This window comes from Schistocerca cancellata, chromosome 9, assembly GCF_023864275.1.
Source record: "Schistocerca cancellata isolate TAMUIC-IGC-003103 chromosome 9, iqSchCanc2.1, whole genome shotgun sequence".
NCBI classification, from domain to species: domain Eukaryota; kingdom Metazoa; phylum Arthropoda; class Insecta; order Orthoptera; family Acrididae; genus Schistocerca; species Schistocerca cancellata.
In genome coordinates this window covers 484,625,203-485,778,635 of record NC_064634.1, presented here as the reverse complement: position 1 = coordinate 485,778,635, position 1,153,433 = coordinate 484,625,203, and the positions used below count along the sequence as shown (strand labels likewise).

The following is a 1,153,433-nucleotide window of genomic DNA, read 5'->3' as shown; positions in this document are numbered from 1 at the left end:
GCGTGTGTGTACGCGTGCCTTTCGGTTACCTCACCCTGTGTCTAGACACAACACACACATTTAACTGTGTTTATCACTTCTCTCAGGTGCTGGTCATAAGCTTGCTTCCATACAACCCAAATGGCGTAATAATAGCGGTCTTTGGAATGTCCTCTGTTGTCACGGTAATCTGCGTATACGCTTTTGCGCGATCTGAATACAGTGACTCCATGCAGTGCTTGGCTATAGTCTTGTAGCAGTGGCACTGGGTAGCGAGCAGGCACGGTCCGTGAGTTGAGCGTTCTGTAATCGCCACACGGGCGCCAGGCTCCTCCCTTTTCGGGTAATAAATGCAGTGCAGATGACCATGGGCTACTTGAGGGTCGGATGATACCTTCTCGTAACATTGTGTCGAATTCTGTTTTAGCAGTGGCGAGGCGTCCTGGAGCCAAACGTGTCGGCTGGCAAGACGCAGGCGGCCCGTGCCTAGTTTCTATGTGGTGGACCGTATCGTGCAAAACTTGCTGTGGCAGGCCTGAAGGCCTCGTTAATGTCGGTTGACTCATGCAGCAGCGGGCGATACTCTTCGTCCGCAACCTGTATAACCTCGATGTTGCATGTTCTGGCATCACGATGGTGCCCAGTGGTAACATTGTCTGTTAGGCGGGAATTCGCTACAGCCGGTAGGAGCTGATCGTGAGCTAATAAATCTGCACCGATTATTGCTTCGGACACGTCTGCTACAGTAAAGTCCCATGTGAATCGACGGAAGAGCTCAAAATCCAATTCTTCACGCCGCGTGCCATACGTCGCAATTGCTGAATACTTTGCGGCAGACAAATGCAGTGGGTGGCGTGCAACAGTGCAGTGACGCTCTGGGCTGGATACTAAGGTCGAGCCCTATGTCTATTAAACACCTCCGTCCTGATACCCTGCCATTAATGAATAGGCACCGGGATGTAGTTGACCAGTCGGTGGCACCTATGTCCGACCGCCGTTTGCATTTGGGTAGGAGCACGGGCACTTTTAGCTTGCTCACCAAATCTTCTGTGGTACCAACAAGGGGTCGGATCAGCATCTGATACCGACTGAGTCGAGGAACGGCTCCTTGATCATTTGCAGCTACAGGGTGTTTCAAAAATGACCGGTATATTTGAAACGGCAATAAAAATTAAACGAGCAGCGATAGAAATACACCGTTTGTTGCAATGTGCTTGGGACAACAGTACATTTTCAGGTAGACAAACTTTCGAAATTACAGTAGTTACAATTTTCAACAACAGATGGCACTGCGGTCTGGGAAACTCTATAGTACGATATTTTCCACATATCCACCATGCGTAGCAATAATATGGCGTAGTCTCTGAATGAAATTACCCGAAACCTTTGACAACGTGTCTGGCGGAATGGCTTCACACGCAGATGAGATGTACTGCTTCAGCTGTTCAATTGTTTCTGGATTCTGGCGGTACACCTGGTCTTTCAAGTGTCCCCACAGAAAGAAGTCACAGGGGTTCATGTCTGGCGAATGGGGAGGCCAATCCACGCCGCCTCCTGTAAGTTTCGGATAGCCCAAAGCAATCACACGATCATCGAAATATTCATTCAGGAAATTAAAGACGTCGGCCGTGCGATGTGGCCGGGCACCATCTTGCATAAACCACGAGGTGTTCGCAGTGTCGTCTAAGGCAGTTTGTACCGCCACAAATTCACGAAGAATGTCCAGATAGCGTGATGCAGTAATCGTTTCGGATCTGAAAAATGGGCCAATGATTCCTTTGGAAGAAATGGCGGGCCAGACCAGTCCTTTTTGAGGATGCAGGGACGATGGGACTGCAACATGGGGCTTTTCGGTTCCCCATATGCCAGTTCTGTTTATTCACGAAGCCGTCTAGGTAAAAATAAGCTTCGTCAGTAAACCAAATGCTGCCCACATGCATATCGCCGTCATCAATCCTGTGCACTATATCGTTAGCGAATGTCTCTCGTGCAGCAATGGTAGCGGCGCTGAGGGGTTGCCGCATTTGAATTTTGTATTGATAGAGGTGTAAACTCTGGCGCATGAGACGATATGTGGACGTTGGCGTCATTTGGACCGCAGCTGCAACACGGCGAACGGAAACCCGAGGCCGCTGTCGGATCACCTGCTGCACTAGCTGCGCGTTGCCCTCTGTGGTTGCCGTACGCGGTCGCCCTACCTTTCCAGCACGTTCATCCGTCACGTTCCCAGTCCGTTGAAATTTTTCAAACAGATCCTTTATTGTATCGCTTTTCGGTCCTTTGGTTACATTAAACCTCCGTTGAAAACTTCGTCTTGTTGCAACAACACTGTGTTCTAGGCGGTGGAATTCCAACACCAGAAAAATCCTCTGTTCTAAGGAATAAACCATGTTGTCCACAGCACACTTGCACGTTGTGAACAGCACACGCTTACAGCAGAAAGACGACGTACAGAATGGCGCACCCACAGACTGCGTTGTCTTCTATATCTTTCACATCACTTGCAGCGCCATCTGTTGTTGAAAATTGTAACTACTGTAATTTCGAAAGTTTGTCCGCCTGAAAATACACTGTTGTCCCAAGCATATTGCAACAAACGGTGTATTTCTATCGCTGCTCGTTTAGTTTTTATTGCCGTTTCAAATATACCGGTCATTTTTGAAACACTCTGTACGTCCTATGTAGCAACTAGGACCTCCTTGTGACAACAGTGTGCCAATCTGTGCGCTTAGTTTATCAACTTTGGCGGACAGAGCCTCGTAATCTGCGCGGGAAACGGGAAGGGCCACGGACGCAACGCTACCAGACATTGTCGCTGCTCTGACCTGTTGGTCCGGAGCGATGGCATCTTGGGTGCGGTCGGCCAGTTCCGCAACAGCGTCCAGGGACATCTCTGTCTGCGATGTTACGATTGCCTTTACATGCGGCGGCAGACGGCTGCTCTATAGCGTACGCAGGATTGTCGGACACTGTTCCGATGTCCACCTTGCTGCGGAGGTGACGCAGGTACTGAGACGTTTTTCTGTCGCCTATATTTTCCTGAGTCAGCACTTGCCTGATACGGTCTTCCTGCGATGGTGCAACTCTACGAATAAGCTCAGTCTTTAATCTTTCGTATGCATTCTCGATCGGTTGTGCCGTGATTATATCTTGAACTTCGGAAGCGTGGCGGGCTGACTCACTATTAATGCAAACTTAGTCGCATCCGCTGTAATTCCGGCATAGCAAAAGCTGGCTTCAATCTGAGCGAACCATTGAACCGGATCATGTGCCCATAACGGTGGGAGGCGAACATCCAGTCTCGATATATGCAGGCGATTCCATTCTGTAAACGATTTTGTCCCGGGACCGGTTTTCTCAGCGCAAATCACTTCGGGGTCACCACTGATGGGTATAATTTCGTCTTGTAGAGCTACCCGTACTTAATAAATATTCACACACGCACGGATAATGTACTTGAACGGTTTGTTACTTGGTATTACAGAAATAGAAGCACAGTTGCTATAGGTAACTTGTAAACAACAGAAACAGTAACCAAGGAACAGAATAAATATAAAAACAAAAGTTATAACTCGAAGGAGTAGGCAACAACATTATTCAGCGCTCCAAGCGGCGGATTCAAACTTGGCGGTCTACGCCATTCATTTGTTGCCGTTCAGTCACTGACTTTGCGATACAGCTGTATTTATGGATGGCGCTAACGGAATTAACGTGTGCGGACACAGCAGTCGACGTGAGTAGCAGTCGCTATGCTGTAAACATCCCTCCTCTTTAAAAAAATTCATTGTGATTTTTCTCTTTCTTTCACTTCTTATTAATTCACCGTTATCTGCCTTGTAATTGTACAAGAGTTACTTTATAACTGTTTTCTGGGTTGCTTCTCAACCTAAGTCTTGGCTTAATTAATCTATTTTGTTATTCCATCCTGGTTACATACACTGCTTAAATTTCTCACTTATTACTAACTGATATCCATTCAACAGGTATCCGACAGATAGTTGACGCAGTTGAATGACATATCTTAAGCTTAAAACAAAAGTAAGTTGCATAAATGAACACTAGAACTAAGATTATTCTTGTCTTTGATACACTGAAAATAACTGTATTTTGTCTGCGCTTCTAGCGACGTTGTATCACATGCTGCATTACTTGACTGCCTGAAATGTTGTCCTTTTTCTGAAGTTAATAGTTCGTCTATGCTTCTAGCAAAGTAGAATCTAAGGTACTTCCTCCAGCCAATACAGCATTGGTCAGGACAAGTTAATTATTCTTGTGCCATGGTGGTGGCTGGAAGGTAAAATTATCTTCCTGCTCTTTCACAGCTGGTCCTATTAATTAACAATCCGTTGCCCTTGAATTCTATTTTCATTATCTTGATTGGTTTACACTTTTTATAGCAAGTGATAATTACTGTTTCAGATGTAAATGTAGAGAAAATCCAATGATTTCCAGTTTTTTGGAATTCTGGCAGAAAAGCTAAAACTCTTTTCTTGCACGCTACTGCTGCCGTTTTCCCTAAGAAAAACTGCATTTTCACATGACTAGTTATTCGTTTCTATCACCCTTCTTGGACAAATAATAACATTACTTTTAATACAATCTTTTAAATCTGCTACAGTTATAATGCAATGAGCATCTGTCCACCTAAAAACTAATTCTTCGTTGGTTTTTATTTGTATCTATTTTCGAATTATATGGATTAAATTTTTGATATCTTCATCATTCACAGTTCCAAACACAATGTTAAGCAGTTCTCCTGTTGCATATAGCCAACCTCATTTTTTTGTGTATCAGCATTTGTGGTACTATTTTGTTAACTGTTGCAATTGAGTTTTCATTTTCCGATACAAGAGTTGTAGTTCATTAGAGAAAAGGAAGCGCCAGCAATCCTCTTCCTCCTTTATACTAGTAAACAAACACAGAACTTGACAAGTGAAGAAAACTAAGAGTAACCTACGTAGCTAGCAAAGACCATAAGTGTATTTACTCGTACATTGCCCAATATGTTCTTGCTTCTCTAAAGCTTTTGTTTTGGTTCGCTTTAAGCTTTGCCAAATTTCTCTTAATTTTTCACCCTGTGAACCCACCTAAGGTTGAACTACATGAAAAAGTGATTGTATTGTTCACCTATATATTAAATCGTACAGTGAGAGGCCAGTTCTGGCATGAAATTTTGTATTATATGCACTGACGACAAAACTTAATTATGGACTCCAATCTGAATGTTTTGCATGTATGTAATTGTTCAAAAAATGGCTCTGAGCACTATGAGACTTAACTGCTGTGGTCATCAGTCCCCTAGAACTTAGAATTACTTAAACCTAACTAACCTAAGGACATCACACACATCCATGCCCGAGGCAGGATTCGAACCTGCGACCATAGCGGTCACGGGGCTCCAGACTGTAGCGCCTAGAACCGCATGGCCACTCCGGCTGGCATGTATGTAATTCCTTAGCATTTTGGATAAAGTACGTTGACCATATTCTGGCAATGCATGCACTTGAGAATGGAACGAAATGGTATGTAAGTTCTTCGCTTTCAGTAAGCGATGTAGCTGTTTCATCAGTTCAGATACAAAATTAGTTCCCCGGCCCATAATAATGGTTTATGGCAAGATGGCGGTCTGGGGTGGGGAAAAATAGCAGGAAAAGGACTGTGCCTGTGCTGGACATTCATTTCATCTTCATCTACATTCTCTTCCATTTCCATAATATTGTCCTCAAGTACATCGCCTTTGTATAGACCCTCTATATACTCCTTCTACCTTTCTGCTTTCCCTTCTTTGCTTATAACTTTGTTTCCATCTGAGCTCTTGTAACTACAATTGTAACTATAATTAAATATTATGTCTGGTGCTATAGACTGCAGACGCTCCAAGCTGAGCCGCACATGAATGGGTTCGCTGCTACCCTACCTCTACGTGCTGTCTGGCGAAGCCACTGCTGAAATCCGTTTCAGAATAGCACAAGCTCCTTTATCCCTCGCGATACTGACGGATTATGGGTGAAGTGTGGCTCATGCACCTCTATGCGTAGCTATTTACCATCGCAATCGCATCTAGCAACGTTCTCCATGTTATACTGAAGCCACATGGCACAGGTAATGTCTCCTCGTGACAGCTGTGCTTGTGGAACGACTCTCAGTATCTATAGCACACATAATTTTCCATGTAAAAAATCTCTCTCATACCGTTGCAGTTATTGATGTCCTGAATATATATGTCCCTCACGATAGCACACACATCTTTTCTTGTCATGCCACAACTTAAACCACAGTAACTTTTCAATGCAATATATAAATATTTTACACAAACTGTGCAGTTATCATTTATATCAGTTCAAAACTCAAAAAAAAAAGGTATGCCTATACTAATACCGCCATATTGCACCAGCAACTAAACCGTGCAAAGTGCCACACATATTGTGAAATATGGAAAGACTCTTACTCAAATAACTGCTCTCCTACTGAGGAGGGGAGCCTGAATATTAGAGTGTGAAACCGATCTAAAACCCAGCAATATATCACCACATACCGTGTCTATGTAGTAAACATACAATTCATATCCTCCACCATACAAAATCATCCCTTTTACATCAGAAAGCCATCAGTGGATTGAAGTAACTCCCAGAACTGTTGTGCAAAGACTGGCCCATTTCCCCCTAGACACAAAAGCATTACTGTTTCTGGTCTGCTTGCTTTTTTCTATACCCATCTCCAGACTCTGGGATTACAAGAAGAAATATATTTTCGCATGGTTTGCACACATCAGTATCCTATAGATCGCTCACTCAACATAATTTCGATGATGCAGACAGGGAATTAATTGTCTACAAACCCGAAACTTTAGCTATGTGGAGTGTGCTCTAGACCATTGAGTAACTAGACAATTATCCCGTCTGAGAAGACCTTTACTCGACAACTCGAGACGAATAGAGGAAACTGATATTTCCACTCTCGAATACCAATGTCGGTGATGTAGTAGATTTAATATCATCCCTATAATTTACAAAGGTCAATTAAAGTGTTTATCATGTCTATAGAACCGGCAAATGTGTCTTCCACATGCTAGATGCACACACCACAATCGATCTCCTCTCAACTAACTAAAGGCGCGAAATGTGCAGAAGCAGTCAGCTGAACAAATTACATGGGCGGGAATAACGATCCAGCGCAAACGCACCTCCATATTGAATCTCCTCAAATTTCCACGCGATCACGAAGTCTATCCAACACACACTAAGTATTAGTTCGCTATTTGGTCATCTAGAGGACAACACAATTCATATACATTTCTACTCTCCAACAGGCATCTCCTGTCTGACAGCTCGTACCATTAACGGGAAACGTGAATCATCCCAGCACAGGTCACCGGCACTGCAGGCCGAGCACGTTCAGGTAGAATGTTTATCTTAAAAAATCGGGCACATATATATTACAACTAAATGTTTCGATCGTAGTCTCAGCTGAACGACATTCGACAATGGGCGAAGCAACAGAAATACAATCTGTTGATGTCTGGGGCTCTAGAAATAGAAAGAAATAGAAATATCAGTACCATTCTTATGACTTGACTTACTCTTCCCTTTGCTATCACAGTACTCCACGTCAAATCCATACCTTCCTTACGACTGGACATAGTCATTTCCTTTACACATGTTGGAACGCAAACAAATAGTATATAAGCCTGATGTTCAAATGTGAACATATCACGCATCCCCTACTGCTAAGTATAATACTTCGCCAATAACTGATTACCTGCGATACAAAGTAATACTGAGAGAAAATCAAACTATGAGTGGACATGTCTCATAAGTTTTTCTTGCGAGTGGCTCCAGCGTGTCCTAGAAAGAGAGGTTGAACGGGAATATGTTACAAAAACCTCTTTCCCACAACTGCTATGTGTTACTGTCACAAGCGATCATGGTTCTACAGGTGCACACAAGTATCCATATTAAAAACTATACAGGCTTTATAAATCGAGGTACGACATTAACGCCGAATGAGGTGGTCTTTTGTCCAGACAAACACCGTGACGGCGATCACAGGAGTGTATAGTATCAGACCAGCACTCCGATTACACGTCGCCTATGGTGCAACCTCTTAATAAAATCCCTGAATTTTGAAAGTGAATAGGATAAGGAACGTGGTATATGAGAGGTATTTGCGTCACCCTCACGCCACCCGAGCTAGATATTTGTATAGTACGTTCAAGTCTCGATTTTACACCAAAGATGCGACAGGGGGGATGGAGAACATCGCATAAATCAAAGTTCGTTTACAGGAATGTGTTAAGTTTCATCACACATGAGATGGAAGTCCTCTGATGCCCGACAGATTTGCCATAAACGTTCGCAAGTATACAGTGCTTTAAACCACTTAAGAAGGTTCAAATGGCTCTAAGCACTATAGGATTTAATACCTGACGTCATCAGTCCTCTAGACTTAGAACTGCTTAAACCTAAGTAACCTAAGGCCATAACACACATCCATGTCCACGGCAGGATTCGGACCTGTGACCATAGCAGCAGTGCGGTTCCGGACTGAAGCTCCTAGAACCGCTAGGCCACCGTGGCCAGCTTAAACCACATGCAGAACTCGTGGCTGTATACGAGTAGAACGCAGGCTATGTCACGCGACTGATGCATCCAGACAGAACAGTGGAAAAATTGACCTGCAGAGGCTTCTCCTTCTCTAGAACGCATCAGTGAATCATTAAATCCTACACCGTTACAGTTCCGTCTCTATCGATCACCCAGTCCACTCTCTGTTATCCTTTAAAGCAGATGCAAGTAAGTTTAGAGGTAAATGATTGTCTGTCTTCCTGACAAGCACCAAATACAGTAGTCAACTTGCATGTATCACTGGTACTTCAACAGACATGCAGTATAATGCTGCCTCGACGGAAAAAATTGACTATCTCCCTGATTCCCTTCATTTCGATGTCGACATTTTCACACATTCATCAGGTTGCCACATACTTGTTCCGATGTACAAATTGTTCTGCGCAAACCAGAAGATACGCAAGTAATTCCTCAATTCCCCAACATTTTGGTGTATATTCGGGCAATATATACCTATTCCCTCGTCATTTTTCGCAATTCTGCCGACTTTATGTCAGATTTATCCATGTGATCATGACATATTCTGTGTTCTAAAATTGCTTGTAAATGTAGCACAGCTGCCAACGCCTAGCCCAAGTGCACTGATAGGGAGGTGTAATATAGAACTGTACTCGACTGTATCAAGTCACCTCCACATTCGGAGAGAGTTTGCACTGTTTTCTGTATGTCTGTGTATATGCATGCCTCGCAGGCAGCTCCCAGGATCCAGTCCCCTCTGTCGAGGCAGCATTATACTGTATGTCTGTTAAGGTAGCAGTGATACACGCGAGTTGACTACTGTATTTGATGCTTTTCAGGAAGACAGAGAACCATTCACCTCTAGGCTGGCCGTTGTGGCCGAGCGATTCTAGGTGCTTAGGTCTGGAACCGCGCGACCGCTATGGTCGCAGATTCGTATCCTGCCTCAGGAATGGATGTGTGTGATGTCCTTCGTTTAGTTAGATTTAAGTAGTTCTAAGTTCTAGGGGACGGATGACCTCAGATGTTAAACCCCATAGTGCTCATAGCCATTTGAACCATTCACCTCTTAAACTTACTTCCATCTGCGTTAAAGGATAACAAAGAGTGGATGGGGTGATCGATTGAGAAGAAACTTGACACATTCCTCTAAATGACCTTTGATTTATGTGATGTACTCCATCACCCCTGTCGCATCTTGGGAGACTTCAGCGTCATAACTATGTTAGCAATAGGTGCTTGTGAGGCTCTGCAATCCTTGTGTACACATTTACCTGACAGATGTGCTGTTTACAGAGTTAGTGACGTTCAAAAATGGCTCTGAGCACTATGGGACTCAACTTCTGAGGTCATTAGTCCCCTAGAACTTAGAACTAGTTAAACCTAACTAACCTAAGGACATCACAAACATCCATGCCCGAGGCAGGATTCGAACCTGCGACCGTTCCAGACTGCAGCGCCTTTAACCGCACGGCCACTTCGGCCGGCAGTTAGTGACGGAATGGCTTCTAATCTTCACATGTCGGACACTGCTACTATGTGTTTATCTGTTTCCTTGTAGGCGGCTACTAACGATCATTTTATATACGCCTGATGCAGGCATCGTATAATTTCTGAACCACGATCGAATGTGAACAGTTGACACTATACGTCTCTGGTAAGCTATATTGTGCTCTTATCACGCAGAGTAAATGTTTTACGGATGTAGTTTTTTCGTTTTACGGTTCGATAACATAGTTTATCGTAGAGAAACCTGGAAGAAGGATGTATAACATGCGCTTGAAAATTCAATACGACTGATAGGTTGGCAACGCAGGCGATATAACATTATAGCCCGTTTTAAGTGTAGAACGGTGTAGCCTTAGCCGAGAGGTTCTAGATGCTACAGTCTGGAACCGCGCAACCGCTACGGTCGCAGGTTGGAATTCTGCCTCGGGGATCGATATGTATGATGTCCTTAGGTTAGTTAGGGTTAAGTACTTCTACGTTCTAGGGGACTGATGACCTCAGAAGTTGTCCCATAGTGCTCAGAGCCATTTGAACCATTTTGTAGCCTTAGGAGTGCGTGAGTTTATGTTCTCTCTTACCAATACCTTCCAGGTACCGATCCTAGACTCTAGAACAATACTGGAGCTCCATCGAACATAAAAATCATTCGTTTCTTGTTCTTATTAAACGTCTGCTATTACATCGCAACACTTTGAAATGTGTTACTATATATCGATAAGGAGTGCTAAGCTCCTCGACATGGGCGCATCTCGAGAAATCTCGATCACTTGGATGGGTGAGGACTCGGAAACCTCCATTCATTCACGAGACGTGGAGTGTAGCGGTCTTCTTCTGATCGGTTGCAGATAAATTCGGTAACAGTGCTTTAGGGCGGGTTGGTCAATGGCAGTGTGACGGGGGTCTTTCACTCTCTAAATTTACTCTAACACAGCGAGAATGCTCTGCGACTCTCATATGCAGAGAGATAGATCGTAAATTAAGCACTGTGCTCAAAGTGTTAGAAATATTTAGAGCGCTGTCTGGTATACTTTGATGATTTATGTATTTCAGAATTAACATGGAATGGATGTACTATGCAGTCACCTATCTGCATTCGCAATGATGCTCGCAAAGTAGAGATGGGGCGGTTTAGCTATGATACTGAAATTTGGGAAACATGTTGTCACATCACAGGCTGGCGTTGAAATTACTGTACAATTGGTAAAATGTTTCGCGCTATCAACTGTGATGCTTATTATTACAGTACATTGGTGGTGTCTTTTCCATCCCTGACTGACAGCGCTTGTTTGAGTTGGGGAAAGGGTTTTGGTGGATGGATAGCACCTTCTGGGGTGGATAGCACCAAAACAGTGATCGCGTACATGAGTGCAATATGAGGAATCAATCGAAATGGAACGCAGAGCTATCATCTGTTCCATCATTGTGACAGATGAGTTTAAATGTAGAGGTCATCAATCACTTTCGGACTGGAAACTCTCCACAACGTCGCAAAACTCTTTTAATTTCCTTATGTCGTAACTTATTATTTAAAACCGTCCAGTGTGTGGTGCGTTATGGTCGCCGCTGTAACAAAATGGTTTACAGCTTGCGATGTCTAGTTTTCTGCTAGAGGCCTTGGATCAGAGCGTCTTAATGTTAGTTTAGGACCTGACACACACCTCGAAGTCATGGCAGAAAAACAAAATGTATGGCAGTGTACAAAGCGTGTTAGAGAGTAATGTTTCGAACAACGACACAGAGTCGCAAGGAGCGTCTCTTGCGACTTACAGTGTAGCCTGTGGGATATGGATCAAAAGCTGTATGTTTAATAGTATCGTTCTGCATAGGCAGCAGCAGCAGATTGACAGGTAAAATGAAGGACGGGGTATCCCATTAGGAATGCTATTCTGGGGAGGATCGCGAAATCTCCCTCTCCACGCTGGACCACACCGCAACTATGCATCATCGCATGAGCGATGGGGGCTATATGTGTCCTATATCGCATGAAATTAGTGCAGTTTCTATAGTTCTTAACTTTTCTCTGTTGGGGGGGGGGGGTAGAGAAAAACGATGATGGCATGTTGGGGTGTTAGATTTCAATGGACTCAGATCTGCTTCGGATTGTAGTATCTGTATCTACTTTTGGACATACCACATTGCGCGCATTTCTAATGAATGGTCAAAACACGCACTAACTCAGTTCGTTCTGTTTCTACACGGGTTGTAGAAGGTGATGGATATGTCTTTCTCAGACTTCTGCTAAGTTCCGACTTAAATTGGATCTACAACATGGGGAAAGCTGTAGAAATGGGAGCAGTTGCAAGATGCGTAGGGGATGACTAACACCACATTGGAATTTTTCTGTAGCAGCCACGTTCGAGAACAAAAAATGGTTCAAATGGCCCTGAGCACTATGGGACTTAACTTCTGAGGTCATCAGTCCCCTAGAACTTAGAACTACTTAAACCTAACTAACCTAAGGACGTCACACACATCCATGCCTGAGGCAGGATTCGAACCTGTGACAGCAGCGGTCACGTGGTTTCAGACTGTAGCGCCTAAAACCGCTCGGCCACCCTGGCCAGCCACGTTCCAGAAAGGTGAATCGTTTTGTGATATGAGAGTGCCAGAAATATGACTGAGTAGTAGTTGTAATCATTAAAGGAATTGTCAATAGGATCCAACGCAGGTATGTGCTTGAATGGAAAGACGTGATTCCAAATCATGGACATCATTCCCAGCGGATAGTGTAACACTAGAGATCTGAGAATCTAGTGTACATTTTCTTATGACCTCAATCAGCACATCATCTACTACAACTATTTGTGATCCCTCTCTATCAGTCATCGCCTATAAGTCAGTGCATGTATCACCAAACCTCTGATATGGTATAGAGACTGAAAACGTTACAAGTACTATAGAAATATCTCGCTGGGGTGGCGTGAGGGTGTCGCAAATACCTCTTACATACTAAATTCCTCAGCCGAATCACTTTCAAAATTCAGGGATTTTATTATGAGTTTGCAGCACAGGCGATGTGTAATCAGAGTGCTGGTCTGATAGTATACACTCCTGTGATCGCCATCACAGTATTTGTCCGGACAAAAAACCACCTCATTCAGAAGTAATGTTGTACCTCAATCTACTAACATCGATAAGGATGATTTTGTATGGTGGAGGATATGGAATGTTATGTGCACCACATCGCCACAGTGCGGGGTGATATACAGGGTTATTACAAATGATTGAAGCGATTTCACAGCTCTACAATAACTTTATTATTTGAGGTATTTTCACAATGCTTTGCACACACATACAAAACTCAAAACGTTTTTTTAGGCATTCACAAATGTTCGATATGTGCCCCTTTAGTGATTCGGCAGACATCAAGCCGATAATCAAGTTCCTCCCACACTCGGTGCAGCATGTCCCCATCAATGAGTTCGAAAGCATCGTTGATGCGAGCTCGCAGTTCTGGCACGTTTCTTGGTAGAGGAGGTTTAAACACTGAATCTTTCGCATAACCCCACAGAAAGAAATCGCATGGGGTTAAGTCGGGAGAGCGTGGAGGCCATGACATGAATTGCTGATCATGATCTCCACCACGACCGATCCATCGGTTTCCCAGTCTCCTGTTTAAGAAATGCCGAACATCATGATGGAAGTGCGGTGGAGCACCATCCTGTTGAAAGATGAAGTCGGCGCTGTCGGTCTCCAGTTGTGGCATGAGTCAATTTTCCAACATTTCCAGATACACGTGTCCTGTAACGTTTTTTTCGCAGAAGAAAAAGGGGCCGTAAACTTTAAACCGTGAGACTGCACAAAACACGTTAACTTTTGGTGAATTCCGAATTTGCTGCACGAATGCGTGAGGATTCTCTACCGCCCAGATTCGCACATTGTGTCTGTTCACTTCACCATTAAGAAAAAATGTTGCTTCATCACTGAAAACAAGTTTCACACTGAACGCATCCTCTTCCATGACATGTTGCAACCGCGCCGAAAATTCAAAGCGTTTGACTTTGTCATCAGGTGTCAGGGCTTGTAGCAATTGTAAACGGTAAGGCTTCTGCTTTAGCCTTTTCCGTAAGATTTTCCAAACCGTCGGCTGTGGTACATTTAGCTCCCTGCTTGCTTTATTCGTCGACTTCCGCGGGCTACGCGTGAAACTTGCCCGCACGCGTTCAACCGTTTCTTCGCTCACTGCAGGCCGACCCGTTGATTTCCCCTTACAGAGGCATCCAGAAGCTTTAAACTGCGCATACCATCGCCGAATGGAGTTAGCAGTTGGTGGATCTTTGTTGAACTTCGTCCTGAAGTGTCGTTGCACTGTTGTGACTGACTGATGTGAGTGCATTTCAAGCACGACATACGCTTTCTCGGCTCCTGTCACCATTTTGTCTCACTGCGCTCTCGAGCGCTCTGGCGGCAGAAACCTGAAGTGCGGCTTCAGCCGAACAAAACTTGATGAGTTTTTCTACGTATCTGTAGTGTGTCGTGACCATATGTCAATGAATGGAGCTACAGTGAATTTATGAAATCGCTTCAATCATTTGTAATAGCCCTGTATTGCTGGCTTGGAGATCGGTTTAATATTCAAGCGCTTGTCCTCAATGGGAGAGAAATGTAATTGAGTAAGAGTCTTACCATATTTGAAGATATGTGTGGCACTTTGCGCGGTTTAGTTGCTAGTGCAATATTGCGATAGTGTAAAATAGCTTTTTTACTGCTGAAAGTCACGTCTGTACTAAGACAGAAAAGGTGGACGGTGCTTCCCTAGGACTGAGAAGAATCGTGACATATAGCTGGTGTGTGTGTAGGCATACGATAATTTTTTCAGGCGCTGTACAGGTATAAAAGATAACTGCATTGTTTGTGTAAAATAGTTATATATTGCATTGTAAAGTTACTATGGCTTATGTTGTGTAAAATGTATATATATTGCATTGTAAAGTTACTGTGGTTTATGTTGTGGCATGAAAAGAGAAGATCCCTGCGTATGCTATCGTTAGGGACGTATAGACTCAGCACATCGATAACTGCGAGGGAATGAGAAAGACTTCTTACATGGAAAATTATGTGCGCTATAGATACTGAGATTCGTTCCACAAGCACAGCTGTCACGAGGAGACATTACCTGTACATCGATCGGTGTTGGACTGTAGCAGCAATCGTAATATTTAATTGTAGTTAAACTGGTAAATGTGTTCCTGGCTTCCAATATTCTTGTGAGTCCCGTATGTGTTTGGTGATCTGTAGAGAACTTTGCGGGTTTAACTGTCAATGCAATTTAGCGATCTGTGCAAAATAATTTTACCGCTGAAAGTCTTGTCTGCAGAATGAAGAAAATGTGGGTGCTTCGATATTGGCGGCATCAGTAATTCGGTGGGTAAATTGGATAAGAGCTAATCATAATGCTCGATTCATTCACAAGACATCCTCTGTGCTGGGATATAGGAGTCTCTACATAGCGGTGGGAACGTTTGTATGTGTTGAAAGCAGAAAAGATAACACGTGATGGACGGGGTATCACGTTAGGACCGCTGGGAAGAGTGCATTCGATGCTATTCTGCTCTATTTTCGTAAACAGGTTCTCTAAGGGCAAGAATTTCCGTGCATACAAGCTGAGACATCACGAAAACTCCCACAAAAGTGCACGTTAAGTATTTTTGGGGCACTATGACATTTACTACAGTTCAACTTGTTTTATATTTTAGATAGTATTGTGGCTTCAGTATAACATGGAGAACATTGCTAGATGCACTTGAAATGGTAAGTAGCTATGCGCGGGGATGTGTCAGCCACACGTCATGCATGATCTGTTAGAATCGCTAGGGAGAAAGCAGCTTGTGCTATTCTGGAATGGTTTTCTGCAGCGTCTTCGCCAGACCGTAGGTAGAGGGAGGGTAACAGCGAACCCACGTTTGTGCGGCCCAGTATGGAGCATCTGCGCTCTGTAAATAAGTCTTCGCTCCTGTCCACTAGCGTCAGCAATGGTGCCTAGGTGAACATGTATTTCGAGAGGAATTTCTGAGGTACCAAGTATGAAATGGATGTTGCCACCTCATGCATTGAACGGGAACAAAAAATGGTTCAAATCGCTCTGAGCACTATGGGACTTAACATCTGAGGTCATCAGTCCACTAGAACTTAGAACTACTTAAACCTAACTATCCTAAGGACGTCACACACATCCATACCCGAGGCAGGATTCGAACATGCGACTGTAGCGATCGCGCGGTTCCAGAACGCAGCGCCCAGAACCACTCGGCCACTCCGGCCAGCCAAACGGGGCCCTTTGTGTGGTTTGCCAGCTGATGGTTGCATCACTTTGCAGGGCTGTTGGTAACTTTCTGTGTGGTCTAGTGGACAGGGGGCAGTGGGTGGTGTCTGCATACATTGTTTGGGTCTCTGTGGTATTGTTTTTAGAGTGGGTCTGTGGGCTGGGCTATGCATAATGTAGATGGTTTACAAGTTGATTTTGTGTCTGCACATCTGTGGACTGCATTAGTTAGGTGGAGTTTGTGTGTCTGTACTGAATTTACTTCGGTTATTTATGACCTGTTTGCGTGTCTGCAGAGCGTTTTTAGGAGTAGTTTACAGGTCTGTGGGCTGTGTGGCGTGTCCCCAAGCATGTCAGAACGTGTGTTCTGTATCTGTGTTATAAATATACTCCATCCCTAAATAAATTGTTCCAAAAGAAATAGAGTACACTCCTTCCTTAGTCCTCCCAGCAGCCCAACACAGGCTGAGTTATTTTCGCACCATTTTCCCCCTCCAGACCACCATCTTCGATTACATCACAGAAGGGATGAAAGCACCCTCTGGTGGCAGTACTGTGTACTAGGTTAGTTACACTCTAGATATCTTGGTGGAGACACTGTCTGTCGCCATTTTCCACCACCATCTTGGATTACTTTACAAACAACAGCATCCTTTGGTGGCGGTACTGTGAACTAGGTCAGTTGGACTCCAGACCCTGTGGCGAACATACTTGGTGGCTGTACTGTATGAAATTGTTTAAATAAAGGCTGGTGCATGAAAAATAAAGACTTATGTCTAGCTCTGGTCGAGTCCTTTTCCCACCAATCCCTAGGAAGAGGTGGCGGTCAGGTGACTTAGGTTTGTCCAAATGCCCTTTTTTCCGTGCTACTTTTTTTAGCTTAGTAGAGATACACGAATTGACCTTTCTTTACCACCAAAATTAAAACTTGGCGCCAGTCCCTTGGAAGAGGTGGCGGTCGGATGATATAGGTTAGTGGGGGTAGCCCAAGTGACCTATCTTCCCGCGATTTTCTTAGGTTGGTATTGACAACCATGGTGTAATGCATTATCATGTTCAAATTTGAACTTCCCACCATTTTCTGGGGGAGGGGAGGGATGTTACGTTAGTGGAGGTAGCCCATTTGACCTATCTTCCCGCCAAAATTGGAACTTCCCATCAAAATCCGCCATCTTGAATGACATCATGACTGCCATATTTGATGACGTCCTCTTTGCCATCTTGGATGATGTCATCGCCGCGATTTTGGATAATGGTACTTTTCGCCAGAAAATAGGTTGTCCCAATACTTAAAATATCCTGTGTGGACTCTAAGAAATCCCTGACTATGCAAATGTTCAGTTTACTTTATAAATCATACTGTTGACCACTACCTAGAATAAGGCTATTAAAACTACCCGATTTTTGTGTTGTCTGTCGCAGTTATCAAACCACAGAGAGTTTTGTTTTGCATTATATCATATGTGAGTCCCTTCAGAAGACAAGAGGTCACCTCATTTTCTTTGCGACCTGCAATGCAAGCACCCCACAATCACAGGAAACTCTTGCAAGTAACATCAGCATCAATGCAAACGTTAAAGTTCGATAGCTGACGACTGTAAAACATGTTGGAGTGATCGAGCCTGGGCGTTCATAACACCTGCTGTGCTGATGGTTCATGTGTTACTTGAGAGCATCCATGTTGCAGCATCACCATCATGGCTTTCTCCTCCTTCCTGAGACCCAACTCTCCTTTAGACATAAAACGCAGCTTTTCTTATCTCACTTCACATTTTGTTTTATCTTTTGGGCCGCATGTCGAACAAGTGTCAGTTCGAGGGTGATGGCAGGAGGCTTAGGGAAACAATGTCTTAAAAATGATTCGATAAAATCACTGGTTGATGTCTGAGTTGGGGTATACGATTATTTTCTTAAAGATGCAGTGCATACTGTAGATATTAAGATTAGGACTCAAATATTAGTTTGAAGATTTATGCTGTTAATAGTGGCTTTCCTTCGTAGGATATGACGAAATTTGAGTCTTTAGAAGCTCACTGTCATGTTCAGTGTATTTCACTGAATGGATGTGGGTTTGTGGATTGTTACCCCTCTGATGTGAGAAACAACGATCCCTTTTCTTTTGCTTTTTTTTTCAATCAAAGTATAAACACGCTTTTGTACTAATGCTAAGATATCTTTGAATATCTTTGCATATATTTGAACGTGCTCACCATTCAAAGGTAAGCAGTGTGTGACAGATATTTATCCTTTGTTAAGGAAGAACAGTCGGTATTAGGCAGATTTATTGGTTTTATCTGCACAATGTTGATTAAACCAAAAAGGAAATGAAGTTTAATTATTCAATTTTGCTTGGAAAACGCTGAATGCAGCTTCTATTCGTGATCCTCTTCAAAACTATGTCAGCTATATTTCCATTTAGAAATGGCCTACACAAAAGAAGAATAAAAATCGTTTAGATCATAATAAAACACAAAACCAGATGTTGCCACTGGATGTTATAGAGTAAACTTCATTACAGATGGCAGATAACACTTACCAGTTTTTAAATAACAGACTTTGGAGGTATTTTGTCGTACTAACAACCCATAGTACGTCACTACCGAATCAGTAACACTGTAATGAACGTTTGGCTATGTGGTAGGAGCTGTTAACTCAGTGGCTTGTTGACTTACTCCCATATCTGTGCAAGTCCGAACAATGTTAGTACAAGGGCCATCTTGCCCCTTTTGTAAGAACATAGTCGCTCACAACTTTGATATTCTGCTACTTCTATGCTGCTGGTGATGTGTCTTACTACCATTTCGATAAGAAATCTGAAAAATTACTATTTTTTGACTTACTACATTTCCCATGCCAATGCCTCAAATTTGCTAAATTTGGCAGCAGTCATACACACATACTGCCTCATGTGAACTACACTTGATGTGTGTTGTGTCTTAGCATTACAGGGAACTGCTGAGATATAGCTCCTAGTTTGGTTTTATTGTTATTTTCTAGTGTTCAAAGATATGAGACATATGCATGAATGATAATCACACAATGCTTTCGTTGCATAAGTGGACTGTAGTTTAACTGTTATGATGCATCATTATATGAATATTTATAGAATTCATCCAAGTTATAGCATTCGATGAGTGATATGCAAACCATGCAGCAATGTAATGGATGCTAGAAATAGGGGTGCGTGTGTTACTTATTGAAGTGTACCATAGATGCTTTTGGACAGATTGTGTGTGAGCCATAATGGGACATTATGTGCCTACTATTGAGCCTTAAAACTACTTTGTACCACCAGATGTGTACAGTGTGTACCAGCTACCAGATCATCATCTATCTAGGATACAATTTTTTTACCTGAAATAACAGTTTACAGGAGAAAATAACTAAAAGAATAGTTATTTTATGGGGAAATTTTAGACTCCACACACAATCACATCATTACTCTTAAACTGAATATTGTCAAACATTGATCTTCAGGAGTACTGAACCATTACTACAGTTTTTTCTGTGGTGGAAAATCATGAGCTCGCATGATAATTATTGTAACACGATCCACAGCTAGAAAAGTTGGTAACTTTCTCGTCTCCCATTACCTTAATATAAACTGCATATCTACACAAATACAACAGAATGTTTCTTGCAATAAGTAGCTGCAGTTCATCCATCCCCAACGTTGATGGTGGTGATATTGTGACAACAAAGATTTTGTCTTCTGCGGTTCCTCCAGCATGTTGTGGAGTGCTACATCGTGTCCTACTGCATGAGATACCTCTGTGATGACTTGTTGCCATCTACAAGAACAGCAACTGCTTGTTTTAGCACAAAACTGTTTACATCGTCTTTAAATATTTGCAGGTCTACGAATAATATCCTTATTCTGAAAGGATGATAATGATGGCATTTAATCTTTTAATGGCATTGGATATGTAATGAAGCATCAAATGAAATGCTTCCTGTGGAATTTACTCCTACCTGCAAAGTGTTTGCAGACTACTTCTTCTTCCAAATGATTATGCATCAAGTAAATTGTACTAACATAATGCTAACAGCGAAAGTAACCCTTTCATGCACTCAGAGGCATGAATTGTGGTGGAAGAGTGGACATTCACCATTCCTGCAACTTCCACATAGGTCCACAGATGGATAAAAAGGAAGGGTAATACCCAAGTTGCACTTCCATACAGCTGAGTAGTGTGAGAATCTTACTATTGCTGGTGGGTGTGGTCAAGGTGTGTTAATAACACATTATTACTGGAAATATTTCCGGTATTTAGAGAATCATGTAACATATATTTTTATACTGCATGCATATCGTGATCTCTGACAGCTTCTCTGGCTGGTTGAAACCGGCAAGTGTTATGCTGGGTGCTTCCTGTTGGCCTGCTCCTATCTCCTGCATGTGGGCATGTTCAGAACGCATGTATGTCGATTAGCAGGCAGTGACCTGCAGGGGCCATTGGCGAGGATGACACAGGGAACAGTAACACCCCACCTCCTTTGCTCAGTGCTCCATCCGTGATTGTCAGCAGCTTGTATTCGCTCTCGCTTTATCGGGATATGGCGCTCAAATGCTGAGGTTTTTCTTGATAAGGTGCTGTAGGTCCTACATACGTGAGAGACTGCAGCAACCAATGTCTACCTCAGTCATGGCCCGAAGATGCCTCATGACAACAACTGACCTCGACTGTGTCTTCACAGATGGCTGCCAGGTAAGTCGAGTGTGGAGGGCTACATGTAGGTCTCACGTCTCCACCATCACCCTTTTTCCCTGTCCCATACCTCAGTCGGTAAAAACGGGATTCTTATAAGATAACTTTGTTGTCTGTCCATGTCTCAATTTGTCTGTCCAACTGTTAAGATCCCTTTGCCACAGGAACTGGTAGACGTATCAAGTTGAAATTTATCTCACATGGCAAGTTCTATAGTATTCTATCAGCGTAAAAAATGTAAGCTTCTACATCAATTCGCTCAAAATATATGGCCACTTACATCCCATTTTTTCGTATCTTGTCATTATCGGTATCGGTAACAGGAAAAATTCTCGAAATTCTCGATTGGGAGAATGGATGAACCGTCTGTATACACAATCAAGTTTGTTCAGATCCCTCAGTGCGCGAGTCCTACTCCCAAGTATTAGAATTTTTTAACTTGTAGTAAATAAAGTGCTTGTCTGGTCTATTCAGCCTCTTTCTTAAAGTGCTCCTAAGTAGCAAAAACACCAGTCTTCAATAATCTCCTGCAGTATATTAGAGAAGTGGAATAACATCTCCATCTTCAGGAGACAGTTAATAACATACCTCCTAAGAGAACGGTAATGTATACAGTTGTACCTGTATGATCTAGCTACCCTTGTACATTTTTCTTTCCACCAGATCTTCGTCATTTCCCAGTATTGTTAAACGGTGCAGTCTCCTTAAATTTCTTTTCCCCAGAAATCGTTATATTAGGAAACATTCATTTTGTACGCCTTCAAATTATTTTTGTACCAGCCGCTATCACTATTATAGTCATTATTATTATTATTATTAGTAGTAGTATTATCACTAGCAGTAGCAGCAGCAATACTAACACAAAGACTGCTAGTATTAACTTCATAAGTCAGTAGATACTTACCCACACCATCACTATTGGCATTCATTTAATACCATCTATCATATAAAACTTGTTGTTTCCTAGGTAGCTATGACGAAGAAACGTGCTGTACGTGTGAAACAACCATCAAATGTAACAGAGGACCTGATGGCACAGTCAGATCAGGTTAAATAAGAAAATAAATTATCATATCATATATCGATACCACCCTATGGGCTGCATAAGTTGGCAAGTGAATTGTAAATTCCTGTCAGACTACGATTGTGGTCGTACAGCATTCAGCGGATCCAATTTGAGCACACCTGCTGAGCCACACCTCCAGTGGGTCTGTACCAGAGCGCCCTCTGTCAACACAATAAAGGATGGCTGGCAGCAGCGAGATACTCCCATTCGCAGTTGGAGAACTCTTCGCAATATGATTCTACACAGACACTGTCTAGTCGCGGCTGTGACACCATTGTCTGTGCTCTGTTTAGACAGCCTCTTACTTTTCCACATTGAGAGCTGGACTCTATTACTTGCTGCATTAATTGTAATGAGTCTTTGTCGACTTGGATAAATGCAAGTTAAATGAATCTTCTGTTTACAGTGTTAATTTGGTGCCTGACCATTTCTGCTCCTATTTGGCTTTCCTATGAGGACAGTCGCCACATGACTCCGTATCCCACCTCTCCTTACCACTGTGCACAAAGTTATACACAGCATAAATAAAATAAATAAATACTCCCATCCTATGCTAGAAATGGTAATGATTCTTGAAGTATAGATTTAGTACTTTTAGCAACGTGTTGTGAGTTGATTTTTTTCTCTATAATTTATTTACTAGTGCACTGGGGATGGTCTTCTAGTGATGCACCATACACTGATAATGTAATGTTAATGTATACTTGCTATGTATTTGATGCAAATTGTTATTTATTTAATGTGGTATAGACCTGTATTTGTTATCACTATTTTGCAGAATACGCCATGAAATCATTAATTTATTGTATTTAACAACACAATGTGACTTACCTCATAAACCAGTGTAGATTCAATTAAACTAACTAGACACTTAGAGTTTTCGAGTAATTTCAAAGTTTTAAATCCGTATTTTGAACTTACCACATACGATTTTTATTAGCGCTTATACAGATGGAATATGTACTCTTTTCCACAATAAAGCAATGATACAGTAACAAGATGACAGACATGTAAGGAATTACTGCCAAAAATATTGTTGTTGCTTGTACTTGTTAGGAATGATTATACAATACATACGATGAACGACTGGATGTCTGCAGTTTTCTTTTTACAGAGTTGTTTTTGTTAACAAAGTTTCTCCTTCATAAATGATTTGGGAATGGGGAAATCTTATTGGAGCCAGTTACTACTGTAAAATCTAAGCTGGTTATTTGAACAAAACTGAAAACAGAGGTGTCAGCTGTTTGTCACGTTAGCCTCATCGCCTGGCAACACAGTAGAAGAGACAGGAACTTGGTCTGTGAGTTCTCTAATAACTGGAGCTCCATGTAACAGAGAAGACAAGTATTCCATTGCAGTTTCAACCATCTCCAGTGCTGGTTCTGACCACGAGTAGAGTAGCCAGAGTAGCAGGCCACAGAAAAGTGTCCGCACTATAACGTGCAACAAGTACATCCTAGAAAGAGTGTTATTTTAATTAGAAACTGTAGTTGCTAGATACTAATTACACTGAAAATATAATTACAGGGGGTAAAACACAGTTACTATATCTGTAAAACACAACAACAACAATAAGATTAACACAGTACCAATACACCATCCTCTGGTCCTGTGTGATCTGCAATGTGGTGACCTATGGCGATTTGCTTTACAAATGTTGTATTCCTAATTCAGTTGAATATATTAATTTAAGTTACATAACTTTAACTATTTCCGTTGATATAAATTTATAATTAATCGTTAACATTATGGGGAATGAAATGAAAATTAGGAAACCCAAAACAATGGTAGCAGTGGGAGTGGAACCAGAGCCAATGAATTTTCAGTCAGTGTGCTTGACAGCTGGTCTTTGGTACTCCTTACGTGAACTGCCACTCGAAAATTCCTCATAGTCCATTGCGAAAAACTTTAGAGAGATTAATCACTGTTGACATATTCAAGTACCTCGTCCTGCCCACTGTATCACTGCCGTGGATGATTTACTTTCAATATCAGTGAATAAAAACGTTTAAAGTACTTATCATTTGACATATGTAGCTCTTTGCGCTCTATCGTTTGCAAAAAACCTCGTTCCAATATACCGAGCCGTTTATGATATATGACGATTGTTATGACCACATGATTCCCAAAGTCCAGGAACAGAACTGAGCGCGTAATACACAACTGGATACCAAAGATAAAAATAAATAACTCGAGAACGAAGTGAGATATCGTTTTGCTCTCAATTATAAATAAAACTTTTAGATTTCATCTATAAGCCGCTCTCAGCACGGAATAATGAGATCACGTCTGTGACAATTTAAGTCTTAAACTTTGTGACTAATAGTTCAATATTGCGAGGAACATAATAAAATGAAAAAAAAGAAAAGAAATCGGAGCAGTGGGAATCGAATCCAACCTGAAAAACTGCCAGTCACTGCATTTACCCACTGGGGTATGGCACCAATATGTCAGCCTTCTCTTCAAAACACTTCATACTCTAAGCTTGCACAATACTTTACATGCAGTCCGTAAAGAAACATATGGGCCTGGTTGTGTGACAAACGTAGCAGAAAATACGAGTATCAGACTGTGCTCTACGATATTTACGTGGTCACCAGCAGTCAGTGCTCTGAACGAACAGAGAAAATGATTTTTCTTCTGAACATTGGATGCACTGAAGTCAACAGCAACCATACTTTCCAGCTATTCGTTACTTCTAGATAATGAACACTCACACAGCACAAGATCCACTCCACAGCACCAGCGTTCTGGATCGTCAAAGACAACTGTGACTAAGAAATTGGTAATTGCTGTATTATTAACTTCAATAAATAAGCGGGTTTTTAGTTTTGGATCAACAATTTCCGGCTACTCTTCAACGTAACGCATCTATTTTTATACATCTAAATCTACACTCCTGGAAATTGAAATAAGAACACCGTGAATTCATTGTCCCAGGAAGGGGAAACTTTATTGACACATTCCTGGGGTCAGATACATCACATGATCACACTGACAGAACCACAGGCACATAGACACAGGCAACAGAGCATGCACAATGTCGGCACTAGTACAGTGTATATCCACCTTTCGCAGCAATGCAGGCTGCTATTCTCCCATGGAGACGATCGTAGAGATGCTGGATGTAGTCCTGTGGAACGGCTTGCCATGCCATTTCCACCTGGCGCCTCAGTTGGACCAGCGTTCGTGCTGGACGTGCAGACCGCGTGAGACGACGCTTCATCCAGTCCCAAACATGCTCAATGGGGGACAGATCCGGAGATCTTGCTGGCCAGGGTAGTTGACTTACACCTTCTAGAGCACGTTGGGTGGCACGGGATACATGCGGACGTGCATTGTCCTGTTGGAACAGCAAGTTCCCTTGCTGGTCTAGGAATGGTAGAACGATGGGTTCGATGACGGTTTGGATGTACCGCGCACTATTCAGTGTCCCCTCGACGATCACCAGTGGTGTACGGCCAGTGTAGGAGATCGCTCCCCACACCATGATGCCGGGTGTTGGCCCTGTGTGCCTCGGTCGTATGCAGTCCTGATTGTGGCGCTCACCTGCACGGCGCCAAACACGCATACGACCATCATTGCCACCAAGGCAGAAGCGACTCTCATCGCTGAAGACGACACGTCTCCATTCGTCCCTCCATTCACGCCTGTCGCGACACCACTGGAGGCGGGCTGCACGATGTTGGGACGTGAGCGGAAGACGGCCTAACGGTGTGCGGGACCGTAGCCCAGCTTCATGGAGACGGTTGCGAATGGTCCTCGCCGATACCCCAGGAGCAACAGTGTCCCTAATTTGCTGGGAAGTGGCGGTGCGGTCCCCTACGGCACTGCGTAGGATCCTACGGTCTTGGCGTGCATCCGTGCGTCGCTGCGGTCCGGTCCCAGGTCGACGGGCACGTGCACCTTCCGCCGACAACTGGCGACAACATCGATGTACTGTGGAGACCTCACGCCCCACGTGTTGAGCAATTCGGCGGTACGTCCACCCGGCCTCCCGCATGCCCACTATACGCCCTCGCTCAAAGTCCGTCAACTGCACATACGGTTCACGTCCACGCTGTCGCGGCATGTTACCAGTGTTAAAGACTGCGATGGAGCTCCGTATGCCACGGCAAACTGGCTGACACTGACGGCGGCGGTGCACAAATGCTGCGCAGCTAGCGCCATTCGACGGCCAACACCGCGGTTCCTGGTGTGTCCGCTGTGCCGTGCGTGTGATCATTGCTTGTACAGCCCTCTCGCAGTGTCCGGAGCAAGTATGGTGGGTCTGACACACCGGTATCAATGTGTTCTTTTTTCCATTTCCAGGAGTGTATTTTATGCAAAACTACAGAGAAAGTTCTTGTTAGAGGCTACTTTTCACTTTACCCCACCTCTAGGTATATTTATGTTCCGCTGCCGCGGTGGCTAAGTGTTTCTAAGCGCTGCAGTCCGGAACCGCGCGACTGCTACGGTTGCAGGTTCGAATCCTGCCTCGGGCTTGGATGTATGTGATGTCCTTAGGTTGGTGAGGTTTAAGTAGTTCTAACTTGTAGGGGACTGATGACCTCAGATGTTAAGTCCCATAGTGCTCAGAGCCATTTGAATCCATTTTTTATTCATATTCCACTTAACATTGAAAATGAGAAGTATGATCCGTTATGCTGTAAATGCCTGTTAAAAAGCTACTTTCAGTATTGAATTATTTATTTAATTTATTTCACTTGTCAGTTATTGCTGATGTAAGAAAAAGTTAGTATAGTGCACCAACAGTAAGGTTAGGTGGTACTGTCTTTGAAGCTTATGGCCTGTCGTGTGTTTCCCATGTAATGCAGTGATGGCTCGAGTGGAGCCGATAGCTGTGTTTGCTGCTTGGCGACACAGCTCGTGTTACTGAGGGTTCTCGTAGGCATTTCATATCTGCAAAGTTATTTCGTTTAACAATCGTGAGGTAATTGCATTACAAGGCTAAATTTGGGTATTAAAGTAGCTCTGCATACCGCAAGTGGAATTACTTCCGCATACTGTTCCAAATTCTTTGTCTTGTGCTGTGAACAGCTGTGAAGCCTGGGATAGATATCGACTTGTCATTTAATGTGAAGCGTAGTAGACTTAACTCTTGACACTCTTTAGCACAGTCGAACTTGTTAAATGCTTTGCTTCTTGTAGCGTATGGAACTTTGTTCATACCATGATCACGTATCCAACTTCTTCAATGTGTCTGTGTATTGCTAAGAGATTGTGTAGCTCTCTGTTCACTTGACTTTTGATTCAGTTATATTACGTCGATTTAAAGTAATCATTTTCATTTCTGATCCCCTGATAATTTATTTTATATTTAAAGGCATTAACATAATTTCTGTTGTACATGCCGTACGTGAACGCGAGTTGCGAAACACAACGTTTTCCCAATAACTGATTTATGTGGTAATGTTCATATAATATTTTACATCAAAGATAGTATTTCCTAAACTGAACATGACGTATTTTCCATTCTTTAAATGAATTTCACAACAAATGAGGTAGGACTAGACGCTAATGAAAACCAAGAGATTCTAAGTGTGATTCTACAAAACTTTATTTATTCAGTGTTGTATATTTGACCCTTATGTGCGGTTTACATTCCCAACGCACAGCAGTTGGCTTAGGTCGCATTGTTAAAACACATTCATTAGTGCTGGTATTTTAAAAAGTACTTTAATGTTGACCTGCGTTCTGTGTGGTATTGTTGTGCCTGTAATTTACCGTTGTGGTACTAAGGGAAGTGTGTGCTGCTCAAAGAACTTTCATTTCTCACCTGTGCCGTTCAAAGAACGTTCTTTTTCTCACCCTGAATTCTGATTATTATTTTTTTTTTTGATGGGCCACAAATTTGTCTATAATAGGACACAGTTCTATGAATTCGAGGCTGTATGTACCGAGCGAGGTGGCGCAGTGGTTAGCACACTGGACTCGCATTCGGGAGGACGACGGTTCAATCCCGTCTCCGGCCATCCTGATTTAGGTTTTCCGTGATTTCCCTAAATCGCTTCAGGCAAATGCCAGGATGGATCCTTTGAAAGGGCACGGCCGATTTCCTTCCCCATCCTTTCCTACCCCGAGCTTGCGCTCCGTCTCTAATGACCTCGTTGTCGACGGGACGTTAAACACTAAATCTCCTCCTCCTCCTCCTCCTCGAGGCTGTATGAGTTTTACTTCTAGTTCTAACCTCAATTTCTAATTGAACAAATGCCTTATACACCCCCTGTTAAACCGATATGTAGAAACCTCAGAAACATTTGTAGTTTAAACACCGAAAGTTCTCAATATTGCTACTTCACATTTTGTAACTAGTTTTTTTAGACATTAGCTGTCAGTTTTAGCAGTGCAAAAATAAGGAAATACTGATGTTTAGTTTTCCATTGTAAATATTGTAGTTCGAGACCAAGCCTACACATTTTTCTCCACTTTGCGAACAAGGTGTAGTTCCCCAGTGTCTCTACAATTAATGAACTCGTGAGATTTGCTTTAGCTCTAACTGAATATATCTATTTCTACCATTTGAAATTCTCACAGTTATGGTACCGTGAAGTGTTTGTATAACATATTTGGTACCAGATGTAATGTATGATAAACATGAATAAACATGTGCAGGTGTCGGTAAGTACTTTCTTCGAAAAAATACCAATATAAACTAGCAAATACCAGTAACAGATTAACACCAGATACATATTAATTATAAGACAGTATGCAGCAGCTTTCTCGAAAGTGGAATCTACGTCACTCAGTTTAACTTAGTTGCTGTGAGCATTGGTAACACCATATAGTATGGTGTTACGTAATCCTGTGGGAAGCAGACATTATGAGAGTGGTGGTTGTGGTACAGTCTTCAGTTTTAAAATTCGAAATAGCAACCAGCCACAAGAATGCTTTTGAAAATTATTTAAATCAAACTATTAACCAATTTGGATGTATTATAAATTCGTCTGTGATAGGTCAGATTTTCTCTTTTCTACTACTGCAGCTTAGTTTTATTGCCGTTTTTGGTATTGTGCACATGGGACTAGATGGCATCCTACATTAAAAATAGTAGGTATAGGCCCATGTACAATATACATGTATCTACATACCATATATAGGCCCACTTTCCTGTATGATTTCCAACCCGTTCAAAAATATTTTCCATCGGCAATGAACTTCAATAACCCTAAAGCAGTAGCGACTCCCAGACACCTACGTTTTGAACTACATCATGTTGCTAATATCGGATTTGGCTAGCAAGAGAGTACTTTACTCTTTTCTTGTACCTGTCTTCTGTACGTAATGGAACAAAAGTGATGAACACACTCGAAATGTATTGACCTGTCTTTCAGTGAACTATGTGCTCTGTTAAGCAAATACTGTGGTTGTCCGATACACCTTGTTGCAAATAGGCACCAATTTAATCAATCTCATAAACAACATGGACAGACTTATGTAGCGTGGGCTGCTGAGTTGAGGTTTTCGCACACCAGTGCAACTTCACATTTGTTGAATCTGCAACGTTTTCTGCACAGAATCGATAATTCGTGATGTGGTTGTGCACCTAGCCCCCCACGAAAGTGAACCCAGAGTTAAAGCATGAGCCCCATCCGATACTACTCTTAGTGAAGTTCTTACAGGGTGTTTCAAAAATGACCGGTATATTTGAAACGGCAATAAAAAATAACGAGCAGTGATAGAAATACACCGTTTGTTGCAATATGCTTGGGACAACAGTACATTTTCAGGCGGACAAACTTTCGAAATTACAGTAGTTACAATTTTCAACAACAGATGGCGCTGCAAGTGATGTGAAAGATATAGAAGACAACGCAGTCTGTGGGTGCGCCATTCTGTACGTCGTCTTTCTGCTGTAAGCGTGTGCTGTTCACAACGTGCAAGTGAGCTGTACACAACATGGTTTATTCCTTAGAACAGAGGATTTTTCTGGTGTTGGAATTCCACCGCCAAGAACACAGTGTTGTTGCAACAAGACGAAGTTTTCAACGGAGGTTTAATGTAACCAAAGGACCGAAATGCGATACAATAAAGGATCTGTTTGAAAAATTTCAACGGACTGGGAACGTGACGGATGAACGTGCTGGAAAGGTAGGGCGACCGCGTACGGCAACCACAGAGGGCAAAGCGCAGCTAGTGCACAGCTAACGATATAGTGCACAGGGTTGATGACGGCGATATGCATGTGGGCAGCATTTGGTTTACTGACGAAGCTTATTTTTACTTGGACGGCTTCGTCAATAAACAGAACTGGCGCATATGGAGAACCGAAAAGCCCCATGTTGCAGTCCCATCGTCCCTGCATCCTCAAAAAGTACTGGTCTGGGCCGCCATTTCTTCCAAAGGAATCATTGGCCCATTTTTCAGATCCGAAACGATTACTGCATCACGCTATCTGGATATTCTTCGTGAATTTGTGGCGGTACAAACTGCCTTAGACGACACTGCGAACACCTCGTGGTTTATGCAAGATGGTGCCCGGCCACATCGCACGGCCGACGTCTTTAATTTCCTGAATGAATATTTCGATGATCGTGTGATTGCTTTGGGCTATCCGAAACATACAGGAGGCGGCGTGGATTGGCCTCCCCATTCGCCAGACATGAACCCCTGTGACTTCTTTCTGTGGGGACACTTGAAAGACCAGGTGTACCACCAGAATCCAGAAACAATTGAACAGCTGAAGCAGTACATCTCATCTGCATGTGAAGCCATTCCGCCAGACACGTTGTCAAAGGTTTCGGGTAATTTCGTTCAGAGACTACGCCATATTATTGCTACGCATGGTGGATATGTGGAAAATATCGTACTATAGAGTTTCCCAGACCGCAGCGCCATCTGTTGTTGAAAATTGTAACTACTGTAATTTCGAAAGTTTGTCTGCCTGAAAATGTACTGTTGTCTCAAGCATATTGCAACAAACGGTGTATTTCTATCGCTGCTCGTTTAGTTTTTATTGCCGTTTCATATATACCGGTCATTTTTGAAACACCCTGTAAGATTGATAAATGTTTTGACGTTGCTGCTGACACCTGGCACAGTTTCACTAACGGAATTTAAGTGAAGTAGTCATTCACAACTACGAGCAACAGCCAGGTGATGACTTTTATTAATGTAAGTAACGTGGTACGGCATGATTGGCTGCTAGACCTCATAGAGCAGGTTCAACCACCTGCATTGGAAACGTGTTTACTATTCTTCGCAGCAGTACGCACCTCTCCTTCATGAAATACTTTCGTTATGTGTTTAACTGTTTAATGTAGTTGTCTGTAAGCACCAAGGGGCAGCCAACACTAACGTCCACAGTCAATGTGGAGATCGCAGTCAACAGCGCTGGATGTCCTCACACCATGAGACACTGTGGAGAGGTTCGGTTTTAACCCAGGACATTGGACAAAGACTGGTAACTGCGAACACTGCACCATCATCTCTCTTGTCTCCCTGCTGGAAAGCCAAAGGAAAAAATCTCCAACAGCACACAGCATATGCGGTCAGTCACCCACCCAAGGACCAACCATGGACAGCTCCGCTTAACTGACTGCTACTGTTGCATCGAACGCGGCACTTCAATTGACATGCTTCTGATACATCGTTTTACATCCTAAAGACTCACCAAAGTTCGCAGTCGTCCAGATTATCGGTATCTAGTGAGAGACTTAAGTATGCCGATGTTACAGTTCCCCTTCAGCATCGATTGCAACAATTAAAACCCTTCTAGTACCACAGAGGACCAATACGACCCCACAAGCACATCGGAAGTACATATTTGGGCAGTTCGCCGCTTTACCTCCGAGGATGTCTCCCGCAGTCGGAGACGAAACGTCAGGAGAGAGTTTTATACTTCGACCACGGCCTATCAGCCCGGAAATTTTAAGTCAAGACAACACCGGCCGTGAAAGCTTACATTGTATGAACACATCTCGCTTGTTTTCAAAACTGTTATTTTCATAACTTATGACTTTCTACCTGAGTCAGTTATATCTAATGATGTTTCGTATTTTTGACACTGAGTACCTCTGGAGTCAATGTGATCCCATTATAAATTTATTTTTATTCGTTGGATGTATTATTGATGAAAGTAGAATGATGAATGTGATATTGAAAAATTGGAATATATGTTTTTATGTTAGTCCATTAAAATACTGCCAATATATCCGGTGTAAAATGGTTAGTGTTTATATCACCACATTGGTATTCTGGGAAACAAAAATATCCTGGTAGAAGGAGGGTTAACACTGAATGGGAGGGTCACAAACGCCTTCGCCCTTCGACGTCGATACGTTGACGATGAAGCGCCAGTAGAGATTAGATTAGATTAGATTAGTACTTGTTCCATAGATTATGAATACAACACTTCGTAACGATGTGGAACGTGTCATGTTAATAAAAGGTGCCTATACAAGATATTACATTAGACAGAATATTACATGACACTCAATAAATTTTTTTTTCTTTTTTGGAAGTTGGGAAATTACCCACTTACTATATCCAAAAACTCATCTAATAAGTAGAAGAAGTTGCCATTAAGAAATTCTTTTAATTTCCTTTTAAACGCTATATGGCTATCTGTCAGACTTTTGATGCTATTAGGTAAGTGACCAAAGACTTTTGTGGCAGCATAATTTACCCACTTCTGAGCCAAAGTTAGATTTAACCTTGAGTAGTGAAGATCATCCTTTCTCCTAGTGTTGTATCCATGTACACTGCTATTACTTTTGAATTCCTTCGGATTGTTAATAACAAATTTCATAAGTGAATATATATATTGTGAGGCTAGAGTGAAGATTTCTAGCTCTTTAAATAAGTGTCTGCAGGATGATCTTGGATGAGCTCCAGCAATTATTCTGATTACACGCTTTTGTGCAATGAACACTCTTTTACTCAATGATGAGTTACCCCAGAATATGATGCCATATGAAAGAAGAGAATGAAAATAGGCGTGGTAAACTAATTTACTCAGATGTATATCGCCAAAATTTGCAATGACCCTAATAACATAAGTAGCTGAACTTAGACGTTTCAGCAGATCCTCAGTGTGTTTTTTCCAGTTCAACCACTCATCAATGCATACACCTAGAAATTTTGAATATTCTACCTTAGCTACCGATTTCTGATCGAAGTCTATATTTATTAATGGTGTAATTCCATTTACTGTGTGGAACTGTATATACTGTGTTTTGTCAAAGTTTAATGAGAGCCCATTTGCAGAAAACCACTTAATGATTTTCTGAAAAACATCGTTTACAATTTCACCAGTTAATTCTTGTCTGTCAGGTGTGATAGCTATACTTGCATCATCGGCAAAAAGTACCAGCTTTGCATCTTGGTCAATATAGAATGGCAAATCATTAATATATATTAAGAACAGCAGAGGACCCAAGACTGAGCCTTGCGGCACCCCATTCTTGATTGTTCCCCAGTTTGAGAAATCACCAGTTTTTTGCATATTATGTGAACTGTTTATTGCAACTTTCTGCACTCTTCCATTTAGGTACGATTTAAACCATGTGAGCACTGTCTCATTCATACCACAGTACTTGAGCTTATCTAGAAGTATTCCATGATTTACACAATCAAAGCCTTTGATAGAACACAAAAAATCCCAACAGATGACTTCCGGTTACTCAGAGCATTTAATATTTCATTAGTGAAAGTATATATAGCATTTCCCATTGAAAAACCCTTCTGGAAACCAAACTGACTTTTTGTTAAAACTTTATTTTTACAAAGGTGTGAAGCTACTCTACAATATATTACTTTTTCAAGAATTTTGGATAAGGCAGTCAGAAGAGAGATTGGGCGGTTGTTGGTGACATCAGACGTATCCCCTTTTTTATGCAGTGGTATAACAATGGCATACTTCAATCTGTCTCGGAAAATACCCTGCTTCAGAGAACTATTACATATGTGGCTAAGAATCCCACTTATTTCTTGGAAATTGCCCGACTACGACAGACTTCATTCAGGGCGCTGCTACCTATAACACGATACACAGTGTCATGTGGAAAGGGTCTGCTACCTGACGGCTCTGTGTCAACAAGCTGCTCCCCGACGCCGTGTACCGACATGGACGAGTGACAGGACAATGCTCCACACAGCTGTGGCAGCTGACCAGGCAGCTTCGCCAGCACCGCAGAAGCTGACGCTAGCTCCTACTATTTCTTCCCATTCAGTAGAATTGCAACTGCACACCCTAGCTTTCATGTCATCAATCAGTGATGACACGCATCAGCAGCTCACCTCATCCCTGGTGCAAAGATCCCAGTGACAGGTCGTACTGCCAAAACATTATTATTCCTCTTGGAAACAGTTGTTAGTGGATAAGAACAAAAACATCAAGCTCATACCCACATTCTTAGAAGTGAAGTCGCCTAATACTGTTAACATTTTTGGCTTACAATGAGGACGCGCGGAAATAGGATTTTTGTAATTTTTTATACACTGACGGAAAAGAGTCGCAATGTCAAGAATGAAAGTTTGCAGGTATAATTCTACAACTGAATGACTATCTCTATTCAAATTTCGCGTCATTCTCATAATAGTAGCGCTAGTAGCGTCACTAAGAGGTTGCGAATCAGCTTTGCTTTAAGTACACACTCTAACTGTCGTCATCGTTAGTTACTCACTCCACATGCCACAACATTTTCTTTCATGCTGCTCTCATGATGGATGAAGCATTTGTAAAGGTATGTATAAATGGTTGTGTGTGTGCGTGTGTGACTGTGTGTGTGTGTGTAACTCATTACAACGACACAACACTATAATTTTGACTTCATGTGATAGACATAAGGAGATATGTAGCTTAAACTACATGTAAATGTGAGCGTTTTAAAAGATTTACGATTCTAGAGGAAAGCAAATCGGCTAATCTGACTAGAACCATCAGAAAAAAATCTAACACTCTTAAAATTGTACTATAAGATTTAAAATTAATATAAAATACATACCTCCTCATGTATCTCAAATCACTGGGTATATTATCGATGCTCTCATTAAGAAGGTACCGCTTCGCTCCAATAAGCCCCTTTTTACAAAAGTCATACTGATCAATTTCATCAAGATTAAAATAAAAGACTTCTTGATCCTCAGGAGCCATAGATGCATGCAGAGACATAATATTTTTGTTGATAAATGTCCATTCGTGTACCATGTAATATCGCAACATGATCTTGGCCGAATGTAAACGATTGTTTATGCGCACCAGGCTGAAAAAGCGAAGCAATTATCAGAGTAGATTTCTGAGAGGTAGTCAATTTTCTCTGGATGCACAGACATTTAAAATTTCATGTATAAGATAATGGTGATAATCTCACGTATCTCAGCGACCTGATGGAAGTATTAGTAATGGATTGCGCTTAGGCGACTTGCGTCTCCCTAACATACCACAATTATGATACCAGGAAAATGGGATCTCCAGCTTAATGTGGAATGTGAATCTTCAAATCACTGATAGCTAAGAGCTAGGTTAAAAACAGACTAAAATATCCATCAAAGATTCGATCACACGATCTTTCTATTTCCAGACTTGAGGTTTGAGATATACACTCCTGGAAATTGAAATAAGAACACCGTGAATTCATTGTCCCAGGAAGGGGAAACTTTATTGACGCATTCCTGGGGTCAGATACATCACATGATCACACTGACAGAACCACAGGCACATAGACACAGGCAACAGAGCATGCACAATGTCGGCACTAGTACAGTGTATATCCACCTTTCGCAGCAATGCAGGCTGCTATTCTCCCATGGAGACGATCGTAGAGATGCTGGATGTAGTCTTGTGGAACGGCTTGCCATGCCATTTCCACCTGGCGCCTCAGTTGGACCAGCGTTCGTGCTGGACGTGCAGACCGCGTGAGACGACGCTTCATCCAGTCCCAAACATGCTCAATGGGGGACAGATCCGGAGATCTTGCTGGCCAGGGTAGTTGACTTACACCTTCTAGAGCACGTTGGGTGGCACGGGATACATGCGGACGTGCATTGTCCTGTTGGAACAGCAAGTTCCCTTGCCGGTCTAGGAATGGTAGAACGATGGGTTCGATGACGGTTTGGATGTACCGTGCACTATTCAGTGTCCCCTCGACGATCACCAGTGGTGTACGGCCAGTGTAGGAGATCGCTCCCCACACCATGATGCCGGGTGTTGGCCCTGTGTGCCTCGGTCGTATGCAGTCCTGATTGTGGCGCTCACCTGCACGGCGCCAAACACGCATACGACCATCATTGGCACCAAGGCAGAAGCGACTCTCATCGCTGAAGACGACACGTCTCCATTCGTCCCTCCATTCACACCTGTCGCGACACCACTGGAGGCGCGCTGCACGATGTTGGGGCGTGAGCGGAAGACGGCCTAACGGTGTGCGGGACCGTAGCCCAGCTTCATGGAGACGGTTGCGAATGGTCCTAGCCGATACCCCAGGAGCAACAGTGTCCCTAATTTGCTGGGAAGTGGCGGTGCGGTCTCCTACGGCACTGCGTAGGATCCTACGGTCTTGGCGTGCATCCGTGCGTCGCTGCGGTCCGGTCCCAGGTCGACGGGCACGTGCACCTTCCGCCGACCACTGGCGACAACATCGATGTACTGTGGAGACCTCACGCCCCACGTGTTGAGCAATTCGGCGGTACGTCCACCCGGCCTCCCGCATGCCCCCTATACGCCCTCGCTCAAAGTCCGTCAACTGCACATACGGTTCACGTCCACGCTGTCGCGGCATGCTACCAGTGTTAAAGACTGCGATGGAGCTCCGTATGCCACGGCAAACTGGCTGACACTGACGGCGGCGGTGCACAAATGCTGCGCAGCTAGCGCCATTCGACGGCCAACACCGCGGTTCCTGGTGTGTCCGCTGTGCCGTGCGTGTGATCATTGTTTGTACAGCCCTCTCGCAGTGTCCGGAGCAAGTATGGTGGGTCTGACACACTGGTGTCAATGTGTTCTTTTTTCCATTTCCAGGAGTGTATTAAATGCCTTCCAGGCAACCAGTAACCGCCGCAGGAGTTTCACGATTAGCAAACAGCCCCAGCGTACCAGATATCACACATGTGCTTACGCCCGAGCCTCCACTCCTCCGGTCTCACCGGCCGCCCCAAACCAACTGCCTCTCGCCGTCCCACGCGCCCCAGTCGAAAACGCAAAGATGCTCATGCCAGGGGACGCACCAAAGATGATCGCTGATGATCGACCAGCGATCTGGCTCAATAACGTTTTGGCACATCAGAATCTCATTCCTTGTGAGCCTAATAAAGATTCATCGTTTTTCCTTCTACAATGTTGTAAGCGCTTGCCATTTCCAAGATTTAATTTACGTTTTGTCATATTAAACAGCCAAAGGCTCATAAGTTCCATAAACATTAAAACTGGTGCCAACACTCGAGAATCGTGTTACAATACATTGTTGCTCACGATAATGATACCAGGATGTTCCATTTGAGCCGGCCCAGTGGCTTCAGTCTAAAACCGTGCGACCGCTACGGTCGCAGTTTCGAATCCTGCCTCAGGCATGGATGTGTGTGATGTCCTTATGTTAGTTAGGTTTAAGTAGTTCTAAGTTCTAGGGGACTGATGACCTCAGATGTTAAGTCCCATAGTGCTCAGAGCCATTTGAACCATTTTGTTCCATTTGATGACACTCTATCTAAAGTGTACTGCCACAGTATGACACTAAATCACTATCCTAACGAGTACTTGAGCGTGTGTGTTTATACGTACAATGGTTTCCTTCCAGAAAGACGGATGAAGAAGTCGAGAATATGTGCAGGCAACACTTCGAGGAAGAAGTGGCAGATTGTGTACCACACGACTGAAGTCGTCACAATTGGCTGACTGTACCACAGAATTGGTCGTAGCGGAACCTCCGACGTATTTATCCTTATCATATTCTTCATGACGCCTCCCCAGGAGATGCAGTTCTGACGACCGTTAGTTATGTTGCAAACATACGGATTCGGCTGCCTGTAACAAGCGTCTAGTTAGTGTTGATCAGTGAACTGTAAATTGCCCCAGTCCTGGGCTAATTTTCATTGTTAGTGTTTAACATGCTATTTTTCTTTTTAAGTGTTTAAAATATTTTCTATGATTTTATCTACACTACTGGCCATTGAAATTGGTACACCAAGAAGAAATGCAGATGATAAACGGATATTCATTGGACAAATGTATTATACTAGAACTGAGATGTGATTACATTTTCACGCAATTTGGTTGTACAGATCCCGAGGAATCAGTACCCAGAACAACCACCTCTGGCCGTAGTAACGGCCTTGATACGCCTGGGCATTTAAGTCAAACAGAGCTTGGATGGCGTGTACAGGTACACCTGCCCATGCAGCTTCAACACGATACCACAGTTCATCAAGAGTAGTGACTGGCGTATTGTGACGAGCCAGTTGCTCAGCCACCATTGACCAGACGTTTTCGATTAGTGAGAGATCTGGAGAATGTTCTGGCCAGGGCAGCAGTCGAACATTTTCCGTATCCAGAAAGGCTCGTACAGGACCTGCAACATGCGGTCGTGCATTATCCTGCTGAAATGTAGGGTTTCGCAGGGATCGAATGAAGGGTAGAGCCACGGATCGTAACACATCAGAAATGTAACGTCCACTGTTCAAAGTGCCGTCAATGCGAACAAGAGGTGACCGAGACGTGTAACCAATGCCGCCCCATACCATCACACCGGGTGATACGCCAGTATGGCGATGACGAATACACGCTTCCAATGTGTGGTCACCGCGATGTCGCCAAACACTGATGTGACCATCATGATGCTGTAAAGAGAACCTGGATTCATCCGAAAAAATGACGTTTTGCCGTTCGTGCACCCAGGTTCGTCGTTGAGCACACCATCGCAGGCGCTCCTGTGTGTGATGCGGCGTCAAGGGTAACCGCAGCCATGTTCTCCGAGCTGATACACCGTAGTGCTGCAAACGTCGTCGAACTATTCGTGCTGATGGTTTTTGTCTTGAAAACGTCCCCATCTGTTGACTCAGGAATCGAGACGTGGCTGCACGATCCGTTACAGCCATGAGGATAAGATGCCTGTCATCTCGACTGCTAGTGATACGAGGCCTTTGAGATCCAGCACGGCGTTCCGTATTACCCTCCTGAACCCACCAATTCCATATTCTGCTGACAGACATTGGATCTCGACCAACGCGAGCAGCAATGTTGCGATACGATAAACCGCAATCGCGATAGGCTACAATCCGACCTTTATCAAAGTCTGAAACGTGATGGTGCGCATTTCTCCTCCTTACACGAGACATCACAACAACGTTTCACCAGGAAACGCCGGTCCACTGCTGTTTGTGTATGAGAAACCGGTTGGAAACTTTTACTCATGTCAGCACGTTGTAGGTGTCGCCACCGGCGCCAACCTTGTGTGAATGCTCTGAAAATGTAATCATTTGCATATCACAGCATCTTCCTGTCGCTTAAATTTCGCGTCTGTAGCACGTCATCTTCGTGGTGTAGCAATTTTAATGACCAGTAGTGTACAAAAGTTACATTAACAAAAAATTTCATAATCATTATAAATTATGTATTCTTTTGATGAACAAGGCCTGCTATGTTGATTAGTAATGTCTGCTGGTATCTGGTTAACATCTCTTTCTTTTTCTTGTGCCTTTCGCCCACGTTTCTGCAGGTTTGCCGTGGTTACTGTTAGATCTGGCACAGATCATTTAAGGGGGTGACGAGATTCCATCCTCTCGCTACCTCGTTACCGACCAAGTGGATAGTGTGTGCAGTTTTACCCACGTGAAAGTCTTCCTAAACATTTACGAATCGTGTATCTGAGGCGAGAACTGGGTAGCCCATCATTCACCTCGTGGGATGTGGGAAACGCCCTAAAGACCACATCCACACTGACTGGCACACTGTGCCTTGTCCGAATCAGGAAAGCAGGGTGCTACAACGTGCGACTGTCCAGGCGTGTGATGATATGTGATTAACCATTGTCTGGAAACAGTCTTCTGGTTTACATTCGAAAAAAAAATCTTATTCGTATCTCATACTGTTACTCCGTCACATTCACCATGAGTATTACCCCAATTGGTATTCAGTGAAGAAGGCTGGGGAATGACCAATGATTCGATTGCGTGCGAATAATGGACCTTATAAACCTTTTATTTATATTAATTATGTGAAACCAGGGATTGGAGGGAATATGTGGCTGTATTTGTCCGTAATATTTGCCGTTATTGCGTATCGAAGATACTCTGTTCTTCTGCATAATGTAATCTTCATGTTTGATGGCAGTAATAATGTTTTTTAAACATCCCGTCGTTGAATTTTTGATATATTTAATGTTGCATTTTGAAGTTTACGGCCAACACATCACACTAGCTTCATATTCAATTTCAGTTGAAGAGTCTTTTCAAAAGTATTACCACTGCGAATTATAGAAAAATATGAAACGAAGGAGGAAGTATAGAATTGTTTCCAAGGTCTTTAGAGACTGTTGATGGAAGGTAGAAGGAGGAGGAGTCGAATAGAAGCCTGAATTTTGAGCAAAGACCCAGGTACTCGCCTCTAGTCGCTTGGAATGACAGAGAACCTAAGTGAGGGCGGCTCCACGTGGAGGTGATGTCCGATTACGAATCCACCGTTCTATCGACTGCGGTAAGTTTATCCTCCATTGGTAGGAGAGTAATGCAAGCACTCCAGCCCAGTAACAGGGTACAAGCGGTTGAGATACAGTATCGTAGCGGCCAGTGTTCAATATGGAGGCTGTTGAGATGAAGATCACATCCTGGATTTGGCACTGGGAGAGTACACAGTGTGAGACTGCCTCCTCCTCTTTCCCTCCTCCCCTTCCCTCAAATACACAGTTATAGCATACTGTCGCCCCCTCCTTCAATGCGTCACAGATACCTGATTTATACTTTATAAAATGCGCTCTTCTTTTTGTTTCTATCCTTACTTGTTATGCCTAATTAAACGCTGTATTTCAACTTATTAGCTTGGTCTGAGAGGGCGCGGTATTAGCCGAGCAGTCTCAGGCGCTGCAGTCACGGACTGTGCGGCTAGTCCCAGCGGAAGTTCGAGTCCTCCCTCGGGCATGGGTGTGTGTGTTTGTCCTTAGCATAATTTACTTTAAGTAGTGTGTAAGCTTAGGGACTGATGACCTTAGCAGTTAAGTCCCATAAGATTTCACACACATTTGAACATTTTTTGGTCTGAGAGGTTCCTTCTCCTCTTCCCAAACCCTCTTAATTCGCTGTATGTGGTTTGTTGCGCCCCTCTGTTCACAGTTTTATAGCAGTCTTTCCAGCTTTTCTGCGAATATGGGATTGCAAAACACGTTTTGGTTATTTACTTTTCCAAAGTAATTTCAGTCAAACAATGCCATTACCTCTTGTTTACTTCATTCTTTTTTCTTGAAACTCATTGCAAAATTTCTATGTTTGCTGCAGTCTTTTTCATCATAGAGGATCACACGTTTGTTTATAGAGTTTTAGTTGCTCTAACAACACAAAAAATCACAACGTTTCATAGTGACAGTAATCCAGCTTGTCTGTTGTATTGTTTTACAAAACACATTATACTTGTCAAGTGCCACATTATTACTTCCATATCTAAAATGTATACAGAAGCATGTAAGCTTTGACATACAAAATGTCTACATGTGCATATCTACATATATACTCCGCTAGCCACCAAGTGGTGTGTGGCGGAGGGCACAATTCGCGTCAAAGTCATATTTTACCCCGTCTGTTCCACTCACTGATCGCGCGAGGGAAAACGACTGTCTGAACGCCTCAGTACGAGCTCTAACGTCCCTTATCTTTGAATTGTGATCATTGCGCGATTTGAAAGTTGGTGGTAATAATATATGCTCTACATCCTCGGCGAAGATGGGATTTCGGAATTTAGTGAGCAGCACGTTCCACTTAGCGCGCCGTCAATCTGCAAGTGTGCCCTTCTTCCAACTTTCTATGAGATTTGTAGAGCTCTCGCCATGGCTAAATGTACCAGTCACGAATCTTGCCGCTCTTCTTTGGACCTTCTCAATCTCTTGAATCAGACCCAACTGGTAAGGGTCCCATGCAGACGAACAGTACTCTAAGACTGGACGAACTAACGTTTTGTAAGCTATTTCCTCTGTTGAAGGACTGCGTCGCTTCAGGATTCTACCAATAAACCGTACTCTAGAGTTCGTCTTGCCTGATACTTGTGTAATCTGATCATTCCATTTGAGATCATTTCGAATAGTCACACCCAGATACTTGGCGTGTGTTACCGCCTCCGAAGACTGGGCAATTTTGTACTCATACATTAATGGGGATTTTCGCCTTGTTATATGCAGTAGGCTACACTTACTAATATTGAGAGATAACTGCCAGTCATTACACCACGCATATATTTTCTGAAAATCCTCATTCATTTGTTCACAACTTTCTTGTGATACTACTTTCCTGTAGACTACATCATTGGCAAACAGTCTAATGCCGCTGTCAATACCATCAACCAGATCGTTTATGTAGATCGTAAACAGCAGCGGACCTATCAGACTGCCCTGGGGCACACCTGAAGTTACGCTTGTTTCTGTTGAAGTCACCCCATTCAGGACGACATACTGCTCCCTGTCTGTTAGAAAACTATCTATCCAACCGCATATGTCATCGGATAGGCCATAAGCGCGCCCCTTTGCAGCAAGCGACAGTGCGGAACTGAATCGAACGCCTTTAGAAAGTCGAGATATGTGGCATCAACGTGGGAGCCGGAAACTAGAGCCTGTTGTATATCATGCACAAAGAGGGACAGCTGTGTCTCGCATGACCGCTGTTTCCTAAAACAGTGCTGGTTTCTGCAGATGAGCTTCTCAGAGTCTAGAAATGTCATTATGTCTGAACACAAAATTTGTTCCATGATTCTACAACAAATCTATGTCAGTGAAATTGCCCGGTAATTATGTGCATCGGATTTTTTACCCTTTTTGTAGATTGCTATGACCTGAGCCTTCTTCCAGGCCCGTGGAACTTTCCGCTGTTCCAATGATATGTGAAAGAATCTGGATCCATGTGGAGCACGTGTTGATCTCACCGCGGACTTCTACACTGAGCCACACACAACAGATTTCATCAAAGTGTACGGCCCTGAAGATGGCGTTGACGCAACGTCGAAACTAGTTGTGAAGTAAATAAAAAATCTTAAGTACAGCTGGAGGAATTTCATTTTTAATAAACATTACACTAGCTGTGTTCCAACTTCATCCAGTTTAAATTTGGATGTACGAAGATAAAATCTTACCGTGATACCGTCTGGGTCAGATGCCTTCCTAGCGACTAAGGATCAGATACACTAAACACTATGTCAGCCATCCTTCCGTTTGTTCGATAATTGAAAGGGGGAATGGTGCTGCAATCCTCTACTGTAAACGAGTTTTTCGAAGCTAGGTTTAGAATTTCGGTCTTCTGTTTATCATCATCCGTTACATTACCCGTACTGTCAGCAAGAGAAGGTACTGAATTGCTTGTAGCGTTCATGGATTTTACGTACGACCAAAATAGTTTGGGGTTATTTTTAGAATCTGCAGATAAAAAATATTGCTTTCAAATTCGTTAAAAGAATCTCTCATTGAATTTCTGACAGCTGCTTTCATTTCGCTTAATTTCTGTTTGTCAACGGGGCAGTGACTACGTTTAAAACGACTGTGCAAAATACTCTGCTTTCTCAGCAACTTCCTAATATGTTTGTTGTATCAAGGTGGATCCTTTCCCTCCGCTATATTTTTGCTAGGCACATACCTCTCTAGCACATGATGGACAATACCTTTAAATTCAGACCAAAGATGGCCAATATCTTTGTGTCTCGCGATGAATGCTTGGAGCTGACTATGAAGATATTCGTTAATGATACTTTTATTTGCTTTTCCAAACAAGAAAACTCTACGCTGTTTCTTTAGTTATTTGGCAACTTCCACTGACATAGAAGCCACAACGACTTTATAGTCGCTAATAATGGCTCTGAGCACTATGGGACTTAACATCTATGGTCATCAGTCCCCTAGAACGTAGAACTACTTAAACCTAACTAACCTAAGGACAGCACACAACACCCAGTCATCACGAGGCGGGAATCGAACCCGGGAACCCGGGCGTGGGAATATAGTCGCTAATACCTTCTTCTAGATTAACTTCCTCAAAAAGATCAGGTATGTTTGTCCTAAGATATCTAATATGTTCCCATCTGTAGTTGGTTTACTAACCAATTGCACATGGTTGTATGTTGACGGCCCTCCTAGAATAACATCACACGAGTTTGTGCTTCTGCCCCCTGTGATGAATGTGTAATTTTTCCAGTCAATGGATGCCATATTTAAGTCTCCACCTGTAACTAATGGATAATTTGGATATCTATTCCCTATTTGCTCAAGATTTTCCCTGAAACCTTCTGCGACGATTGTTGCGGATGCTGATGTTCTATAAAAACATCGTTATACAATAGTCAATCCTTGTCTGATTGACAGCTTTATCCAGACTGTAATAATTCAAGCTTTCCAGACGAGGACTTGCCATGCCATGTTGATTAATCACGTTTCTGCGGGTTATTCGTGTCTTTCCTGCACGATATTTCACCTGCTTGCCTCGCAGTCTTCTTCAGGTGCTGTCTCATACTGCACGTGATACTGCACATGAAGAAGACTGCGAGGCAAGCAGCTGAAATATCGTGCAGGAAAGACGCGAATAACCGGCAGAAACCCGATTATACAACATTTATCCAGATTATTTCACAGTCCGACCTAGTATCGATCTCAACTGCGTTTAAACAACTTTCAACTGCAATGAACAAACCACTTCCCATAGCATCGGTCCTTTCCTTCCTAAACATTGTCCAAACCGAGTTCAAATTTTCACTGCTATTTATGCCTGGTATGAATCAGGTATCGGTACCTAATACAATATTGGCATTGCTACTGTTGATTTTGGAGAGTAACTCGGAGATCTTGCTACAGACGCTTCGACAATTTACTAACATGAAATTTAGCATATTTAAAACCTTTGGAATGACCTGTTTAGGCGAACCAACAATTTTTACAGTTGGCACACCCACATCAGTGTCACGAACTGGTAATTTTTCACGCCGACGGTTTGATTCCCGCTGGGATGAAACTAATCTAAAAAACCTCCATGTGCAGGCCACAAGTACTGTGCTACCCATATAGCTGCTTCCTGTGTGTAGTGCACCCCTGATCTATCGAGGGGCGTCCTAAAACCTGCCACCCCATAGCGTAGGTCGAGGAATCTGCAACCATTTTCGTCACAGCCTCTGGTTTAGATTCTCCACTCAATTCCAAACCATAGGACCCCGGTCCACCCTGGGTACGATGCTGCAGAGAGATGGAGGCCCCCATCGCCAGTTTAGCCAGCCGTCGAAAGGACCCAAAGAATTCCTCGAAACCCCAACAACAGGCATCGTTGGTGCCAATATTTGGAACAATCTGCAGATGACTGCACCCCGCAAGCTCGACAGCCGCCGGAAGAGCCTCTTCCACATCCCAGACAAGGCCCCTCGGCAAGCACACCAAGTGGATGTTGGACTTATTTCCCGCCCTAGACGCTATGTTCCTGAGGGACTCCACGTCCCGCCTAACATTGGAGCTCCCAATAACTAACAAACCCCTAACCCCACGTGCCTGTCCGCACCTTGCTGAAGGAGTGGCCACTATCCTGGAAGAAGGTGCATTCTGATCTGGCTCAGCCCCCCCGCCTCCCTCCCCCCCCTCCAGCATCAGAGAGCACACTTTGTCTATTAGCAGAGTGCATGGGATTTGGCAGGAGAGTGCATCCCCCATGCAAGCTTCACCTTGAGGCTCGAGACCTCGACACAGTCCACCACCCACACTGAGGTGAGAGTGGGCAGGCCAGCTCAGTCGCACCTGAGATCGGCTCAGTATACATCTTTCCAGTCTGTATTCCTCAAACAGTTTTTTATACCTTCAATTCTTGTTTCATTTATTATTCGTATAGTTTAGCACTTCCTGTTATTAGTTGAATCAGACCACACTATATTAAATGTAAGCAATTGGGCATGAAGATCTGAAAGCCCATTAATTATTGGATTTATACTATGATTTTCTAGTGTGGTAGTATCTATGAAAACGTTATCATTAGCAGTGCTGTTGGTACCCATAATCCTGGTTGGGAACTGTACTGAAGGAATGAGATAATAAGAAGTGGTAAGAGACTCTAGTATGGATCTTGAGTAAATATCCTCCAGAAAATTTAAATAAAAATCTGCACTTAGGGTTTGTAGACTGCAGCTCATCTAAACAGATATGAAATTCATTACTTTTGTTTTTTAAACCTCTGATATTTTGATGTAGTAAATTAAATGATACTTAATTTTGTCTTCACAAGTATTATGCTTAACATTTTCAGATACATCTTGTATATTGAATGTGTAGATAATGAGCTTAACCTAAAAAACTAATACTTCCATGAGTTGTAGTGTCCCCCCTTGAAGAATTTGCTATCAACCTAGCCAGATATCCTTCCCTATTCTATTGAGATGCAGGCCATGAGAAGTAAAGCCCCACCTACCAATATTATGAATCGGTAAGGACATAGCAGATGTCACCGCACCTGGTGTCCAATTATATGGCATTGGAACAGCTATTATCGACCACAGTGATCCCTAGAAACAGTCACAATAGCAACCACACTTACGACTCATGCCGCTACGTATGTCTGTCACGCTCTCTCTCCAGGAAGCGGCGTGTGATCCACACTATCGAGTCATCTGAGGTACATGACGGGCTAGTATAAACAACTGCATAGCCACTGCAGTCGTAGTACCGGCCTGACTGCCAACCGGAAGGCACTGCCCTCTCTCTTTTCATGGCACACTTCGCATGCAAGAAACACGATGCCCTCTCCAACAACACGTCTTCATCACGGATCTTACTGAGTTGTAGTGCTGGCCTTGGCACAAGGAGAAACATATGCGAACAAGCAGTGCAAGTACAGTGACAACTGGATACACGACACATATGCTGGCAGAGTCTTAACTAGCTCAGCTGAAATATGGTGACAGAAATTTACAGACCTCTAGCAATTCGACTGACATTTCATACTACAATCTATATGCATTTTTTTTTGGTCATCAGTCTACTGACTGGTTTGATGCGACCCGCCACGAATTCATTTCCTGTCCTAACCTCTTCATCTCAGAGTAGCACTTGCAACCTACGTCCTCAATTATTTGCTTGACGTATTCCAATCTCTGTCTTCCTCTACAGTTTTTGCCCTCTACAGCTCCCTCTAGTACCATGGAAGTCATTCCCTCATGTCTTAGCAGATGTCCTATCATCCTGTTCCTTCTCCTTATCAGTGTTTTCCACATATTCCTTTCCTCTCCGATTCTGGGTAGAACCTCCTCATTCCTTACCTTATCAGTCCACCTAATTTTCAACATTCGTCTATAGCACCACATCTCAAATGCTTCGATTCTCTTCTGTTCTGGTTTTCCCACAGTCCATGTTTCACTACCATACAATGCTGTACTCCAGACGTACATCCTCAGAAATTTCTTCCTCAAATTAAGGCCGGTATTTGATATTAGTAGACTTCTCTTGGCCAGAAATGCCTTTTTTGCCAAGCGAGTCTGCTTTTGATGTCCTCCTTGCTCCGTCCGTCATTGGTTATTTTACTGCCTAGGTAGCAGAATTCCTTAACTTCATTGACTTCGTGACCATCAATCCTGATGTTAAGTTTCTCGCTGTTCTCATTTCTACTACTTCTCATTACCTTCGTCTTTCTCCGATTTACTCTCAAACCATACTGTGTACTCATTAGACTGTTCATTCCGTTCAGCAGATCATTTAATTCTTCTTCACTTTCACTCAGGATAGCAATGTCTCCAGCGAATCGTATCATTGATATCCTTTCACCTTATATTTTAATTCCACTCCTGAACCTTTCTTTTATTTCCATCATTGCTTCCTCGATGTACAGATTGAAGAGTAGGGGCGAAAGGCTACAACCTTGTCTTACACCCTTCTTAATACGAGCACTTCGTTCTTGATCGTCCACTCTTATTATTCCCTCTTGGTTGTTGTACATATTATATATGACCCGTCTCTCCCTATAGCTTACCCCTACTTTTTTCAGAATCTCGAACAGCTTGCACCATTTTATATTGTCGAACGCTTTTTCCAGGTCGACAAATCCTATGAAAGTGTCTTGATTTTTCTTTAGCCTTGCTTCCATTATTAGCCGTAACGTCAGAATTGCCTCTCTCGTCCCTTTACTTTTCCTAAAGCCAAACTGATCATCACCTAGCGCATTCTCAATTTTCTTTTCCATTCTTCTGTATATTATTCTTGTAAGCAGCTTCGATGCATGAGCTGTTATGCTGAATTGTGCGATAATTCTCGCTCTTGTCAGCTCTTGCCGTCTTCGGAATTGTGTGGATGATGCTTTTCCGAAAGTCAGATGGTATATCGCCAGACTCATATATTCTACACACCAGCGTGAATAGTCGTTTTGTTGCCACTTCCCCCCATGATTTTAGAAATTCTGATGGAATGTTAGCTACCCCTTCTGCCTTATTTGACCGTAAGTCCTCCAAAGCTCTTTTAAATTCCGATTCTAATACTGGATCCCCTATCTCTTCTAAATCGACGCCTGTTTCTTCTTCTATCACATCAGACAAATATTCACCCTCATAGAGGCTTTCAATATATTCTTTCCACCTATCTGCTTTCTCCTCTGCATATAACAGTGGAATTCCCGTTGCACTCTTAATGTTACCACCGTTGCTTCTAATGTCACCAAAGGTTGTTTTGACTTTCCTGTATGCTGAGTCTGTCCTTCCAACAATCATATCTTTTTCGATGTCTTCACATTTTTCCTGCAGCCATTTCGTCTTACCTTCCCTGCCCTTCCTATTTATTTCATTCCTCAGCGACTTGTATTTCTGTATTCCTGATTTTCCCGGAACATGTTTGTACTTCCTCCTTTCATCAATCAACTGAAGTATTTCTTCTGTTACCCATGGTTTCTTCGCAGCTACCTTTTTTGTACCTATGTTTTCCTTCCCAACTTCTGTGATTGCCCTTTTCAGAGATGTCCATTCCTCTTCAACTGTACTGCCTACTGCGCTATTCCTTATTGCTGTATCTATAGCGTTAGAGAACTTCAAACGTATCATAGATATTCCTTAGTACTTCCGTATCCCAATTCTTTGCGTATTGATTCTTCCTGACTAATGTCTTGAACTTCAGCCTACTCTTCATCACTACTATATTGTGATCTGAGTCTATATCTGCTCCTGGGTACGCCTTACAATCCATTATCTGATTTCGGAATCTCTGTCTGACCATGATGTAATCTAATTGAAATCTTCCCGTATCTCCCGGCCTTTTCCAAGTATACCTCTTGTGATTCTTGAACAGGGTATTCGCTATTACTAGCTGAAACTTGTTACAGAACTCAATTAGTGTTTCTCCTCTTTCATTCCTTGTCCCAAGCCCATATTCTCCTGTAACCTTTTCTTCTACTCCTTCCCCTACATCTGCATTCCAGTCGCCCATAAGTATTAGATTTTCGTCCCCCTTTACATACTGCATTACCCTTTCAATATCCTCACACTCTTTCTCTATCTGTTCAGCTTGCGACGTTGGCAAGTATACCTGAACTATCGTTGTCGGTGTTGGTCTGCTGTCGATTCTGATTAGAACAACCTGGTCACTGAACTGTTCACAGTAACACACCCTCTGCCCTACCTTCCTATTCATAACGAATCCTACTCCTGTTATACCATTTTCTGCTGCTGTTGATATTACCAGATACTCATCTGACCAGAAATCCTTGTCTTCCTTCCACTTCACTTCACTGACCCCTACTATATCTAGATTTAGTCTTTGCATTTCCCTTTTCAGATTTTCAAGTTTCCCTACCACATTCAAGCTTCTGACATTCCACGCTCCGACTCGTAGAACGTTATCCTTTCGTAGATTATTCAATCTTTTTCTCATGGTGACCTCCCCCTTGGCAGTCCCCTCCAGGAGATACGAATGGGGGACTATTCCGGAATCTTTTGCCAATGGAGAGATCATCATGACCTTCAATTACAGGCCACATGTCCTGTGGATACATGTTACGTGTCTTTAATGCAGTGGTTTCCATTGCCTTCTGCATCCTCATGTCGTTGATCATTGCTGATTCTTCCGGCTTTAGGGGCAATTTCCCACCCCTAGGACAAGAGAGTGCCCTGAACCTCTATAGCCAAGTCAGTAGTGCTCTTATGCATGCAATGTGTATTTTTTAATGTTGCAGAACAATTATGTCATGACATTAGAGCCACATATATTTTACACTTGAAATCTTTACATGTTTTGATAAATAAAACAGACAAAATTATATTGGAAAAATGATCATTATTTCGTTTACGATCAGAGAACAGTAATTATACTTGCGCATTATAATAAGCAAATAAATGTGTTTTGTACTCGAAATCTGAATATGTGTGACAAATAATTTTATTTTCGTCCAAAGGATGTATTTTCGGGGTTTTGATCTTTCCTCTCATTCAAAACTTATCCATCATTGGCCTGGTCCATGGTGTATATTTCGAAACTGTAACTGGAGCATTACTGGTTTATCCATGTGGGTTACGAAAATATGTAGTTTATGAGACGCAACGCGTTAAATATCCCATGAAAATGCATCACGTTTAGTTTGGCTTTTTGTGATACATTGTCAGAAAAGTCTCATGGCAGTGGTTAAACATGCTATCATAGGTGGGTCCGAGGTTAATTTAAGAAAAAGTTACGTTAGCCACTCATTAACCTCAATTATATTTGGAAATAATGTAGAACATGATGCATTACTTCCTCCTCCCTTCTCCCATAAAATGGTGCTTAGTGAGAGGAAGGATTGCTGAAAAACTTTCAAAAATACACTCCTGGAAATGGAAAAAAGAACACATTGACACCAGTGTGTCAGACCCACCATACTTGCTCCGGACACTGCGAGAGGGCTGTACAAACAATGATCACACGCACGGCACAGCGGACACACCAGGAACCGCGGTGTTGGCCGTCGAATGGCGCTAGCTGCGCAGCATTTGTGCACCGCCGCCGTCAGTGTCAGCCAGTTTGCCGTGGCATACGGAGCTCCATCGCAGTCTTTAACACTGGTAGCATGCCGCGACAGCGTGGACGTGAACCGTATGTGCAGTTGACGGACTTTGAGTGAGGGCGTATAGTGGGCATGCGGGAGGCCGGGTGGACGTACCGCCGAATTGCTCAACACGTGGGGCGTGAGGTCTCCACAGTACATCGATGTTGTCGCCAGTGGTCGGCGGAAGGTGCACGTGCCTGTCGACCTGGGACCGGACCGCAGCGACGCACGGATGCACGCCAAGACCGTAGGATCCTACGCAGTGCCGTAGGGGACCGCACCGCCACTTCCCAGCAAATTAGGGACACTGTTGCTCCTGGGGTATCGGCGAGGACCATTCGCAACCGTCTCCATGAAGCTGGGCTACGGTCCCGCACACCGTTAGGCCGTCTTCCGCTCACGCCCCAACATCGTGCAGCCCGCCTCCAGTGGTGTCGCGACAGGCGTGAATGGAGGGACGAATGGACACGTGTCGTCTTCAGCGATGAGAGTCGCTTCTGCCTTGGTGCCAATGATGGTCGTATGCGTGTTTGGCGCCGTGCAGGTGAGCGCCACAATCAGGACTGCATACGACCAAGGCACACAGGGCCAACACCCGGCATCATGGTGTGGGGAGCGATCTCCTACACTGGCCGTACACCACTGGTGATCGTCGAGGGGACACTGAATAGTGCACGGTACATCCAAACTGTCATCAAACCCATCGTTCTACCATTCCTAGACCGGCAAGGGAACTTGCTGTTCCAACAGGACAATGCACGTCCGCATGTATCCCGTCCCACCCAACGTGCTCTAGAAGGTGTAAGTCAACTACCCTGGCCAGCAAGATCTCCGGATCTGTCCCCCATTGAGCATGTTTGGGACTGGATGAATCGTCGTCTCACGCGGTCTGCACGTCCAGCACGAACGCTGGTCCAACTGAGGCGCCAGGTGGAAATGGCATGGCAAGCCGTTCCACAGGACTACATCCAGCATCTCTACGATCGTCTCCATGGGAGAATAGCAGCCTGCATTGCTGCGAAAGGTGGATATACACTGTACTAGTGCCGACATTGTGCATGCTCTGTTGCCTGTGTCTATGTGCCTGTGGTTCTGTCAGTGTGATCATGTGATGTATCTGACCCCAGGAATGTGTCAATAAAGTTTCCCCTTCCTGGGACAATGAATTCACGGTGTTCTTATTTCAATTTCCAGGAGTGTATATATTCTCAAGTAGGCCTAAATTTGGAGCGTCAAAAACATTACAGACAATTTAGAAATGGAAACAGCATTGTGGCATTTCATTTCAGAGTCCACAGTCACGTTTTAGGTGTCAATTATAAGTTACCTTATACATTAACAGCCCACTTGCAATCGTTGACAGAGAACTGTATTCATTGTGTCTATTGGCGTGTGTCAACTGTCACAGATAGCCGGTTTACTGTAGTTTTTAAGACAATATGTGTTTAGCACAGCTATAGGCTTTTTCAGCTTCCTTTCTGTATGTAGTGTCAATCATGCCAAAACTGAAGTGTCAGCTGCCTGCTTAGCATACTGTTTTTAACTGCATGTGTTTTGTACAGTTAAGAACAATTTAGACGTGGAAAGAGTGTTGGTGCACTCAATTCAAGAGTCCACAGTCATACTTCACCGATAATAGACATGAAACTAATATTTTGAATTATCTTACATAAACAATGTGTGTGTGTGTGTGTGTGTGTGTGTGTGTGTGTGTGTGTGTGTGTGTGTGTATGCGTGTATGTGTATGTGTGCAAACGTGTGTGTGTGTGTGTGTGTGTGTGTGTGTGTGTGTGTGTGTGTGTTTGTGTGTGTGTGTAAGAGAGACAGAGAGAAAGAGTTGTGTGTGTTTAGGTATTTTTGTAAACATTTTAAATACGGCAATAGCACTGTGACAGGCACTGTGCTGTGTATGCAGTCATATGGTGCACAGTGATGGCAGCAGATGGCACCACCATCTGGGCAATCTCCACAACAGGTACCACTCAGAGCTGGTCTGTCGCCACATGCATGGTGCTCATACAGGGTGTTTCAAAAATGACCGGTATATTTGAAACGGCAATAAAAACTAAACGAGCAGCGATAGAAATACACCGTTTCTTGCAATATGCTTGGGACAACAGTACATTTTCAAGCGGACAAACTTTCGAAATTACAGTAGTTACAATCTTCAACAACAGATGGCGCTGCAAGTGATGTGAACGATATAGAAGACAACGCAGTCTGTGGGTGCGCCATTCTGTACGTCGTCTTTCTGCTGTAAGCGTTTGCTGTTCACAACGTGCAAGTGTGCTGTAGACAACATGGTTTATTCCTTAGAACAGAGGATTTTTCTGGTGTTGGAATTCCACCGCCTAGAACACAGTGTTGTTGCAACAAGACGAAGTTTTCAACGGAGGTTTAATGTAACCAAAGGACCGAAAAGCGATACAATAAAGGATCTGTTTGAAAAACTTCAACGGACTGGGAACGTGACGGATGAACGTGCTGGAAAGGTAGGGCGACCACGTACGGCAACCACAGAGGGCAACGCGCAGCTAGAGCAGCAGGTGATCCGACAGCGGCCTCGGGTTTCCGTTCGCCGTGTTGCAGCTGCGGTCCAAATGACGCCAACGTCCACGTATCGTCTCATGCGCCAGAGTTTACACCTCTATCCATACAAAATTCAAACGCGGCAACCCCTCAGCGCCGCTACTATTGCTGCACGAGAGACATTCGCTAACGATATAGTGCACAGAATTGATGACGGCGATATGCATGTGGGCAGCATTTGGTTTATTTTTACCTGGACGGTTTCGTCAATAAACAGAACTGGCGCATATGGGGAACCGAAAACCCCATGTTGCAGTCCCATCGTCCCTGCATCCTCTAAAAGTACTGGTCTGGGCCGCCATTTCTTCCAAAGGAATCATTGGCCCATTTTTCAGATCCTAAACGATTACTGCATCACGCTATCTGGACATTCTTCGTGAATTTGTGCGGTACAAACTGCCTTAGACGACACTGCGAACACCTCGTGGTTTATGCAAGATGGTGCCCGGCCAGATCGCACGGCCGACGCCTTAATTTCCTGAATGAATATTTCGATGATCGTGTGATTGCTTTGGGCTATCCGAAACATACAGGAGGCGGCGTGGATTGGCCTCCCTATTCGCCAGACATGAACCCCTGTAACTTCTTTCTGTGGGGACACTTGAAAGACCAGGTGTACCGCCAGAATCCAGAAACAATTGAACAGCTGAAGCAGTACATCTCATCTGCATGTGAAGCCATTCCGCCAGACACGTTGTCAAAGGTTTCGGGTAATTTCATTCAGAGACTACGCCATATTATTGCTACGCATGGTGGATATGTGGAAAATATCGTACTATAGAGTTTCCCAGACCGCAGCGCCATCTGTTGTTGAAAATTGTAACTACTGTAATTTCGAAAGTTTGTCTGCCTGAAAATGTACTGTTGTGCCAAGCATATTGCAACAAACGGTGTATTTCTATCGCTGCTCGTTTAGTTTTCATTGCCGTTTCAAATATACCGGTCATTTTTGAAACACCCTGTAGATGGACCTATTTATGCTTCTGCCATTAGATTTTCAAGTAGTTAGCTCCATACACCTCTAGTTTTGTCAGCCACAACAGAGGGGGCTGATATCTCCACCCAGTTTTTTCTCCCCCAAAATACAGCACAGGTGGACATTATTCTGCCAGTCATGGGTAATGCAGACATAAAGGCACACGCATCCAGTTGCAGTCCCACTTTGCCTATTTGCAATTATCAGTTGCATTTGATCAGTTTGCACATTTTCAGTTGCACAGCCAACACAGAGCAACAGTTACTACTATTACAGCCAGCTACAATAAAACAGTGGATAGTAAATGCGAGGTAGCAAAGTAATATTCGTATTCAGATCAAGAACACAAAACTGTTAGTTACTGCATTCCATACTGAACTTCTGTAGGTTAGATAGTTCTCATTGACTATGATAGGTTATATTAGTGAACAAAGTTTTACTACATAGCTACACATAAATCACCACTCAAAGCGAAACATTTCGTTGTACACTATTCTAATAAATGCTGCTATTTGTTTTACGTTTTTGTTGCACGTATCTTTTATTACAGATCGTATAACATGCTAACTAATGGCCGCAAAAAACAGCACTTTTTTGAATAATATCAGTTAATCACAACATAACATTTTACATTACTAAATAAGCCATAAACTATGAATTGTAGGTTATTAATTCAATATTCAAGGCCACATCATACTCCGCAAGCCATTTAATAGTGTGTGGCGGTGGGTACTTTTGGTACCACTATTTGATCCCTCCAACCCCGTTCCACCCGCGAATAGTGCGTGGGAAGTATGATTGTCGGTAAGCCTCTGTATTGGCTCTAATTTCTCGAATTGTCTCCTCGTGATCAATAAGCGAGATGTATGTTGGGAGAAGTAATATGTTGTCCGACTCCTCATGAAAAGTACTGTTCCGAAATTTCAGTTGTAAATCTCTCCTTGATGCACAACGCCTTTCTTTGTTTAACATCGCCGTAACGCTCTCTCACCAGCTAAACGATCCCGCGACGAAACGCGCCGCTCTTCGTTGGATCTTCTCTGTACCCTCTATCAGACCTACGTGACAGGGATCCCAGATAAATGAACAATACTGAAGAATCTTGCGAATAAACGCTTTATAAGCCACATACTTCGTGGATGAGTTACATTTCCAAAGATTCTTCCAATGAGTCTGAGTCTGGTATGTGCTTTCCCCAATATCTGCTATACGTGGTCATTCCACTTAAGGTCGCTCTGGTTAGTTACGCCTACATATTTTACGGCTGACGCTGTCTCCAGCTGTTTGTCAGGAATAGTGTAGCTGAACAGTAATGTATATCTTTTCCTATGTAAGCGCAAAATGTTACATTTATTTACGTTCAGGGTCAACTGCCTGAGTCTCCACCATTCAGCAATTTCTGCAGGTCATTCCGCAAATTCTTACTATTTTCTGGCGTTGCTACTTTGGTACAGACAATTGCATCATCTGCGAATAGCCTTAAAGAGCATCTGACGCTTTCTTCTACATCATTTATATACACTCCTGGAAATTGAAATAAGAACACCGTGAATAAATTGTCCCAGGAAGGGGAAACTTTATTGACACATTCCTGGGGTCAGATACATCACATGATCACACTGACAGAACCACAGGCACATAGACACAGGCAACAGAGCATGCGCAATGTCGGCACTAGTACAGTGTATATCCACCTTTCGCAGCAATGCAGGCTGCTATTCTCCCATGGAGACGATCTTAGAGATGCTGGATGTAGTCCTGTGGAACGGCTTGCCATGCCATTTCCACCTGGCGCCTCAGTTGGACCAGCGTTCGTGCTGGATGTGCAGACCGCGTGAGACGACGCTTCATCCAGTCCCAAACATGCTCAATGGGGGACAGATCTGGAGATCTTGCTGGCCAGGGTAGTTGACTTACACCTTCTAGAGCACGTTGGGTGGCACGGGATACATGCGGACGTGCATTGTCCTGTTGGAACAGCAAGTTCCCTTGCCGGTCTAGAAATGGTAGAACGATGGGTTCGATGACGGTTTGGATGTACCGTGCACTATTCAGTGTCCCCTCGACGATCACCAGTGGTGTAAGGCCAGTGTAGGAGATTGCTCCCCACACCATGATGCCGGGTGTTGGCCCTGTGTGCCTCGGTCGTATGCAGTCCTGATTGTGGCGCTCACCTGCACGGCGCCAAACACGCATACGACCATCGTTGGCAGCAAGGCAGAAGCGACTCTCATCGCTGAAGACGACACGTCTCCATTCGTCCCTCCATTCACGCCTGTCGCGACACCACTGGAGGCGGGCTGCACGATGTTGGGACGTGAGCGGAAGACGGCCTAACGGTGTGCGGGACCGTAGCCCAGCTTCATGGAGACGGTTGCTAATGGTCCTCGCCGGTACCCCAGGAGCAACAGTGTCCCTAATTTGCTGGGAAGTGGCGGTGCGGTCCCCTACGGCACTGCGTAGGATCCTACGGTCTTGGCGTGCATCCGTGCGTCGCTACGGTCCGGTCCCAGGTCGACGGGCACGTGCACCTTCCGCCGACCACTGGCGACAACATCGATGTACTGTGGAGACCTCACGCCCCACGTGTTGAGCAATTCGGCAGTACGTCCACCCGGCCTCCCGCATGCCCACTATACGCCCTCGCTCAAAGTCCGTCAACTGCACATACGGTTCACGTCCACGCTGTCGCGGCATGCTACCAGTGTTAAAGACTGCGATGGAGCTCCGTATGCCACGGCAAACTGGCTGACACTGACGGCGGCGGTGCACAAATGCTGCGCAGCTAGCGCCATTCGACGGCCAACACCGCGGTTCCTGGTGTGTCCGCAGTGCCGTGCGTGTGATCATTGCTTGTACAGCCCTCTCGCAGTTGTCGGAGCAAGTATGGTGGGTCTGACACACCGGTGTCAATGTGTTCTTTTTTCCATTTCCAGGAGTGTATATTCTAAACAGTAACGGTTCTATCACAGTTCCCTGTCGTACTCCGGATATTACCTTAACATCTGCTGATTTTGTTCCATTCAGAGCGACGTTCTATCTGCAAGTCTTGACCCAATCTCAAGTCTGCTCCAGTATGCCGTCTACTCGAATTTTTTTACTAAACGGATAGTAAATAGGAGTAATACGTACCTCGTTACTGCAACATGCCACGCCACTATGATGATGGCGTTAACTGTGCAGTCGACAGGTATGAGGTCTGATGCGATGTTGAGGTCTGCCATTACAACCCTCAGCACGCCTTTCCCAGCAGCTACGAGGAAGCCGACTGGTCCGTTCATATTCGCTGTCCAGCCTTCTAGCGGCTCCTTCCAGGTCGTTACCACTGTCGGAAATAAAGTTTTTCAAAATAGCTCTTTCTTCAACTAGTGTTGGGTGCTATGAAATCTATCCATTAAAGACTTGTGTGTAGAGATGGTTACAGGTTGTGTGCTGATTTCCGTCTCTTTCATTGAGGAAGAGACAGACAATCGTGTATGAAACGTAAGAGATCGCAGTCAACATTCGAAGCTCGTAGGGTACTTGACGACATCTTATTACAGCATCCCTCCTCCAATTCCTGTAAGCAACAAACAGGGAAAGGAAGACAGGCGCCGTTTGAGCAGTGAGATAGGTTAGTGTGAGGGAAATAAAAAGGGTTAGTTTTTCGACAGAGAATAAGAACGACACCTTACAGTTACTACCGATTTACGTATATCGAATACTAGCTGAAGCAAATCCAGCATTGTCTGGGTATTCATATTGGCAATATTCGATTAGAAACGTAAAAAATGAACTGTGTTTGTGGTGAAGTGCCGAAAAAAATTATTTTTCATGTGTCTGTGAAACACCTCTGACATTATGGAACAATCATACAGAGAAATATGAATAAAGGACAAGCGTACGAGTGCAGCATCCATATTAAGAAACGTGATTCCTGTACACTAGGGCGGGTGCATCGCGTGTCTACAACGCATTTTGTGTCTCCATGGCAACGGTTCTTTATACCTCTGTATACAGCTATAGTTCTCGCCTACAGCCGGTTGCGCGTCGCAATTGCAAGCTGGCAAAATGGTTGGCAGGTGTCAGGTATTTCCTTAAGTTGATTCGTCCGTAGCAGTGTCTCAGCAGTAAAGGATGAACGTATTCAAACTTCGTGCATGATGCGGGATTTTTCCACTTATTTAATTATCTATGACGTCATATCTTTTTTTGTGTATTATGATGATACAACATGTTAGGCGCCTTCAGTGGGACATGTGGATTACGAGATTCTTTCACATTTTCGGTCCCCAGTTTCGCATCCTGCCGACTACCTCTTCGGCACCACCTGTGGATCCGATGGAACTGCAGCCAACGCCTTCGCCCACCGTGGACCCGCCGCAGCCGTCGTCATCGCCGCCCTCTCGCGCTTTCGTCGGACCTGCTCAGGAAACGGGCGGGCGCCCTGCGGGGGTTATCCGACCGAGGTTCCCCTCAGAGCGCTGGACGGAAATTGGGGCGCGGCCAGGGGTTCGGTGTCGGTCCCAGATGCGGCTCCCGACTCCTCAGCCCCCCCCCCCCCCCTCCCATCCTCACTGTTGTCATAAGATGGCGCCCTGAATGACAACGGTGTGATGGGGAGGAATGTAGAATCCTAAAGCATCGACCACACACCGAACAGTGCAGTGCAGCAGAATGGCATCAGAAAGGTGCAGACCCTCGCGCCATTGGAAAGAGTGGGCAGCGCCACACGTCCAGTAAGACAAAGTTCAGCATAACTTATTAACGTACAGGGCTATTACAAATGATTGAAGCGATTTCATAAATTCACTGTAGCTCCATTCATTGACATATGGTCACGACACGCTACAGATACGTAGAAAAACTCATAAAGTTTTGTTCGGCTGAAGCCGCACTTCAGGTTTCTGCCGTCAGAGCGTCGAGAGCGCAGTGAGACAAAATGGTGACAGGAGCCGAGAAAGCGTATGTCGTGCTTGAAATGCACTCACATCAGACAGTCACAACAGTGCAACGACACTTCAGGACGAACTTCAACAAAGATCCACCAACTGCTAACTCCATTCGGCGATGGTATGCGCAGTTTAAAGCTTCTGGATGCCTCTGTAAGGGGAAATCAACGGGTCGGCCTGCAGTGAGCGAAGAACGGTTGAACGCGTGCGGGCAAGTTTCACGCGTAGCCCGCGGAAAATTGGCTCATGCCACAACTGGAGACCGACAGCGCCGACTTCATCTTTCAACAGGATGGTGCTCCACCGCACTTCCATCATGCTGTTCGGCATTTCTTAAACAGGAGATCGGAAAACCGATGGATCGGTCGTGGTGGAGATCATGATCAGCAATTCATGTGATGGCCTCCACGCTCTCCCGACTTAACCCCATGCGATTTCTTTCTGTGGGGTTATGTGAAAGATTCCGTGTTTAAACCTCCTCTAACAAGAAACGTGCCAGAACTGCGAGCTCGCATCGACGATGCTTTCGAACTCATTGATGGGGACATGCTGCGCCGAGTGTGGGAGGAAATTGATTATCGGCTTGAGGTCTGCCGAATCACTAAAGGGGCACATATCGAACATTTGTGAATGCCTAAAAAAACTTTTTGAGTTTTTGTATGTGTGTGCAAAGCATTGTGAAAATATCTCAAATAATAAAGTTATTGTAGAGCTGTGAAATCGCTTCAATCATTTGTAATAACCCTGTACAGTTCGGTAGCAAGCTTAGAGAGCATCAGTACTGAATAATGGAAGCTGATACTTAGCCTGCATACTGCGAGTAGTAATATATTGCCAATGTAATTGCACGTAGCAGGCACCGGAAACACAGGAAGTTAAGTACTGTCTTCTTCCATTAATAGAAATAAAGTTTCCTGTTAATTACAAAGTGTTTCGTACAGATCATTTTGCATTCCTGCCACCGGCCATCGCAAATTCTCCTTGTTTGTGTCAGTGCTGAAAAGTAGAGCAAGAATGGTGAATACTTATGCATAAAGTGAACTTAATTACCATATGTTTATCTGTGTTGAATACTGATTGAGATGGAATATTAGGATATGAATTTCACCTTTTTGAAATCTTTCAAAAAATATAGTTCCATATCGCCATCGATAAATTGTGTTGAATATATTAATCATTTTAGTTCTTTTGCCTTATCAGTTCTGTAGAACACTGAGTATGTAGTATTATTACTATGATGGAATTTAATTCGTTCAAGATATATAAGTCTCAACTCTATCTTCAATAACGACAGAAACTGAAGAAACGCATAAATATTTGTGCAACAGCTGAAACTTGAACCCAGGTATCCTGCTTGCTAGGCAGATGTGCTAACCGTTGCACTACCAAAGCATAATGGCAGACACACCTGCTCCGATTACGCTAGTCCATCGCCCTCCCTGACACAAGCTTCAGTTCACGCCTTTAGCCTATTTTCCCCTTCTTAAATCGTCAGTATTGCTGAGGCTCTACAGTAATGGATTTCCCCATTACGTACAAAACCATGGCGCCACATCAGTACTGGAGAGATTTGGCAATAATGACGTTTTAACAAAGGTAAAGGCGTGAACTGAAGTTTGTATTAGTGAGAGCCTTGCACTAGGGTGGTCAATCCAGCTGTGTTAGCTACACTGCTACAATGACATAACAGCTAGTACATCTGCCTGTTAAGCAGGGGATCACGTCCAGGCTATGGCACGAATTTTAATTCGTTCCTTGATGTTCTATCATTGTGTCGTACTATACACTCCTGGAAATTGAAATAAGAACACCGTGAATTCATTGTCCCAGGAAGGGGAAACTTTATTGACACATTCCTGGGGTCAGATACATCACATGATCACACTGACAGAACCACAGGCACATAGACACAGGCAACAGAGCATGCACAATGTCGGCACTAGTACAGTGTATATCCACCTTTCGCAGCAATGCAGGCTGCTATTCTCTCATGGAGACGATCGTAGAGATGCTGGATGTAGTCCTGTGGAACGGCTTGCCATGCCATTTCCACCTGGCGCCTCAGTTGGACCAGCGTTCGTGCTGGACGTGCAGACCGCGTGAGACGACGCTTCATCCAGTCCCAAACATGCTCAATGGGGGACAGATCCGGAGACCTTGCTGGCCAGGGTAGTTGACTTACACCTTCTAGAGCACGTTGGGTGGCACGGGATACATGCGGACGTGCATTGTCCTGTTGGAACAGCAAGTTCCCTTGCCGGTCTAGGAATGGTAGAACGATGGGTTCGTTGACGGTTTGGATGTACCGTGCACTATTCAGTGTCCCCTCGACGATCACCAGTGGTGTACGGCCAGTGTAGGAGATCGCTCCCCACACCATGATGCCGGGTGTTGGCCCTGTGTGCCTCGGTCGTATGCAGTCCTGATTGTGGCGCTCACCTGCACTGCGCCAAACACGCATACGACCATCATTGGCACCAAGGCAGAAGCGACTCTCATCGCTGAAGACGACACGTCTCCATTCGTCCCTCCATTCACGCCTGTCGCGACACCACTGGAGGCGGGCTGCACGATGTTGGGGCGTGAGCGGAAGACGGCCTAACGGTGTGCGGGACCGTAGCCCAGCTTCATGGAGACGGTTGCGAATGGTCCTCGCCGATACCCCAGGGGCAACAGTGTCCCTAATTTGCTGGGAAGTGGCGGTGCGGTCCCCTACGGCACTGCGTAGGATCCTACGGTCTTGGCGTGCATCCGTGCGTCGCTGCGGTCCGGTCCCAGGTCGACGGGCACGTGCACCTTCCGCCGACCACTGGCGACAACATCGATGTACTGTGGAGACCTCACGCCCCACGTGTTGAGCAATTCGGCGGTACGTCCACCCGGCCTCCCGCATGCCCACTATACGCCCTCGCTCAAAGTCCGTCAACGGCACATACGGTTCACGTCCACGCTGTCGCGGCATGCTACCAGTGTTAAAGACTGCGATGGAGCTCCGTATGCCACGGCAAACTGGCTGACACTGACGGCGGCGGTGCACAAATGCTGCGCAGCTAGCGCCATTCGACGGCCAACACCGCGGTTCCTGGTGTGTCCGCTGTGCCGTGCGTGTGATCATTGCTTGTACAGCCCTCTCGCAGTGTCCGGAGCAAGTATGGTGGGTCTGACACACCGGTGTCAATGTGTTCTTTTTTCCATTTCCAGGAGTGTATTATACAGTTCAATAACAAATTTTAAATGCTGATTCAAAGGCATTTCATTAGAAAATTGCTCCAAAGCGATACTTTTCCATGTTAGGGCTGCCACTACAGGTTCAGCCCAGTGGTCCACACAGTTTACAGTACTTATCGATATCATTGCCACAAGGGAGTTCAAACAGCAGCATTTATACATCGCTGCCTGGAAGGGATACCGAAATAAATGGGTCTGTCACAAAGTGATCCAGTCTCCCACTCACCAATGGACGGCCTGGCAATGACGATAGGCAGCCGGTCGGAGTACCTCGCCACCAGCTCCTCTGTCAGGTTCTTCGTAAAGGCGTATGTGTTTGGCAGGTTCCCCAACAACCTGTAACATGTAGGTACATTCAGAAATGTGCACATTATTCCACACTCATCTAGCTTGCCAGCAAAAACATTGTGATCACCAGCTTGACAGCCTGTTAGTCTACATTTAAAACACAGTACATCAGTGATTCTGCGTGACTTGCATTCCACAATTTCTTTATAGATTTTCAGAGCTGTGTAGCAACCTACGTGTATTCGCAGATTTTGCAGTTCCCGTAAATTACGGGCTGGTTGTTAGTGGGTTTACAGCAGGCATTATCCACGGGCCTCATCCACATACTTATTTAAGTTCGAGGCCCCCCCCCCCTCGTCTTGTGACGTGACAACAACGCCCCTAGTGCATAAGTCTAAACTACATGTCCGTGACGTTAACGTTTGTAGCGTAAAGCACCAATAAGAAGGGAACCGCTTTCCCGACACTCCACACCAGCAAATTATGCCTCAAAAGACGCGTTTTTGCGAGTACATTGCTTTTATGTTCACTCCGTCTTATGATGTTTGCATTTATTTACTGGCTGTGAACACTGTTTTTTCACTTACGATTGTTTACGCTTGCTATCTTAAATTCTGTTGCGAAATTCTGCAACGGCATTTGTAAAGAAATAATATTCACAGAAAGTAAACAAATGTAAACATTTGAGGGTGGGATGTCACGCATCTTGATACGTCATCATAGGAAAATAAACACATGTAAAGGCAACTGGTTTTAGACAATTAATTATTAATTCTCTTCAGTTCCAGCAGTTACAATGTTCCAACCCGTTCACAAAGGACAAGATATATTTACTAATCTTAATACGAGAAAGAGTAGAAAAACAAAATATATCAATGAGATAGGCAGTGAAGAAGCCATTAGGAGCAACTTTACAATTTTGGACACAGTCAAGTCATTCGTATTTTTGATACTTTGTATGTTAATTAACAACTATTTTTAAAATATTTGTTCAAAAATACTCTTGATGACTGACTATACATTCATAGTTTTTTCTGTATCTCTAGACAAATTAAGCCGTCATTTCTTTGCTTACTATAAAAAATCGCTTGAAGTCCATGTAGAAATGGTTCTAATGACTCTGAGCACTATGAGAACTTATGAGGTCATCAGTCCCCTAAAATGTAGAACTACTTAAACCTAACTAACCTAAGGACATCACACATATCCATTCTCGAGGCAGGATTCGAACTTGCGACGTAGCGGTCGCGAGGTTCCAGACTGAAGCGCCTAGAACGGCTCCGCCACTCCGGCCGGCAGTCCATGTACAGGGTGAGTCACTAACCTTTGCCACCCACAATAATTCCGAAAGTATGACAGTAGCTGAGAAGTTTGTGGGCCAAAAGTTGCATGGGACAGCGGGGGCCATAATACGACGTTGCATTTAATCTGCACTAGGAAGGGAACTGTTCATGTAGTTTCCAGTGGAATCGCCCTGGCGATTGGAGAACCTGGATCTGCATGGCCACACGTGGTTTTGAACTCAGATCCTCCAGAACGCAGGCCCAGTGCGTTGATCACAGCAGCTCCTCGCAACCACCATCAGATTTCACATTAGAGAGGTGACACTTGAATATGGGTAAGAATTACGGACAGGCCGCACACAGGGAAATTAACCGAGCTAGGTGGCGCAGTGGTTGTCACACTGGACTCGCATTCGGTTGGAAGACGGTTCAAACCCGAGTTTGGCCATCGTGATTTAGGTTTCCCGTTATTTCGCTAAATCGCTTCAGGCAAATGCCGGGATGGTTTCTTTGAAAGGGCACGACCGACTTCCGATACGACCGATGATCTTTCTATTTGGTCCCCACCGCCCAAATCAACCAAACAAACACAGGCAACTCTTCCGCTACCTTCACTGAAGCCAATGGTAGCTCAGTATATGGTCACATGATATAGTGCCTCAAAGTAGCTACACAATGCTCAGATGGTAATACTGGGAACGATATGGAAAATAATCATCTTTTCCTTCTTGTCAACAGCACCTGGCTCATCAAAACCACTCGATCTGCAAATACAAAAACCATTGAAGCACAAAATCCAGATGACTGGGCAACGTTGCTGGACAAGCTTGTAAAAGAACTCACCATCACCCCTATTAGCAGCAAAGACTTTATGGACAACCACAACACAAAGATAATTGATCTCAAACTTTGCTCAAAGCGTGTGGTGCATATGTCCCATTAGTCACGGTCAGGGAGCGAATAGAGAGGATTTCACACAATGTTCTTCAAATGATCAAGGATATACAGGCGCTATAGACTCAGCGTTGATCTCTCTCTCTGAAAGGGGGGTGCAATTGCCTATACAGTCGAGCTAGAGCCTCTGTTCCTCATTCGAGAACCGAAAGAGGGGCGGTCAATTGCAGCTCCTGAGCCTCAAGGAACTCTTCAAGTTCTTTGTGGAAATAAGTAAGCCCCCCACCAGTATCCTAGCGCTATTCTCCAACGGAAATATGGAAACGTGGCTGCGGACGACACGGGAAAAGCCGATGTGTTCCTTAACGCATTAGCTAAACTTCGCAATTCTTCTAAACGCCCACTCGTTGACGACATCCACAAAAATCATGTAAATCAAATCAGGGTGCAACTAATTCATTCTGCAACGGTACCAAAGATGGACCAGATAAGCAACCTTAGAGATCAAACATGGGAAAATTTGCACCCCTGGAGTGGAAGGCATCACCATCAAACAGCTACGGCAGGTCCCATGCAAGCATTCATTCCAACCCTCTCTCTAGTACCTTCCGCCGCGGAAGTCGAACACGCGCCAGAACAAATGGACGTGGCCAGCCCATAAAGGGCTCCGCCTCCACGGCGGCTATTCCGCGCAGCGGCTCTCGCGCAGCTAGGGCGCCACCGCTACGCCACGTGCAGACAGCGGCCAATAGCCGCTCCCTCCGGTTTCGTATATAGGGACCCGCTCTGCCCTAGTCCAGTCAGTCTGGTACTCGCTCTGGATTTCGTTTCTATCTCGGCGGTACTGCGTTCTGGTCGTTGCTCGTTGTTAACATATGCCTGGCTCTAGTGGATTTACTGTTGGCGTTTGGTGTTGTGGTTTCCACAGCCTCCATTGTTTATCTCTTCCTTGTTGTGTCGGTCATAGTCGGTCGTGGTCGGTTGCTGTCAGATGTCATTGGTCTGTCGTCCGAATCCTTCTGTGTTTACCCGGTGGTGCGTGCTCCACCACCGGCGGCTTCCCCGCCTGGCGGCTCCGATCCGCAGCCCAAGGCGTTCCTGCAGTTGGTTTTGGCTACTACATTGGCGACGAGGTAAACGGAACATAGGAGTATGGAAGAGAAATTGCTCACTCTCTTAGAGCAACAGCTCATGAGACAGCAGCAGCAGCAGTTGGAGTCTTACAGACGTCACTGCAGTTGTTCTCAGACAGGGTCAATAAGCGAGATTCCCTCCCACTTCTTCTCCCAGGTGCCCCGCTTTCAGACACGTTCCCACATCCGCCGTCTTTCCCACCGTTCAATGACGCAAAAGAGGTTTGGGAAACGTACCTGCATCGTCTGAAGCAACATTTCACGGCAATTCAGGTGTCGGATGACTCTCTGCAGCGGTCATTGTTCTTGTCTTGAGCCTCACCGGACACGTTTTTCTTGCTCCACAAGATGGCACCGTTGGCCGACCCCGTGGCTCTCTCCTTTCACGAGATGTGTGTGTTGCTAACTAACTACTATTCCCAGTGATACCACGTGGTTGCGCCTCGCTTGGAATTCCATCAGTACCACAAGCAGCCGGGTCAGTCCTACCATTCCTGGGTGACGGATTTGCAAGGCATCCGCCGCAATTGCAACTTCATGTGCACCAATCAGCAGTGCAAGGAGTCATATGCAGATTCGTTAATTCGGGATGTGGTCGTTCAATTGGCGCCCGATCCAGAGGTCCGCACTGCGGGGTTAAAGTTGGACAACCCCTCGTTGGAAGACATTCTGCGTATTGCCCATTCCTTCGAAATTGCCCCCAGTGCTTCTCGGCCCACACTCGAGCTGACTGTCCCCATCGCTGGAAGACCTGTTCGCTCTGTGAGAAAGGCCACCTTCGATCAGTCTGTCGTAGCCGCTCGACCCGCCCCCGTCCCGCCCCTGCAGGCCAACAGGAAGCCATCCATGCTTTACACGCAGTCGCCCCTCGGACCGACACATTGGCTCAAAAGTTATTCCTCACCCTACGCATCTTTAACGAGGAAATCCATCGAGAATCTCACGGCAGGCAGAGTCGATGTGGAAGCACACGACTTCCTGCTGGTCGAACGCCGGATCGTGTCCTGCTGGGAGACGTGACAAGGCATCTGCGTTAGTGTGTTGACTGGTGGACTTATAGCGGATGGTGTAAGTGTAATTACGCAAGAACAACGCCCAGCGCCGAAGACGCTGAGCCGTCCGTTCTGAAAGGTGCGAATGGGGCGCAAAAAGCGACACTAAGGGATTGGGATCCATGAGGAGGGTGAACTGCGCCCCAAACAGGTAAATGTGAAATTTCTGAACTGCAAAAATAATGGCAAGAGTCTCCTTTTCGATCTGAGAGTAATTCCTTTGTGCATGGGTTAACGTCTTGTATGCATACGCCACAGGTTGTTCCGACCCACCTCATTCCTGTGTGCCAGGACTGCCCCAATCCCGTACGCTGAGGCATCGGCCGCCGCCACCACCAAGGGACGATCCGGAGAGAAAGGCGTCAGGCAAGGGGCAGATTTCAGCATCGTCTTCAGGCAGGTGAAAGCCTGATCGCAGGCAGAAGTCCACGTGGAAGGTACCCCTTTGCGACGCAGGCGATTTCGGGGATGCGCGACGTGGGCGTCTTGGGGTAAGAACTTTAAATAATAATTGACTTTCCTCAGAAATACCTGGAGTTCGGATAAGTTTTGTGGACGTCGAAGGGCATCGATGGCTGCGACATTGCGGTCTGAAGGGCGAATGCCATCTTTACTGAGCCAATGTCCCAAGTACTCCACTTCCAGTTGAAGAAAACGGCACTTTTCCAGCCGACAACGTAAACCCGCAGCCTGCAGGGCGTGAAATAAGGTACTGAGGTTGCCCAGATGTTCCTGGTGCGTGCGCCCCATTACTAAGATATCATCGAGGTAATTGACACAAGCCAGTATTTGTTGCGTAAGTTGCTCGAGATACCGCTGGATAATCGCAGGGGCAGAGGAAATGCCAAACGGAAGACGCTTGTATTTATAGAGACCGAAAGGCGTGTTGATGACGACGATGGCCTGCGATTCCTCATCCAACGGCAATTGGTGATAGGCTTCTGCCAGATCAATGTTAGAAAAGTACTCGCCACCTGCCAGGTTAGGGAGAAGGTCTTCCTGTCGAGGAATGGGGTAAGTTTCGACTAAAGACTGAGCGTTGACCATAGCCCCAAAATCCCCACAAAGACGAAGCGATCCATTGGGTTTCTTGATGACCACTAAGGGCGTTGCCCAGGCACTCGATTGTACTGGCTCGATGACCTCGGCAGCCTGGAGCCGATCGAGTTCCTGCTTGACGGCCGCACGCAAAGCTACCGGAATAGGCCGAGCCCGACAAAAGCGCGGCCGTGCGTTCGGCAGTAAAGAGATGTGTGCCTGGAAATCGGAAGCGCAGCCCAGGGCTGCCGAAAACAGGGAGGGAAAGGACGCGCACAGATCGTCTAGGTCCTAAAATGGAACCGTAGTTGAAACGAACTGCACTTCGTCTTGAATGGAAAAGCCAAACCATGTAAACGCATCTAGTCCAAAAATGTCCCCCACAAATAGGGTAAGGGATCGGGGAACGTTTTTGTAAATGGCCATAACAGAAAACTGCGCACAGAGAGGGATGGATTGGTCGCCGTAGGTGACCAACCTCCGAGAGGGTGGGGACAATACTGGAGACCCGAGACGTGCATACGTCGTCAGGTTGACCAAAGAAACTGTGGCCCCCGTATCGACCTGGAAAATTGCTCAGGCGGCGAACGAACGTCTCATGGCGCGGCCCCAGGTGGCAGCGGTCGAGTCCACTTCCCGATCCACTCCTTCCCGCATTCGACGGGGCGCAGTCCTCAAAGGGTACTACCGTCGAGAGTCCTCGCTGTCTGACGACTCTATGGCGCCCGCACCGCCGGTAGCCCCTGAACGTCGGCCGCGTCGCCCCTTCCCGTCGTGCCCCCAGTGCTTCTCGGCCCACACTCGAGCTGACTGTCCCCATCGCTGGAAGACCTGTTCGCTCTGTGAGAAAGGCCACCTTCGATCAGTCTGTCGTAGCCGCTCGACAGCTTTTCCATTCAGGACGAAGTGCAGTTCGTTTCAACTACGGTTCCATTTCAGGACCTAGACGATCTGTGCGCGTCCTTTTCGTCCCTGTTTTCGGCAGCCCTGGGCTGCGCTTCCGATTTCCAGGTACACATCACTTTACTGCCGAACGCACGGCCGCGCTTTTGTCGGGTTCGGCCTATTCCGGTAGCTTTGCGTGCGGCCGTCAAGCAGGAACTCGATCGGCTCCAGGCTGCGGGGGTTATCGAGCCAGTACAATCGAGTGCCTGGGCAACGCACTTAGTGGTCATCAAGAAACCCAATGGATCGCTTCGTCTTTGTGGGGATTTTGGGGCTATGGTCAACGCTCAGTCTTTGGTCGAAACTTATCCCATTCCTCGACAGGAAGACCTTCTCCCGAACCTGGCAGGTGGCGAGTACTTTTCTAACATTGATCTGGCAGAAGCCTATCACCAATTGCCGTTGGATGAGGAATCGCAGGCCATCGTCGTCATCAACACGCCTTTCGGTCTCTATAAATACAAGCGTCTTCCGTTTGGCATTTCCTCTGCCACTGCGATTTTCCATCGGTATCTCGAGCAACTTACGCAACCAATACTGGCTTGTGTCAATTACCTAAATGATATCTTAGTCATAGGGCGCACGCACCAGGAACATCTGGGCAACCTCAGTACCTTATTTCAGGCCCTGCAGGCTGCGGGTTTACGTTGTCGGCTGGAGAAGTGCAGTTTTCTTCAACTGGAAGTGGAGTACTTGGGACATTGGCTCAGTAAAGATGGCATTCGCCCTTCAGACCGCAATGTCGCAGCCATCGATGCCCTTCGACGTCCACAAAACTTATCCGAACTCCAGGTATTTCTGAGGAAAGTCAATTATTACTTAAAGTTCTTACCCCAAGACGCCCACGTCGCGCATCCCCGAAATCGCCTGCGTCGCAAAGGGGTACCTTCCACGTGGACTTCTGCCTGCGATCAGGCTTTCACCCACCTGAAGATGATGCTGAAATCTGCCCCTTGCCTGACGCCTTTCTCTCCGGATCGTCCCTTGGTTGTGGCGGCGGCCGATGCCTCAGCGTACGGGATTGGGGCAGTCCTGGCACACAGGAATGAGGTGGGTCGGAACAACCTGTGGCATATGCATACAAGACGTTAACCCATGCGCAAAGGAATTACTCTCAGATCAGAAAGGAGGCTCTTGCCATTATTTTTGCAGTTCAGAAATTTCACATTTACCTGTTCGAGGCGCAGTTCACCCTCCTCACGGATCACAAGCCCTTAGTTTCGCTTTTCGGGTCCCATTCGCACCTTTCAGAACGGACGGCTCAGCGTCTTCAGCGCTGGGCGCTGTTCTTGCGTAATTACACTTGCACCATCCGCTATAAGTCCACCAGTCAACACACTAATGCAGATGCCTTGTCACGTCTCCCAGCAGGACCCGATCCGGCGTTCGACCAGCAGGAAGTCCTGTGCTTCCACATCGACTCTGCCCGCCGTGAGACTCTCGACGTATTTCATCTGACGGCTACACAAATCGCCGCTTCTACGCGCAGGGACCCCATTCTGCGGCAAGTCCTCCGCTATGTGACCCATGGTTGGCCTCCCTACCTTACCTGACGTTTGAAAACTGACTTCAGCCCGTGGCGTCACGTCTCACACAGACTTTCGGTGATGGAGGACGTCCTCCTGTTGTGCACAGACTCGGACGCCCATCGGGTTACCATCCCTCCCGACTTACGCCATCGCATCCAGCACTTATTACACGCCGGACAGTGGGGGATGTCTCGCATGAAGGCGTTGGCTCGACGATATGTCAATTGGCCAGGTATTGATGGAGACATTGAGCACCTGGTCCGTGGTTGCACGGTGTGTGCGCGTCATCAGACTAGTCCTCCACTACCTTTCGCGCCCTGGCCAACACCCAGCCAACCCTGGGACAGGATCCATCTCGATTTTGCACGCCCCTTGTTAGGCTCCATGTGGCTCCTCATCATTGATGCCTATTCCAAATACCCATATGTGGTCCGCATGGCGTTCACCACCGCTGACGCCACCCTCACTGCCTTGGCCCAGGTGCTGACCATTGAAGGCCTTCCTCAGACGTTGGTCACAGATAACGGGCCCCAATTGACGGCGTCCTCGTTCCAGACCTTCTGCTCCGCTAACGGTATCAAACACATTCGCTCTCCCCCTTCCATCCTTCATCCAATGGCGCGGCGGAACGCCTGGTCCGCACTTTCAAACAGCAGCTGATGAAATCAGTGGAGCCGTCGGCCACCACCTCGGCCCTCACCTTGTTTCCCAGCACCTATCGCACTACGTCGGTGGCCGGTCATAGTCCTGCCGAACTCCTTCACGGCGACAACCTCGGACCATCCTCCATCTGCTGACACCATCCCCTTCTGGGCCTCGCTCTCGCCCTCCCAGCGCTACGCCCCGGGCATGGCCATGTGGGCCTGCTCCTATGGCAGCACACCTGCATGGACGCCCGCGACTGTGACGGCGGCTCATGGGCGGCGAGTGACGACCATACAGACACACAGAGGGCTCGAGCGTCGCCACCATAACCAACTCCGCCCTCGGGCCGGTGCCTTGATACCTCCCCTGCTTCCTGGTGCAGACACGTCCCTCGAGGTGGAGCCCTTCCCTTCACCCTCCATCTCCTCGCCGGCTCTGCAGACACCCCTTCCGCCTCGCCGGGGTATAGAGACGCCCTCTGACCCCCTGCCCTCTGGTGACACCTTGATGGATGCCGCAGACAGTCTGCCCTCCCCTCCTCCAGTGGTCCCTCTGGATGTCTCACAACCCGTGCCCTCATTCCGCCCGCCTCGGCATCGTCCGGGGCATTTCCGCCCCTATGCATCAATTTCGGGGGGGAGGGATCTAGTACCTTTCGCTGCGGAAGTCGAACACGCGCCAAAACAAATGGACGTGGTCAGCCCATAGAGGGGTCCGCGGCGGCTATTCCGCGCAGCGGCTCTCGCGCAGCTAGGGCGCCACCGCTACGCCACGTGCAGACAGCGGCCAATAGCCGCTCCCTCCGGTTTCGTATATAGGGACCCGCTCTGCCCTAGTCCAGTAAGTGTGGTACTCGCTCTGGATTCCGTTTCTATCTCGGCGGTACTGCGTTCTGGTCGTTGCTCGTTGTTGACATTTGCCTGGCTCTGGTTCCGAGTGGATTTACTGTTGGTGTTTGGTGTTGTGGTTTCCACAAGCCTCCATTGTTTCTCTCTTCCTTGTTGTGTCGGTCTTAGTCGGTCGTGGTCGGTTGTTGTCAGTTGTCGTTGGTCGGTTATTGTTAGTTGCCGTCGGTCTGTTGTCCGACTCGTCCTGTGTTTACCCGGTGGTGCGTGCTCCACCGCCGGCGGCTTCCCCGCCTGGCGGCTCCAAACCGCAGCCCAAGGCGTTCCTGCAGTTGGTTTTGGTTACTACACTCTCGGTACGTTTCAACAGTGCCAGGCCAGTGGAAACCAGCAAAAATACAATAATTGTGTCTGGAAAACTACCTAACAATACCGGAATGTACAGACCAATATCTGCCAGACTAGTATCTGGGAAAGTACGTGAATCAATATTAAATATTCACATCAGCCACTCGGCTGACGTAAAAAGTCTGAAGTCCGCGCTTCTAACACTAGTGAAAGAGAGAGAAAAATTTTGACTGACAACATTGTATTTGACACAATTGTAATTAAATTTAGCTAATTGATTGGTAGAGTAAACTAATAGCAACTCACAATAAGAAACATTTTCAAAGAGATGCAGTATTTCCATACATAAAGTTACATCAGTTCCACTTACATTGTTTAAAAAATGCGTCTTGTTTAAAAATGCTTATCTCTGAATTGTGTAAAAAGGTTTCATGTTCAAACATTTTTTAATATTTCCATGTAAAACAAAAGTAACCTTTGATGTTTAAAGCTTTCCCGTCGTACTGATTGTTCCATAAAAACACGGGAGAACTGCCGGATATCAGTAACTTCCTGCCACGATATTTCGGCGCAGAGTCTTCTGGCCATCTTCAGGTGAATGCCACTATAGTAGTACTGGCGAGTACGCGCTGAGCTCCGCTATTTAAAGCCTTCTGAGTTGACATTGCGCATGCGCTGCTCGGCGTACGCGTTCATAACGGCTCCGTGCGCTGCGCCTCGCGCCCTCCACTGCGAAAGCCTGGCGTACCGGTGTCAGGTCGATTTCCATCTTTATGCAGATAACTACGTCGACTACGAAGTTTCTCAATAACAGGATTCCAAGCAGAGTTCAGCTGATAACCGCTATCTCGATTGATGAGAGTCTCGTTGTCAGACAATCTTATTTCTACAGATTCATTGATAATCGAGCTCCAAAAGTTTGATGTATGGGCCAAACTTTTTGTGTCGTTGTAATTCATGGAATGGTCTGTGGAAATACAATGTTCGGCGATTGCGGACTTGGTGGGTTGGACAAGGCGAGTATGCCGTTGGTGTTCCACAATGCGTTCCTGCACAGTTCGTGTTGTTTGCCCTATATATGATTTGCCGCATTCACACGGAATTTTGTAAACACCTGGTTTACGCAGGCCCAGGTCGTCTTTAACGGATCCCACCAGTGATGAAATTTTGGAAGGAGGGCGAAAGATGACTCTCACTTGATACTTTCTCAATATTCTGCCTATCTGTGAAGAAATATTCCCAATAAATGGTAGATAAACAGTCGACCTGAAGGCCTCTTCCTCTTCCTTGTTCCGTCGTTTGTAGGTATTCATCACTCTGTTCACTTGCCTAGGTGAAAAGCCATTCTTCAAAAATACTTTTTGCAGGTGTTCCAGTTCCGCTTGAAGACTGTCGGCGTCAGAGATAGTAAGGGCACGGTGGACCAAGGTTTTGAGAACGCCCATTGTTTGTGCTGGATGGTGGCAACTAGTAGCTTGTAGATACAGGTCTGTATGAGTGGGCTTTCTGTACACCGAGTGACCAAGTGTGCCATCACTCTTCCGTCGCACCAAGACGTCTAAAAATGGCAGACAACCATCTCTCTCTATCTCCATGGTAAATTTTATGTTTTCATGTACGAAGTTCATGTGACGTAAAAATTCTTGGAGACGGTCCAGACCATGAGGCAGTTCTCCCGTGTTTTTATGGAACAAAAGTAACCTTTACTTTACTATCTCTGAGTTGTGTACAAGAACATACACAAACGCACACACAGACCAGTATTTCATGCCTCTCTGTTTCCATATGTCAAATACTAAACTCCTTACACACGTGCATCCACTTGCTGGATGCCCTACAGAGAGAGACGTGCCAGCCGTGGAGGTGTCTGACAACACACAAGGCAGCCGCTAAGAGAGATGAACTCGGCTAATGTTATAACCAATTCCATTTCTCCGTCTAATGCAATCGTAACTTGCATGAAGCACAAGAAAACGTTTTACAGAGGGACAGAAAATAAAATTGTAGATATATTTATTATAATTTCTTTTCATGTTCATAAAATAAATCGCAAGCATTTAGAGCGTACAATCTTGTTTACATACGTTTTTATTCTGCCTATCTCTCTCTTGCTCTGACAAACACACACTCTTTACATTCTTTATATTTCCAAATATTTACGTTATTTAAACCTTTCAGGTATTTATCCCATTTGCAATAAAATAAGTCGTCATCATCGTTCTTCAGACGGTAATTTCCTCAAGTTAATATATTCACATTACCTGGAAGTATGAAACAGTTATTATCTTTCACTGAAACTAGTAATTTGCATGGCTTTATGATCTAAACTATGTGCTGCTTAGAACGAATTACATACTACACAGTCCATTTCTCGGTATCATTTAACACCGATTCCCAGCAATAATTATTATAAGTTCTTCTGCTGCTGAGAGTTTCGCACCTTTTGCTCCGTGCGTTACGCATTGCCCCCTCAGCTTCAACAGCATACATTTATGTTCTCAGCCGTATGAATTTTGTAACAGTATCTTCTAACAATTTATGTGTCATTAAACTAATTTGGTTTCTATTGTTGGGTGTACGATGCTATAAATGTTATTATTAGGGTAATCTCATGTGTTTTACCGCACGTACACATCACTTTTAATGACTTCATAAATACTTGGAGTGGTTACGTGATATTGAAGACTATCCATGTCTGTGTAACACATTTTAACAAAAAGAAAAAAATATGGCTGAGCACTATGGGACTTAACTTCTGAGGTCATCAGTTCCCTAGAACTTTGAAATACTTAAACCTAACTAACCTAAGGACATCACACACATCAATGCCCGATGCAGGATTCGAACCTGCGACCGTAGCGGTCTAGCGGCTCCCGAGTGTAGCGCCTAGAACTGCTCGGCCACTCCGGCCGGCTACATTTTAACACTTTTCAGCTTAAGTTTCTTCAGCATACAGTCATAAGGAAAATCTACGAGCGGCGTCTCAGAAATATCTAAAATGGCTATATCTATAGCTAAAGAATTATCAAAACAGTGTTAAGTATACTTAATTCGATTGTGATGAAATCATCATTAAAAATATGACACTGCGCTTGATATTCGGTCTTGCAATCAGAACAACTTCTTATCTTACTTCCTAACTTGTTACTGACTTCACATCACACATTTTCCCCACATTTTTCATAGTTTACCTAAAAAGCTCATTACTCACGAGTTAAAAAAATTGTTCTTAGCATTCATGCATTTCTCAACTGTAATATTGTGTTACATGCCAACTTTGAATAGGGTAGTACAACCGGTAAAATATTCAAAGTCCGAGAGCGAAGTTATCTCGCTGTGTTACGGCAATGTCAACACGAGGCGGCCGTAATGGAAATAATTCACCACCGAGACTCAGTCAGGGCATAACACACAGGCGTTTCTGGTGAGCCAGACTGCTGGTTTGTGCAGAGCAGCCAAACAGGGTCACGTAACCTTAGTAATGCGACGAAAGAAATGCTAAGGCGAATGCAACAAACGCTACCGAGAGCTTTAACGAACCTGTTCTACACTATAACAAACTCGTTAAGCAAGCACAGCAGAAGGAAAACCGCTGATACCTTCGTAATAGCAAGGCCTGTGTGATCATGACGAATGACGTCGGGTAAAGATTAGCCACTGCTCCGTAAGTACCCCAGCAGTTTAGTTCGCAATGCATTCTGTCAGATGGGTTGATGGCGTACATGACGTTCGCGATCGATACCGTGATTGCACCGAAGTGACGTACGGCACAAGTCTCTTGTAGATTTCCTACACTCTGTGGAAAACAACAACTGCTAATGGGACAGACGACTACCTCGCCATAATCACCAGTTGCTGTGGACAGCACCACAGTCTGCCTCTGTCGCGAAAGGGAGGACGTGGAGGTCCCTCCTTCCCACCAGGATCAGCATACCAGCGCTCCGGCGGACCGAATAGCGCCTACCTGGGCGGCAGACGAGCATAGCCGAACTTCACGGGTATACGGCAACCGTCATCGCAATATCGAGTGAGAAACAGCATGTGATCAATAGCTGAAAGAGGTAAGGTTGTTAATAGTAACACAGATGCATGATACTTACAGTCCCGCAGCTCGTGGTCGTGCGGTAGCGTTCTCGCTTCCCACGTCCGGGTTCCCGGGTTCGATTCCCGCCGGGGTCAGGGATTTTTCTCTGCCTCGTGATGACTGGGTGTTGTGTGATGTCCTTAGATTAATTAGGTTTAAGTAGTTCTAAGTTCTAGGGGACTGATGACCATAGATGTTAAGTCCCATAGTGCTCAGAGCCATTTGAACCATGATACTTACACTTTTCTTTGGTTGCACGCATGTCCTAGAAAAGGCACTGAAGGACAGTAACAGTTACAATAGCACAACATCAGCACCATACCTGATCGCACCTCACAACAACGCAGTGCGGCCCTGCCCCAGGAAATCCTGGGCCTAATCTCGATGAGGAATCGCCTCAGGAGACAATGGCAGCGCACCAGGCGCCCGTACTTCAAACGGCACATTAACAGACTACAGGGCATCATACACGATAAAATACAAACACACAGAACACAACAGTGGAACCACAAACTCGAAGGGCTGGACACCACACGACCTGGCGTGTGGCAACTAGCCCGACACTTCACCAGGGAGAAAATATACACGCCAACACTTCAAGGGCCCGACGGACCTGCATACTCAGCGGAAGAGAAAGCAGAACTAATGGCCCGAACACTCGCAGCGTCATTCACACCGAACCTGGTACCATCAGATCCAGCGTTCACACTTGCTACTGACCAAGAGGTTACACGCATTCTAGCCCAACCATCGCGCGACGACATTCGACATGCTAGCACAGCCGAAGTCTCCTGGGCCATAATGCATTCCGCTGCTAGGAAAGCCCCTGGTCATGATGGCATTCAAAACCGTGTCCTCCAGGAGTTCACGGATAAAGCAACTGAGTACCTAACACACATAACGAATGCCATACTAAAACACCAACACTTCCCCGCCTTTTGGAAGACGGCCAAGGTCCTGATGTTCAGGAAGCCGGGGAAAGACCACAGCCTCCCACAAAATTACCGACCCATCAGCCTTCTGAGCTCGCTCAGTAAGATTGTTGAGAAGGTGATTCTCAAACGCATCACTAGGCACTGCATAACAAATGACATCCTGAGACCGGAGCAATTCGGCTTCAGAAATCACCACTCCACAACACAACAACTCCTACGGGTCGTTGAACACATAACACATGGCTTCAACATAAACAAAGCTACAGGGGCAGTGTTCCTGGACATCGAAAAGGCTTTCGACCGTCTATGGCACAACGGCCTCATCCGCAAACTCAGCGACGCCGGATTCCCCGACGGGCTGCTGCGCCTAATACACTCATACCTCACAGACAGGAGTTTCAACACTGACGTGCAGGGAAAACAGTCAACACGACACGGTATACACGCGGGAGTACCCCAGGGAAGCATCCTAGGGCCCCTACTGTTTAACCTCTACATAAACGATCTCCCAACCACACACAACACAATGATGGCAATCTACGCGGATGACACAGCCATCCTTGCGCAAGATTGGAAACCATCAAACATTACGTCACGCCTACAGACTGCACTCAGAGTGGCCGAGCCTTGGTTGGAGAAATGGCGTGTTAGAGTAAACGTCGACAAGTGCGAAGCCGTTCTGTTCACGAGAAGACCGAAGCAACTGCGCAAACACCGCTACTGCAGACCAATAACTCTACATGCACGTCCAATACGTTTCCGCGAGAAAGTCAAATACCTCGGTGTCTGGCTGGACCGGAAATTACTCTGGGGGGACCACATACAACACATGACCAACCGAGCTAGCGCGAGGCTCAAACAGCTCTATCCTATGCTCAACAGGCGTAGCACACTGAACAGAAGGGTGTCGAGGTCCATGTACATGACACTTATCCGACCCCTGATGACGTACGCAGCTCCCGTCTGGGGATACGCTGCGCCTACACGCCTGCGCCGTCTGCAGCTCATACAAAACAAGGTACTCAAAATCATAAGCAATGCTCCACGATACACACGCATCGCGGACCTTCACCGGGAATACCGACTTGAGACTCTCACGGAGGTAATCCACAAACTCACCACAAGACTATACAGAAACTCCAGACATTCGCAGAACCCGTTTATTCTGAATCTGGGGAACTACGACCACAACCATAGATGGAAACATAAAAGACCAAAAGACATACTTGCAAGGACATAACATCTATGGCCAAGCTTACGCAAACTTAACGGCACAGGCGAGCCCCTGTTAATCAGACGCATTTACTGGATATCCAGCTGAAATACACTGCCGAATAACTGGCACCATACAGGGAAGCCGTACCGTACACTGCATGCAAACAAGCTCCACACATCCCCCACACAGTGAGATGATCTATGGCCGATCTCCCACTACTGTATAACGATATTGATTGTTCCAGGAAAGTAGCAGCCGCAGCAACTGGGACACATCGCCATCGCCTGTCACGGTAATGATGCATGATACCTATACTAACAAATCCAACCTTGCATGAACTATCGCAGCTAGTAAGCCACTACTGCTCTTACTACCCATCCCACTGTCGCACAGGTTTTTTTCCCACGGCACGAGCCATGGCACTTTTCTCCCTCTGCTCTTCAAATCGCTACCCTCACTCGCGTTTCGTCCACTATCTATCACCTGATGGACCGTGTTAATGCGTAGCCTTACCCAGACGCACGGACAACATCACAGCCCAGCATCCTGTGATCCACCCACTAGATAACTAACATGTTTACGGAGGTGACAGTAGAACTTTTGGTTTGGTCACCACGTTGGTGCGGGCGTGGAGGGGCCCCATCTCTTTAGTATCATGCCCTGAGTGGAAGTCCCACTTCTATATTCTAACTCCCTTCAGAGTCAGCAAAATAGTGATGACTTCCTCCAAGCCCTTCTGCTGAATCAGAAATTAGTGGGGAAGGAAAGAGTCTGTGCATGCACATTCATTCTTATGTGAAACGCCTAAAAACAACTCCCCACCCGTTTCCAGATCTGTCTTTAAAGGCAAAACAAAACGTGGCAAGTGCCGTCTTTCGAGCATATGCATTATATTTCTCTTCCACATAGGCAAGGAAAATAATTTAGAAAGCATGCAGAATCAAGGAAACTGTAACGCATTACTTAAATCATGCGTTATCATTGTTGTCATCATACTTCATTTCTGCATCTCAACCAACAGGAAACATATGCAGATTCAAGAAACTCAAATGTAAGTGGTGTTGCCTCTCTGCATGTCTGTGCTGCGTAGATTACACTGGCTGGCACAATTATAGTTTCACAGTGAATCATCCGTGTAATTCTCTACAGCATACCAGCAAGTCACGCAAGCTCCGATGACAGCGACTTACCGCACCCAGCATCTTGCCAGGACACTGCCGGCCACCCACCACAGCTTCCAGCCCAAACGATCCGTTACAGGAAGCGTGGTGATCTACGTACTAAATGTTTTTGTTCAGGGAAACTAATGCATAGGAAATCATGGTGAACTAGATCAAACCAGCTGGAAGACCAACAGAGGCGACATCCGAATACACTCCTGGAAATTGAAATAAGAACACCGTGAATTCATTGTCCCAGGAAGGGGAAACTTTATTGACACATTCCTGGGGTCAGATACATCACATGATCACACTGACAGAACCACAGGCACATAGACACAGGCAACAGAGCGTGCACAATGTCGGCACTAGTACAGTGTATATCCACCTTTCGCAGCAATGCAGGCTGCTATTCTCCCATGGAGACGTTCGTAGAGATGCTGGATGTAGTCCTGTGGAACGGCTTGCCATGCCATTTCCACCTGGCGCCTCAGTTGGACCAGCGTTCGTGCTGGACGTGCAGACCGCGTGAGACGACGCTTCATCCAGTCCCAAACATGCTCAATGGGGGACAGATCCGGAGATCTTGCTGGCCAGGGTAGTTGACTTACACCTTCTAGAGCACGTTGGGTGGCACGGGATACATGCGGACGTGCATTGTCCTGTTGGAACAGCAAGTTCCCTTGCCGGTCTAGGAATGGTAGAACGATGGGTTCGATGACGGTTTGGATGTACCGTGCACTATTCAGTGTCCCCTCGACGATCACCAGTGGTGTACGGCCAGTGTAGGAGATCGCTCCCCTCACCATGCTGCCGGGTGTTGGCCCTGTGTGCCTCGGTCGTATGCAGTCCTGATTGTGGCGCTCAATTGCACGGCGCCAAACACGCATACGACCATCATTGGCACCAAGGCAGAAGCGACTCTCATCGCTGAAGACGACACGTCTCCATTCGTCCCTCCATTCACGCCTGTCGCGACACCACTGGAGGCGGGCTGCACGATGTTGGGGCGTGAGCGGAAGACGGCCTAACGGTGTGCGGGACCGTAGCCCAGCTTCATGGAGACGGTTGCGAATGGTCCTCGCCGATACCCCAGGAGCAACAGTGTCCCTAATTTGCTGGGAAGTGGCGGTGCGGTCCCCTACGGCACTGCGTAGGATCCTACGGTCTTGGCGTGCATCCGTGCGTCGCTGCGGTCCGGTCCCAGGTCGACGGGCACGTGCACCTTCCGCCGACCACTGGCGACAACATCGATGTACTGTGGAGACCTCACGCCCCACGTGTTGAGCAATTCGGCGGTACGTCCACCCGGCCTCCCGCATGCCCACAATACGCCCTCGCTCAAAGTCCGTCAACTGCACATACGGTTCACGTCCACGCTGTCGCGGCATGCTACCAGTGTTAAAGACTGCGATGGAGCTCCGTATGCCACGGCAAACTGGCTGACACTGACGGCGGCGGTGCACAAATGCTGCGCAGCTAGCGCCATTCGACGGCCAACACCGCGGTTCCTGGTGTGTCCGCTGTGCCGTGCGTGTGATCATTGCTTGTACAGCCCTCTCGCAGTGTCCGGAGCAAGTATGGTGGGTCTGACACACCGGTGTCAATGTGTTCTTTTTTCCATTTCCAGGAGTGTATTTTCAAAACATCGACATTTTTTTGCTAGAGGAAATGTGTTACACACAAAGAAGACAAACTGTAATGCGTCACGAAGAGACAAAAATCCCTTACTGTAACGTGAGTGCATCAGTGTCAGAATAAAACTATCTTCCTGGCTAATTATGTGAATGAAATTCCTTTTGTAAAACTTTTGATGCTATGTGTGAGTGCATGCATTGTCGAAAATTATTTTTTAACAGTTTGTGTGTATGAAGTTCCGTGATAAACTTATTGGTATAAAAAGGAGGTTTGGGTACACTGTGTTAACAGCAGAGAAACACTAACAGCAAAATTTGCTCGGACATTGACTTAGAAGGTCACCTATCATTGCATGTCACCTGAGTAGCAAATCCATCAGGCAGAATTCAATTCTATGAAAGCTGCCCACATCTGTAGGTGATGTGAAGCGGAAACGAGAAGGAACAACAAGCACAGTCACACCTGGTCCAGATGTAGTTGACACGGGTTTGTCGTAAACAACATAGTAAAATCAGAAGTTGGAATCAGTCATGAATTCGAAAGTGTTACCAGCAATCTCATTAGCACAATGAGTATGCATAGGGAAGTAAAAAGAATGGGGTGCGACGGTCGAGCAGCTCAACATAAGCGCAACATTTCTGTAATTAGTGCTAATAGTACTTGAGGTGCTGTGAAGAGCGAAGCCACTGAACACTGGATGACTGGACAGGTAAATCGCAATACACTCTGTGGTAATGCTTTGGAGAATGTTGTCTGCCAACAATGAATTACGGAGGAGAAGGTAATTTTAAAGTATGGGCAGGGGTTTTTTTCCTTTTTTTTTTTAGTTAGGATGTGATCCCCATAGTGCGCTTAAGAAAACGTTGAATACAGAAAGAGATTAACACATTTTAAAACATGGAAACAGTAGAGGAACAGTTTAGTGATTATAGCTGCTTTGTATCAACATGTCAATGCACCCTGACATAAAGCATCATGTGTGAGGCAATGGTTTGTGGACAACAACATTTCTAAAGTGGACAGGCTTGTCCAGAGTCCTGATGTCAATCAGACCGAAAATCTTTGTTATGAGTTACATTGCCAGCTTCCCTCCAGGCCTCAATGTCCAACATTCTCAGGATGTTGCTCTTCACGAAGTATGGGCTGTCATTCTTCTACAGACTTTCAGCCACCTCATTGGAAGCATCTATAGTAGAGATCAAGCCATGATAAAGATGAAGTATGGCTTCACATACTGCTTATGTCCACTGTTGTAACTTTTTCTGCAGGTTGGAGAGAAATTCGTTTCAGTTTTACTCTCTAACATGGCAGCAATGGCAAAGTATGCGGCATTACATCTACGGAGCCTATGGCAATGGATCAGATTCAAATTGATTAGGGAATTGAAAATGCAGGCGGAATGGTGATGCTAATGTCACGTGATCCACTTGGATTTCTAACAGAGTGCAGTCCGTGAGGCCCTGGTTAGTTGACGTCTGTCTCGTCACGTTTTCCGCGCAACCGCTGACAGCTGGTTTGGCATATTAGACACTGCGGCTTGGATTTTCGTAGATGGACTAAAGAGCGATAGTTACAATTTTTTTTACCTCAAAATGGTTTTCATTCACTGTCATGGGTGCAGCACATAGATGGAAAGAGGCAACACAATACATATTTGAGTTCTTTAACTGCTCATATCTTTTTTCTTGCTGTTGGAAACATATTCGCACAACATGCAGATTTGTGATCGAGTCTCGTCGTTTGTATCTCAAAGAATGCATACCTCTGACTTCATACTCCTTGGAAATGTGAAAATGCGAAATATGATACTTGTATCGATAAGAGAGGATTTGATGACAAATCACATTTGTTGCCTCTCACAACTTGTTGGCTCTCGATAGTGGAGAGTTATAAAAACTGAATAGTCATAACAGTAGTTTGTCATTTTTCCTGCGCCATAAAATATGTTAGCATTATTGTAGTCTTCATAGTCATTGACATTGTTCAATGTGTTTTTTGGACACAAAATTTAAGTACGATGTGCATTACATACCACTTCTAGTAATACAATTCCTATCATTCTTATCTTTTAATTGTTGTAATAAATGAGAGTACGGATTCTTGTACTTATATGTTATGCAACTTAAGGCATCTGGGCAAAGTGCGGAGTAAAAGGTGTTGGTAATGGTGAGCGCAATATAATACTGAGGACAAGATGTGTCAACACCAGAGCAGGAACACCAGTACTGGTTTATGTCGAGGACTGCATAATATACCTGCTGTTCAGATTCTTGACTATCAGCGATGGTGAACTTGACTTTCTCAACACACCTGCATAGTGTCCGTGATATGTTGTGAGAGAGTGAACAACAAGGACACAGTTGATTTCGAAAATAGTGATATGAGCCAACATATTTCTTTCAAATGTGTCTAGCGGAACAGTTAATACAAAAACGGCAGTTAGTATACGCAATGTACCATGCAGTGGAACAATAAGAGGTATTAAAATTTGTTTTCCAAAAGAAGAACGTTGTGGCTCCTTGTTTAATCTGGAAGAGTGTTTACTTCTCACATAAAAGGTCATTGGCTTTCACTGCGATCCAAACGCTTTTTCAGAAATGAATGTAAAAATAATACACATGCTTAAAACCGATGTTCTGTTCTCTTTTACTATGGGAAGGTATTGTATTGTTCACGTCAGTTATAATGCTGAGGAATACTTTTACTAACACGCTTTCCATACAGTTGCCTACATCCAGAACAAAATTTGCACTGTGCAACGGAGTTTGTGCTGATATGAAACTTCCTGGCAGATTAAAACTCTGTGCCGGACCAAGACTCGAATTTGGCACCTTTGCCTGCAGAGGCAAAGGTCCAAGCTCGACTCTCGGTACGGCATGCGATTTTAGTCTATCAGTAAGTTTCATTTCAGCGCAAACTCCGTTGCAGAGTGAAAATTTTGTTCTGGGAACGTCCTGCAGGCTGTGGGTAAGTCATGACTTCACACTATAGTTTCTAACAGCAGTGCCAGTATGACAAGTTTCACAGTTTCTGCTAAGTCTGGAAGGTAGGAGACGTGGTGCTAGCAGAGGATAAGCTGCGAGGACGGGTTACGAGTCGTGCTTGGGTAGTTCTGTCGGTAGAGTACTTGCCTGCTAGAGGCAAAGGTCAGTTTTGACATTTTTATATACCAATACATTGTTGATAATAATAATAATAATAATAATAAGATTAGTACTTAATCTATATTGTTTTAAAAATCTTAATAACAGCATTATTATTATTACTATATCCAGAACTTAATATATGATTTTTTTTATTTTTAGTATTCACATATGGTAAATTTGGAAAAACAGACTCTTTTCCATGAGACTTCTTTCTTAGAAAGCATTAACACATCTTTCTTTTCATACTCTCTTGTTACCGTATTGATTTCACTTGAGACCCAAGTAGTCACAGACATATTGGCAAAATCATCAATACGAAACAATAGTTTTCGATTCAGAGACAATCCTTCCAACTTTCGTTTATGTCGCCAGCTTCTTCTTGGTGTCGCGATTTTTTTTCCCTTCAGTGTAATACATTATATAAAACTTGACACAAAATGCAGTACAGTGTCATTTCGATTTTATGAAGGCAGATACAGATAGATACCTGTTGCGTAATGAAAATGGCTGAAATATCTACGTAAATTAAAACGATCTATTGATTGCAACAGATGACATTCCGAAAATTGCTGAAAACGGTGATTCTCTTTGTACACTGATAAACCAAAACATTATAACCACCGCCAAGGCCTGGTGGTATTGTGGCCACGTGACGTGGTAATAGAGGCATGAAAGCGGAGCAGACACGGACGGGGGATCATTCTAGCGAAGATATGGTCTGAAAATGAGGAAATCCGTTGAAATAAGCGACTTTGACAAAGGGCAAGTTATTATCATGCAGAGCCTGTGAACGAGTATCTCGAAAAAGGCGAAAGTGGTCGAATGGTCGCGCTCTACTGTCGCGAGCATCTAAGGAAAGAGACAGGAGGACAGTGAAATAACCACTAGGCGATAAATGGCTGGACGTCCAGACTCTTCAAAGAACGTGGGGTCTGGAGGCTTGTCTGCTCTGTAAAGTAAGATAGGTGGTTATCTGCAACATATCTATCGAAAGAACACAATGCTGTTACACGCACAAGTCTTTCGGAGCGCACTATTCATAGCACGTTGTCGAACAAGAGGCTTCACAGTGGACTGCCCCTACGTGTTCACATATTGACCCTACGACATTGTCAGTTAAGATTGCAGCCGGCAAGGGACCATCGGGACTCGACCGTCGATCAATGGAAACGTGTCGGATCTTCGGCTGAATCACATTTATGAAACAGTATGTCGTTGGAAGCCTCCACAAACACCATCGATGTAAAACTTCCTGGCAGATTAAAACTGTGTGCCCGACCGAGACTCGAACTCGGGACCTTTGCCTTTCGCGGGCAAGCGCTCTACCACCTGAGCTACCGAAGCACGACTCACGGCCGGCCCTCACAGCTTTACTTCTGCCAGTATCTCGTCTCCTACCTTCCAAACTTTACAGAAGCTCTCCTGCGAGTCGTGCTTCGGTAGCTCGGATGGTAGAGCGCTTGCCCGCGAAAGGCAAAGGTCCCGAGTTCGAGTCTCGGTCGGGCACACAGTTTTAATCTGCCAGGAAGTTTCATATCAGCGCACACTCCGCTGCAGAGTGAAAATCTCATTCTGGAAACATCCCCCAGGCTGTGGCTAAGCCATGTCTCCGCAATATCCTTTCTTTCAGGAGTGCTAGTTCTGCAAGGTTCGCAGGAGAGCTTCTGTAAAGTTTGGAAGGTAGGAGACGAGATATTGGCAGAAGTAAAGCTGTGAGGACCGGCCGTGAGTCGTGCTTCGGTAGCTCAGATGGTAGAGCACTTGCCCGCGAAAGGCAAAGGTCCCGAGTTCGAGTCTCGGTCGGGCACACAGTTTTAATCTGCCAGGAAGTTTCATATCAGCGCACACTCCACTGCAGAGTGAAAATCTCATTCTGGAACCATCGATGTAAACGGCAGCTCGAAACGTGCACCGCGCCACGTGAGCAGCCTGGTGGGAGCAGTATTATGCTATGGGAGACATTCTCACGCGCTTGCATCGAAGACACGCTGACAGCTACGAACAACACACTTCACTTCATGTTTGATGTCTTTCCCACGGCAATGTATCTTCTCAGTAGTTTAATTGAGTGTGTCTCGGCGCCAGAGCTGTGCTACAGTGGTTTGAGGGGCATTGCAGTGACTGATGTTGATGTGTCGGCCACCAAATTCGCCTGATGTAAATCCTGTGGAACCCATCTGTGCCGCCACTCGGCGTCATCAGACTTACGCATATCAGTCGCCCGTTATTCACGCGAATTACATGACCTGTGCGTAGACGCCTAATGCCACACACCTCCACAAACCCACCGATAAACCGTCGAATCCCTGGTATGTAGAATCAATTTTTTTTTCGTTCCAAAGACGGACAGACACGCTATTAAGGGGCTCCGGAACGCCCTATACTTGCGATGTTAAAATAACGCTTATAAATTACATCTTTCCTCACAAAGTATTTGAGGTAGGAAGTTGAATTTTTACAGATTATTTATTGGAATATGGGCTACAACTTAACACAGGGATTTTACGAAATTTTAGTTCAGTTATTAAAGATGATTTTTTTTTCAATTGTAATGAAAATTCATAAAATTTTTTTGCAATGTTTTATTTATATATTCAAAAATATACAGTTTTTTGGAAAAAGGCTGTGTTAAATTATGCAGAAGGTACTGTGTAACATTTACTGAAAGTTTGAAACAAATATGTTTGGAAGATCCTTAGAAAACATGTAATTAGTATGAGAAAATAAAAGTTTTGGGAATCGAGTGACAAAGATTGGATTAACTTTTTAGTGCATTCCAGGTCCATAGGATGGATTATCTTCATCCTCTGCAAACTCCTCCTCCAGCTTCCTCTTGTTCCTCCTCCTGTTTACTCTTGCTTGTATTTCTAGACTCTTTACAGCCCTGTCTGCAGCCCGAAGGCGTTCCTTGTCTAAAGCAAGCATCGCTCGTACCATGTTAGAATGTTATTATTTACAGTAATAACACATACCTTTGGCTTTCCAACATTTCTCCTTTTCTTAAAAGCCTTCAGAGGATTTCTAATAACTTTACGTTTACTCATTATTATACTTCAACAAAACAGAGACTCAAGAAACAGAATTAATTACGAATATTTTCGAGATAACGACAGAGTAAATAAAGATGAAACAATCGACAATCACACCAGCGATATATATTGAACCATCACAGGTTAGCCACAACACATACTTTATCTCACATCACTAAAATGTGCCTGATGAACACGGACGTTAATAATAACACCATTTGACAGCAGTTTAACAGCGCTACAGTGGGTCACGCCCATGTAGAACACATTTCAGAAAAAAATTAAAAATAGTTGTAGTCTTCGGAATTGAATAAGTTATATATCTATTAAAAGGTAATAGTCTGCAGATTCAGAAAACGCACAAAAGTAAAAATTGAACTTTCCATGATTTTGAGCCTTTCCGTAGCCCCTTAAGCAGGTGGCCATAAAGTTTTGGCTGGTCAGTGTGTTTCTACCGTGTGACAAGTGCTGTAAGGCAAATACGACTGTGGCTCATTGTGTATATACACTGATCAGCCGGAACATTATTACCGTCGACCTGCTATCGAAAGAAGCCCGCCCAGGTGATAGTAGTGTCACCTGGAGGTGAATGACTGCTAGTCAGACACTAGCACTATGTGGCATCATTGAGCGTGCTGCCTGTGTGTAGAATGGGAAAGGCACATAATGTATCTGATTGAGGGCAGATTGTGATGACCCAGAGGCTGCGAATGAGCATTTTGGAAACCATCTGACTTGTCAGGTGTCCAAGGAGTGTCTCCAACACATGGCGAAACCAGATACAAACGCCGTGGGTCAGACGTCATAGGTTGGACAGACTGGTAAAACAGGACAGGCGGCGAACTGTGGCGGAACTGGCATCAGATTTTAATCATGGACAGAGCAGAACTGTAATTGAACACACTCTGTACCGAAGACTCCTACCGATGGGCCTCTGCAGCGACGACCCCTGCCTGTGCCAATGTGAACACCACGACATCATCATCTACGACTGAAAAGGGCATGTGGCCATCGGCATTGAAAGTTGACGCAGTGGAGAGCATTGCATGGTCTGATGAATTCCGATACCTTCTTCATCATACCAATGAGAAGTCGCGAATCCTTGGTCTTCCAAGGGAACAGCACCTTGACATCTCTATGATGCCAACTCCCTCCAGCAGCTTACCAAAACCTTATTGCTTCCATGCCACAAACCGCCTACTACACTCCTGGAAATGGAAAAAAGAACACATTGACACCGGTGTGTCAGACCCACCATACTTGCTCCGGACACTGCGAGAGGGCTGTACAAGCAATGATCACACGCACGGCACAGCGGACACACCAGGAACCGCGGTGTTGGCCGTCGAATGGCGCTAGCTGCGCAGCATTTGTGCACCGCCGCCGTCAGTGTCAGCCAGTTTGCCGTGGCATACGGAGCTCCATCGCAGTCTTTAACACTGGTAGCATGCCGCGACAGCGTGGACGTGAACCGTATGTGCAGTTGACGGACTTTGAGCGAGGGCGTATAGTGGGCATGCGGGAGGCCGGGTGGACGTACCGCCGAATTGCTCAACACGTGGGGCGTGAGGTCTCCACAGTACATCGATGTTGTCGCCAGTGGTCGGCGGAAGGTGCACGTGCCCGTCGACCTGGGACCGGACCGCAGCGACGCACGGATGCACGCCAAGACCGTGGGATCCTACGCAGTGCCGTAGGGGACCGCACCGCCACTTCCCAGCAAATTAGGGACACTGTTGCTCCTGGGGTATCGGCGAGGACCATTCGCAACCGTCTCCATGAAGCTGAGCTACGGTCCCGCACACCGTTAGGCCGTCTTCCGCTCACGCCCCAACATCGTGCAGCCTGCCTCCAGTGGTGTCGCGACAGGCGTGAATGGAGGGACGAATGGAGACGTATCGTCTTCAGCGATGAGAGTCGCTTCTGCCTTGGTGCCAATGATGGTCGTATGCGTTTTTGGCGCCGTGCAGGTGAGCACCACAATCAGGACTGCATACGACCGAGGCACACAGGGCCGACACCCGGCATCATGGTGTGGGGAGCGATCTCCTACACTGGCCGTACACCACTGGTGATCGTCGAGGGGACACTGAATAGTGCACGGTACATCCAAACCGTCATCGAACCCATCGTTCTACCATTCCTAGACCGGCAAGGGAACTTGCTGTTCCAACAGGACAATGCACGTCCGCATGTATCCCGTGCCATCCAACGTGCTCTAGAAGGTGTAAGTCAACTATCCTGGCCAGCAAGATCTCCGGATCTGTCCCCCATTGAGCATGTTTGGGACTGGATGAAGCGTCGTCTCACGCGGTCTGCACGTCCAGCACGAACGCTGGTCCAACTGAGGCGCTAGGTGGAAATGGCATGGCAAGCCGTTCCACAGGACTACATCCAGCATCTCTACGATCGTCTCCATGGGAGAATAGCAGCCTGCATTGCTGCGAAAGCTGGATATACACTGTACTAGTGCCGACATTGTGCATGCTCTGTTGCCTGTGTCTATGTGCCTGTGGTTCTGTCAGTGTGATCATGTGATGTATCTGACCCCAGGAATGTGTCAATAAAGTTTCCCCTTCCTGGGACAATGAATTCACGGTGTTCTTATTTCTATTTCCAGGAGTGTAGTTAGGTGGTCATAACGTTTGGGCACATTAGTGTATGAAAAGAAATTATACCTGGAGTGTTTTTATCTATTCATACGCTATGTAATATATTATAATGTAAGCTTGACAAGGAGGTAAAATTTGTTAATTATGATGAGGGTAATCGGGCAAATGTGACAATATTGTATGTAACTTATAATCTGTTGTGCACAGAATTATCAGATGAAATTTAGTGTTGAGGTAGTACAGTGTTTAAAGACTTAGAAAGAGAGAGACATAGAAAACCTTATTGCGATGTATAAAACGGAGAGACGACTATGAGGCATATGTTGAAATATTGACGTAATTTTATGATGTTGTGTACAAGTCTGAGACAAAATTGAATGATGAAGCAATCCAGAGAGAAATAGGAAATCTACTGAGGTGCATAAATCAGACAAAATTTGATGGAACAAATATGAAAGTATTGTACATAATTTTTTGGCGTTCTGTACAAAAATGTGAGATGAAATTTAATTTTGAGACAGAACAGTATTTACACAGTGCGTATGTGTGTGTGTTTGCGCACTCAGTTCAGAGGCAATTACTTTAACGTGGCGCCAATTCAAGTGAGGCCTCGGTACATTGCCTCTCAGCATGGAAATAGTGTATACGTTTGAAGAAGGCCACATTTTATGCAATCAGAGGAAAATGTGTTTGAACATGACGTTATTTCTACGCTATTAATGTGAAGCTTACGCAATTTTTAATATAGATAGGCTGCATATCTCTGAATGTTACTCCATTTTTACGCAATTCAAATGATCGGTTGCCCTATCTTATTAATATGGTGTGATGGGCTGTAAACAGGAGGAGATGGGGAAATGTAGGACAGAGATGTGGCCTGTAGTATGATGATCATGATGAAATCACTGACAAGGCTAATGACGTCGCTGATAAGAATGATAACTTCATTGATATGGAGAGTGGGGCTTGTAATGTAATTGCAACTAGATTGTCGGGTTTCTAGACAATTTACACTTCTAATGTCATTTAATTGCAAATTTTATCCTGAATGCTTATTGGTTTTCTACTCCTGCAATTAGCTTTCTTCAATCATTTAATTTAAGGGAAGTTTGCCGGGCCTATGCGGGCAATGTTAATTTAGCCTACTTCATGTACCTTTATCTCTGGAACTAATGAAGATAACACTGTACAATTTTTACAGCTGTCTTATCCATGTTATTTATGTCTTTTGAACCAGAATTAAGAGATGAGGTAAAAAAGAAGGAGAGATATATATGTATTTTCCATCATGCTATTTTTATTAGAAATAATTGTACACATAATGCCCTAGACGGCCTTCTATTCAAGTTATTGCTATGGTTGTGCTTCAGTAGGTACAATATATTATAATGAAATAGGTGCTAAAGTTTCATATAGCTATCACAAGTAGGTTTTGATATAAAGGAACAAAAGTATAAAAAATGACATTTTGAGAAAATCACATTTAAAGTATAAAATGATAAAAATTGACTTGTAATTTTTAATTAAGTCCCAAAAACACCCAGCAGCTAAGTCAGCATCACCATCTTTGACAGCTTCCTTCTACAAAAGCTTCTTTTTTCAGATTGATCTTTCTTCTTTGGTGGTGAACTGAGCTGCACACTGTGGCTTGGCGAGTCGTATCTTCTCCAATAACTTCAAGCCCTTTGCAATATGGTAGCCCGGAGTGATGTTAAGATGTTTTAAAACTCTTATTCTTCCCATATTTCCGTCATTAAATGTTAATGCAGCATCACTATCTCCCCATTTTAGTGTATTGAGCCCTACAAAAGTATTTTTATTTTTGGGCTCTCGTGTCCGGACAATGTTATTGAATGATTCATTAGGATTCTGTGTTCGCCCATGTAGACACTTACGGAGGAGGTCTGGGTGAGCTAGGTCCCTATAAATTGGTTTTATTGCTTCCATAACAGCTTCAGGAATAGAGTTCTTGTGTTCAAAAGACACTCCTGAAACTTCAACCGTCCGGAATTTACACCACGGTTCAGGTCCAGGTGGGCAGGCTGCATGTGTCGGTTTTCTGTCGGTTGAAAGTTTGTGGAAGTATGCGGCCCAGACTGCTTTCTCATACTTTCTAAATAATTTCTGATATTTGTGATTGCCGTTCCACAATACTTCTGGAGCTGATGTATTGTTTTATCAGTCAGCCGACCTCTAAGTCGCTTGCCATCAGACAGTGTGATGGTGCGAAGAGGTCGTTTTATTTTCCTGAGACGAGTGCCCATCCTCTTTTGCACATGCCCAACACATTCCAATTTCTTTATCACAACATTTTCATATGAATTTGCTTCAACAACACTTTATACGCCTTAAAATATCCATCCCCAAGGAACTGGGTGTATCGTACACCCCTTTCCTGCAGTGATCTGCTAAACATTTTCATTGCGGCATCGGTTTCCATTCCTCCGCTAGTTCCTTCATAATTTTTCTGGCAGTTTTCATGTTCATTTTTTCCATTTTTGTCACAGGAACTATAGCAATGTTTTGTAAGTGCCCCAAAATCAATTACTTTGACTGTGTCTACATTTGTGGTTGTGGCAATTGAGTTTTTCGACGTGTGACAACGGTTTTGCCATGTCACATCAAATGCAACTGGTATACCAATGTTCGCTTCAAGAACTTCACTTGTTGCAACCTTCACTGACAGGGAAGCGACAGATTCAACGGCTTCTCCTATAACTTTAGTATACCTCTGAATTTTAGTAGTGGTGGTGGTAGATTCATAACCGAACAGAAACACTAAGCTGCACTAAGATCTTTTCTGATAGCTCTCGTGGCAAAGAAAAGTCTTACATTTACCTTATAAAGATTATTCTTGCATTTGATTTTACAAATGATTTTTGTTGTCACAGCCAATGCAAATAATGACTAGTTTCGTAGTGAGTCCTATTCTTGCAGAAAAATCTTCTTCAATAATTACTTTTCCGCCACAAATGTTACAGCACGATGTATCACACAACACCTGAATTGAAATGTTCATATCACACAAAACATAGCCCAGACAAGAAGTACTATTGCCTAAATTACCCTACAGTAATCCTAGATCCTCGAATTGATTATGTAATTTACTTATACTTGCATTGGGTGAGGTCGTATCTCCCTTGTCCTCTGGTGGCACATCGAGGTTATTTGATTTTACTCTGCTCGTGGGTTCCAACTCTTGAACAACACACGGTTTTACACTTCTAGTGTTTGGTTTCCACCAAACTTACGTTACTTAAGTAGACTATCACTTATAGGAATGTTTATATTACGTCAAACTGCAACACATTACGTTGAAAGTCACTGTTTCACTCAAAATAAACAAACAATTGCCAAGCGACTGCAAAATAGCAGTGTGACTAACATCGAGCGCCACGTGTTTTCTGTCAGAGATGAAAATCAAAGCCTTCTATAAAATGTAGTTTCCGAGATATTCACATACAAACAGATGCACGTCCGAAATTTGGTGATCTCGCAGATACGCATGTATCAAAATTAAAAATAAAATACTTCTAAACGTCACACACAGATAGTTTATGCACTATTTTGTGGAGGAAAGAGTACATAGTATTCTAGGGCATATTTTGCGAAATGTGAAAATTTTCGAATTTTTGCCTGCTAACTCCCTTTAATTTTCTCTATACACATACCCGAAGATACTTTTATGATGTGAATGCTTTTAGTGAAATGATTGGTCTGAGCGATCTGCTTACTTGTGCACATTGTGTTACATTTTATAATGTTTTTAGGCTGTGCAGATCTTCCTGCTACAATTTACTTGCTCGCTCACCGATAGATCTGTACCTACAGATTGGAAAATTGCGCAGGTCGCACCAGTGTTTAAGAAGGGTAGTAGGAGTAATCCATCGAACTACAGACCTATATCATTGACGTCGGTTTGCAGTAGGGTTTTGGAGCATGTATTGTATTCAAACATTATGAATCACCTCGAAGGGAACGATCTATTGATACGTAATCAGCATGGTTTCAGAAAACATCGTTCTTGTGCAACGCAGCTAGCTCTTTATTCGCACGAAGTAATGGCCGCTATCGACAGGGGATCTCAAGTTGATTCCGTATTTCTAGATTTCCGGAAAGCTTTTGACACCGTTCCTCACAAGCGACTTCTAATCGAGCTGCGGGCCTATGGGGTATCAGTTGTGCGACTGGATTCGTGATTTCCTGTCAGGAAGGTCGCAGTTCGTAGTAATAGACGTCAAATAATCGAGTAAAACTGAAGTGATTCAGGTATTCCCCAGGGAAGCGTCCTGGGACCTCTGCTGTTCCTGATCTATATAAATGACCTGGGTGACAATCTGAGCAGTTCTCTTAGGTTGTTCGCAGATGATGCTGTAATTTACCGTCTAGTAAGGTCATCCGAAGACCAGTATCAGTTGCAAAGCGATTTAGAAAAGATTGCTGTATGGTGTGGCAGGTGGCAGTTGACGCTAAATAACGAAAAGTGTGAGGTGATCAACATGAGTTCCAAAATGAATACGTTGGAATCCGATTACTCGATAAATAGTACAATTCTCAAGGCTGTCAATTCAACAAGTACCTGGGTGTTAAAATTACGAACAACTTCAGTTGGAAAGACCACATAGATAATATTGTGGGGAAGGCGAACCAAAGGTTGCTTTTCATTGGCAGGACACTTAGAAGATGCAACAAGTCCACTAAAGAGACAGCTTACACTACACTCGCCGGCCGAAGTGGCCGTGCGGTTAAAGGCGGTGCAGTCTGGACCCGCAAGACCGCTACGGTCGCAGGTTCGAATCCTGCCTCGGGCATGGATATTTGTGATGTCCTTAGGTTAGTTAGGTTTACTAGTTCTAAGTTCTAGGGGACTAATGACCTCAGAAGTTGAGTCCCATAGTGCTCAGAGCCATTTTACACTACACTCGTTCGTCCTCTGTTAGAATATTGCTGCGCGGTGTGGGATCCTTACCAGGTGGGATTGACGGAGGACATTGAAGGGGTGCAAAAAAGGGCAGCTCGTTTTGTATTATCACGTAATAGGGGAGAGAGTGTGGCAGATGTGATACGCGAGTTGGGATGGAAGTCATAAAAGCAAAGACGTTTTTCGTCGCGGCGAGATCTATTTACGAAATTTCAGTCACCAACTTTCTCTTCCGAATGCGAAAATATTTTGTTGAGCCCAACCTACATAGGTAGGAATGATCATCAAAATAAAATAAGAGAAATCAGAGCTCGAACAGAAAGGTTTAGGTGTTCGTTTTTCCCGCGCGCTGTTCGGGAGTGGAATGGTAGAGAGATAGTATGATTGTGGTTCGATGAACCCTCTGCCAAGCACTTAAATGTGAACTGCAGAGTAATCATGTAGATGTAGATGTAGATGCGGCTTCTGTGTGTATGACAGCATCTTCCTCAAAAATCATCATGGAACTTCTGACTAGGTATTTATACATATTGTGAAAAGTGACGATTCAAATCATTTCCTTGGCGTAGATACATCGTTAGTTTCATGTTTCCATTCAGAATGACAGGCAGTGTCCTGTTTGCTAGAAACTCAGCAATCCATTCACAGAGCTGGTCTGATGTTCTTACGCTTGTACTTTGTTCATTAGGAGGCAGTACGGGAATGTATCGAATGCTTCCAGAAGTCGAGGAAGACGGTATCAAGGAGGCAGTAATGAAATGCATCGAATGCTTCCAGAAGTCAAGAAAGACGGTATCAGTGCCAGTAGAATGAGATCCTCATGTCATGGATCAATAGAGTTAGCTGGGTTTCATACGATCTAAGTTTTCGGAATTCCTGTTGTTTCCTAGAGAGGAAATTTTTGGTCTCCAGAAATGTCATATAACGCAAGAATCGAATACGTTTCGAACTTCAACAGCAGGCCGACTTTAGATACATTTGGAGTGCCTCTACACACCCTTCACAGAAATGGGAATGACCCTCGCTTTTATCCAATCACTAGGAACACTTCGCTTCTCCAAAGACTTACGGTACACTTCTGCCAGAAGACGAAAACAAGTTCTTTTGAATACTCTACGTATAATCATATCGGTACTGTCAGAATACGTCTCCACAAGTGAAGCAGACAGCTTGTTGGAGCCCGATCGCAGAAATCTATCCATCACAGATCGCCTTCTCCCCAGTACAAATGCCAATGACATTCGTACTATTAGATACACGTTACTACTCAAGAAGCATTACTGTCTACAAACTTCGTTGTGGCCAACAATGCCCACAGAAAAGTGACAAACATGATGGCTACTAACTGCTCAAATATCTTTTCCTCGCTTACGAAATTGCTAATTGCATTCATTAACACTACCCAGGACTCACACACGAAGTCTCCTAAATTGTTGAGGATACTGGAGGATAGTGGTGTACCGTCTCCTGTAAATTTAGGTCCTAGCGTAGATGTACGTCTTTCCTTCATGACTCAGTCTATTTCAATCTAATCGTAAAGCCTTGCTTACAATATGTGCTACCATATCAGTAACTCCATCAATTTAAGTGTAACAAACTAGGGTTTTTTGTACTATTTAGCTAAACAACTACCATCCAATAACTTAGTTTTAAATCACCAATAAATCAGCTCAGTGTGATCATTTGACGACATGCAAGTCACTGCAAGATAGGCTAAACACTATCAATTGAATGCTACTTCCCTGCCTGGGGTTTTTCCGTGGTTTCCACTGGCTGTAAGGTGAAGTGCATGAACTACACCAATCACAAGAGGCTGTGTCCTTTTCTGACACCCTTTTCAATCAGAGCACTTCATTCTTGGTTCTTGTGCTTATTATATATTATGACTCTGTAGCTTACACACACGAGAATTCTAACTCCTTACAGCTCTTTACATCGTCGAACGCTTTTTCTGGTTCGACGAATCCTATCTCACTGTCGTCCAACAGGTCCCCAGTTTCATCTCAATAGAAAACAAAATATCATTATCGACTGTTAGTTTCATACCTCCTTCGCCTCCATAGCTGAAGTGTAGGGGTGTCTGACGGCCATGCATATGGCAGAGGCAGAATTCCCGGTACTGCCAAGTACACTCCTGGAAATGGAAAAAAGAACACATTGACACCGGTGTGTCAGACCCACCATACTTGCTCCGGACACTGCGAGAGGGCTGTACAAGCAATGATCACACGCACGGCACAGCGGACACACCAGGAACCGCGGTGTTGGCCGTCGAATGGCGCTAGCTGCGCAGCATTTGTGCACCGCCGCCGTCAGTGTCAGCCAGTTTGCCGTGGCATACGGAGCTCCATCGCAGTCTTTAACACTGGTAGCATGCCGCGACAGCGTGGACGTGAACCGTATGTGCAGTTGACGGACTTTGAGCGAGGGCGTATAGTGGGCATGCGGGAGACCGGGTGGACGTACCGCCGAATTGCTCAACACGTGGGGCGTGAGGTCTCCACAGTACATCGATGTTGTCGCCAGTGGTCGGCGGAAGGTGCACGTGCCCGTCGACCTGGGACCGGACCGCAGCGACGCACGGATGCACGCCAAGACCGTAGGATCCTACGCAGTGCCGTAGGGGACCGCACCGCCACTTCCCAGCAAATTAGGGACACTGTTGCTCCTGGGGTATCGGCGAGGACCATTCGCAACCGTGTCCATGAAGCTGGGCTACGGTCCCGCACACCGTTAGGCCGTCTTCCGCTCACGCCCCAACATCGTGCAGCCCGCCTCCAGTGGTGTCGCGACAGGCGTGAATGGAGGGACGAATGGAGACGTGTCGTCTTCAGCGATGAGAGTCGCTTCTGCCTTGGTGCCAATGATGGTCGTATGCGTGTTTGGCGCCGTGCAGGTGAGCGCCACAATCAGGACTGCATACGACCGAGGCACACAGGGCCAACACCCGGCATCATGGTGTGGGGAGCGATCTCCTACACTGGCCGTACACCACTGGTGATCGTCGAGGGGACACTGAACAGTGTACGGTACATCCAAACCGTCATCGAACCCATCGTTCTACCATTCCTAGACCGGCAAGGGAACTTGCTGTTCCAACAGGACAATGCACGTCCGCATGTATCCCGTGCCACCCAACGTGCTCTAGAAGGTGTAAGTCAACTACCCTGGCCAGCAAGATCTCCGGATCTGTCCCCCATTGAGAATGTTTGGGATTGGATGAAGCGTCGTCTCACGCGGTCTGCACGTCCAGCACGAACGCTGGTCCAACTGAGGCGCCAGGTGGAAATGGCATGGCAAGCCGTTCCACATGACTACATCCAGCATCTCTACGATCGTCTCCATGGGAGAATAGCAGCCTGCATTGCTGCGAAAGGTGGATATACACTGTACTAGTGCCGACATTGTGCATGCTCTGTTGCCTGTGTCTATGTGCCTGTGGTTCTGTCAGTGTGATCATGTGATGTATCTGACCCCAGGAATGTGTCAATAAAGTTTCCCCTTCCTGGAACAATGAATTCACGGTGTTCTTATTTCAATTTCCAGGAGTGTATATTATGACTCTGTAGCTTAGAAACACGAGAATTCTAACTCCTTACAGCACTTTACATCGTCGAACGCTTTTTCTGGTTCGACGAATCCTATCTCACTGTCGTCCAACAGGTCTCCAGTTTCATCTCAATAGAAAACAAAATATCATTATCGACTGTTAGTTCCATACCCCCTTCGCCTCCATAGCTGAAGTGTAGGGGTGTCTGACGGCCATGCATATGGCAGAGGCAGAATTCCCGGTACTGCCAAGTATTTTTCACTTGTGCAGACACTGGAATGGAGAACACTCAGCTTCACGACACCAGTTGACACTTGACTGAGAAGCGTCAGTTGCAGCTGACACTGGCGGGGAGAGGGGGGTGCTCATCTCACGCGCCTTCATACCACGTTCTGATGACGCCATTGGCGAATGATGACACGGTGTCGGGTCGTCGTTCATAGTCCTTAAGGGCTGAAAGTGGAACTCATGAAGTTGATCACCTCAAGGCAGTCTGTTTGTGACCATCAGCCCCCCATATAATTTTGACCTTAATGGTTTATAAAAGCTCTGCACATGCATCTCTTCTGGTCCAACGAAATCGCCAATGACAACATAAGAAATCTGTGAAATGGTGTTAAAGTAGTATTAATGAGTTCATTGATAAAACTCTTCACGTCATTTCTCCGTCGTAGTGAGATAAGTCGTTCTTGATGTATCTACTTACATTCAATTACTGGGCATGTCCCGTAAGAACAACGCCTACATAAAGGGAAGGGGGCTGTGAGGACCACAGGAGACAATAGCAGTTGATAGCCTTCTCTTTACATTGGCCAGATCGTGGTTCTGTCAGATACATTCAGGATGTAATCGAACACCATTCCAGAGAACACGAGACACATCTTCATAATCTCTGGGAACTATGTGAGGTGAGTGCCAACATTCTGACATGGTCCGCAGACTGCTATAAGCCTCTATGTGATTGCTGACTAGGTGTATATTTTGTATAACTGTTTGTTGCTATCTTGAATTTCAGAGAGACCGAAAGCCCACTGGTGGGTGTTTTAACATTTGGCTGATGAAATTAATTTTAATCATTCTAGATTACCAGCTATTTCACAACTGGAAAACTGAACTGTTTTTATTTCCTTACTTTGGTGTTACAGTCTCTAAGAGATCGTCGTCCATTGACGAAACAATATTCATAATCTTTTCTGGGTCTGCTTTTGCTGGGTACAATTTTTCTTCAACGACTTGATGGTCTGAGTGGCAGAAGGAGGTCGAGATGTACAGGAATACCTGAAAAACAATATATTTAGACATTCTATTAGTAAAATTGTTTTATCAATACATGTTGTAATTATAAAGCAGTACGTGTTCCTGAAATAACGGTAATTTTAAATACAAACAGAATTTTTTATGTAAATGGATACTCTGCCTAATGGAATAGTAGATCGAAAGGCGTAACGTATTCTTTACTAACTTCCTCATGCATCACTGACAGTTTACACAGCGAAGTAGTTTTGGAAGTAATGCAATCTTTCAGGTTCTCAGAAGAGAAGGCAAAACTGTCTACTCAATTCTCTAAAAGGAAATTAAACTGAATATTCAGTTGTCAAATTATAATCCATTATTTAGTGTAGAAGAATTGTAATTTCACTAGTTACAGCTGTCCACACATTTTGAATCAGAATGTTTTTTTCAGAAAAGACGTGTTGATAAGTATCGTATCATACTTTGTTCTGACTTACTCATGTTAATCAGATAAACTGGACGGTTCTGGACAATAAGGTAAGATCTCAGGAATGGCGACTTGGGTACATTTTACAGTAACTTATTGTCTGGCTGTTTGAGGATTGTTGCAAAGGCATCACTGATTACAGAAGGAATTGAAGTTATTGTTGAAGTTATTGAGCTGGAGCTGCAGGGAACTGTAGGACGAATGGAGGGTGCGGTGGACTGCAGGGAAACTGGCGTAGTTACCTTACTGATGGAAAAACAGGGAAGAGGGCTCTTATGGTTCAAATGGCTCTGAGCACTATGGGACTTAACATCTATGGTCATCAGTCTCCTAGAACTTAGAACTACTTAAACCTAACTAACCTAAGGACGTCACACAACACCCAGTCATCACGAGGGAGAGAAAATCCCTGACCCCGCCGGGAATCGAACCCGGGAACCAGGGCGTGGGAAGCGAGAACGCTACCGCACGAGGCTCTTATGGGAAGTTGGTTTTGTACAGGAGATAGAGAAGGAGTGTCAGGAGCGGTCTTGACGCATTCCTGCAGTGAAGACGAATGTACTGGGGTGGTCACTGTTCATTATTGCGTAACATGGACCATCAGTTACAAAGGATGCAATTTATCACTTGTTGTCGATTGGAACCACGTCCCAGAACCCACCACGAGATTCAGTGTCGTTTGGTGGCATTAAAAACACGTGGCTCAGTAAGGAAAGCAAGTAAGAGGAGCAAAGAAAGGAGTCATTCAAAAGGCAATATAGGTCGAAAATAAGGAAATCCACTTGCATAAGCGACTATGACAGAGGACGGATTTTTATTGTCCGACACTTACATTCAAACAGTTTACTTTCGAAGTGAATGAAAACAGGAGAAAATGGTATAAAGATATTCATCAGAAAAGGTAAAACTATGTATGTAAGAGCAATACCTGTGAAATTTGATGAAATTGAAATTCTTCTCACTTCTTCTTCTGAAGTTAGGAAAAAAATGTTATTGTTGTTGTTGTCTTCAGTCCTGAGACTGGTTTGATTCAGCTCTCCATGCTACTCTATCCGGTGCAAGCTTCTTCATCTCCCAGTACTTACTGCAACCTACATCCTTCTGAATCTGCTTAGTTTATTCATTTCACTGGTCTCGCTCTACGATTTTTACCCTCCACGCTGCCCTCCAATGCCAAATTTGTGATCCCCTGATGCCTCAGAACATGTCCTACCAACCGGTCCCTTCTTCTTGTCAAGTTGTGCCACAAACTCCTCTTCTCCCCAATTCTATTCAATACCTCCTCATTAGTTATGTGATCTACCCATCTAATCTTCAGCATTGTTTTGTAGCACCACATTCCGAAAGCTTCTATTCTCTTCTTGTCCAAACTATTTATCGTCCATGTTTCACTTCCATTCATGGCTACACTCCATATAAATACTTTCGGAAACGACTTCCTGACACTTAAATCTATACTCGACGTTAACAAATTTCTCTTCTTCAGAAACGCTTTCCTTGCCACCGCCACTCTACATTTTATATGCTCTCTACTTCAACCATCATCAGTTATTTTGCTCCCCAAATAGCAAAACTCCTTTACTACTTTAAGTGTCTCATTTCCTAATCTTATTCCTTCAGCATCACCCGACTTAATTCGACTACATTCCATTATCCTCGTTTTGCTTTTGTTGATGTTCATCTTATACACTCCTTTCAAGACACTGTCCATTCCGTTCATCTGCTCTGACATAATTACAATGTCATCGGCGAACCTCAATGTTTTTATTTCTTCTCCATGGACTTTAATACCTACTCCGAATTTTTCTTTTGTTTCCTTCACTGCTTTCTCAATATACAGATTGAATAACATCGGGGACAGGCTACAACCCCGTCTCACTCCCTTCCCAACAGCTGGTTCCCTTTCATGCCCCTCGACTCTCATAACTGCCATCTGGTTTCTGTACAAATTGTAAATTGCCTTTCGCTCCCTGTATTTTACCCCTGCCACCTTCAGAATTTGAAAGAGAATATTCCAGTCAACATTGTCAAAGGCTTTCTCTAAGTCTACAAATGCTAGAAATGTAGGTTTGCCTTTCCTTTGATCTATTTTCTAAGATAAGTCGTAGGGTCAGTATTGCCTCACGTGTTCCAACATTTCTGCGGAATCCAAACTGATCTTCGCTGAGGTCGGCTTCTACCAGTTTTTCCATTCGTCTGTAAAGAATTCGCGTTAGTGTTTTGCAGCCGTGGCTTATTAAACTGATAGTTCGGTAATTTTCACATCTATCAACGCCTGCTTTCTTTGGGATTCGAATTATTATTATCTTCTTGAAGTCTGAGGGTATTTCACCTGTCTCATACATCTTGCTCACCAGATGGTAGAGTTTTGTCAGGACTGGCTCTCCCAAGGCCGTCAGTAGTTCCAATGGAATGTTATCTACCGTATTTCGACTCAGGTCCTTCAGTGCTCTGTCAAACTGTTCACGCAATATCGTGTCTCCCATTTCATCTTCTTCTGCATCCTCTTCCATTTCCATAATATTGTCCTCAAGTACATCGGCCTTGTATAGACCCTCTATATACTCCTTCCACCTTTCTGCTTTCCCTTCTTTGCTTAGAACTGGGTTTCCATCTGAGCTCTTGATATTCATACAAGTGGCTCTCTTTTCTCCAAAGGTCCCTTTAATTTTCCTGTAGGCAGTATCTATCTTACCCCTTGTGAGATAAGGCTCTACATCCTTACATTTGTCCTCTAGCCATCCCTGCTTAGCCATTTTGCACTTCCTTTCGATCTCATTTTTGAGGCGTTTGTATTCCATTTTGCCTGCTTAATTTTCTTGCGTTTTTATACTTTCTCCTTTCATCAATTAAATTCTATATTTATTTTGTTACCCAAGGATTTCTACTAGCGCTCATCTTTTTACCTACTTGATCCTCTGCTGCCTTCACTACTTCATCCCTCAGAGCTACCCATTCTTCTTCTACTATATTTCTTTCCCCCATTCCTGTCAACTGTTCCCTTATGCTCTCCCTGAAACTCTGTACAACCTCTGGTTTAGTCAGTTCATCCAGGTCCCATCTCCTTAAATTCCCACCTTTTTGCAGTTTCTTCAGTTTTAATCTGCAGTTCATAACCAATAGATTGTGGTCAGAGTCCACATCTGCCGCTGGAAATGTCTTACAACTTAAAATCTGGTTCCTAAATCTCTGTCTTACCATTATATAATCTATCTGATACCTTCCAGTATCCAGGATTCTTCCACGTATACAGCCTTCTTTTATGATTCTTGAACCAAGTGTTAGCTATAATTAAATTATGCTCTGTGCAAAATTCTACCAGACGGCTCCCTCTTTCATTTCTCTCCCCCAGTCCGTATTCACCCACTATGTTTCCTTCTCTCCCTTTTCCTACTCTCGAATTCCAGTCACCCATGACTATTAAATTTTCGTCTCCCTTGACTACCTGAATAATTTCTTTTATCGAATCATACATTTCATCAATTTCTTCGTCATCTGCATAGCTAGTTGGCATATAAACTTGTACTGGACAGCGAAATAATGGCAATGGCTCGCCTGATCAGCTGAAACACAGTTTCTTGTTTCTCCTGTGCGATGGTCGTGCCTAGGGAACGGCTGCACAAAACATGCAATGTGCCAAGGACACATTCTAATAGGGATGCTACAAAGTTATGCTGGCCATTCACATGGACTCCATGGGATATGTGACAGTAATCGTAGGGTCCATGACAGCTGTAGACTATGTGAACTTGAATGTGGAGCACCAGCTTCCCTTCATGTATGATGACCTCCCCCCCTCTCCCCCCCCCCTCGATGATGGCAATAGCATCTTGCATCAGGATAGCTTCCTTTGATAGAAGGCCAGAACAGTCCTACAGTGGTTTGAGTAGCATTATAGTAAACATACATAGAAGTTTTGTCCACCAAATTGTCCTTATGTGAACCTGTGGAAATACTTCTGGCTCACTATTGGGCCCACGCCTCACGCCCAGAAAACACCGGAGCCTAATTTATGGGAACTGCATCACCAATGAATGGGCCTACTGAGGTCTTGTCGAATCCATCCCATGCAGAATAGCTACTTCATTGGGTTCCAAATGTGGACCATTACGGCATTAATCAGAAAAATAAAGTGCTTGACAAAAAAGTGCAACACCCAGAAAAGGAGGAGGAGGAAACGAAATGAAATTTAAATGGTTTAGAGGGTGTATGAAGTCTTTTTAGTTATTACAAAATCTAGCCATTTTTACAAAGAGCTTGGCAATATGAGTCCACTTATGACTATGATACAACAGTCCCTCTGGCCTGGATGCACATACTAATCTGGTTGGGAAAGATGTCATAGAGTCATTGGATCCTTTCCTGGGGGAAGGTGGCTCACAACCACTCTAGCTGGTTCTTGACATCCTGAATCCGACAGTGTGATGGAGTTGACGTTTGAGTTGTTTCCATATATGTTCTGTTGGTGACAGGTGTATGTGCATACATTTTCTGTCAGTGACCTGTGTATGTTGTTGCCTGCAGGAGTACCTTACTGTACCACAGACAGTTCATAGAGACACATGCCTCATATGAATGATCGTTGTCCTGATGAAAAATGGTATCATGATACTTCACAAGACAGTTAACTCATGATGATACAGGGTGTTCATGGTCTATAGTTGTGCTGTCACATTTCTGTGAAGAGATACCAGTTAAGACTTGAATTCAATAAAATGGTTCCCTACCCTATGATGGCAGGAGTAACAGCGTTTTTCCCTCCAATACATTGGAAGTAAGGGACCTCTCCCTAGGTCGTCACCAACTCGCAGAACCGCATGTCATTGCTGAATACAATGTAATGTCATTAATTAACAGTCCTTAATTCTCGGTCATAGTGTCACCCCAAATGTGGGAAGTTGTGCTGTGGTGTTAACTGCATCCTACGCATGGGACACTAATTTCCTAGTCCAACTGCTACTAGTCCCCAACCAATGATGTGGGATGGTACAGAACATTGAAGGGTGCTCATTACCTATTCTCTGGTGATAGGTACAGATGTCAAGGGGCTATGATGTGCTTGGTGTACTATACCATGATCCTCCCTTGTGTGGGTCAGATGCTGTCCACTGGAACCATGACAATGAGTATGGCTGACCTCACACTTCCACACAGTCTAACATCAGGCCAATAGCGCATCCCAGTGCCCCATAAATCAGGAACCAACATGATTCAACTTTGCAGCCAAATGGAGACCCACGATGAGGCCCCTTTTAAACCCTGTCATGTGGTGATTCAGCTACTTCGTGACAGTACACAGCATCTTCATGTCCTTCGCCATGATCATGCCCTGGTAACAACAGTAAACATGAATAAAACTAATGCACACTGGTGACCATTCTGCTGGTCACAAAGAATTGTAACTCTAATCATTACCATATCCACTGGTTATGTGTACATGTATCAAGCTACATTAATATCCCACCATGTCTACAGGATGCTTCAATTGTTTTCAATGAGTGTATCTTGGCTCATCGGTGTAAATACACTACCTTACTCTAAGAGCATCTTACGGCATTTTACACATTCCTCAGACCTGCAGGTTGGGCAGCTGCTCGGCCAGCTGCAGCAAGCGCTTGGTGCCCACCACGTTGGTGTTCACGGCCTGGCGCAGGCTGTCGTCGAAGCGGACGCTGGCGGCGCAGTGGAAGACGACGCTGACGTCACGCCGCAGGGCCGCCATGTCCTGCTCTGCCAGCCAGAAGTCCGGCGAGCTGACATCGCCGGCGATCACGGACAGATGGCGTGCGAAGTCGGGCCGCTCTCCTCGAAGCTTCGAGAACAGCTGCGCAAACAAACGTGGCACTGCTGCCGACAGAGCGAATTCCGTGTATGTTCCAGTAAGCTGATGAATCGAAGACCATACAAAAGAAGATCTAAAGTCCCTAATCTGATATGGTTCAATGAGTTACTAAAAAAATTGTTTTAAGGACTTTTCGTTGAGAAGAGACCAGAAGCAGTGAAATCCACACTGAATTCTTCAAGCTTGACTGTGCTAGTGGCACTGACCATTGTACTCTATTCAATATACACTCCTGGAAATTGAAATAAGAACACCGTGAATTCATTGTCCCAGGAAGGGGAAACTTTATTGACACATTCCTGGGGTCAGATACATCACATGATCACACTGACAGAACCACAGGCACATAGACACAGACAACAGACCATGCACAATGTCGGCACTAGTACAGTGTATATCCACCTTTCGCAGCAATGCAGGCTGCTATTCTGCCATGGAGACGATCGTAGAGATGCTGGATGTAGTCCTGTGGAACGGCTTGCCATGCCATTTCCACCTGGCGCCTCAGTTGGACCAGCGTTCGTGCTGGACGTGCAGACCGCGTGAGACGACACTTCATCCAGTCCCAAACATGCTCAATGGGGGACAGATCCGGAGATCTTGCTGGCCAGGGTAGTTGACTTACACCTTCTAGAGCACGTTGGGTGGCACGGGATACATGCGGACGTGCACTGTCCTGTTGGAACAGCAAGCTCCCTTGCCGGTCTAGGAATGGTAGAACGATGGGTTCGATGACGGTTTGGATGTACCGTGCACTATTCAGTGTCCCCTCGACGATCACCAGTGGTGTACGGCCAGTGTAGGAGATCGCTCCCCACACCATGATGCCGGGTGTTGGCCCTGTGTGCCTCGGTCGTATGCAGTCCTGATTGTGGCGCTCACCTGCACGGCGCCAAACACGCATACGACCATCATTGGCACCAAGGCAGAAGCGACTCTCATCGCTGAAGACGACACGTCTCCATTCGTCCCTCCATTCACGCCTGTCGCGACACCACTGGAGGCGGGCTGCACGTTGTTGGGGCGTGAGCGGAAGACGGCCTAACGGTGTGCGGGACCGTAGCCCAGCTTCATGGAGACGGTTGCGAATGGTCCTCGTCGATACCCCAGGAGCAACAGTGTCCCTAATTTGCTGGGAAGTGGCGGTGCGGTCCCCTACGGCACTGCGTAGGATCCTACGGTCTTGGCGTGCATCCGTGCGTCGCTGCGGTCCGGTCCCAGGTCGACGGGCACGTGCACCTTCCGCCGACCACTGGCGACAACATCGATGTACTGTGGAGACCTCACGCCCCACGCGTTGAGCAATTCGGCGGTACGTCCACCCGGCCTCCCGCATGCCCACTATACGCCCTCGCTCAAAGTCCGTCAACTGCACATACGGTTCACGTCCACGCTGTGGCGGCATGCTACCAGTGTTAAAGACTGCGATGGAGCTCCGTATGCCACGGCAAACTGGCTGACACTGACGGCGGCGGTGCACAAATGCTGCGCAGCTAGCGCCATTCGACGGCCAACACCGCGGTTCCTGGTGTGTCCGCTGTGCCGTGCGTGTGATCATTGCCTGTACAGCCCTCTCGCAGTGTCCGGAGCAAGTATGGTGGGTCTGACACACCGGTGTCAATGTGTTCTTTTTTCCATTTCCAGGAGTGTAGATTGCCATCCTTCAGTTGCTGTGTAACAAATACAGTGTCTAAATAACTTCGTCAAAAAGGGAAATAACAATTTTCAGCACTCTAAATGTCGATTTTCTCGAACACACTTGAACCTACCCACTCAGTATTTCTTTCATTCACATATTATGGCATCTATGATTAGTAACGGACATTTATTAATCAACAAAAACCACATGCCGAGCTACGTGTCAAGATCACTATGTGGGGCGGCGGATTGGTTAACTTATTAATGATCATTATTAATCATAGGAGGAAATTGGAACTGTTGTAGATATTGTTCGCGGTCTTTTACGAGAGCCTGACAACTATTTCTGTGGTCAGCCAGAAAGCGACCATAGTTCCCAGTCTGCAAGCCCACATTCTTGTCCAGCCAACTGAAAGAAATATTTATATTCTCTGTTTGCTCAGCTGGATCAGGACTATGATTATATCATTTAGCGCCACTTATTTTTTTTTCTTAAAACGATGTATTTAAGTAAAAATATTGACCTAATCAGTCTTGAGACTTGATAGTTTAAACATTATTACACTAAGGCATCTGTTGACAGTGTCTGAAAATGCAACTTTAACTTTTAATTTCATTCTTAATTATGGTGCAATACATGCGTGCTGCGCACGAAGGCGTTATGGTGACGTGGCGCTACCAGCAGTGAACTGGGGTAAGACCTGGAACACTCGCTCGCCTCCTTATCTCTATAACGATACAGCGTTTGTTTCGCCACATCATCCCCTATTTAGTTTTCTGGAAAAATTTATGTTTGAATGAAACGAAATATTAGAAACAAAGTATGTTATTATAGTTGACCTCTTTTAAATGAAATTGATTTTTATCAAAATTCCTTAAGAGAGAGAGAGAGAGAGAGAGAAAGAGAGAGAGAGAGAGAGAGAGAGAAACACGACATAAATGGACTTATACAGATCATTTACATATATTACATAGAAATATGAAATAAAATTTTCGATAATTAGAAATTTTTTTACATATGTTTTTCAGTCTTTGCATGACAGAGAAACACACAATTTTTTTCACTTTTCAGTAGTCACATATTGCATCACTATCATAGGCACCAACGTGAGCGTCCATACGACACTAAATCAGGGCTTCCCAACTTTTTCAGCTGGTGGACCCCTTCTACAGTCGAAAATCCATGGCGGACCCCTCGTCTGTTCCCAATGACACCCCCCTCCCCCCCCTCCCCTACCAAGTATCAATAGCCTTTGGTTTAGAGATGAATGACCACAACTTAAAGGTCAAAAATCGACTTATGAAATAGGTAGTGCACTGACAAACAAGTTTAACATTTAATGATGCCTGGGGACCGCATACGTGCCAGTGAGTGCTGTGATTGGTCGACAAAGCACGGTCCGCGCATGCGTAAAAGGTTTCAGCGCATCTAGCGCCGTGAGCCGGCGCACAAACGACCCCCATATTGTTGCGAAACAGTCGATCAGAGAAGCCGCACTCTCCGGCACTGAACTGTGTGTGCGTTCTCACTTAGGAACCGCAAAGGCTGCTTGGGAATACGACCTGAAGTCAAAGTACACATTTTTTTTTCAAAACATGCTCATCCAACATGGCGACACGTTTTCATTGCTTCACGGTGTAATCTCGATGATCCCGTGCCCATCATAATCGTAACCGAAGATTTCGTTGGTAGGCACAGGAACACGTGGGTGTTGTCTACAACAGAGCACCATGTTAAACGATGTACCTAAACAGTGTGCTCTGATAAATTTGTGCTTACACCAGCACTGTACTCTGTCGACAGATGTGCCATAAATCGCCAGCTATCCTGTTTTTAGAGTGGGCAAGCCTACAACCTGCACGTTCTGTGGTGTAGCATGGGTGTCCAACAGTTAGTCGCCTACTCCTGGTTTCAACTTTATTCAATGTGAGCCGCTCAGAAGTTTCGTTGTTTCTGAGGTGTTCGTTTCCAGACTGGAGGCCATAACGAGCTACCTCTTTGGATTTCCCCATTTGTGACCTGTATCATCACTAGAATGATTCTCCATTCATATCTGTTCAGCCTCTGAACCTTCTTTAATGCGTCATGTTCCCCCAACTCCATGTCAATCAGTACTGAAACGTCAGTATTCCAAGGGAGAGTGCTTATAAAGTTTTGGTTCACCTGTGTAGTATATCCGAAACAGCAGGGACACTCACCACACTGGACACATATTCTTCCAACCTCTCTTGGGGGTCCTGTCCACGCTTGGGCCGCACCAGCATGTAGATAGTGCCAATGTCAGGGCAGGACCGCAGCAGCTTCTCCACGGTGACCATCCCCAGGAAGCCGGTGGCCCCCGTCACCAGCACCGACCGACCGGCATACCACTTTGGCACTCGGGGACCCGAACGCACATCCTGTCTCGCCACGGCAACCATTGGAGATATTCCTTCCTGTAAAAGGGGACATGGAATCAGGAAACGCTACATACTTGGGTACCCTCTCTGACGTTCTGAAAATACACGAGGGAAGGGTTATTCTCTACTTGTACAGAAGCCAGATTACAACTATAAATTTCGAAGGACATGAAAGGGGAGCAGTAGTTGAGAAGGTAGTGACACAGGGTTGTGGGCTATCCTCAGCTTTATTCAGCTGGAACACTGAGCAGAAACCAAGGAGAAGTTCGGAAAGTCGATTAAAGCTGTGAGGACGGGGCGTGAGTCGTGCTTGGGTAGGTCAGTTGGTAGAGCATTTGCCCGCGAAAGGCAAAGGTCCCGAGATCGAGTCTCGGTCCGGCACACAGTTTTAATCTGCCAGGAAGTTTCATATCAGCGCACACTCCGCTGCAGAGTGAAAATCTCATTCGATTAAAGATTACAGGAAAGGTCAAAGACGTTTCAGATTAGCAGACGGCTTTGTTTTTCTGTCAGAGACAGGTAAGTACCTCGAAGAGCAGTTAAAGTTAGTGATTAGTGTCTTGCAAGAAGGATATGATATCAATGTCAACAAAAGTACAAGAATAGCCATGGAATGTATTCGAATTAAACCAGGCTATGCTGATGAAATAAAAATTAGGAAATGGGTGACTAAAATTGTTAGTCGTGTTTTGCTGTTTGGACAGCAAATGAATTAATGGTGGTCGAAGTTGAGAAGAAATAAAATAGGACTGGCAGAAGGAGGAGAAATGTTTAAAAAAATGTGTAAACACCGAATATAAATTTGAGTGCTAGGCAGTCTTCTTTGAGTTATTTGTATGGTGCGTGGCCTTGCCCCTAAGTGAAATTTGCGTAGTAAATAGTTCAGCCTAGAACAGAACGGAAGCTTTATAAATTTGTTATGTGTGTTGATGCAGTAACTAATGAGTGCGTACAGCGAATTGGCGACAAGACTCCTTTAAGTTGACTAAAATAGGGTACTGGTTGATCGACACAGTCTGAATCATCAAGAAATTGTCAGTTTAGGAAAGTGGGGAACAGAGGTCAGGGGGAGTAGTGTACAAATTGTAGACAGAGATAAAGCCTTGAATATAGTAGGCAGGTTCAAGTGGACTTGGGCTGCAGTAGTTAGGCAGTGAAGAGCCTTGCACAGGATCAACTTACCACAGCAACAGCGACTGAACCTGCGTCGTTCTAGTTTCAATGCGGAAATGACAGTGATTCGAGAGGCTCCTAATTTGAATTTCATAATCTATATTTGTATCAGACTCAACAAATGTACTGTAGTTGTAATAGAACTGGACGTTGTTTACATTTATTTTAATTCAGAAAAAATAGTTCTAAAGATACGTTTTTGAAGAAGTAACACCAAGTTGTTTTTTCTGCTATACATATAAAATTTTTAGTGCTTGGACACTTTTTGGCACCCATCCCGTATGGTAATTCACTCACCAAGGTCATTAATTGCTTCATTTTCAAAGAATTTGTAATATGTTTTTCACACTTCCTTTTTGACTGAAAAATTAACTTTGAGTGTAAAATTAGAAGCTTTATTTTACAGGTCCGTCTTGATCACACAGACTTTTACACTTCCATTACCGGGTTCAGCTGCTGCCATCTTCCGATCTGTTAAAAACAAAAACAGGGTGTAACAAACTAAATGCAATTTGCTGACGCTAAATCCATGACAGGCCTGGAGCTATATAAAAAATAAAATGTGTTTGCGTGAGTAACAGCCATGTATACGAGCCGCACATACCATAAAATATTCTGATGTAAGTGTCAACGTCAAACTATGCGTGTAGTACAAAGTAAGTGCTGGTGATAATTAGGATGCGTCTGATATTTATACAAATAACTGATGCGAGCAGAGGGAACTATAGCTACGATAGATGAGTAACCAGTATCGCAAATGCAGTAGTTAAAGTGCAGTATGCGCAGTCATTAATTAAAATTACTTCACACGGCAAAAAGAGCATCTGACAATAAAACACGACCGATGCACAATACGTGGAATTAGATCCACACTTAAGAGTCCACATTAAAAGTGCAAACAGTAATAATGTGAAGCTTCTAGCCTAGCAAAGTAAAACACACAACTGTGTAAAAGCCAGTATAAAGACTTTAAGAATAAAATCGTATCTATGAAACGAAATATTCCAGCATGACATTTGTAAGTGGGCTGTTTAGGTTTTTATGTTGGCGACTCCACGTAGCGCTCTGTATGAAAATCACTGACTGCGCTGTGTGCAGTCTGTGGCTGGCTGGGCTCATTGTTGGAATATTCGCTCGTGTAGTGTTGGGCAGTTGGATGTGAACAGCGCGTAGCGTTGGGCAGTTGGAGGTGAGCCGCCAGCAGTGGTGGATGTGGGAAGAGAGATGGCGGAGTTTCGAGAGGTCACTATGAGCGGACGATCTAGACGTGTGTTCGTCAGAAAAAGTAAATTTGTTTAATTGGATGTCACATATATATATATTATGACTTTTGAAGCCTATTAAGTTATATACATTATTTGTTCTCTATCAAAATCTTTCATTTGCGAACTATACCTATCGGCAGTTAATGCCGGTCGCAGTGGCCAAGCGGTTCTAGGCGCTACAGTCTGGAACCGCGCGACCGCTAAAGTCGCAGGTTCGAATCCTGCCTCGGGCATGGATGTGTGTGATGTCCTTAGGTTAGTTAGGTTTAAGTACTTCTAAGTATAGGGGACTGATGACCGCAGATGTTAAGTCCCATAGTGCTCAGAGCCAGTAGTTAATGCCTTCAGTAGTTAGAATCTTTTATTTAGCTGTCAATATTGGCGCTCGCTGTATTGCAGTAGTTCGACTAACGAAGATTTTTATGAGGTAAGTGATTCATGAAAGGTATAGGTTATTGTTAGTCAGGGCCATTCTTTTGTAGGGATTACTGAAAGTCAGATTGCGTTGCGCTAAAATATTGTGTGTTAGTTTAATGATGACGAGAATAAGTAAAGAGGGAGCTGTCTGAGTACGTTCAGTTTTGCTCAGCTGTTTGAAAATCAAGTAACGTAAGACTTTTTCCAGCGCTGTCATTCTTAATTTTCAAAGGGGAAAGTTTCACGTACAATTAAACCGAAGCTGTAAGTGTAGGGTAATTAACGAAACAGTGACTATTAATGAAAGGCCGTAAAGGCAGTCTTTGCGAAACACATCATCGACGTCTTGCGCCGCCCACCATATTCACCGCACCTTGCCCCCTACGAAATTTTTTCCTTTGCCAATGTCAAATCAGCGGTTATAGGGACAATACACTGATCACCAGAAGATTACGACCGCCGACGTCTATCGATATAAGCCCATGTAGGTGATACAGGGTGTTTCAAAAATGACCGGTGTATTTGAAACGGCCATAAAAACTAAACGAGCAGCGATAGAAATACACCGTTTGTTGCAATATGCTTGGGACAACAGTACATTTTCAGGCGCACAAACTTTCGAAATTACAGTAGTTACAATTTTCAACAACAGATGGCGCTGCAAGTGATGTGAAAGATATAGAAGACAACGCAGTCTGTGGGTGCGCCATTCTGTACGTCGTCTTTCTGCTGTAAGCGTGTGCTGTTCACAACGTGCAAGTGTGCTGTAGACAACATGGTTTATTCCTTAGAACAGAGGATTTTTCTGGTGTTGGAATTCCACCGCCTAGAACACAGTGTTGTTGCAACAAGACGAAGTTTTCAACGGAGGTTTAATGTAACCAAAGGACCGAAAAGCGATACAATAAAGGATCTGTTTGAAAAATTTCAACGGACTGGGAACGTGACTGATGAACGTGCTGGAAAGGTAGGGCGACCGCGTACGGCAACCACAGAGGGCAACGCGCAGATAGTGCAGCAGGTGATCCGACAGCGGCCTCGGGTTTCCGTTCGCCGTGTTGCAGCTGCGGTCCAAATGACGCCAACGTCCACGTATCGTCTCGTGCGCCAGAGTTTACACCTCTATCCATACAAAATTCAAACGCGGCAACCCCTCAGCGCCGCTACCATTGCTGCACGAGAGACATTCGCTAACGATATAGTGCACAGGATTGATGACGGCGATAAGCATGTGGGCAGCATTTGGTTTACTGACGAAGCTTATTTTTACCTGGACGGCTTCGTCAATAAACAGAACTGGCGCATATGGGGAACCGAAAAGCCCCATGTTGCAGTCCCATCGTCCCTGCATCCTCAAAAAGTACTGGTCTGGGCCGCCATTTCTTCCAAAGGAATCATTGGCCCATTTTTCAGATCCGAAACGATTACTGCATCACGCTATCTGGACATTCTTCGTGAATTTGTGGCGGTACAAACTGCCTTAGACGACACTGCGAACACCTCGTGGTTTATGCAAGATGGTGCCCGGCCATATCGCACGGCCGACGTCTTTAATTTCCTGAATGAATATTTCGATGATCGTGTGATTGCTTTCGGCTATCCGAAACATACAGGAGGCGGCGTGGATTGGCCTCCCTATTCGCCAGACTTGAACCCCTGTGACTTCTTTCTGTGGGGACACTTGAAAGACCAGGTGTACCGCCAGAATCGAGAAACAATTGAACAGCTGAAGCAGTACATCTCATCTGCATGTGAAGCCATTCCTCCAGACACGTTGTCAAAGGTTTCGGGTAATTTCATTCAGAGACTACGCCATATTATTGCTACGCATGGTGGATATGTGGAAAATATCGTACTATAGAGTTTCCCAGACCGCAGCGCCATCTGTTGTTGAAAATTGTAACTACTGTAATTTCGAAAGTTTGTCTGCCTGAAAATGCACTGTTGTCCCAAGCATATTGCAACAAACGGTGTATTTCTAACGCTGCTCGTTTAGCTTTTATTGCCGTTTCAAATATACCGGTCATTTTTGAAACACCCTGTAGCAGCGTCACGTGATGAGGAATGACTGCTAGTCAGACACACACACGGTGCATGTAGTGGCAGTGAGCGTTCTGTCCGTGTGTAATAAGGCGCGCCATCTATCTGAGTTTGACCGATGGCAGACTGTGATGGCCCGAAGGCTCGGCACAAGCATTTCGGAAACTGCGCTTGGTTTCTTCGACACGTGGCGAAATCAAGTGAATCCACGTCCAAGACTGGCCGGCCAGCCCTCATTACAGGTGTCAGACGTCATAGGCTGCATAGACTGGCAAAACAGGACAGGCGGCGAACTTTGGAGGAGCTAACATGAGACTTCAATGCCGGGCAGAGTAGAAGTGTCTGAACACACAGTGCACCTAACACTCATGACATTGTCAACTACGGCTGAAATGATCACGTCAGCATCAGCGACGGACATTGATACATGCCGATGGGAGGGCGCGAATCTGCCATCTTCAGAGGAACATCTTGGCACCTGTATTGTGGGAAACAGGCAAGCTGCCGGTGGCTCCATTATGCTCTGGGGAACATTCACGTGGGCATTCATGGGTCCAGTCAAGCTGGTGCAAGGCACCATGACGGCCAAGGGGTTGCAGACCTTTCATTACGATCATGTTTCCTGATGGAAGAGACATTTTGCAGTAAGATTATGGGCCATGTCGCAAGACCAGGAGTGTAATGATGGAGTGGTTCGGGGAACTCGCTACTGTGTTCCTCGAACCACTCCTTCAGATCTCATCGCACCCCTCCCCAGAATATACCGGACTTAAGTGACTAGTGCGTGTAGCTGTGGTGCCAACTCCCTCCAGCGACCTACCAAGACCTCATTGCTTTCAAGCCGTGATGCACTGCCACTGTTATCAGTGACAAATGTGGACATACTGGCTGTTAGATAGGTGGTCATGATCTTCTTGCTCATCAGTGTATTTCACAGTGTGGAAGCGAGTAACGCAAAAGTGATGGAGCTTCTCAACAAGCTGACAGAAGCAGACTTCCAGCCCTGTCATGAACAAGGGAAAATTCATATGGAGCATTGTAAGGATTGGCAAGGAACTTTCGAGATGATGTGTTTTGTATTGCAACTGATGATCAGTAAAATGTTTTGCAGCACCAGTCCAGTTATTTAGTGGCCACAACACATAGCCAGCAGCCAAGCACCACAAAGTAAAGGCAGCAAAAGATGTATGCTACGAGCTAAGCTTGCTTCAGTACTCCTGGGCCAGTATGCTTGGGTTCAATTGCCATCGCCCACCATCTTCTGCCCGCTTGATGCAGACTTGAGGCTGTATGTTTATTTATGGTTTTTAATAAGGGTACTGGCAACAAGGAAGGTGCCTATTTCGCTTACCACATAGGGCAGCAAGCCACTCGTCCACACCTTTCTAATGACACACCTTTACAGTAAAGGAGTTTTGCTATTTGGGGAGCAAAATAACTGATGATGGTCGAAGTAGAGAGGATATAAAAAGTAGACTGGCAATGGCAAGGAAAGCGTTTCTGAAGAAGAGAAATTTGTTAACATCGAGTATAGATTTAAGTGTAAGGAAGTCGTTTCTGAAAGTATTTGTATGGAGTGTAGCCATGTATGGAAGTGAAACATGGACGGTTAATAGTTTGGACAAGAAGAGAATAGAAGCTTTCGAAATGTGATGCTACAGAAGAATGCTGAAGATTAGATGGGTAGATCACATAACTAATGAGGAAGTATTGAAAAGGATTGGGGAGAAGAGAAGTTTGTGGCACAACTTGACCAGAAGAAGGGATCGGTTGGTAGGACATGTTCTGAGGCATCAAGGGATCAGCAATTTAGTATTGGAGGGCAGCGAGGAGGGTAAAAATCGTAGGGGGAGACCAAGAGATGAATACACTAAGCAGATTCAGAAGGATGTAGGTTGCAGTAGGTACTGGGGGATGAAGAAGCTTGCACAGGGTAGAGTAGCGTGGAGAGCTGCATCAAACCAGTCTCAGGACTGAAGACCACAACAAATACAACACCTTTACAGTTGGAACCAGAACATCTGTTTGAGGATGAAATGGATCACCAATGGAGGGCAGAAATGGAAAGAGTGCAGAAGTAGAGGTAGCCAGCGCAATAATACAAAGGAGTACCGAGTTTAAATGTTTTGGGCCTGTTTGGATGTGTTTTGCTCTTTATTTTCTTTATACTTAGTATACCGTAGTTTTGTGGCGCTATTAGGAACCCCGTCGCTGCTTAAATTTTGATTAATAATCAGAATTGGCGGCCGAAGACTTCCGGCATAAGAAGTCACTCTGATTCTGCCAACGGCCGTGTAAAAGAGGTCGGAGGAGCGGACAGAGGTTAAGGGCACTCTCTTGTCCTAGGGCGTGGGAAACTGACCCTAAAGGTGCAAGAATCAGCAATGATCAACGGCATGGGTATGCAAAAGGCAACGGTAACACTGCACTAAAGACACGTAACGTGTATCCACAGGACATGTGCTCTGTAATTGAAGAAGGGTCGTGATGATCTCTCCATTGGCAAAAGATTCCGGAATAGTCCCCCATTCGGATCTCTGGGAGGGGACTGCCAAGGGGAAGGCTACCATGAGAAGAAGATTGTATAATCAACGAAAGGATAACGTTCTACGAGCCGGGGCGTGGAATGTCAGAAGCTTGAACGTGGCAGCGAAACAAGAAAACTTGAAAAGGAAAATGCAACTGCTCAATCTATATATAGTGGGGGTCAGTGAAGTGAAGTGGAAGGAAGACAAGGATTTTTTGTCAGATGAGCATAGGGCAATATCAACAGCAGCAGGGGTAGGATTCCTTATGAATAGGAAGGTAGGGCAGAGAGTATGTTTCTGTGAACAGTTCAGTGACAGGGTCGTTCTTATCAGAATCGACAGCAAACGATCACCGACAACTATAGCTCAAGTATACATGCCGACGTCGCAAGTTGAAGATGAAGAGATAGAGAAAGTGTATGACGATATTGAAAGGGTAATGCAGTATGCAAGGGGGGATGAAAATCTAATAGTCATGGGGTACTGGAATGCAGTTGTAGGGGAAAGAGTAGAAGAAAAGGTTACTGGAGAATATGGGCTTGGGACAAGGAATGACAGAAAGACTAATCGAGTTCAGTTGGTAATAGCGAATACTCTGTTCAAGAATAACAAGAGGAGGAGGTATACTTGGAAAAGGCAGGGTGATACTGAAAGATTTCAGTTAGATTACATTATGGTCACATAGAAATTCCGAAATCAGATGCTAGATTGTGAGGCGTTCCCAGGGGCAGATATAGGCGCTGGAAGAATCAATACACAAAGGGTACGGAAGTACTAAGGGATGACGAGATAGACTTGAAGTTATCAGAAGCTGTAGATACAGCAGTAAGGAATAGCTCAGTAGGCAGAACAGTTGAAGAGGAATGAACATGTCTAAAAAGGGGCATCACAGAAGTTGGGAAGGAAAACACAGGTAAAAAGAAGGTAACTGCGAATAAACCATGGGTAAGAGAAGAAATACTTCAGCTGATTGATGAAAAGAGGAAGTGCAAAAACGTTCCGGGAAAGTCAGAATATAGGTACACAAGTCGCTGAGGAATGAAATAAATAGGAAGTGCACGGAAGCTAAGACGAAATGGCTGCAGGAAAAATGTGAAGACATCGAATAAGAAATGATTGTCGGAAGGACAGACTCAGCATACAAGAAAGTCAAAAAGCAAGGGTGCTAAAATTAACACTACAACGGGGATTCCGCTGTTAAATGCAGAGGAGAGATCGGATAGTTGGAAAGAATACATTGAAAGCCTCTATGAGGGTGAAGATTTGTCTGATGTGATAGAAGAAGAAACAGAAGTCGATTCAGAAGAGACAGGGGATCCAGAATTAGAATCAGAATCTAAAAGAGCTTTGGAGCACTTACAGTCATATAAGGCAGAAGGGACAGATAACATTCCATCAGAATTTCTAAAATCATTGGGGGAAGTGGCAACAAAGCTACTATTCACGTTGGTGTGTAGAATGCATGAGTCGGGCGACATACCATATGTCTTTCGCAAAAGGCGGCAAGAACTGACAAGTGAGGGAATTATCGCACAGTCAGCTTAACAGCTCATGCAACAAAGATGCTTACAAAAATAACATACAGACGAATGGAAAAGAAAATTAAGGGTGAGCTAGATGACGATCAGTTGGCTTTAGGCAAAGTAAAGGCACCGGAGAGGCCATTCTGACTTTGCGGTTAATAATGGAAGCAAGACTAAATAAAAATCAAGACACGTTCATAGGATTTTTCGACCTGTAAAAAGCGTTCGACAATGTCAAATGGTGCTAGATGTTCGAAATTCTGAAAAAAGTAGGGGTTAAGCTATAGGGAGAGATGGGTCATATACACTCCTGGAAATGGAAAAAAGAACACATTGACACCGGTGTGTCAGACCCACCATACTTGCTCCGGACACTGCGAGAGGGCTGTACAAGCAATGATCACACGCACGGCACAGCGGACACACCAGGAACCGCGGTGTTGGCCGTCGAATGGCGCTAGCTGCGCAGCATTTGTGCACCGCCGCCGTCAGTGTCAGCCAGTTTACCGTGGCATACGGAGCTCCACCGCAGTCTTTAACACTGGCAGCATGCCGCGACAGCGTGGACGTGAACCGTATGTGCAGTCGACGGACTTTGAGCGAGGGCGTATAGTGGGCATGCGGAAGGCCGGGTGGACGTACCGCCGAATTGCTCAACACGTGGGGCGTGAGGTCTCCACAGTACATCGATTTTGTCGCCAGTGGTCGGCGGAAGGTGCACGTGCCCGTCGACCTGGGACCGGACCGCAGCGACGCACGGATGCACGCCAAGACCGTAGGATCCTACTCAGTGCCGTAGGGGACCGCACCGCCACTTCCCAGCAAATTAGGGACACTGTTGCTCCTGGGGTATCGGCGAGGACCATTCGCAACCGTCTCCATGAAGCTGGGCTACGGTCCCGCACACCGTTAGGCCGTCTTCCGCTCACGCCCCAACATCGTGCAGCCCGCCTCCAGTGGTGTCGCGATAGGCGTGAATGGAGGGACGAATGGAGACGTGTCGTCTTCAGCGATGAGAGTCGCTTCTGCCTTGGTGCCAATGATGGTCGTATGCGTGTTTGGCGCCGTGCAGGTGAGCGCCACAATCAGGACTGCATACGACCGAGGCACCAGGGCCAACACCCGGCATCATGGTGTGGGGAGTGATCTCCTACACTGGCCGTACACCACTGGTGATCGTCGAGGGGACACTGAATAGTGCATGGTACATCCAAACCGTCATCGAACCCATCGTTCTACCATTCCTAGACCGGCAAGGGAACTTGCTGTTCCAACAGGACAATGCACGTCCGCATGTATCCCGTGCCACCCAACGTGCTCTAGACGGTGTAAGTCAACTACCCTGGCCAGCAAGATCTCCGGATCTGTCCCCCATTGAGCATGTTTGGGACTGGATGAAGCGTCGTCTCACGCGGTCTGCACGTCCAGCACGAACGCTGGTCCAACTGAGGCGCCAGGTGGAAATGGCATGGCAAGCCGTTCCACAGGACTACATCCAGCATCTCTACGATCGTCTCCATGGGAGAATAGCAGCCTGCATTGCTGTGAAAGGTGGATATACACTGTACTAGTGCCGACATTGTGCATGCTCTGTTGCCTGTGTCTATGTGCCTGTGGTTCTGTCAGTGTGATCATGTGATGTATCTGACCCCAGGAATGTGTCAATAAAGTTTCCCCTTCCTGGGACAATGAATTCACGGTGTTCTTATTTCAATTTCCAGGAGTGTACAATATGTACAACACTCAAGAGGGAATTATAAAGAGTGGACGACCAAGAACGAAGTGCTCTTATTAAAAACGATATAAGAGAAGGATGTAGCGTTTCACCTCTTCTGTTCAGTCTGTACATGGAGGAATCAATAATGGAAATAAAAGAAAAGTTCAGGAGTAGAATTAAAATTCAAGGTGAAAGGATATTGTCACGTAGAAGAAGGTGTAATTATATGAGTGACGAACACAAGCTTCCCTTAACGAAGGTTTATTCAGCACTTGCACATACTAGAGCGCGGAACTAACTGCCTCCATCGAGAACACATACGGTACATATTCGGTTACAGAACATTCCAGTAAAATGATTCTTGACATTTGTGGATACTTCTAAAATTTACTCGAACCGAATATAGAAATTAAAATAGTACAGTTCAAGTGACCTTTTCATTCATGACACTTGATATAACAGACTAGTATCATAACCAATACACCACGGTGACTGAGCGATTGCTCCCTCCTTAAGAGCACATTGTCTCGGTGTTACGTCGTCCTAGTCCGGGAACGAGTCATTGGTCTTGCATACTCCGACTCCCGATGACTGATTTTCTTCTTAGAACTTCCTTTGGCGCTACGCTCTTCGTCAGGATGTAACGGAAACACACTGTCCATCGTCGTGGCTGCCTCACGCCCGTGCAGCAGGAAAAATGGCGTACATTTTTTGTGGTGTCTTGTTTGGTGGTGTTGTAGGCAAACGTCACGAAAGGTAGCACCTAATCCCTGTCGCTCTACTCAACACTGACGAACACTGACAGCATGTCGACCAAGGTCTTATTAAGGCGTTCAGTAAGCCAATTAGTTTGCGGATGGTAGGCAGTCGTCATGGACGGTTTATCTCTGTCACAAGATTCGATTGAAAAACTTTCCCTCGATTCGTAATTAACGACCTTGGGGCACCGTGTTTTAATACAATGCCTTCCACGATGAATTTGGCTACCTCGAATGCATCGGCTGTTTTCACGCTATTTGTAATGGCATAGGGTGTCAGATACACTCCTGGAAATTGAAATAAGAACACCATGAATTCATTGTCCCAGGAAGGGGAAACTTTATTGACACATTCCTGGGGTCAGATACATCACATGATCACACTGACAGAACCACAGGCACATAGACACAGGCAACAGAGCATGCACAATGTCGGAACTAGTACAGTGTATATCCACCTTTCGCAGCAATGCAGGCTGCTATTCTCCCATGGGGACGATCGTAGAGATGCTGGATGCAGTCCTGTGTAATGGCATAGGGTGTCAGATACTGCAAACAATAATCCATCTATTGCCACTAGCAGACGTTGGAAATCGTCCGAGGAGGGCAATGCCAACACGCTGAAAAGGCCTTTCGGCTGGAGGAATTGGTATGAGTCGGCCAGTCGGTTTCTGAGGAACTGCCTTTCTTCTTTGGCACTTTTGTCTGTGCGACATATAGTGACGGACACTCCTAAATAAACCTGGCCAGAAATATCTCATATGTATCCTATCGTATGTCTTAATTAATCCTAAATAGCCGGCCTCAGGTGTGTTATGGAATTTCTGTGTAACATCTAAGCGCATGTGTTTAGGAAACACTGGTAGCCACCTGTTTCCAAACGGCTCAAAGTTTTTCTTGGAAAGTAATCCATTAATTACCTTAAATTGTCCTTTCACATCCTCTGACCGATTTAAGGCAAGCATAATTTGAGATATCTTGGTGTCCTTCTTCTGCTCAACTGAGAGATCCTGGCCTGCAGCGAGACAGTCACTATCTTCATCAAATTCTTGACGGTCTTGCACAGGGTTTCTTGAGAGACAGTCGCACCTGGCGAGTCGTCCTGTTGGATCCTTAAGACCTGCCAACCAACAAAGTGAATGGTAGTCTGTAATAACTGTGAATGGCCTTCAATAGAGATACTGGCGGAATTTGTACATGGCCCAGATCACAGCAAGACATTCTCTTTCTGTAGTTGAGTATCTCGGTTTTTGTAAGTGTCCTAGAAGCATAGGTTATAACCTTCTCTTTTCCATCCGAAATTTTCACCAGAACAGCACCAGTCCCATACCCACTGGCATCTGAGTGTAGTTCTGTAGGTGCTCTCTTATTATACAGACCAAGTACAGGGTCAGTCGTCAGAGCTTTACGCAGCACATGGAAAGAATCTTGTTGAGCACCACCCCAGATAAATTTAGAATCGGCTTTTAACAACTCTTGGAGTGGCCTGGCTTTGATACAAAAGTCTTCGATAAAACGACGGCAATAAGAACATAATCCGTAAAAGCTTATCGCATCTCTAATACTTTTAGGAACAGGAAATTCCGTTATAGATCTCACCTTTTCTGGATCTGGCCGCATACCTTCGTTTCACACAAGATGTCCAAGTATTTTGATTTCTTTTGCTCCAAAGAGATACTTTCTTGGATTAACTTTCAGTCCACCTAGTTGGAGAGTCTTAAGGACGACCCTCAGTCTGTTTATATGTTCATCAAATGTCTCTGAGAACACTATAATGTCTGAGCCGTGCATGGATCGCCGTCCCGCCATTTGGTATTTTACATCCTGTTTTAACGTAAATCCATCTCACCACGTTGATTTAAATTTTTGGCTTTACTGAGTTGCTGTTTTGCCTGGCTGTCATTGGCGCTAGTAGCGAGTATCGATATATCCCCTATGACAGGATCTTTGCTCGGCTGCTGCTACTTCCCGGTTGTCATCGTAAGAGAGTTCGGGTGGTGAGTTCGGGCCGCCAGTCAGGTGGAACGCGTCTGGAGCGCAGTTCGGACCTGCCAGTCGGGGAGTTGCAATGCGGCACTAGTGCACTGGGGTTGGAGCAGTGAGCTCTGCGCCGACTTGGCTCGCCGGCCTTTGCCGCCACGCATCACTTGAGCCGGGCCACGGGCCATGGGTGGATCGTCGGTCGGTCGTCCTACCGGACGACGCGTTTTGGCTCGCCGATCGTTCATGAGTCGGCCGTGTGTGTGTGCATCGACTCCCGATTTGTCTCCGTGTGTGTTTAGTGTCTGTTAGGTATCGTTTAGGTCTTCGTGCACTGTTTGTCAGATTGTGAGTGTAGTTGGTGTTATTTACACTGACGACAGTTTTAGATGTTGTCGGCAATCTATGGCGAGTTAGTCGGAACGTGCGAGGAGGAGAGTTCATGGCGGCAGTTTGGGGATATGACGTCGCCAGGTGGTGTCGTATGCCTTACGTAAGTCAAAAAAGACGGTAACCAGGTTTTGGCATCTGGAAAAGGCTGCTTGGAGGCAGACTCGAGGGACACAGTGGTAGAGCAACCCTGGCGGAAATCGCCCTGACATGCAGAAGACCACGTGACTCCAGGACCCAACCCAACGGCCGACACACCATACGTTCCAGCAGCTTACAAAGAACGTTGGTGAGGCTGATGGGCCGATAGCTATCCATAACAAGCGGGTTTTTACCAGGTTTGAGCACCGGAATGATGGTGCTCTCCCACCATTGCGATGGAAAGAGGCCATCGCACCATACCCGGTTGAAGATGATGTGCATATGTCGCTTGTAGTCAGATAAGGGATGTTTAATCATCTGGCTGTGTATCCGATCAGGCCCAGGAGCTGTGTCGGGGCAATGTGCAATGGCACTGAGAAGCTCCCACCCTGTAAATGGGGCGTTATAGCATTCACTGTGTCGTGTAGTGAACGAGAGGAATTTCTCTTCTAGCCGCCGTTTGAGGGTGCGAAAAGCTGGGGAGCCAATTCTCAGATGCGGAGGCTCGAGCACAATCCTCAGCAAAGTGATCGGCAACCATGTTTGTGTCGGTAGATAAAACGACATTTATGGTAACACCGGGATCATCTGTTGGAATCTGGTACTCAAAAAGACGTTTGATCTTTGCCCAGACTGGGGAAGGTGACGTATGGCACCCAATGGTCGAGACGTGTCTTTCCCAACACTCCTTCTTCCGTCGTTTGATAAGCTGGCGAACGTGGGCAAGGAGCTGTTTAAAAGCTATGAGGTACTGCACGGAAGAGTGCCGCTTATGCCGCTGTAGAGCTCGCCGGCGCTCCTTAATTGCTTCACCGACTTCCGACGACCATCAAGGGACTGCCTTACGCCGGGGGCGAGGGCTCGCATTTTCTGCCGCAGAAACAGTTGTTGTAGTCACCTGATCTGGGTTTCTCTGTCTGGGAGGACTTCACTGGCTTAGTCTCTGGGACTGAGGATGAGCGTCAAGCCCTATGACCAGCTGCTTTTGAGCTCTTCAGCCACTGGCAGGTGCCATCTTTCCCACTAGCAGAAACCTGGGAAGGAAGTGACCCAAGCGACCCCTTTCTAGCCAGAGAAGCCGAAGAGGTCTTACGCTTCTCTGTCGTAGGAGACAGATGTCCCTGATGGTTGGGGGGGTGTTGCTACCAAAGTAGGTAGTGCAGGAGCATCAGGGAGGGAGATTCCCCCCACCATCTAGGGGGCAGGTGTAGTCTTCCAGCTCTGAGGCGGTTGGCAGAGCTGATGGTGCCAGAACTGTTGTAGCAGCGGCGTAAGACGATGTCATATGTACAGGATGCAGGTGCTGAAATTTTCTCTTAGCCTCACTGCAGGTCAGTCGGTCCAGGGTCTTGTACTCCGTGATATTCCTTTTTTTCTGGAGACTCCTGCAGTCTGGTGAGCAAGGTGAATGGTCCTCTCTGCAGTTGAAATTGATGGGAGGCAGGGTACATGGAGTAATGGGATGCAATGGGCGTCCACAATCTCGACATGTGATGCTGGATGTACAGTGGGAAGACATATGGCAAAACTTCCAGCACGTAAAGCACCGCATCTGGGGAGGGACATAGGGCTTTACATCACAGCGGTAGACCATCACCTTGACCATCTCAGGCAATGTATCACCCTCAAAGGCAAAGGTGAAGGAACTGGTGGCAACCTGATTATCTCTCGGACCCTGGTAGACACTCTGGACGAAATGTGCACCTCGCTGCTCTAAATTGGCGCGCTGCTCATCGTCAGACTGCAAAAGAAGGTCCCTGTGAAATATGATACGCTGGACCATATTTAAGCTCTTATTGGGCGTGATGGTTACAGAAACATTCCCCAGATTGTCACAAGCGAGTAACGTCCGTGACTGGGAAGAGGATGTTGTTTTGTTCAAGACTGACCCAGATCTGATTTTGGACAATCCCTCCACCTCGCCTAAGTGCTCAACAAAAAAACTGAGGCTTCACCATCATGAAAGATTCCCCATCAGCTCTCGAACATACAAGATACCGGAGCGAATAAAATCCACTGCCATCCTTAGCCTGACGTTCCTTCCATGGTGTGGCCAGGGAGGGGAACGATTTGGGGTTGTAGTTTTGTGCGTTGGATTGAGGTCATGAACTCTTAGAGACTGCTGGTGTTTCACCCCCACACTTCATTGCGTGTCATCTGCCCTGATGCCACCCACTCCAACCAAAGGCCCTCGCCATGGGCGCCACCCAGCTGCAGCTAAGACCACCTGGCAGGATGTCCACTGCCCCAGGGGGACGGGCATCTACCCCTTGGCATACATGGGGAGTTAACGGCGCGGGCGTCAGGGGGTCAGGGGGCTACAACCAACAGGGTACATGGCAGCACTACCACAACAGACTGGCTACTGTGCTGGATATCAGGTGCATCATGGTCATCGTCGATACTGCATAGTACATGGCGGAAGACGCACCCAGGAATGTGTCCTCGCCCAAGAGATGGAGTATGAGTGTGACTGAAATGCGACGACGAGAAAGTGGGCTAAAGATCTCAATGCACCATGTAAGGCTCCCTTACACAATTGGCTCGCTCTTTGGGAACATTTTGAAGAATGGAGGTCAAACCCTACAGGGGACCATCACAAAGGCCGAAACGTTTGAAACTCCTTTAAGTCGCCTATATGACGGGTTGGAATACCTCGGGCTTGTTCTTACCCCTGGACACGTAGGGTAGGGAGGGGTGGAGGTTGTCATGAAGTAGATGAAGTCAAGGAATTCTCCTACGTATGCAGTAAAATAACCAAGCACGGATAGAGCAAGGAACATATCAAAAGCAGACTAGCTATTACAAAAAAAGGATTTCCTGGTGATGAGGAGTCTACTAATATGGTTCAAAAGGCTGTAAGCACTGTGGGACTTAACATCTGAGGTCATCAGTTCCCTAGACATAGACGTACTTAAACTAACCTAAGGACATCACACACATCCATGCCCGAGGCAGGATTCGAACTTGCGACTGTAGCAGCAGCGCGGTTCCCGGCTGAAGCACCTAGAACCGCTCGGCCACAGCGGCCGGCGAAGTCTACTAATATCAAATATCGCCCTTAATTTGAGGAATAAATTTCTGAGAATTTACATCTGGAATACAGCATTGTATGGTAGTGAAGCATGGACTGTGGGAAAACCAGAATAGAAGAGAATCGACACATTTGAGATGAGGTGCTACAGACGAATGTTGAAAATTAGGCGGACTGATTAGGTACGGAATGAGGAAGTTCTACGCAGAATCGGGGAGGAAAGGAATATGTGGAAAACACTGATAAGGAGAAGGGACAGGATGACAGAACATCTGTAAAGGCGTTGATGAATGACTTCCATGGTACTAGAGGGAGCTGTAGAGGGCAAAAACTGTATTGGAAGACAGTGATTGGAATACATCCAGCAAATAATTGAGGACATAGGTTGCAAGTGCTACTCTGGATAAAGAATTTAGCACAGGAGAGGAATTCGTGGCGAGCTGCATCAAACTAGTCAGAAGACTGGTGACCAAAAAAATTTAGTAATGTCTGTCAGTAAAAGGGCAACAGCACAGGAGACGTTTCAGCACTTGCTGGATAGGGTAGCTAATGTTCGATCTGCGTTTTACTGGCGAAAGAACTAAGCTCCCCAAGATTACATCATGGGAAGCCGTCATTTGTACCTATGATCCTATGGAACGAAGTTGCCAGAAGGTGTGTGTACAGTTACAGCATGGCAAGGGTTCACATGTATTGACGACCGCAAGGAATTCAATCACAGCAGATAAAATGTAGAGGTAAAGCATGGTCACATGTACTGGCATAGGCATTATCCACACAGAAACAATTATATTCATTTAAAATGGCTCAGAAAGTCATGTGAACTACCTAGGACTGAATACTTTTGAATGATTAATCCCTGCAGCTGTAAGCTACAAAAACTTGGTCACACACTATCGGTCGAAGTTTACACAAAGGAATGACCTTCATTGTACACATTCCCCACACATTTAATTGATTCTATACCTGTCTGAATATTGCTGAAAGAACCAAACTTTCACAAGGAAGACCCAGGGCGTCAGGTAAGCCAATTAATCTGTATAAAGTCTCTTAGATTGCGTTTGCACGATCTGATACTGAAAATTACAGGAAGGCTGCGCTGTATGAACCCAGGAACTGCTTTATGTATAGTAGAGCCCTGGCCACAAAACGAGGAACTGAATCCTGCAAAATGTTTCGTGTGATGTAGTTCATCCTGTAGGAAGCAAAACAGGAGAAGCTAAGTGGTTCACCTCAGTGTAAACAATTTTGGTTCATAAGAGATGAGGCTATAAAGAGGTGCACTGTTAGATAACTTAGGAATGTTGCAGGAAGATGAGCTGAATAGGGATTTCAGTCTAGAATAGTCGAAGCTGGGTCGTTCTGTGAATCTAGCTCTACTAAGAGGAGGGTGTCATATCGAAAACAACGTAATAGAGTGGATATGGAGAAGTTACTGACGAAATAGTGGGACATATTTAACCTGCTTTAATCACTGGCACCTACACCACTAGCGAAGAATAGAATGCTCACTCGAAAGTCCCCTGCATGCGAAAATCCATATTGAGTGCCACACCATTTTCAACCTTCTGATGGAGGAGTTTAGTGATCAACAGCACCAGGCTGGTATTACATACAAAAGCACCAGCCCGTCAGCAATGCTTGTAATCATTGTCCTAAAAAATGTACCCAGATTATAAGAAAGCTTATGGGTTTTGCTCTGAAGATCGATGTTTAATGCACTGGGCGGTTATGGATGCATAATGCATACACAGTGTGTAGCATTTCAAAGATCTTGGACGGTACAGAACAATGGTGTTATGAAGTGCGTACCACATGTTAAAAGTAGCAGTAGAGGCTCAACGCAAGAAAGGGTTTATGGTTCCATTTAGTCGCTACTGGTGTCATTGGATGCTACTTGGTTTGAGAAATATTAACAAGCTGTTTACAATGCTTGTTAGATGGGGAGCCATGAGGTATGAACCTGAAATTGTGCATGGTCTACCTACAAGATATCACTGAATTTTCCAAGGACGTCTAGGAGAATGCGGTTCATCTACAAAATGTATTTGATAGGTTATGTATGAGATCATGGAAACTTAGTTTAGAAAACTATTACAAGAGTTGTGGTATTTTATGTCCCGTTATTGGTCCATTACTGATACAAGCTCCTGAAGTAGTAAGTAGATTACAGTCATTTCTTAGGATCACTAATTTTTATAGAAAATCTATTCCACAAGTTCCATCTGTAACATGACCTCTTACGCTTGTATTAAGTAGTAATCGAGTAAAATGTCACTGGATTCCAGACAGCAAGGCATCTTTTGAATGATTAAAAGATTTACTGTCCACTGGTTCTGTTCTCGCTATCTCCATCAAAAACAATTTTTATTATAACGTGAATTGAGCAACCAAGTTCTAGCTGTGTTTTGAGCCAAGAGATAGATGGGAAAGAACACCTAGTAGCCTATTCATCTAGAAAGCTCAGTAAAGTGAAGAAGACCTATTCAGCTACCGTAAAGGGAATGGGCTCTGAGCACTATGGGACTGAACATCTATGGTCATCAGTCCCCTAGAACTTAGAACTACTTAAACCTAACTAACCTAAGGACAGCACACAACACCCAGCCATCACGAGGCAGAGAAAATCCTTGACCCCGCCGGGAATCGAACCCGGGAACCCGTGCGTGGGAAGCGAGAACGCTACCGCACGACCAAGAGATGCGGGCCGTAAAGGGAATGCTCATACTAATTTTTACATCACTTACCTCTTTTTCTATACATACGGGTGACGTTTTAAGGTCATAAGCGATCACACAGTACTGAAATGATTTTTGGGGCTAAAATATTCACCCATTCAATTGATCTGCTTGGTTTTGCTGCTAAAATAATTTGATTTTAAAATTGTATATCATACAGAGAATGCTCATGGTAACGTAGTTTGCAAGCTGTAGATCAAGACTGTCAACAGTTCACAAGACAACCATAATTCAGCTATGAAGATGGAGTGCTGTAGGAACAAATGAGAGGCAGCTGATGCGTAGTTGTGGCAGCAAGTTTATGGAAAAAAGGATTGAGGCAGGCTCACAATTTCATTTTGTCAGGGCATTGTGGATGACATGTCTTAGAGCGCAGCTTTGTTGAAAATTATTGGTGGCAGATGATGCAGAAAGATGGTAGAGCATTACGTAAGGAACTACATTCCTTCCAATCAAAGAGGCAACACCGACATCGACAGTACAGGTAACCACTTTATTGGGCTGTAAATATTTAATTACCTACTGGAAGCCACTAATTTTGGATCATCAGAGCATGTGAATGCTTGCCAAGCTGTAAATGTGCACATATCCACTGGGAACCAAGTTCTTACAGATAATCAGTACATGTGACCAATTCACTTGCTGTAAGCACACACGCACACACTGCGACTCGAGTTCTTTGGAATCATCAGTAAATGTGAATGCTTTCCATGCTGTAAGTTTACCCATATGTGTCTGGGATCCTACTTCTTTGTGATCGTCAATGTATGCGATCATTTCCCGTTCTCTAAAGACGCACATCTCCATTGGGAGCCGAGTTCTTTGAGATCATCTGTATATGGTACCATTTCCCATACTGCAAATCATACATACACACATATCTACTTGCTATCAAGATTCTTTGTACCATCAATACCTGTTCATGTGGGGAGCAAAGGTCTTTGGGATTACCAGAACATGTGACCACTTTTCATGCTACTGCCGTACATGTATCTACCTTTAGCCACTTTCTTGAAATCATCAGCACGCATGACATCTTCCCGCACTACAAGTGAATACGTATATACTGAGTGCCATGTTGTTTAGTGTCATTAATACATACTGTGCTTACAGTCCGCCACGCGGAGTGGCCGAGAGGTTTGAGGCACCATGTCACGGACTGCCCGGCCCCTCCCGCTGGAGCTTCTAGTCCTTCCTCGGGCATGGGTGTGTGTGTTGTTCTTACTTTAAGTTAGTTTAAATAGTGTGTAAGTCTAGGACCGATGACCTCAGCAGTTTGATCCTTAGAAATTTACACACGCACTGTACTGACAGTCCCATGTTGTAAGCATAAATTTGTCTGCTGGGTACCAATTTGTTTGGGATCATACGATCATAAGTATATGTGACCAGTTTCCAATGTGTAAACATACATCTGCATGTATATCTACCTACATACACATCAAGCCACCATATCGTATAGGGCAGGGGTTACCCTGTATCACTGCTAGTCATTTCCTTCCCTCTTCAACTCGCAAAGAGAGCGAGGGGAAAACGACTATCTACATGCCTCAATATTCTCATATCTTATCTTTGTGGTCCTTACATTAAATTTATGGTGGCGGCAGTAGAATCCTTCTGCAGTCAGCTTGAAATACCGGTTCTCTAAATTTTATCTATTGTGTTCTTCGAAAAGAACGACGCTTTCCCTCCAGGGATACCTATTTGTGCTCCGAGAGCAGCTCCGTAGCACTTGTGTGTTGTTCATATCTGCTGATAAGAAGTCTATCAACTGCTTCTAAATTGCTCCGATGTCTTCCTTTAACCCAATCTGGTGTGGATCCCAAACACTCGAGCAGTACTCAAGAAAATGTCGCACCAGCGTGATATATGCGATACATCAGTACATAGGATTATCTTCCATACACCAAACGTTTACATATCTACTATGGATGAAGTTCTTTGGGATTATCAATATATATAACCCTACCAATTTTGTAAATTTTCACATATCTTCTATGTCCAACTTCTCGGGGATCGTCAGTTCATGCGTCCACTTGCCCCAGTCTAAGTGAAGACAATCGTATCTCCTGAGAATGAAGTTCTTTGTGGATATCAGTACATGTGACTTTTTAATTGGTGAAGAGTACATACATGTATCCATTGCAGCAGGTTCCTTTGAATTCATCAATACACATAACCATGTTCCACGTTTCAAGTGAAGATGTATCGATTGAGATCCTGGTTTATTGAGATCATCAGCGCACACGACTATTTTACACCATAACCTGCGGAACAGATTTTGGAATTGTCCGTATATACCACATTATACCAGGTCGGGTTGACAAAGGAGATAGAGAAGATCCAGAGAAGAGCGGCGCGTTTCGTCACAGGGTTATTTGGTAAGTGTGATAGCGTTACGGAGATGTTTAGCAAACTCAAGTGGCAGATTCTGCAAGAGAGGCGCTCTGCATGGCGGTGTAGCTTGCTGTCCAGGTTTCAAGAGGGTGCGTTTCTGGATGAGGTATCGAATATATTGCTTCCCCATACTTATACCTCCCGAGGAGATCACGAATGTAAAATTAGAGGGATTCGAGCACGCACGGAGGCTTTCCGGCAGTCGTTCTTCCCGCGAACCATACGCGACTGGAACAGGTAATGACAGTGCCACGTAAAGTGCCCTCCACCACACACCGTTGGATGGCTTGCGGAGTATAAATGTAGATGTAGATGTAGATACAATTCTGTAAGGATACACTGATCAGCCAGAACATTACGATCAGGTACCTAATAACCGGTATGTCCATCTTTGACACAGATAACAGTAGCAACTCATCATGGCATGAAAGCAATGAGGCCGTGGTAGGTCACTGGAGGGAGTTGGCAGTACAGCTGCACACACGCCACCTAATTCCAGGAAATTCTGGGAAGCTGGGGAGGGGGCTACGAGCTCTGAAATCACTTTCAATCACATCCCAGATGTGTTCCATCAGGTTCAGATCTGGCGTGTTGGGGGGCCAGCACATCAATTGGAAGTCTCCATTGGGTTCCTTGACCCACTCCATCACACTCTTGTATTGTGCCCAGCATTGAAGTCAGAGGTTAGCTCCGCCGCAGTTCGCTGCCTGTCCTGTCTCACCTCTCTGCCCAGCTTACGACGCCTGACTTCTGTAACGTGGGGTGGCTGCCAAATCCCACGAAGTGTGGAAGTGATTCCTCTTGGTTTCGCCAACTGTCGAAGACGCTCGTCACAGCGCTCCTCGAACACTCGGTGAGTCATGCAGTTTTCGAAATGTTCGTGCCGAGCCTCCAGGCCATCAAAATTCTGCCCTCAGTCAAATTTAGATAGATCGCACACCTTGCTATTCTGCACATGGGTAACATGCTCACACTACATCCATTGTGCGTGTATCTGACTAGCAGTCATTTATCGGCAGGTGACGCTGCTATTGACGCTGCTATCGCCTAATGGGTTTACATCAACAGTAGGTCGGTGCTCATAATGTTCTGGCTGATAAGTGTTCATTTCACTACTAGCACCAAGCTCTTTGGGATCATCAGTGCTGCTGATCGTTTCCCATGCTGTAAGCAGAGATCAATCCACCAGGGGCTAATGGCAGTTTTCGATGCTACGTTCAATCATGTATCTTCTGCGGGTCAGCACTTTTGGAATTATCTGTACCCATGACAGTCTGCACTTTTGGAATTATCTGTACCCATGACAGTCATTCATGCAGTAATCACGTGTGTCTCTACCGAGGGCACTAATTTACTGAACATTGTCGTGCTGACAATAACAAGGTTATTAAATTTCCAGATTAGTTGTACGTGGGGAGTCGAGTGCGAGGAGTCAGCCTGTCACTTGCGCTGCACGTGCGGACAAGGAAAGTCTTTCATGGAGAAGTGTTATTGAATACTAGAAGATGTTAGAACATACAAAAGTCGACAACAAGTAACAAGTAGAACTGTTTAAGTATGTAAAAGTAAGTATCGCGTATGCATGATGAGAAACAGTTATTGTCCTTACTGTCCTATACCATATTTATTCACATTTTAGAAATTTTTGATATGTACCTTCCTACAGTTAAATCACATGAAACGTTGACCAGGTACACCATCAAACAGTTTTACTTTGCAGCACAGGAAATAACTTGACACATTCCGTATTAACATAAAACTAACTTCTGAAGAAAAGAAAGTAAGAAACAACTACCTTCACTCCATGAACGATCAAATGAACTGAGCTCCAAAAAGTAACAGTCACAGATTGAATCTTTTAAAGTCTGTATCAATGTAGTTTGTAATACTGGCACTAAGACCGACACTTTCCAAGTGTGGGAGAGATAACGGAACAGAATGCCATGTTCTACCCACTCGTTGGCATCGAATTTGGCAAAATCTCATTCAGAGTGAGAGTGAAGAGTTGAGGAATCGATCGTGGTAGCGCGGCGTACAGTTAGATTTTCGCGACGCAGCTGGCTGCATTGGAACTGCCAACCGGCATTGCGGCGCAGGCATAAATAGTCGTCTCGCAAAGTGACACTTGTGTTTGATTGGCTCAAACTTGGTTTCGGCCAAAGCAGGAAGTGGTTTAGGCTGTGCCTGTCGACTGAGGTTGCGCGCGAGCCTCGGAGCTACTGCTGGCCCGGCTGCCGGCGTCGCCCTCTGCTGGTGAGGTGGGCGGCTTGAATTCCCGCTTTGCGTGGGCTGGGCTACCACCGCCGACATGTATGCTGTGGAGGTAGCTGCTGGCGCCTGTTGCAATCGTCACCACAGCAGTTCCTAGGGGGTAATCTTCCAGGAGGGTATTCACTGAATGCTGCCTAGTGATGTTGCAGGGACATGATGCGGTAAGGAAAGTCTGTAAATGCAACAGAGATAAATGGGGAATCATTGTAGTGACGATACGGACTGCAAATTGTGTAATCCACATGCGTGAGCAACTCTTACAATGTGCAGATTGTTGTAGAACAGCTCATGGGAATGAGCTGGGGAGTGATGGTGCTGAGCTGGCTGGATGTCTGTGAGTGTGCTGGCAGTGGAGGGCTGGCTTCCAGGAGCCCAGACAGTCCGTGAGCAGTCGATGGTTCGAGTCCTGGGGATGCCAGTGGCAGCTACATCAGAAGTACGGAGTCGACTGGTTCAGTCTGGGCCTCATTGTGTGATCCAGCTGTACCGATAATGAAGGGATAGTCCTGGGGGATTGAAATACCGCTTGTCTATTGCTTTTGCTTGTAATGACTTCTCTGGGGCACTCAGCTGCAGGGTTCTCAGAGTGAAACAGAGTGCATTTGCACATCTTAGGGAGTGTCCGCATCCATTTTACAGGGTAGACAGTGACTTGCTGATTTAGCACTGTTGTAATTCTAGGACAGATGGCTTCATACTCAAACTGACAACCCACGCGCGTTAGTGGAATCTGTACTTGACCTCTCAACTGGTCTCTTTTTGTATACTGGCGACACTGGCCATATGGTAGTATAGTGGTAAGAATTATTTCTACACTGCCACTGCTACCATTTTTAACAGTGCTGGTAAGTCAGTTCGAATTTGTAATTCCTAAAAACTGTCTGAGAGGTAAGACTATTGGGTCACATGACTATCGACATCATGGAGGAATAGTTCTGGCAGTTCTATGGTTTCAGTGCGGTTGGTGATACGTTCGGCGAGAGAGCATAAGAGCCTTGTGACGGTCAACAGGACGTAAAAAGTATACAGGCGGTCCTTACAAATTCCCAAATTATGATTTACAGTGACTTCCAATTCCAGTACTTGCATCATGAGAACGGTGGCCACAGTATGTAGCTGCCTGGTGTTGTTCACTAGGTGATTTTCGAGAGTTCTGAGCTCTGTAATGTGCAGTTTAATACTTCCTTGGCTTTACACCCATTTGTACTTGTTGCAGCACTATATTTATATTTTCTAACTATTTCAAATTTACAATTACTAATACTGTCGTTACGATTATAGCACCTCTATCTAACGAGCCCTTCTTTTGTCGAAACTAGCGGATCCACTATGGGGTCTTGGTGGCACCTCTTGCAAACGAACGGAAGCTGATTGCAATAACTAATGTTCGCTTGGAGTGCAATTCAACCCAGTCTTGCCTTGCATCAGGGAGTGTTATTTCCCAACTCAGTTTTTTACTGCCCATGTGGTAAATTCCATGCTTAATGTCCACTGATATTCTGAAATAACCATGTTTGGCTGCTGTGTCAGTAGTATACCCCACTACACAAGGTATGTGCCCTGAGAGCTTCTGTCACATTGTACTCGTACCTGGGCAACAGGATCGGTAACACCACAGGTTGATGCCTCTCGCTCTCAAACTCTCCTTTGTCTTACATTCGACGACAGGAGCTGGAATTGCTACCCTCTGTTCAATGTAGCTGGGAATAGGAAACTGTATGGGAATGGGAAATTCTCTGTCAGTTTGCTGTCCTTTTCGCGCCACAAGATCGTAGAGATGGGTCGGAATACCTGCAGATACATCCTGCCTTAGTAACGTGATTTTTAGCTTCCTTTCCCGTGTTTTGTTCAGATACTTTCCTTCCTCCTGCACAATGATCTGACAGCGTTTCAGATACTTCTTCTCGTTTAACCGCGCGAAAAATCGGTTGTAGATGATAAGCTGCCTCTCCAAACCCATTGAGAGACTTATAATACTCGAAGTACTTTTGGGACGCATAATCTTGTAACGACGGTATCTATAGTGTTCCAATTTTCTCGCCCCAAACTCTTGGATTTAATAAAATAAATTAAGTTCATAAATGCAGTAGAAACCCTGTCATTAACGCAAACAACGTTTCAGTCACTGAATTCAAGGCTATCTCCTTCCATATTGTCTATCCTGCGGAGTAGCCAATACGATTTGGAAACGAGGAACTGAATAAATAACACAAAAAGTAAGGCAGAAAAGTAGAGAGACGCTAATGATGTGTCTCGTGCTCTGAATACTCCAACTCCTTACTTAATCCGTTGCGTGAATGCGTCATTACCCTTTCGAGGATAATTAAGCTACTTAGACAGATTACACACGTTTTCTTTGTTCATGCGACTGTTCTTCAGTACTGCAATGAGAAACTGTTGACATTGGACAGGGTCTATATTCGCTAGAGCATTGGTTGTAATGATACACTCAAACAAAAACAAAATTAATGAATACTTTGGTATCTGCCCCGTCCCCCATGTCTGGAGTGTCTCCAGACATTTCTCCGGTCTGGTAACTCATTGACCGCAGTATAATTGTTTTCAGTGATGACTCAGACTTCGAACTGAGCCGCAATGACCAGCTAAGACGTGTCTGGAGATGGCCCACACAGTGGTTGTTTACTAACCTGACTGTCGCCTGCCTCATGACCTGACAACCAGGACTGGTGGTCTGGGGTCCCATTTCATTTTGTAGCCGAACCCAGTTCTCATCTGTGGCACACTTACAGCGTTGCAGTACGTGGACGATATCCTTCGCTCCCGACATGGCAAGCCATCCTTGGCTCACGTTTCAGCGAGGTACTGCCCTTCCCAACATAGCAAGATTTTCTACCATTTGTATGGATGCTTGGAAACTCTACCGAGGCCAGCGAGGTCGCCAGATCCGTTCCCATTTGAGGATACTTAGAGCATTACGTGACGGGCCCAATACCGTATCGGTGTTTTGACGATCTGACGCATCAGTTGGACGGAATCTGGCATGATATCCCTCAGGAGGACACTCAACAATTCTATAAATCAATGCCAAGCCGAATAACTGCATTCATGAGGGCAGAGCAGGGCGAAAGCGTTATCGACTTTTCTAATTTGTAAAGCCCTTTCTCTTGAATAAATCCTCCAATATTCACCCAATTCGGGTGGTTCCATAGTGATGCTTTTTTTTCCTGCACTGTATCTATTTGTGGATAGAATTTGACTATGTTCGCACAGAAGTCGTCCACTATAGAGCCCCACCGCTATCTACGTCCCCTTCCCTATGGCTTACAAGTTATACATGACATACATCAGTGTGGAGGCTTCAACTGTCGGATTGTAGCACCCCTACCGCACTGTGATCAATCACAATGGAGCCCCACCATTACCGTTGTTCCCTCACCTGCAGAAAAATCTCCACAAGTACAGGTTAAGTAATTTGTACACATTCTACGCCCAACACAGCGAATACAGAGTTTATAAATTCAATTTCGTAAATGTGTGTGTGTGTGACTTCACATGCGAAAAATTTGAGCACATATGATACATATTGCAGCAGAGATGTGATGTGTAGAGTGGGCGATGGACAATAGTAATAATAATAATTTCGTGTAGCTAAGTGATCTGGTGCAAGTCGTTCTACTGGGCGACAATTTGGTGATTTGAGTGTCCTTAACCTAGGCCCAGTCATCCGACGAGGGAAAGGGGGCCTGCAGTTTGATATGGAATATGAACCATGTGTCGTTTCTGGTGATTTCACATATCGTTGATAGGGTTAACCTAACTTGAAATGAAGATGGAAGAATCCGTGGTCCGACCGATATTCGACAACGCGACTTCTCGGATTGAACGAGCGCTCTTTACTGTTAGAACAACAGACCAGAAATGTACGTGACCCTGCCGAAAACGCCAATGTCTTAGCTGGAAACCCTTAAAGTTTCTTAAATAAAAAGTCATAAACATTCTAATGATTTCGTCCACACAGGGAGAAACCTCTTCTTTAACATGACAATGCCCGACCATACACGAGCAGCTGCGACATCTGCAACAACCAGAGGCCTTGGGTTGTGTGGTGTCACCGCCAGACACCACACAGTTACAGACAAGTACAGGTTAAGTAATTTGTGCACATTCTACGCCCAACACAGCGAATACAGAGTTTATAAATTCAATTTCGTATTTGTGTGTGTGTGTGTGTGACTTCACATGCGAAAAATTTGAGCACATATGATACATATTGAAGCAGAAATGTGATGTGTAGAGTGGGCGATGGACAATAGTAATAATAATAATTTCGTGTAGCTAAGTGATCTGGTGCAAGTCGTTCTAGTGGACGACACTTTGGTGATTTGAGTGTCCCTAACCTAGGCCCAGTCATCCGACAAGGGAAAGGGGACCTGCAGTTTGATATGGAATCTGAACCATGTGTCGTTTCTGGTGATTTCACATATCGTTGATAGGGTTAACCTAACTTGAAATGAAGATGGAAGAATCCGTGGTCCGACCGATATTCGATAACGCGACTTCTCGGATTGAACGAGCGCACTTTACCTTTAGAACAACAGACCAGAAATGTACGTGACCCTGCTGAAAACGCCAATGTCTTAGCTGGAAACCCTTAAAGTTTCTTAAATAAAAAGTCATAAACATTCCAATGAGTTCGTCCACACAGGGAGAAACCTCTTCTTCAACATGACAATGCCCGACCATACACGAGCAGCTGCGACATCTGCAACAACCAGAGGCCTTGGGTTGTGTGGTGTCACCGCGAGACACCACACTTGCTAGGTGGTAGCCTTTAAATCGGCCTCGGTCCGTTAGTATACGTCGGACCCGCGTGTCGCCACTGTCAGTGATTGCAGACCGAGCGCCGCCACGTCCTAGGACTCGCCCCAGTTGTACAGCCGACTTTGCTATAGATGGTTCACTGGCAAATTACGCTCTCATTTGCCGAGACGATAGTTAGCATAGCCTTCAGCTACGTCATTTGCTACGACCTAGCAAGGCGCCATTATCATTTGCTGTTTATCTTATGATGCATGTACCGTCAGACCGATGTTCACCAATTATGAATTAAAGTTAAGTATTCCAGCAGCAACGTACCTTATTGGCTATATTAATTACATTGTCCTGTTCCAGACCTCACGCCAGCCTGCGTGAGCTTAAACGCGTGCTTTTCGGCTACCAATCATAGTGGCTTGGCTGTCTTGCCAAGTCACAACAGGTTCACTGTCATCGATCTCCCTCCCTAAAGTCTCGACGTTATCCCATCAGATTTTCATATGTTTCAAAAGTTAAAGGACACCATAAGGGAAATTCACTTTGACAATGGTGAAGTGGTGCAAGCAGAGATGTGCTTGTGGCTTAGTCAACGAAGTCAAACATTCTACTAGGACGATATCACCAAACAGGTCTCTCGTTGGGAGCAATATACTGGTCGCTAGGGTGACTATGTAGAGAAAAAAAAGACGTTAAGTGTTAATAAGGTTTGTTTTACTTAAAAAGCCTTAGGAGTTTTCAAATAAGAAATTCAGAGGCACTACTATTCAGAATGACCTCATATATACACTGAAGTGACAAAACTCATTTGGTAGCGATAGGCAGTTGTAAAGTGGCGGTAGTATCACGTATCAAAAGGGTAGTGCATTGGCTGAACTGCCATTAGTACTCCGATGATTCTGTAAAAGGTTTCTGTCTTAATTATGGCCGCACGCCTGGAATTAACAGACTTTGAACGCGAAATAGTACACTCCTGGAAATGGAAAAAAGAACACATTGACACCGGTGTGTCAGACCCACCATACTTGCTCCAGACACTGCGAGAGGGCTGTACAAGCAATGATCACACGCACGGCACAGCGGACACACCAGGAACCGCGGTGTTGGCCGTCGAATGGCGCTAGCTGCGCAGCATTTGTGCACCGCCGCCGTCAGTGTCAGCCAGTTTGCCGTGGCATACGGAGCTCCATCGCAGTCTTTAACACTGGTAGCATGCCGCGACAGCGTGGACGTGAACCGTATGTGCAGTTGACGGACTTTGAGCGAGGGCTTATAGTGGGCATGCGGGAGGCCGGGTGGACGTACCGCCGAATTGCTCAACACGTGGGGCGTGAGGTCTCCACAGTACATCGATGTTGTCGCCAGTGGTCGGCGGAAGGTGCACGTGCCCGTCGACCTGGGACCGGACCGCAGCGACGCACGGATGCACGCCAAGACCGTAGGATCCTACGCAGTGCCGTAGGGGACCGCACCGCCACTTCCCAGCAAATTAGGGACACTGTTGCTCCTGGGGTATCGGCGAGGACCATTCGCAACCGTCTCCATGAAGCTGGGCTACGGTCCCGCACACCGTTAGGCCGTCTTCCGCTCACGCCCAAACATCGTGCAGCCCGCCTCCAGTGGTGTCGCGACAGGCGTGAATGGAGGGACGAATGGAGACGTGTCGTCTTCAGCGATGAGAGTCGCTTCTGCCTTGGTGCCAATGATGGTCGTATGCGTGTTTGGCGCCGTGCAGGTGAGCGCCACAATCAGGACTGCATACGACCGATGCACACAGGGCCAACAGCCGGCATCATGGTGTGGGGAGCGATCTCCTACACTGGCCGTACACCACTGGTGATCGTCGAGGGGACACTGAATAGTGCACGGTACATCCAAACCGTCATCGAACCCATCGTTCTACCATTCCTAGACCGGCAAGGGAACTTGCTGTTCCAACAGGACAATGCACGTCCGCATGTATCCCGTGCCACCCAACGTGCTCTAGAAGGTGTAAGTCAACTACCCTGGCCAGCAAGATCTCCGGATCTGTCGCCCATTGAGCATGTTTGGGACTGGATGAAGCGTCGTCTCACGCGGTCTGCACGTCCAGTACGAACGCTGGTCCAACTGAGGCGCCAGGTGGAAATGGCATGGCAAGCCTTTCCACAGGACTACATCCAGCATCTCTACGATCGTCTCCATGGGAGAATAGCAGCCTGCATTGCTGCGAAAGGTGGATATACACTGTACTAGTGCCGACATTGTGCATGCTCTGTTGCCTGTGTCTATGTGCCTGTGGTTCTGTCAGTGTGATCATGTGATGTATCTGACCCCAGGAATGTGTCAATAAAGTTTCCCCTTCCTGGGACAATGAATTCACGGTGTTCTTATTTCAATTTCCAGGAGTGTAGTTAGAGCAGGACGCATGGGGCATTTCATTTCAGAAATTGTTAGGAAATTCAATGTCCTGTGGCGAGGGTGTGCCGAGAATACCGATTTCAGGCATTACCTTTCACAAAGGACAATCCAGCGGTCGGCGGCTTTCACTTAACGATCGAGAGTAGTGTCATTTACTAAGGGTCATCAGTGCCATCAGGCAACCAACACTGCATGAAATAACTACAGAAATCAATGTGGGACGTATGACTAACGTGTCCGCTAGGACAGTGTGGCGAAATTTGGCGTTAATGGCTTACAGCAGCAGGTGACCGACTCTAGTGCCTTTGCTAGCAGCGCGAGATCGCCTGCAGCGTTTCTCTTGAGCTCTTGACCATAGCCGTTGGACGGAAAACTTCTGGAAACTGTGTCCTGGTCAGATGTGTCCCGATTTCATTTGTTAGGAGCTGATGGCGGGCTTGGAGTGTGGTGCAGACCCCACGAAGTCAGCTTGTTAAAGACGCACTGTGCAAGCTCGTGGTGGCTCCATAACGGCCATCTGAACCGGTCACTGACTGGAAAGAGTCCAAGAGCTACTTGGACGCCATTTGCGACCATTCGTGGACATCATGTTCCCAAACAAGTATGACATTTTTATGGATGACAATGCGCCATGTCACCGGGTCACAATTGTTTGTCATTTGTTTGAAGAATATTGTGGACAGTTTGAGTGAACGGTTTGGCCATCCAGATCAAGAATATGAATCCCATCGACATTTATAGGATATAATCGAGAAGTAGGTACTGGGAGATGAAGAAACTTGCGCAGGATAGGGTAGCATGGAGAGCTGCATCAAACCAGTCTCAGGACTGAAGACCACAACAACAACAACAGTCGAGAAGTCATTTCATGGACAAAATCGTGCACCGGAAACACTTTCACAATTATGGACGGCTATAGATACAGTTTGGCTCAATATTTCTGCAGGGGACTTTCAACGACTTGTTGAGTCCATGTCATGTCGAAATGCTGCACTAATACAGGCAAAAGGAGATCCGACACTATGTGAGTACGTATCCCATGACTTTTGTCACCCCACTGTGACAGTATATGAGGTTTCTTTTTGTTGCATTACGAAAAAGCATAAATTTTGCGCCGCTAAGAGACGGTAGACCCTAGCAATTAACACAACGTTAAGCTCGATGCCTCTGGCCGTTCTTGAGAAAAAAGCGTTGTAACAGTTGGACAAACAGATAGATAGACGACAAATGGCAAAAAAATGAAAAAAGAAACTTGTGATATAATTACAAATTAACAATTTTCGGATGTTTTTCTTTACTCGTACTGTGAAATCTTGATTCTTCTCAAAATTTGTTATTCTAGATCAATAGCAAGTACCCCAGTTTTGGTGAGTGAGTAGGCGAGTTTCAAAATTTATGATGTACACTGATTAGTCGAAACAATATGACTACTGTGATTCTTCAGTTTCTCCCTGCGTATTTCTTGCTCGAACAGTCCACAGGTGTACTGCTGGTCCATAGTGTCCAACGGGCACAATATTTCGGCGATCAGACGTCGCCATCGTCAGGTGCGCTGACGAAATGAGCTCCTGGGGGCGGGCGGCCATCTTAAATCCCCTCCCCTCGCGAGGCGGAGGGGAGGGGATTTAAGATGGACGCCCGTCCCCAGGAGCTCAGTTAGTCAGCGCACCTAACGATGGCGACATGTCTGATGGACGAAATATTGAACCCGTTGGACACTGTGGACCGGCAGTACATCCGTGGACAGTTCCAGCAATATGCCCACTGCTCAACGCGACGTTGAACGCCGCCTGGTGGCGTTGCGGGGACGTGACGCGGTAACAAAGGAATGCAAGCGGAGAAAATATGGACGGGGATCAACCTAGCGAAGATATGAGCTGCAAATGACAAAATCCATTGAGGTAAGCGACTTTTACAGAGGTCAGGTTATTGTCACGCAGAGCCTGCGAACGAGTATGCCGAAAACGGCGAAGATGGTCGAATGTTCACGTGCTACTGTCGCGAGTATCTGCGGAAAGAGGTAGGAGGACAGCGGTACTACCACTAGGCGCTAAATGGTTGGACGTACACTGGGGTTCGGAGGCTTGTCTGCTCCGTAAAGTAAACTGTGGTATTTCTGCCGAAAGAGCACAACGCTGGTGCACGCAATGTGTTTCGGAGCACACTGTTCATTGCACGTTATTGAACACGGAACTCCTCTGCAGACCGCCAGTACGTGTTCACGTGTTGACCCAATGACGTCAGTTACAGTTGTAGCAGCCACAGGACCATTGGAATTGACCGTCGATCAGCGGAAACGTGTCGGCTCTTCAGCTGACTCACGTTTTTGCTACACTATGTCGATGGTAGTCTCCACAAACGCCGTCATCGATGTAAACGGCGGCCCAGTAAGTGCAGCGCAGGCTGGTGGGAGCAATATTACGGTATGGGAGACATTCTCCTGCGCTTGGTTCAAAATGGCTCAAACGGCTCTGAGCACTATGGGACTTAACAGCTATGGTCATCAGTCCCCTAGAACTTAAAACTACTTAAACCTAACTAACCTAAGGACATCACACAACACCCAGTCATCACGAGGGAGAGAAAATCCCTGACCCCGCCAGGTATCGAACCCGGGAACCCGGGCGCAGGAAACGAGAACGCTACCGCACGACCACGAGCTGCGGACTCCTGCGCTTGCATGGGACTTGTGGAAGTAATCTAAAACACGCCAACGACTGAGAACAACACTTCATATTTGATGTCTTTCCCGACGGCGATGTACACTCCTGGAAATGGAAAAAAGAACACATTGACACCGGTGTGTCAGACCCACCATACTTGCTCCGGACACTGCGAGAGTGCTGTACAAGCAATGATCACACGCACGGCACAGCGGACACACCAGGAACCGCGGTGTTGGCCGTCGAATGGCGCTAGCTGCGCAGCATTTGTGCACCGCCGCCGTCAGTGTCAGCCAGTTTGCCGTGGCATACGGAGCTCCATCGCAGTCTTTAACACTGGTACCATGCCGCGACAGCGTGGACGTGAACCGTATGTGCAGTTGACGGACTTTGAGCGAGGGCGTATAGTGGGCATGCGGGAGGCCGGGTGGGCGTACCGCCGAATTGCTCAACACGTGGGGCGTGAGGTCTCCACAGTACATCGATGTTGTCGCCAGTGGTCGGCGGAAGGTGCACGTGCCCGTCGACCTGGGACCAGACCGCAGCGACGCACGGATGTACGCCAAGACCGTAGGATCCTACGCGGTGCCGTAGGGGACCGCACCGCCACTTCCCAGCAAATTAGGGACACTGTTGTTCCTGGGGTATCGGCGAGGACCATTCGCAACCGTCTCCATGAAGCTGGGCTACGGTCTCGCACACCGTTAGGCCGTCTTCCGCTCACGCCCCAACATCGTGCAGCCCGCCTCCAGTGGTGTCGCGACAGGCGTGAATGGAGGGACGAATGGAGACGTGTCGTCTTCAGCGATGAGAGTCGCTTCTGCCTTGGTGCCAATGATGGTCATATGCGTGTTTGGCGCCGTGCAGGTGAGCGCCACAATCAGGACTGCATACGACCGAGGCACACAGGGCCAACACCCGGCATCCTGGTGTGGGGAGCGATCTCCTACACTGGCCGTACACCACTGGTGATCGTCGAGGGGACACTGAATAGTGCACGGTACATCCAAACCGTCATCGAACCCATCGTTCTACCATTCCTAGACCGGCAAGGGAACTTGCTGTTCCAACAGGACAATGCACGTCCGCATGTATCCCGTGCCACCCAACGTGCTCTAGAAGGTGTAAGTCAACTACCCTGGCCAGCAAGATCTCCGGATCTGTCCCCCATTGAGCATGTTTGGGACTGGATGAAGCGTCGTCTCACGCGGTCTGCACGTCCAGCACGAACGCTGGTCCAACTGAGGCGCCAGGTGGAAATGGCATGGCAAGCCGTTCCACAGGACTACATCCAGCATCTCTACGATCGTCTCCATGGGAGAATAGCAGCCTGCATTGCTGCGAAAGATGGATATACACTGTACTAGTGCCGACATTGTGCATGCTCTGTTGCCTGTGTGTATGTGCCTGTGGTTCTGTCAGTGTGATCATGTGATGTATCTGACCCCAGGAATGTGTCAATAAAGTTTCCCCTTCCTGGGACAATGAATTCACGGTGTTCTTATTTCAATTTCCAGGAGTGTATTTTTTCAGCAGTATAACTGTCCGTCTCTCGTAGACAGAACCATGCTACAGTGATTTGAGGTGCATTATAGTGATATCACATTGATGTGTCGGCGGCCATGTGTTCGCCTGATGTAAATCCTATAGAACCCATCTTGGTCGCTGTGGAGCACATCACGGTTAACACATATCAACGGCCCGTTATTTACGAGAGTTATATGACCTGCACGTAAACATCTAATGCCAGATATATCCTCAAACGTAACATCCAACTGTCGGGGCGATGATCCTCAGAATGAGAGATATATTTAATTCCAAAGACGGACTAACAAACTATTAAGCAGGTGGTACAAATATTTTGGCTCATCAGCGTAAAAAAAAAAAAAAAAAACCTATGATAGCGTTGACTTATAAGCTTACAATTTTTACACCGCCAAGGGACGGTAGACCCCAGTACCTGATGTAAATTTCAACGTTATACCTTTACCTGTTCCTGAGAAAATAGGTTTTAAGTGTCGGCCACACACAGAGATGGACTACAAAGTGACCCTGTAAGAGTTCCGTTTCTACCGATTGAGGTACAGAAGCCTGAAAGGTTTGACGTCTCGGCAGGCTAACCCGTACTACGTACCCAAAATCTCGTCCTTCATTCGTAGGTGTCATGTTTCTAGTCTTCTAGTCTGTACAGATACATTGTTTAGAGCATAGTAATTAAGAATCTCATGATGGGTTTCTGAGTCCAATGCACAATCCCCAACCTGCAGGACCAAGTATTTTGTCTTCGATGTTTTTTTTCCAGCAGCTTCGGAAGACACATCTCTGTACTACAAGGTGGCAGCTATCAGCTTTTCGTCCAGTCCTGGTATTTTACAACCCTTATACCTGGCACATCACCGTTGTGTGCCTCTACCTGCCCACAGTAGACCAGAATCTCCACGAACTCTATCTAAAATTAAAGCTCTGAGACTTCTTTTCATTGGAAGAATACGTTTCTTTGAAAACATCAGAGAAAATATGAAACGCATTTCAGTGAAGACCTGGAAAATTAATTATTTAGATATAATAACCTGGCGTCAAACCAGTGGCTAAGTGCTGCTGAAGCTTGTTAATAATAATTTAAAAGGAGTGTTGATCTGCAACTTCGTCTCGACATTTAAGAGCTGTTTCCTTTCTGATATTGTTTTATGATGTGGCACTTTGTTACAAGATAAGGAGGGGTTTCTTCTCGCTTACCTTTAAGATTTACATGTCTGCATCTATTCAACTAATGTCAGGATAGTGTTGGTCTTTCAACTTTTCCGGAACACTTTCAGAAAAACCAACATGAATTACATCAGACTCAGATTTTGAATACATTAAGGTAAGAGACAAGAACAATCCTCACACCTCAAGAATATTACTATATAAACAAGACCAAATAATAATAACTGCAGTGCATGATGGTCCATAGGTGTGTAATCACCCCGCTAAAGCGAATACAAGTGGATAAACAGAAACGAAAAGTCAAGCACAATGAAAAGAAAAGCTTGTGAGGTCATGTTACCAACATAGCTGCTATTTTGAAAGCAGCCAACTTGAATGCAGCTCCTGATTTTCAAATGGAAAGGGGGCACTCGACATATCAAACACATATCCCATTACATAAGAGAAAGAAAGGCGCGTTTTGTTTGAGCATAGCTTAATTAATTCTCGAGCTGTGGCTGAGGTTTCTTTCTAACGTGTGATGTTATAGCTGATGGTGTTAAGACGTGGAAAATGCACTGACATGGTCCAGATATCAGTAGAGGGAAGAACCTGTCTTTTAACAGAGAAGTTTAACCAGCGCCTTCCACACTGTGTACGTAGAACTTTTTTTCCCGTAGTTAATGTGCTTGTATTTTTTGCAAGTTGAATCCTGTTGCTGGTAGGTTGACTGTAATTGTGGGTGCGCCTTTAGAGAACCATCTAAATTGTTATTAGTATTGGACCGATGAAGTCTTCATTAGGTTACACGCATGTGCTATTTCTATTGATGGTCACTACCCACTACCCTTCCCCTGAGGAAATGATCACGGTCCTCCACCACCCATCATCCCCCACTCATCCTCTCCTCCTCACCCCTCCCACTTCATCTTAAAACTGGAGCACTTCAGTGGGTGGAGCTGTGCGCCGTAGGGAGAGGAACATGGTGTAGCTGTTTGTCCATAAAATATTGATTTTATTGTAATTATGTTAAGTAATGTCACCTGAGGTCTAGGGAGTGGATAAAAGATAATAAGAAATTAAATTTATATTACGTGATTTTCGTCACTCCAGGCGTCAGCAGAAAAAACACACACAGGGAGATACGTAAGTACGCTCATTTTTCAATATTCTCCGAATTTATCCCTATTTCCTCAGTTTTATTTATTTTCCTAGAGTTGTAAAATATTTTTTATATTTTTCCACAATGTAAACTTTTTTCTTATTTTCCCACAATGTAAACCGTTTTTACTTATTTTCCCACGCTATCACCATATTACCTATTATTCCATAATATTTTATAGTGTCAATTACGTGAATTTCGTCCCACTGCCATCAACATCACATGAATGCTGTTTTGCGTCACATTATGTTAAACTCATTTCGTTTACGTCATGAAACTCTAAGTAAATTGGTGGTGAATGTTACGGGGTAAGACACAATGATATTATAAATTACTAACTTCACTGCATAGTATGCTAAATGGATGCTAATAGCGACGTAATTTATGGTATGAGACATTATGAGAGCCCGGTGTGTGGCTAAATTAATGACATCGTGACATATTATGCGAAATAGTGCTAAATATTAGAGAAATTTATTGTACAGGACACGATGACTATGTAGTGTGTGGCTAAATTAATGTTGGTACGGTGTATTACGTAAAATGGCGCAAATTTTTGTCCAGTAAGGTGTAAGTCTCAAATACATTCATTATATAACATAACATTGTTTCTGAATTTGATTCTTGCGAATTATTAGAGGTTTTTGTAAATGTTAGACAATCCATACCTGTAGGTGAATTGTGGACGCCCACCTAGCAGAAAAACCAGAGCTCCTGCTGACCCCTCCATACATCAATACTATGTGTTTTAAGATGAGAAAAACATGTATGACACTAGTGTGCAACGTCATAGCAAACTTATGAGGTTTAGCGCTTCTGGAAGAAAAGATACTGAGAAGGCCTGGCTTAGTCATGTATGTAGGCTATGGCCAAACGCATCGTCGATGTCGACCTCGAGGACGTTAGATTTCGGACTGGACAAGGATAGGAAAGAGAATTATTAAGGGAACAACATACACACTCACAACTGATTTACGAAAACGACAGGAAACCATTTTCCATTGCAGACAATGGCATTGAATGACTGAACTGGAGTACAAGTGGTACTGGAGTGACAGAAAAGAGCCAATGCGACTGTTGCGATAACAATGCAACAATGAAACCGTCAACGAAACAAATGCATAAATGCGCTGTGTACAGCAATTAGCACGCTGCTACAGATACACACCTAGATTACGAGGAACTCAGCTTTGCGTTCACTGGATAAATTGCCTCGAACGCACAAGTGGGATGTTTGCACGGAATGAAATTCCTTGAATTGCTGCAGCTGCCACCTAATGCCTGGCTGCGAACGAAAGGGCAGTTAAGACTGCAGAAGACCATCTCGCCAAGAATGGTAGAAGTATTTACATGATTTAAACAATATGTATGTGTAATCTTCTCTGACATTACGAACTTGGTGGCTGGCACAAAACGCATTGCTACAAAATGAAGCATTCGGTTAGCAGACCAGTAGTAACTAGCCAATGCCTACATGTTCAGCACCAGATGTATATGTATGACTTTGCACATAAGCGTTGCTAACACTTTAAACGCCAAGCATTGCACTCTCTCTCTCTTCCTGTTAGAACTAACAAAAAAAAAAAAAAAAAAAAAAAAAAAACAGACTTCCCGTCCTCCTCAGAATCTTCCCGTTTTTAATACTACAGGCTATATGTGTGTTATATCTTTCTTGTTCTGTTCACCATAGGGAGTAGATCATCATGAAACATCATCAGCAGCAGAGATTAGACAGAGCTCTGAGGCACAACAAAGGCAGACACATAATCATAATTAACCCTTCACAGCACTATATTTAAACAAACAAACTCTTGCTACATCACTCCTATAATATTATTAATATGCGACATCATAGTGTGTTAAAAACAGGGAATTACTATGTGATGAAGTTTTCTATGTGTACTAGAAAGCATGATCCCAACCACATCTGTGACATTTCACAAATTAGTTACTGCAAGTATCTAATAACAAATACCCACTTACTAAATATCTAGACTACATTATCACTGCACTATTAATATGCAATCTCATAGTGTTAAAAACTATTAAATGCAAAAAATTTTTTGATATTTTCATTATCATAACTTTCTGCTACGGTCAAAGGAAGGCACGTGTAAATACTTGCTTTAATAAGTGACACACGCGTAAGTAAATAACACCGCTCTCTGTTGGCCAGTGTCAGTCCCAGCAGCCACTGCCCTGCCACCCTGCCACAACGACAGCTGTCTGACAAGTCGAGCATCTCTCTACCCTGGGTATACTGTAACTGTCTAGGTGGTGGGTGGGGATGGGGGAGACCCAATTTGGTCTCAAGCGCATACACACTGGCTGCCAGCAACTTCCGAGAAAACATGCTCTGAAAACCTGGTGAGAAGAGAGTCACTGATATGTGTGTCCTTCTAGTTAACTGCATAGAATTTCTTTCATCGAGATGAAGTGCGAACTTGGCTTTTCAAAATAACTCGCACCGCCTCTTAAGATGATTGCCTGACGGAGGTGCCGACGCAGTGAGATAGAGATTCCTGCATGCTTTGTGAATGTTGTATAGAAATCAGACAATTTTTACCAGTATCAGAGAATTTTGTCTCCAAATGAGTTGATCATGGCTGGAAATGATTGAACATAATCTGTTAAGCATGGATTCGCCCAAGAGACTCGTTTAGGGTTTCCAGTGGTGTTGATGGTTACAGATAAGCAACAAATAAAGTTATAAAAATTGTCGTATGTTAACGCAAAAAGTGTAACAAATTTTCCTGTGCTATAGCGAACTTGTAGCTTTGCAGAAAGTTAATTCCTTGCTAGTCTTCTTGCTTGTAGATATCATTGTTGGATGTTAAGTAGTCAAACATCACCAATTCCTAAAATCTCAACGAAATGTTTTATTATGTCCAGGTGTAAGTAGGCTGTGTATGTTTTCTTATCGGCAACGTTACGTAGCGCTCTATATGAAAATCACTGGCTGTGCTGTGTGCAGTCTGTGGCTAGTTTGCATTGTTGTCTGCCATTGTAGTGTTGGGCAGCGGCAGCTGGATGTGAACAGTGCGTAGCGTCGCGCAGTTGGAGGTGAGCCGCCAGCAGTTTTTCAGCACTATTAAGGTAAATACATTGTTTGTTCTCTATTAAAATCTTTCATTTGCTAACTATGCTTATCAGTAGTTAGTGCCTTCCGTAGTTTGAATCTTTTATTTAGCTGGCAGTAGTGGCGCTCGCTGTATTGCAGTAGTTCGAGTAACGAAGATTTTTGTGAGGTAAGTGATTTGTGAAAGGTATAGGTTAATGTTAGTCAGGGCCATCCTTTAGTAGAGATTTTTGAAAGTCAGATTGCGTTGCGCTAAAAATATTGTGTGTCAGTTTAAGCACAGTCATGTACAATTGTTCTAAGGGGACGTTTCACAGGTTTAGATGCATATGGTAGTAGGTGTCTACACAGAGCTACTGTAATAGCCTATGCATGTGATCCATTTGTGCCACAGTTTCAACATAAGCCATTTTATAATGGTGTTTCTAGAGTAATATTACATGTAATACCGCGACAGTATTCTGATACCGGAAAATGACACTGTATATCAAAACATCTAGACGTCTCCTCAGTAATATGGAACTATAATATGACATGAGAGGTGACATCACTATAAAAGAAGCAAAGAATATTGTGTTGTCAGTATAAGAGCAGTAACAGAAAAATGGTTCAGTCTGGAGAGCCCACTGATCTCAGTGCTAATCGTCACCTCAGATAGTGTAAAGTTCGATGCCACCGAACAGTGAATGTCTGGAAATTTTGGGTGGTGGATCAAGCTGTACCGTGTGCGATAGGATGGAGAATAATATTCCTAAAATTGACTGGCCTGTCAAGAGCCGCAACCGTAACCCACTGCATCATCTTTCTGATGAGTTACAACGCCAACTCCAATCCAGACCCTTGCATCCAATGTCATTACCAGCCGAATGTCACTTTAACGTCTATTTAACTAAAACACGTGATTTGCCAATTCCACACTACGAATGAAATGAACCATTTAAACTTGTATTTCCAAACTAATTTTTGATACTAAATTTATTATCACAAAACTGCTCCTACAGCCACTGAAGGACGAAGCTGAGACACGGCACATAAGGGACAGTAAGATTTTCATTTAATGCGAACAGCGATGTGAATGTATGGAAGGAATAGCAGCCCATATCTTGATGGATGCAAAATTTTTGTACAAACGCGAGCGTTGTCGTTAGTCCTCACGGTCAAATGCTGCTTCCGGATTAACAAAAGTTACACAAGTGCTTGAAGATTTAGAGTAAGTTCATTATTAGTTGCATACTCTGGTGTAAGTATTACATCTATACTATGGCCTATAGTATCTGATGCGTCGCAATGCAACAGAACGGTGCTGATTTGGGAGATGAACGTGGATGTACACTCCTGGAAATTGAAATAAGAACACCGTGAATTCATTGTCCCAGGAAGGGGAACTTTATTGACACATTCCTGGGGTCAGATACATCACATGATCACACTGACAGAACCATAGGCACATAGAACAGGCAACAGAGCATGCACAATGTCGGCACTAGTACAGTGTATATCCACCTTTCGCAGCAATGCAGGCTGCTATTCTCCCATGGAGACGATCGTAGAGATGCTGGATGTAGTCCTGTGGAACGGCTTGCCATGCCATTTCCACCTGGCGCCTCAGTTGGACCAGCGTTCGTGCTGGACGTGCAGACCGCGTGAGACGACGCTTCATCCAGTCCCAAACATGCTCAATGGGGGACAGATCCGGAGATCTTGCTGGCCAGGGTAGTTGACTCACACCTTCTAGAGCACGTTGGGTGGCGCGGGATACATGCGGACGTGCATTGTCCTGTTGGAACAGCAAGTTCCCTTGCCGGTCTAGGAATGGTAGAACGATGGGTTCGATGACGGTTTGGATGTACCGTGCACTATTCAGTGTCCCCTCGACGATCACCAGTGGTGTACGGCCAGTGTAGGAGATCGCTCCCCACACCATGATGCCGGGTGTTGGCCCTGTGTGCCTCGGTCGTATGCAGTCCTGATTGTGGCGCTCACCTGCACGGCGCCAAACACGCATACGACAATCATTGGCACCAAGGCAGAAGCGACTCTCATCGCTGAAGACGACACGTCTCCATTCGTCCCTCCATTCACGCCTGTCGTGACACCACTGGAGGCGGGCTGCACGATGTTGGGGCGTGAGCGGAAGACGGCCTAACGGTGTGCGGGACCGTAGCCCAGCTTCATGGAGACGGTTGCGGATGGTCCTCGCCGATACCCCAGGAGCAACAGTGTCCCTAATTTGCTGGGAAGTGGCGGTGCGGTCCCCTACGGCACTGCGTAGGATCCTACGGTCTTGGCGTGCATCCGTGCGTCGCTGCGGTCCGGTCCCAGGTCGACGGGCACGTGCACCTTCCGCCGACCACTGGCGACAACATCGATGTACTGTGGAGACCTCACGCCCCACGTGTTGAGCAATTCGGCGGTACGTCCACCCGGCCTCCCGCATGCCCACTATACGCCCTCGCTCAAAGTCCGTCAACTGCACATACGGTTCACGTCCACGCTGTCGCGGCATGCTACCAGTGTTAAAGGCTGCGATGGAGCTCCGTATGCCACGGCAAACTGGCTGACACTGACGGCGGCGGTGCACAAATGCTGCGCAGCTAGCGCCATTCGACGGCCAACACCGCGGTTCCTGGTGTGTCCGCTGTGCCGTGCGTGTGATCATTGCTTGTACAGCCGTCTCGCAGTGTCCGGAGCAAGTATGGTGGGTCTGACACACCGGTGTCAATGTGTTCTTTTTTCCATTTCCAGGAGTGTATTTCCACTCTGTTTAGGCTTCAAGCATCGTACAAAAGAAAGTCTGACATTCCACTACCATGTTTAGATCCTTATTACAGGTCTAGTTGTATGGTGATACTACGGTTAACCTATGTCTTGTGACAGCGAGAGCGAGAGCACCAGCAGCAGCACAGTACTGTTTGTATAAAGCGTTTATTTTGCATTTTGTTTACGACCTTCCACTAAGGAAGGGATTCTATTTGTGTTTATCTGCTCTGCATAGTAACTAACAGTTCTTCATAAAACTTTACGTAGTTTTCGTGTTAGATTTCTTAGTGTTTTCTTGATCGTTTAGAACAGAAAGCGCCCTAAAACCGTCATTTGTTTGTTTCGCGGCCGTTAGCCACTAGTCACTTGAATCAGCAGTTGTCTTGTGACAGCGAGAGCGAGAGCACCAGCAGCAGCACAGTACTGTTTGTATAAAGCGTTTATTTTGCATTTTGTTTACGACCTTCCACTAAGGAAGGGATTCTATTTGTGTTTATCTGCTCTGCATAGTAACTAACAGTTCTTGATAAAACTTTACGTAGTTTTTGTGTTAGATTTCTTATTGTTTTCTTGATCGTTTAGAACAGTAAGCGCCCTAAAACCGTCATTTGTTTGTTTCGCGGCCGTTAGCCACTAGTCACTTGAATCAGCAGTTGTCTTGTGACAGCCAGAGCGAGAGCACCAGCAGCAGCGAGTACTGTTTGTATAAAGCGTTTTTGTACTTATTTGCTGCGCTTAGCTTTTAAATAGTTTTTCTGGGAAAACCTAGCGTAGTTTTCGCGTCTCGTATTTCAGTGAGTGTTTCTTGATTATCAGAGTAGCTCATCAGAAGATTATCTTGGGAATTTGTCACCGTATAGGGTAGGGTAAACATAGTCATGTGTAGGGACTGTGGTTGTTGTGAGCGGACGCAAGGAGAATTGGCCACTCTTCGGGGGCAGGTGGAGGCTTTGTCTGTTAGGCTCATCGAGCTCGAGGCGCAGGCGTCGGCTCGTAGTGGCGTTGGGGCAACTGTGGTGAGACCTATGCCTACTTCGGTGGCCTTGGAATCACATGGAACCCCTGATGTCGCTGCGTCTTCCGGCAGTGAGCATCTTACCGGTCAGCCATCACTCCAGGGTGAATGGCGGACAGTGGTGGGCTCTCGCGTGCCTGGCCGAAAGGCGAAGGTGGGATCTGGCCGCGTGGCAGCTGCCTTACCCCTTTCCAACAGGTACGGGATGCTTCCTAGTGGTGATGACATCGTTTCCGAGCCACCACAGGATGCCTCGCCTGTTGGGCCAGTGGCCGATTCTCCGGCAAGGTCCCGACAGTCACAGAGGGCGGGCCTATTAGTTATAGGGAGCTCCAACGTTAGGCGGGTTATGGAGCCCCTCAGGAAAATAGCGGGTAGGTCGGGGAAGAATGCCAGTGTGCACTCGGTGTGCTTGCCGGGGGGTCTCGTCCGTAATGTGGAGGAGGCCCTTCCGGCAGCTATTGAACGCACTGGGTGTGACCGGCTGCAGATAGTAGCACATGTCGGAACGAATGACGCCTGCCGCTTGGGTTCTGAGGCCATCCTTGGTTCCTTCCGGCGGCTGGCTGATTTGGTGAAGACAACCAGCATCGCACGCGGAGTGCAAGCTGAGCTTAATATCTGCAGCATAGTGCCCAGAGTCGATCGCGGTCCTCTGGTTTGGAGCCGTGTGGAGGGTCTAAACCAGAGGCTCAGACGACTCTGCGACTATAATGGTTGCAAATTCATCGACCTCCGTTATTGGGTGGAGAACTGTAGGGCGCCCCTAGACAGGTCAGGCGTGCACTACACACCGGAAGCAGCTACTAGGGTAGCAGAGTACGTGTGGCGTGCACACGGGGGTTTTTTAGGTTAGAGGGACCCCCCCTTGGGCGAAACGATAAAATACCTGACGGCTTACCAGAGAGGACATTATCATCGTTGATAAAGAACGTCCGTCCTCAGAGACCAAAAACAGGAAAAGTTAACGTAATATTGGTAAACTGCAGGAGTATCCAGGGCAAGGTTCCTGAATTAGTATCTCTTATTGAAGGAAATAGTGCGCATATAGTATTAGGAACGGAAAGTTGGTTAAAACCGGAAGTGAACAGTAACGAAATCCTAGACACAGAATGGAATATATACCGCAAGGATAGGATAAACGCCAATGGTGGAGGAGTATTTATAGCAGTAAAGAATTCAATAATATCCAGTGAAGTTATTAGCGAATGCGAATGTGAAATAATCTGGGTTAAGCTAAGTATCAAAGGTGGGTCAGATATGATAGTCGGATGCTTCTATAGACCACCTGCATCAGCAACCGTAGTAGTTGAACGCCTCAGAGAGAACCTGCAGAACGTCGTGAAGAAGTTTCGTGATCATACTATTGTAATAGGGGGAGACTTCAATCTACCAGGTATAGAATGGGATAGTCACACAATCAGAACTGGAGCCAGGGACAGAGACTCTTGTGACATTATCCTGACTGCCTTGTCCGAGAATTAGTTCGAGCAGATAGTTAGAGAACCAACTCGTGAAGCTAACGTTTTAGACCTCATAGCAACAAATAGACCGGAACTTTTCGACTCCGTGAATGTAGAAGAGGGTATCAGTGATCATAAGTCAGTGGTTGCATCAATGACTAAAAGTGTAATAAGAAATGCCAAGAAAGGAAGGAAAATATATTTGCTTAACAAGAGTGATAGGGCACAAATCGCAGAATATCTGAGTGACCACCATCAAACGTTCATTTCTGAGGAAGAGGATGTGGAACAAAAATGGAAAAAATTCAGAAACATCGTCCAGTACGCCTTAGATAAGTTCGTACCGACTAAGGTCCAAAGCGAGGGGAAAGATCCACCGTGGTATAACAATCATGTACGAAAGGTACTACGGAAACAAAGAAAGCTTCATCATAGGTTTAAGAGTAGTCGAATCATAGCTGATAAGGAAAAGCTGAACGAAGCGAAAAAGAGCGTAAAGAGAGCAATGAGAGAAGCATTCAACGAATTCGAACATAAAACATTGGCAAACAATCTAAACAAGAACCCTAAAAAGTTTTGGTCATATGTAAAATCGGTAAGCGGATCTAAATCCCCTATTCAGTCACTCGTTGACCACGATGGCACCGAAACAGAGGACGACCGAAGAAAGGCAGAAATACTGAATTCAGTGTTCCGAAACTGTTTCACTGCGGAAAATCGTAACACGGTCCCTGACTTCAGCCGTCGCACGGACGCCAAAATGGAAAATATTGAAATAAACGATATCGGAATTGAAAAACAACTGCTATCACTTAGTAGCGGAAAAGCATCCGGACCAGACGAGATACCCTTAAGATTCTACAGTGATTATGCTAAAGAACTTGCCCCCTTTCTATCAGCAATTTATCGTAGATCGCTGGAAGAACGTAAAGTACCTAGCGACTGGAAGAAAGCGCAGGTCGTTCCCATTTTCAAGAAGGGTCATAAATCAGATGCGAATAATTATAGGCCTATTTCGCTTACTTCAATCTGTTGTAGAATAATGGAACATGTTTTGTGTTCTCGTATTATGACGTTCTTAGATAATACAAATCTCCTTCATCATAACCAACATGGATTCCGCAAACAGAGATCATGTGAAACTCAGCTCGCCCTATTTGCCCAAGAAATTCATAGTGCCGTAGACACTGGCGAGCAGATTGATGCCGTATTCCTGGACTTCAGGAAGGCATTTGATACGGTTCCGCACTTACGTTTAATGAAAAAAATACGAGCTTACGGAATATCGGACCAGGTTTGTGATTGGATTCAGGATTTCCTAGAAGAAAGAACTCAACATGTCATTCTTAACGGTTCAAAATCTGCAGATGTAGAGGTAATTTCGGGAGTACCGCAAGGAAGCGTGATAGGACCTTTATTGTTTACAATATACATAAATGACTTAGTTGACAACATCGGTAGCTCCGTGAGGCTATTTGCAGATGACACGGTTGTCTACAAGAAAGTAGCAACATCAGAAGACTCGTACGTACTCCAGGAAGACCTGCAGAGGATTAATGCATGGTGCGACAGCTGGCAGCTTTCCCTAAACGTAGATAAATGTAATATAATGCGCATACATAGGGGCAGAAATCCATTCCAGTATGATTATGCCATAGGTGGTAAATCATTGGAAGCGGTAACGACCGTAAAATACTTAGGAGTTACTATCCGGAGCGATCTGAAGTGGAATGATCACATAAAACAAATAGTGGGAAAAGCAGGCGCCAGGTTGAGATTCATAGGAAGAATTCTAAGAAAATGTGACTCATCGACGAAAGAAGTAGCTTACAAAACGCTTGTTCGTCCGATTCTTGAGTATTGCTCATCAGTATGGGACCCTTACCAGGTTGGATTAATAGAAGAGATAGACATGATCCAGCGAAAAGCAGCGCGATTCGTCATGGGGACATTTAGTCAGCGCGAGAGCGTTACGGAGATGCTGAACAAGCTCCAGTGGCGGACACTTCAAGAAAGGCGTTACGCAATACGGAGAGGTTTATTATCGAAATTACGAGAGAGCACATTCCGGGAAGAGATGGGCAACATATTACTACCGCCCACATATATCTCGCGTAATGATCACAACGAAAAGATCCGAGAAATTAGAGCAAATACGGAGACTTACAAGCAGTCGTTCTTCCCACGCACAATTCGTGAATGGAACAGGGATGGGGGGATCAGATAGTGGTACAATAAGTACCCTCCGCCACACACCGTAAGGTGGCTCGCGGAGTATAGATGTAGATGTAGATGTAGATGCAATATGTATCTGAGAGCAAACTGTTCTTGAGTTTGTGGAAGGTCTGATCTTTGGTGTGTACTGTGACGGTTTTACTTACTTTTTAAATTAGTGTTGATTATATTTCCATATGATATTTAAATGTAGTAAGTTTATTTCCCTTGACTGTCCTTTTTTCCTAACGTCGGCTTTAGTCTGTATGTTTATCTGCCGAGCAGCTGAAATAACTCTTGTTTTCTGTGCAGGAGTGAATTGTCGAGTTCTGTTCTTGCGCAAGCAAACGGCTACGCTGTAATACTTGTCTGTGTAACTGCAGACCTTCATTTGCTGGGTGCGTGCACTGGTTTTCATTCGTGGCCTCTTGGAACCAGGCCACTGTAAATCGCTTAGCGATGGCTGGATGGCAGAGACGAGTGAGTGTTTAGATAAAGAGGAATCCCCGGACATTTGTCTGGATCGAAACTGTATTCTCGCGTTGCAAAGCTGACTGCGAATTTTATTTTGTTTGTCATATTCAGATCTGTAGTCCGTCTGTGTGCGTGTTAATAATAACACAAAAAAGTATAAGTTTATGCATCTGTGATAGGAAATCTTGCGTGATTTGGTATGGAATCTGGACCGGAAGACATTCCATTCTTAGGTGATTTAAGCTGCTTTGCAGTACCTAGAATATCTATTTCTTAGTAGTTGACAGTTGGTGATTCGAATTTCGCAATATTTACTTAGCCGTCTTGGGTGAAGAAATTACGAAAAACCGTATTTAGCAAGCGCGCTCTAGTGGTACTGTCTTGCTAACATGACTATTGCTGTCAGCCAGTCAAAGTACTGATTGTGGCTAACATCACCATTGCTATCACGCAGTGAAAGTATTGACTGTGTCTTGTCACTTGTGCACCTTCACATTCTGCCTGAATCTCTTTAGATTTTCTTCGGAATTTAGATACAGAGTTTCGTTGTGGAAACTATTAAAAGCATATCACATTGAAGTCCGTGCTAAGTTTCGAACTTCAGTCAAAGATCGCTGATATTGAAGATTTGGCATTCGTTTCAGTTTCGTATGATTTTTAGGTTGATTCTGCAACACTGTTCTGATCTGTTTTGTGTGCCTTGGGGAATCAGCACTACTTTTTATCAAATTACTAAGTAGAAATGTCTGAGTTCTTTTCCATATTATTTCTTTTAATTGAAGCGATATGTGGTTTCGAAGGGATGGAGAGTGAGTCTTAGGAAGGAATCAAGCAAATTTTTATCTACTATTTTTAAATAGATATATTTTGAATTAATTATGTTACGGCATTCAGTCTCGCTACAACGACCTTGTGATCACTACGTCCTGCATCTCTCATGGTGCTCCCTACTTACTCAGGATTGCTCGTTGTACTTCCAGCTAGATCGTACCTTTCGTTCTGCCTGTATTTGAGATCTGTCCGTTGTACAGAGTAGAAGATTGGTATTAAGCTGTACTTAGAATTGGTTTTGTTATGCGATTTCTGTTACCGTCGAAATACTGATGTTTGTTTCCGATTTGTGTAACCCGCATTTTGATCGATCTCTCATCGGCATGCACGTTAATAATATGTAAAGCGTATGTTTATCGAACTGTCATAGGAAATTTCGCATGGGTGTGATAGTGGCCTACACAGAGTCAGTGGTGGGTTGATTATGAGATAGCTTTGTAGATAATGGAACGATATGTATTCTCTCTAACCAATGATAAAAAGTTGATTATTAATGAAATAAAATATTTTGTCCTGGAAAGATCTAGTGTCTCAGCATACATGAATGACGACTTTCACACCGACACTGGAAATTTAAATCGTGAACTCCGGACAATATTTATGCACTGAGTATGATGTCGTGTAATTATAGGTTGTTTATGACCTTACGTCTACAACGCTATTCGGGCAATTGGCTTGATTTGAAAGTGTGAGAGTGCTGTTGTAGTAGTTTAAACATTATACGTGTTGAAATCAAGTATATGTTAAGAAAGTAGCACATTATCAAACTAGAACCCAGACCCATTTCCTCACAAAGCTTAGGACGATTGGTTGTACTTAGGTATATCGCATAAGTACGATGAAATTATACGCGCCGCGGTAAGGATCTTCAAACTCCAAGACTCAGGACGATTGTAAAGCTTCCGATATTATGTAAGCTTGTATTGTTTTAGAACTAATGGGCTGTTCATTAAATGGAACAATTGAAAGTAGGGTAAGGTAATTATGGTAGCACCTTGGCTGTAACAGAAGCAGCAAATTACCCTTACATATGTAACATTTCATCTGTGAGTTTAGAATTCTATAAATGAAGTGGTAACCTCTACCATAAGCAAAACAGATTTACTGCCTACATTTACGCGGATACTCTGCAAATCACGCTCAAGTGCTCGGCAGAGGGTTAATCGAACCAACTTCACGACAATTCTCAGTTATTCCAACCTCGAATAGCGCGCCGAGAAGACAAATACCTATATCTTTCCGCACGAGCTCTGATTTCCCTTATTTTATTGCGATGATAGTTTCTCCCTACGTAGGTCGGCGTCAACAAAACATATTCGTATTCTAAGGAGAAATTTGAAATTTCATGAGAAGACCTCGCTGCAACGAAAGACCCCTTATTTTAGTGATTTTCATCCAAAATCCTGTATCATGTCCGTGACACTCTCTCCCCTATTTCTCGATAAGACAAAACGTTGGGCCCTTCTCTAACTTTCTCGATGAATTCCGTTAATCTTATTGTCAGTTAAGGATCGCACACCTCGCGCTAGTACTCCGAAAGAAGACACACAAGCGTAGTGCGTGCAGTTTCTTTAGTAGATCTGCTGCATCTTGTAAGTGTTCCGCCAATAAAACGCAGTCCTTAGGCCGCCTTCTCCACAACATTTGCTTTATCTTCTTTCCAATTTAAGTTGATCGTAACTGCAATTTATAGGTATTTAGATGAATTTATGCTTTTATATTTCACTGATGTAGCATGTAATTAACGTTTAATTGATTTCTTGTAGCACTCATGTGGATGCCCTAACACCTTTCATTATTAAGGGTCAGTTGCCAATTTTTGCGCTATATAGATGCCTTACCTAAATTGTTTTGCAATTGGTTTTGTTCTTCTGATGACTTTAGTAGACGATAAATGACAGCATCATCTGGAAATAACCTAAAATGTCTGCTCAGATTGTCTTCTAAATCGTTTATATATATATAAGGAACAGCAGAGGGCCTACAACACCAAATTGGGGAACACCAGAAATCACACCTATTTTACTCGAGGACTTTCCGTCAATTAGCACGAAGTGTGACCTTTCTGAGAGAAAATCACGAGTCCATTCGCAATTTGATTACAATCCGCTTGTGAGGTGTGTTGTCAAAAGCCTGCTGGAAATCTAGAGGTACGGAATCAGTTTGAAATCCCTTGTCGATATCACTCAACACTTCGTGTGTGTAAAGAGCTAGTTGTGTTAAATATGTTTTCTAAATCCCTGTTGACTATGTGGCAATAAACCGTTCTCTTCGAGGTAATTCATTATTTTCAAACACAATATATGTTCCAAAATCCTGCTGCATGTCGGCGTTATTGCTTTTCTTTAATATTGGTGTGACCTGTGCAGCTATCCAATCTTTGGGTACGGATCTTTGGTCTCGAGTGGTGGTATATGGCTGTTAAATATGGAGCTACTGCATCAGCATACGCTGATAAGAGCCTAATTAGTATACAACCTGAAGAGGAAGATTTGGATTTATTAAATGATTTATATTATTTCACTGCTCCATCTATTTCTAGGTTACTGATGTTTGCAGCTGTTCTTGATTCGAATTGTGGAAAATTTACTTTGTCTTATTCAGTGAAAAAATTTTGGAAGATTGTTTTTAGTAACTCTGCTTTAGTAGCACGGTCATCGATAGCATTTTCATAGCTATTGCGCAAAGAAGACATTGACTGGGTCCTTCCGCCCGTATATTTTACGTAGGACGTGGCACTCTTTGGATTTTCTGCCACGTTTCGAGACAAGGTTTCGATGTGGAAACTATTATAAGCATCTCGCATTGAAGTCCGCGCTAAATTTCGACCTTTCGTAAAACATAGCCAGTCTTGGGGATTTTGTGTTCGTCTAAATTTGACAAGCTTTTTTCGTTGTTTCTGCGACAGTGTTCTAACCTGCTTCGTGTACCATGGGGGATAAACTCCGTCGTTTGTTAATTTATTTGGTATAAATCTCTCAATTGTTGTCGATACTGAATTCAACCCATATCTAAACTTACACTGTTAATTTGGAAGGATGGAGATTGTATCTCACGAAGGCATCAAGCGGATTTATATCTGTTTTTTTCGAATATATATATATATATATATATATATATATATATATATATATATATATATATATATACACTCCTGGAAATTGAAATAAGAACACCGTGAATTCATTGTCCCAGGAAGGGGAAACTTTATTGACACATTCCTGGGGTCAGATACATCACATGATCACACTGACAGAACCACAGGCACATAGACACAGGCAACAGAGCATGCACAATGTCGGCACTAGTACAGTGTATATCCACCTTTCGCAGCAATGCAGGCTGCTATTCTCCCATGGAGACGATCGTAGAGATGCTGGATGTAGTCCTGTGGAACGGCTTGCCATGCCATTTCCACCTGGCGCCTCAGTTGGACCAGCGTTCGTGCTGGACGTGCAGACCGCGTGAGACGACGCTTCATCCAGTCCCAAACATGCTCAATGGGGGACAGATCCAGAGATCTTGCTGGCCAGGGTAGTTGACTTACACCTTCTAGAGCACGTTGGGTGGCACGGGATACATGCGGACGTGCATTGTCCTGTTGGAACAACAAGTTCCCTTGCCGGTCTAGGAATGGTAGAACGATGGGTTCGATGACGGTTTGGATGTACCGTGCACTATTCAGTGTCCCCTCGACGATCACCAGTGGTGTACGGCCAGTGTAGGAGATCGCTCCCCACACCATGATGCCGGGTGTTGGCCCTGTGTGCCTCGGTCGTATGCAGTCCTGATTGTGGCGCTCACCTGCACGGCGCCAAACACGCATACGACAATCATTGGTACCAAGGCAGAAGCGACTCTCATCGCTGAAGACGACACGTCTCCATTCGTCCCTCCATTCACGCCTGTCGCGACACCACTGGAGGCGGGCTGCACGATGTTGGGGCGTGAGCGGAAGACGGCCTAGCGGTGTGCGGGACCGTAGCCCAGCTTCATGGAGACGGTTGCGAATGGTCCTCGCCGATACCCCAGGAGCAACAGTGTCCCTAATTTGCTGGGAAGTGGCGGTGCGGTCCCCTACGGCACTGCGTAGGATCCTACGGTCTTGGCGTGCATCCGTGCGTCGCTGCGGTCCGGTCCCAGGTCGACGGGCACGTGCACCTTCCGCCGACCACTGGCGACAACATCGATGTACTGTGGAGACCTCACGCCCCACGTGTTGAGCAATTCGGCGGTACGTCCATCCGGCCTCCCGCATGCCCACTATACGCCCTCCCTCAAAGTCCGTCAACGGCACATACGGTTCACGTCCACGCTGTCGCGGCATGCTACCAGTGTTAAAGACTGCGATGGAGCTCCGTATGCCACGGCAAACTGGCTGACACTGACGGCGGCGGTGCACAAATGCTGCGCAGCTAGCGCCATTCGACGACCAACACCGCGGTTCCTGGTGTGTCCGCTGTGCCGTGCGTGTGATCATTGCTTGTACAGCCGTCTCGCAGTGTCCGGAGCAAGTATGGTGGGTCTGACACACCGGTGTCAATGTGTTCTTTTTTCCATTTCCAGGAGTGTATATTATTGTTGGTGGATATGAGAGTTACGTTATTCAGTCTCACTACGACAACCTTATGTTGATTAACGGCTGAATCCGTTTTGATGATCGTTATCAGCTCTGGATTATTTGCTGCTAAGAGGTCACGTGTGTTTTCACAACCGTTTACTATTCGAGTGGGCTCATTAACCAATTGCTGGAAATAATTACCAGAGAATGCCTTTAGAACAATTCCAGATAATGTTTAATGCTTACCTCCGGCCTTAAGCATGCATTTTGCCGGCCGGAGTAGCCGGGCGGTTCTAGGCGCTACAGTCTGGAACCGCATGACGGCTACGGTCGCAGGTTGGAATCCTGCCTCGGGCATGGATGTGTGTGATGTCCTCAGGTTAGTTAGGTTTAAGTAGTTCTAAGTTCTGGGGGACTGATGACCTCCGAAGTTAAGTCCCATAGTGCTCAGAGCCATAGTGCTCAGAGCCATGCATTTTCGCCAACTTATCGACGGTAAATTGAAGTCACCATCAACTATAATTCTAAGAGTTTGGTAAGTGTATGTAATTAGACTGAAGTTCTCTTTGAACCTATCAGCGATTGTATCATCTGTGTTGGGAGGTCGATAAAAGGGTCAAATTATTATTTTATTCCGTTTGCCAAGTAATACTTCTACCTATGCTAACTCGCAGGAACCAACTACTTCAATTTCGCTAGAAAATAAAATACGTCTACCAACAACCAACACGCCACCACTAACTGTATTTAGCCTACCATTCTCACCACCGCTAGGTCCTCCACGTAAATTATTAGCACTAGCTTCCCGCTACAAACATCACTAACACTCACATTTATGCTACTTCTAGGATTTTAATGTCAACAGGCATTGTCCCATTTAAAAATTCGTAACTGTTGAAAGAAACTGCACTTTCGCCAACGTCTCAAAATCTGTGTATTGGCAGCAAATACGCGCCTTTTGTTACAATTTCGTTCTGTCGAAATCGTTATCGACAGTGCCTTCCAGATCCGAAATGATTGCAGTGCATATGTTAAGTGATTCACCCTCTGGACTCCCTACGTGGTGGAGTTGTGTATATAGAACACAGGTTTATTCTCTGCTGTACTTGAAAACTCTAGTCAGTTGTAACCAGGATAATTGCTACCAATGTGCAAGACTAGGACGCCGCCTAGAGCGACTAAGAGCAGACATTATTTGCGAATCAAGCAGTGAAAAAATTGACCAAATGAGGAGGAAAAATTGAAAATATGAGAAATGAAAACACCGCATTGTATTCAAGGGCATACGGAACGATTACTTAATAAATCTTCACTTACTTTGACGAAAGTAAACACATTGCCTCTACCTACCTCAATACTATAACAGCAGCTGCTGAGCACAAAACGGAAGTAAACATTGATTCATCCATGTCGAGCGCTGGAACGGGGGCGTGGGCTTTCTTACGATCGTGTAGCCACTTGATTGATACCATACCTTCCTGAGTCCCTATCTTTATTTTTGCCTCTGTTGATATTTGTCATGCGTCAAATGAACTGACGACTGTCGGCAGAAGATGAGGACGTTTGGTCATATTAGTTTAATGATCAAAAGAATAATGGGATATTTGCATTGTTGTGCCGTTGTATGTTGGTGGTTTCGGAAGGGGCGGATGGATAATGGGAGAAACCGATGTTAGTAAAAAAGAGGGGGCGTCATTTCTTTTCGATTCTAGCTTAGAGCGGCAAAACATCTAGCAACCGCCCTGGTTGTACTCTTCTGCACATTGTCATGTGTGATACTTTCTTGTTGCTTTCATTGAAATCGTTAAGAACGTATATTAACAATTTGTTGCAGCTACACTACATGTTTTAAGTAATTAAGTGCAAAGGCCTTGGGTAGGAATTCTACAAAAGTAAAGGAAAGGAAAAAAATGCCGCGACGCCAATATGTGACTTACGTTCGGCGAGGGCTAGGCAGCGACGTGCGGCGTACGACAGGCTTCACGGCAGTGATGTCAGTTCTTGTTGAAACATCGATCCCCAACTTTCATTAGCATTCCGAGCAGTTCCGGTTGCGACACTAAAGCCGAATGCATTATCCTTGTCGATGTATTGAGGTCACACGCACAGGTCACAGTATTAACATGCGGAAAGTTTCCTGGTTGCTTATGTATGCGTCATTCCAATCAGTGTCTTCTTTTAGTCGAGATATAGCCCAAATTTCTCCTTTCATGAATCCTGTTCAAAACCTCTTCTTCAGCAGTTCGATCTGCCCAAGTAAGCTTTAACATCGTTCCCTTTTGTCACATTTCAAAAGTTTATATTCTCCTCTAACCTGAATCGTTCCTAGTCCTCACTTCACTTACGGAGAACGTAACGCTCCATACAAACAACTTCAAAAACTACTTCGTATCACTTAATTTTGTACTCGATGTTAACAATTTTCTCTTTTTCTAAAACGCTTTCCTTGCTGTTGTCAGTCTGCATTTTATATGTTCTCTGTTTCGTCAGTCATCAGTTATTTTACTAACCGAACAACAAAACCTATCTACCACCTCGTTTAATAATCTAATTACTTCGGCATTGCAAATGTAACTCTTGTGCATTCCATTACCGTTGTTGAACTTTTGCTGTCATTCATCTTATAACCATTTTGCAAGATACTACCCGTGCCCTTCATCTGCTCTTCCAATCACTTACTGTCTCTCGCATAATGTCAGTGTCATTGGCAAATCTGTAAGTTCCCAATTTTGTTTTTAATTTCCAAGAGTGCCTGCTGAAAGTGCAGACTGAATACTACCTTTAGTAGGCTACAACTCTGTCCCAGTCCCTTCTCAGTTACTGCTTCACTTTCATTTTCTTCAGCTCCTATAGCTCCAGTCTAGTTTCTGTACAAGTCATAGAAAATTTTTCGTTTCCTGTGCTTTATCCCTACTTTCTCGAGAATTTCATGGTTTGTGTTGCAGTAAGCATTGTAAAAAATTTCTATAAATCTGCGACTTTTGTAAATGTAGCTTTGCTTTTCTTCTGTTTATCTTCTGAGATAAGTCGTAGTAGCGTCTGTATGTATCACGCTTTCTTACACTGCTCCGGAAAACAAATCATCTTCCCCGGGGTCAAATTCTACCAGTTTCTCGACTGATCTACACGCACTTCTTGTCTGTACTCTACAACCATGAGTTTTATCATGCCACAGTGACCACTGATTACATTTCCTCCCAAATCTAGTATTCTGTAAGCCGGAGGCCTCCTTCAACCTGTGTTGTGACTTGGATGCTTTATAGCTCTGTACTGTGTTGCGGAACGATCTGTTGTCGTTACACACGTAAACTAGCCATCTCCAGACACATATTCATAGCACCTTTTTTCCTCCTTTTTCCGTCAGGGACTCGTCCCTCCAGTTTTTCGGTTGTCATAATGTTAATCTTAAATGATTTCTGAAGGGACCAATATGGATGCTGCATTTCCGTTTCCAAGAATAATTATTGCACCCTAACCGTACTAGAAACTTGACTGGGTTGTCGAGTTACTACTTACTTCGTAAGTTAATGTTAATGAAGCCATTTTTCGTTAAGTGAGGTGTAGTGAATGTGAAATACACAACTGGCCATTAAAATGGCACAACCAAGAAGAATGCAGATGATAAATGGGTATTCATTGGACAAATATATTATACTGGATCTGACATATGATTACATTTACACGCAATTAGGGTGCATAGATCCTGAGAAATCAGTACACACAACAACCACCTCCAGCCGTAATAACGGCCATGATACCCCTGGGCATTGAGTCAGAGCTTCAATGGAGTGTATAGGTAGGCAGCTTCAACACGATACCACAGTTCATCAAAAGTAGTGACTGGTGTATTGTGACGAGACAGTTGCTCGGCCACCATTGACCAGACGTTTTCAATTCGTGAGAGATCTGAGGAATGTGCTGGCCAAGGCAGCAGTCGAACATTTTCTGTATCCAGAAAGGCCCGTACAGGACCTGCAACATGCGGTCGTGTATTATCCTGCTGAAATGTAGGGTTTCGCAGGGATCGAATGACGGGTAGAGCCACGGGTCGTAACACATCTGAAATGTAACGTCCACTGTTCAAAGTGCTGTCAATGCGAACAAGAGGTGACAGAGACCTGTAACCAATAGCACCCCATACCATCACGCTAGGTGATACGCCAGTATGGCGATGACGAATACACGCTTCTTCACCGCGATGTCGCCAAACACAGATGCGATCATCATAGTGCTGTGAACACAACCTGGATTCATCCGAAAAAATGACATTTTGCCTTCGTGCACCCAGGTTCGACGTTGAGTACACCATCGCAGGAGCTCCTGTCTGTGACGCAGCGTCAAGGGTATGCGCAGCCATGGTCTCCGAGCTGATAGTCCATGCTGCTGCAAACGTCGTCCAACTCTTTGTGCAGATGGTTGTTGTCTTGCAAACGCCCCCATCTGTTGACTCAGAGATCGAGACGTGACTGCAAGATCCGTTACAGCCATGCGGATAAGATGCCTGTCATCTCGACTGCTAGTGATACGAGGCCGTTGGGATCCAGCACGGCGTTCTGTATTACCCTCCTGAACCCACTGATTCAATATTCTGCTAACAGTCATTGGATTACGACCAAAGCGAGCAGAAATGTCGTGATACGATAAACCACGATCGCCATAGGCTACAATCCGACCTTTATCAAAGTCGGAAACGTGATGGTACGCATTTCTCCTCCTTAGAAGAGGCATCACAACAACGTTTCACCAGGCAACGCCGATCAACTGCTGTTTGCGTATGAGAAATCGGTTGGAAACATTCCTCATGTCAGCACGTTGTAGGTGTCACCACCGGCGACAACCTTGTGTGAATGCTCTGAAAAGCTAATCATTTGCATATCACAGCATCTTTTTCCTGTTGGTTAAATTTTGCGTCTGAAGCACGTCATCTTCGTGGTGTAGCAATTTTAATGGCCAGTAGTGTATTTGACTGACAAGGAAGAAATCTACTCCCTTTTTTAATCTAATTTAGTAATTATTTAAATAATATGTGTTTATTATTTTGAATTTTCGAGACAGTGACTTAGGGAAAATTACCCAGTAGGGATATACTGCCAGGAGAGCGGTGTGCTGACCACATGCCTCTCTCATATCCACATCGAGTGACGCTTGTGGACTGAGGATGCCACGGAGGCTGATCGGTGCTGTTGGGACCTTCACGGCCTGTTCGGGCGATGTTTAGGTTTTTTAGTTTTTAGGTTGTGGCGACGCGTCGTTGACAGGAGTCCACAGGAGAACGAGAGTGAGCGATAGGAAGTAGAGATGGGGGATCCGCTTTTGAACTGATTCATAGAGTTGAATCTTTCAAAGGAGTGAACAATCAGTGATTCAGAAAAAAAGAACGGTAGCTCCAAACGTTTCCCACGGCAGAGAGAGAGAGAGAGAGAGAGAGAGAGAAAGAGAGAGATGGAGCATATCAGCAGCGCCTCTGCTGCTCACAGCACAGTGCACGCCACACAACACAGCCAGCGCGCCGGCCTCTGCCCTGCTTCTACCTTGGCTGCCTGCATTGTGCAGTGCCCCATTGGATTTTGTGTTTCACATATGCCGTGCCGTCTCTGTGCGTCGTCTGCCGCGTGCACCCGTGCAGTGTCTGGCGCAGCTTAATTTCGCATCCCACTCTGTCGGCGATCGTTTCAATCGCACGTCCTGCCCTCTGGGCAGTTGATGCGAGCAACAGGACAGAGAGCCACCTAGTGGATAACACAGGAACTACTTGCAACAACCTGCTCGCAAGGGAATGGACGATTTGTCTCGGAGCGGGTGAGTTCACCGCTCCCCCCACCCTCGGAACTCGCCCGCTCAACACTCACCCCACTGTTCTCGACTCTAGCCAGAGCGTTGAGCAAAGCAACTCAGGTGTCACTCTGGTCTCTGCGGTCTTAGCTCACGCAGTAATACAGCTCGTGGCTCGACCTGCTCGACTCAGTGCTTCTGCATCGGAGTTCGTCTGTACTGGATATTGTTCTTCGTAGTAATACCGCTATGTATATTACATTATTATGTTATGTATACATCATTTGTTTTTATTTTATTTTTATTTGTTTAAACTGATCAGATTAGGTTCCTGACGACTCCTCTTACTATGGGATTTTTATTATGGACACTCGAATTTACGCTTTAATTACGAGCGAACTGATAAACGTATCGCAAAATGTGATACACCAATATTTTCCTTGTTTTATTCTGCGTAAGGCTATATGCAGTACTTTCGTTTTACAGTCAAATTTATATATTTTTTTCTTATTCTGGTACGGATTTTGCGATTTTAGGCGTCTTCGGAAGGAAACGTTCACTTTAAAAATATATGGCTTGCGATGTATTTGTATGAGGTTAATGAAATTTTAATACATTATAGCCAAATATATTGTTAATGTAAATCTCAAGTTACAACATTTTCCGATCACCCAAAAAACCACGATAGTGCAAAATAAATCAATAATCAAAAACTTTGTCATATCGTGGAAATTTCAATAAACAATACAAAATTCTTACTCATTATCTGTGTTACTTCAAAATAGGATCAAATAAGATCAAAATACAGGTATAGTACTGGAATAAACCAAGTTTAAAGGGCAATGTGCCTTCCATTTATTTTCTATTGTAAATGAGTGGTGAGTCATGAAAAAGAGCTAATTCATTTCAGGGAGTGAACAGTTCTGATCCGATCTCTGAAAAGAACAGTTTTGCCCATCTCTAATAGGAAGTGGACGAACTGTCGTGCACCGTGACCACACTGGAGGAGGTTGGCCCCGCATTGGATGCACAGTTTCACTGTAACACCCATTTTACACGCCATTCGTGCAGTTTTGCTTAAATTTAAGTAGTGCTGCGTTAGTACGATGCATTTATGAAGCATTTTCGAGTAATCGAGGTCCAACGTTTTACAATCCTTTTGAATGCTAAATCTCCATATATGGGAGGTGGGGCGTCCGCCTTTTTGCCTGCCACTTGCTGCCGTCTGCATTTCAGGATTGGCTAACAGCAGGTCACCCGATAGTTTTTGGCATATTTGGCCTTTACTTTGCTTGTGGTACGTAGGATTTATTGTGTGTTGTAGTAGGTTTTTTGTTGAAGAATGCCGAAGTGCTGAGTCCCCACGAAGTAAATTCCCCATCACATACCCTCAGATTTAGTGCTAAGATTGCACAGTGGATAGGCCGTTGAAAACTGAACACAGATCAAGCACAGAACAGGAAGAACGTACAATGAACTGTGAAAAAAGAAGCAAAATACAAACAGTGAACGGTGCAAGCACAAGATGTGCAAATCTAGAGAATTAGAAGAGCCACGGCATGGTATTGATGTCACAGAATTGGACCATGGGTGAGGGGTGGGATCCGCGTTAAAATCTCTCTCGTACCCTATTTTTTTCCCACAAAATTATCAGCTGTCCATCCCAGCATTGGCACGTCTGATCGCTGTATTCATATTTCTCTCAGTGGCGTAGTGTAACATCCGTTTGGAAAAGTGATGAGTAAGGAAATGACCTATAATGAAATCTGATTCTGCACAAATGCTCTATCAGCAGTCGGAAAGAAGTGGCTCTCGAATGGAAACCGTAATTGTTTGATGAGAAGGGGCAACTCAACTGAGTACTCCACCGGAAAACACCTCTGGTGTGTCATGCACGACATTAGTACTTGTGTAATATGACAGGACCCTCTTACCGGTGCACGTAACTTGTACACCTGGTGATTGAGTGAGGTATGTCTCCCTGCCCGAGGAGGTGTTCGGTTGGGTTTTTTGGAGAAGGAGGCCAGACAGCGAGGTCATCGGTCTCACCGAATCACGTAAGGACGGGGAAGGAAGTCAGCCGTGCCATTTCAAAGGAACCATCCAGGCATTTGCCTGGCGCGATTTGGGGAAATCACGGAAAACCTAAATCAGGATGGCCGGACGCGAGATTGAACCGTCGTCCTCCCGAATGCGAGTCCAGTGTGCTAGCCACTGCGCCACCTCACTCGGTGACACGATGAAAACGTAATTGTTTGCCACATAAGCTGCAACAAATGAACGCAACAGTTTCACTAACACACAGTTTCCATTGCGCTCTAAAACAACGTTTGTTAGTAGCGTTTTCGAAGTTGCAACTCTTGAATTACTTTATAGCTCACACCCATTTACTTGTTGTTTTCATTTTCATATCTGTTAGAGATCTACGTGACATCTCACCTGCTCTCACTATTCATCACATTTATTTGCGATGGTAATACACTACTGGCCATTAAAATTGAGACACCACGAAGATGACGTGCTTCAGACGCAAAATTTAACCGACAGGAAGAAGATGCTGTGATATGCAAATGATTAGCTTTTCAGAGCATTCACACAAGGTTGTCGCCGGTGGTGACACCTACAACGTGCTGACATGAGGAATGTTTTCAACCGATTTCTCATACACAAACAGCAGCTGATCGGCGTTGCCTGGTGAAACGTTGTTGTGATGCCTCGTGTAAGGAGGAGAAATGCGTACCATCACGTTTCTGACTTTGATAAAGGTCGGATTGTAGCCTATGGCGCTCGGGGTTTATCGTATCGCGACATTTCTGCTCGCTTTGGTCGTGATCCAATGACTGTTAGCAGAATATTGAATCAGTGGGTTCAGGAGGGTAATACAGAACGCCGTGCTGGATCCCAACGGCCTCGTATCACTAGCAGTCGAGATGACAGGCATCTTATCCGCATGGCTGTAACGGATCTTACAGTCACGTCTCGATCTCTGAGTCAACAGATGGAGGCGTTTGCAAGACAACAACCATCTGCACAAAGAGTTGGACGACGTTTGCAGCAGCATGGACTATCAGCTCGGAGACCATGGCTGCGCATACCCTTGACGCTGCGTCACAGACAGGAGCTCCTGCGATGGTGTACTCAACGTCGAACCTGGGTGCACGAAGGCAAAATGTCATTTTTTCCAGATGAATCCAGGTTGTGTTCACAGCATCATGATGGTCGCATCTGTGTTTGGCGACATCGCGGTGAAGAAGCGTGTATTCGTCATCGCCATACTGGCGTATCACCCGGCATGATGGTATGGGATGCCATTGGTTACAGGTCTCTGTCACCTCTTGTTCGCACTGACGGCACTTTGAACAGTGGACGTTACATTTCAGATGTGTTACGACCCGTGGCTATTCCCTTCATTCGATCCCTGTGAGACTCTACATTTCAGCAGGATAATGCACGACCGCATGTTGCAGGTCCTGTACGGGCCTTTCTGGATACAGAAAATGTTCGACTGCTGCCCTGGCCAGCACATTCTCCAGATCTCTCACGAATTGAAAACGTCTGGTCAATGGTGGCCGAGCTACTGGCTTGTCGCAATACGCCAGTCACTACTCTTGATGAACTGTGGTATCGTGTTGAACCTCCATGGGCAGCTGTACCTGTACACGCCATCCAAGCTCTGTTTGACTCAATGAGGAGGCGTATCAAGCCCGTTATTACGGCCAGCGGTGGTTGTTCTGGGTACTGATTCCTCAGGATCTGTACAACCAAACTGCGTGAAAACGTAATCACATGTCAGTTCTAGTATAATATATTTGTCCAATGAATACCCGTTTATCACCTGCATTTCTTCTTGGTGTAGCAATTTTAATGGCCAGTAGTGTATATTCTTGTCACATACCTCATGTTCTACAACCGTTGTATAAAATGGGAATTGCCACGACTACAGAAGGGAAACAGACTCGTGATCGCACGAACCCTTCATAATTTTCTGAAAAAAAGGGACGCGATTGGGACTTGAACATTGATACCGCGAGTTGCAGTCCAACACCATGACCACATAACCACTCCTAATCCGCTCGATGTCGCACATTTTGAGCTTGCACCGTTCGCTGCTTCTATTTAGCTTCATTTTTCACAGCTCCTGTTTTCATAGGCGATACGTGTTCGGTTTTGGACGGGTTATCCACTGGGCCACCCAACCGCTAAATATGAGTTGACGTGCGGTGAGGAGTTTCTTTTGTCAGGTGTACTTTAGAAGACCAAAAGGTAGAAAAACTTCACAGGCTTCCTTCTGAAAGGAGCGAGGCAGTAACATGTGGAATCTTGCTACAGAAAATCAGCAGGGCTGACCAGCAGACTACAAGGGAAGCTCGATTCTGTGCAATGAGCACAGTGAATGGTGAAATTTCATTTCTTTCGACAAAATATTGGCCGAGACACAACAGTCCAAAGCCCCCAGACATTCACGCTCTCTCTGCCCCGAGTCGCGCATGTTGTGAATCAAGTGACTACATCTCGGTCATTATTTTTTCAACTAACTTTAAACTTTATCAGTCTCCATCAGGGACATGTGTGAAAGCTCTCATATTTTCGTCGAAATACGTGAAGGTCCAGCAGGGAGGCCTAAGTGTGGTGACATGGAATGAATGACCCACTGGTGCAATTCGTCCTTCATTCCATGCAATAAATCAAATCCATGTTCAAGAAGGCAGAAAGGTGAAAGTTAAGCCAGTTGTAGCGTGGCTGAATGCACATACAGTCTGTAAGTAGGATGTGTTCGTTCTTTCTGAAACAAGCTCGACATACTTTCCCATTTAAACATGTATTAAGAAAGGGCATATGACGTCACTAGTTATGTCACAACAATGCTTATGCTGTTGGGCCTAAAGGCTCTGCGTTCAACCATCAGCATGTGGAGGTATCTTCATTTTCGATTAAATTCGGCTATGCACAATGTTTCTAAACCCCTCTGTCGTCCCCCCCCCCCCCCCCTCCGATCTTTACCACTATGGTCTTAGGTTCAAACCTCTCCAGCCCCAGGCACACTGCCGTCCAGGCCCTAGATTAGCCCTGCTCACAAAACAGTTTAATCACTTTACTCTGTGTAAATGGCTTAGTCTGCATGTATTAGGTTGGTGCATAAGTTCCCAGCTTTTCTCTACATGAATTATAAACACATAGATACACATACCAGAGACATTAGTCATCAATAATATATTCTCCTCCACTATTTACAACATTCTGCCAGCACTGGCGAAACTTTCCGATTCCGCGACTGTAGTAATCAAGTGTTGTTGTTGCGGTCTTCAGTCCTGAAACTGGTTTGATGCAGCTCTCCATGCTACTCAATCCTGTGCAAGCTTCTTCATCTCCCAGTACGTACTGAAGCCTAGATCCTTCTGAATCTGCTTAGTGTATTCATCTCTTGGTCTCCCTCTAAGGGTTTTACCCTCCACGCTGCCCTCCAGTACTAAATTCGTGATCCCTCGATGCCTCAAAACATGTCCTACTGACCGATCCCTTCTTCCCGTCAAGTTTTGCCACAAACTCCTCTTCTCCCCAATTCTATTCAATACCTCTTCATTAGTTATCTACCCATCTAATCTTCAGCATTCTTCTGTAGCACCACATTTCGAAAGCTTCTATTCTCTTCTTTTCTAAACTATTTATCGTCCATGTTTCACTTCCATACATGGCTACACTCCATACAAATACTTTCAGAAACGACTTCCTGACACTTAAATCAATACTCGATTTTAACAAATTTATCTTCTTCGGGAACGCTTTCCTTGCCATTGCCAGTCTACATTGTATATCCTCTCTACTTCGACAATCATCAGTTAGTTTGCTCCCCAAATAGCAAAACTCCTTTACTACTTCAAGTGTCTCATTTCCTAATCTAATTCCCTCAGCATCACCCGATTTAATTCGACTGCGTTCCATTATCCTCGTTTTGCTTTTGTTGATGAGTAATCACGTGGTTTGAGGTAAAGCACTCATCGAGCCATGTTGGCGGCGCATTGTCATTGGAGAGGTATGCAAGTCCTACAGTGATCTCCTATTACCAGTTCACTTCAGCACTACAAACATGCTAACATAGCGTGGTTCTAATTGTGTAAATAACGGTTTAGCATGAGATAATGTCTGTGGGGTAACAGAAGAGATTGAAAATATTCATGGTAATATGGAATTGAAGTTCACCGAGATCAAGGGCGCAGAACTATACAGGCAAATTAATAAGAATATTAGGCTGATGACAATACAATACGATCTAACTTGTGGACATCAGCATCTATTGCAAGCAAGCCACAATCACCGACTTGTTTGGAGCTCCTACATTGAAGTTATCATCATTAGAAGATTCTTCAAATTCTGTCTATATCAAGTGTAGATAATTTGTATTGGTTCTATAGTCTATTATGGGTTGCATCCGATTGACTAACGTTTTGGAAACAACATGTGAAAACACTTTTCGATAGCGCTATGAACTATATAGGTGAATATAGCTTACAATGTGATTTAGAAAAGTATATGTATGCGTGCAGTACCGAGATCTGCTACCATAACTTGTATAACTAATGTTAAGTCAGTAGAATTTGCAGTTACGGGTGGTATACCATGTACCGCTGTTGGTTTCAACGTTATACAAGCGGAGTTAACAGGATATAAAAATCAGCTACTTAGGCAGTATTGCATGGATGCAAGGAAGAATGAATAATAATAAGTACGTAGGTATGTTTTATTTCTGTATGAAAAAACATTTTAATAAGACGAAGTTAACTTACATTATCTTTTTATTGGAACTGTTCCAATGCCAATATTAACAGCATAAGCAAGAAACATATACAACTGTGATGTACAGGTCTTACAGTTCCACACAGACACATACACATGCACACGCACGCAGACACAGACACAAACACACACACACGCACACACAGACACACACACACACACACACACTCCCACATACACACACACAAAACAACTCATTCAATTAGCAGTGACAGTATGGTAGGGTTTCAGTACCACACTCACAAATGACCCATTTACCGTCGTAACGGGACAATCGGTCCTCAGTTGGAATACAGTCTCCATCATATGTTCTCACGATTCAAAATGCACTTGACGTACCATATGTGGGAAGGCATCATCACCAGCACTGTTATACAAACTCTTCAACTAATCCTCAACGGTGAGATTTTTTGTAGTTGCACAGCTCCACGTCTTTAGCCGGTCTAGGGCTTGAACGTGTCTGTACGGCATGTGCGCATTTTGAATGAAGATCAACGAACTCTTCCATCTGCAGGCCATTCATCTCGTCTTCTACGAGACCGATAACCTCATTATTTGCTGGTGTTATGCCATAAGGATTACGTGGCGCGCGTGTGTGTGTCGGCTTGATAGGGATGATGGTTCAAGTCTGGTGGACACAGGTCGGCGTCCGTCAATCGCGACAACTCCGATCTGTAACTGTTGAAAGAAACTCCTCGCTTTCACTCTACAGCGGAGTGTGCGCTGATATGTAACTTCCTGGCAGATTAAAACTGTGTGCCGGACCAAGACTCGAACTCGGGACCTTTGCCTTTCGCTGGTAAGTGCTCTATTAACTGAGCTACTCAAGCACGACTCACGCTCCGTCCTCACAGCTACAGGTACTGGCAGAAGTAAAGCTGTGAGGACGGGGCGTGAGTCGTGCTTGGGTAGCTCAGTTGGTAGAGCACTTGCCCGCGAAAGGCAAAGGTCCCGAGTTCGAGTTTCGGTCCGGCACACAGTTGGTTTAAATGACTCTGAGCACTATGGGACTTAACATCTGAGGTCATCAATCCCCTAGAACTTAGAACTACTTAAACCTGCCCGAGGCAGGATTTGAACCTGCGACCGTAGCGGTCGCGCGGTTCCAGACTGAAGCGCCTAGAACCGCTCGGCCACACCGGCTGGCCCGGCACGCAGTTTTAATCCGACAGGAAGTTTCAACTCCTCGCTTTGTTTGGTTAGTTTCAGATACTATCATTCTTTAACAGATATACGCGTATCGATGGAGCAGCACGCCGGTATGTATAAGCAGCCCTCGCTTATAATTGAAGCAATGGTATTCGAAGGACGTTTGTCTTCTTTACTACCACACAGAGCGACTGCACCATTCGGTACCACAACAACTCCCTTTATCTGAAACAATAAACGAAATATCCTTCCGTGTTCGAGACGGGTTCATAAGCTTACGCGAAACTTAAGAACAATAGTTCTTTATGCCCGGTTTGCAAATGAATGTTCAAACGTAGATAATATGATATCTCGAATTATAAATTCCATCATTCAAGCCGATGCCACATTATAGTCTAGCGAGGATGGTGATTTGTGAAGTACTATAGCGTCGCTAAGGCGTCGTTACAGTGCTGCTTCAACGACTCCTACGCCGTAAATCCAGAGATAAGGTATTCTCTACCTAACGTACAGAAGGCGTCGTACTTCGATGTAAACTTACTGTTCTCTGTTAATAATGTCACTAAATCACCTTTAACTTCGGCGTTCTTTCGAGAAATAATTATTTCACCGTTATACAGTTATGTTCCATTAAATGATGCAGCCGACACGAAGCATTAAAGTTATATCTGAGTTTATTGCACGTCTGAATTATTTAACCACTTCACTTGAAAGCACACCTATCTGTTATTCAGGGAATTGAAGCTACACTCCTGGAAATGGAAAAAAGAACACATTGACACCGGTGTGTCAGACCCACCATACTTGCTCCGGACACTGCGAGAGGGCTGTACAAGCAATGATCACACGCACGGCACAGCGGACACACCAGGAACCGCGGTGTTGGCCGTCGAATGGCGCTAGCTGCGCAGCATTTGTGCACCGCCGCCGTCAGTGTCAGCCAGTTTGCCGTGGCATACGGAGCTCCATCGCAGTCTTTAACACTGGTAGCATGCCGCGACAGCGTGGACGTGAACCGTATGTGCAGTTGACGGACTTTGAGCGAGGGCGTATAGTGGGCATGCTGGAGGCCGGGTGGACGTACCGCCGAATTGCTCAACACGTGGGGCGTGAGGTCTCCACAGTACATCGATGTTGTCGCCAGTGGTCGGCGGAAGGTGCACGTGTCCGTCGACCTGGGACCGGACCGCAGCGACGCACGGATGCACGCCAAGACCGTAGGATCCTACGCAGTGCCGTAGGGGACCGCACCGCCACTTCCCAGCAAATTAGGGACACTGTTGCTCCTGGGGTATCGGCGAGGACCATTCGCAACCGTCTCCATGAAGCTGGGCTACGGTCCCGCACACCGTTAGGCCGTCTTCCGCTCACGCCCCAACATCGTGCAGCCCGCCTCCAGTGGTGTCGCGACAGGCGTGAATGGAGGGACGAATGGAGACGTGTCGTCTTCAGCGATGAGAGTCGCTTCTGCCTTGGTGCCAATGATGGTCGTATGCGTGTTTGGCGCCGTGCAGGTGAGCGCCACAATCAGGACTGCATACGACCGAGGCACACAGGGCCAACACCCGGCATCATGGTGTGGGGAGCGATCTCCTACACTGGCCGTACACCACTGGTGATCGTCGAGGGGACACTGAATAGTGCACGGTACATCCAAACCGTCAACGAACCCATCGTTCTACCATTCCTAGACCGGCAAGGGAACTTGCTGTTCCAACAGGACAATGCGCGTCCGCATGTATCCCGTGCCACCCAACGTGCTCTAGAAGGTGCAAGTCAACTACCCTGGCCAGCAAGATCTCCGGATCTGTCCCCCATTGAGCATGTTTGGGACTGGATGAAGCGTCGTCTCACGCGGTCTGCACGTCCAGCACGAACGCTGGTCCAACTGCGGCGCCAGGTGGAAATGGCATGGCAAGCCGTTCCACAGGACTACATCCAGCATCTCTACGATCGTCTCCATGGGAGAATAGCAGCCTGCATTGCTGCGAAAGGTGGATATACACTGTACTAGTGCCGACATTGTACATGCTCTTTTGCCTGTGTCTATGTGTCTGTGGTTCTGTCAGTGTGATCATGTGATGTATCTGACCCCAGGAATGTGTCAATAAAGTTTCCCCTTCCTGTGTCAGGTGCGTTTTTAATTTTACGATTTAGGTTTTCAACAACATTTATTTTGCAAGCATATTCTGTGGCAGTCTGCCTGGTCACGTTTAGTTCTTGTGTGTAGCCAACTTTGTCCATTGAAACTCTGTTCACTCTGTGTAGGAGGTACCTGAGGCTGGCCACCTTGTGAGCTGTCGGGTGGTTTTCTGTGTTGTGAATGATTGTGCCGGTTGATTTAGGTTTTCTGTACACTGAGAACCGGTGCTGGTGATATTTATTTTCTATTGTTAGGTGTAGGATATTTATTTTTTGTCTCTTTCAGATTCACAGGTGAAGTGTACCCTTGGGTGAACAGTACTGATGCCTCTTTGTAACTGTAGTAGCCACTCACATGTTACAGCTAAGAAACAAATTATTTCCTCAACCTAAAGGAACCAACACATCACGTAAAGAAGTAATCGGTTGTATCGGTTGATAGGACGCATTCTGAGACATCAAGGATCACTTACTTAGTATTGGAAGGAAATGTGGGTGGTAAAAATCGTAGAGGGACACTACTAAGAGATGAATAAAGTAAGGATGTTCATAATGATGTAAGTTGCAGTAGTTATTTTGAGATGAAGAACCTTGCACAGGACAGAGTAGCATGGAGAACTTCATTAAACCAGTCTTCGGACTAAAGAACACAACAAGAACAAAAACAACTTTGATCTCTATACACAGAAAATAGACAATATGCGTGTGCAACATTTACAAACGTATAAATTTGCATATTCTGGGGAACAAAGGTAATATTAATTATAGGGAAAAAAGGAAAATATATAAATTGATACACCAAGGAAAAACCTTCTCAAGTTTGTCTTTTGACTTGAATGTGACCGATGGACTTTGCTTTCTATTCCTGATCCGTGATTTTTTATCACACAGTCAATGAATGACAGAACGCAGTTTGCCCTGCACCCCACAGTCACAGCAGGAATCCTAAAGCATAGCCTGCACACGTCGTCGCGTCATTTTTGACGCTTGTGCACTTTGCGGCCACCACCTTTGCCTTAACATTTCCCCTGTCAGCAAGCCGAAGCCATTAATCATTGTTGTATACAGAGTAGTGAAGAAAACAGCAGTTTCCCACGTCCATCTCTCACCGCCTCGCGCGCACACACACACAATTTGTCTCTCGCACTTCGCATCTGAAATGTCTGTGACCTTCACTCTCGCGGAAATACTAAGCGACTAGCAGCATCGAGTAAAATGATTTATCCTCAAATGCGTCTTGGTGGTTCCTCTGAAAATCTCACTTCTTGAACGCATCTCATAGCTAGCCACACTTTTTTTTGCTTTATGTCATTTATTTTAATCAGTAATATTAAATGTAATTTGCATTCTACTCACAATATTTGTGATTTGAGACTAACTGTTTTTATAACATACATCACCTTCTTTTTGCACATTTCATTGTTGTACAGCCACGGTCACCCCAAACCTACCAACAAAACTCCTTAGTCTGTACAGAGATACTTCCTGAGTATTTTTGCACTGGATACTCGTGATCTCCAATTGCTCGGTACAGAGTAATATTCAAATCCTTTCACCATATAAGAGACCCAGGAACCAATTTCGTACAGATGTACTGCCGAAGCTTCGCCCCTCTCCACAACGTCCCCACCACCACCCCACATACCTACTGTACTTTCTACAATTTCTTTCTTTGCAAATTTCTCAGATTTATGATTTTGTTAGTAGCTTTCAGGCAGATAAAGTATTATTGATAACTATAATGAGGAAAAATATTGCAAACAACAAATCAGATTCATCGTTTCTGGGAACTTCCTAAAAATAATAGAAGTAAAATAATATGTAAATGTTCATGGAAAATATTGTACTTGGGTTTTAGTCTCAGATGTAACAAATTTAATTTGATTTTCATAAATTAATAATAGCGCAAACATTATTAATTAGAGTGAAACAATAAGGAATATAATTAAGAGTTGAGGAAACGTACCTTCACAGCAATGGTATGTGAGACATCTGTAAACCTGCTGGGCAGAACAGGTGATTAAGGATTGTGGAAAGGGCCAAATAAGGGTGGACTCAGTTTCACCTTCAAATTGTAATTTATTATAATCTAATAACACATTTACAACCAAAGCGGCACATAGCTGAACTTTTACAACTACGGATTTTAATCTCCTAATCTTTCACGGCTGAAGGCCTCCAGACAAGAAATCTTAAAAAAAAATCGAGAAGGTAATTTCAAGTGACCAAAGACAGGCAGTCGCAATTACAGATAAAATAAATCATATAGGTTGAAAGCCTTAAGGCAATGGTGGATAGACAAACACAAACAAGATGCTATACAAACGGCTGAAGGCCCACAATAAACCATGGACCTTGCCATTGGCGGGGAAGCTTGATGCCTCAGCGATACAGATAGCTGTACCGTAAGTGAAACCACAACAGAGGGGTATCTGTTGAAATGCCAGACAAACGTGTGGTTACTGAAGAGGGGCAGCAGCCTTCTCAGTAGTTGCATGGGCAACAGTCTGGATGATTGACTGATATGGCCTTGTAACACTCACCAAGACGGCCTTGTTGTGCTGGTACTAAGAACGGCTGAAAGCAAAGGGAAACTACAGCCGTAATTTTTCCCGAGGGCATCCAGTTTTACTGTATGGTTAAATGATGATGGCGTCCTCTTGGGTAAAATATTCCGGAGGTAAAATAGTCCCATTCGGATCTCTGGGCGGGGATTACTCAGGAGGACTGGAATGTCAGACTCCTTAATCGGGCAGGTAGATTAGAAAATTTAAAAAGGGAAATGGATAGGTTAAAGTTGGATATTGTGGGAATTTGTGAAGTTCGGTGACAGGAGGAACAAGACTTCTGGTCAGATGAATGCAGGGCTATAAATACAAAATCAAATAGAGGTAATTCAGAAGTAGGTTTAATAATGAATAGGAAAATAAGAATGCGGGTAAGCTATTACAAACGGCATAGTGAACGCATTATTGTGGCCAAGATAGATACGAACCCCACGCCTACCACAGTAGTTCAAATTTATATCCAAATAGCTCCGCAGATGACGAAGAGATTGATGAAATGTATGATGAGATAAAAGAAATTATTCAGATAGTGAAGGGAGACGAAAATTTAATAGTCACGGGTGACTGGAACTCGATAGTAGGAAAAGTAAGAGAAGGAAACGTAGTAGATGAATATGGTATGTGAGTAAGGAATGAAAGGGGAAGCCGCCTGGTAGAATTTTTCACACAGCGTAACTTAATCATAGCTAACACTTAGTTCAAGAATCATAAAAGAAGGTTGTATACATAGAAGAAACCTGGAGATACTAGAAGGTCTCAAATAGATTATATAATGGTAAGACAGAGATTCAGGAACCAGGTTTTAAATTGTAAGACATTTCCAGGGGCAGATATGGACGTTGACCACAATCTGTTGGTTATAAACTGTAGACTAAAACTGGAAACCGGCAAAAAGGTGGAAATTTGAGGAGATGGGACCTGGATAAACAGAAATAACCAGAGATTGTAGGGAGCTTCAGGGAGAGTATTAGGGAACGATTGACAAGAATGGGGGAAAAATACAATAGAAGAAGAATGGGTAGCTTTCAGAGACGAATAGTGAAGGTAGCGGAGGATCAAGTAGTTAAAAATACGAAGGCTAATAGAAACCCTTGGGTAACAGAAGAGATATTGAATTTAATTGTGGAAAGAAGAAAATATAAAAATGCAGTAAATAAAGCAGGCAAAAAGGAATACAAATGTCTCAAAAATGAGATCGACAGGAAGTGCAAAATGGCTATGCAGGGATGGCTAGAGGACAAATGTAAGGATGTAGAGGCGTATATCACTAGGGGTAAGAAGATTATAATATTTCCAATTCCAAAGAAAGCAGGTGTTTACAGATGTGAAAATTACCGAACTATCAGTTTAATAAGCCACGGCTGCAAAATACTAACAAGAATTCTTTACAGATGAATGGAAAAACTGGTAGAAGCCGACGTCAGGGAAGATCAGTTTGGATTCCATAGAAATGTTGGAACACGTGAAGCAACACTGACCCTAAAACTTATCTTAGAAAATAGACTAAGGAAATGCAAACCTACGTTCCTAGCGTGGACTTAGAGAAAGCTTTTGACAATGTTGACTTGAATATTCTCTTTCAAATTTTGAAGGTGGCAGGGGTGAAATACAAGGAGCGAAAGGCTATTTACAATTTGTACAGAAACCAGATGGCAGTTATAACAGTAGAGGAGCATGAAAAGGAAGCAGTGGTTGGGAAGGGAGGGAGATAGAGTTGTAGCCTATTGCAGATGTTATTCAATCTATATATTGAGCAAGGAATAAAGGAAACAAAAGAAAAATTCGGAGTAGGAATTAAAATCCATGGAGAAGAAATAAAAGCTTTGAGGTTCGCCGATGACATTGTAATTCTGTCAGACACAGCAAAAAACCTAGAAGAGCAGCTGTACGGAATGGACAGTGTGTTGAAAGGAGGATATCAGATGAGAGCAGCATTCTTCATAACAGGTCAGAGAATGAAAATGTTAGTGTAGTATTACTTAACTGCAGGAATGTCTATCGAAAGATTGCAGAACTAATTTCCTTTTTAACACCGCCTGCAGAGTAGTAGCGACAGAAAACTGACTAAAACCAGAAGACAACAACCTCGAAATTCTAAATTCCGAGTGGAATGTTAACTGCAAATATGGATTGAACACTGATGGTAGAGGCCTGTATATGACGATAAAAAGTACAGTAATAGCTAGTGAGAGTATGACAGACTCAGAAGGCAAAGTAATTTAATTGAACACAAGTATGAAGGATGCATCAGGATGGTCATCAGATACTTGTAGAGACCCCATGCCTCAGCCACAGTAGTGGTGGAAGAGTTGAGAGAAAGCTTGGAGAATATTTTGCGTAAATTGCGTGGTAATATTACAGATTTATGTGGAGATTTTAACTTACCAGCTTTATACTGGGAGACTCAACAGGTTACAATTATGCTTCTAGTAAAATACTCTCTAACTATATTCTGATTTTCAAGAGTGAAATCGTTGAATACTAAAAGGGAATTATGTTGGCATTGGTCCAGTGGTATAATTTCATCATTATTATCAAAAAAGCAGTATTTGTGTCTTTAACTTTCTTACACAATTTTTCAAAGTCTTGATATTTCGGTTGATCTAAACTTTTCGACTAAACATACAAGTGATTTATCTTATTCCAGTTTGAAACTAGAACATAGTTGATAATTAGTAATATTGTTTTTCCACAGTCACTTGGACCTATTATAGCACATCAAATAGAATTGGCTAAAAGCTTACCATTTCTATTTTTTTGATTTCTACTCTTAGAGTTCTTATTTTTAGCTCCAAAGCAGTTTTCGTTTAGTTAAATGCAATTTTATTAATATTAATTGAGTCACATATTTAATTTGAGTGGTAAGTCATGTGTTCTCAAAAAAAGATTGAGAAAGTTTTAATATTAGAACTAGTTGGTTTTTATACAACATTTGGAACTATAAATATTACATAAAAAATAACAGATTATATTATAATGGAGGACCGATAGAAATTCTTTTTGGCCAATATAACTTAAAAAGTTTGGAAAAATTTATTCATTCAAAAGAGCCAAATATGTATAGTGATTCAGATGGAATTTTATATAGAATAATTATCGATCGGGGTGGTAAATAATATACAAATATCGAAAATAATACTGGGAGTCTACTTGGATTTTGTGCTCAAACTATTGAAGCTAATAAAAAACCATTGCTAATAATGTGCTTAAAATTAATCCATTTGAGTTAATTAATATTAATTTTAGTTTAGCTGATGGGATGTTTAAGAAGCAACTGAACACTTTCAATTAGAAACAAATATTTTTGTTTCATTCAAGCCTAATAGTGCAGTTGGTGGACTAATTTTCATGAATTACATCATCCTGTACTTATTCCAATTTTTGATACTGTACAAGAATTAGAAATAACTGTAACTGATGAAGATGATGATTTAATTGCCTTCAATGGATCTTATGTGACAGTTGTTTCTAGAAATATCTTAATAAAATATTATGCATTAATAAATACTGAACAAAATAGAAAGCTTTCAGTTCTACTCATTCCCCATGAACTAAAAAAGTAAAAATAATCTAAATATTCCTAACAAGAATACTGATTAATATAAATATTATTGATGGATGGGTACATCCCAACTGTGCTAAATTGTACTACTGCTTAAGCTGATGGAGCAGATCACCCACCATATAATTAAAAATCCAATAAAAATTAATTATATGGCAAAGCTATTTGCTTTTGTAACAATAAAGAAAGGAAGTATTATTCTATCTAGAATTGAACAACCTTTTATTCTGGCATCATTTTTGTGACTTTTAATTTGATCTCTTGCTGATAAAATAAGGATGGAAGGACATATAATAATTGAAAAATAAAGAGTAAGAAAAATGAGGTACTTCAGACACTTCAAGTCTTGTTGGATGGAGATCTTAATGTAATTTTTGCTTGGAGTACAACTGCTGGAGTTTCTATCCTAGATGGGCTGATTACAATGATGCGGGAATAGAAATAAAAGATACGTCATTAAAGGAAGGGAAAATTATAGGTGAATCTGTTGAATTTTTTGTGCTTATTGTTAAATATGAATCAATTTATAAGACTGAACAACGAGAAAATATAATAAAAAATTCTAAAGTTCCTGTATCTGCTTATGAACTTCAAACAGTTATGGTAGCAGGATTAAGAGGGAAGAAATATGTCCTGTTAGATATCATGAGATTGATTCAGAACGGTGTACTTCTCCTCCTCACTACTCATTTGCTGCTGGTCGTCTTGTTCTTCATCATCGATCTCTTCCACATTCCTAGTGCCTGCAGTTGGGTCTTGTGTTATCTGAGACAATCCGTATGCTAATTTTTTGTGATGCCTTCTTGTATATTAACTCAAAATCAATTCTGCCAGTTTGATCTTGAACTCCTGCAAACTTGACGACTGATGACTTACGTTCGCCAACCATTTCAAGGATTTGTGATCAATACATTCAACAAATCTTATTCCATGCACATAAGGTTGATAGTGATTCACTGCTCACACTATGTCTAAGAGCTCTTGCTCGATCGTACTAGATCCTCTTGTGGTGTGGTTCAGCGTACTGATTGCGAAGGCTACTGGAAGATTCTGATCCAGTAAGGCAATGATCGACTGCTTGCTACTGCCTGTTGCAGTTATGAACTGCCTCCATAAACTCAGGATAGTGTATATGACGGTTTAACTATTCTTTGTTTCAGTTCCTTCAAAGCTGCTAAATGCTGTGTCGATCACTCAAAGTTTTCTCCTTTCATCAGTAATTCATATAACGGTTTTAATATCGCACGTCCTTGATAATACGCCTTTAAAATGACACAGTCCCTAGAAAGCTCTTTAAGTGCTTCGTGGTGCTACGTCTTGGCACCTTTTCAACATTGTCACCGTCTGCGAGCGGGGTTTCAGTACTTGTGTTATAAATCATTCCCCAAGTAAGTTACATCTTTGCGTAGGAATTTACACTTGTCAAGCTGCAATTGTATGCTATGGATCAGAGCGCCACAAATACTTCTCCAAGTCTGGCATTATGCTCTTCTAACATAGCTCCAAACACGTCCACATCGTATAAATTTACAAACATCTTGTGTTCCTGAAGTCTGGTTAGTACTGTGTTCATCCATCTCTGAAAAGTGGCTCCACTATATACTATTCCTATCGTTAACCTTTTTTATTCGCAATGTACTTCTGAAGTAGAGAAGGCCGTTTTCTCTCCGTCGCCATCTTTCAGCAGTATCTGATTTTAATCGTTTGCAGAGTCTAAACTGGTGAATTACTTGACTTTCACTAAGATATTTAAAATATCGTCAATATGGCGTAACGGAAATAGAGTGCTAATACAAATGTCGTTTAATCTTCGGTAGTCCGCCACTATTCACCACTTTTTCTTTCTGAAAGCATCCACTAATAAGAATTCTTATCTTGTGTTCAGCGTCACAATATCCTCACTTAACATCGCACCTTCCTCTTTTCAGAGGTCTTCCTTTGGCTCCCCGACAGTCAATGCAGTCCGATGTTTAGCATTGTACCATGCGCTTCTGGCTTCAACTTAATTTCATGCTACATGTTCTGAGGTTACATTAATCTCTCTCGTGGCAGGTAAAATACATCATGATATGCAATGCACAATTCAGTTATCGACGTCCTTTCTTCCTTGTTTAAGAGATCCACTCGAACGATTTCCTTTAATCTGCTGATTAGCGACCTTGTCTCTGAGTCCAGTGAAACTACACTACAAGTGCAGCATTACTCACCTTTTGCCATGTCAGGTACTACGTCTGTCTTCGCTTCGTGAAATTCGAATATAAACTCTCCTTCTGTGGTATTTAAAATACTCGTGATGCATGTGTATCTCTGCACATTCACAAAAGCTGCAGGTAAATAAATTTCCATTTCCAACCGCTGATTCCCCACTATTGTTTCGGTCAGATCTGAGTTCTACACTTTAGTCCCTGAAACCTTTTTTTTATGGGTTTTCGTTTATTTTCTGTCTCTTTCTCGTCTTTGATCCTTGTTTCAATTAGAGGCGGCGTGTTATCGCTCTTTAAACTGATCAGCGAAAACACTATGACCGCCAACCTAATATTGATATAAAATCTTGCAGGCGATAGGAGCTTCACCTGTCGAGGAATGACTGCTAGTCAGTCACACGCATGGTACATGTGGTTTCATGTGAGCGGTCTGACCGCGTGTAGAATAGGCAAGGTGCTCGATCTGAGTTTCACCGAGGACAGATTCTGATGGCCTGGAGGCTCGAAACAAGCATTTCGGAAACCGCATGACCTGTTGGCTGTTCAAGAAGTGCTCTGGTGAGAGTTTGCAACACGTGGAGAAACCAAGATGAATGCATGTCCAGACATCGAGAGGTTGGGCGACCACATTACATAGACTGTGCAGACTGGTAAAACAGGGCTTTGGTTAGTCGTGATTTTTCCTGTATGGTTTGAGAATATCAGGTAATGATAATAGTATGTGATGAATTTATGCAAACTTCGGGCGCTTGACAATGGCTTATTGCATAAGGTCCATACATCGTAAGTTAGACCGTGAGTGATTTTTCTGAAAATACACTCCTCGAAATGGAAAAAAGAACACATTGACACCGGTGTGTCAGACCCACCATACTTGCTCCGGACACTGCGAGAGGGCTGTACAAGCAATGATCACACGCACGGCACAGTGGACACACCAGGAACCGCGGTGTTGGCCGTCGAATGGCGCTAGATGCGCAGCATTTGTGCACCGCCGCCGTCAGTGTCAGCCAGTTTGCCGTGGCATACGGAGCTCCATCGCAGTCTTTAACACTGGTAGCATGCCGCGACAGCGTGGACGTGAACCGTATGTGCAGTTGACGGACTTTGAGCGAGGGCGTATAGTGGGCATGCGGGAGGCCGGGTGGACGTACCGCCGAATTGCTCAACACGTGGGGCGTGAGGTCTCCACAGTACATCGATGTTGTCGCCAGTGGTCGGCGGAAGGTGCACGTGCCCGTCGACCTGGGACCGGACCGCAGCGACGCACGGATGCACGCCAAGACCGTAGGATCCTACGCAGTGCCGTAGGGGACCGCACCGCCACTTCCCAGCAAATTAGGGACACTGTTGCTCCTGGGGTATCGGCGAGGACCATTCGCAACCGTCTCCATGAAGCTGGGCTACGGTCCCGCACACCGTTAGGCCGTCTTCCGCTCACGCCCCAACATCGTGCAGCCCGCCTCCAGTGGTGTCGCGACAGGCGTGAATGGAGGGACGAATGGAGACGTGTCGTCTTCAGCGATGAGAGTCGCTTCTGCCTTGGTGCCAATGATGGTCGTATGCGTGTTTGGCGCCGTGCAGGTGAGCGCCACAATCAGGACTGCATACGACCGAGGCACACAGGGCCAACACCCGGCATCATGGTGTGGGGAGCGATCTCCTACACTGGCCGTACACCACTGGTGATCGTCGAGGGGACACTGAATACTGCACGGTACATCCAAACCGTCATCGAACCCATCGTTCTACCATTCCTAGACCGGCAAGGGAACTTGCTGTTCCAACAGGACAATGCACGTCCGCATGTATCCCGTGCCACCCAACGTGCTCTAGAAGGTGTAAGTCAACTACCCTGGCCAGCAAGATCTCCGGATCTGTCCCCCATTGAGCATGTTTGGGACTGGATGAAGCGTCGTCTCACACGGTCTGCACGTCCAGCACGAACGCTGGTCCAACTGAGGCGCCAGGTGGAAATGGCATGGCAAGCCGTTCCACAGGACTACATCCAGCATCTCTACGATCGTCTCCATGGGAGAATAGCAGCCTGCATTGCTGCGAAAGGTGGATATACACTGTACTAGTGCCGACATTGTGCATGCTCTGTTGCCTGTGTCTATGTGCCTGTGGTTCTGTCAGTGTGATCATGTGATGTATCTGACCCCAGGAATGTGTCAATAAAGTTTCCCCTTCCTGGGACAATGAATTCACGGTGTTCTTATTTCAATTTCCAGGAGTGTAATTCTTTATCGGAAATCGTACAGTGAATATTTCCAAAGATTTGGCTCGTGCTGGACCATTTGTAACACGGAACCTTCAGCCACGCCAAGGAGTCCTTTCATTGGAACAATAGCTTGCAACAGAAATTAAACACAAGGTGAAATATTATTACCATATTCACGAATATTATACTAAATTAAATTGCATAGCGACTTACATTAATTCTGCTGCTATGTGAAACTATGAGTACACCTAGTGAGACTGCGTCTCAATAAAATAGAATAATGGCGGTGTTCCAAATAATTATCTGCTGCGATGGCAGGTATGTGTCGTATCTCGACAGCTTCATGAACCAAAAAGGTGCTGTCTTCTCGGCAAGACAACTGAACTGCGTAATTATTATAATGTTTTAGCGGTTGCACGCTACAATCAATACAACGGATTATATAAATTAGTTAATAATAATTAATTAATTAGTGGAATAAAATCAGGCGATGCTGAGGGAGTTAGATTAGGAAATGTCACACTTAAAGTAGTAGATGAGCTTTACTATTGGGGGAGAAAAATAACTGATGATGGTCGAAGTAGAAAGGATATAAAATGTAGACTGCCAATGGCAAGAAAAGCGTTTCTGAATAAGAGAAAGTTTCTAACATTGAGTGCAGATTTAAGTGTCAAGAAGTCTTTAATGAAAGTATTTGTATTGAGTGTAGCCATGTATAGAACTGAAACATGGATGCTGTAGTGTAGAAAAGAAGAGAACAGAAATGTTGTGCTACGGAAGAATGCTGAAAATTAGAGGGAGAGAACATGTAACTCATGAGGTTGTACTGACTAGAATTGGGGAGAAAAGGAGTATGTGATACAATTTGACTAGAAGAAGGGATCGGTTGGTAGGACATGTTCTGAGGCACCAAGAGATCACCAATCTAGTATTGGAGGGCGGTGTGAAGGGTAAAAATCATAGGGGGAGACCAAGAGATGAACACACTAAGCAGATTCAGAAGGATGTATGTTGCGGTAGGTACATTGAGATGAAGATAGGGTAGCATGGAGAGCTGCATCAAACCAGTCACTGGACTGAAGACCACAACAACAACAAAGTAATTATTTATTTATATTCTGAACTTATGTCTACGTTTTTGCGATATATCCAAGCTCATCCTGCAAATGTACCCTGAATTGCGAGGCGAAAGGTCGCACCTGCAAGCGAGCAATTCACCCTAAAGCACATTCAGTACAATTTTTACTTAGATATTCAAATACAACTGATGGTATACAATATTTGAATGAGGCGCGTGCACCCAGAAGATTTCAATGTTGGTATTGTGGCTGCGGTGCATGCGCAGTTGTGTATATTTCAGTGTGACAGTAGCCGTTAGTCGAACTCGCGACAGGATGATCACGGTTTATATACAGCTCGAATGTGCGTGTGCGCAAGACATCTCTGTGACAGAAGGATCCATGAAATTTTCGCAAAAAAGTGCACTGCCATGTAAACCTTGTACAATAATCTTAAAACTACTACATATGTTAAAGCAATATACATTTCATTATTGGTCATTGTCTTTCATGGAAAGTATTGGGTTTAAATATCTTTCTGTTTCAAATTAGCTGTCCTTGTTAGTCAACGGTGTTGTCTTAAAAATATTTTCATCACACTTGCGTAAATGTCATCATAACATTTGCCTTAAATTTTAGGCTGATGTTGTATACGTTGGGTTGGGTTGTTTAGGGGAAGAGACCAAACATCGAGGTCATTGGTCTCATCGGATTAGGGAAGGATGGGGAAGGAAGTCGACTGTGCCCTTTCAAAGGAACCATCCGCCATTTGCCTGGAGCGATTTAGGGAAATCACGGAAAACCTAAATCAGGATGGCCCGACGCGGGATTGAACCATCGTCCTCCCGAATGCGAGTCCAGTGTGCTAACCACTGCGCCACCTCGCTCGGTTGTTGTTTACGTACTTTCGACGTAGTCGAAATCTCTTCTTTCTTCTGCTGTTGGCTGGATCAACTGAAATAAGATTTCTTATGCTACCCAATGTCCTTGCAGTAGTACTGAGAGGTGCGTGCGTTTTGTAAATATACAGTTTACTTACACGTATTACTTATACGTTTACTCCTCAGAATGAAATACTTTTAAGTCCTGAGGAGCGTAAAGCCCAATGATTCTATTTGTTTTTCCGTTCTGAAACCGGTATGTACCATGATGCGGTATGTTGACAGTTACATAAGGACCGTCGTACAGCAGACGCCTCTTCGTGTTGCGCCGATTTAGTGCAGAAGATTTGTCGTGAGTTCGCGATACTACTTGCATGCTTACCTCGAATACCTGCTTTTGCTTAATAGTACTAGAGTAGTATCTGTTTCTTGCTTTAGCATGCTGGGTCAGAGTGGTTAGTACTTCTATTAACTTGTTCCAGTGCGGATCAGACTTTTGTGAACCTACCATATTTCTACACAAGTCTATGTATTATTGGTAATATAGTTTATCCTGCATTAGGAGTATTCTGTAGTCGTTCACATTATCAAGATCAGTGTTACAATCATTCATTCCTTGTGGAAGACGAGAAAAAGCATCAGCAATGATGTATTTACCTTTAATGTATACAAAATCAAGTGGGTAATTCTGCAGAGATAAAGCCCAGCGTGATAATCTAAGATGAACTAACTTACATGTTAACAAAAGTGTCACAGCTTGATGATCTCTATAAATTTTCGTGTGTTTACCATATAAATAATAGTTAAGCTTCTTGAAGCCCAGTTTCAAGTTCAGTGGTTGAATAAGTACGTTCACATTCACCTAATGTACAGCTTGCGGATCCAATGACTTTTAGTTGTTCCTCTTCTCCGTTCTTAACTACTTGAAATAGGAAACAATCCAAGCCACTGGATGACGCGTCACACGTCATATGGAAATTTAAACTAAAGTCTGGATGGTCTAAAATGTTTGCATTCACCAATGGGTGCTTAATATTATCAAAATCTTGCTGGCCCTGCTCAGACCAGGTCCATACCTGATTCTTCTTAAGTAAATCTAGAAGATGCTTGTGACGGGAAACGTCGAAACCAAGAACAGAGTCCTAGAAATGATTTCAGTTGTTTTTTAGTGCAAGGACTAGGAAAATTCCTAATAGCGTCCAACAACTTACCTGGGTCAGGGAGTATACCTTGTGCATTAATTATGTGTCCATGATATCTAATCTCATTACAAGCAGATTTTGAGCTCTTTATGTTAGCTGTTACACCAGGTTGCACCAATTTATCCAGAATCGTTTCAAGAGTGTCACCATGTTCATTCCAAGTCTTAGTAGTTGTCAAAAGATTATCGACAAATGTGTAACAGTCTCAAATAACTCATCACCAAGCACAGTATCCAAAGCAGTAATAAGTACGTCTGAACTGAAACTCAGTCCGAAAGGATGAATGCAGAATTGATATATTGGCCCCCAGAATATGAAAGCAGTATATTTTCTGGAATCAGGAGTGACTGAGAGCCGGCCGGTGTGGCCGAGCGGTTCTAGGCGCTTCAGTCTGGAACCGCGCGATCGCTACGGCCGCAGGTTCGAATCCTGCCTCGGGCATGGATGTGTGTGATGTCCTTAGGTTTGTTAGGTTTAAGTAGTTCTAAATTCTAGGGGACTGATGACCTCAGATGTTAAGTCCCATAGTGCTCAGAGCCATTTGAGCCAGTTTGAACAGGAGTGATTGCCATTTGTCAAAACGAATTTTTCAAGTCGATCGTCAAAAAGTTCTTAGCATCTAAATATATCTCTAATAGTTCGTCTAAATATTCTGGTTTAGTGCGTACTGGTAGTATAATTTCATTTACGGCACGTGCATCCAACACCACTCTAATGTTTCCGTTAGGTTTCTTTTTTTTTGGTCATCAGTCTGCTGACTGGTTTGATGCGGCCCGCTACGAATTCCTTTCCTGTGCTAGCCTCTTCATCTCAGAGTAGCACTTGCAACCTACGTCCCAAATTATTTGCTTGACGTATTCCAATCTCTGTCTTCCTCTACAGTTTTTGCCCTCTACAGTTCCCTCTAACACCATGGAAGTCATTCCCTCATGTCTTAGCAGATGTCCTATCATCCTGTCCCTTCTCCTTATCAGTGTTTTCCACATATTCCTTTCCTCTCCGATTCTGCGTAGAACCTCCTCATTCCTTACCTTATCAGTCCACCTAATTTTCAACATTCGTCTATAGCACCACATCTTAGGTTTCTTTACAACAAGTAATGGACTACAGTAGGAAGATGTGGAAGGTTCGATGATCTTCCACTATAACATCTGTTTAAGTTCTTCCTACACTGCAGGTCTTTGAGATAATGGTACATTACAGGTTACGTGGTAGAAAATTTGGTGAGACTTCAATTTTAAAAATTATATATATTTTAATGGGACCTGGTCATTTATTAAAGACCTGTGTATACTTAGATAATATTTTATAAAGCTCATTGCGTTCATCACCAGTAATATCAGTGATTTCACTTAACTTATGGCTAATCAGTGTTTTCAAATAATCATGTTCTATATCTGGAGCGAGTGTCTGTATATTTGTTTCGTTGCTCTCACGCAAAAATTGAATTTTGTACTCTGTACAATACTTGTCATGTTTGAGAGTCACGGTATCCAAGTCAATCGTGATTTCACTGTCCTTATGTCTAAGGAAACATTTACGTTTCGAGAAGTCAATAACACTGTCTTTCTCACATAACATATGTAAACCTATAATACAGTTAGTAATTAGATTCTGGACGACGAGAAATGGCATTGTACTTTTAAATTACCTCTCTTAATGGTCGCAAAATATGTTTCGCCACTCTACTAGACTTACTACCTACGGCATTTAAAATCTTACACTTCTGAACAGAAACTATTTTAAAGGTTCAAATTTAGTCATTTTCTTATAGAAAGTATACGACAAAACACTCACAGCCACCTCTGTGTCCAAAATAATACTGATTGGAATACCTCCTACTATATCAGTAGCTGTAGCTTCAACTATTTCATTGCTAGATGAACGGCATTGTGTATTTTCCTGCTATAGTTCATCAGATAAGTTCTCATCATGAAGTTTAAATAACAGTAGTTGCTGTTTGAAATTATTTGCTACATAATCATTGTGTTGTTCATCATTGGGAGTATCCAACAATGATTTTATATTGAAGTCGTACCCCAAAAATTTTTCACCCACGACCTGGGGCACAGTAGTGACTGTCTTTAGTTTCACATCGTCGTAATTGGTGCAGGTGATGACACAGGCGGAGGTGAGTTTCACTTAACACTTCAGTTGTGTTTACATTAGGGTATTGTTTATTCTACTCTCCAATCTGTTATGGCTTTTGTGGTCGAGCACCTTGACTTACCTGCTAATTTGTCGGTAAAGTCCAATTTTGATTTTGTACAGGCTGTGGCGGCATTTGTGTGATGTTGTACCGGGGATGTGGACCTGAATTTTGGTACGCATTACCGTTGTTGCTGTTCTAGTTTTGCTGTTTATTTCGTACAGGATGATAATTGCTTTTGTTTCTGTTTATGTTTCAATTTTTGTTGTTTCCCTTTTTATTTCCATTATTGTTCTTACGGCCCCTCTCGTGCGGGTTGCCGCCTGTTTTGTATGTTATGATTATTGTTCATAATGGGATGTGTCTGCTGATTTTGGTACGTGTATTGGTTTGCAGAAGGAAGCTGTTGATTCTGCTGCGGTACGTAACCGACAGCGGCCGGCGCGCCAAAATTAACTTGGCTAGCCTGCGCGCTTTGCATGCCACAGACGTAAACATTGTGACAGCTGTTTTGCCGTACAGAACGTTGCTTCTCGTATCAACAGAATCAAGCACAGTGAGAAAATATTCTGCATCATTGCCTGGGAAGTGCAGTAAAATCCCTTTAATGTTACAAGGCAGTCTCAGTGGGCGTATTATACAGCGCATAGCAACAGGTTCATCAAGAAAATGTCCCATATTCAAATATTTCTCAAAATGCCGGCGCAAATTACCATGTTTAGCATTGAAAGGCTCTGGTTCCACGATCTGTTTCCTAAGACGTTCTTGTACCGACTGCGATCAACATTTGGCCAAGAAAGCTCTTTCAAATTGCTCATACGTCATGCAACTGTTGGCTTCATTCTAGGCCCAGACAACCGCATCACCCTGGATGTAACGTAAGAAATTCTCTTTCGGTCACTCCATGCTCTTGGGAACGTATTTCTTAACGCTTGCAGAAAAATTACTGGATGTACAGTACGTTTTTCTGGAAAAAAGGTTGAATTTGCCGATGTTTAATCAGACTTTCTTCTTCTTTGGCACTGCAATGTTTATTGCTTACACAGTAATTGTTATAATGATCGACTGGTGAATGGAAAGGAATGTACTGCCCATAAATGTCATGATTGTAATTAAATGTCATGTGTACGGGAGTGTTGCTGTGAGGTTGTGTAGTGTGCGGAGGATACGTGTCATATATGTATCTGTTTTCATCACTAAAGCGAGCTATTTGATTATGAGCATTACTACAGTCCGATGGTATGTCTTCGTTTAGTTGTTTATGTTGTGCTACGTTGGATTGAGCCTTCCTTAATTATGACGTGTTTATTATTTTTGACAAATTCGGCTACGGTGTCGTGCACAACAGTCGGTAATTTTTCCTGTATACATTCTTCTAATCAACTCAGTCATTAAATATTATATTTATGTTAGCAAAATGGTTGTCAGTGTAATTGCAATTTGTCAGTAAAGTAAACACTCCATAGTGTTAACTTTGCCTTCAATTTCAGTAATGCATGTTTTTATTGAGCCATGAACTGACGGATAAGATTTGACATTTGTGGCAAGAGCTCCTCACCGCATATAGCGTTTAAATGTTTGACTTCAGTTTCAATATCTTTTACGTCTTTTGTGGTTTTTTCCTGCTGCAAGTTCAATTCGGAAAATGTTGAGTCAAGTTTGGACGCTTTGCCATTCAGTCTCGTGTTAATCCCTTCTACTCTTTCACACAAAGTGTCATTACAAGTTATTAGTGCTCTTAATTCAGACTTAATCTCATCATGTCGCGTTTTTAAAACTGACATGTATTTGTCATTTTTTGTTTTGTTTTGAGTCATCTGATTTTCTGTTGATGTCATGTGACCATTGTTTCCAGTTACATGATTTTGTATTGATGTCATGTGATATTTTTTCTCAGTCATCTGATTTTGTATTGATGCTATCTGATTTTTGTTCTCAGTCATATGCTTGATAATAGTGTCAAACACGCTGGCAATATTTGTCAACTGAAACTGCTGTACCCCCGCCACGTCGTTTGACATGACGTCACGGACAAGAATGGGCTCTGCCATTGGTTAGCTGTTTGACTAGGGCTTGGTCTATTTACAAAATTTCCGTCACTAGGCATGTTAACTGCTGATAGATCGTTACTCTTGGAGTCAAGTCTGGAGTCATTGTCCATGTTTTATCCATTGTCCAAGTTCTTCATGCAACAAAGAGAATCAATATAGCAAATACAATAAAAAGGCCAGACACGAAGTCGCCAGTTTGTTCTCTGATATTCTCAAACCTGACAGGAAAAGCCACGATAAACCAAAGAAATAATAATAGGTAATGATAATAGTATGTGCTTAATTTATGCAAACTTTGGGCGCGTGACAATGGCTTTTTGTGTAAGGTCCGTCCATTGTAAGTTAGACCGTGAGTGATTTTTCTGAAAATATTTCGTTATCGGACTTCGTAGATTGAATAATTTCAAAGATTTGACTCGTGCTGGACGATTTGTAACACGGAACCTTTAGCCACGCCAAGACGCCGTTTAACAATATCTTGCAACACAAGATTAAATAATATTACTATATTCACAAATATTATACTAAATTAAATTACGTAGACACATTAATACCGTGGCTGTGTGCAACTATGAGTACGCCTAGTGAGATTCCGTCTCAATAAAATAGAATAATGGTGATGTGCCAAATAATTATCTGTAGCGATGGCAGATACGTGTCGTATCTCGACAGCTAAGTGAACCAAAAAGGTGCCGATTCTCGGCAAGACAACTGAACTGCGTAATCATGCTAATGTTTGAGCGGTTGCTCACCACAGTGGACACAACCGCTTATACTAATTAATATCTGAAGTGATTCTTTATTTATATTCTGAACTTAAATATATCCACGCCCACCTCGCAAATGTTCCTTCAAAGGGCACGCAGCGAAGTGTGGTAGAACTAACATCAGACTTTAATGCTGGGCACACATTGCTCTGAATACCCCTAACGATTAGCCCCCGCAGCCGACTGCCCGTGCATATGCCAATGTTAACACCACGACATCGGTAACTTTGACTGAAATGGGCACGTGACCATCGGCACTGGACACTGGCGCAGTGGTGGAGCATTGCACGGTCTGATGAATCTTGATACCTTCTTCATCCCGCCGATGGGAGGGAGCGAAATCGACCCCTTAATGGCGATCATACTTCCCGACGACAGTAGCATTTGTAAGTAGGCTGTTTATGTTTTCTTATTGGCAACGTTACGTAGCGCTCTATATGAAAATCACTGGCTGTGCTGTGTGCAGTCTGTGGCTAGTTTGCATTGTTGTCTGCCATTGTAGTGTTGGGCAGCTGGACGTGAACAGCGCGTAGCGTTGCGCAGTTGGAGGTGACCCGCCAGCAGTGGTGGATGTGGGGAGAGAGATGGCGGAGTTTTGTAATTTGTCATGAACTGCTATATATATTATGACTATTAAGGTAAATACATTGTTTGTTCTCTATTAAAATCTTTCATTTGCTAACTATCCCTATCAGTAGTCAGTGACTTCCGTAGTTTGAATCTTTTATTTAGCTGGCAGTAGTGGCGCTCGCTGTATTGCAGTAGGCTCGCTGTATTGCCGTAGTTCGAGTAATGAAGATTTTTGTGAGGTAAGTGATTTCTGACAGGTATAGTTTAATGTTACTCAGGGCCATTCTTTTGCAGGGATCTTTGATAGTCAGATTGCGTTGCGCTAAAAATATTGTGTGTCAGGTTAAGCACAGTCGTGTATAAATTGTGCTAAGGGGACGTTTCACATTTTTCAACACGAACAAGATAATGCGGCATGTCACAAAGCCAGGAGTGTGACAGAGTGGTTCGAGGAACACAGTGGTGAGTTCCAGTTGATGTGCTGGCCCCTCAACTCGCCAGATGTGAACCTGATCGAATACATCTGGGGTGTGACTGAACGTGCTGCAGAGCCCATCGTCCGCCCCCTCCCGGCATTTACGGGAACTAGGTGACTTGTGTGCGTAAATGTAACGCCAACTACCTCTAACGACCTAGCAAGGGCTGATATCTTCCATGACACAATGTGTCGCTACTGTTATCTGTGCTAAAGAGGGACATACCGGGTATTAGGTAGGTAGTTCTATTGTTCTGGCTGATCTGTGTATCTCTTCTGGTTTCTCGCATTGGAAGCCTGATGTCTCTGTTGGCTTAAGTCTGATCCCGCCTTAACTCCTGCTGGTACCTCCAGTGTCGCATTTGCCCTCACGACACGTTTCTCTCAGCATGGTTCTCTCCTGGTGTGCAAGATACGCCGATTAGGCTCTAGCTCCATCTGGAAACATAATAGTGTACCCTTGACCCGCAGCGTTTTCGACGAGTAATCTATGATTGCTCTTAAGCTCTTACTCTTAAGTTCCTGCCTAAAATTCCTTCATATAGGACACCTAACTCGTCCTCCACCATCTGAAACTTGCGTTCCATACACATATGTTTACAGGGTGTTTCAAAAATGACCGGTATATTTGAAACGGCAACAAAAACTAAACGAGCAGCGATAGAAATACACCGTTTGTTGCAATATGCTTGGGACATCAGTACATTTTCAGGCGGACAAACTTTCGAAATTACAGTAGTTACAATTTTCAGCAACAGATGGCGCTGCAAGTGATGTGAAAGATATAGAAGACAACGCAGTCTGTGGGTGCGCCATTCTGTACGTCGTCTTTCTGCTGTAAGCGTGTGCTGTTCACAACATGCAAGTGTGCTGTAGACAACATGGTTTATTTCTTAGAACAGAGGATTTTTCTGGTGTTGGAATTCCAGCGCCTAGAACACAGTGTTGTTGCAACAAGACGAAGTTTTCAACGGAGGTTTAATGTAACCAAAGGACCGAAAATCGATACAATAAAGGATCTGTTTGAAAAATTTCAACGGACTGGGAACGTGACGGATGAAAGTGCTGGAAAGGTAGGGTGACCGCGTACAGCAACCACAGAGGGCAACGCGCAGTTAGTGCAGCAGGTGATCCGACAGCGGCCTCGGGTTTCCGTTCGCCGTGTTGCAGCTGCGGTCCAAATGACGCCAACGTCCACGTATCGTCTCATGCGCCAGAGTTTACACCTCTATCCATACAAAATTCAAATGCGGCAACCCCTCAGCGCCGCTACCATTGCTGCACGAGAGACATTCGCTAACGATGTAGTGCACAGGATTGATGACGGCGATATGCATGTGGGCAGCATTTGGTTTACTGACGAAGCTTATTTTTACCTGGACGGCTTCGTCAATAAACAGAACTGGCGCATATGGGGAACCGAAAAGCCCCATGTTGCAGTCCCATCGTCTCTGCATCCTCAAAAAGTACTGGTCTGGGCCGCCATTTCTTCCAAAGGAATCATTGGCCCATTTTTCAGATCCGAAACGATTACTGCATCACGCTATCTGGACATTCTTCGTGAATTTGTGGCGGTACAAACTACCTTAGACGACACTGCGAACACCTCGTGGTTTATGCAAGATGGTGCCCGGCCACATCGCACGGCCGACGTCTTTAATTTCCTGAATGAATATTTCGATGATCGTGTGATTGCTTTGGGCTATCCGAAACATACAGGAGGCGGCGTGGATTGGCCTCCCTATTCGCCAGACATGAACCCCTGTGACTTCTTACTGTGGGGACACTTGAAAGACCAGGTGTACCGCCAGAATCCAGAAACAATTGAACAGCTGAAGCAGTACATCTCATCTGCATGTGAAGCCATTCCGCCAGACACGTTGTCAAAGGTTACGGGTAATTTCATTCAGAGACTACGCCATATTATTGCTACGCATGGTGGATATGTGGAAAATATCGTACTATAGAGTTTCTCAGACCGCAGCGCCATCTGTTGTTGAAAATTGTAACTACTGTAATTTCGAAAGTTTGTCTGCCTGAAAATGTACTGTTGTCCCAAGCATATTGCAACAAACGGTGTATTTCTATCGCTGCTCGTTTAGTTTTTATTGCCGTTTCAAATATACCGGTCATTTTTGAAACACCCTGTATCTATCCGCACCTTATATTTACGGAGTCATTCCTGCCCATGCAGTCGAATGAGTACAACTTTGCGGCCCCGGCTGATTACCTACTTATGCAGTTATTTCGTTTCCCTGTTTCTGAGTATCTGTATTCACTCAACTAGCATTGCCATTGTGCTGTCGGACTATATAGCCTGGATCTTTACAAGAAATATCAGTAATCTCGTCTGACCACACGGCCCTGGATGCCCTTGAAGATCGAATCGACGACACACCCCTGGTTGCTTGCTTCCAATTCTCCTGTGAAGACCTGTACATATAGTTTCCTCTAGCCTTCCCAGAGGTAGTAGAGGCTACGGTGCGGATTTCTCCGCTCCACTGCCAGTTGGCGGGGTGCCGTCTATTTTACTGACGTACTTCCCGATAATGCAGTACGTTGCATGGTATCCTCTTCTTTACACCTGAAACAATGCCCGTAGTCTTGTAACGGTACCACAGACCACCTTCAACAGCAATGGTTGCTAACGTTATACCTCTGCGAGGAATTTTTGAAAGCTGTGACCGTGAGACAAGCTAATGGAAACAGAACAATCAAACTCTGATTCGTTTGCGAAACACTCCAGCAAAGTATATCCAACAGAAAAATGGTGGGGCAGCAGCAGACGTTCTCCTGGCACAAAAGAAAATTATAACATTACATATTAAAACCTGTCACCAGCCTAATTAGGCATTCTTGTGTCAAGCAACATGATAAAGCAGAAGGCAGTGCTAAGGCTAAGCTAACCTTCCTTGACACACACTAAAATCTTTCCTTACATCTGTTCCTACTACAACACAGTAACCAAACCTTGCAGATAAATGAGCTACTAACAAACAAATGGCCACTGAGATAGTAAACAGTAACATATGCAACTCAACAACACGTACCTTAAATGAAGTAGGTGTAGCAGCTTATAAAACAATTACCGACACACATGAAACTAGTTGCAACACTAAACAGGGAAAAGCTTCAAATGATTCTGAATTTAAATCAGGGGATGTGCTAATGATCATAAGCTACAACTCTATTGCTTAGTACAGGGTCTCTATGCCTGTGCGTTAACCAATAGTTCTTCCTTAAACTCTGTTTGAGGCAACGAAGATCTAACTACAGTGGCTCTAAAGGAGCCTTTGCATTGCTTCGTTAACTAACTAGCCTAGTACATGAGGACCCTTAAACTTTCATGGTTTGAAGAGCCATACTCATTAACAAAACTACACCAATTTCTATGAGAAATGGTAAGTATTCTTATAATTAATTGTTAGTTAAGTAAATTGCAACAAACTATAACTCTTTAAATAATAAATGTTCTTTCATAAGCAGTCTTTTGACCTACTCTCAAAATTATGATTGGCTGTGCAAATAACAACACAACGTTCAATTCAAGTTCAGCCATTTCCTTACAATTAATTACGATGTTCATAATTAAACTCACTAGGATAGGATTCCAGTCCAGGTTTGTGATTTTGCATAATAACGGGTATAAGACAGAGTTTTTAATAACACCACGATTATTATTAAAGTCAAGCAATCTTCACAAATACCTGGTCCATTTATCGAGTGCCAAATACAAAACAATTTAGTGGATGGCTGGTGGCACTGGTGGCGTAATTTGTAGTGGCTGTTAACCTGGCGGTGATGCAGTCATGGGAATACTGTTGCCCTCGCCCTGTTATTGATCTTCTTGCTGTAGGGGGTAGGGCCAAAAACCATGCCGCGATAACAGTACCACGAATTGCAGCATCCGAGGCCCATAAGTACTTCCCTTAAGCTCTTCTGGCCTCAAAACTCCTGGAATATGAGCCACCATGACCCGCTACTCCTAGCGAGGTGTTAACCACACCGCTGCTCGACACAGAATCCTTATCCATCACAAAAGGACGAGTCGCCACTTGCGCGCCAAGCACACCTTTCCCTCTCCGCCAGGCTGCTTCCGTAGCTGCGGGGCTTCCTCACACCTTTTACATTCAACCCTATGCTCCCTATTGACCAAGTCATTTACAATACATTACATAACAATCATTCCATTAGTTATTTAAATCTACAGGCATAATTTTAAAAACATCGTCCAGAAGTTTCACATAACTGAAACATGTGTACATAGCCAAAGAATTTTCATGACAGATACATTATACGTAAGCAATACTACAAATTGACATTGAAATATCGATACCGATAGAAAATAAGTCGAAAATAGGGCTTACAGTCTCTCAGGTGACTGCATTCACTAAACCTGAGGTGATTGATGCGTCTTCTGTTAATGCTAGATCTGTTGCATGTGCTAATGTTAAATCCTGTCCTCATGCTCTTTGAGTCACTGCATGGATACTGCTCGCGCCAGCTTCGCAATTAGAGCATGGATAAGAGAAAAGAATTCAAAGACCTAGAGATTGCCGTCTACTTATGGCCGAAAAAATTGTTCACGAAGCTGTCAGTGTTGTTACGGGAAAGTAGGGAGCAATATTCTATAATTGCCCAAAGCTTGGGCAGGTAATAAACAGGGTGTTTCACAATTCATGTTACACACTTCTAGACGGTAGAGAACTGATTTAGCAGATAAAATTTTACACAGAATGTCCGGAAACGTAATTACATGAAAGTTATATGCGCCGACGATTGTAAATGTATCTATAGGGGTAAACGACCTAGTAGATAGTGTCGGAAGTTCCATGAGGCTTTTCGTGGATGATGCTGTAGTATACAGAGAAGTTGCAGCATTAGAAAATTGCAACGAAATGCAGGAAGATCTGCAGTGGATGGGCACTTGGTGCAGGGAGTGGCAACTGACACTTAATATACACAAATGTAATGTATTGCGAATACAAAGAAAGAAGTATCCTTTATTGTATGATCATATGATAGCGGAACAAACACTGGAAGCAGTTACTTCTGTAAAATATCTGGGAGTATGCGTACGGAACAATTTGAAGTGGAATGATCATGTAAAATTAATTGTTGGTGAGGCGGGTGCCAGGTTGAGATTCATTGGGAAAGTCCTTAGAAAATGTAGTCCATCAACAAAGAAGGTGGCTTACAAAACACTCGTTAGACCTATACTTGAGTATTGCTCATCAATGTGGGATCCGTACCAGGTCGGGTTGACTGACGAGATAGAGAAGATCCAAAGAAGAGCGGCGCGTTTCGTCACAGGGTTATTTGGGAAGCGTGATAGCGTTACGGAGATGTTTAGCAAACTCAAGTGGCAGACTCTGCAAGAGAGCCGGTCTGCATTGCCGTGTAGCTTGCTCTGCAAGAGAGGCGGTCTGCATTGCCGTGTAGCTTGCTGTCTAGGTTTCGAGAGGGTGCGTTTCTGGATGAGGTATCGAATATATTGCTTCTCCCTACTTATACCTCCCGAGGAGATCACGAATGTAAAATGAAAGAGATTCGAGCGCGCACGGAGGCTTTCCGGCAGTCGTTCTTCCCGCGAACCATACGCGACTAAAACAGGAAAGGGAGGTAATGACAGTGGCACGTAAAATGCCCTCCGCCACACACCATTGGGTGGCTTGCGGAGTATAAATGTAGATGTAGGTAGATGTAAATTTAGACTTTGGCCGATGTGGGAAATCTGTCGCTAGTAAGCCCTGGACGCCCTGTAAGTGATAAGGGTAGTAACAGTTTTCATGGAGAATGTTCACATTGTCGCATCGTTCAACCGGCATAGTTGGGCCAACTGCCTGGTACTGACACGGCGATCCGCTTCCACAGTGTTAACCACATTTTCCTCCAGGTCTAGTGCCCAAACATTTTGGGTACGTTCTTCATGACTTCCTGCTTCCTGAAACGACCCTGTCTCAGACCAACGGCGAAAGTCTGTTGCAAAAAATTGAATTCTGTGGTTGTTGTCGGTGAGGATAGGTCCCCTGATAGAACCTCTTTGCCCTCCGCCGTTGCCATTTGCCTTTTGTAAGTAAAGAGCATGTCGGCAAGCTCTCGATTCGAATATGGAATCATTCTGTACAGCGCTGTATCACACCCACTGCCAGGTGAGTCACCAAGGGAAGTGAATCGGACACAACATTATCCATTACTGTGGCAGAGATGGCGCCAGGGCATGACGTATGAGGAACAGTATCACCCTCTAGGAGGAAACCATGCAGAGTGTAACCGTGCCTGCATGGTATAGCGCGTGTTACACTGCAGCCTCTGTAACAATAAACCGTCTCTAGCATGGAAATCATGCATTCCCGGACATAAGATCGTTAGACCGTTTTTGCTTTATATCCTCTCTCTAGAGTTTGTAGACGGTGGAAAAAATCACCTTGTTACAGGTTGATTCCGTGATGATGTTGCAAACTTTGTAGGGTGATTCAGAAGTATGAATGTGTCAACAACTAGTAACAACTAGCCGAACGGTACACGCGCGTCACTGCAACATACATCCTTTACTACGATGGCGAAACGTCCGAAAGATAACTAGGCTGCCAAACTCAATTAAATAGCCTCAGCAATTGCAAATTTTGAAGCTCTGGCATCTCCTAAGCCAATGTAATGAACAGAGCGATAACGTCTGCAATGCCGGGATGTATCTCGAAACCGGCACCCACACGTATTACAAGAGAAATGAACTTATCAGGTGTTCGAAGACGTTTGGCGTTGAGGTCGGCGAAAACCTAACCACGTAGGTACTACGAAACGACGTGGGGTTCCGGCCATGGCATAGATGAAACATGTTAGCGCTACACCTCAGGGAACACCATTGTCTCACTCAGTTTAAGATATCCTGTTGACAAACAGACTAAGAGAAAGCAAACAACAGCCACAATTCAAGGAACTATAGACTATATCAATAAGAAAATTACAGTTAAGACCTCAAAATCCAAAGGTGAAGCTTGGCAGTTCAAACGGTGGTCAGACTTCAGCACAGTGAAACTGGCTTTAACTCTCTCATCGGTATGTAACGTCCGAGATGTGGCTAGCCAGGCTACGCACGAAGATTGCACTCGAAGTCAGCCACGGATTCAAATCGGACCACAAATATACTCAGCAATCACTCGCCGGACTCCGTGTACAAGATGCTTGTGCCAAAGCTCACCTTACTCGCCGGACGGATCTCTAATACCGTCCTGCTCGCTCCGTTACTGTTTCCCAACTCACCACTCCAGAATACGCCCCATTTCTGTCAACAACCTCGAGCGAAGATCTTAGAGGCCTCAAACTAGAGGGACATCCCACCACAAATGGAGCTAGTGGCACCATGAATTCGAAAGGCGACGGCAGCAGCACCGCCAAGATTCAACATGCCCCCTTAACCCTGGCCTACGGAAGAAGAAATGGAAGGTTAATTAACGGGCTTAAGTTGAATACGTTGCACCCTGAGTGCCCTGAGAAGCAAGTTAACCGGACCCAAAATTTTGACGATAGATCATGGGCGTGCGAAACGTGGAGCGAACTTCCAGACCTTGGCACCAACCTCACTTGACCGACATAGTTCTTCACGGAAACTTATCTCCTACCTTTCCCTGAAAGGGATGTCTGTTCCTATTATATCGCCGTGCCTGGTGGCGGTGGGCTAACCTAATGTTATTCCTGGCCCGTTCCCAATTTTCCCAAAGATATTCAGGAATAACGGATGAAAGCAGGAGGTCATTGATGCCCCACAAGCTGGATACAGGGGAATTGATGGGATATGCAAACAAGAGAGCGGCAGGAAATCCTTCGTGCTGTGCAGTGTTTAATGCAAAATTGGGGAAAGGCAAGATGGTATCCTACTTACTTTGAGACTTACGATGGTAAATAATCAAAGCTGAATTTTTATTCACTCTCTTGGAAATAGATGCCTTGGGATAATATGGAGTGGTGGTTATGTGTTTAACAGCGTTATGAAAGAAAAACTGATTAAACTGTTCGGAAACAAACGCCAGAGCGTTATTGATAACAACATCTATAGGGGGTACAAACCAACTCAATGTGTTGGTCAGATGTGCAATGGTAGCGGCCACCGTGACTCAACTACTAGGGATTATTCACACAAACCTGGAAAACGCGTCAACAACCACCAGAACATATTGGTTTCCGTTCTTGCTAGGAGGAGTTTGTTCATAGGGTTCTCGTCGCGCTGAGAACTGTAACAACCCCTTCGGACGATTATTAGTGGGTTTAGTCTTCTTACAGGCTACAAACTCACTCACAAATAGTCTGATGTCAGTATACAACTTGGGTCAAGTGAAGTGAGCCTTAACCTTTCCCAAGGTTCTATAGAGGCCCTGATGTCCTACCACTAGAGAATTATGAAAATAATGGAAAACTGGAGGCACCAGCTCCTGAGGCAAACAAATTTTAAAGTCCCCTCTTTGTTAACAAGTTTATACAGTATGCCATTCCTGATGGAGTAGTGACTAACCTCTTCACCGGATATGATTTCCTTTCTTAATAGACCCCTCAATGGATCTTGATAGTTGTTTTGTAAATAAAACTGCCTTTTACTGCTGCTAGTTAATTTATTTATCCCATAGCGTTTCGCCTTTTCCTGTTCTAAAGCATCATCGGTGGGATCTACAATGATACAGTTTTGTTAGTTTTTGATAATTAAACAGTTCACGTCGCGATTTTTTTTTGTAAACGTTTGCTGCGGGGAATGGCCACACAAACAAACTCGATCTTGATACTATTTGGTTTTAAGGTCACAAGCAACTGGGAAACTTCAGCTAAAATGGCTCACACAGCCAGGTGAGACACACTTACGTCCTTATTCTGGACATTCCCCTCCTCCTGAAACATGCGACTGGGGGCGTCAGCGGCTTGGTTGTCAGATCGTTTTATGCGTCGCACTTTGAAATGAAATGTGGAGATGTGGACCGTCGACCTGGCAATCATACCAGATTTCCTGGGTCGAGCCAATACCCAACTTAGCACCTGATTGTCCCTCTCGAGATCAGACTCCCAAACTCCCTACTCTCAAGATAGAGTCCTAAAAATCTTAGCACATACTTAAGCATTGCCTTAGATGCAATGACGCACTGTAAACAACACGTTGTGACTGACACTACGAGTGACAACTACCTGAGCTCTCCGAACCGACGAATTCGGAGATGAGAAGCAGCACTTGAAGGAGGAGGCAGAAATAGACGAATCTGCTACGCCTGCCCATCAGAACTGCAGAAAAAAACGGCTCATCCCTGTGAGACGTGCAAAAAGCCTATTGCTCTACATAGTGCTAATGCAAAAACTGTGGCTAATGTTGTGCTATTACAATTTTTTATTGTATTATCAAAGTACGTAGTTTGTATGTCATATTACTCAGAATATCTTATAATTTATCGTTTTAAAGAGTGATTTGTAATATAAACAAGTTTTATTGTTTATTTTATTCATACTGCGTCGTTTCTGCTTGGCTCATGTTCGTAAAACATTTTGTGAAATGGCAAGTTTATCAAAAACTGAATAGCGTATCGTATTGATGCTTGTACGACGCCTACGCACCTACGCTGTAGGGCAAAATCGGTACGTCGTCAGTGATATGCTAAGGCCTCCCACGGTCTACAATGCTTTTGTGATAGCGTCCGTTGTAAGCAGTACGCGCTGTGGGAACGCTGTCCACGTGCCTTGGCGTATATCCAGCAGACATCCGGAACAGCAACTGCCCAAGGTCAGCCAGTTTAATAGCTTCTGTTTGAATCATCTGTTTTATGACTGGTTTTGTGCAGCCCGCCACGAATTCCTCTCCTGTGACAACCTCTTCATCTCAGAGTAGTGTTTGCAACCTACGTTTCCAATCATTTGCTGGATGTATTCCAGTCTCTGTCTTCCTCACAGTTTTTTTGCCTCTGCAGCTACTTCTAGTACCATGGAAGTCATTCCCTGATGTCTTAAAAATGTCCTGTCATCCTGTCCCTTTTCATTGTGAGTGTCTTCCACATGTTACTTTCCTTTGCATTTTTGCGCAGAACCACCTCATTCCTTAACTTATCAGTCCATCTAATTTTTAGCATTCGTCTGTAGCGCTACATTCAAATGCTTTGATTCTCTTCTGGTCCCGTTTTCCCACAGCACATATCTCACTGCCATACAATGTCGTGCTCCACACACACACATATTCTCAGAAATTTCTTCCTCAAATTACGGCCTATGTTTGATAGTAGTAGACTCCTCTTGGTCAGGAATGCTCTTTTTGCAATTACTGGTCTGCTTTTCATGTTCTCCTTGCTTCGTCCATCACTGATTATTTTGCTAATGTTAAGTTTCTCCCTTTTCTCATTTCTGCTACATCTCATTACTTCTATCTTTCTTCGATTTACTCTCAATCCATATTCTGTACTCATCAGAATGTTCATTCCATTCAGTCAGTGATGTAATTCTTCTTCACTTTCACTCAGAATAGCAATGTCTTTAGCGAATCGTATCATTGATATCCTTTCACCTTAAATTTTCTTTTATTTCCATAATTGCTTCTCCGATGTACAGATTGAACAATAGGGGTGAAAGAGTACATCCCTGTTTTACACCCTTTTTAATCCGAGCAATTCGTTCCTCGTCTCTCACTCTTATGGTTCCCTCTTGGTGCTTTATATATTGTACATTATCCGTTTTTCCTAATAGCTTGTTACCTAATTTTCAGAGAATTTCGAACCATTTTCCAGGTCGACAGATACTACGAACTTGTCTTGATTTTTCTTTAGTCTTGCTTCCGTTATCAAATGCAACGTAAGGATTGTGTCTCTGGTGCCTTTACCGTTCCCACATCAAAAGTGATCGTCATCTAAGACACTCTCAATTTTCTTTTCCATTCTTCAGTATATTATTCTTGTCAATAACTTTCATGGATGAGCTGTTAAGATGATTGTGCGATAATTGTCGCACTTGTCAACCCTTGCAGTCTTTGGAATTCAGTGTGATATTTGACGAAAGTCAGATGGTATGGTATGTACACACCAACGTCAATAGTCATTTTTTTGCCACTCCCCAATGATTTTAGAAATTCTGGTGAAATCTATACCTTCTGCCTCATTTGACCTAAAGTCCTTTGAAGCTTAAAATCTGATTCTAATACTGGATCCCCTACCTCTTCTAAATCGATACTCCTGTTTCTTCTTCTATCTCGTGAGACAAGTCTTCCCGCTCATAGGCGTCTTCAGTGTCCTATTTCCACCTAGCCTCTCTCTCCTCTGCATTTAACGGTGGAATTCCCGTTGCATTGTTAATGTTACCATCCTTTCTTTTAATTTCACCGAAGGTTGTTTTGACTTTCCTGTATGCTGAGTCATTCCTTCGGACAATCATTGCTTTTTCGATTTCTTCACGTTTTCCATGTAACCATTTCGTCTTAGCTTTCTTCCACTTCCTATTTGTTTCAGTCCTCAGCGAAATGTATTTCTGTATTATTGAGTTTTCCTAAACATTTTTGTTCTTCCTTCTTCCACCAATCAACTGAAGTATTTCTTCTGTTACACGTGGTTTCTTCGCAGTTAACATTCTTTGTACCTATGTTTTGCTTTCCAATTTCTATGATTTCCCTTTTTAGAGACTTCCAGTCCTGCAGTTTCATTACAAGATGGGATACCAGAATCGGAATAAAAATTCTGGAAAAGTTTCCTGCATGGTATTGATAATCCCTCAGTCTGACTGCTTACCCCCACCACCCTATGGCGCAAGTCGAGGAACCTGCAGCCATATGGTCGCAGAACCGTCGAAGCCTCTGATTCAGACCTTTCACTCGGCTCTACCAGAGGTCTGCAATCAGTCCTGTCGACTGTGCTGCAAGTGGTGGGCCCTGCTTTAATCTCGAAAGCATGACTCTCAGCCTTTATAACTACACATAGCCATTCAAAAACAAAGACAATCTCTTCCAATCCAAAACGACGCAGATCGTTGGGCCCGACATGAGCCACCACCTGCAGTTGGCTCCACCTTGTGCTCGTCATGACATCTCGAAAGACCCATTCCACGTGTGGAGTGATTCCACCCGGTATGCACATACACTGCTACTTTGTTTAAGACATCACAGTTATATCCAGTTCACATTCGAGGACGATACAGTGATGTATGCAGTATGCAATCAACATTGACTAAGAATTCCAAAGAGATCTAATACAGTCTGAAAAACGATTTACGCTATGACAGGGCAAAGTAAATGTCAGCAATAGTTAAGCGGCTGTTTATATTACAATAAGACATTCCATGAACCGCGTCTGGCAAAGATGGCGGTGTTCACTTGGGAAAACACCTTACCTTTGAGGAACACTTAACAGTGTATGAAGCAAAGGGTGCGTTAGGTGTCTAGTATCGTTTAAAAAACAGAATATCATCCCTACATGAACCGATATTGAAAGGAGTAATGCTGTACGACTAACCAATATGGGGACACGTTCTGGTCGAAAGCATTACCAGAAACGAGACACTGTGAACAACTTTAGTTGCTCAATGATTTGTTAGAATCATGATAATCTACGACGCCCCATAAGTTAATACTGATTGAGAAGAGATTCACTCCCTGTCGCAGAGCTTTTGCGCCAAGAGATCTTACAAGCCCAACACGCCGACTATCATCATGTGATATCCGTGTTCAGTGAAAGTTTGGAGGGCGAAGGTGGCGCTGTGGCAAGTTTAGTAATATAGAATATTTATTTGAGGATCAAAACTGTAAATATCGTTTCAGTCATTTATACCTGGATTCACAGAAGTCATACAGCATTGTAAATAATTATTTGTTAATTTTTTATAACACAGGAACTGTACAGTAACTGTTAGCGCTCAGATACCACAAAGACTTTTGATAATGTTTATTATGAACGGCAAGGTTCCCTTTGGGGCCGACACTGTTTGACATACAGGATGAATCATCTAAAACGTGAAGACAAAATATTTCTATAGTGGAAGGTGCCGTTGATATGCGGATTTCACAGATTTGAATAGTAGGCAGGGGCCCGACTATGCAGTCGTACACAGTGTCATATGCGTTTCATATGTGTATTTATTTAGAAAAGGTACAAATATTTCAAAGTACCAACACCTAGAGATAGTATCAAAATCAAAGTAGACTACATTAGAACGTCAGAGGTGTTTGCTGCAAGAATATAGTGGACGCAGTTTACGATATATCGTAGTTTGAACATTTTAAACGCCGACATTTATTTGTTTCACGTTGTAACAAAAACTAATGTCAATTTCACATGGGTGCATATGAGCAGCCCTGCGCACTTTTCCGGAGGAGTGTTGTTAAATGGGACATTGCCTAGGACAAGCGAAAGACTAACAAACGCGAATGCAGTACATCTGTCGCGCCTGACATTAAAAGAACCAATGCACGCTCAACGATTGTGCTCCAAATGACCACCACCAGCGTCAGTACCAGCTTGCAGTCTGCCAGGCAACGATTGCTGCACACCTTCCAGCATTCCAGAGAAAACTGCATCGCAGGCAGCCGTAACATACACTTTCATATTATCTGTAATTGATTGAGGAGGTTGTATAAGTTGACGTTTATTGCGATATCTTTCGGCGTACACGATACACGAACTAACGGCATACTTCCTGCATTCACCGTAAACCATGAGCATGTCAGCTTTTCTCGCACCATCTGTCAAGAACTTGCTGCTACGTCCACTATCACACAATAACTGACAGTATCGTTGCAATGAATTCACTGTGTCAATATAACACAATGTAAAAGAATACATCTCTACCTGGCATCCAAGGAACAACATGGAACAAACCGCTGTCAGTCTTTTCAATATTTATGATACGATGTAACTTACTTGCACTAGCATCCCACAACGAACACCATTGTCATTCATATTTATGCTACTTTTAGGATTTTAATGGCAACGGGTACTGTCCCATTTAACAATTCATAACTATTGTACAAAACTGCACTTTCACCAACGTCTCAAAATCTGTGTATTGGCTGCAAATACGCTCCTTAGATTACATTTCAGGTCTGTCAAAACAGCTATCGATAGTTTCCAGTTTCCAGTTTTTTTTCTATCGATAGTGCCTTCCATGTCCGAAATGATTGCAATGCATGCGTTAGATGATTCACCCCCTAAACTCCCTACGTGGCGGAGTTATGTACATATAACACAGGTTTATTCTCTGCTGTACTTGAAAATTCTAGTAAGTTGTAATCAGGACAATTACTACCAATGAGCAAGACTAGGCGGCGGCCTAGACCGACAAAGGGCAGGAAAAATTATTTTCGAATAAAACAAAGAAAAAATTGACCAAATGAGTACAAAAAGTTGAGAAGATGAAAAATGAAAACACCGCATTGTTTTAAGGGCATACGGTTCCAATTAATAAATCTTTACTTACCTTGACGAAAGCAAAACCATTGCCTCTACCTACCTCAAAACTATAGCAGCAGCTACTGAGTACAAGACGGAAGCAAACTTAGATTCACCTATGTCGAGCGCTGGAAGAAGGTCGCACGCTGGCTTACGACCATGTTGCGACTTTATTGATGCCATACCCCCCCTTAGTCCCTCTTTTCGTTTTTGCCTCTGCTGAACAATTGTCATGCGTCAGTTTAATTGATGACTGCCACCAGAAAATGAGAACGTTTGGTCATATTAGTTAAATGATTGAAAGTATAACAGGAGATTTGCGTTGTTGTGCCGTTGTATGATGCTGGTGGCGGAGGGGTCGGGTCGATACTGGGGAAACCGATGGTGGTAAGAAAGAAGGGGAGTCATTTTTCAGTCCTCGCATAGAGCGACAAAACATCTAGCAAGGCCCTTATTGAGATAAAATTACTTACGCATTCTTCTGTTCATTTTCATGTGTGAGTCATTCTTGTTGCTTTCATTGGAAATGTTAAGCACGTATATTTTATATTTATTGCAGTTATACGATTTTTTTCAAATTCTAAAGGGGGGAGGGGTAAAATACAGGGAGAGAAAGGCTATTTACAATTTGTACAGAAACCAGATGGCAGTTATAAGAGTCGAGGGACATGAAAGGGAAGCAGTGGTTGGGAAGGGAGTAAGACAGGGTTGTAGCCTCTCCCCGATGTTATTCAATCTGTATATTGAGCAAGCAGTAAAGGAAACAAAAGAAAAATTCGGTGTAGGTATTAAAATCCATGGAGAAGAAATAAAAACTTTGAGGTTCGCCGATGACATTGTAATTCTGTCAGAGACAGCAAAGGACTTGGAAGAGCAGTTGAACGGAATGGATGGTGTCTTGAAGGGAGGATATAAGATGAACATCAACAAAAGCAAAACGAGGATAATGGAATGTAGTCGAATTAAGTCGGGTGATGTTGAGGGTATTAGATTAGGAAATGAGACACTTAAAGTAGTAAAGGAGTTTTGCTATTTGGGGAGCAAAATAACTGATGATGGTCGAAGCAGAGAGGATATAAAATGTAGACTGGCAATGGCAAGGAAAGCGTTTCTGAAGAAGAGAAATTTGTTAACATGGAGTATAGATTTAAGTGTCAGGAAGTCATTTCTGAAAGTATTTGTATGGAGTGTAGCCATGTATGGAAGTGAAACATTGACGGTAAATAGTTTGGACAAGAAGAGAATAGAAGCTTTCGAAATGTGGTGCTACAGAAGAATGCTGAAGATTAGATGGGTAGATCACATAACTAATGAGGAAGTGTTGAATAGGATTGGGGAGAAGAGAAGTTTGTGGCACAACTTGACCAGAAGAAGGGATCGGTTGGTAGGACATGTTCTGAGGCATCAAGGGATCACCAATTTAGTATTGGAGGGCAGAGTGGAGGGTAAAAATCGTAGGGGGAGACCAAGAGATGAATATACTAAGCAGATTCAGAAGGATGTAGGTTGCAGTAGGTACTGGGAGATGAAGAAGCTTGCACAGGATAGAGTAGCATGGAGAGCTGCATCAAACCAGTCTCGGGACTGAAGACCACAACAACAACAACGATTTTTTTACGAAGTTGAGGGCGAATGCTTTGGGTAGGAATCCGACAAAAGTGAAGTGAAGGAAAGGAAAAAATGCCGTGACGCCAAGATGTGACCTACATTCGGTGGGAGCAAAGCAGCGCTGTGAGGCGTACGACAGGCTGCACGGCAGTGGCGTCAGTACTCGTCGAAACCTCGACCTCCTGCGCTCAGCACTTCCGGTTGCGTAACTCAACCTGAATGTGTTGTTACCCTTGTCAATGCACTGAGGTCAAACACACGACTCATTGTATTAACATGCGCAAAACTTCCTGGATGATTTAGTATGTGCCATTCCAACCGAGCCATTCTTTTCGTCGAGTTATGCCTCAAACTTCTCCTTTCATGAATTCTGTACAGTATCTCTTCTTTAGCAGTTCCGTCTGCCCAACCAAGCTACAACACTCTTCTGCTACGGTACATTTCAAAAGCTTATATTCTCCTCTAGCTTGAATCGCTCCTTGTACTAGCAAAACTCACGGGTAACGTAACGCCCCATACAAATAACTTCAGAAACTATTTCGTAACACTTAATTTTGTACTCGACGTTAACAATTTTCTGAAACGCTTTTCTTGCTGTTATCAGTCTATATTCTCTGTCTTGTCATTCATGAGTTGTTTTGCTAACCGAACAGCAGATCGTATATACCACCTTTAGTTTCCCGTTTACTAAGCTAATTCCTTCAGTATCGCTTAATGTAATTCTAGTACATTTCCATTAACCTTGATGCACTTTTGGTGTTATTCAACTTATAACCTCTTTGCAAGTGTTCCGTTCCGTTCATCTTGTAAGTAGGCTGTTTATGTTTTCTTATTGGCAACGTTACGTAGCGCTCTATATGAAAATCACTGGCTGTGCTGTGTGCAGTCTGTGGCTAGTTTGCATTGTTGTCTGCCATTGTAGTGTTGGGCAGCGGCAGCTGGATGTGAACAGCGCGTAGCGTTGCGCAGTTAGAGGTGAGCCGCCAGCAGTGGTGGATGTGAGGAGAGTGATGGCGGAGTTTTGAAATTACATATATTATGACTTGTGATGATATTAAGGTAAATACATTGTTTGTTCTCTATTAAAATCTTTCATTTGCTAACTATCCCTATCAGTAGTTAGTGCCTTCCGTAGTTTGAATCTTTTATTTAGCTGGCAGTAGTGGCGCTCGCTGTATTGCACTAGTTCGAGTAAGGAAGATTTTTGGTGAGGTAAGTGATTTGTGAAACGTATAGGTTAATGTTAGTCAGGGCCATTCTTTTGTAGGGATTTTTGAAAGTCAGATTGCGTTGCGCTAAAAATATTGTGTGTCAGTTTAAGCACAGTCCTGTATAATTCTTCTAAGGGGACGTTACAATCTGCTCTCCCAAATACATTCAGTCTCTTACATGATCTCAGAGATATCGTCAAATCTCAAAGTTCCAAATTATTTTCTTGCTTTCCGGCACTGCTTGCTCAATGTTCAGATTGAGTACTACCAGTGGTAGGCTACAAACCTTGTCTCACTCCCTCCTCACTTTCTGCTACACTTCTTCAACTCCTGTAACTGCAGTCTGGTTTCTGTACAAGTCGTAGAGAAATTTTCGCTTCCTGTGCTTTATTTCTGCTTCCTGCAGAATTTCATAGTTTTCTTACACTGCTCCAGAAAACTAAACTGACCTTCTCCGAGGTCAAATTCTACCAGTTTTTCCACAGTTCTGTACGTACTTCGTGTCTGTATTTTATAACCTTAAGTTTCGTCACGACAGAGTGACCACTCATTACGTTTGTTTCTCCTTCAAACTCTGATAACCTGTAAGCAGTTTGGCGCTTCCTGCCCTCTTTGGTCACGTAAACATTCATATACATGGTGAACATTAATAAACCGACAAACTGCAGTGCCGGATTCCTGACTCGAAATGCGGGATAAAAGGTCCTATGAACAAGTGTCCGAAAATGCGTCTTTCCCCGCGTGTTGTAGGCTGTGAGATTGATGCAGCGTACTGCAAGCAGCAGAATTATCTGGTATGCATCTTGGAAAAAAGCCGACATACTGTTTATGTACGGCCAAGCAGATGGTGAGGGTCGCGAGTCAGCATGACTATCCCAAAACAGATTAAAACTGTGTGCCCGACCGAGACTCGAACTCGGGACCTTTGCCTTTCGCGGGCAAGTGCTCTACCATCTGAGCTACCGAAGCACGACTCACGCCCGGTACTCACAGCTTTACTTCTGCCAGTACCTCGTCTCCTACCTTCCAAACATTACAGAAGCTCTCCTGCGAACCTTGCAGAACTAGCACTCCTGAAAGAAAGGATATTGCGGAGACATGGCTTAGCCACAGCCTGGGGGATGTTTCCAGAATGAGATTTTCACTCTGCAGCCTAGGCAAAGGTCCCGAGTTCGAGTCTCGGTCGGGCACACAGTTTTAATCTGCCAGGAAGTTTCATATCAGCGCACACTCCGCTGCAGAGTGAAAGTCTCATTCTGGAAATATCCCAAAACGATTTCCCTTACAGACACCAACCACTACGCACAATATTTCAAGTCCTTTTTGGGCGTTTGTGTGATCATGTGTCTCTTCATACCGACGAACATGCACGGAGTTGGCAGATTGTACATATACCAGATTTGGAGGCCATGTTCTACAGGATATTGTTGTGGCCACTTGTAGTAAGCGTGTTCTGCGCAACATTGTCTCTAATCATTGTACCCACATATGAGCGGCTACATGAGCAATTAAAGTCACAATCAGAAGTTAGTCCCTGAAGGTCCGCTAACCAAGATTTATTCGACTTAGTAGGGCCACGTTGGAGGCGAAAGAATTTGTAATGTGCAGCTACCACATTTACACTGTCACGGAAGTGGGAGTTCAAAGCATCAATCACTTCCTCGTGCTGTTGTGACCACATGTAGTAAGTGTTGCTTCACACAGTGGAGAATGGCAAAACAGAGGCACGTCGGCGACCGAGGCGTTGAGAAATAGGCAAGCACAGATAGCCTCACTGACAGCAGCAGTCTACCAACACGCTGACGCAAGGATACACACAGACCAAGCTCCAAGCGAAGTCTGGAGAGTGCTGAGTCAGGGGAAGTGAGGCCGGCACGCTAAGTTACGCTGCCATATACTGTGGGAGTAATAACAAAAAATTACCACCGTCCTCCTGCTGGATACAAATAGTGGAGCGCAGGTAGCAACAGACAGAAGCCATTAGGAAGCAGTTCGGATCTGAGGACGGACGTGGTCCGTGCTCGAATGTTCAATCTTCGTAGGTGACGATTCCAGCTCGTAGGAGTCATCCGTTCGCCGCCAGATGTCAACTTCAGCTCTGGAGGTCGGCCCAAGTTCGGTCGCTACCATGGCTGACTAACTACAGCGAGAACTTCCAGCTGGACCGGCCACAGCGCGGTCTCGGTCACAGAAGCTGCGGGGACTGACGCCCGGACTTCACGGCAACCCGGCCCCACGGCGCGTGGTCCGTCCATGACGGGACCTCACGGGCATCGCAACTAACGACATCCCAGCCGCCGGTGCAGCAGGCGTCGGCAGCTGACCTCACGGCGATGCGGCTGCCGAGCAGCGACGAGTTCATCTCAACTGCAGGGCATCCTGACTTCAGCGGAGCACTGGTAGCCTGAGGCTCCCGAGTGCGATCAGCGGCGCCCATTGCGCAGATTGTCGGAGAATCTACACAGCAGCTGCCAGGCGGAGGGATCTGCAGGGCTGGGCAGCGACGACGAGGCAGAAATTGTAAAGAAAGTTCAATAAATAATTGTACAGCTCCATGCCATCTCAGTCTTTGGCGCAGCCACTGTGTCTGCTGCTAACAAGTGGTGCAGAAGTCGTAACAACATTGAGACCAAGATAAGTTCCAGGCAAATGGCCCACCACTGTGGCAGTCACAGCTTTGGTGTCACCCTCTGGTGGGAATGGGGAAAAGTTGCCTGTTCATGTCCATTTAAGGGGCGCTATGAGCTCCGCAGTAGGTTAGTCTAAGTCGCCAAGTCTGGTTAATTGGTCAGCCAAGTTAGTGTGAGTCTGTCTCTCGTCCGCATTGGTGAGGCGATTAGTGTCTGTCTGTTGTCCGGAGTGCTAGTAAGTGAGGCCGCCAGTCTGTTCGAGTTGGCCCAGGCAATGGGCATTGGCGGTTCGATCGATCGGTTGGTCGGTCGCGCAATGGGACACAAGATGACTTCTTCGCCTGGAGCGTCGGTGCATGTGAGTCCAGTGACCGCGCCGTATAGCGAGGCGTAGTGGCTTCGCGGCCGACACGAGAGCAACAGGAGTCAACTCACGACATCGGGCTGACCGGTGCGAGCTGCGACGCCGTGAGACGGGAGATCGGCGCGCTTTCCTGCGTCCGGTGAAGCGGCTGGCAGCGGACGGTTTAGGAGAGCGTTGGGGGGTGCTGCGCCAGGTCTTCGCCAGAAATCGCAGTTTATTAGACGTTAAGTGACTGGAGATATGTTGTGTCATTTACTTGTTAAATTCTACTTGTTTTCTTGGTCAATCTATCAGTCTGGGCGAGTCGGTTAGTCTATCAGTCTGGGAGCCGGTGCAGTGAGGTGACAGAGTCAGTCAGAAGGCAAACACTCGCATGTTAGTCGGTCGCCTCTAAGTCTCAGTCCCTGTTGGGTTGTGGACTGCGTCGGGTTCGTCGTTACTCCGCGGTTGGACGGGTTGGTAGTCAGCAGCAGGCAGGTCCGCATGGTGCAAGTACGCGCCGGGGCCGTGGTCGACGAAGACGGAAGGCCGTTGGTCGTTCGGTCGGCTGGTCGTCGGATGGCGACATGCGGTCTTCTGAGCACTGACCCCATGGTCAGTCGGGAAGAGTTGGCAGCCAGCAGCAGTCGGCGAAAGGGGGCTGCCGTTGGTCGTATGCTCGGCTGGTCGTCTTATTCGACGACGTCTTGGATGCTCAGGATGAACACCATTTTCCGAGTCGCGGTGTGGTGGGACCTTGTTGGTTCGTCGGAGCTGGGCAGCGACGTTTTCTCCACAGCGCAAAGCCAGTTCAGGGCTTTTGGCGGCGGGCACGCGCGGATGCATTTGGAGGCGCTAGCTGAGAGTCCAACGTCTCGCTTTCCTCCGAAGCAGGATTGTCAAGTTGAGTGATTAGTGACTTCTTTTAAAATCTCGACTGTTAAAATTGGTTCGTTATTTGCGGATTGTTGTTTCCTCAGCCGTTCACGCGTGTGATAACAAGTGGTGTGTGTTGTCTACAACTCGCAGCCTTCTTCCGTAGTGATATGACAGTTGTGACTTGTGTTTTCTGTATTCTTTAAACTTGTCTTGAGTGGTGTTTGATGCCTCGATATTGGTTATACCGAGTTAGAAGGTGTAGGTATCTTGATTTACTCATCATCGGCTGATATTCTCTGTTGTTTGTGGAGTTGGATCTGACGGTTGGAAATCGGTCGGATTGTCGGTTTGAGTGCTAATATGTCTGTCGTTCGGAGCTGCCTGTGTCATGTTTGTCGGATTCAGTGTTATCGAATTTACTGCTTAAAGGCCGAATTCTTGAAATATGTTTTTATCTTCCCTATCATCTTGCGAGGTGGCATATGTGTAATGTAGAGCCTGTTGTACATTTTATGTAAGTTTGCATTTTATGCGTATTTTAGTTTATAAAGTGGCCACCCTTCCACCGTAAGAGTTCTTTAAAAACAAGTTGCACTTTTGGTGGCAAATAATTTTGATGTGAATGTTTTGTACCATTTCCATCCCTCTTATGGGGTAAATAGAATATGTGTTTGTGTGAGTTGTTAAAACTTTTAGTTCAAAGTAATTTTGTGTGTTGCAGGTTTGTACCAGTATAGTCTTCCAGAGGTTGTTGTGAGCGGTCGTGACTGCGGCCGTGTTGAAAGGGAGCAGGCAAGCTTCTCAGCCCGAAGGCTCCTATTGTTAATCTTGTTCTTTTGCCTTCAAAATTGTTAAATTGTAACTTGATTTTTCGAGGGTGCTTTTCTGCTTATAATGTTAAATCTGTTTTTGAAAAAGCTTTTAGGAATGAAATTCACATTTGTTAAAAGTAATTTTCCATCAGTTACTTCCTGGCAACTACTTCCACGCTAACCTAGTGTGATTAAATGTGTTAATGTTCTTGATGAATAGCCAGTAAATAAAGTCAACTCACTGTTACCGTATAACAACCTCTATTATCCATATCACTTACAAAGAGTGCAAGCATTATCAGCAGCGGATTTCCCACTACAGACGGATTTTGTCGACGGTTCTTTCGCTAGACTATCACAATTATGAGATTTCGGGCATCAGTCGTCTTTACTCAAGAAGCAACATTAACCAGAACCGTGATCATCAATCTATGTAATCGTCGTCTGTGGGCTGTAGACAATGCTCGGCGAATGTGTTGGTAGGATTTCTTGGCGGCCGCATACTTGGACCGGTCGTTACCCCACAACGCCTCGACCGAGGAACGTAGCTGGACCTCTTGCAGAATATGTGGCTGGGCTGCTTGAGAATGTGCCTTTGCTAATACGCCAGGTTAAATGCTTTCTGCATGACGGAGCACCACCCGACTTCTACATTACAGTTCGCCAACACCTCAACAACATTCTCCTTGGACATTGGATAGGACACGGGGCCTGCTAGATCACTCGACTGGAACACCCTGGATTTTTACGCCCAGGGGCATCTGAAAAGCGTTGGGTATGCTGAACGAGTTGTTGGTGTGCAGACCCTCGAACAGCGTTTTGCGACATCTGCGACGCTATTCAGACAGAGGCTGGAACGTGCGAAGGAGCGCCGCAGTCCATGATGCGACGTGTCAACGCGTACATTGCTCCCTACGGAGGCCACTTGGAACATCTATTGTGACGTGGATGGTAAATAACTCTGTACTGCGTTCCGGAACGATTTGTTGTCGTTACACACATACACCGGCCATCTCCAGACATATGTTCATAGGACTTATCTTCCTCAATTTCCAGCCACGGACTTGTCCCTCCAGATTGTCCGTTGTCTTAATGTTCACCCTGTATGTGTTCTGAAGGGCCCTGTATGACCTCCGGGCTGGCCAGTGTGGCCGAGGGTCTAAGCGCTTCAGTCTGGAACCGCGTGACCGCTCCGGTCGCAGGTTCGAATGCTGCCTCGGGCATGGATGTGTGTGACGTCCTTAGGTTAGTTAGGTTTAAGTAGTTCTAAGTTCTAGAGGACTAATGACCACAGATGCTAAGTCCCATAGTGCTCAGAGCCATTTGAGCCATTTGACCTCCGGATTTCGGTTCCCAAGAATAATTATCGCATCCACGTAAACTCCCAACCTTACTGGAAACTTGACTGGGTTGTCGAGTTGCTACTGGCTTCGTAAAATGATAGTTATTGTTAATGAAGCCATTTTGCGTGAAGTGATGTGAAGTAGTAAATGTCAAATATTTGACTACCTAGGACATAATTTACCTAATTCAGTACTTATTTAAATAATATGTGTGTACTATTTTCGATTCTAGAGAGAGTGACTTAGGGAAAATTATCTAATAGCGAGCCGATCGTTTAGCGTTGGCGACAGGGGCGACGCGTAGTTGAGAGGAATCTACGGGAGAAGGAGAGTGAGCGAAGGGGAGTGAACGAACTGTCGCGCACCGTGACCGCACTGCAGGAGGTTCGCCTCGCATTGCATCCACAATTTCACTGGATCACCCGTTTTGCTCGTCTGTCGTACACTTTTGCTTGGATTTAAGAAGTGCGCTAGTACGGTGCGCTTCAGAAGCGTTTTCGCGAAATCGAGGTTCAAAGCCAGCCGCGGTGGTCTAGCGGTTCTGGCGCTGCAGTCCGGAACCGCGGGACTGCTACGGTCGCAGGTTCGAATCCTGCCTCGGGCATGGGTGTGTGTGATGTCCTTAGGTTAGTTAGGTTTAAGTAGTTCTAAGTTCTAGGGGACTTATGACCTAAGCTGTTGAGTCCCATAGTGCTCAGAGCCATTTTTGAGATTCAAAGTTTTACGATCTTTCTGAATGCTAAAGCTTCGTGTATGGGAGGTTGGGCCAGCTTTTTCCCTGCCACTTGTCGCCGTCTGCGTTTCAGGATTTGCTAACATCCGGTCATCAGATATTTTCTGCCTTATTTGGTCTTTACTTTGATTGTGGCACATAGGATTTACTGAGTGTTCTAGTAGGTTTCCTGTTGAAGAATGCCAAAGTTCTGAGTTCTCACAAGGAAAACTCCCCATCCCATACCCTCAGATTTAGTGGCCATCAAAAACTGACCACAGATCAAGCATAAAAATAGGAATAAAATGTAGGGAACTGTGAAAAAACAAGCAAAATACAGTGAATGTTCCAAGCTCAGGATGAGCAAATCGAGAGAATTAGAAGAGCCACGTCATCGTATTGATGTTGTCACTGTGATGGACATGTGGGACCTCCGGGTGAAAGTCTCATTCGTGTCTCACTTTTTTCCACAAAATCATGGGTTGTCCGTCCGGTCATTGACATGTATGATCGCTGCACTCATATTTGTGTCTGTGTCTTGATGTAACGTCCGTTTGCAAACGTGAAGTGTAAGGAAGGGACTATAGTGAAATCTAATTCCTCACAAGGGCTCAATCAGCAGCCCAAAAGAAGTGGCTCTCGAATGAAAGCGGCAAACGTTTGATTACAAGGCGACAACTCAACTGACCATCCACGGGGCCATCTTACCACTAAATATGAGTTGGCGTGCAATGGGGAGTTTTCCTTGTCGGATGTACTTGCGGAGACCAAAAGGTAGAAAAACTTCACATGCTTCCTTCTGAAAGGAGAGAGGCAGTAGCAAGTGGAATCTTGCTACAGAAAATCAGCAGAGCAGACCAGCAACCTACAAGGGAAGCTCGATTCTGTGAAGTGAGCACCGTAAGTGGTAAAATTTGATTCCTTTCAAGAAAATATTGCCCGAGATGTAACAGCCCAAAGCCGCAAGAAATTCACGTTCGTACTCCGCAAAGTCGCGCATGCAGTCATACTGGTGACTATATACAGGCCAGGATTTTTCGACGAACGTTAAACTCTACCAGTCTTCATCATTGACACGTGCGAAAACTTTCATAAATTTTCGTTGAAATAAGTGAGGGTCGAGCAGGAGGGCCTAGGTGTGTTGACATGGAATGACCCGCTGATACAGTTCTTAGCTGTGGAAGTCTTCGCCGTTCCATGCAACGAATCAAATCCATATTCAAGAAGGCAAAAGCTGGAAGTTTAGTCAGTTGCTGCGTGGTTGATTGAAGATACTGTCTGTGACTAAGATGCGTTTGTTCTTTCTGGAAAAAGCTCAACATACGTTCGCAAGTTACTACACAGCAAAGCTTACGCTGTTGGCCCTAATGTTTCTGGGTTCAACTCTCAGCATGTGGAGGTGTTTTGAATTTTCATGTCATTTAATCAAAGTTCCACAGCAACGTTTAAAGTAAGCAGTTATAAGAAACTTCACAGCACCCAGCCCACAGACACTACCCCGCCAACCACCACATCTCTGCCTAACACACCCCAGCCTGCTGCCCTCCAGGCCCTAGGTGCCACTGTACATATCACAACAAACTAGTGCAATTGTCTCAATTTACTCTGTGTAAATAGCTTAATTTTCATGGATTAGGTTGCTACACAAGTTCACAAATTTTTCCCCATGAGTTTTATTATCGCACATATACACATAACAGAGACTTTAGTCGTCACAAGAATAACAACCATCTCCTTTAAGAAGCAAAATTACAGAATAGCAGCCTGTCACAAAATTAACGAAATCATTGAGGAGGTAACTGCAAAACCATTCTCAGCATACAAGAAAAAAGAAGAAGCCCTTACACATACCATTAACACTAAATTAAACATGATTGATGCAATAATTGTAAATGCTGACAAGGGTAACACAACTGCTGTAATGAACAGAGCAGCATACATAGAAAAAACTTTAGACTGATTCCAAACCAACAACATAATAAAAATACATAAAGATCCCACAGCCAGAATACCAAAAGGGATTAAACACATTTCAGACAACAATAAACTTCTACTCACCATCCAAGAAGCAAGAAACATTGTAACAATGAACCCAAAAGCACCTTGCCATAGATCACAACCAAAGACACAAAAATGGGCCCCCATCAGGCCCACAGGGAACTGTAGGAACAGCCCAACACTCAAACTCAACAAAATGCTCTTCAGAATTCTCAAAGAAGCATACACATTCGATAGTGAGTGAACACTTAAAAACACAACACAATTGATACAACGTGTCAAAAACATAGAAGTACCTGATGGAGCTACACTTGCCTCTTTTGACATACAAAACCTTTATTCCTGTGTCAATAGATCATACACTACAGATAATTAATGCCAACTGGCAAAAGCACAAAAAAATCCCTTCAACTCAAATTACTGAACTAATGGATCTGTTTGAATTCACACTTTCACACAACTAATATAAAATTTAACAATAAAATCTACAAACAGATGGTCTGACAGTCGGCTCAAATCTTTCCAGATTGCTAGCAGAAACATTTATAAGTAACTTAGAAGATAAAATCTTGAATACCAATCGCCACATCCTCAAATATATCATCTACTACTACACATATATAGATGATACCATCATTTTAATCGAAGGCACTAAAGATGACATCAGTGAGTTGAATCAGTCATTCAACAACTCCTTTGAGAACATAAAATTCACAGTTGAACACCAAACATATGACAGCGTAAATTTCTTAGACCTTATTAGAATAAAGAATAACAGACATCAGTTTGAAATTTATCAGAAGCCTACCACAACACATACTCCTATTGTCACCCTACAGCCCACAAAATGGCAGCATTCCGGTACGTGATCAATAGAGCAATCCAACTACCATTCTCTGAAGACAAATGTGATCAAGAAATTGAAATAATAAAACAAAGAGCTATTGAAATGGTTATAAAAGCTCCATAGTACCATAGTAGACACCCTAAAACAATAATGGAAAAGCAATCACAACACAAAAAAACAAAAAGAGAATAACGTCTTCTATATAATCCCCTTTCTAGGTAACATTTCGTATCAGATTGCCATTGTGTTCAAACGAAAAGGCATAAGCATATCCTTTACCAGAGACAACAAGATTGGACAGAAGCTAACCCACAACATCAGCACACAAAATCCACTTCATCACACAGATGTGTACAAAACTGAATGTTTGGACTGTGACTGCTTCTACATAGTCCAGACAGTGGGCTATTATTAGATATTAGATTCGAAGAACACATAGCAGCACTAAAAAACGAAACATACCGCACATCAACAATAGCAATAGCCACCCATCCACCATGTTAACAACAAAGTGCCAGCATCCTACACATTCAACCAAAAGATAGAAAACTAGACATCCATTAAACACTCCAAATATACAAAGACCAAACAAAACAACATGAATCAAAGACCAAACAAAACAACATGAATCCATATTGAATGACAAAAATGACAATATTTACAATAGTATCATCTTTGTTTTCAGCAACTGTCTACATCATTAAAATTGCACACATACACAGACACAGACACACACACACACACACACACACACACACACACACACACACACACACACACACACACTAACTTAATATTTACCATAAATATTTAGTTATGTTACCATGACAGCTGCCAAGAGTACAAGAGATTGACTTCACTCAGATATATACTATTACCCCAAGAGCTTGTACCCCTTGTCATCTTGAAACTATATGTACAGCAACTGCTGGCAAAAATTGTGCCTCCATCTGCATATTTTATAGTATTAACCAATGTATTACCCCAACCTTTAGGCAGTTATTACACGTAACAAATATAATATTAAGACCCCTTCCCAATAAAGTTGTCTTTCATACAATCACTCTTTCCACCCTTGCTCTTCCTCTCACTTTCTCTTTCTCTTTCTCTCTCTCTGTCTGCATTCAGCCATTCATATCTACCTATTAATCTCAATCAGAATTCTTATTGATATATAATTTTACCACTGTAGTCAATATGATTATTGTACTTAAAGTATGTTACATCTCACCTGATTGTATACACAAGTATGAAGTTTAAGCTATTTTAACATTTCACCTGATTGTCAAAATCGGATTTATATACCACCTGAAGTTTTTATTCCAACACATGTATTCGACACTTGAAAACAAACACCTCCAAATCCTTAAAAAAGAATTATTTTGTAATAATGTTGTTACGATGTATAATCGTTGTACTTTGTGATAATGTTTTCTCTTCTGCTATACGATCCCTGCTCCAAATAGTTTCCAGACGCTATATTTGTTTACAAAGTATGACAGTACATATGTGATGTGTTACGACAGCGAAAGGAACCTGGAGGTACTTTATTTTACTTATTTTATGTTTACCATTAGATATACGTTTAATTTTATGTCCAAAGAAACCCAAGACCATATTCTTAAATAGTGTATTAATGTACTGTATTTTACTTATTTTATGTTTACCGTTAGATATACGTTTAATTTTTTGTCAAAACAAACCCAAAACCATATTCTGAAATAGTGTTTTGTTAGCTACTCTAGACAGTGCCACAAGTTCCTCCGAAAAATCGTAACATAACACACACACACACACACACAAATGTCATACCAACGAATGTAAATCCACCTGATGATGGAGGTTTAAACCTTTGCAACGCGTCGTGGAGATAAATAAACAATCACTGGTAACAGTAAGCTTGTTGTCTCATTTAATGTCAGTAACTGTCATGGGAAAGCCTAACCTAAAATGTTCGCATTTAAAGATAATCACCCATACATATTTCCTCACAGTTGTGGCATCCTCAATAATGTTTCTATTATTTTCCTGAAATACACACATACAGCTTAAGGAATATGATACATCAGATTGCATTATCATTTCAATTGTAAGTGCACATTACCTTTTACTTTACGTTGTGTGTGTCCTGTGGGTGCGAACCAAAATAAGCCACAGATCTAAATTACTACACCATATCAACGAAGAACGTGAGGGACGTTAGAAAATAGTCTGGCTGGCTCAAAAATGGCTCTGAGCACTATGCGACTTAACTTCTGAGGTCATCAGTCGCCTAGAACTTAGAACTAATTAAACCTAACTAACCTAAGGACATCACACACATCCATGCCCGAGGCAGGATTCGAACCTGCGACCGTAGCGGTCACGCGGTTCCAGACTGAAGCGCCTTTAACCGCACGGCTACACCGGCCGGCAAATAGTCTGTATGAGCTATTAGTTTGTTATGTAATCTTTATAACGCACATATGTTATGGTAAAATTCATGGCATATGCCTGTTTTTGGCCTTACCATCGTAGTATTTTTTTAGTCCTTAGCTGTGACAAGTATACTTTTATGCATGAAACTTGTCTTGTGTAATTGAGCTGAACCTGTGCCCATCGATAAAAGCTTCTCAGGCTTATGTATGGCCAACTATTTCGTGTAGTTTGTTATTCATGGATTGCACTTCTTATTTTCATAGTCCTTACTCACGTTTTCTCCTGCTCGTTTGTAAATAGTGTGTCCTGTTATGTTGCTATGTCAATAATGCACAAAGCATTGCACCAATTTACGTCTCTGATGCGCACCCGACTGTCGTTTGTTTACTGTCTTGTTTCGTTTGAGGTCTGCGAACTCTGACTCTGTTCCGTTTGTTCCCATTCTACGTGCCTGAGTACATGTGTGCGCGTGTGAGTGTGTGTGTATTTTGTTTTTTTTCCGATAGTTCGTTTAGAGTACTGAATAGCGTTTTGTTACATAGTTCTGTTTGGTCTTTGATAACTATTTTGCCCTGTGTAAAACATTTCTGGATGTGGTAATACCTTTCTGTCGTTAAAAATCGGTACAGGTAGTTACTGTGCTTTAGGATTTTGAGGTCTGTTCTTATGCCACTTGGGTAGTGGTTGTTTTTAATGAGGTGGTCTCCGCTTTTCAGGGCTCTTAAATGTTCTGAGTAATTTCTTCAAGTCTGCCCGAAGTATACTGAATTGCAGTCTTTGCACAAAAGCTGGTATATACCTGCTTTGTTGAATTATCTGTGGTGGTGTTAGGTATTATTAATCCTTTTGCAGAGTGTTGTTTATTTTATATGCCACATTTATACCTTGTTTCCTCATGATGTTTCCTATTGAGTGTAACATTATGTTTCAAATGTCAGTGTGTGCCACGTTTTCTAGTTGTTTTTGCTTTCTTTATCTTCTGTTCCTTGTGTGTTCTCTGTGTAGCTGTTGTTCGTGTGCTATTTTGCGATACTGTTGGATGTGTTCTGCGTCAGGTGCGTTTCCATTTTACGGTTTAGTTTGTCTAAAACATTGAGTTTATAACCATTATCTGTGGCAGTCTGCCTGGATACGTTTAGCTAACTTTGTCCATTGAAACTCTGTTCACTCTGTGTAGGAGGTACCTGAGGCTGGCCCGCTTCTGGGCTGTCGGCTGGTTTTCTCTATTTGAATAACTGTGCTGGTTGATGTAGGTTTCCTGTACACTGAGACATGGTGCTTGTGATTTTTGTTTTCTATTGTGATATTTAGAAAATCTATTTTTTTGTCTCTTTCAGGTTCACAGGTGAAGTGTACCTTTGGGTGAACAGCACTGATGCCTCTGTGTAACTGTAGTAGCCAGTCACGCGTTTCATCTATGAAGCAAATTATGCCATCAAGGTACCAGTATACATCTTTGTACTGTCTTGGTTGTATTATTTCGTCAAGAATTTTGTTTTCAAGGTGGTTAAGGAAGACGTTGGCCAGAAGATCACTTATGAGTGACCCTGAGGGGAACATGAGATCGAAATTCCAATATGATAGCTTCAGAGCTAGGCCAGCTCTATAGCAAGTATAGGAACAGAGATATGTAACTTCAGGCAAAGTATCCTAAATATAAGTTTTAACAAAATATGTTTATCTAACAATGTTATTCCTAAATATGCCAAAATTAATGTAAACAACATGTCATCGACTGCACAATATTCAAAACGAAAAGTAATATTGGCATGGACTGTATAGAAAATCCTAGGTCTGTACTTGAGGAAACGATTGCTCAGTACCACAGTATACAAAACACACTTACAACTAGAGAAATACTTTAAAAAATCTGCAGTACTCTGTGACATTACTGAGCAATCGAAATTGCACATAGAAGCAGAAATACAAAACAAGCTTGAGAAACAATACCAGAAATTGAATCAACTGGTTGACACAAACCCACACAGTACCACCGAGGGAGGTGGCGCAGTGGTTAGCATACTGGGCTCACATTCGGGAGTATGACGCGTCAAACCCGTGTCCGGCCATACTGATTTAAGTTTTCGTTGATTTCCCTAAATCGATTCAGGCAAATGTCGGGATGGTTCCTTTGAAAACCAACGACCGAATTCCTTCCCCATACTACCCTAATCCGATGGGACCAAATACCTTCCTGTTTGGCCGCCTACCACAAATCAGCCAGCCAACCACACAATACAAACAATAGACATCAACTCACAAAACACTCTCTATGAAAGGGTTGCTAATTTAACTAAAACAGAAAGTCCTCAAAACACAAAAAGGAACTACTACAAAATGTACCAGACGCATTCTAAACACACATCACGCAAAGAACAACAGGAGACATAATCAAAGAAAGTAAATATATAATAAAATAGGAAGAAATGAACGATACAGGAAACATTAATGCAGGGCTAACTAGACAATTAATAGTAAAGGACATCAGACAAATTAGCAGAAAGTTAAAAAATATCATCAGCAATAACAAGGTAACCACAGAGGAGATATCAGCCAAGACATACACAGACAAAAGAAGTACCACAGTGCAATGATGACAAGGACAGCCCAGGGAATAACATTGGTTGTCATGTGTGAAAAGGACTACATTGAAAAAACATTAAATTCCGTAATAGGAAATCAAATAACAAAGCTATAAAGTATCTGACCGCAAAGAGACATGCAAAAACTACTAAAAAGTATTAAATCTAAACTCTCACAAAGTCAGATAAAAAGAACAACCGAAAAGAACCCAGGGGTATCCAAACTGAAGTTTACCAAATATTCACAAGACTGATACTCTGATCAGCTCTGTGACTGATTTCACAACTGCACCAGCTCACCATTTAGCCAGGCACATGCACACGTTTATACAAAAACACTACAATTATATAAACAACAGAAGCTTAGAAAAAGCTAATGACCTAATCAACATAATCGAAGATATTAATGTACCCAAAAAATGGCTCCAAGCACTATGGGACTTAACATCTGAGGTCATCAGTACCCTAGACTTAGAACTAGTTAAACCTAACCTAAGGACATGACACACATCCATGCCTGAGGCAGGATTCGAACCTGCTACCGTAGCAGCAGCGCGGTCCCGGACTGAAGCGCCTAGAACTTCTCGGCCACAGAGGCCGGCTTGTATCCAAAACAGCTGCAATATTCTCATTCGACATCACATCAATGTACATCCACATACCAACTGACGAAACAATCAAAATAATTGGAAAGCCGCTAAGACAGACAAACATTGTCCCACAAACACAGGCACAAGAAGTCTCAAGTATTTGAAGGTAATGACAGGACAAAATTATCTCAGATTTTAAGATGAATCTACGTCCAACGGGCAGGACTCGTCATAAGGTCACCCGTAAGTAACATTCTGACCAACACCTCTCTTAACCATCTTGAAAACAAAATGTCTGAAGAAATAATAAAACGGAAACATTTATTCTGTGTGGGCTGCATAAATCGCAGGACGCTAAAACATCGTAGGTGTGGTCATTAATTTGTGCACTCCCGCAATATTTTGAAAAAATAAAAAAAACTCAGTTCACTTTCTGCCATGATGTGAAAATATGGTGCTGTAAGTAGTTCGAATGTGAAATGTTATCCATTTTGACGTTAGGATGCTGTTTGTAGCTTGGCGACTCGTTTTCGTTTCTTTTTTAAAGTGACTGTTTGAGTGATGTATATTGAAGTAGATTGAAGTTTCCCGTACAAAAAGCGGTAGCTATTGAGAAGGAATACCGTGCAACTCTGGTAAAGTTGTTTTATCAGAACGGTAGGAACAGCAGCGGAGCAATGAGAGGATATCGCCGACAGAAAATGTTACGAAGAGGGCCCATGGCAGTAAATGGGTAAGGAATACGATCAACAAATTTGCAGAAACAGGTGAATTCGGTGGCGCAGCGGAGAGAGGGAGGCGAACCATTCCCATGACAGTTGCTGACGAAGCTGCTGTAAGTGTAGCTGACCGTACAGAATATGCCTCAAATTCTGCAGCCAGTGCTCTATCTGGTTCACGGAAATTGTCTCTCCTCTCATCAACAGATCAAAACGTTTTGCGGCATATATTTTGTTAAACCTTATCTAGAGTAAGGTTTGTTAGAGTTGCATTGCTGTATTGCAGTGCTTGTTGTAGGGTTGTAAGGGAAATATCTGGCATGACACTAAAACTATCATATTGGATTATTGAGTTCAGTTTCCCATGAGGTCACCCAGAAGTGACCTGCTGGCCAGTACCTTCCTTAACCACCTTGAAAACAAGATCTTTGAAGATATAATAAAACCAAACCAGTACAAAGTAATATATCGGTACCATTATGTTGGTGACATAATTTGCTTCATAGATGAACCGCATGACCGTCTACTACATTACACAGAGTCATCAATACTGCAGACCCAAAAAACACTTCACCCTTCAAACTGAAAGAGACCAAACAATAGATTTCCTAGACATCACAACAGAAAACAAAATCCAACTGAGGATGCCACAACTGTGATGTTTAGAAGAAAAAAAAAAACAATAATTGGTGTACTTCCATAAATTTGGTTCATCCTTAATGCATTATTATGTACCGAAATCTTCCCAGTCTCTAGAGTAGCAAAATCTTTATTGCCAAAAGTAGCCCGTTTTAATTTGGCGCGGCAATTACCCCATGACACCCATTCCATTCACTGACCACCTAAATATCGCGATGTCTTCCAATATTGTTCATATTACATGAACGGTAATTAACGTGTCATCCCGATCCGCAATGGGCCACAGAAGCGCTGGCTAATGGACTAAACTTCGCTGTCACACCTGAACATATCCCCGAAGAAGAAATCATTGAGTCCGTGGAAGCAGCTCTCCTGTGTTCATTTGGGCAGAAGCTGCGAAAATTAGTCAGGAAACCGGATTTTACTGCGTGCAAAGCCACAAAAGGGCAACCTTAGCCTCGAGGAAAGGGTAGCTATCACAGAACTGAAGAACAACAACGATATTCCGATGTTACAAACCGCAAAGTCAGTGCAACTGTGATCTTGGACACTGTGCAGTATGAACGTAAGATGAAGACATTACTTGAAAAACCCGTCTACAACGAAGAAAGGGCGGACCCCACGGCCAAGATAATTCAATAGACGTGCTTTCAGTCAGATTCCAGAATTGACGATGACACTGTCAAGACACTCATTCACTGTACACCAGTTTCTCCTAAAATCTTCGAAGTGCGAAAGACAAGATAAAGAAAAATTATTCTCTAAGGCCAACGGTGAATTGAATTAACTCGCCAACATACACAATGGCAAAATATTTGGCCTGTGAACTAAACTTGTAGCTACAAAACTGACTCTTATCTGTAGAACTCGTCGCACGTAATAGAACGCGTAAAGGGAGAAATAATTTTATCCACTGACATCATGATCATCTTAGATATAAAATCATTATTCGCCAAAGTGCCAATAGATGAAACTATTCTCATCCTACAAGAGAATGTCCCGCCAGATATAATCAATCTCGATGAGTTATGTTTGTCTTCGACATACTTAAAATTGGCAAGGAATATGGAACGAGCAGACAGACGGCGTGGCAACCACGTCTTGCTTATCCCCGCTAGCAGCGTATATACACTCCTTGAAATTGAAATAAGAACACCGTGAATTCATTGCCCAGGAAGGGGAAACTTTATTGACACATTCCTGGGGTCAGATACATCACATGATCACACTGACAGAACCACAGGCACATAGACACAGGCAACAGAGCATGCACAATGTCGGCTCTAGTACAGTGTATATCCACCTTTCGCAGCAATGCAGGCTGCTATTCTCCCATGGAGACGATCGTAGAGATGCTGGATGTAGTCCTGTGGAACGGCTTGCCATGCCATTTCCACCTGGCGCCTCAGTTGGACCAGCGTTCGTGCTGGACGTGCAGACCGCGTGAGACGACGCTTCATCCAGTCCCAAACATGCTCAATGGGGGACAGATCCGGAGATCTTGCTGGCCAGGGTAGTTGACTTACACCTTCTAGAGCACGTTGGGTGGCACGGGATACATGCGGACGTGCATTGTCCTGTTGGAACAGCAAGTTCCCTTGCCGGTCTAGGAATGGTAGAACGATGGGTTCGATGACGGTTTGGATGTACCGTGCACTATTCAGTGTCCCCTCGACGATCACCAGTGGTGTACGGCCAGTGTAGGAGATCGCTCCCCACACCATGATGCCGGGTGTTGGCCCTGTGTGCCTCGGTCGTATGCAGTCCTGATTGTGGCGCTCACCTGCACGGCGCCAAACACGCATACGACCATCATTGGCACCAAGGCAGAAGCGACTCTCATCGCTGAAGACGACACGTCTCCATTCGTCCCTCCATTCACGCCTGTCGCGACACCACTGGAGGCGGGCTGCACGATGTTGGGGCGTGAGCGGAAGACGGCCTAACGGTGTGCGGGACCGTAGCCCAGCTTCATGGAGACGGTTGCGAATGGTCCTCGCCGATACCCCAGGAGCAACAGTGTCCCTAATTTGCTGGGAAGTGGCGGTGCGGTCCCCTACGGCACTGCGTAGGATCCTACGGTCTTGGCGTGCATCCGTGCGTCGCTGCGGTCCGGTCCCAGGTCGACGGGCACGTGCACCTTCCGCCGACCACTGGCGACAACATCGATGTACTGTGGAGACCTCACGCCCCACGTGTTGAGCAATTCGGCGGTACCTCCACCCGGCCTCCCGCATGCCCACTATACGCCCTCGCTCAAAGTCCGTCAACTGCACATACGGTTCACGTCCACGCTGTCGCGGCATGCTACCAGTGTTAAAGACTGCGATGGAGCTCCGTATGCCACGGCAAACTGGCTGACACTGACGGCGGCGGTGCACAAATGCTGCGCAGCTAGCGCCATTCGGCGGCCAATACCGCGGTTCCTGGTGTGTCCGCTGTGCCGTGCGTGTGATCATTGCTTGTACAGTCCTCTCGCAGTGTCCGGAGCAAGTATGGTGGGTCTGACACACCGGTGTCAATGTGTTCTTTTTTCCATTTCCAGGAGTGTATTAATTAATGCATTTGAAGGAATGACTCTTTGTTCTGTCCCTGAACTTGGATATATACTGGACAATGGACGCAGAGTGTAACGCTTGCCTACACAGACGCACAGGTATTTGCACGTCCAGTCCAACCACTACCCAGCTCCGAAAGACTCAGCTCTTTTTTCATCCGTGTGCAGCGCCTAAACCTAACACAAGTGCTTAAAACCCTACAACCATAAACCGATCCAAAAGGCCATCTGCCATTTTATATAAGTGCACAATATCCTTGACAGAATTGATAAATTCCTTCACCAGGTTGATGTGCAGCATGTCTACCACAGCAACCAAGATATACTAGGCTCCATAAAGGACACGACAGAAGATTTACACACTGCAGGTGTGTATTGGGTGGAATGAGTGTGGAGAAGTATACGTTGGTGAGACTGTGAGACCAACAGCAACGCTTATACGAGAACATAAGCGCTACATTCGTCTGGGCAGCATAGTAAGCCTGCATTGGCCAAAAATCGGTAAGAACGCGGCAAGAAAGAGGCCTTAGCAGAGAAGAGATGCAGCTATATGAAGAGCTCAGATGGAAATTAAGTCCTAAGACAAGAAGGGAAGCTGAAAGGTGGAAGGAGTATGCAGAGGGTCTATACAAAGAAGATGAACTTGAATGCAATGTTATAGAATTTGAAAACGGAGTACCTGAAGATGAGATGGGAAATACGATACGCCAAAAAGAATCTGACAGAGCACTGAAAGACCTGATTCGAAAAAAGGCACTGGGAGTAGACGACAGTAGTGGAATAAGGCGGGTTCTGGCTCACTTTCAATATCAAAGTAATTATGCAAATTAATTAAACCCCTGATTATGTCATGGGTTTCCCCCAATCAGGACATGGGTCCCCCTTAAGGAACTCCCCTTCCCTACTCTCCTACTGTCTTCCCCCTGTCCTTCTCCTTTCATTCCATGACATAGTCCAAGTGGGCAGTCCAGGGAAAAAATTAGAGAGAAAGTCGCACAGTCTGCTTTGAGCTGCTGGGCTGTGTGGGTCTCACAATGGTAAGCTAATATAGTGTGTATAAGGAATGATTTGAAAAAATTCAAGAACATTGTTTATTTATTTCTGATAGCACAATACGCCTCAAAACTGATGCTGATGATTAATGGACTTAGATGATGTTAAACAATTACAATACTTTTTTCATTCCAATAGCGAAAGAATCACTTAATTACACTGTCACAGCTTATGCTAAATATACCACAAAAACTTTCTCACACATGCCATGTCCATTGGAGCCATACACTGGGCTTGCGACACCGACACTTGGCAGCCACAGGTCTGGGCTAAGCATTTCCTGTCATATGGAGATATATCTTAGTCTTCCGCATCCCTGCCACACTTTCTTTCTTTGTGGCACACAGATGCCCTTGTCACTGAACACAAACTACTTCAGGAATTATTAAATATGGTGCTTAAGCAGTATTCAGAATATTGTGACAGACATATCTTGAAGATGTCACAAAGCTTTGCAAATGCTGCTGCTTCAGAAGGTGTGCCAAAGAAAATATTAATTAAACAATTAGCTTCACAATTTGAATGTGTCATAAAAATATTACCATACTCGAAACACAATTGCACATAAAGCTCTGTAAGAACCGCTCTTGGAGCTGCGACCATCTCCAGTACATGAATATTTACTAAGCTATATCAGTGAGAAATGATCCATCGATCACGAATTAATTTCTCACCTCCAAAATCGATATCAGCTGCAATATCCGATTCTATACACCAAAAAGACGATATCTGGAAGTCGAAATAAGTATCTCCATAACTCCAAATAGGACGCTCGCCTCTTTTCGACTTTTAGCTACTTGACTGAAGGCATTGCCAGAGAGAGAAGAATTTGCTACAGCTGCAGTCATGTTCATTATACTCCTGAAACGATGAGTGGGCTTAGTTTATATTTGCAGCTGAAATGAGGGATGTTAATCCTTTTAGTTTTGTATTTCTCTCACATTTCGTAGGATACTGATGGTTACGCACAGATGGGAAACTATCGAAACCCACAACCTCTCCATATCACAGTCAGCAGAGGACCTAGCACATTTGTAATTAAACAACTCCGTCGATGGAAAACTTGTTTCAGCTCCCTCCTCCAAACAAGGTGAGATTTATATAATGTACTCCATTCCCTGGCACAACTTGGACACAAATCAAGTCTTCAGTTTCATATCCATGGTAATTCTAAGTTAGTAGCATATGTTTGTGAGGTACTGCAATCCCTGTGTATATAGTTGCCAGTGACGTACAACAATGCTTTCATCTGTTAATACACACTCCGCGATCGCCATATGTGTACAATGTCGCCGTATTTGTGTGGAAGACCACTTGATTCGAAGCAATACCATAACTCGATTTATAAGGCTTGTATAGTTTTGAACATGTGTATCGTTACCGATACTTGTGTGCGCCTGTCGAACCAAGACAGCCTTTTATTCTGGGTGACAGTATCATAGTCGCTGCGACCGTGTTTTTAATAGCTGGTCGCTTTTAAAACGATTACCTCCCTCTTCCTAAGATGCACTGGTACAGCTTGCAAGAGAAATAAATGAGGCATGACCATCCATCGCGGAATTCCGCTAAGTTATTGGTGTAGTAGGGCATGTGTGATGAATTCACTGTGGTTAGCAGACCTACAGTGTAAGTGTTGGGGTGCAACGTTATTATGGTCACTGTTCAAACAAGTGCAAAGAAAGTGACTATGTCACATCATAAGGGAGGTATGGATTTGGTGTGGAGATTTGTGATGTCAACGCATCGATAGGTATAATGGGGATGAAAGATTTTACGTGGAAAACTGTGCCCAGTCATAAGGAGAATATAGATATTAATATTTTCAGAGCTGCAGCCATCAGAGGAGGTATTTCCGGTACTTCGTTGATTGTCAAATGTCAGAAGATTCGTCAATTTTAATTGTTATTACAGTGATGAATATGTGTCTGGTTTCATAGGACGACATCGTTTGGAGTGCAGGGCGAATGGTTGAGGTAGTCAGTGGCAGGAATAAATTGACATTTCCGGTTTACACTAAGAGCCATCACTGAGGCACCCGATAGACTGGAGTACAACATGCAGCTGATCTAACTGTGTCGCCCTCTAGACAGGTGAATGACCAACTAATACTCAGTATGTGTTGGGCAGCCTTTGTGATCGCTTGTGTTACAAGTATTCTCCGGTTTTTGTTCGGAAATATGAGAAGATTCAATATGGAGAGTGTTTCAACTGGACAATTATTCCGTCCTATGTAAATTGACAGGTTGACTGTGTGGTGTCACCGCCAGACACCACACTTGCTAGGTGGTAGCCTTTAAATCGGCCGCGGTCCGTTAGTATACGTCGGACCCGCGTGTCGCCACTATCAGTAATTGCAGACCGAGCGCCGCCACACGGCAGGTCTAGAGAGACTTCCTAGCACTCGCTCCAGTTGACAGCCGACTTTGCTAGCGATGGTTCACTGACTAAATACGCTCTCATTTGCCGAGACGATAGTTAGCATAGCCTTCAGCTACGTCCTTTGCTACGACCTAGCAAGGCGCCATTACCAGTTACTATTGATGCTGTAAAACATGTACCGTCAAGAGCGATGTTCACCATTTATGGATTGATGTTAAGTATTCCAGCAGCTACGTACGTTTTTTGCTAGTCTCATTTCCTTGTCCTGTTTCAGACCTCACGCCAGCCTGTGTGAGCTTAAACGCATGCCTTTCGGCTTCCTCATAGTGGGTTGGCTGTCTTGCCAATCCACGACAGACTGCTTGTACTACCACTCTACACATTTCCCAGCTTTATTTTCTTGAGAGAACATCGATTGTAATACGTTTTGTTTGCGTCTAGGCGTTGAAAAACAGGTGGAAGGGGTATCTACTGCATCTCTAGTCATGAGAGACACATATGATTATAAGTATTAAAACCTTAGTTGACTTAATCTGGACCCTGTTATGTCATTGGCATCAGTCTTCATTAAGAAATACGAGTGGAACTACCAACTTCCTGTTTCACATAAAGGTCATCGCAGGTGAGACAAGCGTTTAGTCACTCAGTGATTTGCGGCACACAACGAACCTGCAAAAATTTTGGGTTTCTAGAGATATAATTTCCACACTTTATCTTCGCGATTATACTGTGCAACCTATCGGTAGCATAGTGATGTGTGGCTGAGGTCGAGAACTGTCACTTAAATGGTACGGTATTCTGCAAACCAGGTAAAAATGCATATGTTCTTGTAGTCCCAGAGTCGAGAGGCGGTCGCAGCTCGTTGCAGAAACCACGGAAACAAGCAGGCCAGATCGGAAACACTACCGTTAGTGGAAGTCTTTGTGCCAGGAAAACCAGCCCAGCCTTTGCACACCACTTTGGAGAATGACTGCCGTTCACGGGAGGTGTTCTGATGGCGCTTCAGGCCTGTGCATGTGGGGGCGGTTGCCTCTTGACCATGGGTCGTGGTGGATGACTGACTGACCTTACAGGAAACATGTAGAGTTGCGACTGTATATGGTGCATGTGCCTATGTTTTTTGGGATCTGTCTGCCTTTGCAATACATGTACGAGTGTCTGGTGGTCGATAGCTAAATGCAGGATGCAGAAGTGATGATTTTTTACAGTTCAAGATACGAACTGTGTATACTGCATCGATATCACACAGCTGGAGATCGGTTTCACACCGAAAACTTCAAGCTTTCCTCGACAGTGGCAGATCACTGTAATTGAGGAAGTTTCAGTATTTCATGAGCTGTAGACTACTTTCTCAGCGTTTAACTGTCAGCGCAATGTGTCTGCTGTATGTTTTTCGATCCTTACGAAATAGTTTGCTGCTGAAATTCTCGTAATTAGCCCATGTGCAGAAAGCAGCTGACAGCGCTCCCAAACTGGCAGCAGCAATTTGGCACATAAGTTCAGTAAGAACCAATCAGATTGCTCCATTCACAGGGAGTTCCATGACATCTGAGAGTCGCAAGATATCCTTTGTGCAGAGTTAGGAACCTCTACAGACTGGTTCGAACAAGGCAGGGACAAGGTATCTATGGAGACTTGAGTGATGGCTGAGAGTCATGTGATGTCTTTCTTGTTCGACTGTTCAGAGACGAATCCAAGCATACCAGCCTCCTCTGTTTTGCACAGGTCAGATGCTGTCCCCCACCCACCATTCTGGCTTATGAATATCTCCATGCCAGCAGCTGTAGGGCATCGAAAATTCCACCCATGTGTACTGCAGTACATTAGGACTTTGTTTTTATACACTACTGGCCATTAAAATTGCTATACCACGAAGACGACGTGTTACGGACGCGAACATTTAACCGACAGGAAGATATGCAAATGATTAGCGTTTCAGAGCATTCACACAAAGTTGGCGCCGTTGGCGACACCTACAACGTGCTGACATGAGGAAAGTTTCCAACCGATTTCTCATACACAAACCACCTTGTGTAAGGAGGAGAAATGCGTTGCATCACGTTTCCGACTTTGATAAAGGTCGGATTGTAGCCTATCGCGACACTGCTGCTCGCGTTGGTCGAGATCCAATGACTGTTAACAGAATATGGAATCGGTGGGTTCAGGAGGGTAATACGGAACGCCGTGCTTGATCCCAACGGCCTCGTATCACTAGCAGTCGAGATGACAGACATCTTATCCGCATGGCTGTAACGGATCGTGCCGCCACGTCTCGAGCCTTGAGACACCAAATGGGGACGTTTGCAAGACAACAACCATCTGCACGAGCAGTTCGACGACGTTTGCAGCAGCATGCACTATCAGTTCGGAGACCATGGCTGCGGTTACCCTTGACGTTGCATCACAGACAGGAGCGCCTGCAATGGTGCAATCAACGACGGACCTGGGTGCTCGAATGGCAAAACGTCATTTTTTCGGATGAATCCCGGTTTTGTTTACAGGATCATGATGGTCGCATCCGTGTTTGGCGACATCGCGGTGAACGTACATTGGAAGCGTGTCTTCGTCATCGCCATACTCGTGTATCACCTGGCGTGATGATATGGCGTGCCATTTTTTACACGTCTCGGTCACCTCATGTTTGCATTGACGGCACTTTGAACAGTGGACGTTACGTTTCAGATGTGTTACGACCCGTGGTTCTACCCTTCAATCGGTCCTTGCGAATCCCTACATTTCAGCAGGATAATGCACGACCGCCTGTTGCAGGCCCTGTAGGGGCCTTTCTGGATACAGAAAATGTTCGACTGCTGCCCTGGCCAGCACATTCTCCAGATATTTCACCAACTGAAAACGTCTGGTCAATGGTGACCGAGCAACTGACTCGTCACAATACGCCAGTCACTACTCTTGATAAACTGTGGTATCGTGTTGAAGCTGCGTGGGGAGCTGTACCTGTACACGCCATCCAAGCTCTGTTTGACTCAATGCCCAAGCGTATCAAGGCCGTTATTACGGCCAGAGATGGTTGTTCTGGGTACTAATTTCTCATGATCTATGCACCAAAATTGGGTGAAAATGTAATCACATGTCATTTCTAGTGTAATATGTTTGTCCAATGAATACCCGTTTATCATCTGCATTTCTTCTCGGTGTAGCAATTTTAATGGCCAGTAGTGTAAAACAGATCTGATGATTGTCATTATATACCGAAACCAGTAATCTGTTAACAAAATGTTTGTGACCATAGACGTAATTTGAAGGAAACTTATTGTATATATGGGTCACTGTTTTATTCGCTTCAATGTCGCAGCTTGTGAATTCCTAATATTTATTTGTAAATACAGCAATAAATAAGTGTCTGGTTTCCTAGGATGACACCAACTGGTGTGTTGGGCACCACCCAGTGGGGGACCCACGTAGCGGCTAGCACAGGATAGAGTATTATGGAGAGCTTCACCAAACCAGTCTTCCGAATTAAGACCACAGCAACAACAAAAACAACATTGCTCTCTATGGACGTTGCACTAACAAAATAGGAAATATACGTGTGCAATGTTTGCAAACGTATAAATTTACGTATTTTAGGTTACAAAGGTAATATTAATTGAAGGTAAAAACAAAAAAATATATAAATTGACATGCGAAGATAAATTCTTCTCAAATTTGTCTTTTAATTGAATGTGACTGATGGGTTTTGTTTTCTATTCCCGTTTCATGATCTTTTATCACACAATCAATGAATGTCAGAACAGAGTTTCTCACGCACCCCACATTCACAGCAGGATCCCTGAAGCCTAGCCTGGACACGTATTCTCGCGTCATTTTGGGTTCTTGTGCACTTTGAGGTCACCGTCTTTGCCTTAACATTTCCCCTAACTGGAGCCGAAGCCGTTAATCATTGTTATCTACAGACTTGTGAAGAAAACTGTAGTTTCCCAAGACCGTCTCTGCCCGTCTCACGCGCACGCACAAATTGTCTCACTCGCTTCGTACTTGACATGCCTGCGACCGGCATTCTGGCGGAAATACTAACCGACTCGCAGCATCGAGTAAAGTGATTATGTTTAACTGTGTCTTGGTGGCCCCTATGAAAATCTCGCTTCCTGAATGTATCTGGTAGCTAGCCACCACTTTTTTTATTTGAGTGTCATTGATTTTAATCATTCACATTAAATGTACATTTGCATTCTACTCACAATATTTTTATTTTGCGACTGAATTCTACAATATAAGTTTTTCTATGGTATGTGGAACCTTCGTTTTTTGGAGGTGTCAGTGTTGTACAGCTACGGTCACCCCAAACCTACCGAGAAAACTCTTTTGTCTGTTCCGGGACATTTCCTGAATATTTTGGTATCGGTTATTCCTGACTTCCAGTTGCTCGGTACAATAATCAAACTCTTCATGATGTCCAGCGAGATAAATGATTTTAGCCGGCCGGGGTGGCCGAGCGGTTCTAGGCGCTATAGCCTGGAACCGCGCGACCGCTACGGTCGCAGGTTCGATTCCTGCCTCGGGCATGGATGTGTGTGATGTCCTTAGGTTAGTTAGGTTTAAGTAGTTCTAGGGGACTGATGACCTTAGAAGTTAAGTCCCATAGTGCTCAGAGCCAGCCATAAATGATTTTATTTTTAAATCCCTTAGATTTGGCAGCCAGGTCACTTTTTCACCGTATACTAGATCCAGGAACCAATTTCGTACAGATGTTAAAAAATGGTTCAAATGGCTCTGAGCACTATGGGACTTAACATCTGAGATCATCAGTCCCCTAGAACTTAGAACTACTTAAACCTAACTAACCTAAGGACATCACACACATCCATGCCAGAGGCAGGATTCGGACCTGCGACAGTAGCGGTCGCGCGGCTCCAGACTGTAGCGCCTAGAACCGCTCGGCCACTACGGCCGGCTCGTACAGATGTACTGCCGAAGCTGCGCCCTCTCCACAACGCCATAATGGCCACCCGACACACCTACGGTACTTTCTACAATTTCTTTCTATGTAAATTTCTCAGATCTTATAGTTTTGTTTGTAACTTTAATGCTGATAAAGCATTATTGATAATGTTACTTAAACGAATTATAATGAGGAAAAATACGAGTATTGCACACAATAAACCAGATGTATCAGGGTACTTTCTAAAAATAATGAAAATAAAACAATATGTCACTGTTCATGCAAACAGTTGTACTTTGACTTTAGCCTGATCTATAACAAATTTCATTTGGTTTTCGTAAATTATTAATATTGCACCCACTTTTAATTCCAGAGAAAGAACATCAGTATAACATCCCAGGAATAGTATGTTTATTATATATTTACTTCGCATTTCCTTCGTCTGAGCGAAGCTAACTCAGTGACTATGTCACTGAAGTTAAGTGTTGAAGCTGTGCCTTACGCTATCGACAAGATGGCCAAAATTGACAACTTTCTTTTTCGCATACATATCTTCAGTTGTTTTTATCGTTTTTAATTTGAAACGCTGGCCGCTTGCATTGTCATCAGAGGCCACAAGGCTGTGTCTATGTTCTGATAAGCATCAGTTAACTAACACTTTGGAAAAAATTCAAAATTTCGAAATGGGTAGCAGTGTCCATGCTTATGATAAGCTCTTTCAGCTGGAACCTTAAAGTAGCGATTTAGTGAACTATCTCCGCTGTATCTACGTCTCTGCTGTCTTAGGCGCCAAAATCAGCTATACTTTTTTCATGATTACATACAGAGCTGTCATTTAAGGAATTTGTTGAAAGGAAGATAAAATCAGATCAAATGTTGTGATATGTTTTCATTTCATTTATTACTCTGTCATATATTTTGGACCACTCTAGCTCCAAGAGTCATTGTTCAAGTTGTTAGCTGGCAAATGTCGCCAAAAGTCGGAAGTAGTCGGTGAAATTGCTTACTTCTTCCAATATTAGCTCGTCGACAATTGAGATCCTAGAATACCGTAGCGAAGTACCGGGTGGTTATAATTGAACTGATGGTGTTCGGAGTGCTGCATTGTGAAAAGCCTAACATTCCACTCTTTCTGCCATCATGTGAAAATATGGCGCTGCAAGCAGTCAGAACTTGAAATGTTTTGACGTTACGGCGCTGTTTGTTGCTTGGCGACTCCTTTTTGTTTCTTTTGTGAAGTGACTGTTGATGTAATGTACACTGAAGCAGGTTGAAATTTTCCGCACGAAAATGCAGTAGCTACTGAGAGGAAACACCGTGCAATGCTGGTAAAACTGTTTTATCACAACATCAGGTTCACTGCAATGAAAGACTATCGCCGACAGAAACAGGTGCGAACAGGCCGCATTTCAGCAGAATATGATCAAGAAATTTGGGGGAACAGGGAAGTTAGGTGGCGTAGCAGGGAGAGGAAGGTGGCCTATTCCCAATGACAGTAGCTGCAGTAGTTGTGCACCACCTGTGTCAAATTCTGCATCCACTGCTTGAGCAGTGTCACTTGAATTGTCTCTCCCCTCATCAATAGCTCTAAAGATTTTTCTATGCATTTTACGTTGGTATTCCTACAAGGTTCAGAAAGTGCAATCAAATGAAGCCCAGGAATAGGCTACAGGTATATGACTTTACCGTTCGTCTCTTGGTACGCATGGTAATGAATGAATTGTGGCTGGGGAACATTCTCTGGATAGTCGAGGCACATTTTACTCTGCACAGAACTGTCGCATGTGGGGCTCCCCTCATGCTGTGCAGGAGCATCCACTGCACTCGGCTTCTGCGACTGTGTATTGCAGTTTCACAAGCACCTTCGTTCTCGGTCCGCTTCCCTTCGACAGATGACACCTCACTGGCCTGATAGGCATACAGTGACATCTGCATGTAATAATAATCTGCTTGTGCAACACGTGATTGCAAGTTTTGCAAGAACGCAACTGTGTCCACACCACCACTTTCACGCAAGATTTGTTGACATTATTTGTTGCTTGCTAGGTGAAAGGTTTGCTTCGAGAAGTCTTCGGCCCAGCAAGTTGCCTCCTCAGTCCGGAAGAGCAGCATTCATCATAGCAGAGCAGAGAAAGAACGTGTTAGTATAGTGTCAGATAACTGCAGGAGCGTCTATCGAAAGGTCCCAGAACTAGTCTCCGTTTTAACAACGCTAGCACAGTACTAGGGACAGAGAATTGGCTGAAACCAGAAGTCAGTAGCCACGAAATTCTAAATTCCGATGTTGTTGTTGTTGTGGTCTTCAGGCCTGAGACTGGTTTGATGCAGCTTTCCATGCTACTCTATCCTGCGCAAGCTTCTTCATCTCCCAGTACCTACTGCAACCTACATCCTTCAGAATCTGCTTAGTGTATTCATCTCTTGGTCTCCCCCTACGATTTTTACCCTCCACGCTGCCCTCCAATACTAAATTGGTGATCCCTTGATGCCTCAGAACATGTCCTACCAACCGATCCCTTCTTCTGGTCAAGTTGTGCCACCAACTTCTCTTCTCCCCAATCCTATTCAATACTTCTTCATTAGTTATGTGATCTACCCATCTAATCTTCAGCATTCTTCTGTAGCACCACATTTCGAAAGCTTCTATTCTCTTCTTGTCCAAACTATTTATCGTCCATGTTTCACTTCCATACGTGGCTACACTCCCTACAAATACTTTCAGAAATGGCTTCCTGATACTTAAATCCATACTCGATGTTAACAAATTTCTCTTCTTCAGAAACGCTTTCCTTGCCATTGCCAGTCTACATTTTATATCCTCTCTACTTCGACCATCATCAGTTATTTTGCTCCCCAAATAGCAAACCTCCTTTACTACTTTAAGTGTCTCATTTCTTAATCTAATTCCCTCAGCATCACCCGACTTAATTAGACTACATTCCATTATCCTCGTTTTGCTTTTGTTGATGTTCATCTTATATCCTCCCTTCAAGATACCATCCATTCCGTTCAACTGCTCTTCTAAGTCCTTTGCTGTCTCTGACAGAATTACAATGTCATCGGCGAACCTCAAAGTTTTTATTTCTTCTCCATGGATTTTAATACCTACTCCGAATTTTTCTTTTGTTTCCTTTACTGCTTGGTCAATATACAGATTGAATAACATCGGGGAGAGGCTACAACCCTGTCTTACTCCCTTCCCCACGGCTGCTTCCCTTTCATGTCCCTCGACTCTTATAACTGCCATCTGGTTTCTGTACAAATTGTAAATAGCCTTTCGCTCCCTGTATTTTACCCCTGCCACCTTTAGAATTTGAAAGAGAGTATTCCAGTCAACATTGTCAAAAGCTTTCTCTAAGTCTACAATGTTAATTGAAAGCATAGGTTGAACATAAACCATGTTATGGCTAGACGTCTGTTCGGTGGTAGACGTTTCTTTATGGAACTACTTAGATGAAACTGTGACAATAAGGCCCGTAACAGCCGGGTTCCGATGGAAGGACTTCTTCTTGGAGGGAAAAGACTGGAACACAAGAGGCAGGATAATTCACGTGCCTCTCTTGGTGCATCCTTAACTGTATTTGTCTTCCAGCGGACTTTTAATTTTTTGCTCCATCTGTGCCTGCTTCCTTGTCAGGGTCCTATCTCTCCAAATCTCCAAAACAGCCCTAATATGAAACTCAGAGAATTCTTTAAACTTCAATGTCCCATAGTCTTAGATCAGGTGAATCAAAAATAAATCGACCATGACTGAAATCAACACACGCAGTTCTTACACAAGCAGTAATAAATATGTATTCTTAAAGCCCATTGATTCAGTCTCTGCAGTCATTGAAGCTGGCGGGAGGATAATATGCGGTACGAAGTAGAGCAGAAAACGGAGAAGGTGCACTCAAACACTCACCAGTGTAAAACATAACCAAAAAAGCATTGATTTTGGTCTATAATCGTAGCTTATTTTTATTTTGCGCGTTGGCTACCGGCTTCCCTACACAGTACCATCCTCAAGCTGTGCCCCGGCATGCAGTCTTAACCTCCGCTTCTGAAATAGGCGAGTCAAATCTGTTGCACTTGTGGATAAAGTGTCACTTAAAAACTCCCCTGTGGGATGGCGAAGCTTCAGGAAATCTGTCGCAGAATAAATGAGGAAATGGACGGTAGCAGGTTCAAATCCAGCCTCGGGCATGGATGTGTGTGATGTCCTTAGGTTAGTTAGGTTTAAGTAGTTCTAAGTTCTAGGGGACATGACCTCGTTAAGTCCCATAGTGCTCAGAGCCATTTGAACCATTTATTTGAGGAAATGGTATCAAACTCCCATTGACGCTGATGTGTGATCAGGTACTGCCGGATGCCCTCTCAGTATCCAATAGTAATGTTGTTAGATGTTGCTTATGTAGGAAACATCCTGTATGGACGCCTCAAGCTCTTTGAATTATCAAGAGTAGAATCACACGCAGACAAGGTGGGAGCTGATTGTGCCCTCTAGCACCATTCCTATCCATCTAGTGAAAGCGACGCTATGATAGTTGCTTCCCCCAATATGAGAAGTGCAAGGATCAGGATTGGGCACGGTTTATTAAAAAAATGTCCACTGTGGACAAAGTGTAATCACTGTTTTTCTGAAGAAGGTTGGGTTATCCCGACTGAAACCTAGGTAAATTCTAGGTAGACGGTGCAACTGAGGCTGTTAATTATTAAAATTAAAAATAACTTAGGTATTACAGCTATGACAAATTTAATTGTAACGATCACATACATAATGTTGTGAAGAAAGTGGACCAAATATTGCGATTTACTGGCAGAACACTTACACTATGCAACAGTTCTATTGAAGACGCTGCTTACACTACGTTTCTCTGCTCTCTTCTGCAATACTGCTGTATAGTGTGGGATCCGCATCAGATAGGACTGACAAAGACATCGAAAAAGTTCGAAGGAGGGCGGCTTTTCTACTTTAACTCGAGAGAGATATCCACGATATGATACACGATGTGTGCGGTGGGCAACCAGACGGAGGAATTACCAATAGGATCGAGGAAACTTTCTTCAGAATGTTTATTCCGATTAGTCTTGTTATGAAACTGGGTAGCCTTGGACTGGTGCGGCACAGGATGTCTGCTATATATACACCTACTCACGCTGAGTTCACGTGGACAGCGTTCCCACAGCGGGCACTGCTGACAAGGGACGCAGCAACAGAAGCACTGCTCACCGTGGGACTCCTTCACTCATCACTGACGACATGCCGATCTTGCCAATACAGCTGAGGCGCCCCCTCTGAGACCATTTTATTGCAGGCGTCATACAAGTATCAGCATGATATGTTATTCAATTTTGCATGTATAACTACTTGTAAGAAATGCATAATAACTGAAAGAATATTAATTTCTTTATGAAGCATATTTTTTATAAACTTCTTTTTCCATGTTCCATAAAATCTGCTACAAACATGAGTCAAGTAGAAACGACGCAACATGAATAAAATAAACAATAAAATTTGTTTTATTACAAATTACACTTTGAAACAACAAATTATGAGTTGTTCTGAGTAATGTAAATTATACATTTGTTCATACAATAAAAAAATTCAAGTCGATTATTTACGGAACAGCATTTTCCTTATGCTTGTTCATGATCAATCCCTTCGATTCCTTGTCTAGAAGGTCCAGTATCACATCTCTTCATTCCTTGGTTCGAAGGTTATGATTGCAGTCCTACCTGTATACTTAGAAGTAATACACATATTAAACTCCTCTCTGCCGAATACTGATCAACTGAACAAATTTCTCACGAAAAATAAAGATAGCACCTTCCTCTCTAGCCTCTTTCCTGCCAATGGAATGGGAGGGAGGAGCCCTGTCTCTTTATAAATAAATCATATATTTTTTGTCCTCCACAGTGTAACTGACATAATTTATATTTTTGTGTCATGAGATCTTTCCACACCAACAACCCTGCTCAGATTGAGCATTTCCCACTAACTTCCAAATGAGGGATTGGGGTGGGGGGGGGCGAAGAGGTGAGAAAGAGGGTGGGTAGGGGAGTGGATGAGGAATGTGGGGGAGGGGGTGAGGAGGGCTGGGAATTTCCCAGAGGTGTGAAAAGTGGCTTAGAACTGAAATGTGGGAAGATGATAAAGAGTGTCTGGGGATTGGCACCACTTTTCCCAGAGTGAGGGAGGAGGAGGAGGAGGAGGAGGAGGAGGAGGAGAGGAAGGGGTGGGCATTTTTCAGAAGGATGTATTAATCCCATGGTGTCACAAATCAGCCCCAGCATTAGCATAATGATAGATTAAGGGAGGAGGGGGTTCCTTCCTCCTGAATGTATTCTTGCCCCTGAATGTATGCAATCTGCACAAACAAAATGTGCCAGAACCCTTTTGCCTTAGCAATACCGTTTCTATTCTGACTGTGTGATGGAGGGGTACCTTCGCCTTTAAATGCTGAGGTGCAGTCTGTGAGACCACTCGCATATTCCGTCATGTGCTTACAGGACTTTACCATGCTCACATCATTCTCTCTCTTCCCGTAACTTCTGAGAAGTGCAAGAAGTTAATCACGAGTCAGCCAGCTCTTCCGCTCGATAGGTGAGTTAGAAATAATTCAGTCTTTACTGCAGTTCCTCAGACCGCGCCTTGGAGTTAGCGTAATTTTTTGCAAGAAAAGCATTATTTTTCCATTCTTCTTTATATGTAGCACGCAGGTAAAAAGTAGAAGTAGGCAGACTGTCAGGGACTAAAAGCTTAACAAAGGTCGATCAGCAACATATACCATCGAAAAGCAGGTATTTTTACTAATGAAAATTTTGAAGTGGTAGTGCCACACTGGTTGGAAGAAAAAATCGATTAAGATTTCAGTATTGTAGAATTCTGAAAAAGAAGAAACTGATTACAATAGTCATTAAAAATGAATGTCTCAGAAGTTTCATCATCTCATGAAAAGGTAGACCGGAATCCAATACACAGAACCCAAAGGAGTTCTTATGGCAAGAACAGGCACAAGTAGTCGAAAACTGCACCGAACAGAGCAGTTATAGTTCCTTTGCGTGAAATTATTATAAAATTACCATCTTCAAAGCTGCCCAAAAATGAAAAGCATGATCCTCTTTTCATTTGGTGTAAGGTAATAGATAGTGAAATGATGGATGAAATTTTAAAATGGACGAATAAAAAACTAGGAGCTTATAAAAATAAATTCGCAAACGAAAATTGGCCTGGACTCTGAGTTAGACGCACTCGAACTGAGAGCGTGTTTGGTGTAGGGTTCAAGTCAGATCATGAAAATGCCTATTATACACTCCTGGAAATTGAAATAAGAACACCGTGAATTCATTGTCCCAGGAAGGGGAAACTTTATTGACACATTCCTGGGGTCAGATACATCACATGATCACACTGACAGAACCACAGGCACATAGACACAGGCAACAGAGCATGCACAATGTCGGCACTAGTACAGTGTATATCCACCTTTCGCAGCAATGCAGGCTGCTATTCTCCCATGGAGACGATCGTAGAGATGCTGGATGTAGTCCTGTGGAACGGCTTGCCATGCCATTTCCACCTGGCGCCTCAGTTGGACCAGCGTTCGTGCTGGACGTGCAGACCGCGTGAGACGACGCTTCATCCAGTCCCTAACATGCTCAATGGGGGACAGATCCGGAGATCTTGCTGGCCAGGGTAGTTGACTTACACCTTCTAGAGCACGTTGGGTGGCACAGGATACATGCGGATGTGCATTGTCCTGTTGGAACAGCCAGTTCCCTTGCCGGTCTAGGAATGGTAGAACGATGGGTTCGATGACGGTTTGGATGTACCGTGCACTATTCAGTGTCCCTCGACGATCATCAGTGGTGTACGGCCAGTGTAGGAGATCGCTCCCCACACCATGATGCCGGGTGTTGGCCCTGTGTGCCTCGGTCGTATGCAGTCCTGATTGTGGCGCTCACCTGCACGGCGCCAAACACGCATACGACCATCATTGGCACCAAGGCAGAAGCGACTCTCATCGCTGAAGACGACACGTCTCCATTCGTCCCTCCATTCACGCCTGTCGCGACACCACTGGAGGCGGGCTGCACGATGTTGGGGCGTGAGCGGAAGACGGCCTAACGGTGTGCGGGACCGTAGCCCAGCTTCATGGAGACGATTGCGAATGGTCCTCGCCGATACCCCAGGAGCAACAGTGTCCCTAATTTGCTGGGAAGTGGCGGTGCGGTCCCCTACGGCACTGCGTAGGATCCTACGGTCTTGGCGTGCATCCGTGCGTCGCTGCGGTCCGGTCCCAGGTCGACGGGCACGTGCACCTTCCGCCGACCACTGGCGACAACATCGATGTACTGTGGAGACCTCACGCCCCACGTGTTGAGCAATTCGGCGGTACGTCCACCCGGCCTCCCGCATGCCCACTATACGCCCTCGCTCAAAGTCCGTCAACTGCACATACGGTTCACGTCCACGCTGTCGCGGCATGCTACCAGTGTTAAAGACTGCGATGGAGCTCCGTATGCCACGGCAAACTGGCTGACACTGACGGCGGCGGTGCACAAATGCTGCGCAGCTAGCGCCATTCGACCGCCAACACCGCGGTTCCTGGTGTGTCCGCTGTGCCGTGCGTGTGATCATTGCTTGTACAGCCGTCTCGCAGTGTCCGGAGCAAGTATGGTGGGTCTGACACACCGGTGTCAATGTGTTCTTTTTTCCATTTCCAGGAGTGTACATGGTGCGGTAGCGTTCATAGTGGGATATTAAAAACACACTATCAGGCAGAAACTGTAATTTATTTATTACCTCTTATGTCAATTAATAGTTAATGGATTGCGATTTACTAATGTGTAAGTCATTGTCAATTGCGAGGATAACTTTTTGAATATGACTCCTGTCAAATGATGCCCCTCTGCACACCACATTCATCTAGGCGGCGTTGGAAGCTTTCCATAACTCGGCGTAACGTATTCCCTGGGACATTGCCGACGGCAGTTCTGATGCGATCCTTCAGCTCAGGAATGGTGGCACGACGTGTTCGGAACACTTCTTGTTTCGGGTAGTCACAAAGGAGAGATTCTGCACATGAAAGGTCAGGTGAGCGAGGCGGCCAGGAAATATGTCACCAAAATGGGAAATTACTCAACCGGGAAATGTCTGTCTCAAGAAATCCTTGTAAATTCTGGCTGTATGAGAGGAAGCTCCGTCTTGTTGAAACCATAATTATTCCACATCCACATCGACCATACCTAATTGGGGAAGAACGAAGTCTTGCAGCATCTTTAGGTAGCGTTCACTGGTGACAGCTACAATCACAGCGCTGTCGTCCTCATAGAAGTAAGGGCCAATAGTCACAAAGGAAGCAACTGCACACCACGCTGTGACACGAGAACTATGCAAGGGCTTGATGTGCAGTTCATGCGGGTTTACATCACTCCAATAACGCACATTCTGTTTATTCACTGAACCACATAACTCGAAATGAGCTTCATCTGACATCAGGATGGTGAGCAACATCTGTGGATTCTGGAGAAGGAGATCACGCATGGTTAAGCAGAATGTTTCGTGTGAAACCCAATCGCGAGGCCTGATCTCCTTAACACTCTGCAGCTTATATGGGTGAAAATGGAGATCTTCGTGCAATATTCTCCTGAATGAGCGATCGGACATATTCACAGTTTGGGCATGACGACGAGCAGATATTTTTGGGCTACGCAATATTGCAGCATGAACATTTTCCACGGCTTCTGGTGTCCGCACAGTTCTTTCACTTCTTCCCGGTTTGCCATTTGTAAACAGAACCTGTTGTTAGAAATGCACGTACCCACCTCACAATGGTCCGTCCATCTGGAACTTCCCGAACTTGCCGAAATAGACGCTGGGTAGCAATAACAGAGCCGTTACTCCTGAAATAACTTTCAACAGCAAAGGCACGATGCTGTGCACTCCACTGCTCCACAGCACTGTCACACTCGAAATGGCAGCTCAGTAGTACACGAATGCGGCACGGGCTGGGGCGCATTCCTGCAGTACGTCATAGTACTACGCAAGTCAAATTACGCTATGAGCGCTGCCGCACCCCATATTTTCGCAACTGATGGATCTGACAAGAAATTTTCCGTTGCATCATGAGCACAAATAGATATTTTCTCGTACTACTGCACACGAATTACGCTTTGACTATGCAGCGGACAGGAGTGTATGATTATGAGAAGCTTGCGGCTGCATTACTAATTTTTGAAAAATTTGTTTCTAATTCCCAAAGCCTGTACCATTTCGCAGACGGTGTTACTGTAGATGAAATATTGGTACCTTTCTGAGGGCACAAGAACCTGACAAATACGCCATCAAAGTTGTGAGCATTTGCGACACTAACACTAATTAATTCTACAATAGATCCATTTATTGTGGAAAAGGTTCCGATGGCAAAAGTTTATCTTCGGAAGAAAAGAAATTTTTGGTACTAATTGAATCTGTTGTCCGCTTATGTAAATCATTTTACGGCTGAAATTTCGTTTACATCTACTAAGTTAGTCGATTATATGATAAAAAAAAAGGAACTTACGTTTGATGGGATCGTGATTAAATGAAAAATAACAACCCAAGGAATTTCTTCTGGAGAAAAACCGTGAAGCAGGATCTGTGTTATTTGTTTTGACAGGTACAAAGACATTATGTTTCTAAGTCCTTGAAAGAAAAGCAAAAAGATGCGCGGTGACAATTTCATCAATGCACCATTCTGAGGAAATAGATAGGCATACAAGGATGCCTGAAATTATTGCTTGTAATTCTACGAAGGGGGGCGTAGATGAGCTGGACAAGAAATGCAGAACTTACTCAACAAGTCGAAGGACAAGACGATGGCCGATGCAATTTTTTATACAGTTTTAGATTGCAGTAGGTAAATGCATATGTGCCGTACGACAGTCAATTGACCAAGCCAAGAAAAAGAGGACTTTTCCTGAAAATCTTAGCAGATACCTTAGCATTGCCTCAGATGTATCGACGTGCTGGAAACGCCAGATTGCCATGGGAGCTAAGAGTGACAATCACCTGAGTTCTCCGATCCGACGAGCTCGAAGAACAAGCACCAGCCTTCCAAGAAGGAGGCAGAAACAGACGAATCTGCTACGCCTGTCCATAAAATCTGAAAAGCCTGTTTGTCTACAATGAGCAAAATTTTAGTGCAAAAACTGTGAATAACGTTGTGATATTGCAGTTTTTTTATTGTATAATCAAAATATTTAATTTATATGTTACATTACTTAGAATATCTTACAATTTATCGTTTCAAACCGTAATCTTTAATGTAAACAAGTCTGATTGTTTACTTCATTCATATTGCGTCCTTTCTGTTCGGCTAATGTTCGGAAAACATTTTTTGAACATGATAAGAGAAGTTTATAAAAAATTACGATATACATTGTATTGACGCTTGCACGAGGCCTACAATACAACGGTGTGAAAGGGCGCACTTCAGCTGTGGGGCAAGATCGGCACTCCGTCAGTGAAGAGTTGAGGCGTCCCACGCGAGCAGTGCTTTTGTGGTAGCGTCCCTTGTCAGCAATCCCGTCTCCGGCCATACTGATTTAGGTTTTCCGTGATTTCCCTAAATCGTTTCAGGCAAATGCCGGGATGGTTCCTTTGAAAGGGCACGGCCGATTTCCTTCCCAATCCTTCCCTAACCCGAGCTTTCGCTCCGTCTCTAATGACCTCGTTGTCGACGGGACGTTAAACACTAACCACCACCTTGTCAGCAGTGCCCGCTGTGAGGACTCTGTCCACGTGGACTCAGCGTGGCTAGGGGCATATACAGCAGACATCCGGTATGACAACTGCCCAAGGCCAGCCAATTTAATATATATATTTTTTGAGTCATTAATTTTCTGACAGGTTTTATGCGGCCCACCACTAATTCCTCTCCTGTGCCAAGCTCTTCATCTGAGAGTAGTGCTTGTAAACTACGTTCTCAATTATTTGCTGGGTATATTCCTATCTCTGTCTGCTCCTACAGTACCACTGAAGTCATGCCCTGATGCCTTAACAATGTACTATCGGCCCGTCCCTTCTCCTCATCAGTGTTTTCCACATATTCCTACCTTCTCCGATTCTGCGCAGAACCTCGTCTTTCCCTACCTCATCAGTCCACCTAATTTTCAGCATTCGTCTGTAGCACTACATCTCAAATGCTTCGATTCTCTTCTGTTCCAGTTTTCCCATCGTCCATGTTTCACTACCATACAATGTTGTGATCCCAACACACATCCTCAGAAGTTTCTTCCTCCAGTTAAGGCCTGTGGTTGATGGTAGTAGACTCCTCTTGGGCAGGAATGCTCTTTTTGCCATTACTAGTCTGCTTTTCATGTTCTCCTTGCTTCGTCCATCACTGGCTATTTTGCTGATGTTAAGGGGCTCCGGAAAGGCTCAAAATCATGAAAAGTTCAATTTTTACTTTTTTGCGTTTTCTGAATCTGCAGACTATTACCTTTTTATAGATATATAATTTATTCAATTCCGAAGACTACAACTATTTTTAAATTTTTTTTTGAAATGTGTTCTACATGGGCGTGACCCACCGTGGCGCTGTTAAACTGCTGTCAAATGGTGTTATTATTAACGTCCGTGTTCATCAGGTACATTTTAGTGATGTGAGATAAAGTATGTGTTGTGGCTAACCTATTTTCAGAGACTTAGCAGCACCTGAACTGTTGAAAAACTGTATTCACGGAAAAACTCAAAACCCCAATGAAAATGTAAATAGTGTTATATGGTCGAGAATCCCGAAGACTGTATTTGTTGGAATAGAAACACTTCACTTTGGTGTGTATGATGCTGTTGCGACTTTCAATGATGGCAACATTGTAAGGTGCAAGGTATTTAGAAATATGGGAATGAAGATAGGTTCTAACATGGTACGAGCGATGCTTGCTTTAGACAAGGAACGCCTTCGGGCTGCAGACAGGGCTGTAAAGAGTCTAGAAATACAAGCAAGAGTAAACAGGAGGAGGAACAAGAGGAAGCTGGAGGAGGAGTTTGCAGAGGATGAAGATAATCCATCCTATGGACATGGAATGCACTAAAAAGTTAATCCAATCTTTGTCGCTCGATTCCCAAAACTTTTATTTTCTCATACTAATTACATGTTTTCTAAGGATCTTCCAAACATAATTGTTTCAAACTTTCAGTAAATGTTACACAGTACCTTCTGCATAATTTAACACAGCCTTTTTCCAAGAAACTGTATATTTTTGAATATATAAATAAAAAATTGCAAAAAAATGTTGTGAATTTTCATTACAATTGAAAAAAAAAATCATCTTTAATAACTGAACTAAAATTTTGTAAAATCCCTGTGTTAAGTTGTAGCCCATATTCCAATAAATAATCTGTAAAAAGTTCAACTTCCTACCTAAAATACTTTGTGAGGAAAGATGTAATTTATAAGCGTTATTTTAGCATTGCAAGTATAGGGCGTTCCGGAGCCCCTTAAGTATCTCCTATTTCTCATTTCTGCTGCATCTGCTTACTTTCCTCTTGTATTTCTTCTTCACTTTCACTCAGGATACCAATGTCTTCAGCTAATCGTATCATTGATATCCTTTCACTTTGAATTTTAATCCCACCCCTTAAACTTTCTGTTATTTCCATCATTGCTTCTTCAATGTACAGATTGAACAGTAGGGGCGAAAGGGTACGTTCCGGTCCTACATAATTTTTAATCCGAGCACTTCGGTGTTCGTGTCTCACTCTTCTGATTCCCTCTTGGGTATTTTATATATTGTATATTACCTGTGTTTCCTGATAGCTCACCCTTAATTTTCTGAGAGTTCCGAACCATTTTACATTGTTGAACGTCTTTTTCCAGGTGGACGGATCCTACAAACTTGTATTGATTCTTCTTTAGTCTCGCTTCCATTATCAATCACAACGTCAGAACTGTCCCTCTGGTGCCTTTACCGTTCCTAAATCCAAGCTGTTGTCATCTAACAGACTCTACATTTTATTTTCCATTCTTCAACATATTATTCTTGTCAGTAACTATGATGCATGAGCTGCTAAGCTGATTGTACGATAATTCTCGCACTTGTCAGCCACAGCGGTCTTCGGAATTGTGTTGATGATATTTGTCGAAAGTCAAGTAGTATATCGCCAGACTCATACATTCTCCACTCCAACGTCAATAGTCATTTTTTTGCCACTTCCCCCAATGATTTTAGAAATTCCGATGGAATGTTACCTACCTCTTCTGCCTCATTTGACCTTAAGTCCTCTGAAGCTCTCTTAAATTCTAATTCCAATGCTGGATCTCCTACATCTGCTAAGTCGATTCCTGTTTCTTCTTCTACCACGTGAGAGAAATCTTCCCCCTTATAGAGGCCTTCAATGTAGTCTTTCGACCAATCCCCTCTTTCCACTGCATTTAACAGTGGAATTCAAGTTGCACTCTTAGTGTTACAACCATTGCTTTTAACTTCAACGAAGTTTGTTTTGACTTTCCTGTATACTGAGTCAGCCCTTCGGGCAAATCATTTCCTTTTCGATTTCTTCACATTTTCCATGCAGCTATTTCGTCTTAGCATACTTGCACTTTCTATTTTTTTCATTGCTTAGCGACTTGTACTTCTGAATTCCTGAATTTTCCTGAACATTTTTGTTCTTCCTTCTTCCATCGATTAACTGAAGTATTTCTTCCGTTACCCATGGTTTCCTTGCAAACAGCCTTCTTGGTACCTATGTTTTTTCTTTCCAATTTCTGTGATTGCCCTTTTTAGAGGCGTTCAGTCCTTCAGTTTCATTACAACGCGTAATACCAGAATCGGAATAGAAATTCTGAAAAAAGGTTCCTGGATCCCTCAGTCTGATTGCTTACCACACACATCGTGGATCGCATCCTTGGTCCTCTCTCTCTTATTTCGCGATAATAGAGAAGAAGCTGCCCTCTTTCGAACTATTGCGACGGCACGGTAACTCCTGTCTGATGCGGATCCCACACTGCACGCCAATGCTCCAGAAGAGGACGGATTAGCGTAGAATAAGCAGTATCTTCAGTGGAAATTTTGCATTTTCGATGTGTTCTACCAATAAATGGCTGCCTTTAGTTTTCTTTTCCCACAGCATTATCTATGTGATCGTTCGAGTTAAACTTGTCGTAACTGTTATACCTATTTAGCGTTTTCCTTTTAGTACCGATTTGGATGACTTAACACTTCATTTTTAAAGTCAACTGCCATTTGTTGCACAATACAGATAACCTGTCTACATCACTTTGCATTTGGTTTAGATCTTCTAATGACTTTACAAGACGATGAATGACAGCATCGTCTGCAAATTATCTAAGAGGTTTGCTCAAATCCTGTTCTAAATCTTTTATATGTATCAGGAACAACGAGGGCCTATAAAACTTCCTTGAGGAACACCAGATATTACTTTTGTTTACTATGATCTGCCATCTTTCACACAGAAAATCAAAAATCCAGTCGCACATCTGAGACAATACTCCATAGGTACGCTGTTTGATTAAAAATCGCTCGTGCCAAAAGCCTCCTGCAAAGTAATGCGTCAGTTTCGCATCCGCTGTCGATAGCACTCATTCTTCGTGTGAATAAAGATGTTATACAAGGACGGTATTTTCAGAAACTGTGATGGTCGTTTCTCAATAAATCGTTTTCTACGAGATAATTCATAATGTTCGAACACTTTATATGTTGCAAAATCCTACTTAAAATCAGCGTTAGTGATATGGTCTTTAATTTAGAGGATTACTCCTATTTCCTTTCTTGGCTATTGGTGTGACTTATATAACTTTCCAGTCCTTAGGTAAAGACCTTTCGACGATTAGGTATGATCGCTAAATGTGGAGTTATTGTATCACAGTAGAATGAAAGGAACTTGACCGATATACAATCTGTACTAGAGACCTTGCCTTTATTAAGTGCTTTAAGCTGCTTCACTACTCCAAGGATACTCCTATCTAGTTGCAAATTACTCATATTGTAAGTTGTTCTTGATCAGAGTTCTGGAACATTTACATCGTCTTCTTTTGTGAAGGAATTTTGCAAAACCGTGTTTATTAAATCTCTTTTAGTGGCACTCGCATCAGTAACGTCACCATTGTTATGGGTCAGTGAAGGTATTGATTGCGTCTTGCCGCTGGTGTACCTTACACACGATTAGAGTCGCTCTGGGCTTTTTTTCGGATTTTGATACGGGGTTTCGTTCTAGAAACTATTAAAAGCACCTAGCACGGATTCTCTCGCTAAATTTCTAGCTACTGTAAAATTTCACCAATCTTCTTTTAAATTTGACGTGTATTTTTCGTTGCTTCTGCAACAGTGTTCTGAACTGTTCTGTGTGCCATGGCGTGTCAGTATCATTCTTTATTATTTTTTTGTTTTATGTCACCCATACAGGAAAGTCAAGACAACCTTTGGTGACATTAAAAGCAACGGTGGTAACATTAAGAGTGCAACGGGAATTCCACTGTTAAATGCAGAGGAGAGAGCAGATAGGTGGAAAGAATACATTGAAAGCCTCTATGAGGGTGAAGATTTGTCTGATGTGATAGAAGAAGAAACAGGAGTCGATTTAGAAGAGATAGGGGATCCAGTATTAGAATCGGAATTTAAAAGAGCTTTGGAGGACTTACGGTCAAATAAGGCGGAAGGGATAGCTAACATTCCATCAGAATTTCTAGAAGCATTGGGAGAAGTGGCAACAAAACGACTATTCACGTTGGTGTGTAGTATATATGAGTCTGGCGATATACCATCTGACTTTCGGAAAAGCATCATCCACACAATTCCGAAGACGGCAAGAGCTGACAAGTGCGAGAATTATCGCACAATCAGCTTAACAGCTCATGCATCGAAGCTGCTTACAAGAATAATATACAGAAGACTGGAAAAGAAAATTGAGAATGCGCTAGGTGACGATCAGTTTGGCTTTAGGAAAAGTAAAGAGACGAGAGAGGCAATTCTGACGTTACGGCTAATAATGGAAGCAAGGCTAAAGAAAAATCAAGACACTTTCATAGGATTTGTCGACCTGGAAAAAGCGTTCGACAATATAAAATGGTGCAAGCTGTTCGAGATTCTGAAAAAAGTAGGGGTAAGCTAAAGGGAGAGACGGGTCATATACAATATGTACAACAACCAAGAGGGAATAATAAGAGTGGACGATTAAGAACGAAGTTCTCGTATTAAAAAGGGTGTAAGACAAGGCTGTAGCCTTTCGCCCCTACTCTTCAATCTGTACATCGAGGAAGCAATGATGGAAATAAAAGAAAGGTTCAGGAGTGGAATTAAAATACAAGGTGAAAGGATATCAATGATACGATTCGCTGATGACATTGCTATCCCGAGTGAAAGTGAAGAAGAATTAAATGATCTGCTGAACGGAATGAACAGTCTAATGAGTACACAGTATGGTTTGGGAGTAAATCGGAGAAAGACGACGGTAATGAGAAGTAGTAGAAATGAGAACAGCGAGAAACTTAACATCAGGATTGATGGTCACGAAGTCAATGAAGTTAAGGAATTCTGCTACCTAGGCAGTAAAATAACCAATGACGGACGGAGCAAGGAGGACATCAAAAGCAGACTCGCTATGGCAAAAAAGGCATTTATGGCAAAGTTAAGTCTACTAATATCAAATACCGGCATTAATTTGAAGAAGAAATTTCTGAGGATGTACGTATGGAGTACAGCATTGTATGGTAGTGAAACATGGACTGTGGGAAAACCGGAACAGAAGAGAATCGAAGCATTTGAGATGTGATGCTATAGACGAATGTTGAAAATTAGGTGGACTGATAAGGTAAGGAATGAGGAGGCTCTACGCAGAATCGGAGAAGGGACAGGATGATAGGACATCTGCTAAGACATGAGGGAATGACTTCCATGGCACTAGAGGGAGCTGTAGAGGGCAAAAACTGTAGAGGAAGACAGAGATTGGAATACGTCAAGCAAATAATTGAGGACGTAGGTTGCAAGTGCTACTCTGAGATGAAGAGGTTAGCACAGGAAAGGAATTCGTGGCGGGCCGCATCAAACCAGTCAGTAGACTGATGACAAAAAAAAAAAAAAAAAAAAAAGGTCACTCAATTGACGTCGATATTATTTCTCTGGATTGAAAGCACATCTCGTCTACGCTTGCATGGTCACATTGCAAGGGGAGTGGAAGGCCGTTTCTTAGGAAGGAATTGAGCGAATTTTTATCTGATTTTTTAAATACATATTCTGATAATATCCAGACATGTCCGTACCTTCCTCTCTTGGAATTGGAATTAGGAGTTGGTGCTGGAAAATAATGACTCCGACGTTTTCGTTCTGTTTTCAGTATCGATTGCGATGTTAATGTGATGCATCTCGATCGGTTGACTTTCCCGCTTCTCTCGCGCGATGTACAACTCTCTGCCGCTAGAGGGCTCTGAACTGTAACGTGTAACATCGCGGTGTGTAACGTAATTGTGTCAATCCGTGAGAAGCAATGAACTGTAATCGAGTTTCTGACATCAGAAAACGTCTCCACACGTGAAGTACCCTCTCCTTCATTATGATACTGCCAGACACGATTCGAGTACTGCGACATCTCGACGATCAGGCGGCTTGTGTTCTCTGTCATCGATCATCTTCCATACAATCCTCACTTGACCTCATGCCTTATTCAACTGTTTCCGGAACTTGTAGAACGTCTTCGAGGACGTCACTTTGACAGTGATCCGGCGGTGCAAGCAGAGGTGAGGTTGTTGTTCCATCAAAAACTTGAAACATTCTACAGTGACTGTAGAAACAAACCGGTACCTTGTTGGGGAGAAATATGTTGGGAGAAAGGGTGACTATGTTGAGATATAAATATGCAGAAATAAAGGCCGAACATGTATAATTTTAATAACGTTTAAGAGTTAATAACGTTTAAGAGATTAGACATAAAAAACTCGTAGGTATTACTGTATAGAAAGCTCTCGTGTTTCATTCTTTCTGAAGTCTATAGGTGTTTCGCCTGCCTCATATATGTTATACATCATGTGGAATAATGTTGCCAGGGGTGGCTGTTCAGAGTCTCTCAATAAGTCTGAGGCAATGTATACTCCAGTGGCCTTGTTGCGAGTTGAGTCCTTCAGTCCTATGATAGATTCTTCTCACAGTGTCATATCACATTTACATCTCTTGCATTTGTGTTTCTATAACATTGTTTTAAAGTTGATTTCTCTTGTATAACCGTTGGATAAGACAGAAGTATGTAACAAAATCGCGCTATGAGTTTACTTAGTGTCAAAAATGTTCATCGATACTCGTCTACTGCAAGGAGTTTTAAGTGATTAGGCTCCTTATCTCAGTCGTTGAAAACTTAACTCTTTACTGTCGGTCTGTCTGTCTCTCCGACTCTTAAATGCCCTTTTTCTCAGGAAAGAGTAGACGTATCACGTTGAACTTTATGTCATCTACTAAGGCCTAAAGGTCTAAAATGTATGCTTCTAAGAAAATATCGTCAGAAACTACGGCCGTTTATGACATAGTTTTTGGTACTCACAGACTCACTCATCGAAATCTATAGTGTACTTCGCGTTGATCTAGAATCATGAAATTTGGAGAAACAGCAAGGTCAAAGGAAAAAAATCCGAAAACTGTGAATTTGTAATTGTATCACACGAAAAATATTTTTCGTCGTTTTTTATCTGATCCTCAGTTTGTCAGTTCCCCTGTCGCATAAGAGTAACGGGTTGACGTACCTAGTTGAAATTTACGTCACATACTGAAGTCTATAGTACATCGTCAGTCCAATAAATATTAGGTCAATGGAATCGAAAGACGTCGTCATTTATGTCACACATTTTGTCATGCCAAAACTCATTCAGCGAAACCTGCAGGTAAATTTCCGTGGGTCCAGAATCATGAAATTTGGCAATAAACAAGGTTTCACAGTACAAGTAAAGAAAAAATTTCGAAAATTGTGAATTTGTAATTATATCATACTAAAAAATTTTGTTTAGCGCTGTTATCTAACTCTTCTTACTGTTCATCAGTGTGTTATGATCCGTTTTCCTTAGGAACGGGTGGACGTATCATTCTGAAATTTGGTTTGGGGGAGGGAAATAAACGGCGAGGTCATCGGTCCCGTAGTATCATAGGATGCTGGGGAAGGAAGTCGGCCGTGCCCTTTCAAAGGAACCATCGCGGCATTTGCCTGAAGTGATTTAGGGAAATCACGGGAAACGTAAATCATGATGGCAGGACGTATGTTCGAACCGTCGTCCTCCCGATGGCGAGTCCAGTGTGCTAACCACTGCGCCACCTAGCTCTGTTTCAGATTTATGTCACATACACATGTCTACAGGCCACTGTAGTCAATGTAGCCAAAAGACACCGCCATTTCTGTCATACTTTTTAGTACTCACAAACTCACTCATCAACATCCATATTGTACTTTCTGTTGGCCTAGAATTATGAATTTTTTGCACAAAACGAGGTTTAACAGTAAAAGCAAAGGAAAAAAATCTGAAAATGTTAATTTACAATTATCTGGAACAGAAAATAATTCTTTTTCCATTTATTATCTGACTCCAAACATGAAATTCAAACATCCTCTAAAATCCTGGGATGGCTGGGCTCGATCTCTCGCTTTCCGCGAAGGTAGGACGCGGGGAAAAATTATTTTTTTTTCCTACAAAGTCCCCAACCCATTATGAAGCGCAAGGCAGTGGGTACTTACATGTTAATGTTTCTTCCCGTTACAGTCGCATAGGGAGTGTTGGATGACAACTGAAAAGGATCTGTAAGTGCCGTATTTTGGTGTAATTTTGTCTTCACTGTATCTACGGGGGTGATGGGTAGGGGGCTCAAGAGTAAATTCAGATTCTTCTCATAGCACTAGTTCTTGAAATTTGGTAAGAATGCTTTTGAGAGATAATTTGCGTCCAACTTCAGTACATCAGTTGCGGTTTTTTAGCATTTCCTTGACGCTCTGAGAGTCAGAGAAACATGTGGCCCTTCTTTGTACATTTTCTGTACCAACTGTTACTCCTCTTTGCCGTAGGTCCCTAAGACGAGTAATATTCTAAGACTGGATCCACAAGTTATTTATGAAGAGAATCCTTTGTAGCCTGACTGCATTTTCCCACTAAGCCTTCACTTGACTTACCAACGACTTCGTCTCCCTGGTCGTTGCTGTTCATACAACTAAAAATTGCAACGAGCAATCAAGGAGGCTACAAGCTGCCATCGTCAATGTGTAATATGAACATAGCTCTACCGGTAACTCGTGATGACGCTCCTGGGCCAGACTTCATACATTACGGCATGCTGTGACACCTCAATGCTGAATGGAAAGACATCGTCCTTAAATTTTTTAATAAACCGTGAAGGCCCAATTCCGACCCTTGCATTTCTTACACTGGGGAAAGACGGAGCCCACTCTAGCAACTATCTGAGCGCCGCTTTCAGTAGCTGGATAGGAATGACGTCAGAGGAGACGATCAGCTCCCACATTGCCTGGATGTCATTTCACACTTGATAATTCAAAGCTGCTTGAGGCGTCCACACAGGACGTTTCCTACGTAAGCATCATCTAACAACAGTACTTTTCGACACTTTGTAACACCTCACCCGTTGCTTGTCCGATTTTTTCGTGTGTTCGCCCCTGACAAACAATTTACAGAAAAAATTGGGAGTGGAACTGTACGCAAAAATGGATAACACTAAATTTAAATGTGGCCCTGTCATCCATGATTAATCCGCGGTGGAGCGTTGACGATAAATCACACCTGTTTTTACTTCCAAACATGAACGATCACGAACTCTTAGGGTGTTCAATGACATCAAACACATACAAAAAAATAAAATAAAGCAAAAGGGTGAATTCAGGATCAACTACTGAAAGTAAACGCTCTACTGAATCACAATAATTTTATTATAACCTTCAGATCAATGCTGAATAAAACACAATGCACAATTTACAAATTATCCTCCTAACTGACATTGGCAGTAACTGTGTTAAATTCGGTCCAAAACGCGATCTCTTATAACATATATACGAAGAACCATTACACTCCAAAGTACCGTGAAACCTCTGAGGAAACAGCAATTGCAATCGATCCAACTATTTAACGTTACTCCTAACACAGGCCGAAACGGGAGCGATCTCATTGTAATATTCCAGTTGTAGCTGCGGTCTCCGACGGCGACGGCACGGCCGTGCGATCGGCGTGTAGCGTCTCGGAAAGTACAGTCCCACAGTATTCGAACACCAGACTGCTGCCCGTAAACTTCTCTAATTGCGGCAATTTTTCCGTCAGCAATGAGCAGGCGCGGCTAACGTCCTCTCAGAACGAGAGACCAAGAGGGGGGACGACCTGGCTGACGTCCCCTCAGTACGAGAGCCCAGAATGGAAGAAAGACCTCCACTGAGAGTCCAGCAAGATCGCTCTTCACCTTTGTTTTCTCACCTCAACTTTTACCGAGCGAATCACATCACTAGAAGCCCTCAAAATACCCAGTTTGCCAGTGTCGGCCTGGGAATAGCACTCTTTTCCACAATTCTTTTATTTCTACAAAATTTCACAAGTAAACTCCGCCCTCGCCGGCTGGGAAGAACGATAGCTGTGGGCAATAACACGTTTACTGGACGTTTTCTCCCAAGAGACCACTCGAGATTTTCCAGGAAAGTTTCCCCGTCGAAGTGATCACAGACTCTTACATTGGAAGTTTGTTATTCGGAACTCCTGGCCTGCTCCATTTGAGTTACTCGAAGGCCTAAACTTAGTGGGACATAGGCGAGAGCATGCATAGGAAAGCCCGTGCAGTTATCCACTGCTCTGTTTTGGTAAACACTTGAACACCTGCAGCCGCGCGTCCCTCAGAGGATGGCAGCCGCTGTGGCCTCTCTAAACGGATTACAGAAGTCCCCCAGTTCACCATTCAGTCTGTGGCCTGCGGCTGTTAGGCGGGGATGTAGCCGAGCTCTGTCTCGCGTACTGCCTTTCCGCATGATCTTATAATTACAAAATCGCGGAATTCTGGAGTGCCGATGCGTTTCCACATGGATTTGCTGCACCGTAATTTAGAGTATTACTCCAACAAAACCTAAAGTGTCACGTTAAATGGACTCATGTAAGGTGCAAGGCAGTTGCCACCTTACAACTTGAAGGGCATACAGCTCTGCATTGAGACACATCACCGTCATTGGGGATTCTATCAACTTTTCCACACCTTCCCACCTTGCTGAACGTCACTTCAGTGATGTAGTCAGGAATTTCTCGGTAACAGATTTCCTGAATCTAACGGCATCCTACAGGGGAGCATTTTATGAGACACGTTATTCACGATTGCAATAAATTTGTCACACCTACTTCAGAAGCGACGGTCAGGACTGCATGTTGGGGACAGTTTGTAGATGATACCGTGTAGGGCAGCCGGTAGCCAAAGCGAAAAAAAAAGAAAAAAAACAAAAACGGAATTATATCCTACACAAAAAAGCTTTTTTTGATTGTGCTTGTCACTGTTCCTACTGGTAATACGTCGGCAATACGTAATTGTTAAATATAGTATATGTTTTATACTGGTGAGTGCTTGAAGCGAACTTACTCCGTTTTCTGCTCCACTTCCTGCCCCAAATCGTTCGTTCCCCTGCCAGCTGCAGTGACTGCAAAGACTGGAACAATGGTATCAAGAACAAAGAGGTTGAAGAATCAGCCACCCAGTTGCAAATAAAGGTTTATTAGCTCTTGATTATGGTTTCGATATTTGTAAAAATAACTTCTTCAGAAGTACTGGCTCTAAAAATATATACACCAGTTACAAAATAATTTTTACAAACATAATAAAATATTAATAAAAAAAGTTAACGTGCTCACTTAACACATCACATGATGGCACGATAGATTAGATGAAGCGGCTCTTGTCATGAACGAAATTGATGAAAAAAGAATTACTGCCAAGCATGACTTTAGATAGCATCGGATCACATACATAGTGCCTCAAACAAACTACTTATTAGCAAATGCCCTCCGGCAGAGGCTCTTTTCAAACATATAATTGTAATTGGTGTCACAGGATAACATATTTGTGTTAGTTACATGTACTGTACCTAAGGCCAGCTGCTACAAATACACTCCTGGAAATTGAAATAAGAACACCGTGAATTCATTGTCCCAGGAAGGGGAAACTTTATTGACACATTCCTGGGGTCAGATACATCACATGATCACACTGACAGAACCACAGGCACATAGACACAGGCAACAGAGCATGCACAATGTCGGCACTAGTACAGTGTATATCCACCTTTCGCAGCAATGTAGGCTGCTATTCTCCCATGGAGACGATCGTAGAGATGCTGGATGTAGTCCTGTGGAACGGCTTGCCATGCCATTTCCACCTGGCGCCTCAGTTGGACCAGCGTTCGTGCTGGACGTGCAGACCGCGTGAGACGACGCTTCATCCAGTCCCAAACATGCTCAATGGGGGACAGATCCGGAGATCTTGCTGGCCAGGGTAGTTGACTTACACCTTCTAGAGCACGTTGGGTGGCACGGGATACATGCGGACGTGCATTCTCCTGTTGGAACAGCAAGTTCCCTTGCCGGTCTAGGAATGGTAGAACGATGGGTTCGATGACGGTTTGGATGTACCGTGCACTATTCAGTGTCCCCTCGACGATCACCAGTGGTGTACGGCCAGTGTAGGAGATCGCTCCCCACACCATGATGCCGGGTGTTGGCCCTGTGTGCCTCGGTCGTATGCAGTCCTAATTGTGGCGCTCACCTGCACGGCGCCAAACACGCATACGACCATCATTGGCACCAAGGCAGAAGCGACTCTCATCGCTGAAGACGACACGTCTCCATTCGTCCCTCCATTCACGCCTGTCGCGACACCACTGGAGGCGGGCTGCACGATGTTGGGGCGTGAGCGGAAGACGGCCTAACGGTGTGCGGGACCGTAGCCCAGCTTCATGGAGACGGTTGCGAATGGTCCTCGCCGATACCCCAGGAGCAACAGTGTCCCTAATTTGCTGGGAAGTGGCGGTGCGGTCCCCTACGGCACTGCATAGGATCCTACGGTCTTGGCGTGCATCCGTGCGTCGCTGCGGTGCGGTCCCAGGTCGACGGGCACGTGCACCTTCCACCGATCACTGGCGACAACATCGATGTACTGTGGAGACCTCACGCCCCACGTGTTGAGCAATTCGGCGGTACGTCCACCCGGCCTCCCGCATGCCCACTATACGCCCTCGCTCAAAGTCCGTCAACTGCACATACGGTTCACGTCCACGCTGTCGCGGCATGCTACCAGTGTTAAAGACTGCGATGGAGCTCCGTATGCCACGGCAAACTGGCTGACACTGACGGCGGCGGTGCACAAATGCTGCGCAGCTAGCGCCATTCGACGGCCAACACCGCGGTTCCTGGTGTGTCCGCTGTGCCGTGCGTGTGATCATTGCTTGTACAGCCCTCTCGCAGTGTCCGGAGCAAGTATGGTGGGTCTGACACACCGGTGTCAATGTGTTCTTTTTTCCATTCCAGGAGTGTATACAGGCTCAAGCGACGAGGAAACATTGGGCTACAGAGGGCGCTATATATAAGCGCGTAAGAAATGCCCCTCGGTTGCGTTGAACAACAGAATTTTATAATAAATTAAGTATGAAATTTCCTCTGCAAGGCTATTTAAAATATAATAGATTCACAGGTGTACATCGCGTATAAAATTATTTATACGTTTACTGACAGAGTAATACTGTATAAATTCGGCGTGCAGAAGGTATAATTCTGCTTACAAAAGATCACTGTTACAAATTAATGGGGAAAGAAGAGCAAGTATAAGCTAAAACAACCTCAATAATAATAAAAAACTTCCGCTTAACTATATGGAAGCACAAGCGATAAGAAAAATGGCAGAGCAGCAGGCGCTACATACATGCACATAAGCTCTGCGTCTTGCTGCTGTTGACTAGCATAATTCACATTAAAGCAATATGACAGTTTCTTATAGAAGGCCACTAACAAATGCAACAATTTTGGAGATATAAATTAAATTTAGAATATGTAATACATTCTTGTAGCACAGTGATACTGCGACTAGCTTTAGTGTACAAAACATAACAGGTACAAAGCTTATTTCTGTAAGCAAAAAAGGTGAAGGACATAATAAATCGATAGTTTCTTCTCAACGTAAACGGTTACCTCACAGCATAAAGTTACATCACAACATAAAAAGAGAATCTTCTGTTAACTGTGCCAATACCATTTTCGGAATATCAACTGTACGAACTAGTGTTGATACGGCCACGAAAAATGAAACCCAGTGGTATGAAATGTCAGGAGCTCAACACTAGAAAGTATATATATTGGGGGAAACGGCATGTTCGCCGACATTGGCGGAAAATGTGTATACGCTTGGGCAGCAGTCGAATATTTTCTGTATCCAGAAAGGCCCGTATAAGTCGTGAATTATCCTGCTGAAATGTAGGGTTTCGCAAGGACCGAATTAACGGTAGAGCCAAGGATTGCAACACATCTGAAATGTAACGTCCACTGTTCAAAGTGTCGACACTGCGAACAAGAGGTGACCTTGACGTGTAACCAATGGCATCCCATACCATCACGCCGGGTGATACACCAGTATGGCGATGACGAATACACGCTTCCAACGTGCGTTCACCGCGATGTTGCCAAACACGGATGCGACCATCATGATGCTGTAAACAGAACCCGGATTCATCCGAAAAAATGACGTTTTGCCATTCATGCACCCAGGTTTGTCGTTGAGTACACCATCGCAGGCGCTCCTGTCTGTGATTTAGCGTCAAGGGCAACCGCAGCCATGGTCTCGGAGCTGATAGTCCATGCTGCTGCAAACGTCGTCCAACTGTTCGTGCAGATGGTTGTTGTCTTGCAAACGTCCCCATCTGTTGACTCAGGGATCGAGTGGCTGCAAGATCCGTTACAGCCATGCGGATAAGATGCCTGCCATCTCGACTGCTAGTGATACGAAGCCGTTGGGATCCAGCACGGCGTTCCATATTACCCTCTTGAAGCCACCGATTCCATATTCTGCTAACAGTCATTGGATCTCGACCAACGCGAGCAGCAATGTCGCGAGATGATAAACCCCAATCGCGATAGGCTACAATCCGACCTTTATCAAAGTCGGAAACGTTATGGTACGCATTTCTGCTCCTTACACGAGGCATCACAACAACGTTTCACCAGGCAACGCTGGTCAACTGTTGTTTGTGTATGAGAAATCGGTTAGAAACTTTCCTCATGTCAGAACGTTGTAGGTGTCGCCACCGGCGCCAGCCTTGTGTGAATGCTCTGACAATCTAATCATTTGCATATCACAGCATCTTCTTCCTGTCGGTTAAATCTCGCGTCTGTAGCACGTCAAGTTCGTGGTGTAGCAATTGTAATGGCCAGTAGTATACGTATTATGCGACCGTGAACGGTGGCTTAAATCCATCAAGGAAGTTCTTACTCTCGAGTTGCAACTGATCGTTCAAAATGTTATCGTCTCCCTTAGCATGATGTTTGTGAATTTCAAGTTCTAATATATCTAATTTACAGCGTTTTAGTTCCTTATGTAAAACTACGGTTACTGGATTTAATAAAGAAAAGGACAAAATATTAAAATGCAATAAAATGAATCAGGTTAAAGGGAATACAAATGTCTAAAAAATGAGATCGACAGGATTCGCAAAATGGCTAAACAGGAATTGCGAGAGGACAAATGTAAGGATAAATCACTAGGGGTACAATGGATTCTGCCTACAGAAAAATTAAAGAGACCTTTGGAGAAAGAGCTCAGAAGGGGAAACTAACAATAGGCAAAGAGTGGAAAGCAGAAAATTTCAAGAAGTATATAGAAGGGCTATACAAGGGAGATGTACTTGCGGGTAATGTTATGAAAATGGAGGAGGACGTAGAGGAAGATGAGAAGGGAGATATGATACTGCGTGAGTGATTTGAGAAAGCATTGAATGACTTAAGTCAAAACAAGGCCCCCGGAATAACAACATACCGTCAGAGCTACTGATAGTCTTAGGAGAGCCAGCCATGACAAAACTCCTCCACCTGGTGAACAAGATGTCTGAGACAGGCGGAATACCGTCAGACCTCAAGAAGAATGTAATAATCCCAATTCCAAAGAAACCATTAGTTGATAGGTGTGAATATTACCAAACTATCAGTTTAATAAGTTACGGCTGCAAAATACTAACATGCATCCTTTACGGAAGAATGGAAACACTGGTAGAAGCCGACCTTGGGGAAGATCAGTTCGGATTCCGGAGAAATGTAGGAACACGCAAGACAATACTGACCCTACGACTTCTCAGAGAAGGTAGCTTAGCGAAAATCAAACCGATGTTTCTAGCGTTTAGAGAACTTTTGCAATCTTGACTGTAATACTCTCTTTCGAGTTCTAAACGTGGCAGGGGTAAAATACAGGGAGCAAAAGGCTGTTACAGTTTGTAACCAGAGGGCAGTTGTAAGAGTAGAGGGGCACAAAAGGGAAGCAGTGGTTGAGAAGAGAGTGAGACAGGTTTGTGGACTATTCCCGGTGTTATTCAATCTGTATTTTGAGCAAGCAGTAAAGGGAACAAAAAATATTGTAGTAGGCATTAAAGTCCAGGGAGAACAAATAAAATCTTTGACATTTGTCAGTGACATTGCAATTCTCTCAGAGATAGCAAAGGACTTGGAAAAGCAGTAGAACGGAACGGGCAGTATCTTGAAAGGAGAACATGAGATGAACATCGACAAAAGCAAAATGAGGATAATGGACTGTAGTAGAACTAAATCAGGTGATGCTGAGGGTATTAGATTAGGAAATGAGACACTTAAAGCAGTAAATGAGGATTGCTATTTGGGAAGCAAAATAACTGATGATGATCGAAGTAGGGAGGATACAAAATATAGATTGGCAACAGCAAAAAAAGCTTTTCTGAAGAAGAGAAATTTGTTAACATCGAGTATAGATTTAGGTGTCAGAAAGTCCGTGCTGAAAGTATTAGTGTGGAGTGTCGCCATGTATGAAGGTGAAACATGGACGGTAAACAGTTTAGGCAGGAAGAGAACAGAAACTTTTCATATGCTGAAGATTAGATTTGTAGATCCCATAACTACTGAGGAGGTTGTGAATAAAATTGGGTAGAAGAGAAATTTGTGGTACAACCAGACTAAAAAAAGGGATCGGTTGGCAGTACATATTCTGAGGCATCGAGGGGTCACCAGTTTAGTACTGGAGGGAAGCGTCTGGTGCAGTAATCATAGAGGGACACCAAGAGACGAAGGTGCTTGTGAAACCACAGCACATAGTCACATAAGCTGAATGAAGTGGATGCTCCTGCACAGCATGTGGACTACCCAATATGCGACAGTCCTATGCATTCGTGGCACCATGCAGAGTAAACTGTGCCTCGTTCACCCAGAAAACATTCCAGAGGCACATTTCATGCATTGCCATGAGTGACAAAAGAAGGAGAGGAAGGTCATGACGATGTACCATATTTTGGGAATCTTGTGGTTCACATTCTGGAACTCCTGTGATGTGCTGGGGCTAGCAGTGTATTTAACACGAAATTCTTCTAGAATTTTCGTATGGAAATGATGCTCTAAGCCCCCTTTTTCAAACTCCGACTTTTGCTGTTGCACTTGGGTTAAGAAGAAACGCGAACTGACTGTAATAGACCCAGCAAGTGGAGTAGAAAAGAGTTTGGCACTTGCAAAAATATAATTTGACAGAAATTAATTTCATAAAGGAAAGTTTCATTAACATAGTGATAAATGAAAGGCTTGCCCTACCGACCAACAGAATGAAAGTTCTGTCCAAAATAACAATTTGATTTATTATGACTAAACTCATATGATCATTTACAATACGTCAAATTGGATACTCAAATAAATGCTGTGAAGGTGAAGTTGTCTATGAACTCGATTGTGACATTTATGACCAAGTGGTATGTGGAGCCAATTCCTTGCAACTCAAATCTTAAGAGAAACACCCAGCCAACCCAACATTAATTGCTGCTATAGTAGTGAGAACTGAGACAATGAACACCCAAGGCAGAACAACGTTAGAAAAGATGAGAACAGGCGGCCTCTGCTGAGCTCTGATCGTCACATAGCAAAACTGACTAATCTGCCGGTGCTGCGGCCATACATTACCAAGCTGTCTTCTTAACTGCAAGGACACGATCTTGCATACCGGAGGCTATGGCCAGATGCTTCGACGTCCCGTCGTGGTGATGATAATGTCGCGAGTATAGCTCGAAACAAATTATCCTGGTCTGGTTGTTCCAGACTAAAGACTTCCTAGCAACGCAAATGCGCCTCTGAGGGAGATGAAGAAGGCTCGCTACACAATCACTGAGGTACAGTGATTGATTTTGACAAGCGAAGTCACACAGTAATTCCGATACAGTCAAATTTAACCAAAACTGCTCAAGATGGACAACATAGGCCGTTTCTACGCAGAACGCTCAATTGCCAACTGTACTCGGATAGTTACGTTGAAGTCTAAAGTTCAGCAACTTCATCAAAGGTTACAATGAAATGAACGTATATTCGACAGCCAACGGAAGGCAGGCTGTCCAGAGCAGCGAGAGCTCAGTCTTCTAACCTACACCGACCGAAAGGCTAGAGTCGACTCCCTCCAGAACAACCGTATAAACCGAACACAGAACATTCCCGCCCACACGAGAGTTGCCGTGGTTAAAGGTGCCAATCAGTAACTCGAAAACCGACGGAAAATTTCCACTCTATTGCCGAAGCACTACTATTCCACCAATGGAGATACTTGGCGTTAATTTCTACGCCGATTTTGCTTTGTCAAGGAGCTATACCCTGAGCAAACAAATCACAGATCACAGTTATGATTTTGCAGAAAACACAGGAATTTCCCCGTCAAGGCTGCCTGGGAACACAACTCATTCCCACGCCTCGCTGATAGCCCGTCAGAAAGCGTCTTCACTAAGTTTCTACGAAGTAACGGAATCTCTAGCCCCAGCCGCTCTTTCAGGCCCCTGTGAGCCTGTCGCCTCCGCTCTTATGACAATGTCGGCGTCTGGACAGCATCCACTCGACTCCCTCACACCCGTCGGCTTTACCCTTTCAAGATCAGCAGAACCCGCCTGTCACCGGACCACCCGGGTGACGAGAGACGTTGCGTGGGAAGTCCGTGTGTGAAGCAATGCTACATTTCACCACATGCAATTAGAGAGGAAAATATTCATATCTTCTGAGTTCTCAATACTAGCCTTGTAATGACATTTACTCGGCCATACTTCCCCAAATCGAATTACTCAGAGAAAGATATGAATATGTGAGGGGGCAAGTCACTGCATGCCTCATAAGGGAATGCCACCTCTCAAAGCCCATACGCCATTTTAGATTGTAATTGGCGAGTGGTTGGCTCAGTTAGGAGCAGGATAGTGAGTCAATCGTGCAAAAACAATCTTGCAAATTGAGTCCACATGCTGCACTCTATAAAAAAAAATGTCAGTGCAACAGAAGAGGGAGGGTTATTTATGATGTAGCGAACTTCACCTTTCATGAACTCTAGCACTCACATCAAACATCTATACCCAGGGAGCCCCTTCCAAACACCGATTCACACATACATTCACACTCTAAATATGGCCCGGGCATGTGAGCTAGATATGGAGCAGTTAACTCTTTATTATCAGAGTTGGAAGTCTCTGCAATTAAATGCCCAAGATATTACAACAATTTCAATCATTAAACTAACCTGAATCACATATGATACTATTTAAGTTAATAATTTCTTTGTGAGCCTTCAGAATCGCATTACAAGCCTCGATTCATTCTGTCTCCCCGCAGCAAGAATATCCTTTACAAAATGTCAAAAATATCTAAAAATCAGCCAACCAGTTGCATAGGTTTTCTATATACCTTGACCAGGTTTCGTCACCTCTAAGGGTGACTTCATGAGAAGGTAAGGTAATTACCTGAAATGAATACGTTTTTTTTTGTTTTTTCCTTTATTGTTGTTTTGCGCCTCATACAAGGTGGGCTGGCAGCGGAAAATGATACTCCGCTCTTCAGCCACAAGCAGTACAATAAAAGAGGAAACCAATGAAGATGAAAAAGAAACACAATGGCGGTTAAAAAATAGTAGGTACAATAATTAAAAAAACATGAAGACGTTCACACTCAACGAGAAAAACTGTCGGCACTGTGCACAAACGATACACGTGAATGAAGGAGTGTGGGCGGCGAAAAACACTGAATCACAAACACGATGGCACACACACAAAAAACTGATGGCTATGATCTCCGGCACATGAATGTCCACTTAATGTGTGTGAGTCCGGGGTCCTGCCAAGAAGGGTAGGAGGAGGTGGGGGAGGGAGAGGGGAGAGCAGAGATGCCAATGGCAGAGGAGATGGTGGGAGCTATGAAGGGATGGGGTAGTGGAAGTCCAGGGTAGTAGGGGGGAGGAAGGGAGGAAGGAGGGAAGGGAGAGAGAAGGGAGAGAGAATGCCCATAGGAAAAAACACAGGGAGTGGAGTATCAAAGTTGGTAGGAGAGCGGCATCATCAGGGAGGGGGAGCTGGCGGAAGCCACCTTGATAGGGGGTAAGGAGAGTGGAGAGATGGAGAGCAGGTGGGTCGTGGAAATACAGGTGTGGCAGCGGACAGGGGTGGGAGAGGATTTGAGAGACGAGCGGGTGAGGGGGATCTAGTTTATGGGAGTTGTAGAGAATCCGTATCCGTTCGAAGAAGAGAAGGAGGTGGGGGAACGGTATAAGGTCCTACAGGATCCGCATGGGGGAGGGGAGACGGGTACGATAGGCGAGGCAAAGAGCATGGCGTTCGAGGATTTGAAGGGATTTGTAAAAGGTAGGAGGGGTGGAGATCCAGGCATGGTGGGCGTAGCAGAGGATAAGGTGGATGAGGGATTTGTAGGTGTCGAGGATCGTGGAGGGGTCCAGACCCCACGTACAGCCGGAAAGGAGCTTGAGGAGACACAGTCAGGAGCATGCCTTTGCTTGGATTTTCCAGAGATGGGGGGTCCAGGAGAGGCGACGGTCAAGGGTGACGGCAAGATACTTAAGGGTGGGGGAGAGGGCGATAGAACGGCCATAGATGGTGACATAGAGGTCGAGGAGGCGGAAGGAAGGGGTAGTTTTGCCTACAATGATCGCCTGGGTTTTGGAAGGATTGACCTTAAGCAACAACTGGTTGCACCCTGTGGTGAGCCAGTCAAGATGGGATTGGAGAAGGTGTTGGGAGCGCTGCAGGATGGGGGCAAGGGCAAGTAAGGGGGTGTCATCGGCGTACTGGAGAAGGTGGATGGGAGGTGAAGGCGGTGGCATGTCTGCCATATACAAAAGGTACAGAAGAGGGGACAGAAACTTGGGGCACACCAGCGGAGAGGCAAAAGGTGTAGGAATCCGTGTTATGGTTCGTGATGTAGGAAGGACATTGGGAAAGAAAGGACCCGATCAGACAGATGTAGTTAATAGGAATGCCACACACGGTCATAGGCGCGTTCGAGGTCGAGGGAGGAAGATAATGGAGTGACAGGAATTGAGCTCTTCGGAGAGGAGATGAGTGAGGTGAAGAAGAAGGTCATCGGTAGAGAAGGACGGCCGAAAGCCACACTGGGTAACGGTAAGGAAGCAGTGCTGGTGGAGATGCCGGTGGATGCTTTGGGTAAGTATGGATTACAAGCTACTTTGAGTTTAATGGCAAACTGTATAAACAACCTGACGGCCTAGCAATGGGTAATCCGCTAGCGGGAATTTTAGCTGACATTTTCATCAATTCGCTCGAAGACAAATTCTTTGTAGGTATAACTCGACAGAATTAGGTATTTTATCCTATTCGTGATGCGTAGATGACATTTTGATTATAAAATGGCACTAATGAAGGAGTAGATCAACTGCTCAATTTGTTCAATAACCTCCATGAAAAAATTAGTTTCACGTGTGAGCTACAAAATGAACGCCACGAATTAAATTTCCTAGACTTAAAGTTGGCGATAATAGAGAATAAAATAATTTTTGACATTTTTAGAAAACCCACGAGTACTGATCATACCGTACCTGCAGACTTGACACACCCTCAATGTCATAAAAAAGCTTTCTATCATTCAGTATTTCACTGTGCCCTGGTTACTCCCTTATCACCAGAAAAACTGCAGAAAGAAATTGATGTAATTAATACAATAGCATTTAATAACGGCTATGAACCCTCACTAGTGGAAAAGAGCCTTAAAGAAAAAATTAAAGAAAGAGTCACCACCTTACGGTGCAACAATAATAACTTACAAAAGAAATTAATTCATAATCTAGACACTTCAAACGAACCTTTACGTGGCTCAGGGGTATAAAAAATTTCCTGTAATATGTGTCCAGCATTTTATATTGGACAGACAGGCATAGATTTCAACGTAAGACACAAAGAACATCTTTTAGGCAAAAAAGGCACTAATGTGAACAATTCAACATTTGCAGAACATCTTTTCATAACAGGGCATAACCCTAAAGAATTAAACGACGTGACAATTCTGCAAGGAGAAAACAAAGGGAGAAAACTTGATGTCTCAGAAGAACTTGAAACTTTCAGGCACACACCAAATAAAGATGACATGTTGAATGAACAATAGAAATTTCTTTAATGCTTTTAAACCAGTGCTCTCAGTTTTATGATACTTATAATCCAGGTTCCCTCCTCCTTTTCAGAAATATTATTTTATTTCTGTTAAGTTACGCTCATTACCAGATAACCTCTGTGGACTAGTTATGCAAGCTTTCCACTCAAATTTTGTGTCATATAATGAACTGATGTTCTTCATTAACTATGTACGTATGTTCTTTTTTTTTCTTTATTGTCATTTTGCACCTCATACAAGGTGGGCTGTCAGCAGAAAAATTTTACTCCGCTCTTCAGCCACAAGCAGTAAAATAAAAGAGAAAATCAATGAAGAGAGAAAAGTAACATAATGGTGGTTAAAAAACAGTAGATACAATAATTAAAAAACATGAAGCTGTTCACACTCGACGAAAAACAAGAAAACTGTCGACACTGTGAACAAACACTGATGATTGAGACGATACACGTGAACGAAGGAGTGTGGGCAGTGAAAAACACTGAATCACAAACATGATGGCACATACACTATAGTGATGGTGATGATCTTCGGCACACAAATGTCCACTTAATGTGTGCAAGTCCGGGGACCTGCCAAGTGGGGGAGGAGGAGGTGGGGGAGGGAGAGGGGGAGCAGAGATTCCAATGGCAGGGGAGATGGGGGGAGGAATGAAGGTATGTGGGGTAAGGGAAGCCCAGGGGATGAGAGGGAGGAGGAAAGGAGGAGGGAGGGAAGGGAGAGGGAAGGGAGAGGAAAAACACAGGAAGTGGGAGGGCAGGATTACAGTTGGTAGGAGGGGTAGATGGAGGGGAGGAGGGCATGATCAGGGAGGGGGAGCTGGCGGAAGCCACCTTGGTAGAGGGTAAGGGGAGTGGAGAGATGGAGAGCAGGTTGGATGTGGAAATAGCATCCCAACAGGTGCGTGCCAAACATTCCTACTTGTGGTAGAAAACCTCAACAATATTAAGGATATAGTTATTGCTAAATCCTAAAGTTTAATTTATCCTAGTACATGAACCATGGACCTTGCCATCAGTAGGGAGGCTTGCGTGCCTCAACAATACAGATAGCCGTACCGTAGATGCAACCACAATGGAGGGGTATCTGTTGAGAGACCAGACAAACGTATGGTTCCTGAAGAGGGCAGCAGCCTTTTCAGTAGTTGCAGGGGCAACAGTCTGGATGAGTGATTGATCTGGCCTTGTAACACTAACCAAAATGGCCTTGCTGTTCTGGTACTGAGAACGGCTGAAAGCAAGGGGAAACTACAGCCGTAATTTTTCCCGAGGGCATGCAGCTTTACTGTAGGATTAAATGATGATGGGGTCCTCTTGGGTAAAATATTCCGGAGGTAAAATAGTCCCCCATTCGGATCTCCGGACGGGGACTACTCAAGAGGACGTTGTTATCAGGAGAAAGAAAACTGTTGTTCTACGGCTCGGAGCGTGGAATGTCAGGTCCCTTAATCGGGCAGGTAGGTTAGAGAATTTAGAAAGGGAAATGGATAGGTTGAAGTTAGATATAGTGAGAATTAGTGAAGTTCGGTGGCAGGAGGAACAAGACTTTTGGTCAGGCGAATACAAGGTTATAAATACAAAGTCAAATAGGGGTAATGCAAGAGTAGGTTTAATAATGAATAAAAAATAGGAATGTGGGTAAGCTACTACAAACAGCATAGTGAACGCATTATTGTGGCCAAGATAGACATGAAGCCCACGCCTACTACAGTAGTACAAGTTTATATGCCAACTAGCTCTGCAGATGATGAAGAAATTGATGAAATGTATGATGAGATAAAAGAAATTATTCAGGTAGTCAAGGGAGACGAAAATTTAATAGTCATGGGTGAGTGGAATTCAAGAGTAGGAAAACAAAGAGAAGGAAACGTAGTAGGTGAATATGCATTGGGGCTAAGAAATGAAAGAGGAAGCCGCCTGGTAGAATTTTTTGCAGAGCATAACTTAATCATAGCTAACACTTGGTTTAAGAATCATGATAGAAGGTTGTATACATGGAAGAACCCTAGAGATACTGTAAGGTATCAGATAGATTATATAATGGTAAGACAGAGATTTAGGAACCAGGTTTTAAATTGTAAGACATTTCCAGGGACAGATGTGGACTCTGACCACAATCTATTGGTTATGAACTGTAGATTAAAACTGAAGAAACTGCAAAAAGTTGGGAATTTAAGGAGATGGCACCTGGATAAACTGACTAAACCAGACGTTGTACAGAGTTTCAGGGAGAGCATAAGGGAACAATTGTCAGGAATGGGGGAAAGGAGTACAGTAGAAGAAGAATGGGTAGCTTTGAGGGATGAAATAGTGAAGGCAGCAGGGATCAAATAGGTAAAAAGACGAGGGCTAGTAGAAAATCTTGGGTAACAGAAGAAATACTGAATTTAATTCATGAAAGCAGAAAATATAAATTTGCAGTAAATGAAGCAGGCAAAAAGGAATACAAATGTCTCAAAAATGATATCGACAGGCAGTACAAAATGGCTAAGCAGGGATGGCTAGAGGACAAATGTAAGGATGTAGAGGCTTATCTCACTAGGGGTAAGATAGATACTGCTTACAGGAAAATTAAAGAGATCTTTGGAGAAAGGAAAACCACTTGCATGAATATCAAGAGCTTTGATGGAAATCCAGTTCTAAGCAAACAAGGGAAAGCAGAAAGATGGTAGGAGTAAATAGAGGGTCTATACAAGGGCGATGTACTTGAGGACAATATTATGGAAATGGAAGAGGATGTAGATGAAGATGAAATGGGAGATATGATACTGCGCGAAGAGTTTGACAGAGCACTGAAAGACCTGAGTCGAAACAAGGCCCCTGGAGTAGACAACATTCCATTAGAACTACTGACAGCCTTGGGAGAGCCAGTCCTGACAAAACTCTACCATCTGGTGAGCAAGATGTATGAGACAGGCGAAATACCCTCAGACTTCAAGAAGAATATAATAATTCCAATCCCAAAGAAAGCAGGTGTTGACAGATGTGAAAATTAACGAACTATCAGTTTAATAAGTCACAGCTGCAAAATACTATCGCGAATTCTTTACAGACGAATGGAAAATACTGGTAGAAGCCGACTTCAGGGAAGATCAGTTTGGATTCCGTAGAAATGTTGGAACACGTGAGGCAATACTGACCCTACGACTTATCTTAGAAGAAAGATTACGGAAAGTCAAACCTACGTTTGTAGCATTTGTAGACTTAGAGAAAGCTTTTGATAATGTTGATTATAATACTCCCTTTCAAATTCTGAAGGTGGCAGCGGTAAAATACAGGGAGCGAATGGCTATTTACAATTTGTACAGAAACCAGATGGCAGTTATAAGAGTCGAGGGGTATGAAAGGGAAGCAGTGGTTGGGAAGGGGGTGAGACAGGGTTGTAGCTTATCCCCGATGTTATTCAACCTGTATATTGAGCAACTAGTAAAGGAAACAAAAGAAAAGTTCGGAGTAGGTAGTAAAATCCATGGAGAAGAGAGAAAAACTTTGAGGTTCGCCGATGACATTGTAATTCTGTCAGAGACAGCAAAGGACTTGGATGAGCAGTTGGACGCAATGGACAGTGTCTTGAAAGGAGGGTACAAGATGAACATCAACAAAAGCAAAACGAGGATAATGGAATGTAGTCGAATTAAGTCGGGTGATGCTGAGGGAATTAGATTAGGAAATGAGACACTTGAAGTAGTAAAGGAGTTTTGCTATTTGGGGAGCAAAATAACTGATGATGGTCGAAGTAGAGAGGATATAAATTGTAGACTGGCAATGGAAAGGAAAGCGTTTCTGAAGAAGAAAAATTTGTTAACATCGAGTATAGATTTAAATGTCAGGAAGTCGTTCCTGAAAGTATTTGTACGTAGTGTAGCCATTTATGGAAGTGAAACGTGGACGATAAATAATTTAGACAAGAAGAGAATAGAAGCTTTCGAAATGTGGTGCTACAGAAGAATGCTGAAGGTTAGATGGGTAGATCACATAACTAATGAGGAGGTATTCAATAGAATTGGGGAGAAGTGGAGCTTGTGGCACAACTTGACTAGAAGAAGGGATCGATTGGTAGTACATGTTCTGAGGCATCGAGGGATCACCAATTTAGTATTGGAGGGCAGCGTGGAGGGTAAAAATTATAGAGAGGGACCAAAAGATGAATACAATAAGCAGATTGAGAAGGATGTAGGCTGCAGTAGGTACTGGGAGATGAAGAAGGTTGTACAGGATAGAGTAGCATGGAGAGCTGCATCAAACCAGTCTCAGGACTGAAGACCACAACAACCACAGTACATGGTCCTTTTTTTTTCCTTACATAATTCCTGTTACGCTGAGAAGTCTAGCTGCTCGCTTCTATTGACGACGACATTGATGTGCCCGCCATACGACACGGCCTCAGAGTTCTCACTAGGCTCACTGAAACTCGAGAGACTGGGTTAGCCATGGCTATATAAGACAATAAATTTATAGTGTCAACTTCTTGTCCTATGTGGTGCGGTAAAAATGGTTCAAATGGCTCTGAGCACTATGGGACTCAACTTCTAAGGCCATCAGTCCCCTAGAACTTAGAACTACTTAAACATAACTAACCTAAGGACATCACACACGTCCATGCCCGAGGCAGGATTCGAACCTGCGACCGTAGCGGTCTCGCGGTTCCAGACTGTAGCGCCTAGAACTGCACGGCCACTCCAGCTGGCTATGTGATGCGGTTTTAGCGATCAAAGTGCACTTTTCCAGAGTCAGTGTATTATGACCAAGGCAGGACTGGTTCCTGTTGAGGGTTCAGTCGCCCACCACACGCCAGCTACACAGTATGTCAAGAATCTCCAAGTATAATTCCTTGGTTATTCATCTGTGACAGTCTCGAGCAACACGCTAAATCCCCAACCACACATTGCCATGGTAGGCTTTATGCCTTCATTTCTACCGTCTAGGGCACCTTTGGAGTCAAACGCTCACAGGTTCACCCTGACTTGCAAGACAACGATGCTGGCGCACCACTGTAAAAACAATATTGACCATATTCATCCTCGAAATCATGCAATAACCCACAATCTTACAGTGAACTGACGCGTGCCTGTAAGTATTGGTATGAACGTCTCGCGAACTGGTTGCGGCAGCTATGGAGCGTATCACGACTTCCCAGAACTCTTCTAGGAGCACGTTCTTGTACGCGCTCGTTTGTGCGACATCTCCTCACTCATCATTATCCCTCAACATGGACACCAGACAGGAAAGGACAAAAACATCGTTCATGGCATCGTAGTGCAGCCTAATCTATTGACATTGTAAGTCGCAAACATAAACCAAAAAGGATAGCAGCAGTAAATTCTTTTGCAAGACAACACAGCGTGTTAATGCTTTAACAATCTTAATCTATTAATGCAACGATTTCCCTGAAGAAAGGTTCATATATTTGCCCATTCTACTACGTACACCACTTAAACTACTATTATTCCACGAACTTCTTTATGTGAGAGATGTGGTGGAGTCTTACGGACTAGCACCAATACCTTGTTAGACTCCACGTCCTCTGACTTTCATTAGGATTTGCAGGTCTAATTTCAATCTCCTGGTTCTCCTGTTGTCCTTGATTTCGCTCTCTCCAATTACGGTCGCTTTACCGTTCGTTATTCCTCCTGTCCCATCTTCCTCGTCTAGCATGATACTGTTCCCTGACGTTCTGGTTTCCGTGTCTCTGGTTTCCAAAACCTTGGTTAGCGTAACCTTGATTTCCGTAACCCTGGTTTCCTAAATGACCAGTGCAATTATGCCATCTGTTGTCGTCCTCTCTTGCTGGTCGTTGGTATGTGTTACTCTGCCCTTTCTTCCTGTCCTTTGCGTCTTGTTTGTCAAAGACAACTTCGAGTTCACGCAATAGACTCTTGAATGCTTGTATCTCAGATCTACACTTCCCGACAAGTGTCTGTTGGTACCTAACTGGCAATTTGGAAATACAAAATTTTATGATTTCTCCCGTGCTATATGGACTATCTCAAAATTGATTCCTCTTTGGTTGCCCTCCTTTGTCCGGACACTTTAGGTTAAGGACAAAATATTATTTCCTCTTTAATCCTGTCTTGCGTTTCCTTTGACCAGTAGATTCGCAGGAACGCATCAACAAATTCCTGATAAGTCTGACACGTCGGTGCCACACCCCACATCTTTTCCGGGGCTTGGCCTTCGATGTGTCCACACATGAATTCTAATTTGACCAAAGTTGGCCATGATGACGGTAATGAATTTGCAAACTGCATCACCCAGCTCTTGGGATGCATCGACCCTCCATTATCTCTGAACTTTTGGAATTTTAGTATCGACAGGAAGTGACTGTTATCAAAATCCTGTCTGATCCTCGCATTGGTGTTGTCACTCGTTTCCGATACTCGCACGTCTGTTGAGTGCCCTGATCTATCTTGCTGATAACTGTGATGTGCTACCTCTGTAGCACAGTGGAAGTGGCATTCAGCATTCACTCTCCTAACTCGGTTGCAATTATTTGGGCTATTACTCGCTTTCTGCGTACGCATTGTTAGTTCCGCACTCTTGTCACTGGGCTAGAGCACAGCGGGCTTTCCCTCGGCGACACAATTCTGAGTACTCCACCATTTCTATCCGAACGCGCAGTGCTCGTGTGCTTGTTTCGCTCTAGTTTTGCTGTCCGACTCTCTACCTCTTCCATTCGTTTCGTGGTGTTCGTAACCGCGATATTACCTTGGGTTTTTAAGAACGCTAGGGATTTTGAGAGGGCTTGTGTCGCACGTGGCAAGCGCCCTGCGAGTTGAGATGTTGCTTTTGCAATTTTCATTGCCCCTGTTGCTGTCGTTTTGGCATGGCCTGTTACTTTTTGTGCAACCATTGACATTTGTTTCACTTCACCATGTTCATTCTTTATTGTTAGTAATTACCCACGAATTTCCCCTATATGCGAAATTATTGCATGAGTGTCCTTCTTACGCTGTTCGTCTGCTTCTTCCTTCTCCTTCTTACGCTGTTTCTCAGCTGCTTCCTTCTCCTTCTATCGCTGTTTCTCATCTTCTTCCTTCTTCTTCTTGCGTTGTTCGTGAGCTTCTTCTTTCATTGGTCGTAGGAAGCTCAGTATTGGGTTAATGTAATCTTTCTAATCCTCGTCACACGTGGGCGATGTAACTCTGGACACCTGGGCGCTAGAGCTCTGACGTGACCGAGCTGGCCTCTGTCTCCTCTCGTTCGTTTGACTATAAACTTCTGCTACTGCCTCGACCTGCGCACCTGTCTCTGTTTCATCCTCTACGTCACTATTATAATTACGGCCGCGACGTTGCTCTAAGATCGCGTCCAAATCACCCTTCTCATCAACGACCCTGTCGTCCAGATCTGCCAAAAATGTGTCCATCTCATCTCCAAACCTATCCCCGTCAATGACCAGCCCCTTATTCATTATGCTACCCTCTTTTGTTTTAGCTTCACTCGCTAATAATCGTGCCTAACTTCTCGTGAACATTAATGAAAAACAAACTTATCTAAAATGCACAATAAAAATAATCTACTCCCTATATTTTTAAACATAGACATAAATTTCAACAACGCCGTTCCAACGCTGTAATTACATGCACGATTTTTTGTGCTACAGAAACCGCACGCAAAGCTGACAAAGTGTGATGTGGTACGGACACCACATCAAAGAACCACAAAAAAAATGAACAAACAAAAAAATATACACAACGAAAACAAAAAAAACTGTACTCATGCGCCGCTACTTAAATACTAAACGTGGAACTATCATATAAAAACTTGGGTATTAATCATTTAAAAAAATTAAGTAAAATAAGTTTTGAACATTCCTACCGAGAATACTGCTTGCTTATCAGCGATTCACAGGAAAGATCCGAGGCTAAGGGTCGCCATTTTATGCGAGGTGCTGGGGCTAGCAGTGTATTTAACACTAAATTCTTCTAGAATCTTCATATGGAAATGATGCTCTAAGCCCCCCCCCTTTTTAACTCCGACTTTTGCTGGTGCACTTGGATTAAGAAGAAACACAAACTGACTGTAATAGACCCTGCAAGTGGAATAGAAAATAGTTTGGCACCTGTAATAATTTCATTTGATAGAAATTAATTAATCATTAACATAGTGAGAAATAAAAGTGTAGCTTTAACAATCTACAGAATGAAAGTTCTGTCGAAAATAACAATTTGATTTATTATGAATAAACTCAAAATAATAAACAAAACACACGAAACATTTACAATACGTCAAACAGGATACTCAAATAAATTCTGTGAAGGTGAAGTTGTCTATGAACTAGATTGTGACATTTATGACCAAGTGGTATGTGGAGCCAATTCCTTGCAACTCAAATCTTAAGAGAAACACCCAGCCAACCCAACATTAGTTGCTACTACAGTAGGGAGAACTCAGACAATGAATACCCAACACAGAACAAAGAAAAGACGAACAGGCACGCTCCGCTGAGCCCTGATTGTCACCTAGCAAAATTCCCCAATCTGCCGGTGCTGTGGACATACATTGCCAAACTGTCTTCTTCACTGCAAGGAAACGATCTGGCAGACCGGAGGCGATGACTGGTTGCTTTGACGTCCCGTCGTGGTGATGATAATGTCGCGAGTATAGCCCGAAACAAATTATCCTGGTCTGATTGATCCAGACTTCCTAGCAACACAAATGCGCCTCTGAGAGAGATGAATAAGGCTCACTACACAATCACTGACGATACAGTGATTGATTTTAACAAGCGAAGTCACACAGTAACTCTGAGACAGTCAACTTTAGCCAAAACTGCTCAAGGTGGACAACATAGGCCGCTTGTACGCAGAACGCTCAATTACCAACTGTACTCGGAAAGTTACGTTGAAGTCGAAACTTCAGCAACTTCGTCAAATACAATGCAATGAAAGTATATTAGACAGCCAACGGAAGGCAGACTGTCAAGAGTACCGAGATCTCAGTCTTGTAACCTACTCCGACCAAAAGGCGAGAGACGACCCTCTCAAGAGCACCCATATAAGCCGAACACAGAACATTCCCACCCCCACGACAGTGGCCGTGGTTAAACGTGCCAATCAGCAACTCGAAAACCGGCGGAAAATTTCAAGTCTATTGCCGAAGCACTACTATTCCACCAAAGGAGATACTTGGCGCCAATTGCTGCGCCGATTTTGCTACGTCACGGAGCTATTCCCTGAGCAAGCCAATCACAGTTATGATTTTGCAGAAAACACAGGAATTTGCCCGCCAAGACTGCCTGGGATCACAAGTTACTCCCACGCCTCGCTGATAGCCCATTAGAAAGCGTTTTCACTAAGTTTCTACGAAGTAATGGAATCTCTAGCCCCAGACGCTCCTTCAGGCCCCTGTGGGCCTGTCGCCCCCGCTCTTATGACAATGTCGGCGTCTGGACAGCATCCAGTCGACTCCCTCACACCCGTCGGCTTAACCCTTTCAAGATCATCAGAACCCGCCTGTCACCGGACCACCCGGGTGACGAGAGACGCTGTGTGGGAAGTCCGTGTGTGAAGCAATAGCAACTTTTCACCACATGCAATTAGAGAGGAAAATATTCATATCTTCTGTGTTCTCAATACTAGCATTGTGATGACAATACTCGGCCATACTTCCCCAAATTAAATTACCCAGAGTACGATAAAAATATGAGAGGGGCAAGTCACTGTGTCCATCATAAAGGCATGCCACCCCTCACTCCTAGGGATACCAGTGCAAAATATGTCGAATTTGGCGCATGTGCTGAATGGTCTGCTGTAGCTACAGCAACTTCAACTGCATATGAGAATAGGGCACCTCCTTCTCCCTTCTACACCACCTAATTAACCTGTTTCTCCAAATTTCCCGATCGTAGTGTTTAGCCCATTTACAGCATGGACCTCTTCACAGCTGTTTCAGTCGGCGATATTCCCTCATTGCAGCGCTGCTATTGCTGTCGTTTTGATAAAACAACTTTACCAGCACTGCACGGTCATTCTTATCAGTAGCTACGATTCGACGGAAAAATTCAACCTGTTTCAGTGTACATTCCACCAACAGCCACTTCGGAAAAAAGGAAAAAAAAAATCAAATGAAACCGCCTAGCAACAAATAGTATAGCAACCGCAAAACAGGTTACATTCCAATTCCACATTCTAACTGCATACAGCGCCATATTTTCACCTGATGGCAGAAAGAGTGCAATGTTGGCCTCTTCACAATGTAGCACTCGGAACACCATTAGTTTAATTATAACCACCCGGTACTTTGCTACAGTATTCTTGGATCTCTATTGTCGATGAGCTAATGTTGGAATAAGTAAGCAGTTTCACCGACTGCTTCCGACTTTTGGCGACATTTGCCAGCTACCAACAGGAGCAATGACTATTTGAGCTAGAGTGGTTCAAGGTATTTGACAGAATAATAAGTGAAATGGAAAACAAATCACACCATTTTATCTGATTTTATCTTTCTTTCACCAAATTCCTTAAATGGCAGCTCTGAATCTAATCTTGAAAAAAGTGTAGCTGATTTTGGTGCCCAATATAACGGAGACAAAGGTACAGTGCAGCTAGTTAACGAAACAGGTACTCTAACGTTCCAGCTGAAAGAGCTCATGATACCCATGGACACTGGAAATTTTGAATTTTTTCTCAGAGTATTAGTTAAGTGATGCATATCAGAACATAGACATAGATTTGGGGCCACTGGGGACAATGCAAGCGGGTACAATTTCAAATTAAAAACGGTAAAAACAGCTGAAGATGCGTATGAGCAAAATAAAGCTGTCAGTTTTAGCCATCTTGTCGTCAGAATAAGACACAGCTTCAAAACGTAACTTCAGTGACTTACTCCGCTCAGACCAAGGAAATGTGAAGTAAATATACAGGGTGTTACAAAAAGGTATGGCCAAACTTTCAGGAAACATTCCTCACACACAAAGAAAGAAAACATGTTATGTGGACATGTGTATGGAAACGCTTACTTTCCATGTTAGAGCTCATTTCATTACTTCTCTTCAAAACACATTAATCATGGAATGGAAACACACAGCAACAGAACGTAGCAGCGTGACTTCAAACACTTTGTTACAGGAAATGTTCAAAATGTCCTCCGTTAGCGAGGATACATGCATCCACCCTCCGTCGCATGGAATCCCTGATGCGCTGATGCAGCCCTGGAGAATGGCGTATTGTATCACAGCCGTCCACAATACGAGCACGAAGAGTCTCTACCTTTGGTACCGGGGTTGCGTAGACAAGAGCTGTTGTTGCGAAGCGTGCGAACACTTCGACTGAAATGTGCAGGAGCTCCACCGTGCAAGGACCACATGTTGTGTCGTACTTGTAAAGGCACATGTTCTAGCAGCACAGGTATAGTACCCCGTATGAAATCATGATAACGTGCTACGTTGAGCGTAGGTGGAAGAACATGGGGCCTAATCAAGACATCACCAACAATGCCTGCCCAAACGTCCACAGAAAATCTGTGTTGATGACGTGATTGCACAATTGCGTGCGGATTCTCGTTAGCCCACACATGTTGATTGTGAAAATTTACAATTTGATCACGTTGGAATGAAGCCCCATCCGTAAAGAGAACATTTGCACTGAAATGAGGATTGACACATTGTTGGATGAACCATTCGCAGAAGTGTACCCGTGGAGGCCAATCAGCTGCTGATAGTGCCTGTAACGCTGTACATGGTACGGAAACAACTGGTTCTCCCGTAGCACTCTCCATACAGTGCCGTGGTCAACGTTACCTTGTACAGCAACTTCTCTGATGGTGACATTAGGGTTATCGTCAACTGCACGAAGAATTGCCTCGTCCATCGCAGGTGTCATCGTCGTTCTAGGTCTTTCCCAGACGCGATTCATAGGCTGGAATGTTCCGTGCCCCCTAAGACGCCGATCAATTGCTTCGAACGTCTTCCTGTCGGGACACCTTCGTTCTGGAAATCTGTCTCGATACAAACGTACCGCACCACGGCTATTGCCCCGTGCTAATCCATACATCAAATGGGCATCTGCCACCTTGAAACGTGCCCTTAGAACAATTTTACATGACTTTGCTTAAACTGACACACAGTATTTTTAGCGCAACGCAATCTGACTTTCAAAAATGCCTGCAAAAGAATGGCCCTGACTAACATTAACCTATACGTTTCACAAATCACTTACCTCGCAAAAATCTTGGTTATTCGAACTACTGCAATAGAGCGAGCGCCACTACTGCCAGCTAAATAAAAGATTCAAACTACGGAAGGCACTAACTACTGATAGGCATAGTTAGCAAATGAAAGATTTTAATAGAGAACAAACAATGTATTTACCTTAATAGTCATGAAAAGTCATAATATATATAGCGGTTCATGACATCCAGTCTTACAAACTTCAAAATTCCGCCATTTCTCTCCCCACATTCACCACTGCTGGCGGCTCACCTCCAACTGCGCAACGCTACGCGCTGTTCACATCCATCTGCCCAACACAACAATGGCAGACAACAATGCAAACTAGCCACAGACTGCACACAGCACAGCCAGTGATTTTTCATACAGAGCGCTACGTGGCGTTACCAATAAGAAAACCTAAACAGCCTACTTACAAACTCTGCATTTGTAAACATTGCACTGACTGCAAAACCACGTTCGTGATCAACACTAACCTGTTGATGCTACTTACTGATATGCTTGATGCTAGTACTGTAGAGCAATGAGTCGCATGTCAACACAAGCACCGAAGTCAACATTACCTTCCTTCAATTGGGCCAACTGGCGGTGAATCGATGAAGTACAGTACATAGTGACGAAACTAAAATGAGCTCTAACATGGAAATTAAGTGTTTCCGGACACATGTCCACATAACATCTTATCTTTATTTGTGTGTGAGGAATGTTTCCTGAAAGTTTAGCCGTACCTTTTTGTAACACCCTGTATGATAAACACAGGTATATTGTTGTCCTTTCACTCTAATTAATAGTGTGTGCACTATTAATAATTTATGAAAATCAAATGATATTTGTTACACATCAGACTAAAACCAAAGTACAACTGTTTCCATGAGCAGTTACATATTGTTTTACTTCCATTATTTTTAGAAATACCCCGAAATGATACATCTGATTTGTTGTATGCAATATATTTCCTCATTACAGTTCGTTTAAGTAACATTATCAATAATGATTTATCTGCATTGCAGGTACTGACAAAATCATAATATCTGAGAAATTTGTGTAGAAAAGAATTACAGAAATTACGGGAGATGTGTGGGGTGGCAGTGGGGGCGTTGTGGAGAGGGGGGCAGCTTCGGCAGTACGTCTGTACGATATTGTTTCCTGGATCTCGTATATGTTAGAAAACTGGCTTGCCCGCCACCTCTGAGGGATCTAAAAATAGAATATTTTCTCTCGCTGGACATCATCACGAGTTGGATTGTTATTCTGTACCGAGTAATTGGAGACCACGAGTACCCGACACCAAAATACTCAGGCAGTATCCCTCAACAGACTAAGGAGTTTTCTCGGTAGGTTTGAGGTGATAGGCGCTGTACAACACCGACGTGCAAAAAGCAAGTAAACGTGCCGTATACTATAAAAACATGTGACAGAATTTAGTCGCAAAATACAAATACTGTGAGTAGAATGCAAAAGTACTCTAAATGTTACTGATTAAAATAAATGACATACATAAAAGTATTATGGCTATCTATGAGATTTTCAGAGGAGACTCCAAGACGCAACTGAACATTAACCACTTTACTCGATACTGCCAGTCACATAGTATTTCCACCAGATTGCAGGTCGCAGACATGTCAAGTGGGCGCGAGAAGGAGAGAGTCGGACGTGGGAAACTATTGTTTCCTTAACGAGCCCGTAGATAACAATGAGTAAGGGCTTCGACTTCAGAGCAGGGGAAATGTGTAAGACAAAGGTGGTGAACACAAAGTAGACAAGAGGCAGAAGTGACGCGAGGACACGTGTCAAGGCCGTGCCTCTGGATTCCTGTTGCGACTGTGGGCTCCGTGCGCAAGTATGTTATGTCATTCATTGATTGTGTGATAAGAGGTCACGAAAGGGGAGCGGGAAACAAAGCCTATATGTCACATTAAAGTCAAAAGACTAGCTTGATAAAAACTTTTTTGGCATGATAATTTACGTACTTTTCTTTTTCTCACTTTAATTAATATTACCTTTTTCCCCAAAATATGTGAGTTTATACGTTTGCAAATATCGCACTCGTACTCGTATATTTTCTATGTTATGAGTGCAATACCCATACAGATCAATGTTTTTCTTGTTGTTGTTGTTGTTGTTGTTGTGTTCTTCAGTCCGATGATTGGTTTGATGAAACGCTCCGTGCTACTCTGTCCTGCGCAAGTCTCCTTTAATCCGAATGACTACTGCAACTTGCATTCTTCTGCTTACTGTATTCATCTATTGGTCTCCCTCTACAACTTTTACTACTCACACTTCCCTCCAATACTAAACTGGTGATCCCTTGATTTCTCAGAACGTATTCTATCAACCGACCCTTTTCTTATAGTCAGGTTGTGCCACAAATTGCTTTTATCCTCAAATTGTATTTAATACTTCCTCATTGGTTACGTGATCTATCCACTCAGTATTAAGCTTTCTTCTGTAGCACCACATTTCAAAAGCTTCTATACACCTCTTGGGTACACTGTTTATCGTCCTTGTTTCACTTCCATACATGGCTTCACTACATACAAATAGAGGTATACGTAACACCCTTAAATTGTTATTGGATGTTTGCAAATTCCTTTTCTTCACAAACGATTTTCTTGACAGTGCAAATCTACGGTTTATATCCTCTCTACTTCTGCAATCATCATTTATTTTGTTGCCTAAACAATAAATGTCATCTAATCTCGTTTCCTAAGCTAATTCCATCTGCACCACCTCCAGTATATGGAGCTTTAGCATTCAAAAGGATCTTAAGTGTTTGAACATCGATTTCGAGAAAACGCACCAGAAGCTCATCGTACTAGCGCAGCACTTCTTAAATCTAAGTGAAAGTGTACGAATGATGAGCGAAATGGGTGGTGCTCCAGTGGAGCTGTGGTTCCAATGCCTCACCAACCTCTTCCAGTGCGGTCACGGTGCACGACAGTACGTTCACATCCCATCGCTCACTCACGTCCTCCCGTGGATTCCTCTCAACGACGCGTCGCCACCACCTAAAAACTAAAAAATTAAACTCCGCCCGAACAGGCCGTGACGGGCCAGCGGGACCGACCGGCCGCCGTGTCCTCCTCAACCCAAAGGCGTCACTGGATGTGGATGTGGAGGGACATGTGGTGTGCACACTGCTCTCTTGGCCATATGTCGCAGATGGGTAATTTTCCGTAAGTCACTGTCCTGAGAATCGAAAACAGTAGACACATATTATTTAAATAAGAACTAAATTAGATAAAAAAGGTAGTAATTACGTCCTGATCAGTAGAATAGTTCACATTCATTACACTTCACTTCACGCAAAATGGCTTCATTGACATTAACCATCATTTTACGCAGCAAGCAGTAATTCGACAGTCAAGTTACCAGTACGGTTGGGAGTTTCAATGGACAAAATAATTATTCTTGGGAACCGAAATCCGGCAGCCATACAGGTCCCTTCTCAACCCATACATGGTGAACATTGACAGAACCGGCAACTGGAGGGACGATCCCCGACAGAAAAAGGAGGAAAGAAGGTCGGTGTATGTGTGTAACGACAACAAAATCGTTCCGGAACACAGCACAGAGCTTTATACCATCCACGTTATTATATGTTCCAAGTAGCCTCCGTAAAATGCAATGTATACGTTCACATGTCGCGTCATGGATTGCCGCACTCTTTCGCACGTTCTAGCCTCTATCTGAGTTGTGTCAGTCGTGTCCTGAACTTGCTGTTGACGGGTCTGTACATCAGGAAATGGTTCAGCATACACAACGCTGTTTAGATCCCCAGAGAGGTAAAAGTCCAGGGCGTTCCAGTCCGGTGGCCCCCACGTCCTATCCAACATCAGAGGAGGATGAGGTGTTGGCGGAAGCTAAGTGGTCCTCTGTCATTCACATAACTGTCGTGTTGCCGAAGGCACATTCCCAAGTAGCCCAGGCTGATATTCTGCAGGGAGTGCAGGTAGAGGTGTGGAATAATGACAGGTCCTTGTACGTGGCCGGCAAGAATCCTTTCTTGGCCATACACAAACACCACTTCGGCTTGTTCCCGGCACGAATACCAGACAATTCAGCTACTTACAGCACGCTGCATCAATCACAGGGCCTGTAAAACGCGAGGAACAGACGGCACGTGGACAGACGGATTTCCATTAGTCAGTGTCACGTACCGTGGCAACGATGCATTTCCGGACACACGTTCGCACGACCTGTTTTCCTCCATTTCGAGTCAGGAGTCCGTATGTGCAGTTCGTCGATTTTATTAATGTTCAACCTTTATATGTAGGAAACAGTAAGTGATTGAAAGAGCAGATGAATGGTACGGGTAGTGTGTTGCAAACGGTTTATAAGATGAACAGCGGGAAAAGTGCAACATGGGTAATGGAAATGTTGAAGGAGTTAGATTAGTAAATGAGACACTAAAAGTGATAGATAAGTTTTGCTGTTTGGTGAGCAAAAGAAGTGACGATGAATGTTTGGTGAGCATAAGAAGTGACGACGAACGAAACAGAGAATACAGGGTGAGTCACCGCTGGATATATTTCATAAACCACATCAAATACTGACGAACCGATTCCACAGACCGAACGTGAGGAGAGGGGCTAGTGTAATTGTTTAATACAAACCATACAAAAATGCACGGAAGTATGTTTTTTAACACAAACCTACGTTTTTTTAAATGGAACCCCGTTAGTTTTGTTAGCACATCTGAACATATAAACAAATACGTAATCAGTGCCGTTTGTTGCATTGTAAAATGTTAGTTACATCCGGAGATATTGTAACCTAAAATTGACGCTTGAGTACCACTCCTCCGCTGTTCGATCGTGTGTATCGGAGAGCACTGCAACATACATCACGTTTCTACAGAATGATCTGCCAACGTTGCTCGAAAATGTCTCACTGGAAACGCGTCGACGTATGTGGTATCAGCATGATGGTGCACCTGCACATTCCGCAAGTAACACTAGGCTGGCCCTTGACAGGATGTACGACGGGCGTTTCATAGGACGTGGAGGACGCATAAATTGGCCAGCCCGTTCTCCTGATCTTACTCCTCTGGACTTCATTCTGTGGGGTACGTTAAAGGAGAATGTGTACCGTGATGTGCCTAAAACCCCAGAGGATATGAAATATCGTATTGTGGCAGCCTGCGGCGACATTACACCAGATGTACTGCGGCGTGTACGACATTCATTACGCCAGAGATTGCAATTGTGTGCAGCAAATGATGGCCACCACATTGAACATCTATTGGCCTGACATGTCGGGACACACTCTATTCCACTCCGTAATTGAAAACGGAAACCACGCGTGTACGTGTACCTCACCCCTCATGGTAATGTACATGTGCGTCAGTGAAAAAGACCAATAAAAAGCTGTTAACATATGGACGTAATGTGCTGTTCCAGTCTCTTCTGTACCTAAGGTCCATCACCGTTCCCTTTGGATCCCTACGTAATTCGGTGCTCTCCGATACACACGATCGAACAGCGGAGGAGTGGTACTCAAGCGTCAACTTTAGGTTACAATATCTCCGGATGTAATTAACATTTTACAGTGCAACAAACGGCACTGATTACGTATTTGTTTATATGTTCAGATGTGCTAACAAAACTAACGGGGTTCCATTTAAACAAAAGGAGGTTTGTGTTAAAAAACATACTTCCGTGCATTTTTGTATGGTTTGTATTAAACAATTACACTAGACCCTCTCCTCACGTTCGGTCTGTGGAATCGGTTCGTCAGTATTTGATGTGGTTTACGAAATATATCCAGCGGTAACGTTAGGTGACTCACCCTGTATATAAAGTCCAGAAAAAGAGAAAATTGTTAAGATCAAGTACACAATTAAGTAATATGAAGTATTTTTTCAAGTTACTTGCGTGGAGCGTTGCTTAGCGTTAGTTGGGCAAATTGTACTTCTGAAGGAAAGATACCGCACAGAATTCAAGAAAGGAGGAGTTTTGGCCATAACTCGACTAAAAGAAGGGATCGGTTGGAATGAAACATACTAAAGCATGCAGGAAACTTTCCGCATGTTAACACTTCACTGAAGCGCCAAGGAAACTGGTATTGGCATTCGTATTCAAGTATAGAGGTATGTAAATAGGCGGAATACGACGCTACGGTCGGCAACGCCCTTGTAAGACAACTGTCTGGCGCAGTTGTCAGGTTAGTTACTGCTGCTATCAAGATTTAAGTGAGTTTGGACGTGATATTATAGTCGGCGCACAAGCGATGGGACATAGCATCTCCGAGGTAGCGATGAAATGGATATTTCCCGTACGACCATTTCACAAGTGTACCGTCAATATCACGAATCCGGTAAAACATCAAATCTCCGACATCGCTGCGACCGGAAGAAGATCTTGCAAGAAAGGGACCAGCGACGACTGAAGAGAATCTTTCAACGTGACAGAAGTGCAACCTTTCCGCGAATTTTCGCAGATTTCAGTACTGGGCCATCAACAGGTCTCAACGTGTGAACCATTCAACGAAACATCATCGACGTGGGCTTTCAAAGCAGAACGCCCACTCGTGTGCTCTTGATGACTACACGACACAAAGATTTACGCCTCGGCTGGGCCCGTCAACACAGACATTGGACCGTTGATGACTGGAAACATGTTGCCTGGCCGGACAAGTCTCGTTTCAAACTGTATCGAGCTGATGGACGGTTGCGGGTATGTAGACAACCTCATGAACCCGTGGACCCTGCATGTCAGCAGGGGACTGTTCAAGCTGATAGAGGCTCTGTAATGGTGTGGGGCATGTGCAGTTCGAGCGATATGGGACATCTGATACGTCTAGATACAACTCTGAAGTAAGCATCCTGTCTGATCACCTGCATCCATTCACGTCCATTGTGCATTCTGACGGACTTTGGCAATTCCAGCAGGACAATGCGACACCCCACACGTCCAGAATTACTACAGAATTGCTCCAGGAGCATTCTTCTGAGTTTAAACACTTCCGCAGACCACTAATCTCCCAGAAATGAACATTATTGAGAATATCCGGGATGCCTTGCAACGGGCTGTTCAGAAGAGAAAAGTTTGTGGTAAGGACTATGGCACCAAACTGCTGGGCCGGCCAGTGTGGCCGAGCGGTTCTAGGCGCTTCAGTCCGGATGTGTGTGATGTCCTTAGGTTAGTTAGGTTTAAGTAGTTCAAAGTTCTAGGGGACTGATGACGTCAGATGTTAAGTCCCATAGTGCTCAGAGCCATTTGAACCATTTTTGAACGAAACTGCTGAGGTCATCGTTCCCTAGGCTGATGCACTACTTAACCTAACTTACGCGGATGACAACACACACCCACACACGCCCAAGAGATGACTCGAACCTCCGACTTGAGGAGCCGCGCGAGCCGACACAATGCGCCTTCGACCGCACGGTTACCCCACGCGGCTTCAGAAGAGACCTCCACTCCTTCATAGTATTACGGATTTATGGACAGCTCTGCAGGATTTGTGTTGTCAGTTCCCTTCAGCAGTACTTCAGACATTAGCGGAGTCCATGCCACAACATGTTGCCGAACATCTGCCAGCTCGTGGTGCCCTACACAATATTAGGCAGGTGTAGCACTATCTTTGGCTCTTCAGTGTGTGACTGATGCGATTGACCTCAATCCAGTTCGACAGGGGTAACACACGTAGCTTGAGTGACGCAACCGGAACTGCTCGGACTGCTAATGAGTGCAGAAGGTCGACGTTTCGACGAGCACTCAGGTTACTGCTGTAAGGCCTGTCGTACGCCGGTCAACGCCGCTTTGTCCTCACCGAACGTAAGTCCATCTTTCTGTAAGTGCACTCCGTGATATTTGGCAGACGACGTTCATGGAATGTGTCCACTGAACAATCACAGAGTTGCTTGTAAATTATGTCTTATTGTCACATGAATAGCCGCTTAACTTTTGTTGACATTTATTTTGACATGCAATTGAACTAATCGTTTTTCAGTCTATATTAGATCTCTTTGAAATTCGTAGTCAACGCTCATTGTATTGTCGTCTGCTTGATACATCACCGTATCGTCGTCGAATGTGAACTGCATACAACTGTGGTGTCTTACACAAGTAAATATTAAAACAATATCGGTCACAAAAGAGGAGCCTATGCAGGCCCAGCACAATGGACTTCGTCACATTACTTCCTGTGCGCTCTTTGCACCCCAGTACAAAGTTCCCACTTAAAATGTTGGTTCATGGCACGATGCATCTCAGTAGCTGTGACTTGTCATGCAGCTAATGAATGATGCCGCATTATACCTGTTATGGTCCGTTTCTAACCGAAGTTAATTGTTTAGAAAAGTGACAACAATGGTTCAAATGGCTCCAAGCACTATGAGACTTAACATCTGAGGTCATCAGTCCCCTAGATTTAGAACTACTTAAACCTAATATTCTTCTCGGGTAAGCAGCCGGATCATAACATCTTCATGACACAATATTTCCGTGGTCCAACTGGCCGCCATCTTCACGTGAGAGTGCTGGTGCACGATTTCGCCGGAACTGACTTCCTAGGGCAAGCGGCGGCCCCTATATAGGCCGCAGAAGACCCACAACGCGTGTGCGAGAAGGTGCCGTAACTGCCCTCTAGCGCAGTAAACATACCGCGCCGCCAGTGGTGGAAATAGGCGAAATCAAGATATCGCTGTCAAAAATTAAAAAAATTTTATTCCGACGATCTAAACACAGACCGTTGTTTTTTAATGTCAGATAACACCGGGTCCTAAGTCTTACTTAAAAGATAACCCTAGTCTCTATTAATAAGATTGTCGGATAAACGAATCTCTATGGATTCTTTTAAAACACAGTCCCAATAGCGAGATGCAGGGGCAACCATTTGTGTCTCGTCACAGAGCATTGTGTGTCCCTCGGTGAGACAGTGCTCCGCCACTGCAGATTTCTCAGGTTGAAGCAGCCGTGTGTGCCGCTGATGCTCAACACATCGGTCCTGAATGGTCCGGATTGTCTGACCAATATAAGCCCTCCCACAGTGGCAAGGGATCTTGTACACACCGGCCTTCCTCAAACCCAAGTCATCCTTTACAGAGCCAAGGAGCGCTCTAATCTTGGCTGTAATCTTGGCTGGCGGACGAAAAATACTTTTGATATGGTATCTTTTCAGAATTCTTCATACCTTCGAGGAAATGCTCCCAGCAAGATGCAGAAAAGCCACCAATTTGCAGGTATCTTCTGGTGGTTCAGGCGAAGGTCCAAACTGGAAAGCACGACGGATCTGTGTATCTGTATAGCCATTCTGCTTGAACACAACCTTAAGATGGTCCAATTCTTGTGTCAAGCTTTCTCCATCTGAAATGGCATAAGCTCTTCTCGCCAACGTCCGCAGGACCCCCGTACGCTGGAACGATGGATGACAGCTAGAAGCATGCAGGTAACGGTCCGTGTGCGTAGGCTTTCGATACACTGTGTCCCAGTGTCCCATCATCCTTTCTGTACACCAGAACATCCAGAAACGGAAGCTTTCCATCACTTTCCACCTCCATGGTAAACTTGATGCTAGGATGCAGGGAATTAAAATTATCTAGGAGGCGGTCAAGAGCTTCTCTCCCATGAGGCCACACCATAAACGTATCGTCAACGTACCTCCAGAAACAGGTTGGTTTTAAGGACGTCGTCTTCAGCGCCATGTCCTCAAATTCTTCCATATAAAGACCGGCGACTATTAGGGACAATGGGCTCCCCATAGCCACTCCGTCAGTCTGTTCAAAATATTTGTCATTGAATAAAAAGTACGTCGACGTCAGCACGTGGCGACAAAGCCTGGTTGTTTCATCATCCAGTTTCTTACCAATTAATTGCAAGGATTCTTCCAGAGGAACCCGGGTAAAAAGTGACACGACATCAAAGCTCACAAGTAAATCCGAGGGACTACGAGACAAGGACTTCAATCTCTGAATAAACACCATAGAATTGGAAATGTGATGTTCGCATTTACCGACGTGAGGGCGAAGAACAGATGCTAAATACTCAGCTGGATTGTAGGTAGGAGCCACCAAATTACTCACGTTCGGACGAAGCGGCACCCCGTTCTTATGAATATCAGGTAGACCGTATAATCTCAGTGGCACGGCAGCACCAGGACGAAGATTTTTGAGAACGTCGTCAGGTAAAGAACTCTTCTTCAGCAGTGAAAGCGTCTTCCGTTTTATCCGTTCAGTTGGGTCGTCCTGCAATGTTCTGTATGATTCTTCGAAGTTTTAACGGCTGTGTTCTCAACCCACGATATCTGATGACGACACCCGTCGACGGACAGAGATTAACCTCACGAGTAAAGAACTGAACGACGCCACGCAGTCAGTGTTGGAGAAAGGCCTGAATTTTGTCCCTACACCGAGGAATGTGCCTATCACCGAATTCATCTGCGCAGTCGAACAAGCAGTGTCCAGCTTTTCGGAGGACCAAGCTGAAGAGATTAGACAAGAGGTCTCACATACATTGCGGCGGGCGCCGCCTCCACGGAGTAACATCTCCTGTCTCGAGAGGGCAGCCGTCCGTTCCATTAGAGAAGACGAAGATCTGATAGTTCTACCAGCAGACAAAGGCAAAGCAACGGTTCTTCTGTCACGTGATGACTATCTGGGAAAGATGGATCTCTTACTTGAAGACTCAGCATACAGAACATTGCAGGGCGACCCAACTGAACGGATAAAACGGAAGACGCTTTCACTGCTGAAGAAGAGTTCTTTACCTGACGACGTTCTCAAAAAACTTCGTCCTGGTGCTGCCGTGCCACCGAGATTATACGGTCTACCCAAGATTCGTAAGAAAGGGGTCCCGCTTCGTCCGATCGTGAGTGATTTGGGTGCTCCTACCTACAATCTAGCCAAGTATTTAGCATCTGTTCTTGGCCCTCACGTCGGTAAATGCTAACATCACATTTCCAATTCTATGGTGTTTATTCAGAGATTGAAGTCCTTGTCTCTTAGGTCCTCGGATTTACTTGTGAGCTTTGATGTCGGGTCGCTTTTTACCCGGGTTCCTCTGGAAGAATCCTTGCAATTAATTGGTGAGAAACTGGATGATGAAACAACCAGGCTTTGTCGCCACGTGCTGAAGTCGACGTACTTTCTATTCAATGACAAATATTTTGAACAGACTGACGGAGTGGCTATGGGGAGCCCATTGTCCCCAATAGTCGCCAATCTTTTTATGGAAGATTTTGAGGACATGGTGCTGAAGACGGCGTCCTTAAAACCAACCTGTTTCTGGAGGTACGTTGACGATACGTTTATGGTGTGGCCTCATGGGAGAGAAGCTCTTGACCGCCTCCTAGATCATTTCAATTCCCTGCATCCTAGCATCAAGTTTACCATGGAGGTGGAAAGTGATGGAAAGCTTCCGTTTCTGGATGTTCTGGTGTACAGAAAGGATGATGGGACGCTGGGACACAGTGTTTATCGAAAGCCTACGCACACGGACCGTTACCTGCATGCTTCTAGCTGTCATCCATCGTTCCAGCGTACGGGGGTCCTGCGGACGTTGGCGAGAAGAGCTTATGCCATTTCAGATGGAGAAAGCTTGACACAAGAATTGGACCATCTTAAGGTTGTGTTCAAGCAGAATGGCTATACAGATACACAGATCCGTCGTGCTTTCCAGTTTGGACCTTCGCCTGAACCACCAGAAGATACCTGCAAATCGGTGGCTTTTCTGAATCTTGCTGGGAGCATTTTCTCGAAGATAGGAAGAATTCTGAAAGGATACCATATCAAAAGTATTTTTCGTCCGCCAGCCAAGATTACAGCCAAGATTAGAGCGCTCCTTGGCTCTGTAAAGGATGACTTGGGTTTGAGGAAGGCCGGTGTGTACAAGATCCCTTGCCACTGTGGGAGGGCTTATATTGGTCAGACAATCCGGACCATTCAGGACCGATGTGTTGAGCATCAGCGGCACACACGGCTGCTTCAACCAGAGAAATCAGCAGTGGCGGAGCACTGTCTCACCGAGGGACACAGAATGCTCTATGACGAGACACAAATGGTACACCTGCATCTCGCTATTGGGACTGTGTTTTAAAAGAATCCATAGAGATTCGTTTATCTGACAATCTTATTAATAGAGACAAGGGTTATCTTTTAAGTAAGACTTGGGACCCGGTGTTATCTGACATTAAAAAACAACGGTCTGTGATTCGATCGTCAGAATAAAAATTTTTTAATTTTTGACAGCGATATCTCGATTTCGCCTATTTCCACCACTGGCGGCGCGGTATGTTTACTGCGCTAGAGGGCAGTTACGGCACCTTCTCGCGCACGCGTTGTGGGTCTTCTGCGGCCTATATAGGGGCCGCCGCTTGCGCTGGGAAGTCAGTTCCGGCGAGATCGTGCACCAGCACTATCACTTGAAGATGGCGGCCAGCTGGACCGCGGAAATATTGTGTCATGAAGACGTTATGATCCGGCTGCATACCCGAGAAGAATATTATCAACTATTACACCGGTAAAGCCTTCGTAGCTACTTAAACCTAACTAACCTAAGGACATCACACACACCCATGCCCGAGGCAGGATTCGAACCTGCGACAATAGCAGCTGCGTGCTAACCGACTGAAGCGCCTAGAACCGCTCGTCCATAACGGCCGGCAGAAAAGTGACAATAAATGTGTGGAAACCACGAGTTTCCAATAAATTAGAAAAGATGAAAATGTTCGCTTCCTCAAGATAATGTGTGTATAACTGTTCACTAGTTAAGACGTGCTATCTTGAACTTCCGTTTGTAGTTTCTAGTAACTAAGATTTCGTCAGGTGAAAAATCGCTATTGGAAAGATTTAAGGCCGCGTTTCTGGAAATGTTTTTCAGTTACTGTTTCTACATTTGTATGTTATAGGCAATCCGATGCAATAAAATTTCTAATGAAATAGTGTTTTGTGCTCAGTTGATTCTGAATTCTATATCTCTACAGTTGCGAATTAATATTTTCTATACACTGTGGTGCACTAACATATGGAAGAAAGTTACTAGAGTCGGTATTTTCCATAAGCTTTTAGAGTTAACTGCGGTAAAGAGTTTGTTTCTGAACGATAAGCAAGATGGACTTTGAGAAAAACGGGTTGGGCTACGCCACAGTTCATGCAATGTACTGCTGCTGCTATGTGTTTCTTGAAATGTCAATCAGGCCCTCTCTTACATCTAACCAGGCATTATACTTATTTTTATGTAATATGTTTTACTAGGCATGTTAAGCTACATCTAATACAAAAGGTAAAATTGACAATTACAAAGGCACACTTGGAAAAATACATACATATACAGTTTATATTCGTAGATGATAAGTACTGCTATAATTAAACATTATGATAGATTTTAGATAGGAGTCCTAGCAGCAGGGGGTATGAGGGGGACTGATGGTGAAGGGAGGAGGAGAATAGGGACATGATGAAACATAATTAATGAAATATACAGGAAAAAGAAGACTGCGTGGCTAATAGAGATAGATGAAGAGGAAGAAGAGAAATGAGCAAATAGGAGACACTAGCTTTGCTATTTGACAGAGGGGAGGATACGTTTAAGCGTATTTGAAACATGTGGATCCACTTTAGAATGTTATGGTGAACGACCCACGATCCACTTATCAGTCCTGTCAGATGGCCAGCCCAGTTAATGCTTTCATTGAGGATGACCCCTCACTCGTGGTCGAATGAGAGATTGTCTCGGGGTGAAGTAGGCCGCAAAAGACTTCTCGGGAAGACCAAACGTAAGCCGTCCCCTGCCAGTCTGACAAACAGGTTCCATGCGCTATCTGTAGCTGACAGTTTCCCTCAGCTAGATGCAGTAGCCCATTACTCGCAGGAGGCGGCTACACGGACAGCGGGGTCTTTGTGGCGTGTACTGCAGATATAGAGACCATCGGTAGAACAATTACAATTTGTTGCAACTTTGTTGGGAAAGTACGAGAGTTCCAAACGCTAACAGAAAGCACTGATGCTCAAATCGTTATAGGCGCTAAAAGCTGCCTGAAGCCGGAAATAAGTTGAGCCGAAATTTTTACGAAGGACCTAACGGTGTTGAGAAAGGATAGGCTAAATACAGTTGATGGTGGCTTCTTTGTTACTATTAGAAATTGTTTATCTTGTAGCGAAATTGAAATAAGTAGTTCCTGTGAGTTAGTATGGGTAGAGGTCATTCTTGGGAACCGGAATAAAATACTAATTGGATCCGTTTACTGTCGTTCCAATTCAGACAATACAGTTTCTGTAAGGTTCAAAGAAAACTTGAGGCTAATTTCAAACATGCACCCGAATCATACAATTATAGTTAGAAAAATTGGAAATTTGTGGTAAGGACTATGGGACCAATCTGCTGAGGTCATCAGTCCCTAGGCTTACTTAATGTAGCTTAATGTAACTGAAACTAAACACCCATGCCCGAGGGGGGATTCGAACCTCCGAAGGGGGAAGCCGCGTGAACTGTGACAAGACGACCAAGACCGCACTGCTACCCCGCGCGGCAATTATAGTTGATGGTGACATCAATTTATCCTCGATAAGTTGATAACAATACATTCTTAAGTCCGGAGGTAAGAATTAAGCATAATCTGAAATTGTGCTATACGCATTCTCAGCTAATTATTTCGAGCAATTAATTCGCGAGCCAGCTCGAGTAGTAAACACTTGTGAAAACACACTCGACCTTTTAGCAACAAATAATCCTGGTTTAATAAAGAGCATAAAAACGGATACAGTGATTAGTGGCCATAGAGCTGTCGTAGCGAGACTGAGTACCGTAGCTCCTAAACCCACCAAAAACAAACGAAAAATATAGCTGTGAAAAAAAAAAAAAGAACCACACGTAAAATCCGCTTGATGCCTTCCTGAGAGACGATCTCTACTCCTTCCAAGTTAACAATGTAAGTTTGCACCAGATATTGCTTGAATTTAAAGAAATAATATCGACAGCAATTGAGATATTTATATCAAATAAAATAACAAACGCCGTAACTAATCCCCCATGGTACACAAAACAGATTAGAACACTGTTACGGAAACAACGAAAAAAGCATACCAAATTTAAGCGCATGCAAAATCCCCATGACTGGCGATCTTTTACAGAAACTCGAAAGTTAGAGTGGACGTCAATGCGAGATGCTTGTAGTAGTTCCCACGACTAAACCTTGTCTCGAAACGTGGCAGAAAATGCAAAGGGTTTCTGCTCGTTCGCATAGTATACTAGCGGCAAGACAAAATAATGCCTTCTCTACTTGATAACAATGGGAATGCTATCGATGACGGTGCTGCTAATGCAGAGTTACTAAGCAAAGCCTTCTAAAATTCCTTCACCAAAGAAGACAAAGTAAATATTCCAGAATTCGAATCCATAACAGCTGCCAACATGAGTAACATAGATGTCCTCGAAGTAGTTGAAGCAACATCAGTCACTTAGGTGCAGTAGCTCCATACTTAAGATACACAACAGCTCTCTCTACGAAAGATCGTTACCAAAAGGCTGGTAAGTTGCACAGATCACATCAATATTCTAGAAAAGCAATACTGTCGATATGCATGTATTTTGCTCGTATATTTTGAATTACCTTGCAGATAAAGGTCTATTGACACATAATCAACAGGGATGTAGAAAACATCGTTCTTGAAAAAGACAACTAGCTCTTTACCCACACGAGGTGTTGAGTGCTATCGAGAAGGGATTTGAAATTAATTCCGTATTTCTAGATGTCCAGAAGGATGTTAACACCATACTTCACAAGCGGCTTGTAACCAAATTGTGCGCTTATGGAATGTTGTCTCAGTCACGCGAATAGACACGTGATTTCATGTTAGAGAGGTCCTAATTCGTGGTAATTGGTAGAAAGCCCTCGAGTAAAACGGATGTGATTTATGACGTTTCCCAAGGTGGTGTTATAGGCCCTCTGCTGTTAGTTATCTATATAAGCGATTTAGGAGACAATATGAGCAGCCATGTTAGTTTATTTACAGATGATGCTATCATTTATCGACTAGTAAAGTCATCATAAAATCAAAACCAATTGCAAAAAAGATCAGCTAAGACATCTGTATGATGCAAAAATTGGCAATTGACCCTAAATACCCAAACGTGTGAAGTCATCCACGGGAGTGCTACAAGGAATCAGTTAAACTTCGGTTACACGATAAATCAGTCAAATCTAAAAACCATAAATTTAACTAAATACTTAAGAATTACAGTTACTAACAAATTAGAAAGAGCACATAAAAATGTTGTGTGGAAGGCGAACCAGACTGCGTTTTATTGGCAGATGCATCATATCTACTAAAGAGATTGCCTACACTACGCTTGGCCCTCCTCTTTCGCAGTACTGCTACGAGGTGTACGATCCTTACCAGATAGGATTGACGGGGAAAGTTCAAAGGAGAGCAGCACTTTTTGTTCTATCGAGAAATAAGGGACAGAGTATCACGGACGTGATACTGGATTTGGGATGGATATCATAAAGATAATGCGTTTCTCGTTGCGGGAGGACCTTCTCATAAAATTTCAGTCACCAAATTCCTCCTCCGAATGCGAAAATATCTTGTCGACGCCGACCTACACAGGGAGGAACGATCATCAGAATAAAATAAGGGAAACCAAGGCTCGCACTGAAACATACAGGTGTTCGTTTTTCCCGCGCGCTAATCGAGACTGGAGGAACAGAAAATTAATTTGAAGGTGCTTCGACGAACACTCTGCAAGACACTTGTGATTTGCAGAGTAGCTGTGTAGATGTACATAATAAATCTGCATCGTTCATGGCAGAGGTTACTACCACTTAATTTATAGACTTTTATACGTACAGATGAAATGTTACATATGCAGGGGTAATTAGCTCGTTCAGGTGCAGCCAAGGTCCTACTATAACTACCCTATCCTACTTTTACTTTCAGTCAATTTGCCTATATTATAAACATTGTAAGTAGGCTGTTTATGTTTTCTTATTGGCAACGTTACGTAGCGCTCTGTATGAAAATCACTGGCTGTGGTGTGTGCAGTCTGTGGCTAGTTTGCATTGTTGTCTGCCATTGTAGTGTTGGGCAGCTGGATGTTAACAGCGCATAGCGTTGCGCAGTTGGAGGTGAGCCGCCAGCAGTGGTGGATGTGAGGAGAGGGATGGCGGAGTTTTGAAATTTGCAATACTGGATATCATGAACTGCTATATACATTATGACTTTTGAACACTATTGAGGTAAATACATTGTTTGTTCTCTATTAAAGTCTTTCATTTTCTAACTATGCCTATCAGTAGTTAGTGCCTTCCGTAGTTTGAATCTTTTATTTAGCTGGCAGTAGTGGCGCTCGCTGTATTGCAGTAGTTCGAGTAACGAAGATTTTTGGTGAGGTAAGTGATTTGTGAAACGTATAGGTTAATGTTAGTCAGGGCCATTCTCCTGTAGGGATTTTTGAAAGTCAGATTGCGTTGCGCTAAAAATATTGTGTGTCACTTTAGTGAATGTTTGAGTACGTTCAGTTTTGCTCAGCTGTTTGAAAAGCAAATAGTTTAAGAGGTTTATCAGCACAGTAATTCAGAAATTGTTCCAAGGGGACGTTTCAACATACTAGGGGTCCTAAAACAGTATAAGGTTAAATAATATCGCAAGCTTACCCAATTACGCTAACATCAACAAATTGCCTTAAGCCTTGGAGTTTAAAGGCCCCGTCATGCATAATTTCTACACACTTAAGCAATATACCAAAGTACAACCAATGGTCCTAAGCTTTGTAAGCAAATGGTTCTGGGTTCTAGTTTCATCACGTGCAATTTTCTTAACATCGCATTGTTTTCAAGACACATATTGTTGAAACTACTACAACAGCTCTCACACACTTTCAAATCCAGCCTATTTTCCTAACATCCCTATAGCCATAAGATCATAAACAACATGAGAACACATAACATCATACTCAGTGTATAAATATTGTCCAGAGTTCAGATTTGAGTTGCCGGTGCCTGTGTAAAAGTTGTCATTAATGTACTTTGCAACATTAGAAGATCCCAGGACGAAATTGTTATTTCATTAATAATCAACTTATCATTTGATAATGAGAATACGTATCATTCCGCTGTATAGAAAGCTGTCTCAACATCAACTAACCATTGACTCCAAATAGACAACTACCACAACGAAAAAATCAGTCATGAGAAATTTTCTATCACAGGTCGATAAACATACGCTGTACGTACTATTAACAAGCACGCTGATGCGAGATCGATCAAAATACGGGCTAAACAAATCGGAAACTAACATCAGTATTTCGAAGCTGACAGAAATAGTGTAAGAAAATCAGTTCTAAATACAACGTAATAGCAAACTTACTCTTTGTGCAACTTCTACATCTCGAATACAGGGAGAAAGAAAGGTATGATCTAGAAGGAAGTACAACAAACAATTCTGAGCAAGTAGTGAGCATTATGACAGATGCAGGAGGTAGTGATCACAAGATCGTTGTAGTGAGACTGAATACTATAACATCCAAATCCACCAAAAGTTAGTTCAAAATATATCTATTTAAAAAAAGAAGATAAAAATTCGCTTGACTCCTTCCTAAGGCTCATTCTCTACTCCTTCCAAACCAGATGTGGCATAACTTGAAAGAAATAGTATGAAGGGGAGCTCAGAAACTTATACTCATTAAATTAATAAGAGATAGTACTAATTCCCTAAGGTACACTAAACAGGTCAGAACACTGTTGCAGAATCCGCCTAACAACCATGTGAAATTTTAAAGAACGCATAATTTCGAGATGAGCGATATTTTAATGAAGCTCTAAACCTAGCACGGACTTCAGTGTGAGACGCTTTTAATAGTTTCCACAACGAAACTCTGCGTCTAAGTTTGGCAGAAAATGCCAAGAGATTGAGGTCGTATCAAAGTACACGAGTGGCTAGACACAAACAGTACTTTCGCTGCGTAATAACAATGGTGATGTCAGCCACAGACAGTACTTTCACTGCGTGATAGCAATTGTGATGTTAGCAACGACAGTGCCACTAAAGCAGAACTAATAAACACGATTTTTTTGTAATTCCTTTACAAAATATGACTAAATAAATATTGCAAAATTCGAATCAAGAACAACTGCCAACACAGAAATGGATATCCCAGTTACAGCAAAGCGGCTAAAATCACCTAATAAAGGACAGTCCTGTGATTCAGATTCTACACCAAACCACGCAAGATTTCGGATCACAGATCCATAAACCTGCACAAAATTCAAGGTCAGCATTTCAACGCGAGGAAACAATTTGGATCGAGACAAATGTTCGGAGGTTCCTTTTTATCTAAACAGTCATCCCTCTCTGCCTTACAGCCATCTCTAAGTGACTGACAATGAACCCTCGTCTCACGAGGCCAGGAAGAGAAAGCGCTGAACGCACCCAGTAATCCAAGGTCTGCTCTCGCTCAACAGTTCACTCCTGCACAGAAAACGAGTTACTTCTGCTGCCGGGGAGACCAACACGTACAAAGGTCGACGTTAGGAAGAAAGGGCAATCAAGGGAAATAAACTTACTTCAGTCAAATATCATAAGGAAATATAACCAACACTAGTTTAACACGTAAATAAAATCATGACATTGCACACCAAACATCAGTCCTTCCGCAGACTCAAGAACAGTTTACGTACTCCATAGTACGATAATATCACCAGACTATTGGAACTGTAATAAAGATCTAAACAGGTTAGTGAAATGTTTGAGTTTGTTTTGCACTATACTTGAAGCATGAACACAATTTAAATATATCCACGTTCATCTACCAAATCAACACCGTTCTGTTGTTCAACGCATGTACTGCGAGGCATCAGATACTATAGTAAGAGTATAGATGTAATAATTATACCAAAGAATGGAAATAATAAACTAACTCCAAATCTTCAAGACATTGTAACTGTTGTTAATCCGGAAGCAGCATTTCACCTTGAGGACCATCGACAACATTCTCTCCTTTGTACAAAAGTTCTGGATGGCTGGTTGATGTGGAGGAGGGGACCAAACAGGGGGTCATCGGTTCCATCAGCCTAAAGGAAGGACGGGGAAGGAAGTCGGCCGTGCCCTTTAAAGGGAACCATCCCAGCATTTGACTGAAGTGATTTAGGGAACTCACGGAAAACATAACTCAGGATATCCGGACAGGGGTTTGAACTGTCATCCTCCCGAATGCGAGTCCATTGTGCTAATCACTGCGTCACCTCGCTTGGTCAAAAATGTTGCTTCCTTGTAGACATGGACTGCAATTCCTCCCATATAGACAGGTTGCTGTTCGCGTTAAATAAACATCTTTCTGTCCCTCATATGCCGCTTCTCAGATTCGTCCTTTAGTTGCTGTAGGAGTAGTTTTGCCTTATTACATTTAGTATCAATAATTGATTTTGAAGTACAAAACTTTTAAGTCCTTCCTTTCATTCGTAGTGTCGAATTGGCACATGTTTCAGTTAAATAAATGTTTTAGTTAAGTAGACGTTAAAGTGAGACTCAACTAGTAATAATGTTGGATGCAGGGGCCTGGACTGAGGTTGACGTTGTAACTCATCCCAAAGGTGCTGCACAAGGTTCAAGTTGGGACTACGGACAGGACAGTAAATTTCAGGAATGTTATTCTCCATCCTATCGCATGCAGTACAGCTTGATTCACCACTCCAAATTTCCAGTAATTCACTGTCCGGTGGCATCGAACTTTACACTATCTCAAGTGAAGAGCAGCACTGACATCACTGGGCACTCCAGACTGAACCATTTTGCTGTTTACTGATCTTAGTCGTTCGGTGTGGCTGAGCGGTTCTAGGCGCTTCAGTCTGGAAGCGCGCGACCGCTACGGTCGCAGGTTCGAATCCAACCTCGGGCATGGATGTGTGAGATGTTCTTAGGTTATTTAGGTTTAAGTAGTTCTAAGTTCTAGGGGACTGATGACCTCAGAAGAAAGAAGTCCCATAGTGCTCAGAGCCATTTGAACCATTTTTTTTGTTACTGATCTTGTACTGACATCGCAATACTCCTCGCTTTTTTTACAGTGACACTGCCTCTCGTGGTATGTCACAGTCCGTTACATATGACATAGGAAGGTGTCTAGATGCTTTTGAGATAATAATAGTATCAGAAAACGTTATCGTATATATGTGTAATATGTCTAGACACTCCTGTATAAAATGTCTATGTTAAAATTGTGCTAATAATAGATCTGAGGCATGGGGTATTGCAGCAGCTGTTTGTAGACACACATTACAATATGCATCTGGACCTAGATATATTAAAAGATATCGTTCAGATTTTAGGAAGTGGTGATGTCTGACTACCTAACGTCTAAGCAAGATTTCTACAAGCAAGAAGACTAGCAAGCAAACTTCCTGTACCGTTACAAGTTTGTTACAACATGGAAAAATTTGTTATTCTTGTTGCATTAACACAAGACAATTTTTACAATTAAAATTGTTGCTTATCTATAACCATTAACATCATTAGGAATTAAAAACGAATCCGTTACATGAATCGATGCTTAACAGATAAGATTCAATGAATTACAATCATAATTAACTGATTTGGAGACAAAATTCGATGATATTGATACAAAATTGACTGATTTAGTTACAAGATTGATTTCGATACATAAAGAAAATATGACCTCGTATTCCTACACTGTGCACTTAATTTTCTTAACGTTTCAAACATGTTTTCGACGCACAACCGGAGAAACCATTCTCTTGCCAAACAAATGTGACATAAACTGTCCCATTTACTCAACAAATACAATGTTGAAACACGTATTAAAGTATCTCTTTATGACAACCTACATGTGTCCTATGCATAGTGACACTGAATAAGTAGATGACAATGCGTGGTTGAAACATAGTAACCCTAATTGCATACAAATGTGAACAATCTTTGAAGAAGCTTAAATTAAGGCAGGAGCAGCAAGAAAGCGTTAATCTGAACCACATATAAAAAAACCTATCGATTCGATTCATGTTACAGATGTTGCATCTCTTCCTGTAGGATTCTGACCTAATGATATGGGTATCTTAATTATTTTCCGCTTTGAAGTTCTTTCGCATACTATTAAGAAATATGCAGAACATTTTTATTGCACTATCCTCTTACAACCATCTGAATTACATATTTTCGTGTTTTTCACCTTTTTTCGTTTCTAATTAATGTAGCATGTATGCATCTGATATGTGTGTGAATCAAGGTACTATTAGTAAAGATAGAAAAGTGTAAAAGTTTTTAAGATATGGGTGTCTTGGCAGCTGTCATAGGTTAGATAGCGGTCGAAATTCTGTTTTTCTGTTTCAACATTGCCTCGCGACTTCTGCAGACTGTGCTTGCGTACGTAGGTGATTCTCAAATGTGTGTAGCTTTGTTAACGTTTATGGATATGTCATTTCACTCCTGTGGCTTTCTAGTGAAGCTGTAGACATGTTGATAAAGTAATAATGAGATGTTGTTCCGGCTATTCAAGGGAAATGTTGTAAACATTAATATCACTGTGTCATCATTTCTGTCGTATTAAAAGCTGAACTATGCAAGTATTACAAAAAGGGACAGCGCGGTTGCCTTATTACAAAACACTTTTGTTTTTATTTATTTTATTTTCTTTCCCAAACTGGGTTCAGCGACAACATCGCTGTCAATAGAGGGGTTTTCTTTATTCTAAAACATGCAAAAATGGCAACGTTATAAGACATTTCTACACATGTACTGTTTGGTTCCAAATGTTGTTTTCTGTAAATAGAGTCATAATAGCTTATTTACTTTAAGTCACAGCATGATTTTTACTTTCGTTACCGTTATTTCCGGCGTATTTCCCTTGTTCTTGTTGCTGTTCCTTCGGCGCACAGCAGGTCATCTGCAACTCTATGAGTGGCTGTCATTAACAAATATGAAAAAGTGGACCTATATACGCTAGTGTTATACTATTGGAAATTGCAGTAGCGATGGGGACACAATTTTGATGTCCACAAGGTTGTTACGTAATTTTTCATGTACTTACGATCGTTGGTCGGCTTGCAGTTGCTTTTAAACAAGACAGGAAAACCTCACTTTCGCAAAATGATCGTAATTCAAAACATCATGGCACCTTGCTGTTCGCATGTGTCGCGAGAATGTATCGCATATTGGGAGTAAATTTTGAAAATTGTAGTGGCAGTTGTGGTGAATTTTGTTCCTTATTTACGTCTCTGTGTGTGATGGAGGAGTTATTATGTGTGTGTGTGTGTGTGTGTGTGTGTGTGTGTGATAGAGAGAGAGAGAGAGAGAGAGAGAGAGAGAGAGAGAGAGAGTGCGTATGTGCTGTTGTTGTTGTTACCGTTTTATATCCCGTGTAATTTCGCTTAGAGCTACAAAGTGTGTGTTGTTGCCAAGAGTTGTGTTTTCATTTATTACGTCTTTCCCTTCCACTATAGCCTTTTGTATGTAATAATTTCCTTTTACTGCTAGATTTTGGTGAAAACTGTTGCTGTGTTTGAGGATATGAAAACAGTTTCCATGTTAGTGTGGGTGGTGATTTTTAATTATTAGGTATTCTGCGAAAGTCGAATGTGTGTTGTCACTCTTCAGAGCTCTCATTTGCTCTTTATACCTTTATCGGAGATCTTGTTTTTTTCTGTTGTTGGTCCTGACAGGGGTTACAGGTGAGTTGGTATATTCCAGCACTGCTAAATTTGTCCGAGGTTTTTTTAGTCTGGTCGTAGTTTTTGTTGAGCTGTGTTGTGTGTTCCGAACGTTATTCCGATCACTTGCTTTTTGAATGTGGTTTTAACTCCATGTATTATTTTACTATTCTGTGTTAGCGTTCCATCTGCTTCTTTTTTGATGTGGTGTGGTCTACTGTGTTGTCCGTGTGTTCTGCCTCTGTACTTTCAGACCCCTGGTTGTGATCTTTAGCAGGTGTTCGCTATCATTGTCTTTCAGCTTTATCTTGTTGTGAACTTCTTTATGGTTTCTGTTTTGTATTCATTTCCAACAGCAATTTGATTATATTTAATTCCTGTGTATATTGTAGTATACTGGTTTGAGAGGTATGCTCTTTATCTTGAGGAACTTGTGTGTGTAACTAGCACATTTATGAGCCATCGTGTGGTAGGGCTCCCTATAGATGACAGCACTTGTTTATGTGAATTTTCTGTGGATGGAGAATTCATGTTGGTTGTTGTTTCTTGTAATTGTAGGATCCAGAAAATATAGTTTCTTTTTTCTTCGTTTTCCATTGTGAAGTGGATTTATGTATGTACTTTGCTGATATTACTGTGTAGCTTTTCTGCTCTAGATTGTGTTTCATCTATGAGACAGATTATGTTATCCACGAATTGGTACCTCTGTATTATTTTGAACCCTTGCACACAGAGCTATGTGTGTGTCATGTCATTCTTATTCTGTTCATCACAGGGAGTGGATAGTGATGAAACATCAACAGCAGAGATTAGACAGAGCTCTGAAGCAGAATAAAAAGGACACGTAATTACAATTAACCCTTCACAACGCTATATTTACAAAAATAAACTCTAGCTACATCAGTCCTATAATATTTTTAATGTCAGTGTGTGTAAAAAACTGTGCATTACGAAGGGTGTCATGACGTTTTCTGTCTGTACTAGAAAGCACGACTCCAACATTTCATAAATTAGATGTATCTAACAAGCACCCACTTACTACATACCTGCTCTTCATTATCACTACGTTTTTAATATGCGATGTCACAGTGTTAAAAACTATTAAATGTGCAAAAATCTTCGGAAATTTTTATTTTTTTACTATCTGCTATGTTTCGAAGAAGTCACATGTAAATACATGGTTTAATAAGTGACACACGTGACAGTAAATAACACCGCTCACTGTTGGCCAGTGTCAGTCCCAGCAGCCACTGCCCTGCCACCCTGCCACAGCGACAGCTGTCTGACAAGTCGAGCATCTCTCTACCCTGGGTATACTGTAACTGTCCAGGTGGTGGGTCAGGAGGGAGGGGGGGGGGCGGTGGAGACCCAGTTTGGCCTCAAATACATACACATTAGCTGCCAGCAATTGCCGGGAAATCATCCTATGAAACACTGACGAGTAGAGAGTCATTGGTCTGTGTGTCCTTCTAGTTAACTGCCCAGAATTCCTTTCACCGAGATGAAGCGCGATACTGCCTTCACGAGATAACCCGCACCACTTCTTAAGATGACTGCCTACAGAGGTGTACACGCACTGAGGCAGAGATGCTTGCATCCTCTCCGAATCAGTCACTAAACACTGTATGAAGGCGTACTTAAGAACGATCTAAAATTTAACTTTTTACACGATTCGTGTATGTTGTTGTGCACATCTGTGAGCTGCTGGATTTACCGACACAGTTTTATTAGCAAGAATACATCGATATCCTGTGATCTTCACAGTATATCTTTCACCCATGTAAGTTTATCGGTTGCAAATTTATACTACTTCTGTCATTTGTTCTTAACTGTTTCATTAACTTCCATGCTTCCATGGAAGATAACAAAATATATACAATGGTTACATGGAATTACGTCTATCATGCACCATGAATTGCGTTATGGGAGGAGGAGGCACGTGACCGTGTCCGCTTCCAGAGATATATAGCAGAGATGTCTAAAATTGTACCTACTGTGCTTGAAGAAAACCGGGGCATAGTATGTGGATAAAAAATTTTGCACTGTTAAAGCGAAATCAATTTTGGGAAAAAAGAACAAAGAGGTTGGAGGTAAAAATTCATTTATTTCTCAAAGTAATTTTACATTTTCATAATCAACACTATTTTGACACATCTTCTTCTTCTTGAGTCGATGGAGAGGACACCCGTAGAATTCCAGGTCTTGAATAACAGCAAACTTAAAGATTCGACGCATCCACGAGATCTTTTTCTTAGCCTTCATGTAAATGATGGTATCCGTGCTATCGAATAATTTAACCATATCTTTATAGGGTATGTCAGGAACATCCCAGTGAATTGCATGGTAGAAATGCGTTAACCACTTTGCACTCTTTCGTGACTTAACACATTTCATGTACTTGAAAGACGGCGGTCATGCAATGTTTGCTTAGAACGTCTCTATCATTCCTGCATCTTCAGTGTACGCCACATCTTTAAATATTATCTGTCAACACTCATCATCATTGAAACCATGAAGTAAAGAAATAGGTCATTAACAAGTAATAGCATCTTACTTAGCTACAGAACGTACATTGTTATTATTGATCTTTTCAGCTGTTCACCCAATACAACAAATTATAATTGATGGTGAATCATCACTGTGGTATCGCTGTGCTTAAAGCATGGCTCATACTTCGGAAATAAGTCAGGTAGCAAATAAAATATATATGACGTAGTAATTGCATAGGTTGTGTAGGGAACAAGTAACATTCAAAAGCGTTCACGTGGCGACGACTCTTTATCAGTTTCATATAAATACCCAAGAGCACATTACACGCATTTCTTGATTTCACCAGCTCAAACACGCTGCAAGGAGTAACATTCTCTTTTCCCTTGAATACGTAGTTCTCAAGGTTAATTGTCGTAACATATTAGGGAGGTCAGAGCTATGGAATAATTTTTCTAATGTGTGGCTACAGCTCTGTTGTTGATAAAGCAGAGTCACGCAGTCACTATCCCCCTTTAATACCTATAACTAAAGCATGACCATACTTCACACACTACACTCACTATTGCTCCTCAGAACTACTACCTTACCTTATTCATGTACACGCAGGACATACTTGAAGTTTTTAATAGCATGGGCCTTGTTGTGGGATGTACCTCTGTGGTCAGCTTGAGATGTCATTTCTCAACAATGTTCGTCGAAAAAGAACATCATGTTCCCATCTGACCTACCTGGTGAGTGTAATCTGACTAGAGAAAAAACAATTACTCGCAAAGTGACTCTTTTGATCAGTTTAATTTCGAAATAACGAGGACATTCCGCGCTGATCGGTAGTTTTCGCATCAAAATAGTCGAATTTTTTGTTGTCCTGATTTTACGCAGTCTGGGTATGTCTCTGCTGATCATTTGTGATCGGTGGCAGTACAGTTCGTTGGACGTCACAAAAAATGAGATGCGAGTGCAGTCAAACGTAAAAAACTATACCAGTTTTGCTCATAAAACTAAATGAAACTGGACTTTGGTTTCGTGAAAGGAAAACATTTATTATCGTCGAGAATGCTTGTAACACCATAGCTCTAATGCTCTACTGATTTATTTTGCTTTTGTTTCATTTAATATTACATCGTAAAGCTCCTGTAAATGTGTTTGATTGAATAGATAACACAGAATTGTATACTCCTTTCTTTGTACAAACTTTGATGTCATGGTTTGGTTCAATGCAAAGTAGTGTATCTGTCATTTAAATGCTTTGTCCCATTTGGAGGGAACAAAACTTACTGTATATGATTGTAATTTTGTGTGAATAATTTTTGGTGGAGATGTCAATATGTGAAAATGTTCTGTTTTATTTAATGTATTTCGTTGCTGTTATGTAAACTGCTGATCGTCACTTAGGGTTCATAGTTATTGTGTATGTAAATGGTGTAGTGGTTCCCCTCGGGAACGGAACTGTGTAGCGCGCGCAAATTGTGGTTGGCCTACGTAGAAAAGGTGGAACTGATAGTCAGTCGGGGACGAGCTACGAGTCGGGGACGAGCTACCAAACTGTGTAATTCCATGTAAATGTTGCATATTGTGCTGGTTTCGAGAGAGGCTTTTCCTGCTACTTTTCAATGCCTCGGATGGATGGATAAATAGCTGGAACTATTCTGGAATTGGTATTTATCATCGCCACCAAGAAATGACAGAGTCCAGCAATTCTACCTGCAATTCCACCTACAAACATGCAGTTGCCACCACATTGCGCAATCATTGCATCGGAATACTACACTGATGTACAGTGAAGGATCAGCTTAATGGATGTGTTAGTGTGCTCAAATATAAGATAATTTATATCTGAATTTATGTACCTACCCTGATTTTTCTCCTCATCATAACACCTCTCAGGTTCCTCTCCGTTTGAGCTAAAGTGATATCCGATTGTCCTTACTAAAAGAACATTAAAGCCCAATATTTTGCTCATTAATACCTCTTCAACATAGTAAAAAGAAAGTTAAAGTTAATGTGGCAAGAGAGTGAGTTAAAGTAAATGTTGTTTGCTGAAAATATTCCTATTAAAACTGATTATTAAAGTGCTGTTGCCAATCTCAAAATTAAAAGTTCTTAAGACTGAGGCTGATAAAGTAAATGATCACATTGTTGTCTGTAGTAAATTCTAAAAGGTGAGTCAGTTTCTTGCAATTTTGTCAACATTGTGTTTCGCTGTAGTAAAAGTGGGAAACTGCAATAGTAGAAAATTATATGTTCATGATTGCTAAGTGTTTGTCTCTCTTGTGTATTGGAAGTGCATATTAATAGTATAACAAGATACACAGTCTGACTATTGTGATGATGCTAGGTAACGAGTAATGGGAAGACCACTAATTATGAAAACCACAATTTCTTCATTCAAATGACAGTGATAAGTAACCTGTCAGTGAATTTCAACTAACTTTTATTTTAAATAGTAAAGTATTTAACTGAGAGAGACTTAACCTATGTCCAATTTATGATCCTGGAGGGAATGTTAATGGTAGTGTTATAAAGACCACTCAGTTTGTGTAAGCCCTGAAAGTAATAGTGTGTTTCGGAATCTGTTATAATTTTGCAAATAGTTGGTGCTGCTCTAACTGTTAGTTTCAATCTTACCGTAAACATATATATGTGTCACAGTTCACTGCACTCGCGTGGGACAAAGTATAGGTTGTGTTTATCCATTAATGTTACTAATAACTATTTTCTTGAACGAGAATGTTAATCATTCTCTTGCCTAGTTAGGCTGGCGACCGTTTTCTTTATCAGTTAAACAGTGCAGATAGGCAAAATTTTGTTTGTTACTGTTCAAATATTTACGTAATTCTGACTTTCACTTCCGATAAGCCACCTCCGTTAGGTACAACACGGTCAACATAACAAAATTCCTCTCAGAGGGTAACACTGCTCTGTTGCTTTATACCATTATCACTCTAACAAAATAATTTTGTTTTGCAAACTGCCTCCAGTTTCGAGGTTATGGTATAGCAGTAGCAGAAAGGAGTGTTATATGCTTTGCTTATAGTTGTTTTATAATAGGAGTCAAGCTGATGTTAACTAAATGAGCACAGAACGGTGGGTGAGTTCTCTGTGATACTGCGGCTCTCGTCCGGTCCCTGCTGGAGCGTCTACGAGACGTTAAACAAAAGTGTTTTCCATCTCAGAACTAGAGGTGTTGGGGGCCTGTCTAGCCTGTGATAGCGGCGCCTCCAATCCATTAGAGACGGCTGCGCCACTATGCTTTAGACGACCGAGATGCATTTGGGGAAAGCCGCCCTTTTATCTCCTAGTTAACTAAACCTGCTTTTGTGTTGGAGAAACGCGATTGTATCGATGTGGGCGGCGGCCAGCACGGACCGCAAGGCTTTTGGCTGAGTAGCTCCACCCTTTGCAATCTTTTACTACGACGATTTCCCCCAGTAGATATGATGCATTATGACGGGTTCACACAAGTGCTCGTTTTTTTCGTGACAATTTCGAAGTGTAACTATGAATGTGCAGCATTTTTCCATCTGCTGTGATAGCGTGTATTGGCTTTCGTTAGCTGGGCTGTAGCGTGATTTTTAGTATGCATGTGTAGTGAACTACGGCGTCAAACAGGGATACATGCTATATGCTTGCAGGTAATACAGTTTTTTTTAGCTGCTCTCTGTCCAACACCAGCATCTAGTCAGTTGAACGTATTTCCCACCAAAAAGAATGAATATTGCACCTTACACCCCCGCAATTTTCCCATAGCTTGTAGGTGTAGGATAGAGTTTGAATGTTCTGTCACTGGTTCACAGTGGTATTGCGAAATTTTTTTCCCAGCAGGATAACATCAGATGTATGTTATAGTCAGTTTTTGCACTATATTGCGATTTTAGTCCGTCCTTGTACAGCGCTGTACATATAGTTGTGTAATTAGGACCGATATGTGTGATTAATTATGTAATTAGGATCGATATTTGCGTCAGAGTTGTCTGCATCTCAGTACATCAGTGTACTGAATTATTCACGAGTGGTTTCCAGCCATGTAAACTGAATATTGTGACCCCAAGCACGTCAGGGTGAGTGTCTTGTATCAGCGTAATATACACTCCTGGAAATGGAAAAAAGAACACATTGACACCGGTGTGTCAGACCCACCATACTTGCTCTGGACACTGCGAGACGGCTGTACAAGCAATGATCACACGCGCGGCACAGCGGACACACCAGGAACCGCTGTGTTGGAAGCCGAATGGCGCTAGCTGCGCAGCATTTGTGCACCGCCGCCGTCAGTGTCAGCCAGTTTGCCGTGGCATACGGAGCTCCATCGCAGTCTTTAACACTGGTAGCATGCCGCGACAGCGTGGACGTGAACCGTATGTGCAGTTGACGGACTTTGATCGAGGGCGTATAGTGGGCATGCGGGAGGCTGGGTGGACGTACCGCCGAATTGCTCAACACGTGGGGCGTGAGGTCTCCACAGTACATCAATGTTGTCGCCAGTGGTCGGCGGAAGGTGCACGTGCCCGTCGACCTGGGACCGGACCGCAGCGACGCACGGATGCACGCCAAGACCGTAGGATCCTACGCAGTGCCGTAGGGGACCGCACCGCCACTTCCCAGCAAATTAGGGACACTGTTGCTCCTGGGGTATCGGCGAGGACCATTCGCAACCGTCTCCATGAAGCTGGGCTACGGTCCCGCACACCGTTAGGCCGTCTTCCGCTCACGCCCCAACATCGTGCAGCCCGCCTCCAGTGGTGTCGCGACAGGCGTGAATGGAGGGACGAATGGAGGCGTGTCGTCTTCAGCGATGAGAGTCGCTTCTGCCTTGGTGCCAATGATGGTCGGATGCGTGTTTGGCGCCGTGCAGGTGAGCGCCACAATCAGGACTGCATACGACCGAGGCACACAGGGCCAACACCCGGCATCATGGTGTGGGGAGCGATCTCCTACACTGGCCGTACACCACTGGTGATCGTCGAGGGGACACTGAATAGTGCACGGTACATCCAAACCGTCATCGAACCCATCGTTCTACCATTCCTAGACCGGCAAGGGAACTTGCTGTTCCAACAGGACAATGCACGTCCGCATGTATCCCGTGCCACCCAACGTGCTCTAGAAGGTGTAAGTCAACTACCCTGGCCAGCAAGATCTCCGGATCTGTCCCCCATTGAGCATGTTTGGGACTGGATGAAGCGTCGTCTCACGCGGTCTGCACGTCCAGCACGAACGCTGGTCCAACTGAGGCGCCAGGTGGAAATGGCATGGCAAGCCGTTCCACAGGACTACATCCAGCATCTCAACGATCGTCTCCATGGGAGAATAGCAGCCTGCATTGCTGCGAAAGGTGGATATACACTGTACTAGTGCCGACATTGTGCATGCTCTGTTGCCTGTGTCTATGTGCCTGTGGTTCTGTCAGTGTGATCATGTGATGTATCTGACCCCAGGAATGTGTCAATAAAGTTTCCCCTTCCTGGGACAATGAATTCACGGTGTTCTTATTTCAATTTCCAGGAGTGTATGTTCAAGCATTAATGCTCGCTTCCATTCTTCACGCAGTGAGCTGTGGATGCACTCCTCAGCTGAATCAGTGCATGTAATAAAGCTATTAAAACTCCCCCTGTCTGGCACCAGCATCTCGCTAACTGAACACCGACAGCTCAACAAGCACTGATATCACAGCCTCTTGTGGCGGTGACACCACACTAAGCCACTAATGCTGTGGGTAGATAATAAATTTAAACAAATTTCAACAAATTTATACAAATTTAAACAAATTATATTCTAACTGATTGATATCATGAGCAGTCTCAGGATTTTCTCAGTTGTCGTGTATGAAAGGGATCCCGCCACCTCGTGCTTGCCAGACCCGAACGGACACCTACGTGTCACTTTGCAGCTGACGGCTGCGTCGTCACTTTGAAGGGGCCGCCGGAGCACCCGGACTCCTGCGGACGTATGTGGAGTCAGTGGCATGGGCGTCGAGTGCCGGGATGAGTTTTTTACTAGCGATCTTTTGTTTCAACTATATTCCATCGATTTCACAGACCAATATTATGCAGTGAAAAAAAAAACTATCCCATACACGTGAAAAATATCATAAATTTTTTATATGAACGTGGTGTTAGCGATACAATAGTTAAGGGGAGGGTGTGCATGAGTTTTTTTTATGTGAAACGTGCTACAGTAGTTAAAGGGGGTTGATGACAAAGAAGAATGCGCCAGAAATGGCGTTCAAAAGCATGTGAAATTCGAAACGTGTACCAGAAAATGGTGGGAGAACATAACTAATTACTTAATTTGCTATCAAAGGCGGTACAATAGTTTAAGGAAATGTTGGTGATGTGGAAAACCACTTAACAGAACAATAGGTTAAGTGTCCACAAAGGGCTGAACATTAGGTTAAGAAACCCAGGGTACAGTGCCGAACATTACGTTATGCAACATGTTTGCCCCATGTAATTACTTCTTACAAGACCTACATGTTTCCAAACAGCAGAGAATGATGAGAAAGAGAAATCCAAACCCCACAAACTGATTTTTTTTTATAAATTATCAATATACCCTTGAATTTCTTGTTATGAAATTCTTCCTCTCCAGCAAAGAGCCACCAATTTCCACATATTCCATACACACATTGAATCGCCTAAATTGTTTAAATAAACAATATTACACACATTTTGTTAATTGTTTGAACAATATTCCGTATACAGCAATCAAATTCCCTCCAAATGATCGATCAACTGAGTCTTTTTCCCACCAATTTCTCATAGGGAGTGTGGGAGGTGAGAGGTATTTACCAGAGAGGTAGAGGTAAATAACTGATCAATTTAATTGTCAGTCTAACTGATAAGTGAGAGAGGCTATTCAAAAAACTCAGACCTGAAAGTGTACCTGTAGCAGCGAGGGCAAGGGGCGAGTTGGAGGCTTCCTGAGTTTCTTGAGGGGGAAGTGTAGTGGGAGGGGGTGGGGGAACAATAGGTTAAGTGCCTGTCAATCAGAAGCAGGGATCCTTTTAGGAGAACAGTAGGTTATGTACCTGTCGATCAAAGGAGAACAACAGGTTTGCCCATGAGTGCATCCCTCCCCATGATGCAGGGGACCCACACTAACAAAATGCGCTGATGCCCCCCTTGTCCCCCTACCCCCAATCACGCAGGTACAGACGTGCTGAAGCAGATTTACCTCACAGCATACTCCTTCTGCTACGTTTGCATTGTTAACCTTGGCTGCTGTCTGTGTATTGAGGCAGTTAAATAACTGGATTACTGCTGTAATACATTTCATTGAACACCAGTGCATTACTAAATATATCATCTCGAATGTACTCTCCTTACCAATCCATAAGATGTCCCATACGAATTTAGCATTGTTAATGTCAGGGCTGGAAGTCTGCATCTGTCAGCTTCTCCATCACATTTGCTTCAACTGCTTCCACACTGTCAAATTACTGATCAATATTATGAGCACCTTCTTAATAGCTGGTATGTCCACCTCAGGCACAGACAACAGAAGCAGTGCACCGCGGCATGGAAGCAATGAGGCGATGGTGATGGGTCGCTGGAAGGAGTTGGCACCACATCTGCACACACAAGACAACTAATTCCTACAGATACCAGAAAAGGGGAGATGAACTCCGCCCCCCATTCAGTCGCATTCCATATCTGTATGATACCGTTCAGATCTGGCGATTTGGGGAGACAACATCTTAACTGAAATTCGTCATGGTTTTCCTCGTATCACTGCAACACACACCTGGCCTTGTGATATGGCGCATTCTCTTCCTGAAAAATGCCACTGCCACAAGGAAACATGATCGTCATGAAGTGCTGTATGTGCTCTGAAACCAGTGTACGGATCTCCTTGGCCCTCATGGTGCCTTATGTGGTCTGCAACCAGTGTACGAATATCCTAGGCCGTCATGGTGCCTTGTAAGAACCGCACTTGCCCCATAGATGCCCACGTGAATGTTCCGCAGTGTATAATGGAGCCACCACTAGCTTGTCTCTGTCTTACAGTGGAGGTATTAAGGAGCTGTTCCCCTGGAAGACGTCGGACTCGCACCCTCTTATCTGCATGATGAAGAAGGTATCGGAATTCATCGGACAATGCAGCGCTTTGCCACTGCGCCAAGGTCCAGTGTCAATGGTCATGAGACCATTTCAGCCACAGTTGCCGACGTCATGGTGCTAACATTGGCACGTGCATGGTGTGTCTGGTGCGGAGTCTGATCATTCGGAGTGTTAGGTGCACTGTGTGTTCAGACACACCACTGACATTAACGAATAAAAAAATGTCGTGGGGGTGGGGGTAGGGGGCAGCTGGTGGGGTAAATATGGTGGGCAGTCCAAGACGGCGATGACGTGTTTCGCAAGGATTGCCCTCAAGACGTAGCGATTCTCAGTTTAATCCGAACACATTGTGTTTTCAGCCAGCACAGTAATGCAAGGACTTCAATAGATGACTTTGACAATGAGAATGATTAACGTATAACCATTTACATCAATCTCAGGGTGAAGAAACATCAGCTGTGACAAACATGTTCAAACCTGATGTGGTACACTCTCTCAGTGCCCATAGCAGCGCCAGTCAAGTCATTTACGAGAGAAATTTCATAAATAACGTACGCTCCTTTTTTTACTTACATGTTTACTTTTTTCTTCAATATCACTCTACACTCAGTATAGTCTTTCATCTTCTCTACGACTGAACCTCAACGTCTGAGAAGCTCCATTATTCCACCCAGGACACCAGTTCTGTTCATCTGCCGAATGGTACTGGTAATGGCTCATAGAAAGCTTTTCTAGAGAAAGGTAATGAGGTCCACGCATAGGTTTTTTTAAACTTTGGGAACAAACAGTAGTCTGGTGACCTCATGTGTGGGCTGTAGGGAGCATGCGTCAACACTTCCCATCCGTATTCGTGCAGGTTTTGGACTACAACTCTGCCGGTATGTGGACGAACAGTTTCATGGAGAATGAGTAACCAGCCTCGAGCAACAGAGGTAGGGTTTTGTACATCTCTCTGCGCAGTTTGTGGATGAAGTTACTGCTGTGACACTTGTTCGACAAGGAATTCTATCTGTCAGGATGATACCTTGGCGATCGTAAGCAACGGTCATCATTTGCTTGAGGTTTGATTGAGGGCGTCGAAATTTTTTGGACGTGGAGAATCTGAAGCTCACCAATCACTGGACTGTGATTTTAACTCCGGTTCAAAGTCTCTAATCCACATTCGATCAATAGCGACAATTCAACACAAGAATGCTTAACCTTCACGGTCGAAAAGTTGTTTCAGAAAGGTTGCAGTCTCTAGGTGTTCCTGCTTCTCTTCAGCAGTCAAACAGTGTGGGACCCATCTCGCAGGAATTTTTCCCTTCTTGGAACCGTTTGCCACGATGCAGGATACTGACGTTGGGGGAATTCCCGTGTATTCAGAGTTCGTCACAAGTCGCACTACGATCGTCTTCAAGAGCATGTGCCACAACTTTCCCACTTCGTTTATCTGTTCACGTTTTTGGCCTTATTTAGATTATCGTGTATGCTCGTACGAGCACCACGAAAACAATTAACCGAAGGTGAAACTGTACTACGTCGCAATGTAAACTCACTACAAACTTCACTTAACGTGCACTGTGTATTTCTGTCGGGTTTCTGCGAATTAAGGTTCGATCTTGGTGAACGACCTCTGGTCTTCAACAGTCACAGTATCCGAGACCCTACAGGGTCAATTTCTACCTCTCGCCAATTTTATGTTAGAATACACAGTGGAAAACTGAAAACAACGTGCTTCTTCCTCAAGCTTCCAATCACATCGGACGTATTTTTCATTGTTGTTGTATCAAACGACCCACAGTAGTACCAACCTTTGCATTACTAGTATTTATGAAATGTCCCTCGTAATTCCTACACCTTATCAGTCAGGATGATGGAGCAGAAGAGCGACGACCATTTGTCAGAGGTAGGGACGCTAGGCTAGGTTTGTCGGACTGCCCAAGGTGCTGAACATGGACCCTGCAGGCACAGGAGCTGACTGGCTCTCGCTGTGTGTCTCGGCCTATGTGGCCGTGATCGAGCGTCAACTGGCAATCAGTATGAAGTCAGTGGTTCCGGGAGACCGCAGTGGCGGCTGCGTTGGTAGTAGGGAGTCATTTGGTGACCCAGACGTACCGATGAGGACCGGTAATTCCTGGAGGGTTTAAATTCACCTGTCTGGCACTGACTCTGTGGTACTCTTAAAAATGACGTTTCTGTGCCGTGTGGAAACGTCTCGACTGGCGCCAGTGTTCTAGTTGTGGGTATTGCCATACAGAAGGAGTTCGATGTGAGAGTCACACAGCGATGGGTTTCTGAGTGTGAGGTCGCCACCAGCGGCTGTTAGCGGCGATGGCGGTCCAGTTACTACTCTGGCCTCTGGCAGAGTTTTATGCCATTTATTACACTACTAAGCAGGTAGCCATAGTGGCTGGACTTATCAACGTCTGGCCTTAATATGCCGAGTAGCATGAATGTTTCTTTTCTTTTACATGGAATTGCCAAGAACATGATTTTTTAATTCTGCACCCACTTCTATTACAGATATCACAATTTTTCTTTTTTTCTTTCTTCAGACACTCAGTTAAACAAAAATGCATTTTAATTCGTCTTCTTCCAACACCAAAAGTTCCACAGAAATAAAGGAGACGAAAATTTGTTTCGGTTTCCTTTTAATATTCGTGTCTTGTTCTCTTTATATTCAGTTGTCTATTTCTCTCACTTCTGAATTTATCTCAGACATTAGACATACGTTATTACTTTCCTTGTTTGTTCCTCATTACTGTCTTTACACAATCATTTTACTTACCGTATAGAGTAACAGATTTATAAGTATGTTGCGTAAAAGTATTAATAAAGAGCAAAGCTGTACGAATTACATTATTCCTATGCCTGGCCGGCCGGTGTGGCCGAGCGGTTCTAGGCGCTTCAGTCTGGAACCGCGCGACCGCTACTGTCGCAGGTTCGAAACCTGCCTCGGGCATGGATGTGTGTGATGTCCTTAGGTTAGTTAGGTTTAAGTAGTTCTAAGTTCTAGGGGACTGATGACCTCAGAAGTTAAGTCCCATAGTGCTCAGAGCCATTTTGACCATTTGAACCTTATGCCTGTTTTCTTGGCCTTACTTGCTTTCAGATGGCAGACCTGTGCTTTCCCATTTTGTTTAGTTGGATTCAGTGAACTATACCACCTACAAATTCGTACAAAATAAAAAAAGATAGAAATATCAAAATAGTAAAGATCCGTACAGTGTAAGCTTACATTTGGGCATCCAATGCGTAACATAATGCTAAAAATATTGACGAGGCATCAAGGGTAAAGGTAAAAGAATACAACAGGGAAAAACTCATCTAAGCTTGGAGGATATACATCATAAGATTACTGTCAGCAGAAAACATGAACAAAAATGGACGACAGATGCTGTACAGCATTAAAATGCCCTTATGTCTTTGAACATCTTCAGAAAATGACTTAGCATTTTTGTTATCCTTCGAAGTATCTCCAATAAAATAAGTTATTCGCAAATCCTCATCCTTTCTTCTGACATTCCCAAAGACTATTATCCTTGATATCTGCGCAGTGTTTAGTGGGAAGTACATTAGTGTCCAAAATTAAAGCAACAAACTGCTATTTCACCGTCCTCTGTCTCTATAATCATACAAACTGTCAACAGATGTCGTTATGATCATGTTCTGCACGGAAGACAGCATTCCGATGAACGGAAAACACGCCAACTATGACGTAAGGACACCTATGATGCGGTGTAGCGTTTGCATGGTACTCCCACACCGACAACAGCTGTGTACACGGTCTCAGTCGGTGCAGAATGGCATGTCATAGAGCAGACACCTACCCGACACTCTGCTGTGGAGGGACACAGGAAGAACGGAAGCAGGAGAGTCGCAAACTGATGTGGTGCGTTGACTTAATGGGAAGCGTTCTGTTGTTTCTCAGATGAGGTGACAGTTTTTTTGTGTTGTTAATCAGTCCTCTCACTAGTTCCATTCGGCCCGCCACGAATTCCTCTCCTGTGCCAAATTCCTCATCTCAGAGTGACACTTGCAACCTACGTCCTCAATTATTTACTGGATGTATCCCAACCTCTGTCTTCCTATAATGTTTTTGCCCTCTACAGCTCCCTCTAGTACCATGGAGGTCATTCCCCAACGTCTTAACAGATGTCATGTCATCCTGTCGCTTCTCCTTATCTGTGTTTTCCACATATTCCTTTCCTCTCCGATTCTGCGCAGAACCTCCTCATTCGTTCCCCCATCTGTCCACCTAATTTTCAGCATTCGTCTGTAGCACCGCATCTCAAATGCTTCGATTCTGTTCCGGTTTTCCCACAGTCCGTGTTCCACTATCGTACAATGCTGTACTCCAGGCACATATTCTCAGAAATTTCTTCCTCAAATTAAGGCCTTTGTTTCATACCAGCAGACTTCTCTTGGCTCATAATGCCCTTTTTGCCATTGCTAGTCTGCATTTGATGTCCTCCTTGCCCCGTCCATAATTGGTTATTTTGCTGCCTATGTAGCAGAATTCCTTAACTTCATCTAGTTCGTGGGCATCAATCCTGATGTCAAGATTTTCGCTTTCTCATTTCTGCCATTTCTCAATATTTTCGTCTTTCTTCGATATACTGTCATTCTATATTCTGTACTAATTAGATTGTTCATTTCATTCAGCCAGTCTTGTAATTCTTCCTCACTTTCTCTCCGGATAACAATGTCAACGGCTAATTGTATCATTGATATCCTTTCGCCTTGAATTTTAATCCCACACCTGAATCTTTCTTTTATATTCACCATTAATTCGTCGATGCACAGATTGAACAGTAGGGGCGAGAAACTACATCCCTGTCTTACACCCTTTGTAACCCGCAACTGGTGATTTTGGTTGTCAGATACCCAGCTAAATCTTTGAAGCCCCATTATTACCAGATTGTCGTGAGTACATCGTTGTTTGTTCCTATACCTTCAAGTCAGTTTGTTGGAAGTCGGCCTGAAGAGCGGTACTCAACAGAGCGGTGAGCTGTTTGACTTTATACGCGATTTTTTAAAGTTACTGGGTATTTTTAACCCAACCTTACCAGTTGCGGAACTTTTTTTGGAATATTCTCGTATTCTATTTTATAGGTAGTATGGCATCTAGCAGCTTTCCTGTGATAACTAATAACCCTCGATGAAGTTCTCATCAAAGCAGTGAGTTTATTTGATTTGTTATTACTAGAAACTCTGCTTATTGATAACCACGTTAGTTACCCAGAGATTTTCTCGTTTTCCGATTTTCAGCTGACATGCCATCTAGAAGGTGACTGGCCGAGATCTATACTGGATGAGTCTGAGAGTGAATGTAGTGGGGATAAAATTGTTATAGAACAAGGTTTCGAGAGTGCCCATGAAACCGAATCAGAGCAAGAAGTATCTGAAGCTGAGAATGAAGTGCATGGTATACCTAATGCTACAGTTCCTGGATCATCAGCCAGTTCACCACAATCACCACATTCCTTTGAAACAGACACCTCGTCATCAGATGAAAACGAACCCCTTTCAAAAAGGCAGAATCGTCAATACGAGCTGAAGAAGTATTATGGGAAGAACCGTTTCATTTGGTCCAAAAAACCTCCAGCTTCAAATGTTCGCACAAGGAAACATAATATCATTTCACATTTACCGGGAATAATTGGCCCTGCTAAAGCCCTTGGTCAGATTTGTAGACCCCAGACTGCTTGGACGCTACTTTTTAGTGAGAGAATACTGAATGAAATAATTCTGCAAACCAATAAAAATCGGCCCTCATGAGGGAAAAGTAGTCTGTTCAAGGCTTTTTTGGGGATTCTCATGTTCACAGCCATCTTCAAATCTGATAATGAAGATCTTCAAGCTATGTTTGTAACCGACGGTACTGGTAGTGACATTTTTCGTTGTACAATGTCACTGAAGAGGTTCTTGGTGTTACTGCTCAGTATACGTTTTGATGACGCCTCAGACAGAGATGTGAGAAAAACATGTGATGCAACAGCTCCTATAAAATGGGTTTTCCAAGAGTTTATGAAAAATTGTATGGCTAGTTACTCAATTGGAATGTACGCTTGCATTGACGAAATGTTGGTGGGCTTTCGTGGTCGATGCCGATTTAAAATGTATATCCCCAGTAAACCTAGAAAATATGGACTCAGAATAATGGCTTTGGCAGGTGCAAAAACCCACTACTTGCTAAACGCCTACATTAACTCCAGAAAGGATAGTGCTGGTAGAACACTCACTGACGAGGAGAAGACATTTTCCAAGCCAACTCAAGCAGTGTTGCAATTTACCAAACCCATAATCGGAAGTAACGGCAGTATCACAGAACATAATTGGTTTTCGTCCATTGCCTTCGTACAGGAACTACGTAAAAGGGGCTTGACATACGTAGGAACACTGCGAAAAAATGAACAAGAAATACCGAAAGAATTTTTACCTGCCAAGGAAAGAGAAGTAGGAGAAGCTCTCTATGGTTTCACAAAGGACACAACACTACTCTCTTGTGTACCAAAGAAAGGCAAGGCCATCCTACTTGTATCCTCAATGCACCATACCCAGTCAACAAGGCGATGGCCATTAGCCATATTTTTCACTCTAATGAACATTAGCCTAGTGAATGCCTATGTTATCTACTGTGGATTCCCAGTGAATCCAGAGCTAACCAGATTGAAATACATCAAAAATCTTTCCAAGGAACACGAAGACCCTCATCTCAATCGCCGACTTCAAAACGACCATTTGCCCCGTGAATTGCGGCTAAACATCAGCAGAATTCTCAAGATACCAGTTCCATGTGGAGCCAGACGAGACTTGGGCAAAGAAGTGCCCAACAGGCTCTGACAGGAAAACGAAAAAGGTCTGTAACAGCTGCAACGTACCGATGTGCGGAGCCTGCACGATTCCTGTATGCCGAGATTGCGTAGAGTAATCGCTTGCCAATTCTTCTGTGTGTAATAACTTGTCAAAAAATAATGTTCCTTTGTAAAGGTTCATTGTTGCTTTATACTGTAATATTCAAATTTGGTTTATTTGTTTATAAAAGATTTGCAGATATATGTATTTCGTGACATGTTGCAAAATTTATGGACTTACACATATTTGAAAAATTGTCTATTCTGTTCACTGTAAATAATTTTCTGCTGCCAATAGTTGATCAGAGATGTCAATAAAAGTTACTTTTGCAAGGTATGTAGAAACTTTTCATTTCTCCTTCACCACTGAAGTATGAGGGCCATGGAAATTATTGGGTATCTCTAACCCAACCTCACCAGTTGTGTTACAAAAATATCACCTCATCAGTTACAGGTTCATCTGAGCACTTCGATCTTGCTTATCCACTCATATCTTTCCTTCTAGGCTCTTGTACGTATTGCTTATTACCCGTCTCTGTCTGCAGCTTATCCTTAATTTTCTCAGAATTTCTAACATCTAGCACCATTTTACATTATCCAACTTTTTTCCAGGTCCACAGATGCTATGAACGTGCTTTGATTTTTCTTTAGTCTTGCTTCCATTACCAATCGCAACGTCACAATTGCCTCTCTGGGCCTTCACCTTTTCTAAAGCCAAACTGAACGCCATATAACACATCCTCAACTTTCTTTTCCATTATTCAGTATATTATTCTTGTCATTAACTTGGATGCATGACCTGTTAAGCTGATTCTACGATAATTCTCTCACTTCTGAGATTTTGCGGTCTTCGGAATTGTGCGGATGATATTTTTCCCAGCGTCAGATGGTACGTCGCCAGACTCAAGCGTTCTACACGACAGAATGAATAATCCTTTTTGTTGCCACTTCGTCCAATATTTTAAGAAATACTGATGAAATGTTATCTACTCCTTCTGCCTTATTTGATCTTAAGTCTTCCAAAGCTCCTTTAAATTCTGATACTAATACTAGATCCCCTACCACTTTTAAATCGACTCCTGTTTCTTCCTCTGTCACAACAGATAAATCTTTCCCCTCATAGAGGCTTTGAGTGTATTCTTTCCACTCTCTTCTCTGCATTTAACAGTGAAATTACAGTTGCACTCTTAATATTACCACCTTTCCTTTTGGTATCGCCGAAGATTGTTTTGACTTTCCTGTATGCTGAGTCAGTCCTTCCCACAATCATTTCTTATTCGATTTCTTCACATTTTGCACGCAGCCGTTGCGTCTTAGCTTCCCTACAATTCCTGTTTATTTCATTCCTCAGTAACTTGTATTTCTGTATTCCTTGATTTCCCGAAGCATTTTTGTACTTCCTCCTTTCATCGATCAACTTCTGTTACCCATGGTTCCTTCGCAGTTCTTTTCCATCTTCTGTCACGGCCCTTTTTAGAGATGTCCATTCCTCTTAAATTGTGCTGCCTGCTGAACTATTCCGTATTGCTGTATCTATAGCCTTAGAGAGCTTCAAGCGTATCTCGTCATTGCTTAGCACTTCCGCATTCCACTTCTTTGCGTATTAATTCTTGCTGACTAATGTCTTAAACTTCAGCCTACTCTTCATCACTACTACATTGTGATGTGATTCTGTATCTGATCCTGGGTAAACCTTACAATCCGGTATCTGATTTCGGAATCTCTGTGTGACGACCATGTAATCTACCTGAAATCTTTCAGTATAACTCGATATTTTCCAAGTATACCGTGTGATTCTTGAACAGAGAATGCGCTGTTACTGGCTGATATTTATTAGAGAACTCAATTAGTCTTTATACTCTCTCATTCCATGTTCTCTTGTAACCTTTTCTTCTAGACCTACCCCTACAACTGTATTCCGATCACTCATGACTATCAGAGTTTCATCTCTCATTACGTACTGTACTACCCTTTCAATGTCCTCATATACTTTTTCTATCTCTTCAGCTTCAGCTTGCGACGTCGGCGTGTGCTCCTGAACTATCGTTGTCGATGTTTGTTTGCTGTCTATTCTGACAAGAACAACCCTATAACTGAACTGTTCATAGTAACACACTCTTTGCCCTATCTTCCTATTGATTACGAATCCTACTCTCATTATACCATTTTCTGCTGCTGTTGATATTACCCCATACTTTTATGACAAGAAATCCTTGTCTTCTTTCCATTTGACTTCACTGACCCCTACTATATCTAGATTAAGCCTTTGTATTTTCCTTTTCAGAGTTTCTAGGTTCCTTATCGCGTTCAGAGTTCTTACATTCCACGCCCCGACTCGTAGAACGTTAGCCTTTTGTTGATTATTCAGTCTTTTTCTCATGGACACGTCCCCATTTGGCAGTCTCCTCCCGCCGGAGTTCAGATTGAATGGGAGGGGGGGGGGGGGAGGGGAGGGCTGTTCCGGAATCTTTTGCCAGCGGAGAGATCATCATGACACTTTATCAATTATAGGCCACATGTCCTATAGATACACGATAAATGTCTTTAAAGCAGTGGTTTCCATTGCCTTCTGAATCCTCAATGCCGCTGATCATTGCTTATTCTTCTGCCGTTATGGGCATTTTCCCACCCCTAGGCCAAGGGAGTGCCCTTAACCTCCGTCCGCCCCCCTGCCCTCTTTGGCAGGGTGACTTCTTATGCATGAAGTCATCGGCCGCCAATGCTGACTATTAATCAAAATTTAAACAGTGGCGGGTTTTGAATCGAGGAGTGCAGTCTTTCTGATGATTAGTCAAAGAGGCTACCGCTAGACTACATTCAACAGTTTATACAGACGAACACTGTATCCCGGAGACTAGGGCGAGGCCGGCCACGAGTGACGTCAGAAGGAGTGGACTGTTATTTGCCTGTAAGAGCACGACGGTACCGCCCTAATCCTGCACGGAGACTGGCATCTGACCTCATTCCTGGACGAGATGTATAGAGGCAACCGGTCCACAGAAGACTTCAGCAGAGTGGCGTTTATTGCTGGAAACCTGCTATATGTTTACCTCTGGTGCGTCTTCACAGAAGGGAATGTCTAGAGTGGAGCCGTAAACATGCCAATATTCTGAAGCTTCCTGACAGCTTAACACTGAGTGCCGGACAGAGACTCGAACTCGGGACCTTTGCCTTTCTAGAGTCTCGGTCCGGCACACAGTTTTAATCTGCCAGGAAGTTTCATATCAGCGCACACTTCGCTGCAGAGTGAAAATTTCATTCTGGATGCCAATATTCTTTTTACAGAATTGTCAGAAACCATAACAGTCCATACTAAGCACATTACCCAGTTGTCAGAATGTGTGTGCAAATCCGTTAGGTTGGAAAGAAACGAAGAACATTTTGTCTACCATTATGCATGTTGCAACTGATCACATTCTTTGTTCTTTACATTGTATCTAATTTACTATCACTTACTTATACTGCTGTGTGGCAAAATAAAAGCAACCTAGCAAAATTTCCGTTTCTTGCTTTAATTTTGGACGCCAGTGTAGTTGAACCATGGTTGGTAAGCAATCTTACCACGTTAATCATCGACTTTGTGCTCACATGAACTTTTAGATTCCTGAGAGAGTTTCTATTTAATGTCGGAATCTTTGAGCAAAGCTGGCCCTTATGGCAGAATGAAAGATGTCAGTTGTGTGCCTTCCTAGTCGCTATTTTCTGGATCCATATCTTGCAACAGGAGGGTGGTAGACTGCTGTTAATTAGAGGGCCAGCTGCTTTGGCCTCCTTAATCACCGGATCCACGTTGTTGTCATAGCCTCACCCACGTAAGTTGGGAGCAAAATAAATGATATTCCCATTTCTCTTATTTTGTTCTGTAGTATTTCTCTTAAAATTTTCAGGATTTGGAAGCGCATTTTGAGTTCCCACTTCGGGTTTTCGATTGATTATCTAACCTGCCCCTATATCGGTACTTTTTATCGACCTAATTTAATTTTCACAATATCCTGCTGCGACTACAAGCAATTACAATTTTGCTTGGGATATGAGGAATAGTTGCTACAGATAAGTCTGATGTTTCCTCTGCACTCGATGTTAGCGCAGTTTCCATGTTTCATTCAATGATTCCTGGTTGTAAACAGGTACATTTGGTTCTTACGTTATAAAGTCTTGAATGAATGAATGTTTCAGGTTTCCCTTGATTCCATGATTTTTATTCTTCTTGAAATAGATTCCACAACATCAGTATTGTCTATTGTGCACGGCTTTGGTCTCTACATGACACACGTAGCCTAAACCTCTTGTCTATGCAGAATGCAAGAAGACTGGAGATACTGACAGATTTCAGATAGATTATATAATGGTACGACAGAGATTTAGGAACCAGGTTTTAAACTGTAAGACATTTCCAGGGGCAGATGTGGACTCTGACCGCAATCTATTGGTTATGAACTGCAGATTAACACTGAAGAAACTGCAGAAAGGTGGGAATTTAAGGAGATGGGACCTGGATAAACTGACTAAACCAGAGGTTGTACAGAGTTTCAGGGAGAGCGTAAGGGAACAAATGGCAGGAATGGGGGAAAGAAATACAGTAGAAGAAGAATGGGAAGCTTTGAGGGATGAAGTAGTCAAGCCAGCAGAGGATCAAGTAGATAAAAAGACGAGGGCTAGTAGAAATCCTTGGGTAACAGAAGAAATATTGAATTTAATTGATGAAAGGAGAAAATATAAAAATGCAGTAAATGAAGCAGGCAAAAAGGAATACAAACGTCTCAAAAATTAGATCGACAGGAAGTGCAAACTGACTAAGCAGGGATGGCTAGAGGACAAATGTAAGGATGTAGAGGCTTATCTCACTATGGATAAGATAGATACAGCCCACAGGAAAATTAAAGAGACCTTTGGAGAAAAAAGATCCACTTGCATGAATATCAAGAGCTCAGTTCTAAGCAATGAAGGGAAAGCAGAAAGGTGGAAGGAGTATATAGAGGGCCTATACAAGGACAATATTATGGAAATGGAAGAGGATGTGGACGAAGATGAAATGGGAGATAAGATACTGCGTGAAGAGTTTGACAGAGCACTGAAACACCTGAGTCGAAACAAGGCCCCAGGAGTAGACAACATTCCATTAGAACTACTGACAGCCTTGGGAGAGCCAGTCCTGACAAAACTCTACCATCTGGTGAGCAAGATGTATGAGACAGGCGAAATACCCTTAGACTTCAAGAAGAATATAATAATTCCAATCCCAAAGAAAGCAGGTGTTGACAGATGTGAAAAATACCGAACTATCTGTTTAATAAATCACGGCTGCAAAATATTAACACGAATTCTTTACAGACGAATGGAAAAAACTAGTAGAAGCTGACCTCGGGGAAGATCAGTTTGGATTCCGTAGAAATGTTGGAACACGTGAGGCAATACTGACCTTACGAGTTATCATAGAAGAAAGATTAAGCAAAGGCAAACCTACGTTTCTAGCATTTGTAGACTTAGAGAAAGCTTTTGACAATGTTGACTGGAATAGTCTCTTTCAAATTCTGAAGGTGGCAGGGGGAAAATATAGGGAGCTAAAGGCTACTAATCCATGGAGAAGAAATAAAAACTTTGAGGTTCGCCGATGACATTGTAATTCTGTCAGAGACAGCAAAGGACTTGGAAGAGCAGTTGAACGGAATGGATAGTGTCTTGAAGGGAGGATATAAGATGAACATCAACAAAAGCAAAACGAGGATAATGGCATGTAGTCGAATTAAGTCGGGTGATGTTGAGGGTATTAGATTAGGAAATGAGACACTTAAAGTAGTAAAGGAGTTTTGCTATTTGGGGAGCAAAATAACTGATGATGGTCGAAGTAGAGAGGATATAAAATGGACTGGCAATGGGTAGGAAAGCGTTTCTGAAGAAGAGAAATTTGTTAACGTCGAGTATTGATTTAAGTGTTAGGAAGATGTTTCTGAAAGTATTTGTATAGAGTGTAGCCATGTATGGAAGTGAAACATGGACGATAAGTTGTTTAGACAAGAAGAGAATAGAATCTTTCGAAATGTGGTACTACAGAAGAATGCTGAAGATTAGATGGGTAGATCGCATAACTAATGAAGAGGCGTTGAATAGGATTGGGGAGAAGAGGAGTTTGTGGCACAACTTGACTAGAAGATGGGATCGGTTGGTATGACATGCTGTGAGGCATCAAGGGATCACCAATTTAGTATTGGAGGGCAGCGTGGAAGGTAAAAATCGTAGAGGGAGACCAAGAAATGAATACACCAAGCAGATTCAGAAGGATGTAGGTTGCAGTAGGTACTGGGAGATGAAGAAGCTTGCACAGGATAGAGTAGCATGGAGAGCTGCATCAATCCAGTCTCAGGACTGAAGACCACAACGACAACAACATATAGAATCCAGGACGGAACTGTTTCTGAAAAGTATTGTGTGGTGACGGCCGACGGTAGATATTACATAGTGATTGAATCTCTCACAGCATGTAAACTTGTTACATAACAACCTTTCACACAGTGAGTCCCAGTTCCGTTTGTGTGAAATTCCAAACTGCAGTGCTATCTCTGGGCTAGTTGCAGCGTCACGTTCCTTGAAGATTCAAGAACGACTGTGGGAAGCTCAAAGCTCCAGCATTGTAGCAGCACGCATCCCTGCCGTGAATGTGACAGCACGCGGCTGATATTCGTCGGGAAATGGCATTGCAACAGTGAGGCCACATCAGATTTTGCGAGGCCTCCAGAGTTTGTAGGAGAGAATTCGTTGAATTCATCCCAAATACCGAGAGACAGGTTCATGGTTGCTTCTCCACGACGACACTCCACCCCATAAAGCGAAGACTCTTCACGAGAATTCGCCCAGCAAATGGATCACAGTCCTGGCTCAGCTTGCGCATTCGGCGGATTTGACCCCACAACACTTGTGGTTGTAGCGCAAATTGAACAACTATGGACATCCTAGTAAATTGTACTGAAGTACTAAATGCAACTAAAAAAAGAGCTGTGTGAATGTTTCAAGATATTTTTACATTATTGGAGTTGTGTTTTGATTCATGGGGACACCATTTTGAAAAAGTACGTTCATTTTGTGAACATAATCCCTGACTTTTATTTTTCATTGCCACAGTCGTAACGGAACTGGAACACACTGCGTTTCCAATAGTTATTAGATTAATTTCCTCCATATAAATGATAATTCCTTTTGTTACCATTATATAATGTTAAATTTGTAAATAATAATTCTGTCTTGGGTTGTCCTAATACCAAGACTCTATGGAGTAATTTATGAATGTATTTCAATCTTGTTTGTTTGTATTAATGGCACTGAACAATTACAATTCTTCTGCTGCTAATAAAAATGTTGGTAATGTTTTTATAATTTACAATTTTACAAAATAGCTGCTGTCTGAAAGTTCACATAATACATACAATGGAAAGCTCATGTTAAAATAAAACAAGACATTAAATAATGACTAGTGGTCAAATCTGGTCGTGAAAAATGATTGTTATTAGTTTATAGGAAAATAAGTGGCTTCTAGTTTTATAGCGAATGTTAGTTTTTCAGTCTAATACATAAAAAATTGTGAAACACATAACATAAATGCTTTGAAAAGGAAGCAATTAATGGCCTTCGTGAGCAAATTAATTATGGGAGGCCTGACAAAAGTGTCAAAGCACTCAGCATTGTATATCTGCAGCCGACAAAACAACCTGCCACTACACCCCTAAAAACAATCCATAGAGATATTTTTTCTGAATGTAAATGAATGTAAACAATGTTCAGTTTATAAGAAAGAGTAGTGTCTGTTCTTTTGGACATCTCCGAAAAGGATCGGCAGCTGTTATAGATTATATGTAAATTTTAGATGGAAAGGGGAAGAAGGGAAAGGAAAGGTGACGAATTATTGCTGTCAGCTACATTGGGACATTAAGCGGAACCGATGGCGGCGAATGAAAATGTGTACCAAACCAGGATTGAAACCCGGTATCTCCGGCTTACTACCCCGGAGCAGTAACCACTACGCCATCCGGGACACAGGGGAATCACCATTGCGTGGACCACCTCGGCTCGCCCCACTGCCGAGCCACACTCCCATCGAACGCCACCTACGCAGCTTATGGCAGTGATCCCTTCTCTTTTCTTTCCTTTCTTCCGCTCACTACCTCCAATTTACATATAATGTCAAGTTTTATTACAATTACAATACACTTGTTCATTCTGATACTAAAAATAGTTTCTGAAATTCAAATTATGGCCAAATTTGTGAGCCTCTCGAATCATTGTCACTTCCGTAGCGAAACTAGAACGATATAGGTTCAATTGGTATTGGTGTAATCAGTAATAACACACATTTGTTGCAGCTCTTCACGTCATTCTGTACTGTACAAGCCTCTTCACCTCTTAATTACCGCAACCGATGTCCATTTGAACATGCTTACTGTTTTCAAGCCTTGATCTCAGTTGTAGATCCCATCTATAGTCTACTATACTCCCCTGCCCTATGTTCCCTTCTTTACCAAACTGACTATTCCTTGATGCCTCAGAACGTCTGGTATAAACCAGTACCCTATTTTAGTCAACTGAAAGAAATCTTGTCACCTCTTCGCTGCAATACCTACACGTTAGTTACTCCATCTACATACATAATGGTCAGCATTCTTCCGTAGCAACATATTTATTAAGCTTCAATTCTGTTGTAGGGTGAACTGTTTTTCATGCAAACAATACTCACATTTGTAAGCGTAGGCTTCCGCGGCCGTTGTCATCTTCAATAAAATTCTTCAGGGTATCAGACCGCATCGTCATAATTTAAAATGCGCCAACGTTTCGGCCAGCGTTGCAGCTAGCCTTCATCAGGGTCTTACGTTAAACTGCTAAATGAAACACACTTGGTTCCTTAAATAGCTGCACGAGAAAACCGTGTCGTTACTTGATTGGCTGTAAAAGGAGAAGGAGGAGGGAAAAACCGACATCAAATCAATTTTCCGAAGCAGAAACAAAATATCAGACATGCTCGGTTCTACCAAGGATGCAGTTGACAAACTACACACAGCTGGCGTGTATGAAATTGGTTGTGCGTGTGGATTAGTCTACGTAGGTGAGACGGGACGTCCGATTAGCACAAGGATCTCGGAACATGAAAGATATATCCGCCTGAAACAACACACTAAGTCAGCAGTGGCGGAACACCGAGACGAGTGCGGGAAACCAATACTTTTTCAAGAAGCCCGCGTCCTGGCGAAACAGCCTCTCACTTTCAAAAGAAAGATTAGAGAGGCGATAGAAATAGCCAAAAGACCCGCCAATATGAATAGAGAGGACGGGTACAAGCTTCCGAGGTCTTGGCTGCCTGCAATAGCAGGGCTACGGAGCGGCGGCAGAGCCGTGGCGGCCCATGCAGACACGCGGAGAGCCGCAGTAGTGGTCGCGAGCACACAAAGCAATGGCACGCCGCAACCGGCTTCTGGATAGCATGTAAACAGTGTGACGTCACAGCCATCACCTGTTCGCTATTCTTCCGTCTCCTCCAATGGGGTGGATTAATATAAAGACCAATAGAAAACAGCTATTTCAGCCAATGACAGTCAATAAAGGAAACACCAATAAAGCATACCTTTCACCCCTCCTCCTCCTCCTTTTACAGCCAATCAAGTAACGACACGGTTTTCTCGTGCAGCCATTTAAGGAACCAAGTGTGTTTCATTTAGCAGTTTAACGTAAGGCCCTGATGAAGGCTAGCTGCAACGCTGGCCGAAACGTTGGCGCATTTTAAATTATGACAATGCGGTCTGATACCCTGAAGAATTTTATTGAAGAATACTCACATTTATACTCACATTTATATTAAGTATTTACAAATTTCCTTTATTTTCAGAAATATTTCTCGTCCTTCTTCCAACCTATAATTCATTTATTCTCAACTTCGACCACCAACAATTATTTTGCTGTCCAAATATCAAAACAAATCTACTGATTTTAGTCTCTAATTCCATTATTTAATTTCATTAGCATCACCTGATTTAATTCGACTACTTTCCATGACTCACCTTTTACTTTTGTTAAAGTTCCTTGCAAGACACTATTCATTCCTTTTAATTGCTCTTCAAGGTACTTACCTGTCTCTGACAGAATAAGATAGCTGTCAACAAATCGCAAAGTCTTTGATGCTTCCACCAGTCTTCAGTCGACTTTCTGAAATTCTATTTGGTTTCTGTTCAGTGTTCAAATTGAATAAAGCTGGGGATAGCCCACAACCGTGCGTCACTCCCTTCTCAACTACTGCTCGCCGTTCATGTCCGAAATTTATAGTTCCAGTCTAATAGTCTCTCCAACGGTTGCAGTGGAAAGACAGGATGTGCGTTCAGATCCCCGAGTGCCACATTGGTATGCTGGCCGGTCAGTGCTGCTGATGGGGGCCACCATCTTCCTGGGGATGGCCATCGTGGAGAACCTGCTGTGGTCCTGCACTGACATTGACACTGCCTACATGCTGGTGTGGCCCAAGCGTAGGCAGGTTCAGGTAAATTGTTTGACTTGGTGCTCTACTGCAGACAATCCTGACATGTCGATCCAATGAAATCGTCACTTACGATTATGATGGATACGGGATTAACGAGATTGCACTGTGAATCAGTGGAAACGTGTCACCTGGGTGGATGACTCACATTTAATGTTACACCATGTAAATGGCCAGGGCCAGATACGCCACCATTCAGACGTATGGTCGTTCGTAACGTGTACGGTGCCTCATACGTCAGGTGGGAGCAGGGTTACGCTCTGGGGAACGTTTACATAAACTTCTATGGAGTCCTTGGTGGTAATGTAAAGCACAGCGACAGCTAACAACAACGTGAGCATTGCTGTGAACCACCTGGATCCAATTATACTTGATGTCTCCCCTTGGTGTGATGACATCACAAGGTCAGAATTGTGTTACCGTGCCGGGCGGGGTGGCCGAGCGGTTCTAAGCGCTACAGTCTGGAACCGCGCGACCGCTACGTTCGCAGGTTCGAACCCTGCCTCGGGCATGGATGTGTGTGATGTCCTTAGGTTAGTTAGGTTTAAGTAGTTCTAAGTTCTAGGGGACAGATGACCTTAGAAGTTAAGTCCCATAGTGCTCAGAGCCATTTGAACCATTTTTTGTGTTGCCGTGTTTACAGGGACATTGTAGTGAATATACATTGATTTCGATGACACGAGAGTCGCCAGATCTGAATGAAATGGGACACATGTAGGACGCTATCGAATGCTAGCTCCGTGCCCACAAACACTGCACCATAATTTTTGAATTTCAAAGCATACAGTGATAAATCGAATATGAAACTGATTTGTAATTATGTGTTAACATTATCTGATGTTATTATAATTAAAAAAGGAGACAATTTTTATCTAGAATAGAGCATACATTTAATTCTTCACCAACTCTTATTCGATTAAATTCATCTCCATCAAATGATTCAAAATTGGAAGGACACATTCTTAACAATCACAAAATTAAAATCAAACAAAGTGAAGTACTGTAAGATAACGGGTGAAATAGGCAAGCTATCGTTCACCCTCCAACGCGGTACACATATTTCCGTCACCGCTGATTCCGCATTGCCGGGTCGCTGCCCGCGCGAGTCAGCTAGCAACGCAGAATAAAAGTGGGTGTTTCTGTCGGCCGGGCGGCTGTTGTCGTCAGACAACCTGCTGTGTCGTCAGACACCGGGCTTCCGCGTCGCGTTCGGGTCGGTAGGCTGCGAGGACACTGACCGCTTCTGAGTATGTATGTAATTAGTTTTTAATAAAAGTTAATTATTCGCCCGTGTTCAAATGCTGATCACCGGCTCGCCCTAAGACCCTCACGCCCACCCACAATCACCTTATAAAATGGTGTCAGGAGTGGGATCCTCTGGCAATCCTTTCCTGGGGAGAGAAGAAAACCGACAGTCTTCCAATAGGGTATAGCGGTGATTGACATTGTTCGCGAAGTTCGTGTTTCGTATTCGTACGTGGAAGCAGCACAAGGCAGATACCATCCTCCGTCGGAGCACATCTCTGCAGACGATGCAGCGGAACGAGACCCAGCACTGAAGGTTGGACTGCAGCAGACACTGGCTTTGCTTGACGTGCATGCGAACGGCAATGATGGCAAATTTTTAAATAAATAGATTGACCGGGTTATTTATTCAGTATGGCAGAGGTACAAGAAGATTAGCAGACTGTTATAGCACAGTTACGAGAAGAAGTTCAGCGATTGAAAACAGATGCAGAAAGTAGAAGGGATGTGGGACAAGTGAATAGTAGCCTTCGGAATGTAGCCGATGAAAGCACAACAGATTCAGCAGTAGTTAAAAATATTTCTTTGATCCCCACAGTTCCGGTCTTTCGTGGGAAGTCTGATGAGCATATTCACGTGTTTTTTTAGTAAACTGGAAAACGCAGGAAGTTTAGGATCCTGGAGTGATTCAGATAAAGTAACCGAGCCAAAATGGCGAATTCAAGATGATGCACTCGATTTTGTTACGTCTGATACCATGTGCACTCGGGCAGCTACCTATGACGTTTTTAAGCAGACACTGGTGCAGTGGTACAAAGGGAAGAAGACAGCAAGATTTTACAGGGAACAACTGCACAACATGCGTATATTGGACGGAGAATCTATTGAGCATTTTGCTGATCGCATTAGAAAAGTTACCGCTAATACGTATGAGCTCAGCGAGAACGATTAGCACAATGAGGAAAAATTGTTTGAAGCAGGACAAAGGGCATTAGATACGTTTTTGAATGGATGAAAGGTGACGCCGGTCGTGCAGTCAGATTGGCACGTTGTGAGGCATCTGAAGAAGCCATACAGACGACTTGTGGTAGAGCTGCGGAGACCTCAAATGGACCGCAAACCGGATCGCCGTGTGTTCGAAGCTTATTCAGGAACCCGTTATCGTGGGAACGGGCAACAGGTGGCCAATACTCATGGGAAGAATACTCGGTGTTTCGTTTGTGGAAGTAGAGATGGGGGATCCGCTCTTGAACTAATTCATAGAGTTGAATCTTTCAAAGGAGTGAACAATCAGTGATTCAGAAAAAAAGAGCGGTAGCTCCAAACGTTTCCCACGGCAGAGAGAGAAAGAGAGAGAGAGAGAGACGGAGCATATCAGCAGCGCCTCTGCTGGTCAGAGCACAGTGCACGCCACACAACACAGCCAGCGCCGGCCTCTGCCCTGCTTCTACCATGGCTGCCTGCATTGTGCAGTGCTCCATTGGATTTTGTGTTTCACATATGCCGTGCCGTCTCTGTGCGTCGTCTGCCGCGTGCAGTGTTGCACTCTGTCAGCGATCATTTCAGTCGCACGTCCTGCCCTCTGGGCAGCTGATGCGAGCAATAGGACAGAGAGCCACCTAGCGGATAACATAGGAACTACTTGCAACAACCTGCTCGCAAGGGAACGGACGATTTGTCTCAGAGCGGGTGAGTTCACCGCTCCCCCCCACCCTCGGAACTCGCCCGCTCAACGCTCGCCCCACCGTCTCGACTCTAGCCAGAGCGTTGAGCAAAGCGACTCAGGTGTCACTCTGGTCGCTGTGGTCTCAGCTCACGCAGTAATACAGCTCGCGGCTCGACCTACTCGACTCAGCGCCTCTGCATCGGAGTTCGTCCCTACTGGATATTGTTCTTCGTAGTAATACCGCTATGTATATTACATTATTATGTTATGTATACATCAGTTGTTTTTATTTTATATTTATTTGTTTAAACTGATTAGATTAGGTTCCTGATGACTCCTCTTACTATAGGATTTTTATTATGGACACTCGAATTTACGCTTTAATTACGAGCGAACCGATAAATGTATCGCAAAATGTGATACACCAATATTTTCCTTGTTCTATTCTGCGTAAGGCTATATGCAGCACTTTCGTTTTACAGTCAAATTTATATTTTGCGATTTTAGGCGTCTTCGGAAGGAAACGTTCACTTTAAAAATATATGGCTTGCGATGTATTTGTATGAGGTTAATGAAATTTTAATACATTATAGCCAAATATATTGTTAATGTAAATCTCAAGTTACGAAATTTTCCGATCACCCAAAAAACCACGATAGTGCAAAATAAATCAATAATCAAAAACTTTGTCATATCGTGGAAATTTCAATAAACAATACAAAAATCTTACTCATTATCTGTGTTCAAGATCAAAATACAGGTATAGTACTGGAATAAACCAAGTTTAAAGGGCAATGTGCCTTCCATTTATTTTCTACTGTAAATGAGTGGTGAGTCATGAAAAAGAGCTAATTCATTTCAGGGAGTGAACAGTTCTGATCCAATCTCTGAAAAGAACAGTTTTGCCCATCTCTATGTGGAAGGGGAGGCCACATCGCGCGGAACTGTAGAGGAAGGAATGCAAGGAGTGCGTTAAACGACAGAGGGGACGGGAGGGCCACCACTACTTCCGCCCCAAAGAAGCAGTAGTTACTGCGAGCTCCACGAATGACAGTTCTGAAGGCCTGCTTGTTAACGCAATTTACCGTGGACAGAATGTCCGTTTTCTAGTTGATACAGGGGCTCAAATTTCTCTAATGTGGTTAAATGGCAACCAGGTGCACAATTACGGAGAAGTTGTGATTAACATCATGATAGGCCAAGATGAATATGAGGCCGCAATGCAAGTGATAAGAAGTAGAGACAAACACTACGAAGGTATACTAGGGTTGGATTTCCTGTCAGCTAACCACGCTCAGATCGATGTAGCAAAGAGAGAAATCCGATTCGGTGATAATGATAATGGCTGCAATGGTAACTCTAAGAGTCAGACGTCGACGTACATTTGACTGAAAGTGAGCACATCCCCCCGGAAACAGGAAAAACACTGTATATCGATGTGAAGATACCGAAGTGCCGAGGAAGTAATTTGTTGTTAACAGAGCCATCAGTAAACGGTGATTTGCTAGATCAGAAGCCATTGTTATGTAGCAAGGACTGTCAGTGTTATTGAGGACGAACCAAATGGGAAACTGCGAGTTCCAGTGAACATTGCTAACTTGAGTAATGCGGAAGCGGAATTACCACGCGGAACTACAGTGGCAACAGTATCGAACCTAGATCCACAAGACGTGATAGAAATCCCTACGAAGGAGAAAGATGTACAAGTAGCAACTTATGGTCCACCGAATGTCAATACAGGAGAGGCAACTGTCGAAGCACGTGGATCAATCGAACAAGAGCTGGTTACAAAATTAAACCATTTGTCGCCGGAGGATCGGGAAATAATTTTACCAGCGCTACTTAGCTACTCGGACCTCTTCCGTGAGGGGGATAATCTTCCAGCAACTCCATTAGTTCAACATAGAATACATACCGGAAGAGCAGCACCCATCGCTCAAAGACCATACAGAATTCCATGTAGCCAACAATCCTTAGTCGACGAGATGATTAAAGAGCAACTGGAAGCCGTGTTTATTGAACAACAGAGAGCCGTCTGATCCAACCTGGGCCTCCCCCATCGTGATCGTAAAAAGGAAATCGCCTACAGGACAGCAGAAGTAACGATTCTGTGTTGATTACCGGAAGCTGAACACTGTGACGTTACCGGATATTCATGCATTACTGGATCTTGTACACTCGTTGGATTATCTTGCTTCGTGCAAAATATTTTCAGTTTGTGACCCAACTAGCGGGTACAATCAACTGACTGTAGATCAAGACGATTGGGCTAAAATTCGTTTATTTCGTTTATTTCGCCTACAGGTATTTACAAGTATAGCCGTCTTCCATTCGGTCTACGGAATGTGCCAGCAACATTTCAACGTCTGATGGATACAATCCTCAGAGGACTAACCCCCACACAATGTATGGTTTACCTCGACGATGTTATTATCTTCAGTCAGGACGTGCAACAACACGCTGAAGGACTGACAGCTGTTTTTGAGAGACTACGCAGAGCAAATCTTTCCTTGTCTATGTCAAAGTGTCATTTTGCTGTATCTGAAGTGAAGTACCTGGGACACAGGATAACCGCAGAAGGAGTAAAACGTAATTTTAAATTGGTGAAAGCTGTGAAGAACTATCCTGAACTGATGAATTTGAAAGAGCTACACTCTTTCTTAGGCACAGCGAACTACTACTAAAGACGATTTATTAAGGGGTATGCTAACATAGCACGGCCAAAGACTCAGGAGCAGTTTTCAAGTGGAGTTCCGAATGTTCACAAGCGATGGAAGCACTGAAAACAGCTTTGACAACAGCTCCCGTATTGGCTTATCCAGATTTCTCGAAACCTTTCATCCTAGCAACTGATGCTAGTAATTTCGCTGTCGGAGCGGTACTTTCGCAGGAAATTGACGGAGAAGAGCATCCAATTTCATTTGCTTCTCGTCTTTTGAACAAGGCAGAGTGCAATTATTCGACAATAGAAAAGGAGTTATGAGCATTTGTCTATGGCATGAACTACAACCGATGTTTTTTAGTGGCTCGAGAATTCACGGTGGTGACGGATCATGCAGCACTGAAGTGGCTACTCAACCTAAAAGACCCCAGCAGTCGATTATCTCGATGGGCTTTACGGTTAAGTGAGTATCAATTCAATGTAGTCTATCGCCCCGGGAAACTACACAACAAAGCGGACGGATTGAGTAGGAAAGTCAGAATATGTTTCACCATCGGCCGGGAAGAGGAATTAATAAATGTGCAAGATGCTAACACGCATTGTCAGTCATGGAAACATCATGCAAAATTTGAAGTTGTTGATGGGATACTATACAAGATGACTGAAAAAGGGAACCGCATTGTCGTACCTGAAGCACTACGGGAACAAGTGTTAAAAGAATGTCATAGAATGTCATGATAGCCCATTGGCAGGACATAGTCGCAAAAGGGCAATTAACCTACGAATAGCACAACTCTATTGGTGGCCAAATCGTAAAACTAATGCATACAGCTACGTTCCACGTTGTGACTCATGCAATAAACGGAATGATGTGGGCAAAACCAAAGCACCTTTGCTAGAACTTCCAGAAACGAGCTCTCCTTTTGAATGAGTAGGGCTCGACATCGTAGGACTCCTACGGAAAACAAAAGATGGGAATCGCTAAATATTGTTTATTTTGGATAATTTCTTGAGATATCTATTAATGACACCAATTCTGGACCAAAGTGCTGAGACTGTGGTTCGAGTATTTCTGAAGGAGTGGATATTGAAATATGGCTCACACTCACCCTCATCTTTAATGTAAGTGGGACAGTCGAACTGTACAACCGATTAGTTCAATCCATAAGTACTAGTGACAACTATTTGAATTTGATTCATGCTTTTAACAGTATTAACCAGTATCAACAAGCTACTATAAAGCTTTCCATTGGACTAACTACAACTTTTGCAATAATTTTGTTATGTTTAATTATCTTTCGTTTTTATGTATTAAAGCGGTCACAGCCCTCTGCACCTGCTGAGCTCAAACGCGTTACTGCCGGTGACATTGTAGTTGACTTGGCACGTATTGTGAATGAAGCCTAAGGTTATTAGAGGTTATTTGGTAGAGGATTATTAATGAGGCACCAGGTAGCTCAATTTTAATCTGGAGGGTGGTGTAAGGTAACGGGTGAAGTAGGCAAGCGATCGTTCACCCTCCAGCGCGGTACACATATTTCCGTCACCGCCGATTCCGCATTGCCGGGTCGCTGCCAGCGCGAATCAGCTAACAACGCAGAATAAAAGTGGGTCTTTCTGTCGGCCAGGCGGCTGTTGTCGTCAGACACCCTGCTGTGTTGTCAGACACCGGGCTTCCGCGTCGCGTTCGGTCGGTAGGCTGCGAGGACAATGACCGCTTCTGAGTATGTATGTAACGAGTTTTTAATAAAAGTTAAAGTAAATTATTCGATCATGTCCAAATGCTGATCACTGGCCCGCCATAAGACACTCACATCCACCCACCATCATCCTGACCAGCCAAATACCTTACAGTACCTTATCCATTAGAGTTATTTAGTGGATTTCTTAAGGAATTAAAGGAATAATATGGGAAAAAAATTAAACAGTAATTTTCATTTAGAGTTGAAGAAGAGATAAAGAAGATTCTATAATGTTAATACTTATGATGTTACACTTCCAAAGGAAGATAAAAATGTTGTAAAAAATATCGAAAGTCACGTTATTGTTGTTAAATATGAAACAGAACTACATATGAACTAGAAAAAGAAAGATACACAATCCAAAAATTCCAGTTCCTTCCTTTGAATTACAAACAATAGAATTTGCTGGATTAAATATAAAAAGAGACTTTGAACCATATATATATATATATATATATATATATATAAAATAAGGAATTATAATAATTCGTGTATTTAATTCAAAGTCTCTTTATATATATATATATATATATATATATATATATATATATATATATACACATATATATACATATATATATATATATATATGTGTGTGTGTGTGTGTGTGTGTGTGTATGTATATGTATATAAATATATATTATAATTCCTTATTATTATTATAATTCCTTTGCATTACGAACAATAGAATTTGCTGGATTAAATATAAGAAGAGACTTTGAGCTAAATACACGAATTATTATAATTCTGCTGAAATTTATATCTCTTACATTACTTAGTTGTTTTGCTAACTAATTGTAAGAATAATAAATTAAATGATTCTTCTTAATTCGACTATGTTAAATTGTAAAGTTTTTATATAAAAGATGTGACAAATCAAGGTTTTCCTACAAAAGTTTTGGAATCTTGACTCCAAATAACTTACTAAAAGCTTACAATGGTTTTAGAGATTTTAAAAGAGTAACAAAATTAAATAATGATGTAAATGTAACTCCATTCAAATTTACTCAAAATCATCCTAGCAATGTAATAAATATGGCTAGAAGAATAAATGGTTTAACTATTCAAGAAACAACAATGATGTTATGTGGATTTTCAATTTTATATAATTATGTATGGTAAAATAAATTTATCTTATGATTTACAGCACAGAATTTTAATCAAAGATTCAAAGATTATTAATCACATACTTAAATAAAAACTGAAACAGTTATAAAATTGTTTCCTTCATGTTTATATTTCCTTTTTAAATGTTTTCAGAAATGCAGAGAAGATAAAAACTGAAAACATTTAGATCTTCAAAAAGTTTTGAAATTTTCAATTTCAAAGTTTCAAACCTCCAAATTAGAAAATTTAATTTTCTTCTGAATAAATAAAAGCAAATAGACTGTACGTAAATGACTTCATTAAAAGTGTGACAAGTGAATTTAACAATTATAGTAATGGTTATGCAGAAGTTTTCACTAAATTATTAGAGCTGAAAAATATTAAATGCTACAATGTTTCAAAAGCTGAAATTTTGATAGCAAAATATGATGAATAGATGATAAATATAAAATTACTCTTCCTGAGTATTATAATAAAATCTTTTCAGGATACAATGATAAAATAGAGAAAATAGTGTGATTAAATTTTATTTGTTGATGAAAAATGGGAAGTAAGAATCGTTCAATTCATGTTACTGAATTTACATCAGTTTTAGAATTTTTGTTTTTATATTTACTTTCTGAATATGAAATTATAACCGAATAAGTTTTTTAGTTAAATGAAAATTTCGTCCATGGATACAGAGAAATGTTTAAAATATTGGAAATGACCTGTGCTGAAGACTGAGGAAAATCTCAATATGTTACCTAAATGTCATGTGCAGCAAAAATTATGTAGTACGCACCTATTGCTATATCATAACAACCTCTATTTTTCACTGCAAACTTTTTCGAATTTCACACAGTGATTTACTTCAGTATAAATATCATAATAATTAGATCATTAACTGAACTTCATGAGCCAGACATATAAGTGTGTAAGTGACACAAAAATGAAAGTTTTTTACAGGAAAGTTTCAGTAAAATTGTTTGAGAAATATTGCAGGACATGCGCCTCGATTTTGTCACCGCCAACCGGCCGAAAGGTGGGAAACATTGTCACCCTCCCCTTCCACATAACGGAATGAGCTGGCCCAATGCTTTGGACGAAAACTGGCCACTACACATCGGCTACCATATCGTGTGGATTCTAAGAAAGCCCTGACAATAGAAATGTTCAATTTGACATTATAAATCGTACTGTTGCCCACTGCCTAGAATGATGCCATTAAAACCTCCCGATTTTTGTTTTGCCTGTCGCATTTATCAAATCACGCAGAATTCTGTTTTGCATTATATCATATGTGAGGACCCTTAGAAGACAAGACGTCCCCTTATTTACTTCAGGACCAGCAATGCAGGCATGCCACAAGCACACGAAACTCTTGCTAGTATCTCCAGCGTCACCAACGTTAAAGTTCGGTAGCTGACGACTGTGAAATATGTTGGTGAGCGTGGCGTTCATGATACCTGTCGATGGTGCATGTGTAACATGATGCAGCATCACCCTCATTCAAAAGTCCCATAATTTTCTCAGCCTTCCTGAGACCTAACTCTCTTCTAGAAATAAAACGCAGCTTTTCTAGTCCCATATCTCATTTTGTTTCATTTTTTCTGGCTACATGTCGAACAAGTGTCAATTCGAGGAGGAGAGTTTGGGAAACAATGTCTTAAAAATGCTTCGATAAAAGCACTGGTTGATGTCTGATTTGGAGTATACCATTATTTTCATAAAGCTGCAGTACGTTCTCTGGATACTGATATTGGGCCTCAGATATGAAGTGCCGTGAATAGTGGCTTTTCTTTTTAGGAAATGACGAAATGTGAGTCTTTATGAACTCACCGTAATGTTCGATGTATTTCACTGTGTGGACATGGGTTTGAGGATTATTACCCTTTGATCTGAGAAACAAGCTCCCCTTTCTTTACTTATTTTTTTCAATCAAAGTGTAAACAAGATTTTGTGCTAATCCTGTGATATCCTGGAATATCTTCGCATACAGTTGCGCGAGCAGACCTTTCAAAGATAAACAGTGCATAACAGATATTTGTCTTTTGCCCAAAGCATAATTGTCGGCATTACGCAAGATGGTTTGTTTTATCTGCACAATGTGGGTTAAAACAAAAAGAAAAGTACCTTGAATTACTCAATTTTGTTTCAAAAGCTCTGAATGCAGCTTCTGTGCCTGATTCTCTTCAAAACTATGACAGTTTTATAACCATTTAGAAGTAGCCTTCGCCAAAGAATAATACAAAGCCCTGAGATCATTATAAAACACAAAACTGTATTTTCCTACTGAATGTAATCGAGTAAACTTCGTTGCAGATGGAAGATATGACTTACCAGATTGTAAATAACAGGCTTAAGAGGCATTTTATCTTACTAACAACTCCAAGTAACATCACTACCGAATCAACAACATTGTAATGAACGGTTGGCCGCATGGTAGGAGCTGCTACCTCAGTGGCTTCTTGACTTACTCCCATATCCATGCCAGCTCAAATCATGTTACCACACGTGCCATGTTGCGTCTTTTGTAAGAACACAGCTGCTCACAACTTTTGTATACTGCCACTTCTATGCCGCTGCTGATTTGTCTTATTACATTTTCGATAAAAAATCTCAAAAATTACTTGTTTTGATTGACTACCTTCCCCATGTCATTTCTTCAAATGTGTTCAATGTATCAACAGTCTGACACATCCAGCACCATGTGAGCTATACTTGATGTGTGTTGTCCTTCAGCACTGTTTGGGACTGGTGAGATGTAGCTGTTTTTGTGATGTAGGTGGTTTTGTGATTATGTTATAGCGTCCAAACCTATTAATCATATGCATGAATGACAATCACATAATGCCCTCCATTGCTTTAGTGGACTGTAGTTTAACTGTTAAGGTGCATCATGATGTGAATGTTTATAGCATTCATCCTGTTAGTTGTTCAGTCATATGCAAGCAATGTAATACAAGTTGCAACCAGGATTGGGCATATGCTTTGTTGAATTGTACCGTAGATGCTTTGGGACAGATAGTGTATGAGCGACAACATGACATTATACACCTGCTATTGAGCCTTAAAACTGCATTGTACCACCACATACATACAGTGTGGACGAGTTTCCAGATCATAATGCGATCTGGATCCAACTTTGTTACCTGAAATAACACTTTACAGGAGAAAATAAGTGAAAAAAAACAGTTACTTTATGAGAAAATTTTAGTCTCCACACACAATCAGATCATAACTCTTACACTGAATAATGTCAAACATTGATCCGCTCAGGAGTACTGAAACATTTATACAGTTTTTTCTGTGGTGGAAAATCGTGAGCTCACATGATTATTCTTGTGACAGGATCCACACCTAGAAAAGTTGGTAACTTTCTCGGCCCACACTATCTTAATGTAAACTGCATGTCTGCACAAATCCAACAGAGTGTTTCTTACGGTAAATAGCTGCAATTCGTCTGTCCACACCATTAATGGTGGTGATATTGTGACAACAAAGAATTTGTCTTCTACGTTTCCTCCAGCATGTTGCAGAATGTTGCAACCCATGCTATTGCTTTAGAAACTTTGAAATTGAAAATTCTTGTTCCCATCTACCATAACAGCAACTGCTTGTTTTAGCACAACATCGTTTACATCATCTTAAAATATTTGCAGGTCTACAAATATAAGGGTATAATGATAGCATTTAATCTTTTAATGCCTTTGGATATATAATGAATCATCAAATAAAATGTTTGCTATAGAGTTTACTCCTACCTGAAGAGTGTTTGCAGACTACTTCTTCTTCCAAGTGCTTATGCATTAAGTAACTTGTGTTGACACAATGGTAAGTGCCAAAGGTGACCCATGTATGCGCTCAGAGGCATAAATTGTGGTGGAAGAGGGGACATTTCAGCATTCCAGCCATTGCCACATAGGGCCACTGATAGGTGTTGAGGAAGCAAAATGCCCAAGTTGTACACCCATACTGCTGAGTAGAGTGGGACTCTTACTACTGCTGGTTGGTGCGGTCAAGGTGTGTTAATAACATTAGTGGGTAGGGAGGTGGAGGGGCCATCAGCCAGGGTGACAGGGAACAGTAATGCACCACCTCCTTTGCTCAGGGTCTATCAGCAGTTATCGACAGGTTGTAATCACTGTTAGGTTATCGAGATATGGCACCCTAATACAGAGGTTTTTCTGGATCAGGTGCTGTAGGTCCTCCATACTTGAGAGACTGTAGCAGCCAATGTCTACCTTAGTCATGGACTGAAGACGCCTACTGACAACCAGGTAAGTCGAGTGCGGAGGGTTACATGTATGTCTCACGTCTTCACCGTCACCCTTTTCCCGGGTTTCGCATCTCAGTCGGTAAAAACGGAATTCTTATAAGATAACTTTGTTATCTGTCCACTTACCTCTCTGTCTGTCTGCTGACTGCAAAGAACCCTACTTTACAGGAACTGGTAAACGTATCAAGTTGACACTTATCTCACATACCAAGGTCTATGGTACCTGGCAGTGTATGAAATGTAACCTTCTGCGTCAATGCAGTCAAAATATTTGGCCACTTACGTTCCATATTTGATATCTTGCCATTATCAGTATCGATAACAGGGAAAAATCCGCGAAAGTCTGGATTGGGTGGGATGGATGAACCGTCTACGTACATAACTGAGTTTGTCCAGATCCCTCAGTGTGCGAGTCCTACTCCCAAGTATTCAGATTTTTTATTTGTTATATATGAAGTGCTTGTGTAGCCTATTCAGAGCGAAGTCCTTTCCATGCCACTCTATCGTTCAGACTCTTTCTCGAAGTCCTCCTCAGTAGCAGGAACCATAACTCTTCAAAAAATCCCATAAACCAGAGAACTGAATAACATCTCCGTCTTCAGAAGACGTTAATGACGTATCTAGTAAAGGAACAGTAATGATTACTTTTGTTTCTGTATGCTCTCGTTAGCCTTATACAACCTTCTTCCCACCAGATCTTCCTCATTTCCCAGTATTATTAAATGAAGTAGACTCCTTGAACTTCCATTCCCCAGGAGTCACTATATCTGAAAACATTCGTTTTCTATACCCACAAATTATTTTTCTACCTGTAACTATCATTATTATTGTTATTATTGAAATTATTATTGTTATTACTGGCATTATTATTATTATTATTATTATTATTGTTGTTATTAGTATTGTCACTAGAATGGCAGCAATTGCACAACTACTGCTAGTATTAACTTTATAAGTTCATAAGTCAGTATTTACTCACACATATTGTCACTACTGACCTCATTTTAATACCATCTGTCATATAAAAATTGTGCTGTATTTGCGAAGCCTCCATCCAATGTAACAGAGGGGCTGATGGAAGTAAAAGAAGTAAAAATATAATCGTACCGTATATTGCTACCACCCCACGGGCTTCTTAGGTTGGCAACTGAGTTGCAAATTTCTGTCTGACTCCAATAGATGTCGTACAGCATTCAGCAGACCCACTGTGAGCACACCTGCTGAGCCTCACCTCCACTGGCTGTATACCATGAGCGCCCTCTGTCACCATAATATAGGATGGCTGGCAGCAGCCTGATGGTCCCACTCGCATTTGGAGACTCTTCACAACATGATGCTACACATACACTGCCTAGTCGCTGTTGTGACACCATTGTCTGTCCTTAGTTTAGAGATCGTCATCCTTGTTGATACTGAGAACTGGACTTTATTACTTGCTGCGTTATTTGTAGTTAGTGTTTGTACACTTGGATAGTGAAGATGAAATGAATTTTCTGTTTACAGTTTTAATTTGTTGCATCATTTCTGTTCCTGCTTGCCTTTCCCATTAGGACAGTCGCCACATGACTCTGTAGCCCGCCTCTTCTTACCATTTTCCATAATGTTCTACACAGCATAGAGAAAGTAAATGAATACTCTCATCCTGTGCTAGTAGTGGCAATTGTTCTTGAAGCATAAATTTAGTACATTCATCAACGTGTTTTGAGTGTATTTTTGCCCTGTCTTTTATTTACAAGTGTCCTGCGGACAGTCTTATGTTCATTCTCCATACATTGATAATGTAGTGTTAATGTATACTTAGTATCTGTTCGTTGCAGAGTGTTAGTTGTTTAATGTGGGATAGACCTGTATTTGTTACCGCCATTATCCGCAATATGCATGACGTCATTAATTTATAGTATTTAAACACACAATTTGACATAGCTCATAAGTTATGATAATATATAGAGCCATTGTTTCTGAATTCCACCTCCATACTCGCCGAGAATACTAAAGGTATAAACAGTGTTTTGCGGGACAGGCAGAGGTTGCAGACAGATGACACCAAAAAATTAAGAGCACTACAAATCGCAAAGTAACAATTAGAAGTTGATCGTGTGATGATGATAGCGCTTTGGGTACAAGCTTCAAAGTTAGAATACATAATGACAGTGCTGTTAAAAATCAAATTTGATAGTTGGAGGTTATTATGGTGTCACACACAATTCTACCACAGTTGTAACATTTTCCAACGTTTTGCGAAATACGTCTTATTTACTGACATATTTTAGAATGTAAACATGGGTATATTGGTGAAAATCAGTCCAAAAATGTAAACAGCGATAGCAGGTGCAATTTTTATGCTATTGTTCTTAATAAAGTGTGGTATGGTCTCATCATAAATGGAGACACAGTGCCGAAGGTGCTGTTTGTGTACTAGGATTGTGCTTGGTGGTCACCTCACTGTAATAGTTCTTGACCGACTGTAAAGAAAACTGTGATTAATAATTCAGTAATTTCAGAAAAGTATTAAATTTCTTATGTGCTGTGTGTATTTCATCCCATTACTCATTCTCTTTTAATAGTGTTCATGAGTCAGCAATTATGATTCTTTGAAATTTGATGTCTCCATCCTAAATGAACTAGATTCATTGGGATACTTTGCTGTTGCGATTTGACCATCGTCACTCTAATTTCTGTGCCTACTACATGTCACGTTTTGCTCAAATATGGGCTAGGAAGAGAAAGTAAAAATTATTAACGTGCACACAAAGGCTTTTTAGCAGTAGATTTCCCTGTGCACCATACGCCAAGGGAACAAACATAATCCCTGATAAGTGGTATAAAGAAAAGTATCCTCCCCATAAGCTCAACAGTGGCTTAGCGACTGAGCATGAAGATATGAAAATTGATGCAGATGTTGAAATGCCTGGATAATTCAAATATATTTCAATGACTACTGTGGCTAGCTACTTTATTTGCATATTCTACACTCATATTTGACTTTTGAATCTGATTGTAACTATCTGAAAGACGACCAGTGCCACTGTTTTGTTTCTGTGTGTGAGTTAGGTTATAGTCAGTGGCTGCTGAGTATTCAGTACACCTTGTGGCCGTGTGAATCAGTGGCAAAATCTGTGACTGTGTAGGATGTTCTATAATCTGGCTCATTACCAATCTGCATGAACTGTGTCGGTGTATAAACATCCAAAAAAGACAATTATTCACAGAGGATTAGAAATCTTATTCAGGATGTTGATTAATTTTGAAGTGGATCAGTTTAAATCACTACTCAGAGGTAAAAAATGTAGAAATAGCTAGTAAATATTACCAATCAGAAGACAATAACTGTTTTCAGTTGGGGTATAAAAAACTGCTGTGTACACGTAATTGATTTTCTTCAAACTTAATTTGCTTAGTAATTTAAATGAGGCGCACATACCCAACTAAGCTTCATTTTCTGCGGTATTTTTTTTTCAAAATTCTCCCAGTTGGAGAAAAATCTTATAGTTTACATATTCATAATGTTATGACGTTATATTACCAAAACAAATACTCCATAAAGTACAGTAATTCAAAAATTTTGAAACCAGTGTAGATTCAATTAAAGTAAGAGGACAGGCAGAGTTTTTGGGTAATTTCAGAGTTTTCAACCACGTTTTTAACTTGAATATTCCATTGTTCCATACCAATTACCATTTTTATCACTGCTGTATGTTTATGAAATGTGCACTCTTCTTTTTGTGAAAAAAGTTTCTCCTTCATAAAGTATTTTGGAAATAGGAATTTTTATTGGAGTCAGTTACTAGTGTAATATTGAAGCTAATTATCTGAACAAAACTGACAACAGAGTATTCAGCTGTTTGTCACATCAATCACGTCGTCTGGCAACACTGTAGAAGAAACAGGAACATCGTCTGCGAGTGCTCTAATAATAGGAGCTCCATAAAACACAGAAGACAAATATTCCATTGCAGTTTCAACCATCTCCAGTGCTGGCTCCGACATCGAGTACAGTAGCCAGAGTAACAGACCATAGAAAAGTGTCCGCACTACAACGTGCAGATAGTACATCCTAGAAAGAATGATATTTCAATTAGAAACTGTAGTTACTAAATACTAATTACACTGCAGATGCAATTACATGGGGTAAAAAGAACACAGTTACCTTATCGTCTAAAACACAACACAATACCAATACACCATTTCCTGATGTGGTAGGACATGCAACATTATGGCCTATGGCCATCTGATCTACAAAGTTTGTATTTGTAATTAAACTGAATATATTAATGTAACTTATAAAAACTGAACTACACTCCTGGAAATTGAAATAAGAACACCGTGAATTCATTGTCCCAGGAAGGGGAAACTTTATTGACACATTCCTGGGGTCAGATACATCACATGATCACACTGACAGAACCACAGGCACATAGACACAGGCAACAGAGCATGCACAATGTCGGCACTAGTACAGTGTATATCCACCTTTCGCAGCAATGCAGGCTGCTATTCTCCCATGGAGACGATCGTAGAGATGCTGGATGTAGTCCTGTGGAACGGCTTGCCATGCCATTTCCACCTGGCGCCTCAGTTGGACCAGCGTTCGTGCTGGACGTGCAGACCGCGTGAGACGACGCTTCATCCAGTCCCAAACATGCTCAATGGGGGACAGATCCGGAGATCTTGCTGGCCAGGGTAGTTGACTTACACCTTCTAGAGCACGTTGGGTGGCACGGGATACATGCGGACGTGCATTGTCCTGTTGGAACAGCACGTTCCCTTGCCGGTCTAGGAATGGTAGAACGATGGGTTCGATGACGGTTTGGATGTACTGTGCACTATTCAGTGTCCCCTCGACGATCACCAGTGGTGTACGGCCAGTGTAGGAGATCGCTCCCCACACCATGATGCCGGGTGTTGGCCCTGTGTGCCTCGGTCGTATGCAGTCCTGATTGTGGCGCTCACCTGCACGGCGCCAAACACGCATACGACCATCATTGGCACCAAGGCAGAAGCGACTCTCAGCGCTGAAGACGACACGTCTCCATTCGTCCCTCCATTCACGCCTGTCGCGACACCACTGGAGGCGGGCTGCACGATGTTGGGGCGTGAGCGGAAGACGGCCTAACGGTGCGCGGGACCGTAGCCCAGCTTCATGGAGACGGTTGCGAATGGTCCTCGCCGATACCCCAGGAGCAACAGTGTCCCTAATTTGATGGGAAGTGGCGGTGCGGTCCCCTACGGCACTGCGTAGGATCCTACGGTCTTGGCGTGCATCCGTGCGTCGCTGCGGTCCGGTCCCAGGTCGACGGGCACGTGCACCTTCCGCCGACCACTGGCGACAACATCGATGTACTGTGGAGACCTCACGCCCCACGTGTTGAGCAATTCGGCGGTACGTCCACCCGGCCTCCCGCATGCCCACTATACGCCCTCGCTCAAAGTCCGTCAACTGCACATACGGTTCACGTCCACGCTGTCGCGGCATGCTACCAGTGTTAAAGACTGCGATGGAGCTCCGTATGCCACGGCAAACTGGCTGACACTGACACTGACACTGCACAAATGCTGCGCAGCTAGCGCCATTCGACGGCCAACACCGCGGTTCCTGGTGTGTCCGCTGTGCCGTGCGTGTGATCATTGCTTGTACAGCCCTCTCGCAGTGTCCGGAGCAAGTATGGTGGGTCTAACACACCGGTGTCAATGTGTTCTTTTTTCCATTTCCAGGAGTGTATTTCAGTCGACATAAATTTATAATTAATCGTTAACTTTATGAGGAATGAAATAAAATTTTGAAAAATCAATGCAGTTCTAGCAATGGGAGTCGGACCGGATCCAATGAAATTTTAATCAGTGTGCTTGACAGATGGTCTATGAGACTTTTACATGAAATGCCACTCGAAAATCCCTCATGCTTCACGCTAAAAACTGTAGAGAGCTTAAGCACTATTGATACATTTACGCATCTCGTCCTGTCGGCCGTCTCGCTGCCGTGGGCGAGTTACTTGGTGAATATAAAAGTTTTTATATGTTTTATGTGTAGCCCTTTTCTTGCAAAGAAACCTCGTTACATTATCTTGAACCGTTTATGGAATATGACGATCGTTATGACCACATTATTCCGAATGCCCAGGGGCAGAAATGGGCGCAAAGCACACCACTGGATAACAAATATATTTTTTTAAATATTTTATCCATATGCCGCACTCAATTACTGAATGTTGAGATCACGTCTGTGACAGTCGAAGTCTTAAGCTTGGTGCCTAATAGTTCAACATTGCGAGGAACATGATAAAATGAAAAAAGAGGGAAAAAATTGTAGAAGTGGGGATCGAATCCAACTTGACAAACCGCCAGTCACAATACTTGACCAGTGGGCTATGGTACCGATATGTCAGCTTTTCCTCCAAAACCCTTCATACTCTAAGCTTGCACAATAGTTTACATGCAGAGCTTAAATAAAAATATTGGCATAGTTCAGTGAGCGACATAGCAGAAAATGCAAGCACCAGAATGTGCTCTAAGGGCATTATCACATGATCACCAGCTGACAGTGTTCTGAACCAACAGAGCAAACGATTTTTCTTCTGAAAATCGGATCCATTGTAGTCAAAAGAAACCATACTTTCCATTTATTCGTTACTTCTAGATACTGAACACTCACACAGCACAAGATTCACTCCACAGTACCAGAGTTCTAGAATCTCAAACACAACTGTGGCTAAATTATTGGTTATTGCTATTGTCTTGAATAAATAATCTTGTTTCTAGCCATGGATCAACAATTTTGGTCTACTCTTCTAATCAACGCATCTATTTTCCTACATCTATATCTGCAAAATTATGGTGAAGATTTTGGTAGAGGGTAATTTTCACTTGCCCCACTTCCATGTTTTCTTTTTCTTGTTCTGCTTAACAATGGAAAATTAGAAGTATGATCGGTTATGCTTTATTTCACGAGTCAGTTATTGCTGGCATATACAAAAGTTGGTATACTGTACCAACAGTATGGTTAGGTGGTACTGCCTTTTAAAGCTTACGACCAGTCATGTGTCTGGCTTGTAATCCAGTATACTAATCATTTTGAAGCCTGCCCAGTGAGAAACTGCACAGAATCATCAATTCGTGTTGTGGCTGTGTACCTAGCCCCCCACCCCCTTCCCCTGAGAGTGAAGTGACAGCTAAAGCATTAGCCACAGCCGATCCTACTCTTAGTGAAGTTCTTAAGGTCGCTAAATGTTTTTACGTTGCTTCTTACACCCAGCACACTTTCGCTAACGAAATTTAGGTAAAGTAGTTATTCTCCACTACGAGCAACAGCCAGGTGATGATTTTCATTAAAGCAAGTAAAGTCGTATGACGTGATTGTCTGCTAGACCCCAAAGGGCAGGTTCAACCACCTGTATTGGAAACGTGTTTGCCATCCTTCATATTCATGGGTACCTTCCTCTCATGAAATATTTGCATTGTGTGTTTAAGTGTAACTGTTTATTGTAGGTGCCTGTAAGCCCAAAGGGGAGACCTACCTTTACGTCCACAGTCAGTGGGTGGATTGCATTCAACAGTGCTGCATTCTCTCACTTCATAAGACATTGAGAGAAGTTTAGATTTTAATCCAGGAAATTGGTCAAGGACTGGTGTTCAGAGACACTGCACCACCATCTCTCTTCTCCGCTATGTCGGACAGCCAAAGGAAAAATTCCAAAAGGCACGCAGCAGACTCAGTCAGAGACAAATCCAAGTATCAGACATGGCCAACACTGCTTAACTTCAGCGAAATATCGGCTACTGGTGCATCGAACGCGGCACTTCCATTGCCATGATTCTGATGCATAATCTTCTTTTTACACCTTAAGTCCCACCAAAGTCTGCAGTCGTCCAGATCGCTGGCATCTAGTGAGAGACTTAAGTATGCCAATGTTACAGTTCCCCCTCACCATCAGTTGCATCATTTTGAACCCTTCTAAACAACAGAGGGCCAGTATGAACTTACAAGCACATCAGAAATACATAGGAGGGTTAACACACAAGGGAAGGATCACAAACGCCTTTGCTCTTCCACGTCGACACATTGACGATGTAAGCCGATGAAGAGCCGGTGACTTGCCTGACTACGACAGACTTCATTAAGGCACTGTTGCCCATATTATGCCACCCATAATTTGTCGTGTGGCAAGGGTCTGGCACCTGACGGCTCTGTGTTGACAAGTTCCTGCCCTATATTGTGTACTGACATGTCCCAGTGACAGCACAATGCTCCACACAGCTGTGGCTGTTGACCAGGCAGCTCCGCCAGTACAGCGGCAGCTGATAGTGGTTCCTACTATTTCTGCCCAGTCAGTAGAGTTCCGACTGCGTGCCGGAGCTTTCCTGTCATTAATCAGTGAAGACATATACGGTGCAAAGGGCCCAGTGATGGGTCATGTCTTACTGCCTAAACACTATTCTTCCTCTTGGAAACAGTGGCTTGTGATTAAGAAAAAGAACTTGAAGCTAGTACCTACATTCTTAGAAGTGAAGTAACCTAATACTGTTGTCATTTTTGGCTTGCAATGAGGACGCATGGAAATCGACTTTTTGTAATTTTTTGTATGCTGACGAAAAAAAGTAGAAACTCCAAGAACGAAAGCTGGTGCGCATAATACTAGATCTAAACATGATGTCTATTAAAATTTCCCGTCATTCTCATAAGAGTAGTGCTAGTAGCGTCACTAAGAGGTTGCAAATGAGCTTTGCTGTGGGTACACAGTTATCTGTCGTCATCGTTAGTTACTCACTCCACATGATATAACATTTTCTTTCATGCTGCTCCATGTGTGTTGTGTGCGTGTGACTCATCACAATGATACAACACAATAACACTTGACTTCATGTAATAGATATAAGAAAATATGTAATTAAAATGTATGTAAACGTGACTGTTTTAAAATATTTACGGTTCTAGAGGAAGGAAATGCAGTTAATCTGATTAGAAACATCAGAAAAAAATCTTCTGACACTCCTCAAATTATATTATAAGAATTAAAATTGATATAAAGTACATACCTTCTCATGTATCTCACATCACCGGGTATATCATCGATGCTCTCATTCAGAAGGTACAGCTTCGCTCCAATAATTGACTTTTTACAATAGTCGTAGTAATCAAGTTCTTTAACATTAAAATAAAAGATTTCCTTATCCTCAGGAGCCATCGATTCATACAGAGACACAACATTTTTGTTGATAAATGTCCATTCATGTAGCACGTAATACCCCAACATGATCTTGGCCGAATATAAACGATTGTTTACGTGCACCAAGCTGAAAAAAGTAATTATCAGAGTAAACTTCTGTGCTGTAAACAATTTTATCTGGATGTGTAGACATTTACAGTTTCATGTATCAGATAATGATGATAACCTCGTGTATCTTAGTGACCTGCTGGAATTCTTTGTAGTCTATTCCTCTTACATGACTATATCCATAACCTACCACAGTTATGCTAACAGGGAAATGAAATCTACAACTTAATGCGGATAGCGAATCTTCACCTCATTGACAACTAAGAGCTAGGTTAAAAAGAGAATGAAATATCTGTCAAAGATTCGATCACGCCACCTTTCGATTTCCAGACTTGAGTTTCAACATCTATGTTTGCTATTTAAAATTCCTTCCAATCTCCCATTGTAGCCAATATCTGTGCTCACCTCCTATTGCCTTTGCTAGTGCGCTGCCTGTATGACCATATTATTTTGCCTAATCAACTTCTTACTTAAACTGTAAAGCCATCTGTTAAGTCCTCTTATTTCTTGGATGTCCCAAAACAAAAAAACAAAAATTTCTTCTTTAACAGTTCAACATTCTTAGGGAACTCATTGTTGTTGTGGTCTTCAGTCCTGAGACTGGTTTGATGCAGCTCTCCATGCTACTCTATCCTGTGCAAGCTTCTTCATCTCCCAGTATCTACTGCAACCTACATCCTTCTGAATCTGCTTAGTGTATTCATCTCTTGGTCTCCCTCTACGATTTTTACCCTCCACACTGCCCTCCAATGCTAAATTTGTGATCCCTTGATGCCTCAAAACATGTCCTACCAACCGATCCCTTCTTCTAGTCACGTTGTGCCACAAACTTCTCTTCTCGCCAATCCTATTCAATACCTCCTCATTAGTTACGTGATCTACCCACCTTATCTTCAGCATTCTTCTGTAGCACCACATTTCGAAAGCTAAAACTCATAGATCTTTATAAAATAATAAATAAAAATTAATATATTAACTTATTTATCATTCAATGTTTAATATGGAGCCTTAACTGTAACTAAAAATGGATATAATACTACTGGGATTTATAAGTTCACATTAACAGAATAAAATAAAATAAAATTCTTAAGGACATATGACTACTTTTGGTGAAGCTGTAGCATGATCTGCTGAATTAAAATCTTCCTGTCTACTGGTAATTCACCTGTAGATCCATGTTGTGAATTACATACTTCTTGTGTCTGACCTTTCTATTGATTCATAACCTTAAGGTTAAAATTGAAACTATTCTTAGTAAAAGATAAAAAATTACAAAATATATTTACTTTCTTCCCATAACACAATTTGCAGGGAACTGTTGAATCATCTGTGTATTTTCTTGATAATACTATGTTCTTCCGCTATGTACCATATGAAATCTTGCTTTGTCCCCATTTCTGCCTTCAGTGTTTAAGAGACATATTGTTCTGTAAATCACGTGTAACTATGGAATTTTGATTCACAGGATAGCTGCACTCTGGAGTAATTGCATGGTTGATACATATTGTGAGTAGTTGGGCAGTAGAGGTATTTGCACAGCATCCATTATTGCCATATCTCTCAAAGTTCATAGGCCAAGGACACATTGTTGCCAGATCTCTCCAAGGGTTCAATGTCCTGCTTGCCAAATTTCCTCAGACAGTTGTCCTTCAAGGCAATGTATTAATGTCCTCATAGTCAGTGTTATCAAGGGACAAGGGGTCAGTTGTTACCTACAAACTAGCCACTTGTTTTTATAACAATATGTCATAACGTATTATACAGTTAGTGGAATTAATGGCATACTAATTTTATTGTCAGTATTCAACACCCAATCATAATTATGTATTTCCCAAAAACGCCGATTATCCCTCACCAGTCCAACTATCAGACCAACTTGTCACTTGTGCTCTGTACACTATCAGACAGGCTCCTCACTTGTATGCTGCCCATCTGCAGACCTGACATATGTGTCAGCTTCTTAAATAATTACATTTTCTGCAGTTAGTAGAAGACTATTGTGCCCAATGACATTTCAGCAAGCACCTTATCATATAAGCCATCCTCCATCGGTATATAAAGTACTGGGGGAATTTTTCAGAATTTTACTGATTTTTCCAAAAGCCATCCACTTTTTGAGATCATAAATAAATATTTAACATGCAACACAGTGCACCATTTAAATAATTTACGTATTTAAACAATTTACAGCCTACTATGGTGATAGAAATTATTACTTATCATGGATAGATATGTGTGGACCTTGTGTTAGGTGTATGTTAAAAGAAACAATGGCTGACACACTATCAGCTCACCTAACAGAAGTTAGATAGCACAATATTACTGTGCATATGTAAATAACAGTGGGAATTAGGAACATTTCTACTACCATGTCATACTCATTTACAGTACATCAGTGTTATGACTTCATAGGAACGTAAGTGAAGACATGCACTGTTGAACGAGTCCCTGACTACATTATACATGTTGATACTATGATTGACTTTAGGGTAGAAATCTTAGGAAGTTTTTATTATGCTAACATGTGTCCACACCAGTCAGTTCCCCCCACACTTCTGCAGTTGTAGAGAGTGTGTAGGTGCACCACAGCCTCCAAGATATGCCACAGAAAATGGTGGTTTGGACAATATCTCTTTGCCACTAGTTAACGACCACCAGGGATGCTGTCACTCTCATGACCCTGATCTGTCACTTCGCATCGCTGCACATGGTCTACCATCACCATAGCCATCTCTTGAGTCTATTATAGATTATGTGTGTGTAACAATTCTCTCAATACAGTGTCTAACAGCAGCGTCACCTTTCTGGGGTGGTGGCACGTGGTCTGATAATTCCTTGGTGACCTCCGATATAAATGTCACACAGAGGTTGTAGGAATAAGTATTTGCTCAGTATCCATATAGGCAGAAGACCACTAAATCTGTGCAAGTAGGCCTCCACAATGTACAATTTCACATGCTGTGTATGTATGCTTGAAACTGGGTTTAATCCTCGAGATAGAAATAGCTTAACAGTGCCACACACAGATCTAGGCGATATGTTAGGATTTAGGGTCGTTTTTACAAAGTGTGTGTGACGTTGTGTGGTGGAATTTTCACGTAATTTTTGACCAAGTCCTTGTTCCATTGACATGGAAAGAAATTTAAAAAAGAAGAGAGGCCTCTGTCTAATTTCACAATGATGGAGGAAGTACTATACTCTCTCTGATATGACCAAGAGTAAAACTCTCTGCAATGCATTATACCTCGCTTGTACTGATCAACTGTTTAGCGTGTCAGTATGACTTTATAACTACATCTGTATTGCCATTTATTGGATTTGTATACGGCACTTTATTACCATTTCTTATTCGTGTGGTATCAAACATAGTGCTTATAAATGGAAGCTTAATACTATCTTCATTTATAGGATTTTTAATTCATACTAAAGTATACAAAATATTAAAAAACACATACCTATCTTGTATGTGTATGTGTGAAGTACCATGTGCATATAATAAACACCATAAAAAGTAGCAGTTTTTCCATTTTAACCAATGTATGGAATAAGTTTCCTTTAATTTACGCCTATGGGCACAAACTTTTTGTTAACAGATTACCGGTTTCGGTCTTTAATGACTATCATCAGATCTGTTTCATAAAAACAAAGTCCTAATGTACTGCACCCATAGTGGCAACGTCAAATGTTAAATACGGAATCATCACCAACATCGTCAAATACATATAAATAACATCACATGCACGAGTCAGTAGTACTGACAACATGACTAAATGTATCGACTCCCCAAAATCAATAAAATATCGGTTACTTTGAAGCCTATTGTCAGTGGGATTAACTTGTCAACTTATCTTTCAGCACGTCATTTATCTGGTGAAGTGGGACATCTAGTTGGTAAAACAAATACCTTTGTCGAAGATTCGAAACATTTACATTTACAAATTATACGCCTAGTGAAGATATTTGCAGGTGACATGCTCGTTAGCTTTGATATGACATCGTTATATACTAACATACCAGTATAAGATAGAATGGAGATCAGAAGGGAGAGTGTTGATACAGTTGTTTGTGGCTTAATTGAATTATGTCTCCTTTCGAGCGATTTAAAATACAGTGGTGAACTCTATCACTAGGCTGACGGCCTTGTTATGGGCTCAACCATACCTCCAATTGCAGGTGAGATTTTTATGGAACATTTCAAACAACAGGCATTAAGTAGTGACGCTCTGAAACCTTCTTGCTGTCTCCGCAATGTGGATGATACAATTGTTAAGTGGTCACATAGCGAAGAAGTTCATGCGTTCCATAATTTCTGAAATGGAATTCACCTCAAAATCAAATTTATCTTCGAGGTTGAGTATGAGGTCGGTTTCCCGTTCCTAGATGTGTTGGTATACGAAGATCTGATAACAGTATATTCACACAGTTTATAGAAAGCCAACCAACACAAACAGATATTTAGATGCCACTTCCTATCACCACCCAGACCAGAAGCAAGCAGTGCTCAACACACTGTCTTCACGTGTCTTCCGTATCAGCGATGATGACAACCTGGAATCTGAGTAGAAATTTTTAAAGAAGACAATGGAGGCAAATGGTTTGATAGTTGTTCAGTCGACAGGACTTTTAGGCGGAATATTAATCATGCTATTAAGAATGACGAGGTACTATCTTCTCAAGATATTGTTCGTTCCTGGGGTCACTGACCGCATAAGCGGAATTCTAAAGAAAAATGATATCCAGACACCTTTTCTTTAGACATTACAAAATAAAGTTCTTTTCCGAAAAAAATTGGATGCACCTTATTGCCTCCACAATACAGGTGTCTATCAAGTGATATGTGGCTGTGGCAAAGTGTATAGAAGTGAAACGGGAAGAAATCTTAAAGGACGCAATACGGGACACGAATAGCACGTGCGGCTAAAACTAAGTGTAAAATCGGGCAGCGGAACATCATGGGAACTGTGGCTCTGATATCGATTTTAATAACGTACGTGTGCTGGCTATGGAAACCAACATATGTAGAAGAAATGTCCTAGAAGCGGTTGAAATTTCCAAGAATGTATGAAATTCAACAGAAAGGACGGCTACAGGCTTCCGGCATCGTGGCTGCCTGCCACCAAGGAAGTAAATATGCGGCTGTTTTGTGCTAACAATACAACCAACGATGTGCATGTCACGTCGGCGGACAATAATACTTTGGGTAAACATTCCAACTCTCTTGCTCTGTCCGTTTCGCATCTAGCCAATGATGATGGCCAAACAGTAGTAGCAGGAGGAATTTAAACGAATAATCCTTCTCCAGCGTAAGTGTGGAATAGTGCTTTTCTATTCAATGATGATGAGACACCAATAGTATCCACAAGAGTTTAGCTAATAACGCCCCTTCTTCGGTAGCTGCGCGGGAATATTAGCCTATGACGATGGCTCACTAATGGTAGCCACAGGAATTTTAACTATTACTCTCAGTTCTCCAGCACAACCTCGGGAAAACTGGTCTCTGACAGTGTTCTAGCAATACTGGACACCGAAATATCCTGAAGAAGATCCCAGCAGAGGGATCTAAACGTCGGTTATTTTAAAAGGAATTATGACTTGACCTAACAACGCACATATTTTGAAAATACTTATTGGGCCACCTTGAACCCACTCATACTAGGAGGGGTACAACAACAGCTGGGGCAAGAAATCCTTAAACACGTACAAAAATTTGCGGTAATAATGTTTGAAAAGTTAGAGTCGTTACTCTATCTTCGTAAATCTTATATTCAAAGACCAAGTAAACATTTTATACTGGCAAGAATAAATTGTAATACGTTGTAAATATAATAAAGAACAAAACGTCACTGGATGCAAGTGACTCAGAGGAAGACAGTTATACATTTTGAAAATAATAGTTTTGAAAAGAGGGGAAATGTATGTCCGCATGGGGTCATATCGACCAATGAGAAACTTTATGCTTACATGCTGTCGCTGGGTCAACACCTAACAAATTTGACACTCAGGCTACTTTTTCCCGGTCTCTTCCACTAAACGTGAGATATAGGGAGATGTAATTATCTAGTATGCTTCCACGCCCTCTGTAAGCGAGGAAACTATCAAGGAAACAGCAGAGTGTTTATGGACACTCTGACACCTCCTCCCCCCCCCCCCCCCAAAACTCTGTCTGTGGGACACAAACAAACATCAAAGATTTCGGAGACTAAAATGGTAAACTCACTTTATGTTTGTCACATTAGAGGAGATAAGAAAAATAACGTTTACTAATCACGATTTCATGCTGTAACACTGAAAAAATATCTGATTCTTTTAACACACAGACCGTCAGTAACACACAGATTCTAATTCCTACACTCACCAGTATTAGAGAAACAGGATTTTAGTGTGAAAACGCATAATTGTCATGCAATACTCCTGTTGCTTGGTGTTGACGGTCTCCTGAAGGGTTGCAAAAACATCACGTCATTTTAATCCCTACACAATACTACAGCAAGGAACAGTTGAATCTTGCATTAACAGGTGTTTCAAGACATTTTAATAGGAGGCCGGAGGCAACTTGCACACTCCACTAAACTGCATGCGTGTGCATTGCATGAAAGTAAAATATATACACTATCTTTACGATGCATAGCAGTTATAATTCCCCATCTAAGTAATGTTGCAGACACTTTGTAGATTCTCTCTGGCTTGCTGGAAGTATCCAAATCACTGAAGGATGCTAAGCAAACATGTTAAGCAATACGAGGACCCATATTATTGTACATTTTCATACGGGAAAATAAGAAAGATTTGAAAAAAATGAAAATATGGAAAACAGAGAAAAATCTGAATATAAAATAGGGATACAAGATGTTTGCAGTTGCTAAAGGAGAGTGCTTATATGTTGATGTACTTGCAAAAAATATGATGGTTTGGAAACCGTTTACCATATATATGTGACACTTTGGACATACTAGACAATTTTCTGTATTCTGTATAGCTAACATTGCATTAGAGCTCCTATGGTGCACTCAAGAAAAAGTAATATGTAATTATACGAGTATATACTTCGAAATAATGCGGCTGCTTTTGTTTAAGTGAGGACGTACTGGCGTTCTGTACACAAACAGATAATGTATAATTAGTTTTAATTCTTGACACTTCCTTCGTCACTACCACCCATAAAACCACGTTACATGATTGGTTGTGGGTACTAGAATCGTATTAGGTAGGTATACTCAGGTCCCTCTCTTGAATCATAATTCTATGGTGATGGTGAGATACATTTATTATACTAACAAGCAGTATATTGAGCTATCTTTTGTAATTATCCCAGAATAGTATAGCATGCATCTGAAGGTGGGGAGACAATTTTATAAAGTGCCCTGGCGAAAAAATAAGGTAGTATTAAACTTGATTTGTAACCAAATACACCACTCAAAAAAGAAACATTAATGAAGGTTCAGATGCAGTCCAACGAAGAGCAGCAGACACGCAATGGTGTGGTTCCATCGAGATGTTTAACAGACTCCTGCCTCGATCGTTACAATAGAAGAGTTTCATATCACGGAGAGCTTTATTACTCCATCCAGTCACGAGGAATTTAAGCTAATACAGGATCTTTTTTAAAGACAAGCGTTCTTTCGATGTGAATGGAACTTGGATGTGGGTTAAATGTTGCATGTATTCTCCACCATACAACATAAGTTGGCGAGCGAGTGTTACTAAACTCTGTTTTCTTTGTAGGCAGTACCATTGTCTGGGATAAAGCTGCGGATGTTGGAAGGACTACCAGGTCGATCTATGTGTTGCAGGTTAAGAGCTACAAATGCCAGATCATCCCACTCCGCAAAGCACGTGGGGAAAAGTGAACAGTGCGGTAAAGCTCTACATATCTCGCGCATCTGTGTAAAATATTGTTAAACTCTGCATTACTCGAAAGATTAATCCATTTTTCGGCATACATATTCACCACAGATTATTCTACATTACGGAAAGTGTTACAGATTTTGGTGTTTTTCTGGTTGTACAAATACTGATCAAAGGAATGGTGACGGTGCTCATGCATGCCTGCGACCTCTATGTCATATTTACAGTGGGGGTGAATAATCGCACCACCCGGTTCCTATACTACTGACTACTGGCAAATATTTGTCTTCTTTAACGTCTCTATCAATTTACACCAATCAAACAAATGTCGCTGTAGACTAATTTGTGATCACTTTATCGAATAACCACGTAAAATCGTTTTGCTTGTAACGGGAAACAGACCGACGCATTAAAAACAATACCAACCGAAACACCTGAGAAAATGTGCCACAGAGTATGGTGTAAGGCGTCGCTCCAAATCACTCAACTGTCCCGTGGCGTCGTGCTTTACACAACCTCAAGCCTCGCTTAGCAATGGTCCCGGGTCTACGACGAGCCATTCGGCCATTGTCCCCTATTCCTTTTATCTCACCGTGCACAGTCATTTTGTTAGCTGGACATCTGGTGGAATCACTTGGGAGCTTGTGATTGATTCCTTCCGTCGATTAATGCGACTTTTTACTACCAGCCCCCGCAATGCTCAAGGCCTCTGTGTCCGTCAGTAGGTCTGCTGACCTCGGTTTAGATGTGATGGTTCCTTCGCTTCTCCACTTGATAATCGCTTCATCGATTTGGGCAGCTATAAAAGGTTTCAAAGGAGATGTTTCTCCGCAGCTCCCGTCTGGAGATACGCAGCTCCTACACGACTGCGCCGCCTGCATATCATACAGAACAAAATGCTACGAATCATTAGCAACACTCGGCGCTACACACGCACTGCGTATCTTCACAATGAATACCGCCTTGAAACCCTCAAGGAAGTATTCCAAAAACGCGCCACACGACTGTACAGGAGGCACTCGAACAATTCTTTCATCCTTGCTCTTGGAAACTACGATCACAACCATAGGTGGAAGCATAAGTGGCCAAAGACACTACTAGTTAGGGCATAACCACCTATGGCAAGCTAACATACAGCAACAAGCGACAAACGTCGGCAAGCCCGTGCATATCAGCAACGTTGACTGGAAATACCAGCTGCTATTAAAGCCGACCAACAGGCTACAGCAGGGAAACCGACGAGGTCGCCCACTGACACACAAACAAACCGCCCACATCACTCTTCACTGTGCCTCTGATACACGATCTATCGGACACAAAACGATGATGAACCTAACTGTTGCAGGTTGCTGACGCTGACCGAGAGTTCAACAACTTCACCCATCGGCAGCCGCCGGGCAACAGCGCCGCACAACGTCAAAGGTATCGACATGCGTGATACCCAGTGCTAACAAAGCCTACCCTTGCATGACCTATCGCAGGCAGCAAGATATCCGCTACTGTTTCCAACCGACCTATCTATCGCAGAGATTTTTCTTCCCTTGGCTCTTACCTTGGCACTTTTTTCCCTCTGCCCTTCAAACCGCTACCTTTCTTTCGACTTTTGACCCAATCTGTCTCCATATGAGCGCGTATTAATTGTTAACCTTAACCAGATGTAGGCAAACATCGCAGTGCCCACATCCTGCGACACCTCTCTTATGCTGTGGGCGTGGAGGGGCTCCACCTCTTGTTTCTCGGGTGACACCCGTTGACTATTCCACTTCCGATTTGACTGACCGCGCATTACCGACCCATTCTTCTGTTACTTCTCGTCTGGCAACGCGTTATTCCCTGCCTGCGTTTATACTGGCGGGTCCGCCTCTCTGTAACATCTACTGGTCAATTCAGCTTTAAGTGGTGTGTCCATATACTTCTGATATGATAATCTGATACTCCATACCAGTCATAAGATACCGATGAACATTAATCATGACTACGAATCCACATTTGGCGTGCACGAACTATCCCAATGCAACGTCTATCCGGTTTTTTCTCCTTTTTCCGCCACACTCACTCCAAGAGGAGGCTGGTGTTCTTAGTCTTAACGCATTTCTTTACAGACTGTAGTTGATATGTATACCAACCTTGTCTGAAATCGTCTGAGGATATTAGGATGAGCTTTTTACCGATGGCTTTATCACCGTTTTGTCCGAATGAACAGACTCTGCGCATTCATGTAATTGATTCATCTAGATGGGCAGTGACTCCACCTTCCTCAGCGCTGGTGCAAAGGTGTGTTTGACCTCCTCCAGAAATCTCAGAGTAGTGAGCGAGGAGGAAATGTACAGAGTTAGGTGGCGTTCAGTGGGAGTGTGGATTGGCCGTGAAGCGTGCAAAGATTGGCGGCACAGTTACAAGGAGCAATGTGTTCCGTGTTGCATAGTGGCTAACACACCTGCCCAGTAAGCAGGAAATCTCGAGCTAGAATCCCGATGTGGTACACATTTTTACTCGTTGCCACTGATTTCACGTAAGTCCCAAAGGAGCTGACATCAGTAATCCCTTTCCTTCCCTTTGTCCCCCTCCTTCTTCACTTTACTTATAACATATTTCACCTTCATGTCTGCAGAATTTCTCCCTGTAGTTTCATTCTCATGCAGCTCAATATTTATCGCATTTTGTCTCCTGAACTATGGGTTGTACAATGATTTGATTGTGCATACAAGTGCATCGAGTGATATAGAAAACTACCACCTGCAAAATGTGTTGTGAATATAGTTAGTTATATATTACACTACTGGCCATTAAAATTGCTACACCAAGAGGAAATGCAGATGATAAACGGGTACTCATTGGGCAAATACTGTATATTACACTAGAACTGACATGTGATTACATTATCACGCAATTTGGGTGCATAGATCCTGAGAAATCAGTACCCAGAACAATCACCTCTGGCCCTAATAACGCCGTTGATACGCCTGAGCATTGACTCAAACAGAGCTTGGATGGCGTGTACAGGTACAGCTGCCCTTCTAGCTTCAACACGATACCACAGTTCATCAAGAGTAGTGACTGGCGTATTGTGACGAGCCAGTTGCTTGGCCACCATTGACCAGACGTTTTCAATTGGTGAGAGATCTGGAGAATGTGCTGGTCAGGGCAGCAGTCGAACATTTTCTGTATCCAGAAAGGCCCGTACAGGACCTGCAACATGCGGTCGTGCATCTGAAATTTAACGTCCACTGTTCAAAGTGCCGCCAATGTGAACAAGAAGTGACTGAGACGTGTAACCAATGCCACCCAATACCATCACGCCGGGTGATGCGCCAGTATGGAGACGACGAATACACGCTTCCAATGTGAGTTGACCGCGATGTCGCCAAACACAGATGCGACCATCATGATGCTGGAAACAGAAACTGGATTCATCCGAAATGGTTCTGAACACTATGGGACTTAACATATGAGGTCATCAGTCCCCTAGAACTTAAAACTACTTAAAGCTAACTAACCTAAGAACATCACATACATCCATGCCTGAGGGAGGATTCGAACCTGCGACCGTAGCGGTCGCGCGTTTCCAGACTGTAGCGCCTAGAACCGCTTGGCCACTTCGGCCGGCGATTCATCCGAAAAAATGATGTTTTGCCATTCGTGCACCCAGGTTCGTCATTGAGTACAGCATCGCAGGCGCTCTTTTCTGTGATGCAGCGTCAAGGGTAGCCACAACCATGGTCTCCGAGCTGATAGTCCATGATGCTGCAAACGTCGTCGAACTGTTCGTGCAGATGGTTGTTGTCTTGGAAACGTCCCCATCTGTTAACTCAGGGATCGAGACGTGGCTGCACGGTCCGTTACAGCCATGCGGATAAGATGCCTGCTAGCGATACGAGGCCGTTGGGATCGCAGCAAGGCGTTCCGTATTACCCTCCTGAACCCACCGATTCCATATTCTGCTAACAGTCATTGGATCTCTACCAACGCGAGCAGCAATGTCGCGATACGATAAACCGCAATTGCGATAGGCTACAATCCGACCTTTATCAAAGTCGAAAACGTGATGGTACGCATTTCTCCCCCTTACACGAGGCATCACAACAACGTTTCACCAGGCAACGCCGGTCAACTGCTGTTTGTGTATGCGAAATCGGTTGGAAACTTTCCTCATGTCAGCACATTGTAGGAGTCGCCACCGGCGCCAACCTTGTGTGAATGCTCTGAAAAGGTAATCATTTGCATATCACAGCATCTTCTTCCTGTCGGTTAAAGTTCGCGTCTGTTGCACATCTTCGTGGTGTAGCAATTTTAATGGCCAGTATTGTAAAACTTCATGCATAATGTGTAGTTTTTCACACATCTCAGTACATGACTTCATATTTCGTGAACTATGTATCGTACAGTGTATACTTTTGTATGTACATTCAGGGGTGTATGTGAACACTATCTGCAAAACGTGTCACCAATAGGATTAGCAGTAAACAGATAATAAATCAAAACTTCATGCTTTATGAGTAATTTCTACTGCATGAACAGTGAAGACGTGGCAAGTGGTAAACTTTTTTTCCTTTCGTTATTTTGTGGCGTCGTCAGCAGGGAAGAAATTTCATCAACGTTTGAAATTACGTGCAATGCTTCTTGCAAATTCTAAACACTCTCATTCTCAAATAGCGGAGGATCAAATAACCGCTATTCTTGCGTCTTGACCGAACTATGTGTCGCAGTGGTTAGCACACTGGACTCGCATTCGGGAGTATGACTGTTCAAATCCACTTTCGGCCATTTTAATTTAGGTTTTCCATGATTTCCCTAAATCGCTTCAGGCAAATGCCGGAATTGTTTGTTTGAAACCTCAGGGCCGACTTCCTTCTCCCCTCCTTCCCTTATCAGATGGGACTGATGACCTCGTTGTTTGGTCCTCTCACCTCAAATCAGCCAATCAAACTCATGTCATGGGCTACACTCCTTTCCCACACCCACCCCAATCGGTTTGGTAGGTGGGTGGCTTTTACGCCCGCAGTGATCCTCTCCACACAGTAAATGAAGTTTGTACCACGCTTGGTCGAATTCGATGAAGTTATTTAGAAGGAGATATGGAACATACATACATACATGTCGACCCTGAGGTGACTATACTCATGGGGTACCTCCTAGTATCGTGTCGCGTCTCTTTTTTGCCTGGCGTGCAGCAACACTACGTGGCATCTACTCGAGATGTCATTAGAATCCCCCACAGAAATACTGAGTTATGTTCACAGCTGCGAATGTATTGCCGGTGCAGGATTTTGTGCATGAACTGGCCTCTCGATTATAACTCATAAATATTCAATGGGATTCATGTCGGGTGATTCGGGTGGCCAAATCGTTAGCGGGAACTGTCCACAATGCTCTTCAAACCAATCGCGAACAATTGTGGTCCATTGACATGGCGCATTGTCATCCATAAAAATTCCATCGTTGTTTGGGAACGTGAAGCCGTTGAATAGGTGCAAATGGTCTCCAACTAGCAGAATATGTCCATTTCCAATCAATTATCGGTTCAACTGGACTGGACCAGAGGTCCCAATCCATTCCCTGTAAACACAGTTCATCTTTGTGGAGCTACTACCAATTTGCACTGTCCCTTGAAGTCAACTTGGGTCCATGGCTTCGAACCCTAGTGTCAGGTGTTACGAACTGCAATCAGGACTCATTTGACCAGGCCACTGTTTTCCAGTTGTCTAGAATCCAACCGATATGGTCAAGAGACCAAGACAGGTGCTGCAGGCGATGTTGAGCTGCTAGCAAAGGCTCTCATCATACACATTGATTTCTGAGGTTATTTCACCCAGTGATGCATGTCTGTTAGCACTGACAAATCGACGTAGATGCCGCCGCTCTCGTCGTTAAGTGAAGCCCGTCGGCCACTATATTGTTCGTGCTGAGAAGCACACCCGAAATATAGTATTCTCGCCACTCTTTTGGCACTGTGGATTTCAGAATATCGAATTCCCTACCGACTAGCAGGGTGGAATGTCCCATGCATATAGGTTCAATCAGCATTCCGCGTTCAGAGCCTGTCAGTTCCACCACGCGGCCATAATCAAGTCGGAAATGTTTTTACCCAAATTTCTTGAGTATAAATGACAGAGCCAATTTACTGCCCTTTTAAACGAGGCTAATCCCAAAAGTAAGGTCTCCTATTTTTATAAGTAGATTGACCCGTTTATTACTACAATGTTTTACATCAGTTTACAGCTTGAACATTTAGCTATTTTTCGACATAATCACCATTTCTGTCGATGCATTTTTGTAGACGCTGTGGCAGTTTTTGTATGGCCGTTTCATACCAGCTCGCCGCCATGCTTTTCAGAAAGTTATGAACTTCTTCTTTCACCTCGTCGTTGGAGCAGAAGCGCTGGGACCACAGTTATCGCTGACAGGTACTGTATGACTCTGAAAAAGCTCAAACGGGCAATTTAGAACCGGAGCAAGGGCGTACACATTATTCATGACAACGCTCGCCCTCACATCGCTCGGCAAACCGTTGCTCTCCTGAAAAAGTTTCAGTGGAACATAATCACCCTCCCAACCTATAGTCCTGACTTGGCGCCAGTGACTATCACCTGTTCCTTAGGTTAAAAGAACATCTGGGTGGAAAGCGATTCAGCTCTGACGACTAGGTGAAAGAACAGCATGGCGGTGAGCTGGTATGACATGGTCATACAAAAGCTGCCACAGAGTCTACTAAAATGCATCGACAGAAATGATTATGTCGAAAAATAGCTAAATGTTCACTTTTGTCACCTCAGTGTACATACACCAGTTTTCATAACTTGTATGGATTATGGTAATCTGTAGACGGTTGTCGACCTGTTATATATAAGTCATAAAAATTCAGGACCGAAGCATAGAGAAGATACAGGTGAGCGAGTGGAAGTGAAACATCGCAAGTGTAAGTAAGGGTATCGTGTATCATTGAGAAATGTAGACTACCAGATACACAGAAGAAGAATGAAGACAGCGTGTGGGGAAGGGGTTGGGGCAGAGGAATACAGTTGTTTCTAGTATCATGATGATGTGTGGACGACTGTATACCTATTAATGATAAGTCAGTGTTGGTAACTGGAGATCAAGGTCCTGTCGGCGGCAACATCATTGGATGCAGTGCACAGGTTAATGTTACGAAAGGAAAGGAAATGATCACGGCCGTGCCCTTTTCGAAAGAACAGTCCTGGAATTTGCCAGGAGCAATTTAGGGATGTTGGATCCGCCAGAGGTGGGTGCCGAGGAATAGCTAGGTACCTAGAAAGCAGAAATGGTTAGACGTATATGAAATCTGAGTGACACTGGTTTTTACATAACTGACGACAAGTCTAAAAAAGAACCTAATCGTCATGAAAGATCACAGCACAGAAACGCGACTACGGAGCGCTGAAGCTTAGGTTGACTGCACTCCTACACTGCCAGTACACTGGGCTGTCTCCGTTGCAGCTCCGGGGTGGCAACTCGCGCGCTAGCCGTCGCGGCGTGTCTTGAAGGCGGCCGTGGATTGGCGGGCAGTCACGTGGTTTCCTGCGAACGTCGGAAGGCCCAGAGAGGTTGACCCAAGCCGCGGTATGGTACACTTCCGGTCGTGCCACGACCCTCTTGAGCCGTTTTGGCCATAGACGAAATGGTACATGTGAATGTGGGGGACATAGCTTCAGTCCCCCACACACGTAACACTACAATGTGCCACCCTCACACACACGTAAGTCCGATGACGGAACCGACGACGAAGGGCAAGCTTTAAGAAACCCATGAAACTGCAGCATGCTTAACTGCGTCACTGATGACATATCAAGAGCGCTACAGAAGACTTACAAGGAGTAACGACCACATATGAGATCACGACCCAAGATCCAACTTGCGCCACAACACGATACATGGGACAAAACAGATTCAACCATTGATATGAAAACAGATGAATGTAAAGATATAAATGATAAGAAGGACACACAAGTATCACGAGATACGGCACAGTAGTGTATCACAAGACTGCAACAATACTTCAAGTAATATATATGTGGAAATGAGAAATTATTTATTAATAAGAAATAAAACAACGAATTTTCTGATTGTTTCAAAGTAAAATAAGTAATTGTTTAGTTCTTTTGAGCGTTATTTCAAACATGTTATTGTGTAATATGTAAAATGTATAAGTTGCAAATTGAAAATGTGTAATTTTGTACATAAAAATACATATGCCATAAAGTGAGACCCAGCTACACGAACACACATCACAGATACGCAGTACAAGGCTCGCGGCTTAAGGTCAAACTTTCGAGCTTCCTCTCTCAGTTATGACACAGAGAAAATGTGTAAGTAATTGTAGAAACAAACAGTACTGTCATACCTGATACACAAACCACATAGTGCTGATCTAGCGATGTACATACATACAATAGTAACCATACCAGAATATAATATCCTACTTCTTGTGAGAAAGGCTTCAAGTTTATACTGAAGCTCTCCCACTTAAAATAGCCAGGTACAGGGATCTCCTTTATTATCACAATCTTTCTTTTTGTGTATGATTTTCTTCTCAAGTATATGGTAAAATTTGTTTTTGATTTCCAAAATATACTTAACGCATCATATTTCTAAGTAACAATTTAATTACATCAAAAACAAGAAAAGCAACAGCGGTGAGAGAAGCTGGAGAAAAATGTGAAGAGTCTATCTCTGTAGCTTTTTATTAGTTTTTAGTATCATACAATCCACGACAGTTACCGTTCTGTTCTAGTCACTCAGTAATATTACTGAATAAATAAATAACTAAATAATTACATTTTAACTAAAGTTCAGTCTTGATCACAACACTTATGTCTCAATAACATAGATGACCGGTTTCGGTTATACTTATATAAGCATCTTCACACCTGTGAATTAATAGTAGGCGGAGCTCTCCTCAGCTGCTATGAAGTCAGCTGATGGTTATGAGTGCTGAGCATGAGCTTAAATATGCAGAGGCTTCGCCTACGTCCTCTCACACTACTTCACAACTGCCAATCAGCGTTCATAATATGATGCTATCGTCAAAGTATAAAAGTACGAAATACACTAATAACATAAAATTGAACCATTAAAATAACAGATAGTTAGTATGTGTAAAACTTATTTATATTTTAGATAAAAATGGTAAACTACGATGTGTAACAGCTGTGCCCTCTATGGACAACCTTAATACTATTACAGTGTCAGTTAAATTAAAGATGTAAAAGTCCTTGGAGTTGTGGTATATATTGATTATACTGAGTCGCCTGCATCACAATTGCATTTCTGATGGATGTTGCAGAATCGTCTTACATTAGCTGTAGTTTTCATGGTGACATTATTTATAACAGTTGGGTAGCAGCCAATATTTAAGCTCATGCTCAGCACTCACAACCATCAGTTGAATTCGTAGCAGCTGAGGAGATCACCATCTACCATCCTCCAAGGAAGCCATGGGTACAATAAGTTTTATTTTATCTTGTTAAAATTTTGTCATCATTAGACACTTTTCATTTTATTTTAAGATTGGTCTCTAGTATTTTCTAAAATTAATTCACAGGTCTGAAGATGGTTATATAAATATAAAAGAAGCCAGTCACCTATGTTATTGAGATGTAAGTGTTGTGATCAAGAGTGAACTCTAGTTAAAATATAATACTTTATTGATGACTGTTCCAAAAATGTTTAGCAAAATTGTATAAAGTTGGTCTAGTCTGGGAATTGGAAATTACAAAAAGATTACAAATATTAGAACCAAAATTATGAAACTTAGTATGAAAATTAAATTTAATACCAAAGTGTGCTAGAATTAATATCCAATCCAAATCTAATATTATAACATGTGTACAACAAAAGAGTAGTGTCTTATGGATTAAATCGGAAATTAGAGAAACTTTTAAGATAAAAGATCTTTTAAATGTCAAAATGTATAGTCTGCATTTATGGTTAAGTAATGAACTCTCACCTTTGATTTTTCTATTTTACTAAGCAGCACTGATCAGAAAATAGATTTTTTACGTAAAGCGATTACCCAAAAACATCAGAGAAAAATTGATTTACTCGTAGCTAAACAACAAAATAAGCTTTTAGAAAAGGTTAACGATATACATAAATTTTATCCAAGGACAATGAATCTTACAGATATTCAGTTCACAGAGTCAAAAATGTCGCTACTTGACAAAGGGCTTAAAATATAATCTAACTCCTCCACTAAATAATACGAATGTTAGACACATAATTGCTGATGTTATAGCAACAAGAAAAATATCGAAAATAAATAAAACCGAAACATGTAAGATAGCCCTAAAAACCAAAGATTTAATTCTAAAAGAGAAAAATAAACCACATAGAAAAATTGAAGATAAAACACTTAAAAATATCAATAGTAAATTACTAGTAGAAAAAGGAATTGTAGTGAAGGCCGATAAAGGAAATACCCTAGTTATTATTAAAGAAGACGATTATATATATAAAACACTCATTTTTAATAAAATGGGATCGTTCAAATAGTTAAAGACCCCACTCCAAAGTTCCAGACAAAGATTAAGAAAATTAGTCGATGCGAATAATCATCTTTTGATCCCTGGAGAAAAGAATATGATGAAAAATATGAATCCCCAAACACCTAAATTAAGATCACAGATGAAATTGCATAAAAAGAGAAATCTATATGACCTATTGTCAATTACAAAAGTAGTCTTTCATATAAACTAAATATGAAACTTAATGAAATTTTGAAAGCATTCTATGTATATGACAGCAATTTCAGTATCAAAAACAGTTATGAACTAGCCCAACAAATCCACAATATAGACATCCCAACTAGTGCAAGGTTGGTCTCATTAGATATTGAAAACTTGTAAACAAATGTACCTATTAATGAGATGATTAACATAATTAGAGATAACTTAGTACAATACTATAGTATGACTAATGATGAAATAATCGAATTTATAGATCTGCTTGAATGCACTTTAGTCTACAATTATTTCTCTTTTAATACTAAAATCTATTGCCAGACAGATGGCTTAGCAATGGGCAATTCTTTGGCTGGAACAGTTGCAGACATTTTCGTGAACCACATTGAGATGCATTTGCTGAAAAATAATCCTGATATGGCAAACAAAATCATATACTACAAGTGATATGTAGTACATTAGTGCTTTATAATGGTTCAAAAAATTAAATTTCGATGTTTGCTGTAAAATTTCTATGCATCTGAAGTTACAATTTACAGTTGAGTATGAAAATCAAAAATCTATTACCTATCCAGATCTCACTATAACTATGGGAAACATTGCTTCACCGTATACAGAAAACCTACAACCACTGATGTTATTATTAATGCCACATCATGTCATCCTGACAAATATAAAAAAGCATTTTTAAGTCTATGATACACCAATACTAAAATTACTGCTGGAAGTTAATGAGATCAAAAAAGGAAATGACTATCTTAAGACAAATTGCGAAAACCAACTCTTTCGACACACGACAGGTAGATATCATTTTTAATAAAGCGCAACAATCACAAAGTACTCCACTAATATGTAATCCAAAATATTTGAAGATGACATATAACAATAGCATTCACAACTGACAATACTATACAACAAAAGTTAAGACATACCATAAGTAAAGATAATGAAAAATTTACCAATCAGGAGTATATAAGATCCAACTGTGAGGAAATATATATCAGCCAAACAGGTCGAAATTTTGCTGTAAGGTACAAAGAACATATGTCGGGTACCTCACGAACAAAATCTGTATTCGGCCATCACATAGCATTTAATAATCATACTGAGGGGACAGTTGAGCAGAGTCTGCAAGTTCTTTATTATGCAAATAAAGGCTTACTTATGAATATCTTAGAAGAAATCGAGAATATACTCATTTAAAAATCAAATCATCAATGCTGCTCAATGAACAATTAGATTTTTGCAAAAAATACTTTTACGATCTTTTTGACGAAATTTTATAATGAAGATGAACCTACTCTTTTGTTTTAAAATATAAGATTAGTTATACCTATGGCAAAACCTATGTTTGAAAAATATGCTATACAACATATAAAATTTTTATTAAATTAAGATTGATTATTATAAAAGCTATTAAATCGAAGAGTTCTAAATATTTAATCAGCGGTCTCATCAGTTATTCTGACATACATAATGCGGAACATACCCTTGGCTGCTACCCTACTGTTATAAAGATGGTCACCATGAAAACTACAGTTAAAGTAAGATGATTCTGCAACATCCATCAGAGATGCAATTGTCATGTAGGCGACTCGGTATAATCGATATATACCACAACTCCAAGGATTTTTACATCTTTGATGTAACTGACACTGTAATAGTATTAAAGTTGCCCATAGAGGACACAGCTATTACACATCGTAGTTTACCGTTTTTATCTAAAATATAAATACGTTTTACACATACTAACTATCTGTTAATCAGACATTTTAAATTAATCAATTTTATGTTATTAGTGGAATTCGTACTTTTATACTTTGACGATAGCGCCATATTATGAACGCTGATTGGCAGTTGTGAAGTAGTGTGAGAGGAAGTAGGCGAAGCCTCTGCATATTTAAGCTCATGTTCAGCACTCATAAGCATCAGTTGACTATATAACAGCTGAGGAGAGCTCCTCCCACCATCCTCCAAGGAAGCCATGGGAATAATAAGTTTTATTTTATCTTATTAAAATTTTGTTGACATTAGACACGTTTCATTTTATATTAAGATTGGTCTCTAGTATTTTCTAAAATTAATTCACATGCCGGAAGAAGATTATATAAATATAACCGAAACCAGTCACCTATGTTATTGAGACATAAGTCTTGTAATCAAGACTGAACTTTAGTTAAAATATAATACTTTATTGATCACTGTTCCAAAAATGTTTACCAAAATTGTATAAATGATTACATTTTCAGGATAAACTAGGTAGTTTTTTCAAGAGAAAAAGCTTCACACATTGAGAAAGTCAATAGTCCAGTACTGACACTCATGCAAGCAGCTATTCAGCTTTGCATTAATTAAGGAAATTTTTGCCTGTGCTTCTGATTGATATCTTCCAAACGTCTGCTGAATGGTGTGTTAGATCGTCAAAACTGCGAGCTGGTCCGAAGGATTTACACATAACGTTCGAAATTTCTTAAATTATGGAGAGATCTGATGACCTCGGTGGCCCAGATAGGGTTTGGCATGCATGAAGAAATGGAGTAGAATTTCTCGCCTTGCCTGAATAGGCATTACCTTGCTGAGATATAAGACCAGAATGGCTTGCCATGGAGTGCGGAGTGTATAATATCGCCGACGTATCGCTGTACTGTAAGGCTGTCAAGGATGACAAACAGAGGGGTCCTGATAAGACAATAAATGGCACCCCAGACCATCGCCCCTTGTTATCGGGCTGTGTGGCAGGCGACAGTCAGGCTGGTATCCCACTGCTGTCCTTGGAGTCTCCATACACTTGTTCGAACTGGAATTTCATTGACTAGAGTGAAATTGTCTTCAGTGACGAGTCTCACTTCCGATTCAGCACCAGTGACCAGCGAAGATGTGTCGTGACACTCCCCAGACAGCAGTGGTACACCAACCTGACCCGACTGTCACTCAACACCCTGGGCTTACGTTTCAGCAAGATAATGCCCGACTGCACACGGTCTCAGTTTCTATTGCTTGTCTTTGTGCTTGTCAAAACGTACCTCGGCCAGCAACATCGAGTGATCTCCACCCAGATGACAACATTTGGAGCGCTATGGGAAAGGTTCTCCAACCAGCTCGGGATTTTGAGATTCTAACGCGTGGATTGTACCGAATTTTTGACAATATCCCCGAGGAGAATATCCAGCAACACTGTCAATCTATGCCAGCCACTTTTGGACCAATGTGTTACTGACTTGCTCAATTCGTGAAGGTCTTCTTCTTGCATAAATCATACAAAGTATCTGAAACTGTAACCATTTTTTTTCCATATACGTACGTCATATTTACCTGTTTCTGTCCCATTCAGATAATTCATTAGTAGTTCGTCGTTTTTTTTTGTCTTAGGTGTATTTTGAAGAAATATGGATGATATTGAAATTGTAATGACACTTACATCATTAGAGATGGTGATCATCCATTCATCCATGGACTGTGAAACATTAGGGAAGGAAATTGGCCATACCTTTTTCATAGGTCCCATCCTGGTATTTGCTTGGATTTTTGTATCTGGCAACCTACTATCGATTACTCAGTGTTGGTAATTGGAGTTTAACATCCTTCCTGCAGCAAGCTTCTTGGAGGCAGTGTAAAAACTAATATTATGAAAAGTTAAGGAATGATAACGCCATGCTCCTTTCGAAGGCACTATCATTGCATTTGCCAGGAGTGACCTACGGAATCCAAGGAATACCTAAATTTGTTGATCTGGGGGGCATTTGATTCATCATCCTCCCAAACAAAAATGTGTCACGCTGGGTAAGTCAATATGGAGACCGATGAAGGATGAGTTTCAATGACAAGGAAAGGAGCGCAGGTGAGAGATCAGAAACGTAACTTGTTGTATTATGGAGAACCATATACAATAGACTATGTGTTATTAATGAGTCAACAGAGATTCAAGACAGTAGAACAGTGAGGAAAGTGTGCGTGAGTGTAACTAAGAAATCGGAAGTGTACTTTATTATATGTTGCTAATTGCAGACAATTATCTACTTATTGTCAATTAGACAGTTTTGAAGGTTATAGTTTAAGGTCCTACCGAAAGTGAAGACATTGGTGTTAGAGAGCAAATTTGGATTACCAAAGGATAGGGAAGAATATTGACCGCGTCCTTTGCATAGGAACCATCCATGAATTTGCCTGCAGCGGCTTAGAAAAACCGATGAATTCCTTTGCCTGGAAGGCCAGACGTTTATTTGAGCAATTTTCCTCTAAAATTCGGGTCTATTGTGCAGATCGCTTCCCCACCTCGTTCGGTAAACAGATCACAAGTGTGTCTTATTGTATCTTGCATTATGGAAAAGTGTAACAGACTGTCTACATGTTATCAATAAATTAATATGAAGATTGAATACGGAAGAGCAGTAATGCAAGTGCTGAGTAAGTGTTGTGAGAATTCAGAAGCGCAACGTACTGTCTCATGGCAAGATGTAGACGATTGGCTACCTATCATCAATAAGTCGATATGCCGTACGAAGTTGGAAGAGGAGTGAAGAAACTGGGTGTGGCAGTATCCAACCCTTCCTAAATAGTTAACTAATTATGGTGAGAGATGGAATGGTCCTGCCATTACTCCTTAGTGTGTCTGAATCGTTGTTTGCAAACTGCTGCACGCAGAGGGTTACTCTGAGGAATTTGTAGTCAATATGACTAGCAATTTTCTTCCTCCATAAATTGGTGGAATGCGACGTTTTCTTACATTGTGCATTCTAAAGTTGTCACGCTGTCCCCATTTGCCTTCTCTGCTGACTACAGTTCATAGCTTGCGTTCAATTAATGTAATGACAAGTGAGAATATCAGAACGCCACTATGATGAGACTCTCAAAATAAAGAGGTGTGGCCTTATTTTATTCTCTGTCTAGGTCAACGAAAGGTATAATGTTACAACTTACAGTACAAAATTTTAATCTGCAAATACAATGAAAATTTCCATAATAGTCAGAATTCTTATGAAATAAATATTGGCTAATTCTGTAGTTGTAATCGAAAAAATTTCTGAATGCTCTCGCAATAGTATCTGTAAGGAGAACAGGGAGGGTTACTGTCTTGATCAAAAGGTACTGCAGAACAGGAGTATAGAATAGGAGACGGTTACATTCTTCTGCTTCACATGTTCTTACGTTGTACATACAAAAATTTATATACACTGATGACACATAAAATTATTAGTAACTACCGGCAGACTGAATGTCGGTTGATGGAAGGTATGTGTATGAGCAGAGCAGACATGAACGAGGAATCATCGCGAACGCGGAAATGCATTGACAATGGACAGGTTGTTTCAGGCAGGTGGCTGGAAACGAGCTTCTGATAATGGGCAAAGCTAGGAGGCTTATTCTGAGCTACAGTCGCGATCATCTATGGGAAATGGTTGAGAAATTGGGAAACCAGAGGTAGGCGACAAGATGTGGTTGTCGAAGCCTCATCGCAGAATAAGGTAGGTGACCATATATGGCGTACCTCACGACAGACTACAGTACTGGTACAGGCACAAGTGTTTCAGACCAAACTATTCAGTACACATCACTGAAGTTGCGGATCCGCAGCAGACGACTCCAGTGTGGACCAAACGACATCGTCAATTACGATGCGGGGAGGACAGGATCATCGAGACTGGATCGTGAACTAATGCAAACATGTCACCCAGTCAAATGTAACACGTTTCTTGATACACCAGGTTGGTAGCAGTGTCCAGATACGCCGATATCCAGGCTAACGGCTTCTGGAAACAGGCACCATACCACGGATGTGAGATGATGGGTGCATTATTATGCTAGGTTGGACAATCACCTGAGCTTCCATGGCGCCTGTGGTAGTAACCACAGGCACCACGACAGCTATGGCGCACGCGAACATTACTGCATGCTTGATGTGTTCCATAATGGCCATCGCATATATTAGTGGTATAATTGTCCCGTCATGAGACCAGAATCGTGGTACAGTGGTTAGAGGACCATGATAGTAGACCCATGGTGGTGTTTTTACTACCCAATTCACCAGATGTGACACCAATGAAAAATGTCTGGGACGGTATGGGAGCTAGTTCCATGCTCTCTAGCCACTGGCCCTAAGTCCAACGGAATTTCCTGACCTGTGCCTTGATATCCAATGCCACGTACGAACGGAAACCTACCAAGTTCTTTTCGAATTTATGCCACGCAGAATATTTGCTGTATTGCTTTCCACATGTGGATGAACGCACTGTTAAGCAAATTTTTCATAACGTTTTGGCTCATCACTATCACAATGCTTATGAGCCTAATAAAAATCCTATGTTTATTCTTATATAATGTTGTATGCGCTTACCGTTTCCAAGATTTATTTTACGTATTGTCATATTAAATAGCCAACGGCTCGTAAGTTCCGTAGACATTAAAACTGGTGCCAAAATTCAACAATAATCTTACAATACCTAGATTCTCATGATAATGGTGCCAGGATATTCCAATTGATCACAGTCTCTCTAAAATGTAGTGCTATAATATGACAGTAAATCACTATTATGATGAGTACTTGAGCGTATTTCTACAGTCACTGTATGTTTGTACGTACAATGGTTTCCTTCCAGAGAGACGGATGAAGAAGTCGAAAATATGTGCAGGCAATACTTCGAGGAAGAAGTGGCAGATTGTGTACCACACAACTGAAGTCATCACAGTTGGCTGACAATACCACAGAACTGGTCTCAGAGGAACCTCTGTCGAATTTATCTTCATCAGATGCTTCATAAGGTCTCCCCAGGTGACGCGGTTCTGATCCCCCATAGTTATGTTGCAAACATATGGACTCGGCTGCCTGTAACAAACGACAAGTTAGTGTAGATAAGTGAACTGTAAATTGCCCCAGACCTTTAGTGTTTAAAATATTTTCTACGATTTCACTGACAAAAGTTACATTTACTAAAAATTTCACAATCATTTTTAAATTATGTATTGTTCAGATGAAACAGACCTACTATTTTAGTTACTAATAACTGCTGGTATCTGCTTAACAACTTTTTCTTTTCCTTGGGGCTTTCGCCCACATATATGCAGGGTTGCCATCGTTAATCTTAGAGCTGGCACAGATAACTTAAGGAGGTGGCAAGGTCTCATCCTCTCGCTACCTAGTCACCGACCAAGTGGATAATGTGTCTAGAGTTATCCATGCGCAAGTCTGTAAACGCTTCCGGAATATTTGCGAATCGTGCACTTGAGGCGGGACCTGGGTACCAGCCCATCATTTACCTCTTGGAATGCAGGAAACGTCCTAACAACCACATCCACACTAAGTGGGACACAGTCCCTTGTCCGAATCCTGAAAGCGGGGTGCTACAACGTGCGACTATCCAGGCGGGTGATGGTATGTGATTAACTGTTGTCTGGAAACAGTCTTCTGGTTTGTTTACAGCTTACATTCGAAAAAAAAAATCTTATGCATATCTCATACTGTTACTTCGTCACATTCACAACGAGTGTTACTTGAACTGGTATTCAGTGAAGAAGGCTGGGGGATGATCAATTATTTAATTTCGTGCGAATAATGGATCGTATAAACATTTTATTTGCATTATGTGCAAACAGGGCTTGGATGGAATATATGGCTGTATCTGTCGGTAATAATTCCCGCTACTGCGTATCGAAGATGGGTATCCGTTTTCACACTGGCACTTTGTTCTTCTACATAATATAATCTTCTTGTTTGATGGCAGTAATAATATGTTTTTAAAATGCCGTTTTGAGCGGAGGCCTTTGCTAAGTGGTCGAATATTTGATATATTTAATGTTGCATTTTGAAGTTAACGGCCAAGACGTGACACTAGCTTCATATTCAATTTCAATTGCACAGTCTTTTCAAAAGTATAACCATTGCGGATTATGGACAAAATATGAAACGGAGGAAGTATAGAATTGAAGCCAGGGTCGTTAGAAAATGTTGATGGAAGGAAGAAAGGGAAGGAGTCGAATAGAAGTCTGAATTTTGAGTAAAGACCCAGGCACTCGCCTCAAGTCGCTTGGAATAACAGAGAACCTAATTGAGGTCGACTGCACATGGAGGTGATGTCCGATTACGAATCCACCGTGCTATCGACTGCGGTAACAATAGTTTATCCTCCACTGGTAGGAGAGTAATGCGAGTAGTCCAGCCCAGTAACAGAGCACAAGCGGCCGAGATACAGTATCGTAATGGCCAGTGTTCAGTGTGGAGGCTGCTCAGATGAAGCTCACATCCTGGATTCAGCTCTGGGAGAGTATACAGTCTGAGACTGCCTCCTCCTCTCACCTCACCCCACCCCTATCCTCGAATATACAATTATAGCTTACTGTCGACCCCACCTTCATGCGTCACAGATGCCTGATTTATAGTTTAGTAAATGTATTCTTCTTCTTTCCTTACTTGTTATGTCTAGATAAACACTGAATTTAACTTTTTAGCTTGGCCTGGCGGGTCCCTTCTCTTCTCCTCTTCCCAAAACCTATTAATTCGCTGTGTATTGTTTGTTACGTTCCCCTGTACGCAGTTTTATAGCAGCCTTTTTAAGTTTTTTCTGCAAATATGAGATTGTGCGTTTGCAAAACAGTTTTTGGTTACTTACGTTTCCAAAGTAATTTCAGCGGAACTACGCCATCATCTCTAGTTTCCATTATTCTTTTTACTCGAAACTCATTGCAAAACTTCTATGTTTGTTGTAGCTATTTTTGCCATAGAGAATCACGCGTTTGTTAATTAGGTTTAACTATATTCATGTATGAAAGACATGGCCATGACTTGTTTTTTATGTGTTTGGAAAGACGATGAAGACCAGTAAAGCTTCCACAGTGAAGCCGGTATAATAGTCCAATGGCATATATCCAGAACTGATTACTAGCCAATCTTGTCAAGTGTTCGTTCTTAAACTGTATTACAATAACTGTAGATTTTAGGTTCCTGCTTTGGATAATTTTTAAGATTAAAACTTGAATAGTTGCCCCAAGATATTTGCTCTAAGTAAATAATATTATCAAGTATGACTGGAATCGCTAACTTGTATCGGTTTGGAGAAATAATTCTGGTTAACATCTGATTAACATCTGATCTGTAAATTAAATCGCCATTATCATACAATAAGTGCTCTGGAGCAGGCAAAATTATTCTACTGAACCATCATCAGGTTTATTTGGTGTTTAAAATAAAGAAGATATGTCAACCGGTCGTGAAAGCCTTCATACTATGGTTTAAAATAAACTGTTTGAATTTTCGGTGTGTGTTTTCCCTGTTACCCAATCATCTACGACAATATTTTGTAAGTTACATCAGCAGCAGTTGCATGTATGTTTCGTAATGTTATAGGAACGATTTTTACGTACTTGGACACATAATACGGGCAAGTTTTGGATTCTTTAATGTGTGGTACAATAAATGAAGTAAACTCTTCGATAAGTGCAGCTTAAGCTCTAAGTTGGAACAATAGTGCTGCTATAATCGAATATTGTATGTGTGTCCTCTTTTAATGTACAAAACAAGTAGGTTGTGACAGTAATGCCACATGTAGTTTGTACTCGAGATCATTATGTATTTGATAAATAATTTTATCTTTGTGTTGAGATATGAAATTTTTCTCTCTTTGTGGAAACTTTTCCATTATTCACTTTGGCTACGTTGAGTCCTTACATTTCGCAATGGCGACATTACATATTTATCTCTGATTATTACGAACAAATGTAGCTTAAGTGATACAATGTACAACACATTTTTTCAAAATACATCGTTTTTCTACAGCTTTTATGTCAAAGTGTCGAAGAAAAGTAACGTCCCTGGAAAAACATGCTACAACGTGTGTGACACCAAACAAATCTAATAAATACTATGTAATCCAATTAATAACATAGATTATACTTTCCTAATGTACAAACCAGAGGTTTGAAAGAACCAGTTGTACAGAGTTTCAGAGAGAGCATAAGGGAACAGTTGACAGGAATGGGGGAAAGAAATACAGTAGAAGAAGAATGGGTAGCTTTGAGGAATGAAACAGTGAAGGCAGCAGAGGATCAAGTAGGTAAAAAGACGAGGGCTAGAAGAAAACCTTGGGTAACAGAAGAGATATTGAATTTAATAGATGAAAGGAGAAAATACAAAAATGCAGCAAGTGAAGCAGGCAATAAGGAATACAAACGTCTCAAAAATGAGATCGACAAGAAGTGCAAAACGGCTAAGCAGGGATGGCTAGAAGACAAATGTAAGGATGTGGAGGCTTATCAAAAATGGTTCAAATGGCTCTGAGCACTGTGAGACTTAACATCTGAGGTCATCAGTCCCCTAGAACTTAGAACTACTTAAACCTAACTAACCTAAGGACAGCATACACATCCATGCCCGAGGCAGGATTCGAACGTGCGACCGTAACGGTCGCGCGGTTCCAGACTGTAGCGCCTAGAACCGCTCGGCCACCCCGACCGTCAGAGGCTTATCTCATGATGGGTAAGATAGATACTGCCTACACGAAAATTAAAGAGACCTTTGGAGAAAAGAGAACCACTTGCATAAATATCAAGAGCTGAGATGGAAACCCAGTTCTAAGCAAATAAGGGAAAGCAGAAAGGTGGAAGGAGTGCATAGAGGGTCTATACAGGGGCGATGTTCTTGAGGACAATATTATGTAAGTGGAAGAGGAGATAGATATAGATGAAATGGGAGATATGATACTGCGTGAAGAGTTTGACAGAGCACTGAAAGACCTAAGTCGAAACATGGCCCCGGGAGTAGACAACATTCCATTACAACTACTGACAGCCTTGCGAGAGCCAGTCCTGACAAAACTCTACCATCTTGTGAGCAAAATGTATGGGACAGGCGAAATTCCCTCAGATTTCAAGAAGAATATAATAATTCCAATCCCAAAGAAAGCAGGTGTTGATAGATGTGAAAATTACCGAACTATCAGTTTAATTAGTCACAGCTGCAAAATACTAACGCGAATTCTTTACAGACGAATGGAAAGACTGGTACAAGCCGACCTCGGGGAAGATCAGTTTGGATTCCATAGAAATGTTGGAACACGTGAGGCAATATTGACCTTACGACTTATCTTAGAAGAAAGATTAAGGAAAGGCAAACCTACGTTTCTTACATTTGTAGACTTAGGGAAAGCTTTTGACAATGTTGGCTGGAATACTCTCTTTCAAATTCTGAAGGTGGCAGGGGTAAAATACAGGGAGCGAAAGGCTATTTACAAATTGTAGTGAAAGCAGATTGCAGTTATAAGAGTCGAGGGACATGAGAGGGAAGCAGTGGTTGGGAAGGGAGTGAGACAGGGTTGTAGCCTCTCCCCGTTGCTATTCAATCTGTATATTGAGCAAACAGTAAAGGAAAAGAAGGAAAAGTTCGGAGTAGGTATTAAAATCCATGGAGAAGAAATAAAAACTTTGAGGTTCGCCGATGACATTGTAATTCTGTCAGAGGCAGCAAAGGACTTGGAAGAGCAGTTAAACGAATGGACAGTGTCTTGAAAGGAGTACTGGAGGGCACCATGGAGGGTAAAAATCGTAGAGGGAGACCAAGAGATTCAGAACGATGTAGGCTGCAGTAGGTACTGGGAGATGAAGAGGCTTGCACAGAATAGAGCAGCATGGAGAGCTGCATCAAACCAGTCTCAGGACTGAAGAGCACAACAACAACAACAACAATGTACAATATGATGCATCATCACCTTCCCCCCTAAAAAGGTGCATTACCGAAGAAATTATAAAAGCGGCAGATGATGAAAGCTCCACCAGTTGCATAGCATCAAGTGGGCCTGCATTCGACATGCCAGTATCTTGACACATCTTGATAAATGTTACAGAAAATTCAGAAATAGCATTATTCCACTTTATTTGGAAGTTCACAGTGACTTTTATGTATTAAGTATAAATTATACATCAAAGTCTCTCTTCTGGTAACTGACAGTTACAGAAGAGTAGCTCAGAGTGTGGCCGAGTGGTTCTAGGCGCTACAGTCTGGAACACCGCGACCGCTACGGTCGCAGGTTCGAATCCTGCCTCGGGCATGGATGTGTGTGATGTCCTTAGGTTATTTAGGTTTAAGTAGTTCTAACTTCTAGGGGACTGATGACCTTAGAATTTGAGTCCAAAAAAATGTTCAAATGTGTGTGAAATCTTATGGTGACTTAACTGCTAAGGTCATCAGTCACTAAGCTTACACACGACTTAACCTAGAGTATCCTAAGGACAAACACACACACCCATGCCCTAGGGAGGACTCGAACCTCCGCCGGGACCAGCCGCACAGTCCATGACTATAGCGCCCTAGATCGCTCGGCTAATCCCTCACCGCAGTTGAGTCCCGTAGTGCGCAGAGTCATTTGACCCATTTACCTCAGAGTGTATAATTGCCTGTGTCAACTATAACTTCTTGCGTGCTTAGAATAGTATTGAAGAGAACATGTGTTTCATACAGTTTCAGATTTGGTCAGGTTCGCTTTCTACTTAGCCGCATTTGTGCCGGAAACGAACTGACAGCTCAGTGCTTAGCACATTATTTGTATCTGCATGTGTATTGTGCTCTTATAGGACGACGCGGAAACATTATTTATGCCTCAAATGAAGTGAACTTTGCATATGTAGCATGTTATTTTTGTCTGCATGTGTATTGTACAGTTACGGGGCAATTCAGACACAGAAACAGCACTGGCGCACTAATTAGAGAGATCGCAGTCATGTATTAGGATCTAATTATGGTGATTATTTGGAAGGCGAAATAATATTTTGAGGCTTGACGTAAACATTTTATGTGTATGTGTATGTGTGTGTGTGTGTGTGTGTGTGTGTGTGTGTGGTATACAACAGACAAACTCAATTACTGTCACTGTATAAAGTTGTGATTTTTTCTGTATTGTTACAGCAGCTGAATCTGTACAAACTGAAACATAAATACCTTAAAAGCTGAGCAGCGAATGATTCATGCAGACGACAAAACAGAAGAACTCGTAATTTAGGATGAGTCCCAGAGCAACAGAACATTTCCCATTCACATATGAGTAACGTTAAAAAAAAGCCTTTCAAAGCGTCAAATTTGCACTGCCCTATATAAACCCATCAATGGTCACAGACATACTCGAAGACGCTAAGATGTACCACGAATATAAAGAGGCCATGCACCACATCATTGTATGAATCGGTATGGACACAGGAAATGTCACCTCACTTGGTGTCCAATTACATGGCGTTCCAACAGCAATTATCAACTACAATGGCCCATAGAAACATTCGTAACTGGAACCACACTTAAGACTCATGCCGCTACATACGTCTGCCATGTTCTCTCTAGGAAGTGGCTTGTGCTCCAGACTAATGAGTGAACTGAGGTGCATGACTGACTAGTATAAACAACTGTGTAGCCGCCACAGACATGAGCGTCGTAGCGCCCTCATGGCTGCCGTCAAGAAGTCACTACCCTCTCTTTTCACGGCACACTTCGCGTGCAAGAATCACGAGGCCCTGTCCAACAACACCTCTGCTTCAGCCCTCTTACCGAGTGGTAGTGCCGACCTTGGCTCAAGGGGAAGCGTATGTGAACAAGCAGTGCTTGCACAGTGACACCTGGGTGCATCACACATATGCTGGCAGGGTCCTAAATAGCGCAGCTGAAATATTGTGGCAGAAATTTGCAGACATATAACAGTTTGAGTGAAATTTCATGGAACAAGCTACATTAATGGAAAGTTTCAAATTTCACAACGTTGGGTTTGTTACAGTGTGAAACTACAGTATAATCGAACTAAATTCGTTGGAAAATACATCTTAAGCTGTAAGCCAAGTTAGTAGTGCTATTACGCATGCCATGTGTATTTTTTAATGTTGCACAACAATTAGGTTGATATTAGAGTCATATATGTTTTGTACTTGAAATATTTATATATTTTCATAAATAATCCAGGCAAAATTATATTGGAACAGTGATCACAATTTCGTTCACGATTAGAGAACTGTAATTATACTTGAACGTTACAGTAAGTAACTAAATATGTTTTGTACTCGAAAAATCTGTATATATTTGATAAATAATTTTATTTTCCTTCAAAGGTTGTATATTCGAGGTATCGAACTTTCCTATCTTTTATCCATCATTGCCCTGGTCCGTGGCATGTATTTCCATTTCGTAATTGGAGCATTACAAATTTATCCATGTGTGATACGAAAATATGGAGTTTATGCGACACAACCCGTTAAATATCTAATGAAAACGAATCCCGTTTAGATGGGCTTTCTCTGTTAAATTGTCGGAAAAATCTGATGACAGTGGATAAACATGCTATCATGGATGGGCCCCAGAGTACTGTGAGAAAAAACTTATATTAACCAATAAATGACCTTGACTATATTTTGTTATAGTGTCCACATGATGCATTACTTTCAACCCCCCCCCCCCCCTCTTCCCTCTCTCTAAAATGGTGCTTAGTCAGGGGAAGCATTATCGAAAAAAAATTAAAAATATCTGAGAACGGAAGTTCAGTATTTGTACCAGCCGTAACATATCCTCAAGTAGGCCTAAATTTGGAATGTCAATATCTTTACATATTTTGATAAATATTAAATGCAATTTAGAAATGGAAACAGCACTGTGGCCTTTCATTTGAAAGTCCTTAGTCATATTTTAGGTTTCAGTTTTAAGCTATACGTTAACTCCCCACTTACAGTCGTTGACAGAGAACTGCAAATTGTTTCTTGGTGTGTGTCGACCGTCAAAGATCGACTATTTGGCGCAGTATTTAAGACAGCATATGCTTAGCACAAGTTCGCTTCTGTATGTAGACTCATTCATGTGAAAATAGAAGTGTCAGGTGCCTGCTTAGCGTCTTATTTTCAACTGCATGTGTTTGGTACAGTTATAGAACAATTTACACATAGGAAGAGCGTTGGTACACTTACTTCAAGAGTCGGCAGTAGTACTTTTGACACAAATTATGAATGATAATAGACATGTGAATAATATTTGAATCTTGACATAAGAAGTGGACGCGCGCGCCTGTGTGTGTGTGTGTGTGTGTGTGTGTGTGTGTGTGTGTGAGAGAGAGAGAGAGAGAGAGAGAGAGAGAGACAGCCAGCCGCGGTGGTCTAGCGGTTCTGGCGCTGCAGTCCGGAACCGCGGGACTGCTACGGTCGCAGGTTCGAATCCTGCCTCGGGCATGGGTGTGTGTGGTGTCATTAGGTTAGTTGGGTTTAAGTAGTTCTAAGTTATAGGGGACTTATGACCTAAGATGTTGAGTCCCATAGTGCTCAGAGCCATTTGAACCATTTTTGAGAGAGAGAGAGAGGGGGAGGCAAAAAGAGTGTGCTAAGGTGTTTAGGTGTTTTTGTAGATACGTGCTGTGTACGAAGTTACACGGTGCACAGCGACGGATTTAGATGGCACCTCCATACAGGCAATCTCCACAGCAGGTACCGCTCAGAGCTGGTCTGTCGCCACGTATATGTGGCTCATAGGTGGGACCTATTTATGCTTCTGAATCAAGATATTCAAGTAGTGGGCTCCATAAACTTCTAGTTATGACAGCCATTAACTACTTTCTTCTTCCCCGAAATAGAGCACAAGGGTCATAATTCTGCGTCACGGATAATGCAGGCACACAGCCAGTTGCAGCCCGACTTTGCCGATTTGCGATTATCAGTTGCATTTAATCAGTTTGCACATTTACAGTTGCACAGCCAACACAGAGCTACTGTTACAGCCAGTCACACTGAAATAGTGAACGTTGGATAGTAAATGCGAGGTACCAAAGTGATGTTCGTATTCAGATCAAGAACACAAAACTGTGAATTATGCAGTCCATACTGAACTTCTGTAGGTTAGACAGTTCTCGTTGACTATGTTAGTTTATATTACTTAACAGACTTTGACTACGGAGCCACACATAAATCGCCACTCAAAGCAAAATATTTGGTTGCCCGTTATTCTAATAAATGTTGCTGTTTTTAATCATTGTGTTGCCCATATCTTATATTACAGACCGCCATAACATACAACCCAATAGCCACAAAAAACAACATTAATTTGATTATCGTCAGTTAATCACACCGTAACGTTTTACATACATAAATAAGCCTTCCAGGAAAGAATGGTAAATCACCGGGACCAGGCAATATCAATCTGGAGTGTCTGAAATATGGTGGTGACAAAATTGTGAAACTGATAACACAGCTCTTCAACAAAATGATACATGGAGATTCAATACCCAACGAGATGAAGCTAGGTTACATTAATACAGTATTTAAGAAAGGGGATCGCAAAATTTGTTCAAACTATCGAGGAATTTGTGTTACAAACACATTAATGAGAATTTTTGCGAAAGTAATTAAAAACAAACTGGAAAAAAATTTTAGAACCCAAGAAGAACAATGTGGATTCACGGCTGGGAGATCATGTGTAGACCATATTTTCACATTACGACAGATTTTGGAGAAACATAGGGAAAAATCAAAAAATATAGGATTAATTTTCATAGATCTAGAAAAAGCATATGATACTGTTCCAAGAAAATTACTTTGGAGAGCACTACATATGGCAAACATAAACCCTCCCTTGATTCAAATAATACAACAGATGTATAAAGATAACATTTGCCAAGTGAAAGTTGGTAATAAACTTTCACAGAAATTTAGAACAAGCAAAGGCCTTTTACAAGGCTGTCCCATGTCACCATCATTATTTGAAATCTATATAGATATTAGCCTTAGAACATGGTCTCGTAAATGTAATAGTATGGGATTAGAAATAAGAGATGGAGTTTACCTACATCATTTATTATTTGCTGATGATCAAGTAGTCGTAGCACAAGATGGGGAGGATGCTAACTATATGTGCAATCAACTAGCAGTAGCATACAAAACTTGGGGTTTGAAGATTAATTACCAAAAAACAGAATACTTGACTAATGATTCAGATGAGCTATACATTGAAAGAAAGAAAATCAAAAAGATAAACACTTTCTGTTATTTAGGATCCATTTTAGAAATCGAGGGAAAATCAGAGTAAGAAATCAATAAAAGAATTAGTAGTGGACGGAGGGTCATTGGGATGCTTAACTCAGTCTTATGGAGCAGGAATGTAATGAGCAGAACTAAAAAACTAATATACAAATCCATATTAGAGAGTGTGGTTCTGTATGGAACGGAGACCTGGATAATTAACATGAAGCACATTAAAAAATTACAAGCTCTAGAGATGGACTTTTGAAGAAGATCGGCAAGAATCTCCAGGAAAGAAAAGATAAGGAACACCGAAGTAATAAGGAGAATGGAAATAAAAGAAAGAATATATGACGTAATGGATAGGAAGAAATTACAGTGGTACGGGCATATACGACGAATGGAGAAAACCAGAATACCAAAATCGATACTGGAGTGGGAACCGGAGGGGAGAAGAAGAAGAGGACGACCTATGACAACCTGGCTCCAAAATGTACAGCACACAATGAGGAGAATGGGCGCAGAGGAAGAGGACACACAAGATCGAAACACCTGGAGAAATATTTTGAGATTATAGTTTAAGAACGTTTATTGTTTGTATTGTAATTTCCAAGTAAATTATTATGTTGGAGATAAGCCTCTGTAATGAGGAAAATCTCAAAATAATAATAATAATAAATCAGCCTTAAATTCTTCATTATATTTTGTTGATTGAAATATAGCTCTAAAATGTACTTTTTTGGTTAATTCTCACACACCTTCCGCTGGTAGGGTCCACACAACAGGTTCACCCTATGGTTCTACAGATTAGCTACGTCAACTTGGCACCTGCCCCATCGCAATCCAGGTAAACCTGTGGCAGCTAAACATGCATTTGAAAATCGGCATTCAGCGACTAGTCACTCATAACAAAATTAACGATTTCTGAGGTAGCGTCTGAAAGGAATGCTTTGTCTAGTCACCAGTCCCCTGACTGGTTTGGAGCGGCCCACCACGCCTTGCTCTCCTGTGTCGAACTCTCCACCTCATAGCAGAGCGCTGCGAGCACGAGCTGTTTCCGTGTGGAGTTCACTCGCCTGTGGTGTGCCAGAGACAGGTCGGATACGCTCGTCGTAGCGTGGCGGAAATACACTCCTGGAAATGGAAAAAAGAACACATTGACACCGGTGTGTCAGACCCACCATACTGGCTCCGGACACTGCGAGAGGGCTGTACAAGCAATGATCACACGCACGGCACAGCGGACACACCAGGAACCGCGGTGTTGGCCGTCGAATGGCGCTAGCTGCGCAGCATTTGTGCACCGCCGCCGTCAGTGTCAGCCAGTTTGCCGTGGCATACGGGGCTCCATCGCAGTCTTTAACACTGGTAGCATGCCGTGACAGCGTGGACGTGAACCGTATGTGCAGTTGACGGACTTTGAGCGAGGGCATGGGCATGCGGGAGGCCGGGTGGACGTACCGCCGAATTGCTCAACACGTGGGGCGTGAGGTCTCCACAGTACATCGATGTTGTCGCCAGTGGTCGGCGGAAGGTGCACGTGCCCGTCGACCTGGGACCGGACCGCAGCGACGCACGGATGCACGCCAAGACTGTAGGATCCTACGCAGTGCCGTAGGGGACCGCACCGCCACTTCCCAGCAAATTAGGGACACTGTTGCTCCTGGGGTGTCGGCGAGGACCATTCGCAACCGTCTCCATGAAGCTGGGCTACGGCCCCGCACACCGTTAGGCCGTCTTCCGCTCACGCCCCAACATCGTGCTGCCCGCCTCCAGTGGTGTCGCGATAGGCGTGAATGGAGGGACGAATGGAGACGTGTCGTCTTCAGCGATGAGAGTCGCTTCTGCCTTGGTGCCAATGATGGTCGTATGCGTTTTTGGCGCCGCGCAGGTGAGCGCCACAATCAGGACTGCATACGACCGAGGCACACAGGGCCAACACCCGGCATCATGGTGTGGGGAGCGATCTCCTACACTGGCCGTACACCACTGGTGATCGTCGAGGGGACACTGAATAGTGCACGGTACATCCAAACCGTCATCGAACCCATCGTTCTACCATTCCTAGACCGGCAAGGGAACTTGCTGTTCCAACAGGACAATGCACGTCCGCACGTATCCCGTGCCACCCAACGTGCTCTAGAAGGTGTAAGTCAACTATCCTGGCCAGCAAGATCTCCGGATCTGTCCCCCATTGAGCATGTTTGGGACTGGATGAAGCGTCGTCTCACGCGGTCTGCACGTCCAGCACGAACGCTGGTCCAACTGAGGCGCCAGGTGGAAATGGCATGGCAAGCCGTTCCACAGGACTACATCCAGCATCTCTACGATCGTCTCCATGGGAGAATAGCAGCCTGCATTGCTGCGAAAGGTGGATATACACTGTACTAGTGCCGACATTGTGCATGCTCTGTTGCCTGTGTCTATGTGCCTGTGGTTCTGTCAGTGTGATCATGTGATGTATCTGACCCCAGGAATGTGTCAATAAAGTTTCCCCTTCCTGGGACAATGAATTCACGGTGTTCTTATTTCAATTTCCAGGAGTGTAGCTGAAGATAACAGACTCTACCTCGCCAAAAATTACATCCACTTACGCAGCTCGCATAGCCAGGTGGATAACGCGCGGATGTAAATGGGTCACAGAGTTTTAGTGAAAGCAAGCACAGCCGTCTTCTGTAGGCCTCACACTGTATTGTGACGTAACTAAATTCCATGTTTTCACTGAGAGTGGCACTCAGCGAGGGCTCCTCCACTCAGAGCGAGTGATAGCGTAACGAATGGACAGCAAGTGCTGGGAACGAGCGCCACACATTCGGCTTAGCTCCATGGAAGCAGTGCCCTACTTCAGAGCAGCAGATACGCCCTACGCCCTCAATTACTTATTGTATATATTCCAGTCTCTGTGTTCCCCTACATCTTTTTTACACCTCACTTCATTGTCATGGCATTTATTCTTTGATGTCCTAACACACATCATGTCATTCCAGCCTTTTTTTCTTGTCACTGTTTCCCATATACCGCTTCCTTTGCTGATTCACTGGAGACCGTCATCATTCGTCGTCCTATCAACCCACTTTATTTCCCACATCCCTCTGCAACCTAACACGTCAGATTCTTAGATCAACTTCTGCACTGCAGCCCTGTGCTCCACAGGCGCTTTACAAGAACTACAGAGCTCTAAATACCTGATGACGTACTCACTAAAGGTGGCCTTCTGCACCCGGGCACAGCATATAACGCAGACATCTCTAAATTAAAGCAAGCCGGTACAAAACATTCCCATAACACTGGGCGCTGTGGTCTCGAGAGGTTTCGTTTTGTTAGAACCACCTATAGCCACTATCCTTTAATCAGGGAATACTTAAAGTTTCAGAATCACCGTTGACTTTCTAGGAGACTCTAACCTCCAAATGTCAGTGAGTGTTCTCAAGGAGGGCTTCCGTTCCACACCATACACTGTCAGAAAGTAGCTGAAACATAATGAGAAGCTGGTTAATATCGTGTTGGCGCACGTTTGGAACGCAATACCGCAACGATCCTCAGTGACATGGATTAAAAAGTCCTTGACACCTTTCTAGTGGTACATGGTACCCACACAGTTCCCTTAAATTAAGGGGTGGTTGTTCGTGGGCATAGACCAAGTGCATGATAGCATTCCAGAAGTGTTACAACAGGGTCAGATGCAGAAAGTCTGGTACCCAAGACGAAAAAAATGTGTCACTACAATCTAAGTCAATGCACTATAGAACGATGTTATTCAATTGTAAATTCCTATCTCCGTCGAGGAAGCCATGATCCATAAGGGGACGCTGATGCCGTTCTTTGCCAATTGTTTCTTCTCGACCTTTTTATTTATTTTGGCCTCATTACTTTTAAAAGAGTAGTGGCAAACACCTGTGTTTGTTTCAGTGCAAAACCAAGCGAGATGTCGTACAACATATGAACTTTATCTTAAGTTCACAACACCTTAAGTTCACAACAACAGGGTAATGTAGTAAACACAGAGCGCAGTCGGTCGTGACGTGTGTAGGCCGACACGAAATAGTCAGTCGGTCAGTCGGCCTCCAACGATCATGTCGTCTGTAGGATATTAGACAGTAACTTCCCCTTTCCTTTACGCTGTTTCAACAACTGTCCTAAGATAAAACAGGGCAGACTTAAACGGTACTATGATAGCATAAAGCATGCTATAAAGCATGGTATCTAGTAGCTCATAAGGATAGTAATTCGATGTAATGCGTACCTCGTCTCTGCAACATGCCACGCCACGATGATGATGGCGTTCGCCGTGTAATCGACCGGTATGACGTCGGCTGTGAGGTTGAGGCGCGCCATCATAACCCTCAGCACGCCTTTTCCACCAGCTATGAAGAAGCCGATTGGTCCATTCATATTCGCTGCCCAGCCTTCTAGCGGCTCTTTCCAGACTGGTCCAACTGTCGGAAAGAAAGTTATTCAAAACAGCTTTTTCTTCAAGTATTCTTCTGTGCTACGAAATTTATCTACTACAGACTCTAGTAGTGCTAATGGTTCCAAGTTATGTGCTGGCTTTCGTCTCTTTCACTTGACGAAGGGACGGACAATCGTGTACGAAACGTAAGAGATCACAGTCAACATTCGAAGCTCGTAGGGGACTTGAGGACAGCAGCCATCTTCCAATTCCTGTAAGTAACAAACAGGAAAAGGAAGACAGGCGCCATTTGAGTAGTGAGAGTGAGTGTGAGGGAAAAAAAAAAGGTTAGTTTCTTGACAGAGAATAAGAAAGTCACCTTATAGTTAATAGCGATTTTTATCGAATACTAGCTGAGGGAAACCTGGCGTTCCCCTGGGTATTCGTGTTGCCAGTATTCCATTCGAAACGGAAAAAGTGATCTGTGTTTGTATTAAAGTGCCGAAAAAAATTCATTTATATTTGTCTGTGGAAACCCCTTTGAGATTATGAAACATTCGTACAAATAAATAAGCATAATGGACAAATGAGTCAATCATCCAAAATAAGAAACATGATTTCGGACAGTTTCTGTACACTGGGGCAGCTGCATTGCGTGTCTATAACGCGTTTTGTAAACGTCTCCATGGCAACGCCTCTTCATACCTCTGTATACAGGTATAGTTTTCGCCTACAGCCGCTTGCGCCTGGCAATTGAAAGATGGCAAAATGGCTGCCAGGTGTCAGGTATTTCCTTAAGTTGACTCGACTGTAGGAGTGTCTCAGAAGTAAGGAATGAATGTATTCAAAATTCATGCATGATGCGGGATTTTTTCACTCATTTAATTGTTTATGTCATCCTATCAATTTTTGTGTTCTATAATGAAACAATTTTGTAGGTGCACTCAGCGGCATATGTTTAATACTGTCAGCGAAATATGTTGCGAATAGAGTTAATGGAAAAGAGTAATAAATATAAACATCATGCACGATGCGGCAGTTTCTCGTGCGTCTCAGTGTTTATGACGTCATATCTCCTTCACTATGATAGGTAGGTGGTTCTTACATGCACAGCGATTGTTGCTTGTTGGTAGGCAGTATGTGTAATAAGTGTGGCTGAATTCAGTCCAGTGGTTTAGGAGCAAATGTGGAAAATCCGCACATACATCCATATACACACAGATACACACACATTTTTATAACATGTATATTAGCAGTAGTACAAGTTTTACAAATGTTGCCCCATTATGAATCTGCAGAAAAAATTAATATTTCGGTCAACAGTTGTAAAATTCTAATTCCTCTCTCTCAAACCCAACCCCATTGGGAGAGAGGGAAAGTTTTAGTTTTCATCATCATCATCATCATCATCATCATCATTAGTTTTAACGAATCAAAATTTAAGAAGTAAATAAGTATAATTTATTTATACGTAACAATTTTCCGAGCAAAATTGAGAAATGGATTTTCTTGAATGACAGCGCCAACTACCAAGAATCTGAACAAATGCTTAAGACAAAATGTACGTAGTTTTTTATGTAGAATCTGATTCTGCAATAAAAAACGGGGGTTCCATTTGAAATTTTAAAGTTGCCTCCCACCACACTCCCAGGGGGCTGGGGTGGCGGGCTAATTTTAGCACCAGCGGATGTACCCCTCGAAAATAATCAACTTTGGATTCTACACATTTTTTGGTGTGAAGCTTATTTTTCGAGTTATTCTTGTTTGTCAACTTAAAGTGTACACCCTGTATAATGGTGTTGTTTCAATCTGAGGTATGTTATTGACAGTTCACAGAACGAGCTGGCATCAGTTGATGGCTTGGTAAGTATTTCATTAATGTTTCCTCTTTTGAAGCACAAATTTAGGTGAGAGGAATTTCATATAGCATCTTCTGCGCTATAAAAATGTAAGCTATGATACTGGTTGACAATTATTACTATTTTGTAGAAATGATTGGGCCTAGTCAAGAAAATGTCAAAGTAAATGACGAAACACGATTTTAGTAAGGAAGTAGTTGTTTTGACGAGATTTTATATCATTGCGATGTAAAACTAGAAGTACATATTTCTCCTATGTTTACACACAACATGAGCTAAGATGTTGCTCTAACAAGACAGAGATGAATCAAAGACCACCATGATGGTGCAACAGACAGAGATGAAAAGTCGATATCTCACAAATAGTGTCTTTGCCACTGAAATAAAATTACCAATTATCAAGTAGGGTGGACGTTCAGGTTACTTATCGAAATATGCAGGTAACATCTCATTGCAATCAATGAACCGAACTTTATACACTCCTGGAAATTGAAATAAGAACACCGTGAATTCATTGTCCCAGGAAGGGGAAACTTTATTGACACATTCCTGGAGTCAGATACATCACATGATCACACTGACAGAACCACAGGCACATAGACACAGGCAACAGAGCATGCACAATGTCGGCACTAGTACAGTGTGTATCCACCTTTCGCAGCAATGCAGGCTGCTATTCTCCCATGGAGACGATCGTAGAGATGCTGGATGTAGTCCTGTGGAACGGCTTGCCATGCCATTTCCACCTGGCGCCTCAGTTGGACCAGCGTTTGTGCTGGACGTGCAGACCGCGTGAGACGACGCTTCATCCAGTCCCAAACATGCTCAATGGGGGACAGATCCGGAGATCTTGCTGGCCAGGGTAGTTGACTTACACCTTCTAGAGCACGTTCGGTGGCACGGGATACATGCGGACGTGCATTGTCCTGTTGGAACAGCAAGTTCCCTTGCCGGTCTAGGAATGGTAGAACGATGGGTTCGATGACGGTTTGGATGTACCGTGCACTATTCAGTGTCCCCTCGACGATCACCAGTGGTGTACGGCCAGTGTAGGAGATCGCTCCCCACACCATGATGCCGGGTGTTGGCCCTGTGTGCCTCGGTCGTATGCAGTCCTGATTGTGGCGCTCACCTGCACGGCGCCAAACACGCATACGACCATCATTGGCACCAAGGCAGAAGCGACTCTCATCGCTGAAGACGACACGTCTCCATTCGTCCCTCCAATCACGCCTGTCGCGACACCACTGGAGGCGGACTGCACGATGTTGGGGCGTGAGCGGAAGACGGCCTAACGGTGTGCGGGACCGTAGCCCAGCTTCATGGAGACGGTTGCGAATGGTCCTCGCCGATACCCCAGGAGCAACAGTGTCCCTAATTTGCTGGGAAGTGGCGATGCGGTCCCCTACGGCACTGCGTAGGATCCTACGGTCTTGGCGTGCATCCGTGCGTCGCTGCGGTCCGGTCCCAGGTCGACGGGCACGTGCACCTTCCGCCGACTACTGGCGACCACATCGATGTACTGTGGAGACCTCACGCCCCACGTGTTGAGCAATTCGGCGGTACGTCCACCCGGCCTCCCGCATGCCCACTATACGCCCTCGCTCAAAGTCCGTCAACTGCACATACGGTTCACGTCCACGCTGTCGCGGCATGCTACCAGTGTTAAAGACTGCGATGGAGCTCCGTATGCCACGGCAAACTGGCTGACACTAACGGCGGCGGTGCACAAATGCTGCGCAGCTAGCGCCATTCGACGGCCAACACCGCGGTTCCTGGTGTGTCCGCTGTGCCGTGCGTGTGATCATTGCTTGTACAGCCCTCTCGCAGTGTCCGGAGGAAGTATGGTGGGTCTGACACACCGGTGTCAATGTGTTCTTTTTTCCATTTCCAGGAGTGTAGAAAGATAAAATTCTATTACTTCTCAAAATTTCTCAGATTATGGGTACAAAACACGAATGACACTGCTGTCATAAACGAATTGTTCTATAAAATTAAAATAAAATACATATTGATTTTCGGTTACCACCACTGATAAATGCTTCAAGGATAAACAAAAATTGTTAGTGACCAACTCCAGATGTTGTATTACAATCTGAAAGCACAGTAGGCTTTCTAATTATGTATTTTTACATCGTGGTTCTCTGTATGTGTTTTTAAACTCCTCGCAGCTTGGTTATGGACACCACGGAAATAAATTATAGACTGAAGAGCCAAAAAAAGCCGGTACACCTGTCTAACTTCTTGTTGGGCCCCCACGAGCACGTAGAAGTGGCGCAACATGACGTGGCATAGGACTCGACTAATTTATGAAGTAGTGCTACAGGGAACTGACACCGCGAATCCTGCGGGGCTGTCCATACATCCGTAAGACTACGAGGTGGTTGAGCTCTTTTGAACAGCACGTTGCAAGCCATACCAATGTTCACGTCTGGGGAGTTTGATGGCCAGCGGAAACGTTTAAACTCAGAAGAGTGTTCCTGGAGCCTATCTGTAGTAATTCTGAACGTTTGGGTATTGTGCTGCTGGAACTGCCAAAATACTCGGACTGCTCAATGGATACGAATGGATACAGGTGATCGGACAGGATGCTAAAATACGTGTCACCTGTCAGAGTCGTATCTAGACATGTCAGGGGTCCCATATCACTCCAACTGCACACTCTCAACAGCATTACAGGTCCTCCATAAACTTGAATAGTATCCTGCTTACTTTTAGGGTCTATGTATTCATGTAATTTGGTGATTTTATATGTGGTATTAAGATCGAACCTTGATTGTCCACACCAGTACACGTCCATCCGCTCGATACAATTTTAAACGAGACTCGTCCTCTTAGGCAACATGTTTCCAGTCACCGACAGTCGAATGTCGGTGTTGACGGCCTCAAACGAGACGTAAAGATTTGTGTCGTGCAGTCATCATCGATACAGGAGTGGGTCTTTGGGTCCGAAAGCCCATATCGATGTTTCGTTGAATCCTTCGCATGCTGACATTTGTGATGTCCCAGCGTTGAAATCTACAGCAATTTTATGGAAGGGTTGCACTTCTGTTACGCCGAACGATTCTCTTCAGTCGTCGTTGGTCCCGCTCTTGCAGGATCTTCTTCTAACCGCAGTGATGTCGGAGATCTGATGTTTTACCTGACTCCTGGTATGCACGGTACACTCGTGAAATGGTCGTACGTGAAAATCCCCACTTCATCGCTAACTCGGAGATGCTGTCTCCTATCGATTGCTCGCCGACTATAGCACCATGTTCAAACTCGCTTAAATCTTGATAACCTGTCATTGTATCAGCCGTAATCGATCTAACAATCGCGCCAGACACTTATTATATAGGCGTTGCCGGCCGCAGCACCGTATTCTGCATGTATTTGAATACCCAAACTTACAACTGTTTCTTTGGCGCTTCAGCGTAGGTTAGTTGATAATCAAAGTTCGATCTTAATTCCACATATTAAATTCACCAAATTACATAATAACTGGTTTTGAAACATTTCACAGTACTCATTAGCGCTACTGCTGATGTAACTTACAAGCTGAAGTGCACTGGTGGACAAGAATTCTCAAAGTAAACCAACAATTCTCATGTCTAAATTACTCAGTATTTCATGTGATACCAAAGTCACTCAGACATTATAGAGCTCCAAAGCTAGGTACTAATTTCATCTTGCGGTTCAAACAATGTCGTCTTCTGTTGTTTCACAATGGAAACATGAGCTGAAAAATGCATTTCTTTTACTACCTCTATAACACATCACAATGTTGTTGTCCCACAATCTACTATGGTGCATAAATGAGAGAGGTGATGTGAGTTACTGGGGATATCGACAATTGGGGGACTGTGCATTCCTATCATTCCCCCTGTATTATATTATAATGATGTTAGTTCATAAAGTAAACGTTACAGAGAGATAGGAAATGTTGTATGCAGCATAAATCGGGATATTTAGTCAAGCTTTGTGTTATTTAATAGTCGACACTGTATTGACTTTCATTGAAGTGCATTCTGCACAGCTGTTTTAACTTCTGAATTCAACTCACATTCCCAGTCATCATAGATGGCTAACCCAGTATGGAAAGACTTTTTACATACTTTTCTCTGACCATTATGCATTCAGACCTGGTCTCCGAGGCATATAATTTTGCTCGTACACCGCTAATTTTGGTAATAAGTTCACCATTCATTTCGCCCTTCGTAGTCAAACTCCATATTTATGCAGCCGCGGAAAATTGTATATTATTTAAGGAAAACGTGAATTATCAGACTTTGCAGATCTTGTGTCTGGCCGGCCGCTGTGGCCGAGAGGTTCTAGGTGCTTCAGTCCGGAACCGCGCGACCGCTACGGTCACAGGTTCGAATCCTGCCTCAGGCATGGATGTGTATGATGTCAGGTTACTTAGGTTTAAGTAGTTCTAAGTTCTAGCGGACTGATGACCTCAGATGTTCAGTCCCATAGTGCTCAGAGACATTTGAACCATTTTTTTTGTGTCTGGTATCCAGGTAAATATTAGGATTTTTAATATGATAAACAATCGCTTTCTTTGTAACAAATGTTATACGTTTTGCTAGAAAAGTGTTTAGTGTATATTTATAATGAAAGTCCTTAAGAGAATGTTAGCTAGTAGGGGGGATTCAGATTCTTGGGGAAACGTCATTATATTGCAGAGGAAACGAAAGAAATGCCGTTTTACCCAGTATCTGGCATCATATATATGAAATCCTCTCGAAATATCCAGGAAGAACCTTATATTACTGAGGGAATGAGAGAAATACTGTATTTACAAAATAGTTGACACCCTGAAACTTCCTGGTAGATTAAAACTGTGTGCCCGACCGAGAATCAAACAAAGATCCCGTGTTCGAGTCTCGGTCGGGCACACAGTTTTAATCTGCCAGGAAGTTTCATATCAGCGCACACTCCGCTGCAGAGTGAAAATCTCATTCTGGAAACACCCCCCAGGCTGTGGCTAAGCCATGTCTCCGCAATATGCTTTCTTTCAGGAGTGCTAGTTCTCCAAGGTTCGCAGGAGAGCTTCTGTAAAGTTTCGAAGGTAGGAGACGAGGTACTGGCAGAAGTAAAGCTGTGAGTACCGGGCGTGAGTCGTGCTTCAGTAGCTCAGATGGTAGAGCACTTGCCCGTGGAAGGCAAAGGTCCCGAGTTCGAGTCTCGGTCGGGCACACAGTTTTAATCTGCCAGGAAGTTTCATATCAGCGCACACTCCGCTGTAGAGTGAAAATCTCATTCTAGTTGACACCCTCTCTCTAACTTATAAAGTGCAATAAATGTCATGCAACTAAGCCGTAAAACAAGATGGGGGCAAATAAAAATAGCTCATGGAACAGCGTTCCAGGGCACAAAGTAACATAGCACAGGAAAGAAACTACAGCACTAATCTTAGTGCAGCATATGTTGAAAGTGACCACCAGTCATCTGCTGGCACCTGATGAGTAAGTTGTTGAAGGCGCATCGAAGCTGGACTGCTGAAATTGCTGCACTCTCACCACTGCTGCAGTTATCGAAGACTGCGAGGCTTGTTGTGGTACACTGTAGACTTGAGGGCTCCCCACACAGAGTAATCACCTGGATGGCCAGCTAAGCCAAGGGAGGGACTGACGTCTGCTAACAACTCTGTCAGCCTTGAAGATTGTGTAAGTGTGCTCCAAGGCTCGGCCAGCTGTATGTGCAGTTGTTCCGTCCTGTTGGAAGTAACTGTGGGTCGCTTCCTCCTCTATCATTGGTGCCACAGATCGTATCCACTCGTCTGGGCCACTTTTATATGTCCCATGCTATCTATTACAGAAGGGATTTAAACGAATACTGTTTTCTCTAGTAGCTAACACCACCTTCCATACATACACACCACAGTAAATTTCCACAAAACAACAGAATAATTTATAAAAAGGGAATTAAAGGAATATAGCTCCCCCTCCTCACACACGTCCCCTCGTCCCCCAAGTTTCCATTGCGTAACAGGATATCGTTTTGAACAGCTACATAAGGTTAGCACCTCAGCATGGGATCACAATCATATTTGACCAACATTCGATTCCCGAATCGAGTGCGTGCTAATCGCTTCTGTGAGTGCTCTCATTGATCTAATCGTGTCTTAGCAATTCCTAGAAGACAGAAACTGTAGTACATCCGTAGATTCGTTGTTTAAAGTTGGAAACTGAAATATAAATTACGATCTTTCATGGGTAAGTTTGCGTCGGTCTTGAAGCCACTGGTCTGTTTCTTCAGCGTCTCCGTTACACACTCCAATGGCTCAAACAAATCTGTGACAATTCGTGCACCATTCTTTCTATATGTCTAATATCCCCTCCTAGCCCTAGTTGCTGACCCGTGCGCAAATAGGAACAGTGGGCAGTGCCCCACCTCCAGGGAAACAAGAGTCTAGCGCCCCCTGTCAACACTGACTCAATCAACCGGCCACAGATGGTCGTCTCCGATCCGGTCACACACTTCGACTGAGTTATAGGACTCCGATACTTAGCATGTATTCTGTGAGTACCAGTAGCGAGTAATGTAAACGCATGTAGGAGGCACAAGAAGATAAGATTCAGAAATAAAGTGTAGCTTTAATGGTTCAAATGGCTCTGAGCACGATGAGACTTAACATCTGAGGTCATCAGTCCCCCAGAACTTAGAACTACTTAAACCTAACTAACCTAAGGACATCACACACATCCATGTCCGAGGCAGGATTCGAACCTGCGACCGTAGCAGTCACGGGGTTCCGGACTGAAGCGCCTAAAACCGCACGGCGACCGCGGCCGGCGTAGCTTTAATCCTGAAGCGTTATGTACAGATCGTTTTGGATTCCTGCTACCGGCCATCGAAAGTTCTCCCCTTCCTTATTTGTGTCTCACTGTTGCCTCCCACATTGGCCGACATAACATCTCGTGACGAGGATTCGAGAACCAACACTGTCTTCGCACTTCACCATTCTGTTAAAGCGCGTCACTAATATTTCTCTCTTTACTTTCAGAGGCGCATTGCTACTAATTGTTTTCTTTACTGCAGACTGGCCACAATGTTTTCGCTATTTGTGCATAATTACTTTGTTGCAGCGCTCCTCGTGTTATCATAGCCTCTAACCCGCCTCCTACACCAGCTGCGCCTATGCCCTCTGTTGCTGCTGGCTTTGATCTAACGTATTTCATTCAGTTCCAGAATCAACAGATGTTGCAGTTGATGCTGCGCCTCGACGCATTGCACCGTTCCGAGCTTTTGATGAACAACGAGAGGAATGGAAAGAATACTACTACGCACAGTTCGACTCTCATTGTCCTAAACATCAAGTGGAAGGTGCTGTGAAACTTTCTTATTTCTTGTCGCTGGAACCTTCCACCTCCCTCAGAAGTTATTAACGACTAGTAGGCTGGATTTGCTACTATTTGAAGAATAGACATACCGTCAATGGGTCACATGTCGTTTTCAATATACCCGTGGTCAGTACTATAGCGACACAATAATTCGTGTTGCAGTTACGCACAGTGTGCCTGAGAGCAGGATTTGTGAACAAATTCGTGGGAAACTTCGACGTTGCTCCCGTCTGCAGTGTAATGCAAAGTGACTTACAGGTATGGCTTGGCAACCGACCACCACGCGCGAACAGACCACAGCGCTTTGGGCATCGTAAAAAAGTGTCAGTGCATACGCCTGCTGTGAAATCCTGTCCCCGCTTTTTCCAATCATAAAACACAAATTTATCCTTTGTTCAACACTACTTGCTTTCCTTACCGAAAGCCGTGTCATGTGCATTGAGAGACAAACATATTTACCTGTCCGGATAATTTAAAGTTCAAGGACATAGCATTACGCATGCCCTAGTTCAGAAGTTCCAGTGTTCACAACTCAAGCGCTCTATGGAGCTTCAGCTTGCTGTTTACATCGTCAAATAGAAGCAATATAATAGTTGGTATACAGCATATGTCGAGATTCAATGCAATTTAACTCATCATATAGTTTCTTTTGCAAATTAGTTTTCGAGCACGTATAAACAGTAGAAATATAAGAACTCCACATCTGTAGAATTACTACAACGACGATCGCTTCACATCTGCTTGAGTGGCTCAGTGGATAGGCTGATGGTATACGAACTAAAGCATTAGTGGCCGAATCTAATTGGAGTTTACTGTAACTTTTTTATTTACACCTGTGCAGGTTATATTTTAAGCCTTGATTCGCTACAAATTGTGCAGTGTGAGCTTTAAAAGGTTCCACATTCTTTCAAGATTCCGTTTTATAGTACTCTAATCTCCAAACAAACAGACAAATGGTCATAAAAAATATTGGAAATGGACGTATTTATTTGTAATTGCTTCAACCGCCAGCTGGTGTCTCTACAGGTCTTAGTTAAGAGAAATATATCAGGTAATTGGCATACGTCACAGGTCTGCTTGAATATTCGTGAGCAAATAACTGCTCTCTCTGAAAACGGTGCATCTGACGCAGGACGTCGTTATGGCGTTGATGGTCCACAGCAAGGAGATGGATTAGACGATTTAAAGATAATACTGAGCGAGAGAGACCTCCTATACCTGAAAGACCAGGGCGGACGATGAAGAATTGGCCAGGGCGGACCAGAACGGTCCTTTGCCAATCATCTGGGGCCTAATGAGAGCTTCACATTTCCGAGGCTTATCGAAAACTGCTCTCGCATGATCAAAGAAAGATAGAATTAAGTCCCGCCGTGCTTTTATCAAAGAACTGTTGACAGACGAACAAGCCGTAGATAGACTGGCAAATGTGAGTTCGTGGGAAGATGTCGACTGGAGGAAAGTCATTTTCCACGACGAGTGCACGACTGAAACCACGAGCAAAGGTGCTGCTCTTGTTTACCGCACAAATTCGCAACGATATGACGCGCACTTCGTCGCCACACGTGCTATAAGCGGACACATAAGTGTGAAATGCCTTACATTTGTGCAGAAACCTTGAAACGTATCCAAGGCAAGTTAAATTCGGCATGCTGTGAACATTTCCTTCAAAATGTAATCACATTGGAGATCGACATTCGCACCCCGGAGGCCGTCTCACTTACCAGCATGATTATTATCCAGCACACACTAGCATTAGGGTTCATAGGTTCAAACGAGGGAGAATATTAGTCAATACTTTCTGTGGCCTCGAAAGCCGAATGATCTCAGTCCCAGAGAGCAGGTATGGGCTCAGTTGATGAAAACTCTGTGATACAATTTGTCAGACTCACCTGCGGTAGCCGTGACTGCTATATGGGATTTGGTTCATTGTTCATGGGAAAGAATTACCATGGATGAGGATTTTTTCGAGAGACTTGCAAATTCTATGCCTCGAATCATCCTAGCTGTCCTTGATGCCAATGGCATGTAGACAAAATACTGAAGCTACACATAGCCTACTCTTCATTTTATTTTATTTAATTTTTGTGGAAGTGGGCTACATATTTATTAGCCCACCGATATTAATTTCAAAACACAAATCTAAATGCTACTATATTATTTGTTTTTTTCTTATGGAAAGATAGATGAATGTCACAGTCCACGGAAGATTATTTGTTGTTTTATCGGAGACCAAGTGGATATCACTCTCTAAGGATGATTATTTTTATTGTTATGGGAGTCAGATAATATTACCTTCCAAGAAAGGTTATTTTTAGATATGAAATTCCCAAAACATAATTTGTCTTTTCATACAATGATTGCTTGCATGACCGCATGTTTCAGCTGCTGGCAGAATTCTCAGCAGATGAATTTGTAATTTGCTGAAGAGAATTCTGAAAAACGTAAAATGAAGAAAATATAATTTAATAACAAATAGTAAATAAAGCACGAAGTATTTGCGACGCGCTATAAAACTAATAACAAAAACAAGACTGCAGTGAGATCCGATGCGTATAACACATATCAGTTCAGTAGGCTGGCGGGCTACCAAGGATCTACCGACCTCTTCTTACTAGCGTAACTGTCGAATAGGCCACCGATGTTGAAGAACGAGCAATGTACTGGAAACAGCAGATACTGGAAGGCACATCCACTTGGTCGAGTAAACTGTGCTTAAGGACTTAGAAAAATGTGTCAGTCAGGTGATACGATTCTCTTAGCTGAAAACTATAGAGACACCAGCTGGCGGTCGACTTAATTACAAATAAATACTTCCCATTCCAATATTTTTACTGCGACCATTTATCTGTTTGTTTATAGATTAGGCTATTATATAATGGAATCTTTTGAAAGAATGTGGAACCCAGAAAAGCCTACAACTCTATAATTTTTGGTGAATTAATGTTTAAAATATTATCAGCACAGGTATAAGGAAAAGAAAAAAAATGACGGTTGTTTACAGTTTGATTCGAACGCTAGTCCTTTACGTTCGTAAAGCGTCGGCCAACCCACTCTTTCTCTATTATTTTTCTTTCTTTTTTACCTTGGAACTAAGGAAATAAGATCAATGTACTTTTTCTTCTCGGCTGCTCATCAGCACTAGAGAGGTGGAGGCATAGAGGGCAGGGGTCGAGAATTCCGCTGCCTGGCCACGATGCTTCCCCCATACCTGTCGAGTAGCTCCTGAAAATGTAACTCTAACTGGAGATATTACTTTGTACTATAATTATTAATAAAGTGTGATGCTTGACCTCTGTAACCGCTAGTCGTACATCACGAACCGGGGGCTCAAGGATGCAACAATTTGAAAACATTCTAAAGCATAGTGCTGCACTGCCCGCTGAGCGCCTAGCGAGTGGGTGACGCAACCCGCTCGACTCGGCTCGGAGCCAGGTCCCGGACGCACCGGCGGCGCGCGCTGCTAGAACGACTATAGCGCGCTTCCGGGATAACACACTCCGGCTGGTGCGCGCAGATCTAAGTCCGTTATCAGCGCGTTACGTAACCAAGGTCACTCGCTCTGTATATAAGCGGGCAGTGCTCGCCAGCGGAACCATTCTGCTGTGAGCTCTACCTGCAACAGCATTGAAGCACTATGCCTCGTCGACGTGTGTATCGTCAACGCCGCTACCGCATGGCTGTCTAATGATAACGGATGTCTGTCAGTCTTCCTGATTTCCAAAACAATATCTTCTGTGTGATTAACTGGAACGATAAAGCGAAATTGAAATCAATTCGTGATAATGAAGTTTATATTTCTGTATACAAGGAGGATATGGTTGTTGCCGTATGAATGATTCTTGAGCAATAATTACTTCAGTGCTTTTCCGTCTTCAATGAAACCGCGCCTAACAACATATGTCTCTTTGGAAATCTTAACGTAAAGTGAAATAAACAAAAGAGGTGCATATACACAAATCTCCTGAATTTTTAAACTAAGACGTCAAGTAAAGGAAATAAAATCTGGCACTTTTGCTTCATATATGGGAGTCTTGATGTGCTTGTCACTTAACTAGTACGTCGACTCAAATGTTAATTGCAGTGGAGAGACCTATTAAGAAGTCTGAAGTGTGTATATAGTTGCACCTCTGTAGCTCACACAACTGAAGACTGCTCGTTTCATTCAGAATACCGTACCTTAATGCACTTATACTGGTTCCTAGCCAAGGACCGTGAATATTTTTCCAGATTTGTGTCCACTTTTGGCGGGGATATTTATGTTCTACTTGGTTCCGTTCATGAGCCCTACGTAAAATTTGACAGTACTGAAGACGCATTGAAGGAGATAATGTGCTTCATTGTAGCTCAATTGTAAGGAGACGTTTCGTATATGAATTAGATGAGAATTTATCATCCCTATTGTTATCGGTACATTCTGTACTGGCAGTGCTAAGCGCGAAAACAATTATTTGATAATTGTATTTTGATTATTTTGCAAAGTTCTTCCCGTACTGCCGATCAACAACGCGATGCATTGTGGCTGTACATCCCTGAGTCCTAATCCTCCTTGGTGACGCACTAACTCCATGGTTGTGAATGGTACTTCAAAAAAGGTTCCCCCTCCAAATGTACCAGACCGTACAGACTAAAACACGTTTAGCAATGTCATTAGGTATCGGAAAGGTTGATTCTACATTATACAGTCTAGTGTAAATGTAACTGTTTACTAGATGCACTTTCTGTGTAAATTTCTGCCAGCATAGGCAGCACGTACTGTGCTGAGCTTTTCTTGTCGATTTCGCTTCATGATGGATTTGGGGTCTGCTGTGATAATAAAGCCCAAGTGTTTTCTTGCGTCCGTCTGTTGGAGACAAGCGATCTGAATGTGATCTCGCCGCGGTCCTAGTAGTAAGAGCTGAGATTTATTTCAATTTAATTGTGCACCAGTAGCATTGATATTTTCGCGTATAATGAGTTAGGCTACTTGTATATCATGGTCGTTTGTGACTATTGCAATGATGCCTGCATAGGCGTGACAAACAGTTTTGTTGTCGAAAATGCATAAACCTGGCAATTCGATGTAGAACTGTTTTAAAAGTGACTCCACAAAACTTATGTATAAGGTCGCTTACAGTGGACCCCTCTCTTATCGCCCGCCTTATGTGGACAGGCTTCGCTATTTGGCCATCAACTATTCATCTGGAGTGTGCTCCGCGTATGTATGTTTGAAGTATTCGCAGAAAGGCATCGTTAAATCCCATACTTCTAATCACTAGAAGCAAGAAGTCGTGATTCACTCTATCGAACGCCGTACCGAAAGCAAGAAATGCTATGGCTCTTTTGGTTTTACAGAGCCACGAAGGATACGTAATGTCTCTGCATTCTGCTAGTGTAGTTAGCATCGAGCGTCCGGTCACAGCACTTGACTGATAATGCCCAATCACTCGCGGGAGTATAGGTTTCATTTTATTATTCATTATGCACGTGAATAATTTGATGTCTGAATTCAACAGTGTGATTGGTCGATAACTCAACAGGGTGGCATAGGGAAGCATTTTTTTATATAAGCACTATTAAACCTTCTGTGAACTCCGGAGGAAAACTTTGGTTGGAGTGTAATGCACTTAATACCTTAGTAAGTTTTGCACCAATCAAGTGCCAGCAATGGGTATAAAATTCAATTGGCAGCAATCTAAGCCAGCCACTTATTGTTTTGGGCCACCAGTAGTTGTTTCTTCTATTTCCACGGACGTTATACCTTCAACCAATGTCAATTTGTCCACCAGCGTAACGGTTGATGCTATGTTATGTACCATGTTACCCCGTGCAATGTCAATAGTTTCCGGTTCTGTGAACAGCTCAGTAAAATAGTTCTCAATATAGATCTGTAAAGAGGCCTGGTTGTTGTACTCATTATTCTGCTGGGTCATAAGTCTGGTGATTACCTTTTGTTTAGCTCGTATAGTCTCGAGGAAAATGTTATATTCTGAGGTCGATGGATTAAGAACATCACTTACATTTCGTGTCGTAGCTTGGATGCCATCCAAAGTTTGTCTAGAGACTGTAGTTAACTTATTTTGGGTCAATTTTTCAGACGTTACGTGCAAAACCGTTCTGTAACAGTCAAGTGTCTTCCGAAACTGATCAGAAGTTACTTCAAATAGAACATGGAAAATTCTGATTGCCCTAAGGCCAAGACCTGCATAAGTGATAGACACCTTGCCGACTTCTCCGTTTTTATGCATAGAATCCGCAGTTAGTTGGCGACTGTCGATAATTTTGGAAGAAGTTTCGTCAACATATATTTTCAGGTGTATGGCTTTTGGTACAAAATCGAACTAAAAACCTAGCATTTCATTGTGTCGTGAACCTATCTTGTCGTGAAAACTCTTATTTCATTTACATACTTTGAGACGTTCAACGCAAACTTCAAGGCAATTTTCCGACTATTGAATTCCACGGTCCTATAGTCACTGAACTCACAGTAACAGTTCCGCTGTCTGCGGGCGCGCTGAAAAGTTCGTCATCGTAGTAATGCGACCTACGTGGAGTTCTTATATTTCAACCTTTTAAACGTCCTCGAATAATGATTTTTCAAAAGAAATGATACGATGAGTTAATTTTCAATGAATCTCGACTGTATGCTAACTATTACATTGCTTCTATTCGACGATATAAACACCAATTTGAAGCTCCACATACCGCTAGAGTTCTGAACCCTGCAGCTCTGAACTTGGGCATGCGCAAGGCTCTGATCTTGGATTCTAAGTTATTCGGGTCTCTCATTATACAGCCTATGTGCTTACAACAGGAAAAGAACTCCACACACTCACTGAATGTAGTTTCTTCTACACCGGCTACTAGTACTAATAATGACCAAATTCAGGATGTGCCTTCACCGTATCCAAGTGTTGTGCAACGACGGTCAAACTATTTGTGAATTTAGCCATTCATGGATGCTTTGTGCGACTTCAGTTGGACACTGCCGCTTCCGTTACGTTGTTTAATTGCGCCACTTATGAACAGTACGGGAAGTCGCAGTTGACAAAATCTTGCACCTAACTTACAGCTTATAAATGCCAGGATATTCCACTGCTTGGTACACTGAGTTTAACTGAAACATTCCAGTCTCACACCAGAATAGAGACATTTACATTTTCTGCTCACGAGACTGAATGTATTTTTGTGTTACATTCTTTTTGTTTGTTTGGTCTTCGTATTCAGGACAATATACATTCTGTTTCTGTTTTCAGCCTAAAAGACAGTGTTACTCAAATGATTGCGGAGTTTCCTGATTTATTTTCTGAAGTACTAGACTGAGAAAATAATTTTGTGGCTCACATGCCAATGAAGGACAACGCGAAACCTTAGCTTTCCGGGAGTGTCCTGTCCCTCGCGCTCTTAGAGACAAAGTTGCAAGTGAGTTTGAAGAATAACAAGGCAATGGTGTTGTTGCTCCTATTCAGGCTGTCAGGACGTACACCGCAGAAACATATCAGTAACCTTCGTGCCGTTATTCAAGTTCTTTCAATTTCACCCATGTTCTTAAGAGTCGAGGCGTTCATCCCCTTGACTCACAGTAGCTGGTCATCCGGGAGCTCCCCGCCCCGTGGAACGTGACGGAACTGCAGTCTTGGGAAAATGACATATTACACCTGGTTTCTACTCAACGCAGCCCATAACGCGACTCCGTTGTTTCGTTTGCGCCGGAAGAATGTGCCTTTTGTTTGGACCAAATAAGAACAGGATGCATTCCAGAAACTTAAATTTCGATTCCGTTGAGCCTGTGGTTTTGCAGTGGATATTTCTTAGTACGGAATCAGAGCTGTGCTCTCGCACAGATTTGGTTCATAGGACAGGCCATTTCCTTTGGCCTTCGAGTTACTGATCAAGACTCAATGCAACTATTCCCAAATCGAGAACGAAGCGCTCGCTGTTATCTATGGCGCGACGAAGTTTCACCATTATCTGTTTAGTCGTAAGTTTTACCTAGTGACGGACCATAAGCCACTTCAGTCTTTGTTTCATCCATCAAAACCTGTTCCACGATGCGTGGCTAAGAAGTTGCAACATTGGGCTTTGTTATTGTCAGAATACGAGTAGGAAATACTATCTCAGCCCACGTCGAAGCATGCAAATGTTGAAACTTTTTCTTGCATTCTACTCGGTCCTGATTCTGAATTCGATGCTACTACCGCATCTTGTCAGTTCGATGCGCAGGTCACTGAACTTCTACAGACTTTTCCTGTGCACTATAGGCAAATTGCACAGGCGACGGAAACACACCCTGACTTGAACCTTTTGTTGCACTACATTTGTACTGTTTGGTCTCGTGCAGTTGAAAACATTCAGAATTCTTTTGTGCGCCGATTATTTTTCTCATTGACATAGCCTCTCCATCCAATACGGTATGATTTTTTATTGCAAAATGGTTTAGACAGTCACCTGTGCTTATTCTTAAAATGTTGGAAAAAATACATTGCGGTATTGTACGTAAAAAAGAGCGCGTCGCAACCGTACTTGGTCGGGCACATCGAACAGAGGACGTGAGAAAGCTTGTTTTGAAACTTTGTCGGCGCCGCCGCAAACGTTTTCAGGGTGGCCAAAGTCTCAATTCCCGTGGTAACGACTGACTATTGACTTTGCTGGTCCCTTTTGAAACACTCGCTAGCTTACTGTTGTGAACTCTTTTAGCAAATACCAGTTTGCAGTGCACATTAACTCGACTACGCCGTGTAGTGCCATCAAGCTGAGTCATCTATTTTTTTCTTGGAAGTTTTGCCGGAAGTGTTGGTTATAGATCGCACTTTATTGCTCAGAACTTTGAATAGTTTTGTACAGCCAATGGTATCGCTCACCTTGCAAGTTCTCCGTTTCATCCACAGTCGAAAGCTGAACAATTTGTACATACGTTCAAGCGACAGATGAACAATTTACATCCTCCCACACACGGGAGCAAGTGCTGCTACTCTTCCTCGCAGAGTACCACTCCCAGCCCGCGACGGTTCGTTCTGAACGGCCGGCGCTACCGCTGGCTGCTCCACTTGCTGCACCCACCGCAGCGCACGGCGCCCGCCACCCTCCGCAAGTATCGCTTTGCGCCTAATCATTCTATTCCTTTCAGAGTATTTGGTCGCACCAGATGCTGGGAGAGATGAACGATTCTTCGCAATTGGGGCACTCGCATGTCTTTAATTCAAGGTCCTGCTGGATTGCTGTGCCGCCATCAGAACTACGTAAGGGCTTGTCAATTAAGAGATTCTTTCACAGATTTTCTGTCCCCAGATTCGCATCCTACTGGGATCTTGCGGCTGGTGTGACAGCCCCCGAGTGTCTCTTCGGCACAGCCTGTGGACCGGATGGAGCTGCAAACATCGCCTCTGCCGCCGCAGTAGCTCGAATTCCCTCAGACAATTATAGTTGGCAGTGACTTCAATCTACCTTCCGTAAGTTGACAAATATATATTTTCAGACCATATTGTAGATAGAAAACAAATTCCATAATCTAAACGCTTTTTTTAAATTATTTTGAACAATTACTTCATGAGGCCACACAAATTGTAAACGGTTACGAAAGCACACCTGACCTCATAGCCACAAATAATCCCGAGCATCACGACGGATACAGGGAGTAGTGAACACACAGTCGTAACGAGGCTCAATTTCGTAACAAACAAATTCACTAAAACTAAAAATATATCTATTTATAAAAGCAACTAAAAATTCCGTTGACGTCTTTCTAAGAGACAGTCTCAAATCCTTCCAAATTATGTAAGTGAAGACCATATGTGGCTTAAGTTCAAAGAAATAGTATCAACAGCACTCGAGAGATTCATACCAAATAAATTAATAACAGACAGAACTGATCCCCCATGGTACAAAAAACACGACAGAAACCTGCTGCAGGAGCATCCAAAAAGGGACGTATAATTTAGACGAATGCAAAATCTCCATGATAGGCCAAGTTTTACTGAGGCTCGAATTTGGTGCGGATTTCAATGCGAGATCCATTTAATAGTTTCCACAACGAAACTCTTTCTAGAAATGTGGCGGAAAATCCATAGAGATTCTGGTCCTATGTTAAGTAAACCAGCGGAAAGTCTCAGTAAGCGATGGGGAGGAGGAGTAGGAAGAGGAGGGGGAGACAAGGGACCCGATCCTTCAGAGCAGGTAAAATCGTGGCAAATGTCCACCGTGACACATGTCCGGCGTGGCAAATGTTCGCACATCGGTCAGCATTGCCGCTCTCTAGGACTTTCGTCGGACCTGCTAAGGAAAAGGTCGTGCGCCGTTTCGGGGTTTCCAGACGGACGATCCCCTCAGAGCGTAGGACGGGGCGCGACTCGTGGTTCGGCGTCGGTCCCAGATGCGGCTCCCGACTCCTCACCCCACCCAGTTTCCTGCCTTTCCCCTGCCTACCATTAGCCATTGTCGTAACACGGCTCCCTGAATGACAACGTCTCGGCATTTGGTGGGGTGATGGAGGGGGGGGAGGGGGAGGAATGTGGAGTCCTAAAGCATCGACAGCACACCGAACAGTTGAGTGCCGCGGGATTGCATAACAAAGGCGCTGACCCGCGCGCCAGTGGAAAGAGTGGGCAGCGCCACACCTCCAGGTAGACAAAATTCAACACCCCTGGTCAACGCCCAATTCGGTAGCAGGGCTAGAATGGACCAGCACTGAGTAATAGGAAACTGATACTCAGTCTGAGTGCTGTGAGTAGTAATATACTGCGAATGTCAATGCATGTAGCAGGCACGGGACGCACAGAAAGTTAAGTATCGTTTCTTGCCTTAATAGAAATAAAGTTTTCTATTAATTGCAAAGTGTTTTGTACAGATAGTTTAGAATTCCTGTAACTGGACATCGCAAATGCTCTCGTTCCTTGTTCGTGTCAGTGCTCGAAAATACTGCAGGAAGAGTGAATACTTATACATAAAATGCACTTAATCACCATGAAGTATACCTTTGTTGCATACCAGTTGAGATGGAATATTAGGATATGAACTTTACCTTTTTGTCACATTTAAAAAATACAGTTTCCATATCGCCATTGAAAAGCAATGTTGAATATATTAACCATTTTAGTTCTTTTCACTTTTTTAATCGTATCAGTTCGTTAGATCACTAATAATATAGTAATATTGATTTATGGAAAATTAAATTTTCCTTGAGACATAGGCCGGCCAGTGTGGCCGTGCGGTTCTAAGCGCGTCAGTTTGGAGCCACATGACCGCTACAGTCGCAGGTTCGAATCCTGCCTCGGGCATGGATGTGTGAGATGTCCTTAGATTAGTTAGGTTTAAGTTGTTCTAAGTTCTAGGGGACTGATGACCTCAGTAGTTGAGTCCCATAGTGCTCAGAGCCATTTGAACCATTTTTGAACCTTGAGACATATGAGTCTCGATTTTACCTTTGATAAGTATTAAAACTAAAGAAGTGAATTAATATTTGTGGCACGGATACGACTTGAAACCCGATCTCCTGCTTACTGGGCAGCTGTGCTAACCATTACACCACCAAATCATAATAGCAGTCACATCTGCTCCGACTACGCTAGTCCGTCTTCCTCCCTAACATAAACTCCACGCCTTCAGCCTCCTTTCCCCTTCTTAAATCGTCAGTGTTGCTGAGGCTCTCCAGTAATGGATTTCCCCACAATGGAGTTCAAACAGCAGCCCTTATATATCGCTGCCTGGAAAGGATACTGAAATTCGAAATAAATGGGTCTGTCACAAAGTGATACAGACTTCCCACTCACCAATGGACGGCCTGGCAATGACGATAGGCAGCCGGTCGGAGTACCTCGCCACCAGCTCCTCTGTCAGGTTCTTCGTCAAGGCGTACGTGTTTGGTAGATTCCGCAGCACCCTATAACAACATGTAGTTACATTCAGAAATGTGCATATTACTCCACACTCATCTAGCTTGTGATGTACACTTATCAGCAAAAACAAATGACCTCCTGCTTGATAGAATATTGGTCGACATTTATTACACAGTACATCAGTGATTCTGCATGAATGTACTACACGAGTATTTTGCAGGTTTTCAGGGCTGTGTTGCAACGGATGTGCATGCACAGCTTTCACATTCCCATAAATCGCGGGTTGGGTTTACAGAGGGAATGACCCATGGGACTGATCCACGTACTTACTTAACACAAACAAATTATGCCGCAATAGACGGGCTTCTGAGGATACATTGATTTTATGTTCCCCCATCTTCAGATTTATTTAGTGGTTGTGAAATTTCTTCATTTACGACTGCTTACAATTGCTATCTTAAACTCCGTTGCAAAATTCCACAACGGCATTTGTTATGAAATAACGCTCACAGAAAGTAAATAAATGTATACATCTGAAGGTGGGATATCAAGTATATTCATACGTCATTGCAGAAAAATAGGCGCCTGTAAAGGCTACTGGTTGCAGCTAATTCATTATAAATTTCGTTCAGTTTCAGCAGTTGCAGTGTTGTTACCAGTCTACATATGATAAGATCCTTCTAATACGAGAAGGAATTAGAAAACAAACTATCGCAATGAGACAGGCAATCTCAGTGAACAAGCCATTAGGAGTACCTTGGCTATTTTTGGACACAGGGCATTCGTGTGTTCGATATTAGGCGTGTTAATATCCACAAACACTGTTACCAATCATTTTTAAAATATCTGTTCAAAAACACTTCTGATGACCAACTGTGTATGCATGGGCTGTTTCTCTACCTCCAAATACATTAAGCCGTCATTTCTTTGTTCGTTTTTAAAAATCGCTTAAAAGCCCATATGTATCAGCTGTGTTACACAGAAGGCTAACTCCGAAAATGCGAAGAACACAATGGCGAAATGTCACAATGATAATACTCGCCCTCACACGCTGACTACACACTGGTAATTTTGAGAGAACTTTGGCTGACATTAATACTGTTCGTCAATATTTCCAGCACTGACAGTACGACAGTACTCGGCCTCTGACTGTCGTTATATTGACATATTGACAATGATATTGAACGTGTAAGGGTCCTGTGACGTCTTTGTGACATTTCTACCACTGCGGATGGTAAATACGAGCTGTGTGTTATTACCACGACAAACTGCTCAACTTCGTGGAAGCAAAACTCACTAAAACATTCATACACGGTGCAGTCAATAAGAAAGTAGTACGGAAGACCCATGTGAAGTGATCCACCGGGGCAGTGTGTACCCTTGTAACATGTCGCCAGTTGGTGGTGCTACCGCTCGGTGGAATATTACGCTATGTCCTACTTCTGTTCCATGCTCATTTGAATGTCTGGTGAGGTGACTTTTTGTGCAGGTTTGAAGCTAAAGTGAAAAATCGATTTTGTGAAGAACCGAAGTAAGGTAAGCTCAGTTTTATTATTGTAAGAACTATTATTTACAGTTAATATTCTGGTTAACTGCACCTTTAACTTATGTCACCAGTATGTTTCGAGATTTTAAAATGTGTTAGACATGTTGTCGCTATCTTTTTCTAGTCTTGCAGCGTCTGGGGCAAGATGGTTCCGCTTTCTTTCAAGGGGACCAATTTGCCCTAAACATATTAAAATATATAACTCGAGTTTTGTCTTACAGATAATAAGTAATCGGCTAGAAATCTACCTCACAAGGCTTGAAAACAATGCTGGACTCCAGCAAAAGTGCAGCGGACTATTAAAGCAGTAAGAAGTGTCGAAATGGGCTGCAAGAAAGCAAGTACTCCGTGAATGGCATTGAAGACATGAGTCAAAAGAAGCAACCGAAGGCAAAAAAGTCTGGTTCAAAACGACCTGTTTTCAACCCTGAACAGGAGATGAACTGAAAGACTATGTTATGAAAATGGGAACAATGATCTTTGGTTTTATGGTCAGAGATGTCAGAAGCGTTGGTTTCGAACTAGCTGAGAAAAACAAAATTAATCGTTCTTTGAACAAAAAATCACGTCTTGCTAGAGGAGATTGCTTCTCCAGAATCAAGAGTCGTCAATCAGAACCGACACTGCGGTCGCCACAAGGGACATCAATCGCTGGAGCTTACGCGTTTAACAAGCCTAATGTAGATAAATTTTTCTCCATATTAAAAACCACCTTGGATCAAAAACAATTTCCGACGCTTCTAATTTTTATTGTCTATGAGACTGGTGTAACTACTATTCAAACAAAATCAAATGAGGTGCTTGCCTTGCAACGAAAGAAGCAGTTAGGGACCATTACATCTGCTGAACGTGGGATTCTGTCCACAGCAGCCATTTGTATTACCGCTGGGGGACATTTCATTCCCCGGGTATTATTTTCCCTCACATCCGAATATAAGCCGAGTGCGCTGATGGTGCTCCACCAGGAACATTATTTTCTTGTAATTCTTAAACTTTCTTTATGATATGACCATTTCCTGAGCCATGCTAAGACATCAGACAAGCATCCTGCTCTTCTAAAATTTGATGCTCACGTAACACACATCACGAACCTGGAAGTCATTACGCACGCAAGGGGAAACGATATGCTGACATTTACAGTTCCGCATCATTGCAGCCATAAATTGCAGCCACTGGATGTGTTTCCACTTGATAAATTTCGTGTGTCTGCTGTATGAAGTTTCTCCGCAACAATCCTGCACGAGCAGTGATCCAATTCCAAGTGAGCAAACTCTTTGGAGGAGCACATCTGGGGTCGGAAACACCTATAACAGCTGTTAATGGATTTAAAAGATGTGACGTATTTCCTTTCAACTTTTCGAAGAAACTGATTTTTCTGCCTCTTTGCCTACTGAGAGACCTCTTATTCTCAAAGGTAGGTCTTTATTTTCCAATTCAGAAACCCTGAAAATAAAACCAGTTCCATCTAGAACCTCTAATAATGCACCACATATTCCAGCTCCGATGTCACCACAACATAGTTCTTCTTCTCTGGTTACTCCTAAGATATCAGCCCGCTACCCAGATCTGTTCAGGTTCATTTGCAGAAGAGGAAAAGAGGCTTAGTTGCCATGTCAAGCAGTCCATATAAGAACAGCCGGCTGAAGAGGATGTTTTGAAAGCAGAAGAACAAAAGGCAAACGGAATGAAGAAGAATGTGCATAGCATGAAAAATAGATCATGGAGGAAACTTACAGCTTCAGATAAGCAAAGCTAAACCAACACCAAGAGAAGGAAAGCTTCTGTTCGGAAGGTTACAAGCAGCGAGAATGAAAATGAAGGAGATGGCGCTGAATACCTGTTCTGTAAGGATAAAGGGTCCAGAAGTGCTGAAGGGTGGATGTGTTGTTCGCCTTGCCATGAATGGTCTCGTAAAGAGTGTGCTAGAGTAGATGAAGACTGCGACGATTTCACTTGTGACTTTTACAAATGTAGGAAGTAAACTCGTGCAACGACTACTGCATTTCCCTATGAAACTTTTGTGTGAAAATGTTATATTCAATTTCAAAAAGCCTGTTTTCAGATTTGTTTCTGATAATGTTAAGTAACTTTTTATAGGCATGTATACCCTATACAAGTATTAAATTTAATACTACATTAAATTATAGCTTCCTTTAAATGTAGAAGCTATTATTTAATATTGTTTGGATTTTTCGACCAGGGTCCTGGGGCAATGTGGTCACTGTGCAGACATTGAGATTATTGCTACTAACATAAATGAGTTCAAGTTTATAAAACTGGTAAAGTTATTTCAATGTATATACAACAATAGTTCCAAAGGCCAAGTTAGAGACAGTAAGTCTGAATGATGTGTCAATTGTAGAGCTTCATTCCGTAAGGTGACCATATTACCCCAGTCCCCCCTACTCGTATAACCAAGCTAGCGTCGGTGGAATTATTCGAATATGTGTCACAGGTGGAGCAAAATACAAGCACCTCGCTCCCACTGCAGCAAGTTTCTTCCATAGGGGATTGAAACCAATCTTGAGCCAGACCCAAGCTGCAACCAGTCAGATGTCCAACTGCAGCACAGGAATGCATCCGATGGCGTCCCAGAGTTGTTCCATCAAGTTACGGTCAGGCAGATGTGGTAGTCAAGACGTCAAGGTGGGTTCACTCTCATGCTCGTTAAACCACTGTAGCACGATTCTCACCGCTCGACACAGACAGTTTTCCTGCTAGAATATGACGTCACTGTTGGGGTAAACATCAAGCTTCAAGGTTGAAGGTGGTTCTGAATAATTTTCACTTACTCCGCAAGCTCTCACGTTGTATGTGATTACTGCTGCAGGTCCTTTACATCCCCAGGTGAATGTCCCCCATACCATAATACCATAACACTGCCCCACACTGGCTCACACCCATGAGTTATTCTATTAGATATTTACCTCGATGATGGCACATTAACAAACAACCAAATACCTGATGAAAAAAGAAACGTGATTTATCTGATCATACGACACATCGCTATTGATCGACGGTCCAGTCTTGATGATTGCAGTAGTAACTGACAGTTCCGTCTGGTTAAAATGGGAGGCCCATGTTCAAGAAGGTGTTCCCAACAGTGTGTTACGAAAATCTTGGGTCTGCACCAACGCTCTATCACCAGGTGTGCCTCAGAAAGCCATCTATCTAGCTTTGTAAAGCAGAAAAGATTTCAACGACTTTCCACAGATACTCACAACAATGACTCATCAAGAGTTGACGAGCTTGGCAGGTGACCGGCTATAACAATCAGCACATGCTTGCTATAGGGCGGGTGCCTAAGTTGTTTAGCACCTGCACGGACTCCGGATGCAACAAATCAGACCCTCGCACGACTACGCAATTCAACTTCTAGCCATACTCCACAACCAAGTCTCTCTCTCTCTCTCCCTCTCTCTCTCTGTCTACATCAACATCTTCATCTACACGGTTACTCCGCAATTCACACTTAAGTGCCTGGCAGAAGGTTCATCCAACCATTTTCATACCAGTTCTCTACCATTCCACTCTCGACTGACGCATGGGAAAAAGGAATACATGAATCTTTCCGGCAGAGCTCTGATTTCTCTTCTTTTATTATGATGATCATTTCTCCCTACGTAGGTAGGTGTCAAAAAAATATTTTCTTATTCGGAACAGAAAGTTGGTGATTGAAATTTCGTAAATAGATCTCGCCGCAAAGAAAACCGCCTTTGTTTCAGTGACTCCCACACCAACTCGCGTATCATATCAGTGACACTCTCACTACTATTGCGCGATAACACGAAACGGGTTGCCCTTCTTTGCACTTTTTCGATGTCCTCCGTCAATCCTACCCGGTTAGGATCCCACACTGCGCAGCAATATTCCAGCAGAGGACGGACAAGTGTAATGTAGGCTGTCTCTTTAGTGGGTTTGTCGCATCCTCTAAGTGTTCTGCCAACAAAGCGCAGTCTTTGTTTCGCCTTCCCCACACTATTATCGATGTGGTCTTTACAATATAGTCGAATTGAGAGCCCTTTGATTTGTGCGACTTATCGTATTCCCAAAATTTATCGGATTGCTTTTAGTACCTATGGGGATGACCTCGCACTTTTTTTTGTTTAGTGTCAATTGCCACTTTTCGCACCGTACTGAAATTCTCTCTAGATCATTTTGTAATTGGAATTGTGCGTCTGATGATTTTACTAGACGGTAAGTTACAGCGTCATCTACAAACAATCTAAGGGGGTTGCTCAGATTATCACCTAGATCATTTATGTAGATCAGGAACTGCAGAGGGCCTATAACACTACCTCGCGGTACGCTAGTTATCACTTCTGCTCTACTTGATGATTTACCGTCTATCATTACGAATTGTGACCTCTCTGAGAGGAAATCACGAATCCAGTCACACAACTGAGACGATACTCCATATGCACGCAATTTGATTAATAGTCGCTTGTGAGGAACGGTATCAAAAGCCTTCTGGAAATCTCGGAATATGGAATCGATCTGAGATTCCTTATCGACAGCACTCATTACTTCATGGGAATAAAGAGCTAGCTGTGTTGCATTTTCTGAATCCGTGTTGGTTATGTATCGAAGTCGTTTTTTTCTAGGTGATTCATAAAGTTTGAGTACAGTATATGCTCCAAAATCCTACGGCGAATTGCGGTCAGTGATATGGGTTTGTAATTCAATGGGTTACTCCGATTTCCTCTCTTCAAAATTGGTGTGACCTGTGCTACTTTCCAGTCTTTAGGAACAGACCTTTCGTCGAGTGGGCGGTTGTATACGATTGCTAAGAAAGGTGCTATTTTGCCTGTATACTCCGAAAGGAATCTGATGGGTTTACCATATGGACCGGAAGACTTGCCTTTCTTAAGTGATTTGAGTTGTTGCGCAATACCTAAGATATCTACTTTTATGTTACTCATGCTAACAGCTGTTTTTACTTCATCTTCTTTCGTGAAGGAATTACGGATATTTAGTAACTCCGCTTTAGTGACACCATCATCGGTAACATTTCCATCGTTATCGCGCAGTGACGGTATTGAATGAAACTTCCTGGCAGATTAGAACTGTGTGCCCGACCGAGACGCGAACTCGGGACCTTTGCCTTTCGCGGGCTAGTGCTCTACCATCTGAGCAACCGAAGGACGACCCACGCCCGGTACTCACTGCTTTACTTCTGCCATTATCTCGTCTCCTACCTTCCAAACTTTACAGAAGCTCTCCTGCGAACCTTGCAGAACTAGCACTCCTGAAAGAAAGGATACTGCGGGGACATGGCTTAGCCACAGCCTAGGGGATGTTTCCAGTATGAGATTTACACTCTGCAGCGGAGTGTGCGCTGATATGAAACTTCCTGGCAGATTAAAACTGTGTTCCCGACCGAGACCCGAACTCGGGACCTTTGCCTTTCGCGGTAGCTCAGAGAGTAGAGTTACGAAAGCGATCCCATCCTCGTCGCCAAACTGTTGTGGATTGGCAAGACAGCCAACCCACTATGAGGAAGCCGAAAGGCACGCATTTAAGCTCACGCAGGCTGGCGTGAGGTGTGGAACAAGGCACGGAAATAAGACTTGTAAAAAACGTACGTAGCTTCTGGAATACTTAACTTTAATCCATAATTGGTGAACATCGCTCTTGACGGTACATGTTTTACAGCATCAATAGTAACTGGTAATGGCGCCTTGCTAGGTCGTAGCAAATGACGCAGCTGATGGCTAAGGTAACTATCGTCTCGGAAAATGAGAACGTAATTTGTCAGTGAACCATCGCTAGCAAAGTCGGCTGTACAACTGGGGCGAGTGCTAGGAAGACTCTCTAGACCAGCCGTGTGGCGGCGCTCGGTCTGCAATCACTGATAGTGGCGACACGCGGGTCCGACGTATACTAACGGACCGCTGCCGATTTAAAGGCTACCACCTAGCAAGTGTGGTGTCTGGCGGTGACACCACATTTTCACCAACAAATCGAGGGTAGATTGAAGTCTCCACCAATTATAACTGTATGAGTGGGGTGCTTTTTTGTAATGAGATTCAAGTTTTCTTTGAACCGTTCAACTATTATATCATCTCAGTCGGGGGTCGGTAGAAGGAGCCAATTATTAATTTGGTACGGCTGTTGTGTATAACCTGTACCCGTAGTAATTTGCAGGAACTATCTATTTCAACTTCACTACAAGATGAACTACTACCAACAGACACAAACACACCACCACCTACTTTATTTAATCTATCCTTTCTGAACAGGTTTGCGCCTCTGTAAAATTGTCGACAGAATTTATCTCCAGCTTTAGCCAGCTTTCTGTTCCTATAACGATTTTGCTTCAGTGCTTTCTATCAGCGCTTGAAGCTCTGGTACTTTTCCAACACAGCTACGACAATTTAAAACTGAAATACCGACTGTTGCTTAGTTGATTCTTATCGTTTCTTTGCCCTGTACTCTTTGAGACTGGAGCCCTTTTTGATCTTTCCCGATACTGTCTAACCTAAAAATCCGCCCAGTCCACGCCACACAGCCCCTGCTACCCGTTTAGCCGCCTCCAGTGTGTCGTGGACACCTCACACATTTAGCGGAACCCGAAACCCCACCACCCTATGGCGCCAGTCGAGAAATTTGCAGCCTACACGGTAGCAGAACCGTTTGAGCCTCTGATTCAGACCCTCCACTCGGCTGACTGCTTGACAAACAACGTAAACTTGGAAATCCAGAGAGTCCAGTTTATGCATTTACTTACGTCCTCAATTATTTGGTGGTTGTATTCCAGACACAATCCTCCTCTATCGCTTTTTGCCCTCTACAGCTTCCTCTAGTTCCATGAAAGTCAGTTCTTGATGAGCACATAAGCACATATACTATCACCCTGTCTCTTCTTTCTCTTTGTCAGTGATTTCCACAGAGTCCATTCCTCTCCGATTGTGCACAGAAAGTGCTCATTCCTTAGCTTAGAAGTGTACCAAATTTTCAACATTCGTCTGTAGCACACGTCCCAAATGCTTCTATTCTCTTCTGTTCCCGTTTTCCCACAGTCCATGTTCCACTACCATACAATTCTGTGCTCCAAACGTACATACTCAGAAATTTCTTCCTCCCTTTAAGGCCTATATTCGACACTAGCAGATTTCTCTTTTCTAGGAACGCCCTTTTTGTTAATTCTCGCCTGCTTTTGATGTCCTCATTGTTGTGTCCCATACTGGATATTTTACTACCTAGGTAGAAGAATTCCTTAACCATCTCCTCGTGACCACCAATCCTGATGTTATTGTCTGTTCTCATTTTTGCTACTTCTCATTATTTTCTTCGATTTATACTCACTCCATACTCTGTAGTCAGCAGACTGTTCATTCCATTCAGCAGGTCCTGTAATCCTCTTCATTTTCACTCAGGATAGCAAAGTTATCAGTGAATCGTATCATTGATGCCCTTTCACCTCGTATTTTAACTCTACTCCTTAACCCGTCTTTTCTTACTGCATTAAATCTTTAACGTAAGATTATTCTTGATAAAGAGTAAATTACGATAACATTTTAAAATTTAGCTTTCTGGGAATAATTATATGAATAAGAAAATACTGTTTTTAGCCCTACTGTTTTTTTGCCTCAGGTAAGCCGCCTGCAACTCAGACTGGATTACCCAGTTAGCCGTTGAGTGGTATACGCGTCTGTCGACGAAGGAGATCGTATTAGATGGAGCACAAGCTGGAATTTAATAAACACTAGGAAGGAAACTGGCTTTGTAGTGTCCAGTGGAATCACTCTGGCGATGGGAAAACTTTCATCTGCATGGCCACATGGATTTGAACGCAGATCCTCCAGAATGCAAGCCCAATGCGTTGACCATAGCGCCTCCTCGCAACCACCTTCAGATCTTACGTTAGAAAGGTAGCAAGTAAGGATAAGAATTACAGACAGGCTGCACACAGGAAACTTAACCGAGCGAGGTGGCGCAGTGAATGGCATACTGGACTCGCTTTCGGGAGGACGACGGTTCAAACCGGCGTCTGGCCATCCTGATTCAGGTTCTCCGTGATTTCACTAAATCGCTCCAGGCAAATTCCGGGATGGTTCCTTTGAAATGGCACTACCGACTTCCGTCCCCATCCTTCCCTAATCCGATGGGACCGATGATCTTGCCATCTGGTCCTCCGCCACACATTAACCAACCATACATATGCAACTCCTCCCCTACCTTGGGAGGCAGCTCAGTACGTGATACGATATACTCTCTCAAATTCGGTACACAATGCTCCGATGGTATTGTTGGAAACGATATGGGCCGGGCGGGGTGGCCAAGCGGTTCTAGGCGCTACAGTCTGGAACCGCGCGGTCGCTACGGTCGCTGGTTCGAATCCTACCTCGGGCATGGATGTGTGTGATGTCCTTAGGTTAGGTTTAAGTAGTTCTAAGTTCTAGGGGACTGATGACCTCAGATGTTAAGTCCCATACTGCTCAGAGACATTTGAACCATTTGAAACGATATGGAAAATCATTCTCTTCCTTTTTGTCAACAGCACCTCAGTCGACGAAAGAACTCGGTCTCCAATTACAAAACCCATTAAAGCACAAAATCCAGCTGTGGTCACCATTCCCGGAGAAGCTTGTGCAAGAACTCCCAACCACCACTATTAGCAGCAAAGACTATATGGACAACCACAACAGGAAGATAATTGATCTGTACTTTTCTCAAATCGTGAGGTGCATATGTCGCATTCGTTACGGCCTGGCAGCGAGAAGAAAGGTTTCCACTCAATGTGCTTCAACTGATCAAGGAGAAAAGAAGGATATACAGGTGCTATAAATTAAGCCTCGATCTCTCCTTCTGAAAAGGGAGTGGAATTACCTGTACAACCGAGTATGAGACCCTCTTACTATTCCAGAGTCGAAATAGGAACACACAACTGCAGCTCCTAAACGCCAAAGAACACTTCGAGGTCTTTGCGGGAATAAGTAAGGTCGCCTGTACCACTGCACTCATCTCTAACGGAAAAGTGGAAACAACGCAGCGGACGACACGGGAAAAGCCGATGTGTTCCTTAACTCACTAGCTAAGCTTCGCACTTCTCCTAAAAGCCCACTCATTGACTACATCCACAAAAATCACGCAAATCAAAGCAGAGTCCAAGTAATTCATCTACCTACGATATCAAAAATGAACCAGATGAGTCACCTTATAACAAGGGTAAAATTGTACCCCTGGAGTGGAAGGTATCATCTTCAAACTACTACGGCAGGCCCCCACGCAAGTCTTCCTTCCAACTCACTCGGTGCTTTTCACTGCATTTTTCTCCGTACGAACAGTGCCAGGCTAGTGGAAGGCAGCAAAAGTAATTACGTCCGGAAAAATGCCTAACAATACCGACACGTGCAGATCAATATCTGCCCTCCTAGTCATTGGTACATTATTTCAATCAATACTAAACATTCACATCAGCCTATCTGCTGTCGTAAACAGCCTAAAATTCGCGCTTCTGGCAGTAGTGAACGAGAAAAGAAAAGTTAGACTGATAATATTTTATTTGACACAATTCAAAATAAATTTAAGTAACTGATTTATTACAGTTAACTAACAATAGCTCACAACAGGCTACATTTTGAGTACAGAAGCTTTCGAAATGAGATGCTACAGAAGAATGCTGAAGATTAGATGGGTAGATCACATAACTAATGAGGAGGTATTGAATAGAATTGAAGAGAAGAGAAATTTGTGGCACAACTTGACTATAAGAAGGGATCGGTTAGTGGGGCGTATCCTGAGGCATCAAGGGATCACCAATTTAGTATTGGAGGGCAGCGTGGAGGGTAAAAATCGTAACGCGAGACCAAGAGATGAATACACTAAGCAGATTCAGAAGGATGTAGGTTGCAGTAAATACTGGGAGATGAAGAAGCTTGCACAGGATGGTGTAGCATGGAGAGCTGTATCAAACCTGTCTCAGGAATGAAGACAACAACAACTTCATTTGTGTTGTGAATGATGGGAAAGATGAAAAAGTTATTCTTTCTCTTAGATACGTAATTTTTCTAAGATCCTGCTGTGTGGGTTAACATTTTTTTCTGTTTTAGAGTTCTCAAAATCAATTGTGTTTTACATCTGCTGGGACGACCTGTAGGGACATGTGCCGAATGTCAATATTTTTAGACCAGATTCTGAAAGGTTTATTTTTTCTAGCAGGGCGTTGTTTCTGTCCACTGACCACTTCTTTATAGACTCAGCACGCTTCCACTGTCCTGCACAACCTTCGCGTGCTTCCGCTGCTTGGTTAACTGGGCATAACTTAAAGTTATGTCAGCTCCACATACACTGCGTAAAAATCGCCTCATGTTTAAAGGTACTTGTCTCTGAATCGCGTAAAATGGCTTCTTGTTCAAAGATTTGCAATATTTCCATTTAATAAAATGTAACCTTTGTTTTACTACCTCTGTTTTGTGTAAAAGCTCATATACGCACAAAGACACCTTAATTGGTCGCATGTTCAGAAAAGTATCGATCGGAATTTATTGTGTCATGCTTAAATACTTATAATCATGATAAACATGCAAGCTTAGTTAATACACACACACACACACACACACACACACACACACAGTGTTTGATCCCTTCTCTGTTTTAATATGTCAAATACTAAACTCCTTAGACGTTTGCAGCCACTTGCTGGTTGTCGTGCAGAGAGAGACAGAGACAGATCCTCATGTCAATGGTGAAGGTGTCTGAGAACACACCAGGCCGCTGCTAAGAAAACAGACTAATGTTACAGTAAATGCCATTTCTCTCTCTCTCTCTCTCTCTCTCTCTCTCTCTCTCTCTCTCACTCTAATGCAATGCTAACTTGTATGAGTCACAAGAAAAGGTTTTACGAGGGAACTGAAAAAAAAAGGTTTCAGATTTGATATATTTGTTAAATTCCATGTTCAAAAAACAGATCAGAAGAATTCAGAGTGTACAATGTTGTTTACATGCATTTTTATTCCCTTCATCTCTCGCTAGCTCTCACAAACACACACACTTCACATTCTTTTATGTTTCCAAATATTTACGTTATGTAAATCTTTCAGTTATGTGTATCATTGCAATAAAACATCATCATCGTTCTTCAGTTAGTAATAACCCCAAGTTAACGTATTTACATTATCTGGAAATACGAAACACTTATCACCTTTCACTGAAACTGGTAATTTGCATGACTTTACGGTCCAAACTTTGTGTTGCTTAGAACGAATTACACAGTGCATAGTCGCTTTTACGGTACAATTTAACATGCATTCGCAACAATAATCATCATTAAGTTCTTCTGCTGATGAGCGTTCCACACCTTTTACTCTGTGCATTATACATTGCACTTCATTTTCAAGAGGATAGAGTTTTGTTTTCATTCGTATGAATTTTGTAACAGTTTCTCCTAACAATTTACGCTTCATTACACTAAGTGTGGTGTCACCGCCAGACACCACACTTGCTAGGTGGTAGCCTTTAAATCGGCCGCGGTCTGTTAGTGTACGTCGGACCCGCGTGTCGCCACTATCAGTGATTTCAGACCGAGCGCCGCCACACGGCAGGTCTAGTCTAAGAGAGACTCCCTACCACTCGCCCCAGTTGTACAGCCGACTTTGCTAGCGATGGTTCACTGTCTACACACGCTCTCATTTGCAGAGACGACCGTTTAGCATAAGCCTTCAGCTACGTCATTTGCTACGACCTAGCAAGGCGTCATATTCTTCAAGAATGTATTCTGAACAGATAATATTGTGACTCATGTACCGTCAAGAGCAACGTTCATCATTCATGGATTAAAGTTAAGCATGAAACTAATTACGTACTTTCTGAATTCTAATTCCTTGTCATGTTCCAGACCTCACGTCAGTATAGTTCTTCCCTCCTCACGCCAGGCTCCGTGAGCTAAACGCGTGCATTTCGGCCTCCAATATTAACACGGTGTTGGCTCTTCAGCCAACAAAACACCCGCCAGGCTCCGTGAGCTAAACGCGTGCATTTCGGCCTCCAATATTAACACGGTGTTGGCTCTTCAGCCAACAAAACACTAAGTTCGTTCCTAGTCGAGATAAAGTTTTATGGCGGTCTGGAACCCAGGCTTCTTGTGACTGTACACTGCCAATAATCATGTACAGTGACTGCTTTCCTCCATGTTTTTCTGCAGTATCGCAAAAGGACATCCAACTGCTCGTATTGTTCAAACCCGGTGAGGTTTTGACAATAGCATCTTTGGCGGCTTAAAGGCTTTGTTGAATAATAACAACTCACGACGTCTCAAACGTCATTCATGCTCGTGACTATTACAGCGTGCACCTAGAGAAAAATAGATTTGCGCTACTAGCGCCACTCTTATGCAACTGGGGCGAAATCTGGATAGATATCATCTTTCAGATGTAAAGACAATTCTTCCAACTTCCGTTTATGTCGCACAGCTTCTTCTTGGTGTCGCGATTTGTATATATATAATTTGACACAAAATGCAATAGAGTGCCATTTCGATTTTATTAATGCAAATACAGATAGATACCTGTTGCCTGATGAAAATATCTGAAATATCTACGTAAATTACAACGATCTATTGATTGCAAAAGATGACATTCCGAAAATTGTTGAAAACTGTGATTCTCTTTGTACTCTGACAAACCGAAACATTTGACTACCGCCAACGCCTGGTGGTGTTGCAGGCACGTGACGCGGTAATAAATGCATGAAAGCGGAACAGGCACGGACGGAATTCTAGTGAAGATATGGTCTGCAAATGAGGAAATCCATTGCAATAAGCTACTTTGACAAAGGGCAAATTACTACACTCCTGGAAATGGAAAAAAGAACACATTGACACCGGTGTGTCAGACCCACCATACTTGCTCCGGACACTGCGAGAGGGCTGTACAAGCAATGATCACACGCACGGCACAGCGGACACACCAGGAACCGCGGTGTTGGCCGTCGAATGGCACTAGCTGCGCAGCATTTGTGCACCGCCGCCGTGAGTGTCAGCCAGTTTGCCGTGGCATACGGAGCTCCATCGCAGTCTTTAACACTGGTAGCAAGCCGCGACAGCGTGGACGTGAACCGTATGTGCAGTTGACGGACTTTGAGCGAGGGCGTATAGTGGGCATGCGGGAGGCCGGGTGGACGTACCGCCGAATTGCTCAACACGTGGGGCGTGAGGTCTCCACAGTACATCGATGTTGTCGCCAGTAGTCGGCGGAAGGTGCACGTGCCCGTCGACCTGGGACCGGACCGCAGTGACGCACGGATGCACGCCAAGACCGTAGGATCCTACGCAGTGCCGTAGGGGACCGCACCGCCACTTCCCAGCAAATTAGGGACACTGTTGCTCCTGGGGTATCGGCGAGGACCATTCGCAACCGTCTCCATGAAGCTGGGCTACGGTCCCGCACACCGTTAGGCCGTCTTCCGCTCACGCCCCAACATCGTGCAGCCCGCCTCCAGTGGTGTCGCGAGAGGCGTGAATGCAGGGACGATTGGAGACGTGTCGTCTTCAGCGATGAGAGTCGCTTCTGCCTTGGTGCCAATGATGGTCGTATGCGTGTTTGGCGCCGTGCAGGTGAGCGCCACAATCAGGACTGCATACGACCGAGGCACACAGGGCCAACACCCGGAATCATGGTGTGGGGAGCGATCTCCTACACTGGCCGTACACCACTGGTGATCGTCGAGGGGACACTGAATAGTGCACGGTACATCCAAACCGTCGTCGAACCCATCGTTCTACCATTCCTAGACCGGCAACGGAACTTGCTGTTCCAACAGGACAATGCACGTCCGCATGTATCCCGTGCCACCCAACGTGCTCTAGAAGGTGTAAGTCAACTACCCTGGCCAGCAAGATCTCCGGATCTGTCCCCCATTGAGCATGTTTGGGACTGGATGAAGCGTCGTCTCACGCGGTCTGCACGTCCAGCACGAACGCTGGTCCAACTGAGGCGCCAGGTGGAAATGGCATGGCAAGCCGTTCCACAGGACTACATCCAGCATCTCTACGATCGTCTCCATGGGAGAATAGCAGCCTGCATTGCTGCGAAAGGTGGATATACACTGTACTAGTGCCGACATTGTGCATGCTCTGTTGCCTGTGTCTATGTGCCTGTGGTTCTGTCAGTGTGATCATGTGATGTATCTGACCCCAGGAATGTGTCAATAAAGTTTCCCCTTCCTGGGACAATGAATTCACGGTGTTCTTATTTCAATTTCCCGGAGTGTATTATACAGAGCCTATGAACGAGTACCTCCAAAATGGCGAAAATGGTCGAATGTTCACATGCTACTGTCGTGAGAATGTAAGAAAAGAGATAGGAGGACGGTGAAACAACCACTGGGCGCTAAGTGGTTGGACGTCCACGACTCATCACAGAAAGTGGGGTCTGTAGGTTTGTCTGCTCTGTAAAGTAAGATAGGTAGTGATCTGCATCATGTCTACCAAAAGAGCACAAAGCTGTTGCGCGCACAAGTGTTTCGGAGCACGCCATTTCCAGCATGTTGGTCAACAAGGATCTTCACAGCAGACCGCCACTACTTGTTCAGATGTTGACCCAACAGCACTGTCAATTATAACTGTAGCAGCCACGAGACCATCGGAATTAGACCGTTGATGAATGGAAACGTGTCGGCTCTTCGGCTGAATCAGCGCCCAGGTGATACACTATGCCGATGGTAGTCCCCACAAACGCCGTCATCGATGTAAACGGCGGCTCGAAACGTGCAGCGCGCCACGGATGCCGGTTTGTGGGAGTAATATTATGCTGTGGGATACATTCTACTGCGCTTGGATGGGACGTATGGTATTAATCTAAGACATGCTGACAGTTGCGAACAACACGTATCACTTCGAGCCTGATGTCTTTCCCGACGGTGATGTCCTTTTTCAGCAGTATAATTGTCCCTGTCTCGGAGCCAGAACTGCGATACAGGCGTTTGGGCAGCATTACAGTGAATTCAGGTTGATGTGTCGGCGACGGAATTCGCCTTACGTAAATCCCCTGGAACCCGTCTGTGCCCCATCGTTCGTCATCAGCACGTACGCAAATCAACCGCCCGTTATTTACGCGAGTTACATTTCCTGCGCGTAGACATCTAATACCACAGACCTCCACAAACCTACCTACAAACCTTCGAGTCCCTGATACGTCGAATCAATGATTTATTTCGTTCCGAAGACGGACAGACAAGCTATTAAGCAGGTGATCATAATTTTTTCCCTTATCAGTGTATATTTCTTCCGAGTGACAGCATTGTTCACAAGTGATATGGGCTGTAAGACAAATACGACTGTGATTTCTTGCTTACATACATGGATCAGCCAGAACATTTTGACCATATACCTACTATCGATATAAAGCCGCCCAGGTAATAGTTGTGTCACCTGGAGAGGAATGACTGCTAGCCAGACACAAGCGCCATGCTTCTGGTATGAGTCAGTGTGCTGACTGTGTGTAGAAGGAGGAAGGCACACGATGGATCTGACTGAGGGCAGATTTTGATGGGCCAGAGACTTGGCATGAACACTTAGGAAACTGCATGATTTCTCGGATGTTCAAGGAGTGCTGTGGTGAGTGTCTTCAACACATGGCGAAACCAAGGTGGAACCACGTCCAAACGCTCTGCGGTCGGACGTCGTAGGTTGGGCAGACTGGTAAAAGAGGACAGGCGGTGCATTGTGGCGGTACTAACGTTAGAGTTTACTGCTGAGCAGAGTAAAAGTGTATCTGAACAGACAAAGTACCGAACACTCCTACCGATATGTCTTTGCAGCCGACTACCCACCCATGTGCCAGGGTGCACACCACTACATTGGCTACTACAAGAGGAATGGGCACGTGACCATCGACACTGAGCGTTGACGCATTGGCAGAGCATTCCACGGTCTGATGAATCCCAACACGTTCATCATCGTACCAAAGGGAACGTGCGAATCAGTGGTCTTCGAGGGGAACAGATCCTCGACATCCGTACTACAGGACAGAGACTAGTTGGTGGCTTGATTATATTCTGGGGAACATTCACACGGGCATTCATGGGTCTATTGGAGGTTGTACAAGGCACCATGACGACCCTGGGGCATGGTACACTGGCTGCACCCATTCTTGACGATCATGTTTGCCAACAACAGTGGCATTTTTCAGGCAAGATAATGCGTCATGTCATAAGACCAGGTGTGTGGTACAGTGGATTGAGGAACACAGTGGTGGGTTCCAATTTATGTGTTGGCCTCCAACTCGCCAGATCTGAACCCAATCGCACACATCTGGGATGTAATTGAATGTGATGTCAGAGTTCATCACCCGTCTCCCAGAACTTATGGGAATCAGGTGACTTATGTGTACAGATGAGGTGCCAACTCATTCCAGCGACCTACCAAGACGTCATTCCTTCCATACCAGAAACTGTTTACTAGTTAGGTAGTCATAACGTTTCGGCTGATCGCTGTATAAAAACAAATTATTTCCATAGTGTTTTTATCTATTCATATCTTCCGTAATAATTTAAAATGATCTTACCCCATTAATTTAAACATGACAAATGGGAACAATTTATTAATTATAATGAGGGTTTTAAGACAGATGTGACACTATTGTATGCAACTTATTTTATATTGTGCACACACGTATCACATGAAATTTGATGTGGAGATAGTACAGTTTTTACAGAGGTAGAAAGAGACATAGAAAACTTACTGTGATGTATAAATCGGAGAGACGATTATGAGGCCGATATTGAAATATCGTACATTATTTTACCTTGTTGATTTCACAAGTCTGTGACAAAATTGAATGATGAGGCAACACAGTATTTTGCACAGGTGGAAAAAGAGGAAATGTGCTGTGGTTCATAAATCAGTGAAAAGCTGAGGAGGTGGTTGTGGAAATATTGCACATACTTTTTTGATGTTCTGTGCAAATATGTGAGATGAAATTTAGGCATGAGACAGTACATTATTTACAGAGGTGCAGTGTTACACAGTGTTCTGTGTGTGTGTGTGTTTGCCTACTCAGTTCAGAGGCAATTAATTGTAACATGGCACCAATTCAAGTGAGGCCCCATATTATGCACTTCAGAGGCACATATGTTTCAACATGACGCGGCTTTTACGCATTTCAAGTGAAGCTCAGGCAATTTTAAAGTATAGAAATTCTGCATATCTCCAAATGTGACCCCATTTTCACGCAATCCAAATGACTTGCAGCCCTATTTTATTACTAGGCTGTGATGAGGTGTAAACAGGAGGATAAGGGAAATATGGGATATGGGTACTAGATCTGTGGAGTTTCAAAGCCATTTACGCTCTTAAAAATCATTTAAGTGTAAATTTGATCCTGAATGCTAATTGGATTTCTACTCCTGTAATTAGTTTTACGCAATCATCTCATTTTAAATTCCTCTGTACACATACTCCAAGACACTTTTATGGATATGAATGCTGGGTGAAATCGTTGGCCTGGTGTATTTGCTTACTTGTGCACAATATGTAAATTTTTTAAAAATGTTTTTGGGCAACTGCCAAGTCTTGCACCAAGCATTGACCCTCTGCAGATTTTCCTGTACATTGTTACAATTTACTTTCCTTGTTGCTTCTGTGTATATATGACAGCGTCTTCCTCAAAAATCTTCATAGATCTTCTGACTAATTGTTTATACAGATTTTAAATGTAATGGTCCAATAACACTTCCTTGGTATAGATACAAAGTCAGTATTATGTTTCCGTTCAGGATGACAGGCAGTGTGGAGTTTTATCAAACGCCTTCCAGAAGTCAAGGAAGACGGTATCAACCTGGGTGCCAGTAGCACGAGATCGTCATCTCACGGATCAATAGAACAAGTTGGGTTTCACACGTTCTCAGTTTTCAGAACTCCTGTTGTTTCCAAGGGAGGGAATTTTCGGTCTCCAGGAATGTCGTAAAACGCGAGAATAGAAAATGTTTCGAAATTCTGCAACAGCCCGACCTTAGAAGCATTGGTTTGCCCGTAAATGGAAATGGGAATGACCTGCACTTTTATCCAATCACTAGGAACGCTCGGCTTCTCCAACAGCTTACGGTATACTTCTGCCGGAAGACGAAAACAATTTCTTTTGAATACCCTATGTATAATCATATCGGTATTATCACCGACCGGTCGCAGGTTCGAATCCTGCGTCGTCTATGGATGTGTGTGATGTCCTTAGGTTAGTTAGGTTTAAGTAGTTCTAAGTTCTAGGGGCTGAAGACCTCAGATGTTAAGTCTCATAGTGTTCAGAATCATTTGAACCATTTTATTTAATTATTTGACGACATGCAAGTCACTACAAGATAAACTGAAAGTTAAAGATCGAATACAACTACCCAGATGTGTTTTCCCGTGGTTTCCACTGACTGTAGGGTGAAGTGCATGAACTGTACCCATCAGAAGAGACAACGTCCCTGTCTCATACTCTTTTCAATCGCAGCACTTCGTTCTTTATCTTCCATTTTGATCTTTCCTTCATGGTTCCCGTACGTATTGTATGTTCGGATTTGTAGCTTACATACACGATAATTCGAACTCCTTACAGCATTTTACATTGTCGAACTCTTTTTCTGGTTTGACGTATCCTATGTCACGGTCGACAAACAGGTGTTCAGTTTCAATTCAATATAAAACAAGATATCATTACCGACTATTAGTTCCATACCTCGTTAGCCTCCATAGATGAAGTGTTGGGGTGTCTGACGGCCATGTAAATAGCAGAGACAGACGTCCCGTTACTCCCAAGTATTTTTCCTTTGTACAAATACTGGAATGGGGAGCACACAGCTTCACGATACCAGTTGGCACTTGACTGAGAAGTATGAGCTGCAGGTGTCACTGTGGGGCGCTCATCTCACGCCACTGCATACCATATAATGATGACAAGATTGGAAAATGATGACACGGCTGCAGGTTGGCATTCATGGTCCTTAAGGACTGAAAGCGGAACTCATGAAGCTGATTACCTGGGAGCAATCTGTTTGTGACCATCAACCACCCATTTAATTTTGACCCTAATGGGTTGGGGAAAGCTCTGCACATGCGTGTCTTCTAATCCAACGCAATCGCCGATGATAACACAAGAAATCTATGAAAGGGTGTTGAATTTATATTAATGAGTTCATTCATAAAACTCTTCGTGACATTTCTCTATCGATGGTCGTATTGAGAGAAGTAATCTTTGATGTATGTACTTACATTCAGTCGCGGGGAATGTCCCGAAAGAATAACGCCAACATCAAAGGAAGAGGGCTCTGAGGACCACAATAGTGGATTCGAGTTGACATCCTACCCTTTACATTGGCCATATCGTGCTTCTGTGAGATACATCTAGGATGTAATCGAACACCATTTCAGAGATCACGAGACACCTCCTCATAATCCTTGGGAACTATGTGAGCTGAGTGTGAATATGAGGACACGTTCTGCAAACTAGTATAAGCTGCTATGGGGTTCATAACACGGTGTGATATTTTGTATAAAAGTTTTTTGCTATCTTGAATTTCAGAGAGACCGAAAGGCCACTGGTGCATGCTGCAATTTTTGGCTAATAGATATAATAGATTTTAACCATTCTAGATTACTATCTAGTTAATAACAGGAAAAGTGAACTGTTTTTATTTTCTTACTTTGGTGTTATAAGCTCTAAAAGATCGTCATCCATCGAGGAAACAATATTCATAACCTTTTCGGGGTCTGCTTTTGCTGGATACAGTCTTTCTTCGATGACTTGATGGTCTGAGTGGCAGAAGGAGGTCGAGATGTACATAAATACCTGAAAAACAACATTTTTGTAATTATAAATCAGTACATTCCTGAAATCACGGCAATTTTGAATACAAACAGTATCGTTTATGTAAGTGGATATTCTGCTTATTGGAATCATAGATCTAAAGTCATAACACATACTCTACTAACTCTCTCATGCATCACTGACCGTTTACACACTGAAGTAGTTATGGAAGTAATGCAAACTTTCAGGTTCATAGAAAAGAAGGCAAAACTGCATACTCAGTTCTCGAAAGGGAAATTAAGCTGAATGTTCAGTTGTCAAATATTACTTCGTTATTTAGTCTAGAAGATTTTTAATTTTACTAGTTACAGCTGGCCACGCACTTTGAATCAGAATGTTTGTTTCAGAAAAGAAGTGTTGATAAGTATCGTATCATACTTTGTTCTGACTTACTCCTGTTAATTAGATAATCTGGACGGTTTGGGCTGTAGGGTAAAGATCTCAGGGATGGGACACTTGGCTACATTTTCTTATAATTTATAATGTGGCTGTTTTAGGATTGTTGCAAAGGCACCACTGGTTACAGAAGGAGGTGAAGTTATTGAGCTGGAGCTGGAGGGAATTATAGGACGAATTGAGTTGCGGTGCACTGCAGGAAAAGTTGCGTAGTTAGCTTACTGGTGAAAAACCATGAAAGAAGGCTCTTGTGGGAAGACGCTTTTTTACAGGAGATAGAGAAAGGGTAGCAGGAGTGGTTTTCACGCATTCCTGCAGCGAGGACGAATATACTGGCGAAGTCACTTTCATTGTTGCATAACATGATCTATCGTTTACAAAGGATGCAGTTAATCAGGTGTTGATTAGGACGACGTACCAGAACCCATGGCGAGATTGAACGATGTTTGATGGCGTTGCAAACATTTGGCTCAGTGAGGAAAGTAAGGAAGCGGAGCTACGAAACAAATCATTCTAAAGGCAATGCAGGCCGAAAATATGTAAATTCACTAACATAACTGACACTTTCATTCAAACAGTTTTCATTCAAAGTGAATCAAAAATGGAGGAAACAGGATGCAGATGTTCATCAGAAAGGAGGAGGCAATGTCTGTGAAATTTAGTAAAACAGAAATTGTACTCACCTCTCTTTCTGAATTTAGAAAAATAATAAACTCATTCAAAATTTAGAGCTCTTGCGGAATTTGTGGCATCTCCGGCAAATTACTACATGGTTTTTGCCGATAGATAAGTAGGACACTCTGCCACATATGTAATACCTCACTGAAACAAAACATTTTTACTTTATAGAGTGAAATATACTACTGTTGAACCACTCCATGAAAAAGAGGGTTGGTCTGGTGCCAACAGCTACCGCCAAGTCTCACTTCTGACACCTTTGCCCAAAATTCTTGAAAATGTAATATACTCAGGAGTAGCTTCAAGTATCTGTAAAAATAAAGTGGCAACCAAACGCCTGTTTGGTGTTCAGAAAGGCTTTTCAACAGAAAACGCTGTATATGGTTTCACTAATAAAATTTTAAATGTTCTGAGTAACAACCGAACATCACGTGTTGAAATTTTCTGTGATCTTTATAAGGCATTTGATTGTGTAAATCATGGAATTTTTCTAGATAACCTTAAGTATTGTGGTACGAGTGGAACAATGCTCACATGATTTAATTCATATTTAACTGGACAAATACAGAAGGTTGAAATAAAAAATTCACATAATGTGTAGATATCAGAAGATTTCTCAAGCTGGGGAGGTATCAAGAATGGGGTCCCACAAGGTTCAATATTGGGTCCCTTGCTGTTGTGTATATATATATATATATATATATATATATATATATATATATATATATATATATATATATATAAATAACTTGCCAGTCAATATTCATGAAGATGCTGATGACACAAGTATAGTAATCACACCCAACAAACAAGGATTCACTGAGGAATTTGTACGTAATGTCTTGTAGAAAATTATTAACTGACTATCAAAAGCTTTGATGTAATGCAGTACCTACAGATCTGTGCAGTAAACGGTACAAAACCTACAAAACAATTAATGAATGCAGAGTTTGGAAAGACGTCTGTATCTAAGGCACAATATTCCAAATTTTTTGGTCTGTGCATTGATGAGAGATTAAATTAGATGAAACACATTCATGATCTACTGATATGTATGAAATCAGGTTTCGTATGTTATTAATGTGTTGCAAATTTTGGCGATAAACTTAGAAATATATTAGCTCACTATGCCTGTTTCCTCTCATCCCTTTCGCATGTGATCATATTTTTGGTTAATTCATCATTAAGGAAAGAAGTATTCATTGCACAAAGCTTGTGGTTAGAATAATAGCTGGATAACAGCCAAGATCATCTGGGAGGAAAATTATTAAAGGAACTAGTGATATTCACAGTAGCTTCGCAATGTATAGATTCACATACGAAATATTTGGTGATAACCCATCCCAATACAAAGCAATAGCAATGTGCAAAGCTTTAACAGTAGAAGAATGGCTGATATGCACTTCTTTGTGTTAAATCTAACTTTGGCACAGACTGGGGTGAATTTTTTGCCACAAAAATCTTGGGACACTTACCAAACAGCATCAGGAGTCTGACAGATATGCAACCAACATTTAAACAGAAATGAAGAGAATATGATAGCGAATAAAGAAATCTTTTGTTAAACTGCCACGTTCCACTCCATTAGAAAATATTGTATTCATTAATCTAATATAATCTCCAGAATGAGTTTTTCACTCTGCAGCGGAGTGTGTGCTGATATGAAACTTCCTGGCAGATTAAAACTGTGTGCCGGACCGAGACTCGTACTTGGGACATTTGCCTTACGCGGGCAAGTGCTCTACCAACTGAATTACCCAAGCACGATTCACGCACCGTCCTCACAGCTTTACTTCTGCCAGTACCTCGTCTCCTACCTTCCAAACTGTACAGAAGCTCATAAGAACGAGCGTCTTGGATATGTCAAAGCTGATCGGATGTTTCCAAGTTACTACTGTGAGCATCTATGAAAAGTGGTTGTAGAAAGGAGAACTCATGAATAGCGACAGGGCGCTGGCCTTACACGTTATTTAGAGAATATGGAAGTCAGATGCTTGCCCACTCTTTGAGGTTAGATGGGTGGTGGGTGATCCATGGCAGGTCTAACGACAGAGTATAATCCTGATACAGGCATAAGCGTTTCAGAGCAATTTCATGAACATAGACGTCTACGCATGTTGTCCCAACAACGTTGTTAATTAACATTGCAGTTGTCTGTAGGATCATCGAGATTGGACAGCGAAACAATGGCTATGGATCACCTGGTCGCTTGAATCACAGTTTCTTGTTACGCCAGGCCGATCGTCGTGTCTGGAAACACCATTATCCAAGCAAACAGCTGCACAAAACGTGCAAGTGCCACAGATGCATGCTAATGTGGATGCTAAAAAGTTATGATGGTCATTCACATGGACTTCCATGGGACCTGTGGTAGTTGTCAATGGGTCCATGACAGCTCCAGCTTTTATTAACTTCACTGTGGACCACCAGAACGTCTTCATGTTTGATGACCTCCCCATTGATAGCGATAGCGTCTTATATCAGGATAGCTTCCTGTGTTACAAGGCCAGAATCGTGTTACAGTGATTTGAGTAGCATGTAGTAAACTGATGATTTGGCCGCCAAATTTTCCTTATAGAAATCTGTGAAAATAATTTTGGCACACTACTGGGTTAATGCCTCCAGAACACACATGCAAGTTATTTATGAGAGCTGCAAGACCCAGCCATAGGCCTACCGACGTCTTATCAAATCGATCCCATGTAGAATCCCTACTTCATTGCATTGCAAAGGTGAACCAATTTGGCATTGCTTGACAAATAGTGCTAAACCTAGAATAGGAGGAAGAGGAAACGAAACGAAATTTCATTGATTGAGAGGGTGGTGTGTTATGTCATTACTGTGATTAAAAAGTCTAGTCATTTTACAAAGAACTTGGCAACATGAGTCCACTTGTGACTATGATACTGCATCCCTTCTGGTCTGGATGCACGCACTGATTAGGTTGGGAAAGTGTCATAAAACCAGTGAATCATCTCCTGAGTGAAGGTGGCCCACAACCATTATAATTTGTCGCATTCGGCATATTGTTGTTGTTGTTGTGGTCTTCAGTGCTGAGACTGGTTTGATGCAGCTCTCCATGCTACTCTACCCTGTGCAAGCTTCTTCATCTCCCAGTACCTACTGCAGCCTACATCCTTCTGAATCTGCTTAGTGTATTTCTCTCTCGGTCTCCCTCTACGATTTTTACCCTCCACGCTGCCCTCCAGTACTAAATTGGTAGTCCCTTGATGCCTCAGAACATGTCCTACCAACCGATCCCTTCTTCTGGTCAAGTTGTGCCACAAAATTCTCTTCTCCCCAATCCTATTCAATACTTCCTCATTAGTTATGTGATCTACCCATCTAATCTTCAGCATTCTTCTGTAGCTCCACATTTCGAAAGCTTCTATTCTCTTCTTGTCCAAACTATTTATCGTCCATGTTTCACTTCCATACATGGCTACACTCCATACAAATACTTTCAGAAACGACTTCCTGACACTTAAATCTATACTCGATGTTAACAAATTTCTCTTCTTCAGAAACGCTTTCCTTGCTATTGCCAGTCTACATTTCATATCCTCTCTACTACGACCATCATCAGTTATTTTGATTCCCAAATAGCAAAACTCCTTTACTACTTTAAGTGTAGCATTTCCTAATCTAATTCCCTCAGCATCATCCGACTTAATTCGACTACATTCCATTATCCTTGTTTTGCTTTTGTTGATGTTCATCATATACCCTACTTTTAAGACACTGTCCATTCCATTCAACTGCTCTTTCAAGTCCTTTGCTGTCTCTGACAGAATTACAATATAATCGGCGAACCTCAAAGTTTTTATTTCTTCTCCATGGATTGTAATACCTACTCCGAACTATTCTTTTGTTTCCTTTACTGTTTGCTCAATATACAGATTGAATAGCATCGGGGAGAGGCTACAACCCTGTCTCACTCCCTTCCCAACCACTGCTTCCCTTTCATGTCCCTTGACTCTTATAACTGCCATCTGCTTTCTGTACAAATTGTAAATAGCCTTTCGCTCCTTGTATTTTACCCCTGCCACCTTCAGAATTTGAAAGAGAGTATTGCAGTCATCATTGTCAAAAGCTTTCTCTAAGTCTACAAATGCTAGAAACGTAGGTTTGCCTTTCCTTAATCTTTCTTCTAAGATAGGTCGTAGGGTTAGTATTGCCTCACGTGTTCCAACATTTCTACGGAATCCAAACTGATCTTCCCCGATGTTGGCTTCTACTAGTATTTCCATTCGTCTGTAAAGAATTGGCTTTAGTATTTTGCAGCTGTGACTTATTAAACTGATAGTTTGGTAATTTTCACATCTGTCAACACCTGCTTTCTTTGGGATCGGAATTATTATATTCTTAAAGTCTGAGTGAATTTCGCCTGTCTCATACGTCTTGCTCACCAGATGGTAGAGTTTTGTCAGGACTGGCTCTTCCAAGGCTATCAGTATTTCTAATGGAATGTTGTCTACCCCCAGGGCCTTATTTCGACTTAGGTCTTTCATTGCTCTGTCAAACTCTTCACGCAGTATGATATCTCCCATTTCATCTTCATCTACCTGCTCTTCAAATTTCTATATTATTGTCCTCAAGAACATCGTCCCTGTATAGACCCTCTATATTCTCCTTTCACCTTTGTGCTTTCCCTTCTTTGCTTAGAATTAGGTTTCCATCTGTGCTCTTGATATTTATGCAAGTGGTTCTCTTTCCTATAGGCAGTATCTATCTTACCCCTCATGAGATAAGCCTCTACATCCTTACATTTATCCTCTGGCTGTCCCTGCTTAGCCATTTTGCACTTCCTGTCGATCTCATTTTTGAGACGTTTATATTCCTTTTTGCCTGCTTCACTAACTGCATTTTTGTATTTTCTCCTTTCATCAATTGAAGTCAGTATCTCTTCCGTCATCCAAGGATTTCTACTAGCCCTCGTCTTTTTACCTACTTGATCCTCTGCTGCCTTCACTATTTCATTCCTCAAAGCTACCCATTCTTCTTCCACTGTACTTCTTTCCCCCATTCCTGTCAATTGTTCCCTTATGCTCTCCCTGGAACTCTGTACAACCTCTGGTTCTTTCAGTTTATCCAGGTCCCATCTCCTTAAATTCCTACCTTTTTGCAGTTTCTTCTGTTTTAATCTACAGTTCATAACCAATAGATTGTGGTCAGAGTCCACATCTGCCCCTGGAAATGTCTTACAATTTGAAATCTGCTTCCTAAATCTCTGTCTTACCATTATATAATCTATCTGAAATCTGGTATCTCCAGGATTCTCCCATGTAAACAACCTTCTGTCATGATTCTTGAATCAAGTGTTAGCTATGATTAAGTTATGCTCTGTGTAAAATTCTACCAGGCGGCTTCCTCTTGCATTTCTTAGTCCCAATCCATATTCACCTACTACTTTTCCTTCTCTTCCTTTTCCTACACTCGAATTCCAGTCACCCATGACTATTAAATTTTCGTCTCCCTTCACTACCTGAATAATTTCTTTTATCTCATCATACATTTCATCAATTTCTTCATCATCTGCAGAGCTAGTTGCCATATAAACTAGTACTACTGTAGTGGGTGTGGGCTTCGTGTCTATCTTGGCCACAATAATGCATACACTATGCTGTTTATAGTAGCTTACCCGCAATCCTATCTTATTATTCATTATTAAAACTACTCCTGCATTACCCCTATTTGATTTAGTGTTTATAACCCTGTATTCACCTTACCAAAAGTCTTGCCCCTCCTGCCACCGAACTTCACTAATTCCCACTACATCTAACTTTAACCTATTCATTTCCCTTTTTAAATTTTCTAACCTACCTGCATGATTAAGGGATCTGACATTTCGATTTCCCTAAATTACTTTGAGCAAATGCCGGGATGGTTACCTTGAAAAGAGACAATAGACTTTCTTTCCCATCCTTCCCTTATCTAATAGGACCGATGACCTTGCTGTTTGGTCCCTTCTCCCAAGTCAACAAACCAGACATTTAAATTATTGATATTCTGGATTTGACACTGGAACAGAGTTGCCATTTCAGTTGCTTCCATACATCTTTTATTGCAGCAGATGTATATCTGATCTATGCCTGTTGCTGGCAGCAGGAGTACCTGTCCTGCAGACAATTCACAGAGAACATGTCTTGTCTGGATGATCATTGTGCTGTTGAGAAATGGCATCATAATACTGTAACAAGAGAGTTAACACGTGATGACGCAAGATGCCCATGAGACATAGTTGTGCTGTAACATTCCTCTCAATCGATACTGGCCGTGACTTGCTGTCATATGTAATGGTTCCCCACACCATACTGACAGGGATGAGAACGTTGCGACCCTCTAAAACATTGTAAGAAAGTCACCTCTCCCTAGGTCACCACTAACTCGCAGACAATGGGCATCTGAGTTAGTGCAGAATTCTATGTCATTTCTGAATACAGTGTCATGTCATTCTTTAGCAGTCCATATTTCTCAGGCACAGCTGCACTCCAAATCTGGCAATCTGTATTGCAATGTTAGCTGCAGCCTATGCACGTGACACTAATCTCCTAGTGCAGCTGCTAGTAGTCCTGAAAATAATGGAGTGGGATGACACAGAATGTCCCAGGGAGCTCATTACCTATTCTCTGGTGACCAGCAGAGATGTGAAGGGGCTATGATGTGCATGGTGTACTACATCGTGTTTCTCCATTGTGGTGGTCAGATGCTGTCCACTGGAACCATGATGACGAGTATGACTAACCTCACGTTCCCATACAGTCCTGCATCCGGCCACTATCGAATCCAAATGCCCACAAATGTCGATTCTGTATGATTCAACTTGACAGCCAAATGGAGACCCACAATGAAGCCTCTTTCAAACTCCGTCATATGCTGATTCCGCTACTTCATACCAGTAAACTGCATCTTCGTGTCCTTCACAGTGTTCACCAGATATATGACGCTGCTCATGCCCTGATAACAACAGTAAACATAAACAAAACTAATGCACTCTGGTGACCATACTGCTGATCACAGAGAATTGTATCTCTTATCATTTACATACCCGCTGGTTATGTGTACATGTGCAAAGCTACATTGATATCCTGCCGTGTCTACTGGATGCTTCAATTATTTTCGATGAGTGCATTGTGGCTCATCGGTGTAAATACACTCCCTTACTCTAAGAGCATGTTACGCCGTTTCATACATTCCTCGGACCTGCAGGTTGGGCAGCTGCTCGGCCAGCTGCAGCAAGCGCTTTGTGCCCACCACGTTGGTGGCGACGGCCTGGCGCAGGCTGTCGTCGAAGCGGACGCTGGCGGCACAGTGGAAGACGACGCTGACGTCACGCCGCAGGGCCGCAATGTCCTGATCTTCCAGCTGGAAGTCTGGGGAGCTGACATCGCCGCCGATCACGGACAGGTGGCGTGCAAAGTCAGGCCGCTCGTCTCGAACCTTTGAGAATATCTGCACAAATAAAACGCAGACTGCTGATGACAATGAGAATTACGTGTATTTTATGATAAACTAATAAATCAAATACATCTCCTTGAGAAGATGTAAAACAAGATGTAAAGTCCCTAATCTGATCTGGCTCACTGACTTAATGAGAAAAGATATTTGGAAGACTTTTGGCCAAGAAGGAACGAGAAGTAGTGAAAATGACACTGAAGCCTTCAAGTTTGACTATGATAATGGCATAACCGTAATACTATTCAAAATTAATTGTCACCCTCCAGTTGCTGTGTGACAAGTGAAGTGTGTAGATTACTTCACTGAAAAGCGAAGCCACCATCCTCAGCACTTCCAGTGTAGATTTACTCAACCACACTTGTACTTTTCCACTCTCATTCACATATTAGGGTATCTAAGATTAGCACTGGACATTTATTAATCCAAACAAAAACCACATGCCGAGCTACATGTCAAGATCACTAAAACACCCATACCATCTGTCGACACACAGATTCAAGTCCCTCACAATCGTGACAGAGACACACTCTCCACTAGCATACTATACAGATACTTATGCACAAGGTAACAAATGAAACGTTCATTTTATTCACAACCCAGCGCCTTGACTATTGCTTTGTGAAACTGTGTAGCGAAGATAACTGTTATAATCCCAGAAGAACTACTCTTATGCTGATTCCCCTACTTCATACCAGTAAACAGCATCTTCGTGTCCTTCACAGTGTTCACCAGACATATGACGCTGTTCATGCCCTGATAATAACAGTAAACATAAACCAAACTAATGCACTCTGGTGACCATTATGCAGATCACAGAGAATTATAACTCTTATCATTTACATATGCGCTGGTTATGTGTACATGTGCAAAGCTACATTGATATCCTGCCATCTCTACAGGATGTTTCAATTATTTTCAATGAGTGCACATTCGTCAGGCCTGTAGGTTGGGCAGCTGCTCGGCCAGCTGCTGCACGCGCTTGGTGCCCACCACGTTGGTGACGACGGCCTGTCGCAGGCTGTCGTCGAACAGTTGCTCATAATAATGGATACAAACCCACAATAATAGAAAAACTTCACAACAAAATGCAGACAAAAACCACAGATCCACTTCACAGCAGTCACTTCATGCCAAATCGGTGTGCCACTGAAGCCAAACCTAAATATGCTACTCTCCCATACATAGGCCAACTTTCATACCAAATAGCAAACTTATTTAAAAAGAAGAAAAATATCATAATCAGCTTTCCCACAAATAATAAATTACAACAAAAAGTAATCCATGATGTAAATACCTCCAAGAGTCCCTCCCATAAATCAGGAATATAAAAATTCAAATGTGATACATGCCCAAAGTTCTGCATTGGACAGACAGGCAGAAGTGTTGAAATTAGATATAAAGAACATATTGGTGCTTTAAGACTTGGTAACGTGAACAAATCAGCATTTGCAGCCCATATTGCTAAAGAAAACCATTCAGTGGGAAACATGGAGGACAACTTAAATATTTTACATCTAGCAGAAAAAGGAACCACTATGAATATATTAGAAGAATTTGAAATACACACACACAAAAACAGCACCCCAGACTATATCCTTAACGAACAAATAGAGTTAGCTAACACCTCTTTCCTGAAAGATTTCCAAAAATTACTTTCCAGTCTTCAAAGCAACAAAGCAAATAATATTAGTACACCTATCTGCAGATCAAGTAGCAAATTTATATCTTACTATAATTCTCATGATGCTAAATGAAAGTAAATAATATTGTATATATATATATATATATATATATATATATATATATATATATATTAAAGGAAAAAACTTTATAATTAATTTAACAATACCAACTCAAAAATTCAACGTCTCTGTACTAGTGTAAAAGGCATTACAGCTGCGTAAATGAATATATGATCCTTTCCAAACATAGGACATCATCGTCAAATGTTACGATATATCGTAGCATCTGTGATACTCATATGTTTGTAAGCTCTTAGTATGTATCAAAATATGTAGTGCGTGGTAGAAATCTTCTCAGTGACAAATCTAAAGTGTTCAGTGACAACAATTTACGTGTGCAACAATAAGAATGCAGTTGGAATGCATTTACATCTGTTGGACGAATGTTATGAAAACAAACATTCCTAACCGACGTTTCACGTAAGTCACATGCAACGAAAATCTGTAACGCAACCATCTGTGCGTGGCGTGTTTATAATTATGTATTATTTATATTTTAGGACAATTAATCTGTAAGAAACAGCGTGTAAACCGTCTGAGGATAAATCACAACGATTCGAAACCGGTAACGGTACCCTTTAAATAAAGGAACTGAAAGTAAATTTGTGGCTGGTTGCTGTCCTAACACCATTAATATTTGTCTTCAAACAATAGCCACGGTCTCCATCATGTCATCATATGACAAAATTGCATTACTCTTATTTCGCTCGAAATCGGTTTTCATGCAGTCTAGAACTGATCGTACAATTTTTCTGTATGTCATTTTTCCTTTATGGAACGTCATATTCCGAGAACCATTCCAGAAAAGTTAAGGGCACCATCTTGTGCTACTACAGTTTACAAAGAACGATTAAGTTAATCACTACACAGCAAATGAGTTATCGTTAAATTTAGTTAATTCACCATTTATAAAATCAGTGCTATGAAAGCGAACTCCTTGGCAAAAATAGACGTGTGCAGAACGGCAGCGTTTGGTATCTAAACTTAAAGTGAACTAGATTATAAGAAGATGATTATTAAGAAGCTTTTTAAAAAAAGGTGTTATCAAACCACAAATGATTAAAATCTTTGCAAGTGAACTGCTATTTAAAACAATCGAAGAGAAGAAAAATCATTTTGATAGTCCGATATTATGGGAAGACGGGACTACATTGAGCATAAGGACTATAGAGGCACTTCACTACTTTCAGTTGCTGAAACGATCTACTACAGGATTTTTGGAAACTAGATTGAGAAATGTGGTTGAACACAATTATAAGAAGGGTAGATAAGCTATATTCCACAGAAAAACAGCCAAGAACTCGTCTACATACCTAGGATGGTCAATCAATACCTGGTCGAGAAGAACACAAGATCTTTGAAGCCGTCATTTTAAACATGAAACATGCATGTGACAGTCCTGAGGGCCGAGCCCTAGAAGTCCATAGAGGCACATTGTATTGTAATATAAGCATACGAGATATTTGTCATAAAAGCCGGCCGCTGGAGGCCGAGCGGTTCTAGGCGCTTCAGTCTGGAACCGCGCGACCGCTACGGTCGCAGGTTCGAATCCTGCCTCGGGCATGGATGTGTGTGATGTCCTTGGGTTAGTTAGGTTTAAGTAGTTTTAAGTTGTAGGGGACTGATGACCTCAGAAATTAAGTCCCATAGTGCTCAGAGACATTTGAACCATTTGAGTTTTTTGTCATGAAAGAAAAGAACAGCTAACGAGATGTAGTTCGTAAAGATGCTAAGCATCACAGCGCGAGAGTAAAGAGACGAATTTTTTTTTTTTTTTAATGTGTGCCTATACCAAGACGCGCGTCCAGCGTTTAAATACTCTAAACACTATGACCCGCTGGGTGCAGATATATAAAATCATTGCCGCAGAGCTTGATAGCAAGAAACTGCGAAACAGAAGAAAGAACAATCTATCTTTTGTTAAGAAATATTCTAGAGATTTCATTATCCCTTTTACTATTGGTTGCCGACATGTTAAGACGTACTGCATAGCATTGCTACATGTTGTATTTTTGTTTTGTGTAAAAACTATGTGAAACGACGAACAAACATTTCCGTAACCCGGGTGAGGATACAATGTACTTACGCACACGCAAGGACATTTAATTTTTAAGAAGGAACGGACTGACAAAGCAGCGATTATTGGACTGCGCCGTGTACAAAAGAAATATCAGATGTAAGTCATGCAATTATTGTGTGTTTGTCAATGTCTAGAAATTTAAAGAAAATTTGTTCAAAATATATTAATATTTTACGATACAGCAATTTTCTTCTTATTCTTTTCTTTCACTAACCAAAAATGATGTTCACATTGTATATGAGCCTTGTTACAGGTTCGCTCTTTATCGCGGTGTCTCGATTGTATTTGGGAGACCACTAATGTGTTCAACTTCCGATCTGTTAATCTTTCTCTAACGAAATTCCACTAATTTGCTTTCGATTCCATTTTTATATTCAAATAGTACCCTTAGGTATTTTCATCGAAGATTCTGATTGCGTGAAGGCAATCTGGGTCAAGAGGTCAATTATTCGCGTAATCAATCCGTACGTCTCCTGAACACAATCGAGAACCGACGCATCGGTGATCAATTAATAATCTCTCCCTCTTTTAAAGTCGAACTAAAAAACGGCCGCACAGGATAGCCGTAAATACGCACTCTAGCGTTAGGTTTCATTTTGTCAGTAAATATTACCAACCAACAGTTACAGCATAACTATTATTATTTACTACTATTTCGTATACAGAATAAGCAAGTTCCTAACTGCAGATGTGGCGCCCGAACAGGGACTTACCTAAAAACTAATCTGTTTTTATTTTTCATGCTACCATCTGGAGGAAATTTGGAAGCGCACGGAAAAGGAACCAGTAAAAAAGGATGTATGTGCAGAAAAACGCAGTACGAATCCACAACAGTGGTAAATAGCAACGCGCAAGAGAACTAAAGTCAGTACGACTTACGTTTGAACCTTTGCGTACGAAGCATTCAATCGGCTGGTGAATATTCATGTCTACGCTTCTTTCCTTTTCCTCACGCTATTTAATTCCCAAATTTCTCCTTCCTTTTGCTCTTAGATCTGCCTCTTTCACATCATTTCGCTTAAAATAGTTAGAAATAGTTACGCAAAATTGCCATTGTTGTATATTTTAGTGGATCAAAATGGCCGCTCTCTACACCAGTTTCAGTGCTGTATAAGTGTTTTTCATTTATTGTCGGCGCCAGTCCGCGTCGCAACCGCGTGAATGCTCGTTGTCAGATGTACTAAAATTGTTTTCTGATGAAAACCAGTTTTGAGGCACACATGGGACAGTTAACACAAAAAAGTGATAATATTGAAGTTCACATGGGTAATCCTAGAAGTGGATGTTGATGCCAGATTACAGGAACAGAACAGAGCTGTAGACAGCAGTTTCAACAGTTTAGAATTGAGGATAGAGGATACTCAAGTGGAAATGACCAATATAAATTCTGTTATTACCGACATCCAAACACAAATTGCCGGCCGTAGTGGCCGAGCGGTTCTAGGCGTTACAGTCTGGAACCGCACGACCGCTACGGCCGCAGGTTCGAATCCTGCCTCGGGCATGGATGTGTGTGATGTCCTTAGGTTAGTTAGGTTTAAGTAGTTCTAAGTTCTAGGGGACTGATGACCTCAGAATTTAATTTCCATAGTGCTCAGAGCCATTTGAACCATTTTGAACACAAATCAAAAGTTCGAATGACAACTTGGAGGAAAAAATTAAAGCCATTACCACTGCTTACGCAAGCGAGCTAAACGCAAACGTACATGCAAAAATAGACAGTGTTCTTTCCATGATGGATTCCGCCGATACCAACATTGGTAGAAAATTTATAGATTTGCAGACCCAAGTCGATGTGTGTAAATCAACAGCGAGTGACTCTTTGAAACATTACAATGATGTTTCAAAAAGAGTAGGCCAATTGATACACTCCTGGAAATTGAAATAAGAACACCGTGAATTCATTGTCCCAGGAAGGGGAAACTTTATTGACACATTCCTGGGGTCAGATACATCACATGATCACACTGACAGAACCACAGGCACATAGACACAGGCACATAGACACAGGCAACAGAGCATGCACAATGTCGGCACTAGTACAGTGTATATCCACCTTTCGCAGCAATGCAGGCTGCTATTCTCCCATGGAGACGATCGTAGAGATGCTGGATGTCCTGTCCTGTCCTGTGGAACGGCTTGCCATGCCATTTCCACCTGGCGCCTCAGTTGGACCAGCGTTCGTGCTGGACGTGCAGACCCCGTGAGACGACGCTTCATCCAGTCCCAAACATGCTCAATGGGGGACAGATCCGGAGATCTTGCTGGCCAGGGTAGTTGACTTACACCTTCTAGAGCACGTTGGGTGGCACGGGATACATGCGGACGTGCATTGTCCTGTTGGAACAGCAAGTTCCCTTGCTGGTCTAGGAATGGTAGAACGATGGGTTCGATGACGGTTAGGATGTACCGTGCACTATTCAGTGTCCCCTCGACGATCACCAGTGGTGTACGGCCAGTGTAGGAGATCGCTCCCCACACCATGATGCCGGGTGTAGGCCCTGTGTGCCTCGGTCGTATGCAGTCCTGATTGTGGCGCTCACCTGCACGGCGCCAAACACGCATACGACCATCATTGGCACCAAGGCAGAAGCGACTCTCATCGCTGAAGACGACACGTCTCCATTCGTCCCTCCATTCACGCCTGTCGCGACACCACTGGAGGCGGGCTGCACGATGTTGGGGCGTGAGCGGAAGGCGGCCTAACGGTGTGCGGGACCGTAGACCAGCTTCATGGAGACGGTTGCGAATGGTCCTCGCCGATACCCCAGGAGCAACAGTGTCTCTAATTTGCTGGGAAGTGGCGGTGCGGTCCCCTACGGCACTGCGTAGGATCCTACGGTCTTGGCGTGCATCCGTGCGTCGGTGCGGTCCGGTCCCAGGTCGACGGGCACGTGCACCTTCCGCCGACCACTGGCGACAACATCGATGTACTGTGGAGACCTCACGCCCCACGTGTTGAGCAATTCGGCGGTACGTCCACCCGGCCTCCCGCATGCCCACTATACGCCCTCGCTCAAAGTCCGTCAACTGCACATACGGTTCACGTCCACGCTGTCGCGGCATGCTACCAGTGTTAAAGACTGCGATGGAGCTCCGTATGCCACGGCAAACTGGCTGACACTGACGGCGGCGGTGCACAAATGCTGCGCAGCTAGCGCCATTCGACGGCCAACACCGCGGTTCCTGGTGTGTCCGCTGTGCCGTGCGTGTGATCATTGCTTGTACAGCCCTCTCGCAGTGTCCGGAGCAAGTATGGTGGGTCCGACACACCGGTGTCAATGTGTTCTTTTTTCCATTTCCAGGAGTGTAGAAGGTGTCAGCCACACTGGCGAGCGAGTAGAATACGTTGCTCAGTGAATATCCGATGTCGATATTGACAAAAGGATCGAAGATGTCACCGCAGGAATAAGCACTACACTTAATAGGGAATTTGAAAAGTGGATACAATTCCATGAACAGTACATTGAGAGTAAGGTACACTCCCATCTAAAAGGTGCAGTTAAATCCGCCACAGTAGAAATCCTAACCGCTTCCGGTACTTCTGGTGACAATTTAACCAGTGAATTAGACGAAATCAGACAAGCCTTCAGCCACGATCTTCCGGAATGGAAGCAACGGCTGACCAGTGACATAGATCAGCTGAAAAGGCAAGTTATAGAAAATTTGCAAGCGATTATTCACTACCGCCAGAACAATATACTCGTCAATATCCCGAGTATCAAGTACAATTATCACCAACTGTAAATAATAATAAAGCTTCGACGTCATGTAGTCATACCGATCAACTGACACTCTTTGAACTAATGCAAGATGAGAGTGTGCTGAAACACAGCGTTTTCGAGTCTTTTATACCTGAAAAACGAAATATACAGCCATGGTATTTCTAAAATCATTCACAAGTGCTTTTCCGGAATAATGAAACGACAGACAGAGAATACAGTTCATATTAGGGTATGTAGACAGCGAACTATCAATTTGGGGTACTGAAATAATAGACCAATGTCACACCTACACAGATTTTGAAAGGCATTTGTTGAATAAATTCTGGAGTTCATGTATACAACAAAGACTCTGAAAGGAGGTCTACAACGCCGAACCTTTCAAGACAAAGGGAGGAGGTTTGAGGCGTTATTTCGAAAAATATTTACGTAAAATTGAGTATTGGGACACGCCCATTTCAACCAAAGATGTCATCATGATCTTAAAGTCAAAATTTCCTGTGTCAATAAGGGAAAAATTACTTAATGTGAGTGAAGAGGACAATTTGAATATGATCTATGAGGACGTGCATACGAATGCGCGGAATAATTACAATAATGGACCGCCCGCTTCGCAGCAGCACGTAGCAGACTGTGTCATCGGAATGTCGTACCAACATAACACGGGACAACGCACCATCACACCCAGACAACTAATTCAACCTCCACAGTGAAAGTGATGCCCTACTTTTCCTCCAGTGTGAAAGTCCAATCATTTTCCCTCACTCAAGTGCAGTGCTTCCATTTATACCCGAAGTTATATCACTCCCAGTGTAAGTCATACCCAACCAAGTGTAGTGAAACTTTTTTTTGCAGGTTACGAATCGGTAAAGTTCTACCTGTTTACTACAAGAAATCTTCGTCGAAACCACGGTAAAAAAAATATTCCTGTAATACGTCATTGTAAAATAAGAATGTCAATTCTTTGTAATATGTTTTCCCAAGAGTGCACTATGCACCAAGACTTCCTGTGAACTCAAATAATTTATTTCATTATTAAATGTGATTTGAGACTTTCTCGGCGTATTCCATTCGTGAAATCTTCTCGGGTGATCAGCCGAGTAAAGGCGTCGTCTTCTCGCAACGTTTCGAAGGGTTTCGTACCCATCATCTTCTTCGCTTGAAGATGATGGGTACGAAACCCTTCGAAATGTTGCGAGAAGACGACGCCTTTACTCGGCTGATCACCCGAGAAGATTTCACGTATTTCATTATTATCTTTTAATATTTATTATGCCATGTATACTGTATCTTTGTATGTGTATCTTTATCCTAATTTCATTGTCTTTTACAGAGAAATGAACATTTGTTATCTTTGTATAATACAGTAGAAAGAGTACGGTTCAATTGTCATGTAATTGCCCTATGAACAAGTTACCATCTCTTAAAATACATCATAGTCGCCGTTGACTGTTTAAAATATTTATTGTTACTATTGCAATTTCGGCTTTATGGCCATTTTCAAGTAACACTGCAAAGTCACCTAAACACAAAAATACAAAAGTGAAGCACAGGGTGTATATACATAATTAAGCAAACATTTCATTAACAAAGTACCTCAGTTATAAAAATTGGAGATAAATGTACGTTACTTACATTCTGTCAGAATATAAAACTATCTGACATGAGTACAGGTCGTTGTCAAAATGCAGCCTTTTGACTGTGAGAGTCCCACAAGATCCGATGAGTACTACGCTTATTACATCGTAATATGTTGTTAAAGTACTGAGCTGTCGATGTTACCATCGTTCTAATAATCTATCACACATACTAGTTCAGGTACACTGACAACATGTGGAGCTAAGTCAGTTGGCGTGAAAATACATTTACTAAAGGTACTGCCTGTGCACGTAGCAAAGATAGTGCACTCCAAGGATACAACTTATATGCTTTATATCGTAAAATCTTTTCATCTGTCGACATCATACAGCTTACTAAATAGTGCTATGATTGTAATGGGCAGTACGATAGGATGGGAATATTTATGTATAACATAATAGAGGATAATACATGTGTTATCTGTTAATAAGCTCTCACATTGACTTAAGTGCTCGTAAATGAGATGAAGACAGAGCTCTGATATATAATACTTTGTATGCCTATAAATTCCATTTCGAGGGTTGGATTCCCTCTCTTCTTCATCAAAGTTTCACTGCCTGGGCTACACTCAGGGTGCAACTTCGAGGTGGAAGATCCCCACCGTTTCCTTGCCGTGTCGTCTGCTTGCCGTCACTACTGCTCGCCGGCCGGTCCTCCTCCTCGCCGCCGCCGCCGCCGCCGCCGCCGTTTGGTCGCCGCCTGCCGGTCCTCACCGCCGCCGCCGCCGCCGCCTGGTCGCCGCCTGCCGCCGCCGCCGTCTGGTCACCGCCGCCGCCCTTCTCGCGCGCCGCCACCATGTCCCAACCCACCACCACTACCACTATCATTTTCACCTCTCCCTCCGCTGCTCCAACCACCATCACATGGAGCTCATCCTCCACCCCACTTCCCGTCCTTCCTTCTCTCCCTGTCCACCCCACCCCTGCGCCACTTTCGGCTGTACCCACCCCCAACTCCTCTTCCCCTATCACTGTCGCCCCATCGACAGCTACAGACTTTCCGCCGCTCCCCGCACCGCCTCCGACAGGCTCCAAGCCAGCACGGATCTCTGCTCGCCGTTCCACAGTCTCAGTGACACCCACGCCCCCACCGTCTGCGTCTTCCGCTGCTCAGGGTGGTCCTGCCCCCCGCCATCTCCCCCTGCAACCCGTCCCCCTGCCCCCTCCCCACCCAGTGGTGTCCACGAAACCATCCAAGCGCCCGAATGCTGACCCTTCCCCCGAAGTCTCCTCCAAAAAAACTCCCAATACCCGTGACCCACCCACTCCCATGGACGCGGCCCCGACCCCCACCCCCGCCACGCCTGCCACCCACACCTTTGTCCTCTCCAATCCTGACCCTCAATTCCTTGATGCCCGCTCCCTCACTCTCGCCATCCGGAAATACTGCCCCAATGCTCCCATCTCCCAACTGATTCCTCGCAAGGACTCGGTCCTCATAAAATCCCCCAATGCTTCCTTCCACACCGACCTCCTCTCCCGCATCCCTCGTATCCAATTTGGCCAACGTGCAACCCTCACCCCCTACCACACCCCGTCCTCTCCTCGTCAGCCTCAACCGCCCCGACGTCCGCCGACCTTCACCGCTGTGATCACGAAGCTTAGCCCCGTGATCACGGAGGCTGAGGTATTGGCGGAACTCAACTCCCGGCCCGACATCGAAATCCGCTCGGCCCGTCGCATCTTCAATGATGCCGGGCCGACTTTTCTCATGCGGATATTCACTGAATCCTCCTCCTCCATTGACCGCCTCCTCACCGAGGGAGCCCTCATCTACAATCAGCGCCATAAGGTGGACCCCTCCCGTTCCCCAGTCCAATCCTACCGCTGCCAATGCTGTCTCACCTACAATGACCACGTTACCTCTGCCTGCAAGAACCCCCCTACTTGTCCCCACTGCAAAGCCTCCCACTTCCTCAAGCATTGCCCCAACCTCACCTCTCCCCCCTCCTGCAACACTTGTAATGAACCACATCCTACCTACTCCTCGAAGTGTAAAGCGAAACCTCCACCAGTAACCCCCCGAGCTCACTGTCCCTGTCCGTCCTGTTGATGACCCCATCCACCCCAACAACTCGCTCTGCCCTCCCCCTACTGCTGAGGACATCATCCGTTTCACCACCATTGTGCTCCAAAACATCCACCCCTTCCAGCGCTCCCACACTCTTTCCCAAATCGCCCTCGCTGCCCGTTCCATCTTCCATCTTACCACCTATGCCACTTACTCCCACAACCAGGCCCACTTCACCTTCACCCCCCTCACCACCCTCGTCTAACTCTCCACTCCCATGGTACAACAACCGTACCGTATCCTGTACCACAACATTCGCTCCCTGCCCACCCACAAACTCCTCTTCCTCCACACCCTACGTCAGCACCGCGTGGATGCCTTCGTCCTCAATGAAACCTTCCTTCAGCCCCGTATCTCCGTCTCCACTGCCCCTTACACCCTACATCGTACCGATAACCCGTACCCTCTGGCACGTGGCGGAGTTGCTATAGGCCACCTCAAGCACCTCCCTGTCCGGCCCCAACCTCTCCTTAACAATCCTGCCGAGCATCTCACCCTCAGCCTCTTCTTCCCCGCCCTTACCATCACCTGTGCCACCATTTATGTCCGCCCTCGCACCCCCATCCCGTATGATTTCCTGGCCCACATTGACCGCACCTTCTCCACCTACGTGATTGCCGCCGACCTCAATATCCACAGCCGTGATCCTGCCGACCTCCGGCGGTGGCATCAGTTTCTCACCACTCTCCAGGGAGACCTAGTTCCCCTGCCCCAGCACACCCGGCCCGAATCCAACACCACTCCTGATGTAGTCCTTGCCTCTCCCAACCTCCTTGGGCGCATCACCGCGGATGTCCTTGACCTCATTGGCAGTGACCATGCTCCTGTCCTCCTCACTATCTCTAACGGTCGCCATCCCCGCCACGCTCCTCGCCCTGACGTCCCTCCTAAACTTGTCCATGATTACTCCCGTGCCAACTGGGATGCCTACCGGGATTCCATTCACACCCAGGTTGACAGCCACGACCTTACCCTCCAGTCTCCTGCTGACATCTCTCGCACTGCTGCCTTCCTGCACCAGACCTTGTCTGACGCCGTCGCCACCCATATCCCCACCAAAGCCATCCACCCTCACCGCCCCGCCCTGCCTCCACAGGCCGTCCTTCTCCTTCGGGAGTCCCGCCGCCTCTACCGCTCTTTTCTCCGCACTCGTGACCGGGATACACTTACCCGCCACCGGCAATTACAGCGACACATCCGCAACCTGCTTGTTGCGAAGAAACGCCGAGCCTGGCGCCAGACATGTACACACCTCAACACCACGCTCCCCATCAACTCTTCCAAGTATTGGTCTGCTTTCCACCGCCTTACTGGGAACCGCCCCACCCCCCAGTACCCTCTACTCCTTAATGACCGTCCCTTTCCTGACAACCTCAGTAAGGCCAACCACTTTGCCTCCCACCTCTCTGATGTTTTTTCCATCCCAGATGATCCCCACTTTGATTATTCCCTCTTCCCTGATGTCATGGACCGTACGAATACCTCTGTTCCTCCCCTTGCTCCTAGCTTCCAGTACTTGGGCCACACCCCACCATCTCCACTTAACACTCTCATCACTACACAGGACATCAGCTTCACACTCCGCACTAAACGCAACACTGCTCCCGGCCACGACTGCGTTACCTACCGCCACCTCAAACACTGCCCTCCCTCCTTCCTTTCCCTCCTTGCCGCCCTCTACAATGTCATCCTTGCCACTGGCTTCTATCCCGACCTGTGGAAAACCTCCCGTATCCTGATGTTCTCCAAACCCAATAAGCCTCCATCTGATGCCTCTTCCTATCGTCCTATCTGTCTCACGTCGGTGTTCAGCAAGCTCTTGGAATCCATCCTTTCCCGGCGCATCCATCTCCACCTCCACCAAAACCACCTCCTCCCAAACACCCAATGTGGCTTTCGACCTTCCTTCTCTGCTGATGACCAACTCCTCCGCCTCACTCATCTCCTCTCCCTCCAGCTTAACTCCCGTCGCTCCGCCATTTTTGTCTCACTTGACCTTGAAAAGGCCTACGACCGTGTCTGGCATCCCGGTCTCCTGTTGAAACTCCAAACCTACGCCCTTCCTATCAACTACATCCGTCTGGTGGCCTCCTTCCTCTCCCGCCGCCCCTCCTACATTACCATCCATCATGCCAATTCCTGCACCTTCTACCCCTCTGCCGGTGTGCCCCAGGGCTCTGTCCTCTCCCCTCTCCTCTACCTCCTGTACACAGCAGATATGCCCCAACCCCCCCCTCCAGTGCACCTCTTGCAATATGCTGATGACACCGCATTCCTCGCCCTCGCTCCTACCCTCCAACGGTCCCAACGCCTTCTCCAGAATCACCTTGACCTTTTTGCTGCATGGTGTAACCAATGGCTCCTGAAACTCAATCCTTCCAAGACCCAGGCAATCATCGTAGGTCGTACCACTCGCTCCTTCCGGCTCCTGGATTTCTCCCTTACTGTATGCGCACGTCCTGTCCGTCTCACCCCCACCCTCACCTACCTTGGCCTCACCATTGACCGTCACCTCACCTGGATCCCTCATCTCCGATCCATCCAATCCAAAGCCCACAACCGCCTCCGCCTCCTCAAACTCCTCTCTGGCCGGACATGGGGGTTGCACCCCTCTACCATCCTCCACACCTACAAATCCTTAATCCGTCCCATCCTCTGTTATGCCAGTCCTGCCTGGATCTCTGCCCCCCCCCCAAATTCTATCAGTCCCTCCAGATCCTTGAGCGTCATGCACTCCGCCTCGCCTTCCGTATCCGCCTCCCGTCCCCCACGCGGATCCTCTATGATCTCATTCCTTTCCCCCATCTGCTCCTCTTCCTCGAACATATCCGCATCCTCTACACCTCCCGCCGTCTTGAACCCCCTCACCCCCTGGTTGCTCCTCTCCTCTCCCATCCTCACCCCCTGCCCCGTCTTCACCGTTGTGTCCCCCCTACCCTCCATCTCTACACCCTCCATCTCCTTTCCCAAGGTGGCTTCCGTCAACTCCCCCTCCCGGATGATGCCCTCTCTCCCTCCATTTATCCTTCCTATCAACTCTGATCCTCCCTCCCCCTCCTTTCCTCTGTCCTTTCCCTGGGCTCCCTCTTCCCCCCCCCCTTCCGTCCTGTTTCCTCCCCACTACACCTCTCCCTACCTCCCTTCTCCCCCCCAGTCCTTTTGTATTCCCCTCCTCTGCCTACCCCCCTCCCTGTCGCGTCTGCCCCCCACCCCTCTTATGGGTCCTCATCCTCCATCAGCTCCTTTCCCGGTTCCCCCCCCCCTTTTTGTTTTCCCATCTCCTGTCCAGTTTCCCCCCACCTGCTCTCGACTGTGGTGTCACCTTTGCCGACTTTTAGTGCTGTGTTCTAGTGACTATTCGGTGTTGTGTTGCGAACACAAACCATGCTGTCGCTGGGTGTGCATTTTATATACTTTGCGAACAGAATCCAGACTGTCGCCGTGTTTTTTTAATTGTCTATTGTTTCCCCTGTCTGCTCCGTATGTATTTTTATTCGCTTCATCATCCCTCTGTTGTTTGTTTTAATTTCCCCATTTTCTTTTCACCTTGTTACTCACTAAGTCTCCGATTTTATCGCCTGTTTTTATTATTTATTCTCTTGATCTTTTTCACAAAGTCTGTAGGCTGAAGAGCGGCATACTAAGCTGCTGCCAGCCCGCCCCCTTCCGGGGGAATTGAAATTCAATAAAGGAAAAAAAAAAACCTATAAATATTACGAATATAAATGGCGTAAAGGGAACAAATGAAAAATTCGGAGTAGGTATTAAAATCCATGGAGAAGAAATAAAAACTTTGAGGTTCGCCGATGACATTGTAATTCTGTCAGAGACAGCAAAGGACTTGGAAGAGCACTTGAACGGAATGGATGGTATCTTGAAGGGAGGATATAAGAAGAACATCAACAAAAGCAAAACGAGGATAATGGAATGTAGTCGAATTAAGTCGGCTGATGCTGAGGGAATTAGATTAGGAAATGAGACACTTAAAGTAGTAAAGGAGTTTTGCTATTTGGGGAGCAAAATAACTGATGATGGTCGAAGTAGAGAGGATATAAAATGTAGACTGGCAATGGCAAGGAAAGCGTTTCTGAAGAAGAGAAATTTGTTAACATCGAGTATAGATTTAAGTGTCAGGAAGTCATTTCTGAAAGTATTTGTATGGAGTGTAACCATGTATGGAAGTGAAACATGGACGGTAAATAGTTTGGACAAGAAGAGAATAGAAGCTTTCGAAATGTGGTGCTACAGAAGAATGCTGAAGACTAGATTGGTAGATCACATAACTAATGAGGAAGTATTGAATAGGATTGGGGAGAAGAGAAGTTTGTGGCACAACTTGACCAGAAGAAGAGATCAGTTGGTAGGACATGTTCTGAGGCATCAAGGGATCACCCATTTAGTATTGGAGGGCAGCGTGGAGGGTAAAAATCGTAGGGGGAGACCAAGAGATGAATACACTAAGCAGATTCTGAAGGATGTAGGTTGCAGTAGGTACTGGGAGATGAAGAAGCTTGCACAGGATAGAGTAGCATGGAGAGCTGCATCAAACCAGTCTCAGGACTGAAGACCACAACAAATGGCGTATAACGTTCGCCAGCAATCCACTTCACTGTGCAGTACCACAAGTTCGTACAAAACATAACAATGCCTCTGCACATGATGCATCCTTCAACCAGGCTCTATTATCGCAAACAGGACTAAGTAAATAAGTATATTATTCCATCGAAATTGTTGAAAATGTTTTCGGTAAGTGTCTAACTCTACTGTTCAATGAATTACTGTTAAAGTGGATTGATACAATAAATCACAAGCTTCAGATACAATGAAACGTCGAGGCTACATTTCATTTATAAAACGTACAAAAGTAAAATACATTGGAGTATGCTTTTCTTCCCTCGTTATAGTCCATAAACTTTTATTTACAGTAAAATACACCAGATTACTGATAAAATTTGTTACTTATGATTTAAGACCAAACTGGTCAGATACATCACATAAAAATTGGCGATCTTAAAATACATAAAATAAGTGAATAGATACATTGCAAGTGGTAGCGGATATGACACTACACAATTAGTAATATAATTTTGAAGCATCTACTTTTCTTTTTTTTAAAAAAAAACCTCGTTTACACGCTTGTCTATACAAAATGTCAGGGTGGTAAACTCCCATCAGATGTCAAGGTATTGCACCTGTAAGCCATTTTCCAATCTATCATTTATACATAAAACGGACTGGAAATTATCTAAACATCTTTTATTTTTTAAATCAGTTTGATCATTGAGTAGGTTACTAGGACCATTTTTAATACAGTTGTAAATCTCTATATCTTCTACAATAATCATGATTCTACTTTTAGGCACAGTATGCAGTATTTTAAGGGATGAATCTATGTTGTTGACCATATTTTTATTCTCAATTAAGTGTTTGCTAAAGGTAGAGGTATTGCTCTCTGTCTTTCTGACGTGTTCTTTAAACCTATCGTTAAATGGCCGCCCAGTTTGTCCAATAGAACATTTTGTGCATGAGCCACATTCTATTCAGTAAACCCCTGATCTTGGATACTAGTTTGTTCTACCTGTTCCATGCCTGGATTTCTTACTTAATGTATTGCCTGTGTGAAAGCTGATCCCTACTTTGGTTTTCTTAAACACCTTTGCAATTTTGTCTGATTCTACTTCTAAATATGGTAATTTGGCAAACTTAGTTTTTTATAGTTAACATCTTATCTTTGAAGTGTGATTTCATCTGTTGTACCTGCCCTGCCTTTTTTAATTTTCCGTTCAAATAGTTCTGTGACCATTTCCGCTCTGAAACCATTGTTGATCACTACTTCCTGCAAGATATCTAGCTCCTTGTTTATTTCGTCATCGTCTAGTGGAAGGTTACTTAACCTATGTATCATAGAGTTAAAATTGGCTCGCTTTTGCATACTGGGTGGCAAGAATCATTACTTATTGTGCACTCTGTGGTGGTTGGCTTACGGAAAATTACAAATTTGTGCTGGCTGTTAATATTTGAAATTTTTAGGTCCAGGAACTTCATACTTTTGTTAATTTCTATTTCTTTCGTAAATTTTATATTTGATGTAAGCTATTAAGTTGGTCGTGCATTATATCTATGTCGGTAACAGATCCCTCAAGAAGTACTAAAGTGTAATCCACGTAACGTTTATAGTACCGAATTTTCTTGGTTGTGTGTTCATAATTAGCGAAAAAACCGTGTCTCTAATGTGTTTATGAAGACGTCAGCTAAAGTTCCCGCCAAACAGTTGCCCATTGCGACCACTCCTGTTATTTATAAATGGCGCCCTGGAATGTGAAATAATTATGTGAAGTGACTAATTCCAATAAGTCAACAAGTTCGCAAATCTCGCCTATATACTTAATTAAATTATTCCTTATTATTTCTACCGTCTCCTTAACTGTGACATTTGTGTACATATTTGTGATGTCAAATGATACAAATAACCCGTCCTATGGTATGGGCACAGACTTAATGTCGTGTGCAACTTCATATGAGTTGTTTTTCGAATGTATAAAATTCTTTAAGGAAGACATCGAGTTTTTTGCTAACCTTATATGCTGGGCTATCGATACAGTTACAAATTGGTCGGATCTGGATCAGCTGTTTATGCACTTTAGGTTGGGCCCTCAATTTAGGAGGGCTAGGATTCATGTTAGTACATTCCTTTATTTGTGCATCGGTAAAAAGGAAGTTACATAAATTAAGCTTATTCTTTAAATTATCGTTGAATTTTTTAGTGGGGTCTTTATCTATCTCGGTAATTACATTGTTATCAAAAAAACTGTAAAACTTTGTCATTATAATCAGATTCTTCCATAATAACGACTGTATTCGTATTATCGGCTGTTAAACAAATGGCATTTTGTGTCCTAAGTTTTTCGTTAATACGTCTAATAGTTAACTGGTCTTCACTTTCTGAATGGCTAAAATGATAATGATTACGTATTTGGCTCTGTACAATGTTGGCGATTTTACAGGTGATTAAGTTTTGTTCATCAACTAGGAGTTTTGCCATATCTAACGCTACTTTAGTATTTGCTATGAGATTTTTGATAGCACTTCCTTGGAGCTTGTTTTTAACGTTAAACATCAATCCTTTGTTTAAAACACTTAACCCTTTCTCAGTAAAAACGATACCTGTTAAATTTTCAACTCTTCTAAAAGATTTAAAATTACAATGAAAATTTTTCGTACAACTTAGAAGGTTATCCCCATGTTGTTTTGTAACTAAATTTAGTATTTTCTTTGAATGCGTTGTCCTGATCTGTTTACTGACATAATGAGTGTAATCGTTCACTAGTTGCATCACGTGGTAAAATTGTAAACAAAACCGGAAACAAGATGTCAGTAGCTGGATAGAAGAATTGTATAGGACGGGAAACAATTAAAGGTTGGAAAAACCAAAACAATCGTTATAAACATGAGTGAAGAAATTGAAGAAGGGGAGCCACTAGAATAAGATCGTAAATTTAAGTAGGGAGTATAGAGACAATACGACGCTCCAGGTAAGTTAACTAATCACTTACTTCATGCTCCTACTTTTAGGCAACACCGCAGTTGGGCGAGGCACTCCGAGTGTGCTCTCCACAGCCCAGGGGTTCCTCTAGGTCTCAGCAATGGCTCGAACAAACTAATATCAACCTAAAGTTCATCGTCTTGTCACACACTGAGAAAAACAACTGTTATAAATATTACACCAATGTTGGTTTTATAAAAGTTACTAGCTTGAGTACCCAGAGTTGCCTGGGTACGTATTTATTCTAATCTCTCCTCCTTTCCCCTCTCTCTGTCCATCTCATCCCGCCCCCTTCTCTGTCCACATCCTTGTCCTCCTCTTCCTCCTTCTCCTCCTTCCCAAGCCCTCTGTCCATCTTCCCATGCCCCTCTCTGTCCATCTCCATCTCGTTCTTTCTCTGACCATTTCCTCCTCTTCTCTGTTCGTCCATGTCCTGTTCCCCCCTCCCGTTCTGTGTCACTGTTTTCTCCACTGGCTCTCTATCAGTGTACTCCTTTTTCCTTTCTATCAGATTTCCCCTCCCCCTGCCTCAGCTCATCTCCTTCTCCCATGTCTATGTCCATCTCCTCTTTCCCCCTTTCTACCTGTCAACCTCTTCCTCCCCCACTCTCTGTCCACGTTATCACCGCCACCACATCAGGAAACTATTCGTTCCTACCTGCCCCCCCCCCCCCCTCCCAGTATTTATTTTCAGATAGTAAGCAATATGTGTACAAAGTTTGGATGAAATCGATCCAAGGTTTAAGGAGGCGTATTTCATCTGTGGTTTTTCATGAGTAAACGCTTGTCACATATATCTCACAATTCTGTAACATATTTCACAAATATTTGCACACATGTTTCTCCTGCATCGCTAGCGAATTTAACCCTCCAGTTTCGTTTCTACGCAGATCAATTTAAGACGTAATTTTCCTGGTATGTTCAGTGGCATATGTGAATACTGCCTTAGAAATGTGAATAGAGTTAGTATCAACGAAGTAATCAGTTAAAGCAGCATGAATAAAATGGCAGTTTTCACACACATCTATGTGGGTAACATCATATCTCCTAAAATGCATGTCATATATATTTTCCTAAGTAAATTGAGTGGTGTATGACATTACTGTCTGTAAAAAGCTAGAAATGGGGTCACCTGCAGATTAACAGGTCGTGCCTGGTGCGGCACTTTTACGGCACGAACAGTGAAAATGTAGTCAGCGCTAAACTTGTTTCCTATCACCATTTCGTGAGGTTATCAGCTAGAAAACGTCTCGTATAGGTCTAAAATTTTGAGTGAAATTTGTTGTCTCATTCGCAAATAATGGATGAATATAGTCTGGGTATTTGCATGTCGTGAGCTACACTTAGTTTTCACCCCACTGAGAGTAGACGGTTCTTACCCCACAGGGGTTATACTTGTATCGAGTTTAGTGGAAATTGAACCACTGCCTTCTCAGAAGATGTGGAACATACATAAATGCATACGCACAGAGCGTAGTAGCCGAAAATGAGCATAATAAAACTACAGTAATGCTACTATGAAAAACTGCAAACAAAATAATTTAACTTGTACAAGTGGGTATCTGGTTACTCGATACTCGCCACTGCAGACACAGACATCCAGCGGCTGTGCTGATGCTCTCTCCTTTTCCTTTCCTAAAAACATTCCACTATTCTGTGTCAAACACTTCAAGCTGCCTGGATTTCGTATTTTCGCTATCAATGCTTCAGCCTCCCCTCCCCTCCCAGGACAATATGAACCTGCGCAGCGCAGCACAGAAGGCACTTCTGACTCAAGTTTGCAACTGCAACACACAGTACAATTCGGCATGAAGAATCCGCGCACCGCTCTCGAACTACAATATATTCGACTCGCGTTTGTTACTGAATACGGTTTTAAAACTGAGTGTCATTCTTCGATATTATTCTATGATTGTCATATTGTAAAACTGAACTCTTGGATTTGAAAGACAGAACAGAGTGGTGCCTTTAAGATGCAGCTACAAAATCTTTTATTTACAGTTCAAAAGTAGTTCGCCAGTATGATATGACATCAACCTCAAAGGTATCTGATCGAGACCATGACTTAAGGTGACGTAACGACTTCAGGCTCCGTGATTTCAAACAGTAAGAAATCTAACAACTCTCTGCAAGTGAAAAAAAAGGAATTGTGACAAATCTTACACCAGTCTCAAATTTGTTTATTCTAACGGCTCACCTCCCTGCATATTATATAGCAAACTATTTACACGCAAATCCATGGTATCTGATAAGAAGTTCTAAATTTTCAAACGATACTCGCGGAATAAAATTTAAAAAAATTAAGAACTTTTTCATACATAAGAAAGAACAACTATTAAGAAGTAAAAAAGGTATGGCGACAACAACCCATACTGTGTATACAAAAGCCATGAAGGCATCATATTTAGTCAGCTATCGCACTGCACAAGCGGGCGGAGCACACACTGTCGCTTATAATTTGTGCCAGACATAAAACATGAAAAATCTGCGAAGCATCTGTCTACCGTACCACTTCCGAACGACCCTCTTTCAATAGAGAAGTAGAAAGGCTTATAATACTGACCCTGTTCTTTGGTGAGACATCATAATCCAGACTATATCAAATGAGAACTAGTTGTTGTGAATTGGCAGGAGCCAATTCACGGAGTTTGGAGGAAGCCGAAAGGCACGCGTTTAAGCTCACGCAGGCTGGCGTGAGGTCTGGAAAATGACAAGGAATTATAGTAGCCAAAGATAGTACATAGCTTCTGGAATACTTAACTTTAATCCTTAATTGTAGAACATCGCTGTTGGTGATACGTAATTACAATCTCAATATAAACTGGTAATGGCGCCTTGCTAGGTCGTAGCAAATGACGTAGCTGAAGGCTATGCTAACTATCGTCTCGGCAAATGAGAGCGTAGTTTGTCAGTATAGCATCGCTAGCAAAGTCGTCTGTACAACTGGGTCGAGTGCTAGGAAGTGTCTCTAGACCTGCCGTGTGGCGGTGCTCGGTCTGCAATCACTGACAGTGGCTACACGCAGGTCCGTCGTATACTAGCGGACCGCGGCCGATTTAAAGGCTACCACCTAGCAAGTGTGGTGTCTGGCGGTGACACCACATTAAGGAGTGTTTTGTAGTACGACATCACATTAGGTTTACCCTTCCCTGTTTATGTCGGGCTTTACACTGTCTAAATCAGAAGAACAGGTGGTTATCACTCACGAAGCGGTTGAGTCTGTTTGGAATAAAAGCCACAATTAATGACAGATAACACAGACTTAAACCTTTGAACATAGCTGCTAAGGTTCAGTGAGCATGTCAGAATTACATTAGAACAAATAAGCCCTCGGTCACAAATATTAAGCCAAAATTGACCAGGTTTCGACGCTACTATGAGTGTCGTCTTCAGAATTAAACTAACTGTTCTAAAACACATTAGGTATCTAATACATTAATAATGTTTGTACTGACTGGAAAGAGATGCAGTACTTACAAGTCACATTTTAAAATATCTAAGCCGGAAAGGCGACGTCATGAATAGTTGTAAATAAGGTAGCGAGCCGCTAAGGGCTGCTCGTACTTGAGTGAACAAGGGTTGCAACAAGATTGGGTTGCCCAAGTTAGAGAGAGTGGGCAAGTAAACATGGTGTTGGTACGAGCACTATCTAGTAGCCGCAGAAACAGCTAGGCTACTGTACATTCAAAATTAGACACATGAAATTGTGATGCAGCTGATTCAGGCATAACGTAAGCACTAATAATAATAGGATGAAGTTACATATTTATCTGCTTTAAATAGGGATTCATTTTGTAACGTATAAAAAAGAACGTCAGTTATGACATACAAGAAATCGGCAAAGATGTAACAGGAAAACAACATTTCGGTAAACTGCATGAGGAAATATGAATCAAAGATCAAGCAATGGATTTATACAGTCGAAAAAGATTTTAATTTCGAAGCTGCAGCTGCTCGTTGAGAATGAGACCATCATGACGAGAAAACATCTAACCTACGCCCCTTCTTTTCGGTATGCAGAATATTGCTATCACCTATGGCTTTAGGCACGTGTCCAGTAATTAAGAGCTGATTGGCAAGGGATGAATTTAGGGGATTGGTGCCGTTCTTTCTCAAAAGATGTTCTTTATATCTGATGGTGAAAGCACGTCTAGTTTGCCCTATATAATAGGAAGAGCAGGTATCACAGATGATCTTATAAACACCAAAACTTTCTGTAGGGCAGCGAATGGATTTCAAATTATGAATGAAGTTTCTCTTTAGATTATTATTATTAGAGAAGGCAACGTTGCAGTTGTATTTGTTGCGAAGTATGCGCTGAATCTAATAGGAAATGGGATCTATGAAAGGAATAAAAAAACGTTTTTTTGGGTTAATTTCAGTGCATGAGGTGTTGAGCGTGGTAGTTCTTGAAGTTTTCTTTTTAAGGATATCGCCCACTATGTAAGGCGTATATTCATTATTGACTGCTGTGGTTTTAAGTAAATGGCCTCATTCTCAACTAACAGCTGCAGCTGGGAAATAAAAACGTTTTCGACTGTATAAAGCCATTGCTTGATCTCTGATTCAGATTTCCTCATGTAGTTTACCGTAATGTTGTTTTCCTGTTACATCTTTGCCGTTTTCTTGTATGTCATAACTGATGTTCTTTTTTATACGTTACAAAATGTATCTCTGTTTAAAGCAGATAAATATGTAACTTCATCCTATTATTATTAGTGGTTACGTTATGCCTGAATCAGCTGCATCACAATTCCATGTGTCTAATTTTGAATGTACAGTAGCCTAGTTGTTTGTGCGGCTACTACATGGCGCTCGTAGCAACACCATGTTTACTTATCCACACTTTCTAACGTGGGCACCTCAGTCTTGTTACAACTCTTGTTCAGTCAAGTAGGAGCAGCCCTTAGCGGCTCGCCATCTTATTTACAACTATTCACGACGTCGCTTTTCCGGTTTAGATTTTTTAAAATGTGACTTGCAAGTACTGCATCTCTTTCCAGTCAGTACAAACTTTAATTTTATTAATGTATTAGATACCTAATATGTTTTAGAACAGTTAGTTTAATTCTGAAGACGATGCTCATAGTAGCGTCGAAACCTGGTCAGTTTTGACTTAATATTTGTGACCGAGTTCTTATATGTTCTAATATAACACAGGCTTGCTTATGCATCCCTTCGTAATAGGACAGATCATTGTCCAGTTTACCAGTACGAAATCTAGGTGTCATACCATTAGCTTAGTTGATCCTTTTTCAGGTAAAGCAGCAGACAATGTTTTAGCGTTTGTGGACAACCTGTCCGCAGCTACAAACCTGGGTCGTTGGTCAGAAGATCAGCAAGCTCCTTTCGATTGTGTCCTCAATAAAGGTTTCTTACTATTATGGTAATAAGCTGGTGAACTTACATATACATCATTTCACAGCTGTGAATTCGATGTGCAGAACAGAGAAATGTAATTGTCTCCGAGCCTGGATCAACCACATTAAAATGCATTAGTTTCACGTTTCAAATAAAACTACAAAAGACATGATTCTAAGACGTGGAAAACATCCCTCAAGAAATTGGAGGTGACTGTGCGCCTGTATATACGAAGCACTCTGGAAAAATTAGAGTCGGAGAAGTTGTTAATAGACCTGCTGAATCCTTGTGATTCTTTGCGAGAATTTCCAGTGATGCAGTACACAATGCTAACAGGAAATCAATCATCAGTGTACTGTATGTCATATTTTGTGCCTCATCTCTTATAACCAACGGTGGAGAAGTTCTTAAACCAACAGTTACAGGACAACTTCGTTGAAAAAGTATAGGTCCTTTAGGAGCACCCATGGCTGTTTTCCTGAAAAATGGTATGGGTGGAACGAAAGCTTACATTTATGCTGTAATTGTAGGTATGTTAATTGTAACCATTACAGATTTGTGCCCAATGCGAGATATAAGAGAAACTTTAGAAAATTGGTGGCGGTGCAAGTTATTTTCAACCATAGATCTGTGCAGTGGTTACCATCAATTAGAAGTAGCACTGGAAGACGAGTGGTAACCGGCGTTTACACTTCCTTCAGTACAGTACTAATATAATTGTATGCTGTTTGGGTTTAAAATTTTGCCCGGTACATTACAGCATTTGTTGGAAAGGATTTTACGAGTTTTAAAATCAAGAGTTCATTTGGATGACAGGAGTGTTTTTTCTAAAGAATCTGGAGAAGCATGAGCTACGGTTAATGGAAGTTTTTAAGCGATGGCACACGGCCCACCTGATTCTATGTAACTATGGAGCGGTTTCACTTCACATTACAAGAAGTGTAACTCAGGTTGGGCTTTCGATAGGATGTTGATAAGTGAACACCGCTCTGGATTTTATAATACCTCAGATGGAGATGGAGTTGATTGTTTTTTTTTAGTTTTAGCAAATTACTGTAGAAAATTTGTCCCAATATATTCAGAAACAACTTGACGTCTTATTCAGTCACTGGAAAAAAAAAACAGTAATGTTGCACTAGACATCAAAACACGTGGTGCATTGAGAATATGGAAAGAATTTTTTACAATTAGTCCAGCGTTGGTTTTTCGAAATTATGAGAAAAACTTCATAAATCTCTTGTGATGATAGTCATCGTGCAATGAGTTGCATACTGTCAAGAAATCGATTGTTTGGAACATATCAATTGCAATGCCTAGCATCAGTTAACCCTAGGATGCATATACAGGGTCTCCGAGGCCCTTGTATGTCTTCGTTTTTATAAAAATTATGTAATTTTTTGTTTGATTTCAAACTTCTTTCCAGTACTCTTTCATTAACACTGTGACATTACTTCTATCAAGTCTGAACGAGATACCTTTTTAAGTTTTTTGTATAATACAATACGTTTACCAATACACCGTGAATGCATAAGCAGGGCTTCAGAAGCCCTCACACATTTATAAATGTTCTTTAGCCTGTATTGCCTTCAACATTTGTTTGGGAGCAATTATTAATTCAACAACAACTGTAGTGGTATTTCCAGCAACAGGAGTGCCAACAGAAGCAGTAGCTGTAGTAGTAATAGTATAACTACAAAATAATACACTCCTGGAAATGGAAAAAAGAACACATTGACACCGGTGTGTCAGACCCACCATACTTGCTCCAGACACTGCGAGAGGGCTGTACAAGCAATGATCACACGCACGGCACAGCGGACACACCAGGAACCGCGGTGTTGGCCGTCGAATGGCGCTAGCTGCGCAGCATTTGTGCACCGCCGCCGTCAGTGTCAGCCAGTTTGCCGTGGCATACGGAGCTCCATCGCAGTCTTTAACACTGGTAGCATGCCGCGACAGCGTGGACGTGAACCGTATGTGCAGTTGACGGACTTTGAGCGAGGGCGTATAGTGGGCATGCGGGAGGCCGGGTGGACTTACCGCCGAATTGCTCAACACGTGGGGCGTGAGGTCTCCACAGTACATCGATGTTGTCGCCAGTGGTCGGCGGAAGGTGCACGTGCCCGTCGACCCGGGACCGGACCGCAGCGACGCACGGATGCACGCCAAGACCGTAGGATCCTACGCAGTGCCGTAGGGGACCGCACCGCCACTTCCCAGCAAATTAGGGACACTGTTGCTCCTGGGGTATCGGCGAGGACCATTCGCAACCGTCTCCATGAAGCTGGGCTACGGTCCCGCACACCGTTAGGCCGTCTTCCGCTCACGCCCCAACATCATGCAGCCCGCCTCCAGTGGTGTCGCGACAGGCGTGAATGGAGGGACGAATGGAGACGTGTCGTCTTCAGCGATGAGAGTCGCTTCTGCCTTGGTGCCAATGATGGTCGTATGCGTGTTTGGCGCCGTGCAGGTGAGCGCCACAATCAGGACTGCATACGACCGAGGCACACAGGGCCAACACCCGGCATCATGGTGTGGGGAGCGATCTCCTACACCACTGGTGATCGTCGAGGGGACACTGAATAGTGCACGGTACATCCAAACCGTCATCGAACCCATCGTTCTACCATTCCTAGAATGGCAAGGGAACTTGCTGTTCCAACAGGACAATGCACGTCCGCATGTATCCCGTGCCACCCAACGTGCTCTAGAAGGTGTAAGTCAACTACCCTGGCCAGCAAGATCTCCGGATCTGTCCCCCATTGAGCATGTTTGGGACTGGATGAAGCGTCGTCTCACGCGGTCTGCACGTCCAGCACGAACGCTGGTCCAACTGAGGCGCCAGGTGGAAATGGCATGGCAAGCCGTTCCACAGGACTACATCCAGCATCTCTACGATCGTCTCCATGGGAGAATAGCATCCTGCATTGCTGCGAAAGGTGGATATACACTGTACTAGTGCCGACATTTTGCATGCTCTGTTGCCTGTGTCTATGTGCCTGTGGTTCTGTCAGTGTGATCATGTGATGTATCTGACCCCAGGAATGTGTCAATAAAGTTTCCCCTTCCTGGGACAATGAATTCACGGTGTTCTTATTTCAATTTCCAGGAGTGTACATACTACTTTCACATATTGGCGATGTCGGTGAATTATTGATCTTTTTGCTATCAAATGTTTTATTATCGCATAGTATTGTTATCCTGTGCTGCTCTTGTCAGCCTAATTGTTACTGTAGTTCGTTTGTCGCTGCAAGGCCCATATTGTTACGAGTATGACTCGTTTAGTGCTGCACAAGCTGCTGTTCGAGAGATACGCCTTTTGTTATGGCTTCGAGACGCAAAGCAAGAGAGTCAGTACGTGCAAATACAGCTAATTTTGAAAGTGTTGTGGCTCAATGATTTGAAGAAGATGATTCTTGTAAGGAAGGAAATATTTTTGAAGATGCAAGTAGTGAAGAATCAGCCAATGAACCTGAAGATGTGAATATTGAGGCAGATTACAGTCCTTACGATAATATTACTTCATCAGAGTCTCAAAATGGGAAACCACCACAAAAAAGTATAGAAGACCACACATACATTAGTCGGAATGGAACGATTTGGAAATTAGATCCTCCCGCAACTTTTCGTACGCCTGTCCATAATATCGTAAAGAAGGCACCTGGTCCAGCCCGTGGTTTGAAAACCTGTAAACCTAAGGATGCCTGGGACTATTTCATCTCCAAGGAAATATTACAGGAAATCATCAATTGCACAAATATTGAAGTCAGAAGAGTGGCTGCTTTACGTGGTAAAATGTGTAAAAACCTTTCGCTTCCTGAAATGGAGGGTTTTCTTGGTCTTTTACTGCTTTCTGGTGTTGAGAAGAGTTGGGATGTCCCTATTACAGAATTATTCCTGGATGAAAAGGAAAATCCCTAATCTTCCAAAGAAAATCGTTGATGCCATGCAAAGATGTGGTGTTCAAAAAGATGTCATATTGCCAAACCAACTACCTGTTTCAGACAAAAGAAGACGATGCAATTATTGTCCATATAATAAGCACAGGAAAAGTGCTATGACATGCATTAAGTGTGAAACCAACATTTGTAAGGAACATAGTGGTCTTCTTCTTGTTTGTCACATGTTGAAAACTAATAAAAATGCAATTTTATGTGAACAATGAATAATAACTTTCTCTCAAAATATTGCGTATACACATAATATTGTGAATAATGAATATGTTTTAATTGAAGAAATTGGTTGTAATAAATGTTATAAAATGTAAACTGCACCTTATAAGTGAATTAATAAAATTATTTTTATATGTTGCATGTAAATGGAAGTAATTAATAAAATTTTACTCTTAGATTTTTTTTAAAAATTAATAAAATGTTAATCAGGCCCGCCAGATACTGTTACTGTATCTTAGGAATCTTTCAATATGACAATAAATTTGACACAAATAAATTTAACTCCAAAGAATGATTATATGAAAAGAGGAAAATTTTAAATTAGGGCAGGGCCTTGGAGGCGCTGCATATGCATTAATGTGTGTTTTCGGCACCATGCGTCCTAGGGTTAAAGAAAGCAGAGAGGAGAGATGTGATTCTACCATGGAGAGGAAACGCTAAGCCTCATATATGGCATGACATATATCCATAGTTATTTGTATGGTAAGATATTAACGTGATAACAGATCACACAAGTTACAATGGTTATTGGGGTTCAAGGATCCACCTTGTAGATTAATGCATTACACATTGAATGTATGTGAGTTTAATTTGAAGTAATTTAAAAATGGAGATGGCCTCAGTAGGCACATTAGTATGTTACAGACAGGGGGTCACCCCACTGTGGAGTGGAAGACAGTGCAACCAGCTGACAAGGAACACAAGTTTCCAATGCACACATAGTACATTGTGCACAACTGTGAGTTGGCTAAGAAGACATGACATGGACCATTTATTGTGATTCCAGCCATATTGCATGAGGGTTACAGAGACAGGCACATGGTTACATATTATCAAGACATGGGAGTCAAAGAACCACTGAATGGCAAGTTGCTGATCAGTACTGGTGGTATATTCACAAACAGAAAGTCAAGCAGCATGTGAAAATCTGTGTACCATGTGTACACTGACCACACTGACCTGTAATATCATTGCATTCCACTATAGAAACTACCACCAACTAATAAGATATTTGGAATGATTGGTATGGGCATCTAAGGACATTTTGAAAAAATGCTGGCAAAGAATCGCTTTGCACTAATCACTACAGATTGGCTTTCACCCTATGTGGGGCTAGTAACCATCCCAAATCAGCAAGCCAACACAGCGACACAGGCAGTGGTAAAAAATTTATTGTTGAATCTCAGGGTTCCAGAAAAATTAACTACAAATCACAGCACCAATCTTATGTCGCAACTAATGAAACAGCTTTGTCATCTACTGCATATTCTTAACTTGAGGAGAAGCACATGACATTCACAGACCAATGAAGGAACAGAGCCAGTGAATATGACAATATGAAAAACTTCTAGTCACTACAGGACAATATGAAAAACTTCTAGTCACTATAGGACAATATGAAAAACTTCAAGTTACTATGCCGATAGCGATAATAACAGCTGGTACATCCTCTCACCATAAGCCATCACAATTTATTACGAAGAAAGTTACAGGCCTATCATCATATGATTCAGTATGTACCCATGAAATACCATCAATGTTCCAGTTGTAGAGGAATGTTGGACGAGGATGAGCTCTCAGGATGTTCCGTATTAAAACTTGTCCAAGTTTCCTAAGTGATTTATTGCTTCCAGCTACAGTGCCCCTATCCCTCTCGGTCTGTGTCAATGGGTCCCACAATGCTGAGGACTCCATTTCGCGAATTGGCTTGGCATGGAATGGCTGCCTCAGTGACCCATGCAGCGCAGTGGTGTGTGATGGACTTGTACAGCCGCGGAGTTGTGATGACGTCAGGATGCATCTGCAAGTGACTCAGTGGTCTTCATCCCTACTGTCTCATCTCCACCCGCTGGGAGCTGCAAGTACCTGTGGCGGGTTTCCTCACCGGCGTGGCTAAGATCGCAGCGATAACAAGCGGCCACGATCTGGCGTCCGAATCTACGGCCCTCGCTTCAGGATGACTCCGGCGTGTGTTGGGAGCCAACAAGACTGCCCGCAATAGCTAGCTGTGGCGCGGCCGGCCGCTGGCTGGCTGTGGACCCCACATTGGCCTCAGAGGGTCGAAACAGCGACCTGTCGTGGACTGGAATGCTGTGTTCAGCCGGTGGTGTCACACACCCCGGCGTCCAGGAGAGGTGCCACACTTGAATGCCTTGTTAGTGAAACGGCGCCGGCCGGAGTGGCCGAGCGGTTAAAGGGGCTACAGTCTGGAACCGCACGACCGCTACGGTCGCAGGTTCGAATCCTGCCCCGGGCATGGATATATGTGATGTCCTTAGGTTAGTTAGGTTTAAGTAGTTCTAAGTTCTAGGGGACTTATGACCACAGCAGTTGAGTCCCATAGTGCTCAGAGCCATTTGAACCATTTTTGAGTGAAACGGCGCCTATTTATACGCAGCTTTGTGCCTCTGTTTTGCTAATGCTCCACTCCATGTGCTCATAACATCTAGACTGGCCCAGTGGGCCCCTTCTGCCTGTTACTTGCGCCATGCAAACCGTTGCGTTTACTCTTTTCAGCGGTTCTACAGCCCTGTGAACTCCATTCTACTTCACAACCGCTGGTAAGAGTAACTGACTGTCAACAGGCCCGCACTCAGAAATATTGGACCGACTCTATTTTCCTGTCATAAACGGTGGTGCCATTACAGAGTTAATCAAGTAAAGAGTGAGGAAGAATGGAGAGCATTTAAAGCATTTCACAAGCACGTTTTAGAAGGTATGGAAACAGGCACGGAAAGCAAATACAAAAGTCCTAGAATGTCAGGAACAAATGGGACACTGCAGTGCCAAGGCAGTTGATTGCCAAGTAGGGCACTGGGTATTGTTGATGAGCCTACACACCCTGAAGGGCCAAACAAACTCCTCACCTTGTATCTGGATCCATATCAATTAATTGAAATGACTTCACCAGTGAACATTAAGCTACAACATTCTACTCATACGACAGTTACACATGTTGGGCACGTCTGTACGTTTTACGGAACACCTCACTCTAGTACCATCACTTCTGGCGCCAGTCCCGAAATATAGGGCAGGAGATACTAATACAACAGGTAAAACAGACCATCCCCACACAAGATACATGCAGATTACCATGTATGTTAAGACGTAAGAATTGGGCCGATTTGAAATGGATAGTGCACAATCAATTTGTGGCGAATTAACCATTTGTAATTTTTTGGTGTTTTTAATAGTACGTTTCTCATTCCTAGATCACTGAGCAGGTCGTAGCACGCACTCATCCTATATGTCATCCTGAGGCGACGATCCTGACATATACTAGTGTCAGGCATCCAAGCACTATTACACAACATACAATGATGAGCCGTCTTAATAGCGTACTGATTCGCCTTTGGAATGCAGTACAGGAGCAGTTCAGTGTGAGGTAGATTCGGCAAATACTTAGTAGGTTTCTGACGATATGTCGCACCAAATACCTACGCATAGATAACGTAATTTTTATAAATTATGGGCCAGTGTTTTGCGGGCACAGAGCTAGCACCCGACAGTGCCCTATATATGTCCCATTGCATTCAGATCTGGCGACTCGGGTGGCCTCGACATCAACATGGATTCACTATGATGCCCATCCACCCACTGTAACACGATTCTGACCTTTTGATATGATTGCTGGCCGATGTCATCACTCCAGGCAAGACATCAAGCATGAAGTGACCCAGGTGGTTCGCAGCAATGTTCAGGTTGTCGATAGCTGTCGCTATGGTTTACATTACCACCGAAGATCCCGTGGAAGTTTAGGTGAACGTCCGGCAGAGTGTAAAGCTTCCCCTACTAGACTGCGTATGAGGCACGGTACATTCTACAAACAGGTATGCTTCAGCATGGTGGAGTATCTGGCCTTTACTATCGAGCTGGTGTAGCAATAAACGTGAGCCATGCAACAAGGCGACAACCTTCCACAGCTTCTCGGCGCAATCTCGATGACCCTGTGCCCATCGTAATAGTAATCAATCATTTCGTTGGGCGGACACAGGAACACGTGGTGGCGGTCTACAGTAGACCATCATGTTAAACGCTGTACCCTAAAAGTGTGCTCTGAAAAATTTCTGCTTGCACCAGCATTGTACTCTGTCGACCGATGTGCCATAAATCGCCACCTATCCTGTTTTGCAGAGTGGACAAGTCTCCAGCCTCTAGGTTCTGTGATGTGACACGGGTGACCAACAGTTAGCCACCTACTCTTGGTTTCACCTTTATTCAATGTGAACACCTCAGACGTTACGCTGTTTCTGAGATGTTTGTTCCTAGGCAGGCCACAACGATCTGCCCTTTGTCGAAATGGATTACCTCACTGGATTTGTCCGTTTGCGACCTGTATCCTCACTATAATGATTCTCTATTCGTCTCTGTTCAGTCTCTGAACCTTCTTTAATGCGTCATGTTTCCACAACGTCATGTCAGTCAGTGCTGAAACGTCAGTATTCCACTGGGTAGTGCTCATAAAGTTTTGGCTCATCTGCATAGTACATCAGAAACAGCAGGGACACTCACCACATTGGACACATAGGCTTCAAGCCTCTCCTGGGGGTCCTGTCCACGCTTGGGCCGCACCAGCATGTAGATAGTGCCAATTTCAGGGCAGGACCGCAGCAGCTTCTCCACGACGGCTAATCCCAGGAAGCCGGTGGCCCCAGTCACTAGCACTGACCGGCCGGCATACCACTGTGGCACTCGGGGACCCGAACGTACATCCTCTCTTCCCACGCCAACCATTGGAGAGTTTGCTTCCTGTAAAAGGGGACATGGAATCAGAAAACGTTACATACCTGAGTACACTTTCTGAAGGTTGCAAAGTTGAAATACACGAGGAAAGGGCTATTCTCTACTTGTACAGAAGCCAGACTGCAGCTGTAAGATCCGAAGGACGTGAAAGAGGAGTAGCAGTTGAGAAGGGAGTGACGCACGTTATAGGCTATCTCCAGCTTTATTTAGCTAGAACACTGAGGAGAAACCAAGGAGAAATTGCGGAAGTCGATTAAAGATTAGTGAAAAGATCAGAGACGTTTGAGATTTGCGGATGGCTTTGTTATTCTATCAGAGACAGTTAACTACCTCGAAGAGCAGTTACAAGGAGTGAATAGTGTGTTGGAAGAAAGATACAATATCAATGCTAACAAAATAAAACAGAATAATATGGAAAACAGAAAGTAATATATTTAGGTGTAGTGCTAAAGGAATCCGTACAACTCTTCCATTTATTAATACCTCTACGGAATATACTTATAAATTTGTTATTGTATAAAGAAACTTAAATGACTGTGTAAAAATAATAATCAGACTCAAAGAAGGAAAGTAATAACGCATGTCTAATATCTGATATAAATTCAGAAGTGAGAGAGAAATAGACAGATAAATACGCACAGAACAATAGACGACTCTTAAACAGAAGCAGAAGCCAAATTCTCGTCTTCTGTACTTCAGTGGAACTTTTGGTGTTGGAACAAAATGAATTAGAATATGTTTCTGTCTTACTGAATATCGGAAGACAAAAGAAAGAATCGTATTGGTATCTATAATGAAAGTGGGCGCCGAGTTAAAGAATCTTCTCTGCAATTCTATGTAAAACAAAAGAAACATCCATGTCACTCGGTGTATTTAGGACAGACATTGATAGGATAGGACAAAAGTTGATAGGACCAGCCATTATGCTACCTGCTTAATATTGTAATGGCATATAACTCTGGCAGAGGCCAGAGTAGTAACTGGATTGCCGCATCCACTAACAGCACACGACGACCTCTCTACGCAGAAACCCCTCGCTGTGTGCCACTTCTGACATCCAACTCCTTATGTGTGGTAACACCTGCACCTAGAACACTTGCTCCATACGAACCGTTTCCAAACGCCACATAAACACTATTTTCACCACACAGTCACTGCCAGACAGCGGTATTTAAGCCCCCAGGGTTGACCAGCCCTCATCAGCACATCTGGGTCATGAAAAGACGTCCTACTTTCGACGCAGCCGCCACTGCGGTCTCCAGGAATCAATGACTCCATACTGACTGGCAGCTGACCCTCTGTCACGGCCACATGGTACGAGACACACAGCGAGGTCCAGTCAGCTCCTGTGCCTGCAGGGTCCATGTTCAGCACAATGGACAGTCCCACTGAGCCACCCTAGCGTACCTTCCCCTGATGAATGGTCGTCACTCTTCTGCTCCACCATCCAGATGGACAGGGTGTGGGAATTACGAGGGACATTTCACAAATAATGCAATACTGCGGATTTTTGATGCAACAATAAAGAAAATTACGTCAAATGTTATTGGGAGCTTGAGTAAGAAGCACCTGTTTTCGTTTATTCGCTGTGTATTCTTACATAAAATAGGTGAGAGGTAGAAATGGACCTCGCAGGAGTCTCTGGTAGTGTGTCTGGGTATCTTCGCAACTTCACGCTGGAAAAAACCGACAGAAATCCACATTACGCGTTACGAGAAGATTGTGGTGAGTTTACTGTGGGCCATAGTAGTTTCACGTTGGGTCAATCGTTTTCGTGATGGTAGTTCGAGCACAGACGATAATTCCAGGAACGGAATTCCAAAAACGTGAAAAGATAAAAGAAGTTTGAAACTGGTGGCACATGCTCCTGAAGAAGATCGTAGTGCGACTGGTATGGAGCTCTCTGAAGCGACAGGAATTCCACCAACATCAGGATTCTGTATTCTGACAAACGATTTGGAGAAGGAAAAATTTCTACGAGGTGCGTCCCATACCGACAGCTGAAGATAAGCTGAAACGCCTGGAGAGCTATATTGAAGAACAAAAATAGACGTCTGAGTACGAAAACTTTACTCATGTTGCTGGTAGCACTGAGTGAGTGTGCTGCAGCAGGTTAGAACATGTTTGATACGGTTTACGCGTCTTCCACCCTCAGCTGGACGGAAACTGTTGTACGTCATTCAGTCTTGCTGTCTCTGTCATCCGTTGATGTCCTTGCATTGGTGCATTGGCCGAAACCGCAATGTATTCGGATGGAGCAACGAGTTAATCTTAAGTTTCTTGTGAAACTGAGGAAAACTGTTGCATGAGCTCATGTCATGTTAAAGGAGGTGCACGGAATGTTTATTGAAAACTGAAGCAATTCAAAAGATCGAGAAAATTGGTATACTGATCCGTAAAAATCGTCGGCTGGATGTCCGAACTCCTGCTGAAATTTCGTGAATTAACAGGGAACGGTACGTCAGGTTACGCATGAATAATTAAATATGCAAGAATTTTGCACAGAAGTTAGTGCCAATACGCCAACCTACTCCATCTTGTCTGTAAAGGTAATCTTTGGGAAACCCACCATCGCCGTCTTGGACAGCCCACCAGATTAACCCCACCTGCCCCCTACGACATTTTTTCCTTTGCTAATGTCAAATCAGCGGTTACAGAGACAATACACTGATTAGCCAGAAAATTATGACCACAGACCTACTATTCACATAAGCCCGTCCAGGCGATAGAAGCGTCATCTGGCGAGGAATGACTGCTAGTCAGAAACACAATCGGTGGATGTTGCGAACAGGTAGGATGACAGTGGTACTTCCGCAAGGCGTTGAATGGTGGAACGTCCAAGTCTCTGCACAGAATACTAGGTTCGGAGGCTTGTCTGCTTTCTGAAGTAGGATAGATGGTGATCTATGGCATCTCTACCGAAAGAGCACAGTGTTGGAGAACGCACAAGTCTTTCGGAGCAAACTATTCATTGTACGTTTTTGAACAAGAAACTCGACAGCAGCCCGCCACTGCGTGTTCACTTGGTGACAAAACGATATTGCAGTTACGATTGTAGCAGTTACAGGACCATAGGGATTCGACTGTCGATCAATGGAAACGTGTCAGCTCTTCGACACATTCATGCTACACTATGTCAATGGTAGCCTCCACAACCACCGTCAACGATGTTAGAGACTACTGGGTGTTCGTGTTGTCCTCGTCATTTCATCATCATTCATGAAAGTGGCGAGATTGGACTGAGCAAAGGTTGGGAATTTGTACGAACGCTGATAACCGTGCAGTTGAGCGCCCCACAAACCAAACATCATCATCATTATCATCATCATCATCATCATCGACGTTAGCGTCAGCGCGATACGTGCAGCGCGCCACTGACGCTGGCTGGTGGGAGCAGTATTATTCTGTGGGAGACATTCTCCTGCGCGTGTGTGGGGCTTGTGGAAGTAATCGAAGACACGCTAAAAGCTGCAAACAACACGCAGCACTTCGTGCTTGGTGTCTTTCCCGACGGCGATGTCTTTTTTCAGCAGTATAACTGTCCGTGTCTCGGCGACAGACTATGCTACAGTGGTTTGAGGAGTATTATAGTGATCTTACATTAATGTGTCATCGACCAAATTCCCCTCATGTAAATTCTATGGAACCTATTTGGGTCTCTAAAGAGCACCATTATGGTGAACACAAAACAGAAAACCCTTATTTACACGAATTATATGACCTGTACGTAGACATCTAACGCCAGGTAAATCCACAAACCTACCATCTAACTGTCGGATCAATAATCCTGAGAATGAGGGATGTATTTCGTTCCAAAGACGGACAAACAAGCTATTAAGCAGATTGTCACAATATTTTGGCTCATCACTGTAAATGGCCTTACCTTTGACAGCATTGACTGAGAACATTACGTCTTTTACACCACCAAGTTTCTGTAGACCTCAGTATCTGATTTAATTTCAACGTGATGCCTTTACCCGTTCCTGAGAAAATGGGTTTTAAGTGTCGGTCAGACAGAGAGATTCAAAGTGATCCTGTAAGGGCCCCGTTTCTACTGATTGCGGTACAGAAGCCTAAAATGTTTGATGTCTCAGCAGGTTAACTCATACTACGTACCCGAAATCCTGTTCTTCATTCGTAGGTGTCATATTTCTAGTCTGTAGAGATGCATTGTTTGTGGAAATCATAGTAATAAACATTCTCCATAAAGGGATCTCATGATGGGTTTGTGAGCACAATGCACACAACCTGCAGGACCAGGTATTTTTTCTTCCGTGTCTTCATCAAGCAGCTTTTGAAGACACATTTCTGTATTACGAGATGGCAGCAACCAGCTTTTCGTCCAGTCCTGGTATTTTACAACCCTTGTACCAATGGCATTCTTCTGACTGGAAGACTACGTTTCTTTGAAAACATCACAGAAAATATGAAATTTCTGTGCGGACTTGGGGAATGAAACACCAAGATCTAATAGCCTGGTACGAAACCAGCGGCTAAGAGCTGCTGTAGCTTGTTAATAATAATTTAAAAAGTGTGTGGTTCCGCAGGTTCGTCTCAACATTTAAGAGCTATTTCCTTTCTGTTATTCTTTTATGATGTGGTGTTTTGCTGAAGGACAGGACGGATTGATTCTTGCTTATCCTTAAGATATCCATGTCTGCGTCTATTGAAGTAATGTCAAGATGATGTTGGCCTTTCAAGCTTTGAGGAACGTCTTCACAAAACCCAACATAAATTACAACAGACACAGATGTTGAATACATTAGCATAAGAGATAAGAAACCACTCCTCACAGTACAAGGATATTGCTATATAAACAAGACCAAATAATAATACAGTAGAGTATCGATAGTTTGAGTCTCGATAGTTCGAGTTTCCAATAATCCGAGCCTCTTTTTATTAAAAAAAAAAGAATAAGTTGCAACGATCTACTTTCTTTTCTTTTACTGACATGACAAATAATGAAACATCATTGCAAAAGATAGATAGGGAGAGTACAGCTCAGCGACAAAGCAGACAACAATGCAATCAACACTGACGATTAGCTCGCTGCCCTGTTGCACGAACATCTATTGTCAGTACGGCACGAAATACCCCGACTGCTGCCGGCTGCTACCGATAAAAACTGGGGAGTTCATACGCTGCTGTAGTTTCCAGTACGTGTACTGTACAGTGTTGTGTGTCGTTTTGTTTGTTGACTGTGTGTTCCGTTGTACACCTTACAAAGATGAGTGCTGTAACAAAAAAGAGGAAATTTGTGCCTTTGCATCTAAAATTAGAAGCACTAAGACGACTTGACAAAGGAGAAACAATAAATTAACTTGCTCTCGAATATGGTGTCAGTGAAGTTACTGTTGGTGACTGGCGAAGAAACCGACTTAAATTGGAACAGTTTTCTTCACAGAAATGCTCACACGAATCTCTCAGTCGAAGAAGTACAAAGAAGTCAGACTTCGAAACAACAAGTGAGGCATTGTTCATGTGGTTTACCCAACAGAGACAGAAGGGTGCTCCGATTTCCGGCCCAATCTTGCAAGAAAAAGCTTTGTTTTTCAGAAAAAAGCTGCAAGAAGGAGATGACAATTTCGCTGCTAGTGTGGGCAGGCTCGACAAGTGGAAGAAGAGGTATGGAGTGCGCCAACTAGACGTATGTGGAGAAAAACTCTATGGTGACGCTCAGGCCGTTTCAAAATTTATCGTCGAGTTTAAGAAAATCGTAAATGACGAAAATTTCTCTAATAAACAAATATATAACTGTGACGAAAGTAGGCTAAATTTTAAAATGTTACCAGCGAGAACACTCGCTTCGTGTGAAGAAAAAAGTGCTCTAGGGCACAAAAATAGCAAAGATCGGCTCACAGTTACGGCAGCTTTAACTGCAACTGGAAACCACAAACTAAAACTAGTTGTGATTGGGAAGTCTGCCAAGCCGAAAGCATTCAAGAATGTATCCATCTCAGCTCTTCCGGTTGTCTATACACATCAGAATAATGTCTGGATGAATCAGGAAATCTTCAAGAACTGGTTTTTTTAACTCATTTGTACCTGACTGCAAGAATATTTTAAAAGAAAGGGGACTGCCATGCAAGGCAATTTTGCTCATGGATATTGCTTCCTCACATTCAAGTGCAGGAGAACTGCAGTGCGACGGTATCCGCGCCTTGTTTTTCCCATCAAACATTACCTGTCTCATTCAGCCCATGGATCAGGACGTTCTGGAATGTCTAAAAAAAAAAGTATCGACGGCGACTGCTACATTCAATCCTGCATTTCGAAGACGACGAAAGCATTGTAGGTGCTTTGAAGAAAGTGACTCTGAAGGACGTCGTGTACTGGATTAGCGAATTTTGGAGCGAAATAAAGTCAGACACAATTTCTAAGTCATTGAGGAAAATTCTACAAGAAAGTATGCCAGACACAGAAACTGAAGATTTAGCAGATGAGGACGATCAACCATTGTGTAATTTAATCAGAAGATTGCCAGGGTGTGAAGAGGCGGAAGAGGTGGAAGTAGGCGAGTGGTTAAATTCGGACGAACAGTTGGAAGTGACAGACTCTTCTGTAATTGACATGGTTAACATTCCATCGCAGTGTGAGATAGAGATGGGGGATCCGCTCTTGAACTAATTCATACAGTTCAATCTTTCAAAGGAGTGAACAATCAGTGATTCAGAAAAAAAGAACGGTAGCTCCAAACGTTTCCCACGGCAGAGAGAGAGAGAGAGAGAGAGAGAGAGAGAGAGAGAGAGACGGAGCATATCAGCAGCACCTCTGCTGGTCAGAGCACAGTGCACGCCACACAACACAGCCAGCGCCGGCCTCTGCCCTGCTTCTACCTTGGCTGCCTGCATTGTGCAGTGCCCCATTGGATTTTGTGTTTCACATATGCCGTGCCATCTCTGTGCGTCACCTGCTGCGCAGTGTCTGGCGCAGCGTAACTTCGCATCGCACTCTGTCGGCGATCGTTTCAGTCGCACGTCCTGCCCTCTGGGCAGTTGATGCGAGCAACAGGACAGAGAGCCACCTAGCGGATAACATAGGAACTACTTGCAACAACCTGCTCACAAGGGAACGGACGATTTGTCTCGGAGCGGGTGAGTTCACCGCTCCCCCCACCCTCGGAACTCGCCCGCTCAACGCTCACCCCACTGTCTCGACTCTAGCCAGAGTGTTGAGCAAAGCGACTCAGGTGTCACTGCGGTCTCAGCTCACGCAGTAATACAGCTCGCGGCTCGACCTGCTCGACTCAGCACCTCTGCATCGGAGTTCGATCCTACTGGATATTGTTCTTCGTAGTAATACCACTATGTATATTACATTATTATGTTATGTATACATCAATTGTTTTTATTTTATTTTTATTTGTTTAAACTGATTAGATTAGGTTCCTGATGACTCCTCTTACTATAGGATTTTTATTATGGACACTCGAATTTACACTTTAATTACGAGCGAACCGATAAACGTATCGCAAAATGTGATACACCAATATTTTCCTTGTTTTATTCTGCATAAGGCTATATGCAGCACTTTCGTTTTACAGTCAAATTTATATTTTTTTTTCTTATTCTGGTACGGATTTTGCGATTTTAGGCGTCTTCGGAAGGAAACGTTCACTTTAAAAATATATGGCTTGAGATGTATTTGTATGAGGTTAATGAAATTTTAATACATTATAGCCAAATATATTGTTAATGTAAATCTCAAGTTACAACATTTTCCGATCACCCAAAAAACCACGATAGTGCAAAATAAATCAATAATCAAAAACTTTGTCATATCGTGGAAATTTCAATAAACAATACAAAATTCTTACTCATTATCTGTGTTACTTCAAAATAGGATCAAATAAGATCAAAATACAGGTATAGTACTGGAATAAACCAAGTTTAAAGGGCAATGTGCCTTCCATTTATTTTCTATTGTAAATGAGTGGTGAGTCATGAAAAAGAGCTAATTCATTTCAGGGAGTGAACAGTTCAGATCAAATCTCTGAAAAGAACAATTTTGCCCATCTCTAGTGTGAGAGTGACGAGGGTGACGAGGCAGAGGCTGCACCGATGATGAGTCACACCGATGGCTACACTGCTCTCGAGGCCGCCAATGCTACGTGGAACAACAGCCTGAGGCGGCACCAACTGAGCTACTGCTCCTGAAATGGTGGCGTGACATTGCCGCGAGGAAACGTTGCAGCTTCGCCAAAAAAGACACTTCACTATTACTTGTCTAAATAAACGATTATTGTTATTCTGCCAATGCAAATGCATGTGTAAATACTTTTGTTTTAATAAAGTTCATTTTTTGACCTGTATTACTCACAATATTATAATATTTCATTTCCCATTTAAATTTCGATAGTCCAAGTTTTAGATAGTTCGAGGTGGTTCTGGTCCCGTTCACCTCGAACTATCGAGACTCTACTGTACTTGTAATATATAGTGGTCCATAGGTGTGTAACCATAACCATTCAGCTAAAACGAAAAAAAATGTAGGCAAACAGAAATGAAAGGTCAAGTACAGTGAGATGACTGAAGCCCAAATCTCGTGGCTATTTTGAAAGCAGCCAACTTGAATGCAGCTCCTAATTTTCGAATGGGAAAGGGGCATACAAACACATAGCTCATTAGATAAGAGAATGAAAGGTTCCTTTCATTTGAGCATAGCTTAATTCATTCTCGAGCTAAGGCTGAGGTTTGTTTCTAACAATTGACATTAAAGCTGATGATTTTAAGACATGCCAAACTCACTGATATGGCCTAGATATCACTAGAGCGAAGAACCTGTCTTTTGGCAGAGGAGCTTAACCAACCCACAAAGACTGTATATGTAGAACGTTTTTTTTCCAGTAGTGAATGCTTGTATTTTTTGCAGTTTGAATCCTGTCGCTGGTAGGTTGACTGTAACTATGGGCGTGTCTTTGGAGACTCATCTAAATTGTCATTAGTACAGATAAGATCTTCATTAGGTTAGACATGTGCTATTTGTATTCAAGGTCAGTCCGCTCCTAATCCCCTTCCCCTCAGGAAATGATCGGTCCTCCACCACCCATCATCCGCCACTCACCGTCTCCTCCTCAGCCTGTGCAACAATTGTTTCCAAACCCCTCCCAGTTTCTCATCTTTTACATCTGGAGCACTTGAGTGGATGAGCTCTGCACCATGGGGAGATGAACATGGTGTAGTTTTATATTCATAAGAAATTGATTTATTGTAATTATGCTAAGCAATGTCACCTGAGGTCTAACGAGTAGGTAAAAGTAATAAAAAATTTAATTTAATATTTCTTGATTTTCGTCATTCCAGGCAACAGCAGAGATCACTGACAGGTAGATATGTAAGTACTCTCATTTTTCAATATTCTTCGCTTTTTTCCATATTTTCCACAGTTTCATCTATTTTCCCACATTCTTTACTTGTTGTTCGTATTATTCCACAATTTAAAATTGTTTTATTTATTTTCCCACATTATCACGATATTATCTATCATTCCACAATATTTTTATAATGTCAATCACGTGAATTTTGCCCCACTGCCATCAAATGGTTCAAATGGCTCTGAGCACTATGGGACTCAACATCTTAGGTCATAAGTCCCCTAGAACTTAGAACTACTTAAACCTAACTAACCTAAGGACATCACACACACCCATGCCCGAGGCAGGATTCGAACCTGCGACCGTAGCAGTCCCGCGGTTCCGGACTGCAGCGCCAGACTCGCTAGACCACCGCGGCCGGCCACTGCCATCAACATCACTTGAAAGCTACTTTGCGTCACGTTATGTTAATGTCAATTCGCTACACTATGAAGGTCCCAGCAAAATGGTGGTGAATATTACGAGGTAAGACTAACGTCAGAGCATATTATACTAAATTGATGCGAATAAGGACGTAATGTATGGTATGAGACTTTATCAGAGACCAGTGTGTGGCTGAATTAATGATATCGTGGTATATTAGGCAAAATAGCGTTACATATTAAGGAAGTTTGTGGTGTAGGACATGATGCATACGTAGAGTGTGGCTAAATTAATGATGGTCCACTATCCTATATAAAATGGCGGACATTATTGTCCAATAAGGTGTAAGTCTCAAATATATTTATTACGTAACATAACATTGTCTATAAACTTGATTTTTGCAAATTATGGTCATTATATTTGTGAGGTTGGCCTGGTGGAAACACCTAGCAGAAATACCAAAGGTCCTGCTGAGACCTTCATACATCACTATTGTGCATGTTAAAATGAGAACAACATTAAGTGTGCAATGTCACAGCGAAATTATGAGGTTTATCGCTCCTTGAAGAAAGGATACTGAGAGGGCATTGCTTACCCATGTATGATTTAGGCTGTAGCCAAACGCGTCGTGCATGTCGACCTCGAAGTCATTAGATTTTGGACTGGACAAGAATGGGAAAGGAAATTGTTAATGGAACAACATACGCACACACAGAGCTGTTTTAGGGTAATGACAGGAAACCGTTTTCCATTGCAGACACCGGTATTCAATGACTGAACTAAAGTACAAGTGTTACTCGAATGACAGCAAAGAGCCAATGCGACTGTTGCGATAACATTGCAACAATGGAACCATCAACGAAATTCATGCTTAAGTATGGCATACATAACAGTTAACACACTGCTACAAATAGACACCCGGATTACGAGGTAGCCGGCTGCTGTGGCAGAGCGGTTCTAGGCGCTTCAGTACGGAACCACGCTGCTGATATCGTCGCAGGTTCGAATCCTGCCTCAGGCATGGATGTGTGTGATGTCCTTAGGTTAGTTAGGTTTAAGTAGTTCTAAGTCTAGTGGACTTATGACCTCACATGTTAAGTCCCATTTCAACGATTTGAATTACGAGTTACTCAGCTGTGCGTTCAATGTATAAAGTGCCTCGAACTCACTCAGTGCTACGTCTGCACGGAATGCAGTTCGTTGAGTTGCTGCAGCTGCCACCTATTGCCTGGCTGCGAACAACAAAGCAGAGAAGGCTGCAACAGACCATCTCGGCGAGAGTGGTAGAAACATTTGTAATGTTTAAGAAATATGTACGTGAAATCGTCTTTGACATGACGTACTTGGTGGCTGGCACAAAAGGTACTGCTACGAAATGAAGCACTCAGGTAGGGCGTATTCCGCCGTAGCAAACCAGCAGCAACTAGCCAATGCCTACATGTTCAGCAACGAAAATACATGCATCACTTTGCAGATAAGCGTTGCTAACAGTTTAAACGCCAAGTACTGCACTCCCTCCCCTGTCACTTTCTGTCAGACCTGACAAGAAACAAGCTTCCCCTGAGTCTATGTGTGTGTCATATCTTTCTTATTTTGTTCACCACAGGGTTGAGTTAAAACATCGTCAACAGCAGAGATAAGTCAAAGTTCTGTGTCACAATATTAAAGACACATAATTACAATTAACCCTTCACAAGGCTACATTTAAATAAATAAACTTTTGCTTCATCACTGCTGTACTATTATTAATATGTGACATCACAGTGTCTTAAAAACGGGGAATAACTAAGTACGTCATGAAGTTTTCTGTATGTACTAGAAAGCATGATCCCCGCCACGTACATTTCATAAATTAATTACTTCAATATCTAACAATTAACACCTACTTACTACACTATCACTGCACTCTTAACTTGTGATGTCATGCCGTCAAAAACTATGGAATATACAGTAATTTTTGATACATTCATTATTTTAACTAATTGCTACGTTGGAAAGAAGACACATGTAAGTACTTGGTTTAATACAAGACATACGGGACAATAAATACCACCGCTCACTGTTGGCGAGGGCCAGCGACTGTCTCGCGCTGCCCGCCACAGCGACAGCTGTCTGACAAGTCGAGCATCTCTCTACCCCGGGTACACTGTAACTCTCTACGTGGTGGGTCAGGAGGGAGGGGAGGGAGACCCAGTTTGGCCTCAAATACATACAATCTGGTTGCCAGCAACTTCTGGGAAAACGTTCTATGAAAAACTGATATGTGGCTGTATGAAATCGTTCTTAAAAACAATCGAAAATTTTGCTTTTTACACGATTCACGTACGTCATTGAACAAGTCTGAACTGTGGTTTTTCCTGTACAGTGTTATTAACAAAAGTACGTCGCAATCCTGTGTTATTCATAGTATGTCTTCCACCTATCTAAGCTTATCAGTTGTAAGATTATACTACTTATGTGGTTTGTTCTTAGTTGTTTTATTGTCTCCTATGCTCCTTTGGTCTTTCAACTTCTTGTTGCAGTTGCTAATTTCTTCATATTTAAAGTCCCACGTAGCAATTTTTGCTCTAATTTCTGCTTTCTTTGCCTCTCCCCTCAGTCTTAGGTACCTACTTCTGTCATCAGTATTTCTGCTCATAAGCCACCTGTAATAAGTCTCCTTCTTCTCCTTCACATTTGCGGCAATATCATCGTCCCACTAATCACTTTTAAATTTGCCACATTTCTGAAGTACTCCGAGACTTTCAAAGACAGCTTCATGAATGAAACTTCCTGGCAGATTAAAACTGTGTGCCGGACCGAGACTCGAACTCGGGACCTTTGCCTTTCGCGGGCCAACTGAGCTACCCAAGCACGACTCACGCCCCGTCCTCACAGCTGCGAACCGCAGGAGACCTTCTGTGACGTTTGGAAGGTAGGAGACGAGATACTGGCAGAAGTAAAGCTGTGAGGACGGGCCGTGAGTCGTGCTTGGGTAGCTCAGTTGGTAGAGCACTTGCCCCGAGTTCGAGTCTCGCTCCGGCACACAGTTTTAATCTGCCAGGAAGTTTCATATCAGCGCACACTCCGCTGCAGAGTGAAAATCTCATTCAGCTTCATGAATCGCTCTCACAATGGCCTTATACGCTACTACCAATTGCTGTATCGTCACCCTTCCACTCAATCTAAGTTTGTATAAGAAGCAGTAAATTTAATTTATACTGTAGTTGGTCTAGTTTCTTTCCAATCTCATTAACAGTGATTTGACACCTCCTAATTTTTGAAAGCGGAACCAAAGTGCACAACGAAGCAGATAATTGTCAGATCCACAGTCTTCTCCCCTGTAGAATCTCCAATGTTCTACTTGTGTACCATTACTTTCCTTCCCTATAGGATTACCAATTATAGACTGTTATTTCTCTGTGGCCATTTATGTAACGGGCTCTCTTTGTGTCGAAAAAATCCATTCCATATCTTACGATTGTACTGTCTACACATTTCTGACACCGTCTCTCAATTATCATTCACAATATCCTCTCCTAATTTGTCTAAAACATTGCTAGCGTCCTGTTTGCCGACTCGTCCATTAAAATCCCTTTGAAAATGCAGATCATTGAAGAAATCATTCTTCTCACCATGAGTAGCATTATTTGTGGGTGCATATGCTGCAACGATCGCTACGTCGTATCCTTTTAGCGTCATTTCCACACACATCAGACATTCGTCCACACCGTCCCATTTCTTAATGCAGCATTTCCATTTTTTATGTACCGCAACGGTTATCCCCCTTTTTGCCCAATACTCTTCGTTGACTCCACCGTAAACATGAACATAATCATCTATTTCTGCTACTTCTTTACCTTTCTTTTTGCTTCTGTTACTGATATTACGTCTACATTGCTTCAATGGATTTCACTGCGTACCTGCATTTTATTAGTTGCGACGCCCTGGACGTTCCATAAACCTAAATTCAGATACCGTTTTCATTTGCTGGGTCCATTCCGTTTAATTTCTATCCGATCTGATGCTTTATTCTTGGATTCTTTGCAGAATGAAGTTTTCCGAATGATGGGGAACACGCCCAACGCTTCAGTGCCGAACCTGGAGGCCCAGGTAATTTTTAATCAAGGTTTTCTTCCTACACATTTACTGTCATTCTGGACTTTATTTGTCGGTCCTGCCTGTGTGTTAATCAGAATTCTGCTGGCTTCACTGTAGTGAGGTCCATCCTGTCCACTGTCGCCTCTGCTGGAGACACATTAGGGAAACTAAAAACAGCTTCGAGCCTAATACCATTGGGGTCGAAAAAAACCAAGGGTTAGCTAATAAATGCCGATAGATAAGAAAACACAAGAAGCCTGACACAAGTAAGTTGAAGTAATGTCAGGCATAGGTAAGGGCCCGCCTGGATGCCACCCACATACTGAAAAGGAGAGGGCACCCTAGGGGGAAACTCACCAGGTGACCAGTCTGGCAAGAGTGAACTACCAGAAGCACTGCTCCTGGCAGCATAGCTCAGTGAAACACTCAGACACACTGAGACCATGGTACTAACTTCAAAAAATATTACTCTCAATTGTCAATGACAGATTCTATTTAATTTTTTCTATTAGGTGTTTTTCAATTACATGGTATTAAGAACTATCATACTAACAACACAAAAGAGTAACAAATATTTCTCTGATATCTTTATTTCAGTCAGTTCTAGGTACGTTTAAAAAGTGAATTAAGATGTAAAAAAACTTTATTTAGTCCCCATTTTAAATACACTCGTAAAGTGGATCCGTGACATTCACAAATATTGCTTCAGTTCCGTCTGGGTGTTGCTGCTAATGTTTACGGCAGATGTCAAAAGATAAATGTCTGTACGCCGTTGGGTGGCTGCATATTCTCTTCTGCAATCCCAGTGTAATGATCTGCATATACACCCCATAATAACTTTCAGTACATCTGTTCTGGAAGATATTCGATGGTCTCAATGTGGAAAACAAACAGCAAGCAGCGGGGTGGCAGAACAAACGCACTCTAAGTCTCACGAGTCCGAGAATGGAAAAAATACCGTGTACTTTGCTGAAATGTGAAATTTCTTCCCTATACTCGAACAAGCAAGAATTGAATGGCAGCTTATACAAATTACATTTAGAATTAGCAAAGGAAATCATTAGTTCCTCAGTACTGTATGACGTAACAGATTGAATAATTCACCACACAGATAAACAGATTGAAATGCCTGAAAGAGGAACAGAAATTTAAGAAATTCTAGAACAGAAACACCTCTGAAACTAAAACACAAACGCATCTACTTGGGAGAAGCCTCAAATACAATTTGAACACCCTCCACGACAGATAAGCACACTGAAAATTTTATTACTGAGACCGAGTGCATCTGAGGACAACATGAAAAAACTGTCACACGAAACTCCAAGCCAGGTCTAACAAGAGATCTAGTGACAGAGGACAGAAAACAAATATTGGGAAAGAACAAGTCAACCATAAATACAAATACAAAAACATGTGATGACACAATCATAAACATTATACACCTAAAACTAAAATGACACAAGAGACTCATTACCAACGCAGGCACATGGTATTCTCTAGTCGTGATAACAGAGACAGATAACATTGGAAAAACAGAAAAATCCTTGGTAGAAATAACCAGGCTAACCAGTTACCCATCACAGTGATACCAAACGAACCTAAGATTTTCTTGAAAAGTGTCACACACACCCTCACACAGGAGCCCAAAAGAAGAGTGACGCAAGAGAACCCTAAAGCTCCATTCTTAACAAGGCTTCCACAGATCCACAAACCTCTCATTCCATTCAGACCAATGGTTAATTTCAGACAAGCCCAATCTTGCTTACCGGGCAGAGACATGTACGAACTCCTAAAGAAAACACACACATACTCAAACAAAAGCCTGAAAAATGCAGGAGACGTTATAGAGAACATTAAGAACATTAACATCTCCTCAAAAGGAAAAATGGTATCTTTTTTTTGAAAATTATGAAACTGGTATCTTTTGACATTAGACCCATGTAGACGTATACACTCACAAGAGAAACTATACACATTATGGAACAACGGATAAAAGGGAAGAAATTCCCAGACAAACAAGTAAATGGAATTTCATTCATCGTTGGCTAATCGCAAAAGAGCATTACTTCATTTTTAACTACAACCTTTATTTGCAGTAAGAGAGGCTACCCATTTGGTCCCCCATCAGAGGAACTTTATCCGTTTTCTTAGATCATGCAGAGAAAATAAAATGTCGTGTGACTAGGGCAGCGTCAGGTAGACTGGTCGCCGTATGCAAGTCTTTCGATTTGACGCCACTACGGCGACTTGCGCGTCGATGGGGATGAAAAGATGATGTTTAGGGTAACACAACACCCAGTCCACGAGCGGAGAAAAATCTCCGATCCAGTCCGGGCCCTTAGGATTGACATTCAGTCGCACTGACCACTCAGCTACTGGAGGCGGACATCACACAGAGAACAACATATTCAGACAAGAAGGGTAGAATATAATAAAGTAGTACCGATATATGGATCATATAATCTGTCTCATAGATGCAACTCAAAGTAAGATACAAGAGCTACCCAGTAACATCAAATGGTTGAAATGGCACTGAGCACTATGCGACTTAACATCTGAGGTCATCAGTCCCCCAGAACTTAGAAGTACTTAAACCTAATTAGCCAAAGGACATCACACACATCCATGCCCTAGGCAGGATTCGAACCTGCGACCATAGTGGTCGCGGGTTTCCAGACTGAAGCGCCTAGAACCACTCGGCCACAGTGGCCGGCCCAGTAACATCAACAAAGTACACCCACAAATCCACAATGGAAATTAAAGAGAAAAGAAACTACATTTCCAGGATCTTACAATTACAAGAAACGACAACCAAGATGAATTTCACATCTACAGAAAATCGAGACAAAGAGCACTGTTTTCCACAGCTCATCCAATCACCCAACAGCTCATAAGTACGCTAGTTACTCACAAATGATCCTCAGGATAAACAGCACACCACGTAAACCAGAAAATTACACACAGGATACAAATGGTTCAAATGGCTCTGAGCACTATGGGTATTAAAATCTGATTTCATCAGCCCCCTATAACATAGAACTATGTAAACCTAACTAACCTAAGGACAACACACACATCCATGCCCGAGGAAGGATTCGAACCTGCGACCGTAGCGGTCGCGCAGTTCCAGACTGAAGCTACACACAGGAACAAAGTATAATCAAATTCCTCTTGAAAATTAATACAAAAAAGACATCATAAAGAAGCTCAACACTAAGACAAAAATGAAAAACAATCATAGTGCCCACCTACTAAAGATCACAACCAAGGGTCTGAAAATACAGAAGCAGAACACACAGACAATACAGCAGACTACACCACATCTGAAGAAAAAAGCAGACGGTACACGTTAACATACAATTTAAAAATAGGAAATGTAATTTGAAACGATCAAAAAGCAAGGGATCGCAATAACATTCGGAACAAATAACACAATTCCACGAAAGCCACGATCAGATTTAAAAAATCCTCAGAAAAATTCAGCAATGCAGGTATATAGCAGCTGCCATGTAACCCTTCTCAGGTCTAATAGACAGAACAAACAAGCAGAAACCTCCAAAGAAGATATACAGAGCGCAAGAGAGCTCAGAAGAGTGACCACACACGCAGAGCACCAAATAAATAAAAACCGTTTTCCCCACTGACATCGAAACTATTCTACGCATCTGCAAAAAGCGGCAACAGTTTGAACGGAAAACTAAAAATAGAAGGAAATTATTACATACAAAAGGCTATAGTGGAAGGAAAGAACGTAATAAATGAAAACACACTTGTCAACAACACACTCTTTACAGCTCTGAGAGAACTGAAACAAGATATAGAACACCAACAATGCACACATTCATACACACAAATAAATACACAAACACACAAACACACCACACTCCCCCATCACATACAGAGATATAGATAAGGAACAATTTCAACACAATCCATTTTATATTGGAGTTCCTGGTCGTATTGCTTGTATACACCATAACAGCATTCTGATACCAGAAAATGACAGTGTGTATCAAAACATCTAGACGTCTCCTATGTAATACGGAACTATAATATGACAGGAGAGGCGACGTCACCATAAGAGAAGCGTGGAGTATTCTGTTGTCAGTATAAAAGCTTTAACAGAAAAATGGTTTGGTCTGTGTTGCCCAGTGATCTCAGTGCTAATCGTCACCTGAGATAGTACAAAGTTCGATGCCACCAGACAGTGAATGACTGGAAATTTGGAGTGGTGAATCAAGTTGTGTCGTGTGCGGTAGGACGGAGAATAACATTCCTGAAACTGACTGGCCTGTCTAGAGCCTCAACCTGAACCCATCGCAGCACCTCTGTGATGAATTACAACGTGAACTCCAGTCCAAACCACTGTATCCAACGTCATTACCAGCCGAGTGTCATTTTAACGTCTATTTAACTAAAACACGTGATCTGCCAATTCCACAATTCGACTGAAATGAAACATTTAAACTTGTATTTGAAAACTAATCTTTGATAGTAAACTTATTATTACAAAACTGCTCCTACAGCCACTAAATGACAAATCTGAGACATGGCGCATGAGTGACGGAAGGTGCTCATTTAACGAGAACAGCAATGTATCTGTGTGGAAGGAATAGCAGCCCATCTCTTGAAGCAAACAACAATTTTGTGCAAAGGTGAGCGTTGTCGATAGTCCTGACGGTCAAATGCTGGTTCTGTATTAACAACAGTTACACAAATGCTTGAAGATTTGGAGTAAGTTTATCATTAGTGGCATCGTTTGGTGTAATTATTACATGTATATTCTAGCATATAGTATCTGATACCTCGCAGTACAACAGAAGCAGTGTTGATTTTAGAGATGAACGTGGATGTATTTCCATTCTGTTCAGGCTTCACGAATCGTACAAAACAAAGTGTGACATTCCACTATCAGTTTAGATTCTTATTATAGTTCTAGTTGTTTGGTGATACTATGGTTAACCTATGCAGCATGTATCAGAGAGCAAACTGCTCGTGGGTTTATGGAAAGCGTGATGTTTGGTGTGTCCTGTCAAGATTTTATTTACATTTTAAATTAGTGTTGGTTATATTTTGATATGTTATTTGAATGTAGTAAGCTTATTTCCCTTGATTGCCAGTTTCTCCTAACGTCGACTTTATTCCGTGTGTTTATATGCCGAGCAACAGAAGTAACTCTTGTTTTCTGCGCAGGAGTGAGCTGTTAAGTGTTATTCTTGCAGAAGGAAATGACTACGCTTTGATGCCCGTCTGCGTAACTGCAGACCTTGTATAACTGTTCGCGTTCGGTGCTCTTTATCCATGACCTCGTGGGACCAGGCCCATTGTCACTTGTTTAGCGAAGGCTGGATTTCCAACATGAATGAGTGTTTTAGACAAAAGGGAACCCCCTGAAATTTGTCAGGATACAGATTGTTTTCTCGCGTTGCAAAGCTGACATCGAATTCTGTTTTGTTCATCATATTTTGATTGGTCGTAGATCTGTGTGGGTGTTAATAATGTCAAAAAAGTATAGGTTTCTGGATCTGTGAAAACGAATCTTGCGTGATTTGGTAGTGAATCTGGAGTGGAAGATATTCCTTTTTTAAGTGATCATTGCTATCACGCGGTGAAAGTATTGAGTGTGTCTTGCCACTTCTGCACCTTTACATACGATCAGAATCTCTTTGGATATAGCGCCAAACAAAGTTTCGTTGTGGAAACGGAAGCGGAATTGTACAGAGAGTGATATTCTGACAGGAGGCAGAACATACAGACAATACAGCAGACGACACCACATCTGAAGAAAAAAACAGATTGTACACGTTAACATACAACAACAAAATAGGAAATATAATTTGAAACGATCAAAAAGCAAGGGATCGCAATAACATTTGGAACAAATAACACAATTCCACGAAAGCCACGATCAGATTTAAAAAATCCTCAGATAAATTCAGCAATGCAGGTATATAGCAGCTGACATGTAACCCTTCTCAGGTCCAATAGACAGAACAAACAAGCAGAAACCTCCAAAGAGGATATACAGAGCGCAAGAGAGCTCAGAAGAGTGACCACATACGCAGAGCACCAAATAAATAAAAACCGTTTTCCCCACTGACATCGAAACTGTTCTACGCATCTGCAAAAAGCGGCAACAGTTTGAACGGAAAACTAAAAATTGAAGGAAATTATTACATACAAAAGGCTATAGTGGAAGGAAAGAACGTAATAAATGAAAACACACTTGTCAACAACACACTCTTTACAGCTCTGAGAGAACTGAAACAAGATATAGAACAGCAACAATGCACACATTCATACACACAAATAAATACACAAACACACAAACACACCACACTCCCCCATCACATACTAAGATATAGACAAGGAACAATTTCAACACAATCCATTTTATATTGGAGTTCCTGGTCGTATTGCTTGTATACACCATAACAGCATTCTGATACCAGAAAATGACAGTGTGTATCAAAACATCTAGACGTCTCCTATGTAATACGGAACTATAATATGACAGGAGAGGCGACGTCACCATAAGAGAAGCGTGGAGTATTCTGTTGTCAGTATAAAAGCTTTAACAGAAAAATGGTTTGGTCTGTGTTGCCCAGTGATCTCAGTGCTAATCGTCACCTGAGATAGTACAAAGTTCGATGCCACCAGACAGTGAATGACTGGAAATTTGGAGTGGTGAATCAAGTTGTGTCGTGTGCGGTAGGACGGAGAATAGCATTCCTGAAACTGACTGGCCTGTCCAGAGCCTCAACCTGAACCCATCGCAGCACCTCTGTGATGAATTACAACGTGAACTCCAGTCCAAACCACTGTATCCAACGTCATTACCAGCCGAGTGTCATTTTAACGTCTATTTAACTAAAACACGTGATCTGCCAATTCCACAATTCGACTGAAATGAAACATTTAAACTTGTATTTGAAAACTAATCTTTGATAGTAAACTTATTATTACAAAACTGCTCCTACAGCCACTAAATGACAAATCTGAGACATGGCGCATGAGTGACGGAAGGTGCTCATTTAACGAGAACAGCAATGTGTCTGTGTGGAAGGAATAGCAGCCCATCTCTTGAAGCAAACAACAATTTTGTGCAAAGGTGAGCGTTGTCGATAGTCCTCACGGTCAAATGCTGGTTCTGTATTAACAACAGTTACACAAATGCTTGAAGATTTGGAGTAAGTTTATCATTAGTGGCATCGTTTGGTGTAATTATTACATGTATATTCTAGCATATAGTATCTGATACCTCGCAGTACAACAGAAGCAGTGTTGATTTTAGAGATGAACGTGGATGTATTTCCATTCTGTTCAGGCTTCACGAATCGTACAAAACAAAGTGTGACATTCCACTATCAGTTTAGATTCTTATTATAGTTCTAGTTGTTTGGTGATACTATGGTTAACCTATGCAGCATGTATCAGAGAGCAAACTGCTCGTGGGGTTATGGGAAGCGTGATGTTTGGTGTGTCCTGTCAAGATTTTATTTACATTTTAAATTAGTGTTGGTTATTTTTTGATATGTTATTTGAATGTAGTAAGCTTATCTCCCTTGATTGCCGGCTTTTCCTAACGTCGACTTTATTCCACGTGTTTATATGCCGAGCACCAGAAGTAACTCTTGCTTTCTGCGCAGGGGTGAGCTGTTAAGTGTTATTCTTGCAGAAGGAAACGACTACACTTTGATGCCCGTCTGCGTAACTGCAGACCTTGTATAACTGTTCGCGTTCGGTGCTCTTTATCCATGATCTCGTGGGACCAGGCCCATTGTCAATTGTTTAGCGAAGGCTGGATTTCCAACATGAATGAGTGTTTTAGACAAAAGGGAACCCCCTGAAATTTGTCAGGATACAGGTTGTTTTCTCGCCTTGCAAAGCTGACATCGAATTTTGTTTTGTTCATCATATTTTGATTGGTCGTCGATCTGTGTGGGTGTTAATAATGTCAAAAAAGTATAGGTTTCTGGATCTGTGAAAACGAAACTTGCGTGATTTTGTAGTGAATCTGGAGTGGAAGATATTTCTTTTTAGGTGATCATTGCTACCACGCGGTGAAAGTATTGACTGTGTCTTGCCACTTCTGCACCTTTACATACGATCAGAATCTCTTTGGATATACCACCAAACAAAGTTTCGTTGTGGAAACGGAAGCGGAATTGTACAGAGAGTGATATTCTGACAGGAGGCAGAACATACAGACAATACAGCAGACGACACCACATCTGAAGAAAAAGCAGATTGTACACGTTAACATACAATAACAAAATAGGAAATATAATTTGAAACGATCAAAAAGCAAGGGATCGCAATAACATTCTGAACAAACAACACAACCCAACGAAAGCTACGATCAGATTTAAAAAATCCTCAGAGAAATTCAGCAATGCAGGTATATAGCAGCTGACATGTAACCCTTCTTAGGTCCAATAGACAGAACAAACAAGCAGAAACCTCCAAAGAGGATATACAGAGCGCAAGAGAGCTCAGAAGAGTGACCACACACGAAGAGCACCAAATAAATAAAAACCGTTTTCCCCACTGACATCGAAACTGTTCTACGCATCTGCAAAAAGCGGCAACAGTTTGAACGGAAAACTAAAAATTGAAGGAAATTATTACATACAAAAGGCTATAGTGGAAGGAAAGAACGTAATAAATGAAAACACACTTGTCAACAACACACTCTTTACAGCTCTGAGAGAACTGAAACAAGATATAGAACAGCAACAATGCACACATTCATACACACAAATAAATACACAAACACACAAACACACCACACTCCCCCATCACATACTAAGATATAGACAAGGAACAATTTCAACACAATCCATTTTATATTGGAGTTCCTGGTCGTATTGCTTGTATACACCATAACAGCATTCTGATACCAGAAAATGACAGTGTGTATCAAAACATCTAGACGTCTCCTATGTAATACGGAACTATAATATGACAGGAGAGGCGACGTCACCATAAGAGAAGCGTGGAGTATTCTGTTGTCAGTATAAAAGCTTTAACAGAAAAATGGTTTGGTCTGTGTTGCCCAGTGATCTCAGTGCTAATCGTCACCTGAGATAGTACAAAGTTCGATGCCACCAGACAGTGAATGACTGGAAATTTGGAGTGGTGAATCAAGTTGTGTCGTGTGCGGTAGGACGGAGAATAGCATTCCTGAAACTGACTGGCCTGTCCAGAGCCTCAACCTGAACCCATCGCAGCACCTCTGTGATGAATTACAACGTGAACTCCAGTCCAAACCACTGTATCCAACGTCATTACCAGCCGAGTGTCATTTTAACGTCTATTTAACTAAAACACGTGATCTGCCAATTCCACAATTCGACTGAAATGAAACATTTAAACTTGTATTTGAAAACTAATCTTTGATAGTAAACTTATTATTACAAAACTGCTCCTACAGCCACTAAATGACAAATCTGAGACATGGCGCATGAGTGACGGAAGGTGCTCATTTAACGAGAACAGCAATGTGTCTGTGTGGAAGGAATAGCAGCCCATCTCTTGAAGCAAACAACAATTTTGTGCAAAGGTGAGCGTTGTCGATAGTCCTCACGGTCAAATGCTGGTTCTGTATTAACAACAGTTACACAAATGCTTGAAGATTTGGAGTAAGTTTATCATTAGTGGCATCGTTTGGTGTAATTATTACATGTATATTCTAGCATATAGTATCTGATACCTCGCAGTACAACAGAAGCAGTGTTGATTTTAGAGATGAACGTGGATGTATTTCCATTCTGTTCAGGCTTCACGAATCGTACAAAACAAAGTGTGACATTCCACTATCAGTTTAGATTCTTATTATAGTTCTAGTTGTTTGGTGATACTATGGTTAACCTATGCAGCATGTATCAGAGAGCAAACTGCTCGTGGGGTTATGGGAAGCGTGATGTTTGGTGTGTCCTGTCAAGATTTTATTTACATTTTAAATTAGTGTTGGTTATTTTTTGATATGTTATTTGAATGTAGTAAGCTTATCTCCCTTGATTGCCGGCTTTTCCTAACGTCGACTTTATTCCACGTGTTTATATGCCGAGCACCAGAAGTAACTCTTGCTTTCTGCGCAGGGGTGAGCTGTTAAGTGTTATTCTTGCAGAAGGAAACGACTACACTTTGATGCCCGTCTGCGTAACTGCAGACCTTGTATAACTGTTCGCGTTCGGTGCTCTTTATCCATGATCTCGTGGGACCAGGCCCATTGTCAATTGTTTAGCGAAGGCTGGATTTCCAACATGAATGAGTGTTTTAGACAAAAGGGAACCCCCTGAAATTTGTCAGGATACAGGTTGTTTTCTCGCCTTGCAAAGCTGACATCGAATTTTGTTTTGTTCATCATATTTTGATTGGTCGTCGATCTGTGTGGGTGTTAATAATGTCAAAAAAGTATAGGTTTCTGGATCTGTGAAAACGAAACTTGCGTGATTTGGTAGTGAATCTGGAGTGGAAGATATTCCTTTTTTAGGTGATCATTGCTATCACGCGGTGAAAGTATTGAGTGTGTCTTGCCACTTCTGCACCTTTACATACGATCAGAATCTCTTTGGATATAGCGCCAAACAATGTTTCGTTGTGGAAACGGAAGCGGAATTGTACAGAGAGTGATATTCTGACAGGAGGCAGAACATACAGACAATACAGCAGACGACACCACATCTGAAGAAAAAAACAGATTGTACACGTTAACATACAACAACAAAATAGGAAATATAATTTGAAACGATCAAAAAGCAAGGGATCGCAATAAAATTTGGAACAAATAACACAATTCCACGAAAGCCACGATCAGATTTAAAAAATCCTCAGATAAATTCAGCAATGCAGGTATATAGCAGCTGACATGTAACCCTTCTCAGGTCCAATAGACAGAACAAACAAGCAGAAACCTCCAAAGAGGATATACAGAGCGCAAGAGAGCTCAGAAGAGTGGCCACATACGCAGAGCACCAAATAAATAAAAACCGTTTTCCCCACTGACATCGAAACTGTTCTACGCATCTGCAAAAAGCGGCAACAGTTTGAACGGAAAACTAAAAATAGAAGGAAATTATTACATACAAAAGGCTATAGTGGAAGGAAAGAACGTAATAAATGAAAACACACTTGTCAACAACACACTCTTTACAGCTCTGAGAGAACTGAAACAAGATATAGAACAGCAACAATGCACACATTCATACACACTAATAAATACACAAACACACAAACACACCACACTCCCCCATCACATACTAAGATATAGACAAGGAACAATTTCAACACAATCCATTTTATATTGGAGTTCCTGGTCGTATTGCTTGTATACACCATAACAGCATTCTGATACCAGAAAATGACAGTGTGTATCAAAACATCTAGACGTCTCCTATGTAATACGGAACTATAATATGACAGGAGAGGCGACGTCACCATAAGAGAAGCGTGGAGTATTCTGTTGTCAGTATAAAAGCTTTAACAGAAAAATGGTTTGGTCTGTGTTGCCCAGTGATCTCAGTGCTAATCGTCACCTGAGATAGTACAAAGTTCGATGCCACCAGACAGTGAATGACTGGAAATTTGGAGTGGTGAATCAAGTTGTGTCGTGTGCGGTAGGACGGAGAATAGCATTCCTGAAACTGACTGGCCTGTCCAGAGCCTCAACCTGAACCCATCGCAGCACCTCTGTGATGAATTACAACGTGAACTCCAGTCCAAACCACTGTATCCAACGTCATTACCAGCCGAGTGTCATTTTAACGTCTATTTAACTAAAACACGTGATCTGCCAATTCCACAATTCGACTGAAATGAAACATTTAAACTTGTATTTGAAAACTAATCTTTGATAGTAAACTTATTATTACAAAACTGCTCCTACAGCCACTAAATGACAAATCTGAGACATGGCGCATGAGTGACGGAAGGTGCTCATTTAACGAGAACAGCAATGTGTCTGTGTGGAAGGAATAGCAGCCCATCTCTTGAAGCAAACAACAATTTTGTGCAAAGGTGAGCGTTGTCGATAGTCCTGACGGTCAAATGCTGGTTCTGTATTAACAACAGTTACACAAATGCTTGAAGATTTGGAGTAAGTTTATCATTAGTGGCATCGTTTGGTGTAATTATTACATGTATATTCTAGCATATAGTATCTGATACCTCGCAGTACAACAGAAGCAGTGTTGATTTTAGAGATGAACGTGAATGTATTTCCATTCTGTTCAGGCTTCACGAATCGTACAAAACAAAGTGCGACATTCCACTATCAGTTTAGATTCTTATTATAGTTCTTGTTGTTTGGTGATACTATGGTTAACCTATGCAGCATGTATCAGAGAGCAAACTGCTCGTGGGTTTATGGAAAGCGTGATGTTTGGTGTGTCCTGTCAAGATTTTATTTACATTTTAAATTAGTGTTGGTTATTTTTGATATGTTATTTGAATGTAGTAAGCTTATCTCCCTTGATTGCCGGCTTTTCCTAACGTCGACTTTATTCCACGTGTTTATATGCCGAGCACCAGAAGTAACTCTTGCTTTCTGCGCAGGGGTGAGCTGTTAAGTATTATTCTTGCAGAAGGAAACGACTACACTTTGATGCCCGTCTGCGTAACTGCAGACCTTGTATAACTGTTCGCGTTCGGTGCTCTTTATCCATGACCTCGTGGGACCAGGCCCATTGTCAATTGTTTAGCGAAGGCTGGATTTCCAACATGAATGAGTGTTTTAGACAAAAGGGAACCCCCTGAAATTTGTCAGGATACAGGTTGTTTTCTCGCCTTGCAAAGCTGACATCGAATTTTGTTTTGTTCATCATATTTTGATTGGTCGTCGATCTGTGTGGGTGTTAATAATGTCAAAAAAGTATAGGTTTCTGGATCTGTGAAAACGAATCTTGCGTGATTTGGTAGTGAATCTGGAGTGGAAGATATTCCTTTTTTAGGTGATCATTGCTACCACGCGGTGAAAGTATTGACTGTGTCTTGCTACTTCTGCGCCTTTACATACGATCAGAATCTCTTTGGATATACCACCAAACAAAGTTTCATTGTGGAAACGGAAGCGGAATTGTACAGAGAGTGATATTCTGACAGGAGGCAGAACATACAGACAATACAGCAGACGACACCACATCTGAAGAAAAAGCAGATTGTACACGTTAACATACAATAACAAAATAGGAAATATAATTTGAAACGATCAAAAAGCAAGGGATCGCCATAACATTCGGAACAAATAACACAATTCCACGAAAGCCACGATCAGATTTAAAAAATCCTCAGATAAATTCAGCAATGCAGGTATATAGCAGCTGACATGTAACCCTTCTCAGGTCCAATAGACAGAACAAACAAGCAGAAACCTCCAAAGAGGATATACAGAGCGCAAGAGAGCTCAGAAGAGTGACCACATACGCAGAGCACCAAATAAATAAAAACCGTTTTCCCCACTGACATCGAAACTGTTCTACGCATCTGCAAAAAGCGGCAACAGTTTGAACGGAAAACTAAAAATTGAAGGAAATTATTACATACAAAAGGCTATAGTGGAAGGAAAGAACGTAATAAATGAAAACACACTTGTCAACAACACACTCTTTACAGCTCTGAGAGAACTGAAACAAGATATAGAACAGCAACAATGCACACATTCATACACACAAATAAATACACAAACACACAAACACACCACACTCCCCCATCACATACTAAGATATAGACAAGGAACAATTTCAACACAATCCATTTTATATTGGAGTTCCTGGTCGTATTGCTTGTATACACCATAACAGCATTCTGATACCAGAAAATGACAGTGTGTATCAAAACATCTAGACGTCTCCTATGTAATACGGAACTATAATATGACAGGAGAGGCGACGTCACCATAAGAGAAGCGTGGAGTATTCTGTTGTCAGTATAAAAGCTTTAACAGAAAAATGGTTTGGTCTGTGTTGCCCAGTGATCTCAGTGCTAATCGTCACCTGAGATAGTACAAAGTTCGATGCCACCAGACAGTGAATGACTGGAAATTTGGAGTGGTGAATCAAGTTGTGTCGTGTGCGGTAGGACGGAGAATAGCATTCCTGAAACTGACTGGCCTGTCCAGAGCCTCAACCTGAACCCATCGCAGCACCTCTGTGATGAATTACAACGTGAACTCCAGTCCAAACCACTGTATCCAACGTCATTACCAGCCGAGTGTCATTTTAACGTCTATTAAACTAAAACACGAGAACTGCCAATTCCACAATTCGACTGAAATGAAACATTTAAACTTGTATTTGAAAACTAATCTTTGATAGTAAACTTATTATTACAAAACTGCTCCTACAGCCACTAAATGACAAATCTGAGACATGGCGCATGAGTGACGGAAGGTGCTCATTTAACGAGAACAGCAATGTGTCTGTGTGGAAGGAATAGCAGCCCATCTCTTGAAGCAAACAACAATTTTGTGCAAAGGTGAGCGTTGTCGATAGTCCTCACGGTCAAATGCTGGTTCTGTATTAACAACAGTTACACAAATGCTTGAAGATTTGGAGTAAGTTTATCATTAGTGGCATCGTTTGGTGTAATTATTACATGTATATTCTAGCATATAGTATCTGATACCTCGCAGTACAACAGAAGCAGTGTTGATTTTAGAGATGAACGTGGATGTATTTCCATTCTGTTCAGGCTTCACGAATCGTACAAAACAAAGTGTGACATTCCACTATCAGTTTAGATTCTTATTATAGTTCTAGTTGTTTGGTGATACTATGGTTAACCTATGCAGCATGTATCAGAGAGCAAACTGCTCGTGGGGTTATGGGAAGCGTGATGTTTGGTGTGTCCTGTCAAGATTTTATTTACATTTTAAATTAGTGTTGGTTATTTTTTGATATGTTATTTGAATGTAGTAAGCTTATCTCCCTTGATTGCCGGCTTTTCCTAACGTCGACTTTATTCCACGTGTTTATATGCCGAGCACCAGAAGTAACTCTTGCTTTCTGCGCAGGGGTGAGCTGTTAAGTGTTATTCTTGCAGAAGGAAACGACTACACTTTGATGCCCGTCTGCGTAACTGCAGACCTTGTATAACTGTTCGCGTTCGGTGCTCTTTATCCATGACCTCGTGGGACCAGGCCCATTGTCAATTGTTTAGCGAAGGCTGGATTTCCAACATGAATGAGTGTTTTAGACAAAAGGGAACCCCCTGAAATTTGTCAGGATACAGGTTGTTTTCTCGCCTTGCAAAGCTGACATCGAATTTTGTTTTGTTCATCATATTTTGATTGGTCGTCGATCTGTGTGGGTGTTAATAATGTCAAAAAAGTATAGGTTTCTGGATCTGTGAAAACGAAACTTGCGTGATTTTGTAGTGAATCTGGAGTGGAAGATATTCCTTTTTAGGTGATCATTGCTACCACGCGGTGAAAGTATTGACTGTGTCTTGCTACTTCTGCGCCTTTACATACGATCAGAATCTCTTTGGATATACCACCAAACAAAGTTTCATTGTGGAAACGGAAGCGGAATTGTACAGAGAGTGATATTCTGACAGGAGGCAGAACATACAGACAATACAGCAGACGACACCACATCTGAAGAAAAAGCAGATTGTACACGTTAACATACAATAACAAAATAGGAAATATAATTTGAAACGATCAAAAAGCAAGGGATCGCCATAACATTCGGAACAAATAACACAATTCCACGAAAGCCACGATCAGATTTAAAAAATCCTCAGATAAATTCAGCAATGCAGGTATATAGCAGCTGACATGTAACCCTTCTCAGGTCCAATAGACAGAACAAACAAGCAGAAACCTCCAAAGAGGATATACAGAGCGCAAGAGAGCTCAGAAGAGTGACCACATACGCAGAGCACCAAATAAATAAAAACCGTTTTCCCCACTGACAACGAAACTGTTCTACGCATCTGCAAAAAGCGGCAACAGTTTGAACGGAAAACTAAAAATTGAAGGAAATTATTACATACAAAAGGCTATAGTGGAAGGAAAGAACGTAATAAATGAAAACACACTTGTCAACAACACACTCTTTACAGCTCTGAGAGAACTGAAACAAGATATAGAACAGCAACAATGCACACATTCATACACACAAATAAATACACAAACACACAAACACACCACACTCCCCCATCACATACTAAGATATAGACAAGGAACAATTTCAACACAATCCATTTTATATTGGAGTTCCTGGTCGTATTGCTTGTATACACCATAACAGCATTCTGATACCAGAAAATGACAGTGTGTATCAAAACATCTAGACGTCTCCTATGTAATACGGAACTATAATATGACAGGAGAGGCGACGTCACCATAAGAGAAGCGTGGAGTATTCTGTTGTCAGTATAAAAGCTTTAACAGAAAAATGGTTTGGTCTGTGTTGCCCAGTGATCTCAGTGCTAATCGTCACCTGAGATAGTACAAAGTTCGATGCCACCAGACAGTGAATGACTGGAAATTTGGAGTGGTGAATCAAGTTGTGTCGCATGCGATAGGACGGAGAATAACATTCCTGAAACTGACTGGCCTGTCCAGAGCCTCAACCTGAACCCATCGCAGCACCTCTGTGATGAGTTACAACGTCATCTCCAGTCCAAACCACTGTATCCAACGTCATTACCAGCCGAGTGACATTTTAACGTCTATTAAACTAAAACACGAGAACTGCCAATTCCACAATTCGACTGAAATGAAACATTTAAACTTGTATTTGAAAACTAATCTTTGATAGTAAACTTATTATTACAAAACTGCTCCTACAGCCACTAAATGACAAATCTGAGACATGGCGCATGAGTGACGGAAGGTGCTCATTTAACGAGAACAGCAATGTGTCTGTGTGGAAGGAATAGCAGCCCATCTCTTGAAGCAAACAACAATTTTGTGCAAAGGTGAGCGTTGTCGATAGTCCTCACGGTCAAATGCTGGTTCTGTATTAACAACAGTTACACAAATGCTTGAAGATTTGGAGTAAGTTTATCATTAGTGGCATCGTTTGGTGTAATTATTACATGTATATTCTAGCATATAGTATCTGATACCTCGCAGTACAACAGAAGCAGTGTTGATTTTAGAGATGAACGTGGATGTATTTCCATTCTGTTCAGGCTTCACGAATCGTACAAAACAAAGTGTGACATTCCACTATCAGTTTAGATTCTTATTATAGTTCTAGTTGTTTGGTGATACTATGGTTAACCTATGCAGCATGTATCAGAGAGCAAACTGCTCGTGGGGTTATGGGAAGCGTGATGTTTGGTGTGTCCTGTCAAGATTTTATTTACATTTTAAATTAGTGTTGGTTATTTTTTGATATGTTATTTGAATGTAGTAAGCTTATCTCCCTTGATTGCCGGCTTTTCCTAACGTCGACTTTATTCCACGTGTTTATATGCCGAGCACCAGAAGTAACTCTTGCTTTCTGCGCAGGGGTGAGCTGTTAAGTGTTATTCTTGCAGAAGGAAACGACTACACTTTGATGCCCGTCTGCGTAACTGCAGACCTTGTATAACTGTTCGCGTTCGGTGCTCTTTATCCATGACCTCGTGGGACCAGGCCCATTGTCAATTGTTTAGCGAAGGCTGGATTTCCAACATGAATGAGTGTTTTAGACAAAAGGGAACCCCCTGAAATTTGTCAGGATACAGGTTGTTTTCTCGCCTTGCAAAGCTGACATCGAATTTTGTTTTGTTCATCATATTTTGATTGGTCGTCGATCTGTGTGGGTGTTAATAATGTCAAAAAAGTATAGGTTTCTGGATCTGTGAAAACGAAACTTGCGTGATTTTGTAGTGAATCTGGAGTGGAAGATATTCCTTTTTAGGTGATCATTGCTACCACGCGGTGAAAGTATTGACTGTGTTTTGCCACTTCTGCACCTTTACATACGATCAGAATCTCTTTGGATATACCACCAAACAAAGTTTCGTTGTGGAAACGGAAGCGGAATTGTACAGAGAGTGATATTCTGACAGGAGGCAGAACATACAGACAATACAGCAGACGACACCACATCTGAAGAAAAAGCAGATTGTACACGTTAACATACAATAACAAAATAGGAAATATAATTTGAAACGATCAAAAAGCAAGGGATCGCAATAACATTCGGAACAAACAACACAACCCAACGAAAGCTACGATCAGATTTAAAAAATCCTCAGAGAAATTCAGCAATGCAGGTATATAGCAGCTGACATGTAACCCTTCTCAGGTCCAATAGACAGAACAAACAAGCAGAAACCTCCAAAGAGGATATACAGAGCGCAAGAGAGCTCAGAAGAGTGACCACACACGAAGAGCACCAAATAAATAAAAACCGTTTTCCCCACTGACATCGAAACTGTTCTACGCATCTGCAAAAAGCGGCAACAGTTTGAACGGAAAACTAAAAATTGAAGGAAATTATTACATACAAAAGGCTATAGTGGAAGGAAAGAACGTAATAAATGAAAACACACTTGTCAACAACACACTCTTTACAGCTCTGAGAGAACTGAAACAAGATATAGAAAAGCAACAATGCACACATTCATACACACAAATAAATACACAAACACTCACACACACACAAACATACAACACTCCCCCATCACATACAGAGACATAGATAAAGAACAGAAATTATCAGAAGTAACGCTAAAATTTTCAAAACCTTTTCGCAATAAAGCAGTACATTCTCACGATACACGCGAACAGCAAGATGGTATAATGTTTTGAATTACGACCACGGTGCGAAAGTTACATTTTTCTCTTTTGTTTAAAAGCACCGGCAGACGGACCAAAGCTCGTATGTACATGACAAATCTGGTAGCGACCTGGAGCACGCCAAAACTGTATCCACGTAACTACTGCAATTTTCAGTAATATAACGTTGATGTATATAATCCCACTTTTTTCATATTTGTTAATGTTATTCGTACAGTTGCAGATTTCTTGCAGTTGAAGATTTGGAGTAAGTTTATCATTAGTGGCATCGTTTGGTGTAATTATTACATCTATATTCTAGCATATAGTATCTGACACCTCGCACTACAACAGAACAGTGTTGATTCCTGTGAATTATTATGGGTGGAGGTTACACTCAACAACCGAGCTAGGTTAATAATTGGCTCCTTTTACCGACCCCCCGACTCAGCAGCATTAGTGGCAGAACAACTGAGAGAAAATTTGGAATACATTTCACAAAAATTTTCTCAGCATGTTATAGTCTTAGGTGGAGATTTCAATTTACCAGATATAGACTGGGACACTCAGATGTTTGGGACGGGTGGTAGGGACAGAGCATCGAGTGACATTATACTGAGCGCACTGTCCGAAAATTACCTCGAGCAATTAAACAGAGAACCAAATCGTGGAGATAACATCTTGGACCTACTGATAACAAACAGAACCGAACTTTTCGACTCTGTAAGTGCAGAACAGGGAATCAGTGGTCATAAGGCCGTTGCAGCATCCCTGAATATGGAAGTTAATAGGAATATAAAAAAAGGGAGGAAGGTTTATCTGTTTAGCAAGAGTAATAGAAGGCAGATTTCAGACTACCTAACAGATCAAAACGAAAATTTCTGTTCCGACACTGACAATGTTGAGTGTTTATGGAAAAAGTTCAAGGCAATCGTAAAATGCGTTTTAGACAGGTACGTGCCGAGTAAAACTGTGAGGGACGGGAAAAACCCACCGTGGTACAACAACAAAGTTAGGAAACTACTGCGAAAGCAAAGAGAGCTTCACTCCAAGTTTCAACGCAGCCAAAATCTCTCAGACAAACAGAAGCTAAACGATGTCAAAGTTAGCGTAAGGAGGGCTATGCGTGAAGCGTTCAGTGAATTCGAAAGTAAAATACTAGGTACCGACTTTACAGAAAATCCTAGGAAGTTCTGGTCTTACGTTAAATCAGTAAGTGGCTCGAAACATCATGTCCAGACACTCCGGGATGATGATGGCATTGAAACAGAGGATGACAAGCGTAAAGCTGAAATACTAAACACCTTTTTCCAAAGCTGTTTCACAGAGGAAGACCGCACTGCAGTTCCTTCTCTAAATCCTCGCACAAACGAAAAAATGGCTGACATCGAAGTAAGTGTCCAAGGAATAGAAAAGCAACTGGAATTACTCAACAGAGGAAAGTCCACTGGACCTGATGGGATACCAATTCGATTCTACACAGAGTACGCGAAAGAACTTGCCCCCCATCTAACAGCCGTGTACTGCAAGTCTCTAGAGGAACAGAAGGTTCCAAATGATTGGAAAAGAGCACAGGTAGTCCCAGTCTTCAAGAAGGGTCGTCGAGCAGATGCGCAAAACTATAGACCTATATCTCTGACGTCGATCTGTTGTAGAATTTTAGAACATGTGTTTTGCTCGAGTATCATGTCGTTTTTGGAAACTCAGAATCTACTATGTAGGAATCAACATGGATTCCGGAAACAGCGATCGTGTGAGACCCAACTCGCTTTATTTGTTCATGAGACCCAGAAAATATTAGATACAGACTCCCAGGTAGATGCTATTTTTCTTGACTTCCGGAAGGCGTTCGATACAGTTCCGCACTGTCGCCTGATAAACAAAGTAAGAGCCTACGGAATATCAGACCAGCTGTGTGGCTGGATTGAAGAGTTTTTAGCAAACAGAACACAGCATGTTGTTATCAACTGAGAGATGTCTACAGACATTAAAGTAACCTCTGGCGTGCCACAGGGGAGTGTTGTGGGACCATTGCTTTTCACAATATATATATAAATGACCTAGTAGATAGTGTCGGAAGTTCCATGCGGCTTTTCGCGGATGATGCTGTAGTATACAGAGAAGTTGCAGCATTAGAAAATTGTAGCGACATGCAGGAAGATCTGCAGCGGATAGGCACTTGGTGCAGGGAGTGGCAACTGACCCTTAACATAGACAAATGTAATGTATTGCGAATACATAGAAAGAAGGATCCTTTATTGTATGATTATATGATAGCGGAACAAAAACTGGTAGCAGTTACTTCTGTAAAATATCTGGGAGTATGCGTGCGGAACGATTTGAAGTGGAATGATCATATAAAATTAATTGTTGGTAAGGCGGGTACCAGGTTGAGATTCATTGGGAGAGTCCTTAGAAAATGTAGTCCATCAACAAAGGAGGTGGCTTACAAAACACTCGTTCGACCTATACTTGAGTATTGCTCATCAGTGTGGGATCCGTACCAGATCGGGTTGACGGAGGAGATAGAGAAGATCCAAAGAAGAGCGGCGCGTTTCGTCACAGGGTTATTTGGTAACCGTGATAGCGTTACGGAGATGTTTAACAAACTCAAGTGGCAGACTCTGCAAGAGAGGCGCTCTGCATCGCGGTGTAGCTTGCTCGCCAGGTTTCGAGAGGGTGCGTTTCTGGATGAGGTATCGAATATATTGCTTCCCCCTACTTATACCTCCCGAGGAGATCACGAATGTAAAATTAGAGAGATTAGAGCGCGCACAGAGGCTTTCAGACAGTCGTTCTTCCCGCGAACCATACGCGACTGGAACAGGAAAGGGAGGTAATGACAGTGGCACGTAAAGTGCCCTCCGCCACACACCGTTGGGTGGCTTGCGGAGTATAAATGTAGATGTAGATGTAGATGACCTGCTGAACGGCGAGGAAACGGCAACAAAAACAGAGAAAAAAGCCAGAAATAACGGTATCTGAAGTGAGTGATCGCTCGAAACGAAAACTGGTCTACTTTGCTTATTTTCATTCGCTTATGTCGTATGGTATTATATTTTTGGGTAACTCTTCCCATTCTAAAAGGTTATTTTTGGCTCAGAAACGTGTGGTACGGGCAATCAGTGGTGTAAGTTCACGAACTTGTTCACGAACGTATTTTGACATTGGTCTCTGAATATACATATTCCTTACTGTCATTTCTTGTTAACAATACTAGCTTATTCCCAAGAATAAGCGGCTTTCACTCAGTTAATACTCGGCAGAAATCAAACATGCAGTCGGATGTCTTAAACACTTGTGCAGAAAGGTGTTCAGTATACTGCTGCATCAATTTTCAATAAGCTACCACTCGAATTCAAACATCTTAGCAGTAATCCATGCGCCTTCAAATCGAAACTGAAGACTTTCCTCATGGGTCACACCTTCCGTTCTATCGAGAAGTTCCTTGAAAAATTAAACTGATTCTTGTCGTATTGTTGCGTTTACTTAGACTTATGGATTGACTTTACTCGGGTTCATAAACATTTCACTTTTATCTGTTATTACTTGTATGTTGTAATATGATGTACTGACATGTTCCATGACCTTGGACCATTGCTCCTCAGTTTAGTCCTACGGAACGTGACGTGTAAATGAAAAGTAAATAAACGAAAATAGGTCAACTAACAAAAAAATATAGTTCACTCGGTTATAAGAGAACAAGACACTAAAAATATCCTACATATTCTGCAACAGTAAGCGAAAGAACTTAAAAGTGGAAGATAATTGAGATACAAATATCGTCAGGCCAGAATGCCCTAGCAAGAGCTGCAACATGTGCAACACGACTCGAGCTGTAGTCACTATAATTTCAACCACGCATTGGCGTCTACTTATTCATTGTTACTATACACAGGACACATGTAGATTATCGTAAGGACATATTTTAATACATGTTTCAACACTGAATCTGTGCAGTGAAGGGACAGTCTGTGTCACATTTGGTAGACAAGATAGTTGTTTTTTCCGATTGTGTATGGAAAAGTTATTTGAAACTCTAATGAAAATAAGTTCACAGTATAGGAAGACACAGGTCACATTTTCTTTATTTGTCGAATTGAGACAATTTTGTAACAGAGAATCTGACTCCAAATCAGTTGATTATTTCAGTAAATGACTGAATATAGTCTGTTGAGCATGGATTCGTGCAGGAGACTCATTTAGGATTTAAAGTGATGTTTATGGTTACAGGTAAGCAACAAATAAAATTATAAAAATTTGTCCCAAGTTAATGCAAAATGTTTTACATATTTTTTACACGCTTCGTTTCCCTGTGCTTTGTCAGCTAGCATGGGACTTCATTTCCATAGCGAACTTGTAAGTGTACAGAAAATTAATTCCTTGCTAGTCTTCTTGGTTGTAGAGATCATGGTTGGATGTTAGGTAATGAAACATCAACACTTCCTACAATCCTAACGAATTCTTTTATTATGTCCACATTTAGATGCATATGGTAATAGGTGTCTACACAGAGCTGCTGTAATACCCCGTGCATCTGATCCATTAGTGCCACAATTTCAACACAAGCCATTTTATATTGGAGCTCCTGGTCGTAATGCTTGTATATACCATAACAGTATTCTGATACCAGAAAATGACAGTGTGTATCAAAACATCTAGACCTCTCCTATGTAATACGGAACTATAATATGACAGAAGAGGCGACGTCACCATAAAAGAAGCGTGGAGTATTCTGTTGTCAGTATAAAAGCTTTAACAGAAAAATGGTTTGGTCTGTGTTGCCCAGTGATCTCAGTGCTAATCGTCACCTGAGATAGTACAAAGATCGATGCCACCAGACAGTGAATGACTGGAAATTTGGAGTGGTGAATCAAGTTGTGTTGCGTGCGATAGAACGGAGAATAACATTCCTGAAACTGACTGGCCTGTCCAGAGCACCAACCTGAACCCATCACAGCACCTCTGTGATGAGTTGCAACGTCAACTCCAGTCCCAACCACTGTATCCAACGTCATTACCAGCCGAGTGTCATTTTAACGTCTATTTAACTAAAACACGTGAACTGCCAATTCCACAATTCGACTGAAATGAAACATTTAAACTTGTATTTGAAAACTAATCTTTGATAGTAAATTTATTATTACAAAACTGCTCCTACAGCCACTAAATGACAAATCTGAGACATGGCGCATGAGTGACGGAAGGAGCTCATTTAACGAGAACAGCAATGTGTCTGTGTGGAAGGAATAACAGCCCATCTCTTGAAGCAAACAACAACTTTGAGCAAAGGTGAGCGTTGTCGATAGTCCTCACGGTCAAATGCTGGTTCTGTATTAACAACAGTTACACAAATGCTTGAAGATTTGGAGTAAGTTTATCATTAGTGGCATCATTTGGTGTAATTATTACATCTGTATTCTAACATATAGTATATGATACCTAGCAGTACAACAGAACAGTGTTGATTTTAGAGACGTGCATGTATTTCCATTCTGTTCAGGCTTCAAGAATCGTGCAAAACAAAGTGTGACATTCCACTATCAGTTTAGATCCTTATTATAGTTCTAGTTGTTTAGTGGTACTATTGTTAACCTATGCAGCGTGTATCAGAGAGCAAACTGCTTGTGGGTTTATGGAAGGCGTGATGTTTGGTATGTCCTGTCAAGATTTTATTTACATTTTAAATTAGTGTTGGTTATATTTTGATATGTTATTTGAATGTAGTAAGCTTATTTTCCTTGATTGCCGGTTTTTCCTAACGTCGACTTTATTCCGTGTGTTTATATGCCGAGCAACAGAAGTAACTCTTGTTTTCTGCGCAGGAGTGAGCTGTTAAGTGTTATTCTTGCACAAGGAAACGACTACGCTTTGATGCCCGTCTGCGTAACAGCAGACCTTGGATAACTGTTTGCGTTCGGTGCTCTTTATTCGTGATCTCGTGGGACCAGGCCCATTGTCAATTGTTTAGCGAAGGCTGGATTTCCAACATGATTGAGTGTTTTAGACAAAAGGGGACCCCCTGAAATTTGTCAGGATACAGGTTGTTTTCTCGCGTTGCAAAGCTGACATCGAATTTTGTTTTGTTAATCATATTTTGATCGGTCGTCGATCTGTGTGGGTGTTAATAATGTCAAAAAAGTATAGGTTTCTGGATCTGTGAAAACGAAATCTTGCGTGATTTGGTAGTGAATCTGGAGTGGAAGATATTCCTTTTTTAGGTGATTTAAGCTGATTTGCAATACCTAGATATCTATTTGTAAGTGGTTGACAGTTGTTGTTGAATCGAATTTTACAATATTTACTTACTCCTAATGGGTGAAGGAATTACGAAAAACCGTATTTAACAACTCCACTCTAGTGCCATTACTAACATCACACAGGGAAAGTACTGACTGTAACTAACATCACCATTCCCATCACGCGGTGAAAGTATTGACTGTGTCTTGCCACTTCTGCACCTTTACATACGATCAGAATCTCTTTGGATTTACCGCCAAACAAAGTTTCGTTGTGGTGCTACTTTCCAACCTTTGTGTACGGGTCCTTGGTCTCGAGCGACTGTATATGCATGTTAAATATGGAGCTACTGCATCAGCATCCACTAAAAAGAACCTAATTTTTATTCACTCTGCACCGGAAAACTTGCTTTTATTATGTGATTTGAGTTGCTTCACTGTTTCAAAGATATCTGTTTTCAGGTTACTCAAGTTGGCAGCTGTTCTTGATTCGAAATCTGGAATATTTACTTTGTCTCCTTTAGTGAAGAAATTTTAGATGACTGTATTTAGTAACTCTGCTATAGCAGCATTGTCATCGATAGCATTTCCATTGCCATTGCGCAAAGAAGGCACTGATTGTGTCTTTCCGGTAGTATATTTTGCATAGGACGAGACACTCTTTGGATTTTCTGCCACATTTCGAGAAAAGGTTTCTCTGTGGAAACTATTATAAGCACATCGCACTGAAGTCCGCCCTAAATTTAGAGCTTGCGTAAAACATCATCAGTCTTGGCGACCTTGCATCCGTTTGAATTAGGCCTGCTTTTTTCGTTGTTTTTCTGTAACAGTGTTTTAACCTGTTTCGTGTACCATGGGGGATCAACTCAGTCATTTGTTAATTGATTTGGTAGAAATCTCTCAATTTTTGTCGATACTATTTCTTTGAATTGAAGCCATATTTGGTGTAAGCCTACGTTACTAATTCGGAACGAGATTGTCCCTCACGAAGCCGTCAAGAGGATTTTTATCTGATTCTTGAACAGATATATTATTCGTTTATTGTTGGTGGATTTGGAAATAACGGTATTCAGTCTCGCTACGACAACCTTATGTTCGTTAACCCCTGCTCGTTATTAGCTCACGATGATTTGTTGCTACGAGGTCGTCTGTGTTTTCACAGCCGTTTACTATCTGAGTGGCCTCATGAACTAATTGCTGGAAATAATTACCAGGGAATGCGTTTAGCGCAATTTCAGATAATGCTTAATGTTTACGTCCGAACTGATGCACGTATTTTGCCAACTTATCGAGGGTAAAGTGACGTCACCACTAACTAGAATTGTATGAGGGAAATAAAGTATTCTTTGAACCTTTCAGAAATTGTATCGTCTTAGTTGGGAGGTCAGTAAATGGACCCAATTACCACTTTATTCCGCTTGCCAAGAATGACCTCTGCGCCTACTAATTCATAGGAACTATCTATTTCAATTTCGCTAGAAGATAAACTACGTCCAACAGCAACAAACACGCCACCACCAACTGTATTTATCCTATCCCTTATCAACACCGTTAAGTCCTTCACAAAAATTTCGGCTGAACTTATTTCCGGCTTAAGCCAGCTTTTAGCGCACATAACGATTTACGCATTATCCATTTCTGTTGGCGTTCGGAAATCTGGCACTTTACCAAAAACGTTGCAAGTTGCAACTAATGTAACGAAGGTTCCTAGTTCCAAGAATAATACTGGAGTGCAAACAACATACAGCAAGTAATGTGGCGAAGCCCATTGTGCTGGAGCTGCACAGGCTTCCATTTTGCGACGGGTACTGATTAATATTTATTTGTTTAAATACCATAATTCACATTCGACGACGATACAGTGATGTACCAAGCAGACGACAATGCAATTAACACTGACTACGAATTCCAAACAGCTTCGATATAAACTGAAAAACGATTAAGCAACAGCAGGTCAAAATAAATGCCAACAAAAGTTATGTGGCTATTCATATGACAATAAGACAGAGTTTAGCCAGCAACTTCGCGATTGATCAGTCGAAATATTCCGTGAACCGCGTCTGCCAAATACCACGGAGTTCACTTGGAGAAAATCGCATACCTTCGAGGAACACATAACGGAAGTTAGAGATTTTTCATTGTGTTTATTATGTACAACAAGGCTACAATTGGGACCGACACAGTTTAACTTATAGGATGAAGGATCTGAACCGCAAATGTCTCGATAGTCGAAAACGTAATTTATATGCGGATCTCGCACGTTGGAATGGTAGGCAGGGGCACAACTATGAAGCCCGTATGCAGCGTGCTATAAGTTACAAAGGTGTATTTATTTAGTAGTACAACTATTTCCAGGTATCAGTACCTAGTGACCATACCAAATTCAGAGTAGACTACATTAGAACGTCAGTGCTGTTTATTGCAAGAACCTAGTGCAAGCAGTTTACGATATACAAAATTGTTAAGGCTTTCGTGGCCACTTGTTGACAAACTGCCTATTGGCTTCTGTCTCGGGTTCTTCGGCCGACGTTCATCTAATGATTTTTCTGACGTTTCGCCAGCACGAGTGGCTGGCGAAACGTCAGAAAAAATCATTAGATGAACGTCGGCCGAAGAACCCGAGACAGAAGCCAATAGGCAGTTTGTCAGTTTACGATATATCGTAGTAGGAACATTTTAAACAATGACTTATTTGTTTCACGTTGTAACAAAAACGAATGCGAATTTCTCATGGGCGAGTATGTGCAGCCATACGCAAATCTCCGGATGTGTCGTGTTGTTAAATTATAGCCTAGGACAAACGGAAGGCAAAAAAATTGAAAAAAAGGTGAATGCAGTTCATCTGTCGGGTCTCACAAGTAAGGAACCAATGCAACCTAAAAAATTGTGCTCAAGATGACTACCACCAGTGTCAGTATGGGCTTGTGGTCTGCCATGCAACGATTGCTGCACACGTTCTAGCATTTCAACACTGATACGCCGTTTCACGTCATCTGTAACCGTGTGAAGAAGTTGAAGTGGTTTATGTCCATTGAGATTTTTTCCGGCGTCCGCGGTACGCGTACTAACCTCATACTTCCTACGTTCAGCACAAACTACGAGCATGTCCGCTATTTTCGCACTGGGAAATACCATCTGCCAAGCACGTGCTGCTACGTCCACTATCATACAACAACTGACAGGGTCGTCGCAATACATTCACTGTGTAAAAATAAGACAATGTAAAAGAACATAAGATCGCCGGCTATCATCCAAGCAATAGCATGGAACAAACATCTATTAGTGTTAGCATTGTTTACAATACGATAACTCGTGAACTACTGGCACTAGCTAGCCGCAACAAAAACCATCGACATTCACTTTTATGCTACTTTTAGGATTTTAATGTCAACTGGCACTGACACATTTAAATATTTGTAATTCTAAAAAACTGCACTTCCTCCAACGTCTCAAAATCTGTGTATTGGTTACAAATACGCGCCTTTGGCTACAATTGAGTTCTGTCGAAACAGCTATCGAAAGTGCCTTTCAGGTACGAGAAAACTGCAGTGCATGTGTTAGGCGATTAACCTTCTAGACTCTCTACATAGCAGAGTTGTATACATCTAACGCAAGCTTATTCTTTGCTGGACTTGGAAACTCTAGTCAGTTGTAACCAGGACAGTTACTACAACAGGCAAGACTAGGCAGCTGCCTATGAAGACAACATTCTAGGGGCGGCAAAAGGCGGAAAAAAGTATTTTCAAATGAAACAGCGAAAAAATTGAGCAAATGAGGAGAAACAATGAAAAGATGGAAAATTAAAACAGCGCGTGGTTTTCAGAAGCTACAGAACTGTTCCTTAATAAATCGTTACTTACTTCACTTTGACGAAAGAAAACACATTGCCTCTACCTACCTCGAAAGTAAAGCAGCAGCTACTGGGTACAAAACGGAAGCAAACTTTTATTCACTTATGTCGACCGCTGGAGCGTGGTCGTGCGCTGCCCTACTATCACGTTGTGACTTGATACCATGCCTCCCTTAGTCCCTCTTTCTGTGTTTGTCTCAGCTGACCATTTCTCATGCGTCAGTTAAACTCATAACTGTCGTCAGAAAATGAGGTCGTTTGGTCATATTAGTTTCATGGTTAAAAGTATAATAGCTGGAAACCGATGGTGGTAAAAAAGAGGGGGCGTCATTCTTCAGTTCTCGTCTATAGCGGCAAAACATCCAGTAACGGCCCTGGCTGTAACACAGTTACTTACACATTCTTCCTACTTACACATTCTTACTTGTTGTTTTCATTGAAATTGTCAAGTACGTATATTTATAATTTGTTGTAGTTACACGATTTATTTTATGTAGTTGAGTGCAAAGGCCTTGGGTAGGAATCCTGCAAAAGTAAAGCAAATGAAAAAATGCGGCGACGCCAAGATGTGACTTACGTTCGGCGAGGGCAAAGCGGCGCTGTGCGGCGTACGACAGGCTTCGCGATAGTGGCGTCAGTACTCGTCGGATCGTCGACCTCCTGCGCTTATTAGCAGTCCGAGCAGTTCCGGTTACATCACTCGAGCCGAATGTGTTATCCTTGCCGATGAATTGACGTCAAATTTACCAGTCATGGTATTAACGTGCAGAAAGTATCGTGGATGCTTTAGTATGTGCCATTCCAACCGATACCTTCTTTTAGTCGAGTTATGGACCACACGTCTCCTTTCATGAATTCTGTACTGTGTCCCTTCTTCAGCAGCTCGATCTGCCCAAGTTGGTTTCAACATCCTTCCCTTATGAAACATTTCAAAAGCTTATATTCTCCTCTAACCTGAATCGTTCCTTCTCCTCGCTACACTTACGGACAACATAACGCTCCATACAAATAACTTCAAAAACTACTTCGTAACACTTAATTTTATGCTAGATGTTAACAATTTTCTCTTTTTTTCTGACACGCTTTCCTTGTTGTTGTCAGTCTGCTTTTTATACATTCTCTGTTTCGTCAATCATCAGTTATTTTGCTAACCAAACAGCAAAACTTATTTACCACCTTTATTGTCTCATTTGCTGATCTAATTCCTTCAGTACCGCCTAGTGTAACTCGGGTACATTCCATTATTATTTTTGCACTTTTCATCTTATAACCTGTTTGCAAGACACTACCCTTTCCGTTCTTCTGCTCTTCCGATCACTTACTTGCATAATTTCAGTTCCATCGGCAAGGCTCAAACTTCCAAATTTTATTCTTACTTTCCTACACTGCCTGCTCAAAGTCCAGACTGAATACTACCAGTGGTAGGCTACAACTCTGTCTCACTCCCTTCTCAGTTAATACTTCACTTTCATTTTCTTCGACTCGTATAACTTCAGTCTAGTTACTGTACAAGTCATAGAAAATTTTTCGTTTCCTGTGCTTTATCTCTACTTTCTCCAGAATTTCATAGCTTCTGTTGCAGTAAGCACTGTAAAATATTTCTGTAAATCTGTGAGTGTTGTAAATGTAGCTTTTCTTTTCTTCTGTATATCTTTTGAGATAAGTCGTAGCGTCTGTATATCTCATGTATTCTTACACCGTTCCGGAAACCTAAAATCATCTTCCCCAGGGTCAAATTCTACCAGTTTTTCAACTGTTCTACAAGAACTTCGTGTCCGTATTGTACAACCATGGGTTTCATCATGTCACAGTGACCACTGATTACTTTACATTTCCTCCCACATCTAATATTCTGTAACCCATTGGCACCTATCGCACCTCTTTGATCGCGTAGGTATTCATATGCAATGTGAACATTAACATAACCGACAAAGTGCAGGGACAGATTCCTGATTAGAAATGGAGGAAAAAGGTCCCATGAACACGTGTCCGGAAACGCATTGTTGCTACAGTAGATGGCCCTAGAATGAAAGCTCCTCTGTACACGTGGTGTTCCTTGTGTGTTGCAGCCTGTGTGATAGGTGCATCGTACAGTAAGCTGCAGGTTTGTCTGGTGTTCATGTCGGTAACAAGCCGAGGTGATACTTGTGTACGGCCAAGCAGATGGAAACGGTCGAGAGGCAGCACGGCTATACCAAAACAACTACCATCACAGGCACCAACCACTTCTCACAACATTTCAAGCCCTTTTTGGACGTTTGTGTTATCATGGGTCTCTTCAGACGAACGTGCAGAAAACTACGGATTGTGCGTACACCTGATTTAGAGGGTCGGGTTCGGCAGAATATTAAGACGAACCCTAACACAGGCTTCAGGCAAATGGCCCGCCAACATAGTGTAAGGCAGAAAGCGATAATTCGAATGCAGCATGATAATCGTTATTATACTGAGCACCTGTAAAGAGTGCAAGGATTATCAGCAGCGGAGTCCCCTCCGCAGAAAGAGTTTGTCGTCGGTTTTTTCCGCAGACTATCAGAATTATGAGATTACTGTCATCATTCCTCTTTACCGACGAAGCAACATTTATCAGAACTGGCATCACCGACCTACGTAATCGTCGTGTGTGGGCTACAGATAATCCTCGGTGATTGGTTGAGGGATCCCAACAGCGTCGGTTCAGCATCAATGTGCAGGCAGGGATTCATGGCGGTCACATACTCGGTTGGATCTGTCGTTGTTCCACAGCGCGTCGAACGAGGAACGTACCTGGATTTCCTTCGGAATATCTGACTGGGCTGCTTGAGAATGTGCCTTTGGCAATACGACGCGTTACGTAGTTTCTGCATGACGGAGCACCACCAAGCTTCCGCAATACAGTTCGCCAACACGTCTACGACATCCTTCACGGACGCTGGATACGACACGGGGGCCCTGTAGTACGGCCTGCCAGATCACCCGACTGGAACGTCCTGGACTTTTACCTCTGGTGCATCTCAAAAGTGTTGTGTGTGTGCTGAAGCAGTTCCTGATATGCAGTCCCTTCAACAGCATATTCACGACACCTGTGACGCTATTCAGACAGTGTGTGAAAGGGTGGGGCAATCGATGATGCGACGTGTGAACGCGTACACTGCATCCTACGAAGGCCACTTGGAACATCTACTGTGGATGGTATATAGCTCTGTACTGTGACGATTTGTTCTCGTTGCACGCACACACCGGCCATTTAAATACACGTGTTCATAAGACCTTTTTTCCTCCAATTCCAGTCAGAGATATGACCATCCAGTTTGTCATTTGTCTTAATGTTCACCCTTAATGGAATTACTGCATCTATGTAATCTTTCAACTGTACTGAAAACTTGACTGGGTTGTCGCGTTACTATTTGCTACGTAAAATGATGGTTAATGCTAATGAAGAAATATCTGGCTGAACAGAATGTACTTTACTCCCTTTTCTTATCTAACTTAGTACTTAAATAATGTGCTTATTATTTTCGATTCTCGAGACAGGGAAAATTACGCGGTAGCGTTTAGCGTTGGCGATGGTGGCGACGCGTCGTTGAGAGGAATCCGCGGTACAACCTGAATGAGCGAAGGGAAGTGAACGAATTGTCGTGCACTGTGACCGCGGTCGAGGAGGCTGTCTCCGCATTGGATGCACAACTCCACTGGAACACCCAGTCTGCCCAGCATTCGTACACTTTTGCTTAGATTTAATAAGTGTTGCATTAGTACGGTGCGCCTCTGAAGCGTTTTCGAGAAATCGACGTTGAATATCTTGTGATGCTTTTGAGTGCTAAAGCTCCGTATACGGGAGGTTTGACTAACTTTTTCCTTGCCACTTGCCACAGTCTGCATTACAGGATTGGGTAGCATCGAGTCATCAGATATTTTTTGCCATATTTTGCCTTTAACTTGCTGGTGGTACTTAGGGTTTCTTGTGTGTTCTCGTAGGTTTTATGTTGAACAATCCCGAAGTGCTGAGTCCTCACAAGGGCAACACCCCATCGCATACCCTCAAATTTAGTGTTAAGATGGCGCAGTGGACAAGCTGGCGAAAACTAAACACTGATGAAACATGAAAACAGAGAAAAGGTACAATGAACTGTGAAAAAAGAAGCAAAATATAAACAGTGAAAGGTGGAAGTCTCAGAGAGCCATGGCTCCATGTTGATGTCACAGTGATAGACAAGTGGAATATCCGCGTTAAAATCTTTCTCGTGCCGATTTTTTTTTCCACAAAAATTTATGAGCTGTGCGTCCGGTCATTGACATGTCTGATCGCTGTATTCAGATTTGTGCCTGTGCTGTGGAGTAACGTCCATTTTCAAAAGCGAAGAGTAAAGAAGGGACCCACAATGAAATTTGATTTCAGACAAATGCTGTGTCAGCAGTCGAAAAGAAGTGGCTCTCGAAAGGAAACTGTAAATGTTTGATGGCAAGGCGACAACTCAACTGAGTGCTCCACCGGAAGTTAACACTCTCAGTTTTTATTTTTCACAAAATCAATCTAATTATCCAGAACATACAAAATCATCCTACTATCCCTTTTACCTAATAATAACATAATATAATAAAACAATATAATAATAGCTATAATAAAAAATCATTTGTTTTACATACATTTCCCATAGGTGAATGTAATAAATTTATAATAAATTAAATATAAAAAATTATTTACTTGCTGCTTTAGCAGCTATAAGATTATTATGAGTAGCTGTTTGTAAATGTTTTTGAAGGAAGATTTATTTACAGTTCTACCACATTTAAAGTATCTTTAATTTTATTATGTCCCTTACAGCATTCTTTAAATACGTATTTATGTCCACCTGTTCGATATTTATCTTTATAAAATTCCTCAATACTTCTTTTAATCATACATCCACTACACTGTCTTAATTGTGGCTATGTGTTAAAAATTTAAATTAAATAAAATTAAAGAGAAAAATAATTTTACATTGTGAATGAAAGTAAATGTATTAGTTAACAGACGTAAATATTTACATTGTGAACTCTATCTCATGAAATTCATTGTTTCTATTTTTAAGTTTTTCATTTCTTTATATTTCAGTTTCATTTGCCCTTTTTTAATTGTTTCAAGTTGCCAAGGATCAATTAATTTGTAATATCTATTTGGTAAAATGCCTTTAAAATAATTTTTAAGCTCCATACAAATTTTTTCTCCATATCTAGAATTTAAATATTCAGTCAGTAACATGACATAAAATATTTATATCTAGTTCAATTATTTTTTAATCTCTTTTGAGTCATTAACATCATTGAGTTTATTGATTATAGTCACCATTTATACAGAAAAAATTTTCTTAGATTTATATATAATAATCTTTTATTGAGTAATAACCATATGGTAATGTACCTATTGTATCTTCCAATACATATCATTTATTATCATGAGGACTTAGTGCTTTTCTGTTTACTTGAATTGTATAAATTTCATGTTTTTCACTTTTAATTAAATTAAATTTTCTATATTGTTCTTTATTGTTAAACAAACAATCTTTATAATCTTCTGAACTTATTTTTTTAACAACACATTGTTTAATCCCCTAGATTTCTTTTCTATATCTTTGCTCTTGAACCACAAAATTCTTCCATAATTTTTCCATTACATTCATCTTTCATTTTACCAACAACTTTCTTGTTTACTTGTGAAATACCATTAATTTTATCTGTTGGATAATCACTTGTATCAAAATAATCAATCATATACATAAAAAATCACATCGCTATGCTTTCAATAACCAAGTTTTCAACTACTTTTTCAAAAGAATTAAATTTTGTCTTTTTATTAACAATTTTACATCTTTACTTGTAACTACCTTTTGCAAGTCTAATAAATATTTTCCTCTATAAAAGGAAGTTGAAAATAAAATGTCCCTACAAACAAAAAGAAATATTTTTTAACAGAACTTTTAGGAAATAAAGTAAAAACAACTAACGAAAGATTTGGATTATGGTTACTTACAGAAAATTTAAATAACAATAATCTTATTACAAATATTGGAGATATAATATACACAACTGAAGAACAAGAATTAGAAGAATTTAAACCAATTACAGAACCATTTTGCGATAATATAATACTAATTAAAATAACAGATTTTATAGATTGTGAAGGAGAAATGAAAAATGGAAAATTTCTTGTAGAAAAGGAAGCTTGTAGAAGTTTTAATAGTTTTTTAAGATCTAACTTTTCTAAATTTAATTTGGCAAGACATGGAGTTAAAGCAAATATTCTATATATGCTTGATTCGAATACACAAATAATTAAAGGTACTAAACAAAGATATAAAAATTATAGAACAAAAGTATAAAAATCCTGTTGTTAATCGTAAAAAAATAGAATTAGTAGATGTTAAACTTCATACACTTTTAAGAGAATTACCACAAATTTTAGAAGAACTTTATTGTTTATTGGACTTAGATGTAACACAGGATTTTACAGGAATTTTTAATAAAGAAGAAATGTGTAAATGTTTAACAAATAATTTTAACTTTAGAATGCAAGGAGAATATTAAAAGTTGTAATGTAATAGTTAACAACAATAATTCTGTTGGAAAAGACTGTTTAACATGGATTAATTCCAACTCTAGAGTTAAAATCTACAACAAATTTATTTGCCAATTAACAGGTCCAGGTCTTAACAAACAACTTGGTAACCATATTATGGATTTTTTAAATTGTCATGATAAACGATTAAAGGAAATATTTGCTTCTACATTAGCTAAACAAAATGGAATTACAAGACCAGAATCGACAATTTATAATTGCATTAATCTAGATTTCCAAAAAGAACAAGAATTTGATCCATTAACAGATTGTTTACAACTAATAACTAATAACAGCAAATATTTCGGAAAAGCTCCATTTTATTGTGTTCCACTAGCTAAAATATGGCAAAAATTAACAGATTTGTTGCAAAATAGTTGCTGTATTATTTTTAATAACCTTCTACAATATGTATATTGGGGTAACAGAAATACTAACAAATTAACAGGAATACAAATAAAAATTAAAACAGAAAATGAAGAAAGAGAAAAATAAGTTAAATTTGTTTTATCTTCATTTAGTCTTAACTTGTTGCCTATTAACTGTTTAGATATTTTCGAAGAAACAGAAAATGTAACTTCTGTAAAACAAATATGCTTTATAAAATTGGGAGAAACATATTTTTCCAAATCTAATACTTTGTTTTCTACAGTACCCAAAGAAATAAATATCAAAGAATCGGGATTATTAAACACAAACAATATTATTCCATTTGTGTCTAGAAAAAGAATATATAACCACAGCAAACTGTATTCATATTCCATTAAAGAAATCAAACCAACTAATACACAATATTTACAATCTACTAAATAATGAGAACAAGAACTAAAAAATTTAAATATACAACCACAGCAAACTTTATTCATATTCCATTAAAGAAATCAAACCAACTAATACACAATATTTACAATCCACTAAATAATGAGAACAAGAACTAAAAAATTTAAATATACAAAAAAGTAAACTAGAATATTTAAATAAAACACAATCTTTAAAGGAAGAATACAAAAATACTTTGGAAAAAGAACAAAAAATAAGAGAAACAGAAGAAGAAACTAAAGATTATTTTAAACAACAATGGATACTGGAGTTTTTAACATTTATGGTTTAGTGGTAAATGATAAAAACAAGTATACATATGTTGGTGTATTAGGTTAATAAAATGGTAAAAAATCTGTATATATTGTTAAAGGTCCCAATAAAAATAAGCTTTATAGAAATTAAGAAAGATAGAGATATTCTTAAAAATGAAGGATTTATTTGTATTCCATATAACAGTCTTCAACAAGAATTAGAATTTTTTTACCATCCAAAGGAAGAACCATTTTATTATTCCACTCACCATCATCAAATGACAAAACGAGATTATGTGAAGTCGAACAGCAACAGTAAACTACGAAACAGAACTACAGTTGGTAAAGAAACCTGTAGCCACTGGAATGCCATCATGGGAAACAAAAACGCTACAAACGCTAACACGAGTATGAAAATACTATGACTGTGTACTCTGTGTAAACCGCTTCATTTACACCCAGTACTCTGTTGTGCTTTAGTGCTTTGAGGTCTTAGGGATGTATGTGGGTATTACATGAAGCTATAAATCTGCTGACCTCCAGGATATAAGTACGACTGTAAATACCTGAAAAAGCAGTGTAATTGTCACAATTTATTCTGTGTAATAGCTCCACTTGCATGTATTAACTTGCTGCATAAGTTCGCTGCTTTGCTCCATGAGTTTTATACACACAACACATACATATAACATACACTTTAGTCATATTGTTCTTTACTCTTTACAACAGTCAGCCAACACTAGGGGAACTTTTCGATTCCACCACTGTAGTTATCACATGGTCTTGAGGTGAAGAACTCATCAAGTGATGTTCACAGCGCATTGCTATTGAAGAGGTATGCAAGACCAACAGTGACCTCGTGTTGCCACTTCACTTCAGAATACTGCTTTTTGACAGGACAATAATGCTCTCATTGCTTGCTTCCAATTGAGTAAATAACGGTATCGTATTAGCTAATGACTATGAGGTAACAGTAGAGACTAAAAACATCCATCGTAAAATGGAAGTGGAGCTTAACGAGATGAAATGTGCAGAACTATACATGTAAATGAATTACATCATTAGGCTGTTGGCAACACAACACGATTTGCCTCATATTCTTCTGGACATCAACATCTATTGTAAACGAGTGACAATCACTGGCTTGTCTGGAGTTCCTACTTTGAAGCTGTCATCATTAGTTGACTCTTTAAAGTTATTTTTATTTAATTACACGTCAAGTTCCATAGGACCAAATTGAGGAGCAAATCTCGAAGATCATGGAACGTTTCAGTACATGAAATTACAACATAAAAGAGATAACAGATAAAATTAAAATGTTTATGAACCCGAAAAAAGTAAATCCATAAGTTTAAGTCAACACAATCAACAAGACAACAAGAATCATCTTAAATTTTCAAGGAACTCCTCGACAGAATAGAAGGAGTGATCCATGAGGAAACTCTTCAGTTTCGATTTGAAAGCGTGTGCATTATTGCTAGGTTTTTGGAATTCTAATGGTAGCTTACTGAAAATGGATGCAGCAGTATACAGCATATCTTTCTGCACAAGAGTTAAGGAAGTCCGATCCAAATGCAGGTTTTATTTCTGCCGAGTATTAACTGAATGAAAGCTGAGTATTCTTGGGAATGAGCTAATACTGTAAACAATGAATAACAGTAAGGAATATATATACCGAGAGGTCAGTGTCAAAATACCCACACTCGTGAACAGGGTTCGACAAGAGTTTCGTTAACTTACACCACTTATCGCCCAAACCGCTCGTATCTGAGCGAAAAATATACTTTTAGAATGAGAAGAGTTACCCCAAAGCATAACACCATATGACATAAGCGAATGAAAATAAGCAAAGTAGACTAATTCACTTCAGGTACCGTTTGAATAGTAAAAGTAGCAGTATTAAGTCTTGGAACAAGATCCTGAACGTGGGCTTTCCTTGACAGTTTATTATCTATCTGAACACCTACAAATTTGAACTGTTCAGTTTAACTAATCATACGTCCATTCTGTGAAATTAAAATGTCAGGTCAGGTTTTGTTGAATTATGTGTTAGAAACTGTATAAAATGTGTCATACTCTGATTTAGAGTTAGTTTATTTTCTACAAGCCATGAACTTAGGTCATGAACTGCACTACTTGAAACTGAGTCAATGTGGGACACAACATCCTTTGCTAACAAGCTAATGTCATCTGCAAACAGAAATATTTCAGGGAATAAGATTTTTACTCTGCAGTGGAATGGGTGCTGATATGAAACGGGAGGATGGGGCATGAGTCATGTTTGGGTAGCTCAGTTGGTAGAGCACTTGCCCGCGAAAGGCAAAGGTCCCAAGTTTGGGTCTCGGTCTGGCACACTGTTTTAATATGCCAGGAAGTTTCATATGAGCACACACTCCGCTGCAGAGTGAAAATCTCATTCTGGAAACATCCCCCAGGCTGTGGCTAAGCCATGTCTCCGCAATATTCTTTCTTTCAGGAGTGCTAGTTCTGCAAGGTTCGCAGGAGAGCTTCTGTAAAGTTAGGAAGGTAGGAGATGGTAGAAATATTTTAGATTTACCATAATACTAGAGGGCATATCGTTTACATAAAAAAGGAACAGGAGTGGCCCCAACATTGAACCCTAGGGCATCACTTGACTGTACCCCACTCAGACCCTACATCACAGCCATTCAATACTTTGTGAATAATGACCTTTTGCTGTCTGTTGCTAATGTAAGAGGTGAACCAATTGTGAGTTACTCCCTGTATTTCGTAATGGTCCAACTTCTGGAGTAATATTTTGCGATCAACACAATGAAATGCTTTAGTTAAATCAAAAAATTTGCCTAACGTTCGAAACCTTTTGTTTAACCCATCCAGTACATCACAGAGAAATGAGAATATAGCTTTTTCAGCTGTTAAACGACTTCCAAAGCCGAACTGTACATTTCATAGGAAATCATATGATATAAAATGATCAATTAACCTTACATACACAGCCTTTTCAATAACTTTAGCAAACACTGATGTCATAGAAGTAGGCTTACAATTGTCTTCATTATTCCTTTCTCTATTTCTATAAAGCGGCTGTACTAGTGAGTACTTTAATCTTTCAGGAAACTGGCCATTCCTAAAGGAAAAACTACAATTATGGCTAAATACATTGCTAACATGTGCAGCAGACTACTTTAATATTCTGCTAGGCACTCCATCGTATCCATAAGAGTCCCTAGTCTAAAGTGATTTAGTTATTGACTCAGTCTCACCTTTGTCTGTATGAAGGAGGAGTATTTCAGACATCAATCTTGGGAAGGCATTTGCAAAGAAAGTTATAAGATTCTCTATAGAAACTAAATTTTTATTTAATTCACCAGCAACGCTCAGAAAATGATTATTAAATAAGATACATATATCTGATTTATCAGTAACGGAAGTATTTTTACTATGAACTGACTGTATATCGTCGACCTTGTGCTGCTGACCAGACATTTCCTACGCAACTGACCATATTGTTTTAATTTCATCATGTGAATTAGCTATTCTATTTACATACCACATACCCTTTGTCTTCCTAATAACATTTTAAGCACTTCACAGTACTGTTTGTAATGGGCTTCTGAGATTGATTGTGACTACTAACATTTTGATATAATTCCCACTTTGTTCTATCTGATATCCTTATCCCATTAGTCATCCACCTAGGCTGCCTATACAGCTAGTACCCCGTTTAGAACATTCTACATGCAAAGCAACTCTCAAAGAGCATGAGCAATGTGTCAAGGAATGCATTATATTTGTTATCTGTGTTATTGGCACTATGAACATCCTGCCACTCTTGTTCTTTGACAAGGTTTAAAAAACTCTCTTTTGCTGTTGGATTAATGTTCCTACATTGTTTGCAATTACATGCGACATTTGCTTGAGTACAAAAGTTTTTTAGTGTTAAAATTTGTGCATCATGGTCTGAGAGGCCATTCACCCTTTTACTAACAGGATGTCCATCCAGTCGTGAAGAATTAATAAAAATATTGTCTGTGGCTTTGCTGCTGTTTCCCTGCACCCTAGTGGGAAAAAACACAGTCTGCAACGGATCATATAAATTTAGGAGATCTACCAATATCCTTTTTCTTCCACCATCATATATAAAATTTATAAATAAGTCACCACGTATAACTAATTTCTGGTACTTCCTACAAAGTGAAACAAGAACCCCCTCTAGCTTGAGCAGAAATGCTTTGAAGTCAGTGTTAGGGGATCTACAAACAACAACAACTAGAAGTTTAGTTTCAGTAAATTCAATGGTGCGTGCACAACATTCAAACATCTGTTCAATGCAGTCCTCTAAAACGTCTATGGACTCAAATGGAATACTGTTTTTTACGTACATAGCCACTTCCCGACCCTGCGAGGAAGTTCTTGGAAAACAACCAGCTAATCTTAATCGTGGCAAAGGAAGCTTCTGAATTGTCCAATTATTAATTGGCTCTCTGATATACCAATACTTTCAGAGTCACCATCTATAAGCAGTTCACTAACTTTAATACATTTTGTATTTTGACGATGTATGCTAAATCCTTCTCTACTTGGAAACATGACGTCCTCTTTAGCTAATCCCTTAGTTACAGGAACTTCCTTTAAGCAGATATACCTATCAGCTGACTTCAATCTGAAAAAGGTGCACCTCTAACACTAAATATTACAGGAAATTTTCCTTGAGTGATCTCACCACCATCCACTACACTGTCACCTGTAAGCTTTATCAGCCTCCCCTTGCCATACCTATTAAGGTACATCCAATGTCTAGTGAAACCTGAGCTACTAATAGACCCAATTAGCACCACTGAAATTTGACCCATGCCCTCTGCCATCAGTTCCCTCCCCAGCCCCATGTTAACTCGCCTAACAGCTGCATTACGATAAGGCCGATCATGACGCTGAAACAGTTGCACAAAATGCACATAGTGCGATCATTTTGAGTAGCTATCTTTACCAGGTCACCACCTGCATCATATTCCCCATCCCTATCAAGACTGTTCCCTGCTCCACCCACTATCACTACCAGATCCTCCTTCATAAACTTCGTACATAATTCCCCTATACTGTTCGCACCTGAGCCAACCTTGCACTAGGCTTCTCAATTGCGGTGATCTGTTACTCACTACCCAACACTTCCTGCAACTGCTGGTTCACATCTCTAACGTTCGAACTATCTAGCAGCAGAGCCTTCTTCTTTCTGTTAGGCTTTGCAACTGACCTAGGCCTCCTAACTGCTGAGGACCGCTGCATGTTCCCTACGTCTACAGCTGCAAGGGGCGCCTCTCCACTCAACTCTGACAGTTGGACAAGTCTATTGCAACTGCGAAAAGTGTAACTGTCTGAATATCTCCTCCTCCTAGTTGCCTTCTTGCCAACTGCCAGATCCCATTCCCCAACACCCTTCACCCTCCTCAATCTATCTAGTTCGTCCTTTGAGCTTTGTAACTGCACCTGAAGGGCACAGATCTTACGCTCCTCCTCCTATATCAACTTATTTCTACTACAGATTCTAATTCGCAAGAGAGGATCTCGCTAGAATGCCCACTATCTTCCCCAATACACCCCCCTCTACAATTAAAATACTTTGAACAAATCCCACACCCTAACCCACTACTCAGAAACCCACGATACAGCCCACACTTCTCACTCATGGTAAAATTTTACAGTTACTGAAAAAATCTATATGACAACATTACCCAAGTTCAGTTACACCGGTAGAACTATTTAACGAACTAACAAAAGTGGTCTCGAAATTCTCTGTCTACTAAGACAGCAACTACTTGTATTAATACTACTACACCACAGCTAATACCAATACCAACAAAACTTCAGAAAATTATTAGCTAAAACCAGAAATTGAAACGGCCACTGGGACACTCAACAAACTTAAAACACTGAATGAAAATTTTACTGAAATATTTGACTAGAAGCAATAAGAAGCGTCAGTTGAAAACTAAAGCAAGAACTTTACTAAACGACTTCAAAGCACAGAAAACTCTAAAAACACAGCAAGCGAACGTCTCAAAAAGTTTATTAAATCGTTATTTCTCCACAAACATCATGAAACACCGCTGAAAAGTATTAAATTTGGCACCTGTATAACAGTACGCAAACAACTCTCTCAGCTGCAACTGCACGCCACAGAATGTAAACACACTACTGACGCGTGAGGCTTGGACGAACGACGTAAGTCCACTCAAGAATAACAGTCCATTCGAGTCAATAACACACGAAGAAAGACTGAGATTAATGAAAATCCAATATTTACACCATTCAAGCTTAGATAATTTGTATTGCATACATAGTGTATTATGGATTGCCACAAATTGACTAACTCGTTGGAAACTAGATGTGAAATCACTGTTCGATGATGCTGTGAACTATGTACGTGAATATAATACACATTGTGATTTAGAACAGTGTATGTATGCCTGAGGTACCGAGATCTGCTACCATAACTTGTATAAATAGTATTCAGTCAGTAGAACTTGTAATTACAAGTGGAATACCTAAGCATGTTGTTCCTGCTGGTTTGAAAGTTATACAAGCAGAGTTCACAGCATACAAAAATCAGCCATTTAGTCAATATTTCAGGGATGAAAGGCAGAGTGAATAATAATAAGAAATGTATATATATTTTATTTCTGTATAAAAAAAATATTAATAAGGCCAAGTCAACTTACAGTATGTATTTCTTTACTGAAACTATTCCAGTGCTAATATTAACAACGAAATAAGAAATATATACAGCTTTAATGAACAGGTCATACAGTTCCACACACACAAACACACAGACACACACACAAACACAACAAATATGTTGACTTATTCAGTGAGCAGTGTCAGTATGGTAGGGTTTCAGTACCATTCTCACAAATGACTCGTTTATCGTCATAGCCCGCAGTCGGATCTTTCAGTTGGAATACAGCGTGCATCATATGTTTTCACGATTCAAAATACATTTGACATACCGTAGGTGGGAAGGCGTTGTCAACAAACTTTCATACAAACACTTCAACTAATCCTCGATGGTGAGATTTTTTTGTAATTGCACAACTCAAATTTTTAGCCCGTCCTGGTGTTGACTGTGTGTCTGTACGGCATGTGCACGTTTTGAATGAAGAACAGCAAACTCTCCCATCTGCATGCCATTCATCTCATATTTCACGAGACCGATAACCTTATTGTTTGCTGTTATGGTGCCATAACGATTATCAGCTTTCATTGCAGACGTCTCAATTTCGTCGGGATTGCATCTTATTACTTCATGTGGATCATACTAAAATGTAAACTTTCACGGCCGGAAATATGTCCATTATAATTATCCGGGCTGTTATGCCGTGGTCGGTTGATGAATGCTGTGGTGATTCCCAACGTTTCGTCTCCGACTGCGGGAGACATCTTCAAGGGGGTCCGTAGCTTGATGGAAGATCCAACACACACACTGGCTCGCTACTGACTGCCGCTAAATTCCGTGTCCGCGCGCCCCCGCGCCGCGGCGTGACGTCACGTGTTTTGTAAACGTCAGTGCAATTGGCCGCTGTCCGTCGCCGTCGATCGCCGTTGTCATCACCCAGTAGTGGACGAGTGGTACACATCTTCTTTAACACCGGCATCCATATACCGTTTAATTTGACGCCCTCCTCCTTTCTGTTGAAATTATTTGGGTGTTTAGCGATTTCGATCGCCTCCCTGTAGAGCCTTTCGTAATATCCGCTCGTGGCCGCTAGTACTTGCGTCTCCTCGAAACGAATATTGTGGTTCCCTGGCTGGAAAGCATGCTCCGCAACAGCTGATCGTTCTGTTTCTCCTCTTCTACAATTTCCCTTGTGCTCTTCCAAACGTTTAGAAACAGTTCTTTTAGTGGTACCCACATAAACGTCACCACAGCTGCATGGGATCCTATACACTCCAGATTTTTCCAATGGTTTGCGAGCGTCCTTGGCAGGCCTAAGGTATTCCTGTATCTTCCTGGTGGGCTTGTAAATTACGGTAATATTCCGCTTCGTCAAGATCCTCCCTATTCTTTCCGTTACATTTTTAACAAACGGCAGGAAAACCTTAGATTTTGCAGTAGCCTGTACGTCAGTATGATTTCTGCGTGGCTGCCTCAACGCACGTTTTATTTCGGCGGACGAATATCCGTTCTTCGTTAGTGCATTGTGGAGATGTTCCATCTCAGCGTCGAGCAACTCAGGTTCACAAATATTTCTAGCTCTGTCCGCTAACGTCTTGATAACACCCCGCTTCTGTTGTGGGTGGTGGTTCGAATCCCGGTGCAAATAACGGTCCGTGTGCGTGGGTTTGCGGTACACTGAGTGGCCCAATCTACCATTTTCGTTTCTAAACACAAGCACATCGAGGAAATGTAGTTTGCCGTCTACCTCCTCCTCCATAGTAAACTGAATTCTTGGGTTTATACTGTTCAGATGTTCGTGGAACCGGCTTAGTTCCTCCCTACCATGTCTCCACAACACAAACGTGTCATCCACGTATCGGAACCATACATTTGGTTTCTTGCTGGCAGTACCTAAGGCCTGTTCTTCGAATTTCTCCATAAAGAAGTTTGCAATTACGGGACTTAGGGGGCTTCCCATAGCCACGCCATCCGTTTGCTCATAAAACTGTTCATTCCACTTGAAGTATGTGGTCGTCAAACAACACTTAAACAGCTCTAAAATATCGGCAGGAAAAATTCGATCCAGCTGTTCCAATACATCATTAAGTGGAACCATGGTAAACAGCGATACCACATCGAAGCTGACCAATATGTCCTCCGGCTGGACCACTATGCCATTCAATCTGCTGATGAAATGTGTCGAATTCTTTATATAAGAGTCCGAACGGCCCACATGTGGTTTTAACAGCGTAGTCAAAAACTTGGCTAACGAGTAGGTGGGCGAACCAATGGCACTTAGTATCGGTCTTAACGGAACATTTTCTTTATGAATTTTGGGCAATCCATAAAGCCTCGGTGGTAGCGCAACCGAATTGCAGAGACCTTTCTGTACACTCTCTTCAATGGAGGACTTTTTTATTAACCGCGACACAGTTCTGAGAACGTTGTTAGTGGGGTCCTTATTCAGCTTCCTATATGCTTGCGGATCCAGTAGATCCGTAATTTTTCTCTGATAGTCGGCCACATCCATAACCACCGTTGCGCTTCCTTTGTCAGCTGGGAGAACCAAAATACTACCGTCGTCATTCAGGAGTTTTAAAGCTCTTCTCTCACCCACAGTTATATTACTTTTCGGCGGTTTTGCATTGGCTAATATTCTCACTGTTTCTATACGGATTTCTTCAGCTGTTACAGAATCTACACTGCGAATTCCTGCTTCTACATTGGCTATAATTTCTTCCGTGGGCACAAAACGCGGACTAACAGCAAAATTTCCTCCCTTGGCAAGCACAGATGTCTCATCGTCAGATAACGAACGTTTGGACAAATTGATAACGGTCCGGGAAACGTCTAAATGCCGAACAGTCTGATTAGGTAGCAAATTATCAAACTTCTTCTTCTGTCTACTAGACGTCGTCAACATACGCTTCCCCATGGTATCATGCAGTAGTCTATCAATTTTATCCCAGTCACCGCTGCACAGTTTATTACTGATCGTAATATGGAGAGACATTAACTTACAGTTTGTGCTTGCCAAGTCCCGTCGGGTCTGCTGAATGCGCTCTCGTAGTAAGGCCTCCTCAGTCCGTTTGAAAATGCGTTGTGCCTTTCCCGAATAGAACAGTCGCTTTATCTTCAAAAACTTCGGTATAACGCCGACGGCTCTGCAACGGGACAGGAATGTGAGGGAACACAAAAGCTGCACTCTCTTCTTCTGGAGTCCTTCCAGGCGTCGCACTTCTCTTGACATCTCCTCCCCGTAGAGGCGTCTGATACTAAAATGTAAACTTTCACGGCCGGAAATATGTCCATTATAATTATCCGGGCTGTTATGCCGTGGTCGGTTGATGAATGCTGTGGTGATTCCCAACGTTTCGTCTCCGACTGCGGGAGACATCTTCAAGGGGGTCCGTAGCTTGATGGAAGATCCAACACACACACTGGCTCGCTACTGACTGCCGCTAAATTCCGTGTCCGCGCGCCCCCGCGCCGCGGCGTGACGTCACGTGTTTTGTAAACGTCAGTGCAATTGGCCGCTGTCCGTCGCCGTCGATCGCCGTTGTCATCACCCAGTAGTGGACGAGTGGTACACATCTTCTTTAACACCGGCATCCATATACCGTTTAATTTGACGCCCTCCTCCTTTCTGTTGAAATTATTTGGGTGTTTAGCGATTTCGATCGCCTCCCTGTAGAGCCTTTCGTAATATCCGCTCGTGGCCGCTAGTACTTGCGTCTCCTCGAAACGAATATTGTGGTTCCCTGGCTGGAAAGCATGCTCCGCAACAGCTGATCGTTCTGTTTCTCCTCTTCTACAATTTCCCTTGTGCTCTTCCAAACGTTTAGAAACAGTTCTTTTAGTGGTACCCACATAAACGTCACCACAGCTGCATGGGATCCTATACACTCCAGATTTTTCCAATGGTTTGCGAGCGTCCTTGGCAGGCCTAAGGTATTCCTGTATCTTCCTGGTGGGCTTGTAAATTACGGTAATATTCCGCTTCGTCAAGATCCTCCCTATTCTTTCCGTTACATTTTTAACAAACGGCAGGAAAACCTTAGATTTTGCAGTAGCCTGTACGTCAGTATGATTTCTGCGTGGCTGCCTCAACGCACGTTTTATTTCGGCGGACGAATATCCGTTCTTCGTTAGTGCATTGTGGAGATGTTCCATCTCAGCGTCGAGCAACTCAGGTTCACAAATATTTCTAGCTCTGTCCGCTAACGTCTTGATAACACCCCGCTTCTGTTGTGGGTGGTGGTTCGAATCCCGGTGCAAATAACGGTCCGTGTGCGTGGGTTTGCGGTACACTGAGTGGCCCAATCTACCATTTTCGTTTCTAAACACAAGCACATCGAGGAAATGTAGTTTGCCGTCTACCTCCTCCTCCATAGTAAACTGAATTCTTGGGTTTATACTGTTCAGATGTTCGTGGAACCGGCTTAGTTCCTCCCTACCATGTCTCCACAACACAAACGTGTCATCCACGTATCGGAACCATACATTTGGTTTCATGTGGATCACAATCCTCACTCAATATATGAAGCTGTTGGTATCCATATAAAGTAACTTAGAATATCTAAAATGAGGTTTGGCGAACTTATAACGAAACTTGTGCATGTGAAGCTTAGACAGGCCTAATACACACATACCGCCATAAACTGGTTTCGTGAACTGTACCGAAACCATCATATTGTAATTTTTAGTTCAGTTCCAGTGCTTTCAGAAAAACAATACTGAATTAAAGGAGGGTCTGCCTTTTCGCAAGTACTCAAGTTATTGTTTTGTTTTATCACCCATACATATTTCGCCATAACTGTGCCATAGTCGATGTTTTTTTAATTATTTACCTGAAATACACACATACATTTTAATGAATATGATAAATCAGATTTTATTGTCATTTAAATTGTATGTGCACTTTACCTTTTACTTTACATGGTGTGCGTCCCGTGGCTGCGAACCAAAATGAGCCATGTGTCTAAATTACTAAATCATCTCAACTGAAAACATGAGGGATGTCAGAAAATCGTATGGATCGCACTATTAGTTTATTTCGTAATCTTTAGAATGTATGTTATGGTAAAATTCTTAGCAGTCACCCGTTTTCTGCAATAACATCCTAGTATTTTGCTGGTCCTTAACTGTGACAATATTGTTTTTTTATGACGGTATGTTTTATGTAGTTAAGGTGAACACATGGCCATAGATAAAATTTTCTCAGTCTTAGCTATGGCGAACTACACTCATCCTCATAAATTAAGCATAAGGTGGCACCACACAAAACTGGCGCTAATAGCATAGGCACATAGGGAACACACACGACACAGATCTGTAAGTGCACGGTTTTGAGAAAACCGTGCCCAAACACATGTGCTACAAAACGCCGCTGTTTCCTGCGCATGTACCCCCACATGAATATGGAATATGATCACCATGCACACGTACACAGGCAGCACAACGGGTTCGCATACTCTGGATCAGGTGGTCGAGCAGCTGCAGGGTACAGCCTCCCATTCTTACACCAATGCCTTTCGGAGCTCCTGAAGTGTTCTAGGGGTTTGAAGACGGGCAGCGATACGTCTGGAGAACAGGCAGGCCACTCCATTCGCCTGGTATCTTCTGTTTCAAGGTACTCCTCCACGATGACAGCTCGAATGGTTCAAATGGGTCTGAGCACAATGGGACTCAACATCTTAGGTCATAAGTCCCCTAGAACTTAGAACTACTTAAACCTAACTAACCTAAGGACATCACACACACCCATGCCCGAGGCAGGATTCGAACCTGCGACCGTAGCAGTCCCGCGGTTTCGGACTGCAGCGCCAGAACCGCTAGGCCACCGCGGCCGGCGATGACAGCTCGGTGGGGCCGAGCGTTATCATTCATCGGGAGGAAGGTGGGTTCCACTGCACCCCTGAAAAGGCTGACATACTTGTCCAAAATGACGTCCCGACACACCTGACCTGTTAAAGTTCGTCTGTCAAAGACATGCAGGGGTATACGTGCACCAATCATAATCCCACCCCACATCATCAAACCACGACCTCCATACAGGTCCCTTCCAAGGACATTAAAGGGTTGGTATCTGGTTCCTGGTTCACGCTAGATGAAAAGCCAGGGAGAATCAGATTACACCTGGACATAACCTTGGACCAATGTTCCAATGACCATGTTCTGTGTTCTTGACACCAGGCTTTACGGGCTCTCCTGTGACCATGGGTGAATAAACCATGTCTGTTCAGTCGTCTGTAGACTATGTGTGTGGAGACAACTCTTCCAGTGGCTGCAGTAAGGTCCAGAGCAAGGCTACCTGCAGTACTCCGTGGCCGTCTGCGGGCACTGATGGTAAGATATCGATCTTCTTGTGGTGTTGTGCACTGTGGACGTCCCCTACTGTAGCGCCTGGACACGTTTCCTGTCTGTTGGAATCGGTGCCATAATATTGAGACCACACTTTGAGGCACACGGGGGGCCCGTGCTATAACCTGCTGTGTTTGACCATCAATATGTGTTCTTTGAGCCATTGTCAACGCACAGTCACCATTAGCAAGGCTGAAAACGTCTGCACACTTACTCGCTGCACTGTACTCTGACGTGCTCCAACACACCTCTGCGTATGTGGACTGTTGCTAGCGCCACCGTTCGACGACCGCAGGTCAAATGCACCGCATGGTCTTACTCCGAGGTGATTTAAACCCGGAAACCACCCACCAGAGCGTTGTTTCACCATGTATGAGCATTATCCTTAATTTATGAGCATGAGTGTATTTCGTGTATTTTGTTATTCATGGATTACATTTCTTATTTTGATAGCGTTTACTTACGTTTTCTCCTGTTCGTTTGTAAATACTGCGTTCTGTTATGTTTCTGTGTCTAGGACGCACAAGTCACTGCACAAATTTACGTCCCTGAGCGCATCCGACTGTCGTTTGTTTACTGTTTTGTCTTGGTTTGACGTCCGCGAACTTTGATTCTGTATCGTTTGCTCCCATTCTACGTGCCTGGGTGCTTGTGTACGTATGTGTGTGTCTGTGTTTCATTTTGTATTTTCCGATAATTAGTTTAGAATGTTGAGTACTGTTTTGCACTGTTTGGTCACTGATAACTTTCTTACCCTGTGTAAAAGGTTTCTCGATGTGATAATACCATTCTATTGTTAGAAATTGGTAGAAATAGTGTCTGTGTTCAAGGATTTGGAGGTCTGTTTCTATGCCACTGGGGTGGTGGTTTTTTTTTTTTTTTTTTTCATGGGGAGCTCTGCACTTTTCATTTCCCTCAAGAGTTCTGAGTATCTTAACCTGAAATTTCTACGTGGCTGCCCGAAGAAATCTGAATTACATTCTTCACAGGTAAGCTGGTATATACTTGCTTTGTTGAATTTATCTATGGTGGTATTAGGCATTTTTAATGCTTTTACAGAGTATACTTTATTTCATATACCACATTTGTACCTTGTTGCCGCGTGATGTTTCCTATTCTGTGTGTTATGTCAAATGTCAGTGTGTGCCATGTTTTTTTTCTGTTATCTGTGATTCTTCAGCTTCTGTGCCTTGCGTGTTCTCTGTTGTGTCGTTGTTGCTTATGTTTTGTGTTGTGATACTGTTGATTGTGCTCTGTGTCTTGTTTGTTTTTATTTTACGGTTTAGTTTCTGAACAACATTTATATTTTTAACTATTTTCTGTGGCAGTCTGCCTGGTTACGTTTAGTTTTTGTGTGTAGCCAACTTTGTCCACTGGAACTCTGTTCACTCTGTGTAGGAGGTACCTGAGACTGGCCTGCTTGTGAGTTGTTAGGTGGTTTGCTGAGTTGTGAATAACTGTGCTGGTTGATGTAGGTTTTCTGTGCACTGAGAACCGGAGCTTCTGATTTTTGTTTTCTGTTGTGATGTCTAGGAAATCTATTTTTTGTCTCTTACAGGTTCACGAGTGAAGTGTACCTTTGGGTGAACAGTACTGATGCCTCTGTGTAACTATACTAGCCAGTCACGTGTTTCATGTCTGAAGAAAATCAACATAATGGTGCCAATATACCTCCTTGTACTGTTTTGGTTCTATTATTTCGTTAAGCGTTTTGTTTTCAAACTGGTTAATGAAGATGCTGGCCAGAATTTCCCGTGGGGAAATTGACCTCAAAACTCCAATATGATAGCTTCAGAGCCATGCCAGTCATTTCCCTTGAACCTCTACAGAAATACAAAACCAGTTTGAGAAACAAGACCATAAATTGAATCAACTGGTTGACACAGACCCACACAATAGCAACGAGGGAGGTGGCGCAGTGGTTAGCATACTAGACACGCAGTCGGGAGGATAATGCTTCAAACCTGCGTGTGGCTGTCCTGATTTAAGTTTTCCATGATTTCCCTAATTCGCTTCAGGCAAACGCCAGAGTGGTTCCTTTCAAAAGGAACGACCGACTTCCTTACCCGTCCTATGCTAATCCGATGGGACCGATTACCACGCTGTTTCGTCGCCTCCCTCAAATCAACCAACCAAGCACAAATTACAAAAACTGGACATCAGCTCACATAAATTACTTTCTATGAAAGGGTTGCTAATTTAACTGAAATAGAAATTTCTCAACACAGAAAGAGGAACTACTCGAAAAGGAACCCAATCACAACGTGAACACAGACGTCACTTAAAGAACAATAAAATACTTAATCAATGAGTGGGAATATATGATGAAACAGGAAGAAAGCTACGATACAGGAAACTTTATGTAGGGCTAATTAGGGAATTAATAGCAGAAAAAAACTGACAAATTACTAAGAGTAGAATGAACAAAAATACCATCAGCAATAACAAGGTAACCACAGAGGAGATAACAAAGAGGACATACAGAGAAAATTGAAGTAACACAATGCAATGATCGCAAGAGTATGACAGCGAACAACTTTGGTGGTCGCGTATGAAAAGGACTATACCTAGAGGAGTTTAAATTTCTTAACAGAAAAGCAAATAACAAAACTATAAAGCGATCTGACCCAAAGATTCCAAAGAGACATACAAAATCTACTAAAAAATATCAAATTTACACTCTCACAAGGTCAGATAGAAAGAACATCAGAAAAGGGCTCCAGGGCACCCAAAATCCAAAGTTTGCCAAAGATTCACAAGGCTGATACTCTGATCAAGTCTGTGATTGATTTCACAACTCCACCAGCGTATCATTTAGCTAGGCACATGTACACATTTCGACAAAAATAGTACACTTATACAAATACGAGAAGCTTAGAAAACACTAATGGCCTAATCAACAAAATCAGACATATTACTGTACCCAAAACAGCTACACTATTATCATTCTACACCACATCAATGTACACCCACATACCAACTGAAGAAAGAATCGAAATAACTGGAAAGCAACTGAAACAAATAAACATTGTCCCACAAACACAGACACAAGAAGTCTCAAGTATTTGAAGCTATTAACAGGACAAAATAATTTCAGATTTAATGATGAATTCTACATCGAAGAGGAAGGAATCCACATGACCTCACCCTTAATCCGCATTCTGACCAACATCTTCCTTAACCACCTTGAAGACAAAACCTTTTAAGAAATAATGAAACCAAATCAGTTACGCAGTGTGGGCTGTATGCATCGTAGGACGTTGAACATCGCAGATATTTTCATTAATCTGTGGACTCCCGCAATATGTTCAACGATCAAACAGTTCCTCTTTCTGCCATCAAGTGATAATATGGCGCTGTAAGTGGTCAGAAATGTTATGTGCTATGACGTCAGGATGCTGTTTGTAGCTTGGCAACTTGTTTTGATTTCTCTTGCGAAGTGGCTGTTTGTGTGATGTATTCTGAAGTACGTTGAAGTTTTCCGTATGAAGCGCCATAGCTATTGAAAAGGAAGACTATGCAACGTTGGTAAAATTGTTTTATCAGAACGGCAGCAATAGCAGCAGAGGTGAGGGAATATCGCTGACAGAAGTTGTTACGAAGAGGCCCCATGGTAGTAAATGGGCTGAGGAATATGATCAACAAATTTACAGAAACAGATTAATTGGGCATCCCAGCAGGGAGAGGGAGGCGGACCATTCCCATGGCTATTGTTGAACAAGCTGCTGTAAGTGTAGCTAACTGTACAGAATAAGCCTCAAATTCTGCAGCCAGTGCTTGAGCTGTGTCACGGAAATTGTCTCTCCCCTGGTCAACAGTTCAAAATATTTTGCAGCACATATTTTGGTAAGCCTTACGTACGGTATGGTTTGTTGGAGTTGCGTTGCTGTATTCCTGTAGTTGTTGTAGAGCTTTAAGGGAAATACCTGGCATGGCTCTTAAACAATCCTATTGGATTATTGAGTTATGGTCGGTATCTTCCTTAACCACCTTGGAAACAAAATCTCTGAAGATATAATAAGACCAAACCAGTACAAAGTAATATATCGGTACCATTATATTGCTGACATAATTTACTTCATAGATTAAGCACATGACTGTCTCTTACAGTTACACGGAGCATCAGTACTGCTCACCCAAAAATATGCTTCACCCTTGAAACTGAAAGAGACCAAACAATAGATTTCCTAGACATCAGAACAGCAAAAAAAATCTACCTGAGACTGCCACAACTGTGATGAATCATGTTTATACGATAAAGCAAAGCAATGATTTGCGTACTTAAAAATCGGACACATCCTTATTGCATTATTGTGTACTGAAACCTTCCCAGTCTCTACAGCAGCAAAATATTTATTGCAAAAAGTAGCCCATTTAAAATTTGACGTGGTAAATAACTCACGATACCCATTCCATTTACTGACCACCTAAATATCGCGATGTTTTCCAACATTTTTCATATTAAATGAGCAATGATTAACCTGTCATCCCGTTCTATCAACAACGGGGCCACAGAAGCACTGGCTAGGAGACCAAACTTTACTGTAACAGACGAAGAAATCCCTGAAGAAGGAGCAGCTCTCCGGCACACATTTGGGACTGAAGCTGAGAAAATGAGACAGGAAACCGTTCGTGCGTGCTAAGCCACTGAAGGACAAACTTAGCCTTGAGGAAAGGGTGGCTATCGCTGTCACAGAAATGAAGAGCAACATCGATATTATGATGTTACAGACAGCAAAGACAATACAGCTGTCAGTATGAAAGTAAGAAAGAGGCATTATCAGAAGATCCCGTCTACAACGAACGAAGAGCGGATCCTACGGCCAAGATAGTTCGAAAGACGCGCATTCAGTTAAGGGTTCCAGAATTGAGGATGATCCTGTAAAGACACTCCTTCCCAAAGTATCAGTTACTCCTAAAATCTCTGGAGTGCGAAAGACAGCATAAGGAAAATTATTCTTTAACGTCAATATTGAATGGGATTAACTGGCCTACATACTATTTGGCATAATATCTAGCGTGCAAACTAAACTTGCAGCCACACTTCTGACTCATATCTGAAGAACTTGTCGCACTTCATACAACACATAAAGGAAGAAACAATTTTGTCCACGGACATCATGTTCAACTTCGACATAAAATCATTATTCGCAAAAGTGCCAGTTGATGAAACTATTCTCATCCTACAAGAGTATGTCCCACCAGATATAAGAAACCTCGCTGACGTATGTTTGTCTTCTACGTACTTAAAAATGGCAAGGAAAATGCTACGAGTAGACGCACGGCGTAGCAATGGGTTCTCGCTTATCTCCATTAGCAGCTTATACATTCATTGAGGCATTTGAAGTAACGGCACTTTCTCCTCCTCATTTACGCCCACGATGCTGTTTCAGGCGACATGGATGGCCTCATGATGAATCGAAGGTTTTACCAATACTCGAATAAAATGCATGGGAAGATACAGTTCACTCTCGAGGCAGGAAAAAATGGCGTAATTCTGTTCCTGAACGTGGATGTATACAGGACAGCAGACGGCACACTAGGACGCATACCGGAAGCCTACACATACGGACGGGTATTTCCCAGCCCAGTCCGACCACAACCCAGGACCGAAGTACTCAGTTCTTTAGTCATCTGTGTCCAGCGCCTAAGCGATACTGAAAACATAACACAAGACCACAAAACGCTATAACCATAAACCGATCGAAACTGCCTTGTGCCATTTTATATAAATGAATCCTACTGACTGGATTGATTAATTCCTTCTCCGGTTGGCGTCCAGCTTGTCTACCACAGCAGGCAGGATGTGCTAGGCTTCACGAAGGACAAGAGAGTAGCTTTACACACTGCAGGGGTATATAAGATGGAATGACAGTGTGGGGACGTATACTTAGGCAAGACCAATAGCAATGCTCATATGGGAACATAAGCGCTACATTCGTCTGGGACAGCATAGCGAGTATACAGTGGCTGAAAATCGCCAAGAACGCGGCAAGAAAATCAAATTTTTAAGAGGCCTTTGCCGAAAGGAGGAGCAGCTGTAAGAATATAAAGAGCTCAGATGGAAGACCAGTCATAAATAAGGAAGGGAAAGCTGAAAGGTGGAAGGAGTGTACAGAAGGCAGTATTACAGAATTGGAACATAGATGAAGATGGTATGGGAGACATGATACGCCAAGAAGAATTTGACAGAGCACTGAAAGACATAAGTCGAAGCAAGGCACTGGGGGTAAACGACAGTAGTGGGATAAAGTGGATTCTGGCCCACTTATGATATCAAATTGATTAACCCCCTTGTGACATCATGGGTTCTACCCTGCCAGCACATGGATCTCCCACAAGGAACTACCCGTCCCTACCCTCCCACTGCCCTCCCCCTATCCTCCCCTCCCCTTCCATGACATAGCCCAACTGGGCAATCTAGCAAAAAAAGGGTGGAAAAACCGCTCAATCTGTTCTGAGCTGCTGTACTGTGAACGCCTCACAATGGTAGGCTAATATAGTGTCAACAAGGAATTATTTAAATAAATTTTTCAAAAATAATATTTATTTATTTCTGAAATCAGAATACACATCGAAACACTGATGATTAAACAACTTAGATGATGTTAAACAATTGCAGCACTTTTTTTATTCCAATAGCGAAAGAACCACTTAATTACACTGTTAAAGATTATTCTAAATACACCAGAAAAGTTTTCCCACACATGCTCTGTCCACTGGAGTCATGCACTGAGCTTGCAGCACTGGCACTTGTCAGCCACAGTGCTGGGCTAAGCATTTCCTGTTGCATGGAGATATACCTTAGTCTTCCGTCTCCCTGGTGCACTTTCTTTCACTGTGGCACACAGATGCCCCTTGTATTAAACATGAACTGCTTCTAGAGATATGAAGTCGGGTGCTTAAGCAGTGTTCAAAATATTGTCACATACATATCTTGAAGATGTCACAAAAATATGCAAATGCTGCTGCTTCAGAAGGTGTGCCACAGTAAATATTAATTAAATAGTTAGCTTCACAGATCGAATGAGTTATAAAAATACTACTCGAAACACAATTGAATATAAAGCACTGTAAGAATTGTAGTTGGAGCTGCAACCATCTCCTGACTGTGGAATTATATGAATATTTACTTCTAAGCTATGTAAACAAACAAATCATTCGTCAGTTGCGAATTAATTTCCCAATCCTGCAATATATATCAGCTGCAATATCCGACTTTACATAGCACAGCGACGATATTGGTAAGTCATAAAAATATATCTGAAACTCCAAATAGGACGCTGACCACTTTCAAGTTTTAGTTGCTTGATTGAAGGCAGAAAGAGAAGGATTTCCTAAAGCTGCAGTCATGTTCATCAGTCTCCTGAAACGATGAGTGGGCTTAGTTTATATTTGCTGCTGAAGTCTGGGAGGTTAATCCTTTTATATTTCCCTCACTTTTCGAAGTACACTGATGTCTAAGCACATTTGGGAAAATTTCGAAACCTATAACAGATCGTTAAAAAACACACAAATAGAATTCGAACCAATGTCCTACAGACAAGAAAAATGAACATCTGTTAAATTTTCGATGCCCTGCAGCTGATGGCCTGGAGATGTTCAGAAGCCACAATGGCCGGTGGGGGCAGCATCCGACCTGTCCAAAACACACAAGGCTGCTCTACTTCTCTGCTTCGACTTGTCTATGAACACTTGAACAAAGAAGACATCATACGACTGTCAGCCATCATGGAATCCTCCATAGATACCTTGCCCCTGTTCCATTCAAACCAGTCTGTAGAGGTTCCTCCACAAAGCATATCTTGCAACTGTCAGACATCTTTCTGTGAATGGGACATTCTGATCGGTTCTTACTGAATTTACCTGACAAATGGTTGCTGCCTGTTTGGGACCGCTGTCAGCCACTTTCTGGAAAAGGACATATTACGAGAATTTCAGTGGGAAACTACTTTGTACACATCTGCTTGCACTAGTATCAGTCCTAGTCGAAGGTAAGGGAAAGTTTGTCAAAATCCAGTGAATTCACGGATGGGCAATGAAATCTGGGACCGCTGGCAGAGTGTGGTAACAGTCAACAACCAGCGGGCCGGGCAAGGTAAACATGGAACTCGCAGGTGTGGAGCCGCGACAGCAGTATTGCACACACAACTTGTTTTGAGTGGAGCAACAATGAGACAGAAAACTGCAGCGTTGCTTTAAGTTATTGTGATGTATGAGGTGAGGCGATTTGTTAGTAGCTGACGTGTGGGAATTAATCCCTGCCATAGTTTCTGTCTCTCTCTGACTCAACGTCAGAAGTCAGAGTAAAACTAATATAAATAGATGGTCAATTTTAGCTTGGGATAGTGTGTGCCAACCCAATGGGGCGTCGGGATGGACCTGTGCTGGTCTTTGCTTATAGGGCCCAGTGTGGCAGCACCGTTATAAATATTCTGCATAAACTTGTTTTCTGTTTTCAGTGTACTTGTTCAGGCTATACTCAGCCTCTGGGGACACAACACTGGGGCAGGACGGAACGGCATCCTGGAACTTGGAGATCGCACGGTCTGCCAGAAAGAGGGCAGTGACAGAGGTCTGCGGTCGGTCCAGGAGGGACTCATTTCCACTCGAGTCCATGGGTCACGTTCGCTTCCCACCTGGCATACCGGGGTCCAGGCGAGGTGTACACTCCAGGGGGCGCAGCAGTGCTGCAGCAGTGCTGCAACAGTGCCAGAGACGGCGGCAGGTGTTGCCATCCGGCAAGCACCATTAGCGGCGAGTTGCGGCATAGCATCCAAGAGGGTGCGGGTTCAATCCTAGTCCTGTCCTGAGAGCAGCAGTTTCCTGAGGGCCACAGGTGATGAGTACACCCACCTTTGTTCCATGGCCGGACAGAGCAGACCAAACGGGGCGGAGGGTGGCGAGGAACAGGGACTGTAGCAGTCTCTGGAATTGCGGACAGCAGCACAGTACAAGTCGCACAAGTCGCAATGCATCAGGAGGCGACGACTGGAGGCCTTGTTGACAAGAGAAGTGGCGTCGGCATACCAGGAGTCTGCTGAGCAGGCCGGACTCGCGGGACAGCACACGGGCGGCATGCCAACACTATGCTTCACCCATCGAGTACTGTAAATTAACTGAATAATTGAATGTTATCGTGTACCACTGTATCACTCTGTACTGCCCCTTGACGTTCTTGAACTTGCTTGGCCTCCTGACAAAATATAGCGTGTGGGTCCTGGCTTCAGCTCTGCCATCTGGAGTCCTGGGTTCAGCACCCTCACCCCGCAACAGTGGTGTCAGGTGTGGTGTTGGTTACAACGCTTGTACCGGATTTCCACTCCTTCATTTTATGTCGAGCAAGTATTGTTGGATTGTGCCTTTGTAGAGGGGTAGTTGACGTGTTTCTTTGCGTTCGTGATGGGTGGTAGGGCTCTTCTTGTTCCATCTTGTCGTTCGGAAGGTGTTCGTCCATACCAGTATGGGGAGGAAAGCAGGACTGTTCACCTGTGGACGAGCATGATGTGGATGGGTGAGACACGTCTGATTCATTGTTTATGTATCAGTTTCTTGTGTTTGGAAGGGTTAAGTATGAAGTAAGGTAGACTTTTTTAAGGTGTCTTTTGTAAGGCCGGAGGAGCCTGTAGATTTATCTGGATTCAGGGGAAATGGAGGGGACATGATAACATAGCTCCTTAGTGATGTAAGTTTTGTAACCTGAGAGATCAAAGATTACTGTCCACAAAGTGGGTGCCAAACAGTTGTTTTATTTATAGGGAATTTGATCATTTGGAGTGCAATTTTCAGAATGTAGATGGGCGATGAATCGCCGCAAGAACTACGTTTAAGGAGTAGCAGAGTGAAATTAATGGTAACAGTGGAGCTATAAGCAAGAATGGTGGAACATTGTCAGCAGCGGAGGCTGTAGCAGTGACTACAGTGGAAGCTGTAGCCGCTCTAACAGAGCAAATTCGGGTATTATCTGATGCGAGGATAAGGGACAAGGAAAAATATGGAGAATGAGCAGGGAGATTTGAGGCATTGCAAGTAGGGGAAGGGACTTCAGGTAAAAGTGAATTATAGGTCGTGGAGTGTCATAGACCGTTCATCCCAGCAATTGTGGCATTGATTAACCCCTTTTCAGGTAAAGCAACAGAGAATGTGTTGCTATTCCTTAATGACATTATCACAATGGCTGAGGCCAATAGGTGGTCAGATGATGTAATGTTGAAAGTGGCGAAGTTACACTTGATAGAGGATGCCAAGTCGTCCATATTGCATCATGAAATGATGAACAATGAGGGAACGTTTTCAGAGCTTGAGGCTGGGTTACGCCAGAGGTACCAAAAACAGAAGAGTACCAGTTTTTTTCCGTGAAAAATTAAGTGGAGTTTTTCTCTGACAGGATTCGAAAACTGAATGCACAAACGTTCGAACTGTCACAGAATGCGCAGACTAATAAAATGCTGTTACAAGAGACAACTATGGGTTGGAATCGTTGAGCATAGCGATAGTTCATATTCAAGCAATGTAGTTCTTGTACCTAAGAAGTTGGTGGATGGTACAAGGAAATATAGGTTTTGTTGTGGTTATACGTTTCTGAATGCGAAAACCATTTCGGACGCATATCCGATGCCGAATATCACAGACATATTGGACAATCTGGGACAATGTAAGTATTTTACAATGATGTATTTACGGAGTGGATACCATCAGATGGAATTAACGCCAGAGGATAGGGCAAAGACAGCTTTTACTGTTCCTGGGGGGCACTATCAGTATAAACGTATGCCGTTCTGGTTGAAGAATGCCTCAGCAACTTTTCAGCGATTATTAGATGGGATTTTATGGGGACTGAAACCAAAAACATGTATGGTTTACTTAGGTGACATTATAGTATTTTCGAAGGATATACCAGAACATGTATCACGATTAACAGAAGTCTTTAGAAGACTGTGGTCGGTACAGTTAACATTAAGCTTAGAAAATGTAATTTTGTGCAGACGCAGGTCAAATATTTAGGTCATGTAATCAGTGAACAAGGGGTTCAAGCCGATCCTCGGTTAACAGAGGCAATAAAAATTTTCAGACACCACGTACAACGAAACAATTACAATCGTATATTGGGTTATGTTCATATTATTGTAAATTTGTAAAAGATTTTGCTAAAATAGACGAGCCATTAACAAAGCTTTTAAAGAAATTTTAAAGAAAGGGGTTACATTTTAAATGGACAGAGGAATATACATAGATGTAGATATAGATGTAGCAGTCACGGCGAACAGGCTTAGATGGTGGGGTCATGTTACACCCATGGGAGAAGCAAGGTTACCCAAGAGACTCATGGATTCAGCAGTAGAGCGTAGGAGGAGTCGGGGCAGACCGAGGAGAAGGAACCTGGATTCGGTTAAGAATGATTTTGAAGTAATAGGTTTAACATCAGAAGAGACACCAAAGTTAGCACTGAATAGGGGATCATGGAGGAACTGTATATATGCTCCAGACTGAACGCTGAAAGGCATAATCAGTCTTAAATGATGATGATGATGATGATGAGAGGAATGTCAGGAAGCTTTCGATGAATGGCGCAGTAGGATGTGTTTTGGGGCATGGACATTAGCATCCAGTGGTGTATGCTTCTAGACAGTTAAACAGGGCAGAGCAGAATTATTCCACAACGGAAAAGGAGATGTTAGCTGTAACATGTGGAGTAACATATTCTCGTTGTTACCTTTATGGTAGGAAGTTTAAGGTCGTGACGAATCATGCAGCACTGAGATGGTTACTGGGACTCATGGATCCTTCCAGTTGGTTAACAAGTTGGGCTCTAAAATTAACTGAATTTGACTTTGAAGTAATTCATAAGCCAGGGAAGAAACACGGGAATGCAGATGCATTAAGTCACAAATTAGACGCATTAGAAGTAATGGGTAAGAGTGTCTCGGAGTGGCAAAGGGCAGAAGCAGAGGATGAAAAGTGCCAGGGTCTTACACCTGAACCACATTTCATTGTGGAGGGAAATTTGTTGTGTAGAGTTACAAGGAGTGGACCGCAGGTAGTGGTACCAAAGACTTTGAGACAGGACATCTTAAAGCAGGCCCATGATCATGTACTTTGGGTCACAATGGTCGTCGAGTAATGCAAAGACAAGTAGCAGAACGATTTTTGTGGCGCACTCGGAGAAGGGATGTGTAACAATACATAGCTGGTTATGTGCCATGTACACAGCGAGCGTATGTGGCATGTGCAAGAATTCCATTGCAAAGTTTAACAGAGGCTTCTACACCATTCGAGTTTATCGGGCTAGATATTTGTCGGCTGTTCAACAAAACACTGGCAGGGAATCATTACATTTTAACTATAATTGATCACTTTTGGCGGTTTCTTGCTATGGTCGCAATATCAAACCAACAGGCAAGTACGGTAGCACGAGCTTTAGTCACTAACTGGTCATTGAAGTTTGGGGTGCCTGATACCATTGTTACGGATCAGGGAACGAATTTTATGTCCGAATTAACGTCACAGTTGTGTCGTCTATTAAGAATTAAAAAATTACGGACCAATCCATTTCATTTACAAGTGAATGGAAGAATGGAGCGAGTACATAGGGCAATTTCGAACATGCTAAGATATTATGTGATTGGAAACCAGGATAACTGGGACGTTTATCTTCCATACGTGGTATCGAGTTATCACACTGCCGACCGCTGTGGCCGAGTGGTTCTAGGGCCTTCAGTCTGGAACAGCGCGACCGCTACGGTAACAGGTTCGAAACCTGCCTCAGGCATGGATGTGTATGATGTCCTTAGTTTAGTTAGGTTTAAGTAGTTCTAAGTTGTAGGGGACTGATGGCCTCAGATGTTAAGTCCCATAGTGCTCAGAGCCATTTGAACCAAGTTATAACACTAAAATACACTCCTGGAAATGGAAAAAAGAACACATTGACACCGGTGTGTCAGACCCACCATACTTGCTCCGGACACTGCGAGAGGGCTGTACAAGCAATGATCACACGCACGGCACAGCGGACACACCAGGAACCGCGGTGTTGGCCGTCGAATGGCGCTAGCTGCGCAGCATTTGTGAACCGCCGCCGTCAGTGTCAGCCAGTTTGCCGTGGCATACGGAGCTCCATCGCAGTCTTTAACACTGGTAGCATGCCGCGACAGCGTGGACGTGAACCGTATGTGCAGTTGACGGACTTTGAGCGTGGGCGTATAGTGGGCATGCGGGAGGCCGGGTGGACGTACCGCCGAATTGCTCAACACGTGGGGCGTGAGGTCTCCACAGTACATCGATGTTGTCGCCAGTGGTCGGCGGAAGGTGCACGTGCCCGTCGACCTGGGACCGGACCGCAGCGACGCACGGATGCACGCCAAGACCGTAGGATCCTACGCAGTGCCGTAGGGGACCGCACCGCCACTTCCCAGCAAATTAGGGACACTGTTGCTCCAGGGGTATCGGCGAGGACCATTCGCAACCGTCTCCATGAAGCTGGGCTACGGTCCCGCACACCGTTAGGCCGTCTTCCGCTCACGCCCCAACATCGTGCAGCCCGCCTCCAGTGGTGTCGCGACAGGCGTGAATGGAGGGACGAATGGAGACGTGTCGTCTTCAGCGATCAGAGTCGCTTCTGCCTTGGTGCCAATGATGGTCGTATGCGTGTTTGGCGCCGTGCAGGTGAGCGCCACAATCAGGACTGCATACGACCGAGGCACTCAGGGCCAACACCCGGCATCATGGTGTGGGGAGCGATCTCCTACACTGGCCGTACACCACTGGTGATCGTCGAGGGGACACTGAATAGTGCACGGTACATCCAAACCGTCATCGAACCCATCGTTCTACCATTCCTAGACCGGCAAGGGAACTTGCTGTTCCAACAGGACAATTCACGTCCGCATGTATTCCGTGCCACCCAACGTGCTCTAGAAGGTGTAAGTCAACTACCCTGGCCAGCAAGATCTCCGGATCTGTCCCCCATTGAGCATGTTTGGGACTGGATGAAGCGTCGTCTCACGTGGTCTGCACGTCCAGCACGAACGCTGGTCCAACTGAGGCGCCAGGTGGAAATGGCATGGCAAGCCGTTCCTCAGGACTACATCCAGCATCTTTACGATCGTCTTCGTGGGAGAATAGCAGCCTGCATTGCTGCGAAAGGTGAATATAGACTGTACTAGTGCCGACATTGTGCATGCTCTGTTTCCTGTGTCTATGTGCCTGTGGTTCTGTCAGTGTGATCATGTGATATATCTGACCCCAGGAATGTGTGAATAAAGTTTCGCCTTCCTGGGACAATGAATTCACGGTGTTCTTATTTCAATTTCCAGGAGTGTAGATTTGGGGGTCGGAATGTCACCGTTCAAGGTGGTCTATGGAAGAAAGATGCCATCGCCATGTACGAAATCGGGAGCTAAAGGGGACACTATGAGGGAATCAGCATGGACAATATGGAAGTCTGGAAGGGGGTACAGAACGCCAATACGAAAGCGTTAGAGAGGCAGGAAGAACCGAATAGGCGGTTGGGACCTTTACCACATTACAGGTCAGACCAACGGGTATTAATCACGAATCATATACACCTAAGAGAAAGACGAAAAAATTTTTGACGAAGTACCACGGACCATACCAGGTCGTGGAGATGACTTCACCTGTGAATGTTAAAGTGCAGCTGCCAACAAAAACATCCATTATCTACGTGCATAGAGTAAAGTCTTTTAAAGGAATGGTGGATGGATTACCTCAATTACAAGGAAGTGACCCGATTGCAGGGGCTAGGCAAGGCAAGCGGACGAAGGTCTCGGCGGAAGAACAACAGTGGACGCATAACGTTTCGTATGCCGTACAGTCACAGAGGGAGTAAATTATTGTATACGTAGTACTGTATGGCATGTTTACATTTTGTGTTTGTGTATCAAGGGTGGTGGGTCCGAAAATAGTTACGTTTTTGTTGTTTGTTGCTTTAGTTTGTTGTCATTGTTCAGAGAATTCGTTAGGGACAGATGAACTATCGGGAATTTTTTAGGATGTTGTATGGTGTTGTAGTAACTTGTAGTGGAAAAGGGGTGGTACAGGAATGTTTCTTTCCTTTTCATTGCTGAGTCAGAACATATGTGGACATGCTGGATGACAGCCGTGGGGATGCTGATCTGTGGTCACAGCAGTAGAGCCTGACATCAATGGATAATGATCCAGACCTTTCAGTCAGGGGTACTGTATTCACGGCAGCCAGATATATTATTAAGATGTCATAAGTGGTCGCTACAAGCAACAATAGAGGTATGGAAGATCAGGAATGAAGTACTATAATTACAGGAATAATTCTCGGAACTGTATACCGAGGCTGAAATGAATCACATATTAAAAGAACTACAAGGGGAGTATCAAGAATTACGGTTGACCTATAGTAAACTTAGGGAGCAATTGTCTCGTTTAGTGGAGAGTGTGCCCTAGCCGGTAGCTAGGCACAACAGGGGATGGATAAATGCAGGGGGGAAAATATTGAAAACGGTGTTCGGTACAGCAAATGACGATTATGTCCGAGCATTGAATCAATCAGTAATGCAGGTGGAACAAACGGTCAGTGATATTAGAGGAACCATAGAGTGTTACACTTGTCAAGCCTAGAGACGAGGGTCTTGAATTACACAAAGCTCGTACGAACCATAGCGGAGGAGCTGAGTCGATACGTGGGAGAGACGTGGGAAGTTATAAATAGCGACTTGGAGATGATGCAGAAACGATTAAACATATTGGATGGTAAGTTGGCTATTGCCAGGTTGCTCAGGGCATTAGCTGACCGATTAAGTGACGCACGTACAGAAGTTACGATATTACAGGAAGGAGTATACTACACTCCTGGAAATGGAAAAAAGAACACATTGACACCGGTGTGTCAGACCCACCATACTTGCTCCGGACACTGCGAGAGGGCTGTACATGCAATGATCACACGCACGGCATAGCGGACACACCAGGAACCGCGGTGTTGGCCGTCGAATGGCGCTAGCTGCGCAGCATTTGTGCACCGCCGCCGTCAGTGTCAGCCAGTTTGCCGTGGCTTACAGAGCTCCATCGCAGTCTTTAACACTGGTAGCATGCCGCGACAGCGTGGACGTGAACCGTATGTGCAGTTGACGGACTTTGAGCGAGGGCGTATAGTGGGCATGCGGGAGGCCGGGTGGACGTACCGCCGAATTGCTCAACACGTGGGGCGTGAGGTCTCCACAGTACATCGATGTTGTCGCCAGTGGTCGGCGGAAGGTGCACGTGCCCGTCGACCTGGGACCGGACCGCAGCGACGCACGGATGCACGCCAAGACCGTAGGATCCTACGCAGTGCCGTAGGGGACTGCACCGCCACTTCCCAGCAAATTAGGGACACTGTTGCTCCTGGGGTATCAGCGAGGACCATTCGCAACTGTCTCCATGAAGCTGGGCTACGGTCCCGCACACCGTTAGGCCGTCTTCCGCTCACGCCCCAACATCGTGCAGCCCGCCTCCAGTGGTGTCGCGACAGGCGTGAATGGAGGGACGAATGGAGACGTGTCGTCTTCAGCGATCAGAGTCGCTTCTGCCTTGGTGCCAATGATGGTCGTATGCGTGTTTGGCGCCGTGCAGGTGAGCGCCACAATCAGGACTGCATACGACCGAGGCACACAGGGCCAACACCCGGCATCATGGTGTGGGGAGCGATCTCCTACACTGGCCGTACACCACTGGTGATCGTCGAGGGGACACTGAATAGTGCACGGTACATCCAAACCGTCGTCGAACCCATCGTTCTACCATTCCTAGACCGGCAAGGGAACTTGCTGTTCCAACAGGACAATGCACGTCCGCATGTATCCCGTGCCACCCAACGTGCTCTAGAAGCTGTAACTCAACTACCCTGGCCAGCAAGATCTCCGGATCTGTCCCCCATTGAGCATGTTTGGGACTGGATGAAGCGTCGTCTCACGCGGTCTGCACGTCCAGCACGAACGCTGGTCCAACTGAGGCGCCAGGTGGAAATGGCATGGCAAGCCGTTCCTCAGGACTACATCCAGCATCTTTACGATCGTCTTCGTGGGAGAATAGCAGCCTGCATTGCTGCGAAAGGTGAATATAGACTGTACTAGTGCCGACATTGTGCATGCTCTGTTGCCTGTGTCTATGTGCCTGTGGTTCTGTCAGTGTGATCATGTGATGTATCTGACCCCAGGAATGTGTCAATAAAGTTTCCCCTTCCTGGGACAATGAATTCACGGTGTTCTTATTTCAATTTCCAGGAGTGTGTATGGTAAACGGGCACATTAGTCCATTGTTAATTTCATCAGAAGATCTTTTTAGAGGATTGCAATTAGCGAAGAGGCAATTTCCACCAGATATAGAAGATGTAGTGGAGCTAACACGGACCACTATACCAATATTCTTTCATGTGTCGCTGGTACTGGTGAGGATGGATGGGGCGCGATTTTACGTCGATGTCAATTTCCCAGTAGTCGGAGTTGACTCACGTTATGAGTGTTACACTATTCATCCATACCCATTGAAACAGAAGGAGATCGGTAAATGGGTGTAGATTAGGACGCGTGACGTACTTTTTATTTGGCGAACAGAGAAAATCACAGAGTACTGCCATTGTCAGAGTTGGAGCACTGTACGCAGGGACGAGTGATGATTTGCCCTAATCAACCAGTTTTTAAGGATAGTAGTACATGCGATGTTGGATTGTTCCTGGGTATTACGAATGGCTCAGGTTGTGATCAATAGTTGTTATTGACACATTCGTACTTCCAGAATATGGCAAGCATTGGTTATATTCGGTATTTGCGCCGATATGGTGGTGGCCACTTGTTATACCAATCAGAGAGCGGATAAAATTAGGAGGTTGCAACTGCAGGAAAGTGGAATAATTATGAATGGTACAGTTTGTGAGATTGTGGGGGAGGATTTACGTCTTCCAGCATCACGTACGGGTGAAACAGCTTTAACTTTGCCCCATGGAACGTTGTTTTATCCAGAAATGGTTCTAGAGATATTATAGCTGGTCCAAAATCTGTCATCAACTCCACGTTAAATCCAGAGTTTATGGAAACGTGGCATTCCTTCATTAACTCACTCACAGGAAGGATCTATCATGGTCAATAAAGTACTGGAACACGTTAGAATGTTACAATTGCATCAGAGCGACAGAATAATGACAATGAGCATTTCAGCCACAGGGTGTGCCGTTTTCCTCTTTTTCTTGAGTATAGCTTTGTGAAGAGTGTGGAAACGTGCACTAGTAGAGGAGGTGCAAACACATAAGTTGCCTATGGCATGGGTAACCAGTGTAAACAATGTACAGGTCTAGAGTTAATGTTTTGATGTCCTCGTTAGTTTTAGTCTCTAAAATGTTAGTTTTGGGAACAAAGCATATGTATCCAGCCACAGACCACGTCTGTTATATCTCGATTCGGGACGAATCATGTTGAAAGGAGGGAGGTGTGCTGCGCTAGTATTAGTCCTAGTCGAAGGAAAGGGAAATTTTGTCAAAATTCAATGAAGGCACGATTGGGTGATGAAATCTGGGGCTGCTGGCAGTGTGTGGTAACAGTCAACAGGCAGCCGGCGAGGCAAGGTAAATATGGCACTCACGGCAGTATTGCATGCACAATTTGTTTTCAGTGGAGCAACAATAAGGCAGAAAACTGCAGCGATGCTTTAAGTTATTGCGATATATGAGGCGGGGCACTAGGCCAGAGCCAAGTGTGGCGATTTGTAAGAGTGGGAATTTAGCCCTGCCATAGTTTCTGTCTCTCTCTGACATTATTTTAGAAGCAAGTGAAAAACTGACATAACTAGATGGATAAATTTAGCTTGGGATAGAGTTTGCCAAGTCATTCGAGCGTCGGGACGGACTTGTGCTGGTCTTCACTTATAGGGGCCACTCTGGCAGCAACGTTATAAGTATTATGCATAAACTTGTATTCTGTTGTCTATGTACTTGCTCGGGCTATATTCTGCTTCCGTGGACGCAACACCAGGGCAGGCCGCAACGGCAGCCTGAACATGGAGACCGCACTGTCTGCCTGAAAGCGGGCTGCCGTGGGTCCAGGAGGGGCTCGTTTCCACTCAGCTCTACGGGCCACATTCGCTTCCCACGTGGCGTACCGGGGTCCGGGCGACGCATACGCTGCAGGAGGCGCAGCAGCGCTGCAACAGCGCCAGAGACGGCGGCGGGTGATGGCATCCGGCAAGCACCACTAGTGACAAGTTGCGGCACAGCACCCAGGAGGGCGAGGGTTCGAGTGCAGTCCTGTCCTGGGAGCAGCAGTGGCCCCAGGGCCACAGGTGAACAGTACACCCACCTTCGTCCCATGGTCGGACAGAGCAGGCCAAACAGGGTGGAGGGTGGAGAGGACCAGCGACTGTAGCAGTCTCCGGAATCACGGGCAGCAGCATGGCGAAAGTCGCAACACATCGGCAGGCAGCGACTGGGAGAGCGCGGCCGACTTCCAGCGATGCGGTCTTGTTGATGGCAGGCCGGCCGTAGTGGCCGTGCGGTTCTAGGCGCTACAGTCTGGAGCCGAGCTGCCGCTACGGTCGCAGGTTCGAATCCTGCCTCGGGCATGGATGTGTGTGATGTCCTTAGGTTAGTTAGGTTTAATTAGTTCTAAGTTCTAGGCGACTGATGACCTCAGAAGTTAAGTCGCATAGTGCTCAGAGCCATTTGAACCATTTTTTTGTTGATGGCAGCAGCAGCGTCGGCATACCAGGAGCCTGATGAGTCGGCTAGACTTGCGGGACAGCGCGTGGGCGGCATGCTGACGCTACGCTTCACCCCTCAAGTACTATAAATTATCCGAATAAACGAATGTTACCGAGTACCGCTGTATCACTCTGCACTGTCTGTTGACTCTCTTGAACTTGCTCGGCCTCCTGACAAAATATGGCGTGGCGGGTCCTGGCTTCAGCTCTGCCATCTGCAGTCCCGGGATTGACCCCTGACCCCGCAACAGATACAAAAAATACAGGAGTCATATTGCGCTGACAGTTAAACACAGCAAAAGTGGACTACAGCTCATTAAATACAAAAAATATCGCCAAGGACACTTCCTCAATTACACTGCTCTCCTGCTTTTGAGGGAAGCTTGAATTGTTTGGTGTAAAACCGATCTCAGGCCATACCATATCGATGTAGTATACATAATTCTTATCCTGTACCATTCAAAATCATCGCTTCTGGATCCTGCATATAGCTATCTACCACCACTCATACATATACTACAAAGACAGACAGATCCTAAAAAAAAAAAGCACTTGTACCATACATAGTCGCAACACTAGATATTTCCTGTGAGGTCAGTCAGTGATCCAGTGCGGCCAATTCTCAAGAGGCAGCTGCCCCCATACGCACTGGCCTGTTGCGTATCAGGACACCGTCTGTGAGCAGCAGCCACTCTCTGAAGTGGTGTAGAAAGACTGGGCCCGTTTCCCTGGAACAAAGGCATCAGATAACGGCACTGTTTACAATCTGGCCTGCTTGATGCCGTGGTTTCTGGTTCATGCATTTTCACATGGTTTGCAGAGTACCATACCATTTACTCGATAGTTATACATAACTACCACAAAGCAGTATGCTACCGATAGTTTGCATAGTATAATTCTGAAGATAAAGTGTTCCAACTCTATCTCTAGAAACCTTAAACTTTAGCAAGGTCATTACGCGGGATGTGCTGAAAAAAAAAAAAAAGGAAAGAAAACATTACGTGAAAGAGAAAACTGGTAGTTCCACTCGTACTTTTAAGGAATATTAATGTCAATGATATAACAGGTAGCAGATCAGCTTTGCATTTTACATAGTCAATTAAGTTTTTAATGCTTACAATCATATATGTTTCTCTTGACATTGTGCGTTTTCCGTCCACCGTTTAGCTCGCCGGTTCTGAACCTATGAAGGAAAAGGTTGAATGTTAGTTCTGCACTGCGTTTGCGGAGTTTGACTTAGAGTGTGTAGCTTGTTCTTGTACTGCTGGGCTGGTTTCTCGGTTAGTCATCGACGTGAGCGTGAATTGCTTTGTTAAAATTTGCAGTAGGCACTCCGGGCATGGTCGATGCTGTACAACCAGGATAGTAGTACATGTTGAGTCAAAGGCTGTGAATGTGAACTGTTACTCTGTCATGTCACACTAGGAGACTGTCTAATTAGGTACTGATGTATTGGTGGCGATCTATTGATTCTTGTGACCAATTTGGTAGTCAGTTTCAAGCCTACGTGTTCTATGTATGTGAGAGAAAGGAAAGATATTTGTGAAGTACGTGGCTGTGCACACCTTAAAAATTGTTGGTGCATGTGTTTGTCTTAAAGATTGTTTTAATACCATATGTTATTATCAGCCCCCTTTTAGACTGAAAATTTTACAGGATTAGAGAATTTTTGCTCAAATGGCTCTGAGCGCTATGGGACTCAACTTCTGACGTCATTACTCCCCTACAATTTAGAACTAGTTAAACCTAACTAACCTAAGAACATCACATACACCCATGCACTAAGCAGGATTCGAACCTGCGGCCGTAGCGGTCTCGCGGTTCCGGACTGCAGCGCCTAGAACCGCACGGGCACTTCAGCCGGCTTAGAGAATTTTATTTGTATGTTTGCCTATATGAACAGTGTCGATAGAGCTGGTGGCTTTTACGCCAGTTTGTGAAATGTGGCAGCTATACGCTTGCGGTCTAATGATTTGTAATTGAAGGGCATCATTTAATTCCTCTTTGGGGCTCGCCTTGTATTTTTCCTGTTTCGTACTACCTGAAGATTGTAAATCATGAAATTTGGGCACGTTGACTGATTGGTAGCCTAGTAGCTGCTTGTATTTCATACTCAGCAAATGTGGTTAGACTTTTGTAAATTTGCTGGTCATGTTGGTGTGCGATTGTTTGCGTTTTTAAATTTAGATTTTATGCAAGTTTACCTTTTAGAAGTATATGCATGTTTTGTTGTTCCTAGGATTTAAGCTGGATAGTATCAATTGATTTATTTATGGTTGCTAAGTGTTAGGGAATTGCTTCGCTGTATGATAGTTCTTAATGCTCAATGTGCATTCTAAATGTTCTGTGGCATTTAAGGCTCGATTACTGATAAATTTGTTGATTTGCCTTCTATTTTTGAGAAATTGCCTAACCTTAACCGTCGGCCAGCCCTCCAGGCTGAGCTGTTTCTTAAGTACTTTGATGAATTGGCCCTTCAGGCCCCCCTTTTGGAAGCTCTACAGCCCTTAAGGCTTTGAAATCCGGTTTCAATACTGAACCTCCCTTGTTAGTGTACTGGGGCCTGATAAATTCCTGGCCCTTACTTACTTATTGCAGAATTTTCTTTTTACGAATTACATTTATTACCTGGCCCTCAAGGTCGAGTTGTTAATAAGAACTTGTTATTTTCCAGTTGATATTTTTAAGATTTTCTTATCTTGTAAATTTGGCCCTCCAGATCCCTTACTTGGAAGTTGCACAGCCCTTCAGGCTGAACACGTTGTATGTATTCTTGCTAAATTGGCCCTTCAGGCTTTCTTTGCGATTGCAAAATGGCTCTGAGCACTATGGGACTCAACATCTTAGGTCATAAGTCCCCTAGAACTTAGAACTAGTTAAACCTAACTAACCAAAGGACATCACACACACCCATGCCCGAGGCAGGATTCGAACCTGCGACCGTAGCAGTCCCGCGGTTCCGGACTGCAGCGCCAGAACCGCTAGACCACCGCGGCCGGCTTTTGCGATTGCAGCCCTTAAGGCAAACGCAGTACTATGTTGCGTGGTACAATGTTAAATTGTTGATGAACTAGTTTCTTAAGGTTTGATTCTCCCTATATTCATTATCTTGGCAGATTGTATATCGTATTTTAGCTAGTTTTAATAAATGCATTAGAAGTAAGGTGTTGTGTTACTTCTACCAGCACTTGGCCCCGCTTCCTCGCCCGATCCTAGTGGCTCCTTACCTCTTTGATTGTTAGAATTTTTGCCCGTTAGCCACTATCATCGGTTTCAACAATAAATGTTCTCTCAACCAAATAAATTTGGAAAATGTGTAGAATGGTCATACGAGCAGTCAACCTGTCAGGTTACATGGAAAGGAATAATATTCCAGCGTAAAACACTCTCTATATTGAATTTGCTCAAATTTACACATAAAAATCGGATACTACTTGTAACACATGCTATCACAAAGACCGCCCAACACATACAATTAGCCGGCCGGTGTGGCCGAGCGGTTCTAGGCGCTTTAGTCTGGAACCTCGTGACCGCTACTGTCGCAGGTTCGAATCCTGCCTCGGGCATGGATGTGTGTGATGTCCTTAGGTTAGTTAGGTTTAAGTAGTTCTAAGTTCTAGGGGACTGATGATCTCAGATGTTAGGTCCCATAGTGCTCAGGGCCATTTGAACCATTTGAACACATACTAATAGTTCGCTATTCATCCATCTGGAGGGCGACAGAGTTAGGTCAGCTAAGTGTTCGTACCTCAGCCTATCCAGATCGAGTGGGTCAGACACGGCTCTTACCATAAACCGGAAATGTCAATTCGTACCTGCCACTGACTACCTCCACCATGCAATCCTCACTCCAAACGATGTCGTCCTAGGAAACTAGACACATATTTATCACTGTAATTACAATTAAATATGACGAATGCACTCCTAATCTGGTGACAAACGACACTGTGGCTCCGCAAATATCAATACCTAAATCCTCCTAATGACCAGACACAGTTTTCCAAACAAAAAGTTTCATCCCCCTTATGGTTATCGATGCACTGACATCGCAATTCTCCACATCATATCCATACCTCCGTTACGATGTGACATAGTGACTTTCTTTGTAAATGTTGGAAAACTGACAACAGAACTTTGCACCCCAACACATACTTTATGGGCCTGCCGATCACACATCACTTACTATGCATAATACCTTACCAATAACTGTATGCTGCTGGAACGAACAATAATGTACAAAAATCCCCGATGGATAGTCATGTCTCTTTTGTTGGTCCTGCAAGTGGTACCAGTGTGCCTTAGGAAGAGAGACGAAATCGTTTTAAAACCGACCAGCTATTCAAAACTCGATTACAACTCCTATGTTACTGTCACAATCCATAGAACGCTATCTTGGTTCTACACATACACACAAGTATCGCTAACGATATCCATGTTCAGCAGTGCACAAGCCTTATAAACCATGGTGTGGTGTTGCTTCAGTAGCGGCACCACGGTTTAGAATAGGGAAAGTTAGTTTTGTGCGATATTCAAAGCACGAGTTACAGCAGGTGCAGGCCGGATTGCAGTAAGCTACGCATACCAGCAGTTGTGAAGGCAAGTAGAGGCCACAGGGGCATAGAACTGCCGGAGAGGGCGCATACAGCAGTTACCATGGCGCAAGCCACAGGCAGAAGAGGGCCACTGCCCAACCTAAGTGTTATTCATAAGTGACGTGAAGCGACGCTCACGGCAAAAGAGAGGTACACAGTCGAGTATAAATAGGTGTCGTTTTCTAACGAGATTCATTCAAGTATGGCAGCTCTCCTGGATGGCATGGCGTGTCACACCACAGGCTACACACAGCAACAGATGGGGCACCAGCGTCCCAGTCCACGGAGGGTCATTGGCCCAACCCTCTGAGACTGACGCGGAGTCCACAGTCAGCCAGGCAGTCGTCTCAGCTCCCGACGCACGTCGGAGATTTCTGAGTCGATGGTCACAGATTCAGACGCTGTATCAGAGGCGGTCATTGCCGCCATTTTCTCAGCTACACCAGTGAAGAAGAAGCAGCAGCATGGCCAGCCTATGGCTCCCAGTGGAGCAACACAGAGTCAACGGGAATGGTGGCTGCTGAGTCGGCTGCTGGCACATCCATCTTGACATCATTGGAACTCAGCGTCCAGCCGAGGCCGGCATGACACAGAGTTGCGTTGCCCAGGCCATTGGGGTGCTTCCTCAGCATTGCGGGGCCCTGTGACACAGACCGAGGTGAACGGAGCACTGCAGTGGAAGCAAATAAATCAGTTGGAAACTTATTGCTGAGTTTTAATACAGCACCTCCTGGCACCCACCCACAACATTTGGTGTTAGAATAGCGGACCTCATCTGTCCATTATGACGTTCGAGCCCACTGCCTTTTAACAGTCACAAGGTGTGGTGAGTTCTGTCAAAATTGTTCCTTTGAGTGTTGGACTTTTTCTTTCTTTTCTGTTTGTGTTTGGAGTATGAAGTGTCAAAAGGCACATTGTAGACTTTTTGCATGGGCATACTATTTCTTGTTGTCAGAGTAAGTGTTAGTGCATTTGGGTCAGTAAGATTGATTCTTTAGTGGAATTCAATTACTTTTGTATTGGTTTGTGATGATACTGGGTATGATGATACAGAGCTGTAGGACCTCAGATTATTCTTGTACTTAATCCCGAAATAAAACGACTAACTGAGAACGAAAGCAATACAATGGCAGAGTCAAGGACGCAAGGTGTGTCGGAATCAGAAGCGGTGCGGATTTTGATGGAGAAGATAGTACAATCGACAGCAGACAATACGTAGTTGAGAAATGAATTAACATCTAGAAGTGAGCGGGAACTGCATCTGATCAATCGGTGTTGCCTAGGGTGCAGGAGATTGATCCAACAGCCTTGATTCTGATTATTCCGTTTTCTGGCAAGGCATCAGAGGATGTGCGTTCGTTAGTGGAAGACTTGGAAATTTCAGCTGTGATGAACGGTTGGTCTGGTGAGCAGTTGTTACATATAGACAAGATTAGATTAACTGGTGAAGTGAAAACATATTTAAGGTGTTCTGAGGCCTTAAGAAAGGAAGGACAGTTTAAGCAGTTAAAGGAAGGGCTTTTACAAAGGTACAAGAAACAGAATAGCGCACGGTACTTTAGGGATAGGTTAAGTACAATGACAAAGAGACTGGGGGAGAGCCGGCCGCGGTGGTCTAGCGGTTCTGGCGCTGCAGTCCGGAACCGCGGGACTGCTGCGGTCGCAGGTTCGAATCCTGCCTCGGGCATGGGTGTGTGTGATGTCCTTAGGTTAGTTAGGTTTAAGTAGTTCTAAGTTCTAGGGGACTTATGACCTAAGATGTTGAGTCCCATAGTGCTCAGAGCCATTTGAACCATTTAGACTGGGGGAGATGGTGGAGAAATTTTGCGGACAGGATAAGGGAAATTAATGAGTATACTTACAAGTTGGGTCAGAGCGATGAAGCGAATAGTGTTCTGTTGCAGGAGGCCGAGCAAAGGGCACTTGATGTATTGAAACCTCCCCTTAGAAAATTATGAATTTACTGTGCTGGTAAACCCCTTACGTTATTTGATTTTCAAACAGCTGAGCAAAACTTCAGACATTTCTCTCTTTACTTATTCTGATCATCACTAAACTGACACGCAATATTTTTAGCGCAACGCAACCTGACTTTCAATAATCCCTACAAAAGAATGCCAGTGACTGACAATAACCTATACCTTTCATGAATCACTTACCTCACAAAAATCTTCGTTACTCGAACTACTGCAATACAGCGAGCGCCAATACTGCCAGCTAAAGGATTCTAACTACTGAAGGCACTAACTACTGATAGGCATAGTTAGCAAATGAAAGATTTTGATAGAGAACAAACAATGTATTTACCTTTATAATGTTCAAAAGTCATAATATATACATATCAGTTCATGACATCCAGTCTTAAAAATTTTGGTTTTCTGACGGACACACGTCTAGATCGTCCGCTCTCAAAACTCTGCCATCTCTCTTCCCACGTCCACCACTGCTGGCGGCTCACCTCCAACTGCCCAACACTACAATAGTGAATATTCCAACAATGCAAACCAGTCACAGCATGCACACAGCACAGTCAGTGATTTTCATACAGTGCGCTTCATGGCGTAACCAACATAAAAACCTAAACAGCCTACTTGCATAGCAAACAGCCTACTTGCAGTATTTTTTAGAGGGTTACCGGCGCATATGTCACGGAAAGTGCGTGAAGGTAGTCTGAAAGATTTGTATTCGGCCATTCAGCTGGCAATTCAGTGTGAGGAAATAGACGTGGCAACAGGGGCACGCGAGAGGCAAACAGTGTTTACGGTGGGTGTGAAATGTTTTAAGTGTGGTCGTATGGGACATGTGCAGAGGCAATGTACCCAGTCACCATGGAATAGAGGAAGGGGTGGAAATCAGCAGCGTGGAGGACGGAAAAGTGAAGATAGAAGAGGTGGACAATCGTTAAATGACAGAGGAGGCCCAGGAGCCACCTAAGGGAGCTCCCGTCTAATTTCAATGCTACGATTATGTATGCAGAGGTGGAATGTTCAGTGTTAGGATCCGTAGGAACTAAAAAGTTTAAGATTTTGTTTGACACAGCGGCACAAGTGTCAGTGGCTACTAAGAATATAATGGGACGAAGACCCACCACGTTATAGGTTACGTGGAGTAGGGGATACGGAGGTCACGCCCTTGTGGTCGGTGACAGTTGAATTTCGCATAGGCAAAGTCCGATTCAATGCATGCATGGAGGTGGTACCATGGGTAAGCGAGGGCTACGAAATGATCCTGGGAGTAGATTTCTTGCATCAACATCAGAATCAGATAACAACGCCAAAAAAAATTTTTTTTAACGTGATATCTTTACAGACTGAAAATTTTCGCAATTTTTTCATTACTTGTACTGTGAAACCTTGTTTCCTGCCAAATTTCACGATTACAAGTCAACGGGAAGCTACGCTATAGAATTTGATGAGTGAGTTTGCGAGCATCAAAATACGTGACATAAATGGCCGAATATCTTGACTGCATTGACTTGGAAGCTTAAATCTTTGCTCCGCAGCTCGTGGTTGTGCGGTAGCGTTCTCGCTTCCCACGCCCGGGTTACCGGGTTCGATTCCCGGCGGGGTCAGGGATTTTCTCTGCCTCGTGATGACTGGGTGTTGTGTGATGTCCTTAGGTTAGTTAGGTTTAAGTAGTTCTAAGTTCTAGGGGACTGATGACCATAGATGTTAAGTCTCATGGTGCTCAGAGTCATTTGAACCATATTTTTTAAATCTTTGGTACAGCCAAAACCTTGTCGTTCTTACCAGGTGATTTAAATTTCAACTTGTTACATCTACTCGTTCCGGAGAAAAGGGACTTTTGACGGTGAGACAGAAAGACAGACCGACAAGAAAGAGAACATTTAAGACTTAAGTTTTTAACGATTGAGGTAAGGAACCCTGATCTCTTAAGGGGATACGGAATCACCTATCCCCGCAATGTTAATATATGCCTACTATAGGGAACATTTTCTCACAAACTACTGGAGACAGAGAGGTAAAAATTTTACTGTATGTGCATTCATATGTTACAACAATACTGAAACAACAGTTTATTGTCAAAGTATTTTCTTACAGAGATATTGTACATTTATTTTTAAGTAAATTTTTTCCATCGCTTTTTACTAGACTATCACCCCTAAGTCTTTTGTAAATCAAGTAATTAAAAAATCGTTGTTTCAGTATGTAATAGGGACCTATGTCACTACATCATAAAAATTTCAGACTTCTAGGTTGACCAGTACCTGAGATAATGTTCCTAGATGAAGTAAAAAGTAAACTTACGGGAAACGGAGAAAGAAGATTAAAACATTCCTGATCCGTAGCTAATACCCCCTTCACAGTCTTCATAATCATCTTCAAGTCTTCTTTTGGCACCCCTCTGCACCTGTCTTGCTTTTTTCACTAATGTCTTGATTATATTATCAGCATGCCTTAGTCTGTGCTGATCTAAAAAGAACATAGCACGTACCGTACGGGAACCAACACACATACCCAACTTTTGAAGGACCTGGCATTTAGTTATATTTCCAAGATTGAAGGTTGCCACAGCATCATACACACCAAAATGTAGTGTATTAATTCCGACAAACACTGTTTTTGGGAGACGATGCCATATCACACTATTCAAGCACTCGTTGGGGTTCTGCGTTTTTCCGTGAAGACATTTCATCAGAAGACTTCTGTCAGCCAGATCTCTGAAAATGGGCTTTATTTCTGCCATGATGGCTGATGGTAGACTGTGGTGGTGAATGTATTTCTCTCCTGTTGTTAGTCCCCTATTGTATTTACACCAGCTGTTTTCACCTTTGGGGCACAAACCATGTTGTGGATGCTCATCCGTGGATGCGGTGTGGAAATATAAAGCCCATATAGCTCTCCTCATTTCTTCAAGATTGCCTGATTGCAAGGCCATAGCAGTTCTGAATGTGGTCTATTATGGAATCAGTCAATCTTCCTCTGCCATCCAAGGTTTTCCCATCATCTAGTTTTTTCCCTTTCATAACTGATTTTAACCTTCTCAGCCTGGCACCCATTCTCTTCTGCACATGTCCTATACATTCAAGTTTGCTTATATTTACACTGTTCCCATATGGTTTGCTTTCCAAAACTTCTTTGAATGCTTTAGAGTCACCATCTCCCAGATATTTGACATAGCGAACATTATACCACTGTGAAGAGCGATGAAAAATTTTCTTCACCCCAGCAACCTCCATGCCACCACTACTACCATAATAATTAGCAATACAGTCATCACTGTGTTCATTTTTCAGCCTGCCTGTGCACCTACAGTATTTAGACATTATTGCAACATCAATAACCTTGCCAGTATCAACACTAGTTGCTGTTACAACACCATTGTTGGAGGTGTGGCCCCTTTTCTGCCACGTGCCATCAAACGCCACTGTGAGGTCACGACTGCCGTCATTTTCTTCCACTGCTTCTTCCACAGCAACCTGCATTGACTTCTGTGCTACATCTTCAACTGCAGATCCTAGTACATAATTGTAAGCTTCAAACTTTGAAGGTGCACTTGGAAGATTTAGAACACCACATAGCATATCACCAGCTGCTTTGCCCTTACCAATTGCTCGCAATCCATAAACTAACCTAATATTTACACTATAAAGTTCAGTTTTCTTGTATCCATTATTTACAGTTACTGAAACCGAACTTGGAAACTTACAGCTGTATTTACAAACACTGCATATTAAATTAAACTGGGCAGCCAGGCCAACATGGGATTCTACTTTCAGAGAAACGTTTCCATGACATTTTTTGCAGCACAAACTGTTTTCAAGAGCTTCACACAATATATTCGTATCAATGAGTTCAAAAACTTCATTCCCTCTATCAAGTAAATTATATTTCTCTTCCAAATCTCTTAGTTTTTTATGAGAAGCACTGTTTTCATTTGGTGTAAGTTCGTTCGGCAAATCAGTAATAAGTGGATTCACATTTTCCAACAGTGATGATGATGAACTGCTTTGCTTTGCTAATGAATCATTATTTCTTTTCTTTTGCCAGTTCACACGCTTTTTAAATACTTTTGCTTTAGCTCTAGGCATTTTCACTGCGAAAAATGAAGCACTAAATACGAAATAACTCAACAACAACTACTTTCTTATATCACACTGTTTACAAAACAGTCCCGCCACAAAGTCAAAGAGTAACTTGAGGAAACCAGAGAGAAACATTTTCGGGCAACTACTGTATAAATAGTCGCTGGAAACCGGGATATTTGAATTCATGTCACTTTAAAGGTACTGCCAAAAAGTTCATGGTCAGCCACGAGAGACGTGTATAACTCAAGCGCAATACCCGATCTCACAAATATATAAAAATAAAATAGTTATAATTGTAGTAGAGCTATGTATGATACGTCATTTTAAAGAGGAAACATGGCAGAATATAATACGCCAATAAAAAAAAATTCGATTTTTTAACCCAAAATCCGATTCCGTATCCCCTTAAGGGGACACAGTCACGAACAGGTTAAAAAAATCGAGTTCTTTTTTTAGTCTTAATCTATGCTCCAATTTTTTGCTACAAAATGCCGTTTGTTTCATACAAATCTGATTATTAGATTCGGAGTTATTAATTTGTTCGTGAAGCATGGTAACTAGCGCCACGTCCCTTTTTGATGCATCTTGCGCAGTAGTCAGCATTGACTATAGTACAACAATCATTTTTGTTCCACGGATATAAATACTCTTTCTTTGGGTTCCAAGAGAGAATTGTTATTCTGATGTTTGCCAGCCTTTTTGCATTGTCGACTATCGTTTGTCAGTTTCTCCATCCTAGTTGTTTACGTTTTGGTGATACGAATGTAATGATTTTGTGAAACGTTATAACACAATGGGTAGACTAGGGAAGTTTGGGTATAAGCCTAAGTATTGTGGAAATAAATATGCAAAAATAAACCGCGAAACTGCTAGTTTTGAACAGAGGTCAGAAAATAATATTGAAAGTGAAGTCAGTGCGAGTGCCAGTGCTTCAAGCATGAAGCTTCGAGGTGCTGACGGTTTTCCAAGTGCCTCTGAAATGCGTGACAATGCAATATGTGGTGTGAACAGTGTTTCTGTTGTTACTGACACAAACATTCTGATCTCCATGAGGTTATTACGTGAAGTTATCGAAAAACACACAAATTTAAAAAACTGTGGTGGAAACGTTACTTTCCACAAAGATGTGGTGAAAACCAAGGGAATTGTTTGTAATTTAGTTTTGACATGTTTGGAATGTCATCCCACGTAACAAGAAGCAGATTGTATGAAAACAATATAAGATTAGTGTATACACTTAGATCTATTGGGAAAGGGCGAAGTGCAGGTGCTGTTCTTTGTGCATTGATGAACATTCCTCCGCCTCCAAGAAAGTTTGATGTTTACAAAAAGACTGTTGGTGCAGTTGTAGCTGAGGTAAGTGAATCTACAATGTTGAAAGCAGCCAAAGAAGCAGTTCAGTTGAAAGATACGAAATCTGACCCAAGGCAAATTTCTGATGGTTTTGATGGCGCTTGGCAGAAACGTGGGCATACATCCCTAAACGGCATTGTGTCAGCAACTTCTTTTCATACTGGGAAGGTTCTGGATATTGAAATTATTACTAAGTTCTGTGACATCTGAAGCAAAAATCCCACTATACAACATATGTGCAAAAACGACTATGATGGTTCTAGTGGAGGCATGGAAGTGGCTGGTGTTGCTAACATTTTCAAAAGGTCTGTGCAGTCAAGAGGTAACCTCTATACGGACTATCTTGGGGACGGGGACAGTAGGGCTTATCAGAAAGTGGTAGAAGATAAACCTTATGGGCCTAGAGTCAAAATTAATAAACTGGAATGTATAGGACATGTACAGAAAAGAATGGGATCACGACTTCTAAAGATATGTATGGAAAAAAGTTAGGTGGTAAAGGGGGCCTGAGGAAGACTGAAATAGACAGGATCCTGACTTATTATGGTATGGCCATTAGAAATAACTGCAACAATGTAGAAGCAATGAGGAGAGCCATCTGGGCTGTATTCTTTCATAAAATTTCAACATAAACTTTGCCCACAGGGACCTGACAGCTGGTGCAAATTCAACAACCCAGCTACGTGTTCCAGCTATAAGCACAAACATTCAATTCCAAAAAGTCCTGCTAGCTGTGAAACCCATTTTCAGAGACCTTAGCCAACAAGAGCTCTTGAAAAAGTGTCTCCATGGAAAAACTCAAAACCCAGATGAAAGTTTGAATTCTGTCATTTGGACAAGTTTACCAAAAACTGTTTTCGTTAGAAAAGAAACACTAAAATTTGGTGTTCATGATGTGCTTCAATGCTGGTGTGTCAAAGAAGACTGATGTATTAAGACTCTTGGGAACAAAGGATGGTATCAATACTGAAAGGGGACTGAAAAAGGTTGACATGGACTGTATCCGTTATCCTGATATTTCTGCAGGAAATGCTACCAAGGAGGCCAGGATAGCCAGAAGATCAAAGAAAAGAAGATAAAGATCAAGAAGCTGAGCCACAGTATAGTCCTGGAATGTTTTAAAAGTGTGTCTGTATGACATTGTACATTACTTTCTTGCATGTAAAACTTTAATACCATTTTTCTCAAAACAATATTTTTTGACCTTCTGGTACACTTTTCTCAAAAACTATGAGAGCTACAGACATCAGACTTACAGTATCTCTTGTTAATACAACGATGATTAATTAGATAAAAAAATAGACCAGTAGTGATAAAAAGAACAGATTTATAAGTTCCAAGTTGTTTAGAAAAGTTTTAATCTTTTGTCTTATAGAACAAAAAAATAATTACTCATGAAATATATAAAATACATTAACCATTCTTTATGTGATTTGAGAATCATGTTTCAGCTGTACACTGTAAAAGTTTCAGGTCTTTATCTCCATTAGTTACTTCTTAAAGTGTACCTGACGTTTGCTCGTTTTAGCATTGATTCCTTATGGGAGTTCCCTCGCGACTGTGTCCCCTTAAGAGTCCTTACAGTAGACGAATACCGAGCAACAATATTGACAGGTCAAGAAACTGAAAGCGCGATTGTGCTACATATTTCTGTGCTATGAAAGGGCTACAGAAGACAAATGAGTCTTAAGACAATGTTATATAAACACAATAGGAAGTAAATGAAAATGTGACGTGACACTTTGAGGAGAATCTATCATATGACTGAAAGACCCAACTCGAAATTGGGCAACTGGAGTAGACTTTAGCCGACCGTAGTGGCCGAGCGGTTCAAGGTGCTACTGTCTGGAACCGCATGACCGCTACAGTCGCAGGTTCGAATCCTCCCTCGGGCATGGATGTGTGTGATGTCCTTAGGTTAGTTAGGTTTACGTAATTATAAGCTCTAGGGGACTGTTGACTTCAGAAGTTAAGTCCCGTTGTGCTCAGAGCCTTTTGGACCATTTTGAGTAGACTTTCCCTCAGAGTTATTGAGACACTTTGGACAGCCACCTATGACATCACCATTCGACATGATGTAGAACATATCTGAGGCAGGCGAAACACCTTTAGACTTCTGAAAGGATGTAAGACGAGGGTATGCTGTAAAATAATACCTACGAATTTTGTACATAAAAAATCTTAAACGTTCTCAGAATTATACATCTTCAGCCTTCATTTCTGCATATTTATATCTCAACGTTGTCACCTTGGCGACGAGCACATTTCTCCAAAGAGGGTACCAGTTTGTTTCTACCGTCACTGTAGAATGTTTCAAGTTTTTGATGGAGCCACATGCTGACCTCTGCTTGCACCACCGGATCACAGTGAAAGTGATGTGCTCGAAGATGTTCTTTAAGTTTCGGAAACAGATGAATATCGGATGAGGTCTTTCCCGTCGAAAAGTCAAGCGCCGGAACGCCGGCTGGGAACGCTAGAGTAGAGAGGGCTATGAAGAAGAGGTCAGACAATTGCACATGGCCCAACACCTCTCTAGGACGACAAGCCGACGGTAGCGTTCTCTGCATGAAGAGGACGTTAGCGCTGCGCCACTTGGCCGCGGCCCAGTTGAAGACTAGCCCAGTTCACCAACTTCCACAGCAGCATCACGAAAATGCAGCCATGTTTAAAGCTTTAAGAATAAGCACTTGTATAGCACCGACTTAGGAACTGTATTCCTTCACTTGTATTGGAATTGTATATACTAAAGAGACCCTTATTTCTCTGTTGCCCTTTGCTTGCGACACATGATTGTAAATTCTCAAAGTTAAGCATTGCAATCATTTCTTTTTAGTAATAAAATTCACTAATACGATTTGCTATCTCTGATGGTCGCCATCCCCGCCACATTCTTCTCTCTGACATTACTCCTAAGCCTGTCCACGACTACTCCCACACCAACTGGGATGCCTACCAGGACTCCATACACACCCAGGTCGAATGCCACGACCCTACCCTCCAATCTCCCTATGACTGTGCCTTCCTCTACCATACCTGGTCTGACACCGTCGCCACCCATATCCCTACCAAAGCTGTCCATCGTCACTGCCCGGCCCTGCCCCCAGTCATTTTTATCCTTCGTGAATCCCGTCACCTCTACCGATCCTTCCTCTGGACTTGTGACTGGGACACACTCACCCACCACTGGCAATTACAACGCCACATCCGCAACCTGCTTACTTTGAAGAAACACCGTGCCTGGCGACAGACATGCACACAACTCAAATTCACGCTCCTGAGAAACTCTTCCAGGTATTAGTCCGCCTTCCACCACATTAGTGGGGACCATCCTACCCCACAGTACCCTCTCCACCTTGATGACAATCCTTTTCCTCAAAACCTCAGTGAAGCCAACCACTTTGCCTTCCACCTATCTGATGTCTTTTCCATTCCAGATAATCCCCAATTTGATTATTCCCTGACATCATTGAATGTACGGATACCTCCACTCCTCCCCTTGCTCCTAGCTTCCAGTACTCGGGCTACACACTATCATCAGGATTAGCACTCCCATCACTACACATCACATCAGCCTCACACTAAGCATTAAACGCACCACCACTCCCAGCCACTACTGGGTTACCTACCGGCATCTCAAACAGTGCCCTCCCTCCTTCCTTGCAGTCCTGGCCACCCTCTACAATGTAATCCTTGCCTCTGGCTTCTACCGCGATCTGTGATAAACCTCCCGTATTCTGATATTCTCCAAACCCAACAAGCCTTGATCTGATGCCCCTTCATATCGCTTATATGTCTCACTTCAGAGATCGGCAAGCTCTTGGATTCCATCCTTACCCGACGCATCCATCACCACCTCCACTGACACCACCTCCTCCTCAACACCCAATGTGGCTTTTGAGCTTCTCTCTCTGCCAATGACCAACTCTCCCTCCAGCTTAATTGCTGTCGCTCCGCCATTTTTGTCTTGCTAGACCTCAAAATGGCCTACGACTGTGTATGGCATCCTGGTCTCCTGTTTAAACTCCAGACCTATGCCCATCCTATCACCTATCTGATTGCATCCTTCCTCTCCGGCCGCCCCTCCTATGTTACCAGTCATAACGCCGATTCCCACGCCTTATACCCATCCATGGGTGTGCCCCAGGGCTCTGTCCTCTCCCCTCTGCTCTCCCTTTAATGGTCACAACGCCTTCTCCAGAATCATCTTGACGTTTTTGCTACATGGTGTCAAAAGTGGCTCCTCAAAATCAGTACTTCCAAGACCCAGGCAATCATCATATGTTGTACCACTCACTCCTTCCGGCTCCTTGATTTTTCCCTTACCATCTGCTCTTATCCTGTCTGCCTCTCCCCCACCCTCACCTACCTTGGACTCACCATTGACTGTCACCCAACCTTGATCCCTCATCTCCACTCTATCCAATCCAAAACCCACAACCACCTCCTCCTGAAACTCCTCTCTGGCCAGACATGGGGTTGCACCCCTCTACCATCCTCCACACCTACAAATCCTTAATCCATCCCATCCTCTGTTGCCAGTCCCACCTGGATATCCGCACCCCCCCCCCAAATGCTATAAGTCCCTCCAGATCCTCGAGCACCATGCACTCTGCCTTGCCTTCCGTATACATCTCCCATCCTCCATGCGAATCCTCTATGATCTGATTCCTCTCCCCAATCTGCTCCTTTTCCTTGAACATGCCCATGTTCTCTACACCTTCCAGCAACTTGATCCCCTCATCCCCTGGTTTCTCCTCTCCTCTCCAACCCCTGCCCACTGTTGCGCCTTCATCTTTGTGTCCCCCTACCCTCGACCTCTACACCCATCATCTCCTTTCTCAAGGTGGCTTCCATGAAGTCCCCCTCCTACATGCCCTCTCACAATCCATTTATTCATCCTATCAACTATGATGCTCACCCCCCCTCCCTCCCTCTGCCCTTTTCCCTGGCTCCCTCTCCCCCTCCTTCAATGCTGTATTTTCTCCACCTACCCACTTCTTGACTCCATTCTCTCCCCCTGAGTCCTTTTTCTTTCCCCTCCACTGTCTTCCCGGCCACGTGGGATTAGCCGAGCCGTCTGGGGCGCTGCAGTCAAGGACTGTGTGGCTGGTCCTGGCGGAGGTCCGAATCTTCCCTTGGGCATAGGTGTGTGTGTTTGTCCTTAGGATAATTTAGGTTAAGTAGTGTGTAAGCTTAGGGACTGATGACCTTAGTTAAGTCCCATAGGATTTCACACTCCACTGTCTTCCCCACTCCTTTTCTCACGTTCGCTCTGGTCCCCCTTTTTCTGTGCCCTCTCCCTCCATCGGCTCCCCACTTCTCCCCCTCATTTGTCTGGGTCCTCCCCCCCCCCCCATGCCCATATGCCTTCGTACTCTGTAGTGTAGTGTTTTCTGTGAGTGTTCAGTGTAGCACGTCCCCGTTTTAAATTGTTGCGACCGCAAACCAGACTGTCACTGGTTTTTTTAAATTGTGCTTTTAATCAGCATCACTGACTTTGTTTTTTATCTTTTCTTCACTACTATCTCGCCATGTACCTATTTTAAACAGTCTCCATTTTATCACTTCTTTTTATTGTTATGCCTCCTCATTATGTTTTTTAACTTTATCTGTAGGCTGCAGAGCGGTGTATTACGCTGCTGCAAGCCCCCCCCCCCCCCCAGCCCCTGGGGGGAATCGAAATACAATGAAGGAAAAAATAACACTATTTGGTTCAATTGTTGTCTAGCGATCAGAGAAATAGGTTTCCTAAGCATCCCATAAGCGACCAGTAGGCAGGATACAACATTGGCGACGAGTCTTTCAACGAACCCGGAGCCGACAGCCACCACTGATAATCTGTTTTTGATTTTTCGTGGGCCACTGTGTTTTACTGGTGCCTTAATTCTGCATTGACCTTTCATTGCACAGGTGTGTTTACTTGGTTTAACAGTATCTCTTATAGTGGGCGTTGCAGAACTTTTCCTTGCTTGTGTGCTTATTTTTGTTGCTTGCCTTGTCTGTTTATTGCATTTGTCTCTTCCAACATGCCTACACCAACTCTCCCACCCCGTGCTCAGGCGCCACAGCTGCAAACGATAAATGCAACGCAGCTAAAACATATGTTCCAGATTCAAAGTTAACAAATTTCCTCGCTGCTAAACATGGTACAGCGGCTCCTGGCGAAGCAAACTGTTAATGTAGCACAAGCAACACCTACGGTATGTGCAAGTGGTATACCGCCTGGTATGGATGGTTCTAGTGGTTGCAACAGTTTGAAGCCTACCTAATTGTTCACAACGTACGAGGTACTGTGAAACTCCACTATTTATTGTCCACGGTAGGAAGTGCAGTTTTTCGACTAATTCAAAAAGTCTTCACTAACGCCACTGTAAGTGAACTTCCCTATGATCAGATTGTAGATTCACTAACTAACTATTATGACCAACAAGTCAATGTGGTAGCAGCTAGATACCAATTCTGTACTTGCAAGAAACGAACAAACTCGTCGATAGTGGGTAACAGATTTGCAGGGTATGACGAGGAATTGCAAATTCAAATGTGGTTGTTGTGCTTTACATTGCGTGATGCAATCGTGTACAATGTAACTGATGTCAGACTCAGAGAGTCTGATCTATTATTCCAGCATGTTGTACAGATACTATATCAGAACGACTGAGGTGTCTTGTCGGCCGGTAAGTTGGAGCAGCCAGCAATTTGTCAGGTCGAGTCGCCGCTTGCTCGCGATCGGCCCATTAGGAAGAAATAGGCCACGCACTCCAGGCTGCATAAACAGGTCTCTAAGCAGGCCAACAGAATTAATCCTTTCCGGACAAGAACAGAATAGAAGCTTTCAAAATGTGGTGCTACAGAAGAATGCTGAAGATTAGATGGGTAGATCACATAAGTAATGAGGAAGTATTGAATAGGATTGGGGAGAAGAGAAGTTTGTGGCACAACTTCAGAAGAAGGGATGATGGTCGAAGTAGAGAGGATATAAAATGTAGACTGGCAATGGCAAGGAAAGCGTTTCTGAAGAAGAGAAATTTGTTAACATCGAGTATAGATTTAAGTGTCAGGAAGTCATTTCTGAAAGTATTTGTATGGAATGTAGCCATGTATGGAAGTGAAACATGGACGGTAAATAGTTTGGACAAGAAGAGAATAGAAGCTTTCGAAATGTGGTGCTACAGAAGAATGCTGAAGATTAGATGGGCAGATCACATAACTAATGAGGAAGTATTGAATAGGATTGGGGAGAAGAGAAGTTTGTGGCACAACTTGACCAGAAGAAGGGATCGGTTGGTAGGACATGTTCTGAGGCATCAAGGGACCACCAATTTAGTATTGGAGGGCAGCGTGGAGGGTAAAAATCGTAGGGGGAGACCAAGAGATGAATACACTAAGCAGATTCCTCGAAATAAGTCGGGTGATGTTGAGGGTATTAGATTAGGAAATGAGACACTTAAAGTAGTAAAGGAGTTTTGCTATTTGGGGAGCAAAATAACTGATGATGGTCGAAGTAGAGAGGATATGAAATGTAGACTGGCAATGGCAAGGAAAGCGTTTCTGAAGAAGAGAAATTTGTTAACATCGAGTATAGATTTAAGTGTCAGGAAGTCATTTCTGAAAGTATTTGTATGGAGTGTAGCCATGTATGGAAGTGAAACATGGACGGTAAATAGTTTGGACAAGAAGAGAATAGAAGCTTTCGAAATGTGGTGCTACAGAAGAATGTTGAAGATTAGATGGGTAGATCACATAACTAATGAGGAAGTATTGAATAGGATTGGGGAGAAGAGAAGTTTGTGGCACAACTTGACCAGAAGAAGGGATCGGTTGGTAGGACATGTTCTGAGGCATCAAGGGATCACCAATTTAGTATTGGAAGGCAGCGTGGAGGGTAAAAGTCGTAGAGGGAGACCAAGAGACGAATACACTAAGCAGATTCAGAAGGATGTAGGTTGCAGTAGGTACTGGGAGATGAAGAAGCTTGCACAGGATAGAGTAGCATGGAGAGCTGCATCAAACCAGTCTCAGGACTGAAGACCATAACAACAACAACCTCAATACTATTCACGGCACAGACGCCAAGACTGCCTGTCCAAACAAGCACAGTGTTACGCTTGTGGCAAGGGCAGTCACGTCTAATCCATCTGTTTGCAACGGAACAAACGTAAGAACTCTGCCCAGTGACAAAAATCCAGTCACAAGGCCCATGTCATTAATGCCATGTATTCCAAGCTTGCTGCAGGTATTAGCAAAACTAGTAAGCGAACAGTTCCTTCAGTGCTATGCTAGTCCAACAAGCCTTTTGTTCGTTCGCATAATAGTGGAAAACGTGTGGAATTTCATTTGCACAGGTGCCTCTGTTACATTGCTTAATCGTAACACATATTGTTAGGCTTCCCACGCCTGTCTAAAACTAGCACACACCTAATGGATTAAAATGGACAAGACATTCCCGTTCTCGGAAAAGGTCCTATGCCTCGCTATATTTCGCTCGCATACGAGAACTGTAACTTTTACTGTGCTACAGTCACGCGATTTTGAGAACACATTTGGCCTAGATTTACTTGATTTGTTTGGCTTTCAAACTCAGCATAATGTGTAGTCAGTGTCTGCATTCAATGCAGAAGACAGTGTGGCTAGATTGCTGAGAGAATTGCCTGAACTCTTTTCTGAAGGTTTAGGCAAGGCTAAAAATTTTGTTGCACATATTACTAGGAAAGACGATGCTCAGCCAAAACATTTTAGGGCCAGAACTGTTCCAGTTGCATTACGGACAAAGTGGCAGCCGAACTTAAAGAACTGCAAGATAGCGGACCTATTGCGTCCATACAGCTAGTCAACGGGCAAGTCCTCTGGTTTTGCTCCTCAAACCTTCATGCTGCATTCGCCTCTGTGTTGACTTTAAGTCTACAGTCAACCCACAAACTGTGGTTAATATTTAACCATTGCCACGCCCAGAGGATCTCATGGACAGAGTAAGCGCTGGTCGCTACTTCTCAAAAACTTATTTGCGCGACGCCTATCTTCAAATACCACTAGATGAAGAATCTCAAACGTGTGTGTTGTGAACACTCACTTGGGCTTGTTTAAATGTTTGTGTTTGCCTTTCGGCAATGCTTCTGCCCCCACCAATTTTCAATGGTATTTGGATCAGCTGACTGGTCAAGTACCAATCTGTTCAAACTATTTGGACGATATTGTAGCAGCAGTTCATCCATCTGAAGAACACATAGCAACTTTGCGTGCTTCATTTAGTGTTTTATCTGATTCAAGTCTAAAGTTTAGACTGGACAAGAGCAATTATTTTAAACCTGAGTTGCAGTATCTTGGTCATGTCATAAACAACCAAGGTTCACATCCTCTTCACTTTTGTTAGCCATGCGGGACCTGCCAATTCTTCGCAGTGTCACAGAGTTGCAGCCGTTTTTAGGGTAAATGAACTATTATATTCGGTTCATTCCGAATGCTGCACAAATCGCAGCTCCATTGCATTGCGTACGTTGCAAGAACGCCCCTCTTGTTTGGACAGGTGAGTGCCAAGAAGCTTTTAAAAAACTTATTGGCGCATTGTTTGGTGCACTTTGATCCTGACAAACCTGTTGTGTGGCAAGTGGAAGCTTTCTCTTACGAAATCGGTGCAGTGATTTTGCACAGAACTGGTGATAAATTCAGCCCTACAGTTTTCACATCATATGTTTTGTACAAAATTGAGTGTTACTATTCACAAATAGAGAAAGAGGCATTGGCTATTGTGTATGGTGTAGCCAAATTCCACTACTGTTTGTGTGGCAGGAAATTCTACTTGGTAACGGATCACAAGCCATTGCAGACCTTGATTAATCCGATGAAGCAGGTTCCTGTACGAACTGCCCAAAAATTGCTAAAATGGGCTTTTTTGTGGTCTCAATACCAGTAGGAGATTGTGTATTGTTCGACAGCTCAACATGGTGTTCCAATTGGCTCTGATACAGACTTTGACGCTTCTGCTGAATCTTGTTGTCACATCGATGCTCAGCATTCTGAATTGCTTCAATCCTTTCCTCTGAAAATAGCACAAGCCACGGAAGCTGATTCACATTTGAACATTTTGCTGAATTACATTCGCACATCTTGGCCTCGCTCTTTGCATAGCTTAAACAACTCTGCAGTGCGACGATACTGAGCACGTCGGCATTGCCTCGCTATACAGAAAGGTGTGATTTTTGTTCAAAATGACAGTGGATAGTCACGTGTGCTGATCCCTAAAGCTTTGCAATAAGAAGTGTTGCAGTTACTTCGCCAAGAACACCGGGTATTGTTTGTATGCAACAGTTAGAGCGTCGACGCTGTGCTTGGCAGGGTATGGACCCCCAAATGCCGGCCGGTGTGGCCGAGCGGTTGTAGGCGCTTCAGTCCGGAACCGCGCTGCTGCTACGGTCGCAGGATCGAATCCTGCCTCGGGCAGGGATATGTGTGATGTCCTTAGGTTGGTTAGGTTTAAGTAGTTCTAAGTTCTAGGGGACTGATGACCTCAGATGGTAAGTCCCATAGTGCTCAAAGCCATCAAAACCACGCCCAAATAGAACAGATGACGTCACAATGTCACGCATATGCGGCATATCAGTCCGCTACGCCACAAACATTGTATATTTGGCCTGAGACGCTGTGACCGTGACAACGTGTGCACACAGACTTTGCGGGACCTTTTTGGAACACTCTATGTTTGATTTTGGAGGACTCTTATACCAAGTTTCCCTTCGCTCTGCCAACGAACTCGCTAACGTCACGTAGCGCGGTTCAGGTGTTGTCTCTGTTTTTTACCTCGGAGGTTTTCCTGAAGTCATAGCGTCGGAGAGCGGTCCTCATTTGACGCCAAATGAATTTGAAACATTCTGCGAACGCAATGACATACAGCATCTAACTGTACATCGTTTCATCCACAGTCAAACGGCGAAGCAGAACATTTTGTCACAACCTTCAAGCAGCAGATGGCCAAACTTCACAGCGCACACACCAGGGATCAAGGATTGTAATCGTTCGCATACAGGAGGTGGACCATTACCAGCTGAATTGCTTCACGGCCGCCGCCATCGGAAACTGCTCCAGCTGCTCCAACCTCCTGAGCATCCGGCTCCGAAGGAAGGCGGCAAGTATCGCTTCGCACCGTATGATATTATCACGTAGAAGAAGGTGTAATTAGATGAATGACAAACAATAACTTCACTCGACGAAGGTTTATTAGGCACTTGCACATACAAGAGCGCAGAGCGAACAGCCTCCGGCCAGAACACATACCGCATATATACAGTTACAGGACATTCCAGTACAATGATCCGTGACATTTGTGCATAGTCCTAGAATGTACTCGAATCGAATATAGAAATTAAAATTGTACAGTCCAGTCATGGTCCTCCATGCAACAGTTTAGTATCATAACCACATGTGACATTGCTCCCCCCTTAAGAGAACAGCGTCTCGATTTACGTCCTTCTAGTCCGGGAAAGAGTCATCGGTCCTGAATACTCCGACTCCCGATGACTGATGCTCGCCGTGACGATGATCTACTTAGAACTCCTTTTGCCGCTACGCTCTTCGTCGCCTTTCCGCTTGTTGCCTGACGCTGGAGCTTCGAATTTACCCTGGGTGGCAGGATCCTTGTAGGGTTCATTCGAAGGACGTGGACCGTATCTCTGATCTTTCGTCGTCTTGCGTCGGTGTCGAAATCTTCAACTTCGTAAGTAACATCAGACAACTGACTTACAACCTTATAAGGTCCAAAGTAATGCCTGAAAAGCGTCTCAGAGAGACCAACCTTCCGAACAGAAGTGAAGGTCCGGACGAGGTCACTAGGCTGGTAGACAACAGGGCGGTGGCTCGCGTCATACCTTCGGCGATTGTTTTCTTGAGCCTGCAGCCTCCGGAGTCGATCTAACTGCCGAGCTTCCTCAGCTCTGGTTAACACCTGGCCGATGTAGTCGTCGTCCACTTCATCAGGATGTAACGGAAACACAGTGTCCATCGTCGTAGTCGCCTCACGCCCATGCATCAGGAAAAATGGCTTAAATACTGTGATGTTTTGTTTGGCGGTGTTGTAGACAAACGTCACGAAAGGTAGCACCTCATCCCAGTTGCTCTGCTCAACATTGACGAACATTGATAGCAAATAGGCCAAGGTCTTATTAAGGCGTTCAGCCAGCCCGTTAGTTTGCGGATGGTAGGCAGTCGTCATGTGATGAGTAATGTTGCATCGACGGTTTATCTCTGTCACAATATTCAATTGAAAACTTTCCCTCCATCCGTAATTAACGACCTTGGGGCACCGTGTTTTAATACAATGTCTTCCACGATGAATTTGACCACCTCGGATGCTTCGGCTGTTTTCACGGCTTTTGTAATGGCATAGCATGCCAGATAATCAGTGCAAACAAAAATCCATCTGTTGGCACTAGCAGACGTTGGAAATCGTCCGAGGAGGTCAATCCCAACACGATGGAACGGCGTTTCGGCTTGTGGAATTGGTATGAGTCGGCCAATTGGTTTCTGAGGAACTGCCTTTATCCTTTGGCACTCTGGACAGTGCGACATGTAGTGACAGACACTCCTAAATAAACCTGGCCAGAAATATCTCTTACGGATCCTATCTTATGTCTTCATAAATCTTAAATGTCCGGCCTCAGGTGTGTTATGGAATTTCTGTAGAACATCTAAGCGCATGTGTTTAGGAGTCACTGGTAGCCACCTCTTTCCAAACGGATCGAAGTTTTTCTTGGAAAGTAATCGATTAACTACCTAAAATTGTCCTTTCACATCCTCTGACCGACTTAAGGCAAACATAATTTGAGATATCTTGGCGTCCTTCTTCTGTTCAACTGAGAGATCCAGGACTGCAGTCAGACAATCATTATCTTCATCAAATTCTTGATGGTCCCGCACAGAGTTTCTTAAGAGACAGTCGGTATCTTTGTGTATTCTTCCACTTTCGTACGCTATGGTAATGTCATACTCTTGAAGACGTAGTGACCACCTGGCGAGTCATCTTGTTGGATCCTTAAGACCTGTCAGTCAAAAAAGTGACTGAATGATGGTCTGCAACAACTGTGAATGGCCTACCGTAGAGGTACTGTCCAAATTAGCACATGGCCCAGATCACCGCAAGACATTCTCGTTCTGTAGTTGAGTAGTCTCTCACGGCTGTTGTAAGTGTCCTGGGTGTGGCCGCACACCGTTTGACACAAGGTGTCCAAGCATTTTCATTTATTTTGCTCCAAAGAGACACTTTCTTGGATTAGGCTTCAGTCCGCCTTGTTGGAGACAATTAAGAACGGCCCTCAGTTTTTCTATATGTTCATCAGGTGTCTCTGAGAATACTATAATGTCATCTAAGTAACAAAGACACATCGTCCACTTCAAGAGACGCAGAAGATTATCTATCATCTGTTCAAAAGTTGCTGGTGCATTACACAAACCAAACGGCATTACCTTAAACTCATGCAGGCCCTCAGGGGTGATCCTCACGATCATCCTCATCTACTTGGATTTTCCAGTATCCCGAGTATATGCCCATGGTTGAGAAAAAGTTATTCCACTTCAGAAAATCTAGTGTATCGTCAATTCGTGGAAGAGGGTAAACGTCCTTTTTAGTTATCTTATTAAGCTTCCTGTAATTAACAGGAAAGCTCCGAGTGCAATCTCTCTTCCTGACGAGGACCACTGGTGACGACCATGGGCTCTGCGATGGCTGAATGATATCATTCTTCATAATTTGATCTTCCTCGTCGTGAATTATTTGACGTTCCGTTGCTGACACACGATATGCTCTCTGGTTCACTGGTTGATGGTCTACAGTGCTAATCCCGTGCTTCACCGTTGATTTGTCTGATTTGCTTTTCACCTGCTGATTGAAGCATTCAGAGAACTCTTGAAGAATGGCAAGTAGATTCTTCTGGTGTTCTTTAGTGAGATCTGGTGATAGTCAAGCTAGAAGATCTTGTCTCTTAGTGGTAGCACTAATTTCGCCCACAGACTCGGCATGGAACGTTTCTATGACGCTCAGCTGTTCTTCAATTAACGGCTCGACGTTTGCTACGCAGATGTAGTGTGGAAGTGTCTGCAGTTCTGGGTGACATTTAACTATCCACAGTTCATCGAATCCGTTCTTTAACGAGACGAAAGAGGCTGGAACGACCAACTTATTCTTCAGTGGTATGTTTCTCTTACATCCCACTACAAGATCCATGGGCTGATGGATGGCATGACACTTGACAGTTACCTTTCTACGGCTGACTGCAGGAATGATCACATCACCCAACTCACATAGTCTCCATACACTCGGAAGCGCGTCTTCCTGTCCACAGCATCTCATCTCGTCTAGCATAATATTCGTGCGACTACAATATATAATTGCCTGAGATGCTTTCAAAAAGTTCCATCCGAGAATGACATCATGACTACACTCCTGTAAGGCAATGAATTCTAAGATATGTGTATGGTCACTTGTACCCAAACGAATGGTCAATCTTCCTGTAGGTCTTACACTCCATTAGCCAGATGCAGAGATGTTTTGTTGTCGACGAATAAGGTTTTTCTGCAACTGGCGACGGTACTTCTCCGAAATGACTGAATATGATGCTCCAGGGTCCACAAAAGCTTGGGCTGGTCGGCCATCCATCAGGATATCGACGTAGTTTCCTATTATTTTTGTAGTTATCGGCGGCGGAGGATTTTTCTCTTCGGCGGCCTCACCTGCAAGGATGGTCGCACCCTTTAGTTTTCCGGGTTGTGGCGGCTAGGTGATCAGCTGGAGCTTCTAAACTTCGATGGACACTTTGATCGGTGTGTTGGGGAGCGTCCTCTCCAGTGCCGGCCGCGGTGGTCTCGCGGTTCTAGGCGCGCAGTCCGGAACCGCGCGACTGCTACGGTCGCGGGTTCGAATCCTGCCTCGGGCATGGATGTGTGTGATGTCCTTAGGTTAGTTACGTTTAAGTAGTTCTAAGTTCTAGGGGACTGATGACCACAGCTGTTAAGTCCCATAGTGCTCAGAGCCATTTGAACTATTTTGAACGTCTCCAGTGACTAGCTTACGGCGAAGGTGACCTACGTCGTCATGCACACACATCTTCTTGTTCATCTTCGTGGTCCCGGAGTTGGCGTCGCCTAAGATCTGTCTGCTGTCTTCTGGCGCGGGCGTCATCAAATATCCGCCGCCATTCTCGAAAATAGCGCACCACATGTCCCAGTCGTCAGCAGTGGAAACATAGTGATTTGTTATGCTAGGTTCTCCAGACGTCAGTCTTCCTTGGCGCTCAAACGGTTTCCTCATGTGGCATTGCAGAAACGTAAGCCTGGGTCTCGACTTTAAAGGGAGATGAAGGACGAGAGATCGGGTTCAATGTCTGTTGAACTTCCTCCCTTATGACCTCTTGAAGCGCCTCGGTTTTTGCTCGCCGTGCAATACAAGTGCCTTCTGAACTTCTTCTCTCACTATCTGACGAAGAACACTTGTGAAATCAGTTTCTTCCTTCATAACTGACATCGATACAACGTTTGGAAGCCGTTCAAACTTCTTGCGTGTAAATCTTTTTTGATGCATTGTCACGATAATCTGGCACTATTTATGAAGTCGTCTGCTGTCGAAACCTCCTTCAGGAGTAGGGTTTGATACATGTCCTCAGCAACACCCTTCATGATATGTGCAACCTTATCTTCCTCCTCCATTCTAGGATCCACTATTTGACACAGCTCCAAGACGTCTTCAATGTAGGATGATGCAGTTTCTCCTGGACGCTGTGCCCTGCACTTCTGTCGTTGTGTGTCTCCGAAACACTTGCATAGTTGCGCCTGAAATACTTCCCAGCTTATTAACGTCTCCTCGTTGTTCTCATAGCATTGGTTGGCAGTGCCAAATAGAAAAATACGTTAGCCAAACACACGGTGTCATCCCATTTTTTAAATTTGGCTATAAGCTCATATACCTTCTGTCACTTGTTTGGATGTTGGCCATCGTCAGCAGAGAACCAGGGAGGATGCATGACGTGATGGCACACAGTTGCTGTCATCGTAACGTCCTCTTCTTCTTCTGTCTCCGATAGATTGCGATCTGTTGAATATGGCTCTAACCTGTGTTTCTGGCCACGTAAACGGCGGCTCTGTCGTGGCCTGATGGGAGCTACTGCGTCGTCGATAATGTGATCTATCACAAGTTCCAATACCTCCGCCTCCACCAGAAGAAGGTGTAATAAGAGAATGACGAACACTAACTTCATATAACGAAGGTTTATTGAGCACTTTCACATAAAAGAAGGCGGAGCGAACTGCCTCCGGCTGAGCACATACAGTATATATACAGCTACAGAATATTCCAGTACAATGATTCTTGACATTTGCCGACAGTTCTAGCATGTACTCGAACCGAATATCGAAATTAAAATTGTACAGTCCAGGGGAGTTTTGAACTCACGAGCCTGCATGCAACAGTTTAGTATTATAACCACTACAACACGTTGGTACTCAGCTTTTCCTGCGACGGTATTGTGTTTTTCACAATTTTTAGCGGCAGCAGACGGTGGGCGCGAAGCGAGATCCTTCGTTGATTTGGAGCATGCATGTATCTCATTTCCGGCCCAGACGGATTGCAGCGCCGACATCACAGTCAAATTCTCCTCTGTCACGTGCACGGTAATCCTTCTGTGGCGCTTCCCCCGGATTCACGGGTCCCGAGGACGGCGCGGCCGCAGCAACCGCAAGAGGGTGTCATCACGACACCGCGGGACGACCCCATGGCGGCGGAGCTTGAATTGTTGTCTAGCGATCCGAGAATCAGGTTTCCTAGGCTCCCCAAATTCGACGAGTAGCCAGGATACAACAAGGTCAAGTGAAGTGATCGATGACAGGGAACACAGGGCGCCTGATCGTCTCTGATGTCGCAGTACGCGTGCGGGGTCTGGCAGTATCATGATGAAGGAGAGGGTACTTCAAGTGTGGAAGCACATTTTCTGTTGTCATAGACTCGATGACAGCAACCTGCGTCTCATGGACCGACACAGTTACGTTACAGACCGCCATACTACATGTTACAGTTCAGAGGCCTCTAGCGGCAGAGGGTTGTATATTGAATCAATGAATCGGGAAAGTCGACCGATTAATATGCATGATATACAAACAACAGAACAAAAAATTTTTTGGGTTAACTTTGCAGGACGCAATCATAATTATAAATTCCAAAGGAGGCATGTACTGACATGTGTGGATATTACAGAAGTACCTATTTAAAACTTGAGATAAAAATTCACTTCACTCCTTCCTAAGAGACGGTCTTCCACTCCTTCCAATCTGACGGTGAAAGCGTAGACCAGATGTGGTTTGAATCGAAAGAAATAGTATCGACAACAATTGAGCGACATATAACAAAACAGAATTATAAGGGATCTTACTGATCTGGCACAGTACACAAAACAGTTCAGAACACAGTTGCGGAAGCAACGAAAAATACATGTCAGATTTAAGAGAACTAAAAACCACAAAGATTAGGGAAGTTTAGCGAGAGAATCAATGTCAGATGCTTTTATTAGTTTCTACAACGAAACCCTGTGTTAAACTCTGGAAAAGAACCTAGAGCGACTGTAATCGTATGTAAGGTACACCAGCGGCCAGACGCAGTCAATTCCATTACTGCCAGATATCGCTGGAGATGCTACTGATGAGAGTGCCAGTAAAGAAGATATACTAAACACGGTTTTGCAAAATTTCTTAACCAAAGAAGACGATGTAAATGTTTCAGAATTCGAATCAAGAACATCTTCCAATACGAGTAACTTGTAAGTAGATACGCGCATCTTTGGTGTGATGAAGCAGCTTAAAGCTCTCAATAAAGGTAAGGCCTCAAGTCCAGATTCTATGCCGGTCAAGTTCCTTTAAGAGAACCGTGATAGAATAACTCCACATTTAGCTATCGTATCTAATCAGCTGCTCGTCGGAAGATATTTACCTAAGAGCTGGAGAGTTACACAAATCACACCAATACACAAGAAATAAAATATGAGCAACCCGCTGAAATACAGACCCATATCACTGACGTCGATTTTAAGTAGTATTTTAGAACATAGACAGTGTTTGAACATTGTGAATTACCTACTATTTATTGACAAACAACCAACACAGATTCAGAAAACACCGTCCTTTTGTAACAGAAATAGCTCTTTATTCTCAAGAAGTAATGAATGCTATCGACAAGGGAAGTCAAATTTAGTCCATACTTTTAGTTTTCCTGGAGGCTTTCGTCACTCTTCCTCACAAGCGATTTCTAATGAAGTTGCGTACCTATAGTGTATCGTCTCAAATGTGTGACTGGATTCGTGATTTCCTGTCAGAAAGATCGCAGTTCGTAGCAACTGATAGAAATTCATCGAGTGAAACAAAAGTAATATGTGCCGTTCCTCAAGGAAAGTGTTATAGGCCCTCTTCTCTTCCTGATACACATAAGCGATCTAAGCAACCCTCTTAGATAGTTTGCCAGACCCGGATCTAGAGGGGGAAGACCGGAGTATCTGCCCCGGGCAGCAGCTTCAGGAGGCGCCAAATTCATGTCCTTGAAGAAAGAAACCTTGTTTCACACAACGCCTAGCGTGCAATGCACGTTGGTCTATCGATTATTCATATGATTTTGAATCGTATCCCTGTTGGTTTAGGAACGTTTTTGAACACATTATAAGTTGATATCTGAAAGAATCGTAAGTTGATTTTTGAATGCGTGCGTAGTGTACGAGACGTCCATGCCAGGGTAACCGGCGTCACAATTATAAATAAAAAACACTCCCGCAGACAAAAGGGGACGAGGCTAAAGGAGCCGAGTCAAATAATCCTGAACGGCTGAACGCCTATCCCTGTTTGTCTATGTGGTTGATCGGGTGTGCGAATGATTAGCGTTATTATCATTACTAGCGAAATCCATAGATTCAGACTACCAGAGTGGAAGGAAACCACTAACAGAAATAACAGGTAAGAAAGATTATAGATTATCTTCTCAGTGTATCCAAGGAAATGAAATTTTGACAGAAATTTTTTGTCAGATCGCTACACTACTAACGGCCAGATGTGCGGTGCCCATTTGTTAACTTCTAAAACTCTATCTCGGAACAGCGCTGAAAATGCTTTGTACGAACACGTAATAACGCCGAACCTGTGAATAGAAGCAAGCTAACTAAACCGGTGATTCTGGTAGGGTTTGTAAAATTAACAGGCGAATAAGTTTTGACAATGGCAGGAATAGTTACAGAATTAATGATGACGAGATTGTTTGTTAAAATGAGGGAGGAAAAGAAACGGGGACATCACGAAAAGTATGTGGAAGCATATGACGATACCAAATTTATATAAAAAATTCGCACTACTGCTACTTTTCCATCTCATGGTTGAGAAATTGGAGCATATGAACGAAATGTGAAACTATTTCCTAACATAAAACTTTTTGCTTTTAGTAGGTCTAATTAAGCATTTGATATTGGTACTTCGTGAATTATATTGTGCCATGTTATTTTTCTAAATGACGTAGAAAAGAACGATCATTTCTGCCGAAACAGTCTCACTTATTTCAGGTGTGTTATAATTTCTGTAATATCAGAAAGGTCTTTTTGGTAATAGACAGTGAAGAAATGGTCGTAATGATATCGAGAAACCACACGTCTTGGATACTATTCATTAATAGCTTTTCAGTATTAGACAACGACATTTAGATTTTTCGTGTAGCAAAACGTTTGACGAACTTTGAGGAGGTAATGGATTCTTTCGCGGAAAGAAAAGCACACCATGTAAAGCTGTAGCGAGATTAGTGAGAAAAAAACTGCTGGGACCTAATGATTGAAGAAATATGTGCTGTGTTGCTTGTCTCTTGCCTTTTCTGGTTTTATGTTTCCTATATTTAATTTCATGTCACACAACAGAGAAAGTTATTGGGTAATAGACAACAAAGAGTGCAAATTTTCTGAAGAGTTATTCTCCCAGTCACAAGTAATCTCATCAAGTATTAATTGTGAGTGGTTTTTTAAGGGGCTAGGATGTCAAACTAGCCGACAGGGAGCAGCAGACGTACCAAGGAAATTTTAGTTTCCACTGCCCTGTATATAGGCTTGATGGCTTCCATTACCAAAAATACACGTTTTAATTACAAATAAGGAAACACAGTAACGTACGATAGAAGAATGTAGTGTGAAGAGGCGTGGCACTGCACTTTGGCATAATTAAACCCAAATTACACGTCTTACATTCCCCTCAACATAATGTCATACATACAAAATTCTTCAGAAAGATGTGCGCTACAAAATGAACATATTTTTAAAATTTTTGACGTCCCATCTCAAACGCTCGGGAGGAGGAGGGACGGGGAGTGGCACCATTATCAAGTTTTTGCCCTAGTTTCCGGGGCAGGACGATGCTGTCAAGCACCATGTTGTAAAGCCATTAGAAGATCAAAATCAAATGTAAAGTATTTTAGACAAGTTGTCTGTATTGTGCAAAAAGTGGCAGTTGACTAGATGAGTACTAATAGGAAACACTAAATTTCGGTCTCACGATAAATCACATAAACCTAAAAGCTGCAAATTCAACTAAATACTTAGGTATTACAGTTACGCAAGTTTAACTGGAACGATCACATAGGTAATGTTGTGAGAAAAGCGAGCCAAAGATTGCGATTTACTGGCAGAACACTTAGAAATTGCAGCAGATCTACTGAAGAAACTATTTACAGTACGCTTGTCCGCTCTCTTCTGCAGTATTGCTGTGCAGTGTGGGATACGCGTTAGACACGGCTGACAAAGGCATCGAAAAAGTTCGAAGGAGGACAGCTTCTTCTATTTTAACGCGAAATAAGACACAGAGGATTACGAATATGATACATGACGTGTGTGTTGAACAATCCAGTTGACGGGTTATCAACAAGAGTCATAAAACTTTTTTCAGAATTTTTATTCCCATCCTGGTATTTCGTCTTGTAATGAAACTGTCTGGTCTTGGCCCGTTGCGGTACCGGATTGCTAAATATGCGCCCAGCCACGCTCACTCCACATGGACAGCGTTCCCACAGTGGGCACTACTGACAATGGATGTTAACACAATAGCACTGCTGACCGTGGGAGGCTTTATCACTGACGACGTGCCAATCTTGGCCTACAACTGAGACGCGCTGTCTGAGACCGCTGTATTGTAGGAGTCTACAAAGCATCACTACAATGTATTATTTAATTTTTTTTAAACTTGTCCTATCATGTTCCATAAAATGCATTACCGTAATTACCCCAGCAGAAACGACGCAATATGAATAAAATAAACAATCAAACAATAAGTTATAAGATATTCTGGGTAAAGTAACATACAATTAGATATTCTAATAATACAATAAAAAATTTGCAACAGCATAACATTAGCCACAGTTTTTGCATTGGAATTTTGCACATTGTAGAAAAATAGGCTTTTGACACGTGTTACACGTATAATCCATTTTTCTCCTCAGTTTTGATGGGCAGGTGTATTAGATTCATCTGTTTTTGTCTTCTTCTTCAAGGGCTGGAGCTTGTTCTTCGAATGCGTCGGATAGGAGAACTGGGGTGATTGTCACTCTTAGCACCAGTGCCAACATGTTCTTTACAGCGGGTCGTTGCATCTGAGCCCATGCTAAAGCAAACATTTTTAGGAAAGCTCCTCTTCCTACTGACTTGGTAAATTGACTGCTGTACAGTACATATGCATATACCCCACTGAAATCTAAAATTATCTAAAAACTTGCCATTGGCCATCGTCTTGTCCTTCGACTTGTCGAGTAAGTTCTGCGTTCTTGTCCAGCTCCCCCGTTCGTGGAATTATAATAAGCAAAAAATTCAGACTCCTTTTTTATGCCTATCTATTTCCTCAGAATGTTGCACTGATGAAACTAGCACCACTGATTTATTTATTTATTTTATCAGTATGTAAGCCACAGTTTTTGCACTGAAATTTTGCACATTGTAGACAAATAGGCATTTGTACCAGTAAAAACCCATAACGCAGATTCTGCTTCATGGTTTTTGTACGGAAGAAGTTCCTTAGGTAGTTATTTTCCATTTTGGTCATGGTTGAAACATGCACAAGTTCCTTTTTTGTCATATAATCTACTAAGTCAATAGATCCAAACCGATTTTCAGCTGTAACATTGCGATGAGAGCTGTAAGATGGTTTCCATAAGCGGACACAGATTTTGTTCCAGGGATAAATTTGCGCCATCGGAACCTCTTCCACAATAAACGTACCCACTGCAGAAGCGATTTGTTTTAGTGTCGCACCACTCATAATTTTGATGGATTTGGCATGTTTATCTGGCATGTAGAGCATAAAATAAGAACGGCCTCTGAAAAGCACAAACACGTCATGTACAGTAAATCCCCTAAACTGTACAGCCTTTGGGAATTAGTAATAAATTTTTCAAAATAAGCAACACAGACGAAAGCTTAACACAGTCTTTCACTCATGTGTGCTCCGTTTTCGAATCGTACAGAATGTGGAGTAGTATGAGAAATCTCCTATTTCTCGTAATGCAACAGAAAATTTCACATCCAGATCCATCGATCTGAGTCTAACTGAATGAGTTCAGACCGATTTTCGTTTGTGAATTTATGTTTATGACCACCTACTCTTTTATTCACCCATTTGAAAATTTCATCCATTACACCAAATGAAAACAGAATTACGGTTTTCATTTTTGGGCATCTTTGAAGAGGGTAATTTTATAATAATACTATGCGAAGTTATAACTGCTCTGTTACGTGCAGTCTTCGACCACATAACCTGTTCTTGCCATGAAAACTCCATGTGATTCTACAAATGGGATCCAGGTCTACCTCTTCATCAGATGACGAAACTTCAGAAATATCCATTTTTTAATGACAATTGTAATGAGTTTCTTCGTTTTCAGAATTCTTGGGTGTCTCCTCCACAATACTGAAGTCTTAATCGTTTTTTCTTCCGACCAGCAGTGCACAACCGCTTACAAAATTTCATCAGTAACACATACCTGCTTCTTGTTTCGTTTTTTCGCAATTTTTTTTTTTTGACGGTATGTTGCTGAGCAATCTTTGTTAAAGTTTTGCTGCCAGACGGTCTGTGCTCCTAATTTTTACCTCTACAACATCTATAAAGAATAACAGAAAAACAATTCCTTTATTGTAAATAAATGCATTAACTTTGAGGTTTGGTCTGAGAAACTGCTGTCAAGATTAAATTAGTTCTCACATACCTGTATCTAATGGAAGAGATGGCAGACTTGTGATTACCTGCCTGGCTTGAAGTTCTCAGAAGCTACTGATAGGATGACAAGAGAGTGGGCATTGTAAAGTCCTGTAATCATGTGATAGAAATGCAAGTGGTCTCACAAATCACAACTCAGCAGTTAAAGATTAATTTGCTCCTGTGCTAGGCAATCACAGGGCTAGAAACGGTAGTAGTGGGGGAAAAGCGTTCTGATGCATTCTGTTTGTGCAGGTTGCATTCATTTAGGGGTAACAAAACACTAAGAAGCAAATAACCGCCTCCTCTTCTTCACCTCTTGTTACACTAATTAATTTATGACTCGCTGGGGGTTGATTTATGTCACTATGTGGAAAACCTGTTCTTTGAGAAATGCTCAACCTTTCTTCTACACCTGCTGCTCCCCCACTCCTGTGGGATAAAGGAATACCGATCCTAGGACACTTTTTTGTCACCTTCTCCCCAGTTCAGTTCTGACCCACTTGTCACAACTTCGGGAAATCCTCTAGGCCTCCTCACACCTCCCACACCTCTCCCATCCCCTCCCCTCTATCCCCCTCTTCCTTCTCTCTCTCCCTCTCTCATCCCCCATGTGAAATTTGGTGGGAAATGCTCTATCTTTAGTGCGCTGTTGGTGTGGAAGGATCTCACGGCATGAAATTCAAATCAGTAACAATTACACTGCAGAATACATAATAATATATTTAATAATGTTATTAATAACAATTTATTTAAAAGATTCAATTTGAATGTTCTTTATTTATTCAATTTGTGGGAGACAGGGCTAATACCCTCGCTGCCCCATTTGTGAAACGATGGGGAAAAGGCTGGAGAAGAAGATACTGTCTTTATGTTTGGTGGGAAACGTTTTCACTTGATGAGCTGCTGGTGATGGACAAAGAGGAGTTTGATATGTGTATTACATGTAAGTGTAGAGCTTAGGACTACATGTGCCCCCTGCACCAAATTCAAGGTTGCACCACATATAAAGCCTCTCCCAATCGTCTTTCATCCTCATTGTGTGATTGTATGTAGCTCCATCAGGTTGTCTATGTGTTTTGTTGTGTGCTAGTCCTTGTTCCCAGCCTTAGTTTATTTGTTTCTCCAGTAATCGTTAACAGTAGTGCTGCCAGTGACAATGTCCCTAGGAGAGGAGAATTAGCAAGAAAGTACATATTTCAATCGATGACTGTAGCTTTTTTTGCACAATTCTTTCACTAAGAATTTCGTGATATTGAATGCATGTCTTCTTCTGATCGTTGCAGCATACATTCATGAAATATTGGATGTGATGGGGGCTGAGAGGCAGTAGTGACAGCATCAGTGGCAGCAGCAGTAGAAGCAGTATCCTTAATATATGTATTTTTCTTTGTCGTTTTATTGTGTATACATAATGTGTTGATGACCAATGAGTCTGAGATACATTCATTAAACTAAATTTCTTTCTATAATTTCATCATAGCGCTGTTTTTAATGTGATGTCATTTCGTGGCCCATGAGTCTGAGGCATATTCTAGGATCAGGAGCAGGGAGGGCAGAGGTTGTGATGTCATCCACATCACAGCTATCTTGTAAGTGTATACTCTAAAAGAATTTCTGGGTAAATTCATGTGTGGCACTGTCTGCCATGTAAGATGGAACTTTCCGCTGGAGCCACAGCCGTAGCCGCCCCCGCCATCACCACCCATGTACCAGTTTCAATCTGGCGTCCATGGGCCAGCTTCTGTCTGGAAACTGGCTCAGGGCTGTGGCAGCAACCATCTCCATAGACGCAGACACAGCGAGCTGGTATCACTGGGCAAATGCAGCGCCTCCTCTAAAATGTTCTCGCCAGAACGCAAGGTACATCCAGCTCCCTACACCTCATCGCAGCCATAATCCACATCGCCATCATCTAGTTGCAGTTATAGTAATAGTAGTAGTACTTATCCTTACAGCTAGTAGAAGTTGCCTCCCCCTGCCGTTTAGAGAACGAAATCAGATTGGTAACACGATACCGCAATTAGCATCCTCGGTGATTGTGACAGCTTTTGACGAGCGAATCTCATTCACTAGGAAGAAGAACACAGCAGAAGGGTACAGTGACTGTTCTGAAGGTGCCCATTCCTCTTCTAGAAACAGGGCTCCTCAAGTCTGTTAATGATCCGCACTATCCTGACATTAAATACAGCGCTGCACTGTGCCTCTCTCACTCTTTCAAACAGACCCTGGTGCAGAACAGACAAGGGGTCACTATATTTGAGGCAGAAAAGGCATGATATTACGAAGCACATTAATCGCCAAGTGAGTCCACCTCGAGTGCTATACTGGACCGGTTTTCTGAGGTGACAGTTAAGGGTCAGTTAAAGTACTCAGCTGAATATTAAACGTCGACATCCATACACAAGTCTATGATCCAATGAATGGTGGGGTGAGCTATATCAAGCTTCCTAAGGATTTAGCTGATGAGAAAAAGTACGAATTAATGTCGAAAATAAAACTTACATGGCTTGTTTTGCATGGTCAATCCTGGTTTGTGAAAGAAATTACTAGAAAAATCCACAGCACACATCTCAGTATGGTATGGTATCGAGTTCCCCATCAAGATCCAAGACGTACCTAAATTTGAGGTGCAGAATACTGAAATATCAGTTCACATCTATGGCCTGCAGAAATACATGTCAGATGAGCAGAAGAAGCAGGATAAGCGTATCATCATCAGACCCCTTCATTTCTCAAAATCTCTCACGTACATGTGAACATGCTGCTATACTCAGATGAGGAAAATAAGAAGGAACACAATTGTCATTACCTTTGAATCAATGACATGTTGTAACTCCTTTCCTCCCAACTGAGTAAACACAAGTTTAAAAAGTACATTTGGTTGAGGTGTCTCAAAGTCTTCGCCTCAGAGAAATTATTAGCAAAGCACCTAGTTTATTGTGCTTCCAACGACATCATACGTGTTACTGGGAGGTTTTGATGCGAGTATTTGGATAATATGGCAAAACACAACGAACGTAGGGTATCTGACATAACTGTATTCTCCAGCAACCTTACAGGTGATGCCATATGGGATGCAGAGCGCAAGCATATTTTGAATGTCTGGTGGGAATTCAACGTCTCCATTTTAGGGGAGTATGCACCGTTTTAAATAGACACAGACCTGTGTTTGCTCTTGGATTTTCTCGAAAAATTCCAGAGACCTTGCATGACCACCTACTCTCTTTATGCCACGTTTTATTACACAGCACTTGGGCTGTCTTGGGGCGCTATGCTCAAGAAAAAGAAAGAAGCATCAGACTATTGTTTGATGCTGAAATGCTTCTTTTCTTTGAGCAAGGGATCTGTGGGGACTTTGTCAATGTGTCCATAAGCACGCCAAGTCAAATAACCCATGTACAGGTGAGAGGGTCACGCGTCCCTTGATTTGATTACGGCATGTTCTTGGATGTCAGTAACACGTGCAGGTATGCAATGCAACAATCACTGCCAATTGGCAAGTTTCGATGGGTGCCTGAAGAAGGATACAAAAGATTAGGAGGACAGAGGGTATGGTGGCTGATTGTAATGTTGGGTACGTTGTGGAGGCCGGACACAAGTACACTATTACATTGTATAAGGTGCTTGCCGATTTGCTGCAGTGTCTGGAGCAACTAGTTCCACAAGGAGTTCCGGCATAGTGTCAGACAACAAGATGCCTAAGTTACAGCTCTTTGAGATTGTACAATCACTCAAATCAAATATTAATGCTAATTTGAATACGTTTACAATCCCAGAAAAATGAGGTGCATCCAATGGCACGTCAGTATCAAACGTCGCCAGTTGCAGCGGGAGACAGGCAGCGACACAGATGTCGCTCACGTAGCACCCTTCCGTAACTACACCTGCAGTTGTGTTTTGTCGCCTGAAGCTGTCCCGCGCTGTCGCTCGCTTCTGTCACTCACGTAGGACACGGCCTTATTTGTCTTGAGTCTGCCGTCTAAACATTTGACATATTCCGACATGCACAGTCGTGGCACGGAGTCAAATTGGTTTGGCAGACTGGAATCCATCGGGGTTTCAGGGCCTCATAGGGAAATACCTGCGTTCTGAATTAACCGAGCGTGAGACAGAGTACTTGCAGTTTTCGGGAACGCACATTTAATAACAGATTGCCGCCGTCCATGACTTCAGTAGCTGAATGCATCGTGGTGTGCCACCTTGACCAGCTGAACGGTAAGGTTTTCTCTGCTGCGACGTAGGGCTATAATATATCTCAGCACCCTGTTCTTTCGAACCATATTTTTCTTTTTTTAATGGTAGAATATAGATGCTTGGTGGCGGCGTAGTTTCATCCCATAACCTGGATTCACGTGTATGAAGTCAGATAGAGCGAGTAGTGTTCTGGTTAGTTTCGTGTGTCGATCCCCAGCAGATCACTTTGTCCACCATAGATCCCATGTTAGTAAGGCGTTTGTTAAATAAAATTGTTTGTGTGATGTTTCTTTAATAATTTTGCTGTCTTGTCATGTTTAAGATCAATAAATCGATTGTCAATTGGACTACAACTTCTCCCTGAGTTCTAATTAACAGTTCCTTCCCATTTTATTATGGCAGACTACATCTGAAACATAAGGAGTAGCGTTTTCACTTGGTGTCCACTACGTGGATCTTTTACTTCCTTATCAATAATCTTCTTTCACACTATTCAGCATAATTCTCTGTCGTGTACATCACTTATAGACGTTAGAATCGAACCCACGTTATTAAATTGTTCATTTAACTTTTACTTTGTATATCTTCATATTTTATTACCTCACAACTCTAACCAATGCATAGATTATATATCTGCAGGATATAGCTACAGCTTAATATTTGCAGCGAATTAGCTGCGGAGCATGACTACACTGAGCTAATCCTCTTCAGCAGAGCTGTGCATAGCCCAAGCACCTAAAATACGAGTAACCACAGGTAATGATTCAACTGGTTTGTCGATATGGACCCATGTTTGAAAGGGCAACTTTTCAGCGATAACCTGTAGCTACAGTCGCACACCTCAAAACTAATGAAAATACTGGGAAGTAAGTGGAGATACAATATTCATTATCGTAATCTCCAGTTGTGGGTCAGATTGGGGATGAGGCTATATGGGGATTACCTGAACTATCTCATTCAAGCGACTCCCCTGGTTGAAGGAGTATATTGATTTTAATATGAAACAGAGAGCTTCCCCAACAAGTGAATTGAGAATTTTTTTTAAAATTAGTGAATTATTCAATTTTTGTCCAAACAATGGAGAATTCGATGGAACATCGTGAAATTTTGATTAGAATTAAATAGGATGGGCATAATGGTGGAAGGAAGTGTATCGCCAGACCAAAATTTAAACTGGTCACAATATCGAATGAGAAATTCATTGCTGCAGATGTAGTGAAGGTCACAGTGTAGTCGACTAAGGCTATCTATGTGGGCATGTTCATACTACCACTGTCAATAATTCCACATGTAACGATACCATTATGTGTTTGCCTTATAGCTTCATGTGTTGGGTGAAGAACTGAAATCTATTTGCAGTAATGAGGAGCCAGTATGCAGAATTTGATGTTGCTTAATACACACCCGATAATCGTTATGGTTGAAATGATAATTTAATAGACACCGTAGCTGCAAACAGGCGTTGATATACATCATTGGGGACATGTTGAAAATGTGAACCCCCACCGTGACTCAAATCCGGGTTCTCCTGCTTATTGTCAGACGCTCTGTCCATCTGAGCCACCGAGGGCACAGAGGATACTTTGCCTGCAGGGACTTATCCCTTGCACGCTCCCCGTGGGACCCACATTCAGAACACGTCCACACCACTACTTTCGTAGTGCGCGTAATAGATGTTTGCCCATCACTCTTTTTTTTCGTGGCAGATTAATCTACCAAGTCCCGTACGAGTTGGGGCATAGCATGTGCGTTCACACAAGGAGGTCAATGGCTGGATAGCATATTTTAAGTATATATGAAACTAGTATCTCTTGCCAAAGGAACAGATACCATTGATGACTAGGCAGCTTCTCTAGAATGAAATGATAATTAAATCGACTCCCTAGCAGCAAACAGGAATTGATATACATCAGTAGGGACATGTTGAAAATGTGTGCCCCAACCGAGACAAGAACCCAGGATGTCCTGCTTACATGGCAGACGTTCATCCATCTGAGCCACCGAGGGCACAGAGGATGGTGCGCCTGCAGGGACTTATCCCCTGCACGCTCCCTGTGCACTACTTTTATATATAGTTAAAATATGGCTACCCAGCCAATGACCTTCTTGTGTGAATGCACACACTATGCCCCACTCCTGCGAGACTTGGTAGATTAATCTGTCACTAGTAATGAGTGTGATGGGCAAACATCTATTAGGAGCACTACGAATGTAGTGGTGTGGACATTTTGGGAATGTAGGTCCCACAGGGAGAGTGCAGAGGATAAGTCCCAGCACACTACCCTCTGTGCCCTCGGTGGCTCAGATGGATAGAGCATCTGCCATGTAAGCAGGAGATCCTGGGTTCATGTCCCAGTTGGGTCACACATCATTTTCCACATGTCCCCAATGATTTATATCAACGCCTGTTTGCAGCTAGGGTGTCGATTTGATTATCATTTCATTCTAGAGAAGCTGCACGGTCATCAATGGCATCTGTTCCTTTGGGAACAGATACTACCTTCATATATAGATACAATATGGTTAGCCGGCCATTTACCTTCTTGTTGGGGGCTTGGTATATTAATCTGACACGAGTAATGAGTGTGATGGGCAAACATCTATTAGGTGCCCATCACAGTCATTACTCGTATCAGATTAATATACCAAGTCCAGTACGAGTTGAGGCTTAGTGGACATGTTGGAAATGTGGGTTCCACGGGGAGCGTGCAAGGGATAAGTCCCTGCAGGCGAACTATCTATCATCTGTGCCCTCGGTGGCTCAGATGAATAGAGTGTCTGCCATGTAAGCAGGAGATCCCTGGTTCGAGTGCCAGTCGGGGCACACATTTTCAACTTGAACCCAATGAGATATATCAATGCCTGTTTGGAGCTAGGGTGTCGACTTAATTGTCATTTCATTCTAGAGAAGCTGCACGGTCATCACTGGTATCTGTTCCTTTGGGAACAGATACTACCTTCATATATAATCCTTATGGTATTGTATTGCAGAACAAGAGGGTTATAAGACAAGGTGAATGGGTCACCGTCTGTGGCGTTTGTATGTCTGCAAGCAAAATTTATTCATATCGCTAATTGGAATGTGCCTCTCAGAGATGGCTGAAGGATGTATCTCATGCGACATTGAGAGCCCTCTTGATCAAACACTATTTGCAGTGCCCGTAGAGCAGAGTTCACGGTGCTCTGCTGCAGCCGCAGCATATTGTGTTGCATACTATTATTCGATCAAGAGGACATAAGGTGTACAATCTGCTGCAGTTTAAAGTCAGCCTATCACCTCATAACGATAAAAGGGTCATTTGTGAATAGGGGAGTGAAACTGCAATGCACTGCCCTATACCAATATCCCTTCTCACACCTATTGCCTTGGCTTTATCAGCTAATATTCGATCTGCAGCATAACATCCTTCATGTTTTGTGTATAGAAACACACCTTGTCAAGCAGATTAATCCTCTTATCACCTTGAGCCATAAGTTTTTGAAACTTTGTACAACGTCCACAGAAATTATATCCCGGAATATGCAATTCGACCGGAAGTTTACTGAGAGTAACGCCACTCTATAATGCATCATATGCTACTGTGCTGGCTCTACTCTGTGCATCCCATTATACAGCAGCCCACCAGTTCCAATACAGCTGTTTTGTGTTGCAGGGAAACTAAACCATTTACCTGGTACTCTATTCTCTGTGTCGTATGACAAGTTCTATGAGAAACACATTTGGTTCTCAGTTCTTCTGCAATTCCTCTGTGTAAGAGCACCCTGAAATTTCAGCTCTACTGCTGTCCTTTAAGACATATATTCTGTTTTTTTTTCTCTGCCCTCTGGAAACTCTGAATATCTCTATCGACCAGTTTTGGAGGTATGTTGTTGTTGTTGTTGTGGTCCTCAGTCCTGAGACCGGTTTGATGCAGCTCTCCATGCTACTCTATCCTGTGCAAGCTTCTTCATCTCCCAGTACCTACTGCAACCTACATCCTTCTGAATCTGCTTAGTGTATACGTCTCTTGGTCTCCCCCTACGATTTTTACCCTCCACGCTGCCCTCCAATACTAAATTGGTGATCCCTTGATGCCTCAGAACATGTCCTACCAGCCGATCCCTTCTTCTGGTCAAGTTGTGCCACAAACTTCTCTTCTCCCCAGTCCTGTTCAATACTTCCTCATTAGTTATGTGATCTACCCATCTAATCTTCAGCATTCTTCTGTAGCACCACATTTCGAAAGCTTCTATTCTCCTCTTGTCCAAACTATTTACTGTCCATGTTTCACTTCCATACATGGCTACACTCCATACAAATACTTTCTGAAATGACTTCCTGACACTTAAATCTATACTCGATGTTAACAAATTTGTCTTCTTCAGAAACGCTTTCCTTGCCATTGCCAGTCTACATTTTATATCCTCTCTACTTCGACCATCATCAGTTATTTTGCTCCCCAAATAGCAAAACTCCTTTACTACTTTAAGTGTCTCATTTCCTAATCTAATACCCCCAACATCACCCGACTTAATTCGACTACATTCCTCGTTTTGCTTTTCTTGATGTTCATCTTATATCATCCCTTCAAGACACCATCCATTCCGTTCAACTGCTCTTCCAAGACCTTTGCTGTCTCTGACAGAATTACAATGTCATCGGCGAACCTCAAAGTTTTTATTTCTTCTCCATGGATTTTAGTACCTACTCCGAATTTTTCTTTTGTTTCCTTTACTGTTTGCTCAATATACAGATTGAATAACATCGCGGAGAGGCTACAACCCTGTCTTACTCCCTTCCCAACCACTGCTTCCCTTTCATGTCCCTCAACTTGTAACGGAACTGAAATGATGGTGGGCTGACAGTAATTTGGAGCCCGCACGTCGGAAACGGGCGCGCTTGTGTGAGACTGCCAGGGAGTGCACCCTGATGCCATCTATTGGCGAAACTGGGAATTAGCGCTGCCTGTCAGACAATGCACTAAGCTCTCGGAGTCAAATGTATTCTTTTTCTTGGTAATTATAAGTTATTACTGTATAATTTAATGTTGTAAAGCGCTAGTAGTAAATTATTATGACTGGTATGGACTCCAGGGTAGTAAATATAAATATTCTTAAATACTAAATGATTTCGGTAAAAAGGTGGTAGGGGAACGCCCCCACTCTTGGTGATACGAGCGTAGCTAGGGGTAGCTGGAGACACAGGGACTGAACAATGGAATGGCCTGGGGAGTGTTGACGTGATCGGACGTGCGTAACTGTGCTCACGCAAAAGTGATTGTGCAACAGTGAAGAGGCGAATATCATCGCCGTTTTTGGAGTAAAACGCGACGAATGGTTGTTGAAGCCGCCTTTATGCCACTGGGGCTGATTGTAAGAGTTCCTGTGCCCAGATTTTATGGCGGACGTGCAGTAGCTTATACGAGTGCTACAGCTCATAGTTCCAGCCGCCATTAAGGGCATGAGGCGTGAAGAGCTGCGTTAGCCACATGCATCTCACCACCAGCACCGACACGTCTACCCAAGGCAAGACTGCTTGCAATTGTTAAGTCGAACTTTGTATACATGTAAAAGGAGAATACCAGTTTTCTTTTATGCAAGTGCAGAGTACAGAATATAGTAATGAGTAAAATTACGACGCATGTTGTTCATTGTAAAGTGTAGTAACCTCAAACATAGTATAGTGAAATCAGACTGAGGCCACCATCGCCTCTTTCATTTACAATTCTTTTGGTTGTAGAATACTTTAGCGTATAAGAATGTTGAAAAGAGCAATGGTCACACCAGAATGAGTCGCCTATTTATAGTTACTTAAATTTTTCTGAGCAACCTTTCAAGTAAAGTCACTTAACTAATTCTGTATCAATGCTCCAAAGAGTAATATCAAAAATCATTAAATAAGTTGAAGGATAGAATTTTGTTAACCGAAGTTGCATAAACTGTCTTGGTAGTAATTACCAAGCCAACTCACAGAAATTGAGAGAGTATTTGCTTTGTAGAATCATCTAGAATGATCAGAAATAATAATATTCAGAATTAAGTTTAAATTCAACTCAAGCCATTTCAATTTGAAACGAGCCCAAAAATTGATTTATTCTTTTGCTCCTTCCGAGCTGGCGACCGTAGTTATAAGTATTTTCAGGAGGATTCGATGGTAAGTCTGCTGCTCTCGTTGTGCTGATAGGATTATCCACTGCTGCTAGCAGTGGTGACTGGATACATAAGCTCACTACCAAGTTAAGTGGGTCAGGTAGGCAGTGTTACCGTGTGAACTGTAGGGCACTGTAGGCCGTGGATCGAACCCGTTCAATCATCACAGCTCTTAGGGAAATAGTCCGGTTAGGAGTGTACTAATCATTAGGTAAATACTGGCGAGTAACGGTCAAAAATGTATACGCAAGTGAATTTAGCATGGTCCACGTAGCACCTAGTTAATGTGGTGCAATGGCGAGGGTAGGAGTGGAGTAAAAGTTAGCTGAGCTTGTGGCAGCTGTGCTGGATTCAAATATTAACTACGTGAATTTACTACTGCCTCTTACCATTGGGACTGAGCTATTTACAGTTAAAATACGTAGCAGTAAGCGCAAAGGCGTGACAGCTACAAGTCCGTATTGGTTTTATACATACGGAATTGGGAAGTGGGTCATTCCGTCAGTGGAGGGGGTTAAAACAACCGAGTCAGTGGAGAACATACCCCATTTACTGATGGAAAGATTCAGCGGTTCGGTCGCAAACTCTTATAACTGCCATCTGGTTTCTGTACAAATTGTAAATAGCCTTTCGCTCCCTGTATTTTACCCCTGTCACCTGTAGAATTTGAAAGAGAGTATTCCAGTGAACATTGTCAAAAGCTTTCTCTAAGTCCACAAATGCTAGAAACGCAGGTTTGCCTTTCCTTAATCTTTCTTCTAAGATAAGTCGTAAGGTCAGTATTGCCTCACGTGTTCCACTATTTCTACGGAATCCAAACAGATCTTCCCTGAGGTCGGCTTCTACTAGTTTTTCCATTCGTCTGCAAAGAATTCGTGTTAGTATTTTGCAGCTGTGGCTTATTAAAGTGATTGTTCGGTAATTTCCACATATGTCAACACCTGCTTTCTTTGGGATTGGAATTATTATATTCTTCTTGAAGTCTGAGGGAATTTCGCCTGCCACATACTTCTTGCTCACCTGATGGTAGAGTTTTGTCAGGACTGGCTCTCCCAAGGCCGTCAGTAGCTCCAATGGAGTGTTGTCTACTCCGGGGCCTTGTTTCGACTCAGGTCTTTCAGTGCTCTGTCAAACTCTTCACGCAGTATCGTATCTCCCATTTCATCTTCCTCTACATCCTCTTCCATTTCCATAATATTGTCCTCAAGTACATCGCCCTTGTATAGACCCTCTATATACTCCTTCCACCTTTCTGCTTTCCCTTCTTTGCTTAGAACTGGGTTTCCATCTGAGCTCTTGATGTTCATACGAGTGGTTCTCTTATCTCCAAAGGTCTCTTTAATTTTTCTGTAGGCAGTATCTATCTTACCCCTAGTGAGATAAGCCTCTAAATCCTTACATTTGTCCACTAGCCATCCCTGCTTAGCCATTTTGCGCTTCCTGTCTATCTCATTTTTGAGACGTTTGTATTCCTTTTTGCCTGCTTCATTTACTGCATTTTTATATTTTCTCCTTTCATCAATTAAATTCAATATATCTTCTGTTACCCAAGTATTTCTATTAGCCTATTAGCCCTCGTCTTTTTACCTACTTGATCCTCTGCTGCCTTCACTACTTCATCCCTCAGAGCTACCCATTCTTCTTCTAATGTACTGTATTTCTTTCCCCCATTCCTGTCAATTGTTCCCTTATGCTCTCCCTGAAACTCTGTACAATCTCTGGTTCTTTCAGTTGATCCAGGTCCCATCTCCTTAAATTCCCACCTTTTTGCAGTTTCTTCAGTTTTAATCTACAGGTCATAACGAATAGATTGTGGTCAGAGTCCACATCTGCCCCTGGAAATGTCTTACAATTTAAAACCTGGTTCCTAAATCTCTGTTTTACAATTATCTATCTGATACCTTTTAGTATTTCCAGGGTTCTTCCATGTACACAACCTTCTATCATGATTCTTAAACCAAGTGTTAGCTCTGTGCAAAATTCTACCAGGCGGCTCCCTCTTTCATTTCTTAGCCCCAATCCATATTCACCTACTACGTTTCCTTCTCTCCCTTTTCCTACACTCGAGTTCCAGTCACCCATGACTATTAAATTTTCGTCTCCCTTCACTATCTGCATAATTTCTTTTATTTCATCATACATTTCTTCAATTTCTTCGTCATCTGCAGAGCTAATTGTCATATAAACTTGCACTACTGTAGTAGGTGTGGGCTTCGTATTTATCTTGGCCACAATAATGCGTTCACTATGCTGTTTGTAGTAGCTTACCCGCATTCCTATTTTCCTATTCATTATTAAACCTACTCCTGCATTACCCCTATTTGACTTTGTGTTTATAACCCTGTAGTCACCTGACCAGAAGTCTTGTTCCTCCTGCCACCGAACTTCACTAATTCCCACTATATATAACTTTAACCTATCCATTTCCCTTTTAAATTTTCTAACCTACCGGCCCGATTAAGGGATCTGACATTCCACGCTCCGATCCGTAGAACGCCAGTTTTCTTTCTCCTGATAACGACATCCTCTTGAGTAGCCCCCGCCCGGAGATCCGAATGGGGGACTATTTTACCTCCGGAATATTTTACCCAAGAGGACGCCATCATCATTTAATCATACAGTAAAGCTGCATGCCCTCGGGAAAAATTACGGCCGTAGTTTCCCCTTGCTTTCAGCCATTCGCAGTACCAGCACAGAAAGGCCGATTTGGTTATTGTTACAAGGCCAGATCAGTCAATCATCCAGACTGTTGCCCTTGCAACTACTGAAAAGGCTGCTGCCCCTCTTCCAGAACCACACGTTTGTCTGGCCTCTCAACAGACACCCCTCCGTTGTGGTTGTACCTACAGTACGGCTATCTGTATCGCTGAGGCACGCAAGCCTCCCACCAACGGCAAGGTCCATGGTTCATGGGGGGGGTATGACTTCTCAAATAGTGTTTTGTGTTTTAAGATAAGCTCCAAATCACATTCATTTCCTGTTTACATGAGTCCAACATTTTAACATTATTGTTTACCATATCAAATAGTCCATTATCATGAACATCGATTTGTTTCATTTTTATTGTGCTATGATTGGATTGATTATACTGTGCTGTTGTTTTTGGGAGGATATCTATCCATTTGTATGAACTATGAACGGTAAAGTGTGAAATTCATCCTCATTTGACCTTTTATTGAGGTGATAAGATGTTCCACGATACTCACCTTCAGGTGGGTGAATGTTGAGTAGTGAGGTATCATGGTTTTGAAATACCCATTGTAGAACTCTCCATCATGATCTGCACATCATTCGTCACTGTTTGCTGCAAACGCTCAAACACATCTGGGACATATATCCCCACTTTTCTTTTAACTTATAATGCCCAGAAAATTTGTAGTATTTATCAGCAACCATTAAAATGTATTTGAATCCATTATTCGTATGTGAATATTCCCACATATCTACAAGATAAGCCTCCCATAAGCCGCCGAATCTTTAATCATAACATGACTATGGGGGTATGTTTTGTGTGTTGGTTTGTTCACTTCTCAAATTACTGTCTCCACACTTATTCAATTGTATCTCTCTCTCTAAGCTCATTTGGATAAGGTGGTTTCGATAGAAACAACCTCATTTGAATGATCAGCATTATCAGATGCAGCTAATGCAATGAGCATTCATAATCGATCTATTAGCTCATTGGGATCGTAGTAGCATGTATACACTGTGGGGACCAATTGCTGACTTTTATGCTATTACCAATTCTATATTGAGTATCAAATATAGGTTTGATAATGGTTCTGCATTCTGCACTGCACCGATTTCCAACTCCCCTATGTGCACCAGTGAACTACAGTATTTCACCATACATCTCCAGATGTTTGGGTGAATAATTTATAACTTTTGTGAGCTTTAGGAAAAATGAGCTTCAATAGACAAACTGGTTCCTGAAATTCCCTGTCACCTATCTGTATTGCCTTTCGTTTGAATGTACAGACTGTGTGCTCAACATAAACAGTTTTTCACCACTGAAATGGGGTGTTTTATCTATCATAGCATAACTCTGATAGTTAATGAAATAAGCAGTGGTGTCGTAATTGTATAATTTCATTGAGAGATTCACTAGCTGGTTGAAAGTTTTTTCTCAGTGTCTGATCTGGATCCAAATGTCCTAACCTTAGCAGTTCAAAGTTCTCTCGAACAGCCTGCCACATTGCAATGACCTTATCCTTTGTCAACACTGTGTTATATTCTAAGCAGACTCTTTCACATGGTGCACCTTATATACATGTGGACAGTTCTACCAACGTTTACAATTAAGTAGTTCATGTTATTTTTAAGTAGAGTAACCCTAGCATATAATTCGTTGATCAGTCTCAGAAGAGTCTGGATTCTTAACTTCGCTGAAATTTTCCGTGTATGCATAGACAATTACCTTGCCCACGTATCCCTATCCTCTCAGGTAGAGTTCCTGGGATGCATGCAAACTTTTACAAGGTGTGATGTATGCCAACATACCTACCTCTTTCATAGCTACATATATAGGACCTCCTGGAAGCACTGTCTATATCTACCATCATTTAGTTTTGCTGTTTTACCAATAACAAGAAACCCATACTGTGTGTGTTTCCAGAAATCTCCACTATTTTTACATATTCTTTGAATGACATGTCAGCCCCTACATGATCTTGCTAAATGTGTATTAAATTCAAACTGCCTTGTTTGAAGACTATAATGAGGTTTGCATTATCCATCATCAGCCTTTCGTGATTCTGGGATATGTTTGGCTCAAATAAAATGTGTCAATGCCTATATGATGACCAAAACACAAATATTGTGAAATTTTATCCTAGTTTTCCACAGCGACATCATCAAATATGAACAAGGCGTTTGCCTTTACTTTGAGTGTCATGCATGTTACACCATTGCATGCTTTCTTCAAGTGGACTCCATCTGGATGCGTTGGCTGAGACAAAAGAACATTTTCCTTGCTGCAGCTGGGAAGACTTATAATTATTGCCTGTATGTTATCAGGTAGGAGTACACCTTCTTCTTCTTCTTCTTTTGGTCTTCTTCTTCACCATCACAGGACCAGTCGCTTATGATAAAGTGTTTACAGTGAGGATGCTTCAACAACCCAACCAAGATACTGAGTACATCAGGTTTTGGTGTGCAATGAATTTTTATTTGAGCTGCAATGCGCACATGAAAATTGGTCTATTACTCAGTGCAACAGTGACTGAAGATATTGACTATGGTGAGGAGGTGATTCAGACAGGTCAGTGCTGCTGCAGTATTCTAGACATTACAGTGAAAATACTATTAACAATAACATTATTGAGAGGTATAAACAAAATAAAACACAGTATCTGGTGACATATATATCTTTATTCAACAACCATACATTGGGTGCAGTACATCAAAAAAATCAATTGGTTCTTTCTTTGTCTTCACATGTGTACAGCATTTAGCAAATAAAGCTTTCTCCTATCATCGAACTCTTTCCCTGTATGCACACTACGGATACAGAGATAGTTTGCAATGTCTTGACACACGGTTTGAACATAAGGCAGCCTGCAGTTATGTGTTTCCAACACAAGGGAGAGCACCGTCCATAGGATAAACAAGTGTACAATGGTGTAGTGCTGCAGGTAAATGGATCGACATCCAGATCTCACCATGAGTGCCATTCACAACAAATGTCCATTACAGTAAAAGATAATAAGTGATTGAGATGGACAATACTTAGTGGTCAGCTTTTGATTGCTGTAGTTTTCTGAATGACACAGTTCATCTCTTTCCAACTCAGTAAACCACACATTAACACTTTGAAGTGCATTTTCCATCTCTCACCCAACACACCAGTCACTGTCCACTGTTGCTTCTATATCAATATTTAAGCTCTTTGAACTACTAGCTGTTACACTATAAGTTGAAGTGAAAAGCAGCGGAGCACTGGGAGGAATCGGCATCTCATCTGCCATCACTTTATCACTTAACTCATCAGAATGTTCTGGGACGGTGCATACGTTGGAGACCAGTACTGAACTCCACTGTGTGGCTTAGGAGCCCCAGCTCAGTTCTTCTGAGAGTTGGGGACTGGCAGTATGTCTTCATTAATGAGTGGGATGGATAACACTAGCTCATTTCACTGCTCCAACATGCTGGTCAGGCGCGCTACACAATCACATGGTGCTGCTGCCGCTGCTAGTTCTAAACTGTAGGTAGCCACACGTCTGAACACATGGAAGGTTACCCTTGCTGCTGATGGTTGTGACACACCATAACTCACAGCTGCTGTAGCGGATCCCAGCACGGTCGGGGCCAATGCCACACTCAAAGGACTTGGCATGCCGGAGGCCAATGCTACTGCTGCAGGTTCTGACGTTCCAGATGTCGATGAACAAAGAAGAAGAAACAACAAGCATTCCTTACAAAAAGATACAGTGTTGAAGGAAGAGAAAGTAATGTGAACTTACTTCTTTGCCTCTACAGCGTGCTGGACGATGATGGAATCACTTGCTGTTGGCATGTCATGTTTCGTCTTCTTCTGCTGACTGTCTGATGTAGCAACCATGTGAAGGATGTAGCATTCCTGCATTCCTATTGGCTGCTGCCAATTATCAGGTGGGGAAGGGGGATAAGCCGCATTCCTATTGGTTCCTGCCGGCCGGAGTAGCCGTGCGGTTCTAGGCGCTACAGTCTGGAGCCGAGCGACCGCTCCGGTCGCAGGTTCGAATCCTGCCTCGGGCATGGATGTGTGTGATGTCCTTAGATTAGTTAGGTTTAATTAGTTCCAAGTTCTAGGCGACTGATGACCTAAGAAGTTAATTCGCATAGTGCTCAGAGCTATTTGAACCATTTTTTGAACCTATTGGTTCCAGGGGGAAAAATCCGTTTAAAGTCTCCTCAGTCATGCCCTATACACCAAGATGTACACCTCCGTTTCATTCGGTCTGGAGTGGTGTAATAGGACAATGTTGTCTCCCGCACTGTGGACTGACTGGCCATTTCAAAAAACATTGATAACTCCAGCGCAGGCAGCAGTCTCTATGAGTTGCAAAATGCATCCTCAGTTCATCCCACTGCATCATCATTACTTCCTGAGAAGTGTTCCCCCATGCTCGTCCATTATCACCTCCTTCCATACCATGTGTAGAAGGTTAAAGACACAGTTCTCTGCTTTATGCTTACGCATATTACACATATTAAACTTGTCTCTGTCCAACATCAACATCCCATCAGTCAAATACATTTTCCACCAAAAATTGAAGACAGCACATTCCTCTCCAGGCGTTTTCTCACCAATTCATTAGTGGAGGAAGGGAGGGGGGCGGGGGAGCAGCACTGTCTCCCAAAAAGTAATTAACTAAAAATGCAAATAATATTTTCTAAATAAATAATGTGTTACAATGTACTTTGCAGTGCATCTGACATTGATTTGAATTTTCTGTCACGAAATCCTTTTACACAAGGACAGCTCAGAACAGCCTGCATGTTTCCTGACTGTTTCCAGATGGAGGATGGGAGGAGGGGGGAGGGGTAATGGAGGGGAGATGAAGTGGGGAATGGGTAGAGGTGTGGAGGAATGAGGGGATTTCCCAGTAGTGTAAAAGTTACTCAGGACTGAACTTGGGAGGGGGTGACGAGAAAAAGTGTCCAGGATTGGCATATCTTTTCCCCAGGTGGAGCAGGATGAGGATGAGGAGGTGGAGGGGTGGGAGGTTTCTCAGAACAACGGATTAACTCCAGGTAGTCAACAATCACCACCCAGAGATCATAAATCAATCAACATAACAAAAGGTCAAGGAAAGTGGAGGGGGATAATATGCCTCTGAGTCATACCTGCACAGACAAAATGTTGGTGAATCCCATTTGGAGGACACACAGAGGGCTGGCTAGTTTGTGTGCATGAGACACAGCGGCCCTGTTGCCTACCAGCTCTCCTCTAGTATAGATTTCTTAGATCTTGTATCATGGCATCACGCCTTCAACCAGGCTGCGACAGTCTCCTGCCGCTGTAGAGCACATCACTTGAATCCCTTAACCTTAGGGCTTGTAGATACTAAACTCCAAGTGTGACAGTTAATCTTGTGGTCATGGTATTCATTTCAAGAAATCTTCTGACACAGTGTCGTGCTCACATCCGACCTCCATCCTTTATTTGCTGTACCTGCACAAAATTGCTGGTAGGTGAGAAACAGAACTTCTTGTTGGACTCAGGTTGGCACATCCTTTGCGTATGGTTTCTGATTGTAAATCCTAAGGGAGAGGGAGCTTGTATACAGCGCCATTTCCATCAGTTAGCACTCGTCGCACTGTTTCGAGCCACGCTGCCCGTGCGTATGCGTGGGTGATACGTGCCCCTGCCTGTGCTGCAACTTTGCAGTCGCATCCGGCCCTTCGTTGCCTCACCGCACGCTCTTAGGTCCATCAGTTGCCGCCCGCGACACACGCCGAGCTTCTGTATAGGTCGAACGAGCGCAGTTCACGCCAACTCAACTTGCGTCAGGGCCCATGCCGTATTTCCTCTGGTAGTGTTTCTCGCTGTTTTAGAGACAGGGAGGACTAAATTTTTGCGGCATTCATTCATGTACACTCCTGGAAATGGAAAAAAGAACACATTGACACCGGTGTGTCAGACCCACCATACTTGCTCCGGACACTGCGAGAGGGCTGTACAAGCAATGATCACACGCACGGCACAGCGGACACACCAGGAACCGCGGTGTTGGCCGTCGTATGGCGCTAGCTGCGCAGCATTTGTGCACCGCCGCCGTCAGTGTCAGCCAGTTTGCCGTGGCATACGGAGCTCCATCGCAGTCTTTAACACTGGTAGCATGCCGCGACAGCGTGGACGTGAACCGTATGTGCAGTTGACGGACTTTGAGCGAGGGCGTATAGTGGGCATGCGGGAGGCCGGGTGGACGTACCGCCGAATTGCTCAACACGTGGGGCGTGAGGTCTCCACAGTACATCGATGTTGTCGCCAGTGGTCGGCGGAAGGTGCACGTGCCCGTCGACCTGGGACCGGACCGCAGCGACGCACGGATGCACGCCAAGACCGTAGGATCCTACGCAGTGCCGTAGAGGACCGCACCGCCAGTTCCCAGCAAATTAGGGACACTGTTGCTCCTGGGGTATCGGCGAGGACCATTCGTAACCGTCTCCATGAAGCTGGGCTACGGTCCCGCACACCGTTAGGCCGTCTTCCGCTCACGCCCCAACATCGTGCAGCCCGCCTCCAGTGGTGTCGCGACAGGCGTGAATGGAGGGACGAATGGAGACGTGTCGTCTTCAGCGATGAGAGTCGCTTCTGCCTTGGTGCCAATGATGGTCGTATGCGTGTTTGGCGCCGTGCAGGTGAGCGCCACAATCAGGACTGCATACGACCGAGGCACACAGGGCCAACACCCGGCATCATGGTGTGGGGAGCGATCTCCTACACTGGCCGTACACCACTGGTGATCGTCGAGGGGACACTGAATAGTGCACGGTACATCCAAACCGTCATCGAACCCATCGTTCTACCATTCCTAGACCGGCAAGGGAACTTGCTGTTCCAACAGGACAATGCACGTCCGCATGTATCCCGTGCCACCCAACGTGCTCTAGAAGGTGTAAGTCAACTACCCTGGCCAGCAAGATCTCCGGATCTGTCCCCCATTGAGCATGTTTGGGACTGGATGAAGCGTCGTCTCACGCGGTCTGCACGTCCAGCACGAACGCTGGTCCAACTGAGGCGCCAGGTGGAAATGGCATGGCAAGCCGTTCCACAGGACTACATCCAGCATCTCTACGATCGTCTCCATGGGAGAATAGCAGCCTGCATTGCTGCGAAAGGTGGATATACACTGTACTAGTGCCGACATTGTGCATGCTCTGTTGCCTGTGTCTATGTGCCTGTGGTTCTGTCAGTGTGATCATGTGATGTATCTGACCCCAGGAATGTGTCAATAAAGTTTCCCCTTCCTGGGACAATGAATTCACGGTGTTCTTATTTCAATTTCCAGGAGTGTATATAGACTATGTGAAGGCGTTTTACAGCACAGTTGATAACTTGTTTTCAGCAAGTTCAATACACAGCTAAGGGAAACGCTACTGTGTGGTGCTAGATTGTTGAATTCAAAAGGCAATGTTACACTTTTGGGATTTCCTGTTTCATTTAACTGTAACACAGATAAACATACGCTTTTGTGACAACTATAGAGGAGCAAAACAGTCATTCAAAATGTGACCATTGAAGTTAAATCAGGTACGAAAACTACGCTCATTTGAAATGTTTAAGAAGCACACTATGAAACATTAACTGAAACGAGTGAACATAAAGCTTCTGACCATCTACGATTATAACAATACGCACTGCAACAATTTAGTGTTCCGTGTGTTTTCACACAGATAGTAAGTAACTATTTTATAGATGGAAGACACCTGCTTTTGTAAATTAATTCACCAGCTAAGGTAAGTTCTGTCTTCAATAGGGCTGAGATGTACCATATTTAACAGAAACTAGCGAACCACGCAATGCTTTACAATTGCTTAATATCTATGAGGACTGCATATACAACCTAAATTCCTTGTTACCCTCTCTCTGTCCATCTTTTCAACCCCCCTCTCCCTCTGTACACCTCCTCCTCCCCCTCTCCATGTCTGTTTCCTAATGAATGTTCAGTGGAGTATCATGTAAAAAATTGAAGTAAATCGGTCGACAACTTTTCCAGATCTGTGGTACCTACGATTCCCCTTTATGTGTTTCATAGAAACGTATATAGTAAATACATTACAAAAATATAAACACTATGTGTGTCCGAACTTTCCGAGATTTTCGGTAACAACATTTCCCCTTTACATATTACATATCTATTTGTATATTATATACATAATTGTCAAACTAAAAGAAGGAAGGCAGGGAGATAGGGTTTAACGTCTCATAGACATGAAGGTCATCAGAGACGGCGATGCTCTCTCAAAGGAACTATCCCGGCATTTGCCTGGAGTAATTTATGGAAATTACGGAAAACCCATGTGAGGTTGCCTGGACGCGGGTCTGAACCGTCGTCCTACAGAATCGGAGTTCATTGTGTGCTAACCACTGCATCAACTCGCTCGGTAACTGTCAATGTTACTTTTCACTCATGAAAACGTGTCCTGACAATTATGAACACAACAAAGATAAAAATAAACGAAATCTGTCGAGTTATCCTTAACTGATGATGTATCATACGTGCGGCGACTGACGTTAATTTCCAATATTTCTGTTATATTTTCCAAACATTTTCTTTCACACAAACCTTGTCCTGAAAATAACGAACACAACAACAATAACAAAATGTCAGCAAAAGCTGTCAGGTCGTTCTGAGGTCATAATATTTTATACATAGATATATATATACACGGTGGTCAATTGATAGTGACTGGGCCAAATATCTCACAAAACAGGCATCAAAAGAAGAAACTAGCTTGAAGGGGGTACCAGATGGCGCTATGGTTGGCCCGCTAGATGGCGCTGCCATAGGTCAAACGGATATCAACTGCGTTTTTTTAAATAGCAACCCCCATTTTTATTACATATTCGTGTAGTACGTAAAGAAATACGAATGTTTTAGTTGGACCACTTTTTTCGCTTTGTGATATATGGCGCAGTAATAGTCACAAACATATTGCTCACAATTTTAGACGAACAGTTGGTAATAGGTAGGTTTCTTAAATTAAAATACAGAACGTAGGGTAGTCCATTGATCGTGACCCGGCCATATATATATATATATATATATATATATATATATATATATATATATATATATATATATATATATAAGATTTTAGATGTCGCCCGTCATGAAAATGAGGGTGAAGTTACAAACTGAAAACCCTGCCATATTAGACAAACGAAGTTGCGTTGTTACGTCGTTCAGAATGACAGATGTCACAGCATGGACCCGGCTCAGCTGACAGCTACGCTTATGCTAACGCTGGGGCACTGTCAATCAGTGCACGTCAGACAATCGGCTTGCTTACAGCCCTGCCCCAATGTACATAAGTGTCTTGGTGAAGGTCCTTGTGGTATGACCCAAGTAGGAAGGGATTGTTTCCGATTCTGCTGTTATTTTCGACGACGACCACGCGAGCGTAAGAGATGTTACATGATTTAAAACTCTCAAAAGCAACGTTGGCGTCTTGCCAGAATTTCGTCAACATTAACACATTATTTGCCCGATAAATATGTCCTTTTATCGTCCTTTTCTTAATTATTCAGTGCTGACTCTGGACCTCCTACTATATTCTCCCGGAAACTTCCTTAATTGTATTGTTCAGGGCGTTTTGCAATTCATGCTACACAGTTCTAGGGGTTGCAGAGGGGACTTAGTTCAAGTTTTACATAGGAATCATGGCCGGAAACGTCAGTCAACGATGCTACAAAGCATCCAAGTTATAGCCGCCGGTCGGTGTCTGTGTATTGAACCATATATAGGGTGATCCCGTGATGATGATACAAACATTTGAGGATGATGCAGAAGGATAAATGTATCAGTTTGAGGTACAGGGCCCTGCACCGGAAACGAACGAGTGGAAAATTACAAAGAGAAAACTTGAAAGGTCTCTGTTGGATTCCTTTCATGTTTAATTTCTTAAATATATTGTCATTTACGACATAAATTCCACTTCTAAATTTACTGTGGCGTTTCTGACTATCTGGGAGGAGACTGAGTAGTGGAACGTGTTACTTTTACACATAAACAAGAACGATCTGTCACACTACTACACTTTAAAACACAGTTTATATGTAATTCATGTCACACAGTCTCATACGGAACCTACATCCGCTTTCTTTTAGACACTGTGTATGATAAGATACTGTCATCCCCCTTCCCTTCTGTGTGAGAGGATGAATGAGCAAATGTATTTGTAGTTGCATGCTTGAGGGTAGCAGACAAGCCTGTCTGCTAGAGAACAGTAGGACCAACGTCGGAACAGGTATCTACGCTTTCTAAAAGCAAAGAGGTTTCTATCCTTAGTATGGTCCTGTCCGTCCGTTGTCATGTTGGTATAGGAAGATGCCCCTCTGGTCACTTCCGTTTTGTATTTGGGAAGCACGCTCGGTAGGAGCGCAGGTCAGTCGGTCCGTGGCGAGCGTCTGAAGTGGTAAGATCTCCGGCTAAGCGCGTGCCTGCTAAGTCCGTAGAACAATGGATTTCTTAAGTTCAGCCTAACTGAAAATTTAATCACCTTTATTTCAGGTTTAGCTCTAAAATATCTAATGTTATCTTAAATTGCAGCGCAGTGTAATTCTCGTATGAATTTCAGATTATTTTCCGGTAGTTGCTTTGTCACTACTTTGTGAGTAAAGTGGAACCACGTGTTGATCAGTAACTCTAACTAAGATCAATCTTAAATGCGAATGCTTGTGTGATTATAACGTCTCGTCTTGACAATATTTTTCAATATAGCAACTTCTCTTTATGTTCAACCCACGTGGGGTGTACTTTGCGAGACCAGTACCACGTGCTTATATAACTGTTTGACCCGTCAGGTTAACAGTAAGTCGTTAGTAACCAGTTCGAGGTTTTTCTTTTGTAAATTGCTTTTCGATCTAATTTATTTTAATTATCAAAATTATTGTGGAGTTACACTCTTTGTGTAAACCAAGTTGACCACGTGAAGCAAGTGGTGTAATCATCAAAGTAGCCCTCAGCTATTCTTTTCGCGAAGATTTCAGAGAGTTAATATGAATTTAGTATACCAGTGTGTGGTAATTACATGACGGACAGGATTGTGCTACGAACGTATCTTCTTTGGGTGAAAATATGAATCTGTTGGTAGTGGTTAACTTTCTCTTGCATACATTTCAACGTTCTTTGTGTGTTGTTTTATGAATGCAGTGTTGTATGCAGCCTCCCGATCTTGCCTCCATATTTGATGTGTTCCGTAAGATTGCAAACTCACATTTTCACAGTCCTAAATAAGGCACCAGCTCAGTTATAACTCACGTTTAATATGCTGAAATTTCAATGATCAATGTTAAAATAAATTTCCAAATATAAACTGATTTATTTCTTTTTAATTAAATTCACTTTTATATATATATATATATATATATATATATATATATATATATATATATATATATATATATATATATATATATATCACCGTTTGTCGTATGACTATTAAAAGATTATAATTAATGTTAGTCTGGTTGGGAATTTGGTAAGCTAGACTGGATACCTGGTGAAACAGTTGTGCAGTAATGCAAGGTTAACTTCCCCAGGCAAACTTACAAACTGTTCAGATACCTCTGACAGAGATATACTATATGTACTGCTACTGTTGGTGTAAGATTGTATGGAGGAAACTTTCAGAGGTGCTACTATGCACCAAAACAATAAAAAAAGCCCGATAAACACGTTCTCTAAAATAAATACCTTAAGAGTAACGAATGTGGATATGATGTTCACTCTGGAGAAGGTGAATGAGTGTTCATAGCTCCTCAGGTATGTGTTTTAGAGCCCATGTTTACTAGATATTTTTTCTTGTATCGGTCCATACTTTCACTTCTGAAAGATGCATATCCAGCATTCTTAACAACAGTAGTGGTATCAATATTCTACTATCAGAAGTATCAGAAGAGTTCTGAGTTTGTAACTTTCGGCGGTTTCCGGAACAAGGACCCTTTATCACAAATTGATACATTTACCCTCCTGCATCATCCTTTAAAGTTTGTAACATCATCACGGAATCATCCTATGGGTTATATAAATACATTTACAGGCGCCGGTACCTATAGTTTTGACGCTCTGTAAAGTCGTTGGATGACGTTTCCAGACATGTATACCTATGTAAAATTTGATCTAATAATTCCCCTCTACAATCTCTAGAAGGTGTAACATGAACTGTGAAACACCCTGTTTATTACGTGCTTACAGTGAAGTGAAGTTAACGATCCCGTTGTGCACAATTGCTGAATTGTTATCTTGGTTCTAATCTTTGGCACGCTGATTACTAACCACTATGAGAAACATGAAGGAACACTTCAGTCAGGAGTAATTGATGTCCTTACAAAAAGTGGAATTATCCCAGTACTTTCTCAGTGGATCGTAAACGGTGTTCACCAGATCTTCGGGCAACACAGAATATTGCTGCTTACTTCCATGTGGCAACACTGACAACTTCGGCAACTCTTTGTCGGCCGTAAACAGTCGGCATTCTCGTGGCCTTGGAATTCTTTGTCTATCATCTGTAGAAGAAGTAACAGAGGAAGTTCACCTGATAGGGAGGTGCCTCTAGGATAGGCATTTCCGGGTCTAGCCTGTTACATGGGAAGGGGAGCGAACTCCTGGACCGCTCGTACAGATGTCGATGTTACACGAATTCCTTAGACAAAACGTATGACTGTAGCTAAATATTATTCAAAATTACGCTTCGTACTAACACATAAATAATATTTACAGTTAGTAAGATCCCATAATTCTCAACTAATTTGCAGCTTAAGAGAAGAATACGCCATGCCATTGCCCGCCCGATACGTCGTTTCTCCATCATCCTCCCTTGAGACACCCAAGACCACGACTGACATACTTCCCATACAACCACATATATGAATCCAAAAACCATCTTCGTAAGCGCTGAATAGCCAGAAGGAATCTTTGAACACTCTACTGATTTATTTAGGCATATTTGTACGTTTTCCTTTGGGAATGCTCTGTTTCCTGAACGATGAAAGTACTCTGTAGTACAGCCGCTTTATAAAAAGGGAGAAAGGGATAATGTAGACAATTTTAGACCCATTTCTAAGCCATCAGTATTTGCTAAAGTTATTGAGAAGGCTGTGTGGGTAATGATAATTGATCATTTTACATCACACAGTTTGCTATCAAATGTGCAGTTCGTCTTTAGAAGTCGTTTGACAACTGAAAATACTATATTCTCTTTTCTCTGTGAGGTAAAGGATGGGTTAAACAAAATGTTTCGAACTCTTTGCATATTTTTTGATGTAACTAAGGCTTTGATTGTTTTGATCACAAAATATTGCTCCAGAAGCTGAACCATTACAGAATATGGGGAGTATCTCAGAATTGGTTCACGTTTTACTTTAGCAACATAGAGCAAAAGGTATTGAGAACGGTAGTGATGTGGGGTCTGAGTGGAGTATGGTTAATTGGGGGGTTGCCCCAAGGATCAGTGTTGGGGACACTCCTGTTCCTTATTTATATGAACAACATGCCCTCTAGTATTATGCGTAACTCTAAAATATTTCTGTTTGCTGATGACACTAGCTTGGTAGTAAAAGGTATAGTGTGCAACATCGGTTCAAATGGCTCTGTGCACTATGGGACTTAACTTCTAAGGTCATCAGTCCCCTAGAACTTAGAACTACTTAAACCTAACTAACCTAAGGACATCACACACATCCATGCCCGAGGCGACCGTAGCGGGTGAGTGGTTCCAGACTGTAGTGCCTAGAACTGCTCGGCCAACCCGGCCGGCTGCAACATCGGCTAGGTTTCAGATAATGCAGTTCATGACATAAGTTCATGGTTTTGTAGAAAATAAACTAACGCTAAGTAAGACTCAGTTTTTACAGTTTCTAATACACATTTCAACGAAACCTGACGTTTTAATTTCACAGAATGGGCATAAGATTCATAAAACTGAACAGTTCAAATATCTAGGTGTTCAGATAGATAGTAAGCTGTCTTAGAAAGCCCACATTCAGGATCTTGATGAAAGACTTAATACTGACATTTTTACTATTCGAACGGCATCTGAAATAAGTGATCGTTGGACACTAAAATTAGTCTACTTTGGTTATTTTCATTCGCTTATTTCTTATGGTATTATATTTTGGGGCACATTTTCGCATTGTAAAAGGATACTTGTGGGTCACAAACGGGCGGTTCTGGCAATAAGTGGTGTTGATTCACGAACCTCTTGTCGACCTCTGTTCATGAGTCTGGGTATTTTGACATTGGCCTCTGAATATGTATATTTCTTACAGTCAGTTCTTGTTAACAATATTAGTTTATTCCCAAAAATAAACAGCATTCTCTCAGTTAATACTCGGCAGGAATCAAGCCTGAATTTGAATCGGACTTTTTTAACTGTTGTGCAGAAAGGTGTTCAGCATTACTGTTGCAGCCATTTTCAATAAGCTACCATTAGAATTAAAAAATCTTAGCTTTCAAATGGTAACTGAAGAATTTCCTCATACGCCACTCCTTCTATTCTGTCGAGGAGTTAGTTGAAACATTAAGCTGATATTTGTTGTATTGTTGATTGCGTTTACTTAAACTTACGGCTTGCCTTTTTTCGGGTTCATAAACATTTTATTTTTATCTGTCGTTACTTTTATATTGTAATTTCATGTACTGACACGTTCCATGACCTTGGAGATTTGCTCCTCTATTTGGTCCTACGGATCTTGAAGTGTAAATAATAATAAAAAGAATCCACCAGTGTCATTAATAGTCGGTCTCTTCAGTTTACTAATCATTGATTTCGTACGTAATGCACAGTTAGGTAGTTCAGTTTTGAATAATACCATGAACCAATATAAATTAAACTCGGCTAATTTCGTGATACTTAGATCTAATGACTTTTTCGCTGTCAAAGAAGTGAGATGTAGTACGAAGGTGAAAGATGAGGGATTGTAATATTCGAATAAATCAAGAGTTTCACACACATTTTTATTTTAGGTCTAGTAAGATCAAAAGACAATTTTTTTACCACTCACATAATTTCGTGATACATGAAAAAAAAGCGGGAATGGGTATTTTAGTCACTCTCTGCTTTACACCCTAACCATTTAAAGTCCTGTTCATACTATGCCAAGTTTTTGCACTTGAAATAAAACCACTGGTCACACTGTAGGTTTTCTCCCGGAAATCATCCCTAAAACGTCCAGAGTATGAAGCTCACAAATCACTCGTTGATCTGCTCTTCTGAGGCTTTGGTCTTGTCCCTGAAATGGATGCCTGAGTGTAGTCACTCTTCTTATGGGATCCCTCGTTAGTTTGGCTTTCTTGTTGCGTAATAGTAAGGGTAGCGCCGGAGTTGTCTTTGCAGAAAAGCCGTGGTCTTTGTGCATCACTTCGTCTTTTCCGCATGCGAAGGAAAGGGTGAACTGGTGTAAGAAGTTATTTTTCTGCTACATTATGGAGCTCGCCAAGTCTGAAAATAGAGTCTAGATTTGCGGTCCGTTCAAACGATGAAAAACCGAATTGATCTTCAAGGAAGGCAGCATTTTTGCCAAACCTTTCTGGAGGAGAGGAAGAAAGTACTGTCGCATTGGTTCTGAGCACTTTGTCTTGAGGTGACATTGAACGTTTGACCTCCATGATCCATTTAATGGTCCAAATATCACAAAGTCTAAGCAATGCAGCAGTTGAGTAGTGTGACTGGGAAAATTAAAAAAAAACAAATCCCATGCTTCAGCTGACAGATGACGATGGTAAGATTCCGTAATCAACATTATGGGTCTAGCAGAAGCAACAAGTGACTGAAAATGTTGAAGGAACTTCATGAAGATCTCACAAGTATTTGGGGATCGTTACGAGACATTTAAGTGGAGCACTTTTATAACTATCAGATGAAAGACACATCTTAAAAATAAACAGATCTGGTCCACTCTATCCAGCAGCGTTTATGGTGAGAAGAACTGTTGTTGTCACGTTCAGCAGCCGCCTGTTACATTACCTTGTTTGCATCTTTGGGTGTAACCGCTTTTGAGGTTAATGGAATAAAATTGAACCCAGTTTCATCGAGACTGCGAATTTTTATGGGTTGTTTCGTAATACTGTTGTCTCTAGTCCCTTTTTAAAACTAACTGAGCGTACTGACTACAACAAATGATAACGCGCTATTACAGTTTTTACAGTGGATGGATAGACACAATAAGGAGAGATTGGAAGCGATGGATATACACAATAAGGAGAGGGGTAGAGATAATAGGGAGAGATTAGAGGCGGTGGACAAGGGTAATAAAGAGGCAATGGGGAAGTTCATTCTCGATGAGCGTTTGTTGACAGTGGATAACTAGTTACATTAGGGACATAGGAAATTGAGTGCATTGAAATAGGTATGTGACGCTGTCACCGAAAAGGCCAGTAACTTGGAAGTACGTATTGCCGAACGTAGGGTTGTGTTGCCGGATGAGCGAATTAAAGAGGTAGTAGAGGACTTCTTCAAATAAAACAAAAAATAATAAAAAAATAGAAAATAAAAAAAAAATAAAAAACCAAAAAAAAAGAAAGAGAACTCTTCCCCACATCATCTGGACACACACACACACACACACACACACACACACACACACACTCACACAGGATAAAAAAACCCTTACACACACACACACACACACACACACACACACACACACACACACAGCACAAAAAAATATATATCACACCAAAACACACACACACACACACACACACACACACACAAACGCACACACAAATGCATACACGAACAGACCACAGATACTTCAATAGTTACACTCATAAGTTTGGCAATAAAATTCGATCTTTGGCAAAAACATTTGACAGTCGTCAACAGAAACCGAAACATTGCTTTAAAACAAGCGTTCTGTGCATAGTGTTGTGGGATGGCGAAAAAAACCGCAAATTGGCGTTCATAAGAAGAAGAACAACACCAAAAATGCAACAGGAGCGTAATATGTAGGAAATTGTCCACGCAACCTGTAAGTACAGTCCAAAACATTACTACTTAATAGGAAATACCAACCACCAGAACTGTTTATAACCTATAGGCACAATGACAAAAATGTAAATAAAATAGCTAACATATGTACATATTCCAGGCCACTGATGATGCCTTGCAGAAAATAAAGGAGAAACGCCTATGGCACTAAAATTGTGTTTTATTCAGTTGCTGTCAGACGGTCCATAAGTAAAAATTATTAATATACCGTAATATAGTAGAGGACTTATTTGCAGATAAGCAAGGCGTTTTAGGCAGCATAGTGGCGCAAGTCCCTCGGCAAAAAGTGGCGCTAATTGAACACAAAGATGAAGTTGCGGAGGTAGTGGCCAAAATAACTAAGATTAGTACAGCAGTAGAAAGATCAGTGTAAGATGCGAAACAAGCTCTGACAGTATGCAGCGGGAGGTTGGTGCAGACCAGGAAGAGGTGCAATCATCATTACGGTTTAAAGAGGCGCAATTAGAGATAAATAGGAGGCATAAAGAAGAGCTAAGGCAGTTGCAACTAATATGCAGTAGCGAAGATAACACACTACCAGGTTGGTTACAGAGGGAGAGAGAAGTAAATTTAGAAGAGAGAAATAGACAGGAAGAGAAGACGAACTTAGAGAGTTAGAAAAACGGCTGTGTCAGACAAAACGGATGCCAAACCCAACTGGATATAGCACAAGGTCGGAAGAAATAAATGCAGAAGAGGGATGTAGGAGGCACTTCGTATCAGTACAGACGTACACTTGCTATACTGATCCCAATAACTACCAGCATCCATGCCTATGGCTGTCCCAATTCCAAGATTCCTTACCTTCATCGTGGGGACCGCTGTTTGTGTGTGACTGGATATAGCCCAAGGTCGGAAGAAATAAATGCAGAAGAGGAATGTAGGAGGCACTTCGTATCAATACAGACGTACACTTGCTATCCTGATCCCAATAACTACCAGCATCCATGCCTATGGCTGTCCCAATTCCAAGATTCCTTACCTTCATCGTGGGGACCGCTGTTTGTGTGTAATCATTTGAGGGAGGAGGCAAGAGCAAAAATGCAAGAAACTATTAAAGACTGTCATAGCTATAAGCAATTTTGTGACATGTTTTTGAATGATTTATGGTCGGAAAGTAAACAGGGCCAAGTTAAACAAAATATATTGATGATGCTAAATTGTAATGAAGGTGCAATAAAAGATCCGGTGGAGTACTATCAGGAAATGCTGAGACGGAACAGGTATTTGGATGCACCATACGAACCAGGGCAGTTCATTAGAATATGCATTACGAAATTGCTGTTGAAATTACGAAGAGACATAGGAATAGCAGGCAGAGGTTTGGATGATTCTGCATCATTTCAGCACTTATTACAGGAACTCGGTAATGAGAGTAACATCGTCAATCCAGATACAGTTAATAGCCCAAACAGAGCGGAGAATAGGAGCGGCAGAAACTACCAGAATGCCTGGAGAAGTCGGAATCAGCGCAATGACGGCAATGGAAGATGGTGAGGAAATAGGGGACTGGTGTCATGGGGATATCGACCGTGTAACTGAGGAAGTAGAAGATGGGATAGAGACGGAGGAAGAAGGGGAAGTGGATTTACTGGTCAAAGAACAGAAAGGCAGTCATTGGACTCACGGGAAGACAGTCAGCATTGTGATGACGAAGGAACGAGCAGATGGGTTGGGTTGTTTTGGGGGAAGAGACCAAACAGCGAGGTCATCGGTCTCATTGGGTTAGGGAAGGAGGGGGATGGACGTTGCCCGTGCCCTTTCGAAGGAGCCATACCGGCATTTCCCTAGAGCGATTTAGGGAAATCACGGAAAACCTAAATCAGGATGGCCGGACGCGGGATTGAACCGACGTCCTCCCGAGCAGATGACTACCAAATAAAGGGGACGGTACCATGGCTATTACTGACGTAAATATTACGTACGTAGATTATGGTAAGCTAACGGAAAGTTTGTTTGAGGAATTAGAAGATGTGGCGAGTGAAGTCCATCCAATAATTAGTATAGAAATCAACAATGTAATTGTACCATGTGTCATCGACATAGGCAGTGTAACGAGTGTGTTGAGGGAGATATATTTAACTACTGTAGTGTAATAAAGCCATGGCCAACGTTGCCCTTACAGAAGACTACAGAGAGAGGGGCAGTTTCAGAAAAGGGAATACAAGTGAAGTCGCAAGCACAGGTAGACATTGTGTGCCAATCAAAAAGGTTTAGCACTGTGTGTATGATTGTGTCATCATTAACTGTTGAAGGAATATTGGGAGTAAATTTTCTGAATCAATATAAAGCAGTTGTTAACATGTGAAATGGCTCAATGGCGTTAAATCGAGATTCGGAAGAAGTTATACTGAAATTCAATGATTGCTTACATGCTAATGAGAATGCACACTTAGCATTATGTCTCCTAGTAAAGTCCCATAGACACAAACAGGTTAGGGGATTGAGTCAAGGCAAGAATGTAATTCAGAAATGTTTGGATGAAGAGATTAGAGAGAAAATCTGGCACATCGGAGAGAACACGGTCTACGATGATTTACGAAAAATTTTCTACATGAACACGAGTGTGTTTAAACAGGATGCAGGTACGATAAGGAATTTTGTATATAAATTTAAGGTCAAACCTCATAAACAGTTTAGAGCCCAAGTACACCCGATACAAAGCCGTTATGGTATATAGACAAAGAGTAGATGCTGAAATCGGAAGTATGCTACAACGAGGCACTATAGAACCAGCATCCAGTCCGTACAACAGCCCCTTAGTCTGTGTTGAGAGAAAGGATGGTTACAGCAGACTAGTTTTGGACGCAAGAAAAATCAATAAAATAATAGAGACAGAGACAGATCGGCCGCTGACGCTGACGAACTGTTACAAAGGCTCCATGGGATAAGAGTTCTTAGCTCTAGATATGAGGATGAGTTTTTGGGAGGTGGAATTAGATAGGGTGTGTAGGAAATACACGGTGTTCCTGTGTTACGGGGAATCGTATCAGTTTCGGAAACTACCATTTGGTTTAAATGTATAATACGTAGCATTTATTATAGCATTAAACACAGTCATTCCTAGTGAAATAAAAGATAAAGTGACGCTGTATGTAGATGATGTCCTTACAGCAGAGAAGGAGTGGCAAGATCACACTAGAACATTAAGTATATTGCTCGATACATTTCAGAGACATGGAGTAACCGTGAATTTAGGAAAGTTCGAATTTGGACGGAAAGAAATCCAGTTTCTAGGTCACATTGTGACGCCAGAGGGAATAATGCCAAACCCAGACAAACTCCAAACAATCAGAGATTTTCCTATACCGAGAACAAAGCGTCAGTTACGCTGTTATTTAGGGTTAATCAATTTTTACAAGAGGTTGTAATGTTGATGCTTTAAGTTGTTCTGAAAGCGGTGCTGATATTCAAGATAATAAAAGCGGGTTAAACGCTGGGAGCTATATTGGGAAGTTATCCTTGCATTACTGAGCTACTGTTTCACTAGTTATCCAGTCTGGTTTACCAAATTGCCAACCAGACAAATTAATAGTCATCTTATGACAACCGCTGACATATATATATATATATATATATATATATATATATATATATATATATATATATATATATATATAAAGAGAATTTAAATAAAAATAAATAAATCAGTTTATATTTGGACATTTATTTTAAAATTGATCATTGTTCCGTTAAAATTTAACATATTAAACTTGATTACTTGATTCATAACTAAACTGGTGTTGTGAAAATGTGAGTTTCTAATCTTACGGAATACATCAAATATGGAACCAAGATTGGGAGACTGCATAAAACACTGCATTCATAAAATAACACACGAAGAACGTTGAAACATATGCAAGAGGACATTAACCACAACCAACCGATTTAATTTTCATGCAAAGAAGTTACTGTTGTAACGCAATCCTGTCCGTCACGAAATTACTGCACAATGGTATACTAAATTCATACTAATTGACTGTGAAATCTTATCGAAAAGAACAGCTGAGGGCTACTTTGATGATTACACCACATGCTTCATGTGGTCAACTTTGTTTACACGAAGAGTGTAACTCCATAATAGTTTTGATGATAAAAATAAATTACATCGAAACGCAATTTACAAAAGAAAAACCTTGAACTGGTTACTATCATCATACTATTAACCTGATGGGTCAAACACTTATATAAGAACATGGTACTGGTCTCACAAAGTACACCCCACGCCAGTTGAACATAAAGAAAAGTTGCTATTTTGAAAAATATTGTCAAGACGAGGTGTTATAATCTCACGCATATTCCCATTTAAGATCGATGATCTTAGTTAGAGTTACGAATCATCAACATGTGGTTCCACTTTGCTCACAATGTAGTTACAAAGCAACTACTGGAAGATATTCTGAACTTCACACTCGAACTACACTGTGTTGCAATTTAAGATAACATAAGATATTTTAGATCTAAATCTGAAACAAAGCTGATTAAATTTTCAGTTAGGCTGAACTTAAGAAGTCCATTGTCCTACGGTCTTAGCAGAGGCACGCTTAGCCGGAGATCTTACCACTTCAGACGCTCGCTGCTGACATACTGGCGTGGGCCCCTACCGAGAGTGCCTCACAGATACAAACGGAAGTGACCAGAGAGGCAGCTTCCTATACCAACATGACAAGGGACGGACAGGACCATACTAAGAATAGAAACCTCTTTGCTTTTAGAAAGCATAGCTACCTGTTCCGACATTGGTCCTACTGTTCTCTAGCAGACAGGTTTGTCTGCTACCATCAAGCATGCAACTTGAAATACATTTGCTCATTCATCCTTTCACACAGAAGGGAAGGGGGATGACAGTATCATATACACTATGTAAAAGAAAGCGCATGTAGGTTCCATATGAGACTGTGTGACATGAATTACATATAAACTGTGTTTTAAAGTGTAGTAGTGTGACAGATCGTTCTTGTTTATGTGTAAAAGTAACACGTTACACTGCTCATTCTTCTCCCAGATAGAGTCAGAAACACCACAGTAAATTTAGAAGTGGAATTTATGCCGTGAATGACAACAGATTTAAGAAATTAACATGAAAAGAATCCAACAGAGACTTTTCAAGGTTCATTAAGACTAGGGTGCAGTGACCTCCATACTATGTCAACTAACTGTGAAGAAAACTGTATGGAATTTAGATCGTATAGTGCAGGAAGAGTATGAGGTATTAAAGAGGGTACCTCTCCTCGGTCATCCAGAACCAGGAAAAGAGTTTTGTATGGCCACTGACAGTTCCCACAGTGTACTTGGTGTGACATTGTTCCAAGAGCAAGAGCAAGGAGGAGAGGTAATTCAAAAACCAATTGCTTTTGCGAGCCGAGTGCTTAGCAAATCTGAGAGAAACTGCGCGTTAACTGAGCTTGAAGCCTTGGCAATAGTGTGGGGCTTTAGTAAGTTTCGCTACTATTTGTATGGGAGGCATACTAAAATCTATACCGACCACAAGATGTCGGCCAGACTCAACCATAGAAGACTCATCAGGTGGGCACTCTATTTAAGGGAGTTTCGAGTTCACAGTTATGTATATTCCAGGGCCACAGAATATTGTGACAGATGCATTGTCAAGAAATCAGGTAGGCCATGGTCAATGCATTGACGAGGAGCTAAATGAGAACAGGTATAACATACTGTATATGCAGTGGGTGCCGTTCGAGAAATACGTAGGATCGGCACTCACGAATGTGGCGAAAGAACAAGATAAAGGTGCGACATGGAGAATGGTGAAGGGCAAAGTTCGAACAAAGTAAGATACCACTATACCACGTTTATATACAGTCTAGAACGGGATCCTTTTCTACAGAAGTAATCCGAATACACAGGGCTGGGTGTTACGTATTCCAAATGAATTTGTCAACAAACTGATCTGGCATACACATTTTAGTCATTATAGAGGAAGGAAATGCTGTAGGAAGTTAAAAGAATCCGTTTACTTCATTAGTATGAAAAGGAGGATAAAGAACGTGCTTAACAGTTGCAAATTGTGTCAGAAGTGAAAAATCATTAACTATCTCGTACAAAGTACCGCTTTTTCCAATAGTGCCAGGTAGATTGAGAGAATTTGGAGCAACAGATTTGTTTGGCCCTCTTCCCAAGTCAGTGCAGGGGTATAGGTATGTTTTGGTGGCGGTGGAATTAGTTTCAAAGTAATTAACTTTTACCCATTGAAACCTGCAGTGGGAAGGTCAGAAGCAGCAGCAATAGTTCACAACTTTTTGCGGGAAGAACGAATAGTAGAAAAGTTCATAGCAAAGAATGGTCCACAATATAGATCCAGACAATGGCTAATGACACTGAGGAGAAGAAGGATAAGGTCAGTATTCATATCCAGGTACCATGCCGCAAGTAACCCGAGTGAACGGGTTGTAAAGGAACTAGGAAAGTTGTCTAGGACCCATTGCCATAGGCAACATAGAAGGTGGAGTGTTTTTCTTAAGAACATCTTCAATGAGCTACCACATGGAACAACCCGTTTATCACCAATTACAGTGTTAAGGAATAATGCACCACCAGATCCAATCAGGGAACTGGTAGATTTCCCGCCAACAGGGAAACAGAGGAACACCGAAATTGTTAAGATTGACATAGAGCGTATCAAAAAGGCGGCTAAGAACAGGCAGGAGAAGCAGAATGGGATGAGTCGTAAGATCAAATTGGTAGTAGGAGGCAAGATCCTAATAAAATCTCATCGATTATCAAAGAAGTACACGTTCCTAACTAACACATTCTTTGCTGTGTGTAGTGGGCCGTTCAGAGTAAGGCGGATAGTTCATGAAAATGCTGTATTGGCAGAAACAATCAGATGAAAACGTTTGCATGGGCTTCAGCACATTTCCAACATCAATCTGTGGAGAAATTAAGGATAAATTGAAAGTAGGCAAGTTATGGTAGATAGTTAGTGTATTTTTTTCTGTTGTGTGCAACGTTGTGTAGTGTCGAATCGAACTTAAAGAATATGCAGGCGGGACGACAGGAAGTATGATGGAATAGACTGGTCGAATGAGTCAGGAACAGGAGTCGATAGAGTGGTGTACATACAAATATTTGTCATATAAATAATGCTTAAGGAGAAACGATGTGATGAATGGTAGTGGAAAACGATGGTGAATAAAGAGGGAAACGACGTGATGACTAGTAGTGGATAAGGATGATGAATAAAGAGAGATTCTACGTGATGAAACAGTGTTAAATAAAGGTGAATAGAGGTGGGTAATGTAGAGAAGTCTCAGGTGTATGTCAGAGAGAGGACTGAGTATACTGTAATTGAGATGGATGCGAATGGCCAAGGAGGAGCAAGAAATGACGGAGTAATGGATGGACGGAAGGCTGAGACACGAATGAAGAGATGAGGATAGCTGCACATCGTGAAGAACATAAAGGGAGTATGAGACCTAAATCACAAATATTTTGAAATACTGACGTAAGATAGAGACTATAGAGGAAACTTACCTACTACATGAGTGATAATCTAATTTTACCATAACGTTTGCAATATAGCAAAATAGTATTTTTTATGTTGAGGCGTTGTACCAGCAGAACTATCAAAACAAGACAAAGAATGTGTGCCGTTACTTTGCAGGATGAATAATGTAGCTAATCTGAGCTGTTAGCTGTTATTTAGCAGAATGAATAACTGGTGAAGTGGATACAGAGATGTAAGACGACCCAGAATTATAGCAGAGTGAAATTGATGTAATTGGATACTGAAATGCTATCTCCAAGACAACACCATGGATTATATGGTTGAGCATGATGAAGTGGAGGTTTGGTATGGTAACGTGAGTGTGACTGTGTTATGGTTAGCATACTTGTAGACCTATTCTGTTGGTGAGTTAGTTGGTTGAATGAGAAAAAGGATGTGGTGTTAGCTGAAGGTGTACTGTAGACTAGCGTGATCTATGAGCCAAACACTTCCAAGACACGGACTCCTATAAAGAAAATGCTATCAATCTACCCTAGAATATTATTACATCTTAGGCATAATCATGCTTTGGAAACATGATTCTATTTTTGAAAGGTTTTGATTAATCGTACTTTTAAGGCGTTATATTGTTTTTGAGAGGGCATTTGATTATTGTCACATGTGTAAGGCATAATTGTGCTTTACAAATGCTTTTGAGATGAACCTTGATGGTAGTTTAGTACATGATGTCATGTGTCTGGCACATGGCACGTGTTGTAGAAGTATTTTTTAGAGTAAAATGTATAATATGTAAAGAAATACCATTTCGTTCTGTCACAAGCACAAAAGTGCTCTGTATATTATATATTTACTACCATTCGTTTCAAAATACTTATTGTGACAGGATTTTATAACAGTTTACTACATGAAATTATGTGTTAGGCGCTTATGAGCTGTAGAAATATTTCTTATTTTTATTTAGAACACTTTCTTGATTGTAACAAGAGAGGACTGTATATAGTAAAGGAGTAAATGTATTGCTGTTATGAAGGATTAGAGAGGAAAGTAGTCCTCTAAAGTATTGGGCGTTCATGTTGCACATGTACAAAATTTTGTTTTTAAATAATTAAGGGCTAAGATACAACAAGAGATAGAAGTTGTGTGATTCTTTTTTAAGTACAGAAAATTAGTTTAAAAAGGTGTGTCATTACATTTTAGAGATATACAGTTTTCCAGAATTTGTTAGGTAATTATCTATTGGTTTCTGCATGTTCATCAATGTTTGTGTAATGGGTATTAAAATATTGTAAGAGTTTTTTGTCAATAATGTTGCGAGACGCACGGACGAGTCGAACTGGTTGGATCTGGCACCGCTGAAGGATGCGCTCGGAGTGGGACGGTAGTAGATACTCCATACGAATTGGTATAGGTGGAGGTTATACTTAACAGCCGAACTTAATTGGCTCCTTCTACCGACCCCCAGACTCCGATGATATAGTTGCTGAACAGTTCAAAGAAAATTTGAGTCTCGTAACAAATAAATACCCCACTCATACGGGTATAGTTGGTGGGGACTTCAACCTTCCTTCGATATGTTGGCAAAAATACTTGTTCAAAACCGGTGGTAGGTAGAAAACATCTTCCGAGATTGTCCTAAATGCTTTCTCCGAAAATTATTTCGAGCAGTTAGTCCACGAAAGCACGCGAATTGTAAATGGTTGCGAAAACACACTTGACCTCTTAGCCACAAACAATCCAGAGCTAATAGAGAGCATCATGACTGATACACGGATTAGTGATCACAAGGTCGTTGTAGCTAGGCTCAATACCGTTTCTTCCGAATCCGCCAGAAACAAACACAAAATAATTTTATTTAAAAAAGCGGATAAAGAGTCACTAGAAGCCTTCCTAAGAGACTATCTCCATTCTTTCCGAACTGACTATGCAAATATAGACGAGATGTGGCTCAAATTCAAAGATATAGTAGCAACAGCAATTCAGAGATTCATACCTCATAAATTGGTAAGAGATGGAACTGATCCCACATGGTACACAAAACGGGTCCGAACGCTGTTGCAGAGGCAACGGAAAAAGCATGCGAAGTTCAGAAGAACGTGAAATCCCGAAGATTGGCTAAAATTTACAGACGCGCGAAATTTGGCACGGACTTCAATGCGAGGTGCCTTCAATAGGTTCCACAACGAAACATTGTCTCGAAATTTGGTAGAAAATCCGAAGAAATTCTGGTCGTATGTAAAGTACACAAGCGGCAAGACGCAGTCAATACCTTGGCTGCGCAGTGCCGATGGAACTGTTACCGAAGACGGGGCCGCTAAAGCGGAGTTATTGAACGCAGTTTTCCGAAATTCCTTCACCAGGGAAGACGAATGTAATATTCCAGAATTTGAAACACGAACAGCTGCTAGCATGAGTTTCTTAGAAGTAGATACCTTAGGGGTTGCGAAGCAACTCATATCGCTTGATGCGGGCAAGTCTTCAGGTCCAGATTGTGTACCGATTAGGTTGCTTTCAGATTACGCTGATACAATAGCTCCCTACTTAGCAATCATATACAACGGCTCGCTCACCAATAGATCTGTACCTACAGACTGGAAAATTGCGCAGGTCGCACCAGTGTTTAAGAAGGGTAGTAGGAGTAGTCCATCGAACTACAGACCTATATCATTGACGTCGGTTTGCAGTAGGGTTTTGGAAAATATACTGTATTCAGACATTATGAATCACCTCGAAGGGAACAATCTATTGATACGTAATCAGCATGGTTTCAGAAAACATCGTTCTTGTGCAACGCAGCTAGCTCTTTATTCGCACGAAGTAATGGCCGCTATCGACAGGGGATCTCAAGTTGATTCCGTATTTCTAGATTTCCGGAAAGCTTTTGACACCGTTCCTCACAAGCGACTTCTAATCAAGCTGCGGGCCTATGGGGTATCCGCTCAGTTGTGCGACTGGATTCGTGATTCCCTGTCAGGAAGGTCGCAGTTCGTAGTAATAGACGGCAAATCATCGAGTAAAACTGAAGTGATATCAGGTGTTCCCCAGGGAAGCGTCCCGGGACCTCTGCTGTTCCTGATCTATATAAATGACCTGGGTGACAATCTGAGCAGTTCTCTTATGTTGTTCGCAGATGATGCTGTAATTTACCGTCTAGTAAGGTCATCCGAAGACCAGTATCAGTTGCAAAGCGATTTAGAAAAGATTGCTGTATCGTGTGGCAGGTGGCAGTTGACGCTAAATAACGAAAAGTGTGAGGCGATCCACGTGAGTTCTAAAAGGAATCCGTTGGAATTCGATTACTCGATAAATAGTACTATTCTCAAGGCTGTCAATTCAACTAAGTACCTGGGTGTTAAGATTACGAACAACTTCAGTTGGAAAGACCATATAGATAATATTGTGGGGAAGGCGAGCCAAAGGTTGCGTTTCATTGGCAGGACACTTAGAAGATGCAACAAGTCCACTAAAGAGGCAGCTTACACTACACTCGTTCGTCCTCTGTTAGAATACTGCTGCGCGGTGTGGGATCCTTACCAGGTAGGATTGACGGAGGACATCGAAAGGGTGCAAAAAAGGGCAGCTCGTTTTGTATTATCACATAATAGGGGAGAGAGTGTGGCATATATGATACGCGAGTTGGGATGGGTCATTAAAGGAAAGACGTTTTTCGTCATGGCGACATCTGTTTACGAAATTTCAGTCACCAACTTTCTCTTCCGACTGCGAAAATATTTTGTTGAGCCCAACCTACATACGTAGGAATGATCATCAAAATAAAATAAGAGAAATCAGAGCTCGAACATAAAGGTATAGGCGTTCGTTTTTCCCGCGCGCTGTTCGGGAGTGGAATGGTAGAGAGATAGTATGATTGTGGTTCGATGAACCCTCTGCCAAGCACTTAAATGTGAATTGCAGAGTAATTATGTAGATGTAGATGTAGTCGCAGAAGCTACGGAAGGCGATGGTTACGTCGGCAAGGCAGAGGCGACCGGGAGCCACGTCACCCCACTCCACTGAGGCCCAGCGAGCTCGCTACACCAGGTCGTCGTCCAGCGGGAACACGCACCTGTCACTGCTCCAGTCATGAGCCGCGCCACCCTTACGGCTGGGGAGAGAATCCCTTGAAAGAGGGAGGAGACGGCTGTCCTGCTCAGTGGCTCGCGCAGCTGCGGCAAGAAAGCTGAATGAACGACCCGAGGCACCACCTGGCGGCACTCACTTAGAGCAACTATAAACTAATACTTAGATAGAGGAGCCGTGAGACAACACGACTGGTCATATGTCTCATCAAGTCAGAGAATTGAAAGACTTTTGATTCCACGCTGTGAGTGGCAGAAAATATTTTGTCTTTTAGCAGACAGGACAATTGTTTTGTTTTCACTCGACCACTGAACTATGGGATTCATATTCTCTTGAAAGTGACGTGTTAATTGTACCTTGTCGAAGGCAGGAGTGACACTTTGTATAGCTACAGACGACAGTTGTCGTTTCGTTATCAATTAGTATCCGATTAAAGAACACTGAGTGACACATTGTATAGCTATAGACAGTTGTCGTTTGGTTATCAATTAGTATCCGATTAAAGAACATTGCAAACAGGAGGAACTAGAATTGATGGTTCACAATGACTAAGGGTTAATATAGAAAACGGTGTCAGTTGTCGACAGGCAGACTGAAAGTGGAGTAACAACTGTACACTCTACTGAAAGGGCAGTACCATAAATTGTAGGAGTATTCGTGTTGAATCTTCGAGGACGGAAACATTTGTGGGTAGCCAGGTTTTTGTGGAAGGTGATATAAAAATGACATTGACATTATAATTTGCTGTAGGAGACACTTCTCTAATTGGTGCATGAATAAGTGCTGATTTGATGGAACTAAAGACTTTTAATTACACCATGAACTGAAAGGACAGAACCGTGATAGTAGCAGTTTTAGTACCATTTCTGGACAACCAGATTCTTGGTGAATGTTATCTACACATGACTTTGACATTTGAATTTAATGAGACATACAGTTCACTGATTAGTGCGTGCTGCAATGCCTATTTGAGTGACCTAAAGACTTTCGTTTGGGTAACCATGGGAGATCTTTGACACTAAAACAGTGTTTCTAGGGACCCCTTCAGCAACCTTTTGACCATTAGAATATCATAGTGTGAAATAATTCCGCTTGACTTGCTAAGGTAGGGAGTGATATATTTGTACTTGGACAGTCTGATTTTTTTTCCTCTTTGTGAAGAGAACAAGTTTATTTCTACTTCATTAACGAATACGTTTAGAGTAGTTAGTATGTTTTTCTGATATGGGTTACCAAGTTCACGTATCTTGTTTATCAGAATGTCTATTACGAATTTTGTTCTCACTGTTGGCGAGTGTGGTAATGCAAACGTAACATTTCCTGTTAGACTGGTTAGTAGGATTGTCATCCTTATAACTGACAACAGAACAATGAGCAGCATGATAGAATACGAGACTTACTTGTGAATTTAAGCACTTATCTCTGATTATTAGCTACATGTATTGATCAAAGTTGATGTATCGAAAAGTTGGTATACTGTACCAACAGTATGTTTAGGTGGTATTGTCTTTGAAGCATTCAGCCAGCCACGTCTTTGGGTTGCAATGCAGGTTGCCTGGCGGATGAAGAACGCTGGTCAGACATTTAGGCAGTCTGCTGTCCTATGGTGGTCTCCGCACTGGGCTGCTGATGCGTGTTGGGTCGAATGGAACCGATAGCTGTGTTTGGTGCTTGGTGACGTAGCTCGTGTTTGTGAAGTTTCTCGTAGGCATTGCCTATCTCCAAAGTTATTTCGTTAATCACTCGTGAGGTACTTGCATTACAAGACTAATTTTTTACTGGTTTGGGTAGCCAATTAGCTATGTATTCCATGAGAGGAATTATGTTCGCATGCTGTTTCAAATTCTTTGTCTTATGCTGTCAGTAGCCACAAGGCCTGGCATAGAAACCGACTTGTCATTTAATGTGAACCGTAGTAATCTTAACTCACACACTCTTAATCGCAATCTAGTTTATTACATTCTTTGCTTCTTATTACGTATGGAACTATGTTCATATGTGCTGCTAAGAGATCATCATGTAGCTCTATGTTCACTTGACTTATCAGTTATATTATCGGATCTTACGTAATCTTATTCTTTCCCGATCCTCTGACTATTCATTTTATATTTAAATGCATTGGTATAATTTCTGTTGTACATACAGCAATTGAACGCGAATTGCGAAACACAATATTTAATCAATAACTGATTCGGTTGGTAATGTTCGAATGATATTTAATATCAAAGATAGTATTTTCTAAACTGAACATGACGTATTTTCCATTCTTTACAGGAAGGTCACAGCAAACGAGGTAGGGCTAGAGGCTGATGTAACTTTGAGAGATGCTATATATTTATTCACTGTTTTATATTTGAGTATTAAGTGCGGTTTACATTCCCAACGCACGGCAGCCAGCTAAGGACGCATTGCTAAAACACATTCAGTTGTGCTGGTCTCTTACGAAAGTATTTTAATATTCACTTGTGGTCGGTGTGCTCTTGCTGTGCCTCTTATTCACCGTTCTGGTATTAATGGAGGTGTGTGCTGATTAAAGAAGTTTCTTTTCTAACCTTTTCCGCTTAAAGAACATTTTTTTTATCGGTCACAAATTCGTCTATACTATTACGCAGTTCTATGAATTCGAGGCTACATACCTTACACAGCCTCTGTGAAACTGGCATGTGGAAATCTCAGACACGTTTTGTAGTGACACCACCGAAAATTCTGAGTATTGCTACTTCACATTTTATTACCAGCTGGTTTTAGACATTAGCTGTCAGTAGTGACTTTGCAAAAATAGAGAAACACTGATGTTTAGTTTTCCATTGTTAGTATATTAGTTCGAGACGAAGGCTACACATTTTTCTCCATTTTCAAAACAAAGTCTAGTTACCCAGTGGCCCAATGACTAATCAAAGCCAGAGATTTGCTTTAGCAGTAACTGAGCATATCTATTGTTATCATTCGAAACACAGCCAGTATTAATACGTGAACTGTTTGTATAACATGATTGGTACCGGAGGTAATGTGTGATAAACTTAAATAAACATGTGCAGGTGTCAGTAAGCACTTTTTCCGAAAAATTACCAATGTAAACTAGCAAATACAAGTAGTAGATTAACAGCAGCTACATATTAATAATAAGATAGCATGCAGCAGTTTTCTGGAAAGTGGAAGCTATGTTTCTAATTTTCTCAGTTAAGCATAGTTGCTATGAGTATTGATAGCACTATGCTGTACAGTGTTAAAATATCGTGTGGTAAGTAGACATTATGAAAACGGTGACTACAGTACAGTCTTCAGTTTTAAAATTCGAAATAGCAACCAGCGACATGTGTGGTTTTAAAAATTATTTAAATCAAACTATTACCCAATTTGGATAATTACAAATTCGTCTTCTAATGGGTCACAGATTTTCTTTTTTTGCTGCTGTAGCCTAGTTTTATAGCCCGTTTTAGTATTGTGCACTAGGGAATAGATTGCATCCTACATTAAAAATAGTAGGTATAAGCCCACATATAAATACCTACGTACCATATATATACCCATTTTCCCATAATATTTCCACCCTATTTAAATGGCGATGGTGTCAAAATAGGCTTTTCCGTCGACAACGAAATTCAGTTCTTAAGATTGCTAAATGTGTTGACGTTACTTCCGACATTTCGCACCTTTCGCTAAAGAATTTCAAGAAAAATAGTTGTTCACCGCTACGAGCAACAGCCAGATGATGATTTTGATCAAAACAAGTAAAGTCGTATATCATGATTGGCTGCTAAGCCCCATAGGGCAGATTCAGCCACCTGCACTGGAAGCGTGTTTGCTGTCCTTCGCTCCCGTAGGCATCTTACCCTCACAAAATATTTGCATTGTGTGTTTAAGTGTAACTACTGTATGTCTCTGTAAACACCAAGGGGGTAGCGTACCTTAACGTCAACGGGTGGATCGCAGTCAACAGTGCTGCTTGCCCTCACTTCATGAGGCATGAGGCACTGTGGAGACGTTTGGATTTTAATCCAGGCAATTGGACAAGACTGGTGATCAGGGACTCTTCGCTACCATCTCTTTCCCCTCTGTGGGAAAGCCAAAGGAAAAATTCCCAACAGCACACAGCATACGCGACCAATGACTCATCCAGGGACCAGCCATGGCGAGCACAACTTCAGTGGAATGACTACTACTGGTGCATCGACATTGATGTGATGATGTGATTCTGGTACATTATCTTCTTTTAACAACTGTAGGTCTCACCAAAATTTACAGACGTCCACATCGCCGGCATCTAGTGAGAGACTTAAGTATGCCGATGTTGCATTTTCCCTCAGCATCGATTGCACCATTTTGAATCCTTCGTGTACCACAGAGGACCGATATGAACCCACAAGAACATCGGAAATACATAACTCGCTTATTTTCCAACTATTGTTTTATAAACGTATGACTTTGTCCATGAGTTAATTGTATATAATGACGTTTCATTAAGGTTTATATTTACAGCATGTCAAGATTTATCCACTAATTTGCCACCGAGTATCTCAGCAATCGATGCGATCCCAATATAAATATATTTTTATTCCTTGAACGTAGTGTTGAATCTAGAATGAATCTTCACTTCACTGACGGCTAAGAGCTAGGTGAAAAGCAGACTGAAATATCCATCAAATATTCGATCACGTGAAATTTCGTTTTCTCGACTTGAGCTTTAACATCTCTTTTCGCTATTTAAAATTCCTTCCATACTCCTGTTGTAGCTCATATGTGTGCTGGCCATCTATAGCCTCAGATAGTGTACTGGTGGCTCTACGACCATATTATTTTGCCTCGTTAACTTCTTACGTAAACCGTCAAGCCAGCTGTTAAGTCTCTTATTTCTTGGATATCCAAAAATAATGAAAAGAAAAATTCCTTCATTAACACTTCCCTTTAGAGTACCCAAAGGTCTTCATAAGGTAATAAATATAAATAAATATATAAACTTATTTATTATTCAAAGTTTAATTTGGAGCCTTAATAGTTCACATTAACTCAAGAAACTTACAAAAAGATCTTGAGAACATATTGTCACGTAGAAGAAGGTGTAATTAGATGAATGACGAACACTAACTTCTCTTATCGAAGGTTTATTCAGTACTTGCACATACAAGTGCGCGGAGCGAGCTGCCTACGGACATACAGAATATATAACACATACAATATACATATAGCTACAGAACATTCCAGTACAATGATTCTTGACATTTGTAGATACTTCTAGAATGTACTCGAACCGAATATATAAATTAAAATTGTACATTCCAGCTCTGTGTTGAACTCACGATCCTCCATGCAATAGTTAAGTAACATAACCACTACACCACTGTGCTACTCGGCATCTTCTGCCGTATTGTTCCTTCCTTAAGTGAACAGCGCTCGGTGTTGCGTCGTCCTAGTTCGGGAACGAATCATCGGTCCTGCACACTCCGACTGTCGATGACTGATGTTCTCCTTGGTAGTGATCTTGTTAGAACATCTTTTGCCGCTACGCTCTTCGTCACCTTTCCGCTTGTTGTCTGTCGCTGGAGCTTCGAATTTACCTTGGGTTGCAGAATCCTCGTAGGGTTTCATTAGAAGGACGTGGACTGTATTTATGACCTTTCGTCGTCTTGTGTCGGGGTCGAAATCTTCAACATCATAAGTAACATCAGACAACTGTCTTACAACCTTATAAGGTCCAAAGTAACGCCTGAGGAGCTTCTCAGAGAGACCAATCTTAACAGGAGTGAAGATTCAGACGAGGTCACCAGGCTGGTAGACAACAGGGCAGTGGTTCGCGTCATACCTTCGGCGATTGTTTTCTTGAGACTCCAGCGTCCGGAGTTGAGCTAACTGCCGAGCTTCCTCAGCTCTAGTTAACACGTCGCCGATGTAGTCGCCGTCCACGTCATCAGGTTGTAACGGAAACACAGTGTCCATCGTCGAAGTCGCCTCACGCCCATGTACAGGAAAAATTGCGTAAATCTTGTGGTGGTTTGTTTGGCGGTGTTGTAGGCAAACGCAACGAAAGGTAGCACCTCATCCCAGTTGCTCTGCTCAACATTGACGAACATTGATAGCATGTCGGCCAAGTTCTTATTAAGGCGTTCAGTAAGCCTGTTAGTTGGTGGATGGCAGGCAGTCATCATGTGATGAGTAATGTTGGACCAACGGTTTATCTCTGTCACAAGATGAGACTGAAATCTTTCCCTCGATCCGTAATTAATGACCTTGGATCACAATGTCTTCCACGATATTTGACTACCTCGGATGCTTCGGCTGTTTTCACAGCTTTTGTAATGGCATAGCGTGTCAGATAATCAGTGCAAACAATAATCCATATATTGTAACTTGGAAACGTTGGAAATGGTCGGAGGACGTCAATCCCAACACGCTGGGAAGGCGTTTTAGCTGGTGAAATTGGTATGAGTCGGCCAGGTGATTTCTGAGGAACTGCATTTCTCCTCTGGCACTCTCCACAGTGCGACATATAGTGACGGACACTCCTAAATCTAGCCAGAAAAATCTCTTGCGAATTCTATCATATATGTCTTAATAAATCCTAAATGTCCGCCCCGATAGCTGAATGGTCAATGTGACGAACTGCCGTCGTAACTGGCCCAGGTTCGATTCAAGCTGCGTCGGAGATTTTCTGCGCTCAGGGACTGGGTGTTGTGTTGTCTTCATCATCATTTCATCCCCATCGGGCACGCAGGTCGCCCAATGTGGCATCGAATGTAATAAGACCTGCACCAAGGCATCGGACCTGCTCTGTAAAGGGCCTCCCGGACAATGAAGCCAAATGTTCATTTCATTTCACACATCCTCAATGTCTGGCCTCAGGTGCGTCATGGAATTTCTGTAGAACATCTAAGCCCATGTGTTTAGGAATCACTGGTAGGCACCTCTTCCCAAATGGATCAAAGTTTTTCTTCCAAATTAATCTATTAACTACCTTAAATTGTCCTCTCACATCCTCTGACCCATTTAAGGCAACCATAATTAGAAATATCTTGGCATCCTTCTTCTCATCAGCAGAGAGATTCTGGAGTGCAGTGAGACAGTCACTATATTCATCAAAGTCTTGATGGCCTTGCATCAAGGTTTCTTGAGATACATTCGGCATCTTTGTGTTTTCTTCCACTTTTGTACACTATGGTAATGTCATACTCTTGAAGACGTAGTGCCCACCTGGCGAGTCGTCTTGTTGGATCCTTAAGACCTGTCAGCCAAAAAAGTGAATCATGGTCTGTAACAACTGTGAATGGCCTGCCGTAGAGATACTGTCCAAATTGGCACATGGCCCAGGTCTCAGCAAGACATTCTCTTTCTGTAGTTGAGTAGTTCCTCTCGGCTTCTGTAAGTGTCCTGGAAGCATAGGCTATAATCTTCTCTTTTCCATCCGACTTTTGCACCAGAACAGCAGCGAACCCACACCCACTGGCGTCTGTGTGTAGTTTTTTAGGCGCTCTCTCATCATAGACCGTGTACACGGTCATTCGTCAGAGCTTTTCGCAGCACATTAACAGAATCTTGTTGAGTACCACCCCAGATAAATTTAGCGTCAGCTTTTAACAACTCTCGGAGTGGCCTGGCTTTGAGACAAAAGTCTTTGATGAAACGACGGTAATAATAATATAATCCGAGGAAGCTTCTCACATCTCTAATACCTATAGGAATAGGGAATCCCGTATTAGATGTCACCTTTCCTGGGTCTCGCCGCACACCTTTTGACACAAGATGTCCAAGTATTTTCGTTTCGTTTGCTCCCAAGAGACACTTTCTTGTATTAAGCTTCAGTTCGCCTTGTTGGAGACATTTAGTCTCTTTACATGTTCATCAAATGTCTCTGACAACACTGTCATCTAAATGACAGAGACACATCATCCACTTCAAGTGACGTAGAAGATTATACGTCATCCGTTCAAAAGTTGCATCACACAAACCAAACGACGTTACCTTAAATTCATACAGGCCCTCACGGGTGATGATAGCAGTTTTCTCACGATCAGACTCATCTACTTCGATTTGCCATTATCCCGAGTACATATCAATGGTTGAGAAAAACTAAGTAACCTTCAGAGAATCTAGTGTATAGTCAATTCGTGGAAGAGGGTAAACGTCCTTTTTAGTTATCTCATTAAGCTTTTTGTAATCAACAGAAAAGCGCCAGCTGCCATCCTTATTCCTGATGAGGACCACTAGTGATGACATGGGCTCTGCGAAGGCTGAATGATGTCATTCTTCATCATTTTCTCTTTCCATTGCTGACACACAGTATGCTCTCTGGTTTATTGGTTGATGGTCTCCAGTGCTAATCCGGTACTTCACCGTCGATTTGTCTAATTTCCTCTCCATCTGTGGAATGAAGTATTCAGAGAACTCTTGAAGAATGGCAAGTAGCTTCTTCTGTTGTTCCTTAGTAAGATATGGTGATAGTTGAGCAAGAAGATCTTGTCTCGTAATAGTAGCACTAATTTCACCCACAGACTTGGCATGGGAGATTTCTATGACGCTCGGCTGTTCTTCAATTAACGGCTCAGCATTTGCTACACACATGCATCTTGGAAGGATCTGCGGTTCTCGGCGATGGTTAACTATCCACAATTCACCGAATCCGTTCTTAAACGAGACGACAAAGTATGGAATGACCAAGTTATTCTTCAGTGGTATGCTTCTCTTACATTCCACTACAAGATCCATGGTTTGATGCATGGCATGACACGTGACAGTTACATTTCTACCGCTGGCTGCAGGAATGATCACTTCATCCAGCACGCATAGTCTTCACACATTCGGATGCGCATCTTCCTGTCCATAGTACCATCTCATCTAGCATAATCTTCGGGTGACCACAATCTATAACTGCCTGAGAAGCTTTCAAAAAGTCCCATCTGAGAATGACGTCATGTCTACACTCTTGTAAGACGATGAATTCTAAGAGCTTTGTATGGCCACTTACACCCACAGGAATCGCACATCTTCCTGTAGGTTTTTCGTATTTCCCATTAACCACCTTCAGTAGAGATGTTTTGCTGCCGACGAATACATCTACATCTACATCTACATTTATACTCCGCAAGCCACCCAACGGTGTGTGGCGGAGGGCACTTTACGTGCCACTGTCATTATCTCCCTTTCCTGTTCCAGTCGCGTATGGTTCGCGGGAAGAACGACTGTCTGAAAGCCTCTATGCGCGCTCTAATCTCCCTAATTTTACATTCGTGATCTCCTCGGGAGGTATAAGTAGGGGGAAGCAATATATTCGATACCTCATCCAGAAACGCACCCTCTCGAAACCTGGCGAGCAAGCTACACCGCGATGCAGAGCGCCTCTCTTGCAGAGTCTGCCACTTGAGTTTGTTAAACATCTCCGTAACGCTATCACGGTTACCAAATAACCCTGTGACGAAACGCGCCGCTCTTCTTTGGATCTTCTCTATCTCCTCCGTCAACCCGATCTGGTACGGATCCCACACTGATGAGCAATACTCAAGTATAGGTCGAACGAGTGTTTTGTAAGCCACCTCCTTTGTTGATGGACTACATTTTCTAAGGACTCTCCCAATGAATCTCAACCTGGTACCCGCCTTACCAACAATTAATTTTATATGATCATTCCACTTCAAATCGTTCCGCACGCATACTCCCAGATATTTTACAGAAGTAACTGCTACCAGTGTTTGTTCCGATATCATATAATCATACAATAAAGGATCCTTCTTTCTATGTATTCGCAATACATTACATTTGTCTATATTAAGGGTCAGTTGCCACTCCCTGCACCAAGTGCCTATCCGCTGCAGATCTTCCTGCATTTCGCTACAATTTTCTAATGCTGCAACTTCTCTGTATACTACAGCATCATCCGCGAAAAGCCGCATGGAACTTCCGACACTATCTACTAGGTCATTTATATATATTGTGAAAAGCAATGGTCCCATAACACTCCCCTGTGGCACGCCAGAGGTTACTTTAATGTCTGTAGACGTCTCTCCGTTGATAACAACATGCTGTGTTCTGTTTGCTAAAAACTCTTCAATCCAGCCACACAGCTGGTCTGATATTCCGTAGGCTCTTACTTTGTTTATCAGGCGACAGTGCGGAACTGTATCGAACGCCTTCCGGAAGTCAAGAAAAATAGCATCTACCTGGGAGCCTGTATCTAATATTTTCTGGGTCTCATGAACAAATAAAGCGAGTTGGGTTTCACACGATCGCTGTTTCCGGAATCCATGTTGATTCCTACATAGTAGATTCTGAGTTTCCAAAAACGACATGATACTCGAGCAAAAGACATGTTCTAAAATTCTACAACAGATCGACGTCAGAGAGATAGGTCTATAGTTTTGCGCATCTGCTCGACGACCCTTCTTGAAGACTGGGACTACCTGTGCTCTTTTCCAATCATTTGGAACCTTCTGCTCCTGTAGAGACTTACGGTACACGGCTGTTAGATGGGGGGCAAGTTCTTTCGCGTACTCTGTGTAGAATCGAATTGGTATCCTGTCAGGTCCAGTGGACTTTCCTCTGTTGAGTGATTCCAGTTGCTTTTCTATTCCTTGGACACTTATTTCAATGTCAGCCATTTTTTCGTTGGTGCGAGGATTTAGAGAAGGAACTGCAGTGCGGTCTTCCTCTGTGAAACAACTTTGGAAAAAGGTGTTTAGTATTTCAGCTTTACGCTTGTCATCCTCTGTTTCAATGCCATCATCATCCCGGAGTGTCTGGACTTGATGTTTCGAGCCACTTACTGATTTAACGTAAGACCAGAACTTCCTAGGATTTTCTGTCAAGTCGGTACCTAGTATTTTACTTTCGAATTCACTGAACGCTTCACGCATAGCCCTCCTTACGCTAACTTTGACATCGTTTAGCTTCTGTTTGTCTGAGAGGTTTTGGCTGCGTTTAAACTTGGAGTGAAGCTCTCTTTGCTTTCGCAGTAGTTTCCTAACTTTGTTGTTGTACCACGGTGGGTTTTTCCCGTCCCTCACAGTTTTACTCGGCACGTACCTGTCTAAAACGCATTTTACGATTGCCTTGAACTTTTTCCATAAACACTCAACATTGTCAGTGTCGGAACAGAAATTTTCGTTTTGATCTGTTAGGTAGTCTGAAATCTGCCTTCTATTACTCTTGCTAAACAGATAAACCTTCCTCCCTTTTTTTATATTCCTATTAACTTCCATATTCAGGGATGCTGCAACGGCCTTATGATCACTGATTCCATGTTCTGCACTTACAGAGTCGAAAAGTTCGGGTCTGTTTGTTATCAGTAGGTCCAAGATGTTATCTCCACGAGTCTGTTCTCTGTTTAATTGCTCGAGGTAATTTTCGGATAGTGCACTCAGTATAATGTCACTCGATGCTCTGTCCCTACCACCCGTCCTAAACATCTGAGTGTCCCAGTCTATATCTGGTAAATTGAAATCTCCACCTAAGACCATAACGTGCTGAGAAAATTTATGTGAAATGTATTCCAAATTTTCTCTCAGTTGTTCTGCCACTAATGCTGCTGAGTCGGGGGGTCGGTAAAAGGAGCCAATTATTAACCTAGCTCGGTTGTTGAGTGTAACCTCCACCCATAATAATTCACAGGAACTATCCACTTCTACTTCACTACAGGATAAACTACTACTAACAGCGACGAACACTCCACCACCGGTTGCGTGCAATCTATCCTTTCTAAACACCGTCTGTGCCTTTGTAAAAATTTCGGCAGAATTTATCTCTGGCTTCAGCCTGCTTTCTGTACCTATAACGATTTCAGCTTCGGTGCTTTCTATCAGCGCTTGTAGTTCCGGTACTTTACCAACGCAGCTTCGACAGTTTACAATTACAATACCGATTGCTGCTTGGTCCCCGCATGTCCTGACTTTGCCCCACACCCGTTGAGGCTGTTGCCCTTTCTGCACTTGCCCGTGGCCATCTAACCAAAAAACCGCCCAGCCCACGCCACACAACCCCTGCTACCCGTGTAGCCGCTTGTTGCGTGTAGTGGACTCCTGACCTATCCAGCGGAACCCGAAACCCCACCACCCTATGGCGCAAGTCGAGGAATCTGCAGCCCACATGGTCGCAGAACCGTCTCAGCCTCTGATTCAGACCCTCCACTCGGCTCTGTACCAAAGGTCCGCAGTCAGTCCTGTCGACGATGCTGCAGATGGTGAGCTCTGCTTTCATCCCGCTAGCGAGACTGGCAGTCTTCACCAAATCAGATAGCCGCCGGAAGCCAGAGAGGATTTCCTCCGATCCATAGCGACACACATCATTGGTGCCGACATGAGCGACCACCTGCAGATGGGTGCACCCTGTACCCTTCATGGCATCCGGAAGGACCCTTTCCACATCTGGAATGACTCCCCCCGGTATACACACGGAGTGCACTTTGGTTTTCTTCCCTTCCCTTGCTGCCATATTCCTAAGGGGCCCCATTACGCGCCTGACGTTGGAGCTCCCAACTACCAGTAAACCCACCCTCTGCGACTGCCCGGATCTTGCAGACTGAGGGGCAACCTCTGGAACAGGACAAGCAGCCATGTCAGGCTGCAGATCAGTATCAGCCTGAGACAGAGCCTGAAACCGGTTCGTCAGACAAACTGGAGAGGCCTTCCGTTCAGCCCTCCGGAATGTCTTTCGCCCCCTGCCACACCTTGAGACGACCTCCCACTCTACCACAGGTGAGGGATCACCCTCAATGCGGGCAGTATCCCGGGCAACCACAGTCGTAGTCCGATCGGGGGATGCGTGGGACGAGCTGGCCGTCCCCGACAAACCCCCATCCGGACCCCCACAGTGGTGCCCATTGGCAACAGCCTCAAGCTGTGTGACCGAAGCCAACACTGCCTGAAGCTGGGAGCGAAGGGATGCCAACTCAGCCTGCATCCGAACACAGCAGTTGCAGTCCCTATCCATGCTAAAATCTGTTGTGCAAAGAACGTCTGAACTAATCTACAGAGAGTGCAAACAAAAAGACACAAAATTGAAACGGTTATTAAAATACAAGATTGCCTAGTAAATGCAGTAATGCTGCCACTTGTGCACTGCTGACACACTGCTCGGCGGCGGAAGGAGACTACGCGATTTAACACTATTCGAGTACTAAAACGTGATGCTACAACTCTCAAATACTATGATACGCCCGAAATTTATGAATTAAACAATGCAAGTACCAAAAACACGCAAAGAAATTAAGAATTAAACTATGTAACAAATGAGTGAGCTAGGAGTATACGACTTGCTGCTGCAGCTGCTTATCCAACGGCGGCAGGGAGCACACTGACTGTGACCAACCGACACTGGCCGTTCAAAACAAAAACAGATGACAGACGACTACGCGAATTTACTCTATTCAGGTACTAAAACGCGATGCTACAACTCTCAAATACTATAATACGCCCGAAATTTATGAATTAAACAATGCAAGTACCAAAAACACGCAAAGAAATTAAGAATTAAACTATGTAACAAATGAGTGAGCTAGGAGTATACGACTTGCTGCTGCAGCTGCTTATCCAACGGCGGCAGGGAGCACACTGACTGTGACCAACCGACACTGGCCGTTCAAAACAAAAACAGATGACAGACGACTACGCGAATTTACTCTATTCAGGTACTAAAACGCGATGCTACAACTCTCAAATACTATAATACGCCCGAAAATTATGAATTAAACAATGCAAGTACCAAAAACACGCAAAGAAATTAAGAATTAAACTATGTAACAAATGAGTGAGCTAGGAGTATACGACTTGCTGCTGCAGCTGCTTATCCAACGGCGGCAGGGAGCACAGTTTTCTGCAACTGGCGACGGCACTTCTCCGAAATGACTGAATATGATGCTCCAGATTTCACAAGAGCTCGGGCTGGTCTCCCATCCATGAGTATATCGGCGAAGTTTCCTACCTTTTTCGTAGTGATCGTCGGCCTCACCTCCAAGGAAGGTTGCACTCTTTAGTTTTCCGGATTGCGGTGGCTAGGTGACTGGCTGGAGTTTCGAAACGGATATGGAGGCCTTGATCGGCGTGTTGGGGAGCGTCCTCTCCAGCCTCCGGCGATGGTGACCTACGTCGTCGTGCACCCACATCTTCTTGTTCATCTTCGTCGTCCCAGAGTTGGCGTCTGCTAAGATCGGTCTGCTGTCTTCTAGCACGGCTGTATCAAATATCCGCCACCTTTCTCGACAGTAGCGCACCATATGTCCTGGGCGTCCGCAGAGGAAACATACTGGTTGGTTATCCTGGGTCCTCGAGACGCCAGTCTTCCTTATTGCCCAAACAGGTTCCTCACGGGGCATTGTAGGAACGGAGCTCTCGACTTTTTCACCGTTTTAAAGTAAAATGAAGGACGAGAGATTGGGTTCAATTTCTGTCCCTCTTCCTCCCTTATGACCTCTTGAAGGGCCTCTGTTTTTGCTCGCCGTGCAATCCAAGTGCCTTCTGAACTTCCTCTCTCACTATCTGACGAAGAACATTTGTGAAATCAGTTGCTTCCTCCATAAAAAACATCAATATCTGTCCCTCTTCCTCCCTTACGACCTCTTGAAGCGCCTCTGTTTTTGCTCGCCGTGCCTTCTGAACTTCCTCTCTCACTATCTGACGAAGAACATTTGTGAAATCAGTTGCTTCCTCCATCAAAAACATCGATACTACGTTTCGAATCCGTTCAAAATTCTTGGGTGTAATTCTTCTTTGATGCATTGTATCGATATACCGGCACCATTTTATGAAGTCGTTTGCTGTCGAAACTTCCTTCAGGAGTAGGGCTTCATACATCTCCTCAGCAACGCCCTTCATAAGATGTGCAACCTCCTCCTCCATTCTAGGATCCACTATTTTACACAGCTCCAACAGGTCTTGTATGTAGAATGCTGCAGTTTCTCCTAGACGCTGTGCCCTACACTTTATCTTCAGCCTTGCACTTCTGTCGTAGTTCCACCTGGAATACTTCCCAGCTTGTGAACTTCTCCTATTTCTTCACATACCGTAGCTTGGCAGTGCCCTCCAAGTAGAAAAATACATTAGTCAAACACACGCTGTTATCCCATTTGTTAAATTTGGCTATGCGCTCATATACCATCAGCCCCTTGTTTGAATCTTGGCCATCGTCATCAGAGAACCCGGAAGGATGTCTCATGTGGTGGAACACAGTTACTGTCATCGTATCGTCCTCTTCTTCTGTCTCCGGTAGACTGCGATCTGTTGAATATAGCTCGAACTCGGGTTTCTTCCCACGTTAACGGCGGCTCTGTCGTGGCCTGATAGGCTCCACTGTGTCGTCGATAATGTGCGCTACCTCAAGTTCCAATACCCAGCGTCTCCACTAGAATGTCACGTAGAAGAACGTGTAATTAGATGAATCACGAACACTAACTTCACTTAATGGAGGTTTGTTCAGCACTTTCACACACAAGAGCGCAGAGCGAACTGCCTCTGGCCAGAACACATACAGTATATATACTGCTACAGAACTTTCCAGTACAATGATTCTTGACATTTGTGGATAATTGTAGAATGTACTTGAACCGAATATAGAAATTAAAATTGAACAGTCCAGGAGAGTTTTGATCTCATGAGCCGCCGTGCAATAGTTGAGTATCATAACCATTACACCACAGTGCTACTAATCTTCGTCTGGCACAATATGACTACTTTTGTGGAGGTGACGAATTCTGTGCTGAATTAAAATCTTTCAGTCTACTGGTAATTCATCTGTAGATTTATGTTGAATATTACTTTCTGTGTGTGGCCTTTCTATTTATTCATAACCATAAAGTTAAAACTGAAACTGCTTTTAGCAAAAGTTAAAAAAATATACAATACATTTACTTTCTTCCAATTACACAATTTGAAGAAAATTGTTGAACAAGCTTGTATTTTGTGTATTTTCTTTATAATACAATTTTTTTCGCTAGGTACAACATGAAACCTTTCTTTGCTCCCATTTCTGCCTTCAGTGTGTAAGAGCCATACTGCCCCCTAATTCACATGTAACTATGGTTTTTTGGGTAACAGGATAGCTACACACTGGATTAATTGCGTGGTTGATACTTATTGTGAGTAGTGAGGCAGTAGAGGTAATAGCACAGCCTGAATTGTTGTCATATCTCCCAAAGTTCATGTGACAAGGACACAGTGTTGTCAGATCTCTCTAAAGTTTTAATGTCCTCCTTGATAAATGTCCTCAGTCAGTTGTTCTTCAAGGCCATATATCAATTTCTTCATAGTCAGTGTCGTCCTGGGACAAGGTGCCCATTGGCCCTTACAAACTTGCCATTTGTCTTTATAGCTTTTATTAATAATCAATCATAACATATTGAAAAGTTAGTGAAATTAATGAGATACCAATTTTATTGTCATTTTTCAGCACCCAATCATATTTATTTACTTCCCAAAAGCGCTGATTATCTTCCACCAGAACGACTTTTCAGTTGTACTCTGTATACCATCAGACTGACTCCACACTTGCTCATCTGCACACCTGACATGTGGCTCAGCTTCTTAAATAAATACATTTTCTGCAGTCAGTAGCAGACTATTGTGCACAATTACATTTCTGCAAGCACACTATCATATTAGTCGTCCACTATTGCTATATACAATACTAAGGCTAGTTCTTACAATTTGACTGATTATTCTAAAAGATATCCACTCTCTTTGCGACTATAAATAAATGTTTAGCAAGTAACATAGAGCACCATTTAAACAAATTACACATTTAAACAATATGCAGCCTACTGTGGAGTTGCAAATTATTACTTAACATGGATAGAAATTTGTGGATCTTGTGTTAAAAAACAATGGCTGACACACTATCAGCTCACCTAAAAGAAGTCCTATGTGTATGAAAATAACAGTGGAAATTAGTAACATTTCTTCAGTCATGTTGTACTCATATATGGTGCATTAGTGGTATGTCTTGGATAGGAATGTAATGGAAAATATGCACTGTACAAGAGACCTTGACTACATAATCCTTGTTTACACTATGGTTCACTGTAGGGTAGGAAGTTTACAAAATTTTCATTGTGCTGACCAGCGTCTAAACCAGTCAGTGAGCCCCACACTTCAGGAGTTGTAGATCGAACAGACAGTTCTTTGCCTCCAGATAACGCCCACCAGGTAGTAATACTTCCAACAAGAATCGATAGACACTGTGCAGAAGGTATTAACAACTTATTTAAGTATACTGCAGCCTTTCAGGAAACTGATATGAGCCCCATAATTCATGATTTACCTGAAAATGATGGTCAAATGGAAATAGTAAAGTATCTGAATGAATCAGGCCCATTTAGGAAGGTGACATAAAATTTCAAAGAATCATAATTGCTGACTCTTGAACACTACTAAAAGAGAATAAGTAATGGGAAGAATGACATACAGTACATACGAAATTTAATACTGACCTGAAATTACAGAATTAATAATAACAGTTTTCCTTACAGTGGATCAAGAACTATTACAGTGATGTGACCAACAAGAACTGCAAAGCACAATCCTTGTGCATAAACTGCACCTTCAGCACTGTGCCTCCATTTATGATGACACCATACCATACTGTGTTAAGAACGATGGTATAAACGTTGCATGTGCTTTTGCTGTTTACATTTTCGACTGATTTTCACCGAAATACCTATACTTACAGTCTAAGATATATAAGTAAATAAGACATATTCCACAAAATGTGGAAAAGTTACCAATCTTGGAGAATTGTGAGTGACAGCGTAATAGCCTCAAATTATGTAATTCGATTTTTACCATCAGTGTAATTCTGTATTCTAACTCTTCAATCCAAAGTGCCATCATACATTGCGATTTGTAGTCTACATTGCGGCTGTAGTCTACAACCTATGATTATCCCGCAAAACTCCCTTTCTGTCTTTAGTATTGTTGCTGAGTAAGGAGGAATTCTAGAAAAATGGCTCTATATGTTATTATAATTTATAAGTCATATTGTGTGGTTAAATACTATAAATAAATGACATCATGACATATTCTGCAAAATGGTGGTACAAACACAGGTCTATCCAACACTAAACAAATAACACTCTACAACAAATACATTCCAAGTATACATTAACACTACTTCAACAGTGTACGGCAAATCAACATAAGACCATCCCCAGTACACATGTAAAAATATGATAGAGAAAAAAATCCACTCACAACACGTTGCTATATGCACTAAATGTATACTTCAAGAACCATTACCACTACTAACACAGGATGGGAGTATTTATTTATTTTATTTATGCTGTGTGCAACTTTGTGCACAATGGTAAGAAGAGTCATGTGGCGACTGTCCTCATAGGAAAGACAGATAAGAGTATAAATGATTAGGCAACAAATTAACACTGTAAATAGAAAATTAATTTCACCTGCATCTATCCAAGTGTATGAGCACAAACTACAAATAACTTAGCAAGTAATAGAGTCCAGCTCTCAGTATCAACAAGGAAGATGGTCTCTAAACTATGTACAGGCAGTGGTGTCACAGCAGCGACTAGGTGGTGTCTATGTAGCACCATGTTGCATAGAGTCTCCAAATGCGAGTGGTACCGTCTGGCTGCTGCCAGACATCCTATGTTGTGGTGACAGAGGGCGCTCAAAGTATGGAGCAACTGCAAATGTGGCTCAGCAGGTGTGCTCTCATTGGGGCCACTGAACGCTGTACGACCACTATTGGAGTCGCACAGAAATTTGCAATTAAGTTGCCAACTTATGAATCCCTAGACTGTTATCATTATATGATAAGATAATTTGCTTCTTTAATCTGATCTGAATGGGCCATGAGCTCCTCTCTTCCATTGGATGTGGGATTCACACATACCAGACATTTCTTATGTCATAGTTACCTAGGTAACAACAATTTTTATATGATAGATGGTATTAAAATGAAGTCAGTAGTAACAATGTGGCACATAAATACTGACTTATGAACTTATAATGTTAATAATAGCTGTACTTGTGCTTTGCTTCTGCTGCTACAAAAAATGGCTCTGAGCACTATGGGACTTAACTGCTGCGGTCATCATTCCCCTAGAACTTAGAACTACTTAAACCTAACTAACCTAAGGACAGCACACAACACCCAGCCATCACGAGGCAGAGAAAATCCCTGACCCCGCCGGGAATCGAACCCGGGAACCCAGGCGTGGGAAGCGAGAACGCTACCGCACGACCACGAGATGCGGGCTCTGCTGCTACAACTAGTAATAATACTAGTAACAATATTAACAATAATAATGTAAGTATTAATATTAATAATACTAATAATAATAACCCATAATAATGGAAAAAATAAGAATAATAATGATAGTGGCTAGAAAAAAAATTGTGGGTGTACAAAACGAATGATTTCTAATATAGTGATTTCTGGAGAATGGAGGTTTAAGGAGACTGCTCCATTTAACAATACTGGGAAATGAGGAACATCTGATGGAAAGAAGGTTGTACTAGGGTAACAAGAACAAAGGTTATCATTACTCTTCCTCTAGTAGATATGTCATAACTGTCTTCTGAAGATGGAGATATTATTCAGTTCTCTAGCTTATGGCACTGGGTTTCTGAAGAGTTGTGGTTCCTGCTACTGAGGATAACTTTGAGAAGGAGGCTGAACGATAGAGTGGGATAGAAAGGACATAGCTCAGAATATGCCACACAGGCACTTTATTTATACCAAATAAAAAGAAATCCGCATACTTGGGAGTAGGACTACCACACTAAGAGTTCAGAACAGTCTGAATTAGGTATGTAGACGGTTCATCTATCCCTCCCAAGTCCAGAATTTCGAGCGTTTTTGTCTGTTATCGATACCAATAATGGCAAGGTACCAAAATATAGAACTTAAGTTGCCATATACACTCCTGGAAATTGAAATAAGAACACCGTGAATTCATTGTCACAGGAAGGGGAAACTTTATTGACACATTCCTGGGGTCAGATACATCACATGATCACACTGACAGAACCACAGGCACATAGACACAGGCAACAGAACATGCACAATGTCGGCACTAGTACAGTGTATATCCACGTTTCGCAGCAATGCAGGCTGCTATTCTCCCATGGAGACGATCGTAGAGATGCTGGATGTATTCCTGTGGAACGGCTTGCCATGCCATTTCCACCTGGCGCCTCAGTTGGACCAGCGTTCGTGCTGGACGTGCAGACCGCGTGAGACGACGCTTCATCCAGTCCCAAACATGCTCAATGGGGGACAGATCCGGAGATCTTGCTGGCCAGGGTAGTTGACTTACACCTTCTAGAGCACGTTGGGTGGCACGGGATACATGCGGACGTGCATTGTCCTGTTGGAACAGCAAGTTCCCTTGCCGGTCTAGGAATGGTAGAACGATGGGTTCGATGACGGTTTGGATGTACCGTGCACTATTCAGTGTCCCCTCGACGATCACCAGTGGTGTACGGCCAGTGTAGGAGATCGCTCCCCACACCATGATGCCCGGTGTTGGCCCTGTGTGCCTCGGTCGTATGCAGTCCTGTTTGTGGCGCTCACCTGCACGGCGCCAAACACGCATACGACCATCATTGGCACCAAGGCAGAAGCGACTCTCATCGCTGAAGACGAACGTCTCCATTCGTCCCTCCATTCACGCCTGTCGCGACACCACTGGAGGCGGGCTGCACGATGTTGGGGCGTGAGCGGAAGACGGCCTAACGGTGTGCGGGACCGTAGCCCAGCTTCATGGAGACGGTTGCGAATGGTCCTCGCCGATACCCCAGTAGCAACAGTGTCCTTAATTTGCTGGGAAGTGGCGGTGCGGTCCCCTACGGCACTGCGTAGGATCCTACGGTCTTGGCGTGCATCCGTGCGTCGCTGCGGTCTGGTCCCAGGTCGACGGGCACGTGCACCTTCCGCCGACCACTGGCGACAACATCGATGTACTGTGGAGACCTCACGCCCCACGTGTTGAGCAATTCGGCGGTACGTCCACCCGGCCTCCCGCATGCCCACTATACGCCCTTGCTCAAAGTCCGTCAACTGCACATACGGTTCACGTCCACGCTGTCGCAGCATGCTACCAGTGTTAAAGACTGCGATGAAGCTCCGTATGCCACGGCAAACTGGCTGACACTGACGGCGGCGGTGCACAAATGCTGCGCAGCTAGCGCCATTCGACGGGCAACACCGCGGTTCCTGGTGTGTCCGCTGTGCCGTGCGTGTGATCATTGCTTGTACAGCCCTCTCGCAGTGTCCGGAGCAAGTATGGTGGGTCTGACACACCGGTGTCAATGTGTTCTTTTTTCCATTTCCAGGAGTGTATTTTGACTACATTGACGCAGAAGGTTACATTTCATACACTGCCAAGGTACCATAGACCTTGGCATGTGAGATAAGTGTCAACTTGATACGTCTACCAGTTCCTGTAAAATAGGGTTCTTTGCAGTCAGCAGACAGATGTATGAACAACAAAGTGATCTTATAAGAATTCAGTTTTCACCGACTGAGATACAGAACCTGGAAAAAGGGGCATGGTGGAGACGTGAGACCTACACGAAACTCTCTGCACTCGACTTACCTGGTAGCCAGCTGGGAACAAACTGTCGAAGTCGGTTGTTGTTGGGAGCCGTCTTCAGTCCATGATTGGGGTAGACATTAGCTACTGCAGTCTTTCAAGTATGTAGGACCTACAGCACTAGATCAAGGAAAACCTCAGTATTTGGGCGTCATATCGATAAACTGGTAATGATTATAAGCTGTCGACAACTGCCTATGGGAAACATGAAAGTACGCGATGCATCCTGGTCAATGGCTCCTCCTTGTCCGTACTCACTAATCGAAATACATGCATTATGGATAGCCCACACGGAGTAGGAGCAGCCAATATGGAAGCACTGGGTTCAACCTGCCTGAGAAGCTGTCAGAGATAACTACATACATTCAATCTACAAATATTTGTTATACCTTTCTCTAAATAATGGGAATATTTCTAGCAATGGTACGTTATTAACAGATCTTGACTTCAGCCACCAGCAACAGTAAGAGTACCATTCGATTCAGGTGTATGGAGGTGCCACTTCCATATTATCTCGCACTCGCGCATCGACCAATGTGGCAATGACTGTAGTGCTGAAATGTCCCGTCTTCCACCACAATTAATACCTTTGAGCACATACTATCACAGTTAGCATTATGTTAACGCAAGTTACTCTATGCTTAAGCACTTGGAATAAGTAATCTGCAAACACTTCACAGGTAGGAGGAAACTCATAGGAAATATTTTATTTGACGCTTCATTACATACCCAATGGAATTAAAAGATTTAAATGTTATTCTTATCATTCTTTCGCAAAAATGATACTGTTTGTAGACTTGCAAGGATTTAAAGATGATGTAAACAGTTTTGTGTTAAAACAAGCAGTTGCTGTTCTTGTAGATGGTAACAAGTCATCACTGAGGTTCCCATGCTGTAGCACAGAATGCACAATTTGCAATATGCTGGAGGAAACGCAGAAGACAAACTCTTTGTTGACACAATATCACCACCATCAACAACGGGGCATGGATGGAGTGCAGCTATTTATTGAAAGAAACATTCTGTTGGATTTATCCAGATAAGCAATTTACATTTAGGTAATGGGTGATGGAAAGTTACAATTCTTATAGGTGTGGATTCTATCATTCTAAGTATCACTCGAGCTCATGATTTTCCACCACAGAGAAAACTGTAGAAATGTTTCAGTACTCCTGAAGATCAGTGTTTGACAATACTCAGTCTAAGAGTAATGATGAGATTGTGTTTGGAGAGCAAAGACGCTGCATAATTTATTTTGTTTTATTTATTTACTCCTGTAAACTATTATTCCAAGTAACAAATTATTATATGTGGACCTCTTGGTGATCTAGTAGCTGATACATAATGTATGCATCCGGTGGTACAATCCAGTTTTAAGGCTCAGTAGCAGGTATGTAATGTCACGTTTTGGCTCATAAACTATCTGTCCAAAAGCACGTGCTGGTACACTTTAACAAAGAATATATCGACTCCCAGTTGTAATTTGTATTACACTGCTGCACAGTTTGCTTCACTATCACTCATCGACTAATAGGATGAATGCTATAACCATTCACATAATAATGCATCTCAAAAATTAAACTACAGTCCAGTCACGCAAAAGAAAACATTATGAAATTATCATTCATACATATGACTAAAAGGTTAGAACACTATAAAATAGTCACAAGATCACACAAGACGTTATATCTCAGCTGTACCATGCAGTGCTAAAAGCCAACACGTAACAATTGTATATCACATGGAGGCAGTATGTGTGTCTGACTGCTGATAAATTGAGCACATTTGAGGCATTGACACAGGAAAGGTAGTAAGTCAAAACACTTCATTTTTTGAGATATTTTATCAGAAAGGTAGTAAGACACGTCACAAGCGACATAGAAGCAGCAGAATATCAAAATTGTGAGCAGCTGTGGTCTTACAAAAGACGCAAGAGGGCACTTGTAGTAACCTCACTTGACCTGGCAGAGATATGGGAGTAAAGAACAAGCCACCGAATTACCACCTCCTACTCTGTGGCCAACTGTTCATTACAGTGTTATTGATACGGTAGTGACGTTACTAGGAGTTGTTAGTATGACAAAGTGTCTCCAAAGCCATTTCTGTACAAACTGCAACGAAATTTAATCCATTACATTCCATGACATGATCAAGTTTTGCGTTTTATTATGAACCTGGGATTTATATTCCTCTTTTGTGTAGGCTACTTCTAAATGGATATATAAGAGCTCTGGTTTTGAAGAGAATGACGTACCGGAGATGCACTCAGAGTTTTTGAAGAAAAACTGAATAATTCAAAGTACTTTTCTTTTTGTTTTAATCAACATGGTGCAGATTAGACAAACAATGCTGCGTAATATCGGATAACCTGGCGTTTATCTGATTATAAATATTCAGCCAGTCGCTTTTGTACGGTTTATTGAACCATTAACATGTTTTCGAGCCACTGCAGGCTTATCTTCAGATGGAGATGTTACAGAAACATTATCTTGCCGACCACGTGTAGCTAGATGGAGTGCTGGTGCTGCTGGCGGAAATGACGGTAATTTAGTAATCGGTGACGAAATATTTACGAATCCGAAAGTTTTTTGTGTTTTAGGTACTTACAGTGCACTTCCTTGCGGTATTCACATCAGATTGTTTCTTATGAGGTACATTTTTAAGCTATGTACACAAATTAACACAGTATGTTGCTGCAATTGGTTTATACTGGCTAACAGGATGTAAACATTCGATAATTTTACAAAGAATACGGATATGACAGATACAACACTTTACTACATTAATAGTCTTTGGCTAGAGATGCATTGTATTACGATACAAATATTACTACTACAAATTTTACATTTCAGTAAATGTTGCTAGCTACATTCAAAAGGTAAATAGCTAGAGGTAAATATTTAACACATAATTAAAAACTTTTTGTAAGTTACAGAATACCATAGTCGTTACACACCAAGAAGAAAAAGATTTATGCAGATAAATCTTGCAAACATCAATAAAAACTTACTAGTCATCAAGCCCTAGTAATAAAATAAGGTTAAAGTAACACAGCAATTATCATGTACCAAAGAAACTACAATAACAGAAAACTTGAATTTTTTGAATCTTGAACTACAAACCCACCCACTCAAAAGTACCATGAGAAGCTGAAAAGACTACTTGAAAACTGGAATTTGCTGCTGACTAGTAGTGTAGCTCACTACTGTGTTCCAATGAATCCACAGGCACCTAGGTTAAGGCCTTGGCCAAACATTCACAACACTGGTAGTCCCATATGTTCAATTCTAAATGCAACAAAACAGCCCAGGATACAAAATTACCAGAAAACTTCACGACATACTGAAGAAAAATTACACCCTTCAAAACAGCTTTTCATTTAACAACAGTTTTGTGTTAATCAACTGCATTTAACATCTAAAGTGCCAGACTCATCAAAGTTTGCTTCCTTTGACATAGTAAACATCCTTGGAAAGACACTCTCACAATAAAACAAAAGAATCTGATCAAATACAAAAAGATAAGCAGTGCACAAAATTTATGAACTTATGATGTCGCTTGAGTAGTCCTTTCACATAACTATATTCCATTCCATGTCAAATTTTACATGCAAACCAATGGACTGACAATGGGTATCAGCCTTACAGGCTTGCTTTCCGATATATTTAGAAATAATCTGGAACAAAACTTCTTCTTGCACACCTACAATTTGCTGACAAAATTCTGTATTACAAAAGATATGTGCATGACACAATAATACTTTTCAAAGGTCCAAAAGAAGAACTAAATAACCTAGCAGACGAAATGAATAAAATGCACCCAAATATTAAATTCATAACTGAATAGCAGACCATTGAAAGAATTAACTTCCTTGACATGACTGTCTCCACTCACAACAACAAGCATAGCTTCAAAATATACAGAAAACCCACTACCAGTGAAGTTACCATTAACAACACCTTATGCCATCCGAAGCAACATAAAACTGCTTTCTCCAGGTCTTCTGTAAACTGTATGCTCGGCACCCCTATCAGTGAAGAAGATGCATGTAAAGAAATGAACATACTTAAATCTATAGCCCAAAATAATGGTTAAAATACATTTTTGATAAGCACCCTACGTGGAAAAAAATCTAAAGTAAACTCAAGCAACCACCATCACCATTACAATATAAGAAAGGAGTGCCGAAATATGTCTGTCTTCCACTCCTTTGCAAAGCATCATATAAATTTGCAAATCTTTTCAGACCACACAGCATAAAAATATCCTCCCATACTGTCAATAAAATACAAAATAAAATTGTTCACAGTAATAAATCCACCATAGATTGGCATAAAAATTCTTGCATATTCTCCTGTTCCTCCTTCTATATAAACCGAAGAGGGAGAAATTTTGCAACCCACTACAAAGAACATATGGATACACTTCGACTTAAAAACTTCAGTTTTGCGTCACACGTTGCTCGTTATGAACACTGTCTTGATGATGTCAATGACAGTCTTTCGGTGCTACACATTGCTGAGAAAGTGTAACAATAATGTACCTATAATAAATTTTTTCTTTATGCATTTAGATAAATGTTTCTGTTTGAATTTATGTAAAATAATGTAAATATTATTTTGGATTTTTTTCTTTTCGTGTCATGTTAAAGAAACTGTAAACAACTTTTGAAATGAATGTTATTATTTATGTTAGATTTCAAGCGATTTGATAACCAAAAGGAAATGTATTTTATGTTAAAACTATTGTAAAATGTGAAAATTGTAATTTAAACACTTGGTCCATACGTAGGTAATGCATTAGGATATGTGTAGTAGAAAACCTGTGGTGAATACCCTACCTTTAGGGGCGCGGGAAAAGGTGGATGCAGGCGAGTGCGGGAAAACGCACACTGGCGCGGTTCGGCACAACGGGCTTAGTAAAAATAGTCGGAGTTGAGCATCGGTCAGAGGAACATGTACTGTACCGAGGAGGCTATCTAGGAAAAGTGGATTCCATTGAGCCTCGGATGGGCCGATTCCGACGACTACTTGGCATGGCTATATTCTCAGGCACAAAATTGGAAAGATTACGACGCCAAGAAGAATGAAAGTGCCGATACTGTGAGAGCCTTAGCCGTGCTTGTATGTGTGCTGTGCTGTCCGCTATCTCGCTGCCCGCCATCCGCCGCAACGACGTGCACAGGTCAAACATTTATTTCATCTTTAGAAGTGTATCTGTGTGGACCAGTGTTGAAACTGTTCTGACTGTTCAATAATAACGTGACGTTTACCAGAATTGCCTTAGCCATCACTTATCTTTATCATTGACCTAGACAGGGTCCTTACCACATATTGTGCAACCCGAGTATCCCGAATTGAAAGTTTACAGTTAGTAATAAATCATCTGCAGACTAATCTATGCTATAAAGACGTTTAAATTCATGTTTGTTAACGCAGATGTTAGTAAAGAACAACAGTGTGATTAAATTGAAAGATAAATTTTGAATTGAGCTAGCAAAGTTATTTAATTCATTTGAGACTGAAAGAATGTTAGTCAATTAATCCAGAAGCGTGACAAAAGAAAAGTAGTTATCCACAGATCGATAACTTTGAGTGTTAATTTACCTTCAGGACTTACTAGTTGCAGTATAACGACCATAACAGTTTCAGGCCCCCCCCCCCCCCCTTCTCGTGCCTATTCTTGCACATTTTGAAGTGTACTGATCAGAATTGAATAGTAAAATTAATTTCTATATTAAACCTAAGTGTATTAGTGTTTTTTCCAATTTTAATAGTGACTTGTATGTGTGTTTTCAAAATTGCTGATTCTAGGGTAATCTATGCCCGATTTCAGTCTGATCAATATACAAAGTGCAGCTCGTAGTAATCATTGCTGTGTGGTGTTGTGTAATTTTAGCTCGTACAAATTAGTACAAAAGAAGAAAACCTTAGTTCAGTAGATTCTTTCTGGTTCTAAATTTTGCTATAAAACGCAACATTACTACGTGTCATTATGCTTATACATGCAACCACTTGTACAGGGAAAAACTCACTCAATGCCCAATTTGGCTGGCGACCGTATTATTAATCATTGGTAGTATCTACTGTGTGTACTTCTTGTCCATGCGAACGCGTAATTGTACTTTGCATTTGCTTGACGCATCACTGTAGTTACTAACTGAATATAAGTCCGAATTGCTTCCATTAGGTACACGCGGTCAACTTATGTACTAAATCCTTGTTTACAAGGTGAAGCCCGTGAACTTATTACAGTACAGGCTTTATTGAGCTAACGCACGTCCGACAGGGAGGTAGTGTTACAAGTGGCTTCCCGGTGACAGGACATCCAGTGTTGTCGGTTACAAATTAATGTAAAGACCGAACAGTGGATATTCAGTGGCTCGAATAGCAATAAAGTTCAGTAAAATAAACTGCAGTGTGAGTCAAGTACAATAGTGTAGTGTAGTTGGCATTTAATATGGACAAGAACGTAGACGGGGTAGATGTGCCGAGCGAAATGGAGAATGCGGCTAGCAGTAGCCGGAGTTTACGCGGCCAGATAACAGATAGCGTTAGCGGAAGACAATTGGCGTACATACAATACCATGAACACGTCAACGAACAGATTGAAATGTCGCGATCGCCTCGAACACAGCAAGGGACAAAACAGGAAGAAGAGGGTGACTTTGTAGAGGATAGTGGGTACGTGAACGAATCCACTGACATATTTGATTCACCGCAAATAAAGAAAGAACCGAAAGAAACTTATGAAGTAGGACCGGAACACACGGATTCCGTAGAACAAAACAGCGTAAAAATTTTAAGCATGAATGACTTATTTGAACAATTAACCAAACAAATTGTAGGACAGAATGAGCAACTTCAAAAACAAGTCGGCAATCAGGTTAATCAGCTCAAAACGCACGTTGACGAGCAGCTCAAAACACAGAGCCATCAACTCAAAACACAAAATGAGCAGCTTCAAAAACAAGTCGGTAATCAGGTTAATCAGCTAAAAATACACGTTGACGAGCAGCTCAAAACACAGAACGAGCAGCTTAAAACTCACGTTAATCAGCAGATCAAAACTCAAAGTGATCAGATTAAAGCACAGGTTGAAGGACAGGGAATTAAAATTAGTAAACAAATAGAGCAGGTAGAACAAAAAATGGGAAATTTAAGTTCTGTGGTAAATAATATGAAATTTGACATTGACACCATTAACAAAAATATGGATACTATGCAGGAGGAAATTGGTAACATTAACAGTAGATTCGATGTTGAAATTCTCAACATCCAAGAGAAAGTAGAACCTCTGGTTGTAACTAAGGTAGACGAAAAAGTTTTCGGTCTTAAAACTGAGATCGTAAACGAATGTCAACACGGAATATCACAGTTGAAAAAGGTAGTTCTAGACACTGGAAGAGATTGAGGTGAAATAGTAACCGGCTGTATTCAAAATTGTGAACAAAATACTACGGAAATTCAAGGTAGAATTTTCGATCTGGAGAGCAAAATAAAAGATAGGCCTGGTGTTGTCTGTAATGGCACACCAATTACGAAGCTATTAGAAGGCGAGGAACGTTTCGATCCAGCCAAGAAACATAACGGGTGGCATCCGTTAGATTTTATCAAAAATTGCGAGAGAGTATTTCCTGAGCACTTGTCTGATCAGGAAAAGATAAATGTAGTAATTAGCGCCTTAGCAGGTGACGCTAAGCGCTGGGGAATAAATTTAGATACCGAACGAATGACGTTCGAAGAATTCAGGCAAAGATTTACAGAAGAATATTGGTCTGAACAAAAGCAGGACCATTTATGGCGCCAGTTTATCATGGCCAAACAGCATGATAACAGGGGCAGGAATTCTTTGAAAGATTTCTGTGAATATTGGTACCGGAAATTGACACATTTAAGAGGCCGAAGATCAGATTCAGAAATTATCTGGGAACTGTATAAAAAGCTCCCAGAATATTCAAAGAGGTATGTAGGAAGCAATCATCGTAGCTTCCAAGCATTTCTCGAAAGGGTCGAAGACGAAGACCATTGGCGCGCAAGTCGTGCCAATTATCAAAATTTTGGTAACCATAATAACCGACACAATGACGAACGGAATGACGGCGATGGATTTCGCGTCAATGTAATACAGAGAGGAAGAGGTAGAGGAAGAGGCAGAGGAAGTTATCCAGGTCGCGGTCGAGAGTACACCGCGCAAATTAATAACGACGCGGGAAACTAATTTCCGCGAACGTTGCGGGCCAAACGGAAGCGGACAATACATACCGGCTCCGATTTAAGAAAAGAACCCGGACCGACCGCAATGTAATGAAACAGGTTAGAGACAGGCGTGAAACGACGCAACGTGTTGTGGCGAGACAAGCGTCATGTGCGAACCAGCATGAGTCATATCGGCCGCACAGAATACTCCAGGTGAACGGGCGAGTGGAGCATCAGAGGGCAACGGCCCAGCCTAGCGGAACATCTGTTCAGAGAGAAGCCGCTAGCAATACGGCGGCAGAGGGTACGAACGTAGCCGTAAGAGATAATGAAAATTTTACGAGTGATAATTCCGTGGCAAAGGAAACAATAGATGAGACTGTGAGTACACAGAGAGTTGCGGTTAGCAGTGTTCGCAATGTGGTAAAGGGCGATAATGAATTAGCAGAAGTAAATGATTGGCGTGTGCAGATCGATGATCTGTACAAGGGCCTAAAGCAATGTGAGTGGGAGGATTTTAAGAAGGAGTATGAGGCGAAGAAATTAGTTAATAGAAAGGGAAATGAAGTGACGTGGCCCAAATTTGAAAAAGGGAGAATAAATAGCGCCGCGAAAAGTACGCGTGCTGCCGATAAGAGGAACGTTAATGATAGGAAGGATTTGGAGGATGAAATCCTCAGCATTGACGAAGAAATAACTTCTGCTAACAATCCGCCAATAGTACGAGCTGCTACCGAGAGGCACCGTGGAGAAGGGGCAGATGATTACATGAAAGTAATTAAAGTCCGCAAGGATTACACCGATTATGAAGTCACAGTAGATGTAAATAAAGCTGATGATGAGGCCGTTTCGCCAAAAGAGGAGATTGGATTAAAATCTAAGCCTGATGACAATACCGAGGAGGAACTTAGTGCCTGTCTCAGAAAAGCCTTTATGTTAGAACCTGATAGCGATCCGGAATGGTCGGATTCCGACGATAGTTCAGATGATGAAACATACGCAAATACAGACAAAATTGAATATACTAACTTTCCTTATTGTGCAAAAGTAGCGTACTTAAGAGAATCAGATGTGGAGGAAGGGAGTAGTGATGACTCTAGTGAAGATGAAATTTTCGGGGTAAAAGAAAGTGAATATACTTTTACTGAAAGAGGGTATAAAAAAATCAGTGAAATTAAAGGGGATGCAGTTAAGTACGATATTGTACCTAACGATGACGAAGTGTCAAAACAGAATCCCGATGTTGTGACTGAACAAAGAAAGAAAGAGCCGCCTGACGACTCAGTATTTATTTTGCGAAGAGTTCAAGTGAGCAAAGACTTTGAACTCCAGAGGCCTAAGAAGCCACCAGACTTGAGTGACTGTTTTATGAACCATAAAAGACTGCCTTGTTAATAAAGAGACGAGCAGGGGCAGGATGCTGTATTTGTAGATATTATTAATATTATGTATGACTTTATTGTTACTGTAACTCAGTGTTATCTGAAATTGAATTATTGTTTTGTTGAATTAGAGCCTGGGGCAGATTCATATTGGATTTTGAGAATGTCATGAACACATTACATCATGAAACTACAGGGTTCCCACCGGAAGAAATTTTGTTAGGTAAAAGTAGTAAAAGTTTAATTGAAGAAAAATTAGAGTTTCCACCTTGTACAAGTTTGGGATTGAATCAAAAGAAAGAATTGGTAATAAAAAGGGCAAAGCAAAACGCCGAATCTAGATCTAGAAGACACGATAAAAATCTAAAGGTTTCAAAATTTAAAATTGGAGATTATGTTCTTTTAAAAACCCACGAAAAATCTAGTGAACTAAACCATGAGATTTCAAAATTTAAATATATTTACAATGGACCATATATGATACAGAATATTCCACACGATAATGCTTACTACCTAATCTACCCAAAATCCAAAAGACCTTTAGGAGTAAGAAATATTGTGGATCTGAAACTGTATGTTCCCAGGAACGAGTAATTATGCTGTATCTTATGCTGAACCCAAGTTATTTGAAATGTAACTAATCTTTGTAAATGTCTGTATTCCATTGAAAGTGTACTAATGTAGTTATGTGAGTTTCAGATTACCAATTGTACTGTAACTATAAAAATGTATGGAGGAAAGGACTGAAAGGAAAGGATAAATGCTATCTGCCAGATAAAAGATGAAACTGTCAAAAATGAAAATGGGCAGTGTATGAACCATAATATGAAGGACTGCCAAATACCAATGAGGGCAGATAAATAGTCGATGGAAAATAGTAAATGTAATCCAGAGGATGTGACAATATGAAGTGAAATGGACTGCCCAAATCCACATAATAGGCAGCAAATATGTGTAAATAATTTCTGAAAATTTTGTGGGTGTGTTTTGTTTAATAAGTTAAGAAATGGACTGCTATTCAAAGCGAGCATCGACAGATTATCTTATAGTGTATAAGAAATATGCATTTGTTTTTGTAGGTAAATGTTTGCATTCCAGAATTTTAAATTATTTCTTTAAGAAATTTGGGAAAAAATGATTAAATTGCTATTTTAGTAATGTTAAAATGGGAAGTTGGACTGTGCAAAAGGCACTTAAGTAAATAACAAGAAATTGGTCTTGATATGTTAAAATAGTGTAAACCTATATACAGTGAGTGGAAGGAAATATGTAGTGTAAATCTTCTTGAACATTTACGTAAAGATTCAGAACCAGTGTATTATTGTTAAATTTAGTGTTCCCATAAAATTTAGACTTAAGAAAATTTTCTGGAAACAGGGGCATGTGTAACAATAATGTACCTATAATAAATTTTTTCTTTATGCATTTAGATAAATGTTTCTGTTTGAATTTATGTAAAATAATGTAAATATTATTTTGGATTTTTTTCTTTTCGTGTCATGTTAAAGAAACTGTAAACAACTTTTGAAATGAATGTTATTATTTATGTTAGATTTCAAGCGATTTGATAACCAAAAGGAAATGTATTTTATGTTAAAACTATTGTAAAATGTGAAAATTGTAATTTAAACACTTGGTCCATACGTAGGTAATGCATTAGGATATGTGTAGTAGAAAACCTGTGGTGAATACCCTACCTTTAGGGGCGCGGGAAAAGGTGGATGCAGGCGAGTGCGGGAAAACGCACACTGGCGCGGTTCGGCACAACGGGCTCAGTAAAAATAGTCGGAGTTGAGCATCGGTCAGAGGAACATGTACTGTACCGAGGAGGCTATCTAGGAAAAGTGGATTCCATTGAGCCTCGGATGGGCCGATTCCGACGACTACTTGGCATGGCTATATTCTCAGGCACAAAATTGGAAAGATTACGACGCCAAGAAGAATGAAAGTGCCGATACTGTGAGAGCCTTAGCCGTGCTTGTATGTGTGCTGTGCTGTCCGCTATCTCGCTGCCCGCCATCCGCCGCAACGACGTGCACAGGTCAAACATTTATTTCATCTTTAGAAGTGTATCTGTGTGGACCAGTGTTGAAACTGTTCTGACTGTTCAATAATAACGTGACGTTTACCAGAATTGCCTTAGCCATCACTTATCCTTATCATTGACCTAGACAGGGTCCTTACCACATATTGTGCAACCCGAGTATCCCGAATTGAAAGTTTACAGTTAGTAATAAATCATCTGCAGACTAATCTATGCTATAAAGACGTTTAAATTCATGTTTGTTAACGCAGATGTTAGTAAAGAACAACAGTGTGATTAAATTGAAAGATAAATTTTGAATTGAGCTAGCAAAGTTATTTAATTCATTTGAGACTGAAAGAATGTTAGTCAATTAATCCAGAAGCGTGACAAAAGAAAAGTAGTTATCCACAGATCGATAACTTTGAGTGTTAATTTACCTTCAGGACTTACTAGTTGCAGTATAACGACCATAACAGTTTCAGGGCCCCCCCCCCCCCTTCTCTTGCCTATTCTTGCACATTTTGAAGTGTACTGATCAGAATTGAATAGTAAAATTAATTTCTATATTAAACCTAAGTGTATTAGTGTTTTTTCCAATTTCAATAGTGACAATGTATGTGTGTTTTCAAAATTGCTGATTCTAGGGTAATCTATGCCCGATTTCAGTCTGATCAATATACAAAGTGCAGCTCGTAGTAATCATTGCTGTGTGATGTTGTGTAATTTTATCTCGTACAAATTAGTACAAAAGAAGAAAACCTTAGTTCAGTAGATTCTTTCTGGTTCTAAATTTTGCTATAAAACGCAACATTACTACGTGTCATTATGCTTATACATGCAACCACTTGTACAGGGAAAAACTCACTCAATGCCCAATTTGGCTGGCGACCGTATTATTAATCATTGGTAGTATCTACTGTGTGTACTTCTTGTCCATGCGAACGCGTAATTGTACTTTGCATTTGCTTGACGCATCACTGTAGTTACTAACTGAATATAAGTCCGAATTGCTTCCATTAGGTACACGCGGTCAACTTATGTACTAAATCCTTGTTTACAAGGTGAAGCCCGTGAACTTATTACAGTACAGGCTTTATTGAGCTAACGCACGTCCGACAGGGAGGTAGTGTTACAAAAGGACTATAAATGGATCTCTATGAACAATTAGAAATTTTCATACACAAACTAAAATCACCCTAAAAAGTCATTAATGAACAGACTAAGTAAACGCAAAGTCTTTTCTTCTAGAATTTTAAGGATATCCTGCACAAAAAACAACAAAAATAACAATAATTCATCTTCCTGCATAGATCTTGTTCTTTTTGGTGTGTTGTGAGTATGGTATTCTGTAACTTACAAAAAGTTTTTCATTATGTATTAAATATTCACCTCCAGCTATTTACCTTTCGTATGCAGCTAGCAACATTTACTGAAATGTAAAATCTGTACTAGTATTATTTGTATCGTAATACAATGCATCTCTTGCCAGTGACTATTATGTAGTAAAGTGCACTATCTGTCATGTCCGTATCGGTTTACATCCAGTGTGCCAGAGTAAATCCAAGTGTAGCTACATACTGTATTTATTTGTGTACATAGCTTAATAATGCACCTTATAAGAAGCAATCTGATGTGTATACCACAAGGCAGTGCACTGTAAGTACCTAAAACACAAAAAACTTTCGGATTCGTAAATTTTTCGACACTGATGACTAAATTACCGTCATAACCGCTAGCAGCACCAGCACTGCGTCTAACTACACTTGGTCCACAAGATAATGTTTCTGTAACAACTCTATCTGAAGATGAGCCTGCAGTGGCTAGAAAACATTAGATGGTTGAATAAATCGTACAAAAGCGACTGTTTGCATATTTCTCACCAGATAAACGCCAGTTTAAATCACAGTTGCACTTCGTCATCCACAATGGATAGACTTAAATTACCAACTATTCTGCTTTGGTCAAAAGACGAATATCTGTCACTCACTGTTTTCGTTTGAGAGTTCGGCATGCTGAAGTGTATGCAGAGAGATTGAAGGATATCTTAGGATTATCACAAAAGGGAAGAAAAAGAAACAGGAGCATTGTTTCTCAGATCTGAGGTGTAATAATCCCACATCCATATAGTGAATTATACTGAACATGATGGTGAACTCGTAAAGACTCGCATTTCGTCATTTCCTACAGAGCTAAACCACTACCCACGGCATAAATCTTCAAACTAATATTTGAGGCCTGATCTTAATATCCAGAGAAGGTATTGGGTTTAAATGATAATACTCGCACACCACAAATCAGACACCAACCAGTAATTTTATCATAGCGTTTTTAAGACATCATTTGCCAACCTCTTCTCCCATCACCCTCGAATTGACACTTGTTCGACATGTAGCCTGAAAAATAAAACAAAATATGAAGTGGGCCAGAAAAGCTGCATTTTATTTCTAGATGAACTTATGTGTCAGGAAAATCTGAGAAAAGTATGAAACTTTTGAGTGATGCTGATGCTGCATCATGGATGCCATCAAGTAACACATGCACCACCAGCAAAACCAAACAGCATGTGGTATGAACGCCCACGCTCACACACTCCAACATGTTTTAGTGTCATCACTATCGAACTCAAACATTTGCACTGACGCAGAAGATACTTGCAAGAGTTTTGTGTGCTTGCGGCATACCAGAATTGCTGGTCGCGAAGTAAGTGAGGTAACCTCTTGTCTTCTAAAGGTGTTCACGTATAACATAATGCAAAATGGTTATAAAATTGTTGCCACTTCTCGTCTCCCTAGGCGTGCTCTGCTGACGCTGCTTCTGCCAGCCACGTTACTCTGTGCAGACTCTACATGCATTGTGACCAAGATTTCAGCATAATACAGAAGAGAAAGAAGGTTCACAACTAATGACTCCTGACGAAGTAGCCGATATAATTAGAGAAGCAAAGAATGTACAACAGTTCAATGTCATGAAGACAACAGAGGAAGATATCATAGAAGTAAAAGATTCGTTCATAAAGAGGAAATTTGTAGGAAGCACAACATTTTGAAAAACGGCTTAATGCGCAAAGAACATCGCTGAAGTTCGTTCTCTACCACCAGTTGGAGATAAGACGTTCATTCTGCTAAAAACAGAGATCTCCTGTCAATGTTGGACTACTTGGACATCAAATATCATACATTTATCGCAATTTTTGTTCACCATAATTATAATTTTTGTGTAAATATGAATGATTCTTGTCAATATATTTCTAAAATTCGTTTGGGGTTCCTGTAACCATTTTGTAGATACAGCTTCGTATATTGTAGTGTCAAAACCGTTTTTTCCTCCTCCTCCTCCTCATCATCATCATTTAAGACTGATTATGCCTTTCAGCGTTCAGTCTGGAGCTTAGCCCCCCTTATACAGTTCCTCCATGATCCCCTATTCAGTGCTAACATTGGTGCCTCTACTGATGTTAAGCCTATTACTTCAAAATCATTCTTAACCGAATCCAGGTACCTTCTACTCGGTCTGCCCCGACTCCTCCTACCCTCTACTGCTGAATCCATGAGTCTCTTGGGTAACCTTGCTTCTCCCATGCGCGTAACATGACCCCACAATCTAAGCCTGTTCGCCCTGACTGCTACATCTATAGAGTTCATTCCCAGTATTTCTTTGATTTCCTCATTGTGGACACCCTCCTGCCATTGTTCCCATCTACTAGTACCTGCAATCATCCTAGCTACTTTCATATCCGTAACCTCAACCTTGTTGATAAGGTAACCTGAATCCACCCAGCTTTCGCTCCCATACAACAACGTTAGTTGAAAGAATGAACGGTGCACAGATAACTTAGTCTTGGTACTGACTTCCTTCTTGCAGAAGAGAGTAGATCGTAGCTGAGCGCTCACTGCATTAGCTTTGCTACACCTCGCTTCCAGTTCTTTCACTATGTTGCCATCCTGTGAGAATATGCATCCTAAGTACTTGAAACAGTCCACCTGTTCTAACTTTGTTCCTCCTATTTGGCACTCGATCCGTTTATATTTCTTTCCCACTGACATTACTTTCGTTTTGGAGATGCTAATCTTCATACCATAGTCCTTACATTTCTGATCTAGCTCTGAAATATTACTTTGCAAACTTTCAATCGAATCTGCCATCACAACTAAGTCATCCGCATATGCAAGACTGCTTATTTTGTGTTCACATATCTTAATCTCACCCAGCCAATCTATTGTTTTCAACATATGATCCATAAATAATATGGACAAGAGTGGAGACAGGTTGAAGCCTTATCTTACCCCTGGAACTACTCTGAACCATAAACTCAATTTACCGTCAACTCTAACTGCTGCCTGACTATCCATGTAAAGACCTTTAATTGCTTGCAAAAGTTTGCGTCCTATTCCATAATCTTGTAGAACAGACAATAACTTCTTCCTAGGAACCCGGTCATATGCCTTTTCTAGATCTATAAATCATAGATACAATTCCCTGTTCCATTCATAACACTTCTCCATTATTTGCTGTAAGCTAAAGATCTGGTCCTGACAACCTCTAAGAGGCCTAAACCCACACTGATTTTCATCCAATTGGTCCTCAACTAATACTCGCACTTTCCTTTAAACAATACATGAGAAGATATTACCCACAACGCTGATTAAAGAGATACCTCTGTAGTTGTTACAATCTCTTCTGTTTCCATGTTTAAAGATTGGTGTGATTACTGCTTTTGTCCAGTCTGATGGAACCTGTCCCGACTCCCAGGCCATTTCAATTATCCTGTGTAGCCATTTAAGACCTGACATTCCACTGTATTTGATGAGTTCCGACTTAATTTCATCCACCCCAGCTGCTTTATTGCATTGCAATCTATTGACCATTTTTTCCACTTCCTCAAATGTGATCCTATTTCCATCATCATTCCTATACCATTCTACCTTGAAATCTGAAACATTACTGATCGCATTTTCACCTACATTGAGCAACTCTTCAAAATATTCCCTCCATCTGCCCAAGGCATCCACAGGGTTCACCAGCAGTTTTCCTGACCTGTCCAAAATACTTGTCATTTCCTTCTTACCTCCCTTTCGAAGACTGCTGCTTACACTCCAGAACGGTTTTCCAGCAGCTTGACCCATAGTCTCCAACCTGTTTCCAAAGTCTTCCCACGATTTCTTCTTGGATGCTGCAATTATCTGTTTGGCTTTCTTTCTTTCTTCAGCATAACTTTCTCTGTCTACCTGGGTTCTGGTATGTAGCCATTTTTGATACGCCCTCTTTTTCCTTTTACAGGCTGCCTTGACTGTATCATTCCACCAAGCTGTTTGCTTCATCCTACTTTTACACACTACTGTTCCAAGACATTCTTTAGCCACTTCTAGTACTGTGTCCCTGTACCTTGTCCATTCCTTTTCCAATGACTGTAATTGACTACATTCAACTAACTGGTACCTTTCTGAGATCACTGTTATGTACTTGTGCCTGATTTCCTTATCCTGAAGTTTCTCCACTCTTATCCTCCTACATATGGACCTGACCTCCTGCACTTTCGGCCTCACAATCCCAATTTCACTGCAGATTAAATAATGATCAGTGTCATCAAAGAATCCCCTGAATACACGTGTGTCCCTCACAGCCTTCCTGAATTCCTAATCTGTTATTATATAGTCAATGACAGATCTCGTTCCCCTGCCTTCTCAAGTATACCGGTGAATGTTCTTATGTTTAAAAAAGGAGTTTGTGATTACTAAGCCCATACTGGCACAGAAATCCAAGAGTTGTTTCCCGTTCCTGTTGGCCTCCATATCCTCTCCAAATTTACCCATAACCTTTTCATGCCCTTCTGTTCGATTTCCAATCCTGGCGTTAAAATCACCCATGAGCAGAACACTGTCCTTGTCCCTTACTCTAACAACTACATCACTGAGTGCCTCATAAAAATTATCCATCTTATCTTGATCTGTCCCTTCACAATGCGAATATACTAACACAATCCTAATTTTCTTGCTAGACACTGTCAAATCTATCCACATCAGTCGTTCGTTTACATACCTTATTGCAACTACGCTGGGTTCCATTTCTTTCCTGATGTAAAGCCCTACACCCCATTGTGCTATTCCTGCTTTGACTCCTGACAGGTAGACCTTGTATTCTCCCACTTCCTCTTCTTTCTCACCCCTTACCCGAATGTCACTAACGGCTAAAACGTCCAGCCGCATCTTACTTGAAGCCTCTGCCAGCTCTACCTTCTTCCCACAGTAGCCCCCATTGATATTAATAGCTCCCCATCTCATTACCATTTGTTTGCCAAGTCGTATCTTAGGAGTCCCTGGTTTGTCGGTTAGAGGTGGGACTCCGTCACCTCCAAAGGTCCGAGGAATTTTGCTCTGATTGTTGCCAGCATCATATTTAAAGTACCAGGGAAGCAGGTTGCTAGCCTTACTTGCCCCGAGTCCCATTGAGTTTTACCCCTAATGGCTAAGGGACTAACCGGTGGATTTGGTAGTCTTTGCCGTATGAGCACAAAGGTGACCACGACTCAGAATATGTCCGAGATGCCCAGCCTTATTCCAAAGTAACTGGTATCCCGACTGTCGGGACCACTTACTTGGACACTCATACGTTGCCCGTGGTTCATGAACTAGGACATGACTACAGGAACCCACACCATGAACCACTTTTTTTCCTTCTCCTATAAAATTTGTTTTTCATGGATTATTCCTTTCCCCATCCCAACGCTTCATTTAATGATGTTTTGGGAATCGTTTCGAGGTAGTTGATAAATTATGAGCTGCTGCTTTATGATGTTTTCAATGTGTGTGTCTAAGGTGTTTCCTGCCTACTGCAGGAGTGCTACGAACAGATAACAATCTATGTGTAAGTGTGGTACAGTTCCAACACGCTATGATAATGTCAATATGCCAATGTAAAAATACATTATCTATCCTGAAGGACCTATACCATAATTATTTATTGCTTGCTTAACAAGTTTCAGGAAATGGTTCACATTTTCAAACCCTCGTTTTTCGTTTTGTGTTTCATAAAAACACATCAGGTTACGATAACTGTATGCCATCCTGAGATCCTTGCCAGATCGAATTAATAGAAGTGGGATATAATTATCGCACAGTCAATGCCAAATACATATTTCCTAAAAAATCACCCAGCAACATTCTAGGTACCCATTCTGGGGTTCTTCATGAGGCCTTAGTCATTACTGGGGCTTAACCTAGTGATCTAATACCAGATGACCATAAATTGAGGTACTGGTAAGATCTGCTGCATAAATTGCCAAGAAACTGTAGGACAGGTCATGAAAATGGCGAATTGGCGAGAAATTAATAGGATATTACATCTGAATTTTGCTCTATCCTAGAGAGGATTTAGTTTGTTTGTAGTCAGAGTACAGGTATTTTGCATAAGTAACAATAATAATAGTGAATTAATATCACTTATTCGAGTTTTCGTATTTGAGGTCTGTATGCAATTGTGAGAAAGGCCATCAGCAAAAGAGCTATACTACTTAAAGAAAAACGACACAAATATTTGTATGGTTTATGACATAAGATAGTTTGGTCTTACATTGTGTGTATAAATAGATACATCATGGTATATTTTTCAGATGATGGTACATATTAATGTAAGATACTTTGACATCACAGATTAATGACTGCAGAGCGTATTCTGCATATTGTGGTAAATATTAACTTAAGATACCTTTACATCACATTGAGCGTAAATCAATGATATCATGGCATAGTCTGCAAGATGTATGGAAGACTGGATGTATGTGGAATGTATAGAAGAAGAAGAGTATAAGCAGAATAGTAGTCTTATTGTAAGGAACTATAATGCTCTTTAACATGGAGTTAAAAAATAGGTAACTAATCCATATGACAAAACACAAGCCTAGGAGTGAATAAATATATGAATAACGATTTTATCAGTTTTATAATAGGCCCTGATACGCTTCTAGAATAAAGTATTATATCATCGTCAGCTAAAGGATAAAGTTTTGAAATGCAGTTCATAGCTATGAAATGGGTTTTTCGTATTTGACCCTGGAGACAACTGTCAAAATGTGTTAAATTCCGGTGAACAATACTTTTTAAGATATACTCTGCTGTATTCTGTGTCAAACACATCCATATGATGCAGAATATGTGTTAGCTTACAAAACAGCTCTTGTGTGACTCTAGAATTTAACACAGTTTTGCAGTTTGTCCAGTGCGGCAATATGAACACGGGTTGACGGGATTGCAATAACTTGATTGCAAGTAAACCTTCCAGTACAAGAGGAGATTATAAGCTACATTGATCCTCCTTATAGGTTGTAATTAACTGACCATAAACTACATGAAGACTGTTACCACAGACTCCAACGTAGATGCTATAAGTATGAGTGGAAGTGTTACATTCTCCAGATTATTTCATGTTGTTCATCAATACCAGTCGCCTGTATTCAGCAAGAAATTCCTCCTTCAAGTGCACTTAATGTGTTATGTGTCCGCAAAAGAAAACTGGAAACGGAAAGAAATGAAAATGGGAGTACGTGGTGAAAAGAAATCCGCTACAACAATACAAACTATTCCTGGAAAAAGAGTAGATAATTGCTGATGGATAAGCAAGGCTTACATATTACTTTAAACACGGTGCACAGAAAACTGTACTTACTACTGGGGAAGGCAGAGTATCGTACATGGAAAGCGTCCCCACCCTGATATATTTCCAGAAACCAGTGGACCTGTGGACATTTCGTGTATTAAACAATAAACGATAATATTTATAAAAATCCATACACGTTTAGATTCGCTTAGAAATGATGGCTACATTGTATCGAATTGTGATGGATTGAAGGTCGTGCACCCAAATGTTGGGTGATCCACTAGGATGACTGAATGATTGATTTTTATCATTGCTCATCAACCTGGGACCACTACCAGGTTGGATTGATAGGAGACCAAATGCAGAGCAATCTTTTAGTCACTGTTAAATGTGTGCTAGTCGTTACAAGAGGTGTGGTTATTTGTTTCCTGTCTTGATATTAGTAGACAGATTGCAGGTAGAGTCAGATTTGTAGCTACTGGAGTGGTAGTGTTGCATCGTGACCAGATTCAGGAGAATCACTGACAATACCTCAAAAGGAAACACTTGAAATCCACAGAATATCAGAATGTCATTTATAATGACATATGAGAAACCTCCCCCCTACCAGATGAATTCTGTATGCAGATCCTCGACCGTACCATCCCATGTAAATTCCTTCCACAGAAGCAATGCATTTTTTCTAAAATTAGTACAACTACTTGCACACACAATATGCACACGGGAGAAGATATACACCACTCAAGCTAAAATCGTCCCACTCTCAAATAGCACAAGGGAAAATTAACATTGTGTGTATTAAACCCCTGACACTTTCCATACTCTTACTGTAGCTCTGCATTTTGTGTTAAAGCCTTGATGGGAGATACTGTTACATGACGTAATGTCGATCTGTGTGTGATATACTAAGCAATGTAGTAGTATAATTGACGGTACAGCGGTAACACTTACGTGATAATTGCTTTTTGCAGCTATTAATCTGCCTTTCACTAATTTCGCTCTGACAAAGCTATTTTCCTCGAGTTATACAGTGCATGCAAATTTCGTCTTCCTAATTTTGAAATATACTTGTAGTAATAATACAAAAATGAGCAGTGCTTCTTTGAACTGTTTTTCCTATGTAATCTTACTGGTCTTATCTGGAAATGATCTATACCTTGCAGCTATAGTAGAGAAGCAGGCAATCAAACATGGTCTAGGAAATCACTTTTTACTGTAGACCTACTGAATGCTCGAAGCATTGTGTCAATGTAATGCTTTCTTTGCCTCATCCTTCTACATGTAAGCACTCCTTTGGAGGACAGCCAGATAATTTGACTCCATTTATGTATGTGTAGAATAGTTATTTGGAACATGAAACACGTTAAGCAATGTCGAAATGGCACTGTTGCATTGTGACCAGACCCCTAGAGAGTATTACAATATGAGACCTCAAAACGAAGAGGATTCCTTTCGTCCAGAGCGTTGGCCTGTGAAGTATTATAGTCTGTCACCACACCAGTTTGTGCAGTTAACGTTACTTGCTTGGTTATGATAGCAATTTAGACAGCTTTTAGGAAACCAGCTGCCTCATACTAGCTCAGACATACAGTGTGTGGAGTATGAACGCTCTCAGCTGTACCCTTATGCATAGAGACTTCATAAAATGTATGGCATAGCCTCACAGAGCTCACCCATCAGAACACTTCACAACAAAGCTTTGTTACGAACTAGTTCTTTGGTATGCTGAATGTTTGGTGCATCGGTATATTACGTTTTTCAGTGGACTCGCATTCAAGAGGACGATGGATCAAATCCGCATCTGGAGATCCAAACTTAGGTTTTCTGTGATTTCCTTAGATCGGTTAAGCCAACTGCTTCGAAATGGCATGGCCTCCTCCCCTCTCCATTCTTCCCTAACTCCAGATTGTGCTCCATCTCCAATGACCTCGTTGATGTTTTCCAGTCAAGCCAACAATATTATTTCGCAGGTAACGAATTATGATACATTTTTAACATGTTCAAAACACACCTTTCAGTTCAGCTGAATAATACATTTGTTTTCAGTTCAGAATGCATCTTTCACTAGACAGCAAGGAATAAAATAGCGAATAATGTTTACAAACCATATACGTAATACTTTAACATGTACCGTAATTATTAATTAATAGGTCACGCATGCTGGAACTGTTTACACATAATAACTTGGAACGGCCTTAAAGCTTGGAATAATTCACGCTTTTGTACAGTCTGACAGTGTAATATGCTTTGAGAATATATAATAATGTAGCTTGTAACGGTTGTTGCTGCTGTATTACAATTTTACAGATAATAGATCCCAGAGCTTGGAACACTTGCTGTTATAGTACATTATAGTTTACAATCTTGTATTGCCCTTTAACACTTTACAGTTCACCTGTGAGAAAGCACACAATGAAGAAAAACGATCTTACTTTTTACAGCCTGCAGCAGGAAAAGCCACGTCAAGTCACTTAAGCACAGACAGTATGCAATCAACCTACCTAACGCATGCACGCATATACACGTAGATTATCGCTGTTTACAACATGGACATCCACTTTCTCTATCAACACAGTGAACAGTGCTTCAAGCATAGGACTGGAATAACCTAATGTAAAAAAGGGATGATGGTGCAGGCCTGAGATGGTCACATAACAATCCACACTGGACTTACCAGGTAGCCAGCTGGGAAGACACTGCCACAGTCAGTTGTGACGAACTATCTCCTGCTTACAGTTCAGGCAGAAGCTGCCTGCCACAGCCTCATATGTATGTATGTCCTATAGTGCATGGCCAAAGAGAACGACAGCAGTCATGCAACAAGTCTCGACAGGCTCAAGAGTGATCACAAGCTGTCGACGACCGTCTTTGAGATGCTAAGGTAAGGAGGGATGGGGACGACTCATTCTCTGTGTAGCTCTGGCTGATGACCAAGTTCTCCCCTCCAGGAGGCTGCCCCTTAAAATACTTAGGTGCATTTCAAATAAAATTTTAAACATGGCTGCGCTTCAGCAGTTGTGCATGCAAGTGCTTCAATGGATTGCAAATAACACTCAACCAGTTGCAAAATACATGCCGCCAGGTTTTATAAAATTGGGTGCAAATGTAGACTGGTGTATGAAGGCGAGACTGGGCGTCCAATAAGCACAAACTTCTCTGAACTCGTCACATATATCCATCTCAAACAATACAAGAAATCAGCAGTGGCAAATCACCAGGAACAGTGCAGGATGAAGATCGAATTTTGAGAGGCCGGCCTACTGGCGAAACAGCCGTTTAGCTTGATGAGGAATATCGGAGACGATATAGAAATAGCCAAGCCACCCAATAACATGAATAGAGAAGATGGGTACCGACTCCCAGCGTTTTTGCTGCAAGCAGTGACAGATATCCACCAATGCAAGCAATAAAGGAAACTCCAATTATAAACACCTGTTTCTGCCAATGGCAACATGTAATGCGGAGACCAATAAAGGAACACCCAACACCCTTCCTCCTCACCTTCATATTCACTGACAGGACTCCTCGATCATATGTAAGTAATCAAACTAGCGACTATTCAGCAGTTAGCAATACACCATGAGGAAGGTGCCTTGCAATAGTCGCTGTAACGTCGGAATTTTATAGGTGACAATGCGACCCCAAACCCAAAACAATTTCATTGACTGAATGTATCATCTTATCTGTAAATATTTAAAAAAATTAAGATTTTCTCGAAATAATTGTTTTGCTAATTTCGAATGAGTTCGAACGAAGTACAAAAATCTATTGCTTTATCTCAACCTCTAATAAAATATTCTCTAACTAAATCTTGATTTTCAGGAATGAAGTCATTAAAACCTACAACTGAATTATTTTCACATTCAACTAATGGAACAATTTCATCATTATTTTCAATAAAAGTCGCCGTTTTTATTAATTTTATCTCAAAATTTTTCACATCAGTTTATAAATTCTTGATATTTTGATTGATATAAACTTTAAGAATAAACTTACATATGATTAATTATTTTCCAATTTAATAACCCTACAGCTAGAATATAACTATCAAACATTAATGTTTTTTTTCCATAAGCATTTGGTCCATATCATTGAACACGAAATAGAATTTTATATAACTTAATTGTGTTTATTTTTATCTTTTTGAGGGATTCTGAATCTTGGTTTATTTACAGAATTTTTATCAACATATATAAGTAGATTATTTCCACTGAGCTATAATTCATCTGCTCTGAAGAAAAGATTAACAGTTCCAATAATAGAAACATAATAATATTACACTAGTTCATTTTTGTTCAACTTTATTAATTATATATTCTACAATGAAAAAAAAATTCTATACAGACGATGAAATGATAGATATTCCTGTTGGTCAACGTAGGTTGAAAAATTTAGAGTAATCTACTCAACCAAAAAAACAAATATACCCATTAAAGAACATAAAATTGTAAATAGAGGATGTAAATAAGTCATACACAACTGCAACCAGTCACTTTTTTTCAATAATAATGCTTTATTAGATGAACCGGTTTTCGAACCTTTTCAGGTTAATCTTCAGATGGTTTTGGGAGGATCTGGAAAGTTACATCATTACTGGTAGTAGCATAATGCTGGGTGCTGGCTCTATGGCAGAAAGATGGGTCACACTTTAATGTATCGCTATGAATATAGCTTATCTGTCGATATGAACGTAAATTTAGTTTTTACTTACTTCAACAGTATAGGCGGCTTTTTCATATCTATCTGCCTCCATTTTGATGTCCAGAACACTTTCACACAAACTACATTAGTTTACACTTTGACAGTGACACTTTACCAGCATCCAGCATGCGCTTTGCAGCTGTTGCTTGTAACAAAGATCTTGACAGAAAGATATGACATAAGCCTACTTTGTACAGAGATGTAATTTGTTGTTCTTTACATTTGTTAAAGTCGATATAAGGGCAAGCATTTTAATCAGAGTGGCGATAACATGAGAGCACAAGATAAAATAAATAAATAAATTACTACAAGAACAAATTTTAGGTGATCTGATATCTTATTTCTACTTGTATATTACAGGCAGTTTTTTTAATAGCAATTGTCATGTTTGGCATTAACATGAATCCCAAGGAATCAATAATACAGTGTTATTTTATCTGCAGTGAGGTGCAGCTGTCTGTATGACTAGGACCTGTATATTTAAACTAATAACAAATCTTCAGATGAACTGTTGGCTTATTTCTATTGTTACGTTAACATGATCTGGCGTATTATCAAGAGCAGATTCTGTTTGTTTTAGCTAAAGGTGTATAACACAACGTTACTAGAAATATTCCCAGTATTTAGGAAATCGTATAACAAATATATTTATATTTTTTTGTACATGGCTGCACATTCAGAGACCGTGAATAGTTACAATTGAAAGAAAACAGCCCTTGGTCACTAAAAATAGTGACCGAGAGCTGCCTTCTTTTAATTGTTATATTTAGATTGCCTGCATATTGTGATCTCCAACAGCTTCTCTGGCACATTGAAACATGCAAGCGTTAGCTCAGGTGCTTCCTGTTGGGCTGCTCCTGTCTACTGCGTGTGGGAATGTTCAGAATGTATGTATTTCGATTACTACGCAGGGACCTGGAAGGCAATTAGCCAGGGTGACATAGGGAACAATAATGCCCTACCTCCTTTTTTCAGAGTCCCGTCAGTAGTTGTTGACAGGTTGTAATCACTGTTGGTTTATCGGGATATGGGGCCCAGATGCTGAGGTTTCCTTTGATCAGGTGCTGTAGGTTCTACATACATGAGAGACTGCAGCAGCCAATGTCTACCTTAGTCACGGACAGAACACGCCTCCCTACAACAACCGATTTCGACAGTGACTCTCCCGGTGGTTACCAGGTAAGTCAAATGCTGAGATCCGTAGGTCTCACGTCTCCACCATCACCCTTTTTCCGGGAGTCGTACCTGAGTCGGTAAAAACGGAATTCTCATAAGGTCCATTTGTTGTCTGTCCATTTATCTGTCTGCCAAGTGCAAAGAACCCTATTTTACAGGAACTCGTAGACATATCAAGTTGATACTTATCTCACATACCAAGGGCTATGGTATCTTAACAGTGTGAGAAATGTAACCTTATGCGTCAATGCAGTCAAAATATATGGGAACTTACGTTCCATATTTTGATATCTTGCCTTTACCAGTGTCGATAACAGGTAAAAATGTTCGAAATTATGGGTTGAGGGGATCGATGAATCGTCGATAATCATAAATGAGAATGATCAGAACCATCAGTGTGCGAGTCCTACTCCCAAGTATTCGAATTATTGTATTTGTTATAAATAAAGTACTTGTGTGGCCTACTCAGAGCAATGTCCTTTCTATCCCACTCTATCATTCAGCCTCCTTCTCGAAGTCCTCCTGAGTAGCAGGAATCACACTCTTCAGCAACCCCCTGCCATAAGCTGGAGAACTGAATAACATCTCTATCTTCAGAAGACGTTAGTGGCATATCTACTAAAGAAACAGTAATGATTACCTTTATCCCTATATGTCCTCATTACCCTTGTACAACCTTCTTTCCTCAGATCTTTCTCATTTCCTGGTATTATTAAATGGAGCAGTCTCCTTATACTTCCATTCCTCAGTAGTCCCTATATTTGCAAAGATTCGTTTTGTACACCCACAAATTATTTTTTAACAAGCCACCTTCATTATTATTGCCATTATTATTGTTATTATTACTGTTACTCTCATTATTTTATTGTTATTATTATTAGTATTATCACTAGTAGTAGAAGCAGCAGCAATAGCACAAGTACTGCTAGTATTAACTTTGTAAGTTCATAAGTCAGTATTTACCTACACACATTGTCACAACGGACTTCATTTTAATACTATCTGTCATATAAAAATTGTGGTATATTTGTGAAGCCCCCATCCAATGTAACAGAGGGGCTGATGGCCCAGTCAGATCAGGTAAAAGAAATAAAAATATTATCGTACCATATATTGCTACCACCCCATGGGCTTCTTAAGTTGGCAACTGAATTGCAAATTTCTGTCTGACTCCAATAGAGGTCGTACAACATTCAGCAGACACAACGTGAGCACACCTGCTGAGCCTTGCATCCACTGTCTGTATACCATGAGCGCCCTCTGTCACCATAATATAGGATGGCTGGCAGCAGCCAGACGGTCCCGCTCGCATTTGGAGACTCTTCACAACATGGTGCTACACAGACACTGCCTAGTCGCTGTTGTGACACCATTGTCTGTTTTAGTTTAGAGACCTTCTTCCTTGTTGACACTGAGAACTGGTCCCTATTACTTGCTGTGTTATTTGTAATTAGTGTTTGTACACTTGGATAGATGCAGGTGAAATGAATTTTCTGTTTATAGTTTTAATTTGTTGCATCATTTCAGCACCTGTTGGCCTTTCCTATGAGGACAGTCGCCACATGACTGTGTAGCCCACCTATTCTTACTGTTGTCCATAATGTTGTACACAGCATAAAGAAAGTAAATGAATACTCCCATCCTGTGCTAGCAGTGGCAATTGTTCTTGAAGCATAAATTGAGTACATTCAGCAACGTGTTGTGAGTGTATTTTTGCCCTGTCTTTTACTTACAAGTGTAATGGGGACTGTCTTATGTTGATTCACCATACACTGATAATGTAGCGTTAATTTATATTTGGTATGTATTTGTTGCAGAGGGTTAGTTGTTTGATTTGAGATAGATCTGTGTTTATTACCGCCATTTTCCAGAATATGTGTGACGTCTTTAATTTATAGTATTCAACCACACAATACGACTTACCTCGTTAATTGTAATAATATATAGAGCCATTCTTCCTGAATTCCACCTCCATACTCGTCGGGAATACTAAAGATAGAAAAGAGTTTTGTGGGACATGCAGAGTTTGCGGACAGATGATACCAACAATATCATGAGCACTAGAAATCGCAATGTATCAATTACAAGTTCATCATTGCGATGACGATGGCGCTTTGGGTTACAAGCTTAAAATTTAGAATACATAATGACACTGCTGTAAAATCATATTGTATGGCTGGACACCATAGTGGTGTCACACACAATTCTTCCAGAGCAGTAATATTTTCCAATGTTATGCGGAATCTCTCTTATTTCCATACAAATATTAGACTGTAAACATTGGTATTTGGGTGAAAATCGGTCCTAAAATGTAAATAGTGATTGTAGGTGTAACGTTTATGCCAACCTTTTTAACACAGTATGATGTGGTCTGATCATAAATAGAAATGCAGTGGTTGCTTCACTGTAATACTTCTTGACCGAACATAAAGAAAACTGCGATTAATAATTCAGTAATTCCAAGAAAGTATTAAATTGCTTATATACTGTGCGCCCTTCTTCCCATTACTCATTGTCTTTTAATAGTGTTCATGACTCAGAAATTATGATTCTTTGAAATTTTATGTCTCCATCCCGAATGAAGAAGATTTATTAAGATACTTTGCTGTTCCCATTTGACCATCATTGTGTGATAAACCATGAATTATGGGGTTCATATCTGTCCTTTAAGGCAGCAGAATATTGAAATAAGTTGTTAATAGCTTCCCCACTGTGTCAACTAATTCACATTGGAAGTGTTACTTGGAGGATCATATCGAAGCTGGATATCAACAAATGTAAGTGCCTACTACCACCACTATCCAAGACACAATCGATGTTGAAATATCTACATACAATTACATTCTAATTGTTTCTATTAATTCTTACTAGTAGTATCTCTAGTACTTTAATGGAGTTTAACACAATTACTGTTATGGGCAAGTACACTGCCAGAAACACTATCGTATTTGTTTACAACTCTGCTACTGAAGCACATCTCTCGAAGAAATGTTCAATGCATTTCTCATTTACTTACTGGATCTGAGGTTTTTGGGTTGCAGAAACATTGAGAAATCACATAATTTAGTATTTATGTAAAGACTGTTTTTGATCACACTTCTCTTACATCTTAGTAGCAAACATTCATATACAAAATTTTCTAGATTTTGGGATTATGTACCGTGATCAAACTATCCTTGATTTAAATGTCCTATTTCTTTCTGAAAGTATCGTATTTATTAATCTTCGGTGAATACAGGGCTATAAATACAAAATCAAATAGGGGTAATGGAGGAGTAGGTTCAATAATGAATAAAAAATAGGAGTGCAGGTAAGCTACTACAAACAGCATACTGAACGCATTATTGTGGCCAAGATCGACACGAAGCCCACGCCTACTACAGTAGTATAATTTTATATGCCAACTAGCTCTGCAGATGATGAAGAAATTGATGAAATGTATGAAGAGATAAAAGAAATTATTCAGGTAATGAAGGGAGACGAAAATTTAATAGACATGGGTGACCGGAATTCGAGAGTAGGAAAAGGGAGAGAAGGAAACATAGTAGGTGAATATGGATTGGGGGTAAAAAATGAAAGAGGAAGGCGCCTGGTAGAAATTTGCGCAGAGCATAACTTAATCATAGCTAACACTTTGTTAAGGAATCATAAAAGAAGGCTATATACATGGAAGAATCCTGGAGATACTAGAAGGTATCAGATAAATTCTATAAAAGTATGACAGCGATTTAGGAACCAGGTTTTAAATTGTAAGACATTTCCAGGGGCAGTTGTGAACTCTGACAACTTTATATTGGTTATGAACTGTAGATTAAAACTAAAGAAACTGCAAAAAGGTGGGAATTTAAGGAGATGGGACCTGGATAAACTGACTAAACCAGAGGTTGTACACAGTTTCAGGGAGAGCATAAGGGAACAATTGACAAGAATGGGGGAAAGAAATACAGTAGAAGAAGAATGAGTAGCTCTGAGGGATGAAGTAGTGAAGGCAGCAGAACATGAAGTAGGTAAAAAGACGAGGGCTAGTAGAAATCCTTGGGTAACAGAAGAAATACTGAATTTAATTGATGAAAGGAGAAAAAATAAAAACGCAGTAAATGAAGCAGGCAAAAAGGAATACAAACGTCTCAAAAATGAGATCGACAGGAAGTGCAAAATGGCTAAACAGGGATGGCCAGAGGACAAATGTAAGGATCTCACTAGGGGTAAGATAGATACTGCCTACAGGAAAATTAAAGAGACATTTGGAGGAAAGGGAGCCATTTGTATGAATATCAAGAGCTCAGATGGGTACCCAGTTGTAAGCAAAGAAAGGAAAGTAGAAAGGTGGAAGGATTATATAAAGGGTCTATACAAGGGCAATGTACTTGAGGACAATATTATGGAAATGAAAGAGGATGTAAACAAAGATGAAATGGGAGATAAGATACTGTGTGAAGAGTTTGACAGAGCACTGAAAGACCTGAGTCGAAACAAGGCCCCAGGAGTAGACAACATTCCATTAGTACTACTGACGGCCTTGGGAGAGCCAGTCCTGACAAAACTGTATCATCTGGTGAGCAAGATGTATGAGGCAGGCGCAATACCCTCAGACTTCAAGAAGAATATAATAATTCCAATCCCAAAGAAAGCAGGTGTTGGCAGATGTGAAAATTACCTTACTATCAGTTTAATAAGTCACAGCTGCAAAATACTAACGCGAATTTTTTTACAGACGATGGAAAAACTGGTAGAAGCTGACCTCGGGGAAGATCAGTTTGGATTCCGCGGAAATATTGGAACATGTGAGGCAATACTGACCTTACGACTTATCTTAGAAGAAAGATTAAGGAAAGACATACCTACGTCTCTAGCATTTGTAAACTTAGAGAAAGCTTTTGACAATGTTTACTGGAATGCTCTCTTTCAAATTCTAAAGGTGGCAGGGGTAAAACACAGGGAGCGAAAGGCTATTTACAATCTGTACAGAAATCAAGTGAATGGCAGTTGTAAGAGTCGAAGGGCATGAAAGGGAAGCAGTGATTGGGAAGGGAGTGAGACAGAGTTGTAGCCTCTCCCTGATGTTATTCAATCTTTATATTGAGCAAGCAGTAAAGGAAGCAAAAGAAAAATCCGGAGTAGGTATTAAAATCCATGGAGAAGAAATAAAAACTTTGAGGTTCACCAATGACATGGTAATTCTGTCAAAGACAGCAAAGGACCTGGAAGAGCAGCTGAACGGACAGTGTGTTGAAAGGACTGATGATGGTCGAAGTAGAGAGGATATAAAATGTAGACTGGCAATGGCAAGGAAAGCGTTTCTGAAGAAGAGAAATTTGTTAACATCGAGTATAGATTTAAGTGTCAGGAAGTCGTTTCTGAAAGTATTTGTATTTGTATGGAGTGTAGCCATGTATGGAAGTGAAGCATGGACGATAAATAGTTTGGACAAGAAGAGAATAGAAGCTTTCGAAATGTGGTGCTACGGAAGAATGCTGAAGATTAGATGGGTAGCTCACATAACTAATGAGGAGTTATTGAACAGAAAGGGGGAGAAGAGGAGTTTGTGGCACAACTGGACAAGAAGAAGAGACCGGTTGGTAGGACATGTTCTGAGACATCAAGGGATCACAAATTTAGCATTGGAAGGCAGCGTGTGGAGGGTAAAAATTGTAGAGGGAGACCAAGAGATTAATACACTAAGCAGATTCAGAAGGATGTAGGTTGCAGTTATTACTGGGAGATGAAGAAGCTTTCACAGGATAGAGTAGTATGGAGAGCTGCATCAAACCAGTCTCAGGACTGAACACCACAACAACAACAATCTTCAAAGAAGAAAGCAAATATTGACAGGAACTTTGATAGTGTATCATTCACTCTCATTTCTATGAGCGCTGCATGCCATGTTTTGCTCAAATACGGGCCAAAAACAGAATTTAAAAATTATTAACACACACACAGGGCACTTTAGCAGTAGACTTTACTGTGCTCCATATGCTGAGGGGACCTTGTGGAAGTGTGAATCAGCGGCAAAATCTGTGACTGTGTAGGATGATCTATAATGAGGTACATTTCCAATCTGCATGAATTGTGTCAATGTACAAACCTGCACAAAACACAATTCTGCCCCATAGGATTAGAAATCTTATCTAGCATGTTGATTAATTTTGAAGTGGATCAGTTTAAGTGACTACTCAAAGGTAAATAATGTAGAAACAGTTAGAAAATATTAACAGTATGAGAAAACAATAATTTTCATTTGGGTTATGAAAAACTGCTGCATACACGTTACTGATTTTCTTCAAAATTAACTTGTTTAGTAATTTAAATCGGACATACATACCAAACTCGGCTTCATTTTCTGCAGTACTTTTTTTTCAAAATTCTCCCAGTTGGAGAAAAATCTTATGGTTTACATATTCATAATGTTGTTAATGATGATATATTGCGATAACAAATACACCATGATGTACAGTAATTCAACAATTTTGAAACCAGTGTAGATTTAATTAAAGTAACAGGACAGGCAGAGTTTTTTGGTAATTTCAAAGAATTAAACCATGTTTTTAAATTTGAATATTCCATTGTTCCATACCAATTGCGATTTTCTATCAGGACTATGTGGTTATGAAATGTGTACTCTTCTTTTTGTGAAAAAAGCTTCTCCTTCATAGAAGATTTTGGAATGAGGTATTTTTATTGGAGTCAGTTACTAGTGTAATATTGAAGTTAATTATTTGAACAAAACTGGCAACAGCTGTTTTTCACATCAACCACATCGTCTGGCAACACAGTAGAAGAAACAGGAACATCGTAAGCGAGTGCTCTAATAACAGGAGCTCCATAAAACACAGAAGTCAAATATTCCATTGCAGTTTCAACCATCTCCAGTGCTGGCTCTGACATGGAGTACAGTAGCCAGAGTAACAGGCCATAGAAAAGTGTCCGCACTATAACGTGCAAATAGTACATCCTAAAAAGAGTGATATTTCAATTAGAAACTTTAGTTAGTAAATACTAATTATACTGCAGATACAATTACATGGGGTGAAAAGAACACATTTACCATATCCTGCAAAACACAACATAATTCCAATATACCATTCCCTGATCTGGTGGGAACTGCAACATTGTAGCCTATGGCCATCTGGTCTACAAAATGTGTATTCGTAATTAAATTGAATATATTAATGTAACTTATATACACTGAAATTTTTCAGTTGATATATATTTATAGTTAATCGTTAATTTTATGATGAATAAAATAAAATTTTGAATAATCAAAACAATGCTAGCAGTGGGAGTCAGACTGGATACAATGAATTTTCAGTCAATGTGCTTGACAGCTGGTCTTTGAGACTCGTATGTGAAATGCCACTTGAAAATCCCTCATACTCCATGCGAAAAACTTTGGAGAGCTTAAGCACTATTGACGCATTTACGCATCTCGTCCTGTCGACCGTCTCACGGCTGTGGACGAGTTACTATCATATCTCGATGAATAAATAAGTTATTTATATATGACGTATGTAGCCCTTTGAGTGCTATCATTTGCAAAAAAGAAATCTAAATAAATATTTTACGTGTTATCTACATGCTGCTCTCAGCACTGAATGTTGAGATCATGTCTGTGACAATCGAAGTCTTAAACTTGGTGAATAATAGTTCAACATTGCGAGGAACATGATGAAATGAAAAAAGAGAAAAAGAAGTTGTAGAAGTGGGAATCGAATCAAACCTGACAAACTGCCAGTCAAAATACTTGACCAGTGGGGTATGGTTCCGATATGTCAGCCTTTTCTCGAAAACCCTTCATACTCTAAGCTTGCACAATACTTTACATGCAGTGCTTAAAGAAAAATATGGCCATAGTTGAGTGAGCAACGTAGCAGAAAGTGCGAGCACCAGAGTGTGCTCTAAGGGCATTATCACATGATCACCAGCTGGCAGTGCTCTGAACCAAAAGAGCAAATGATTTTTCTTCTGAAAATCGGATCAGTTGATGTCAACAGGAGCCATACTTTCCATCTATTCGTTTCTTACAGATAATGAACACTCACATAGCACACGATCCACTCCACAGCGACAGAGATCTAGAATGTCAAAGACAACTGTGACTAAATAATTGGTTATTCCTATGGTATTGTCTTGAATAAATAATCTTGTTTCTAGTCTTGGATCCGCAATTTTGGTCTACTCTTCAACGTAACGCATCTATTTTACCACATCTATATCTATTTCTGCAAAATTACGGTGAAGATTTTGGTAGAGGGGTTTTTTCAGTTACCCTACTTCCAGGTTTTCTTTTCGTGTTCCGCTTCACAATGGAAAATGAGAAGTATGATAGGTTATACTGAAAACTGCCTGTTAGAAAGCGACTTTCAGTGTTCAATTATTTATTCAATTTATTTAACGAGTGAGTTATTGCTGATGTGTCCAAAATTTGGTATACTGTACCAACAGTATGGTTAGATGGTACTGCCTTTGAAAGCACGTGCTTGTAATGCAGTATACCAGTCATCTCGAGGCCTGCCCGATGAGGAACTGAACAGAATCACCAATTCGTGATGTCGTTGTGCATCTAGCTCCCCATTCCCCGATTGTGAAGTGATAGCTAAAGCATTAGCCACAGTCGATCCTACTCTTAGTGAAGTTCTTAAGATTGCAAAATGTTTTGAGGTTGCTTCTGACACCCGGCATTCTTTCACTAACGAAATTTAATTAAAGTAGTTATTCGCCACTACGATCGACAGCAAGGTGATGATTTTCATTAAAGCATGTAATGTCGTATGGCATCATTGTCTGCTAGACCCCATAGGGCTGGTTAAACCATCTGTATTGGAAACATGTTTGCTGTACGTCACATTCGTAGGCACCTTTCCTTCATGTAATATTTGCCTTGGGTGTTTAAGTGTAACTGCTTATTGTCTGTAAGCACAAAAAGGCCACCTACCTTAACGTCCACAGTCAGCGGGTCGATTGCAGCCAACAGTGCTGCATGCCCCACTTTATAGGCACTGGGAGAAGTTTGGATTTTAACCCAGGAATTGGACAACGACTGGTGATCAGAGACACTGCACCACCATGTCTAGTGTCTCCGCTATCGGAAAGCCAAGGGAAAAATCCCAAACAGCACACTTAAGACCCGGTCAGAGACCAATTCAAGTACCAGACATGGTCAACAAGGCCTAACTACAGTGAAATAACGGCTATTGGTTCATCGAACGCGGCACTTCCATTGACATGATTCTGATATACCATCTTCTTTTACACCCTTAAGTCTCACCAAAATTTGCAGTCGTCCAGATCTCTGGCATCTAGTAAGAGACTTAAGTACATCGATGTTACAGTCCCCCTTCCCCCTCCCACTATCAAATGCACTATTTTGAACCCTTCTAAACAACAGAGGGGCTATATGACCCCACAAGCACCTCGGAAATACATATCTAGCTTGTTTTCAAAATTATTATTTCCAAAACGTACGACTTTCTGACTGAGTCAGTTGTATCTGGTGATGTTTCGTTGAGCTTTATACTTAGAGCACGTTAAGATTTCTCTGTGGTCAATGTGATCACAATATAAACTTATTTTTATTCGTTGACTGTAGTACTGATGAAAGTAGAATGATGAACGTTACATTGAAAAATTGGAATATATGTTTTTATGTCAGCCCATTAAAATAATGCCCATATATACTGTGTAAAATGGTTAGGGTCAATATGACCCTAGTGGTATTCAGGAAAAAAAACATCCAGTTAAAAGGAGGGTTAACACTGGAGGGGAGAGCCACAAACGCCTTTGCTCTTCCATGGCGGTACATTGACGTTATAAGCCGATGAAGCGCCGGTGATTTGCCTGACTGCGACAGACTTCATTCAGGGCACTGTTGCCCATATTATGCAACACATAGTTTGTCATGTGGCAAGGGTCTGGCACCTGACAGCTCTGTGTTGACAAGCTGCTCCCCTTATTGTGTACTGACATGTCCCAGTGACAGAACTATGCTCCACATAGCTGTGGCAGCTGACCAGGCAGCTCCGCCAGTACAGTAGCAGCTGACAGTGGTTCCTACTATTTCCGCCCAGTCAGTAGAGTTCCGACTACATGCCGGAGCTTTCGTGTCATTAATCAGTGAAGATATACATGGTGCGAAGGGCCCAGTGACAGGTCATGTCTTACTGCCAAAACACTATTCTTCCTCTTGGAAACAGTGGCTTGTAATTAATAAAAAGAACATGAAGCTAGTACCTACGTTCTTAGAAGGGAACTAACCAAATACTGTTGTCATTTTTGGGTTGCAGTGAGGACACATGGAAATCGACTTTTTGCAATTGTTTGTATGCTGACGGAAAAGAGTAGAAACGCCAAGAACGAAAGATGGTGGGCGTAATACTAGAGCTAAACATGATGTCTATTCAAATTTCGCGTCATTCTCATAAGAGTAGTGCTAGTAGCGTGACTACGAGGTTGCAAATCAGCTTTGCTTTGAGTACACACTCTATCTGTCGTCAGCGTTGGTTACTCGCTCCATATGATACAACATTTTCTTTCATGCTACTCTGTGTATGTTGTGTGCGTGTAACTCATCACAATGATACATCACAATAACACTTGACTTCATGTAATAGACATAAGGAAATATGTAACTAAAATGTATGTAAACGTGACTATTTTAAAATATTTACCGTTCTAGAGGACAGAAAATTCAGCTAATCTGATTAGAAACATCAGAATAAAATCTTCTGACACTCCTACAATTATATGATAAGAATTAAAATTGATATAAAATACATACCTTCTCATGTATCTCAAATCACCGGGTATATCATCGATGCTCTCATTCAGAATGTACCGCTTCGCTCCAATAAGTGACTTTTTACAATATTCATACTGATTGACTTCCTTAAGATTAAAATAAAAGGTTTCTTGATCCTCAGGAGCCATCAATTCATACATAGACACAATATTTTTGTTGATAAATGTCCATTCATGTAGCACGTAATATCCCATCATGATCTTGGCCGAATGTAAACGATTTTTTACGTGCACCAAGCTGAAAAACGTAATTATCAGAGTACATTTCTGTGCTGTAGACAGTTTTATCTAGTTGTGTAGACACTTTCATTTTCATGTATCAGATAATGATGATAATCTCGTGTATCTCAGTGATCTGGTAGATTCCTTTTGCATGACTTGCAGATACCTAACCTACCACAGTTATGCTACCAGAGCAATGGGATCTACCACTTAATACAGAAAGCGAGTCTTCACCTCATTGACAGCTAAGAGCTCGGTTAAAAACACTCTGAAATATCTATCAAAGATTCGATCGCGCGACCTTTCGATTTACAGACTTGAGCTTTAACATCTATGTTCACTATTCAAAATTCCTTCCAATCTCCTGTTGTAGCTCATATCTGTGCTCACCACCTATAGCCTTCGCTAGCGTGCTGTCTCTATGACCATATTATTTTGCCTCATACACACTTTACTTAAAACATCAAGCCATCTGTTAAGTTCTCGTACTTCTTGAGTATCCCAAAATAATGAAAAGCAAAATTTCTTATTTACCGCTTCAAAACTTTTAGGGAAATGTCTTCATAAGACAATAAATGTATAAACTTATTTATCTTCCAAAGTTTAATTTGGAGCCTTTACTGTAACTAAAAATGGAAATAATGCTTGTAAGAATTATATGTTCACATTAACTCAAAAAAATAAAAAAGTTCTTAAGGGCATATGACTCCTTTTGGTGGAGGTGATGAATGATCTGCTGAATTAAAAACTTCCTGTCTACTGGTAATTCACCTGTAGATCCATGTTGGGAATTACATACTTTTTGTGTGTGGCCTTTCTATTTATCCTAACCTTAAGGCTAAATCATAAACTGTTCTTAGGAAAGGTTAACAAAATCGCACAATACATTTACTTTCCTCTGGTAATACAATTAGCAGGAAAATGTTGAACCACCTGTGTATTTTCTTGACAATACAATGTTCTTCCGCGTAGTACAATAAGAAATCTTGCTTTGCTCCCATTTCTGCCTTCAGTGTGTAAGAGACATATTGTCCAGTAAATTACATGTAACTAGGGAATTGTGGTTCACAGGATTGCTGCACTCTGGAGTAATTGCATGGTTGATACATACTGTGAGTAGAGGTATTTGCACAGCCTCCATTGTTGCCATATCCCCCAAAGTTCATAGGCCAAGGACACAGTGTTGCCATATATATCCTAAGGTTCAATGTCCTCCTTGCCAAATTTCCTCACGTAATGTCAGTGTCATCTAGGGACAAGGGGTCCATTGTACCCTACAAACTAGCCATTAACTTTTGTCAACGATCTGTCATAATGTATTGTTCAGTTAGTGGTATTAATGGTACACCGACTTTATTCTCATTGTTCAACACCCAATCATAATAATCTATTTCCCAAAAACGCTGATAATCCTCCACCAGTCCAACCATCAGCACAACTTGTCACTTGTGCTCTGTACACCATCCGGCAGGATCTTCACTTGCATGCTGCCCATCTACAGGCCTGACATATCCTTCAGCTTGTTAAATAATTACATTTTCTGCAGTTTGTAGCAGACTATTGTGCTCAATAACATTTCAGCAAGTACCCTATCATATAAGTCGTTCTCCATCTGTATATACAGTACTGGGGTTATTTCTCACAATTTTACTGATTTTCCAAAACATATCCACTCTTTCTGAGATCATAAATAAATATTTAACAAGTAACACATAGTACCATTTAAATGACATATTTAAACAATTTACAGCATACTATGGTGATAGAAATTATTGCTTAACATGGATAGATATGTGTGGACCTTGTGTTAGGTATATGTTAAAAGAGACAATGGCTGACACACTGTCAGCTTCCCTAAGAAGAAGATAGATAGCATGATATTACTGTGGATATGTAAATAACAATGGGAATTAGGAACATTTCTACAGCAATTTCGTACTCATACACCGTACATCAGTGTTACGACTTGGATAGCAACGTCCATGAAGATATGTAGTGTTGAACGATGCACCACAGCCCCCAAGATCTGCCACAGAAAATGGTGGACTGGACAGATAGCTCTTTCCAACAGTTAACGACCACCAGACATGCTGTCAGTCTCATGACCGTGATCTGTCACTTCACATCTGAGCACATGACCTACGATCACCATAGCCACTTCTTGAGACGACTAGAGATTAAGTGTGTGGAACAATTCTCTCTTTAGAGTGTCTAGCAGCAGCATGACTTTTCTGGGGAGGTGGCGCAAGGTGTGATCATTCCTATGTGAGCACTGATATGAAACTCACACAGAGGTTTTCGGAATTAGATGAGAGATTAGAGCACATGAAAACAATCGCTTTTCCCTTGCTCTGTATTCATATAGGCAGAAGACCACTAAATCTGTGCAAGTAGCCCTCCACAATGTACAGTTACATGTGCTGTATATGTATACTGAAAAGTGGGTTTAAACTTTGTGGTAGAAATAGCTTAAAATGCTACACACAGATATATGCGATATGTCAGGATTTAGTGCTATTTGACGTTGTGGTGGAAGGCACACATAATGTTTTATCCAGGTCCTTGTTCCATTGACAGAAAATGTAAAAATAAAATAGAGAGGCCTCTGTCTAATTTCATGATGTTGGATGAAGTAATGTACTCTCTCCGATACGTCCAAGAGTAAAACTCTCTGCAGTGCATTATACCTCGCATGTACTGATCGGCTGTTTAGCATGTAAGTATGACTTCGTAACTGCGTCTGTGTTGCTCTTTACTGGATTTGTATCAGGCACTCTATTATCGTTTATTATTCGAGTGGTATCAAACACAGTGGTTATAAATCGAAGCTTAATACTATCTTCATTTTTAGGCAGGCCACTTTTATGTAATTGCCTTCCAACCATAAGAAACATACTGTGGTTTTCTGGGCCTTTTGCACAACATACTGCTTGTGAGTGTGAAAAATGCATACTGCCATCACCTTAGAATTATGAAGCGGGCGAGGTACTGGAGTACACAAACTTAATACGATCACAGTAGCCACAAAGTGTCATGTAAAGTGATATTATTGGCAGTAGTTTTATGGAGGTGTCAATATTGCGATGTAGTCTTATTAAGAACTGAATTCTCTGGATGTTAGCTGTATTTATACAGACTGTCCATGTGCAGATTTTCAATATTATTCCATAAGATTCTATATTTTTCCATATTTTACACATTTTACCGTACACTTTGTGAGCAAAATGTAAAAGAATATTTGTGTTAATATTGCTTGCCCTACTATATTTCCTTAGTATTCAGCAATTATTTTTATTCCTCCACCAAGACAGAAGGAATCCGCAAAGTTTCTGCAAGATTACTTGGGTGGTAAATTAAATCTGGTATACTTGGTAATGGAACTGTGTGTTTTTTTTCTTTCATGCAATGCACACTGATACAACTTAGTGGAGTGTGAAAGTTGATGCAGCTGTTTTAAAACTACTGCTTGAAGTACCTGTTAATAGATGATACAACTGTAGTATTGGGTTGGGAGTAAAATAAAATGTTGGTTTTAACAATATGGGAGACAAGCGGAAGTACTGTGTGCCAAGTCTGAATTTTGACACTGTAGTCACGATAGTTTAATAATGGTGAGTGTAGGCAAAGAATTATAATTGCTATGTATCAAATGGTTCATGTGATAACGGAATCAGTTATTTCTCAGTGCAATACACTTCATTATGTCATTAAATAGCGGTTTAAAAATAGCTTTTCTTCGTGTATCCTCTAATGTACTGAATATGTTGTTGTTGTTGTAGTCTTCAGTCCTGAGACTGGTTTGATGCAGCTCTCCATGCTACTCTATCCTGTGCAAGCTTCTTCATCTCCCAGTACCTACTGCAACCTACATCCTTCACAATCTGCTTAGTGTATTCATCTCTTGGTCTCCCCCTACGATTTTTACCCTCTACGCTGCCCTCCAATACTAAATTGGTGATCCCTTGATGCCTCAGAACATGTCCTACCAACCGATCCCTTCTTCTGGTCAAGTTGTGCCACAAACTTCTCTTCTCCCCAATCCTATTCAATACTTCCTCATTAGTTATGTGATTACCCATCTAATCTTCAGCATTCTTCTGTAGCACCACATTTCGAAAACTTCTATTCTCTTCCTGTCCAAACTATTTACCGTCCATGTTTCACTTCCATACATGGCTACACTCCATACAAATACTTTCAGAAATGACTTCCTGACACTTAAATCTATACTCGATGTTAACAAATTTCACTTCTTCAGAAACGCTTTCCTTGCCAGTCTACATTTTATATCCTCTCTACTTCGACCATCATCAGTTATTTTGCTCCCCAAATAGCAAAACTCCTTTACTACTCTAAGTGTCTCATTTCCTAATCTAATTCCCTCAGCATCACCCGACTTAATTCGACTACATTCCATTATCCTCGTTTTGCTTTTGTTGATGTTCATCTTATATCCTCCCTTCAAGATACCATCCATTCCGTTCAACTGCTCTTCCAAGTTGTTTGCTGTCTCTGACAGAATTACAATGTCATCGGCGAACCTCAAAGTTTTTATTTCTTCTCCATGTATTTTAATACCTACTCCGAACTTTTCTTTTGTTTCCTTTACTGCTTGCTCAATATACAGATTGAATAACATCGGGGAGAGGCTACAACCCTGTCTTACTCCCTTCCCAACCGCTGCTTCCCTTTCATGTCCCTCGACTCTATATACTGCCATCTGGTTTCTGTACAAATTGTAAATAGCCTTTCGCTCCCTGTATTTTACCCCTGCCACCTTTAAAATTTGAAAGAGAGTATTCCAGTCAACATAGTCAAAAGCTTTCTATAAGTCTACAAATGCTAGAAATGTAGGTTTGCCTTTCCTTAATCTTTCTTCTAAGATAAGTCGTAAGGTCAGTATTGCCTCACGTGTTCCAGTATTTCTACGAAATCCAAACTGATCTTCCCCGAGGTCGGCTTCTACTAGTTTTTCCATTTGTCTGTAAAGAATTCGTGTTAGTATTTTGCAGCTGTGGCTTATTAAACTGATTGTTCGGTAATTTTCACATCTGTCAACACCTGCTTTCTTTGGGATTGGAATTATTATATTCTTCTTGAAGTCTGAGGGTATTTCACCTGTTTCATACATCTTGCTCACCATATGGTAGAGTTTTATCAGGACTGGCTCTCCCGCGGACGTCATTACTTCCAATGGAATGTTGTCTACTCCTGGGGCCTTGTTTCGACTCAGGTCTTTCAGTGCTCTGTCAAACTCTTCACGCAGTATCGTATCTACCATTTCATCTTCATCTACATCCTCTTCCATTTCCATAATATTGTCCTCAAGTACATTGCCATTGTATAGACCCTCTATATACTCCTTCCACCTTTCTGTTTTCCCTTCTTTGCTTAGAACTGGGTTTCCATCTGAGCTCTTGATGTTCATACAAGTGGTTCTCTTATCTCCAAAGGTCTCTCTAATTTTCCTGTAGGCAGTATCTATCTTACCCCTAGTGAGATAAGCCTCTACATCCTTACATTTGTCCTCTAGTCATCCCTGCTTAGCCATTTTGCACTTCCTGTCGATCTCATTTTTGAGACGTTTGTATTCCTTTTTGCCTGCTTCATTTACTGCATTTTTATATTTTCTCATTTCATCAATTAAATTCAATATTTCTTCTGTTACCCAAGGATTTCTACTAGCCCTCGTCTTTTTACCTACTTGATCCTCTGCTGCCTTCACTACTTCATCTCTCAAAGCTACCCATTCCTCTTCTACTGTATTTCTTTCCCCCATTCCTGTCAATTGTTCCCTTATGCTCTCCCTGAAACTCTGTACAACCTCTGGTTCTTTCAGTTTATCCAGCTCCCATCTCCTTAAATTCCCAATTTTTTGCAGTTTCTTCAGTTTTAATCTACAGGTCATAACCAATAGATTGTGGTCAGAGTCCACATCTGCCCCTGGAAATGTCTTACAATTTAAAACCTGGTTCCTAAATCTCTGTCTTACCATTATATAATCTATCTGATTACTGAATATAGAATAGGTTTATCCACAAAATCAGTGATGTTTGTATACATTTAAGACAGCTCTCCACAGAGTCCAACAGACTAGTCATGCATAATAACACTGCCTTCTTGATAATTTCCTCACATTTATGTCATAGTTTGATATTATGTAACTACATATCCCCATTACTCCCTTTATTGGAGGGGACTGCGAGAAAGTAAAATGGACATATCATTTGTTGAGTGGTAATGGTATGAGTGCTACAAAGATCCATGATTTACCTAAGAGGTAGTAATAAAGTGGTGAGAAACAATTTTCTACATATGCCGAACAGTTACCGCATCTTCACCCCTTCCGCCGCCTCTAATTATACGAAATGGAACAGGTCCCCTCCAAAATTGGATTGTCTTCACATACACACATTCATCTGTAGATCATCAGGGTGAAGTAATGATTCATAGCGTTTCTGTGGTTCCTATGCTGTCTGAAATTTAGTGCCAGGAAAATATTTACAGGTCATTACAGTGAAACAATGACTTATAGTGTTTCATTGGACCGAAAACATGTACACCTCTAAAAATGATAGCCGTAAAAACATGGATTCTTAAAATATTTTGGGAGGCATGTTACAGAATACAAGATAGCTGAATGTTTTCTGTTCATTAGCTTTTCTTCCAGCCAATGGCTTAGTTATCGATGTAATAAATCTGAAATAACAGTTTCTGCTGCTGATGTGTGATAAGAATATCTCATTGCGCATCTGGGCATCTTGTCAGGTGATATGCCAGCCATTGGTGATGCATGACAGAAAGAGGGTGTTAAAACGAGTTGGTGCTATCTCTCCAGAGGCTGCGACCCCTTTCATCAATCACCACCCGTGAGCGAAGAGAGCAATTAACCACCCAACGGGTACCAATGACACCAGCTACTACATCAGCGTTCATTAAGTCATGAATCACACTACTGCGAACGTTTCATGTACACAATCTGATATACGAGGGCAGTTCAATAAGTAATGCAACACATTTTTTTTCTCGGCCAATTTTGGTTGAAAAAACCGGAAATTTCGTGTGGAATATTTTCAAACATTCCCGCTTCGTCTCGTATAGTCTCATTGACTTCCGACAGGTGGCAGTGCTGTACGGAGCTGTTAAAATGGCGTCTGTAACGGATGTGCGTTGCAAACAACGGGCAGTAATCGAGTTTCTTTTGGCGGAAAACCAGGGCATCTCAGATATTCATAGGCGCTTGCAGAATGTCTACGGTGATCTGGCAGTGGACAAAAGCACGGTGAGTCGTTGGGCAAAGCGTGTGTCATCATCGCCGCAAGGTCAAGGAAGACCGTCTGATCTCCCGCTGTGACAGCTGTGCACAGCTGTGACTCCTGCAATGGCGGAGCGTGCGAACACACTCGTTCGAGATGATCGACGGATCACCATCAAACAACTCAGTGCTCAACTTGACATCTCTGTTGGTAGTGCTGTCACAATTGTTCACCAGTTGGGATATTCAAAGGTTTGTTCCCGCTGGGTCCCTCGTTGTCTAACCGAACACCATAAAGAGCAAAGGAGAACCATCTGTGCGGAATTGCTTGCTCGTCATGTGGCTGAGGGTGACAATTTCTTGTCAAAGATTGTTACAGGCGATGAAACATGGGTTCATCACTTCGAACCTGAAACAAAACGGCAATCAATGGAGTGGCGCCACACCCACTCCCCTACCAAGAAAAAGTTTAAAGCCATACCCTCAGCCGGTAAAGTCAAGGTTACAGTCTTCTGGGACGCTGAAGGGGTTATTCAGTTCGATGTCCTTCCCCATGGTCAAACGATCGACTCTGAAGTGTATTGTGCTACTCTTCAGAAATTGAAGAAACGACTTCAGCGTGTTCGCAGGCACAAAAATCTGAACGAACTTCTCCTTCTTCATGACAACGCAAGACCTCACACAAGTCTTCGCACCCGAGAGGAGCTCACAAAACTTCAGTGGACTGTTCTTCCTCATGCACCCTACAGCCCCGATCTCGCACCGTCGGATTTCCATATGTTTGGCCCAATGAAGGACGCAATCCGTGGGAGGCACTACGCGGATGATGAAGAAGTTATTGATGCAGTACGACGTTGGCTCCGACATCGACCAGTGGAATGGTACCGTGCAGGCATACAGGCCCTCATTTCAAGGTGGCGTAAGGCCGTAGCATTGAATGGGGATTACGTTGAAAAATAGTGTTGTGCAGCTAAAAGATTGGGGAATAACCTGGTGTATTTCAATGCTGAATAAAACAACCCCTGTTTCAGAAAAAAATGTGTTGCATTACTTATTGAACTGCCCTCGTAGATTATTTTACTTGCTTCTTCCCAGCAGTATCAAATGGAAAGCCGAATCATACGTGAAATCTGTAGTTAAGCCATCCATTAACAGCATATCGTCCTGTCAAAATGAGTAGTACATGAACTCATATTAGTATATTATCAGCAGACTGGCAGTAGTTCGTAAAACCGGCAATGATGGTGGCAGTGGTGGCAGTGGTGGCGTGGACACCGCAGTTGGGACCCTCATGGCCTGAAATCTGTAGCACGTTTTCTCAAGGCAACATTATTTCCGCCAGTTCCAAACATCTTGTATCTTCATTATACATCCCTCAGACTGTCAGGATTTTTTTTTATTTCACTAAGTTTTGCTGGGGTCATAAAGGCCTCAAATAATTTCCAAATGATGTACTGGCTAATAATGAAGAACTAATATAGACACATACGTACATTACAGTGGTTCCTCATAGCACTCATCATTTAATTTCCATAAATGTTACATTCGAACAATAGGAAGAAATTTAGATTAGGATCATACTGACCCAGCAGTACTCAGAACAAAAGAACATGAATAAGTTTTAATGTGTACTAAATATGAAACTGAACAGAACATTATTGAATGCTTCTGACTCATGGGAAGAAAGTCATATATTTTGAAAGTAATGGTTTTGACAACAAGAGAGACATATGTAAGTCTGCAGGCTCTCGAGGCCATTGTCAATAAAGTTGAAATCTTCTGGTTCTTAGGCCGCATCATATTTCGTTCTAAAATAATGGACGTTTCGACTCCACTTCTGGGAGCTTGTTAGGATGTTTCGGTGTCCACTATAGCTAGAACACTGTCACAGACTAGTGCCGCTTTCTCTTATAAAAGAAGTTATCCCACGTTTCTACTGGAGAAGTCGAAGTAATGGTTAAGACTCTTGTGGCTACCATTGTTGGGCCATCGTCATCGGCGACTATTCCCGCGCTGATGCAGAAGAAGGGACATTATTGGCTAAACTCTTGTAGGTACTAGTGGCGTTCCAACGTCACCATACTATACCATACTTACGCTGGATGAGGGTTATTGTTTGAAATGAAGCAGTCTAACAGCCCAGAAGATTTTAACTTTAGTGACAGCGGCTACGAAAGTCTGCGAACTAGCATAAAACGCTTGTATGGTTGACAGGTTTATACCACCATCATAAGACTGGAGAACCTCCGCAGAAGAAGAGGTAAATTACTAATCTATGTGGCTTTCTCTCCCGGTCATAGCAATGATGTTATTCCCGAATTCGCTGCGGTAGCGTTTTCGCTTCCCACGCCCGGGTTCCCGGGTTCGGTTCCCGGCGGGGTCAGGGATTTTCTCTGCCTCGTGATGGCTGGGTGTTGTGTGCTGTCCTTAGGTTAGTTAGGTTTAAGTAGTTCTAAGTTCTAGGGGACTTATGACCACAGCAGTTGCGTCCCATAGTGCTCAGAGACATTTTGCTCAGAGCCGAGCCCCGAATTCGCCAGAATTAGCCATCATGTGGAGACAGGGAAAGTCAGGAGGATCTACCAAAGGGCGAGCCAAGCTCTTCTTCGTATAAGAATACAGCAGATACACAGGCACATAAATTATGCTGGCTCCGTTTTAATTGAGCTGCATGTTCACTGGCGCCAGCTCTCTCACCCCAGGACTGGGATAAAGTGGGCAGAATAACGTTTGATCATTCAGGAGGTTTTCGGATTTCAATGCTATGAAACAAAAAGAGAAGTTCGAGAAGCTAGCGGTTAAAGTGCGCAAGGAAGGCGCCATTGTAGATCCTGAACTAATAGTGGTGAATCTCTTGTCAGAAGTGTTCGATGAAGAAGCTGTTTCAGGTCCGGCGAAGGTCTGAATTTCGCATCTACACCGAAGAGAATACCTGTTGAAGAAATCGTGAACTAATAGTGGTGAATCTCTTGTCAGAAGTGTTCGATGAAGAAGCTGTTTCAGGTCCGGCGAAGGTCTGAATTTCGCATCTACACCGAAGAGAATACCTGTTGAAGAAATCGTAAGTGCCGCCGAAGCATCCTTTTTTTTGTCATCCAAAGGTACAGGTCGAAGTAGTAAGACAAGATTCTACGGAAATCGAAACCTCCCAAAAGCAGCATATCGACGCAGGGGAAAAAAAAACAGAAACAAAAAAAAAAAAAAACTCTTAATGGACTCTTGAGAAACGAAAGCATCTTTGTAATGAAATCGGATAAGGGGAACGTTACCGTTGTTTCGAACGCTATGGATAATCGCAGGAAGATGGAACTACTACTAGATGAAACTATGCATCGCAGTTAAAAAAGAGATCCGACTAACAGAATCATTCGGAAAGTGAAAAATCTGATATCACACTCCAGATTTTACAGCTCTATTACAAAGAATCTAACACCTGAAATACCTGTCTCACGCAGAACGTATGGACTCCGTAGGTTCAACAAAATATACCTTTGAAGCCTGTCGTCAGTGGGATTGAGTCGCCAGCTTATATTTTAGCACGACTTTTATCTGGTAAACTGAGACAACTAGTTGGTAAAACAAATACCTTTGTCGAAGATTCGAAACATTTTTTGAATTATATGGCCAGTGAAGATATCTGCAGCTGACATGCTTGTTAGCTTTGATATGACTAACGTACCAGTATCAGATACAGTGGAGATCAGGAGGTAGAAAGTTCCTCCAGTTCTTTATGACTTAATTGAATTATGTCTCCTTTCGAGCTGTTTACAATACAATGGTGAATTCTATCATCAGGCTGGTGGCATTGTTATGAGTTCAACCATACCACCAAATGCAGGTGACATTTTTATGGAACATTTCAAACAACATGTGTTAAGTAGTGACCCTCTGAAACCTTCTTGCTGTCTCCGCCATGTGGATGATGCAATGGTTAAGTGGTCACATAGTGAAGAAGAACTTCATGCCTTCCATAATTTCTGAAATGGAATTCACCCCAAAATCAAATTTACCTTGGAGGTTGAGAGTGAGGTCGGCTTACCATTCCTAGATGTGTTGGTATACGAAGATCTGATAACACTATATGTCACAGAGTGTATAGAAAGCCAACCAACACAAACAGATATTTAGATGCCACTTCCTATCACCACCCAGACCAGAATCAACCAGTTCTTAACACACTGTCTTCACGTGTCTTCCGTATCAGCGATGATGACAACCTGGAATCTGAGTAGAAATTTTTAAAGAAGACAATGGAGACAAATTGTTATGATAGTTGTTCAATCGATAGGGCTTTTAGGCGGAATATTAATCACGCTAATAAGAATGACGAGGTACTATCTTCTCACTCAGTTACGTTATTGTTCGTTCCTGGGGTGACTGACCACATAAGCAGAATTCTAAAAAAAAAAAAAAAAAAAGAAAATGGTATCCAGACATCTTTCTTTAGACAAAACAAAATAAAAGGTCTTTTTCGAAGGAAACCGGATGCACCTGACCGCACTAAGAAACACGAACGGCACGTGCGGCTAAAACGAAGTGTAAAATCGGCTAGCGGAACTCGTGAGAACTGCGGCTCTGACATCGATTGTAACAGATGTCGGAAAGCGGTTGAAATTTCCTAGAATGGATGCAATTTCAACAGAAAGGACAGCTACAGCCTTCCAGCATCGTGGCTCCCCGATATCTAGGAAGTAAATATGCGGATGTGGTGTGCGTGCAACACAAACGACGCGGGACATGTCACCTCGGTGGACAATAATATTTTAGGTAAACATTCCCTCTCTCTTGCACTGTCTGTTTCGCATCTAGCCAATGATGACGGCCAATCAATAGCAGCAGGAGGAATTTCAACCAATAATCCTTCTCCAGCGTAAGTGTGGACTAGTGCTTTTCTATTCAGTGACAATGGGCACCAGTAGTATACACAAGAGTTTAGCGAATAACGCCCCTTCTTGTGCATCTGAGCGGGAATATTATCTTATGACGATGGACCACTAGTAGTAGCCACAGGCATTTTAACCATTACTCCCAATTCTCCAATACAAACTCGGGAAAACTATCCTTTATAAGAGAACGAGAAACTGGTCTCTGACCATTTCTAGCAGTACTGGACACCGAAATATGCTGAAGAAAATCCCAGCAGAGGGGTCGAAACGTCTATTATTCTAGAAGTAATTATGACTTGGCCTAATAACGGAGAAGATTTTAACTTAAGGGAGACACATATTTTCAAAGTTTTTATGGGGACATACTGAACCCAATCATACTAGAAAGGGTACAACAACAGCTGAGGCACGAAATCCTAAAAAAGGTACAAAAATTTGCGGGAATTAATATTTTAACTGGTGGAGGCCTTTCGTATAGTAGCTGTTAGACGTAAGAGTCGTCACTCTATTTTCATAAAAGTTGTATTCAAAGATCAAGCAAAAATTTTAAACTGGGATTGTATTGACTGCCGTAGTACTCAGTGAATAAACCAAGAATAAATTGTAATACGTTGTAAATATAATAATGAACAAAACAGCACTGGATACAAGTGACTCAGAAAGAAAGAGTCATAGACTTTGAAAATAATAGTTTTGAAAATGAGGGGAAACGAATGTCCATATGGGATCATATCGACCCCACTGAAAGTGATAGAGATATGAGAAACTTTATGCTTACAGGCTGTCACTGGATGAACACCTAACAAATTTGACACCGAATCTACTTTTTCCGGACCTCTTCCACTAAACGTGAGATATGGGGAGATGTAACTATCTAGTATGGTACCAGGCCCTGTGTAAGCGAGGAAACTATCAAGGAAATAGCAGAGTGATTATGGACACCCTCACACCCCACCCAAACCCCCAACTCTGTCTGTGGGACATAAACAAACATCAAAGGTTTTGGTGACTAAAATGGTAAACTCACTTTATGTTTGTCACATTAGAGGAGATAAGAAAAATTATGTTTAGTAATCATGATTTGATGCTCTAACCTGGAAAAATTATCTGTTTCTGTTAATAAACAGTCAGTAACACACAGATTCTAATTCCTACGTTCACCAGTATTAGAGAAACAGGATTGTAGTATGAAAGCCCATAATTGTCATGCAATACTCCTGTTGCTTGATGTAGACGGTGTCCCAAAGGGTTTCTAAAACTCCATGTTATTTTAGTCCCTACACAATACAACTGTAAGGAACAGTTGAATCTTCCTTTAACAGGTGTTTCAAGACATGTTAATAGGACACCAGAGGCAACTTGCACACTCTGCTAAACTGTATGTGTGTGCATTGCATGAATGTAAAATATAAACACTATCTTTACCGTGCATACCAATTACAATTCCCCATCCAAGTAATCTTGCAGACACTTTGAAGTTTCTCTCTGGATTGCTGGGAGTATCCAAATCACTGAAAGGTACTAAGCAAACAAGTTAAGCAATACGAGCACAGATAGTATTGTACATTTTCACACAGAATATGGGAAAATAAGACCGATTTGAAAAAAAAAGAAATGAAAATATGGAAGATAGGGAAAATCTGAATATGCAATAGGGATACAAGATGTTTGCAGTTGCTAAATGAGAGTGATTACATGTTGATGTACTTGCAAAAAATATGATGGTTTGGAAAGCTTTTACCATATGTATGTGATACTTTGGACATACTAGATAATTTTCTATATTCTGTACAGTTTATATTGCATTAGAGGTCCTATAGTGAACTTAACAAAAAAATAATATCTAATTATACGAGTATATACTTCCAAATAATGCAGCTTTGTTTAAGCGAGGACCCACTGCCATTCTGTTCAAAAATGTTCAAATGTGTGTGAAATCTTATGGGACTTAACTGCTAAGATCATCAGTCGTTAAGCTTACACACTACTTAAGCTAAATTATCCTAAGGACAAACACACACACCCATGCCCAAGGGAGGACTCGAACCTCCGCTGGGACCAACCGCACAGTCCATGACTGCAGCGCCCTAGACCGCTCGGCTAATCCCATGCGGCCCAGCGTTCTGTACACAGGCAGATAATGTCTAATCAGTTTTAATTCTTGACACTTCCTTCGTCACTACTACCCATAAAACCACGTTACATGATTGGTTGTGGCTACTGGGATCGTATTAAGTAGGCATACTCAGGTCCCTCTCTTGATTCATAGCTCTATGGTGATGGTGATATACAATTTTTTATACTAACAAGCAGTACATTGTGCTATGTTTTGTAATTTTCCCAGAATAGTGTAGCATGCGTCTGGAGGTTGGAAGGCAATTTTATAAAGTGCCCTGGCGAAAAAATAACGTAGTAATAAACTTGATTTGTAACCAAATACACCACACAAAAAGGAGACATTAATGAAGGTTCAGATGCAGTCCAACGAAGAGGAGCAGACACGCAGTGGTATGGTTCTATCGAGATGCTTAATAGACTCCTGCATAGATAGTTACAATGGAGGAGTTTCATATAACGGAGAGCTTTATTGTTCCCTCCAGTCACGAAGAATTTAATCTAATACAGGATCTTTTTAAAGACAATCATTTTTTCGATGTGAATTGGACTTAGATGTGGGTTAAATGTTGCTTGTACTCTCCACCATACAACGTAAGTTGGCGAGACTATCAGGTCGACCTATGTGTTGCAGGTGAACAGCTATAATTGCCAAATCATTCCACTCTGCAAAGCACGTGGGGAAAAGTGAACAGTGAGGTAAAGCTTTACGTAGCTCTCGCTTCTGTGTGTAATACTGTTAAACTATACATGACTCGAAGGATTAATTCATTTTTCGGCATGTATATTCACCACCGATTATTCTACATTGCGGAAAGTGTTAAAGATTTTGATGTTTTTCTGGCTATACAAATACTGAGCAAAGTAATGGTCACGGTGCACATGCATTCCCATCTTTCTTTAATTATTCCTACGACCTCTGTGTCATATTTACAGTGGAGGTGAATAATCACACCACCCGCTTCCTTTACTATTGAGTACTGGCAATTATTTGTCTTCTTTAACGTCTCTCTTAATTTACACCAATCTAACAAATGTCGCTGTAGACTGATTTGCGATCACTCTATCGAATAACCACATAAAACCGTTTTGCTTCTAACCGGAAACAGACCAATGCATTAAAAACAATACCAACCGAAACAACTGATAAAATGCGCGTAACGATTCTTACCGGTGAGGCACTATATTTCCAGTCACTACATTGTTAGTACTATTATTACTACCTGTTCATGTAGTTTTGATCGATTAGTGTACCTCGATTGATGTTGCTGTGGCAACATTTTTTTAATTAGTAAATATAGGTGTCAGCCGTGCTGATACTGTTATCTAGTGCAGGTTGAAGTTCGCTACCTTTTTAAAGAAACTGCCTGCTTCACTGCTGAGAAAGGTAATAGATGACCTCCAAAAGCACACGAAGCTTCTTGATACATGGAAACTGTTCGCAGACGATTCTGCTCTGTAAGCGAGGGTTGCAACGGGCTGTAGCGACTTACAGGAAGACCTGCAGGGAACTGACGATCGCTAGCGCAATGCTATAATTCTTTCCGTTAGAACAGGTGACGTAGAGATTGGCTAGCGTACTTTTCCTGCTCCGAAAAAAAGTCATGGCTATGGAACGTTATTATCATTCCACGTCTAGAAAAAATTAAAGTTATAAAATTTTTGGAGTTTAAGACTGCTTACATACTATACGATGTCCACTAAGTGCGTTTTAATCTGAGGACTGCTCACCAGCAAATACTGACACATCTTATCAGGCATGCATTGTCCTTTTAGCCATACACACACACACACACACACACACACACACACACACACACACACACACGCACACACACACACACAAAACAAAAGCCTCCCATCATTCCGTCACCAATCTGGCAAGGTGCTGCTGCTACTGAGAAAATCGTTATTCACACTTAATGTCTAGTCGACTCAGGAGGTGGATTTGGTGGTAGCTGGCCATGTCCTCAGCTCGAAAGTAGCATTTCTTGGTAATGAGAGTGGTAGCGGTCCTGGTGGTTGTTAACTGGTTGCAAAGAGCTATCTGTCCAATCTGCCATACCCTGTGGGAGCTCTTGGGGGCTGTGGTGCATCCACTCTCTCTCTCTCTCTCTCTCTCTCTCTCTCTCCGACTGTGAAAGTGTGAGAGCACTAACTGGTGCAGACGCTGGTAAGCGTAATGTAAACTTTGTACCCTACCTACCCTACAATCAACCAAAGCATAAATGTGTATCATGTACTACAGGACTAATTCAACAGTGCATACATCCACCTACATTCCTGATCAAGTGGTAACACCCATATATTATGTGTGAATGTGGCATGGCTGTAGAAACGTTCCTAATTCCCACCATTATTTACATGTACACAGTAATTTCATGGTATAAGAATTGTCTTAGATGAACTGATAGTGTGTAGGGTATTCCTTAAAACAGACCTAAGCACTAAATTATTATACATCTAATCGATGTTAAGTATTACTGACCAAACCTACAGTTGGTAGTGTCTTGTTTAAATTCGTTAAACAATTATTTATGATCTGGAAAAGAGCATTTTTCTAGAATATGAGCAAAATTGTAACAAATGGCCCCAGAACCCTGGACATCAATGGAGTAAGACTGTCATATCATGGAGTGCTTTCAGAAGAGTCATTGGGTACAATACTCTGCTACAAATTGCAAATATCGAAATTGCATAGAAGGTTGAGGAAACGTTAGGTGTGCAAATAAACAGACAGAAGTGTGCTGTCTGCTTGACAATCTCAACAAAACACAAGGGACAAGTGGACTGGTGAGAAAAAATAAATATTGTTGGATAAAAATGTGACTGGGCCTTAAATATTGTAGATAAAAGTGATACATTATGAAGTACCTAGCTGTACAGTAATTTTGGACGATCAGTAATAAAAGTGATAAGGCCAAGTGGCCGACTTTTAGATAACAGTTTACTGATTGTGTCAGGAGGTTACTTACATGTTGCCTTGAAGGAGGACATCTATCTCAGGACTTCATCCTAGAAGCTTCAAGGAGAGCTGCCCAGGACATTGAGGAAGGACGACATTCACCATTTGCAGTTATCTGGATACAATGCAGCCTTGGCCCATGACTCTTGCGAGATCTTGTGACAATGCAGACTGTGCTGATACCCCTGTTGCTCCACTACTATTGTGCTTTCTGATGTTCTGTTGATCAAGGCCAGTTTTCTCCTCGTGCAATTACAGATTCGATTTTGGTTTCCTAAAGTGACGATGTATGCTAATGTTTCTGCCACTTGACCATCAAACCCAATATGTGCCAGAAGAAACAGAAGTGCAGTTCATTTAGGAAATGCACAGTTGTGGAGGCGAAGCCGAATAAGCGCTAGCAAATTTGAAAAATTAAAACCTCTAGGAAGACATCACCTAGAAATGGTACCTCTAATCCACCATGCCTGATACATTAAGAAATATGACTTCAGCCAAAAGCTAGTTTTTCGCACATCTCATTGTTTGTGACGACATACCTGCTGAACTACATCATACAATAATGTACTTTTTTAGGTAAAGTGATAGGTGTAATAGCATAAGGAGTCAGTCTGAATAATGTGTAGCGAGCACATAATAGTTAAGCAATAATAAACTACAGCGTCTTATCTGATGCTGAATTTATAGTGCATGAAGACACAAAATATAGTAAGTGGTAGATTTGTTTCCTTTCAGTACCTCAGACATGGTAGGGGGCGCCGAGGCCGATTGGGGGGGGGGGGGGGGGGGGTTGTGTCAGTGACAGTAATTTACGAAACATTTCAAATTACTACTGAAATTTGTTGGAAGTCCCTAAGTATTCTCACTCTAAAGTCCTAGATAAATATAGCTTGGGTAATTTGTGCGTCATTTGATACGCCACAATTTCTCACTTTATTACCCGACTTACTGTGTCCAACCTTTCAATGTAAGATTATACGAATTAACAGGTTGATTTGGACAGTATTTTAAATTTTTCACATCAGCTAATAATTATCTGAAATACTGAACATCAAATTTTTGTTGCCCTGAAAGCCATCTTATACGTAACCTGCAAGTGGAAATTAATGATTCAAAGATCGGTTTAGTCTCTATTAATGCACAGGGTAAATCAGCTACAACTTGCAGGGCAAATATTGCTATTGATGTGTGATTTCCACAGAATTGATTAGTAGTCAAGAGCTCGTATTGTTATCCAATAAACAGTTTGTAATAATATTTATCAAGTTTATTTTTTGTGCAAACATAACCTTTTCAGAACTGAAATGTGCCTATTGACATTAACAAATTAGAGTAAATTAGAAACATAGTAGTGTTTGTTGCATGATCCTAGTGCTAAGGACTTTGGTTCAAAGCGCTGACCAGCCACGCACATTTGGATTTTCTGTGGTTTCTCTCAGTCATTCATGGCACATGGCAGGATGTTTCCTTTCGAAAAGACAGGACACATTCTTCCTCAGTTTTAGGTTTCTTTCCGTCTGTAATGATCTCGTCGTAAATGAGAAGTAAAACCCGAATCCTCATTACTGTAGAAATTGCTGAATCTGTAACTACTGTACATGGCTTACTGTAAGGGTGACCAGTTCTTTCCATACGCATACTGAGTTGGTAAAGGAGAACATCAAACAGTATAGTGTGGAGAGCTCTTTCATAGAGCAGGAAGAAAGAGAGAGGGGTTAGGGAGAGGGGGAGAAAGAGTGGGAGAGGGAGAGAGAAAGAGCAGGCTGGTAGGATCTGCGCCACATCGCACTTAGTGATAGTTATTAGAAGCGTTTGGAACACACAAGTGTAGCCTTTAAGAACTTGATGTATCACATTTGTGTGGAATGTAATATTACTGCTTCTTACGAATGAATACTTTTAACCTAAATAGCCTGTAACGGCACAGTCATGTGAAGACAATAGCTTACTCTGCAAGTTTATTAATTTCAATCCATAATACTATCAGGTATATTTTGAAATAAACTAAAGAGCAGAAGCATTATGACTACCTGCTTAATAACTTTTTTTCCGTCTTTGGAACGAAATAAATCACTGATTCTCCTTATCAGAGATTCGACAGTTTGTTAAAAGGTTTATCTGGCATTAGACATCTACGCACAAGTCATGTAATTCGTGTAAGTAACATGCGTACGTGGTGATGGCACCCGATAGTGAACCAGTTGGATTCCATACAAGTTACATCAGGGAATTTGGTCACCGAAATATCAACGTGCGACCAATATAATGCTCCTCAAGCTACTGCAGCATGGTTCTGCCTCCGAGATACGGACAATTCTTCTGGTGGAAGATAACATCGCCGTCGGGAAAGACATGAAACAAGAAGGAATGCAGTTGGTTCGCAGCTGACAGCGTGTTTTCGATTGCTAACCCAGGTTCCATGCAGGCGTAGGAGACTGTCTCCCATAGCATAACACTGCTCTCACCAGCCAGCGTCCGTGGCGTGCTCCATGTTTGCAGCCGCCGTTCACCTCGTTGAAGGCCCTTTCGGGGACGACTATCGATCTAGTGTAGCGAAAATGTGGTTCACCCGAAGAGCCGACATCTTTTTATTGATCGAGCATGTAGGAATGGTCTGCTGTGGAGCTCCATGTTCAACAATGTACAATGAACAGTGTACTCCGAAACACTTGTGCGTGCACCAGCATTGTGCTCTTTCGTCAGAGATGTCACATACACTCCTGGAAATGGAAAAAAGAACACATTGACACCGGTGTGTCAGACCCACCATACTTGCTCCGGACACTGCGAGAGGGCTGTACAAGCAATGATCACACGCACGGCACAGCGGACACACCAGGAACCGCGGTGTTGGCCGTCGAATGGCGCTAGCTGCGCAGCATTTGTGCACCGCCGCCGTCACTGTCAGCCAGTTTGCCGTGGCATACGGAGCTCCATCGCAGTCTTTAACACTGGTAGCATGCCGCGACAGCGTGGACGTGAACCGTATGTGCAGTTGACGGACTTTGAGGCGCCGTGCAGGTGAGCGCCACAATCAGGACTGCATGCGAACGAGGCACACAGGGCCAACACCCGGCATCATGGTGTGGGGAGCGATCTCCTAGACTGGCCGTACACCACTGGTGATCGTCGAGGGGACACTGAATAGTGCACGGTACATCCAAACCGTCATCGAACCCATCGTTCTACCATTCCTAGACCGGCAAGGGAACTTGCTGTTCCAACAGGACAATGCACGTCCGCATGTATCCCGTGCCACCCAACGTGCTCTAGAAGGTGTAAGTCAACTACCCTGGCCAGCAAGATCTCCGGATCTGTCCCCCATTGAGCATTTTTGGGACTGGGTGAAGCGTCGTCTCACGCGGTCTGCACGTCCAGCACGAACGCTGGTCCAACTGAGGCGCCAGGTGGAAATGGCATGGCAAGCCGTTCCACAGGACTACATCCAGCATCTCTACGATCGTCTCCATTGGAGAATAGCAGCCTGCATTGCTGCGAAAGGTGGATATACACTGTACTAGTGCCGACATTGTGCATGCTCTGTTGCCTGTGTCTATGTGCCTGTGGTTCTGTCAGTGTGATCATGTGATGCATCTGACCCCAGGAATGTGTCAATAAAGTTTCCTCTTCCTGGGACAATGAATTCACGGTGTTCTTATTTCAATTTCCAGGAGTGTATTCCCTCATTTTCGGCCCATATTTTTCCTAGGGTGATCCCCTGACCGTGTCTACTCGGCTTGTTAACGCGTCACGTGCACGCAACTCCACCATACGACGTTCAAAATCGCTTTGGGCATTCGTTATAATGGTTTGGCTTACCAGCGTGGGTGCCACTGTTCTATGACTTTAACCAGGAGCGCCATCTATTAGTAATATCAGAATCTGTTACCATAAATACTGTCATTTCTGTTTGGGCACTTTAGTATTTGTGATACTATATTCCAAGTTAACAAATTTCTGTTCTTCAGAAAAACTTTTCTTGCCATTGCCAGGTCACATTCTACGCCCTGCCTACTTGGGCCATCTGAAACGTATTTAGAAAAATATATATAACGTAGCTCTGTATGGAGGTATTACAAGAAAAGATGTGCCACTATGCAATAATTAATGCAACATGGCTGTAACGGGGACGAGGAAGAACACATTTCAGTATATGATGTCATATTTTGTGAACTATGTATCGAACAGTGTATACTTTGTCATGCACATTCAGGGGTGTATGTGAATACCGTCTGCAAAACGTGTCACGAATACTATTAGTAGTAAAGAGGTAATCAATTAAAACTTCATACTTTATGTGGAATTTCTACTGCATGAACAGTGAAGACGTGACAAGTGGTAAAATTTTTTCCTTTCATCATCTCATGGCGCCGTCAGCGAGAAGAAGTTTCGTAAACGTCTCATTCTCAGATAGCCCAAGCCCAAATAACAGCTATTCTCGCATCTTGATCGAGCGAGGTAGTGCAGTGGTTGACACACTGGACTCACATTCGGGGCCGGCCTGAGTGGCCGAGCGGTTCTAGGCGCTACAGTCTGGAGCCGCGCGACCACTACGGTCGCAGGTTCGAATCCTGCCTCGGGCATGGATGTGTGTGGTGTCCTTAGTGAGGTTTAAGTAGTTCTAGGGGACTGATGACCTGAGAAGTTAAGTCCCATAGTGCTCACAGCCATTTCAACCATCACATTCGGGAGGATGACGGTTAAAACGCACATCCGGCCATCATGATTTAGGTTTTCTGTGATATCCCTAAATCGCTTCATGCAAATGCCGGTATGCTTCCTGTTATATCCTAGCCAGTAATGCCAACCGAGCCCGTTGCCAAAAGGTTGGCAGCATCAAAGTCCGGACGCCGTCCGCATAAGCAGCGCCAGCGATACAGGAAATCGCCGCAAGTCTGCGCGCGCCACCGCTGGCTTCTGGCTTCTTAAGCGCTGGAGTCGCGAGCGCTGGGACAGTTCTGTATTCGCCGCTCAGTTGTATACTCGCCACCGATTTGTGTACTTGCTAGTCAGTTGTGTGTTCATCGCAGCAGAGTTGTTGTTTGTCGTCAGCCGACGCTGACCTAGCCGCTCCGACTCGAACTAGACAGATTTCTGTAGACACGGAGTTCACTACTGTGTTTCTGTATCTTCGTTAATAAAGATAAGTACCGACTTTTATTTAATCAGAGTGTTTGGGTTTTCATCTTTCTGTTCACTGTTCCAGCGGACCGGTCGGCCCGCTATTAAAAGTGTGGCGGTGACTCCGTAAGCCGTTTCTACAGCGAAGTGTTTGTCGCTACGAACGCCGCCACAAAACTTCCTTTGAAGGGTTACGGCCGACTTCCATTCCCCCTCCTTCCCTAATCCGATGGAACTGGTGACCTCGCTGTTCGGTCCTCTCGCCTCAAATCAAGCAATCAAATTCGCGTCATGGGCTACATTCCTTTTCCACACGCACCCCAATCGTACCAAATTCACCTGAGCTGAAGCCAACGAATGGTGTCCGGGTGCGAGCTCCATGACCTCTAACCACTCGCCCAAAGTTCACCGGAATTTCGTAACCTGTGCATTGACATCCAAATGCCACGTACGAGAGAAAACCTACAAAGATTTTTTTCAAATTCACACGACGCAGAATATCTGCTGTATTGCTTTCCGCGTGTGGGTGAACACACTGTTAAGCAAGTGGTCATAACAATTTGGCTCATCATTGTCTCCAACCTTATCGATCTAACAACGATTCTTCGTTTCTTCTTCTATAACGTTATATATTCTTACCGTTTCCACGATTTAATTTACGTATCGTCATATTAAATAGCCGAAGTCTCATAAGTTCCATAAACATGAAAACTGGTGGCAACACTCAAGAATCGTCTTACGATACATAGTTGCTGATGATAATGGTACCAGGATGTTCTACTTATGACAGTCTCTTTAAAGTGTACTGCTATATTATGACACTAAATCACTATCATGAAGAGCACTTGGCGTATTTTTACAGTCACAATATATTTATACGTACAATGGTTTCCTTCCAGAAAGACGGATGAAGAAGTCGAGGATATATGCAGGCAAGAATTCGAGGAAGAAGTGGCAGATTGTGTACCACAGGACTGAAGTCGTCACAATTGGCTGAGGATACCACAGAATTGGTCTCAGAGGAACCTCTGTTGTATCTATCCTGATCAGATTCTTCATGAGCTCTCCCCAGGTGATGCGGTTCTGTTCCCCATTAGTTATGTTGCAAACATAGGGGCTCGCCTGCCTGTAACAAACGTCAAGTTAGTGTAGAGCAGTGAATTGTAAATTGCCCTAGTCCTGGGCTATTTTTCTTTTTTAGTGCTTAAAAGGCTATTTTTTCTTTAGTGTTTAAAACATTTTCTATGATTTCACCGAAAAAAGTTACATTTACTAAAAATTTCACAATCATTTTCAAACCATGTGTTGTTTTGATGAACGAGACCTACTATTTTAGCAATGTCTGCTGGTATATGGTTAACACCTTTTTCTTTTTCTTTGACCTTTCGATCACATCGCTGCAGGGTTGCCAAGGTTACTCTTAAAGCTGGCACACGTAACTTACGGAGGTGACAAAGTCTCATCCTCTCGCTACCTCGTAACCGACCAAGTGGATAGTGCGCAAAAGGCTGTATACGTTTCCTAAATATTTGCTAATCGTTTAACGGAGGCGGGACTTGGGTACCAGCCCAGTATTCAGCTAGTGGGATGTGGGAAACGGCCTAAAACCATATCTACAGTAACTTGCACACCGTCCCTCTTCGTTAATCTACTGGGGCACATTCGATCCAGGACTGGCACAATTATCGTGAAAGCGGGATGCTAAAATGTTCGGCTATGTGATTAACTATTGTCCGGAAACAGCCTTCTGGTTTGTACAGCTTACTTTAAAAAAAAATCTTATTCGTATCTCATACTGTTACTCCGTCACATTCAGAATGAGTATTACCTCGACCGGTATTCAGTGAAGAAGGCTGGGGAATGATCAGTGATTTAATTTTGTGCGAATAATGGACCTTATAAACTTTTGATTTGTATTAATTATGTGAAAACGGGACTTGGGGGGAGTATGTGGCTCTAATTGTCCGTAATATTTCCGGTTATTGCGTATCGAAGACTGGTTGCCGTCTTCCCACTGCCACTCTGTTCTTCTACGTAATGTAATCTTCATATTTGACGGCAGTGATAATATGTTTTTTTCAACATCCCGTCGTCGAATATTTAATATATTTAATGTTGCATTTTGAAGTTTACGGCCGACACATCACACTAGATTCATATTCAATTTCAGTTGCAGAGTCTTTTGAAAAGTATTACCACTGCGGATTATAGAAAATATGAAACGAAGGAGGAAGTATAGAACTGAAGCCAGGGTCGCTAGAGACTTTTGATGGAAGGAAGAAAGAGGAGGAGTCGAATAGAAGTCTGAATTTTGAGCAAAGACCCAGACACTCGCCTCTAGTGGCTTGGAATGACAGAGAACCTAAGTGAGGTCGACTGCACATGGAGGTGATGTCCGATTACGAATCCACCGTGCTATCGACTGCGGTAACAGTAGTTTATCCTCCATTGGTAGGAGAGTAATGCAAGCAGTCCAGCCAAGTAACAGAGCACAAGTGGTCGAGATACAGTATCGTAATGGCCAATGTTAAATGTGGAGGCTGCTGAGATGAAGCTCACAAGGGAACATCCCCATCGCACCACCCTCAGATTTAGTTATAAATTGGCACAATGGATAGGCCTTGAAAAACTGAACACAGATCAATCGAGAAAACAGGAAGAAGTTGTGTGGAACTATGAAAAAATAAGCAAAATATACAAAATGGGTCGTCCATGCATAAGATAGGTAATATTAAGGGGTATGTGAGACGCCGAGCTCCGTGGTCCCGTGGTTAGCGTGAACAGCTGCGGAACGAGAGGTCCTTGGTTCAAATCTTCCCTCAACCGAAAATTTTAACTTTTTATTTTCAGTTTATGTGAAAAACTCTTATGTTTTCATCACTTTTTTTGGAGTGATTATTACATCCACAAGAAAACCTAAATCGGGCAAGGTAGAAGAAACTTTCACCCATTCGCCAAGTGTACTAGTTAGGTGGGTCGACAACATATTCCTGTCATGTGATGCACATGCTGTCACCAGTGTCGTATACAAAATATCAGACGTGTTTTCCTGTGGAGGAATCGGTTGACCTATGACCTATGACCTTGCGATCAAATGTTTTCGGTTCCCATTGGAGAGGCACGTTCTTTCGTTAACTAATCACACGGTTTTGCGGTGCAGTCGCAAAACACAGACACTAAACTTATTACAGTGAACAGAGACGTCAATGAACGAACGGACAGATCATAACTTTGCGAAAATAAAGAAAGCAAAATTTTCAGGGAAGGGCAGATTTGAACCTAGGACCTCTCGTTCTGCAGCTGTTCATGCTAACCACAGGACCACGGCGCTCCTCACCTCACATTGCCCTTAATATTGCCTGTCTTATGCATGGACGAGCCAGTTTGTATATTTTGCTTATTTTTTCATAGTTCCACACAACTTCTTCCTGTTTTCTCGATTGATCTGTGTTCAGTTTTTCAAGGCCTATCCATTGTGCCAACTTATAACTAAATCTGAGGGGGGTGCAATGGGGATGTTCCCTTGTCAGATTCTGGGTTCAGCACTGGAAGTGTACACAGTCTGAGACTGCCTCCTCCTCTCCCTTCACCCCTCCGCTTTACACAAATGTACAGCTATAGCTTACTATCACCCCCAACTTCATGTGTCACAGATGCCTGGTTTGTACTTTATAAAATGCACTCTTCTTTTTGTTTCTTTCCTTACTTGTTATTCCTAATTAAAGGCTGTGTTTAAACTTATTGGCTTGGTCTGAGAGTTTCCTTCTCTTCTACTCTTTCCAAAACCTCTTATTTCGCTCTATGTTGTTTGTTGCCTACCCCCGTCCACAGTTTTATGGCAATGTTTCCAGTTTTTCTGCGAATATGGGATTGTCCGCCTGCAAAACACTTTTTGGTTATTTACTTTTCCAAAGCAATTTCAGCGAAACGAAGCCATCATCCATTGTTTCCTTTATCATTTTTACTTGAAAATCATTGCAGAGTTTCTATGTTTCTTGCAGGCTTTTTTTGTCGTAGAGTTAGTTGGTAGAGTTTTAGTTGATCTAACAACACAAAAAATCACAACTTTACACAGTGGCAGTAATTCAGTTTGTCTGTTGCATAGTTGACATTATACTTGTCAAGTGTCACATTATTACTTCCATATCTAAAATGTCTGCAGAAACATGTAAGAACAGACACACAAAACGTCGATGTCTATGTTATTACAATATCTACAATTTTTGCGAAAAACACATAAACACACACATACACACACACACACACACACACACACACACACACTTTACGTCAAGCCTCAAAATATTATTTCCTCTTCCATACATCCTCCATAACTGGAGCCAAAAGCATGACAGCGATCTCTCGAATTAAGTGCGCTACTGCTGTGTCAGCATTTTAACTGTCCTGTAACAGTCCAATACACATGTAGATAAAAATCAGACGCTGAGCATGCAACTGACACTTCATATCAGGAGTAAATAATGTTTTCGCATCTGAATTGTCCTATATTAGTGCAACTTCTACAGGTTAGACAGGTCTCGTTAATAATGCTAGGTCATATTAGTGAACAGACTTTGACTACAGAGCCGGACATAAATCAACGGGCTTTGACTAAACAAATAAATCATCACTCAAAGCAAAATATTTCGTTACACACTATTCTAATAAGTGCTGCTGTTTGTTTATCATTGTGTTTCCCGTATCTTTTATTACAGACCGCCATAACATGCAAACAAATAGCTGGAAGAAACAACACTTTTTTGAATATGATCAGTCAATCACACCACAACATTTTTCATAAGTAAATAAGCCTTAAAATCTGCATTATATGGTATCAATTCAAATATTGCTGTAAAATGATTTTTTTTGTTAATTCTGACAAAATTTCCGCTTTTGGTGTCCACACAAGAGGTTCACCCTATGGTTCTACAGATCACGTACGTGACCTTGGCACCTGCGCCATCGCTATGCAGGTAAATGGCTGCCAGCTGAACATGCATTCGAGAATCGGTATTGAGTGACTAGTCACTCATAACAAAGTTAACGACTTCTGAGGTGGCGTCTAAAAGAAATGGTTTATCTAGTCACCAGTCTTCTGACTGGTTTGAAGCGGCCATGGATAACGCGCGAGTCTAAATGGACCACAGAGTTCCATTACATGCAAGCTCAGCACTCTGGTGTCACACTGTATTGTGACGTAACTAACTTCGAAGTTTTTCTTCGCTGTACGGACTGAGACTCGCACTCAGCGAGTGCTCGCCCACTCAGAGCGAGTGATGGCGTAACTCGTGGGCAGCGAGTGATTGGAACGAGAGCCGCTCACTTGGCTTCGCTCCATGGAAGCAGTGCCCTGTTTCAGAGCAGCACTTACACCCTGCGTCCTCAATTACTTATCGTATATATTCCAATCTCTGTGTTCCCTTACACCTTTTCTTACGCCTCCCTTCATTGTCATGGCATTTATTCTCTGATGCGTTAACACACATCATGTCATTCCATCCCTTTTTCTTGTCAGTGTTTACCGTACGTCCCTTCCTTTGCTGATTCACTGGAGACCATCATCATTCGTCGTCCTATCAAGCCATTTCATGTCCCACATCCCTCTGTAACCTAACACCTCAAATTCTTCGATTAACTTCTTTTCTGGTTTACTCGTGATCAATGTTCAACTACCAGGGCAGCACTGTGCTCCACTACATAGCTCTAAATACCTGATAACGTTCTTAATAAAGGCGGCTTTCTGCACCCAGGCACGGCATATAACGCAGACCTCTACATTCCAGTGGTATATGGTACATACATAATTTCCTTAAAGTACGCGCTCGTCTTTCGTGAGAGCAGTCCTAGAGCACGTTAGCATCCCACAAGTGTTACATCAGCTTCAGATGCAAGAAGTCTGGTGCTCAAAATGAAAGACATGGGTCACTACAATCTTCCTCAAAGCCCTGTAGAACGACGTTATTCAACTGGAAAATCCCTATCTCCGTCGAGGAAGCCATGAGCCATAAAGGGATTCTGATGCACTTCTTTGCCATCTGTTTCTTCTATACCTTTTTATTTATTTCATTTATCTATTTTAGACTCATTACTTTTAAAAGATGAGAGGCAGACACCTGTCTTTGTTTCAGTGCAAAACCAAGCGAGATGTCGTAGAAAATAAACTCAGTGAACTTTATCTTACGTTCACAACACCTTAAGTTCACAGCAATAGGACCGTGTAGTAAACGCAGAGCGCAGTCGGTCGTGACGTGTGTACACTGACACGAAGTAGGCTGTCGGTCAGCCGGCACATGAACTGCTGAGACTGTAGGCAACTCTAAACTTAAAAACTCCACATGGCAGAGAGAGGCCTATATGTCGAAGCCCGTCAACGTGCGATCGGAAAATAAAGGTATACAGGCTCTCCCGTAATCGAAGCGGAGGATACGTTATAAGTGAATAAAGTGTGGTTGACTCAACAGACACCTCTCACTAGGAAAACACAGACTAACTGCTCGCGATGACACTACAGCATGACAGGGAGGACACTTAGCATTCATAAAAATGTATGCTGCTCTGAGTTTGTGTGTTCGTCACCGCCATGCTAGAAATCCGCACTGGTAAGTTTCCTTAGCCACCATTTTACGATTCTTGTTTGTGCACCGTCTCTAACGATCATGTCGTCTGTAGGATATTAGATAGTAACTTCCCCTTTTCTTTACGCTGTTTTTATAACTATACTAAGATAAAAGGCAGAACTGGGCAGTCTTAAACGGTATTAAGGTAGCGTAAAGCATGCAAAGAAATACTACGGTATCTAGTAGCTCATAAGGATGGTAATTCAATGTAATGCGTACCTCGTCTCTCCAAAATGCCACGCCACTGCGATGATGGCGTTCGCCGTGCAATCGATGGGTACGATGTCCGTTTTGAAGTTGAGGCATGCCAGCATAGCCCTCAGCACGCCTTTCCCACCAGCTACGAAGAAGCCGACTGGTCCATTCATATTCGGTGCCCAGCCTTCTACCGGCTCCCTCCAGACCGGTGTCACTGTCGGAAAGAAAGTTGTTCAAAACAGCTTTTTCTTCAAGTAGTCCCCTGTGCTATGAAATTTACCTATTAAAGACTTGACCAGTGCTAATGGTTTCACTTGAGAAAGAGACAGACAATCGTGTACGCAACGTGTGAGGGGAATAAAGAAAAAGTTTAGTTTCTTGACAGAACAAGAAGGTCTCACTATAGTTAATACCGATTTACGTTTATCGAATACTAGCTGACGCAAACCTGGCATTCACCTGGGTATTCGTGTTGCCAATATTCTATTAGAAACAGAAAAAGTGAGCTGTGTTTGTACTGAGGTGCTGAAAAAATTCATTCATGTGTCCGTGAAAAAATCTTTGAGATTATGAAACACCCACACAAAGAAATATGCATAATGGACAAATGTAAAAGTGCGGCATCCCAACTAAGAAACAGTTTCTGTACTCTGGGGCAGCTGCACTGCGTGTCCATAACGCGTTTTGTAAATGTCTCCATGGCAACGCCTCTTCATACCTCTATATTCGGCTATAGTTTTCGCCTACAGCCGGTTGTGCTTCGCAATTGCAAGCTGGCCAAATGGCTGCCAGGTGTCTGCTGAGACACTCCTACAATCGATTCAACTTAGTAAAGAATGAACGTATTCAAACTTCATGCATGACGCAGGATATTTCCACTCATTACATTGTTTATGACGTCATATAATTTTTTGTGTCCGACAATGATCTTTACAATCTGCATTTTTGCACCATGTTCTGAAGTACTTATCCAAAAGATATGTGTGATGGGTGTATCGTGCAGTATTTCTATTATGTCTGACATTATTGATAAACGGGAACTAAACTAAAAATTCTTATTGACACAACTATATTAAATATAAACTGTTGTGCGCCTTCAGCTAAATATTAACAAAAACACAAAAAATGCTTCATGAAATTTCTCCCAAAACTAAATAGTTTGAGACCACCGCAATGAAATACTTTTTCAGAAAATTTTTCTATGGCAGGCAGAGCTAGTCTTGAACACTGTAATAGACAACCCAGGCTTGCAAAACATCAACAATTGGAAACCAAATAGACAAGCTCCTTGCTGGACGATTCAACTGCTAGAACAAAAGGTAAAGGACACACTTGTCGTGAAGCTCACGCCGTGAACAAGAGTCGAAAAAGTTAATATTTCTAGCTGCTATTACCAAAACGGTGACAACGTCCAGAAGCGCCGAGTTGACACTATGAAGTGTTGCGATGTCTTGGCAGAGTACTACGTCTTTCTGATTGGCTACTTGGCTGTCGGCCAAGCGGTTCTAGGCGCTTCAGTCCGGAACAGCGCTGCTGCTACGGTCGCAGGTTCGAATTCTGCCTCGGGCATGGATGTGTGTGATGTCCTTAGGTTAGTTAGGTTTAAGTAGTTCTAGGTTCTAGGGGACTGATGACCTCAGATGTTAAGTCCCATAGTGCTTAGAGCCATTTGAACGATATTTCTACTTGGCTGGGTCGCGGAACCAGAACGTAGTCCTGATCATAACGCGTCGATGTTAGACGTGCGTGATGATAAGAGCCTCCTGTGGTGGGCTATTCGCTTTGGCACTGCCGCTGTGCGGATGGAGCTGCCAGTGCTCAGCATTAGGCATGTCGCAGCAATTTCCACACCCAAAATGCAACACACACTAACACCCACACAGTACTCATACCACAAATTTTTAGTTTGAGAGTTGCATGTTATGTGACTCTTTCGTTCCTTCACAACATATTTTACGTCCTGTTCGTGTATTATATATTTTGCTGCTAACTTTGAAGTCTTTCATTAACTAGTTTCAATAAGTTTCGACTGCGACACGTTCACAAACGCTTTGCAACTCCACTGCAGCAGTCGTACTTCTTGGGAAAGTCAGATGGCCACTAGCCAATAGAATTCGTTGGCAGTTAGCAAGCCATGTGGGTTCGTTGTTCGAGGGAAGTCAACCGCTACATTACTTGCTCAGTTACGTTGCTGTACAGTACTATGGAATGTTAAGCCATTTTTGGTTCGGTAATTATATCTGAGGATGCTTCTGAAGAAGCCACATTTCTGTGATGGTAAGCCCTAGCACTAACGAGTATGTGGAATATGTCTGGTAATATCACTCTAATTTATTCTCTGTGCTGAAGTACAATTTGCCAACCGAGGTTTGTTTAATACTATTGCTCAATGCAGTGACATCCTTCTGTGTTCGTCTGGCCAAAGCAACATGTTTCGAGAGACTGCAAACTATCGGGTCCTTCAACGCCAGTTATTTCATTATTTAAAATTTCATTTCATTCCGCATTTTCTTGGGATCTTCAGTATTAACTATTCATTAAGTCTAACGTTTCTTTCGCTCAGATGTTTCGGATTTATCTTTGTGATGATAGTAACTTGGTGGAGTAATCAGAAGTGTAGATTGGATGATCTCAACAAATTTGTAAATTGTGTGATTTTTATCTTAACGTATAGTGCATCAGAATAAAATCAAGTGTTGCACACGTGTCTGCAGAAACGTATTCCCCTGTACGTTCTTTATTTTAATGCATATCTGTATCAAGCCTCCAACTTAGGTTGCAATGATATTCAAGTATGCCGTTCTTAGTCAAATTTCGAAAAACATCCAAACACAAAATGGTCATTGATTATTGTTCATATGTACAGTCTCTTCGCTTGCAATTTAGTTTATAGAAATTGTATATTGAAAGACATTGTGTAGGTTAAGGTTGCGTACAATCCTTTGTTGTAGGACGCTGATGTGAGATGTGGCGCTGCTTCACTGAAGTGCTGTCGCTTATGGGCGATAAAATTTCAGATCTCTGTTAAATGACCTTACAGTTAGTTAGCTTTTTATTAAGTGTTGAATTTAGATGCACATAGGGAAACTGACTTGTTGCACAAGTGGATACTACAAGCAGAAGCCTTACATACATTCACAACATTTTGCTTCCACAATACTGTTCATTCATACATTATGTACTGATTTAAGAAAAGCAAGTTCTTTTTCTCTTACTCTTGTGCATTATATGCGTTTTTCCATCCTGATAACGTTAGGAACTTCTTCTTCGTTTATTTCATTCTGTAAACCAATCAAACAAACAAAAAATTGGCTCTGAGCACTATGGGACTTAACATCTGTGGTAATCAGTCCCCTAGAACTTAGAACTACTTAAACCTAACTAACCTAAGGACATCACACACATCTATGCCCGAGGCAGGATTCGAACCTGCGACCGTAGCGGTCACGCGGTTCCAGACTGTAGCGCCTAGAACCGCACGGCCACACCGGCCGGCAAACCAATCAAACATTAGGGCCTGTTTGTCACTACCGAGATAGTGGTCTAAGCGTTTTGAAACAAACACACATTTCAAGTTTAAGTATGACTAAATGAACATACAACATTTCATCTCTATACTATACGTGGTGGAAGACACAACACAGCCTCAAATAATTATAATACATATCTCACTCGTTCCATGACCCTTATAAAGTGTCACAGTGATAATTTGACATTTGAAACGTCTGCAAAAATGAGTCAGCAATACAAAAGATTCCAATGTGTATGTCAAGTGTACACTGCTTCTTTTCACACACACACACACACACACACACACACACACACACACACACATACACACATACATACACACACACACACACACACACACACACACACATATATATATATATATATATATATATATATATATATATATTCGTCAAATTGTTTTCTGAAACATGATTATGAACTCTCAAATTATATACCCCAATGCTATTTTCATGCTTAAATAGTTGAAATAGTTGGTGTGTGGCACAACGATCCTCACATTAAATATTTCCACAACTGCTGTATTTTGCTTGCCAAATGTTACGGTGGTCTCCATATCTACAATATATAATGGTGGTGTCGTTTCAATCTGAGGTATGTTACTAACAGTTCACGGAAGTGTTGATGGCTTGACATGTGTTTCAGTAATATTTCTCCTTTAAAAGGACGAATTTAAGGGAGAAGAATATAATGCAGCATCTTCTGCGCTAAAAAATGTAAACTATGATTCTGGTTGACAATTATTGCTGTATTTTAGAAATGATTGCGCCTAGGCAAGCAAATGACGAAACACGATCTTAGTAAGGAATTAGCTGATTTGACGCAATTTTATATCATTGCGATATAAAACTAAAACTGCATATTTTCGTATTACTCACTAAGAACTTCTGCTATGTTTACACACAACATGCTGCTGTAACAATACAGACGTGAAACAAATCTCATCGTGATGGTACAACAAACAGAGATTAAAAGTCGATGTCTCACAAATAGTATCTTTGCTATTGAAATAAAATTATTTATCAAGTAGTGAGTACATTCAGGTTACTTACCGAAATATGCAAATAAGATGTCAATGCAAACAACGAACCAATCTTCACAGAAACATAAAGTTGTATTATTTCTCAAAATATATAAGATGTTGGGTACAAAACATGCATGACACTACTGTCATAAATTAATCGTTCCATAAAATTTGATAAAAATACATACTGATTGTGGGTTAGAACCGCTGATGAATACTTCAAGGTTAAACAAAAACTGTTAGCGACCAAGTGAAGTTGTTGTATTGCAATCTGCAAACACAATGGGCTTCCTAATTAAATATTTTTAATTCTCGATTGTCTGTGTAACTTGTTAATGTCCTTATAGCTTGCTTATAGACACAACTGAAATAAATTAGAGACTGAAGACAGAAAAAAACTGGTACACCTGTCTAATATCCTCTAGGGACCCCGCGACCACGCAGAAGTCCCGCAACACGACATGGCATGGACTCGATTAATTTCTGTAGTGCTGCAGGGAATTGACACCATAAATCCTACAGGCCTCTTCATAAATCCGTAAGAGTAGGAGGGGATGGAGATCCCTATTGAGCAGCATGTTGCAAGCCATAGCAGATATGCTCAATAATGTTCACATTCTGGGAGTTTGATGGCCAGCGAAAGTGTTTAAACTCAGAAGAGCGTTCCTGGAGCCATTCTGTAGCAATTCGGAATGTGTGGGTTGTCGCATCGTCCTGCTGGAATTGCCCAAGTCCGTCGGAATGCTCAATTGACATGAACAGATACAGGTGATCAGACAGGATGCTAACGTTCGTGTCACCTGTAAGAGATGTATCTAGACATGTCGGGGTCCCATATCAATCCAACTACACACGCCCAACTGCATTATAGGGCCTTACCAGCTTGTATCCTGCTGACATGTAGGGTCTATGGTGTCATGAGATTGTCTCCACACCCGTACACGTCCATCCGTTCAATACAATTTGAAGCGAGGCTCATCCGACCAGGCAACATGTTTCCAGTCACCGACACTCCAATGTCGGTGTTGACGGGCCCAAGCGCGTCGTGCAGTCATCAAGGGTAAGCGAGTGGGTCTTCGGGTCCGAAAGCCGATACCGATGTTTCGTTGAATCGTTCGCACGTTGATACCTGTCGATGGTCCAGCATTGAAATCTGCAGCAATTTTCGGAAGGGCTACACTTATGTTACACCGGACTATTCTCTTCAGTCGTCGTTGGTCCCGTTCTTACAGGATCTTCTTCAGGCCGCAGCGATGTCGGAGATTTTATGTTTTACCGGACTCCTGGTATTCACGGTATACTAGTGTAACGGTCGTATGGAAAAATTCGCACCTCATCCCAACTCGGAGATGCTGTGTCCCATCGCTCGATCGCCGGCAATAACACCACGTTCAGACTCACTTAAATCCTGATAACCTGCGATTGTAGTAGCTATAATCGATCTAACAATTGCACCACAAACTTATTTATAGGCGTTGCCGACTGCAGCGCAGTATTCTGCCGGTATTTGAATACGTTTGCCTATACCGGTTTCTTTGGCGCATTAGCGTAGGTTAGTCTACAATCCAGGCTCGATCTTAATACCACATATTAAATTCACCAAAGTACATAAGAACTGGTTCTACAACATTGCAGAATACTCATTAGTACTACGGCTGATGTAACTTACAAGTGCACTTCTCGACAAGAATTCTCAAAGTAAACGTACTATTACTAAATTACTCAGCATTTCATGTGATACCTAAGTATGTCAGACATTATATAGATCCCATGCTAGGTAGTAATTTGATCTTGCGCTTCAAACGGTATCATCTTCTACTGTTTCGCAATGGAAACATGATGGGGAAACTGTATTTCTTTTACTCCCTCTGTAACATATCACAGTGTTGTTGACTTGCAATTTACTATGGGGCATAAATCAGAGAGGTGATGTCAGCTACTGGGGACATAGACAACTGCGGAACACTGTATGCATTCCTATAATTCCCGCTGTAATATATTATAATGGGGTTGGTGCATCAAAGTGAACATTACAGTGAGATAGAAAATTTCTTATGGAGTATAAATCTGCATATTGTTTAATAGTGGACACTGTATTGTCTTTCATTGAATTACATTATTCACAGCTGTTTTAACTTCTGACTTCAACTCACATTCCAAATAATGATCGATGGATAGCCCTGTTTCAAAAGACTGCCCATTATGCATTCATACTTGGTATCTGAGGCATATAATTATGCTCGTACACCGCTAATTTCGGTGACAGGTTCACCATTCATTTTGCCCTTCGTTAATCCACGTTCATGTTTCTGCAGCAGCAGAAAATTATATGTTACTTAAGGAAAACCTGATGTATCAGATTTTGTATATCTTGTGTCTGGTATCTAGGTAAACATTCGGATTTTTAATATGATAAACAGTCGCTTTCTTTGTAACAAATATTATACGTTTTGCAAGAAAAGTGTTTAGTATATATTTATAATAAATGAAAATGTTAGCTACTAGGGGAGGTTTCAGAAGCTTGGGGAAACGTCATTCGCTTTGCAGAGGGAATGAAAGAAATTCAGTTTTCCCGAGTACCTGGCATCTATCTCTGAAATCCTCTCGAAATTTCTAGGCAAAACTTCATTAGAGAGGGGATGAGAGGAATACAGTATTTACAAACTAGTTGGAACCCTCTCCTTAAGTTATAAACTACGATAAATTTCCATTCAACAACGCCATAAAACAGGATGGGGCAAATAAAAATGACTTAGAGAACAGACTTTTAGAACACAAAAGAAACAGAGCAAAGGAAAGGAAATTCAGTACTAAACTAACTGTAGCAGATGTTGAAAGTGATCAGCACTCATCTGTTGGTAGTGGTGGGACCTGATCAGCAAGTTTTTGAAGGCGGATCGAAGCTGGACTGATGAAATTGCTGCAGTCTCACCCGAAACGTTCTGCTGCAGTTCTCGAAGAATGTGAGGCTTGTTGCGATACACTTTAGACTTGAGGGCTCCCCACTCAGAGTAACCACACACTGATAGATCCAGTGACCTAGTTGGCCAGCTAGGTCAACGAAAAGACTGGCCTCTGCTAACAACTCTGTCACGCAAATGTTGTGTAAATGTGCTCCAAGATTCGGCCAGCTGTATGTGCAGTTGTTCCAACCTGTTGGAAGTAACTGTGGATCTTTTCCTCCTCCGTTAATGCTGCCTCAAATCGTATCCACTCGCCCAGGTCACTTTTATGTGTCCCACGCTGTATATTACAGAAGGGAGAAGGGATTCAACGAATACTGCTTTCCCCCGTAGCTAAAACAACCTTCTATACATTGTATTGTATTGTATTATACACTCCTGGAAATTGAAATAAGAACACCGTGAATTCATTGTCCCAGGAAGGGGAAACTTTATTGACACATTCCTGGGGTCAGATACATCACATGATCACACTGACAGAACCACAGGCACATAGACACAGGCAACAGAGCATGCACAATGTCGGCACTAGTACAGTGTATATCCACCTTTCGCAGCAATGCAGGCTGCTATTCTCCCATGGAGACGATCGTAGAGATGCTGGATGTAGTCCTGTGGAACGGCTTGCCATGCCATTTCCACCTGGCACCTCAGTTGGACGTGCAGACCGCGTGAGACGACGCTTCATCCAGTCCCAAACATGTTCAATGGGGGACAGATCCGGAGATCTTGCTGGCCAGGGTAGTTGACTTACACCTTCTAGAGCACGTTGGGTGGCACGGGATACATGCGGACGTGCATTGTCCTGTTGGAACAGCAAGTTCCCTTGCCGGTCTAGGAATGGTAGAACGATGTGTTCGATGACGGTTTGGATGTACCGTGCACTATTCAGTGTCCCCTCGACGATCACCAGTGGTATACAGCCAGTGTAGGAGATCGCTCCCCACACTATGATGCCGGGTGTTGGCCCTGTGTGCCTCGGTCGTATGCAGTCCTGATTGTGGCGCTCACCTGCACGGCGCCAAACACGCATACGACCATCATTGGCACCAAGGCAGAAGCGACTCTCATCGCTGAAGACGACACGTCTCCATTCGTCCCGCCATTCACGCCTGTCGCGACACCACTGGAGGCGGGCTGCACGATGTTGGGGCGTGAGCGGAAGACGGCCTAACGGTGTGCGGGACCGTAGCCCAGCTTCATGGAGACGGTTGCGAATGGTCCTCGCCGATACCCCAGGAGCAACAGTGTCCCTAATTTGCTGGGAAGTGGCGGTGCGGTCCCCTACAGCACTGCGTAGGATCCTACGGTCTTGGCGTGCATCCGTGCGTCGCTGCGGTCCGGTCGCAGGTCGACGGGCACGTGCACCTTCCGCCGACCACTGGCGACAACATCGATGTACTGTGGAGACCTCACGCCCCACGTGTTGAGCAATTCGGCGGTACGTCCACCCGGCCTCCCGCATGCCCACTATACGCCCTCGCTCAAAGTCCGTCAACTGCACATACGGTTCACGTCCACGCTGTCGCGGCATGCTACCAGTGTTAAAGACTGCGATGGAGCTCCGTATGCCACGGCAAACTGGCTGACACTGACGGCGGCGGTGCACAAATGCTGCGCAGCTAGCGCCATTCGACGGCCAACACCGCGGTTCCTGGTGTGTCCGCTGTGCCGTGCGTGTGATCATTGCTTGTACAGCCCTCTCGCAGTGTCCGGAGCAAGTATGGTGGGTCTGACACACCGGTGTCAATGTGTTCTTTTTTCCATTTCCAGGAGTGTATGTTAACCGGTGGCCTAGAATCGACGGAGAGGCACCGTCAACGCTGCAGCCGCAGTGGTCCACAGCCCCACGAGGACAACCACAGTCCACTTCACCCCTCCGCAGCCCCATATCGAACCACTGTTTCTTGTTTATTGTGCGGTTCGGCCCTCGTTGGAACCCCCCTCCCCCCCCCCCAGGGAACCAGGGAACGTTTCACACCAGACGAGTGTAACCCCTATGTTTGCGTGGTATAGTAATGGCGGTGTACGCGTGCGTGGAGAACTTGTTTGCGCAGCAATCGCCGACATTGTGTAGCTGAGGCGGAATAAGGGGAACCAGCTCGCAGTCGCCGAGACAGGTGGAAAACCACCTAAAAACCATCCACAGACTGGCCAGCTCACCGTACCTCGACACAAGTCCGCCTGGCGGATTCGTGCCGGGGACCAGGCGCTCCTTCCCAACCCGGAAAGCAGTGCGTTAGACCGCACGGCTAAGCGGGCGGGCTACCTTCCATATATACACACGACAGTAAATTTCCACTCAACAACAGAATACCGACATTGCATTACCGAATCGAGTGCGGGAAGAGCGATTTCTAATCGTGCCTGTGAGTGCTCTCATTAATCTAGTCTTGTCTTAGCGGTTCCTAGAAGACAGAGACTGTAGTACATCCGTAGATTCATTATTGAAAGTTGGCTCTTGGAAGTTAGATTATGATCTTTCATGAGGAAGTTTGCGTCTGTCTTGAAGTCATTGACAGCTCAGTTTCTTCAGCATCTCTGTGACACACTCCTATGGGTCACTCAAATCTGTGACCTTCAACTTCTCGTGGCGCAATGAATAGTCCATTAAATTTCGAGCATGCAGCCGCGCAAATAAAACTTCCTCCACTGGTATTTCCGACGCGTATCGTTCGGACATCCTTAGAGTGAGTCACAAGACTGACGACAAGATGCCAAGCGTGGCCTTATATGCTCCACCGGGCCGGTACTACGCTTGCGGGTCACTGACGCCGGTCAGCGGCAGAGAAATAAGCTCACACACGCGCCGCCTGTGGCGAAGGCGCACTGACATTTGTTTCGCTTATCGATGTATGTTCGGTGGCGGTGATACTATGAAGGCTTCTCTGCAGTTTAATTGCCCAAAGAGGCGGATTCCATGCTTTGTCCAAATTAAAACCATTATATTTATTTATTAAATAATTACCTAATCTAATCGCTATAGCTTCCTTGAAGATAGAATCCCAAAAGGAAGAGGTGTATGTTAGAACCTTCACGTCACTGTAATTCATGTAATGCCCTGTATTAATATAATATTCAGCCACAGCTGGGATAAGCATGTGTATCTTCGATGCTCTACACATCTGTCAAGAACGGTGCGAGTTGTTTGACCTATGCATGGCTTCTCACAATTTGATACATACCCGCTTTACGAAGCAGTAAATCGTCCTTTACAGAGGCGAGTAAAGCTGCAATCTTCGTGGGTGGCCAGAAGATTGCCTTACCACAGTGTTTCACAAGAATATGGCCTATCTTCGAGGAAAGAGCTCCCACGACCCACGTAGGGAAAAACGCACTTGATCTGAAGGAATTACTATCTTCTTCCCTACCATATTCGTGCATTCTAGGTTTTACATTGAATGCTCTACGAAGTTGTTGCGGAGAAAATCCATTCACTTTAAAAATTCTCTTGAGGTATGTGAGCTCTCCTTGCAAATTAACTTTTTCGGATATACAGTGTGCCCTATGCACTAAGGTCTTAACGACACCTGTGGTCTGTGAAGGGTGATGGCAGCTCTAGCAGGTAGATACAGATTTGTGTGTGTTGCTTTTCGATATACGGCGTGTCCTAATATGCCATCATCTTTACGGCGAACGACAACTTCCAAAAAGGGGAGGCAGACGTCTTTTTCTATTTCCACAGTAAACTTTACACTAGCATCGATAGAATTCAAATACTCAAGAAATCGATGTAATTCATTCATCCTGTGCGACCATACCACAAATGTGTCGTCCAAACACCTCGAGGAACCGTTAGTTTAAAACTTGCCGAGTTCATTTCCTTGTCCTCCGCGTCTTCCATGAATAAATTAGCTACCAGAGGGGAGAGAGGGCTTCCCATAGCAACGCCATCAATCCGCTAATAAAATTCATCATTAAACTGAAAATAAGATGACAAATGCACATGTTCAAATAAGGCCGTAATGTTCTTATCAAAATGTTGTCCGATAGGAGATAAAGAGTCCTTTAAATTTACCTTTGTGTACAAAACTAACAAGCACATCCGTACTATTTAGCCTGACATTGTTCTAAGTCTCTGAATAAAATCCATAGAGTTACGAATGTTGTGACTACATTTTCCCACCAATGGTTTCAATAATGAAGCTAAATATTTGTCGTCAGTCTTGTGCCTCACTCTGAGGATGGCCGGACGATACGCGGCCGATATATCAGTGGAGGAAGTTTCATTTGCGCGGCTGCATGCCCGAAATTTAATGGACTAAATCCGTGACCATTCTTGCATCCTTCTTACTATACGTCTAATATCCGCTCTTAGCCATATTCGCTATGCCTTACTTATTCTAAGGTGGGTTGCGCGAGTGTTAAGTAATCTCCTTCGTCGCTGTTTTCCAGTTCACATCATGCTATTCTTCAGTTAATACTAGCTAGCACTGAAGTGTTTTATGCAGAACACGTTGTAATGATGGGCAAGGTAAAAAGAAGGGAGCAAGGAAGGAAACTGCGGGTTAACGTCCCCTAGATGGCGAATTCTTAAGGGCTGGGAAAGGGAATCGACTTCACGCATTCAAAGGAACCGTCATAGCATTTGTCTGGAGCGATTTTCCAAAATCGCGGAACACACAAATCTGAATGGCCGGACGTGTATCTGAACGCCGACGTCACGTATGCGAGGCCCGTGTGTCGAAGACTGCACCATCTCGATCACTGACAACCGAGGCAGACTGCTGCCAATCGTACACAGGGTAGGCTCCTAAAAACAGTGATTATATATTCGGTACTGTCGACACACATACCCACTGCAAAGTAATCGTTACTTTTCACTGATCGCCGGTGGTGATGTAGCCTTTGCATATAACCACTTTTTTTGATAGTCTGTAAAATTGTGGGTATTATCGTTGAAACGACTGGATGATATGTGTGCGACCTTGTCGCTGAACAGACTTCCTTCTTCCAAACAGTCGTGAAAAGTTTCCACGGCTGTGCTGGCATTAATATAACATCTGATATAGCAGGTTCTAAATTCTTGGCCTTACGTATCTATGAAGGGTTTCTGCCTTGCACTGGAACCAGTAAATACCCCGAAAAATACGCATCGTATGAAAAAAATGTTACAAATGAAAAATTAATACTTTTCAAGGGGAAAACTGTCCATGCTAAAACTGGCCAGCTCTTTAACCCTTCTAAAGCCCCGTCCCACCCCATCACCCCTCCTCCTCCAACGAGGTCAACATTTATTTTCAAATGGGATCCCCCGCTTTTATTACAGATTATGATTCTACGCCAAAAATACCTAGGGTTTATCCGAAACAGTTTTATTTTCCATTCGTTGTAGATGCTGCTGTAAAATCTGATGGTGAGGTAAGAGAAGACTCGAGCATCTTGGTGCTGAGGAAACTCACGGAAGCCAGACTTAAACGGGAACAGAAAATTACGTTATGATGAAAGTGGGTTATTTTCTAAATTTTTAACTGACTTCTGTCAGAGACCAGCTTCAAAAATTCTCACACCGTTATTTACGTTACAAGGAAAAGAACATTTATTCTACGTTATATTTTTGTAGAAAATGTTATGTAGAACCAAATGAGTAGGTTCCAAATTGCAAAAGTCGGAAATATTGAATTTTATCAGCTACCGTGTTACATCGAACGAAAGAAAAAAGATTTTACTTAAAATTCGTAACTTCTTGGCGTATAATCCGACTCTGAAATACAAAAGGGGAGCCTCCCATTTGAAAGTAAAGCGCCGAGTAGGCTGTTGTTATACATCACTCTTCCCTAATAACCGAACCTTTAGTCCCATCACGGGAAAAGCCACGTATAACGCTATCCTGCCATGTATGTTGCAGAAGCGTGCCGGGAAACAAGCTAACGTTACCCTCTGACAGGACTTCGAATATTGACTGCGGGTGTATTTAAAGGACAAAGGAATCGACTATAGTTTTGAGTATGATGAAATTAACAGAAAACGGACTTTAGCCTTGGGAATTAACGAAAGTGATAAAAATCATATGTGAATGAAAAAAATGAACGGTCGCCAGCCCAATTAGGCACATTAATTTGGAAATATATGTTTAAGGAAATTGAACATTGGTTATTAAAAGTATTTTCCTTGATATTTACTTTTAAATAGCGCACAGGATACAAACAGACACAGGACACTCTGAGCTGTGTGTAGCAGCAGTTATCAGTAACGCACACACCTGTAATTATGGAAAGTAAATTTGCACCAAGCTCATACTAATAACAACTACACTGAAGATCACTACTTAAACCAATAATGAAATGTTACTGCATGAAGTGCAGAACTATATCTGGACATGAGGGGCTTCTGTCTTAACTGGCATGAAAGAAAAACAGAAATAAAGATAAATAATATCACAAATACACTATTTATACTCCTCTCTATTTATCAGTTTTCCTTAGTAGCAGTAATAGTCCAACTATCTTCCTAATATGTGCAGACTATGTTGGGGACCCATAAACTAGTAAGAAATACTAATTCAAACAAAGCTAATCCTTCACTTCACTTGCAAGACAAAAAATCGAACACTGAGCTCAATTAACTTCGAAAAAGGATCCATTCATAATAGAAATCGAAATACCACTATTTTTAAAATGAGCTTAACTTATTTTTCTTTTTCAACACCTTTGGAGCAGGTATTTTAGAAGGTAACGTTAACATAATCTTGCACTGTATTCCTGCAAAACTCTACTTTAATTTTTGCTGCTACTCCCTTTACATCTGAAAAAAAAAAAAAAAAATGGGACACCCGAATACAAGAATTGTTCATTTCAAAACAGGATTCTCGGTTTTAGTAGCTCTTCGGAGAGAATAGAAGATATGGTTCTAAGCACAGATTCATAGAATTTAGATTAGTATTAAAACCACACACACAAATTAACTGGTCCATGCATATATACATAGCTGGATGCATGAAGTTAGTAAAGCAGTGGCGAAGCTTTGGTGGCAAGTGACATGGCGGCTAACTGTACTCACGGCTCTTGATGTTCGAATGCTCTATAAAATCTCTTCCTGGCTTCGGATTTTCAACATATTAGAGCCAATTCTTTTTACCGAGAATACCAAATAATAGCCTGATCCACATCCGAGGCAAAATTCCTTTACAAAAGAGCTTCCAATTGCGTCTCTTGGCACCGTCGAAGTGTACCCTGCTACTGCTAGCCACAGACTGCCAACCGTTCACACCAAGAAGCCGTCCAGTTCGACCGACAAAACTACCGTTTACATCGCACCATGCCACTTCCGTTGCGGAGGGACTTCACTATATCTTTTACATATAACAAATACAAGCACTCTAAACATGAACCAGTCTTCAACAAACATTGTATATTTTATAATCAAGCACATATTATAACAATTTATCCTTTTAACAATTCATTTTGCCTTTCCCATATATACATTACAAAATTCTAATTTCCTGTCACAAATCAATGACTTTAACTAACAAAGAATACACACTTCATAATTGTAGATACATAGTTACACAACATAAACCTACTTGTAATCGATATAAATGTTACAGGATGACCAGTTTTGGCATAGATAGATGTCACCTTTGATAATATTAACTCTTCATTCGGAACATTTTTCTCATTCGGTGCAAATATTTTCGAGGTATTTAGTTCTCCCAAAATAAAACAGACACTTTTGAGTACATTATGGGAGTGACAGTGATCAATGTGTTACAAATATTTACTACTAAAAACAGTCTTGATCGCAATTTATTTATTACGGTGACCGGATTCGACCAGAACTGTGGTCATCTTCAGACCAATGAGTAAGAACCTCCTGCTGGAGAATCACTACTAGTAGCAGAAGGAGGTTCTTACTCATTGGCCTGAAGATGACCACAGTAGTGGTCGAAACCGGTCACTGTAATAAATAAATTGTGATCAAGACTGTTTTTTAATAGTAAATATTTAAAACAGACACAGTGTATGATTCCAGACGGAATCGTCAAGCTGTTGCCTCAGACTTTCCGCTGCAGCCAGACAGGGCAGTTACACATCTGCAGTGGCGACACAAAGCCACGGAGAAGCGCTATACTACTGTCGGTCAGCAGTATCTGTAAACTACCGTTGTTAAGACTTCTATTCAGCGCTACGGGCTGTTGAAAAGACGATGTTTTGCCGTACGGCGGAAACAGTAGCCCGTCAAAAGTAGAGAAACGGAGGACTACGAATATCGCCGCGTTCCATCCGAAGGAGACTAGACTTGCGTGTAAAGAGGAAAACATGGCCACCGACAAAGTGTATCCTATACACGGTGCCACTACCGACCGTGTACCACCGGGAATGCGACAGCTACTGACACAGCCCAAATTACGCAGGAACTGCGTTCGGGAAAGAAATCGCTAGAGTAACGAAATGTTGCAGACAGTAACGAAACCGTACTTTCAGCCTCGTGGAATACTCGTTAATTAGTAACGAACACAAATGATACATAACAGTACTGCATCAGACTTCGTGTCGTCTGTGTTTCCGTATCACTGTGTGCCTCTGTCTATTGTCATCAGAAGTACGAGTCACTACAGCAGAGCAGTTCAGTCCCACAATGTAATCGCTAGGCCAAGCCCACATTCACACTCCAGATATTACATATCAGATTACTCCAAAAATGTCGGGAAACCTGTTTACAATTTACTATGCACATCGCAACAGTCAGTAAAGTCAAATCACTAACGCTGCATGAGAACTTCCAGGAATATTCACTACTGCCAGTGACTGCAATGTCTATATCTCCTTTCCTCCTGGTACAATGAGGGAGTCTTCTAATTACGGCAGCCTTGCGGCTTTTAGATGGCTTTACTTGTTTACTTGGGGAAACCAATAGACATAAAGTAGATCTGTGCTGTAAGCCTTTCTCTGTGCAGTTGTAGATCAGAGTAGCATAGTCTGCCGTCGCAGTACAACGGGAGCATTAAGTATGGTTGGGCAGCATGCCATAAAACTGAATTCTGTGAGAAGCAGAAGAAGTCCTTTTTAAGTAAGATAATAATGTGAAGGACAGGAGAGAGACTAAACAGTCACGTAATACAGGAGCAGCCTTGACGCCCAGAAGAAGCAACGGGAATAGTTGTTCCAATTTTTGTAAGTGATTCTCTGGTTGGATATTTTAGTATTGGGAGTGAGTTGCCACATATGTGTGCATCGACGACTTTTGGTTGAGCGCGACTGAAAGTCTTTAGTTATATTCATGTCTTTTCAAAACTTTTCATTACTTGATTAACCTTTTCAACAGTAATAAGCCATATTCATGGCGTGGTTTTATAACTTTGTTTTATGTATCTACCCACCTTGACCATGGCCATACTTTTATTTGAATCCATTGTCCACTCGATGACTGTTTCTATTCTTAACTCCTTGGGTAAACCATTTCTGATGACACAGATGCACAGACTACTCTAGTCCAGCGTCGCATCCAAGACAAACATTAATTCACGCCTACTGTCGTTTTTCCTCTTCTCAGATAACCAGTACTGCTGACACTCTGGTACTGGAATAGCACCCAAATTTGTATGCTATGTGTAAATCTTGCCTGTACCTCGGTTTCAGTCATGATTGAAGATGAAGTTGAGACACATATGTCTCAAGGAAAATGTTGCTCCATCAGATCAATAGATCACCTACACCTGAGATATAGGCAGGAATTCCCAATTGCATACAAAGCTGAAGTACTATTCGAATGCTGGTGAGAATCGGCAATGCTGATCATCTGAGAAGGGAAAGGGCTGATGGTGTGAACTGAGGTCTGTGTTGTGAAGGACATTGGACGAGGGTAGTCTGCGCAACTGTATTAGCCATACTGCTGTGGCACTGTAATCATTAATGCGTCTGTAAAATAAATAGAAAACCTGGGTGAAGTCCCAGCTGCAGTTTTAATTCATCTCTTCAGTTTCCAACATTTTTGATGTCTCATGGTAACAAACCAGATTGTTATAGTGACAATTCGTTTCCTTTTGTAGTTTAATGGATCCTGATATCATTGTGTCAGATTGAGATGTGGTACTTATACTGTCCTGTATGACTGAACACCCATACTAATGTCCACCTAATAAGCTGATATCCATTGTGCAATCTTGTTCCTTTTAAATTTCAGTGATCTTATGGGGACCTCTCCATCTCTCTAGGTCACTGCAGATAGCATCTTAGGGGAATGATGAACAGCTGAACAGGACATTCATTAGCTATATATGCTTCAGCGAATGGGCTCACACTAGAAAGATTTAAAATAGAAAAATCTCTTTGCTTCAGTATCCATATGTGTGTCTCGTTACTTTTAGAAAGAACATTCTCAGTGGCACTGTGTCAAACATGAGCCTCTTCGAGTGACAAAACGTTCAAGACATTTAATAGCATAGTTTGCAGAATTTCCTCTGTCCAATGTTAAAAAGATTCGTTGGTATGAAGTGCAGACGCCAACCAGTTAACCAATAGGATTATTTGATACTTTCATTTTATTGCTATTGAGAAAGTATTGTATTTACGTATTGCCTTTGTATAACAAAAAATTTTGCTTGTGGTTACAGTCTGTTACTTTTGAAACTGAAATGATGGTTTTTATGTGGACAGAGAAATGTATCTGGAAGAGGGAAGGCAAACTTCAATTACTCTAGTAGTGGATATTAATACTTGCAAAAACTCTGAACACAGAATTTATATTCATTTCATACTTTGTTTAAGAAATTCAAAATTTGTAATGAATATGCTACCAACATTCTTAAAATTTTAAACATGATTTGTCACATTAATCTTTACTACTTGTTATTTAGTTTCAGTCTCCTGATAGAAACATTATACTTAGTTTTATTAAAAACATTTTAAGAAACATGGCGAAATGGGGCTGCCTCTTAAGTTTATAATGCAAACATATCTACACAGCTGAAAGGTATTTGCAATAGCCTTGACATACCTCAATGAAATCCTCCTTTTTTCGTCTGAAAAATAAAATTTCCTTTACCCAAAAGTAATTTATGTGTAAAGTTATTGTTGGGAAAAAATTTCACATTATACGGAATTCTTTTGTCAAAATGAGTAAGGTTTGAATAAGCAACACAGTTTTCTTGTAACTCCAGTGATCAGGTTTCTAAAAGTATATATATTCCTTCCTCAATCATTGTGCTAATTATATAATTAGTAAGATAAAAATGTTCCCATTTCGAACAAATTCCCACAGGAAATTAGAGGTCCCGAATGTGGACTGCCTGACTGTTCTGTGAGAGTGTATTTAATTTCTGAGCTATGAGGATGCTATCCCAGTTAATTTGTCATCAAATTAGTACTGGAGAGATGCTATGCCGCTCCATATTCAGATTCTTGTGTACTTTCTCACTTGTGTATAGAAGCTGTGTCGTGAATTAGCTGTTGTGACGTTAAGAAATGACGGAAAAGCAAAGATACGCTTTTCCGGCTGAGCACTGACCAGCACAGAGCCGCGAAACGACATAAAGAAGGCGCTGACCCGCGAGCTAGTACAAAGAGTGGGCAGTGCCACACCTCCAGTGAGACAAGAGTTCAGCGCCCTGTCAACGCTGACTCAGTCAGGAAGCCACAGATGGTCGGCTCCGATTCGGTCACAGACTTCGAGAGCATCAGTACTGAGTTATAGGACTCCGAAACTTAAAATCCACTTTGTGAGTAGTAGTAGCGAGTAGTTTTATAGCACGTAAGAGGCACAAGAAGATAAGGTTCTTCTCTTTTCAGAAATAAAGTGTATATTTAATCTTCAAGCGTTATGTACAGATCATTTCGGATTCCTGCTATCGGGCATCGCATGTTCTCTCCTTCCTCATTTATGTCTCACTGCTGACTCCCAAAATGCCGACACAACATCCTGTGACGAGGATTCGAGAACCAATGCTGTCTTCGCTCTTCACCACTCTGTCACAGAGCGTCACTAATATTTCTCTCTTGACTTTCAGAGGCGCATTGTTACTAATTGTTTTCTTTACTGCAGACTGGCCACAATGCTTTCGCTATTTGTGCATAATTACTTTGTTGCAGCGCTCTCCTCGTTAACATGGCTCTAACCCGCCCCCTACACCAGCTGCGCCTATGCCTCCTGTTGCTGGTGGCTTTGATCTGACGCATTTCATTCAGTTTCAGGATCAACAAATGTCGCAGTTGATGATGCGCCTCCATGCATTGGGCCATTCCGAGCTTTTGATGAACAACAAGAGGAATGCAACGAGTACTACGCTCAGTTCAACGCTCATTGTGCTAATCATCAAGTGCAAGGTGCGGTAAAACTACGTATCTTATTTCTTGTCAGCGGCTGGCGCAGGAATTTACCGCCTCACTCGAACGTTATCCGCGACTAATAGGCTGGATTTGCTACTTTTTGAACAAAGCCAGAACAGACATTTTGTCAGTGGTTCACTGAACTTGAGGGTTTGACATGACTGTGTCGTTTTCAACGTAGCTCTGGAAAGTACTAGTGTGACACAATGATTCGTGATGCAATTGCATAAAATGTGCCAGAGAGTCGGATTCGTTAAGAAATTCATGTGATAGTGGCGTGGAAAACTTTGAGGTAGCTCTCGACTGCAGTGTAATGCAAAGTGACAAACAGGTATGGCCCTGCAGCCGACCACCACGCGGGAGCAGACCATAGCGCCATGGCCAGTGTAAAGAAGTGTCAGTGCATGCACCTGCTGCTTTTCCACGCCTAAGAGGGAAAATTCCCCTTCGCGGAATGTGACTTGCTGTGCTTATGGAAAACCTTATCATGTGCAGTGATAGGCAAAGAGATTGCCCAGCGCAAATAATTCAGAGTCAAAGAACAGAATATAGCGCTTGCCCTATCTCAGAGGTGCCAGTGTTCACATCTAAAGCGGTCTATCGATCTTCAGCTTGGTGTTCACATCGTCAAATAGAAGCAATGTAATAGTTAGGACACAGTATCTGTCGACGTCCATTACAATTTAACTGATCGTGTCATTTCTTTTGCAAATCAGTTTTCTAGCACTTGCAAACGGTTGAAATATGTGAACTCCACGTCCGTGAAATTACTCCAACGACGATCGCTTCACATCTGCTTGAGTGGCTGAGTGGATAGGCTGACGGTATACAAACTTAAAGAATGAAAGTGTGAATCTAACTGGAGTTGACTGTCATTCTTTTATTTACGCCTGTGCAGGTTATATTTTAAGCCTTAATTCGCTACAAATTGTGCAGTTGTAGGCTTCTCTAGCCTCGACACGCTTTCAAGATTCCATTTTATAATAGTCTAATCTTCAAACAAACAAATGCTCATAAAAAATTGGAAATGGATGTATTTATTTGTAATTACTTCAACCGCCAGCTGGGCTCCCTAAAGTTTTCAGTTAAGAGAAACATATCAGCTAATTGGCATACGTCACAGGTCTGCTTGAAAACGGCTGACGTGAATGTTTGCGAGCAAATAACTACCGTCTTGAAAACCGTACATCTGAGGCAGCACGTCGTTATGGCATTGATGTTCCACAGCAAGTAGATGGATTAGACGATTTAGAGATAATACTGAGGGAGCGACACGTTCAATATCTGGCAGACCACGAGTCTCACGACAAGATGAAGAATTGGTCAGGGCGACCTAGAATGCGCCTTTATCAATCATCCCGGAACCGAGAAGAGCTTCACATTTCCCAGGATAGTCGAGAACCGCTCTCACAAGATTAAAGAACCAAGGCATCAGGTTCCGTCGTGCTGTTATCAAAGAACTGTTGTCTGACGAACAAGCGGTTGACAGACTAGCAAATGTGAGTTCCTGCCGAGATTTAGATTGGAGGAAAGTCATTTTTTACGACGAATGCACGATTGAGACGAAAGTAGAGATGCTGCTCATGTTTACTACACAAATCCCCAAGACTGGATAAGCTTCACCGAAACACGAATGCGAGATGCTTTTAATAGTTTCCACAATGAAACATTCTCTAAAAAAAAAAAGTCAATACCGCCACTGCGCGATAGCGATGGAAATGTCACCGATGATGGTGACACTAAAGCGGAGTTACTAAATACAGTTTTTTGTAATTCCTTCACGAAAGGAGACGAAATAAATATACCACAACAGCTTTCAGCATGTGTGACATAAAGGTAGATAACTTAGGTGTTAAAAAACAACTCAAATCACTTATGAATGGTAAGTCTTCCGTCCAGATGGTATGCCAATCAGGTTTCTTTCAGAGTATGCAGACACAGTAGTCCCTTTCTTAGCAATCATATACAACCGCTCATTGACGAAAGGTCTGTTCCTAAAGATTGGAAAGTAGCACAAGTCACACCAATATTCAAGAAAGGAAATAGGAGTAACACATTTAATTACAGACCCATATCACTGACCTCAATTTGCAGTAGGATTTTGGAGCATATACTGTATTCGAAAGTCATGAATCACCTTGAAGAAAATGACTTATTGATAAATAACCAACACGGATTCAGAAAATATCGTTCTTGTGCGACACAGCTAGCTTTTTATTTCCATGAAGTAATGAGTGCTGTCGACAAGGGATCTCAGATCGATTCCATATTCCTAGATTTGCAGAAGGCTTTTGATACCGTTCCTGACAAGCGACTATTAATCAAATTGCATGCATAGGGAGTATCGTCTCAGTTGTGTGACTGGGTACATGATTTCGTCTCAGGGAGGACACAGTTCATAGTGATAGACGGTAAATCATCGAATAGAACAGAAATGATATCTGGCGTTCAACAAGGTAGTGTGATAGGCCCTCTGCAGTACCTGATTTACTTAAACGATCTATGTGATAATCTGAGCAGCCCCCATAAATTGTTTGTAGATGTCACTGTAATTTACGGTTTAGTAAAATCATCATACGATCAATTCCAATTACAAAATGATCTAGAGATAATTTCTGTATGGTGCGAAAAGTGGCAATTAGCACTAAACAAAGAAAAATGCGAGGTCATCCACACAGGTACTAAAAGAAATCCGATAAATTTTGGGTATACGATAAATCGCACACATCTAAGGGCTGTCAATTCGAGTAACTTAGGAATTACAATTACGAGCAACTTAAATTGGAAAGACCACATAAATAATATTCTGGGGAAGGCGAAACAAAGACTGCGCTTTGTTGGCAAAACACTTAGAAGATGCGATAAACCCACTAAACAGACAGCGTACATTTCACTTGTCCGTCCTCTGCTGGAATATTGCTGCGCGGTGTGGTATCCCTACTAGGTGGTATTGACGGAAGACATCGAAAAAGTGCAAAGGAAGGCAGCTCGTTCCTTGTTATCGTGCAATGGGGGTGAGCGTGTCACTGATATGATACGCGAGTTGGGCTGGCAGTCACTGAAACAAAGGCGGTTTTCTTTGTGGAGAGATCTGTTTACGGAATTTCAATCTCCAACTTTCGCTTCCGAATGCGAAAATGCTTTTTTGACACCCACCTGCATAGGGAGAAATGATCATCATAATAAAATAAGAGAAATCAGAGCTCGGCTGGAAAGATTTTGGTGTTCCTTTTTCCTGGGCGCCTTTCGAGAGAGGAATGGTTGAGAAGTAGTACAAAAATTAAACTTCCTGGCAGATTAAAACTGTGTGCCAGACCGAGACTCGAACTCGGGACCTTTGCCTTTAGCGGGAAAATGCTCTACGATCTGAGCTACCCAAGTACATGGAGTCAGTTGGAACATGCCAGGAGGGCAGTTCGGACCTGCCAGTCATGGAGTTGGAACACAGCACTAGTTGACTCGGGTTGGAGCAGTAGTGAGACCAGGATGTCCTTGGCTTGCCCGACCGTTGCCATCACACATCAGTTGAGCTGGGGACGGTCTTCTTTGATCATCGGTCGCTCATCCCACTGGACGACGTGAATTGACTCGCCGATCGCTTATCGGTTGTCTGTGTGTCTGTATCGACTCCCGATTTGTGTTTGTGATTGCACAGCCACTGCTGAGAATCGTTTGTGTTTGTCAAACTGTTTGTGCAGTTGGAGTCATTTCCACCGACAACTTGTTTTAAATGTTTTCGGCGTACTGGCAGTGAGTAAGTTGTTTGGAGCGGATCAGCAAGCAAGTCTCTGCGCGGCGCAGTCGGCTGGGCCTCCTGGGAGTGTCTATGCAGTGTCGGAGCATGTGGGTGCTGTTCCAAGTGCTATGGGTTGGTGGCTCATCAACTGAGGACGTGAAAGTTGAGTCGTAATTTAATTACCGAAGCCACATCTGTTCATTTTATCCCCTTGGTTAGTGGTTCACTGTTGGGGGTATTCCTGGGAGCAAGAGCGAGTGTTCGAGTTGGTGAAGATTTAGCCGCCGTGTGGTGGAATTAACTAAATTTTTCGGTTTGAAATTCAAGTGTACCAGCGGAATTTTCTGCTTTGTGGCATTTAGTGTTCCGGTTACCTGCCCTGGTAGCTGACGTAAATTCAGGCAGTTTCCTTTCCTCACCTGTTGTCACAGTCCAACATGGTGTGTAGTTTCTGAAAGCTTAATGTACACTCCTGGAAATGGAAAAAAGAACACATTGACACCGGTGTGTCAGACCCACCATACTTGCTCCGGACACTGCGAGAGGGCTGTACAAGCAATGATCACACGCACGGCACAGCGGACACACCAGGAACCGCGGTGTTGGCCGTCGAATGGCGCTAGCTGCGCAGCATTTGTGCACCGCCGCCGTCAGTGTCAGCCAGTTTGCCGTGGCATACGGAGCTCCATTGCAGCGTGGACGTGAACCGTATGTGCAGTTGACGGAATAAGAGCGAGGGCGTATAGTGGGCATGCGGGAGGCCGGGTGGACGTACCGCCGAATTGCTCAACACGCGGGGCGTGAGGTCTCCACAGTACATCGATGTTGTCGCCAGTGGTCGGCGGAAGGTGCACGTGCCCGTCGACCTGGGACCGGACCGCAGCGACGCACGGATGCACGCCAAGACCGTAGGATCCTACGCAGTGCCGTAGGGGACCGCACCGCCACTTCCCAGCAAATTAGGGACACTGTTGCTCCTGGGGTATCGGCGAGGACCATTCGCAACCGTTTCCATGAAGCTGGGCTACGGTCCCGCACACCGTTAGGCCGTCTTCCGCTCACGCCCCAACATCGTGCAGCCCGCCTCCAGTGGTGTCGCGACAGGCGTGAATGGAGGGGCGAATGGAGACGTGTCGTCTTCAGCGATGAGAGTCGCTTCTGCCTTGGTGCCAATGATGGCCTTATGCGTGTTTGGCGCCGTGCAGGTGAGCGCCACAATCAGGACTGCATACGACCGAGGCACACAGGGCCAACACCCGGCATCATGGTGTGGGGAGCGATCTCCTACACTGGCCGTACACCACTGGTGGTCGTCGAGGGGACACTGAATAGTGCACGGTACATCCAAACCGTCATCGAACCCATCGTTCTACCATTCCTAGACCGGCAAGGGAACTTGCTGTTCCAACAGGACAATGCACGTCCGCATGTATCCCGTGCCACCCAACGTGCTCTAGAAGGTGTAAGTCAACTACCCTGGCCAGCAAGATCTCCGGATCTGTCCCCCATTGAGCATGTTTGGGACTGGATGAAGCGTCGTCTCACGCGGTCTGCACGTCCAGCACGAACGCTGGTCCAACTGAGGCGCCAGGTGGAAATGGCATGGCAAGCCGTTCCACAGGACTACATCCAGCATCTCTACGATCGTCTCCATGGGAGAATAGCAGCCTGCATTGCTGCGAATGGTGGATATACACTGTACTAGTGCTGACATTGTGCATGCTCTGTTGCCTGTGCTATGTGCCTGTGGTTCTGTCAGTGTGATCATGTGATGTATCTGACCCCAGGAATGTGTCAATAAAGTTTCCCCTTCCTGGGACAATGAATTCACGGTGTTCTTATTTCAATTTCCAGGAGTGTATTTTTGGATGTGGGCAGCTATGTCTGTAATGTTTTGGCTTTTGAATTGTCGTATACTTGTCGGTGGTTAGCAAGTCGCCTTGTCAGTGGGTCCCTGACGGTCTCTTGGTTGTGTTGACGGCGGATCGAGTATAGTTGGGCCGACTTCTTGTCTCTCCTAAGCGAACGTTTAGATTTCAAGAGCAGACCGAGTCCCCTGGAAACTTGTGAGCGTCATAGCCTGTACTGCCTTTCTTGTTGGCGTTTAACTGTGTATTTTTAATGGCTCATAGCCGATGGTTGGAATTTGTATGCTTGTAACTGTGTTTTTAAAATCAAAGTCCTTCAGTGGTATTAAAAGTAAGTTTTTCTAAATTAGGCAAGTCTTACATTGTCTGGAGATAAAGCTTGGGCCTTTTACCTGTTGAAAATTTATTGTACTGTTTTAAAGCATCGGCCTTTTGGGAGATAAAGCTGTGGTCTTTGTGCCTGTTGAAAATTTATTGTAGTGTATTGTTTTTAAAAGCATGAGCCTTCAGCCACTTTAAGTTTTAAGGATCCTACTTATCAAGTATTACCTTTTGGAAGATAAAGCTGTGAGCTTTCTACCTGTTGAAAATTTATCATAGTTGTATTGTTCTTAAAATGATTGGCCTTCAGCAGCTTTAAAATTTGGGATTCTTACTTAACAAGTCTTACATCTCTTGGAATCAAATATTATTTAAGGTTAAAAGTTTTTGGGCCTTTTGCCTTGCAAAATTGGTTGGAGTTTTTTTTAAACAAAGGCATTCAACCATTTTGGAATAAAGTTTCTTATTGGTCATAAAGCTTGGGCCCTCTGCCTATTGAAAGGTTATTGTAGTTATGTTGTTTTATATTTATTGGCCTTAGGTCGCGTTTAAACACTTAATCTGTCTGACTAGTCACGTCTTACATCGCTTGGCCTTAAATACTATTTAAGGTTAAAGCCTGGAGCCTTCTGTCTAAAAAAAAAAAAAAAAAAAATATTTATAGCAGTTGCATTTAATTCATGGGCCATCAGCCGTTTTAGAGTTGAAGGCGTTTTCCGTCGATATTCAAGCTTAGAAGTTGTGCTGTAATGTTAGGACAACTAAATAAAGTGTTATGTTTGGAGTGTAACTGACAGCTGCTCATTCTGGCTCACTTCCACAATTTCTACTACTTGTCCTGTCCTGCGGGTTTAGCGGTCTCATGATTGTTGGCATATGAATGATTCTTGGCCAATAATTACTGCAGTGCTTTTCCGTCTTCAGTGAAACCACGCCTGACTACATAAGTCTCTTTGGAATTCTTAATGTAAAGTGAAATAAACAAAAGATGTGTATATGTACAAATCTCCTCACTGACCTATTATGTCATGACAGCTCAGCCTAGTCCAGCTGGCTGATGCTGAAGTTTCAAACTAAGACACCAAGTAAAGTAAATAAAATATGTCATCTTTGTTCCATCTATGGGTGTCTTGATGCGCTTGTCACTCAAGGAGACCACACCATGGTTCAGGTTGCAGAAAATCGATTTTCGGTTTTTATCATATTTCGATAGAATGAGGTTTTACTTAAGTACTCTGAAAAGGATTTTGCTGAAAAAACTTATTGAAGCACTTAAAGAGTATTTTCCTACCATGTGTGTTTATGTGCCACGGACCCTTTCCTTTCACCCACTGTCAACCCACCCACTGTCAACTCTAGACCATATGGATGTCATTATTAGCAAAATAGAATGTGTAGACCATGTTCAGAAGCATTTGGGAACAAGGCTGGGAAAATTAACTGGTGTTATGAAAGGAAAAATATTAGAAGATGGAAAATTGTTGACCAGATAGGGTCAGTTAACTAAAACTGAAATAGAAAACTTGCAGGTATACTATGGGCAAGACATTTGGACAAATACAGAAAATCTGGTGGCAATGAAGAGAGATGTTTGGGCCATATTCTTCCATAAGTCCTCTGCTTATGATAAGCAATGTCATGGATTGTGTCCATCAGGAGAAAATTCGTGGTGCGACTGCAATAGGGCTCCCGCAACTGGAGAATCTGATTCTCACCAGCATTCTTTTCCTGCTGCTGTTATTACAGTAATTAAGCCTATTAAACCTATTTTCAGAGATTTGGCTCATCCTGACTTTCCAAGGAAATGTCTGCATGGGCAGACACAGAACCCAAATGAATGTTTCAACAGCATGATTTGGAACCACCTTCCTAAAACTGTATTTGTAGGCATGCATAAAATGAAGCTAGCAGTTCATGATGCTGTTATTACATTCAATTGTGGTAGTATTGGAAAGAGTTGGATACTGAATAAGCTGGGAATTAATCCTGGTGAAAACATGATCTTTGGGTTGCTACATTGCGATAAAATGAGGACAGCCGATGCAGACAGGTCTGCATCTAATATTGCCAAGAAAGCAAGACAAACATCCAGGAAAATGAAAAAGACGCTGGAAGACCTGCCAGAGGCCAAAGAACGGCCATCATATGCAGCAGGACAATTTTAATTAACTGTAAGTAACAAATTTCAAAAGTTTTCTCTTTACAGTCAATTTCATGCAAACTAAAATTTTCAGTACATATGCCCCATTGTATCAGAAACTATCATAGATAAATGAATGAAATTTTCAGAGACTCTGCATAACATAATAAGCCACCTCTGGTACTACATTCATTAACATTCCCCCATCAAGAATACACAAATATTTTCTGCTGAAAAAACTTAATATTTTTGTTAACAAATTTAAAAAAGTATTTCATAAAAACTATAAAATAGATAATGTAGATTTTAGTACGGTTGACTCTATTAGCATCATGTAACATACAGTAAGAGTATTATGGTCTAGCATCAAATAGTTACTTCAGAAATGGGTCAAATACTTGCCTAAATTAACATGGGGTAGATAAGCAGGGTGTGGTCCCCTTAATCAGTACATCGCCTCAAGCGTAAATTGCAGTGGAAAAGCATATTAAGAAGTCTCATGTCTGCATATAGTTGCACCTCTGCAGTTCAAACAACTGAACACTGCTCGATTCGTTGACCATACCATAACATAATTCTAGTATCCTGGTTCCTAGCCACGGATTGTGAATATTTTTCCAGATTTGTGCCCAGTTATGGCGGAGATATTTATGTTCTACATCGTTCTGTTCATGAGCTATAGTGAGCAGTCCATAAAGTTTGACAGTATTGAAGATGGGTTGGTGGAGATAATGTGTTTCAATGTAGCTGAATTCTAAGTAGACGTTTTGTACAAAATTAGATTAGAATTTATCAGCCCTATAGTTATCGGTACATTCTATGCTGGCAGTTTCTAATTCAAAGAAATGAATTGGAAATTTTGGAATTTTTAATCTTTCTTCTTCTAGCTCTAGTGAATATTCTGGTTCATACTTTATGACGGAAACATGAATTTCCATTGATTCTATTACAATTTTACGTTCTTTTGGAAGTGTATCTTTTATTTCAATTCCAGTATCATTTTTATCAGCCGAACTAAGAATAGCATCTCCAGCACTTGAACTCCAAGTAAAAAGTACTGTTAAATCTCCTTCCAACATAACTTCTTGGAAATCATTGAAAAATCCACCAAACTGATCTATTGGAAAATGTGCTTCATTTTTCTTACTTTTTAACTTACCATTATTAAGGATATAATCTTCCATAGTTAACTCATGAGCTCTAGTCGAAGTTAATCTCACAAGGACAAATGAAGAACTGAATGGATGGTCCATTCTAGATAAAATATTGTTTCCTTTCTTTATAGTGATGACCTCAAACAACTTTGCCACATAGTTATTAATTAGTTTTTATTGGATTTCCCATCATATGATGGATAAGCTGTACGATCAGCTCAAATAATACTAAAACTCATATATAATTGATTATAATTTAGATGAACTCATCCATAATCAATATTTACATTAATTTCTGTATTAGTGGGGACATTTAGACTATTTTTAGTCCTCTGATTCACAGGGAATGAGTAAAACTGATAACTCTCGATTTTGTTCATAATTAATAAGAATAAAATTTATTAAGACATTTCTAAAGATATTATTACTTAAGCACCTACAAAGTCAATCAAATTGTCATTTTCATTAGTTATAGTTAGTGCTAAATTTTAAATTGGATAAAAAATGGGAATATTTACAGGATAATGTGTTTCATGAATTATTAGTCCACCAAATTTTGTATTAGGCTTGAATGAGGCAATAATATTAGTTTCTCAATAAAAATGATCAGTATGCTTTACAAACATCCCTTCAGCCAAACTAAAATTTACATTTATTAACTCAAATGGAATAATTTTACTAACATCATTAACAACAGTCTTTTCATTAGCCTCAGCAATTTGGTTTTAAAATCAAGATAACTTCCAATACTATCTTTTATATCCATATAAAATGTTATTCCAGTGGCAATATTAACTTATTTAAAATTTTAGACGCTTTAATGTGAGTATTAGGCTTTTTTAAATGAATAATTTTTCCCAAGTTTTTCTAGTTATAGTGACCAGTTGGAATCTCTATTGTTTGTCCATCACAATACAGTTTATTATTTTTTAGTGGAATATTTGGAGTGAAAAAGTTGAATAAAAACCAACCAGTGCAACACTACTAAAGCTGTCTCATATAGGTACAGTTAATCTTTTTTTAAGAACAGATGACTTGTCATTGAGTTGAAATAACCTGCTTATTGACTAATAAGAATTTACTTAATTAAATGAATGCTGGTTGGGAACCAAGAATAAGAATCCCTGAAAAGAAATCAAAAAATAAACATTGTAAACTTTCACCAAAATCTATTCGATGGGCAGTCATAGGACCAAGTGGTTGATGAAAAACAACATTAGTGATCGATAATTATACTCTAGCACCTGGATGGGTGAACTGGAATAAAATTAATTATTTTTGCAATTATTCTAAAAGTTGAGATCAACTGAAATATTGTGAAAATATAAAAATATGTGAAAAAATTGAAGACAAGTGCGACAAAAAAATTACTACTTTTATTGAAATAAAGGAAAAAGTTATTCCATTAGATCAGTGTCAAGATAATTCAGTAGTAGTATTTGATGGCATCATTCTTGAAAATCAGGATACAATTAGAAAATATTTCACTAGAGAAACATATAAAGTACTAGATTGATTTTATTTAGCTCAGACATATTCAAAAATAACGAAACAGTTAGTCACAGATAATTTTAATTCATTAAGTATCGTTATAAAAGATGACAAAAATTTAAACCATTATTTATCATGAGTTTGTTGGTGCCAATCGAAAGTCTCATGACTTTAAACAAATATGTAGATAATACTGGACTGTTCAATTTGTATTTATTATGGCAGACATGACTAAAAAACCAAACGAAGGAAAGTTGTATAATTAATGTTTCTATCTCTATTAGACATTCACAAAATATGATGAAAAAGTTGTTAAAAAGCTAGGCGGAACAGAAAAGTGAAAGAATAGTTAAAAGAAGAGTTTAAAAATGGAATTAACAACCAAGAACAGTGCATGAGAAATATGAAAAAGGAGATAAACTGCTTACTGATGCAATTGAAAAAGTAAAAGAACATATGGAAGAATTTGGTAATAATGTTTTGGAAGTTATTGATGAACACAGAGAAGCTGAAAAGCAAATGGTTCCTTATTCTCATTATCAGTTAGAAGTATTTTATGATGTACTACCAATTAAAGAATATGAAAGTCCTTAGCATGACTATACTTCAGGTGAATCAGAAATACAAGATTTATTAACAATGAGTGGAGAAGAGAGAGAGAGAGAGAGAGAGAGAGAGAGAGAGAGAGAGAGAGAGAGAGAGAGAGAGAGAGAAGGAGAAAAATGTTAACAAATAAATGTCAGTGAAAGAATATTAGAATGTATTAATCACAGTGATGATAAGTTTTTGGATGAAGACCAGTTGGTTCACTTAAATTCGTTGGTAAATTAACAGGAAAACTTGATAGTGATGAATTAACTATTGCTGATAGGAGATACGAGGAAACAGATGAATTAAAGAATATTTTAACTAAAATGCAGATAACTATGGGAGACATAAATAACTTATTTACAGTTTCTGATTTATCAAATTATGTAGATGTATTATATTCTGATAATAATCCAAATAAAATAAAATTGAGTAGAGGAAAGGAATACGAATATTTGATAAGGGAGATGATTGATTACTTTTTTCCAGCACTGACACAAAATAATTTAGATGATTCATTTAAATATGAAGGAGAAAAAGTTGATGAAGGCTTAGTAAAAAAATATTCAGAAAAACCAATCGAATATGTCTGGATGAATGATGTCCATCAATTAAGTAACAGATTAGCTGTCATACATGGACTAGAATTAGCTGAAAATAAAAATTATCACAATGAAAAAGTGGATATAATGCAACCCCTTGATTTAATAAATTTTCTAATGAAATATGACTATCTTCATCATCATTTACTCTAATCGTTTGTTGTGGATTACCATATTCTGAAATTTCAGCAACATCTTTTTCTTTAAACCATCAATTAGAATTTCATCAATAATCACAGATTCTTGCTTGCTGTTGTATGCAAACTTGTTATTAACAAGGTCTATAATCGTTTCCATTTATAATTAATAAAAGAGTTGTAGAGAAATTAAAATTCTATAGAAGGCACTGTCAAAATTTCGTTATAGGTATTTGTTCTCTTCTCATTCATTTCATCAACAGTAACATTGGATTGGCCACATAATTTTTCAACAAAGACAGATTGTTGACGTGCTTATTGTATATTTATTTTCTTTCATATACTCTGTGTACTCCAAAGTAAGTGTTAACTATATTCTCTACTAAATTGTAATCTGTAAATTTGTATTTTCTGACATTAAATATTTTATCATCTTTACATCATCCTCTATTAGAACTGGATAATCTTCCTGAAAAATCATTTTCAGATAATAGGCTACGAAATTTGAAATAGTTTTTTGGTACATTGCTTCCATGTGGCAAGTAAATAATTTGTTCTTTCTTCATCTCTACTACATCAGATATTACATATTTTTAGTGAAGACATTCTTATTTCTTATCTTTTAGGTCTTTATCCTGTTGTTCAATAGTTTTTTGATATTGAATAGCTTTATATTGTTTTACATAGTCGCCATAAACACGAAATATTTCTTCAAGAGTAATATAGTAATCTTTATTTTAGTCCTCAAAGTCATATGTTTTCTGAAATTTATAACTGGTAATAAAATCCATATTTTCCTAATTTAATTATTTGGTGCTAGATTTTTAATTTCTTTTTGAATGCATTCATATTCTAATGATAAAGGATCATTGTGTTCAATTCTTGTATATTCTAAGTCATAATTCTTTAAATAATTATATTCTTTTTTAAATTATCATATCTGTAGTAGATCTGTTCAGATCTGCTGAATTTCCATACTTAATGAAACACGAAATATGATTTGCAATCAAAATTTCTTTTTTATTAAATAATGAAAATCATATATCTTTGAACCATGTTCCTAAATGTAATTCATATTTCTTCTCTCAAATGGATTCAAAAATATTCAAAATAAGTTAAGTTGATGTCGATGGAATAAACTCCAGTTATATAGAATAAAATTACTTAAAATTTTAATCTTTTAAATGTAACTAATGTATGGGATGAATTTAAATTTGACGTTTATGTCAAGAGAGACAAGTTGAATATAACTTTGCAACAAATATTTTGGACCATCTTTAACTATAGGCCATTTGGGAAGGCGGAAGATGATGTAAAATTAAGTCATATAGAAATATGGGATGAAATATAAAACTCAGATTCACTCTTTTTTGTGACTGTAAAAGTGATAGCAAATCATAATTTATCTCTAACGAATTTACCAAAGAATTACAAAATTACATTAAAATCTACTCATAAGTTTTAACAGTTTTTGAATCTAAAACCAAAAAGTTAGACATGGGAGAATACAACAAAAGAAACCTAATTAATTTATTGTATATTTATAAGGAATATGGTCCCCCCTATGAACCATGGATCCTGCCATCAGTAGGGAGGCTTGCGTACCTCAGCGATACAGATAGCCGTAACTGTAGGTGCAACCACAATTGAGGGGTATCTGTTGAGAGGCCAGACAAACGTGTCGTTCCTGAAGAGGGCAACAGCCTGTTCAGTAGTTGCAGAGGCAACAGTCTGGATGATTGACTGATCGGGCCTTGTAACACTAACCAAAATGGCCTTACTGTCCTCATACTGCAAATGGCTGAAAGCAAGGGGAAACTACAGCCATAATTTTTCCCGAGGGCATGCACATTTACTGTATGGTTAAATAATGATGGCGTCCTCTTAGGTAAAATATTCCAGAGGTTAAATAGTCCCCCATTTGGATCTCAAGGTGAGGCCTACTCAGGAGGACGTTGTTATCAGGAGAAAGAAAACTGGCATTCTTCAGATCGGAGAGTGGAATGTCAAATGCCTCAATCGAGCAGGAGGAACAAGGCTTTTGGTCAGATGAATATAGGGTTATAAATACAAAATCAAATAGAGATAATGCAAGAGTAGGTTTAATAATGAACAGGAAAATAGGAATGCTGGTAAGCAACTACAAACAGCATAGTGAACGTATTATTGTGGCCAAGATGGATACAAAGCCCATGCCTACCACAGTAGTACAAGATTATATACCAAACAGCTCCGAAGTTGATGAAGAGATTGATGAAATGTATGATGAGATAAAAGAAAGGAGACGAAAGTTTAATAGTCATGGGTGAATGGAGCTCAACAGTAGGAAAGGGAAGGAAACGTCGTAGGTGAATATGGAATGGGGCTAGGGAATGAAAGAGGCAGCTGCCTGGTAGAATTTTGCACAGAGCATATCTTAGTTAACACTTGGTTCAAGAATCATAAAAGAAGATTGTATACATGGAAGAAACCTGAAGATATTGACTGGTTCCAGATAGATTATATAATGGTAAGACAGAGATTTAGGAACCAGGTTTTAAATTGTAAGACATTTCCCAGGGCAGATGTGGACTCTGACCGCAATCTATTGGTTATGAACTGTAGATTAAAACTGAAGAAACTGCAAAAATCTGGGATTTTGAGGAGATGGGACCTGGATAAATTGACTAAACCAGAAGTAGTAGAGAGCTTCATGGAGAGCATTAGGGAACGGTTGACAAAAATGGGGGAAAGAAATATAGTAGAAGAAGAATGGGTAGCTTTGAGAGATGAAATAGTGAAGGTAGCACACGATCAAGTAGGTGAAAAGACGAGGACGTATAGAAATCCTTGGGTAACAGAAGAGATACTGAATTTAATTAATTAAAGGAGAAAATATAAAAATGCAGTAAATGAAGCAGGCAAAAAGGAATACAAACATCTCAAAAATAAGATCGACAGGAAGTGAAAATGGCTAAGCAGGGATGGCTAGAGGACAAATGTAAGGATATAGAGGCACATATCACTAGGGGTAAGATAGATACAGCCTACAGGGAGATTAAAGAGACTTTTGGAGAAAAGAGAACTACTTCCATGAATATCAAGAGCTCAGATGGAAGCCCAGTTCTAAGCAAAGAAGTGATAGCAGAAAGGTGGATGCAGTATACAGAGGGCCTGTACAAGGGCGATGTTCATGAGAACAATATTATGGAAAGGGAAGAGGATGTAGGTGAAGATGAAATGGGAGATGTGATACTGCGTGAAGAGTTTGACAGAGCACTGAAAGATCTTAGCCGAAACAAGGCCCCAGGAGTAGACAACATTCCATTAGAACTGCTGATAGCCTTGGGAGAGCCCGCCCTGACAAGACTCTACCATCTGGTGAGCAAGATGTATGAGACAGGCGAAATACCCTCACACTTCAAGAAAAATATAATAATTCCAATCCTGAAGAAAGCAGGGGTTCACAGATGTGAAAATTACCCAACTATGAGTTTAATAAGCTGCAGCTGCAAAATACTAACACAAATTCTTTACAGACGAATGGAAAAACTGGTACAAACCAACCTCGGGGAAGATGAGTTTGGATTCCATAGAAATGTTGGAACACGTGTGGCAATACTGACTCTACGACTTATCTTAGAAAATAGATTAAGGAAAGGCAAACCTACGTTTCTAATATTTGTACACTTAGAGAAAGCTTTTGACAATGTTGACTGGAATACTGTCTTCCAAATTCTGAAGCTGGCAGGGGTAAAATATATGGAACGAAAGGACATTTACAATTTGTACAGACACCAGGTTGCAGTTATAAGAGTCGAGGGGCATGAAAGGGAAACAGTGATTGGGAAGGGAGTGAGACAGGGTGGTAGTCTAGCCCCAATGTTATTCGATTTGTATATTGAGGAAGCAGTAAAGGAAACAAAAGAAAAGATCGGAGTAGGAGTTAAAATCCACGGAGAAGAAATAAAAACTTTGACGTTCGCTGATGACATTGTAATTTTGTCAGACACAGCAAAGGACCTGGAAGAGCAGTTGAACGAAATTGACATTGTCTTGAAAGGAGGATATAAGATGAACATCAATAAAAGCAAAACCAGTATAATGGAATGTACTCTAATTAAATCGGATGATGCTGAGGGAATTGGATTAGGAAATGAGACACTTAAGGTAGTAAAGGAATTTTGCTATTTATGGAGCAAAATAACTGATGATGGTCGAAGTAGAGAGGCTATAAAATGTACACTGGCAATGGCAAGGAAACCGTTTCTGAAGAAGAGGAATTCGTTAACATCGAGCATAGACTTAAGTGTCAGAAAGTCGTTCCTGAAAGTATTTATGTGGAGTGTAGCCATGTATGGAAGTTAAACATGGACGATAAATAGTTTAGACAAGAAGAGAATAGAAACTTCCGAAATGTGGTGCTATAGAATGCTGAAGATTAGATGGGTAAATCACATATCTAATGAGGAGGTATGGAATAGAATTGGAGAGAAGATAAATTTGTGGCACAAGTTGACTAGAAGAAGGGATAGGTTTGGGACTTATCTGAGGCATCAACGGATCACCAATTTAGTATTGGAGGGCAGCGTGGAGGGTAAAAAGCGTAGAGGGTGACGAAGAGATGAATACACTAAACAGATTCAGAAGTAGGAAGGTTGCAGTAGGTACTGGGAGATGAAGACGCTTGCACAGGATAGAGTAGCATGGAGAGCTGCATCAAACCAGTCTCTGTACTGAAGACCACAACAACAATAAGGAATATGGTATGAATTTTTCTTTACATTAGAAGATATAGATTCATTATTTAATTTTTAATATCCATAATGCACTGTATCGTAATTTTCTAGAAGCACTCTTTTATCATACTGAAATAATTTTTAGTATCAACATCCATAGTTATCTGATTGTACTCTATCTTTTCTTTCACTTCACTCTCTACTAATCTTACCATAGATTCGCCATTCAACTACTGAATAACCTGGTAATTTAATGTGAATCCTTTTACTTTCAACACAGAACTTTCATCGTTTTTCTCATAATAATAACTCTCTGGTTCAGTAGAAGCCCAATTTGTAATCCATTTATTATCTCCTAACTCATTTTTGGATTTGCCCAGCATACAGCCTTTCACTAAATTGACTGTGCCATCATCAATATATAGTACAGAATCAGTGTCAGAATATACAAAATTTCTTCCTAGTTTATGTAACCTATCATACAATCTAAATCTCACATTTGATGTGGTGAATTCAGCTATGAAGATGTTTGTAGCTGTATTGTTTTCCCAATAATAATCCTTGAAATTGTACCTCTACCATGTACTCAGTAATAAAATTTACATCCAAAGCTATCTATTCGATCATCAAATAGTATCTCATAAAACTGCTGTAAATCTGGGACATATTCTTAGTAACAGCTTGTTTTCCTGGATTTTTCTTTATTCTATCGTGCTCCAAGTCAATATCCAATTTCTCTTTAACTGTTTTGATACACTCTTCATCACTTTGAAAATTATGTGGACTGGTTTCGAGTTTTATTTTCAGAAAGTCTTTCACATAATTTTTAAACAATTTGCTCTTACTTTTAAAATCCCATACTTCATATACATCTTAAATTTTGTATCCCATTTCCACAGCCAGCTTTACATCATGGGTTACCGAAGCTCCTTCATTGGTTACCCAAGTTTCAATCAAATTTCTTTCATATTTACTGTGCTTACAATTTCTTATTTTTCCTTCTGCACAATTGGCACACAAAGCAAACAACAGTTTTTCATTTTTACCACTTTGCATATGTACAGGCAAAACTGGGTGATAGAATCCTCTAGGCGCCAATACTTTACATTTTATAAATCTGTATCATTTTTAGTGTAAAATCGTGGTCTACATATTCTTGTTTCATGTCATACAGGATAATAACCATAGTATCGTCATCATGTCTTATTTTTGTGCAAACACCATCAGTTTAAGCTCTTAATTTAGTTGCTTTTGTTCAACCACCATAAAAACCATCTCTTGGATACAATGGTTTGATATCCTATGGTAACTGTTTCAATTTTTCAAGGTTTTTATACTCTGGTGAGTTAAGCCAATCACATTCTCACATTTCCACTAAATTATATCCAGAATTTCGTATTTCTGCGCTTCTCGTTAAGGTCTTTTGATAATGCTCTTCCTTTGTATTCTTATTTTTGTTGTTAATCGTCTGACTTTTGAAACATTTTTACAGCCATGATGTTGTTATTGTTTAAGCTGTTATCCAAACTATGGATTCTTTACTGTAATTCTCTTTCTGTTCTTTATCCAATGCAGCAATTGTATTTTCAGGTAAATATTTAGATGTGTAAATGGGAATGTAAACTCCAGCGATGGTTAAATAACAGAATGGATCGATATTAGCTATTTCTAGAAATTGTTTTTCAGTTCTAAACAATCTCTTCTCAAAATCTCTACATCAGAAATGCAGTATTCACTAATTTTTTCATATTGAACACATAGTTTTCTTTAACTTTTGAGCTGTGCCATTTGAGAAATGCTTCTCTATCTTTTGGCTTCATAGTGTTAAGATAGTAATGCTGAGTATCAGGAATTGGCCCTATGTAATTTTCATTCCCTTGAGTATTGAACAAATCAGGGAAGTAGCATTTCTTCAATTCTTAAAGATCAAATGATTTTGTAAAATTAAGTGCTCCTTGGACAAAGTTATTGATATCTATAATTTTTAAGCCTTGATGTTTGATATCAAATAACATCAGTTTTGTTCCTGTGTAGATGGTATATGGATTTATTGTATTTTCAACACAGTACTTCAAAATAAATTGGGAATCATAATGTTTTCCATAGTGAGCTATGAATGTGGGATAACTGTTTTGTTTTCAGATATCATCCAACAACAGAATTCATCATTTGTCTTAAATTTGTAAACAGTACTTCAGAATAAATTGGGAATCGTAATGTTTTGCGTAGTGAGCTATGAATGTGTGACAACTGTTGTTTTTTTTTTCAGATATCATCCAACGATAGAATTCATCATTTGTCTTAAATCTGTAAACAGTATCTCTGAAACTGTGAACAATTATGAGATTTGGAATACGTGTTGCAGTTTATTGAGTTGCTTCATAGTATCTCTCAGTATAGGTACAATTCACTCTCCCAGGGAAGCCTTACCTGCAACTATTTTATAGCATTTGAAGCATTGGTAAACACAAAAATCATTGAATTCTCCATTAACATAGCAACCATCTTTATTACAATTTGGGAAACCTTGCACAATGAAATCCTCACCAAATTTTCTTTCACAGCAACATCTTTTTTGTAATTTGTATTGCATGTAACATTTACGATTCCCCGTTTTAACTGCTTGTTTACAATTCCTGGAATGTTCAAAGCCACATTTATAATCTTTAGACCTCAAACAGATCTTTTTGCTTCCTTCAAATTTGTAAGCTTTATCACAAATTTTTTGCTGATTTTTTAAGCATTCTTCATCGTAAAAGTATCTGTTGCACTTTTCACTTAAAATATTGTTTTATACACTTTTCTGTTCTACACTTTTACACATATGCAAACTTTTCTCTCTCTTTACATTGGTGTTGGTCCTTGTTATATTGCTTATTACAGTTATGATCCTAAGAAAGCTGTAATAGTGTTAATTACATAAAACTTTTTGTGATCTTTAAACAGATATACCTTTATTTCTTTCTCAGGACCAATGTAGATAATTGAATTGAAATTGACCACACATACAACATTTCTTTCGATATCCAACAATTGTTCAACATTTTTAATGTCATCTAGAGCAAACCCTTCTTCATTGTATTCACCCAGCTGATTACATATTATGACAGTTAGCCCTTTTTGTAATTTGTATTTATCTCCTACTTTAATTTTTTAAAATCTCATTTGCAGTTAGTTCTCTGCCCACAATGTTATTTGTATGGCAAGTTAATACCACAATTACTGCTCTAGGACAACACAAATTATCATTTTTATTAATTCTTATGATACATCTTTTAATCCTTTTGACTTCAGTTGGATTTATTGCTTTTTTTACCTCAACCATCATGTTCCCTAGGATCTTCTATTGTCTGTAAGTTAAATGATGTGTCTGCTATTTCAGTAGTCTCATCTGTTAAGATATCTCTCATTTTATTGCACAAAAATTGAACAGATTCTAAAGTATTATCTGATGCTTTATATCAGGTGCAATTGGATAAAACATTTTTGGATTGTTGGTTGTTATATTGAACTTATCTTCTTTCTTGAAATTAGTTCTCTTTTTGCTACTCACCTGAAGGACTGAGTGCTTCGGTTATATAAACTGTTTTATCATCGACAGTGCTAAGTTTGGAAATACTGACATCATCAAAAACGATTTGGTAGTCGACAGACCAGGCTTTAAATTTTTCATTAAATCACGATCTAATTTCCTTAATATCAAATAAATGCTTTTCTGATGCTCAATCTCTTTTTCTTGCTCAAATAGTTTGCTACTTATTGGATAAAATTGATCTAGTCTCACTATTTTTCCTGTTTCAATGGTTGAGGTTTTTCAATAACATCATCACCAAACATGTAGAAATAATTTATATTAGGTACACGTTTTGGTCTTGATCAAGTCTTCTGGAATAATTCTGGATGAAATTGAATCTCTTGTAACCGAATAGCATTAACTAACACTGATTTCTTTAATTTACTGTATCCTTTAATACCAAGATCCTTAGCTCTAACCTTGAGTTCATGTACTTTCTAATTATAAAGAGCTTTTGTAGGAGGTGGTAAATTATTTGAAACAAATTAATTATATAATAACTTGTAAATCTGATGAATACTAGTAAATTATTCCTTCTGCAATAACCGTGAAGTAGAGCGACTACAAACTCTCTAAATTAGGGGTTCATTCTACTGTCTTTTATTAGGAAAATTTTTTCATTAGACTTTTGAAAAATCGGCGGTGGTAAATCATGCAAAATAATGAAATTAATTAAATCACCTTTTCTAAATCTGCTGTAAACCCATAAATTATTTATTCTGCAATAATCACAAAGTTGAGCAACTATAAACTGCCTCAGAAATGTTCTCATTTATTTAAGGATAGAAAACATTAGCTTTGCGAAAAATGAGAGTTTTCACTTTCAGTTATTTTGACGTGTCTATTCGTCCATAAATGTTTATTGAGACAACTTTTAACTATTTCTTTTCCACATGTATACACAATTTTCTTTCTCACTTATCTTATGTTTGACAAATCTTGCATCTAGTTGAAAACTTGTCCTTGTATGTATGTATAACTTAATTAAAAACAACTAAAGCCTTTAATTTGTTAACAGCCAATACGTTTCTTTACAATGTGCTTCACTTTGTCGTTCTCTATTTAACTCCTGGGGATTGTGAAAAGAAAGAAAATTTTTCATGTCCTTAAATTCTTACAAAGGATTTTTATAATTAGGTATAAGCTGTTTAAAAATGTTCTTTATTATTATTGTTATCATATTAATTTCTTCTAAACATATGTAACATTCTTTAACCATATGTGAATGTTTATCCTTCACATATTTATGTGAATGGAAGCTATCAGTTGACTTCTCCACTTCGCATTTGTTATACTTCTTCAACACTTCCATTTATTGAGACAAGTTTTTGTTAGATTAATTAAAATTATTGCTTAATAAATGAATCCACCTTCTTGTTGCTGAGGTATAGATAATTGTATAGATAAGGTATTTACAATCTTAATTTTCTGTGTATCACTAGTATATTTACTGTGCATTTTTATCTCATTTACGAGTTTTCAGTACAATACATAATTCACAAAAAAGAAATTGTAATCTTCAATGACACACTCTTAAAGAAACTGCAGATGGATTTCCAGTCGCCAGAGATCTGGCGCCTGAAAATTTAACACAGTGCTATATAATTACAGGGTCGAAGAGTGTTAACACTGAAAAATTAAACAAATGAAGGAATTTCACGTTTCCTGCACTCCAGAGCCTACATTTTTAGACCGAGGGCTTTTTAAAAGGAATTTCAGAGTACAAATATTTGGATGCTGCATATTAGGAAGAAATAAACGGCGTTATCTCGAATTTCTCAAACAAAATGATATTCCATATACAGAATGCTATAGAGTTTTAATTTATCTACTATATTTTTATTCTCTATGAATGGATGTCCTACCGAGTACCTCTTCAGCACTGTCTGTGGAGCTGCAGCCATTGTTTTCGCTGTTACAGCAGCACAACTTCCCGCCCCCTGCTGTGGACCCGCCACAGCCGTTGGCATCTCCACCCTCTCCGACTGTCATTGGACCTGCTCAGGAAAAGTGTGGACGCCCTTTCTGGGGTTATCCGTCCGACGATTCCCTCAGAGCTTAGGATGGATGTGAGGGCGCAGCTGGGCTTTCGGTGTTGATGCCGTTTGCCACTCCTGGCACCTCATGCCACCCAAATTACTACCTTCACCCCCGCCCCACGCTGTCGTAATATGGCTCCATGGCTCCCTACATGACACTGGTGCCACGTTTGGGGGGAGGGAGACGAATGTGCAGTCCTAAAGCATGGAGTTCACACTGAACAGTGCAGTGCCGCAGAATAGCATAACAAAGATGCTGATTCGTACGCCAGTGGAAAGAGTGGGCAGAGTCACACATCCAGGTAGACAAAGTTCGTCACCCCATGTCAAAGCCCAGTTCGGTAGCAGACTTACCGAGCGTCAGTACTGAGTATTAGGAAGCCGATACTTGGCATACATAATGTGGGTATGCTAATGTATACCGCTAATGTAACTGGATGTAGGTGGCATGGGAAACACAGTAAATTAAGTACCATTACTTCCCTTAATAGAAATAAAGTTTTCTATTAATTACAAAGCGTCTTGTACGGATGGTTTTGGGTTTCTGTCACCAGCTGTAACAAATTCTCTTATTCCTTGTTTGTGTCATTGTTGAAAAGTAGTGCAAGAATGGTGAATACTTATACATGAAGTGCACTGAATCACCATAATATTTATCTTTGTTGCATACTCTTTAAGATGGAATATAAGGATATGAATTTCACCTTTTTGTCATCTATAAAAATTATAGTTCTACATCACCATTGATAAGTCGTATTCAATATATTAATCATTTTTGTTCCATTCAGTTTTTTAATCTTATCAGTTCCTTAGGTCACTAATTATGTAGCAATACTGATATAATGGAATTAAATTTCGCTTGAGACGTATGACTGTGAACTTTATCTTCGATAACGACATAAACTGAAGAAATGAATTAATGTTTGTGCCACAGCTGGGTCTTGAACCTACGTCTCCTGCTTACTAAGCACATGTGCTATCCATTACACCACCAAAGCATAATAGCAGACACACCTATTCCATCGCCCTCTCTTACATAAACTTCAATTCACGCCTTCAGCCTGTTTTTCCCCTTCTTAAATCGTCAGTATTGCTGAGGCTCTTCAGTACTGGAGAGCCTTCGCAATAATGAAGCTTTAACAATCACGAAATAGACTGAAAGCGTGAACTGAAGTTTGCGTTAGGGAGAGCACTGGGCTAGGGTGGCCAATGCAGCTGTGTTAGCTATACCGCTATAATGACATTAGAGCTTCCATGCTCGCCTATTAAGCAGGAGATCCACATTCATGTCCTGGCTGTGGCGTAAATTTTTGTTCGTTTCTTCAGCTCCTACCATTATGTAGTAATATGCTATACGATTACGTAACTAATTTTAAATACTGGTACACAGGCATTTCATTAGAAAATGCTCCAGAACGCTACGTTTACTTGTTAGGGCTCGCGCTACAGGTTCGTCCCATTGGTCCATACAGTTTACAAACAGTGTTATTCTATGTAGTCCTTATCGATATCACTGCCAGAAGATAGTTCAAACAGCAGCATTTATACGTCGCTGCCTGGAAGGTATACCGAAATAAACGGCTCTACCGCGAAGTGAAGTGATGCAGACCCCCACTCACCAATGGACGGCCTGGCAATGACGATAGGCAGCCGGTCGGAGTACCTCGCCACCAGCTCCTCTGTCAGGTTCTTCGTCAAGGCGTACGTGTTTGGTAGGTTCCCCAACAACCTGTAACAACATGTAGTTACATTTAGAAATGTGCACATTTCTCCACACTCATTTATCTTGTGACGTACACTTATGACCAAAAACATTATGATCACCTGCTTGATAGAGTGTCGGTTTATATTTATAACACAGTACATCAGTGACTCTGCGTGACTCTATTTCACAAGCCCTTTATAGGTTTTCAGGGCTCTGTAGCTACAGATTTTCATGCACAGGTTTTGCAGTTCCTGTAAATCACAGGCTGGTGTTTAGTAGGCAAGACCCATGGGACTAATCCACATACTTACTTAATACCAGCAAATTATGCCTCAAAAGACGCATTAAGAGTACATTGATTTTATATTCACCCCGTGTTCAAGTTTATTTACTGGTTGTGAACAGTATTCCTTCACCTACGACGGTTTCAAATTGTTATCTTAAACTTTTTGCAAAATTCTCAAACGGCATTAGTAAAGAAATAATGTACACCGAAACTAAACAAACGTAAACATCCAACGGTTAGCTGCCAGACACCTTCATACGTCAGTGTAGAAAAATAAGCATCTGTAAAGGCAACTGGTTGCTGATCATTCGTTATAAATGGTTCAAGTGGCTCTGAGCACAATGGGACTTAACTTCTAAGGTCATCAGTCCCCTAGATTAGTTAGGTTTAATTAGTTCTAAGGACATCACACACATCCATGCCAGAGGCCGAGGCGACCGTAGCGGTCACGCGGTTCCAGACTGTAGCGCCTAGAACCGCTCGGCCACCTCGGCCGGCAGTTAGTTAGAAATTTCCTTCAGTTTCACCAGTTACAATGTTCTAATCCGTCACCAAAGGATAAGATATATTTATTAATCTTAATACGAAATGGAATAGAAAAACAAAATATCGCAATGAGATAGGGAGTCTCAGTGAACAAGCCACTAGAAGTAACTGGACAATTTTCGGACACAGGTCATTCGTGTGTTCGATATTTAGCGTGTTAATATCCACAAACACTGTTAACAATCATTTTAAAATATTTGTTCAAAAATACTTCAGATGACCAACTGTATATACACGGGTTGTTTCTGTGTCTCTAAATTAATTAAACCGTCATTTCCTTGTTCATTTTAATAAATCTCTTGATGTCCATATGTATCACCCGTGTTAGACAGAAGTCTAACTAGGAAAATGCCAAGAACACAAGGGTGAACTGTCATAATGGTAATACTCGCATTCACACGCTCACTACACACTGGTAACTCTAAGACTGTTCTGGCTGAGATTAATACTGTTCGTCAATATTTCTATTACTGACAATACGACAAACTGGGCCTCTGGAGGTCGTCATATTGACATATTGACAATGATATAGAACGGTCAGAGGGTAAACACGAGCTGTATGTTGTTATCACGACAAACTGCTTAACCTCACACAGCCCACTAAAAACATTTATGCACTGTTCGACCAATAAGAAAGTAGTACGGAAGACCCATGTATAGTGATCCATGGGGCAGTGTGATACCATTCTAGTATGTCGCCCTTTGGTGGTGCTATCTCTCGGTGGAATATTACGCTGTGTCCTGCTTATGTTCCATGCTCAGTTGAATGTCTGTTGAGGTGATTCATTGTGTGGGTTTGAGACTATCAGGAAAAATCGATTTTCTGCAAAAACGAAGTAAGGTAAGGTCACTTTCATTGTATCATTAGGTGGAATTTATTTCTAAGAATTATTACTTACAGTTTGTTTAACTGCATCTTTAACTTAAATCACCACTATGTTTCAAAATTTTAAAATGTGTTATACGTGTTGTAGCCTTCGTTTTCTAGACTGAGAGTGCCTGGGGCAAAATGGTCCCGCTTTTTTGCAAGAGGACTACTTTGCCTTAAACATATTCACATATATGACACGAGTTTTGTGTTACGGATGATTCGTAAAGGGCTATAAATCTACCTCACAATAGCTTGAAAACAATATTGGAGTCCAGAAAAAATACAGCAGCCTATTCAAGCTGTAAGAAGTGGCGAAACGGGCTGCTGGAAAGCAGGTATTCCCACAATGGCATTGAAGAGACGAGTCAACATGTTAAATCAAGAAACATCGGAAGACGAGCAAGTCTTTGGTTTGTTTTCACCCCTTCATAGGAGAAAGAACTGAGAGACTATATTATGAAAATGGAAACAATGTTCTTTGGTGTTATGGTGAGAGATATCAACAGCCTTGCTTTTGAACTAGATGAGAAAAACAGAATTAAACATCCTTTGAACAAAGAATAACATCTTGCTGAAGAAGATTGGTTCTCCGGAATCAAGAGTCGTCAATCAGAACCGACAGTGCGTTCGGGATCTCATGCCTTTAAGCCTAATGTAGATAAATTTTTCTCTATGTTAAAAGCTCTCTTGGATCAAAAACAATTTACAACCCTTCGGATTACTATCGTCGATGAAACTGGTGTAACCACTGCTCAAGCAAAATCGAATAAGGTGCTTGCCATGCAAGGAAAGAAGCTAGAAGGGATTATTACATCTGCAGAAGATAGAGTTCTGTCCACAGCAGCCATTTGTATTCCCACTGGGGACATTTGATTCCCCTGTTATTATTTTCCCTCACATCAGAATGAAAGCCGAGTAGGCTGATGGTGTTCCACCAGTAACATTTTCCTGTAATTCTTCAAGATGGATGCTATTTTCTTTATGGTTTGACGATTTCATGAGCCATCCTAAGACATCAGACAAGCATCCTGATCTTCTCAAATTTGATGCTCACATAACACACATCAATAACCTGACGTCATTACCCTCTAAAGGGAAAACGAAATGCTCACAATTACAGTTCAGCCTCACTGCAGCTACTGGATGTGTTTCCACTTGGTACATTTTATGTGTCTGCTAAAGAGAAGTTTGTCCGGGACAAAAATGGACGAGCAGTGATCAATTTCCAAGTGAACAGACTCTTTGGAGAAGCAGATATGAGGTCAGAAACACCTACAACATTTATTAATGGATTTAAAAGATATAGCATATACCCCTCGAACTTTTCGAAGGATCAGATTTTGTTGCCTCTTTGCCTACAGAAAGAACTCTTATTCTCAGAGGTAGGCATTTATTTTCCATTTCAGAAACCCTGAAAATAAAACCAGACCTTCAATAATGCAGCACATATTCCAGCTCCAATTCACCACAAACTAATTCTACTTTTGTAGTTACCCCTGAGTATATCAGCCCGCCACCTAAATCTTGTAAGTAGGCTGTTTATGTTTTCTTTATGTAAGTTTGCTGTTTATGTTTTTTATTGGCAACGTTACATAGCACTCTATATGAAAATCACTGGCTGTGCTGTGTGCAGTATGTGGCTAGTTTGCATTGTTGTCGGCCATTGTTGTCATGAACTGCTATAGCTGGATGCGAACAGCGCATAGCGTTGGCAGTTGGAGGTGAGCCGCCAGCAGTGGTGGATGTGAGGACAGAGATGGCGGAGTTTGAAATTTGTAAAAATTGATGTCATGAGCTGCTGTATATATTATGACTATTGATGACTATTAAGGTAAATACAGTGTTTGTTCTCTATTAATATCTTTCATTTGCTAACTATCCCTATCAGTAGTTAGTGCCTTCAGTAGTTTGAATCTTTTATTTAGCTGGCAGTAGTGGCGCTCGCTGTTTTGCAGTAGCTTGAGTAACGAAGATTTTTGTGAGGTAAGTGATTTCTGAAAGGTGTAGTTTAATGTTACTCAGGGCCATTCCTTTGCAGGGATTTTTGATAGTCAGATTGCGTTGCGCTAAAATTATTGTGTGCCAGGTTAAGCACAGTCATGTATAAATTGTTCTAAGTGGACATTTCATATGTACAATTGTTCAAAGGGGACGTTTCAATCTGTTCAGGTTCTTTTGCAGAAGAGGGAAAGGGGCTTAGTTGCCCTCTTGTCAAGCAGTCCATATAAGAGCAGCCGACTGAAGAGAAAAATTTGAAAGCAGAAGTACAAAAGGCAAACGGAATGAAGAAGAATGTGCATAGCGTGACAAATAGAGCATGGAGGAAACTTACAGCTTCAGATAAGCAAAGAGAGACCAACACCAAGAGGAGGAAAGTTTCTGTTCGGAAGGTTACAAGCAGGTGCCCAGGTGATACACTATGTCGATGGTAGTCTCCACAAACGTCGTCATCGATGTAAACAGCGCCTCGAAACGTGCAGCGCGCCACGGACACGGGCTGCTGGGAGCAATATTACGCTATGAGAGACATTCTCCTGCCATTGGGTGGGACGTGTGGTAGTAATCTAAGACATGCTGACAATTGTGAACAACACGCGTCACTTCATGCTTGATGTCTTTCCCGATGGTGATGTCTTTTTCAGCAGTATAATTGCCCCTGTCTCGGAGCCATAACTGTGCTAAAGTGGTTTGATGAGCGTTACAGTGAACTCGCGTTGATGTGTCAGCTACCGAATGAGCCTGATGTAAATCCCGTGGAACTCATCTGTGTCGCTATCGGGCGTCATCAGCAAGTACGCAAATACTCCGCCCGTTTTTTACGCGAGTTACATACCGTGTGTGTAGACATCTAATACCGCAGTCCTCCGCAAACCTGCCAGCAAAATGTCGAATCCCTGATACGTACAATCAGTTATGTACACTCCTGGAAATTGAAATAAGAACACTGTGAATTCATTGTCCCAGGAAGGGGAAACTTTATTGACACATTCCTGGGGTCAGATACATCACATGATCACACTGACAGAACCACAGGCACATACACAGGCAACAGAGCATGCACAATGTCGGCACTAGTACAGTGTATATCCACCTTTCGCAGCAATGCAGGCTGCTATTCTCCCATGGAGACGATCGTAGAGATGCTGGATGTAGTCCTGTGGAACGGCTTGCCATGCCATTTCCACCTGGCGCCTCAGTTGGACCAGCGTTCGTGCTGGACGTGCAGACCGCGTGAGACGACGCTTCATCCAGTCCCAAACATGCTCAATGGGGGACAGATCCGGAGATCTTGCTGGCCAGGGTAGTTGACTTACACCTTCTAGAGCACGTTGGGTGGCACGGGATACATGCGGACGTGCATTGTCCTGTTGGAACAGCAAGTTCCCTTGCCGGTCTAGGAATGGTAGAACGATGGGTTCGATGACGGTTTGGATGTACCGTGCACTATTCAGTGTCCCCTCGACGATCACCAGTGGTGTACGGCCAGAGTAAGAGATCGCTCCCCACACCATGATGCCGGGTGTTGGCCCTGTGTGCCTCGGTCGTATGCAGTCCTGATTGTGGCGCTCACCTGCACGGCGCCAAACACGCATACGACCATCATTGGCACCAAGGCAGAAGCGACTCTCATCGCTGAAGACGACACGTCTCCATTCGTCCCTCCATTCACGCCTGTCACGACACCACTGGAGGCGGGCTGCACGATGTTGGGGCGTGAGCGGAAGACGGCCTAACGGTGTGCGGGACCGTAGCGCAGCTTCATGGAGACGGTTGCGAATGGTCCTCGCCGATACCCCAGGAGCAACAGTGTCCCTAATTTGCTGGGAAGTGGCGGTGCGGTCCCCTACGGCACTGCGTAGGATCCTACGGTCTTGGCGTGCATCCGTGCGTCGCTGCGGTCCGGTCCCAGGTCGACGGGCACGTGCACCTTCCGCCGACCACTGGCGACAACATCGATGTACTGTGGAGACCTCACGCCCCACGTGTTGAGCAATTCGGCGGTACGTCCACTCCCGCATGCCCACTATACGCCCTCGCTCAAAGTCCGTCAACTGCACATACGGTTCACGTCCACGCTGTCGCGGCATGCTACCAGTGTTAAAGACTGCGATGGAGCTCCGTATGCCACGGCAAATTGGCTGACACTGACGGCGGCGGTGCACAAATGCTGCGCAGCTAGCGCCATTCGACGGCCAACACCGCGGTTCCTGGTGTGTCCGCTGTGCCGTGCGTGCGATCATTGCTTGTACAGCCCTCTCGCAGTGTCCGGAGCAAGTATGGTGGGTCTGACACACCGGTGTCAAGGTGTTCTTTTTTCCATTTCCAGGAGTGTATTTCGTTCCAAAGACGGACAGACGAGCCATTAAGCAGATGGTCATAATGTTTTGGCTTATCAGTTCAAATGGTTGAAATGGCTCTAAGCAATATGGGACCTAACATCTAAGGTCATTAGTCCCTAGACTTATAACTACTTAAACCTAACATCACACACATCCATGCCCGACTGTAGCAGCAGCGTGGTTCCGGACTGAAACGCCTAGAACTGCTTGGCCACAGTGGCCGGCGGCTTATCAGTGTATGTTTCTATCGTGTGACAGCATAAGTTCACAAGTGATACGTGCTGTAAGGCAAATACGGCTGCCTATATACACGGATCAGCCCGAAAATTGTGACCATAAACCTACTATCGATATAAGCCCGCCTAGGTGATAGTAGTGTCACCTGGAAGGGAGTGACTGCTAGTGAGACACAAGCGCCATGCATCTGGTATCAGTGAGTGTGCTGCCTGTGTGTAGAATGGGGAAGGTACACGATGTATCTGGGTTTGACTGCGGGCAGTTTTTGATGGCCCAGAGACTTGGCAAGTTGACGCACCCTGGCCAAGTTGACATCCGTCCGTGAGGTTGATGGTCGTCCACTGCGGTCTTCAACATTCGTTCTGCTTTCACTAAACATCTTATGCCAACGAAAAACTTGAGCTCTTGACATAACCTCCTCCTAAAAAGCCTTCTGAAGCTTACCGTAAGTTGTCGTCGCGCTTTTACCCAATTTAACACAAAAAGAAATGGCATACCGTTGCGCAATATTATGCGGTTCCATTTCCGTGAAGAGAGACGCAAACACGTGTTAACTTATTACAGCACGATTCACGACTGAACACTTGCATCGATGTGCCGCTTGGACTAGAATCAGCTTATAGATCAAAGCCAAAGATATTGTGCCTATGCAAGCATGCGGGGTTGCCACATCATGCAAAGAAAATCAGTCTCATTACTTTATTGTCGCACCTCATACTCTGACAATACCGATATGTTTGCTACCTGTCCCCTTTTTACCAGTCTGCCCAACTTACGACGTCCGACCGCACGGCGTTTGGACGTGGTTTCACCTTGGTTTCGCCGTGTGTTGAAGACACTCACCACAGCACTCCTTCAACATGAAATTAGTGATGCATGCAAAACTCTTTCGTACATGACTCTTTCCTACATGACTCACTGCTATTTCGATCCATTCATAGAGCCTTGAGTGCTTACTGTATCTGCCACGATATTGGTAACATCAAGAATATAGGTGTAACAAACTATGTTTTTTTGTACTAGCTTAGCTAAACAACAACATTTCAATAACTTAGTTTTAAATCACCAATAAATCAGCTCACTGTAATTACTTGACGAAATGCAAGTCACTGCAAGATAAGCTAAAAAATAAAGACAGAATGCTTCCGCCCTGCCTGGGGTTTTTCCGTAGTTTCCACTAACTGTAGGGTGAAGTGCGTGAACTATACCTATCAGAAGAGGCTGCACCCCTGCCTGATACTCTTTTCAATCTGAGCACTTCGTTGTTTGTCTTCCATTTTTATCTTTCCCTCTTGGTTTTTTACTTATTGTATATTCCCTTCCTGTAACTTACATAAATGAGAATTCGAACTCCTTACAGCATTTTACATCGTAGAACTCTTTTTCTAGTTTGACGAATCCTATGTCACGGTCGCCGAACAGATGCTCAGTATCAATTCAATACAAAAAAGATATCATTACCGGCTATTAGTTCCATACCTCGTTCGGCTACATAGCTGAAGTGTCGGGGTGTCTGACGGCCTTGCAAACGGCAGACACAGAATTCCCGGTACTGCCAAGTATTTTTCCTTTGTGCAAATACTAGTATGGAGAACACTCAGCTTCACCATACCAGTTGGCACTTAATTGAGAAATATCAGTTGCAGCTGACACTGTGGGATGCTCGTCTCACTACCCTCCATACCACATTCTGATGACACCATTGGCAAATGATGACACGTTGGCAGATCGGCATTCACGGTCCTTAAAAACCGAAAGTGGAATCCATGAAGTTGATCACCTCAGGACTGTCTGTTTGTAACCATCAACCACTCGTATAATTTTGACCCTAATAATTTGGAAAAACTCTGCACGTGCGTGTCTTCTGATCCAACGCAATCGACGATGATAACACAAGAAATCTGTAAAAGGGTTCTGAATTTATATTAATGAGTTCATTCATAAACCTCTTCATGTCATTGCTCCATCGATGGTCGTATTGAGATAAGTAGTCTTTGATGTATCTACTTACATTTAGTCACGGGGAATGTACCGTAAGAATAACGCCAACATCAAGGGAAAGGGGTTCCGAGGAACACAGTAGTGAATTCGAGTTGACATCCTTCTCTTTACATTGGCCGTATCGTGGTTCTGTAACGTGGTTCTACGACGTAATCGAACACCATTTCAACGATCACAAGGCACATCCTCATAATCCTTGGGAACTAAGTGACGTGGATGCGGACATATGGACACGTTCTGCGAACTGCTATAAGCTGCTGTGGCGTTCCTGACACGGTGTGATATTTTGTATAACTGTTTCTCGCTATCTTGAATTTCAGAGAGACCGAAAGGCCACTGGTGCATGCTGCAATGTTTCGCTGATAGATGTACCTGATGTTAACCACTCTAGATTACTATCTAGTTAATAACTGGAAAAGTGAACTGTTTTTATTTTCTTACTTTGGTGTTATAAGCCCTAAAAGATCGTCATCCATCGAGGAAACAATATTCATAATCTTTTCTGGGTCTGCTTTTGCCGGGTATAATTTTTCTTCAATCACTTGATGGTCTGAGTGGCAGAAGGAGGTCGAGATGTACAGGAATGCCTGAAAAACAACATTTTCAAAGATTCTATTAGTAAAACTATATTATAAATATATGTTTTAATTATAAATCAGTGCATGTTCCTGAAATCAAGGTAATTTTGAATACAAGCAGTATCGTTTATGTAAGTGGATATTCTGCTTAATGGAATCCTAGATCTAAATTCATAACATATGCTTTACAAACTCTCTCATGCATCACTGACAGTATATATATATTTTAATGACTTGCCAGTGTATATTCATGAAGATGCTAAGCTAGTTCTTTTTGCTGATGATACAAGTATGGTAATCGCACCCAACAAACAAGAATTCGCTGAGGAAATTGTAAATAATGTCTCACAGAAAATTATTAACTGACTCTCAAAAGTTTTGATATAACAGAGCCTTACAGATATGAACAGCTAATGGTACAAAACCATTAATAAATGTAGAGTTTGAAAACAATCCTATAGCTAAGGCAGAATATTCCTAATTTATGGGTGTGTACATTGATGAGAGATTAAATTAGGAGAAACACATTGATGATCTGCTGATGCGTTTGAATTCAGTTATTATTAACGTTATTGCAAATTTTGGCGATAAATTTAGAAATAAATTAGCTTACTATGCCTGTTTTCACACACCCCTTTCATATGGCATCATATTTTGAGTTAATTCACCACTAAGGGAACAAATATTTATTGCACAAAAGTTTATAATTAGAATAATAGCTACATAACAGTCAGGATCATCTGGGAGGCATTTACTTAAGGAACTATTGATACTCACAGTAGCTTCACAATCTATATATTCGCTTATGAAATTTGTTATTATTAACGCATCCCAACACAAAAGCAATAGCATTGTCCAGAGCTTCAGCAGTAGAAGAAAGACTGATATTCATTACATTGTGTTAAATCTAACTTTGTGTTAAATCTAACTTTGGCCCAGAATGGGGTGAATTTTTCGCCACAAAAATCTTAGGTCACTTACCAAATACTATCAGAAGTCTGACAGGTATGCAACCATCATTTAAACACAAATTAAGAGAATTTCTGAATGACAACTCCTCCTGCTGAAAAAAAGGCCTTGAATGATGGCATGTAAAGAAATCTTTTGCTAAACTGACACGTTACACATCATTACAAAGTATCGTTTTCGTAATCTATGGACCAAGCATTAATCTAATCTAATCTGCTTATAAGAATGAGCGTCTCGGGAACATTGAAGCTGATCGTGTGTTCCCGAGCTACTACTATGAGCTTCAATGGAAAATGGTTGTAGAAAGAAGCACTCATGAGCAGTGAGAGGGCGTTGGACTTAAACGTTATTTACAGAATATGGTGGACGTCGGATGCTTGCCCACTCTTTGAAACAAGATGGGTGGTGTGCGATCCATCCCATATTTAACGACAGAGTATAACCCTGATATAGGCATAAATGTTTCAGAGCTCACTATTCAATGCAGACTGGTGAAATAGATTTCTACAGGCGATGACCTTCACACAATGTTATGCTGACCCATAAAAGTTGTCAGTTACCATTGCAGTTCTCACAGGATCATAGAGATTGGACTGAAAAATATTGGCAATGGCCCACCTGGTCGGCTAAATCACAGTTTCTTGTTACACCAGGGCGATCGTCGTATCTGGATATGCCATTATCCAAGCAAGAAGATGCACAAAACGTGCATGTGCCAGAGATGCAAGGTAATGTGGATGCTACGAAATTATGCTGGTCATTCATATGGACTTCCATGGGACCTGTGATAGTAATGACATGGTCCATAACAGCTGCAGAGCGTATGAACTTCACTGTGAACCACCAGTATCTCTTCATGTTTGATGATCTCTCCCTGATAGCGATAGCGGCTTACATCAGGGTAGCTTCCTGTGTTACAAGGCCAGAATCGTGCTACACTGATTTGAGTAGAATGATAGTAAGCTCATGTTGATGTTTTGGCCACCGAATTCTCCTTATATAAAACTGTGTAAATACTTTTGGTACATTATTGGCCCCACTCAGCATGCCCAGAACACACAAGCGCGCTGTTAATGAGACCCATGCAGAATCGCTACTCCATTACATTCCAAATGTAAACCAATATAGCACTGCTTGACAAAAAGTGCAACACCTAGAATAGCAGGAGGTGGAAACGAAATGAAATTTCGATTACTGAGAGGGTGTGTGATGTTATTTCCGTGATTACAAAGTCTAGTCATTTTTACAAAGATCTTGGCAACATGAGCCAGCTCATGACTATGATACTGCATCCCCTCTGGTCTGGATGCACGTACTGAGCAGGTTAGGAAAGATGTCATAAAACCACTGTCCGCCCCAGTAGCTGAGTGGTCAGCGTGACGGATTGCCGTCTTCCGGGCCCGGGTTCGATTCCCGGCTGGGTCGGAGATTTTCTCCGCTCAGGGACTGGGTGTTGTGTTGTGTTCATCATCATTTCATCCCCATCCGGCGTGCAGGTCGCCCAATGTGGCGCCGAATGTAATAAGACCTGCGCCAAGGCGGCCGGACCTGCCCCGCGAGGGGCCTCCCGGCCAATGACGCCAAACGCTCATTTCCATTTTCCATAAAACCACTGAAGCATCTCCTGAGGGAAGGTGGCTCACAACCCTTGTAATTTGTCGCATTCAGGATTTCCCTAAAGCGCTTCAAGCAAATGCTGGGATGATTCCCTTGGAAAAGGTCACAGAAGACATCCTACCCCATCCTTCCCTAAACCAGCAGAACTGATGACCTTGCTGTTTGGTCCCTTCTCCCAAATCAACCGACCAACAATTGTATATTGTATATATTGATATCCTGGATTTGACACTGGGAAGGAGTTGACATTTCAGTTGCTTCCATACATGTTCTGTTGGCAACATATGTATGTCCATATATGTTCTTTCAGTGACAGATGTAGGTCCCTTGCTGGCGACAGGAGCACCTCTCAGTCGTGCAGACTTCATAGAGAACATGTCCTGTTGGAAAGTGGCATTACGATTCTCCAACAACACGTGATGACACAAGATGCCCACGATATATACACTCCTGGAAATTGAAATAAGAACACCGTGAATTCATTGTCCCAGGAAGGGGAAACTTTATTGACACATTCCTGGGGTCAGATACATCACATGATCACACTGACAGAACCACAGGCACATACACAGGCAACAGAGCATGCACAATGTCGGCACTAGTACAGTGTATATCCACCTTTCGCAGCAATGCAGGCTGCTATTCTCCCATGGAGACGATCGTAGAGATGCTGGATGTAGTCCTGTGGAACGGCTTGCCATGCCATTTCCACCTGGCGCCTCAGTTGGACCAGCGTTCGTGCTGGACGTGCAGACCGCGTGAGACGACGCTTCATCCAGTCCCAAACATGCTCAATGGGGGACAGATCCGGAGATCTTGCTGGTCAGGGTAGTTGACTTACACCTTCTAGAGCACGTTGGGTGGCACGGGATACATGCGGACGTGCATTGTCCTGTTGGAACAGCAAGTTCCCTTGCTGGTCTAGGAATGGTAGGACTATGGGTTGGATGACGGTTTGGATGTACCGTGCACTATTCAGTGTCCCCTCGACGATCACCAGTGGTGTACGGCCAGTGTAGGAGATCGCTCCCCACACCATGATGCCGGGTGTTGGCCCTGTGTGCCTCGGTCGTATGCAGTCCTGATTGTGGCGCTCACCTGCACGGCGCCAAACACGCATAAGACCATCATTGGCACCAAGGCAGAAGCGACTCTCATCGCTCATTCGTCCCTCCATTCACGCCTGTCGCGACACCACTGGAGGCGGGCTGCACGATGTTGGGGCGTGAGCGGAAGACGGCCTAACGGTGTGCGGGACCGTAGCCCAGCTTCATGGAGACGGTTGCGAATGGTCCTCGCCGATACCCCAGGAGCAACAGTGTCCCTAATTTGCTGGGAAGTGGCGGTGCGGTCCCCTACGGCACTGCGTAGGATCCTACGGTCTTGGCGTGCATCCGTGCGTCGCTGCGGTCCGGTCCCAGGTCGACGGGCACGTGCACCTTCCGCCGACCACTGGCGACAACATCGATGTACTGTGGAGACCTCACGCCCCACGTGTTGAGCAATTCGGCGGTACGTCCACCCGGCCTCCCGCATGTCCACTATACGCCCTCGCTCAAAGTCCGTCAACTGCACATACGGTTCACGTCCACGCTGTCGCGGCATGCTTCCAGTGTTAAAGACTGCGATGGAGCTCCGTATGCCACGGCAAACTGGCTGACACTGACGGCAGCGGTGCACAAATGCTGCGCAGCTAGCGCGATTCGACGGCCAACACCGCGGTTCCTGGTGTGTCCGCTGTGCCGCGCGTGTGATCATTGCTTGTACAGCCCTCTCGCAGTGTCCGGAGCAAGTATGGTGGGTCTGACACACCGGTGTCAATGTGTTCTTTTTTCCATTTCCAGGAGTGTAGTTTGCTGTAACATTCCTCTCGATCGATACTGGCTATGACTTGAAGTCATGCATAATGGTTCCTCACACCCCAGTGACAGGAGTAAGAGCGTTGTGCCCCTCTAAGATATTGGAGGAAATGGACCTATCCGTCGGTCGCCACGAACTCGCAGACAATTGGCATCAGAGTTAGTGCAGTACTGCATGTCATTGCTGAATACAATGTTACGTCATTCACTAGCAGTCCATACTTCTCAGTCACAGAAACACTCCACATGTTGCAATCTGTGTCGAAGTATTAGCTGCCGCCTACGCATGGGACAGTAATTTTCTAGTGCAGCTGCCACCAGTCCCCAAGCAATGGTGTGGGATGACACAAAACGTTGTAGGAAGTTTATTACCTATCCTCTGGTGACCGGTACAGATGTGAAGGGGCTATGATGTGCTTGGTGTACTACATCATTCTCCCTTGTGGTGGTCAGATGCTGTCCACTAGAACCATGATTACGAGTATGACTGACCTCATGTTTCCATGCAGTCCAACATCAGCCCACTATCGCATCCAAATGCTCACAAATCTGGATCCTACATGATTCAACCAAGTGGAGACCAACAATGAGGCCCCTTTCCAACCCTGTCGTGTGCTGATTCCGCTACTTCATACTAGTACACAGCATCTTCATGTCTTTCACAGTGTACACCAGATATATGACGCTGGGCGTGCCCTGGTAACAACAGTAAACATAAACATAACTAATGCACACTGGTGACCATTCTGATGATCACAGAGAATTGTAACTCTAATCATTTACACATCCTCTGGTTATGTGTACATGTATGAAGCTATGTTGATATACCACCATGTCTTCAGGATGCTTCAATTTTTTTTTCAGTAAGTGCAGTTTGGCTTTCTTACTCTAAGATCATGTTACACCGTTTGACACATTCCTCAGACCTGCAGGTTCGGCAGCTGCTCGGCCAGCTGCAACATGCGCTTAGTCCCCACCACATTGGTGGTGACGGCCTGGCGCAAGCTGTCGTCGAAGCGGACGCTGGCGGCGCAGTGGAAGACGACGCTGACGTCACGCCGCAGGGACGCCATGTCCTGGTCTTCCAGCTGGAAGTCTGGGGAGCTGACATCGCCGGCGATCACGAACAGGTGGCGCGCGAAGTCAGGCCGCTCTCCTCGAATCTTTGAGAACATCTGCACAAATAAACGGTGGATTGCTGATGACAATGCGAATTCCTTGTATATTCTGGTACGGTGATGAAGTAAAGACATCTGCTTGAGACGATGTAAAACAACATTGAAAGTCCGTAATCCGACCTGGTTCAATGAGTTAATAAGAAAAGTTATTTTAAAGACTTTAGATTGAGAAGGGACGAGAAACGGTGCAAACCACACTGAACCCTTGAAGCCTGACTATGCTAGTGGCATAATCATCATACCTTTCAAATTTAATTGCCACCCTCCAGTTGCTGTGTGGCAAGTGAAATGTGTAAATTACTTTACTGAAAAGCGAAACTACCATCAGCAGCAGTTCCAGTGTCGATTTACTCAACCACACTTGTACCTTTGCACTCTCATTCACATATTATAGTATCTAAGATTAGCAATGGACATTTATTAATCTAAATAGAAACCACATGCCTAGCTACATGTCAAGATCACTAAAACACCTTCTCCATCCATCGATGCACAGATCCGAGACCCTCCCCCCCGCGGTCGTGACAGGGACACCCTCTCCACTAGCATACTACACAAATACTTCGGCACAATGTACCAAATGAAACGTTCATTTTATTGACAACCCAGCGCCGTGACTATTGCTCTCTGAAACTGTATAGCGTAGATAAGTGCTATCATCCCAGCAGAGAGTCTCTGATTTCGTTCGAAATCGGTTTTATTTATTTATTTATTGTTCCGTGGGACCAAATTAAGGAGAAGTCTCCATGGTCATGGAACGAGTCAATACATGAAATTATAACACGATATTAGAAACAGATAAAATGAAAAATAAGAAAACATATTCAGGTGACAAATCGTAAGTTTAAATAAAGAAAATCAACAATGTAACACTGGAATTTGCTTAATGGTTTAGCTCTTCCAGGAGCTACTCGACAGAATAGAAGGAGTGAGCCATGAGGAAACTCTTCAGTTTAGACTCTTCAGTTTGGGCTACTGCTAAGATTTTTGAGTTCTTGTGGTAGCTTATTGAAAATGGATGCAGCAGAATACTGCACTCCTTTCTGCACAAGAGTCAAGGAAGCGCATTCCACATGCAGATTGGATTTCTACCTGGTATTAACTTAGTGAAAGCTGCTAACTCTTGGGAATAGGCTAATATTGCTAACAACAAACGACATTAAAGAAAATATATACTGTGAGGGCAATGTCAGAATTCCCAGACTATTGAATAGGGGTCGAGAAGAGGTTCTCGAACTTACACCACATATAGCTCGAACAGCCCGTTTTTGAGCCAAAAATCCCCATTTTGAATACGAAGAATTACCCCAAAAAATAATACCATACGACATAAGAGTATGAAAATATGTGAAGTAGACTACTTTTCGTGTTGAGGTGTCACTAATTTCAGATACTGTTCTAATGGTAAATAAAGCAGCATTTAGTTTCTGAACAAGATCCTGGACATGGGCTTTCCACAACAGCTTACTATCTATCCGAACGCCTAGGAACTTGAACTGTTCTGTCTCGCTTATAATATGCACATTCTGTCTGATCGAAATATCGGTTCTTGTTGAATTGTGAGTTAGAAACTGTAAAAACTGAGTCTTACTGTGATTTAGCATCAAATTATTTTCCACAAGCCACGAACTTATTTCATGAACTACATTATTTGATACTGTTTCAATATTACACACAAGATCCTTCATTATCAAGCTGGTGTCATCAACAAACAGAAATATTTATGAATCATCTGTAATACTAGAAGACATATAATTTATATAAATAAGAAACAGCAGTGGCCCCAGCACCGACCCTTGGGGGATTCCCCACTTAACAGTGCCCCATTGGGACTGAACATCACTACCACTCTCAATATTGCGGAGAATTACCTTCTGCTTTCTGTTCTTAAAGTAAGAGGCGAATCAATTGTAAGCTACTCCCCTTACTCCATAATGGTCCAACTTCTGCAGTAATATTTTGTGGTCAACACAGTCAAAAGCCTTCGTTAAATCAAAGACAACACCTAGCGTTCGCAACCTTTTATTTAATCCCTCCAAAACCTCACAGAGAAAAGAGAATATAGCATTTTCAGTTGTTAGACCATTTCTAAAACCAAACTGAAGGTTTGACAGCAAATTATGTGAATTTAAATGCTCCAGTAATCTTGTATATACAACCTTCTCGATAACTTTAGCAAACACCGATGGCATAGAAATAGGTCTAAAATTGTCAACATTATCAATGTCTCCCTTTTTATAAAGTGGCTTCACTACCGAGTACTTTAATCAGTCAGGAAACCGACCACTCCTAAAGGAAAAGTTACAGATATGGCTAAGTACTGGGCTAACATACATAGAACAATACTTCATTATTCTGCTAGATACTCCGTCATATCCATGAGAGTTCTTGGTCTTTAGTGATTTAATTATTAACTCAGTCTCCCTCTTGTCAGTATCATGGAGGAGCATTTCAGGTAACAGTCTCTGAACACTTTTTTCTAAGAGCGCTATATGATTCCCTGTTGGCACTAGGTTTCTATTTAGTTCACCTGCTATATTCAGAAAGTGAATATTAAATACTGTACATATACGCGACTTATCAGTAACACGGACATTCCCACTACGCACTGATACTATATCCTCGATCTGTCTCTGCAGACCAGCCACTTCCTTCACGACTGACCATATGGTTTTAATTTTATCCTGAGACTTAGCTATTCTATCTGCATACCACATACTTTTGGCTTTCCTAATAATATTTTTAAGCACCTTACAATACTGTTTGTAATGGGCTGCTGCATTTAGATTTTGACTGTTTCTAACGTTTTGATATAATTGCCACTTTGTTCTACAAGATATTCTCATCTCTCTAGTCAGCCACCCAGGCTGCCTGTTTGTGCTAGTATCCTGTTTTGAACGTTCTAACGGAAAGCAACTTTCAAAGAGCATGAGAAAAGTCTTGAGAAAAGCATTATATTTATCGTCTACTGTATCAGCGCTATAAACATCTTGCCGCTCTTGTTCCTCGATGAGGTTTAGAAAGGTCTCTACAGCAACTAGATCAGCTTTCCTAAACAGCTGATGACTATATTTAACACGTGATGCAGCACAAAAATCTTTTAGAGTTAAAATTTGTGCATCATGATCTGAAAGGCCATTCACCATTCTGCTAACAGAATGCCCTTCTAGTAATGACGAACGAACAAAAATATTGTCTATGGTTGTTCTACTGTTCCCTTGCACTCTCGTTGGAAAGAATACGGTTGGCATAAGATTATATGAATTAAGAAGGTCTACCAGCATCCCCTTCCTTGCACAATCACTTATACAATTAATATTGAAGTCACCACATAGAACTAACGTTTTATATTTCCTATAAAGTGAGCCAAGAACCTCCTCTAGCTTTAGCAAAATTTTTGTGAAACTGGGGTCTGGGGATCTATAAATAACAACAGTTAGAAATTTAGCTCCGTTAAATTTAACCACACCTGCACAACATTCAAACACCTTTTCAGTGCAGTACTTTGAAACATCAATTGACTCAAATGGGATGCCGTTTTTCACATACATTGCTACTCCCCCACACCGCAAAGAGCTCCTCGAAAAGCTGCCAGCCAACCTGTATCCTGGTAAAGGTAGCTTCTGAATTATCTCCTTATTTAAGAAGTGTTCAGATATGCCAATAATTTCAGAGTCAACATCTATAAGCAGTTCACTAACTTTATCTCTAATACCTTGTATATTTTGATGAAATATACTAATTCCCTCATTACTCGGATACCTAAGCTTCGTCAAAAGTGGTTCCTTTGTTAGAGAGACTTCCCTTAAGCAGGAATACCTATCAGCTGACTTCAATCTAAAAAAAGGTGCAGCTCTAACACCCACTACTGCAGGAATTTTCCCATGAGTGATCCCACCAACCCCACCTATGCTGTCACCTATAAGCTTTGCCAACATCCCCTTGCCATACCTGCTGAGGTGCAGGCCATGTCTAGTGAAACCCGTCCTGCTGATAGACTCCACCGACACCACTGAAATGTGACCCATGCTTTCTGTCATCAGCGCACCCCCAAGTCTCATGTTATTACGCCTGACGGCTGTATTAAGATGAGGCCGATCGTGACGTTGAAACAGTTCCACGAAATGTACATTCATGTTGCCAGTCTGATTGGCTATCTTTTCCAGGTCACCATCTATGTTATACTCCCCATCCCTATCAATACTATTACCAGCCCCACCTACAGTCACTACCTAATCCTCTTTAGTAAAATCCCTACATAACGCCCCTATGTTAACAGTCACCTGAGCCAATCCTGCATTAGGCTTCACAATGCTGGTGACCTGGTACTCACTCCCCAGCACTTCCTGCAACTGCTGGCCTACACCTCATGTACTCTAGAACTGATCGTACTAGTGTCCTGTATGCAATTTTTTCTTTATCTAACATGTCATATACCGAGAAACATTCCACAAAAGCTGAGAGCACCATCTCCAGCTGCTATACTATACACTGCACTAATCACTAAATAGCAAATGAATTATCGTGAAATTTAGTTAATTCACCATATATAAGACTAGTGCTATGAAAACGAACTCCTTGGTGGAAATAGATGTCTGCAGGACGTCCCAACTTAAACAGAACCAGGCTGTAAGAAGATGCTTTTTTAAAAAAAGGTGACATCAAACTACAAATTTTTAAATACTTGCAAGTGAAATGCTATTTAAAATAGTGCAAGAGAAGGAAAACCGTTTTGGTAGTCCGATATTATGGGTAAACGGGATTACAATGAGTTTAGGGACTATAGAGGCATTTCTCCAGTCAGTTCCTGAAAAGGTCTGTTCCAGGATTTCAGAAACTCGAATGACGAATAAGGTTGAACACAACTAGAAAAAGGGTAGATAAGCTTTCTTTCACACAAAAGCAACGAAGAACTTGTCTTCATACCTCAGATGGTTAATCAATACCTAGTCGAGAAGAAAACGAGATCTTTCATGGTGTCTTTTTAAACATGAAACATGCATGTGACACAGTCCCAAGGGCTGAGCCCTCGAAGACCATAGGCATGTACAGTCAACGAGGATTTTTACAGGTCTTTTAATAGACTGCATGCGAATTCCCCTCTCTCTGTCCATCACCTCCCGCCCCCCTTCTCTATCCACATCCTTGGCCACCCCCCTCCTCCTGCTCCTCCTCCACCCTGACCCTGCTGTCCACCTCCCCTTGCCCCTTTCTCTTTCCATCTAATTCTCTTTCTCTGTCCATTTCCTCCTCTCCTCTCTCTGCCCATCTCCTGCTCCCACCACTGTGTTTTCTCCACCGTCTCTGTGTCAATTTTCTCCTCTTCCCTTTCTTTCAGATTTCCCCTTCCCCTCTCAGTTCACCTTCATCCCCCCTTGTCTACGTCCATCTCCTCTTTCGCCTTTACTATCTGTCCATCTCATCCATCATTCTCTGTCCACGTCATCACTGCTACCTCCAATAGGATGTTGGTCGTTCGTACCCCGCGGTATTTCGTTTCAGATAGTAAGCAACATGTGTAGAAAGTTTGGATGAAATTGATCCAGGGGCTTAGGAAGGATATTTTAACCATGGTTTTTCACGAGTACGCGCTTGTCACATATATTTCACATATATGTAGCATATTTCACACATATTTGCACACATATTTCTCCTGCATCGCTAGCGAATTTCACCCTCGAGTTTAGTTTTCACTCAGATCAACTTTAAGACGTCGTATCTCTTAAATTATGTATCATACAATGATATAATTTTGCAGATATTCTCAGTAGTGTATGTGAATAATGCCTGAAAAATGTGAATTTAGTATCAACGAAGTAATCAGTTATAATAGCATGAATAATATGGCAGTTTTCCCACACCTCTGTGTTGATGAGATCATATCTCCTGAACTGCACGTCATGTAATACACATTTTCCCAAGTACATTGATTGATGTATGTCATAACTGCCTGCAAATTGAGTTGGAAATGGAGTCAGCTGCAAATTAAAAGGTTGCGCCTGGTATGGCACTTTTACTGCATGAACAGTGAAAATGTAGTCAACACTAAACTTGCTTCCTTTCATCATTTTGTGAAGTTATCAGCTAGAAAACTTCTCATATAGGTTTGAAATTATGCGTAAAGTTTGTTATCTGATTCTCAAATAATGGATGAATATAGTCTGGATATTTGTGTGTCGTGGGCTACACTTAATTTTCACTCCACTGAGAGTAGAAGGTTCTTACCCCTATAAGGGTGATACTTGTATCAAGTTTGGTTGAAATCGAACCAGTGCCTTAGCAGGAGATGTGGAACATACATAAATGCATATGCACAGAGCGTAGCAACCGAAAATGAGATTATTAAAAGTACAATAATGCTACTATGAAAAACTGCAAACAAAAGAATTTTTGTTCTGGGTGTGTGGTTACTCGATAGTAGCCACACATGGACATGGACATGGACATGCAGCAGCTGTTCTGACGCTTTCTCCTTCCCACCCTCTACCTTTCTCCCTTTCTCTCTCTCTTTTCCTCTTGCTGCGCACTGTCTCATTTACACACACCGTAGGCATTCCACTATCCTCTCTTATCGACAAGCACAGAGGATAGTTCTTACTACAGTTCGCGAATGCAACGCACAGTACAATTCGCAACGGCGGATTTACGCATCGCTCTTGGACTACGGAATATTCCATTCGTATTTGTTGCTGACTATATTTGTAAAATTCAATATCTTGCTGTGATATTCTAGGTTTGTCATATCGTAAAATTAAAATGATGATTATGAAAGATAGACTGGAATGTTGGCTTTAAAGTGCAGCAACAAAATGTTTCATTTATAGTTAAACGGTAATTCGCCAGGATGATATGACATCTACATCAAAGGTTTCCGATAGAGACCATAACTTTCAAGAAGGTGCTGTAACGACGTCATGCTCCATGATTTCAAGCAATAAGAAATCGAACAACTCGCAGCAAGTGACAAAAAAGGAATTGTGACAAACCTTAAAACAATTTCGAATTTGTTGATTCTAATGGCTCACCTACCGGCATGTTATATAGCAAACTATTTACACGCAGTTCCATAGTATCTGTTTAGAAGACCGAAATTTTCAAACTATATTCACGAATCCAAAACAAAAACGAACATCTATTTAAACATATGAAAGAACAATTATTAAGAAATAAAAAAGTATGACGTCTGTTACCCATACTGTGAATAAAAACGCCATGGAGGCATCATATTTTGTCAGCTGTCGCATTGCACAAGTGGGAGAAGTACACACTGTCGCTGAGAATTTAATAAAATAGTCTGTGACAGACATAAACCCGAAAGATCTGCAAAGCATCTTCCTTGTGTACCAATCTCTAACGACACTCTTTCTCGTCGAAATAACAAACTCGCAGATAATATGATACAAGAACTACTTGGTCCCCTTCACTCCAAATAATTCTCGTCTTGCGAATAGATGAGTCGACTTAGGTTACTACATTGGCCATCTTCCTCGTGACTGTGCCATATCCGTATAATCATTCATATGAAGAAGACTTGCTTATATGCACGCTGCTGTGAACTACTATTAACGGAAAGAAGTTTTTTACATGGTAACAATTTATTTGAAATAAATCATCATGACTGAAACGATTGTATAGGTGTGATGGATCCGAGGTAATGACTGGTAAAACAGCTGGAGTGGTACTTGTAACAAAAAAGTAAAGCGCCAAACTGTAGTATTGTAAGATGCTAAAGACAAACGTGCGTGACAAAGAATATTCTGCCAAATATAAAATTCGTTCTTTATGAATCAGTAAAAATAACCAATTACGTTAAATCACACCCTCTTCAGTAGTGATTGTTTTCAGTATTATGAGGAAATTATGGGAGCAATCACAAAACGCTACTACTCCACGGGGGTTAGATGGTTATATTAGGGTAAGATCTTTCCATTATTATTCGAACTAAGAGATTAATTACAAGCTTTTATGACTGACATGTCTCCTAAATTAAATGAAAATTGGAGCGATGTAACTTGGTTCTTCAGGCTACGTTTTTGGTGGCTCTCTGTGGAAAATTAATGAATTACTTGTAAAATCTGTCTTACAATAGAAAACAGACAACAGTTTTCAGTACTAATCATAATAAAATAACTATCTTAGATCTTGGATTGTTGGTGTTGGCAGTAGAGATCTAGAAAGCTTTATAATACTGACCATGTTCGTTGCTGAGACATCAGAATTAGTAGATAAAATATATGAAGAATTGGTCCAATGTCTCTATGATAGCTGAGAATCGTTTGAAACGTATTTTCCTGAAGAGAATAATGCTAGAGTGAAAATAACTTAATGGATTCAGGATCATTTCGTACAGAATTTGTAGAATCCTTTTTAGAAATGACATCAGATTCAAGCAGGCTATCATTGTTCAAAACAATGTCACTTGATGATTTATCCACAACTTGCCACACAGGATGTGTGCTATACTACACTTGTGTGAAATGAGATTCATAGCGTATGCAGCTACAAATACACTGGATACTGCACATAACAATCGTCTTCAACCCTCTTCTGTGAAGCCTGACTTTAAAGATCTGGTCAAAAATTTTAAAAAATTTCAAAGCTTCAATTACAATGAAACAGTTTCATTCATTTACAGTGGAATCAGTACAGTGTTATTACATGTTTTGTATACTTATGTGCCGTTTTGTACATCGTTGTAGAAGTCAATAGCGTATAATGTGCACAATGATGTTCGTTAAATGGTGACAATTAAAGAATTAACATATAACAAGGTTTAACTTATGTTAGGGCTATGTGAAATACATATTATTACAAATCTGTTCCATCGCCAAAAAGTTTGAGAGCCATTAGTCTAAAAAGTACGATGGATGAAAAAACGGAAAATTGCAACAGTTTCAAGAAGTATAATTACGAAACAGAACTTGGTTGATAACAAAGCACACAAGTTGGAATGAGACCATTTAAAGCAAAAACTAAAATCTTTCAAATGATGCACTGAGCAGTGACATGTATTTCATCAGATTTTCCATCAGAATCCTGAATGGAGTGTTGCTAATGCCAGCTCAGACTTTGGAGGAGGAAAATTTGAGTGAGGTTTTTTCAAATATTGAGCTGTATTAATTTTCAGCAAGATGATTCTTGTATTACATATCGTATATTAAGTAATTCATAGCAATATATATTCAGTTAATGTACTGTATTATAATTCCTAAGAAGAATAGTGTCTCCAAATTTTATAGTAATGTCATCTTGCTTCACACTCACTGCCATCTTGCTACACTGGCAGGACAAGATGAAACTAGCGCATTCATTTCTAAAATTGACAAAAATTATTGCGATTATATTAAAACAAAAATTTATACAAATAGTCACCAAATAGGCCATCCTAAAATAATGTGGAAAGAAAAGATACTTTCTCCAAAAAGTATTAGCCTGATAGGTCAGTGTGTCAGTGCAGACTGTCCAACCTCTCTACATAGAATGGTGTACCACTCACAGCTATGTAAGATAGCATCAGAACAGTAAAACTTATTTCAGTTTCTCTTCTGGGCATATGATTTATGATTACTCCTTCTATAATCTTCTTATATCTGCTGTTTATTCCATAAGACCATCCCACATCAGCATGGACCCTCACTGCTGTGGTCTTCTGTGTGGTCATACCTACCTTGATTGTATGCCCTCTGTGAACTCACTCCTCCCCTGCATTCATTGGCATGTCCACCTCTCCCTCTGACTCTTCTAATTCTCTGACCAGCAACACGTCTTCCTACTTCCATTCTGTTTTCATTTCCCTCACTTACATTGTCTGTTTTCCTACATGGCTGCAATTGTCACTAGGTCCCGGCTACAACTCGCCAGTGTAATGGTTTCCACATGCAACATTAAATTAATTTTCAGTATTTAATGTAATTATTGACCAAATTTAAAACTTGAAATCCTGTCGTAATCTAGTCTTTGAAAGGTATAAGCTTCCATTAAAAGCTTAACGTAGTAACTCAACTATTAAAGTCAGAAACTGTGTAGACCACTAGAGGCATTCCAACTCGTGGTGTACAAGTTACCCATACTCTAGTAACCATGTATTAGATAATTTTACTCTTAACACCCCATACAAAATAACGAAGGGAAGAACAAGTTTATCGCTTACGAAATTTCCACGGTTTGTGCAGTGCAACGTTGTTAGGAAACAGCCTACTCACACCATACAGAATTCCTGTGCTTCCCATTGTGTGCCAGCCTAATCCGCTGTAACTAGCTCTGATGTTACGAATGTTGCACAATACCTTAAAAGTAAAGTAAATGATCTGAAAAATTAATAGCATGTCAGGAGTGATGCTAAAATAATAATGTGTTAAGTTTCAGTTTAGCAACTTTACCAGTTTTCGAAATTTAGACATTTTACGTAAAAATCATCGGCGCAATAAGAAAGAGCTAGAAACTTCAAAATTTATATTCGGATTCCTATTTCATTGTAATGTAATGGAAACAGAAAGCTGGATTTCACAAAGTAATATTTTGGTTGAAATTCATGATTTTCTGTTTTTGTGTCCTAAAAGTTCGGAAGCAAGATAGATTAAGTAAGTGATTAGATAAAGCTAGGATATTTACACTTCGATAGAATGGAGGTACGCTATAATGACGAAGATGTGAGAAGTTTCCAATAGGTATCTATAAAACTATAGCTGTAGCGTCTCTCCAAAGGGCAAGTTCAGAGCTCATCTACTGTGTGCAGCGCTACTAAAATAATTCTCTCGCCAAAAGTATTTAACCTAGCCGCATCAGGATTTTATTATAGAACTTACCTGTGTGATGACAGCACTATTAAATTGAGAGCTTCATTGTCCTTCAGCGAATGAAGCAATTAAATATTTAGTAACTTGAAGTGGTTCTTTACTAGCCCGAGAGGCTAGCCAGGTAGGCAAATTTTGTTGGCTACGCCTTCAGCGGTCCGCTCCACGGCTGTATAAATAAGAGCGCTGCGAGCTAGAGTCAGGCATCAGTTCTCTTCTAGATTCGTATGAGGGCGCACTCCGTGTCGGAAGCCGGGTCGCGTTTGTGCAGTTGCTAGGAACAGCCTTGGATGCCGTATTACGTAACTCGGTATGCACGTAACAATGAGTTCACATTGTGGTAAAGTGTTAATTACGGAACGACCTCAGTGAGTTATTGTCAGTTTGCGTATGTTGTATTTTCACGTGTCGCCACAGGACAGACCTTCTATCATTACTAGCGTGGCGTTTGATGAGTATTAACATCAAATTTACGCGAGCATTCACTTTGAACATTCACATCAATAACTATTATAGACACTGCTAGCTAGGGCATAGCCACTATGGTAAACTAACATACGCAAACAAGCGACAAACGTCGGCAAACCCCTGCATATCAGCAACACTGACTGGTAACTACCAGCTGCTATTAGAGCCGACCAACAGGCCACAACAGGGACACCAACGAGCTCGCCCACAGACGCACAAACAATCTGCCAACATTCCCTCACACTGTGCTACTGGTATATGACCTATCGGACACAAGATCGATAACAAACCTAACTGTTGCAGGTTGCAGGACGCTGAACGAGGACTCTGCACCAGCACCCAGCGCCAGCCGCCGAGCAGCACAACCGAACAACGTCAAGATATCGACATGCGTGATACCCACTACTAACAAAGCCTATCCTTGCACAACCTATCGCAGGCAGCAAGACTACCGCTACTGCTCTTACCACCCGACCTAACTATCGCAGAGGTTTTTTTCCCTTGGCTCCCGCCTTGGCACTTTTTTTCCTCTGCCCTTCAAACCGCTACCCTTCGTTCGATTTCGACCCAATCTATCAACAGATGAGCGCGTATTAACGGTTAACCCTAACCAGACGTACGCAAACATCGCAGTACCCACATCCTGCGACACCTCACTTTAGTGAATACTAACCCTTATGCAGAGATGGCAGTAGACCAATTGTGTTGGCCATCATGCCGGTGAGGGCGTGGAGGGGCTCCACCTCTTGTGAAAAGAAAAAAAAAAAAAAAAAAAAAAAAAAAAAAAAAAAAAAAAAAAAAAAAACAGTTTCGTTATTTACAGTTAATAGGATCCACGCAATAGACTCTGAACAGCTCTGAAAGTGCAATATCTGATAGTAGCATTGCTTAGTTAAATAATTATTTGAAAATTTACGCTTTATCATTTCAGAATATAGTGAAAATTGTTAAAGTAAACTGCATTTTCTACTAATCACAGACATTATCCTAAATCCTCAAAGTAATGAACTTCAATAATTAATAACTTTATTTCTCCATCAGAGTGGGCACAGTGAACTTTAATTACAGGCATCACGTTTTTGCTAATCACTTTCTGGTTGCTAACATCGTAGTTAGAGAGCCTGTGTTGAGAACTGCAACAATACAATAGGTAATAAATTAGCACCCGCCGCCCAACAACGTCAGTGTCAGGTACTCCATTTTATTTATTATTCTTTACTACCAACTGTATTCGCAACACAACAAACAAACAGTATCCACACATACACCTAAACACGCCTACAGGATTAGATCATTCTGCCAAATGCAGTTCAAGAGATACGATGCTGTGGATGCTGACGTACTGGCACGTTTTTATTGGATTTTAAGCGCTGCTCTATTGTTGTGTGGTGCACTACAGACAATTTCAGTTCATAAACGGTAAGCGTTTAGGTCTACCCAACAGTATCTTAAGTAAACAGCATGGATTAAACACAGGGAACAGCCAATGAGCCCAAAAGAATGAAAAATGACGATTAAAAGGCACAAAGGAAAGTACTACGTCCTGCGGCCATCCACTTCGGCTGTTTAACTTTAAATATGGGAAACTTTTTTTTCTAAATTTTTCAGTTCTACTTAAAACTATGTTTAGTTAACAGAATGTGTCAAAGCCAAGGAAACGGACAATGTGCAACAGTTTTTAAACTGATGAAATCTACATAATTATGCTATTGAGTTTCTACCCTAAACATTTTACATGTTTAATGTTGATTATTTAACACATTAAGGCATTTATAATCAGACATGTAAAGTTGTTTTACATGTGGGAGTTTTATTCTTTAAGGAACTTGAGGTGAAGAGCTAACTAGTTTTTTTTTTAAGTCTGTACTACTAACTTTCTCTACAGTTAGATTCAGCCCATTCCAGTATTCGAAAATTCTTCCACAATTCCGCATGGTCCACCACCGACTTTAATTCTAATGTGGTATGATAATTTCTCCCAAAGTTCATCTAATTTCAAGCCATCGTTTAAATAACCTGCAGTATATCGAAATTTACTTAACAATTCCTCATGACAAGATCTTACAGTCTCCACACTCCTACCACAACCTTGAATACTTATAATATGTTCTATTAAATTTGACAGCATTCGCCAGACAAAATTACCTAGAACATTTTTATATGAATTTTTCAGATGATCTACATTTGTTCTGCAACTTATATAATCCCTAAATGTGGCTCACGATGCTGTAGAAAGGATTTGCTCATTGCATCACTCAAAAATTAACCAAATAGACAGTAAAAGTTATCTCACAGTGATAACAAACTTCAAAAAGAATAAATATTCATCTGATGAAGCGTCTGCCGATTAATGGGAAAGAAGTATTTGAAATCTCTTGAAAACGTATGTTTCTCAGCACCATACAGTTCAGATTACAACTGCTACACACGTTTTCACATACATGTTGTTTGCAGTTTAACCGTCACTTAATTCCAAACTTCATGCGAATCGAACATAATTGTGATGTTGTCGTCATTTAGGTCCAGCTGTGCCGGTCTGCAAGGTATTTCATCAATAAAACAGTCAACATTCATCATCAGTGGCAGCGAGGGAAAGTAAGGCATTGATTATCACTAGTCACCAACCATTTTGCATCTCGAATGTGATGCATAAACTGGTATGTAATTTGGGTTGTAGAATCTGAATATAACTTTCAAAATGTTATAGCACGTACCAGTTTTGAGTTTCTAAGGGTTTTTTTAATTCTTCGTATTCAGTATTTCACTTTTTCGGTTCTTCTGCTTTGATATTTGTTAGTTTTTGATTCGCAGAGGAGAGCTAGAAGATCTACAAATCGTCAGTAAATGATTGCTGTGGTAATCCATCGGTGTGAAAGAGATCCTCAGTGAGTGTTTCCTGTGAAAGATATTGCAAAATTTCTTTGTTTAAAACTTACGCTAAGAAAAATGGCAACTAGTAAAATTAGTTTCTGTCTAAAACACCTCGACAACTTTTGTTATTTGTGTGGGAAATTCACTCCAAAAGCCCAAAGGAAAACAATTACTGATTTGGTTCAGAAGGCATATGAACTGTATTTTGATGGTCCTGTTGGTTATCGAGATAAAAATTTTGCACTTCATATTGCCTGCATAACTTGTACTACAACCTTAACGGAGTGGTTGCAAGGTAAACGCCGAGCGATGCCGCTCGCTGTTCCGATGGTGTGGTGTGAGCCTAATGACCATTAATGACCATTATTTCGGGACATTCAAGCAAAACTAGACATAAAATAAAGTATCCAAATGTATCTTTAGTGCATTTGCCTGTGCCCCATGACGAGGGGTTGTCTGTTCCTGTCTGTAACTTGAAAGCCACGGAACCAGACGCCATGTCAAATGAATCAGAATGTACTGAACATATAGATGAGTACTGCCCTCATTATCATGACACTTCGCCTCAGATCTTTAATCAAAAGGAACTGAACGATTTGGTTCGCTATCTAAAACTTTGGAAACAGCAAGATGTACTCTTGAGGTCGAGAGTGCAACAACCGAACCTTCTAGCATCAGGGACAAAAATTTCCAGTTTCAGATCAAGAGGTGCTTCCTTCACTGAATGTGCAGAATTCAATGTGTGTCTGTAGAGATGTCAGTGGTCTGATGATGCAGCTAGGAGCACAGCATAATCCACCGGAGTGGCGACTATTTACTGACTCCAGTAAAACCAACTTGAAAGCAGCACTACTGCATAAAGGCAATGCATTTCCATTGGTACCTTTGGATTACACAGTAGACATGAAAGAAACTTATGAAACCATGGCTTTGCTTCTAGAGACAATCAAATATAAGGGTCATGAATGGCAGCTTTTGTATGATTTAAAAGTTGTTGCACTCCTTACTGGTTTACAGGCAGGATTCACCAAATACTGCTGCTTTTTGTGCCCTTGGGACAGCCGTGTCACCAAGAACCACTTTATAGTCAAGACATGGCCTACACGGAAGTTATATGTTCCTGGAAACGTAAATGTGCACAATACCCCATTGATTGAGCTCGATAAAATCATTTTGCCTCCCCTTCAATCAGGTTGGGTCTTATCAAGAACTTTGTAAAAGCTCTGGATACAGAACGTGAGGCGTTCAATCACTTAAAAGAAAAGTTTCCCAAGTTAAGTGAGGCAAAGCTGAAAGAGGGTATATTTGTTGGACACAAATAAGAAAACTGCTGAAAGATCCAACCTTTGATACCAAACTCACAGATATCCAATTAGCTGCTTGGTCTTCTTTTAAAGCAATTGTGAAGGGGTTTTTGGGTAACAGAAAAGACAAAAACTATGTTACCATTCTGAATGATCTGTTGAACAACTATGAGAACATGGGGTGTAGAATGTTTAAAATTCACTTGCTACATTCTCACCTTGTTCTCCTCCAGCACAATTTGGGAGCTATAAGCGATGAAAAATCAAATGGCTTTGAGCACTATGTGACTTAACATCTAAGGTCATCAGTCCCCTAGAAGTTAGAACTACTTAAACCTAACTAACCTATGGACATCACACACATTCATGCCCAAGGCAAGGTTCGACCCTGCGACCGTAGCGGTCACGCGGCTCCAGACTGAAGCGCCTAGAACCGCTCGGCCACACCGGCCGGCCCATAAGCGATTAGTGAGGTGAACGCTTTCACCAAGACATTCTTACCATGGCACACCGTTACCAAGGTCATTGGAACCCTTCGATGATGAGTGACTACTGCTGGGGTCTTGTTAGGGAGAGTGATGAAACGGCAATCAAAAGAAGAGCTATGTCGTCGCATTTTTCAAACACCAAAGACGATTAAAGGTGAAAATATCTTCTGAACTACGTTGGACATTTTATTGGTATCATGTCCTTATATACATACAAAGTAGTACTGATTTCAAAGGTTCTGAATGTGTATATTTGTATGTATTGTGTCAATTTTCGCTGTTCTCATTTTTTATTCAGCTGTGTATCTAGCAAATGTGACGTAATATAAAAAACTGATTTTACCAGTGTATTCAGCAACCCAAAATTAGATAAAACCACCTTTTTACAAACCAGATGCAGAAAAAATTTAAAATTTTTTAACTAGTGTTACCGACACTTCCATCGCTGCTCGGCTATGAAGGGTGGCTCAGATCGGTGTTCTAATATAAACACTGCTTTTGGAATGTTGTTAACTGTCGCTATGATTGTACCGTTGGGTTGTTGTTGTGTTGTTTTTGGGGGAAGAGACAGACCAGCAAGGTCATCAGTAGGAAAGAACATGGAAGTCGGCCATGCCCATTCAAACGAACCATCCCAGCATTAGCCTGGAACGATTTAGGGAAATCACGGAAAACAGGATGGCCAGACGCGGGATTGAACCACCGTCTTCTCGAATGCAAGTCCAGTGTGCTAACCACCGCGCCATCTCTTTCGGGCGTACCGTCGATCTTGTCATTTATAGTCACTCAGATACATTCCTTACCTTTAATACCACTTTGCATCGGTTATGCCCACAACGAATGCGGTTAAGGCAAATTCCGCCACTCTCAGCTCACAGCACAAGTCAGTTTCGTCATAATACGGTGAAGATACAGGATAGCAATCTCAAATGTAGCGCCAGCATCTGTCCATCCAGGCTGCACAACCCACAGCAAGCAGGCCATCCAGCTGTCTGGCAATCGCAGATGCAGCATGGCGTAAGCGCCAGGCCACTGCAGTGGTGGCCTGTATCACCCCATACCGAAGCCCAGTGCCGCGTGCCTTAGGCGCCTACGGTACCAGAAGTGACGCCGGGTCGTAATAAAACCACGCTAAGTGCCTGTAAGTACTCCTAAGTCAGCTCTAGCTGTATCTCGTCTCCAGTCGCCACTTTCAACGAGATCTACACCACTACAACTGACAGTCCAATATGGTCTTCCCAGTTTGTTCTATGTCTAGCTGAGTCATCTTCTAGCTGCTACCGACACATCACTGCTGAACCTAATGTTTCCAGATCTGGAGTGGCAGCCATCGACAGGGGGGGCAGCCGCCCAGGTGACCTCATTTGGATTCTGATCGTCCTCAAGAGATCCCAAATGGCCGTCTTAGCTTTGTCTACGTGTAGCTACATCATCTTCCAGCTGCCGTCCGTGCATCGATGGTAGATCTAATGCTTACAGGACTCGACTGGCAGCGATCGAGAGAGGGACCTCATCTGGCTTCTGATCATGACCCTCTCCGTCTATCACTGGCTAAATCATCAACTGGCTGCTGTCCACATGTCACTGCTAGATTTAATGCGCACAGGGCTCCAGTGGCTGCCATCAAAAGAGCGGCCACCTTCAAGGAAGTCTCATCTGGCTGCTGATTACCCTGGAGGGGTCCCACATGGCCCTATCGGTTTCGACTATGTCTCTATGCATTATATAGTAGCTGCTGCCCATGCTTTGCTGTTAGATATTACGCTTGCAGGGCTCGAATGGCAGCCATGAAAAGGGGTGCCACCTTCTCGATGAACTCATACGGCTTCCGATCGTCGTCCAAGTGTCCAGGATTTGGGATTATTGTGCTACCCAAATGCCCAACCCTCCATTGTTGTGGCATAGCTTGATAGATATGCACCCACTTCTGCTGCCCATCTGAAGTCTGCAGGACTAACGTTGGCAAGGGCACGCCTTCTGTTGTGTCAGTATTCCGGTTTGCTTGCGTCCTCGCTAGGTGCACGCTCTTCACATGACCAAGTGCTTTCCCGAGGCGCCCATCACTGTCTGAGGTCAATGTTCGCTGTTCAGACATCGCCTTGAGATTTTGCACAAGCATTTCAATAAGTAAAGGTGTTGTTAATGTAGCATTTCAGATTTCATGACCGCTGGAAGCTGACAGTTCATGTTATGGACACCATCTGTGAGGACTACCTTCGTCTCCCAGCCAGTGCACCATTACGAATGGTGCCAGCTGTAAGTCAGAAACATTGAGCTTCATGGGTCTGGATCCAACATCGTCATCACAGCGTAGCAAGTGAAGACAACTTTTTTCTGATGTTTTCTATCTTTCAGATTTTCAACAATGCCACACGTAGACTGGAGAGTTGGTTTAAAAGTTGGTTCCGTCAAGATGAGCTCAGGCACTGATTTGGTCGAATTTAGGGGTAACATGAGAGAAACATAGACTTATATACGCCCAGTTAGGAGTACACAGTGTAATTTGTTGAGACATAGTGTCCCCTGCCCTCAATCCTCGGCAGTGATCTTTTTCAAAACCAGAAGGCCAGAGCATTATGCCAATGAATGCCGTCACTTTGCATGGCTAGCTTTCAGGACTAAATATTAAGGAATTTTTGTAGTATTACATCACATTAGGATTAATCTTCCCTGTTTATATCCTTTTGCTATACACACAGGCTTTACAGTTATTAACTCAGGAGAAGAGGTGGTTATCACTCAGGAAGCGGTTGAGTCTGTTTGGATTAAAATAGCACAATTAATGGCAGATAACACAGAATTCCTTATGCATCACATCGTATTAGGACAGATCAATGTCCAGTTTATTAGTATGCAATCTAGATGTTATACCATTAGCTTAGTTGATCCTTTCTCGGGTAAAGCAGCAGAGAATATGTCAGCACTTGTGGACGACCTCTTGGCAGATACAAAGCTGGGTTGTTGGTCAGACGATCAGCTCTGCTATGTTATGTCCCAGGAGGAATGGTCAATAAACAAAATATTGAGTAATCAGGGTTCTGAAGTGCATGAAACACATCTATTCTACTGAATAAGTGCTTGAGAGAAGTCATTTTCATTTGTTGCCTATTTGTATTTCTGAAATAAGCGTTTTATTTCATTCTCCTGCTATTAGCATTTCCGAGCTACCTCTGTTGTTTATCTCACAGTGTAATGCTGTAATCCTATAATATCTTATCTTCCACACATTTGTGTGCAGCAAGCTTCTTTCGATGGTGTCCTTAATAAAGGTTTTTTTACTGTTATGGCAATAACCTGGATAACTTACATATGCATCACTTCATAGCTTTGAATTTTATATGCAAAATAGAAAAATGTAATTGTCTCTGAGCCTGCATTACCCACATTAAAACGCACTAGTTTCACATTTCAAATAAAACTACGAAAGACATCGTTGTAAGGAGCTGAGCACATCCCCCAAGATATTAAAAGTGGCTGTGGGGCTATATATACGAAGGTCTATGGAAAAATTAGAGATGGAGGAGTCGTTGTTAGAGCTTGAGGACCTGTTAAATGCTTGTGGTTCTTTGCGAGAATTTCTAGTGATATAATACACAATCCCAATAGAAAATAAATCACCTGCGTACTGTATATCATATTTTGTGCGTCATCACTTACAACCAGTGATGGAGGAGTTCTTTAATCAACAGATAGGGGCCAACTTCATTGAGAAAGTATAGGTCCTTCAGGAGCACTCATGGCTGTTTTCCTGAAAAACGGTATGGGTGGAACAAAAGCTTATCATTTTTTATGTGACTATAGACATCTTTATTGTACCATTACCGATTTGTGTCCAATACGAAATATAACAGAAATCTTAGAAAATTTGCGGCAGTACAAGTTATTTTCTACCATAAATCTGTGGAATTGTTAGAAGTAGCACTGGAAGACCAGCTGCAACCGGCAGGACTGGTCTTTCTAAAGAATTTGGACAAGCATGAGCTATGGGTGAGTGAAGTTTTTAAGCAATTGAACATGGCACACCTGACTCTAACTATAGAGAGATTTCACTTCACATTACAAGAAGTGTAATATTTAAGACCTGTGGCTATTCAGGATAGCCTTTTGATTGACTGTTGATAAGTGAAGACCGCTCAGGATTTTATAGCACATCAGATGGAGAAGGAGTTACAATAGTTCTTAGGGTTAGCAAATTATTGTAGAAAATCTGTCACAAAATATTTAGAAACTACTTGAAGTCATTCATTGAAAAAATGAGTAATGTTCCACTAGAAATCAAAATGCGTGGTGCATTCAGAACATTGAAAGAACGTTTTACAATTAGTGTAGTGTTGGTTTTCTGTAATTATGAGAAAGACTTCATATTGTCTTGTGATAATAGTAATCGTTCACTTGGCTGCATATTGTTAAGAAACAGACTGGTTGGAACATATCGATTCCAATGCCTAGCATTAGGCAAAGTTAGAAATCATTCTACTACGGAGAGGAAAACGCAAAGCCTCATATATGGCATGATATACATCCAATGTTATTTCTATGGTAAGATATTTAAAGTGATAGCAAATCACACCAGTTACAGTGGTTATTGTGGATGAAGAATCTACCTCGTAGGTACTCAGCATATGTCAACTCGATTTTGAAGTAATTTATAACCCTAGTAAAAATCCCCAGACTGAAGACGGCCTCAGTTGGAAGGCTGGTACGTTACGGACAGGGGGTACATCATTGTGGAGTGGAAGGCAGTGTAAGCTGCGACAAAGAACATAAACTATTTCCACTGGACACACAGTATATTGTGCAAACTGTGTGTCGTCCAAGAAGGCAAGACATGGGCCATGTATTGTGATTCCAGCTGTTTTGCATGATGGTGTACTGAGACAGGCACATGATCACATGTTATTAGGTCATGGGGTCAAAGAACCGCTGAACAGCAGGTATCTGATCACTACTGGTGGCATATGAGCAAACAGGATGTCAAGCAGCATGTGAAAACGGTGTACCATGTGTACACTGACCACACTGACCTGTAATATCATTGTATTCCACTATAGACATCACCAGCACCTAATAAGGTATTTGTAATGATTGGTATAGACACCTTGGGACATTTTGAGAAAATACTGGCAAAGAATCGCTATGTACTGATAATTACAGATCGGCTTTCACCTGAAGTGGGGATAGTGGCTATCAAAAATCAGCAAACCAACACAGCGGCACAGGCAGTAGTCAAAAATTTATTGTTGGAGCTGAGTGTTCCAGAAAAATTAACTACAAATCACAGCACCAATTTTATGTCAGAACTGATGAAACAACTTTGTCATCTACTGTAAGTTATGGGGAAGTACATGACATTCACAGGCCAATGAAGGAACAAAGTCAGTGCATAGGACAATGAGAAAAACGTCAAGTCACTATGTAAATAACCATTATAATAACTGGGACACCCTGTTACCATAAGCTAACACAGTGTACGACTAAGGTTCGGAAAAGTACAGGCCTATCGTCATGTCAGTGTCTGGCCATAAAATGCCACCTATGTTCGAGTGAATTAAGGCGTATTGCGTGGTGAAGAATGGAGAGCATGTAAAGAATGTCGCAAGTACTTTGCTGGAGGGATGGAAATAGGCATAGAAAGCAAACAGAAAGGCCTCAGAATGTCAGGAACAAATGGGAAAAAGCAGTGAAAGGCAGTTGATTACCAAGTAGGGCATTGGGTAATCCTGATGAGTCTGCACAAATCGAAGGTCAAATTCCTTATCTGGTATCAACATCCATATTAATTAATTCCTCCGCATGGAGCCTCTCAGCCATACGATCATCTCCATTTACAACTGAAGTGACTTAGCTATGAACATTAAGCTGCAACATCCTACTCATATGATGGTCATACATGCTGGGTATGACTGTACATTTCAGGGAACGCTTGGCTCTTGTACCAAAATTGCCAGTGCCAGTCCCAAAATATAAGGGAAGATATAGTATTTGGAAGGCAATGCAACAAATAGAAAAGACAATCCCCGCACAAGCTACACGCAGCTTATCATATGTGTTTAGATGTAGGATTGGGCCGATTTGAAAAGTATAGTGCACTATCAATTTCTGGCGACTTTATCATTTGTATCTTTTATGGTGTTGTTAATAGCACTTTTCTAGTTTCACGATCACTGAGCAGCTGGTAGCGCCCACTCATCCTATACTTCATCCTGAGATAACGATCCTGGCATAAATTAGTGTCAGCCACCCCAGCAATACAATGATGAGCAGAAATATTATGACCAACGACTTAATAGCATATTGATTCACCTTTGGAATGAAGTGCAGCAGCAGCTGAGTGGAGGGTGGATTCGGCAAACCCTTCGTGGGTTTCTGAAGATATATGGCACCAGATAACTACGCATAGGTATCGTAATTCCTATATACTTTGGGCCAATGTTTTGTGAGCTAGCACCCGACAGTGTCCTACATATGTCCCATTGCATTCAGATCTGACGACTTTGGTGGCCTCGACATTCACTATGATGCCCATCTACCCACTGTAACACTATTCCGAACTTTTGATATGATTGCTGCCAGATGTCACCACCCCAGGAAAGGCATCAAGCACGAGCGGATCCAGGTGGTTCGCAGTAACGTTCACGCTGTCGACATCTGTCGCTATGGTTTACATTACCACCAAAGATCGCGTGGGAAGTTTAGGTGAACATCCTCCAGAACGTAAAGCTGCACCTACCAGACTCCATATGAGACATGGTACATGCTGCAAACAGGTATGCTTCAGCATGGTGGAGCATCTGGCCATTACCATCAACCTTGTGTTGCAATAAATGTGAATCATGCAACCAGGCGACACGCTTCCATTGCAATCTCGATGATCCCGTGCCCATTGTAATAGTAATCAATGATTTCGTTGGATGGACACAGGAGCACGTGGTAGCGGTCTACAGTAGAGCACCATGTTAAACAATGTACCTACTCAGTGTGCACTGAAAAATTTGTGCTTGCACCAGCATCGTAGTCTGTCAACCGATGTGCCATAAATCGCCACCAATCCTGTTTTGCAGAGTGGGCAAGTCTCCAGCCTCCAGGTTCTGTGATGTGGCATGGGTATCCAACAGTTAGTCGCCTACTCTTGGTTTCACCTTTATTCAATGTGAACACTTCAGACGTTAGGCTGTTTCTGAGATGTTCGTTCCCAGACAGGAGGCTATAACGATCTGCCCTTTGTAGAAATGGATTACCTCACTGTATTTCTCTGTTTGTATCCTGCATCATCACTAGAATGATTCTCCATTCGTCTGTGTTCAGCCTATGAACCTACTTTAATGTGTCATGCTCCCACAACGCCATGTCAGTGCTGAAACGTCAGTACTGCATTGGGTTGTGCTCATAAAGGTTTGGCTCATCTACGTAGTATATCAGAAACAGCAGGGATACTCACCACATTGGACACATAGGCTTCCAGCCTCTCCTGAGGGTCTTGTCCACGCTTGGGCCGCACCAGTATATAGATAGTGCCAATCTGAGGGCAGGACCGCAGCAGCTTCTCCACGATGGCTATCCCCAGGAAGCCGGTGGCCCCCGTCACCAGCACTGACCGGCCGGCATACCATTGTGGCACCTGGGGACCGGAACGCACATCCTCTCTTCCCACAGCAACCATTGCAGATTTTGTCTCCTGTAAAAGGGGACATGGAATCAGAAAACGCTACATACTTGAGTACACTTTCTGAAGTTCTGAAGGCTGCAAAGTTGAAATACACAAGGAAAGGATTATTCTCTACTTGTACAGAAACCAGACGCCAGACTCCTGCTGTAATATCCAAAGGACGTGAAAGAGGAGCAGCAGTTGAGAAGGGAGTGACGCAGAGTGGTAGGCCATCTCCAGCTTTAATCAACTGGAACACTGAGCAGAAACCAAGGAGAATTTGGGGAAGTCGATTAATGGTTAGTGAAAAGATCAAAGACGTTTCAGATTTGCGAATGGTGTTGTTATTCTGTCAGAGACAGGTAATTACCTCGAAGAGCACTTAAAAGAAGTGAATAGTGTCTTGGAAGAAAGATAAAATATCAATGTTATACCGAAACTCCGATGCCTAAGTTACTGGGTCCAATCCGTTTAATTGCGATCCGCGTCTGAAGCTTTACTGTTGGATTGTTTTGCAGACCGAAGTTTTCCGAATGATGGGGAGCAGGCCTAACGCCTCAACCCCCAACCTGGAGGACCAGGTGATTTTTAGTCATGGTCTTCTTGCTTTGCACTGATTGTAGGTCCTGCCTATGTCTTAACCAGAATTTCGGTAGTGAGTTCCATAGTGTCCACTGTCGCCTCTGTTGGAGCCAGATCAGGAAAATGAAAAACAGCCTTGAGCCTTGAAACCTAATACTGTTGGGCTCGAAAAAAAAAACACAGTGTTGACCAAGAAAGGCTGATCGATAAGAAACCAGATGAAGCCTGACACAAGTAAGTTAAAGTAATGTCAGACTTAGCTAAGGGCCCATCTGGTTGCCACCCACATACTTGCAAGGAGAGGGCCCCCTAGGGGGACTACACTTTGTCTGGAATCTCACCAGTTGACCAGTCTGGCAAGGGTGAACTACCAGAAGCGTTGCTCCTGCCAGCATGGCTTAGAGAATCACTGAGACACACTGAAACCATTGTACTAACTTCAGAAAGTTTTACTCGTAATTATTAATGACTGAGTCTACTTAATTTTTTTTCTATTAGATGATTTTGAATTGTAGGGTTTTTAAGAGCTATCATACTAACAACACAAAAGAATAAGAATAAATATTTTTCTGATATTGTCATTTCAGTCAGTTCTAAGTACGTTCCAAAAGTCAATTAAGGCGTAAAAATGTTTTATTTAGTCCCCATTTTAAACCCACTTTTAATGTGGATCTGTGACATTCACGAAACTCGCTTCAGTTCCATCTGTGCGAGCATTGTTCCTACCACCAGTTAACTTATATGTCTCGCCTGGGTGTTATGTATTTACATCAAAAGCTATAAATTGTTGGAGAATAAGGAGTGTTTCTGGTCCAAAATTGTCGGATTCGTGGTGACTGCTTATGTTTACTTCAGATGTCATAGGATAAATGTCTGTACGTTGTTGGGTGTCTGCATCATCTCTTCTGTTATCCCAATATAATACACCTCATAACAAGCCCCAGCACATCGGTTCTGGAAGACATTTGATGCTCTCAATGAGGAAAATAAGCAGCGAGCAGAGGGGTGGGAGAATAAATGCACTGTACGTCTCACGAGGTTGGGAATCGAAAATGTTTTAAGCACTTCGCTGAAATGTAAAATTTGTTTCTTATATTCAAAAAAGCAAGAATTGAATGCCAGCTCAGACCGATTACATTTAGAATTAGCAAACGAAGTCATTTGCTCCTCAGTACTGTATGACATAATATAAAGAATAATTCACCAAACAAAACCGAAAATGAGAAAGAAGTGGCAGAAATAGGAACAGAAATTAAATAAACTCAAGAAGAGAAACACGTCTGAAACTAAAACACAAACACGGAACACACATTCCATTAAGACTTGATTAATTTTATTAAGACTCACATAACGAGGACAGCCTCAAAAACAATTTGAACTCCCCGTGACAGATAAGACCACTCAAAGTTTTATTACTGAGACTGAGTATATCATGTGGCAACAGATTTCAACAGCAGTCTATCAAGAAAACTAGTGACAGAGGAAATAAAACAGATATTGAGAAAGAACAAATTAACCATACATTCAAATACAAAAACTTCTTATTAGAAAACCATAAACATAATACACACAAACTAAATTAATTCATCACCAAGGCGGGCAAAGGGAGTTTTCTGATCTTCATAACAGTGACAGACTACACTGAGGAAACAGAAAAGCGCTTGGTGGAAATAATCAAATTCGTCCTGGACCTTTCTGTGTTCCACCGTACATTAACGACATCTCTTACACCGGCACCAGCAATTCATACTCGCTGTTAGGTAAGTAGGCTGTATTTCAAAGTGTGTGAGTGTCGTTGTAGCAGTTTATCATCTGTAAGTTTAGAAGTGTAAGGTGGCAGATTAAATGGAGGTCAATTTCGTACCATACATGAGAGTTTTTATACATCCTAATGGGAAGGTGAATTAGACACCTAACTTACTTTGGTGAAACTGAGCTGATTTGCCTATAAGTATGTAATGCAAAGGGATGACACTCAATCGACAGTATTAACGCATGGATCCTATATACTGAATATCAATGAACAAGAGGTGAAACAAGCAGCTAGAGGAAGCGTTTTGTTTGGAGACAGACATGAGCACGCGCAAAGGGCACACCATAGGCAGTAAAACGCACAGCTCTTAGGGGGCGTCCAGGCGTGAGAGTCATTGAATGGACGCCAAGTGACTCATGCAGGAGAGCTAGTAGCAGGCCACTGGTGTGGGACTGGAAGAAGCTTTAGAAAATTGCGTATCGGAATTTCCAAATAGATAAGAACAAACCGGTGACGTAGTTGATCACGTGAACATTGTGTGGTACCCTAATGCTGGACGCATGTTACTCTTTAGTGGGCACAAAATGTCCAAGTGGCGGAAACGAACTAGGAAGGAGTAAAGTGCTGGGATTTCGAAGCAGTTTATTGGTAGGGCTTTTGCGATTGGCAGAGAGAGTTTCCACAAAAACAATAGGAATGCTCCTATCGGCCAGAGAAACAATACGTGGATCATGAAAAGACGCAGGTGAAGGACAGTTTTGCTAAGAGAAAGGCAAGATCGAAATATTGGGACACTCTCCTCTGAACTGGCGTGAAGTGCAGAATTGGGCGCATAACGCTCTGTATAACGCAGAGGAGATAATTGTGTGATCACTGCATTCAGCTTGTAGATATTAGCTATAGCATCGTTGAGCTCCAAATGCGGAGAAACGAACCAGCTACTTAGTTAATTGTTCTTGCGAGAACTGCGAGGGCATTGTAATACGCACGCTGCTCGAGCCATTCGCGTGCATATCGACATATTCCAATACTAGGGATGGGTGCATGATTTCTCGCCTCACGAGACACATAGGAGAGTTTCTGCTGAAAAAATTGGCAAAGGTTTCGATTAGCTTATATAGGAATTTCAGAGGACGAGAGCAGCCATGCAGAACACAGTTCATCGCAGCTAAGGTAAATACCGCCAGAAGAGGCGTAACTTGTTGGTTCACCAGCTTGCGACCACTGTGAAATCGAGCAACCTTGGGTATTATTTTGCTCAGCTTGTCACAAAAGTAGCTATCCTCCGTAGACTTGATTGTCATCCTAAATAGAACCCAACTTAGAACCGGAATCGGATGATTTATCGTAGTATTGGCCAACTTCATGACGTAGTGGTAAGAATAATGTTGCAAAGAAACTTCTAGTTAAATTTCCTCTGATTGTGTTTAGAGTTATTTCACTTACTCATGTCGAAATGCGTTATCTTGACAACTGTCCTAACATTGTCACGTTTGCAAACTATTCGTGTATATCTGTGAAAAAATTAGCATTAAAACCCATCTGTTTACAGCTTAAACACCATTGTGCTCTGACATACGAGGTGCATTCAAGTTCTAAGGCCTCCGATTATTTTTCTCCGGACTGGAAAGAGATAGAAACATGCGCATTGTTTTAAAATGAGGTTTGCATTTCTGTGGGTTCTGTGCACACAATCCTGCATGACGACCTGAAAATGCGAAAAGTGTCATCCAGGTGGGTGCCACGAATGCTGACGGACGACCACATGGCTGCCCGTGTGGCGTGTTGCCAAGCAATGTTGGCGCGCAACGACAACATGAATGGGACTTTCTTTTCGTAGGTTGTGACAATGGATGAGACGAGGATGCCACTTTTCAATCCAGAAATAAAGCGCCAGTCAGCTCAATGGAAGCACACAGATTCACCATCACCAAAAAAATTTCGGGTAACCACCAATGCTGAAAAAAATGGTGTCCATGTTCTGGGACAGCAAGGGCGTAATCCTTACCCATTGCGTTCCAAAGGGCACTACGGTAACAGGTGCATCCTACGAAAATATTTTGGAGAACAAATTCCTTCCAGCACTGCAACAAAAACGTCCGGGAAGGGTTGCGCGTGTGCTGTTCCACCAAGACAACGCACCCGCACATCGAGCAAACGTTACGCAACAGTTTCTTCGTGATAACAACTTTGAAGTGATTCCTCATGCTACCTACTCACCTGACCTGGCTCCTAGTGACTTTTGGCTTTTTCCAACAATGAAAGATACTTTCCGTGGCGATTTTCCAGTGGTCAAAACAGACTCCTAAAGAAGCCTTCGCCGCTGCCATGGAATCATGGCGTCAGCGTTGTGAAAAATGTGTACGTTTGCAGGGCGATTACGTCGAGAAGTAACGCCAGTTTCATCGATTTCGGGTGAGTAATTAATTAGAAAAAAAATCGGAGGCTTTAGAACTTGAATGCACCTCGTAGTATACAGGTCCACTCTTTACCCAAGTCATTTATTCTAGACTTTAACACACTCAAAGAGTGTTTTTGCTGAATTCTGACGAAAGAGAAAAGGCGTGAAGTGTCAGAGAATGGCGATCCTGCCAGGATAGCAGTTGGTTTGCCAGGATGGCATTTAGTCCAATAAGAAAAGAAATTAAAATTTAATTGAGAATATAATTGTTTTTTGTGCTATAGACGCATGCTCAAAATAAATTGGATCGACAAGGTCACAAATGAAGTGGTTCTGGAAAGAGCAGGTGAGAAGAGAAGCTTCTGGAGTTTCACTGTTAAAAGAAGAGTGAAATTTACAGGCCATCTATTAAGACATAAAGGACTCCTGAACACAATCATAGAGGGATATGACGAGGGAAAAAGACCAAGAGGAAGACGACGACTGAGGTACATGGATCAAATCGTGAAAGATGTGGGATGTAACACCTATAAAGAAATGAAGAGAAAAGCTGAAAGACGCACAGAATGGAGACAAGCTGCCATTGTAGCTGTTGCAAACCAATCCTTGGATTGACCACTACAGAAGAAAAAGAAGTTGTTTTTGTGACTAGGTTACACAATGTATGTGTATATTTGAATGGCTCTGAGCACTATGGGACTCAACATCTTAGGTCATAAGTCCCCTAGAACTTAGAACTACTTAAACCTAATTAACCTAAGGACATCACACACATCCATGCCCGAGGCAGGTTTCGAACCTGCGACTGTAGCAGTCCCGCGGTTCCGGACTGCAGCGCCAGAACCGCTAGACCACCGCGGCCGGCAATGTATGTGTATGGCTAGTAGTTGGCGTGCAGTAAATGTGTAATCCAAAGAGTAGAGAATTGGTGTTAACAAGCAAGTAAAGTTTTGTGTTTGTGTAAAAATAGCTTGTGCATGACCTTGCTGGCACGAGCGAATTTATTCACAGCGTTGTTGAGTTGGTTTGAATATCCACAAATAGTGAACGGCGTTGCTGATATTGTGTATACAGTCTAAGAATTTTCCGTGGTATTTTGGAGAGGTGTAAGGTCATATAACTTGTTGACGAGAGCTCAGGCTCGCTCAAATCGAGAAAGACAGAGGTTGGTTAGACGATTGGAGATGGCGGAAGGACGGAGAGCATTGCATAAAGGGAAAACTGAAGAGCTTGACAGGATAGAAATTGATGTACAACCACAAGTATCGAGTGCGAGTTACGAAACCGAACGAAGTGATAGTGCAGATGGAATGGTGGCAGTTTCGCGATTGGTATTACAGTCTGAGAATACACAAATACAAACAAATGACGGACCTAGTGGGTCAGAAGTAGACTCAGAGTACAGCATCTTCGGTGCTTTGAACCAAGTACAGTAATTCTGAATCAAACGGGACAATTTCCCAAAGAAAGAATGTACACTCCTGGAAATGGAAAAAAGAACACATTGACACCGGTGTGTCAGACCCACCATACTTGCTCCGGACACTGCGAGAGGGCTGTACAAGCAATGATCACACGCACGGCACAGCGGACACACCAGGAACCGCGGTGTTGGCCGTCGAATGGCGCTAGCTGCGCAGCATTTGTGCACCGCCGCCGTCAGTGTCAGCCAGTTTGCCGTGGCATACGGAGCTCCATCGCAGTCTTTAACACTGGTAGCATGCCGCGACAGCGTGGACGTGAACCGTATGTGCAGTTGACGGACTTTGAGCGAGGGCGTATAGTGGGCATGCGGGAGGCCGGGTGGACGTACCGCCGAATTGCTCAACACGTGGGGCGTGAGGTCTCCACAGTACATCGATGTTGTCGCCAGTGGTCGGCGGAAGGTGCACGTGCCCGTCGACCTGGGACCGGACCGCAGCGACGCACGGATGCACGCCAAGACCGTAGGATCCTACGCAGTGCCGTAGGGGACCGCACCGCCACTTCCCAGCAAATTAGGGACACTGTTGCTCCTGGGGTATCGGCGAGGACCATTCGAAACCGTCTCCATGAAGCTGGGCTACGGTCCCGCACACCGTTAGGCCGTCTTCCGCTCACGCCCCAACATCGTGCAGCCCGCCTCCAGTGGTGTCGCGACAGGCGTGAATGGAGGGACGAATGGAGACGTGTCGTCTTCAGCCTTGAGAGTCGCTCCTGCCTTGGTGCCAATGATGGTCTTATGCGTGTTTGGCGCCGTGCAGGTGAGCGCCACAATCAGGACTGCATACGACCGAGGCACACAGGGCCAACACCCGGCATCATGGTGTGGGGAGCGATCTGGGGACACTGAATAGTGCACGGTACATCCAAACCGTCATCGAACCCATCGTTCTACCATTCCTAGACCGGCAAGGGAACTTGCTGTTCCAACAGGACAATGCACGTCCGCATGTATCCCGTGCCACCCAACGTGCTCTAGAAGGTGTAAGTCAACTACCCTGGCCAGCAAGATCTCCGGATCTGTCCCCCATTGAGCATGTTTGGGACTGGATGAAGCGTCGTCTCACGCGGTCTGCACGTCCAGCACGAACGCTGGTCCAACTGAGGCGCCAGGTGGAAATGGCATGGCAAGCCGTTCCACAGGACTACATCCAGCATCTCTACGATCGTCTCCATGGGAGAATAGCAGCCTGCATTGCTGCGAAAGGTGGATATACACTGTACTAGTGCCGACATTGTGCATGCTCTGTTGCCTGTGTCTATGTGCCTGTGGTTCTGTCAGTGTGATCAGGTGATGTATCTGACCCCAGGAATGTGTCAATAAAGTTTCCCCTTCCTGGGACAATGAATTCACGGTGTTCTTATTTCAATTTCCAGGAGTGTATTAAGTGCGTCGGCACTGTGCACGTAAGTCGGTGAGACGTCACATGAAAGACGAGAACGGAAAAAATCTACATAAAATTGTGACAGAAAGGCTCTGAGCACTATGGGACTCAACTGCTGTGGTCATAAGTCCCCTAGAACTTAGAACTACTTAAACCTAACTAACCTAAGGACATCACACACATCCATGCCCGAGGCAGGTTCGAACCTGCGACCGTAGCGGTCGTGCGGTTCCAGACTGTAGCGCCTTTAACCGCTCGGCCACTTCGGGCAGCGAAAAAAATTGTGACCGGTGGCAATGGCAAAGAGTCAGACAGTGTGCTCGCAATGTCGAAGCAACTCAATGTCGTAAAGCAGACAAATGCAGGGTTAGCAGACTTAAAAACTAAAACAAATGTAGAGTTAGCAATCTGAACACAGAGACAAATGCGCCCTTAAATGGTCTCAAATTTGAAACCTATGCTGGGTTCGAAAAAATCCACTGAGATCAACAAAAATTGAGAGCGGAATTTAATAAACAGTTGGCTGAAATCCGGAAAGAGGCGAGCGACTGGCGCGAGTTTATTCAATGCCCGATCAGAAAAAGATGCGTTCTAACGTAGACCAGGTGCTTCATGCAATGTATAATGTTAACCAAAGAGTTAATAATTTAGCACGTAAGACGCCTGGTAAGGCGCAACAGATCGTGGAAGAGCTCAGTGTCAGAAAACGTGTCACGCGAGCATCGTCACGAAAAATCAGCAACAGTATGAACAGCTTCGTGCAGAACTGAAACAATGCATTGAGCACCGTACAGAAAGCAGCAGTGAGACAACGGAATCAGTAGTAACAAGCGACATAATGGTGGAACGAAATCCAGAAGTGAACAAGTCGGTTATGCAAAAAGGTCATGAGATTCCACTTGTACATCCACAAGAGGTTGCGTCAGTAATTTCCGATACGATACTGAAGCAAATTGGAGGAGAGCAGTTAACACAGGTGAGCGAAGTAGGTAATGTGCGTTCACAGCAGACAATGGTGCGAGAAACGCTAACTGCGCCCATTCCTACGGAACGCCAACCGATCCTCCGAACGTACGTGAGTGACGCAAGAACAGAACAAGTCACGGCTACACATGTACCAAATTCTCAATTTCCAAGTTACAGTTGTTGTTGTTGTTGTTGTCTTCAGTCCTGAGACTGGTTTGATGCAGCTCTCCATGCTACTCTATCCTGCGCAAGCTTCTTCATCTCCCAGTACCTACTGCAACCTACATCCTTCTGAATCTGCTTAGTGTATTCATCTCTTGGTCTCCCCCTATGATTTTTACCCTCCACGCTGCCTTCCAATACTAAATTGGTGATCCCTTGATGCCTCAGAACATGTCCTACCAACCGATCCCTTCTTCTGGTCAAGTTGTGCCACAAACTTCTCTTCTCCCCAATCCTATTCAATACTTCCTCATTAGTTATGTGATCTACCCATCTAATCTTCAGCATTCTTCTGTAGCACCACATTTCAAAAGCTTCTATTCTCTTCTTGTCCAAACTATTTACCGTCCATGTTTCACTTCCATACATGGCTACACTCCATACAAATACTTTCAGAAATGACTTCCTGACACTTACATCTATACTTAATCTATATCTATTACCGAACAATCAGTTTAATAAGCCACAGCTGCAAAATACTAACAAGTTACAGTACAACAGGTTATATACCGCAAGTCAATATGAATGAAATACAAGGACAAAACACTGATCCTGTAACTGGAAATGTAAACATATTTTTCAGTCCGATACGGTTCAGATAACTGCTCACCACTGCGTAGATTCGGTGCTAGATGGGAATCAAATATGACATCTCAGGACCCAAATGTGGTACAACGAGTATAGGAAAACATGACGCAGTTGAAGGGAACGGAACAGGTGGCGAAAACACAAACGCCGTATGGTGGAATAGAAAAATTTGACAAGGATCACTTTTTGAAAGTCAGAAGGACATTACAAAGAAAGCGGGAACGGCTTACACCCCCGTACGTTCATACATCAATTCCAGATTGGTTTACCAGAGCATTGGTCACTTAGCCATAAACTTGACTTCATTTGTGGGCATATGGAGGACGCGATAGCGGAAACCATGCATAGAGTAGCTGCAAACTGTCAGTCGTATGAGCAATTTCAATCTGCGTTCTTGGAGCGATACTGGTCCACAGAAACCAAAAATAGAATAAAATATGAACTGATACAGAAGGAGTCATATGAAAATTCAGGTGAAAAGAAACCAGTTAGACTGTTTGAAGAAATGACAAAAAAGAATCAGTGTTTAAATAATCCATACTGTGATGGGGAACTGATACCTATGTGCGCAATGAAGTTACCGTTGCGTTGTCAGCAGTCGTCGGTTGGTAGAGCAGGAGATAATATACAGGCATTTAAAGGGATATTAAGAGAACTAGAATTCATCTTCAGTGAAGATGACGCGAAGCATCAACGTGCAGTGAGAAAAAACAATGGCAGGGGGAATAACAACAACCGATTGTGCTCTAATAATGCTTAAAATGGGAATAATATCGTAGGAAGAGGTAATCGTTTTGTAAAGAATGGTAATCGCCCGTGGGATAACAATAATAACTATGGTTTTGGATACTCGAGTCAAACAATAGTTATGGTTTTTGGGGACCGCGGAATTAGAATAATTGATTTGGTCCCAGAAACTACGCTGGTTACTATGATGCAAGGTGTAATCACTGTGAAAACGAGGCGGGCAGGTTTCGGCCGCTGTGGCCGAGCGGTTCTAGGGGCTTCTGTCTGGATCTGCACTGCTGCTACAGTCGCAGGTTCAAATCCTACTTCGGGCATGGATGTGTGTAATGTCCTTAGGTTAGTTAGGTTTAAGTAGTTCTAAGTCTAGGGGACTGATGACCTCAGATGTTCAGTCCCATAGTGTTCAGAGCCATTCCAACCAGGCAGGTTAACAGGTTTTCAACAGCAATTTCCAAGTTGTTCATGTGGAACTGGGATGGCTAGGTTGGAAAAATCAGACTTCAGCGGGACAAATCACGCGAAACGAACCAGTACAGGAAGTTGACCTTTGGCCACCAAACACAGGTAAAAGACGGAATTGACGAGATGAACGCTACGAAGACCAGTCACAAGTGATTCAATCGCGAAATTAAGTTAATTTTATAATTAAGCATGTAGATAGACTTAGTTCTGATCAGAAAGATTGCGAAGTAGGTTCAGGGGGTGATGGGATACAAACCGCAGCATGATGGGATTCCGTTGACTGGGAAATCACCGATGATGAGGAACAGGAGTTGTTAATGGTCAATATCGACAGTAGCACACTGATGATGACCTAATTGTGGCGGATATAGTTCATTGATACTAAACTGAGAGAGAAATAGTATGCCAAGAGGATAAAACACCATTGATAACACCAATAGTGATACCCAAGGCAGATGACGCATATAGGACAGGAACGTATGAAGAAGTAATAGAGGCGTTTGATAAAGATTGTTGGCAAGTAACTTCAGCCCAAATCATTCAGATGACAGGAGTTATAAGTAATGAGGAGAATAAACTTACGGTACTAAACCAATGGGAAAACCAGGTCCAACACGTTGACAGGTTAACATATGACTCGTTGGAGGAGTTACTAATGCGCGAAAATGAAATTAAATCTCGTCATGAGATGCACCTGTCCGTTCGGATTCAGGTAGGTGGCACACTTGTAGACGCTATTCTTGATACGGGAAGCGAAATGACAGCGATTTCGGAAGAACTTTTTGAGAAATGTAACGCTGAACAGGCGCTACCAGTGTTAGGGACAAAACGTGTTAAAGTCAATTGACCGATCGTGGGTGCGTCAGCGGTGATTACTAGACAGACTTCTGTAACTTTTTCACGTCAGGGACATTAAATAGAAGCCAACATGGTAATTGTGACGAAACTTTCTGTACCCATAATCACTGGAGCCGATTTCATATGGCAAAATCGTGCTACAGTCAATATGGGCGAAGTGTATATGATGGTCGGGAAGGTACATGTCAATTTGGAAGACAAACTCAGACATGAAGAGATGCCAGGGGCTTACGAACAATTGAATATGCAACTGGATCTGTATCAATCGGAAGAAGGAGATCCAAGGTATAGGTGGGTGAAAGAAACAATACCTGCAGATGACGAGGTAATGGTGGAAATTCATTAAGAGATAGATAATAAGCTGCGACAAGTAAGGGATGTATTAGACACAGACAAAGCCGAATCAGATGGAGTATTAAGACAAAATGCCGAGGGGTTTCTATCAAAACCCGGTGCCATTAAAAATTTTCAAAACGAAGTCCAGGTTAAAGAACACAAGCCATTTAGAGTACCGCCTTACACTATTCCACTGTGTTGCCGAAGACAAGTATTTTTAGAATTACATAAGCTGCTAGAAGATGACATTACTGAAAGTTCAACCTCAACATACAATAGCCCCTTGCAAATTGTAGATAAGAAGGGTGGGAGTATTAGGTTAGTCACTGATGCAAGACAGATAAATTCCATTATCATTCCTGAGAACGATAGCCCAGAAAAATTGGAAGAGCTGTTACAAAAGTTCTTTGGGGTTAAGATTTTCTCTCCCCTTGACTTGGGAGCTAGTTTTTGGCAAATGGAACTAACACCTGAATGTAGGAAGTATATGGCTTTTATCGCATTTAGAAGAAGTTATCAAGCCGACGGCTGTGGTAGAGCGGTTCTAGGGGCTTGAGTCTGGAACCGCGCAACCGCTACGGTCACAGTCCGAATCCTGCCTCGGACATGGATGTGTGTAATGTCCTTAGGTTAGTTAGGTTTAAGTAGTTCTAAGTTCTAGGGGGCTGATGACCTTAGATGTTAAGTCCTATAGTGTTAGGATCCATTTGAACCATTTTGAAGTTAAACTTCCTGGCAGATTAAAACTGTGTGCCGGACCGAGACTCGAACTCGGGACCTTTGCCTTTCGCGAGCAAGGTCCCGAGTTCGAGTCTCGGTCCGGCACGCAGTTTTAATCTGCCAGGAAATTTCACATCAGCGCACACTCTGCTGCAGACTGAAAATCTCATTCATTTTGAAGTTATCGCTTCAAAACGCACCCTTTCGGGTTGAACATATGATCTGCTGCTTTTATGAGAGGTTTAGGGACTGTGTTGGATAAAGAACTACAACAGCGTCTCACCTGTTATGTCGATGGTATATTAGTAGCTGAGCCATCATGGAAACTTCGTAACCAGGTACTTGATAAATTGCTAAGGACATTAAAAGAAAATGGAGTAACCATAAAGATAATGAAATTCAGTTTTGGGAATAAAAAGGTTGAGATGTTAGGTGATATTTTCACTGAAAAGAGAATTGAACAAACTGCAAGCCATACAGAACATATAATAGAAAAACACTGCGTGGATTCTTGGCACTCATTAACGTCTACAAAGCATTCATTTGGATAGAATTCATTGCTACCACACGTTTATATGGGTTAAATAGCAGAAAGATGTCCTGGGTGGGGGATGCCCAAGCAGAACAGGAGTTCCAACAACCAAAGGGTCACTGTTAAAGTCACCAATTTTAGAGCATTACGATTTAACGAACGAATTCTGAATGGCAACCGACAGTGCGAAAACAAGCTTGGTGTGGTACTATTTCAACAATATAAGAAAGACGTACAGCGGATAAGAAAGGCTCACTGCCTGCTACAGTAAAATTTCAACATGGTTATAGTCAGTCCCTACGCATCTTGCAACTACTCCTATTTCTACAGCTTTGCGCATATGATCGTTCCAATTTAAGTCAGAAATGAGAAGAAGTCGGAGAAAGACATATCCACCACCTTCTGCAACCCGTGCAGTGACAGAACGACCTGAGTTATCCCAACAGGACCGTGTTTTGACCATTTGGTGGAAATGCGTGCAATGTGGTACGTCTTCAAACTAGATACAGATACTACAGTCCGAAGCAGAACCGCGTCCATTCACATCTACCAGATCCAACAGAGAAAAATTACGAAGCATAAAAGCTCCACTAACTTCGTCTGATATAGAAGCCACATAGGCGCTGTTGCAGGCGCGATGACGCATAGCTGCGATGTTGATCATGCGCAGAGAGAGAGTTGTTGCGATGCTCCTCAGAACACCATTCCTAAAGAGACACCCCGCCCATCATCGAATTTACCTGTCAATCTGCTACTGCTGCCCATGTAGGACGATCCTATTAAATATACAGCTTTTGATCCATCGCAGAGGGCAATTTATGGTTTCATCGCCTGTATTATAGGAAGATGACCGTATCCCACAGACTGTACCAGAAGTGACAAGACACGCTCCCTGTGACCATGTGTCGTTGTTTGAAACGTTGTTTTCTAACACGCTTTGTACACTGTCATACATTTTGTTTTTCTGCCACTATTTTGAGGTCTGTGTCAGTTCCTAAACTGAAATTAAGACGCTCTGATACACGGATTCTCGCAGAAAACTAGACATCACACGGTGTAAATCATTTTGTTACTGCGGCTTCCATAACACACAACACACGATGGATGATTTTAAATAAAGACAGTTACAACATAAAGAAACTAGAAGGTTTTATCTGTGCTCACTCCGAAAGTGATAGACGACTCCTACATTTAAACTCATCAGTCACAGTGACGGAATAGCTAATGGCTCTGCGTTCCCTTTCGGCTGATTCCTCATATTGTACTCACGTATACGATCACTGTTTCAGTGCTACCAACCCCCAGAAGGTGTCACCCTTCAACAAAACTCATTCCCAACTCAAACAAGCACTGTCAGACAGTCATTATGTGGTAACCAATAGCGCGCCAGTGCACGGATGGGACAGAAAATACACTGCTGATGTTCTGCAACAATAAGGATCACAGTTGATAGTGCGAACAATTTTAGCAATTTTACAGTAATTTCAACACTGGCCAATGATGTGACAGCATCTTTCCCCACTTTCAGTATCATAGCTAAACCACCACTTCTCTACTTTGCGAGTATCATTGCGAATGTAGATACATGACTGCGCAGTAAGTCCATTCAGTGTTAATTCTGAACACACAAATCATCAAAGTATACCACACAGCCCTCTATTTATTTCTAACACCTCGAGCACAGTGCTTAATTTACGATCTATTTCTCTGCGTGTGGGAGTGACAGAGCATTCTCGCTCTCTCATGGTAAAATTAGACGGTGAAAGGCCCTCATCGTACTGTCATTTACCAACCCGCGCTGCAGTACTGTTACCGAATTAATCTGCAACCTATCAGAAGTTGACCGCTACACTCCACGTCCCGTGAATGAATGGAGCTTCCCGAGTCCTCACCCATCCAACTGCACAAGATTTCCCGAGATACGCCCATGTCGAGGAGCTTAGCACTCCTTATCGATGTATAGTAACAGATTTCAATGTGTCGTGATGTAATAGCAGACGGTTAAGAAGAACAAGAAATAAATGGTTCTTATACGCGATGGAGCTCGAGATGGAAGGAGTTCAACGCATTTTTACGTAAATCAACCAAGCTATCAACTCTAAAGTATTCTCCTAGAGTCTAGGACCGGTACCTGGAAGGTACTGGTAAGAGAGAACATAAACACACGCGCTCCTAAGGCTACAACGTTCCGCACTTAAAACGTTTCCGACCTATCAGTCATATGAAATGTAGCGCTGTTAAAATTCCAATTTAAGAAATATATTTCAAGCCGATGACATACATCTATCTTCCCGGTTTCTCTATGAGAAACTATGTTATCAAGCCGTAAAACTAAAAAAACTATTTCCTTGAAACATTGGCTCTGTGTGATACGAGTACAATATACACTCCTGGAAATGGAAAAAAGAACACATTGAAACCGGTGTGTCAGACCCACCATACTTGCTCCGGACACTGCGAGAGGGCTGTACAAGCAATGATCACACGCACGGCACAGCGGACACACCAGGAACCGCGCTGTTGGCCGTCGAATGGCGCTAGCTGCGCAGCATTTGTGCACCGCCGCCGTCAGTGTCAGCCAGTTTGCCGTGGCATACGGAGCTCCATCGCAGTCTTTAACACTGGTAGCATGCCGCGACAGCGTGGACGTGAACCGTATGTGCAGTTGACGGACTTTGAGCGAGGGCGTATAGTGGGCATGCGGGAGGCCGGGTGGACGTACCGCCGAATTGCTCAACACGTGGGGCGTGAGGTCTCCACAGTACATCGATGTTGTCGCCAGTGGTCGGCGGAAGGTGCACGTGCCCGTCGACCTGGGACCGGACCGCAGCGACGCACGGATGCACGCCAAGACCGTGGGATCCTACGCAGTGCCGTAGGGGACCGCACCGCCACTTCCCAGCAAATTAGGGACACTGTTGCTCCTGGGGTATCGGCGAGGACCATTCGCAACCGTCTCCATGAAGCTGGGCTACGGTCCCGCACACCGTTAGGCCGTCTTCCGCTCACGCCCCAACATCGTGCAGCCCGCCTCCAGTGGTGTCGCGACAGGCGTGAATGGAGGGACGAATGGAGACGTGTCGTCTTCAGCGATGAGAGTCGCTTCTGCCTTGGTGCCAATGATGGTCGTATGCGTGTTTGGCGCCGTGCAGGTGAGCGCCACAATCAGGACTGCATACGACCGAGGCACACAGGGCCAACACCTGGCATCATGGTGTGGGGAGCGATCTCCTACACTGGCCGTACACCACTGGTGATCGTCGAGGGGACACTGAATAGTGCACAGTACATCCAAACCGTCATCGAACCCATCGTTCTACCATTCCTAGACCGTCAAGGGAACTTGCTGTTCCAACAGGACAATGCACGTCCGCATGTATCCTGTGCCACCCAACGTGCTCTAGAAGGTGTAAGTCAACTACCCTGGCCAGCAAGATCTCCGGATCTGTCCCCCATTGAGCATGTTTGGGACTGGATGAAGCGTCGTCTCACGCGGTCTGCACGTCCAGCACGAACGCTGGTCCAACTGAGGCGCCAGGTGGAAATGGCATGGCAAGCCGTTCCACAGGAGTACATCCAGCATCTCTACGATCGTCTCCATGGGAGAATAGCAGCCTGCATTGCTGCGAAAGGTGGATATACACTGTACTAGTGCCGACATTGTGCATGTTCTGTTGCCTGTGTCTATGTGCCTGTGGTTCTGTCAGTGTGATCATGTGATGTATCTGACCCCAGGAATGTGTCAATAAAGTTTCCCCTTCCTGGGACAATGAATTCACGGTGTTCTTATTTCAATTTCCAGGAGTGTATTTAGAGTGTGAAACCGAACTCCAATGAAGCAATATGATACCGCTTACTGTGTCTATGTAGTAAGCATACAAAATCGCCCCTTTTTGTCATTCGTACATTTACTGCAAAGACAGACAGCACTGTATATACTCCTCCTAGCACTAGATATCCCCCTGTGAGGTCGGCGGTCGTCCACCCCCACCAGGTGACCAGAGCACCCTCAGGGGATCGAAGTCACTCCTAGAACTATTCTACAAATTCAGGGACGTTCCCCTCGACACATACGCGTTACTGTTTCCGTTTTGGACCGGGTTGCTTCAATTCTTTTTTCTAAACACATCTCAAGACTCTGGGATTATAAGAACACATGTATTTTTCGCATAGTCTGGACACAGCAGTAGGCTACCGATCGTTCGCGCAGCATAATTCTGAAGATATAGACGAAATTACTTCTCTACAAACCCGAAACTTCAGCACTTATACCGTCTGTGAAGACCTGTAAGTGAGAACTCAAAACAAAGAGAGGAAAATGATATTCCCACTCACGAATACCGATGTCGGTGATGTAACAGATTCCAAACCATCCCTATAATTTACAAAGTCAACTAAGGGTTTTCTCATGTCTAGAGAGCAAGCAAACATCTCTTTCACCTGCTAGATGCACACACCACAAACGATGTTCCCTCAACTAAATAAAGGTTCGAAATGTGCATAAGCAGTCAACCGAACAAATTACGTGGGAAGGAATAACGGTCCAGCGCAAACACACCTCCGTATTCCATCCGCTCAAATTTCCATGCGATCACGAAAGGTGCCCAACACATACTAAGTGTTAGTTCACTATTTTGCCCGCTAGAGGACGGCAAAGTTAACTCAGATACGTTCTTGCATTCCAACAGGTCTTTGCATTCGGACGGCTGCTTTCGTTAACGGGAAACGTGAATCATTCCCGCACAGGCCACCGGTGCTGCAGGCCAAGCACGCATAGACAGAACAATCCTACAAAATCGTTCATGTATATATTTTAGCTCTGTTCTTACAAGTAAATGTTACCATTGCGGTCTCAGTTGAATGATACTCGTCAATGAGCGAAGTATCAGAAATACACCCTGCTGACGGCTGTGGCTCTGGAAATAGAAATATCGGTACCCATTCTTATGACTTGACATACTCTTCCCATGCTGTCGCAGTGCTCCAAGTCAGATCCATACCTTCCTTACAACTGAACGTAGCCCAAGCATCCCAGAGCCTGTATTCTGTATCAGTATGACAAATGTACCCCATCCCTAAATAAATTGAACTAAAATAAATAGAGTACACTCTTTCCTTACTCTCTCTAGCAGCCCAGCGCAGGCTGAGTTATTTTTGGGCCATTTTCCCCCTCCAGACCACCATCTTGGATTATGTCACAGGAGGGATGACAGCACCCTCTGGTGGCAGTACTGTGCACTAGATCAGTTGGACTCTAGATCTCATGGTGAACACACTGTTTGCCACCACCTTGGGTAATTTTACTCCCATGATCAGTTGACTTCATGTCCATCATCTTGAATGACAGCGCCCTCTGGTGACAGTACTTTGTACTAGATCAGTTGGAGTATGGACATTGTGATGAACACAGTAGACAGCTGTACTGCATGAAATTGTTCAACTAAAGACTTGTGTCCAGCACTGGTCGAATCCTCTCCCCAACAGATGGTGGTGGTCAGATGACTTAAGGTAGTGGAACAGCCCTTTCTTTCATGTCATTTTCTTAGGTTAGTAGAGATAACCCAAGTGACCTTTCTTTACTGACCAAATTCAAACTTCCCACCATTTCCTAGGACAAGATGGCGATCGGTTGACATAGGTTAGTGGAAGTTGCCCAATTGCCCTATTATTCCCGCCTATTTATTTTCGTGTGTCAGAAACAGAGCTTTAATAACGATGCTTTTAAAATTTTTATTTTGACATATGAATAATATTTCCTTGTAATTCGTAATTTTCAACATGTCTAACTTAAGAAGACCTAATGTTAACAATTTATTGGGACATGTCGTTTTGTAGGGCGGGAAACCACAGCCAAACTTCGAAATCTTTTCAAAGAAAATTCTATACTGGCTGTGTCAGTGACTTTTATTAAATCTGCGACCAGTTTCGCACCACTTATCAGTGCATCCTCAGACAATATACGATATTTATAACATGGTATCGTTGAACAATGCCATGTAGCCACTCCCCACCATTCACGTCCAATATACCATCATCTGGTGAAAACGGTAGTTAAAATTTAAAAATCTTTTTTTTTTAATTTAAATGATAGGAGCGGCGATGACCATGCAAGCTGGCTCCTCTCAGCTTGCACGGTCATTGCTGCTCCCATCATTTAAAAAAATTTAAAATAAAAGCTTTTTTAATTTAACTCTCACTTTCATCAGATGACAGTATATTGGACGTGAATGGTGGGGAGTGGCTACAGGGCAATATTCAATGTTACCATGTTATAAACATCGTATAGTGCCTGAGGATGCACCAATAAGTGGTGCCAAACTGGTTGCAAACTTAATAAAAATCATTGATACACCCTGTGCGGAACTTTATGGGGAGGTAACATTCTAACATCTGATGTGCTTGTTAGAAATATAGGGTATAAATATGAATGGGTTTAACTATTCCATTATGTCAATTAAAATTTTACAATGTAATTAGTAGGATTAGAAACTTAATATGTTAGTAAAAGTCAAATTTGGAAATTTTTGTAAAGTTATAATGCATAAATTTAAGATTTTTGGAGGGTGAAATGTGTTTATGAATAGGACAATGCCTGTTAAGTCCTGAGGATGATGTGTTTCAGTTTAACATATATCGAAGAAATTATTGTAAGTAATGTAACTTTCTTAGGTTATGATTGATATAAAAGGTTAAGATAAAGCGAAAAATATTGAAAAGAGGGAAGGATAATCTAAACATAGGTTTCCTCAACTTCAATACATACATATCCATCATCATTTCACACAAATAATGCAGCCAAAACGAAAAAATAAAAAACAAAAAAACAGAACAGTCTCAAATTAAACATTTTAGAACAGATACAAAAATATAGACAAGCTCAGATTTGTTTCAATGTCAATTACAATCTAAACATAGACAACCATACAAAAAAAAGACCTTAGATTAGTTCATAATTGTAGTGAATCAGAAAATTATAAAAATAAGTTTAATTTTGGAAAAACCGTTAATTTAGAGCTGAAATCCGTAAACATGATATCAATTTCACTGTAAAATATAACGATAAGGAGCCTGCTTGGCACCACTGTTTGGTTATACCATATATTAGAATAGGAATTTGGTCAGTAAATATGTCAATTACTACAGTCAGCAGTTGCAGGGAATGACCTTTCAGACTATGCTGCACAAATTTTAACTCTAAAAGGATTTTGTACTCAAACCAATGTCATATTTAATTACCAACTATGTAGGAAAGTTAATCCAACAGCAACAGAGAGGTTTTTAAACCTTGTCAAGGAACAAGAGTGGCAGAATGTTTATAGTGCCAATAACATAGATGATAAATACAATGCTTGCCTTAACACATTTCTCATGCTCTTTGAGAGTTGCTTTCCATTAGAACATTCTAAATGGGGTAATAGCAGTAATGGGCAGCACAGGTGGCTGAGTAGTGGGATAAGGATATCATGTAGAACAAAGCGGGAGTTATATCAAAATGTTTGAAGTAGTCACAGTCAAGCTACAGTAGCACAATACAAACAGTATTCTAAGGTGCTTAAAAATGTTATTAGCAAGGCAAAGAGTATGTGGTAGGCAAACAGAATAGCTAATTCACAGGATAAAATTAAAACCATATGGTCAGTTGTGAAGGAAGTGTCTGGTCAGTAGTAGGTCAACAATATAAAATCAGTTCACAGCAAAAATAAATCTGTTACTGACAAATCGGATATATGTACAGTATTTAACAATCATTTTCTGAGTATAGCTGGTGAATTAAATAAAAATTTAGTTTCTACAGGAAATAATATAACTATCTTGGCAGATGCCTTTCCAAGACTGATGTCTGAAATAGTCCTCTGTGATACAGACAAGAGGGAGATTGAGTCAGTAATTAAGTCACTGAAGACTAAGAAATCTCATGGTTATGATGGAGTGTCTAGCAAAATAATAAAGTACTGCGCTGCACATGTTAGCCCTGTATTTAGCCATATTTGTAATTTTTCCTTTAGGAATGGTCAGTTTCCTGAGTGATTAAAGTACTCAGTTGTAAAGCCGCTTTATAAAAAGGGAGAAACGGATAATGTAGATAATTTTAGACCTATTTCTATGCCATCAGTGTTTGCAAAAGTTATTGAAAAGGTTATGTATGTAAGGATAATTGATCATTTTATATCATACGATTTGATATCAAATGTACAGTTCGGCTTTAGATGTCGTTTAACAACAGAAAATACTATATTCTCTTTCCTCTGTGAGGTAATGGATGGGTAAAGCAAAAGGTTTCGAATGTTTGGCATATTTTTTGCTTTAACTAAGGCATTTGATTGTGTTAAACACAAAATATTCCATTACGGAATACAAGGATTAGCTCACAATTGGTTCACCTCTTACCTTAGCAACAGGCAGCAAAAGGTCATTATTCACAATGTTGATAATGGCTGCAATATGTGGTCTGAGTGGGGTGCTGTCAAGTGGGGGGTGCCCCAGCGATCAGTGTTGGGGCCACTCCTGTTTCTTATTTACATAAATGATATGCCCTCTAGTATTACAGGTAACTCTAAAATACTTCTGTTTCTGATGACACTAGCTTGGTAGTAAAAGATGTTGTGTGCAATATTGATTCGGTTTCAACTAGTGCAGTACATGACTTCAGTTCATGGCTTGAAGAAAACAAACTAACTCTAAATCACTGTGAGACTCAGTTTTTACAGTTTCTAACCAACAATTCAACAAAATCTGACGTTTTAATTTCACAGAACGGCCATATGACAAGTGAATCTGAACAGTTCAAATTTCTAGGTGTTCAGATAGATAGTAAGCTGTCATTTAAAGCCCACGTTCAGGATCGTGTTGAAAGACTTAATACTACCATTTTTACTATTCGAACGATATCAGAAGTGAGTGTTCGTTCAACACGATAATTAGTCTACTTTGCTTATTTTCATTCGCTATTGTCGTATGGTATTGTATTTTGGAGTAACTCTTCCCATTACAAAAGGATATTTTTGGCTCAGAAACGGGCGGCTTGGGCAATAAGTGGTGTGAGCTCACGAACCTCTTGTCGACCTCTATTATAATATTGCTGCGCGGTGTGGGATTGACGGAGGACATCGAAAGGGTGCAAAATAGGGGAGCTCGTTTTGTATTATCACGTAATAGGGCAGAGAGTGTGGCAGATATGATATGCGAGTTGGTATGGAAGTCATTAAAGCAAAGACATTTTTCGTCGCAGTGAGATCTATTTACGAAATTTCAGTCACGAACTTTCTCTTCCGAATGCGAAAATATCTTGTTGAGCCCAACCTACATAGGTAGAAATTATCATCAAAATAAAATAAATCAGAGCTCGAACAGAAAGGTTTAGGTGTTTGTTTTTCCTGCACGCTGTTCGGGAGTGGAATGGTAGAGAGATAGTATGATTGTGGTTCGATGAACCCTCTGCCAAGCACTTAAATGTGAATTGCAGAGTACTCATGTAGATGTAGACGTAGACCTCTGTTCTCGAGTCTGCGTATTTTGACATTGGCCTCTCAATACGTATATTTCTTATTGTCGTTTCTTGTTACCAATATTAGTTTATTCCCAAGAATAAGCAGCTTTCACTCGGTTAATACTCGGAAGAAATCAAACCTGCATTTGGATCGGACTTCCTTAACTCTTGTGCAAAAAGGTGTGCAGTATACTGTTGCATCCATTTACAATAAGCTGTCTCTCGAATTCAAGAATTTTAGCAGTAATCGACGCACTTTCAAATCGATACTGAAGAGTTGCCTCATGGGTCGCTCCGTCTATTCTGTCGATGAGTTCCTTGAAAAATTAAGCTGATTTTGATTGTATTGCTGATAGCGTTTACTTAAACTTATGGACTGACTTTTTACGGTTCATGAACATTTATTTTTATCTGTTATTATGTTGTAATTTCATGTACTGACACGTTCCATGACCTTGGAGATTTGCTCCTCAATTTGGTCCTACGGAACTTGACGAGTAAATGAAAATAAAAACACAGAAAGTACAACGAAAAGTTCTTAGGTGGTGTCCCGTGATGTGAGGCAGTGACTGGATGCCAGGTGACATGCACGAGTGGAAGTAGCAGGCCACTGGAGTGGGACAGAAAGAAGCTTTAGAAAACTGCGTATCGGAATTTCCGAATGGATACAAACAAACCGGTGACACAGTTGATCATGTGAACAGTGCGTGGTGCCCTCATGCTGGATGCAATTAACTTTTAGGCGTCTGCAGTGAACACAAAATGTCCGATTGGCGGAAAGGAATTGGGAAGGAGTAAAGTACCGGTATTTCAACGCATTTCATTGTTATGGCATTTACGACTGGCAGAGAAAGTTTCCACAAAGTAAGAGGAACGCCCCTATTGGTCAGAAAATCCGTCATGTGGAGCATGTAAGGACTCAGGTGGGGGACTGTTTTGCTACGAAAAAGACAAGACCGAATTTTGAGACACTCTCCTCTGAACTGGCGTCAAGTGCACAACAACGTGCATAATGCTCTGTATGATGCAGAGGAGAAATTTGTGTGATACAACTGTGAAGAAACGAACCAGCCTCCTAGTTAATTGTTCTTGCGCGAACTGAGAGGGCATTGTAATGTGCACACTGCTCCAGCCATTCGCGTGCATATCGCCATATTCCAAGACTAGGGATGGGTTCATGCTTTCAAGCCTCACGAGATATATAAGAGTGTTTATGCTGAAAAATCGGCAAAGGTTTTGAATAGCTATTATAGGAATTTCAAAAGGACAAGAGCAGCCATGCAGAACAAAGCTCATCGCAGCTAAGGTGAACACCGCCTGTACAGGCGTAATTTGTTGGTTCAACAGCTTGCGACCACTGTGAAATCGAGCAACCTTAGGTAATCTTTTGCTCAGCTTGTCACAGACCTAACCATCCCCCGTAGACTTGATTGTCATCGTAAATAGTACCCAACTTAGAACCGCAATCGGATGACTTATCGTAGTATTGGCCACCTTCATGACGTAGTTGTAAGAATAATGTTGTAAAGAAACTTCTAGTTAAATTTGCCCTTGTTGTGTTGAGTTATTTCACTTACTCATGACGAGATGCGTTATCTTGACAAATGTGGTAACATTGTCACGTTGCAAACTATGTAAATCCGTATATATCTGTGAAAAAATAAGCATTAAAACCCATTTGTTTACATCTTAAACACTGTTGTGCTCTGTCATAGAATAAGGTCCACTCCTCACCACAGTCATTTATTCTATAGACGTTAACACACTCAGTGTTTCTGCTGAACTCTGACGAAAGAGAAAGGGAGTGAAGTGCCAGAAGTGATAAGCTCTACCGTAAGTAAACACATTTATTATCTATGTCTTCATTTACACGGCTACTCTGCAAATCACACTTAAGTGACTGGCAGAGGATAAATCGAACCACCTTCACAACAACTCTCTATTATTCCAATCTCGAATAGCGCACGGAATAAACGTGTTAACGTCCCACCGGTTAGTGAGTGGTTAAAAATGGTTTAAATACCTGTGAATATCTTGCCTTCGGTGTCCCTCGACGTCTGCATACATCAGATAAAATATGCATATGCAATAAATACAGGATACCATAACGGATTACACTACAATGATGTCGGCCACAACTGAAGTAAAGTAAGTACATAGATTTATTCACTTCAAAAACTGTATCATATGAGCTCATGATTAATCTTCAGTGTATTAAGCCTCCTTGGTAGCACTACAGCTAACTGGTGGTTGCACACACTACACTGGCGATATTAAATAGTCCAGATGCAGTAATCTGATAGAAATGCGTGTGTGAGATCCATTTCATTGTTCAACACTAATACTCAACAAAGTACAAATATAAAGTCACATATCATTCTGCCTTTTGCAATACCATATTAAATCAAACTGTTTAATTCTCTGAAATTATCAGTCACTGCACAGTTCTAATATGATGTTTTAGACAATGTCCAACACACGAGTTGGTCTATTGCAAATTCAAACCTGAATAATGCACCAAGAACTTATCTCAGCTGTACACACAGATCTGTCCTCTAGTGAGTCCAACACTGATCTGCCCTAACAATACTCAACACCGAGTATTTATACTCTTCCTACAATGTACTACTAGTTATAATAATGCAAAACGTAATTTACAATATGAAATAGTTTAACAACATTATCAAACACTCTATAATATTCCCTGCTTTGCTAAAACAAGTTTAAGACATTTTATACACTGTTAAAAATCACATTAATATTGAAATTGCAGAAATAAGCATACTAACAATTCTGAACGATCAAGTATCTACATTTTGTTAATTAGGCATCAGATACAGATACAAATAATGTGAACGAAATATATTATTCATTTATCTAAACATTTTGCATGTATTAATTTCCTTAATCTGATTTTGATTGTTTATGGTGCAATAAGTATCGTCACTACTATTGTTTGGTTTTGCTGTTATTCTTCTAAAAGCCTTTTTCATATTATCTAAAAGCAATTGAATTTAACTATAGGTGGAGATATAAGAGTATTGATCTAGTAATACATAATGCAGTGGTGTTAACCATAAGCCTGGAATGTTACACACACACCCTCCCATAGCCAATCAATAAATTTATATGAAATGGAAATTGATGAATTTTTCTAGCCGGAAAGAAATAAAAATAGTAATTCATCATACTGATACTAAATCTGTACACTTTTTTCATATTTTTCTCCTTATTCCTAATTTGATCATGAGCTCTAAAATCTTATTTATAAAGATATGCTTTTTAAGTTTACATTTTCAAAAGAATTACAATTACCACTTTTACTTCAATACACATATCCTTTTTCCTAATGTTGAATACAATTAATAATGAAATTTTCAACACATCACCAATTCGGTGTCCGTCAACACTTCCGTTGACTTTCACTGATGTTCAGTCACAGGCAACTCCTGCTTTCCTTTAGGTTTCTATGGTCCTTTATCCACCCTCTATTTTCTGCAGTTCCTCTGCTCCTTTCATTCAATGTTGTGTCCCATGGAAACATAAATACATACAATCAGACACTATTTCATAACTTATTTCGTACTTGAACTTAAAACTACGAGAATATCACTACATTAGGCATTTAGATACATTCCTTGCATATACATAATAATAATTCACACTGCAAAATGAAAACTTCCTTCTTTTTTAGGAAAGTGAAAGCCCCTAAACCAAATGCTCCCACAAAACAGAACTAACACTCACAGAAACTTGCTACCACAAAGCTACACTTGATTCCTGTTACCTTCAAATTTATTACTAATTTCCTTAAATACTATTGTGCCCACAAAATCCTCAATTTCGCTCATCACTAGATAAAGCCAATTCATAATTATTTACTAAACAATTTTAGCTCCTCTTTGCTCACTCAGGTTCTTACTCTGCTTAAGTTGATACATTACTTAACTCTGGCTTCATCAGTTAGTTCACCATTTAAGTCACATCTTATTTCATATTCGCATTTTCACCAGAAGCTCACCACTAGATTTACCTTTTCTCTTGCCACAGATTACTTAATTGCTGCCTTCTCAAAATTATCACTGTTGCACTATCAATATATTCCTCATGAACGATTAAAATTGTCCTACTATACCTCACTACACAGAGTTGCTAAACATAAGCTTTAATACTCTTTCACCAAATTCCTCAATAACCTCAAACTTCTTAGACATCATAATAACACTCGAAGATTTCTTACTCATACTTCAACCTCAAAATTCATCAACATCAACATCATCATCATCATAACATCACACTTCACATAGATTGAACTTCATAATAAATCTCGTAGCTTCCACTCATCATTACACCACTCCATTTCACCTTAATACTCGATTATTCGTCTAATCATTGTACAATAATATACTGCAACACTACATCTACTTGGTCATAAATCCAACAAATATAACTTTCCAGAACCACTTTATTTTGTATTCCTCTTAATTCAGGACAAGCATCACTTTCAACTTCTTACAGTTAATACTCTTTATGCTGTTAAATACTCTGATGGCCAATATTCATCCATTTACTGCAGTTTCCACATCATTGCAATACAGTAGAAACCCTGAACTTACCCCTCTGATTCTCCAATTTCTTAGATATATTAAATGGCAAATTACAACAATTCAGTATGATAATAACACCCTTAAAAAGTATATTCTTAACCTAAAATATCCACAAATTCAGCCTAGTACATTAAAATATATTAATAAAGCAATTATATACTATTTTTCACAAGTTAACGTTCTTCACCATATTATTAATCACTGTCACTTTTGTCACAGTCCCAACACATCTTGTTGCAGTCATATTTAAACTTTAATACATTTTAGCATTGTAGAAGAGTTGCAGCCTCCAACAATCATAAAAACATAGTACAATAGCACTGATTTTTCATTACTTATAACACTATGCTAAGATAGAAGAAAACATGAACTCTAGAAATGGAAGTCAACACAGTATATCAGAAAAGAAGTATGACGAACATTTAGCTAAGGGAAGGCAACAATTCACCACATGGTGTTCATTTTCCTCTAACTGAGTGTCTCAGTCACCCTTTCATCAAAGTTCAGGTTCCCTAGTTTCCTGAAATACTTTTTGGTCTATCATTGACCTAATGTGCTGTATGGAAGTTACATATGGTTTTAAATCTACCATATTCTTAACTCCAACAATCTATCATACTTTGAGTACTCAAGCTCGTAGGCATTGTCATGTGCTATTCTTGATGCTTTAAATGGACCATGATAAACATGCAAGAATTTCCTTATTTCTTCGTTTAATTTACTAGATTTCTCTTTCACTTTTACTAAAACGAAGTCAATAATTTTAAAACTGATCAGTTTAATTCCCTTGTCATGTCTTTTCTTTCTTTCCTCTGTCTTTTTCTTCATCATGTCCTGAGCCTCTTTAATCTTTTCCTCCTGAGCAATTACAGCTATAATTGGGAAATCAACTTCATCCCTTATAATGTTACTTGGTTGTTCACCGAACATTAGTTCACACAGTGTTGATTCATCCCACAAATCGTTAACTATCTTTTCAAAATTTGGTAAATGATTTGGCCATGCTGTATGCTTTCTGCTACAGTACGTTCTACATAGCCTGTTTATTTCCTTCATCATCCTCTCGCTCATATTTCCTTGTGGAAAGTAAGTCGATATCTTTATATGATTAATCTTATGCATCCCCAAAAGTTGCACGAATCTCTGAGAAACAAACTGAGGACCACTGCCTGATAACAATGATGTTGGCTTCCCTACTTTATGAAAGTAATCACTTTCTAACTTACCCTCTATCGTTTTTGTATTAGCCCTTTTAATTGGATACTATTTGACATATTTTGAAAATGCATCTAGTACAACAAATTTATGCTTACAACCACTTGTTGAAGTGGGTGGGGACCTAGGTGGTGGTTGCAGGCTAGGTAATGAGGATATACTGATAACACTGTGTGCATAGGACCTTTTGGTGATGTGGTGGTCGGTTTCAACCTCTGGCATTTATCACTACAGGTCAATCTTTCTCTAAGCCTTATCCACATATTACTGAAATGTACTGTTCCCTGTAACTTAGCTACTATTTTTCTCATCACACAATGCCCATAGCTTTCGTGCAGAAAATCAGTTAAGGTGCCAACATGCTTCTCTGGAAAACAGAGTTTCTACTCTTCTTTATCTAAAGTCTTCCATCTGAATAACGCCCCCTTATGAATAGTATAATATTCCTTCACCTTTGGTTTAGTACAAGAATTGCACAATTGGTTTATTAGTCTCAAATGTTTTGTTCTCTCCTCATTTCTTGACAGACTTTTCTAACTACCTTTTCATCTTTCAACCTTTGAAAGTAATACAATTTAAGTCGACCTTCAGAATTCTCATCATTGTTACTGCCTGTGTTACCTATCGGCATTCTTGATAGGGCATCTACAACTACATTGTCCTTTCCTTTTGTGTATTTTATTTCTAATTCAAACTGCTGAAGTTACAAAGCCCACCTGGTTAACTGTGGATGTCTTAATCTACACTGCTGCAAAAAACTCAAAACTTTGTGGTCGGAGTGCACCACCGTTTTGTGGCCTAACAAGTAGCATTGAAATTTCCGAAACCCAAATCAAGTCCTCAAATTCAGAAATATAGTAGTTATTCTCATGAAGGTGTAATGTCCTACTTGCAAACTCTATTATTTTGTACAAAACCTCTTTCTCTGTATTGACTAGTCGAAAAATTGCTACCCCTAATCTGCTATAACTTGAATCAGTACTGATGCAAAATGATAAAGAAAAATTAGTATGAAATATCACTGTCCTATTCACTAGTTCTCTTTTTAGTTTCCTAAATGCTTCCAATTCCAAGGAACATTTTTCTTTAACAAATTGCTTAAACGTGGATGATGAAATGATTGGTCTGATACATACCTCCTATAAAATCCAAGCAACCCAAACATAGATTTTAAATCCTTTTTAGTCTTTGGCGCTGCGAAATCTTCTATAGCCCTTTACTTTGTTGATTCTGGCCTGATCCCATTTTCATTAATCACATGTCCTAAAAATACTATCTATTTCTTCACAAATTCAGACTTATTTAATTTCAAGTTCCTGCTCCGTTTAAATATTGTTTTCACCAATTCATCCAAGACTCTACAATGCTCAAACAAATCTGCATTAGCTATTAATACATCATCCATATACACTGTGATTTTGTTACTTAATTCCTCTCCTGAGAACTTATCAAGAGCCCTGATAAAATACAAACAGACAAATTCAACCCAAATGGCACAACACAATACTGGAAACTTTTACCCTCATGCAAAAATGCTGTACAAGGTCTAGACTCTTTTTTCAATTTAATATTCCAATACCCATACGTTACATCAAATGATGACAGGTATCTAGTACCATGAAATTTTTGTAGAATTTCTTCTATGTTTGCAGGCCAATCACTTTCTCTTAGTACTGTTTCACTTAATTTCCTCACATCTAAAACCAATCACACATCCACATTCTTCTTTTTCATCCGGACTCAACCATTGTTGTATCTACTGTTAGATCTTTCAATTATTCCTCACTTAACATCCTCTGAATTTCTCTCCTAACTGCTTCCTTTCTTGCAGATGGGATAGCATAGGGTTTGACAAGGAAAGGTTCATGTTCTTTAAAAGACAATTTGTATTCAAAGTCCTTTACTAAACCTGGCCTACCTGAAAATTCCTCTTTATTTTCCATTAACACCTGTCCCACCACCCCCTGTTGTTATTCGGTTATAGCTACAATACTGTTGCTTTCTGCTCTATCTCCCTTTGTATTTTCTCTCCTTCATCTAATCCATTTACATTATTATTGGACAGATATTTCAACAAACAACCTAAATCATTATTCTCTTCATCAATAATTTTCTCTATGAAACTCATCTCAAATCTATTCCCACCACATACAAAACTAAATATATATTCACATTCCATTTACACAAGAATTCTGTCCCTAGAATCATATCTAGGCTGAGTTCTGGTACCACCAGAAATCTACACTCAAGTAACTGATCACAAATTTCAACTGATGGAAACATTGCCTGCTTAATTGTCTTGGTCATTTTACCAATAGCACCAATTACCTTTACACAAGGTACATACATGACCACCAGTTGTTTATTGTCTCTAATTGAGTCAAAAAATACCTGAGATATTGCATTCAATTCACTTCCACTGTCCAACAAGCATTTTATGGGTGCACCTTGTCACTTTGCCATAACTATAGGATGCCAATTACTAACATTGTTATCTCTATGGACCTCTTCATATAGCAAATCCTCATTGATTTTTCTCCTGGAAAAACTATCATTTGCTTCACCAAAAACATCATCTGTTACAGTCAAGTGACATAGTGCATGTCCCCCTTCCTCAGTTACATCACATACAAAACATCTTCCTCATCACTCACTTCTTCAACCATTATCCTCTCTCTGCTAATTAGGTTATCTTTCTCATGGTGCACAAATTCAAACATTTCATCAACTTCACTAGTATCACAATTACTTGATGAATCACTATCCAAACCATCCGTGTTGTCACTATCCTCTCCTTCTAATGCATGGCTAACCAACTGTTCACTGTCTTCCTTTTCTGACCATAAGGCCAAACACTATAATGGGTTTCCACATTGTAACCTATTACAATTTATTTCATCATACTGATCAATACCTGAATGATCTATGCTCTCTGTGTTAGTTTCTATTACATCTGTTGGTTCCTGTTCTTTGGAAACCATTTCTACATTATATTTGCTACCCTAATATCTTCACTAGTCCTGTTGTCGTGGTCATAGCTGACACTGGTTTGAACTGTCTAAATCTTGGCCCTGCTGAATCTCTCTTCTTGTTCAGATCCCAACTAGAGCAGAAGTCAGTTTCAATTGTGGTGTCTCCCAATGTTATTCCTACCCCTCTGTTGTTTGATTTGTCATTCCTCTCTCTCCCTTGATCATCTGGTACTGCCTCACTCCAGGAATTTCTACAATTCCTATAACCATTATCGTTATTACACCCATTTTGCTCTGTAAAGCTCCTATAGTTGCTACCTCTTCTTTGCTCAATTTGCCCGCTATCATTTTGGAGATTCCTACTACTCCTGTAACTGTTTTCATTATTATAACCTCTATCTTCTATGGAATTCCTGTCTCTTCTCTGCTCATTCTGGAAATTCCTATTACTTCCTGACCAATGTCATAACTATAATTTCTCCCCTCTGCAGAATTTCTATTATTATGCTATTCTCTCTCCTTTCTGGAGTTCCTGTCCCTGTCAGCATGGGGTTCTCTATTGTGGTTATCCCTATTTCCATAACCCCACTTCCTTCCACTGCAACCTCTGCTCTCTCTATTCTTCCTACATAACCCAAAAATTTGCTAATATTATCTCTAGGAGCTGGAATAAGCTATTTTTTTATTTTACTTGGCAACTTATTTTCCAGTCCCATTATAACTGACTCACTAATAAGATCCAAATACTTCACTTTCCCAATCCACTTTTCACAAAAATCTGTAATCATTGCCTTCCTATCATCATATCTGCCTCCACCCCAGAAGTCATCCAACATACTTTGTTGCTCATCTTTAGAGCAATATTTGTCTAGAAAAGCTTGCCTGAACTCTTCCCACAAAGCACATTTTTCTGAAATCTCAGCTGCCCAACTATAAGACTCAGATTTCGTATACCCCCTTGCAAAAGACATTTTCTCTTGGTCATTCCAATTCTTTGGCAGATTATTAAATTCCCTAATAAAATCTAAGGGATGTACCTTACCATATATCTCAAAACTATTAAAACTCTTACAATTTACTAAATAAGTTACAATTATTAGCACTACAGTTTACACTCTGCACATTGTCTACCTTAGTTTCAAGTTCCAAGAATTGCTTACCTAGCTTTCCTGTCTTACTGTCAATAGTGGTCAAACACTTCCCTTGTAGGTTTTTTCCCTCTGATTCCCACTCTCTTTTAAAATCAGCTGCAGTAACTTGAATTTGAGATTCTACAGCCTTTCTGTTAACAGAAAAATTACTGTTAGCTTTCTTAATACAGAAATAAACAGCTTCTTCTACTTTCCCATCAGTAATCTACAACACAATTAATTCTAGTTATACAGTTGTTGTCTACTGTACTTATTATCGCTTCCAAATTACTAGCAACATTTTCAATTTTTGCATTTAAAGCCTTCACAGGGTCCTGCTGACATATTCGTAACCTAAGATCAGAACTTGATTACAACTTACTAATTTTGCTGTCAATAATACCACACATTTCACTTTTCAAACTACTCATGTTACTGTCAATATCACTCACGTTGCTAGCCAAACCACTGATTTTGTTGTCAATATCACTAGCCAAACCACTGATCTAACAGTCAATTTCACCCTTTAAACTATTTATGTCATTCTTAGTAAACGTATCCCTTGCCGAACTACTTATGTTACTGTTCACGGTACTAACTAGACCACTGACTTTGTTGTCAATGTTACTATTGATCAGACTAAACAGCGCTGTTAACATTTCATTATTCTTAAAACTTAACCTTACATCACTATGTTCATGTGAGACAACTTGTAGTCTGCCGCAACTTCACTATTTGGATTTAGATTAGTTTGTTCAATTTTCATATTACAGATATCAAAATTACGAGGTCATTGTGAAACAGCTCCTCTCTCTCCACTGTGAAACTTTGAATCCTCTAATTTTGCACCGCTATCGTCACCACTCCCTTTTCCAGACATTAATTTTTGTAAATAATTAATAACAGGTGTACTTTCATTTCTCTACCCATGATTCTATGTTAACAGAAGTCAACAATGTTTACACACAAAAATAATATTGAACACTATGTAGATACCTGTTTTAAGCAGTCAATCTGCCTTACTTATCCTTCAGATTACATCCACCATTTCCACCTTGGTTACATCCATGTCGTAAACAAATTGCATCTTGTTACTTCTGAAGTTCCAAAGTACCTGGTTGTAGAACTTCCAAAAGGCTGCGTCTTCTGAACCGACGTCGTCCTCTTCTTTCCCGTTGGCGAACTTTGTACTTGTTATTTTGAAGTAAACAGTTCCAAGAACTAAACGCACTTCTATATATTTCCGAATGTTAATTTCAATAAAAGTTCTTCACTTGACAGAGCACTACATGTGATACGTTGCACGCAAAATACAGCAATAAATGTCATGGCTTTCCTCAACATCCCACCGGTTAGTGAGTAGTTAAAAATGGTTTAAATACTTGTGAATATCTTGCCTTCGGTGTACCTTGACGACTGCATACATGAGCTAAGATATGATTGTGCAATAAATACAGGATACCGTAATGGATTTCACTACAATGATATAAGCCACAACTGAAGTAAAGTAAGTACATAGATTTATTCACTTCAAAACCTGTATCTTATGAGGCCATGATCAATCTTCGGTGTAATAAGCATCGGCCGGCCGCGGTGGTCTAGCGGTTCTAGGCGCGCAGTCCGGAACCGCGCGGCTGCTACGGTCACAGTTTCGAATCCTGCCTCGGGCATGGATGTGTGTGATGTCCTTAGGTTACTTAGGTTTAAGTAGTTCTAAGTTCTTGGGGACTGATGACCACAGATGTTAAGTCCCATAGTGCTCAGAGCCATTTTAACCATTTGTAATTAGCATCGTTTTACTATTACAGCTAACCGATGGTAGCACATATTACACTGGCGATGTAAAATAGTCCAAAAATTTGATAGAAATGAACATATTTGTTTGGAACCGTAGAAGTGCAGCATTCAGAATCAACTGACCACAAAATACTACTTCATCAGAAATTTTATTGCAACTGCTTGCCTATAACCTACAAATGGAGAAATAGTAACTGGGAAACATTTCCAGAAACTCAAATGGCAAAAATAATTAAGGCTCCAGCTCTGAGACATTCCATTAGCGATTTTTCACCTAGCAAAATCTCAATAAGTGGAAAACACAAAAGAAACTTGAAGTCTTAACCATTCAACAGTTATAGATAAAGTATTTTGAGGAAGCGATCATTTTCAACTTCTCTAAATTTTTGGAAATTCGTGGTTTGCACACAGCTTTATTGTCACTTTTCTAAACAACTAGCCTCGGTTAGAAACGGACCATAACAGGTATCATCATTCATTAGCTGCATGACAAATCACAGCTACTGTGAAGCACTTAGCCATGAACCAACACGTTAAATCTAAGAACAGTACTGGGGTGCAAACAGCACACAGGAAGTAATGTGGGGAAGCCCATTGTGCTGGGCCTGCACGGGATTGCCTTTTGCGACCGATACTGTTTAATATTTACTTGTGCAAGATACCACAGTTGTATCTAGTTCATATTCGACGACGATACAGTGCAGTATCAAGCAGACCATAATGCAATGAACTTGACTACGAATTCCCAAGGGATCATATACAGACTGAAAAACGATTAAAGCAACGGCAGGTTATAATAAATGTCATCAAAAGTTAAGCGGCTATTTATATGACAGTTAGACAGAATTTACCAGCAACTATGCAACTGTTCAGTGGAAACATTCCGTGAACCGCATCTGTCAAATATCATGGAGTTCACTTGGACAAAATCCTTTACCTTTGAGGAACACATAACCGAAACAGCGAATGAAGCAAAGAGTGAGTTAGCTGCCTCGTATCGTTTAATAAGTAGAACATCATCGATAGTGAAAGGAGTAATGCTGTGCGACTAGCCAATATGGAGACACGTTCTGGTCGAAACTATTACACTGTGAACAACTTTAACTGCTCAATGATTTGTTAGAATCACGACAATCTATGGTGCCCCATAAGTTAAAACTGTTTGAGAAGAGATTCGCTCCCTGTCGCAGAGCTTTTACACCAAACAACCTTACACGGCCAACACTCCGACTGGCCCCATTTGATATCTGTGATCAGTTGAAGTGTGAAGGCCGAAGGCGGTGCTCTGGCCACTTCAGTAATATACAAAGTCTGTTTGGGAAACTAAACTGTAACCATCTTTTCAGTCATTTATCCATGGATTTACGCAAGTCACATAGAATTCATTTATTTATATTTTTATTTTTTTTTAATTCGTGGGAAGCTCTTATGGGACCAAAACGCTGAGATCATAGGCCCCTAGGCTCACACACTACTAACTTCCGCAGTTTGAACATATTAAACACCGACAGTTGTTTGTTCCGCGTTGTAACAATAACGAATGTGAATTTCACACGGGTGCGTACGTGCAGCCCTAAGCAAGTCTCCGGAGGTGTTGTGTTGTTAAATGGGACATTGCCTAGGACAAGCGAAAGAGAAGAAACAAGGTGAATGCAGTACCTCTGTCGGGCCTGACACGTAAATAACCAATGCACCCTCAAAGATTATGCTGAAAATGACCACCACCAGCTTCAATACAAGCCTGCAGTCTGCCATGCAACGAATGCTGCACACGCTCTAGAATTTCAGTGGAAACTGCAGCGCAGGCAGCCGTAACATGCCGTTTCATATTACCTGTAATTGTCTGAAGATGTTGTGTAAGTTTACGTTTATTGTGATATCTTTTGCATACACAGTACACGAACTAACGGCATACTTCTACATTCACCATATACCATGGGAATGTCCGCTTTTTTCACATGTGCTATCTGCAAACCACGTCCTGCAACGTCCACTATCACACAATAAGTGACAGGAGCGTCGCAATACATTCACTGTGTACACATAACACAATGCAAAAGAATATAACATCGTCGCCTAGCATCCAAGCAATAGCATGGAACAAACAGCTGTCAATACGGTAACTCATAACCTAGTTGCACTAGCTTCCAGTAACAAACACCACTGACATTCACATTTATGCTACTTTTAGGAATTTGTTATCAACAGGCACTATCTCATGTAAAAAACTTCACTTTCGCCGACATTTCAAACTCTGTGTATTAGCACCAAACATACGCATTTGGCTACAATTCAGTTCTGTCGAAACCGCTATCGATACTGCCTCCCAGGTCCGAAATAATTGCAGCGCATGTGTTAGGCGATTCACCCTCTAGACCCCCTACCTAGTAGAGTTGTCTACATTTAACACAGGCTAATGCTCTGCTGCACTTGAAAACTCTAGTCAGTTGTAACCAGGACAGTTACTACCAACAGGAAACACTAGGTGGCCACCTTGAGCGACACAATTTTATGGGCTGCAAAGAGCGGAAAAAATTATTTTCGAATCAAACAGTGAAAAAGTTGACCAAATGAGGAGAAAAAATTAAGAAGATGAAAAATTAAAAGACAGCATTTTTTCAAGAGCGTACGGAACAGTTATTTAAGAAGTCCTTACTTACTTGACGAAAGCAAACACATTACATCTACATACCTCAAAACTGAAGCCCCGGTTACTGAATGCAAAACGGAAGCAAACTCTTTTTCACGTACGTCGAGCGCTAGAGAAGAGCTTGTGTGTTGGGTTGCCATCATGTTACGAGTTGATACCATAACCCCGCCCCTCCTCCGTCAGCCCCTCTATTAGTTTTTGTCTTTGCACGTCATTTGTCTTGCGTCAATTGAATTGAGGACTTTCCTCAGAAAATGAGGACATCCGGTCACGTTAGTTTAATCATTAAAAGTATAATAGGGGATTTACATTGTTGTGCTGTGTATGTTGATGGTGGTGGAGGGGAGGGATTGATTTTGGGGAGGCCTATGGTATTAAAAATGAGGGGGCGTTAATTTTCAATTCTTGCCTAGAATGGCAAAACATCTCGCAAAATCTGTTCTTGTAATACCATCACTTACACATTCTTCTTCATATTGTCATGTGTGAGTCTTTCTTGTTGTTTTCATTGAAAATGTTAAGCACGTATATTTATAATTTGTTGCAGTTATACGATTTTGTTTTCTGCAGCTGAGTGCAAAGCCCTTGGGTGGGAATCCAACAAAAGAAAAGGAAAGGAAAAAAAATGACGTGACGCGAAGATGTGACTTACGTTCGGCGATGGAGAAGCAGAGCTGTGCATCGTACGACAGGCTTCATGGCAGTGGCGCCAGTGCTCGCCGAATCGCCGACCTCTTGCGCTCATTAGCATTTCGAGCAGTTCCGGTTGCGTCACAAAAGCTACGTGTGTTACCTTGTCGATGCACTGACAAACACTCGTCACTGTACTTACGGCCAGTTTACTGTATACTTCAGTATGTAACATTCCAATCGATCCCTTCTTTTAGTCGACATAAGGCACAAACTTCTCCTTTCATGAACTCTGTACTGTATCTCTTCTTCAGAAGTTCGACCTGCCCTACTAAACTTCAAGATTCATCTCTTATAGCACGTTTCAAAAGCTCATATTCTGATCTAGTCTGAATTGCTTCTTGTCCACGCTTTACTTACGGGCAACGTAACGCGCCATACAAATAACTTCAAAAACTACTTCGTAACACTTAATTTTGTACTCGATGTGAACAATTTTCTCTTTTCTAAAACGCTTACCTTGCTGTTGTCAGTATGCATTTTATATATATTTTATATAGATGGGTAGATCACATAATTAATGATGAGGTACTGAATAGGATTGGGGAGAAGGGAAGTTTGTGGCACAACTTGACTAGAAGAAGGGATCGGTTGGTAGGACATGTTCTGAGGCATCAAGGGATCACCAATTTAGTATCGTTGATGGAGACCAAGAGATGAATACACTAAGCAGATTCAGAAGGATGTAGGTTGCAGTAGTTACTGGGAGATGAAGAAGCTCGCACAGGATAGAGTAGCATGGAGAGCTGCATGAAACCAATCTCAGGACTGAAGACAACAACAACAACAACATATTCTCTGTTTCGTCGATCATCAGTTATGTTGCTAACCAAACTAACGTAACCCCGGTATATTCCATTACCCTTGTTGCACCTCTGCTGTTATTCATCTTATAACCTGTTTTCAAGACACTACCCGTTTCGATCATCTGCTCTTCCAATTACTGTCTCTTACATAATTTCAGTTCCATCGGAAAATCTCAAAGTTCCAAATTTTATTCTTGCTTTCCAACACTGCCTGTTCAAAGTCCAGGTTGAATACTACCGGTGGTGGGCTACAGTCCAGTCCTTTCTCAGTTACTCCTTAACTTTCATTTTCTTCAACTCCTGTAGCTCCAGTCTGGGTTCTGAACAAGTCATAGAAAACTTTTCCCTTCCTAAGCTTTATCCCTGGTTCCTGCAGAATTTCATAGTTCGTGTTGCAGTAACCATTGTAAAAAAGTTCTCTAAATCTGCAGAGATTTAAATGTAGCTTTGCTTTTCTTCCGTATATCTTCTAAGCGTCTGTATGTGTCACGTTTTCTTACACTCCTCCGGAAAACTAAACAGAGGTCAAATCCTGCCTGTTTTTTCCATAGTTCTGTAGGCACTTCGTGTCTTTATTTTGTAACCATATGTTTCACCACGTCAGACTGGCTACTCGTTACATACACATTGCTTCCCAAATCTAATATTCTGTAAGTCGTTTGCCACTTACCGCCCCTCTATGGTCACGTAAACATTCATATACAAGATCAACATTAATAAAACCGAGAAACTGCAGGGATGGATTCCTGACCAAAATGGAGGAAAAAAGGTTCCATGAACATGTGCCCGAAGACGAACGTTGCTACAGTACATGGCTGTGACGAATGAAAGTTCCTCTGTCCACGTGCCGTGTATTCCTTGCGTGTTGCAGGTTGTGTGACTCATGCAGCGAACTGTAAGCAGCAGAATTGTCTGGTGTTCGTGTCGGAAACAAGCCAAGATGGTATCTGTGTCCGGCCAAGCAGATGGAAAGGGTCGAGAGGCAGCACGGTTATACCAAAATAAGTACCCTCACAACCACCAACCACTTCACACAACATTTGAAGCCCTTTTTGTTCGTTTTTGTAATCATGCGTCTCTTCAGACAGGCGAACGTGCAGGGAGGCTGCGGATTGTGCGTAAACCAGATGTGGAGGGCCGGGTTCCACAAGATATTGAGACGAACCCTAATACGAGCTCCAGGCAAATGGCCGGCCAACATGGTTCAAGTCAGAGTACGATTCTGCGAATGCCGCACGATAACCGCTACTATCCCTATTACTGCAAAGTGTGTAATAATTATCAGCAGCGGATTGCCCTCCACAGAAGGTGATGTGTTGGCAGAAGAGCCAACACCGTATAGCTAGAGGAGGCCGAAATGCACGCGTTAAAGCTCACGCAGGCTGGCGTGAGGTCTGGAAAATGACAAGGAACTATAGTAGCCAAAAATAGTACATAGCTTCTGGAATACTTAACTTTAATCCATAATTGTTGTACATCGCTCTTGATGATACATAAGTGCAATCTCAATATACACTGGTAATGGCGCCTTGCTAGGTCGTAGCAAGTGACGTAGCTGAAGGCTATGCTAAATATCGTCTCGGCAAATGAGAGCGTATTTGTCAGTGTAGCTTCGCTAGCAAAGTCGGCTGTACAACTGGGGCGAGTGCTAGGATCTGTCTCTAGACCTGCCGTGTGGCGGCGCTCGGTCTGCAATCACTGACAGTGGCGACACGCGGGTCCGACGTATACTAAAGGACCGCGGCCGATTTAAAGACTACCACCTAGCAAATGTGGTGTCTGGCGGTGACACCACAGAAGGACTTTTTATATCTTATTTTCACCTGACCATCACAATTATGAGATCTGTCATCAGTCGTCTTTACTGAAGAAGCAACTTTAACCAGAATCGTCAACATCAGTCTGTGTAATCGTAGTCTGTGGGCTACAGACAATGCTCGGCGAGTGACTGAGGCATCTCATCAGCATCGGTTCAGCATCAACTTGTAGGCAGGGTTTCTTGGTGGCCACATACTTGGACCAGTCTTTATTCCACAACGCCTCGACCGAGGAACGTAGCGGGACCTCATGTAAAATATCTGCCTAGGTTATGTGGTTCCTACATGACTTCCAACACCTCAATGACACCCTTCCTGGACACTGGATGGGTTGCGGGGGCCCTGTAGTATGGCCCGCTAGATCACTTGAATGGAATGCGATGGATTTTTACCTCTTGAGGCATCTGAACAGCGTTGTGTGTGCTGAACCAGTTCCTGATGTGCAGCACCTTCAATAGCAAATTCACGACACCTGTTACGCTATTCAGACAGAGGCTAGAACGTGCGAAAGAGTGCGGCAGTCCATGATGCAATGTGTGAACGCGTAGGTGCATCCCACGGAGGCCTCTTTGAACCTGTGTTGTGACTTGGATGGCATATAGCTCTGTACTGTGTTGCGGAACTACCTGTTATCGTTACACACGTACACCGGACATCTCCAGACACATATTCATAGTACCTTTTCTCCTCCATTTTCTGTCAGAGACTCGTCCCTCCAGTTTTTCGGTTCTCTTAATATTCATTGCATGTGACCAGGGACCAGTATGGACGCTGGATTTCAGTTCTCAAGAATTATTATTGCACCCTAACGGTACTGGAAACTTGACTGGGTTGTAGAGTTACTACTTGATTCGTAAAATTATGGTTAATGTTAATGAAGCCATTTTGGGTGAAGTGAGGTGTAGTGAATGTGAAATTTTAGACTGACCTGGACGAAATTTATTCCCTTTTTTAATCTAATTTAGTACTTATTTAAATAATATGTGTCTATTATTTTCGATTTTCAAGACAGTGGCTTGGGGAAAATTACCTAGTAGCCACATACTGCAGAATGCAACGGATAATGCAATATTTTTTTGAACCACTACAGAAGGCACCCTTTCAGGGCTTAATAGGGAGCATAGAACCATTACTTAATTTCATGGCCTAGCATTCAACTGTGGTACTGTCTTTCGCCTATTATTTATAAAGAAGGGAGGAAATTATCAGTCGAGCGTATAGGTTGATATTTATTCAGTACCGATGGCATTTCAGGAACTAGCCGTGTGTCTGTTGGAATATACATCATCATAACTGCTCTCTCTAGTCAGCATGATTCACTTCCGCCTTGTAATTATGGAAAGGGAGAGTAGAGCGCAGACATGGCTTCAGTGTAATTTTATGCAGGCATTATAATCCTACCGAAACCATGATTATTACAATCAAATACTGTAGGTCACGCGGAAGAAGTTCAGCAAAGTCACTACTAGCGAACTCCGTCAGGGCGGAAGAGTATTTGCCTAAATATTTCAATTTTCGTTAAAATGTACGCTGAAGAAGGGGTAGCAAGTGGTTGTAATGGATCTGGGAGATGTGTTATTTTCTACCAGATTTGTCGATACCAAATTGTAAATGTTTTCTTATATTTTTTTCAGAATATCTTTTTATTGTAATTTTCCTTATTTTATGTTAATTTCCTTATATTTTTGAGAGTGACAGCATATAGATTACTGTTAGTAAATGTGACGAAGAATATCAAAGAGACTGATTACAAGTGGAAGCTTGTGTGTTGTGTAAAATGTCTTTGACGCTGGAGTCGTCTTTGACTGTAGTCAGTCGGCAGTGAACTCGTGGTGTGTGTTGACGGTAGAACAGTGTGCAGGTCGCCGTCATAAATAATTTGCTAGTGAACAGGAAAAAATGAATTATGTTACTGCTGTTTCTATATAAACTTTAAGAAGAAACCACATTCGAAGAAATGGTATTTGAAGCACCAAAAATGAGGCAAATGCATTGAAACTGGTCATTTTTGCAGCCGACGAAACTGCATAGTGGAATCATACTTCCACTAGACAACTGAAGCCAAGACAAATATCGCCTTGTAAACATTTCACGGAAAAGGTAGTGTCACGAAATATGCCAAATTTAATAAAAAAATAGTGAGCATATTTCATGGTGCACTTAACTATGATCGCCAATTTTGGTTTAATATTGCTTTCAGAAACACCACGTTACTGAGCTGGGGAAAGAACATTTGGTATCAGACTGCGGAAAAATTTTGCAAGTCTTCATTCCATCAATGGGCATTAAAATCTGATCTTTCCTAGATACAAGAGTTTAAACCTGTTTTAACGTAAAGCACTTCATTATAGGCGAATAAAATAGTTATGGGAGGCACGATAAACATTAAATAACTATTACATCAGTACTATTCCACACACGTGGCAAAGTAGTGGTAGCCAACAGAAACGCAAAAGATAAGTACACACGAGATTATTCCTTCTCTACCTTACACTCACCCACTACCATATGTTTATTCACTCGACTACTATACATTTTCAAACCGAAACTGCAGTTTACAAATGTGGCGGTTGCTCCAATTGACCACATGGCGGAAAAGCAAATACACAAAGAAAACACGTGAAAAATAAATAAAAATCCCCTAAAATATTACTGTAAGAGAAAGACCAAATTGAAATACATTAAACGAATGAACTTCCGTTAAACACAGAGCACTAATACGATCGTGAGTTCAAGGCCAATGGTGTGTGGCCTGACCAAGGCACAAACGCAAAGTTCTTAGTGAAATTTGACTAAATTATGAAAATAAACTCCCTTATGGGGGTTTCGTGGCAATATCACACCTGATTTCAACATCCGGAACATAATAACGAGCAGATTTGAGACATTCTGATACCTTTGCTAACATGCTGCGTGTCCACGTCTGTCTTGCGCCGCTACCTAGGAACAAGTGGGCCTGCGAACACCTCGCCTATCCGTTGTTCGTTAAAAAGGCGGTGGAGGGGATTGTTCCCCAACCCGATAGAGCCAATACACGTGCCTTCGCGACCTCTCTCACCTGACTTGCACACTGTCTTTGCCAAACTTGCGCGCGTGTACGGGGTTGGTACTATCCTACTGCAGAACCACTCTACTCATGCAATGCCACGAACTCTCACTATAGCTTTCTGCTACTTCATATACAATCTCACTCATACAGTCCAAGCTCGCATAAGCGAAAGGATGCAGGGAAACGAGGTACACACGAAATAAAGAATTAATGAATAAATAAATAAACACAGCTCGGTCTATTCTCTCCTGCTTGTTGCTCATAGACTCACTTTTGCAGAGTAAAAACATTCTCATTATAATCCTCCGATACCGGAAGTTATTGAGAATAATATGGAACGGGACAACAAGATCCGTTTCAGTAGTTCTGTAAATGTTCATCCTGTATGGGTTCTGAAGGGAGTTATATGACTGCCGGATTTCGACCCCCAAGAATAATTGTTACATCCATGTAAACTCCCAACCGTACTGGAAACTTGAGTGGGTTGTCGAGTTACTACTTGCTTCGTAAAGTGATGGTTAATGTCAATAAAGGTATTTTGCATGAAGTGAACTGAAGTGTTGTGATTTTGGAAAATTTGTCTGACAAGGAAGTAATTTACTCCATTTTTTAACGTAATTTAGCACTTGTTTAAATAATATGTCTACTATTTTCGATTCTCGAGACAGTGGATTAGGGAAAATTACTCAATAGGGAGCCGAACGCTTATCATTGGCGATGGTGTCGACGCGTTGTTGAGAGGAATCCACGGGAGAAAGTGAGTGAGCGAAGGGGAGTGAACGAACTGTCGTGCAGTGACAGCGTTCGAGGAGGTTGGCTCCACATTGGATGCATAACTCCACTGGATTACCCATGTTGCTTATCATTCGTACACTTTTACTTAGATTTAAGAAGTGCTGTGCTAGTATGGCGCGCTTCTGAAACGTTTTCTCGAAATCGAGATTCAAGGTTTTACATTCCTTATGAATGCTAAAGCTCTGTATACGGGAGATTGGGCCAGCTTTACCCTACCACTTGCCGCCGTCTACATTTCAGGACTGGCTAACATCATCCGATATTTTTTGCCATATTTTGTCTTTACTTTGCTTGTGGCACGTAGAATTTCTTGTGTGTTCTAGTAGGTTTTCTGTTGAAGAATGCCAAAGTGCTGAGCCCTCACAAGGGAAACACCCCATCGCGTAACCTCAGATTTAGTACCAGGACTGCCCAGTGGATAGGCCGCCAAAAACTAAACACAAATCAAGCAACTGAAAGGTGTAAGGAACTGTGAAAAAAGAAGCAAAATAGAGGGAGTGAACATTTCAGGGTCAAGATGTGTCAGTCGAGAGAATTAGACACAGAGCTGGACAAATGGGGGCCCGCGTAAATTTTTTTTCACAAAAGTGTGAGTTATCCGTCCGGTCATTGACACGTCTGATCGCTAGATTCAGATTTGTGTCTGTGTCGTGGTATAACGTCCATTTGCGAAAGTGAAATGCAAGGGAGGGACCTATAACGAAATTTGATTTCGCACAACTGCTCTTATCGGCAGTCGAAAAAAATGGGTTCTCGAATGGAAACGGCCAACTTTTGATGACAAGGCGACAACTCAACCGATTACTCCACGGGAAAACACCTCTGGCGTGTCATATTCGGCATTAGTGACACTACGTATGTCATATAACAGGAATCTCTCATCGATGCAAGTAACTTGTACACCTGGTGAGTGAGTGAAACGTGTCTCCTTGCGCGAGGAGGTGTTCCTTTAAACGTGAATGTGATCACTCCCAATGAAATGATGAAAACATAAGTTTTTGAAACAAAAGCTGCAAAAAACAAACGCAACAATTTCACACTCACACAGTTCAACTTGTGCTGTACCAAAATTTTGTTTTTAACGTTTTGGAGGTTATGAGTGTTGAATTCCTTTGCTGTAACATAGTTAACACCCCTTTATTTGTTGTTTTCATATCTGTCAGAAGTCTGCGTGGCATCCCGCCTGCTCTCGCTATTGATCACGTAGATATCACATGGTATATGGTAACATAATTCCACATGACGCATGATCTATAATCAATGTATCAATGTATAGAATCAGAATTGCCAAGGCTACAGAAGGAGAAAAGACTCGTCTGTGAGCGAATGAACAGTTCGTAATTTTGTGAAAAATGGGACGCGATTGGGATTTGAAGATAGATATCTCGCGTTGTAGTCCAACACCGGGACCACATAACCACGACGCCGTGGCTCTTCCATTTCGCTCGATGATGCACATCTTGAGCTTGCACCGTTTACTGTTTCTACTTTGCTTGTTTTTTCACGATCCAGCATATGTTCTTCCTGCTTTCATACTCTATCTGTGTTCAGTTTTGGACGGGTTATCCACTGGACCACCTTACCACTAAATATGAGTTGTCGTGTGATGGGGAGATTCCCTTGTACCTTCGTAGACGAAAAGATAGGAAAACGTCAGAAGCTTCCTTCTGAAAGGAGAGAAGTAGCAACATGTAGAATCTTGCTACAGAAAATCAGCGGAGCTGACCGGCAGGCTACAAGAGGGGCTCGATTCCATGCGGTGAGTACCCTGAGTTGTCAATTTTAATTTCTTTCCACAAAATACTGCCCGAGATATAAGAGCCAAATGTCGCTAGAAAGTCACGTTCCATCTGCAAAATGTCGTGCATACCGTCAAACAAGTGATTACATCTCGGCCAGTATTTTTTCGACGCACGTTAAACTTTACCAGTCTTCATAAGGAACACGTGCGAAAGCTCACATAAATTTTCATCGAAATACGTGCAGGTCGAGCAGCGAGGCCTAGGTGACATGAAATGACCGACTGATGCAATTCTTTGTCGCGGACGTCGTCACCGTTCCATGCAATGAATCAAATCCATATTTAAGAAGGCAGAAAGCTGAAAGCTTACACAGCTGCTGCGTGGTTGAATGAACATACTGTCCGTAAGCAGGGAGTGTTTGTTGTCTCTGCAACGAGCTTGACATACTTTCACAATTAAACAAGTGTTACGAAAGGCCACATGACGTCACAAGTTATTTCACAACAATACTTAATCCGTTGGGCCTAAAGGTTCTAGGTTCAGTACCCACCCAGTATGTGGGGTATCTTAATTTTCATGTAATATCGCCTATGCGCATAACTGTCCCCCTAATCTTTACCACTAAAGGCTTTGGTTCCGCCCCCTCCAGCCTCAGGCCCACTGCCTTCAAGGCCCCTGGTTCACCCCACAGAACATGGAAATATCTTAATCTTCATGTAATTTAGTCAGTTTCGCAGTAACGTTTAAAGCAAGCAATTGTGCGAAACTTCATAGAATCCAATCCCTCAGACCCAGTCCCGCCAGACACCACGTCTCTGTCAACCTGCCTCCAGCCTGCTGCGTTCCCGGCCCTGGGTCCGACTGTAAATATCGTAACAAAAGAGTATAATTGTCTCAATTTATTCTGTGTATGTATCTTAATCTGCATGTTTTAGGTTGCTACATAAGTCCGCAGCTTTTACTCTTTTAGTTTAATAAACACCACAGATACACAAAATACACACTTTAGTCACCGATAATATATTCTCCTTCACTATTTACAACAGTTTTCCAAAGCTTGGGGAACTTTTCGATTCCGCAACTGTAGTAATCACTTCGTTTTGAGTGAAGAACTCCTCAAGCCATGCTCGGAGCGCATTTTCATCCGGAGAAGAAGTTCCTTGAAGGTATGTCGATAGGGTGCGAAAGGCGAAAATCTGAGGGCACAATATCAGGTGAATAAGGTGGGTGTGGAATGACTTCCAAACCCAAACCCAACTCCTGTACGCCGCCGCTGTTCCACCAGTTGCTTAACATTATCTTTGGTGGTTCAGCACAGGTCTTTATATGGGGAGGTGGTTCCTTCTTCTCAACAATTCATTAATTTTCCTTCCGTGAGCATAAAGCCACCATTTCTCATCCCCTGTAAGGATACAGGATAGGAATAGTTGGTGTTGTTCTCGAACTAGTTTGTAACGAGCATGCACATGTGGCCTCCGACTGACTTTTGTAATTTTGGCTTAGAGCATGCGGTACCCGAACACCCGATTTTTGAACGTTCCCCACTGCATGCGGTCGAGTGAACACACTTCATCACATCTGGGAGTTCTCGGGTACACTGACGTCGATCATTGTGGGTTAACGCGTTTAAACGACCCTCGTTAAAACCCTGAAGGCCTTCCTGAAAATGAAGAGTCTCTAATGTCGAAACGATCCTCCTTAAGATGAGAACACCATTTTCTTGCCGTGCTGTGGCCAGTGGCATTACCCCCATTGACGATGCAAATGTTTATGGCCCATCCACTGCTGTCATCCCGCTATTGAACTCAGAGGAACATGTTGGAAAAGTTCCGAATTCTTCTCGCGACACTCCATTTTCTAACGTTCGCAGCTCCATTCAAAAATGACAAAATGACAATAAGTGAAGTCAGGCAGTAACAGTGAACTACGAAAAATAATTACAGTCGATAAAGGAACCAGTAGCAACCGGACTTTCATCATGCAAAACTAAAACGCTACAAACGCTAATAACATCAAATACCGTGACTCTGCACTCAGTGTAAACCGTTTAATTTGCATCCAGTTATCTGTGCCTCAGCGTTTTGAGGTCTCAGCCTTGTATGTGTGTACTGCATTAAGGTCTAGGTCTGCTAACCTCCAGGAAACAGGTTCGACTGTAAATACGATAACAAAACAGTGTTATTGTCACTATTCTCTCCCTGTAACAGATTAATTTGCATCTATTTGCTTGGTCTATAAGTTTGCTGCTTTGCAAATTGAATGTGATATAAAATTACCACTCGAAACACAATAGCAAACTAAGAATTGTAGCTGGAACTGCAACCGTCTCCAGACTATAGATTTACATGTATATAATTAAAAGTTTCTTGCTTGCCAGGTGTTACATTGTTTCGGCCTTTAGCCTGATTAACATTTCGCTTAAAGATATAGCCTTGGGCCTTCTGAACACTGAAAATTACTTTAGTTGTATTCTATGTCATGGGCCTTCAGCCATTTTAAAATTAAAATTCCTTGCATGTCAAGTGTTAGATTGTTTGGGCCTTCAGCCTGAATACAATATTGTTTAAAGACAAAGCTTTGGGCTTTCTGCCTAATAAAAGTTATTATAGTTGTGGTTTAAAGTCGGCCGGAGTGACCGGGCGGTTCTAGGCGCTACAGTCTGGAGTCGCGCGACAGCTGCGGTCGCAGGTTCGAATCCTGCCTCGGGCATGGATGTGTGTGATGTCTTTAGGTTAGTTAGGTTTAAGTAGTTCTAAGTTCTAGGGGACTGATGACCTTAGAAGTTAAGTCCCATAGTGCTCAGAGCCATTTGAACCATTTTTTTGTGTTTTAAGTCATGGGCCTACAGCCATTTTAAAATTAAATTTCCTTCCTTGTCAAGTGTTAAATTGTTTTGGGCCTTCAGCCAAATTTAAGATGAGGCTTTCTTGTTTAACCTTATCTTACATTGAGTTTTGGGTCATGATGTCCTCAGCCATTTTTAAAATAAGGATCCTTGTCTTTCGAGCATCAGACTGTTTGAGGCCTTCAGCTTAATTGATGATAAGGCCTTCTGGCTTGTGTTTTTCTTATTTAATTTTCCTTGAGTCTTAAATCATTGGCCTTCAGCCATCCTTAAATTGTTGTTGCTTTTAAAGTGTTAGATTTTTCGGCCTACAACTAAATTATAGAACTTACTTAATGTGAGGCCTTCTGCTTTCTAAACATTCTTTTGGCGTCTGAAATTCGAGTTAATGGCTTACAGCCGTTTTTTTTTTAAGTTAAGATGGTTGTGCCCTTCAGGCGTATTCAGCCGATAATTAACTTCAAGAAATTGTAATGTTTGACCAAATAAATAAAGTTATATGTGTTTGAGTGTAACTGATAGCCGCTCATTTTGGTCCCTTTTCCACAATTGCAACTACCTGTCCTGCCCTGCGGATTTAGCTGGGCCTCACTGGTAGCAGAGCGTGGTTATGCTTGTGCTTGCCATTGCAGTTGCTGTCAGTTTCACTCTTGTTTCTGTTTTTGTTTGGTTGTACAATATTGTTTTGGCTGTTACTCGTTTCAGGCGCTTATCGTAATGGCAGTCAGATAGTGTCCAGGGATCGGCCTGCTGAGAAAGGACCACTTTGTTCACTAGTGGGCTGTAAGGCGCCAGCCGACTGAGGGCAGTCTTCTGGAACTGGCAGCCCGTTTGGGCGCTGCCGTTCGTCAGCCGGTTGACGTCACGTCCGCCGTGGTGAGTGAGACAGAAGCGGTAATTGAAATTTTGCTTATTGCTGTCAGAGGCCTTGAAGACGCTATAGGGTTCTGCAAAGAATTCAACCTATGGACAGTCAATTGGACAGGGTGAGGGCACTGTTGGTGCATTACTTCAAGGCATCATCTTCTGCTCTTAAGGTTCTGTTAGCTCTTTGCATGTCAACGTCTTATAGTTCCTTCAACTTCGTCATCTTGTGAGCCTTAGCTCGGTGCCTTCGTCAGAGTAGGGATATCGGGGTGCCTATTGGCATGTTTCCTTTGCAGTTTTAAGGTCCGAGCGGGTATCGTGCTATTTTCGTTGCTGACTTAGCAATGGTTTTGAATTGCTCGTCTTGCGAGACTTAGGTCGGTACCTTCCTGGTGCAAGGATGTTGGGTGGCCAGTGGGCATGTTCCCTCTGTAGGGGTGGGTCCGAGCGAGGGTTTCACTTGCGGATTTTCCCGACCATTGTCTTTTGTCATCATTAGGAGCTGCTAGTTGATTTCATTTCGGTATGTGTCCACCGGGCTGATGTTTGAGGGGCGCAGGTTGAGCCGTGTGTGGCTCATGTTCGAGCCATCTCTTATTTTACATTCAGTTTTTTTTTTACCATACTGGCACCTCGTTACGTTAGTTTCAATTTCTGTTGTCAATGTGTTGCAGGTTTGCCACTCCGTGAGCGGCAGTAGTGGCGCTAATCTATATATGCCCTGGTGTATCATCTATGTTTACTTCTATTACTTACCATTTGTTGTGTGTTCGGAGTCAGTTCGGATCTGCCTGTGAGTTGGGAGGTGCCACCAGTGCAGTTCTGACCTGGCAGTTTTTGACTTAGGATATGGTAGAATTTCATTTGGGGCGTGGCTGCAGTGAAGTCTGGACAGCCATGACTTGCCTGGTGGTTGCCGATACATATCACTTGAGTGTGGACCACCTTCGTTTGTTGGCAGTTGGTTGAATTGTCGGACTATGTGTATGTTGGCAGGCAATTGCTTATGGGTTGCCTGTGTGTGCCGACTCGTGATTCGTCCTTGTAATTGTACAGTCACTGCCGTTAGTATTGTCTAGTCCTTCATGCAAGCGCTGGTGAAACTGTGTGTAGCTTGTGATGTCGACTGCTCTGTTATTTTAGTGTTGTCTCCATGCTGATGTGTGGGAGTCGGTCGGTTGGGGTGGAACAGCGAGGAAATCTTCACGGGGTGTTGTTTGCCCGGGCCTGCTGGCGGTCTCTACACAGTGTCGGAGGGTGTGGGGCTGTTCCCATTGCTACAAAGTCTGTGGCTCTGCGACCCTGGACACGAAAGTTGAGTTTGGATTGTAATTTACCAGTAAGTCAAGACTGTTCACATTGCACCATTAGGTTCTCGTTGTTGGCTGTTAAGACATTCTCGTGAGAAACAATGTGTGTGTACGAGTTGCCAAAGGCTTAGCCACCATCCTGTGAAGTCCAACTGTATTTGGGCATTTGCAATTGAAGTGCACCAGAGGAATTTTGCCTGCCTTGTGGCCGTTAACGTTCCGGTTACCTGCCCTGGCTATTGACGAAAATACAGGCAGTGTCCTTTCCTCACCTTCTTGTCACTGTCCAGCATGGTGTGTAATTTGACAGCTTAATGTATGCTTGGTTGTGGGCGTCATTACCTTTTATGTTTTGGGTTGAACTCCCAGTTGTGTGCTGGTCGCGTGGAGCACAAGTTACCTTGTAGGTGGGTCCATTACATCCTCTTGGTTGGGTTGTCGTCTGATCGAGAACAGCTGGGCCGACTGCCTGTTTCACCTAAGTGAACGTTATTCTTTTGAGTGCTCGCCGGGCCCCACCCACTGCCTTTTCCTATTTTCTGTTGTGTGTATTTTTATGGCTCATAGCTGATGGTTTTGAATTAAACTTGAATTGTTTTTAGTTGTGTTGTAAGTCATTGGCCTTCAGCCACTTTAAAATTAAAGTTCCCTGCTTTTCAAGTGTTAGACTGTTTGGGCCCTCAGCCTGATTAATATATTGTTTAAAGATAAAGCCTTGGGCCTTCTGCCTAATAAAAATTATTTTAGTTGTGTTGTAAGTCATGGGCCTTCAGCCATTTTAAAATTAAAGTTCCTTGCTTGTCAAGTGTTAGATTGTTTGAGGCCTTTACCCTAATTTAAGATAAAGCTTTGTTGTTTAAATTTATTTTACCTTGAGTTTTTAGTCATGGGGCCTACAGCCGTTTTTAAATTAAGGATCTTTGTCTTTCGAGCATCAGATTGTTTGGGGCCTTCTGCGTAATTGAAGATAAGGCTTTCTGCATTGTGTTTCATTATTTACTTTCACCTTGAGTCGTAATTCATCCACCTTCAGCTGTCCTTAAATTAAGGTTGTTGATTTTAAAGCGTTTGATTTTTGGGGTTCAGCGAAATTATAGAACTTACTTAATGTGAGGCCTTCTGCTTTCTAAATATTCTTTTGGCGTCTGAATATTGAGTTAATGGCTTTCAGCCGTTTTTTTTAAATTACAGTTGTTGTGCCCTTAAGGTATAAGATAGTCTGGAATATTCAGCTGATAATGAAGTTCAAGAATTTGTACTATCATGTTTGGTCAAATAAATAAAGTTATATGTGCTCGAATGTAACTGAGAGCTGCTCATTTTGGCCCCTTTCACAGTTCCAGGTTTTTCCTTGATGGATATATTTCATCATACCTGTTTCAGAAGTCCTCTGTTGACTGTGATACTGAGAGATTAGCTGTTAACAATCAATGGTACATAGTGCTCTAACGCACACACCGAACACATAGTTGTCTTTGAGACAAAAACAGGCTATGCCACATAACTCATACACCCTGTAGAACAAAGGAAAAATCAGTTAAACGCATGGTAAATGGCATACAGCAACATCTCCCTCTCCCTTGTTGATTTATAAATCTACCATTAAGTCATACCTAGCTACAACCCCTCTAAACCGATCACTCCATCCCATCCACTTTGTATCATCCATTAAGGCAGATGGCTCTTTTTTTTCAGGAAATCATCAAAGACACCAGTCAACATGCATACATCACTATTACCTCAATATATATACGGTAACATGTTGTTAAAAACCATACAGTGACTGTTCTGTATGAAATTTGTTAGCTGACATCGCATGGTTGTGATTGTAAATACTATTTGATAGGGTTTGTTCATAAATGTTCAAACGTGTGTGAAATCTTATGGGACTTAACTGCTATGCTCATCAGTCCCTAAGCTTACATGCTACTTAACCTAAATTATCCTAAGGACAAACACACACACCCATGCCCGAGGGAGGACTCGAACCTCCGCCAGGACCAGCTGCACAGTCCATGACTGCAGCGCCTTACACCGTTTGGCTAATCCCGCGTGGTGATAGGCTTTTAAATACCTAAACAGTCCTGCATAGAGTAAAACAGCTGACCCATTCTTTAGTTGCATATTGCAGTTCCCCAGCTAGTAATACAACATTCTTTAGCTAAGCACACTTTATAAAATTCTGTAAGGTGTTTGCCGCCGATAACTTTAGGCTCAAACCTGTGCTTTTGATCTGACATATACAAACTTATTACTCTAGATTCGGTGGTCACCCACGTTAAACATTCTAATCCAGCTATCTTATCACTGTCCTGGATCCTGATGCTTCCATGCCAGCTTTTAATCTTTTCCTTCTTCTGCTACATACTCGTCCCTATGAACAAGAAATTGGGCAGATGACAGACTTTATATGGAAATTATGTCCAATTATGAAGTGAATATGGATTATGACAAAAAAATGACTCGACATATATACTGACTTTCATGTTGAATTTGATTACCTACCCTATCAAATTGATATCAATGACGTGCCCCTGGTGGGTGGAGGAGATGGCTAGGTCACCACAGAATGATTCTTGACAGGCATTTCTTCTCTTTTTTCTCGTTGCGGTGATACTGTTTAACGAAATTTCAATGTCCCACCTACACAGGGAGAGGCAGGCTCTCACGAATTGTTTCGTAAATACCTGTATGATACAGCACCGCATTGGTAAACGGGACCAGCCATAGTGTACAAAACAGTTATTTCCTCTTGAATTATAGCTTGCCGCTGTCGAATAAATGTGTGTTGACCAATGGGGATAAAGTTTGTATTCTGTCATGCTTTTTCACGTATCCGAAATGTCTGTAATAGACAGTTTCTGAAAAACTAAAAGAAAATGATCTGCACCAGTTTTCGTGGAAAGAGGACAATTATTATCGTCGCAGTTGCGATCTCGTTTTTTAATAGAAGCTCGATAGTAAGGATCCGTCGACGTTAAATACAATTATTCTACATTCTAGAGCGGCAGACTGCTGGGGGCGTGGGAGCCGATTGGGTTGGCGAAGGGCTGTCATCTCAAGACAGGACGCACACTGTGAGCAGCCGGGAAGAATTTCGGAAGGCCTGGTGTGGTCAGTGGTTGCAGAGGGGTGGCAGTGGGGCTGCAGAAAAACATAAAAGTGGTCTTCGGAGCAGCTAGCCGTTTTAAACACCGATCTGGAGCGTTCTCCAGAATTGCGTTGTTGTTCCAGAGGAGTCCAGACTTTCCAAGAAATACGTTTAACACATTTTAACGAGGAGTTACGTTGACTTAAAATAAAAGTGATCTTCACCACAGACGACAGGTCTATTGGAGGTATTGGGAGCGTGTCTAATCTATGTGAGGTAGCTGCTGTACGTGCGCCCCGTAAACAATAGGGGCAGCGTGTCGAGGTGGGGCTGTGTTGCTATATTTTAGGCATACAATTTCCAGTTAGGGCTGCCATCTTTTAATCTCCTATTGTTAGTTAACTATATACGTTATGGTGTCGGCGAAGGAGTGTTGCCTCAGGGCTGTTAGTAACAGTGGTGAAGGCAGAAGGAGGTACAGCACAAAACACGGCGGAGCAATTGACCATTTGATAAGCATGTGTCACCAAAGTAGGAGTCTCGATGGAGGAGGAGACGGATGGGAGGATGAGGGGAGGTAAGAGGGACATGAATTTCAGCCGTTTGTGAGCGCCTGACGAGGAGAACGCGAGTTCAACTGCCACAATCTCTGTAGTCTTTTAGGATGACGATTTTCCCGAGTATATGTGTTGCATTATGGGCCATTAATCATGAGTGCTGGTTTCTTCATGACAATTTCGTAGTTAGAACAGTGATGCATTTTTTTCCATTAGTTGTGGTAGCATATATTGGCTTCAATTACCTGGATTGCAGGGTGATTTTTGAGCAGGCATTCTGGAGTATGACATCCGAAGACAATAAGAACTGTCCTCGGCCATATGCTTACAAGTACTACAGATTTGACATTACATTCTGTCCTTCACCAGCATCTCGTCAGTTGAACATATTTCCCACCAAAAAGAATATAAATTGTACCTTACATCCCAGCCTTTTCTGCCGCCAATGTGCAGGTGAAGGTTCGAGTTTGAGTGTGGTATTATAAAAAAAATTTCGCTGTATTGCTATTTTATTCAGTCCTGGTGTAGCGCTATGCATTTAGTTGTATAATTAGGCCCGATCTTTATGATTAATTACGTAATTAAAACCGATGTTTACGTCCGTTTCCCAATCCAAATAAATAAAGTACACCAACCTAACCTTCCTCTCCTGCATCTGGACAGTTTCCATGTGTTAGGAGGGTGCACTTGTGCTTTCCATCCAGAGGGATCACGGTTAGATTCCCAGAAAGGGCACTGCCATTTTTAATTTCCCGATTATTCCAAGCGCCTCTGATGGTATAACTGTGTTAGGTGGGTGTACTTGGGCTTTCTGTACAGGAGGACCTGCCTTTGCATTCCAGAAAGGGTACCGCCATTTGTAATATTGCGGCCAAATCCCCGGTGGTCAGTGGGATGGGAAGCCATCACCTCCCTGGGGCAAAGAAATTCCTACCAAAATTTGAAATTATTGCCAAAATTAAAAATTCCCACCAGAAGGGTTGGTTAGGGGGGAGGGTGGAGAGGGGTAGGGATCTGGAGTATACATGCAGGCAGAGAAAAAGACATGACATCATCCGGAGGTAGGGGTGTACTTGTTACACTAACAGTCACTTGACAAAAGAAACCAAAACCATTCGCCAAGCAACAAAGGGCTTTGTAATATCAAAATGGCTAACATTTCATATTATGACTGCTTACAGCGCCATATATTCGCTTGATGGCAGAAAGAATGGAATGTTAGCCTTTTCACAATGCAGCACACGGAACACCATCACTTTAATTATAACTACCGGGTACTTCACTACGGTATCCTAGGCTCTCAATTGTCCATGGGCGATTGTTGGAAGAAGTATGCAATTTCACCGAAAGCTTACGGCTTTTGCAGACATTTTCCATTTAACGACTGGCGCAATGACTGTTGGAACTAGAGTGGTTCAAAGTATTTGACAGAATAATAAGTGAAATGGAAAACATATAACACCATTTCATCTGATTTTCTCTTCCTTTCAGAAAATTCCTTAAATGACAGCTCTGTATCTAATCATGAAAAAAGTGTAGCTGATTTTGGAGCGTAATGTAGGAGAGACATTGATACAGCGGAGCTAGTTAACGAAATACCTACTCTAGAACTGATGACAAACACGAAAAGTCTTACTGAACAGTAAATTTTGAATTTCATTCAAAGTATTAGTTAAGTCATGCTTATTAATACATAGACTTAGATTTGGAGCCCCTAAGGACAATACAAGCGACTACAGTTTCAAATTAAAAACGGTAAAAACAACTGAAGATGTGTATGAGCAAAAGAAAACTTTCAATCTCAGCCATCTTGTCCATAGAGTAAGATACAGCTTCAAAATTTAACTTCAGTGACATAGTCACTGAGGTCGCTTCGCTCAGACCAAGGAAAAGTAAAGTAAATATATTATTAATACTACTAGTCATGGGATGGTATACTTCCTCAGATCTAAATTATATCCCTTGTTCTTTCACTCTAATTAATAATGTGTTCACTATTAATAATGAATGAAAATCGAATGAAATCTGATTCCATGAACGGTTACATATTGTTTTACTGCCGTTATTTTTAGAATAAACCATGATATAATACATGTGTTGCGTGAAATGTTTTTCCTCATTATAGTTCGTTTAAGTAACATTATCAATAATGCTTTATCTGCATTAAAGCTACAAACAAAATCATAAAATCCGCGCAGAAAGAAATTGTAGAAAGTGCCGTAGGTGTGTCGAATGACGGTGGGATCTCCTATGTGGAAAGAAACTGACTTGACTGTCGCATATAAGGCATTTAAAAACAAAGTCATTTATCTCGCTGGTCAGCATGAAATGTTTGATCTTACTCTGTACCGTGCAACTGGGGCTCACGAGTACCCTACACCAAAATACTCAGGCAGTATCCCTGAACAGACCGATTAGTTTTGTCGGTAGATTTGGGGTGACTGTATCTGTACTACATTTACATGTGTAAAAACAATGAAAAGTGTCGTATACTATAAAAAAAGGTATGTGATGTAATTTAGCCTCAAAATACAAATACTTTGAGAAGAATTGAAATGTATATTTAATGTTACTGATTAAAAGAAATGTGTGTGTGCACGAGATAGGGAGAGGCGGACGTAGCAAACTACTGTTTCCTTCACAAGCCTGTACATAACAATTATTAGCGGCTTCGGCTTCCGGACAGGGGAAATGTTCAGACAAAGGCGGTGACCACAAAGTGCTCAAGACGCAAAAATGACGTGAGGACATGTGTCCAGGCAATGCTGCAGGATTCCTGCTGCACCTGTGGGGTGCATGGGATACTCAGTCATATATTTTTTTCGCCTTGAATTAATATTACCTTTGTTCCCTAAAATATGTAAATTTATAAGTTTGCAAATATTGCACACATGTATATTTTGTATATTGTGAGTTGAATGCTCATAGTGATCAATGTTGTTTTTGTTGTTGTTGTGGTCTTCAGTCTAAAGACTCGTTTGATGAAGCTTTCCATGCTGCTCTGTCCTGTAAAAGCTTCTTCATCTCTGAATAACTGCTGCAACTTATATCCACATGAACCTGCTTCCTTTACTCCTCTCTTTATCGCCCACTACGAAATTTACCACCCACATTTCCCTCCAATAATAAGTTTGTGATATCTTGATGTATCAGAATGTATCCTATCAACCGATTCAACCGATAACTTCTTTTGGTCAATTTGTCCCACATACTTTTTTTGCTCCTCTAATTGATTCAGTACTTCCTAATTAGTTACGTGATCTACCCATTTAATCTTCAGCTTTCCTCTGTAGCAACACATTTCAAGAGCTTGTATTCTCTTCTTGGCTGAACTGTTTATCATCCTTGTTTCACTTCCATACATGGCTACACTCCACACAAATGTTTTCAGGAAAGACATCGTAACGCGTAAATTGATGTTAAATGTAAGCAAACTTCGTTTCTTCAGAAACGTATTTCTTGCCGTTGTCAGGCTATATTTTATATCCTCTATACTTCAGCCTTCATCATTTATTTTGCTGCCCAAATCACAAATCTGATCTCCTAATTTGAATGTCTCATTTCCTTCCCGAATTCCCTCAGAACCACCAGTTATAATTCGACGACATTCCATTATCCTTATTTTGATTTCCTTTGACGTTCATCTTATATCCTCCTTTCAAAATCAATGTCCATTCCGTTCCATTTCCAACTGCTCTTCCACGTCCTTTGGTGTCTCTGACTGAATTACAGTGTCATCGACAATCCTTGGAGTTTTTATTTCCTCTCCAAGAACTTTATTTCCTACTCCTAATATTTTTGTTTCCATTACTGCTTGCTCAGTGTAGATACTGAACAACATTGTCGATAGACTACAACTCTGTCTTACTCCCTTCTGAATCACTGCTTTCCTTTCATTCCCCTCGACTCTTGTAACTGCTGTCTGGTTTCTGTACAAGACGAAAATACCCTGGTGCTCCCTGTATTTTGCCCATGTTATCCACAGAATTTCAGAGAGAGTTGTCAGTCAACGTAGTCAAAAGCTTTACCTAAGTCTACAAATCTCATAAACATTGTTCTGCCTTTCCTTAACATATTTTCTAAGATAAGCCATTGGTCAGTATCGCCTCACATGTTACTTCATTTGTCCAGAATGGAAACTGATATTCCCTGAGGTCAGCTTCCACTAGTTTTTCCATTCTTCTGTAAATAATTCGTGTTAGTATTTTGCAACCATGATGTATTAAACTGGTAGTTCGGTGATATTCACTACTGTCACAATTTACTTTCTCTAGAATGGCAATTACTTCTTTTTCCTGAAGTTGGAGGGTATTTCACCTCTCTCCCAGTGTTTCATGGCTAGCTCTCCCAATGCTATCAGTGTATCTGACTGAATGTTATCAGTAGTGGGATAAAGCAGGTTCTGGTTCACTTTTGACAGCAAATTGATATCAATTTAATTATACAAATTACGCCAACCCTATGATGACATCATGGGTTTTACGCAGCTGGTACGTGGATCCCCCACAGAGGGGTGACCCACACACAAATTGGTGTTGTCATATTTATCACTGTAGTTACAATTAAATATTATTAATGTATCACCAGTCTGGTGACTTTAAGCCCTGAGCAAATTAATACAAATACTCCCTCATGTAGCTCTGGAAATATCATAATCCATATTCTCCTCATAATTCGACATAATTTCCATGTAAAGTCTGTCATCTGCCCAATTTGTTGTTCATAGGGGCGAGTATGTGGCAGAAAACGGATAAGATAAAAAGCTGGCATGGAAGCATCAGGATCCAGGACAGTGATAAGATGGCTGGATTAGAATGTTTAACGTGGGTGACCACCGAATCTAGAGTAATAGGTTTGTATATATCAGATCAAAAGCATAGGTTTGATCCTAAAGTTATCGGCAAACACCTTACAGAATTTTATAAAGTGTGCTTAGCTAAAGAATGTTGTATTACTAGCTGGAGAACTGCAATATGCAACTAAATAATGGGTCAATTGTTTTACTCTGTGCAGGACTGTTTAGCTATTTCAAAGCCTATCACCACGCGGGATTAGCCATGCGGTGTAAGGCGCTGCAGTCATGGACTGTGCAGCTGGTCCCGGCAGAGGTTTGAGTCCCCCCTTCGGCATGGGTGTGTGTGTTTGTCCTTAGGATAATTTAGGTTAAGTAGCATGTAAGCTTAGGGACTGATGACCTTAGCAGTTAAGTCCCATAAGATTTCACACACGTTTGAACATTTCTAATCAAACCCTATCATATAGTATTTACAATCACAACCATGCGATGTCAGCTAACAAATTTCATACAGAACAGTCTCTGTATGGTTTTAACATGTTACCGTATATATATTGAGATAATAGTGATGTATGCATGTTGACTGGTGTCTTTGATGATTTCCTGAAAAAAAGAGCCATCTGCCTTAATGGATGATACAAAGTGGATGGGATGGAGTGATCAGTTTAGAGGGGTTGTAGCGAGGTATGATTTAATGGTAGATTTATAAATCAACAAGGGAGAGGAAGATGTTGCTGTATGCCATTTACCATGCGTTTAACTGATTTTTCCTTTGTTCTCTAGGTTGTATCAGTTGTGTGGCATAGCCTGCTTTTGTCTCATAGACAACTATGTGTTCGGTGTGTGACTTAGAACACTATGTACCAGTGATTATTAACAGCTAATCTCTCAATATCACAGTCAGCAGAGGACTTGTGAAACAGGTATGATGAAATATATCCTTCAAGGAAAAACCTGGAACTGTGAAAAGGGGCCAAAGTGAGCAGCTCTCAGTTACACTCGAGCACATATAACTTTATTTATTTGACCAAACATGACAATACAAATTCTTGAACTTCATTATCAGCTGAATATTCCAGACTATCTTATGCCTTAAGGGCACAACAACTGTAATTTAAAAAAAAACGGCTGAGAGCCATTAACTCAATATTCAGACGCCAAAAGAATATTTAGAAAGCAGAAGGCCTCACATTAAGTAAGTTCTATAATTTGGCTGAACTCCAAAAATCAAACGCTTGAAAATAAACAACCTTAATTTAAGGACAGCTGAAGGTGGATGATTTACGACTCAAGGTAAAATTAAATAACAAAACACAAGGCAGAAAGCCTTATCTTCAATTAGACTGAAGGCCCCAAACAATCTGATGCTCGAAAGACAAAGATCCTTAATTTAAAAACGGCTGTAGGCCACATGACTAAAAACTCAAAGTAAAATAAATTTAAACAACAAAGCCTGATCTTAAATTAGGGTGAAGGCCCCAAACAATCTAACACTTGACAAGCAAGGAACTTTAATTTTAAAATGGCTGAAGGTCCATGACCTACAACGCAACTAAATTAATTTTTATTAGGCAGAAGGCCCAAAGCTTTATCTTTAAACAATATATTAATCAGGCTGCGGGCCCAAACAGTCTAACACTTGAAAAGCAAGGAACTTTAATTTTAAAGTGGCTGAAGGCCAATGACTTAAAACACCACTAAAAACAATTCAACTTTAATTCAAAACCATCAGCTATGAGCCATAAAAATACACACAACAGAAAATAAGAAAAGTCAGTGGGTGGGGGTCGGTGAGCACTCAAAATAATAACGTTCACTTAGGTTAAACAGGCAGTCGGCCCAGCTATTCTCGATCCGACGACAACCCAACCACCAGGAAGCCAATGGACCCACCTACAAAGTAACTTGTGCTCCACACGACCAGCACATAACTGGGAGTTCAATCCAAAACATAAAAGGTATAGGCGCCCACAACCAAGCATACATTAAGCTGTCAAACTACACACCATGCTGGACAGTGACAACAAGGTGAGGAAAGGACACTGCCTGTATTTTCGTCAATAGCCAGGGCAGGTAACCGGAACGTTAACGGCCACAAGGCAGGCAAAATTCCTCTGGTGCACTTCAATTGCAAATAACCAAATACAGTTGGACGTCACAGGATGGTGGCTAAGCCTTTGGCAACTCGAGCACACACATTGTTTCTCACGAGAATGTCTTAACAGCCAACAACGAGAACCTAATGGTGCAATGTGAACAGTCTTGACTTGCTGGTAAATTACAATCCAAACTCAACTTTCGTGTCCAGGGTCGCAGAGCCACAGACTTTGTAGCAATGGGAACAGCCCCACACCCTCCGACACTGTGTAGAGACCGCCAGCAGGACCGGGCAAACAACACCCCGTGAAGAATTCCTCTCTGTTCCACCCCAACCGACCGACTCCCACACATCAGCATGGAGACAACACTAAAATAACAGAGCAGTCGACATCACAAGCTACACACAGTTTCACCAATACTTGCATGAAGGACTAGACAATACTAACGGCAGTGATTGTACAATAACAAGGACGAATCACGAGTTGGCACATACAGGCAACCCATAAGCAATTGCCTGCCAACATACACATCGTCCGCCAATTCAACCAACTGCCAACCAACCAAGGTGGTCCACACTCAAGTGATATGTATCGGCAACCACCAGGCAAGTCATGGCTGTCCAGACTTCACTGCAGTCACGCCCCAAATGAAATTCTACCATATCCTAAGTCAAAAACTGCCAGGTCAGAACTGCACTGGTGGCACCTCCCAACTCTCAGGCAGATCCGAACTGACTCCTAACACACAACTGGTAAGTAATAGCAGTAAGCAAAGATGATACACCAGGGCATGTATAGATTATCGCCACTACTGCCGCTCACGGGCTGGCAAATTGAAACTAACGTAACGAGGTGTCAGTATGGTAAAAAAAAAGACTGAATGTAAAATAAGAGATGGCTCGAACATGAGCCACACACGGCTGAACCTCCTCCCCTCAAACATCAGCTCGGGGGACACATACCGAAATGAAATCAACTAGCAGCTCCTAATGATGACAAAAGACAATGGTCGGGAAAATCCGCAAGTGAAACCCTCGCTCGGACCCACCCCTACAGAGGGAACATGCCCACTGGTCACCCAACATCCTTGCACCAGGAAGGTACCGACTTAAGTCCCGCAAGACGAGCAATTCAAAACCATTGCTAAGTCAGCAACGAAAATAGCACGATACCCGCTCGGACTCTAAAACTGCAAAGGACACATGCCAATAGGCACCCCGATATCCCTACTCTGACGAAGGCACCGAGCTAAGGCTCACAAGATGACGAAGCTGAAGGAAGTATACGACGTTGACATGCAAAGAGCTAACAGAACCTTAAGAGCAGAAGATGATGTCTTGAAGTAATGCACCAACAGTGCCCTCACCCTGTCCAATTGACTGTCCATAGGTTGAATTCTTTGCAGAACCCTATAGCGTCTTCAAGGCCTCTGACAGCAATAAGCAAAATTTCAATTACCGCTTCTGTCTCACTCACCACGCCGGACGTGACGTCAACCGGCTGACGAACGGCAGCGCCCAAACGGGCTGCCAGTTCCAGAAGACTGCCCTCAGTCGGCTGGCGCCTTACAGCCCACTAGTGAACAAAGTGGTCCTTTCTCAGCAGGCCGATCCCTGGACACTTTCTGACTGCCATTACGATAAGCACCTGAAACAAGTAACAGCCAAAACAATATTGTACCACCAAACAAAAACAGAAGCAAGAGTGAAACTGACAGCAACTGCAATGGCGAGCACAAGCATAACCACACTCTGCTACCAGTGAGAGGCCCAGCTAAATCCGCAGGGCAGGACAGGTAGTTGGAGCTGTGGAAAGGGGCCAAAATGAGCGGCTATCAGTTACACTCAAACACATATAACTTTATTTATTTGCCTAAACATTACAATTTCTTGAAGTTAATTATCGGCTGAATACGCCTGAAGGGCACAACCATCTTAACTTAAAAGAAAAACGGCTGTAAGCCATTAACTCAAACTTCAGACGCCAAAAGAATATTTAGAAAGCAGGAGGCCTCACATTAAGTAAGATCTATAATTTAGTTGAAGGCCGAAAAATCTAACACTTTAAAAGCAACAACAATTTAAGGATGGCTGAAGGCTAATGATTTAAGACTAAAGGAAAATTAAATAAGAAAAACACAAGGCAGAAGGCCTTATCATCAATTAAGCTGAAAGCCTCAAACAGAAAAAGAAGAAAAAACTCGTAAGACAAGGATTCTTAATTTAAAAATGGCTGAGGGCCTCATGACCCAAAACTCAACGTAAGATACATTTAAACACGAAAGCCTTTTCTTAAATTTGGCTGAAGGCCCAAAACAATTTAACACTTGACAAGCAAGGAAATTTAATTTTAAAATGGCTGAAGGCACATGACTTAAAACACAAAAAAATGGTTCAAATTCCTCTGAGCACTATGGGACTTAACTTCTAAGGTCATCAGTCCCCTAGAACTTAGAACTACTTAAACCTAACTAACCTAAAGACATCACACACATCCATGCCCGAGGCAGGATCCGAACCTGCGACCGCAGCTGTCGCGCGACTCTAGACTGTAGCACCTAGAACCGCTCGGCCACTCCGGACGGCTTTAAAACACAACTATTATAATTTTTATTAGGCAGAAAGCCCAAAGCTTTATCTTTAAACAATATAGTATTCAGGCTGAAGGCTATTTAACACTTGCCATGCAAGGAATTTTAATTTTAAAATGGCTGAAGGCCCATGACATAGAACACAACTAAAATAATTTTCAGTATTCGGAAGGCCCAAGGCTATATTTTTAAACGATATGTTAATCAGGCTAATGGCCCAAACAATGTAAGACCTGGAAAGCAAGAAACTTTTAATTGTATACATGTAAATCTATAGTCTGGAGACGGTTGCAGTTCCAGCTACAATTCTTAGTGTGCTATTGTGTTTCGAGTGGTAATTTTATGACACAATCAATTTGGAAAGCAGCAAACTTATAGACCAAGCAAATCGATGCAAATTAATCTGTTACAGAGAGTGAATAGTGACAATAACACTGTTTTGTTATCGTATTTACAGTCTAACTTGTATCCTGGAGGTTAGCAGACCTACACCTTAATGCAGTACACACATGCGTGGCTGAGACCTCAAAGCGCTGAGGCACAGAGAACTGGATGCAAATTAAGCGGTTTACACTGAGTACACAGTCACGGTGTTTGATGTTATTAGCGTTTGTAGCGTTTTTGTTTTGCATGATGAAAGTCCGGTTGCTACTGGTTTCTTTATCGACTGTAATTTGGAACTTTTCCAACATGTTCCTCTGTTTGAGCTCAATAGCGGGATGACAGCAGTGGATGGGCCATAAACATTTGCATCGTCAATGGGGATAAGGCCACTGGCCTCAGCTCGGCAAGAAAATGGTGTTCTCATCTTAAGGAGGATCGTTTCGACATTAGAGAATCTTCACTTTCGGGAAGCCCTTCAGGGTTTTAATGAGTGTCGTTTAAACGCGTTAACCCACAATGATCGACGTCAGTGTACCCGAGGACTGCCAGATGTGTTGAAATGTGTTCACTCGACCACATGCAGTGAGGAACGTTCAAAATAGGGAGTACGGGTACCGCATGCTCTAAGCCAAAATTACAAAAATCAGTCGGAGGCCAGATGTGCATGCTCGTTACAAACTGGTTCGAGAACAACACCGACTATTCCTATCCTGTATCCTTACAGGGGATGAGAAATGGTGTCTTTATGCTCACGTAAGGAAAATAAATGAATTGTTGAGCCCAAAGAAGTAACCACCTCCCCGCACAATGACCTGTGGGGAACCACCAAAGATAATGTTAAGCAACTGGTGGAACAGCGGTGGCGTACAGGAGTTGGGTTTGGGTTTGGAAGTCTTCCACACCCACCTTATTCACCTGATATTGTGCCCTCAGATTTTCGCCTTTCGCACCCTATCGACATACCTTCAAGGAACTTCTTCTCCGGATGAAAATGCGCTCCGAGCATGGCTTGAGGAGTTCTTCACTCAAAACGAAGTGATTACTACAGTTGCGGAACCGAAAAGTTCCCCCAGCTTTGGAAAACTGTTGTAAATAGTGAAGGAGAATATATTATCGGTGACTAAAGTGTGTATTTTGTGTGTCTGTGGCGTTTATTAAACTAAAAGGGTAAAAGGTGCGGACTTATGTAGCAGCCTAAAACATGCAGATTAAGTTACATACACAGAATAAATTGAGACAATTATACTCTTTTGTTACGATATTTAGAGTCGGACCTAGGGGCCGGAAGGCAGCAGGCTGGAGGCAGCTTGACAGAGACGTGGTGTTTGGCGGGTCTGGGTCTGAGGGACGGATTCTATGAAGTTTCGCACAATTGCTTGCTTTAAACGTTACTGCGAAACTGACTAAATTACATGAAGATTAAGATATTTCCATGTCCTGTGGGGTGAACCTAGGGCCTGGAAGGTAGTGGGCCTGAGGCTGGAGGGGGCGGAACCAAAGACTATAGTGGTAAACATTAGGGGGACAGTTATGCGCATAGGCGATATTACATGAAAATTAAGATACCCCACATACTGGGTGGGTACTGAACCCAGAACCTTTAGGCCCAACGGATTAAGTGTTGTTGTGAAATAACTTGTGACGTCATGTGGCCTTTCGTAACACTTGTTTAAATGTGAAAGTATGTTAAGCTCGTTGCAGAGACAACAAACAGACCCTGCTTACAGACAGTATGTTCATTCAACCACGCAGCAGCTGTATAGGCTTTCAGCTGTCTGCCTTCTTAAGTATGGATTTGATTCATTGCATGGAACGGTGACGACGTCCACGACAAAGAATTGCATCATTCGGTCATTTCATGTCACCTAGGCCTCGCTGCTCGACCTGCACGTATTTCGATGAAAATTTATGTGAGCTTTCGCACGTGTCCCTGATGAAGACTGGTAAAGTTTAACGTGCGTCGAAAAAATACTGGCCGAGACGTAATCACTTGTTTGACGGTATGCACGACGTTTTTCAGAGGGAGCGTGACTTTCTAGCGACTTTTGGCTCTTATATCTCGGGCAGTATTTTGTGGAAAGAAATGAAATTTGACAACTCACGGTACTCACCGCATGGAATCGAGCCCCTCTTGTAGTCTGCCGGTCAGCTCTGCTGATTTTCTGTAACAAGATTCTACATGTTACTTCCTCTCTCCTTTCAGAAGGAAGCTTCTGGCGTTTTCCTATCTTTTCGTCTACAGAGGCACAACTGACAAGGGAATCTCCCCATCACACGCCAACTCATATTTAGTGGTAAGATGGTCCAGTGGATAACCCGTCCAAAACTGAACACAGATAGAGTATGAAAACAGGAAGAACATATGCTGGACCGTGAAAAAAGAAGCAAAGTAGAAACAGTAAACGGTGCAAGCTCAAGATGTGCATCATCGAGCGAAATGGAAGAGCCACGGCGTCGTGGTTATGTGGTCCCGGTGTTGGACTACAACGCGAGATATCTATCTTCAAATCCCAATCGCGTCCCATTTTTCACAAAATTAGGAACTGTTCATCCGCTCACAGACGAGTCTTTTCTCCTTCTGTAGCCTTGGCAATTCTGATTCTATACATTGATACATTGATTATAGATCATGCGTCATGTGGAATTATATTACCATATACCATGTGATATCCACGTGATCAACAGTGAGAGCAGACGGGATGCCACGCAGTCTTCTGACAGATATGAAAACAACAAATAAAGGGGTGTTAACTAAGTTACAACAAAGGAATTCAACACTCAAAACCTCCAAAACGTTATTTTCATCATTTCATTGGGAGTGATCACATTCACGTTTAAAGGAGCACCTCCTCGCGCAAGGAGACACGTTTCACTCACTCACCAGGTGTACAAGTTACTTGCATCGGTGAGAGGTTCCTGTTACATGACATACGTACTGTCACTAATGCCGAATATGACACACCAGAGGTGTTTTCCCGTGGAGTACTCGGTTGAGTTGTCGCCTTGTCATCAAAAGTTTGCCGTTTCCATTCGAGAACCCATTTTTTTCGACTGCTGATAAGAGCAGTTGTGCGAAATCAAATTTCGTTATAGGTCCCTCCCTTGCATTTCACTTTCGCAAATGGACGTTATACCACGACACAGACACAAATCTGAATATAGCGATCAGACGTGTCAATGACCGGACGGATGACTCACTCTTTTGTGAAAAGAAATTAACGCGGGTCCCCCATTTGTCCAGCCCTGTGACCACGTCAGCACGATGCTGTCTGTGGCTCTTCTAATTCTCTCGATTGAGACATCTTGACCCTGAAATGTTCACTCCCTCTATTTTGCTTCTTTCTTCACAGTTCCTTACACCTTTCAGTTGCCTGATTTGTGTTTAGTTTTTGGCGGCCTATCCACTGGGCAGTCTTGGTACTAAATCTGAGGTTACGCGATGGGGTGTTTCCCTTGTGAGAGCTCAGCACTTTGGCATTCTTCAACAGAAAACCTACTAGAACACACAAGAAATTCTACGTGCCACAAGCAAAGTAAAGACAAAATATGGCAAAAAATATCGGATGATGTTAGCCAGTCCTGAAATGCAGACGGCGGCCAGTGGTAGGGTAAATCTGGCATTCAAAAGGAACGTAAAACCTTGAATCTAGATTTCGAGAAAACGTTTCAGAAGCGCGCCATACTAGCACAGCACTTCTTAAATCTAAGTAAAAGTGTACGAATGATAAGCAAAATGGGTGATCCAGTGGAGTTATGCATCCAATGTGGAGCCAACCTCCTCGAACACTGTCACTGCACGACAGTTCGTTCACTCCCCTTCGCTCACTCACTTTCTCCCGTGGAGTCCTCTCAATTTGTCGCCACCTTCGCCAATGATAAGCGATCGGCTCCCAATTGGGTAAACGCAGTTCAGCTGTTTAATCATATGTTAACACTGAAACGCGTTCAAGCACTGAGTGAATCCACTTTCCAATAATGCTTATGTACCCAAACCTTCGTGCCATCATAGGAGACAGCCTGTCTGTTGGTGTTGTTCTACAATAAAATAAAGGAATGAGTGTTGCGAGTATTCAAATGGACTCTACCTTCAGAGAATCTTTTAGCATTTTGTGTGTTGTTGTCGTTGTCGTTGTATTTGTCTTCGGTTCGAAGACTGGACTGATGCAGCTCTGCATGCTGCTCTATTCTGTGCAAGCCTATTCATCTCCGAATAAATACTGCAACCTACGTCCTTCTGAATCTGCTTTTGGCTGATGCGGACAAAAGCCTCAGTGCCTGTTGAAGAGAGGAAAAACGGATCAGTAAGGCAATTTAAACGCAGTACAGCCGGTTGGTCATGTGTGATCACTGGAACAGGATTCGGAATTGGGTGGGTCCACTCTCCAATAATGCTTATACACCCAGATGTTCGTGCCATCGTAGAAGACAGCCTGTCTGTTGGTGTTGGTGTGCAATAAAGAAAATGCAGGGATTCTGCGCAGATTCAAGCAGTCCACCAACAGAGCATCGTCTAACCCTTCATTTAAAGATAATTTGTAAACAGCTCGATGGGCTTTGAAGTGAATCAGAATGGATCACTGCATGGATCAACCGGGCAACATCTGCTAGTGCAGTTTGGGTGTCAGAATGAAGATCTATCGAAAATTGCTAAGTGTCTCTAAGCAGATATGTGAGTTAATGTAGTGCTGAAAATAGCCCACATTATGGATGTTTACAATGGAACGCCTACCACGAGGCTACTCATAGGTTTGCAGGCTCACCCACGAAGGCAGGAAGCGGGGAAAAATTATTGTTATTCTGTCATTGTACATCTTCATACGCAATCCCCAACCCATCATGAAACGCAAGGCAGTGGATACTTACATGTTAGTGTTTCTTCCCGTTCCAGTTGCATATGGAGTGTTGAATGACAAATGAAAAGTTTTTGTGCATACAATAATTGGTGCAATTTTGTCTTCATGATATCTACGAGGGTGATGCGTAAGGAGCACAAGAGCATATTCAGACTCTTCACATAGCACTGGTTCTTGAAATTTGGTAAGAATGCTTTTGGGAGATAATTTGCGTCCATCTTCAATACTCCTCGAATTGCGGTTTTTCAGAATTTCCTTGAAGTCCTTGCGTCAGTCAGAGAAATATGTGACCTTTGAAACTTCCTGGCAGATTAAAACTGTGTGCCGGACCAAGACTCGAACTCGGGACCTCTGCCTTTCGCAGGCAAGTGATCTACCATCTGAGCTACCCAAGCGCGAGTTACGCCCCGTCCTCATAGCTTTACTTCCGCCAGTGACCTCTCTTTGTATACTTTCTATACGCTCTGTTACTCCTCTTTGGTGTAGGTCCCAAAGACGTGAGTAATATTCTAAGATTGGCTGCGAAAGTTATTTATGAAGAGACGCCCTTGTAGCCTGATTGCATTTTCCCACTAAGCCTTCACTTGGCTTACCAACGACGGGATCTACATCCTTGTTGAATTTCATGTAACTGAAAATTGTAACGCCCAGACAAGGAGCCTATAACCTACCATCGTCAGTGTGTGAGACGAACACAGCTCTATCGGTAAATTGGAATGACGCTCCTGGGCAAGACTTCGTACATTACAGCATACTTTGACACCTCAATGCTGAATGGAAAGACATCATCCTTGAATTTCTTGATAAACCGTGTACGCCAAACCCTGGCCCTTGCACTGCTTATACTGGGGAAAGACCAAGCCCACTCAAGCAAATATTGTAACGCCGCTTTCACTAGCTGGGTAGGAATGACGCTAGAGCAGACTATCAGCTCCCACCTTGCCTGGATGTCATTCTACTCTTGATAATTTAAACCTGCTTGAGGCGTCCATGCAGGATTTTTTCTAAGTAAGGAACATCCAACAAGAATACTTTTCGATACTTAAAGGGCATACGGCACTGCATGGAGACACATCACCGTCGATAGCACTTCTATCAACTTTTCCTCATTTTCCTACTGTCATTCCTTGCTGAACGTCACTTCAGTGATATAGTCAGGAACGTACTGGGTGACAGATTTCCTGAAGCTAACGATATCTCACAGAGCAGCGTTTTATATGACACTTTGTCCACGACTGCAATAAACGTGAGACACCAACTTGAGAAGCGAGGGTGACGACTGCATGCTGCGGGAGAGTTTCAGGATAGTACTGTAGTGAACGCGCAAAATAAAAAACGGCAATTATGGCCTAAAACAAGTGCATTTTTGGTTGTGTCTGTCGCTGTTCCTGCCGGTAATTTTTCGGGAATATGTAATTGAAAGAAATAGGATATGTTTTATCTTGGTGAGTGATTGAAGTGAACCTATTCCGTTTCCTGCTCCACTTCCTGTCTCACATCGTTCTCCTCCCAGCTTCAGTGACTGAAGAGACTGGAACAATGGTAGCAGGACTAAAGAGGTTCAAAAAGCACCGAAACCGTTGCAAATAAAGGTTTACTAGCCCCTGACCATGGTTTAGATATTTGAAAACATATCTTCTTCAGGAGTATTGGCTCTAAAAATCCATACAGCAAGTACAAAATAATCTTATGGACGATCGGATGGAATAATATTATCAGAGTATGTTGTCTTACGATGAATATCAATAGTGACACTGCCATCCTGTAGGCGTAATTTCAGATCAAGGAAATTTAGATCGCTATTCTAATTTTGAATTTCTTTTGTAAGTTTAATTTTCTCGTGGTAGTTGTTAAAGGTGTTACGCAACGAATCTAAGCCTTGCTCAGCTCAATCAAATGCAAAAATTAGGTGGTCCACATATCGCACATAAAACCACATTTTCCTCACTAATTCTTAGTTTTGAAGAAGCCATCTTGAAGGGAGATAATGAAAATATCAGTGAGGATGTCAGATAAGGGACAACCCATCGCAAAGCCAAAGGATTGAACATACAATTTACAGTTAAAAGTGAAATAACTTTGTTTGAGCTCTACCTTTAACAAACTCATCTCTCTAATTTGCCTCTCAGTTAACTTTTTATGAAGTAATGGGCTCTTTTCAATGATTTCAAGTGACATGTCAGTCGGAACGCTCATGTACAGGCTTATAATATCAAAGGATGACTATCTAGCATTACGAGGGCATTTGAGTATTTTCATTTTACTAACCAGATCTTGCCTATTTATAACGGAAATATTACTATCAAAAGTAAAAGTTCCTTGAGTTTACTTTGCAAATGTCTAGCTAATTGTGGTGGGCACTCCCTATGCAATTTAAGATCGGGCGGATCGGCGCTGGTTCTTGTGAAGCTTGAATTGGCTTCTTCAAACGGAAGACTTTCGATTCATGGTCACTGACCATATCTTCTAAAATTTCCTGAAGAGGATTTTAGTATTATTTAAGCAGTTCTTAATTTCTTTTTGCTGGTTAACGGAGGGACCTGTGTTAATTTCGGCGTGCATTTTCCTCTTGTGAAGTGTAAGAGAGAATTAGAAGAAATCGTAGTTAACGTTAAGAAATAGAAGGCTGGAAACTAGATTTATTAGAAGAACTTGAAACTTATAACCATCTTGCTAGGGGAGTGGAAATATTTTAGATGATCAGCTGCAGCTCGCGCGTGAGCACTTCCTCGATGGATTTAAACTGCTATTCACGGTCATATAATACGTATATACGATCTCTGGCAATGTCGGTAATCCTGAAAATATATTTATTCTACTTTTGAACTCCAGTGGGTTTCATTTTTCGTGGTCTTATCAACACATGTCCATACTGTTGATATTCCAAAAATGGTACTGGTACAGTTTAACAGAAGATTCTATTTTTTCTTCACGGTAAATGATAACAGATAAAAAGGTGCAGGGTAAAGATTTATTGAAATCCTTGACCACGGCCGGCCGTTGTGGCCGAGCGGTTCTAGGCGCTTCAGTCTGGAAGCGCGCGACCGATACGGTCGCAGGTTCGAGTCCTGCCTCGGGCATGGGTATGTGTGATGTCCTTAGGTTAGTTAGTCTTAAGTAGTTCTATGTTCTAGGAGACAGGTGACCTCAGATGTTAAGTTCCATAGTGCTCAGAGACTTGACCACGGTTTCGGTATATCTAACTATACCTTCATCAGAAGCAAAATGTTTTTTATGTTGTGAGGTAAATTTTTATGTTGTTATGTAACTTTGTCCATTTGTTATGTCCTCCACCTTTACAGACGAATGGAAAAACTAGTAGAAGCCGACCTCGGGGAAGGTCAGTTTGGATTCCGTAGAAATACAGGAACACGTGAGGCAATACTGACCTTACGACTTATCTTAGAAGAAAGAGTAAGGAAAGGCAAACCTACGTTTCTAGCATTTGTAGACTTAGAGAAATCTTTTGACAATGTTGACTGGAATACTCTCTTTCAAATTCTAAAGGTGGCAGGGGTAAAATACAGGGAGCGAAAGGCTATTTACAATTTGTACAGAAACCAGATGGCAGTTATAAGAGTCGAGGGGCATGAGAGGGAAGTAGTGGTTGCGAAGGGAGTGAGACAGGGTTGTAGCCTCTCGCCCATGTTATTCAATATGTATATTGAGCAAGCAGTGAAGGAAACAAAAGAAAAATTCCGAGTAGGTATTAAAATCGATGGAGAAGAAATAAAAACTTTGAGGTTCGCCGATGACATTGTAATTCCGTCAGAGACAGCAAAGGACTTGAAACAGCAGTTGAATGGAATGGACAGTGTCTTGAGAGGAGTATATAAGATGAACATCAACAAAAGCAAAACGAGGATAATGGAATGTAGTCGAATTAAGTCGGGTGATGCTGATGGAATTAGATTAGGAAATGAGACACTTAAAGTAGTAAAGGAGTTTTGCTCTTTGGGGAGCAAAATAATTGATGATGGTCGAAGTAGAGAGGATATCAAATGTAGACTGGCAATGGCAAGGAAAGCGTTTCTGAAGAAGAGAAATTTGTTAACATCGAGTATAGATGTAAGTGTCAGGAAGTCTTTTCTGAAAGTATTTGTATGAAGTGTAGCCATGTATGGAAGTGAAACATGGACGATAAATAGTTTGGACAAGAAGAGAATAGAAGCTTTCGAAATGTGGTGCTACAGAAGAATGCTGAGGATTAGATGGGTAGATCACATAACTAATGAGGAAGTATTGAATAGGATCGGGGAGAAGAGAAGTTTGTGGCATAACTTGACCAGAAGAAGGGATCGGTTGGTAGGACATGTTCTGAGGCATCAAGGGATCACCAACTTAGTATTGGAGGGCAGCGTGGAGGGTAAAGATCGTAGAGGGAGATCAAGAGATGAATAGACCAAGCAGATTCCGAAGGATGTAGGTTGCAGTAGGCACTGGGAGATGAAGCAGCTTGCACAGGATAGAGTAGCATGGAGAGCTGCATCAAACCAGTCTCAGGACTGAAGACCACAACAACAACAACAAGTAAGCTTTGTACCTGTTATCTTCTGCACACAAAAGCTACGCGCAGTGTCACTGTGCTACATAAATGTATTAAATATTTTATATTTAATGCATAGCTCTGAAATTGTAACATTTGTCAGTTGCCTTCTATAAGATATTGTCATATTTCTTTAATGTAAATTATGGTAGTTAATATCAGCAAGACAAAGTGCTTACGCGCATGTTCGAGGGTTGACTAAAAAGTAATGCCTCCACCTTCGTAACTCTTCAATAGTTGGCAGCATTGGTATGCGGCAGGTACTGACTGGCTTGTTCCGTAGCCTCTTCCCTACAGCTCCAGTTGGCGTGAAGCCTTAGCATTGAACGGCTGTGTTGTTATAGTGTAAAGTATGGAACCCTGCTCAGACGGTCGGTCAGTGCGATTTAAGCAACATGCAGTCATTGAATTCCTAACAGCAGAAGGTGTCACCGCAAAGGAGATTCATCAGAGAATGAAATCGGGTTGATGGTGATTGTGTTGACGTGAGTACTGTGCATCTTCATTCTCGTAACAGGAGAGGAGTTCCTGGCAAATTTCAACTCTGTGCACCTTAATTTCAGGAATCAGTACCTGGGGTACACATTGTGGACAGATCTTCCGATAGTGAAGTAAAGCAATAATGTGACCCATACGTTCTTGTGGAATTTCGATTGTACTTGCAGTTTCTCTCTGAGTGATACGATGATCGTCGTGAATCAGTCTGTCAACATTTTGCTTGTGAAACTCGGTGGTTGGTGTCACAGGACGTCCAACTCTTTGTTTGTCACGCAGATCAGATGTTTCCACCTCAACATCTTTCAACTTACTCTCCCAACGACGCACAGTACTCACATCAACACAATCACCATCAACTGCTTTCATTCTCTGATGAATCTCCTTTGGGGTGACATCTTCTGCTGTCAAGAATTCAATGACAGCACATTGCTGAAATCGCACTGACCGACCGTCTCCGCAGGGTTCCATACTTTACACTGTAAGAACACAACCGTTTTAATGCTAAGGCTTCCCGCCAACTGGAGAAGAGGCTACGAAATAAGCCAGTACCTGCTGAATACCAATGCTGCTAGCTGTTGAAGAGTTATGAAGGTGGAGGCATTACTTTTCAGTCACAGCGTCAGCTGATCTATTTTTCTTATCGCTTAAGTTTACGTCGTGTTAAGCGGAAGATTTTTCTTATTAGTGAGGGTGGTTTAGCCTATATTTTCTTTTATTTCCCCATGAACTTGTAACAGCCATCTTTTGTAAACAGACCTCTACCTTCTAAACATTGAATTTATGTATAATATTACTCTGTCAGCTAATGTATTAATAATTTTATATTTAATGTACTCTTGTAAATCTATTACATTTTAATAGTCTTGTAGAGGAAATTATACTTACTTTATTATAGAATGCTGTTGTTCAACATAACCCAGGCGCAGCTCTAACGTGCATGTATTTAGCGCCCTCTGTAGCCCAATTTTTCCTGTTCGCTTGAGCATGTATATCTGTAGCAATTGGCTTCAGTCTATGGCGTAAAGTACATGTAACTTACACAAATATTTTATCCTGTGACGCCTATTACAATTATATGTTTTACAAGAGCCTCTACCTGTGGGAATCTGCTAATGAGTAGTCATTCTGAGGTACGATATACGTAATCCTGCGCTATCTAAAGCCATGTCTTGCAATAATTCTTATTTCATCAATTTCGTAATTTCGTTTATGACAAGAGCAGCTTGGTTTCATCTAGTCTATTGTGCTGTCATGCAATGTAATACACAACCACATTTAATTCACAAATATTGAGACCTGGTGGTCAAGGAAGGCAGCACTCAGTTACGATTGTGGACGATGCCGTAATCAGTTACTATTGGTTGGCTTTTCTTTCAATCACACAAAATTTATTTAAAATCAACAAATTAAAATAATGGCAATAATTCAGGAATTGTTTCACGGCTGAAGTCCTTAATTGCAATAAATTAAGAATTGATTTAATTTGCTGCTACTTAACCATTACAATTATTAAAGTAGCAGTACAAGTGACCAAGGTCTTAAAGCTTGCTGCAAAAATACAATAGCCAAATTAAAATTGTAAGACAGGTAAGGACACTCATGGCTGAAAGCCTTAATGGCAATAAACTAAGAATTGTTTCACTTGTTGCAACTTACAAACTACAGCTATTAAAATATTGAAAACAAATATGCAAGGTCTTAAAGGTTAACTGCTAAAATACCATGGCCACATTAGAATTTTAAGAGAAGTAGCAACAGTCACGGCGAAAGGCCTTTAACCGCAAGAATGGCAATTATTAAAGAAAATTAACAAACATACATACAATATAGACACAGCAAATAATGTTTTGAAAACAAGGCAATGTGGTCGCAATTAGAATTTTAAGGCAAGTAGCGACAGTCACGGCTAAAGGTCTTTAACGGCAAGAATTGCAATTATTAAAAAATTAACAAACATACATGAAACACAGACAGAGCAAATAATGTTTCGAAAACCAGGCAATGTGGTCGCAATCAGAATATAAAGCAAGTAACCACAGTCATGGCTGAAGGCCTTTAATGACAAGAATGGTAATTACTAATGTTGTGTACATAGTTTTCGTAGTCAGTGCGTACACTAATTTCCCACTAGAGCACGACCCGCTAAGCACAACAGCGCAGGCGCATCGCTCGTCCGCCTCCGCACTACGAGATGGCGCTGCCTAAGAGATGGACCAAATTCTGCTTCCGCCGATCCGCGTATTAACATGTAACGCAGCCAGTGAGATGGCTGCTAACGTAGAACCTTTTCTCCTCGCAGATCACACTCGCGCAGTGATACCTGAACGTGCAAGGTATTATAACGAGTGTAGAGACCTCCGATTAGTCAGTCTGCATTAGTCTGTATGAGTCTGAATTTATCTGCACCTGTACCAGTCTACATTAGTCTGTACCAGTCTATAGTCAAGTTTCAGTCTTCACCTAATAAGATTACCATATTCCTGCACATAGCCATGAAGATAAATGAATAGACACTTTGTCAAGTATCAGAGATATGTGAGAATAAAACTAACGTACCAAGACCAAAGGGACTTCAGATTGTCAATTGTAAACAGCATCCAGAATCAAGTTATGTAGTTTCTATGCTTTTTATTATTTTAATAAATGTGTGTGAAAATTAATCATGTTCTGTTTAAAGTTCATCACCGTCAATCTGCTACTCTAAGTGTGCAAGTGGCATTTCTATCGTCTGACCTAACGGCAGAAGATAAACACGCCACAATAAGACCACGAGACATATTGCTGACACTCGTCTACTTCGTTAGAGCGACAAGTCAAATAATCTGATGGTGTGTGTACCGAAGGTCTTACAGTACGCACACCACAACTAAAAAAATTTAACAGACATACTATCAAACAGCAATGCAATAGCAAAAGTTAATTTAAAAGACTGGCAACTGATCACCAAATTTGTGAAACAACTGATGGTAACTTGATAATACAATAATAAAACAATTACACAATAAAAACACAAGGGCCAATCACAGACTGTGATCCAGGAACCAACCTCTGTGTAGGTCAGGCCAAAAACACTTTCGCGAGCGATCAGAAAGGCAGCCAAGAGTTGCATTCACATCACAAGATGGTAACTCAGACTAGTGACAGTCTAACGAGTGACTAATGATAATCTTGGTGAGGCTACCTGACGTCCACTAAACGAAATGCAAAGATCTAAAAATACGCGAAAGCGGAAACCGACGGTCTGGACTCCGCCCGCAGAATACTGTGCTTAGAGCGCCCGGAACAAGAAAGGAATCACTACCACCAAAGTAGAAGAATCGCCAGCCAATCTACAATTAAGGAAGCTGCCAAACTTACATGCCTCACCAGACAGCGGTGGCAAGGCGAGGAAACGTACACTGCCGTTACATACATTAACGTCCAGGGCAGGTAACTAAGTCGTTAGCGGCCACCAGGCAGAAAAGATACCGCTGGTTGAACTTAACAAACAGTAAGACATAGAACGCAGCAACTACTAACAAGGAAAGCCAATTAGATCCGCTTTCCCCAAGCGCTCCGCTCGCTGCTATTCGTCTCGGCGACACTGCCAGCAGCAACAAGAACAAGTCACTGGAGAATCGCGAGATCTCACTATGTTGGAAGTTTCACTATTCGGATTAAAATCCACTCAAGTTAAGGCTTGTTGGATCCGGTTCACGACTAGGTCATGCACCCTCGCGACCACAGTCATTCCATCTGGCTGTGCATGAGTGCCGCCAGCGGTTCCGGCGCGTTCCCGCACTGCATTAGTGGCTCCTCTGGAGTCCCCAACCGAACTGCTCACTCACACGACCCGGAAGAACAACCACGTCACCCCAATGTTAGGGCCACATATCGATAACGCCGCTGTTGCCAGTAGCGGACAGGCAACGCTCGCAAAACCAAGTGGGGCCAGTCAACACAAGAAGAAGACCAACAACTGCAACCACGTCAACTAAACGATACAGTCTGGCCTCCAACAGAGGACGGAAACGTGCAACAGCATCAACACGAACCACAGCATGGCTCAGATGTTTTCCTATTAATATTTTATTATGTTTTTAAAAATCATTTTGTAACTAGTGTATACATTTTTAGGGCCAAAACATCTGAAGAAGGTATTGTCACAAATATCGAAACCATGGTCGAGGGGTAACAAACCTTTATTTGGAATGGATTACCTGATGGTTTAACCTCTTCGGAATTACACAGCTACTGTTTCACAAAAGATTTTACACCAGGAATATGCATGTGTAAATTTGAATCATACTTTATTCCTTTTTAATCTGCCTGATCTAAAATTATGGTACATTGTTTTGAAGTTTAAAGACTTCTCTGAGGTCATACAAGGGCTGTATTGGCGATCTCGCAAGATGGGACCCCGACAATGCTGCAGGCACAGATGGGGTGCAAAAATTAGCGAAAAGAGAGAGAGTGAGAGAGAGAGAGAGAGGGACACAGAGATAGGACACTGGAAGAGTACTGTGGTTAAGGATGCACCAAGAGAGGCACGTGAGTTCTTGTGCCCCTTGTCTTCCAAGATCAGGCCCTTCCCTTGGAAACCGACTATTACGGGCCATATTTTCACGGTATCATTTCATCTACACTCCTGGAAATTGAAATAAGAACACCGTGAATTCATTGTCCCAGGAAGGGGAAACTTTATTGACACATTCCTGGGGTCAGATACATCACATGATCACACTGACAGAACCACAGGCACATAGACACAGGCAACAGAGCATGCACAATGTCGGCACTAGTACAGTGTATATCCACCTTTCGCAGCAATGCAGGCTGCTATTCTCCCATGGAGACGATCGTAGAGATGCTGGATGTAGTCCTGTGGAACGGCTTGCCATGCCATTTCCACCTGGCGCTTCAGTTGGACCAGCGTTCGTGCTGGACGTGCAGACCGCGTGAGACGACGCTTCATCCAGTCCCAAACATGCTCAATGGGAGACAGATCCGGAGATCTTGCTGGCCAGGGTAGTTGACTTACACCTTCTAGAGCACGTTGGGTGGCACGGGATACATGCGGACGTGCATTGTCCTGTTGGAACAGCAAGTTCTCTTGCCGGTCTAGGAATGGTAGAACGATGGGTTCGTTGACGGTTTGGATGTACCGTGCACTATTCAGTGTCCCCTCGACGATCACCAGTGGTGTACGGCCAGTGTAGGAGATCGCTCCCCACACCATGATGCCGGGTGTTGGCCCTGTGTGCCTCGGTCGTATGCAGTCCTGATTGTGGCGCTCACCTGCACGGCGCCAAACACGCATACGACCATCATTGGCACCAAGGCAGAAGCGACTCTCATCGCTGAAGACGACACGTCTCCATTCGTCCCTCCATTCACGCCTGTCGCGACACCACTGGAGGCGGGCTGCACGATGTTGAGGCGTGAGCGGAAGACGGCCTAACGGTGTGCGGGACCGTAGCCCAGCATCATGGAGACGGTTGCGAATGGTCCTCGCCGATACCCCAGGAGCAACAGTGTCCCTAATTTGCTGGGAAGTGGCGGTGCGGTCCCCTACGGCACTGCGTAGGATCCTACGGTCTTGGCGTGCATCCGTGCGTCGCTGCGGTCCGGTCCCAGGTCGACGGGCACGTGCACCTTCCGCCGACCACTGGCGACAACATCGATGTACTGTGGAGACCTCACGCCCACGTGTTGAGCAATTCGGCGGTCCGTCCACCCGGCCTCCCGCATGCCCACTATACGCCCTTGCTCAAAGTCCGTCAACTGCACATACGGTTCACGTCCACGCTGTCGCGGCATGCTACCAGTGTTAAAGACTGCGATGGAGCTCCGTATGCCACGGCAAACTGGCTGACACTGACGGCGGCGGTGCACAAATGCTGCGCAGCTAGCGCCATTCGACGGCCAACACCGCGGTTCCTGGTGTGTCCGCTGTGCCGTACAGCCGTCTCGCAGTGTCCGGAGCAAGTATGGTGGGTCTGACACACCGGTGTCAATGTGTTCTTTTTTCCATTTCCAGGAGTGTATGTAGCTCAATAGAGAAACGATAGCTACCAGAAAGACGTCTAGCGATAACATAATTTATGTGGCAACAGTATACGTAGTCTACACAGCTCCCATGTACATAGTTAGCTCGTTCAACAATGAACTTCTTGCTTCTGCCGGGTTGTTATAATTAAACTGGCGCTGTTCCGAGTGCTTTAGTGTGGGCTGTATACATCGCAGGGTGCTGAAACATCGTAGGTATGCTCATTAATCGGTATGGTCGTGGAGCCTGCTGAAAGAAGTTCGCACTTTCTCCCATACTTGAAAACATGGCGCTTTAAGCAGTCAGAATGTTGTGTGGGCGCAAGAAAAGGGAGGAACAAACAAACACATGGTAACGGTGGTTGCGACGCATTTATTACGCTAATTATTAGGATACGGACCTTGCCATTTGTGGGGAGGCTTGCATGTGTCAGCAATACAGATAGCCGTACCATAGGTGCAACCACAATGGAGGAGTATCTATTGAGAGGCCAGACAAACGTGTGGTTCCTAAAGACAGGCAGCAGCATTTTCAGTTGTTGCAGGGTCAACAGCCTCGATGGTTGACTTATGTGGACTTGTAGCATCAACTAAAGCGGCTTGCATGTGTCAGAAATACAGATAGCCGTACCATAGGTGCAACCACAATGGAGGAGTATCTATTGAGAGGCCAGACAAACGTGTGGTTCCTAAAGACAGGCAGCAGCCTTTTTCAGTTGTTGCAGGGGCGACAGCCTGGATGGTTGACTTATGTGGACTTGTAGCATCAACTAAAGCGGCTTGCATGTGTCAGAAATACAGATAGCCGTACCATAGGTGCAACCACAATGGAGGAGTATCTATTGAGAGGCCAGACAAGCGTGTGGTTCCTAAAGACAGGCAGCAGCCTTTTTCAGTTGTTGCAGGGGCGACAGCCTGGATGGTTGACTTATGTGGACTTGTAGCATCAACTAAAACGGCTTGCATGTATCAGAAATACAGATAGCCGTACCATAGGTGCAACCACAATGGAGGAGTATCTATTGAGAGGCCAGACAAACGTGTGGTTCCTAAGGACAGGCAGCAGCCTTTTTCAGTTGTTGCAGGGGCGACAGCCTGGATGGTTGACTTATGTGGACTTGTAGCATCAACTAAAGCGGCTTGCATGTGTCAGAAATACAGATAGCCGTACCATAGGTGCAACCACAATGGAGGAGTATCTATTGAGAGGCCAGACAAACGTGTGGTTCCTAAGGACAGGCAGCAGCCTTTTTCAGTTGTTGCAGGGGCGACAGCCTGGATGGTTGACTTATGTGGACTTGTAGCATCAACTAAAGCGGCTTGCATGTGTCAGAAATACAGATAGCCGTACCATAGGTGCAACCACAATGGAGGAGTATCTATTGAGAGGCCAGACAAACGTGTGGTTCCTAAAGACAGGCAGCAGCCTTTTTCAGTTGTTGCAGGGGCAACAGCCTGGATGGTTGACTTATGTGGACTTGTAGCATCAACTAAAACGGCTTGCATGTGTCAGAAATACAGATAGCCGTACCATAGGTGCAACCACAATGGAGGAGTATCTATTGAGAGGCCAGACAAACGTGTGGTTCCTAAGGACAGGCAGCAGCCTTTTTCAGTTGTTGCAGGGGCGACAGCCTGGATGGTTGACTTATGTGGACTTGTAGCATCAACTAAAACGGCTTGCATGTGTCAGAAATACAGATAGCCGTACCATAGGTGCAACCACAATGGAGGAGTATCTATTGAGAGGCCAGACAAACGTGTGGTTCCTAAGGACAGGCAGCAGCCTTTTTCAGTTGTTGCAGGGGCGACAGCCTGGATGGTTGACTTATGTGGACTTGTAGCATCAACTAAAACGGCTTGCATGTGTCAGAAATACAGATAGCCGTACCATAGGTGCAACCACAATGGAGGAGTATCTATTGAGAGGCCAGACAAACGTGTGGTTCCTAAGGACAGGCAGCAGCCTTTTTCAGTTGTTGCAGGGGCGACAGCCTGGATTGTTGACTTATGTGGACTTGTAGCATCATCTAAAGCGGCTTGCATGTGTCAGAAATACAGATAGCCGTACCATAGGTGCAACCACAATGGAGGAGTATCTATTGAGAGGCCAGACAAACGTGTGGTTCCTAAGGACAGGCAGCAGCCTTTTTCAGTTGTTGCAGGGGCGACAGCCTGGATGGTTGACTTATGTGGACTTGTAGCATCAACTAAAACGGCTTGCATGTGTCAGAAATACAGATAGCCGTACCATAGGTGCAACCACAATGGAGGAGTATCTATTGAGAGGCCAGACAAACGTGTGGTTCCTAAGGACAGGCAGCAGCCTTTTTCAGTTGTTGCAGGGGCGACAGCCTGGATTGTTGACTTATGTGGACTTGTAGCATCATCTAAAGCGGCTTGCATGTGTCAGAAATACAGATAGCCGTACCATAGGTGCAACCACAATGGAGGAGTATCTATTGAGAGGCCAGACAAACGTGTGGTTCCTAAGGACAGGCAGCAGCCTTTTTCAGTTGTTGCAGGGGCGACAGCCTGGATTGTTGACTTATGTGGACTTGTAGCATCATCTAAAGCGGCTTGCATGTGTCAGAAATACAGATAGCCGTACCATAGGTGCAACCACAATGGAGGAGTATCTATTGAGAGGCCAGACAAACGTGTGGTTCCTAAGGACAGGCAGCAGCCTTTTTCAGTTGTTGCAGGGGCGACAGCCTGGATGGTTGACTTATGTGGACTTGTAGCATCAACTAAAACGGCTTGCATGTGTCAGAAATACAGATAGCCGTACCATAGGTGCAACCACAATGGAGGAGTATCTATTGAGAGGCCAGACAAACGTGTGGTTCCTAAGGACAGGCAGCAGCCTTTTTCAGTTGTTGCAGGGGCGACAGCCTGGATTGTTGACTTATGTGGACTTGTAGCATCATCTAAAGCGGCTTGCATGTGTCAGAAATACAGATAGCCGTACCATAGGTGCAACCACAATGGAGGAGTATCTATTGAGAGGCCAGACAAACGTGTGGTTCCTAAGGACAGGCAGCAGCCTTTTTCAGTTGTTGCAGGGGCGACAGCCTGGATGGTTGACTTATGTGGACTTGTAGCATCAACTAAAACGGCTTGCATGTGTCAGAAATACAGATAGCCGTACCATAGGTGCAACCACAATGGAGGAGTATCTATTGAGAGGCCAGACAAACGTGTGGTTCCTAAGGACAGGCAGCAGCCTTTTTCAGTTGTTGCAGGGGCGACAGCCTGGATTGTTGACTTATGTGGACTTGTAGCATCATCTAAAGCGGCTTGCATGTGTCAGAAATACAGATAGCCGTACCATAGGTGCAACCACAATGGAGGAGTATCTATTGAGAGGCCAGACAAACGTGTGGTTCCTAAGGACAGGCAGCAGCCTTTTTCAGTTGTTGCAGGGGCGACAGCCTGGATGGTTGACTTATGTGGACTTGTAGCATCAACTAAAACGGCTTGCATGTGTCAGAAATACAGATAGCCGTACCATAGGTGCAACCACAATGGAGGAGTATCTATTGAGAGGCCAGACAAACGTGTGGTTCCTAAGGACAGGCAGCAGCCTTTTTCAGTTGTTGCAGGGGCGACAGCCTGGATTGTTGACTTATGTGGACTTGTAGCATCAACTAAAACGGCTTGCATGTGTCAGAAATACAGATAGCCGTACCATAGGTGCAACCACAATGGAGGAGTATCTATTGAGAGGCCAGACAAACGTGTGACTCCTAAAGACAGGCAGCAGCCTTTTTCAGTTGTTGCAGGGGCGACAGCCTGGATGGTTGACTTATGTGGACTTGTAGCATCAACTAAAGCGGCTTGCATGTGTCAGAAATACAGATAGCCGTACCATAGGTGCAACCACAATGGAGGAGTATCTATTGAGAGGCCAGACAAGCGTTTGGTTCCTAAAGACAGGCAGCAGCCTTTTTCAGTTGTTGCAGGGGCGACAGCCTGGATGGTTGACTTATGTGGACTTGTAGCATCAACTAAAACGGCTTGCATGTATCAGAAATACAGATAGCCGTACCATAGGTGCAACCACAATGGAGGAGTATCTATTGAGAGGCCAGACAAACGTGTGGTTCCTAAGGACAGGCAGCAGCCTTTTTCAGTTGTTGCAGGGGCGACAGCCTGGATGGTTGACTTATGTGGACTTGTAGCATCAACTAAAGCGGCTTGCATGTGTCAGAAATACAGATAGCCGTACCATAGGTGCAACCACAATGGAGGAGTATCTATTGAGAGGCCAGACAAACGTGTGGTTCCTAAGGACAGGCAGCAGCCTTTTTCAGTTGTTGCAGGGGCGACAGCCTGGATGGTTGACTTATGTGGACTTGTAGCATCAACTAAAGCGGCTTGCATGTGTCAGAAATACAGATAGCCGTACCATAGGTGCAACCACAATGGAGGAGTATCTATTGAGAGGCCAGACAAACGTGTGGTTCCTAAAGACAGGCAGCAGCCTTTTTCAGTTGTTGCAGGGGCAACAGCCTGGATGGTTGACTTATGTGGACTTGTAGCATCAACTAAAACGGCTTGCATGTGTCAGAAATACAGATAGCCGTACCATAGGTGCAACCACAATGGAGGAGTATCTATTGAGAGGCCAGACAAACGTGTGGTTCCTAAGGACAGGCAGCAGCCTTTTTCAGTTGTTGCAGGGGCGACAGCCTGGATGGTTGACTTATGTGGACTTGTAGCATCAACTAAAACGGCTTGCATGTGTCAGAAATACAGATAGCCGTACCATAGGTGCAACCACAATGGAGGAGTATCTATTGAGAGGCCAGACAAACGTGTGGTTCCTAAGGACAGGCAGCAGCCTTTTTCAGTTGTTGCAGGGGCGACAGCCTGGATGGTTGACTTATGTGGACTTGTAGCATCAACTAAAACGGCTTGCATGTGTCAGAAATACAGATAGCCGTACCATAGGTGCAACCACAATGGAGGAGTATCTATTGAGAGGCCAGACAAACGTGTGGTTCCTAAGGACAGGCAGCAGCCTTTTTCAGTTGTTGCAGGGGCGACAGCCTGGATTGTTGACTTATGTGGACTTGTAGCATCATCTAAAGCGGCTTGCATGTGTCAGAAATACAGATAGCCGTACCATAGGTGCAACCACAATGGAGGAGTATCTATTGAGAGGCCAGACAAACGTGTGGTTCCTAAGGACAGGCAGCAGCCTTTTTCAGTTGTTGCAGGGGCGACAGCCTGGATGGTTGACTTATGTGGACTTGTAGCATCAACTAAAACGGCTTGCATGTGTCAGAAATACAGATAGCCGTACCATAGGTGCAACCACAATGGAGGAGTATCTATTGAGAGGCCAGACAAACGTGTGGTTCCTAAGGACAGGCAGCAGCCTTTTTCAGTTGTTGCAGGGGCGACAGCCTGGATGGTTGACTTATGTGGACTTGTAGCATCAACTAAAACGGCTTGCATGTGTCAGAAATACAGATAGCCGTACCATAGGTGCAACCACAATGGAGGAGTATCTATTGAGAGGCCAGACAAACGTGTGGTTCCTAAGGACAGGCAGCAGCCTTTTTCAGTTGTTGCAGGGGCGACAGCCTGGATTGTTGACTTATGTGGACTTGTAGCATCAACTAAAACGGCTTGCATGTGTCAGAAATACAGATAGCCGTACCATAGGTGCAACCACAATGGAGGAGTATCTATTGAGAGGCCAGACAAACGTGTGACTCCTAAAGACAGGCAGCAGCCTTTTTCAGTTGTTGCAGGGGCGACAGCCTGGATGGTTGACTTATGTGGACTTGTAGCATCAACTAAAGCGGCTTGCATGTGTCAGAAATACAGATAGCCGTACCATAGGTGCAACCACAATGGAGGAGTATCTATTGAGAGGCCAGACAAACGTGTGGTTCCTAAGGACAGGCAGCAGCCTTTTTCAGTTGTTGCAGGGGCGACAGCCTGGATGGTTGACTTATGTGGACTTGTAGCATCAACTAAAACGGCTTGCATGTGTCAGAAATACAGATAGCCGTACCATAGGTGCAACCACAATGGAGGAGTATCTATTGAGAGGCCAGACAAACGTGTGGTTCCTAAGGACAGGCAGCAGCCTTTTTCAGTTGTTGCAGGGGCGACAGCCTGGATGGTTGACTTATGTGGACTTGTAGCATCAACTAAAACGGCTTGCATGTGTCAGAAATACAGATAGCCGTACCATAGGTGCAACCACAATGGAGGAGTATCTATTGAGAGGCCAGACAAACGTGTGGTTCCTAAGGACAGGCAGCAGCCTTTTTCAGTTGTTGCAGGGGCGACAGCCTGGATTGTTGACTTATGTGGACTTGTAGCATCAACTAAAACGGCTTGCATGTGTCAGAAATACAGATAGCCGTACCATAGGTGCAACCACAATGGAGGAGTATCTATTGAGAGGCCAGACAAACGTGTGACTCCTAAAGACAGGCAGCAGCCTTTTTCAGTTGTTGCAGTGGCAACAGCCTGGATGGTTGGCTTATGTGGACTTGTAGCATCAACTAAAACGGCTTGCATGTGTCAGAAATACAGATAGCCGTACCATAGGTGCAACCACAATGGAGGAGTATCTATTGAGAGGCCAGACAAACGTGTGGTTCCTAAGGACAGGCAGCAGCCTTTTTCAGTTGTTGCAGGGGCGACAGCCTGGATTGTTGACTTATGTGGACTTGTAGCATCAACTAAAACGGCTTGCATGTGTCAGAAATACAGATAGCCGTACCATAGGTGCAACCACAATGGAGGAGTATCTATTGTGAGGCCAGACAAACGTGTGACTCCTAAAGACAGGCAGCAGCCTTTTTCAGTTGTTGCAGGGGCAACAGCCTGGATGGTTGACTTATGTGGACTTGTATCATCAACTAAAACGGCTTGCATGTGTCAGAAATACAGATAGCCGTACCATAGGTGCAACCACAATGGAGGAGTATCTATTGAGAGGCCAGACAAACGTGTGGTTCCTAAGGACAGGCAGCAGCCTTTTTCAGTTGTTGCAGGGGCGAGAGCCTGGATGGTTGACTTATGTGGACTTGTAGCATCAACTAAAACGGCTTGCATGTGTCAGAAATACAGATAGCCGTACCATAGGTGCAACCACAATGGAGGAGTATCTATTGAGAGGCCAGACAAACGTGTGGTTCCTAAGGACAGGTAGCAGCCTTTTTCAGTTGTTGCAGGGGCAACAGCCTGGATGGTTGACTTATGTGGACTTGTAGCATCAACTAAAACGGCTTGCATGTGTCAGAAATACAGATAGCCGTACCATAGGTGCAACCACAATGGAGGAGTATCTATTGAGAGGCCAGACAAACGTGTGGTTCCTAAAGACAGGTAGCAGCCTTTTTCAGTTGTTGCAGGGGCGACAGCCTGGATGGTTGACTTATGTGGACTTGTAGCATCAACTAAAACGGCTTGCATGTGTCAGAAATACAGATAGCCGTACCATAGGTGCAACCACAATGGAGGAGTATCTATTGAGAGGCCAGACAAACGTGTGGTTCCTAAAGACAGGCAGCAGCCTTTTTCAGTTGTTGCAGGGGCGACAGCCTGGATGGTTGACTTATGTGGACTTGTAGCATCATCTAAAGCGGCTTGCATGTGTCAGAAATACAGATAGCCGTACCATAGGTGCAACCACAATGGAGGAGTATCTATTGAGAGGCCAGACAAACGTGTGGTTCCTAAAGACAGGCAGCAGCCTTTTTCAGTTGTTGCAGGGGCGACAGCCTGGATGGTTGACTTATGTGGACTTGTAGCATCATCTAAAGCGGCTTGCATGTGTCAGAAATACAGATAGCCGTACCATAGGTGCAACCACAATGGAGGAGTATCTATTGAGAGGCCAGACAAACGTGTGGTTCCTAAAGACAGGCAGCAGCCTTTCTCAGTTGTTGCAGGGGCAACAGCCTGGATGGTTGACTTATGTGGACTTGTAGCATCAACTAAAACGGCTTGCATGTATCAGAAATACAGATAGCCGTACCATAGGTGCAACCACAATGGAGGAGTATCTATTGAGAGGCCAGACAAACGTGTGGTTCCTAAGGACAGGCAGCAGCCTTTTTCAGTTGTTGCAGGGGCGAGAGCCTGGATGGTTGACTTATGTGGACTTGTAGCATCAACTAAAACGGCTTGCATGTGTCAGAAATACAGATAGCCGTACCATAGGTGCAACCACAATGGAGGAGTATCTATTGAGAGGCCAGACAAACGTGTGGTTCCTAAGGACAGGTAACAGCCTTTTTCAGTTGTTGCAGGGGCAACAGCCTGGATGGTTGACTTATGTGGACTTGTAGCATCAACTAAAACGGCTTGCATGTATCAGAAATACAGATAGCCGTACCATAGGTGCAACCACAATGGAGGAGTATCTATTGAGAGGCCAGACAAACGTGTGGTTCCTAAGGACAGGCAGCAGCCTTTTTCAGTTGTTGCAGGGGCGAGAGCCTGGATGGTTGACTTATGTGGACTTGTAGCATCAACTAAAACGGCTTGCATGTGTCAGAAATACAGATAGCCGTACCATAGGTGCAACCACAATGGAGGAGTATCTATTGAGAGGCCAGACAAACGTGTGGTTCCTAAAGACAGGTAGCAGCCTTTTTCAGTTGTTGCAGGGGCGACAGCCTGGATGGTTGACTTATGTGGACTTGTAGCATCATCTAAAGCGGCTTGCATGTGTCAGAAATACAGATAGCCGTACCATAGGTGCAACCACAATGGAGGAGTATCTATTGAGAGGCCAGACAAACGTGTGGTTCCTAAGGACAGGCAGCAGCCTTTTTCAGTTGTTGCAGGGGCGACAGCCTGGATGGTTGACTTATGTGGACTTGTAGCATCATCTAAAGCGGCTTGCATGTGTCAGAAATACAGATAGCCGTACCATAGGTGCAACCACAATGGAGGAGTATCTATTGAGAGGCCAGACAAACGTGTGGTTCCTAAAGACAGGCAGCAGCCTTTTTCAGTTGTTGCAGGGGCAACAGCCTGGATGGTTGACTTATGTGGACTTGTAGCATCAACTAAAACGGCTTGCATGTGTCAGATATACAGATAGCCGTACCATAGGTGCAACCACAATGGAGGAGTATCTATTGAGAGGCCAGACAAACGTGTGGTTCCTAAGGACAGTTAGCAGCCTTTTTCAGTTGTTGCAGGGGCGACAGCCTGGATGGTTGACTTATGTGGACTTGTAGCATCAACTAAAGCGGCTTGCATGTGTCAGAAATACAGATAGCCTTACCATAGGTGCAACCACAATGGAGGAGTATCTATTGAGAGGCCAGACAAACGTGTGGTTCCTAAAGACAGGCAGCAGCCTTTTTCAGTTGTTGCAGGGGCGACAGCCTGGATGGTTGACTTATGTGGACTTGTAGCATCAACTAAAGCGGCTTGCATGTGTCAGAAATACAGATAGCCGTACCATAGGTGCAACCACAATGGAGGAGTATCTATTGAGAGGCCAGACAAACGTGTGGTTCCTAAAGACAGGCAGCAGCCTTTTTCAGTTGTTGCAGGGGCGACAGCCTGGATGGTTGACTTATGTGGACTTGTAGCATCAACTAAAACGGCTTGCATGTGTCAGAAATACAGATAGCCGTACCATAGGTGCAACCACAATGGAGGAGTATCTATTGAGAGGCCAGACAAACGTGTGACTCCTAAAGACAGGCAGCAGCCTTTTTCAGTTGTTGCAGGGGCAACAGCCTGGATGGTTGACTTATGTGGACTTGTAGCATCAACTAAAACGGCTTGCATGTGTCAGAAATACAGATAGCCGTACCATAGGTGCAACCACAATGGAGGAGTATCTATTGAGAGGCCAGACAAACATGTGGTTCCTAAGGACAGGCAGCAGCCTTTTTCAGTTGTTGCAGGGGCGACAGCCTGGATGGTTGACTTATGTGGACTTGTAGCATCAACTAAAGCGGCTTGCATGTGTCAGAAATACAGATAGCCGTACCATAGGTGCAACCACAATGGAGGAGTATCTATTGAGAGGCCAGACAAACGTGTGGTTCCTAAAGACAGGCAGCAGCCTTTTTCAGTTGTTATAGGGGCGACAGCCTGGATGGTTGACTTATGTGGACTTGTAGCATCAACTAAAACGGCTTGCATGTGTCAGAAATACAGATAGCCGTACCATAGGTGCAACCACAATGGAGGAGTATCTATTGAGAGGCCAGACAAACGTGTGGTTCCTAAAGACAGGCAGCAGCCTTTTTCAGTTGTTGCAGGGGCGACAGCCTGGATGGTTGACTTATGTGGACTTGTAGCATCAACTAAAACGGCTTGCATGTGTCAGAAATACAGATAGCCGTACCATAGGTGCAACCACAATGGAGGAGTATCTATTGAGAGGCCAGACAAACGTGTGGTTCCTAAAGACAGGCAGCAGCCTTTTTCAGTTGTTATAGGGGCGACAGCCTGGATGGTTGACTTATGTGGACTTGTAGCATCAACTAAAACGGCTTGCATGTGTCAGAAATACAGATAGCCGTACCATAGGTGCAACCACAATGGAGGAGTATCTATTGAGAGGCCGGACAAACGTGTGGTTCCTAAAGACAGGCAGCAGCCTTTTTCAGTTGTTGCAGGGGCGACAGCCTGGATGGTTGACTTATGTGGACTTGTAGCATCAACTAAAACGGCTTGCATGTGTCAGAAATACAGATAGCCGTACCATAGGTGCAACCACAATGGAGGAGTATCTATTGAGAGGCCAGACAAACGTGTGGTTCCTAAAGACAGGCAGCAGCCTTTTTCAGTTGTTGCAGGGGCGACAGCCTGGATGGTTGACTTATGTGGACTTGTAGCATCAACTAAAACGGCTTGCATGTGTCAGAAATACAGATAGCCGTACCATAGGTGCAACCACAATGGAGGAGTATCTATTGAGAGGCCAGACAAACGTGTGACTCCTAAAGACAGGCAGCAGCCTTTTTCAGTTGTTGCAGGGGCGACAGCCTGGATGGTTGACTTATGTGGACTTGTAGCATCAACTAAAGCGGCTTGCATGTGTCAGAAATACAGATAGCCGTACCATAGGTGCAACCACAATGGAGGAGTATCTATTGAGAGGCCAGACAAACGTGTGGTTCCTAAAGACAGGCAGCAGCCTTTCTCAGTTGTTGCAGGGGCAACAGCCTGGATGGTTGACTTATGTGGACTTGTAGCATCAACTAAAACGGCACTGCTGTGCTGGTACTGCAAATGGCTGAAAGCAAGGGAAAACTACAGCTGTAATTCCTCCCATGGACATGCGGCACTACTGTATCGTTAAATGATAATGGCATCCTCTTGGTCAAAATATTATTTAGGTAAAATAGTCCCCCATTTGTATCTCTGGTCGGGCCCTACTCAATATAACGTTGTCATGAGGAGAAACAAAACTGGCGTTCTACCGATCAGAACCTGGAACTACAGATCCCTTAATCGGGTAGGTAGGTTATAAAATTTTAAAAATGGTATGGATAGCTTAAAGTTAGATATAGTGGAAATTACTGAAGTTTGGTGGCAGGAGGAACATGATTTTGGGTCAGGTGAATACAGGGTTATAAATACAAAATCAAATAGGGGTAATGCAGGAATGTGGCTAAGCCACTATGAGCAGCGTAGCGAACACATTATTGTAGCCACGGTAGACATGAAGCCCACAAGCTCTACAATAGTAGAAGTTTGTATGCAAATTAGAACCGCAGATGAGGAGGGGATTAGGAAATGTCTGATGAGATAAAAGAAATTATTAAGATGGTTAAACGAGCCGAAAATTTAATAGTCATGGAGGAGTGGAATTCGATTGTAGAAAATGGAAGAAAAGGAAAAGTAATAGGGGAATTAGGACTGGGGGAAAGGAATTAAAGAGGAAGCCTCCAGGTAGAATTTTTCGCAGAACATAATTTATTTTGCTAATAGTTGGCTTAAGAATCAACAGCGCAGGTTGTATACTTAGAAGAGACCTGGAGACACTGGAAGATTTCAGACATTGTCAGACAGAGATTTAAGAACCAGATTTTAAATTGTAACAATATTTTCAGGGACAGATGCGAACTCTGACCACAGTTTATTGGTTATGAACTGCAGATTAAAACTGAAGAAACTGCAAAAAGGCAGAAATTTAAGGAGATGGGATCTGGATAAACTGATAGAATCAGAGGGAGCATTAGGGAACGATTGACCAGAGAAGAGGAAAGAAATACAGCAGAAGAAGTATCGGTAGCTCTGAGATATGAAATGGTGTGGCAGCAGAGGATCAAGTAGGTAAAATGACGAGGGCTAGTAGAAACCCTTGGGTAACACAGGAGACACTGAATTTAATTGAGGAAAGGAGAAAATACAAAAGTGCAATATATGAAGCAGGCGAAAGGGAAACCTTTGGAGAAAGGACAACCACCTGTACGAACATCAAGAGCTCATATAGAAAACCGTTCCTAAGCTAATAAAGGAAAGCGGAATGATTGAAGGTGTATATAGAGGGATCTATACAAGGGAGATATACTTGCATGTAATGTTATGGGAATGGAAGAGGATGGAAGGGAGATATGATGCTGCGTAAAGAATTTCATAAAGCACTGAAGACTTAAGTCGAAACAAGGCCCCAGGAATAGACAACATTCCGTTAGAACTACTGATGGCCTTGGGAGAGTTGGCCATGACAAAACTCTTCGATCTAGTGAGCAAGATGTGTGAGACAGGCGAAATAATAATCCCAATTCCAAAGGAAGCAGGAGCTGACAGTTGTGAAAATTACGAAACTATCAGTTTAAGGAGTCAGAGCTGCAAAATATTAACAAGCACCTTTTACAGAAGAACCGAAAAACTGGTAGAAGCCGACCTTATGGAAAATCAGTTTGGATTTTGGAGAAATGTAGAAACACGCTAGGCAATACTGACCAGACAACTTCTCATAAAGGATAGTTAAGGGAAAAGCAAACCGACGTTTATAGTGTTTGTACAGTTAAAGAAAACTTTTGACACTGTTGACTGTAATACTGTCTTTCAAGTATTAAAGGTGGTAGGGGTAAAGTACAGGGAGCAAAAGGCTATTTGAATTTGTACAGAAATCAGAAGGCACCTATAAGAGTCTATGGGCACAAAAGGGAAGCAGTGGATGAGAAGGGAGTTCAAATGGTTCAAATGGCTCTGAGCACTATGGGACTCTGAGGTCATCAGTCCCCTAGAACATAGAACTACTTAAACCTAACTAACCTAAGGACATCACACACATCCATGCCCGAGGCAGGATTCGAACCTGCGACCGTAGCGGTCGCGCAGTTCCAGACTGTAGCGCCTAGAACCGCTCGGCCACTCCGGCCGGCGAGAAGGGACTGAGACAGGATTGTAGTATATCCCTGATGTTATTCAATCTGTGTATTTAGCAAGCAGTAAAGGAAGTATAAAAAAAGTGGAGTAAGCATTAAAGTCCAGCCGACATTTGCCATCTAACAACTGAAGCAATGACTGTTTGACCTACAGTGATCCACAGAATTTTAAGCGAAATGGAAAACATATCACACCATTTCATCTTATTTTATCTTCCTTTCACCAAATTCCTTAAATGACAACTCTGCATCTGATATTGAAAAACTAGTAGCTGATTTTGGCGCCTAATGTACCAAAGACACTGATTTGACGAAATAGCTACTCTAACGCTCTAGCTGGAAGAACTGCTGATAAACGTCAACATTGTTACCCATTTGGAAATTTCGAGATTTTTTCAGTCTTATTTAAGTGATACTTATCATAACATAGATCTAATTTCGGGTCACTGATGACAATGCAAGCGACTACTGATTCAAACTAAAAACGATAAAAAACAACTTAACTTGTGCATGAACAAAAGAAGGCTGTAAATTTTAGCCATCTTGTCGATAGAGTAAGACACAGCTTCAAAACTTAACTTCAGTAACATAGTCAATGAGGTAGCTGCGCTCAGAGCAAGGAAATGCAAAGTAAATGTGTAATAAACGCAAAATTCCTGGGAAGGGATATTTCCTCAATTCTTAATTTTATCTCTTGTTCTTTCACTGTAATTAATAATGTGTGCACTGTTAATACTTAATGAAAATCAAATGAAATTTGTTAGAAATCAGACTAAAACCGAAGTACAGCAGTTTCCATGAACAGTTACATATTGTTTTACTCCCATTACTTTTAGAAAGTATATTGCTTCCAATGTATTTACGCTGAAATGATACTTCTGCTTGTTGTATGTAATATTTTTTCTTAGTATAGTTCGTTTGAGTAACATTATAAATAATGATTTATTTGCATTAAAGCTATTAACAAAATCATAATATCTCAGAAATTTGCGTAGGAAAAAATTGTAGAAAGTACCGTAGACGTGAGGTACGGCGGTGTTGTTTGTGTGGAGAGGGGCTCAGCTTCGCCAGTACAACTGTTCGAAATTGGTTCCTGGATCTTTGAAAACTGACTTGTCTGTCAAATTTAAGGGATTTAAAAATAAAATTATTTACCTACCTGGACAACATGAAGATTTTTATTATTACTCTGTACCGAGAAACTGGAGGCTACGAGTAACCAATACCAAAATACTCCAAAAGTGTCCCTGAACAGATTCAAGAGTTTCGTCGCTAGGTTTGAGAAGACGGTGGCTGTACAATACTGACATGTGCAAAAAGCAATTAAAGGTGCTGTATACCATAAAAACAGTTATATGAGTATAATACAATTTAGGCTCAAAATACCAATATCGTGAGTAGAATGAATATATGTATTTAATGTTACTGATTAAAATAAATGACATACGTTAAAAATTGGTGGCTAGCTATAAGATGCATTTAGAAGCGAGATTTTCAGAGGGTCCACCAAGATGCAGCTAACATAAATCGCTTTACTCGATGCTGCGAATAGAACAGTATTTCCACCAGAGTGCAGGTCGCAGACATGTCATGTGTGCACGAGGAGAGAGACGGACGTGGGAAACTGTTGTTTTCTTAATGAGCCTGTAGATAACAATGATTAAACGGCTTTGGCTTCCCGGCAGCGGAAATGTTAAGACAAAGGCGGAGACCACGAGGTGCTGAAGAGGCAGGAATGACGCGAGGAAATCTGTCCAGGCCACGTGTCAGGATTCCTGATGCGATTGTGGGCTGCGTGGGAAACAGTGTTCTGGCATTCTTTGATTGTGTGATAGAAGGTCACGAAACGGAGGAGAAAAACAAAGTCCATCGCTCACATTCAAATCAAAAGACGAGCTTGAGAAGAATTTTTCTTGGCATGTTAATTGATATATTTTTTCTTCTTCTCCCTTCAATTAATATTACCTTTGATGCCTAAAATATGTAAATTTATATGTTTGTAAATATTACACACATATATTTTCCATTTTATTAGTGCAATGCCCATAGAGATCTACATTTGTTGTTGTTATTGTTGTTGTTGTGGCCTTCAGTCCGAAGACTGGTTTCATGAAGGTCACCATGCTACTCCGTCCTGTGTAAGCCTCGTCATCTCCGAATAACTACTGCCACTTACATCCTTATGGACCTGCATATTGTACTCATCTCTTGGTCTCCCTCTACGATTTTTACCACCCACACTTGCTTCCAATACTAAATTGGTGATCTCTTGATGCTTCAGAACGTATTCTATTTAATACCTCCTCAGTAGTTACCTGATCTATCCACTCAGTCTTGAGCTTTCCTCTGTCGCAATACATTTCAAAAGCTTCTGTTCTCTTCTTCCTTAAATTGTTTATTCCTTGTTTCACTTCCATACATAGCTACACTCCATACAAATAGATTTAGAAAAGAATTTGTAACATGTAAATTGATATTGGATGTTAGCAAATTTCTTTCCTTCTGAAACAATTTTCTAGCCATTGTCAGTCTACAGTTTATATCTCTGTCATCATCATTTATTTTTCACCCAAGGTAAGCTCACTTTTCCGTTTGAAACGGTTTATGGTTGTAGGTATTTGTGCTCTTGTGTTACGTTTTCAGCATCGGTTAGGCGGTGCACACGAATGACCAAGTTCTTCTGTGTTGGGTGGTGGTTGGGTTGGGCGTGCAAATATCTGTACGTATGTGCATGCTTCCGGGATACTCTGCGTCCTATTGTGTCGTCCGTTGTCCTGTACACATCCACGTTCAGGGATGTTATTACCCCATGCTCTTCTACCTCCTTTGATAGGCCTCGCCCAATTTCCTTCGGTAATCCGATGGAACCAATGACCTCACTACTTGGTCACCCCCCCCCCCCAAATGAACCAACCAACCAATATTTTCTACCTCTAGCGTGAACTGCATCGTCCCGTGCATTTTATTCCACTATTACGAAACCTGGGTAGATATGTTTCACCATGAGGCCATGTAGCGAACGTATCGTCCACATTGTCTTAACCAGCCACGTGGGCCTAAATGAGCAGAACAAAGTACCATTACTTCAAAGGCCTCAATGAATATATATACTGTCACCAGGGATAAGTCTGGAACCGCGCGACCGCTACGGTCGCAGGTTCGAATCCGGCCTCGGGCATGGATGTGTGTGATGTCCTTAGGTTAGTTAGATTTAAGTAGTTCTAAGTTTTAGGGGACTGATGACCTGATAAGTTAAGTCCCATAGTGCTCAGAGCCATTTGAACCATTTAACAAGGATAAGCAAGACCCAGTTGCCACGTCGTCCGTCTGCTCGTAGTATTTTCCTTGGCATCTTTAGGTACGTCGAAGACAAACAACAATTCAGAAATGTTGCTTATATCTGGCGGGACATGCTGTGGTAGGATGCGAACAGTTTCATCTACGGCACGTTTGCTAAAAATGATTTTATGTTGAAGTTGATCACGATGTCCGTGGATAAAATTGTTTGTCCCTTTATGCGTTGTATGAAGCGCAACGAGTTCTTCAGATAAGAGTCAGTTTTGTAGCTACACATTTTGTTTACAGGCTAGATTTTTGCCAGATAGTATTTAGGTGAGTTAATCTAGTTCACTATTGGCCTTAAGGAATAATATTCCTTATGTTGTCTCCTACATCTACTTCTACATCTACATCTACATCCACACTCCGCAAGCCACCTGACGATGTGTGACGGAGGGTACCTTGAGTACCTCTATCGGTTCTCCCTTCTATTCCAGTCTCGTGTTGTTTGCGGAAAAAAGGATTGTCGGTATGCTTCTGTGTGGGCTCTAATCTCTCTGATTTTATCCTGATGGTCTCTTCGCGAGATACACGTAGGAGGGAGCAATATACTGCTTGACTCCTCGGTGAAGGTATGTTCTCGAAACTTCAACAAAAGCCCGTACCGCGCTACTGAGCGTCTCCCCTGCAGAGTCTTCCACTGGAGTTTATCTGTCATCTCCGTAACGCTTTCGCTATTACTAGATGATCCTGTAACGAAGCGTGCTGCTCTCCGTTGGATCTTCTCTAACTCTTCTATCAACCCCATCTGGATTCAAGCAGTGGGCGAACAAGCGTACTGTAACCTACTTCCTTTGTTTTTAGATTGCATGTCCTTAGGATTCTTCCAATGGATCTCAATCTGGCATCTGCTTTACCGACGATCAACTTTATATGATCATTCCATTTTAAATCACTCATAATGCGTACTCCCAGATAATTTATGGAATTAACTGCTTCCAGTTGCTGACCTGCTATATTGTAGCTAAATGATAAGTGATCTTTCTTTCTGTGTATTCGCAGCACATTACACATGTCTACATTGAGATTCAATTGCCATTCCCTGCACCATGCGTCAATTCGCTGCAAATCCTGTTGCATTTCAGTACAATTTTCAATTGTTACAACCTCTCGATATACCACAGCATCATCCGCAAAAGCCTCAGTGAACTTCCGATATCATCCACAAGGTCATTTATGTATATTGTGAATAGCAACTGTCCTACGACACTCCCCTGCGGCACACCTGAAATCACTCTTACTTCGGAAGACGTCTCTCCATTGAGAATGACAAAAAAAAAAAAAAAAAAAAAAAAAAAAAAAAAAAAAAAAATGCTCTAAGCACTATGGGACTTAACTTCTAACGTCATCAGTCCCCTAGAACTTAGAACTACTTAAACCTAACTAACCTAAGGACATCACACACATCCAGGCCCGAGGCAGGATTCGAACCAGCGACCGTAGCGGTCGCGCGGCTCCAGACTGTAGCGCCTAGAACCGCTTGGCCACCCCAGCCGGCTGAGAATGACATGCTGCGTTCTGTTATCTAGGAACTCTTCAATCCAATCACACAATTGGTCTGATAATCCATATGCTCTTACTTTGTGTATCAAACGACTGTGGGGAACTGTATCGAACGCCTTGCGGAAGTCGAGAAACACGGCATCTACCTGGGAACCCGTGTCTATGGCCCTCTGAGTCTCGTGGACGAATAGCGCGAGCTGGGTTTCACACGATCGTCTTTTTCGAAACCCATGCTGATTCCTACAGAGTAGATTTCTAGTCTCCATAAAAGTCATTATACTTCACGCTCCAAAGATTCTAGAAGCAACTGGTACTCTGGGAATGAGTGTCTAGGCAGTGTCATCGTCAGTTCTGGAATCCTTGATTGTGATGTGTTCCTTTCGAATTATCTTGGCCCTGGGCTCCGCCTTTCGTTCATTGTCGATGGAATCTTCTAATAATGCCTTCATATTGCCTTCATACTGATCAGTTCTCAAGATGACAGTTGCATTGCCTTTGCTGTCTGTAACAAAATATCGTTGTCGTTCTTCAGTTCAGTGATAGCTGCCCTTTCCTCGAGACTAAGGTTGTCCTTGGATGGCACACCTCGCAGTAAAATTTGGTTTCTTGTCTGATTTTCTCAGATTCTGTCCCACATGTGCGCCGGACAGCTGCTTCCACGCCTCCGATGATTTCTTCTTCAGGGATCTGTTCAGTTGTGACAGCGAAGTTTAGTACCCTTTTTCAAAGCTTCTGTGGCCGCGTTGCTGATAGGGTGGGGTGAAGACTGCTCATGTAACGTGCAGAATGTTGGAAAACATCGCAATATTTTTGTGGTCAGTAAATGAATTGGTTGTCGTGGGGTAGTTGCCACGACAAATTTTAAACTGGCTACTTCTTGCAATAAACATTTTGATTGGAGACTAGGAAGATCTCGGTACATAAAATGCATTAATGATGGGTTCGATTTTATCCAAGTACACAAATTATAGTTTTGTTTTGTCACCCTAACATGATTCATCACAGTTGTCGCATACTCAGTGGGTTTTTGTTTCCTGTTGTGATGTCTAGGAAATCTGTCTTTTGGTCTCTTTCAATTTCACAGGTGAAGTGTATTTTTGGATGAGCAGTACTGATGTCTCTAAGTAACTGTAGTAGACGGTTATGTGTTACAACACTGAAGCAAATTATGTCAGCAGAATAATGGTACATTGTACTGGTTTTATTATACATTCAAAGCTTTTGTTTTCATGGTAGTTAAGGAAGGTAATGGGCAACCGGCCACTAATGCGTGGTCTCATGGGAAACTGAGCTCAACAATCCTTAGTTTTAGAGCAATACCAGATAGTTCCCTTGTAGCTCTACAATAAGTACAGGAATACAGCAACGCAACTCCAACAAACCATACTGAACATAAAGTTTATCAAAATATGTGCTAGCAATTCGTTTGAACTGTTGACCAGGGGAGAGTCAACTTCCGTGACACAGCTCAAGCACCGGCTGCATAATCTGAGGCAAGCGCTGCCCAGTAAACTAGTCTTACAGCAGCTTCGTCAACAACTGCCATGGGAATGGGCCGCCTGCCTCTCCCTACAGCGCTGCCTAATTCACCTGTTCCTGCAGATTTGTTCATCATATTCCTTAGGCCATTTACTGACACGGGCCCTCTTCCTAACAACTTCATTAAATCTCTGCTATTGCTGCCGTTCTGATAAAACAACTTTACCAGCATTGCATAGTCTTCCTTCTCAATAGCTATCGCGTTTCGTACGGAAAACTTCAACCTTCTTCAGCGTACATCACGCCAACAGCCACTTCACATAAGATATCAAACAAGTCCCCAAGCTACAAACATCTTAACGTCAAATGAATAACATTTCACATTCTTACTACTTGCAGCGCTATATTTTCACCTGATGACAGAAAGGAGAACTCTTAGATTTTTCAGCATATTGCGGGAGTGCAAAGATTAATAAACATACCTGTGATGTTTCAGCGCCATACAATGTATACAGCGCAAAAAGCATAACTGTTTTGCTTTAATTATTTCTTCAAAGATTTTCTTTTCTAGGTGGTTAAGGAAGATGTTGGTCAGAATGCGAATTAAGGGTGAGCTCATGGGGAATCTTTCCTGTTTGATGTAGAATTCACCTTTATATCAAAAACAATTTTTCCTGTCATTACCTGTAAATAGTTGAGATTTCTTGGGTCTGTACTTTTGGGATAAAGTTTGTATGTCTTAGTTGCTTTCCAATTATTTTGATTGTTTCTTCAGATGGTGTGTAAGTGTATATTAATGTGACGTCGAATGAAAAAAGTATAGCTGTGTTGGGAACATTCATGTCTTAGATTTTGCTGAATAGAACCTTACTGTTTTCTAATGTTCTATCGTTTGTATAAGTATAGTGTTTTCGTAGAAATGTGTGCATGTGCCTGGCTAAATGATACGTGGTGAAGTTGCGAAATCTGGCTTGATCAGAGCATTAGTCTTGTGATTCAGTGGTAAATTTCCGAGTATGGGTGCCCTGGGGTATTCTCTGCTTTCTGTTTATCTGACTTTGTGAGAGCGTAGATTTGATACTTTTTAGTAATTTCTCTGTCTCTTTGGAACCCTTTAATTGTCATGTATGAAGAGGACAATACTGAGTCCTTGTGACCATTGCATTGATTGTGTTACTTAAGTTTTCTGTGTATGTCTTGTCTGATATCTCCTCTGTAGTTACGTTATTATTGCTGATTGATACGCCCTGCTAAACCCGCAGAACAGGACAGGTAGTTGGTATTCTGAAAAGGGGCCAAAATGAGCGGCTGTCAGTTACATTCGAACACATATAACGTTATTTATTTGACCAAACATTACAGTACAAATTCTTGAACTTAGTTATCGGCTGAATACGCCACACTATCTTATGAGTTAAGGGCACAACCACTTTCATTTTAAAAAAATGGCTAAAAGACATTAACTCAAAATTCAGACGCTAAAAAGAACATTTAGAAGGCAGAAAGTGCACTGCACTAAAATAACTGAGCAGTCGACATCACAAGCTACACACAATTTCACAAACACTATGACGAAGAACGCTACCAATGCTAAAAGCAGTGACTGAGCAATGACATGGCCAAAGCACAAGGTGAGACACACACCGCCAACCCATAAGTGATCGGCGACCAAATACACGTTGTCCGGTAAGACGACCAACCGACGATCAACCAAGACCGTCCCCAGTTCAAGTCATGTGTGCCGGCGATGGTCAGGCGACTCATGGCTATCCAAGCCTCACTACTGCTCCAACCCAACCGCTTTCCACTACGTCCCAACTCTACGACTGCCAAGTCCAAACTGCACTGGAGGTGCGTCAAACTCGCTGCATGACAGACATCAACCAGAAAGTAATAGCAGTCAACAAAGATAATATGGCATGGCTATATCGATAAGCGCTGCTGCTGCTGCTCACGGGCAAGCAAAGCAGCAATTCAGTGACAACAGAAATTGAAACTAACGTAATGATATGGCAGTATGGTAAGAAAAAAGAATGTAAAATAAGAGACGGCGCGAACACGAGTCACACACGGCTCACTGATGATAAGTTTGTTCTTTCACATAATTTGTCTCATTTATTGTGTTATTAATTTTCTAGTTAGCCCTGCGTTAAAATATACTGTATCGTTCCTTCCTTGCTGTTTTATTACATATTCACTTTCTTTGATGATGTTTTCTATTGCCCTTTGTGTGACATGAGAGTTTACATTGCGTTTGGTTCCCTTCTGGAGTAGTTTTCCCTCCTGTGTTGAGCTCTTTATATTTCAGTTAAATTAGCAGCTCTATCATGGAAAGCATGTTTTGTGTACTGATGTCTATCATTTCTATTATGTGGTTGGTTGTTTGGTTTGGTGGAGGGGACCAAATAGCGAGGTAATCGGTCCCACAAATTCCTTTCAAAGGAACCATCCTGGTATTTGCCAGAAGTGATAAAGGGAAATCGTGGTAAACCTAAATGAGGATGGCCAGCTGTGATTTTGAACAGTCATCATCCCAGATGCAAATCCAGTATCCTAACCACTGCGCCAAATCGCTTGGTTCTACTTTGAGGGTTCGTGTCAACAGTTGATTCTATTCCTGGTCTTGTTTCTGAAACTTGTTTTGTATTTCTGGTTCTATGTGAAATTCCAACTGTTCAAAAATGTCACAAAGTATTGCAGAGTGTTTAATGTGGTTCTCTAGTTTGTATTTTGTAGACTGTGGTACTGAGAAATCGTTTCTTCAAGTACAGTCCTTGGATTTCCTATATAGTTCTTGTAAATTTTGCTTTCCACCTTGAATATTGTGCAGCCAATGACATGTTTTTATTATTAGGTAGGTGGGGTTTATATATATAAAATAGATACGCAAATTAATTAAATAGAACAATTAATCACCTCCTACCCTGACCACCACCACCCCCGACCACGGCAACCCTCACCCAAAGACGCCATGCATCTTTCTCAGAGTGCGTATTTGCCCCAGCCCCCTAACCCATTCCCCCCTCACCTCCCCCAGTCTACCCTATAGGGATAGTTTCCAATTTTGGCGGAAATTTCTTTGTCCCCAGCTGTGGTGACATTCCATCCCACACCCACCCCCACCCCCAAAAGGAACTGGCGAGAAATTAAAATTGGTGATACCCTTTCTGGGACTCAAGCCCTGATCCTCATGGATTCGAAGCCCAAGTGCAACCCTCTAACACTATATTATGGCACCAGAGGCGCTTGGAATTGATGGGAAATTGAAAATGCTGGTACCCTTCCTGGGACCCAAACCCTGATTCTACTGGAAGGAAAGCCTAAGTGCACCCCCCCCCCCTCCCCACCCAGCACATGGAAAGTACCCAGCTGAGCTGCAGGAGAGGAAGATTAGGTTAGGGTACTTTATTTATGGGGCAGAAAATGAAGTAAATATGGGTTCTACTTACATAATTAATCATAATGAATCAGCCTAATTAAACAACTAAATGTCTGGTGCTGGAATGGATTGCCTAAAATCGCAATACGACTCAAAAACTGACGATACCATACAACTGGTCTTACCCTGCTGGGAAAAAATTTCGATATCACTAGAATCTAGTGACGGACACACTCAAACTATGCCCATCACCTACAGTCTGGCAGGGAAAAAAGGCTCGAATGTAAGGTTTTAACTTTACTCTTTTTGATGGGAAATATGTTCAACAGACAAGATACTGGTGTTGGGAAGAGAGGTGTTTAAAAAGTGTATTATGTGTGAGCATACATAACCTATTGTTGTTTGATTTCAGAGTTCGCTACACATGCCTACTCAAAACCACCCTGCACTCCAAGTAAAGGCAGCCAATACACAATACCATATCTGATGGAGAAAAATGCGTCATAGTTCTAATTACACTTCAAAATTGTCGAGAAATAACCAGCAGTCATAACGAACAGGCCATAATGCAGTATATGTACTCGGGAAATCGTCGTCCTCAAACACTGCAAAGGGGGTGGTAGTTGAACATCTACCTATGGGGAGGACACAGCCTCTTTGAAGTGTCCAGCTGCTCCATTGAATGCCTCACAGTAGGTGTGGCCACTGTCTGCCCTTTGCTGTCATGCGGCACAACTGCCACCCCGTCTACAGCTGCTGGCATTGAGGCGACAGTAACACAACACAAAAGTGAAATTTAGTCGCACCACCACACCCATCAGGAGAACACTTGTTGGTTTTTTGAAAGTTGGCTGCTTGAGAAACAGGAAGCCCTTTGCGCCTAAGGCGACCGGAGCCTCACAATGCAGTGTCTTGAGTACAAAATACTTTGGCGAACATGCTGTCATGTGGTCAGCTACACATACATAAAGGAGTGACGCTGACATCCCTCAAAACGAAACTGTAAAAATTAGGGCTATCCCAACCGTAGGTTGCTTGTCTAAAGGGAGAGCTACGGCCTCTTACGGAAGTCACCAGCACTGCAACGATAATACATGAACTCTTTCCCCGAAAATGGTCACAGCCCATTTCCTTTTAGTTTTATCCACATTCAACTGTAGGATACAATTCTAATTTCACTATTTTGCGACACTCAGTAAAAAGAACCACCGCTGATCGCAGATGATCACGTATGTGTTACAAATATTTCAGGCACGTAAAATAACGTTAGAGAATACAGACTTTCACTCCATTAGCTCACGTGTCGGGAAAACACACATTGATTTTACGTTCGACAGCAAAAAGCTATATTTCAAGAGGACGTAGCTGTTTTGTACACTGCAGCAGGTCCCATTTTACCAGTGCAATCCTATATCATACTATTACTAACGAAGCAAATCGTGAGAGCCGGTCTCGCTCTGTGTAGGTGGACATGGAAATGTAGTTAAAGGATACTGCCACAATGGAAAAAAAGAAAAGAAAGAACAACCATCAAGGATGATTCTGTGGTGCTCTAGCCATCTCCTCCACCCACAAAGTGGCCCGTCATTGATATTAATTTGATGGGCTAAGTAATTAAATTGATCATGCGAGTAAGTTTTCATGGCAAGTAATTATTTTTTCAGTAGTCCGATTATACTAACCACGTTGATCAAATGGGAATCTGTGGAGGGAAGACAATTTTCAACGAACACTGTTGAGAACCGACATTTGAAGGTAACCGCAGAGGAATTCTACAGCCCACACCATACATATCGCATAAAGGCAGCGGTATTGGAAAGACGATTGTAGCGACAATGTTATCATCACCCTCCATAAAATCGGTCTTGAATCTACAGGCACACACGAGTTGCTGATAGCATTGCGCTTTCAAGGAGAAATCCTGTCTGCAATTTCGAATCAAGTCATCTATTCAACCACATACTTGCATTGGATCCTGTGGAGACATCTAATGCTTACAGCCACTGGTGAATCATATTCGTGCCACTCTCACATTTCAGAATGAGTCACCTGTTTGAACCTATCTGCTAAGGCTGTCATACAGCAATAACTCCAACACTGTTTTTTAGACAGTCACTCTGCATCTTGTAACTGTTTCTCAGTCTCTGCCCCGCCATCCCTGCAGCTTCATCCATATGATCGCCCCTGTTTACGTCGGACCTGAATGGAAGTCGGAGAGTGCTACACGTAAGACCTTTTGCATATCTTGGAGAAACAGGACGAGCGGATTTAATGGGACAGGATCGCGTTTTGACCACTCTGTAGAAATGGGAAGATGTTGACCTAGCTCCAGCAACTGTGTACAATGCGTATGGCCAGTGACAAACGAAGATTTCCTCTGCAACACTAGGTGGTAGAAAAGGTAGTACGAGCAGTTACAATGGTGTTTCTTGCTGGGAAAATTTGGCGACACGTCTCCAAACTATATACAGGTACTGCAGCCCAAAGGAGGTTTGCGTCTTTCAGGGTGCATTCATGGCTATCACCCTAATTTCTGTCCCACCTTGGTATTTTGTACATCCATCAGAGAAGCTACGATCTATAAAATCTCCCCTAACGTCAGCCCTTAGAGAACTTGATAAGATGTCCCTGTTGTGTGATATATCTGCAACAAATACAGTCCGCTTTCCGGCATTGACCATATGTGGCAGTCCTATTAAATACACAAGTATTGGTTAATTGGAGCAGGTGGCTCATGATCTAAGTCGCTCCCACAGACCGTTGTAAAGTTTCATCATCTGTATTGTAGGAGGACCATATCCAACAGACTATTTGTCACAAGAGAGGGTTCCTGTATAGCTCCTTCATAAGCAGTTTAATAATTGCTTTTTCAGTTGCAACACATCCAATCAATGTATATCGCCATGTACTTTTTTTTCTACCATTACCTAGAGGTCTGTTACAGCTGCTTCTAAACCGACTTTAACATGTTTCAATCGTCTGGCTCTCACAGAAAGCTGAACATCACATGTCATAAGCTATACAGCTACCACAACTGAGGCTGATAGACATGAAACACAGCGGCGAGGTTTCTCATTGACAAAAATATGGAGGAATTCGAAGATATGGTAAATGGAAGAGTTTGCAGGACACAGACATACAGGAAACAGAGTAAACACGCTGCATCTGTAGAATATGCGGCTGGAGGGGACTGGATGCATTCTAGTACAGTACTACTATGACGCCTGACCAAAAAATTAGTGCACTTGCGCTAGATGTTGGCAGCTGTACTACTTTTACAAGCAATTTTAGAACATGGAAGGAGAAATGATGTGATGATCGCATGGATATAAGTTACATAAAATTGCGAAAAATGACGGAAAACACGTATAAATTGAGGGAAAATACGGCGAAATGTGGGGAATTTGACGGAGGATCTGCATGTCTTCTGATTGTTGTAGAACAATTTCTTGTACATGGGAATGACGATACGATACGACAGCAAGAGGAATACGAGAAAACGTTGAGATAGACACATCAGGAACTGGGGAAATAGCCTTTTATTTTTTGTTGAGGCAACATTCTCCTCTATGTATTGAGGTAATAGTGATACATACGAGTTAACTGCTGTATTTGATGCATATGCGTTGAAGAATGACAGAGAGTGGATGGAGTGATCGGTTGAAATTGAGCTGTAATGAGGTAGTGGTAGACTGATGATACATTCTAGAGAGAGAGGGAGATGTTGCTACAGGTCATTTGACCATTTTCCCCGTTGTTCTGTCGTGATTTATCAGTTCTTTGCCATAACCTGCGTTCGATTCGCATACAACTGCCTGCTCTGTGTGTGACCTAGAGCAGTGCCTACTTGCTATCGTTTGCACCTCTCGGTCATCAGAGGACTTCCGTCTTGTTTCGACACATTCCTCCTGACGAACGAAGATTTATGCGACATACTCGTTCCCCTGCCGCATCTCGGGCATAAAAATAGAGTCTGCAGTTTCATAACTATGGTGAACCTAGGTTAGCGACAGGTGTTTGTGAGGTAATACAATCCCCGCGTATACATCTGCTTGACACAGGGTTACATCTGCATGACGTGTAATTTCGTAGGACAAAAAAACAGCTGTTATGCGGTTGTCTACATCTACATCTACATCTACATTTATACTCCGCAAGCCACCCAACGGTGTGTGGCGGAGGGCACTTTACGTGCCACTGTCATTACCTCCCTCTCCTGTTCCAGTCGCGTATGGTTCGCGGGAAGAACGACTGTCTGAAAGCCTCTGTGCGCGCTCTAATCTCTCTAATTTTACATTCGTGATCTCCTCGGGAGGTATAAGTAGGGGGAAGCAATATATTCGATACCTCATCCAGAAACGCACCCTCTCGAAACCTGGCGAGCAGGCTACACCGCGATGCAGAGCGCCTCTCTTGCAGAGTCTGCCACTTGAGTTTGTTAAACATCTCCGTAACGCTATCACGGTTACCAAATAACCCTGTGACGAAACGCGCCGCTCTTCTTTGGATCTTCTCTATCTCCTCCGTCAACCCGATCTGGTACGGTTCCCACACTGATGAGCAATACTCAAGTATAGGTCGAACGAGTGTTTTGTAAGCCACCTCCTTTGTTGATGGACTACATTTTCTAAGGACTCTCCCAATGAATCTCAACCTGGTACCCGCCTTACCAACAATTAATTTTATATGATCATTCCACTTCAAATCGTTCCGCACGCATACTCCCAGATATTTTACAGAAGTAACTGCTACCAGTGTTTGTTCCGCTATCATATAATCATACAATAAAGGATCCTTCTTTCTATGTATTCTCAATACATTACATTTGTCTATGTTAAGGGTCAGTTGCCACTCCCTGCACCAAGTGCCTATCCGCTGCAGATCTTCCTGCATTTCGCTACAATTTTCTAATGCTGCAACTTCTCTGTATACTACAGCATCATCCGCGAAAAGCCGCATGGAACTTCCGACACTATCTACTAGGTCATTTATATATATTGTGAAAAGTAATGGTCCCATAACACTCCCCTGTGGCACGCCAGAGGTTACTTTAACGTCTGTAGACGTCTCTCCGTTGATAACAACATGCTGTGTTCTGTTTGCTAAAAACTCTTCAATCCAGCCACACAGCTGGTCTGATATTCCGTAGGCTCTTACTTTGTTTATCAGGCGACAGTGCGGAACTGTATCGAACGCCTTCCGGAAGTCAAGAAAAATAGCATCTACCTGGGAGCCTGTATCTAATATTTTCTGGGTCTCATGAACAAATAGAGCGAGTTGGGTCTCACACGATCGCTGTTTCCAGAATCCATGTTGATTCCTACATAGTAGATTCTGAGTTTCCAAAAACGACATGATACTCGAGCAAAAAACATGTTCTAAAATTCTACAACAGATCGACGTCAGAGAGATAGGTCTATAGTTTTGCGCATCTGCTCGACGACCCTTCTTGAAGACTGGGACTACCTGTGCTCTTTTCCAATCATTTGGAACCTTCCGTTCCTCTAGAGACTTGCGTTACACGGCTGTTAGAAGGGGGGCAAGTTCTTTCGCGTACTCTGTGTGGAATCGAATTGGTATCCCGTCAGGTCCACTGGACTTTCCTCTGTTGAGTGATTCCAGTTGCTTTTCTATTCCTTGGACACTTATTTCGATGTCAGCCATTTTTTCGTTTGTGCGAGGATTTAGAGAAGGAACTGCAGTGCGGTCTTCCTCTGTGAAACAGCTTTGGAAAAAGGTGTTTAGTGTTTCAGCTTTACGCTTGTCATCCTCTGTTTCAATGCCATCATCATCCCTTTTCTTGTAAGAGGCATCCTCCATTACTAACGTCCATTTTATACAGGCTTGATGCAAGCACAGTATGGTATCTGAACCGTGGTTGGATGCGAATAGTGGGGGCTATACACCTCTCGAAAGCTATATTGTACATGTGTCACAAGAAATCGATGTTTTAAGGAAGCAATTCTTCATTTTACAGTTTCTCGCCATAGTTTATTGTAGAGAGATCTGCAAAGATAATGTGTGTCATGCGCTGGAAATATATTTCGTACACTGGAACAGCAACAGTTTTGCACTCCATACGACTAATAGGTCGGAAACCGCAACGATCTAACATTATAGTATGTTTTAAGTGCAGAATCTTGTAGCCTTAGGAGTGCATGTGTTTATGTTCTCTCTTACCAATACCTTCCTGGTAATGACTCCTTATGGAGCTTCATCCGTTTCTTGTTCTTAACCATCTGTTATATCATCACAACGGATTCATATCCACTATATACCGATGAGGTGTGCTGACCTCCTCGACATTCGCGCATTTGGAGAAGTCTTGTACTCTTGGATGAGTGCAGGACAACAGTAACAGCCTTCGATTGCACTGTTCCTACACGAAACATGGAATGTAGCGGTCTACTTCTGGTCAGCTGCAGATTGAATCAGTCAAATGCTGCAGGGAGCGTAGGTCAAATGAGTGCAAGATCTTTCGGTCTCTAACTTTATCCTAAGAATGCATCCTCATAGACAAAGATCGTAAATTACGCACTATGGTCGAAGTGCTGGAGATACGTAGGTCGCTGTCTGGCATACTTTTGGTGTATATTTTCGAGAATTAACAATGAATGAACGTACTGCATATTCATCTGCTTTACATTTGCGATGCTCCCTAACTAGAGGCGGGCTGTTTAGCGATGATACAGAAATTGGTAAGCATGCTGCGTGTCATTGGTTGGTGCTGAAATTACGATGAAATTGCTAAAATTGGTCGCACTATCAACTGTGATGCTTATTATTACAGTACAACGATGGTGTCTTTTTCCATCCCAACTATTCACTGGTATGCTGTTGATTACCATGTACACTCCTGGAAATTGAAATAAGAACACCGTGAATTCATTGTCCCAGGAAGGGGAAACTTTATTGACACATTCCTGGGGTCAGATACATCACATGATCACACTGACAGAACCACAGGCACATAGACACAGGCAACAGAGCATGCACAATGTCGGCACTAGTACAGTGTATATCCACCTTTCGCAGCAATGCAGGCTGCTATTCTCCCATGGAGACGATCGTAGAGATGCTGGATGTAGTCCTGTGGAACGGCTTGCCATGCCATTTCCACCTGGCGCCTCAGTTGGACCAGCGTTCGTGCTGGACGTGCAGACCGCGTGAGACGACGCTTCATCCAGTCCCAAACATGCTCAATGGGGGACAGATCCGGAGATCTTGCTGGCCAGGGTAGTTGACTTACACCTTCTAGAGCACGTTGGGTGGCACGGGATACATGCGGACATGCATTGTCCTGTTGGAACAGCAAGTTCCCTTGCCGGTCTAGGAATGGTAGAACGATGGGTTCGATGACGGTTTGAATGTACCGTGCACTATTCAGTGTCCCCTCGACGATCACCAGTGGTGTACGGCCAGTGTAGGAGATCGCTCCCCACACCATGATGCCGGGTGTTGGCCCTGTGTGCCTCGGTCGTATGCAGTCCTGATTGTGGCGCTCACCTGCACGGCGCCAAACACGCTTACGACCATCATTGGCATCAAAGCAGAAGCGACTCTCATCGCTGAAGACGACACGTCTCCATTCGTCCCTCCATTCACGCCTGTCGCGACACCACTGGAGGCGGGCTGCACGATGTTGGGGCGTGAGCGGAAGACGGCCTAACGGTGTGCGGGACCGTAGCCCAGCTTCATGGAGACGGTTGCGAATGGTCCTCGCCGATACCCCAGGAGCAACAGTGTCCCTAATTTGCTGGGAAGTGGCGGTGCGGCCCCTACGGCACTGCGTAGGATCCTACGGTCTTGGCGTGCATCCGTGCGTCGCTGCGGTCCGGTCCCAGGTCGACGGGCACGTGCACCTTCCGCCGACCACTGGCGACAACATCTATGTACTGTGGAGACCTCACGCCCCACGTGTTGAGCAATTCGGCGGTACGTCCACCCGGCCTCCCGCATGCCCACTATACGCCCTCGCTCAAAGTCCGTCAACTGCACATACGGTTCACGTCCACGCTGTCGCGGCATGCTACCAGTGTTAAAGACTGCGATGGAGCTCCGTATGCCACGGCAAACTGGCTGACACTGACGGCGGCGGTGCACAAATGCTGCGCAGCTAGCGCCATTCGACGGCCAACACCGCGGTTCCTGGTGTGTCCGCTGTGCCGTGCGTGTGATCATTGCTTGTACAGCCCTCTCGCAGTGTCCGGAGCAAGTATGGTGGGTCTGACACACCGGTGTCAATGTGTTCTTTTTTCCATTTCCAGGAGTGTAGTTGACTGACATTGGCATGTTTTAGATGGAGAAAGAGTCTTAGTGGAGGAGGCAACACCTTTCAGGGATAGCTAACACTGAAACAGTGATCGCGTGCATGGCAGCAATATGAGGAATCAATCAAATGGAACACAGTGCCACCAGCTGTCCCGTCACTGTGATTAATTCGTTTAAATGTGAGGCCATATATAATCTTTGGATAGCATTTTGGAATCGTTCCACAATGCCTCAAAACTCTTCTAGTTTGCTTATGTTGTGACTGTCTTTTACTTCAATCACCCAGTGTGTGGGTGTGTTGTGGGGGACCAGGAGCACCAACATGATTTACACAACGCAAAGTCTAGTTTTCTGGGGGAGCCAATGGACCAAAACTTGTTAACGTCAGATTAGAACCTGACACATACGTTGAAGACGTGGCAGAAGCAAACGAAATGCATGACAGTGTACAAATCGTGTTACAGCAGATAAAGTGGAGTGTCAAACAACGAAAGAGGGACCCTCTCTTGCCTCATAGAGTACAGGTGGTGATACGTTACAGCGGTATGTGCAAGCGGTGTCGATCACTGGTCGTCGGCTCTAACGGAGCAATATCTGTATGTTTAATTGAATCGGTGCATATGCTCGATGCTGGCACCTACACTCCTGGAAATTGAAATAAGAACACCGTGAATTCATTGTCCCAGGAAGGGGAAACTTTATTGACACATTCCTGGGGTCAGATACATCACATGATCACACTGACAGAACCACAGGCACATAGACACAGGCAACAGAGCATGCACAATGTCGCCACTAGTACAGTGTATATCCACCTTTCGCAGCAATGCAAGCTGCTATTCTCCCATGGAGACGATCGTAGAGATGCTGGATGTAGTCCTGTGGAACGGCTTGCCATGCCATTTCCACCTGGCGCTTCAGTTGGACCAGCGTTCGTGCTGGACGTGCAGACCGCGTGAGACGACGCTTCATCCAGTCCCAAACATGCTCAATGGGAGACAGATCCGGAGATCTTGCTGGCCAGGGTAGTTGACTTACACCTTCTAGAGCACGTTGGGTGGCACGGGATACATGCGGACATGCATTGTCCTGTTGGAACAGCAAGTTCCCTTGCCGGTCTAGGAATGGTAGAACGATGGGTTCGATGACGGTTTGGATGTACCGTGCACTATTCAGTGTCCCCTCGACGATCACCAGTGGTGTACGGCCAGTGTAGGAGATCGCTCCCCACACCATGATGCCGGGTGTTGCCCCTGTGTGCCTCGGTCGTATGCAGTCCTGATTGTGGCGCTCACCTGCACGGCACCAAACACGCATACGACCATCATTGGCACCAAGGCAGAAGCGACTCTCATCGCTGAAGACGTCTCCATTCGTCCCTCCATTCACGCCTGTCGCGACACCACTGGAGGCGGGCTGCACGATGTTGGGGCGTGAGCGGAAGACGGCCTAACGGTGTGCGGGACCGTAGCCCAGCTTCATGGAGACGGTTGCGAATGGTCCTCGCCGATACGCCAGAAGCAACAGTGTCCCTAATTTGCTGGGAAGTGGCGGTGCGGTCCCCTACGGCACTGCGTAGGATCCTACGGTCTTGGCGTGCATCCGTGCGTCGCTGCGGTCCGGTCCCAGGTCGACGGGCACGTGCACCTTCCGCCGACCACTGGCGACAACATCGATGTACTGTGGAGACCTCATGCCCCACGTGTTGAGCAATTCGGCGGTACGTCCACCCGGCCTCCCGCATGCCCACTATACGCCCTCGCTCAAAGTCCGTCAACTGCACATACGGTTCACGTCCACGCTGTCGCGGCATGCTACCAGTGTTAAAGACTGCGATGGAGCTCCGTATGCCACGGCAAACTGGCTGACACTGACGGCGGCGGTGCACAAATGCTGCGCAGCTAGCGCCATTCGACAGCCAACACCGCGGTTCCTGGTGTGTCCGCCGTGCCGTGCGTGTGATCATTGCTTGTACAGCCCTCTCGCAGTGTCCGGAGCAAGTATGGTGGGTCTGACACACTGGTGTCAATGTGTTCTTTTTTCCATTTCCAGGAGTGTAGATGGGTTTTGTTATCGATGTATCAGAGGAGAGAGGTGCGCTAAAAATCGGTCAGGTGAAGTTAGCAGAGCTTTCATACTTCGAAATTTTTCTCTGTTGGATGGTACACAATAGCGATGATAGCACGTTTTGGGTGTTAGACGTGAATGGACCCGGAAGCAAGGAGATCTTCTTCGAACTGCAGTACCTGTATGATGATAACTCTTCCTAATTTTTCCGATAAGAAACACAACTGTAACTGTTTGTGCTGTCTTTTATACTATGTCGTATTGCAGGAACAGGCTTCGTTTGGCGCTGACCTTACACACTGTAAACGGTTTGTGAAACTATGACAACGTGTTCCCAATTCCACAGAGTGCTACAAACACAGTCCTATAGCATTACCTCAGGTCACTTTGTTTCTACCCAGGTTGCAGAACGCGGTAGATATAGCTTTCTCTGTGTAGAACTGCTAAATTTGATCTCACTATCAACTGCAGTTTGTATTACAGTACATAGTCCCACATTAATAGTGCCTTTCCCATCCTGACTGTCCACTAAGTATGCTGTTGATTACTGCATAAAGATTGAGATGGAGGAAATCTGCGACTTGTCACTGTGGATCATAGGATTATATCATATAGTTGTCTGGAAGCGTTTCCCAATGCTACAGACTCGTGCTATTTCCATATGCTGTGATGCCCTTCATATGTTTTTATTATTATTTATTTTTATTTTCTGTCACCAGTAAGACAACAATACCTCTTTTTATTTGTGCTACCGCATGCATGTTGTGAACAGTACCTTCTGGTGTTGGTCAATACAAGAATAGTAATCATATACATGACGGAAAATGAAGGAAAAATGCTATTCGAAATGGGGTACCGAGACATCCGTAACCCTGACTATAGGGAAGATGAGATTAAGTATACAGGTCATCACCCTCAAATAGCTGTTGGAAGGTCTCTCCAATTCTGCATCCAGTTTTCATATGTTGCAATGTCTTCCACATTTTTGTCAATAAAAAACATCTCTTCTGTGTTTTATTTCTACCTGCCGGTGTAGCTATGTAGTTTATGCCATGCAATGTTCAGCTTTCTGTGTGAGTCAGAGGATCGAAACATGTTAAAGTCAGTCTAGCAGTAGCTGACACGGACCTTTATGTCAGCATAGAAAAGATGAAGTGTATGGCAATATACACTGATTGGGTGTGTTATAACCGAAAAAGCAATGTATTAAACTGCTTATGAAGGAACAATACAGTAACCATCTGATTTGATTGATAGTGTGTTGGATATGATCCCCTGAAAGTGCAGGTAACGAAATTTTACACTGGCCTGTGATGACAAGCCACCTGCTCAAATGAAAAAAGTGGTTGAAATGGCTCTGAGCACTAAGGGGCTCAACATCTTAGGTCATAAGTCCCCTAGAACTTAGAACTACTTAAACCTAACTAACCTAAGGACACCACACACACCCATGCCCGAGGCAGGATTCGAACCTGTGACCGCAGCAGTCCCGTGGTTCCGGACTGCAGCGCTAGAACCGCTAGACCACCGCGGCCGGCGCTCAAATGAACCAACACCTATATATTTAATAGGATCGCCACATGTGGTCGATGCTGGAAAGCAGACTGTATTTGATCAGGTATATCACAAGTCAGGGCCATGATAATACCTTATCGATTTTCTAAGAGATGACTTTAGTGGAGTTATAATACGTAGTTTGTAGGTTTTCTCTGTTGGATGGGAAAGAATGTTTGGGTCATAGACGTGAATGCACCCTGGGAGATGTAGATCTCCTTCAGACTACAGTGCCAGTATGTAAATTGGAGATGTGTCGCAGTGCAGTAGCAAAATGCTCGTACTTCCTCCATGCCATGTATGATATGGAGTCTTCCTAATTTTCCAAACAAGAAACACCACCATTACAGCTCATACTATCTTTCCTACTACCTCGGGTTGCAGGGTAAAGCTTCGTTTGGCACTGGCCTTACACAGTGCACATGGCTGGAGGAGCTACGATTACATGGGCCCGTCCCATGAACTCAGCTCCTCCTGTTTCTCCAAGAGATGCAGGACTTCCTAAATATTGTGCCCTCCAACTTCCATTCAGGTCCGACTTAAATTGGGACGATCACATGGATGGTGGGGCAGAGACTTATAAGCAGTTACAGTATGCAGAGGGACTGTCAAAGTAACAGCGCTGGAGTTTTTTCTGTGTGACATCCATAGCAGATAGGTTTGAAAAGGTGACACGTTTCGAAGTATGAGAGTGGCACGAATGTGGTTCACCAGTAATCATTAAGACACCTCTACAGGATTCAAGACAAATATGAGGTAAAATGGATAGACGTAATTCAAAATTGCAAACAGCATTTCAGCCAGAAAGCGTAAAGCTATAAGCAACTCGTGTGTGCCTGTAGACCCATGACTGTTTTTTCATACAGGGTGACAGTTACATTGTCGCTACACTACTCTTTCAAATGGCGCGATCCTTATGCGAAATGTATGGTGTGGGCTGTAGAATTCCTGTACTGTTAGCTTCAAATGTCGGTTATCAGTAGTGTTCCCCGAAAAGAACATTGTCTTCCCTTCACGGATTCCCATTTCACCTATCTGGTGAGTGTAATCGGACTACTGAAAAAAATTTGTCGTCATGAAAACTAACTTTCATGATCAATTTAATTATTTAGCCTATCCAATTGATATCAATGGCTGGGTCACTACAGAATGGTCCTTGATGGGTGTTTCTTTTTCTTTTCTTCATTGCAGCAATATCTTTTGACAACATTTCAATCTCCCACCTACACAGTGTGAAACATTCTCTCACGATTTGTCTTGTAAATGCTACTATGGTATAGCACTGCACTGGTAAAATGGGACCTGCCACAGTGTACAAAACAGCTATGTCTTGAAATATAGCTTGTTGTTGTCGGATGTAAAATGAATGTGTTTATATTCAACATGTGAGGTAATGGCGTGAATGATTGTATTCTCTACTATTATATTATGTGTCCGAAATGTTTGTAATCCATGCGTGATCATCTGTTACCTGTCCGCCCCGGTAGCTGAGTGGTCAGCGTGACAGACTGTTAATCCTAAGGGCCGGGGTTCGATTCCCGGCTGGGTCGGAGATTTTCTCCGCTCAGGGACTGGGTGTTGTGTTGTCCTAATCATCATCATTTCATCCCCATCGACGCGCAGGTCGCCGAAGTGGCGTCAAATCGAAAGACCTGCACCAGGCGAACGGTCTACCCGACGGGAGGCCCTAGCCACACGACATTTCCATCTGTTACCTGCATCTGTGCACTTTGCTGGATGTACGAAAATAATGAGATGCAGTCATAGCATGTAAGCTTTCACGGCCGGCGTCTTCGTTAATTAAAACTTCCGGGCTGAATTGCCGTGATCCATATATAAAACTGCTTCTCCTTCCTGACGTTTCGTTGCCTACTGCAGGCAACATCTTCTGAGGTGAGAGATGGCACCAGCCAGAGATAGTTTTAAAGTCGAAAGCACGTGATGAGTGGTGGCGCCATCTAAGTGCTCTATATAAGTGGGACCTCCAGCGCCTAGCAGCCAGTCGCCGACACACCTCAGAAGATGTTGCCGCAGTAGGCAACGAAACGTCAGGAAGGAGAAGCAGTTTTAAAAGGAAATGGACTGTCCTATTTTCGTGGAGAGAGTACATTTATTATCGTTGCAATTGTGTTTTCTACAGTGCAGTGCTCAGAACAGAGTGTGAGCGAGTTCCGAAAGAGGCCACTCTCTCCCTTTAGATAAACAACCCATGGTCGGGATAGGCCTCATTTATCACCATTTTGTTCTGAGGGATGTCTGTGTAGCTGACTGCCCACCAGCATGCTCGCCTAAACGCTTTGTACTGAACACACTGCTGTGTTTGGCTGTGGTCGCTTTACGTTGAAGGGGCTTCGTATTTTGTAAGCAACCACCTTTGAAAAAGCCGTCTCGAGTGTTCTCCGGATGGGTGTGGTAGTGCTCCTAAACTTCCCTTGTGTGTTGTGTAGGACTGACACTTCAAGGCATGCCTCGTACTGTGGAGGATGGTGGAGGGCCTGGTGAGGCCAGTGGCTGCAGAGTGGCAGTTGAGCAGCATAAAAACAGCAAAGGGCCGACAGCGGCCGTACGTACTACGAGAAATTCGGAGGAGCAGCTGGCCATTTGAAAAACTGGGGATGGGGGGAGGGCGCTGGGGCCCATGCACAGCTGAGAAAAATGCAAGAAGTCAATTCGGGTTAAGGGTGGGCATGGTCGGGAGCCGGGGTGTATGTGGTTGGGGGCGGGGATGGTTGGGGCGGGGATGGTTGGGGTGGGGATGGTTGGGGGCTGGGGCTGATTGATTGATATGTTTAATTAATTTTCATATCAATTTGATATCGAAACTGGGGTGGAACCCCATCTCCCTACTACTATTGTTTACATTAATTTTGGCATACTTAGAAAAACATAGTTTGTTAAACTTTATATTTAGTATGGTTTGCTGTAGTTGCATTGCTGTATTTCTGTACTTGTAGAAGCCCAAGGGAAATGCCTGGAATGACTCTAAAACGATCATATTGAATTATTGAGCTCAGTTTCCCATGAGTTCATCCGCAAGTGACCTGCTGACCAGAGTCTTCCTTAAACACATTGAAAACAAAGTAATTGGAGATATGATAAATCTAAACCAATACAAAGTAATATATCAGACCATTATGTTGCTGACAAACCCAAAAATAGATTTCCTAGACAACACAACAGACAGCAAAAACCACAAGCAGCGTTTCTGAGTGTACAGTGTACAGTGTACAGTGTTATTCACAACACAGCAAATCACCCAACAGTCCACAAGTAGGCCAGCTTCAGGTACCTCGTACACAGAGTGAACAGAGTTACAATGGACAGAGTTAGCTTCGCACAAGAACAAAACGTAATCAGTCAGATTGCCACAGAAAATGGTTACAAAGTAAATGTTGTTGACAAACTAAACTATAAAATAAAGACGCACCCGACACAGAACACATTCAGCTGTACCGGAACACAACAGACGACCCACAACGACACAACAGAGAAAACAAAAGGCACGGAAGGAACCACAAAAAACTAGAAAACTTGGCAGACCCTGACATTTGAAAACGAAATAATACACAAAATAGGAAACTTTATGAGAAAACAATGTATAAATGTGGTATAGAAGCCGGCCGCGGTGGCCGAGCGGTTCTAGGCGCTCAGTCCGGAACCGCGCGACTGCTACGGTCGCAGGTTCGAGTCCTGCCTCGGGCATGGATGTGTGTGATGTCCTTAGGTTGGTTAGGTTTAACTAGTTCTAAGTTCTAGGGGACTAATGACCTCAGACGTTGAGTCCCATAGTGCTCAGAGCCATTTGAACCATTTTTGGTATAGAAAATATTCGACTCTCTGCGAAACAATTAAAAGTATCTAACACTACCACAGATAAATTAAAAAAAGCAGCTATATACCAGCTTACCTGAAAAGACTGCGGTTCAGTTGTAGTGTTCTTTTAAAAAGAAGGCTGTAGGATACTTACTAAAATTATTCTGTTTTGGATGGAATACACTAAATGATGGCGAGTGCATACAAATATTTAAATTGTCCTACCTCTAAAGCAGCAACGGTAGATCGCGATATATTCTGGTCTCTCATGAAAAAAATAAAGTACGCTAGCTACATGTTCAGCAGTGTGCAATGCGGGCCTTTATTCTTTGGAATCCACATGAAACTCTTTTGGCTGATAAATGAAAACATTTAAGAAAAATCCAACTTCTTTGAAAAATATATGACCTGAGGGACATGTTGAAAATTGCTCTAAGAACTATGGGACTTTAACATCTGAGGTCATCAGTCCACTAGACTTAGAACTTCTTAAACCTAACTAACCTAAGGACATCACAAACATCCATGCCCGAGGCAGGATTCGAACATGCGACCGTAGCAGCAGCGAGGTTCCGGACTGAAGCGCCTAGAAGCGATCCGCTACAGCGGCCTGCGAGCCTGCAGATATAAGCGTGCGTCTAATCAAAATGACAGCCGTGTTCTTGGCGAAAAAACGTACCTTATTCGTATTTCAGTAATTTCCCATTATTGCTATACGATGGAAATTGAAATTCAGTACATATGAATCAAGTAATGCATAGCTACAAAAGACGTAAACAAAATGGACAAATTCAGTGTATCAGTGGCAAAAACGTGTATAACGTCGCTGTCTGGGAAAGAAAACCGTATAAAACGTAATTTATGTGATGATAGAATCTGCTATGTTGCATTTACATAGCGCAATATAATTGATCCAGCTGTTTGTTTGGCTTGGCATAATATTCTTGAGATGAATGTAAATGTGATTAGGTTTGGAAATCAATGTTTTCAAAGAAATATGCTTGACAGTTTGGTGCTAGTGTTATTGAACCATGGTTGTTTTAATGTGGACCTATTGGCTGCTGATGTCTTGGCAATAAATTTCATAGGATCTGTGCACTGCTGTTAAATCAGATGGGCATTGCCAATAAAAGGAAGTAACTTTGACGTGAGTGGGCTCGATATATGTGGAACAGAGTTTTGTTTTGTTCGGCGTGCCGCTACATTGCTTTGCAGGAAGTTGTGGCGTGCCGTTGTGCGTCCTGACGGTACTGTTTACTGAGCTGCAGTTAGTTTCAAGGACGGCATGGCACTTACCTGTTGCAGATATCACTCTATGTCTGTCCCTGACTACTGATTTGGGAACTTAGCTGTGTTGTCAGATTTAGTAGGCACAATTGGTTCCCCATTATTTTCCAAGATTACCAAACTGTTGGTGCTGACGGTAGCGTCGGAGTAAAAGCTAACAACTTCATGCTGCTAAATAGAGGTCGAGGTTAATTCCTCAACAAAATTTTCTTCTGTATTGTCGATAGGTTTTTTTAATAGAATGTGGGATTTGCGACGTGATACTGTCTTTAAAGGGCTCTACGGAATTATTTTCAGTGGCCTTAGTATCTGAACCTAGATGTTTCAACCGGTTATCAGTCGTTTCTGCGTATGATTTAGGCTCGTCACGTATGCGGGAAAATTGTTCATTCAGCTCAGTAAACCGTTCATTTATCTGAGCAATGACGGCACCTTGTTTTTCCCATATACTGGAAAGTTGTTCATTGGCCTCAGTATTCAGTTTAATAATCGTTTGCGTGATATTTTGAAGCATCGGTTCCATATACTTTGGATTGCTGTGTCAGGTGTCACCTGTGTTGTGCTTCGTGCTGTGGAGACATAATCTACAACCGTAGACGCCTCGTTTGTTGCATTATCTACATAATTACTGTTAATGGGATGTGACAGACTTAGTACTTCACACTACTGTGTCCTCTGACATACTGTTCGCATTCTGGTTGACTGTAGAAGAATTTGGAAGTGCATTGACCTGATTCGCTTAAGAATTGTATCTTGACTCCTGGGTGTTAGCAACATCTACCTCAGCGTCGTCCACTATGCTGGAATCGACAGTCAGAGCAGACGGTAAAGTAGGTGAAACCATACTCTCAGTGAAGTGGACGTTAGTTTGGGGTTCGGGACTCACATTTTCTAGGGTGCTGTTGCACTGCAGCATGGACACTATCATTCTCAATATAGTTATCAATAATCGGAGAATCGTCTCTTTCGGTATCTCCAATTGTCAGATTACGCGCCTAAACCTTGACACTTTTGCGCGGCATCGTCAATCACATGCAGAGTACAGACCATGAAAGTAACGCATCCGAAGCGAGTGTTCTGATGACAGTGTCGACTGTCCACAGACTGCCACAAACAGTGTACAGTCTTTTCGTTCTAAAAATGGGAATATACAGTTTTACCCACCAGTAGACCATCGCCTCCCGTCATCTTCGAATATCATCAATAGTACCTCGGGAGTTTCCAGGTATGTAAGCAGCAATATAAATGATGTGTAAAATTCATTTCGTACAGTGCTTCAAAATGAGATAATGGAGACATCAAATTTTGAGGGGCTTAATATTCTTGGAGAAATCTAGAAAGTCGCTGTTAGTAGAACATATCAAGGAAATATTTCTCAAGAAAAGAAGATGCTCTGGTAATGGTTGGGTTCATCGAATCCCTGATGGTGCGTCAAGTGTGTCAGAATGAGTGAAAACAAGAAAACCTACTAAACATGCACGCTGTAAGCTATGTCCACAGATCAATGAGAACAAAACAAACATACTGTGTGGGAAATGTGATAAACATGTTTCCAGACTCATGTCACGTTCTTATGTCCAAACCACAGTAAGTATGAATATAGGTTAGAAAACAAAACTTAATGCTTACAGACATGATGCTTTGTATCGAAATCTGTTGTTTCATACTGAAGATTTTATCAACGTTTCTGTGACTACTAGGGACTAAACTGAAATCGATAACGTAACAATAAAGTAAGAAAAGAAAGATAATATAATGCTTTCTCATGAGGAAGTCTTATCGAAAACAGTATATTATTTAAAATTTACCATAAGTGAATATTACAATAAAAACTGTCTTCAAGTTCTGGATATAATAATAATAATAATAATAATAATAATAATAATAATTACTAATATTATTATTACTGTTATTAAGATTTTCAAAACAATTAAGTTTACAGTACTATTATTATTATTATTATTATTACCAACAATGCATTGATGTATAAGAATGTCAACACTGAAACTTCCTGGGGGAGTAAAACAGTGTGCCAGAAAGAGAGTCGAACTCGGGACGTTTTCCTTTTGCAGGGAAGTACTCTACCGAACGAGCTACTCATAACCAATCCTCACAGATGTACTTCTCCTCGTCTCCTACCTTCCAGACTTCATAGAAACTCTCCTGCGGCCCTAGCAAGACTAGCACTCTTGGTAGAATGGATATTGTGAAGGCACGACTTAGACACAGCCTGCGGGATGTTTCCAGAATGAAATTTTCACTCTACAACAGAGTTTGCGCCGGTATGAAACTTCCTCGTAGATTAAAACCGAGAGTCGAACTCCTACCTTTACCTTTTGCAGGCAAAGGTCGCAAATTCGAGTCTTACTCCAGCACACAATTTTAATGTGACAGGAAGTTTCTTATCAGCGCAAACTCCACTGCAGAGTGAAATTTTTTTTTCTGAATGCCAACAACCGTCAGAAAAATGTGTGCTAGTAAACGTTTATTCTCAGGAACTGAACAATACATTTGCATAGTAAAAGAGAACACAACAGCGGTTTTAGTATATTTATTATTTTCACATTCACTTCAGAAAACGTATTTGGATCACAATCAAAACCAAAGACCTTGTATGTGGGAAGTAAGCATTCTTCCAGATTAAACAAGGAGCCACAATATTTTTCCTTTAGAAAATCAAAATTTTAATACCTCTTATTGCTCCACTGCGTGATCCATTACGAATAGGAACAGACTTTTTTATATAAACAGTTTTTCTAGTAGACACGCATGAAAGAAGTATGTTCATATCACTATTTTGGAAATGAACTGTATCCACCACTTTCTCATAAAATGTCGCAGACGTGATGCAGTTGTGTTGAGAAAGTCAAGTTCATCATCACTGATTGCCAACAATCTGGACTACAGATGTATTATGCAGTCCTCGACATAAACCCAAATCTGGTGCTCCTGCTCTGGTGTTGACAAATCCTGTGCTCACTATGAGATGGCGCTCACTCTTCACCAGCACCTTTTACTCCTCCCTTTTCCCAGACGCTTCAAGTGGTATAGCATGTAAGCACAAGAATACGTACTCTCTAGTAACTGACAAGCAAGATAGGAATTATATTAGCAGAAGTAGTATGTAATGCATATTGTACTTAAATTTTGTCTCCAAGAAAGGATAATGAAATTGAACAATGACAATGACTACGAAGACTACAATAATGTCAACATATCTGGTGGCAAAGGAACAATGACAAACTATTCATAAAAATTATTCAGTTTCTATAACAATCTACCATCCTAAGCCAAAATGTTGCGATGGGCAAAAAATGTGATTAGTCAGCAAGGATCCACATTTCCAAGCAGCGTGAAGTCAGAGATATGCATACATTCAGATACAAATAAGGAGACCCCATCACAAATTTGCATGTTGTAGTTATATGTTTTCAACAGCAAAGAGATCTAAGTGTTTATATTGTGTTGTTGCCTCTTTACATCTATGTGCTGCAACCATTATTAACTGTCAGTCTTTAAGACAGCCATTAAAATCCAAGTCGCCATGTGTAACATGCCAAACAAGCTGTCAGTGATTGCGAGGGGAACATGACAAGATAGACGTCAGATAAGCGCGCCCTAACGTAATGCACCTTGTTAGAAATCCAAGTGCAACATGTCATATTGGCGCCGCCATTCTGCCTATATTTTCTGTTGTCTAATGAATTTCGTTCTGATCCCTTGCCATAGCTTTCCTAGATGCAGTGTCTACTGTTTGATATGCAATGTGTTTGCAGTAATTACGTGAGTTGTTTCCAAATGTGCAAAACATAATTTTAAGGGTATATTTTTAGTTATGGAATGTTGTCATATGCTATTTCCCATTCTGCAATTAAGGGTTTCGAAAACCGTCACAAACTTCAACCAATAATTGATGTTTACAAAACTCTTCCTCAAGAGCCGTTAATTCATTGACCTGTGATTTATCATCTACAGTTTTCGAAGCTAGCAAGAAAATTAGTTACTCCACCAAAACATTTCGAGAATCACAGAGAAAAAACTCGATATGTGCTGGCAATTGTGTGAACACTGTCTTCCCGTTGTGAAAGTCAAGAACGTTTTCATTCTCTCCCCGTGGTTACAGATAAGCATCAAACGAAATTGTGACTAACTGCCTCATACTTTGCCATTGTTGTCATGTTACAGGGAAACTGTAACGAACTACCCTGCACTCTCCATAAAAAGCTACAACGCTGGACATAAACAGTATGTGTAGCCATATTTCATCGTTATGATGGCTTGATTTCTGCTATAGATGCTTTCAATGAGGTGCCTGGAAGTCTGTAGAAGATGGAGAACACATTTTTCATGAAGACCAAAAACCAAAGAGATAGTGACTTTTATTATTATTTATTCATTAACACTACAGAGTGACCTACCACGTTGATAATTGTAGTGAGTCGTTGGCTACTACAGACTAGACAATTTTCACAATTTTAGTACTTTTCTTGTTTTTTCATATAATTAAACTGTTAATTAAAAAAGATAAACAAGACAAAAAAGACAAACCGCCACTGGGAAACAATTAGTGTATTCTTAAAAAGAAAATAATATACAAAAGGAAATATAATTAGATAGCAAAGTACAGCCCCCTTCCTAGCTGTTTAAACAGGGAGAGATTTGGTAAACACTTCGAGCGTGTCTCGACTGAATTAACATACAGGGTGATTCAAAAAGAATACCACAACTTTAGGAATTTGAAACTCTGCAACGACAAAAGGCAGAGCTAAGCACTATCTGTCGGCGAATTAAGGGAGCTGTAAAGTTTCATTTAGTTGTACATTTGTTCGCTTGAGGCGCTGTTGACTAGGCGCCAGCGTCAGTTGATGCTAAGATGGCGACTGCTCAACAGAAAGCTTTTTGTGATATTGAGTACGGCAGAAGTGAATCGACGACAGTTGTTCAGCGTGCATTTCGAACGAAGTATGGTGTTAAACCTCCTGATAGGTGGTGTATTAAACGTTGGTATAAACAGTTTACAGAGAATGGGTGTTTGTGCAAAGGGAAAAGTTTTGGACGGCCGAGAACGAGTGATGAAAATGTAGCACGCATCCAGCAAGCATTTGTTCGCAGCCCAGGAGAATCGACTCGCAGAGCTATCAGAGAGCTGCAAACTCCACAATCAACTGTATGGAGAGTCCTACGAAAAAGGTTAGTTATGAAACCTGAACGTCAACTACCCGAGGCGATGGATCGGCCGCCAGGCAGCCCGTGACAGAGCACTTCATCACTGGCCTCCAAGAAGCCATTGTCTGAGGATGTTCGTGTAACCTAAACAGACTCAGATTACCCCCTGCGATTTTTTTCTTATGGGGGTATGTTAAGGATATGGTGTTTCGGCCACCTCTCCCAGCCACCATTGATGATTTGAAACGAGAAATAACAGCAGCTATCCAAACTGTTACGCCTGATATGCTACAGAGAGTGTGGAACGAGTTGGAGTATCGGGTTGATATTGCTCGAGTGTCTGGAGGGGCCCATATTGAACATCTCTGAACTTGTTTTTGAGTGAAAAAAAACCTTTTTAAATACTCTTTGTAATGATGTATAACAGAAGGTTATATTATGTTTCTTTCATTAAATACACATTTTTAAAGTTGTGGTATTCTTTTTGAATCACCCTGTATTATATTCTACTATAGCTACTGCTATGTGACGTTGGACGTTGAGGACTGGGCTCATACCAAAGATTTTCCATCTGATTCACACCGGGACTTTGGACAAGCAGGTTCATTTCAGAAATATTGTAGTCCAAAAAGTAATGCCTCACACATTATGCCTTAAGACAGGGTACATTGTCATGCTGATACAAAGCAATCATAATCTCTAAACTGTACCTCTACCCTATGGAATTTCCGTTATTTAATATGCGTTCACATCTTTCTGTATTTAACGTTTTCTTAAGCGCCATAAGGGGACCGCACACTAACCGCCAGAAAACACACCCCATACTGTAAAGCTACCCTCTTCCCTGTACTTCATTGTTTCCACGTCACAACATTCTCCTTCGAATTGCACAGGGTCTAATGTGATTTACCTTTCCAAACCACTCATTTCCAGTTATCCACGGTGTAGTAGCGTCGGCCTTTCTCACACCTCATGCACTACTTACAGAAATGTAGGGCTTATGCTGAGCTACTCGACCATTCTATCCGAATTTTTTTGTTTTTTATCGCATTACGATTTGACTTTTCTGTATGTAATACAGGGTGTTTCAAAAATGACCGGTATATTTGAAACGGCAATAAAAACTAAACGAGCAGCGATAGAAATACACCGTTTGTTGCAATATGCTTGGGACAACAGTACATTTTCAGGCGGACAAACTTTCGAAATTACAGTAGTTACAATTTTCAACAACAGATGGCGCTGCAAGTGATGTGAAAGATATAGAAGACAACGCAGTCTGTGGGTGCGCCATTCTGTACGTCGTCTTTCTGCTGTAAGCGTGTGCTGTTCACAACGTGCAAGTGTGCTGTGGACAACATGGTTTATTCCTTAGAACAGAGGACTTTTCTGGTGTTGTAATTCCACCGCCTAGAACACAGTGTTGTTGCAACAAGACGAAGTTTTCAACGGAGGTTTAATGTAACCAAAGGACAGAAAAGCGATACAATAAAGGATCTGTTTGAAAAATTTCAATGGACTGGGAATGTGACGGATGAACGTGCTGGAAAGGTAGGGCGACCGCGTACGGCAACCACAGAGGGCAACGCGCAGCTAGTGCAGCAGGTGTTCCAACAGCTGCCTCGGGTTTGCGTTCGCCGTGTTGCAGCTGCGGTCCAAATGACGCCAACGTCCACGTATCGTCTCATGCGCCAGAGTTTACACCTCTATCCATACAAAATTCAAACGCGGCAACCCCTCAGCGCCGCTACCTTTGCTGCACGAGAGACATTCGCTAACGATATAGTGCACAGGATTGATGACGGCGATATGCATGTGGGCAGCATTTGGTTTACTGACGAAGCTTATTTTTACCTGGATGGCTTCGTCAATAAACAGAACTGGCGCTTATGGGGAACCGAAAAGCCCCATGTTGCAGTCCCATCGTCCCTGCATCCTCAAAAAGTACTGGTCTGGGCCGCCATTTCTTCCAAAGGAATCATTGGCCCATTTTTCAGGTCTGAAACGATTACTGCATCACGCTATCTGGACATTCTTCGTGAACTTGTGGCGGTACAAACTGCCTTAGACGACACTGCGAACACCTCGTGGTTTATGCAAGATGGTGCCCAGCCACATCGCACGGCCGACGTCTTTAATTTCCTGAATGAATATTTCGATGATCGTGTGATTGCTTTGGGCTATCCGAAACATACAGGAGGCGGCGTGGATTGGCCTCCCTATTCGCCAGACATGAACCCCTGTGACTTCTTTCTGTGAGGACACTTGAAAGACCAGGTGTACCGCCAGAATCCAGAAACAATTGAACAGCTCAAGCAGTACATCTCATCTGCATGTGAAGCCATTCCGCCAGACACGTTGTCAAAGGTTTCGGGTAATTTCATTCAGAGACTACGCCATATTATTGCTACGCATGGTGGATATGTGGAAAATATCGTACTATAGAGTTTCCCACGCCGCAGCGCCATCTGTTGTTGAAAATTGTAACTACTGTAATTTCGAAAGTTTGTCTGCCTGAAAATGTACTGTTGTCCCAAGCATATTGCAACAAACGGTGTATTTCTATCGCTGCTCGTTTAGTTTTTATTGCCGTTTCAAATATACCGGTCATTTTTTAAACACCCTGTACATTTCCTCTATAAAACAAGCGTCGATGTTGTGAAAATATTTGGATGTCGCCCTTGTTGGTCTTCTAAATGATTTAATCTGGTTCACCACGATTTCCTAAGCATTAATTTTCCTTAACATAAAATACGTAGAGCAACGCGCATTCTGCGACTCATCGTTTGGGACGGGAGCTGTCATCGGAGCTTGCGTGACCTGCTGGTATGCTTGCGAGAGTTAGACGGCTTATTCACTGTGAAACTATAATTTTGCCAGGCAGCGTAATACACGCAGCACACACGTGCAGACAGGCAACGCTGCCTAAATATGAGTTCTTTGCGTCTACATATCTGTTTCCTGTCGTTTGAAATGCAGACGTGAAGTGTGATGGCAAGGTTGATGACGCACGCATTTGGTAGTATGTTACAGTTTCCTTGAGTTTGCATATCTTGAGAGCACACATGCTTTGCAAATTACGTTCCTTGCATATGTGAAAGCGAAATAAAATGCATATGTTGAAAAGATGACACTTATCGAATTTTATTTTGTCTTTTGGTACAGATCTGGACTTGTTTTTAGGCGTTTCACGTAACATAAGGAATTCTGTGAACGTGTATGCACAGACTCCTTCCTTCACCACAAATTTCTGATTCAGCAGGAGGGCTTAGAACTAGTCAGCACAATTTTGCTGACTTTGGAGGGAGGTGAGATGTAAAGTGGAACTTCCATCTGAGGCATGATGCTGTTGTTGTGCTGTACTAAATGTCGTTGCCTTTCAATGCCTTTCGTTTAGGACATATGAGCAACCAAATTAATGTAAGTCTCATGCATATGTATTGCTATTAAAAACCTTACATGTTTGATGTATTGATTACATACTGTTACTCACGAATACTGTTTCTCATTCGGTATTGAATTTTCTGCAAGTAACTGAAGAGAACAGTGACTATCAGCCTCTAGAAAAATACAGACGTTCCCAAAGAAATTCGTCGTGTGGGGTAATTCCCTTCAAGAAAAACGTTAAAGGTGTATGTCTCACAGCTTTCAAAGACTAGTTCTTCTAATTTTGCATAGTCGTCGATGCATAGTTTACATGTAATGAGCACATGCAATGAATCACACATAGATAACATTTCAGAAGTATCTGAAAATTTCATGTACTTCACACTGATTTATCATTGTACCCAATTAAAACTCTACCGCCACCTAGTATCAGCACTCCAGAAGTGCCAGAGAAACTCATTTTCACTTTATCGAGGTGACAGGCATCTTATCTGCATGGCTGTAACGCATCTTGCACCCACGTCTCGACCCCTGAGTCAACAGATGGGGATGTCTGCAAGGCAACAATCGTCAGCACAAACAGTTTGACGACGTTTGCAGCAGCATGGACTATCAGCTTGGAGACCATGGCCGCGGTAACCCTTGATGCTGCATCACAGACAGGAGTGCCTGCGATGGTGTACTGAACGAAGAACCCTGGTGCATGAATGGCAAAACGTCATTTTCTCGGATGAATCCAAGTTCTGTTTACAGCATCATGATGGTCGCATCCGTGTTTGGCGACACTGCAGAGAACGCACATTGGAAGCGTGTATTTGTCATCGCCATAATGGCGTATCACCCGGCGTGGTGGTATGGGGTGCCATTGGTTGCTAGTCTCGGTCACCTCTTGTTCGCATTGACGGCACTTTGAACAGTAGACGTTACATTTCAGATGTGTTACGACCCTATCATTCGATCCCTGCAAAACCCTACATTTCAGCAGGATGATGCACGACCGCATGTTGCAGGTCCTCTACAGGCCTTTCTGGATACGGAAAATGCTGCCTTGGCCAGAACATTCTCCAGATCTCTCACCAATTGAAAACGTCTGGTTAATGGTGGCCGTGCAACTGGATCGTCACAATACCCCAGTCACTACTCCTGGTGAACTGTGGTATCATGTTGAACCTGCATGAGCAGCTGTACCTGTTCATGCCATCCAAGTTCGGTTTCACTCAATACCCAGGCCTATCAAGGCTGTTATTACGGCTAGAGGTGGTTGTTGTGGGTACTGATTTCTCAGGACCTATACAGTCAAATTGCATGAAAATGTAATCACATGTCAGTTCTAGTATAATATATTTGTCCAATGAATACCCGTTTATCATCTGCATTTCTTCTTGGTGTAGCAATATTAATGGCCAGTAGTGTTTCTGCATAATTTGATAAATTTACACAATCAAACTTTTCACCCATATCATCTACAGTAATCTCTTTTTTCAGTTAACAGACTCATTAATCCATCAGTTCCAACATACGTATTTTCACGAATTGGTACTTTATCTCCATCAAATGTTACTGAATATTTGCCAATGTATTTAAAAGTCCGATAGTTTTCAATCCAAAAACTTTGTCTTCACTATGGTTAATATAGTTTAACATTCTTTTACTAAGATTTTTTTTTTAGCATCCCTATCTTTTTCAACTCCACCTTTAGATTCAGCTATCTTTTTTCTCTCTTCATCGTATTTTTTCATTTAAGCTTGAATTTCTGATTCACTTAATGTGTAGTAATATTAGCCAGGTATATCATTAGATATATTATGTAATTCTGGAATTGATGAGTTACCTCCCAACTCTTCTAGATGATGACGATAAGGAACCATTTGTTTTTCAACTTTTCTTATTTTCTCCAATAGCTTTCAGAACATTGTCTACTAATCCTACAGTTCTTTGTTTTACTTTTTCGATAGCGTCAATAACAGGCTGATCTTATGTTTTTGAGACTTGTTTCTTCCAAAGCCTAAGTCGATCTATCAGTTCTTCAGCTTTCTTTATATTTCGTTTAGCTTTTTTAACGACCTCTTCATCATATTTTGCAAACATTTATTAGGGAAGAAAAACATTAAATAAACATTTTTACATTTAATGTTTATGTTTAAATTTACATTTATGTTTAAGGTTCGCATTTAACATTTATGTTATACTTTTACATTCATAAAAATTAGTAAGACAATGCATTCTCATTTTGTGCCTGACAAAATAATAGCAACCACATGTATCTGGACCTTCTGTAGCATCTCATCAGACCAGTTACAATTAGTATAATGTTCATTAACTTTTCTGGTGTTTCATATTTTATTATGTAATCAAGACCTGTTTAAATTCATTTATATGTTCCAATAAAATAAAATCATCAGGGTCTAGTAGATGGGTAACATTATTTTTTAAAGTGCACATTCATTAGCGTTAAGAATTTATGAAGTGTTCAGTTTTATTTCTGAACTTTACATAATTCATGTATATTGTGAAGAAAAACTCTTCTTTCCAACATTAACTACATATTGTTTTAAAATCATCAAACATTAAATCAACGCCAACAAACTCATGACAAATATGGTTTAAATTTGTGTCATGTTGTCTAAAGACATTTAAAAAATTTAGGTTATCTCTAAATGTTTAGATATCTTTGAATATGTTTGAGCTACATAAAAGCAATCTATTCCTTTATTTCTTCCTCTAGTAAAATATTCTCAAACTATATCTTTGTCTTGTAGAATGAAATCGTCAGATACTACAACTTAATTCTCTTGACATTGATCTAACAGAATAATTTCTTCACAATCGTCCATAAAAATAGCAATCTTCTCAGTATGCTTATCTTCGATTTTTCACACCTTTTATAAATTATGAGTATTTTGGTTGATCCAAACTGTTTGAATAAATATATAAGTGATTGATTTTATTCCAGTTTAACCATCGTGGAGCAAGGATGTAGTTATCAATCATTAATGTTGTTTTTCAACAACCAATTGGTCCTACAATTGCACACTAAATAGAATTAGGAAAAAGTTTGCTATGTTTGTTTTTCTTTTTTTGTTTTGTTTCTGAAATTCTTATTTTTAACTCCCAATCTGTTTTCATTTATTTCATTAATTTTTTAATACTAAATGAGCAGATTATTTCAGTTGAGTGGTAAGTCATCTGTTCTCAAAGAAAGATCGACTGTACCTTCAAGTGAAAGCTATAACAATGTTGCAGTAGTATCCTAATAATACATCAAAAAATAATAAACTTTATTGTGGTGGAGGAACAATAGAAATTCCAATTGGTCAATATACTTTGAAAACTTAGAAAAATTTATACACCTGAAAATACCTAACATACATTTTAAAGCAGATGAAATTTTAAATGGTGTTGTTTTCGAAAGTGATATTAAATTGTATGTGGATATAAGAGAAGAAAGTATTGCAAGTGTGCAAGGATTCGGAAATCAAATTATTGAAACTAATACAAAAACAGTTGCTAATGATGTTCCTAAAATTATCCCATTTGAAATAATAAATATAACTTTTAATCGGGCTGGTGGAATTTTTGTGAAACATAATGATCATTTTCACAGAGAAACTAATATTATTGCTTCATTCAAACCTAATGCCAAATTTGGTGGAACAATAATTCAAGAACCACATTGTACTGTGAATATCCCAATTTTTGATCCTATTTAAAATGTTGAAAATTATAATCTGGTTGACTTCAATGGAGCTACTGTAACAGCAGTTTTAGATATGTCTTAATAAATATTTTCCTTAACAAGTCATTGACAGCTAAAGCAATCTTTGTCTGCATCATGAACAAAATCTAGAGTTACCTGTTCTACTCATTCACAAGGAATGAGAAGACTAAAAATAATTTAAATGTGCCCAACAAGGAGAATGAAATTAACATAAATATTGATGATTGAAGACTTCATCCTAATCATGGCCAATTATTCATGAATTTCATTATTATTGGAAATGATGGAATAGGTTATGTAACTTACAATGGAAAATCCAATAAAAATTTAATCGATAATTATGTGGCAAAACTATTGATTTTATAACCATAAAGAAGGGACATCATGTTATATCTAGAATAGAGAACCTCTTTATTTATTACATTTGACTTCATCTCTTAATGATAAAATAACTATGGAAGGACATATTCTTAATAATGGACAAATAAATGTAAGAAAAGTGAAGTGCTTTATCCACTAGATATACTAGAGTAAGTCAATTATTATCCATAAAAGGTTTTTTCCGATGTCTGACCTATGCTAACCGCTCTAAAACCAAAATAAGTTGAGAAAATAGTGACAGGGTGACCACACTACACGGCAGGCAGCGCCATCGCTGGTGGAATTGCAGAACTCAGTTGTTCTCGGATTTATCAGCCACCGTAAGCGTCGGCGTACTCTGTCGTCTTCGTTTGGAGAGAAATATGGGAGGGATGGTATCCCACCCATTGTCCAAATGGTTTCATTAAGGGATGGGTTCCCACCCATAGTCCAAATGGTTTCAATAGATTTTCCACCATGTATACTTGTACGGACCCTTCTGCTGATCTGGACCAAATGGAACACATCTTGTGTGCTACTGGGCACCAGTTTAGCGACCACAAACAGCTGGCCATTAATTACCTGAACTGCGTTACCTCTGGGAAGACATCTGGTGTCACATACCTCCGCAAACCTACCAAGGATTTCTCTAATCCGTAACACACATATTCACTACTATATTGTGTTTCAAAGGTGAACCAACACGTTAACAAGCAAGGTGATTATAATGTTTGGGCTGATTAGCGCATATGCATTTCAGTTTCCACAACTGAAGAATTGTTTGTTCTGAGGATACGGGTAGCTAGCCATCCTAGCAATAGTTACTGCTTTAAAAAGTACTGACTGTATTCTGAAAACACTTGGATCACCAGTAACTTGCAGTTTTACAATGTAAGTATAGTATATCCTCAACAGGCCTCTTACAGATCTTCGATCAATAAACGACCATTTATTAATCCTAGTGAAAAAAGGGGAAAATGATTGGATAAATTTTGCCGTACAATAGTTCATGCACTTCAGAAGTGGAGTCATATTGATGACTAATATTCAGCGCTATCTTATGACTGGTATGGACTATCAGATTATCATATGAGAAGTATCTGGACGCACCACGTAATGCGGAATTGAGCAATACATGCCATAGAGAGGCAGACCGCCAAGTGTGAAAACAGGCAAGGAATAACGCGTTGTCAGAAGAGAAGCAGCAGCAGAATGGGTCGGTGAAGCACGCTCAGTCACTTCTAATGTGCATCAGTCAGCAGGTGTCACCCGAGGAACAACTCCTTTCAATCCTTTCAAAGCTGACCAAATTGAAAATGCGATTATTTAGTGGATAAGCGAAGGAACAATCACAGCTATAAACGACACCAGAAGACCTCTTATAATTACGGACACAGGGACGCATTGCGGAGGTTGGTAATAAAAAATCGCATTAACGAATGGAACGACTCTATCACAAGTTCCCATTTTCGTGGTTAAGGCGTGGTCCCCTTATTTCTCTTACTCAAGCGATAAATACAAAAGGAGCTGAACGCATTTTACATGGTTCGTGTTTAGCCTACAGCAGAGGGACATTTCGGAAACGGTGATTGTCTTTATCGGCATGGCAACACATCCTGCCTCATTCAGCATCATTGAGGCCATGGTTTCTGGACGATGTCATTCCTGAAACAGACTGGCCTGAACTGTATGGGAAACCTCTGTGATGAGTTACAATGAAGACTCTGCTGCCGACCGCAGCGTCCAACATCACAACCTTCTCAGGTTTCGACTGTTGAAGGAGAACGGTTTGCCATACACCTCCACCCAACCAGACAGGTGACATTCTGATATCTCACTGAAAGTGTTCCTGGGCCAATTCAAACGGTCCTAAATGCGGAAGATGGACTCACCACACATTAACATCCACTAATTTTTGGCCAGTACGTTCGATCAGCTACTGTACATAAATACACTCATCATGTGGTAATCTAAACTAAAGACAGTGCGCGGAAAATGCATAGGATGGAATGAGCAATTTGGGGAAGAACAAATCTCTAATTTTGCAAATGTCTGGTGAGTTCATAAAGTGGCTGTCGGTATTTGCAATGAAGTATGTAAAGTTATTGAAAATGTGACCGTAAAGACGTCGAAAGGCCCGACTCCGAGCTCTAACTAGATTTCAGTACGGGCGGTAATATTACCCTAGATTGTAGTGCACTTACTCACAACTAGTAATTAGAAAGAAACAAAACAGCTATGAGAAATGGAATGTTGACACAGAGTAGCTAACGGTGCGTTGCAACACTGAGTCACAATAATTCAGTAACGTAATAACTGAAATTATCATTCACTCTATCTTGCACTCACATTAAAATACTATCTATGGACTAAACAATGAAAGTACTCATGTAGGTAATATAAATGCAGTTACTGATCTGGATAATTGTCTGCAATGGCTGAAACAGCACGCTCGTAATACAGCATTACACTCGATTACCAAAATAATTTATCATGAAGCGTTGTGAAAATAGTTAAGAAAGAAATCTGTTTCATACATCGTGTTTAACTCTTTATGTTCGGAATGTGGACGCCAAACGTTATTGCAAAACTGAACTTTACAAGCAAATAACACTTAGCTGGATTGTTGCTGCGACGTCGCTATTTAGTGGCAGATACACAATTTACATGTTCTTCCTTGTTCCGTGTACGCCCATGTTTCATTAATTATTGCATATTGGACATGTTTTCTTGTAATATATCCATACATAGCTACGTTATATATTATAGTTCTCTATGTAGGTTTCAAATCGCCCAAGGAAGGAGGGTATGAAATGTAATCAGGAAATGGCAAGAACAGCGTTTATGAAGAAGAGATCGGATATAGGTACGTGTCGCGAAGTCTTTTCGGAAAGTATTTGTCTGGAGTGTAGCCACCTATGGAAATGAAGAATGGACGAACAGTTTAGATAAAAACAGAACAGAAGCTTTTGAAATGTGGTGATACAGACGAATGCAGGAGAATAGATGGATAGATAATGTAACTAATCAGGAGGTATTAAATTAAATTTGGGAGTAAAGAAAACTGTGGCACAACCTGAATTGAAGAAGGGATCTGTTGACAGAATACATTCTGAGACATCAAGCGATCAGAAATTAATTACTGGGGTGACGTGTGCGGAGTAAAAATCGTACAGGGAGACCATGAGCAGATTCATAAGGATGTAGATTAGAGTAGTTACTTGGAGATGACGAGGTTTGCTCATAGCACAGCAGCATGGAGAGCTGTCTTCAGACCGGAGACCACAGCAAGGTACCTACTGCCACAGACTACTACTCCCAAAGATGTTAGACTAAAGAAAGTCTGTACCTAGCCATAACAGTTCTCTTACAAGGACAATAAATGTGTTGCATAACTTTTTTACATACACTCTACACTAACTTTTCGAATAATCTATTACATAAATAATAGTATCACAAATACTAAAGTGCTCAGACACAAATGACAGCGTTTATGGAAATAGTTTCTGATGTTACTAATAGATGGCGTTCCTGGTTACAGTTACAGAACAGTGGCGCACAAAGTGATCAGCCAGTACATTATGACCAATGGTCAACGCGATGTTGTATGTCGCATGCTGGTGTTGCGAGCACGTGACGCGTTAACAAGCGAAGCACACACGGTCGCGAGATCACCCTAGTGAAGATATGGAAGATATGGACTGCAAATTGGGAAATACATTCTGGTAAGAGACTTTCCAAAGGCCTGTGAACGAGTATTCCGAAAATGTCGAAGCTGGTCGAATGTTGAAGTGCTACTGTCCTGAGCATCTACGGAAAGAGGTAGAAGGATAGTCAAACTACGACTGGGCGGTAACTGGTTGGACGTCCACGAGTCTTCACACAACGTGGGGTTCGGCGGCTTGACTGCTCTGTAACTTGGGACAGACGCTTCATCTGTCGCATCTCTGCGGAAAGATCACAATGCTGGTGCACGCACAAGTGTTTTGGAGCACACCATACATCGTACAGTGTTGAAGATGGAGCTATCAAGAAACCACCTTTACGTGTTCACATGTTGACCCAACGGCATTGTCAATTACGATTTCATTGGGCGCAGGACCATCGGCATTCGACTGTCGATCAGCGGAAACGCGTCGGCTCTTTTGGTGAATCACATTTTTGCTAACTAGATCGGTGGTAGTCCCCAAAAAGGCCTTGATCGAGACGAACGGCGGCTCGATACGTGCAGCGCACCACGGACGCAAGCTGGTGAGAGCAGTATAATGCTATGAGAGACATTCTCCTGTGCTTGCACGGAACCTGTGTTATTACTAACGCTGTCAGTAGCGAACCACCTGCACTGTTCTTGCTTCATGTCTTTCCCGACGGCGATGTCAGCTCTCAGCAGAACAATTGTTCGTGTCTAGGATGCAGAACCGTGCTACAGTGGCTTGAGGGTCATTATAGTGAACCCATGTTGATGTCTCGGCGACCAAATTCCCCTGATATAAATTGTAGGGAACCCATCTGGGTCGCCACTTGTCATCACCGCGTACGTAAATCTGCGGTCCGTGATTTACGCGAATTAAAAAACCTGTGCGTAGAGATCTAAGACCACATACCACCACAAACCTACCAACAGATTCTAGGATCCCTGATACGAAGAATCAGTGACGTATTTCGTACCAAAGACGGACAAACAAGCTATTAAGCAGGTAGTCATAAAGTTTTGGCTCAGAGTATTTTAAAATTTACCTGGGAGTATTATAGACTAAAATAAATTAACTCATAAATGATTATTATGTTGTGCTTTTATGTGTTACAACTGAATTGCAGTGGATGTTATTGTCTATGATTGTGCTGTTACAGGCTATTGAAATGAAAAGTAGTCATTCGTAAGGAGCAGTAGTATCACACTCTACACAAATGCGCCAAAACCAAGTTCTTAAAGTATACACTTCCATACGGTTCAAATAGTCTCTAAGTGCGATGCGACGCAGATCCTACCATCCTGGTCTCTCTCTCTCTCTCTCTCTCCTTCTCTCTCTCTCTCTCTCTCTCTCTCTCCTTCTCTCTCTCTCTCTCTCTCTCTCTCTCTCTCTCTATCTCCCATATACGGAGAATTACTGTCACAGACAACCCCCTCTTCCCACCCCCCACAATCACCCTTCCCTCCTACCACTCCAGAAGTACTCGAAGGAAAAAATCTCCCTCTTACTACATTTCCAGTGTTGGTGGACTATAGATTCAGCATCAGGTATGGCGTTGTAATTTATTACTGCTTTACTACTAACAGTGATCACAACACACTTCGCTGATAAGAGCCTGCATGGTAGTACACCTATGAGTGTAACTGAAAAAGTACATCGTTCTATGCATAGTTCAGTAGATATGTCGCACAAACAAACAGGTGTGCGGAAAAATAGCTTACTGTATTGGGTGAGGTTGATTACAGGTACCGTTTCTAAATAATGTCCTTTTAGAGGTGTTAAACTTTCTAATTTGCTTGTGCTTATTCGCTTTCGCTTTCACAACTGTCCATTCCTTTATGAACTGTACTTTTGTTTCTTCTGACACATGTTGGCCCTGGTGAACTAGTGACGAAGACCTTAGCACCAATGTTCAGTTATGGACACCAAAAGTAAATCTGTAATTGCACAAGGAAAAAACTGGCCTTGATCAACAGAACGTCAAAAAGCACGGTCGTAGTGGGGCAACAGGGGGGTATCAGAATAGTCAGCACTGTCGCCTGATCATGCAAGTGTAATGGGCCAAGGTTACATTGTTGCCAGATCTCTGCAAATGGTCAAGTTCGTCCTTCCTCAATATCCTGGGCAGCTCTGCTTGAAGATTCTAGGATGAAGTCCTGAGGTAGTTGTACTCCTTCAAGGCTACAGGCCAGTATCCCCCCTAGTCAAAGCCCTCCTGGAACAAGATGTACATTGTTCCCCACTAGTCAGCCACTTGACTTCAAAACGTTTATTAACGGTCTTTCCAAATTATTGTCCATCTAATGCTATAAATGGTGTATCACTTTGATCACCATCATTTAATACCCAATTATATTTTTCCACAAAAATATAGATTTTTCCTAACCAGTGCAGCCACTAGACACACTTGTCTCTTGTCTTTTGTCCACCGTGGTCAGATAGACTGCTCACTTATGTTCTGTTTATCTGCAAACGTAACACATGCCTCAACTCTTCATGCAATTTCGATATTTGCAGTTTGCAGCAGAGTGTTGTGATGAATGGCATACTCCATCACATAACACTCTTCCTCCATCGCTAGTTATAGTTCTTGGACTATTTGTCACAATTTTTCTGGTTTTCTAACAGAAAATCCACTTTTCCAGATCATAGATAATTGGTTAGCGAATACCACACCCAATTTGGACTTTCAAACAACTAACAACCTAAAGTGGGTTTGGTCTTTAATACTTAACATCGATTTGATGTGTAGTAATCTGGTGGTTAGGTGTGTTTTAGAAAAAGAATGGCCTACACTCTACCAATTAAACGAAGAGGAGAATTACTTCATGAAATTACTGTCTAAATGTAAATAATGATGGGCATTAGGAACGCTTCTACAGCCATGTCACACTCACACAATGTATGTAAGTATTACGACTTAGATAGGAATGTAGGTGGAGATATTCACTGTTGATTGAGTCCTGTACTACATGATACACATTTACACCACAGTTCGCTGTAGGTAGGTAGAGTACAAAGTTTATATTACTGCACCAGTCAGTGCCCACACACTCCCACAGTTGGAGCGAGAGAGAGAGAGAAAGAGAAATAGAGAGAGAGTGAGAGAGCGGATGCACCACAGCCCCAAGAAGCTGCCACAGGGCGTGGCAGATTGGACAGATTGCTCTTTTCAACCAGTTAACGCACATCCAGAAATGCTATAACTTTCACGACCGGGATGGGTCACTTTGCATCTGAGAACATGGCCAACTACCGCCACAAGCACCTTCCGAGTCGACTAGAGATTAAGTGTGTATAACGATTCTCTCAGTAGCGGCAGCACCTTGCTGGGTCAGTGACGTAAGGATGGGACGCTTTTGTTTTGTGTGTGTGGCGACTAGGGCAATGCATGCCTGATAAGATGTGTCACCATTCGTTCACAAGCACTCCTCGGATTAAAACGCGCATAGTGGACATCATAACGTATCTAAGCAATCTTAAGCTCGAAGAATTTTATAACCGTAATTTTTTCCAGGAATGAAATGTTAATAACGTTCCATTCCCAGACCATTTTTCGTAGCAGGACGCTAGCGATTCTGTAACCCATCTGTTCTAACTGAAACAGATAATGGTAATTATACCTATATCATTGCGATTGCGATCGTCAGCCCTCTGCAGGTCTTCCTGTAAGTCGCTACAACCCAGGCGCGTTGCAACTCTCGTTTGCGAACAGTTTTCATCTAACAAGAAGCTTCATTTTCTTTCGAAGGACCTCTAACTATACACTTTTCTTAGCGGTGAAGCAGGAAGTTTCTTTAAAAAAATAGCGAACTCCAACCTGCACTGAAAAACATTATCAGAACAGCTGAAACCAATATTTACTGTGTAAAAAAATTTCATCACTGCAGCATCAATCTTGGTACAATATTTGATGATAAGTACAGAACTGGAGACACCGGTAAGAGTCGTTATGCGCTTTTTCTCAAGTGTTTAGGTGGGTATGGTTTGTAATGCGTCTGTGTGTTTCCCGTCACGCGCAAAACGATTTTACGTGGTTATTCGTTAGAGTGGTCGGAAATTATCCTACATCGACATTTATTTGTGTGGTGTAAATTAACAGAGACGAAAGTCATATAATTGCCAGTACTGAACAGTATAGGAAGCAGTTGATGCTATAATTCATCTCTCACCTCCATTGTAAGTCTGACATACAGATCGTAGGAAACAGGCGAAAAACATGGGAAAACATGCGCACTATCAGCATTCCAAGGCTCCTTTTTTGTGTAGGTAGAAAAACGCCAAAATCTGTAACACCTTCACCAAATACAGTGATCTGTGGTGAACATCTATGCAGAAAAATGGATTAATTCTTGAGTAATGCATAGCTTAACAATATTACACACAGAACCGCAAGATATGTAAAGCTTCACCATATTGTTCATTTTTCGGCACGTACTATTGCAGTGGAATGAGTGGGATTTGCAGCTGTTAACCTGCTACACAGAGTTCGACCTGATAGTTCTTTCAACATCCACACATTTTTCCCAGAAAATGGTAGTATCTGCAACGAGAATCGAGTTGCGTAACACCCGCTAGCCAACTTAGGTTGTATGTTGGAGTGTACAACATTTAACCCACATCCATGTTCCATTCACATAGGAAAAATGACTGTACTTAAGAAAAGCCTACTACCTTAAATTCCTCGTAACTCGAGGACTCTCCGTGATATGAAACGTCTTTATTGTAATCCCAGCTAGGTTTGATACGCCCACGTAAGGCACGCGATCTCCACACGATGTGCTTACTTCATCGATTTCTTAGCCACTGGTGCTCCCAATACTTATCTTCTCACATTAAACACCTATCATCATTCCACAACCACAATACCAGATCGGATACGTCTAGCATCTTGGCTGTACCTTTACATAACACAAAATCTTTCTCCGTGTCATTCTCCATCTCAGCCATACGACTATGGAACGCGCTCCCCTGTGATCTGCGTCTTATCCAGAACCAGTCAACATTCAAGAGGGAACTCAAAACTTACATATTAGGGACGGTATAGCCACCATTGTTGTGCCCCTCTCATCTCTTTCTTTCTCCTCTCCATTATAGCTTCGAACTTTACCATTCTATTTCTCTTCCTCAAACCTATCTACCTCTTCTATATCTCTTTCACCCCATTCTATCGTCTTATGTCTCTGCTCGATGAGAATAACTCACAAGCTGCAAGAACATAACGAGAAAATTCCCAACTAGCAATAGGACTGACATTCATAAAAGAAAAATATGTTTACTTTCATATACATAGTCATTATTATTATTGTTATTATTATTCTTGATTGTTATAATTATTTTTTGATTGTTATAATTATCATTGTACTGCCGTTGTAATCTCTATTTACTTTTCTTTAACATTAAAACTGTATACACGTTATATGTCCTTAATGTTCTGTAGACATCACACACATCCATGCCCGAAGCAGGATTCGAACCTGCGACCGTAGCGGTCGCGTGGTTCCAGACTGAAGCGCCTAGAACCGCTCGGCCACACCGGCCGGCAAAATGCGTATCACCGCCCCATAATGAATCAAGAGAGGGACCTGAGTATACCTACCTAATACGATCCCAGCAGCCACAATCAATTGTGTAACGTGGTTTTATGAGTGGTAGTTACATAGGAAATGTCAATATTGAGATGTAATCATATTACGACTTAAAATTAATTAGAAATTATTTGTCTCTGTACAGAATGTCGGTGTGTCCTCACTTTAACAAAAACGGCCTCATTACCTGGAAGCAAATACTCGTATAATTACATAGCATTTTTGATAACTGCATAATAGGATCTCTAATGCAATGTAAATTACAAAGAATATCCAAACAGAAAGTTATCTTCCGTGTCCAAAGTATCATGTACATTTAGTAAACATTTTTTAACTCATCATATTTTTTGTAAATACATCAACACATAATCACTCTCCTTTAGTAACTACAAATATCTTGTATCACTATTTCATATTTAGGTTTTTCCCTATTTTCAATATTTCGTTATTTTTTGAGATCTTCCTATTTTCCCATAATTTCCTAGTTTCCCATATTCTGTCTGAAAATGTACAATAATATGTGTGGTCTTATCGTTTAATCAAACGTGTTTGTTTAGTATCCTTCAGTGATTTGGATTTCCCAACTAAGCCATAAAGAATATATGAAGAGTGTGCAAGGTTACTTCAATAGGTAATTAGAACAGATATGCATCATAAAGAAATAATATATATTTTACTCGTATGCAACGAGCACACATACAACTTAGCAGAGCGTGCAAGTTGCCTCTGGTATTCTACTACCACACCTTGAAGCAACTGTTAATACAAAATTCAGCTGATCTGTACAATAATATTGTTCAGGAAATAAAATAAAATATAGTTTTGACAACCCTTTTGGAGACTGTCTACATCAAGAAACAGAGGTATTGGCTGACAATTACACATTTTGACATTAAAATCCTGTTTCTCTAATATTGGTGAATTTAGACAACGAATAATAAACTGTGTGCTATTGAAGGTCAGTATGTTAACAAAAACAGATATTTTTCCCATTTTATAACATCAAGTCCGGGTTAATAAACAGAATTTTTCATATATCCTGTAATGTGACAAACATAAAATTAGTTTACCAGTTTTTCCTCCATGATCATTGATGTTTGTATATGTATAACGTGGTCCTACAGATGGGGTGGGATGTGGGAACCCTCCCAACCGTCACCCCATCTGTAGAACTATCTGCCCATAACCAATCCATGGCTTTGTTGATAGTTTCCTTGCATACAGAGGTCGTGGCACAATATTAGGTAGATACATCTCCCGATAACTTACATTTAGTGGATTGGGAGAAAGTAGACTGGGATTCATACTTGTTAGATGGTGATACAGCCAGAATTTGTAAGCATAAAGTTACTCATATCTCTGTCACTGTCAGTGGGGTCGATGTGAGCCCTTGTGGACTTGTATCTCCCCTAATTTCAAATCTATTATTTTCATAATATATGACTGTCTCCCTCTGACTCATTTCTACCCAGTGAAGTTTTTGCTCATTATTATATTTACAACATATTACAAATATATTCTTGTTTTATGCACGAAGTACCACAACCATCAATACATCCCCAGTTTAAATCGTTTGCTTGGTATATAACAATTAAGAAAATAAAGTGATAACTGTTACACCTAACAGCTGTTATGCAGAACACCTGCAACAATGAAAACATTATTTACCGCTAATTTTTGTAGTCATTAATAGGATTCCTTGCCTCACCTCTAGTTGTACCTTTTCTAGTGCGATGGTGTCCAGATTGACATCATAAACACTTTGAAAATTTATGTCTCGCTTATGTTCAAAGTTATTGCTTTCAAAATACATCAGTTTCTCCCTCTGAGTCAGTTTCATGCAATAATGTTTTGTCCAGTTTTATACATAGTACTCATTAAAACTTACTAATATCTTTTTTTTCTTTTTTTTTTGCACTGAGCACAGCTTGGTCAGTATTATGAAAATCTAAATTTGTTTTTGTTTTTTGAATGTAAGATTTATAAAGATAACTGTTATGATGAACTACTATAATGTATGTGTCTATATTAGTTCTTTGTAAACATCCAACATATCAGGTGTAAGTTAGTTGACGTCTTTATGATGCCAACAGAATTTAGTAAAAGAAGAAAAATTGCTGGTAGTAGGAGGGATATAGAATGAAGATTGAAGATGTTTTTAACTGGCAAATAATGTTGTCTTGAGACAATTAGCTACAGATTCCAGGGCACGAGGTTCACAACTGCATGATTCACGCGCGCCCACTGCCACACTAGTCACCACTGCCCCTTTTGCCACCACCACTGCCTGTTTTATAATGTAATGTCAGTCTGCTGACGATACACTAACCTGTGCTCATGTACTATTCAGTATTGACATCACAATATACTGTTAATGGAATGCCTGAACTCCATTTTTCACATACATTTCCCACCTGCAGCAGCTGGGAAGAAATAAACAAAAAAATCTGTGTGTGATTCTTTTCACAAAACATTCACAGTAGTGTGGTTCATCACTTAGTGAGCGCTGATGTAGTGACAGCAGTCTTCAGTAGCTGTTGAGTAGTCAACAGCTTTCTTTACTGATAGATGGTGGCTTATGCAAGATGTTGAATCCTCTGGACAGACAGCAGTAACTGGTTCTAACAAAGTCTTTCTGTCATGTATCACTGTGGGCTGGCATACTACGTAACCAGATGTCCACATGCATAATGAGAGATTCGCTTCACACATCAACAACGCAAGCTGTCACACACAACTCATGTTGTTGTCTGGAACACAAGGTGGGTGAACCGAAGCCATCAGGCTAACCTGACTTGTGTAACATGTCTCCCCAAACAAGAATAAAAATACATATTTTTACGGCTGTTATTTTCAGATGTGTACGTACTTTCATTGCAGCGAAAAACTGTAAGTCATTGTTGCACTCTAATGACCTGTACATACTTTCTGGGCACTAAGTATCAGGTGGAACAAGAACAATTGCATTAATTCCCACAGAAACGCTATGAATCATTACTTCACCCTGATGATCTCCAGATGCATGTGTTTATGGGAAGCCAATGCAATTTTGTGGGGAACCTGTTCCACTTTGTAAAACCAGCAGCGGCGGCAGGGGTGGGGATGGTGCAGCTGTACCATGTCTGTAGAAAAATGTCTCTCAACAACATTATTTCCGTCCCTTACGTACATCAGGGATCTTTGTAGAACTCATATCATGACCACTCAACAAATCTGATGTCCATCCTACTTGCCCCCAGGGGCTTGGCATTCATTTGCCGGGTACAGGCTTGGCGACCCCGAGGTTCCTGAGCTGGGGACTGGTAAGCGCCGCCAGTAACCTGTCACTGTAAGCTCTGGGCATGCTTCAGCGACCACCGTGCGGCGCGGTGGTGGAACGTTGTGTCTCAGCGAATGGGGATCTTGGTCTGACCGCCCGGCTCGCAAGGATGGAATAAACCTCTATAAAAGAAAACCTCAATCTCAAGGTGTGCTGCACGCCGATGAAATGCATGGCTGTTGAGATGGAACAGTCGTTAGCGGAACCTGTCCCACCTCAGTTGTATAAGGCTTACCTAGGCACGTGGGGCTCTAGTTCCTTAGCTGTTAGTGGGACCGAGATGGAACCCTCTAACTTTTATTCTTCTCCTCCCAACGGAAAGGGTGGGCCGCTTGTAGGTTCCAACAGCCAATCCAACAAGAGGGCTCGTGTAGCCAGTCCTCCTGATCCAGTTACCTGAACAGAATGCATGCTGCTTCGCAGAATGTGTTTCTTATAGTTAAAAGAAAAGAGGGGAGTTTTGATAAAGTTTCACCATTTTACATACAGAAAGGCTTAGAAGTCATTGCTGGCACCTTAAAATCCGTTAAGCGCTTGCGAAATGGAACCTTGTTGGTTGAAATATCTAGCTTCCAACATGTCAAGAACCTTAAGAAGGCACAATTCCTTGGGGAGTTTGCGATAGAGACTGAATTTCACAACACCTTGAACTACAGCAAAGGTATTGTGACTTGCAGGGATCTCACTATCATTCCCCAAGACGAACTGAGGGCTGAATGGTCCCAGGAAGAAATTGTCGACGTGCAACACGTTATGAAACGGGTGGATGGTGCTCTCGTGAAGTCCGACTCGTTTATTCTTACTTTTAACAGCACCAAATTCTCGGAGCATGTAAAGGCAGGTTTCCTACGTCTCAGTGTGTGGCCTTATTACCCCAACCCCATGCGGTGTTTTAAATGCCAACACTTTGGGTACACTACTCTCGGCTGTAGAGGGGAAGCCACTTGCGGGAAATGTGGTACAGCCGCCCATGAGGGTGTTGGTTGCTCCTCTCCTCCCAAGTGTGTCAATTGCTCTGGGGATCACACTGTGTGGAGTAGGGAATGCAGAGTTTTCCTTGAGGAACGGAAGATCGAGGAACTTAAAACCACAAAACGCATCCTGTATCGTGAAGCGAAGAAACTATACATGTCCATGCAGTCGCCCACATTCGCTGCCTCCTTTTCTTTCGTTCTGAAACAGCCAGTCTTGAAAACTGATGCCACTACACAAACAGAGGTTTATAGGGTCAGCACCATCACCTGCGTTTGTCAATTCATGTGTGCTGCTACAGTTCCTGTGAAGCCTGCTACTCTCTCTCTCCCCCCCCCCCCCTGCCCCAGTCTTCTGATCAGGCTGTGGTGGCTGACATCATCGACCTTCCTGCCCCTCCCCAGGTCAAGTCTTGTGCACTGCCCAGCGCTGCTACACCCCCGACTGCTTCTGAGGTTTTGGCTCCAATGCTACCTCAGACCAAAAAATCTAAGCCAAACCCAAAGGTAAAGACTCACCCGCTGAAGGAGACTGAAGGTATACAGTCTGCTGATGTTGATGTCATTCTCTCTCGACGCCTCTTCAGAGGCGATGGAGGTTGATGTCAGACTGGGGCAATCATGTCGCCCCAAAACTGAGCCTCTACCTGTTGTTGGCTCTCCTCCCCAACAGAAAGTGAGGATGAAGGTACTCCCACCTTGATAGATGGCTCCCATTATACAGTGGAACATGAATGGATTCCAGACACATGTGGAGGAACTGAAACTCCCAGCACAGTAACGCCATCTGTGCTCGTGTTTACAGGAAACACATTTCAAACCATCTGGTGCTCCTGTACTAAGGGGCTATATGTTATATCACAAAGATCACCTAACCGGGGAAAGGGCCAAAAGCCGAGTCGCCATGTTTGTCAATAATGGCCACCACTCCTCTGCTCTCCCCCTGGATACAGACCTGCAAGCAGTTGCAGTTGAAATTCATTCATGTCTGAGGCTTACCGTTTGCTTCCTTTATTTACCTCCTCTTGATGCAGTGAAGTTAGAGGCTCTCACAGATCTTATCGAATAACCTCCCGCCCATTTCTCCCCTGGGCGACTTCAATGCCCATCATGTCGTGTGGGGCTCAACTTCTCTTTGCGCTCGAGGTCGAGTTTTGGAGACTCTCCTGACATCTCAAGTGTTGTGCATCCTCAACACTCGTACTTCGACTCATTTCTCTGTTGCTCTCCAACCTGACGACTCTGTTCACTGGGAGGTCATTGACGACCTTCATTCCAACGTTCACTTCCCCATCCGCACTCATCTTCTGGATGGTGTATTTCTGGATCAGAGGCCGCCAACGTGGATGATTGGCAGGGCTAGCTGGCCACTGTTCAGTCAGATGGCTGTCTTTGAACGCCGCAACGGCGTACAGGAATGGGTGGATCACATCGCACTTGTGATCCATCATGCTGCTGACCTGTTCATACCAAAGTCTTTTGGCCCTCTTAAATGGCGCCTTGTACGTTGGTGGACAGAAGAGTGCCATTCAACCATCCGATTTAAATGCCGCCCAACAGTGGTCAATCTTACCGCCTTTCGAATCGCGAGAGCCAGGGCACGCCGTATCATTAAAGAGAGCAAAAAAAGGTCATGGCAGGAGTTCCTAGACTCCATCAACCGTTCCACTTATTCCACAAAAGTATGGGAAGCCATCCAGAGGATTTCTGGTAAACGCAGACATTTACCAATAGCTGCAGTCCTGAACCAGGGGTGCTCCAAACGACAGCCAGAGACATTGCACAGACGCTGTCAGAGCACCTTTCACAAAGTACTGCCACTGCAAACCAGGATCCAGCATTTCGTCGCTACCGTGCGACCGTCGAAAGAGCAAACTTGGACTTTCGGTCGAACAGTTATGAGGCCTACAACTCACCTTTCTCCATGTGGGAACTCGAATCGGCACTGAGACTTCTGACACTGCGCCAGGTCACGACCGCATCCGGTACTCCATGCTTCGACATCTGCCAGCGGCGTCAAAGGAAATCCTCATCGAATGTTTTAATCTTGTATGGCAGACAGGAGTGTTCCCCACCTCGTGGAGGGAGGCAATTCTCATCCCTCTCCTAAAACCAGGAAAGCACCACATATGTCCCAGTAGTTATCGGAGTATCGCCTTGACGAGTTGTGTCGGAAAGACCCTGGAACGGATGGTTAACCGTCGTCTGGTCTGGCTGTTAGACACCAGGCAGCTCCTTAGCCGCTCTCAGTGTGGATTCCGAAAATTTCGGTCCACGGTCGACAACCTGACCCTCCTAGAGGCGGCTATTCAGCGGGCTTTTCTCCGTCAGCATCACTGTATCGGTATCTTCTTTGATATCAGTAAGGCATATGATACTACTTGGAGACACTGTATTCTTGCACAACTGCATCAATGGGGCTTTCGTGGCCGCCTCCCCATTTTCATTCGGTCTTTCCTGTCTCAGCGGTTTTTTCGGACCCGAGTTGGTAACACACTGTCTGATCGCTTTGAGCAAGAGAACGGTGTCCCCCAGGGCAGTGTTATTAGCGTTACCCTATTTGCCATTGCCGTCAACAGTATAACGTCTACAGTGAGGAGTCCAGTAAAGTGCTCCTTATTTGTGGACGACTTTGCTGTTTTCTGTTCCTCCTCCAGTGTTGCAGCTGTGAGCTGTCAGTTGCAGCTAACAGTGCGGCGGTTTGAGGAGAGGGCTGCGTAGACGGGTTTTCGATTTTCTGCCGATAAGTGTGTTTGTGTTCATTTTAATCGTTTTCGTCGTCTTTTTAATTTGCCTGCCTTGCACATGGTGGCTATCTGCAGGGTTCCTTGGCACGCCGGCATTGCTGGGAATGAAAGGGCAGATCTCGCACCCAAGGTGGCGTGACTCGATCCACAAGTATTTCAGTGTGCTATCCCCCTGCACGCATTCATCTCGCTGTTCAGCTCAAAAGTCATGCGTCGATTGGAGGAAGATTGTCCGGAAATGACTGACAATAAGCTCAGTTTAGTCAAGCCCTCAACGCGTGTGTGGTATATTTCCTTTCAGCCCCATCGACGGGACGAGGTTCTCCTCACTTGGCTTCGGATAGGCCACAGCCCCATGACGCATGGTTTCCTGCTCCGGCGAGAGGACCCTCCAATGTGTGGTGCTTGCGGCGTCCAGGTCACTGTGCGCCGCGTTTTATTGGATTGCGTCTTATTTTCTGGCTAGCGGGCCGTGGCTGACTTGCCAGAAGACCTGCCATCTCTTTTAGGAAACACTCGAACGAATGTGGCTAAAGTTTTAAAATTCTGTGCCTTTTCAAATGTTTCTACAAAGATTTTAGGGAGTGAGTCTTGATTTGCTCACTGCGTGACAAGCTCGTCCATAATTTATGTAAGTGGCCAGCCAATGACAATTTCCTGTGGCATTCTTGCTGCTACGTTTTCGCTTTCCTTACGTTTTACTTTCTTATGTAGGATTTTCCTTCTTTTCCTGCTTTCTTTGCGTATGTGCTTCGATTTTGCTAAGTCTGTCCACATTCGTTCCTTTTAATGTGTGTCAGGGCGCGGACGACCTCGACGTTGAGCGTCCATAAGCTCCAACACACACACACACACACACACACACACACACACACACTCCATCCTACTTTCTCGCATCACCTCCATTAATGGGAAGAATGGGGATGTGTAGTTACTTCATATCACGTATGATTTATAAATGTGAGGAAATTATCATGCAAGCTGTGTGATTACCCATGACTTTTTTGGACTCTGAGGAGATGTGTCTTAAATGTATACATGCATAAATGCTTTCGGCAAACAATCTGGGAAACGTATTTTATGTTTAGTACATTAGAGGATATACGAAAAAGAAACCTATTTATAAACGGTGACTTGATGCCATAATGGGGTGTGTTGCAGAGAAAAATTAGATTCTGTTACCACATAAAACGTTTGTAACATTCCACTTATAATTCTTTGCGTAAATTGATCATTGTAAAAGTATCGTAAATGCAGCATCAAAATTTAGCCTTGACAGATGGTACTTCCATTTGTCTCTCACAGGATTAAAAACAACATTTAATTTATTCCACACACAACACTATTGTAAGAAGCTGCTGTATCATTTGTTAACAGGTGCTTCATGACGTAGTAATAACAGAACTGGAGCAACTTTCACACTTCACTAAGTTGTATCAGTGTGCATTGCATAAAAGAAAAATACACACAGTTCCATTACCAAGCATACCAGACATAAATCGCGACCTAGGTTGTTTTGCAGATACTACACGCATTCCCTCTATCTCAAGGGGAATACAAATCACTGCTGAATACTAAGGTAGGGTACGTAATTACAATACTAATATTGTTGTACATTTGCACAAAAAATATGGGAAAATATGGCAAATATGGAAAAATATAGAAACTTTTGGTGTAGCAATAATGAAAATGAGTAAAAAAGATGTTACATATTAAATTTATGGAAAAGATGTTGTATACATGGAAGAACCCTGGAGATACTAGAAGCTTTCAGATAGATTATATAATGGTAAAAAAGAGATTTAGGAGCCAGGTTTTAAATTGTAAGACATTTCCAGGGGCAGATGTGGACTCTGACCACAATCTGTTGGTTATGAACTATAGATTAAAACTGAACAATACTGCAAAAAGGTGGGAGAATTTAAGGAGATGGGACCTGGATAAACTGAAAGAACCAGAGGTTGTACAGAGTTTCAGGGAGAGCATAAGGGAAAGAAATACAGTAGATGAATAACGGGTAGCTTTGAGGGATGAAATAGTGAAGGCAGCAGAGGATAAAGTAGGTAAAAAGACGAGGGCTAGTAGAAATCCTTGGGTAACAGAAGAGATACTGAATTTAATTGATGAAAGGAGAAAATATAAAAATGCCGTAAATGAAGCAGGCAAAAAGGAATACAATCGTCTCAAAAATGAGATCGACAGGAAATGCAAAATGGCTAAGCAAGGGTGGCTAGAGGACAAATGTAAGGATGTAGAGGCTTACCTCACTAGGGGTAAGAAAGATACTGCCTACAGGAAAATTAATGAGACCTTTGGAGAAAAGAGAGCCACTTGTATCAATATCACGAGCTCAGATGGAAACCCAGTTCTAAGCAAAGAAGGGAAAACAGAAAGGTGGAAGGAGTATATAGAGGGTCTATACAGGGCGATGTTCTTGAGGACAATATTATGGAAATGGAAGAGGATGTAGATGAAGATGAAATGGGATATATGATACTGCGTGAAGAGTTTGACAGAGCACTGAAAGACCTAAGTCGAAACAAGGCCCCGGGAGCAGACAACATTCCAGTAGAACTACTGACAGCCTTGGGAGAGCCAGTCCTGACAAAACTCTACCATCTGGTGAGCAAGATGTATGAGACAGGCGAAATTCCCTCAGACTTTAAGAAGAATATAATAATTCCAAAAGCATGGAAACAGGTGTTGACAGATGTGAAAATTACCGAACTATCAGTTTAACAAGTCACAGCTGCAAAATACTAACGCGAATTCTTTACAGACGAATGGGAAAACTGGTAAAAGCCGACCTCGGGGAAGTTCAGTCTGGATTCCGTAGAAATGTTGGAACATGTGAGGCAATACTGACACTACGACTTATCTTAGAAGAAAGATTAAGGGAAGGCAAACCAACGTTTCTAGCATTTGTAGACTTAGAGAAAGCTTTTGACAATCTTGACTGGAATACTCTCTTTCAAATTCTGAAGGTGACAGGGGTAAAATACAGGGAGTGAAAGACTATTTACAAATTGTACAGAAAGCAGATGCCAGTTATAAGAGTCGAGGGACTTGAAAGGGAAGCAGTGGTTGGGAAGGGAGTGAGACAGGGTTGTAGCCTCTCCCCGATGCTATTGAATCTGTGTATTGAGCAAGCAGTAAAGGAAACAAAAGAAAAGTTCGGAGTAGGCACTAAAATCCATAGAGAAGAAATAAAAACTTTGAGGTTCGCCGATGAAGTTGTAATTATGTCAGAGACAGCAAAGGACTTGCAAGAGCTGTTGAACAGAATGGATAATGTCTTGATATAAGGTGAACATCAACAAAAGCAAAACGAGGATAATGGATTGTAGTCGAATTAAGTCGGGTGATGCTGAGGGAATTAGATAAGGAAATGAGACACTTAAAGTAGTAAAGGAGGTTTGCTATTTGGGGAGAAAAATAACTGATGATGGTCGAAGTAGAGAGGATATAAAACGTAGACTGGCAATGGCAAGGAAAGCGTTTCTGAAGAAGAGAAATTTGTTAACATCGAGTATTGATTTAAGTGTCAGGAAGTCGTTTCTCAAAGTACTTGTATGGAATGTGGCCATGTATGGAAGTGAAACATGGACGATAAATAGTTTGGACAAGAAGAGAATAGAAGCTTTCGAAATGTGATGCTACAGAAGAATGCTGAAGATTAGATGGGTAGATCACATAACTAATGAGGAGGTATTGAATAGAATTGGGGAGAAGAGGAGTTTGTGGCACACTTTACTAGATGAAGGGATCTGTTGGTAGGACATGTTCTGAGGCATCAAGGTATCACCAATTTAGTACTGGAGGGCAGCGTGGAGGGTAAAAATTGTAGAGGGAGACCAAGAGATGAATACACTAAGCAGATTCAGAAGGATGTAGGCTGCAGTAGGTACTGGGAGATGAAGTATCTTGCACAGGGTAGAGTAGCATGGAGAGCTGCATCAAACCAGTCTCAGGACTGAAGACCACAACAACGACACATGGAGAAGATGGGAAAAAAATCCGGATTCGAAATGGAGATACAGGAAATTGGTATTTACTACAGGAGAGATGTCATACATTGATTTACATGCACAAAAAATGGAAGTTTTGGTGGTGTTTATTACATACACATGTGCAAGATAGGTATGTGTTTTCGATATTCTGTATAGTTTAAGATGAAATATCTTCTGTTTTGGAATTAGCTAGGAATGCTACATAATTATATATGCATGGGTAAAGTATCTAGGAATTTTTTGTTAATTGAGTTTCCACATATAGACATTCTATATAGATACAGTTAATATCCAGGGAACTTAATACTTAACATGATTACAATGCAAATGGGCCACCTTCTTCAAACTACTTCCAGTAAAATCACTTTACATTATTGATTGTGGCTACTAGGACTGTATTAAGTGTGTACACTCAAGTCCCTCTCTCGACTTATAACTATAAGGAGATGGCATTATGCAATTTCATACTACCAAGCAGTATTTTGTGCTGTGTTCTGTAATGTGCCCAGAAAACCATAGTACGCCTCTAGTGGTTGGAAGGCAGTTTGATAAAAGCTCCCTGGTGAAAAATGAAGTTAATATAGGGTTCTATTAATAACCACTCTGTTTGATACCTCTCTAATAAGAAATGATAATAAAGTGTCATATACAAATCCTGTGAAGAGCAAGAGGGCCACATTTGTATAACCATGCCGACATGCTAAACAGCTGAACACTGAAAGAGAAGCATTGTGCTTTGCAGAAAGTTTTATTGTTGGACATATAGGAGAGACTATATCACTTCCTCTAACACTGTCTAATTAGACACAGGCATTCCTATTTTTTTCTTTATTTTGAAAGCCTTGGGTAAAATATTTCATGTAATTCTCATCAAACAACGTCCAATAGCACGTGCGAAAACGACATTAAGTGTTTACATATCTCATAGGCCTGTGTGTAGCATTGTTAAGTTATGCAAACCTTGAAGGATAACACCAATTTTGTGTCATACAACACAAATCGTGGTACATTGTAGAAGGCTATTTGCACAGATTTAGAATTCCTCTGCCTATATGGATAATGAACTAAGAAAGAGTGACTGTGTTCATTCGCTCTAATCTCTTATCTTATTCCTACAACCTCTGTGTGAGATTCACATTAGCGGTGGCAGAGGAATTTTCACACCATGTGCTACCAAGCGTTGACTATGTTTCGTGTGCCTTAATGTACTTGTTAACACACATCGGTAAAGCAAATATCGAACTAATTTCAGACTGCTCTATCGAAAAACCTCATAAAATCATGTTTTTGCAATGGAAGAGAACCAGACGCATCAAAAATGAGACGAGCAGTACTTCTTTGTCCTGATTACTGTTATGGATTCAAAATACATATCTACCAAACACCTGAGAAAATGCGCTTATCGGCACTTACAGGGGGGGGGGGGCTGTATTTCCAATCGTCACAATACTGATACTATTATTACCACATGTTCACATACTTTTGATCAAATAGCTTATGTGGATTGATGCTGCTGTGGCGATATTTGTTTGAACAGTAAATGTAATTGTCAGCTGTGCTGATGATGTTGTCTAGTGCAGGCTAAAGTTCGCTACATTTCTAACAGCTTCCTGCTTCACCATTAAAAATATGAATAGCAGGTTGACAAGAGGCAGACAGAACCTGTGGTATGACATTAACTGTTCAAACACACTGCAGTTCTCTAAAGGATTGCAGCACCAGTATACTGTAGCGACTTAACAGGAAAACATGCAGAGGATTACAATCGCTTAAACAACACAGTTATAACCTATCAGTACTTGTTTCAGTATAGAACGGATGATGTAAGGAATGGCTAAAGTACTAGTCCTGATACGAAAAATTCAAGCTGATGGAACATTATTAACGATTCATTTCTGGAAAAAACTACAGTTATAAAGTTCTTGGATTTTAAGACTTCTTTACGTACGATATGATGTCCACTGAACGGATTTTAATCGCTGTGGAGCGCTCGCCAATTAGTAGTAACCCATGCAACTACATATGCATATCACCAGTCGCCACTTACATGCAATGAAAGCATACCATCATTGCACCACTACTCTAGAATGGTGTTTCTGCTAGACATGCTATTGGGATAATTGCTTTACACATTTAATCTCTAGTCAACTAAGGTGGCTATGGTGATGGTAGGCCATGTGCTCAGTTGCAAAGTGACAAATCACAGTCATGAAGGTAACAGCATAGCTGGCAGGTGTTGACAGATGGCAAACAGCTACCTGCCAAATCTACCATGTCATGTGGTGGCCCTTTGGGGCTGTGATGCAACCACTCACACTCTACAACTGCATAAGTGTGAGGACCATTGACTGGTTTGGACTTTGGCCAACATAATAAAAACATAATGTTCCTACCCTACAGTGAACTGTAGTGTAAACATGGATTATATAGTCAAGGTCTTATTCAGCACTGCATATCTTGATTTATCTTTCTTTCCAAATCATAACACTGTTTTACTGTGTATGAGTTTCAGATGGCTGTAGAAAAGATCCTAATTCCCACGGTTATTAACATACACACAGTAACATGGTATGTGACTTCTCTTAGGTGAGGTGATAGTGTTTAGGACATCGTTTCTTTTAGCGTACACCTAATCACAAGGATCACACATATCTAACTGATGTGAAGTAATAATTTCCATCACCACAAAGGGCTGTCAGTTGTTTACATATGTAACTTGTTTAAGTGTTGCACTGTCTTACTTTTTAAATATTTATTTATGATCTCAATAAGAGTCGATATCTTTCGGAAAAAATCAATAAAATTGTAACAAATAGCCTCAGAACTGTATATAGCGATAGGGGACGACTGTTAGTGCTTGCAGAATTGTCATTGGGCACAATAGTATGGTACAAATTGCACAAAATGTCGTTGCATAGAAAGCTGAGGCATATGTCAGCTGTACAGCTAATCAGCATAGAAGTGAGCAGTCTGTCTGATGGTGAACAGGGCACAAGTGACAAGTCAGTCTCAACGTTGGGCTAGAGGAGTATAATCAGCTTTTTGGGATATAAATAATCATAATTTGATGTTGAATAATGACAATGAAAGTAGTATGCCATTAATTTCACTAACTGGACAATATATTATGAGGGAATATCAATAAAAATGATAAAGACAATTGGCTATTTTGTATGGAGAATTGGACCCTCGTCCCAGAACGACAAAGATTTTGTAGATATTAACACATGGCCTTGAAGGACAAATGTCTCAGGATATTTGGAAGGGAGGAAATCGAACCTTTAGGGAGATCTGGCAACATTGTCCTTGGTGCATGAACTATGGGAGATATGGCAACAATTCTGGCTGTGTTGATAACTCTACTGCCCCACTACTCTCAATTAGTGTCAACTACGCAATTAATCCAGCGTGCAGCTATTCTGTGAACACAAAATCCATAGTTATATTTGGATTATTGGACAAGATGTCTCTGACACTGTGAAAGTAGAAATGGGAACAGTGCAAGACTTTAAACTGCACCTAGCAGAAGAACATTGTTTTATCATACTCAAAATACGAAGTGGTTCAAAAATTTACTGCAAATTATATTATTGGGTGAAATGAATTGTATGATTCTTTTTTTAAATTTTTACTAAGCACAGTTTCAGTTTTAACTTTAAGGTCATGAATCAACATAAAGGCCACACACAGGGTATATGGATTTTTCTACATGGGTGTAAAGGTGAATTACCAGTAGACAGGAAGATTTTAATTCAGAAGAATTAGAAAAAACAGGAGCATTATTTCCACTTTTAATTACAGTACAGGCTCCAAATTAAAGTTTGAGCGATAATTAAGTAACTCAAGAACGTTTATGTGTTTATTTTAATTTATTGATATATGAAGACCTTTGAGTTCCCCTAAGAGTGTTAAGGTGGTAAAAATTAAATTTTGCTTTTCACCATTTTAGGATATACAAGAAATATCAGGACTTAACAGGTGGCTTGAGGGTTTAAGTAAGAAATTTATGAGGCAAAGTAATATGATCATGGTTTGCATGGGTAGGACTACAGCCAGAGGACAGAAGGAATTTTAAACAATGACATTAAGTGTAACACATTAAGTGTTAAATCTGTAATCTGGAAATCGAAAGATTGAGTGATTGAATCTTTGATGGATATTTCAGATTGTCTTTAACTTACTTCTTAGCTGTGATTGATGTGAAGCTTCACATTCCATGTTAAGCTCTAGATACCATTTCCCTGGTAACATAACAGGGGTAGGATGGGGACATGCACCTCGCCTTAGTGGAATCTGGTGGAAAGATTTCCACTAGGTTGCTGAGATACCTGGGATTATCATCACCACCTGACACAGCAAACTGTGAATGGCTGAATGGCCAGATAAACTGTCTGCAGCACAGAAATATACTCTGGTAATTACTACTTTTTCCAGCATGATGCACATAAACAATCGTTTCCATTCAGTGAAGGTCATGTTCCAGTATTAAATGGTACATGTATGGACATGTGTCAACAAAAGTATTAGGTCTCTGTAGGAATTTTCGGCTTCTGAGGTTCAAGAAAAATTTTATTTCAGTCTTAATGATGCTGATCAGTATGAATATTGTAAAGAAGGACTTACTGGAGTGAAGCTGTACCTTCTGAATCAGAGCATCGACGATATACCCAGCGATTTGAGATGCATTAGAGGGTATGCGAGTTTTCAAATCAGACATTTTGCAGTAGGCCGTACTTTATTCTCATTTGCATCTCAGGTGACCATACGAATCCCAAATTTCCTCTATTTTCTGCATGGTTTTGGCGATACTTCCTCCCATGTGTGCACAAATGAAATCTAGTTTATGTTTCACAGGCCAATGTGTTGGTATTCCTACTATGAACTGATCAATAAATGTGCGATTATGTAGACTATTTGGATCTTCCTTATAGTGCTGGTATTTGCGCACTGTAAGAAAGTGGTTGCCATCAAAAATTCTTGCTTCGCTCTGTGACATCATACCTTCTGTGTTTTGAGACTCGAATTCTGTCCTATGTTTGCATCGAATCTACCTGATATGCGTGCATAACACCCGCTTCCGGCTCTGTGTCTTGTCCTGTGAGCGATTGTGGCTCGTGAGATACTGAACTGTAACCTGTCGGTATTCGTCCTTTATGTTTTGGTGTTGCGTAATGTGTCGCTTTCGCTTGGTCTGCATATGTGCTTGACGTACGTAACCTTGCTGCAAACCTCATTCTCGTATTCCCGACTGACCCGTTATTCTCTCGTGAACAAGTGGTAGCAAATGAAATTGTTCCCTATTGTTATCGTATTGTGCTGGGATATGCTGTTTTGGACTAAATTCCCGATCTCTGTCTGCGGTTTCGGACTGATATTCACATGTATCGGCGGCTGCTGAATTTGCCGTCTTCACAGGATTATCTACCGGCATTAAAGCTGATTCTGTCGTCGTTTGCGACTCCCCACTAAGCTTTCCAAGTCTCCTCGACTTTCTATTGAACTCGAAATATTCTTTTTGAGCTGTTGAAACTGATGTTCGTTTTTCTCTTGTATCTTTAAAATATGAGCATCGAATTTATTTAATGCAGCTGTCATTGTTTCTTTGTGAGTCATTGTTTCAGCAATGTCATGTCTCTCTTTCATCAATGCTCTGATGGCAAAAGCTTCGACCTGTTGTTCAACTTTTTTGACACTTTGTTGCATATCTTCACGTAACGTATTCATGTCTGCTTGAACAGTGTCAATGTCTGTTCTCATTTGTGTGTGCTCTGTAGCAAGCGTTTGAAGCGTAATTTGTGCTTCTTGAGCCTGTGTTCGGATTTGATCTAATTGACCTTGAATATTAACACTTGTCTTTTGTATTTCTTTGTTAGTTTCTCTCAGCCCCAGTGCTATGCACCCTTCTAACTCTTTTTGCCCTTGACTTATGAACCCTTCTAAACGCCCTTGTTAGTTTCTCTCAGCCCCAGTGCTATGCACCCTTGTAACTCTTTTTGCCCTTGACTTATGCGCCCTTCTAAACGCCCTGCTAATTCTTTTTGTTCTTGAGTTATGCGCCTTTCTAAACGCTTTTCAGATACTTGAGGTTGTTGTAATAACCGCTGCAACATACCAAATATTTTGGCGTTTTCTACTCCTACATCATTTTCGCCTGTTGCCATTTGATGTAACCGTTCCCACTCCCGTATTTCGTGACCCGTTTCCTTCTTTTCTGAATACAGTGTAGGTGCACTAACACTGGATCCTTCATGTGATAGCAAACCTGTCTGATTCAATATGATGACTTTCGGTTCTACATACTGTAAATTACTGTCTACGGATTCTACTTCTGAATTATGTGCACCGCTGTTCTCATGTTCATTCATTTGACCAGACTGAACACCATGTGTTACATTTTTAGTCACATTCGGTATTTCTACGTCCTCTGTTTCATGTTGTTCACGCTGATGTGGCTATTGGGTGTCCAACTCGATCCTATCAAGATCTGCCATGACTACTCTCTGCTTGGATCTATTGTTTTCTGTCATTTTTGATCGTTCCTCTAAGCGTTGCTGTTCGTGAATTTTTCGAACCTAACTACGCGTTAACATCATATTACAAGACTTGACTCTGCCCCAAAATATCACTCACACAGTCTTATATTCAATCGGTTTCCTCCTCTTTCCTTTAGCCTTTTTTGTTACTGGAGTTGACACAGAACTCAACACTACCAGTACAGCAATAACTTTACGCCAGCAATTAAAACATACACAAATACACTTCTATCTACACTTTACTGATTTACTTAACTTATTTACTGCTACACAACTCAGTCAAATTTAAATGAAAATTGCCGGCCGTATGTGGCCGAGTGGCTCTAGGCACTTCAATCTGGAACCACGCGACCGCCACGGTCGCAGGTTCGAATCCTGCCTCGGGCATGGATGTGCGTGATGTCCTTAGGTTAGTTAGGTTTAAGTAGTTCTAAGTTCTAGGGGACTGATGACCTCAGATGTTAAGTCCTACAGTGCTCAGAGCCATTTATAAAATGAAAAATATTTTTCTCCAATTTGCGTCAGCTTTTTGTTTATCGTCAATAAACTATCAGAATGCTGTTAATTCAGAATCCTGCATTTTCTATCTGAGCAGAATACTGTTGATTCAGTATCCTGGCAGGGTAAGCCATTTGTAAATGGGCAAAATATCTTATGGTCTTTATGCAAGTAGGTAACGTATGTTATGTGCCAATGGATAATGTATCTTAACTGTCGTCTGAAGCCCAGGGGGGTAATCAGACATTCCACATAGCTATAATTTTTGGACCTCTCTCAAAATTAAATTAAAATGCCACTATAACAGTAAAGAATACTCAAGTTAATATAAATGACAAGTTTGGGATTTTTCCTAAAATGATAACACAACTTCTCCCTTTCTCTGTCTACATTTTAATTTATCAAAGCTTTCAAGGTTCAAGTCATAAACAACAAGATAGTTGAATACTTTCAACTTTCAACAAATTAATTGACATTTAGACAGTGAATATGTGATTATTAAAACTTTATCTCTGTATATGAAAGTATTATGAAAAATTAAACAATTAAACCTTTGTCAATGATATTTACATCCACATGGTCGTAGCTGAGCAATGGGCTAAGTTGGTGGAGAATGAACTCTATCTTTTGAACTAATCAAAACACTCATGTACTCAATGGAGGGAATCTTAGTAATTAAGTCTTGAATTTCTATATTCAAAGAATACACAGGTTGGAGTAAACAAAATCTTGACTCAACATTTAATCTCGCCTAACGTGAGTTGTTAAATTACCAATTGGGAACTGCGGTGGCGTTGTGTCCATGCTGGAGCTGAAACGCTAATTCCCTACTCTGGCCTTGACTGAATCCAACCAGTCTTAACTTTCCTGCATTCCGTAGCATGTTAAATTTTCCCTAGCCGAAATTAATGACAATTGCACACTTGCTATGGATGGAACGACGTGCATAAATCCAAGGCCACAGGAATATGAGCTACCACTTTACGTTTGTCGCCACGATACGTAAAGCGTACCGCCCTCACTTCACAAACGTACATTTTGAGTCTCAATGTCTTCGCTAATTTTACCACACGCATGTGTGGCCCGCCTTGAGACGAGAGATCTTTGTGTGTTAATTACGTTCTCAAAATGCTTTTGTATGACGTTACTCTCCCCACCGTGATTCTACTACGTCACACAGTATGGCTTCAGCCAACTACTTCCTCGTTATAGGTGAATTTTTATTTTTCTTGCCCGAGTCGTCGCTAGCCTCGTTAGTACCGCCATTTACCCATGGTCTCGCCAGTGTTTATTCTAAAAGGTATTATATTGTACTCACCTCATTTCTCTCTGCACTGCAGCTGGGTCTTCATTTGTTAATGTTAATTAGGGTTTTCCAGCATTCTACCTCTTGCTGGGTGCATTTCCTCGAAAACAGGAAGAATTCTAAAAAAAAATATCATATCGAAAGTATTTTTCGTCCGACAGCCGAGATTAGAGTGCTTCTTGGCTCTGTTAAGGATTTCTTGGGTTTGAGGAAGCCCAGTGTGTACAAGATCCCTTAGCCACTGTGGTCAGACAATCCGGACCATTCAGGACCGATGTGTTGAGCACCAGCAGCATACACGGTTGCTTCAGCCTGAGAAATCTGCAGTGGCGGAGCATTGTCTCACTGAGGGACAAAGAATGCTGTGTGACGAGAAACAAATGGTTGTCCCTGCATCTCGCTACTGGGACTGTGTTTTAAAATAACCCACAGAGATTCGTTTATCTGATAATTTTATTAATAGAGACAAGGGTTACCTTTTGAGTAAGACCTGGAACCCAGTGTTATCAGACATTTTTTTAAAAATCTTTATTGACAACATCTATTGTATTTGTTTTATGCAAAAGGAACCCACCACCTTAATGATTAGTGGGTCATAATAATACTACAATTTTATATGTTCAGCAGCTATTTTTGTTGTTATTACAATGGTACTATGTTTATTATTGTGAGCTACAGACAGGATACAATACAGGGTAATAGGCTGACTACAGCTATTAATCTATACTACTTGCTAATTGTTAGTTTTCTTACCTACTTGTTAATTCCTAACTGCCTGCAGCGTTACAGGAGTGTCAGCGTAGATATAAACCTACTACTTTAGGCCCTGCTCATCGAGCTAATCCCGATGAGCGTGCCCCTAACACTGGGCAGGCCAAGATTGTTTGTCGCTGCAGGTTCCTAACTTAATATCTATATCTAAAGCTACAACTACTGTACTAACCTACGTCAATTCCGATGCTTTTGGTCGAGATTAGTGTACCCCGGTCCCCCTAGTCCTGCGCGTGGCGGATTGCAACTGAAAAGTCGACCTGTCCACGCACAGGCGGTATAGGATAAGGGTAATTGGACACGTTCAGTATTTGTCTTTAGTCGTGAAAGTCCCTCAAGTATGCTGTCAGTACTTTCCGTGATACCTCGTTTGCCAGACTATTTAGAGTTTCAAAAGTCTCTTCATGTCTTAATAAGTCGTATGTATTGTTATGTGGAAGCTGTTGTCTTAATGTCACTGCTACATCATCGAAAAGGGGGCACTCGTAAACCACATGGTCGGGAGTGCCCTCCAAAGCACCACAGTCACACTCGGGTGTAGCCTTTTTCCCAAACCGACACAAGTATGTCGGGTAGGGCCCATGACCAGTGAGAAAGTGTATTAGACCCCGTTGGCTCGAAGTACTTCATCCATAACCTTTCTTTTACATTTGGCAGGAACCCAAAGGTTCTTCTGCCAGTTTCATCCGTTTCCCAAGACTGCTGGCATAAGTCCTCACCCCTTCTGCGTATTTCTCCCTTGTCCCTCACCAGTGCTCCCAGGATATTCTCTATTTTCGTGTTGTTCCCCTTCTTAACCCAATACCATGCTGCTTGCTCCCGTATTTTTATATCTAAAGGACGGAGCCCCATTATTATTAATAGTGCACTTCCTGGGGATGTTCTGTACGCCCCTATAGGTCTTAACAGCATGTTTCTCTGTACTCTTCTCACTGCCATGGCAGGCACCACCCTCGTGAGCCTATGTGCCCAGACTCTCGATCCGTAACCCACTATTGACGTTAATATACTATTGTGATACAGCTTGATTAGGTGCGGTGGAAGGTGGAATCGTTTGTGGCCTATGGAAGTAAGGTTGTTAAGTACTTGTAGTGCTTTTTGGGTTACGGACTCAATGTGCCTTCCAAAGTTCCACCTTTCATCGATGATGGCGCCCAAGTAGCGAGTCTCTTGTCGTCTTATAACTGGTGAGCCTTCGATTCTGACTGTAGGGTTCCTTACCAGCAGTCCCTGCAGTAATAAGTACGTCGATTTTGTTGGTGAGATCGTCATCTTAGTATTTGTGCACCACAGTTGTAATTTGGTCATTGCTCTGTCTATTTTTGGCTCGATGTCCTCGCGGCTCCGGCCGCCGACCAGCAGAAGGAGGTCATCTGCGTAGGCTATCACCTCTAGCACTTCTTCACTCTGTTGCAAACTATCTAAAAGTGGTTCCATATGGATGTCCCAGAACAGGGGACCTAAGACGGAACCCTGGGGACATCCCTTAGTTACAGTTTTTCCTACTCTGCCGCTAGGGGATGATAGCCAGACCTCCCGCCCTTCACAATAGCTCCTCAGGCAACCATATAGCGACCCTGGACACTCCTTCTCCCGCAAGCAGGAGAAGAGCGAAGGCCACCACAGATTGTCAAAAGCGCCACTGATGTCAACCATGATGCCAACAACGTACTTGTATGGGGTAGAGCCGCAGACCTCAGCCGCCAGAGCGATCGCATCGGTTGCCGATCGCCCCGGCCTGAAGCCGAACTGCCTGCCACTCATCCCGCACAGCACACAGTGAGCAGTCAGTCTGTCAGCTAGCAATTTCTCAAGTAATTTCCCAAAGATGTCCAGTAGGCAGATCGGTCTATAGGACTTGACACCCACTGGGTCCTTGTCGGGTCCCTTTTTGATGATCACAACATTTGCCTCTTTCCAGATTTACGGGAATTTTTCCTGTCTTAGGCACTCATTGTATAGCTGGGTTAGCGGCGCCACCAGTTGGGGTGCCAGGAACTGCACCATCTCCGCCACAATGCCGTCTGGGCCGGGGGGTTTCCCTGTTTTTAATGCTTTGATGTGGCCAGCCACCTCCTCTGCAGAGAAGGGGTAGACTGCCCTGTCATTAGCTGTTCTGTCTGGATCTTCATTTCGTAGCTGGGACTGATCTTCCGTGTCACAGGCCTCATCGTCATCAGGCAGCAAGGATCGGAGAAGGACCTCGGCAGTCTCCTGCCAGGAATCCGTAATCCCATCCCCATGCCTGATAGCATCATTGGGGTTCGGATCTTTTCCCTAACTGATTTGTAAGGTACTCCCCATGGGTCCAAGGCCAACTGGTCCAGTACAAATCTTTCCCGACTGCGTATTCTGACTTCTTTTAGTTCTTTTTGAAATTCCTCTTTTGCCTCCCGGTATTGCAGTAAGCATCTTTGCTTTTCCCACCAGACGACACTGCGCTGGTAGAGCCTCCTCAGCCTCCTCAGCATTTCCTCAAGTTCAGCTGACCATGGTGACGGGGAGACCGCCATGGCCCTCCTCCTGGTTGGAACAGCTGCCTTTACCGCTCTGGTAACTGCGCCCACCAGTTCTTCGGCCCGATTGTCTACGTCCAGGTCCTGTTGTGCGTCACCTTCTGGCAATGGAGGAATGTCGCACTCTCTCGCTAGTCTCTCCCAGTCAGCTCTCCTGAAGTTCAGTTGCAACTCCAACCCCATAGACCAGTGGCACCCTCTATTTCTTAGGCTAAACGTAATAAGATTATGGTCACTTGTTGTAGCGTTCTCTTTAACTTCCCAGTTCTGGATGATGTTGGCAGTATTTGGTGTAACTAGCGTTACATCTATGTTGGTGCCCACCTATGCGGCGGGAGGGTTGCCAGGTCTATTCGCAACTACAAGTTGTAAAGCCATAATCATAGCCTCCACTTTTTCACCATTTTCATCTCTTGTGCCACTGTACCATAGGGGGGATTTTGCATTTATGTCGGCTGTTATCAGACATTAAAAAATAATGGTCTATGTTTCGATCGTCGGAATAATTTATGATTTTTGATTACAATATCTCTATTTCGCCTGTTTCCACCACTGGCGGCGCAGTATGTTTACTTGTGCTAGAGGGCAGTTACGGCACCTTCTGGAGCACGTGTTGGTCGACAGCTTGTAATCACTGTCGGTTTATCGAGATATGGCGCTCAAATGTTGACGTTTTTCTTGATCTGGTGCTGTAAGTCCTACGTACATGAGAGATTGCAGCAGCCAATGTATACCTCAGTTACGTGCCGAAGACGCCTCATGACAACTGACTTCGACAGTGTTTTCCCAGCTGGTTACCAGCTAAATTCAGTGCGGATGTTTACACGTAGGTCCCACATCTCCACCATCCCCGTTTTTGCTGGTTCTGTACCTCAGTCGGTAAAAAAAGAATTAATGTAAGAACACTTCGTTGCCTGTCCATCTGTCTGTCTGTCCGATTGTTAAGAACCCTTTTTTTCAGGAACTAGTGATGTATCACGTTGACATTTACCTCACATGCCAAAGTTAATGGTACTTTGGCAGTCTAAGAAATGTAAGCTTCTACATCAATGAACTCAAAAGATATGGCTACTTACATCCCATATGTTGATACTTTGCCGTTATCAGTATCTCTAACAGGCAAAAATCCTCAGAATTCAGGACTGGAGGGATGGATGTACCATCTATATACATAAGTTTGTTCAGAACCCTCAGTCTGAGAGTCCTACAACCAAGTATTCGGATTTTCTTATTTCTTATAAATAAAGTGCTTGTGTGGCCTATTCAGAGCAAAGTCATTTCTATCCCGCTCTATCATTCAGCCTCTTTCTCAAAGTCCTCCTCTGTAATGGGAACCACACTCTTCAGAAAACCCCTGGCGTAAGCTGTAGAACTGAATAACATTTCCATCTTCAGAAGACAGTAATGACTTATTTACTAAAGGAACAGTAATGATTACCTTTGTTCCTATATGTTCTCCTTACCCTTGTACAACCTTCATTAAACCACATCTTCCTCATTTCCCAGTATTATTAAATGGAGCAGTCTCCTTAAACTTCCATTCCCCATAAGTCACTGTATTTGAAAACATTCGTTTTGTACACCTACAAATTATTTTTGTACCATCCACTATCATTATTATTGTTATTAATGCTGTCATTATTATTATTATTACTATTACTGTCATTATAGCTATTATTATTGTTATTATTACTGTTATTATTGTTATTAGTATTATCACTAGTAGTAGAAGCAGCAACAGTAGCACAAGTACTGCTTGTATTGATTTTGTAAGTTCATAAGTGTGTATTTTCCTACACACATTGTCACTACTGACTTCATTTTAATACCATCTGTCATATAAAAATTGTGCTGTAGTTGTGAAAACCCCATGCATGTAACAGAGGGACTGATGGCCCAGTCTGAAGAGGTAAAAGAAGTAAATAAATAATCATATCATATATTGATACTACCTCATGTGGTTTATAAGTTGGCAACTGAATTGCAAAGTTCTGTCCAACTCCGATACTGGTCGTACAGCATTCAGCGGATCCAATTTGACCACACGTGCTGAGCCACACCTCCAGTGCCTCTGTACCAAGAGATCTCTCTGTCATCATAATATAGGATGGTCAGCAGCATCCACATCTTCTCACTCGCACAACATGATGCTACACAGACACTGCCTAGTCGTGGCTGTCACACCATTGACTGCATTTTAGAGAGCCTATTCCTTGTTGACGTTGAGAGCTGGACTCTATTACTTGCTGCATTATTTGTAATGAGTCTTCGAACGCTTGCATAAATGCAAGTTAAATGAATCTTCTGTTTACAGTGTTAATCTGTTGCCTAATCATTTCTGCTCCTGTTGTGTTAATGTATATTTGGTATGTATTTGTTGCAGAGTTTAGTTATTTAATGTGGGATGGACATGTAGTTGTTACCGCCAGTTAACAGAATATGGTCTGATGTCCTTAATTTGTAATATTCAACCACATAATGTGACTTAGCTTGTAAATAACGATAGTATATAGAATAATTTTTCCAGGATTCCACCTCCATAATTGCCGAGAATACTAAAGGCAGAAAGGGAGTTTTGAGGGATAATTATAGGTCGCAGACAGATGACATTAACAATATTATGAGCACTACAAATTGCTATGCATCAATTACAAGCTGATCATGCAATGATGATGGTGCTTTAGATCACAAGAGTTGAAGTTAGAATACATAAGGACACTGCTGGTAAAAATCGAATTATATTATTTCAGACTATTATGCTATCACACACAATTTTCCCAGAGAATTAACATTTTCCAACGTTTTGCGGAATATGTCTTATTTACTTATATATGTTAGACTGTAAACATGGTTATTTGGGTGAAAATCGGTACAAAAATGTTATTAGCGATGGTAGATTGAATGTTTATGCCGTTGTATTTAGTGTAATATGATGTGGTCTCATCATAAACAGAGACATAGAGCTGAAGGTGCAGTTTAAATACAAGGGTAGTGCTCCACAGGCTTTTGTGGTCAAATCACTGTAATTGTTCTCGACTCAACAAAAAGAAAACCATGATTAATAATTCAGTAATTTCAGGAAAGTATCAAATTTCTTATGTAGTGTGTGTGCTACTTCCCATTACTCATTCTCTTTTAATATTGTTCATAAGTTAGCAATTACGATTCTTTGAGACTTTATGTCTCCTTAGTAAATGAACCAGATGCATTGGGATACTTTACTGTTGCCATTTGTCCATCATTGTCAGGTAAACCATGAAATGTGGGAATCATATCAGTTGTCTGGAAGGCAGTTGAATTTTTAAGTAAGTTATTAATAACTTCTACACTGTGTCTATCGATTTATGTTGTAAGGATCATACCAAAGCTGGAAATCAACAATTGTAAGAGACTACAACCACTACTATTCAAGACGAAATCACTGTTGAAATTTCTACATAAAATTACTTACCAATTGTTTCTATTAATTCCTACTAGTAATCTCTTAAATATTTTATTGAAATTTAACTCAACTGCACATTTGTTTCCAACTCTGTTACTGAAGCTCATCTCACTAAGAGCTATTCGATGCAGGTATCATTTACTTACTTGATCTGAAGCCTAATTCAAGACTGACAGGAACTATCATAATATATCATTGAATGTAGTTTCTATAACTACTACATCTCATGTTTTGCTGATATATGGGCCAGAAAGACATGGTAAATATTATTAATGTGCACATAGAGGCATTTTAGCAGTAGATTTTCCTGTGCTCCATACACCAAGGGAACAAACATAATCCCTAATGTGTGGTATAAAGGAAAGTACCCTCCCCATAAGCTCAACAATGACTGAGAGACTGAGCATGGAGATGAAGATATAGATATTGATATAGATATAGATATTGATGCAAATGTAGAACTGCCTGGACAATTCAAATATATTTGAATGCCTTCTGTGGCTAGCTATTTTTTTGCATAAGCTACAAGCATGATGACTTTAGAATCTGATTGTAGTTATCAGAAAGACCACCAGTGCTAATGTTTTCTTTCAATATATAAGTTAGGTTATAAATAGTGGCTGCTGAGTGTTACTCGTATTTCACCCTGTACCAGTGTGAATCAGTGGTAAAATCTGTGACTGTGAAGGATCTTCTATAATGTGATAAATTACTAGTCTCTATGATCTGTGTCGATGTATAAACCACCACAACCGACGATTCTGCCCCACAGGATTAGAGATCTTATCTAGGAAATTGATTAATTTTGAAATAGTTTAGTTTAAATCGGTACTCAGATATGAAGAAAGTACAAACAGCGAAAAACATTAATAATTAGAAGACAGCAACAGTTTCTGGTTGGGCTACTGGAAATTGCTCTAAACTCGTTACTGATTTTCCTCAAAATTAATTTGTTTGGAATTTTGAATCAGACATACATACACATCTAAGCTTCACTTTCTGTGGTACTATTTTCATAATTGTCCCAGTTTGAGAAAAATGTTATGGTTAACAGATTCCTAATGAATTGTTCATGACGTTATATTACCAAGTCACATACCTCATGAAGTACAGTAATTCAAGAAAATATGAAACCAGTGTAGATTCAATTAAAGTAACAGAACAGGCAGAGCTTTCAGGTAATTTCAAGGTTTTCAGTCTATGTTTTTAAGTTAGATTTTACATTATTACATACTACAAACAATTTTTATCAGCGCTATACACATATAAAATGTGTAATTGGTGAACAAAGTTTCTCTTTCATAAAATATTTGGTAATGACGAATTCTTACTAGAGCCAATTACTAGTGTAAAACGGAAGCTACCTATGTGATTAAAACTGGCGACAGAGAAGTCAGTTGTTTATCATATCAACCTCATCATGTGGCAACACAATAGAAGAATCAGGAACTTTGTCTGCTTGTGCTCTAATAATAGGAACTCCACGAAACAGAGAAGTCAAATATTCCATTACAGTTTCAACCATCTCCAGTGCTGGCTCTGACCACGATTACAGTAGCCAAAGTAGCAGGCCATAGAAAAGTGTCTGCACTGTAATGTGCAACAAGTACATCTTAGAAAAAGTGATGTTTCAATTAGAAAGTGTGGTTGCTAGATGCTAATTACATTAAAAATATAATACATGGGGTAAAAAGAACACATTTAGCATATCCCGCAAAACGTAACAACAACAACTATAAGATTGACACAATACCAACATACCAACGTCTGAGCTGGTGGGAGCTGCAATCTGGTGGCCTATGGCTAATTAACTTACAAAGGTTGTATTCATAATTAAATTGGATATATTAATTTAACTTATATAAATTGAAATATTTCAGTTGATATCAATTTATAGTTAATCGTTAAATTTATGGGGAATGAAATAACATTTAGAAAAAACAAAACAAAGCCCGCAGTGGAAGTTCGAAAAGAGTCAATTAATTTTCAGTCAATGTGCTTGACCGCTGGTCTGGGGGCTCGAAAATCCCTAATACTCTACGCAAAAAACTTAAGAGAGCTTACGCACTATTGACGTATTTACGCATCTCGTCCTGTCGATCGTCTCAGTCGTGGACGAGTTGTTGTCATATCTCAGTAAACAAAAAGGTGGGAAATATTTATCATGTGAAATATGTAGCTCTTTGTGTATCTTGAACCGTTTATGAAATATGACCACTGTGATAACCACATGATTCCCGATGCTCAGGGATGGATATGGGAGCGTAACACATGACTGGATACCAAGCATAAAAATGAATAGCTCGAGAACGAAATGAGAGATCGTTCTATTTTCTATCACAAATAAAATTTTTACAATCATTTACATGGCGCTCTCAGCGCGGAATACTGAGATCACGTCTGTGACAATCGAAGTCTAAATTTTTGCGAATAATAATTCAACAAAACGAGGAACATTGTAAAATGAAGGAAAAAAGAAAAAGCAAATCGTAACAGTGGGAATCGAATCCAACCTGACAAACTGCGTCAGTGTACGCAACCACTGGCCTATGGGACCAATATGTTAGCCTTTTCTCCAAAACTCCAAATGCTCTAAGCTTGCATAATACTTTACATGCTGTGTTTAATGAAAAATATGGGCCTGGTTCAGTGAGTAACATAGCAGAAAATGCGAGCATCAGAGTGTGCTCTGGCACATTATCGCATGATCACCAGCTGCCAGTGCTCTGAACCAACAGAACAAATGACTTCTCTTCTTAAAATTGGGTTCATTGTTGTTAACAGGAGACAAGTTCCACTCCATAGTTCTAGAATGCCGAAGATAACTGTGGCTAAATAATTGGTTATTGCTGTGGTTATTGTCTTGAATAAATAACCGGGTTTTAAATCTTGGATTAAAACTTTTGGTATGGTTTTCAATGTGAAGCATCTATTTTTCTACACCTAAATCTATATTCTGCAAATTTACCGTGAATTGCTTGGTATTACCCCACCTCTAGGTTTCTTCATGTTATGCTTAACAATATAAAATGAGAAGTATGATTAGTTATGCTGAAAATTGGCTGTTAAATAGTCACTTTCAGTACTGAAGTATTTATTTCATTTTTTTCCATTTTTTTTATTTCAAGAGTCAGAGCTGATGTAAACTGATATACTATACCAACAGTATGTATAGGTGGTACTGTCTTCGAAGCCAATGGCTCTCTATGCTGCCTGGTGACACAGGTCGTGTTATTGAAGTTTCCCGTAGGCATTGCCTATCAGCAAAGTTATTTCGTTAATCACTCTCGAGGTACTTTCATTACAAGACTAATTTCTTACCGATTTGGGTAGCCAGGTAGCTATGTATACTGCGAGTGGAATTATGTTCGCATGTTATTTCAAATTCTTTGTCTTATGCTGTCAGTAGCCTCAAGGCCTGGCACAGAAACCGACATGTGATTTAATGTGAACAGTAGTAAACTTAACTCAAACACTTTTTGGCACAGTCTAGCTTGTAAAATGCTTTGCTTCTTGTTGCGTATGGAACTTTGTTCATATCATGCTTACGTATCCGACTTTTTCGACGTGTCTCTGAGCTCATGTAGCTCACTGTTTCTGGTACCACGCGCCACGGAATTTGAATCCCCGCCAGACGACATGGACGTCGAAGACCCCTAGAGGTCTCTGCACCATCGCGCTGTAAGCTGTAGTGGCGCGCGCCTCCTCGCCCGTATTTAGCGTGAGGGCGCCACAGTGGAACATGTGGTTGTAGCGGCCAATAGCGGCGTCCCCGATAGAGTACTTAAGCGCCTTCGTGTTGCTCAGCCTGCCACTTGCATCTAGGGGACGCCAAGGAATTGGGTCTGCTGATTGGTTGAGGCTCATGACGTCATCAGGGAGACAGAACGTGTGTAGCAGTGCCGCCTGGTGACAAGAACTGTAATGAGCTCTATTGACATTAGCAGCATCACTCACCTGTTGTTTAAAAATCCATTACATGTAGATCTGCACACAGCTGTCATTTTGGAACGTCAAATGAGTCCAGATTATTCAATGGACCTTAACTCATTGGAATTAAATGTAAAAACCTGGTTCGAATGCGAATAATCGCGAATGCAGTGACAGTCTAACCCGGTTGTAGCTGTGGCAAATGCGGAAAAGCGGACCAAATATATGTAAAAGTTACATGTTCCTTGCATTTTCTGCAGTTTATGTTTAATATTGTTCATAATATGTATCAAAATATTCTTTAAATGCTTATTCATTAACTATATTTTCTGATTTTACGTTGTTCTTTTAGGTTTTATTGCGAGAATTGCGATAAATATGGTAACTTCAAATATAATGCAAACATAAATATTAGGCAATGCCATATGTCCATTTGTCAATGCAACAATTATTCCGCACTCAAACCTTATGAGTCCCACAACTAACGAAATTATCACCCTTCAACTAACCTAGGCTTCAGACTACATCATACAGAAGTCCATAGATTTTCGGGGGAGGGGGTGGGGTTTCACCAGAACGTAAATTTCTATTCAGAATCCCAGACACAGAAACAGTTTATCAAGTATTATGGCATTTAATTTCACAAATCCTAAATTCACACTTCCTATTAATACCAAATAAAATTAGGGGGTTAATATGATGACATGATAGAGTAAAACTCAAGGACAATGAGGCGGCTTCTGTAAGATGTCTATCAATCACTTTTACACAATAATCTTACTCGCATTGATAAAAAGTTCTTTCATATAAGACTCCACATCAAATCTGAATAGAATCCCATGCTTTTGATTACCGCCTCCATCACCATTGTCAGGGGCCAAGTCTGACTGTAATGAAATTAATGAGGTTCACACTTACGCCCAGTGGTCGCAATGCAGTTGGCGAAATTACATCATGGAAAAATCAAATGCTAGAGCAACACCCTCTGCATCCATAGCTCACATTTTTGCAAGCTGTCCAGCACAGCTTGCAGTGCCATCACTTGTAATAGGTGGTGAACTATGTGAAGTTTTTCTCTGTAATTTTTCTTTCCGAAGTGCATGCTTCCATGCATTGCTTAATTATACTAATTAATTTGCAATTCTGTGAAAATACTGTGTTATATTCATATAATACTGCCTCATGTGCAACATGTGGTCTGATCTTGTATTAGAAAGTAGCAAATAAATAAACTGATAACTATATAGCCAGTGTGTGTATTGCTGTGATCATACAGCCTAATTTGAGCTGGTTCCGTAATTACAGAGACCCAACAGCTAGAAATATGGGACAGATCCTCATCTGCTTAAAGGCTATGTTACATTTACTCACTAAACAGTTCTTGGAAACTGCTGATTTTCATTTTTTCATGCTTGAGGTGATGATCAACACAGCAATTAGCACTAGTTTGTATAGGCTGTCCCACATAACTGATAATTTACTCACAAGGAATATTATAACTTCCTGGTACACTGAGCCTGAGAGTATGTTTGTCAGGTCACAATCTTTCTTTAATTTTCCTTAGTGACAAAAAGACTCCTCGGATTCCTTACACTCTAACTTACCCATTGCAGCACAAAATGGAAGCCATGCTGTGTCTTTGTCCTCATTACTTGGCTGATGATTTCTTCAACAGATTTGACCTAATTTCATATACAGAATGTTTGTTTGGAGGGCGAAGTTGGATTGTGCAAAAGCAATGGGAAGGTGAGGAGGTATGGTCAAGGGTGTAAGTAAGATAAATAGTGACTAAATGGTGGTGGCAAGGGGGCGAGGTGTGGTTTTGAGTCGTAATAAATACAAAACCAGAAGAGATTATGTCACAGCATTATGACAAGACTACAGACAACACGTCCTAATGCATGATCCCAATTTATACAGCAGTGTTCTGTCTAAATTAATAGCAAACTGACTTCCAACTGGGAATTTGCATAGGTAGCCAATACATAATACTGCAAAGAATGCAAACATTATAAACAATAACATGCTTTGCTAAATATGCATACACACACAACAATTCAATAATAATCATGAAGATTAAAAACATTGTTTGTACCATATATACATATATATATATATATATATATATATATATATATATATATATCAAAACAAGTGTAGAAGGAAAAATGCCTATTCCAATATCACAGGGCAGACTAGTATCACAAAAACCATCATATTACACCTAATGACTGCCAGTACCAATCATTATAAGATGATATCCAAATTTACCTATTAGTGTGTGTTAGTGTTGACATTGACAGCTATCAAAACATATCGAGGGTATTTTCTGGAGTGTAGTTCTGCAATCAAACAAAGATATCCCTCTCTTCTGTTCTTATTTTGTACACCTCCATGCCCCAACCCTCCTTCCACCGACCCTTTAATCCGTGTCCTGCTTACATCTCTTCTTGATCACGAATGCTCCAAACCCCCCACCCCTTCCCCCATCCCCCATTCCAATGACCTGTCTCAACGTTGACCTTTTGCCTCTAGTGATGCAAATGTAAAAGGTATTACTGACTGCCACTCACCCTATGCTCAAGTACACTACATACACTAGAAGGTGCCTCAACAGCAGAGCCTATGGTGATGTTAACTGAGCTGTTCCAAGCAATGCACCAGTTTTTCTGCCACCACTACACCTGAATGCAGCAGCCTGAAGATAGCTTGCCATAGTTAAAAGCACCTTCAGCCGATCATGAACTGCAGCCAGCCCCTCTTGTGTCCAGCACACACCCTATCCATCCTAACATTTGTAACTTAAGAATTAAACTATGAAAACAAACAAAAAAAGCTAAATATGTGACTTACTACTGTTTGACAGAGGCTGATGGCTTCTCCCCGCTCGAATAACATTACATTGAATATATTGTGTGTTCTTACCTAAGTGCTGGAATAATTTAATAACCTGTTTATGCACTACAAAGAAATTTCACCTTCAACTTATTATATGTATGTGCAATGCCTAATAGACTTAGAGTAAGCCTCTATTCCCTATTTTAAGTTTATTAATACCAGAGATTGCTGGATCTCATTTACATTAGCTGAGATTAATTTGGAAGCCTCTCACCATATCCCTCTCATCCCTTCCCTTCCCTCCGTCTCTTGCCCATACCACCTGTATTAATATTGTACTTTTGTTCCAATATGATCTTTGCACTCTCAATTGTGATTATTAGTTTTCCTAAAGGAATAAAAAATCATTTAGCATGATGTACTGTTTTTATGGTTTTTCAGTTGATTTTTGTTAATTATCTGTCAAAATATGACAAATGAATTCAGCACTTCTACAACCAAGTCAATTAGTGGTATGTTATAACAGCTAATTATGTGATGGCAGAATGCTGTGAGTTATGAGCTCCAAAGTTATGAAAAGTTATGATGGATAACACTTGGCATGATACTCTGAAGTAAAGTTTTTTTCTCTGGTATGTTAACTTATTTGCCTATGAATCTAAGAATGCTTAATATGTAATATATATTTTGTGATGTTTCTGGACAGATATTCTGATGACGGGCAATCTCTGAAATTCATTACTAATTAGTTGTCAAAAGAGACTAAAACATATACTGTTGTTTGCTTAACATTTTCTGGTGATTTACCCATAATAATTTAATCCTTGCACACTATTTCCTTTTGCATTTATTTTAAAAAATAAAAGTAACTTCCTATACAGATATAATGGTACATTGTACATGGAAATTCAATCTTTATTTTTTGTTTCATGGTCCTGCTATTGTTTCAGCTTGTATTTGTTTTATTTATTTTTAATTGAATTATTATAAATTTTTTTCTGTTTTCAGTGTGATCACTTAAATTATGCATAATTTAAAAGTACATCTGCTGAAATACTAAGAAGCACTTCCAGAATTTCTGTAGAATGAGTTAACACCATTATTATGATCACTTTACAGAATACTATCTAAACAATCATTTTAACTCTTTCACTTTACAATTTATTACCGTATTTGGTGGGATGAATTTGTGTAAGATACATTACTTCTTGAAAAGCTGCTGGCAACCAAAACATTTTTATTGAAAATGTATGTACAATATTATGCAAGTCTTTATTTAAGCAAATAGTAATATTATTTAATTTAACTGAAAGTTAGTTGTTTCTGTGCACTACAAGATTTTGAAATATATTCCAATTAATTCACACAATTTACTTCCTTTATGCAATTTTTAAGTGCATTTTTACTTGAGCGATACTTACTCTTTACTTTCACTTGCCTCTTTTTTTCCATCACGTCAGTTAACTACCTTCATTTCATTCCTTTACAAATGTGTGCCAAGTCATCAGCCATAGCCTGTCTAAACCATAACCAGTGTGGTGGGGTCATACGGATGCCAGGGAATTTTGTTTATGTTTAGATTGAATGCTTGTAAAATTGTATTGCTGTAGGTCCGCATACTTTGCACTCTGAACTGTAAAACCAAGTGGTTGTGTTTAGAGCAGGTAAGTTTGGAGCCAGACTAACCCCACCATACTGCTTGTGGTATTTCTCTAACGAACTGTTTCCTGTTGCTATAGATTGACACAATGTTATATTCTCGTAAAGAAATGAAAATAAGTGATCAACTCAATGAATGGCTACAGTCTATCCTAGACTAAGTACAGCTACACACACTGATTAACCAGAGCATTTTGACCACCTACCTAATAGCAGTTACGTCTATCTTCAGCACGGATAACAGTGACGATGCGTTTTTGCACGTAACCAACGAAGCCTTAATAGGTCACTGGAGGGAGTTGGCAAGACATCTGCACAACCAAGTCACCTTGTTCTTGTAAATTCTGGGGAGTGAGCTCTGATGCCACGTTCAAGTTCAATCATATGCCAGTCTGTGTGATGGGCAAAATCGAGTATGTCTGTATGATCACCCTGTGTGAACGAGTTCTCAAATGCGAAATTTAGGACTTCTGCCTTCCTTTTGCCCTCTTCTACAGAAAGTAACCAGTTACAATGCCGAGTCGGGCCTTTATATAGCAGCCACGACAGTAATTCAGAGTTAGGTGAAGAAGAAGAAAATGAAAACGAGGTATAAAATGAAGAGGTGTTGGAAGAGGTCATATTTTGATCTAGCACTAATCAGGGATTGGTCCTGCATAGGTCTCCAAAATTCTTGTTCTGAATGCACCATCTGGTCATTCCATGTAACGGGTAATATTTTCAGAGAAATTCTTAGGTCAATGAATGATTTTTTCTTCTTTTTGTGAATCCATCAGAGGTGGGATATAGGACTGCAGCTGGCGTCAAATTCTTGTGAAAAACCTTGTATCAAACAGCTGTTGTTCTTTTTATAAATCCTTTACTATATGCAACTAGTTTCGGCATCCCATTAATCTTAAGGCTATACATAAACCACCAGATAAATATATGAGCATAGTTGGTCTGAATTGTGCAGGTGCCACCAGTTTTTTACTAGATTCCACGGACTTCTTCTGACTGACGTTGACACCTCAGTCATAAGACAACTAGTTAAATTTCTACAATTATATGCATGGCATCCATTCTTTCAGACATCCGAAAGAACAATCACTGTGCATACAATTGTATCTATATATAGCCTAGCTTGCCATTGGGGAACTTTCTTCAGTTCAGATGCACTCATATACATTTGTAGGAATATCTCATGGATATGACAAGCGAGGTGGACTGCTGTAGTGAGGGTACTACTGCGGTAGTAGTGACATATGGAATTTTGGATCAGATGGGAGACTTGCTGAGGTAATCCACATAGTCATGATGGGCACTGTGCCTGGGTAGTGAAGTAGTCAGTGCAACTGCCTTGAGAGCAGGAGACACGGGTTCAAATCCCGATCCAGTAAAAATTTTCTTGTGTCACCATTGATATAGGTCAACACAGCGAGAAAGCATTTAATAAAATTATCATAATACTTTGATGTCAGAGGCATCTACGTGGAACTGAAGGAGACAATCACAGAATCTAATAAAAAAACTGCTGGGACCTGCACAATGCAGACCAACTATGTAGACATGTTTATCTGGTGGTTTTCATACAGTCTTAAGATGGCTGCCAGTGGGTCACCGAAACTACATGCATGTAATAATGGACTGATGGTAAAAAGAACAGCTGTTTGATACAAGGTTTTTCACAAGAGCAAATGAAAAAGTTCTGAAATATTAGACTATTTCTCCACCAAAAAATACCTGATTGGTGATATGTGTTATGCAATTTAAGGCGTCTTGAGATTATTATCCTATTTAGTTTTCTTAAAGTAAAAATGTATTTAAAATGATGCCTACACAAGTTTATCTTATTGTCCATCTTTTCTAAAACTCTTGCAAGCTTTATAATAAAATTTATATGAAAACTTTTCTGTACATGTTTACTTAACCTGTAACTACAGCTAATTGATGCATAACATAGTGCTATTGTGATGGGTTTACTCACATGTTAATTCAACCAACAGGTTTGGTTCTTAAGGTTTCAAGAAAATATAACATTTCCATATATTATGCACATGTCAGAACCATTTCAATGTAAACATTTAAATTATGGCGAGGAGTATGTGATTTTTAACATGCTTCACAACTTTGATATCAATTGCTTTAACCAAAGAAAAGTAAGTTGAACCTCTTACACAGCCCACTTTTGCATATTATCCCTGAAATGTTACAAAGATGCCAGCAGCCATGACAGATGGCTCTGATGTCGCTGGTGTTGGCCTCACAGCACTTACCATGTTAAGTAATTAGCAGAAATTAACTGAATTATTGGTCAAAAACGTTCCGTTAGAATTTTGGCTGCACTTTTTGAACAAGACTTCTAGATGCATATACTTCATACTCAAGGTCCCAAGAAGCTATTAACACATCAACTGCAGTATTGTCACTAAAAGCCACATACCTAATGCCATATGCCTGGTGATAAAACATCCATCACCAAGCATGTTGTAACCGACATGTTAAATATAGAAAATTAGACCAACAGTCAGCAAAATAAATTCTTGGGGACTGTTTTAATATAAAAAATAATAACTGGAACTGAATAAACAATTTTCAGCTTGTCCAAGCAAATTTTGATTTTTGACTTCATTCAGTTGTCAACTGGAAAACATTTGTACTGGGGGATTCTGGTGAATACCCATACTTTGCCTGTGAAAAATACCAAAACCATTTTAAATGACTATGTACATAGTCCAATTAATGTTATAGTTTAGTAGATATTTCAGTTACATTTTGTTAACTATATGCAATATGATAAATGAGTCAAAAGAAACACACAAACAGTGTCATATTCTTTATTAAGAACACTCGGATTTCCACATCACTCTGAGTACCGAGTATGATGCGTTACTCATTTTTTTACATGGTGAGTTTCCCCAGTAGGCCTATAAACCATGATACACAAACATGCACACACAACTGTAGGACAGATAAATTTAATTCTTAGAGTATGTATGATCAAAGTCAACATGTACACTCAACACTTGACTGTCAGGTTGCACCAAAGCACTTGCAACATTTGACTTTTCAGCCAGGGTTGGTTTATCAAAGACACTTTTTGGACTGAATTTCTGTTTCTTAGATGTTCTTTGAACTGGCATCTTCTCATTGCTGGCACAGTGTTGACTTCTTTCTTGGAGTGAGAGTTAACAAGTGACAGCAATTTCCTCCCACAGCTTCAGAATTTGCTCCCTATCTCCCGGTATGTCTAAATTGTTCCTTTTGCTAAGAGAAATCTGTTACACATGAAACTGGGTTCCAATCTTGGTTCCATGCCTTGAGTGAACGAAAAAAAAAGTTTCTACACATTTTTGGACAATAAAAATAAAGTTTATTAATTACCCATTGTGGATTACAACGATTGTGACTTTAATCTCTTCTAGGACTAGGCCATTAATACAAATAATCCTTTCATGTGAACTGTAAGAAACTTTGCAGTACAACATTGCAGCAGATAACTGAATGCACAAAGAACGAAATTCTATAGTTTTACCAGAAACATTCCTACTATTGAATAGTAAAAACTAATTATTATGCGGTGTTTCTTACCGTCCACTGACTGGAATACAATCTTTATATCCGCAGTTCGAACCATGTTCTTTTTCTCCACATGTGCTCTCAAATTACCCAATGTATTGAAGGAATAGCTGCAGTCGACTTGCTTTATCGCACACAAAACACGTGTTGGAATCTGCCATTATAGACATAGGCCTAGAACACACAACAGTGAAGTACTATAACGAGTTACCCACACAACGTATCGACAGACAAATGTCCTCGTTTAAAGAACAGCGCGTTTCAGAAAGCAGCAACGATCTGGATTGGCTGGAGTGGGAGACGACGTCATGACACCACGTGGCCAATCAGCAAAGCCAATTCCTCGGCGTCCCCTAGACGCAAGTCAGCCTGCCAGTCTAACATTGCATACATCTCTGGACATATCGCCTCTCCTTAGACAGCGTATTTACTGCCGTGTTTTGCTTACGAGTGAACGTGGTTGTCTAGTTAGGTTTTCTTGACTCTTTGGTCTCGTTCTTGTTGTTGTCGTAAGGTCCTTCGTTGGTCGTGTCCGTCCTCTCCTTTGTGTTGTTGTTCGCGGGCCGCTCCGCGGGTCACGCCGCGTTTACCGTCACTTCAACCCCGCGACTGTTCCGGTCGCCATTACAACGCTGTTCACTTCACTTTTGATTCAGTTATATTACGTGGATCTTAAGTAATCCTTTTCACTTCTGTTCCCCTGATTATTTATTTTATATTTAAATGCATTATCCTAATTTCCGTTGTACATAGAGCACGCGAACGCGAATTTTCCCGATAACTGATTTGTTTGCTAATATTCGAGTCATCATCATCATCTTGGACAGTTTCCAGCCACTGGCTGGGTCTGTCGGGAACACAAGCCTCTCCATCGTGTTCTGTCTTTCCACCATTCCCCCTCTTCCACCTTCGTCCAGTTCTCTCCTCTTCTCGTCACACATTCCTTCACTCCCTTCACCCATCTATCTCTTGGTCTTCCTCTGGGCCTCTTCCCCTCCAGTTGCAGATCAAACATCCTCTTAGGAATTCTTCCCTCATCCATTCTCTTCATGTGTCCATACCACTGCAGTCTTGATTTTTCTATCCTGTCCTGTACTGGTTCCTCCTTTAGTCTTTCCCTCACATACTCATTTCGCAATCTGTCTCGTCTTGTTACACCCAACCTGCTCCTCTGGAACTTCATTTCGCTAGCCTGTATTCTACTTTTGTCGCTTTTGTGCATTACCCATGTCTCACTTCCGTATGCCAATATGGGGACAAAGTAGGTTCGGTATATAATTCCCTTGGATTTCTGTGGCACCTCCTTGCTCCAAATAAGCCCCCTAATGCATTTGTAGAACTGCCCTGCTTTTCTGCACCTTTCATTTATTTCCATTGCGTTTCCCCCCTTACTTTCAATCATGCTTCCCAGGTACTTGAAGTTCTCTACCACTTGTAGTTTTTCCCCTCCACAAGTTATATCCACATTTGGCCTATTCGTCTTCTTTGTTGTGACAATTATTTTACTTTTCTTTGCAGAGAAATGCATTCCATATTGTGCTGCCGTTGCCTCCCATGCATCTAACTGCTCTTGCACCTCCTTCTCGCAATTTCCCCATAACATCAGGTCATCGGCAAAAAGCACTGCTTTCATTTTATGATCTCCAATTGCATCTGACACTTGCTGTAGGATTTCATCCATAACAATAATAAACAATAAAGGCGAAAGTGCACTTCCCTGTCGCAGCCCATTTTCCAGCTTGAACCATGCAGTACATTCCCTCCCCACTTTCACACAACTCTCACTTCCCTCATACATTTTTCTGACTTTTCGTGTTATCTCTTCATCTATCCCTTTTGCGTTCAGCACATCCCAGAGCTTGTCCCTACAGATACTGTCATACGCCTTCTCAATATCTAAAAAGGCCATGATTAAGTCCTTCCCGTACTCATAGTGCCTTTCCTGCAGTTGCCTTACCGCAAATATGAGGTCCGTTGTTGATCTTCCCGGTCTGAAACCATACTGCTCCTCTTGCAGTCTACTTTCAATACTGCTTCTTATTCTCTTCTCCAGGATCTTTTCATAGATTTTTCCACAGTGGCATAGCAGGGTGATTCCTCTGTAGTTCTCACATCTCCTTTTATCCCCTTTCTTGAAGATCGGGACTATAATTCCTTTCTTCCAATCCTCAGGAATTCTGTTCTCCTTCCACACCACCCTCAGCACTCTGTATAGCCACTGGGTTCCTACTTCTCCTGCTGCTCGTATCATATCCACTGTTACTTCGTCCCAACCTGGTGCCTTGCCCCCTTTCATCCTCTTTATGGCTTCTTCCACTTCATTCCAAGTTAGATCATCAATTTCCCCACTATTATCATCGTCTGCTGCCTTAGGCTCTCCATCGCTGTTAGTTACCCGCTTGGCGGCATTCAACAGATCTTCAAAGTACTCCTTCCAAATCTTTTTGAGCTCATGCATTTCCTCCACAACTCTTCCATTATTATCCATGATCCTCAGGCACTCGCTTCTGTCCTTCCTCTTATTTCTTACCATGGTGTAAAGTACTTTTTTGTTCCCTTCACTGTCCTCTTCTAACATTCTTGTCCATTTTTCCATCCACTTCTTCTTCTCCGCCCTTACTATGGTCTGTGCCGCTTTCTTGCTTTCCTTATATTTTACCCTAGCTTCCTCTGTTCGGGTCTGGAACCATTCTCTGAAGGCTTTGTTCTTTCGAAGTACTGCCTCTTTACATATGTTGTTCCACCATGGGGTTTCCTTACTTCTCCTCTTTGTGCTAGTTCTTCCGCACACAATCTCAGCTGCCTCAACTAGGGCCCTCTTAAAATCTCCCCATTCTTCTTCCACTGTTCTCTGATCTTCCTTTGGCAGCTTCTTCCTGATCAGTGTCTGGTACTGGGTCCTCCGTTCATCCTCTTTCAGCATCCATGTCTTCAACCTTTTCTCCTGTATATCTGTTGCCCTCCTATCTTTTTTCTCTCTCAGGGTGGCTACCAACAGCCGATGGCCGAGTAATATTTAATATCAAATATAATATTCCCTAAACTGAACGTGAAGTATTTTCCAATCTTAAAAAGAATTTCTCAACAAATGAGGAGGGCTAGAGGCTAATGTAACTTTGAGAGATGCTACATGTGATTCTACGAAAGTTTATTTATCCAGTGTTTTATATTTGAATTTTAAGTGCGGTTTACGTACCTAATGCACAGGAGACAGCTTAGGTCGCATTGCTAAAACACATTCAGTTGTGATGGTATCTCACAAAAGTTTTTTAATGTCCACTTGTGTTCGGTGTGACATTGCTGTGCCACTTATTTATCTTTATTATATTAATGGACGTGTGTTCTGGGCAAAGAACTTTCTTTTCTCATCTGTGCTACTCCAATAACTTTCTTCTCTCACCCTGATTTCTGATTACTTTTTCATGGGTCACAAATTTGTCTATAAGATTACATAGTACTTCAGTAACCCTACAGCAGTAGCGCCTCCCAGAAACCGCATGACAGCCATATGGTTCAGAAGCAGAGTGTCAAGTTGGCCATATCTCTGGTTTCTTGGAGGCCAGTAACTTCTTGTTCCTCTATATAGTGCCTCGTATCTCGTCACGCGCTTACCTGCACAACGACGCTGCTTTATTCCCGAACTTGAAAAGTTCTCAGTGTGGACATAGAAGTGGTGAGAAGAACTTACCCCGGCAGTGCAGTCTGCAACAGTTTTACACACATCACTGGCGCTATGGATCACGGCTAAGCCCCCACAACCGCTTTGACGACGCAGTAGAGAGCTGGGAAGTGTATCTCCTACGTTTTGAACTACATCATATCTATCAAGCAAGAAATTGCTTTACTGTTTTCTTGTATCAGTCTTTTGTACTTAATGGAACAAGAGCTATGAACACACTTGAACTATATTGATTTGTCTTTCAGTGAACAAAAATGGTTCAAATGGCTCTGAGCGCTATGGGGCTTAACATCTCAGGTCATCAGTCCCCAAGAACTTAAACCTAACTACTTAAACCTATCTAACCTAAGGATATCACACACATACATGCCCGAGGCAGGATTCTAACCTGCGACTGAAGCGCCTAGAACCGCTCGGTCACCATCGGCCGGCTTTCAGTGAACAATGACCTCTGTTAACCAAATACTATGGTTATCCAACGCACCTTGTTGCAATTGGGTAACAGTTTAATCAATTTCATAAACAGCATTGACAGTCTTATGCAACGTCGGCTGCTGACTTCAGGTTCTAGCACACCAGTGCGACTTCCTTTATCGAATCTGCAAAGTTTACTGCACAAAATCATCAACTCGTGATGTGGTTGTGACCCTCCGTTTCCGTCGAAAGTGGTCATAGCTAAAGCGTTAGCCACATCCGATTCCTTCGTTAGTGAAGCTCTTAAGTTTGCTAAACGTTTTGACGTTGCTTCTGACATCTGGCACACTTTCACTAACGAAATTTAACTGAAGTAGTTTTGCACCGCTACGAGCAACAGCCAGATGATGAGTTTGATTAAAGCAAGTAAAGTCGTATATCATGATTGTCTGCCAAAACCCATAGGGCTGATCCAGCCACCTGCATTTTGCTGTCCCTTGCACCTGTAGATACCTTTCCTTCGTGAAATATTTGCGTTGGGTGTTTAAATGTACCTGTTTATTGTAGATGTCTGTAAGAACAAAGGGGGCCACCTACCTTAACGTCCACAGTCAACAGGTGGCTCGAAGTCAATAGTGCTGGATGCCATCATTTCATGAGACACTGTGGGGACGTTTGGATTTCAGTCCAGGACATTGGACAAAGACTAACGATCTCGACACTGCACCACCATCTCTCTTTTCCCCTCTGTCGCAAAGCCAAAGGAAAAATTCCCAACAGCACACAGACCCAATGGTAAATCACCCATCCAAGGACCACTTCAGTGAAATGACTGCTACTGGTGCATCGACACTGACGTGATTCTGATACACTATTTTCTATTTACACCTGTAAGTCTCACGAAAGTTCGCGTCGTTCAGATCGCCGGCATTTAGTTAGAGTCTTAAGTATGCCAATGTTACAGTTCCCCCTCAGCATCTATTGCACCGTTTTGAACCCTTCTAAAACCACGAAGGACAAATGTGACCCCACATACACATCAGAAATACATACGTCGCTTGTTTCTTAAACTGTTATTTTCAAAATATATGAATCTCTCCTTGAGTCAATTGTATCTTCCCACTGAGTACTTCTGGAGTAAATGTTATCCCAATATAAATTTATTTTTATTCCTTGAATGTAGTATTGATGAAAGTAGAATGATGAATGTTCCATTGTAAAACTGGAATACATGTTTTATGTCAGTTCATTAAGATATTGCAGATATACCTGGTGTAAACAGGTTAGTGTCTGTGTGACTACAGTAGTAGTCAGTTAAACAAAAATGTCTTAGTAGAGGTGAGGTTAAAATTGAATCGAAGGGTCACAAACGCCTTCACTCTTCGACGTCAATACATTGATGACACAAGCTGATGAAGCGCCGGTGACTGCCCGACTACGACAGACTTAATTCAGGGTGCTGTTTCCCATATCACGTCACACATTGTCTGTCATCTCGCAAGGGTCTGGACCTCACAGCTCTGTGTTAACAAGCTGCTCCCTAACATCGTGAACTGAGATGGTCCAGTGACACCACAACGCTCCACATAGCTGTGGTAGTTGACCAGGTAGCTCCGCCAGTACTGCAGAATGTGACAATGGTTCTTAATACTTCTGCCTAGTCAGTAGATTTCCGACTGCACGTCGGAGCTTTCGTGGAATTAATCAGTGAGGACATACATCAGCAGCTCAGTTCATCTTATGTGTAAAGGTCCCATGAGAGTTCGGGTCTTACTGCCAAAACACTATTCTTCCTCTTGGAAAAAGTCGGTTGTGGTTAAAAACAAAAACGTCAAACTATTCTCCACAATCTTAGCCCACCTGGGTAGCCGCGTGGCCTAACGCGCTCCTTCCCGAGCGGCAAGGCGTGCCGGACCCCAGCATGAACCTGCCCAGAGGGATAGTGGCGAAGTCTGCTGTGCTGGCGTGCCTGTGGTTGGTTCTAAAGGCGGTTTAACATCTGCCTTGGAGAATGCGGGCTGTTTCCTCTTTTTTCGCCTCAGTTACACTATGTTGGCGATTGCTGCGCAAACACTGCCTCCATGTACGTGTACACCACAATTACTCTACCATGAAAACATCTGTGGTTACTTTCATCTGGTGTAAGACGATTCCTGGGGAGGGGGCAGGGGTTCCACTGGGGGCCAAACCGCACGATAATCCTGGGTTCTGTTAACATTTTTGGCTTGCAATGATGATTCATGGAAAGCGAATTTTTCTAATGTTTTTAAAAATCGCAACGCCATAAACGAAAGTTGGTATGTATAATACTCCATCTAAGGATAACGTCTACTCAAATTTCACGTCGTTCTTGTAAGAGTAGCGCTTGTAGTGTCACTGTGAGGTTGCAAATCAACTTTGCTTTAAGTACACACACTCTAACCATCATGATCGTTAGTTATTCCCTCTACACGACATAACATTTTCTTTCATGTGGCACTCATGATACATGATGCACTTGTAAATTATATATATATATATATATATATATATATATATATATATATGTGTGTGTGTGTGTGTGTGTGTGTGTGTGTGTGTGTGTGTGTGTGTGTGTGTGTATGTGTGTGTGTGTGTAGCTCTACGCAATGTACAACACTGATAGACAGACATAATTAAAATTAATGTATATATGTGTTTTAAAATATGTACAGTTCTAGAGGGAAATAATTGCAGCTAATCTTGATAAAAGAGTTAGGAAAATATTTCCTAATACTCCTAAAATTGTATTATAAGATTCAGTTTGTTAATTAGTCAAAAAATTAATATAAAATACATACCTTCTCATGTATCTCAAATCACTAGGTATATCATCGATGCTCTCATTCAGAAGGTACAGCTTCCCTTCAATAACTCTATTTTTACAATATTCATACTGATCAACTTCATTAAGATTTAAAAAAAATTTCTTGATCCTCAGGAGCAATAGATTCATACAGAGACATAATATTTATGTTGATAAATGTCCACTCATCTAGCATGTAATATTGCAACATGATCTAAGCTGAAGTAAACGATTGTTTATATGCACCAAGCTGAAAAAAAAGAAGTAATTACCACAGTATATTTTTGTTCTGTAGACAATTTTATCTGGATGCTCTAATATTTACAGTTTTATGTATCAGATAATGACAGTAATCCTAGGTATCACAGCGACCTGGTGGAAGTCTTTATAGTGGATTCCACTTAGGTGTCTTGTGTGTCCCTAACCTTCCACAATTATGCAACCAGGGAAATGGTATCTACACCTTAATGTGGAACGCAAATCTTCACATCATTGACACAGCTAAGAGCTAGGTTAAAAACAGACTGAAATATCTGTCAAAGATTCGATCACGTGACCTTTGGTTTTACAGACTTGAGCTTTAACATCTCTTTTCACTATATAAAATTCTTACCATCCTCCTGTTGTTGCCCATATCTGTGCTTTCCACCTATAGCCTTGGCTAGCATGCTGGCTTTATGACCAAATTATTTTGCCTCATAAACTTCTTACTTAAACAGTTAAGCCACCTGTTAAGTCTTCATATTTCTTGGGTATCCCAAAATAATGAAAAGCAAAATTTCTTCTTTGACGCTACAACTGTCTTAGGAACTCAACAATTTCCTAAAATAATAAATAACAATAAATAAATAAACTTATTTATCATTCAAAGTTTAATTTGGAGTCTTTACTGTTATTAAAAATGGAAATAAATCTTCTGACAATTAAAAGTTCATATGAACTCAAAAAAGTATACAAAAGTTCTTGAGGACATACGACTACTTTTGCTAGAGGTGACAAATACTCTGGTGAATTAAAATCTTCTTGTCTACTTGTAATTCAACTGTAGATCCATATCAGAAATTACATCTTTCTTGTGTCTGGCCTATATTATTCATTTATAACCGTATAGTTAAAACTGAAACTGTTCTTAGTAAAAGTTAAAAAAGTAATACAATACATTTACTTTCTTCTGATAATACAATTTTCTGGTAATTGTTGAACCATCTTTTATTTAGTGTATTTTCTTGATAATTCAATATTCTTCCACTAGGAGCAATATGAAATTTTACTTTGTTCTCACTTCTGCCTTCAGTGTGTTAGAGACACTTTGACCAGTAATTCACATGTAACTATTGATTTTTGTTTAACAGGATAGCTGCACTCTGGATTAATTGCATGGTTAATACTTATTGTGAGTAGTGGGGCAGTAGAGGTATTAGGACAGCCTGCATTGTTGCCATATCTCCCAAGGTTAATTTGTCAAGGACACAGTGTCGCCTGATTTCTTCAAATGTTTTTGTCCTCCTTGCCAAATGTCCTAGATAGTTGTCCTTCAAGACAACATATTAATGTCCTTATAGTCAGTAACATCCAGGGACAGAGGGTCCATTGGTCCAAACAACCTAGCCATTTACTTTATATCTTTTATTAATAATCCATCATAACATATTGTCCAGTTAGTGTAATTAATAGCATGCCTATTTCATTCTCTTTGTTCAAAACCCAATCTTAATTATTTATTTCCCAATAAGGCTGAATATCCTCCACCACTTAAAACATCAGACTGACTTGTCAGTTGCACTCTGTACACCATCAGACAGACTCCTCACTTGTATGTGCACATCTGCACATCCGACACATGCCTCAGCTTCTTAAATAATTATATTTTCTTGCAGTTTTGTGCCCAATGACATTTCTGCAGGCACCCTATCGTATAAACCATACCTTATCGCTATATACAGTACTGTGGCAACTTTTTACAATTTTACTGATGTTTCTAAAAAATATCCACTCTTATTGAGATCATAAATAAATATATAACAAGTAACAAAGTGCACCATTTAAACAATTTACATATTTAAACAATAGAAAGAATACTGTGATAATGGAAATTATTAGTTAACATAAATAGATATGTGTGGAACGTGTGATTAGGTGTTTGTTAAAAAAACTATGGACAACACACAATCAGCTCAGCTAAAGAAGTGAGAAAGCATGATACTACTGTGCATATATAAAAAACCTGTGGCAACTGAGAACATTTCATCAACCATGTCATAGTCATATAGAGTACATCTATGTTATGACTTGGATAGGAATGTAAGTGAAGATATCCTCTGTTGAACGAGTCTTTGACTACATAATTCACATTTACAATATGGTTCTCTGTTGGGTAGGTAGGTTACAAAGTTCTTATTATGCTGACCAGCATCTACACTAGTTAGTGGCCTCCACACATCTAGAGTTGTGGAGAGTGGTTGGGAGCACCATGACCCCAGGAGCTGTCACAGAACATGGTAGATTGCACAGATAGAATTTTGCCACCTGTTAACACCCACCAGGAACACTTTCAATCTCACAACAGTGATCTGTCACATCACATCTGAGCACATGACTTACCATCAGCATAGCCACATCCTGAGTCAACTAGAGATCAAGTGTGTGTAACAATTCTCTCAGTAGAGCGCCTTGCAGCAGCGGTATCTTTCTGGGGCTGTGGCAGGTGGGTTGATAATTCCTCTGTCACCACCAAAGTAAGTATCACACAGAGGTTGTAGGAATAAGGTGAGAGATTAGAGCACATGAAAACGGTCGCTTTTCCCTTTCTTGGTATCCATATAGGCTGAGGACCACTAAATCAGTGCAGATAGCCCTCCGCAACGTAGAGTGAAGTTTGTCATGTATGTATGCCGAAAAGTAGGTTTAATCCTCGAGGTACATATAGCTCAACAATGAAACACACAGTTCTATGACATATGTAAGGATTTACTGTCATTTTTCCCAAGTGTTATTTGACAGTGCGTGGTGGAAAGTACATGTAGTGTTTGATTCAGGTCATTGTTGCATTGACATGGAAAGGAAGTTCTAAGAAGAAAGAAACAAAGAAAGAAATAGAAAGCCCTCTGTCTAATTTCACGATGTTATGGGAAGTAATATACTCTCTCCATTGCATCCAAAAGTAAAACTCTCTGCAATGCATTACACCTCTCTTGCAGTGATTGACTGTTTAGCATGCCAGTATGACTCTACAACTCCATCTATGTCGCTGTTCATTGGACTTGTATCTGGAACTTCTTTAGCATTTCTTATTCGAGTGGTTGCAAATCGAAGTTTAATTCTATCTTCATTTTTAGGCAGGTCACTTTTATGAAATTGCCTCCCAATCACTAGAGGCATACTGTGGTTTTCTGGGCACATTAGACAAAATACTGCTTGTTAGAATGAAAAATGCATACTGCCAACATCTTAGAGTTATTTGGGGTATACACAATTAATACAGTCCCAGTAGCCACAACAAGTCATGTAAAGTGGTGTTATTAGCAGCAGTTGGAAGGAGGAGACAAGTTTGTGATGCAGTCTCTCTGGATATTAGCTGTATCTATAATTGTCTTCGTGTGGTGTCTCACTTTAACAAAAATGCCCATATACTTTGGCCATATACATATTATTATGCAGCATTTCTTGCTAATTCCAAAATCGGACATCTAATTCATCTTAAACAATACAGAATATCTGAAACTCATACCTGTCTTGCATGTGTAAGTATACAAAGTTCTTGTATCCCCATTTCGAATCCGGATTTTTCACTCATTTTTCCACAAATTAAATCACTTTACATGTTTTTATCAGATTTTCAATACTGTTCCAAAAGTTTCTATATTTTTCCATATTTGCCATATTTTCTCATATTCTTTGTGCAAATGGGCAAGAATATTTGGTTTTGTTATTGGCTACCCTACCATGTTTCCCTGATGTTCAGCAATGATTTGTATTTCCCCACCAAGGCAGAAGGAATCCACAATGTGTCTACAAGATTACTTGCGTTGAAAATTACAAATGGTATACTTTTAATGGAAAAGTGTGTATTTTTCTTTCACATAATGCACAATGATACAACTTTGTGGATTGTGGAAGTTGCTGCAGCTGCACTATTACTACTTCCTGAAGCACCTGTTAATAGATAATACAGCTGAAGCTTAGAGGAGTATGGCCTGGGGAGTAAAGTAAAATATTGTTTCTAACCCTATGGGAGACATTCAAAAGTATTGTCTGCCAAGTGTAAATTATGATGTTAAGTTCATGTTAAGTAACTGCACATCTCCATTCCTACCATTAAAAGAGGAGTTTGTGAAAAAGTAGCATGGACATATCATTTGTTTGGTCGTCATGGTATGAGTCTGAAGAAGATCCATGATTTACCTAAGAGACAGAAATGAAATTGTTGAGAAACAATTTTCTACAGATACAGAGCAGTTACCCTATCTTCACCCCTTCCAATGCCTCTGGTTATAAGAAATGGAATAGGTTCCCTCCAAAATTGGATTTACTTCACATAATCACATTCATCTGCAGATCATCAGGGTGAAGTAATGATTCATAGCGTTTCTGTGGGAATTAATTCAGTGACTCCTATACTGTCTGAAACTTAAATCTATGGTCATTAGAGTCAAACAGTTACTTACAGTGTTTCATTGGAATGAAAGCAAGTACCCATTTGAAAATAATAGCCATGAAAACAAGCATTCATATTGCTATTTTGGGACACATGTTACAGAAGAAGGGATAGCTGGTTGACTTCTGTTCATTAGCTCGTCTACCAGCCAATGGCTGGAGTTATGCATGCAATAAATCTGAAGTGACAGTTTCTGCTGTTGATGTGTGATACAAATATCTAATTGTGGTTATGGGCATCTTTTCAGGTGATATGCCAGTCAATGGTGACGCTTGACAGAAGGAAGGTGTTAGAGTCATTGGTGCTATCTCTCCAGAGGCTGCGACCCCTTGCACCAATCACCACGTGTGAGCGAAGAGAGCAGTTAGCCACCAAACGGCTACCAATGCCACCAGACACTACACCAGCGCTCATTAACCCTTTAACTGCTCTGGACGTGTTAACACGCGTCTTTGTACCTGTTCCTGTGTGCTCTGAACGTATTTACGAGCCACCAGTCCTTCTACCTGGTACTCTGGACGTGTTTACACGTGCCGCCTTAGTGGCACCTGTGTGCTCCTGACCTGGGGAAAGCCATTAGAGCAGGTACCAGGATTAGGCGGCCTCAATGGCACGCTCGACCCTGCTAGATCCAGGCACGGCTGCAGCAGCCAAAGGGTTAAGTGATGAACCACACTACTGCATACGTTTCATGTACACAATCAGGTATAGATTATTTTTCCCAGCCATAGAAAGTGGAAACATACGTGAAACCTGGAGCTAAACCATTCCATTAACAGCATATCGTCTTGTCAACATGAGTAGTACATGAACTGAGATTAGTATATCATCAGCAGACAGACAGTACTTCGAGAAACCGGCAGTGGTGGTAGCGGTAGTAGTGAGGGTGTGGACAGCACAGCTGTGACCCTCATCGCTTGAAAGCTGCAGCAACTTTTATTTGCTGCAGTTACAAACATCTTGGATCTTCATTGTATATCAATCTTACTATCAGGATTTTTTTTCATATCATCAAGTTCTGCTGTGGTCATCAAGACCTCAAGTAATTTCCACCTGACATTTTAGATGATCATCTAGAACTAATAAAGACATGTACATTACAATGGTTCATCATAACACTCGTCACTCTATTTCCATAAATGTTACATTCAAAAGACAGAAAGAAATTTAGATTGGGGTTGTATTGAATCGGCAGTACTCAATGCAAAAAAAGTTAGTAAATTTTAATGTGTACTAAATATGAAATATAAAACTGAACACAGCATTATTGGTTGCTACTGACTCAGACGAAAAGACTCATATATTGTGAAAGTAATAGCTGTGAAAATAAGAGAGACATGTAAGTCTGCAGGCTTTCATGGTCATTGTAACTAAAGTTAAAATCTTCTGGGTTGTTAGGCCGCGTCGTATTTCCTTCTAAAATAATCGACGTTTCGAGCCCTCAGCTGGGATCTTCTTCAGGATTTTTCGGTGTCCACTATTGCTAGAACACTGCCAGAGACAAGTGTTGCGTTTTGTTGTAAAGGGGAGTTTTTCGGCGTTTGTGCTGGAAAAGTGGGAGTAATGGTTAAAATTCTTATGTCTGCCATTATATGGGCCATCGCAATAGGCGCGCTGATGCAGAAGAATAGGCGCTATTTGCTAAACTATTGTTGATACTATTGGTGGCCCATCGTCATTGGATAGAAAGACGATATTCCGCGCTTACACTGGGTAAGGTTTTTTTGTTAAAATGACGCAACCTAACAACCTAGACGATTTAATTTTAGAGACAACGGATACAAAAGCCTGCATACTTACATAAAATGCTTGTCTAGGCAAGAGGTTTGTAGCACGATCAGAAGACTGTAGAACCTTCGCAAAAGAAGAGGTAAATTACTAAGAGATCTGACCTTTCTCGCTCCGTGTCGTGATAGTGATGTTGTTCCAAAATCCGCCAGAATTAGCCACCATGTGCAGACAGTGAAAGCCAGGAGGATCTACCAAAGGGCGATTCAATCACTTCTTTGTGAAAGAATCCAACAAACATACCGAGACTTAAATTATACTGGCTCTGTTTTAATTGATTTTCGTTTTTGACTGGCAGCAAGTCCTTCACCCCAGGACTGGGATAAAATGAACAGAATAACATCTGATCATTCAACAAGGTTTTCGGATTTCAGTGCTATGAAACAAAAAGAGACTGCGCAAGGGAAACGCCACTGGGGATCACGTCAGAAATGTTCGATAAAGAAGCTGTTTCACTTGTAACGAAGGTCTGAATTTCCCACCTACATCGAAGAGCATACCTGTAGAATAAATCGTTAGTGCCGTCGAAGCATCCTTGTTTCGTCGTCTGAAGGTTCAGGCCGAAGAAGTAAGACAAGATGTCTCGAGGGTTCTACTGAAATCGAAATTTCCCAAAAGTAACATACCGGCTCAGGAAAGGAAACCTCTTAATGAGCTCATGAGAAACGAAAGCATCTTTGTAACGAAATCCGATAAGGGGACTGTTACCGTTGTTTTGAACGTTGTGGATTATCACAAGAAGATGGAACAACTACTAGCTGATCCTGTGTAACGCAAGTTAAAAAGCGATCCTACGAACGGAACCATTTGGAAAGTGAAAACCTGATATCAGACTCCAGATTGGACAGCTTTCTAACAAAGAATCTAACACCTCGAACGCATTAAGAAACACGAACGGCACGTGCGGTTAAAACAAAGTGTAAATTCAACTAGCGGAACATCGTGAGAACTGTGACTCTGAGATCGACTCTAATAACGTACGTATGCTGGCTGAGGAAAGCAACATTTATAGAATTAAGGTACGAGAATAGGTTGAAATTTCCAAGAGTGCACGTCATTTCAATAGAGAGGACGGCTATATGCTTCCGGCATCGTGGAAGTAAATATGCGGTCGTGGTGTGCAAGCAATACAGATAACGCGATGCAAGTCATATCGACGGACAATAATATTCTGAGTAAACATTCCCCCTCTCTTGCTCTGTCTGTTTCGCATCTAGCCAATGATGATGGCCAGCCATTAGTAGCAGGAAGAATTTCAATGTGCAATAGTGCCTTTGTATCCAATGAAGATGGGCCACCAATAGTATTCACAAAATTTCAGCCAATAACGTCCCTTTTTCTGCATCAGCGTGGAAATATTAGCCTATGCGATCGCCTACCAATGGTAGCCACAACCACTTATAACCATTACTCCCACTTCTCCAGCACGAACTCGGGAAAACTCACGCGACACTTGTCTCTGACAGCGTTCTAGCAATAGTGGACACCGAAACATCGTAAAGAAGATACCAGCAGAGGGACCGGAACGTCGATTATTTTAGAAGAATATATGACGCGGACTAACAACCCATAAGATTTTAACTTGAGAGGGGCATATACACTCCTGGAAATGGAAAAAAGAACACATTGACACCGGTGTGTCAGACCCACCATACTTGCTCCGGACACTGCGAGAGGGCTGTACAAGCAATGATCACACGCACGGCACAGCGGACACACCAGGAACCGCGGTGTTGGCTGTCGAATGGCGCTAGCTGCGCAGCATTTGTGCACCGCCGCCGTCAGCGTCAGCCAGTTTGCCGTGGCATACGGAGCTCCATCGCAGTCTTTAACACTGGTAGCATGCCGCGACAGCGTGGACGTGAACCGTATATGCAGTTGACGGACTTTGAGCGAGGGCGTATAGTGGGCATGCGGGAGGCCGGGTGGACGCACCGCCGACTTTCTCAACACGTGGGGCGTGAGGTCTCCACAGTACATCGATGTTGTCGCCAGTGGTCGGCGGAAGGTGCACGTGCCCGTCGACCTGGGACCCTACCGCAGCGACGCACGGATGCACGCCAAGACCGTAGGATCCTACGCAGTGCCGTAGGGGACCGCACCGCCACCTCCCAGCAAATTAGGGACACTGTTGCTCCTGGGGTATCGGCGAGGACCATTCGCAACCGTCTCCATGAAGCTGGGCTACGGTCCCGCACACCGTTAGGCCGTCTTCCGCTCACGCCCCAACATCGTGCAGCCCGCCTCCAATGGTGTCGCGACAGGCGTGAATGGAGGGACGAATGGAGACGTGTCGTCTTCAGCGATGAGAGTCGCTTCTGCCTTGGTGCCAATGATGGTCGTATGCGTGTTTGGCGCCATGCAGGTGAGCGCCACAATCAGGACTGCATACGACCGAGGCACACAGGGCCAACACCCGGCATCATGGTGTGGGGAGCGATCTCCTACACTGGCCGTACACCACTGGTGATCGTCGAGGGGACACTGAATAGTGCACGGTACATCCAAACCGTCATCGAACCCATCGTTCTACCATTCCTAGACCGGCAAGGGAACTTGCTGTTCCAACAGGACAATGCACGTCCGCATGTATCCCGTGCCACCCAACGTGCTCTAGAAGGTATAAGTCAACTACCCTGGCCAGCAAGATCTCCGGATCTGTCCCCCATTGAGCATGTTTGGGACTGGATGAAGCGTCGTCTCACGCGGTCTGCACGTCCAGCACGAACGCTGGTCCAACTGAGGCGCCAGGTGGAAATGGCATGGCAAGCCGTTCCACAGGACTACATCCAGCATCTCTACGATCGTCTCCATGGGAGAATAGCAGCCTGCATTGCTGCGAAAGGTGGATATACACTGTACTAGTGCCGACATTGTGCATGCTCTGTTGCCTGTGTCTATGTGCCTGTGGTTCTGTCAGTGTGATCATGTGATGTATCTGACCCCAGGAATGTGTCAATAAAGTTTCCCCTTCCTGGGACAATGAATTCACGGTGTTGTTATTTTAATTTCCAGGAGTGTATTTTCAAAGTTTTTATAGGGCCGTCATGAACCCGCTAATACTATGACATTTGAGGCAAGAAATCCAAAAATGGGTACAAAATTTGCCGGAAATAACATTTTCATTGGTGCAGGCGTTTCGTGTAACAGCTGTTGGACGTAACAGTTATCACTCTCTTTTCCTAAATGTTATATTCAAAGACCAAGCAAGCGTATTGACTTCCGTGATACTCAGTGTATAAAACTAGAATAAATTGTGATAATTATAATAATGAACAAAACATCACTGGATACAGATGCCTCAGAGGTAGAAATTTCGAAATCTGTGGTAAGTTCCTATATGATCAAACTGCTGTGGTCATGGGCACCTAGGCTCACACACTACTTAATCTATCTCAAACTAACTTAGGCTAAGCACAGCTCATACATCCACGCCCGAGAGAGGACTCGTACCTCCGACGGGGTTAGCCGCGTGAACCGTGGCAATGAGCCGAGTTTTAAAATAAGAGTTTTGAATGGAGGTGAGGTATATGTTTCCAGTGTCCGTATTGGGTCCTATTGACACTACTGAAAGTGGCGGAGATATGAGAGGCTTTATGCTTAGAAGCTGTCGCTGTGTGACCACTTAACAGATTTGATACCATCATGGAGACATGTAACTACCTAATTTCGTACCACGACCTGTGTATGTGAGGAAACTACTAAGGAAACAGCAGAGTAATGATGGACGACACCTTGTCAACCCCCACCACCATCTGTGGGGCCATCTTCTACATATACAAACATCAAAGATTTTGGAGGCTATAAAGGAAAACTCACTAAATGTTTCACACATTAGAGTCCATAGGTAAAATTTTGTTTATTAAACATGACTTGATGCGGTAGCATGGAAAAAATATCTGTTTCTGTTAACACACTGACCATCAGTGATACACAGATTATAATTCCTTCATTCACCAGTATTAGAGAAACTGAATTTTAGTGTCAAAACGTACAATTGTCAGGCAACAGACGATCTCCCTAAGGCTTGTTAAAACAATATGTTATTTTATTCCCTACACAATACGATTGTAAGGAACAGCTGAATATCGCATTAACAGGTGTTTCAAGATGTGGTAATACGACACCAGACGCTAACTGCTAAGCTGTATGTGTGTGCATAGCATGAAAGTAAAAAGTATAAAATTCTTTATTCATACCAGATATAATTCCCCATCCAAGTAATCTTGCAGGCACTTTGTAGATTCACTCTAGCTTGCTCAGGAATCCAAATCACTGAAGGATACGAAGAAAACATATTAAGTTAAGCAGTAACAGCGCACATATTATTGTAGATTTCCACACAGAATATTGGGAAATATGGCATATTTGGAAAAAAAATGAAAATATGCACAATAGGGAAAATCTGGATATGAGAAACGGATACAACATCTTTGCAGTAACTAAAGGAGAGTGATTACATATATATCTACTTGCAAAACACATGATGGCTCTGTAAATGATTACTATATTTATGTGATACTTTGGACATGGAAGACAATTTTCTGTTTGGACATTCTTTATAGTTTACATTGCATTAGAGATCCTATAGTGCAGTTAGAAAACAATGCTATGTAATTATACGAGTATCTCATACTTCCAAATAATGAAGCTGTTTTTAATAAACTGAGGACACATCGACGTTCTGTATCGAGACTGATAATGTCTAATGGGTCCTACGTCTTAATATAGTACATCGCAATCTTGCCACCTCACTAGCCATTCCTATTCACGAAACCACGTTACAAGATTGTTTGTGGCTACTAGGTTCGTATTAGGTACGTATACTCAGGTCCCTCTCTTGATTCTTAACTCTATGGTGGTGGTGATAGACAGTTTGCCTACTAACAGGCAGTATCTTGTGCTATGGTCCGTAATGTTCCCAGAATAGTACAGCATGCATCTGGAGGTTGGAAGACAATTTTATAAATTGTTCTGGAGAAAAAATATAGGTAGGAATAAGCTCCAATTTGTAACCAGGTACACGGCACAAAAAGGAAACATAAAAGAAGTTCAAATGCAGTCCAACTAAGAGCAGCATACACTTGGTGGGATAGTTATATTGAAATGCTTTATACACTCCTGCATCAATCGTTACAACAGAAGCATTTCTTATCAAGAAGAGCTTCATTACTCCCTCCAATCACAAAGAATTTAAGCTAATACATGGTCTTTTTAAAGACAATCATTCTTTCGATGTGAAATGAACTGGGTTGTGGGTTATGTGTTGGATGTACTCATAACCGTACAGCAGACGTTGGCGAGCAGGGATAATTCAACTCGATTCTCACTGTAGACACTACCATTGTCTTGGGAAAACTGTGGGTGTTGGAAGAACTATCAGATCGACCTATGTGTTGCAGGTTAATGGCGACAAATCACAAATCATTCCAATCTGCAGTAGCACCTGGGGAAAAAGGAAGAGTGTGGTAAAGCTTTACATATCGCGCGCATCTGTGTGTGATACTGTTAAGCTATACGTTACTCAAAGGATTCATCCATTTTTCAGCATACATATGCACCACAGATCATTGTACGTGGTGGAAGGTATTAGAGAGTTAGGTGTTTTTCTGCCTATACAAATACTAAGCAAAGGTACACTGACATTGCGCATGCATTCCCGTCTTTTTTGCCTTATTCCTACGATCTCTATGTCATATTTACAATGGAGGTGAGAGGAGAATAACCGCACCTTTTGCTTCATCTACTATCGAGTACTGGCAATTATTTGCCTTCTTGAACGTCCCTCTTAGTTTACACCAAACATACAAATGTCGATGTACAGTAATCTGCGACCACTCTATCGAACAAATCCGTTAAACCGTTTTGCTCATAACGGGAAACAAATCGACACCTTAAAACAATACCCACACAAAACACGTGAGAAAATGCGCGTAGCGACTCTTACGGATGAGGAAATGTATCTCCAATCACTAAAATGTTGGTACTATTATCACACCCTGTACATGTACTTTTGATCAAATAGTGTACCTGGACTGATGCTGCAGTGGCAACATTTTTTAAACAGTAAATATAGGTGTCAGCTTTGCCGATAATGTTATCTAGCGCAGGTTGGAGTTCGTTACCTTTTTAAAGAAAGTTCCTGCCTAATTGCTAAAAAAGAGGATAGTGTATAACCTGCAAAAGCATACAAAGCTTCTTGTTAGATGTAAGCTGTTTGCAGACGATACTATTCTCTAAGCGAGGAATGGAGCTCGACTCAGCTGTAGCAGTTTATGGGAAGACCTGCAGAGGATTGACTATCGTTATCGCAGTGATATTGGTATACTCATCATTACTCGTTTCGGTTAGAAAGTGTGAAGAAAAGACTAGCTAGTGTACTAGTCCTGCTACGAAAAAAAAGTCATGTCACTGGAAGGTTATTAACATTTCCTTCTTGGAAAAAATTACAGTTATAAAATTCTTATACCTTAAGGCAGTTCACATTTGCTATGGTATCCACTAAGCGAGTTTTCATCTCAGGAGTGCTTGGGACCGTGTGGTGACACATCTTATCAGGCATGCATTGCCCTAGTCGCCACACACACAAAACGAAAGCCTCCCATCATTCCGTCACTGCTGAAGTTAAATGCTACTGCTGTTGAGAAAATCGGTATACACAATCTCTAGTCTACTCAGTATGAGTATGTGGTGCTAGCTGGCCATGTTCTCAGATGCACAATGATGCATCATAGTCGTGAAAGTGATAGCATTCCTGGATATGCCTTAACTGGTTGCTAAGAGCTATCTGTCCAATCTGCCATGTCCTGTGGCAGCTTCTGTTGGCTGAGGAACACCTGCTCTCTCTCTCTCTCTCTCTCTCTCTCTCTCTCTCTCTCTCTATCCTCACCCCAACTGTGGAAGTGTGTGGGCACTGACTGGTGCAGACACTGGTAAGTGTAATGTAAACTTTGTACACTACCTACCCTATAGTGTACTATTGTGCAAGTGTGTATCATGTAGTAAGGGAGCCATTCAACAGTACATATCTCCACTTACATTCCAGTCCAAGTGCAAATACCTACATATTATGTGTGAGAGTGACATCACTGTAGAAAAGTTCCTAATTAGCACCATTATTTACATGCACACAGTAACTTCATGCTGTAGGACTCCTCTTATGTTGTATGTTCTGGCTCACTTTGAATCACTAGCTCACTCACAAGTTCATTCGCTAGTTCACCAAAGTTAGCCAGACCGTACAAACCTTAGCTATTATAATATACATTTTTCAGCTATAATTCACTATATTTTTAAAATGTGAGCGTAAGAAAATAAGTAATACACATTTTTTATTAAAGGTGAATGTAACAAAATGAATTTAAATAATTTTTTTACAAAAGGTGAACATAAGAAAACTAATAAAATAAATTTGTTAATGACATTTATTCCGTAGCAGTCATAAGATATAAATTAATTAACAGTATCAAGAATTCTATATCATGAAATTCATTATTATTATTTTTAAGCTTCTTCATCCATTCATTTTCAATCAATTCAAAATCCATTGGTATTAATTTTGGAAATCTGTCTGTTAAAATAATCTTAAATTCCCTATTAGGCTCCATACAATTTTTTTCTCCATATCAAGGATTTAAATATTCACATCCAGTAACATTACATAAAACATTTATCCCTAACTCAATTATTTCTTAATCTCTTTCGAGACAATCACACTGTTGAGATTCTTGATTAGAGTCCCCATTTATTTAGAAAAAATATTAATAGAGAGATAGTTATTTTCATTTTTTAACATCAAATTTTATACTTTATAAATGGATTCATAAAACAACAACAATAATCATACAACAGCTTATACTGTTGAAGAAATGATATATAAAACAATGTATTAATTTCTTTATTTCTTGAAGTAGAAGATTATTATGAAAGTAAAGACTATCCTGATTATTATGAAGATAATAATAATGAGTAATGTCCATATGGTAATGTACCTATTATACATTTCAAAACATGTCTGTTATTATTATGAGGGCTCAATGGCTTCTTGTTTATTTCAACTGTGTATACTTTGTGCTTTTCACTTTCAAACATATTATTTTTTCTGAACTGTTCCCTATTGTTAAACACACACTCTTCATAATCTTCTAATCATATTCTATTATTAACAACACATTTCATAACTCTTTTAGGTTTTTCCTCTATTTTATCATCAACTTTATAATCATACATTTTTGCCCATAAACCATAGAATTCTACCATTATTTTCCCATTGTCTTCCTCTTTCATTTCATCTAAAACGTTTTTGTTTATTTGGGGAATTCCTTAAATATCATTTGATGGATAATCATTTGTATTAAAGTATGAAACTTCCTGGCAGATTGAAACTGTGTGCCCGACCGAGACTCGAACTTGAGACCTTTGCCTTTCGTGGGCAAGTGCTCTACCATCTGAGCTACCAAAGCACGACTCACGCCCGGTCATCACAGCTTTACTTCTGCCAGTATCTCATCTCCTACCTTCCAAACATTACAGAAGCTCTCCCACAAACCTTGCTGAACTAGCACTCCTGAAAGAAAGGATACTGCGGAGACACGGCTTAGCCACAGCCTGGGGGATGTTTCCAGAATGAGATTTTCACTCTGCAGCGGAGTGTGCGCTGATATAAAACTTCCTGGCAGATTAATTTTATACATTAATTGTGTATGAATTTTCTGGATTCGATTGACAGTTGTCCATATCAATAGTATACCTTCAAAATCAGCATAAATGTACAAATATAACGTCCTGTGTAGGTTGACAATTTTTAAAATGAACTCATGAACCTTATTCTGGCATCTCTGCTTGTAATTCTTCCATTACGTGTAGCTTGTATAGCTAGTTGTTCAAGGCAGTTTTTAGAAAATGTATTCAGAAGTGCTTCACAAGACTGCCTGTCCGTACTACCTGCAGTGAATCCACAGACGTTCCAGTCTGTACTCAGTAGGTTAAAGTCATCTCAAACTAATAGCAATTTTTCTAGTATCATCTAAATTTTTCTTAGTGTTAAAGTGTGGTTAACACATAACACAAATAATTTTTCTTCTATGTGTATCGTAATTTGACTTGAAACAAGTCTAGATAAAGGTTTTATTAAACAATAGTATGGATTTTCACCATTTTTAATGTATAATAAATTTACATGTTTCTCTTTCTTATATTTCGTAATTTTTGATGGATACCTTTGGTATTTTTCATCAAAAGAATTAACATTAACAGATACATTAATTCTACTCTTAATTTTTGGAACATGATCAATGACTATATGAATTTCAAAATATTCAAATATCTAATATGGATCATTACCATCTTTTTTGTATATTTTTAATCTTTCATAATTTTTATCTACAGGATGTAATTTTCTTGCTCACAGAAAACAATTTTAATCTTTATTTATTACATTAAAATATCCTTTTTTAATTTTTATTTTATTTGGTAATTTAATGTAAATTGATCCCCTTGTTGGAACACATATGTTAATTCCTAACTGAAGTCCAATAATTCTTTTCATGTCCATCCTGATCCCTGAGCTTGAAAATCACCCATTCATGTTAAAATATTTCCTTTACCTATCGTAAATTTTTTAATTATCTCTCTTTCGTTTGTGGTCCTATATGTCTATGTCTGGAACTGAAATTCCATAATATTGGTATTTGTCTCCATCTGGTGCTCACACAAACGTTGAAAACTATTTTCAATGCATTATGTATTCTTAGATTATAGAAAGATAATTATCTTTCACAATTTTCATAATTTTCGGTTTCACAGCAGTCAAGAAGTGATTAGTTTCGATTAAGTTTACATTATTCTCAAAATTAATAGTTTTTAATATATTTTGAAATGTGGTATTAACTAGATAGTCTCTAACTGTTCATCTGTCTCTCGATTTCTCAAATACCAAGAAAAGTAACTGAGCTATGCGCCGCTCGTGTTCGTGCCGTTTATTACTTGTATTTGCGTTTCTGCCATCCAGTTTCTTATTCGACTTACTGGCGTCACTAAGTTGCTGGCCTGCCTACCCGTGAGTGGCAGTAGCAGCGCTATCGATAAGAGCACTGTCATACTATCTTTGGAGCGACCACTAGTATTTCTGGGTCGTGGTGCGTGGTGAGTTCAGTTGGGATTGAGCAACAGTGAGATCTGGACAGCTAGTACTCGACCGACCGTTTCTGGGCCCCTTAAGTTGGTCATCTTGCAGGACGTGGGTCGGTACCTTGCTTGTGTGGAGATGTTGGGTGGCCAATGGCCAATTCTTCCCTCTGCATGGTTGGGTCCGAGTCAGTGTTTCTGGGTCGGCGGGCGTCCGAAGGGAGTCGGGATGGAGCAGTGTTGACCAAACGACATCGTCAATGACGACGCGGGGGGGGGGGGGGGCGAGGGGGTGGGAGACAGGATCATCGAGACTGGATCGTAGACAAATGCAAACATGTCAGCCAATCAGATATATCACGCTTGTTGTTACACCAGGTTGGTATTAGTGTACAGGTAGGCTGGTATGCAGGCTAATGGCTGCTGGAAACAGGCACCACGCCATGGACTTGGGGTGATGTCTTCAAAGACACACATGGCACATACCAGCAGGATATTTGTCCTGTCATGAGGCCAGAATCGTGGTACAGCGGTTTGAGGAGCATGACAGCAAACTCATGCTGGTGTTCTTACTACGAAATTCATCTAACCCGAAGCCAATGAAAAATGTCTGGGGCTGTATAAGTGCCAGTTCCCTGCTCTCTAACAACTTGCCCGTAGTTCAACGGAATTTCGTGACCTGTGCCTTGACATCCAAATGCCACGTACGAACGCAAAAATACCCAGTTTTTTTCGAATTCATGCCACGCAGAATATCTGCTGTATTGCTTTCCACATGTGGATGAGTGCGCTGTTCAGCACGTGGTCATAACGTTTTGGTTCATCAGAGTCTCATTTCTTACGAACCTAATAAATATTGTTCGTTTTTTTTCTTCTATAACATTATATGCCCTTACCGTTTCCAAGATTTAATTTACGAATTGTCATATTAAGCAGCCAAAGGCTCATAAGTTCCATAAACATTAAAACTGGAACCAATACTCGAGAATCGTTTTACAATACATAGTTGCTCATGATAATGATACCAGGATGTTCCATTTGATGACAGTCTATCTAAAGTGTAGTGCCATAGTATGACAGTAAATCAGTATCAAGATGAGTACTTGAGCGTATGTTTTTGTACGTACAATGGTTTCCTTCCAGAAAGACGGATGAAGAAGTGGAGAATATGTGCAGGCAAGACTTCGAGGAAGAAGTGGCAGATTGTGTACCACACGACTGAAGTCGTCACAATTGGCTGACAATATCAGAGAATTGGTCTTACAGGAATCTCCGTCGTATTTATCCTCAGCAAACTCTTCATGACGCCTCCCCAGGTGCTGTAGTTATGATGTCTGTTAGTTATGTTGCAAACGTATGGATTCGGCTGCCTGTAACAAATGTCAAGTTAGTGTACATCAGTGAACCGTAATTAGCCCCAGCCCTGAGCTATTTTTCATTATTAGTGTTTAATATGCTATTTTCATTTTTTAGTGTTTAAATTATTTTCTACGATTTTATCGACGAAAGTTATATTTACTACATATTTCATAATCATTTTAAATTATGTATTGTTTTGATGATCCAGACCTACTAAGTTAGTAATGTCTGCAGGTATCTGGTTAACATCTCTTTCTTTTCTTTAGCCTTTCGCCCACATCTCTGCAGGTTTGCCGTGGTTACTGTTAGAGCTGGCACAGATCATTTAAGGGGGTGACAAGATCCCATCCTCTCGCTACCTCGTTTCCGACCAAGTGGATAGAGTATGTAGTTTTACCTATGCGAAAGTCTGTAAACGCTTGCTAAGTATTTGCGAATCGTGTACTTGAGGCGGGACCTGGGTACCAGCCGATCATTTACCTAGTGGAAAGATATTGGCATTTCGAATGCTATACTTGAGGCTATGCTACTGGTAGAACTTCCATCACCTGCCGTTTTTAAAATTTTTCCGGTAATGCTTCACCTGTCTGAGCACCATTTTAGGGGAAGAAGATGTTAATGCATCATATTGTACACTAGGAAAATATAATCGATGTTATTAACTGGATTACATAAATTTTTATTACGTTTGTATGGGGTCCCAGCCATAATAGCATGTTTATCCAAAGACGTTACTTTTCTTCGACACTTCGGCAAAACAAACAGTAAAAGAAATGATACATTTTGAAAAAAAATGTTTATTGCATTGTATCACTTAAGCTATATTTGTTCATAGTACACAGGGATAAAGAAGTAATGCCCCAATTGCGAAATGTAAAGACGCATCGTAGCCAAAGAGAATGATGGAAAAGGTTCCACAAAGAGAGAAAAGTTCCGTACCTCAACATCAACATAAAAATATTTATCAAATACATAACGATTTCGAAAACAAACCACATGTGGCTCTACTGTCACAGCCTAATTGTTCTGTGCGTTAAAAGAGGACACAATAGCACATGCGATTATAGCAGCACTACTGTTCCAACTTAGAGTTTAAGCTGTACTTATCGAAGAGCTTTGTTCACTTATCGTCACACAAAATAATGAATCCAAAAACAATCCATATTATGTATCAAAGTACATAAAAATCATTCCTATAGTTTCACAAGACACATATGCAACTCGTACTGATCTAACGTACAAAATATTGCTGTGGATGATTGGGTGACTGGAAAAACACACACTGAAAATTCAAATAGTTTATTTTAAACAGCAAATAAATGAAAGGTCAGTCGAAGAACTGAGCCTTCTGCAGACGACTTTTTGCAATGATAATGGCCATTTACTTTGCAAACCAGATGTTAACCAAAATTTTTCTACCAAACCCAGACATGTTAACGATTGCAATGACATTTGATAGTATTATTTACTTAGACCTAATACCTTGGCGTCACTCTTGAAATTTTAATCTTAAAAAATATCCAAAACAGGATTCCTAAATCTGCAGTTAATGCAATAGAATTTAAGAAAGAATAGTTGACGAGATTGGCTACTAATCAGTTCTGAATATATACCGTTGGAATATTACTTCGGCAATGTGGAAGCTGTATTGATCCTCACCTTTTTGCCAAACACATCAAACCAGGTCGGGTTCATAGCCATGCCATTTCATACATGAATATATTTGTGCCTAATGTGCAAACCAATCCCTGAAATATAAATACTTTAAATGCTGAGCGGACGAATGATTCTCGCAGGCTACAAGACAGTTCATACACAGCAGTCTGAATACCGTAAGACCATCTATCAAGAAGTACCCGCAATTTGGGCTGAGCCCCAGAGCAACAGAAAATTGCCCATTCACATGCGTGTAACGATTAAGAAAGGCTTTCAAAGCGTCATCCACAAAGAAACATTACAGGAAGGACTCGACAAATTTGCGCCGCCCTATATAAACCCAGGAATGGTGACAGACATACTCAAACATCCTAAGACGTGCCATGAATATAAAGAAGAGGTCCATGCACAGCATCATTGTCGTATTAATCGGTATGGACAAATGTCACCCAACCTTGTGTCCAATTACATGGCGTTCCAACAGCAATTATCAATCACAGTGGTCCCTAGAAACACTCACAACAGAAACCACACTTAGGACTGATGCCGCTACGTTTGTCTGCCATGCTGTTTCTCCAAGAAGAGGCATGCACTCCACACTAAAGAGTCAACTGATGTACAGGAAGGACTGGCCAGTATGAACAACTGCGTAGCCACCAGTGGCTTGAACGACGTTGTGCCCGCCTGGCTGCCGACAAGAAGCCACTGACCTCTCTCTTTTCACGGCACACGTAGCTGAGAGTAATCATTAGGCCCTCTCCAACAACACCTCTGCCTCGGTGACCTTACCGAGTGGTAGTGCCAGCCTTGGCACAAGGGAAAGTATATGTGCACAAGCAGTGCATGCATAGTGACAACTGAGCCAGCCGGAGTGGCCGAGCGGTTCTAGGCGCTACAGTCTGGAAACGCGCGATCGCTCCGGTCGCAGGTTCGAATCCTGCCTCGGGCATGGATGTGTGTGATGTCCTTAGGTTAGTTATGTTTAAGTAGTTCGAAGTTCTAGGGGACTGATGACCTCAGAAGTTGAGTCCCGTAGTGCTCAGAGCCATTTGAACCATAGTGACAACTGGGTGCACGACACATATGCTGGCAGGGTCTTAAATAGCGTAGCTTAAATATTGTGCCACATATTTACAGACATCTAGCAGTTCACGTGAAGTTTCATGGAACAATCTGTAGATGGAAAGTTTTAAATTTTACAATTTTTTGTTTGTTTAAAATGTGAAACAGTAATCAATCTAAGTTCATTGAAAAGTGCAGCTTAAGCTGTAAGCCAAATCAGTAGTGTTATTATACATTCCATGTGTATTTTTTAATGTTTAGGTGTGTGTATGTGTTTAAGAGAGAGAGAAAGAATTTGTGTCTGTTTAGGTGTTGTAGACCTTTTAGATATGGCAATAACACTGTGACAAGCTCTGTGCTGAGTATGCAGTCATATGGTGCACAGCGATGGCAGCAGATGGCGCCACCATTCAGGCACTCTCCACAGCAGGTACCACTCAGAGCAGGTCTGTCGCCACATACATGGGCCTGTAGATGGGACCTATTTGTACTTCTGCCACAAGAGTTTCTAGTAGTCGGCTCCATAAACCTCTAGTTATGTCAGCCATGACCTAGAGCACTGATACCTCTAACTACTTTCCTCTCCCCCAAAACAGAGCACAGATAGACGTTATTCTTCGAGTCAAGGATAATACAGACACATAGGCGCACACAGCCAGTTGCAGCTCCACTTTGTCCATTTGCAGTTATCATCTGCATTTGATCAGTTAGCACATTTCCAGTTGCACAGTCAACGCAGAGCAACAGTTGCTACCATTACAGCCAGCCATAATGAAACAGTGAACGTTGGATAGTAAATGACAGGTATCCAAGCGATGTTCGTATTCAGATCAAGAACACAAAACTGTAAGTTACTACAGTCCACACTGAACTTCCATAGTAGGTAGTTCTCGTTGACTATGCTAGCTTATACTGCGGTCCGGTCCCAGGTCGACGGGCACGTGCACCTTCCGCCGACCACTGGCGACAACATCGATGTACTGTGGAGACCTCACGCCCCACGTGTTGACCAATTCGGCGGTACGTCCACCCGGCCTCCCGCATGCCCACTATACGCCCTCGCTCAAAGTCCGTCAACTGCACATACGGTTCACGTCCATGCTGTCGCGGCATGCTACCAGTGTTAAAGACTGCGATGGAGCTCCGTATGCCACGGCAAACTGGCTGACACTGACGGCGGCGGTGTACAAATGCTGCGCAGCTAGCGCCATTCGACGGCCAACACCGCGGTTCCTGGTGTGTCCGCTGTGCCGTGCATGTGATCATTGCTTGTACAGCCCTCTCGCAGTGTCCGGAGCAAGTATGGTGGGTCTGACACACCGGTGTCAATGTGTTCTTTTTTCCATTTCCAGGAGTGTATGTTTTTACAGCACCCTTTGTTAAATGGTGGTGGTGGTTAGTGTTTAACGTCCCGTCGACAACGAGGTCATTAGAGACGGAGCACAAGCTCCAGTTAGGGAAGGATTGGGAAGGAAATCGGCCGTGCCCTTTCAAAGGAACCATCCCGGCATTTGCCTGAAACGATTTAGGGAAATCACGGAAAACCTAAATCAGGATGGCTGGAGACGGGATTGAACCGTCGTCCTCCCGAATGCGAGTCCAGTGTGCTAACCACTGCGCCACCCCTTTGGTCCCCTTTAGTAAAATGGCATTTATTTTCGTCCTATCAGTCCACGTAATTTTCACACCCCTCTGTAACCTAACATCTCAAATTCTTCGATTAACTTCTTTTCCGGTTTACTCGTGGTCCATGATTCATTACCAGTACCACACGGCGCTCCACACGCACGGTGGAGGTACTACAGAGCTCTTAATACCTGATAACGTACTCAGTACAGAATGCTTCCTGTACCTGGGCACAGTGTGTAACGCAGACACCTCTAAATGAAAGGGGCGGGTTGGAAACATTCCCATAACACTGGAGGCTGTGAGCCCGACAGATTTTGTTTACTTCCAACCGAGTATCGCCACTATCCTAGAATCAGAGTGTTTCAGAATCACCGTTGAGTTTCTAGGAGACTGTAATCTCCAAATGTAAGTGAGTGTTCTCAATGAGGGCTTCCGTTCCACACCATGGACTGCGAGAAAGTAGCCGAAACATAATGACCAGCTGGTCAGTATCGTGTTGGTACACGTTTGGAACGCAATAACGCACCGACCCTGCGTGCCATCGGTTCGAAAAGTCATTATTATTTTTCCAGTGCTATGTGGTACGCACACAACTCCGGTCGTCTGTTGGCACGTACTTAGTGCACGATAGCATCCCTGAAATGTTACATCAGGTTCACAACTAGGAAATCTGGTGCTCAAGACGTTAAACATGAGTCGCTACCATCTTCCTCAAACCACTCTAGAACGATGCAATTTAGCCGGAAATTCCCATCGCCGTTGTGGAAGACATCATCCATGGAAATGGAAATGTCGTGTGGCTAGGGCCTCCCGTCGGGTAGACCGTCCGCCTGGTGCAGGTCTTTCGATTTGACGCCACATCGGCGACCTGCGCGTCGGTGGGGATGAAATGATGATGATTAGGAAAACACAACACCCAGTCCCTGAGCGGAGAAAATCTCCGACCCAGCTGGGAATCGAACCCGGGCTCTTAGGATTGACAGTCTGTCACGCTGACCACTCAGCTACCGGGGCGGAAACATCATCCATAAAGGAATGCTGATGCACTTCTTTGCCCACAGCTTTCTCTCGGCTTTTTTGGTTATTTTTATTTATTTATTTATTTTGGCCTTATTACTTCTAAAACATCCGAGACAAACACCTGTTTTTTGTTTCAGTGCAAAACCAAGCGAGATCTCGCAGAACAAAAATTCTGTGAACTTTATCTTAAGTTCACAACACTTTAAATTCAGAACAACACAGCAGCGCAGTAAACGCGGAGTGCACTCGGTCGTGACGTGTGTGGGCTGAAACGAAACAGTCAGTCGGTCAGTCCGCTGATAAACTCGTGCGCGTGTAGGCGCCTCTAAACTTAACTAAACCCAAGATATCAGAGAGAGGCCTATATATCGAAGCTGGTCAACGTGCGATCGGAAAGTAAAGGTATACAGACTGTCCTGTAATCGATGCGAAAAATACGTGAATGAAAGGTGATTGAATCAACAGACACCTTTCACTAGGAAAACCTGTCATAACTACACGCGAAGACACTACAGTTTGACCGACAGGATACTTACCCTTCATCAAAAAATATGTTGCTCTCAGTGTGTGTGTTCGTCACGGGCGGCATAACTACCAGATTCTGTTCGCCAGCTGGAAATCCGCAATGGTAAGTCTCCTTATCCATCACCTTACGATTCGTGTTTGTGCACCGTCGCCAACGATCATGACGTCGGTTGGGTATTAGACAGTAACTTCCCTTTCCTTAACGCTGTTTTAAAACTATCCTGTGTTAAAAGAATAGCATTTAGTATCCATAAAATGCTATAGTTTCTAGTAACTCAAAAGGATAGTAATTCTGTGTAATGCGTACCTCGTTTCTGCAACATGACACGCCACTAAGATGATGGCCTTGACTGCGAAGTCAACGGGTAGGAGGTCTGACGACACGTTGATATCTGCTGGTATGACCATCAGCGGTCCGTTCATATTCGCTGTCCATCCTTGTAGTAGCAGCTCCTTCCAGGTGGATACCACTGTCGGAAGGAAAGTCATGTGGGTTCGTTGCTCGAGGAAAGTCAGCTATTACATTACTTGCTCAATTATGTTGCTGCACGATACTTTGGAGTGTCAAACCAGTTTTGGCTCGGTAATCATATCAGAGGATGCTTCCTGTTCTGAAGAAGCCATTTTTCTGTTATGTTGAACCATAGCACTTATCGATATATGAAATATGTCTGGTAACATCAATCCCATTTCTTCTCTGTGCTGAAGTGCAGTTTGCCAAGTGAGGTTTGTTTAATACTATTGCTCAATGCAGTGACATCCTTTTATGTTCTTACATCCAAACAAACACGTTTGGGGAGGTTGCAAATTATCGAGTCCTTCGACACCAGCCGTTCCATTATTTATAATTTCATATGATTCCACATTACCTTACATCCTTCAATATTAACTGTTCATGAAGTGTAAAGTTTCTTTCGCTCTGATGTTTCTGGATCACCTAGGTGATGACAGTAACTTGGTGGATTGCATGATCCCAACAAATTTCTGAATTGTACGAATTTATCTTAATGTATAGTGCATTAGGATAAATTCAAGTGTCGCACACGCCTTTTCAGGAAATGTATTTTCCTGCACGTTCTTTATTCAAATATGTGTCTCTATCAGCACTACTATTTGGTTGTTGTGATATTCAAGTACACCTTTCTTAGTCAAAGTTCAAACAAAAGCCAAATGAAAAATGGTCATTGCTTATTATTCATAATTACAATCTCTTTGCATACAATCTACTTTATAGAACTTGTATAAGGAAAGACATTGTGTTAGGTAAGGTTGTGCACAATCGTGTCTTGGAGAACGCTGATATGTGATTTGTGGTGGCGCTGCTTGATTGAAGTGCTATCGATTATGGGCCATAACATTTCAGATCTATGTTAAATGACCCTACAGTTAGTTAGATTATTATTAAGTTTTGAATTTAGGTGCCGTAGACAGGGTAACTGACTCCTCAAGTGGATGCTGTAAGCAGAAGCCATACATACACTACTGGCCATTGAAGTTGCTACACCAAGAAGATGACGTGCTACAGACGCTAAATTTAACCGACAGGAAGAAGATGCTGTGATATGCAAATGATTAGCTTTTCAGGGAATTCACACAAGGTTGGCGCCGGTGGCGACACATACAATGTGCTGACATGAGGAAAGTTTCCAAACGATTTCTCATACACAAACAGCAGTTGACCGTCGTTGCCTGTTGAAACGTTGTTATGATGCCTCGTGTAAGGAGGAGAAATGCGTACCATTACGTTTCCGACTTTGATAAATGTCGGATTGTAGCCTATCGCGATTGCGGTTTATCGTATCGCGACATTGCTGGTCGCGTTGGTCGAGATCCAATGACTGTTAGCAGAATATGGAATTGGTGGGTTCAGGAGGGTAATACGGAACGCCGTGCTGGATCCCAACGGCCTCGTATCACTAGCAGTCGAGTTGACAGGCATCTTAACCGCATAGAGGTAACGGATCGTGCAGCCACGTCTCGATCCCTGAGTCAACAGATGGGGACGTTTGCAAGACAACAACCATAAGCACGAACAGTTCGATGACGTTTGCAGCAGCATGGACTATCAGCTCGGAGACCATGGCTGCAGTTACCCTTGACGCTGCATCACAGACAGGAGCGGCTGCGATGGTGTACTCAATGATGAACCTGGCTGCACGAATGGCAAAACGTCATTTTTTCGGATGAATACAGGTTCTGTTTACAGCATCATGATGGTCGCATCCGTGTTTGGCGACATCACGATGAACGCACATTGGAAGGGTGTATTCGTCATCGCCATACTGGCGTATCAACTAGCGTGATGGTATGGGGTGCCATTGGTTACACGTCCCGGTCACCTCTTGTTCGAATTGACGGCATATTGAACAGTGGACGTTACATTTCAGATGTGTTACGACCCATGGCTCTACCCTTCATTCGATCCCTGCGAAATCCTACATTTCAGCAGGATAATGCACGACCGCATGTTTCAGGTCCTGTACGGATCTTTCTGGACACAGAAAATGTTCGACTGCTGCTCTGGCCAGCACATTCTCCAGATCTCTCATCAAATAAAAACGTCTGGTCAATGGTGGCCGAGCAACTGGCTCGTCACAATACGCCAGTCACTACTGTTGATGAACTGTGGCATCGTGTTGAAGCTACATGGGCAGCTGTACCTGTACACGCCATCCAAGCTCTGTTTGACTCAATGCCCTGGCGTATTAAGGCCGTTATCACGGCCAGAGGTGGTTGGTTCAAATGGTTCAAATGGCTCTGAGCACTATGGGACTTAACATCTGTGGTCATCAGTCCCCTAGAACTTAGAACTACTTAAACCTAACTAACCTAAGGACATCACACACATCCATGCCCGAGGCAGGATTCGAACCTGCGACCGTAGCAGTCGCGCTGTTTCTGACTGCGCGCCTAGAACCGCTAGACCACCGCGGCCGGCAGAGGTGGTTGTTCTGGGTACTGATTACTCAGGATCTATGCACCCAAATTGCGTGAAAATGTAACCACATGTCACTTCTAGTAGAATATATTTGTCCAATGAATACGCGTTTATCATGTTCATGTCTTCTTGGTGCAACAATTTTAATGGCCAGTAGTGTACATGCACAACATTTTGCTTCCACAACACTGTTCATTCACGCATTATGTACTCATTGAAAAATGCAGACTCTTTTTCTCTTACTGTTACAGGATATGTGTTTTCCCATCATTATAACGTTAGGAACTTTTTCTTTGTTCACCATAATTCATTCTGTAAACCACTCAAATGTTAGGGCTTTTTGTCACTATGATAGTGGTCTAAGCCTTTCCTAACAAACACACATTTCAAGACAAACTGCCTATTGGCTTCTGTCTCGGGTTCTTCGGCCGACGTTCATCTAGTGATTTTTCTGACGTTTCGCCAGCACGAGTGGCTGGCATTGTCAAAGCTTCACCCTCCATTGCCGGTGGTGAACTGGAGGCGAGCTCGCGGCCGCAGACTATATGTACCTGGCGCGCCAACGTCCGAGGGCTTCTCCACGGTCATTTCCGGTGCGGTTCCATGTTCCCGCAAGACATCAAAAAGCTCTTCCATGCATGTCTCACCACGAGCTATTTCACGTGGAATGGCGATTTCTACGAACAGCTGGAAGGCGTCGCCATGGGTAGTCCTCTCAGTCCAGTGGTGGCCAACTTCTTCATGGAACAATTCGAAGCACAGGCACTGGACTCGGCGACCTTCAAACCTAAGGTGTGGTACAGGTACGTCGATGATACTTTCGTGGTGTGGAGCCATGGTGAAGAACAGCTCGGTGAATTCCTGAGACACTTGAACAGCCTCCATGCCAACATAACATTTACCATGGAAGTAGAAAAAGACAAGAAACTGCCATTTCTAGATGTGCTGGTCACAAGGGACGGCGAAAACCTGGGACACAGCGTGTATCGAAAACCGACACACACGGACCGATACCTGCACAAACTGTCAAACCACCACCCGAGCCAAAAAAGAGGCATGATTAGTACGCTCGTAAAGAGAGCAGGACGAATATGTGAGCCTCAACACCTCAAACGAGAAATGCAACACCTGGAAACTGTTCTGAGGAGCAATGGGTACTCCACAAATTACATTAGAAGTGTAACAGAGCCAAACACTCGGCGAAGTAAGGAACCAGAAAAAGAACTGTCGGGTACGGCCTTTCTGCCATACATTCCCAGAGTGACGGACAGAATCGGCCGTATATTGCGCAAACACGGCGTAAAGACGATTTTCAAACCGACAAGGAAGATCAAAGAGTGTCTTAGATCGGCGAAGGAGAAAAGAGACCCACTTGCAATGTCGGGAATATACCGTATACCTTGCACATGCGGAAAAGTTTATGTCGGAATGACTGGACGATCCATTAACACCAGGATCAAAGAGCATAAGCGACATTGCAGGTTGGGGCAGGTGGAGAAATCGGCCGTGGCAGAGCACGCACTGAATGAGACCGACCACGTAATAAAATTCTCCGACACGGAAGTTCTGGCTGTAGAGAAGCACTATCACACGCGCTTGTTCAGAGAAGCTGTAGAAATCCAAAAACACGCGAACAGTTTCAACAAGAAGGAGGAAAGCCTTAAGGTAAACGGATCCTGGCTTCCCGTACTGCAGCGAACGACCGTCGCAGGTAGCAAGAGGAGAACCGCACCGGAAATGACCGTGGAGAAGCCCTCGGACGTTGGCGCGCCAGGTACATATAGTCTGCGGCCGCGAGCTCGCCTCCAGTTCACCACCGGCAATGGAGGGTGAAGCTTTGACAATGCCAGCCACTCGTGCTGGCGAAACGTCAGAAAAATCACTAGATGAACGTCGGCCGAAGAACCCGAGACAGAAGCCAATAGGCAGTTTGTCAACAAGTGGCCACGAAAGCCTCAACAATTTTGTACACATTTCAAGCTTGAGCAGGACTAATGAACATACGTGATGTAAGCCACAACAGAGCCTTAAATTAATTATAATCCATATCTAACCCGTTCCATGATCTTTTTAAAGTGTCACAGTGATAATTTTCTATTTGAGACACCTGCAAAAATACATCAATACAAAAAATTCCAGTGTGTATGTCAAGTGTCACACTGTTTCTTTACACACACACACACACACACACACACACACACACACACATACATACATACATACATACATACATACATACATTCGTCAAATCGTTATGTGAAACACGATCATGAACTTATATTCCCCAATGCTATTTTCATGTTTAAATAGTTCTAAAAATGTAATATGTGGGTAATAAATAAGATCCAAATAGCTAACTTTGTAGCTACACTTTGTGTAAGACTCAACGATCCTCACATTAAACATTTCCACATCTGAACTACTGTATGTTGCTTGACAAATGTTACAACAGAGGTGTCTCCATAGCTACATTATATAATGATGTTGTCGTTTCAATCTGAGTTAGGTTATCGACAGTTCGCAGCACGACCTGTCAGCAGCTGATGGCCTGATAACTGTTTCAGTATTGCTTCTTCTTTTGAAGCCCGAATTTAGTGGAGAAAAATATAACGTAGCATGTTCTACACTGTAAATATATAAGCTGTGATACTGATTGACAATTATTGCTACTTTTTAGAAATAATTGCGCCTAGTCAAGCAAACGACAAACTGAATGACGAAACACGATTTTAGGAAGGAAGTAGGTGTTTTGACGAGAATTTATATCACTGCCATGAAAAACTACTGCATAATTTCGTAATACACACACAGTACGTCTGCTATGTTTACACACAACGTGAGCTAAGATAGTGCTAGAACAAGACAGAAATGAAACAAAGACCAACATGATGGTGCAGCAGACAGAGATGAAAAGTCGATATCTTACAAATAGAACCTTTGCATTAAAATAAAATTATTTATCATTTATCGAGTAGGGAGTACGTTCAGGTTACTTATCGAAATATGCAAATAAGATCTCGTTGCAAACAATGAACCGAACTTTACAGAAAAATAAAATTGTATTATTTCTCAAAAGATATAAGATTATGCGTACAAAACATCCATGGCACTAGTGTCATAAAATAATCGTTCTATGAAATTTAATAAAAATACATTCTGATTGTGGGTTAGCACGGCTGATAAATACGTCAAGGTTAAACAAAAACTGTTAGCGACCAAGTTAAGTTGTATTGCAATCTGGAAACACAATGGTCTTTCTAATTAAACATTTTTATATTCTGATTGTCGGTATAATTTGTGAAAATCCTTGCAGCTTGCTTATGGACACTACCAAAATACATTATACACTCCTGGAAATTGAAATAAGAACACCTTGAATTCATTGTCCCAGGAAGGGGAAACTTTATTGACACATTCCTGGGGTCAGATACATCACATGATCACACTGACAGAACCACAGGCACATAGACACAGGCAACAGAGCATGCACAATGTCGGCACTAGTACAGTGTATATCCACCTTTCGCAGCAATGCAGGCTGCTATTCTCCCATGGAGACGATCGTAGAGATGCTGGATGTAGTCCTGTGGAACGGCTTGCCATGCCATTTCCACCTGGCGCCTCAGTTGGACCAGCGTTCGTGCTGGACGTGCAGACCGCGTGAGACGACGCTTCATCCAGTCCCAAACATGCTCAATGGGGGACAGATCCGGAGATCTTGCTGGCCAGGGTAGTTGACTTACACCTTATAGAGCACGTTGGGTGGCACGGGATACATGCGGACGTGCATTGTCCTGTTGGAACAGCAAGTTCCCTTGCCGGTCTAGGAATGGTAGAACGATGGGTTCGATGACGGTTTGGATGTACCGTGCACTATTCAGTGTCCCCTCGACGATCACCAGTGGTGTACGGCCAGTGTAGGAGATCGCTCCCCACACCATGATGCCGGGTGTTGGCCCTGTGTGCCTCGGTCGTATGCAGTCCTGATTGTGGCGCTCAACTGCACGGCGCCAAACACGCATACGAATATCATTGGCACCAAGGCAGAAGCGACTCTCATCGCTGAAGACGACACGTCTCCATTCGTCCCTCCATTCACGCCTGTCGCGACACCACTGGAGGCGGGCTGCACGATGTTGGGGCGTGAGCGGAAGACGGCCTAACGGTGTGCGGGACCGTAGCCCAGCTTCATGGAGACGGTTGCGAATGGTCCTCGCCGATACCCCAGGAGCAACAGTGTCCCTAATTTGCTGGGAAGTGGCGGTGCGGTCCCCTACGGCACTGCGTAGGATCCTACGGTCTTGGCGTGCATCCGTGCGTCGCTGCGGTCTGGTCCCAGGTCGACGGGCACGTGCACCTTCCGCCGACCACTGGCGACAACATCGATGTACTGTGGAGACCTCACGCCCCACGTGTTGAGCAATTCGGCGGTACGTCCACCCGGCCTCCCGCATGCCCACTACATGCCCTCGCTCAAAGTCCGTCAACTGCACATACGGTTCACGTCCACGCTGTCGCGGCATGCTACCAGTGTTAAAGACTGCGATGGAGCTCCGTATGCCACGGCAAACTGGCTGACACTGACGGCGGCGGTGCACAAATGCTGCGCAGCTAGCGCCATTCGACGGCCAACACCGCGGTTCCTGGTGTGTCCGCTGTGCCGTGCGTGTGATCATTGCTTGTACAGCCCTCTCGCAGTGTCCGGAGCAAGTATGGTGGGTCTGACACACCGGTGTCAATGTGTTCTTTTTTCCATTTCCAGGAGTGTAGACTGAAGAGCCCAAAAAATTGGAACACCAGCCGAACATACTGTAGGGCTCCCGGGAGCACGCAGAAGTGCCGCAACATGACGTGGCATGGACTCAACTAGTATCCGAAGTAGTGCTGGAGGCATTGCACCATGATTCCTCCAGGTCTGTCCATAAATCCATAAGAGTACGAGGGGTTGGAGATTTCTTCTGGGCAGCACGTTGCAGGCATCCCAGATATGCTCAATTCATGTGTGTTGAGTTATATAGGCAACGGAAGTGTTTAAACTCAGAAGAGTGTTCCTGGAGCCAGTCCGTAGCAATTCTGGACGTGTGGGGTGTCGCATTGTCCTGCAGTAATTGCCCAAGTCCGTCAGAATGCACAATGAACACGAATCGATTCAGGTGATCAGACAGATGCTAAGTACATGTCACTTGTCAGAGACGCATCTAGACTTGTCAAGGGTCCCATACCACTCCAAATGCACATGCCCCACACCATTATACAGCTTCTACCAGCTTGAATAGTATCCTGCTGAAATGCAGGGTCTGTGGATTCATGAGGTTGTCTCCACAACCGTATACGTCCATCCACTCGATACAATTTGAGACGAGACTCGTCCGACCCGACAACATGTTTCCAATCATCAACAGTCCGATGTTGGTACTGACGGGTCCAGGCCAGGCGTAAATCATTTTGTCGTGCAGTCATTAATGGTACACGAGTGGGCCTTAGACTCCGAAAGCCCATATCGATGTTTCGTTGAATGGTTCGCATGCTGCAACAATTTTCGGAAGGGTTGCACTTAAATTTTGATAACCTGCCATTGTAGCAGCAGTAACAACTGCGCCAGACACTTGTTATATAGGCGTTGCCGACCGCAGCTGCGTATTCTGTTTGTTAAAATATATATGTATTCGAATACGCATGCCTACACCAGTTTCTTTGGTGCTTCAGCGTAGGTTAGTTGACAGTCAAGGTTCGATCTTAATACCGTATACTAAATTCATAAAAGTACATAAGAATTGGTTTTACAACATTTCAGAATACTCATTAGCACTACTGCTCATGGAACTTACAAGTTAAAGTGCTCTTGTCGACAACAATTCTCAAAGTTAACGTACTATTCCCATGTCTAAATTACCCAGTATTTCATGTGATACCAAAGTCAGACATTATATAGATTCCATGCTAGGCATTAAAATAATTTTGCAGTTCAAAACGGTCTCCTCTTCTCATGTTTCACAATGGAAACATTAGGGGAAACTGTATTTCTTTTGCTCTCTCCGTAACATATCACAATTTGTTGCCTCAAAATTCACTATTGTGTATAAATCAGAGAGGTGATCTAAGCTACTGGGGACATCGACAACCTGGGAACGCTTCATTCCTATCATACCCGCTGTAATATATTATAATGATGTTGGTTCATGCAAGTAAACGTAACATATAAATAGAAAATTTTCTGTGGAGTATAAATCGTAATATTCAGTCTTTGTGATGTTTAACAGTCGACACTGCATTGTTTTTCATTGAATTATACTCTGTACAGCTGTTTTAACTTCTGCATTCAACTCACATTCCCAGTAATCATCGATGTTTAACCCATTATCAAAAGACTGTTTTACATAATTTCCTCAGCCCATTATGCATTCATACTTGGTCTTGGAAGCATACAGTTTCGCTCACAGCCTGCCAATTTCGGTAATAGGTTCACCATTCATTTCGCCTTTCATTAATCCAACCTCATATTTATTAAGCAGCGAAAAATTTTGCGTTATTTAAGGAAAACAAAAGAAAAATTCGGAGTAGGTATTAAAATCCATGGAGAATAAATAAAAACTTTGAGATTCACCGATGACATTGTAATTCTGTCAGAGACAGCCAAGGACTTGGAAGAGCAGTTGAACGGAATGGACAGTGTCTTGAAAGGAGGATATAAGATGAACATCAACAAAAGCAAAACGAGGATAATGGAATGTAGTAGAATTAAGTCGGGCGATGCTGAGGGAATTAGATTAGGAAGTGAGACACTTAAAGTAGTAAAGGAGTTTTGCTATTTGGGGAGAAAAATAACTGATGATAGTCAAAGTAGAGAGGATATAAAATGTAGACTGGCAATGGCAAGGAAACCGTTTCTGAAGAAGAGAAATTTGTTAACATCGAGTATTGATTTAAGTGTCAGGAAGTCGTTTCTGAAAGTATTTGTATGGAGTGTAGCCATGTATGGAAGTGAAACATGGACGATAAATAGTTTGGACAAGAAGAGAATAGAAGCTTTCGAAATGTGGTGCTACAGAAGAATGCGCATTCGGGAGGACGACGGTTCAGTCCCGCGTCCGGCCATCCTGATTTAGGTTTTCCGTGATTTCCCTAAATCGCTGCAGGCAAATGCCGGGATGGTTCCTTTCAAAGGGCACGGCCGACTTCCTTCCCCGTCCTTCCCTAATCCGATGAGACCGATGACCTCGCTGTCTGGTCTCCTTCCCCGAAACAACCAACCAACGAACAGAAGAATGCTGAAGATTAGATGGGTAGATCACATAACTAATGAGGAGGTATTGAATAGAGGAGTTTGTGGAACATCTTGACTGGAAGAAGGGATCGGTTGGTAGGACATGTTCTGAGGCATCAAAGGATCACAATTTACCATTGGAGCACAGCGTGGAGGGTAAAAATCGTAGAGGGAGGCCAAGAGATGAATACACTAAGCAGATTCAGAGGGATGTAGGTTGCAGTAAGTACTGGGAGATGAAGAAGGTTGCACAGGATAGAGTTGCATGGAGAGCTGCATCAAGCCAGTCTCAGGACTGAAGACCACAACAACAAGGAAAACCTGAAGCATCAGACTTTGTATATCTTGCATGTGGTTCCTGGTAAACATTTGGATCGGTTTCTTTCTAACCAATTATATACGTTTTGCTAGAAATATGCTTAGTATGCATTTATTATGGAAGTCCACAAGAAAATGTCAGCCACTTGGACAGGTTTCAGCTACTTGGGAAAACGTCATTCATACTGCAGAGGGAACGAAAGAGACGCAATTTTCCCTGGTACCTGGCATCATATCTCTGAAATCCTCTAGAAATTTCCAGTCAAAGACATAATACACTCCTGGAAATGGAAAAAAGAACACATTGACACCGGTGTGTCAGACCCACCATACTTGCTCCGGACACTGCGAGAGGGCTGTACAAGCAATGATCACACGCACGGCACAGCGGACACACCAGGAACCGCGGTGTTGGCCGTCGAATGGCGCTAGCTGCGCAGCATTTGTGCACCGCCGCCGTCAGTGTCAGCCAGTTTGCCGTGGCATACGGAGCTCCATCGCAGTCTTTAACACTGGTAGCATGCCGCGACAGCGTGGACGTGAACCGTATGTGCAGTTGACGGACTTTGAGCGAGGGCGTATAGTGGGCATGCGGGAGGCCGGGTGGACGTACCGCCGAATTGCTCAACACGTGGGGCGTGAGGTCTCCACAGTACGTCGATGTTGTCGCCAGTGGTCGGCGGAAGGTGCACGTGCCCGTCGACCTGGGACCGGACCGCAGCGACGCACGGATGTACGCCAAGACCGTAGGATCCTACGCAGTGCCGTAGGGGACCGCACCGCCACTTCCCAGCAAATTAGGGACACTGTTGCTCCTGGGGTATCGACGAGGACCATTCGCAACCGGCTCCATGAAGCTGGGCTACGGTCCCGCACACCGTTAGGCCGTCTTCCGCTCACGCCCCAACATCGTGCAGCCCGCCTCCAGTGGTGTCGCGACAGGCGTGAATGGAGGGACGAATGGAGACGTGTCGTCTTCAGCGATGAGAGTCGCTTCTGCCTTGGTGCCAATGATGGTCGTATGCGTGTTTGGCGCCGTGCAGGTGAGCGCCACAATCAGGACTGCATACGACCGAGGCACACAGGGCCAACACCCGGCATCATGGTGTGGGGAGCGATCTCCTACACTGGCCGTACACCACTGGTGATCGTCGAGGGGACACTGAATAGTGCACGGTACATCCAAACCGTCATCGAACCCATCGTTCTACCATTCCTAGACCGGCAAGGGAACTTGCTGTTCCAACAGGACAATACACGTCCGCATGTATCCCGTGCCACCCAACGTGCTCTAGAAGGTGTAAGTCAACTACCCTGGCCAGCAAGATCTCCGGATCTGTCCCCCATTGAGCATGTTTGGGACTGGTTGAAGCGTCGTCTCACGCGGTCTGCACGTCCAGCACGAACGCTGGTCCAACTGAGGCGCCAGGTGGAAATGGCATGGCAAGCCGTTCCACAGGACTACATCCAGCATCTCTACGATCGTCTCCATGGGAGAATAGCAGCCTGCATTGCTGCGAAAGGTGGATATACACTGTACTAGTGCCGCCATTGTGCATGCTCTGTTGCCTGTGTCTATGTGCCTGTGGTTCTGTCAGTGTGATCATGTGATGTATCTGACCCCAGGAATGTGTCAATAAAGTTTCCCCTTCCTGGGACAATGAATTCACGGTGTTCTTATTTCAATTTCCAGGAGTGTATTTTACAGATAGAATCAAAGGAATACAGTCTTAACAAAATAGTTGACACCCTCTCTCTAAGTTATAAACTACAGTAAATTTCCATGCAACAACGTTATAAAAGAGGTTGGGGTAAATAAAAGTGACTCAGAGAACAGAGATCCAGGGTACACAGAAACACAAGAGAGGAAAGAAAATATACCACTAACCTGACTATAGCAGATGTTGAAAGTGACCACCAGTCATCTGTTGGCAGTTCTGGGCCCTGGTCAGCAAGTTGTGGAAGGCGGATCGAAGCTGGACAGCTTGAATTGCTGCACTCTCACCCGAAGTGTTCTGCTGCATTTCTTGAACACTATGAGAGTTTTTGGGATTCACCTTAGACTTGACGGCCGCCCACACAAAGCAATCGCACAATATCAGATCAGGCGACCTGACTGGCCACCTACGGTCCCAACCAGACTGGCCTCTGCTAACACCTCAGTCAGGCGTGAAGATTGTGTAAATGTGCTCCAAGATCCGGCCGGATTTAGCCTCACAGTGGGTCGGCATATACATGTCATGCTATATTTCACATCTAATAGTGCTACTAGAAATGATCGTAGCGCTTAGCCCACTTCTCAGGTTTTTAACAACCGCACTTGACTTTTTGGACCTAACTAGAAAAAATGGGATTGATTTCCATTCTACAAATGCATAATCTGCGAAGAGCCTCAGGTTGCTGTTAGTAGTCTTTCCATGCTCACTAATATACAACATGATCAGTAAACGTCCCAGAAGAGTTCTTTGAGGACACCTGAAGTTACTTCTATAGCTGTCAATAACTCTCCATCGAAGATAACGTGTTGTATCAAAAATCGGTCACTCGCTTCCACGCCATCACACACGAACGATTTACCAACTAGTTTTAAGCAGGTTTTTCGAACCATACCATGTCGTGAAGCTCTGCTGAAGAAAATGAACTCCTATATTTAGCAGAGGTGGAAAATGATATGTCAACTACTACTCGTAAAGTTAGTAAGCGGAAAATGGCTATTTTCTTTTATTAAATTTGGTTTGAAACGATTTTCTAGTGGACGGTGGGATATGGTTTATAATACATCAAAACTATTTCGAATGTTCTGTTATTTTTTCAGTTTCAGAATTTTGTGGTGAGTAAAGTACTATAAAGTTTTAGAAATATTTACATAACGTCTGAACATCATCGTTCGTCCATCTTCTATTTTGAATTCAAAGAAAGTCATTTTTTATATAACACTTCTGTTTAATTCACGTTTACTGAATGGTTAATGATGTGTGAGAGTAATAATGTACGATTAAATATAGTATTGAAAGGATTTTCTTGACAGAAACGCTTCTAAATTTTAACAGAATATTTTTTCCTAGGTACAAGACCATGTTATACCATGGTACATGTTTTTACGTGAGGAAACCGTAATTTTTAGGCCGAGTAATTGTTCTAATTTTTGAAAAGACTACTGCGTGTAAAAAGTGAATCTCATCATTTACAAATGGAATAAGAAAATATATTGAGGATCCGTTACACGGCTGGCTAGAGGCTGAAATATGAGAAGTGTAGCCAGTTATAACATTCGCTGCTACATTACACTTTTTACTGATGTCAACTGTACTTTTTACTTCTTTCCAGTTGAAATTTCGCAAAGTCATCTTAAACTTATTAGCGCAGTTTTATTTATTAGTCTTGTATTTTCACTACAAGTACTTGCGTTATTTCCTTGCGATCTCACAGCGTTTATAAAAGTGTTGCTGTTTTTCGTAACTCTTGATTGTAAATTGTGTGTGTGAAAGAGAGAGAGGTACTTATTGGCAGCTTTAGTGTAAGTATGCCCTATGAATTTAAATTAAAATGCCGTCTTAATATTACCTCATCCTATTTACGAGTTAAGAACTTTTAATATTTGCTTAGTTGCTCAAGAAACAACGGGCAATCGCCAGCTGGAACCCAGTGCCTTGTCCACTCGATGACTGTTTCTATTCTTGATTTATTGGGCGAAGCATTTGTGATGAAATAATATTTTCTTTGAGGCATATGTGTCTCAACTTTATCTTCGCCAATTATGAAAGCTAAAGAAATTAATTAAAATCTTGTTGTGGCTGGGACTTAAGCCCAGGTCTCCTGTTTACGAGGCAGATGTGCTAACCAGAACAGCACTGTAGCAGGCTGTGTAATACAGCTGCATGGACTACCCTAAACTAATGCCCGCCCCAACACAAACTTTAATTAAAGCCTTCAATCCTTTCCCCTTGTCAAATCATCGGTATTGTCAAGGCTCATTGGCACTGGAAGCTGAAAAAATCAATTAAAACTTGTGCTGCAGCTTGTACTTGACCAGGTTTCCTACTTACTAGAAAAATGTGCTAATCATTACAGCACCAAAGCAGTATGGCTAATATGGTTGCACAGACTACCATAGTCCGATCTTCTTCACAACACAAACTTTCCAGTAATGGAACAGCACACCAGCTATGTGTGCAGTGGGGAAATCGTGCTTGTATCTCAGGTGTAGGTGATCTACTGATTTGAAGGAACTAAATTTTCTGTGAGACATATCTCTCTCAACTTTATCTTCGATAATGCAGAAACTGAAGAAACGAATTAAAATATGTACCACCACAGGGACTTGAATCTGGCTCTCCTGCTTACTAGCCAACTGTGCTATCCATTGCACCGCCATAGCAGTACAGCTGCATAAACTACTCTAGTCCAGTCCGCCTACAACTTCAATTCACGCCTTCTGTCCTTTTTCCCCTTCTCATATAACCATTACTGCCGACACTTTCTGGTATTGGAATAGCACCCGACTTTTATGTTATGTGTAAATCCTGTCTGTACCTCAGTTTCAGTCATTATTGATGATAAAGGTGAGACACAAATATCTCGCCGGCCGCGGTGGTCTAGCGGTTCTGGCGCTGCAGTCCGGAACCGCGGGACTGCTACGGTCGCAGGTTCGAATCCTGCCTCGGGCATGGGTGTGTGTGATGTCCTTAGGTTATTTAGGGTTAAGTAGTTCTAAGTTCTAGGGGACTTATGACCTAAGATGTTGAGTCCCATAGTGCTCAGAGCCATTTGAACCATTTGAACAAATATCTCAAGGAAAATGTTATTCCATCAGATCAATAGATCACCAACACCTGAGAAACAAGCAGGATTTTCCCAGTACATACAACGCTGGTGTACTGTTCCAGTGCTGGAGAGAATCGGCACTACTGATGGTCTGAGAAGGAAAAAGGGCTGAAGGTGTAATCGGAAGTTTGTATTGTGAACGAGATTGGACTAAGGTAGTATGCGTTATTGCATTAGCCGTACTTCTGTGTTACTGTACTGATTGGCACATCTGTCTAGGAAGTAGGAAACCTGGGTCCAGCCCAGGTGCAGTACAAGCTTTGATTGATTTCTTCAGCTTCCAACATTTTTGGGGTCTCTTGGTAATAAACCAGATTGTTACAATGATCATTTTTTTTCCTTTTGTAGTTTCGTGGACCCTGTTATCATTATGTCTGTGTGAGATGTGATAACTATATTGTCATGTGTGACTGAACACCCACAGTAATTTTCACTTAATAAGCTGTTATCCATTGTTAAATCTTGTTTCCTTTAAATTTCAATGGCCTTATGGAAGCTCTCCGTTCTCTAGGTCACTGCAGAGAGCATCTACAGCATCTTAAGGGTATGATGAACAACTGAACTAGAACTCTCACTAGTTATATCCGCTTCAGCCAATGGGATAACACGAGAAACATTTTAAATAGAAAAATTTGCTTCAGTATCGAGGTGTGTGCCTTAGTTTTGGAAAGGACTTAGACATAATTATGTTGCAGGTACGTATTCGGGTGATTCTTTTTAGCTGTCAGCTGATATAATTAAGTGAATGTTCATCTCTCAAAAGCATCTCACCCTCACCTCATATTCCCAGTGGTTCTCTGTCAAACATGAGACTCTTCGGCCGGCCGTTGTGGCCGTGCGGTTCTCAGCGCTTCAGTTTGGAACCGCGTGACCGCTATGGTCGCAGGTTCGAATCCTGCCTTGGGCATGGATGTGTGTGATGTCCTTAGGTTAGTTAGGTTTAAGTAGTTCTAAGTTCTAGGGGACTGATGACCACAGATGTTAAGTCCCATAGTGCTCAGAGCCATTTGAACCTTTTTTTTTTTTTTTTTGAGACTCTTCGAGCGACAAAAGTTTCAAGACTTTTAATAGCATAGTTAGCAGAACTTACTCCAGAGTTAAAAAGAGTTGTAGGTATGAAGTGTAAGTGCAAACCAGTTAATCAATAAGATTGTTTGATACTTTCATTTTACCGCTGACTGAGAAATTATTGTATTTAAATTAAAAATTTGTTGAATTTACTTTGTAGTTATATTTCTTCTGTTATCTAACCTTTATCTAAGAAATATCTTTGTTTGTGGTTACAATATGTTACTTTTGAAACTGAAATAATGATTTTGATGTGGACGGGGAAGTGTATCTGGCAGAGGCGGACAAATTTCCAAATTTATAAACTTGTTTCAGCAATAACAATTATAATAAGCTATTGCAATAAGGAGTTAATAAATTTAAATGTAATGATTGCCCAGCGTGTTACATTGGGCAAACCAGGTAGGTCTATAGCCATAAGATATAAAGAACATATGCCGTCGAGGATGAGTATGAATAAGAATGGGTTAACGTTTACTGAACATATCATGGAAGAAGGACATATGCCCCAACATGTTAACGACGCTGAACTATTGTGTCAAGAAGCAAAGAGTATGAAACTAGATATATTTGGGAGGTGCAGACATACAAGCACAAAAAGTTTGACAGTAGGAATTTACTGAATGATCAATGTTATTTGAAAAGTTCCACCTTCCTTGAAGGTTTTCAGCCCGTATTTGGCGTAGTAGATAGGCACTAGTAATTACACGATTGTGCCATATGACTGTATGATTGCCGGCCGTTGTGGCCGAGTGGTTCTAGGCGCTTCATTCCTGGCTTGGGCATGGATGTGTGTTATGTTCTTAGATTAGTTAGGTTTAAGTACTTCTAAGGTCTAGGGGACTGATGACCTCAAAGCCATTTGAACCATCTGACTGTATGATTGTCTTTTGAGATAAACTAATGTTTTTGGACAATGCTCCAGTAGGAACTTATAAAGAGTCATGAGCTGCTTTTATGTTATGTTGAGACAGATGTGTTAATGTGCCCTTTGTCATCTTGTACCATGTTACCTCACTCATGCAGTAGGGTGCTAGTCATAGAGATAACGTCAATCATTGGTAGTGTGGCTATGTACAACGACTACGGTCGGCTGGTAGAATTAGCCCTATAAGCTATTAGAGCGTATAATACAAGCTGAAGTTATATTTACATAAGATAGTCTCGTTTCTGAATCATGCATCAAATAGTGATACGACAGACTTTGTTATTGTTCTACCACTCCAATGATCGTATGCAACAGTATTTCATCTGTTGGACATTCGTATTAATACACTCCTGGAAATGGAAAAAAGAACACATTGACACCGGTGTGTCAGACCCACCATACTTGCTCTGGACACTGCGAGAGGGCTGTACAAGCAATGATCACACGCACGGCACAGCGGACACACCAGGAACCACGGTGTTCGCCGTCGAATGGCGCTAGCTGCGCAGCATTTGTGCACCGCCGCCGTCAGTGTCAGCCAGTTTGCCGTGGCATACGGAGCTCCATCGCAGTCTTTAACACTGGTAGCATGCCGCGACAGTGTGGACGTGAACCGTATGTGCAGTTGACGGACTTTGAGCGAGGGCGTATAGTGGGCATGCGGGAGGCCGGGTGGACGTACCGCCGAATTGCTCAACACGTGGGGCGTGAGGTCTCCACAGTACATCGATGTTGTCGCCAGTGGTCGGCGGAAGGTGCACGTGCCCGTCGACCTGGGACCGGACCGCAGCGACGCACGGATGCACGCCAAGACCGTAGGATCCTACGCAGTGCCGTAGGGGACCGCACCGCCACTTCCCAGCAAATTAGGGACACTGTTGCTCCTGGGGTATCGGCGAGGACCATTCGCAACCGTCTCCATGAAGCTGGGCTACGGTCCCGCACACCGTTAGGCCGTCTTCCGCTCACGCCCCAACATCGTGCAGCCCGCCTCCAGTGGTGTCGCGACAGGCGTGAATGGAGGGACGAATGGAGACGTGTCGTCTTCAGCGATGAGAGTCGCTTCTGCCTTGGTGGCAATGATGGTCGTATGCGTGTTTGGCGCCGTGCAGGTGAGCGCCACAATCAGGACTGCATACGACCGAGGCACACAGGGCCAACACCCGGCATCATGGTGTGGGGAGCGATCTCATACACTGGCCGTACACCCCTGGTGATCGTCGAGAGGACACTGAATAGTGCACGGTACATCCAAACCGTCATCGAACCCATCGTTCTACCGTTCCTAGACCGGCAAGGGAACTTGCTGTTCCAACAGGACAATGCACGTCCGCATGTATCCCGTGCCACCCAACGTGCTCTAGAAGCTGTAAGTCAACTACCCTGGCCAGCAAGATCTCCGGATCTGTCCCCCATTGAGCATGTTTGGGACTGGATGAAGCGTCGTCTCACGCGGTCTGCACGTCCAGCACGAACGCTGGTCCAACTGAGGCGCCAGGTGGAAATGGCATGGCAAGCCGTTCCACAGGACTACATCCAGCATCTCTACGATCGTCTCCATGGGAGAATAGCAGCCTGCATTGCTGCGAAAGGTGGATATACACTGTACTAGTGCCGACATTGTGCATGCTCTGTTGCCTGTGGCTATGTGCCTGTGGTTCTGTCAGTGTGATCATGTGATGTATCTGACCCCAGGAATGTGTCAATAAAGTTTCCCCTTCCTGGGACAATGAATTCACGGTGTTCTTATTTCAATTTCCAGGAGTGTAGTATATGTTTCCTCATTTGCACATGAAGGCTTGTTATTAATTTACTGTCGTACACATTGGCTTGTTGCCTGATAAACGGTGCGATGTATCTCACTGTGGTGAGCTCCAGCTATGGTGCTCGGGGTGCAGCAAATTTGAAGACCGTGCGCTCAGTACAACAGAGGTAGTGGCGGAGGACATACGTTGCCATATGTAATTTTACTTACGTTAGAAACAGGCATACGTCTGTTGAAGTTATTTTATTGGTTTTGACTCTGCCGCTGGGCTAAGACATTTTTCATTTATTAATGTGTAAGTAATATGTTATCACTTACCTAATTTCGAAGTTTATGTGTGGATTGTATCACTGGTCTAGATGTTATTTTAATCATATTTTAGGACTTCTGAAGAAGGCTATATTATTATAGCAGAAACCATGGTCAAGTTTTAAAATAAATAGAAGTTAGTGCAACTGTGGGCTGTTTTTGATTCGAGACAATTTCGTAACTTTTGCTGTTGTCACTGCCATGCTGAAAATAACACAAAAGTATCTTTTAACAAGGACATACTCACTGCCACGCGCCTACTCCCGTAAAATATTTTGCCGGTAGTCTTTCAGAGATATATGATAGGCACTGTGGTCGGAGAAACTAGCTAGCCTCATTTCGCAACTGGCAACTTGACTTCTGAAGACCTTATTAGCGTAGGAGCTGTCGAGTCAACAGGCGGATTCGTTGCTAGCATGCATAAAACTGTATGTGTTTTAACGGAAGTGTATCGAAGAGCCTTTTTGAGTTGAGGACCTCGGGCAAGTAGTTGTAACTCATAGCAAAAATAGAAATTTGGTGTTTGATCCAGTTTATTCAACACACAATTAAAATAGCCTTCAAGTATTATTGTAGTATAAAGTCTGATAAGCAAATTGGCAACTTCACCTCGCAAGAGAGTGCCTGTCCGTCTTCGCCAAATACTTTCCAAGGGTGCATAAACGTTCACTAATAAAAATTTCTGGAAAACCATTGAGATTCCTCTGCCAGAAGGAAAAAGTGTTTGTATTTAGGGTGTTATTCCTTACTTGAATAAAACATGTGTTCCACTTTCTGTTCCTATGTTTAAAACTGCATCGTACCCAACGATATCTGTGATTTTATCGGTCACTATTTCTTGGATAAAGATGATGTCTAGATCCACAGCATACAGGTAATCTGTTAATGCTCTAATTTTAGCACGCAACTTCATTCTGTTGCCATTTACCGTCGCTGCTTTGTAATACTGGATGATGTGAATGCAGCGCGCTAGTGAAGTTGTTTGGTCGCCGATGTCCTCAGGACAGTTCCGGGTAGTGTCCAATGTGCTGGAGTCAGTCTTTTCAATTTTCTCTGTTTCCTGCCGTCGGCGATCATCTCATCACTTTCATCGTCCGTGCTGCAGTTTGGTGGCGCCTCCTTGTGTCCGTGCCACTTTTCTCTCTGTTTTCAGCATTTTACGGATTCGTTGTAATTTATCGTCTGAGTCTTGTAGCTCTTCGGGTGTTTCGCAGCACGCCTGCCCTTTTGTCTTTCAGATTTCTGTGGTGTGTTGTCCGTTTCCTCATCGGCAATGGCTGTGGCCTTACGTGTCGGCGCGACACCCTGTGATGCTGCCACGGCAGTCGGCGTTGTCGTTACTCGCAGTACCTGATGAGACTCGTTAGCAGTGCCGATAAGCAGTCCGGCAGACCCCCGTTCGAGTCGGACGCACGCATTGAGGTGGTCAGTGGTCGTACAGAAGTTTCATGTACTGTGTCACCCGAAAGCACCTCAGTACTTGCTGTTAAGGTATTTGTTTGCACCGGAGCTGCCGGTAAAGGTTCCGGTGTGTGCGTTCGTGTAACGGGACACTGCAATGCGCGCGAGACGCTGGCATATATTGAGTCGTTACGTAAGTTTCCTCTGTCCATGTCGGGGCGCGCGCGGGTGCTTTTACGCAGCGTCTTAACTTTTCGCTGATATTAAATTGATGAAAGGAGAAAATATAAAAATGCAGTAAATGAAGCAGGCAAAAAGAAATACAAACGTCTCAAAAATGAGATCGACAGGAAGTGCAAAATGGCTAAGCAGGGATGGCTAGAGGACAAATGTAAGGATGTAGAGGCTTATCTCACTAGGGGTAAGATAGATTCTGCCTACAGGAAAATTAAAGAGACCTTTGGAGATAAGAGAACCACTTGTATGAACATCAAGAGCTCAGATGGAAACCCAGTTCTAAGCAAATAAGGGAAAGCAGAAAGGTGGAAGGAGTATATAGAGGGTCTATACAAGGGCGATGTACTTGAGGACAATATAATGGAAATTGAAGAGGATGTAGATGAAGATGAAATGGGAGACACGATACTGCGTGAAGAATTTGACAGAGCACTGAAAGATCTGAGTCGAAACAAGGCTCCCGGAGTAGACAACATTCCATTGGAACTACTGACGGCCTTGGGAGAGCCAGTCCTGACAAAATCTACCATCTGGTGAGCAAGATGTATGAAACAGGCGAAATACCCTCAGACTTCAAGAAGAATATAATAATTCCAATCCCAAAGAAAGCAGGTGTTGACAGATGTGAAAATTACCGAACAATCAGTTTAATAAGCCACAGCTGCAAAATACTAACACGAATTCTTTACAGACGAATGGAAAAACTGGTAGAAGCCGACCTCGGGGAAGATCAGTTTGGATTCCGTAGAAATACTGGAACACGTGAGGCAATACTGACCTTACGACTTATCTTAGAAGAAAGATTAAGGAAAGGCAAACCTACGTTTCTAGCATTTGTAGACTTAGAGAAAGCTTTTGACAATGTTGACTGGAATACTCTCTTTCAAATTCTAAAGGTGGCAGGGGTAAAATACAGGGAGCGAAAGGCTATTTACAATTTGTACAGAAACCAGATGGCAGTTATAAGAGTCGAGGGACATGAAAGGGAAGCAATGGTTGGGAAGGGAGTAAGACAGGGTTGTAGCCTCTCCCCGATGTTATTCAATCTGTATATTGAGCAAGCAGTAAAGGAAACAAAAGAAAAATTCGGATTAGGTATTAAAATCCATGGAGAAGAAATAAAACGTTGAGGTTCGCCGATGACATTGTAATTCTGTCAGAGACAGCAAAGGACTTGGAAGAGCAGTTGAACGGAATTGGTGGTGTCTTGAAGGGAGGATATAAGATGAACATCAACAAAAGCAAAACGAGGATAATGGAATGTAGTCGAATTAAGTCGGGTGATGTTGAGGGTATTAGATTAGGAAATGAGACACTTAAAGTAGTAAAGGAGTTTTGCTATTTGGGGAGCAAAATAACTGATGATGGTCGAAGTAGAGAGGATATAAAATGTAGACTGGCAATGGCAAGGAAAGCGTTTCTGAAGAAGAGAAATTTGTTAACATCGAGTATAGATTTAAGTGTCAGGAAGTCATTTCTGAAAGTATTTGTATGGAGTGTAGCCATGTATGGAAGTGAAACATGGACGATAAATAGTTTGGACAAGAAGAGAATAGAAGCTTTCGAAATGTGGTGCTACAGAAGAATGCTGAAGATTAGATGGGTAGATCACATAACTAATGAGGAAGTATTGAACAGGATTGGGGAGAAGAGAAGTTTGTGGCACAACTTGACCAGAAGAAGGGATCGGTTGGTAGGACATGTTCTGAGGCATCAAGGGATCACCAATTTAGTATTGGAGGGCAGCGTGGAGGGTAAAAATCGTAGGGGGAGTCCAAGAGATGAATACACTAAGCAGATTCAGAAGGATGTAGGTTGCAGTAGGTACTGGGAGATGAAGAAGCTTGCACAGGATAGAGTAGCATGGAGAGCTGCATCAAACCAGTCTCAGGACTGAAGACCATAACAACAACAACAACGGTTTTAAATGATCTGTGGGTCCGTAATTGGCACAGGTGCGCGGTTGTCCGTTATATATTACTAAGCCTTTAAGTCCCTGAATGAATACATGTGACGGGATATACTTCTGCAATTTACCCAGTTGTCTGCATTGGAATACTTATTTCCGGTCCATTTTTCAGATATTATTTACAAAACGGTTCTGCAATAGCCAAGTGTCTTCCGGAATAGATCGAAAGTTACTTCAAATGGAACAGTGAAAATTCTGACTGTCCTAAGACCTGCGTAAGTGATAGACAACACGTTGTATTCTCAGTTTATATGCATAGAATCCGCAGTTGCTTGGGTACTACCAATAATTCTGGCACAAGTCTCGTCATTACATATTTTCACACATATGGCGTTTGCTACAAAATCCAACTAAAATCCTAGCATTTCATTGTGTCGTAAACCTATCTTGTCGTGAAAACTCATCTAATTCGGATATTTTTGGACTTTCAAAATCGTATGGGAATGCAAACTTCAAGATGCATTTCCGACTATTAGATTCCATGGTCGTATGAGTCACTGTACTCATAATAATAGTTCTCCTGTCCTGTAAACTGCCACGTAAACACGTCCTCCCTCGGCCGCGTCTGCAACGGAACTGGACTGAACCATTGAAACAGACGTGAAACGCTTGTCTACCGACGTAGATTTCTTTCAATTCAACCATTTATACGTCCTCGAATAATGGTTTTTCCAAAGAAACGATACGATGAGTTAAATTACAACGATTCCCTACATATATTGTATTCTAACTATTATATTGCTTCTACACTCCTGGAAATGGAAAAAAGAACACATTGACACCGGTGTGTCAGACCCACCATACTTGCTCCGGACACTGCGAGAGGGCTGTACAAACAATGATCACACGCACGGCACAGCGGACACACCAGGAACCGCGGTGTTGGCCGTCGAATGGCGCTAGCTGCGCAGCATTTGTGCACCGCCGCCGTCAGTGTCAGCCAGTTTGCCGTGGCATACGGAGCTCCATCGCAGTCTTTAACACTGGTAGCATGCCGCGACAGCGTGGACGTGAACCGTATGTGCAGTTGATGGACATTGAGCGAGGGCGTATTGTGGGCATGCGGGAGGCCGGGTGGACGTACCGCCGAATTGCTCAACACGTGGGGCGTGAGGTCTCCACAGTACATCGATGTTGTCGCCAGTGGTCGGCGGAAGGTGCACGTGCCCGTCGACCTGGGACCGGACCGCAGCGACGCACGGATGCACGCCAAGACCGTAGGATCCTACGCAGTGCCGTAGGGGACCGCACCGCCACTTCCCAGCAAATTAGGGACACTGTTGCTCCTGGGGTATCGGCGAGGACCATTCGCAACCGTCTCCATGGAGCTGGGCTACGGTCCCGCACACCGTTAGGCCGTCTTCCGCTCACGCCCCAACATCGTGCAGCCCGCCTCCAGTGGTGTCGCGACAGGCGTGAATGGAGGGACGAATGGAGACGTGTCGTCTTCAGCGATGAGAGTCGCTTCTGCCTTGGTGGCAATGATGGTCGTATGCGTGTTTGGCGCCGTGCAGGTGAGCGCCACAATCAGGACTGCATACGACCGAGGCACACAGGGCCAACACCCGGCATCATGGTGTGGGGAGCGATTTCCTACACTGGCCGTACACCACTGGTGATCGTCGAGGGGACACTGAATAGTGCACGGTACATCCAAACCGTCATCGAACCCATCGTTCTACCATTCCTAGACAGGCAAGGGAACTTGCTGTTCCAACAGGACAATGCACGTCCGCATGTATCCCGTGCCACCCAACGTGCTCTAGAAGGTGTAAGTCAACTACCCTGGCCAGCAAGATCTCCGGATCTGTCCCCCATTGAGCATGTTTGGGACTGGATGAAGCGTCGTCTCACGCGGTCTGCACGTCCAGCACGAGCGCTGGTCCAACTGAGGCGCCAGGTGGAAATGGCATGGCGAGCCATTCCACAGGACTACATCCAGCATCTCTACGATCGTCTCCATGGGAGAATAGCAGCCTGCATTGCTGCGAAAGGTGGATATACACTGTACTAGTGCCGACATTGTGCATGCTCTGTTGCCTGTGTCTATGTGCCTGTGGTTCTGTCAGTGTGATCATGTGATGTATCTGACCCCAGGAATGTGTCAATAAAGTTTCCCCTTCCTGGGACAATGAATTCACGGTGTTCTTATTTCAATTTCCAGGAGTGTATTTGATGATGTAAACTCTAAACTGAAGCTCCACATAGAACTAGAGTGGGGAACACTGCCACTCCTGAACTTGAACGTGCACAATTCTCTGTTCTTGGATTCTAAATTATTCGGGCCGGGCAACCTCTTTGTCTCTCATTGTACAGTCTGTGTGCTTACAACAGAAAAAGAACTCCTCACACACAGTGAATGTAGTTTTATCTACACTGGCTACAGGTACCAGTAAGGACCAAATCAAGGACATGCCTTCACCACACCCAGAAGCTGCGTAACGACAGGCAAAGAAACTCTTTGTAATCTTGGTCAGTGCTGCAAGCTCTGTGCGACTTCAATTAGACCACGCCGTTTCCATAATATTGCTGAATCACGCCAATTACGAACAGTTTGGCAAGTCGCAGTTGAAAAAATCTTGCACGTAACTTATTGCATATAACGGTCAGGACATACCAGTGCTTGATACATGTAGTTTGCCAGCCACGTTCTCTCACTTAAGAACAGTGACATTTACCTTTTGTGTTCGTGACACTGTGAATATAGTTTTGGGTTAGATTCTTTTGATTTGTTTGGTCTTCGTATACAGGACAATATATATTCTGTTTCTGCTTTCAACCTAAAAGATAGTGTTACTCAATTGATTGCGGGGTTCCCTGATTTATTTTCTGAAGGGCTCGGCAGAGAATATAATTTTGCGGCGCACATGACAATGAAGGACAACGCGAAACATAAGCTTTTCCTGGAGTGTCCCGTCCCTCATGCTCTTAGAGACAAAGTTGCAAGTGAACTTAAAGAATGGAAAGATAGTGTGTTGTTGCTCCTATCCAGGCTAGTTAAGGGGCTCCGGAAAGGCTCAAAATCATGAAAAGTTCAATTTTCACTTTTTTGCGTTTCCTGAATCTGCAGACCATTACCTTTTAATAGATATATAATTTATTCAATTCCGAAGACTACAACTATTTTTAAATTTTTTTTTAAATGTGTTCTACATGGGCGTGACCCACTGTGGCGCTGTTAAACTGCTGTCAAATGGTATTATTATTAACGTCCGTGTTCATCAGGTACATTTTAGTGATGTGACATAAAGTATGTGTTGTGGCTAACCTGTGATGGTTCAATATATATCGCTGGTGTGATTGTCGATTGTTTCATGTTTATTTACTCTGTCGTTATCTCGAAAATATTCGTAATTAATTCTGTTTCTTGAGTCTCTGTTTTGTTGAAGTATAATAATGAGTAAAAGTAAAGTTATTAGAAATCCTCTGAAGGCTTTTAAGAAAAGGAGAAATGTTGGAAAGCCAAAGGTATGTGTTATTACTGTAAACAATAAAGAAGATAACCAAGTGAGTGAACCTAACCTCTCAAGTACACCTGCCCATAGCAGTCAAAGTGGGAAAGAAAATACTTCACAGAAGAAGCTTGGTTCAATGAGCGAAAACTATGAATGTTTTATGGGCGAATCGGATGTGAATGAAATATTTGATATGTCGGTTCTCAAAGGAATTTTTTCAAACTGTGTAAGATGTATTCATTGTAGTGAAGTTGGTCTGGAACTCTCCATAATAAAGCACATAGGACTTGCTAGTGAAATACAACTGAAATGTGATAAGTGTTCATACATGACCACCTTTTGGAACAGTGTTGCAGTAACTGCAACTGAAGAAAATGGTAGCAAAATCTACGAACACAACATTAGATTTGTTTATTCCTTGCGTTCAGTTGGTAAGGGTGCTACTGCAGGTGCAATTTTCTGTGGCATCATGAATCTTCCGAATCCCCCAACCAAGTTTACGACCTATAATAAATTAATAGGGTCTAAAGTAGAAGATGTCTGTATAGAATCTATGAAGAACGCTGTGGAAGAGGCAGTAATGCAAAATAATGGTAACAGAGATTTGACTGCAGCGTTCGATGGTACCTGGCATAAACGGGGACACACATCTCTTCATGGTGTAGTATCTGCCACCAGTATGTATACAGGGAAAGTTTTAGATGTAGCAGTAATATCAAAGTATTGTAGATGTCCACAAAAATATAAAGGTACACATGAAAATAATTGCAAAGCTAACTATAGTGGCAGTAGTGGAGGAATGGAAGTGGCTGGTGTTGCCAGTATATTCCAGCGTTCTGAGGCGTGTGATAAAGTGCGATATGTTAATTACCTTGGTGACGGTGATTCTAAAAGTTTCAAACATGTTCAAGGACTGAAGCCCTATGGTGATGATGTTGTAGTGCAGAAATTTGAGTGTATTGGACACGTACAGAAGCGAATGGGAACAAGACTTCGGCGACTGAAAGCTTCGTACAAAAAACAAAAACTCAGTGATGGTAAAGGGTTGGATGGGAAGGGAAGGTTAACTGCAGTGTAATTGACAAAATACAGAACTATTATGGTATGGCTATTAGGCAAAAAACACAAAGTGTCGACGAAATGAAGAAGGCTGTTTGAGCTCTTTTTTTCATACTTCTTCAACCGATGAAAATCCCCAACATAGCTTGTGTCCCAAAGAAGAAGACAGTTGGTGTAAATATAACAAAGGATTGCTAACTGGTGAAGTGTACACTCATAAGCATAGTCTGCCTCATGCAATAATGGAGGTGATAAAACCTATTTTCAGAGACTTAGCAGCACCTGAACTGTTGAAAAAGTGTATTCACGGAAAAACTCAAAACCCCAATGAAAGTGTAAATAGTGTTGTATGGTCGAGAATCCCCGAGACTGTATTTGTTTGAATAGAAACACTTCACTTTGGTGTGTATGATGCTGTTGCGACTTTCAATGATGGCAACATTGTAAGGTGCAAGGTATTTAGAAATATGGGAATGAAGATAGGTTCTAACATGGTACGAGCGATGCTTGCTTTAGACAAGGAACGCCTTCGGGCTGCAGACAGGGCTGTAAAGAGTCTAGAAATACAAGCAAGAGTAAACAGGAGGAGGAACAAGAGGAAGCTGGAGGAGGAGTTTGCAGAGGTTGAAGATAATCCATCCTATGGACCTGGAATGCACTAAAAAGTTAATCCAATCTTTGTCGCTCGATTCCCAAAACTTTTATTTTCTCATACTAATTACATGTTTTCTAAGGATCTTCCAAACATATTTGTTTCAAACTTTCAGTAAATGTTACACAGTACCTTCTGCATAATTTAACACAGCCTTTTTCCTAAAAACTGTATATTTTTGAATATATAAATAAAAAATTGCAAAAAAATGTTGTGAATTTTCATTACAATTGAAAAAAAATCATCTTTAATAACTGAACTAAAATTTTGTAAAATCCCTGTGTTAAGTTGTAGCCCATATTCCAATAAATAATCTGTAAAAAGTTCAACTTCCTACCTCAAATACGTTGTGAGGAAAGATGTAATTTATAAGCGTTATTTTAACATTGCAAGTATAGGGCGTTCCGGAGCCCCTTAATGGCGTCCTCCCTTACCCATCTTACCAAAGCCTTCTGGAAGACTCCGTCCTTGAGTTGACTGTGAATACGGAAACAATAATGTATACTTATCCATTGACTCGCCATGAGGAATAAGTGGATAGGTTTGGTGCAGACTACTACTTTTCAAAAATTGACCCGAGAGATGCATATTTGCAAATTCCGTTAGATGAGGAGTCTCGGAAAGCATTCGTGGTTAGTACACATTTAGGATTGATCAAATTTTTGCACTTATCATTTCCACAATGCTTATGCGCCTGCCACATTCCAACGCTACATGGAACAGCTTACTGCAAAAGTTCCATTCTGTTCAGTTACTTGGACGATAATGTTGTATCAGGACGTACACTGCAGAAACATATCAGTAACCTTCGTAACCTTTTTCAAGTACATTCAGCTGCAGGTTTGAAGCGTCGGTTGGACAAATGTGCCCTTTTTCAGACTGAAATTCAGAACTTCCGTCATGTTCTTAATAGTCGAGATGTTCATCCCCTTCACTCGCATTTGCTGGCCGTCCGGAACCTCTCAACCTCGCGGAATATGACGGAATTGCAGTCCGTTCTCAGGAAGATGAAGTATTATATCTGGTTGATACCCAACGCAGCCCATATCGCGGCACCATTGCACCGTTTATGCCTGATGAATGTGCCTTTTGTTTGTAAAGCCAGGATGCCTTCCAGAAACTTAAAAATGCCTTGTAGTGTGACACAGGCTTTGCTCATTTCGATCCCGCTAATCCTCTGGTTTTGGCAGCAAATATTTCTTAGTGCGGAATCAGAACTGTGCTCTCGCACAGATTTGGTTCACAGCACAGGCCGATTGCTTTCGCTTTCGAACTACTGATCAACACTCAATGTAAATATTCCCAAATCGAGAACGAAGCACATGCTATTAAAGTTTCACCATTATCTGTTTGGTCGGAAGTTTTACCCAGTGACGGACCATAAACCACTTCAATCTTTATTTCATCCCTCCAAACCCGTTCCGCCGCGTGTGGCTCAGATGTTGCAACATTGGGCTTTGTTATTTTCACAGTATTAGTATGAAATAACGTACCGACCGACGTCGAAGCGTGCGAATGCTGACATCCTTTCTTGCGTTCCTCTCGGTTCTGATTCTGAATTCGATGCTACTGCTGAATCTTGTTACCAGACCGATGCGCAGCACACTGAAATTCTACAGATTTTTACTGTGAACTATAGGAAAATTACACAGTTCACGTAAGCAGACCCAGACTTGAACCTTTTGTTGCACCACATCCGTACTGTTTAGACTCGCTCAGTGGAAAGCATTCCGAATTCTTTTGTGCGCTAACATTCTGCTTTTCGGCATAGCCTCTCCGGTCAGCACGGTGTGATTTTTATTGCAAAATGACCCTGGACAGTCGCGAGTACTTATTCCTAAAATGTTGAAAAAGACGTGTTGAGATTGCTCCACCAAGTACAATGTGGTATTGTTGTATAAGACAGTTAGCGCGTCAGCACTGTACTTGGGCGGGCATGGGCGCCCACATTTGAACATTACGATGTCACAGTCGTGCTTGTGTTGAAACTATATCGGCGCCTCCGCAAATGTTTTCAGCTTTGCCAAAGTCTCAATTGCCGTGGTAACGAGCGCATATGGACTTTGCTGGTCCCTTTTGGAACACTCGTTGGCTTATTGTTGTGGACTCGTTTAGTAAATATCCGTTTGCAGTGCAATTAACTCGACTGCGTCGCGTAGTACTATCGAGGCTTTGTCTTCTATTTTTAGCTTGTAAGGTTTGCCAGGAGTGTTGGTTGCAGACAACAGGTCACAGATTACGGCTCAGGACTTTGTAAGTCTTCGTACAGCCAATTGTATCACTCACGTTACGAGTGCTCCGTTTCATCCTCAGTCGGATGGACAGGCTGAACAATTTGTACAGACGTTCAAGCGACAGATAACAAACTACGTGCCTCCCACACAATGAGGCAAGCGCTGCTTCTCTTCCCCGCTCCCAGCTCCGCCACGGTCAGTGTCCGCCGGAGCTTCTTAATGGCTGGCGCCTTCCACCCACTGCGCTTTCCGCATAACGATTCTATTCCTTTCAGAGTATTTGGCCGTACCAAGTGATGGGGGTGAGGAACGATTCTTCGAAATTGGGACGCTTGCATGTATTTAATACAAGGTCCTGCTGGGTTGCTATGCCGCCATCAGAACCAGATTAGCTCTTGTCGATTACGAAATTCTTTCGAGATTTTCTGTCCGCAGATTCTCATCCTACTGGGATCTTGCGGCTGACGTGACCGCCCCCGAGAACGTCTTCGGCACCGCCTGCGGACCCAATGGAGCTGCAGCCATCGCCTCCGCCGCCGCTGCAGCTCGACTTCCCGCCACCTTCCGTGGAACCGCCGCAGCCGTTGGCATGGCCGCCGTCTCCGATTTACGTCGCATCTGCTGAGGGAAAGGGCGGAGGCTCTTTCGGATGTTATCCGAACGACATTCCGCTCAGGGCGCAGGACGGATGCCAGGGCGAGCCGTGTGTTCGGCATCGGTCCCAATTGCGGATCCCGGCTCCTCACGCCACCCAGCGTCCTGCCTTCTCCACTCCCCCGCCCCCACCGTTGTCCTAAGATGTCCCTCTACATGACAACTGTGCCGCATTCGAGGGAGGTGGAGAGGGAATGTACGGTCCTAAAGCATCGACTGCCGCGAAATGGCGTCACAAAGGCGCTGACCCATGCGGCAGGGAAAGAGCGGGCACCGCCACACCTCCAGGAAGGCAAAGTTCATCGCCCCTTGCCACCGCCCAGTTCCGCAGAAGTGTTAGAGAGCATCAGTAGTGAGTAATGGAGGCTGTGTACCGCCTATTGCAAATGTAACTGCATGCAGCAGGCACAGGAAGCACAGAAAGTTAAGTGCCGTTTCTTACCTTAATAGAAATAAAGTTTTCTATTACTTGCAAAGTGTTTTGTACAGATAATTTAGGATTACTGTCACTGTACATCGCAAATGCTCCCCTTCTTTGTTTGTCTTGGTGCTGAAAAGTACTGCAAGAAGAGTGAATACTTGTACATAAAATGCCCTTAATCACCATGATGTATACCTATGTTGCATACTGATTGAGATGGAATATTAGGATATGAATTTCACATTTTTGTTATCTTTCAAAAAATATAGTTTCCATATCGCCATTGATAAGTCGTCTAGAATACATTAATCATTCTAGTTTTTTCCAGTTTTCTAACCTTGTCAGTTTCTTATATCGCTAATTATGTATAAATATTGATTTATGGAATTTAATTTTCCTTGAGACATGTGAGTCTCAATTTTACCTTCAATAGTTATTAAAGCTGAGGAAATGAATTAATCTTTATGACACAACTGGAACTTCAACCCAGATTTCGTGCTTGGTGAGCAGATGTGCCAACCATTACAACACCAAACCAGAATAGGAGACACGGTTGCACCGACTACCTTGTCCGTCACCCTCCCTGACAAAAACTTCAATTCACGCATTCAGCCCATTTTCCCCTTCTTAATCGTCAGTATTGCTGACACTCTCCAGTAACGGACTTCTCCATTATGTACAAAGCTAGAGTGCTACTTCAGTATTGGAGAGCCTTGGCAATAATGACGCTTTAACGAAGGGAGAATAGGCTGAAGGCGTGAATTGGAGTTTGTATTAGGAAGAGCATTGGACTAGGGCTGTCAGAGCAGCCATGTTGGCTACATCGCTACAGTGACATAATAGCTGCCACATCTGCCTATTGAGCAGGATACCCACATTCATGTCCCGGCTGTGGCACAAATGTTTTTCTCTTCTTCAGGCCCTATCATTATGTAGTAATACGTTATACAATTATAACAAACTTCAATGCTGGAGCACAGACATTTCGTTAGAAAATGCTCCAAAACGGTACTCTTGCATGTTAAGGCTGGTGCTACAGGTTCATCCCATTGGTCCATCCAATTTGCCAACGGTGCTGTTCTATGTAGTCCTTATCGATATCATTGCCACGAGGGAGTTCAAACACAGCTTTTATACATCGCTGCCTTGAAGGGATATCGAAATAAATGGGTCTGTCACAGAGTGATACAGACTCCCAATGAACGGCCTAGCAATGACGATGGGCAGCCGGTCGCAGTACCACGCCACCAGCTCCTCTGTCACGTTCTTCGTAAAAGCGTACGTGTTTGGTAGGTTCCTCATCAACATGAAACAACATGTAATTACATTCAAATGAATGTGCACATTGCTCCACACTTATCTAGCTTGTGGCTTACACTTATGAGAAAAAACGTTATGATCATTTGCTTGATAGCCTCCTAGTCTACATTTAGAACATAGTACATCAGCGATTCTACGTGACCTGTATTCGACAAGTCCTTTATAGGTTTTCAGATCTGTGGAGCAAACGACGTGTGTTCACAGGTTTCGCACTTCCCATAACTTACGGGCTGGTTGTTAGTGGGTGTACAACAGGCACGACCCATGTGGGGCCTAATCCACATACTTATTCAACTTGAAGGGGCCCTTCGTCTTATGAGGTGACAACAACGCTCCTAGCGCATAAAGTCAAAACTACACAGCCCGAGAAAATAGTATAGAAGACTCCCGTATAGTGATCCCCCGGGAAAGTGTGATACCCTTGTAATATGTCACCAGTTGGTGCTGTCTCTCGGTAGAATTGTACGCTGTGTCCTGCTTCTGTTTCATTCCCAGTTGAATGTGTGGTAAGCTGATTTCTTATGTTGGTTTGAAGCTAACGGGAGAAATAGATTTTGTGGATAAACGAGGTAGGATAAAGTCACTTTTATTGTATCATTAAATAGGATTTATTTGAAACAACAATTAATTATAGTTATTATTTTAGTAAGTTACATCTTTAGCTTAAGTCACCTCTATGTTTCGAAATTTTAAAATGTGTTAGACATATTGTAGCCATCTTTTTCTAACCTGGTAGCGTCTCGGGCATGATGGTCCCTGTTTCTTTTAAGGGGATCACTTTCCCCCCAAAAAATAATTCGAGTTGACTCTTGCGGATAACTCTTAAACTGCTAGAAATCGACCTCACAAAATTTCAAATCAAGCTGGAGTCCATCAAAAGTGGACGAGACTATTCAAGCAGTGAGAAGTGGCGGAATAGGTTGGAAGAAAGCAAGTATTTCCTGAATGAAATTGAAGAGAAGAGTCAACAACTTAAACCAAGAAGCAACCGATGACAAAAAAGTCTTTGTTTCACAACGACGTCTTTCAGCCCTGAACAGGAGAACGAACTAAAAGATTATTTTATGACAATGGAAACAATGTTCTTTGACTTTTCAGCAAGAGATGTCAGAAGACTTGCTTTTGAACTGGCTGAGAAAAACAAAATTAAATATTGTTTCAACAAAGACTCACGTCTTGCTGGAGGACATTTGTTCGCCGGAATCAAGGGTCGTCATACTGACACTGCGGTTGCCAGAAGCGGCATCCATCGCTGGAGCCTAGGCCTTTAACAAACCTGATGCAGAAAAATTTATCTCCGTATTAAAAACACCCTTGGATAAAAAACAGTTTCTGACCCACCGAATTTTTACCCTCGATGACACTGGTGTAACTATTTTCCAAACAAACTCGAGTAAGGTGCGAGCCTTGCGAGGAAAGAAGCAAGTAGGGACTATTACATCTGCAGGAGGTGGAGTTCTGTCCACAGGAGCCATCTGTATTCCAGCTGGGGGACATTTCATCCAATGATTATTATTTTCCCTCACATCCGAATGAAAGCCAAGTAGGCTGATGGTTCTCCGTCAGGAACATAATTTTCTTATAATTCTTCAATTTGGATGCAATTTTCTTAATGGTTTGACCATTTCCTGAGCCACACTAAGCCATTAGACAAGAATCCTGCTCTTCTCAAATTGTAAGGTCACATGACACGGATCTAGATACTGGATGTCATTATGCACGCAAAGGAAAACAAAATGCTAACACTTACAGTTCTGCCTCATTCCAGCCATCAATTGCAGCCACTGGATGTGTTCCCACTTAATACATTTTATGTGTCTGCTATAGAGAAGTTTCTCCGCAACAATCCTGGATGAGTAGTGCTCAAATTCCAAGTAAGCAGAGTCTTTGGTGAAGCGAATCTGAGGTTGGCAACACCTGTAATAACCATTAATAGTTTTAAAAGATGTGGAATATTTCCTTTTAACGCCGACGTTTTTGAAGAAGCAGATTTTGCTACCTCTTTGCATGCTGAAAGACCTCTTATTTCCAAAGGTAGGCCTTTATTTTCCAATTCAGAAACCCTGAAAATAAACAACCTCTAATAATGCACCACATATTCCAGCCCCAATGTCACCACAACATAGTTCTCCTTTGGTGGTTACTCCAAGTCTGTTCAGGTTTGTTTGCAGAAGAGGAAAAGGGGCTTAGTAGCCATCCTATCAATCATTCCATATAAGAACATCTGACTGATGACAAGAATTTGAAAACAGAAAAAAGAAAGACAAACGTAATGAAGAAGAATGTGCGTAGCATTACAAATAGAGCACGGACGAATCTTGCAGCTTCAGATAAGCAAAGGGAGACCAATATAAAGAGGAGGAAAGTTTCTATTTTCGAGGATACAAGAAGCGAGGATGAAAATGAAGGAGATGACGCTGAATGCCTGTTCTCTAAGGATAGTGCTGAAGGGTGGATATGGTGTTCGTCTTGCCATGAATAGTCTCATGAAGAGTGCGCTGGAGTTGATGGTGAGTGTGACGATTTCATTTGTGATTTTTGCATAAACAAATGTAGGAAGTAAACTCATGCAACTACGAATGCATTTCTCTAGGAAATATTTGTGTGAAAATGTTCAATTTAATTTCAAAAAGTTAATTTCAAATTTAAGCTTGATAATGTCTCCATTTTAGTTGGTAAATATTTATAGGCATATGTAGCCCGTATATGTATTAAAATTAATAATAGATTGAATTATGGTTTTCTTTAAGTGTAGAGCATTATTTAATATTATTTGCATGTTCCACAAAGGAGTCACATTACCCATGGTCCTGGGGCAAAGTGGTCACTGTGCAGACGTTGATATTTTTTATATTAACGTAAATTAAAATTGGTAAACAGTTATTTCAATGTGTGTACAACAATAGTTCCAATGGAGAACTTAGAGACAATAAGTCTGAATGATGTGTCAATTGTAGTGCTTCATTCCTTTAGGTGACGACATTGCCCCAGTCGCCCCTGCTCATGTAACGAGCCGACCATCGGTGAAAATATTCGGAAATGCGTCATAGATGGAGGGCAATATGGGCACATCGCTCCCTCTCCAAGTTTCTTCCATGGACTGGATTGAAACCAATCTTGGGCCAGATCCAACCTGCAGGCAGTCAGGTGTCCAACTGTGCCACAGGCATGCGTCTGATGATGTCGCAGATTTGTTCCATCAGGTTCAGGTCAGGCAAATCTTGTGGTCAAGACATGAAGGTGAGTTCAGTCTCAAGCTTGTTAAATCACTGTAGCAAGATTCTGAGCGCTTGACACAGACAGTTATTCTGGTATGATATGCCGCTGCTGTTGGGGAACACACCAAGAATGAAGAAATGTAGGTGGTCCTGAATAATTTTCATTTAGCCCGTAGCTCTTACGCTGTGTGTGATTACTACTGCACCTCCCATAGAACCCAGGTTAACGTCCTACCATACCATAACACTGGCTCCTACTGTCTCATACCCATGACGTGTTGCTTATTGTGAGCAGCTCATTACTTCGATGACGGCTGATTAAAGACCAACCAAAGACCTGATGAAAAATGAAACGTGATTCATCTGATCAGGTGACACGTCGCTATTGATTGACAGTCCAGTCTTGATGACTGCAGTCATAACTGACAATGCCGTTAGGTCAATGTGGGAGCACATGAGGATGATCTGTTGTTGAGCCCCACATTCAACAATTAATAGGGCACTTCGAAAAACTTGGGCCTGCACCAACACTTTATCCTGTCACCAGATGTGCCTCAAAGAGATCTATCCTCCTTTATAAAGCGGGAAAGTTTTCAACCACTTTCCACAGATACTCACAACACTAGTACATCAACAGTTAACGAGCTTGACAGGCGACAGGCAGTGACAATCTGCATATGTTTGCGGTATGCCGGGTGCCTATGTTGTTTAGCAGCTGCATCGCCTCTGAATGCCACAAATCAGGCCCCCACACCACTATGCACGTCTGTTTCCAGTCATGCTCCACAACCAAGTCACTCACCCTCTCTCACCCCCATTCTCCTTCCCCCTTCCCTCTCTCTCTCTCTCTTTTTCTCTCTCTCTGTCTGTCTCTCGGAGACTGACTGCTTGGCAAACAACATAAACGTTGGAATCCAGAGAGTCTCCGTTATGCACGTCCTTGATAAATCTTACGGTACTTAATATATATAACACAGTATGGCGGGAAACGTGAGTTACACAGTCGCAAGACATGTACACAGTCTCTAATGTAAATGCTTCTTTTATTTTTTTTTTTTGAGTCATCTGTCTTCTGGCTGGTTTGATGTGGCACGCCATGAATCTCTCTCCTGTGCCAGCCTCTTCATCTCAGAGCAGCACTTCCACACTACATCCTTAGTTACACTCCTGGAAATTGAAATAAGAACACCGTGAATTCATTGTCCCAGGAAGGGAAACTTTATTGACACATTCCTGGGGTCAGATACATCACATGATCACACTGACAGAACCACAGGCACATAGACACAGGTAACAGAGCATGCACAATGTCGGCACTAGTACAGTGTATATCCACCTTTCGCAGCAATGCAGGCTGCTATTCTCCCATGGAGACGATCGTAGAGATGCTGGATGTAGTCCTGTGGAACGGCTTGCCATGCCATTTCCACCTGGCGCCTCAGTTGGACCAGCGTTCGTGCTGGACGTGCAGACCGCGTGAGACGACGCTTCATCCAGTCCCAAACATGCTCAATGGGGGACAGATCCGGAGATCTTGCTGGCCAGGGTAGTTGACTTACACCTTCTAGAGCACGTTGGGTGGCACGGGATACATGCGGACGTGCATTGTCCTGTTGGAACAGCAAGTTCCCTTGCCGGTCTAGGAATGGTAGAACGATGGGTTCGGTGACGGTTTGGATGTACCGTGCACTATTCAGTGTCCCCTCGACGATCACCAGTGGTGTACGGCCAGTGTAGGAGATCGCTCCCCACACCATGATGCCGGGTGTTGGCCCTGTGTGCCTCGGTCGTATGCAGTCCTGATTGTGGCGCTCACCTGCACGGCGCCAAACACGCATACGACCATCATTGGCACCAAGGCAGAAGCGACTCTCATCGCTGAAGACGACACGTCTCCATTCGTCCCTCCATTCACGCCTGTCGCGACACCACTGAAGGCGGGCTGCACGATGTTGGGGCGTGAGCGGAAGACGGCCTAACGGTGTGCGGGACCGTAGCCCAGCTTCATGGAAACGGTTGCGAATGGTCCTCGCCGATACCCCAGGAGCAACAGTGTCTCTAATTTGCTGGGAAGTGGCGGTGCGGTCCCCTACGGCACTGCGTAGGATCCTACGGTCTTGGCGTGCATCCGTGCGTCGCTGCGGTCCGGTCCCAGGTCGACGGGCACGTGCACCTTCCGCCGACCACTGGCGACAACATCGATGTACTGTGGAGACCTCACGCCCCACGTGTTGAGCAATTCGGCGGTACGTCCACCCGGCCTCCCGCATGCCCACTATACGCTCTCGCTCAAAGACCGTCAACTGCACATACGGTTCACGTCCACGCTGTCGCGGCATGCTACCAGTGTTAAAGACTGCGATGGAGCTCCGTATGCCACGGAAAACTGGCTGACACTGACGGCGGCGGTGCACAAATGCTGCGCAGCTAGCGCCATTCGACGGCCAACACCGCGGTTCCTGGTGTGTCCGCTGTGCCGTGCGTGTGATCATTGCTTGTACAGCCCTCTCGCAGTGTCCGGAGCAAGTATGGTGGGTCTGACACACCGGTGTCAATGTGTTCTTTTTTCCATTTCCAGGAGTGTATTATCTGGACGTATTCCAGTCTCTTCCTGTACTGATTTTGCCCTCTACAGCTTCCTCTTGTACCAAGGAAGTCTCAGCACATGTACTATAATCCTGTCTCTTCTTTGTCCTTATGAGTGTTTTCCACAAATACCTTTCCTCTCCAATTCTGCGCAGAGTACCTCCCCATTCCTTAACTTGTCAGTCCACCTAATTTTTAACATTCGTCCGTAGCACCATATCTCAAATGCTTCGATTCTCTTGTGCTCCGGTTTTCCCACGGTCCATGTTTCACTACCTTACAATACTGTGCTTCAAACGTACATTCTCAGAAATTTCTTCCTCAATTTAAGGCCTATATTTGATATTACGAGATTTTACTTGGCCAGGAATACCATTTTCGCTAGTCCTTCTCTGCTTTTGATGTCCTCCTTGCTCCGTCCGTCATTGGTTATTTTACTGTTTAATTAGTAGCATTCCTTAACTTCCTCTACTTAGTGACCATCAATCTTGATATTAAGTTTCTCGCAGTTTTCATTTCTCCTACTCTTCGTCACTTTCTTCTTTCTTCGATTTATTCTCAGTCCGTATTCTGTACTCATTAGGACGTTTATTCTACTCTCCAGATCCTGTAATGGTTTTTCATTTTCACTCAGGATAGCAATGTCATCAGCGAATCGTGTAATTGTTATCCTTTCACCTTGAATTTTAACTCCACTCCTTAACCTTTCTTTTCTTACTGCATTAAATCTTTAACGTAAGATTATACCTCATAATTAGTAAATTACGACTACATTTTAAATTTTTGTTTTCGTTCAATAATAACGTGAAATACGAAATTAATATTTTTCCCCTTACTGTCGTCAGGTTGGCAGCCTGCAACTCGCACTAGATTACCCAGTTAGCCGTTGGCTGGTATGCATGTCTGTCGACGAACAAGTTCATATCAGATGGAACACAAGCTGGAATTTAGTAAGCACTAGGAAGGTAACTGGTCATGCCGTTCCCAATGGAATCACCCTGGCCATGGGAAAACTTGGATCTGCATGGCCACCCGTGGATTTAAGCCCAGATCCTCCAGAACACAAGCCCAATGCGTTGACAACATCGCCTCCTCGCAACCACCATCAGATTTTACGTTAACAAGGTGACACTTAAATTGGCTGCACACAGGAAAATTAACCGAGGGACGTGACGCTGTGATTATCACAGTGGACTCGCATTCAAGAGGACGATGACTCCAAACCGTCTCCGTGATTTCACTAAATCGCTTCAGGAAAATGCTGACATGGTTCCTTTGGAAGGGCACGCCGACTTTCGTCCCCAGCCTTTCCTAATGGTTTTGGGACCGATGACCTTGCCATTTGGTCCACTCCCCCGAGTCAACCAACCAAGGATATGACTCTTCCCGTACCTACATAGAAGCAAATAGCAGTTCAGTACCTGGCCACATGATATAGTGACTCAAGGTCGCTACACAACGCTCAGATGATACTGTTCGACGCGATATGGAAAATAATCATCTCTTCCCTCTTGTCAAAATCGCCTCGCCCGACAAAACCACTCCATCTGCAAATACGAAAACCATTAAAGCACAAAGTGCAGGTGATTGGGCAACGTTCCCGGACAAGCTTGTGCAAGAACTCCTCACTACCCCTATTAGCAGCAAACAGTATATGGACAACCATAACACAAAGATAATGGATCTGCACTTTTCTCATTGCGTGTGATGCGTATGACCCATTCCGCACGGTCAGGAAGCGAGAAGACAGGATTTCACACAATGTTCTTCAACCGTCCAAGAAGAAAAGGATATACAGGTGCTATAGAATCACCCTCATTCTCTCTCTGAATAGGGAGTGGAGTTGCCTAGACAGTCGAGTTAGGGCCTCTCTTACTCATTCGAAAGCCGAAATAGGGGCGCTCAGTTGCAGCTCCTAAACGTCAAGGAGCCCTTCAAAGCAAGCTCTCCCAAACCTTTGTGGGAATAAGTAAGGCCCCCTCTACCCCTCCGCTCTTTTCCGACGGAGACACGGAAACAACGCCGCGGACGACACGGGAAAAGTCGATGTGTTTCTTAACGCATTAGCTAAGCTTCGCATTTCTCCTGAAAGCCCACTCGTTGACGACATCGGCAAAAATCATGTAAATCAAACCATAGAGCAAGTAATTCATTCTCCTACGGTACCAAAGGTGGACGAGATTAGTGACCTTAGTGATCAAACAAGGGAATAATTTGTATCCCTGGGGTGGAAGGCATCATAATCAAACAACTACGCCAGGCCCGCAACCAAGCCTTCCTTCCAACCCTCTTGGTACTTTTCAATATACACTCCTGGAAATGGAAAAAAGAACACATTGACACCGGTGGGCATGCGGGAGGCCGGGTGGACGTACCGCCGAATTGCTCAACACGTGGGGCGTGAGGTCTCCACAGTACATCGATGTTGTCGCCAGTGGTCGGCGGAAGGTGCACGTGCCCGTCGACCTGGGACCGGACCGCAGCGACGCACGGATGCACGCCAAGACCGTAGGATCCTACGCAGTGCCGTAGGGGACCGCACCGCCACTTCCCAGCAAATTAGGGACACTGTTGCTCCTGGGGTATCGGCGAGGACCATTCGCAACCGTCTCCATGAAGCTGGGCTACGGTCCCGCACACCGTTAGGCCGTCTTCCGCTCACGCCCCAACATCGTGCAGCCCGCCTCCAGTGGTGTCGCGACAGGCGTGAATGGAGGGACGAATGGAGACGTGTCGTCTTCAGCGATGAGAGTCGCTTCTGCCTTGGTGCCAATGATGGTCGTATGCGTGTTTGGCGCCGTGCAGGTGAGCGCCACAATCTGGACTGCATACGACCGAGACACACAGGGCCAACACCCGGCATCATGGTGTGGGGAGCGATCTCCTACACTGGCCGTACACCACTGGTGATCGTCGAGGGGACACTGAATAGTGCACGGTACATCCAAACCGTCATCGAACCCATCGTTCTACCATTCCTAGACCGGCAAGGGAACTTACTGTTCCAACAGGACAATGCACGTCCGCATGTATCCCGTGCCACCCAACGTGCTCTAGAAGGTGTAAGTCAACTACCCTGGCCAGCAAGATCTCCGGATCTGTCCCCCATTGAGCATGTTTGGGACTGGATGAAGCGTCGTCTCACGCGGTCTGCACGTCCAGCACGAACGCTGGTCCAACTGAGGCGCCAGGTGGAAATGGCATGGCAAGCCGTTCCACAGGACTACATCCAGCATCTCTACGATCGTCTCCATGGGAGAATAGCAGCCTGCATTGCTGCGAAAGGTGGATATACACTGTACTAGTGCCGACATTGTGCATGCACTGTTGCCTGTGTCTATGTGCCTGTGGTTCTGTCAGTGTGATCATGTAATGTATCTGACCCCAGGAATGTGTCAATAAAGTTTCCCCTTCCTGGGACAATGAATTCACGGTGTTTTTATTTCAATTTCCAGGAGTGTATTTTTCTCCTTGGGAACACTGTCTGGCCAGTGGAAACCAGCAAAAATAATTATGTCAGGAAAACTGCCTAACAATACCCAAACATACAGACTAATATCTGTCATCCTAGTCACTGGGAAAATATTTGAATTAATACTAAACATTCACACCAGCCGATCTGCTGACATAAACAGCCTAAAATCCGCGCTTCTGACAGTAGTGAATGAGAAAGAGAAAGTTTGACTGATAAGGTTATATTTGACACAATGTAATGAAATTTATCTAACTGATTTTTGGAGAAAACTAACAAAAACTCTTAACAGGAAACATTTTCGAAGAGATGCTGTATTTCCATACTTAAAGTTTCGTCAGCTCTACTTAAATTGCGTAAATATCGCGTCATGTTTAAACATACTTGTCTCTGAATTGCGTAAAATGGCTTCATGTTCAAAGATTTTTAATATATCCATGTAAAAAAACTTTACTTTACTACCTATGCGTTGAGTACAAGCACATATACACACAAACAGGTACATCTGAATGATATTCTCACTCTGCAGCGGAGTGTGCGCTGATATGAAACTTCCTGGCAGATTAAAACTGTGTGCCCGACCGTGACTCGAACTCGGGACCTTTGCCTTTCGCGGGCAAGTGCTCTATCATCTGAGCTACCGAAGCACGACTCACGCACGGTACCCACAGCTTTACTTCTGTCAGTATCTCGTCTCCTACCTTCCAAACTTTACAGAAGCTCTTCTGCGAACCTTGCAGTACTAGCACTCCTGAAAGAAAGGATACTGCGGAGACATGGTTCGCAGAAGAGCTTCTGTAAAGTTTGGAAGGTAGGAAACGAGATACTGGCAGAAGTAAAGCTGTGGGTACCGGGCGTGAGTCGTGCTTCGGTAGCTCAGATGATAGAGCACTTGCCCGCGAAAGGCAAAGGTCCCGAGTTCGAGTCTCGGTCGGGCACACAGTTTTAATCTGCCAGGAAGTTCCAGGTACATCTGAATTGGGCACATGTGCAGAAAAGTATCAATCGGAATTTATTCTATTTATTCTGTCATGCTTAAATAATTACAAACATTTTACACTCACACACACACACACACACACACACACACACACATTCACATACAATGCCCCCACACACATGCACACACACGTGAATGACCTAGGGAGAGAGAGACACAGACAACTCCTCACGTCAGCGGTTGAGATGTCTGTGATCACACCCAGCCAGCTCGTAAGTGAGATGATGCATGTCAACTTAGCTAATGTTATAACGAATTCCATTTTCCTCTCTCTCTCGCTTTCTCTCTCCCTCTTATCTAATGCTAACTTGCATGAAGCACACGAAATCGTTTTACAGAGGGACTGAAAATAAAATTGTGCATATGATATTTTTTGTAATTCCTCTATACATGTTTATAAGATAAATCACACGAATGCAGAGTATACAGTATTGTTTACACACAACTTTATTCTCTCTACCTCCATATTGCTCTGACAAACATAATGCTTTACATTTTTTTTCTTTTTTTATTTCCGAATATTCACGTTATCTACATGTATGTATACAATCTGCAATAAAATAAGTCATCATCATCGTTCTGCAGATGGTAATAACCCCAAGTTAACTTATTCACATTACCGGGAAGTGTAAAGCAGTTATCATCTTTCACTGAAACTGGTAATTTGCATGGCTTTATGGTCGAAACTTTGTGCAGCTTACAGGGAACTACGCACTGCACAGTTGATTTCTCGGTATCATTTAACAAGCATTGCGAGCAGTCGTACCTATTAAGTTCTTCTGCTGATGAGAGTTCCACACCTTTTCCTCTGGGCGTTACGCATTGCTCTTCAGTTTCAAGAGCACACATTTTTGTTCTCTGTCGTCTGAATTTTGTAACAGTCTCTCCTAAGAATTTATGTTCCATTAAACTAACTTCGTTTCTATTGTAGGATGTACGACGCTGTAAATGTTATCACCGGAATAGGCTAATGTGTCATGCCACATGTACACGTCACTTTTAATAACATCATAAATATTTGCCAATAGCTTCGTACATACTGCCGTCCTCTCGACGAAAGATCCGTACCCAAAGACTGGAAAGATGCACAGGTCACACCAATATTCAAGAAAGATAGTAGGAGTAATCCTCTAAATTACAAGCCCATATCATTAACGTCGATGTGGAGCAGGATTTTAGAACGTACATTGTGTTCGAAAATCATTAATTACCTCGAAGAGAACGATCTATTGACACACAGTCAACACGGATTTAGGAAACATCGTTCTTGTGAAACACAACTAGCTCTTTATTCGCATGAAGGGTTGAGTACTATTAACAAAGGATTTCAGATTGATTCCGTACTTCTGGATTTCGGGAAGGCTTTGGGCACTGTACCACACAATCAGTTTGTAATAGGAATTGCGTGATTATGGAATATCGTCTCAATTATGTGACTGAATTCGTGATTTCCTGTCACATAGGTCTCAGTTCGTAGTTATTGACGGGAAGTCATCGAGTAAAACTGAAGTGATTTCTGGTGTTCCCCAAGGTAGAGTTATGGGTGGTTTGCTGTTCCTGATCTATGTAAACGATTTGGGAGACAATTTGAGCCGTCTTAGGTTGTTTGGATGCTGTTTTTTAATCGAGTAATAAAGTCATCAGAAGATCAAAACAAATCGCAAAACGATTGAGAAAATACATCTGTATGGTGCGAAAATTGACCCTAAATAACGATAAGTGTGTAGTCATCCACATGAGTGCTAAAAGAAATCCGTTAAACTTCGGTTACACGAAAATCAGTCAAATATAAAGGCCGTAAAATTACAATTACGAACAACTTAATTTGGAACAAACACATAGAAAATGTGCGGAAGGCTAACCAAAGCCTGTTTTTTATTGGCAGGACTCTTAGAAAACGTAACAGGTCTACTAAGGAGACTGGCTTCACTACGCTTGTCTGTCCTATATTAGAATACTGCTGCGCGGTGAGGAACCCTTAACAGACAGAACTGACTGAGTACATGGAAAAAGTTTAAACAAGGGCAGCACGCTTTGTATTATAGCGAAATATGGGAGAGAGTGTCACTGAAATGATACAGCATTTAGGATGGACATCATTAACAAAAAAAACGTTATTCGTTACGACGAAATCTTCTCACGAAACACCACTCAGTAACTTCCTCCTCCGAACGCGAAAATATTTTGTTGAGGCCGACCTACATAGGGAGAAACGATCACCACGATAAAATAATGAAGATCAGAGCTCGTACGTAGAGATATAGGTTTTCGTTCTTTCCGCGCGCTATACGAGATGGGAGTAATAGAGAATTGTGAAGGTGGTTCGATGAATCCACTGCCAGGCACTTAAATGTGGTTTGTAGAGTATCCATGCAGATGTAGATATAGACGTAGATGCAGTGGCTACGTGATCCAGAAGACTGTACATATGTCAATGTAACACATTTGAACACTTTTTCAGCTTAAGTTTCTTCATATAGTCATAAGGAAAATCTACGAGTGGTGTCTCGGAAATATCTAAAATGGCTGTACCTCTAGCTACAGAATTATCAAAACAATGTTAAGTACACTTAATTCGATTGTGATTCAATCTTCATTAAAAAAATGACACTACAATTGATATTCGGTCTTGCAGTCAGAACAACTTCTTATCTTACTTCCTAACTTGTTACTAAGTTCACATCAGACATTTTTTCCCACATTTTGCATAGTTTGCCTAAAAACCTCATTACTCATGAGTTAGAAAAAATTGTCCTTAGCATTCATGCATTTCTCAGCTTTAATATTGTGTTACATGCCAACCTTGTATAGGGCAGTACAACCGGTAAAATATTCCAAGTCCGAGAGCGAAGCTATCTGGCTGTGTTACGGCAATGTCGACACGAGGCGGCCGCAATGAAAACATTCCACCACCGAGACTGGGTCAGGGCAAAACACATCGGCCTTTCTGGTGATCCAGACAACAGACCTAAGCAGAATGTAGTGGGTCAGAGCAGTGACACAGTGTCACGTTACCGGCGCTGTCTGACGAAAGAAATGCTAAGGCGAATGCAACAAACGGTACCAAGAGCTTTAACGAACCAATTCTATACTGTAACAAACTCGTTAAGCAAGCACAGCAGAATGAAAACCGCTGATACCTTCGTAATAGCAAGCCCTGTACGATCATGACGAATGACGTCGGGTAAACATTTGCCACTACTTCGCTCCGTAAGTACTTCAGGAATTTAGGTTGCAAGACAATTGGTCAGATGTGTTGATAGCGTACATGATGTTTGGGCTCCATTCCCTGATGGTAGCGAAATGACGTCCGGTTCAAGTCCGTGGATTCCTTACACGCTGTGGCAAACACCAGCCGCTACTGGGATAGACGGCTACCTCGCCATAATCACCAGTTGCTGTGGTCAGCACCACAGTCTGCCCTTGTCGCAAATGGGAGGACGTGGATGTCTCTCCTTCCTACTAGGATCAGGATACCAGCGCTCCGGTGGACCGAATAGGGCCTACCTGAGTGGCAGACCAGTACCACCGAACTTCACGAGTACACGGCAACCATCATCGCAATATCGAGTGAGAAACTGCATGCATGAATTACAGCATGTTGTCAAAAGGCCAACAGGTAAGGTTGTTAATAGTAATACAAATTCATGATACTTAGGGGTGTTTTTTTTCCCACATGTCCTAGATGAAAGGCACTGAAGCGCAATAACAGTTACAATAGCACAACATCAACATCATGCCCTGAGTGGAAGTCCCACTTTCATATCCCACCTCCTTCCAGAGTTGCAAAATAGCACTGACCAGTTCCAAGACCTCCTGCTGAATCAGATATTAGAGGAGAAGAAAAGAGTCTGTGGATGCACACTCACAGAATTTCTTATCTCATGTGAAACGCCTAAAAAAGAAAAAAAAGTCCACACCAGTTTCCAGATCTGTCTTTAAAGGCAAAACAAAACGCCTTAAGTGCCGTCTTTTCAACATATTCATTATACAGGGTGATTCAAAAAGAATACCACAACTTTAAAAATGTGTATTTAATTAAAGAAACATAATATAACCGTCTGTTATTCATCATTACAAAGAGTATTTAAAAAGGTTTTTTTTCTCTCAAAAACAAGTTCAGAGATGTTCAATATGGCCCCCTCCAGACACTTGAGCAATATCAACCCGATACTCCAACTCGTTCCACACTCTCTGTAGCATATCAGGCGTAACAGTTTGGATAGCTGCTGTTATTTCTCGTTTCAAATCATCAATGGTGACTAGGAGAGGTGGCCGAAACACCATATCCTTAACATACCCCCATAAGAAAAAATCGCAGGCGGTAAGATCAGGGCTTCTTGGAGACCAGTGATGAAGTGCTCTGTCACGGGCTGCCTGGCGGCCGATGCATCGCTTGGGGTAGTTGACTATTTATACCAACGTTTAATACACCATCTATCAGGAGGTTTAACACCATACGTCGTTCGAAATGCACGCTGAACAACTGTCGTCGATTCACGTCTGCCGTACTCAATAACACAAAAAGCTTTCTGTTGAGCGGTCGCCATCTTAGCATCAACTGACGCTGACGCCTAGTCAACAGCGCCTCAAGCGAACAAATATACAACTAAATGAAACTTTATAGCTCCCTTAATTCGCCGACAGATAGTGCTTAGCTCTGCCTTTTGTCGTTGCAGAGTTTTAAATTCCTAAAGTTGTGGTATTCTTTTTGAATCACCCTGTATTTCTCTTCCATATAGCAAAATAAAATGATTTAGAAAGCACGTATTAAGCTATAGGACACATTCTCCTGCACTTGCATGGGACATGTGGTAGTTATCGGAGACAAGGTGACAGCTGCAAACAACATGCACTATTTCATGCTTGACGTATTTCCAGACGTCGATGTGTTTTTTCAGCAGTATAATAGTCCCTGTCTCGGAGCCAGAACTGTGCTACAGTGGTTTGAGGAGCACTGCCGAGAAATCACGCTGATGTGTAGGCAGCCAAATTCGTCTGCTGTAAATCCTGTGGAACTCATCTGTGTCGCCATCGGGCGTCATCAGCAAATACGCAAATCAGCCGCCCGTTATTTACGCGAATTACATGACCTGTACGTAGACATTTAATACCACAGACCTCCACAAACCTACCAGCAAATCGTCGAATCCCTGGTACGTAGAATCAATTACTGATTTCGTTCCAAACGCGGACAGACACGCTATTAGCAGTTACTTCTGTAAAATATCTGGGAGTATGCGTGCAGAACGATTTGAAGTGGAATGATCATGTAAAATTAATTGTTGGTAAGGCGGGTACCAGGTTGAGATTCATTGGGAGAGTCCTTAGAAAATGTAGTCCATCAACAAAGGAGGTGGCTTACGATACACTCGTTCGACCTATACTTGAGTATTGCTCATCAGTGTGGGATCCGTACCAGATCGGGTTGACGGAGGAGATAGAGAAGATCCAAAGAAGAGCGGCGCGTTTCGTCACAGGGTTATTTGGTAACCGTGATAGCGTTACGGAGATGTTTAACAAACTAAAGTGGCAGACTCTGCAAGAGAGGCGCTCTGCATCGCGGTGAAGCTTGCTCGCCAGGTTTCGAGAGGGTGCGTTTCTGGATGATGTATCGAATAGATTGCTTCCCGCTACTTATACCTCCCGAGGAGGTCACGAATGTAAAATTAGAGAGATTAGAGCGTGCTCGGAGGCTTTCAGACAGTCGTTCTTCCAGCGAACCATACGCGACTGGAACAGGAAAGGGAGGTAATGACAGTGGCACGTAAGGTGCCCTCCGCCACACACCGGTGGGTGGCTTGCGGAGTATAAATGTAGATGTAGATGTAGGTTAAGCAGGTGGCCATAATGTTTTGGCTTGTCAAAATATGTTTCTACCGTGTGACAGCATAAGATCACAAGTGATACGTGCTGTAAGACAAATACGACTGTGATTTCTTGCGGATGCACGTGGATCAGCCAGAACATTATGATCGTCTGCCTACTATCGACATAAACCCGCCCAGGTGATAGTAGTGACATCTGGAGATGAATGACTATTAGTGAGACACAAGCGCCTTGCATGGGGTATCAGTGAACGTGCCGTCTGTGTGTAGAATGGGGAACGCACACGATGTATCAGAGTCTGACTGAGGGCATATTGTTATGACCCAGAAGCTTGGAATGAGCATTTCGGCAACAGCATGACTTTTCAGATGTTCAAGGAGTGCTGTGGTGAGTGTCTTCAACATATGGCGAAACCACGGTGAAACCAAATACAAGGTGTTTCAAAAATGACCGGTATATTTGAAACGGCAATAAAAACTAAACGATCAGCCATAGAAATACACCGTTTGTTGCAATATGCTTGGGACAACAGTACATTTTCAAGCGGACAAACTTTCGAAATTACAGTAGTTACAATTTTCAACAACAGATGGCGCTGCAAGTGATGTGAAAGATATAGAAGACAACGCAGTCTGTGGGTGCGCCATTCTGTACGTCGTCTTTCTGCTGTAAGCGTGTGCTGTTCACAACGTGCAAGTGTGCTGTAGACAACATGGTTTATTCCTTAGAACAGAGGATTTTTCTGGTGTTGGAATTCCACCGCCTAGAACACAGTGTTGTTGCAACAAGACGAAGTTTTCAACGGAGGTTTAATGTAACCAAAGGACCGAAAAGCGATACAATAAAGGATCTGTTTGAAAAATTTCAACGGACTGGGAACGTGACGGATGAACGTGCTGGAAAGGTAGGGCGACCGCGTACGGCGCCATATGATAAGATCAGGACTGTGATGGAGTGGATCGGGGAACACAGTGGTGAGTTCCAATTGATGTGCGGGCCCCCAACTCACCAGATCTGAACCCGATCGAACACATCTAGAATGTGAGTAAATGTGGCGTCAGAGCTCATCACCCGCCTCTCGGAATTTACGGGAGTTAGGTGACGTGCGTGTGCAGATGTGGGCCAGCTCCCTCCAGCAACTTAACAAAGACCTCATTGCTTCCATGCCACAAACTGTCTAGTAGTTAGATGATCATAACGTTTGGGCTGATCAGTGTAGAAGAATAAATTATATCATTAGTCTTTTTATCTCTTCGTACGCTCTGTAATATGTGGTAATTATCTTACGTCATTAATCTAATCATGACAAGGAGGAAAAATTTTACTATGATGGGAGGAATCGGGCATATGTCACAGTGTTGTATATAACTTATTTTATGCTGTGCGCCCATATATCAGATGAAATGTAGTTCTGAGGTAGTACAGTTTTTACAGAGGTAGAAAGAAGAGCCATAGAAAACTTACCTTGAAGTATAAAACGGAGAGACGATAATGAGGGGTATGTTGAAATATTTTACGTAATTTTATGATGTTGTGTGCACAAGTGTGAGAGAAAATTAAATGATGTGGCAATACAGTACTTGCAGAGGTGAAAAGAGATAAATAGAAAATGTACTGAGGCGCATAAGTGAGACAAAAGTTGATGGGATACATATGGAAATATTGTGCATAACTTTTGGTGTTCTGTGCAAATATGTGAGATGAAATTTAATGTTGAGACAGTGCAGTATTTACACATTGTGTGTGTGTGTGTGTGTGTGTATGTGTGTGTGTGTGTGTGTGTGTGTATTCAATTAAGAGGCACAATTACTTGTAACATGGCGCCAATTCAAGTGAGGCCTTGGCATATTTCGTTTCAACACGGAAAAACTATTTATTTAAGAAGATCCCATTTTTTGCAATCTGAGGTAAATATGCTTGAACATGACATCATTTTTACGCAATTAAGGTCAAGCTTAATCAATCTTCAATATAAAAATACTGCATATTTCTGAATATTACCCCATTTTTACGCAATTCAAGTGATTGGCTGCCCTATATTATGACTATCGTGTGATGGGCTGAAAACAGAAGGAGAAGGGGAAATGTAGGACTGGGAGCGATGTGGCCTGTCGTATGATGATCATGATATCACTGACAAGGATAATAACGTCACTGATAAGAGTGATAATGGCATTCACAAGGAGAGTGGGGCTTGCAGAGTCATGGGCACCATATCTATGGAGTTTCTAGCCCATTTACGCTTTTACAGGTCATTTAAGTGTAAATTTTATTCTCAATACTTATTGGATTTCTACTCCTGCAATTATCTTTATGCAATCATTTCATTTAATTTGCTCTGTACACATGCTCAAAGATACTTTTACGGTGTGAATGCTTCCAGTGAAATCGTTGGTCTGACCGATGTGATTACTTATGCACAATACGTTTCATTTTTTTCTTATTTTTTTAGGCTATGCATGTCTTCCTGCTACAATTTACTTGCATTGAGGCTTCTGTGGATATGACAGCATCATCCTCGAAATTCATCATTATACTTCTGACTAGCTATTTGCATATATTGTGAAAAGTAATGGCTCAATAACACTTCCCTGGGGTAGATAAAAGTTACTTTTATATTTCCATTTAGGATGACATGCAGTGTCCTGTTTGCTAGAAACTCAGCAATCCACTCACAGAGCTGGTCTGATACTCCGTGCGCTCGTATTTTGTTTATTAGCAGGCAGTAAGGAATTGTATCAAACGCTTCCAGAAGTCAAGGAAGACGGTATCAAGCTGCGTGCTAGTAGAATGAGATCGTCATGCCATAGATCAACAGAGCAAACTGGGTTTCACACGTTCTTAGTTTTCGGAATTTCTGTTGTTGCCAAGAGAGAAAATTTTCGGTCTTAAGAAATGTCATAGAACTCGAGATCAGTATATGTTTCAGAATTCTGCAGCAGGCTGACTTTAGATACATTGGCCTATAATTTGGTTTGCCTGTACCGATCCTTCATAGAAATGGAAATGACCTGAGCACTTATCCAATCACAAAGAACGCTTGGCTTCTCCAGTAACTTACGGTACACTTCTGCCAGAAGACGAAAACAACTTCTTTCGAATACTCGATGCACAACCATATCGGTACTGTCAGAATACGTCTCCACAAGTCAAACAGACACGTTGTTGGAGCCTGATCGCAAAATCTGCCCATTACAATTCGCCTTCACCCCCGTACAAACGCCAGTAATGTTCGTATTATTACATACACGATACTACTCAAGAAGAATTACCGTCTACAAACTTCGTTGTGGACAATAATGACTCTTAGAGAAGGGACAAACAAGATGGATACTAACTACTCATATATATTCTCCACGCTTATACAACTGCTAAATGCATTCATTGACATTACTCAGAACTCACACACGAAGTCTCCCCAATTATTCAGGGTACCGGAGGACAGTGATGTACCGTCTCCTGAAAATTGAGATCCTAGCGTAGATGTACGTCCTTCCTTCATAACTCAGTGTTATTTCAATCTAATCATAAAGCCTTGCTTACTACTTGTGTTTCCACATCAGTAACTCCAAGAATATAGGTGTAACAAACTATGTTTTTCTACTAGCTTATCTAAACAACAAAAGTCTAATAACTTAGTTTTGATGGTCCAATAAAATATCTCAGTGTAATTATTTGACATTATGGCAGTCACTGCAAGATAAGCTAAAAACTAACAATCGAATGCCACTGCCGTCCCAGCGTTTTTTCCGTGGTTTCCACTGGCTATAATGCGAAGTGTATGAACTGCACCGATCAGAATAGACTGTGTCCCTGTCTGGTAGCCTTTTCAAACCGAGGGCTTCCAAATTTAGCTTTCCCTCTTGCTTCTTATACTTATTTTGTATTCTGAAATCTGCGAAATTCTGTATGTGTGAAAGGGTGCTGAAGTTATATTAATGAGTTCATTCATAAAACTTTTCACGTCATTTCTCAGTCGATTGTCGTATTGGGATAAGTAGTCTTTGAGGTATTAACTGACATTCCATTATGGGGAATGTCATGTAACAATAATGCCAATATAAAGGGAAGTGATCTCTGAGGATGACAGTAGTGAAATAGAGTTGACATACTCGTTTTTACATTGGCCAGATCGTGCTTCTGTCAGATACACTAGGATATAATCGAACACCGTTTCATAGATCACGAGACACCTCTTCATAATCCCTGGGAACTATGTGAGGTGAGCGTGAACATGCGGACACGTTCTGCAAACTGGTATAAGCTACTATGTGATTGCTAACTAGGTGTGATATTTTGTGTAACTGTTTGTTGCTGTCTTGAATTTCAGAGAGACCGAAAGGCCACTGGTGCGAGGTGTGACATTTTGTATAACTGTTTGTTGCTGTCTTGAATTTCAAAGAGACCGAAAGCCCACTGGTGCGTGTCGCTATGTTTGGCTGAAGAAATTGATTTTAACCATTCCACATTATTAGCTAGTTCAAAACTACAAAACTAGGCTATTTTTGCTTTCTTACTTTGGAGTTATAATCACTAGAAGATCGTCGTCCATCGAGGAAATAATATTCATATATCTGGGTCTGCTTTTGTTGGGTACAATTTTTCTTCAACGACTTGATGATCAGAGTGGCAGAAGGAGGTCGATATGTACAGGAATACCTGAAAAACAGTCTCTTTAGGCATTCTATTACTAAAATTATATTATTAGTACATGTCGTAATTATAAATCTGTACATGTTCCTGAATTGACGGTAATTTTGAATACCGGCAGTATCGTTTATGTAAATGGATATTCTGCCTAATGTAATCCTAGAAGGTAAACGTTAATGACTTCCTCACTTATCCCTGTGGCAGTTTACACAGTAAAGTAGTTATGGACGTAATGCAAGCCATCAAGTTCTGAGACGAAAAGGCAAAACCGCATACTCAGTTCTCAGAAAGGAAATTAAACTGAATACTCAGTTGTCAAATTTTACTTCGTTACTTAGGCTAGAAGAATTTTAATTTCACTAATTACAGCTGTCCACACATTTTGAATCAGAATGTTTTTTCTTCAAAAAAGAAGTGTTGATAAGTATCGTATCATACTTTGTTCTTGATTAGATAAACTCTATGGTTCTGGACTATAAGGTAAAGATCTCACGAATGGCGACTTGGGTACATTTCCCAATAACTTATTGTCTGGCTCTTCGAGGGTTGTTGCAAAGGCATCACTGGTTACAGAAGGTGTTGAATTTATTGATCTGCGGCTCTACAGCCCAGTCTCACTTCCGACACCTTTACCCTAAATTATTGAAAATGTAATATATTCAAAAGTAGCTTCAAGTGTTTGTAAAAATAAAGTACTGACAAAACGCCAGTTTTGTCTTCAGAAAGACTTTTCAAATAAAAATGATATGTATGTTTTCTCTGATCAGATTTTGAATTCTCTCACTAACCAAACACCACCAGTTAGGATTTTCTGTGATCTATCAATGGATCTGATTGTGTAAATCATGTAATTCTTCCAGATAAGTTTAAGTATTGTGGTATGAATGGGACAGTGCACAAATGAATTAATCATATTTAACTAGACGAGTACAGACGATTGAAACATACAGTTCACATAAACCTCAAAAATCAGAATATTTCTCAAACTGGGGTGGTACCAAGAACGGCATCCCACAAGGTTCAATACTGGGTCCCTTTCGGTTCTTAATGTATGTTAATGAGTTGCCAGTCTGTATCCATGAAGATGGAAAGCTAGTTCTGTTTGCTGGTGACACAAGTATAGTAATCACACCCAACAAACAAGAGTTCACTGAGAAAACTGAACATAATGGCTTGTAGAAAATTGTTAACTGACTCTCAAAAATTTTGATATAACACAGCATATACAGATCTGTACAGTAAAAGGTACAAAACCATTAATGTAGAGTTTATAAGAAGTCTGTGGCTAAGGCAGAATATTCCAAATTTTTGGGTGGGTGCGTTGATGGGAGATTTTCTTGGATGAAATTCATTGATGATGTGCTGGTACATTTGAATTCACCCATTTATGTGATTAACGTTATTGCAAATTTTGGTGATAAACATAAAATTAGCTTACTATGCCTGTTTTTATTTATGGCTTTTGTATGGTATGATATTTTGGGTTAATGCATGATTAAGTGAAAAAGAATTCATTGCACAAAAGCTTGTAATCAGAATAATAGCTGGATCCCAGCCAAGGCCATCGTGCAGACATTTTTTTAAGGAACTAGGGATATTTATAGTTGCTTCGCAATATATATATTCACTTATGAATTTTTTTATTAACAACCCAGCCCAATACAAAGCAATACCAGTGTGCATGTCTTCAACACTGGAAAAAAGCCTGAATTCGTTATGTTTGGTTAAATCTTACGTTAGCGTACAACTGGGTAGCTTTTCTGCCACAAAAATCTTTGGCCACTTGCCAAATAACATCAGAAGTGTGACAGATAGGCAACTAACATTTAGAAACAAATTAAGAGAATTTCTGAATGACAGCTCCTTCTGCTGAGAAAAAACCTTGAATGATGGCATGTAAGGGAATCTTTTCTTAAACTGATACGTTCCACATAATTACAAAGTATCGTATCCATTATCTATGGATTAAGTATAAATCTAATCTAATCTAATCTACTTGTAAGAATGAGTGTCTTGGAAACATCAAAGCTGATCGGGTGATTCCGACCTACTACTGCAAGCATAAATGGAAAGTGGTTGTAGAAAGGAGAACTCATGAATAGGGGATGGGATGTTGTACTTCTGGGTTATTTATCGAATAAGGAAATCAGACGCTTGGCCACCCTTTGAAACGTGATTGGTTCTGGGCAATCTGTGGCAGATCTAACGACGTAGTGAAATTCTTAAACCAGCATAAGTGTCCCAAATTTCACTACTCAGTGCACATTGATGAACATAGACTTGAAAGCGATGAACTTTATATAATCCGATGTTGACCCAACAACATCGTCAGTTACCATTGTAGTTGTCACAAGATCATCGAGATTGGACTGTGAATGAATGGCAACTGCTATCCTGGTCAGCTGAATCACAGTTTCTTGTTTCACTATGGCGATGGTCGTGTCTGGGTATGCCATTATCCAAGCAAATGGCTGCACAAAATATGCCATTTGGGATGGACGCTGGCTAATGGTGATGCTATTAAGTATGCTGGTCATTCACACGGATTTCAGTGGGACCTATGATAGTAATCGAAAGGGTGAAAGGGTGCATGACAGCTGCTGACTACTGAACTTCATTGTGGACCACCAGCATCTCTTCATGTCTGATATCTCTCCCCCCCCCCCCCCCCGCCCCCGCCCACCCACCAAGATAGTGATAGCGGCTTACATCAGGATAGCTTACTGTGTTACAAGGCCAGAATCGTTCTATAGTGGTTTGAGTAGCATGATAGTAAACACACATTGATGTTTCGGCCACCAAATTCTCCTGATATGTACCTGTGGAAATACTTTCGGCTCACTATTGGGCCCAAGCCTCAAGCCCAAGAAACACTGGCGCGTAATTTACAGGAACTGCATCACCTATGCATAGGCCTACTGAGGTCGAATCGATCCCATGGAGAGCTGCTACTCCATTGCGTTCCAAAGGTGGACCAATATGGCATTAATCAGGCAAATACCTTGCTTGACAAAAAAGTGCAACACGCAGAACAGAATAAAGAGGATACAAAATGAAATTTCAATGGCTGAGAGGGTGTATGACATTAGTTCGGTGATTACAAAGTCTTGTCATTTTCGCAAAGAACTTGGCAATATGAGACCTCTTATGACTATGATACTGAAGTCCCTCAGGCATGCACTGATCTGGTTTGGAAAGATGTCATAAAGCCATTGGATCCATTCCTGGGGGAAGTTGGCTCACAACCACTGTGGTCCTTGATATGTGGGATGGAGTTGCCTTTTGAGCTGCTTCGATACATGTTCTCTTGAGGACACATGTACGTCCATACAAATTTTGTCAGTGATCTGTGTATCTTGTTGGCCGAAGGTTCACACAGTTCAGAGAGACACATGCCTCATGTGAAAGATCATTGCCCTATTGAAAAATGGCACCACGATACTGTCACAAGAGAGCTAAGACATGATGATACAGGATGTCCATTGCTTATAGTTGTGCTGTCACATTTCTCTGAATAAATACCCCCCTTTACTTGAAGTCATATACAACTGTTCCCCTCACCATGAGGCCATGAGTAACAGCATCGTGCCCCTCCAAAACATTGTAAGAAAGGGACCTCTCCCTAGGTCGCCACCAACTCGCAAATAATGTGCATTTGAGTTAGTGCAGAACCGCCTGTCATTGTTAAATACAATGTCATTCATAAGCAGTCCATACTTCTCAGTCACAGCACCAGATGTGGCAGGTTATGTTATGGTGTTAACTGCAGCCTACGCTTGGGACAGTAATTTCCTAGATCAGCTGCTACTAGTCCCCAACCAATGGTGTCAGATTGCAAAGAACGTTTCAGGGAGTTCATTAGCTATTCTCTGGTAATAGATACAGATGTCAAGGCACTATGATGTGCTTGGTCTACTCTATCGTGATCCACCCTTGAGGTGCTCAGATGCTGTTCACGGGAACCATGACAACAATTATGACTAACATCACGTTTCCATGCAGTCCAGCATCAGGCCAATATCGCATCCAAATTCCACACATATATGGATCCTCAAGATCCAAACTAACAGCCAAATGGAGACCACAATGAGATGCCTTTCAAACTCTGTCATGTGCTGCTAAACCTAATTCATACCGATGCACAGCATCTTCATTTCCTTTACAGTGATCACCAAAAATATGACGCTGCTCATGCCCTGATAACGACAGTAAATACAAAAATCATTTATTGCACTCTGGTGACCATTCTGGTGATCACAGAAAGTTGTAAATCTAATTATTTGCGTATCTGCAGGTTATGTGTAAATGTATGAGGCTACATTGATATCCCACCATGTCTTCAAAATGCTTCAACTTTTTTTCAATGAGTGCATCTTCGCTCATTGGTGTAAATACACTCCTTTACTCTAAGAGCATGTTACGCCGTTCTACACATTCCTCAGACCTGCAGGTTGGGCAGCAGCTCGGCCAGCTGCAGCATGCGCTTGGTGCCCACCACGTTTGTGGTGACGGTCTGGTGCAGGCTGTCGTCGAAGCGGACGTTGGCGGCACAGTGGAAGACGACGCCGACGTCACGCCGCAGGGCCGCCATGTCCTGCTCTGACAGTCGGAAGTCCGGTGAGCTGACATCGCCAGCGATCACAGACAGGTGACACGCGTGGTCGGGCTGCTCTCCTCGAACCTTCGAGAACAGCTGCACAAACAGACAGGACACTGTTGATGACAATGCGAATTCTGTATATATTCTGGTATGGTGATGAATCAAAGACATCTCCTTGAGACAATGTAAAAGAAGATCTAAAGTCCCTAATCTGATCTGGTACAACGAGTTGGTAAAAAAAAAATATTTAAAGTTTGGTTGAGAAGGGACAAGAAGCACTGAAATCCATACTGAATCCTTCAAGTTTGACTATGCTAGTGGCACTGACCATCGTATCTTTCAACATAGATTATCACCCTGCAGTTGCTGCGTGACAAGTGAAGTGTGTAAATTACTTCACCAAAAAAGGAGAATCTTCAGAACTTTCAATGCCGATTTGCTCAACCTCACTTGTACCTTTACACTCATAGTGTATTTCTCTCATTCAAGTATTATGGTATCTAAGATTAGCAAGGGACATTTATTAATCCAAACGAAAACCACATGCTGAGCTACATGTCAAGATCACTATAACACCCACAACATATGTCGATGCACAAATTCGAGGCCCCCGCAATCACGACAGGGACACTCTCTCCACTAGCGTACTACACAGATACTTCTGCGCAATGTACCAAATGAAACGTGCATCTTATTCACAACCGAGCACCGTTACTGTTGCTATGTGAAACTGTGTAGCGCAGATAAATGGTATAATCCTAGCAGAAAGTCTCTGATTTCGTTTGAAATCGGTTCTCATGCACTCTAGAACTTATCGTAATAGTGTCTCCAATGCCATTTTTCCTTTATGGAACATGTCATATTCCGAGAACCATTCCAGAAAAGCTAAGAGCTCCCTCTCCTGCTCCTACACTTTACAAAGAATAATTAAATTAACCACTACACAGTAAATGAATCATCGTCAAATTTAGTTACTTCACGATTTATTAAACCAGTGCCATGGAAGCGAACTCCTTGGCAGAATTTTGACATTAAACATGAAACATACTTCTATGGTATCTGCTAAGGAGACCGAAATTTGGCATTATACTCGCCGAAACCTAAGAAAATAATGAAGAACTGTTTATACATAAAAAGACCAATTATTAAGAAGTAAAAAAGTATGACTCTGTGACCAATACTGTGAATGAAAAAGTCGTGGAGGCATCATATTTGGTCAGCTATCGCATTGCTCAAGCGGGCTAAGCACACACTGTCACTGAGAATTTAATAAAACCATCTGTGGCAGACATAACACACGAAAGATCTGCAAAACATCTTTCTGCTGTACCAGTTTCGAACGACACTTTTTCAATACAGAACAAGGAAAGTTTATAATACTGACCGAGTTCGTTGGTGAGACATCAGAATCCAGCCCACATCAAACAAGAACTAGGTGGCCGCCTTGCCCCAAATAATTCGTCTTGCAGATAGAAGAGTCGACTTACGTTGCTGCACTGGCCATCTTCCTGGTAACTGTGTGATATCTAAATAAATATTCATATGAAGAAGAATTGCTTATCTGCGCATTGCTTCCAAGTAAAATTGCTGGAAAGAAATTTTTAGCATTGGTAACAATTTATTTGAAATAAATCAACATGATTGGAATGATTGTATCGGTATGATGAAAGTATAATTCATGGTGCGCAAGTTACCCAGACTAAACTCTCATGTATTTGATAATTTTTCTCCTAACACCCTTCAGAAAATAATGAAAGGAAGAAAAGGTTTATCGCTTACGACAGTTTCGCTGTTTGCACAGTTCCACTTCAATTTCAGGTATGACGTTTTTATAGAGTGCTGTGTACTACCACGTCTTTCACAAGACAATTTGCACATACACCTAAATGCATCTACGGAATTATATCACTGTGTGACACATAGTTGGAGAGATATGACGACGTAAACTTTGAACAATGGTTCAAATGGCTCTGAGCACCATGGAACTTAACATCTGAAGTCATCAGTCCCCTAGATTTAGAACTACTTAAACCTAACTAACCTAAGGACATCACACACATCCGTGCCGGCGGCAGGATTCGAACCTGTGAGCGTAGCAGCTGCACGGTCCCGGACTGAAGCGCCTAGAACCGCTCAGCCACAGAGCCGGCAAACTTTGGAGAACCTGCACGATTTTACTCGATTATAAGCGCCGCTCGAAGACTGTCCAATGTATTACTGCCAATTTCAGTTCATAAACGGTACGTGTTTAGTTCTACCGACCAGTATCTTAAGTAAAAAGCATGGATCAAAGACATGAAAACAGGCAACGAGCCTGAATGAAAATAATGACGATTAAAACACACAAACGAAAGTACCACGTCCTGTGGTCACCGACGTCGGCTTTAACTTTAAATATTGGAATTCTTTCTGAATTTTTCAGTTCTATGAAAAACTATGTTTAGTTAACAGAATATGTCAAAGCCAAGGAAACGGCCAATGTGCAGCAGTTTGGAAACAGTGCCAAACTACCGAAACCAACATAATTAGAGTTTTGAGTCTTCCACCCGAAAGATTTTACCGGCTTAGCGTCAAATATTTAGCACATTGAAGCATTTATAACCAAGCGTCTCAAGTTGTTTTATACGCTCGAGTTTTATTTTTTAAGGAACTAAGGGTGAAGAAGTTACTAGTTTACTTTAAGTCTGTACTACTAAATTTCTCTGCAGTTAGATTCTGCCCATTCCACTTTATTCAAAAATTCTTCCACACTTCAGCGTATTCCACCACTGACTTAAATTATAACATGTTACGATAATTTCTCCCAAAGTTTATCTTATTTCAAACCATCATTTAAATGACCTGCTGTATATCTAAATTTACTTAACAATTCCTCACGATAGGATCTTACAATCTCCACATTTCTACCACAACCTTGGACACTTATAATAAGCTTTATTAAATTTGTGTGAATTCACTAGCCAATACCTTCTAAAAGAACTTTTGCGTAAATTTTTCAAATGTCCTACATTAGCTCCGCACTTTACAAAATCCGTAAATGTGACTGATGATGTAGTTAAAGAGATTTGCTCACTGCGATACTCAGAAATTAACAAAAGAGATATTGAACACTATCTTACAGTGAAAACAAACTTCAAAACAAAGCGTCTGCCGATTTTTGGGCAACAAATATTCCAGATCTCTTGGAATGTATATTTCTCGGTCTCATGCAGTTCAGATTACAATTCCTAGAAACTTTTGAGCCGTGCTGCGGCTCGCACTGGTGCTGTTTGTAGGTTTCTGCCCTCTGTCGGAGGCCAGACGGTATCGTTTAGTTGGCATGGTTGCAGTTGTTTGTCTTCTTCTCGTGTTGACTGGCGCCACTAGGTTTCGCAAGCGTTGCCTGTCTGCTAGTTGCAGCAGCCCACAGTTATCGATATGTAATAACTGTTGCTTTATCTTCGGATTTTTCCGGGTCCTGTGACCCGCCTGGACCGCTGGCGGCACGCATGGGCTGCCAGGTGGAAGGGCTGTGGTTACGAGGGTGCACGACCTAGTCATAAACCGGATCCAGCAAGTTTTAAGATGAGTGCATTTCAATCCAAGTAGAGAAACATCCACCATTGTGACATCTCGCGACTCTCCACTGAATTCTGTTCGTGTTGCTGATCGTAGTGTTGCCGAGGCGAAGAGCAACGAGTGGAGTGCTTGGGGAAGGCGGAACTGATTAACTTTCCTCGACTTCTTATTACTATTTACTGCGTTCAACTTGTCACAATTTGTTGAGTTCAACAAGCGGTAATTTTTCTTGCATGGTGGCCGCTAACGCCCCAGTTACCTGCCCTGGGGACCGGTTGGTGATGCTTCTACTCTGGTGGTAGTGATTCCTTTCACGTTCTGGGCGCTCTAAGCACAGTTTTGGGGACGCAGTGCAGAACGCCGCTTCTGGCTTTGGCGTCTTGTTCCATCGTTTCATTTGATTATCATTAGTCATTCGTTAGACTGCCACAAATCTGAGTTACCATCTTGTCAGTTCCTAAACAATTCTTAATTTATTGCCATTCTTGGAGTGTAAGACCTTCAGCCGTTATTGTGGTCGCTTGCTTTAAAATTCTAATTAGGTATTTGTATTTACGCAGTAAGCCTTTAGATCCTTATTTACTGCCATTCCTGGCGTCTGATTCCATCCGTTGTGTTTGTGGCGACTTGCCTTTAATATTTCAATACCTGTAATTTGTAAGCTGCAGCGAGTTTTAAACAATTCTTAATTTATGGCCATGTCTGGCGTGTAAGGCCTTCTGCCCAGATCACAGTGGCTTGCTTTTAAAACACTATCTGAAAACACTATTTTTTTCATGGGACTTAACTTCTGTGGTCATCAGTCCCCTAGAACTTAGAACTACTTAAACCTAACTAACCTAAGGACATGACACACATTCATGCCCGAAGCAGGATTCGAACCTGCGACCGTAGCGGTCTCGCGGTTCCAGACTGTTGCGCCTAGAACCGCTCTGACACCACGCCCGGCGAAAACACTATTATTTACACTGTTGTTTATTCCTTCATTAATATCTTGTGGTATTTTTTATTTATTGTTGAGTCTGGAATAATTCATTTAAAATTAGTTGTGTGTAACTGTAAAAGGCAACCAATAGTAGCTGATTACGGCGCCGTCCACAATCGTAACCGAATCCAGCCTTCCTTTGGCTACCACCAGGTTTCAACGTTTTCTCATACATGTCGATGTCAATTTAACCGTCACTTCATCCAAACTTTGTTCAAAACGAACATAATGGTGATGTTGTCGTCAATTTGGTCCAGCTGTGCCGGCCCACTGGATATTTCATCAATAAAACACCTGACACTGATTATCAGTGGCAGAGAGGAAAAGTGAAGCATTGATTATGGACACTCCCGTCACTGCTTAGCTATCAAGCGTGGCTCAGATCGGTGTTCTAATACAAATACTGCTTTTGGAATGCTGTTAACTATGCTTGTACCGTCGTTCTTGTTATTTATAGTAGTTGTAAGATACATGTCCTACCTTTGATACCACATTATACCGGTTATGCCCACAATGGGTGCGATTAAAGCAAATTCCGCCACTCACATCTCACAGCATATGGTGTGCGTACCGTAAGACCTTCGGTACACACACCTTCAGATTATTTGACTTGTCGCTCTAACGAAGTAGGCGAGTGTCAGCAATATGTCTCGTGGTATTATCGTGGCGTGTTTATCTTCTGCCGTTAGGTCAGACGATAGAAATGCCACTTGTATGCTTAGAGTAGCAGATTGACGGTGACCAACTTTAAACAGAACTTGATTAATTTTCACACACATTTATTAAAATAATAAAAATCATAGACATTACGTAACTTGATTCTGGATGCTGTTTACAATTGACAATCTGAAGTTCCTTTGGTCTTGGTACGTTAATCATATTCTCACATATCTCTGATACTTGACAAAGTGTCTATACATTTCTCTTCATGGCTATGTACAGGAATATGATAATCTTATTAGGCGCAGACTGAATCTTGACTATAGACTGGTACAGACAAAGGCAGACTAATGCAGACTGACTAATCTGAGGTCTGTACACTCGTTATAATACCTCGCGCGTTCATGTATCACTGCGCGCGTGTGATCCGTGAGGAGAAAAGGTTCTACGTTAACAGCAATCTCATTGGCTGCGTCACATATTAATATGCGGATCGGCGGAAGCAGAATTTGGCCCATCTCTAAGGCAGCGCCATCTCGTAGTGCGGAGACGGACGAGCGCTGCGCTTGCACTGTTGTGCTTAGCGGGGCGCGCTCTAGTGGGAAAGTTGTGTACGTGCTGACGACGCGGAACTATGTACACAGCGAAAGCCAGTTTCGTCATAATACGGTGAAGGTAGAGCATAACAATCTCAAATGTGGCGCCAGCAGCCCTCCATCCAGATTGCACAACCAAGCAGGCTACCCGGCTGTCTGCCAAGGCTGTAATATCGTTGTTGCAGTATCACTCCATGCTGGGACCCAGTGCTGAGCGCCTACGGCGTCTACGTTACCAAAAGTGACGCCGGGTCAAAATAAAGCCAGGCCAAGTTCCTGTAAGTAGTGATCACTCCAGCCTAGCTGCATCTCGTCCCCAGTCGCCGCCTTCAATGAGACCTACTCCACTGCAGCAGTCAATCTCTGCATCTACATCCATATTCCGCAAGCCACCTGACGGTATGTGGTGGAGGGTACCTTGAGTACCTCTATCGGTTCTCCCTTCTACTCCAGTTGCGTATAGTTCGTGTAAAGGATTGTCGGTATGCCTCTGTGTGGGCTCTAATCTCTCTGATTTTATCGTCATCGTCTCTTCACGAGATATACGTAGGAGGGAGTAATACACTGCTTGACTCCTCAGTGAAGGTATTTTCTCGAAACTTCAACAAAATCCCGTACCGAGCTACTGAGCGTCTCTCTTGCAGGGTCTTCCACTGGAGTTCATCTACCATCTCCATAATGCTTTCGCGATTACTAAATGATCCTGTAACGAAGCGAGCTGCTCTCAGTTGGACCTTCTCTATCTCTTCTATCAACACTATCTGGTACAGATCCCACACCGGTGAGCAGTATTCAAGCAATGGGCGACCAAGTGCACTGTAACCTACTTCCTTTGTTTTCGGACTGCATTTCCGTAGGATTCTTCCAATTAATCTCAGTCTGACATCTGCTTTACTGACGATTAATTTTATATGGTCATTCCATTTTAAATCACTCCTAATGCCTACTCCCAGATAATTTATGGAATTACCTGCTCCAGTTTCTGACCTGCTATAGTCTAGCTAAATGATAAAGGATCTTTCTTTCTATGTGTTTCCACGTGGTACTCTGAGTTTCCTCTATGTCTAGCTGAATCATCTTCTACCAGCTATCCACACATCACTGCGAGATCTAATGCTTCCAGGTCTTAAGTGGCTGCCATCAAAGGAGGAGCCAACTGCCTGGCAGACTCATCATGTTTCTCATTGTCCTGAAGGGGTCCCACATGGCCCTTTCAGCTTCGTCTACGTCAATCTGCATCGTCTACTAGGTGCTGTCCATGCATCGCTACTAGATATTATGCTTCCAGGGCTCGAATGCCAGCTATAGAAAAAGGTGCCACCTTCTGGGCGACTTCATGTCGCTTATGATAGTCATCCAGGTGTTCAGGATTTGGGATAATTGTGCTACCCAAATGCCTAACCCTCCATTGTTGTGGCATAGCTTGCTGGATGTGCAGCCATTTCTGCTGCCCACATGAATGCAAGGCTAATGTTGGCAAGGGCGCGCCTTCTTTTGTGTCAGTATTTTGGCTTGCTTGCGCGGTCCTCAGGTGCAAGATCTTCACTTGACCAAGTGCTTCGCTGAGGCACCCATCGATGCCTGAAATCAACGCTCGCTGTTCAGTCAACGCCACCAGACTGTGCACAAGCATATCAATAAGTAGAGCTGTTGTTTATAGAGCGTTTCGGATTTCATGACCGCTGGGAGGCTGATAGTACACGTTCAGCACACTATCTGTGAGGACTATCTTCCTCTGCCAGCCCAAACACTATTACGAATGGTGTCAGAAGTAAGTCAGGAACATCGAGCGTCATGGGTCCAGATGAAGCATCGTCATCGCAGCGTTGAAGTGAAGACAACTTTTTTATGATGTTTTCCACCCTTCAGATTTTCAACACTGCCACACATATGTTGTTGTTGTTGTGGTCTTCAGTCCTGAGACTGGTTTGATGCGGCTCTCCATGCTACTCTATCCTGTGCAAGCTTCTTCATCTCCCAGTACCTACTGCAATCTACATCCTTCTGAATCTGCTTAGTTTATTCATGTCTTGGTCTCCCCCTATGATTTTTACCCTCCACGCTGCCCTCCAATACTAAATTGGTGATCCCTTTATGCCTCAGAACATGTCCTACCAATCGATCCCTTCTTCTGGTCAAGTTGTGCCACAAACTTCTCTTCTCCCCAATCCTATTCAATACTTCCTCATTAGTTATGTGATCTACCCATCTAATCTTCAGCATTCTTCTGTAGCACCACATTTCGAAAGCTTCTATTCTCTTCTTGTCCAAACTATTTACCGTCCATGTTTCACTTCCATACATGGCTACACTCCATACAAATACTTTCAGAAATGACTTCCTTACACTTAAATCTATACTCGATGTTAACAAATTTCTCTTATTCAGAAACGCTTTCCTTGCCATTGCCAGTCTACATTTTATATCCTCTCTACTTCGTCCATCATCAGTTATTTTGCTCCCCAAATAGCGAAACTCCTTTACTACTTTAAGTGTCTCATTTCCTAATCTAATACCCTCAGCATCACCCGACTTAATTCGACTACATTCCATTATCCTCGTTTTGCTTTTGTTGATGTTCATCTTATATCCTCCCTTCAAGACACCATCCATTCCGTTCAACTGCTCTTCCAACTCCTTTGCTGTCTCACAATGTCATCGGCGAACCTAAAAGTTTTTATTTCTTCGCCATGGATTTTAATACCTACTCCAAATTTTTCTTTTGTTTCCTTTACTGCTTTCTCAATATAGAGATTGAATAACATCGGGGAGAGGCTACAACCCTGTCTTACTCCCTTCCCAACCGCTGCTTCCCTTTCATGTCCCTCAACTCTTATAACTGCCATCTGGTTCTGTACAAGTTGTAAATAGCCTTTCGCTCCCTGTATTTTACCCCTGCCACCTTTAGAATTTGAAAGAGAGTATTCCAGTCAACATTATCAAAAGCTTTCTCTAAGTCTACAAATGCTAGAAACGTAGGTTTGCCTTTCCTTAATCTTTCTTCTAAGATAAGTCGTAAGGTCAATATTGCCTCACGTGTTCCAGTATTTCTACGGAATCCAAACTGATCTTCCCCGAGGTCGGCTTCTACTAGTTTTTCCATTCGTCTGTAAAGAATTCGTGTTAGTACTTTGCAGCTGTGGCTTATTAAACTGATTGTTCGGTAATTTTCACATCTGTCAACACCTGCTTTCTGTGTGATTGGAATTATTATATTCTTCTTGAAGTCTGAGGGTATTTCGGCTGTTTCAGATACGAGTTGGTTTTAAAGTTGGTTCCGTCAAGATGAGCTCAGGCACTGACTTGGGCGAATGTAGGGGTAACATGAGAGAATCATTCACTTATATGTGCCCAGTTAGGTTTACACCGTGTAATTTGTTGGGACATAGTGTCCCCTTCGCTCAGTCCTCACCAGTGATCTTTTTCAAAACCAGAAGTTCAGAGTCTTATGCCAATGAATGCAATGAGATTGCATGGCAGGAGAATACGTTAAGGAGTGTTTTGTTGTATGAGGTCATATTAGGATTAAGCTTCCCTGTTTATGTCCTTTTGTTATAAACACGGGCTTTACAGTGATTAAGTCGGGGGAACAGGTGGTTGTCGCTCAGGAAGCTGTTGAGTCTGTCTGGAGTAAATAGCACAATAAATGGCAGATAACAAAGACTTGCTTATGCAACCCTTCGTAATAGGACACATCACTGTCCGGTTTATCAGTATCCAATCTAGACTTTATTGTTAGTTTAGTTGATCCTTTTTGAGCTAAAGCAGCAGAGAATGTGTTAGTGTTTGTGGACAATCTGTTGGCAGATACAAAGCTGGGTTGTTAGTCGGAGGATCAGCTGTGATACATTATGTCCCAGGTCAATAAACAAAATTTGGACTAATCATGGTTTCTGTTCTACAGAACAAGTGCTTGAGAGAAGTCATTTTCATTTGTACACTATTTTTATTTTTGAAATAAACGTTTTCTTTCTTTCTTTCAGTATTAGCTAGTTTCTCACCTTTGTGCATTTCTGTTGTTTATCTCACAGTGTAATTCTGTAATCCTGTAATATCTTATCATCCACATATTTGTGTGCAGCAAGCTCCATTCGACTATGCCTTTAATAAGCGTTTCTGACTATTATTGTGATACTATGTGAGCTTTGAATGATGTATTTGTTATGGGATCATGATTTTTAAAGTACATTTGAGGTAGATGACACTATTGAAATGAGCAGAGAATTTTTTTTTAGGTTTGAAATTACTGCAGAAAGCTAAGACGTTTTTGAGATTCGACTGCAGTGTTATGATGTTGTTATTACGACAACGATGTGTATTATGTTGTTGAGGAATGTTTATGATCAATAAGCTGATGCCATATGAGGAATTTGATTATGCTATGTACTTATTATGATGAAATATTGAAGAAGTGTCGACGAATGTGTATATGTGCAATAAGGTGAGGAGTAATGAATAGTGGTTAGGGTCTGTGATATGTGAAAAAGGATGTTGGAAACCAGGAATCGTACTATAAGAGTTATGACATGTATGTACATGCGAGAATGTATCACAATGCCACCGGAAATTTTTTTGGACACTGTTATATTTATAGTATTTTGTTTCTACACATTTGTAACGCAAATTCTCGACCTGTGAAATTTTTTGATATCAGACTGTCACTGTAGTGCAAACTGCTGTCGTAAATATTTCGGTAAGAAAGCTAAGTGACCTTGACATAATGCGTTGTGGGCACCCAGCTGTGTCAGTTGCCTGGAGAAGAAGCCATATTAGGTGGAGAAAAAAGAGGCCATTAACCTCGCTATTGACATTCCTTTACAGAAAGCATCGCAAATACGACACGCTCATTACTTGGAAACATATCATTATATTGTGGAGTGTGTACTTTGTGCTGCTTACTGAAATGCTTATAAACTGATGGGAAATATTCTTACATCTACACACCTGATTATGACAAGTGTCTTTCTACGAGAGTTGAGAGAATTTCTACTAACTTATGAAATGCCACATGACTATTGAATGATATTTTTACGCTTTGCTTTACATAGTTGCTTATTTCATTTCATATCTGTTTTCCAGGTGTGTTGTAGCATTAGTTTTATAAAATAAAATTAAATGCATTTGCTAATGTGAACACTTCCTGTCAACAGATTGTTAAATAATAATTTTATGATTCACCTTCTACAAAAAAAGAGCACTTGGAAAGGAAAGAACAGTAAGAAGGGACTAGTAACAGTAACTGGATACATAATTTTCTTTTCAAGTACTTGGTAATTTTTTTGGTAGAATAAGTTGTGGTGCACCACTTCAATGACATAGACATTAAGATGTGCATAGACATTTCCCTTACCTGCTCACGCCCCAACATCGTGCAGCCCGCCTCCAGTGGTGTCGCGACAGGCGTGAATGGAGGGATGAATGGAGACGTGTCGTCTTCAGTGATGAGAGTCGCTTCTGCCTTGGTGCCAATGATGGTCGTATGCGTGTTTGGCGCCGTGCAGGTGAGCGCCACAATCAGGACTACATATGACTGAGGCACACAGGGCCAACACCCGGCATCATGGTGTGGGGAGCGATCTCCTACACTGGCCGTACACCACTGGTGATCATCGAGTGGACACTGAATAGTGCATGGTACATCCAAACCGTCATCGAACCCATCGTTCTACCATTCCTAGACCGGCAAGGGAACTTGCTGTTCCAACAGGACAATGCACGTCCACATGTATCCCGTGCCACCCAACGTGCTCTAGAAGGTGTAAGTCAACTACCCTGGCCAGCAAGATCTCCGGATCTCTTCCCCATTGAGGATGTTTGGAACTGGATGAAGCATCGTCTCACGCGGTCTGCACGTCCGGCACGAACGCTGGTCCAACTGAGGCGCCAGGTGGAAATGGCATGGCAAGCCGTTCCACAGGACTACATCCAGCATCTCTACGATCGTCTCCATGGGAGAATAGCAGCCTGCATTGCTGCGAAAGGTGGATATACACTGTACTAGTGCCGACATTGTGCATGCTCTGTTGCCTGTGTCTATGTGCCTGTGGTTTTGTCAGTGTGATCATGTGATATATCTGACCCCAGGAATGTGTCAATAAAGTTTCCCCTTCCTGGGACAATGAATTCACGGTGTTCTTATTTCAATTTCCAGGAGTGTATTTAACATTTGTTGCAGTTACACGATTTGTTTTATGCAGAGTGCAAAGGCCTTGGTTAGGAATCGTACAAAAGTAGAGGAAAGGAAAAAAATGCCGTGACGCGCAGATGTGACACGTTCGGTGAGGGCAAAGCAGCGCTGTGCGACGTGCGACAGGCTTCACGGCAGTGGCGCCACTACTCGCCGGTATTGCGCTCATTAGCAGTCGAGCAGTTCCGGTTGCGTCACTGAAGATGAATGTGTTACCCTTGTCGATGCATTGAGGTCAGACGCATCAGTCATAGTATTAACATTTCCTAGCATTTACTATTGTTAATATTTCCTAGCGTGGTATTAACATTTCCTGGATGCTTTTCCTACCAGTCCCTTCTTTTAGTTCGAGTTATGGCCCAAACTTCTCATTTCTGGAATTCTGTACCGTATCTCTTCTTCAACAGTTCGACTTGCCCAACTAAGGTTCAACATTCTTCTCTTATGGCACATTTCTAAATCTTATTTTCTCCTCTAGCCTGAATCGTTCCTTGTCAACGCTTCACTTACGGACAACGTAACGCTCCGTACAAATAACTTAAAAAAAACTACTTTGTAACACTTGATTTTGTACTCGATGTTAACTATTTTCTCTTTTTCTGAAGCGCTTTCCTTGCTGATGTCAGTCTGCATTTTATATATTCTCTGTTTCGTAAATATCAGTTATTTTGCAAACCAAACAGCAAACCTTATGTACCATCTTTAGTTTCTCATTTGCTAACCTTATTCTTTCAGCATCGCCTAATGTAACTCGGGTACATTCCATTACTCTTTCCGTTCATCTGCTCTTCCAATTACTTACTCTTTCACACATAGTTTCAGCGTCCTCGGCAAATTTCAAAGTTCCAAATTTTGTTCTTGCTTTCCAACACCGCCTGCTGACTGTCCAGATTGAGTACTACCGGCGGTAAGCTACAGCCCTGTCTCACTGCCTTCTCAGTTACTGCTTCACTTTCATTTTCTTCAACTCCTATAGCTCCAGTCTGGTTTCTGCAAAAGTCATAGAAAACTTTTCGCTTCCTGTGCTTTATCCGTGGTTCCTGCAGGATTTCATATTTTGTATTGCAGTAAATATCGTAAAAAATTTCTCTAAATCTGCAAATGTTGAAAATGTAGATTTGCTTTTCTTCTGTATATCTTCTGAGCTTCTGTATGTGTCATGTTGTTTTACACTGCTCCAGAAAAGCTAAACTGATCTTCCCCGCGATCCAACTATGACGGAATTTTCCACAGTTCTGCTTGCACTTCGTATCTGTATTTTATAACCCTAAGTTTCATCACGTCAGTCTGACCACTTATTACGTTTACCTTTACTCCCAAATCTAATATTCTGAAGCCGTTTGCCACTTACCGCCTCTCTTTGGTCACGTAAACATTCATATAAAAGGTGAAAATTAATAAAACCGACAAACCGCAGGGACTGATTCTCGACTCGAAATGGAGGGAGAAATGTCGTATGAACACGTGTCCAGAAACGCATCGTTGCTACGGCAGATGACCCTGACGAATGTATGATCCTCTTTCCACCTGCCGTTTTTTCCTTGCGTGTTGCAGGCTGTGTTATTAAAGCAGCTTACTGTAAGCAGCAGAATTATCAGGTATTCATCTCGTGAACAAGTCGAGGTGGTATTTGTGTACGGCCAAGCAGATGGAAAGGGTCGAGAGGCAGCACAGTTATACCAAAATAAGTACCCCCACAATCACCAACCACCTCACACAACATTTCAAGCCCTTATTGTTCGTTTGTGTGATCATGTGTCTGTTCAGACAGACAAACGCGCAGGGAGGCTGCGGATTGAGCGTAAACCAGATCTGGAGAGCCGGTTTCTACAGGATATTGAGACGAACCCTAATACGAGCTCCAGGAAAATGGCCCGCCAAAATGGTGTAACCGAGAGTACGATTCTGTGAATCCCGCATGGCAAACGCTACTATCCCTATTACTTCAAAAAGTGCAACAATAATCAACAGCGGATTTCCCTCTACAGAAGGACTTCGTCTATGGTTTTTGTGGTGTCACCGCCAGACACCACACTTGCTAGGTGGTAGCTTTAAATCGGCCGCGGTCCATTAGTACATGTCGGACCCGCGTGTCGCTACTGTCAGTAACTGCAGACCGAGCGCCACCACACGGCAGGTCTAGAGAGACGTACGAGCACTCGCCCCAGTTGTACGACGAATTTGCTAGCGACTACACTGACGAAGCCTTTCTCTCATTTGCCGAGAGACAGTAGAACAGCCTTCAGCTAAGTCCATGGCTACGACCTAGCAAGGCGCCATTAACCAACTCTAGAGAGAGTCTCACTTGTATCATCAAGAATGCTGTATACAAATGATGGATTAAAGTTAAGTATTACAGAAGCTACGTACTTTTCTTTATAGCATTCATTACGTATCCTGTTTCAGACCTCACGCCAGCCGGCGTGTGTAACGCGTGCATTTCGGCTACTTCCGAGTGGCGTGGCTGTCTTGCTACGCCACAACAGTTTTTTCACCAGAACAACACAGTTATGAGATTCAGTCATCTTTACTGAAGGAACAACATTTGCAGAACTGTGAAATCGTCGTGTGTGGGCTACAGATAATATTCGGCGAATGGTTGAGGCATCCCATCAGCATCGGTTCAGCATCAACGTGTAGGCAGGGATTCTTGGCGGTCATGTACTTGGACCAGTCATTCCACAACACCTCGGCAGAGGAACGTACCTGTACCTGCTGTGGAATATCTGCCTGGGCTCCCTGAGAATGTGCCTTTGGCACTACGCCAGGTTATGTGGTTTCTACATGACGGAGCGCCACCCGACTTCCACATTACAGTTCGCCAACATCTCAACGACGTCCTCCCTGGACACTGGATGGAACGCAGAGGCCCTGCAGCATGGCCTGCTAGATCAGTCGACTGGAACGTCCAGGATTTTTACCTCTGGAGGCATCTGAACAGCGCCGTGTGTGCTGAAGCAGTTCCTGATATGCAGACCCTTCAACAGAATATTCACGACCCCTGTGACGCTATTCAGACAGAGTGCGAAAGGGTGGGGCAATCCACGATGCGACGTGTGAACGCATACACTGCATCCTATGGAGGCCACTTCGAACATCTATTGTGATATGGGTGATATATAGCTCTGTGCTGTGACGATTTGTTGTCGTTGTACACACACACAAACACACACACACACACACACACACACACACACACACACACACCGGCCATCTCCAGAGGCATGTGCATAGGACCATTTTTCCTCCAGTTCCAGAGACTCGTTCCTCCAGTTTGTCGGTTGTCTTAATGTTCAGCCTGAATGGAATTATTGCACCTATTCCATACTTTACCGGAAACTTGACTGGGTTGTCGAGTTACTACTTGCTTCGTAAAATGATGGTTAAAGTTAATAAAGCCATTTTTCGTGAAGTGTAGTGAATGTGAAATATTTGACTGACCAGGATGTACTTTACTTTCCTTTCTTGATTTAATTTAGTACTTATTTCCATAATATGTGTCTACTATTTCCCATCGATGGACATCACACACTTGTTCGAAGTCCTCTGCTGACTGTGATATGGAGAGGTTTGCTGTTAACGATCGCTGGTACATAGCGCTCTAAGTTACACACATACTGTACAGTTGTATATGAGCCAAACGCTGGTTGTACCGTATAACTTATGCACCCTGGGAGAACAACAGACAAAAATGTTTAATTGCGTGATAAATGGCATGCAGCAACATCTCCTTCTCCCTAGTATGCATCATCCATCTACCATTAAATCATTCCTCACTGCAACCTCTCTCAGCTGATCACTTCATCCGCTTTGTAACAATCTTTAACGCTGAACCCTGTCAGTTTAGAGGAAGATTGCTTTTTTATTCCAGGAAAACATCAAAGACAGCAGTCAACTTGCTTGTATCGCTAATACCCCAACAAATATACAGTACAATGTTCTTAAAAACCATACAGTAACCGTTCTGTGTGGTATTTGTTAGCTGGCATGGCATGGTTGGGACTGGTGATTACTACAGAGATGCTCATTTCAAATGCTGTTTGTTAGGGTTTAAAACACCAAAACAATCCTGATCAGGGTCAGACATGTGATCCATTCCTTAGTATCATATTGCAGTCCCCCAGCTGGTAATACGTGATCCATTCCTTAGTATCATATTGCGGTCCCCCAGCTGGTAATACAACACTCTTTAGCTAAGGGTACTTATTAAAAGTCTATAACTTTGGGGACACACATGGACTTTTGATCAGACGTATGTAAATTTGTTACTCTAGATTTGGTGGTCATCCATGTTAAACATCTAATCCAGCCGTCTAATCCTTCTCCTGGATCCTGACGCTTACGTGTCAACTTTCTCTCTTTTTTCTCTTGCTGCCACATACTCGCCCTATTAACAAGAATTTGGGAACATGAAAGACTTTATGTGCAAAATTATGTCCAATCATGAGGAGGATATAGATATTGATAAATCCAGAGCCACACTCATCAGGAGGTGCCGGATTGGGGATGCATTCATAATATTTAATTTTAAGTACAGCAACAAATATGTGTCTGGTTTACCCACCTGTGGGGGACCCACATACGAGCTGGGTAAAACCACAATGTCGTCATGGGGCTAATTAATTGATCAATTAATTAAGTTGCATAATTATTTCGATATTAATTTGATAACAAAAGAAAGCCAGAGCTCGTGTTATCCTACTACTGGTGCCATTCAGTCAGATATACTGATAGCGGTGCGAGAGCCAGCCATGATTCTTCCATCTGGTGTACGATATGTGCGAGGCAGGAGAAATATCCTCAGACTTCAGGAAAAAGAAGTAACTGTTATTCAAAAGAAAATAAATTCTGACATTAGTGCATATCACCGAACTACCAGTTTAATAAAGCATGGTTGCAAAATGCTAACACAATTATTTACAGAATAATGGAAAAACAAATAGAAGCTGACCTCCGGGAACATCAGTTTGCATTCCGGAGGAATGGAGGAACATGTGATACTGACTCTATACCTTATCTTAGAAGATGCGTTAAGGAAAGGCAGATCTATGTTTATAGCATTTGTAAACTTGGATAAAGCTTTTGACTGCGATGACTAACACACTCTGTTTGAAATGCTGAAGGTAACACGGGTAAAATAAAGAGAGCACAAGGCTATTTACAACTTGCACTGAAGCCAAACAGCAGCTACAAGAGCCGAGAGGAATGAAAGGGAATCTGTGGTTGAGAAAGGAGTGAGACAGGTTTGTAGTCTATTGACAATGTTATTCAGTATCTACACTGAGCAATCACAAAAGGAAACTAAAAAAAAAAAAAAATTGGAGTAGGATATAAAGTTCTGGAGAGGAAATAAAAACTTCGAGGTTTGTTGATGATATTGTAATTCAGTCAGAGACAGCAAAGTTGAACGGAATGGACATTGTCTTGAAAGGAGGATACAAGATAAGTGTCGACAAAAACAAAACAAGGATAATGGAATGTTCTGTATCCCGCCCACTCATCTGCTACAGGGTGCCTAGGAAGCTGTTCTCTCGGAATGCTAGACACCTGTTCAAGCAAATCGTATTAATGTGGTATATTACAATAAGTTAAATTGACAATAATTGACTTTGAGTATTCATAAAGGTGATTCGCAATCAATTGGTGACATGCAAATAATCAATGTTCTTCAGTATACAGAACTTCAATGCAAGCAAAACAGCACAGTTTGTATGACCGCTCTTCTTCCACTCCCCCCTCCCCCACCCCCTCATGGCTAGACGGAACGGCGCTTGCATTCTTTTCGGATAGATGCCGCTCCTTTGTTGGTGTCGGATTCGTCAGCATACTATTGGCTGACGTCGTCTCACAGCCCTCTCTGCTCTTCCGTTCTTGATCGTCAGGCCGGTGTGTGGAATGTCGGATGGGTTCTGGACCCTTATTTCTTTCGAAGGACCGGGACTGATTGAAGCCCATACCTTCTGTCTGAGATGTGGGGATTGGAATGATGGGTTTGGAGTGCGTCATGAGTGGTGTTTCGTAATAAAGTGGTAGGATGATAAGCGATGTGTTTGATAATTAAATGAGTACTGTTTCATGATTGAATGTTAGTCGGATTGTTTGTTTTTAGACGTGAAATTGGCGTGTGAGCGTCATTTTCGGGTATTTTGCTGTGGGGTTGTCGGGAATGATTCCTAAGCTTCTGATGGTTGGATGATTAGAAATGGAGGCTGAGGCAAAGAATTTTTCTGATTTTGTTTTGATGAGTTGGGAGATGGGCTCGATGTTTGCCAATAGGTACAGGTGTCTGTTTGGCAAATAGCGGGACGCATTTAGTGCCAAGCGCAAGAATCTATTTTGCACTGCTTGAACTTTTTTGATGTTCTTGTTTGAAGCCAGTGACCAGAGTTCTGAACCGTATAGTATGGATGGTAGCACTACTGACTTGTATAGTTTTAACTTGGTATTTACTGTTAGTCCTTCTCCTTTGAGGAGGGGGTACAATGTACATATGTGCTGTGACCCTCTATTGCAGATTTGGGTGACATGTTCGCTGAATGTCAGTCTTTTGTCAAATATTATGCCTAAGTATTTTACATGGTCATTCCATTCTAAGTTTACGTTGTTAAATCTAATGGCTATGTTGGGGCTCATTCATCTGTGGGTGAACATAATAGCCTGTGTTTTGGCACTATTTATGGTTATCTTCCACAGGTCGTCAGGCCGGTGCTAGTCACTGTGCTGGAACATTTCCTCCCCCCTCCCCCCCCCCCCGGCCACCCTCCCCAAGCGATGGACGGTCTTCGTGTAGGGAGCGCTACAACGGCTGGGGGGACAGGAGTGTGGATGCTTTGCTGGACCGGAAAAGCGTGGCTGGAGGGGACATCAAGCTTCCGGTCGTTCCCCGCGATCCAGTCAAGTTGTTTGTGTTGTCGGCGCAGCAAGCCGTCTGGACCTGAAGTGAGATACATGCAAGTACCAAGTCGACGGACGATCTCCCCTCGCATCCACCGTATGCTGTAAAACACAATATCATGCGGCGCGAAGCAATACTTGCGGCCTTCCTTGCGCGCCAGATGCTAAGGAGAGCGGAGCAGGTGTAGCAGTGTCCGATGGCGGCTGCCAGCGATGGTGCATCTCGTGGGTGTGAACGATAGGAGGCGAGAAACAGTTGCATTGCTTGATCCCTGGTGTGTGCGGAGCTGAAGTTTGGCCATCTGTTGCTTGAAGGTTCTCACAAAACATACTACTTCACCTTTTGACTGTGGATGGAACAGTGCACTAGTTAGATGTTGTATGCCATTGCGTTCACTGAATGTTTCAAATTCGTTTGACGTGAGCTGAGGGCCGTTGTCCGACACTGTGACTCCAGGTAAACCTTCGAGGTAAAAAGTTGAGGACAACACCTGAATTGGTCTACTTGACGTTGTCGAGTTCATTGGCACAGCAAAAGGAAACTTGCTATACGAGTCAACCACAGACAACCAATGAGTGTTCCAAAGAGGTCCCACAAAGTCTATGTACACAGATTGCCATGGTGATTGCGACTATTTAAGCAGACAATTTCTATGGTGGAACGGGCTGATTTTCCGCACATGCATGACACTGTGATGTCATCTCTTCTATTTGGGTGTCCATACCCTGCCAAGGACAGTAGCAGCGAGCTAACAGTTTCGTACGAACAATCCCTCAGTGTCCTTGGTGAAGTAACTGCAACACTTCTTTTTGCAAAACCTTAGGGATCTACACACAGGACTGTCTCCTGTCATTCTGAACAAGAATCACACCTTTCTGTATAGCGAGGCTGTAATAACTACAAGTTGAACAAATATATTTCAAGGAAGACGCAATACATGGGAGTCACAGATCAAGTAAACAGAGTAAGACGTGTGTACACTTTAACAGTCAAATCATAACTGAGTCCAAGTCTGGCGGCCGCTGGCTGGCTGGCTGGCCGCTTAGGTGGCTCTGCTGCTGCAAGGCTGGCAGACAGCGCTGCATGTAGAGGACGCGCGTAACTGCGCGGCGGCACTTTGAAAGATCGGCGAGTCACAACGGAGGCATTGGCAACGTGCAAAGTATCGACGCACTACAGAGTTCTTCATGCTATGCAAGGAATGAGACCAAGATGTGCGAATGTACATTAGCAAAACGTTGAAATTCCGTGGTCTGTGCAGTTCTCCTATATTTCAGGGGAAAAGATTGAAGCAATTCATAATCCTGAATATCGATGTGACAATAAGATGAAGTAGAAGTGTGAAAGTCTGTATCAGGGCCAATCGGAAGACGTGAAAGTGCGTTCGCATTACCATGTTGAGTTGTCGGGCGATACACAATCTCGTACTGGTTTGAGACAACAACAAAGCCCATCTTTGCAATTTTTGGGCGGTTCATACAGGAATCGTTTCGTCGGATGAAAGAAGGACTGCAGTGGCTTGTGGTCCATTACTATGTAGAATTCCTGCCATACATATAGTGGTGGAATCTGGTGACACCATACACGGTAGCCAAAGCCTCTTTCTAAATTTGTGAATAGTTACACTGAGCTTTGGACAACAATTTTGATACAAAAGCGATAGGCCTGTCTTTATCACCAATTCTGTGCGAAAGCACTGCGCTGATAAAGTAACAGGAAACGTCAATTTTTATTACAACTGGTTCGTCAGCATCAAAGTGAACTAAGGATTAATCACTGAACAATGCATCTTTAAATTTTTGAAAAGCAAATTGGCACTCATCTGTACAAACAAAGGGGACATTCTTGCCACGCAAGCGATGCAACGGAGCTGCGATTTGTGTAGCACTCGGTATGAAACGCATATAATAGTTTAGTTTCCCTAAGACTCACTGCCATTTTGTGACTTTGCGAGGAAGTGGCAATTCTCGTATGGCCAACAAATGAAACTGAAGAGAATAAACACCTTGACTGTTAATGACATGAACAAGTTACAACTCAAGTTTACAAAAATTACACTTGTCCAGTCTGCTCTTCAGTTCTGCGTCAGATAACACAAAAAACCAAGCATGCAAATTTGCAACATGATCTTCAGGTGTACTACCTGCTACGACAATATCGTCCAAATCGTTCGAACTTTTTGGCACTTGAGCATTCAGCTGTTGCAAATACCACTGCAAAATTGCGGATGCGGAAGAATTCCTACGGCAAAAGCAAATATTTAAACAAGCCCAAATCAGTATTCACTACACACACTTTCTGACATTCATCATCTATCGGTATTTGAAGATACACGTCACACAAATCAATTTTTGAAAAGTAGCAGCCAGCGCTTAATCTGTCCATGAAATCTTCTGGGCGTGGCAATGGTTAAGTATCAATCACAGTTTGTTGGTTGTCCGTAGACTAAAAGTCAACACAGAGGCGAATACAACTTGAAGGTTTGGGAGGAAAACAAGTGGACTTGACCATTGACTAGCTTGTATGGACGCAATAGCTCCGTTATCTTGCAGTCCTTTAGGTTCAGTAGCGACTTTGTCCTGTAATGCAACGGGAACAGTTCTGAACCGGCAAAATTTCGGCTGAGCGTTGTCTTTCAAAGTAATATGTGCAAAAAAATTGTTAGCCTTGTCTAAGCCTTCCGAAAAGAGTACCAAGAAATCTTTCACGGTCTTTTGCATGGAATACAGACACTGACAAAACATTGTCCTGAATGTTAAAGCCCGAAAAATAAAATGAATCAAGACCAAATATGTTCTCTGAATCGCATGACTGTAGCAACGTAAAAGTCACTGTTAACATATGCTAGTGATACATAGCAGGCAAAGTACATTTTTCGAGAACAGGAATGTCTTGTCCATTATAAGCTCTCAGGGGCATGCTAGTTTTAGACAAGTGTGCGGACCCTAACGTTTTATATGTGTGACGGTTCAGCAATGTAACAGAGGCACCCTGAAATTTCCCACATTTCCCACAAAGAAGCAAATGAACAAGAAGTTCGTTCGTCTCGTGTATCACTAAAGAAACTATTTGCTCGCTAATGCCTATTGCAGACTTTAATATACTGTATTAATGACATGAGCTTTGTGACTAGATTGCTGTGAGCAGGCCGAATTCTTATGTTTGTTCTGTTGCAAACATACTGATTGTACGTGTCCTTTCTTGACATAAGCGTGACAATGTGTTTGTTAGGAGGGGTAATCTTATCGTTTGTGGCACGAAAAACACAGAGGGCATGACTTCATTCTTTTCGCCTGTTTAGTGAGCTGCTTATGTGGCATGATGACTTGTTTATGCAGCATGGTTAGAGCAAGCTGCACTGCCAAATGGGTCGAATGTAGGCTAGGGACTCAATCTGACAAAATGTTGGCTACTCAGATTTACCAGCCAACAGAGCACTTGAATCGTACTGACATAGTATTTGCACTGCTTGCTGAATTGATGGATCAGACGGTTTGAAAATCTGTTTTATGTACTTGACATCAGTTACATTGTACATAATCACATCATGCAACGTAATACCTGAATATAAGGCACCACAAGTACATTTTAATTTGCATTTCCTTGTCATACCCTGGAAATATGTTACCCACATGAGATAAGATTCTTCTGACCGTTTTTTGCAATTAAAGAACTGATATCTAGCTGCTACCACTTTCACTTGTTGGACATAGTAGTTAGTTAGCTTATCTACAATCCGATCATTCGAAAGTTCACTCTGGGTAGCGTTGGGGAACAGTTTTCTGATGAGTCCTATCGTGGACAATGAATAGGGAAATTTCACATTACCTGGCACATTGTGAGCAATTACGTGGCCTTCAAACTCTTTCAACCGCTCGAACGATTCCTCCTCTTGTTCATGAAAGTGGTGAAAACGCGGTACAGCACTTGAAGCTGCTGGAGGTGTTGCCTGTGCTGCGTTAGTAGGGTGGTTCACCATGAGCTGCTATACCGTGTTTAGCAGCGATGATATTTGCTGTTGATGAAACTGAAATATCTGCATTAGTTGTGTTGCATCTAACGCTGGCAGCTGTGACGCATGAGCAGGGGGTGGGAAAGGTGGTGTGGGAATGTTGGAAGAGACAAATGCAAGAAGTAGACAAGGCAAGCAGGAAAAACAACTATAAAAGCAGAGAGAATTTCAGAAACGCCGACCTGAACGCTCTGATTAGCAAAAAAACGATAAGCGGCTGTTAAAGCAAGCAAACAGCCCTGGAAATAAAAGACAAGAGAGACTTACGACACCATCAAAAACACAAAAGAAAATTTCATGGCCAGGATGCGCGTGGTTTGTTTTTGAATCCTCGTCAGCAGTTTTTGTATCCTGCCCACTCATCTAATATGAGGTGCCTAGGAAGCTGTTTGGCGGATCGCTAGACAACAATTCAACCAAATCGTATTAATTGAGTTTATTACAGTAAGTTAAAAATTGTAAATACACTACTGGCCATTAAAATTGCTACACCAAGAAGAAACGCAGATGATAAACGGGCATTCATTGGACAAATATGTTGTACTAGAACTGACATGTGATTACATTTTCACGCAGTTTGGATGCATAGATCCTGACAAATCAGTACCCAGAACAACCACCCCTGGCCGCAATAACGACCTTGATACGCCTGGGCATTGAGTCAAACAGAGCTTGGATGGCATGTACAGGTACAGCTGCCCATGCAACTTCAGCACGGTATCACAGTTCATCAAGAGCAGTGACTGGCGTATTGTGACGAGCCAGTTGCTCGGCCACCATTGACCAGACGTTTTCATTTGGTGAAAAATCTGGAGAATGTGCTGGCCAAGGCAGCAGTCGAACATTTTCTGTATCCAGAAAGGCCCGTACAGGACCTGCAACATGCAGTCATGCATTATCCTTCTGAAATATAGGGATTCTCAGGGATCGAATGAAGGGTAGAGCCACGTGTCGTAAACAACTGAAACGTAACGTCCATCGTTCAATGTGCCGTCAATGCGAACAAGAGGTGACCGAGGCGTGTAATCATTGGCACCCCATACCATTACGCCGGGTGATACGCCAGTATGGCGATGACGAATACACGCTTCCAATGTGCGTTCACCGCGATGTCGCCAAACACGGATGCGACCATCATGATGCTGTAAACAAAACCTGGATTCATCCGAAAAAATGACGTTTTGCCATACGTGCACCCAGGTTCGTCGTTGAGTACACTATCGCAGGCGCTCCTGTCTGTGATGCAGCGTCAAGGGTAACCGCAGCTACAGTCTCCGAGCTGATAGTCCGTGCTGCTGCAAACGTCGTCGAACTGTTCATGCCGATGGTTGTTGTCTTGCAAACGTCCCCATCTGTTGACTCAGGGATCGAGACGTGGCTGCACGATCCGTTACAGCCATGAGGATAAGATGCCTGTCATCTCGACTGATAGTGGTATGAGGCCGTTGGGATCCAGCATGGCGTTCCGTATTACCCTCCTGAACCCACTGATTCGATATTCTGCTAACAGTCATTGGATCTCAACCAACGCGAGCGGCAATATAGCGATAAGGTAAACCGCAATCGCGATAGGCTACAATCCGACCTTTATCAAAGTCGGAAACCTAATGGTACGCATTTCTCCTCCTTACACGAGGCATCACAACAACGTTTCACCAGGCAACGCCGGTCAACTGATGTTTGTGTATGAGAAATCGGTTGGAATCTTTCCTCATGTCAGCACGTTTTAGGTGTCGCCACCGGCGCCAGCCTTGTGTGAATGCTCTGAAAAGCTAATCATTTGCATGTCACAGCATCTTCTGCCTGTCGGTCAAATTTCGCGTCTGTAGCGTGTCATCTTCGTGGTGTAGCAATTTTAATGGCCAGCAGTGTACTTTGACTATTCACAAAAGTGTGTCACAAGTATTTGGTGATATGCAAATAATTAGTGTGCTTCGGTAATACAATATCAATGCAAACGAAACAGTACGGTTCATAAGTCAGTGCCTAGCGCTCTTCTCCCATTTCCCCCACGGCTAGGCCTCGCAGAGCTTATATCCTCTTCATGTAGATGCCGGTCTTTGCTTGGTGACAGGTTCGCCAGCATACTATTGGCTGACGTCATCTCACATCCGACTCTGCTCTTCCATTCTTGATTGTTGTGGTGGCGCTTGCCATTACACCGGAACATAATGTAGTATACTGAGGGAATTCGATTAGGAAACGAGACATTCTAAGTAATAGATGAGTTTTGTTATTTGGGCAGCAACATAAATGACGATGGCCGAAGTAGAGAGGATATCAAATGTAGACGACAACGGAAAGAAAATCGTTTTTGAAGAACCGAAGTTTTCTAACATCAAATATCAATCCGTGCACATCGAAATCTTTCTTGAAAACGTTTGTGTGGTGTGTAGCCAACGATGAGTAACAGTTTAGACAAGAAGAGAATAGAAGCTTTTGAAATGTGATGCTACAGAGGAAAACTGAAGATTAAGTGGGTAGATCATGTAACTACTAGTATTGGAGGAAAATGTTGGTGGTAAAAATCGTGGAGGGAGACCAAGACATGAATAAAGGAGGTACGTTGACAAAGATTTAAGTTGCAATAGTTATTCAGAGATGAAGAGGCTTGCACAGGACGGAGTAGCATGGAGAGCTACATCAAACCAGTCTCCAGACTGAAAACCACAACAACAACAAAAAGAATACTGATCTCTATGGGCATTGCACTCTTATAATAGAAAATATATGTGCACAATATTTGCAAACTTATCAATTTACATATTTTAGGGAACAAAGGTAATATTAATTATAGGGAGGAAAGAAAAATATGTAAACTGACACTCGAGGAAAAATTCTTCTCAGTTCCGTCTTTTGACTTGAATGTGAGCGATGAGCTTTGTTTTCTATTCCCAGTTTGTGATCTCTTATCACCAGACATCGGATTGTAAGTATTTGCATGTTGCATACACACTTGCATGTTTGGTTCATTTTCACCGGTTATTCTACATTTTAACTAAAATCTAGTGACAATGCATATTTTCGCTCCATGTTTACAATATTTTAGAAGACACTCCAGCTTAACCAAGAGCGCTAATGTGCTGCTTCCTGGACTCGTGTAGGCGCTCCAGGCCCGGATGGAGTCCGCCCGGGAGATTACCGACGTCGATCAGTGTGCTGGACAGCCTGGATGCGGTTTCAGGCGGTTTTCCACATCCCTCAATGTGAATACCGGGCTGGTCCCACGTTCCGACTCAGTTACACGACTCGCAGACATCTGAACATGTTCACTCTCTTCCACACTAGACACAGACACCTAGAGTACACTAATTCCCTCCTGGGGGGTAAGTGGTGGGGGCAGGAAAGGCATCCAGCTGCCTTCTGTGTCCTGGGGGAGTGACATTGCGAGCTCCGCCAGACAAGATGTCTCGTAGTGATAACAACAGGGGTCTCCTTTGTAGTGGAAAGCGTTTAGCCGCTCTGACCAGCCGTGACCCTGCCGCAAAAAGCTGTGTCGTGGGCCGTAGTGCTGTGGTCCGTCGCCAGCGCGCGCCGTGGTTGCTGTCACCATTCAGCCACCGTCACTGCCGTGTGGAGGAGGGGGAAGGGCAGCGCCAGACTCCATTCTTAAGTCCAGGCCTGCCCCTCGTGCCCACGGGATCAGCTGTTTGACAGGGACAGGTCGTTCCGTGTCCTTGCCGTCTAGAGCTGACCGGTTGCCCTTTTGCTGCTCGCCGTCACCTTGTAACATTGGTAAAACAGTTGTTACTCCACCGGCCGGAGTGGCCGTGCGGTTCTAGGTGCTACAGACTGGAGCCGAGCCACAGCTACGGTCGTAGGTTCGAATCCCGCCTTGGGCATGGATGTGTGCGATGTCCTTAGGTTAGTTAGGTTTCATTAGTTCTAAGTTCTAAGCGACTGATGACATCAGAAGTTAAGTCGCGTAGTGCTCAGAGCCATTTGAACCAGTTGTTACTCCTTTAAACCTTGGTGGTCCTCATTACTCTTGGGGGTACTCAATTACTCTTGTTTGTACCTAGTACAAATTACTTAACCTACTGTACATTGAAACATAATTATCTACAGACTTCACCAGAGCTTTACAATCCAAAGGTTATCGTTATTAACAAAAAAATTAGAACCATCCTCGATCGCTATACAGGGTGATTAAAAAAAATACCACAACTTTAAAAATGTGTATTTAATGAAAGAAACATAATATGACCTTCTGTTATACATCATTACAAAGAGTATTTAAAAAGGTTTTTTTCACTCAAAAACAAGTTCAGAGATGTTCAATATGGCCCCCTCCAGACACTCGAGCAATATCAACCCGATATTCCAACTCGTTCCACACTCTCTGTAGCATATCAGGCGTAACAGTTTGGATAGCTGCTGTTATTTCTCGTTTCAAATCATCAATGGTGGCTGGGAGAGGTGGCGGAAACACCATATCCTTAACATACCCCCATAAGAAAAAATCGCAGGGGGTAAGATCAGGGCTTCTTGGAGGCCAGTGATGAAGTGCTCTGTCACGGGCTGCCTGGCGGCCGATCCATCGCCTCGGGTAGTTGACTGTTTATACCAACGTTTAATACGCCACCTATCAGGAGGTTTAACACCATACGTCGTTCGAAATGCACGCTGAACAACTGTCGTCGATTCACTTCTGCCGTACTCAATAACACAAAAAGCTTTCTGTTGAGCGGTCGCCATCTTAGCATCAACTGACGCTGACGCCTAGTCAACAGCGCCTCAAGCGAACAAATGTACAACTAAATGAAACTTTATAGCTCCCTTAATTCGCCGACAGATAGTGCTTAGCTCTGCCTTTTGTCGTTGCAGAGTTTTAAATTCCTAAAGTTGTGGTATTCTTTTTGAATCACCCTTTATAATAAGTTCGCTTACTAACACAGACCTCTAAAATGTCTATTCTCATCTGTGAGGCTTTTTTTCTTTTTTTACACATAACTAAATGACTTAATACTACAAGCTCTTTTGTTTTCTGACTAACAATTGAATAAGGAAAATTCGTCTCTAAAAGTCTTTACAATACTGAGATGTCCTACCATAGCTAACCTATATTATATTTTAAAAGTCATTCGATTGCCCCTCAAGAAGCACTTAGACAGGTATTTTGGGTTGTGCGAATTGGAATTCAATTCACTACTCCACCACCACTATCTACATCTCCATGTCGTATTATGCATGCTTACTATCTCATAGACTATTTGGTCTAAGTTACATTCTGGTTACAAAAACATTCTCAAATCACAATCTGGTGTTACTATAACACTTTCATTTCCAAAACCGCTTAGATATTATTTTACTGTTTCTATACTACACACAACAATAAAACAACAGGTGACGTATCTGCTCATCCGTGAGTGTAAAGACCAGGATAATACACCATCAGATGGCAAGTAGACAATGACACAGTACAAGAAAAAAATGTATAAAATCAAATCTAATTCGAACGACACCACCTGGAGTTATTACCACTTGGATCACTATCACTTTACCCAAATCGGACGATTTTTGCTTTTTGTTCTCGTTAGTTTAGTTCGTTAAGGAAACCACTAGGACTTTACTTATTTAAGATCTCATAGAAACATGTAGACTGGCAATGGCAAGGAAAGCGTTTCTGAATAAGAGAAATTTGTTAATATCGAGTATAGATTTAAGTGTCAGGAAGTCGTTTCTGAAAGTATTTGTATGGAGTGTAGCCATGTGTGGAAGTGAAACATGGACGATAAATAGTTTGGACAAGAAGAGAATAGAAGCGTATCAAATGTGGTGCTACAGAAGAATGCTGAAGATTAGATGGGTAGATCACATAACTAATGATGAAGTATTGAATAGAAATGGGGAGAAGAGGAGTATGTGGCACAATTTGACAAAAAGAAGGGCTGGACACCGCGCTACCTGGCGTGTGGCAACTAGCCCGGCACTTCACCAGGGTGAAAATGTACGCCCCAACGCTCCAAGAGCCTGACCGACCTGCATACTCATGGGAGGAGAAAGCAGAACTAATGGCCCGCACACTCGCAGCGTCATTCACACCGAACCTGGTACCATCAGATCCAGTGTTCACGCTTGCTACTGACCAGGAAGTTACACGCATTTTAGCCCAACCATCGCGCGACGACATTTGACATGCTAGTACAGCCGTAGTCTCCTGGGCTATAATGCATTCCGCTGCTAGGAAAGCCCCTGGTCATGATGGCATTCAAAACCGTGTCCTCCAGGAGTTCGCGGAAAAAGCCTTTGAATACCTAACACACATAACGAATGCCGTACTAAAACACCAATACTTCCTCGCCTTTTGGAAGACGACCAAGGTCCTGACGTTCAGAAAGACGGGGAAAGACCACAGCCTCCCCAAACTTACCAACCCATCAGCCTTCTGAGCTCGCTCAGCAAGATTGTTGAGAAGGTGATTCTCAAACGCATCACTAGCCATCGCATAACAAATGAAATCCTGAGATCGGACCAGTTCGGCTTCAGGAATCACAACACAACAACTCTTACAGGTCGTTGAACATATAACACATGGCTTCAACACAAACAAATCAACAGGCGCGGTGTTCTTGGACATCGAAAAGGCTTTCGACCGTCTATGGCACAACGGTCTCATTCGCAAACTCAGCGGTGCTGGGTTCCCCGACGGGCTTGTGCGTCTCACACACTCACACCTCACAGACAGGAGTTTCAACACTGACGTGCAGGGAAAACAATCAACACGATACGGTATACATGCGGGAGTAGCCCAGGGAAGCATCCTAGAGCCCCTACTGTTTAACCTCTACATAAACGATCTCCCAAACACACAACACAACTATGGCACTCTACGCGGAAGACACAGCCATCCTCGCGCAAGATTGTAAACCATCAAATATTACGTCACACTTACAGACCGCACTCAGAGTGGCTGAGCCTTGGTTGGAGAAATGGCGTGTTAGAGTAAGCGTCGACAATTGCGAAGCCGTTCTGTTCACTAGAAGACCGAAGCAATTGCTCAAACAACAATACGTGCACGCCCAATACGTTTCCGCGAGAAAGTCAAATACCTCGGTGTCTGGCTGGACCGGAAATTACTCTGGCGGGACAACATACATGACCAACCGAGCAATCGCGAGGTTCAAACAGATCTACCCTATGCTCAACAGGCGAAGCACACTGAACAGACGGGTGTCGAGGTCCATGTACATGACACTTATTCGATCCCTGATGACGTACGCAGCCCCTGTCCGGGGACACGCTGCGCCCACGCGCCTGCGCCGTCTGCAGATCATACAAAACGAAGTACTCAAAATCATAAGCAATGCTCCACGATACACACGCATCGCGGACCTTCACCGGGAATACCTTCACAGGTAATCCACAAACTCACCACAAGACTATACAGAAACTCCAGACATTCGCAGAAACCGTTTACTCTGAATCTGGGGAACGACGACCACAACCGTATATGGAAACATAGAAGACCAAAAGACATACTTGTAAGGACCTAACATCTACGGCCAAGTACACGCAAACACAACGGTACAGGTGAGCCCCTGTTAATAAGACACCATTACTGGATATCCAGTTGAAACACACTTGCCGAATAACTGGCATCATGCTGGGAAGCCGTACCTTACACCACATGCAGACAAGCTCCACACACACCCCACACAGTGAGATGATCTACGGCCGATCTCCCACTACTGCATAACGATCTTGATTGTTCCAGGAATGCAGCGGCTGCAGCAAACTCGGATACATCGCCATCGCTTGCCACGGTAATGATGCATGATACCCATACTAACAAACCCAACCTTGCATGAACTATCGCAGCTAGTAAGCCACCACTGCTCTTACTACCCATCCCACTGTCGCAGAGGTCCTTTTTTCCCACGGCACGAGCCTTGGCACTTTTTTCCCTCCGCTCTTCAAATTGCTACCCTCACTCGCGTTTCGTCCACTATCTATCACCTGATGGGCCGTGTTAATGCGTAGTCTTACCCAGACGCACGGACAACATCACAGCCCAGCATTCTGTGATCCACCTATTAGGTAACTAACATGTTTCCAGAATGAAATTTTCACTCCGCAGCGGAGTGTGCGCTGATATGAAACTTCCTGCCAGATTAAAACTGTGTGCCCGACCGAGACTCGAACTCGGGACCTTTGCCTTTCGCGGGCAAGTGCTCTACCAACTGAGCTACCGAAGCACGACTCACGTCCGGTACTCACAGCTTTACTTCTGCCAGTATCTCGTCTCCTACCTTCCAAACTTTACAGAAGCTCTCCTGCGAAACATGTTGACGGAGGTGACAGTAGGTCCTTTGGTTTGGTCACCACGTTGGTGCGGGCGTGGAGGGGCTCCATCCCTATATACAGACAAATCCGACGCGCTCTCCGTACTACCGTTTCCAACACTAAGCGGGTCCATATTCACTATAGTTTTAGCGTGCGCCCTGGTAATAATCTGACTCGCTGCGGTCGCAGATTCGAATCCTGCCTCGGGCATGGATGGTGTGATGTCCTTAGCTTAGTTAGGTTTAAGTAGTTCTAAGTTCTAGGGGACTGATGACCTCAGAAGTCCCGTAGTGCTCAGAGCTATTTGAACCAATAATCTGACTCATTACCTATCTGTATTGTTATAGCCACTGTTTCCTACCCGTTACACAGTATGCAAACAGAAAATATGAATAACAAATTGTAATTACCTCAGTTAAAGTTAAAAACAGAACCTTCAATCATACAATAGAACACAACACACACAAAACAACAGAATACAACACAAATGAGGAAAACGCTGTATTCATCACATGCAGTACAAGGAAAAATAATCATTAGTACAAAAAATTTAGATATAATTAGTACTTCCTAATTACTGATCAGAAGGACCTGCGACTCGAAATACTGGACAGGGACGCCACGTGCAACGTAACCCTCCAGTACTGGTGGTGGTAAAACTATACCTAAGTAGGAAGATTACCGTCGCTTTGTCATCTCCAACCGCTCCTGCAAGATACCGTCTGCAGTAAATGGTTTCTTAATTTCGTGTGGTCCTCGAAATTACTGGCCCCTGCGAGTTATTGCTTGGTATTAATAATTTCTAACGGAAGGTTTTAACCGACCGGTAACGATTCGAACGCAACGAGTAACGCAATACTTTTTGAACCACTGCAGAAGGCACCCACATAGGGCTTAATAGGCAGTATAGAGCTTTTATTTGCTTTCATGCCCCCGAATTAGACTGTGGTACTGACTTTCACCTATTCTTTGTGATGGAGGGAGCAAATAATCAGTCGAGAGTAGAGGTTAATTGATACTTATTCAGTACCGATGGTATTTCTACAACCAGCCGTGTTTCTCTTGGAATACGCATGATCACAACTGGTCTCTACAGTTAACATGGATCAGTTTCGCCACGTAATTATGGAATGGGACAGGGGAGCGCAGATCTGACTTCAATGTAATTTTATACAAACACACAATTATACCTAAACCTATGCTTATTACATTCAATTGCTATGGGTGACTCAGAACATGTTCAGCAAAGACGCTACAAGCAAAGCTAGATCAGGGTGGAAGACTATTTCGCAAGTCTTTATCAAACCAGTGGGCATTAAAATCCGATACTTTTCCTAGTGGCACGACTTTAAACCATGTATTTTACTTAACACAAAACATCGCCAACAAATCAAATAGTAATGGGGGAGCACAAGAAACATAATCACTTCAGTGCTATTCAATACACGTGGCCGAATTTCAGTAGCCAACAGAAATCCAGAAAATACGGACAAACAAGATTATTCTTCCCTATTGTACACTTGCTCACTATCGTATGATTATTCATCGTGTACAATACATTTTCAGACTGAAACAACAGTTTACCAATGTGGCGGTTGCGCTAACCGACAACGTGGCGCGAAAGCAAGTTCACGAAGAAAACATATGAAAAATGAATAAAAATCTCACATAACATTACTGTAAATGAATGAGCAGATTAAAATACATAGAATGAGTGAATTTCCGATAAGCATAGAGAAATATTATGAACACGAGCTTAAGGCCCATGGTGCATGGCCTGACCAAGTCACAAACGCAAAGTTCTACTGAAATTCGAATAAATTATGAAAATAAATTCCCTCATGGGTTTTAGTGGTAATCTCGCATCTGATTTCAACATGTGCACTTTATTACCGATCAGACTTTAGACCATCTGCTACCTTTGTTAACGTTACCAAAACGAGAGCTGCGTCTCCATGTCTGTCCACTGCCCAGCGCCGCCATGCAGGAACAAGAGCTCGACCGTTCTTCATTCAAAAGGTGGTGGAGGGGGTGGTTCGCCAATCTAAAAGAGCCAATACTCGGGCCTTCACGATCTCTCTGACGTGACTTGCCCACCATCTTTGCTAAACTTGTTCACGTTTAGAGGGTTAGTAATATCCTACCACAGAACGACTCTACACATGCAATGCTACGACCTCTGACCAGAGCTTTCTGCTACATCACATACTATCTCATTCATAAAGTCCCAGGTCGCATACGGGAAAGGATACAAGGAAACGTGGCACACATGAAATAAAATGAATAAATAAACAAATAAACACCACTTGGTCCAATCTCTTCTGTTTGTTGAACACGAAATTCACTTCTGTAGAGTCAAAACACTTTCGCTATAGTTCTCCTGTACCAGAATTTATTGGAAAAAATATTTAACGGGGCAACAAGTTCCGTTTCATAGGGAAGGACCGACCCCACTCTAGCAACTATCAAAGCGTCGCTTTCACTAGCTGCGTAATAATGACAGTTGAGGAGACGATCATTTCCCAACTTGGCTGTATGTCACTCTACTCTTGATAATTCAAAGCTGCTTGAGGAGTCCACACAGGACTTTTTCCACATAAGCTCCATCTCACAACAATAGTTTTCGATACTGAAAGAGAAAAAATTTGGAAATTTGTTACCACAAATTTCTTATGGAACCAAACTGCTGACGTCATCGATCCCTAGGCTTACAAACTACATAACCTAACTTAAACCAACTTACGCCAAGGAAACACACACCTCCATGCTCAACGGAGGACTCGCACCTCCGACGGGGGGCACGGCGTGAACTTTGGCAAGGCGCCCCGCACCGCGCGGCTACCAAGCGCGGTCACACTAATAGGGCACACGGCACTGCATGGGGCCACATCACCACCAATGAGGATTCTATCGACTTTTTCTCATTTTCCTACGGCCATTCGTTGCTGAACGTCACTACAGTGATATAGTTAGGAATTTACTGGGTGACTGATGTCCTGAAGCTAACGGCATCTCAGAGAGGAGCGTTGTATGTGACATGTTATCAACGATTGCAATAAATTTGACACACCTACTTGAGAAGCGAGACTGTCGACTGCATGCCGGGCTACAGTTCCGAGATGGTACTGATGTAGGGAAGCCGGTAGCCAATGCGCAAAATAAAAAAACCGGCAATTATGGCCTAAAACAAATGCTTTCTTTGATTGTGCTTGTCGCTGTTCCTACTGGTAATATGTTGGCAGTACGTAATTGCAAGAAGTAGTATACATTTCATACTGGTGAGTGCTTCAAGTGAACCTACCTGTTTTCTGCTTCACTTCCTGCCCCACATCGTTCTCCCGCCACCTGCAGTGACTGAAGAGACTGGAACAATGGTAGCAAGATAAAGAGGTTGAAAAATCAGCCAACCAGTTTGCTAATAAAGGTTTATTAGCCCTTGACCATGGTTTCAATGTTTCTAAAAATATCTTCTTCAGAAGTATTGGCTCTAAAAATGTATACACCAGTTAAAAAATAATTTTTACAAATACAATAAAATATTAATAGAAAAACATTTGTGAAGTAAACTTGCTCACTTATTACATCACATACTGGTACATAGATTAGATGAAGCCGACCGGCTCTTGTCATAAACGAAATTAATGAAACAAGAATTATTGCAAGGCATAACTTCAGATAGCCCCGGATTACATATATCGTACCTCAAAATGACTACTACTCAGTAAATGCCCATAGGTAAAACATATAATTGTAATAGGCCTCACAGGATAAAATATTTGTGTAAGTTACATGTACCTTATGTCAGAGACTAAGTCCAACTCTTACGAATGTACAGGCTCAAGCGACAACTAAAAATTGAGCTACAGAGGGACCTAAATGCATGCGCGTAGGAGCTGCTTCTCGGTTGTGTTGAACAATAGAACTTTATAATAAATATGAAATTTCCTCTACAAGGCTATTAAAAATAGCAGGGTTACATTGCGTATAAAATTATTAATACATTTGCTGAAGGAGTAATATTGTACATATATTCATCGTGCAGAAGGTAGAATTCTGTTTACGAAAGATCATTGTTACAAATGCATGGGGAAAGAAGAGAAAGCTTAAGCTAAAGCAACATCACTGATGAGAAAAAGCTTCCGCTTAACACTACGGAAGCTTAAGCGATAAGAAAAATTGGAGAGTAGCGCTCGCTACATACTCGTACATGGGCGTAAGCTCTGCGCCTTGCTGCTGTTAACTAGCATAATTTACGTTAAAGTAATATGACTATTTCCTGTAGAAGTCCACTAACAAATGCAACAATTTTAGAGCTGTACATTAAATAAAAAATATTTAATACTTTTGTGTAGCGCAGTGACGCAGCTCGTAACTTTAGTGTGCAGAAGAGAACAGGTGCAAATTTATTTCTATTGCCAATAAAAGGTGGAGGACATAATAAATGGTTAAAGTCACATCACAACATAAAAAGTTACCTCACAACATAGAATTACATCACAGCATATAACGAGAATCTTCTGTTAAACTGTACCAGTACCGTTTTTGGAATATCAACTGTACGAACATGTGTTGATAAGGCGACGAAAAATGAAACCCACTGGCATGAAATGTCAGCATGTTCACCGAAATTGGCGCAAATCGTTTATATGTGTTATACGACCATGAGCAGTGGACTAAATCCATCAACGAAGTGCTTACTAGCGAGTTGCAACTGATCGTTCAAAATGTTACCGTGTGCCTTGGCAAAATGTTTATAAAGTTCCAGTTTCCTAATATATCTAATTTCCAGCCTTTTATTTCCTTACGTAAGACTACGGTTGCTGAATTTAATCAAGGAAACGAGAAAACATGAAAATGCAATAAATGAAGCAGGCGAAATGGAATACAACTGTCTAAAAAATGAGATCGACAGTAGGTGCAAAATGGCTAATCAGGAATTGCTAGAGGACAAATTTAAGGATAAATCACTAGGTGTAGAATAGATTCCGCCTACAGAAAAATTGCCTGTACGAAATTGGGTACTGGATCTCTGATACGGTTAAGAAGCTGACTTGCCTGCTACATCTAAAGGATTTAAAAATAAAATCATTTACCTCACTGGACATCATCACGACTTTGACTATTACCTCTAACAAGCCACTGGAGGCCACGAGTATCCGACACCAAAATACTCAGGAAGTGTCCCTGAACAGACTAAGGAGTTTTGTCGGTAGGTTTGGGATTACCATGGATGTACAACACTCACATGTGCAAAACGCAATTAAAGGTACCATATACTATAAAAACAGTTATGTGAGACAATTCAGTCGCAAAATACAAATATAGTGAGTAGAATGCAAAAGTACTCTTAATGTTACTGATTAAAATAAATGACATACATTAAAGTATGGTGGCTAGCTATCAGATGCATTCAGGAAGCGAGATTTTCAGATGGGACTCCAAGACACAACTGAACATTAATAACTTTAGTCGATACTGCGAGTCGCATAGTATTTCCATCGGAGTGCAGATCGCAGACATGTTAGTGTGCGCGAGACGGAGAGAGACGGGCGTGGAAAACTATTGTTTTCCTAACGAGCCCGTAGATAACAATGATTAACGGATTGGGCTCCACTGAAGGGAAATGTTAAGACAAAGGTGGTGACCACAGATTGCACAAGAGGAAGAAATGACGCTAGGACACGTGTCGAGGCCATGCGTCGGGATTCCTGCTGCGACTGTGGGCTGCGTGGGAAACTGTGTTCCAGCATTCGTTGATTGTGTGATAAAAGGTCGCGAAAGGGGAACGGAAAACAGAGTCCATCGGTCACATTCGAGTCAAAAGATTAGCTTGATAAAAACTTTTTTGGCATGATAATTTACATATTTTTCTTTTTCTCCCCTTAATTAATATTACCTTTTTCCCAAAAATATGTGAATTTTTACGTTTGCAAATATCACACACATATATTTTCGATGTTAAGAGTGCAATGCCCATACCGGTCAATGTTTTTGTTGTAGTTGTGGTCTTCAGTCCGAAGATTGCTTTGATGCTACTCTCTCCTGTGCAAGTCTCCTTTACTCCGAATAACTTACATCCTTCTTAATCTGCTTCCTGTATTCATCTGTTGGTCTTCCTCAACAATTTTTACTACCCAAACTTCCCTCCAATACTAAATTGGTGATCCCTTGATGTCTTAGAACGTATTCCAACAAGCGACCCGTTTCTTGTAGTCAGGTTGTGCCACAAATTTCTTTTATCCTCAAATTGTATTCAATACCTCATCATTGGTTACGTGATCTATCCACTCAGTATTAAGCTTTGTTCTGGAGCACCACATTTCAAAAGCTTCTATTCACTTCTTGTGTACACTGTTTATCGTCCTTGTTTCACTTAAATACACTACATACAAATAGATGCAGAAAAGACTTCGTAACACGTAAATTGATATTGGATGTCAGCAAATTTCTTTTCTTCGCAAAACGATTTGCTTGCCATTGCCAGTCTACGGCTTATATCCTCTCTACTTTTGCCATCGTCATTTATTTGCTGCCCAAACAACAAATGTCATCTAACCTCTTTTCCTAATCTAATTTCATCAGCACCACCTAATTTTATTCGATTACATTCCATTATCCTTGTTTTGTTTCTGTTGATGTTCACCTTATATCATCCTTTCAAGGCAATGTCTGTCCGTTCAACTTTCAGGTGGTCTTCCACATCCCCTTGCTATCTCTGACAGAATTACAATATCATCGAGAAACCTCAAAGTTTTTATTCCCTCTTCCAGAACTTTAATTAATGCTCCAACTTTTTCTTTTGTTTCCTTTTCTGCTTCTTCAATGTACAGATTGAATAACATTGTCAATATGCTATATAACTGTGTCTCACTCCATTGTCAACCACTTCTTCCCTTTCATTCCCCTCGATTCTTATAACTGCCGCCTGCTTTCTGTAGAACCTCTAAATACCCTTTCGACCTGTCAGTTTAATTCCTGACACCTTCAGAATTTCAAAGGGAATGTTCCAGTGAACATTATGAAAAGCTTCCGCAAAGTCTACAAATGCTATAAAGGTAAGTTAGCCTTTCCTTAACCTATCTTCTAAGGTAAGTCGTAGAGCCAGTATTGCCTCGCACATTCATACATTTCTCCGGAATCCAAACTGGTCTTCCCCGAGGTAAACTTCTGCTAGTTTTTCCATTCTTATGTAAATAATTCGTGTTATTATTTTGCAAGCGTGATGCATTAAAGTGATAATTCGGTGATATTCACTAATGTAAGCATCCCCTTTCTCAGGAATGGGAATTACTATTTTTTATGACGTCTGAGGGTATTTCTCCTGTCTCCCACACCTTGTACACCAGATGGAAGAGTTTCGTCGTAGCTGGCTCTTCCAAGGCTAGCAGTATGACAGAATTTAGTCTACTGCCAGAGCCTTGTTTCGACTTAAGTCTTTCAGGGCTCTGTCAATTTCGTTTTGCCATGTCATATTTCCCATGCCATCTTCAGCTAAGTCGTCTTCCATTTATATAATACTGCCTTCAAGTTCATCTCCCTCGTATTGACCCTCTGTATACTCCTTTCACATTTCAGCTCTCCCTTCTCTGCTTAGGACTGATTCTCCATCTGAGCTCTTTTATTCATAGAGTAGCTTCTCTTTTTTCCAAAGGCCTCTTTTAATTTGATATCCTTGCCTCGTTGTTGCTGATATTCGGCAACTGCGGATTTCTATGCTTCCCCAGGTGAAAGTAGCGCTTATTTTCTCGTATGCGCGTTCCTATGGGCCCGCCGGTCTCACCGATAAATACTACTCCACACTGTAATTCATGTTATACTATCTGCGGAGTGTAAACCTTCTATCTTGTCCTTTCTGGAGCCTAGCACATTCTGGCTGATGTGGTTGATAGACTGGACACCAACCCGGTGAAAGAGTTTAGTAATCTGATCAATGACATTATTCACTTGTAGCCGCCCTATTAAGTTGTTGGAATCTTAGTCAACTGGTGTCGTAAATTTTAAATGAGAGTTATTATGAATGTCAATTAATAAGTATTTCGCGTGAAGCGCCGTTGTGACACAGGCAAAGGTCAAGTGTAGAAACTAAGCCTCTGATTATTAGAAGTAACGTTATTAAAGAATACACCCGACTGACTACACAAAATAAGAGGGCACTTGCATTCGCGAGTGAGTGGTTCAAAATAAGAATTAATACTGTGAAGGAAATGGATCATAAGTATAGTTGCGTTGATACACACTCAAATGTATGCGAACGTACGATCGGGATGGAGGCACGCACGTTCTAAATACTATCATTCCACGTGGCCTGGATAAAAATAATTGTGGTTAAAGCACATTTATTCATCTAGGAAAGAAAATAATTGGACATCATAATTAAATGAAAAGACAGACTGCAGGTTCTGAATGTCCTGGCAAATGTATTGAAACTGACATTGGCGGCCACGAAGAGAAAGAGACGAAGACAGTTACGTACCTGTATTGTTGAGCAGCGCCGTCGTGAAGATTATCGCCTCCATCTAAATTCTCCGTATAAAATTAAAATAATAATAATGTTCCAGAGTTACAGGAGTTGGGATCCATGATATCGTCAGTGAGAAAGTCGTTACGTTTAATAAATTGCTTTCATTGTGTAACACCATTTCACTTTAAAAATACACAACACGTCTTATCACCAGGACATGAGAACAAAGAAAGGTAACTAAAACTAATAAACGAAGAGCTTAAATGTTCTTATGTCCATCAGTGTTAAGTACTTTTCACTTTAATCTCTGATATGAGAGTCGAATAACTATCTATACATTTATCAATAAGAAAAACTTATTTAGTTCCTTTATATCCCCCTCTTGGCCGAATTATCCGAGGAAATGTCAAATTTCGGACAATGAGCCCAACCAATTTACACATTGGTATTTCTTTCACTCCTTTACTCAGGTACTTGGATTGCGCTGTTCGTGTCTTTTAAGGGATTTCTCATCACCATTTTGCTTACACAGTTCTGGTGCCGGCCCTGGCACTTATCTAATCACTTGTTATAACGTTCATCTCACTCGTATTCTGTACATTTATGGTTTTTTAAGCAATGAAAACGTAACATATACACTAGGGTACACTAAATATACATTAACTTACATACTACACAAAAAAATTAATGAATCGTCCTTTACATAAAATACATGAGTATTACATTACATTTTAAAGAAGTCCATAGTTAAGTTCTTTGTGACTGGTTTGTAGCTTCATTGCTCCTGCGTACAAACAACATTTTCAGTAGCACGTTGACAACAAAATTACATTTCACAGTTCTTTTCTTTGATTCTACAACTAAATTTTTCCTGAAAATAAAAAAGTGTCACAAGAACGCAGTATATTTTGTTGTGTCGTATATTTTGGTGCGTTAGCAAGGGTATCTAGAATGGTAAGTGTGTTAAATTCTTCCTTATGGTTGCTGATGCTCTCCCCTGCCTCTCTTGTTTGTACCAGGATCTACTTGCTAACATCCTTTCTGGGTTTTATAGTTGTCTGCTCATGGAAAACGTAAACATGTAACAAATAAAACTCACAGAGATTAGTACTTAGTCTAACTTAACACTAATATACACATAAACGTAGGTGCTGTTCTGCCTTAAGTTCAATGAACATGGGTATCTTTTTTTATTTCGTAACGTGGAACGTAGATCCTGACCTGTAGTGGTAAGACTTTATTTAGTGGATCAGGAAACCGTATGTCTACATTTCTTTACACTATCTGAGGGCAGATTTTGCTTTCCATTGAAACTGTCGTTCTGCATCACGCCGTCAGTCAATGCGTCAGGTACATGTAACCACACACGCAATAATTAGTCTGGCAGCACGCTACGTACCGTTTGGAGACCAGTAGCCGTGCACACACCGCCAGGTAGCGATGCCGCGCGTGCCGGTCAATACAAATTTATGAAGTGTTTTGTGCAGCGTTCGCAGCGTTTACGAAACTACTGCTTCTGCTTCAACTCGTCGTACACCTTGGCTGTGAGAAGGGACCACTGGGCACCTCTTACGTTCACTGCTCGAAGGTAAGTACTGCACTTTATTGTTTAACTTGTCAACGGCACTCTGTCCTATGATTTGGACCAATATCTGTACCGTGGCAGGCTCCCCCGATTCACCAGGTCTCCTTTATTTAGAAGTAGAAGGTTCGAGGTATAAAACTTATTCTCACTTGCCTCTATGCGTATAACTCACATGTCACTGAATAAACTAAATAAATTACTCTCACTGAATAACTCACTGTCCCTGGGAACTATGCACTCTCCCATTCATTTTTTTACCTTTCTCAAAAAAAAAAATCTATAGCTCCTGAGACCACTGGCAAGTCTTTAGTAGTTTATGTCCACGTTCGTTATTTGCTCCTGTATTCCCTTCCAAAACTTTATTGGTGTATATATTGCTCATAATATTGCATTACACAAGTTGGTAGGTGAATGTGTTCTCAGAAAATACGTGCCTTTAGTACTACAGTTCGCGATCACGATACTATCTTACATCTCGCAGGGCATAAGAGAACACATTTTCGGGAACAACAGCACTTCCCTAACTTCGGATCGTGCTACAAAGCACTTATACATCGAAACGACAATACAAAAAAAAATTAATGCACCAAAAGTGTTTATAGAAATTCTCTCCAAATCAGGCAAAATCTGTGCATTAACTACCCGCGAGTTGCTGTGGGGGGGGGGGGGGGGGGGAGGGGGGGGGAGGTGGGGAAATTTTATCTTTACTTCACCCAAGACTGTAACAACGCTTGGTACACACATCATAAACAAGTAGATTGAAATAAAACACATAAATTAACAAATAACTCTGCTTAAGTTCACACATAAATAGAAAACAGAAATGCTAGGTAATACGAACAACAGATTGGTAATGAAGATTGGCTGCTGTACGCCATACTGCTTCCTAAGTCTGTGTCTGTGTTTGTACATGTTTTCAAGTTTGTGTGTTCACATTGCGTCACTGGTATGTGCACAATTCTTTTTTTCTTTTTCTTTAATCGAACGTGACCTTAGTCAGTCCTTACTTTACTTCTTCTAAAAAATATCTTCAACTCGTATTGGATAAAACATTATAAACGTAAGAGAAAATCAGTGTATGTATTCGTCGAAAACTCAATGTAGGTTCTTTATACTTTCATACCGAATAAAATACAAACTATTAAAATTCTATGGTGTTACTGAGCGTCAAATAATGTACTTCTTAGTGATCTTAGTAATATAATGTCGATGGTAAATCGTAGTGACATTATTGTAACGTAGTTGCTTCCCATCGGCGATTGAAGTCTCGTAACATCTCAATGAATGCCTCGTGTAAAGAACTATGTTTGTTTCGGCATTACCTAATTTCTCGTTTATTGCACGCTAAACTTTCATTAGCAGCCAGAAATCATTTCATCATCACAGCATACAAAAAAAAATAGTTTCATACCGTTTTGCTCGACGTATTCATAGATAATGCCTAGTGGTGTGGATACGCAAATAAATAAGTAAATACAATAAAATAAAATATTCTCCCTGCAATAAGACATGTACTTGCGTGACCATATACTTATGTATCTTAGGTAGTCCAATATTTTATGTAACTTACCCTGTTCCTCACAATATTGATGCACAAGTGGCATAAAAAGATCTTACAGCTACTTTGTTCCGAGGTCCATGCTAATTGTTCGCTCCAATATCCCTCGTACATAAACTTAAAATTAAAATACCTCTGTGATCATGAAATATTCAGTCAGACTTTCCAAGTCCACCCTGTGCTAACATTGCTAGCCATTAATTGATGTGTATGCCCTAGCTTGCTTGTGTATTGTGTCCACAGTCACTGACAAATGTAAACGAAGGTAGTGAAATGCTCTCATTCACTTAGCTGCATAAAATATGCTTACTTTACCCTAATCGTATTCCTTCTTTTTATCATAGGTTACTTATTTCACGCGTGTGCATAAGTAGATGTAAAGTCTGATACTTAAACATGGTGGAATTTCCTCAAGTCTCTGATTTTACCATCCCTCGCGCCGGAGGTTCGAGTCCTCCCTCTGGCATGGATGAGTGTTTTTTTCTTAGCATAGGTTAGTTTAAGTAGTGTGTGAGTCTTGGGACCGATGGCCTCTGCAGTTTGGTCACTTAAAAACTTATACACATTTGAACATTCGATTTTACCATTGCGAGTATACGCAAGTAAATAACATCCGTCATGCGGAATATGTACAATAATGTAAGGTCAAGAATTCCTTATTTGTCACTTAGCGTTTTCCTTGGCTAACGAGAAGATTTCACGTAGGTCTTAAGTCAGGCAGCAGTAGCCGACCGCGACAGACGCAGCAGCAGATAAGTAAACGCTTTTGTGTCATTTACGAGTTCCGAACCAGCAGCGAAATTTATTGTATCATCTGTGTGTTTTAGTAGTTTAGTTTCTTGTGTTTCTGCGTTTAAATTTAACATCTAATGGCCACACTTCTCGCGTTTTCGTTTGCGTCAGAAAGTAAACCGATCTTGTGACATAATAAAAGTTCCTAATCAGGGGCAAATTATTTAGTTTCACTTGAGTGCTTTGATAGTTAGGTTTTTGAATATCTGCGTATTACTAGACACAGTTCGTGCGTTTCCGTCAGGGTCTACAGTATGTGGTGTCACCGCCAGACACCACACTTGCTAGGTGGTAGCCTTTAAATCGGCCGCGGTCCGCTAGTATACGACGGACCCGCGTGTCGCCACTGTCAGTGATTGCAGACCGAGCGCCGCCACACGGCAGGTCTAGAGACACTTCCTAGCACTAGCCCCAGTTGTACAGCCGACGTTGCTATCAATGGTTCACTGACAAATTACGCTCTCATTTGCCGAGACGATAGTTAGCATAGCCTTCAGCTACGTCATTTGCTACGACCTAGCAAGGTGCCATTCACATTTGTTATTTATCTTGTGATGCCTGTACCCTCAGACCGATGTTCACCAATTGTGGATTAAAGTTAAGTATTCTATCAGTTACCTCCTTTTTTACTAGACTCAACTCCTATAACTGTTCCAGACCTCACGCCAGCCTGCGTGAGCTTAAACGCGTGCCTTTCGGCTGCCGGTCATAGTGGATTGGCTGTCTGGCCAGTCCACTACACAGTAGATTTCCGCAGCGCGAGTCGATAGTCGTTTGTTTTCTTGTTTTGAAAACTAGTGTGATCGCTTGTTGGCGTCAGTCAGCAAGTCAGTCAGGCAGCAGTAGCCCAGTAGCCGACCGCGACAGACGCAGCAGCAGATAAGTTAACGCTTTTGCGTCATTTGCGAGTTCCTAACCAGGAGCGAATTTTATTGTATCATCTGTGTGCTTTAACACTAGAATCGCAGGAACTAGTACTATACTTAGAACCGCCGATGTGGTCAAACTGACCACTTTCTTTGTAAGTACATGCTGTGCTGTTTAATGTAAATATTAATGACCTTGATAACAATGTATCACTTTAATTACGTTTAATAACAGTATCATTGTATTTTACAACAACAATGGGAACATAATATTACTAATATTAAGGAACATAGTTCACAATATTTATCTGCAACAATACTAATTGTATTCCAGTAGTTTTAAAATTTAATAGAAATTAATCTTACTGGAGAAACTAAGTACCCATGAATATGTTAAGAGAAAGACCAATCATAATATATGACCATGTACAGTACCTAATCCTACTTACAAGCATTACAAACTACTGTCTTTATCACTTTATATGTACGCGGCCCACAAACATATCTCTTGCATTTACTGCACACTTCATTTCTTTTGTTTTTGCATTTCCTCGTTTGACATAGTTTTCTTACTTTCGCAGGAATTTCGGCTTCTTCTCTTTCTTCATCACCATCGTCCTCCTTTTCTTCCTTTTCTTTTCGATCCCTTGGCATCCTTTCCTGATTTCTGGTTTCCATATAGGCTCTACGTAATTCTTCTGCTAGATTTAGGATGAAATTCTTCCTACTTATTTTGATCCCTGTCACTAGCTTGAAAATGATCCATGCGTTGATGGCTGCTAAATCAAGGATATTGTGAAATACGTGTACAGGTCATCGATGAGTACCAGAGCGGACAGAATATTTCCTCGTCATCTGGTCCAAGACATCTACAGCAAATTCTGTGCTATTGTAGAAGCTCACTGTTTCGGGAAGGTATTTCGAATTATTTTGTATTTCAACATCTGTGTGCATGTTGCTATACAGAAGAACATTTTTGTTCTTTTTCCCTTGGTAAACAGTCAGATTACCACCCTCCCTTTTCAAGAGAACAGACGTATAATGAGGAGTTTTCATTTTTTAATAGTGTTCGGAATTTCTTTTCTTGCACGGTTGATAGTGCCGACTAGACCAGTTTTCTCTTTTTCCAGTCTCTCCCCAAGTGTGACCGTAGTGAAAAAATTATCAGTAGTCACATTTCGCCCCTTATTGCGATATGGAGCTACCAACTTCATTACTACTTGTTCTGCAGGTTTCCCATGAGATGGCCTATGTTCGTTCTTTCCTACATAAGGGAACCCATTACAAAGATATTTTGTTTCTACATCCGCTAGAAGCCAGAATTTGATTCCGAATTTATGAGGCTTATTCGGTATTATTGCAAATACAGACACCTGGTTCTGCTGGGGAAAAGTTGTTCGTCCACAGTGACATTTGATCCAGGTATGTAATTCAACTGACAGTTTTCTATAAAATGGTTCCAAGTAGTTGATATAAGTGCAAATTTGTCACTTACTATTTTTAGTAATGAGGTGGATGTCCTGTGCAGCATTTGTAAATGTTTCGGTTTCGACTCACGTATGTGCCGTATGAAAACCGTTTGGAATATAATGTTAACTCTTCACTTACAAGCTACTATGGCAATTAAGACTGTATTTTCTAACTAGTACGGTTAAGTGATACTTCTTCGGTCGTCCGCCATCTAGTACCCTGAAACGGATGGTCTTTTTACCATGGAACGCGTAATACTTGCAAACGAAGGAAACTTCACTAACGGCTAAACAATTTGTCCTGTCTTAGAAATGAAAATATGCGTTAGTTTCCAATAGCTTTAGTTCTAAAACCTATTCACCTTGTACTCGCGTATTGATAAAGTTTCTGCTTTATTTGATTTCATTTACTGATTATTGGTGTGTAGCAGAGTGATAATGTAACAGATAGAGGACTAAATACAGTAATCACAAAGTTTTCACTATTGCAGCGCTTTTAAATTTCAGCAGAATCCTTGTTCCTAGGTACTTGTTCCGACCGTGTATTTTTTTCATCAAAACGCAGATATTTCTTTATTTCTCGAAACCTGTTTCTGATCATTGTGTCAGTGAAATGTGGGGCTCCCCACTTTTTCGACCACAACTCATCTACTTCAATACATCTGGCACCTAGTGCACGACGAGCATATAATAAAGCAACAAATGCATCTAATTCTTCTAAATGCGAACTCCAAGAATCATTTCCAAGAAGCCTCTGCTTCTGTGCATTTCTTTATGTGTTTCAACACTGATTGATTAACTAAAAGGCGCCAGGCACTCGAAACATTATCATTTGAGACGTGCCGCTTTGCGTGTGGAGTAGGTCCCCGTGTTTCTTTCAATATATTCTGTTGACCTATCCTACCTGGCGTAGTAACACCGAAGTCTGCTACAGTCCGTGATCCCGTCATTCCCCAGGAGTTTTGAGCCAGGTTCTGGAAGTGAACCCTCACTTCGTTCTCCTCTTCTCCGTCTAGTCTGTATTGGTCCACTTACAGGAGGTGCAGTTCTTTTTTTACCCAGAGTAGGTCCTTCTTCAGCATTGTTTATATTACTGCTTGGTCCTGGTTCAGTAACTGCTTGAGGAAAGAGACAATTACCAAGCTGCAACTCATTATAAAGATAACATACCACACAACAAAATAGCAGAAACAGAAGTAGCAGTAGAAGTGTCAGCTCTATTATAATAGTGATCATTATTCACGTAGTAACAATAATAACAATAACAATAATAATAATATAAGTGAATGTAAGTTACATTCATCTTCAGTCTCGGAGCTTTCACTCTCCACATTAGCGACAGCTTGGTAATCTTCATCTGTAGAATCTTCCACAATGTCCTCATCTTCAGCATCATTTTCAGCATCCGGTTCATACAAAAGTGTGACAATTTCTTCATCTGAAAGTGGCCGTGGCCGTGGTTTGTATCGCTGTGACATCTGAGCCATGTCTACTGCTCTGAGACCAGTACTCAAATAATCAGTCTTGTTTATGGGAAACCCAATAGCAAACAATAAATGACATATTGCATTGTTGAGCTTTTAAATTCAAACAATGTGAATAAACTTCAGTAACCAGCATATTTAGTAAATTGTTGCGAGTGCTAAGAATAAATCCGGGGAGTGATGCACAACAATCTTTAAAGAATATGTTTTCAAATGTACATGTAATGTCGTCAAAGTGACCACTCGGTAGTTTTAAGTATAAGTGGTCATTCAAATAAATCTAATGAAGATAAAATAAATATTGGACTATTTATATGATCTACTTAAACATTTAGGAAAAGTCATTAACTCACAACAGCATAAATTAGAAATTGACCGAATAATAACATGTTAAAACATAATAAGTGGTCAAATTGACCACTCGGCGGTCCTAGTGGTAATAGTTTAGATTCTTGTGTTTCTGAGTGTAAATTTAACATCTAATAGCCACAGTTCTCGCGTTTTCGCTTGCGTAAGAAACTAAACCGATTTTGTGACATAATAAAAGTTCCTAATCAGGGGAAATTATTTAGTTTTACTTGAGTGCTTCGGTAGTTAGGTTTTTGAATATCTGCGTATTACTAGACACAGTTTGTGCCTTTTCATCAGGGTCTACAGTAGAGTTGCGCAGCACACGCAGATAGCCATTTAATAGTTTAGCTTTCCACGGTCTTTAGTATGGACAGGGACTGCGATTGTTTGGTGCGGATGCAAGCCGCGTTGGTGACACTTCGCTCTCAGCTTCAGGCTGTGATGGCTTCGGTTACACAGCTTGAGGCTGCAGTGGATGGGCGCCACTGCTGTGGGCCGGCCGTGGGGATCCAACGAACGTCCAGCACGTCAGAGTCCTCCGATCGGTCCTCATCGGTGGCAAACCCAGTTACTGCTCGCACTGAGGCCGACCCATCACCTGTGGTCGAGTGGGAGGTCGCGTCGTGGCGAAGCAGCGGCGATAAACTTCCCAGGCGGCCGCTCGTAAGGCCTCCCCGGCTTGTCTGACAAACACGTTCCAGGTGCTGTCTGTGGCTGACACTGTCGCTGCGCTGAGCCAGATGCTGTCGCCTGTCCTGTTTCAGAGGAAACCACTCAGCCTGCAAGATCCGGGCAATCGCAGAGGGTGGGATTATTGGTAGTTGGGAGCTCCAACGTTATGCGCGTTATGGGGCCCCTTAGGGACCTGGCTGACAAGGAGGGTAAGAAAACCAATGCACACTCCGTGTGCATACTGGGTGGATTCATTCCAGATGTGGAAAGCGTCCTCCCGGATACCATGAAGAGAACAGGGTGCAGCCGACTGCAGGTGGTTGCTCACGTCAGTACCAATGATGTGTGTCACTTTGGATCAGAAGAGATTCTCTCTGGTTTCGAGCGGGTAACAGAAGTGGTAAAGGCTGCTGGTCTTGCTTGCAAGATGAAAGCAGAGCTGACCATTTGCAGCATGGTCGATAGGACCGATTGTGGACCTCTGGTACAGAGCCGAGTGGAGGGTCTGAATCAGAGGCTCAGACGGTTCTCCGACCATGTTGGTTACTGGTTCCTCGACTTGCGCCAAAGGGTGGTTGGGTTTCGGGTTCCGCTGAATAGGTCGGGTGTCCACTATACGCAGGAGGCAGCTACACGGGTAGCAGGGGCTGTGTGGCGTGGACTGGGCGGTCTTTTAGGTTAGAGGGTCTTAGGAAAACACAAGAATGGCTTCAGTCACAAAGGGTGCAGGCTGAACACAGGAAGAATGTAGATAACGGAACCATTGGTATAACAGTTGTAAATAGTCGTAGCTGTGTTGGGAAAGTACCAGAGCTCCAAGCGCTAATAATAAGCACTGATGCTCAAATCGTTACAGGCACTGAAAGTTCGCTAAAGCCGTATAATAGCTCAGCCGAAATTTTTGCGAATAACCTAACCGTGTTCCGAAAAGATGGGCTAAACACGGTTGGCGATGGCGTGTTTGTTGCTGCCACAAGTAGATTAACTTGTCGCGAAATTGAAGTAGATACTTCCTTTGAGTTAGTATGGGCAGAGGTCATTGTTGGCAACCGGAATAAAATAATAATTTGATCCTTCTACTGACCTCCCAGTTCAGATGATACAGTTGCTGAAAGGTTCAAAGAAAACTTGAGTTTGATTTCAAACACGTACCCGACTCATACGATAATAGTTGGTGGTGACTTTAATTTACCCTCGATATATTGGCGAAAATACATGTTCAATTCCGGAGGTACGCATAAAATATCATCCGAAATTGTGCTAAACGCATTCTCTGTAAATTATTTTGTGCAGTTAGTTCATGAGCCCACGTGAGTAGTTAACGGTTGTGAAAACACTCTCGACCTCTTAGCAACTAATAATCCTGAGTTAATAACGAGTATCAAAACCGATTCAGGGATTAGTGAACACAGGGTTGTCGTAGCGAGATTGAATATTGTAATCCCTAAATCCTCGAAAAATAAGCGAAAATGTACCTGTTCAAAAAAGCAGATAGAAATTCACTTGACGCCTTCCTGAGAGACAATCTCCACTCATTCCAATTTAATCATGTAAGTGTAGACCAGATGTGGCTTAAGTTCAAAGAAATAGTATCGGCATCAATCGAGAGATTTATACCAAGTAATTTAACAAACAACGGAGCTGATCCTCCTTCGTACACAAAACGGATTAGAACACTGTTGCAGAAACAACGAAACAAACATGCCAAATTTAAATAGACGCAAAATCCCCAAGATTGGCGATCCTTTACAGAAGCTCGAAATTTGGCGCGGAGTTCAATGCGAGATACTTAGAACAGTTTCCACAACGAAACTTTGTCTCGAAACCTGGCAGAAAATCCAAAGAGATTCTGGTCGTATGTGAAGTATGTTAGCGACAATAAACAATCAATGCCTTCTCTGCGCGATAACAATGGAGATACTCTCGAAGACAGTGCTGCCAAAGCAGAGTTATTAAACACAGCCTTCCTAAATGCCTTCACAAAAGAAAACGAAGTAACTATTCCAGAATTCGAATCAAGAAGAGCTTCCAACATGAGTAATGTAGATGTAAGTATCCTCGGCGTAGTGAAGCAACTTAAATCACTTAATAAAACCAAGTCTTCTGGTCGAGACTGTATACCAATTAGGTTCCTCTGACAGTATGCTGATGCATTAGCTCCATATTTAACAATCATATACAACCGTTCGCTCGACGAAAGATCCATACCCAAAGACTGGAAAGTTGCACAGGTCACACCAATATTCAAGAAAGATTGTTGCAGTAATCCACTAAATTACAGGCCCATATCGTTAACGTCGATATGCAGCATGATTTTACAACATATATTGTGTTCGAACATTATGAATTATCTCCGAGAAAACGGTCTATTGACACACAGTCAACATGGGCTTAGAAAACATCGTTCCTGTGAAACACAACTAGCTCTTCATTCACATGAAGTGCTGAGTGCTACTGACAAGAGATTTCAGATCGATTCCGTATTCCTGGATTTCCGGAAGGCGTTTGACACTGTACCGCACAAGCGGCTTGTAGTGAAATCGTGTGCTTATGGAATATCGTCTCAGTTACATGAGTGGATTTGCGATTTCCTCTCAGAAAGGTCACAGTTCGTAGTAATTGACGGAAAGTCATCGAGTAAAACAGCAGTGATTTCAGGCGTTCCCCAAGGGAGTGTTATAGGCCCTTTGCTGTTCCTTATCTATATAAACGAGTTGGGGCAATTTGAGCAGCGGTCTTCGGTTGTTTGCAGATGACGCTGTCTTTTTTCGACTAATAAAGTCATCAGAAGATCAAAACAAACTGAAAAACGATTTAGAAAAAATATCTGAATGGTGCGAAAAGTGGCAGTTGATCCTAAATAACGAAAAGTGTGAGGTCATCCACATGAGTGCTACAAGTAACTCGTTAAACTTCGGTTACACGATAAATCACTTCCGAGTTTGGCTGCCCTCGGGTTCCTTTCTGTTGTTCTTTTATCTGACTTTGTGAGACTCTAGATTTGATACTTTTTAGTAGTTTTTGTATGTCTCTTTGGAATTTTTGGGTCAGATCACTTAATAGTTTCGTTATTGTTTTTTTGTTACGAAATTCAATGTTTTCTCAGTATAGTCCGTTTCATACGTGACAACCAACGTTGTTTCCTGGCCTGTGCTCGTGACCATTGCATTGTGTTACTTCAGTTGTCTGTGTAAATGTTGGCTGTTATCTGTTCTGTGGTTACCTTATTGTTGCTGATATGTTTGTTCTGTCTAATAATTTGTCTCATTTATTCTGCTATTATTCTGTAGTTAGCCCTGCTTTAAAATTTCCATTTTCGTCCCTTTCTTCCTGTTTTATTATATATTCACTTTCTTTGATGATGATTTCTATTGTTCTTTGCTTCACATATGTGTTTAAATTCTGTTTGGGTTCCTTTTCGAGTTGTTTTTCCTCCTGTATTGAGCACTTCATATTTAAGTTAAATTAACAACTCTTTCATTGAAGGTGTAACTTGTGTTTCCTATATGTCTACCGTTTCTATTATGTGGTTGGTTCTTTGATTTGGGGGAGGGGACCAAACAGCGATGTAATCGGTCCCACGGATAAGGGCAGGGTGAGGATGGAAGTCGGCCATGTTCTTTCAAAGGAACCATCCCGGTATTTGCCTGAAGGGATTTAGGTAATTCACGGTAAACCCAGATCACGATGGCAGGTCGCGTGTTTGAGCCGTCGTCCACTCAAATTCAAGTCCAGTATGCTAACCACTACGCGAACTTGTTCAGTTCTATTGTGTGGGACTGTGTCGACGCTCGATTCAATTTCTAGTCTTGTTTCTCAAGCTTGTTTTCTATTTCTGCTTCTGTGTGGAATTTCAAATGCTCAATAAAGCTACAGAGTATTGTAGATTGTTTAATATGGTTTGCTACTTGTAAGTGTGATTTGTATCAAAGCATTTGTTTCTTCGAGGATAGTCCTTGGATTTCTTATACAGGCCATGCAAATTTTGCTATGCAGCCGATGACATATTGTTTACATTAATTTTGGCATAATAAGGAATATAATGGTTAGATAATCATATTTTGTTAAACTTTAATATTCTTTTTTTTTTTGGAATTGCATTGAATTACTTGAAAATTAAGATATATGCACGTCCTGGAGTGCAGTCGACCTGGCGCTGGATGAGTTTGAACCTAAAACCTTAGCGGTAAAGATTAATGGGAGAGGGGGGTTTCGAAGCTTTGCACACAGGAGTAATTACATGGAAATTAAGACACCTCCACATGCTGGGGGCTGAACCCAGAACCTTTAGGTCCAACAGCTTAAGCATCATAATACTTGTTTCAATGTGAAAGTATGTCGAGCTTAATCGAAAAAGAACAAAAAACACCTTGCTTGATTCAACCACGCTGCCGACTAAACTTTCAGCTTTTGCCTTCTTGAATATGGGTTTGATTCTTTGTATGAAGCCGGCCCCTGTGACCGAGCGGTTCTAGGCGCTTCAGTCGGGAATCGCGCTGCTGCTGCGGTCGCAGGCTCGAATCCTGCTTCGGCCATGGATGTGTGTGATGTCCTTAGGTTAGTTAGGTTTAAGTAGTTCTGAGCCTAGGGGACTGATGACCTCAGATGTTAAGTTACATAGTGCTTAGAGACTTTTGAACCATTCTTTGCATGAAACGGCGAAGATGTCCAGGACAAAGAATTGCATCAGTGGATCATTGCATGTCAACTCACGTAGGCTTCCCTGCTCGACCTTCACGTATTTCGACGAACATATATGTGAGCTTTCGCACGTGTCCCTGATGAAGGCTGGTAAAACTTAACGTTCGTCGAAAAAATGCTGGCCGATATATATTCCCTTGTTTGACTGCATGCACGATTTCCCGAAGAGCGAGCGTGAATTTCTAGTGACTTTGGCCTGTTATATCTCGGGCAATATTTTGTTGAACGAAATAAAATTTGATCACTCATGTTACTCACTGCACGGAATCGAGCTTCCCTTGTTGTCTGCCTGTCTCCCATACCGATATTCTGTAGCAAGATTCCACTTGCTACTGCCTCTCTCCTTTCAGAAGGAAGTCTGTGAAGCTTTTCTTCCTTTTGGTCTTCGAAAGTACGTCTGACAAGGGCAACTCCCCATCGCATGCCAACTCAAATTTAATGGTAAGATTTCTCAGTGGATGGCCCGTCCAAATTTGAGCACGGACCGACTATGAAAGCAGGAAGAATGTGTACTGGACCATGAAAAAAAAAAGCAAAATTGAAACAGTGAATGGTGCAAGCTCAGGATGTGCAACATTGGGCGAAATGGAAGAGCCGCGGCGTCATAGTTATGTGGTCATGGTGTTGATCTACAACGTGGAATGTCTATGTTCAAATCCCAATCACGTCCCTTTTCTTCACAAAATAATGAGGTGTTCGTCCGGTCGCAGACGAGTCCGTTCTCCTTCTGTAGTCTTGGTAATTCTCATTCTATACAGTGGTTATAGAACATGAGTCACGTGGTAAGAATATATTACCATCGTAAGTAGATGTGATCAATCGTGAGAGCAGGCGACATGCCACGTAGACTTCTGACAGATATGAAAACAACAAATAAAGGGGTGGTAATTATGTTACAACAAAGGAATTCAAGAATCAAAAAGTCCAAAACGTTAAAAACAAACGTTTTGGTAGAGCACAAGGGAAACTGTGTGATTCTGAAATTGTTGATTTCATTTGTTGCAGCTTGTGTGACAAACAATTAAGTTTTCATCATTTTGACAAACAATTACGTTTCCATCATTTCAGTGGAAGTGGTAACATTCACATTCAAGGAAACACCTCTTCGGCCAAAAAGACATACCTCACTCACTCACCAGGCGTGCAAGTAAAGTGCATCGGTAAGAGATTCCTGTCATATGATACACGTACTGTCACTAATGCCGTATATTACGCACCAGAGGTATTTCCTGGTGGAGTACTCGGTTGACTTGTCGCCTTGTCATCAAATGTTTGCGGTTTCCAATCGAGACCCACTTCTTTTCAATTGCTGGTAGAGCAGTTGTGCGGAATCAAATTTCATTATAGGTCCCTTCCTTACACTTCACTTTTGCAAATGGACTTTACACCACGACACAAGCACAAATCTAAATACAGCGATCAGACGTGCCAATGACCGGACGGACAGCTCATAGTTTTGTGGACAAAATTGTGCATGGAGAGATTTTAACGCAAATCACCCATTTGTCCAACCCTGTGACCACGTCAACACGATTCCATGTCTCTTCTAATTCTTTTGATTTGCACATCTTGAGATTGGAACGTTCATTGTTTCTACTTTGCCTCTTTTTTCACATTTCCGTACACCTTCTTCCGGTTTTCATGCTTGGTCTGTGTTCACTTTTCAACGGCCTATCCGCTGAGCCATCTTAGCGCTAGATCTCAGGGTATGCGATGCATTTCGACATTCTTCAACAGGAAACCTACTAGAGCACACAAGAAACCCTATGTACAACAAGCAAAGTAAAGGCAAAATGTGCCAAAAAGTATCGAATGACTCGATTTAGCCATTCCTGAAATGCAGACAGCGTCAAGGGGCAGGGACAAAGATAGCCCTACCTCTCGTATATGGAGCTCTAGCGTTCAAAAGTATCGTAAAACTTTCAACCTCGATTTCGCGAAAACACTTCAGAAGCACATCGTACTAGCGCAGCACTTCTTAAATGTAAGCAAAAGTGTACGTATGACGAGCAAAATGTGTGTTCCAGTGGAGCTGTGCATCCAATGCGTAGCCAACCTCGTGCAGTGCGGTCACGGTGCGCGATAGTTTGTTCACTTCCCATCGCTGACTCACGTTCTCCCGTGAATTCCTCTCAACGAAGCGTCGCCACCATCTAAAAACTAAAAAGCTAAACTCCGCCCGAACAGCTCGTGAAGGCCAAAGGCGTCACTCGATGTGGTTATGGAGGAGCATGTGGATCAGCACACCGTTCTCCTGACCGTATATCGCTACCGGGTAATTTCCGCTAAGTCACTGTCCCGAGAATCCGAAACAGTAGACACATATTATTTAAATAAGTACTAAATTAGATAAAAAAGGGAGTAAATTACGTCCTGGTCAGTCAAATATTTCACATTCATTACACTTAACTTCACGCAAAATGGCTTCATTCACATTAACCGTCATTTTACGAAGCAAGCAGTAATTCGACGAGCCAGTCACGTTTACAGTACAGTTGGGAGTTTAAATGGATGCAATAATTATTCTTGGGACTCGAAATCTGGCAGACAAAGAGGTCCCTTCGTAATCCATAGAGGGTGAACATTAACCGAACCGCAAACTGGAGGTACGTGTCCGACACTGGAAATGGAGTAAAAGAAGGTCTTATCAACATGAGTCTGGAGATGGATGGTGTATGTGTGTAACGACAACAAATCGTTCCGGAACACAGTACAGACCTATATACCAGCCAAGTCACAAAGATGTTCCACGTGGACTCCGTAAGATGGAATGTACGCGTTCGCACGTCGCATCATGAATTGCCGCACTCTTTCACACGTTCTAGCCTCTGACTGGATAGCGTCACAGGTGCCGTGAATTCGCTATTGAAGGGTGTGCACATTAGGAACTGGTTGAGCATATAAAACGCTATTCAGATGCCCCCAGAGGTAAAAATCCAGGGCATTCCAATCGGGTGATCTAGCAGGCCATGCTACAGTGCCTCCGCATCCGATCCAGCGTCTGGGGAGAATGTCGTTGATGTGTTGGCGAAATGTAATGAAGAACTTGGGTGGTCCTCCGTCATTCAGAAACCACATATCTGTCTTGTTGCCAAAGGCCCATTCTCAAGAAGCCCAGGCTGATATTCCGCAGGGAGTCCAGGTACATTCCTCGGTAGAGGTGTTGCGGAATAATGACCGGCCCTAGTACGTGGTCGCCAAGAATCCCAGCTTGGCGATACAAAGGCACCACCTCGGCCTGTTCCCAAAACGAATACCTGACAGCTCTGCTACTTACAGTACGCCGCATCAATCACACAGCCTGCAACACGCAAGAAACACACGGCACGTGGACAGAAGGATTTCCATTAGTCAGTGCCACCTACCGTAGCAACGATGAATTTCCGGACACGTGTTCACACGACCTGTTTTCTTCCATTTCGAGTCAGGAGTCGGTCCGTGCAGTTTGTCGATTTTATTAATGTTCACCCTGTATATGTAGGAGACATTGGGTGTTGTGTGCTGTCCTTAGGTTAGTTAGGTTTAAGTAGTTCTAAGTTCTAGGGGACTGATGACCATAGATGTTAAGTCCCATAGTTCTCAGAGCCAATACTACACTGAAGCGCCAAAGAAACTGATATAGGCAAGCGTATTAAAAAAAAAAAAATGTTCAAATGTTTGTGAAATCTTATGGGACTTAACTGCTAAGGTCATCAGTCCCTAAGATTACACACTACTTATTCTAAATTATCCTAAGGACAAACACGCACACCCATGCCCGAGGGAGGACTCGAACCTCCTCCGGGACCAGCCGCACAGTGCATGACTGCAGCGCCTGAGACCGCTCGGCTAATTCTGCGTGGCACGCGTATTCAAATATAGAGAGATAGGTAAACAGACAAAATACGGCGCTTCTGTAGGCATCGCCTATATAAGACAAATAGTGTCTGGCGCAGTTGTTAGATCAGTTTTTGCTGCTACAATGGCAGGTTATCAAGATTTAAGTGAGTTTGAACGTGATGTTATAGTCGGCGCACGAGCGATGGGACACAGCATCTCCGAGGTAGCGATGACAAGTGTCTTTCGCGTAAACCATTTCACAAGTGTAACGTCAATATTTGAAATCCGGTAAAACATCAAATCTCCGACATCGCTGCGACCGGAAAAAGATCCTGCAAGAACGGGACCAACGACGACTGAAGAGAATCATTCAACGTAACAGAAGTCCAACCCTTCCGCGAATTGCTGCAGATTTCAGTGCTGGGCCATCAACAAGTGTCAGCGTGCGAATCATTCGACGAAAGATCATCGATATGGGCTTTCGGAGCAGAAGGCCCCTCGTATACCTTTGATGACTGCACGACACAAAGCTTTATGCCTCGCCTGAGCTTGTGAACACCGATGTTGGACTGTTGATGACTGGAAACGTATTGCTTGGTCGGACGAGTCTCGTTTCTGATTGTATCGAGCTGATGGGCGGGTGCGGGTATACAGACAACCTCATCAACCCGAGGAACCAGCCTGTCGGCAGGGGACTCTTCAAGCTGGTGGAGGCTATGTAATAGCGCGTGGTGTGTGCAACTGGAGTAATATGGGACCCCTGATACTTCTAGATACGACTCCGACGTAAGCATCCTGTCTGATCACCTGCATCCATTCATATCCATTGTGCATTCTGACAGACGCGGGCACTCCAGCACGACTATGTGACACCCCATACATCCCGAATTGCTACAGAGTGGCTCCACGAACCCCTTCTATTTAGGGAGTCTAGAGGGTTAATCGCCTAACACGTGCACTGAAATTATTTCGGACCTGGAAGGCACTATCTACAGTGGTTTCGACAGAGCCGCCAAAGGCGGTGTTTACCGCCAATACACAGATTTTGAGGCGGTGGCGAAAGTGAAGTTCTTCACATGACTTACGAATTTTTAAATGGGACAGTGCCTGATGACAACAAACACTGACAGCTGTTTGTTCCAAGCTATTTCCTGGATGCTAGGTGGCGATGTTGTGTTATATGAAGACAGTGAATTCATTGCGACGCTCCTGCCAGTTATTGTGTGATAGTAGACGTAGTAGGACGTGTTTCGGAGATTGTATTTCCCAGTGCGAAAAGAGCGGACGTGCTCATGGTTTATGGGAACGTACATTATGCCGTTATTTCGTGTACCGTGTGCGCCGAAAGGTATCACAATAAACGTAAACTTATATAACCTCTTCAAACAATTACAGATGATACTGTGTGAAACGGCATGTTACGGCTGCCTGCACTGCAGTTTTCTCTGAAATTCCAGAACGTGGGCAGCAGTCGTTACATGGCAGAATGCAAGCTGGTAATGACGCCGGTGGTGGTCATTTTGAGCACAATGTTTGTGGTTGCATTGGTTCGTTACGTGTCAGACCCGACAGTGGCATTGCATTCGCCTTTGTTTGTCATTCGCTTGTCCTTGACAATGTCCCATTTAACAACACGACAAATGGCTCTAAGCACTATGGGACTTAACATTTGAGGTCATCAGTCCCAACAACAAGACACCTTCGGAGACTTGTGCAGGGCTGTACATACACACCAATGTGAAATACACGTTCGTTTTTGTAACAACGTCAAACAAACAACTGTCGGTGTTTAAATTTTCAAAGTGCGATATATCGAAAATCTTCTTGGACTAGACTCTTGCAAAAAAACATCACTGAATTTCTAATGTAGTCTACTTTGATTATGATACTGTCACTAGGCATTGTTAGCTTGAAATATTTGTACGTGTTCTAAATAAATATACTTTTGAAACACTTAGCACGCTGTGTATGGCCGCATAGTTCTGCCCCTGGCTACCATTCCAGTCTGTGAAATCCACATATCAGCGGCACCTTCCATTATACATATACACTCCTGGAAATTGAAATAAGAACACCGTGAATTCATTGTCCCAGGAAGGGGAAACTTTATTGACACATTCCTGGGGTCAGATACATCACATGATCACACTGACAGAACCACAGGCACATAGACACAGGCAACAGAGCATGCACAATGTCGGCACTAGTACAGTGTATATCCACCTTTCGCAGCAATGCAGGCTGCTATTCTCCCAAGGAGACGATCGTAGAGATGCTGGATGTAGTCCTGTGGAACGGCTTGCCATGCCATTTCCACCTGGCGCCTCAGTTGGACCAGCGTTCGTGCTGGACGTGCAGACCGCGTGAGACGACGCTTCATCCAGTCCCAAACATGCTCAATGGGGGACAGATCCGGAGATCTTGCTGGCCAGGGTAGTTGACTTACACCTTCTAGAGCACGTTGGGTGGCACGGGATACATGCGGACGTGCATTGTCCTGTTGGAACAGCAAGTTCCCTTGCCGGTCTAGGAATGGTAGAACGATGGGTTCGATGACGGTTTGGACGTACCGTGCACTATTCAGTGTCCCCTCGACGATCACCAGTGGTGTGCGGCCAGTGTAGGAGATCGCTGCCCACACCATGATGCCGGGTGTTGGCCCTGTGTGCCTCGGTCGTATGCAGTCCTGACTGTGGCGCTCACCCGCACGGCGCCAAACACGCATACGACCATCATTGGCACCAAGGCAGAAGCGACTCTCATCGCTGAAGACGACACGTCTCCATTCGTCCCTCCATTCACGCCTGTCGCGACACCACTGGAGGCGGGCTGCACGATGTTGGGGCGTGAGCGGAAGAAGGCCTAACGGCGTGCGGGACCGTAGCCCAGCTTCATGGAGACGGTTGCGAATGGTCCTCGCCGATACCCCAGGAGCAACAGTGTCCCTAATTTGCTGGGAAGTGGCGGTGCGGTCCCCTACGGCACTGCGTAGGATCCTACGGTCTTGGCGTGCATCCGTGCGTCGCTGCGGTCCGGTCCCAGGTCGACGGGCACGTGCACCTTCCGCCGACCACTGGCGACAACATCGATGTACTGTGGAGACCTCACGCCCCACGTGTTGAGCAATTCGGCGGTACGTCCACCCGGCCTCCCGCATGCCCACTATACGCCCTCGCTCAAAGTCCGTCAACTGCACATACGGTTCACGTCCTCGCTGTCGCGGCATTCTACCAGTGTTAAAGACTGCGATGGAGCTCCGTATGCCACGGCAAACTGGCTGACACTGACGGCGGCGGTGCACAAATGCTGCGCAGCTAGCGCCATTCGACGGCCAACACCGCGGTTCCTGGTGTGTCCGCTGTGCCGTGCGTGTGATCATTGCTTGTACAGCCCTCTCGCAGTGTCCGGAGCAAGTATGGTGGGTCTGACACACCGGTGTCAATGTGTTCTTTTTTCCATTTCCAGGAGTGTATTTGCGGTTCAACTTTTAGATGATTCATCGTGTATGTTAAATAGTGTAGGCCCCGAATGGTACCTTGCAGTACATAATAAACATTATCATAATTCTCAATGGTACCTGTGCGACCAACCGTTACTGAATAGTACTGGTGTTATAAAAAATAAGCAAAATATTATTTATAATGCTATATGACTTGTGTGAATCCATGGATAAATGACTGAAAAGATATTTATAGTACTGTTCCCATAACAAATGTTCTATATTACTGAAGTGGTTACAGCACCGCCTTCCGACATCACACTTCCACTGATCACGGGTTTCACATGAGGATAGTCGACATGTTGGCCTTGTAAGGTTGTCTGGTGTAAAAACTCTGCGACAGAGAGCGAATCTCATCTCAAACAGTCATAGTTTGTTTTTATTCTAAGAAATAATTGAGCAGTTAAAGTTGTTCACAGTGTTTTTTGTCCGGTAATGCTTCGACCAGAACGTGTCCCTAATAATGGTTAGTCGTACAGCTTTTCTCCGTTTACTATCGATTCATGTAGGGATGATATTCTGTTTATTAAGGGATTCGAGGCAGTTCACACACCTTTCGCCTCGTTGGATGTTTCTGTTACGTGTTCCTCAAAGGTAAGTGATTTTCTCCAAGTGAACTCTGTGATTTTTGGCAAACTCAGTTCACGGAACGTTTCCACCGAACAATCGCATAGTTGCTTGTAAATTCTGTCTTATTGTCATATAAATAGCCATTTAATTTTTTTTACATTTATTTTGACCTGCCATTACGTTAACCGTTTTTCAGTTTATATTAGGTCTCTTTGGAATTCGTAGTCAGTGTTCATTGTATTTCGTCTGCTTGATACATCACTGTATCGTCATCGAATATGAACTAGCTACAACTGCGATATCTTACACAAGTAAATATTAAACACTACCGGTCGCAAAAGGGAAGCCTGTGCACTCCCAGCACAATGGGCTTCGCCACATTACTTCCTGTTTTGAACACCAGTACTGTTCTTCGATTTAACGTTTTGGTTCATGGCACGATGCTTCCAGTAGTTGTAACTTGTCATGCAGCTACTGAATGATGTCGCATTATACCCGTTATGGTCCGTTTCAAACCGAAGCTAGTTGTTTAGAAAAGTGACAATAAAGCTGTGTGCAAACTACGAATTTCCAAATATTCAGAGAAGTTGAAAATGATCGCTTCCTCAAAATAATTTATTTATAACTATTCACTACTTAAGACGTGCTATCTTGAAGTTTCTTTTGTGTTTTTCACTTACTAAGATTTCGCTAGGTGAAAAACCGCAAATGGAAAACCAAACTTTCGCAAAATTCAAAACATTATGCCATCTTGCTGTTCGCATGTGTCGCGAGAATGTATCGCATATTGCGAGAAACTTTTGAAAATTGTAGCGAGAGTTGTGGTGAGTTTTGTTCGTTATTTATGTCTCTCTTCGTGATTGGTGAATTATTGTGTGTCTGTGTGTGTGTGTGTGTGTTGTTGTTGTTGTTGTTGCTCTTCTATATCCTGTGTAAGTTCTGTTATAGCTGTAAAGAGTATGTTGTTGCCAAGTGTTGTTTTTTCATTTTTTGTCCGCAGCTCGTGGTCGTGCGGTAGCGTTCTCGCTTCCCGCGCCAGGGTTCTCGGGTTCGATTCCCGGCGGGGTCATGGATTTTCCCTGCCTCGTGATGACTGGGTGTTGTGCGCTGTCCTTAGGTTAGTTAGGTTTAAGTAGTTCTAAGTTCTAGGGGACTGATGACCATAGATGTTAAGTCCCAAAGTGCTGAGAGCCATTTGAACATTTTTTTTTCATTTATTACGTTTTTCCCTTCCACTACAGCCTTTTGCATTTAATTATTTCCTTGTATTGTTAATTTTTGGTAAAAACTGTTGCTGTGATTGATATATAAGAACAGTTTCCATGTTAGGGTGGTGATTTTTAACGATTAGGTGTTCTGCGAAAGTCGAATGTATGTTGTCGCCCTTCAGAGCTCCCATTATCTTTTTCAGAGGCTTCTGCTTGTTTTTTCTGTGTATTGAACCGGACAGGGGTTATACCGGATTTGGTATATACCAGCATTGTTGAATTTATCTGAGTTTTTTTTTAGTCTGATCGTAATTTTTGTTGAACTGTGTTGTGTGTTCCGTATGTTATTCCGATTCCTTGCTTTTTGAATGTGGTTTCAATTCTATGTAGTATTTTACTATTCTGTGTTAGCGTACCATCTGCTTCTTTTTTTATGTGGTCTGCTGTGTTGTCTGTGTGTTCTGTCTCTGTACTTTCAGACCCTTGGTTGTGATCTTTAGTGGGCGGGAGCTACTGTTGTCTTTCAGTTTTATCTTGTTGTGAACATCTTTGTAGTTTCTGTTTTGTATTCATTCACAACATCAATTTGATTATATTTAATTTCTGTGCGTAGTGTTCTGGTTTAAGAGGTACGTTTTTTATCTTGCGGAATATGTTGTGTAACGCATATTTATGAACAATCGGGTGGTTGAGCGAGCTATGGATAACAGTAGTGGTTTATGTGGATTTCCTGTAGATGTAGAATTCATGTTGGTTGTTGTTTCTTGTAATTGTAAGATCCAGAAAATTTAATTTCTTTTTTCTTCGTCTTCAATTGTGAATTTGATTTGTGTGTGTACGTTTTTTATGTTACTGTGTAGCTCTTCTACTCTATATTGTGTTTCATCTATGAGACAGATTATGTCATCCACGAATTGGCACCACTATATTATTTTGTGCCCTTCTAGTCTTTTTGTGTTGATTAATATTATATTATCTATAGGGGCTAAGAAAATTTTGGCTAAAGTTCCAGTGATGAAGGACCCCATGCGCAGCCAATCTCACAGCAAATAGAATCTGTTGTTAAAAATGAAGTAATTTTGTTCTGTGATTAGCCTAAGGATGGACGAATTTCATTTATTTGTTCGTCTGGTAATTTCTTGTTTCTTAGCTGTTGTTCTACAGAGTCCACCAAGCAAATGTATACACACTTTAAAGAACGAAAAGTATTACTAACATATTTATTTTACATTTAATAGTTGATCACACATGTTGTACAAGCTTTAGTTTAGCACATGGTTACTTTAAATGTTCAAAATGTTCACCGTTGGCGGCTGCGCACATAACAGAACGACGAGTGGTCGCCGCAACTACGTCAGTCAACGTTACAGTGGAGATCGCTGCACATGTCGCTGAAATGTCATGGCGAAGTTCCTCTAGAGTGCGTGGCTTACGTCGATAGACGTTATCTTTCACATTTCCCCACAATTACAAGTCCATAAGTGTTAGATCTGGCGATCGTCGAGGGAACTCAATGGGCCCTCTTCGTCCAATCAATGGCCCAGAACATTGTCATCCAGGGAAGGTCGTACGACTAAGTGGTAGTGAGGTGGCGACCCGTCCTGTTGGTAGAAAACCACTTCATCAGCTCCATAAAGCGCACGTTGTTGTTGTGGTCTTCAGTCCAGAGACTGGTTTGATGCAGCTTCCCATCTTACCCTATCCTGTGCAAGCTTCTTCATTTCTTCTTCTGAATCTGCTTCGTGTACTCATCTCTTGGTCTCCCTCTACGATTTTTACCCTCCACACTGCCCCCATCACTATATTGGTGATCCCTTGGTGCCTCAGAACATGACCTCCCAGCCGACTCCTTCTTCTAGTCAAGTTGTGCCACGTTTTCCTCTTCTGTCAAACTCTGTTCAATACCTCATCATTAGTTACGTGTTCTGGTCTATACTATTTATTCACTTCCGTACTTGGCTACACTCCAAACAAATACTTTCAGGAAACGCTTCCTGACACATAAAGCTATACTCGATGGTAACAAATTTCTCTTCTTTGGAAACCCTTTCCTTACCATTGCCAGTCTATATTTTATATCCTCCCTACTTCGACCATCATCAGTCATTTTGTTCCCCAAATAGCAAAACTAACCTACTACTGTAAGTGTCCCATTTCCTAATGTAATTCCCTCAGCATCACTTGATTTAATTAGACTACATTCATTACCCCGTTTTGCTTTTGCTGATGTTCATCTTACATCATTCTTTCAAGACACTGTCCATTCTGTTCAGCAGCTCTTCCATGTCCTTTGCTGTCTCTGCCAGAATTACAACGTCATGGCAAACCTCAAAGTTTTTGTTTCTCCTCCATGGATTTTAATTCCCACTCAAAATTTTTCTTTTGTTTCCTTTAGTGTTTGCTCAGTATACAGATAGAATAACATCAGGGATAGGCTACAACCCTGTCTCAGTCCCTTCCCAATCACTGCTTCCCTTTCATGCTCCTGCATTCTGGTTTCTATACAATTTGTAAATAGCCTTTCGTTCCCTGTATTTGACCCCTGCCACCTTCAGAATCTGCAAACAGTATTCCAGTCAACATTGTCAAAAGATTTCTCTAAGTCTATAAATGCTAGAAACGTAGGTTTGCCTTTCCTTAACCTTTCTTCTAAGATAAGTCATAAGGATGGCATTGTCTCACTTGTTCCAACATTTCTACGGAATCCAAACTGATCTTCCCCAAGGTTGGCTTCTACCAGTTTTTCCATTTGTCTGTAAGGAATTCGCTGCAGCCGTGACTTATTAAAAATGATAGTTCGGTAATTTTCACACCTGTCAACACCTGCTTTCTTTGGGATTCGAATTATTGTATTCTTATTGAAGTCTTAGGGTATTTCGGCTGCCTCATACATCTTCCTCACCAGATGGTAGAACTTTGTCATGGCTGGCTCTCCCAAGGCTGTCGTAGCTCTGATGAAGTGTTGTCTACTCCCGGGGCCTTGTTTCGACTCAGGTCTTTCAGTGCTCTGTCAAACTCATCACGCAGTATCATTTCTCCCATTTCATCTCCAT

General features: G+C 42.5%; 2 protein-coding genes and 1 non-coding gene across 6 annotated transcripts; 1 reads left to right on the top strand and 2 right to left on the bottom strand.

The window, feature by feature from the left end:
• Window positions 1-23,044: 23,044 nt before the first annotated feature.
• On the bottom strand, window positions 23,045-167,286 carry LOC126100866 (fatty acyl-CoA reductase 1-like). The gene is made up of 9 exons (XM_049911533.1): window positions 167,245-167,286; window positions 110,655-110,891; window positions 106,551-106,799; window positions 100,388-100,533; window positions 63,191-63,300; window positions 57,938-58,130; window positions 37,823-38,065; window positions 35,055-35,312; window positions 23,045-23,563 (listed from the first exon to the last, which is right to left on the bottom strand). Exons 2-9 carry the CDS (start codon window positions 110,874-110,876, stop codon window positions 23,344-23,346), a joined length of 1,641 nt encoding a protein of 546 aa, XP_049767490.1. The 5' UTR covers window positions 110,877-110,891; window positions 167,245-167,286; the 3' UTR covers window positions 23,045-23,343.
• A 77,732-nt stretch (window positions 167,287-245,018) lies between these two features.
• Window positions 245,019-245,102, top strand: Trnas-gga (transfer RNA serine (anticodon GGA)). Its single transcript is given in 2 exon segments — window positions 245,019-245,058; window positions 245,068-245,102. It is a non-coding gene; the product is annotated as a tRNA-Ser (tRNA).
• A 115,077-nt stretch (window positions 245,103-360,179) lies between these two features.
• LOC126100485 (fatty acyl-CoA reductase 1-like) lies at window positions 360,180-862,133 on the bottom strand. 4 transcript variants are annotated; one of them, XM_049911091.1, is made up of 9 exons: window positions 856,502-856,537; window positions 818,751-818,987; window positions 795,137-795,385; window positions 789,629-789,774; window positions 780,821-780,930; window positions 405,433-405,625; window positions 390,820-391,062; window positions 365,462-365,719; window positions 360,180-360,485 (listed from the first exon to the last, which is right to left on the bottom strand). In XM_049911091.1, exons 1-9 carry the CDS (start codon window positions 856,529-856,531, stop codon window positions 360,266-360,268), a joined length of 1,686 nt encoding a protein of 561 aa, XP_049767048.1. In that variant the 5' UTR covers window positions 856,532-856,537; the 3' UTR covers window positions 360,180-360,265. The 4 variants fall into 4 exon arrangements, with proteins under 4 accessions (XP_049767048.1, XP_049767049.1, XP_049767047.1 ...); XM_049911092.1 differs by lacking the exons at window positions 780,821-780,930; window positions 789,629-789,774; window positions 795,137-795,385; window positions 818,751-818,987; window positions 856,502-856,537 and adding exons at window positions 426,511-426,620; window positions 447,743-447,888; window positions 456,184-456,432; window positions 489,279-489,515; window positions 532,716-532,811; XM_049911090.1 differs by lacking the exons at window positions 360,180-360,485; window positions 365,462-365,719; window positions 390,820-391,062; window positions 405,433-405,625; window positions 856,502-856,537 and adding exons at window positions 703,285-703,831; window positions 707,654-707,911; window positions 731,121-731,363; window positions 737,074-737,266; window positions 862,059-862,133.
• Between the last annotated feature and the right edge of the window lie 291,300 nt (window positions 862,134-1,153,433).

Bases quoted from the DNA above. Each gene is read 5' to 3' on its own strand.
- LOC126100485 (XM_049911089.1), bottom strand. From the start codon at position 856,531: ATGCACAGCTCTGCTTCTCCATCGCCGAAC. The intron at 818,988-856,501 runs GTAAGTCACATC...CCCCTTTTACAG, and splicing joins CTGCTTCTCCATCGCCGAAC to GAGACAAAATCTGCAATGGT. The intron at 703,832-707,653 runs GTATGTATTTTA...CACTCTTTTTAG, and splicing joins GATTTGAGATACATGAGAAG to GATGTACTATTTGCACGTTA.
- LOC126100866 (XM_049911533.1), bottom strand. From the start codon at position 110,876: ATGGTTGCCGTGGCGAGACAGGATGTGCGTTCGGGTCCCCGAGTGCCA. The intron at 106,800-110,654 runs GTGAGTGTCCCT...TTGTTTGCGCAG, and splicing joins AAGAATATGTGTCCAGTGTG to CTGTTCTCGAAGCTTCGAGG. The intron at 38,066-57,937 runs GTACGTATTACT...CGCTTGTTACAG, and splicing joins TGGCATGTTGCAGTAACGAG to GCAGCCGAATCCGTATGTTT.